Source organism: Phocoena phocoena, chromosome 11 (genome assembly GCF_963924675.1).
Source record: "Phocoena phocoena chromosome 11, mPhoPho1.1, whole genome shotgun sequence".
NCBI classification, from domain to species: Eukaryota; Metazoa; Chordata; class Mammalia; order Artiodactyla; family Phocoenidae; genus Phocoena; species Phocoena phocoena.
The window spans coordinates 36,892,417-38,045,849 of record NC_089229.1 but is presented as its reverse complement, the minus strand read 5'-3'; the positions used below and the strand labels follow the sequence as shown (position 1 = coordinate 38,045,849).

The window sequence follows — 1,153,433 nt, the reverse complement described above, 5'->3', positions numbered from 1 at the left end:
ATCCTGAAGGCCACAGGGAATTGGAATGAAGTGGAGATTCGTCCCCATCTTCTTCCCAGGCACCATATTCCCTTCAAGCCCTGCTGGCACAAACCCTGAAGGGGGTCCCCCTAACTTCCATCTCTTTGTTCATGTATGTCCCCACACCCCACACGTCAAAGCTCTCCTAAGAACCCTCTCATGGCACTCAGCTGTAGAAGCAACAGCAACATCAGGGAACAATAGATTTCTGCAGCTCAGTAGCTATTCATCTGGGGAGTGAGGTTCTAGTAACTTTTTTCTTTTTTAATTAATTAATTAATTGATTGATTTTGGGGGGGGGCTGTGTTGGGTCTTTGTTGCTGTGCACGGGCTTTCTCTAGTTGCAGTGAGTAGGAGCTACTCTTTGTTGCGGTGCGAGGGCTTCTCATTGCGATGGCTTCTCTTGTTTTAGAGCACAGGCTCTAGGCACGCAGGCTTCAGTAGTTGTGGCTCGCAGGCTCAGTAGTTGTGGCTCGCGGACTTCAGTAGTTGTGGCCCACGGGCTCTAGAGCGCAGGCTCAGTAGTTGTGGCGCATGGGCTTAGTTGCTCCGTGGCATATGGGATCTTCCCGGACCAGGGCTCAAACCCGTGTCCCCTGTGTTAGCAGGCAGATTCTTAACCACTGTGCCACCAGGGAAGCCCCTAGTGACTTTTTTTCTTACAGTCACCTCTACTCTTTATGAGAGATTGTCTTGAAGCTCCCGTCTCTCACATGGCTTAGCCTGGTTGGGAGTGGAGGTGGAGATTGAAAGCTTTCTCTCCAAAAACTGCATTTTCTCTCTCTCTCTCTCTCTCTCTCTCTCTCTCTCTCTCTGTTGCTGTGGTGTTTGGTGGTATGAGAGAGGTTGAAGTTAGTGGGGCTAATTCAACTACCTCTTAGAAAGTCCAAGGCTTTCTTTAGATTATAGGAACATATGATAAATTCTGATTTCAGCTTCAGGCCTTAGCCATCATTCTGAACAATAGAAAAACAAATTCTCTCAACATCCTGTTATATCTGCCTCAGTGGGTTACATTATGTTTGAGAGGAAAAGGTTGAAACCACCTGTGATGGTTAATCTTATGTGTCAACTTGACTCGGCTAAGAGATGCCCAGAGACCTGGTAAAATGTTTCTGGGTGTGTCTATGAAGGTGTTTCTGGAAGGGATTAGCATTTGAATCAGTAGACTGAGTAAATGTCACTCTCACCCGTGCAGGTGGGTAGTCATCCAGTCCATTAAGGGCCAGAAATAGAACAAAAAGGCAGAGGAAGGGTGAAATTACTCTTTGCTTGAGTTGGGACATCCATCTTCTCCTGCCCTCTGATATAGACGCTCCTGGTTCCAGTTGGCAGTTGGCGGATCATGGGACTTCTTAGCCTCCATAGTCACAGGAGCCAATTCCCATAATAAATCTCCTCTTATATACATCTATCTGTTTATCCTTTTGGTTCTGTTTCTCTGGAGAACCCCAACTAACACATCATCCTATTAGCTGTCGCCTTCTACATGGGCAGCTGGGAACCCAAGCAGCAACTATGCAGAGTAGTCTGACTTCTGAGGAGGGACAGCAACCCAGAGTTCAGGGAATTCCTGACTTTGGACTCAGTTGTTTCCTTTTCTAATAGTAAGCCACATCTAGACTTCCATATGCAGGTAGTCTATTTCTCTGAAATAAAAGATGTTGCAGGAATTAAAATGTGTTAATATATGTGAAGCTCTTAGAACAGTGCTTAGAACATGGTAAGCACTTAATAAATGTTAACTATAACTTTGCCTACTGAGGATTCTTTACCAATCATCTTATTTCAGTAAAAGTACTCTTGTGGACTGACTGCAAAAATGGCTGTTTTCTGTCTCTCTGTGTATGCGTGCCCTTTGCAATGAACTTCTCCTTTCAAAACATAGAGACTTGGGCTTCTCTGGTGGTGCAGCGGTTGGGAGTCCGCCTGCCGATGCAGGGGACATGGGTTCGTGCCCCGGTCCGGGAAGATCCCACATGCCGTGGAGCGGCTGGGCCCGTGAGCCATGGTCGCTGAGCCTGCACGTCCGGAGCCTGTGCTCTGCAACAGGAGAGGCCACAACAGTGAGAGGCCCGTGTACCGCAAAAAAAAAAGAACCCCAAATCATAGAGACTTCACCCCCAGTCCTTGAATCTGGGCTGGCCTTGTGACTTGCTTTGGTCAATAGAATGTGGTGGAGGTGACATTGTGTCGGTTTAACTCTCAAAAGGCTTTGTGGACTTTTGCTCTCTCTTGAATTCTTTCCCTTTGCCATGGGAACAAGCCCAAACCATCCTGCTGGAGGATAGGACACCATGTGGAGGATTGCTGAGGCACCTCGGTGGGGAGTCAGCCAACCAAGAAGCTGAGCTGCTGAGCTGATTCAGGGCGATTGATTACGGACACTTAGGGAAGCCCAGGCGGCCAAACCCACAAGGACTTCCTGTCTGAGCCCAGCCTAAACTGATGAGCTTCAGAATTAAGAACTAATACATGATTCCTGTTTTAAGCCAAGATTTGGGGTAGTGCTCCTCCTCTAGTCAATGTCTATCTCAAAGCTATTCCAGACTCCTTCCATACCTATCAAATCCCACTCAGATTTTACCACCCATTTCAACTGGTATCTCTTCTAAGAAGATTTTTCTAGTTTCTCTGTATTGTGTTATCTCACCTGTAATTGACCCCTTTTTGATATCTGTGTCCATTTTGTGGTTCTTTTCCTAGCTTGCCTTGAGTAGAACTATTAGTGTGTTACTCTTTTTTGGCTTCCCTGCAGCAAAAAATGATACTCAGTAGACATGAGGTTGTGACCGGGGCTAGCCAATCATGCCACCTTTTCCCATAGTGATTTGCCTCAGGTGGTGAGCACCAGAGCCAAGCAGGGCCATTCAGAGATTGCCTGTACGATATAGACTCTGAGAATAAGAGTCTAGTTTTCTTTTTAGACTAAGAGCCTGGTACTGCAAGGACTGAGGGAGAAACAGACAAGGGAGAGAAACTGACTAGCAGGGAGAACAAGGGCCACAGACAAAAAGAGGAGAGACAAGTAGAGCTGAGAAAGAGAGAGGAGGTGAAAATTCTATCAACACTGAGATCCCAGATCTGGCCTGCTTTGGCGATAGTGAATTCTCTTTTTCACTCAAGTTCTATTCAGTCTTGTTTTTGTTACTTGCAACAAAATGGAATCCTCCCAGTCATCCTGTGAGTTGAAGAAGGTCAATAAGAACCATCATCCTAGGGCTTTATCATTTCTAGGTAGGTAGACAACATCTTGTTTTGTCTAAATTGGGCCACTTCTGAGAGTTGAAGGGGGTGCTGTAATTATTCTGAGAAAACAGGTGTTAGCTGAGACTGTCCCTGGGTTTCCTAGAAAAAACAAATGAGCCTGGATCTGCAAAGCTGAGGAGCAGATACTAGAAACTTGTTACAAAAAATTCAGGTATAGACCATTTATGGGTCTCCTTCTATGGCAGCCAGTCAGCCTCTCACTCTTATAGCCCTTTTAGATACAACAATGCATTTAATGAACAGAAGCCCATAGGAAGCACGATTTATGAGACAGGTAGCAATTAAACTCACTGAAACTATGTTGCATTCATGTGGGATATTTCTTGAAGTTCTGTTTGTAATCATTCTAACTTAAAGAATGGAAAAAAGTGCATTTCTTTGTCTATGTATGGGAATGTTCCTTTAGGATATTGTGGTTTGTTTTCCTTAGGTTGGGGGGAGGGATTAAATTAATATGTTTAAATTAAACATTGAGCATGTTTGTTATATAAATGTCATACTCATAAAACAATGTGTTGGCAACACAAAATAACACAATGTGTGGCTAAGGCTAGTGAAATGTTTTGATTTCAATTAACTTTTATTTTTCCGGGTAAGTTAAGGAGTTGAGACAATAGTAATTACTCTCCCAATCCCCCATTCCAAATGCAGTGGTTTGCGGGGGGAGGGGGAGGTCTAATGAAGAGTAGGTAGTTCTGTGTTCTGTTGGAGAGTAGCCATAGGGAGGACCATTAATACAGGACTGGAGTCCAGTTGAAAGTAGTATTATGGTGCCCATTTTGTTTGTTTGGCTGTTGACTTGCAACCCAGTTTTTTTGTTTGTTTTTGCGGTACGCAGGCCTCTCACCGTTGTGACCTCTCCCCGTTGTGGCCTCTCCCGTTGCGGAGCACAGGCTCCGAAAGCGCAGGCTCAGCGGCCATGGCTCACGGGCCCAGCCGCTCCGCGGCATGTGGGATCTTCCCGGACCCGGGCACGAACCCGTGTCCCCTGCATCGGCAGGCGGACTCTCAACCACTGCGCCACCAGGGAAGCCCGAAAACCAGTTTTATCCTTCATCATTTCTCCCGCGGAATAAGTAACCAAATATGTGGGGATAAACCAGCAGTAAATCATTGTGTGTGTGTGTGTGGAGGGGGTGGTGGTGGTGATGGTCATCCAAAATGTTTACATCGACCTCCACATTCATCCTGAGAATAAAAATCAGATCAGAAAAACCTAGGAAATAAGTGATAAGGATTACCACTTTTATCATTACTTTTTTTTTTTTAATCAAAATACTCAATAATTAAGGCTTTATTCTCTTTAAAAGTATCTGGGGCTTCCCTGGTGGCACAGTGGTTGAGAATCTGCCTGCCAATGCAGGGGACACGGGTTCGGGCCCTGGTCCGGGAAGATCCCACATGCTGCGGAGCAACTAGCCCCGTGAGCCACAATTACTGAGCCTGCGCGTCTGGAGCCTGTGCTCCGCAACAAGAGAGGCCGTGATAGTGAGAGGCCCGCGCACCGCGATGAGGAGTGGCCCCCACTTGCCGCAATTAGGAGAAAGCCCACGCACATAAAAGAAGACCCAACACAGCAAAAATAAATTTAAAAAAAAAAAAAAAAAGTATCTGGTGTTGAGTTCTCAATTCAGATGAACTTCGCTGGTGAGCTACTGAGAACTGAGACCCCCAAAATAATCCGGAAGCCATTCTGTGAAGTTGACAAGTGAAAGGTAATTCCTTTTATGAAATATTAAGCACCCACGCCATATGTAATTACTAATTGCAGGAGAAATCAAGATGATAAAGACACAAATGGGTATACTACAAGACAAGCTAAGAAAAGAGCTAAGGAGGGGTACAGATACCGCAGTGGGATTTGGTGATGGTTAATATCAGGCCTGGAAAAATTAGAAAAAGCTTCTTGGAAGAAGGACCATCTGAAATGGGCCTTAAAAGTTGAGGATTTTTTTTTTGCAGGAGAAGGAGAGAGGCATTTCAGAAATAATCAAAAGCTCAGGGGAAGAAAAGATTAGGAGTTTCCAGGAATAGGTAGTGGTCAACTTGGATGGCAAGATAGAGCACGGCTGAAAAAGCAGTGCTATCTAGTCCGGAAATCCACATCTCAAACCATACTTGTGTCTAATGTTAGGATGTTAGCATAACCCCGCACATTCACACACACACCACCCCAAATATTTTGGAATTGGTACATCATAATCTGATACAGTCCTGTATCTTCACCACAGAACACTGCTAGTCTCTCACTGCATTTCATTTCATCTAGAAGAAAAACTTGTGACATTTTTCAGTGTCATGGAACCCCGTGACTTCTATTTCACAGTCCATGTACCAGATTTCGGTACCATCACATTTTACGTTCTGTGTTTTGCCCTTGTAGATGGAGGGGTGGCACTATAGTGTTCTTCTCCAACATCATGTTAGTGTTTTGGTTCAGAGTCTTGACTAGAAATCTTAATTTTTTTTGATGAGGGACCCCTTGGAGAATTTTGAGCAAAGGAATAGCTACAGGGGGAGTTATCAAGCATCAATGTATAGGGAAATTTATATGGGTAGACACAGTAATTGGGAAAACAGTTAAAAGCTCACAGAAGTCCTAGTAAAAAGTACTAAATTTCTGTTCATAGGTAGGAATATTGAAAATGGATAAGATAGTTGCAAGAGACTTTGTCAAAGTAGAATGTAAGAATTGATGTGAATGGCAAATGAGAAAGCCCAGTAGATTTGTACAGAGAACGGTAATATCATTAGTAAAAATAAAAGTGTCAAAAGGGAAGTAGAAGTTAAGTATCGTTTTGGACAAAAGGCTTATGAGTTTACTGTTGTATTACGTGTAAAGCTAAACTTTCCAAAATATTATTTGAAGGAGCTAATTAGCTGGTAGTAGCAAAGAATGATGAGGTAATAAAGTTTTCTTAAGAATACTCCTTGCTTCCACAAATACGAACCAGCATTTAAGTTGCATCATATGCCAATTTAACTGGGAGGGGCCAGAGGGAGAATAAATTTAAATAATGAGTATGATTCCTCTTTCTCAATTTTTGCCTTTCATATTGGTTTTAGAACCTAACCCCTCAATAGCATGACCTCACTGTATGATCTGGAATGGAGAAACACAAGGAACTTAACAGGAATTTAATTCATTTTACTTAATAAATCCAAATATTCAGGTGCCTTCAGCATCTAAACGTCCCTCTATATTCATGCTTTAAAAGAACTTAAATTTGAGAATGAAGACAATAATTCCAGTCTGGTATCTAATACTTTTACTTCCCAGCAGCATGTTACCACTTTGGTCAGGTTGAACCACTGCACAATTTTGTAGCTCTTTCAGAAAAATAATGAAAACAATTAGAAAGACAAGATCACATGCAATGGTGAGAAAATAGTACCATGGCCCAATCTTTCCCCATAAATGTGGAATATCCTCGATTCATCTCCCCATTGTGCATTTATTATAAGCCCTTACAGCAAGGGATTTTGTTGTTGTTGTTGTTGTTTTGTAGCACCAAATAGACACAGTGGCTAACAATAAGTAATTCTCAAAAGTCATTGCAATAGTTATCACATGTCAGAAATTTTCTGGATCTGTACTTTTATCCATTTCCCTGGCTTGAAGTGTTCTTCATGAGAGTAAGCTGCAACTTAAGATTGAGTTCTCACTCTTGTTTCTGCCACTGATGTGGTTTGTTGATCATAATACTTTACTAATATCTTTTTATATACTACTATACAATTTCAAAGAACTTTTATATACAGTGACCCATTTATGTTACTGACATTTATTTTAATGTAATGGTGTCCCCCAAGCCACAGATAACGCTTAGACACATGAGCTTTTGTGTTATACTGTGTGGGTTCAAATCTCAGTTCCATCTGCTAACTGTGTGACCTTGGACAGGTCACATATCTGTGCTTCAGTTTTCTTGTCTATAAAATGGAACCTACTAAATAGAGTTGTTGAAGGGATTCAATGATATAGTCTATGAATGTACTGAGCATAGTAGTAAGAGCTAAATAAGTGTTAGTTATGAATAAATTATTACCTACCTCACTGGGGTATAACTATGATGTTTGGGTACACTGAGCAGCATTTTTGAGTGGTGTGTTTAGAAAAGCAAGTTCACATAAATATGTGCAGAGTCTTTCATGATTTCCATGGGGTAAGGGATTTCATTTCTTCTATTAGCTGTGCAGAAGGATCCATTAGACAGTAACCCTAGTTATTGCTAGAGCAAGTGTTGAGGAGCCCCTCACAGCAAACTCCATGGGGGTGCCGCATCTGTCTTGTTTGCCATTGTATTTCCAAAACGTAGCATATGCTAGGTATACAATAAATATTTGTTAGATGAATAAACACATGGAAAAGTCTTAATTGCTATGTGATTAATCTTTAGCTCAGGTACATACTAAGAGTCAAATAAGAAAGGAGAAGTGATCTTTTGAAAGTAGGAAAAGATTTAGAGGTGGTGTCTCCAATTACAATGAAAGCCTTAGAGAAAAGTGGTTAATATATATTGAAGGACATATTAATAATATGCTTGATGATATGAATTTTCTTTTTAAAAAATGAAAATATTTTACAAAATTTATAAATGGAGTTCCATGTTTGGATCATCCTTGTCCTATAACTCAGGGACCTTTCATAAATAGCTAGAAAGGTTGAGTTTTATTCATTGTAAAAACTCTGAATCCCCAAACATTCCTATCTAAGTGTTCTCAAACCCTTGAAGCCTTTGAAGTAGTTGATTCCAAATTCATATATCTAAAAAGTATTTATAAAGAGTCAATTCTGGTTCTAATTATGTAATTCAGAAATTATAATGACAATCAGGATATTATAAATAGGTGAAATTTTTCAAATTATCAGAAGGCAAAATTCATTTTTTTGTCTAATTTCATTCATTTATTTAGTTGTCCATTCATTCAACAAATATTAATTGAGCGCCTCTACTGTGCTGGCATTATCCCAGATCCTAGGGATACAGCAGTCCACAAGGCGGTTATAGCCCTTTCTCAGGGATTTTATGATCTAGAGAGGGATGAGATGGGTAGGACTACCCCATGTTTCAGGAGATTTTGCCTTACGTTGGCCTCCCTGAATCTTCAGAGCATTGATTTCTACTTCATGGTGCTGTTAAAGCTGGTCTTACTAACAGGCTGTGTCTGTGTGATAAACACAAACTAGCCAAAAGATGAGAAATTCAAGCATTATTCACACATCCACAAATATCTATAGATGTTAAAAATAATGTAGACAAAGTATTCCAACGTCTCAGAGTCCTATGGGCACAGTTGAGTAAAATGAACTGAGATCAGATCAGTTTGATTTGTCATGGTTGAAAACTGCATTTGTAAATTGGTATAATCCATCTCCAGCCAAGTTCTTCAGAGACAGCCCTGAATTCTTAAAAAGCTCCTGAATGACAGATTTTGTATTAAGATCTTAGCATTGTCTTAAAAGATAGTCGTAGTTCACATAACTAGAGAATTCCCTATTGATTACATGATTGAGGAAGCACAAAATCTGTTATTCTTTCCAAAGTCAATTGTAATTTAAGCTCATTATCTCCCTGTGGAGGTTCTACTTCAAATGGCAACAGAATCAAAATGTAAATGCCTCAGTGAAAAGGTTTAAGGCTTCTTTTACTGAACTGTGCTGTGTATTTTGCCTTCAAAATCACAGCAGGAAAGAGTTTAGAAAAATCTGGCCACCAATTAGGTCAAGGGAAAGAAATAAAATTCAGCAGGATCGAGTTTAGAAAAATCTGGCCACCAATTAGGTCAAGGGAAAGAATTAAAATTCAGCAGGATCACTGATGAACAGTCACAACAGATTTTTCCCCAACTTTTAATATCTCATTTGTTTATAGTAAAGCTTCATGTAAGAGCAACATGATATGTCTTTATTTTAATATGATTTTGGACTTGTCAGTGGCTCTAATATGATCAGTAATAATAAAAGGCATTAATACAAGTTGTAGTAACTTTCTTCCTTTTCCCTCTGGCTTCAGTGAACCTTTAGACAACCACAAGCAGCCTCTCTAAGTCTACTGGCTACTTTTGACGAAAGTAGCTACTTTTGACGAAAACTTTAGGGGAAGGCTTACATTTCAACAACTAGATTTTACTGAAGAAAACTGGCCATCTGACTGGTCATTTGTAAACAGGACTAGTGTGACATGTAATCTGTCCTTAGATGCCTTAGGTGTGATGGACTGCCCCTTCACTTGGACAAACGACTTGGCATACATTTATTAGCACAAAACATTATGCAAATGAAGCATAAAATACAAAGGTTTCCAGAAAACACAAATGTAAGCTGTCTGCCCATTTGACAGTTGCTTCTGTAACACCATGACAATGTTTATATTGCCATGAAAACATATGATAACTTAATAGTAACCAACCACTTACGGCTAAACAAAAACATACCTTAAGCTCCAAATTTATACAGTGTACTGAGATGTGTTGAAATGACCATTTCCTCATCACAAGGGTACAATGATTTCCCTTTATGACAGTCTGTGGTATAGCCTGAATAGCTTGAATATTTTTCTGTTAAATGATAACTAAAATATATGTTTTATTAAATTTTTCTTATAAAAATGGGAACTACCTCTTTCAAACTGAATAATACTCCTGTGTTCTTCATTCATTCCCTTAGTCATGCTTACCTCTTTTGTAACCCTATTTTACATAACATTCAGGGTCCTCACCCTTGCTCCACCCCCACTCCAGTTCTCTCTAGTAAAAAATGATACGTGTTCAAGAATGGGAATCTGTTACCACGGCAGGACATTGCTGAAATAGGTGCACCTCCTGGTTTCCTTACTGTTTGTCCTCTGTTGAGTGATGGGCTATGAAGAGTAGGCAGAACTTGGTATTGACAATAACACCACCCGACAGGGCAAAATGAAACATGTGGGGTAGTTCCAATTGGTTTTATTTTCAAGAAAACAGTTCCTAAACTGAGCTTCATAAATTTCTAATTTGAGGGACTATCTGAAATGTGAAATTTATTGTCTCTTGGGGAATCAGTTTCTTCATTTGAGAAAACGGAATATTCAAATATTTGCCTCAAGTTTTAATGATCTCTCTAGAATGTTTCAACTGGACATTTATTCTTTCTTCAGGTACATTTGTGTGGCTAAGGTATTTAAGTGCCCAAATAATTACTGCTTCCTGCTAATTCCATAAAGTAAAATCAGACTTATGTGCCTAGATTCACCATAAGTTAAAAGTTATGATCAGTATAGATGATTTTAACAGATCATTTTATAGTAAATGATACTTTCTGAAAGATATCCCACTATTTACGTACATGAATATGTGTAATGAAGTAGGTATATTTTTACCCTAGAAGCAGCAATATCTTTTCATTCACGATATTAATATCTCTGGTTTCCATATGCCTAATTTTTAGAGGAATAATACTTTTGATCTTATATTGCCAAACATATCCAGTTTATACTTGGGAAAAATGATCTAGATTTTGTATGACATATATTTGTATATATATATATATATATATATATATATATATATATATATATATGCACATCCATAATTTAGTTTTGTAAAGCCCTAAGCTTTGAAATATCAAACAGACTTCTATGACAGCACATCCGTGTAGGTAAAAAGAGTTTAAATTTCTCCAGTTTATCAATCAAAAATATAAAATTAACAAAAAATATTGAGAGCAGGGTTATATATAAATATCACACGAGGATCAGTTCATGAAGCCGGGTCCTTTGCTAGTATTCTCTTACCAGATTCATAACACTTGGTAAGAAAAGACCTAAGTTTGTAACAAATACACTCTGATAATATATATTTTGTGGAATAAAAGACATTATATTCTGTTAGAATTAATAAGAATAGATACAAGCAAGACTTAAATTAAAAAAAAAACAAAAAACAGTACTAGAGTTCTCTATCCTTGCTTTTAACTAACTAAAAGTTGAGTTGAAATTGCCCACCCTATTAATGCATAATAAAATTCATGGAAACAGAAAATAAAAAGCCAAATGCTTCTAGAACCTGAATTGAGTATAAATATAGTATAATAACTTGCCATTTTCAAGAGGGGAACAGAGGTTGAATTTGCAATTAACTGGAATTCTAATTCAGACAACTCAGCGATACAGAGTGGAACAGGTCTGGGTGAGGGGCAATGTGTAGGTTTCTTTTAAGTGGCGACAACCTTGAACTGATGCAGTTTGAACTATAGCCTAATGAGGGATTTGTTATTCTCTGGAAAAGCTATAGACCCAAGATTCACTTAACCCTGGCCCTGGTGATTTATCTGAAAGTCATGGACTTTATTCTTCTTATTCTGTTTCAGTCTGCAGACTGGAAAACCTCTCCCTTTACACACTGAGAATTCCCACTGCAGTGAATGGAAGGTCTGTGTGTGTAAAGAGCACGTGAGCAGCGGGGGTTTAGCCCCAGAGAAAGAAGGTGTCGAGTTGCCTTTGTAAAGAATTTATACACCACGTGTTCACAGTTTCTTGACAGGTATAATTATCAGTGTTGTCTTTTCCTTTACTATGTGCTGGGATTCTGAAGCACGGTTTCAAACTTGTGACTATTGGGTGTTTGATCAAGTAGCTTCAAGGACCTGAAAGGGGGGGGGAAAGAGTGAAGAGAAATCAGTGATTAGTATTCAACTACAATATGCTAAAAATATCAAAGAAGCATGTGCTATGTGAGAACAGCAAGGATTATTTTGGGCGCTATCATTCATGCACAGCCTTCCACATGTGAAAAAACTGATGTCTGCAAAGGAAGTAATTATCAAATGAGGATGGAAAAGACACAGTTATTCCCTAAGATTAAAGTTTAAAAAATCAGTTTGGAAACATTTCAAATGTAAAACATTTCTTCCTCCCAATTCCAGATGACTCTCTTTTTCTTCACGAAGGCAAAGAAGAGGTAACTTTTATATATTATGATTCTTAGGGTGACTAGTGTTGCTCCTGCTGAGATACATGCAAGCAAAGCCTCTCTCTGATAGGCTGGAAGCACCAATATCCCTTCTGTAAAGCAGATAGTAGGCCTGTCTCTTCTCCTACGAGGTCAGCCAGCCTGACACAGAGTAGAACAGAGTAAGCAGATGCCCCACGTGGTCACATTTGGGGGAGCAGCCTCCCCAAACGTTCCCCCAGACCTGTCACTTTTCTACCATTATGGAGTCATTTCTGTCAGAAAGAACAGTGGTTTTCAATCTTTGTTTTTAAAGCTGCAGATATTTTTATTTCAATGAATGCAGAGCACCACATACAAAAAAAAATTTTAACGGATTGTTCTGGTTGATGTGAAAGTGTGCGTGGGGGGTAGGTTTGCCATCTGCCTACTCTGCATCAGCACTCTCCAGCCACCAAGCCTTCTAGAGAAATGCCTAAAAGCACCTTGGGCCTACAGCGTGGAACGGAAAGTCAAGCATGAGGCCACTGTGCTTCTTCAGGAGTCACCTAACAAGATATTGCATAAAAATATCACCTGCCATTAACATTCTAACTACTATACTACTGCCACTACTATTACTATTGAGTGCTCACCAATTGCCCATATTTTGTAAAGAGTTTTACATATGTTTTCTTATTTAATCTCCATAACAGACCATTTTCATGAGTCTCACATTGAATAACTTCCTTCAAGTCCCTTAGCTACCAGGTGACAGAGCTACCAAGTGACTGAGTTTTTAATCCATTAACTTATCATACAGTTACATGTCCTAAGGGAATGGGACTTAGAGCAGATGAATTTTAATAAGAGTCTTGGGTCTCTTCATCTACCCAGAAGGGGAGTAGGCCTGAGGGATATGCCAGCAGCTGAGAGAGCACTGGGCATCCAAACTGTGCATCACTGAGATACCCACTGGGAAGAACCACCTGCACCAAATGTTCTCATTATTTCCCTCATTCCCATGATTTACAATTGAACAGATTAATAATTCATTTTTTTAAAAATAAAAGCCTCATTTTCACATTAGTTTAAATTTTGTTGATCAAATTGCTTTGCTAATTTTTCAATGAGCCACTGTGGTAGGCAGAATAATGGCCGCTGAAATATGTCCACGTTCTAATCCCCAGAACCTGTGAATATGTTAGATTCCAAGGTAAGGAAAATTAAAGTTGTAGATGGAAGTAAGCTTGCTAAACAGCTGATGTTAAAATAGGGAGAGTATCCTGAATTGTCCAGGTGGGTCCAATGTAATTAGAAGTGGAAGACAGTGAGAGAAGAAAGACTCAGGGAAGGGGATGTGATGACAGAAGCAGAGGTCAGAGAGACGCAATGTGAGGACTCGACCATCACTGGTGGTTTGGAGGGTGAGGAATGGAACCAGGAGGCAAGGAATGCAGGCATCCCCTAGAAGGTGGAAAAGGCAAGGAAATGAATCTTCCCCTAGAGCCTCTGAAAGCCCAGTGAGACTGTCTTGGGCTTCTGTCCTACATTATTACAAGAAAATTAATTTGTATTCTTTTAAGACATTAAATGTGTTTTGTAATTTTTAGGGCAGCAACAGGACACTAATAGAGCTGTAATGGCGAAGTACTCTGAAGCACAGGGCACTGTTTTAGAGGTCAGTGGTGAGGGTTAGTGCCTTTGCTAGTATTGCTAGTATCTACTAGTATTGCTAGTATCTAGTATTGCTAGTAGCTAGTATCTAGTATTGCTAGTAGCTAGTATCTAGTATCTATCTAGTATTGCTAGTATCTAGCGCCTTTGCTAGTATTGCTAGTATTGCTAGTATCTACACTCTAAGCAGTGTAAGACTGAATTCCTGGAAAGCTCATGTGAATGTGTCTATGAGGCGGGATGGGATATAAAAGGGCAGGTGCCATTGAAGAAAGAGGTAGAGCAGCACAGCTGTTAAAAGAGGCGGGCTTCCCTGGTGGCGCAGTGGTTGAGAGCCCGCCTGCCGATGCAGGGGACACAGGTTCGTGCCCCGGTCCAGGAAGATCCCACATGCCGCGGAGCGGCTGGGCCCATGAGCCATGGCTGCTGAGCCTGCGTGTCCAGAGCCTGTGCTCCACAATGGGAGAGGCCACAACAGTGAGAGGCCCACGTACCACAAAAAAAAAAAAAAAAAAAAAACATGAGATGATGGGCTTCCCTGGTGGTGCAGTGGTTGAGAATCCACCTGTCAATGCAGGGGACATGGGTTCGAGCCCTGCTCCGGGAGGATCCCACATGCAGCAGAGCAACTAAGCCCGTGCGCCACAACTACTGAGCCTGCACTCTAAAGCCCGCAAGCCACAACTCCTGAGCCCGTATGCCACAACTGCTGAAGCCCGTGCGCCTAGACCCCGTGCTCCGCAACGAGAGGAGCCACCGCAATGAGGAGCCCGCGCACCACAATGAAGAGTAGCCCCTGTTCGCCACAACTAGAGAAAGCCCACAGGCAGCAACGAAGACCCAATGCAGCCAAAAGTAAAAATAAATAAAACAAAATAAAATAAATGAGATGCTTATGGGGTGGGGGACAAAATAGGTGAAGGGGATTAAGAGGTACAAGCTTCCAGTTATAAAATAAATAAATCATGGGACAATGTATAGCATAGGGAATATAGTCAATAATACTGTAATAACATTGTATGGTGGCAGGTAGTAACTAGACTTATCGTGATGATCAATTTATAATGCATATAAATGTCAAATCACTATGCTGTATGCCTAAAACTTAATAATCAAAGTCAACTACACTTCAGTAAAAAAAAGAAAAAGAAAAAAAAATGCTTAAAGCTGAATAAATGTGACACTTTCTCACAAAAAGTGGGTATAGTATTAAAAAGAAACCTATATTCATATTATCTGCTTAGGTTTCTGTAATGTAATTATGTAGTGATCATATTTACTACATTTAAGAAATGTAGTATAATCTTCCTGATTAACAAAGATGGAAGTGAGGAAAAAAGACAACTGAAATTCACTTCAGGAGAAGTTTAAAATTAAAAGTAGGCATAAGACACGTTTTCCACACACTACTTGCATTCAACCTATTTTACATCTGTATGTACCACTGACCATTGCTAGTTACTTAATAACTTCTACCATCTCAGACAAAATATTATTTCTAATTTATAGAACAGAAGTTACATTTCATGTGATAAACAGTAAGACAATATCTGACAAGTATTTTTGCTTTACCTGGTCTTTGCTTGACTTGTCAAACTTAAAAAAAAAAAAATCAGAGATCTGTTCAAAGTAAATAGTTTCAGATCTCTTCTCAAAAGCAACCACAGTATGAGTTAGCAAGCGTAACAAATCCCATTTAATCCTTAAAAAATCTAATTAATTAAAAGTTGAACAAGAGCTAACGTAGGTCTCTTTGACTGAATCCACCATAAAATCCATGGATGACATGACAGAGTTGTACTTTGCTTGTACTTGAAATGGTCACTACAGTTTCATCTCAAGGGTCCATGATGCTGTGCACTACAAGTGCTGTCTTGGCAGGCATAGATATAAATATCATGTTCACTTAAACAGAGCTTTACCGTATCCTGTGCAACAAATAAACATGGTTTTAAATGCCTTTTACTAAAAATGTTACTCTTCGATAATGAGACAGTAGGAAATTCTCAAGTGATTTAATGAAGACTGATGGAACAGAGAAATGGAATTGAGTAAGTGGCCCAGCAGTATTTATAGCCAAGTTGTATACTTCCAAAGATGACTGAATGAGCATAAATACTGGAAGCTTTTAGTAAGACCTCAGAAGTCGGAATGACAACATACTTCTTTTAAAACATTTTAAAACAATTTTACTATGGGCCAGTGTGGTAAAACAATTTAGGAGAATTGGTACAAGTCTGTATTATTGAGAATGGAAGAAAAAATGTGTTCAGGAGAAGAGTGTCAATGTTTGAAGAATACTGGATTGTTATTATTAGCAAGAAGACCTTTGCAAGGATTCTGAAAGTACAAATGTGAAGTACCTTTATGTTTGAAATGGATTAGAGAGAAGGATATGGACAAAATGACTTGTCTGTATGCATCCAGATCATTGCGTCATCCCAGCCCAAACCACCATATCTCTTGCTTGGACTCCTATATAATAGTCTCCTAACTGGTCTCTGTTTTTACTCTTACCCTGCACTAATCTATTCTCCCCATAGCAGCCAGAGTGATCTCTTTTAACACATAAATCATGTCACTCTTTTGCTTAAAAACCTTCAGTGGTTCCCACTGCAATAACATCTAACTTCCCTAAGCAGTTTAAAAAGCTCTCTATAACCTGGCCCCCATCTATCTAACTGTCCTTCTCACTCTTTATTGTGTAACTACCTCAGCTTTCTTTCTATTCCTCAAACGTCAAATAGGCTCACATCTGCCTCAGAGCTACCGTACTGGCTATTTCCTCCTCTTCTTAGGCTCATTTCCTGGCTTCGCACTGTCATTCAACCTCAGCTTCAGTGTCACCTCCTTCGAGGGGTCTTCCCTGATCACCTCACAGAAGGTCATCACCTAGCCAGTCTCTATCAAAGCACACGATTTTAACTCTACAAAGTACTGGTCTCAATAGGATATTTTTTCTCTACTTGTAAATTAACTATCTCCTCCAACCAGAATGTAAACACCATGACAGCAAGGATTTTGCTCTGCTCCTGCTGTTTCTACAGCCCACTGAACAGTGCTTGGCCCATCACGGTAACAAATAAATATTTATTGTTAAATAAATGTAGTTTTTAGAATGGAATGTAATTTTAGATAAAGACACCAAACTGTGATATATATATAACAAAACTAGCAGGCTATAAAAGAAAGATAGTTGAATCCCCAGAACTCTCTGTGAATAAATCCCATACTCTTTTTACTTCCCCACGCAGCTTCTTTTCATGAGTGGCACAAAAATGTTGAAAATCTCTTCTCGAATTCAGTGTGTGCAAATAGTAATCTAATATTGAATGAGTTAAAACCACCATTACCCACTGTCATCTTCCCAACAACATTTGAACCTCATTTCAAATACACATTTGCAGACATCATAGCATAGAGGTATATAACAATATGAACTGTCTCTTCCAAAGGATAGCAAGGAAAATTTATGTAACTCCAGAATTTCTGATGTTGGCACATGAAATACTTGGCAAAATAAGAAGGGAAAATATTCTATTACAATAATTCTTTTAAGTGTGGTTGTGGGGAATCCATTGACGCTATTGCAGCTTTGTATCATTCATCTAAAACATGGTGTTTTAGTGATACTTACTGTGAAGGGGTGTTTGAGGATTAGGAATGACATGTGAGAGCCTAGCACATAACAGGCTCTTCAGACATGGTGATTCTCACTCTTAACATTTTTTCTTGAATTTTCTTTAAAACATGTAGCAAAAACCTGATTTAGCATTCTCTGTCACAAAGTGGAATTTAGAAAAAGGCAGGTGTACCTTAGACACATTTTAACTGAGCACCCAGAGAGAATTTCAAAATCTCTCAGAGCATAAACACTGCCAGGTCTCTACTTCATTCTTTTCAGTGGAGCAGTTTTCTAGTAAACTGTTTCAGTTTAGTTTGTACACTGTGCAAAGGCAACTGGCCAAGGAGGTGAGGGGGGCTGGAATCTAGCCCACACTCTTGTCATATAGCCATGTGCCTGAGGATCTGGGTTTGCACAGAGGCTGCATTTTTGTAGTTTGTATAAAGGCATCATATAGTGTGTACCTGGCCTCCTAAAGAATATCATTTTTCAAAAATACCTTACATTTGCAGGGAATATGGCTGAATGGCACATAAAGTAAGCAACTGTCTTGTTTACATTTTCTGAGGTCATTTTTTTTATTTGTTTGATTTTGTTTGGATTATTAAATCTAGTAATTATGTTCCAGCTGTCTAAGAAACTATATTTAAAAAAAAAAACCATGTAAGGGTCTTTCCTTGTATAGAAGAAGGCACCTCTTACCTATGACATGTGGTTTTGCTGTGTTTGTTGCTGCCGCTGCTGTTGCTGTTGTTGAATTAGCAATTGTTGCTGCTGCCGACGCCGGGCTGTCCGTAGCTTTTCAAAGCGAGCCTCCATTTCTTCCAAGACTTTCGGGGTGTATCGGACCACCAGCTTGACGCTGTCCTTAGCAGCCTTGAGTAGTTCCACAGCTTTCTCATGGTGTTCTCCTTCTACACTCTGAAAAGACAGTGACATTTCTTAAAGGGGAGAGTTTCCATGTTGTTTTCTCGAGAGCCAAATGTGAAATTAGTGTCATAGTACAATCCTACTCTGAAATTTCAAAAAGATATGGCAAATGAGATGTATTGCCATTGTTATTATTTATTACGTTTGTAGCTGAATCGTGGGCAGGTTAGGCTGCACTAGGGTACGGGATGGATTGAATGGAGGTTCAAGTTAGGAGGGTGAGAAACAGTGAAGAACTAAACGATAACACTAACATTTAGAATGGAATTTCTAAATTTCACCTGGAAGAGTAAATGCACTAGTCTGGACACTTTGGAAAAAATTTAAAAAGAGTAACGAATGGGGACTTTGCCTATCTGATATTAACGTTTATTAAGAATCTAGGGCTTCCCTGGTGGCACAGTGGTTGAGAATCTGCCTGCCAATGCAGGGGACACGGGTTCGAGCCCTGGCGTGGGAAGATTCCACACGCCGCGGAGCAACTAGGCCCGTGAGCCACAGCTACTGAGCCTGCGTCTGGAGCTTGTGCTCCCAACAAGAGGCCGCGATAGTGAGAGGCCCGTGCACCGCGATGAAGAGTGGCCCCCGCTTGCCCCAACTAGAGAAAGCCCTTACACAGAAACGAAGACCCAACACAGCCAAAAATAAATAAAGTAATTAAAAAAAATAAAAGAATCTACAATGCTTAAAGCAGTGTCTTATTGGTGTAGTAAGGAACAGTAGAACGAAACAGAGTCTAGAAGTAGATCCATCATATATAAATCTTGATTGTATGATAAATGTGAAATTTGGACCAAAGGGGAAAAGGATTGTTAAATAATGATGCTGAAACAACTAAAATAAAGCACAGGTCAGTGTTCATCATCTTGCAATGCAAAAGGAATTCTTAAGTAAAAATACCAAGAAACCCCCCCACAAAAATCAGATTTAAAGATTGTAAGTTTCTATGTCTCACACACCATGAAAGGTCAAATAACAAACTATAAAAAATATTTTCAATACACGACAATTTGTTAATATTCTTCAAATGAAGAGCTCTTACAAGTCAGTAAAGGTCTAAGCAAAATAGGCGAGAGAACTCATGGACAAATAATAATTTTTAAAATGCCCAATAAACCTATGAAAAATGTCCAAGATCCCTAATAATTAAAGAAATATAGATGAAAAAATATTTCATTTTTAATTTAAAAATGGTAAAGATGTATTTTTAAATATGGTGTATTGACAAGGACGTAGGGAAAAGGTACTTATATACTGTTAATATAACACAAACTGGTACAGTTTTTCTGGAGGGCACTATCGTTATGCACTGGATAAACCCTTTATAAATGAAGATTTTTCAGGAAAATTTACTAAGGATAAAATCAGATATACACACATACCTATAAGATAGATGTGATGTGACAGAAAACAAAAAATAAATAAATTCTTGGCTTTTGAGTTTCAGAAATACACTTTGAACGTCATGGCACAGACAATAGTTGGGGAAACTATGTTTACTATAAGTAAACTCAAAGAGGCTCCCTTTGTGTGTGTGTGTGTGTGTGTGTGTGTGTGCGTGTTATTTAACATCTTTATTGGAGTATAATTGCTTTACAATGGTGTGTTAGTTTCTGCTTTATAACAAAGTGAATCAGTTATACATATACATATGTTCCCATATCTCTTCCCTCTTGCATCTCCCTCCCTCCCACCCTCCCTATCCCACCCCTCTAGGTGGTCACAAAGCAACAACCTAAGTGCCCATCATTGGATGAATGGATAAAGAAGATGTGGCACATATATACAATGGAATATTACTCAGCCATAAAAAGAAACGAAATTGAGCTATTTGTAATGAGCTGGATGGACCTAGAGTCTGTCATACAGAGTGAAGTAAGTCAGAAAGAGAAAGACAAATACCGTATGCTAACACATATATATATGGAATTTAAGAAAAAAAAAAATGTCATGAAGAACCTAGGGGTAAGACAGGAATAAAGACACAGACCTACTAGAGAATGGACTTGAGGATATGGGGAGGGGGAAGGGTAAACTGTGACAAAGTGAGAGAGTGGCATGGACATATATACACTTCCCAACCCTTTTAAGGTTTCTCCAGGTTGGGATTAGGGAGTAGTAAAAGAGAAGAAAAGTTGTAATCAGACATAATGGAACCCTGAGAAAAGGAGGCAGTCCTTCCCTTTCAGCTGATCCCCAGGGTAGATGACATAACTCCTATTTTATAGGATCCAAGTGCAAAGGCCTTCTTGACTTGCTTCCTGGGTTAAACTCGGGGGAGAAACATGTGTGATGTGACAGACAGAGAGCAAGATAGGCTTAAACACTGCCAGAATACTGAAGAGTGGCACTGAAGTGGCAGAGAAGGCCACCCAAAATTGGTTGAGATTACATTTTCACAAGCCAAGGAGAAGGGGGGCTAAAATGAATATTATCTTGAGTTACAAAAAACAATTTGCATTTCAAGCACACAAATTATATCTTGAGATTCCTAATTACGACTATTGTACAGATTTGGAGACTTAAGAATTGTGTTCCATTCTGTCATTTGCTTCAGCGAGGTGGATGTGGACTGCAGAAAAAAAATGCTTTGAACTTAGCAATGAGATAGCCATTGGTGGCTTTCAGTCATTTGAAAACCAGGCAGATACTAAGGGTTTAAGAAATGACTGTGGAGAGCCCTGGAGGCAACTTATATAACCACTCCTTTGCCAAGTCTGGGTTAAATAGAGAGCAAGGGGTTATAAATAGCTGTTGAGCCGAGTGAATTTTTATCTGTGGCGGAAGCCTAGGAAAATAGGCTTATTCACTGATTAATTTATTCCTTTAATTATTCACTCAGTCATTGACTTGGACACTCAACAGATGTTTATTAAGCATTTATTTTACCAGTCATGTTCTACTAAGTTCTCTGGAAGAACATGGACAGGGGAAAACTGACAACTTTATATAACACAAACTCTGTTTTCAGTGTGCTTGTAATTTCTTTGTAATTTGCCCCAAGGTGAATTGTTAATGTATTAACAATTAATGTATGGAATTCTCCTTTAAAAGGAAAACTGGCTGATTTGCTTGTTCATACCCTTCTCTAGTTTCTTTTCTAATATTAAAACTTACATGTTTATATGTTTTAATAACAATGGTTCACCCATTTTCTAGGCCAGATGATTAGTCTCCAGACTTCTTTTTAGCTTTTGTTCTATTTTCTTTCATTTAAAAGGGTTGGGAATTCTAGGCCGGACCTTTGGAGGCCCATTATCCCAGTTTAGGCACTCTGCCTACTATTTAGAGTTGCCACAGGAGGGCTGTGGGACTAATACATGGGACCATCAGGCTCTCACCATAGAGAATGGCTGAGAAACACGGCTGGTGTGCCATACTCAGCCCTGCAGAACTGGCAGGATTACCTCTCTCACCCCCAGCGCTGCTCTCCCCAATACAGTTAGCAACTGATAAAAAGCAGATCTCACGGGGGCTTCCTTGGTGATGCAGTGGTTGAGAGTCCGCCTGCTGATGCAGGGGACGCGGGTCTGTGCCGCGGTCCGGGAATATCCCACATGCCGCGGAGCGGCTGGGCCCGTGAGCCATGGCCGCTGAGCCTGCGCGTCCGGAACCTGTGCTCCGCAACGGGAGAGGCCACAGCAGTGAGAGGCCCGCGTACTGCAAAAAAAAAAAAAAAAAAAAAAAAAACAGACTCCACGGTCTTTAAATCCAGAATTTTGCCTCAGTGCTCTATCTTTGGTTTAGACGGTGACTCAGATTCTTTCAGGCGCGGCAGAGTTAACAGGTCTCCTAGTCTGACTCTACCTTTTCACTCTGTCTTTCCCACCAGGGCACAGAACCCACATGGGATCTGGGCAGTGTCACACTTCTTCATTTCTACTACTAAAAATGCTCTGTTAAAAATAATACAAATCACATGATTAAGCAGTATAACAGAAACTAAGAGGTAACTCAGAGATTTGAAGAAATATAAGCATGTTTGTAAGACTATCATTTCAAACACTCAATGACTTTGTTTTTAAAATTGTTTTCAGAAAAATCGTGAGGATTATTCTGGGTGGCTCTCTTCTTCCACTGGTTTTGCCTACTTTATAAATACTTTGGGGGGCATGTTTGTCTTCTTAAGCTATAATTTATCTCTGGAGTGCTTTTAGTCCTCCAGCATAACTTTTTAATAAGAATAAGGCAGTTTTCTCTCCTTTCTCTCCCTTTTAAAGTAAGAACAAAAAAGCAGACAACCTTTCCTGTTCCATGCATAGAAAAAGCTATCTGATCAGTTAGGGTATACACGCTGAGGAACAAACACCTGTCAGCAGGTATTCCCTTAGCCCTGAAAGTTTATCATTTATTCCTACTTTTGACTTAGTCTCTCTCACTCTTAATGAAACTATGCCTCATTGCAAGCTAAAATATTTAAAACATGTTTTGAAATATAATAGTTTATTTGTAAACAGTTAAGATTTCTATTACAGATATAGATATGTATACACACACACACACACACACACACACACACACCCTCCTGATTCAGGAATTGTCCTTTATAACAATTAGCTCAGTTTGAGCAGTCACTGAAAACCTGTAACACCAGCTTATCACATAGGATGAAAACGTGGCCCTTATGTGATTTGAGGAGACCAAGGAAAACTTCCAATTTCAAAGTGAAATTCCCTCCTCTATTAAAAAACCCTGAACTTTATACTTTCCATAAGAGCTTTCTATACTTTCTAAAAGAAATTCTGTAGTTTTAGATTTCATCCTCTTGCTTTAAGAGTTTATCGTACCTATTGCAATTTGAGGAAGTCATTAGCATGGGTTAATTTAACAAGGCTTTCCAACAGACATCTGGTAAAAGTTGGATGTCATTAAGGAGGTGAGGGGTGGTGGGGAAGGCATGGGGGTATACTAGGTATCCAGGAAATTTAGACCAAAGAGAAGTGGTCTGAAAAAATTAAAGCCCCTAAAGAGAAATATTACCTACTCCACAGTAGTGCTTAGTCTGGCCACGAGCCTTTACCAAAGTAAATTAAAATGCACAGGAAGAATGGACATTCCCATCCTGAAAATCTTTCTTTCCCCTGCTAAATTTTTAAAAAACACAGATAGAAATCCAAATGAAAAGCAGAGTTCAAGTGGTTTTATTAATATTACCATATCCAAATGCATAAATACAAACTAATAAAATACTAAACTGAAGAAAAACCGTAAGAACTGGATCTTCTAAAATGTTAATATATAAAGGAATATATTTTCATTCAGGAAGCTGGGAAAAATGATCTCAGTAAATAACCAGATGCATACTTGTTTCATTCATTAGTAATCTCATGTAGCAGTAGTAAGCTCCGGGAAATTTTAAAGTTAGTTACTTTGATGCAAATTTGGCAAGTCAGTGGCTGATAAATGAACCAACTTTTAAACATTGTTGCATTCTGATTTTTTAGTAGTATTTTTTCCCCCCACACAATGAGTTATCAAAATGGCTGCTATTTCTTGGTACACTCAATATCTTGGTTGATTAAGAATCCCCTCTAATAAGAGAGAACTTTGGATTACATTTGGATACATGAATTTGCTCACAATATGTGCTCTCCCCCCTGTTATAGAAAAAACAGTTGTTAAATTTTGACCTTGGCTAGACCTCAGACGGAAGAGATGCCTGCCCTGGAAAGGGATCTCAATATCTGTGCACAATCAGTTGCCCAATGGCCCATGCCCAGGTCTTCATGTGCATGTGGTTCTTCCTCTGTGAGGATTATATGGACGTAATCCTGACCCAGTTCGCTGATAAGCTGCTTAAACACTTCGTTGGATAACCGAGAGTTGGCTATACCTCTCAGTTACTGCAGGAGTATCTAGAGCCAGGTTTATGCATAGGCTCCTAAATGCATCAGTCATTCTTTTGGATTAAGGACCAAATAATGTTATCAGGAAATAAAATGATATCAAGGATATTGAGTTATGATATGTTAGTACAATTAAGTAGCTCACAAACTCAGAATATCATACCTGCAAAGGCCCTTAGAAGCAACCTCGTTTATCTCCTTGCACCTTAACACATAAGGAAGTAAAGACCAAGAGTGGCTGTGACTTGGTCCATTTTATCAATCTGTTAGTTGCAGTGCTGGATTAGAACTCATTATTCTTAATGACTGCTCTTTCAACAGCCTCACTCTGCTTTTTTAGATTAACTAATTCAGATAATGGTGGGTCGGTTTTTACATGATTTGAAAGGACAGAAACTAATGACAAGGATGTGTCAACTCCTAGTTCTAAAGTGTATGAGTTGGCCAGTGAAGAAGCAGAATAAGACTATATGCTCACTATTAGTGGGTTATTATTCTCAACTTTGAAAAGGCCCAATATAGCCAAAGACAGACCTACTCCTTTCCCACGAAGGTAATTGTGACTGTTCATTTTGTTCTTATGATAGTTTTGCTTTTAGTCCACGAAGGTGTTTTGATATTATTTTAAGAGTGTGTGTGTCTATACATAATAAATGTGTGTGTGGGGGTGTGTGTGTGTGTGTATACTCTAACATTCATTGAGCACTTATTGAGTGCAAGGCACTGTTAGCTGCTTTGTAATGGAGAGGTAATGGAGAGCTTAAGAAATTTGTCCCAAGTCCCCAGCTAGTCAGATGGAACTTAACTGAGATCTGTTTCCAGAGACTAGGCTCTTACCTACTAATCCATAGCCTTAAATAAGATAATAAAGAGAAAGTAAATAGCATATCAGTGGTTCTCCTATTCATGGGTATTTTCAGACCAGTTGTTTTTGAACCTGGATGTACACAGAAATCAACTTAAACACTTTTAAAATATAGCCTTTTAAAATATAGGCTGTATTACAAAACACTTATAAAGTTATAAAACACTTTTAAAATATAGGCTGTATCCCAGACTTGCCATATCAAGGTCCACAGCAATACGAGCTAGGAACATGTGACATTATAAAACTCTGATACAGCCAGCCAGCCACTGATGTGCAGATTCGTGTTTAGACCTAGTGCCCTAGACTATAACCACCTCAAATAGTAAGTGCCATCTTAAGAGTGTCTTTACTATGTTACTCCAGGAAAGAGGGCTGGATAGGTGAGGGAAATCTTACAATTTTGCCTTGGTGTAGCACTGTAGTCAGCATTTTTGGTCATTAAAAAAAAACCATATTGACTGGATGTTTCAGTATGGACTATCAAACAAAATTGAGTTATTTGCAGTGAGGTGAATGGACCTAGAGTCTGTCATACAGAGTGAAGTAAGTCAGAAAGAGAAAAACAAATACCGTATGCTAACACATATATATGGAATCTAAAACAAAAAATGGTTATGAAGAACCTAGGGGCAGGACAGGAAGGAATAAAGACGAAGACGTAGAGAATGGACTTGAGGACATGGGGAGGGGGGAAGGGTAAGCTGGGACGAAGTGAGAGAGTGGCATGGACATATATACACCACCAAATGTAAAATAGATAGCTAGTGGGAAGCAGCCACATAGCACAGGGAGATCTGCTCGGTGGTTTGTGACCCCCTAGAGGGGTGGGATAGGGAGGGTGGGAGGGAGGGAGACGCAAGAGGGAAGAGATATGGGGATATATGTATGTGTATAGCTGATTCACTTTGTTATAAAGCAGAAACTAACACACCATTATAAAGCAATTATACTACAATAAAGATGTTTTTAAAAAAAATGAACTATCTCCACACAAGTTATAGGATATATTCAGAAAAAAACCTTTATGACTCTTTGATCCTTTCCTTTTCTCAAATATGTTAATATTCTGTTCTAAATGTATTCTCTTTTCCTGAAGAAAAGTGGCAAGTATAAAAAGTATTACATTTATCCTCTGGAAAAAATATGCTAATTCTCTCCCATAGTACTTTGTTCCTGCCTAAATGCTAATATCTATTTCAGTGCACTGTAATTTATTAGTTTTCAACCATTCTGCTGTCACTAGACTGTCCGAGGGCAAGATGAGTCTTATTTATCTCTGTGCCCAGCGTCTATTTTGTGCTCAATAAATACTTAGTCAATGAATAAGCCATACATACACACACACATTTATATATATATATTTTTAACATCTTTATTGTAGTATAATTGCTTTACAGTGGTGTGTTAGTTTCTGCTTTATAACAAAGTGAATCAGCTCTACATATACATACATCCCCACATCTCCTCCCTCTTGCGTCTCCCTCCCACCCTCCCTATCCCACCCCTCTAGGTGGTCACAAAGCACCGAGCTGATCTCCCTGTGCTGTGCGGCTGCTAAGGAGCCAGTACTGCCCCAGTTTGAATTTGAGCTTCTTAACTTGGCAGCTTTGTGAGCTCAGACAAGCTTCTTAGCATCCCCACGCCTCAATTTTCTCATCTGTAAAAAGGGTATCATAGAGTGTCTACTTTATAGAATCATTATGGGCATTACATTTATTGATAATATACACAAGGCACTTGGAAGAGCACCTGACACTTTAAAAGGGTCCAAAAAATGTTAGCTGGTTGTTGAACTGTTTCCTGGGTGATCATGTTACTGGAGGGCTTCAGGTGCTTAAGGATAATAACAGCAACAACAAAATATAATTTGCCTTTGGAATAGGTAGAAGTGTCTTTTATATTATCTAGGAAGCCAAAGAAAATGTATTTACTAAATTAATTATGTATGGAGTTTGTTGGAAGAAGGTTTGAAACTACTTAGGTAAATCAACTGCTTCTAATCACGGTCAAGTAATTTAGAAGCATCATTTCCATACATACAGTTGATATCCTAATCACAAATGATCATCATTTATTCATGAAAAACTCTCTCAGTCCCTCCACGGTGCCAGACTTTGTTAGGGAAAGGAAGAGCGTGCAGGAGATTCTCTTGATAGGAGCATGCATAATGTGAGCAAACTTGAGAGGGGAAAATCATCAAATAGCCAAACACGACAAGAGAGCAAAGAGGTTAATGGGGGAAAAAAGTGTATGTAATTACACACATGTTTATCCTGTGAGAGTAGTTAAACATATAAAATTTTTTGAACCATGGAAGTAGAGAATGCAGAGCACTAGCAGTCGGCCCAGGGGCAGAAAATTTAAAGCAAGCAAAAGCTTTAAGAAAAAAAATCAGCACCAGAAATCACAGATCTAACATGTGGTTGATCTGAGCCCACCTTTTCAGATCCGCAGCCTAAAACTGGAAACAAATACAGCTACTACATGTCAGTTGTAATGCTTTATAGTAATTCTGCTTAACCCTCAATGTTCTGGCACCGACAGGAGGAAAAAAAAGTCCTGATGGTTGTTGGGATAAATACAACACACACATGCACACACACACACACACATACATGTATACCTACACATATACACTCAATACACATATATACACATGCACACACGTATACGCATACACATACATACAGCCATCTTCAAGAGTACAAATGTGAACACTAGACATCTGGAAGCAGAACAAAGCTGTGTGGAAAAATATTCCTAGAAAGTGAGATCTTTAAATCGGTCTGTTAATTTTTGAGTGGTAGGTTTCACCCGGGAAGTCGAGTTACAGGGTACACTTCCAATCATGATTCACACTGATCTGTGCTTCCAAAATACGTGCTCTGCCCACCCACACTCTCCCAAGCCATGACACTCTGTGACACAAAACCCCCCCAGGAGCAGAGCCTCTCGCAAATGTTCAGAAGCAGGAATATCAAAATTGCCGACTCTTGATATTTGCTTCCAGGTCTGGTTTGGCCTGAGAGGGGGGTTGTAGAGGTGATGATAACATACCCACCAAGAATCCCCTCCCTCATACCCATACGTGCTACTATTACAGCTCCACTTAAACATGCAAATACATCTCAGTCACTAAAATCTAGTGTGGTTCCTAATCAAATCGTCAGACCAACCCTTAGTACAGCCAGTGTAACAGGGCAGAAAGGCCAGGGATTTGGATTAGGGGGATCCCGGTCTGAGTCATAACAAATCACTGTCCAAGAGTGTGACCTTTAGAGAATGACCTCACCTCTTTGTGTCTCAGGTCTCCGATGGACACTGTCCTGGTTTTAGGACTGAAAGTCCCAGAAAATACCTCAGTCCTGGGCAAACCTAGACAGTTGGTCACTGACTAAGACGCAGGAAAATGTCAAGATTGAAGAATGCATAGTAGTGCTTGGTACGTGATATATCTTCAGTAAATGTTTGTTTTTGCAGTAGCCCTTGTGGAATTTGAATTTTCAGTGGACATGGGGGGAGCAATTTTATCAAAGAAGGATGGGTCTGTTGAACACCAAAGGGCAGCATGAGGAAAGGAAAGGGAAGGGAAGGAGGGATCTGAGTTAAGAGAAAGGTTTGGAAGAATAGGTTCGAGGGCGGGGGAGTCAATTTTGCTCACTCTGAAACCCTGCCAACACCCTAAAGACAGATCTAGTACCATGGAGCATTATCTCCTTCTGGCACTGTAGAATCCCAAGGATGATGGAGCCTGGCTTAAATGGCAAAGCTAGTTTAGGAGGAGTATCCAGATTCAGGTGAGGCTTTTAAATTGATGAACCAGGCCTGCATACCTGGACACCGGTTGGATCCCCGAGGACAAATACCAAAGCCCATCCTTCAGATAGTCTCCACTGATTTTTATGGCAGGTGGGTTATGATGTGATGCAGACAGGACCAACACTGGAAGGTTCTTTGAAAGACTTTGCAACCTAGAAAAAGGCTTAGCCTATAGGAAGTTTTTGGGAAATCTCCCTTTCACTAAGCGTGGCATACATCATCCCATCTCCTCCCCCTAGATGTCAGCTTGTATTATGCTGCAATGACATCAGGATTCTGTCAACCAGAATAGTTTTCTTTTTTCCTTCAGTATCTTACTCTAGTGATCTCAGAGAGACCGTTGTTTTCTAAGGGGTATCAATGGAGACAATAACAGGTCTCTGAAATTATTCACCCAAACCCTTCAAAGGGTACCCTTTATTATTTAACCTGTCTTAGAATCCTAGAAGCCCTACCAATTATATAAAGCATAAAGGAGAAACACAACAAATCTAGGCAGAAGTTGTCTGAGTCCAGAGCTGTCAAATGTGTTTCCTGTACAGTGTAAAGCAGCAGGGACTTTTATGTTGCTTTGTACCGTGAATAATATACAGTAATAATAGCTATAATGCTTAATTTAATTACAGAGACTCAAAATTACAGATGCCTTCTTGTAGGAGAAGGAATGAAAATTTAAGGGATATTTCAGGTTTTACTGTCAAATATCTCACTGGCTCTACATATAAATGTCTTTTCCAATTAAAAGCACACCACAGGGGCTTCCCTGGTGGTGCAGTGGTTGAGAGTCCGCCTGCTGATGCAGGGGACGCGGGTTCGTGCCCCAGTCTGGGAGGATCCCACATGCCACGGAGCGGCTGGGCCCGTGAGCCATGGCCGCTGAGCCTGCGCGTCCGGGGCCTGTGCTCCGCAGCGAGAGAGGCCACAACAGTGAGAGGCCCGCAGAATGCAAAAAAAAAAAGAGCACACCACAGAATATTCTGTGGATTTGTCACCAGTGACTTATACTAAGATTTTTCAGGTAATTCAACAAAATAAAACTGTACTTATTTTAAATGTTCTAACTGGCTCTAATCCCCAAAGATTATTTTCACCCCTCCCCTCTGGCTCCTGCTATCACTAGCATGCAGCCACCCAAACTAGGCATCCAGGGGATGTTGTTAACTCTCCCCTCAACCCACATCCAATTAACCACGGATACTGGTTGATATTTATTCCCCATTTACCAACTCATCTCATCCTCTCCTCCCTCTTATTTCTTACCATCTTAAAATATCCTCTAGTTTCTCTCGTCTAAATTCTTCTCCAGATTCTAGCCTGAGTCACTTGGTCTTCCTGTGTCCTTGCCGACAATCTACTGAAGGGCAGAAAGAACACAGTTCTGGTAGACCCTGTCCTTGGAGGCAGGGGCTACTGAGCTACATTGATTGTTTCTTCCCAGGCAGGACCCAGCACAGTGCATAGTACCCACCCAATCTGGTGAGTGCTGGCTTTGAAGGATAGGCCCAAAGATTGCCAGCTGTACACCATAGGGAAAGTTATTTCATTTCCTGAGGCCCAGTTCCCAACATGCAAAACAATGTGAATAACATTTCCTTTAAAGATGTCATTTAAAATTTAATGAACTACCCATGTAAAGTGCCAAGTGCTACACCTGGCCCATAGAATGCACCCAATAAATGAGGGTCCCCTTACCCCATGAATATTTCCCCATTTTCTAGAAATGAAAATAAAAGTACCCTGTGGCATGCAAAGCACTTCCATCACACAGGCAGGTCCAGCTCTATTTCCTTATATTCAGCTTCAACATATGAGCACCATGCTTTGGATTTTACCACATATTTTCGTGTTTCTCTCAGTTTTATTCCCTCAGACTAGATGGTTCTTCCTCCTTCTCCTGTCTTAGGAAACCTCCACTCATCATTCAAAGTCCATTCCAAATAGCACTTATTCTCTAATATGTTATTTTCTTGCTCAAAATTAAGTGTAAACACCTTACAATGGCCTGTAAGGACCTTTACCCTCCGCTCCCAGCTGGCCTCTCCAACTCCACCTTCTAAGACTCTCCCTCTCATTCAAACCCCAAATTACACTGGAGTTCTTTTTTGTATTATACATGCCTGGTTCATTCCTGCCAGGATTTTGTATGACTAGTTCCCTCTCGTAAAGTTCTCAGGTAAACGATGTTCAACTTTAATTTAGTTAGAGAGATGCAGATTAAATCCAGAATGGAATAAAAATTGTTCACTTATTTTTAAAAATTGGTAACTATTGCCGAGGATTTGGTGGAAATTTTTATTCTCATACAACTGGCAATAGAAGCTGGAGGTCAATTTGGCAGCATCTATTAAAATAAAGTGTGCCCATGTGTTCCTAACCTGGTTTGCCACCTATCAGTATTCACCCTAAAAAAATAGTCATTCATATACATAAAGATTTTCGTTGAAGCAGTGTTCACAATGACAAAATGAAACAAAACAATAAAAACAATTGGGTAACAAGCTAAATGTCCATCAACAGGGGAACGGTTGAATGAACTCTGGTACCACATACCATGGAATACTATACAGCAGATTAAAAAACTTAAGTATGTACTGAGAAGACAAGATATCCAAGACATAGTTCTGAGAAAGCAAGTCATAGAAAAATAAGTATATATGAAAATATTAGTGTATTTTAAAAACTTAAAATAATGACTAACATTCATTGAGTGTTTACTATCAGGTACTGTTCTAAGTGCTTTAAATTTATCAAAATAGTGACTCTTCCTACATACCTGGTGAGGTATGTAACGTTATCATCCCAATTTTATATATGAGGAAACTGAAGAACAGTAAGTTTCCATGGGCGCACCATTAACGGGTAACAAATCTGTCTCCAAGCCTGGCCTCTTAATCACGGCTCTATATTGTCTCATACACTTTATATCTAAAAATAAATAAATAATTGAATATATGTATGTGTGTGTGTGTGTGTGTGTGTGTGTGTGTGTGTACTTGCGTGCAAAGGAAAACACTTGGATAAATACCCACCATCATAGTGTTTCCTCAGGCGGGGAGAGGAAGGAACTGGAATGGAGTGATGGTGAGGAAAATGATTAAAGCGGCTTTTTAAAAAAATCTGACCAGTTTTTTAACATTGAATTCTTTGGAAATTTTATAAGGATGCATTCACATATTTCTTGTATAACTACTGTAGCCCAGAATCAACATGAGGAAAGTGAGTCATTCTAGAATAAACTGAAGAAGGTGGGACAAAGGATAATTTTGTTTTCAAAGTGCTTTGAGGCACAGCTTTGAGGTAATTTGAGCAAAAAATAAATTATACCTGCAATTGCCTGGGCCATTTAGGTGAAATGAAGGGGTTTTAACTACATTACCTCAGAAATTATGGACGTAGAAGTGTGGTTTGTGGGAGCTTCAAAACCCCAATTATAAGGGAAGGCCACCAAAATTCCACTCAATCATGACCGAACGCTTTTTCTCCTGGCATCGTTAATTTGCTGAAACCTGAGTTTTCCTTTCCTCCGTTAACTCTTGGTTGTTTATTTGTCCATGCTAGCTTCAGTTACATGACCTGCTAGATCATTCATGTTTAAGTGTGAATGATATAAATTGAGGATGATGTTTGACTAAGAACTGGTGAAGAAGAATTATGAAACACCGCATGTTCGAATTTTTGTTTTTCACTAATGGCTCCTAAGATGAAAAACTGCAGTGATTTCGAGGCTGACAGATGTGAGATCCCAGAGAGAGTTACGAATCAGTCGACCTAGAAATTCTTTTGAAAATGAAATGAGTTGGTTTTATATTTCTCCTTTAGTACAATTATTATTGATCCTCTCCTCCCATTTCCCCAAATAACAATGTAACAAAGAAACATAGCTGTTCCCTACATAACAGGTTCATCATGAGATCTGTTTCTTCTCTCATTAAAACATTAAGTTATATCTACCCTTGGTTACCCTGCCTCAAATCCCAGCCCCTTCTAGACCACTCTTCACATTGCAATCACGGCAGCCTTTCTAAAATGCATATTCGATCGTATCACTCTCTTGCTTAAAATCCGTCTAAATCCCCATACTGCTCAGATACAGTCCTAGCTTTGCAGTCCAGTGTGCATTACAATCTAGGCCCTGCTTACATTTTTAGCCTCATTTGCCGACTCTTAAGGGTCCAAATGGAAGAACTGGCCTGGCCATGTTTTCTCGTGTCTGGACTCTAGCATGGTTTACTCTGAGGTGGCCCTTTCATGCTCTTTGCTGCCTCCATCCACCTACCCAGCACCTACTTGCCTATGAGTTTTCTTCACAGAAGGAACCACCTCTGGCCCTCCCATACCTGGGTTAGATGCCCCTGTTATGATCTCCCATGGAACCCCATACTTACCCTTATTTACAAAATAGCCTATGTTGCAAACATCGTCTTCTTCCCTATTTCCTCCCCATACCTGTAAGCGTGAAATCAGGGGCTTTTATTTTTTATTTCACTGGTGACTAAGACAATACCAGGCCCAATAATACTTTGCCAAATGAATGAATGAATAATTATCTAAGTTTTATGGATTGATTAATGTTCATCAACAAACTTGTAACTTAACGATGTTGCCACTTCTCAGAGAAAACATAATGATTTCTTATTTAAACCAATGGCTGCCCCCTTAATTATGAACTAGTAACAATCAACACAATTTATATAGTAAATAAATAATTTATAGTTATTTAATTAATTAATTTAAATAATTTATATAGTACCTACTACGTGTCAGGAACTATGTTATGCCACTTAAGCACCGAAACATAAAAACAAGGTAGCCACTATTATTACCATCTCTTAGCAGTGAGGAAACTAAGGTTCAGAGAAGTTACCAGATTGCTTCGTAAACTCCATAAATTACCCTGAATTAGTCTGTGAGAGTTAATTTGCCCAGTGCATTTAGAGTGCTTAGGAAATGCCTGGCCTGTAAGCTCTCAAAGGAAGGTCTTTCTGTTACTACAGAAAAGTCAATTTTGTTACTACACTTAAAGGGCTGCCTGCTTTATTTCTACACCTAGTGTAGTCTGGGGATTTTCAAACTACCATTAATATAGTGGCATATACACTGAGTAGAAGATATACATTTTTGAAAAGTTGCATATTTTTAATTAGCAAAAACTTTAAAAATTAAAACTGTGAGCTACTACTGCCAAATTCACCTCTACCTTCTTTGTTTCTTCTCCAACATGCCAGTACTCTTCCATCTTAGGGACTTTGCATTGATTCTTTCCTGCCTGGAATGTTCCTCCCTAGATACTCATGCTGCTCCCCCCCGCTCATCTCCTTGACTGCTCTTCTCAAATACCACCTCCTCACTGAGGTTACTCTGCCCAGCAGCACACCCTCCTCGCTCTACCCTGACACCCCCTATCCTCCTTAATCTTTATTATGGTTGATAATAAATACTTTTTGAATGAATGAATGCATGTTAAGACTATGTCCAGGCAATGTTCTACAACCTCGTTTGGCCACATATGTGCTCCAGATACAGGGCATTTACGTATATTTTGTCAATATACTGCCCTATTTAGTAGCTCTCAAACTTAGGGTTTGGTGGAGTAGCTGAGCAGGTGATCATGGTTTGATCTAGGAAGAGTAACAACACAACAAAGAGAGGTAAAGCTAAAAGTTCCGCTTAGGTTACCCACCTTCCTATAAATAATTGAAGGTGCGTCAGAGGGAATTTTAATGACTATATTTGACTTGTTTTCTTCACAGAATAATCAAACATGCTTACTAAAAAATTCCACATAATTAAACTCTCGATGATCTCCTTAAAAATTAAATAAATTTATTAGAGGCCAAGCAGGTTTAAGTGATTGGGGTACTTTGTGGAACACTCAAAATATGTGCAAAATTATATTCAATGCAACTGGAAGAAAAACTATTTTAATACCTACAGATGTTGACACCATAAAATGATGTGTGATCTGATAACTAGCATCAGACAGCTTTGCATTATCCCTCCTGCCAACTGCATCCAACAAAACAGGACCCATGTGAAATGATGTGTGCAATGGGTGCCTGTGGTAATTAGCTAGAAATTACTACATCCTGGTCAGTAATATTTAAAATTGCTTCTAACATTGTATAAGAGTGAAGAGCAACATAATAATGATCATTTAATATAAACTTAAAAAAATTTAAACAGATCATGGGCACAAAAATAAAGAGAATTTCAGGATTAGCAGCTGCCCCACTCCTAGCCTTGTGGCCAGCCTTATTTCAGATCTGTTGTAAAACTCAGAGGGCTCTGGTACCCTGAAGACTTCATTTTTAGACTTTATTGAGTAGTCAAATAGACACTGTGCCTTCTAGACTTAGGCAGAAGAGAGAAGTGGCAAGGCCTTAGCATATTTCTGTTTATGACATGTTGACACACAATTTCTCCAAATCACCCAAACCTACAGCTCAGGCCAATTGTAAGTAATGTGGTCCTGTCTATTTATGAAAAACTTAACTTGATGTTTCTAGGAGAATTAGATAGAAGTGAGCTCCTTTAGGGTATGAGCTATGATTTGTTTAAACTGTCCCTTTCCCAGTGCCAAGCACATGGCACGTGGTTAATAATTCTTTTTTGGCAGTCTGATTGAAGCCTTTAAAGTGGTATTCTTAAAATACTGTTTGCCTGTAGAGACAGGTTCAATAATGGTGAGCGGTCAATCTCCTTGCCTTTGTTATAGAAGGTAATTAGGGTCAACTGCAGGGCTCCTCCTCACAGATCCTCAATTCAGAGACAAGCCTTAGATAAAGTCTCTTTTCAAGAATTGGCCTCATTTGTGAAATTCCGCGCATGCTATGATTTGGTAGAAGTCCATTCTATTCACATACACCATACAGTGTATAATGTATGCAAGTTAGATTTTAATGGTGCACCTAATATTTGGTTTGTATCAGTCTCCTTGAAATTGGAACAGTTTAGCTTAAGAAGATGGTTCTCAACCAGGCATGATTTAACCCCTCAGGGGAGAGCTGGCAATGTCTGGAGACACTTTTGTTGGTCACCACTGGAGGCGGGGTGTGTGACTGGCCAGGAATGCTGGCCAAACATCCTACAATAGACAGAACAGCCTCTCCAACAAAGACTTATCCAGTTTAAAATATCAACTGTTCTAAGGTTGAAAAACTCTGATTAAGACAAATTAATTTAGTGAAAAGTTTACGAAGCAGAATGTTTTAAAAAAATAAAGTTTTCTACTTTAAAATGCTGCCAGTCTGCTAGAACTCAGTTAATTCATTTAAAATTACCCGCAGCCTAAAACCTATGCCCTCTCCAAAACCAGATGAAATCGTTCTATTTTGTATACTTTCACATGGATGACCTGCAGACACCACAATTTGCTGAGTAATGGGCACCTCACTTTCTTGCCTGAAACACCTTTTTTTTTTTTTTTAATTGCCAAGTCACTGGAACACGTTTTGGACCATCACCAAGTGGAACTGTACTCTTAGGCCCCGAAATGCAGTTTTCTTTACATTCGTCCATGATGCCTGTGGGCTCCCGCCTCTGACCTGACGTCACCGAGTCCTCCTGAGAGCTCAGCCTGAAACATCTTTTCTCCTGTATCCACAAGAGGCAGGAACCATGCCAGAAACTCAGGACTTCCTTGGTAATTCCCTCTCCTTTACCTCTCACATCTAGTCAACCGCCAGGTCTTGCTTATAGTACCATTACCTCCAAAATAGTTTTGAAATCTCTTCCTTTCTCTCCATCCTAATTCTTTTCTTGCAAGACGTTCATCATGTCTCTCCAAAACTCCTAGGAGTTTCCTAGTTGGTCTCCCCACGTCCAGTTTTTTCTCCACTCCTTCACATACTCCCACTCCCACATGCTGGCTGTTGCCAGACCAACTTATCTAAACGCAAAAAAAACACATGTTATGTTGGCCATTTCCTACCACCTTCAAATGGTAAGTCCAGACCACTTATCATGGTTTATGGGGCACACTACGACATGGCCCCTGCCCACCCCTCCAAACCCAATCCCACCCCACTTGGCCTTACTCTTTCGCTACAGACATCATGCTGTTTCTTACGTTTGTGCATTATGTTGTCTCCTCTGCCTGGAGTAACCCTCCATCAACCGACATTTCTATAGATAACTACTATTTATCCTTTTAAAATTCTACTTATATATCATCTCCTCTACAAAGCCAGAAGGTGTTTCTTGTTTTTAAAAATTCTGAACTGTCCGCCAACACTGTCCACATTATCCAATGGCAATAATTGGCTGGACCTGTGTTGGGACATTTCCTCTCTAGATTGCCACAGTTCCCACTTGGTCATCTCCATTCATTTATATAATCTCCTCTTGGTCCCCACTGTAGTCAAATTTATCACTCCTACTCTAAGGGGAGCCAAATCTACTTTTACAAAACCAAATCTATTACAGCATCATGCCCCCTTGGCTTTCAGAAGTAGAAGCTCAGTGACTGTCTAGAAGCCTCAAGTTTTCTAATGTCACCTTTTACTATATTTCTGAATATGTACTGACTCCTGCATATGTGGTGATGAGTTCAGAATGAAAAAGCTGAGTTGAGATGCAGGTGCTGGGTGATAAGCTAGGCTCAGGCTGATTTTAGGAGATCAAATCTTGTGCACACCAGCCTTGCAGAGATTTAAATTCATGCTCAGTCGAAAACATAACTGCAACATATTCAGACGTTAACTCCAGGATGTAAAGTCTCAGTGCCTTGCTTCATATTCAAAGTTACCTTCCTAAGTCTTAAGCTATGCCATATTTGCATAGTTGTTGGTGATAACAGGCACACCTATGAATAAAAACATGACTTCTGAGAAGTGTTTAGGTGCCACTGAAGGGCTACAATGTAATTTACATTTCAGAGTAAAGTCAGCAGTAAAAAAGTTACCAACAAATGATTCTGTATCTATGAGAAGACAGAGCAAACCAAGGAGGGAAGGCTTATGGTTCAATATGAGACACTTTGCAACTTCATTAAAACTGTCCACACCCCATGGCTGAACTTAGAAACTGTGGTCTGGCACCACAACATCTAAGACTCTCTCACTGAATTTCCCATAGCTGAGGCTCAGCAACTAACATTTGAGTTAAAGTTTGGGCATGTTACATGAACCCCCCCCAGTAATCACATGTAGCTCATGAAGTGTTATTTGATTTCCATCTGTATCAGTGTCTTCTTTCTTTGAGTGTATAATCAGGAACAAGATCATAATCCATTCTATAAAACTGTACAAACTCTGAGACTTAACTCGGTTTGCATTTCATCGGGTACACCTATGGAGCTGTGGTTATATTAACAACATTCCGGCTTTGCTTTAGGCTGGTACCAGTAGTCTCCAGGCCAACATTTAGTAAGTTAGAAGAATGGTCCTTCTCAAGCAAGTTGGGCTTAAATCGGATCATAAAGCATAGCTTTTAAGCAACAGAAATTGGTTTCTCCAGTAATGGTTAAAACAGTAACTGGTAATTGGGTTTGACGAGCTTCATAAAGCATAAATGATGCCAGAACGTGACCTAGCACAGAACCTGAAGGCAAGCACTGTATTCCTTCAAGGTGAACCGCTTATTTCTCAGCCAACAGAAGGATCCTTACTCTGCTTACATTTTCTGCTTTTGTAAATTAAGACTTTGCTGCCACAAGAACTATGAAGACATCTGTCTGGGGGTTTGATGAAAAGCCTGTTTTATAATAATATACAGCAATAATGCTATGTTTTTGTGGAAAGATAAAGTCATATTTTTGCCAGTGCTATATTTATCAAGTCTCTCTTTTACCTTCATTAGGAAAGGTAGACAGGACGCTGTCATTACATCAGTTTTACAGACGTAAGGACACCCAAAAATCCAATGACTTGCCAATAATCAACAGCACGTGAGTGGGAGCTAACTGCCTCTGAAATTAGAATATTTAATGAGAGACTTTTCTTGTCTCTTGAAAATAAACAGAGCAGAGGAAATGACTTAGTCTGAGCTGAAAGTTTATATCTACATGCAAGAAAATTGTAAGACAGGAAGGAGACTATTACCTGCCTTAAAGAAATTTATATTAACAGTTAATAATAATTAATAGTTAGCAGCTATTGGGGTTTTTTAATTTATTTTATTTATTTATAATTTTTGGCTGTCTTGGGTTTTCGTTGCTGTGCATGGGCTTTCTCTAATTGTGGCGAGTGGGGGCTACTCCTTGTTGCTGTGCACGGGCTTCTCATTGCAGTGGCTTCTCTTGCTGCGGAGCACGGGCTCTAGGCACGTGGGCTTCCGTAGTTGTGGCACATGGGCTCAGTAGTTGTGGCCTGTGGGCTCTAGAGCACAGGCTCAATAGTTGTGGCACACGGGCTTAGTTGCTTCACGGCATGTGGGTTCTTCCCGGAGCAGGGCTCGAACCCGTGTTCCCTGCACTGGCAGGCGGATTCTTAACTACTGCACCACCAGGGAAGTCCCAGCTATTGGGTTTTTAAAAGATATCTGCCATAGTGGCAGATACTTTCACACACTTTCTCTTATTTTAATCTTCAGATCAGCCATGTGAGAAAGATAGTATTATCTCTGTTTTACAGATGATGAAATAGAGTCCCCAAATTGTAAATGGTCATATTATGGTTAGACTATCCTTAAACTCCTCAGAAACTATAAGAACTTGAAATGTAATGACTTATTTGAAATGTTGAAAATATCAATTGACAATAAAGAAAAAGGTTTCTAATTTCCATTAAAAGTAGCGAAAAAAAGACAGAAAACTACTTCTAAAGTTATCAGATGCCAGATCTTATTTAAGTGGTTTAAGGGTTTAGTAAGAAAATTTCAATATAGAAAAAATAATAATACTACACTAAAACAGAAAAAGTATAAGACACTTCAGTTTTTAGTGACTAGCCATAGTAGGTATCAGAAATTCTTAGCATAATACCAGATTTCAGAATTGACGGACAACATCGAGATTCCCATTGCACTTAGAATAAAATATAACCTTTTTGGTAGCACCTATAGGAATCTGCCCTATCTGGCTCCCACCACTCTTCAGCTCATCTTATCCAACTCTCCATGACCCAGTCTCTCTGCTCTTTTTTCAGCCAATCCTGAGACAGGCTGGGACCTGAGACTGGGACCCTTTGCTGCAGGGCTTGCACCTGGACAAACGTCTCCTCCAGCAACAAAATACAAAGAAACTATAAGGGACCAAAAATAACTGCGTGCATGCACAGTTGGGGCAAATTACGGACAACAAGATAACAAAAGGACCAAATCCTATTGCTACTTCTGAAGAGCCAGGAGCAAAAACAAGATGTTGGGAGCAAAAGCAGGGTATTGCGCATGCCCCCTGCACTCACCACCACCAAAGGGGTGGGCAAAGCACCTAAGCCATCCCTCCGGCCAGACCCCTGGACACACCCCTACTCTCACCCCATATAGGAATGAGCTCACCCCTCCTTGGGGAGCGAGCAAGGGAACCTGTTACTTATTTTCGCTCCCCCCTACCGTAGCAGGGGCCCCAGTAAAGCCTTGCCTGAATTTCTTGTCTGGTTTCTTATCAATTTCTATTGATTGAGGAAGGCCAAGAACCCTGGTAGGTAACAATCCTACACTACAAGTCATGGACTTTCTTGCCTGGATACCTTCACGCAAGCTTTCTTCTGATGATGACTGACTCGTCCTTGCCCTTAGTCTCAGCTTAAATGTCACCCCTCAAAGAGGCTATCCCTAACACTATTAAAAGGAGCTCCTCTTATTCTTTTATATGGCACCTTGTTTTCTTCCCCTTTTTCCCCTTTAACACTTGTTATAGTACTTCATTATGAGGCAGTGTTATATTCTGAAGTACTGATATAAATTTGTGTTTTTTCTGTACTTCCCCTCCCCCTTTGCTTCCTTCAGCTTACATCTACAGAGCAAACAAAGAACTCAGAAATAGCTGAAAGACTTTGACTTTGACAGTAAGGCAGAAATGCATTTTTTCCCCCCGTTATCCAAAGACTAGATAGAGATTGGGGCCAGGGGGCGGGGGGCAGGAGGAAGAGAAGGATAAAAAGCTTCACTGATTATACAGGCAGAAGTAAAAGGAGAAAAGTATTCAAAGTGGGAGGGGAAAGAGAAAGTTGCATTGTCAGAACCAGGAGTAGGTGGAAAATACTCAGCACATACTGTCCTGAGAGTGGAAAACGAGTGTGGTCATGGTCTGTGGACAAGTGATCCCTTTCCATAGTCCTGGAAACTTGTAAGCCCTCTGAATTTAGAATAATGGTTTTCAAAGGCATCAGGTCTTATTCACTGGAACCTGTAAATGTTGCCTTGTATGGAAAAAGGGTCCTTGCTGATATGATCAACTTAAGAATTTTGAGATGAGATTACCTTGACTTATGCCCTAAATGCAATCAGAAGTGTCCTTGTAAGAAAGAAGTAGAGGCAGATTCAACACAGAAGCTGCAAGGAGCAAGAAGCAAATTCTCCCCTAGAGCCTCTGGAGGGAGTCCAGCCCTGCTAACACCCTGGTTTGGGATCATTCAAACTGATTTCTGAGTTCTGACCTCCAGAAATGTGGGAGGATAAACTTCTATTGTGTAAGGCATCAGGTTCACGGTAATTTGTTACAGCAGCCACAGAAACTAATACACACATGGAGTAAAAATCTCATTACTCTGACCAGTGTGGAACTGAACTGAATCTCTGGGGGAATTTCCTTTATGCTGGGGTAAGTGATGGCTATACCACCAGTTACATATACATGGATATGTATACAGGCATACCTTGGAGATACTGAGGGTTTGGTTCCAGACTACCACAATGAAGCAGATATCACAATAAAGTGAGTCACACGTACTTTTTGGTTTCTTAGTGTATATAAAATTATGTTTACACTACTCTGTAATCTATGAAGTGTACAATAGAATTATGTCTAAAAAAACAATATGTATACCTAAATTTTAAAATATTGCTAAAAAATGCTAACCATCATCTTACAATGCAAGGTTGCCACAAACCTTCAATTTGTAAAAAACTCAATTATCTGCAAAGCACAATGAACAAGGTATGCCTGTATGTTTATTATTATCATCATCACTATTTTTCTACTCTTTACCAGACAGAAAGTTCCACGAAGGTTATAACCCTTTCTCTTTTGTTCACATTTATACCCAGGTCTCTGTTTAGCAGCTGTCACATAATAAGTGCTTTACAAATAATTGGCTTTTTTTTTTTTTTGCGGTACGTGGGCCTCTCACCGCTGCGGCCTCTCCCGTTGTGGAGCACAGGCTCCGGACGCGCAGGCTCAGCGGCCATGGCTCACGGGCCCAGCCGCTCCGCGGCATGTGGGATCTTCCCGGACCGGGGCACGAACCCATGTCCCCTGCATTGGCAGGCAGACTCTCTACCACTGCGCCACCAGGGAAGCCCCTACAAATAATTGTTGAATGAATGAAAAGTATTGCTAAAATAGCACAAAATGAGAAAAACACAAACAACAAATGGTAAAAATAACTACGAAAAAGACTGTACCAGAAGAAAACTGAATAGTCAAATACCCATTACTAGCAATCTAAATAGAGATTTAGGCCAGTCTGACCCCATGGGTGGGAATGCTTTCCAGCATATAGAGACCTGTACTTTAATACTTGCTAAATGTGAGTGTATTCTGGCATTGATACATTTTCGGTCAATTTCGTCAGCACAACCTCAGGGTATGCTCAAAGCTCAAGTTGGTCTATTAACGTCTGAGAGCTAATGTACCTGGTGCCCGTTCCTGTAGGCTGAAATCGCAGGGCGGGAATGTAGCAGTTCTGGCCTGTGAGCTATTGTTACCTGCTCGGTTGGGATAGCACAATATTCTTCTATTCTGCTTTTTAAGTGAGAAGATCTATCATGAGCCAATTCGGAATGAAGGGGACTAGAACACCACCTGTTCAATGTTGCAAAGTATACCGGATTATGTTGCCTTGTTTGTGCCATTCCTAAAGTGACTGGGTTAAGGCAACATAATCGTACTTGTCTTGGAGCCTTCACAATTGTGAGTGGAGTGTCACATGAAATTACTCAGAGAACAAAAATTTTCAGCACTTAACTGAAATTCCAGCTTGCACTCCTATTTAATTATAACCCAAACAATCTCGCACTCAGCTGCCCAGCAAGGTAAAGAATCTGGTAACAATTCCTTGGCAAAGAGAATCTGAGAATAGCTTTACTTGAGGCCTCCTAGCCTAGAACTCAGGGATGCTCATGCCAGGCCCCTACAGAGACCCAAAAGCTGAGGCTCTGCTTTGCCTTCCCCCTCTTTATGCCTGTATGGCGTCCCTCTAACAGCCGTGTGGACCCCCAAGAGTGAGTGTGGATCAGGGCTGTCACTGGCTGTTCAGGCCACACTCTGGCCCTGTGCTTTCTGTGCCTGACACAAGGTGGAGTGATGGGTTAGGCAGGGATGGAACCATCAAACACATTCATACCAAACTCTCCGCACCCCCTCAGGATTCTGAGCCGTTTGAATTCAAGTAAATGCCTCCTTTTCCAAAATGCTGTTTTTTAGGAATGGTTCTTAACTTTTTAAAGGTCAAAGCCCTTTATGAGAAACAGAAAAACAACAGACCCTCTCCCAACAAAAAATGCTTATGCAAACCTATAAAAGTTAAAAAAAAGTTTAAAAAACCACTTGATCATTTCTATACCATACAGGAAAATACTCATCTTTTAAGGGCTAAGATATTTATTTACCCTTAAATTAGGATGAATAAGGCCAGAGTGCCCAGGTTAGACTCTCCACTTCTGTAATTCAGTAGCTGTACAAACTTGGGCAAGTCATTTCATCTCGCTCTTCCTCAGTTTCCTCATTTGTAAAATAAGAGTGACAATAAGAGCACCTACCACAAAAGATCATTATGAGGAAATAATAAATTCAATATGTAAAGTGCTTACAATGGTGCCTGGAGTTAAACAAATATATATGGAGCTTTGACTAGATAGGTGCTGTTCTAAGACTGAAGGCAATAAACAAAAATTACTGCTGTCAATGGGGCATGTGTTTTTAATGTAGAGCTTAAATTTTCATAGAAATCTTATAGTGTATTTCATAGTAATTAAAAATATCTTCTTATGTATATTTTCTCTTTGTTCAGATAATAGATAAGTAAGATTTAATACAGATTTCCCATCTGGGATGCTGTAGGTTCAGAGAGCTCAGATCTAGACAGTTCTAATTTGTGTTTCATCCTCATTCCACACCTGATAGCCTTTCTGTATAAATAATTTGGGCTGTGAGGACTCACCCTTAACTTGGCATAGGTATTTATAAAATGGGAGAAAAGCCATATTCCAGGAAAACAATTTATGCTGTTCCATCCCTCAAGTTTTATTCATTCATCTGTTATGCTTAAAAATCAATTAGCACTGTTCATACACTGTATCAACAGCTTTATTTAGGATTAACTACTGGGCAAATTTAACTGCAATTTCCCTACCAATGATGCTCTAAAACAATGCCTGGATTTCAGGAGCTAGTGAAGGTCTCTTTTGACTATGACATATTGTTAAAGTTCTTATGCTTTTATTTTATCTTTCTAACCTGTGCCTTCCTGTCTCCACCTGTCCTCTCTCCCATCAGCACCAGGAGGATATCATATTTCAGGTTGATTCTTGTGGACTCTCTCCCTTTTAAAAAATTATTAGGAAATAATTATTGAGTCACAAGAAGTTAAAAAGAAATGTACAGGGAGGTCCTATGCACCCTTTACCCAGCTTCCCTAAATATTAACATCTTTTAAAACAACTGTATAATATTAAAACCAGGGCATTGACATAGGCTCAATCCACGGAGCTTATTCAGATTTCATCGGGATTTACTTTTTAAGTAACCAGTTATTACATTTGGTAAGCATTGGTTATGATCACAATAAAGGCTGAAATTCACTTCTTGTGTGTGTATTTGGTGTGGGCCTGTGTGTGCACGTGTGTGTATCCATTTGTGTGTATGTGTGTGTGAGTGTGAGAGAGAGAGAGAGAGAACAAACTCTGACCCTACTCTTTTCATGAGACTTTTGAGGAACAAATGGGAGAATTTTAGGTAAATACTGTTCATAAACTGTAAAATGCTAGATAAATAAAAAGCATTATATTGTAGTATATGTCTAATGCTCTGTTCAAGAAAAAATGTCTCATTAGTAGGGTACACAGAGAGTAGGTAGAGCCTACTTACCTGTATAAGGAGGGTGTGTGTGTGTGTGTGTGTGTGTGTGTGTGTGTGTGTGTGTAGGGGTATTTAGGAGTCTCAGCAAAAGCCCATCTGAAAACACAGTACACAGTTAGAAGGGACCTTGGGACCAACTGTTCCATCCCTCTACATTGTACACATATTTTGAAATACTCTTGCTGGTTAGTCTTCTAATCTCTGATTAAGACTTCAAATGATGGGCACATACTAATGATTCAGTCTTTCCCTATGTGTTTAAAGGTCCTTCCTTATAATAAGCTGTAATCTGCCTTCCCTGTGGCTTTTATCCACTGGTCTTGGTTCTGCCATCTGCTGCCACACACAATGGAGGACAAGTGAAGGCAGCCATCGTTCCCCTGAGTCTCTTCTCTACCCTGAACAAGGCAAGTCCTTCTTTCCATACAAGACTGCTTGACTCTGGATGAGCTTCTTGTTCTCTCCAAGGATGGAACCACGATCAAAGTACAGTGGGGTGTGAGCTGAACAGCATATTCAGAGCTGGACCAGTCTCCTCCTCTGTCTGTACATGATATTTATATTAATGGCCCCTATGATTACATTAACATCTTTTTGTGTTTTTCTTTTCTTCCCCTCAACTTGCTTCATTTTTCTCTTGAAATCAATTGAAATCCCCTGGGCTTTTTTTTTTTTTTCCCCCCCCTGGTTTTGTTATTTAGCCATTCCTTCCTGATTCTGCATATAGGTAGCTAGTTTTCTGGGCAAATGAGCAGGACTTCATGTAGATTCTTATTAAATTAGGCCTATTGTACCATTCTATTGATATTTTTTGTATCCAGACTCAATCACTAAATGTATTTACTGACCCTGCTGGCTGCATGTTGGCTGTAACCTTTATATACAGCCCTTTAGGTCCTTCTCAAAATTGCTGATGAAACACTTTGGTATAAAAGGGCAAAAAGGAGATCATTAGAAAGCTATAAATTCTAACTATAACACTGAGACCTCCTGTTACCGTTAAATTTTAGTTGAGCATTCAGCTCTAAGTTTTTACTGAGGATTGACCTAAGAAGTAGCCATGCGCAAAAAGCCTCTGCGTTTTCTATAAAATTTTATTAGGCGATTCAATATCTCATTTGTAAAACTCCCATGGGAAATTTCTCCTGGAACTCAGGGATAGAAAAAAATCCCTACCAATGCTAGCTGAGCTGGTATAAGTTTCCTTCTGCTTTGATTTCTAAGAGGCTAAGAGGAAAAACAGTACTTGCTCTACTGTATCTTTTCTTTATTTCTATTTATTGATTTTCTTCCTTTCTATCCCACTTCATTACCTAACATGCCATGTTAATAAATCTGTATTAACATATTTTACTTTTTATCAGATATCATGATATATCCTTTCTAAAAGCAGGTAGGGCATAAAAACGAACATGCATAATTAAGACATCTTTTCATGTGTCTTTTCAGACGTCTAAAGGTCCATGCAACAATTTCTTTACTTTTCAAGTAGGACACTAGGAAATTTTCCCCGGAGTACTTGTACTGAAGTAGTAAGGTTTGCTTCAGCCCTTCAAATCACTTCCTTCCAAAATTTGTTCTCAGTTTAGAATGGCATGTTCTGAAAATCTTCCATATTAATTTCCCCAGATGGTACTTTATTTTAAAGTGTAAATTTGATCATTTGCTAACATTTTCTCTTTTTGGCCCTTCCATTACAGAATTTTTTTTTTCATTAAATACTGCTATCTGCCTGGAATTATTTATCCTGAAAAGACTTGTGGATTCAATGTTAGGAGCCCAGGGTTGTTGCCTTGGATTAACTACTTTGTGTGACTATTGGAAACCCACTGGGTCATGAAATTTCTCATTTACAGAAGGAAAACTACCTTTTGATGAATATCTGATAAATAGTAGTACTGTTAAAATGTATATAACTTACTTTTAAGTACTTTAAAATAGGTAGTTTATAATGTATAGTTTGATTATACAGATGTACAATGTTTTAAACTCCAAACTTAGAAGCTTAAAGCAGTCTAGGTGGTCAGCAAACATTATAGAGTGTTACCAAGGCAACACTCTAGAGGTTGGTCACTACAACAGCATTTGTTATACCCATCTTGATGCTTTGTTTTATTAGCAACGTATGTCAGAAATGGATTCCCAGTGACACAATTAGTGACTTATTAACTATCATTATAAATGGAACTTAATCGACAAACTTAAACGTTTTAAATATAAGTGGAATACTAGAGATTTTGGAGACGTCCCTCACCTTTGCATGACCAGGTTACAAAACTCTTAAGGAGGCCCACAGCCTGTACCAAAGGATCAGTGGCCTAAGTTGAACACTAAAGCTTCTTATTTTCAACTGTCAGTCTAGTAGAATTTCTGGTTGTTTGATGCTGAATATAAAGATAACAAAATCCTGGCTCTGGAACGTTGTTTCATCTGCCTCAAGTAAACCTTTTTTTTCAAGGTAATGACTGGAATATCTGAATGGGCAGAGAACTGGGATATCATCAAACTTACGGAAGAGGTTGTATGAGTCTATTAATGCCTATTTGCTAGTAAATGTTTGTTAAAATATAACTATATGTGTAGCATAATTTGCTTTAAAACTTATAGCTGGCAATAGCAATATCATAGGGGGACTGCTAACCCTTTTCAACATTCTGCAGTAACCACGCTTACCTATCAAAGGTGTGTATAACCAAATTATCACAGGATAGCTCTCAACAGACATTTTGCCTCATTTTAATTTTCATCAGAGCCCTTCAAATTAGTCACTACTCCCCTTACTCAGATTAGAAAATTCAGGTTTAGGGGATATTAATCCATAAAAATATGGATATTGAGTGGTAGAGCCTAATGTGTCTGATTTCATTGCTCCAACTGCTCCCGCAGACTCCCAGATAAAGTCACATGGTCATTGCAAGGAATGGATGAGTGGTTATGAAATGGCAGCAGCTGGGTTCCCTGCAAATGTATGGGTTAAACAAAGGCTCTTTAGCCCTTTTGACAGATAGCTTAAAGTCAACTCATATTAAATTGATTTGATAGATATTTACTGTTCCTTTATCTATATATATATATATACACTTACTATTAATATAGTTTTGGTTCTTTTTTTGTACTTCTCATGTTTTAAAATCTATACTCTCTTTTGATCTACCCAATATATTCAGAGAAATTGTAATTTCATACACTGAGGCACAGATTACTCTGTGACATAATTGCATGACCTAGCTCTAGAGCCCTCTCCTAGAAAGCTTGACTATAAAATTGTCAGTTGAAACATGCTTTGAAAAGTCATAGTTATCTAAAGGTCAATAAAAAGCTCATCTCAAAGCATTGTTGCATAGAAAGAAGTAAATGAAATGGTAATTTTAGAATTGGAATGCTTAAGGGAAATAAAATATTCATGGACTGATGATTTTGATGTACAGCAGGGATCAGTGGAGTTGAATGAATGATTTGGGGTCCTATAAAGCTACTTATCAGGCTAAAAAAGAATGCAAGATATAAATAGAAGAAAGTACTCCATAGTTACCAACAAAATATCACATTCCAAATTCATTTATTTTGGATATTATGTCCTTAGCAGAAATCAATATGGCCACAAATAACCCAAATCTAATTTATTTTTTAAAATCTTAAGTTCTTAGAAGACAGATCCTAGGTGAACAGAAAAGTAAGCTTTGATATGTTCCTATCTATACTTCTGAAATTTATGCTTTTAGGTTAATTATTTTTTATTTAAGTAGAAGCTATGGGGGAAAATTATTCATTTCACATGAAGCCATTTCATTAACAACTCGTTATTACATGTGGAGGTAATGGCATCCAAAGAATATGAGGTTATGAAAAAAATGTATGTTCTTAGTTTTAACTTCATGTGAAAACTAAAATAAATATGATGAATAGATAATATAATCAAACTTTTCCAGGAAAGAGGCTGATATATTTTTGTTATACTATAGCTCTATACCCGGCTTACAGAATTATCTGTGCATTAGCCTTTTCCATGTGTGTTATTATTACGCATATTAAAATTATTCTTCCTCTTTAATGAAAATGAAAAAATATATAGAGTGAGAAGTTTTAGCTTTATTTTTTAAATGTGTATATTTGCTTATAATAACTGAATAAAAGTGACTTGAAATTATGTTCTTTTAAATATTAATTCAATTATAGTATTATATGGGGGAAATTCTACTAGTTGGGATAATACCTTGGGATGATTTTCCCACTAGGTCCTACTTATCATCCCTGAATAAGACAAAATGAGACATCAAAACTATAAAATTGCTGCTTTTGTAGGCTTAATATCCATCAATGCTGAGGAAGCTGTTTGGACACAAAATTAAGATTTGTTCTAGGATTTCAACATTGACTTTAGTAACAGCAGGGGAAAAACAAGAATGTGCTTAGAGAGAAAAACCTCTGATTATGTTATGAACGTACCACTCCATTCACTGATAGTAGCTGGTCACCTCGCTTGAGGCCTCCGTGTCTTTCGGCCACCCCTCCAGGAATGATGCGAGAGATATAAATGGGGGAATTTTGCTCCTTTCCTCCCATCACATTAAAACCAAGGCCTTCATCCGTTTTTGGCAGCTCGACTACCCGAGGGTGGGAATGGCCTTCACTAGCTGCAAAAGCTGCAACTGTTGCCTGAAAGAAAAGATGGTCATTGGGTGATAAAAACGAGGGAAATAAGGCTCATCACATGACCTGCAGTGTGTAGATCTGGCAACTCCTCCTATTTTATAGCATTCTCCTGTGAAAGAAAGAACACGAAAGGGAGGGGGCTTTCTTCATTTAGATGTCCTTTATAATTCCTTTCTTTGGTAAAGCTCAGCCCAACTATTGATATTTCCACCTTTCTAGACCTTACCCATTATGATAAAAATTTCCCTTCCTCATAAACATCTTTCCCACTAACCTTGGTTAGACGCAAATCTTCCTATTCTTGGACTCCAAATAGCTTTGGTACATATAATACCTACATACGGTACATAAACTATAATTACTGTATATATCGTATATATGTTGACCATGGGCACCCGAAGGGCCGAGATCGTGGCTTCCACTTCTTTGTATGACACACGGTCTAACTTGGTGTTTGCACGTAAATGTATTCAATACACAGAGGAGCATTTATATGTACATATACTGGTGAATACATCTAGAATTTTGCTATTGCCAAACCACTGGCTTAGAAAATTTAGTTTCTTTTTCTTTTTTCATTGAAAATGCCTAAAAGAAAAAAAAGCTAAAAGAAAATAATAGATTCAGATTATAATTATTCATATCAATATTCCATATTATTATGAGGTCCTCTTATCTGGCACAGGTTTTTGCCCCCTATATTTTACATTAATATTTCAACTACTGCAGTAATGTAGGCAAAATGAGCAGTCCATGGTTTTATACCTAGATGTACAAAATATCATTTAATATGGATATAACTTTATTTTAAAATTCATATATATTAATTTAAAAACTAAGTTGAAGGAAACAACTTACCATTAGTTTTCACCCCCCTCCCCTCCATGGAGAAGATTTAAATAGTTTCTATCAAGAAAAGATTCTTCTGCCTGCTTCTTATTTTCCACCTCTGGTAGACTGCCTTAACCACAGCTGGTTAGATACCTACTATAAAGCGATTTACTCAACACTGTGAAAATATTGATTCCCAACGACTGTACATTCTTTTCCACACACAGCATTATCACATCAATTTAGCATTATGCTACTGTCTGCATTTAGTGAAAGATAGTGAATGATATGGAAATAATGGCTTGCTTTTAGCTACATGCATTTGCTCATGCAAACCTTGCTGTCATGCATAGATTTTAATGGCTGACATGGATGCAATGCAGACAGCCCAGAAACAACCAGAAAATATTGTGCTATTGCAACATTATGCTGCTGTCCTGCTGTTCTACATGAATAAGAAATGAGAATGGTAAAACACTACATAATTCACTTTCCCCTTAATTAAACCATGTAGGGATCATTTTTCTGTGTGTGTTCCACTTCAGTACAAGCAAAGCATGATGTAATGATAATAATACCCTCTTTTTGCCTGGGTTAAAAAAATCAAAAAACAAAAAAATCACAAATCTATAGTGTTCAGTTACAGAAGGAAAACTGAAAAAATCAGGAGAGAAACCAAACAAGCGGTGATGTAACACAAAAGAATTAAATGGAAAATTCTGATTATTTTCAGCAGTTCTTATTTCTTACACATATTAGAAAGAGAAAAGCTTTTAAAAAGCAAATATGTATCTATTATAACATTTCTGTACTTGTAAAGTAAGAACTGCATTAGTGATTTTAGTTTAAAACTATTATTTCCTATGGTCTGTTTCCCAGATAATTTCATGATCCTACTGCTGTAACATTTTCATTCGGAAGGTCTCTGCAATCTCTGGATTTGAGTTTTTCAAGAGCAAATGTGGTCACTACCAAAACAGGTAACAGACCTTCCCTTTAGGTCAACATCATATTCATTCAGCTACTCTGCTGAGTACATGGAAGAATCCTGCATCAGTGGGTATCAGGTGAGTTCTCGTCATGTCTAGCTTGGGTCAAACTTTTAGACTTGTACAAATCTTCATGCGTTGAATAGGGAACAGGTTCTTTTGGATCAGAGGAATGTGTCAGAAAACCAAGAAGTATTTATACAATGAACCAGCAGATTTGCTTGTGCCAAATGAACATTCAGTGAGTTTAATGAAATCATTCTCCTTTCTTAAGCTACAGAAGCAGCAGAAACGTTCAATTTTCCATTAGGATTTTTACCTGGGAAGTAGTACTGGTTCTAGACTCTGGGCTGCCACTGATGTCTAAATTCTCTTACAGTGTACACACGAGAATACCTGAAACACACACGCGCACAATCAATTACTAGATCACTGGGGTTAAGTATATTTTTAAAGTTACTCAAGTCTTACCTTTGCTGTGGCCCTGGCACGGAATTCAGGACAGCCATTAACAGTTATCGTTTCATGCATATATTGATACACCTAAAATGTTCACATAAAAAAAGAACGTGTAAGAACATTAAGAATATCAATTCTTTCATTGCAGATAGGACAATAAGTTTTCATTGTAAGACAGAAGTTCCCTATCACAAAGTGAAATAGGTTTGAATCAATTATCCTGATGATTTGGAACAAAAATCCCTCCTATTTTTTGGGGGGCGGGGGAGCAGGCAGGTGGTGGTTAGGGCAGAGAAGACAGGGCAATCACTTTTATTCACTTTTTAATTTGGCTATCCATGTTTATCAAGTAATAAAACTTTTATATTTGGTTTTATAAAAACCGCTGTTGGTAAAAATTTTTACCATTATTTATAGTTCTATCTCTCAAATACGTAATAAAAATAATGTATATAGTTATTTCCTGAATCTAGGTAACACTTTAAAAATAGTTTTCTAAGTTAATATTCCACAGAGCTGGGATTACAATATCTTTTCCTTGAATTTTGGAAGGTATGCAAGTTGGAATGTGTTACTGATACACATTCATAACTATAGAGATTCAGGAGCAAAGACAAGTAAAGTAAGAGATTCTTGGAATTAGTAATACAGAACAACATATCAACTATGGGTTCATGTTAACATTTAGGTGAAATAGAAAAAATGGGGGGTAAAATCTGGACCCAGAATGATGTCATAGAAAGCATACAGGTTAAAAAAAAAAAAAAAAAAAGAAAGCATACAGGTTTTGCTGACTAACGGACCTACGTTTGAGCCTTTTAATACAATTGGGGAACTATGAGGTCTTGGTTGAACTACTTTACCACTTTGATGCTTTTTTTGCCCATCTAAAAACTGGGTAAAGAATATTTATTTAGTATGGTCGTTTCTTTTTTTTTTTATGCAGTATACAGTTTATTACTTTGTACTAACACATTCTCATATTACAAAGGCAATTTAGTGGAAGAATGTTTCCTTTGATATTTGAATAATCTGAAAGAACACAAACAGAATTATACATAAAAACATACTCGTTTGGATAACAATAACAACAACAAAAAAAAGACAAGTTAAACAACAAAAAAATTTTCCTTTCTTACAGGTAGACATTGAAGTGGACCTAATTCGGTTTTCTGTTTAAAAGCCTCCAAAGACAAAAGCAGCTTAAAATCTAATTAAAAGGAATAAAAAATGTTTACTAAATTACTGATCTTTGGCACCATTTTCTGTTTTCTGTTGTATTATTATTATTATTATTTTTGCGGTATGCGGGCCTCTCACTGTTGCGGCCTCTCCCGTTGCGGAGCACAGGCTCCAGACGCGCAGGCTCAGCGGCCATGGCTCACGGGCCCAGCCGCCCCGCGGCATGTGGGATCTTTCCGGACCGGGACACAAAATGACCCCTGCATCGGCAGGCGGACTCTCAACCACTGCGCCACTAGGGAAACCCTGTTTCCTGTTGTTTAGATGAAGGTTCTTTGTCTGTTTCTTCTCTTGATCTTTTTACTGGTCTACATGCACCATTTTCATCATGTTCATCATCACTATCAAATTTAGTTTTCTTGCCCTGAAACTGTACTTTTCCTTTAGCAGACCCAATCTGGGCAGCTTTATTTCCCTTTCCTTTTCCTTTACACCTGTGACCTTTTGACTTCTATTTGTTTAGGGATTCTTGTTGATCTTCTACTATTTTTTTCAATGCTTCTTTTTCCACATCTCTTTCTAGAACTTCCCAGGTGACCTCTTTGTTCCTTAATTGTACATTACCATTATTTGCGTCTTTTGCTTTCCATAGCTTTTTCTTTAAACAGAATTATTTCCTCTTTGGCTCCTCTGACAAAGTCTATCCATTTTATTTCACCATGATTTGAGAAAAGGACATGCAAATCTTCTCTACACATCTGATCATCTAAGTTCCCCGAGAATTTCAGCAAGCAGCCAATCTTTTCTTCTAGAGATTTCATTTCAGCATTTTCTGCTAACTTTTGTTTTTCTTCTTGCTCATGTTTAGCTCACAATTTAGCTTCTATTTTATTTTGCTTTCTTTCTTCATTTTTCTCTGCAAAGTAATCGTCCTTGAAAAGTATTAGCAGGTCTGTGTCTTTGTACTTCTGGCCAGGGGTCTCAACAAACTTCTTAGCAGATTCAATGGTATCAAATACAGCAAATATTGATCCCTTAAATACTTTGTGCAATGTTCTTCTCATCTTAATATTTAGTACCTGACCTTTATCTTCCAACCATTCTTTTATGTCATCAAGGGTTGCATCAATTGGGAAGCCTTTAATATAAACAGATCTGTTTTTTACATCAGTTTTATACTCATCAGTCACTTCAGGGAGGGGTTTGCTTGGAGATCTTCTAATTTTAGTTTTATCTTCACTTATTTCCATGAGTTCTGCTTCACTTATTTCCATGAGTTCTGCCTTTGATTTGCTCAATGCTTCTACTATTAAAGTCTGTTGTTAGACGGTTTAACCTATTAAGTTTTATCATTATCTCCAAAGGTACCCAGCCTTCACCCAGTTTGATCTGTTCCTTTAAAAATTTGTCACGTGGCAAATTGAAGTCACCAAAATAATACTCGATTTGATGACAGATTTTGGCCTCCAGAGCAGCCATTTTTTCATTATCACCATTTTCTGCCATTCTGGCTATCTTTAAGTTCCCGGTCCCACAGAGACGCACCACAGGGTCACTAACAGCGACCGCAACATCTCCCCTCCCCAGCACCGCCAGCTTGCCCAATGCACCTCAAGAAGATGGGGGTTGTCCCGGCCAGTATGGTTGTTTATCTTTGAAAGAATACTTTCAAAACGCCATCCACAGCAGGTACTCCTTAGACAGCAGATATTATTACTAATTATGATTCTAGACACAACTATACAAATTGTTGAAACATAACAGAAAAACTGTTTTTCCTTTAAACGACCAGGGATGGGAGGGGTTAGGAAATCAGTAGTAAAATAAATTGCTCAATTTTAAATAAACTGAAGTATAGAGGATGACTTTTAAAGGATAGTTTGAAGAAGATATTTTGAAAAAATAACACGATTAAATATGCTTGATTATATGCTCATTTTGAAGATTTAAATAATAAATTTGTAAATATCTATTGCATAAGGCACAGGGGTAAAAGTCCATTTGGTATTATGCTGGAGTATTTTTCAGGAGTGACCCATTAACTACATCAGTAAAAGATGAAATAGGAAAATTTTAATTGAAGATTTTTTTCCTTTCTATTGATCTTATTTTATACGCTTAAGTCAAAAATTATTAAGGTGAATTCAAAATTTGATTAATTCATCCATTCAACAACCATTCATTGAATGCTGATTTCCCAACATTTTTTATTGGCTCATTTCTCAAATATATTTGGTTGAATCTCCACTAATGCTGATTCATCTTTCCCAGGTAGCATATTTAGGAGGAGAAAGACCAAGTGGTCTGGAGTAGAAAGGTAGGAGCACTACTGAGGATCCACCTTTAATCCCTATGTTTCCACTAAATAACTGGGGTATTCAGTTTCTGTGGGAAATCTGAACAGGAAGAGAGCAAGTTTCCAGAAGAGCATTTTGTGGAACTGGGACCTGTTCATGCAAATTCTTTAGGTTACCAAAATAACTGCTAAACATGTTTCCATGTTATTTCCTTGAAAGTGTATCGTTTTGTTTCACAGAAATGGCCCTTCCACAAATAAATGCCACTTACTTGCTCTTACAGCCCATTTAAGAGGAGGATTTTCTCCAGCCTGTTTGCCTGTTTCCCTTGTTAATAAACTCTCTCAAATCTGACCCATTTGCTCCATCCTAACTTATTTATTATCTGTTGCTCGAAGCACGGAATTAGTGTCTTAATTGGGTCTCTCTACCACCAAAACACTATAGACTTTAGTTATCAACATCAAGTACCTACCTGACCATACTACTGCTGTGCTCTTGGCTGTCTGCTGCCCTTACAATAAAGGTTGCAAAGTCAAATTCTTACAAAAGTCAAGCTAGTGAAAATAATGCAGAGCACAGCCTCCTCTTTAGTCTTGTTTTCGTACTTCCTTTTCTCCTCCCTGACCATTACCCAAACATATCGTACCCTCTTAGTTGCCCAGGCTTCTGCACATGCTGTATGTTCTGTTTGGAATGCCCTTCCATTAGGAAGACTCTTATTTATCTAAGTTTAACACAATCATTAAAGGCGTAATTCAAATATTGTCTTCTCTGTTAAACATTCTCTGCCTTCCCCAAGCAGAGTAAATTTCTCCCTCCTTGGCTCCTGGCCAACTGAGTTTGTCTGGAGTCATTGTGGTCATCTTTTCCGGAGGAGTGACGTGTTTGTTGGCATTCAAGGATGTTTATGAGGACAATCATGTAGCAAATAATTGGGGGAGGAGGAATGGTTGTCATCAGTTGATTAAAACAAAAAGTGCTTTTTTTAAACCAAGGAGGTGAAAGGCCTGTATACTGAAAACTAATAAGATGTTGATGAAAGAAATTGAAGAAGACACAAATAAATGAAAAGATATTCTGTACTCATGGACTGGAAGAATTAATATTGTTAAAATGACCATGTCACCTAGAACAATCTACAGATTCAATGCAATTCTTAACAAAATTCCAACGGCATATTTCACAGAAATAGAACACAATCCTAAAATTTATATGGAACCACAAAAGACCTCAATAGACAAAGCAATCTTGAAAAAGGAGAACAAAGCTGGAGGCATCACACTCCTTGTTTTCCAACTATATTACAAAGCTGTAGTAATCAAAACCGTATGATATTGGTATAAAAACAGACACAGAGCTCAATAGGACAGAATGGAGAACCCAAAAATAAACCCATACATGTATGGTCAATTAACTTATGACAAAGGAAGCAAGAATACACAATAGGGAAAGGACAGTCTCTCCAATAAATGGTGTTGAGAAAACTGGACAGCCACATGCAAAAGAATTAAACTAAACTATTATCTTGGACCATACACAAAAATTAATTCAAAATGGATTAAACACGTAAATGTTAGACCTGAAACCATAAAACTCCTAGAAGAAAACATAGGTGGTAGATCCTTGATATCAATCTTAAAGATTATTTTTTGGATCTGACTCTAAAAGCAAAGACAACAAAAGCAAAAATAAACAAATGGGTCTACATCAAATTAAAAAGCTTCTACACAGCAAGGAAAATCGTCAACAAAATGAAAAAGTGACCTACTCAAGGGGAGAAAACATTTGCAAATCATATATCTGATAAAAGGTTAATACCCAAAATGTATGAAAAACTCATCCAACAGCAAAAACAAAAACAAAACAGTCCAATATAAAAATGGGCAGAGGATCTGAATATTTTTCCAGAGAAGACATACAGATGGCCAAGAGGCACATGAAAATATGCTCAACATCACTAACCATCAGGGGATGCAAATCAAAACCATAATGAGATATCACCTCATACCTGTCAGAATGGCTATTACCAAAAAGACAAGAAATAAGTGTTGGAGAGGATGTGGAGAAAAGGAAACCCTCATGTACTGTTGGTGCCATTGTAAATTAGTGCACCACTATGGAAAGCATTATGGAGGTTCCTCAAAAAATTAAAAATAGAACTACCATATGATCCAGTAATTTCACTTCTGGGTATTTATCCAAAGAAAATGAAAACACTAATTTGAAAAGATATATGCACACCCATGTTCACTGCAGCATTATTTAGGGTAGCCAAGGTATGGAAACAACCTAAGTGGACATCAGTGGATAAATAGATAAAGAAGATGTGGTATATACATGCAATGGTATACTAGTCAGCCAAAAAAAAAAAAAAAGAGTAAAATCTTGTTACTCATAACAATGTAGATGGATCTTGAAGGCATTATGCTAAGTGAAATAAGTCAGACAGAGAAAGATAAATACCACATGATCTCACTTATATGTGGAATCTAAAAAAACCAAAAAATAAATAAATAAAACCAAGCTCATAGATACAGAAAACGGATTGGTGGTTGCCAGGGAGGGGAGCTGGGAGTGCGCAAAAAGGTACAGACTTCAGTTACAAAATAAGTCATGGGAATATGGTGGACAGCATGGTGCCTATAGTTAATAATACTGTATTGCATATTTGAAAGTTACTAAGAGAGTAAATCATAAAAGTTCTCATCACAAGGAAAAAAAATTGTAACTATTCATGGTTATGGATTTAAACTAGACTTACTGTAGTGATTATTTCACAAGGTATACAAATATTAAATTGCTATGTTGTACATCTGAAACTAATATATGTCAATTATACTTCAATAAAAAATAAAAATGAGGAAAACTGAAGCACAAAAGAAAAACTAATTTTGTAAGAGCCTGAGATAAAGCAAATACAAATTAAGAATAATTATCCTTAACACTCCAATTTGAACTGTGAACTTAAAAATGTGCTATGCAAGAAGTAGTACTATATGTAGGTAATTGCACAGGCTCTGGAGATGGCTTGGAAACAAACCCTGGGCCACTTATTAATTGTATGATTTTTGTCAGTTACTTCATTTCTCTGGGGCTCAATTTTTGCATTTGAAAAATGTGCTTAAAGCATCAATTAACTTCTAGGTCTGTTGTGAAGATTCAATAAGATAAGAACAGTTTGTAGGATGTAGTAAGTGCATAAAAAATTAGTTATTATCATTACTATTATCATTATTATTTAATGTTTCCCAATGTATTTGACCCTGGGATCTTTGAGGAAGAATCCTCTAGGACTAGGAGTCTATGAACACTTTTAGAAAGAACTGATCAAAGACTGTAGTTCTCAACTAGGGGAATTTTGCCCCTGCCTCCAGGAGACACTGGGCAATGTCTGGAGACATTTTGGGTTGTCACAAATGGGGAGAGGGATGGTGATGCTGGCATCTAATAGTCGACATGCCCAGTAGCCGGGATGCTGCTAAACATCCTACAATGCTCAAGGCAGCTCCCCACAATAATGAATTATCTGCCAGAATGTCAATGATGCTGAGATTGTGAAACCCTGAACTAATGAATCAAGCTATATATTTTCTTTTGATGTGTAATAATTAGTGAGCTATAAAACAACACTTGTATCGCACTGAGTGAAGGGTCTCGTAAATGTTCAGTAAATAATTTTTGGAGTCAAATATGATTCTGGTGCACATTTAACAAGGACTTACTGTAGGCCAAGAGTAGTGCTAAGCGTTTTATATTTATGAGTTCATTTAATTCTCACAACTTGTGATTCAGGCATTCTACACACAAGAAAAGAGCCATGGAGATGATAACAAAACCACAACTGCACAGCTAGTTAGTGGCCAATTTGGTACAGAAATTGATATCTAGTTGCCTCCCAAACGTTTCCTCTTTTAACCACATCAGGTTTTCTTATATTGAGACAACATCGGACCACTACTATTTTGGCAGCATGTGTTGAAACAGATGTGCAGGTGTCACAAGTACTTATATTTTGCATAAAAGTTTCTGGGTTTTATACGGTGTCTACCACTATACAAGTGGTGGCTGCCAATCAACAATACGATTCTGAAACCAACAAATGCACCACTCCAAATGAAAGTGAAATAGCATTTTAATCCTCTTTTCTGGTTATAACCTACTAAGATTAAGTGAAATAAATCCAGTGTTATTGTCAGTCTTTTTTCCTATAAAATACAATAGATTCTGATAGTTGATTTTCAAAAGTGAGCTAAAAAGGTCATGGTCTAGTTATAGAGTCAAGTCAAAATTTGGAGATATTAATTCTACTTCCATTAGCTATGTCATCTTAGGAACGTTTCTTAACTTTTTACTTCCTAAGGGGCAAAACCTATCCCTGCCTATCTTACTTTTCAAGGACAATTGTAAAAGTATAAAATTTTGAAGAAAGGTGTTATGGAAAGCTAAACTATTTCCCAGATACCCTGAGAAAGTTTCTGAAGGGAAAACAGAAAATGGTTGTACGAGTTTTTCAAGGGACAGTGCATGGGGCTTATGGTCCTCTGAATCTTTTGGGTCCCCAAATGTCTGGCAACCTTACCTACAGCATTTCTAAGCACATTCTATTGGATATTATGGGTTTAATTCCTAGCGAAAGTCAAATAATTTATAAAAACTCTTGTATAGAGTTTTAGTTTACATCTTAGTCAATAATTTCCTAACCTTGAATAAATCCCACAAATTCAATAGCATTTTGTATATTTAGAAGCTATTCTAAGCTATTGAAAATTTACAAATACAGATCAATTCAATAAAGGCAGTGGAATTGTGGTGAGTTGGTTCAAAAAGATCCATTTATTCATTCATTCAACTAATATTTACTTACAAGCTATTCTAGTCAGTAGGTTAGGCACCTGGGCCAAAATATGAAAAAAAATATATTGGCTGTTTCTAAAACTTTGAATTAGTATTAATGTTCATTATAGAAGGAGTGTTTTAAAATATTTTAAGTGAATAGTTTAAATTTTACTTTTCTTTATATTAAAAAGCAGATAGCCTATCTTTTCTGGATGGAAAGTTTGTCACTGGGAGAATATCAAGTACAAATGTCATAAAACCTTCTCTTGTGGACCAAATTTACAACAGAATTCCCAGTTAGAGTTAAAACAAACAGCTAAAATTCAAGTGCAAGAGGATTCTTGCTTCTTAGCTCTCATTTATCATAGACTATGTAGACAATATCACAATATAAACTTTACACTGAATCATTCTTCTTGATCTTGAAAACCCTGATTGGTACAGAGATGTAGGAAAGGGATGACAAATCTATATCATCAGTTTCTTGCTCTTTGCTCCTTTTCTTTTTTTTTTTTTTTTTTTTGCGGTACGCGGGCCTCTCACCGTTGTGGCCTCTCCCGTTGCGGAGCACAGGCTCCGGACGCGCAGGCCCAGCGGCCACGGCATGCGGGATCCTCCCGGACCGGGGCACGAACCCGTGTCCCCTGCATCGGCAGGCAGACTCTCAACCACCGCGCCACCAGGGAAGCCCCCTTTGCTCCTTTTATATGTGACTTTAAGGGACCTACTATCTGTGCACCTTAGTTTTCTATGTAAAATGATACCTTCAAGAGTCAGCCAAAGAAGACAAAGTATGTGGCTTCATGAACCATAACCTGTTATTCTTATACTTTTATTATAATAGCTGCTATATTTCTATTATTACTATTATATGTGTGTCTGAGATTTGGTTGGAACAATGCCTTTAGAACTTAGCTGCTTGGTGAGAAGTGTGGAAAAAACTTTGAGTTCAAAACTAGATTCTGATTGTCCTGTCTTCCGCTCTTGCAGACAGCTGTGTTGACTCTTGTATTCTGATGTTATTTAAAGTTGCTGCGTGAGGCAAACACTACTTAGGCTCACCTTACCCTACCCCCATTTTCCACTCCCTCCTCCCAGCACTGCCTGGCCACATGAACCAGTTCTGTCCAGCGAGAATTCAACTGGAAGTAGATGAGAGGCTTCTATGAAAGTGTTGCTGTTTTGGTATAAACACTGTCTGTTTCCCCACCTCTATTTCTCATCCTGATTGTGGATATTATCAGCTGTAGTAGCAACCTGTAACTGCAAGAGAAAGGCCAGGGAAACACATAGACATCAGCTCTGATCACTTGGAGCTCCTGAATCCCTGTGAGCAGCTGCCTACTCTCAACTAACTGTAATGAAGAAAAACAGTCTATTTGTTTCAGCCACTGAAGTTGGATTTTCTGCTACTTTCAGCCAAGAGAATTCCTCATTGCTACATTACTCAAGTAAATGTTATACAGAACTATGCTATATTTAGAGCTTGTTTTCTTCTAGCCTCTTCCAATTCCAAAAGTTACAATTTTTTCATTAGAAATCAAAGCAAATTTGTTAATATGAGGGTTTAGAAACTAAGAGAGGATAGACTAAAGTCACAGTAAAAAAAAGATGCAGAAACTACCTCTTGGAAAAACAGGAATATGAAAAGACAAGCTGACTAAGAGGAAATATTTGCAAAACACATAGCTGATGATGGCCTTCTATCCAGAATATAGAAAGAGTTTTCAAAAGTCAATAACAAGAAAACAACCCAATTAAAAATTGGGTAAAGTATCTGAACAGGCATGTCATCAAGAAAGGTGTATGGGTGGCAAATATGAAAAGATAATCAACATCATTAGTTGCTGGGAAATTCAAATTAAAATCATAATTAGACACATGTACACACTCATTAGAATGTCTAGATTTTTAAAAATCCCGACAATACCTAGTATGCGGAAGAACGCTGAACAACTAGAACTCTTGTGGTAATAGAAAATGGCACATCCACTTGAGAAAACAAATTAATAGTCTTCCACAGATTTAAACCTAAACTTGTAAGATTCACTTATCTACATTTAGCTATTTATCCAAGATAAATAAAAAATGTATATTCATACAAAAATTAGATACAAGCACACTTTATTCATAATCACCACAAACTGGAAAAAACTCAATAGGCTTCAACTGTGGATGAATATCAAATGGAAGCACATCCACACAATGGAATACTGCTAGGCAATAAAAAGGAACAAACTACTCATACATGCAACAACGTGGATGAATTTCAAATGCATGTTGCTAAGTGAAAGAAGCCAGACTCTATAGATTTCATTTACATGATACTCAGGAAAAGGCAAAATAATAAGGACAGAAAACAGATCAAAGGTTGTCAGAAGCTGGGGGTGGGATGAATTGACCTCCAGGTATGAGAAAATCTGCGGGGTGTTGGAACTGTTCGAATATCTTGATAAAGGTTATGGTTAACATGATTGTATGGGATTACTAAAACTCTGAAACTGTACACTGAAAAGGGGAAATATTACTCGACAGCGATTATACTTCAATAAACCTGACTTTTAAAAAAGCAGAAAATATTTCTTAAGAGATGAAAATATTCAGAAACTTAATTGTTATTTTGGAAACCTAAAATAAAGACCTTAAAACACAAAAACCTACAGATATTTAAGAAAGTATTTAATATAATAAAAAGATAACATTAGCCCCCATTCCTCAAAGTTTATCAGTGTGGAAAGCAACATATACTTTAATGGATGGTAATATCTCTTTCAAACTGTCTTATTATAGATGGGCTAGCTACTAAAATGTCAATAGAATTATAATCAAGATTAAATAAACTTCTCTATATCAGTGACTGGAAAAAAGAAATAAAATTTTCAGCAACATTGTGAAAAATGAAAATGGCATTAAACCAAGTTACCTCAAGAGGGAAAATTGTAGAAAGACATATGATCAGATTAGAGAAAATGAATGAGAAAGTCTAAATGAGAAAATTTCATGGTCCAAATCCTACCACATTATAATATTAATTAAAGCTTCTTATATATAGGTTTTTATTAAAAAGCAAGCAAGAATGTAGTTTTTTAATAAGAAAAAAGCAATGTAAGTATTAAGACTGATATTTGTATCTATAGCTATCTATAAATTTTTAATGGATTTCTTGATTTTTCAGATTTGGAAACTGAGATAAGAGTTGAATCAAGTTATTTGATGTGGACTCTGATTTTAAAATACTTAAATATTTTCATAACACTAAAAGTGAAGACTGAGCCCCCTCATGTCCTTATATAATTAGAGGCCACCTGGGTAGTTGGACAACATTCACAATATTAAGCCACAGTGTATTTATAATAAAAACTTGGCAGTTTTTCTGAAAGCAAATTTTAGGCCAAGGGAGGTATCTAAAAGAAATATGTGGCTCTAAATTTAATTGCATTTAGTGGAGTCCATGCATGCAGAAATCGAGTGCCCTGATGTGAATGTGCATACCGTACTCGATATGACTAGAATAAAATAGAGATAGAGATTTCGTCACCAAACACATGGTCTACTTATTTTAGGAGGCTTTGTAGAAATAGTTCCAGACCAATTGAAAATTGGCTCATCTATTAAGGAAGAGATATTCAAAAAATATCTAATTTTTGCCTTGAATTTTTTCTTCCATTTTGGAAAAATGGCAGCTATAATTAAATGTTATACATTTAAATCTATAGCAATCCATGTATCTATATTGTTCCCATATGCTTTTCTAACTGTGGAAATGTTCCATTTAAAATCACAGTGTTAGAATTCTTATAAACCACAAAATTTAGGGTATAAAATTTAATGTCTAGAACCAACCATTTTTTGAAAAGAAAAGAAAATGGTACACACTGGTTACAATTCATGTCTACTACAGTAGGACCATCAAGAGTCAAATCAATCCTGTGAAAATCCAAGAATAAATTATCTTGGGTAATGTCTTTTTCTACATCTCTCTTTGGCCATCAACTTTGATGAAAACACGCCACCCATTGGCCAAGAAAAACACCAACAGGTATAGAGAAGCAAAGGATAATACATCTCTATTAGGTTGAAATGATTTAAAAAGAGAGTTCAGAGACTTCCCTGGTGGTGCAGTGGTTAAGAATCTGCCTGCCAATGCAGGGGACACGGGTTCGAGCCCTGGTCTGGGAAGATCCCACATGCTGTGGAGCAACTAAGCCTGTGTGCCACACTACTTGAAGCCCACACACCTAGAGCCTGCGAGCCACAACTACTGAACCCAAGTGCCACAACTACTGAAGTCCGCGTGCCTAGAGCCTGTGCTCCACAACAAGAGAAGCCACTGCAATGAGAGGCCTGTGCACCACAACAAAGAGTAGCCCCTGCTCTACGCAACTAGAGAAAGCCCGTGCACAGCAACAAAGACCCAACACAGCCAAAAATTTATAAAAAAATAAAAATAATTTAAAAAAAGAGAGTTCAGTCATTAAAACAGATGTTTGACAATATTACTGGTAAAATCAATATGTCGACTGACATTCTTGCCAGAAATGGTGGCATTACCTACAATCAAAAACAAAAACAAAAATCACTGAATTTGAAGATTGAAAAATATGTGACATTTGGAGTAACTAAACATTTCTGACCCCTCTCTTTCAAGTGTGGGCCTCTGTACACCTGCTTACTTATTGCCTCAATATCCCCAGAGAAGGAAGACCTATCTGCTCACATGATTGGTCAGCATCCAAGAACCATATTAAGCCATGGTTTTACCAGGGTTACTGACAGTGTCTCTAAAAGGGTTAGGAGCCACAAGACCCATCTTCTACTCTTTCTGCACCCATGTCACAAGAATTCAGGTAGGAGTTGCCTGCTTGGAGGAGATGTAGCTGTTGCTCTCGTTCTCCATTCTATTATACCTTCTTAAGCCAAACCTGACATCTCAGATTCAGACTGGAGACAAAGGGGGATTCATTTAGATGTAAGGACCTAAACTTCATTCTCCAATCTATATTTTACCAGAAAGAGCCGTACTAGAGAGGATTTGGGTGCTTTCCGTGCTAATAACAAAGTGGTCGTTTGTTTCCTATTTGGTTATGGGCCTTTCATGTTGCTTCCTTGGTTGGTAACTCCTTGAGAAGAATGACAGAATGCAGGAGAGGATCTGAGTACTCCTGGACCACTGGCTATGTAACAGCACTGAAATCTCAAGTCTACCTCTCACAGTCCACACGTGAGACTCCATAACTCAGACTTTCTGCTGCAATGTGATACATGCCATTTGTGATCTGCTTTAAAGGGCACTAAGTAGACTACAGCAGTAGAAAAGCTGAATTGAAATGGTCCATCATTTGTGACCTAACTCGTGTGTTAAAGTGAATTTATGAAAAAGGTATTACTAGACTGAAGGAAAATATAGTCTCAAGTTGCAAGTGATCACCAATGCTTAGATATAGATGAAGATAAGGAACGTTTTGGACAAATTGATGTCTTTCAATATCTACTCATCTTCCTAGCCAAGTTATAAAGGGACAGGAACTTTTTCTAAAATGCTGTTATAGGTTAATTCTAATGAAAAGGGCACGCTAAGAAAGTTCTCCAGCACTCTGCTTCCCAAATGATGTGGCAGGGATGAGAGGACCCTCAAGGAGGATAACCTGGGATCACTTCTCAAAGAGGATTAAATGCCCCTTCATGCCTGACAGTAAATGGATGGCACATCCTTTCTTTTTTCTTCTTCTTTTTTTAGTTCTGTAGGAACTCAGTAGGGAGGCATCAGGACTGTTGGTATGTTACATATCACGGTCTTCAGAATCGCCATCAATTTTAAAATTTCCAAAAGTTAGTTATATCATTTGTTGTAAGTGAATTAAAATGATTCTGCCATATACTTACATTTTCCAAAGGGAACAGAAAATACTCTGTATAGTTTTATAGTTTTACAACTAATTATAATTATTCTGTTATATAAAAGCAGAAGCATTAGTTGTGAAACTATAAAACTGAAGAATGACTATAATTTTTAAAACTATGCCATTAATCATTAATTTCTCTACTTATTTTTATAATTGGTTTATATTTCCTAGTGGGTTCTTAACACACATAACTTTCATAAGGTAGTACAAATATTTTGTACAAATTATACAAATTATATATATACAAACTATATACCTATAGTTTAATAACTGCAAGGAAAAAATGAGATCACAAATAATGGATGATTTCCACAGGGTCCACGTGGCACGTGGCCAAGCCACCAGGGAGAAATCTCTTTCCTTATGGTTGTCTAAAAAAGAATTCCCTTAAGGCAGCTGTTCCTGTCCTGTCGTCGTTACACAGCAAGAGTCCCCTGTGACAGGAAACGCCTGAGCAAAATTTTGGAAAGATGTCATTTCCAATTAGTACAGCACCATTCAAAGGTGCTGGATTATCTCTATTTGCTTACTTTGGGTAAAATTCAAACAAAGTTTGGGGCTTAAAATCTGTCTCCTTTTTTTCTGATTGGATTAAGACAATGTGAAATCTCATGAAGGATTCCAAAGTTCTAGGATATTGGCTCAGCAGGGTTGAAATTTACCCGCGTACTTAAAAGTTTGCAAGAGTTGTAAAATCAATTTCTACTTCTTAAAATAGGTATTTATCAGGAAAAGGAACTAATCATTTTGGATAATTAGGAGTATACTGTCAGTGTCATATGAGTCGTATCAGCTAATCAAATGAATAGTAAAGAAAAACTTTAACTCAGTAAAAATCAACCTGATTATTCAGTTGATTGAGATAAAATTATTACAGCTAGTAATAAAGTTGCCAGAGGTAACAGTAAAAGTACAGGATGTACAGTTAGATTGGAGTTTCAGATAAACGATGTAAAAGTTTTAGTTAAATTATGTTCTGTGCAATATTTAGGACATCATAAACGGATCATGGTTGAAAAGGAAACTATTATAGTTTGGCAAGAAAGAGATGCTGGATATAATTCAGAGTAGAACGGTGAATATGATTAAGGAGTAAACTGAACAGAATTTGGTGTTGGAAGCCTCTGGGTGAGAAAAGATGGAAAGGGGTCTAGTTTGCTGGCAATGGGCAGGGATGCAGGATAATGAGTTTGAGTCATTGTGTGATCTCCAAGAGATGTTCAGTAGACAGCTAGATATGTAGGACTGAATATTAGAAGAAGTATATGGGCTATAAGATATAATTTGTGAGTTACCTATTTATTTAGTTGGCAAATGAAGTCCTTTGTGTATATGTTATGCTTTGGGAGAAATTTAGAGTGAGAAGATGTGAGGGTCTTGAGGGGTTCCAACATCTATTTATGTAATTTATAAGCTGAGCCTTAGTATTATATTTAACCTATAGAGCCAAGGCATCTATTTGAATTTAAATAACTCATATATAGGCCTTTTCAAATAAAATATATTCAGGAGAGAGGGAATACAAAGAAATAAAATTTTAAAAAGTGATTTGACAGTAAAAGTAATCGATATATACTATAGAAAATTTGTACAACTGTACAAGCAAGAAATTAGAATCATTTATAATTCCATACCAGGATATAACCACTGTTAACATTTTGGGGGATTTATTTCTAGTCTGCTTTATTTACTGATTTTAAGAAATCAATATCAAGTCAGTCATTACATACCTTTTATAATCTGATTTTTCACTTAAAATACTGGGAATATTTTTGCCATGTATTAGTCTTCTACATTATTTTAATGGTGCTATCATATTTAATCTTATAAATGTGCCAAATGTATTTATGAAAAAATGACTGAAAAATGAAAGGCGCTCCATGTATAGATCTTATCATCTGTCCCAAAGACAGAGTTTATCAATTACCCTTTTTACTATAGCCTATATACTTCATACTTAGTGATTCCTACCTCTTCTTGCTTCTGTTCAGATAGACTCAAGAAAATACAGGCCCATTTACTGGTAACTAGAAGTCTGATAAAAAATGAAAGGGATGGGATTGATAGAAAAGAGAAACAGGCTATTTATTTCCTGATCAACTTTGGGATATTCACTGCCAAATTCATATTAGACTTGTCCTGATTTTCTTTAACTCCTGAGCATGAAAGTATACACTATATAATTTAACTCAGTATTTTACCAATTAGATCAGAGCCAGATCATCAAAACACAAAAACAAATTGTATCAATAAGCATTACTCATCAGAATCCTAGTGGTACAGACATGTTAAGTAGTCGGTCCTCCTAATTTTCATAAGAAAATGTGAATTAGAAAAAATCCTATTGGAGATAGACATATGATTTTTAAACCACAGAATTTCACTCCTAATGCAAAAAAAAAAATAGAATCAGATTGTGTCACTTATTTCATAATCTACTAATTATTTTTGTTTTGCTTTGCTTTTTTTCTTTCTATTTTGATTACTTGAAAGTTAAATGAAGTTAAAACTGTTATGGACAGTTCAATAAGAAGAGAAGATATTAACAAATTATAATTCTAGTAATTCCCTATCTGGTTTTCTGCCAATTTATGTGGTACACAGAAATAAAGATCTTTTATACTTACTACAGGAAGCAATGCTTACTATAGATAAATTTTTCTATAACAATTAAATAGTGAAAATTATTGACATATTATTTCTGAAATTAAGTCAGTACCAAAAAAGCTTGTTTAATAAATGAAGCTTCAGAGTGGAAGCGGTTGCAGATACATGCTGAAAATGAGTAAAAAAAGAATCCTGACTTCTGGTCTGGGTTTTAATACCAAATGATTGCATCATCACTTAAATTTTCCAAAGGTTCCATAGCTCCTCCTACTATTTAGAAAGTGTTTTTAAAACATGTGCTAACTCACCACTTAAAGACTTTCTTATTTTTTTTATTTTTTGCGGTACTCGGGCCTCTCACTGTTGTGGCCCCTCCCACTGTGGAGCACAGGCTCCAGACACGCAGGCTCAGCGGCCATGGATCACGGGCCCAGCCGCTCGGCGGCATGTGGGATCCTCCCAGACCGGGGCACGAACCCGTGTCCCCCGCATCGGCAGGCAGACTCTCAACCACTGCGCCACCAGGGAAGCCCCAAGACTTTTTTAGATAGTAGCTGTGCAGCTTTCAAGTAGTCTTCAAAATAGAGAAGCAGAAGATTTGGTCCTTTCTCAAATAAGTTATCAGATGGCAGAAGTTTTAACTGTCTCAGTTATGACCAAATCCTTCAGCGTACACTAACCCTACAGTGAGGCACATTTTGGTAATCTCTGTGAAACCTATAAAAATAGTTTCATCATGTTTCACATGTTTAGGTATCCTGGAAAATTATGAATTATGATCCTTTATATTATACAACTGCATTCCTAGACCTGATCTCTCTTCTTGAATTGACTATATTGAAAATGAACACCACCACTGACTCTTGTTAGTTGCAATAGTTATGGTCTATAAAGTCTCTGCAAACATTGAATTAGCAAATACTGGACCACTGCTCCTATGGAAAATTCAGAATTGGGATCCTATGAGCCTCTGGTTACATTTCCATCAATTGATGAATTTATCAGCTTGTTTTATGTGACTTTTTGTTTCAAGACACCTTATTCAATATATATTGTTGATAATTAACATTGAACTCCAGGCCAACAGCACTATAACTCATGCCTGAACAAAGTTAATCTAGCAAGAGCATTCTCTCTGAAAGGTACATCACAGCCTTCTGGCCCTTAGGAACAGTGGACAGCACCTACCCATAGGTGCACACAAACTTCACCAAGCTGCTACTGATGGCAGATTCATTTGGCCTGAATTATCCAGATTGCTCATGTCCCTTCCCATTCTATTCTGATGATATGTCCTAATGACTATGATTGCTCAGTCACCCAAGAAGGGAGAAAGGAGGCTCACAGTAACCCCCCTGGTGGTAAATAAGTGTGGAAAATGAGAATATTTTGATGTGGCCCATCCGATGCGGCATTTTGACATAGTCCTCCTAACACAGACAAGTAAATGTAAAACACTATGTTTTTTTAATGACCAAGCAATGGGTACAACAGACATCTCCGGTCCTCATCCATCCTGAACCACATCTGGGGGTGTGGCTCAGGAATAAAGCTGTCATGACTGCAGGCACGCATAATGCCTAGGAATAGGGTAAGTGCTAATATCGCTTCAAGATCCTGATTTCAATTCTTTTGGATAAATACCCAGAAGAGGGGCTGCTGGATCATATGGTAGTTCTATTCCTAATTTTTTGAGGACCCTTCATACTGTTTTCCATAGCAGGTGCACCATTTTGCGTTCCCACCAACCCACCAACAGTGTGTAAGGATTCCAATTTCTCCACCTCAACCAACACTTTTGTCTTTTGTTTACGCTAAGTGAAATAAGCCCGTCACAGAAAGACAAATACTCTATGATTTCACTTATAGGAGGCATATAAGTCAAATTAATAGAATCAATGAGTGGAGAGGTGGTCGCCAAGTGGCGGGGGTGGAGGGAGGGATGGGAAAATGGGGAATTACTAAACAATGGGCATAAAATTTCAATTAAGCAAGATGAATAAATTCTAGAGTTCTGCTGTACAACACTGTGCCTAGAGTCAACAATACTGCACTACACACTTAAAAATCTGTTAAGAGGATATACCTCATGTTCCGTCTTCTTAATATCATTTTTAACAAAGAACAGGGTAAGGACACCTCTTGTGCACTGAACTGGAAATTCTTTTTTAAAAGCTAACTGATGAAAGGCTCTTTTTGGGGGGAAAACACATTAAAATATTCCTTTGAGGATAGGGCAGCAGCAAACATTCACTTAAACCCCAAAATATACCTAGATTTTATTTTAGAAAAACCTCGTCTGCATTTTTGCAAAATTTCACATTTTTAAAAATAAAAAAGATTTGTCAAATTACATGTCAATTATACCTCAATTTTCTAAAAAAAATGATTTGTTTAAGATTATTTACACAGATCTTTCATTATTTCCGTATCTACAGACAAAGTTACACTCATAAGTTTAAGGGCATAATACTAAGAGCAACTGTATTTATTTCTTTGTTGAAACCAAATGAGCTAGACATGAGGTTCAAGATGGCATGGCAAATCAATTTCAATAGTCAATTCCCAAAGCTTGACCCCTGTGATCTAATTATAACCTTACGGCTCTAAATATCCCCACTCTACTTGGAATCTATATGAGATTTTGTAAAAGTTGGTTCCATATCAAGACCAGAAAGAAAAGTTTAAGAAAATCACTTTATTGCTACAACAGAACACAGCAAAAATGATGTGAAAAAAATAACAGACTGTTTATATTTGCCGTTTTAGGATGAAGGCCTTTGAATATTTTTGTTTTGAAAAATGATTTTTTTTTATTTGCCAGGAAGTAGGCATGTGTTTTCATTAGGGATATTGTTGGAAGATTCCCACAAAGAAAAACATCTGCATCATTATTACTACTGTCAGAAAAATTCTCTGGCACGCAAAGCAGGGAATGCCACTTGTCTCAGGCAGCAGAGATGCTAACTCATTAAAAAGCTCAGACCTGAAAAAGAACTGAACTTCATTTAACTTTTGGGAGTGATATGCCAGGTTTAATTATAGAATGTAAAAAGAAAGACACCAAAATGCAACATTTTTTATGTGAAAATATTTCATAAGACGTTTTCTCTCTGAAAGAAAAAGTAGGTCAGTTTTATCAATGTGGAAGATGATTTGAATCCGAATGCATTATTAACCAGCCCTTAGGCATGACAAAAATCTGCCTTTGTATTTCCATATCCTGCAAATTAAATCCTATAAAAATCTAACTTTCGAAAGGGGGAAAAATGCTCAGAAAGTTTTAATTAGGTTGAACTGTTTCATTACTACCTACCCTCAATCAGGTAAATGCTATCAATTCAGATTGATGCAAAGAATCTCTTTCTCAGCCACTGATTATTCCTGTCACATGGCCCATTCATTTTTATCAGAGATAACTGTCAGCATAACTCAGCATTAAAGGAAAACAACTTCTGATTCCATGCCTGCAAGTCTATAGTGTCCTCTTTATTTTCTTACTGCCTATGTAAATGCATATTTTTAAAAGCTTTTATTGAAAGAATAAGTTCGCAGTCACTTTTCTCATCTGTTAAGCAAATTATCACTTTGTATTATAAAATTAAAGAAATTCTACATTGACATGACCAATGCAATGAAAAGCCCATTTATCTGAAATTTTACCGGGCTTGTTTTATTTATTTATTTTTTTTTTGCGGTACGTGGGCCTCTCACTGTTGTGGCCTCTCCCGTTGTGGAGCACAGGCTCTGGACACACAGGCTCAGCGGCCATGGCTCACAGGCCCAGCCACTCCATGGCATGTGGGATCTTCCCAGACCAGGGCATGAACCTGTGTCCCTTGGATCGGCAGGCAGACTCTCAACCACTGCGCCACCAGGGAAGCCCCGGGCTTGTTTTTTTAAACTGAGTGGCCTATCCTGCTATCTAATGAGACTAGGGGTGCCTACTTATTATATACTATATATACAGTTCTTATTATCTTACTTTAAGACAAAGTAAGAAATCGAAACCCCAGTCCAGGGAGAACGGATACATGATATGTATGGCTGAGTCGCTTTGCTGTGTACCTGAAACTATCACAACATTGTTAATTGGCTATACTCCAATATAAAAAAAATTCTATACTTACATATATGTGTATATAATTTTTTTGGTATACATATGTATATACATTTTTTTTGGCCTTGGGGGAAAAAAAAAAAAGCCCAGTCCAACGACTGAGCAGTGGAAAAGAGGGATAGGATCAATGACTTGTGATATTAATCACAATCAATGCCGTGTGATATTAACAACATCTTTGGAGAAACTGGAAGTTTTCTTTGGCAGCTGTCATGATGTAGTGTGATCACATATGTGGTCAGCATGTATCATACCCAAAATATCTACTCTTACACATAAGGTGACACTGAAAGTCTCAGCAAGATTCAGAGTCCACTGCATAGTGTTTTATGAAACTATGAGAAGACAAACAGGCCGCTGTCCTCTGGCTCTTAGATAAGGAGATGAGAAGAGTTACTGCTATGTGATCTCCACCCTGAAAAGGCAGATGACAAGAAGTTACCCTCCTCAAAGTAAGAGGAAGTACAGCCTTCCAGAGAGTGGAAAATGCTTCTTCTATAAAGTGGTTGTCATAGAATTGTTGCCATGATTTACCTTGAGCTGTCAGGGTTCTTGCCTGTGCCTCCCAAGTGGAGCGTAAGCCACTGTGGACCATTTCTTAGATGATTTTCTAAATTCAATATTATGATAATCATGGACCAGGTAACAAGGTAAGAAAGCAGATGGCCTTAATCTAATTCACCAGTGTTAAATAAAAGTGTGTGTGTGTGTGTGTGTGTGTGTGTGCGCGCGCGTGTGGTTGAGGGGATTTGTAACAGCTGACAAGAAAAATAAATCTTCCTTTCTTGAAATTATATATAATAAAAGCCCATATTTGTTTCTATTATGTAGACATATTCTTGAAAGACTAAATGTAATAAAGATGAAAGGATTCTCTCACTTTTAATTATCTCACATAAATTAAATTTCAGGTTATTAAATAGATATAAAGCTTTAAAAAAGGAAATAATCAGACTACTCTATCAAGAGTAGTGGGGGGGCGGAGTCAAGCTGGCAGTGTGGGAAGACGCCGAGTTAGCATCTCCCCACAACTAGGGCGCCTGCTGGCCGCTGGTGGGGGGCCCTGATGCCCAAGGAGACGAGAGGAACCCCCAAGTGAACCAGTAGGAGGTGGGGGGACTGAGGGGGGAGGAGAAGTGGAGGCCAGACAGGATTGGTGCCTTTGAGGCCAGGGAGATCAGGAGAGGCAGGTGGGAGGGGCCCTCCAGGAGGAGCTGGATAGGAGCAGAGTGCATTTGACCCACCCACTCGGGCACAGGGAGCCTGCTGAGCTCCCAGGCTGATCCCCTGCCCTCCAAGCCCCCGCCCTCCACAATGCTGCATTGGTCCTGGGGGCAAAAGATGGAGGGCGAGGGGAAGAACAGGAAAGGCAGGTGGGAGGGGCCCTCTGGAAGGAGCGGGAGAGCAGCAGACGGCATTTGCCGCACCCACTTGGGCATCGGGAGCCAGCTGGGCTCCCAGGTGAGGTCCTCTGACCTCTGAGACCATGAGTGGGGGGCACGACTGGGCCCCTTCTGTTCCTGGAGCCTAAGCCCCACCCTCCACAGCCTCCAGGGCCTATTTCAGCCCTGTCCGAAGCATAGGCCCCACCCACCACCCAAACCTCGCCCTTGCTTAGGCCCCGCCCTCCATAGCCAACACCTTCTCCCCCTTTTTTTTTCTTTCTATTTTTTTTTTTCTTTTCCCTCCTCCTCTGTTTTCCTATTGTGGTACTGATGTACCTCCCAGTTGCTGGTTCATCTATATTTTTATTTTTATATTCTTTTAACATATCTGCTAGTTTCCTAGTCTAATCTTTTTTTAACCTTGTTATTGTTCTTTTTTTTTTTTCTCATGCTGCTTGGGGGATCTTGGTTCACGAGCCAGGGGTCGGGTGAAGCTCCTGCGGTCGGAGCTCCAAGTCCAAACCACTGGATTAACAGAGAACCTCAGATCTCAGGGAAAATTCATTGGAGTGAGGTCTTACGGAGGTCCTCATCTCAGCACCAAGACCCAGCTCTACCCAACAGCCTAGAAACTCCAGTGTTAGAAGCCTCAGGCCAAAAAACCAGTAAGACAGGAACACAATCCCACTCATAAAAAAAATTTAAAAATGAGACAGCAAAAAAAGATGTCACAGATGAAGGAGCAAGGTAAAAACCTGCAAGACCAAATAAATGAACAGGAAATAGGCAATCTACCTGAAAAAGAATTCAGAGTAAGATAGTAAAGATGATCCAGAATCTCAGAAATAGAATGGAGGCACAGACTGAGAAAATACAAGAAATGCTTAACAAAGATCTAGAAGAACTAAAGAACAAACAAACAAAGATGAACAACACAATAACTGAAGTGAAAAATACACTAGAAGGAATCAACAACAGAATAACTGAGGCAGAAGAACGAATAAGTGAGCTGGAAGACAAAGTGGTGGAAATAACTGCAGAGGAGCAGAATAAATAAAAAAGAATGAAAAGAATTGAAGGCAATCTCAGAGACCTCGGGGACAACATTAAATGCACCAACATTCGAATTATAGGGGTCCCAGAAGAAGAGAAAAAGAAAGGGTCTGAGAAAATATTTGAAGAGATTATAGTCGAAAACCTCCCTAACATGGGAAAGGAAATAGTCAAGTCCAGGAAGCACAGAGAGTCCCATACAGGATAAACCCTAGGAAAAACACACCGAGACACATATTAATCAAACTAACAACAATTAAATTCAAAGAAAAATATTAAAAGCAGCAAGGGAAAAACAAAAAATAACATACAAAGGAATCCCCACAAGGTTATCAGCTGATTTTTCAGCAGAAACTCTGCAGGCCAGAAGGGAGTGGCAGGATATACTTAAAGTGATGAAAGAGGAAAAACCTACAACCAAGATCACTCTACCCAGCAAGAATCTCATTCAGATTTGATTGAGAAATCAAAAGTTTTTCAGACAAGTAATAGCTAAGAGAATTCAGCACCACCAAACCAGCTTTACAACAAATGCTAAAGAAACTTCTCTAGGTGGGAAACCCAAGAGAAGAAGAAGACCCACAAAAACAAACCCAAAACAATTAAGAAAATGGTAATAGGAACATACATATAGATAATAACCTTGAATGTAAATGATTAAATGCCCCAACCAAAAGACAAAGACTGGCTGAATGGATACAAAAACAAGACCCATCTGTATGCTGTTTACAAGAGATCCACTTCAGAACTAGGGACACATAGAGACTGAAAGTGAAGGGATGGAAAAAGATACTCCATGCAAATGGAAATTAAAAGAAAGCTGGAGTAGCAATACTTGTATCAGATAAAATAGACTTTAAAAAATAGAGACTGTTACAAGAGATAAGAAGGGACACTACATAATGATCAAGGGATCAATCCAAGAAGAAGATATAACAATTATAAATATATATGCATCCAACATAGGAGCACCTCAATACAAAGGCAAATGCTAACAACCATGAAAGGAGAAAGTGACAGTAACACAATAATAGTAGGGGACTTTTAACACCCCACTTAACACCAATGGACAGATCATCCAAACAGAAAATAAATAAGGAAGCACACTTTTAAATGACACAAAAGACCAGATAGATTTAATTGATATTTATAGAACATTCCACCCAAAAGTGGCAGAATACACTTTCTTCTCAAGTGCACACGGAACATTCTCCAGGACAGACCACATCTTGGGTCATAAATCAAGCCTCGGACAATTTAAGAAAATTGAAATCATATCAAGCATCTTTTTTGAACACAACACTATGAGACTGGAAATCAATTACAGGAAAAGAAACTGTAAAAGTCACAAATACACATGGAGGCTAAACAGTGCGCTACTAAATAACCAAAAGGTCACTGAAGAAATCAAAGAAGAAATTTTAAAAATACATAGAAATAAATGACAATGAAAACATTATGACCCAAAACCTATGGGACACAGCAAAAGCAGTTCTAAGAGGGAAGTTTACAGCAATTCAATCTCACCTCAAGAAACAAGAAAAATCTCAAATAAACAATCTAATCCTACACTTAAAACAGCTAGAGAAAGAACAAAGAAATCCCAAAGTCAGTAGAAGGAAAGAAATCATAAAGATCAGAGCAGAAATAAATGAAATAGAAATGAAGAAAACAATAGCAAAGATCAATAAAACTAAAAGCTGGTTCTTTGAGAAGATAAAGGAAATTGATAAACCCTTAGCCAGACTCATCAAGAAAAAAAGGGAGTGGATGCAAATCAATAAAATTAGAAATGAAAAAGGAGAAATCACAACTGACACTACAGAAATACAAAGGATTATAAGAGACTACTAAAAACAACTCTATGCCAATAAAATGGACAACCATGAAGAAATGGACAAATTCCTGGAAAGGTACAATCTTCCAAGAATTAGAAAATATAAACAGACCTATCACAAGCAATGAAATTGAAACCATAATTAAAAATATTCCAACAAACAAAAGTCCAGGACCAGAGGGCTTCACAGGCGAATTCTATCAAACATTTAGAGAAGAGCTAACACCCATCCTTCTCAAACTCTTCCAAAAAATTGCAGAGGGAGAAACACTCCCAAATTCATTCTACGAAGCCACCATCACCCTGATACCAAAACCAGAAAAAGATATCACACATAAAAAGAAAATTATAGACCAATATCACTGATGAACACAGATGCAAAAATCCTGAACAAAATACTAGCAAACAGAATCCAGCAACACATTAAAGGGGTCATACACCATGATCAAGTGGGATTTATCACAGGGATGCAAGGATTCTTCAATATATGCAAATCACTCAATGTGATACACCACATTAACAAATTAAGGAATAAAAACAATACAATTATCTCAATAGATGCAGAAAAAGCTTTAGAGAAAATTCAACACCCATTTATGATAAAAACTCTCCAGAAAATGGTCATAGAGGGAACCTATCTCAACATAATAAAGGCCATATATGACAAACCCACAGCAAGCATCATACTCAATGGTGAAAAACTGAAAGCATTTCCACTAAGATCAGGAACAAAACAAGGATGTCCACTCTCGCCACTCTTATTCAACACAGTTTTGGAAGTCCTAGCCATGACAATCAGAGAAGAAAAAGAAATAAAAGGAATACAAATTGGAAAAGAAGAAGTAAAACTGTCACGCTTTGCAGATGACATAATACTATACATAGAAAATCCTAAAGATGCCACCAGAAAACTACTAGAACTAATCAGTGAATTTGCAGGATACAAAATTAATGCACAGAAATCTCTGGCATTCCTATACACCAACAACGAAAATCAGAAAGAGAAATTAAGGAAACACTCTCATCTACCACTGCAACAAAAAGAATAAAATACCTAGGAATAAACCTGCCTAAGGAGGCTAAAGACTTGTACTCAGAAAACTGTAAAACACTAATGAAAGAAATCAAAGATTACATAAACAAATGGAGAAATATACCATGTTCTTGGATTGAAAGAATCAATACTGTAAAAATAACTATACTACCCAAAGCAATCTACAGATTCAATGCAATCCCTATCAAACTACCAATGGCATTCTTCACAGAATTAGAACAAAAAATTTTACAATTCATATGGAAACACAAAAGACCCCTAATAGCCAAAGCAATCTTGAGAAAGAAAAAAAGGAGTTGGAGGAATCAGGCTCCCTGACTTCAAACTATACCACAAAGCTACAGTAATCAAGAAGTATGGTACTGGCACAAAAACAGAAATATAGATCAATGGTACAGGATAGAATGCCCAGAGATAAACCCACACACATATGGGCACCTAATCTATGACAAAGGAGGCAAGAACATACAATGGAGAAAAGACAGCCTCTTCAATAAGTGTGCTGGGAAAACTGCACAGCTACATGTAAAAGAGTGAAATTAGAACATTCCCTAACACCATACACAAAAATAAACTCCAAATGGATTAAAGACCAGACACTATAAAACTCTTAGAGGAAAAGAGGAAAAACACTCTTTGACAAACCACAACAAGATCTTTTTTGACCCACCTCCTAGAGTTACAGAAATAAAAACAAATGGGACATAATTAAACTTCAAAGCTTTTGTGCAGCAAACGAAAACATAAACAAGACGAAAAGACAACGCTCAGGATGGGAGAAAAGATTTGCAAGTGAAACCACAGACAAAGGATTAATCTCCAAAACATACAAACAGCTCATGGAGCTCAATATTAAAAAAACAAACAAACCAGTTAAAATTTGGGCAGAAGACCTAAATAGACATTTCACCAAAGAAGACATACAGATGGCCAAGAGGCACATGAAAGGATGCTTAACATCACTAATTGTTAGAGAAATTCAAATCAAAACTACAATGAGGTATCACCTCACACCAGTCAGAATGGCCATCATCAAAAAAATCTAGAAACAATAAATGCTGGAAAGGGTGTGGTGAAAAGGGAACCCTCCTGCACTGTTGGTGGGAACGTAAATTGATACAACCACTATGGAAAACAGTATGGAGGTCCCTTAAAAAACAGAATAGAACTACCATATGAGCCAATAATCCCACTACTGGGCATATACCCAGAGAAAACCATAATTCAAAAAGAGTCATGTACCTCAATGTTCACTGCAGCACTATTTACAATAGCCAGGACATGGAAGCAACCTAAGTGTTCATCGACAGACGAATACATAAAGAAGATGTGGTACATATATACAATGGAATATTAGCTATAAAAAGAAAGGAAATTGAGTTATTTGTAGTGAGGTGGATGGACCTAGAGTCTGTCATACAGAGTGAAGTAAGTCAGAAGGAGAAAAACAAATACCATATGCTAATGCATATATATGGAATCTAAAAAAAAAAAAAGGTACTGATAAACCTAGTTGCAGGGCAGGAATAAAAATGTAGACATATACCCCAAACTGATTCATTTTGTTATAAAGCAGAAACTAACACACCACTGTAAAGCAATTATACCCCAATAAAGATGTTAAAAAAAATGTAGACATAGAAAATGCACTTGAGGACACAGGGTGGGAGGGGGAACCTGGGGTGAAGTGAGAGTAGCATCGACATATATACACTACCGAATGTAAAATAGCTAGTGGGAAGCAGCAGCATAGCACAGGGAGGTCAGTTCAGTGCTTTGCGATGACCTAGAGGGGTGGGACTGGCAGGATGGGAGGGAGGCTCACGAGGAAGGGGATATGGGGACATGTGTATGCATATGGCTGATTCATTTTGTTGTACAATAGAAACTAACACAGTATTGTGAAGCAATTATACTCCAATAAAGATCTATTTTAAAAAAAAAGAGTAGTAGGTACTTGATTACATTTGAATATGGTTCAGTTAGATTGCTAAGTAACTGACTTAGAGTTCCTTTTGAAAACTATTAAAGCATTTTTTCTGACTTTTTATTATACTTTTCTTACTATTATTTCTTTTTTTAATCCAGTATAGCTACTCATACAAATAATGTTCTTAGGTTCAATTTTTTTTAATTTAAATTCTATTGTTTCAGTTAGGGAGCACTCAGATGGAAATAATAAAAGATGTAATTCAAAATGGCTCAAACCAGATGTATACTTCAGACTTACAGTCCACATGAAAATACTTATCTCTGAAGCGTTACTACACTGATAGTAGAGCAAGGGAAAGCTGGAAACAGCTATTGTAAGCCTCCTGTAGTGAAATAATGGATGGTTAGCAACTTGACTGCACCTTGGTAGCTTTTCTTCCCTCCGATAATGCTGAAGTTGCCTCCCAGGAGAGTGTAATAGTAATTATGGGAGGCCATCTGCCTAGGAGCAAGGTAATCATTCACAAAGTCCTTCAAACATGTCAGTGTTTGTCTACTCAAGGATAGAGAGACACCAGCCCTGATGATAAGAGAGGCAAGACACTGAAAAGAGTTATGTGTTTCTTCACAGTTGTGTATTATTTGTCTTTTGGTATTATTTGTGTCAAAGTTCCCAGGAACTAATTAATTCAGAAACCAAGAAGTGGATAGTATCTCATTTAACTGTCCTCTAACAAGATACATCAGAAATGCTACCTGCCACATTGTTCAGGTGACCTATCACTCAGCTTTAATTAACTAAGTGAGCATATACAACTTATTGGATAAGATCACTAGAGGGCAGTACCTGCCTCTGGGCTGGTTTCACAAAGGGCTTTTATCACCCATAATCGCTATCAAGTAGCAGGACAGGCTCACCCTTGAGGAAATCCTAGAGCAGACAACAGTCTCCAGTGTCAAAAACCAACCCACTGCATCTCAACTGTTCTGCACTTGACAATTTAGGAAGACTGATAAGGGTGTGATACCCAATCTAAACAATGACACAACAGCCAGCAAGAAGCTGCAAGGTGAAGTACAAGGTGAAGTTAAGGTAGCCTAAGTTTTGGCTTAGGTGGAGAAAGGACGCTGGCATTCAGCAATTTAAACCAAGGTATTTTAATCTTTTACAACAACAACAACAAAGTCCTTTAGTTCATGAGACAAATGAGCAGAAGTCTACAAAGCCCAAGTGAAGGTGTCATGTGAACTCACTTTGTTATGTAAGATGCATGTGCTTTCTGGTCACACATAAATAAAGAGAGCATTCAATCTGAATTAGAGGATTCCTCAGTTGGGGGAGTTCTGTGGACACCTGATATGTCTGTCCCTTCTACTCAATTCAAACTGCATGGTCAGATTGTTTAGTTGGCTGTGTGTGGAGTCATCTTCAGTCAGAGGGCACCGCACTCCACCAGAGCACCATGCAATAAGCTTGGTAAAGAGTCCCAGAAGTTTAGGCTGAAAACCATGTCTGTTGGCACCTTCTGATTTTTTTGAATTCACCTCTCAGGTGTCCTTAGAATAGCCATATCCTTAATTTTAAAACTGTTGGGAATCATTTCACTGAATAACATTTTTTGGAAGATTCTAAGAAGTATTGATAGATGGCCATATGACAGTATATGTGTTGTTACAAATTTAAATGACTATGTAGCTACTAAGAGCATAATTATCCCTTACGTAATTTTTTTATATACATATTTTCTTCTTTTCAGTGTAAGAGAAGGTCACCTTTGAATACTCTTGAACCTGGCCCGTGGTGTACTGAGAGTAAGTGGACATGAATTAGGTAACTGTGTTGCACATAAACCAATCATACAAAATATAAAATTACAGAATCAAACACTTCCAGTAAGCGTTTCTCATAAACTTTGGAGTTCTTCATGGAGAGGAAGGTAACCAGATGATTAAAAGGAAGGGAAACCATGCTGCATGAGGAAAGTTAAAAGATGTGAGGATGTTTAAATCAGGGAGAGGAAACTTGCTGGTTGCAAGGCTCCAAGAACTTCTGCTAAATCCTAAAAGATCTGGGGTTTCTCGTAGAATGTCAATGTACACAGTACTGCTCCTCTGTGACAAATGCACAAAATGACAAAGAATATGTTATGAGAAATCCAGTCCTATACTTTGCATAAATGGTCCTCCTGCGCCTATTAGAAAAAGCTGGCCCTTCCTCAAGACACAGCCATCTGCCAGGAAATTGTAGTAATAAATATTCAAATTCAGGACAACCACAAAAATAAATGGTGTTCCTAAAAGGTTCAGTGCACAATCTTACATGGTACCCTTGAGAAGTTCAGAAGACTTACTAAGGTAAGTATACTCTCCTTTTCAATAAAAAAGTTGAATCCTGCTTGTCCCCATAATAACTGATGCTACATACAGAAACCGGGCAAGTCCTGGGCAAAGGGTGAAGGACAAGCAGCTGCTACAAAATAAGCAGAAGTGGGGAGCACAGCAAGCATAGAGGACTGAAGAAATGTTCCAAAGGTGCACTAAATTATAACTATCATCACAAACACCCACGGTGTTTGGCGCCATCATCTATGGCTTACTGGGAAGCCACAAAGGAAGACAGAGTCTTTTGTTATTAGACACAGTGAGCAGAAACTCTCCAAGTTTCAAATGAGCCAAGACTATGGCCAGACTATGTATGGATGAGTCAGGAACTTCACCAAGAGCTCCTCAGGTACTAGCTGGAAACTGAAAATTAGCATTTCATGCAATAAGGTAACATATTTTTGCTGTACTATCATAGGTACATTCAGATTCACTCATTTTGAGCCTAATTTACTGTTGTACGTGAAAACTGTAAATGTGATATGTTTGTGTCATTTTTAGCAGCAAACAAGGATTCTAAGGAATTATTTGTACACCTTAGGAAAGGTCAATGGAAAATTCTGCTATAAATGGAAAAATGCATTCATGTAAAAATGATCTAAGCCCCAAGGTCATAAACCTAGCAAATGCTACATTAAAAAAAAAGAAAGAAAGAAAGAAAGAAAAAGAACCAATATCACACACAGAATTAAAGAATCTTAGGCTGAAAACAGAATGTGCAGGGTGGAGCATGGGAGGGGGAATGCATCCATCTCATTCAGCTTCTTTCTCTCTTCCGGACACTAAAAGGCAAAGGCAATGGGAGGAGAGAAGGTAAAGAGAATCTATCAGTGGATACTCGGTTTTTAGAGGCCAAGTGAAAGGAGAGGTGATGGAGAAGAGTGGGAAACAGGAAATGTCCCTCAGAGTTAACACAACATATTATTTATTTATTTATTTCCTAAATAACTTGCTACATTAATATAAAATTATGTATATTGAATTGCATTGTCTGAAACGCTATCTCTAAAAGGTTATTTCTCTATTAGTAAAGGGAGTCAACAAGCTTAATTACAATGCAACTGCTTCTAAATCCAATTAAATAGTTTTATGTATTCAAATTAGCCATTGTATTGAGGAAAACTCTCCTTTTACTTTTAGTTGCTAATATGCACGTTGATACCAAACACACATTGAAATATAGTTCAATAAGCATATGTTTTTCTAACAATTTTAAATATTGCTTTCTTCAAAGGAAATCAATATTTGTAAACATCTGAACATTTGGCATTAAATAAATAAAATAACCAGACAGATGATAAACTTATGAATCTTTTGCTTGTAAACTCATATTTAATTAGACATCCACTGTAAAACATCTCTTAAAGTTAAATATAAGTATTTGATGGTCAAAAACTTTCTGGGACTTCCCTGGTGGCACAGTGGTTAAGAATCCGCCTGCCAAGGCACGGGGCAGGGGTTCGAGCCCTGGTCCGGGAGGATCCCACATGCCGCAGAGCAACGGAGCCTGTGCACCACAACTACTGAGCCTGTGCTCTGGAGCTCGCGAGCCACAACTACTGAGCCCACGTACCTGGAGCCCGTGCTCCGCAACACGAGAGGCCGCCGTGATGAGAAGCCTGCGCACCAAAACGAGGAGTGGCCCCCGCTCGCTGCAACTAGAGAAAGCGCGCACAGCAACAAGGACCCAACGCAGCCAAAAATAAATAAATAAACTAAAAAAAAAAACCAACTTTCTGGAATCTTATAATAAATGAACAAACGTAAATCTTTTTATCACTGGAAATTCAATGAGAGGAAAACATTTTGTCTTCTACAGAATGCAAATATTTTATGAAATATAATCACATTAGTCAATATTTATTTTTCTCACTATTAGATCATTATAACTAGCTAACTAAAGATAGAATAAATGTTCTGGGTTTTTTTTTTTTTAAAGCTATAACTTAACAGTCCAATTTTAATTATACAGAAATTCAGATTGGGGAAATACATATGTGTAGTCATATGTTCAAATATTTGGACATTTCAGTCTGTCTTTGCATTTGGCAATGCAAATATTATAAAGCTGTACTTACAATAACAGTCAATTTCATTTGTTTTTATTTTTATACCATGATGACTAAATCCTATTTTAAATGGATTCTTTTATTACCCAAGTTTATTCTTTCTAAGATGAAAGTTTGAACATCAGGCATGATTCAGCAATTCTATTACTTTTAGTCCTTATGTCATGGAGATCTTGATAATTCCTCCCTCAGCTGTAATCATGTGACACAATTAAAGCAAATGAACATTCTCAATGAATTTCTTCCCCTTAACTACTGTTTGAATAATTGCCTATGCTTGACGAGGTATTTTGCATGAAACATCAACAGTGTGATTTGAATCACACTCATAATTATAAACTCTTCACCAGAGTAATTAATAAATTATCATCCTCCTATGGGACTATCTTCAAATATTTAAAGTATTTATTGTTGAGAAGTTCTGTTGAACTATCATGGGGCCTTCATAATTTTCTAAGTCCTTTAATTTCTTCCAACCTAATTATTTGGATATATTTTTTATTGAAATATAAATGACATAACTCTTTGTCATATCTGGAGGAAGGACACGTTTTATAGCTTGTTTAGAAAAGTCTAATTTACTTAGCTAATGTCTGGCAATCCCAATTCTCTCAATGTGCAGTGGTAGTTGGTTAATCTCTATCCTAGACACGAAAGTAATTGCTGTCCCATCTGTGAGGAAACAATGATTTTCAAATGAATTTTATTAGAATCCAGTTATAATTCACTTTCTGAAATAAAGAGTCAAAAATATCTGGCAGTTAAGCAGGTGGTCACAGAGTAAATTTAACAGAATATTCTTTCAATCAGAAACTTCAGGAAGTAGTATTATTTTAATTTCTCTACACAGCCAGCAACCTTTCCCACATTGACTACATATGGGTTTATAGTTCTCAGAATAGTTAGCCCTGAGTATTTTTTAGATGTGTTACAGCACTGTCATCTTTGTATGACTGCACGCCTGTTGATATTTTCAAGTAGACAGGACCTAAAAATGGTGATCAAGGTGTGTGAAGAAAATGATATCAAGGAAATCAGTGAAAGAAAAACAATGTATTCTATTGGGTGTTGCAGAGAGATTAATTTCCGTTTCCTTTCTTGACCTTAAAGAAAGAGGAACATTACTATTTAACGCAGAAGGTACACATCTGTCCGTTGTCATCAAGGTGACACTTCTGTGGGCTATCCAGACCTCCATGATTTCCCTGTTACTGTTGTCCTTGGCAACTGACCCCATCTTTCCAGAAGCAAGACTGAGGAGAGGAAGAGTATGTGTGTCTGCTGGGCCCTAATCCCTCCCTCAGTGACTCTGAGGTAAATAGTTTATTGTGTTGTTTTTGTTGTTGCTTGGTTAGCTCTTTATTTGATTTTTATACTTGCATATGTCTTTGCACAGCTCCTGAGAAATTTGCAAAGATGCCTTTAAAAATGACTGCTGTCAAAAATAGACCCAGAGACATAGAAAACAAACTATGGCTACCAAAGGGGAAAGGGGCGGGAGGAGGGATAAATTAGGAGTTTGGGATTAACACATACACACTACTATATGTAAAACAGGTAATCAACAAGGACAAACTGTATAGCACCAGGAACTATTCTCAATATTTTGTAATAAACTGTAAAGGAAAAGAATGTGAAAAAATAGGTATAAAATGTGTATAACTATTTTATGTGTAAAAATAGATATATATGTGCATCGTTTTGCTAAACACCCGAAACTAACACAACACTGTAAATCAACTATACGTTAATAAAAATAAATAATGAATTAAAAAATAAAAATGACTGCTGTCTCTTGCCTATTAACTGGTAGGACTGGACACTATGATTGCACCTCCAGCTGCTAGCAGTGTGTGAATGGAGAGCAAGGAAATTTTTGGCTGTACTTTAGCCAGTAGGCCAAGTCTGGGATGTATTTCTGCTGACCTATTGGAAACAGCAGCATGGAGAAAATGCAGTTCAAAAGTTTCCAAGTGGGGCTTCCCTGGTGGCGCAGTGGTTGAGAGTCCGCCTGCCCAGGCGGGGACACGGGTTTGTGCCCCAGTCTGGGAGGATCTCACGTGCCGCGGAGCGGCTGGGCCCGTGAGCCATGGCCGCTGAGCCTGTGCGTCCGGAGCCTGTGCTCCGCAACGGGAGAGGCCACAGCAGTGAGAGGCCCGCGTACCGCAAAAAGAAAAAAAATTTCCAAGGGGCTTTCCAGGTGGCGCAGTGGTTGAGAACCTGCCTGCTAATGTACGGGACACGGGTTCGAGCCCTGGTCTGGGAGGATCCCACATGCCGCGGAGCAACTAGGCCCGTGAGCTACAACTACTGAGCCTCCGCATTTGGAGCCTGTGCTCCGCAACGAGAGAGGCCGCAATAGTGAGAGGCCCACGCACCGCGATGAAGAGTGGCCCCTGCTTGCCACAACTAGAGGAAGCCCTCGCACAGAAACGAAGATCCAACACAGCAAAAATAAATTAATTAATTAATAAACTCCTACCCCCAACATCTTCTTTAAAAAAAAAAAAAAAGTTTCCAAGTATCAGGCTTAATAAATATTTGGGGTCTCTTATAATATGGCCAACAAATAGACATGAGAATACAAGGTAGTTTTGGAAGACAAGATTACCTGTAACAGTTTTCTTTTCTCTTTATCTAGGAGAGCAGGCCTTCTCCCTAAAGTTGTGGCTATTGGTTGAAACGGTTTTCCTGGCTGTCAAGCTAACTTATTAGGAAAAGGACTATGGGCACATTTGAATAGATAAGCATATTTGTGATAGATCCTGAAACACATTTGCTAAAGCTTAGTCTTAAAAATACTAAATTAAAACAGAAACAGACTCACAGACCTAGAAAACAAATTAGTGGTTATCAAAGGGTAGAGGGATTGGGTGAGGTGCAACATAGGTAAAGGAGATTAAGAGGTACAAACTGCAAGGCATAAAATAAGTAAGTTACAAGGCTGTAAAGTACAGCACTGGGAATCTAGCCAACATCTTATAACTTTGTTTGGAGTATAATCTATAAAAATATCAAATTACTATGTTGTGCATCTGAAACTAATATAATATTGTAAATCAACTAACTATACTTCCAAAAAAAAAGCCCTAAGTTATTCCAGAAGGGACTGAAATTTTCTAGAAATGTCGTAACTGTTTTGGTGATATAATGCCAAGTATACAAAGATTAGTAACTAGATTTTTACATTGCCTTCTGGAAATTTGTTTAACAAATATATGATACAATATATTACAAAAACACAATACATTATCTTGTGTTAAATGAGGCAAAGAAAGAACCAGAAGCAAAAATTTTAAATAACGCTGTTGGTATACATGGAACACTGATATGAATAGGAGTTACGGAAATGGAATCATGATACAATTTTCCAATCAGTTTAGCTCATTACCAATAAGTAGTGAAACAAATGTTTCATTGTTTCTACATTGCATAGTGTTCTATTTTTGCCACTGTCCTTAACAAGTGAAACCAGAACTAGACTTGGATTCAAGAGACTGATTCTGTACTGATTCAGGCACTAACTAGCTTGAAAGACCATGTAAACTTTCTGGATCTTATTTTCTCATCTGTAAAATTAAGAGGTTATAATAAATCAAGATGCCAAATGGATCAGTTTCAGAGGATTTTTCCAGCTCCTGAATTTTTAAAAAATATTTGCACATGTACGTATTCTTGGAAAAATGGTCCATAATTTTACCAAATTCACAATCACCAGAATCACAAAGAAGTTTATAACTCCCCAAAGTTAAGAAGCACAGGACTAAGTGCTTCCTAAGATTCCTTTTACACCTTATACATATTATTTAATTTTATGTCAAATACAGTTACTACATGAGAAGCCACATGTTACATATTTGCACATTTATACCAACATATATATTTATGCAAATACATAAAGAGCCTTGAAATTTGATTCTAATTACAAGTCAGTTTTCAAGGTTGGAAACAACTTTTAAATGTAAATAAAATTTTGCTTCTAATTACAGGTAGCCTTTCAAAGTTGAAAGCCATTTTAATGTGAGTAAGATCTTATTTTGAACTAGAGGTGTCATCATGTTTTGTCTGGGATTTGTATGAACTCAGAGTCCTATTTGAAATTCAAGACTTATAAAAATCAAATATCTGCTTGTCTACTAATGAAAATGAGCCATCTTAATGAATTTCTTCACGCATCCAACAGATATTTATTAAATGCTCATTATTACAGACACTATACTAGGTGCTAATTTTACTGTGATGACTGAAACATTCTCTGCCTTCATTCTAGTAAGATAGATGACTTTACTTTAAACCCTTTATTAACCTCGATGAAAGAAATAGAAAGAGACCCACAAACTGTGAATGTGAAACTATGCTCTGAGAACATTAGGCTATGTTCTTTTTTTCTTCCTTCCCTCCTTGGGCCTCGGGTGCAAAGAACAGAATTGGAGTTACCATAAGCTTTAACTTATGGCACATACTCATAATTGTCCACTGATCCATGAATGGCTTGCTCTTATTAATTTACTTTTACACATTAGCAAGCACTGACAAACCTCCTAATGAAACAAAAGCTAGGATCACAACCTGCAAGAATTAAAACTATGCCTCGCTCCCTGCCGCTCCCACCCATCCCCATATTCATTGCCTTGGATCTCCCAAATGAGATAAGTAGGGAAATAATGAAGGGATAGATAAATTGACCAATTAATCAGAAAACCCAAAAACAGATCCCTGTATATAGCTTTTGGTATATATTAATGTAATGGATCAAGGAGGAAATTATGGATTATTTAATAAATAAAGCTGGAAATATTTACCCTTATAGATAAAAAAAGAAAAAAATGGATCCCTACCTCACACTATACAAAAGTCAACTCTAGATAGTTTAAGGACATAAATTTTAAAAATAAAATTTTTACCTTTAGTAGAAATTATAGGTGAATATCTTTTAGACACTGGCGTAGGGAAATATTTCTGAGGTGAGATACCAAAATGGCATTGATTATTTAAAAAATGATCAATGTGAATATTTAAAATTTAACAATTTTAAGACATCTTAAAGGCACATTACAAAGTAGCTGAATATATTCACTGTATACACCACCAGTAAAGAACTGATAACAAGAATATATTAAATATATATGTATACATACATATACAAAAGCACAAACTAGTAGAAAAATACATGAACAGATGTTTCACAGAAAAAGAAACATATCTCCAATAATCACAAGAAGGGATATTCAACAATTTCGTGATCAACTAAATGCAAATGATGACTGCAATGAGATCCATTTTAGTTATTCAACTGGTAAAAGTTTAAAGGTCTCATATGCCAAGAGTTGGAGCTAATGTGAGTATGCACCTTCTATATTGCTTTCTGGGGTATAAATTAGAGCAACCAAGTTTAAAAACTGGCATTACCTCTTAAAGTTGAACATTTTTATACCTTATGAACCAGAAATTCCACATCTACATATATATCCAAGAGAAGTCTTAGTCATCTAATAAATAAATAAATGCATGTATGTTAATAACCACACCAATGATCATAGTGAAAAGCTGGAAACAACTCAATGCTCTCCAATGGGAGAGTGATTTAATAAACATTTACACAATGGAATATCACGCAACAGTCAAAACAAGTGAATCACAGCAACACACACACAAAGTTTGAATCTTAGCACTGATATTAAGTGAAAAAAAATATCCCCAAAGATTTCATTAGCATGATACCTTATAACATTTTAAACACATAAAATTAAAATAAATGTGTCTGAGGATTAAACACAGGCACTCAGACTATATAAAAATCAAGGAAATGATGCATACAAGATATGGTGGTCAGTTTTTAACGCTAAGTCTTCTATGAAAGAAGAAAAGGAAGAAAAGGATGAAGAAGGGAAACAAAGAAGGGAGGGAGGAAGTTAAGCGTCTTGCATATATTTGAATTACAAGTGATACTAATTTCATTCCCTTTTCTATGTACAAATCACACTCAGGGATAACAGCAAGCTGGTTAAAAACGCCAGTTTGTAACTTAACATTCATTTTAGATGGCTTGTACAAATGGACTTGTCTACACGTGTTGGCAATACTGAAGCAAGAAAAGGTTAAATGACTTGTTCACTGAGAGAAAAAAGTTATCATCCGTGGTGCCAAAAATAGAAGTTCTGATTTGCAGTCCTATGACCTCAACAGAAGACAGAATGTTCACTTTATCTGACTGATATAAAACACAGCTTCTCTGAGGGCTCTAGTATTTTGAACTACTGTGTAAGTACATGTAATTACAAGCTTCTGGAAATATGTACTGTTTATTTTATCATTTGTAGTAGCAAATAGAAAGGCTAGAGCTGAGTATTTACCCAACAGTGATGCTAACAGCCTTCAGAGTCATTACAGACTATTTGTAAGGGTCTGTTTAGATACCTTTAAGATCAATGACCCATTAGTGCAATTATACTCTAAGATGGTTCCTGCCACACAGACCCTGTTCTTGCTACCAGAAAGTGATATGTCGATGTTATAAACACGCCTTACATTGTTAAAAATGTGTCTTCTCTCTGAAAAAGCTGCAGGAATAGAACTCTAACTATAGTTTACAAATTCTGTTTCCAGTGAGTGATGTAGTCATTTTGTTTTTGCAATTTCCTGTGATAAAATTATAGATTAGTTTCTCCGAAAAGCTCAACAAAATGAGTACACTTATTCTTTTATTATTTTTATCCATTTAGAAATCTTCATAGTATCTGTCTTTCCCACCCCATTCATACAGTCTCACATAGTCATATATTCCTACCATGCATATATACTCAGCTTTACATAACTCCATGTAACCTACATAAAGAAAAACATTAAGGAATTCCCTGGTGGTGCAGTGGTTAAGAATCCGCCTGCCAACGCAGGGGACACAGGTTTGATCCCTGGTCTGGGAAGATCACACATGCTGCGGAGTAACTAAGCCTGTGCGCCACAACTACTGAAGCCTGCGCGCCACAACTACTGAAGCCTGCACACCTAAAGCCCATGCTCTGCAACAAGAGAAGCCACCACACAACAACAAAGAGTAGCCCCCGCCCTCCGCAGCTAGAGAAAGCCCGTGCGTAGCAACGAAGACCCAATGCAGCCATAAATAAATAAAATAAATAAATATTTAAAAAGAAAATTACTTGCTGTGTAACTATGTATAGATTCATAGAATTGGAAGGACCTTAGAGTCAGAGATGAACTAGTCATGTAGTTACTCAACTGATACCATCATCCTTTATTAGAGAGTTTTCTTCAGTTTTTTTTTGAGGGATGGGGGTGGGAGGAGATATCACAGACCCTTTTGAGAATCTAATGAAGTTATGTTGTTCTCCCAAGAAAATACATGTGTAAATGTTCATGTCTTTTTTTTTTTTTTTTGGCCTTTGACATTGACTCATTTCACAAAGGATAATGTGACTCTTTTTCCGTAAAAATTAATGGCTGTTCCCTGGAAAATATAATTCCAAATTAAACAAATCATATAAAAAAGAAAACTTTGTGCCTGCTTAAATTATGTTTCAATGAGAAGGCTGTTTTCTTTGGTTTAGAAAAACCTAATATTTGGAGTTATCTTTTACATGGAAATATTTATGTCATTTTTAGTATCCAATCAATTAGAGTCTGGTTTCATAGCAGCAAGTGCTCAAAGCTGCAGCTCACATCACTTTCAATAGCAAAGTCAGTTAAACAGTTTATCAGAGCAGAGTAGCCTTCTATTGACACATGGGCTTTCTCTAATACACTTCAAGTTGAATTCAGGTTCTACCAAATCCTTTATCCTCAAGTCAAATGATGTTATTTTTGAAAGGCTGGTGTCAACTATGCAGCCTCTGTCAGCAAGGAATGACGTTTGAATCCTTTTTACATTTGAATCTAAGCAGAAGTAACCTTTAAAAGAGTTTTGCAGGCTTTCCAGTTGTTGTAGATCTTCCCCATGGATAAACTGAGAAGGCTTTCTCCGTTTCAACTCCCTTTCCCTCACAGATATCCTTCTTTCAGCACTGTAAATGTCACAAATTTTCAGCTCTAAAATCTCTCCCTCTAAAATGGCAGCTGTTTCCAACAGCAACTGTACACGATCAGCAAATCTGGAATCTAGGGACTAGCCTCCTTCTTATGGCCTAACATCTCTACAATAAAATCTAGCCTCGAATGAACCTCTCTTGTCAATTTTTTCTAAGATATAGCAATCCTTTACTTAAAAATAAACATATTGAAATCTCTGACCCAAGTTCAACCAAGAGCATTAACACATCTTCTGGAAACTTTTGTCAGTAAAAAGAACACATTTTGCTCCATTCCTAAATAAAAACTTGAAACTATAGGTCTCAGGCTATAGCTGTGAAATTATTGGGCCACTTTCCACAGAGCAGACAAGGCATCTTTTAGGATTATTGTCAGAGTCCTTGACATTAATGCACCCTGATGTTGAAAGTAATAAGTCTCTATGAAAAGTAGAATGTCTGTCTTCTTCACCACACTAATCAAGCTGGATGCTAGACCCAGAAACTCCATATGTACTCCTCATGTACACAAAGTATCAAGATTTTTCTTCCATTAGGAGTTTTGCTTAACAAAGAAACTTTTCACTGTTAGAACAACTTGGCCTTTAAAATATCCACGGGGTATCTCTCCCTCCCTCACACACACTCACACACACACACACACACACACACACACACACACACACATACACACACCAGGATATCATCATTCACAAGATAGATAAAAATCAGAACTTACTGAAACAATCACAGTTTTCACCCAATTGCATGCCAAGTGGAAATGGCACAGCTATTATTTTCACCATAACTGGCTGCAAAATATTAGCAAAATATCAAAGTTCAGAAGTAGGTTATAGCAAGTGAACAGAGGCACTCTTTTAATTTTGTGTTGTTTTTCTCAGCAACCCACCAGTTCAAACATTTCTAGAGTGCATGATTTGATCAAGCTTTCTCCAATTATTTAATGGTTTCTTTTGCTTGGAAATGTGTCAAGACACACTGTGGCAAATATAAGTTTTAGTAAATTTTCACTTTTTTAAAATTGAGCTTTTTCTGTAGAAAACAAAAATTCTATATTCTGTGATATATTTTCAGGATGCTCAGAAATAAGCTTTCTTGACTTCAGGCTCTTGTTGGCAGGAACCTTATCACACGAGAAACAGTCTGGCTTTTGTGCCCCATCACATTTAGCAATGCAAATAAAATCAAAGGAAGTGTAAGAGCCACCAAGCTTTCTTTTCTTTGTCATCTGCCAACTTAAGTTCAGTATGACCAGAAATATATGCATAAACATAATTTCAGATACATGTTTGTTAATTCTGACGAATGTAATGCTATTCTAAATGCCACTATATGACAAGGATGATAATTTTACAGAATGAATCCATGCCACTCTATCCATATTTAAAGTAAAACACTAAAAAACATAGTTTGCCATAAAATTCTTTGCACATAAAGAGAAGGAAATAAAAATAAATCTTATATAGATTTGCTCTTACCACACTTACAACATGAAGCCTATACATGACCTTAAGTTAAAAACTATTGTTCTAAAGTAATCAGAAATATGACCAAATGACCTCTGTTGTTACTAACTTCTCAACATATGACAAGGTTTCCAGATTCCTTACGATATTGGTTTATTCTAAAACCACTCTAAACTGTCAACATTTTTCTTAAAATGTGGATCTTCCTATTAAAAAAAAAAAATTCTAGGGACTTCCCAGGTGGCACAGTGGTTAGGAATCTGCCTGCCAATGCAGGGGACATGGGTTCGATCCCTGGTCCTGGAAGATCCCACATGCCCCGGAGCAACAAAGCCTGTGCACCACAACTACTGAGCCTGCGCTCTAGAGCCCGCGAGCCACAACTACTGAAGCCCGCGCACCTAGAGCCCGTGCTCCACAACTAGAGAAGCCACCGCAGTGAGAAGCCTATGCACTGCAACGAAGAGTAGCCCCCGCTCGCCACAACTAGAGAATAGTCCACACACAGCAACAAAGACCAAACACAGCCAAAAATGAATAAAATTTTTAAAAAAAGCAATCGTGTAAAAAAAAATTCTACACTTGTTTGATTAATAACTAAAGGACTATTATTCTCTATAGTTGTAACTAATATTTCCATTAAAACATAGTAAAATTTTGTGTTGTCACTAAAACCACTAATTATTTCACCAAAATAGGTACCATTTCTTAGTTACTCTTTTAGCTAGGCACTATATTCGTCAAGGTATTTTATACTTTTTATCTCATTTGATCTAGTATTCCCACCAGTCCCAGGAAGTTATTTTATGTAAAAAAAAAAAATTAAACAAAACCAAGATCATAGAGATTAAGTAACTTGCACAAGATCACATAATTAAATGGTCAAGCAAAACTTTGAATCCAGGTTATCTGAATCCATTGTCAATGCTCTTTCTATTCCATGTGATATTCTTCCTATCTTTCCATTATATATATATATATATATTTTTTTTTTTTTTTTTTTTTTTGAGTTACGCGGGCCTCTCACTGTTGTGGCCTCTCCCGTTGCGGAGCACAGGTTCCAGATGCGCAGGCTCAGCGGCCATGGCTCACGGGCCCAGCCGCTCCGCGGCATGTGGGATCTTCCAGGGCACGAACCCGCGTCCTCTGCACCAGCAGGCAGACTCTCAACCACTGTGCCACCAGGGTAGCCCTTTCCATTATATTATAGTACATTATGCCATGATTAGCATCAACCAGCCTTCCTTCCCTCCTCCCTTCCTTCCTCTTCCTTCCTCTTCCTTTTTTCCTCTCACCCTCCCTTCCTCCAACTCTTCTTTCTCCGTCTGTGTATCCTTGTTTCATCTCATCTTGTTGCTACTGACCCAAGGATATGTTTTCTTAAAGTAATTAGAAATCTATATGCTATTACACAACCAATCATTAGCTTTCTCATAAAGCTCATTGCATTTGCCATCTGCGTTTTCATGCACAAAGTAGATTAAGATGCTGTACAAAACAGCATCAAGAATGAGCACTTGAGTCATAAAGTTACGGCCCATGAGACTGTGGAATTAGGATGCAATGGCTCAATTTATTTTAATGCATGACAGTGGGGCAATGAATATGTCTATTAGTCTTATGGGTTTTCTTAGATCTAGTCTATAGAAACTACCATTCCTATTCCCATCTGTTAACTATTTCCTGACTTACCAAAACACTGTACCCAGTAATAATTTGGGACTCTACTCTTTAATAATAATAGCATCCACTGATTGTGTAATTATTGGCTACCAGACTGTACTAGGAGGTTTTACATGTATGATCTCTAATTATCAGACTCACCTCAAGGCTGATGGTATTACTCCCACTATTAAAAACTGACGAAATTTTAGAGAGGTCAAAAATAAGTAGCTAAGTTGGGATTCGAACATTGGTAAACTTGACTACAGCACGGCTCTAATGACTTTGCTGCTCACTCTGATCTGACAAAATGTCTAGCAGTGACATTTTCCACATATTACTGGTAGAAGGCATGGTGGTGATAATTCTCAATCTATACATCCCTCCAAAAAAAAAAATCTCATTGGAAACTAAGAGCACTTAAATAGCAGACTGACGGGCTTCCCTGGTGGCACAGTGGTTGAGAGTCCGCCTGCCAATGCAGGGGACACGGGTTCGTGCCCCGGTCCGGGAAGATCCCACATGCCGCGGAGCGGCTGGGCCCGTGAGCCATGGCCGCTGAGCCTGCGCATCTGGAGCCTGTGCTCCGCAACGGGAGAGGCCACAACAGTGAGAGGCCCACGTACCGCAAAAAAAAAAAGAAAAAAAAAAATGGTATGAGACTTAGATGGGGTGGGAGGTAGTGATGGAGGGTTAATGAGCTCCATCCTAAGGAAGAAAAAAAAGAGTAGGAGCAAATGGGAGATAAGCTAGAAGCAAATGCAATGTATGACCAAAGTGTCTCAACATTTAAAAATTTATGAGCCATCTAATGGGCATTGGTACACTATATCAGACAATAATTTCACATAGTTTTAAAAAGATTTATCACAGCTTACTAAAAACACAACATAGTTTTAAAAAATTAATTTTGTTTTATAGCAGTAAAAGGGTTGATACTGCTTATAACCTTTTTCCAAGGTAAATTTGGCTTGATGACTATTTTATTTTTTTTAGCTATGAAAATGGAGAGGCATGATTTAATAGAAAACATATTTGAGTTTGATGACTATTTCAGTAGCAGTCAGGATAGCTTGAGTTTTGCTGTGGTACCATAACCCCAACATCTTGGGGGCTTAAACTAACAAAGGTTTACTGCTTGCTGACCCTACATGTTCATTAAGAGTTAGCTAAAGCCTGCATTTCTCATTTTCCCACTCTGTAAACCAGGCTGATAGATCATTTATCATATAAAACATCACTAGACATATGAAAAGGAAAGGGAACATAGCAAATACTGCACTGACTCAAAGGTTTCCATGAGGAAGTGGCAAGCACCCTTCCACTCACATTTCCTTAGTCAAAGCAGTTGTCATAACCACATGTAGCTGAAGGGAGGATGGAGAAGTCCGACTGTAATATGTCCTAAGAAGGAGAGGAGAATTGGAATATTTTTCAATAATCCACTATCACAGAATGATAGCTTCTATGTAGAGTTGGTTTTATTTTCTTATTCTATAGTTCTATTGTATTAGAAAATACTAGCACATACCATCTGGCGATCGGCCAAGGAAGGCAGTCTGGGGTAACTATGTCATTCAGTTCTGTATATTTGGTTCAAATATGCAAGTGACAGGCATAAATGTAGGAGTAAGTCCTCACCACGGTCTGCTCTCAGCACAGCATACACCAGATGAGTGAGCATATCACTCTGGAAAGCAGGGAGCCTGAAGGCTTTAAAACTTGGAAGATAATGATTGTAAATAGATGGCTAATTCTGTTTGTTCGTGGGTTTTTTTTATCATTTTAGTTTCAGAAGGAATTTTTTGGTATTCTGTTGCAGAAATTGGATTTTCTCTTAAAATATGACCATTCAATATACTATTGATTTCTTACTCTGAAGCACAAGAATATAAAGTGTTGGGAAGAAGTCCATCTTTTGGCCATTGAGCTATCTGAACGGCAGCTTAATTCTCTTAGGAAATTCTCTTATCCAAAAATCAACATTTTATAATCCTTTTATTTCAACCCTTATTTTTCCTTATATTTTAATTTATAAGTTTGGGTCATTCAAGCTAATTAATACAGTGATGAACTAAAACTTGAAGAAGCCACTTAAAGTGGCAGAGATGATTTTTACTGGGAATCAGTAGCATAGATTTTTTTTTTTTAATAAATGTATTTATTTATTTTTGGCTGTATTGGGTCTTCGTTTCTGCGCGAGGGCTTTCTCTAGTTGTGGCAAGCGGGGGCCACTCTTCATCGTGGTGCGCGGGCCTCTCACTGTCGCGGCCTCTCCTGTTGCAGCGCACAGGCTCCAGACGCGCAGGCTCAATAGTTGTGGCTCACGGGCCCAGTTGCTCTAAGGCATGTGGGATCTTCCCAGACCAGGGCTCGAACCCGTATCCCCTGCATTGGCAGGCAGATTCTCAACCACTGCGCCAGCAGGGAAGCCCAGTAGCATAGATTTTTAAAGTTCATCTCTCATTCAAAACTTTGTGTGAACTTTCTTTTGTCAACCAGCATCTCTCACTTCAGAAAGGCAGCATCACCTGTCACCCCATTTCTCTGCCATGTACTCCGGAATTACTTGCACCAAATAGGTACGATTGAATTATTAATCAGGTCTTGTTAAGATCACTGAGCAAGAAAACACAAGCAAGGTAAGTACTGCCAACTACTATCTGTATTCTGTGAATAAAGCTGGGTGTGGATTATCATTCAAGTGCAACTCATTTATTAATAGATCAATGACTTTCTTGGTTGTATACATAGATGGTCTCATTTCAGTACTGATCTCAACAAAACTTTTTCAGTCTTTGTTACAGAGTACTGAAAAAGTTAAGTAGAGAAAACACCTCATCTCTTTTAATCATCCACATTAAAAAACAAAATAAAATTTCATGAAACTATTCTTCCCATATAAGTGCTGCACATACGCCAGAAGCTGATTCGGTGGTTTCACCCAAATGTAAAGCAAAATATGGGATTGCCTCAACATGAAACAATAACTACTGTCACACATGTATATGGCAAAAACAAAACTGGCAATAGCTTGTCCTGCTCTCTTTTAAAGCATAATTTGGGCTTTACAGTCTTGTTGGCAGTGGTGTGACTTGCACCTGTTTTTGCTCTGGTAAGTGCAACTAAGAAGCGTGCCTCTGTAGTTCTTGTTCTTTTCTCCAACAGTCCTGACAACATTTATAACTTTCACACTGGAAAGTATTTACTGGCAAATATTTCTGAAAAGCCAAATAATTTAACCACAGAAATTCTGAGCATTATTTGAATAAGAAACCAAAAGTTCAAAGGTTTCATGCCAGCATGACAGGCAGTACCCAAGAGACCAGGAGTGAAATTAGACGTTATTTTCAGGTATTCATCATCTTATATCATCGTACTTCCTAGTTGTACTTTATTGGCTTGTGGATTCACCTGTCTGGCAAAATGCATTCATATTTTATATTTTTATTGAACAAATTTTCACTAGATGGATTTGCAATATTATTCAATGATTCACAATTTTTGTATACATATAGGCTTCACACTTTTATCATTACTTCCCACAGTTACTGTAAAACAACCCCATAAGAATAATAAAAATCCCAGACGTAACAAATATAAACAATACTATGCAACTGGTATGAAATGTTAGCCAAGATGAAGGGACCAAACCAATTTCTATATGACATGTATTGCCTTTAAGAACAAAATTATTACTAAGGACGGTGTTGTGAACATAAAATTAATCTTCTTAGTCCAAGTTTATAAAATGTAAGGTAGATAAATTATATCATCTCTTTTTCCCCTCTGAAATTTTTGGACTGCTTATAGATCAGTTATAGATTTGCATGGACCACTAATGATAAACATAGCACACTTTACCACAGAGTTCGTAAGATATATTTATAATGCCTATACAATGTCTCCATATTTCTTTTCATTTTTTTTCTTACTCCCATCCTCTTTTTCCTTACCAAGGTCTTTAAAGAAGAAGGCCTGTGTGTTTCTGTGAACAGATATCTACATCGCACTTACATCTCCAGCATCAGCTTCTCCCCTAAGCTTCAGACTTAGATACCTGCCAGACATCTCTACGTGGATGTCTGAAAAGGACCATCAATTTACTATGCCCAGAACAGAGCTCTTGCATAGTCTTCTCCAAACCTGGTCCACCCCCAGAGATTCCCACCTCATTATATCACCACTGATCCGATTGTTCAAGTCCAAACCTAAGAATCCACTGAGACGCCTCTCTCTCATCCATATATCCAATATGTCAACGCTTATTGTCTTTATTCTCAAAAACATACATATTGAACCTGACAACTCCCCACTACGTGCACTGCTGTCACTTTGGTCCAGGCTGCCATCATCTCATCTCTTACGTGACCTACTCCTTATTACAGGTCTCTCTTATTTATACTCTTGCACAGACACTTGTATTCTCTCAGTAGTCAGAGGAACATTTTTAAAAAGCTAATCAGGTGAGGTCAAAACTCTCCAAGGGCTTCTTATCATGCTTAGGATAGAGTCCAGTGTTCTTACCATGGCCTGCGAGGCCTTGTGTGATCTGCTCTCCAGCTGCCTCTAGGAAGCCTACCTTCCTTATTTCACTGTTCTTTCCATGGACTGAGATAATTCTTGCCTCTGTTTTTTCACTTGTGATTTCCTCTGCCTGGAACACTATACCCCCGATACCTGTGTGACTTGTTCCTTCAGTTAGGTTATTTTCTGACCACCCTAATTTAATAGAGCCCTACCCGTACTCCCTTAATCCTGCTTTATTTCTCTCCATAGTCTTGTCACTTTCTGATATTTTATTATATATTTATTTATCATCATTTTCTCACTGGAATGTAAGTTCCATAAAAGTAGAGACTTTGCACTGATCACAAGCCAAATTCCCAGTGAGCAGAGAGAGATATTTGATGGTTCCTATTCTTTAGTTCTGTGGAAATAGAAAAGTGATAGGATATCTAAGATGAAAAGTCAGCCACCAAATCTCAGGGGAGTAGCACTCTGTGAAAGATAGGGGACTTAGCCTTAGTCTACAGAGTGACTACAGGAGGCCTGTGGAGTTTCTACATATCTTATACCTTTCCCACTGAGCAGCTGATAGCCGAAAATTCATACACTTTGAGGAATTTTCTTTCAGTCTTTGCCGGGGACCAGCCCCAGCAGAACAGGTTTCTCCCAAAGGGGAGACGGAGTCGGCGTGGACAGAACGCAAGACACCTCAGAGGATGCAAGGATCTGCCAATTTATTGTTACAATTCCGAAGCTTTTTATACTGTGAGGCAATCTCACTTTCAATCTTAACATTCTAGTTCTCATACCAAAGCCACAAAATAAAGGTACACAACAGTAAAACCAAAGGTCATTTACATCAAAAGATTATATCAGCAGGTTAGGCAGGTTTTATGATCAGGTAATCCTCTTATCTCCTGTGGTCTCTTTCATCCCCTGTGGTTAGGTATATCTTGGTCACATCTAGGTCTGGAATTCTGTTTGCGGTTTCTTCACCTTTCTTAAAAGCAGATGTTCTTGTATTTGCACATTCTACTCAATCAGGCCGTTAATCAAGGTACAAACTTAAGCACATTCTTCTCTTAACAATTACAAACCCAAAACTTAAACACATTCTTCTCTTAACAATTACAAACCCAAAACTTAAGTACATTCTTCTCTTAACAATTACAAACCCAAAACTTAAGCACATTCTTCTCTTAACAATTATAAACCCAAAACTTAAGTACATTCTTCTCTTAACAATTACAAACCCAAAACTTAAGTACATTCTTCTCTTAACAATTACAAACCCAAAACTTAAGTACATTCTTCTCTTAACAATTACAAACCCATACAGTAATAAAAATTCTCTCCCACAGGCTTTACACGTTCACCGTTATCCTTCAGACATCGCACATTTTTCCTTATAATTATTTGGGAGGCTTTGGGGGTGGACATTCTACCTTAAACCTATTAGCAAATTCCTTTGCAAAATACTTACAATATATAATTTGTCCTTTATAAGCATTTCTGCACAAAGAGCAATGTAACTTGTATAAGCTTGCCATGTAGCCTACTTCATCCAGCTTTGAATACACCCAACGTAGCATAAATCCTCCTCGCCACCTTACCCAAATATTTCCCAGCATATCTATTACTCCCCAGGGGGGCCATAGTTCATCTAGCTTTTCTTCTAACGTAAGCTCTTGCCATACAAATGCTCCTGTTGTGTTTCCCTGCACCCAATGTCCTGGCCTGGGAGTGGGGATTTCGGGTGTAGTCATTGGGGGAGCCGGAGTCTTTTTTGGTTTTACCCTAAGTTGGGGTTTTTCCTTAAACCCTCCGTCGGCACTGGGGATATTTCCTAACATTAATAGTAATCCTATAAAAATCACTTTAAGCAAAACCAGGGGAAAACAAGGGGAACCACACAGAGGAGAGCTTTGCTTCTCCATATTTGTACCTGATAGTACCAGCTTTGCTAGGCACTATGGGTCTCGTCCGTGCTGAGACTCAAAGGCACTTCTTATATGGCTCCCGACAAGTCTTCGGTCAAATTCATCGATTAAAGTTTAGAGATAGGGGACTTCCCTGGTGGCGCAGTGGTTAAGAATCTGCCTGCCAATGCAGGGGACATGGGTTCAAGCCCTGGTCTGGGAAGATCCCACATGCCACGGAGCAACTAAGCCCGTGCACAACTACTGAGCCTGCACTCTAGAGCTCTCAAGCCACAACTACTGAGCCTGTATGCCACAAGTACTGAAGCCCGTGCACCTAGAGTCCATGCTCCACAACAAGAGAAGCCATCGAGTGAGAAGCCCATGCACCGCAATGAAGAGTAGCCCCCGCTCACTGCAACTAGAGAAAGCCTGCGTGCAACAACGAAGACCCAACACAGCCAAAATAAATTAATTAATTAATTTTTAAAAAAAGCTTAGAGATAGAATTATAGTTATTTCCTTAAGCTGCGTTCATTATAAACAAAAATTAAGTAGTTAACACCTTCACTTAATAAAGATTTAGCACAAGCACAGTCTAAGTCAAATCCCAGCAAAATCCAAATATTAACCTCATTGGGTAGGCTACGGTTTCAATATGTAGTGAGAGAGGTCTTGTGTGTCTCTGCCTTAGGCACTTGAGGTTTTTTCACTTAGTGACAACACATAAACTAGCACTGTTGAGGCACAGAATGTGCGTTATCCACAAGTAGAGTTGCAAAGAGGAAGGGAGGCTGATGCAAGCATTCCTTGAGAGGTGCATGCCTTCTGCTACAACAAACTCTCCTGGTAGTCACTGGGTTCAGCTGGCTTTGGAGAGGATGACAGTACTTAATTCACTACTGGGGACTTCTAGCAGGACAAATATGTTGGATATATGGACTTTAAGTGCTAATTAATGAATTATTATTTAGTACCTGATAGGGAAGGGGTGATGGGCTTACTGAATAAAACAATGTAGTGTATATATCTTAAGTGAACATCTTGTAACCAGTGAAATACATTAATTGATTAGTCAATTCCACCACCAGTCAATAAAAAATTCAAATAGTCATTTTAAACACACTTGTTTCACCTCAGGCTTCTTGAAACTGTTAACCAGGAAAGCATTATAAAGATTTGTTGAAGGGCGTATCAGCCTGTTCAATTTCCCCTTATTGCACTAGACAGTAATGTCTGGATAACTATAACTTTAGTCAGTAGGAGGTTACGCTTTCAGATTTACCTGAGGAAGATTTAGCTGAGTGTTCTTTTAAGAAAAGCTCAGTCCCCATTAATCATGACTATTTCTACCCGAATTTCCAGATGACTTCATGTGACTACTAAATAGTTTAGACTACACGCCAGAGTCCCCTGCTGAGGCAGTCACTTCATTGGTACCGTAAGATCAACATTTGGTTTTATATGAATGCATAAATCCTAACTGAATCTAATTTTGGAATTTAGCAGACTAAATTATTTTTATCATCTGTCCAAGCAGTTAGAAAGCTAAGATGCAGTTACAATCTTAACTATTTCAACTGTTTGTGTGGAAAAGACATCTTTTCTATTCAGAAGACATATGGCAGAATATAGTTATTAAAATCTTAGTCTCATACCTCTCGAATAGCAGTACAAAACTCACTCTGGAGCACTTTTTTGAGGGACTGTAGCTTGTGCACTGGTACTTCTCCAGATTCCTGCAGTTTTTCCAGTAATTCAATTGCTCTGGCAACATCTGAATGAAAAAAAAAAAAAAAAATCAAAATGGAGAGACATGGAGTAAACTGAATCTCATCACCGAAGTACCATCATTTCAGTGACAATGAAAACAGTGACAATGAAAGGTAAGTGGAATTAATTGCAAAATGAGAATTTACAATTCATAGCTTATTGATCTCATCTTTTGATAAAAGGTCATTTAAATCTGTTCCACACAATTTGTCCCTTAATACATCTTCCTTAATGGCATTTCTCATAAGTTACTTCTTGTCACACAAATTAGTTTGAATATTCTTTCAGGAAAGAAGAGCAGGAAGCATGTCTTTTGTATATTCTGATACCCCAATAACCAAATGAATCCTGTGAATTTTACCTCTGAGATGCTTTTTTCAGGTTTTCTTTTCGCATTCCACATTGACCACACCTGCATTTTTACAGTTATTAGTATGACGATTTCATTAATGTGCATCTTCTCCACTTGTCGATAAACTCCTTGAGGGTAAGAACTTAATTGGGTTTATTCATCACTGCAGCCCCAGAGTCTGGTGTAATTTATGTGGTTAACACCAGGCTACGGTCATTTAAGTTTTAAGGCCCCCCTTTATCTTGGGAACAATTAAATCATACTAAGGATAACCAGCCTAATAATGCTAGGAAATTGGGCCTTATGGACAGTGCCAATATATAATTTCCCTGAAAGATAAGGACCAGTAGAGAACAGACTAAGTCAGATGACCTGGGGGTATACTGGGCCGCACCTAATGGAAGAATAAAATTAATTCTTACTTATGACTTCAAAAATACTGCTAGCTATGTTATTCGCACTTTGCCTGTTTTACCAGATTGTTGTTTCTTGCGTTACCAAACGTGTCAATGAGCCTCTGACAAAAATATACAGCTCTATATGAGATCGATGATTGTAACAGTGTAACTCCAGATATGGCAAGATGCAACAAGAGGGGATTTTTTCCTGGACTGCAACAGACTAGTAAGACAGACGGTCCAGAGACTTTTGGCTACTGTTAATAAGGTCTAGTCCAATAATAGCACATAGAGTGGCCTATCAACAAAATCTTCGCCATACCTGGGAATGAGCATTCCTAGCACTGTGGAACAAAATGGTCATGAAATACCTCTCAAACCATGGTCGAATTTATGACAGTGAGGGGGCCCTGTCACCTACAAACTGGCACTTGCCATCTACCTCCACAAGGATCAAACTATGAGCTGCTGCAGCTGCTGACCTTCAACATCCCCTGAAAGGAGTTCAAGGTGGAGGTCGATAATGAGGCCCTCTGTGCTTTGGGAAAAACTGGCAGAACAGGTCTTTAGATAGTTAGATACTTTCAGGAGAAGATTTTATGAGCCCAGTTCTTGCATCTCCTCGTATCTAGAAAAGCATTAAAATCCTTCATGGTGGTGTCTGCTCCTCGTGACTAGCAGTAATTTTCACAGGACCAGCAGAAACCTTCTCCAAAAAGTAAGAGCTTGATGGCATGTATTCCCCCTCCACAAAAATCACATATACATTGACCTTCCCTCATACCTCTTTGGAGCAGTTTCTCAGAACTATGTGGAATGCTGTCTCCCGGGCTATAGTCCTCATTTTGCCCCAAATAAAACTCACACAAACACACACACACACACACACACACACACACACACACACACACACACGCACACACGTTAATATATCAAGAAACACAGTCTCTTATAGCCATAGCTTTAAAATTCCCAGGATGGTCGTGTATTGCCAAAAGAAAATGATATGATGAAGGCTATTTTAAAAATACTTATGGTGGGGCTTCCCTGGTGGCGCAGTGGTTGAGAGTCCGCCTGCCGATGCAGGGGACACGGGTTCGTGCCCCGGTCCGGGAAGATCCCACATGCCACGAAGCAGCTGGGCCCATGAGCCATGGCCGCTGAGCCTGTGCGTCCGGAGCCTGTGCTCCGCAACGGGAGAGGCCACAAGAGTGAGAGGCCCGCGTACCGCAAAAAAATAATAATAATAATAATAATACTTATGGTGATCTCTTCTACCTCTCTTGTTGCGGTCAATAACTCACTGAAAAGTCACTTAGGCATTTATGTATAGAATAGATTTTCAATTCCTAAGTGATTAACTCCAGAAAGTATCCCGTATCCCTGCCATCAGATTATAAATTCATCCATCCATCCATCCCTCAATTTGTGTTCCTATTAAACTTGGCACTAGCTTAACAAGACACACTTCTGAATTCACAGCTAAATGAGAAAAAAACATAACAGTATAGCTACCTATAATAAAATTTCTACCACCTCTGAATTAGGGTGAGGTTGGTATAGGTTTATGTATCTAACCAAAGAAAATAACCCAAAAGTAACTTTAATGGAGACTCCTTTGACGTACTGCCAACTGATTGCCAATCTTAGCCCAAGGAAGCATAAATCCTGAAATCAGTAAGACACTGCCACTTTCAAAAGTCTGTCCTTTGTTACATAAACTGAAAGTCAACATGGTCAACTGTACCACACCAGCAACATCCACAATCAGTAAGATACCAAGCTAAGAATTGTATGCATTTCTAACTGCATGAAAGACTCTAGATGCCAACAGGCACTTGGGACTCTCATCATGTTTAAAACTGTGCTCATCATATTTTTTTCCTGAAATTAGCTCTTCTCTTCTTATATTCCATATTTCTATTAATAGCATCTCCATCCAGCCTGTCTTCCAAGCTAGACCATGGCATCATCTTTCAGATTCACCCCCACATGCAATTAGTCAGTAAGTGCTGCAGGTTCTATCTCAAAATGTCTTTTGAATGGAAACCCTTTGCTTCATTACTTCTCTCCTGAGGTACTGGAACATCTCCTAACTGTTCTTTAAGTGGCTTTTCTTTTACAGTCCACTGTCTACTCTGCTCCCAGAGTGATAAAGCTCATTATCATACTCTCTTGCATAAAACCTTCTTTGGCTTCCTACTGCCTAAAGGGTGAAGTTCGGACCACTCAGGGCTACATACAAAGCCCTTAACAACCAGCCTCTTATGACTCATCTCTAGAAACCTCCTCCTGCCCATCCTATACGTTGACCATCCACAATTTTCACTATTCTAGGACATGCCACAGGAACACCATGTCTCTGTGACTTTGTACATATCATCCCCTGTTCCTGGAATGCATTTAATTTATTCATCCAATAGTGCCAGGCACGAGAGACACTATGGTAATAGAGACAGACGGGTGCTCTTGCTTTCATGGCATTTATAGGTCTGACGGATCACAGATACCCAACAGAGAGGGCATGAGCTATGCAGCTCTACAGGCTAGTACATGGATGTCTAACCAATACATTTATCATCATCCAGGAGGTCAGGGAGGAGCTCTCTGTGAAAGTAACAGCTAAGCAGAGCCCTGGGTAGGAGGTACAGGTGAGGAAAAGGAGAAAAAAAGTTCCAGGCAAATAAGTGCGGATTGAAGTCTTACCAAGAGAGCGTGGGGCATTCACAGAACTGAGAGTTCAGTATGGCTGAAGTTGAAACCAGGCCAAGAGTAGCAAGAGATGCAGTAGAGAGAAATCATATCATGGAGGGTGTGTTAGGTCATGTAGGGAAGACTTGGCTTAAATAGCATCTCCTTAGGCATGTCTTCCCTGACCCTCCAAGGCTGATTTAGTTGCTATCATAGCCATGATCCCACAGTCTTCTGTTCACTTATCCATTGTAATAATTACTACTCTCTGCTATAGTTCTTTTTGCATATATGTCTCCATCCTTCACCCTTGCAAATATATTAGCTTCGTGAGGTCAGGAACAGTATTTATTTGTTATTGTATCCATAGTTCAATGAGGAGTACTTGACAGATATTAGGTGTTTATATTTGTTGAATGAATGATGGATTAATTAATGAGACTAGCTAGGAAGGCAGGGGTTAGAGGTCTATGTCTAGGTGGACATATAACTAACTTCTCCTGAGACGAAACCTCCAGATCACTATCAGCCATGATCAAGACTGGCTTGGGTCTGGTGTGGGGGGAAAGGACTCAAGCCTGAATCTGTAGGCTAAAGGGTATCACGTGACTGAACTAGAAGAAGTTCAGAAAAGCTGAAAGTGACTATTCAGGAGTTCTCACCCTGGACTGCACTTAAAATTACCCGGAATACATTTAAAAATTATTTATTTATTCCCCCATTTTATTGAGATATAATTGACATATAACACTGTATTAGTTTAAGTGTACAACATAATGATTTGATATATGTATACAGAAAAATGATTACCACAATAAGTTATTAATGCCTGAGACTCACCCCAAATGAATTAAACCAGAATATACGGAACAGTGGTTCTCAACCTTGGCTGCAGACTGGAACCACCTGGGGAGCTTTAAAACCCTTGGATACCTGGGTCTCACCCCAGAGATTCCAGTGAGATTGGCATAGGGGGAGGCCTAGGCATTAGGCTTTTGAAAGCCCTCAAGGTGATGCTGAAGTGCAGCCATGGTTGAGAACCACTGGTCTAGTTGGCATGGGTAGTTTTATAGCCCTATTTAATTCAAATGTGCATGCAGGGTTAAGAACCTCTGCTACAAATCAATGATTCTAAAACATGAGTGTGTCTAAGAATTACCTGCGGAAATGTATTAAAATGTAGGTTCCTGACCCCTCACCCCACTTGAGGGAGGTTGATTCAGGAGGTATGAGGATAAGGCCCAGGAATCTGCCTTTTAAACAAATGATTCAAGTGATTCTAAAGTAGTTTCACAGATCCCATTTCAAGAGATAGTGAACAAAACGATGGTTCAGGTTTCTTTCAGCCCCAGCATTCCAGAAACACTTGCATTTTCTATTATTCTTTGATACCCTGTAGAACAGGATACTGAATGGGATTCTTCTGGGAGTCTCAGAATTATTGACAAAAGTTCATGAATGAAAGTAATTAGTGTTAAGTACCAGCCCCATCCTGAAACAATGCTCCTAGCAAAGGCTGCTCACCTGGATCACCTATGGAGTTTTAAAACCAGCCTGCTTCCCCAGACCAATTATTCAAAATCTCTAAGTGTCAGATCCAGTCATGAGGTTTTGTTTGTTTCTTTGTTCTTAAGCTTCCAGATGGTTCCTATGACCATCCAAAGTTGAGAAATAAAGTTCAAAAAAGAGCGATCTAAGAAATTAGACACTATCCACCATATTAAGACTTATTCAAAGCTGGACCGGTCCTGTTATGTAATGTAATACCATAGGCCTTTTCCAGTCCTTATTAAGAGGTACCTGTGGGATTTCCCTGGTGGCGCAGTGGTTAAGAATCCGCCTGCTAACGCAGGGGACACAGGTTCGAGCCCTGGTGCGGGAAGATCCCACATGCCAGGGAGCAACTAAGCCCGTGTGCCACAACTACTGAGCCTGGGCTCTAGAGCCTACGAGCCACAACTACTGAAGCCCGCATTCCTAGAGCCCATGCTCCCACAACAAGAGAGGCCACTGCAGTGAGAAGCCCACGCACCGCAACGAAGAGTAGCCCCCGCTCTCTGCAACTAGAGAAAGCTCACGCACAGCAAGGAAGACCCAACACAGCCAAAAATAAATAAATTGATTTTAAAAAAAAAGATTTAACTGTGAGATGAAAGAAAATTCATGAAAAATTGTTAAGTCATTAACTTTGGACAGAATACTATGTCTTTTGCTTCTCTTCCATTAACCAAGCGAGGAGTGTTCCAAATAGAACCAATTGTAGCCATTGGGGGTTGCCTACAGAGGGAGACTAGAACCCCTTTCCTGGTGACACAGGCAGCGGACATGGTGATCTGCCTGCCCTCTGCCTATCTGATCAGAGGGAGAGAACTGGAGAGCAGTGGCAATAGAGCATGAACCATCTTGCTGGCATCTACCCAGGGGAATCTAGCAGTATGAGGTCATGGGGTATGTGGCAGTTGGTAAAAGCCAAAAGAAGTCTAAAAACTAAGAGTGAGTGAGATCAGGTCCCTCCAGCCCAAGCCTGGCTGGTGCTGCAAAGATGTGGTGAGTGATACGTTGGATGTTAGACTGGAGCTTAAAATGAAATTCTTAAAGATTCCCTTTAGCTCTGTAAAAGCACCAGAAACCTGCAAGCCAAGGTCTGGAAGGAAGCAAAAGAAGCCTTTGAGTAAGTAAAATACTTGTTCTTAAAATGATTGCAGTAAAGTGTGTGTAGTTTATTTATGAGTTCCCTTAGGGTTCTCACTGAGAACCTCACACTTATTTTATGAAACTATTCTACAAAATTTGGTTACTAATACAGAAGTCTGGGTTTAGCAGGATAGCTCAGATTAGAAGAAATATTAGATAACGACTGGGCAGGCTGCTTGACAAACACAATGAAGGCAAGAAGATCTCACAATTTTTTTCTGAAATGGACTCGTCCTCTGGTCTGCCAACTCTCAAGCTCATACTTCCACCACCTATCCCTAACCATTGGACTGCCAGGGAGTTCTCTGGAGAGCATTTAAATGATAGGGAAGAGTGTTTCTCAGCCTTGGCTACCCACTGGAATCACCTGGGTTAACCGAAAAACAAAACAAAACAAAAAACAGATACCTAGATCCTACCTACATATATTTCTGATTTCATTATTCTGGGATATGGTCTGGGCATTAGTATCGTCAGAGCGCTCCCCAGAGATATAATGCATGACCATGCTGAGAATCACTGATATGGCCTCTCAAGGTACACCCCAGGAAATCTAATAACAATGTTACTTATTGCTGTCACGTACAGCAATTGCTAATTGCTCTCACGTACAGTGTTTAGTATGCACGAATTTTAAACATTTTCCTTCTCTTAGCACTATGAAGTAGGTACTATTATCTCCATTTTACAGAAAAGGAAACTGAGACCTATAGAGTTAAAATTACTTCTCTGAGGAAAGAGCTAGTAAGTTGTAGAGTTAGGATTTGAATCCTGGCAATATGGCTCTAGAATCTGGACTACATTTGAGATGTGTCTCAAGAATCTATATTGTTAAAATCATTCCCAGCATCACTTCTCCAACATTGTTAACAGAGATTATGCTAATCTGATCAACAAATCCTTGCTTGAGGGCTGAAAACAGTGGTTCTCAAATTTTAGTCAACAACAACAACAAAATAACCCTGGACCATTTATTAAAAATGAAGATAAAAAAAAGAGGCTGAGGGTGAAGCTTTGAAATTTGCTCTTTTAGTAGTCATCCCAGATGGTGCTGACGCAGAAAGTGGTTCACAAATGCACTTTAAGGTTACTGATAGTTTAATATGTGATCCAGAATAAAGTGAGTTAAAGGCCATCATTTATTCATTGTTTACTTGCCTTACTTAGCTCATCTTATAAAATCCTCAAAAATATATAAAAGGATTACTACTGTTCCTATTGTATAGTTAAAAACAAAATAAAACAAAACAAAACACCAACTAAGGCTCAGAAAGATGAATTATCCGGCTCAAGGTTACACAGCTAGTAGGGCCAGGATTTAAGACCAGAGGTGTTTGACTCCAGTGCCCATGCTCTTATTTATTTCTCTATCCTGCCATGGAAAAGGGATTAGAAATAAAACAATAAAGGTATGGCAAACTTATTTTTTAAATATAGCATCATCGCAAACTGAGGCAAACAGATATAACACTGCCCAAAGTCCTGGAAGGTAACCCTTCAATACATTACAGTATAATCAATGTGCTCATATTGATAACATGTTTTTTTTTTTTTTGCGGTACGCGGGCCTCTCACTGTTGTGGCCTCTCCCGCTGCGGAGCACAGGTTCCGGACGCGCAGGCTCAGCGGCCATGGCTCACGGGCCCAGCCACTCCACGGCATGTGGGGTCTTCCCGGACCGGGGCACGAACCCATGTCCCCTGCATCGGCAGGCGGACTCTCAACCACTGCGCTACCAGGGAAGCCCCTTGATAACATATTTTAATAATTAAAAATGACCAAATTATCATCAACTGCCTGATGATAGTAAGATAACATATTCTGGAAAGACTTCCTTTAAAATAGTTGAACATTATAACCAAAAACAATAAAATATTGGAACTTAAGTGAAATGAACTTCCAATCATCTGGAAGAGTCCAATTATCATCTTCTCTTTCCTTAATGATGACTTTTTATTAACTTGGTTAACATTTAGACTGCAGAATTTAACCCATGACTCATCTGCATCTGGAACTTGGATGAAGATAGAGCTGGGTCATTTAAGGCATACTGTCCACTAATTCCATAAAAATTTATTGAGTACTATGGCAAACAATATGAATGATCTACCCCAGAGTCATCTAAAACCCTCATATCCCTTGCCTCCTTCTACTACAAAAGCTGGAAAGCAATCATACTTCTCTTTCCAGACTCTTCTGTCATTTGGCCAAGTTGTTGTAAGTGTAAAGTCACTGGGTATGGCTTCCAGGAAGGCTTTTTTTTTTGTGGTACACGGGCCTCTCACTGCTGTGGCCTCTCCCGTTGCGGAGCACAGGCTCCAGACGTGCAGGCTCAGCGGCCATGGCTCACGGGCCTAGCCCCTCCGCGGCATGTGGAGTCTTCCCGGACCGGGGCACGATCCCATGTCCCCTGCATCGGCAGGCAGACTCTCAACCACTGCGCCACCAGGGAAGCCCCAGGCAGGCTTTTTAGATGAACAAAATGCTGGCGTACGCTTCAGCTTTTTGGTCTTCGAACCCTTACTCTTTCCCCATTCTCTTGCCAGCCTTAAATGTGCCTAGAGGTGAATCAGACATTTTGTGATCATGAAAATGGCTGTCACACGCTAAGGCAGGTGGAGTAGGAAGAAGGAAGGGGCCTAGCCCCTGATGTCATCACTGAGCTGTGTACTGGCCTTGAACTGTGCAACCCCATGATTCTTGTCTATGAGACAAATATATGCTTTACTGTCTGGTTCCCTGTGACTTGCAACCAAATACAAACTAACTAATACCAGAGGAAATGACTTTAAAGGCACTATCCTAGCAGGGATAAGGTTGACGTTATTGAGAAACTGGAGTCACATATGGTGGTCCTTTGAATAAGATAACCATGGAAAGCCGCTCTGGTTAGGTGACATTGGACTGAGACTTGAATATTGATAACAAGCCAGCCATATGAAAATCCGAAGGAGGAATATCTGAAGAGAATAGCAAGGGCAAAGACCCTAAACCGAGGGGAGCAAGCCTACATATTGGAAGAACAGACAAAACCAGTGTCAGTGGAGCACAGTGTGTAAGGCAGAGAGCAATAGCAGCAGTGGTGTACTGGTAAATGATTAACAACCCGCTCGACAAAACACATGGACAAAACAGAAAAAGCCCTTATTTGTAGCGTTTTCTGATTTCTGTAGTGTAAATACTGCTACCGTGACCAGTTTCAAGCTACCAACATGATACCACTGGCTTGAAAAATTCTTGACTACTCAACACTCAGCTCTCACAAGGCAGAAAGTACCAATTACGGCACACCACTGTATAGGAAACAAAGTTTGAGAAGTAAACAGGGGTTAGATTTTAAGCAGATTTTATAAGAGCAGTGGTTGAGAATCTGCCTGCTAATGCAGGGGACACGGGTTCGAGCCCTGGTCTGGGAGGATCCCACATGCCGCGGAGTAACTAGGCCTGTGAGCCACAACTACTGAGCCTGTGCGTCTGGAGCCTGTGCTCCGCAACAAGAGAGGCCGCGATAGTGAGAGGCCCCGTGCACCGTGATGAAGAGTGGCCCCGGCTTGTCACAACTAGAGAAAGCCCTCACACAGAAACGAAGACCCAACACAGAAAAAATAAATTAATTAATAAACTCCTACCCCCAACATCTAAAAAAAAGAAGGCTATATTTTGGTGTAATTACTAAAGAAAGCCATTGAAGAGTTTTGGGCAGAAGAATGATATGATTTGGTTCACATTTTATAAATATCATTATGACTACTGTTTGAAATGTTAATTCCAGTGGGTCAAGGATATACACAGGAAACCAGTTAGGAAGAAGGCTATTACAGTGGTCTTGGCAAGAAATGGTGAAAGCTTCAATTAAATGGTGGCAGCGGGGATGCCAAGGCGCGGACAGCACAGGTGGGGAGAAGAGGAACCAGTACCCCGAGGAGGTGCACAGCTGTATGATGAGGTCTCAAAAGAATGTCTCTTCAGCAGAAAAGGATTTATTAGTGAATACAGTCACATGCCTTAGCCTGTTCCATCAATAATTGTGTCTGCCTCTTTACCCATAAGCAGATGGTGTCAACAAATTGAACAAGTAACCAGAATAACAAGGGAGAAGAAAAGTATCAGCACCCTGAAGACAGAATTATTTTAAAAGCACATAATAAGAGTGTGGAACTTTCTCCTGTTAGTCTCTTCCTATCCATATAAGATCCCTCTATCCAGCGTCAATTAGGGATGATATAAAATATTTTAGCACTGCACCAAGCAGTTGGAGAATATGGATATAAACCTAAAAGTCAGAGACCTGAGAAGTATAAAATGTGGTAATACTGATTATATACAGTGATTGTGAGGTCTGAAGGAGAATGTAATTACGATGAGATTTTCATATAGAGGACCTAGCACATGAACTATACCTGACATCTATACCATCTTTTCTTTTAACCCTTTCTTTCTGTGGGTCCTCACTTCCTGTTCTATTAGTGGAAATATTTGAAGAGGAAATGTTAAATTATAGGAATGAAACTATGCTACTCAAATTTCCTTTGAAAAGCTGACTAGAGGTCCTCTTTTTCAAGACATACTTGACCCACAGAGTTTAAGGAAAATGGCTATGGACAACTAAATCTAGCCGTAAGTTAGTATTTCATGTACAGTATTGTAGAAGTCATTATTAAGTCTACATTTTAAATAGTGTACATGAAATACTGATTACTAGCTTCATGATGTATCTAAAAATTGGACCAAAGAATGCTCAGTTTAAAAATCTCATGCTGCACAACAGAGCATGTGTACCAACAAATGAAAATAAATGGCCAATAATGCTTCGCACTTGCATTGCTCTGATATGAAAGGAAATTCTGTCAATTTACAAGTAATAATGAGACATGACAACCATTGTGTTCTTCTCATCTGACACTCATCTCTGGATCCACCCACGACTTGCCATGTTCCTTAGAGGCACACTAATTGGTAAACCTTAGGACTAGCTCAATTTAAATGTGCTCAAATTAAAAGCTTAGTATGCTGTGAAAAAGAATCCCAATTTATGTTTATTATCAAAAGCTGCATGAATTCTCTTTCTAGGATTTGGGACGACACTGAACTGCATCACAGAAGTCTGACAATACTAGAATTTTTAAATCATGAATCTCAAATTGTTTGCCAAACCTACTGCAACCAGAAGAACACTTTACGCTACAAAATGAAAAGCTGTAGTTGCTGAGAGATTCTCTGAAGTGGCCTGTACCTGTTTCATGTGAAAGAGATTACTTACCCAATAAACAAATCGTTAAGTATACAAAGCTTAAGATACAGCTTTGTTAAACAATCCCTGTTACGTGGTCTGAATGAGTAACGTGTTCCCAGTTTTTAGAGGAACTATATTCAACGTTTTCTTTTTCTTTCCTTCCTCTTCCTTTTTTAAAAAAAATTCATCTAATTTTCCCAAGCAGCTAAAATTGAAGCTTGATTTGCCTACCATCACCTGAGACCTCAGGAAATCAGGAGTTTCAACTTCCTTTTTTGTTTGTGCTTTCTTTTATCTCATATTTGATGTCTTTCCTTTTCTTCTATATTTTCACCTCACGTTTCTTTTTAATCTTGCATCCATGTCTTTACATAATGACAGCCAACTATAACCTTAGTCCTAATGACAGTGAAATTAGCTCATCTCATTTTCTGTTTCCAGCCTTCTTGGCAACGACGCAAATGAACACCTGACTTGATCGTGTTTGGAGAATCTATGAGAAATTAGACCTGGCCAAAATGTAATCTGTTTTTGCATGTCTGAAAGAAGTTGAACAAACTACTGCCCTCTTTTACGCTAAATACTAAAACACCTGTATCCTGTTAATTTTTGTATGCGCCATTATATCCAATCCAGAATCATGACAATTGTAGGCCCTTAAAAACTGGTTGTTGAGTACAATTGATTGTACGGAATTAAATGTTATTGTTATATTATACAAGTATTATGTACTTATATATACCTATATAAATACTATATACAAGTATTTGTCTTCACTAGTTAACAGTGATACTAGATCAAGCCCAATTTGACAAGATTTGGATTTCTTACAAAATGTGAATTCTGAGAAAATTAGGATTTAAGGGACTAGACTCCATCTTTTTATAATAATCAACTTTAACCTTCTACAAGTGAGTGGAGTAAGAACCATGGGTATGACTTGGAAAGTGGATCAGAGTTTATTTTAGCACTCATGAAAATTTTTAGGGAAGCCTTATTTTCAACTCTCTGGGAGGTATTTCAAAGTACATTGTCCAAACTACATTTTGTATGCAGACAAATTGTTTCTAAAATTTCTTAGACAATGAATACAATGAGCATTTCTTCATTAGCCAGTTAAGTGCTGGGAGTATAGTTGTAGGAATACAACTACCACGTACAGATTAGCAAGATGATACCTCAACACTGCATCACCAGCGACCCAGCCTGTCCATCCACACTATGCTTTATTTACACTTCATCTACAGCCTCAACTGATTTTAGATGCACTTGATGAAAGAACAAAACACTTTTCAGAGCTTTAAATTTAACTCTTAATTGAAGTCTATATATTTTACCTTCCCTTCCATAACTCCTTATCTGTCTAACATTTTCTCAATAAAAGTTAGTTAAATAATTATTGTCTGGCATCTTAAAATACTAGACACAAAAAGATATGGATCCTTAGGCTCTCTGAGTTTTAGTATTTCCCTGGCTTAGTACATAAAACATAACCAAGCTTTTACACTGGTAGTGATTCCACCTGTGCATATTGTCAAATTGGAATTTTTTTTCCTGGTAATTATTACTAGGACATCCCAATCGCCTTTTTCATATTGCTCAGGAAATTGGAAGGGAAAATTTTATCAGGAAATTGCTGGAGAGACACCCAATCAAGTTCGGTGTTTTCAAAGAGCTCATTATAAAGAAACCTTACAAATTTACCTTTTCATGTCCTCAAATATCTCCTATACTAGAGAATGGATGAATGTTTTTATCTAAACTGACACTTGGATAAATTACTCTGCTATCAAGCTACTTAATAATGTTTCCTCTGTTACCTTATCACTACTATATCATACTATGACTCAGTTGCTTAGTTACTTTGAGAATTGTATAGTGAGGTTAGTGCAGTGCTATCTGTGTCTTTAAAAGATGATTAGAGGACAAAGTGAAGCTTGGTGTTTGCAGAAATTGCTATGGTGAATAGTTGTTGAGAACATGACTACTATCAAGCTGTGCAAAACATGATTTAAAATTCCAAATAAAAATCGTGAAATAATGAGTTTCTCCTCATTACATTAGATTCCCTGGGGCTGCTTTGTCAGACTTTCAATTGATGTTTCTTTTATAAAACAAATCTTGGGAATAGAGGAGGAGGAAAAATCATTGTTTAGTAACTTATTGCATTTGCATAGCAAATAGTAACTAATGAAGTGTTATTTAGTCATAAGTACAGTTAAATAAATTTAAAGATGACAAAAAACAAACTTGAATGCCTTTTTCCCCTAATTACAAAATAAATTCACTTCTTGGGGAGGTTTATAGGGTAAATATAAATTCCAGTCCTATGCTTTAGATATTTTTCTTTGTTTAAAAAATATGAAAACATTTTAATTTATGTTATATCAAGACTATCACTAATCATTCTTTCTAAGATGCCCACTCTGTGCCATGGTTCTTTCATAGTACCGTCCATCTTTGTTTCCTAGTACTTATTATTGTAATTGTACATTTATCTCCGTGACTCTTTGACTACTACCTCTCTCCTGTAGATTGTAAGCTTCATGAGAACAAGAACCATGACTGTTTTTTTGTTCTCCTTTGATGTCCATGCCCAGCTGAAGGCCTGTAACAGGGCAGGTACTCATTAAATATTTACTGAATAAATAAATGAGCCAAAAGAAAATACCTGCCCAGAGATGGAGGAAATATTTTGGAGTAGTGTTGACTTGCTCTATGCTATTCAACACACACTACACAAAAGACTGTTCATTGACTCTGTAACCATAACTCAATTGCTGTATGCACGAAAATGTATCAGAAACATTTTTTAAGTGTAATTTTAAGGAAGTTCTAGGAGATGAAGTTTGGAGGTTCGGTTGTAGACTCTAAGCATGAGGAGTTAAGTTTAAAATTCACAAATAAAACATTTATTTGGATAAAAACAGATGCTACAACTTCATATTAGATTAAAAATAACTTAATATTTTCTTGTCAGATGAAAAAAATTTAATCCCATAGACCACTAGATGTCCTTAAAATTATACTTGTACCTTTTCTAGTTCGCGAGTCATTAGGATCTGACTCAAAACAAACAGGCAAATGCAATAAACTCGAAATGACTTGTTCAACAAGGTCCTGAATTTATAGTAAATAGCTGGGTTTTGCTCCATTTGAGAGAAGATTAAATAAGCTTAGCTTTATCTCTTGAATAAGCTAATATCCCAATACTTAAATCTGAGTATGAATTCACATTTTTTAATGCAGAACAAGCTACTCATACATAAACAAGTTTAATTTGAAAGGCATTATTTTTCAAGTGGCCTTAACATAAGCCACTCTTGCCATAGTTTACTGAGTAGTTTTATCTTACCTTTAATTATACGTACTCTGAATACCTTAACTCAGGTGCGAGAACGTCATCACATTCTAATAATACTTTAAACGCATTTATTTTTGTTACATTTATCAAGGATATCTCTACCAGGTAAGGAAAAAGATTAACATGTCTCTCTTAGGGATCCTTTTTCTTATACATGCATCTCAGTGTCAACACTTATTAATGCATATAAACGATGCAAAAGAAAAGAGGAAATTATGTTGGTTTATTAAGTGCGGATAGAGGTAGCCTTACTATTTTTATCTGACATTTCAATAATAGAACGCCAGTTAAAATGCCATAGAAGTCTGAAAGCAGTGACTGAGAAAAACACATTGTTGGGCTTCCCTGGTGGTGCAGTGGTTGAGAGTCAGCCTGCTGATGCAGGGGACACGGGTTTGTGCCCCCGTCCGGGAAGATCCCACATGCCGTGGAGCGGCTGGGCCCGTGAGCCATGGCCGCTGAGCCTGCGCATCCGGAGCTGGTGCCCCGCAACGGGAGAGGCCACAACAGTGAGAGGCCTGCGTACCACAAAAAAAAAAAAAAAGAAAAAAGAAAGAAAAACACATTGCTTACCTGAAAATCATTGTGTATTTAAAGGCATTATGCTCTTCTTATGTATGGGGGTAGATGATGTACTTAACATGTGACTGTCAAAGTCAAGGAACATTTTAAACTAAATTAGATATGAAATCAATATGGCTATTTTTATCATGAATCATAGACTTCCTTTAAAACTACATTCTAGAGGAAACATATATATATATATATTTTTTTTTTTTAATTGAACAGTTCTTAAAAGTTACTCAAGCCAGTCTCCTGAGAAATGCAAAAAGAAATCCTTTATGTGAATTGAACCATTACCATACCAGGTGAATAGAAAATAGTAAAATTCAAATAAGCATTTTAGGAATTCCAAAATATGAATAAGTGTTATTTCATTCCAAGAAAAAATAAGAATAAAAAATATGGGGGTTTTGGTGGAAAAAATCAAGACTTTATCGTTTTTATTTGCAATTAAAATGTCAAATGCAAGAATTCACATGGCAGGGAGTGAGTTGAAGAAAACACAGGTGCCTAATTCGCAAACTACAAAAACCAGTATAAAGATGACCATCTGGGGAGAGCTGGCTGACTTAATTTTCCTATGAGCTTACCGTCTGCTCCATATTTTTCTTCCAAACTCCCCATTCTGACCTTGAAAATGCATCTACATGTTTTGCTACATGCATTTCCTTCTAAACATAAATGCAGGTAGACTTAATTATGCAAAGGATATTAACACAACAAAGGACATATTGTGCTGTATTTTATTTTATCTCAGTTTTCTGATTTTTTTTAAAAGGTTTTATTTCTGATGGTGATACTTTTTCAGCCTTTCAGCTGTTCTATAAATTCCTAGATCACAGCAAGATCCTTTTTGACCCACCTCCTAGAGAAATGGAAATAAAAACAAAAATAAACAAATGGGACCTAATGAAACTTAAAAGCTTTTGCACAGCAAAGGAAACCATAAACAAGACCAAAAGACAACCCTCAGAATGGGAGAAAATATTTGCAAATGAAGCAACTGACAAAGGATTAATCTCTAAAATTTACAAGCAGCTCATGCAGCTCAATAACATAAAAACAAACAACCCAATCCAAAAATGGGCAGAAGACCTAAAGAGACATTTCTCCAAAGAAGATATACAGACTGCCAACAAACACATGAAAGAATGCTCAACATCGGGCTTCCCTGGTGGCGCGGTGGTTGGGAGTCCGCCTGCCGTTGCAGGGGACACGGGTTCACGCCCTGGTCCGGGAGGATCCCACATGCCACAGAGCAGCTGGGCCCGTGAGCCATGGCCGCTGGGCCTGCGCGTCCGGAGCCTGTGCTCCGCAACGGGAGAGGCCACAACAGTAAGAGGCCCACGTACCGCAAAAAAAAAAAAAAAAAAAAAGAATGCCCAACATCATTAATCATTAGAGAAATGCAAATCAAAACTACCATGAGATATCATCTCACACTGGTCAGAATGGCAATCATCAAAAAATCTACAAACAATAAATGCTGGAGAGGGTGTGGAGAAAAGGGAACCCTCTTGCACTGTCGGTGGGAATGTAAATTGATACAGCCACTATGGAGAACAGTATGGAGGTTCCTTGAAAAACTAAAAATAGAACTACCATACGACCCAGAAATCCCACCACTGGGCATATACCCTGAGAAAACCATAATTCAGAAAGAGTCATGTACCAAAATGTTCATTGTAGCTCTATTTACAATAGCCAGGACATGGAAGCAACCTAAGTGTCCATCAATGGATGAATGGATAAAGAAGATGTGGCACATATATACAATGGAATATTACTCAGCCATAAAAAGAAACGATATTGAGTTATTTGTAGTGAGGTGGATGGAGCTAGAGTCTGTCATACAGAGTGAAGTAAGTCAGAAAGAGAAAAACAAATACCGTATGCTAACACATATATATGGAATCTAAGAAAAAAAAAAGGTCATGAAGAACCTAGGGGTAAGACGAGAATAAAGACACAGACCTACTAGAGCATGGACTTGAGGATATGGGGGGGGGGAAGGGTAAGCTGTGACAAAGTGAGAGAGTGGCATGGACATATATACACTACCAGACGTAAAATAGATAGCTAGTGGGAAATAGCCGCATAGCACAGGGAGATCAGCTAGGTGGTTTGTGACCACCTAGAGCGGTGGGATAGGGAGGGTGGGAGGGAGGGAGACGTAAGAGGGAAGAGATATGGGAACATATATATAGGTATAACTGATTCACTTAGTTATAAAGCAAAAACTAACACACCATTGTAAACCAATTATACTCCAATAAAGATATTTAAAAACATAAATAAATAAAAATAAATTCCTAGATATTCCATGATACACCTGCAAGTGCTGACAAGCACAGTTCTAAGCAACAACTGCTTCTTTTTTTTTTTTTTTTGCGGTACACGGGCCTCTCACTGCTGTGGCCTCTCTGGTTGCGGAGCACAGGCTCCGGACGCGCAGGCTCAGCGGCCATGGCTCACGGGCCCAGCCACTCGGCAGCATGTGGGATCTTTCCGGACCGGGGCACGGACCCGTGCCCCCTGCAACAGCAGGCAGACTCTCAACCAGTGCGCCACCAGGGAAGCGCAACAACTGCTTCTCTGAGAGCAGTGGTTCACAAGGAGGCCCAGAAGGCAGATCTCTGAGAACGTCAAGGAGAGGAGTTGGAAACTAGGATTGTACTCCTTATGTGGATACAATGAATCATCACAGGGCGGATGACAAAGCTGAAACAGTGAGGAATTCCTGGCTTGTCACAATATACCGACTGCCCAAGTATGATGAGGATGTCAGGATTTCTGAAGGAGGCATCACACTTTACTGACATGGGGAATTAACACTCTGAGCATAAAAACAGATTTTATACTGGTTTTCTTTTTATGTCTCAGTCTGAATACTGAAAATGATGCTTACTTTCAAGTGCTTACTTTCAAGCACTTGTTGCCGCATCGTTTCTAAAACTAGACTTTTGCTTTATCCCACATTTTTTTTTTCTGGAAAAAAAAATCTGTAGCTATCACTTCTTCAGTATCCCTAATTCATGCTCTAATCATTTCAAGATTAGCCTCCTGCACTATATACATAGTATCTGCTCTCCTGAAACTTGTTTCCAGCCTTGAATTCTTTCCAGGTTAAAACCCTGATTTATACTTGGTTGTCCTTCAACATCTTAAAGTTCATCAAGTGCTAAGCTAAACTCATCAAGTGTGTGAATCCACATGTCTCCCCTTTGACTTTTTTCCTCTCCCCATTTTCATCATCTATTGGTCAGTAAGGCATGCCCATCATTATCTCATCCTTCCTTTTCATTCCTATAACTCTTCCTCAAATTCAGGTTAGGTCATCCAGATTACAACAATAATACAACAGTGGTCCAAAATTGTCAAACTGTTCCAAAGAATAATAGGATTCCTGGAACAAAGAGTTCCAGGATCTGCATATTCCGTACGACCTAGAGATTCACAACGTATCTGAAAGGCTACAGTAAAGAAACACCTTATTAAGTCTGTTTAACCTGATGTTTGGGAAACCCAATATCTCCTAATTTATTTTACCATGGAAAGGTTTTCAAAGAGCATCCAATAAAATCTCCCAGAGTCATGTTTGTAAAACATTCTTCTTCCCCATAGATTCAATCCTGCAGCCAATTTTCATAGCAGCTAATATACAGCTCAGATGATTTCACTTCCCTGCTCAAAATTTTCAAACACTCTCGCTTACCCATCAAATAAAGCTAAGCACCTCTATCTATCTGCAACCTACATGTTTAATCTGCTTTCATGACTTCGTTCATCTCTGTAGTTCACCAGACATCAAGCCTAGGATCTACTGTACTACAACCACTCATCCTCAAACCGAATAAATGCGTTTCATTAAATAAATGTGTACCATCATTTAGCAATGAATCAACCTTTCACACAAAACTCTGGTACTGTGAACAGCTCTTTAAAGACTTAATGGCTTCCTGATGCTCTCCAAACTTAAACCAAAGTCTACTTTGCTAAAGAAAAATATATTTACTTTCTTCTCTCCATGATTTGAAAAACTCTGCTGTAGATAGTTACATGCACTGAATATTTTTAACAAATTAAATTGTCATTATTGCATGGTTTTCCTGAAATAAAGGTGGTATGTGGTGCTTAGTATAATTGAGCCAGATGGGAAATTGGTAAGTAGATGTGGAATGATCATATTATCTGTGATCATTCCTTAACCTGTGTCAAAACACAAATTCTTATCCAATTTTTAAAAAGTAACATCTATTGAAATGACTTCTAAACCTTAAAAAATTTTAGGTTATAATTTTAACTGAAATGGTACTTACTGTTCAAGAAATACTCAGTTGCAATCTGTTTTGGGTCAAGCATTGGTACCAGGCAAAAAGCAGTCAACAAGATGGACACAGTTGTTACCACAGTGTGTACTTCTTACCAGGAGTTCCAGGCATGCTGAGAATTATATCTCTCTCCAGCTACTATGCTATTTCTCTGAAAGCAAAAGTTCTACAAAATGTTGTTCTTACCGTCCCTAAAATATCTCATCCTCTCCTGAGTCTACACCAATGAAGCTTTTACCTACTATTTCAAAAAAGTGTCAGGACCATCAATGACCTTCACACTGCTAATCGCAATGGTCAATTCCCAGACGAGGTCTTACCTCACCTGTTACCATTTCACACAGATAAGCCTTCCCAGCTTCTTAAAAGACTTCATTTACTTGGCCACTGATCACCACTGTCTTTTGCTTTTCCTCCCTGTCTGGTGCTTCCTCATCTTCTCAACCTTTAAGTGTTGTAATTACGCAGAGCTGAGTCATCAAACGTCCCATCTTTTCACCCTCCAGATGGCTTTAAATACCATCTATACGTTGATAATTCCCGTATTTATATCTCCATCCTGGACTCTTCCCTTGAGCTCCAGAGTTTTTATACAGCTGGCAACTCAAACTCTTCATTCTAGCGTCTGATATCTCAACACATCCAAAATCGGTATTTCTCCTGGACGTAAACCCCTCCCCCTACGCTCTTCTGGAGTCTTTCCAATCTCAGGTGAAACTTCATCTTTTCAGGTTCTCAGACCAAACACCTGATTCTTCATCAACTGCTTTGTTTCTCCCACACCTTATACTCAAACCTGCATCAAATCCTGCAGGCTAAGTCTTCCAGGCGTGTCCAGAATTTGACCACTCATCACTACCTTTCCTGTTACTACCCGGATCCCTACCACCATCATCTCTGGTCTGGATTCTTTTATTTACTTCCCAACTAATCTAGCCCGTTCAAACTAAAAATCCCACCATCTGTGGCTTTAGTATCTTAGACTAAAAGCCAAAATCCTCAAAATAGCAAGCGTCAGCCTCCTCCAGTCCGAGGGCGCGCTGGCCTACCTCCAGTGTTCGGCTGGGCTCCCGGAACGCGTCCAGGCCGCCGTCTTCCCGGGGGGCGGCCAGGTGGCCCTCAGCGGCCGCAGTCACCATGTCCGGCGGCGGGTTCCCTACAGCTGCGTGGTGACCAGGCTGCCTGGGGCCCCCTGTCCCAACCGCCCCAGCAGCTCAGAAAGGAGCTGGGCGCAGACCTGCCGCGGTGGATGCTCTGCGGTGTCAGTCCCCAGGCTGGGACAACTGAACTGCCCCTCAAACAGATGGGCACCATCTTCGGAACCCCGGACGGAAGCGAAACCCCTCTAGGGTGTTCGGGGGCCCACCAGCCCGGTGGAGGGCGAGGCCTGGCGTCCCAGGGAATCACCAAGACTCCCAGCCCCCAGCCTCGGGTTGCAGTTCCTGGAGCGGCCTTGCGCCACCTCGTGGCTGCTCCCGGGGCTGCACCTTTAGGACGGCTTTCCTAGGACCGTCCATCCAGAACCCACACCCTGCGCCTTCCCCCTTGGCCCTGCCCATCCCAGAGATAACTGTAACAACTAAAATGACATCACTTGTCCAGAAAAAAACAACAACAACCCCAAAGCTCTTTGTCTTCATCTCTTTCTACCCTTTCCCTTGTTGACTGTGCCCCAGGCACAGGGCTCATTGCTGTTCCTAAAATACTTTCAGAACATTATTGCCTCAAGGCCTTTACCCTTGCTGTTTCCTCTGTGCTACTTTTCCCCAGTTATCCTCAGGGAAAACTCCTTATTTACTTATACAGTAAGTCCCCTACATACAAACCTTCAAGTTGCGAACTTTCAAAGATGCGAATGTGCATTCGCATGTCCAATCACGTAAGTTACTTCACGTGTCTGGGTTCCATTGTCACGTGCGTGCATCCTCCAGAAGTGGTTGTGCTTTTGTGTACTTTATTGTACAGTACTGTATAGAGTAGAGTAGTACAGTATCTTTATTTCAAGCCCAGGATGTCCGGAAACAAGCGTAAAAGCAGTGGTGACAGGTATTATAAACCTATTACAGAATAGTACGATATAGCCGATTGTGTTAGTTGGGTACCTGGCTAACTTTGTTGGACTTACGAACAAACTGGGCTTATGAACACACTCTTGGAACAGAACTCGTTTGTATGCAGGGGACTTACTGTATCTAATACATGAGGACTTCCCTGGATCCACCCCTACTTTCCTTGGCTCTGTCACCGCCGCCCCCCCACCCCCGCAAACCTGCTTCATGTTTCTTCAGATTACTTAAAATTATAGAAAGTACTATGTACTTATTTGTTTGTCTTGTCGTCCTCCACCTTCACCCCACTACAATACAAGCTTCACAAGAGTTGAAATTATGTCTGTGTTCGCTACATAGGACCTAGAACAGGAGTTGGGATATAGTAGGCACTCAAGAATTGAGTGAATAATTGGGTGAATTTACAAAAAGGCGTTATAAGGTGCTATGGAAGCATAAAACAGAGGGAACTAAACTAGGCTCAGGGAACAAGAAAAGAGTTTTTGAGGAATCTGAAACCCAAATGCTAAAAAGACAAGTAGGAATTTGCCAAGTAACGGGAGGAAGAGGAAGAGAAGAGTTCTCCCCACAAAGAGAACAACATTGCCAAGATCCTGACTTTATTTAACAAATATTTATTAAACACCTGCAATGTGCCAGGCTGTGTTCTAGGTATTTGGGACATAAGTAGTAAAGGGGAAAGGCTATACATAAATAATTTTTGGCATATGATCAGTTAATAAAATTAAGAACATATTAAGATATATTTAAAATATTGGAAAATGGGAAGCCACTAAAAAGTTTAATGCAAGGAATGACATGATCAGATTAATATCTCAGAAAATCAAAACCAAACATAAGCCTTACCCCCAGTTCCTGGCTGTTTTGATACTTAACCAAGAAGAGCTTCCTTTCAGGTTCCACAGTCATTTCTAATATAAGCCCTTAGAATCAGATAAAGTGAAAATGGTGCTAATTATTTTCCTGTATGTGAATACAAAACAAAAAAAGTCTTATAAATAGAAGTTTTCAGTTTTTCAAAACTTTAATATAATTCAATGTCATTTTATTTTAAAAAAATCTGCTTTTAGCATTCTTTTCTCATATTTTTCAGGAATCTTTTTCAAATTTACTTATTTTTTCAGTGTCATGTTCTCTCCTTATAGTTTCTATTTTTAAAGTGCATTTAAAAATCATTATAAATATGCTTATAGTCTCTTTCTGATTTCTTCTATATCGAGTTCTTTTAGTTTTTCAGACATATCTTCCTCTTCTCTCTGAATTTCGCTAACCCCCTGGTTTGTTGTCAGCACTGACTCACTCGAATGTTCTACCTCCTTCTCATTCATTTCTAATGTTTATTTGCGAGCTCACCTTTGGCAGGGATTGTTTGTTCTATGAGAAACCAATAATGTAGCTGAATGCTTCTTAAGAGTGCTTTCATTTTACTTCCTCTAGTCTGTCCTAGGCTAGGACTCGTTTTATGTAAGTTCCTTGAGAAAAAGTTTCCTGAACCAGCTCAGTGGTATATATTCAGACTCCAAGCTAAGCACTGCAGTTTAGGGTATGGGTATAATGAAGACCTAACACGTCACCCTCAGTTCCTGCTCTGCCCCCAGCCATGGGGCTTATTTCTCAGTCTGGGACCACTTGGCATCCCCTTCATCTCCCTCCGTCCACTTGTACCAAGATGTCAGCGTGATACCACTGCCATTCCAGCCTTCACTTCCCCTTTCATTCCTGGCACCTGGAGACAATGCTTTCTCACTTGCATTCTAAGCTGTAGAGAGTTTAATTGTTAGATTTTATGTGGCACATCTTGATCTTTGTAATGGGAGAGGTTCTGTGTTAGCTCAGTCTGCCATATTCCAGATTCACTCAAATTAGTCTCTGAATTGGATTTTAATTTGAAATATGAGCAACAACATAAAGACAGTCTGCCTAACCAAACAGTCGCTCAGATGTGCAAATAAATACCAAAAATTAACCAGGCTGCAAAAATGCTTTCCAAGTCTGTCTTCCCAACTGGGAACACAATTTCTTACTCAATTAGGTTAGTGTGAATTTTAGCTCACATAGGATAAGTTAACGTTGCAAAACTGTAATAGTATAGGAACCTTGAAGAGTATAGAAACCCATCCAAGCAGAGAGGGGAGGTGAGCCAGGCTCACACCCAGCACAGGCTCACTCATCTGTGGCAGAGCATGGGCAGAAGAGACACCGGGTGCCATAAAAATGGGGAAGAAGAATTCAGCTAAAGTGTTTAACTGATTGATGAAAGTCCAAATGTGAGCTAGCATGACAATATAAAACCTCTGGGAGTGGCAAATACAGGCAATTTTTACAAACTTTTACTGGGAGCTCGTGAGAAAGAATGGGTCAGAGTTAAGAGTAAAGGTAAAAACCTGTTACAACTGGGAGACAGATAAAAGAAAAAACCTGTATGCCAAGGTGGAGGGAGAGGGAAGCAGGAAACAGTGTTAATTCCAGGATCCAATACCAATACTATTAGAGGCCCCCTACCGCTGAGGAAGGGGCAGGGAGCTCTCCCACCAAGACCCTCCAAGGATGAAGCCAGAGTTTAGTCTGGGAGACCAGGAAGAGGCAGCATCATTGAGAAAGCCCCATCCTTGAGACTCAGGCACAGGGTCTTCCTGAGACCAAGGCTGGGCCAGGACAACAGAGAAGCTCCTTTGTCCCCCACCACCAGGCTAGTAAGTACCAAGAAAGGAGCGACAGTAGTCTACCCCTGTGGGAATGTAAGCGCAAAGAGCAAGAATCAGCTGGGACACGGGTGTACAAGGAAGACTGCAAGCTGAGGGTCAAGCAACTCAGATGGTTCAACTGAATGCAAATGTAAAGGCCATTCTCTCTTTTCTATTTCTTTAATGCTCTAAAAGCAGAGGTTGGCAGGCGTTTTCTATAAAGAATCTGAGAGTAAATAGCTGAAGCTTTATAGACCAAATGGTCTCTGTCTCTGAAATTCCTCATCTCTGCCACTGTAGCCTGAAAGTAGCCTGAAAGCAGCTATAGATAACATGTAAATTAATGAGCATGGCTATGTTCCAATAAAACTTTACTTATAAACATGGAAATTTGAATTTAATACAATTTCCATTGTATTAAAATATTTCATTGTCACAAAATATTTCTCTTTTTGAGTTTTCCAACCATTTAAAATAATGAAAAAAACATTCTTAGCTCTCAGGCTGGATTTGGTTTGGGGGTTATAACTTGTGAGCCCTGGTTTAAAGCACAATTAGTAGCAATGAATTATGCATTTATAGCATAGATTTAACAATAGCACAAAAGACAAGAGGCAGCAGTTGGAAATATATTATTTTAAGGAAGGCTGTGATAAGTTAAAGATACACACTGTCGACCCTAGCCAACACCCCCCCCCACAATACAAACATTAAAAGAAAGACTTATAGCAAAATAAGCAAAGGCCTACATCAATATTAGATCAGTATTGTTTGAATGTAAGACAAATGATTAGATACAGCTCCTTTACATTTGGAAAATGCGTAATTTACAAATAGAAAATTTCATCTCGAAAAATATCCAGGAGAAACTAAGAAAAAAAATAATTAAATGTATTTAAATAATTCAATGTATATGAAAATAATGGAGAACAATCCAAGAGAAGAGGCTCTGAAAACTTGTTAGTACATGTAAGACAAAGATTTCAAAACTCACACAGGGAAAAAATGAAACTAAGGAGGAAATTAGGTATACCTCAGTGTGTATCTGTGTACAACTTATCTTGCCTATAGCTAATGTGTTCAACTACTTAGGATAGACGATTGCCGAGGCTAAGATCATGTGATGATTGCTATACTGTCTTAGCTTAAATTGCTATAACAAAGTACCATAACCTAAGTGGCTTCAAAAACAGACCTTTATTTCTCACAGTTCTAGAGAGTGGGAAGTTCAAGATCAATCTGCCAGCAGATTCAGTTTCTGGTGAAAGTCGCTTCCCAGCTTGCAGCCATCTGCCTTCTGGGTGTATATTCACAGGGTGAAGAGACAGCTCTAGTCTCTTCTTATAAGGACACTAATCTCATCATGAACCCACCCTCATGACCTCATCTAACCCTAATTACTGCCTAAAGCCTCCACCTCCAAATCACATTGGGGGGTTAGGATTTCAACATATGAATGGGGAAGGGAGAGACAAAAACATTCAGTCCATAGTATACACAATCTTAATACTTTGCTATTCAAAGTTATCATTTGGAAGCCAAACTGTCAACACTCGCAAAATGTGTGTCATCAGAAGAAATGAGTGTCTACATGATCCAGAATACCTTATTTACCCAGAGGCATGTATCTGTCAAACTCAACTAACTAAAACAGGTCTGAGAAGCTGGAGTGATGCAGAATTTCCCTTTGAGCCATCCACATAAATATCTCATCATTCCGTTAGTAATATGCATTGTTGTCCTGCCTTACTTGTTTTATCTTCCACTATTCTTTTACAAAAGCTCCATTTTCTAGAGAACATATACTATACCAGAGAAGGAAAGAAAATGAATCCTATGTTTTCAGGTTAAAAATGGTTAAAAATTAACCATTAATTAATTTTCAGTTATCTGTAAGGTTTTGAGGCAGGAGATAGATGGGCTCCAGGCCAGACTTTCATTACCAGCCCACCGTTTACACTTCCTGAGGCAAGAGAAAAACGGGCTCCGGACTACATATTTATGACCGGACTCCTCTCTATATTTCGAGATCTGCACTTCGATATAAGAAACAGCAACAGGAATAGGGTAGATAAATGGACATTGGACACTTTTATGGCAGGGACAGAGAGGGACTAAATGCTGTTAAAAGATCAGGAGGTCATACATTTCCCATCCTTAGGGCAAGGGAAACATTGCACATGCACAGAAAGGCCCCTTGGGGGTCAAAAAGGAGGGGGCGCCACCCCATAATTTGTGATGCTAAGGCTGTCCCATAGGCCTCTGGGCTGTGATCCATCTTGGAAAAAAGTTGTGCACACATGTTGGGGAAAGTCCTAGGGCAGGTGTGGAAAAAGAAACCAGATAATTGGCCAAAGATAAACAAAGACCCGGAAGAACTGACCTATATAGATGACTTAAGGCCTCTTTCCTGCACGCCTCCTCATTAGGGAGGACGTCCACACCTTTCTCTCCGGGTGTGCATCTCTGCCTTGCTTCTATCTTAACTAAACCAACCGTTTCTCTGTGTGCTCTCCCACTTCTTGTTGTGCTATGTCTCCAATAATAAACTTTGTATGTTTTTACAGTTTTTGCCTCGTGAGAAATGTATTTTTTACTAGGAGGCAAGAACCAGGGGGGTCTGGTGGCTAGGATTCCTGGTTTTCATCCAGGCTACCCGGGTTCAATTCCTGGGCAGGGAATTAAGATCTCGCCTCCGCCACCACTCACTGCTGCGTCTCTGAGATCAGTTTACTTAGATGAATCATCTCTCCCACATCTAATGCCAGGCAAATACAGCATGGCTTGGGCCACTGAAACACATGTTAAAACTTCAAGGCATATATTTTAAAGATCATGGGTTAGCAGAGTGTGTTTATGCCCTTCAGGCCATTTAGAGCCAATCTTGAAGGAAGAAAAGAAGTCACAATTTTCTCTTCATGCCTGAAACTCAGGTTGTGCTGCACTTGTCTCACTTAACAGCAAAGACTGTACAGAAAGGGACTTGGGGCCCTATTATCATTTTTTCAACTCCCTCTGTGAGCCTGTCAAAATTCCAAGTATATGAAGAAGTTTTATCTGCGCGTGACAGATCACTGAAGGATAATCTAAATGTCACAGTCATAATCTCTTGGTTCACTGGCGCAGCATGGAAAGAAGGAACAGAATCTTGCTAGACTTTCTTATAATTCCATATTTGGGTATTTTGATCTTTTGTACCAAGAAAGTAATAAACATGATTAATAATAAGCACAACCATTTATTAAACACCTGCCATTTTTGAATAATTGTGCTAGACTTTTAAAATACATCACTTAAATTAGTCTTTACCAGCATTAGTATATACCCCTTTTATAAGTATTGAATAAAATTCTTTCCTTTTTGTCTGAACAACATACTGTCCTGGTGGTGCCTCCTACCAGTCTGTCTGCTCTTTGAAGCCTTTGCAAGCACCTCCGTGTTTGCCATCCCTTACAAGTCCAAGTCCCTCAAGTCTTGTTACAGACCCTGTTACAGACCTATGTACTTGCTCTCCACAATGTAGCATAGTGATTAAGCTCAAGGTCACAATATAAACCAGACTGAGTTCCAATCCCTTTATTTAGCCTCTTTCTGCCTCAATTCCCACATCTTCAAAATACTAATAGCATGTGGCTCAGAGGTTTGTTTTCAGGACTAATTGAAATGAAATATGAAAAACCCTAAGCACAACACCTGGCACGTAGTAAACGCTCAACATGTGTGAGCTGTTACTATAATACTCAAACTATGTTATCATAAATTATGTTTCATGTCTGTCTTCCCTGCACGCTCTACCCCCTAGCCTTTGACTCGGTACCTGCCACATGGTAGATTCTCATTCTCTTTTCCTTGCAAGGCTAAGGAAGAACCTTAGCCTTGCAAGCCTATGTAACCACAGCCTGTAGCCTATGTATCACCACATAAAGTGGGTGTCATTATTCCTATATTAAGAATGAAAGAAACAGAATGTGGAGAGAGTAAGCAGTATTCTAAGCTTCCATACATAGTAAGTGGCAGAACTGCAATTCAAATCCATATCTGTCTAAATCCAAAGCTTGTGCACTTTTCATTTACTGCACTGGGAAAAACACATGCTCTGGGGAGAAGGGGTGGGGAATAATCAATCAGTGTTGAGCACTTACTATGGACTTGGAAGCGTTCTAAGCACTTGCATATGTTTTCTTAATTTTTACAGTAATCCTAAGAGATAGAAAGTATTATTATTTTCAATTTTATAGATGAAAAGTAAAGGACAGAGAGAAGATATTAACAGGCCAAGGTTACAGAGCTAAGGAAGAGGCAGGCATAGATAGAATTTGAACCCGGACGTCTGGATCCAGTGCTCACATCCCTAACTGCCATGTGTATGCCTCTCTCAGCATGATGTGATGCTTCAAAATTAAACAGCACTAAACAAGAGTCAAAAAGTCACTCTTGGTTATATTTTCCCCAGTCAACTGTTTTGTACACTTTTTTTTTTTTTTGGCGGTACTCGGGCCTCTCACTGTTGTGGCCTCTCCCGTTGCGGAGCACAGGTTCCGGACGCGCAGGCTCAGCGGCCATGGCTCACGGGCCCAGCCGCTCCACGGCATGTGGGATCTCCCCGGACCCGGGCACGAACCCGTGTCCCCTGCATCGGCAGGCGGACTTCTCAACCACTGCGCCACCAGGGAAGCCCTGCTTAGTACACTTTTGATATCTGTATAAATAAAATAAAATTAAAACCCTGAACATCTACATAAACTCTAGTCCCTGTCCTTAACAATTACCGAATCATAGAGTCCATCTGTAACAACTTTTCCAATTTGTCATTCAAGTTTTGTCTGTACTTTTCCAGTAATCTGGTAATGGAATGTTCACAAATTCCCGGAAGGCACCCATTCTAATTCTGAACAGAATAAATGTGGGGATTTTTTTTTCTTTCTTTTTAAAATAAATTTATTTATTTATTTATTTTTGGCTGTGCTGGGTCTCGGTAGCTGCATGTGGGCTTTTCTCCAGTTGAAGCATTGCGGTGCGCAGGCTTCTTATTGCCGTGGCTTCTCTTGTTGCGGAGCATGGGCTCTAGGCACGTGGGCTTCAGTAGCTGTGGCTCGCAGGCTCTAGAGCGCAGGCTCAGTAGCTGTGGTGCACGGGCTTAGTGGCTCCGCGCCATGTGGGATCTTCCCGAACCAGGGCTCGAACTCGTGTGCCCTGCTTTGGCAGGCAGGTTCTTAACCACTGCGCCACGCGGGAAGCCCCAGGGACTTTTTCTTGAATAAAAAAAATCTGGGCTTCCCTGGTGGCGCAGTGGTTGTGAGTCTGCCTGCCGATGCAGGGTACGTGGTTTCGTGCCCCAGTCCGGGAGGATCCCACATGCCGCGGAGCGGCTGGGCCCGTGAGCCATGGCCGCTGAGCCTGCGCGTCCGGAGCCTGCGCTCCGCAACGGGAGAGGCCACAACAGTGAGAGGCCCACGTACCGCAAAAAAAAAAAAAACAAAAACAAAAAAACTGTCATCTTGTATCCTTTGCTAACTCACCTAGTTTTACCCCCTGACTGCTATGCAGTATTTGAAGAAAAAAACACTAATTTATTCAGCACACATTTGAGCACATGTCTTTCAGGCACTGTGACAGGCAATGGGTACACAAAGATGAATATAAATAACTTATGTTGTTACGGTGACGGCAGTGTAAAAGAAAAAAATTCTATATTGTGTGGTAAGTGCTCTAGTACAATTATGAAAATTAGTGTTATAGAAGCATCAAGAAAGAAAGGATTTAGGGAAAGAGTGAGCTGACAAATTAGGTATTTATACAGGAAATATTTGCTTTGACCCCCAGGCATCTCCAAATGCTTCCTGCTTCTACAGCATACCAAAATAAACACGGTCTCTGCCTCTTAGTATAGCTTGAAGTCAACAAACAGTATCTGTCCTTACCTCCTGGCAGTAGGGTGGGAGTACAGTTGACTCCCCATATCCGGGGGTTCCGCATCCACAGATTCAACTAATTGCAGATGGATGCTTGCTTGAATCTGTGGATGCAGAAACAATGGCTGACTGTACCACAGTTTTTTACGTAAGGGACTGAGCTTCCTCTGATTTTGTTATCAGCAGGGGGTCCTGGAATCAATATCCGGCGGATATCGAAGGATGTCTTCCTTGACTTTGAGGACTCAGGGAAGGAATAATTATCATTGTTGAGTGGTGCTCATGTGTCAGGCCTGTTCTAAGTATTTTGCACGTATTAACTCGTTTAAGGTTCGTTGACCTTATGAAGTCACTGCTATTTTTATCATTTCCCATTTCACAGACAAGAAAACTGAGATTCAAAACAGCCTAGTAACACTGGAAGTTACAGAGTTAGTAAATAGAAAAGCTAGGATTCAAACTCAGGCAGGCTGGCTCTGGGGTGCATGTTTTTTTTGTTTTTTGTTTTATTTATTTATTTTTGGCTGTGTTGGGTCTTCGTTGCTGCACGGCGGGCTTTCTCTAGTTGCAGTGAACGGGGGCTGCTCTTCATTGCAGTGTGCGGGCTTCTCATTGCGGTGGCTTCTCTTGTTGTGGAACATGGGCTCTAGGCGCATGGGCTTCAGTGGTTGTGGCACACGGTCTCAGTAGTTGTGGCCCACGGGCTTAGTTGCTCTGCAGCATGTGGGATCTTCCGGACCAGGGCTCGAACCCGTGTTCCCTGCATTGGCAGGTGGATTCTTAACCACTGCGCCACCAGGGAAGTCCTGGGGTGCATGTTTTAAGTGCCATACTAAACCATCCCTGTCTCGACCCAGAACTGAATCATTATGGCTTGACTGAGGTACAGGGCCTGCCTGAGGTTTTAGTGGTGGTTGAGTGGAGTCCAGTGGGGCAGTATTCACTGGGCAGTAGAACCAAGAGCAATGAATAGACAGCGCTGGCTCCCTTTTCCTGGTGAATGAATGAATGAAGAATACATTTTCATTAAATTTTATCTCTTTTACTGTACCCTGTCCAAGCTAGTTATAATTTCATTTATTTATTTATTTTAAAGATTTTGGCAAACAACTTTTATTGAAAAACATTACATTCTTGTTACACTTTTAAAAATATCTAAATTTGTGAGCTTACCTGGCTATTAAACATTATATATTTTTTTGACTTTGAATTGTTGCTATTGTTTCACGGGTTTTTCTCTATTCAGTACAGGAAATTGATTTGGTACCAGTGAATGATAGATATGATCTTTAAACTTTATAGATTTGTTATATATATATTTTTTTTTAATTGAAGTATAGTTAATTTACAATGTTGTGTTAGTCTCTGGTGTACAGCAAAGTGATTCAGTTATATCATATTCTTTTCCATATTCTTTTCTATTATAGTTTATTACAATATATTGAATATAGCTCCCTATGCTATACAGTAGGTCCTTGTTGTTTATTCTATATATAGTAGTTTGTGTCTGCTAATCCCAAACTCCAAGCTAGTTATAATTTTAGAATACTGATTTGGTTGGCCAAATTAGTTGCTATTCTTCTTAGCTCTATGACACTTAAAAAAATCTTCTATGGCACTCATCCAAAATATTGGTAACAATGTTGAATAGGACAGAGAACCAAATTGCCTTGGAATAGTGTTTCAACCACTAGAAATCCAACAGTGCAATCATCCACTTCACATACCTCACACTTTCCACAGTGCTTCTATGGAAGTTGTGCTGTCATGAGTATATGGTATTGCCATGGCACACACCTGAAATTTGAAAAACCCTATTCTTGGTGATCCCATGTAGGCTCTGTGGGATCACCACTTTCTTTTTTAAGTGCCAGTGTCACATTCTTCTATTAATATGCCTTAGATTTTTCTGCCAGGAAGCAACAACAAGTAGATTGGTCTGTAGTTACCCCAAACATCTTTTTGGAAGCCAGGATATTTGTTCATCAGCAATTAGTGCTCTTTGACAACTTTCCTCAAAAATCACTTTCAGCATTCTCTCAGCCATATTTCCAAATTCAATACCATTAAATAGACCCGGCTATGATTTGATGGAGATTTTTCCCCATCTAACTTGGGGGTTTAAATCTTATTGCCATTCTATGATTCCCATTACTCTAACCTTTTTCCTTTTTTGGTGAAAGATGATTCTTTGATAGAAAAAAAAAAAAAACAGAGTTCATACTGAAATATCATTAACTATCACCACAGTAGGCAAGTAAACAAAAATAGCATAACCAGTTGGACTTGGAATAGCTACTGTGTTTCTAGAGGAAATTACCACCAGTTTAAACTAGAAGCCCTTGTTTTCTGTCCAAGTCAGATACTATCTGAGTATAATTTCAATATAAGTTTCAATTCAACCCAACTTTTTTCAAGTAGTCTTTCGGTATATTTACTTTTAATAGACAAGTCTTCAAATTCAGCTAGCACATCACTTAGTAAAAGTCAGTCATGGAGAAAAAAAAAAAACCTCTTTATCACTTAGAACAGAAGTAAAGCATTGATTTAATCTACATGACTTTTAAGGTTGTGTTTACATTTGCCAACCCAGAGTGATTTCAAATTAAATCAATTCTAACTTGTTTATCAGGACATAGCTCTATTATTCATCCATTTGTGGTTAAAAGGAAAAAAAAAAGTAAGGCAGTATAGCTTATGTGTGTGTGTGTTGGTGGGGGGGCAGATTCTGCTAAGCCCTCCTCCTTTTTTGTCTTTTTTTTCTTCTTACCCTTTTCAGTTGTACTCTGGCATTAACTTGCCTGGTTCAATTAACAAGTTAAGATGGCAGGTGGATGCAAGCAATGGAAGTAGGGCTACAAGTATAAGTATCAACACCAGCACCTCACATCCTTTCTTGGCCCTGGAGAGCATTCCACTTTCAGGTCCGCTACACACACACAAAGCAAAGTGACAAAGTAAGGTAGCCACCACTTTTACATTATTATAGGTTGGAAGGCTTTTTTTTTAGCATTACGAATGACTCCATGATAGCTAGTCCAACTAAGTCAATTTCATTCATTCATTTATTCAATTAATCAATCAATCAATATTAAGAGTGTGTTGAGCTCTGTGTAAACAAACCCAGCAGAGTCTCTGACCTGATGAAGACTGTATCCTAATAGATGTCAGAACTAAGTAAAGAACTCTCTCCAAGAGGTATTGGCTTTGCACCTATAATAACATCCTTAAAACCCAATACACATATCTTCCCATTTGATACTCCTCTCTAAATGTTCTCTTTTCCCTATTAAATAGCTAAGCCCTAGCTGTGATCCTGAAAAAGCACCCCAAAAGCAAAAGCATTACTTTCATAAATGACCAGAGAACAGCAAATACATCTCAGAGCTTGGATGGCTGACACACCAAACTAGAAGGTATTCACCAGATTTCTGTTTCTTTTCCTGGAAGTTCAATCATTAATTTTTCAATTTCAATTTTAAAACTGTATAAAACTCTCATTAAATGGAAAATACCTTTTTCAATAACTAAGACTTTTTAGAAATTTGGTTCCTTCTCTTTGTAACTTTTCATTATCAAACGAAAAGAAAAGGTGAATATGACATGATTCTGACTCCTGGAAAATATTTTGTAACTGTAGTGCAAAAAGAAACTCAAATATTGATTTGCAAAAAAAAATTCGATATGTTTTTAAATGTTTAGTGACGCTTATGGAAAAAATGAGAAAGAAAGCAAATACTTAATGTTTGTAGACTAAAACATTTCTGGCTGCTGATGTAAAAAGACTTTAGGACAAGAGCCATAAAATATAGTCAGCCCCTCTCTCCTCCCCATCACAACCATCAGGGCATACAACTTTAAAACAACATAAAGACTAGCTTGATTTTTACTTTCCTTCTTCCTTAATTTCTCCTCATGCTAAAAAATAAATAAATAAATAACGAAGAGAGAGAGAGGAGGAAGGCCCTTTTGGACTATGAACAAAAGCAATTTTCAGGCAAATACAGATTTTATAAAAATTGGTGAAAACAGCTGATTAGAAAAGCTATAGGCTGCCCAAGGCTTGAATTGGGAAATACATAAAGTAATAAGCTCCGCTTGCCTTGAAAAGGGAAAAGGGAAGAGAGAAAACTTTTAATGTATCACAAATTCTATGAAAAGTGTGGCACTCATGGGATTTCCATTTGCATTCAACTTTTGCACTCATGTTTTTTTTCATAAGTTTGAAATCCACAAAATAAAAGCTCTTGGTTTTCTATTAGAATTTTCAAAGGACAAAAGTTTTAATTTTTTTAAAGGGAAAACATATCAAAATTTGTTTAATCAATATTTTAGATTACAACTTATTTTAGAATTCAAGAAATCAAGATTTACATTTACACTTTTGCAATGTATCCAAGTTGAATTTAACTCACAGAAAAGTTCAGTGGCTGTGACACCAGCACTTTATTTTATATAGGTGCCTAAATGCAGATTGTAAACTATTGATCATGTTAAAGCAAAGTCTCAAATATTTAAAATTACAAAATTTCTTTTTTTTTTTTTTTTTTTTTTTTTTTGCGGTAGGCGGGCCTCTCACTGTTGGGGCCTCTCCCGTTGCGGAGCACAGTCTCCGGACGCACAGGCTCAGCGGCCATGGCTCACGGGCCCAGCCGCTCCGCTGCATGTGGGATCTTCCCAGACCGGGGCACCAACCCGTATCCCCTGCATCGTCAGGCGGACTCCCAACCACTGTGCCACCAGGGAAGCCCAACAATTTCTTTTGTTTTTAATAAATTTATTTTAAATTTAATTATTTTTATTTTTGGCTGTGTTGGGTCTTCATCGCTGCGTGCGGGCTTTCTCTGGTTGCGGCGAGTGGGGGCTACTCTTCGTTGCGGTGCACAGGCTTCTCATTGCAGTGGCTTCTCTTATTGTGGAGCACAGGCTCTAGGCACGTGGGCTTCAGTAGCTGTTGCACGAGAGCTCAGTAGTTGTGGCACACAGGCTCTAGAGTGCAGGCTCAGTACTTGTGGCGCACAGGCTTAATTGCTCCGTGGCATGTGGGATCTTCCCGGACCAGGGCTCGAACCCGTGTCCCCTGCATTGGCAGGCGGATTCTTAACCACTGCACCACCAGGGAAGCCCCTAAAATTACACAATTTCAATTACTCATACAAATTATTTTAATTATCCATTTTTCTCCAAGAATTGATTTTGTCAGTCTTCTTTATAAGTCATGTAAAGACTTCCTTATAAGTCATGTTTTTTTAAAAAGCCATTCTGCTTAAAATCAGGGCAAAAAGATAAGCAGAAGTAACATTTTGGAGAATTCCATTGTATTATCTTTTCTGACCTTGAGATGGTAAGTGAAGGAGAGATGGAGCTACTGGACTGAAGGAAAGTGCCTAAACCCATGCATTTTTTTTTAACTTCTTTATTGGAGTATAATTGCTTTACAAAGGTGTATTAGTTTCTGCTGTATAACAAAGTGAATCAGTTATACATATACATACGTCCCCATAACTCTTCCCTCTTGCATCTCCCTCCCTCCCACCCTCCTTATCCCACCCCTCTCGGTGGTCACAAAGCACCAGGCTGATCACCCTGTGTGGTGCGGCTGCTTCCCACTAGCTATCTATTTTACGTTTGGTAGTATATATATAAGTCCATGCCACTCTCTCAATTTGTCCCAGCTTACACTACCCTCTCCCAGTATCCTCAAGTCCATTCTCTGGTAAGTCTGTGTCTTTATTCCCATCTTGCCCCTAGGTTCTTGAAGACCACTTTTTTTCTTTTCCTTTTAGATTCCATATATATGTGTTAGCATATGGTATTTGTTTTTCCCTTTCTGACTTACTTCACTCTGTATGACAGACTCTAGGTCCATCTACCTCACTACAAATAACTCAATTTTGTTTCTTCTTATGGCTGATTATGCATTTTTTAATATAGTGAAGTATTCCTATGTTCTTCGTTATAATGGTATTAAATATCATGGATTGCACCCTGCTTTGTTCCCTTGATTTTAGCTGAAGGTCATTCCTGGTTGTAGAGATTAAAATCTGGGCAAAGGTGTAGGGAAGAATTGCACTGAATATTTTAAATTCTGGAAGAGATGATTCCACACTAATCTCCTTATCAGCATCTTCTCTTTGCCACAAGGGTAAATTACAGTTACTACTTTCTACATCACAGTCTCATATAAAATATTACACTGAAAATGAATATATCTCATATTATGACCACTTGGGTTCAACATGTAGATCTATGCATAGTGACATGTAAATTACAATGATCAAGGTATCTTTGGGGCTTCCCTGGTGGTGCAGTGCTTGAGAATCTGCCTGCCAATGCAGGGGACACAGGTTCGAGCCCCAGTCCGGGAAGATCCCACATGCCACGGAGCAACTAAGCCCGTGTGCCACAACTACGGAGCCTACACTCTAGAGCCCACGAGCCACAACTACTGAAGCCCACATGCCTAGAGCCCGTGCTCCTCCATAAGAGAAGCCACCTCAATGAGAAGCCGGCACACTGCAAAGAAGAGTAGCCCCCGCTTGCCACAACTAGAGAAAGGCCCACACGCAGCAATGAAGACCCAATGCAGCCAAAAATAAATTAATTAATTAATTTTTAAAAAAGGTATCTTTGAAAATTTAATTATAATATATAGTGTTTTAGTCTAGCAGTAAGAAGCAAAAAGTTGAGATTTTCTTGGTATACTTATAACCAACTATCTGCCCCAGATGCATACTTAGAGTGTTGTTATTTCTTGGTAATTTTTCTTTTCAGTCATTTGCTTGGTTATGGAGGTATTAATGGGATGGCAGCCAAGCTTTACATGTGCAACAGCTTTTTCTTGTATTCTTCCCTCTATCCATAATGCTTTTCCTAAGGACCTTATTAATACACCAGAACTCAGATTAAATTTTACTTTCTCAGTGAGCCTTCTTTGACCAACACCATCTAAATAGGTCCTTCCCCATTATTCTCTATCCTCCTGTCATGTTTATTGTTTTCAGAGCACTTCATATTTTCAACTAATCTAAAATCCTAATTATAATTTATATCATCTGGCCCCTGGCCACCAATTCACAAATCCCATTTCTTGCCACTCTTCCCTGTGCCCACATTTTCACACTGACTTTCTTAATGCTCCCAGGATACACACGTGAGGTCCTTCTCCAGAGCACATTCTTCCAGATATCTGCAAAGTTTGCTTCCTCACTGTAATCGGGTCTCTTCTCCAATGTCACCAACTCGGAGGAAAGGGTCTTCCTTGACTGTCATGTTTCAAACAGCAGCCCATCACTCTCTTTGATTCAGTCTTACTTTTTCTCACTAGCACTTATAGTTGTATACCTATGTGTTGTTCAGTGTGTGGTTCTCTCATTAGTATGTAAACTACTTTATCTACTTTGTTCATTAGGACCACCATATTGCTTAAAACAGTGCTTGCCATAAGGCTGACACTCAATAATTTGTTGAATGAATGAATGAATTCCTAACTTATTATGTTTTCCCCACTGGACTCTTAAGGACCATAAAAGCAGAAACTTTGTCTCTGGCATTCCTGTAGCATCTCTTATACAGCAGGTGATAAATGAATATTTATTGAATAAATGAATGGTTTGAACGAGAGAGTGTGTGTGTGTGTGTGTGTGTGTGTGCATGTGTGTGTAATTTCTTTCCCCCCCTAAGCTCTAATTACCATGAAGACTATGTGGTAGTCTGTTCAGCTCATCAGTATATAGCAATCCCACAGTAGGGTCTGACTTGCGGTAGGCACTTAATAAGCAATCCTAAGGACTGGGACCAGCGTGAACAGGAACCTGCTGTGACCACAGCCACCCATAAGCCCCCACAGAGGTAATCTGAGGTCTTAATGGCAGATGGAAAAGAGTTTAGGATACACACAGAACAGTGAAAACCTGAAGCCACCCTGTTTGTCCTTTCAGGGGCCAGGCTGGTTCTGGCAAAGGCTTGCTTCCCAGACAAGACCGAGGAAACTAGCGCAGACTTCTGAGCTTCTTACTTTCAGATATCTTTTGAATTCTGGGAGGGATCAATCTTAATTTCAAGCCATAGTTTTGCTTTGTTTGCTTAAAACCTCTGCCCTGAAGATTCCAGATGAATCTGTTGATAATGCCAAAGGGCATCAAACAAGAAAAATTAGATTTTAGCATAAAATCTCCCACTAACTAGTAGAGTAACCTTGAAAACATCTCTTATCACTGCTTCTTTCATGTTTTTCATTTGAAAAATGAAGATGCTAGAAAAGAACCAGCAGGATACATATGGATTATGTATTTGGGTTTGCTTGATGAGATGCCCTTAGGAGGCTTTATGCAGTGTCTTCTTTCCTTTTCTCCTGTGCTCACCTGCCACAATCCCCCTTGGTTAATAATCACAGATAAGTGAGCTATGGTTGCTGATGGAAATCTGTCAAGTGCATGGGGGAAAAGAAAGTTTAAGAACCACTGGCCTGTGTTCTCCCTGCCATTCTTTCCAGGGTCAAAATGTTGTGAATCTATGAGCTGTACCTCTGTTCACTATGAAACCCTTATATTTTAACGGCGCTTAAGTTGTTACAATCCTTAGTTCCCTTACACTAATTTACATTAATTTTTGATCTTCTACTGTGATCAGGGACTATGGCAAGCACTGAGAATACAAAGATGAATTTAGAAATGGTCTCTTCCCTCAAGGAGTTCCATTCAATGAGGAGATAGATGCAACAGAGTTTGAGAAATGCTTTGATGACGCCAAAGTAGTGGGTGACCTCAGAGCACGTCAAAGGACACCTGGAAGAGGTGGGAGAGGAAGTGATCTGCAAAATCTTCCAGCAGGTGACCAGAAACTGAGTCCTAGTTTTAATTCATTGAACTCTAGACTGTTAAAGCTGCACAGTGTCAGAATCATTTAATCCAAACTCCTTATGTGCCATAGAGGAAAACTGATGCCCAAAGAGGCTAACCAGCTACTCCAAAGTGAGTATCAGAGCTACAGCTAGGAGCCAGATAAGTATTATTGGGCTCTCTCTTTCAAGAGATTTTTTTTCTGTAGGAAAATTTTTATCAGTTTATTTCATCAATTTAATGATGTAATTAAACAGTTAATTATATTTTAATAATGTATAGGGGAAATTATTAATATGTATTGACTTCATGCACATTAATGATGCCAGTAACCCACCGTCTGTAAATTACAGACCTCGCAGTGAGCTGCTGGTGAATTTATTCAGATACATTCACTGTCTCACCCACCCTTGCCTCTTGAGCTACTTATTCCATGAACCTAATCACAACTGGGAAGGACAGGTACAGTCTGGCTGTGAACAAGAACAAAGAATAGAACTTAGTCTGATTGCACTTCCTCTCCACAACTGATCCAGGCATTTAAAGTAAGACCCCCCAAAGTGAAATGTTTTTAGTAGTAGTAGTATATAAAATTCCTCAGGTATGCAATTTTCTTGGAGTTTGTTTGCTTGTTCGTTTTCTCTCCTAACGTAGTCGTTTTACTTGGGATGTTTAAAGACTGATTTAGGAATGGGACAATATAAGATCTCATTACATTAAAACAGAAATACTTGGGAAATCCATAATTTCTAATAGCTTGCCATCTGTCTGGTTTTTAGAGGCAATGGATTTATCCTGCTTAGGGCAGATGATGATCCTGGGGAGAAATCATGGATTATGCAATGGATTTCTGACCTTTTTAACTACTGTTATTAACTTACTAGCTTGCAAAACAACATTTCCCAACATAAAATCAATTATTTTTTTATCTTTCAACTCCTACCCCAAGTAAGGTTGCTATGGGCACCACATAACATCCGCTCTGGCGCCAACAGATTACGTTAAAGTCACCCACAATCTCTCCAAATTAAAAACCTCACTAAGTTTGCCCTGGCTTTTTCACTGTACTCGCAGCAGGATGCTCTTTTGCCTTGCCCCACAGTCCAGTTTAATCCGCTAGAAAGAATATTTTTAGAGGCACATCGGACTAAATCATTTTCGTCTGAGCACACCATTTCCAAATGGCCGCCCATGGTCCTAAATCCGGCCTCTGCGGACCAGGACGAGGTGTCCTCCGCTGCAGAGTCGTGAGACTCAGCGCATTCATAACTGGACGTCGGAAGCCAGAAAGGAAACTCGAACACGCAAAGGACAGGTATAACCCCGCACGGATGCACCGGAGAGGTCGAGATCGCAGCGGAGGTTTCCATCCATAGGCTTGGGGAGGGCCTGGGAAGGAAGCAAACATTGCTTCCCCAGTTAAGTCAAAGAGCAGAACGTACAGGGTCGGAGGTCAGAAGTTGAATTTCAACCCAGCCTGTGCTGCGTCCCAGCGCCTTCCGCAGCCCGGGCACCGCGGTGTCACAGGGCTGGGAGAGGACGAGGCTGGCTGGGGCAGGACAAACTGTGAGTTGCCACTGCCGGAGAGCCGCCGGCGGCGGGGCAGACGCGACCCCTGGCGCCTTCAGAGCGCGAAGCCCAGCAGAGCAGGGCACGGCTGCCGCGACGCTGCGCCCCCGGCCCCGGCACGGCTGCACGCTCTCCGCGTTGCCCTTTCGGCCGAGGGCAGCTCCCCGCCGCTGCAGTCCAGCCGCCTTGCGCCCCGGCACAGGTCACACGGGGTACGCCTTGTCCGCCCCCGGGCGGCTGCCCGGGCACCCGCAGCCTGACCGACCCTCGCCCCCCGGCGCGGGGACAAACTTCCTTCCTCCCAGGCCCCCGGCAGCGTAGGCTGGCAAGCGGCTCACTCGCCAGGCTTCCCCGGTCTCCTGCTGCAGGCGCCCTCGCCCGGCTCGGCAAGCTTCCTCCCTGCCCCTCTCCAGCCCCGAGCCCCAGGCGGGCGCCGAGCGATCCCCGCGCCTCCGCTCCAACAAAGCCGGCGGCCCGGAGGCGATCCGGCGAGGGGCTGGGAGTGGCGGCGGGGACGCCACAGCCCGGCGAAGGCACCCTTGTGCCGGGCGAGTGAGGCGTGAAGGGGGCAGCGGGGACGTGGCGGGCAGAGAAAAGGGGAAGAAAGTATCCTGCTCTCAGCGCGAAAGCCTTCTTCGCTCCTCCTCGTTGCCCTGCTCCCCCTGCCCGAGCGCGTCTGGCAGTCCCGGTGGGAGCTGGCGGGGGCAGAGGGGGAGGCAGAGGGGACGCAGTGGCCTGACGGGTGAGCTGCTCCCTTACCTCTGTCCAGAGTGAGCGGCTGGACCACTGTCAATGTCGCCATGTCTGCCGTGGGAGCCGAAGTGACGCTCAGCTTCAGCATCAGCAACCGCTTGTAGTGAGAAAAAGAGGAGGAGATTGGGGGCGGGGTGGAGAGGGAAGACTGAAAGGAGGGGGGAAGGAGGGAAGGTGGTGGTTGTGGAGGAGAGAAGGCTTGGGTGGGTTGGCAGCCAGATGGAGACGCAACTGTTCCGCGAAGGGCAGACCTTCAGATGCGGCGTGAAGCTGAGCAGGTACCGGAGAGCGAAAGCATCGCCGGCTCTGGCAAGGAAGGCTCTGCCCTAGAACTTTGCTCCTCCACCCCAAGGATCGCTGGATGCGTGTAGCTAGTGTGTTGCTTTCTTTCAACTTTCCACTCAAACAAAATGGTCAGAGTGTACGTGCGTCTGGGGGAAGGGAGAAGAATGAAAGGGAGGGGATAGAGGGGAGGGAGGCAGAGACATGATTTTTTTCGGATTAAGAGAATTTGTCAACCCCTTAATCCCATCCCCTAGAAAGAAAATGCTTCTAGTTCAGAAATGTTGGGGTTTCACTGTAGTTGCTGCTAATTTCTGTTAAAGTTTATTTTGGAATGTTGACTTATAACAGTACACAAGACAGAGTTCCATCACTAGGCCCCCGTTAAGGACCTGAGTATATTGCCTAGAAAATAACTTATCTCACAAGCAAACTTCTTAATAATGGTTTTAAATTAAAAATCACAATGAGAAAACAATTAAAAACACAAAGAGAAGTTTCTGTTACTAAGTTTGAAAAACATGTCCCTAGCACTCCTCCAGGTTGACCCTCAGAGCTGCCACTTATTGATTAATTAACATATGTGACAGGAATTGAACTAAGCCAGGGCCTGACTTGGGGATTCAATACAATCCCTGCCTTCCAGTAGCCTGTAATCTAACGGGAGATGATGTTTTTAAAAGGGTGACTTTAGAATCAGTTGATCAAGATTCAGTTACTAGAACCTTCAACTATTAGCTGTGACCCCTTCACCCCAACAGACTGCTTTCACTATCTTGCCACTGTAGGGACTCTCATTTTCTTGATCAAGAAATTAAGAGGCGTATAGAAATCTTGTGTAAGCAGAAGGGTGATGACTATGGGTTCAGGATTGGAAATGACAAAGCTGCCTCCCTCACCTTCCCTATGACAGAGCAGAATTGTTTTGGCTAGCAATATACTCCTGAAGACAGACACAGTTTTACAGCAAAATATTTGCATATAATCTACGTCATTGTCTTCTGATTACAATACGGATGGTTTCTGAAAACTTTCCCATCTCATGGTTTAAATTTGAAAAAAAACTAACAAACAAGATTTCACCAGTGATTTGGGAAAGTCATAAATGATTGGCCAAACACTTAACAGACCTTAAAGACAAATGGAAAATAATAGTTCAGCATGCCTATATTTTCATTTAGTGTTTAGACAGAACACTGATCTGGAAATTCAGGTCTTAGTTATGTGCTTTTCAGAAATCAGATCTCTCACTGATCCCCAGTTTCTTCATCTGTCAAACAAGGGCATTTGTAATCTTCAATCTCACTGAGGTTCTGTAAAATGAGGGAACTAATTCTTCCCTGCAATCTCACTGAGTTTTTGTGAGGGTCTGATGAGATCATGCACATGTATGTGCTTTGAAAACAGTAAAGTATATACAAATATATTCATACAACAAACATACATCCCACCTGAACTGTATGGCAACACTCTGCTAGGCGCTAGCCATGCAAAGATTAATGAGATGTGGCACTTTTTCTAGACAGTACTCAGTACAGGTTGGAAGACAAATAATGAGCTGGCTGTGAGAATATGAGCAAGCTCTGAGCAAAAATGAGAGCAGTAAGTGCTCTAAGCACCGTAGAAAGGAAGTGCTGTGGGAGACAGGAAGAAGCAACAATTCTGGTGGATTATCATTATTCACCTCCCCTAAATCAAACAACAGACAGAAGTTGAACTGTGGACAATAACAACAGAGTATGTTCCAAGGCCCTGCACAAAATACCAAACCTCATTCAATAACTGAGGACGAAAAGAACATACAAATCCCTTGGCCACTAATGTAGTTCTTAACAACATCCTGTATTGTGAATATGTACTTTAGTGGCTTGATTCATAAATCTAAAAGCCATGATTTCAATACAAATCCCAGATTGTGAAGTCCATGAAGGTAGGCTTTTTGTCTTTTTGTTTCCTGATGTAGCCTCAGCACCAAACATTTAATAGAATGTTTCTGGACTTATGCTTTGAGCTCCCTAATTGAAAATTTACTCTACCATTCTCCCTCTCTGTTGACTCTATAGGGTTTTTGTATGGATTGAAAAAGACAGGACGAGAAAGCACAAATCACCATATATTCGTTAGTTATTATTTCTAATAGTGGCAAGTTCAATGCCTTTAGCATATGTCTGCACAGGTTTAAAAATGAATAATAAACAATTCATTATCTGTTAGATTTTGTTTTTTATGAAGGATGAATAACTACTGTCTCTGATAACACTTGTGAATTTCTAATTGAGACATGCAGAAACATAAGAAAATATCCTTAATCTACTGTATTGCTTTGGTAGATATGACCATGCTTAAGTCTCTTGAGTAACTGCCTGGACCACCCCTGTATCAAACACAGTGTTTCATCAAGGTCAATATACTTGATCCATTCACATGTGTGTTGCCTTGCTAATTGTGTATTAATCAGGGAATTGTTAAAAACACCTGTGATTATACTTTTAGCTATTTGGTTATACAATCAGTGCAATTTTTCATTAAATGATATATATTAATTTACCTCTGTGGCAACTTTATTTTCAATGAAATTCATTAATTCAGAAATACTTATCGAACACTTTATATATATGCCAGACTTGGAGCTAGGTTGGTTTCTCTTTATCTTTTCAGCCCAGAGGATTAGGTATTATTATCCCATTTTATAGATAAGTAAACTGAGACTCACAGAGTTTAAGCAACTTGCTTAAAAATAGTAGCACCTGGGGCTTCCCTGGTGGCGCAGTGGTTAAGAATCTGCCTGCCAGTGCAGGGGACACGGGTTCGAGCGCTGGTCCAGGAAGATTAATGTTTGCTCTGATTCTGCCATAGGCAATAGCACATGCCGGGGAGCAACTAAGCCCGTGCACTACAACTACTGAGCCTGCACTCTACAGCCTGCGAGCCACAACTACTGAAGCCCGCTCACCTAGAGCCCGTGCTCCGCAGCAAGAGAAGCCACCATAATGAGAAGCCCACGCACCGCAATGAAGAGTAGCCCCCGCTCGCCACAACTAGAGAAAGCCTGCGTTTAGCAGCAAAGACTCAATGCAGCCAAAAAATAAATAAAATAATTTTTTTTAAAAAAGTAAATGCTTTTTAAAAAAAATAGTAGCACCTGTATTCAAGAGCCGCTGTGCTTTCCACTGAGAAACACACTTCACCTTGCATTATTCAAGATTTAGTGATTTCAGTCTTTTATTTCAGAGTTCCATATATGAGTGTGTGTGTGTGTGTGTGTGTGTGTGTGTGTGTGTGTATCCTTTCTCTTTTTTGTTATGCTTGAGATATACTCAAAGAGAGAAATGCATGGAGGAAATTTAGGTCAAAGGAGGAAAGAACTATGACACTGGTTCCATTTTATATAAATACAGGTTAATATTAAAATGACTACCTATTTTGAATATAAGGTCTCTTCTTGTTAAAAAATTCATTCAAAGTTACGTTAAGGTCTGTTTCACTTAATTGAATCTTTGTGAATTAAATGACAAAATCGAGAGAAGGTTTGAATAAAGCATTAGCATACCAAGAAAATGTGTTTAGTTAGATTATAAATGGAGTATAATAAGCACAGTTTCATATGAGGAAAATAACACCACAAACTGGAATTCTTTCAGCCTTGGGTGTTAGAAATTATTTTTGACTGAGTCACGATATCACGTTATCTTCTCTAATTCTCACAGCTTTGTCAAAATAGCACTAGACTAAGATGAAGTGCCAACCTATACTTTGGAATATAAAGGTTTGGGGTTTTTTGAATAATCATAGAGAACCTTACTATATTATTCTCTCCTTAGAGCTTTTTTAAACTGAGTGGCAAGTATGTTCACGGTAAAATATCTGAATCTTAGACTTGTTTTAATAACTACTTATCTGTCTGTTCAGTCAATAAATACTGTACTTACTATATCCCAGACTCTGTTCTAGGCACTGGGATATTGCAGTGAATAAGAAAAGGCCCTGTTCTCACTTGGCTTATATTCTATACGGGAGAGAAAGACAATAAACAAACTAAGAAACAAACAAGAAAGAGGTCAATTAGTGACTATGTGCTGTGCAGAGAATGAATAATTTGAGGACTGAACGGAGTCTAGAATAATGTCAGGATTACAAAAGACAGAGATAAGGGAAAAGGGCATTCTGAGAAGCGGGAGAGAAAAGCCAGGGATAGAAGAGCAGACATGGTGCGTTTGGGCAAAATAGGCAGTTCAATTTGGAGCATAAGAAAAACAAGCCTAAACAAGGACCATTGAGAGTCAGGTTGTGAAAGATAATGTACTTAACAGAAATGTAATGAACCTTCCATGAATAGCTTTGTGCCCATCATACAATGAAATGTACAGACTATCCAGGCTAAGAAAAAAAGTTGCGTTGTAGCATCTACATTAAAAACTACTAACATCAGAATGAAATAAAGAGTAACTAATTCAGTGTTGGATGTTAGAAAATTGATGATGAAATAAAATATAAAATGTCAATTTTAATTATTTTTCATTTCTTTCAAAAAATTTTTTTAAATTTATTTTAATTTACTTATTTTTGGCTGTGTTGGGTCTTCATTGCTGTGCACGGGTTTTCTCTGGTTGCACTGAGCAGGGGCTACTCTTTGTTGCAGTGTGTGGACTTCTCAATGTGGTGGCTTCTCTTGTTGCGGAGCACGGGCTCTAGGCACACGGGCTTCAGTAGTTGAGCACGCGGGCTCGCAGGCTCTAGAGCACAGGCTCAGTCATTGTGGCGCATGGGCTTAGTCGCTCCACGGCATGTGGGATCTTCCCAGACCAGGGCTCGAACTTGTGTCCCCTACATTGGCAGGCAGATTCTTAACCACTGTGCCACCAGGGAAGTCCTCAAAAGAAATTTTTAAAAATTTTGAAAGAATTCTGAAATCTGAATAATCCTCATTTGTAGGGTCTTATTTACATTATTTTACATTACCAGTTATCATGAAAATAATAAATATAGTAATGTTTGCTCTGATTCTGCCATAGGCAATAGCACGTAATAAGTGCAAAGTCTTTCTGGTAATTGTATATTTTATTTATGCCTATTTAATTCATAGAATATAAAATGATGTTTTTGTTTCATTTTGAAATGAACATTTTTCTGTTTTCACAGAAGTTATGATTGATCTTTTATGATGAAATTTAAATTCAAAGCTTACAGTTTTCCTTTTTTCTTTATGCATCCCAACCTCACAGTTACACCATTGGGAAAGCCTAATAGATGCAAGAGAGGCAAGATAAAGTGATTTTTTTAAAGTGATATTGGACTCATTTCTTTCTCTCATCTACTCAGGAGATACTTCTGAACTTTCAGAACCCACAAACTTTAATGTTTTTTAAAAAATATTTTTATTACCATCACATCTTAAAATGTTTTTAATATACTCAATTTTGAGTCTACAATTATGCTTTTATCCAACAAATCTTTATGATGCACCTGCTACTGTATATGCCAGACACTGCTCTATATTCAGTGGTAAACATGGAGGGAGTGACTTTCCTTATGGAGCTTAGATTTTATGAAGGGAAACAGATAAAACACAAATAAACAATAAATCAGATAATCTTAGGTAGTAGTAAGAACCACAAACAGTGATATGCTGAAGGCTGTTCACACTTGAGACCCAGTTATGTGCATCTTGCCCCAACGTCACTTTTAGTGACATCACATTGGTATCTTTAGACTGGCCATGGTGGGAGTGTTTATACCATGGATATTGGCAAATATTACATATGGAAGCTTTGTGTTTTCCTCAGGAAAGCTAGTTGTTAAACATTTGCCATCATACCATGAAGTCTACAAGGAAAATAAAATAGAAAGTTGTGATGAAACATGCAGCAGGGAGCAGGCAACATTAGAATGATCAGAAAATAAGTCACATTGTGTTTGATACAAAAATTTTTAAAAATAACATATCTACCCTGTATTTGATGGAGTACTGACTAGGATGCTGGGCCTGGGATGAAGTTAGAAGAAATAGGAGACATTCATGTTATTTCTGAGGAATTACAAAATATTTGGAAAGGAAAGAGAAGCGTCAATGGAAAGGCATAGTATGAATTACACAATGATGTATCAATAAGAATAAGTGATAGTATAAATTTGTATATGTTAAAGGCATACATAATAAAAAAAAGTCTGGGTTCTTTGAATGCTTCCTGGAGGCAGTTTACCTTCACTTTTATTTTTTATTTTATTATTTTATTTTTTTTTGCGTTATGCGGGCCTCTCACTGTTGTGGCCTCTCCCGTTGTGGAGCACAGGCTCCAGATGCACAGGCTCAGAGGCCATGGCTCACGGGCCCAGCCGCTCTGCGGCATGTGGGATCTTCCCGGACCCGGGCACGAACCCGTGTCCCCTGCATCGGCAGGCGGACTCTCAACCACTGTTCCACCAGGGAAGCCCTTTTATTTATTTTTTTAAAATAAATTTTTAATTTTATTTATTTTTGGCTCTGTTGGGTCTTCGTTGCTGGGTGTGGGCTTTCTCTAGTTGCGGTGAGCAGGGGCTACTCTTCGTTGTGGTGCGAGGGCTTCTCATTGCAGTGGCATCTCTTGTTGCAGAGCACGGGCTCTAGGTGCATGGGCTTCCGTAGTTGTAGCATGCAGTCTCAGTAGTTGTGGCACGTGGGCTTAGTTGCTCCATGGTGTGTGGGATCTTCCCGGACCGGGGCTCAAACCCGTGTCCCCTGCATTGCCAGGCAGATTTTTAACCACTGCATCACCAGGGAAGTCCCTACATTCACTTTTAGAGGAGACTTGGAGATATTTTCTTTCCTGTATGCGGATAATAAAATGTCACACCTTTGAGGAGAAAGCTACTCTGCAATTTTGAATCAAAAGATTGCTAACCAGGGCTTCCCTGGTAGCGCAGTGGTTGAGAGTCCGCCTGCCGATGCAGGGGACATGGGTTCGTGCCCTGGTCCGGGAAGATCCCACATGCCACGGAGCGGCTGGGCCCGTGAGCCGTGGCCGCTGAGCCTGCGCGTCCGGAGCCTGTGCTCCGCAACGGGAGAGGCCACAACAGTGAGAGGCCCGCGTATTGCAAAAAAAAAAAAAAAAAAAAAAAAAGATTGCTAATCAAGTGGACCAGATCTTCTATGGGATTTCATGAAAACTAAAGAAAAGGAGGGACAAGATTATCATAATTGGGTGCCTATGTTACTAGAGAATCTTATCATGGTGATGAGAGAACTCTATTGCCTTGATCCTTAAAAAAGGACACTAAGGATGTTCAAGGCTTGTTTTATTCAAACTTTAGCTTTATTTAAAATATGGTTTAAATGGTTTTCTCTTGAAAAGCACCTCAGTTCCTGACTTTCATTTTTTTCTTAATCCTGCCCAACTTCTCTCGAATTCTGGAACAATGGAATTAATTAGGAATATTAGGAAGAAACAGATGAAAAGGCCATCTTCAAATTCTTCCCAGATTGTGACATGATACAGTAATTGAGGCAGTAACAGAATTTACTGTAGGTGTGCTGAGGGCCATACTGTCAGTAATTAGCAAGTTTGAGAGCAAAATGCAACATTAGCATGGACAGCACATTCAGGAGAGAGTTATAAACCCTTATTTTTATCCTTCAAATCTCTAAATTAAAGCAAAAATCACTACAATTTTAATCAGTTTGCATTTAAATGTGATCTTTCTTAGGCTCAGCCTGAAGCATAAAGTGTAATATCTTTTTCCTATAACTTCTCAGTGGGGTCAGATTATGTTTTTCTTAAACTAAGTGCCTCATTCTCTGCTTCTCTGCCTTCCCTGCTTTTCTGGTCCTCGATGAATTCTTATCCCCTTGCTCATGTAGGTGGATCTTTCTGATGCTTATAATCTTATTGTGCCATTCCCCAAGTCCGCAGCTATGCAAGACACCATCCTGAAATACAGGATCTCTGAGAAACTTCCTCTTTCAGTGATTTCTTAATTTTACTTCTTGCTCAAAGCATTTACTTGAATAATAAATACAATTATGACTTTATTTTGGCTTCTTGAGGACTCAACTAGAATAAAAATTAAAAAAAAATAAGGGAAATGAAAAATGCTTTAACTCTAAATATCATCAGGTTCCTGTCACCTCGAATTTTGCATAGATCAGTAGTGGCAAATCAAGCCGAACAAATATTTTTGTCTAGACCCCAAATCAAAGCAATTGCAAATAAATGGAGAAAGTAAGCAAATCTTTGCCATTTTTAACCTAGGACAAGCAAGTAAACTATTAAGTCTTTTATGTAGTTAATATATTTTCTTTTTAATGAGGAATTTTTTTTGAAATGTTAAGTGTAAGACAAGGCACATGGAAAACAATTCTTGATAGGTATTACAAAATCTTACCACAAGTAACCAATGTTAACAGGGATTTTCGTGTCTTCTTTAAGAAATTATATGTACATACACGTATATACGTGTCTACACACATTCATGTGTGTTCACATACCTTTTTAAAAACTCAAATAGCCTATACACCATATTTTACACCTTGATTATTTTATCTAGTGATATTTTCATATCAATACATTATATATGTAAGATCTCTTAACTACTTCAAAAAATTCCACTGAAATCTCCTCTTATAGATGAACTTTCAGGCTGTTTCTAGGTTTTTGCTATCTCAAACAGTAAGAAGGAAAATCTTTCTTGTTTATATCATCTTTATGAGCGTAAATTCCACTCGGTTATAACTGTGTACTTCTGTATAACCCAGGACTAATGTGGCCCTTTTCAATGATAATGCTCTCAGATTATCATACCTGCAGCCATTTTATTCCTGCTTCATTGTAGGCATTCTATCCCATGAGAATTGATACCTCTTTTCTATAGAACTGTCATATTTAATTGAACCTAAAATGCCCAAGTGCTTGAAAAAAAACTATTTGCCATAGACGGAGGACCATTTTTGTCTTCAAAATATGTGGTATGAAGCACCATCCAGCAATCCAGTAAATCAATGATGATCACCCCAATTTTCAACTGAGAAACTAACAGTGTCTAAAGCAAGTTAAAAACTAAGAGGCTAGGGCTTCCCTGGTGGCGCAGTGGTTGGGAGTCCGCCTGCCGATGCAGGGGACACGGGTTCGCGCCCTGGTCCGGTAAGATCCCACATGCTGCGGAGCGGCTGGGCCCGTGAGCCATGGCCGCTGAGCCTGCGCGTCCGGAGCCTGTGCTCCGCAACGGGAGAGACCACAACAGTGAGAGGCCCGCGTACAGCCAAAAAAAAAAAAAAAAAAAAATTAAGAGCCTAAAAACATCCACTTTTGGATATTTGTTTTATTGAAGGTTTTATTACCACCAAATGAGATAGGAACACAGTGAAAGCACAAGAAGATGTTTAAGTACCTTGTTTTTTCAAATAAAGTAACACATTGATTCACTAATTAGAGAAAACTCTAAGTAAAATTTTTTTAAAATTATTTATTTATTTATGGCTGTGTTGGGTCTTCGCTTCTGTGTGAGGGCTTTCTCTAGTTGTGGCAAGCAGGGTCCACTCTTCATCGCGGTACGCCGGCCTCTCACTATCGCGGCCTCTCTTGTTGCGGAGCACAGGCTCCAGACGCGCAGGCTCAGTAGTTGTGGCTCACGGGCCCAGTTGCTCTGCGGCATGTGGGATCTTCCCAGACCAGGGCTTGAACCCGTGTCCCCTGCATTGGCAGGCAGATTCTCAACCACTGTGCCACCAGGGAAGCCCCTCTAAGTAAAATTTAAAGTGAGAAATACTATTGTTTCATTAAATGTTGTTACTAGTTACTATTCAAAAGAATATTTAAATGTTAATGCATGTAGTGCTCTCTACTGGTCTTATCTTTATTGCAACCACACTGTGTCAAATTTGTATTTACAAAAGGTCATGAAAATTGTCTCTATCCCAAAAGACTACTAGTGTTTTTTAAAAATTTCTATTTGGTGTCTACTTTAAGTGTGTGTGTGTGTGTGTGTGTGTGTGTGTGTGTGTGAGAGAGAGAGAGAGAGAGAGAGAAAATCATTCATTCATTATATAGTTTCATGTCAAGTGGCTGCTATGCACCAAGCCCTGTGCACTAAAGATAAAGCACTGAAGATAAAGCAGTAATCAAGACCACTGATACTCTACTGGAATTATTGGTATCAGTGGAATTACTTCTCAACTAAAATAGTTACAAATGCTATTAAGGGAAGTACATGGTACAGTGAGAATCTATAACCTAAATCAATGTTTAGGGATTCAGAAATGACTTCTCCAAAAATGGAACGTTAATGGTGTGTTTAAGGAGAGACGTGAGCATGTTTAAATACTAGCCATTCTTTAGTATACTCAGTTCCTTCTTAAGCACAGAACTGATTTGGGAAAGTTATCTTTTCCATCATTACTGCCTGATTGAGTGAACATAAATGGAAGGAACACTCATTACTCTAGGGAACTTCCTGGCCAGGATTTTTCAATATGGTCATCATTTGCCTAAAGCAATACATACCAGTCCTATATTTATTACTAACGTTTAGTACATTATATTAGGCCTACTAAAATATTTGTTTGAAGCTGATTACTATTTTTCATGACTATTTGATATTACTCAGTAAATACCCACACATGCTCTTACTGTATTTGGTCCGAACAGAGAGAAAGCAACTTAATTCTAAAAAAAAGACAGCATTGATATTGACATATATACTACTGAACAAGTTGCATCCACCCAAATGTACTCCTCAGAGTCAAAATAAAATATAATGGTATTTTTGAGCCAGTAAGGATGTTAAAGAACATCAAATCTGACCAATAGTGGAAAATGAGATCCAGAGAGATTAAATCATCTGACCAACTTTTCCTAGCTAGTGAGGAACAGGGCTCAGACTGAAAGCCAAGTGACAATCAGTTCAGTCCTTTTTATACTACACTATAACACTAGATTGTAAATTTCATGAGCAGAGAGACAATGTTTGGTTTGCCACTGTATATTCATTGCTTGGCATAAAATCAGTGCTCAATAAACACTAGTGAATAAAAGAATGAGTAAAATAATCATTTTTCCTAGAAGATAAACTTCACTTTAAATGCATTTTACAATGAAAAATTAGTTCACTATATTTATTGATTGCTTCATTTGTACAAGATATTTGCTCTACTATATTCTATGGAGATTTACAAGAAAAGGATAAAATGTGACCTCTGCCCTACAGTAACATATAGCTGTCATAATTATCTCCAGAATAAGGTAGGGCTTGGTAAGTGCCACAACATTAAAATATATGAACAAAGGACTACATGGAACATAGTAGGCATCATGAAAGACATGTCATTTATGCTGCATCTTTGAAAACAGAAGGATTTTTTAGGTGGAGGCAGAACTGAATAGACATTTCAGTTGAACTGAACAGAATGTGTAAATGTACGCCTCAGGAAGCAATGGCATGTATGTTATTATTGAAACAGTTAAACTTGACTGAAACATGGAAGATGTTTGCTACTTCAGGAAGTAGCAAAATATTAAGATTAGAAAGAAGCTGGTAGGGAAGGGGAATGGTAGGTACCACAGGGGGCTTTGGAAGTCACTCAGAAAAGTTTAGAATTTATTCAGAAAGCCATTAAAGTTTTTGAGCAGGAAGGTGAGGAGGTTCTTCTTGAAATAGTATATTAAAATTTATTATAGAAAAATGATTACAAATTCTAAATAGAGTAGCAGAAAGCCAAAATTATCCATATAAACTGGTGATGTTCTAGTCACATATGAAGAGAAAAGACCCAATCTGAGGTCACACAGACAGGCCCTCACACCAAACTATAGCTTGGTTTGATTGGTTGGATAGCACTCAATGCAATTTTCTTCATTGTTCATCATGGAAGATATGAAACAACATTACTTTGTTGAAGGCTTTTGACTCTGGCTAAAGAAGTATCTCTAGTGTACAAAGGAAAAGTAAGCAGTGGCCAAAGTTTGAAATTCTGAGGACTCAAGATTTCTTAACACCTCACATCTTCCCTAAAATGTCACTGTATATATCCCCCCAAACTCTTTGCTCTTTTGTGAACTCCTACTAACTGTAGTAGCTTACCTTATACTCCAGGTAGTATAAAAAGAACAATAAAATAACAGGAAAAAAAAATGAGAGATTTTGTTATGGAGAGGATATAATGAAAATACTGCTATTACATAGAAAATAAGATATTCATTAGGAGACGTTTTAGGGAATTATTGAGAAAACTTCTTCATTCCAAAGTAATGAAATAATGATAATACATTCATTCTGTTGAAATGTTTTGAGGAAAATGAACTAGATGAGGACAGAGAGTGGCTATAAAGATTTAAATGGTGGTGTCTATACTGGGTCATTTATGTCAATTCTAATTAATATTAACATCAGTTTTAAAATTAGAGACAAATAAATAAATATATAAAATTAGAGACAACGCCTGAAGAAAAAAAACGGAACATGTTACTGAGCCTGTAGAAATTGTATTATCAGGCGGGAGGTATCTTTCTCTCCTTACCCCAAGTCTTTAGGCGGACAAAATTCCCACCCTAGATTCTCAGCATCATAATGTGTTAGTACATAGTGATTGTCATTTTTATTCAGACTAGTGGTCATATAAAACAGAGATTCATATGTGTGAAAGACATATTTTAACCATAGATATGAGATTTTTAATCTTTCATTTTCATATGAGATATATATAAATATTATAGCTCTTGAGACATAAAGAATCTGCATCTGGTATCAGTGGAACTTTCATAGTAGGAGATGAGATGATATATTTAGGAAATAGGAGAGATGGAAATGAGCAAGTTAACAATTCTGTGTTATGTGCTTAGGTTATTGAAGAGATATGGTCCATGAAGTTGACTTTCAAGGCATTTTAAAAATAAAGAAAATGCCATTCATCTATCCATTTTCAATACAGAGTTGGAAATATAGCTCCTCAAAAATATGAGCAAGTAATATGATTGAAAAACAGATTTTGTGAGGAAAGAGGTATTTTACTATATGTCTCTCCGGCATGCTGACTGTGGTACACCATCAACGCTAAGCCTCCAGGTAATTTCAATTATCATCCGACAGGTCGTTTTTCTTTTTTAGTAGTTTCCTTTGGGATCCACCTACTCAATGACTAGTAGTTTCTTCTATGTAAGCAAAGAACCTCTGACTTCAGATATGCTGCTTCAATAATTTGGCTTTCATGTTCTCCGAGTCCTCATCTTCACAATGTGATTTAGATCTGGGTTATAGTATAATAATGTGTCAAGGATACTACTGCCTAGTTATCACCAACTCCAGGTAGAAATTCTCTTTAAATCTGAGACTTTATTATCAGTGTTTTTTCACTACTTTGTTAATTTAGAAAGTTAATGTTTGTGTAAATTAAAGAATGCCTGCATTTTGCTTCTTGTCTTCTTAAGTATTATTTTATTCTCCTTCTCACTCTTCAAATTTTTCACTTCTTTGTTCGCTTTTATGTTCACCCCTTTACCAATATTAATATTGCCCTTCCAAATTTTTCTTTTTTGAGACATTCCATTGCTAAATTTGGAAAGCGTTTACACAAATCCTGAGGGAACTTAAAGTAGCAGAAAGAAATATAAAACATTTTGTGGACTGTAAGTTGTCATCTTATGAAATGCAAAAATCCTTTTTAAAGAGGAATAAACAAAACTTACTTTTCTTTTGTGTCTTCAACTTTTCAAAGAGAGCTCTGGAAAACAACTTTTCATTGTTACAAATTTCCTTCTATGGTAGAAAGGCTTATACTGTGTATTTGTTTCACAGGCTTATTGGTGATTTTTATTTTTCTTTTAACTGTATAGAAACCATGAGTCATACACTCATTTTCCTGGTTATACAAAATACAAGTTCGTTATAAAATTTAAACGAATTAAATATAACGTGGCAACACCTCCATCAGACGAGACCTTTTCAGATGGGCATTACTTTATTGCGATGAGGGATCGTAACTGTGTTTCCTCCAGAATGAGATGTAGGTTGAACTTCCTCATCTTACTGGCCTGGAATCTCTACTTCCTACAGGTTTCATTTATTAATATTTTGGTGTTACTCATGACTTAGAAGTTTTCATTTGGACACAGCAACATTTGGGCATCAAATTTGCCTAATTCTATTTGTATAACTGGAATAGTTTAGAAGTTAAAATCCAGGAATTTTCATTAAGAAAATTTTAAAAGTAGACATATAAAAATAGAATATAGACAATTGCAGTTGATTCTCCCAGCTTGAAAATAGGTGGACATTTTTAGGCTAAACACATTATCTCTATTATCTAGCAGTAAAAGAAAGTATTGCGATTACAAACAAATGCATTTATCAAAGTCAAATGAGATTCTTATAATCTTTATCTTGTACCAGAATGTTATCTATTAGAGTTCTAATATATTTATATGAAGACATAATTCAACGCATTTAACATTTTTCTATGGTTTTAGGCAAAAGGTCCAGTTCCACTGATTAACACTGGGCATGTTTCTAAGAGTTAAACCAATACCGAAAAATGTGAAAACTCCTCCTTCTTTTAAAGGGCATAAGCTAAACATGGACAAGACCATGTTTGAGTTTTGTTTCATTTTGTTTTATTTTGTCCACATACCTAAAATATAGTAGTGAATGAATAATGAGTAGATGGAAAGAAGGAAGGAAAGAGGAAAGGTACAAATGAATGAACAAATAAATGAAGAGTGATGAAAACTTGTCTGAAAAGGCAACATTGCCAATAAAAATATATTTCTAAGTATTTATTTTATATCTTAAATTTCATATATCACCTGCAATACAGCAAGTAGACTAGTGTTACCTAAAAACTTCTGAGACCTAATGAATAGATAAGTTATCTGTAATCGGCATATCCCAGCACCCTGTTAGGGAGGACTGACTTCTACTTACATTGCATTTACTTCACAGGATGGCTGTGATTTTGCTTCTTCCTAATCTTAAAGTCAGCTAGTAAGGCAAAAGATTGCCCTTGAAAAACCCCTTCTATCACCTATAAAACTTGATTTGGGGTCTATACCCTTATATAGTAATTCTTAAATGCATTAAAATTTTAGGAGTACTGTGTTAAACTTAAGTCAAAACAAAGTTGAAACCCTCAGGAGTGAGTCACTCAGTGCTCAGTGAGAGTATGGCTTCAAGGTTAAGAGTTCCTGCTTTGAAATCAGCCTGCTGATTTTGAATCCTAGATTCAATGATTAGAACCTGTGTGACCCTGGCTAAATGACAATGTCTCTTGCCCTGTTTCCACATCTGTAAAATTGGATTATAAATGGTACCTATGGAATAGGTTGTTGTGAAGGTCAAATGACATAATCTGTGTAAACTGTTTGAAACAGTGTCTGGCACACAGTAAGTGTGTTTGCTATTCTTCCTGACTTTATAACAACTATAAAATTCCTAATAGAGAACAAATGATGGATGAGAACTATAAAATGTTTCTGTTTGCCTGAAGGATTTACTCCATTCTGTTTTATTAAATCAGCCTCTGTAAACTTAATGAATATAAATAAATTGTGTCTTAGGAGGAGGTTAACAAGATAAAGTGTCACTGGCACACAGCAGACAACGCTTACTGGATTTTAATCTAAATCTTGCATGTGAGCAGTTGGACATGCATACTATTCTTGGAAAAGATATGGAGATGACCTTGACTGCTTACATCTATCTTTCCAGACTGTCGGTAACTATTGAGGTCCCACTGAACGGGAATCAGTCTCAGGCCCTTAGGCATTAAATGCAATTTATATGAGGGTTAGGTTCCAAATCCCACTCAAAAGTTGTTTTCCTATAACATAACTCCACTGCTCTAAGACGTACCAATTCACTCCTGCATAAATTTTTTTTAACATCTTTACCGGCATATAATAGCTTTACAGTGTTGTGTTAGTTCCTGCTGTATAACAAAGTGAATCAGCTATATGCATACGTATCCCCATGTCCCCATATCCCTACCCTCTTGTGTCTCCCTCCCACCCTCCTTATCCCACCCCTCTAGGTGGTTGCAGAGCACAGAGCTGATCTCCCTGTGCCATGCAGCTGCTTCCCACTAGCTATCTATTTTATATTTGGTAGTGTATTCATGTCAATCCTACTCTCTTACTTTGTCCCACCTTAACCTTCCCCCTCCCCGTGTCCTCAAGTCCATTTTCTATGTCTGTTTCTTTATTCCTGTCCCACCCCTAGATTCATAAGAACCTTTTTTTTTTTTTTTTTAGATTCCATATATATGTGTTAGCATACGGTATTTTTCTCTTTCTGACTTACTTCACTCTGTATGACAGACTCTAGCTCCATCCGCCTCACTACAAATAACTCAATTTCGTTTCTTTTTATGGCTGAGTAATATTCCACTGTATATATGTGCCACATCTTTATCCATTCATCTGTCGATGGACACTGAGGTTGCTTCCATGTCCCGGCTATTGTAAATAGTGCTGCAATGAACATTGTGTTACACGACTCTTTTTGAATTATGGTTTTCTCAGGGTATATGCCCAGCAGTGGGATTGCTATGTCACATGGTAGTTCTATTTTTAGATTTTTAAGGAACCTCCATACTGTTCTCCATAGTGGCTGTACCAATTTACATTCCCACCAACAGTGTAGGAGGGTTCCCTTTTCTCTACACCCTCTCCAGCATTTATTGTTTGTAGATTTTTTGATGATGGTCATTCTCACCAGTGTGAGGTGATACCTCATTGTAGTTTTGATTTGATTTCTTTAATGATTAGTGGTGTTGAGCATCTCTTCATGTGTTTGTTGGTAATCTGTATATCTTCTTTGGAGAAATGTCTGTTTAGGTCTTCTGCCCATTTTTGAATTGGGTTGTTTGTTTTTTTGTTATTGAACTGCATGAGCTGCTTGTATATTTTGGAGAATAATCCTTTGTCAGTTGCTTCATTGGTAAATATTTTCTCCCATTCTGAGGGTTGTCTTCTCATCTTGTTTATGGTTTCCTTTGCTGTGCAAAAGCTTTGAAGTTTCATTAGGTCCCATTTGTTAATTTTTGGTTTTATTTCCATTTCTCTAGGAGGTGGGTCAAAAAGGATCTTGCTGTGATTTATGTCATGGAGTGTTCTGCCTATGTTTTCCTCAAAGAGTTTTTTATAGTGTCTGGCCTTACATTTAGGTCTTTAACCCATTTTGAGTTTATTTTTGTGTATGGTGTTAGGAAATGTTCTCATTTCATTCTTTTACATGTAGCAATCCAGTTTTCCCAGCAACACTTACTGAAGATGCTGTCTTTTCTCCATTGTATATTCTTGTCTCCTTTATCAAAGATAAGGTGACCATATGTACGTGGGTTTATCTTTGGGCTTTCTATCCTGTTCCATTGATCTATATTTCTGTTTTTGTGCCAGTACCATACTGTCTTGATTACTGTAGCTTTGTAGTATAGTCTGAAATCAGGGAGCCTGATTGCTCCAGCTCCATTTTTCTTTCTCAAGATTGTTTTGGCTATTTGGGGTCTTTTGTGTTTCCATACAAATTGTGAAATTTTTTGTTCTAGTTCCGTGAAAAATGCGGTTGGTAGTTTGATAGGGATTGCACTGAATCTGTAGATTGCTTTGGGTAGTAGAGTCATTTTCACAATGTTGATTCTTCCAATCCAAGAACATGGTATATCTCTCCATCGGTTTGTATCGTCTTTAATTTCTTTCATCAGGGTCTTATAGCTTTCCCCATACAGGTCTTTTGCCTCCTTAGGTAGGTTTATTCCTAAGTATTTTATTCTTTTTGTTGCCATGGTAAATGGGAGTGTTTCCTTAATTTCTCTTTCAGATTTTTCATCATTTGTGTATAGGAATGCAAGAGATTTCTGTGCATTAATTTTGTATCCTGCTACTCTACCAAATTCATTGATTAGCTCTAGTAGTTTTCCAGTAGCATCTTTAGGATTCTCTATATAGTATCATGTTATCTGCAAACAGTGACAGTTTTACTTCTTCTTTTCTGATTTGGATTTCTTTTTCTTCTCTGATTGCTGTCGCTAAAACTTCCAAAATTATGTTGAATAAAAGTGGTGAGAGTTAGCAACCTTGTCTTGCTCCTGATCTTAGAGGAAATGGTTTCAGTATTTCACCATTGAGAACGATGTTGGCTGTGGGTTTGTCATATATGACCTGTATTATGTTGACGTAGGTTCCCTCTATGCCTACTTTCTGGAGAGTTTTTATCATAAATCAGTGTTGAATTTCGTCAAAAGCTTTTTCTGCATTTACTGAGATTATCATATGGTTTTTATCCTTCAATTTGTTAATATGGTGTATCACATTGATTCATACAGCATATTTTAAATTCATTCTTCAGTTGATGGATATTTGTTTTTTCCCACTATTTTGCTATTATAAGTAATGCTGCCATGAACATTCATGTATGAATTTTTGTGTGGACATTGGTTTTCATTTCTCTTGGGCATATACCTGGGAGTAGAATTTCTGGATCTTATGGTAAATCTATGTTTAACAATTTAGGAACTATCAAACAGTTTTCCAAAGTGGCTGCAACACTTTACAACCCCACCAGCAACGTTGTTTGTTGAGTGGCTTTCTTGGACTAATTCAGTCTGTGTTCTTTCTTGTATCCAGCCAATGAAGTCTCTTCTCAGTTAACTTAGTGATCAGCTAATGATTAGACAGAGATTTGCGTTAAGGCCCTGAACCAGTAAGTCTCTCAGTCTTGCTGAGACCCTTTGTTTGTGTGTTAGGGTACACCTTCAGTGCTCCAGCACAGTTAAATCTGTGGCTTAGTCTTTACTTCCTACCTAGGTAGAGCATCAACATCAGCCAAAGGTGGGCATTCTCAGGTCATTCCTGGGTATATGCACAGCTCTGCATGTGAGCATCACCTCCTAGATTTTCAGGAATATGTCAGTCCTTTTCAAATCCCCCAACAAACATCTCATTCCCCATTTCCTTTTTGAGATTTTTGGTCAACCTCTTGTTAGCTACAAGTAGTATCACTGCCTCAGGCAGCTGCAATATCAAACAATTACCAGTAACTATTTTCTACAAATACCCTGGAGATAAGACTTACACATAGAGAGTTCTGAGTTAGGTCAAATAAAGGCAAGTTCTAAGAATGAAACTTTACCTAGGAGCTGCTAGAAAGGTCAGATAATACCATTTCTCTGGGGATGAGACTTCAGGAAAATCCAAAACCACTCTGTCTCTCCAGTGGCTGCTAGACTGCTGGTTGTTACAGCTGTTTAGTTGTGAGCCTGTGGGTTTTCAGTTCTACTATGGAGCTGGGAAGTGGGTGATGGGAGTAAGGCAAGTTAAAATGCTACAATACTTACTCTTCTTACTGAGATTCAGCCATTTTTATTGCACAAAGACTTCTGTAATTGTTGCAAGCCTTTAGTTAACTTCCAGAGTTTTTAAAAAATTGATTTTGAGAATTATTGCTAATGTTCTCATTGTTTTTACGGGGAGCAGATTTCTGGAGATCTTGACTCTGTCACTCTGGAAATGCTACTTGGGTCATCCCTTCTGGTATGTCTCAGTGGTATCTTAAAGTCAACATCCCAAAATGGAATCATCAATTACACATTGTATTGCCCTACATTTTAATAATCTTCTTTTATAGTCTGTCTTAATGAATTGCTCCAATACTCATTAAGCTACACTAGCCAGAAATCTCTTTTATCTCTCACCCCCATATTCAACCCATTACCAAATGCAGCGTATATTATTTCCTAAATGGCTCTCAAATCTATCCACTTTTTAGCATTTTCAGTAAAAACATCATGGCTCATCTTCTCAAAAACTGACTCCTGAGTGCTATAATAACCCTTTGACTAATCTACCTACATCCAGGCCAGCGTCATCTCACCTTTTTTCCACATAATAGACTGCATGACATTTTTAAAATGCAAAAATAGTTATGTCACTTTGGGTTAAAACTCCTGAATGCTTTCCCTACTCTCTTAAAATAAAGGCAAACATTCTTACCATGATCTTCAAAGCTTATTCATGGTCCAAACTATCTTCCGCCATAAGTTAGTAGCATACATTCTACCCTCTACCTGGGAAATTTTCCTTCTTCTCTTGGTCTGGTGAACTTTTACTCACTATATCTGAGCCCAAGTGTGACTCTCAGAGAAGCTTTCTCCAAGTCTGACTAAATCACACAGCACCACACACTTGTCCTTCCTAGTAATTATTACAAGAGCAATTTCATATTTGCTTATATGATTATTTAATTAATATCTGTCTTCTGTTTTAGACTATAAGCTCTATGAGGATAGAGACTTTTCTGATGTTGTTTACAGTTGTATCCCGTGAATTTTACCACAATGACTGATGCAAATTTGTGATCAGTAAATATTTGTTAAATAAATGAATGTGAATAATGATCTGTGCTAAGGCTATAATGGAATAAGCAAAATTAATTCCTTTAGCCAAGAAGTTAAACAACATAACTATCCAACAATCACAGGAATCAGTCTGTCTGTTTCACCTTTAGTGTTTTACTCTTCATTGAAAGAATTATTAGTTGCTTTTAAAAAAAATGTTCAAACTATGGACATCAGGCCAAAGTAAGCATGTGTAGAATTTACATACTCAATTTGGAGTTAATCAATAAAATCAGATTTTGAAAATTATTTTGACAATTAAGTTCACAATAGCACATTGTATAGATTTTCTATATTTAAGTATTAGCATAGAGTACCAAAAAACGAATAAATATTTTTTCTATTTAACACGTATTCTGTGATCTAGCATCATGAATAGATAAAGTTAAATTGCTTGAGTTGCTTGAGGACTATCCATTTTAAAAAGTTATTTTCTAAATTAATTAATTAAATAAATTAAATTAAATAATACGAGTGAATGAACATAATGGATAATGCCTTAAGAGAAAGAAACAAGAAAAGCAAAAAATTTTTTAAATCAAAAAGAAGATAAAAAGAATTTTAGAGAAATGGCAAACATAAAAGATAGGCAAAAAAGAGTCAGGACAGCTCTGAAAAGAGTAATATAAATACGTATAAGAATCTATTATACCATAAAAGTGACATTTCAAATCAGTGGGACAGATTAGTCAATAAATTGTGATACATACATGTTGGGGTATAAATATTTCTCTGGAAGGATCCACAGCACGGCAAAAGCAGATGTCTCTGAGGAGGGAAATGTGTGGCTGGGGAACGTGGGGAAAAGGGTGACTTTTCATTGAATTCCCCTGTGTACCTTTTCTAATGTTCTGTCACGTGAATCTATTACCTCTGAAGTTCGCCTGAGTTCAAACCCCAGCTCCCCCAATTGCTAGCTCTTAGTCTTGGGCAAACTCTTCACACTCTCCAAGCCTCTTTATCTGTGAAATAAGGTCAGTAACTTAGCCTGGTGCTGCCTGGCACAGAATAAACTCTCAATAAATGGAGATTATTAGTGAAAACAAAAACAAACAAACAAACAAAAAAAGTTATTTTCTAGGCAAAGGCAAGATGGTTCTAAATTATTTTTTTCTATTATATTGGGGGAAGCCCTTGAAATCACTGATTTGTGGTTAACTACATTCCTAATAATATGTCTTTTGAAGGGACTATCATAGGTCTTCCAAATGATTAGATTGCTTCCTTATCTTCAAGTAGACTGAAAAAGATATTTCCTGAGGATTAAATCAGGGTCTATCACTTCACTTCTAGCATCAGAGACCCAGGGTATCAGTGATACCTTATTCCAACATGATGTGACAAACCCTTGCGAAATATCAGTTTCTCTTTCCGTAAGATTGCCAGTGTGGCTTAATTTGGCTTAGAACCATCATTTTATAACTAAGCATTTTGTCACAGATTTGAAATGCTTCAGATGACAGCTTTGGATTTCTTTGCTTAAACTTTTTAAAGCAATCTCTGCAATGAACTGTGTGTCAATTTTAGATGTATTCTTGACATAGAATTGTCCTTGCATTTCAAGCTGCACCTTATAAGCTACACATTTTCTACCTGGGAGATAGTTATTTACTTGGGAAACATGTTTATGGTGTAGACTATTTTTTTCCTTTATATGTAGGAAAACCTTGTTTTCTTCCTTATTATACTGATTTTTTTCCTCTCAATATACAAATGAACTGCCATTCTATTGTATTGCTCACTGTGATTTCCCAGACGTTAGGCTAACTCTCTTACTGCTTTTGGGTAGTTTCCAAAATACAATACTTGAATTAAATGTGTCCCCAGTAGATTTTACCCTTTAACTGTGTCCTTCTCTCTTTTTTGTACTGCTATTATATAGAACCCCTCAATAACTTTATTATATTTCAGAGAATGACTGTTATTTCCTGCGATTTTTGTCTTTTCCACTTGAAATATAGTTTCTTATTTCTCTAGCATTTTTAGGATTGAAGCCCATTAGTTACATAGGCAAAAGCTGCAAACATTTCCAAACAAAACATTTTAGTATGGTATATTATCATGAAAGAGTAAACATATTTAGAACTCCTTCTTCATTTTATTCTGCTTTGTTGGATCTATATAGTAAAATAATTTCTACATCTAAATATGTAACTTATGGTCATCCAAATATAATAACTTTTCAAGTGTTCTACCAAATATTTTAATATTCAGTTTTATAATAGTTTTAGATTTACAGAAGAATTACAAAATAGAACACAGAGTTCATATGTACCCCAAACCTAGTTTCCAATATAAGCAATTGTTAATAGCTTATGTTAGTGTGATATATTTGTTACAATTAATGTGGCAATAAAATCCTAACATTATCATTAACTGAAGTCTATAGTTTAAGATTTCCTTAGGTGTTTTTTTGTTTTTTTTTTGCCGGTACGTAGGCCTCTCACTGTTGTGGCCTCTCCCGTTGCGGAGCACAGGCTCCGGACGCGCAGGCTCAGCAGTCATGGCTCACGGGCCCAGCCGCTCCGTGGCATGTGGGATCTTCCCAGACCGGGGCACGAACCCGTGTCGCTTGCATCGGCAGGTGGACTCTCAACCACTGCACCACCAGGAAAGCCCAAGATTTCCTTAGTTTTTTACCTAATGTCCTTTTCCTGTCCCAGAATTCCATCCAGGAAACCACAATGCATTTAGTAGTTATGTCTCCTTAGCCTACTCTGGGCTGTGACAGTTTCTCAGGTTTTCCTTGTTTTTGATGACCTTGACAGTTTTGAGGCATATTGGTCAGATATTTTGTAAAATGTCCCTCAATGGGGATTTGTCTGATATTTTTCTCATAATTAGACTGGGATAATGTATTTTGTGGAGAAAGACCAGAGAGGCAAAGTATCATTCTCATTATATCATATCAAGAGTACAGGGGCTTCCCTGGTGGCGCAGTGGTTGAAAGTCCGCCTGCCAATGCAGGGGACACGTGTTCATGCCCTGGTCCGAGAAGATCCCACATGCCGTGGAGCGGCTAGGTCCGTGAGCCATGGCCGCTGAGCCTGCGCGTCTGGAGCCTGTGCTCCGCAAAGGGAGAGGCCACAACAGTGAGAGGCCGGCGGACCACAAAAAAAAAAAAAAAAAAAAAAAGAAGAAAGGGAAGAATTAGGACCAAGGAAAAATATGAGCCAGATTGATCTCTCAGAACATTTTAAGTTCATTGCTGAGCCAGGTACTCTCCCTCTATATCAATTCTGTCTTTTCCAGACCAGTTCTTTGAATTATTCCCAAGTTTTAAACCCTCATATTCACAAATCCTTCTATGAGTTTATAATTTTGGATGCTAAATCCATTGATCAAAATTTCCGTTACCAAGGCAGTCCAGCTGTGAAACAAGGTTACTTGTGTGGTATATATTTCTTCCTTAAAACTGTTACAAGTCATGGTAATCAGTAGAGAGCTGGAGAAAGATAAAGTATTACAGGTTAATCACACACTATGCCTTATATGGGACATAAGAACTCTCCTGTTACTGATTTTACTCATTGTTTCTAATTGTTCAAAGTTCATTCTCCAAAATAATATGATCTTTCTTAGACTGGCGTCAAATGAAAGAAGTCTCTCTACCCACTATGCCATTGATCAGTGATAGATATAAACCTACAGTGATGTATTTAAATGATACACCAGTTCATATAACTATTGATCATTCACTATATATGCTCTGGTTCAAGGAAGAAGTCTGTGGAAAAAAGGACTAGAGTAGTAGATTGGAAAAGGTGGGTAAGAAGGCTATATTGTTAGACTTTTTGGTTCATAGATAATATTCCAGAGGATATTAATAATAATATTAATACTATAATTGATATTAATAATGGAAATAATATAATATATATTATATAATATAATAATGGACACAATAATAGCTGTGTCCATCAGTCAGAAATACAGAAACCACTCTAGATATTTCAAGTGTAAAGGGATTTAATGCAGAATTAGTTACAAAATTGTTGGAAAAGCTGGGTGAACCAAAGAGTACCGTGCTTTATCCATTGATCCAGAGCTGGCACCATTCCTGCCCTGAAGCCCAGCCTTGCCACTACTCTGATGGAGGCTATGTCCCTGCTGTTATTGCAGATGAGTGGGAACCTGGGAGCCCTACTCCCACTCCCATAGAAGAGACTATGTGACACTACTGCTACTACTTCTGCTGAAGGCATCTCCAAAGGCAAGGAAAGATGGCATCTCTCTTCCTCTTGCTTTCCAAAATTCTGTACACAACTAAAAAGGGAAATATACTGGTTTGCAGGATACTACTTCTACAGTTCAAAAGTGAATGAAGGCAGGCAAGAATAGAGCTTATTCCAGGAGAAAAATTACCAAAATACATACAATATGATGGGTACCATTTTAACTATTTTCAGATAGAAAGATATTAATTTAGTTCTCATAACAATCCTGTGTGGTAGGTATGCTTTATAACTATTTCACTGACGAGGAAACTGAGACATAAAGAAGCTAGATAATATCAACTTGATATAGCTATTAAGAGGTGGAATTAGGATTTGAACCCAGACAATATAACTCTAGAGTTGATACCTGTAATCACTGTACTACAATTCAACAAGCACAGGTGCTCTGGAACCTGTTTCATTTGTCCAAAGGAAAAAGCTAATTTTTTCCAAGACCCCCTTCCAAGTATTTCTGATACATACCTGCCCAGGTATTTCATATGGCCTGATCTTCTCTTGCCACTGGTATTGGCCACATTTGATCAACATAGCTCCTCCTTTTTGTATAACCAACAATTTCAATGGTGAGTAATTTCTCTTTCTGGTCACATTCCCTTGAGCCACTGCTACTATCACTGTTCTGGCTTCAGCATGAGGAAAAACACTGGGCTTCCCAATTTTCTCTATGCCTAATATGAATACCTCACCCAAACAACAAAGAGACCCTCTCTTTAAGTTCCCACAACACAGCTAAATATGAAGCTACCACTTGTCTGGATTTTACTGAAGCCTGAAGATAAAAAAAGGATTTGAAAATACAGAATAAATTATAATTACAACAAAATAAGGTTGCTTTTGGAGTGTGCCAGTCCAGGCCCATCCCTGAAGAGTCGCAGTCACAGGGCACCTCCTGGCCTGGTTTCAGACCTGCCTCTAAATGGCCGGGGCCAATTTCCTCTTACCACATGGCATGTTTTTGAGTCTATCTCTATTCATCAGCCTCCTGGCTCACTGCCCAAGCTCCAGTTAGAGAAGAAGTCCCTCTCAAGACTGAATTTCCCAGCTTTTGTTTCTTTTCCCTTACTAATAAAAAGTATCCAAAACTTGGGATGCAAAAGGATGACTGCACGTCCTTTCCATGACACACTTTAGTACCATTTAACAGGTCTGCTCAAGGCTTATCTAATTCTCTAAGAGGATTCGGTTTTGTCTGATTAACTATTTACTACTGACAAAGTTCCACACTCCATGTAGTTAAATGTTAACCTTTAGAAGATTGTTAAACTGTAAATGATTTTTGTCCATTTGAGATACAAATGATTTCTGTCTGATAGAAAAGGTAACCCAGAAGGTTACATTTTATGGTCCTGGAGTCTATTAAACAGTTTTGTATTTAATTTAGCAATGTCATTTCAGCATTTTTTTTTTCTCTCTGTAGTACATTGTTCTTTCTTATACTCCATTGAACCAGCTTAACATTTGGCTTAATCCCTCACTAATGTTTTTGACTTGAGCTTACTTTATGTTTCTGTGAGTTATATTTTTAACTTTTAGAAAATTATACTTTGATACTCTGATTGGCTTCTTCACAAGGTTAGTAAAAATAGAAATGTCTACTTCCTTCAGAGCAAGTCTGAACTTGGAAAACATTACAAATGTAGGTCCCTATACAATAAGACTAAATATTTGAAACTTATAAATTATGACTACAGGCTATTAAATGAAATATATTCTTCCCTTCTACTTTGACAAATATCACTTCATCATAAACACATTGAAAAATATCTATTAGGCTTTGGTAATGTTTATTACCGAAGGTCAGCAAAATTCCAAAAATGAACAAATTCAAATATTACGGCACATACTCATTAGTCTGTTGAAAAGAGGAAAGTATTTGGATGAGTAATAAAGCAAAGCAAATTCTAAATTATATATTTATTTCATATAATTTAATTTTTTAGGCCTCAGCAAAATTACTCATTACACTGTTATAATCAAGGTTTTCACATAATTTGTATTCTATTGACAATAATGCCATATCAGACCTTTGCTGAATACTACAGTGCTTAAAATATGTTGATTTGCTTTAAAAACTTCAATTTGGAAAAATTTGTCTGGAACTGTTTATAACATTATAATGCAGTACTTGGAATTAATCTATAAAGTTTCATGTTCAAATATTTGTAATGGGGGTAAGACTTGAAAAATTAACATTTCACAGAAAGTATTTCAAAAATACTTAATTTAATTATATTAATATAATTTTATATTACTTATATCAAGATTTTTCCCATTTCATGCTGCACCATCTATAACCATACATGTTTCTTTGAGTTGTTTCATTGCTAGGATCTTATAAGGAAAATGTAAGGTAGTGACATATGCCTTGCACAGTTTGCTCAGCTCTATTCCATCAAGACCATACCTTGAATTTATAATAGCCAGAAAACAGTATCTATAGAACTTAGTTTCAGTATTATTTGTCTACGAATCTTCTCCTTTATAATAGTTAGGCAAATATTTTAAATTTTCTTAATTTCTTCATTTTATTAGAAATTCAATTTTGTTGCATATTTTACACAAAGTTTTTTAAATTAGAAAAATCATTTTCTCTAAATTTTGAAATAGTGTATTTTAAACTGTCAAAAATTAAAGTATCTAAATTAGCTTTGTTTATCTTTATAAGTATTTGTTAACATTGTCAATGTCAAGCAGAAGTTCAAACAACAGCAGATAGCACAAATCCTAAATTGATTTCATTTTCTGTCAAAGACTATAGTTTGCTATTTTATTGTTGGCTATTTAAAGATTGTTTTAATATTTTTGATACTTTATCCAATTATTTATACCAAGCCAAATGGAGATTTTTAATACATGATGAACATTTTCTGCAATTAATTTTGTGCAGCATATACACACAATTTTGAGCATCAACTATATAAAATTAGACAGATTCTAAAAAATCAATAAACATTGAAACCTCAAATTCCCATCACAACAGTATAAAAATTTTATACTATTTCAAAGATACAATTCCATACTCATATACATCCCATGAGATTCTCAGACCTATTATGGAATTGGTCAAAGAAGATAGAAAAATTCTGTGCTTAAGACAAATTCTTAAGAATTTGGGCTTTCTGGGGCAATGTATGGACTAATTAACTTTATTTAACAAGATAATGGTTTGGTACAATATTTGGATAACATGTGAAATACAGAAATTCCACAAATCTTTCCCCAAACAGAGCAAGACCTTCAAGCCTTCCCTTTACTTAGCATTCCTTGTGTTTAGGGTGTGGTTTCATCATTCAGGTTTTATTTGAGAACCTTGTTGTTTTCCTTAACTCCTCTAGTGTATCTTGTTTTAAAAGCATGTAGTAGACATTTCCACAGTGAGTCTGAGAATGGTGATAAGGTGGGATTTGGTATTTATTCCACCAAATATCTTAAAAAATTTTTCCACTACATTGATATAGCTGAAGGCTTTTTTTTTTTTTTTTTTTTTTTGGCAGTTCAAAGTAGAATATATAGCACAGATAAATTTTTTTTTTTTGGGCCACATTATGCAGCTTGTGGGATTTTAGTTCCCCAACCAGGAATTGAAACCAGGCCCTCGGCAGTGACAGCACAGAGTCCTAACCACTGGACCACCAGGGAATTCCCCATAGCATGAATAATTATTCTGGGTGTTTGGCCATAATTGTTGAATGTACATATTTCTTCTTTAGCAACACATTTAGGGCTATTTCATGAACTCACCCTTGAAATTACTAATTTCAATAATGTATTTTATTTTTAGTCTTTTAACTAAATAAAATAGAAAATTTTAACCACTTTTTGAAATTTCTATTAAATCTTACTAAACATTTTTACACTAGTAATTGTAGCAAATACTACTATTCTGCTTTCTAGAGTTTAGTGTCCTACTAGGTGCCTATGTGAGGGTTTGGTATTACACTTCACACATATTAGGTCTAGACCAGCACTGTCCAATAGAAATATAATGTGAGCACATATGTCATTACAAATTTTCTACTTGTCACAATTTAAAAAGTAAAAATAAAAGATGAAATTAATTTTAATAATATTTTAACTAACATACCCAAAAACAATGTTATTTCAAGAAATAATCAATATAAAAGATTATTACGATATAATACATTATTTTGTCAACTCTTTGAAATCCAGTGTTTACACCTATAGCATTTGGGAACAGCCTCATTGCAAGTGTTCAATGGCCACTTTGGCTAGTGGCTACCATATTGACAGTGTAGGTATAGACTGACCTATACTCAAATTTAAGAGAAATATGAATTGTTTTATATTGTAAAATGTTTTTCAGCCTCCATTAGTGACTGTCACAACTATTGCACAATCTGAAAGTACCTCAGAAATTATGAATTGGAACAGGAAGCAAGAAAATGGACATTCAGTACGACTGGGAAATGCTACTTTGTTAGGCAAGATTCTACTGCATACCTAAGAGAGTGAATTCAACAAGTTAGTTGCCTTCTATCTTTTCCCACTTGAATCATCCCTGTGCTTGGAAGTGTAGTCTGTCTCAAACATCAGCAGCAGTACAACACATAAACCTCCACACCTACTAACAGCAGTTGCCTTTGTTTTGAAGACACAGGGCAAGTGATGTGAAGTAGCCTTTCCTGGGGCCTGACCAGTGCTTGCGATATATAGATTCCCTACAAATGGCCCATCATTTAATTCATAGTTAAAGGTCAGATTTCATCATCTTATAAGACCAAGACTCAGCTCTTTTTATTTCCTAAGTAACTTCCCAAAGAAGAACACACAATCTTTACACAGGCAAATACTTTGCCAGTACAGGGCATCTTGCTGTAAACGTATTCAAAACAAAACAGAAAGAGAGAAAGACATTTTGGGCAAAGGAAAGAACAAGGAGAGTTCTGATTAAAAAGTTCCAAATAATTGCACCAGTTTCCCTCAAGAACAAAAAACAGGAGGCAGAGTGCTTGCTTTATATATGTGTAACTGAATAGCCTAATAAGGTATTTCCCCTTCCCCAAGAAAGCAATCTACGTTTTAAAGGACTACTTGAATTCCATCACTTTCTCCCAAGTTCCTTTCCCAAGCCTCTTTTTCTAATCTTATCTGATGTCAGAATAAAAGAGTAACATTTTTCCAAATTGAGATCTAAAATGGCTAATGAATATTTTTTCATTCATTCTTCATATATTTTATACTACATTCACTCCATCCCAGCCACTACTCTAGATGCTGAGGGTTAAAGTGCACAGCCCATGCTTTGGTCTTTTAAAAGATATATGCCATAGTCTGGCTTATTTATTTGTCCAAGTGAAAATATTTTTGTAGGCAAGGTGCCTTGGGGACACAGAAGAAGGATCTATTAGACAAGCAAGTATAGCATCCATTCCCAGTGCTATTTCTCCAGAGTAATGAGAATTAAATTCAATTCCCTATATTAATCTGTATTCATTTTCTGACTGTTGATGACCTTGAAACCATGAATAGCCAAAATTTCACTGGGAGGGGGCGTGGAGAGCCCAGCTGGGACTCCCCTCCAATAATATACTAAAGCCATAGAAGAATAAATTCAACCCAGTTACAGCCACATTTTTACAATCCTCACAACTGTCCCATTGCACACAACTGTTTATTCTGCTGGAAAGATCAATGGATTATCTGTTTTTTCTGATAACTTACATCATTACTCTTCTCTATTTATGAGTAAAATGGTGGATTAAAAATAGCATAATTAAGATTGAAGATAACACAATGGCTTTTAAAATTTAATGTGAAGAATATAATTTGTTAACTCTAGATAGCCTCTGACTTAACTGTTTAGAGTTGTAACACAGGGTAGGAGGATATGGGTTTGTTTCTGAATCGAGGCTCAACAGACCAGAAAATGTGCTAGTGAGTGCTGGCACATGAGGACTCACTAGAGTGATCAGAAATAACAAAGTCAAGAGGAAATCAATAGCATTTATTCTGAATCACCTGAATCAGAGGATGTGTTAAATCACTGATTCTTTTATTGAAATACGTTGAATATATTTATGAAATTTTATCTGAATTAAAGTATAAAAATCTTATTAAATGTTCATTCTATAGTTCCTCAATAAAAATCAATATTAGCCACTTTTTTTTTTTTTTTTTTTTGCGGTACGTGGGCCTCTCACTGTTGTGGCCTCCCCGGTTGCGGAGCATAGGCTTCGGATGCGCAGGCTCAGCGGCCATGGCTCACAGGCCCAGCTGCTCCACGTCATGTGGGATCTTCCCGGACCGGGGCACGAACCCGTGTCCCCTGCATCGGCAGGCGGACTCTCAACCACTGCGCCACCAGGGAAGCCCATAGCCACTTTTTAATTTATGTATTCTTTCAAATCAGTATATATACTCATTCAAGTATCCCAAAGCATGCTCACGTATATTATTCCATTTATCTTCATAGTAGCCGCTGTGAGATACAGAGGGGTTATTATTATCACTTCCTGGGATACTTGAATGAGTTCCTTGTAAATAGGAAAGTGAGGGAACCATATGTTAAATGAATAGAGAGGCAAGCATAAATTGATTTATAGCTTCAAAGCCCTGCAAAATAAAATCATGCTTAGTTTACAATTTATTTTTAGAAATTATAGTTTCCCAGGTTGTTTTAAAAGCAATATTTATCACCTTAGACTTTATCTGATAATTGTAAAATGTAGTGGCTTTTCAATTACCCTAGAGACTCATATTTTATTTCTGGAGATATACTCCATACAGGAAAATAATGCCGGAATGATGTATATCTAAATATTAATAAGATCTTGGTCAATAATTAACATATGAAAAAAACTCAACAATTTCCCGTTATGCATGAATACTTGAGTAATTAATTTATGGATAAATGTCAAAAATGCAATTCACATTTCCCAGTACAACTTTGCTATTCTAAACATACCTCGCATAATCATTCACTTTCAAAAGCGTCATATTGAGAGATTTCTTGAGGATGTAAAATGGCTAATATACAATTCAGATCACTTTTATAACCTTGGTGCAAATGAAAATATAGGAGAAAAAAAGTCCATTATGCTTTAGTTACAAAAAGAAACAACAAAAACCCACACAATAAATAAGACAGTCTCTCAGCCTTGCCTTAATAGACAGTCTGCTCTTGTGAAGCAACCCTTGGGGAATGGATTAATTTATGTCCTAGCCTAAGGGGGTATGCCACAGAGGCTCTCAACCTGTGTTCCAGCATTTGGTTCTTCCCTTCATCTCCTCCCAGTATTGACATTATCTTTTCTTTGCTGATCTTACCATATAAAAAGCTTTAAAAAATAACAGAGGCAAGATGATAGAATTCTTTGTTTACTTTCTTTCTTTGTCCTTTCTTTTCTATCCTTTTTATTTTATCAAAGAGGTTGTGCATGTATAATTCGAATATGGTTACAGCACAGAATTCTCCATCTCTTAGATTTGCCTGTAGAAAGGGATTCTGTAAATATGCACTTTTAACCTTTTATGAGTTTGTGTTTACTTGTCTTATGGGAATATACACACTACTCTCCTGAACTGATAAACTATAACCACAGCCATGGAGCCTCCATGTCTATGTCCCAGTAAATGCTGCAGAATGACCTGAACATAACTGAAGAGTGTATATAAGGGCAGAGGTTGATGCCCTGGTGAAATATTCCAGCTGGATACGTGAGGGCAACAGGAATGAGTAGCCACCAAAAGCACTAAATAAATTGTGGCTACCTTTTCCTTTTTTCCATCAGTTTGTAGGTGTCAGCTAAATGATTGCCTAGCTTTTGGAGAGTCATCCTCTGCATTAGCATGCGTGAAAAGTTCAGAGGGAGACTTTTTAACTTTCCATGCGCTGAGACTCAATAACTGCCCTTCTAGATGCCAATGAAAGACTCAAATCCACTGTGCATTAAGTCTTGTTGACCACTTAATCCACACACTGTTAGTTTTTCTAAATGACTGTTTCATTTGCTGTCAACACAGAACAAGATATCTTTGGTACTCCAAGGCACTTGAACTGTTTTTCATTGACTCTTTTAAAAATTTGGTTCTGATTAGGATAATTTGCCTTTTCATATCTGTCAGTAAAAGCACTGTGATAAAAATGAGGATGTTTAGTGAATATAATATTGATGATATTTTCAGATCTGAAATGAATTGGCTTTACACGTTCTCCATGCCCGGGGCATCGCTCAGAGCCAAAGGCAGAGTCAGATTGCAGTGTGATTCACCACATTAAACCCCGCCCCCCCACACCCTGATCTTATTCTGATAGAAACTGATGTGACCAGATTTGGATCAGGCCTGACTGTTGGAAGGGGGTATGGTGTGAGTAGTAAAACAGAAGGAGCTGAACAGGTTCTCTGGAGTCAATTTGGTCATAGTTCTTCCCCAATTCACTAATATCTTGGAGGGCAGTTTTCTGTCTTCTACTATTTTTGTTTTTGTTTTGCTTCCAAGTGTGTACTCACTTGGAAGAGGCCAGTAATAAGTGCTAAATCACACTAATTAAGTAAGGAGTCTTTGCTGACCACCCAATCTAAAGTGACCCACTCCAGGCACTGCCTAGTCCAATAATTGTTTATCTAACATTTTCTAGTTCATTTGGTTTTTTGTATATTATTTGGTATCCCCATGATGGCAGGGCCCCCAGTACTTGGAAAACTACCTGAACTCCTATCATCATAAAGTAAATATTTGTTCAACTAATAAATAAATGAAGAACGCTAAGGTTTTTGAGGGTTTCCTCTCCAGGAAAGTAATTATTGTTATCAGGCTGATGTGTTTAGTTTAGAACTATAGACACATCCCTAGGAAATAATGAAACAGTTCCGCTCCTTGCACACCTCTGATTTTCCTGCAGCAAGAAAAAGGAAACCAGAATGACCCAGACTCCTACATTTCTTAAAATCTGTGAGTAACTACAGCTAACTTTTAGTACTATGAAACAGAAACCAAAGGAACGCTCGACTATGTCAGACCTTAGGAGCTGGGCTAGAACTGCGTATAATTAGGAATACAATGATCCAAAAAACTTATTTGTAAGAAGGGTGCTGGACTAGGAAAGAATTCTTTTAGTCATAAGAATCTGTCTTTTATCAGGATAAAAGTTAAAATAGATAGAAAGAGTGGCTATTCTACTTGTCGTAGCCATCCATTGTAAGTCAGAGATTTTTCTATATTATTGCTTTAATGTGGGCATGCAACCGTCTTTTTCACTCACAAGTATAGAAGTTGATAAAGAATTTCTGCCAAGATACTGAGAGACAGACCAATAATACTGTGAGGTCAGGCTGAAACTCAGTGTACCTAATGACTTGTATAGCCCAACTGATCAACTTTATGAAAAAGAAATATATGTCTAGGAAGTTCCCTTTATCCATGGTCAAATTGATATAATTGGACCTTTTACTGGACTGAGAGGACTGATGTCTTTTTCAGATCCATGTGTATAATGAAAAGGTATGTTTGTATTATTCAAAATATTAAAGGTTATGTTGCAGCAGTAAACAATGCCAAAATCTTAGTTGCTTAAAATAACGTTTACTGTTTATTTGTGTTATATATATGAACTTGGTTTAGCCAGAAAGCTGTGTGTATCATGGTGGCACAAGGATCTGCTAGTTTACAAGTAAAGTCACTCTTTCAGCATGATGCTTCCACATTTGCCTTGGCAGGGAAGGAGAGCATGAACATTTGCTCTCCACTCGGAAATGCTTCTATCCAAAAGAAGACAAAGAGGCACTCATTACTGCTGCTCACATTTAATGGACCTAAGCAAGTCACATGGGCATTCCGGACTTTACGAGGATATATTTTCTTCTTGTCTATCCAGGAAAGCTCTAGTTATGTCTGCCATAACAGCTCTGAGTATAAAAGAAGGGTTACAATAGAAACTGGCTGTTGCAGGGTGGCATAATGTTAAAAGATAAGGAGAAAAAACACTTTTTAGCAGAAAACAATCCAGAGGTAGAGGCAACAGGAAAATGAAGCAGGGTGTGGTGTAGTCAGTAAAAGGGAAAAATGTCACCTCCAACCATCCCTTCCTTTTGCTTCCTTTCCTTAACTTTCCTTTCATTTTTTTCTTTCCTCCTTCCCTCCTTTCCTTCCTTTCTTTCTTCCTCCCTTCTTTCCTTCTTCCTTTCTCTATTTCTCCCTTCCCCCCCCCCCCTTTTTTCCTCATCTCTCCTTGTATCTTTCCTCCAATGTCTGATTGGGACAAAAATATTGTTAAGAATTGTGGTTATAAAGATTAAAAACATAGTGCATTAGTAATGCCTAAGTATGTTATTACTCAGCTTGTAAACCTGACTCCATGTTTGTGTCAAGTTCTTTTATGCTTTAGGATGAAAGACATGACACAGTCACATATGCCTACTTACTTTCAGTTTAAGAACATTAGACCACTTTTTTTTTTTTTTTTTTTTTTTCCGGTACGCGGGCTTCTCACTGCTGTGGCCTCTCCCGTTGCAGAGCACAGGCTCCGGACGCGCAGGCTCAGCGGCCATGGCTCACGGGACCAGCCGCTCCGCGGCATGTGGGTTCTTCCCGGACCGGGGCACGAACCCGTGTCCCCTGCATCGGCAGGCGGACTCTCAACCACTGCGCCACCAGGGAAGCTCTAGACCACTTTTTTGTTGGCTCTCACTGAGGGCACACTGCATGAGCTCCCCTATCCGAAGGAGTAGGTATATCCTATCAGTCTGTGAGTCCCTGCTGTATCCTCTTCTTCCTTTCAGTCAAGTGATGGTACCTTTATCAGAATGTCATGGTGGCAGCCAACAGAGCAGGCAAGGAGCTTGTGTGGCTCCATCAAGCTGTCCCTGAAAGTAGGCCTAGCACCACCTCCTTTCAAAGAGCTGAGCAATTGAAACTACGCTTCTTCTCTGCCATGACCATAGATGCTCAGCTGGTTCACTTCAAATCTTCCCAGCCCATCACACTATTTAAATACAAACCAACAGGTACATCACTGTAACAAATTATTTTCAAATAGGGGTCTAAGAACTTTTCCAAATTTGGTTTGATAACCAACTAGACACCCTTAGCAGCAGGGAACTATTAGCCAACAAGCCCTGCCTAGAATATTCCCAGGATTTTCTCTGGTCAGAAACACAAACACTATGTAAAAGAATTTACAGTATAAAAGGTAGAACAATAAAAAATGGAAAGCTATAAGAAAAACTAAATAAAATTGCAATGTTCTAATTTTATATTTTTGGCTAATGCTTAGTAATAAAAATACAAATATATAACTAACATTTTGATGAGCATTTACTGTATGCTAGGCATTCTGTTGAGTCTTTTACATGGATTATCTTATTTAATCTTCACAACAAACCTATTACAGAGGCATACTTTGCTCACACAAATATGCAAGGAGCAATGAGAGTAGAGGTGAAGTTCTGTCCAAGTCTCCCTGAGGAAAGCGAATCAATAGAACCTGCACAGAGAAGGTGATGTTTGGAGACAAGACTTGAAGAATTATTAGGAGTTTGCCAGTCATGTAAGTGTGTCACACAGAGGGAAAACATGTTAGAATAAGATACAGTTTGGAGGAGGAAAGGGAAGTAAGACTCAGTAGGTTCAAGGGGTCAAATCACCAAAGCGGCTTTTGAGCCATACTAAAGAGTGTAGGTTGTAGGGAACCACTGAAAATTCATGAACAAGAGGTTACTGTATTAGTTGCTTAAGAAACAAACAAGCACCCCATGGTAATGGAGGATGGATTGGAATAATAAAGAAGGAAGGTATAAACTTCTTTAATATATGCACACATATAAGTCACAGAACTGACTAATCTAAAATATATGGGCTCCAAGGCCACACAGACCTGGGTTTGCAACCTAGTTTTTGCTACATAATAACTCTATGATTGTGGGGATATTATTTAACCTTTTTAAAACCTGTTTTTTTCATCAGTAAAATGGAAATGATAAGAGTACCTACCTCATAGAATTAATAAAATAATGATTACAAACTCCTTAGCAGAGTGCCTTGAACACAGTATCCACTAAAAAATGTTATAATGTAAAATGCATCATACAGTACCGAGAACATAGTTGGTTCTCAGAAAATGTAGCCTTTACTCGTGTGTTTATAGATATCAACATCTCCATCAATCTCCATTATCTACGTACCTCGGTTGTAGTTGTATTACCAGAATGTATTATAAAAGAAAGAACTGGACGATTGGCTGAAAACAAAATGAAGAGAAAATAACACTCTGGGAACTTTTTTTTCAAGGTGAAAAATAGAAACTAAGACACTCTCCATGCACTCCCACAAAGACTCAGCCCTCCCATAAGAAATCAGAGAAGGTTCTACATATTGTCCATGAGGAGACATCTGGTGAAAAGAGGAAGAAAATTCAGTGGGCTATGGTTTTTCAGGGGATAGAAAGCGGAGCCCATTATGCCACAGGCACTAAGTCAGTGACTTCAGCAAGGAGTATGAGTGGAAAACTTTCCCTCTTTTGTAGATATCCCAGACAAAGCTTCAGCAGTACCAAGGCAAGGAAGATGACGGCATGAGAAAGCTTTTGTAATCGTTAAGGTTTTAGGGGACTTCCCTGGTGGAGCAGTGGTTAAGAATCCACCTGCCAATGCAGGGGACACGGGTTCGATCCCTGGTCCGGGAAGATCCCACATGCCATGGAGGAACTAAGCTTGTGCACCACAACTACTGAGCCTGCGCTCTAGAGCTGTTGAGCCACAACTACTGAGCCCACATGCCACAACTACTGAAGCCTGCTGACCTAGAGCCCATGGTCCGCAACAAGAGAAGGCACAGCAGTGAGAAGCCCATGCACAGCAATGAAGTGTAGCCTCTGCGCTCTGCAACAAAGAGTAGCCCCCGCTCGCTGCAACTAGGGAAAGCCCATGGGCAGCAACGAAGACCCAACATGGCCAAAGTAAATAAAATAAATAAATAGTTAAGTTTTTTTTTTTTTTTTTAAAAAACCTCTTAAATGTGTGGGTATAATATTGATTCCATAGTACTTAAAAATATGTGTGTGGCATATCCTCCAACATAAGTATATCAGTTATACTTCAAAAAGAAACACAAAAATTACTCTAAATAGTCCAAGAAGGAAGAGGTTTAATACAAAGAATTGGAAGCTTGGAAAACCACTGTGTATGTTGGAAGAGTAAAGGTAACGAACAGCTACCATAACTTTCAGATTCGCTGTTAGCTTTCTGCGACTCAGGCAGTTTCAGGAAATGTAGGGATCCGCTATGTATGTTTATAGTTGCCTGAAGCTCCAAGGCAGATAATTTGCAGAGAAATTCTCAGAGGCTACTGCAAAAACATCCAATTAAGCTCAAATACATCCCACTGTTGACCAGGAGCAATGCATTTTGTTTCCCACATGAGCACCTTTCTTGGTAAATCTAGGCCATAATCTTGTTGGCAAGGGAAACAGACAGAGAATAGAATGATTCAGGAATGGTGCTAAGTAGCCAAGAAACATAGATAAGAGAAAATAACATTTACACTAAGCCAAGTAGGTACATGCTAAGATAGGTAAAGACATTCATAAAGTTTTTAGGGTCATTTTAAAACATTTTTTTCAAAGAAGAATGAAATTTATTTATATTGATAGGTGTACTTTCAGTATATTTATTTATACTGTTATGTTAAATATATATATTTCATAGATGAATAACAAGCAAATAGAAATGCTAGTTGTAGGCATTAACAATTAGGATAGTCTTTTGATTAAAAACACTGTGAAAACTGGATATCCACATGCAAAAGAATAAAACTGGTACTTCCCTGGTGCTACTGAGCCTGTGCTCTAGAGCCCGTGAGCCACAACTACTGAAGCCTGTGCACCTAGAGCCTGTGCCCCTCAACAAGAGAAGCCACTGCAATGAGAAGCTTGCACACCACAATGAAGAGTAGTCCACGTTTGCTGCAACTAGAAAAAGCCTGTGTGCAGCAATGAAGACCCAACGCAGCCAAAAAATATAAATAAATAAATACATTTATTTAAAAAAAAAAAAGAATAAAACTGAACCCCTACCTCACACCATATATGAAAATTAACTCAAAAGGAATCAGAGACCTAAATGTAATAGCTAAAAATATAAATTCTTAGAAGAAAACATAAGAGTAAATCTTTGTGATTTTGGATTAGGCAATGGTTTCTTAAATATGACACCAATAGCACAAGCAACAAAAGAAAAAAATGGATAAGTTCATCTACATCAAAACAAAACATTTGGCTTCAAAAGACAGCATCAGTAAAGTAAAAAGACCACCCAAAGAGTGAAAGAAAATATTTGCAAAAGGGAAGAAAATTTGAAAATCATATATCTGATAAGAGGCTTGTATCCAGAATATACAAAAGACTCTTACGACTCAATGACAAAAAGACAAATGATCTAATTTTTAAATGGGCAAAAGATTTTAATAGACCTATCTCCCATGAAGATAAACCAAAGAGAAAAAAGATACATGTGACGAGGCACAACACCATTCATTCATTAGGGAAATGCAAATTAAAACTACAATGAAGTACCACTTCACACACACTTGGAGGGCTAAAACAAAACAGACAAATAGTACCAAGTATGCTTAGGGTGTGGAGGAACAGGAACCCTCATACATTGCTGATGGGACTGTAAAATGCTACAACCACTTTGGAAAACAGTTTCACATTTTCTCAAAATGTTAAACATAGAGTTACAATAAGAAGCAGCATTTCCACTCCTACCTAGGTATATACATACCCCAAACAATTTAAAACACAAGTCCACACAAAAACTTGCTTATTAATACTTATTGCAGCATTATTCATAGTAGGCAAACTGTAGAAACAACCTAAATGTCAATCAACTGATAAATGGATAAACAAAGTGTGGTATAGTCCTACAGTCCTATTCCTCCCTAAAAGAATAAAGTACTGATACATGCTACAGCATAGATGAATCTTGAAAATATCATTGTTAGTGAGTGAAACTAGATTAAAAGGCCACATATATGATTCCATTTATATGAAATGTATTGAATAGGAAAATCCATAGAGACAAAAAGTAGATAGTGATTTCTAGGGACTGAGGTTAAGGAGGAACAAGTCATGATTGCTATGGGGTTGCTTTTGGGAGTGACCAAATGTTCTAAAATTAGATAATGGTGAATATACCAAAAACTACTGAACTGTACACTTTAAATAGCTGAATTTTATGGTATGTGAATTATATCTCAATAAAACGGTAATTTAAAAAATGGCAGAGCTGAAATCTGAAAGTAAAACAAAGAACAGAATGCTAGTCACTTAAACTCTTACGCTGACAAATACTTAGAACTATAAGTTATAAAATACAAAACAAATTATAAAATAATGAAATGAGATTAAAATGTTTTTTATTCACAGGTATATACAGTGAGGAGGGATTTGGAGTGGTTTATAAATTAGATTATATGTTACCAGATGAAAATGAGCACTTACGTTTCATACTATAGTCAACATGGTATCAATCCTACTACATGGATGCCTAATACAAACTTTTAATGATGTTTCTCTCTCAATCCCTTCCAGCATTGCTGTATTAAGAATGTGAAATGCTGACACTTTTAGACTTAGCGAAATTAAAGAATCTAGGCATATATTCTGAGTTTTAAAAGTCTGTTATATGTACATCGCCATAAAATAAAGGTAATAAAATGTGAATGTTAAATACTAAAAGAATTATTAAATAACATTAAATTGGAAGAAACTTGGGGGAAAATATATGTTTTTGTATTTATTATGTTTCATCTGAAGCAAAGAAAGCTATTTTTAAAACCAGCAACACCTTTCTAATTTATAACAGTAGCATGAAGGTGACTAACTTTACTAGGAGAGAATGACATTGAATTATTCAAGAGAAATACTTAAAATTTTTTCAGAACAATGGCAACTAAGAAAATGAAGATAATGAATCAGTGTATTTGAGTTTTAAATGTCTACATAAAGATGAACAAGTGGGCACATTTAAATTTCAAATAAAATCTATGATTTTTCTGGTGTTAGCACTGTAGCAAATGTTTTTTTTTCTTCTATACCAGTCATACATGCTTTCACCACTGGGGATACTTTCCCTTTCACAGTTACTAATTTAAAAACAAAAATAATTATGATAGATAGAATAACTCATAAGTAGATTATACTAGCATTCTTTATAATCATTGCTTTTTTTTCTCTGCCTTATCCGTACTTTTGCATCATATTCATTATCTCTCTAAAATTCATTTTTAATTTCTAACTTCTATGATTCTATTTGTTACCTCTTGCCATTTTACATGATTATTTATTCTTTGTATGTAATACTCCTATCCTATTCTTAGATATCACTTTTATTCATTGGCTTTATTTTATAAATCTGCTTATTAGATATGAAAATAATTTTTCACCCAATTTTGAATCTTCCTAAAATAGTAACTCACATAAACTCAAAACCTGCAGTCTGTCTCTGAAGTTATACCCATAAAAAATATTACTGGTAGCAGGTTTTTTTTTTTTTTTAATTGTACCTAGCAGAGTTATTTTAATTTTATGCCTCACCACAGGAATTCTCTATAGGAATCTTAACCATCTCTTCAACCCATAGGGTTTGGGGTTTACTACACTGATGACATTCTTTTTAGGTCTGGTTGGCAAGAGTCAAGAAATATCTCAGACGCCTTGTCATGATGCATGATGTGCCAGAAGTTAGGAAGCAATCTCCAGGATTATTCTGGGGCCTGCTATCTCGGTGAAGTTTCTAAAGTGCCAGTAGCCTATGTCATGGTGACATATTCCCTCCAAAGTAAAAGATAAATTGTTACATCTTGCACCCCACCCCCCCACCATTGAGAAAAAGACCCCTCTAAATTCTGCAGGCAGCACCCATTGACACCTCTCTCTCAATATGCATTGCGACCTCATGGGGAGTTTCTATAAACAACTGTATGAGAAAGGAAACTTCCAAGGGTGGTTTACATAAGAAAACAAATTTGTGGGACATCCCTAGCAGTCCAGTGGTTAAGACTTTGGCCTCCTATGCAGGGGGTGCAGGTTCAATCCCTGGTTGGGGAGCTAAGATCCCACATTCCTTGGGGCCAAAAAACCAAAACATAAAACAGAAGCAATACTGTAACAAATTCAATAAAGACTTTAAAAATGGTCCACATCAAAAAAAAAATCTTAAAAAAAAAAAAGAAAGAAAACAGATTTGCAACCAGTCAGAACTACAAAATATAACATAACAACTCCACTCAATTAGGTTCCTGGAAGACAGTGGGTGATCTTCCTAGCAAGTAGAAGCTTGAGCAGTACATTTAGTGTTTCACTTTGCTGGTGATGGAAATGACAAGATATATGGATAAAGATCTTCCTCAGCTTACAATGGGGTTACATCCTGATAAACCCATTGTAAGTTGAAAGCACTGTTAAGTCGAAAATGCTTTTAACACACTTAACCTACCAAATATCATAGCTTAGGCTAGCCTACTATAAACGTGCTAAGAACACTTATACTAGTCTACAGCTGGGAAAAAATCATCTAACGCAAAAACTATTTTATAATAAAGTGTTGAATATCTCATGTAATTTCTTGAATACTGTAGTGAAAGTGAAAACCAAAATGGTTGTATAGATATAGAACGGTTGTAAAAGTGTCAGTTGTTTACCCCCGTGTAGCTGACCAGCAGCTGAGGCTAGCTGCCATGGCCCAGAATCACAAGAGAGTATCATACTGCATATTACTAGCCCAAAAGATCAAAATTCAAAATCTGAAATACAGTTTTTACTGAATGTGTATCGCTTTTGCACCATCGTGAAGTTGAAAACTCATAGGTCAAACCGTCATAAGTCTGTATATACCAATTAATAGATGGTCTCAACAGATTTACTGAATAGTGATGAACATGGAAGGAACATAACTGGAGCATAAGTAACAGGGACGTTAGGGGAGGAGTAAATGGGAGATCAGCAGAGGAGAACCTTTTAGGTAATTACTGAGTGTGAAGGTAATTGTATCCCATATATACACCACCTCACCAAAGGGCATACGCTGCAGAGACTCTTAATAATCATGTAGGTAAGATGACTTGACCTATAGATGGTAATCAGTCTCCTTCAACAGCCACCCCAGTGCTTGCTCAATGAATTCAAGAACAAAGTGTCCAAGGCCATTCAGATGGAAGTTGTACAAAAGTTAAGCCATATGGGCGTACTTTCTCCAAGGCTAATCTAGCCAGTGAACACTATTGCTGAATATCCAGTCTGTCAAGACTTAAGAAAGCTGAGTCCCCAGTATGGCACCATTCACTAGGACCAGCCAGTCACCTGGTGGCAAATTGATATATTGAATTTTTACATCTTATTAAGGGTAGCACTCTGAGCTCTGTGGAACAGACACTGTGTATATGGATATCCCTTCTCAGTTCCATAATCTTTTCCCAGAAGCATCAACCCTTGGGCCCACTGAATGCCTTACTCACTGTCATAGAATCTCAAACATTGTTTATGACCAAGAAACTCATTTACTGTGCCATGTGTGGCAATAAACTAATACCCCTGGGATTTACTGATCTTATCAGCTACCCAATCACCTAAAAGGACAATGAGAACATGTGGGTCTGGCACTAAGGGAATAAGTGGGAGTGGTTCATCTCATTACTACTGTCTCAATTCCTGTCCTAACAACTTTGGGCTCTCCGATGCATAAGGGAGGAATACTTCTACCATGGGACAAAATAAAATTTCTATAAAACTACAAGTTGCAATTGTCAATGAACCAACAGGCAATGAAGGGGCTTACTGAACAGTTTGGGATGAATGGTCCTGTTAAGGAAAAATAAGGTCTCTACTACACAGTGGGGTGGCCTGTGAAATAGAAGGGAAACTCTTCTTTACCTGGCACTCCACCAGGTAAAGAACCAGAAGCAGGTGAGGACAAAGAGGACTTAGAACAGTTGCCAGAAAAAGGAAGTAGTTAGTATCAACTATTGATTCATATCCAGATGCAGAAATCACTACAGTGCCCAGGCATACTTTCTTTCTTAATTTTTTATGCATATATTTATGTATATTAACCTATGTCATTTTTTCCGTTTCTCCCTTTTTTTTTTTTTGCGTACTCCCATTGTGGAGCACAGGCTCCGGACGTGCAGGCTCAGCGGACATGGCTCACGGGCCCAGCCGCTCCGCGGCATGTGGGATCCTCCCAGACCAGGGCACGAACCCGTGTCCCCTGCATCGGCAGGCGGACTCTCAACCACTGCGCCACCAGGGAAGCCCTCTCCTATTTTTATATAAAGTATTTTTGTGGTTGTTAACTTTATAATTTATTGTTTGAAGTTTACCCCAAAATATTGTGACCAAACTAGAAGGATATCACCCTGATTTGGATAAATTAACTGATGGAATTTGGGATCATACCTTTATAGGGAGAGAGTGAGCATATATTTATTTGAATAAGAAATAATTATAACATGTTAGATTTAAGAATGCTATTTTTAAATTTGAATATAGGTAGAAGGTTCTATATGAATGCTGAATGGACAAAGGAATGACTGTGCTGTGTATTATTTTGGAGGGACCAACCGCCTGCACCCTTATTTCTTTTCCTTCCTGTCCTCATATCACAGCAACTGGAAGTCTAGCAAATGCATTTCCCAGAATCTCTTGCCAGCGGGTTTCTGGTTTAGAGTCCACCAAGCAGAGGCCACAAAGTTCAAAATGCCAAGAGAAGCAGAAACCATTGTTCTTCGTCCAGTAAGTAGACCTCATGGGCTTGAACAACTGTGATGCTTTGCAGTTCCTTTGGATCCCCTTGGAAGTTGTTCATCTGGTGTAGTGGTGACCTGAGATCATTAGTGGAAGTTTCCTGTGATCCTGAAACTTTCTAATCCCCTCATGGCTGGTGATAAAACTGAGTAATAGTGAGTAATAATGAATGCTTTCCACAGTCGCTGCTTCTCCAGGCCTTCCTATATATTTTTAAGTCACCAGTTCACTGTATTAAATTTCTCCCTACTTAAAATAGCAGAGTGGTTTCTTTATTTTTATGACTGAACTATGACTGATACCATGCAATTGCTTAAATCAATCTTAAAAATTTGAGATTTGGCAACACTGCTTGTTTTAGCCTCAACTTTTCAATGAAAATTTGATAGATCAACTCTTACCACCCTGAGCAAAACCCTTAAATAGGCTTTCCAGGATAAGAAATGAGAAAACACTATTGATTCTTAGGGAGGAATATGATAAATCTATGATATTTGATATATCATATTTGATATATAACATAATTATGATATTTGATATAACAATTATATTGCGTTAATATTTCTTGAATGTTTACTTTGTGTCAGGCTGTGTTCTGAAAACTTACATATATTATCTCATTCAATTCTCACAACAATCCTAGGAGGTAGACACTATGTTTACCCCTATTTTAAGGATATAATAACAGAGGCTCAGACAGGTAATTTGCTTGACATTGCAGAGCTTGAAAATGGTAGAGACTGCATTTGTATCCAGGTATTGTGACTCCAGAGACCTTACTTTTAAACATTGCAATATGCTGCCGTGTAATGCAATATATAAAAGTCTATCTAAAGATGCATAGTCAATAGAAGTAGTTAAAATGTATAGTATGGGTGACCATAGGGTTTACATAAATTAAAATATTTTCAGAGGTTGTCTATGTAACATGACTGTGCTCCTTTCCCTGCCTTTCTGTGCCCCCTCCCCCAACTCCCACCACTATTCTGGTATTGGCTATTTGTTAAAAACAGTAATGATGGCTATATTAATAACTAATGTTTAATGAGTAGATACTGGCCAGGCACTGTGCCAAACACTTCAGAAATGTATTTTCTTCAGTCTTGTTATTGTTCACATTTTACAGACTGGAAAGTTGAGGCCTAGGTGATTGAGCGATTTTTCCATGTAGATGAAGTATCAGTAATAACCCAGCCTACTCTCTCCAGAGAGTGGCACTTAACCAGGCTATCATGTTCAGGAAGCTGTCACTATGAAGGAAATATATACATTCATGTCCCTTAGAGAAAGCCCCAGTATCTTGAAGGCATTGGAGAAATTCAAATTTAAACTTTTCTTTCTTTTCTTCTTCTCTCTATAAATACCTCTGTGAAAATAAACACATGCCCGGGACCTAAATTAAACTAAAGTGGCAAAGAAAATGAGGACACTAGGCCTAAAAGAAAAACTACTTTCCGCTTTGTCGATAGTGGATTCTTATGGGACTCTTGCTTCTTAAGGAGAATTCTGGATTTATTTCCTGCAAGTGAGAACTTTTATTCTCTTAGTTTAAAAGAAAGTAGAACCAGGAAAGGCTGCATACATGTAAGGCAGAGTTCTGCAGATATCTTGATGTTTGAAGCAAACAGAAGGCATTTATTTGCCTTTTCATTACTGTCCTTCTCAGGTGATATGAACACCTATTTGGGCTGGTGAGGGGAGGAAACCTGGATCTAAGCCCTTTGAGATTTCAGGTTCTATAACTCCAAGAGGAAACGAGGATTAATAAAGCATTTTGATGTCAGCAAACTGATACACCACACATTGCCCTGTGCTTCAGTTTGATCTGCATTTAACACATCAGCTGGAGAAGGCCTGTACCCATCAGCTGCCAGCCTTAGAGTGATCCAGATTTCACCTTTAGCATACCTCTGAAAAATACATTGCTTCTTTTGGAGGCAGTTATCTGCCAGGTGCCTCATTATGTGATCTCAGAACACCCTATTAATTTATTTTAATTAATTAATTAATTAATTTTGGCTGTGTTGGGTCTTCGCTTTGTGGGCTTTCTTTAGTTGCAGCGAGCAGGGGCTACTCTGTTGCAGTGCCCAGGCTTCTCCCTGCGGTGGTTTCTCTTGTGGAGCACAGGCTCTAGGTGTGTGGGCTTCAGTAGTTGCAGCACATGGGCTCAGTAGTTGTAGCTCGTGGGCTCTAGAGCGCAGGCTCAGTAGTTGTGGTGCACGCGCTTAGTTGCTCCGGGCATGTGGGATCTTCCCGGACCAGGGCTCGAACCCAAGTCCCCTGCATTAGCAGGCGGATTCTTAACCACTGCGCTACCAGGGAAGTTCCCACCCTATTAAATTTTGTGGCACTTACCACAGTTTTTGTGATATATGCGTAAAATTATTCTTTTTGAATTTGTCTTCCTCTTTGGCCTGGAGATTATGTTCTACTGTAGACTAAAGAAATTGATTTAGTTATAACTGTTGTAAATTAACAATCAAAGGCTGTAACTATAGGGTTAAAAATAAATAGGGAGAAACATTTTTTCAGGGGATAAACTAGTGAATGTAGGTTTATGTTTTAGAACTTTGGTGAATATATCACTGAGCAGGAAATTAAAAACCTCAGATTTAGAGCAGGCTTTCTTAATAATTCTAATTCTATTGACACATTGAGTATTTGTGGTGGGAGCTGTCAAACCACTGGGTTAAAAATAAACGTAGTTTGGAGACACTACATGTAGACTCAGTTATGGTGGAAAGAATCAAGAATTTTAGGCTTGGAAGCAAGTCAAATGATGGTCAAATATTCTAATTTTACAAGTGAAGAAGGTAGGTGCTGAAAGTCACACAGTTATTTAGTTTCAAAGCTGAAATTTAAAATAGGTGTATTCGTATCAACATCAGTACCCTTTCCAATCAATGGAAGACATTGCTAAGTTCCATAAATCTACATCAGCCAGTGAGTGCCCTCTGTTGTGAGCAATAGAAATAAACTCCAGTTAACTTCAGCAGAAATGAAATTTACAGAATAATGTTAGGACTTGTGAAATAAAATCACTATGAATTTGGCTTCAGTTGGGTCAACCAAGAGACAGACTTTGGCCAGAACTCCACCAACCTACTAACTGGCAAAAAATTCTCATTCTTTCCAGCAGATTGCAATGGCAGTCTGAGATACTGGGAATTAACTTGGCTCAGTGTACAACACCCTGAAAGGATGTGTACAAGTTAGGGGGGTGGGCAAGTTAGGGGGGTAACCAGTCATCAGTCATTTTAGGGAAGCAAATAATTAGACCCATGTCAGCTGACTGAGTAACACACTGAATGAATCAGGACTCTCTGGGAGGTGTGCTCACAGTAATACCTTCAGCCCAATTTCAAATTATATTGCTCCTTTTTTATTTTTTAACATCTTTATTGGAGCATAATTGCTTTACAATGGTGTGTTAGTTTCTGCTTTATAACAAAGTGAATCAGTTATACATATACATATGTCCCCATCTCTCTTCCCTCTTGTGTCTCCCTCCCTCCCACCCTCCCTATCCACCCCTCTAGGTGGTCACAAAGCACCGAGCTGATCTCCCTGTGCTATGCAGCTGCTTCCCACTAGCTATCTATTTTATGCTCGGTAGTGTATATATGTCCATTATTGCTCCCTCTTTTGTGGAGCACTGTCTATTTTCACTAATATTGCCACATATTTACACACATAAATATCAAAGTTCTGAAGTTCTCTGAGTCTGTAGGAAACATGCTGGTATATGGCTCCAGTTGGAATCCTGGAGACCATGAAGGATGGACCACTGGATATGAAGAAAATTGACTTAATTGTCCACAGAACACTCTCATGCAAGGGAGTTACAGTGTTTTAAGCAAATGGAAAGGGGTTTCTTTATCTGGTTAGTGGGATTGGATAATGAGGGTATATATATATTTTTTAGAGAAGATGTTGGGGGTAGGAGTTTATTAATTAATTAACTTATTTTTGGCTGTGTTGGGTCTTCGTTTCTGTGCGAGGGCTTTCTCTAGTTGTGGCGAGCAGGGGCCACTCTTCATCGCAGCACGCGGACCTCTCACTGTCGCGGCCTCTCTTGTTGCAGAGCACAGGCTCCAGACGCACAGGCTCAGTAGTTGTGGCTCACGGGCCTAGCTGCTCCGTGGCATGTGGGATCCTCCCAGACCAGGGATCGAACCCATGTCCCCTGCATTAGCAGGCAGATTCTCAACCACTGCGCCACCAGGGAAGCCCCATGAGGGTATATTTTTAAGCCCTAAGAATCTCACCCATATAACCACACCTATTATGTCCTCACTCTTTCAGAACCAATGCCATAAATTGTGAGTCACAAATATGTTTTGCACCCTGACATTCACTGCAGCACTATTTACAATAGTCAGGACATGGGAGCGACCTAAATGTCCATCAACAGAGGAACAGATAAAGAAGATGTGGTGCACATATACAGTGGAATATTACTCAGCCATAAAAAATGAAATAATGCCATTTGCAGCAACATGGATGGACCTAGAGATTGTCATACTGAGTGAAGTAAGTCAGACAGAGAAAGACAAATATCATATGATATTGCTTATATGTGGAATCTAAAAAAAGGGTACAAATGAACTTATCTACAAAACAAATAGAGTTACAGATGTAGAAAATAAACTTATGGTTACCAGGGGATAAGAGGGGGAGGGATAAATTGGAAATTGGGATTGACATATACACACTACTATAAATAAGGACCTGCTGTATAGCACAGGGAACTTCTGCTCAATACTCTGGAATGACCTATATGGGAAAAGAATCTAAAAAAGAGTGGATATATGTATATGTATAACTGACTCACTCTGCCATACACTTGAAACTAACATAACATTGTAAATCAACTACACTCCAATAAAAATTTTTTTAAAATTATAAAAAAAAATGTGTCTTATGTAATTTAAAATTTTCTAGTAAGCCACAATTTAAAAGGTAAAAATAAACACATGAAATTAATTTTTATAATTTAGTTAACCCAATATGCATAAGATATTATATTTCAACATATAAGCAGTAAAAATGAGATATTTTACATTCTTTTGTTCTTAAGCACTAAGTTTTCAAGTATCCAGGGTTTATTTAGCCGTATGGGGCTAGTGGCTACCATATGGACAGCACAGGTTTTATCCTCTTTTTCTCTCCTCAAGCTTTTCAGTATGATTATAAGTAACTACCCCGCCCTATAGTCTTGAATCCTTCATGCCTTGCATACCTTCATTGCCAGATTTTCACCTGTCGATAAGAACAGGAGATTTGCATTCCCCTTCAGCACTGTTTAGGCAACATCGAACCCAAGAATCCTCCTTTCTCTAAGCATCTGGTGTCTACAACCTATTCACAAATACCAATTTCTTCACCAGAGTGTTTATTGTAAGCAACACCACCAACTCTGGAGAACTTAAGGAGAAATTATTTTCCTGGATGAATAATGATTAGTTAAAAAACTTCAGTTCAAAAGCCGGAGAATCAGTCTCAGTTAGAAATCAGGGAATACGGTCTAGTTCATGCTAAGGATACTACTCTTGGCACCTTTGCAAGCCTCACAGTACTGCTTTGCTAATGTCTTCAAATGTACCTGCATCTTTGCAGATTCAAAGTCAAAGCTGAAGAATTTCACTGATTCACTATCATGAGCTGGCTCTTTAGGGGGTCAGGGAGAGGTGATATCTGGATCCTTCAGTTTCTGTAGTAGAAGACAGAATTCTCTTATCACTTGAATCAGGGGAATTCTTCCCAAATAAGATGGGCAGTAGGGTGATGCATGGTAGGATAATGGGCAGTAGGATAAAGAAGTCAACTGTCTCCTACAAAAACACTGGGGAAATAAATACAGTAGAATAAGTGCATTTTCTTATTTAATGGCAAATGAATTTATGGGCTGTCATAAATGCCCTCAGTAAAAACTAAGGGCTTATTTGAAGTGAGAGTTATTATTTTTTGATCACATTTATGTTGCTAAATATTGTAAATTAAAAAATAATATTTCTGATTTTAATAAATCAAAATTTTTTTTTTGTTTTTGTTTTTTTGTGGTACGCGGGCCTCTTACTGTTGTGGCCTCTCCCGCTGCGGAGCACAGGCTCCAGACGTGCAGGCTCAATGGCCATGGCTCACGAGCCCAGCCGCTCCGCGGCATGTGGGATCCTCCCCGACCCGGGCACGAACCCATGTCTCCTGCATCGGCAGGCGGACTCTCAACCACTGCGCCACCAAGGAAGCCCCAATAAATCAAAATTTAAAACTATGGCTTCATAACGTAGCCAGTGTTAAACGTTTGGTAGGTTTTTTTTTTTTTTTCCTGTGCCAGGAGTAAAATTTTAGAGGCTCTTTGACAATTATTTTGAAGTGATAAATAAAAGCCTTCATAAACTCTTTATCATTGTAATTTTGACATTGTCAGAGTTTTAAAGTCCTTAAGAAAAAAATAATTTAGTTCCAAAAACAGCTTTAAAAAAGCATAAAAAATTTTTGTTATGGTATCAAGGCAGTAGTATTCAGTAGTTTTTTTAATGGAAGAGGAAGACAGAGGACCCACAGAACTCACCATTTACATTAATTTCAATGTCACTATACTAGGATTTAAAATGCATTTTTATTGCCATTTGTCATCAGTTTCAAAGGTTAGAAAAATGATGTATACTATGCCCCAGTCTTTCCCATGTTTCGTTTTCTCCATGCCATGTAATGAAATGTGAAAACGGCAGGATAATGAGCTCTGTGGGATCAAGGGACTGTATAAAACCTCATCGCAACCAACCAATAAAGCCTCTTAAGAGGAATGTATGCAGGACACAGCACAGCTGAATTGTGATTCAGGGGCTGGCAGACATACAGCAACGAAGAACTAGGGAAATTTAAAAATGAGTTGTAATCCAATTTTGATTGACTTTAAATGGAAAATGACACAAGGAAATTTGGGTGCTAAGTGTTATAGGTTCCAGTCTGTTTTTCCTAATTTTCTCAGCTGATGCCTCAGTACAGATTTTCGGGTAATCAAAAACATTCATTGATAACTAACGAGTTTATGATTCGGACAATATTCCAGAGTCATAATGTAAAGATAAGTCTAACATTACCAAGAAATCAGCTATGATTTTATTTGTTCTATTTTTTCCTTCTGTATATAATGGTTAACATTTTTATTAAGTGCTTGCTATGAGCATATACTGAACACATAATATTAAAACATATAACCAGGTAATTAATTCAACTTCCTTATAATGATTTAAAATGTCAGTTTGGTAAATGTGTCCCAGCTGATTATATTGAGAGCAATTTGATGTGATCAGCCAGCTAAGTGACTTATCTCCACCTGGCATATTGCTACTTTCTTCATCCTGCATCAGGCACTAGTGGCAAAATGAGCTATGATTCCAGCTGCTTTGGTACTGATGCCCTTACGTACTCAGTTATAGAACACTTTGCTTCATTAGACACTGAGGAGAGCCTTAAATAGTAGAGGAACCAACTATATGGGGTTTTTTTAATTTCCCAGAGTACCATCCATGCCAGAAGACAGGAAAAAAATCAATAGAGATGGAGCTGTCTTACATTTTTCAAGAAAAGTATTCTTTACAGTGAGAGGCAAGTCACAATGAGGATGACTGAATGAGACCCAGCATCTGAAGGGAAATGAAGACACAGTGTAGCATGAGCATATCTGACTCAGTTTTCTAGCTTCTACTATATTCCCACCCTTTCATAGCCCATGCTCAGATCATAATTTCACTACTCATTTAACATCTTTATTGTAAACATGAATCCAGAGTACAGAGTAATGTCAAACATTACTTTAACACCCCTGACACTTCCTATGTATCTTTTCCTATAATGTCCATATTATTCTGAGTTTTGCTTTTTTGTTTATTCAACAAATATTTATTGAGAACGTACTACATTCCAGGAACTGTTCTGGCAGCAGTGACTGGAGCATGAACAGGGCACATATTATTCCTGATATCATAAAGCTTAAATTCTAAATAGGAGGGGCAGACTATAAACAAACAAATAAATAAGTAAAATATAAATTATCAGAGGATGATAAATGCTATGGAGCAAAATAATTCAGGATAGAGAGTAGGGAAATTGGAGGTATATTTTTAAATAGGATAGCTAGGGAAGACGTTGCCAAGAAGATAACATTTGAGTTACGGCCTGAAAGAAGAGAAGGATCAAACTCTGTAGACATCACAATTATGTTATTAATAAGAGAATGGGTTTGTGCAGCTGGGATGAGCTACATAAAAATGCATTAATGTAGGTAATCATAGAAATTATTAATACAATAACCACAATGCTGTTATAATACTTTTGACAGAGGTATCCAGTTTACTTAGAAGCAGTCCACAGAGCACCTGCAAACTATTAATCAAGTAATCATAGAAGGTTTAAATTAAAGTTGTAAAATAAGAGTGTGAAAAAACACATATTATGTGTGTTCAATTGTAACCAAAATGTAGTGTTGGAAATTAACCAAGTAGAAGGTAGCAACTTTGAAAGGTAATGATATATGATAGTTTGAAATATGCATGCAGTTTAATATTATGAGACAGGTTAGTCCTTATTAATATAAATCTACCACTAGAATTTTTAGAGACAATTTTGTTAGCCGGAGGAGAGACTATGATATTGTGATGAATAATAAGCTTATATGTAGAAGGCTTACATGTAGCTTGGGCAAGAGCGGATCTTGTGTATAGATCATTATTTAGAGCCTATTACCAAAAACATGAAAATTGGGATCTTGATAATACTTTTTAAATGAAAGGTATTTTTAAACTTACATTAATAAATATTAATATCCTTCCTCAATTTAAAAAATCTGGATGGCCTTTCATTTTATATTTAAAAGCTAAGAGTCTAAGACACAAATTGATTTGATCATATCATACATACAAATTAAATCAAACTCTATAAAGAGGTCATAGAATAGTTCACTAAGTCATATAAATAATTAATGAGTCCAAGATAAAAAATAGATTATTCTAATGATTTACTTAGTTTTCTAAGTATTGAAGACATTCAAATAGGCAGCTTACTGTTTTTCCTTGGATTCATTTTATTTTTATCATTTTCCTACAAAATACCTTGTAATCCAGCTAACACTGTTGGTATACTTCCCTAGGTATTAACTCAAGTTAGCTTTTAAAATGTTAATCACACATTCTTTGAATAGATACAGGAGGCCGGAATATTAATTAAGGTTAGATTAGTCAATGAAAGAGTTTAACATTAACTTTAGCAGTAATGAAATGCTATAAAAAGTATATATATTCAATGAGCAGAAATTTTAGCAGAGAGCAAAGGTCCTTTCTGCTGTAGCAGATTTATTAAGTCACTATTAATATTTTACAAATTCAGTCTCCAGAAAAAAGTAGCAATGGCTTAGTTACTTATCTTCCCATTGCTTTCCTAGAAACCATATACAGCATCAAGGAGAATGGAGGGAGGAAAGAGGGAATTCACAAACTATATTTTCTGCAAAGCTAGGAAGCATGGAAATTCTGGAAACTACATGTACACATAAGGAAAGCATATGAGACCTGTGAAGTCTGCAGGGGAAACTGCTGGGTGCAGGGTGTCAGGGAAGAGTGGGGAGTTCTGATTGGCAAGTATCAGACATTGATAGGAAATAATCTCTCTCAGGAGAGAGACCTACAAAGAGTAAGAATTTAAAAACTTTAATTAAAAATTTTCCAAAGCAATTATCTGTTCAAATAGAAAATAAAATCTGCATTAATAAATTTCTTAGATAAAAAGAAAAGAAAAATGAGAACTTGGGGGATACAGCCAACTGTATACTCAGAGGTAAAGTAACATGCTTTAAAGAGGGCATCATGTTAAAAAAAACCAAGATGTTAATAATTATTCAAATAAAGAATATAGAAGGGATGAAAATGGTTTACAGAAATATGAGAATGGAAATAAATGGGATCAAAGTAGAAAAGTGATAATTTTTTAAAAATTAGGAGAGAAACAATTCATAAATAAATCCAAAATATGTGATTTCTGTTGCAATTATTTTTGTTTTTGCATGTTTGTGGAAAGTAGGGATGAGGAGGGTGTGTGATAAAGTAGAGCATAAACTCTATGACAAATGTGATAAAAAAAATTTTAGACATAAAACAGGAGATAAAATGAGAGATAGGAAGTTTAAGAGACTACCTTTCAGAGACCCACTAATAAATTTGAAAATATTATTGAAATAGGTAATTTTCTGAAAAATTACCAATACTGACTACAAAAGTAAAAAAAAATTGAATAATAACCATGGAGAAACAAAAAATACATTATTAAATTTATTAAAGAATTCTTTCCTTAATGGTTTAATTGTAGATGTGACTGATTCTATACAAACTACCACAGGTTAGAAAAATGGAAAGTTTTTTCTGTCACTTTCAAAGTGAACATATTTCTGAGCTCAAAACATAGTAAAGTTCTCTTTCCCTCACTCACTTTAGGCAAACCTGCTTATGACTACATAGAATAAAAAAGAAACCTTTGGGATTGATTAAAAATCACAACAGAAACAGAAGCAGACTCATAGACACAGAGAACAGACCTGTGGTTGTCAAGGTGGATGGGGAGTGGGGGAGGGTTGGATTGGGAGTTTGGGACTAGCAGATGCAAACTATTAAATATAGAATGGATAAACAACAAGGTCCTATTGTATAGCACAGGGAACTATATTCATTATCCTGTAATAAACCATAATGGAAAAAGAATATGAAACACTTTGCTGTATACCAGAAACTAACACAGCATTTTAAGTCAACTATACCTCAATACAAAAATTACAACAAACTAATAACCCTCTACAACCACATAGAGTTTTCATAGGAATTCAAGGATATATTAGTATTAGGAAATATAGTGATATTATATTATCAGTGTATTATAGAAAAAATACAACCATTTCAATAAATAACCAAAACTGTATATAATAGAATTACATATCTAAAAGCTTATGAACCAAGAGGAAAATGAGGCAAGTATGGTGTCACAGAAACCTTGAGAAAAATGTTTCAGTTAACAGGTTGGGTGTTGGTTCTAAGATTTGGAATATAATGAAGATAGAAAGAAAGCCATTGTGTTAAGTAAGATGGAAAGTATTGAGACCTTGCTAAATGTAGTTTCAGGAGCAGAAGGGAGAATAAAGTGAGAATACAGAGAGGAAATATAGATAAATCTATGACGTTGGCTATGAGGTCAACAACAGATAAATAATTGAATTGTGTGGTAAACTATCCAACTTCTTTAATATCAACTTTGGAATAACTAGAACTTAGAAGACTGAACACCTAACTAGAGATTCTATCACCTATAATATTCATTCATTCTTTCTTTCATTCACCAATAGCTGAGCAGCTACTAGGGAGAAAACACTGTAGCAAAGGATTCCAAATTTTATTCTGTTCATGAGGAGTTTGTATTCTAGTTTTGGAAATTAAGATAATTAAAATACAGAATAGAAGGTTTAGGGCTATAATAAATTTTGTGCAGGCCAAACACACACACACATACACACACACACAGCAGAATATTTCCCATAATTATTTCTTGCAGACCATAGTTTAATGCATATCCCAGAAAAATGCACACTAATACTTTTTAAATCATATTTTATCTAGAAAATAAAGGTAGATATATTTAAATACATTATACTATGATAAAGTGTAAGTCTCTAAACACAAGGCAATTACTTGGACACTTCAGGCATAATAAATCAATAAAATGAAACCATGAATCTTTCAAGGAAAATTGTTGGTTGTTCAGAATTTGTTTGGGCATCACAAATCTCATTTTCTCTTTAAATATTGACCGAATTTTAGTAAAGCTTTTTGGATAGTATAGGTAAATCAAAACCTTCAAATGCCAGGAAAAACAGAACTGGACTAGGAAAACAAAAATTGCAAAAGTTGGTGAATGATAGTATTGATAGTTCAGATAATTGGTCCAAAACTGCTTTTTATTTGTTAATTAATTACAAACATGAATTCTGAAAAAAATTATTTATTGAGCACCTACCTTGTGTAAGGTACTGTGACAGGCAATAGGAAGAATACATAAAGAAGCAAGAAGTCTACCCAGTCATATTTTATAGTTTAAAGTCTTCAGCATTTCCAGTAGTGCAGATCTCTGAAACAAATTATCTGTTTTGTCTTATCTGAAAATTTTATTCTTTATTCTTATTGTTAAAAGAATATTTTTGCTGAACATCAAATTCTGATTTCTTTTAGCACATAGAATTCTGGTTTCTCTTAGCAATTAACGATGCCATTCCATTTTCTTTGTTTTTTTTTTTTCCAAATGAGAAATCAGTTCATTTAATTCAGCTATTCCTCTGAGTGTCATATATCTCACCCCCCCCGCCCACCTTTTGCTACTTAAGACACTTTCTTTTCTTTTGATATTCATTTGTAGTTTGATTATACTGTCACTCAGTGTATTTTCTTTGTATTTATCCTTGTGTGGAGTTAGCTGAGCCTCTTGTTAGTCCCCAAATTTGTGAAAAATTTCTCCAAATATTTTCTGTCCTATTGTTCCTCTCTTATATTTCTAGAACTCCATTTGCATGTATCAGACCACGTAACAGTTATCACAGTTCAGTGATACTCTTTATTTTTTTTTACAATTTTTTTAATCTACCTTCAGATTGGCGAATTTCAGTTGATCTATGTTCAATTTCACTGACATTTTCTTCTGTCTCCAATCTGCTGTTAAGCCCATTGAACATATGTAAAGGCCTAGTCTGCTCCTTCCAATACCTCAGCCACCTTAGAGCTTTTTCTGTTGAATACTTTAAAAAATTTCTTGACAATGAATCACATTTCGCTACTTCTTTGAAGTCCAGTACTTTTTATTACATGTTAGACATTGTTGGGGAAAGATGTAAAAACTGTAATTTCTGTTATCTTCCTCTGAAAGTGTTTATTTTTGTTCTAACAGACAGTTAAATTACTGGTCATTCTCCTTGACCTTGTGGAGGGTTGGTTCAATACATTGCTACTTTGTTTTAAAATCTGAAACTTACCATTTTAATGACTGATATTTCACTAAATCTAGCTGACATATAGTTGAGAGCAATTATAACAACAGCAACACTGCTAATGGATTGAATTGCTTTTAAATTTATTTATTTATTTTTGGCTGCATTGGGTCTTCGTTGCTGCGTTTGCGGAGAACGGGGCTACTCTTTGTTGAGGTGCGCAAGTTTCTCATTGTGGTGGCTTCTCTTGTTGCAGAGCACGGGCTCTAGGCACGCGGGCTTCAGTAGTTGTGGCACGTGGGCTCAGTAGTTGTGGCTCACAGGCTTAGTTGCTCCATGGCATGTGGGATCTTCCTGGATTAGGGCTCGAACCCCTGTCTCCTGCATTGGCAGGTGGATTATTAACGACTGCGCCACCAGGCAAGTCCCTGGATTGAATCACTTTTAAAAGGTTTTCAAACAGAAAGAGAGACACGAAGAAAGAAAACAAGCCGGTTGCCTTCCCATTGCCCTTAGGATAAATGCAATCTCCCAAGATTGAGATACATCACCCTTCATAGTCCCATCCCAGAGTAACTTTCCAGTTTTCCAGTCTCTGCTATCTTCTACTAACACCCAGCAGTAGAACCTAACTCAATTCAAGACTCAAAATTTTTGCAAATGCTGTTTTCTACACCAAGGATAGTCTTATGGCTAATATCTTTTCAATACTGCTCACAGGTTACTCATAAAATCTGTCCTAATTCTATCAGACAAGGTTAGGTCCTGCATCCTAAGACCTTCTACAATACTTTTTTTACATGTCTATAACAGATTTTATCTCAGCATATCAGTTCTCTAGAGGAATTCTTCTTGAACATTTATTCATTTATGCAACAACAGCTACTCTGTACGTAAGATGTAACAGGCATTAGTCTAGGTGCTCAGGATACAGTGATGAAAATAATACAAATGATTTTTTAACTCAGAGTGTAGTGGGTGTTGTGTTCAGATTTTGTTGTGAGAAGCAGTACTAGACAGTGGTTAAGGGGACAGACTTTGGAACTGGACTGCATGGTTTGAAGCCCATCTCTACTATTTATGAGCTGTATACCCTTGAACAAGGTACTTCCCTGTGTCTCATTTTCACCATTTGATAAGTGTAAATAGTATTTCATAGGTTCCACGTGAGCTTAAAATATGTAAAACATTAGAATGGTGCCTGGCATACAAGAACTCAATAAATATTTTATATTATTTTTGTCTCTTATGCCTATAGTACGATGTCCAAAACAGTAGGTGCAGACAACATATTGTTGAATGAATGAATGAATGAATATCTATGCTTCTGGATTAAAAGATATATATCACATATCGAAGAAATTTTATATTGCTTCTCTTTTTTTTTTAAACCAAGAAAAAGTTATATAAGAAGCTCTAGCTTCTTATATAAAAAAACGCAAGCTAAGAAATGTTAAAAGTTGGGGCTTCCCTGGTGGCGCAGTGATTGAGAGTCCGCCTGCTGATGCAGGGAACACGGGTTCGTGCCCCGGTCCGGGAAGATCCCACATGCCGCAGAGCGGCTGGGCCCGTGAGCCATGGCCGCTGAGCCTGCGTGTCTGGAGCCTGTGCTCTGCAACGGGAGAAGCCACAACAGTGAGAGGCCCACGTATGGCCAAAAAAAAAAAAAAAAGTGGATTTATTAATGCAATAACAGTATTTGCTTCTATTCTACTGCTACTTTCACTTGTTCATTCAACAGAAATTTTTTGTGCTCTTCTTAATTAAAAACAAAAAATGTGACTGTTCTTTTCCTTGGGAGTTTATAAGCTAGATGGGAAATTGATATGTAATTACATATAATAAAATAAAATGTAGTATACAATGAGTATGTGAAGGAACGAAATGAATCACACATTTGAAAGCATGCATGAACTGCTTGGCATATATTAATTTGAATTATATGAAACTGCCAACATTTTAATGGCTTGACTATTCAAATGGCAATTTTATATGATTCAAAATAATAGCAGATAATAAAAAATACATTCCATGTATCAGAATAATATGTTATTCAGAAGAGGGGAAAACTTGCAAGGATTCATTTTTCAGGTTGACAAAGCTTTAGAAAAAGAGGCAACTGGAATAGATTTGAAGAAAAAGTAGATAAGAGTCAAACGATTCAAAACAGTGATTCTTAAAATGCGGTACCACAATCTTAGAGGAGCACAGGAAGTAATGACCAAACCTGAAAGAACAGTGGCCACGTATTTTTAAAAAATAGTTATTTTATTTCATTTACTTCATTTTTCCCATAGTATTCCACTTTCTGAAGTTGAAAGGCGGAGGGAAAATTGCTCTCTAGAGATAGGTATTGCTCTCTAGAGAGAGATAGGGTCTCTCTAACTAATGAAGTAAACATTCTTATAATTAGTTAAATTTTACAGATCTAGTAATTTTATAAATCTAATAATTTTATTTTATTTTTTGGCTGCACCATGCAGCTTCCAGGATTTCAGTTTCCCAGCCAGAGATCAAACCTGGACCCCCTGCAGTGGAAGTGTGAGGTCCTAACCACTGGACCGCCAGGGAATTCCCTATAAATCTAATAATTTTAAATATCTATGTCTATGTACTTTATGATAATATTTCCTCCCAGTAATTCTTACTTAATATAACTCCTAAAATTCCAAGTGACTAAGCTGGTTTTTTAGTTCTCTCTTGTGTAGCACTAAATTATTCTGCGTTAAGTCAGAAGAATTTAAGTTAATTTTCTTGATCTACTTAGAAATTCACTTAGTGAAATGCAACAACATGCATTTCAAGGAGTCAGTTCTTTGTTCAAAATCATGCATTTAATGAATAGAAGGATACCAGTGCTGCAGGACACTCAATACTTAAAGCACTGCATAAGATTAAAAACACTGAGTAAATTGAAAATAAGGATTTTTAGTCAAGTTTCATGCTTTAAAGTGCAAGTTACTTGAACTCTAATTAAAGATAGACTATTTGTTAATATTTCTCACTTGAAGGCTTGGATTTATGCTTTTTTAAAATGGAACTTTCAAATGATATGTGTATTGTTTATGATAAGCCCACTTAGCCAAGGGAGAATTTTGACTAGATTTCATATTAATTTATCTGCCTTTAATACTGATAATGTCATTTCAGCATCTTCACATGACATGAAAATAAGCAAAACAGCTACTCAGTCTTTGAACAAAATATATACTAAAACAATGTGCTTTGTCTAAAGCACTTACTCAAAAATTACTCCAATATGCTAACTAATCTGAACATTATTCTCTTACAGATATCAGTTCCATTCCTGAAACAATTATAAATGAAAACAAATATGTAAGGAGACAACAGCATTTTGATGTTGTGGAATCACCTCTGAACTGGGATTTAGGAGATCTTTGTTCGTCACCTGGGAAATGAGTAGTGTAAATTAGATTGTCTTTATCAGCTCTAACGTTTCATGATACTAATATTAGATTCACAAAGGTTCTGAAACTGCTGTAAAAAGGGCTTAATGGAAAATGCAAAGAGTTTGCCAGAAGATAAGCTATGTGCCTTATCTTTTTCTTTCTCATAGTTTAATCAGTCTGTACACATCTCCTGTGTTTAGAAAAAAATCTTTTATACACAAAGAAGAGATATTGTTTAACTGAAAACCTTTCCAAATATAGCAGAAAAGGAGAAATAACTCTTCTTTGCATTTAAATAACCCATATGAAATAATTAAAAATATATTCTGTAACTTTTATCAAAGTATCTGTTTTTCACTTGATCCCACTTGCAAAATAAACATATTTTGACAAAATCAACCATAGGTAAATGTGTGAAGAATCTATAGGAAGACACCTTCTTGCATCCTAAATATTTAATCTTCATGCTGGGCTCCTCCTTCCATTATACTGATATCTTTTCTAACTCCTTAGAACACAGGAGTTCTTTTTGTCCACTAATGCTAACACTAGTTTTCAACTGATTCCTCACTATAGGACAGTGCAAAGTAGGAGCCTACTCGGTGAAAAATACATGGATTTTAACACTGAGGACCCAAAGTGGTGAATACCTAAGTGATGAAATCTCAATATTATAGTATATTTAAGCAAAGTTCTCTTCCATCAGACTACCAAGTAGATACTTACAGAGAAAGATGGTCGTACATTTGCACCTCTATATTAAACGGTTACAGATATATTTCCTTGGGTTTTAGGCACAAACTCAGGTTCACACTGGCATAAGAAAATAAATGGTGTAAACCATTTAAGCATTAGTTTAAAGTTATGGATAATGAGGGACTAAGGTCTAGAGAGAGACCATCAAAGGGATGTTTGGCAGTAAGAGGAAAGAGTATTTGGCATGTCAGCTGAGAATCAACAAGAACTTACACAGGCAGAGAGAGGGGGGAAAGAATCAAAACGCACAAAAGGGAAAGTCATCTGTTGGGCTTCAGAGCAAACACAGTATATCTGGTGTGTGAAACTCTGATGATGCTTATCGCATAGCTCAGAATATTCAACTCTACTTGTAGAATACTGTCCTTGTCTGAGCATGCATGCCCTCCATTTGATCCCTCACTAATCCCTCAATAACTTGCTACACGCTTCCAAGAGTACCCAAAACAAACCAAGAGAGTGAAAACACCAACCAACCAATGAACAAAATCAGGCAATTTTTATTTGCCTGATTTTTCTTTGACTTTATAGAACTGTATAAATTGAAAACTTTATTTCTTTATACTTGGTAAAAAATAAATCTCTCTAGTTAATTAGACAACTAAATCTCTTTAGTTAATTAATAGTTACTAAGCTTACCTAACAGCTTCAGAAGAATTTATGTCAATAATTAACTTCCTCTCCATTGGTAGTTGAGTGGGGGTGGAGATTCTAGACGCCTGGACTGAGACTGGCACAGAAGGAAGACAGGATAAATGACAGGAATAATTCCTTAAGAAAGATAATTTACCAAAAGTGACATAATAAAAAATAGTCTCTGGGCTCCCCTGGTGGCGCAGTGGTTAAGAGTCCGCCTGCCGATGCAGGGTACATGGGTTCGTGCCCCGGTCCGGGAAGATCCCACGTGCCGCAGAGCGGCTGGGCCCGTGAGCCATGGCCGCTGAGCCTGTGCGTCCGGAGCCTGTGCTCCGCAACGGAAGAGACCACAACAGTGAGAGGCCCGTGTACCGCAAAAAAAAAAAAAAAAAAAAAAAAAAAAGTCTCTGAACAGTTCTATATCTATGGAAGAAATTGAACCTATAACTTAAAATCTTCACAAAAAATAAAATGCCAGCCATTACTTGTGAGTTCTTCTAAACGTATAAAAAATACATAATATTAATCAAAGCAAAACAAAACAAAACCTTCCTTGGCATATAAAGAGAGGGACTACTTTCCTATGTATTTTATGAGGTTAGAATAAATCTGATACTAAAACATGACAAGGACAATGTAAGAAAGAAAAATTACAGGCCAGTATCTCTCGTGACATGTAAGCAAAATCCTTAAATAAACATTAGCAAGTCAAATAAAGTAATATAAAAATATATGATGTGTTATCATGATGAACTGTGATTTGTTTTAGGAAAGCAGGTTTGGTTTAATATTAGAGAAGTTATCAATATAATTAATCAAATTAAGAGAATAAAGAATAAAAATAATTTAACTATATCAATAGATACAGAAAAGTCATTTGACAATATTCAACACTCAATAATGATAAAAAATATTTCCACAAATTTCAGTGGAAGTAAGCTTCCTCAATTGCGTAAAGGATATTTATAAAAAAACTCATAGTTAACATTACATTTAATGATGAAATATTTAATATTCTTTCCTTAGGTTGCGAATAAGGCAAGAATGCCATTATTACCACTTCTGTTAAACTCTGTACTGTAGGTTCTGTCCAGGTCAAAAAGCATTAAAAAAGTATAAAGGTTGGGAGGAAAAAGGGAAACAGATGACATGATTGTGTATATATATAAAATCTAATAATATTTACAGATAAACTAGTAGAAATTGCTCTGTAAATTTATCAGGATTCAAAGCTAATATACAAAAGTGAATTTTATTTCTATATGTTGTAGATAAGAATTTGAAAATAACAATATAATGTCATTCATAATAGCACAAAAAATCTAACTCCTAGAAATAAATCTTCCAATAGATTGCTAAAACTACAAAATATGGTTGAGACAAGTTTAAAATAACAAAATAAATAGAACAGAAAGAATGCCATGTTCCTGGATTGGAAGACTCACTACTTTGTACCATGCAGAATTTTAAAAGCACCCTAATGGTTCACACCATTGTGTAATCTCCCCCTCCTGACTGTGGGCAGACCTTTTAACTTGCTGCTAACCTATAGAATATGGCAAAGGTGATGGGATTTTACAGACATAATTAAGGTCCCTAATTATTAAGAAAAAGGACAATTATCCTGAGTGGGCCTGGCTAATCACATGAGCCATTTAAAAAGGGTTTAGACAGCAAAGAAGGAAGAAGTCAGAGACTCTTTCCTCCTGGTCTTGAAGAAGCAAAAGCTGTCAGATTTCTATGCTGCCAGATTTCTGTATGGTCAAGGTCTGATTCCTGACCTCTGAGGGCCCCTGAGGCAGATCTAAAGCAGAGGGAGACTCAGGCCTTAGGTTACCGGAGAGAAATCACATAACCAATGAGCTGGTAAGGTCCTTCACAGCATTTACCACGTTTAATGCAGGGGTCAAATAAATGTTATTCCCCCCAGTGATTCAGGCCACAATGAACTCCCAGATTCACCCTACACAGACAGTCCAGGAGACCCTAGAGCTCATTAAGAACACTGTGGCTGATGACTGTGTCCGGTTCCATGTGTTGAGTGCCTTTGACCCCTGCCCATCAGCCTCGTTGATGACCAAGCCTTGGGCTACCAACTGCTCCACCAGATTATGTAGTTCATATACCTGGAAGTCAGTTTTGGCCCCCAACTACTACTGTATTTACTGCTGTAACACTGACAGCTGACACTATATAAGCCTCACCACCAGCATCTATTGGCTCAACCCGCTCCACCTCCAGCCTTAGGGCTTCAGGAGCATCCAAGGAATCAACAATAATATCTCAGTCTAAGCCTATGAGACCCAGGTGAAATTTATCTTAGAGTTGATCCAGAATATTGACATAGACCTGGGGCCAGTTTTACACTTCCCACCTGCTCACTCCTAAACTCATCCAAGAACAAGACCGAGGGTGAGGGAGGGCCAGCAGGAACCGGGTTATCCCTCCACCCAACTTCTCCATCCCTCGATGGAGTGGCTTTCTGGCCCCTCCTATCTTAGAAGGTATCTGGCTTCTCTGTTTTATGCTGGCTATTTAACTACTCCACCCTCCAGGCCTGACTTACCCAATGCATATCTGAAAAATCTCAACCAGCTTTTACCTGCTTGAAGTGTTTAATTTAGGGCACTCTTGATGGGCTGCTTTCTCTAGGGCTTATATATTTCTTCTTGCTATAAATTCCTTTCTTCTTTTGCCCTCCTCTCTTCTTGGATTATTTAGCTGTCTCTTCATTTCTCCTCTCTTGCTACCCATCCCATCCCCTACCCTCCAATTTATTTTACATCTGGAGCAGGACTTAGCCAAACTGTGATGCTACCATAATCGTCACAACAATTAGTCAAATAATGTGCTCTGTGCAGGAAAAAAAAGAAAAGAAAAAGAAATGAATATTTAAAAGAGGACCCTGAGTTTCAGATCAGACCCCAGACCCTGCCAACAGTTTGACTGCAGCCATGTGACCCCTAGCCCTGGGTAGGGAACCTAGATAAATGATGCCTAGACATTGGATTGTGGAAAATGAGATGATTAATGAGTGTCAGTTTAATTCCCTAAATTTGTGGTAATTTGTTATGCAGCAATAGAAACCCAAAACACTAAAAATTTTAAATCTCACCCAAATTAATCTACAAATTCAACAAAATTCCAATAACCCCAGAAGCTTTTAAAAAGTAAAATTAACAAGCTAATTCTAAAACTTTATAAGGAAATGTAAAGAATTTTATGAGCCAAGGAAATCTTGAAGAAGAATAAAGCTGGATTACTTATATTCCTAGACATCAAGACATAAATCTATAGTGACTGTGAATATGTGATATTGGTGCAAAGATAGATATATAGATTAAGGAAACACAACAGAGAGTTCAGAGATAGATTCACATGTGTGTTCATCAGTTTTGTGATAAGAACATCACTAAAGTTTGTTGTACAAAAACAGTCTTTTCAATAAATGGTGCTGGGCCAGTTGAATATTGATAAATAATATGGATAAACCTTGATCTCTAAAAATTTAATTTGAGATGTACCATAGATATAAATATAAAAGGTAACATAATAAAGCTTCCAAAATAAAATATAGGAGAAGGTCTTCAAGTGTTTGAGGTATGCAAAGTTCCCTGAAACAGTTCACAAAAAGTGAATGTTGAAAGAAAAAAATGATAAATTGGTTTTTATGAAATTAAGAATACCTATTCCACAAAGTACACTATTATGAGAGTGGAAAGATAAGCCACTGGCTGGAACAAGATAACTGCCTGACATACATCCATCAGAGAACTTGTCTTCAGAATAATATACATCTTGTTCAATAGAAATCAATCAACAAGATTAAGAAAATCAATCAATAAGAAAAATATAGACCTCGATTTTATAAATGAGTAAACGTAAAGGCAAACAGAGAGAGGAGATTCAGATGGCCAAAAACCATGAAAACATGTTCAGCGTCATTGGTCATTAGGGAAATGCAAATTAAAACTGTAATGAGGTATCACTGCACAAAAACCGGAATTGTTAAAATTAAAAGACTAATAATACCAAATGTTTTCTTACTTAAAAGAACTTGGATATGAGGTAAAATTCAGATTCTTGATTTGAGATTAAGTTTAAATTGATAATTCAGGGTCTTATTCTTTCTTTTCCTCTACATGTTAATATTCTCAGGGGACAGGCATTATGGATATTGACTAGTAAGCTTCTTGAAAGAAAACCTGTGGTTCGTCATGTTAACAAAGAAAACTATGGTGTTCTTCAGTACAGTGGGGAGAAAGGTCAAACAAGACAAGAAGAGAGGGGCTCATAGAAAGCTTCTGAACAGAACTCAGTTATAGCATAAATGACTCTCTATGAAATGATGTGAATAGACTTCTAGAGGCATCATGTCCAGGGAACTGATTATTGCACTTCTGTTTTTGTTTTGTCTTTATATTCTTCCTTCACTTCTTTTCTTGTAGAAATGACATTTTAAATAATGGTAGGTATAATGGCAGAATACTTGCAGACAGGAATGTATCATTACTGCAGTATTCTACAAATTTTGCTAACTATGTGATCTGCCCTAAGTATAAGAATCTTAACTATAATTTCTGATGGAAGTCTCTATTCCAATATAACTTTATAATAATACTAGGAAGGTTTCTTTGATTCAAATTATAAGAAATTGAATGAGAATGATTCAACTCACACTGCAGAGAAAACCAAGTGTGCTGTGCAGTTAAACACAATTAAACAACCATAAATAATTCATACATTTCTCATGCTAATTACTAAAGCACTTGCTCAGACCCTTAGACATAAAGCTAAGGAACTCTCCTTGTAAGGTATCTTTCCTTTTCCTTTGTCCAGCCTCTGCTGATCTCTGTATGTCCCAATTTCCTCCAATCCCACTAAGCACTGCTATAAAATTGCTTCCTTTTATCAGGGACGTTATTACTAATAGCAGAAATTGATGAGTCTAGATACATTTTCTCCTCCTCCTTCTCCTCCCCTTTCTTCTCCTTCTCCTTCTCCTTCTTCTTTCAACCTATAAAATTCTTCCTCCCAGATATAGCTGAGTGAATCATTTACGGACACTTCACCCTATATAGGCCAATCAGATTCTGCCTTACAGCAACTTGAATCTATGATTCAGAGACAGGTAGGCAGTCTCTGAGTGTGCATGAATCCAAAGCTGTAAACTCAAGAACTGTGGGGGTCCTGTGCCTGGAGGCCCATGCTAGTTCAAGAGCTTGAGACTTAAATCACATAGCACGGATATATGTGTGTGTGTGTGTGAGCGTGTGTGTGTTAAGGGATTAAGGGATGACTATATAAGCATTCTTGCTTATAGTAATTTATTCAAACTACAAAAATAACTCCTTAAAGCATATATTACAACAAAAGATAGACGTACTCAAGGGTTTGCAATAATAATGTGTGCTACTGCATAAAGGACCATAACGACCCTTCACAAGAAATGTCACCATTTTGAGGATTAAAGGAATTAATGCATATAAAAAAACTTAAAACAGTCTCTGGGAGATAATGGGCACTCAATAAATTTTAGCTATTATTATCATTACGGAAAACTGGGTTTGGTGATCTCTTACGATAAAAAAAAAAAAAGAGGTAAAAGGAAAGGGAAGGTGAAGAAAAGAGAAATGACATTTTTATCAGAACATGTGAAAACTTTGCATTGCAAGTTCACAAGAGTGTGGTCAGAGTAGAAAATAAAACAACACTGTGGCTCAGCTCTGAAGAGGATAGCTGAATAACTGTGAAATGAGGGGTTTTCTTTCCTTCAATTTTCTAAAGTGTGCTTTAAAAAAATCACCCATTTTCTTTTTTGGTATTCAGCCAAAAATTGGTGCATTTGAAAGTGTATCGCGAATACATGCAGCTTGAGAACCAACAGGCTAGTTAATGAAATTACTCTAGTGTAGTTTTTATTGCCAAATTAACTGTCGCTGAAAGATTAATTTAATTTATAAATATTTTTTATAGAAAAAAAATGAAGGAGGATGAGCGCAAAGAATTGTTTAAATCAAGATATATGATTTGGTTCTCTTTTAAGCCCAAATTCAGCACATAAAGTAACAACAGTCTAATTTAGTTATATAGAATTATATTCTAGAACAAAAATTATTTTTAAGATACTGTATATAATCTTTCCTTCAATATTTTCTATTGCCTACTAATAAAATTATCAAATCAAATAAAAATAAAGTAAAAACATTAGAAGGATAATATTATCTACATTTATGTATCCTTTACTGTGTATCAGAAGCTCTGCTGGGTGCATTACATAGATGATTTCTTTCGCCCTATAAGGCAGGCTGCAGGGGACATTGATTTTGACATTCTCAGCTGCCATCTCTCTCTCTCTTTCCCTGCAGTAAAGCTGCTATGTGGTCTGTTTAAGACTGAACCCAGTCCCAAATCTATACATTGGCCTACACCAGTAAGAGAATTCTTTGTCATTTTTCCTGCTATAGAAATGATTTTAAAGGGTAGGCATAAGCCTCTAGATGATTAAATCCAGATGAAGTTTGAAGGCCTTATATTTGACATTTGTGGGAAGAGCAGGGCTCTCTTAACTCTGGAGGGAACAGGGTGAGATGGGAGGCTCACAACTGCTGCAGACATTTGGCTAGCCCAAAGTAAGCCAACATTGGCACACAACCTTAGAAAAATGCAGCCAGAGCTGCGATCAAAGCATTCTTGAAACTTTTGAAATCTCAATTTATATGAGCTAAGTGCATTCATTTTGGTTATTTAAATTTTGGGGAGGTAGTTTTTTAAAACTTATAATCAACCATTCTAAATGATTCACAGATGTATTATTATCCCCATTACATACATGCAGAAAATTAGATTTGCTATGTCATCGCCTAAGAAAATAAGTTCTAGGACTAGAATTTGGATTCTGGAAGTCAGAACTCTACAGCTATAGTGTTTAACTGTTACAATAGATGGCCTTCCTAAATGATGTTTGAAAACACTGTAGCATTTATTATCACATTCAAGAAAGTTTAAAGAAGTGTTCTCTATTATTTCTTCATCTAATTGAAAATATTTTGATGGTGAGGTTGGTTTTTGTTTGGGTTTTTTTGTTTGTTTTGTTTACTTAATTTCTTGCAGCAATGTTATATAAAGGACTGAGATAATGATTTGGATGTTTTGGAATCCAAAGAGTTGGACTACTCTGTATAAAAAAGGAATTTTGAAAGTATGAACAATCATAATAATTATTCCATTTCTCTAACTTGGAATTATTGTTGGGCTCTTGAGTGCCTTCTCTGTTTGATGTACTGAGTGGTTAGTCTGGAGCAGTGGAAAGAGTATAAGTTTAGAGGATGAGAAGTTTGGAGACCTTAGATTAAATTCTGATAAATTCCTGAAGGGCTCTATGATATTGATCAGTCTTTGAACCTCAGTATCTTCTACAAAGATTAGTTAATAATACTTCACTCACTGGTTATTGAATAAATGAAATGTGATAGTAGGACTATGACTGGCAGAAAGTGAGCCCTCAATAAATGGTATCTAAATAATATAAAATATTTTTGTAAACTCTGTATCACTATAGAGGCTGTTAGTAGTAGTATCTAATATCTGAACTTTCTCCAAACAATTGTGTTCCTTAGGTAAATGGTGCTGGTACATATTCATTCCTTCTTGGCAACACAGAAGAGCATTAAGAGCACACTTATGGGCTTCCCTGGTGGCGCAGTGGTTGAGAGTCCGCCTGCCGATGTAGGGGACACGGGTTCGTGCCCCGGTCCGGGAAGATCCCACATGCCGCGGGGTGGCTGGGCCCGTGAGCCATGGCCGCTGAGCCTGCGCGTCCGGAGCCTGCGCTCCGCAACGGGAGAGGCCACAGCAGTGAGAGGCCCGCGTACCGCAAAAACAAAAAAACAAAAAAAACAACACTTATGCTCTTACTGGACACATTTGCACATCTTATCACCCTTAGTCAAAATTTACTGTGTACTTCTCCTTGTTGCATGGTGTGTTAGATAGGATAGGATATGGACTTTGTAGTCAAACAGACTATAAAGTTCAAACCTCGATTCTGATCCCAACTCTGATACCAACCATGCAAACTGAGCAATTGCTAACTTTTCTCAGGTCATTTGCCAAAAAAGAAGAATTCTTTTTTATTTTTAATGAAATAAGCGAGTGGATTACAAGCGATAGCACCAACCACGATAATAATATAAATATATGTGTAAAGTGTTTTGCATAAATTAGTCATTAATATTTATTCCTGTTTGTCCCTCTTGCCTATCTCCTCCTTCACCTGGCTTAAAAAATGGAGGGTTCCTTGCAAATCTTTTGTTTAATGTTTACTGTAAAATTTAAGATCAAATTTTTCATGAGCATTAGAATATCAAGATTATAATTCCATGTATTTTGCTGTGTATGCACATATGTGCATGCACGCACACACACACACACACACACACACAGAGGAACTATACATAAAATAATACATCTAAACTATACAGATCCAAAATCTTTCTCTTTATATATATATATATATATATATATATATATATATATATATATAGGAATTTTTAATCTGAAAAGCATGAGTAATTGCCTTAGTTCTCCATTTTTTATGCGCTTCATAGATCAACTTTAAATTTCACTCTTTTAAATTAACTTTGCTTGCTGTCCCAATAGAATAGCACTACATAGCATATATTAAATATGTAAAAAAGGTGCTTTATAATGCATTATCTTCACCAAAGTAAATTAAGGCTCTCTTTCAAAGAAATAGGATGTCTGTGTGGAATGCTAATAAGTTAAGTGTTTATTTTTATGGGAACGGTTTCTATCATAAACAACAATCGTTCTTAAAAAAGAAAGAAGGAAAAAAAGCAGCAGAACAAAGCAATAGCTTATAAAATAAAACCTGAGCAGGTGCAGAGAAATACAATATTCAGGGTAGAGTAACGGTAACCTCTACCTTTGGGTATTTGTTGTTTATATATTTAGAATTAGTGTGGTGTCTGGGAGATTACACAAAGAAAGCCAAAATAAAGGCCTCTCTAAAGGAGATGTATATTGTGTAGGGACTTTCTATCATCTTGTACTCTGAGGCTGGTTCTAACAAGGGGCCATATTAGTATGCAGGCATTTGTGTTTTATTTCTTTTCCAGTTTTTGTTCTTGGAATGAGGTATTCCCATGAAACTCATTAAACCTATTTCTGCAGCTGACACACCACTCAGGCATGAATAATCTAAGGGTAAACAGAAAGTTGATATAAATATGCAAACATTTTTGATGAAACAAAATAATAGGGAGCTAAAAAACTGGGAGTGACTCATTAGCACAAAAAAGAACATTTTATCATTTTTATTAATGTTTAGTTATGAGAAACTCTGAGTTTTAAATTCTTGTCCAAATGCATGCTAGAACTCTTTAAAATTGTCAGGTGCTCATGCAGATATGTTAGTAGTAGTAGTATGAATATTTAAAGCATGGGGATGAGAAAATTCAAATAAATAAGTATAAATTCCTTTTCCTTGATCATCTTTTTTTTTGCAGCACGCGGGCCTCTCACTGCTGTGGCCTCTCCCGTTGCAGAGCACAGGCTCCGGACGCGCAGGCTCAGCGGCCAAGGCTCACGGGCCCAGCCGCTCTGCGGCATGTGGGATCTTCCCAGACCTGGGCACGAACCCGTATCCCCTGCATCGGCAGGCGGACTCTCAACCACTGTGCCACCAGGGAAGCCCTCCTTGATCATCTTTAAGATAGTGTCTTACATACAAGGTAACAATGCAGGGAAGGAATCGTTATTTAATACCTTCTTTGGGGATATTTGCTTATCATTCTGAAAGAAATACTCCGGGATTCACAAATTATGCAAATTCAGAAAATAGTCCACTTTGAACAAATGATTATATATTTCAAGAACACAAATTGAAAGAAAAAAATCTTTGTAAAATGACTACTGATACAACAATTAACATTCATCAGATTGGCTCAAATTAATGTCTGATGACACTCATAGGGATGTAAAATTCAAACTTCACTGGTGAGTGTCAATTCAAAAATTCCATTGGGAGAATAATCTCTCAACAGCTACTGAATAAGAAAATGTGCATGCCCCTCATCCCAGTCCCTCCACTTCTAGGTGCTACCATAAGAAGCACGTGCTCATGAGCACAGGCATGCCAATTGCAGCACTGTTTGTATTAGTGAAAATTGGTTTTAATGTGGTTATTGATATAACAAAAATAAACTATTAGAACCATACCTCACATTACACCTAAAATCCATTCCACATGGGTTAAAGACTCTACTGTAAAAGCAAAACTTTATGAAGTGCTCAAGAATGTATAGGACATTTATTTTTGTTACTGGTGTAGGAGAGAAAAAAAGCACAAAAACGTTATACCACTATGTATGAAAACTTACTGAAATATATATCATATTAAAATTACAAGGTTTGTTTTGAAAAGAGACATTGTAAACTAAAAAGACATATCTTAAAAAGACGTATCTTAAACTTAAAAAAATACTTAAAATCCACGTAACAGAACTACTTTTTACAATAAATAGAAGAATTATTATGAATCAATAAGAAAAACAAAACCAACCCAGAAGAAAATAGATAAAAGCATGTGCGTAGGTAATTCAGAGAAAGTTTGATAAAAATTACATTAAAAATGCTAAACCTCATTAGTCAGCACAGAGATAAAATTTTAAATAATATTTTGATACCATTTCATGCCCAATAGATTGGAAAAATTGAAACAGGCCTGACAGTAAAAAGATGGGTAATATATACAGAACTGTTGATTCTCCTAAGATATTGGTGTGAATGTAAACTAGCACAACCATTTTATTACAGATAGCAATTTGGCAATATTTAGCAAATTTGAAGATGTTCACACACCTTGATGGAGCAATCCCACAACTAGGCATATGCCTCAGTGAAACTCTAGCACATGTGTTCCAAGTTAAAGGTACAAAATATTTATAAGAGCATTTAAAAAGTCAAATCTGATTTTTTTTGAGTTCTGTCAGGTCATTGCTGAGTTTTTCTAATTCTGATTTTATGTTGTATTTTTATAAGTTTATTTCTTATGTATTTTTCTTGATATCTTTTAGCTCACTTTGAAATATTAGGCATGGTTTTAATATTTATTTGTCTGCCTATCTATCTATTGTATTTCTTTTCTGGGGTCTTTTAATTGTGTAGATATTCTTCTATTCCTTTTTTTCTTTCTGCTTATGGGATTCACACATTAGTCTTCTCTTACTCATTTTAGTGTGAAATTAGTTTTCCTGAATTTTTAAAGGAAGGTTTGATTCTGATTGGTTCTTTTATTTCACAGAGCTCCCCCTTCTGTTGTTTCCAGTAGTAACTTGCTTCCTGACATTGCCGGCTCTACTCTCTCCACAACCATTATCTTCTCCTTCCTCTCTGTTATCTATGTTACACTAAATTTGAGATTCTTCCCTGGGCCCTGCCCTGGAAGTTGGCCTTGGTAGGTCAATTTCAAGCCTTCTGGGAGCTCGATTGTCCCCACCCCTTCAGGCTTCCTTACTGCAAGCTCTTGTGTTTATCTACATTTGAAGCATGCCAAAACTCCCCCCAGTGTCAGTTCTGGTTGTTATTGTCTTGCAGTGCTTTCCAGCAAACATCTATTGGCTATCTGAGTACTCTCTTCTCATGCCCATCTGTGGCTCCACTGCTTTCTTCTACTTCCCTCTCCCCTGGCAGCCTCTTCCTCCACATATACAAACACACATGTGCATGTGCATCTATTAATTTATTTCTTATTCTTTGTGGCTCTTTATTTACATTGCACTCTCTCATAGAGTCCTTGTTCTGGAGGAAGCAAGCTGCCATGTTGTTTGCTGCCCTATGGAGAGGTCCATCTGGCAAGGATATAAGGAAGGGCTCCAGCCAACAGTCCAAGAGGAACTGAGGCCCTCAGTCTAAAAATCTCCAAGGAACTGAATCTTGACAACAGCCAAGTGAGTGAGCTTGAAAGCAGATCCTTCCCCAGTCAAGCCTTCAGATGAAGACACAGACCTGGCAAATCCCGATTACAGCCTTGTGAGACTGACTGAGGCAGAAGAATCTAGATAAACTCTGCTTGTGTTCTGGGCCCACAGAAAATGTGAGATAATACATATTTATCAATTTAAGCTGCTAATTTATTATGCTAGAATAAATAACTGATATAACTCATACATGCAAAATTATGTATGTGTGTTATATATTGTGGCATTATTTGTAATTGCTAAAAAAGTAGAGACAATCAAAATGTACATCAATAGAATAATAGTTAAATAAGTAGAGGTTCATTCATGAAATAAAACATGATGCTACACAAAAAAAGGATAAGAGTGCTCTTTATGCACTGATATGAAAAGATAATCAATATGTTATTAAGTGGAAAAGCAATGTACAAAATAATGCATAGCATGCTAACATTTATTTATGCCTATAAAACTTGTCTGCAAAGATACAGAAAAAACTAGTAACCATGGGTACCTATTTTGGGGGACTGAGGTGGGTAGAAACTGAGTGGCTGTAAGTACAGAGGTGGGAGGGAGATTTTCAACTTTATAGTGTTTTAGGTTTACTGAATTTGGAATCCATGTGAATGGATTAGCTGTTCCACAAATTAATTAACTGTTTAAATGCTTAAAGGGAAGAAATAAGTAAAATGTTTAACAAAAATGCATTTTCTTTTTCTAAAACAAAACATAACATTGAATAAGAAAAAGAAAATTGCATTCTGTGTTGTGCATGGACATGTTTTTAAAGCAGGCAAATCATAATATATAACTTATTGATACTTGCTTATATAAGTAATAATATAAACTCAATAATAATATATAACTTGTTACTTATATAATAATAATTTTTAAATGTGCATGGGAATGATAAATTCCAAATTTAGGCTAACAGTTACTTCTGGAAAGGGAATGATGTGAATAAGATTGGAGAAAAAGAAGCCAGGTGACTTCAACTGTATCTTTCACATTTTAATTTCCAGTTAGGTCATATAGATTGAAAAAGTACAGAGAAGGACAGAAATGTGGAAATACTTGATGTTTTCAGGTAAAGGAATTATTTTAGGAAAATCACTTAAATATATTTTATATTTTGATGACATTAACATTAACTGGGATTCTGTAAAAATTCTCATGAAATTTAAAGATGGCTATATTGTATAGTTATTGGGCCTATTTTGAGAGAGTTCATACAAAGAAACATAAAATTTCATGTATCTATTTTTGATATTAGGAACTATGGAAGTAAAAATGCATCAGTGTGACATACAGGGTGAGAAAGTGAGCACTGAGCATCATATGGGTAATTTTTTCAACAGCCATTCCTTGAACTTATAAATCTACATTTGATTGATTGAACTCAATCAAACAGCCACACCTAATTTATTGAGAAATGTAATTTAGTTGTGTGCACAGGGAAAGAAATGAAATTTAGTGAACACAAAGCACAGTCTCTTCCACAAGGGATGACACTATTAAGCATGTGGGAATGTTGACCTGATGATGCCAGACCTTTCAATTTTTTAAGAGCAGCCAGAAATTTAATTTCCTTTTTTTAATGTGACATCTCCGAGTTTTAAATGTTGGCAACTAAATCATTCTTTTAATGACCTTATATGAGCCAAACAAAATATGTCTACAAACTAGACCTGTAGGTCAATAGTCTGCAAACTTCGACAGTACTAAAATATCCTACAAATGAACACTAAGAGGGACCAGAGTTCAAGATCTCTTTTCCTGTGGATTGTGGGTACACAGTATTCTAAAACTAAGAAGAGCTGGTGAGAGATGCCACAGAAGCCAAGGGGTAGGACTAGGTTACACCCAGTAAATTAGGATGAGGACTCAAAGGCCACTGGATCCAGCAAATCAAAAGATAGGGCCAGCCACAAATTGTAATGAAGTTATACTCCCTGGCTTCTTGAAACTTGTAATGCAGTTGGAAAAACGCTGCATAGAAACCAAAGCGTCCACAATACAATACAGCCCAGACTTTGTGGTATAGACTGAACATCAAAATTAGAGAGTTAATTCATTATTTTGAGATGTGGTTGTTAGAAAAAACTTTGTGACGTAGGGGAGACTTGAAGTACATTTTGAAGAATGTAATAGGGCTTCCCTGGTGGCGCAGTGGTTGAGAGTCCGCCTGCCGATGCAGCGGACACGGGTTTGTGCCCCGGTCCAGGAAGATCCCACATGCCGCAGAGTGGCTGGGCCCGTGAGCCATGGCCGCTGAGCCTATGCGTCCGGACCCTGTGCTCCGCAATGGGAAAGGCCACAACAGTGAGAGGCCCGCGTACCGCAAAAAAAAAAAAAAGAATGTAACAATAAAGTACCTTGGATATATTCACATAATAAGTTGAAATGTGAGAAAGAAAGAAAAGACAGGAATTCTAAAGAGCTGAATTAACTCACAAGTTCTTCCTTCACTAGCTACCTGAGTTTAGAGGCTTCTAATATCTCCTAATCACTATTCTCACGTTCTTCTCAATTTTTAGCTGGGCACAGAGCTTCCTTGCCTTTAGGTCTGATCATATGTCTAAATATTAGCTAACGGCTATAAGGAAAATAGGGTGTGCAACTTCCAGAAAATGCTTTTAAAGAGGGTCCTTTTAATCCCTCTCTTCTTGCTGTTTAAAATGAGTACCTATATGCTGAGACTCCAACAGCTATCAGGGACCTTGAGGTGGCCTTGGGAATGGAAGTCCTTTATAGCATAGTAGCAAGACAGGAGCCTGGGATGGAAACCTTTGGGCTCCCTGGATATGTAAGAGAAATAAACTTGTCTCATTTATGCCATAGGTATTCTGTTTGTTTACTATGGTTTTCTCTTAATTTTTTGCTTTAAAAAAATACTCAAACTTGAACATATTATTTTACCTCCCTGAGCTGGAATTTCCTTAAAAGGAGGGAGGTAAATTTGTTAAGATAGTCCCATTGATGTCTTCATATTTCAACATTCTGTATGATTCAACAGGAAAGTTTTAAAAAATCTCTTAAACAATTGTGCCCTGTCAGTTTGCATCAACACATCTTATATAAAAAGCGAAAATTTCAGTCAATTACTCAGGTATTTTCTAATGTATACAAGTTTCTCTTTGAGAAAACACATGATAATATACATCACACCTAAAATGGAATACAATATACAGGTATCCCCCTCTTTTCGAAAGTTTGCTTTGTATCACTTCACTTTTACAAAAGACCCTCATTAGTACCTATTTTTGCTAACTGAAAGAAATCTTAAGAGGATTTTTCCTTTCAGGAAAAACGGGACAATAGTACTCAGTATCTGTTTTGCAGGGAGCCGTTTACAGAGGCAGTGCTCACCCCCCAGCAGCGAGAGGGCACCTCCAAGCCCTTTTCCCGGGAACTACACTCGGCACCTTAGCATCAGGCCACGAAAGCTTTAAACTGTCTGTGAGCATCTGTGCTTTATCTCAACTTATTTTTGCGTGTCCTTAGCAAGATGTGCCATCAGGTAGTTGCTTCTTCACTTTACTCCATTTCTGCTTCCCAGAGTTTTCACAGGAACACTCAACTTTCAGATAGCGGAGAAAACTTTTATTCCAATAGAAGTTGGAATAAAAAAAAATCCAAATTTGCTGATCCACTAATGGATGAGCAAACAAAAAATTGCATCATTAATGATATTGTTGAAATTTTTATAACTGATCCCTTAAAACTGATGATTAATATTACCTTCCTCCTGGTCAACTTTCCCCAAAGCATATTTGTTTGAATAAAAATCTTGATAAGAAATCAACAAACTACATATGCTAGGGTGAAATAACTTTTTATACTACTTTAATCCATGTTTCCTTTTGAGAGATTCACCAGACACATTAGGAGAAGTCGTGAGCCATCTCAAACAAGCAGATAAACAAAAACACTTATTTCTGGTTAATCAGTTACGTCTACAATATATTGGACCATAACAGTATTTTTCTTCAGAAGAGTGGTTGGGAAACAGTTCTAGATGGTATAGTTTTCCAAAATTCTTTCTTTATATCCTGCTGCTCTCCATATTTAGGAAAGTAAACAAAGCCCTGAAGTAACAGATAAGTTAAAATTCCATTTGCTATTTCACAGCACACCCCACAAGAAAGCTGTTTGTAAACCACAGCTTGAGATTCTCAGAGGAAAAGAAGAATGATCAGCAAGCTCAGTTTAGACATTGCACATTTAATTTTGCCTTTTGGGCTCTGCCTCTTGTAGCAAAGCTCAGCTTTGAATCAGAAGTACCATTATTGTACTGTGAGCTTTAAAAAGATAATTGATATTCACCCTGGATTTAATGTCCTTGGAGAGAGATTTCAAGAACAGAATTTTAGTGGTTGATTCTACACTTTTCCTTGTCTGTAAACCTTACAGTTTACATAGGCAATAAATATTTTTTGAAATCAGTAAAAATGGAAGCAAGAGACTAACAAGTGAGAGAAGTACAATACAAAAATAAGCAGTTAGTACTTGGAAACGCCTCCTTTTTGGTATAGCGTAATATTTTTTGTTGTTCTTTTGAATATTTTGTTTAGCAAGAGAACAGAAATCTTCTACAGGGACTAGGAGATGCCATCTGGTGATTTTATACAATATCACTACTAAAAAAAGCTCTATTTTCCCCAAAAACTCATTCTTTTGAGATTTCATTGATAGTACCCAGAAAAACAGATTTTTCTTTAATTTCTTTTTAGCATTCAAGAAAATAAGCTAAAAGCTATTTTCATGATTTAAAACACCTATATGATATATAATACAAATTAAGGAATGGAAAGAAAAACTGATATAGATCAAGAATCATAAATTCATAAAACTTCAGAGAATCCAAAATATTTTGAGAAGTATAATAAAAATTATCTTAATATATTTCCTCTGGAAATCATAGCTATCAAAAGGCTACAAAAGGCCATGTTACAAACATGTGGATTTTTAATCCATAGAACAGATGGCAGATTTTCATTTTATTCAATTGCTTTACTAAAGGGATGAATCAAACATCTAGTAGAATTTTTATTTTTACTTCATTTGCACTTATAATTCTAATTACATATAATGGAGTGCTAAGAACAGTTAACAGAATGCTGTTATAGAAACATAATAACAATGTAGGATTATTAATTCAAAACTGCCATTTCTGGGAAAAGCCTAGAAATCAGTAGGTGGCAAGTAAAATATGAAACATTTGCTCAGAAACAATTGTCAGTTTTACGTGTCAAAATATATGGATGGTCATGCATAGCTGTTTGTGTTAATGATTAGTACTGATGTATGTTGTTAGATTAAAACAATGGATGCATTATACAGGGAAGAAAGAACATCTATAGAAGATGAGAGAGGAGACTGCCAATTTTGGGTTTTAGCCAAATTCAATTTCACTGGGTTGTTAATAACTTGATTGGAGGTGACTGTGTTTATTTTGGGAACCTGCGCTTTTACATGATCACAAAATGCGATAACGCATATGTAGCTCAGACTGAAAAATACACCACACGATAGACCTGAGGATTGTATTTTCAATTTTGATTTAAATGTTTACTTGTCCACAGCAGTATTTTATGAAGTCCCTGAACTTATGAACCCATGCCAGTCTACATGGCTGGTTTAACATGTGCAATGCTTGATTGTTTTTCTGAATGACCACTAATATTATTTTGTGTACATAATTCACAATATTCTATTTTGAAATCTAGCATAATATTTCATTTCAATCTACTGATTTAGTCCTCTAGGAAGGCCAGAAACTATTAAATTTTCAAAGCTTCTCAGTGCTATTCCTGTATCTAATAGAAATAGCCAATTGAAAATAACCACTGTGGTTTCTCCAGGAACCTGGCTGTGCCTTGTTTCACAATGTCTATTTTCTGAGACACAATGTAACCAAAATTAATCTCAAGCTTATTAAATTGCTGTACCAGCCTTTAGAGGTGACTATTTTTATAAGAATAAATTCTAAAAGTTTCTAAAGAAACCGTGAGACACTGCCTGTTATTATTGGCATACACCTGCTGCTGTTATGAATTACATTGCTTCAATAAATGAATTTCAGATAGCAAATTGTTTCTTTAAGTATCAAGAATAACCTTTTTAATAATATGTATTTCAAGTTATAATCCTACTAACATGAAAATAAAATAAATTTTTTACTAAAATAAACACACTTACCTGCTTGCTTACATAAACAGAAAGTATCAAGCTCTTCTTTTAACAATTTAGAGTCATTTTTACAAGTATCAAGCTCTTCTTTTAACAATTTAGAGTCATTTTTACAATCATCAGTTTTTTTTTTTTTTTTTTTTTTGTGGTACGCGGGCCTCTCACTGTTGCGGCCTCTCCCGTTGCGGAGCACAGGCTCCGGACGCGCAGGCCCAGCGTCCATGGCCCACGAACCCAGCCGCTCCGCAGCATATGGGATCTTCCTGGACCGGGGCACGAACCCACATCCCCTGCATCGGCAGGCGGACTCTCAACCACTGCGCCACCAGGGAAGCCCAATCATCAGTTTTATGCTTGGCTTTAGTACGGTTGCTTCTCTATTTCCTTTCTTACTGTTATTTAGTTATTAAATAACAGTTTAGTTTGTCAGTGTAATGCTGAGCACATGAGAAGTTTAAAAAAATATTTGTGGAATGCATGCACAAATTCTCAAATGAAGCTTCCAGTTCTCTTCCTAATTTGACGTGGACAGAGAAGTAAAACACCCAAGTATTAAAAATGTGCATTCATTATATCTAATGTTGAATCAAGGGTCTAGCCAGTACACAAGATGCATGAATCTTAGAATACTAGGTATTTCAGTGGGTCAGAACTTTTTCCATTTACTATCAGGTTCTCAGATTTGTTACAGATGTTGAATTTACCAAAAGATTGACCACTGAATAAATCAGATGTTATTATCAATGAGAAAATGACACATGGAAATAATATATTGTGTTCATACATTCATTCATAATATATTGTTCATACATTAACAAATATATGCCTTGCCTTAAATGGTTTTTATCTTTAGTTATTGGTTTAGATATAGAGGAAAAGTCACACATCAACTTTAGAATTTGCTTCTTTCCACATGTGAGGCCAAAATCAATTCTGCGTAACGGTACCCTGAGAGGATAATGTGGTATAAATTGAAAACTGCAAGATTAGTGAACATCCCTTGGGAACTCTCTGGGTTTCTTTATATATTGCCAAACTATTCTCTGTGTTTTTATTCTTACTAATATCTCCTAGGCTGAATATATTGATACTTTGTCTCTATTATATCTACATTATAGAGGACTTTGATGTATTTCTAAAACTCATTTGTTTTCATATAGTTGAAGTCTATTCCCAGACCCTAGAGATGTTAACTTGATTACATCAGTGATAAATTAGAGAATGGTGACCAAAAACAAGCAAAAAAAAGCAATGTTGTTAGATAATTATTTTTAGAAAATATTTGTCTACTGAAAATACTCTTTTCATCTAGATTGTTGAATTCCCTATAAAAATATAATTTAATTTGGAGAATTATATTTCTATATATGTGCTTTTTCTTCTCTTCTACTTTTGGTACATTTATTCTTTAATAAAGTTTTAAAGAATTGATTGATACTAAAGTACTAAAAGTTGTTCTGAATTTTAACCTACAATGCTTATTATAATAATCTTAATTTTCATCATGATTTTTCCTGAAATTTCTAAATAAAATGGCAGATTACTTAGAAATGGTCAAATCTGTTTTGACTTTTTAAAATACATCTCAGTGAAATTTGTTCTATGAACAGTAGTATAGACATTCTGTGGAGACTGATGTAATCTCCAGTTCACAAGCTACCGTGGATTTAGATGGCACCTGTCTAAAAGTTGGAAAGCATACTGATTATAGAACCTGAAGTTGGGGTCTGCAGCTCCCCTGGATCTGAGGATGTATTCTGTGGTTTTCACAATCATTTCACTGTATAATTTTAAAAATTTATGCTTCATTCTGTGTATGTGAGCTGAGTAGCAATGTTCTTATTGTCTTAGGCTCAACAACTAAAAACCCAAGGCTGAGAAAAAAGCAGCATCAGTTCTCTGCATTTAAAAGAATGTTGAAAATAATTGAGGCTATTATCTCCCTGATGGCTGGTTCCCATTCCCGATTATTGCCCTAGTCCCTATCCCAACCTCAAGTCCATTTAAGCAGAACCCCAGGAAATACGGAGAACCAAAATTTATTCAAGTTGTGAATTATTTACCCAAGGAGGAAACTATGGATTTTTACTTCCTTGCCTGAAGAGTGAAGAAATGGTGCTTACCAAATCCAAGAGAGAAGACCTCAAGGAGTGCCACCACCAGAAATTAGAAGTCAACACTGGTATCTCACTCCCCAGGTGAACGTTTTCTTATGCAGCATACTTGTTGATTTATGCCTGTCTGTTCAGAGGTAAGAGAACTAGTTTATGGATATAAATTAAATGTGATTTATTAAAAATTTCCTATAATTGTACGTTTAATATGTATTTTTTTTCTGGACCCAGTTGTTTCAATATGATCTGTAGTTCATCAAAACACAATAACTAAAAGTAAAATTTTATTACAAGTATATAATAATTTCTTAGAAATGAATTCTTAATGAGATTAAGATAGCATCCTCTTAAGACAAGATTAATTCATACAATTTTATAAGCTATAAAACAAAATTATAAATCAATGGGTTATTTCTCATTACGTATTTTTTAACAATGCAGTGTAATATGTAGCTCAGATCATAGATCATTTATTTACCTAGAAATATTTCCTTGTTAAATGTGTGTACCTACATGTATTAAACTCTGATGCTTGGTCATTCAAATAGTTAAATTAAAGCATTGTACAAAATCAGAAAGAACTCTATTATTTTACTAGCTATTGTGATCACATTTTTCTTGTATCTAAATAAAGACAAACTTATCTATTGCCAAAACTAACCAGTCTGGCTAGATTTACTTTTACTTTTTATTAATAAAAGGTAGAAAATAGTCATTTCATAAGATGAAATAAGAGGAGGATTAAGTAATTAAATATTTCACAATATGACTTGATAAAATAGGTTTTAACTACTTTGTTGAATAATACATACCAAATCTGAAAGAAAGCATAAAAAATTTGCCTGTGGGTTTTATCCAGTGTATCTTGAAGATCTCAGTAATCTCAAAAAATATTCAAAAAATATTCCAATTACGTTAAAAGGATCTACTTCACTAACCTATACTGCTTCAACTCTTCAAAGTTTTTCTTTTTAGCTAATGACAGGTCCCAAGGATGAATCTTGAGAATAGCTTAAAAGAACTACTTATAATTAAATACATGAAAAAAGCTATTTTCGATATTTAACATTTCTTACCTACGTGTTATTTGCTTTGCTCTTATGGAGCTCCCTGAAAATTGATACATTCTTTGACAATGTGAAAAGCTGGAAGAGGTGAGATCTTTAAATAACAATTATCAATATCAATCCATTTTAAATGCCAGTTTTTCACTTTTAACAGAAATATCTGTAAGACAGAAAAAGACCCAAGTCCTGAGATGGTTTATATTTCCTTGGTTATCCATTGACACTGATTTGTTTTGTTAAGCCAATATTTTGAAGTCACTTTGTTTGACGTCCAGAGAGATTTTTGAGATGTGTGCCTTTCTTTTGCGAAGCAGGATAGAAGAGATAGGGAGAGGAAGGTAGAAGGGAGGAAGCTGCTTTGAAGTCCCTTCTACAGATTTATTCTCAGCTAGATCCCTCTCAGGAAAGGACACATCCTTGCTCCATTACTCCTTTTAAATTCTTGGTGTTATATTGCTTTGCATACCTAGGTTTAGAAAGTGCTCCAAAGAGTATTGTAAAGGCAGTAATTAAAAAAAAACTAAAACTCTCTATTTGTACCTAACCAAGTCCATACTCTTCAATAACTGAAAAACTAGATGGACAGATAGACAGATTTGCATGTACGTATACACATGTTTTAGATCATCTGATAGATTCTTTTATCATCATGCAACTGTGTTGTACTTGCTATGTAAATTTGTGTTTATGGTTTTATTAGACCAAGATATTACATAATGAAGCTTATGTGTGCTGAGTAGTAACTTTAAATGTGTTTAATATTTAATTATAGTATTTCTCAATCTAGGGTCCATAGACCCTTAGGGATCCACAGATACATTCTCAACAGTCTGCATGATCTCAGGTTTGAGAAATTCTGGTTAATGGACTTAGTCATTAAGAGCTCAGGCCATAGAGCCAATCTCATCTGGTTCAAATTGCAGCACCCTCACTTACCAGCTGTGGATCCTTGGGGACGTTACCTTCCTTCTCTGAATCTCAGTTTTCTCACCTATAAAATGACAGATATAATGCAACGTAAAATGCTCACTTCCTCTTAGGTTGAATTAATTAAGAGAAACCTTTCATCCATCCATAAAATCAGTAAGTTAAAAATGTTATTTCAGAATAACAAAGACTCATTATTCTGATGTTTGGATTCTGGATATAATTAAGTGAAAATAGTGTACCCTACTTCAGAAATACTTGTACTACTTTTGTTAGCCATCATGATCAAACTTTCTCTGTGCATTTAAAGAATGAGAAACTTTATATTGCTAAAAATTAATCAATCTGGTAGCTAGCATACAATTTTGGTTTACTAATAGAAAATATATTCATCTTATAAGTTCAAATAACTTGAGGATTAACTCTAATTGGAATGAGCATTTCATTATATGATTTGATGAGTTTGAACTACCAATATAGCTTTTCATTAAATCAGACTCCCTAGAATCCCAAATTGTTCTTTTTCCACTGATAGGAAATTGTCTAATAGAAATATCTTAGCAGAAAATATGGACCTTGTGGGAGGGGAAAATATCAGTAATCATTAACAAAATCATTTCAGTGTTTTATGGGAGAAAGAGAGAATATTTTGGCCCTATGGCAAGCACTGTATACTTCTAATTTAGACCCATATTTCTTATTGTAGGAATGCTGGAAACAACTGATAGATTTTCTAGCAATATCCAGATCAAAGCCACCTTTATTTAGACCAATGGGTACATAATTAATGATACTTTAATATACAGCAGGGTTGAGGATGTGAGAGGAAAGCATGAGACAAGGTTGGGGTTTTCCTCACACCCTCTGTATTATTCATGTTAGACTATCTACTGTAACAGACTGTCCCTAAATCTCAACGGCTTAACACAATAGAGTTTATTTTTCACTCACATTCCATCTCACCTAGGAAGTGACAGGGACATAGACTGTTCTTTATGATTTGTCAGGGACATAGATTCCTGTCAGGTAGCTCCACCATTTTCTAAGGTCTTGGAGTCTTCCACAGGGTTTTCTGCAGCCAGGCAGCAGAGAGGTAGGAAAAAGTACCTGGAGTATCTCATCCAAGGGTTTGGGGCCCAGCTCAGACATTATACATCATTCAAAAACAAGACGAGAACATAGGTATTAGTCCCAACTGGCTGGGGTCTGGTAATCCTCTATAGAAATTCAGGATACTTGGTTTAAGTTCACAGATTCTTTTTTTTTTTCTTTTTAAAATTTTATTTATTATTTATTTTTGGCTGTGTTGGGTCTTCGTTTCTGTGCGAGGGCTTTCTCTAGTTGCGGCAAGCAGGGGCCACTCTTCATCGCGATGCGCGGGCCCCTCACTATCGCGGCCTCTCTTGTTGCGGAGCACAGGCTCCAGACACGCAGGCTCAGTAGTTGTGGCTCACGGGCCTAGTTGCTCCGCGGCATGTGGGATCTTCGCAGACCAGTGTTCGAACCCGTGTCCCCTGCATTTGCAGGCAGATTCTCAACCACTGCGCCACCAGGGAAACCCAAAGTTCACAGATTCTTGCTGATATTGTAATGATATTATTTTTTACAGATGTTTCTGTTATATTCATACACTATTTTTATTTAATCATAAGTGACATTAATTCATTCATTTCTAACTCTGTGAGACTCTGAACAATCTTGTGTACATACGGACTTAATTCTATTGTAAAGAAATTGCGTCAGTGATAACAAGATCAATTAAGTAATTGCCAGCAGCTTACATATGAATGACTTAAAATCTAATTTCCTAAAAAAAAATCCACAAAGATTAAGTACAATTTTCCATAACACCCAAGTAAACAAGCATCAAAAGCTCAAGGTTAATAATAAAAATAACAATCATAAAACTAAAATCTCATAGATCTTCTTGCAAATAAATTACTACATTTATGGGTGATAAGATATAAATCTTACGATAGCAAGATCTAACAAGAAAGGAGCATCACCCAAACCTTGCTAATGTTATATTTTAGTGTCTTGATAGGTGACTGACTTATAAATATTCTCCAAACTTCTATTCTACTATTTACTTGATGTTAAAGCCTGGCCAATTGCTTTGTATTTTCAAAATACTCATATCAGGAACTTTAAGTTTCTTATTCTCTCAATATTCTAGTTACTCAAGCTTGGGGGTGTCATTTATAATTTATTTTAATTAATGTGCATTAAAGGTATTTGAGATTTAGATATTTTTAAATTACCACTCCTAATAATACGTTTACTCTGAGAAAAATTGTGCAAATGCTGCTGATCAAAATGCTGATATTTGTTAATCAGCAGATCTAGGATACCTGGGCTGGATTTCCAGCTCTCAGCTTTTGCATCGTGAATAAATCATGACCACATGACCCAAGAAGAAAAGTACATGCTTTACCCAAGATTCAAATACTAGTTAGACCACAATACTTTTACCCACATATTTTGAAGTTTTAAAAAAGTACAATTATTATATCATGTCCATAAAACTGTGGAACATCAAAGTTTATACTGGCATCAAAGGTGACCATATTTGTTTCACTGTAAATATCAATACAAGTGAGTCTACACAGTAATCTATCTTTTTCTACAACTCCATAAAAATATTTTTGTGTTTACACTTTACTCTCTAACTCAAAATCTTACTATATCTAATTTGATTCTATTCCAAGCTCTTCTACATACTATCAGTTTAGTCTTCAGCAAGGCATTAATTTTTCTGAGGCTTAAATTCAATGGGCATTTAGGTTGCTTCCACGACCTGGCTACTGTAAATAGTGCCGCAATGAACATTGAGGTGCATGTGTCCTTTTGAATTATGGTTTTCTCTGGGTATATGCCCAGTGGCGGGATTGCTGGGTCATATGGTAATTCTATTTTTAAGGAACCTCCATACTGTTCTCCATAGTGGCTATATCATTCCCACCAACAGTGCAAGAGGGTTCCTTTTTCTCCACACCCTCTCCAGCATTTGTTGTTTGTAGATTTTCTGATGAGGCCCATTCTACCTGGTGTGAGGTGATACCACATTGTAGTTTTGATTTGCATTTCTCTAATAATTAGTGATGTTGAGCAGCTTTTCATGTGCCTCTTGACCATCTGTATGTCTTCTTTGGGGAAATGTCTATTTAGGTCTTCTGCTCATTTTTTGATTGGGTTCTTTGATTTTTTGTTATTGAGCTGCATGAGCTGTTTATGTATTTTGGAGATTAATCCTTTGTCTGTTGATTCATTTGCAAATATTTTCTCCCATTCTGAGGGTTGTCTTTTCGTCTTGTTTATAGTTTCCTTTGCTGTGCAAAAGCTTTGAAGTTTCATTAGGTCCCATTTGTATATTTTTGTTGTTATTTCCATTACTCTAAGAGGTGGGTCAAAAAAGATCTTGCTGTGATTTATGTCAAAGAGTGTTCTTCCTATGTTTTCCTCTAAGAGTTTTATACAGTCTGGCCTTACATTTAGGTCTTTAATGCATTTTGAGTTTATTTTTGTGTATGGTATTAAGGAGTGTTCTAATTTCATTCTTTTACATGTAGCTGTCCAGTTTTCCCAGCACCACTTATTGAAGAGACTGCCTTTTCCCCATTGTATATCCTTGCTTTCTTTGTCATAGATTAGTTGACGATAGGTGCATGGGTTTATCTCTGGGCTTTCTATCCTGTTCCATTGATCAATATTTCTGTTTTTGTGCCAGTACCATATTGTCTTAATTACTGTAGCTTTGTAGTATAGTCTGAAGTCAGTGAGTCTGATTCCTCCAGCTCTGCTTTTTTCCCTCAAGATTGTTTTGGTTATTCGAGGTCTTTTTTGTCTCCATACAAATTTTAATATTTTTTGTTCTAGTTCTGTAAAAAAAATGCCATTGGTAATTTCATAGGGATTGCATTAAATCTGTAGATTGCTTTGAGTAGTATAGTCATTTTCACAATATTGATTCTTCCAATCCAATAACATAGTATATCTCTCCATCTGTTTGTGTCAGCTTTGATTTCTTTCATCTGTGTCTTACAGTTTTCTGAGTACAGGTCTTTTACCTCCTTAGGTAGGTTTATTCCTAGGTATTTTATTCTTCTGGTTGCAATGGTGAATGGGATCGTTTCCTTAATTTCTCTCTCTGATCTTTTGTTGTTAGTGTATAGGAATGCAAGAGATTTCTGCGCGTTAATTTCATATCCTGCAACTTTACCAAAATCATTGATTAGCTCTAGTAGTTTTCTGTTGGCATGTTTAGGATTATCTATGTATAATATCATGTCATCTGCAAACAGTGACAGTTTTACTTCTTCTATTCCAATTTGGATTCCTTTTATTTCCTTTTCTTCTCTGATTGCCATGGCTAGGACTTCCAAAACTATGTTGAATAACAATGGTGAGATGGACATCCTTGTCTTGTTCCTGATCTTAGAGGAAATGCATTCAGTTTTTCACCATTGAGAATGATTTTTGCTGTGGGCTTGTCATATATGGCCTTTACTATGTTGAGGTAGGTTCCCTCTATGCCCACTTTCTGGAGAGTTTTTATCATAAATGGGTGTTGAATTGTCAAAAGCTTTTTCTGCATCTATTGAGATGATCATATGGTTTTTATTCTTCAGTTTGTTAATATGGTGTATCACATTGATTGAATTGTGTATATTGAAGAATCCTTGCACCCCTGAGATAAATCCAACTTGATCATCGTGCATGATCCTTTTAATGTATTGTTGGATTCTGTTTGCTAATATTTTGTTGAGGATTTCTGCATCATATTCACCAATGATACTGGTCTGCAATTTTCTTTTTTTGTAGTATCTTTGGTTTTGGTATCAGGGTGATGGTGGCCTCGTAGAATGAGTTTGGGAGTGTTCCTTCCTCCGCAATTTTTTGGAAGAGTTTGAGGATGGGTGTTAGCTCTTCTCTAAACGTTTGATAAAATTCACCTGTGAAGCCATCTGGACCAGGACTTTTGTTTGTTGGAAGACTTTTAACCACAGTTTCAATTTCATTATTTGTGATTGGTCTGTTCATATGTTCTATTTCTTCCTGTTTCAGTCTTGGAAGGTTATACCTTCCAAGCATTTGTCCATTTCTTCCAGGCTACATTTTAATGGCATAGAGTTGCTTGTAGTAGTCTCTTAGGATGCTTTGTATTCCTGTGGTGTCTGTTGTAACTTCTCTTTTTCATTTCTAATTTTATTGATTTGAGTCCTCTCCCTCTTTTTCTTGATGAGTCTGGGTAAAGGTTTACCAATTTTGTTTATCTTCTCAAAGAACCAGCTTTTAGTTTTATTGATCTTTGCTATTACTTTGCTTGCTTCTATTTCATTTATTTCTGCTATGATCTTTATGATTTCTTTTCTTCTACTAACTTTGGTTTTGTTTGTTATTCTTTCTCTAGTTCCATTAGGTGTAAGGTTAGATTGTGTATGTAAGATTTTTCTTGTTTCTTGAGGTAGGATTGTATTGCTATGAGCTTCTCTCTTACAACTGCTTTTTCTGCGTCCCATAAGTTTTGGATCATCGTGTTTTCATTGTCATTTGTCTCTAGGTATTTTCTGATTTCCTCTTTGATTTCTTCAGTGATCTCTTGGTTATTTAGTAATGTATTGTTTAACCTTCATGCATTTGTACTTTTTACATTTTTTTCCCTGTAATTGATTTCTAATCTCTTAGCACTGTGGTCGCAAAAGATGCTTGATATGATTTCAATTTTCTTAAATTTACCAAGGCTTGATTTGTGACCCAAGATGTGATCTATCCTGGAGAATGTTCCATGTTCACTTGAGAAGAGAGTGTAATCTGCTGTTTTTTTGGATGGAATGTCCTACAAATATCAATTAAATCTATCTGGTCTATTGTGTCATTTAAAACTTGTGCTTCCTTATTACTTTTCTGTCTGGATGACCTGTCCATTGTTGTAATTGAATCGTTAAAGTTCCCCACTATTACTGTGTAACTGTAGATTTCCTCTTTTATAGATGTTAGCATTTGCCTTATGTATTGATGTGCTCCTATGCTGGGTGCATATATATTTGTAATTGTTATATCTTCTGCTTGGATTGATCCCTTGATCATTATGTAGTGTCCTTCCTTGTCCCTTGTAACATTCTTTATTATAATGTCTATTTTATCTGATATGAGTATTGCTAGTCCAGCTTTCTGTTGATTTTCTTTTGCATGGAATATCTTTTTCAATCCCCTCACTTTCACTCTGTATGCATCCCTAGGTCTGAAGTGGGTCTCTTGTAGACAGCATATAGATGGGTCTTGTTTTTGTATCCATTCAGTGAGCCTATGTCTTTTGGTTGGAGCATTTAATTCATTCACATTTAAGGTAATTATTGATATGTATGCTCCTATTACCATTTTCTTAATTGTTTTGGGTTTGTTTTTGTAGGTATTTTCTTCTCTTGTGTTTCCTACTTAGAGAAGTTCCTTTAGCATTTGCTATAAAGCTGGTTTGGTGGTGCTGAATTCTCTCAGCTTTTTTTTTTTTTTTTTAACATGTTTATTGGAGTATAACTGCTTTACAATGGTGTGACAGTTTCTGCTGTATAACAAAGTGAATCACCTATGTATATATACATACATCTCCATATCTCCTCCCTCTTGTGTCTCCCTCCCTCCCACCCTCCCTATCCCACCCCTCTAGGTGGACACAAAGCACCGAGCTGATCTCCCTGTATTATGTGGCTGTTTCCCACTAGCTATTTTTTTGTAGTGTATATATTTCCATGGCACTCTCTCACTTCATCTCAGTTTACCCTTCCACATTCCCATGTCCTTAAGTCCATTCTCTATGTCTGTGTCTTTATTCCTTTCCTGACCCCAGGTTCTTAAGAACTTTTTCTTTTTTTGATTCCATATATACGTGTTAGCATGCGGTATTTGTTTTTCTCTTTCTGACTTATTTCATTATGTATGACAGTCTGTAGGTCCATTCGCCTCACTACAAATAACTCAATTTCGTTTCTTTTTAGGGATGAGTAATATTACATTGTATATATGTGCCACATCTTTTTTTTTAATATAGAAATTGTTTTTTAAACATCTTTATTGGAGTATAATTGCTTTACAATTGTGTTAGTTTCTGCTTTATAACAAAGTGAATCAGCTATACATATACATATATCCCCATATCTCCTCCCTCTTGTATCTCCTTGCCACCTTCCCTATCCCACCCCTCTAGGTGGTCACAAAGCACCGAGCTGATCTCCCTGTACTATGCGGCTGCTTGCCACTAGCTATCTATTTTACATTTGGTAGTGTATATATGTCCATGCCATTCTCTCAGTTTGTCCCAGCTTACCCCTCCCCCTCCCTGTGTCCTCAAGTTTATTCTCTATGTCTGTGTTTTTATTCCTGTCCTGCCCATAGGTCCTTCAGAATCATTTAATTTAATTAATTATTTTTAGATTCCATATATATGTGTTAGAATACAGTATTTCTTTTTCTCTTTCCGACTTACTTCATTCTGTATGAGAGACTCTAGGTCCACCCACCTCACTACAAATAACTCAATTTCTTTTCTTTTTATGTCTGAGTAATATTCCATTGTATGTATGTGCCACATCTTTATCCATTCATCTGCCGATGGACATTTAGGTTGCTTCCACATCCTGGCTATTGTAAACAGAGACACAATGAACATTGTGATACATGACTCTTTTTGAATTATGGTTTTCTCAGGGTATATGCCCAGGAGTGGGATTGCTGGGTCGTATGGCAGTTCTATTTTTGTTTTTTAAGGAACCTTCATACTGTTCTCCATAGTGGTTGTGTCAATTTACATTTCCACCAACAGTGCAAGAAGGTTCCCTTTTCTCTACACCCTCTCCAGTATTTATTCTTTGTAGATATTTTGATGGTGGCCATTCTGACTGGTGTGAGGTGATACCTCATTGGAGTTTTGATTTGCATTTCTCTAATGATTAATGATGTTGAGCATTCTTTCATGTGTTTGTTGGCAATCTGTATATCTTCTTTGGAGAAATGTCTATTTAGGTCTTCTGCCCATTTTTGAATTGGGCTGTTTGTTATTTTGATATTGAGCTGCATGAGCTGCTTGTAAATTTTGGGGACTAATCCTTTGTCATATGCTTCATTTGCAAATATTTTCTCTTATTCTGAGGGTTGTCTTTTTGTCTTGTTTATGTTTTCCTCTGCTGTGCAAAAGCTTTTAAGTTTCATTAGGTCTCATTTGTTTATTTTTCTTTCTATTTCCATTTCTCTAGGTAGTGGGTCAAAAAGGACCCTGCTGTGATTTATGTCATGGAGTGTTCTGCCTATGTTTTCCTCTAAGAGTTTTATAGTGTCTGGCGTTACATTTAGGTCTTTAATCCATTTTGAGTTTATTTTTGTGTATGGTGTTAAGGAGTGTTCTAATTTCATTCTTTTACATGTAGCTGTCTAGTTTTCCCAGCACCATTTATTGAAGAGGCAGTCTTTTCTCCATTGTATATTCTTGCCTCCTTTATCAAAGATAAGATGACCATATGTATGTGGGTTTACCTCTGGGCTTTGTATTTTGTTCCACTGATCTATATTTCTGTTTTTGTGCCACCATACTGTCTTGATTACTGTAGCTTTGTAGCATAGTCTGAAGTCAGGGAGCCTGATTCCTCCAGCTCTGTTTTTCTTTCTCAGGATTGCTTTGGCTATTCGGACTCTTTTGTGTTTCTGTACAAATTGCGAAATTTTTTGCTCTAGTTCTGTGAAAAATGCCATTGGTAGTTTGATAGGGATTGCATTGAATCTGTAGATTGCTGTGGGTAGTATAGTCATTTTCATAATGTTGAGTCTTCCAATCCAAGAACATGATACAAACATCTGTTTGTATCACTTTTAATTTCTTTCATCAGTGTCTTACAGTGTTCTCCATACGGGCCTTTTGTCTCCTTATGTAGGTTTATTCCTAGCTATTTTACTCTTTTTGTTGCCATGGTAAGTGGGAGTGTTTCCTTAATTTCTCTTTCAGATTTTTCATCATTTGTGTATAGGAATGCAAGAGATTTCTGTGCATTAATTTTGAATCCTGCTACTTTACCAATTTCATTGATTAGCTCTAGTAGTTTTCTGGTAGCATCTTTAGGATTCTCTATGTATAGTATCGTGCCATCTGCAAAAAGTGACAGTTTTACTTCTTCTTTTCCGGTTTGGATTCCTTTTATTTCTTTTTCTTCTCTGATTGCTGTGGCTAAAACTTGCAAAACTATGTTGAATAATAGTGGTGAGAGTGGGAAACCTTGTCTTGTTCCTGATCTTAGAGGAAATGATTTCAGTTTTTCACCATTGAGAATGATGTTTGCTGTGGGTTTGTCGTATATGGCCTTTAGTATGTTGAGGTAACTTCCCTCTATGCCTACTTTTTGGATGGTTTTTATCATAATTGGGTGTTGAACTTTGTCAAAAGTTTTTTCTGCATCTACTAAGATGATCATATGGTTTTTCTCCTTCAGTCTGTGAATATCGTTTATCCCATTGATTGATTTGCGTATATTGAAGAATCCTTGCATTCCTGGGATAAACCCCACTAGATCATGGTGTATGATCCTTTTAATGTGCTGTGGGATTCTGTTTGCTAGTATTTTGTTGAGGATTTTTGCATCTATGTTCATCAGTGATGTTGATCTGTAGTTTTCTTTTTTTGTGGCATCTTTGTCTGGTTTTGGTATCAGAGTGATGGTGGCATCATAGAATGAGTTTGGGAGTCTTCCTCCCTCTGCTATACTTTGGAAGAGTTTGAGAAGGATAGGTGTTAGCTCTTCTCTAAATGTTTGATAGAATTTGCCTGTGAAGTCTTCTGGTCCTGGGCTTTTGTTTGTTGGAAGATTTTTAATCACACTCTCAATTTCAGTGCTTGTGTGTGGTCTGTTTATATTTTCTATTTCTTCCTAGTTCAGTCTCAGAAGGTGGTGCTTTTCTAAGAATTTGTCCATTTCTTGCAGGTTGTTCATTTTATTGGCATATAGTTGCTTGTAGTAATCTCTCATGATCTTTTGTATTTCTGCAGTGTCAGTTGTTACTTCTCCTTTTTCATTTCTAATTCTATCGATCTGAATCCTCACCCTGTTTTTCTTGATGAGTCTGGCTAATGGTTTATCAATTTTAGCTATCTTCTTAGACAACCAGCTTTTAGTTTTATTGATCTTTGCTATCATTTTCTTCATTTCTTTTTCATTTATTTCTGATCTGATCTTTATGATTTCTTTCCTTCTGCTAACTTTGGGGTTTTTTGTTCTTCTTTCTCTAATTGCTTTAGGTGTAAGTTTAGGTTGTTTATTTGCGATGTTTCTTGTTTCTTGACGTAGGATTGTATTGCTATAAATTTCCCTCTTAGAACTGCTCTTGCTGCATCCCATAGGTTTTGGGTCGTCGTGTTTTCATTGTCATTTTTTTCTAGGTATTTTCTGATTTCCTCTTTGATTTCTTCAGTGATCTCTTGGTTATTTAGTAGTGTATTTAATAGCCTCCTTGTGTTTGTATTTTCTACAGATTTTTCCTGTAATTGATATAGTCTCACAGCATTGTGGTTGGAAAAGATACTTGATACGATTTCAATTTTCTTAAATTTACCAAGGCTTGATTTGTGACCCAAGATATGATCTATCCTGGAGAATGTTCCATGAGCACTTGAGAAGAAAGTGTAATCTGCTGTTTTGGGATGGAATATCCTATAAATATAAATCAAGACCATCTTGTTTATTGTATCATTTAAAGTTTGTGTGTATTTATTTATTTTCATTTTGGATGATCTGTCCATTGGTGAAAGAGGGTTGTTAAAGTCCCCTACTATGATTTTTTTACTGTCGATTTACCCTTTATGACTGTTAGCATTTGCCTTATGTATTGAGGTGCTCCTATGTTCAGTGCATGAATATTTACAATTGTTATATCTTTTTCTTGGATTGATCCCCTGATCATTATGTAGTGCCCTTCTTTGTCTCTCGTAACACTCTTTATTTTAAAGTCTAATTTGTCTGATATGAGAATTGCTACTCCATCTTTCTTTTGATTTCCATTTGCATGGAATATCTTTTTCCAACCCCTCACTTTCAGTCTGTATGTGTCCCTAGGTCTGAAGTGGGTCTCTTGCAGACAGCATATATATGGGTCCTGTTTTTGTATCCATTCAGCATTCAGCCAGTCTATGTCTTTTGGTTGGAGCATTTAATCCATTTACATTTAAGGTAGCTTATTGATATGTATGTTCCTATTACCATTTTCTTAATTGTTTTGGGTTTGTTTTTATAGGTCTTTTTCTTCTCTTGTGTTGCCCACTTAGAGAAGTTCCTTTAGCATTTGCTATAGAGCTGGTTTGGTGGTGCTGAATTCTCTTAGCTTTTGCTTGTCTGTAAAGCTCTTGATTTCTCCATCAAATCTGAATGAGATCCTTGCTGGGTAGAGTAATCTTGGTTGTAGGTTCTTCCCTTTCATCACTTTAAATATATCATGCCACTCCCTTCTGGTAGAAGTTTTGCTGAGAAATCAGCTGTTAACCTTATGGGAGTTCCCTTGTATGTTACTTGTCGTTTTTCCCTTGTTCCTTTTAATAATTTTTCTTTGTCTTTAATTTTTGTCAATTTGATTCCTATGTGTCTCAGCATGTTTCTCCTTGGGTTTATCGTGCCTGGCACTCTCTGCACTTCCTGGACTTGGGTGGCTATTTCCTTTCCCATGTTAGGGAAGTTTTCGACTATAACCTCTTCAAATATTTTCTCATGTCCTTTCTCTCTCTCTTCTCTGCTGGATCCCCTATAATGCGAATGTTGGTGCGTTTCACGTTGTCCCAGAGTTCTCTTAGGCTGTCTTCATTTCTTTTCATTCTTTTTTCTTTATTCTTTCCGTGGCAGTGAATTCCATCATTCTGCCTTCCAGGTCACTTATCCGTTTTCTGTTTCAGTTATTCTTCTTTAAATTCCTTGTAGTGTATTTTTCATTTCAGTTATTGTATTGTTCATCTTTGTTTGTTTGTTCCCTAATTCTTCAAGGTGTTTCTTTTTTAATTCTTATAGGTCTTTGTTAAACATTTCTTGCATCTTCTCGATCTTTGCTTCCATTATTTTTCCGAGGTCCTGGATCATCTTCACTATCATTATTCTGAATTCTTTTCTAGAAGTTTGCCTATCTCCACTTCATTTAATTGCTTTTCTGGGGTTTTATCTTGTTCCTTCAACTGGGACATAGTCCTCTGCCTTTTCATTTTGTCTCTCTTTCTGTGAATGTGTTTTTCGTTCCACAGGCTGCAGGACTGTAGTTGTTCTTGCTTCTGCTGTCTGCCCTCTGGTGGATGAGGCTATTTAAGAGGCTTGTGCAAGCTTCCTGATGGGAGGGACTGTGTGTGTGTCTTTTATTCCCTTATTCATTCACTCACTCTTTAAGTCAATTGGTCAATCAGATACAGTCTCCAGAAGACACCTATTAAATATCTACCATGTAACATTACCATGCTAGATATCAAGGATACCAAGATAAGCCTGATCCTTACCCTCAGAAGTTAGAGTTTACTGTGGCAGAGAGTGGATTGTGATAAGTGCTAAGACAGTGGAAACAGAGGCACCTACTATACTTAGAAAAGTCTTCCTGGAAGATGCAATGTACAAGGAGAGATCTTCAGGCTGAGGAGGAATTATCTTAGGAAAAAAGGAAAGAATGGTCTAGCAAAATAAAACAATGTGTATTAGCAGAGGAGAGTGATAACCAGTGATAAAGCAACTTAGAGATCTGGTAAGAGATGAGGAAGGGGAGGTAAAGAGAGGATAGGTCATGGAGGGCATTGTAAGTTAGGTTGAAGAATTTGGAGTTTATCTGGAGTACACTAGGCAAATCAAATTATTCCCATTTCTCTTCTGTCTCTGACCTGAATGGTTCTTTTCTTGGGTCATAATTTGGCATAAAGTCTTCTGTGAGTTTTCTCAGTGTACTGTCATGCTTCTGTTGTCATTACTGCCATTACTAAGTATTTTGGACTATATATTCTGCACATTTAAACATTTATATCCTGCTGGGTACAGTTTTCCTTTGTGATCTATATATCAAATAGTCTAGTATTTCAAGGTCCCTTGTAAAATATCTTGTTAATTTCTTTGAGTCCTTATGCCTCAGTTTTTTTTTTTTTTTGAATAATAAATTATCTGTGACTGTAAAAAAAAAAAAAAAGTCTAGGGCTTCCCTGGTGGTGCAGTGGTTGAGAGTCTGCCTGCTGATGCAGGGGACATGGGTTCGTGCCCCGGTCCAGGAAGATCCCACATGCCGCGGAGTGGCTGGGCCCGTGAGCCATGGCCACTGAGCCTGCGTGTCTGGAGCCTGTGCTCCACAATGGGAGAGGCCACAACAGTGAGAGGCTCACATACCGCAAAAAAAAAAGTCTAGTATCACGGCAGATACTGTTCGCACATTGACCATGGGGCTATCTGAAACTTAAATTAATGCTATTACTTGATGCTTCTGGACTATTCCATCTATGGGCCTCTTTTCTCGGCAGCCCAGGAAGATCCATTTCTCCTTTCTCCAAGGTAACTTGATGCTGCCCTAGTAAAATGCAATGGGGACTATAACCCTCCAGGAAACAACACTGTCTGATACCCATACCCACACACACTCATGTACATGTACTTAAAAGCGTCCAATTTCCTGTGACCCTGAAGATAAGTTCCATATTATTTTATGTGGCTTAAAAAGCACTAAGACGGTATTACAAGTCCTGGCCATTTCTTCACTTGACCGTTAGTAACCACTGTGTCTGGGTGAGGTGAGATGGGGCAGGGAGAATACAAAGAGGCTCAAGTGTGCTCCAGACAGAGGTTACAACATGGCCAGAGATGAAGATAAGAAAGGCATATGTCTATCTGAACCTCTGAAAAAATTATAGTTATTTTCATAAGCTTTTTCCTCTGCTTGGAACACTCTTGTACTTGTTTCTTGCTCAACCCCTGTCTATTATTGCATTTCCACGTTTAAAAATCATGTCCTTCAAGCAGGCTTCTCTGGCTTACCTCCTTCCCCCACTTTTTTAAAGAATGATCATGTACTCCCATACTCCCACAGCACTTTTCTTGTAATTGATTATTTGTTTCTTTCCTAACTAAACTATAAATTTGATGACAACAGAATCTTGCTCCTGTTATATTCCAATTAGCCAACAGAATGCTTGGCATATACCTGATGCCTAATAAATACATGCTGAATCCATGAATGGAAATAACCACTTGTTTAGTACCAATTATGAATTAGGTACTGCACCAAGTGCTTTATATGCATTATCTCACTTAAGCTCACCAGTATTATTTTACACACGAGGAAACTGAGTCTTAGAATAGGAGACTTGCTCCAAATCACACAGCTAATAAGTGATAGAGCAAGGACTGAAAGCAAGGACTGTCTGATTCAGGAGCCTGAACTCCTAACCTCTCTATTATAACAATTTCTCCCTGGTTCTCCCTATTATATTTACTCATTTGCTTTTGTTGAACTGGGATTTACAACTTGTTTGGCCTATATCAAAGGTTATTCGAGTGAGTGGAAAAAAAATCATAGTTTTTAAATGTTCTTAAGTTTCTCCATTTCTCTCTCCTCTTGGATAAATGTTAGCTACACATGTTCATTATCAATGTTTCCACTTGTATTTTGACCTGATGTATTTTCAAAGTGTACACCTCAAATTTTGTTAATTTGCCTCTAGCATATGGTTAGACATCTTGGTTCTTTTTCTTAATAAGAGGGGAGGTTACAGATAAGTTTAAAGTAGAGTTAAAATAGTTATGCTCTTTTGTTCTTAATAAATCTGTTTTGATTGCATGCCAATGGTATTACTGTTATTTAAAAAAATTTTTTTAACCTACGTTCCATTTCCAAAGAGAAATTTGAAGTGGGTTGTGTTTTTTCCTTGGGAAGCTTTCTGATTGTCATCTTTCTAACCTAAGCTGATTAAGTGTAGTTTTGAGAGACAGAGAAAGAATACTGCCTACAAACCCCAAATCTCTTAGATCTAGATCTTGCACAAAAACCTTGATCAAATTACCAAAAGTAAAATTGCAGCAGCTCAGTTAAACATTCACAGGATTATTTATTTTGAATTGATTTAAATGTATATTGCAATAAATCACTTAAATGTTATTTTCTAATACTATTTGTGGAGAAACAAGTCAACTTTGGGGTTATCATAACAATCACAAAAAAATCTGATTACCATTCAGTTATATACAACATAACTAAATCCCTAGTATAGATTTAATTTAGTTTTTACAGTAAAAGTCTTTGCTTTGCTCTATGTATTTTGTCTTTCATAGAAATTTAAGAATTTTGTTACATATCTTTTTTTGTTGTTGCTGTTACATATCTTAATTACAACTTAATTATAATAGTTTGGTCTTTTTAATTACCACAATGCATTTACAGTGTTGAGATTCAAATTTATTTGCCTTCTGTAGAGTCTTATAGAGCGCTACTACATGCAGCATTGTCAAAATCAACAGGCATTGCACATGAGGTAAGCAACAAAGGAGTACACAGGGCAAAAGTCAGTCACTTTTCTATTACTGCTTATCTAATCCTGAAAAGAATAAATGTTCATGTTTAAGGAAATCGTGTGTTTTTTTAAGTTACTTTTTTTTTCGTGGTATGCGGGCCTCTCCCTGCTGTGGCCTCTCCCGTTGCGGAGCACAGGCTCCGGACGTGCAGGCTCAGCGGCCATGTTTCACGGGCCTAGCCACTCCGCGGCATGTGGGATCTTCCCAGACCAGGGCACGAATCCATGTCCCCTGCATCGGCAGGCAGACTCTCAACCACTGCGCCACCAGGGAAGCCTTTTAAGTTACATTTTTAATTCAAATATTGATTGTGGTCTAAGTGTCATTCAAAACAGTGTTGTTCAAAGACAAAATATTTTGTTCACTTCCTAAAGCATCTGATCCCAGGAAGACAAATTATAAATTACAAAGGAGGCGTCTACTTAACTGAGCTTCTGCCTCCTCTGTACTTGTTTATACCAAGTGACTCTTGCTTGTTTTTAATGTTTTCCCATCACAGAGAATATACATGGGAAAAGCATGGTCTTGATGATGTCAAGGAGAATGTTTTTGAGGAAAGGGGTGAGGAATATCTTTAGAATGACTGATCTTCTTTCTAAGGTTAGTAGGTTAAGAACTTTATTAAGCAGACTGGATGTTCTGGGTCTAGAATAGCCATTGAGTGTACTCCAATTTGGAAAATTACTATCAGTTATGACAGTGAATGAATAAGGGGTATTTGGTACTATTTGGCAGTATTAAAATTGTATTTTTGGGGGGTCGCTAATGCACTCAACTTTTCTTGAGTCTTATGAAGTCCAGAATGGGGTTTAAGATGTTGACGTTTGGGGGTTTTGTTTGTTTGGTTGTTTAGGTTTTGTTCTGTTTGTTTGTTGGTTGGTTGGTTGTTTGCAAGGGGAGAGGGTGAAATTTCCTTATAGCTCTCTAATACAGACCTGACAAGAGAATTAGCAAAGGCTAAGAATGATTGAAGAATTAAGTGCCTGTCTACACGACAGGTAAAACTAGAATACAGAATCTAGGAGAAAGGGCTTCCTGAACTTGAGTCAAGGTGGGATTAAGAATTAAAGTTCCATAAAATATAAACATCGTAGAAAAAAGAGACAGTGTGTCATTAGCAAACCCAAAGCCACCTCTTTGAAGGCCTTTTGTTACAGATGTCAGATTCAGGAGCTAATGGTTATGGTAAGGACCAGAATAGGAGGCTCAAAACCCCCAAACTTTATAAGCATAAATCAGATACACTTCTGTTTTTGAAATCCATCCAATAGCTCTCAACTGCATTTAGATTAAAATCTAAATTCCTTTCTGTAGTCTCTAAGATTCTTCAGGATCTAGCTCTTCCTGTCTCTAATACAGCAACTCTCAACCTTTAAACATGCTCCAACATCACCTGTTAACTTTCTAACTCCCATACCTATCAAGCTTGTTCCATCCACAGAGACCTTGAAAGTGTTCCGTCTGTCCCTCTCTCTAAAGTTCTCTTCCCCCAGATACTCCCATTGGCAGTTCCTTCCTATAGATCAGGTCTTAGTTTATTATCACTTCCTAAGGGAATTTGCTCACTTGCCCTTTACTTTGTTTTATTTTTATCATAGCCCACATCCTTATCTCAAATATAGTTATACGTTGTGTTATAGTGTGCTAAGTTATTATTTTCTATATCTGACTACTAGAACATACACATCATGCGATCTAACAAAAAGCGTCTGTCTTCTTGGCCTCTGTATCCATGTATGCCTGACATATAGTTGATATTCAATAGTTCTTTGCTGAAAGGGCTACCTGAACAAATGAGCATACATTGAACTAGTCATGTCTCCAAGCAGAATAACAGAGGAGTTTTGGAGCAGGTGAAGGTCCAGGAAGTCACTCAACATCTGGAAGGTTTGGCAGAAGTCTGTCAGGGCAGAATCATGACTGGGAGGCCGAATCTTTCATAAATAGAAATTCATGAAACTGGACAATTCTGGAATCCAGCTCTAGGAGCAAAACTCCAAGCCCTAAGAGGCTCCCAAATTATTCCTAAACAGCATAGGTGCTTCAGTTAATAAACTACTCCTTAGGTCAATGCATTTGGATATTGCATTAGCTCTTTTAGAATAGTAAGCTTCAGTCTTCATAGCTTTAGATTGCTCTTGCCCATAACTTGGCTTATTTAATGCTTGTAGTAACTCTCTTAGGCTAGTAACCTTTTGTCCTGTTACTGAAGATTCATTTTAATAAAGTCTATAGGCTGTAACATAGCACATTTAGAATTTATATTAACTCTTTGAGTTCAACAGTTAAACATCATTAAGTGCACCGAAGCAGGATTATTCTTTCTTGATTTAGAGAGGATCTTAAACTCTTAAACATTTTCTGAAAAATAAGTGTATTAATCAGGTAGTGCCCCCTACAATTTATAGACATGATCTATGAAAATATAACTTTCGGTTATCCTTTTGGCAAAGATATAAAACGTTTATTTCAAAAATAGATTATGGGATGTGAAGGCAAATTTGTACTTTAACGGGAAACAAATGGAACCAAGCAGAGTTTGGATTGAAACAGAGCAGATCAGTTGTTCTCAGGCTTTTACACTCTACAATTCTCTCTTAAGTGGCACAATCCCAGTACACACAGGTACACAAACACAGACAACATGCCACTAATTTGGTCATTCATTCAACTAACTTGTATTAAGAAGTGTTTGCTGTGTGTGGGAACTGTGTAAGGTATGGGGACACTGAGGTTAAACCAACATTATAATACATATTTCTGCAGGGGCTCACAGTCTTCCAGGGGAGAAGGGTTGGTAAAGGTAATTACAGTAGTGTATGCTATAACAAATATATGAATAGGGCAGAGAAAAGCAAGGGCTCATCTGCTTAATGTGATCAGGGAATGCATCCAGGAGATGAAGAGATTTGTACTAAATCCTAAAGAGAGAGTTGGAAGCGTTGCCAAGGTGAAGAAGGCACTGCAGTCAGAAGGAAGATTTGTGGAAGGTGAAGGACTAGGATTTTATAGGGAACTGTGAGAAGCCAGGTATGAATAGAGCCAGGTGTGTGCATGTAGGAAAAGACAGTATATACAAAGTGTAGAAGAACTATTTGGCAACACTCTTGGCAGTTTGGTAAGGGGCTATAATTCTTTCCTGTACAAGATTTTAGTATCCTTGGTCTTTGCCCATGTTAATAAGTAAACTCCAGTCACTACGACAAACCAAAAGTATTCTTACTTTTGGCAGCCAGCCTCCAAGATGGTCCCCAATCATCCAGACTCTTCCTATTCACACCCTTGTATAGTCTCCTCCCACATTGTACCGAAGTTTGTCTGTGTGACCAATAGCATAAAGAAGAAGTGATAAATTGCCCTTCTGAGATGAGATTGGGTCATAAAAGATTGTGGAGTCTGTCTTGGTCACTCTCTCTCTCTCTCTCTCTCTCTCTCTCACACACACACACACACACACACACACATATCACATCACTTAATCAATCCATCACTCAATCACTCATCTTGCTCAGGGGAAAGCCAGCTGCCATGTCCTCTGAACAGCCCCTTGAACTGAAGCTTCCTGCCAACAGCCATGTAAGTGAGCATGAACTCGATACCCCTGCCCATTGGCATGATCATAGTTCTGACCAACAGACCACCTGGCTACCACTTGATTAGAGCCAGAACCACTCAGCTAACTAATTCATCCTGATTCCAGATGCAGAGAAGCTCATATGAGATAATAAATATCTGTTGTTTTAAGCTGCTCAGTTAGGGAATAATTTATTAGACAGCAATAGATAATAGTACACTACTCATTTCTAAATGCCCTCTAGGGAGCAGAATAGATCCCAAGTGAAACTGGCAGGTCTATGCTAAAGACTTTGGGCTTTGGACTTCTCACCACAGGCAGGTGGGAAGCCACTGACAGATTTTAGGCAAGATGGTGATACAACTGATTTATGTTTTAGAATGATTACTTTAATCCTAGGGTCTTCCATTCCATTTTTGGGTCCTCCACTATTGCTTTTTCATCTGCCTCTAAAGGGCCTAACAAACCATATGGCACTTGCTGACGTGTTTTCTTCCTGACTAGACTGTGAGCTACTTAGGAACAGAGATGGATTTATTAGTACCTCTTAGTCATTTATAAACAATTCTTTGTGTTCCGAGAATCCTGCTGAGCATGGGGAGGGAGAGGCACTCAGTAAACACCTATGAATTAATTGAGTGATAGGAGATAGTTGAACCTGCAGAAAGGGAGTTGGGCTAGCAGGGTACTAGATTAGCTTGCTGAAGGAGTGACGAAGGAATGGACTTTAGACACGTCAAAGGAGAAGAAAGCAGAAATTAGTCATTTCACACACACATACATTTTTAGTTAGTTTTGCAGGTGCAATCGTCTATCAAAAAACCTAAATCTTTGTACTGTCTCCTGGGGTTGTCACAGCAGAGATGAAAGGAGGAGATTCCCAGCAACATTACTTGAAGTTCGTAGGTATGAAACAATGTTACTAAAAAAATGATAAAAAATAAAAATACCAATAACAGTTTTCTTACTCTTTCAAAACTGATAAGTTGGTTTATACTAGGCTAATAAAAGTTTCAGTGGGAAGAAGCAATATAATGTTATAGAGAAACTCTATATCCACATACAGTTATAAGTATATAGATATAAAGAGGCAAACTTTTTATTCATACTAAGTTATAAGAATATCTGGATTAAGCAAAAAAAAAAAGCAAGTGTAAGCAAATAACAAAGAGAAGTCCACTGAAATCCTTTTTATACACAAAATATCTCCACTGGGAATTCTGAACACACTCTAGAGCTCTAAATATTCAGGTGTTCAATTCTAAAAACAGGTAGGGATTTGTATTAACAGGTAAAACAGAAAAGTATCACAAGAGTCATCTGAAGTCTCATCATTCAGAATGATGGTTGGAAAAAGTGTCCAAATACTTTATAATTTTGTTATGCATGTAAATGAGATCTCTTTTTTCACGATCTACTTAAAGTAAGCAATTTCTTTGCCTCCATATTTTCTTCAATTTTAAAATAGCTTCATTTGAAAGACTTGTGTTGTCTTTAAAACCCCCAAATGATTACCCACTTCCTTGTTACATAAGAGCAGCTCTTGTTTTGGTTAACTGGACTTGTTTTTCATTTTCTAGTTTAATTTTGTATCTTCTTAACACACACACACACACACACACACACACACACACAGGTAACCCAAAGTAATGTTAGGTAATCAACTACACTTTATGAACAATTTTATTATAAAGGATATTTTTCCTTTTCATCATTTGTTCCCTGAAAATGAGATCATTTCTTACATATTTAAAGTATTATTACAAAAAATTGAGTAACAAGCAGTGGCTTTGGTTTAAGAATATAAAACAGAAACAGAATACTTTCTTAGGAATAATCTGTGAAGAAGAATTAAAATGACCTCTCAAGGATTTCGGTGATCTGATTAAAATATTAGCCATTTTTACTGGATTTTCCATCACAACTGCATTGATGAGATTTCCCCCCCTCAACTGGAAATTGCTATACAGATAAAAACAAAAACAAACAAAAAAATGAAAAAAAAAAACCCTAAGAACTTGAAAAATATGATTGGAAATATTTGCCTAGGTCGTTCCTTTTCCAGTTTTTCTCAGATAAAAACAACTACATTTTTATTACCTTTTACTAATTAACACTAAATTTTAGGATCTTTTTAAGAAATAAAAATAAAGCTGGTAGATGAATCCCATAACTTATATTTGGTTGCTAGAATGAACTGAAGTTGTAGAGTTCTTCCCATCCACTGGAATGTTATTTGTTTTAAAACAATTCTTTCATCCGCTTTTTTCTCCTTGCCTTTATTGCAATTACTATGTGGGCAAAAAGAAGAAAGTTTCAAAATAGGAGTCTATAATTACATTACTATGAGTCATTTCACTTTAGAAGTTTTAAAAATATTTACTAAGCCATGAAAGTCAGCATATATTCCAGAAATTTTCTGCTAAATCAGAATAAATCTGCAATGTTTCTGCAGGCTCAAAATTTAGCTCAGCATGTACCTGCTGCAGAGATAAAGTAATTTTTGCAAATGATTCCATGTGTACTTGCCAAGTTTTCATAATATCCAGGAAATTCAATATATAACATTTTTGCTCTTGTCATAAGTGAAAATCTTAGTAGTTCTAATACTTACCCAAAGTTAGACATTTAACTCTTAACAAATTTATGCAAAAAGTTGAATTGTGTGGTCAGCAGAATACATGACCAGGGTAGCCTACACTTACTTTTCAATTGTGTACTCTTTAATCCCTTTTACTCTCTCTGCAAAAAAAGTTAGTCTGTACTAAGAATGACTGATCCTAGGCAGAAATTGTAATCCTAAGAAAAATTAAGTTGTAGGATTCCTGTATCTTTTTTCTCTTTTAATTCTAATTCCACTCTGCTCTTCTAATTTTCAGCAACTTTTTCTTAGGCATTAAGTATTTCAATTCCAATTTCCTCCCTTCCGCTCATTCCTTCTTGAGCAGTGTTTCACACTTTTTGATTCTCTTCACGCTTTCCTTCATTATTATGCTTTTCCCATTTCAGATAATCTGATCAATTAATCTTTGTTTAAGATTTCTTTAAAATGTCATCTTGAATAGCATATTAAATATACCATTTATTGCCATACAATGAAATAAATACTGTACTTATAAAAAGCTGGAATTTTAGAGGGCTGGAACACTGAAAAGATCGCAACTACCTTGTCTCCAAATTAGTCAAAAATCTTATTTTAGTTTTTGAAGCAGTATGGAATGTACATGCATGTTTCAATCAAAATAATTTCTTGCAAAAACTTCTAACTGTAAAATTTTAAGGGTGTTAATGAAGCTGGAGGTTTGGGGGTTGATTGTTTGGAGTGGCTGTTGGTTCACAGGCTTTAAATTACCTTCGTTTGCTACTGCCTTGGTGCTAAGCAATTTACACATATTTAAATCTTGCAACAATCCTGTGAGGTAAGGATCACCAGCCTCAAAACACAGATACTGAAATTACAGTGTGGGGAAATTCGCTCATTTTCCTGGTTTTCCCACCTAATTACAGGCAGTACTAGGATTCAAACCGGGTCTCAATGGCTAATGATTTTAAGCTTTTCACATGCTTAGCGATAGTCAACAGGTTTTTAGTGTCAAAGGTGAATGGTCTCAAACTCAGGTCCTGGCCTGCATTTGACGCTATTTTGCAGCTCTGCATCTGGCTCAAGTTTCTAGTCTTACTGCCCACTCCTGTTCTGCCTGTCCACTACACTCCTCCTGTGCTGTACTGTATGCTCTTCCCTTGTCTTGAAATGGAACTTACATTCACAATCTGTTTCGTAAAATTACTTAAAACATGACAATGTACTGCAGGGTCCAGAGAAAATGGTTCCACCCAGCAGTGTGTGTGAGGGGGTTTAATTTCATCTCACACAATCTTTTAATTAGGCCTTTGGTTTTTAAGCCCTTAACCTTCATTCTGAACCTCCAGGGGAACCCAGGGCCTCCAAATCCTGAGGCATTTCAGGTGTGTGATGAGGAAATCCATTTTCTCCATCCAGGCACCTCCCCCTGCCCCCACCCCAGTCACATACCATAAATTCATTTTCTTTCCATTCTCTCACTTGTTTTCTTGTCCTCTCCTGTTCTCTTTGTTCTTCTGGGTGTTTACCATCACCACCACCGCCACCACCACCGTACTTTCTTTTTCAGTGAGGTTTCTAGAAGAAGAGGAATGGATGTGGGTATTCACCTTGTCATATTTTATTGGAAGTCTAAAATCTTTCTTCTTTTTAATAATCATCCTGGTATGAAAATTATGGACTTTGGAGTCAGATTCTCCACCTTTCTCAAGTTGGGGCACAGAAAGAAAATGGTCTTTGTATAGTATGCTGGGGTGGGTGGCAGGACTAACCTGAGGAGCCTGTGCACCTTGAATTACTGGTGTGCCAGGATATCCATCACACAGCCTCAAGGTGGTAAACACTGGGATTATACTTCCCGTTTCTTAGTTGGGAAATACAGGAGCTAACATATTTGAAAGTGCCAGCACAATGTGGATACACAGTAAGAGCCAGTAGAGATCTGCCTGCTTCCTTCATATCCCCCCCCCACCCCGCAACAAGTCACAACTTACACAATGCAGGGGCTCACATATCTTTTGAGCAAACGACTAAGATGGATGGACATCACTGTAATACAATAGGGGATGATTTGGGGTCAGAGGATCTTGTAGACCAGACAGCAGCATTAGACGGCTGGGCAGAGGAAAGGAGGAGGACAGGAGGTTATCGGGCTTCCTAACTCTCTCTGCATTCAAATAGTGACAAGTGCCTTTTGCTATTGGAAATCATTTGCTGTGAGGCCTTTGGTAGAGAGTAGGCTGCAGGTGTTAGGGAAAAGTCTAGCGCCTTCTTAGTTGAAAGGGAATAGCTGAGGTGATTATTTAAAGAAATGTTCTTTGTTTTGCATTAGATTTACCTCTGTTCTGTTTAACCTTTATCTTCACATTATTCTTTTCCTGCAGAAAAAAAAATCTGTTTACAATCTTCCTAGGCTCGGGGCATTCATTATTTCCCACTTCAGATTTGGGAATACACATCTTTACATTTAAAACTGCAAACACCGTCACACCAAACAGCATATGTTTGGCGTAACAAAGGCAAACGCGACCGCATCTGAAATTCACTAACAGGTAGAAAAAACAGTGAAGGAATGTGAAAAATGTTAAACCCAGACGGTAATCTATACCGCCTTTCTCTTTTAATTTTCCTCAGCTTCCTCTTTTTCTCTTTTGATTCATCTTGACTTTGCTCTTCCTTTGTGCTTAAATCTTTTTTGGGGGGGGAGCGTGGGGTCTCATCCAAAAAAAAAGGGCAAAGAAACTCCAAAGAGGCAAATGGGCAGGGAGGAAAAGCAACAAGTCACTCTGCTTTCTGCCTAGATCCTGCGGGGAGTCCAGTTGGCAAGTGAATCCCCATTCCAACGGCGTAACCTTCCCCAGCGCCAGTCACCCCCAAAGCACTTCCCAACTCGGTTGGGCAACCTCCCTCCACTTCTCCTCCTCTCACAGCTGTCGGGAAATCCTGGAGCAGCCCTTACCCAGGAGCCACCTGTTTTCTAAATAGCCGAGGTTGGAGCTTTGTTTTAAAGAGAAAGAAACAAAACTCGACGCTTCAGGGGCTGGGCCGCAGAGCACAGCTTGGCGGATTTCCGCTGCGGGCCGAGGCACGGCCGCTCCACCGGCTGGCTCTCCAGAGACCAACCCCGAGAAGCTGCGCACTGCTTGTTTGCTGGAAAACAGTGAATTGGGTCCGTCGGCCTCACCTTAGGGGTACCTGTGCGTCGGAGAAGGGAGGCCGCTCTGCAGCCTGAGGGCGGTTTTCCAGGCGAAGTCGCGGCGCTGGAGACGCGCAGAGGCGTCGGGTTTCGCGCGGCGCCGCTCTCGCCCGGCGCGGGGACGCTGTGCGCCCCCCTCCCCGCCCCCGCTGCAGGCTGTGGCTTCCCCCGCCGCTCCAGGTCGGTTTTTCCCGGCGGCTCCAGTGTGACTTCCAAACTCCCGGGCTCTGGGCACACCTCGGAATTTGCCCCCGCCTCCCGCCTGCTCCCCTCGGGCCCCAGGAAGTCGCGAGCGCCCCAGGGGTCGCCCGAGGAGTGGGCTTGGGACCGCGGGCAGCGCAGCCTGCAGGGGGGCGCCGCCGGCAGCGATGAAGCCATCTTGGCTGCAGTGTCGCAAAGTCACCGGCGCCGGGGGACTCGGGGGGTCCCTGCCCGCGTCCTCTCCCGCCCGGGGAGCCGGCCCGGCCCGCAGGGCGTACGTGGCCCCCGGCCAACGGGGCGCTCTCGGGGGCCGGGGCTGCCGGGCGCTGTCCTCGGGCGGCTGCGAGTACAAGACCCACTTCGCGGCCTCGGTGGCCGACCCCGAGAGGTTCTGGGGCAAAGCCGCGGAGCAGATCAGCTGGTACAAGCCCTGGACCAAAACGCTGGAGAACAGACATTCGCCTTCCACCAGTTGGTAAGTGACGCCTTCGCCCACCCCCCTCTCTCTTGGGTGCCAAGGCTTGGCGTCCCCTGCACCGGAACCTGGAGTTCTTTTGGGAAAGACAGTGCGACTGGAGATATGCTCAGACCTTTTAATTTGTGTTTAATTTCAATTTCGTAGTCAGCTCTTTTGCCTTGTCCTGAAGGATTAGGTTACCTATTGTGATTCCCGCTTCCTATAGACCAGAAATTTACCTGTATGGCAGGGCTCTGCTTAGTTGAGCAAGAGCCAGCCTCCAGGGACAGCACAGTCTAGTATGGGAAGCAGCCACGGGGAAACAAGTGCAAGAAGAGGGATAAACTAGGGGAGTGTTACTAAGTATCCACACACTCGGAGGAAGAACGACTTCAATAAGATTACACCTAAGTAGGGTTTGGAAGGGTGGATATGTCTTCTCAAAGTCCACAAGGTCCTAATTATTAAAGTCCACGAGGTGGAACACAGGTTGAAATTTGACTGTTGATATGGTTGCAACTAATTGTGTTGGCTGGAGAGGTGGGAAAGGGGGCTGGTGAGTCAGGGGTTGGTTTGGGAAGGGATTTAGGTATCATGCCAAGTAGCTCGGATTAGGTCCACAGCCCTGTCCTGTATATGAAGCTGCAGTACCTGGTACCCAGAAAGAATTTGCATACAGGTAGGTGGTGCTAGAAATCATGGTAGGAATGAAGTTTTTTGTTTTCCTCCCAGAGTTGCAGTTATAAGTAGTTATAAACATTGTTTTTATATTGTAACAAACAGAGATACATTTGTAGAATAAATCTCAAACTTGCCAGAGTATTAAGGGTGAGTCACACAGTCAGAACTCAAGAGTTGTGGCTGTTCTTTGGGCCATGGGCCTTAAGAGTGTGGTTGCTTTCATCAGCAAGCCATTAGGGAGAGATGTTTCCTGTAAAAGTTTGCAAAACACTGCAGTGGGATTTCCCACTACCATTTCCAAGTTCCCAGCAGTGAGATGGGGGAATGACATGGTCAGGTTTGACAAATGCCTTCTTTTTTTTTTAACATCTTTATTGGAGTATAATTGCTTTACAGTGGTGTGTTAAGTTTCTGCTTTATAACAAAGTGAATCAGCTATACATATACATATATCCCCATATCTCCTCCCTCTTGTGTCTCCCTCCCACCCACCCTATCCCACCCCTTTAGGTGGTCACAAAGCTCCCAGTTGATCTCCCTGTGCTATGCGGCTGCTTCCCACTAGCTATCTATTTTACATTTGGTGGTATAGGTAAGTCCATGCCGCTCTCTCACTTCGTCCCAGCTTACCCTTCCCCCTCCCCGTGTCCTCAAGTCCATTCTCTAGTAGGTCTGTGTCTTTATTCCTGTCCTGCCCCTAGGTTCTTCAGAACCATTTTGTTTTTTTTTTTAGATTCCATATATATGTGTTAGCATACGGTATTTGTTTTTCTCTTTCTGACTTACTTCACTCTGTATGACAGACTCTAGGTCCATGCACCTCACTACAAATAACTCAATTTCATTTCTTTTTATGGCTGAGTAATATTCCATTGTATATATGTGCCACATCTTCTTTATCCATTCTTCTGTTCATGGACACTTAGGTTGCTTCCATGTCCAGGCTATTGTAAATAGAGCTGCAATGAACATTGTGGTACATGACTCTTTTTGAATTATGGTTTTCTCAGGGTATATGCCCAGTAGTGGGATTGCTGGGTCACCTGGTAGTTCTGTTTTTAGTTTTTTAAGGAACCTCCATACTGTTCTCCATAGTGGCTGTATCAATTTACATACCCACCGACAGTGCAAGAGGGTTCCCTTTTCTCCACACCCTCTCCAGCATTTATTGTTTGTAGATTTTTTGATGATGGTGACAGATGCCTTCTTGTTGAAAGTAGGAACCTGAAATGGCGAAAGACATCTTGACCAGAGACTGTTCTCTGTCACCACCATGCTCTGTCTTCTTTCGATTATTTGGAGCTGTTTAGGTGGTTTTATCTTTAGAATGGGAGCATATTTCCCCATCCAGTCAATTTTTTTAGTAGTGTTTCAGAGGATTTTTCAGATCCTCTCTTATGTGCTGGACAGTGGCCCAAGCACTTGGTATGCATGCGGCAAAGCAGTAGGGGTAGGAGTCATGATGGTCAACAGCGTGGTATCTGGTGCTGGAATTTTGAGTTTGAGTTCTGGCCCTTACAGTTACTGGCTGTGTGTTCATAGGCAAGTTGCTTAATGTCTCTGTGCTTCAGTTTTCTCGTATATAAATGTAGAACTAGTAAGAAGATTAATTTATTAAAGGGTTAAGACCAAGTCTTAATGAAATAGACCCTATAAATGTTAAAGGAAGAATAGTTGTGTTTGTACTTTCATACCACAATTATTTAAGAACAGGAAATCCTAGTGTTTCTCAGATCAGAACACAGAATTATTGTCTCGCCTAAGAATGTGTTCTCAAAAAGTTCTGTGTACATATATATGTCATAAAGTATGGAACTGAGATTATTTACGTGAGCATCCTTTGCATAAAACTGTGTGCAGAGAACCCAATTAAGAAGTCACTGGGATATTCCAAGTAAAAACCAATGAGGGCCAGACCTAAGGCAATGGTCAGACCATTGCCAATGGTGGCAATGGAAAGGAAAGGACAGGTTTCTAGAGGATTAGTTGAAGTTGGTGAGGGCTCAAGGGAGTGCAGAGAATGTGGAAATCAAAGTGTCCATCAGATAGACCTTTAAAATCTGGAGATTTTCTCTCTGATGTTTTTTTCTCTTTTTAATTTCTAGTTGCTTGCCTAAATTAAAAAAAAATTGTACGCAGGCTTCCCTGGTGGTGCACTGGTTAGGAGTCCGCCTGCCAATGAGGGGGACATGGGTTTGGGCCCTGGTCCGGGGGGATACCACATGCCACGAAGCAGCTGGGCCCCGTGTGCCACAGCTACTGAGCCTGTGCTGTAGAGAGCCCGCGAGCCACAGCTACTGAGCCCGTGCGCTGCAACTGCTGGGGTCCGCGCGCCTGGAGCCTGTGTTCCACGATGGGAGAGGCCACAGCAGTGAGAAGCCCACACACAGCAGCACAGAGTGGTCCCCCTCTTGCTGCAACTAGAGAAAGCCCGCGTGCAGTGACAAAGACCCAACACAGCCCAAAATAAAAACAAATAAATTAATTAATTAAAAAAAATTTGTATGCATAAAATGTTCCTTTTTTTTTTTTTGCGGTACGTGGGCCTCTCACCGTTGTGGCCTCCCGCTGTGGAGCAGAGGCTCCAGATGCGCAGGCTCAGCAGCCATGTCTTACGGGCCCAGCCGCTCCGCGGCATGTGGGATCCTCCCGGACCAGGGCACGAACCCGTGTCCCCTGCATCGGCAGGCAGACTCTCAACCACTGCACCACCAGGGAAGCCCAAAAATGTTCCTTTCTTAATGAGGATTTTTGTCAAAGGGTCCTTGTAGGTATTTTCAAAAATTCAGTACATTGTAGATCACTGACATTTGACAATGTTGTATCTGAATTCTTTGTCTTTGTACTCTTGGAATCACATGGCTATACCTGTTTTATAGCAGCCCAACAGATCAAAGTGAATAACAGATAAGTCTTTGAGTCTGTATTTATTTTAGCAGTGTGATTCCATCTTACTAAGGAGTTTGGTTGGCAGAGCAGAGTTGGGGAGGCAAGTAGACACAGCAGACCATACATCTAATCTGAAACTTCATTCAATATGTGGTTTCAATCTGAATCCTATTTGCAGATATTTCTCATTGGTTAACATTTTTCTGCAAAGGTAAACTCAAGGGCAGGACAAATGTCATTTTTTTTTTTTTAAATTTATGTCCGTAGATTCTAGGACAGAACAGACATATGAGTTTGAAAAGTGATAGTCAGATAACAGATTACATAGATCTGATGATTTTTGATTCTGTATGTCTTGGGAGGTGGTAAGTGGATACAGGCACAATTTGATGTGAAGGTGCTTTGCTTCTTTTTGAAGCTGGGATGGGGGAAGGGAGATGTTGACTGCCAAGTTCTTAAGTAAAATGAGGAGGGGTTGCTACAGCTAATTGTTCTCTTCTAGTTGGAGCTGACATAGGTGTAGTCAAGACCTCTGATGCCCTTTGGCTTCCAAGAGGCAAGAGGGATTCTCTTTCCTCATTATAAGCTTGTCTGTTCATTTTTCATGAAAGTAAACTCCCCTCCGAATCTACAGGCCTACCAAAAGCCCCAATGCATAAATAGTAATGCATATTAGCTTTCATAACGGCGTACACTACCCAATAGTAGTTTACGAATGCAGTAGTGTGAGCATGGAATAGAAATCTTTAAGGGTGATATACTAGGGACTTTCTATTGTAGGCAATAGCCCTGTAAAATACATTTCTGGGACTGTAATCGCTGAGATCTTTGAAAGACAAATTACATGTACGTGCTTTAGGAACATGTGAAGAACCACCTTTCCTCACAGTTTGTTGGTTAATTCACATTGTTGACACCTAGCTTTGCGGGGACTAAATATTATAGAGACTTCAGTAGAGAACTGCAATATAAGGTGAAGCAATTAGAACTCCTAGTAATTTCTCTAATCCTGGAACAACAGAATGGATGTTTTGGTTATTTTCTCCTGATGAATTAGACATCCTGCTGCCTTTCCTGAAAATGAAATCCAGCTGCCACTCTGAAAAATTAGGCAATTCACTTTTGTGTGCATTGTGGTTAACTCTTCAGTCTGCGTCATCCCTTATCCCTTTCTTTGGAAGCATTGCAATTCTATTTTTTTTAAACAACATTTTCTATTTATTTAAACAACATTCAATGATCGGACTCTCACATACTGTTTGGTTTAGAATTTAATATGCATTAACAGTGACTATAACCTGAAAAGGAAAAGTCTCTGACTAAATGCAGATTATTAGAAAATGATTTCTGCTTGGTTAACATCTCTATGATGGAAGTTGTTTAGGTTAACATGCAAGATCTCAGTTTCTTACTAGCTATGAGATAAAGGTTGTTTAATCCCTCTAGGTCTTAAAATGGCTCATAAGTGATAAAGACACCAATCATTCACTCACTGTGTGTATAGCACAGAGAAAATGATGAAAGAGATAGTGGAGAAACTCACTACACAGCGGTAGGGGAGACATACATTAAATTATTACAAACCTATTTATTTAGAGTTGCAGTAGATGCTATGAAATAATAGGGGGATTTAAAATAATCTTTTCTGGAAGGATCATGGTAGGAGTCTTGAAGAAATGATGGTTAAACTGAGATCACAATGAGTAGAGATTAGAATCAGAAGGAGAGAGGAACATTGCAGACAAAGAAAACAGCACGTGCGAAGTCCGTGAGGTGTGAAGTAGCTCAGTAAATTCTAGAAACTGAAAGAAGGCTAATGAGGCAGGGAAATTATCAAGAAATAATAGAAGAAGAAGAGAGCCATATTGTAAATGGTCTGGTGAGTCTCGTTAAGCATTTAAAAATTTCCTGGCACAAAACACATGTCACATAGTAGATGATCAAAACTTGAATTTACTACTCTTCTTTCTGCACTGGAACAAGAAATGTTTGTGTTCAACCCCAGGTCCGCCGCTTGCTTTGGACAGGCTTCATTATCCTTATTGAGTAAGAATAAAATAAGAATGATGATAGTATCAATTTCTTAGGATTATAGTGGTGGTGGGGAGCATGTAAAACGTCTAGGACTGTGCCTGACACACAGTACTAGGTACTAATGTCTTTGGAATATATAAGCTAATATGGTCCAGGAAGTTTTCAGGGAAATGATAGCATTTAAATTCAATCTTAAAGTAGGACTTAGAAAGAAAAACACTTCTGTGTGCAGAACAAACATGACAGAGGGATAGCGGTGAGAAAGAACCAAATACGCTTGTAGGATAGAATGAACGGTAGACCAGTTGGCTTCTCGTGGTTATTTTGAGTTACTGGTACTCGAATTCAGAAGGTAGTTTCAGGATGGTTTTGGAAGGCTTGGAATAGAAGCTAAGGCATTTGCCTTCACTTCTTAGGCTGTAAGTCACAACCTGATTGTAATCCTGCAGATAGGTTTTGTGTGACCCAGGTGCTTTTTGTTTGTTTGCTTTTTAAAGTAGTTGTCAGTATTTAAACATTGGAAGATTTCATCTAAAATCTAAATTTCCTTTAATGATTCAGTTTTTGGGGGCTTCTCTTAAAAAAACAAAAAAAGCAGAATATCTGTCAGCGGTGAGTCAGCATTCCTGCATTGCAACACTTGGCCGGAACTGAGTGACTGCTGTTCCAAGCTATTTAGACATAGTGACTTCCTGGCAGTGGGGTGTAGGGAAGTAAAGAAGTTATGGTAAACGTGACAGATTGACTCAGATATCCAAGTGGAGGAATTGATTGTGAAATTAAAGATAATGAGTTGAAAACTTGGCGAGGACTTGTAGAATTATAGATTTGACTGAAATTTGTAAAGAGGTGAGAGCTGAAGCTTGGTGAATGCCAAGTGGGGAGAGAGAGAGAGAGCAATTTAGAGGGAGAAAGAGGAGAGGGAGAGAGAGAGAAAGAAAAAAAAAATACTAAAAACTGAACTTGGAAGACAAGTGGAAGGGGAAAAAAAAAACCTATGAGAGTGAATGAGACTTGTTCAAAGAAGTAGGAGAAGGAACAGCAGGATGTTTTTGTGCCATGGAGTAAGAGGGAGAGAAGAGATAAAAATAGGGCAAATCAATAGCGGTAAAGGGCTCCAGAGATGTTTTGAGGCTATTGAGGATTGAAAGATAGCAGTTTTGATTCAAGGATCCTCAGTGACTTTTTTTTTTTTTTTTTTTTTTTGTGGTACGCGGGCCTCTCACCGTTGTGGCCTCTCCCGTTGCGGAGCACAGGCTCCGGATGCGCAGGCTCGCGGCCATGGCTCACGGGCCCAGCTGCTCCGCGGCATGTGGGATCCTCCCGGACCGGGGCACAAACCCGCGTCCCCTGCATCGGCAGACGGACTCCCAACCACTGCACCACCAGGGAAGCCCTCCTCAGTGACTTTTAATAATGCGATGTCAATGGAGAGATGAAAGCCAAAGCCAGAATCCTGCATTACAGGGTGAACTGATGGTAGGGAAAAAGAGTCCATGGAGATGTTTGACAGTGACAGGAAGGGGAGACAAGATGATAGCATGTGGAGGTGTCTGGGTTACCAGAAAAATAGTTTCCTCACTATCTTTACTTTCCCCTCCTCCCCCTTTAGGGGAATCCTTTGTTTAACGGCAGAAGTGAAGAAACCTGTGAAATAGGAATCAAGGAAATTTTGCTTATTTTGAAACCTGTTCCCCATCAACAGGACTCCGTGTTTTTACAAGTTGAACTTTGTGTGGTTTCTTTTTTTTTTTTTCTTTAGATACCACAAGTTCATGGAAGAAACAAAATGGAAAAGTCTAAAAGACGGAGTAAAAAGCTACTCAGCAGATCTATATGTTCTTGTTGTATATTGCAGAGATTCTAGTGAGCTAGATATCTAAGCATTTGATTGTAAGTTTGACAGAGAAGATAAGGAGACAGTTAAAAAAGGTGAAAGAACTAAGATTTGTTGATTTGTTAAATTATTCTGGGGTTTCAGACATCATGTCAATAAGTGGTTCAGAGGGAAGGAAGTTCTTTATCTTGTACTTGCAACTTTTCTGAGTTTGACATTCTTTCAAAAGAAAACAAATAAGGAAATATAATGCGGATTTTATATAACCAGAAAGTAATTTAATTCCTCTACTGAATTTTGATTCTTTGGCAAACAATTAGTCAGCCACATTAAGCTGTTTCAGAAATTTAATCTCTCTCTCTCTCTTTCTTTCTTTCCTGTAAAACTTCCTTCGTATTTATCAGGTATTATTAAAATTATACTTAATTCTGGTTTGAAGGTGAGAGTTTTACCTAGAGATGAAAAATGTGTCCCCTTTTGACAAACTCTAAATGAAATGTATTTATTCATAATATTGTGCACAGTACAGGTATATTTAATATTTAAATTATCATTTTTTATAAATAAAAAATATTTTATGAAGGTATCTGGTCAGCATGAAAAATGGCCTGTTAGAAATACTGTCCCTCAGATAACCTCACAAAGACCAATTTCAAAAGATCGGCCTTATTTTATATTCTAAAGGTCAGCGGCTTGGTGCTGTTCTGTGTGTAATTTTCTCTGTCATGCTGCTGAACGTTCAGGACAGAACAGAGTGAACAACTGGAATGCTATGATTACATAAGCAAGGATGGATTGCCTGACAAATGGCACAATCAATGAACAATGGAAATTCAATCAGCTGTGACCAAGTGTGGGAGAAAGTCCAAACTCTTATCACCTCCTGGAAGGTGGCTTACTTTTCCTTTGTTCATGCTATATACTGTTAGTTGAGGAAAAAAAATGCAGTGGTTGAAATTATTTGTTTCTCCTTCTCCTCCTCCTTCTTCTTTTCCTTTTCTTTCTTCTTCTTCTTTTTTTTTTTTTTTAAAGAATTTCTGCTTAAGCAGCAACTCCATGAGGGAGATCATTGCTTTCCATTGTGGTGTGACATTTGTGAGAGAAATGTGTGGGAGGCTAATGAATCTTTGTGATCATATATATGAGTGTAATATCTTCTTTAAATTACAGTTTTAGGAAGCACATCTGAATGTAGAAATTATTTAAACCATGTGGTTAGAGAACTTGTAAAAAGTATGAATTATATAAACTTTTGCTGATATTATGGCCAAATGAGGTAAGCGACAGTGCATAGAAAGGAGAAGTATTATTCTTATACTATCTAGGAAAATTGAAGTTTAAGAGTTTCCAGTATGAAATAGTCCAATTGAAAATCTCAGAATAGCTGAAAACAGGTTTTTCAAATACATTGTTTGGATAGCGTTTGATTTATAACTTGTAGGTAAGTAGTGAATTTTACTGATTTAACATATAAGTTGCTCTCAGTGGAAGAAACGCATCTGAAGTCTGTAGGTCTTTGATTTAAGAGATAACTCTGGACAATAGGAATACGTTCTTCTTAGGTTTTGATGTTAGAATAACAACATTTCCCAAGTATAATTTTTAAGATGTCTCCCAAGAGACATCAGTTAAGTAAAAGAAATTTGGGAAGATTAAGGGAAAAGAAAGAATACTCAGTATCTGCTGTAGACATGATCAATATAAATATTTGTGCAAAAAAAAATTAGTACAATAAAATGGTAAAAAAATTTAGTAGTCGAAGGGACATAAAATCATTATTATTGACTGTTTGCTAAAATAACCATAGGCAAATGCAACAGAGCTTAGAAAAATCTACTTTTGCACTAATCTCACTTTGCTTTCTCTCCACACTTTTTAAAAGTTTTCTTAGAGATTCATCAATTCTCAGTTGAGAATTTAGCGCTTTTCTAAACCACAAATGCCCTGACATTGCCTTCTTCCCAACTCTCCCTGCTTAATCAAGGCCGAATGAAGTTTGTCACTGTTACTAATGGGAATTTGTACGATAAGCCAGCGGTCCCCAACCTTCTGGCACCAGGGACCAGTTTTGTGGAAGACAGTCTTACCACGGACGGTGAGGGCTGTGGGGGGATGGTTCAGGCGGTAACGCAAGCAATGGGGAGCGGCGGGGAGCGGCAGATGAGGCTGAGCTCACTAGCCCACTGCTCACCTCCTGCTCTGTGGCCTGGTTCCCAACAGGCAGTGGACCGCTACTGGTCCTTGGCCTGGGGGTTAGGGACCCCTGCGATAAGCTATCTTGGTTGGTAGGAGAAAAAAACTATTGATGATTATTTTATTTTATTTTTTTTGGTGGTACGCGGACCTCTCACTGTTGTGGCCTCTCCCGTCGCGGAGCACAGGCTCCGGACGCGCAGGCTCAGCGGCCATTTCTCACGGGCCCAGGCGCTCCGCGGCATGTGGGATCCTCCCGGACCAGGGCACGAACCTGCATCCCCTGCATCGGCAGGTGGACTCTCAACCACTGCGCCACCAGGGAAGCCCCGAGGATCATTATTAGTGGAGAAAAACAAGCTGATCTGGGTTAAAACTTAGGCCCCACTCTTTGAACAATACATTGTCCCAAATAATTATAAAATGGGGACTGTGATGGGTATTATTGTTCAGCAATGTCTGTTCTCTACTTTTGAGCACACAGGAGGATTGGATTTCCCCACCCAGGCGTGGTTATGTGATTAGCTTTGGCTAATGCAACCAGACTGAGGCATGTCACTTCCTGGTGAAACATTTAGTGGCCATTGCTTCAATCCTTAGTCCCCTCTGGTCTGTCAGATCCATCGTGGAAGCACCTGTAGCCTGGATTGCTGAGCAAAAATGCATAGATAACAATGCTTCAGGGAGTCCATTTGAAGCCTGAGTAAAGTTGCATGAGTGAGAAGTAAACGTTTTTTCAAGTTGAGAGTTTGCCATTGTTACCGTGTGTAATCCAGCCTATCTTTGTTGATTGTGAAATCAACAATATATATATAATCTATAATAATAACTTCTAGGACTGTTAGAAGGGCTAAGTTTGCTCATGTACATGAATAGTGAGTGTCCAGCATACAGTGAGAACAGCTAAGCTTTATGGTATCCATGCTATGAGCCAGGTACAATACTAAGTACTTAAATTTATTTAAATGTTTGAATTTATTTAATATTTCTAACAACCCTGTGACGTAGGGTACTTTTTATTCTCGTTTAGTGGGTGTGGAAATGGAGATACAGAGAGTTTAAGAAACTTGCCTAAACATATAAAACTAGTAAATAGCAGATCTAGGATTTGAACCCAGGCAGTCTGAATTTAGTGTCTGTACTCTATCTAAATATATACTACATTATATTGTTTCTATAATAATTGTCTTAGTTAATTTTAGGGTTTTTTTTTTTTTCTTTTCTTACCCCTTCTCCACTGAAACCACTAAAAGTAATTTAAAAAATCTGGATCGGGCTTCCCTGGTGGCGCAGTGGTTGAGAGTCCACCTGCCGATGCAGGGGACATGGGATCGTGCCCTGGTTCGGGAAGATCCCACATGCCGTGGACTGGCTAGGCCCTGAGCCATGGCTGCTGAGCCTATGTGTCCGGAGCCTGTGCTCCGCAGTAGGAGAGGCCACAACAGTGAGAGGCCCGTGTAATGCAAAAAAAAAAAAAAAAAAAAATCTGGATCTACATGTCAGAAACATTTGGAAAATATCCCTATTATATCTGGAATAATAGATTGATGTTCTTTGAAAAAATAAGCTGTTTTTTTAATATAAAATATTTAAGATGTGTACAACAGTCCCAAAAGTGGTGGGAGAGGGGCTCTATATTAATTGTTACCTACTTTAGAAATGTTTCCTGGACAGTAGAAAACAATATTAAGCCCTTCTCTTAAAAATGCTGTGTTGGGCTTCCCTGGTGGCGCGGTGGTTGAGAGTCCGCCTGCCGATGCAGGAAGCGCGGGTTCGTGCCCCGGTCCGGGAAGATCCCGCGTGCCACGGAGCAGCTGGGCCCGTGAGCCATGGCCGCTGGGCCTGCGCGTCCGGAGCCTGTGCTCCGCGGCGGGAGGGGCCACAGCAGTGAGAGGCCTGCGTGCCGCAAAAAAAAAAAAAAAAAATGCTGTGTTGGTTTTCTGGCTTAAGGAAAATCTATAATGACCACATTACTCATTGCTTGTAGTATGCTTTAACATTATTTTTAAGAGAACATGGTAATAAGTAGCCTAATTAATTCATATAATTATGAATATTTGAAAATTTTCCTTTGCTCCAACTTCTCAGTAAAAGAAAATACTAGGACTTGTTGTATGTTTGTAATTATGGAAGTTGTTGATTTTGATTACTTTTTTAATGCATTCAAGTATAGTATTCTTTGCTGTTTTGCTTTCATTGCTTTTCATCTTGATCCTAGTGCAGGTGGACAGGCCTTGATAAATGGCGTATGTTAAGTGCAGAGATGAGTTTTTTTAGGAATCATATTGCATCTGTCTCTCCTGGTTCTAATATGAATATCTTATTTTTGAAATCCAGTACAAGGACCATGAGTTGTAGACTGTCTCACTTACCTGTGTTATACCATAGGTGTTGCAAAACTTTGGGGAACAAATGATCTAAAAATGTTAAATTTTCCTTTGAATGTTTAGGGTGTGAAACACAATAATATTTGGAGAGTCTGTAATAGATTGAGAAGGAAACACACATGTGATATTCTCTAGCTCATGACTGAGCTATTCATTCCTTTCTTTAAAACTGAGGCATGCCTATCAATAATGATAATAATAACAGTAATAACACCCATGGCAATACAACAGCCGTCACTAATTATGGAGCACTTGCTCTGGGTCAGATGCTATGCTAAGACTGTATGTATTTTTTGAATCCTTCTGACGCCTTGTGAGATAGGTTTAGTTATAATGCGTTTTTATGACTGTGTAAACTAAAGGACAGAGAGATTAAGTGACCTGTAATATAGCGGTAGACTTAATTTTTCACACCCATTGGGTCACATGGTAAAAGCCTAATATTGGTAATGAGTTGTGACTACACTCTTTAACTTCTGTCTGGCTGTCATATGACTGTACCTAGAAAGTACAAAGGAATGAAAACAATGTTAAAATTAAAAAAAAATTTTAATCAGAGATGCAACTTCCTTTCTCCCATTTGTCTCCTAGGTTTCTATGTGTCTTCCACTCTCCTCTCATTTTAGTGGAATGTAAATCTTCACTGTTTTCCCAGAGTCAACTTACACATGTCTTCTTGACAAATGGTTCTTTCCTAAAAAGCCCATCACCTTGAATCTTATTTCCCTTTAAGCTAGTTTGGCAAAGAATGCTCAATTCCCATCTCCATTTAGTCACTATACACCCACTATATAAGCTCATACTCCACTGATACTTTTCTCTTACCAGTAATTAAAAAAATCACAACTAGGTGATAGAAGGGCAGGGGTCAGATCTCAGTCACCTTTGTTGTTATCTCTGCAGTGGAATGCACATAACCTTGTATATATCCATCAAACTGATTTTAAAACTTCACCACATAGAGATTAACCTTCTTAATCCATCTTCTAAATCTAGGTTCTTATATAAATTACAGGTAGATATTACCTGAATCATCCATCCCACCAAGACCCAAAATGATCCATGAATCTTCTTTCTACCTAGGCATCAGAGGGTCTGAAATTTTCTTGTCTTCATGAGTCTAAGTTTTACTACGAGGCAGTTGGCTCCTTTTGCTTCTCTTCAACATATTGAGTCCTCAAGCCAAAGACACACATACTGCAAGGAGGGAAATACTTTACTTATATGGTACAGACCAAGTTCCCTTGTGAGTATGGACTGGGAAAGTTGTCTCGGCACATATCAGGTTCCAAGAATTTCAGATTTAAGAGTTGTATCAGTATCATGTTACCAGATTATCATTTTTTAGTCTTTTTTTTCTTTTTAGTAAATATCTTAACCAGATAAACCAAATTTTATTTAACAAAGAAAACCCACTGGTTAAAAGTAATAAAAGACAAATATTATATGATTTCACTTATATGTGGATTCTAAAAACCAAAACAAATAACAAAACAAAACAAAAACTAAGCTCATAGATGCAGAGAACAGACTGGTGGTTGCCAAAGGGGAGGGGGTTGGGGGTAGGTGAAATGAGTGAAGGTGGTCAAAAGGTACAGACCTCCAGTTGCAAGATAAATAAGTCCTGGAATGTAATGGACAGCGTGGTGACTACAGTTAATAACGCTGAATTGCATACTTGAAAGTTGCTAAGAGAGTAAATTTTAAAAGTCCTCATCATAAGAAAAGAAAAGAAATTTGTATACCGTGTACTCAAATATCGAATCATTATGTTATATACTGAAATTAATATAATATATATGGATTATACCTCCATTTAAAAAACAAAACGAAAGAAAGAAAAAAAGTGACAGCTATGAGATAACATAAAAATATTATTTCTCTAGGATACATTTATGGTATTGCCACAAATGATAAAAATGTTAATATTTACATTGTTGGGAATAAAAGCTGATCTTAATCTGATAAAAGCTTGAATTTTAGAAAAACGCAAAACTGATTTTATTATTATTTTAAAATGTTGAGTTCTGACTGCTCAAGATCTTCAACATATATCTACTCTAAACATCTCATTTCACCTGAATATTTCAAGAACTGTTTGAAATGTAATTTGTTGTTACAGCCTTAGATCTTACAGCCTAAGATCCAACTTAATGAAATTTCCTTTCCTTAGTTTAATTTATAAAAGGATTAATTTTAAAATTTATAATTAGAAAAAAAAATTTTTTAAACATCTTTATTGGGGTATAATTGCTTTACAATGGTGGGTTAGTTTCTGCTTTATAACAAAGTGAATCAGTTATACATATACATATGTTCCCATATCTCTTCCCTCTTGCGTCTCCCTCCCTCCCACCCTCCCTATCCCACCCCTCCAGGCAGTCACAAAGCACCGAGCTGATATCCCTGTGCCATGCGGCTGCTTCCCACTAGCTATCTACCTTACGTTTGTCAGTGTGTATATTTAATATTTCTTATTAAATATCTAGTTATTTCAAAGATTGTATTTGATGGAAATGATAATACTCAAATCAAAATCTTAAATCCTAAAAGATGATTTTACTCTGTACATGTGTACTTGTGTGAGTGTGTGTGCATGCACATATGTGAGTGTGTGTTGAAGTGTCACACAATACAAAATATATTATCACAGTAAGAATAGCACCAGTAATACTCCTTACCATAGTTTTTTTAACTTCTCAAGAGAATACGTTCTTAAAGAAGAATTTAGGGAAAGTTAGGTAACTAGCTCATGTTCACTTAGAATGCAGGTGGCAGATCTTGGATGAAAAACCAAATCTGTTAGACTTTAGAGTGTATCAGCTTCTCATTGTGTCATATTTCCTCTCCAGTTAATCCTGTTTTATCCTCATACTACTGGTGTTAACAGATTTAAAAGCAAGTCAGGTGTGCACACACAGACACACACACACACACACACACACACATTTGTTGACCTGTTAAAAGTGGAGTTTTTTGGCTCTAGAACTTATCCATTCCTAACTCAATTGTTCCTTCATTTATTCTCTCATTCTTTCTCTTGTTGACTCATCAAATGTTTGAATGCCTCCTACATGCCAGGCACTATTCCAGGTGCTGAATGAGAGTCTAGGTAGAGTATAACTTTGAGGTATGATTTCATACATCAAAGAAAAAAAGTGTTTTTGCTTGTAATGAGATAGCTTTCATTTTCCTGTTTAATAAAAGGAGAGTAATCATGAGTGATATCTAGTTATTATTTTCTGAAAATATGGGTAATAAGATTTGCTTTTATTTTACAATCTACTCTGAATTACCTTTGACTGTTGAGGTGTGAGTAACTAGAACACTCAGGCTTACATTTTGATGAACAGTGGTCATTTTGTAACCAATGAATCCTTTAATAGATAAAAGAGTCAACCAATTTTAATTTTATCCCTTTGTGCAACCTCTCATTTTCTGCTAGAGGGGCTAACACACAGGAAGGTGAAGAAAAGACAAGTAACAAAAAAGAGAATAAAGAGACATAATGGGCTTGGTTAGCACCAGCTGGATAATGAACTCTTGGATAATTGAGCAGGCTGCACTGTGTCCAAGTTTCAAATTATCGAAATGTGAGTGGAAAATGTTTTATCTATGATATGATATGTAGATAGTGGGAGAATTGGCAAGGATAGAGCAAAGATGTAGTTTGTGACCTTGTTCTTAGATTTTTTGATGATAAAACTAGGGAAAAAAGACAAAAAATGTGTCTACTTTTCTTTTTTTATTAGTTTTTATTGGAGTATAACTGCTTTACAGTGTTGTGTTAATTTCTACTGTACAGCAAAGTGAATCAGCTATACGTATACATATATCCCCTCTTTTTTGAATTTCCTTCCCATTTAGGTCACCACAGAGCACTGAGTAGAGTTCCCTGTGCTGTACAGTAGGTTACTTTTCTTAATGTTTTAACTTACACTCAGTGGTTTCTGGTTAGTTAAGTTGGATTTAGTTTCTGTCTATGTGTAAAGTTGTTTTGGTGAGAGTGAAGGTGGGAAATTGGAGGGGATATAATCTGGCTTAGGTAAAGGAGCAGCAGTTTTATAATCATAAAGCCTAGGTTTGAGATCTAAGTTTTGAATTACTTTTCATTGACATTTGTTATTCAAAAGTAATTCTGATTGAAATTTAGGTTTATGCTTTTCCCCCACAAAGGTGCAGTATTACTTTAAGTTTTAATTAGATGAACTCAGGAAAGCCAAAATAGGTGGAGTATCAATTATAGTTCAATATGTAAATAATTCTTAGTATATATCTTGGTATAGTCGGTATATTTCCCTTCAGTCTTTTATTTTCTTTTCAAATTTTTATTTTGGAATTATTGTAGACTCATAAGAAGTTGCAAAAATAGTAGAAAGAGGTCATTTGTACCCATCACTCAGCTTTCCCCAATGGTAACATCTTACATGACTATAGTACATTATCAAAACCAAAACTGACATTTGTACGATAGTTAGTTAGACTGCAAACCTTATTCAGATTCACCACCAGTTTTTGTACACACATATTTTTGTATGTGTATGTGTTGTGCCTTTTAAAAATCTATTATCTCTGTCTGTTTGTCAGTCTGTTTGACTCTTGGGTCTCTATTTTTGTTCTTACAGAAAAATAGAATTATACTGTTCATATTGTTTGATAACTCATTTTCCCACTTGGAATAAGTTGTGATGTTTCCATTCCTCTATTCTTCTATTTCATGATTTTTAGTGTATGCAGAATATTTAAACATATTGGGTGAATGTAAGATTATTTATTTCACAATCCCTTCCTGTTGATTTTTGGGTGGTTTCTCTTTACTTGCAGAAATACTTGCTTTTTTGGATGCAGCGTTCCAAAGATTTCTCTATCCCTGTGTCTGACTGTCCATCTGTCTCTCTCTGTTTCTTTCTTTCCTTCCTTCTTGCTGATGAATTCTTAGAAGATTTCTGGGTCAAAGAGAAATTATACACTTCCTGATGTATATTGTCAAAATATTTCTCCAAAAGTATTAAGAAATATTGTGAATAAGACTCCACAGTCTTTTTCCTTACGAAACATTTAGGAATAAATAAAGGTAATAATTTAGTGGACCCTGAACATTGTGCGTTGTAAACTCTTAACATTGTGTCACATTTGCTTCAGATCATTTTATTTTAAGCAATAAAACAAACAAAATTGATGCTCCCTGTGTATCTCCCTCAATTACATAGTCTTTGTAGAAACAATCTCAGAATAATTTACAAGGCTCAATGGGAAGAAAAAGTTCTTTTTAGACCTTCTAAAATGATTGATTGTATCCTTCCACTTTAATAAGAGCTTGTATAGGACATCTCTCTGTGGACATGAGCTAAGTGTGCAGGATGAGTTAATGAATGTGGTGTTTGCCTTCTAGGAGCATCAGCTGTAGAGGACAGTTTCATCAGAACATTGCAGCGTATCATTCTGCCTGAGTTATAGCCTTAAAGAGAGAGAAATGGATAGTTAAGATGAAGATGTAATATGAACACAGAAAAAATATGCAGTCCTAAAGTCCTAAGGTTTAGAGCACATTAGTTTCAATCCTTACCTATTTCTCCCCTTTCTTCCCATTCCTCCTTAACCAGAGCAAGATGACACTATGTCAACAAATTGGCTTTCTCCTGCCCTGCATGGTGCTGGGGCTGATCTCTCTTCTCCTTTCTCCCTCTCCCCCTTTCCTTTTTGTTCCTTCTTCATCACGTTGTCATGGCTATCATTAGGATTAAATGCTAAAAGGCATCTTCTCTCCCTTCCAACAAATATCGGTTCACATTGGAGAGTGTACCTCCTCTTCTGCCCCCTCCTGATTCCCTGGATGGTTCTGAGATTTCAGGGTTACCTGCTTAGGGTCCCCGTGGGCATCCTGGTCTCTGTCTGGTTTTCTAGGAACCTGCTCCGATTTGGAGTTTGGTTCCTTATGAGCTCATTATGACCTGTTTCTGAGTTGGTTGGTTGAGGACCACTGCTCCAAAGAGTGTTCTAAGTAGCTCTCTTGAACAGGGCTGACTGATGAAGTTTACTTTCCTTTAGAATGTACTTTTAAACATATATTTATTGGGGATTATATTTAAATTTTAATAAATTTATGCTTTGAAATTTAAACATCTCTATCTTCACTTTTACATTTGACCTTTAGTTTTAATTATAATTTTATCTTTTCCTCATTTGAATTAAGCTGAATCCTATTTCCTTTTGCTTCAATTCTTTGTTTTTCCTGCATTTCCTCTAGAATAAAAATAAAACAAGCAAGATAAAATTGTGTCCTCATCTTCTGCTTTGAATTTAGCTGCCAAGCATGACTCACAACCTGGGGATCTTTAGGATCATTCATTCATGCCTTCTCTCTCTGTTGACAGTGGATCCAGTTCAGATAACAGGTATTGATTTCTTGAAAGCCTTTCTTTTTATTCTTTTTCCTGTTGGCTGCATTTCTCACTGACAATTCACTCAGTTTTAATCCGAGATGATCTGGCAAAGGTGTAGATGCCTGGGCTGTCCTTTCATGCTGAGATGAGGGCAATCTGCGGCGAAAGTTAGTGGGATGGGTCCAGGTTCTGAGTGTACTCATGTGGAAAGTATCAGTAGGGCTAAAGAACAGATTTCTCTTTGCGTTATGTTTCTCTGTTAAAATATTGTCCTATAGAGAGATGTGCTTTCCAACTACTTTTACAAAAACAATATCCTAGTGGTTCAATTAACATGAGGTTATTATGCTGCCCCAAGTAAGCAGTTACCCAATTTGGAGGGTTTCCCGGAACAGTCAGTTCATACTGCCCAAGGCCAAGTACCTGTAATTTAGATGGGATGTCACAGTGTGAACAAAGCAATATGATGCTCTCTTAAAAATGCTTAAAGCCTTCTCTGTTTGTGTGCAATAGTAGTCTTTTGAGCGCGTCATTGTTTTTGCTGAGCAGTTACCTCATGAGACTCTTTTACTTATTTGTGTTAATGTGTCAGAAGAGTACTACTTCAATTCACATTCATTCACACTTGTAACATATATTTAAAAATAATTATTGAGGGACTTCCCTGGTGGCACAGTGGTTACGAATCCGCTGCCAGTGCAGGGGACACAGGTTCGAGCCGTGGTCCGGGAGGATCCCACGTGCTGCGGAGCAACTAAGCCCGCGAGCCACAACTACTGAGCCCGCATGCCACAACTACTGAAGCCCACGTGCCTAGGGCCCATGCTCTGCAACGAGAAGTCACCACAATGAGAAACCCATACACCACAACGAAGAGTAGCCCCTGCTCACTGCAACTAGAGAAAGCCCGCGTGCAGCAACGAAGACCCAACACAGCCAAAAATAAAATTAATTAATTAAAAAATGTTAAAAAAGATAAAAATAATTATTGAGAACTTGTTGTGTGCCATTAATGAGCTAGCACATGGTCTTTGCCCACAGGAAACAGTGTCTCGTGAGGATATAAGAATTACTCAAATTAGCACACAGACATGGAAAATTGGAAATTCATCATATTTTCCCCGGAGTGGGAAAGCACTGGGTTCCAGTGTGCCATGTGTTAGTTTGATAATTCTGGGAAGTTATTTGACCTCTCTAAGCCTCATTTCTTGTCTGTAAAATAGGAATAACACTGTCTTCCTGAAGGGGTAGTGCGTGGATTAAATGATTTACCAAACTCAGAACCTGGCACATTATTGGTAATTAACAAAATGTTATTCCCTCTCTTACTTCGAAATTATATATTTTTCTTTCTTATTTCAGGTGTCCCTTAAAGAGAACATAAACCTGATACACAGAGATGATGTGACCTCAGTTTTCTTTGATACACCCTTCTTCCTACTTCTAGCTCCTTTGATTTGTTTCTATACCTCCCCACATTTTTTTTTTTAACTTCTTGTTACTTTCTAGGCTAGTCAATAGATCCTCACTGATTCTGTTTCCTCATTTGCCTCCCAAGAGTGACCTGAAATCCCTTTCTGAAGAGGGCATTCCCCTTTAATGGCCTCCCCTTTCATAACGAGGTATTCAGGGCTTTTAAGGTAAGGTTTGCACTGCTCTTTCTTGCCTTAGCTCTTGTTATGCTCCCACCCCAAAACACACATCTCTTCTTTCAGTGGCACTGATGCACTTGGACTTCCAAAACAGAACCTGAACTTTGCCCTGTTTTTTACTTTCCCATTTGCCAATGCCATTAAAAAACAAACAGTATTTCCATTAGTTTTCAGTCCCTGTCCCCTCAGCTACCTTCATGTTTCACCCTTCTCTTTTAATAAAATTCAGTTGAAAGATTTGCACAAGATAAGAGGAGCTAGAACATTCCCCTTCTCTTTACATGCTAACTTCTTGGCCATGTTGTCTATTCTCCAGGTCCTCCTCTCCCTTGCACTCTTGCATCCACATCCACTGAAAGGTGGCCTCAGGCCTTGTCACTCTACCCAAATTACTCTCCCAAAGTTCATCCGTGCCTATTTGTTGCTTAATTCTATGGACTGATTTGAAGTCCTTACCTTGCTTGGTCTCTCTATAGTATTTAACTCTGGGGACCACATCTACCTCTTTGAAATTCCCCACAACTGTGTTGTTCAATATAGTAGTCAGTAAGCCATCTGTGGTTATTTAAATTTAAGTTTAATTTAATTAGAATTAAATAAAATTTAATTTACGTTAGCTAATGATGCTATTGAGTATTTGAAAGGTGGCTAGTGCAATTGAAGAACTAAATTTTAAATTTTATTTACTTTTAATTAGTTTGAATTTAAATTTAGCCAGCCACTTGTGGCTAGTGGCTACCCTGTTGAGCAGTGGAGATATGAAACACTTCCATCATCACAGAAATTTCTGTTGGACAGGGCTTCTCTGGAGCAAGGATTGGCAGAGTTTTTCTTTAAGGTGCAAAATGGTAAATATGTTTGGCTATGCAGGCCAGATAGCTTCCATTGCAACCACTCAGCTCTGCTGTTGTCAAGCAAAAGCAGCCACAGAGAATATATAAACAACTGAGTGTGGCTGTGTTTCAATAAAACTTTATTTACACAAACAGGTGGTGGTCCAGATTTGGCGTGAGGCTAGGGTTGCTGACCCTTCTAGAGTCCCGGTTTCTTTGATAGATACTTTTTGCATTCTCTTCCTGTTTTTACTCTAAAAATTTTCTTTTCATTCTTCTGTATTTCTCAGATCTCTCCCTCATTTCCATCTTTATCATCACACTTGATTATGGCAAAATATCTCTATCAGTCCTCTCTCCTCTTGTCCTGCTCCAGCTCATTGTACCCATTGCCACAAAAGTGTTCTTTCATAATTCATCTAAGCCAGATGCTCGTTTGTAGATGTATGTAGTGATAGTAATCACCTCATAGCATTACTGAAAGGAGTCAATGAAATGTGTATAAAATTGTGCTCATGGTGGGTGTAGAGTTCTCTCACATTAACTCATCCACACAGAATAGTGGTTGTGACTCAGAACCTGACAGCCTGACATCCAGTCCCAGCTTGTCACGCTCCAGTGTGGACCTCAGATAGGCCACTTAACTTCTCTATACCTCAGTTTCCTCATCTGTAAAATGAGGGTGATATTAGTATACACACAGAGTTGTTAAGAGAATTAAATGAATTAATTTGTATTAAATGCTCATAGTATTGTCTTGGTAAGTGCTATGTAGTTGGTTTTTATTTTATTTTCCTAGTTTCACAGATGAGGGAAGAAAGGCCTACACATGTTAATTTGCCTACAGTCATACAGCTAGTAAACAACATGTCTGAGATTTGAACTCTGGCCTTTTGACTTGAAAGCCCAAGCTGTTAACTACTGATGCATTCCTTACAACATCCAGCCCTCTCCTTACCACATATCTGCAGTTGGAATTAAACTCTTTTTTATTGCGCTTTCATCATACTTAGTTTGTACTTCTGTCAGGAAATTTGCCACGTTTTGCTTCTTCTTATAGTTATTGCAAATGAGTCTGCCTTTCAGAGTGGAGAACATGTACCCAGTTATATTTTTTCCCCTTCCTTCACAGTCTCAGTTCTAATCAACAACAAATTATTTACTGTTAAATTTGTTGAACAGAAAAATGTTTTAAAAGGATTATTGACAGTTAATACTGTGGATTATAATCTACCATAGTCTTCTTATAAAATAATGAATTATCAATTATAAAGATTATATGTTCATCACTATTTTAGTATATAGATTTAGTGTTTTAGTATACAAATAACCAAATGTATTCATCATCTTTGAATTGTTCTCAGTATGTTGGCTTCAGGTTTATTTAACTTTTGAAAAAGAGCTTGGAGTTTGTTTTCTTTTTCTGAAACTGTGATGAAATGAAGACCCACATAGGTCATCAAGGAAGGAAATTATAATCTGATCTGAAGGAAGTAAACTCATATCAGAAGGTATATTATAAGTTAGACTTTCCAGTTATTTAATAATGAAAATTTGCAGAGTACAGAGCAGCTGAGAATACAGAGAGGGTTACAACATTGTCACCACTAAATATGGTTGTGCTGGAGGAAGCTTTCAACAGTTATTTTACGCAAATCAAAATATGACAGTTTGTGAAAGAGTTTCATAGGCTACACTGTTGAAAGTATATTAAATCAATTTTATTCTTGGCAAAGGAGGCAGTGGTGGAATTGAGAGGAACATTTTAGACTTTACCAATTTAACTTTACATTGCTGGGTAATCAAATCCACAGAGTAAATGCTATCAATTTTCCCCTCTGACACGAGGATTATTTTTTTTTTGAGTGTCAGCGTTTTATTTCCTTTTGTAATGTTTGAAAACTGACAATAAATACATGCTTAAAAAAGAAAATGTAGCCCTGAACAGAGGGGAAGTTGATGGTTATAGGAATTGATGGGAACAAAAGAATCGTGTGAAAATTTGCCAGTAGCTTTTTCTGGTATCCAGAGATCAAGACCATGGCGCTTGTCAGGCTCCCTACCTCTTAAAAATCTTTCAGACATCCACCCACATTCACTGACTTAGCCCAATGTGTGGGCCAAGTACACACTCCAGTCTAACTCATTTGATGAAGAAAGCCAAAGTCAAATGCAGGGTAGGCTAGAATCAAATATTAGGAAAGACAGAGAAGACTTAGGGTCAGCTAAAGTGAAGAACAGAAGAAATACAACTCAAGGCAGATTTTTTCCAAAGAGCTGAGTCCAAGGTTTTATGCTAGATGTAAGGTAGCAGGGCTTGATGAGAAAAAGGCAAAGGAAAATAGAAAATTATATTCAGGACATCTAGAACGAATTTCAGAACCTTTCTTTTTTTCTGAGCCCCTTCTGAAGACCTTCAAGCCCCGCCTCTGTGAACTCAGACACTGATGATGATGGCTTATCTCTGACTCCTTTTCAAGGAATCTAACATTACTGTAGTGACTATAGAATTACACTAGCTGAGATTCCTCCTGTTTCGTTTGTCCTGGAATGCATCCCTTTGCCTTTTAAATTATGAAATACGACAATTTTAAAGCTTGTTTGAATTTGTGAGAATTTATGGATCTTAAGATTTTTGTGTCAGGATAGATTAAGTTATGCTGCAGGAATAACCAACACTCAAATCTCCCCGTTTTAAAATAGCCCAGGAGTATCTCACTTATACTACAGGTTTATCTTGGGTTACCCAAGAGATTTGTTCCATGTCATCCATCCTCACTCAAGGATATAAGCTAGTAGTGCAGTTGCCATTTGGAGTATCCTTGTGGCAGGGAGAAGGAGAAGTTGTCAGCATGCATTTGCTCTTGAAGACTCCTTGCATTACTTCTGTTGCCATTGCACGGGCCAGAGAAAGCCACGTGGCCACACCTCATTTCAAGTGGATATGAAAGTGCAGTCTTACACGTGCCTGGAATGAGGACAACCAAAATGATATGGACGGCAGGAACGATGACCACAGATTTATGACAGATCTCTCTGTGATTTGAAGATTCTGTCTAGCTATTTATTATTGACTGTTCAGCTGCTTGAAGTTAATACTAGTGAGAACAATAAAAAGAAGGAAGTTTTTATGGTCCAAATTTTAGTTCTTAAAACTGAGTTTAGATGTTATCATAAGTGTAAGAAATGCTTCTTTTTACCAGAAGAATATTCAAGAAGATGTTTTTATTAAATTAGAGTGTTTTTCATTAATGGTAGCTATACTGATTATAGAGTTGATGATTGAGTCACATCAGGAGACAAGCCATCTAGACTGTTAAAGCTTTTAATGTTATTTAAATATATTTAAATCATGTATTCAACATTTAAATACATGCTCATAAAAATTAAATAACAGAGAAAGTACGTGTCATATAAAAATATAGACCATCCCTTCTCCATACTGTCTCCCAACTTTCTCTTACCCGGAGTTTACTACTGTTAATATTTTCTTGTCCATTTTTCTAGACTCCTTCTTGTGCTTTTATGCAACAGAGGTGAACATGTAAGCAACTTGCTTTGGTTAAGTTAGAAGTACATTTTGGAGATAAGTATATGTATCCACTCCTAAATTGCTGAACTAATTTATTTGCTTACCAACTTTACTTGAGAATGCCAGTTTCTCTTTTCTTTCACCAACAGTGTGTATATGGTTTTTTTTTTTTTTTTATTTTTTTTTGTATATGTTTTTATACCAATCCAGTTTAGAAAAAAGGCATCTCATTATTGTTTTAATGTTCATTTTCCTGATGTTTGTAAGACTGAGCACTGTTTTTATGCTTATTGGCCATTATCATTTTTTTTCCTCTATGGGTAGTGTGCTGAAATTCTTTGCCTATTGGATTTAAAATTTTTTTCTTATTGACTTGTAGGAACACTTTAAATATTATTGAAGTTGCAAATATACCTTTCTCTTTGTTATTTATATTGAGAATATGCCCTCCCCACACCTCGGCTTTATTTTGTCTTCTAACTCATATACACACACATACATGCACACACATACACATAATACACGCACACACACACACACACACACATACACATATGCTCATCTGAGTGTCAAGATTCAGAAGGTAGCTGAGTACATTTCAAAACCCAAGTAAGGATCCTTGTTCACTTGTCAATGAATACAGGTTTTGATTGCTAGAGTCATTCTTCCTATAATTGTTTGAGGGAGAAGAGGCGATTTCCATGTGGCAATCGTATGTAGAGTTTCTAGGCCTCTTAGAAGTTGTACAGAGCCTTGTTCCTATTTTACAGGTCCTGAATCTTTGGGACGACCATCCATGCAGAAATTATACTTAGTTTAGAAAGACTTTAGACAGGTTAAATATTGTATGATGTGTGTGTGTTTGATTATGTCTTAATTTTCCATCGAAACTTCAATGCCCATTCTTTATTCCTACCTCCCTCTGATCTGGGAGTTATTTCAGAGTTTTATTGAGAGAGTTTTTTTTTTTTTTTTTCTGTACGTGGGCCTCTCACTGTTGTGGCCTCTCCCGTTGCGGAGCACAGGCTCCGGACGCGCAGGCTCAGCGGCCATGGCTCACGGGCCCAGCCGCTCAGCGGCATGTGGGATCTTCCCGGACCGGGGCACGAACCCGTGTCCCCTGCATCGGCAGGTGGACTCTCAACCACTGTGCCACCAGGGAAGCCCGAGAGAGGTTTTTTGGTGAGCCTTTGTATTTCCTTCTTAGGGTTTATAGGTTCCTCATGAATGTAGAGTATTCTGTGGTATGGCTCTGTAAATTTTTCTACACCTTCCTTTTCTTTCTTTTAACTTAGCAGTATATAAAGTGTCACGGAAATCTTTCAGTATCATACCCTTGGATCTGTCATGTTTCTCATGATTTCTGGATTGAGCAGTCACTTTGCTCCTATCTGTTTTATATGTTAAAAATTGTTTCCACTGTTCTGATCTGGGGCTAGCACCATTTCTAGCGGCTCCATATTGCTTTCAATTTTATTTCAGGTTTATATCTTTTTCTGTTATTCAAGTAGGTTATGGGGTACATTCAGGTTGCTTCCAGTTTTCTGCAGAAGGAATTCAGGGCAGGGGTTGGGTAGGATAAAGAGTATGAAATTTTTCCTTTCTAAAACAGAATTAAATCTTACTGAGTTTAAAAAGAGAGCTAGTCAAAGACCCTATTGGTAGAATATTCCAGTAGTTATATCTAGTAGCTATATAGCCCTGACAAAGTTGCTGATATATGTGTGTGTGTGTGTGTGTGTGTGTGTGTGTGTGTGTGTGTGTGTATAAAATACTAATACGTATGGGAAGAATGCAGCATCACAGATGAATGAGGACAGTAAGGATTAGTCAAAAAATGATGCTTGGCAAATTGACTACTGATAAATAAATATAATTGTACTGCCACATCATAATATATATATCTATATATACACACATATCATAGTACATGTATATAATATATAACAGATTTTACATACAGATTATATACATATATGAATAATTTAATGGTACACTTAAGGCATCAGTATAAAAAGTTAAATCAGAAGAGAGTAGTATGAATTATCTTAGAGGGAAAAATTGTGAAGGAATATTATGAGTTTATTTGACTACATACAAATTTAAAATGTCTTCATATCAGGAAACACTATGAATTAAAATCAGTGAATAAGCTGAGAATATAACTTGTAAGAATGTCAGACTTAATTCAATGTCCTATATAAAGAACTTTTAAAAATTGGTAAGACATTGTGTTTAATACTGGTAATCACGTAAACCAAAATTAAAACTTCTAAAACTGCTGCTAAAATTGAAGAAGATTGAGAAGAATCTGTGTTTAGAGGAGTGTGATAAAATGAACTTTCAGGTAATGCTGACGGTAATATAAATTGATTCAATATTTCCGGAAAGCAGTTTGGTTGTTTGATGTGTGAAAGTGTGTGTGTGCTTGATTGTAGGAATCTTGCTGGCTTATCTAATAAAAAGCAATGTGACCAGTATTTCTCTACAAGAAACATCATCCTGGGATCATTTAAAATTACGAAAATATTGTGAAAAGGAATTTGCAACAATGCAGGATAACTTTGTGCTTAAATAGTGCTGCGGAGGCTATTACTGAACAGCAGTTGAATGGAATATTATGCCTTCATCAAACGCATTCTGAGAATTGTTCAGATCATTGGAAAAAACTCATAATGTACTCTTAAACATAGAGGCAGCATATTTACATATAGAAAATATAAAATACTCCAAAGTATATTTTCTCAGTTTTCTGCAGTGAGCATTAGTTATTTTAATAATCTGGGGAGACAAACCATTTAAAACCTTCTCATAAATTTAGAAGGGGTACTGAAGAGACAGCACATAGAAGGCATTCAGTTGACCTTTACTGAAATGATTTGATTTTAAATGAAATAAGAATCTTCTCATAGTAGAAAAATCAAATCTTTGAGCCAGGAGGCCCTTTGCAGGTCACTTGGTCCAGTCATCCGCAGTAAACCAGTCCTTAAATTTAGCTAGTTTATAGCGGTATACTCATTACCTATAACCATTTCTGGAGCCATGCCAATGTGTTACTTTCTCCAACAGTTCTTGCTTAACACTGCTTGCAGGCCTTTCCCTCTGCTTGAATTTCCTTCCTGTCTGTCCCAAAGGGTACCCTTAAAATTCTTTAAGTTTCTTTAAGGGCATCCTTCAAAAAGAAAATGCTAGGGTACAAGTAATTTAAATATTAAACCACCCAAAATTTGCAAATAATTGGAAAGAAAATCTGAAGTTCTTTGAGTATTGCCTGTAGAGTTACTGCTGTTTGATGTTCATGGGGTTGGTTCCGTAATATGCTGCCTTTAGCAAGTTGCTGTCAGATGAGTTTCCTCATACATAAAATGGGGTTTACAATAGTACCTACCTCATAGGTAGTTTTTTTTAAAGTTGAAGTACAGTTGATGTGCGATATTGTGTTATTTTTCAGCTGTACAACAGAGTGATCTGACAATAAAATACGTTATGAAATGATCATCATGATAAGTCTAGTAACTGTCTGGCTCCATACAAAATTACTGCAGTATTATTGACTATATTACATCCTTGTGTAGTATACTACATCCCTGTGACTTATTTATTCTATAACTGGAAGTTTGTATCTCTTAATTCCCCTTCACATATTTTGCCCAAACCCCTATCCTCCCCTCTGGCAACTACCGATTTGTTCCCTGTATCTGTATGTCTCTTTCTCTTTTGTTTTGTTTGTTAATTTGTTTTGTTTTTTTATATTCCATATATAAGTGAGAATATATGGTATTTGTCTTTCTTTGATGTATTTCACTTAGCATAATACCCTCTACGTCCAATAGCACAATTTCATTCTTTTTTATGGTTGAGTAATATTCCAGTGTGTGTGTGTGTGTGTGTGTGTGTGTGTGTGTATCTTCTTGATCAACTCAACACATCTATTGATGGACATTTAGGTCGCTTCTGCATTTTGACTATTGTAAATAATGCTGCAGTGAACATAAGCGTGCATATATCATTTTGAATTAATGTTTTTATCTTCTTCAGGTAAACACCCAGAAATGGAATTGCTGGATTTTATGGTAGTCCTGTTTTTAAGTTTTTGAGGAACCTCCATACTGTTTTCCATAGTGGCTGCACCAATTCACATTCCCATCAACAGTGCGCAAGTGTCCCTAGGGTTGTTTTTTGATTAGATGATTTCATACACATGAAATATTGGTCTAGAATAAGGGATCAATAAATATTACTTAGAAACTTTCGGTACAAGTTGGACAAAATGCACTTTTTCCTATTCATCCTGTTAAATATAGCTAAAAACATAGGACATTATATATAAAATACACATAAGAAGACTCTGAAAGGAGGAGAGAAGAAACCAAATCATCTAGGAACTTTGGGACATGAGAAATGACATGGCACTGAGTTCCTTGGGTTTTCTTTCTTGTCTTATATATCCTATACTGAGTGCTGGAGAAGGTGGCAACCTAGAAACACCAATGGGTGCAGAAAAAAAGTTCCAACAAAAACTTCTTTGGACCTTCCCCCGCAAAGATAAAAGGGGTGGGGAGGGACAGCCTGCCAAGACAGGACATTTTTGGCCAGTAACTTCCCTAATACAGTCAAACACTATGGAAAGCTCTGTGGCTCCCATCCCATCTTCACCAGTGAAAAGGTGATAGAGAACCTAGACTTCTACTCTTACCAGGCTGTGACAAGGTGTCCTAAACATCGCCACCTCCCCTGGTGGTGTTAGAGAAAGTTATATCAGGAATTGGAACTTTCATTATGGCTAAGATAAAGAGGTAAGAAGGATCTTGCCCCTGGCATTGTCAGTGGAGTCCATGTGGGGAGTCAAAATGAGGTGCCATTCCCCACTATCAGCCAAGATGATGTAATGGAAGCCTAGTGGGATCCTGAACTTTTACCCTAGCTCAGCAGTAATGAGGTACCCCTTACTCTCATGAGTGTCAGTGGAGGCCTAATGGGGAACTGGAACTTACACCTGAACCTGGTGGTAATGAGTTGTCTCCCTCCCCCACTGACCCAGTATCAGAGGAGGCCTGATAAAACAGAAGATTTAAATACGATCTTTAAATAAGCTCCAGAATCTCCTAATAAAATACCTATAATATCCAGGATACAAACAAAAATCACTTGTCATACCAAGAACCAGGAAAATATCAACTTGAATGAGAAAAGCAATCAGTAGATGCTAACACTGAGGTGACAGAGACTGGAATTATCGGACAAGGATTTTTAAAGCAGCCATCATAAGAAAATGCTTAAACGAGCAACTACGAACACATTTGAAACATTTTTTTAAAAAGCCTCAATTAAATAGACTCAGCGAAGAAATAAAAGATGTAAAGAAAAAAACAAATGGAAATTTTAGAACTGAAAAATATGATAATGAAAATAAAAACTCACTGAATTGGTTCAACAGCAGAATGAAAATCACAAAGGAAAGGATCAGTGAACTCTAGGATAGAAAAAATATATATTTATAAATGAATGAATTAATAGGATATTGTGGACTAGGACACCAGTCAGGTTGTCCAGAGACTTGGGTTGCAGGTATGGCTTTTTCCAATTCTTAGCCAAATGTCCTGTGCATTATTCTTTTTAAGACTCCATTCACTCAACTTTAAAATAAAATAGTAAAAACTACCCTGGCTACTGTACATGGATCCTAAATCCAAATTGTCTTGAAGGTTTACTAATATTTTCATTCTTCATTTATCAAATATTTATTGGGTGCCTAATATATAGATCCTCAGACTATAAGGAAAATATAGTCTTTGCTGTCAGGTTATAGTAAAATGAGGGAAACATTTAAGTAAGTGGACTAATTGTTAATGTAATATGATAAGTAGTATTGTACAGATATGTGCACAGGTCTTTGGAACTACTTGGGAGAGGGCGGTGGTAAAGGAGAAGGACAGCCACAGAAAAAACAGCCACACAAATTCTTTGAATAATGTGAACTCTAGGAATTGCACATTTTGTAATTCAATATAGCTGGAGAATGGGAAGTTGCATGAGGGGAAATGAAGCTGAGTAGATGAAGGGTCTTTTATATCATCTAAAGATATATACTTTTTATCCTGAGCTTTATGGAAAGGTATTAAATGAGTTTGAGTGCCATTTGATGTGATAATATTTAATTTGAGGAAAGACATTCTAGTAGCAAAGGAAGATGACTTGAGAGGATGGGGTAAGACCTAGGGCAAAGAGATTAATTAAGAGAAAGGAATTGTAACCCAGGTTATCAATGAGAGAACTGAACAATTGCAAAGACAGATGTGACAGTACATACAATCGATAGAATGTGGAGAATGAGGGATCAAATTTAACTTTTGAGTTTCTACACCTTGCAGTGGGTGCAAGGTGGTTCCTTGAAATATGGAAAACAGGAGGAGGAACAAGTTTGCAGTTGAGATGGGCTGTGAGTTGGAGGTGGGGTGAAAATGATTATCGTTTTGGACATATTATTATTTCCAAGGAGAGATGTCCAGCAGGCTGTCGGCTATAAGGGAATGGAGTTCAGAAAGGGGATCAGAGCTGGAGCTAAAGATGGAAGTTGAAACCATAAAAGTATAGAGATCACCTAGGGAATGTACGTAGAGTGAGCAAAGGGATGGATATAGAATGTTAGAAATTACTGTCACTTAAATATTTGGCAAAGGAAGGAGATTTCATGAAAAATATTGTTGGTTCGCAAACTGGCCCCCATTCATGGAGGGCAAGGAGAGCCCAAAGAAAGGGGCAGGCCCCTCCAGAATGGTAGGTCGGTGGCAGATTTAATAAGCAAGGAAACTTGCGTCTGAGGCATGTCGTGGGTGGCCAGGAGATGAGTAGATCTCCGCGCCCACCCACAGGAATCTTGAAAATAATGTCCTTATCTGGGTTCAGACACATATTCAGTCCAGATGGACTCAACAACACATTGCTTTCTCAAGGCTATGTCCTTGAAACAGCTACTCGTATGGGAATAGTAGGTGACACACATGTTCCAAGGATGGGGGGATCCTCTGATTGCCTGAGTCCAGCTGACAGGTCAACCTGGGGTCACATCCTCTCTGTGAACTCCTTCAACAGATATCTAGAAGGAACAAGTAGGAAGTAGAACAATAAGGCAAATGACAAAGTGAGTCCTCCATGAATCTTTGGAATTGAGAGGGCTCCTTGTTTTGTGAAATGTTATGGGCATAATTCAATACTGAGCACAAAGAGTGGTAGAGTAGAAGTGGTAGATAGAGGATAATGACATCATCTAGAAGTGTTCCAGTGAGTCAGTCTTTCATGTGTCTGAAACGTATTCTTTTCAGAAATAAAAGCAGAAACACAAAAATATGAATAAGTATTTTGTGGGAAAATTCTATAAAGTATCTTTCCTTATTTCTGCCAAAATATTGAGTAAATATTTTTTCTTTTTCTTAGTGCATTAGTTAATTGTGGCCACAGTTATGCTGCATATCACCATAAAAATCTCTGAGCCATAAGGTATTTATTCATCAGTTAATTTGTATTTGTCATGGGATCAACACAACTGGAAATGTTATTCTAAGACAGGGGTCCTCAACCCCTGGGCTGCAGACCAGTACCGGTCTGCGGCCTGTTAGGAACCGGGCCGCACAGCAAGAGATGAGTGGCGGGCAAGTGAGCGAAGCTTCATCTGCCGCTCCCCGTCACTCCCCATCACTCACATTACCACCTAACCCATCGCTCCCATTACCGCCTGAACCATCCACCCCCCACCAACCCCCCTCCACATCCGTGGAAAAATTGCCTTCCCTGAAACCGGTCCCTGGTGCTGAAAAGGTTGGGGGCCGCTGTTCTAAGACATGTGTCTGGCTGGGTTGGGCTCCTTGCTTCTTTTGGGCTCTGCTCCCATCTGCAAATACTCATTCTTGGCACCAGGCTGAGGAGGAGGCAGCAGTAATACCTGGAGGCTCTTCTCCTGGAGAGGGTGTAGGTGCAGGAGAGCAAGCCCAGTCGTGTCAGGCGCTTTCAAGCAAGTGCATGCTTCATGACTGCTTATTAGCCAGAGCTGACATCACATGGATGACCCCAAAGTCAAGGGAAGTACTCTCCACTGATGAAGATGGAGGCAAGAGGAAGAGACAAAATATTTTTAATAGAAGTAAGGGTGAGGAGAAGAGACAATGTTTTTGAGCAAACATCAAATCTATTGCACTTGGCAATTCAAAATCATTGTATTAATTACTCATTGTGCTGTACTGTAAGGTCATCATATTCACCGTTACTGATGTATACAGAGTCATCTGACGCTGAGTAAATGATTCCTCCTCCTACTGCCTTCTGTATCTGTTATTTCTTATTGCTGCCACTGTATCTATAGGCATTCTTAATTCCCTGCTTCATTTCACACAGGGCTCTTTAAGACCTGACAGTGATACTCAGCTATTTAATGGGACTTTTCCTTGTTGCTTCAATATTTTCCTCCTGTTATTTTGCATTTTTATAATATTTGCTAGTCTGACATTGGAACAAATGGACCATTACTATACTTGTATTTTTTATCTAATACTCTCCTTCTAAAAAAGTGGCAAATTCCATGCTCAGGAAAATGAGCTATATTTTCTTTAAAATTTTCTCCATCTATCTACATTATGTCTTTATTTTCAAAGGGACGCACTCAATAATTGAGATAAAGAATGGTGAGTTGAAAAGTTTTTAAAAAGCTATTAACGTTTTATGTGCATTTTGATTGTTTATTCAGATTATGAAGCATTTCACACATGCAGAAAAGAACTAACCTATTCTTTGTGAAATTGGGGGTATTGCATTTAATTGAAACAAATATGTGTGTGTGTGTATATACGCACACACACACACACACACACACACATATATATATATATACACCTTTCAAAGAAGAATTGATTTTTCCAGTAAGTCTGTCTTTTTACAGCAGGTACCCAAACTTCAGTCATGCATCTCCTATTTGCCCTCTCAGCTTAATGCATCTGTACTGCACTTCTATACAATTCATTTCATCCGTGTAAAGTAGCTTATTTTGGTGCTGTGTACTCTAGTTTCATCCTAAGCAATGAAATCCACAAAATTGTCACCTTGAAGTGTGAGGTATATTTTCTTCTTGTGCACATGAAAATAAATACATATTTATTAAAAGTGTCACTTCTGTACCATCTTAAATAGTTTACAGCCATCATTACCTGACATAACATGCATGGGGAAACACTGAAGGGCAGCTCTGCCAAACTAGGACTATAGAAACCTAGTTAAGTAACAATATATATTTTGAAGTCATTCACTTTTACTTTCCAATTATTTTTCAGGTTTGTGGAAGGGATGCTTAACATTTGTTACAATGCCATCGACCGTCATATTGAAAATGGTAAAGGAGATAAGATTGCTATCATTTATGACAGTCCTGTTACAAATACTAAAGCCACTATTACCTATAAAGAAGTCCTGGAGCAGGTAATATTATAAACTTTCTGTACATGTTATTTGGAAATCATACAGAAATTATTTAAATAGCATACATTCTCATTGCATAACTTTAATTCATTGACATGTTACTGTACTTTTGGTGCACACTGGAAATAGAGGTGTGTTAATGTATTTAAAGTATTTTTATTCCTTAATTATACTTTACAGTACTGGAAGATACTTATTTTAAAGGAAGAGGTTAACAAATCTCTAAGAACATGCTTATAATCTCTCTGGCCTTCGTTTTCCGTCCACATTGCCATCACCTTTGCTCAGCTGTTCTCTTCAGCTCTTGTACTATTGAAGTAGTGTCCTAACCTCCTAACTTCCCTACTACCAGGCTCTGCTCCTGTCAGATTGTCACCTGAAGTGACACTAGGATTTTCTTCCTAAGAAACAACATATTTCTCTACCCCACTTAGAAATCTTTTCTTTAAAAATTATCATTATTCAGAGAGCAAAATCGGGACTTCTGTGATGTACAAGACACTTTGGAGTCTGATCACATCATCCCTCCAAGCTTCATTTCCCAACATTCTTGGCCATGAACGCAACCGTTTTTCAACCCGTATTTCCTGCCACTCCCTCAGGCTTCCTGGCCCTTTAAAGCTCTTTGCACATACTCATTACTTTCCCTTATTTGCTCGCTCTTTAGTTTTTTCCCTTTTGGGTAGTTCTCAGATGGATCATGATATTGACAGATAAGTTATGAGATTTTTTTTTTCTTTTAATATTGGGGTAGAAATGGGATTGCATAAGTAACTATAAAAGTATTTGGGTATTATGAATTGTGGGAGAGTTATTCTAGCTCTGGGGGAGGGCATTTATTTATTTATGATTTGAAGGGAGGTAGAGTGGAGGGCAGGGTTTCTCAGCCTTGACGCTATTGACATTTTAGGCCAGATAATTCTTTATTGTGGGGAGCTGTTATGTATACTGTAGGATTTTTAGCAGCATTCCTGGTCTCCCCGTTAGATGCACCCCTTCCCCAGTTGTGATAACCAAAAATGTCTACAAACATTGCTGAAATGTCCCTGGAGTGGCAAAATCACCACTAGTTGAGAACTTCTGGTTGAGCAGAGTCTGTCATGCTAGGTTTTGGAGGCCTTTGCTTTTTTTTTTGTGGTATGCGGGCCTCTCACTGTTGTGGCCTTTCCCATTGTGGAGCACAGGCTCCGGACGCACAGGCCCAGCGTCCATGGCTCATGGGCCCAGCCGCTCTGCGGCATGTGGGATCCTCGCAGACCGGTGCATGAACCTGTGTCCCCCGCATCGGCAGGCGGACTCTCAACCACGGCGCCACCAGGGAAGCCCAGCCTTTGCTTTTTTTAATGGAAGCTTTTTGAATCACATTCTCTTACTTTGCCTTTTTTTTTTTTTTTTTAAGCCTCATTTAGAATTTTCATGCAATTTTTAGAGTATTCAGTCAACTCCCCCTGGCTCTCTGAAATAATATCCTTTTGCATCAGCAATATTTGTGTTTAGTTTTCTAAGAGATTTCAAGAAAGGCAACTGAGACAAAACAATTACTGCCCCAATCCTGAGTTGCTACAAACAATAAAGAGAGAAAAGGTGGTTTTTGCACAGGCTGGGTATCAGCCTGGCTGCAGCAACAAATTCTACCTTCAGCTGATTTGAACATAAGAGGAATTTATGAAAAGTGAGGACTTAAGAACTAGGCTCAGAAAAATGGCACACCCCAAGGGAGAAGGGGCAGTAGTGAAAAGTTAAGAATCCACAAATTGTCTAGTAAGTAGACTTGCTGACCTGACTTCTAGATTGACAGAGTAGGTACATCTAGTTGGCCAAATTTAGGTTACATGCCCAAAGTCCTAGGCAGTTGGGAGGAACTGTCTTGTTGTCTTTTTATTTCTTAGTAGGAATGGGGCCCTGCCTCTCTCTAGAACTCATACTAGGGGAATTCCAATCTAATAAGAAGGGAGTTTAAATAGTGGGCAACTGAATACAGAACAGAAGGAAATAATGCTGCAAATATACTGTTGGATATATTTCATTGGTCTGTAAGTGGGAACTGTGTATTTTCAGAATGAAGTGTACAGAGACAGAGCTCACGCTGGGGCTGAGGATTTAAGGCACTCTGTTACCAAATGACCTTGTTTTTCATCTGAGGCTGTGTTTTATTATGAGATAACAGAAATTTCCTGATAACCTGTTATATTCTGTTTTATTTTAGGTTTGCATTTTCAGCTTTTAGATAAAGTTTAGTCTATGTTTAAAAACTTAATTCTGTGATTTGGGCATATTGCCATAGTCTCATTTTATTAAGACTTAGGTTAATATTAAGATACTGGTTAATCTTAATTGCTATACTGATTAGGAAACTTATTTATACATTATAAATATATTATCTGTATCTGTATATTGAATTTGACACATGACCAAGCATCAAAGAAAAACTTTAGAAACATAAAATTGGAAGAGTTAAGTAATGGTTATTTCTATTCGCATTTTCTGTTGTTTTCTTTTTAATCAATAAGTGTATATGATAAGTATACACACACATTTCGCTTAGAAGCCGTTCTGCTAACTCATCTTGATTTTCTAATATTGAGTCTAGACTCTTAGACCCTTTTGAGATTTGTACTGGTTCATTGGTTTCAGTTTAGCCTGACATCAGAGTACTTAAAAGGCCTGTTTCTCTCACCTGCTGACAGCTTCTGATTCCCCAGGCTTTTCTTCTCTAAAGTACTAAAGGAAGGACTGTTAGGAAAGACAGAGGCATTGTGCTCCACTTTGATTACCTGTTCCTGGTTCTCTGTGGCTTTTATTTTATTAAGTAGAGAAGTTATTAAGTTCATGAATAGAACATTCAATAGTTCTACTTTCATTCAAAAAGTAAAAAAAAAACTCTAATTCTTGTCTAAGAGAAATGATTATTTCCAATAATATCACTTGTCTCTTCCACACCATAATTTTTTTTTACATTGGGAAATTTTAATTTTTTAATAGGATGAAAATCTTCTTTATTTTAATACATTGCCTAGCTGTGAAGGTTTATATCTTTCTGCATCCAAAGCTCTGCTTAAAACATTTACCTTACTTGGCCATTTTGGAAACCTGGAAGTCTGGTCTGTAGTAGTTTTTATTCTTACATTTGCTTAATGAATTTATTTATCATTCATTAGTAGGTCCTTATTAGATGAGTTGTCTTATCTTCAGGGTGGTTAAACTCTGACCTTTTTGAAAGTAAACTCAATAAAATCAGTAGGCAGTCTGCTTTGAATTTATTTTCTTGGATTGGAATGGTGATGGAGCCAAATTTATTTATTTATTCAAAACATACTTTTAGAATACCTAATATATTTTTGGCACTTCTGTGGACACCGTGTATTACAGTAGTGAAAGATAAGTCTTTATCTACAGGAAAATTGCATTCTAATTGGGGAGATACGTTATGAATAAAAAGATAATACAATACAAGTGAAAAGATAGCACGATATAAGGGAAGAAAAGTGTAAGGCTAGCGAGTAACTTGGGCTGCCCTTTTATATAGATTTGTCAGAGAAAACTACGTATCATTGAGGAGATGCCCCAGTGACATAGACTCAAATAAAGGCTGGGAGAAACCATGTGAACATTTGGAGGAAATTATATCAGGCAAAGACTTGAAGTAAGAATAGACTTGGAGAGCCAGAAGGCTGGTGATGAGAGAAGAGTGGTTGAAAGTGAGGATGGGGGAGTATCTAGGAGTCAGGGCATGTAGGACCTCGCAGGCCACGGTAAAGACTATATTTTATTCTGAGTATGACAGGAAGCTCCATATTGTTAAAGGAATCACTTTGGCATCTCTGAAGAAGCAGAGAACTTGGTGGGCAAGATTGGAAACCAGGAGATGACAAATGATCCAGGAAAGAAATGAATGGACACCATTTGGGCTTAAATCCCCTTAACAATAGCAACATGTGGGCAGTTAAAGGATAGGATATGGTTTGTGCCATGGGATTCTGGAAGCTGTTCCACATATGTATCTTATCTTGGATCTCTGGCTTCATCTAATGGAAGCTGTTCCACATATGTATCTTATCTTGGATCTCTGGCTTCATCTAATGGGTTTGCAAAAAGTCTCATTAAGTCTATTATAGGGCAGCCACCTATAGATGCCCTGCCACTCTCCATCTTTTGAGGTGTTTTTGTGTAATGCCCCAAGGGAAAGTTTCTGTATAGTTTTCAAGCAGAATCCTAGGAAAAGAAGACTATTAGTTAGAAGCGCTTTAGTTTTCTTTCTTTCTGTTTTTTATATATATATATATTTTTTTTTTTTTTTAATGAGAGTCCTTTTTAAAAAATTTTTTGGCAGTGTTGGGTCTTCGTTGCTGCACACGAGCTTTCTCTAGTTGCGGCGAGCGGGGGCTACTCCTCATTGCGGTGCGCAGGCTTCTTATTGCGGTGGCTTCTCTTGTTGCAGAGCATGAGCTTTAGGCATGCGGGCTTCAGTAGTTGCAGCATACAGGCTTAGTAGTTGCGGCACACGGGCTTAGTTGCTCCGCCACATGTGGGATCTCCCTGGACCAGGGATCGAACCCATGTCTCCTGCATTGGCAGGCGGATTCTCAACCACTGTGCCACCAGGGAAGCCCAATTATTCGTTTTCTTTTGACAAGCACCTGTACCTGTTGTATAGTCACCAACTTTAGGACAGCTGGGTACATCATCAACTTTCAGTTTCTGACCTTTAGTAATAAATGTATGAAACTATGAAATTATTTGACCTGACATAATTTTCATAGCAAGCAGAGGATAAAGCTAATTAACATAAATTGAAGACACTGATTGTCTTAGTGATGCAAATAAAGATATGAGGATAGAATCATATTTCAAGTATATGAAGTGAAATATTTTCATATAAGACTTTTCAAAATCAATAAATATCTACACATGGGAAGTGATGCTGTTAGCATTATTAATGCATTTGACAGTTTTATGTTAATATTTTTGCCATTTGTACTAGTTAAATAAGTGTTAGTAAATCAATGCATATTGCATTCGGCAGAATTGTTGTGAAGATTGGAGCTCTTGGGGAAATTGATTGTTCATTTTCTCATACCGTACTTGATTTAAGATCATTTTGTTTCTGTTATAAAGCTGAATTATGTTAGCGTTATCATATATAGTTTTTATGGGAAGTTTGATCTGTTTATGGATATTTATGATATATTCTTGGCATGTGTGATGATCTATGTTGCTTTGTTTATTAGTTACTAGGGTATGCATTATATTTGTGAATTTTTCATTTTTTAAAGATATGTGTGCCTCCTTTTGATCTTAATGCTGTTGAGAACAGACCCAGCTATTGGAATCATCTCATGTCCTTGTACCACTCCTGGGATATTTAGCAACTTCTCAATATAAATTGAGCCATTTATATATGTTGATTGACTTTTAGGATGTATTGACCAACAAAACCATTAAAGGTTAACAGGAACACAGGCAAATTCTGGGAAGTGTGGTTGGTGTACCCAGACTAGTTGTGCTGTTTTATGTACTGTTTGTAAAAATTCTGGGGGTGTTTGTTCAATTAAAGCTTTGATTAAATAATCAGTGCAGAATTGTTCTAAATGATTCAAGGTTCCTGTTGACATCTCTTGCTTCTTTTATATTTATCTTTCTTTATGAGAAGAAAAATCAAAGAAACCATTTTTCCCCCTCTCAAAATTGAGACATACAAACAATCATAAAGAAAAAACATTCTTACATACTTTTTGTATTGACTTAATTATTTTTAATGTGCAATTAATACTAGGTTTTAATATCCTTTATTTATAGCTCAATACATATATAAAGCCATGTCTGATTTATAAGCAGGATAAAAACAAATGTACAAAGTCAGTCAATCTCAAATTGACAATATTAATTTCATATAGTGAATGATATTGAGCTAGAATGGAATGACTGATTGCAAGGTGCTTATGGTTTGAGTGCTGTGGCCCTGGGTCCTTTGAGTTTGGCAACACGTTCCCTATGATGCCTTAATTCTCTTGTCACATAGTAGTACTTGAACTTTCATAAAGCCTTTTATTATACAATTTTATTATAAAAAACCGTGATATCATTTGGCTTTTAATGAATATACATGAGATTATAGAAAACAAATACAAATAAATACGGTGAAATTGCATGAGTGCTCATATAATCCAGAATATGCTTTGCCTTATTTTTAAAAGTTGTCATCAAAAGTAAAACACAAAATTAAAAAAATTCTCATAGAAGTCTCATGGACAACTGTGAAAATATCTCCACAGAGAATATCTCCCAGGTTGAGAAACACAACATTAAACAATTTATTAGACCAAGAGAAAGGAATCTGGTTTTAATTCACTTACTGCTACTTAAAAAAGTATCCTCCATTAGCCTTTTAATGTGGTGTTTGTAGCAGCCACACTGTAACTGTTTTAAAATATTAACTTTGTTTTACATTTTTCATGCTTATTACTATAATACAGATATGTAGAGCAATAATTATTATCATGGCTTTTATGTTCATTGAAGAATATAGCCATATCTAGATGACTTACGTAAATTTGAATTGAATGTTCTTTATTAATAAAACACAGTAGATTCTGTACCTTTTTAAACATAAATTTGGAAAAATGTATATTTTAACCACACTTTGTTAGATTTTTTTTAGAATGTCTATGTAAAGATATATGAGTGTAAAATTGTGGAAAATGACTTCTCTAATAGTTGAAATTTGTTTCATTTCAGTCCAGGTGGGTTATATTTTAAAAAATGTAATAAAACTTGCTTCAGGACTTGGAATATTTTCTTTAGAAATGCTCTAGGAAACATACAGAAAGTAATCAACTTTGACTTCAGCTATGCTTTAAAAATTCATTTGAGAACTCTTTAATTGGAATTTGTATGATATTTCTCCATATATCTCTGAATGGTACTTTTCTGAGTGGTGCTCGGGTTCCAATGGAGCTACCAAACTGCTTCAAAGCAACACATAATATAGCTGAAATACAGTGCATTAGCAGTGACAAATAATGAAGTCAATATTCTTGCAATATTCATAATTCAAGGGATTAAGGGAGGGAAATAAAATGAATACAAATGAAAAATTATTGGAAATATTGGTGCTAGAGAAAAGCAGGTTCAATTAGAGGAATGTGTAGAGATAGAGACCAGTGAGTTAGTTTTGAGAGGGCTTTCTGAGCATTTTAAAGAGCTACAGAGGTTGATGTAGTAAATGGAGGGATCTGTGAGAAGGAGATTTACCTGAGGTGGGATAAGCTGAGGGATGGGGTGAACAGTGGAGGGAAAGGGGGATGTCGTAGATGTCCCAAGGACAAAAGGAGGACTTTGCAAGGATCAGCTGGAAACAGATGCATGAGGCAACCCTAGAGTTTGGCTTTTTTGGTGGATGGAAGGTGGGGAAAGGGTCAAGATCATATGTAAATTGGGGCTTATAATTTTCAGAGTGTCTGTTTTAAACCTCTGGTACACAATGCAGCAAAACCACATTTTCAGACAGTCTGCATTTTTAGACACAATATCATTTGAATATCGTAGTTTTAAATGGTTCTGACTGTGTGTAGTCACTACCTAAGTTCTTCTGTTTCTATCTCTCAGCTATCCTGGTTAGCTTCTTTAACAACACAACTCTCTTGCTAATATGCTCACCTGTCTTACCTGTTGTTGTTCTACCTCACCTCTGTGGTGGAACTCCAGACCTGGATCAATCAACCCAATTCTTTATTTTAAAAAATTTGTTTTTATTTTGCCTACTGTGTTTCCTTTTTTTTAAAAAACATCTTTATTGGAGTATAATTGCTTTAAATTGTTGTGTTAGTTGCTGCTGTATAACAAAGTCAATCAGCTATACATATACATATGTCCCCATATCCCCTCCCCCTTGCATCTCCCTCCCACCCTCCCTACCCCACCCCTCTAGGTGGACACAAAGCACTGAGCTGATCTCCCTGTGCTATGCGGCTGCTTCCCACTAGCTATCTAGTTTACATTTTGGATCAACCCAGTTCTTTGTTATCTTCATTCCTGTATCTTAATATGTTGAATCCTGTTGGAGGAAAATTAACTCACTAAAAATACGGGTTTACTACAAATTCATGGTCCCTGGTATCCACTGGGGCTTCAGTGCTGTATTTTTTTCTCCTTTAGCATTCCCTTAATAAGTTTTGTCTTCTGCCCTCCAAAGGCCATTTTAAACTTTTGACCTTCCCATCTCCGTGCCTCAAGCTTAACAGGGAACATCGATTCAAACCCAGGAACCAACTTTGTGAACAGCATCACTTTCCAACCAGTTGCTAAAACCAAAAATCTGGGCCCATTTCTTCCCTTCCTCCCATCATTCCCTGCATCCATCAATCATCAGTCCCTGTACAGTCTACATGAAGTATTTCTCAAATCGTATTATTTATTTTTATCCCCAGTGTCACAACCCTAGATCTTGCAATAATCATTGCATTGCAAGAATAAGGAAAATGCCTACTTAACACTTTTGAATTATTACACATTGAACTTAGGATAAATCTAAACTTAACAGAGCTTAACAAGGCTCTAAAAGATACAGTATACGACACTATACCTTTTCAGGCCATCTCACAACCTTTTTCACCCTGAATTATTGCTCTATCCATTCTGAACTGCCTTTACTTTCTCAGGCAAATTCCTGATCCAAATAGCAAATTCCATGAGGATTAGGAACTTTGGCAGAAACTATCAAGTGAGTAAAATCAGGAGGAAGTCATTATTACTCGACCATTAACGCCTAGAGTGGAAAGATGTTAAAATGGGAAAAAGTGGAGGCAATAATTAATTATTTCTTTTCTATATAATTCCTTTCCTTTTTATTACACATTCTGTAGTCATGTCATGAATAAATGGTGGGCATCAACTACATTTTCTGTTCTTTTAGACCTTGGACTTCTCCTTGATGTAAGATTATTTTCTCTGTCAACAATGGCCTGAATGTTACATAGAGGTACTATTTTAAAATGAACAAAGTGTCCTTTATAAGATGTGATAAATTTTGATGATGTACTTGTAAATCACAACATATGAATATTAAAGAAGCGGAAGAACATATTCCTTATCAAGTATATGAGCACATGTGCACAGAGAAATGTAGGATTGAACTAATTTTCTGTGAAATATAGTCTGTAATCACATTAGTCTTGAAAGCTCACAGATTATTGAAATTGTGGTTAATTTGAGCCTGAACTAAATGGATTAAACAATCCTCCATTTCATTCTGCTTGCAAATACACAGTGTTAAAATGACGAAATATTGATTGAAACCCACTTGCGAAGAAAATGGGAATGAGAAAAATGATTATTCTGAGTAATGATATTTATTCCTTCATTTGGAGAAAATTATTTGAAAGGAAATGTGTTAGTAAATGTTTTCTAGCTCACTGTCAGATAACTGTTTTGAAAATTAGATACTACTTAATACTTTTTTAAAATAGAATTCTGTTTTAAAATATGAAATATATTCTGTTTTAGATAGTAATAATACATTTTACTCTTGAATATAAATGGATACTTTTATTTTTTGAGGAAAGATTTCTCTTCTTTTAATAACATCACATCACCTCCACTTTCCTGCTATTGAAAGGAATATCTCACAATTGAATGGACTTAATATAGCATCATATTTAAATGAGAATTATCTCAATTTCATCTCCAATAAATAGTCACTGTCTTAAAAAGTTACATTTCTGGAAGCTTCTTATGTTAGATGAAAATATTTTGCATTCCTGAAAGATTTCCTTTCAAAAAGATAGTTTTAGTATTATTTCAGATCTTAAGCAGTTTTAGTATAACTGATTCTTTTCACAGGTATTTATTTACCTGGATGCATGGCTGGTGCATGGCCAAAAGAAGAAACAATTCATTAGAGATAAAGTTTTACCTTTTCGGTGGCTCTCTCTGTGTGTACAAGAAAAACCAACAACGTGTGTATGATGTCTGTGTATGTACAAAATATGTGATTACCTTATATGTTTAAAAGTAAAATGCAGGTATTTTAGGTAATTATCTCTTTCTGTGGGCAATTCTATATATTCTGAAGAACAGGTCATTCATCCCCAATTTTAGTAAACTGTTTCCTCAGATATTATAATTGAATTTTAAAGTAGTTACATTTTCTGATATTGATTCGACCAGGGTTTGCAGAGTAATATCATCGCCGCTGAAAAGCATGCTTTCTCTTGTCTTCTCTTCCATGTAATTTTCTTTGACATGGCCCTGAGGTTGCCTCTGATTATGTTTTTACTGTGGTTTGGACACCAGCGCTGTCTTTGTCATACAAACCTGATTTTCTTTAGATGGACACACTGGCAGTTTGTGAAGCAAGTGCTGATTTACTCTATAGAACATAGTCTTTGATCAGTTTTGACTAATGTTTATTTTTGTGTCATGGGCTTTTGGTCATGAAATTCTACTAAGTCGCAGACCACTTTTTTTCCAATATGGTTTATTACAAGATATTGAATATAGTTCCCTGTGCTATACGATAGGACCTTGTTGTTTAAACATCCTATATATAATAGTTTGTATCTGCTAGTCCCAAACTCCCCATCCATCCCTCCCCCGCCTCCCCCCATGATCTGTTTTCTATGTCTGTGAGTCTGTTTCCGTTTCATAGATACGTTCATTTATGTCATATTGTAGATTCCACATGTAAGTGACATCATATGGTATTTGTCTTTCTTCACAGACTGCTTTGGAATGAAGATTTTCCAGAATGAGTACATAAAAATTTTACTGAAGTTTTTTTCATTATTTATGCTTACATGTTTTTATTTTACCATTCTAAAATTTAAAGTTTTTATTTGCATCTAAACCAAATATATGTGTGTTATATATAAACCAAATATATGTGTATACCGTTTTATATTACATACGTATTTGTTGCATTTTCTTATTTTATCATTACTATTTATGTATGACATTTTTTCCTGGACTGTGAATTTCTTTGCCTTAAGGAACATATCTTCCTCATTTTTGCACCTGCCGACTTGACCTCAGTATAGGACACATAGCAGATACTATATAACTTGAATCAATGGCAGGATACTTAGATATTAAAATAACTTTAAATTAGTACCAAAATAATAATTAGTTCATGTAATAAATAACTAGTGGGAAAAAGCAAACACTGTTGTTCTAAATGAATATGTATATATACACATGTGTTTCATTTCTTCAGGCTTCGTCCCCAGCTCAGTTATCCTCATGTTAGAGGAGTATCATGGCCTGACCATGATTGTATGGGTTATGTATTGCGCTTGATGTCAGAAAGAAAACCAATTTTAGTGATTTGTGCCTGTGTAAGACTATTAAATAGTTGATAAATTAAAATAGTTCTAAGAAGGTGCAAAGATTAATATGGATTGGGTGAGTGGCACATGATTTAATTTTTTCTTCAGTTGAAAAACTGTAGGTTATATGAAATACATGTTAAAATTTTTTCCTTTTGGATAATAATAAAAATTATAAATCTACACTCAGACACCTATGGTAGAATAAGAATATAACGTTGAATAAAAATAATATCTACCGTTTGATAATTTTCCATCAAAAAGCCAATGAAAACAAGGTGAACCCTGAAATAGCAATAATCAGATTGTCCTTTGTGTTGGTTTCATAGAACTTTATTTGAGTGATTATGAACTCTTAGGTGACTGAGATTTCTAGATATTTCCTCTAACTGCTTGCTGTTGCTTACACTTATCTTCAAAATGATTACTTTTGCATCTGAGTAAGACTATTAAGTATTCTGTTCTGGGGTTTCCAAATTAACCAACATGAGATATAATATTTTTTTAAATAAATTTATTTATTTTTATTTTTGGCTGCATTGGGTCTTTGTTGCTGCATGCGGGCTTTCTCTAGTTGCGGCGAGCAGGGGCTACTCTTTGTTGTGGTGTGTGGGCTTCTCATTGCGGTGGCTTCTATTGTTGCGGAGCACAGGGTCTAGGCGCACGGGCTTCAGTAGTTGTGGCACGTGGGCTCAGTAGTTGTGGCTCGTGGGCTCTAGAGCGCAATCTCAGTAGTTGTGGCGCACGGGCTTAGTTGCTCCGCGGCATGTGGGATCTTCCCGGACCAGGGCTTGAACCCATGTCCCTGCATTGGCAGGCGGATTCTTAACCTCTGCACCACCAGGGAAGTCCCAACACTAGATATAATATTAATGAGGAATATTTTTTAATGAAACATTCTCAAATATTTTCATATTAAATCAATCCTGTCTTTTGCTATGAGCTAAAATTTCATTTTTCATTAGCTTATTTGTTAGAAGTCTTACCTGAAACATATTTACCCATTCATTTTCATATTTATAAAAATAAATATATATATTTTAAAATTAAGAATAACAATGGAAAATTTTACTGGAGTGACATTTAGCACCAGAAACTACTAAAAAAGATATTTTTCTCTATTGCTCATATAAAACTTTTGTCTTCAGAGCAACTTTGGTGTGGTTAGTATCATATGTAAACATTGAGGAGTAGCTCCAAGAAGGGAGGTTAGCAAGGCCAAATGGGCACCATCTATTGGTGATATAGACATAGTACAGCTTAATTTGACTGAAGATTGTCTTCAAGGCAGTGGTTAACAGCTCAGATGCCTGCAGGAACCAGGCAGATAATATAAGTGGGAGACATGGATGAGAGAAAAATCAATTATCTGTATATATCACATCTCTATGGTTATGGAACTATGGTGTAAGCACATGACAAAATAAACAGGATATAGAAGAATATATTTTAAATCCAGAAGGAAAGAAAAATGCAAGCTCTGTTATAAATAGCCCTAGGGAATAGCAACTTCATGGCAAACCCAGCAGCTGATCATGGGGTTCAGTTGATTGTTGTCATTCAAGAACACAGACCCACTGTGGCTAGACCTTCCAGTTTTTCAAGAGAACCTGGAAATCTGAATTTGCATATGAAACCTTCTAAGTTTAATATGTTGGCTCATTTCTTTTTTTTTTAGGTGTGACATGACCCCACCTTAAATACATCTTGGGGCTACATTTAGCCATTGTGAGATCCTTCTTTTAAAGAAAGTCTTGAATTTATTGATTTCATTTCTTTCAGAGGACAGAAAAATTTTGGACATCTTCCAGCAACGTTGTGAAGTAAGACAGGATTATAAAGTTACTGAATCATTGCTAGATTGGGTTTTGGTTGAAAATTCTTTTTATTCAACACTATTTAAGATGCCAAGGCTATAGCTGTAAATAGGACAAACTCTTCTCGTTGGTCTCTCCCAGTGCTGTACCTTAAACAGGACACCCAGTAATGCGATCCCAGAGCATGGCCACTTTCTGCAGGGTTTACACTGAGATATTTGGATATGACGTTCAGTGTTTGTCTTGGTTCTTGAGCTCCATATAATAGAATTTAAGTTCACGATTGATATTACTTTGATTTATCTTTCTTGTAACTTTCTACTGGGCAACTTGGGGCTCTTAAAAAATTGCACTAAATTAGAGTTTGCAATATAGGGCAGGATAAAACACTGAGTTGTTTGTTACGGTGTGTCTTTCCCCAGAGTCCTTAACCTTGACCACATCTTTCCCCATCTGCACAGAGGAAGGGAATAGAGAGAAAAAGGAAGAATGATCAGGATTCAGAATCCTTTGAACTTGTTCAAAAAGTAGGAGAGGCAGAGTGAAAGGAAAGGAACCTCAAATAGCAGTGTGGCCTAATTCCTTCTCTCAGGCCTCCTCTGTTTACTAGCTTGAACAGTCACATTCAAAGCCAAGCCATAGTCCTTCCATTTGCCCGGTGGATCCCTACTGACCCTTTAGCTCTCTGACCTGATCTATGACCACTTTCTCACTTGTTCTTTCTGTTTCAGCTCCCCTGGTCTCCTCTATGTTCCTCAGTCACATCACCTATGATCCTCCTTACGTCACTGTACTGGTGCCCTTCCTGCCTGAAATAGTATGCTCACAGATATCCACTTAGTCTCAACCTCTTATGTGTCATTGCTAAAATGTCACTTTCTTAAGTCTATCTTTTTTTTTTTTTTTTTTTGGGCTGTGCTGCGGCATGCGGGATCTTAGTTCCCCAACCAGGGATTGAACCCATGCCCCCTGCAGTGGAAGTCATTGTGGAGTCTTAACCACTGGACCACCAGGGAAGACCCTTTTGGGACTATTCTGATCGTCCCATTGAGAATTACATCCCCTGCACTCCCAATCCCCTCTATTTTGCTCTATTCCCCCATCAAATAGCACTCAATACCTTTTAACATAATACATAATTATTACATTTATTGCATATCCTCTGCTAAAACATAAGTACTCTGATAGAGATCTTTGTCTTGTTTGTTTACTGATGTATCAGAAAACAGGGTGTGTGATGTATAGGAACTCAATATATATTTTTTAAATAAAAGAATGTTGAACTTCTTAGATCCTCACTTAGATCTGGCATACTTCCCACAGCTTGCTGTAATTGCCCATGAAAAGGTTTCTTGCAACAAATTTTATCATGTGTAGGCTTTTGATCTTAACTGTTTCCTTCAACAGTTAACCCAACATATAACTAAATTTGTAATTATTTTATTTTTCTGCTCACTTGACAGATTCCCCCTTTAGCATAAAAGCTCCACAGGGACAAGTCTTTGTGTTGTGTTCCCAACCCTAAACACAATGTCTGGCGCATGATAGTTTCTTAGTAAAAATGTTGTTGAATGAATAATTAAGCAAACTTAAGCCATGGAATTCATATGGGATAATAATAGTAAGTTGGTTTGTAGTCAGTTATTATAATCCAGATGTCTGTTATTATTGTCACCATCTAAACTCTTACCACCATCATCAAATATGTATTTCTCAGACTTCTATAATCCACTACAGGCGGGGGGTGGGGGGTGTGGTGATCATCTTCTTGCATTACTGTCGTAACTGAGAAGTTCAGTGAATCACCACAGAGAACACTTTGCTGATCTGATGATGTTGTTATAGGTCTCTAAGCTGGCTGGTGTTTTGGTCAAGCATGATGTCAAGAAGGGTGACACCGTGGTTATCTACATGCCCATGATCCCCCAGGCGATGTATACCATGCTGGCGTGTGCTAGGATAGGAGCCATCCATAGTCTCATATTTGGGGGATTTGCATCCAGAGAACTCAGCAGTCGCGTTGATCATGCAAAGGTAAGTGCTTTATTTGGAGGAATCAAGTCGTAGCTGCATATAGGACAGCTGTATTTATCTGTGGATGAACCATCGAAGAGTGATCTGTACTTATTAGATCCTCCTATCAACTAAGATAAAGTTTACTTTACACTATTAACCAAAATTTTATTTTCGAGTCAGTCCTATGTGGTAGACATCTTTCTAGATACTGTGAAGAATATATAAGGTGCAAGCCTTTCAAGTTAACTTGCCATATATTTGTGTAAGACATTTAAGAAAAATAATAACTAATTTACTCATTCAACATGTATTTATTAAGCTTCCACGCTATGCCTGGTACTGTCCCTGGAACTGGTTAAGAAATGATACTTATCAAATGGCTGGGACACATGACTAGTTTTATAATCTATATATTTCCAGGAATGGTGGTATAGCACAGTGGTTAAGAGGGTGTGTTAGGGACAGGCGAAGTAACACGTTTAGGTGGGGTACTAAAATCACAAACTTGAAAGGCTGTTGTGAAATATCGTTGAGATATTGAGTTTAAAGCACTAACACAGTGCCTGACATATAATACTCATTAAAAAAAAAAGGTTAGCTGTTATGATTCTATGAATTTAGAGCAGGAATCAGCAAACTTTTTTCTGTAAGTTACCAGATAGTAAATATTTTAGGCATTTCGGGTTACATGGTTTCTGTTGCAACTACTCAGCTGTGCTGTTGTAGCACAAAATCAGCCTTAGACACTGCAGGAACTAAGGGCAAAGCAGTGTTCCAACAACACTTTACAGAATGTAATTTGGGCAGAGTTTGGCTCTGAATCATAGTTTGCAGATCCCTGATTTAGAGGCAGGAATGATATCTTTTAGTTGGGGTGGCTGAAGGCGGCTTCCTGAAGGAGGTGAGATTTGAGTTACGTCTTGGCTAAGATTCAGCTAGTTGAAGAGAATGACAGTGGGATCCAAAAGGCTAGAAAAAGAATAAGAGTCTAGCATGGGAGGCAGGAAAGGGTAAAAATTCATTTAAAGGACAGCAAATAGACCAATGTGATTGAAGAGGGAGAGAAGGTGAGCTCGAAAAGGCTGTTATTGTCTGAATTGCATCCTGTAGACGCTGACCGGTCAAATTTTTGAGCAGGTGACTGTCATGTTTTAAGCAATGTTCAGAGGAGGCAAGTCTTGCAATATGATGTGAGTGGGAGAGAGGATAGAACGAGAACCTTTGGTAGGTGGTCTCTTTGTGAATCAGTGGCTAGTGGGCAATGTGCAGGAGAGGAACAGCAGTGGGAAGATTAAAGAAGGAAGGTCATTATGGGAGTAGGAGATGACTGACCTTTATAGAGTTTTATAAGGCCAGGATGAGAAACATTCTTAACAAAAAAAAAGGGAACTAATATATATTGAGGGTCCCCAGAGTACTAGGCATGGGGTGAGGTTTTACATATCTGACTTCATCTGGTAATAGATCAGTTATTAGAACTAGGAAGCTGGTTTGCACACTAACTGGCTGGATTCTCTTTTTTCTCTCTTTTTAAAAACATGTTGAGTTAGTGCTTATGAAGGGAAATCTAGGGGGAAATATCAGTCACTGATCTGCAAATCAGTGGGCAGCTGGAGACTTCTCTGAGGAAGCTATAGACGCTAGCTTTTTAGCTACAGAAATCTTAAACACCATTTGGGCAAAGGTATGAGATATATTGTTTCTTTTTTAAAAGATTTTATACAATGTGGGAAAATTTATATATATATAAATTTATAAAACTTATGCTGTATCACTGGAGGAGTTTTCATCCATAAGACACACACACATAGACACCTCCCCCACCCCCAAACTTGTTAAGGAGTTTAGGCAGTAAGTGCATATTCTTATGGGTGGGACCATTGAGCAAGTCAAATTAATGGCGAGGAGATGGAGATAGAGATACATACCTGAGATATTTGGATGATAATTGAAACCAGGGATGATTTTGATGTCGTAATTTTCAACTAATTAGGCCGAAGAAAAAGTTTTATTTTAACAGATGAAGATGGGAAGAATGTAGTCCACTTGAGATGGAATAAAACCTCCAATAAAAGGTTGTTAATAGAAATGTGAAAGGGATTATTTTCTAGAGAAAGAATCTTAATTTTGACTTTAAATTATCAAATAATTATTTATAATATTAATATAAATTATTTATAAATTATTAATAAAATTATTAAATTATTCAACTTTTGATATATTCTATATATGTTTTTAATTTGATGTGTAACTTTCATTTATTCAGAATTCAGAACTCTAATCTTAGGGAATGTTATCTGGAGTTATTTTTGTACATATTTCAGATATTAAAATGTGAATTATATTCAAATGTCTGACCTTTAGAAAAGGATACAAGATTTACTTTTTCGGGCTTCCCTGGTGGCGCAGTGAGAGTCCGCCTGCCGATGCAGGGGACACGGGTTCGTGCCCCAGTCTAGGAAGATCCCACATGCTGCGGAGCGGCTGAGCCCGTGAGCCATGGCAGCTGAGCCTGCACATCCGGAGCCTGTGCTCCACAACGGGAGAGGGAACAACAGTGAGAGGCCCGCGTACCACAAAACAAAACAAAACAAAAGATTTACTTTTTCATTTCTTTCCCTTTTTTTTTTTTGCTTTTAAAAGGCAGCTTGAAATAGTGGAAAGAGGAAGATTCTGAAGTCAGTCAGTACTGGCCCTCTTTTTGATTCTAACACTTCTAACCTGGAGCAAGCTATGCAACTGCACTGAGCCTCAGCTCCATGAATATTAAATGATATTAAAAACCAGAAAGTGCTATATATGCATATATTTGACATTATATAAACCTTCCCTAGATGAAATGTATTGTAACCAGAAATCAAAATTCAGGAATAGGTGCACTATGTTGGACTGATTATCTTTCTCCTGAGTAATTTATTATCTGTTTCCTTTGCTTTGGATTTCTCCGTGAAGAAACAGTGTACTTAAAAGAATAAAGATATGTTTGTTTTGCAGATTAACGAGAATTTTGGTTCAGTGCCACAAATATTTGTTGAGAGCTTATGGTATGGCAAGCATTGTAACAGGCATAGGAGACAGGGAGGTAACAGGGTCCAAATTTGGCCTTGGAGAGCTTCCTGTGCAGAGGTGGGGACAAAGGAACACTTTGACTATAGTTGGATATCTCAGGCCTGCTCAGAATCTACCAGGGAAGGAAGATTGATCCTAAGCCTTTTAGCTACACCTGTGCATATCTTGAAGAATGACTAGCAAGTTGTCAGGTAAAGAAGAGTGCCAAGTGTGTCTTAATGACGGGGGCATGTTCAGGTTTTGTGGGGCTTGAAACTTAAATGAGGGCCCTTTTAAGAAAAATATGACAAAATGACAATATAAAATTTGGTGAAAAAGAGTATGTATTTGGAATGAGAAAAGAATCATAAAATAATTATTGGAGACTCAGGTCTCTTCCTTCTGAGTTCTCTCTAGGTGTTCAGGCAGAGATGCTTGCATAAAAAACCTTAGAAATACTTCCTAATAGCAGTCATGCTGGGTCTCCCCACCTAAGAAATGCTACAACTTCAGCAACAACCAGCTGTTATGCAGGCCTCTGCAAGTGAGGGGGCCCTAGGCTTCCGTTTCACTGGTTCATGGCAAATTTACATCTACCTGATTTAATGAATTCTTTCGAAAGTATTTTTTAGCAGCTCATGTTTATTAGCCAGAAGCATCATTAAGTGTAGAATTCTGAACAGGTAAGTGAGATTTATGTGGAAGTGGTTAGGACTATAACATTTAAAAATAGCTTATTGGTTTTCAGGCCTTTTATTTAATAGAGAACAGAATCATTCAAACGTTTCTTAAGAAATGTTAAATTGTCAGCCTGCATCTGAAATATTGTGGTTACCTTAATTAAGATGGTTAAGCTTTCTCATGTATTTATTTACTTATTTTTCATTGTAGCCCAAGGTTGTTGTTACAGCATCGTTTGGCATTGAACCTGGAAGGAAGGTAGAATACATACCACTTCTAGAAGAAGCTCTGAGAATAGGACAACACAAGCCAGATAAAGTTCTCATTTATAATCGTCCAAATATGGTAATCTGAATATTGAATTTGGTCCTTGCTTATGGTGATGTGCTAAGGATGACTCTTTTTGACCATTTGAAAGGAACCCTTGATTTATAAACTGTTGAATATACAATACTTCAGGAATGTCACTATTTTTGGCAAAAAAGAATGATATTTTCTGTCATTATAAAAAACGAGCTTAAAACAAAAAGTGGAACATAGGAGTATCTGTAATATTAATGAATTAGAATGAATGTGTAGTCTATTGTGGTGTCCTTTATTAATTTACATTATAACTATAATAATAATACAGTTGACCCAATGTGGGGGTTAGAAACACTGGCCCACTGGGCAGTTGAAAATCTGCTTATAACTTTTGACTCCCCCATAAACTTACCTAATAGCCTATTGTTGATTGGAAGCCTTACCAATAACATAACCAGTTGATTAGCACGTTATATGTATTATATACTGTATTCTCTTACAATAAAGTAAGCTAGAGAAAAGAAAATGGTATTTAAAAAATCATAAGAGAAAGTAGATTTATAACTATATTTACTCATACCATAGGTTTATGTCATCTGTTTACAAGATGAATTGCCTATCAGTACCTGCATCAATATTGGCTTATATGATACAAAACACTGTAGATGTGCTACGTATTACAACACTAAACATCAAAAATGAAAAGATAACGTGAAAAAGAAATTCATATTTAGGTATAATGATTCATGCATTGATAAAGAAGAAGCAGCAATATGATTGCTTCATGGTAGCCCAGCCTACACACTAATGAGTGAATAATTATACAGTTTTTATGGCATATGGCATTACAGTCATATTCATACTACAGTATTACAAACACCATTAAATTTTTTTTTTTTTTTTTTGCGGTACGCGGGCCTCTCACTGTCGTGGCCTCTCCCTTTGCGGAGCACAGGCTCCGGACGTACAGGCTCAGCGGCCATGGCTCACGGGCCCAGCTGCTCCGCGGCATGTGGGATCTTCCTGGACCGGGGCACGAACCCATGTCCCCAGCATCGGCAGGCAGACTCTCAACCACTGCGCCACCAGGGAAGCCCAACACCGTTAAACTTTTTAACAAACCACTTACCTGTGATGATAGGCTGATACCCAGTTTTTCCAGTTACCAGAGAAAGAGGCATACTGTATAGTAATGTAATTCTTTGAAAGCAAAGTTATAAAACAGTAAGAAAACTACCACATTATTAATTTTATATTAAATATCACTTACCTTATGCCTATGTAAGGATAAACTAGTATCTACATATATGCATTCATGACATAACTTTTTCTTATTTTTTTCGATATTTCTAAGCAATGTGGTTCACCTGCAAGTTTTGTCAGGGTCATGATCTGAATGTGTATACTCTGACTGGGTGCTTAATCTCTCAGCTACCCAGTCTTGATTAATTTGCATTTAAAATGTCTTTTAAAAACTTTAGGAAAAGTAATTGGTCTGGAAATAAAAACTATGTTCAGGAAAACAAAATATGAATATTCTAAACAGATAAATTATTCTGTGATCCGTAAAGGAAGGAAAAGCAGTAAATACATCAATGACTATATTTTACAATGCTTTTTCTAGCAAATTTGCCCTAATGATCACCTCATTTCTAAATCCAAGCTAAGTCTCCAGCTATTTATACTGGGACCAATTTGGGTTTGTAGCAGATTAAAATTTTTTGCAGAAGGAAAATTTAAAGTGTGCAAAGAATCATGTATAATTTTGTAGAACTCTTGAGAGGTTATCTGTGGAAAATGCTTAAATGACAAGATATAAGAACAGAGAGGGGCTTCCCTGGTGGCGCAGGGGTTGAGAGTCTGCCTGCCGATGCCGGGGTCATGGGTTCGTGCCCCAGTCCGGGAGGATCCCACATGCTGCGGAGCGGCTGGGCCTGTGAGCCATGGCCGCTGGGCCTGTGTGTCCGGAGCCTGTGCTCCGCAACGGTAGAGGCCACAACAGTGAGAGGCCCGTGTACCGCAAATAAAAAGAACAGAGAGCATTAAAGCTCTCTCATTTTGATTACCACCTAGCAATTCGCATTACCATGTTAAATTCCTGTGTAGTTTTAGTAGTCTGTGGTTCATGAACTGTTGCACTCAATGATTTTAATGTTTTTACTGTCTCGAAGAAGAATTTTAAGTTTCTTTCAGATGACCTCCAGCATGTTTTTAAAAAAGACTTGTTGCTCTTCAATCAGGGAATGCAAAGTCAGTAATAAAGAAGGCTTTGGGTAAGAGAAGGTTAGAGGAAGGGTAGGAACAAACACACACAAGTGTTTAGTGTGTGTGTACTATTCACACATGTATGAATTCATGTAGAATTTACAAAAAACTTAATGCTAAGCACAAAGTACTTTCAGATACTCCTTATTTAATTCTTACATTCTTATAAACCAATAAAGTAGATGTTATTACTGGCCCCATTTTATGGATGAAGAAACTGAGTCATGGACAGGTCATAGCCCAAAGTCACAGCTAATAAGTGGTGGAGCCAAGATTTAAACTCAATGTAATGACTTTTAACCAACAAGATATGTGCTATTTTCTTTTACTTTACAAATACATTGGATATGGATATGAATGTTTCCTATTCAGATTTTTCTCAGGCAAATATCTTTTTTCCTCTTTTTTTATTATTAATTTTTGTACACTATCTCTATTCAGCATTATTCACATCTTAATATAATATGCACATTGTAGGTACTCAAATTATTATTATTTCAATTTTTGAGATATAGTTTACATACAATAAAATGGACAGATCATAAGAGTACAGTTTGATGCATTTTCAAAATTGCATGCACCTGTGTAACTACCATCCAAATCCAGATATAGAATTTCTCCATACTTGTTCCTTTTTCCAGTCAACCATTCCCCATCCCCAGAAGCAAATGCTTTCTGATTTGTATTGTCATAGATTATTTTTATTCGTTCCCAGGCTTCATATAACTAGAAGCATACCATATATACTCTATTGTGTCTATCCTCTTTTGTTCAATATGTTCTTGAGATATGCTCCTTGTGTGGCATGTATCAGTAGTTTATTGTTTTTTTACTGAGTAGTATTTCATACCATAAATATATCAAAAATTGTTTTTCCATTCTTCTATTTATGGATATTTGGGTTATTTCTACTTTGGAGTTATTATGACTAAGGCTACTATGAACATTCTTGCACAAGTCTGTGTGTGGACCTGTGTTTTCATTTCTCTTGTGTAAATACCTAGGGGTAGAATTGCTGATTCATGTATTAGATGTATATTTGACTTTATAAAGAACTATTAAATAATTTTACAAAGTGGACATATCATTTTACTGTTCCACCAGAAAATTATAAGAGTTCCAGTTGCTCATTTTCATTATCATTTGGTATTTTGTAAAAATCTACTTTGATACATAACCATATAATCTTGCTTGTACGTTTTGTTGCATAGTGTAACATTTTTCCATCCCTTTCTTTTTAACCAGTAATGTGTTTATATTTTAAAACATTTTCTCTTATAGATAACATATTTTGGGGCCTTAATTTTTTTTATCCAATCTGACCATCTTTGCCTTTTAAATAAATATTTAGTCTATTTACACTTGATTTAAAAAAAAAGATGGTAGGCTTCTCTTCCCTCTTAATAGGTAGAGATCCACTTTCCCTTTCCCCCTCCAATAACTAGATCCCTTTCTCTCCTTCTTTCTTTTTCTTGAAACCTTTCCCTCTGTTTTGAGTTTCCTTTATTTTAGTTGGATGTCTCTTGTCCTTCATATCTGACATGCTGTTGAGGCAGTTATTAAGCCCAGTGGATTGGCTTTGCTTTGAGTTTAGAGAGACACAAATTATGAGACTCGGTGATGCATTTCATTAACCAGGATTGCATTTTTGCCAGAGGAAATAAAAACCTGGCTGCCACTCCTAAGCCTCAGGCAAGCAATGACAGCTTAACTGGCAGGTCACATCAGTCACCCCTGGTGCTTCCCCCAGGACTGCATTTTAAGAACGATAACATTTAGGAAGGACATGTCTGTAGAAGTAAATGCATGTATATAAAGGCTAAGGTTGATTTTTCCCCTCTCTTCCTTTCATCAGATCTTCTTTATACATTCCTGTATTTCTTAGCCTAAAGAATAACCATTCATTGAAGTCCTCATTTCATTTTATCTGCAATTATTTTTGTGATTAATCAATTGACCTTTTTTATTACACAGTGTTATGATTTGTTTATAGGTCCGTAATTGTGATGGCAAGGGCTTGATAATTTGAAATTAGTTGTGTTTATCTGATACATAAAAACAAATGGAAATTTACAATTTGGTCACAGTTATCTGTTTTTATTTATCTAAATGGCACATCCAGGGCACATTCAAGGTGAGGCTGGAGAAACCAGTTGGGCCTAAAACTTCCCCTTCATGAAGGTCAACTCAGATTGTTGTCTATCAGTGTGCGTATTCATGTAGGCGTCATATTTGTGATATTATATTGAAATGTTAATTTGTAAATGTACCCATTTAAATATATGACCGGTTTCTACAACCCTGATCAAAACATTAGGGAACCAGAAAAGTGGAAATGGCCTGGCTTTTAAAAGTCTGTCAGAGTCTCTGGACTTAGTTCAGGGATTCACCTTGGTGAAGTGAATGGCTACACATATTCTCTAGGTGGTGAACTTACTTTCAATGAGGAACTTACTTTCACAAGTCTAGCCTTGTGCCTACTAACAAGTTCACCAACTGTAAACTTCCTGATGTGTCATCTTGAGCTTAGTCAACATTTCATAAAATAACTAGATATGTATTGGATCATAACTGGAATTAAATAGCTATAACTCCCCACTAGAGTAATTTTTCCATAAACCACTTCTTTTTTCTTCACCTGTCTGGCTTATTTCATTGGCACCATTTTTAAAGAGGTCTGTCTAACTTAAGATTTGTCTGTCTAATTCATGGCTCTATTATTATAAAGTTTATAACACTAGAGCTTGGTTCTAGGAACATAAAAGAAAACAAACATTTCTACCATATTAGTCAGTAACGTAGATGGAGGAAAACTTGGATAGATTTTGTGTATGTCTTATACTCTCATTAACTTCAAAACTGATTTTTGTTCTTGAAAAAGCAGAAGTAGATTACTCCTCCACCCCTGAAAGTTATTTAATATTCTCTCATTTGGAAAAATGGCTGCAGTATTACTCTTAAATGGCCCTGTATAAAGAGAAATTTTAGTGGGTTAGTTGAGATTTCATTGTGAAGACAGTAGTTCCAAAGTAAAAGAAATAGGTTGTGAAAAATAGAAGTTAGGTCCATCCACGTCTCTACAAATGACCCAATTTCGTTCCTTTTTATGTCTGAGTAATATTCCATTGTATATATATACCACATCTTCTTTATCCATTCATCTGTCAATGGACATTTAGGTTGCTTCCATGTCCTGGCTATTGTAAATAGTGCTGCAGTGAATATTGGGGTGCATGGATGGACCTAAAGTCTGTCATACAGAGTAAGTCAGAAAGAGAAAAATATTGTATATCAACACATATATGTGCAATCTAGAAAAATGGTACAGATGAACCTATTTGCAGGGCAGGGATAGAGACACGGGTAGAGAATGGACGTGTGGACACGGGGCAGGGGAAGGGGGAGTGGGATGAATTGGGAGATTGGGAATGACATATATACACTAACATGTATAAAACAGATAGCTAGTGAGAACCTGCTGTATAGTGCAGGGAGCTCAGCTTGGTGCTCTGTGGTGACCTAGATGGGTGGGATGGGGGGATGGATTGGAGGGAGGTCCAAGAGGGAGGGGAGATATATATATATACATATAGCTGATTCACTTCTTTGTACAGCAGAAACTAACACAACATTTTAAAGCAACTATACCCCAATTAAGAAAAATAAAGTGTGTGTTTCAGGTCAAAAAGAAAATAGAAGTTAGCTTATAAAGGTGTTAGTGTACATGCATTTATAGAAGCATGAACCTCTGTTAGTTAAGCTCTGACTGTTGATGAAATCATGCCTGCATCATATTGAATTTCTTAAGGATATCTCTAAGTTTGAATAAAACATTTTCTGTTGGAAGTTTAGTTGAAGCCAACATCAAACTATTGGATTTTGTTATGAACATTTATCTTAACTCGTGACCCTGAAATACTGAGTCATAATTCTGATATTTAGTGTTCTGTAGGCCTAGATTTCAGTCAGATGCTCAGACTAATGTAGATTTAGCTACTCTCCAGTGTTCTCCTGATATAATCTCCTTTGTTCAGTGCATATTCCTATATTTTTGCTTTGTAGGAGCCGGTTCCTTTGGCTCCAGGCCGTGACCTTGATTGGGATGAAGAGATGGCAAAAGCACAGTCACATGACTGTGTTCCTGTTCTTTCCGAACATCCGCTGTATATTCTTTACACATCTGGAACAACGGGGTTGCCAAAGGTATGCACTATCTTAGGGATAATTATAGTGGCAGATTGTTTTGCAGGGAGAATATTTGACTACTGACTGAAAGTACTTTATATCTTAAAGACATATTGTGTCTAAATATATAAAAATATTCATTATGTTTAATGTCAAATGCTTTGTCCTTATTTCTTTCAGAATCTTCACAATTATCAGCAATATTCAATTGCTTTAGTAAGCTGTTAAAATTAATATATATATTTGATTGAATATCAGTTGGTTTAATAAAATTTTATAAAATATATTTTAAATGAATTATTTTTTAAATTGAGGCATAACCTTCATACAGTATGAAAACTGATTTTTGATTTAGAGGAATTCAACTTATTGTTAAAAATGCAACTTTGAGAATTGGCCTAGACAGTCTGAACAACAGGGAATTTATCCAGGGGATTGAACTATTTGATTTGCAGCACTGAAGACACTCAAGGATTTTTTAAGTCTTTTACCCTGAAAGGTGTTTTCACAAAACAAAGTCAATAGTGTCAGTAATCCTGAATGTGTCAGATACCAAACAAATACCACTTTTGCCTAGTATCTCTAAATAATACTGTTTTTTCATATAAATTCATAAAGACTTGTGATATCATCTTCCTATTAATCTTTATTAAGGAGTTCAATATTCATTGAATCATAGAATGTTAGCAGGCAAAGGGACTTTTACAATCACTTGAATCCTGTAGGGCATTGGCCTCTTTATTGATATCGGACCTCTGTAGCATCAGAATTTTGAAAAATTACCTGCTAACACTCTTAAAATAGTGATTATGTTAGTTTAGATGTAAATAAAGGAAAATTAAGACTTAAGACGTTTTATATAAAATTCACTTGCTTGTGAAAAAGAGAACGTTTTGTAGAGGGATATATTTTCTCGGAGTACAGAGACCATGTTTTATTACGTTTTGGTCTACCATCGTGTTTTTTATGTAGTTGGTACTCAAATTTTTGTTGAGTGCATAAATAAATTAATGCATATACATGAAGATATTTGTGTTGTTGTAAAATCAAAGCCCTATGATTATTTTAAGAACTCTGGTCATCTGAAAGATAAATATTTCTTATATTGCAGACTCTAAGATTTGTTTGTATAAGCAGTCCAAATGATCTGCTGGATGCAATCCTTACCCTTCACTTCTTTTTTTTTTCCTTGTGGTACGTGGGCCTCTCACTGTTGTGGCCTTTTCCGTTGCGGAGCACAGGCTCTGGACGCACAGGCTCAGTGGCCATGGCTCACGGGCCTAGCCACTCTGCGGCATGTGGGATCTTCCCGGACCGGGGCATGAACCCATGTCCCCTGCATCGGCAGGCGGACTCCCAACCACTGCGCCACCAGGGAAGCCCATACCCTTCACTTTTTGCAATCCTGCATTATGCACATAGAGTCCAAATGAACGTTTGGCTGTAAAATAAAAGGGGACTCAGCAAGTTATAATCTAATATAAAAGTATCAGCATGAGATGAAACCACTGACCCTGAAAACATAGTATAACCTAACCAAATAAAAAAAATCAATTTAGCTCCTTAAAAGCCTGAAGGAATCTTATAAAAAACTTTTCTGCTACCTCAAGACTTTAAATCACTGAAATTCACTGTGGCCTGGATGGGGATTCTTATGAGAGGGCCGAAGAAGAGCTTGTCATCAACTCAAAGCTGACTCAGCTAGTGTAGTAGAAATAAAATGAAAGTAATATACAGGACATTAAATCTGAAAAGTGGTGGTTCCAGATAAGGAAGAAACCTAGCTATTCCAGGTTTTCTCTGGGTCAAGAAGTTCTTTGTGGGATTCCTAGATGCCCAAACTGAAGACTGTTTGATGTTTTAATCATCCTCATTTTCCTTGTAATGTAGTCCCATCCTGAAGATAATCTATTTCTATAGGTTGGAGAAGGATTTAATTGTTCGGAGATTTCTATTCACGTTGAATTTAGCTCTATTCAGTATGCGTTATTGAGTGTTCATTAGGTGCTAAAAGAGATAAAAATATGAGTAAAGCACAGCCCCTTCAGCATAGTGGGATTGCAATATATATCAACACAGATAATGTAAGATAGTCTGTGATCCTTGCCCTAAGAGGGCAACCCTACTTCTTGCTTTCCTGAAGAAAAGATGAGATTGGATGGTGTCTGAAGGATTAAATTCCATTAATGCAACAAAGATTACTGAGCACCCAAATATATATCTGTCTTTTAGAAATTTACATTCTATGGCTAGACACAGGAAGTAAACAAAGAACTATACAATCTGTGATGTGTTATGAAGAAAAATAAAGCAGGATAAGGGTGATAGAAAGAGTGGGAGTGCTGTTTTATCAGGGAGATGTCAGGGAAAGCACTTGACAGGGTGACTTTTTTTTTTTTTTTTTTTGCGGTACGCGGGCCTCTCACTGTTGTGGCCTCTCCCATTGCGGAGCACAGGCTCCGGACGTGCAGGCTCAGCAGCATGGCTCATGGGCCCAGCCGCTCCGCGGCATGTGGGATCTTCCCGAACCGGGGCACGAACCCGTGTCCCCTGCATTGGCAGGGGGACTCTCAACCACTGTGCCACCAGGGAAACCCGACAGGGTGAGATTTGAAAGATGAATAGAACTTCTTCATCAGGTGACATAATAGGGAGGAGGGCATGCCAGGTAGATTGGGTCGACGTAAGCAAAGGCAGGAGTGTGTAAGGAAGGTTCCAGGATGGCTAGTGCATTTGGTGCAGATAAAGAAGAGAAATGGCCAGATATATAGGCAGGGGCCAATTGCTTAAAATTGAGCCAAGAAATTTAGTTTATATACTGTATGTAAGGAATGGAGAGCACTAATGCTTCTTAAGAAAAAATATGAAGGAAGGTAACCCTGGCAACATTTTGTTGAGAAGATAGGCAAGTACATATAGTGGAAACTAGGAGATTGGTTTTCCAGGCTGTGTTTAGTTTAGGACCTTACTTAGGACAGCAAACTTATTAGGGAACAATCAGATTTGGTTCAAGGATAAGAGTAAGGCAGAGGAGGAGTCCAAGACCTTGAACCTGAGAACCTAGAAGAGTGGTTTCGAACATTTACTAAAGTAGAAACAAAGGAAAATGGTTTGGGGCTGAGAAAACTGGGAGGTTTTGGACATATTGAGTATGATGTATCCTTGGGACATTAACATGGAGATGCCCAGCCAGTAGCTGGAAGTGAAAGTCTGGGTCCAAGAATACATCTGGATTTGCAGATAGACCCTTGGAACATCATTGATTGTAGAGGAATGGTGTTTAAATCATGGAGACGAGTAGGTTTTAACAGAGTAGGACATGCAGAATGGCAAGACAAAGTAGTCGTTTCTCAAGGTCTTTCAGAAACATTTCCTTTAACCCTCCAGTGGACTTTAGAATTTCAATTGCATTGAAATTATATGTTGCCAACAAATATTTATGCCACTTATTTTATTCTACTTTTTAATATATTACTTTTTATTTACTTATTTTCATAACATTGCATGTTCTCTGAGGTCTTAGAATATATTTCATACATCTCTGAATCCACTATGGCACTAAACTTAGAATGGGGCCATGGTAGATCATCAGAATATTTGTTAAAAAATCTCCTACTTTTCCAGTTAGCTCCCAGATGCCTTTTTTTTAAATTAAAATATAGCTGATTTACAATATTGTATTAGCTTCAGGTGTACAGCAAAGTGTTTCAACTTTATATATTTTTATATATATATATATATATTCAGTTATGTATATATATATTCTTTTTTTAGATTCTTTTCCATTATAGGTTATTACAAGATATTGAGTATCCAGATGCCTCTTTATTCATAAGATTATCACTTCATTTTTGGTAGACATAATCAGAATTAATAGGATCTGAATTTTTAATATTGGGATTCCCAGAATAGAAGTACAGGAAAGATGAGCACACATGAATTTTCGAAGCATTTAAATATAAATTTCATGTCATCATATAATTTGTTTTCTTGATCTTTGATCTTCGTGAGGAAAAATAATGTTGTGAGCCCATAAAAATATTCTGCTTAAAAATGCTCATTTCTAAAAAAAAAAAAAAATGCTCATTTCTCATCGGCACATATAAGACACACACAATGCAGTCTGTTTTTTGGTTAGAATTTTCACATATATCTAGGGCATATTTGCATCTCTGCATCTGCCAACCCTGGATTTGTCAGGTTGTTATATGACAGGTTAATCTGTTAGCTGCTGTACATATTCTAGCAACCACAGCAGAGCTGCATTGCATACATTTCTGTCCTGTTGTACACTTTTATCCTGTTTGGTTTAGGTACCTATATTCAAGTTACTTCAAGGAACTACACAATAGAAGAATCTCTATCTGGATGGGGTGTCGTTTTGGGAGTGGGAGATTTAGTGATGGTCATATTTATCTTCTTCTGGCTTGCTGTCATGGAGGTATGGAGATAACCAAAAAAAAAAAAAAAAAAAAAAAATTAGTGCCAAAGGAGCACAGGGGAAAAGAAACCAAAAGCAAAGAATTAGAAAAGAAGGCATGACAGGAAAGTGGTAGATAAGTCCTTTGTCCTGATGTGAATTTATATAATTTACATTAACTTTTATTCCTACGTGTTAGGTGACTTACTCATATTCTATACTGTAGAAAAAAATAAGAGAAAGTCAAATAAAAAAACCTGTGAACTTTTTTTTTTTTAATCTGTGGTACAATTCTTGCAGTTAAAATGCTGAATTTGCTACACCTTTGCCCCTTATCTCACAGTTGTTCAGACCAATAAAAAGTTATACTGCTGCTAAAGTATCCTCCATAGAGGCAGCTTCAGAGTCATTGTCTTGTCTACAGCAAGAGATTTTATGTTTGATGAAATATACCAAATGGAATCATTCCATTTCTACTAATATGATTCATTAAATTCTGAAGGTTTCAAGGGTTTCTCTTGAACAAAGAAGAATGTTTTTTAAAAATTATAGTTTCCGTACATGTGCTTATTCATTTAACTATTAACTCTTTTAATCAGTCAGAAAATGTATTAACCGCCTATTCTATGCTGAAGACACAGAAGCATTCTTATGGTGCCCAGAGTGGTGGAGGAGACTTAGCAGTAGGTGCATGTTGTTAGTGCTCAGAGGCTTAGAGAAGTTTGCAGGTCTTGGGGCCATGAAAGAGGAGGGAGAGGCTTTTAACACAAACCTAGTGGGTTTGGATGGCTTCCAGAAGAGGTGACACTTTCACAGTGTTGTTAAGTACTTGTGTGATCAAGTAGGAGCTAACCAGGTTCAGAAAAGGGGTGAGGGTGCATTCTAGGAAGAGGGGATATCACCTGTAAAACCACTATGAGAGCAAGAGTATTGTTGGTTTGTTGGAGTTTTTAAGTAAGCAGAACCATACCTCATACTTTTCAACTCACTGACTCCAACTGTTCTTTGGTGATAGATTTCTTTTCTTCAGGTAATATTTTTGTTTCCTCTTTCTTCTTGTTTTGTTTTTACTTAATTTGCCAGACTGAATTGAAATGTATATATCAACATACATACAAAGCATAGACATATACACGTGTACATATAGACATATATGCATATGTATTTACATATGTATGTGTGAATGAATATCTATGTAAATATGTATATTTGTCTTGTACAAGTCTTTATTACAGAGTAGGGTGATAGAGGGGCTCAACTTAGGAAGTATGAGGTTTTGTCGGTTACTCTATCTAGACTTCTCTTACCTGAATAGTTTGAGATTTGCCATTCAGATTTTTATAGATCTATTAAAAAACATTTAAAAGACTCGCAAACTCTTAATCTTACCACACATCTCAAACTTCCTTTCTCTTCTACTACAACTGGTGTTATTTCAACTGTATTTTTTTTTAAATTTTGGCAACCAAACAGTACACATTTGATACAGACATGTTTTCTGTTTTATGTTAATGGCCCCATTTATAATATTTTGTGGCTTTCCTTGTCTTCAAAGGCAGCTCGTTAAACTGGAAATCATAAAGAACCTTCTGTGATAACTGCCGTCCCATTCCTGGATGATGAATAATCAGCCTTTAGTTTCACTTGTATGGACTGAATTTTTAAAATACCCATATACATTAAAAGTGTTTTGTTTAAAGAGCACCTGTCTATTCTGAGATAGAATTCACTTTCATGTCTTTATTAGGGACATGGAGTGTTAGTCCCACCTGGATGTTTTTCAAGTTCTCCAGAAGACTTGAAGTATTATGGCTGATACTACAAAAACTAGAACAGTGTATTGGCAGGTTGCGGGACTTTTCTGAAAATATATTAGATCATCTATCTTTATTTTGAAGGTAGATGGGGTATAAATACATAAAGTAACATATTCAAAAGAGTGAAATGCAGCATGCTTGTGTTTTAGGGGTAAGCACTGATGTTGAATATTTATATCTCATACTCAAGATTTCAAATATACTTTAAAATGCCATTTTTTTTTCTGATTAATTTTGCATACTAGAGTATAATAATTTGTAGGTTTTTCTGAGCATGGTTTATGTATTTTCGGAGGCTGAACAGGGTTTATCTTTTGCATTTTAATTATAATTACCTGGAAAATATGATTACAAACAAGAAATGCCTTATCATCTTAATGTTAGTCACATATTAATATTATAATAAAGAAACTCTCTTTTTAAAACTAATCTTTCAGTTTTTTTACTCTTGAACTTCTTATAAAAGATCTACATGGAGAATATGAAATTATGCAGTTTTATTTTCTACGCCATACCAAATACCCAGTAAATTGAAAACTGTCATCTGATATTTCATAAAAAGACGTCTGAAGAAAATTTTTATAAAAAAATAATTTTTTTTTTAAAAAACATTTTTATAAAAAAAATTTTTTATTAAAAAAGACGCCTGAAGAAATTTTTTATACTCATTCTTTAAAAAATAAAAATAAGTGGATATCAAAGACCAATGATAAACAGACATGACTTTTCTGTCTCCTGTAGCTCCACTTTAGTTGTTTTTAATGAGAATGTTCAATGATAACCTCTAAATTTTTAACATTTCTGCCTTTTGTGTGGTATTAGCACAGGGAAAAATTTTAAAAAAAACAGTAATTGCTAGAATTAAGGAAATAATTTTGTTAGGAGGACATTAAATTCTAACCTGTATAATTTTATATACTTTTTCATGCATGGTCTCATTTTTAAATCTAACTTTTTGGGGTCAAATGGATTTAGGTAGCCACAATTTTACAGACAAAGTGACATTGGTAAATAACCTTTAAAGAAGGGTTCACTTGAGAGGCAAACAGAAATTTGATAACCTATCCTTTAAAATATCTTCTAAGTTTTATAAATGAATTACTACTCATTTATTTTCTCCTTAGCCTTTTATTCCTTTCTATAACTTCCAGTTGATTAATCTTACCCTCATTTAATATAAAAATATACCCATTTATAATGATATTTAGAATTATTTATAAAAATGACCTCTAATTGCAGGGACAGGCGGGTGAAGAGAAATTCTAAAACATCTTAAGTGAAATCATGACTGACATTAATTATCAAAGAATATGGATAGCATATTGTCTATGAAAAAACTTCACATTTTATCCTCTACCAAACGAATAAAAAGTTTTAGAAAAGAGTGTTTGCAAGTTGATTAATATCAAATTCATCAAGGTATTGAACTATAGGAAAAGACCTTCTCAATAGGACAAACAAATTAGCAAAATGCATGGAAGACCATACAGCATATACTCGGTAAAGAGCTGCTCAGTTTACGTGGGAAAATGCATGTGTGAAATTTACTGACAGGGGCTTAGGATTTCTAATACTCCCAAGGTGATCAAGAGAGCCAACTGCATGCTAACCATGTCATACAACCTAGAAAGTACCCATCAAATGCCAACAAAGTTGCCTGTGATGTTTGCCAAGAGACTAGATAAAATGTATTCCACAGCTTGATACCTATGTTTTATTAGTGGTACCTGAGGAGAGCAGCAATTTTAGTAACAAACAGAAAGTCAATTTCTTTTTCATTTCCTGATTCATGTATGTGTGTTACAGTTACAGAACTGTGCCAAAAAATGTTCAACTAGTAGCACGTTCGTTAATTAGGACCATGTGTGCCCTTTCAGGTAAAATAATTATCTTCTTCACAAAGCAATTCTAGTTGCTCTACTGAGAGGTGCTTGAAAATACTTGTGAGTGAAATATAACATATTTCTTAGCAAGCATTCACCTTCTTGCTCTGAATATTCACATCATTGTCTTTTTGAGCCAATGATGATTAATGTTTATAGTGAAGCAATAAATGAAATTAATTATTAAATTTACTCTCAGTTATTATTTATGATAACTCTTGTGCTCAGTTTTCAAAAATTAATCTTGTATTAACATTGAATATGTTCGCTGTCAAGGATAGCTGCTAGAAACTATAGTACCGTGGTGTAACAATCCCTACTTTTGCCCAAATGTAATGTAAGGAAAATCTGTCAGCCTTAGATCCAACTCATCAGGATTGATTCCTCAGAGTTTGAGAATTCATCACTAAATAACTGCTCAGCTCTGATACTGTGGTAGTGTGACCACAAGGGTAGCATTGTATTAAGGATCCAGTTAGAATATGACTCTTTCCTCTAAGCATCCTGTTATTATTTAATAATATTAAGGAATAAACATCCTTATAGTAGTCTGTTTCTTAGGCACACAGCTACCTCTGACATTTCTGTGCACTTAATTTTGAGAGTTTCCATTTTTGTTCTGGAAATATGTGTGAAAATGTAATTGTTGAAAATTTCATGCTAAGTCTTTGATTTTTTTTTTTTTTTTGGACGTGCACAGCTTGCAGGATCTTAGTTCCCCGACCAGGGATCAAACTCATGCCCCCCATGGTGGAAGCACAGAGTCCTAACCACTGGACTGCCAGGGAATTCCCTGTAATGTTGATAATTTATGTTACCACTGTAAATGTTTTTTATTGCATGTGATTCTGTGAAATCATGTTTCCTTTAGAAGGTTCAGAATGGTCTGTGAGAATGGATTCTACAAATGGACTAATACGGACAAATTATTCTGTTTTTATTACTGGAGGAGCCAAAGAAATAGTGATTCAGATACAATTATATGAAAGTCAAAGTTATTTATAACTTATAGAATATGAAATACTCTAAACAGGAACTTTTCTTAAGTGGACAGTATGAAGAGAGAGAATCTTTTAGCACATTGTCTATTGATTTTAATTTCACCTTTTCTCTTCTTTAGGGTGTGGTGAGGCCCACTGGAGGATATGCTGTAATGCTTAACTGGTCAATGTCTTCTATATATGGACTTAAACCTGGAGAGGTAATCATGGTTTTAAATTCACATTACATGACATTTCTCTGGTTAAGATATATGCATTTTATTATCTTCTTTTTGTTTAGGTGTGGTGGGCAGCTTCTGACTTAGGCTGGGTTGTCGGACATTCCTATATCTGTTATGGACCTCTTCTACACGGAAACACAACAGTTTTATATGAGGTAATAAAATAAAATTAATACTACATATACATAATATTAATTTTACTAAAAGTTTTAGAGAAGTAGTCCTAAGTAGGAAAAGAAAATTGAATGGGGGCAGGGGACGTTTTTATATCTTCTTCCAGTTATTTCATAAGAGAAAGAAATATATATTTAGAAAAAAATAAACAACTATTTAAATTGTGTTGAACAAAGACATAAAAATTATATTCTGAAAAATATACACTAACAAGCTTGATGTCTATCACTTTCTAGAAAATATTACTAGACTGATACTGATTTAGAATCTTAGAAAACAGCCATCATAAAACAAGCAACAGAGATTCACCTCTTTGTGTTCTTATAGGATTAATGGATTTCAAATACGTGGTTTCTTGATTTTAGCTAGACATTTTTGGTAGTTTCTGATGATTGCTCTATGTATAAGGGAGAGAGTCATAGACTGATCAGATTCATAGCTGAATAAAGGACTGCTTTAGATTCTGTTGCATGGACTAATGTTACCCAGGAATAATATTTTTGTGTTTATATTAGAAAATTCTGCTCTTATGCCTATTCTATTTAATTTTAGCAAATGCCTTATACAAATATTTAAAACACATACCTATCAGATATGTAAGAGATCAAAATTTGAGAGGGACAGCAAAATGGTGGTTTGCTAGATCAGTATACAAATGATCTTGGACTTTGGGGACAAAAAACACAAGATGGGAAAATATGGAAATCTTTACAATCTTATATTTATATTAAAAATAATTGCAAAAATGAAGTAAGGGAAACTTGAGTTGGTTGCAGTTTATGTGGTTAAATCCCTGTGTATTATGAGTTCAAACATGAGTGGTTGATAGGATTGCTTTAAAAAAATACTCACCATATGCAATGTTATAATCTTATTTTTTTCACACTTGGAAATCTGTGTTCAGTTTAATGAGGTGGAGAAAAAAATCATTAACTTATTGGAAAGAATTTGGATGAAAGGGACCAGGGTGAAAATGTCATACAAGAAAGAGATGAAGGAATTGTGAATGGTTAGTCTGATAAAAATAATATATTTAGTGTGCATATATATTAAGTATCTTTTGACATTTAAAGAGTTGCCACATATAAAGGAAGTAGTGTAGTAATGTGGCGTTCCAGAGACCTATCTTTTGGAATAATCAGAAAATTTAACTGACCGTTAGTAGAATAGGGAAGTTCTCAAATAGGAGGCTCTCTTTCACTTAAAGTCTGTCAACATCAAGAAAGAAATTTGAAGATGGGAATTTTATATGCGAGGTGTGGATAATAGTATTAGATGATGTCAAAGTTCTTTACAATCTTAAAATTCTTTAACTCAATGATTCTGAAAATATTAGAGACTATTCTTGATCTTCATGGAAGTCTTCTAGTCCCAGTCACCATTTAAAGACATGAGTGTTTCTTCATTTTCAGCTGGCTGGTTTCTGTCTCTGAATGCTCAGAGGTACTAAGGCAGACTTGGACCCAAGTATTAAGCCATCATGCACTACTCCACATATTTTATACTATGCCTTTGTCCTTTGTAGACTTAACATGCACTGTGGTGTTTGTAAGAATTAAAACATAAAATAATCTTGACACATCTGTTCCATACCAAAATCCTTGCAATAGAATAAATGTTTTTATTAAAATAATAATTCCCCTTGAAGTAAACAAAATAAGCCTCAACACTGAATACTTATAATGAATTGTGAAATTGCTAACATAAAGTGACAAAGCCAAAGGTGCCATTATATTGAAAAGTATTTATATTTATAAGTATTAATCTGCCTTTAGAACTGAAGTACATGTAATTTTTGTGCATTTACCATTGGCCTTTTTTTATTGCTCAAGTTTATTTAAAACATGATTTTAACACCATGCAAGGAGCTCCGTTGTTTGTCTTTATCTTGGAATGATGTGCTCAGGAACATTGTAGATGCTCTAAAAGTATTTGTTGTACAAAAGAGTGATCTTTTTTTTTAACCTTTTAAACCTTATCTCTGCACTCTGGTTTCTTTCCTGTGACTTATAAACATCTTCAATTCTCTCTGATCACAAAACAAAGCCTTTTAGACTTTTGCACATTTCTAGCTATCCCATCTTTATATTCTTCTCCACTAAGTTCCCTGAAAAAATACACTTCCCATACTGTGTGAACTTTATATTCTTCCAATTATTGTTCATCTCACTGAAGTCTGGTTTCTCTCCACATTGCTTTATAAAGCTGCTGTATCAGAGGTCAACAGTGACTTCATAAGTGACAAAGTCAAAGGGCCCCCTTCAGTTTGATTTTATTTTTTCTCTCGGTGGCATCAACCCTGCTGACTGAAGGTAATTCTCTCTGTTTTCTTGAGCCCCCTGCCCTTTTGCTATTGTCCAGGCTGTTTCTTTTGCCTGGCATGACTTTCCCTCTGTCTTTCCTTGTTTGGTTAATTCTACCTATCCTTGTAGAGTCTGATTAGATGTAATCATCTCTTGGAAAATTTCCTCATAGTCTTTGGCTGTGCTCGGTTCCCCTTTTGTGGTTCTGTTGGCCCCCCGAGCATATGTCTGTTAGTGAGCTGACCACACTGTCCTGAATTCATACCTAGTAAAGTGTGGGAGCCTCAAAAACCAGTCTCAGCTAGTGCAGAATACACACTAAACACTTAATAAATGCTTATAGAACTAAATTGTATGCTACTCCTCTGTTCTCTTTCTACCTCTCTGACAGCTTGTCCTCCTTTTCCTTTCTTGGTTTCCTTTACTTTGATTCTAAACATTGGGGATTAATAGGGTCTTGTTCTTAGCCCTCTTTTCCCATTCTGCTTATATTTCCTGGATAATCTCCATACAGTTGGATTTGAGTATTACTAATTAAACCAAGGCTCCCAACTCCTCCTTTCTATATCTGACCTTCCTGCTAAGCATCAGCTTATTATTAGGCACCTTCAGATGGCCCAGGCAACCCTTATGCTCAAGACAATGTGAAATGAACTCACTATCTCCCCTCTTCCCTGCAAAGACATTGCTTTCCATATACTCTACAGTGTTGTTAATGTTACCTGCATTCACTCAGTCATCCAAACTAAGAATCAAGAAGTGATTCTAACTTCATTCTCCTTACATATCATAACCTATTGCTCATTACAGTCTACTGAATTTACATTTTAGTACCTATCAAAAGTGTCCTCTTGTTTCCATGTCTCCTGCCATATGTTCAAGGCTGATAGTTTAGCTAGTATGTTGTTGACTGGTGTGTATTCTGTGGTTGGCTTCTGATCTCACTTGTGTGGTGCCTATCCTTTCCAGTTGTATATTTCAGATAGCCACTCTAGAGAATGTTCTAACAAATACTCCTGCCCTTCAGACATCCTTCCAGGCCATCTCTACCCAAACTTCAGTTTCTGAGCTCTCCTCACTTACAGTTATCTATCTAAAATGCAAAGGCCAAGATTTTTCAAAGGGTTGAGTTCTGCCTCCAGGAAGATAGAGATGATACACTTTTCTCTATTCCTCCCACTAAGTAGAACTAAACATTTTAGGTGTTATGTCTAAAACAAACATAAGACTGAAAGGTGGAGAGAAGAAGGAAAACTGTCTTTAGGGACCCTGGGACTCAAGAAACAACATAATGATGAGAACTTGGGTTTTACTTTTCCTTCATATGTCTTAGATTTGTGTCTGAAGAAGTTGGCAATCCAGAAATGCCAACAACTGCAGACCAAAAAACAGAAAAAAACCTCCAAAAAGAAAAAAATAAAGCCTGATCTCTCAAGCCAAAGAATTAGGAAGGAGCAGCCTAAGCAAGACATAAAACTTTTAGATGGCTCTACTCCAGATAAACGCCACAGAAAAATCCATAATCCCACCCCCACCACCAAACAGCAAAGGCTAAGTGGGAAGCTTAGACTTCCAGAATTGTCAGCCTTTAAGGAGGAGCCGTAACCCTCCCTCTTCCCACAGGGTGGTGTCAAAGGAGTTTGACTAGGGAGCCAAGATTTTCATCCCTGTTAGGTTGTAATGAGGACCCCTTGAACTTGCAATGAGAGTAGAGACCAGATAAGGAGGCTGGACTTATCCCCCTCACCTATCAGTAATGAGGTACCCCTTCCATTCTCCATTGGGATGGACGGGGTCAGTGGAGGCCTAGTAGAAAGTCAGGACTTTCACCTTCAATAACAAGATCACTTGTCTCTTCCCTGTGGTGTCAGTAGACACCATGTTGGGAGCAGTAACAGGGAACTCTCACCTTGTCCAGCCGGGGAGGTGCCATTGGAAGCCTACCGTTAGAACTAGAAGCAACCCAGCAGTAATGAAGTGCATCTTCCCAATTGGGTATCAGTGGAGGCCAAATGAGGAACCTGGATTTCTACCCTTACCTCTGCCTTCTTTGCTGGAGTGAAATCTAAGTAAGCCACTTTAAACAAGATTTAAATATGAGTCAGTCTCATAATATAATACAAAAAAATGTCCAGGATTTGATGAAAAGATCATTCCTCATACCAAGAACTAAAACGGTCTCAAGCTGAATATGAAAAGACAGTTGATAGATATCAATACTGAGATGACAGAGATGTTAGAATTGTCTGACAAAGATTTTAAAGCAACTGTAGTGAAAATGCTTCAAAAATTGATGATGGACATTCTTGAAACAATTGAAAAAATAGACAGTCACAGTAAAGAAATAAAAAGTTCCAGCAAAGATATAGATGCTATAACGAACAACCATATGGAAATTTTAGAACTGAATAATACAATAAATAAAAACTCAATAGATGGGCTCAATACCAGCATGGAAGGGACAGAGGAAACAATTAATGAACTGGAAGAAGGAACAATAGAAATTACCCAATCTAAACAACAGAAAGAAAATAGACTGAAAAGAAAAAACTAACAGAGCCTCAGGGATATGTGGAATGATGACAAAAGATCTAGCACTTGTGACTTCAGTCATGGAAGGAAAGGAGAAAGAGAGTGGGCCTGAAAAAAGTACTCAAAAAAATAATGGAAAACTTCTGAAAACTTCTCAACTTCTCAAATTTGGCCAAAGATATACATCTATAGATTTAAGAAACTGAGCAAACCCCCAAACAAGATTACTCTAAAGAAATCCACATTCACACAAGAAAACCTTAACTTTCTGAAAATTGAAGGCAAAAGAAATAATCTTGAAAGTAGTGAAAGAGAAAGGATACCTTATCTGTAGGGGTAAAACCGTTTGAATGACAGGATTTTTTCAAATACTAGGGAAGCCAGAGGGAAGTGACAATGTTTTTCAAGTGTGGAAAGAAAAGAACTGTCAATCCAGAATTCTATATTCATCCAAAATATACTTTGAGAATAAAGGAGAAATAAAGACATTCTCAAGAGGAAGAAAAATTTAGAGAATTTGTCACCACTAGGCCTCCCCAAAAGGGACAGCCAGTGGCCAGTAGTTAATGATAAAAGACTAAGTACTTCCCCTGTTGTCTGAGAACAAAGCAAGGATGTCCATTCTTACCACTCTATTCAATATACTCCTGGAAGTTCTAGCCAATTTGATAAGGCAATATATGGAAACAAAAAGAGAAACATATCAGAAAGGAAGAAATAAAATTGTCTTTATTTGCAGATGGCATGATTGTCTATGTAGGAAATTATAAAACATATTTTAAAACCCTAAATTAATAAGTGAGTTCAACCAGGTCTCAGGAGACAAGGTAAGCATACAAACATCAATTATTTTTCTGCATAATAAACACCTTTGGCTACAAAAGAGCAACATGAGGAGTCCTTGTAGAGATGGAACTGTCCTTTATCTTGATTATATCAATATCCTGATTGTGATATTAAACTATAGTTTTACAAGATGTTACTGATAGGGAAAATTGTATTAAGGGTGCACGACATATCTCTGTATTATTTCTTACAATTCCATGTGGATCTACAATTATCTCATATAAAAAAATGTAACTAAAAAGTACAAAAAAGGCTTCAGGGAACTCCTGTCAAAGAACGTAATTCAGACTCATTTATATGATACAAATGATCCATAGTCATCTGCCCTTTGCCTACCTCTAAAGTCTGTCTCTTGTTCCTGGCCTCTAATTCAGCTTCCCACCCAACAATCCACTCCTACTGGCACTTACATGAACAGAACTGCCAGTGATTAAGTTGTTTCCTCTACTAAAATTCCACTTTTGTTCTGATCACGTAGCCGAGTGGTTCTTTTTCTTAAGGGATCAACTTAAATTACATCTTCTCTCTGATATTTTCTTTGCCTTCCTCAGGCGGATTGAAGTTCTTTATACTTCTCTTATACCATCTAGATTCCTTTGATCTTGTAAATACAGTGCTGTAATACTGTAAACTCCTTGAGGGCAGGGAATGTTTGTCATTTATGTACCCCCAAGGTCCAGCACAGTGCCTTTCAGGAAGTAGGTAAAATACGTTGTGTGAATGAACCATTTCTAAGCAGATTAATTGACAACTTGAACATGCAAAATGCTGGGAAAAAACTTGCTTGCTTGATTAGTTAACACCAAACAAAGGTATAGAAGAGTCCTGACTTGTCACTAGGCCAGCAAGTGAAAAAAATCTTTATTAACCTCCACCAAATAATCGTCCCACATGTGTCCCAATTTTAGTTGGACTACCAAATTAATATTAATATCATTTTATTTTAGTATTATTAGTATTTTTTATTTAGGAAACTAAAATCTCCCATTAAATAATAAAAATACATTCTTTACATCATAAACGGAATAGTTTAGTAGATCATTCATATCTTCATAGGATTACCTTTTCTAAAGAGAAATAAAAGCATACAGTTGACCACAGTTTTATTTTCATTCTTAATGAATTATAGTATTTCAAAGCTATAAATGAGGTAGACAGTGAATTGGTATCTGTGATAATATTTTTCCTTAATGATATATTTTAATTTAACAAAAATTGATATTCTGAAGTATTAAGAGATTTGCAGTTCATTATGTGCCCAAATCATCTAGAGTACAGCAACCAGTTCATAAAACATTTCTCTTTTTATTAAATGCAAATGGTTCATGATATCTTATGAATAAATGATGAATGAATTCTTTTTTTCTCAGCAAAGTTAAAAAAAAGTTATATTCTGGAATTTAATACAAATCTATATTTACAGTGGCCGAAAAAAAATTGAAAATGGTTATAACTAAGTTGGATATTCAGTTTAACTTCTTTTTTCTGCGGTACGCAGGCCTCTCACTGTTGTGGCCTCTCCCGTTGCGGAGCACAGGCTCCGGATGTGCAGGCTCAGCGGCCATGGCTCACAGGCCCAGCCGCTTCGCAGCATGTGGGATCTTCCCAGACCGGGGCACGAACCCGTGTCCCTTGCATTAGCAGGCGGACTCTCAACCACTGCGCCACCAGGGAAGCCCCAGTTTAACTTCTAAGTACATAAGAGTTACCCACTTGAAACAATCTGTGTTTCACCATAAAAGCTTACAGTGGATATTTAAATAAGATTTTCTTTTTTGCCACAGAGGACATATAGCCCAACATCTGCAGGGTAAAAACATGGAAATCCTGGTTGTCTGCTTTGGTTTTAGCTTCCTGATAACTACCAAATTTTCAACACATCCCTATTTCTCTCATTAAAACAAACAAACAACAACCAAAAACCCCCACAAAAATCTTTGATTCTCTATCCCCTTGCAGTTACAGTACTCTCTCTTCATCTTTAAAGGCTTGCCTATACCCAATAGCTTCATTTTCTAACCTAGAACTTAACTCTGCAATCCTCTCCAATTGGCCTCTGTCATCATCATTTCATAATAACAGCTTTTTGTTAATTTCCCTAGTGATCTTTATTTTTTCAGATGCCAATGGACATTTTCAGTCCTCTTCATACTTTTCAACATTTGAAAGGGTTGACATTCACTCTATCTTAGTCATTTTCTTCCCTTCTAAGGCACAACATGCTCCTATTTTTTTGAAGTTATTCTTATGCTCATTTCTGCTACAGTACTTTTCCTACTTGTTGCCTGAAATATATTCCTCTTATACTTTAGAGCACAGCCAAGTGTCACTTCCTGAGGGAAGCCCCCCTTGACCTTTCTGACTAGGTCAAATCCTTCTAGTCTCTCTTAAGCACCTTGGGTTTTTCCTTCCTGACTTGTGTCACAGTTGCCATTTCACATTAGTTTATAGGCTCCTTTCATTTATTTGCCCCTCTCTGTTCTGAACTCTGAGAGGGAAGGTATCATTTTAGTGTTTGCTCACCATCAAGTCTCAACTTTTAGTCTTGTTTTTGACACATTCTGAGTTCTCGATAAATATTTGTTAAATAAATGCCTGAATGAATATATCAGAAAAAGAAACACAACAACTTCATTTGTAAGTAAGGCCTTTTTTCCCTGAGAGAGGAAAAAGTAATTCTAATATTCTCTTTACTAGAGAACTTCATGAGCAACTTAAGTAATCCGTTATATTTTTTTAATAAGCAAAGATTTAATTTTGTTCATTGACCTGGACATATTTAATGTATGCAATTCTGGAAGCCATATTGGACTGACCAATTAAAATATGTAAACCAATTCTGAATAATTCAGTCCTTGTTTTTGAGAGGAAGAAAACAAACAGTACCTTTCTATAAATTTATTTTATTAATGCATGCTGATTGAAACAGACCTATCCCCAGCAACATATGGACGAGGACGTACTTGATTCAGAGGTTTTGTCAAAGAGGAAGAATGTAACAAACAGTACTCTAATATAGAAACTTTCATGTATAAACAAATTTAGCAACCTGCTGTGTGTATGTGTGTGTGTGTGTGTGTGTGTGTTTGTAAATGGTGGTTATACTCATATGTTTTCTGGCCTCTCTCTTCTATTTCCTATTTGCCCCCTTTTTCAAAAGGCCTGGCATCTGCTAAATCAAAACCCAACCCTTCTTCTCAAGGGCAAGCAAATTCTCCTTAGTCCTGTCTTTCTCCTTATCTTTGCTTGGGTGTTAATGGACAAATATGTATCTTGTACACACATTTCAATTGCCTAGTACAATGGAACTCAGGCTTCCACATGGTAGTGGTGGCTGAACAAGAAACCAGCTTAGCTGACAAACATCTCATAGTAGTCCCGTACGATTCTTTTAATATCTGAGGCATCCGTTATATTGTCTCCTCTTTCATTTCTGATTTTATTTATTTGGATCTTTTCTCTTTTTTTCCTAGTTAGTCTAGCTAAGGGTTTGTCAATTTTATCTTCTAAAAAAGATCAACTTGTAATTTTAGTTTTTTCTATTCTCTTTCCATTCTCTGATTTATTTCTACTCTAGTCTTTACTATTTCCTTCCTTCTGCTAACTTTAGGCTTAATTATTATTCTTTTTCTAGCTCCTTGAGGTATAAAGTTATTTTATCTGAAACCTTTCTTTTTTTTATTGACAGCGTTTATCACTATAAATTTACCTCTTAGTATTGCTTTTGTTGCATCCCACAAGTTTGGTATGTTGTGTATTTCTTTTTGTATATATTTCTTTTTGTGTCAAGATACTTTAAAAATTCTCTTTTGACTTCCTTATGGACTCAGTGGTAGTTCAAGAGTGTGTTGTTTATTTTCCATGTATTTGTAAATTTTCCTATTTTCTTACTGTTTTTGATTTCTAGTTTCATTCCATTGTGGTCAGAAAAGATACTTGGAATGATTTCTGTTTTCTTAAATTTGTAAAGGCTGTTTTGTGACCTAACATATGATCTATCCTAGAGAATGTTTTGTATGTACTTGGGAAGAATGTATATTTTTCTGCTGTTGGGTAGAAAGATATTGGGCAAGGGATACAAAGTTTTAGATATTCATGCTGATTAAGTTCTGGAGATCTAATGTACAGCAATGTGACTATAGTTAACAACACAGTTTTGCATACTTGAAATTTGCTAAGAGGGTAGATCATAAGTGTTCTTACCACACACACAAAGAAAAGAAAGAAAAAAGAAAATGGTAACTATGTGAGGTGATGAATATATTAATTAGTTTGTGGTGATTATTTGCTGATGTATACATGTATCAAAATATCAAGTTATACACCTTAAATACATATAAATTTTGTTAATTACACCTCAACAAAGGTGTAAATGGAGAAAAATGATAGTAAACTGCTTGTATATAAAAATAACACAAAATAGGGGCTTCCCTGGTGGTGCAGTGGTTGAGAGTCCGCCTGCCGATGCAGGGGACATGGGTTTGTGCCCCGATCCGGGAAGATCCCACATGCTGCGGAGCGGCTGGGCCTGTGAGCCATGGCCGCTGAGCCTGCGCGTCCGGGCCTGTGCTCCACAACGGGAGAGGCCACAACAGTGAGAGGCCCGCGTACCGCTAAAGAAACAAAACAAAACAAAACAAAACAAAAATAACACAAAATAAAATAGATTGTACTTTAAATAAAAAAGAAAAAGAAATCAATTTGGATAAGTTATTACCTAGAGTGGATTATTAGTTATTAGTCACCATAAATCTATCTTGGCATTAAATTATAAACCAGTTGATATAATTGACCTTGATGTGGCAATTGTCATTTTTATGTAATAACAGTCTCTTTGAAATCAAGGGATGAAAGCTTGCTTTCATTTTATATTTGTTTGCATTTCAAAAATTGTATATTTCGTAGCAGCAAGCCATTTCAATAAACTCTTTGGTATCCTCACTAGATTAACCAGGGCAGATGGTTGTCTGTTAATAATTCAACAATTATCTTTGAAGATACGTACTACATTCTGCCTTCTCAGGCAATACACTAGTTAGAAGAAGTAGAGGATTTAAGATTCTGAGTTGTGTTGTAGTAGCATGGTCACAGGACTGGAAATATGAATATCCATGTTATTTATCTTGGTCTGCCTTCATCTACCTATATGACCCTGGACAAATGAATTCACCCTCTTTGGTAATTCTTCATCATTAAAGCTGGAGAATTGACACGTATTCTCCCAGCTCTGCACTTCTGTGAATCTTCTCCAAGTCAGTTGGTTGTTTTTTTTTCTAGAATAAATATATTGTTTGATAACATTTTAATTTTTTAACTCTGGAATTAATTCCAATTTCTTTTCATAGTGAGTGATGCTCACCTTCCAAACGCATTTACTGAAGAAAGGTTTCATTCTAAAATAATGACAACTTTTAATGTTCGAGAGGAAGCATGGAAGTTCAGACTTCCATAGCATGATTCCTGAAACTTCTACATATTAATTATTTGGCCTCAGACAAGTTACTTAACTGTTCCTAGCCTCAGTTTTCTCATCTATAAATATTACTATTGGGCTTCCCTGGTGGCGCAGTGGTAGAGAGTCCGCCTGCCAATGCAGGGGACACGGGTTTGTGCCCCGGTCCGGGAAGATCTCACATGCCGCGGAGCGGCTGAGCCCGTGAGCCATGGCTGCTGAGCCTGCGCGTCTGGAGCCTGTGCTCCGCAATGGGAGAGGCCACAACAGTGAGAGGCCCGTGTACTGCAAAAAATAAATAAATAAATAAATATCACTATTAATAGTACCTTTCTTACATGGCATTACATTGATTAATCCATTGAAATCCCTTAGGAGAGTTGCCAGGATATAATTGTACAATAAATATTAGATATTATAAGCTACTATTATTATTTAAAACTATGAATTTTTTCTTTCTCAGAATAAAATTCTATAATATAAACACTAACCATTCATTCCCATGGAATCCGGCCATTGTAATGCTTGAATTTTCAGGTACATTTCTTCTTTCAAACTGTGTTTGTCCTCACAAGTGTGAAGCGACCATCAGAACACTAGAGGCTACTCCCTTTGGAGCCCATTAGTTCCCTTCTAAGCACCAGGCAAAGGAATCAGCACACAGAGATGTGTTGATCCTGGTCCTACCAACTTTGAAGAATGAGCAGCAGTTGTGGAAAACAACCCAGGGGTCTCTCCCCTCAAGGATCTGTCCTTTCAGAGTAGAACTTGTGAGTGAAATGAGAGTGGCCTGGAAGTCTTTAATCTGCAAATAATATAACACATTTCATGGTTCATTATTATCTGAACATTTATAACCCTTCACTTCTATTTTTGATGGGCTTTATCATTACTAGCTTTTAAACTGCCTATATGTCTTTGAAAACGCCAGAGTATTCAGCTCAGATAATCTCTTACTGAATGTTCTTTTCCTGAATTCATAGGAGGATGGAAGAGTTTAGATACCCCTATTTTTTTCTTTCTTTATAGAATGATTAGTGTAGAAACGAGCTCTATACTTTCCTTTATTTGTATAAAAATCAAATAAGACTATGTGAAATTAGTTTGAAAGCTCCAAAGAAATATGATTGTATGTATTTGTATGTATAAAATATATACAAAATATGACGGTGTGTACAATATAAATTTGTGTAAAATGTGAGACATTATTATCACTGTATATACATGGATCAAAATGTTAAGCCATTTTCCAGTATGAAAGTCTCGTGTTTGAGAATATTGAGGATAATTCTTTGAACTACTTTCAAATTATTTTTGTATTGACCACTCTTGTTAAATCATCCCCAGTGTTTCTTCAATGTTATGTTGTCTGCTCTGTGCTTCACTGGATCTGTAACCTCCATGAAGACATCCTATGATGTATTTTTCCACACATGGATGTTCTGAATTCTTAGCCCCTCCCAGGCTTCTTTTCAACAATGTAACTGTCACTTGCATATATAGAGTTATCTTCTCTTTGCAAGAAATTTGCACTTCCACCTATATTAGCCTGTTTTCTTTATTGATTATCCCCTTTTCAAGGACAGAGATTTGCTTCTTTCCAGCATAGAGTATGTTACTTCTTTAATACTAGTAGCCACAATTGTTGCTAACTAGTACACTCAATAGGCACACATCAGAGACTTTTCCCTTATTCCTCATATAATAGAAAATTATTTATTTCTTTTAAATCTAGTATAATGGCAATGAGATTTTATGTATGTACAGAATGAGGAAAATGATGACTCAGTTATTACTTTGATCCCAGCTATATAATTTCATCATCTCAATTGGAAAAGATTGTAAAGCTGATGCCAGCATCTTTTAGGTTTCTCACATGACTAGTTGTTCAAAGATTTTTATTTTTGAGTGTATTTTTCTCTGTGTGTGCCTGTGTTTTACGTTAGAACAAGCAAGTGCAGCTATTGTCATAGCTCCATCAACAATATTTATTGGTGCCTATTGTGAGCTCTGCATTTTGCTAGGGTTGATAGGGAAGCAGGGTGTATCAGATACACTCCTTGCACTGAAGGCACTGACAATATAGTCAAATAATTAAGATTAAAGGACAGAAAGCAAACCAATTGAAGAGACACTACCTAAGAAATTTCTTACAGTGTATAGAAGATGTGAAAAAATTTCCAGAAACTATTACATTGAACCATTAATACTCTACAATAAATTCTTGAACCTGTTTTGAGACAATTTTCTGATGATGGAACTAAATAAGGCTCAAAAAAATTAAATAAGTTGCCTTAGGTCACATAGCTTGTAAATGGCAGTGTTTGGATTCCACCTTGGCTCAAAAATCTGTCTACTAGTCCCTTAAGAGAAGTTTAGGACTAGAGTAGACAGGAGAAGCTTTGTGGATGAGACAGTACAAGTAATAATGATAGCTACTATGGATTGAGTGTTGGATGATAGGAACTCCTCTAAGAAGTTTATATGGTTTTAATTAATTCTGTCTCCAAACCCATGGGGTAAATTTTTTGCATCCCGATTTACAGCTGTAGAAACGGAGTATCAGAGACAGTGAATAACTTTACCAGTGGCACAAGAGTGATGGAGCTGGGATTTGAAACAAGGTTTTCTGGCTCCAAAGGCAGTGTTCTCTAGTCATAATCTTAAGATGAACAATTGGGAGACTTGAGTATTGCAAACTAGATGGCCAGAACCAGGGTGTCAGTGATCTGAACATTAAGGCAAAGGCAGGATGTTAGAGTGTCAAGTGGATATTGTAAGACAGAGGTAAAAAAGGAAGTTGAAAATAGTTTTGATGTCTTCAGCTAGGACAACTGATTAATGGCAGTTATCAACTGAAGTACGATAGTGTGGGAGCAACAGTTCTTGTGGAGGAGTTTTGGTAATGTAGAGTTTAAAGGGGCTGTGCAGACATTTGTATGATATTGGGAAGTCAGGTTTGAAACTCAGAAGAACTTTCAGAATTAGAGATGTAGAAGAGTTAATAATTTAAGTCCCTAAGATGATCAAGATATGCAGAGAGGTGAAGACTGAGAAAAGAAAGCAATATAACTTGAGAGTGAGAAATTGGAGAGGCGATGGAAGAATCAGAAAAGTGTCCTGAAGACCAGTGGAGGGAAGGTTTTCCAGAAGATGGGGGATCAGCAGTGCCAAGTGCTACAGAGAGAGGTCTGGTAGGACAAATATTGAAGAGAGCTTTGGCAATTTGGGTATGGTTAGTCACCCTGATCAGAGCAGTTTCGTGAGAAAATTTGTGTGTCCATTTTTTTTTTTAACGTGGGGAAATAGCATGTTGAAGGTTGTACTGGTAAATTATTGGATGTACGGAGGAGTCAGGCTTTGTGCAGCCTCAGGTTGAATAGCAGTACACATACGGAATAGCCACACTTTACTTTCTGGGCAGAAATCTGTTAGGGTAATAATGCAAGAAGCCATCTAATTTCTCTGCTTACAGCAAAGTCTCTCACTACTCACTATGAGTAAAGAAAACCTGAATTTGTACCTCTAGTACAGGATAGCAGAGTGATTGCTCATCAGCATGGAGGAATTCAGAGGTGAAAGCAGTCCTGCTAGAAGCCTTGAACTACCAGCTATCCTAGTGTTAAATGCTCTCTGACTGCTGAGAACGGTAAATATGTCAGAGTCCCTAATTAGCTCAGCACTGGGTCTGCAGAATTACCAATTCCATTGCTCTGCTTCATTTACTTGCCATTAATACTTTTGGGGGTAAGCATCTTTTTAGTATTTTTATGACCAAGGTGGAAGCAGTGGTTTATTCATTGGGGGTAGGATCTCCACAAGGCCCAGTATGGTCAACTCTAGAGATGGGAGAAGGCAGGGGAAGAACCAAACCAAAAGCAATAGATCTATTTTTGATTTTTTCAACTCTACTGAGGTATAATTGACAAGTAAAATTGTAGGATATTTGATATATGTGCACATTATGAAAGGATTCCTCCCATCTACTTAATTAAAACATCCATCACCTCCCATATTAATTTTTTTGTCTGTTGAGAATGTTTAAGTTCTACTCTCTTAGCAAATTTCTGTTATATAATACAGTGTTATCAACTGTAGTTACTATGTTATACATTAGATTCTCAGACCTTATTCATCTTACAGGTGAAAGTTTGTACAAAAGGGATAGATCTAGATGGAGTTACAGATAAACATACACATCCTTAATATAGTCATGGAGAAGTCTTACTTTTTCAGGCTGGAAGCTAGAGCATGTCCTTCTTAACTGATGAAAGGCAAGGACTCAAGCCTGAGGAATTGCATCCCTGTGGTATCCACCACAGGAGATAGTAAAGAGGGATTGTCAAAAATAACAAGTTTAGGGGCTTCCCTGGTGGCGCAGTGGTTGAGAGTCCACCTGCCGATGCAGGGGACACGGGTTCGTGCCCCGGCCTGGGAAGATCCCACATGCCGCGGAGCGGCTAGACCCGTGAGCCATGGCCGCTGAGCCTGCGCGTCCGGAGCCTGTGCTCCGCAACGGGAGAGGCCACAACAGTGAGAGGCCCACGTATCGCAAAAAAAATAAATAAATAACAAGTTTATAGAAAGCATTAATTTGAACCAGGTGAAATTGCTGATATTCGACTGGTTTTGACTTACACAAATGGCAAATTTTTATAATCAAAATAATAGGTGGGAAAAGAAGACAGGTTGGTTGGGGACCTCAGGTAGACGACTAAGTCTGGTTTTTGAGACTATTTGTAGCCCTTTGATAAAAGTGGATTAAAAGGGTAGGACTAGGGAAACTTATTTACCCTGTGGAGAAGAAAGTGAACAGATGTTATGATATCTACCTGTTCATCTGCCCTCTCGCTTTATCCAAGCTGTTTCTCAGAGCAAAACAAAATCTTTGAAGAGATTTTGCCTAGAAACCTAGGGATATATGTAGAAACCTTTTGGTTATGAAAGGGATTTCAGAATCTGATAAAAGCAGTTGACTTCCCTCCCTAGGAAAATGAACATATACACATTAAAAAAAAATAAGAATATTTATGAACCCCCTGAAATTCAGGTGAGAAACCCTTTATTTAAAAGATAAAGATATATTGATCTCAAGCAGTGATACAACCAAAGTAAAATCCCAAACTAAGACTTAATTTTCAAAGGTCTCTGGAAAGCATGAAAGAGCAGCTGGGGTTAATCATTCCACCTTTGGAGATAAGGCATTTGTACTCAGCATGCTAAGTCTTACAAATCATATATATATATATATATATATATATATATATATATATATATATATATATATATATATATATCTCCAGTCTGGAGTCTGGTTTATACATCAAGGCATAAAGAATTTGGAGCAATGAGGCATTTCTCTCCAATTATTTTCTCAGTAGATGGCTTCCTATTATCAGATTTCAGTTATCAGTATATTCTTCTACCAAAACTTTGATTGGCTCATTTATTAATAACATATGGAAAAAAGCAGAGCCTAAATTCTAGGCTCATCCAGTAGGGTAACCAGGCAGGTGGATATTGGAAGACAGCGTAGCCTTGGGTAATGCTTAATATCTAAGGACTAGGCATTGGTTCTTAATCCTGGCTGTGGATTATAATTATTTTGTGAACACATAAAACATAACACTGTCCAGCCCCATCTCAAGGCAGATTAGATCATAATCTCAGGGAGTGGGGACCCGGCACTGGTACCTTTTAAAGCATTCCAAGAAGTTCTAATGTACATTTAGGGTTGACAACCACTGGTTTAGAGTAAAATTAGTTGGTGGTATGGATACGATGAAGGAAAGCAAGATAAAAGTATATTCTCACAGGTGAGGCCCATGGAACGATGGGAAATCTCTAGTAAATAATAAGTTAGTCGATATAAATTTTTAGTTACTAATTTGTATTTATAGGTAAGTTTTTACTAGAAACTAACACAGTATTGCAAGGCAATTATACTCCAATAAAGATCTACTTAAAAAAAAAAACTCCTTATAAAAGCTCTTGACCACTGGTTGTCAGTAGGGGGTAGTTGGCCTTTGGATAGGAGTCTGCCCTTCCCCCTCCCCCGTGGTTGCCAGCATCCAAAATAAAGCAAACTTTCCTTTTCACCAAAAAAAAAAAAAAAAAAGCCCACCAAAAAACAAAACAAACAAAAAGGAGTCTGCTATAGTAACATAGACTCCTAGGGCTGAGGGTCTTAAGGCATAGGGCAATTATCCCATCTGGCTTTAAAGCAGCAGTAATGTTTTCAAAATTGGCACAAGATAATGTGAGTTATCAAGAGAGGAACTTCAGGAAAGAAAAAGCCCATCTTTAAAAAAGGTCATGCACGCACTTGGTGCATATTTCAAAACTCACAAAAGGGTAAAGAGTGCAAATCTCATTGCCCTCTGTTCCCAGCTGTCCAATTTCTCTCACTTTGAAGCAATCAATCTCTTGTTTACAATAGTTCATTCATATATAAGCAGTGTCTTTTCTTTTTGTATACAGACAGCATTATACAAATGGGATGCACACTATTATACATTTTGCTTTTTTCACTAAATAATATGCCCTGGAAAACTGCTTATGTTTTAACAAGTCTCAGGTTTAGATGTTGCATGTCCAGACTTGCATCCCTTGATACCAGGTATGTAGTAGGAACTCAACAAATGCTATTGTCAATTTCATCACTCTTCCTAAATAAATAAACTGACACTGCTGCACCTGTATGCTGAAATGAAATTCAGAACTAGTCCATAAGGGATTTTTGCTGTCTTCACCTTAGAACTATAGTAAAAGCATGCCTTCCATGACATTCTCAGAAGTAGTGTTCAAAAAGAGACCAAATGTATTTCAAATCCTGCCACAAAAAGAGGCAAACACTGTAGTTGACTCAAAAATTTTATGTCAAAGTCTGAGAAATCACAAGTACCATTGACCCCCAAGCCTTGAATAAACTGAAATCATAGGATTAATAATAAAGTCAATTTTTTTTTACTCAAAAATTTAATTCTAATGTTTACATATACCTTTGTTTTAAGTTGTATTTTAAGTTGTTGTATTTCTACTTTCCTGTATTGAAAACTTAACCTCACTGGAACTTGTGTGAGAAGTCTAGGCATTACCTGGTTTTCTAACTCTGAACTTACATCTGTGGTCCATTAACATTAACACATTGAAGCAGTAAGTGGAAGACAATTATGAGTGAAGGTTAATTTTACGATATTTGGTATCTGAAGAGAACTGTCGTGTTCTCTGTGCTTTGTACCTTTGCTAACCACAATATAAATATAAGCAGTTGATATTTTATAGATCTCTGATGTTAAAAAGTCATGATTTATAACAGCTGAAAGCTCATAATCTCTGCTTTGCCGTTTAGGGATTGCTTTCTGCCTTTGTTTTCTGGGCAGCAATCAACACTGTAGACTTTAGTTTAGAGGCAGGGAATCAAAGCAACTGGTAATGACATCGATTGAGTTTTAAAGAGATTTTAAGTTATCTGCATTACTTCTTTGGGTGTATATGTTAGTTGTTAAAAATCCCTATAATCTTAGAATCTTCTTATTTTAAAATTGAATAGGTTTGGGGCTATTGCCCCTTACTGAATATGCAAGTTCTGGAGTCAGTGTCATTTTTTCCAAGCAGCTCAGCATACTTAGAGTGTTACTGGTTACTTTTAAAAAGCATTATAAAGGAGTCATATTGCTTATGTGTGCATGCATGTCTGTGTGTGCACATGAGCCTATGATGTGCAGGAGGGCAGGAGAGAAGAGTGTTCGATCAAATCAATAAGGCATTGAGTCATCTGCATTTAGAGTTCATAATGAAAGAGGCTTACTGGCGTTGCTTCAGTTTTCTGAAGCTGCTAGTGGTGATAGATGCTGAGAACATATGGGTCCTACGTTTATCACTGTAGTCTTTCCCTTTATTAGACATAAAATAGCTTATAGCACCTGCTATGTAATTTTTAATAATATTACTACACACACACACACCCCAATTACTAAAGTATAAGTTCTCTTAGAGCAGGACCTTACCTGGCTTGTTCAAATAATTATTCCCAGAATTTAGAAAAGTGTCTAGACCATAGTAGATGACCAATAAGTATTTATTAAATTAATGAATATATTAGCACTGTTTAATGTATTATGATTGTATGCAAACAATCATTTCTGATGAAAGATCTTATTCTGTGCTATTATATTTGTATATAATAGTATTATATTTGCTATATATTATATTTGCTATTATATTTGTATATGATAGTATTCTATTTGCTGAGGTGTTTATATCATTCAGAGCCTAATGTATGTGTTAATCAGCAGGCTGGGGGAACAATAATTTCTTTGAGGTGTCATAACTTATATTTTAATCAAAATTTGAGATCAAATAGAAGTTTTAAGAAAATAAAAAATAAAATATATAAATATTAACGTAATTCCAAAATAAGGAAATATCACTCATTGCCTCAAATGATCTTCTGGGGCATGGACAATAAAAGCCAAAACAATTGAAGCTTTCTTAATTCATCTGAATTACAAAAAACATTGTGAGCTTTTATGCATCACTTCCATTAGTATCCTAATTGTAATGACATGTTATTTTGATTTTTTATGTTCAATAAATGTAATATTGCTGGAAATTTGGTGCAGGGTCAGAATTGCAACAGTAACAATTTTATATTATCTATAAAAAGTATAGTGCAGTTGTTAACTATTATTTCTAATTAACTATTGTTTCATTATCATTAGATACAATTAATTTGAAGGCACTATAAAATACATCAAATTGTGTCCTCCATGTAGGTAGTCATTATGGTATAGCATTTTCATTATGACACTAATAGCATTCTTTAGTGAGTATATTATCATTGTCCCATGACACTGGCACTGCAGTGGAATTCAACTCTAATTGGCTATAAAATATCTTTCTTCAGTAGAGGTCAACCCATCTTAAAATATTACCTCAGTGCTTTTAGCTTATCAGAATCATATTGGAAAAGTGATTTATTCTTATTTAGCAGGCAAGAAAATGGCAGCATTGACAGGGCAAGTCAATTGCGTAAGGTCAGTTGACAAATCATTTTTACGTGGGTGAGGTCAAGTTTCCAAAGACACAGTCTACTGCACAGGGTGATCAGTGCCGTGCCTAAGACAGATTTGAAGAAATAAAAGTCAAATGTTTACCTCCCTTGGTTAGAAATAATACAGTTAGTGCTGATATGCTCAAGGCTTCAAAATTTGTGCATTAAATTATATACATGAGTTGCCATACTGTATCTGGCAGCTTTTTATACTATGCCAATGTGTTGACCTGTATGGGATAGTAATGAAATAAATTGAAATCAAGTGTTTTGGGATAGTTGTGATAATTAAAATGAATTTCTAGTTGAAACAAATGTCTTCTTTGGTATTAAAAGAGCATGAGAAGAAGCAACAGAATATAACAAAGAGGTAGTAAAAAAAGGAAAATATAACTATATTAAAGAATATTAAGGGTAACTATTAAAAAAATAAATGTAAAAACTAAATAGTGCTCTAGCAAAGATCCAGTTAGAAGTGGATAGTGAATCAAAATTATTAAATGGCTATGGTTGGCCTCATATTATCATCCACTCCTTTATTATTCTTTATTTGGGGAGACCTCTGAGTTGACTTCTAGCAAATTTTTTCTTTCCTGCCTTCTTCCCTCCCCTCCCCTCCCCTCTCCCCTGACCCTCCCCTCTCCCCTCCCCACCCCTGCCCTCCCCTCTCCCCTCCCCACCCCTGCTGTCCCCTCTCCCCTCTGCTCCCCTCCCCTCCCCTCTCCCCTCCCTTCTCCCCTCCCCTCCCCCCTCCCCTCCCCCCTCCCCTCCCCTCTCCCCTCCCCTCTCCCCTCCTCACTCCCCTCCCCCCTCCCCTCCACTCCCCTCTCCCCTCCCCTCCTTTCTCCCCTCCCTTCCCCTCCCCTCCCCTCTCCTTTCCTCTCTTCTCCTCTCCCCTCCCCTCCCCTCCTCTCTCCTCTCCTTTTGTTAGCATAGTTCAGTGTTTCCCAAGTGTGTTTTCCAGAATACAAGGTCCATGGGATGCTCAGATGGGGGATATGGACAAAGTTTAGGAAATATTACATAGAGTCACTCATCTCTTAGAATTTCCTGATGTACTTTAACACTTTTTAGTCTCAAGAAATGGTCCAAAATAGGAAACCTGTTCACCCCAACCCCTTCCAAAATGATTTGACTGTGAAATATATATTATATTTTATATATATATTAACATTCCAGACACCTGACTTTAGAAACAAAGGAAGAAGTACCAGTGATGAGAATGTATTGAGGAACGAGGGGATATGGTTGGGCCAACATAGATTTTATGGGACACTTTGAATTTTTGCAGAATTACTGATTTATTTATGCCATGCTCATTTTCCACTTTGCAGGAACATTAGTTAAAAAATGCTTTGTGTCATTTTGAACTGTATAGTCTATAAAAATTGTTAAATTTTTATGAATGGATTATCCTTTGAACATGCATAATGTCATTTTGAGGCTGTGGAAAACTTACATATTTTGAGATATCTTATTGGATTTTTAAAAAAAATTCTTAGAAATTGCTTTTCTTGGAGTGAGACATTTAATTGAAAAGGTCATTGCTCAGAAATCACTGTGATTCCAGATTTTTCTGTCTTCTCATATATTTTGAGAATTGCTATTGTCACTTTTAATAGCTATCATGAAAAAAGTTTAATATTAGAAATTCATAGCAACTACATTTCTCATATAATCTGCCAGACAAAACAATGTATTTAATTGCTGGGAAAATACAAGACTGTTTTATGTTTTTAATTTGAATGTGATATATATATATATATATATATATATATATATATTTCCAGTCCTTTATCTTTCAAAACTTATGAAAGGAAAAGTGCAATTTGAAAAGCTTTTAGGATGCAGTATTGGAGCAAATGGGCTCTCTGATGCCTGGGCATTTGGTTTGTTTTATTTATGATGGAACATGGGAATATTTTAAAACTAAGATAAATAGTTTCAATGTTGAGAACCCCATTTTGTTAATATTGCTGTGTTAAATGTGTAGGTACTGAACAGTCAATGAAATATGAGACATTTTACCCAGTGACATTTTAAATGAATCTCCTTGTAGGGGAAGCCTGTGGGAACACCAGATGCTGGTGCTTATTTCCGTGTGCTCGCGGAGCATGGAGTAGCTGCCTTGTTTACAGCGCCAACTGCCATTAGAGCAATCCGTCAACAGGACCCTGGGGCAGCCTTGGGGAAGCAGTACTCTCTGACAAGGTGAACTCGGGATGCACAGGGCAAATGACATTAAAAACTGCAATCAGAATGAATAACTGAACATCCTATATATTTTTTCTATCACTGCAGTACCACTATGGAAAGAGCCAAAGGTTCTGAATGTTAAGAATGACTGTTCTAAACATATCTTTGAAATAGTTGGAAATTTAACTATACTGTGAATATTTTTTAATGCCATATCCTGTTTATTTCTGTTCAAATTTTATCAAAATAGTTCTCTTTTTTAAACTACTCAGCTTACATATTTTCCTTAAAATAAAATGCTAAGTGTAACTTAAAATGAGTATGTATATATATATATATACATATATGTGTATGTATATATATACACACATATATATATAACATCTGTCTTTTGAAAATAGACTAATAGTCTAAATAGAGGGAAATATTATTTGATTTCATTTATAGAGATAAAACGTGGAAACTATAGTCCAAATTACTTATGTTGAAAGAGTGAAGGAAATTATTTTTCTATTGTTTTGTAATAATGTGCTCTGAATAGTTTAGGTATTTTTGTGCTGGTTTATTGCCATTCATTTTAGTTTAATGATATGTATATTCAAAGATAATTATAGCAATTTGTGTCTTCAAGGCAGTTTCCAACATCGAATCTTATTGAACCTTTTTGAAATAGGTCACTGCTATCATGAACTTAAAGTATTTTGTAGTTTCTTCAAGTCAAAAGTGGGTTTGAATTAAGTCAGTTTGAATTTTTAAAATTAAATGCCAGATGTTACGAATTTTATGCTGCTATGGCCCAAGAAGGGGTTAAAACAGGTATCATATAGCAATTGCAGATATAATCAAGAAGACTTCAATTTGGGCAGGGTCAGTGGTTTTGTTTATTTGTTTCTTTTTCCTCTGTTTTTTTTTTTTTTGTTTTATGAAAAAATGGATCCAGATTTACGTAAAATGTTCATAAAATGAGCATACAATGCGTTCATAAAATGGATCTATTATATTTCTATTCACTCTCTGTTCCTTTATTCACTACATTTCAACTTAGTTTTCTCCATTTCAGTCAAAAGCATAGAAACATAGATTTTGGTAAAAACATCTGAGGTTATGTATCGTCTCCACGTCTTAAGACAATTCCAGGGGTTTTGAAGAAACAGTGGCTGTTGTTCTTGCAGTGTCTCTTTTCTGACAAATGCATTCTGATTACAGGGCATGTAGATGTGTGACCAGCAAGCTAAGGTGTCTTGTTTGTTGCATCATCTTTTCCCATTTATACATGGGTTTTAGATGATAACCTTTACTGTAAAGGCAAGAACCATTTCTGATTTGCCTGAAATATAAAGCATCAAACAATACCGAATGAATACCTTTTTTTTTTGAATACCTATTAAAACATCACTCTTTCAAACTAATAGGTATAGACATGGAGTATGAGATTTTAGGGTAAGAGAAATTGCAATAAGTTCCCCCAGTCATGCCCCTTTGTCTTTAGGCATCTAAGTTTTTCATGATGATGTGAACCTATGTTTTTAATAGATATTTAGGAATGCAGACTCTATAAACAGCCTCAGTTATTCAAATGACTACTATTAATAAATGCAAACACTTGCTGATCACCTACTATGTGCTAGGCATAGCAGTTAAAGTTTGTTATCTCATTTGGTTATAACAATAAGTAGGAATTGTGATTATTCTCATTTTACAGATGGGTGAAGTTAGGGCCAGAGAGTTTAAGTAACTCTTTAGAAAGAAAGTAACTCAGGCGATCTGACTAGAGCCCACACTCCTAACTAAATTCCATGAACATACTCTTCGTATGAAAGGTAAATTAGGAAACTAACTTGACCCAGGGATTCTTGTCATTCATGGCATAAGTGCAGCTTTTCCTTTTCATATATTTGTAGTCTGTACAAATAATACCTTCACTGATCTACTTTGATAGATTCTCACTTGTGGACTAAAGAGAATGTTAGAAACAGAAGGGACCTCCAAAATCCAACTATCTCACTAGGCAACCAAGGTCCAAGAAAAGTTGTTTGGGTTAGAGACAAGAGAGAACCCAAGTTAGAGAACCCAAGTCTTCTCATACAGCTATACTTTTAAGTTTATATTTACGTTCAAGACATTTCATACTAACTTACTGAATGGATGGTCTCTTGATATTGTAATTGCAGGCTCATGATTGATTTGCAGTTTGCTTATCTCTCCTTCTATAGAACATTTTAAGTGATGAAGTTTTCTTTTTAAAATGTTACATAGCTCATTAAAGATTGTTTTAAAATAAATTTAAAGATGTTCCCCCCAATTTAAGAGGGTACTCTGAAATAGGTAACTAACCAGAACTGTAAGTTCATTTTATCAGACAACTAGAGTTTGGAAAAATAGATGAGAAATCATCTAGTGTAATGATTTCATTTCACAGTAGAGAAAACTTTGGTACAAAGAGGTGAAATAACATTCCCAGGATTACAAAGCTACTCTGGGGCAAAGCTGGGACTAGGCAGTATGGTATGGTAATTTAGATTCTGACTCTGGAGTTAGACTCCCTGGGTTCAAACCTACCATTTACTGGCTGTGTGACCTTGAGAAAGTTATATAGCCTCTCTGTTCTTTTCTTTCTTTCTTTCGTTCTTTCTTTTTGTGGACTATAAGAGCAGTAATAGTACAAGAATATAATGAAAATAAAAGGTACATAATCCATGCAAAGCACTTGGAACTGTTCATAACATAGACTGCCTTAGCAGTTATTATCATCTTCTGCTTTCTTATTCACTGCTCTTTTTTGCCACATTATAGTGATTTATTTTCCCATGATCTTCTAGTTCAATTTTAGTAAAGTTAGAAAAAATTCTGTGCTGGGATTTCCACTCAAGATAACACAGTACCTTGTACTTTGATGCAGCCTTTCTTTCCCCATTACACAGCAATGAGAGATACTATGAAAAACAAGAAGCTGAGCTGAAAAATAAACTTTTCTGTGGACTGGAAATGGATTAGGTTTGCAAAGCGGTAAGGGTGGCTGACGCCAGAGGCTTGCTAGGTGTACAAGCATGCATTGGCAGAGTAAAGGGACTCAGTATTACCCTGCTTAGGTCATGGAGTCAGAGCTTGCTCAGTGATTGAGGATGGGCTGGGGTGTTCCTCCCCACTCAGGAAAGGAGGCTGATAATAATGACTGTCAGTTGTTTTCTGGGACTATGACATATAGCAAGCTTTGGTCTAGGAATCTGATTGAGACAAAGCAACCAGGAACTGAACCAAACTGCCCATCTGTCATCCTAGAATAGGATCTGTGATATCCTGAGTATCACTGTGGATTAATAATTCTGAATCATCATTATGGCATTGGACCTCTAGAGGATAGTTATATCACTCACAAACCTATTGAACAGAGAAGGTGAGTGTAGGAGAGAGAGAAGGAGAAAAAAACAAAGACAAAGAACTTCTATTTTGAAAGAGTTTGGGAAATAAAATTCCAAACACACAAGGAACTCTAATGCTAATAAAATCAACAGAACATGGATTCATTCCAATTGAGATTATTTTTGTAATATAGCCAAATCAAACGTGAAAATAAGTATGTTAAGGATAATCAGAGTCATAAACTAATAACTCTTATGTAAAATTATTAAACTTGGGTATGAAAAAATTAAAAAGTACAATGGATAGTGTAAACTAAATAAATGAAACAAATATATGGGCACAAGGAAAGACTGTTAAAAATTACAGGATATTATTGAGGAAACTACCCAGCATGTAAAACAGAGAGACAAAGTAATAAATCTGAAAGAACTGTTAAAGAGACTTGGAGGGAAGAATAGGAAACTACAAATGTATCTAGTAAGAATTTCAGAAGAAAATGGAAGAATCGTTAAAAAAAATGAAAGTTGAAGAGCAATAATTGAATATGTTACTGAATTGAAGAAAGATGTGGATCCTAGTTGGAAAGTGCCATCCAAGTACTAAGAAGGTTAAATATAAGTAAATTCTCATTGGACAGGTCATTTGAAAATTGCAAAACGTGAACTGAGGCTATAGATAAAATCCAAAAAACTACCAGAGGAATCAACAGAGCACCAAAGAGGAAAATCCAAACTGATGCCAATAGATGCTAGATGACAATAGTGAAAGATCTGCAAAGTTCTGAGGGAGAATTGTTAAACAAAAAACTTTTATTGAAGACTGAGGGCAAAATAGAAAAATGTGCATATGGACAAAGCTAAGAGAACTTAAAACCCAGAGACTTTCTTGACAGGAAAAATGCACACAGGGAAATGGTATGGGATATGAAAAAGCAGCAGCAAAAACTGATGAAATATGTTGTTGAATTTATATAGTTGTTACTGTACTAATTATAATTGGATATTATGTTTAAACAGAAGCCAAAATAAATGCAATAAATAACTGTAACAAAACGGTGGAGAGTTTTTTCAAAAGGTAATTTGAATTTTCTAGTGGGGAGTAATAGAAGAAAACAGAATGAAGGAAAGATGGAAATAACCACAGGGACGTTGATGGAAAAAAATGATGTTCTGTTGTGTGAACTAGAGTCGATGAGGCATCACTGAAATAATCTATTTTTGTTTAACTTCTGTTGGCACAAGTGAAGAGTAATATTCTCTTGTTTGGTAGTTTATGACCTTGAAAGAAATATTCATTTTAGTTTTCTTCTGCCCTAACTTTATTACCTCAGAATTCTTCACCATAATCTACCTTTGGCTTTTTATCCATTACTATGCAGCTTCCTGTGTATTTTGGAATAAAATTAATTTAACAACATAACCATTTTTCTGTTTCCCTTTTTGCTTAATTTTCAACTTAATTTGAGTCTTGAATTATACTCAATTTTATATAGAATTGAGGAAAGAGGTATAGGTCTCATTCACATTAATCTCTCTCCCCCTTTTTTCTACTCTGGGTATTGTATATTATCATTTTGTTTATCCTTTTAGTATTATTCATCTGGAAGTAGATTCATCTTTCCATGTGTTACCATTATCAGAGCATCTCCCATATATTGAATTAGTATATAACAATCTAGGGAAGCATTATCCAATAAAACTGATGTCTACAATATAGTAGGTACCAGCCACATGTCACTACTGAACTCTTGAGAAAAGGTTAATACTATGAAGAAATTGATATTTTTTTCAATTTTAACTAATTTAAATTTTAAATAGCCAGAGGTGGCTGGAAGCTACCATATTGTACAGTGCAGAGACAGGACATATATAATTAATATGGGTAAATTTACTCTCCATAGAATCCAAATTACTGTGAAAAATGGCTAATTTTCACTTAAAACAATTTTTTTATTGTGGTAAAAGTCACATAATATAAAACATACTATTTAAACCATATTTAACCGTAAGTTCAGTGACACTAAGTACATTCACATTGTTGTGCAACTCTCACCATCATCCGTCTCCCAAATACTTCACCTTCTCAACTGAAACTCTGTCCGCATTAAACACTAGCTCCCCATTCCCTTTTATGAAATGAATTTGTAAACAAAAATATATTTTTGAATTTTTAAATATGGGACATTTATCTATTTGTAATATTAATAAAATAATGGCAAGGTCATTAGTGAGAAATTTCACTGTTGAAAAATGTTTCAGTTCCTTTTTTGCAAGCCTAAAGGACTAAATGTTCTTTACAAAATAAGAATATAACTCTTGCTCTTAGGCATGAGTTTATCTTTAAACTATCTTATAATTTATCTTTCAATTATAGATTTATACTAAGAGTTTTTAAGTAATCATTTGGTTATAAAAATATAAAATTACATATCATGGTTTTGTTTTTTAGCGAGGAATTAGGTGTTAAGTAATATTGGATTAAATATTTATTAGAAGATTTTAAATTGTCAGTCATGTCTTATTCCTGAATTTTATCTTTGTTTATAATGTGTTTATACTCATTAATATTATACAATTTGAAGTCTGTAATTGAGAAAAATAATAACTTTGGGGCAGTTTTAGGAACTTTAATACAAAAGTAGAGTGATAGTTAAGTGTATCTAGGGAAAGGGGATCATCTATACTATTTGATGTTTTTCTAAATTACCAATGAGCCCCAGAATTTTCCTCTGCTTTTGGTAAATAGTAAAGTGGTTTTAATGGAAATGGAGGGATTTTTTCTGACTTGCAGAGAAGGCAGACACCGCTTTTCCTATTCTTTATTGAATATCACACCTTTCTAATTTGCTTATTAGCACCATTATGAAGATTGCTATCATGATGATACTAATGTAATTAAAAGATAAGAAGAAAGGCAATAGAAATGTAATGCAAAACAATACTACGTTTAAAGATATATAATGCTGAAATTTATCATGAGATAAGGAATCAGTGCTATGCATGGTTTTTCATTATTACAATCAATTATTTAAATTAATAGAAGTTTACTTGGCTAGGGAAAAAAGCCAAAAAATTAATTAAAACTTGTAAAAATGCTGGTAATATCAGGTATGAATTATCCCTGGATTAGCCAAATATTATTTTATATGGTGTGCTAACATTTTTTAAGTGACAATATTTTGCATTACATTTTCATTAATAAATATTTTTGAAATTCTATGTATTAAGTTTCATATATAAACTAATCACATGACTATATGGATCGTCCAGAGCTCTTTGAAGTAATCTGTGGCTTGGCAGATGATGGAAATGTGACCTCTGATATCCATAAAACTCTTCCTTTTGGTTGTTCTTTGCCTGTACTGTTAGAATCAGCCAAACCTAGCATTTTACAAATTTTAATACAAATCATCCAAATGCACAATATTCTTTTTTTTTCAGACAGCAAACTATTGGAAATTTACTTCTGCCCTTAAAGAAAAATTTGGGACTAATAAATTCTGTTATACATGTGCTATTACAAAGAAAGAAGGTGGAAAAGGTACAATATGCTCCAGAAAATGATTACACCTTCAATGAAATGCAAAGAATAGCTCCTCTGTTGGTTAGTAAGAAAACCATGCTTGAAACCCCTTGTAGTCATAAACGGCAAAAATACAACAAAAATCCCAATATGTACATATAGGTGTGTGTGTTCTTTCTGTTCTTCAAATTTCCTGTGATACTATGCAACAGCAATATGGTATTTTAAAGTTAATCTATTGATAAAGTGTGAAACATGTATCAATGATCAGTCGTTAAAGGTATCTGTTTCGTACAGTTTGAGGCAGCACAAAAGCAAGCAATAGTGGACATTTTCAGTCTTTTTTGCTTCTACAATTTGTCATGGATAGCCGTGTTTTCCTCCTAATCATGTTTTCTCTAATGTTACTTTTATTTAGGGTCAGGTATTTGAGAGTTTGGGTTTTTGGTTTATTTATGTGTTGGTTTTTCTTCTTCCAGTGACATACAACGTATTCCTAAAAGGCTTTTCAAGGAAACGGGAATTGTCAGTGGTAACAAGTCCCATTGCTCAGACCTCCTAGATTATCCCCCGTCTCCACCTCCACTTTTTTTCCCCGGGGGTCCCCGGGGGCTGCCTGGGTTCAAGTCTCACCATCTCTGTGATGGCAGCAGCCTCCCAAAGCCAGGGCCCCTGGGCTCCTGTCCTGACCTTCCTTCTGTCCTCCCCACTCCTGCCAGTGGCGTCTTCCTAAAGCAAAAATCTCACTGTGCCACTCTCCTGCTTAAAATCTTTAATTAGCTTTTTTTTTAACATCTTTATTGGAGTATAATTACTTTACAATGGTGTGTTAGTTTCTGCTTTATAACAAAGTGAATCAGTTATACATATACATATGTTCCCATATCTCTTCCCTCTTGCGTCTCCCTCCCTCCCACCCTCCCTATCCCACCCCTCTAGGTGGTCACAAACCCCCTAGCTGATCTCCCTGTGCTATGCAACCACTTCCCACTAGCTATCTATTTTACATTTGGTAGTGTATATATGTCCATGCCACTTTGTCACAGCTTACCCTTCCCCCTCCCCATATCCCCAAGTCCATTCTCTGGTAGGTCTGTGTCTTTATTCCCGTCTTACCCCTAGGTTCTTCATGACCTTTTTTTTTTTCTTAGATTCCATATATATGTGTTAGCTTACTCAGCCATAAAAAGAAATAAAATTGAGTTATTTGTAGTGAGGTGGATGGACCTAGAGTCTGTCATACAGAGTGAAGTAAGTCAGAAAGAGAAAAACAAATACCGTATGCTTTAATTGGCTTTAATTAGCTTCTCACCACCTTCATGGAGAAATCCAAATTCCTTAGAAAACTCTATAAGCTCCTTCATGACAACGCCCAGGCTTGCGTCTCCAAATGGCATCACTTGTTCCTCGTTTACCTTAGAAATGCATAATATTCTTAATCACAGAAGTTTTAAAAAAATCAGGAAGCTGATAGTTTGAATAAGATACAATTAAGATATGTTCATATTTTTCAGTCATAAGATTATCAACAATATGGCGTTTATATTTTATTTTGTCTTGTTTTTACATAGCATCTAAAATCATAGATGTATCAACATCATTTTAAAATTTAAAACTTTATACTAGTTTTTCTTATACTTTAACTTACTTTTAATAGCTTAATGTGTTACTATTTATTTCATCCTGCTGTAACATTTCTGTCTGATGAGGTCATAATTGATAATCCAAATTTTAATTTCAAGCAAGTTATAAATGAATACATATTTGATTACCTAAATTTTAGCTTGAATTGCAAATATATATGTAGTTTGCTTAAAGTTTAAGTACCTAAAAATCCCAGGTATTTTGATTGATATCGAGGTCATAAAGATGAACGATTCTAAGGAGCTCACAGTGCACTGTGAGAAATAGGCAAGAAGCAAACAACTATAGAAGGAGATATATGTTTGTAGCAGAGGCAGGAAATGCATGTTGTTGGAGAACAGAGTGAGAATATTTGAATCTTCGTCAGATCTTCATGAAATGATGTAAGTTAAGGAAGGGTAAATAGTCTTCTGTGGCTATACTACATTGTTCAGGATGGGTAGGCAGGTTTTTATTTGATTAGTTTTTATTTATTTTTTTGGGGGGTTTTATTTTGATGATAATGAATTAACTCTTATACACACATTCTTTGTTTTTTTTGTTTTTGTTTTGAACATCTTTATTGGAGTATAATTGCTTTACATTGTTGTGTTAGTTTCTGCTGTATAACAAAGTGAATCAGCTATACGTATACATTTATCTCCATATCTCCTCCCTCTTATGTCTCCCTCCCACCCTCCCTATCCCACCCCTCTAGGTGGTCACAAAGCACCGAGCTGATCTCTCTGTGCTATGCGGCTGCTTCCCACTAGCTATCTGTTTTCCATTTGGTAGTGTATGTATGTTCATGCCAGTCTCTCACTTCATCTCAGTTTACCCTTCCCCGTCCCCATGTCATCAGGTCCATTCTCTACACCTGCGTCTTTATTCCTGTCCTGCCCCTAGTTCTTCAGACCCTATTTTTTTTTAGATTCCATATGTATGTGTTAGCATATGGTATTTGTTTTTCTCTTTCTGACTTCACTCTGTATGACAGACTCTTTGACAGACAGGCCACGGGGGCATTGAGAATAGAAGAAAAAAATAGTCATTCTCTCAATGAACCACCAATAGTGTCAACTCATTTCTATTTTTCCTATTTCATCCTTTCTACACTGTGGCATGATGTTCCCTGCAAAGGATTCTTCATCTCTTAGTAATCATATATTCTTTTTGATAGGAGTCTTTTTAACCTGGAAGGCCACAATGGCATTTCTTTTTAAATCACTAATCTTTCCTAAATATGTCCTTGGAATAGGGGAAATATGTGTTGAAATCATAATAATCTTTACCAAAGTAACTCATGAGAAGGAGCAAGTGCCTCATATTTATGAGCATATTTGTTGCCTTAGCTGATACTCCAGAGTGTATTTTTGTGTATAGACTTAAGTAAAATACAGCAATCAAATTTGGAGCTAAAATTAACAGAGATAATGTCAAGAGGAAAAAGGTTTTTCATTTTTGATTATTAGGTGAATATGATAGATATATTACAAAGATCAACTCAGTTGCTCTTCTCAGAACTGAGAAGCTGTAGCTGTGAATTCTACTTTTGAAGCATCTCTTTCCAGTGCTGTGCTATGCATTTAGTTATACCGCGTCCAAACAAATAATGCCTCTAACCATTCTACAGCCATTCTACAGTGTTTTCCTCTGACAGAATTAATGTGATTAGATTCTACAATGTTTAAAAGAAGGTAGATGAAATTGTTTCAGTTTACTTTCAAGGAATAATTTGAATTTACTCTCTCTCTAATATTCAGGTTCAAAACATTATTTGTGGCTGGAGAACGATGTGACGTGGAGACCCTGGAATGGTCCAAAAAGGTCTTCAGAGTACCTGTCCTAGACCATTGGTGGCAAACTGGTGAGCATTTTCCAAACACGTACATAAATATTGCAGACATGCTCAGAGGCACTGCAAGGATAGGAGGAAATTCTGAATTATGACCATCAGGCACAAACTCAGAAATCAGGTGGTTCTGGTTTCGATAGAAATAAGCAATTCTTTGATTATGTTTTTGTTAAAAAGTCTCCTTAAATGACATCGATGCTACCATTCTCTTGGTCCCTGGGTATAAAGCCCTGAAGACTACTTTTGCTTCCCATCCTCTTTGCTTCATATATCCAGTGAGTCACTAAATCTCAGATTTCCCTTTGGATTCATCCCATCTTCAGTACTCCCATTGCCTCTGAGCTGCAGCAGCCACACTGTCATCTACCCTGATTTAAATGATCCTCATCACTCATCTCTGTGCTCCCTGCTTTGCTGTAACCCTGCACACTGCTGCAGGAGTACTTTTTTAAAGCACTGTTTCTTTTATAGGATTTCCTGTGGTTCTCTGGCTCTTTTCTTATGATCAATAAAATCAAATCTCTTCTGCCTAGCACTCAACAGACAAATGTATTTTTCACCAAAACGCTTATCATTATATCTGTAATTTATTTATTTACTTATTTATTCTCTATTTTCCTCCCACTAATTGATCCTTGGGAAACAGCTTGTCGTATTAAGTGGATAGAATAAAACTTTGGTACAGATAAAAAAAAAGACTTTCTGCTGCTTCTTTTGAGGAATGATTGTGTACATATGTGAAAGTAAGTAGTTTACCTGGAATCTGTTTTCCTTGTCACCGAATGTAGTGATTTTGTTGGCTTTTCCATTTGGCCCACTGAAAGTAGCTATGAGTTATCAGAGCCTTTACAGACTTCCTATGTGTATACTTCAGTTCAGTCCTACTCAGTTCAACTAATTAGATCAACAATTGTATATTAGTATTTTCAGAATTTCCATCTTCTGAGCATTTTGGGCAGGGCATCAAATTTGGATTATAAAATTTCTAGCAAAAATTAGGTCTGATTTTAAAAATTCTAGCAAAAATTAGGTCTAATTTTAATATCTAGAAGATCAAGTGAGAGACTAAAACTGAAGTTCAGTGTTTAATATTTTAGAACTCTGATTCTGATAAATTATACTTTTATATTTTCTTGGATATTACTCTTTTGGAAAATGTGTTTTCTATATTCATTATAATATGAAACATAAAGTGAATGATCAGAGCAGAATACATGTTCTTTAAATAAGATGCAAATCAGAAAGAAAGTTTCTGTTGTCTGTAATTTGATTTGCTAAGGGAGAAATTTCTTATCTAAATTCAGATTTGTAACTATTCGGGAAATAAAAAAAGGTAAGATTCAATATGGAGAAAGAGCAGTGCTATGCGTAAAATACACAAAAAACAAGCGAAGAATTATTGCCTCTGCAAGGAGGAGTGTTTATAGACTTGATGAATCCCCTATTCATCCAGAAAGTTCTAACAGTTATTTTTCTGGGCGTAAAGAGGAAAATATTTTATCACCTTTAAGATGGTTTTCCAAGGTGGTTTTCCTTTCCTGGTCAACATACAGCTTGTTTCCAATACACAATGACCTCACACGAGTGCTTGCAGAAGAGTTCTGTTCCCCACCCCTGGCTCCCTTAAAGGTGACTATGCTAAAGCTTGTCGAAGGCAACCAACACATTAATAAATAAAATTATGATTCCTTTACTTTTGCTTATTGATATCGTTGCACATAATAGCCTGTGCAGAGGTATGTAGTTAGTGCATCCAGCCTTACAAAAAAGCTCACTGAATCCTGAGAAACAAGCATAAGGGGTCTCTGGTGGGTACTGAGTTCCACATGAATTTGCAATTTTTCTTTGACGTATTGTTCAGAAGGAATTAGTAGACACATTATGTCAGTGTGCTTTGAATGGCTGCTCATTACTGTGGAAAACAGAGTGTATTTCTACTAATAATGACGGATTCTTTCCATCCCCCACATTTAATTTTACAGCATTTGATATTGTGTCCAACTGAAGTACACAAATACATACATAGGGATAGGTATGTAGGTAGGTAGGTAGCTAGCTAGCTAGGTTAGTGGTTTTGTCCTTTATAAAAGAAATTTATCCTACGTGGTGCAGGTGTCTGCTACTAACAGAAAATTTAGTTAGAATCTTTATTTATTTGCATTGAAGAAATCAGTTCGGTATTTTCAAAGTTGTATGTTGTGGTAAATAATTGCAAAGTGATACTGAAGTTTAATACTTGCAACTGTTCACCTTTCTTAAGGTGATATCAGATTAATGGGGGGAAAGGCAAACACTTTATGGGTTATTATTAACTCTTAGAAAAAAGAAAGAAACATTTGATATTTCTAGTACGTTTATGAATTTCCTAATATTTTACGTATCAAATAGATGGTCATGCACTTCCCCAAGAGGTAGATCAGCAAAAACCTGATCACATTTGAAGGAAGATTAAGCTTTGCCCAAAGGAATATTTTTCTTTATTTAAAATTTCAAGTCTTCTACAAGGTTGCTGTTACTTGTTATTGACTTAGAAATTGATATTATTTTATACAATCACACACTTTTATGAGCCTTCCATGCAATGCATAATTTATGAATTTGCTCTCTGATTACATTAATATATGTGTACAAATGAGTTGTTAAGAGACTGTGATGTGTAATTTGGAATTAGTCAGGGGTATGTTAAGTAACTAAAATGTATGAGTGAAAATTGATTAGTTCCTGTGACTTGGGCTATAAGAAGGCACTCTGCAGTCATTCCATTTATATTACAATGTTGTTTTTGTTACCCAAGTGAAATTTGTATTAGCAACAGCAGATTTCTAGTGACTAACATCCTCTTTTGATCTGTTAATATCAACACTCTTTGATGTCTGATTTAAATAATACCTAAGATTCTAAATTGAGAACTAATCTGTGGAAAATCCGAGAACAGATCAACTCCTTATAGGGGCATTTCAATAAAGAATTGTCTCTGTTCAACACCACTGAAGCATTAACCCCTTGTTTTGGATTGTAATAATGTAAACATTTAATGCTCTCATGAAGGAAATTGGTCTTGCTAAGTTTATATAGGAGAGTTGTATATATTTGATTCATAATTCTGGGTAATAGACAAATTGTCATTTACTCAGATGCTTTATCTTTATAGTAATTTATCCATAAGATGATTGGAAGCATCTGGATTATTGACTGAATTTTTCATTTTTTTAAATAGGGGTTAAGAAATAGAGGTGCTACAATCATAATTTGAAAAGGGGAAATTAAGAGAATTGATAAATGTTCCCTTAAGATATGATAATTTGTGTACAAAGAAATAAACAGCCAGAACTTCATTACCCTCAGTTGTACAATCACCAGATAAAACACTGCACTGCTATAGATCATTTTTAGTACTAAGATGAGCTTTTCCAGAAATCAAACAGCACAAAGAAAGAACTGTCAGTGCAGTGCATTGTGTCCTTTGCAAGAATTGTTTTTTCTTATTTAAGATGCCTATGAAGGAACTGTTTTCCTTTTGAGTGAATCACCTAGTACAAAAAAAAAAAAAAATTAAACAACTAAGTACTAAAACCCAAAACATAGTAGACCTTATCCCTTTTTGAAGTTTCCTCCTTCCTTTTTCCCTTCCTTCTTTCCTTCCTGTCTTCCGGCCTTCCCTTCTCTTCCCTTTCTTTTTCCTTCTTTCTCTCTTTCCTTCCTGTTTACTATAAGATATGGCACTAGTTTATAAATGGCTGCAGCAAAAAAGTTTGGCATCCCACTTTGTAATGTTATTTAATTTTATGTAGAAACACTTTATTCTTTTACTTGCTATCAGTCACTTAAATAAAGATAACCACTGCAAAGTTAGAACACTCAAGTTCCACAGTAGCTTTTATAAGGGACAACTTGGTGAAGGGTTTAGATCAAAAGAATCAATGATTCTTTCCACCTGCTAGCAGAACAAATCTGTGTGGTTTCCATCAGAAGATACAAACCTTATGTTAAAGTGTTTTAAGTGATGCACCCCCCCCCCGTAGTGATGAAGTAATTGAAATGAGGTAATGACCACCAACTTGAGTAGCACTGGGTGATTTTGTTGTTTGTTTTGTTTCCATCACTTTAATGGAGGAGTAAAATTCTTTGTAGAGTTTTTAAAACCCCTAGAAGGGATTTCAATGAGAAAATGGTAATCTCCTAATGGATTGAGACATTGGTGGCCATTGATCTTACTTTATCTGCCTTGAGCCACCTTTGCTGAGTTCTTATATCTTGAAGTATTCACAACATTTCTCTCCCTGTTTGACTGAACTGCTGCAGTTTTAGTTGCAATTGCTAGTTCTGAAGTAACTATATTCTATATATAGCCTAAATGCTCCTCCTTTGAGGAAGAATCTGATAATTCTGGATTTTACTAAAATGGACCCACAGGCTCCAGCAAACTTCAGTCATGCTGATTCTTAAATCAAAATCATTGATCCTAAAGGCACACACATCCTAATACCATATTATTAAAATGTGTCAAGGCTACTTGACCTGATAATCCTTATTTTTGCGCTGTTTGGTAAGATATACTTCCTGAGGATAGACAACTGGGACAAGAGTTCTAACCCACAAAAATTGGTTAAGCTGACCAAATTCAGTCCTTATCCTTAGGTGTATCTGGAGAAGATCCATTAGCCTAAGATTTTTTAAAGGCAGCAATATCTTTTATTTACAAGAATCAAAACCACAAAATGGAATAATTCATTTTAGTTTAATAACAGTTATCCTAACCAGAGATCTCTATGAGAAGTGATACAGGCTCAAATATAGTACTGTTTCATTCCTCCTGGGTAGACTAAATGTGATTTAAGACTTGATAGGTAAAGTGTCCAAGTTTAAGCCACATCTTTTTCTGGATCGTCCTCTTCCTTGGTTACCTTTGCATTTTCACACTTTCCACTTTCAGGCATCTGAACTGATATACGTACTGAAGAGGAATTTCCATCTGTCAGTGTGTAGTTCTGAGTTTAGTCTGTGACAGGGTATTCTCTTCATCCCTGGAATTCCACATTGGGAGTTTTATGACTCTTGTTATTTCTGCCTTTCTTTAAACCTTGTTACACCCCCATGTGCTAGTGTGTGACTTTCGTCCATCTTAAACATACCTAGCTTGTGCCCCATGCAAAATCCTGTATGTTTTCCTGCAAAATGGCTTCCTAGGGCTAAGGGATAAAAAGCTCTGTATGGCTGACAATACAGCGAGGAAAGTATCTTCTTGGTGACTATCTTGATGACTATCTTTAATTATTCAAAAATCTGTTCTCCGTGGTTTGGGTGCCAATAGCCACTAGCATACATTCCTTTGGTTGCAGGTCTTGAAGTAAAATATTTCTATGTACAACCAAATGCTGCCTTCCTAGGTTTTACTTTTCAACTGTCATTCCCTGCTTTCTGGGTTTTACTGAATATTTTCTGAGCCCATCAAATTCGGGCTGTGGTGGTAGGGTTTGGTTAAAGTATAGGCCTGCATTTTCAAAGACGGTGGATTGAAGTAGACTTTTGAAATACACACTGTGGAACTCAGGGTTAGACTGGATAGGCAGTGCCATTGCCCCATGAACTGGCTTGTCCAGAATATACCCTATGGTGCTTTCAAATAGCAGAAGGTGAAGAGTCTTCAGTAATATGAATGAATCACTATTGTCTGATGAATTTTGTTTTTCCCAGCAGAGTGGTCAAAAATAAATTCATCTCTCTTTTTCATTCACGGGAAAGAAATTGTAGATAGTTTGGCATGAGAAGTTGTGATTGGGAAAAGCAGTCATGTAGACACAGTGTCATGTCAGCAATGTTCAGCTAGTAAGACTGTGAAAGTATTCATCTGGTGAGGGAGGAAAAATGTCTTGATGTCATCTTTGTTGCCTGGCAACAGCATTTTTTTTTTCTCCTTTAGAGCAAGTCTTCGTTAGTTTAAAGTACGTAATTGTTACTGACAATTTGAGAAGCAGGAGCTTAGAGGTAAGCTGTGTGAATTTGGTTTGTGGAAGGAATAATCTTTTGTCAAATGTTAGGCTTGGTGAGGCTTTCTCTCTTTGAAATGAATAACTGTTTACGAATTATTAATCCATCTGAAAATGAATATCCCAAGTCACATAGCAGCCATTGAATCAGACATTTTCATCTTTACAGCATTATAATGTGGGAAGAACACCAAGTTGGTGTTGTTTTCAGATATGATTACTATACATGAAGTAGTTCAGATATGTATAATTGCTTTTTAGAATCCCTATTTATGCTCATTATTATATTAGTGATAATTTTTGACAAGAGACTAAACGCTAAGAAATTGATTAATAATATGAAGTTGGTTTGGTCTTTGAAATATCATTTATTTTAATTGTCCTACCCTTGCCAAGAGTCTCATTTAATACACTCTAGAAAGGTGGAAATATGTCATGTTTTTGTAGATCTTTACGAGACGAAGAGTTCCTAAACCCTCCCTTAACAAACCTTATTGTCTGGAAATTTGATTTTCCCTTGTTGCATGTAATTCTCTGCACTGTGGGCCCTTTGGCCCCATGAAGTAGTAGTTGCCAATTCCTCTTTTGCTGTCCGTTCTAATTAGAAAACAACAGGTGACTATTCTCCTTGGAAAAGCAATGTGGGTAGTAAAAAGTGATACTGAATCCCAATAAGACTGTTTAAATCCTGGTTTAGCCACTTACTCTGTAGCCGCTGGCAAGTCTCTAATCTAGTGCACATGTGTTTGCTCACAGGCTTGTAGAAAGCTTGAAATGAAGTGAAATGTATATGAACAATGCAGCAAGTTCCTGGCCTATAGTAACATTCAATAAACATTTTTCTTTTCCTTTCCTTTCCTTTCTGTGAATAATCTTTCATGAATATAAAGGCCATTTTTAGCATCCTGGTCTGTAGATAGTCCAGACTCAAGAAAACTTAGAACATAAGAGCTCAATTTATAAATGAAAATATTAATCATAGAGAATTTAATTTCCCAGTGTCAACTAGCTAGTTAACATTAGAACCAGAAGTCTCATTGTTCTGTGTTGATCAGAGCCCTTTCTTCTTATGTTTTACCTTATGCTTTCATTAATACAGCATTTTTTATCTAATTCAACTACAGGTTATTTATGAGTTTCTCTTAAGGTTAGACGCAGTGTGCTGGTGAGAGAGTAGGATAAGACCAGTGTCTCTCAGGTTGAATTAATGGTTTGCTTCCAGTACCAAAAGGTAGGCTGCGTTGAATCAAGTATTTTAAAATGTAATTGTACCATCTCGTGAACACAAAAGATTAAATTGATTTTCTTTCACTGTTGTACATCTCACTGTTTCTACTTTCTTTCTGCTACCACCATGCAAGTTATTTAGAGCTTACAGTATAGATTTAGAGGTGTAGAGAATAGTTTCTTTACAAATTGCTTCTGTGCCCATCACGATGCTGTGGTTACTATGGCTCAAGGGCCCTGTGCCACTGAATTGATTTATTTCCAGGACTTCAGCTCTCTGCATGGGCCACCAACTTCTAAAATCCATACTGCTTAAATGTAGTGTTTCTAGAACCGCAGTGGGAGCACAATGGCAGATTTCCAGATGCAGCAGGAGCTCCTATTTATAGAGCGGAACCTGCCATAACGTTCTTCCTCTTAGCCCTACTCACATCTACTCTTCTTTCTGTGTTGTCTTTCATCTACAAGCCAAAACCCTGGGGGTTGTCCTGGATTTCTCCCTCTTGCCCTGTCCCTATATCCAAACCATCAGCAAGGCCTTTTGATTCTGAGTGTAACTCCAACTTGGTCTCATCTTCCACTGCCACTCACCTGCATCAGACCACCAACATCTAACTGATTTCTTGCTCTGGGTTGGGATTCTCAGTTTAGTGCCACAGTTTGCAACGGAAGAGCTTTTTCTAAAGTGCAAATCTGAACAAATCTCCTCTGCTACAACTCCCCGGGTCCCCCAGTGTTCCCAGAATAATATCCAAATTTCTTAACATTTCGCGATCTGCCTTTGCACCCCCCTCTCATTTTGTTCCTTATTATTTCTTTTCTTTCACCCCTCGCCCACCCCCCACCCCCCCAGCCCTGTAAGCTTTGCTCTGGTAAATAACTTGCAGTCAGTCCTTGGTGGTCTAATGTCTCAACTTTGTACATAACTTCTATTTCTGTTAGGCATGTCTTTCCATCTTTAACACTCTCTTCTCCCCAAAAGAAATGAATTATGTAGGTTGGATATGTTCAATAAATATTTGTTGAAGGACTGACCTTTGAATATCATTCTTGGAATAAGAAAAAGATTGTAACAGACTTGCAACAGTAACATACAGTTTTTTTCTCTTTCCTGAGTCCTCTATTTCTCTTGTTCTCTTGTTCATTTTGGGATTGCATGGTGTGATTTGCTACTTATTTTTAAGAACACTGATCTTAATAATGGGAGTCAGAGCCTAAAATTATGTAAGTATGTATTTACTAGTCAGAAAACATTTCCTGAGCACAAAATGTCAGGGATTAGACTTTGGTCCTGCTGATATAAATGGTTCTCAAAGCACACAAGAAGAACCTGATTTCAACTGCAGGCTAGGAGAGTGTTTTCATATAATTACATGCACAATTCTTTTTTGAAAGATTTTGTAATATTCTTAATGTCAAGTGTTCCAAGTATCTATTGCTGTGTAAAAAATATTTACCCTAAAACCTAGTGGCTAAAAATAACCACCATAGCTCGTGATTTTATGGATCAAAGATATGAGTAGAGATCAGCTAGGGATTTTGTGCTCCAAGTACTGTTGATTGAGACAACACAGAGAGAATTGTGTGGTGAATGAGCTGCTCTGGAGGCTCCAGAGTGGCTTCACTCTCATGCCTGGGACTGCTGGAAGGCTGGACTCAGCTAGGACTGTTGTCCAGAACGCCTGCAAGTGGCATTTTTAGCTTGGCGGACTCAGAGTAGTGGACCACCTTACATGGCACCTCACGGGTTCCTGAGACAGCGTTCTGAATGTCTTAAGGCCTGTGCCTATAAACTGACAAAACATCACTTTCACTCTTTTCTGTTACTCAAAGCCATCACAAGACAGTAGAAGAAGTATTAAACAAGTTGTACCCACCTGTAATCCACGACTGTGGAGAGATTTCAAGGTTGTGGGTGTAGCCTTTGGACTCTTCAATGTAATTTCTCCTTTGCTCACCATTCAGAAATGGTGTTAAGAAATTCTGTTAATATTTTAATGTGTATCTTGCCAAGATGTATATTTTTGCCCAATGTATATTATTTATTAAAAAATTAAATCACCTTGTGCATTGTGCATTTTATAACATTTATCTAAACAATATTTTGTGAGAATTATTTCCTATCACTAGACATTTTCCTATGGTGTTTGGTTTTGCATTACTCCTTAATATGGAATAATTCCTATTCTTTTGGACAATCTTTTAAACTCTAGTATAAACAATACTGTGGTAAACATCCTTGATGCTTAATATTTGTGAGCTCTTACAAATATTTCCTTGTGTATATCCCTTAAAGTGGAACAACTGAGTTAGAGGCTATGCTCAACCTTTAAGAGTTTTTAGAAAAATTGCCATTTTTAAGGCTTTTTATAAGAATTGCCAACTTGCCTTTCAGGAATGCTGTATTGATTTGTAGAAACACTAACACTTATATAACAAAAGTGATTGTCTTTGGCTTGTGCGGGCAATCTGTCTCCCATCTACCACATAACTGAGCTCTAGTCTTTCTGTCAATCTAGTGAATTGATTCTTGCTGTTCAGAAAGCCACAGGAATCTCTGTCGTTAACCAGCCATCCTAAAACAGCTCCCATCTGTCCATCATTTTCTCCCACGTCTCTCTCAAAGCCCCAAATTAAATAAACCTGATCATAAAACCTACATGATGCTCAAATATTTAAGTAGATTCTATTTGCATTGTTGCGATTCATTAACTTCTTTGTTTAAAGGTCCACACTAGCTCACAACATCACTCAGACGAAAAACTTAAGGTTTTAAGAGGACTTTGAAGTAGTTTTACGTGAGCTGTCTCCTCACTACGTCTCTGACTTTATTTCCTGTTACTACTTTCCTCATTTGTTCTGCTTCAGTCCCAGTGGCTGCCTCACTGTTCCTCAAATACTCTAGGAATAAACCTACCTCGGTACCTTTGCACTTGAGGTTCCTTTCTCCTGGATTCTTTGTCCCTAGATATGTATAAGGCACACGTCCTCACTTCTTCCAAGTCTTTACTCAAATGTCACTTCTCAGGGAGTTTTTATCTGGCTACCCAGTTTAAAATTGCAATCCCTTCCCATCGCTTCTCATATCCTATTCTCATATCCTATCTGTGCTTTCTTTATGTTCTTAGTGGTTATCACTCTTTGACATGCTGTATGTTAGACTTTTGAATGTTATTATTGTTTGTTTCCCCAATTAAAATGTGAGCTCCATGAAGGCAGGGATTTTGGTCACTTTTGTTTATTGCTCTATCCCCAGTTCTAATGACAGCACCTAGCACATAATAGCTGCTCAATAAATGTTTGCTAATAAGTGGTACGTACCACCATTACTTCCATTTACAAGTATGAGAGACTGGACTCACTCCGTGTCACAAAGGTTTTTCTTCCTCTGCTGGGATGCAGTCTGGGTGAGCTCTATTTTCTTCTCTCCTCTGTATTCTACACGGGAACCTCATGAGTGGCATACTTATCTATGCCATTCTTCTCCTGCTCTGAAAGAACTATGCGAAACAGGACAGATTGTTTCAATTTTCTATGTTAGGCCTTAGTACTTTTCATCTGTTAAAATAATATTTCCTTTTCTCCCTATCAGCTTATACTTGGATTAAATGCAATAATATAAACAAAAAGCACTTAGCACATGGTACATGGCATAATTCATGTTTGAAAAAATTATGTTTATTAGTTCTCCTTTTCTTCCTTTAGAATTTTTAAGGAAAATTCATTTAGGTAACAGCTCACTAATGCAATAAGGTGGAGTGCGGCAGTAAAAACACTAAAATAATAGTGAAATGTCTGTATTAGCTTCTCATGCAGTGTGAATATAAAACATACCAAGGGAACTTATTCTTCAGAGCCTTCAATTTCCTGCCATCTTCTTCCTGGTTGTCTCTTTTTTTTTTTTTTTTTTTTTTTTTATAAATTTATTTATTTATTTTTGGCTGTGTTGGGTCTTCGTTTCTGTGCGAGGGCTTTCTCCAATTGCGGCGAGTGGGGGCCACTCTTCATCGCGGTGCGCGGGCCTCTCACTGTCGCGGCCTCTCTTGTTGAGGAGCACAGGCTCCAGATGCGCAGGCTCAGTAGTTGTGGCTCACGGGCCTAGTTGCTCCGCGGCATGTGGGATCTTCCCAGACCAGGGCTCGAACCCGTGTCCCCTGCATCAGCAGGCAGATTCTCAACCACTGCGCCACCAGGGAAGCCCCCTGGTTGTCTCTTATCGAAGGAAATTATGCTGGTGAATTGCTGAGCATTGTCTTTCTAAGGTTGGACCTCTTTGGAAAGATTTCTCCAAATGAAGTGTCCGATTCTTTTCTTCAAAGAGAATGTTCTGGTTTGTTCAGTGTAGCTCTTTCCCAGTCAAAATGTGACATCTGGATTTCCTGTCTGCTTAGATAACTGCTAGCCAGTTAATTATAGCCTGGGCAGTGTGAAGCAGATGTTTTCAGAACGTCTTTGAAATGGGGCTTTGGGAGTCCTTTGGAGCTTGATTAAGGACTGCAGCATGCCTGGGGCTTTCCCTAACTGGAAGCCTGTTCTGCACGTGGACCTGCTGGGAAGCCAGGGTGGTTATACAGTCTGTGTGCATGAATGTGTGAGCATGCATCTGTGTGCCTACGGTGCAGATTGATCAGTTCTTGGGTCTTGGGACGTTCAGGGGGATAAAGAGAGAAAACCAAAGTCTCTGTAACAACCATTATGGTCTTTCTCAACCCACTTTTGTCCTAACTGTGGCTGCTTATTATACTTAGATTCCTAGGAACTGTCATTTTGTCTGACTGTATCCTTTGCATGTCACTACCAACAGTTCATTTTTTTTCCCAACAGTTCATTTTTAATGCTCTAAATGAATATCAAAATAAAGTCAATAAGTGCTCACTTTGGCAGCACGTATACTAAAATTGGAACAATATAGAGAAGATGAGCATGGCCCCTGCACAAAATAAAGACAACAAGATGCTCAGATTATTAATGTTCAAAGTATAAGCTTACATTATCTTCTTGAAGTAACTGAATGGATAATACTTTTCATTGCCCTTAAAATTCAGTCAAAATAATCATATAGAAAAATATGCTTTTCATAGTTGCTTTACAATCATAAACTACAACAAAACAGCTGAAGGTTAAAGGTTATGAGGATGTAATCACTACGAAAAGATGCTTAAGAATCTCAGGAAGGATGTATAATGTCAACTTAGGCAGTAGATATTGACAGCACTTCAGTTTCTTGTGTCTTTATTTAAGAGTAGGTTTTATTCTCCCTTCCTTTTCCCACACTCCCTTCCTCCCAGTTTTCAGAAGAACAGAGTGCCCATGTCTTTTATAAGAATCCACACTGAGATGAGATGAAGCAGGGTGCAGTTACAGTTTTGTTGTTGCAGGGTTTTTGTTTTTCTTTTAAGCAGCAGATACTAGAACCATTGATAGGTATTAGAGCCACTGGAAGGTACATTTGTACATTCTAGAGCTATGTGGTGACAAGGGCTGAGAGGCCTTATGGTGTTGAGAAGTGTCAAGAGTTTGTACTTCAGATGATCGGAGTGCCCCTACTGAGCACCTGAACTTGACAAGATATGCTTTAAAAATAGAAGATTGACTTCAGAAGCTGCTTCTCACCACGGTGGGAGGCAGAGCGGCAGCATCTTGAAGGGGACATCTCTTTTCCTAATGTGTCTTAGTACCTTCTGTTCTTCTTGTCACCTTGTTATGTCTGAGTACCTTCCTTTAAGCACCTCGCTCTGCAGGGTTGCTTCCTGTCATCACCACTGCTCTCATCTCACTGCTCTTGCAGGGTAGCTGAGATAAATACTCAGACATTTTCCAAAAGGCAAAGGGAAAAATGCTGCTAAATTTCCAAACCTGTGGATTTCCTCCCATGCTTTGATTGTGCTGTAGGGAGAATGCTCATAGCTGATAGAATGCCATGGTCATAAAATACCTCCCGATTTTTTGTCATGATATGAAAGTATTTGAGAATTCTTTGTCAAACACCAGCAATGTCTTCTCCGGTTACTCGCTGCTTCTCCTCAGCGGTGACCATCTGGCTTAGCACCTTAAGCACTGGACTGTCACTCAGGAACTGGGTTTTAAAGTTCGAGAGTTCATCTTCTGTTATTGATACCAGCTGAGCCGCCATCAAAACGTGAATAATAAACTGAACTACTCTGGAAGGTAAAGAACAGTAATAAATTCTTCCCGTCATTCTAAAGTGATATAAATACATGATAAATCATGGTGGAAACCAGAGTGGAAGTACATTCTGAGTCCTTAGGAAGATAGATGTTTTTAATATCTTGGATTACTTTGGATCTGAATGGCTTGGCAGTTAATCCCTTGGGTGTATGTAGGTGTACATTTATGTGTATAATATTAAGCCAGTAGTTCTGAAATTTTTACAATCAATACCCTCTTATCTTACCCTCCATAGAGACAAATCTCATATTCAAAATATTCTGGTAACTCCAAACTTGTATTTGCCAATAATAACAAATGCATCCTTTTATAAAAAATTATCAGTTTCAGAACTTATGATTATTATGTAATAGCTGCTGTTATTCTGACTGTTACAACTTGAGACAGAGAAGACAAATTTAACATTTCTGTTAATCAATGAAGGCTAATTGTGAATAAGTCTCTGGTCTTGAGGAAATAACCAGCATAAGATAAATAGCTTCCTTCGTAGGTTTTGGGCCTTCAGAAGTCCAGGAGCAACAGATTTAAGAGAAATTTGATAAAGCATTGGTAAATTCAGTTTTAGATGCAAGGTCTCTAGGCAAATGTAGTTCTTAAAAAATTAGAATATGATACTAAAAAAATGATACTAAATATGATACTAAAAAATTAGAATATGATAAGATTTTTAAAAATCTTCATGTTACCTATTCCAGAGACTAAACTATAAATAACAAATATTTTGCCCATTGCTGTTATTTACCCTGATAAAATAGCTTTAGGTGAGTTAAAAGAAAGCATCTTTTCTAGAGATTTTTCAGTTTTTAACATGTTTTGTAAAACTATCACAGTCATGTAATTCTCCATTCTTCATCCTGCTGATCCACAACTGAAAACACTAAGAGAGGCCTTTCTTTTCTTTAAAAGAAGCACTACTATATATATTATTCTAAATTTGTGTCCTTAAATTTTTAAAATGTCAGTATCATATCAATTACTGGATCTGTTTCATTTTTAAATAGTTCATTTGGACCATTTATCTATTCCTCATGCAGTGAAATTCTGTGGAGGGAGGGGGCAGTGCAGACACTGAAGAAACATCATGATCTCAAGTTGAAATATTAAATTATAAATAATATTTATTTCTCCAGAGACTGGTTCCCCAATTACAGCATCATGCATTGGATTAGGTAATTCTAAAACACCTCCTCCAGGGCAAGCAGGAAAAAGTGTTCCAGGATACAATGGTGAGAAATTACCCTGATTACTTGAAATATGTAATGTTAATAAATTTGGTATTTTTCTGTATTTAGTGTGAATCATATTGCTTGAAACATACTAGGTGCTTAATAAGTATTTGAGTGAATGCCTTGTATTAAAAATGTCTAACTTTTTGTGATAATTTTTATTAGCCGATTTGATCAAAAGTAAGATTGTAGACTTCTAAGGACATATTCTAAATGACTGTCATAATATAAGGCAAGTTAAGCATATGTATGTGAGACTAACACTTACGGAATATATGCTAGGTGCCAAGTACTTTGCATACATCTTTTCAACTAATGCTGAGGTATATTTAATTTACCGATATTATTCACATTTTAGAGATGAGTTAGCTGGTGCCCAGAGAGACTAAATAACTTTCCTAAGGTAACACAGCTCATTAGGTCCTGAAGACAATGCAAACCATTATGTTTTATTTTGTTTGTTTGTTTCTGTTATAAAAGCTGCAGTTTTCCCCATTATATATGCTATCTTTTAATTTAGAAGTGATGATAAAGCTTTTGAATCTTGTTGGCTAAAAAAAATGAATATAAAGAGTAAGGATTCTAAAAAGAAAAATAATTTCATCCTTGCTGGCAGTATGTGACAATGAGAAACACTATCTTTTCCATATTTGTTTTTAAATTATTGGTAGTGATTATAATAGTTCAATAATCCCCTGGATTTCACCTCCTAGTTGTATGTCTTATACAAGGTGACTTGTTTAAGTTATACATTGTTACACAAGTCAAACATTCAACTTCCTTATTTCTAAATGGGAATAATAGTGCTATATGCTTCATAGGGTTGCTGATGGAACACAATGAAGCACTAACATAGCACCTGCTGGTAGAAAGACTGAACTGAGTCTTAGCTAGTAGTGTCATTAATATTTCAGAGAAGCCAGAGGGGCTGACTTGATTTAGTCTTACACATTCATTTTACAGACAAGGAAAATGAGGTACAGAAGTCACGTTGTTTGCATAAAGTCGCACAATTTAGCTTAAACCCAGCATCTAGGAGCAGATTATAATTCCTGCATACAGTTTGTATCTGCATGTAAATTACAAAATGTAGAGATGTGTTTTTGCTTCTCTAATGTAAAAATATTACATTTTCCTTCTAGGACAATGACTGGTTAAGGATCATTTGGTTTAACCTAGCAGATATATTTATAAAAAGACATGTAAGATTTTTTTTTAAGGGCAAAAATAGATACTCTGTGAAGTCAGTGACTTCTCCAGGCATGGAAGGGTGAATGCAGCTTTATGACATCTTCCCTTTGAAGGGTTCTGTCATCCCTACTCCTTTTATTAGAAAAATTGCTTTTGTGTTGAACCATTTTTAGGGGCTGATGACTGTGGGAGATGTTAACTACGTTCCCTTTCAGTGTTTCAGTACCATTTTCATATCCAGCTGTAAGAAAGAGTTAAAGCTTTGATGCCTCATGGAATTTCAGTACAGATGTTTCTCATTGTCTGAAAGCCGTTGGCTTACAGACAGCACAGCTTAAACGCTAGAACTAAAGTATAACCAAAGAAATAATGACTTTATGACGCATGATTTTTATGGTTATTCAGAGATTCAAAAGTATAATGTAACATTTAATATTATAATGTTAAAAAGCCGTATCCTTTTGGGAAAGGAAAGAAAATCATTTTTATGTGAAAAACATTCAACGTAATGTAATACTTAATTTCACATTCATTGAGTATCTTATGCAAGATTATCACTATATTTTTTTTCAAGTAATTATTGTACAACCCTATGAGAAGGGAATTTTACCACTTTTTAGATAGGGAAATGGGAGGGGTAATAGAGCGAGAATGTGTTCCAGGGCACATAGTAAATTGGCCACTGTACTGGGATTTGGGGAGACAAAGATGAATAATCATGGCTTCACCCTTAATGAGCTCACATCTAGTGAGGGACAGATACCTACACCGCTAATAATTGTCAGAATAGAATTTTGAAACAAAGTGCTCTGGGAACACACAGGAGCAATTAACTTTTTCTGGGGATAATGTTCTTCTTTTCTTATAGCATTTTTCAGTAGAGTAACCTGGATGGATGAAGCCACATAAAGGATCTGTTAAAGCTTAAAACATGATGATATATCCTTACTCTAGTTTGTACTGAAGATTACTGCATGTGGATACAAGCTTTGGTCTCTTGAAATCCTTCAGGACTTTTACAGTGTAGCATAGAACACATTGGGATAATATTTGGGAAGGTTAAATTGACCTTAAAGCTCATAAGTGGAGATTACGCCTTAAATCAGAAAAAGGAGTTTGCCAGGCTTTTAAATTCTTTATTTTTATTGCTTGAAGTATGTTTTGTCTGTGTTTTAACACTTTGTATCCTTTAATTTTTGAAAAGCCGAACATATTTTTAATATTTTTGACAGAATGGAGAGGTATTTTTGAATGGATATAAATGTAGATTTAAAAATTACCAGTGTATTTAAAATACTATGTCTTTATTTAAGGGTGATTCTGAGCAAAAATTCATTATCTAATTAAAAATTTAAAACATGTACACTTAAAATTTTCATTTTAGCTTATTTATGTATGTTTGTGGTCTCACAGGAATTAAAGAATGCCTTTTTAAAGCTAGAGTTTTGGGAAGCTGAATATAGAAATATTTGGAAACATTTAAGCCTTAAGTTTATGTGTTTTTATTCAATTATTTACTTATTTATTTTTAATATTTTACTTTCCAGTTATGATTTTGGATGACAACATGCAAAAACTGAAGGCTCGGTGTTTAGGAAACATTGTGGTAAAGTAAGCAAAATTTGCAGTGCTACTATTTAAAAGAGCAAGAATTGGTATGTAAAAGTAAGAAAAAATAGAGTGGTTGCAATGATATTACTAGTGAAGAGGTTCCAGAAAAAGCTTGTAAATTGTTTGAGAATACTCAGTGCCAGCTGTTGTAATTTTAACATGGAAGCCCCATAAAGTGGAACCAATTTAGATAGGACTTGTAAAAACATAAATCTTGCATCTTTTAAAAAATATTTCTGATTATACGAGTAATGCATAGATGATAAAAGTAACTTAAGTACCAAAAATATAAAGAAGTAAATAGTTTCTGTACTCTGACCCTTCAGTAATACAGTGTTAATTTTGTAATATATATGACTTTCCACTTTTTGAAACGCGTTTTAGGTTGTTGGAACAACTTGGTTTATTCTCATGTATTCCTGTTTTTCCTTAACCCTGTCTCACAAGCATTTAAAATTTTACTCGGCCTTTTAAAAATGTTTATTCCCTTTCTAGGCCTCTTAGTCTTTTTTGAATTTTTATGATTATAGATAATGCAGTATTGAACATCCTTTTTGTGTTGTCTATTCTTCTTTTCTGATAATGACAATAGTATGGATAAATTTCTAAAAGTGTAATTACTGGGTTAGATAATAGTACAATATATAATCCCTGACTCATCAAGTACCACAATTTCTTGCTAGCAGTTTTTATCATTGTTCATTTGATAGACAAAGTGCTAAAATTTGTAGTAAAAATATTCAAACGTACTTTCATTACATCAGTACTTTAAAATTGTTAAGCTAGCAGAAGCTGAATTGGAAGTTGATTAAGTTGGAGACACACAGTATGTGACATTTTAATAATTGACACAGGTAGCTTTATTGCTTCTGATTAGCATGATATTGGCATCTCTACTGATGTGCCTTAAGTAGTAGAATTTGCCAGAATGAGCTCTTATGAATGAAGAACGTTGCATGTGGTTTTAAAAAAGTTTTATTTTCCTATTTATTTAAAAGAATTCTTATTACTTGGCATTCTCAGATTGGTATAAGATTTTTCTCAGGTTAATAAAGCATTTTAAGTTCTTTGAAAATTAAATGAAAAATAGTTATTTTAAAAAGAATGTATTTTTTCAAGTAGGGATACTTTAACCTTATAAAAGGCTAATAGATGAGATGCACTATATGTATATTTCTTCTCAGATTTTTTATTGTTATCAATAAACATGTGAACACTTTATTACTCTTTTTAATTTAAATTTTAAGACGTTGCTGGCAAATGGAAAAATGAATACTGAATATACCATTTCTATTCATATTTTTCTGAATCAGAATCCATATTAACATAGAGCTGATTGAAATCTTCCCTGTGAGGGGGAAAACTGTTGGGGACAAGAGGAAGGCTTGCTAAATGATTAATGTGAACAAGATTGTGGATGGATGCTTGACTAGCTTAGGGAAGCACATGGTTTGTGAGAGCTTTTAAAAGCACTGTAGCAGCTTACATTTTTACATAACCCCTAACTCTAAGTGAGTCATCTATTTCATAAAGCAATGTTCGCAAGATCCCAAAGGTGGCGTTTGATGCCAGTAGAGTTTTAAACCCGTCATGCATCCTGTCACTCTAATTATCAGTGGCCTCACCCCACATCCATTCAGAAATAATAAAGCACATAAACTATAATTTTTTTCTCATAGCCATTAGTGTTACTTCAAGTACTTGAAAATAACAGAACTGTTTATTGCCTTAAAACATTCTGTGCTTTAGGTTGTCGCCAATTCAGAGAGATTTTCTTCCCTCTCTGTTCCTAAACAGAGAATGTTATTGTACAGATCTCGGATTCTGAGATTTCATTATAAATTATTCGATGATACAATATATAATGACATGCAGTGGACTTTGATTCATCCCTTAAGTTAATAGTGAAACTAGGTATTTGAAAATATTATATATATATAATTATATTCAAAAAGTAAGGTAGAAATAATGAGAAAAAAGTTACCACCAAGATCTCTCTTTTTGTAATAGAACAGTCTTGAAACCTTATTACAGGAACTCATTTTTATCTGTGAGAGTAAGAATTTCCTTTTGAAACCCTCATCTCCAGTAGCCATTCCAGTCTAACTCATTGACCTGAAAATTTTTCATGCGTCCCAATAGCTGCTTGCAGTATGCATAGGATGTTTTTGTATTTAATCAAGAAGACTTGCTTGTATCTATCTATAGCTCTTCTGTATGCTTTGAAGGGACACACATCATTCATCCCGAATGGAAAATGGCTGATGAATGCTTTTTAAGAGCACATAATAGATATATGTTTAATTGAATTAAGGGAAGGGAAAAACCCATTCTTGCCTTAATAAAAACCATTCTTGCCTTAATAAAAATTACCGTGGTTTAAAAAAGCAGTGTGTAATTTGAGAAGAGAATAATTTTTTCCATGTAGACCATATTCTAAAGGTCTATGATCTGAAAAGCAGGGTCCTTTCCAGGGACCAGCTATCTGAGTCCCCAGAACCACTTGGTGGACTTTTAAAGGTGTTTGATGAGAGATTATATATGGTTTCCAGGGTTCACAAAGTATCTGAAATTCTAATGTTTAAGAAACTTGAAAAATTTATAATCAAAATGAATATATATTTAATTGAAAATCTATAAACTTTAACATCATAACAACTTCATTGTCAATTTAGTCTTCATAAATTTTATTTGCAAACAATTTTTAGGTTGTATTTTCTTACTTCCCATGATCCCTGAGTATGTACAGTGATTGCTAAGAAATAATAACCAATGGTAAACTATAGGTGTGGCTTCTTGCCGTATGATTTCAAAAGCAAAAATATAACCTCTTCTTTTTCAGAAAAAGTTCTAGTTTATATGGTGTATTGCTATATTATACTACCTTTGCATGGATATGAGGTGAGGCCATCAATAATAAGAATGACTCTGTCCCGGGCTTCCCTGGTGGTGCAGTGATTGAGAGTCCGCCTGCCGATGCAGGGGACACAGGTTCGTGCCCCGGTCTGGGAAGATCCCACATGCCACGGAGCGGCTGGGCCCGTGAGCCATGGCCGCTGAGCCTGTGCGCCTGGAGCCTGTGCTCCGCAATGGGAGAGGCCACAACAGTGAGAGGCCCGCGTACCACAAAAAAAAAAAAAAAAAAAAGACTCTGTCCCTAAGAGGCTTAAAACAGAGCTGGCATTAAAAGCTACTGTGGGGAGAGACCACCAGCCAGAGATAGATGTCCATTCTTCTCCATTATTCATGCCCATGCTTTTCTGTATTACTTGTATAATAATTAAGTGGAATATTCTTTGAAAGAAAAATATTCCCTAATGCTACTTATGTTCACTAATTATACCTGTAGTGATTAGAAAGAATAGAGGGAAAAAGCTGCATAGAATATTTGAAATGTATGGGGTTCAAACTACATTAAAGTAAGTCAGTAAAAAATTACATCTGTTTCAATCCCAAATTTTTTTTTTTTTTTTTTTTTTTCGGTACGCGGGCCTCTCACTGTTGTGGCCTCTCCCATTGCGGGGCACAGGCTCCGGACGCGCAGGCTCAGCGGACATGGCTCACGGGCCCAGCCGCTCCGCGGCATGTGGGATCTTCCCGGACCGGGGCACGAACCCGTGTCCCCTGCATCGGCAGGCGGACTCCCAACCACTGCGCCACCAGGGAAGCCCCCAAATTTGTTTTTTGTAAATACAGTTGTAGCTTCTTGTTTCACTGTAAAATCTGTCATAAATAGTGTAAGTATCATTTGAAATTATCTTTCTCTGGCAGTTTCTTTAAAATTTGAAGCTATAATCATATTTCTAAGTTTTGCAAGGTACTAAGCATAATGATTCATTTTATCATATTAAGATGACTCATCCCCAAACCAGAAATAATGATATGTGGTAATTTTGAAAAAACCTCTTGATCCACTTCAGCTCTTTTAACTCCTTTGTTAAGGCTTTCTAGAAATCTCTGTTTTGCTCCTCTGGGGATCCCTAAACTAGAAGGTAGACATTTAAGTGATTCCTAAACTACTGTAGACCCTAGGATGTAATAAACATGAATCTTGCAGTTCTTGTAGATTACTTGCTTTCAAAGGATTTATCTTTCTAGTACAAGAGCAAACTGTATGCCTGCATGGTAGAAAATTCTTCTGATTTTGAAACTTAACTCCAGGCACTTAAGTTTGTGGGAAAATTATGATACCTGAATTGCTATGAATACAAAATGTTCATGAATTTTAGAAGGTGCTTCTGTAATTGCAACCAGAGCTTCAAAGTGCAGAAATATGAGTCAGTAATTTCCAGGCAACACCGTGCAGGGCATGAGAGAAAAGGTTAACTGCAATGCCTCCCTCAGTACCACAGTGCTCACTGTTATTAAAGCCATAGGTCTCTGACTCTTCCTGATTCGTGGGTACACATTTTTCTCTGACCAGACACGGTTGTTGCTATTGGAAGTACAGCTTGTCTGCCTCCTGCTCTGTCCCACTGGCCTGTGCCCTGCAGGCAGTGATGGGATGCCAGGGAGCTGGATGGCCTTGTCTAAGTGGCTTTTACTCTGGTGCCTGCCGATTTCTCGGCCTCCAGATATTGAACACTAGGTCCTTAGTGATATTGGTTCACATCCTTATAGTTTTGCAGGAGTGATTTGGTCACTTACTGTGCTGCTGTTTGGGAGAGGATCAGTACGGCTTTCCTTCACCAGTGTATCCTTTGAATAAACCAAGGATGTCGTGTAATTGTAATCCCGTTCCTTTCTAAATGTCCTCTGCAGATTTTAGTATGATCTTTTATTAGTCTTACAACAACACTGTGCGGTAGGCAGTGGGACAGATATTATCTCATTTTCGACATGGGAATCTGAACATCATTAGCAGTTACACAGCTAGAACTTAGATTTCTAACCCAGTTGTTTGTCTGCCCAGAGAGAAAGAAATTATGACCTAAGCAGTCTCTTCCGGGGAGGTGAAAAGCAGCTTCATAGGAAAATCACAAGTAAAGCCTAAAGACCCTGTAGGAAATACTGAGAGTGCAAAGTTGGGATCCAACTCCAGAATTCTCTAGGGAACAGTTTTGTCTTCAATTTACAGTATTTGTGTTGCAAATGGCTATTCCTGATGGAGCAGTGAGTACAGACCGTCCTTTATCTGGGATTGGAGGCATCTAGGAGTTCTATTTATTTCAGATTGGTCAGGGATGTTTACCTTCTACAGTGATGGACATTCTCTTCCTTCATTAGCTATTTAAGGATTTCTCTATGATACCTCCCCCTCAACACACACACACACACACACACACACACACACATTACTGCTGCCTCAGTTATTTCTCTTACAGCTTAAGAATGTTCTCTTTGGAAAGGGTTTTCTCTAAGAGGAACTCCTCACTCACAATTGGATAGTTTGTAACAAAACTCACCTTTTCACTCTGTTTGGGAAGAGTTAGGAAAGTTATCACAGGGTGGTAACATTTGATCTTGCATTTGAAGGATGAGGATAGGCATTTCCCGACATATTTCTTAGTATTTTCAGAAAATTTCCTTCCTTCTGCCAGTCCAATGAATTTTTATGTTATTGTAACTACAGAAAAAAAAAATTTATTCTAGAACTTTAGAAATAGAGCCCCAGTGCACTCACTATTCCAGAAGGAAAACCTGCATTTAATGTTGAATAATCATTAGGTTAGCAACAAGAAAAGCGTTAATTTCAAATACGGCAAAAAAATTCTGCTCTATTTCATATACACCTAACTTCTTTCTGGAGATTATTGCTTCTCTTCTCACATGTTTTACTTCATATATATATGAAGTACATATGTGTGTGTGTGTATATATATATATATATATATGTATAAAGCAATTATATATATATATATGTACACACTTCCAATTCTGGAACTCCCTTTTCTTTTCTGCTTTTCTTTAGGACCAATAAATGGCATTTTCCAAGGTACCTTCTTTAGAGTCTCTTTTCAATTTTGAAATAACATCTGAATTTTTAGACACCAGGCTTTATTAGTGAAGAATGGATAGCATTCTCTTATTTTATCCTACTAATTACCAATCGTAATTTCATATCTTGCTTTCCAGCCTGTTCCTCAGTTAGACTTGGGGATAATGAAGAAGTTTTCTAGGGGCATCTCAAAAATGACTTGGGACCAGACACATATGCCATTTGCAGCAGGTCCATACCTTGGCTGGTGATAAAAACTTCCCTTCCAAGAGTTCCTGGCAGTATAGGATTTAACCATCTGCTGTAAAACTTGCCTGACAAATATCTTAAATGTTTACATTTTGATGTTATGTCATTAATTTAATGGAATAGACATCATTCATTACAGTCTTTCTCCCTATATGTATTCTAAAAATTACTAAATTTCTTGTAAATACACAATATTCCAGGATCTCCACGCATCTCAGATAATAGTTTATATATTCTTTCCATTAATGTCTAACACAGTGATTTAGGAATACCAAGCACTCAACAAATACTTGACAGAATAAAGAAAATGCATGAGTTAATGCATGCATCCATGAATGAATAAATAAATCAGATGACCAGATAATTCTTCTGGTGTTTTCTTCTCTAACTCTCAAATCTCTACCCCCTCTCCATTGGCTACTCTGCCAAACTTCTCCCCATCCTAAATCAGCCTGCCTCTCTGCATTAAACCCTGACTTACATCTCTCCTTCCAGTCACCTGCAAACTTTTAAAAAGTATAGTCTAACCTTACTGCCTGCACTTACTTTCCTGCTTACTCCTTGATCACTCCAGTTCTTTCAGCTCCACTCTGCAGAAATGGCGATCTTGGGGGAGATACACAGCATCTCAGTCACTAAGTTCCATGACCTCTGTTGAATCCACTTTCAAACAGAATTTGCACTTCACTTCACCTTGTTGAACGCTCAGTCATTATTAAAACTCTGCTCTGGAGGCCCCTCACATACTATCCTGGTTCTCGTACAGTTGTGATTTGGTTATTTTTGTTCATGGTCTTTTCCTTGGTCCCTCTTTAATACTGTGTCTGGCCTTGGATTTCTCCTTCCTATTCTGTAATCTCTTCCTGGATATACCTTGCTATGTTATACTTAATTCCCAAGGTCTATAGGTATATCCAAACTTATGAAGACCTTTCTCACACATGATGTAAAAATTCCTACTGTCCCTGTTCTTCAGAAGATTTATGCAAATATTTAAAGTTTTGTGCAACAGCTGAGAAAGCTGGTATCCTTAAAGCTTATTATTTATTTGTTTATTTATTTTGGAGGATGGCTACCTCTACTTGTAATCCTCTAGGCTTTAATGAATTACAAGAATATAATCTATATGTTACTAATTGCTAGTACCAAATTTTTTTCAGGAAGTAAGAGAAAACACAGATTATCAGGCCATCTTCTTTTAAGAATGGAGATTGCAAACTTAACCAACTTCTGGGAAGTGTAAGATTTCCTTTTCTCTCCAGTAACACCCTTGCCGGAAAATGCTAAACTCTTGGTCTCACGTGCACGCACTGAATTAGATACATTCTAGGCCACCAGGAAACTCAGCTCACATTCGATACACTAAGTACTAACTCATTTGGATAATTATTGCAAACACTCAGAAGTCTCTGCTGTGAAGAGGCGGTACGTGGTTGCCGGTGAACCGAAGTCTTAGCTTTGGGGTAGATAAAACGGATGAGACACTTCTTTAGCAATATGCCCTTCTATGTGCATTGTTCTTCGTATGGGCAGTGTTTTGTGTTTACGGATTTGCATCAGGATATCTGTGTGTCTGTGTATCTGTGGAGCTAAGGAACAGCTGTTGCCACTCCACCTGGTGTGTACATTCAAACTTAGACCGCACCACTCTCTGTTGTCCCCAGTACAGACTGAATGTTAGTTGCCATTTATTATCACAGTTGCCTTTTTATTCTTATTGTAGGGAGGTATTTTCTTATACCCAAGCGTCTGTTAAAAGAATATCCCCATGAAACACAGAAAGTACTATATCTTGTGGTACATTTTTGGGGAACACCTGAAAATTATTTCTCACTTAATATGCAAGCGGAATGCATCTCTGTCAGGTTTATTGTTCTAGTTGTATATTTTGAGTATAGTAGGCTTCACTCATTAATGTTTCCTCTTGTGGCCCATGTTGGCTTTTGATTTGTCATTTCTTAGCGTCCTCTTCATTTGTTTACCCTCAGCATCCTGTAAATGCTGCTAAATAAATGATTTTTAGTGGTTGCCATATTCACATTGTATTTCAATGTGTAATGATGATTTTTACACTTGTTATAAAAATATTAACGATTAAAACAAACAGATAAAGTGAAATTATATACAAGGTTCATTCGAAAGATTAACATAGAAAAATCAGGACCTGAAGGGATCATCTGCTTCAGCTTGCTGCCTTCCTGCAGGTTTAGTGATGAACAGTAACGGTAACAACAGCGACAGCAACAATATAGCAGCATCTCTGTGGTTTTGGGTTTTTTTTTCAGGTTACAAAATGCTTTCGCATGCATTTTATGAAATTACGGGAGGTCCAGAAACGGTGATGTAGCCTTTTTTCCTCCATCTTAAAATATTACAAAAAGAAGACCTAGCAAGGGAGGACCTATGGGTAGGCCAGACATAGAGGAAATGGGAAATCCCAGCTGGGCCGCTGATCCCACTGGTAACAGCATTTTCTGCCTGACAGAATGTGAGAATACAGTTCAGTGTCTCAGAAGTCTAATATTGGGGTAGAAGGTGTGTAATGTTGCCTCATATTGGCAGTAACCATGTCTATTTCATTTTCCATTTTCTCACATCTGCACTGTGAAGTCACCACTTCACTTGGTGTTTTTTGTGAGTACAGGAGGGTAGGGTTTTGAAAATCTTTAAGTTTTACTGTATCTAAATTTCCAAGCTATAACGCATCTAAAAAGTTTCCTGAAAATACACTGAGCGGTTATTTTCGTTAGGTAATACTTCCTACAGGGAACCAATATGAGAATTCATTTGTTTACATAAAGATAGATAGATAGACAGATGGGTGATAGATAAAGATTAAGCCCTTATTGTGTGTATAACACCTGTTTCATACTATGGAGGAATGAAAGAAATATAAGAGGAAATTGATTGAAAAGAACAGATATACGCTACCTTCTACTTTATATGCTCACCTATCTTCGTGTGTTCATAGGGGTGAGAAATCTCATAGGTCTGGATGCTCACGAAAAGAAAGAACAGAAGAGAGAAGAGTGAGAGGGAATTCTCAGAGTGGGGAGGCACATTGATTGTGAAGATAAAGACTGTGGGATGTTTAATTGGAACGTCTTATCACAAAGAGACTGGCAAAGGTGGCAGCTAGCACCTTGATACTTCAAAAAAATAGATTCATTTGCCTATGGTGGAAGGATACTTCTCTCAAAAAGTAATTCAGTGATGCATTTTTGGTTCCTTTTTGTAGATGTTATGCTTCTTATTGAAACAATGATTGATGCCAATAACTATTTGAATGCCAGATGCGTGTGCCTTTTGTGCCCTTCCCAGGAACCACAGTCATCCCTTCGTGACTTTGCTATGTCATGGTCAACCACTTCAGCCTCAGTTAGACATGATCTGTCCAGTGGATTTAGGGGTTACAATTCAATGTGGGATTTGAATTGTAATCGTCCATCACAGTGAAAAACTGTCAGTTCTAATCAATCTGTCTTTATTACCATTTTCATCATAATTCTCACTGCTTTGTTTTTATATAAGGTTGCCATTACCACCTGGAGCTTTTTCAGGACTCTGGAAGAATCAGGAGGCATTCAAGCATTTATACTTTGAAAAATTTCCTGTAAGAACTTTATTGTACTTTTTTTTTAAATCATCTTACACACTTCTCTATAGTTCTTGCCTATTAAGTTGAGTGGCTGGCTTTTAGAATCATGGATCACAAAGCAACTTTTAAAGGTTATTTGGACCAGTTTCCAGATCTCAGGGATAAGAATGCCCAAACCTCAAATGTCTAAATAAGTCATTTTAATATTTTTTATCAATCTCTGGACATAGAAATTTCTCCGTTTCTCTTAGCAGCTTTTTCTGAAACGTAACAGCCTTTCATATCAAGAAAGGTTTTGTTAAATTAAAACTTCAGGGGACTTTCTGTATGATTCCTCACATTGGATTCCTCTGCACGGACTGAGAACATCTGATCAGAACTGGACACTGTCATTAGAACCTCTTTACCTCCTCTCCCCCGGTTATGTGAGCAAAATTTGTTCTGTTTGCCAGAAGTTGTATTTTTTTAAATCCCTTTAGCTATTACTGACATTCTTTCCTGAGTGTCCTCTGAGTTCTTTATTTTATAATACAGATACAGGATAGAGACAGTGTTCTCAACGCCTAACCTCCAGTGCTCTGGATAACAAACAGTATCTTTCTGTGTTCTGTTTTATCATTTACCTATTACTCTGTGGTTTGTGTTTATAACAGCACATAATTGATAATAGGCGAAAGGGTCCCACTATCATCTTTCTGCTGTTTCTTCGCTTCTATTTCTTTCCCTGAGAGAGATACCTGGTCCTCATTTTACACTGGGTAAAAAAGAATCAATGATTAGAATTTCATTTTAAAAAAGGTGAGTCTATTTAGCATTTTTGTGAAGGACAGCTAACCTAATCAACTAGACAAATGACGAGAATTAAAATAGCTTCCTTTAGAAAGACATCTCAGGGTTAAATGACCTCAGTAGCCAAGATTAAACATGCCCCAAGGGACTGTGGCAGAGAAGATTTGTCAGTAGAGTTGACTCCAATCAGCCCAATCTATCTGCCTGATGGGCTGCAGTCAAATCACCAGAATACTGATGTGATTAATTATAACCTGACAGTGGTTCATAATATGTGCATGTGGTTTTCAGCATGACCGCCTTTAACACTGAAAGCTCCTTCAAAGCCCCATAAACCATAGTTTATGATTAAACTATATGTAGTGAATCTATACTCTTGTCTTGTTACCCTGACCTCAACCCTTTCATCTAAGGATTTAATAACAGCACAGAAGGGTTCTATAACTTGCTCCCAGTTTAGAAGTAACAGAGCTGACATTTGGACCCATATATTCTGGCTCCAGAGCCCATGTCTTTACTTTACTCTCTGATAGTAATTGCAGTAAGAGCTGCCAGTTATTCAGGGCTCATGATGTGCCAGGGTCTGCCCTTTTTAGATGCTCCATCTCATGTATGCTTCTCACAGCCTTATAAGGTATGGTCCGTTACCCTGTTTAACAGGCGAGCATGCTGAGTCTTAGGAAGATTTAGAAACACAAATAGTGACTCACCTGGATTTGTCCTGAAGCCCATGCTTGTAATACAGGTATTAATGTAACTCAGAAGCATTAGGGGAAGTAATATTTATTTCTTTCTACTTCTTATTCTTCTTGATTTTTCATTCTATTGTGATAGCTGGACCAGTGAAGATGTACTGCTACTCTTGAGTCGATAAAAAAAAAATGAAATTTTATACTTACTATTTAACTATATATCACTGAGGCTGCAGTGCAATCCAAATCTGTGTTAACAAACTAGTGGTCTATTTTGTAATTATTCATAGAGAGCTTTAATGCTTTTAAAATTTAACACAATTAAAGAAGAAATTTATCAGAGAACTACTTTGCAATACCAAAGTATACTGGAAATATTGAGCTATTACTTCTCCATTAAAAGGAAGAAATTGGGTTCATAAGCTTTACAACTCTCAGTTCAAACACTTAACGTGAACATATATAAGAACACTTTTATTCTTGGCTGTTAGGGGAGCAGAGAGATTCTAGTAGGCTTTCAAAATCAAAAATAGTTTAATTCCATAGGCTAGTTATGAAAAAAATTCAAATGAATACAGTAAACCTATTTCTATCACATTTTATATTTTACCAAGCTTAAAAATGATTGCATTACCTAATACTACATGCTAATCAGACATTATTTATTCTTATTTTCAGGGATACTATGACACCATGGATGCTGGTTACATGGATGAAGAAGGTTACATATATGTTATGTCTCGAGTTGATGACGTGATAAATGTTGCAGGTCACAGGATTTCTGCAGGTGCCATTGAAGAGGTATTGATGACTATTGGTCTTTTATTCCAGGTAGTATTTAGGGACAGAGCTGAGCTGAAGTCAATACTGAGGTTGTCAATATTGAGGTTAAGTCATTCCACTTGGAAAATTTCCAGACCCTTCCTTGAAGCATAGGCTCGGTTGGTCACTCTGGTATTTCTCTCACCTCACTTTCTCTCCTGTGGATTTTCCTGTTCTCCAGATTCCCCGATTCCTGCCTGAGTGGTAGAGAGGAATTTTAAGCACTTACATATATTTGTAATTTATGGGAGAGTCTATATACATTTGCTTCTTGATCCTTGCTACTTGATTGCTTCTAGCTTCTTGATTTGCACCTGTTGATAGCCAGGTATACATATAGTCTTTACTGGGTGTGTGATTTAAACATTTTATTGTACTCTTAAATCCTGAGAATTTTCTTCCAATGTAAATTACACAAAGTCCCCAGAAGAGTATTTTAAAATGTTTTCAATTTTTTTTACCTTAAAATAGAGTAAAATCCTCCTTTTTATTGTATAATACTATGAGTTTTTTACTTATAGTATAGATTCTTGTAGCCATCACCAACAACCAGGATGCAGAAAAATTTCAACACTGCCCAAGAATTTCCCCATAATGTCACCTTTTTATTCTGACCTTCCCCACCCCTAACCCCTGGGAACCACTAATTTTTTTTTGTTGTTCCTATGTTTTTTGGTTCCTATGTTCTAGAATCTCATATAAATGGAGTAATACAGTATGTAACCTTTGGAGACTGGGCTATTTCATTTAGGAAAGTGCGTTTGAGATCCATTCAGGTTGTGTGTATGTCAATTATTTGTCCTTTTATGTTGCTGTGCAGTATTCCACTGTGTGGATGTACTAACCCATTTATGTTTCCTTTACCCATTAGAGGATATTTTAAGTGCTTCTAGTTTGAGGCAGTTATAAATAATGCTGCCATATACATTCAAGTTCAGGTTTTTGTGCAAAAATTAGTTTTCATTTCTCTAGGATAAATGCCTGTAGTGAGTCTGCTGGGTTACATGTTAAGTGTATGTTTAGGCTTATAAGAAACTACCAAACTGTTCTCTAGAGCGGCTGTGCCATTTTATATTCCCACCCATAGTGTCTGAGGGGGTCTGTTTCTTCCCATCTTCATTAGTACTCAGAACTGCCATTGTTCTTTATTTAAATCATTCTAATAGATGTGTAAAGATATCTCATTGTGCTTTGAATTTGATTGTCTGTAATGACTAAAATGTTGGAAACCTTTCCTTGTGTTTATTGGCCATCAATGTTCTTCTCTGTCATTAAAATCTTCTGCCCATCTTTTTAAAAATTGGGTTGTTTTTCTTATTGTTCAGTTTTGAGAGTTTTTAAGGTATTCTGGATACAAGTCCTTTGTTTGATATGCAGTTTGAAGATATGTATTTTTTTCCTGTCTGTGACTGGTCTTTCTATTCTCTTAAAAGTGCTCTTAATAGAGCAAAAGTGTGTTTCATATTGATGAAGTCTAATTCAGCATTTTTTTCTTTTATAGATGATGATGTTTATCGAAGAACTCTTTCCTAACCCAAGGTCATACTTTCTTCTTTGTTTTCACCTAAAATTTTATAGTTTTACATTTTATATCAATTTACCTTTACATTTTGAGGGGTTTTTTTGTATATAGTGCAAGATATAGGTTGAGGATTTTTTTTTAATGTGGATGCCAATTCTTCCATGTGTTATATGTTGCAAAGACTGGACTTTCTCCATTGAATTGCCTTTGCACCTTTGTAGAAAATTAGCTGACAGTATTTGAGTGGGTCTATTTCTAGAGTATCTCTTGTTTTATTGATCTGTGTGTTTATCTTTTCACCAATACTATTCTGTCTTGATACTTTATAGAATGTCTTAGAGTTGAATAGTGTCCACTATTTTCGAAATCGCTCCACTTTTCAAAAATCGTGTGGATATTCTGTTCCTTTACTTTTCCATATATATTTTAGAATGAGCTTTTCTATAGTTAAAATAAATCCTGCATGGATTCTGATTGGGATTGTGTTAAATCTATAGATGGATTTGAGAAAAATTGATATCTGGGCTATACTGAATTGTCCAATTCATGAACTTTGTATGTCTTTGCATTTATTTAGGTTTTTTTTGATATGTTTCACTGACATTTTATACTTTTTAGTATGCAGATTCTGAACATATTTTCTTTTTTTAAAAATTTATTATTTTATACAGCAGGTTCTTATTAGTTATCTATTTTATACATATTAGTATATACATGTCAATCCCAATCTCCCAATTCATCTCACCACCACCACCCCACCCCACCCCCGCCGCCGCTTTCCCCCCTTGGTGTCCATACGTTTGTTCTCTACATCTGTCTCTCTATTTCTGCTCTGCAAACCGGTTCATCTGTACCATTTTTCTAGGTTCCACATATATGCGTTAATATACGATATTTGTTTTTCTCTTTCTGACTTACTTCACTCTGTATGACAGTCTCTAGATTCATCCACGTCTCTACAAATGATCCAATTTCTGAACATATTTTCTTAATTTATACCTAAGTATTTAGTTTTCTGAGCTATTGTAAATAGAATTTTTTTTTAGTTTTGGTTTCCAAGTTTTCATTGCTAGTGGATAGAGAACTGCTATTGACTTTTATGAACTGATATGTATCTTATGATCTTGTTAAATTCATTTACTAGTTCTAAGAGTTGTGTGTATATGTGTGTGTATGTGTGTGTTTGTATTTCTTGGGATTTCCTGTGTGGACAGTCATGCTGTCTGTGAATAGAGATAGTTTTATTGCTTGCTTTCCAATCTGAATATTTTTTCTTTCTTTCTCTTGCCTTTTTGAACTGGTCAGAACCTCCACTATGATACTGAGTAAGAGTGATGAGAGCAGTTACCTTCGTCTTGTTCCTGATCTTAGGGTAAAAGCATGCAATATCTTACCATTAAGAATGACGTTACCTGTAGATGTTTCTGTAGATGGCCTTTATCAGATGAGGAAGTTTCCTTCTATTACTAATTTGCTGGGGTTTTTTCTTTCTTTTTTTTTTTTTATCTTGAAAGAATGTTAAATTTTATCAAATGCTTTATCTGCTTCTATTGATATGATTGTGTGGGTTTTCTTTTTAAGCCTGTTAATATGGTGAATCACATTAATTAATTTTCAACTGTTGAACCAGCTTTGCATTGCTTGGGATATACCTCACTTAGTTGCAATGTATTATTGTTTAATATATTGATTTTTTTTTTAATTTATAGTAATTTTTGCTGATCGGAAGTTGGCTTTGTGTGGTAATCATGTTTTTAATAGTGTTTGTATCATTTATCTTTTTCCATCCTTTCCTTTTTAATATATCTAGATCATTATGTCTCCTGTGGCCTTTTTGTAGATAACATAGTTGGGTCTTGTTCTTATTTTAATCCAGTTTTACAATTTCTATCTTTTAACTGGTGTTTTTAAGACCATTAACATTTAACTTAAGTATTGATATATTTATGTCTCCAAGTTTATTATTGGTTTCCTTCTTGCCTTTTCTCTTTTTTATTTCCCTCATGTTACATTTTCTCCCTTCTTTTAAGTCATTTGGTTCTTTTTTTGTAGCTTCTATTTCTTTGCTGAGAACTTCTCCATTCATTCCAAGGGTGCTTACCCATACTTTCTGGACCACAGTTACTGTGGAGTTGTTAATATTTATCTTTGTTAATTTTATCCTAAATGTGCAAATGAGGCATTCTTTGTCAAAGACAGATTTCTTAATAATAAGTGTGTCATCGCTTTCTTACTCCCGGTCTTACCCCTAGGTGACCCAACAAGAGCCGATGGGAAATTTCCCTACGTAAGTAGCCAGCCACACCATAGATGAGAAATAAGGAAAATTATTTTTCTCTGCTTATAAAGAGGAAGGAGGCAGCTATCTTTCCCCCTCCTAAAGAGGTCTCCTTGGACACATAATAGCCTGAATCCAAATTCCAGTTCTTTGATATGTACATAACATCTCTCCAGGAGGCAGATAGCCCTGTGTGTCTCAACTTTTGCAACCTAGAAATGTTTCCAACTTCTAAGCCTTCATCTTTTTGACATGTAAATACCAAGGAAGATAGTGAGTGGGCCAGTCTGCCCAGCACCTTATGAGTTTAACCTAGGGATCTAGTCTAGGATGTAAGCATTTTGCCCACCCAGGGAAATTAGAAAATTTTATTATCCTTTCATATCAGAGCAATGATCTAAACAAACAGCTATAGATCAAATTCTCAAGGTATTTGAAGTCTCAGGAGCCTAGGGTTTTTTATAGGGCCAATGAGGAAATCTGGAAAAGTTTTATTCCCCTACAGATATAATAGCTACATTAAAATCTTTATCTGATATTTGTAATATTTGGATTGGGGTTTGGCATTTGTTGATTATCTTTTTTAAAGGAGTGTTTAGGTTTTCTAATTCTTTTCATGTCCAGTAATTTTACATTTTATATTTTGACTATTACTTTATGAGATTTTGGATCCTTTGAAAATCATCTGGATTTTTGTTCTTGTGATTGTTTATTTTAGCAGATGGTCAAGCCATTTAAGATCATACCACACGTCCTTACCCACTTTCTGTGGATTGTGGTTCCAACGTCAATTTTGTTTTCAAAGCCTTTACAGTGCTATTCTCGTACATCTCACTGTGTCTCTCTCCCAGAGGCCAATCTGAAACTCAAGTAAAGTGCTCAAAATCTGTGATATGCTGATTCTGGTTGGATTCATGCATATACAACTTTACAGTAGGCTCAGGACATCATACTCAGATTTAAAATATCCCTTTTTCTAGCTCCTTTCTCTCCACGATCTACTCTTCACTTTTTGATTCCCAGGGCTCCCCCTTACTGCTCTTCTCGGATATTTATAGCCTTCCCAGGGCTTCAGCCTCCCCGTACTCCTGCTGGAGTTCAGTCCTGCAAGGTCTACCTACCTAGCGTCCCTGGGGAGAGGAAGGGACTCTGTCTCTTTGTTAGCACTTGCCTGGTATAGGGCAGAGCTAGTCAACAGGGATCAGCTCTCAGGAACTGGATGGCTGCTGGTGGGGAGGACAAGTGGTACTGAATCTTTCCTGGCTCTCTTGGTGTAAGATGGGGGAGTCCCCAGTGCTCCATCCCCAGGATCTGCTGCACAGTGATAGTGGAGAAGGGAGAGGACACAGCTCTTTGGCTGCATTCACCTGGTGAAAGGTGTGAAGAGTCAACAAGGTGGTTACAGCTCTGTAGGAAGGAAGAGGGACACTGCTTCTTCATTGGTGTCCATCTGGAGTAGGGACAATAAAATCAAAATGATTCTGTTTCCCAGCTCCTCTGCTCCTTTTCCTGGACATCTAGGTGGACACAGCAGGCATTTCTTAGGGCTTTTTCTGTCTGTACTTATTGACAGTTCCACATTTTTGACTGATATAGAACCCAGGCCAGAATATATAGGAGGCAAAATCAACAAACTAACGAACCATAACAACAATGAAAACCAAAAACTTCTAAACAAGCAAAAAACAAGGGACTCACCATCAGGTTGTCTCTCAGGTTCTGATAGAGTCTTCTGGTATGAATTTTTTTTTTTTTTTTGCGGTACGCGGGCCTCTCACCGTTGTGGCCTCTCCCGTTGCGGAGCACAGGCTCCGGACGCGCAGGCTCAGCGGCCATGGCTCACGGGCCCAGCCGCTCAGCGGCATGTGGGATCTTCCCGGACCGGGGCACGAACCCGTGTCCCCTGCATCGGCAAGCGGACTCTCAACCACTGCACCACCAGGGAAGCCCTTCTGGTATGAATTTTAGCCCAAAGTATTCCATCGCAATTAGTGGAAGTGATAAGATGGAATGTATTTACTCCATCTTTTCCAGAACCAAACCCAGAATAGTTTTCGAATGGAATGGGGCAAACTGCAGTTTAAATTAAAGAAAATGCTTAAAGCAGTATGACTGATAATGCAGTAGGATGAGAGTATGCAGAATCATAGTTCCCCTTTCTCTAATTAAAAAAATGGTCACTTTCTCAAAAGGTTGTACTTCAGCCCCAAATTAACACTTAACACTTCTTGTCATGTAGGCTTTTCTTTCTTTTTTTTTTTTGGTACGCGGGCCTCTCCTGTTGTGGAGCACAGGCTCCGGACGTGCAGGCTCAGCGGCCATGGCGCACGGGCCCAGCCGCTCTGTGGCATGTGGGATCTTCCCTGACTGGGGCACGAACCCGTGTCCCCTGCATTGGCAGGCGGACTCTTAACCACTGCGCCACCAGGGAAGCCCTAGGCTTTTCTTTCTTAGTGACGGTCAATGTGATATTATTTGAGTAAAAGGAAATAATTTTATAAAATATTTTGGAACATGTGACTTTTATCTGCTTTTATAATATTGTTTTTAACTGACTGTGAATTTTGTGATAACCTGAAATTGAAATTTATGCTTCATGTATTTTGGTGTGTTGACAAAAGATGGTTCTGGCTTCAGGAACTTTTAATTTCTTGCTTATAGGAGATTACGTCCATTTCTGACAGACTCAGCTAATCGAAATACAGAGATTACATATGCATAGCTCTTATTATCAGTCAAAATTCTTAGTTCTCTCTTTTATTTTTAGAATGAAGGGTGCCAACCTATTCAAATATATATTGTGCTTTAATGTTTCTACTGACATGCTTCTCACTATATGTAACAGCAGAGTGAGGCAGGCAGAAGATAGGCAGTTAAAACAGCAAAATTGAAAAAACTGTGCCAGAATCCATGACATCTAACAGGAATTTTGTCCCCGGGTCTTAGAGTGCTCATCGCATGTAACAGGACACTTCTCAGCCTTAAACCTTCTTGAAGTGAATGTCTCCCTTTATATGAATTAAGTGATTAACTCTTTATTGTATATTTATGTCTAATAAGGAAATTAATATCTCAATTCTGGGTTGTCTTCTCCATGTTAGAATCTATTAGAGGGTTGAAAACCAACATTTTTACCGGCTTTTTCCCAGCTCCTTAGTAAAGTTGCTTAACAAATTGATAATATGTACATGAAATGTTCATATTAATGACAGCTTTTACTAAACTGCCCAAACCTTATTTTATATTTAAATGCTTTTCTGGGAGTCTTAATAATGAATGCTGGATTCCACTTTGATTTTTTGAAATAGGACTTGAGGGTCTTAAATCCATTGGGAATATTATTTATAGAAAATAAAAATAGACTGAATGTCTATTTATATACAGTGAAAATATCTGAGCTTTTTCAGTTTCCCAAAGTAACATTTGACAAATGTATCACCTTACATAAGACTAAATCAAACAGAAATTCTACTAAAATGACTACATCACAAACATTTCAGGAAACACTGTGTTCTTTTCTGTTCTCGACATAAGAAAATAGAGTCCTACAATGGCTTTTAGAAATTTAAGAGGACATTATCCTTGCATATCCCAATGCATGTGAGGGCCTTCTATAAATATCCAGTAATAACCAAATCTATTTGAACAGCTGATTAATCTTTGAAAGCCTACCATCTAGCTGGACAATTGGGACACTTAGGTGGAAGTTCAAGGTATTCTTAAGAAAAATGTGTCCTAAATCTGCTAGTTCAGGTCATGCGAGCTCAAGTTACTAGGAGTCAATGTGGTCCTTCTGCTTAGTTCTTTTTCACTGTTGTGGGTAGATCTTTTCATGCAGAGACATCTCCAGGGAACAAATTGGGCTCCCTGATTTCATTCTTCCCTTGTAGCTTAAGATTTAGTTTGTTAAATAATCCTACGAGTATCCTTGGAAACTTGGAAATCTGGTGTTAAAATACTACATTTAAAGCCTAGGGCAGTGTTCGCATACAGTTTTCCCTTTCGAAGGTTATTCTGACCAAAGCATCACTGTTTGTTTTTCAAGCTAGCTATTTTGTTCACTATTTTAGGAATAATTTCTTCAAGATTGAATATATTTCCATAAAGTGCATATTCAACAAAGATGCCATGCAATTTCATTTCTACCCAACACTAAATGACTGCTGGATGTAAATAGTTGTAAAATTGCTGAATATTTTCCTGGGCACTGATATGAATATTGATGAAGATGTGGAATCTGGCAGTTTCCTAGGTGACTTCATTGTCAGAGGAGGTAAAACAATATTCCTCCTCTTCCCATAGCAAAGACAATCTCCCTCTGCAGAGTGTATTTTACAAGGGTGCTTGATTTAAACTAATTTTTTTCTAAAATTAAAATAGTTAAAACATAATTAAGAAACCTGTATAATTTAGCCCACTAAAACCATAAAACCATTTAAATCAAATAAAATTTACACAAAGATGGCAGTACAGCAGAAACCAAGAATGACAGTTACTTGCCAGGCCTGTTACCATAACATTTATATGCTCACTTTGGGTGAAACAATTACCTTTTAAGTTGTGTCACTTTTTTTGGTACTTGAATGCCAGTTAACCACAGATACTTCATGGATTTTATATGGAGGGAATACATGAATGTGGCTTTTGATTTCCGCCCCCCCCCCCATAGGACATTTGGTGGGCTTCTGTCCCAATATGTTGCCAAGATATATTTTGATGCTTTCCCTTTTCACAATTCAGTTGTTGAAATCATTATTTGGCATGCAAATACTGTTTGTGGAGCCAACACAGAAAGCTGCCTCTCTTCCTTTATGGCATCTTTTTAACACTGATAGAATAATATAATGTTTTATCCACTATAATGAACTTCATTTACAGATGGCACGGAATTCTGGAGAATGACATGTTTCTCACAGATTTTTAAGAATCATATCTTCAGTTGGCAAAAAATGGGAAACTTTGATATTATAAGGAATTGTGTTATATATTACTTCTGATTTTAAAATACTCTCCCTGCCCTTATAGAAAACCAGTCAGCGTTTTCCCATCCACTTCTGAAAACACTGAGACCAAGGATGGAAGTTAAAATAGCAAGGTGAAATCATGGCAGACTAGAAGTTTTGTTGTTCAATTTAGTTAAAATTATAGTCATACTGGTTAGGTGCAAAATATCTAGATGTATGATTTTTTTTTTTTACAGTGATTTAAACTGTAAAACTTCAAAAACTCAGGTATAGAAGCACCAGTGAACACTTTAAATAAATGGGCTTTTGACCATTAAAACTCTGGTTAGCCAGGTAAAAGTATTTTTCTCTATTCATTAAGGGAATACTAAATAGGATTTAAAGGATTGAACCTACCAAGTCTGTGTCCTACCTGCTATAGAGAAGTTATTCTCTTCCACAGGCTGGTGACCGTCAAGACTAACTGCCCAAACAAAGCTCTGACAATAAAATGTGTCTCTACTCTCAACGTACAGACTGAAAAGAAAATAAGAACTTAACAAATGGGAAACATTTTGAGAGTTCACACTGAAGCAGTGAGAGAAGGTGGTATTGTATGGTCTATGTAGTATGTGTTTTGCAGAAGCTTTTGAGTCAGGACCAACTAAAGGAAAGGGCGTAGACACCTTTACCTCAGCAATGAAGTTAATAAAATATATAGTACAAAAATCATTTATCACGTACCATCCTGAGCACTGCAGGAGTCAAAAGCTATGTGGATGGCAGCCCTCACAACTGAATACTTCAAGGCTGATGCTCACAGTAGGATACGGGGCAATGTTGATTTGAATGCTTAATTAGGGGCAGTGTGAGATAGTCCACTGGGTTTGTACCAAACATTCTAGCAGTTCATTGAGTCTTCTAGGAGTTCAGAGAAGAGAAAGCTCATTTTCAGCTTGGATTACTTGTTTTTTTCCCTAGAAAGTTTGGGATTTTTAGTGGCATGTCCCGGATTTTGTTGGTTTTTCTCTTCCCTCTCTGACTGTACCTTTATAGTGCAGTTTGTCAGCTTTTCCTTTTTCATACGGTCCTTAGATGTTAAGAGTTCTTTAAGGCTTTCACCTTTTCTTCTCACTGCTTTCTCCCCAAATAATCTCATCCACGTGCATAGCTTTCATTGTCATCTATACATTAATGGCATTCAAATACACATTTTCAGATTAAGATTCTCCTCAGATCCAATTGCCTTGACTTGGAGGTCTGAAAGGTACTTCAAATGGAATATCTCCAAGATTTAATACATGATTTTTCCTCCCAAGCCTAGCCCTCACCAGCATTTTCTGGCTTAGAAAATGACACCACTATCCAACCAGCTACTCAAGCCAAAAACCACAGAATCATCTTTAACCCCTTTGACTTCTTACTTCATATCCCATTTATCATCAAATTCTGTCCATTTTACCTCTAAAAACTCTGGAATCTTTTTATACCCACTACTATAACCTTAGTCTACTATTGTAGCCTCTCTGGGTGTTTCCCTGGGTAAACGATGACACCCACCTTCAACAATCCTCTATTTATTCTTCACAATGAACCAAAGTAAGTTTTTGTTTTTCAAAATCCACTCTGAAGTGAAAGTAGCCAATCTGTAAAGGCTCCATATGTAGGATTCCAACTATATTAACATTCTGGAAAAGAACTCTGGAGACAGTAAAAAAGATCAGTGGCTGCCAGGAGTTATTGGAAGGTGAGGGATGAATAGGCAGAGCACAGTGGATTTTTAGGGCAGTGAATCTACTCTGTAAAACACTGTAATCATGGATCCGTGCTGTAAAACCCATAGGGTGTACAACACCAAGAGTGAAGTCTAACGTGAACTGTGGAGTAGAGTGAGAGTGATGTGTCAGTGTTGGCTCAGCAGTTGTAACTCTACTGCTCTGGTGAGGGATTTTGATGGTGCGGAGGCCGTGTGTGAATGGGAGCAGGGGTTATATGGGAAAAACGTACTTTCTGCTGCTCCATTTTGCTGTGAATTTAGAACTATTCTGAAAAAATAAAGTCTGTTAAAAAATCCATTCTGATCTTGCATTGCCTCCTTACCTCCTGAAAGTGCTTTATTACCTTCCAATGCCACTAAAATAGTTGGAAGCCCTTCACATTCACAGCCCTTTTCTATCTCTGTAGCTTCATTTCCTCTTACACCATTCTCACTTTTGCTCTCTGCTCTCCAGCCACACTGGTCCCTTTTAGATTTGAATGGTACAAGCCCATGCTTCCACAGGGCTGTTGCCCCTCCCCTGTATGCAAGGGTCCTTGCATACGGACCCTTTAGACCTGAGCTCATCCTGAGTCACTTCCTAAGGGAAGGCTTCTCTGAGATCCATATTCTTCTGCCACGTTGGTTGCTTTGGTTCTATCTCTCATTTACAAATCCAAGTTATTTCCCCAAAGATTGTACCACTTTACATCTAGACATTCACAGTAATTAAATATTCACAATTATTTATTAACATCACCCTTTGCTACTAGACTGTAAGCACCGTGACACAGTACCCAGCTTATTTTTGCTCACCACCAAGTCTACTGCAATATAGGAGGTTGGAGGATAGGAGGTATTAGTAAATGTTTGTTGACTGAATGCATGGAGGAAAGAATGAGGACTGCCAAACTTGCCCTTGGTTACAAGTTTGCTCACTGTTTTCTCCAGCCATAGGGGTTTGGAGTCACTGAAATATATATTAATCTCTCAGAAAAGAACTTTTTGAACATTCATTTTTAAAAGTCCCATCACAGCAGATTTTTTTTTTTTCTTAATCCTAAGCTTCTGTATTTCATGTGGTTACTCTATTCTCTGAGTTCTTGTGATTCCAGATAGAAATTTGCTTTGCTCTTTAAGGCATTTAGAGCTTAGGGTGAACAATATGAAAATGGTTGGTCAACAGTGGTGATTATCTGATGTCAGGGCTTCACTCCACGTGCAGCCTTTCCTCCACATCTTGGAAAATCCTCTCTGGATGGGTGGTCACTCAAGAAGAGAAGTGTGTTCTGTTCATTGCTCAGTAACAGAGGTGGAAATAAAATCACCATTTATTTTTTAAAATTTTATTTTATTTACTTATTGGCTGTGCCATGCGGCATGTGGGATCTTAGTTCCCCAACCAGGTATCACTTCGGCGCCTCCTGCGGCGGAAGTGCAGAGTCTTAACCACTGGACCGGCAGGGAAGTCCCAAATCACTGTTTATTGATGGGGCTGCTTTGGGTTCCTCCGGAAGGTGTCCTCATGGTAGCCAGCACTGAAGCCAAAACACCATGAGGCCATCTGTTTTCCAGGGCTCATTGCAATTTGTTCCCAAGTGGTATCACTGCATAGTTTCCCAGACTTCATAATAAACAATTGAGATGAAGAATTCATTCCCTTACTTTCCAGGTAAGCTAAGCAGTTTGTCTTAATCGCTTAGCCTTTACTGAGTGACTACCTGGGGATCCTAACCAATCACCTCAGTAATAGTGATGTGAATGGTGAATTGGTAGTCATTTTCACAGAGGTAGCTATGGGTTTTTAAGTTATCTGATGTGTACTATTTTCCCCAATTGAAATTATAAATATTGCATGTATATGTGTATAGATATTCTAAATGAATGCTTGTTTTAAATTACAGTCTGTCCTTTCCCATGGCACTGTGGCCGACTGCGCTGTTGTTGGCAAGGAAGACCCTTTGAAGGGTCATGTCCCATTAGCACTCTGCGTGCTGAAGAAAGGTGAGAGGTCTTTCTCCTCCCCGACTGCTGGGGCCCTGAATGATTAAAGTTAATTCAGAGCTTACCATCTGAACTTTCTCCCTAGATATAAATACAACAGAGGAACAAGTCTTAGAAGAAATTGTGAAACATGTTAGACAGAGCATTGGCCCCGTGGCTGCTTTTCGAAAAGCGGTGTTTGTGAAACAGTTACCCAAAACCAGATCTGGCAAAATTCCCCGCTCAGCTCTGTCTGCCCTTGTCAATGGCAAGCCATATAAGGTAAATTATCAAGGATGTTGAGTGCTTGGTTTTGAAATGTTTTCCCCCACTTCTTTGGTGTCAGCTAAGATCTTTCAATGGTTCTCAAGCATGAATTATATCCCTAAAAAACACGTAACAGTACTTTTTTTTTAATATTACGGGGGAAAAATTGCATAGCCATTCCCTCTGTAGGAATGAGGGTTTTGGATAGAAACACAGATTAAGACCATATACTTTTGATTATAAGAACCAGTATGTGAAAATATTTTACTGTTAGTAAATATGTCAAATTCAAACTTGTGGAAACTCAATCTTATTAAATTAAGGATAAATTTTCCTTCATTGCCGTCATTAGTGACTAATAGTGAGTGAGAGGCTGGCTATAGATATTTTGAAAATTCTAATTGATATATATGCTCATTATTTTTCCTGTTTTGAGTGAAAATTATTTTAGGTAATTTAGGCTGATTCAAGCATATGCATTCTTTTAATTTTTGTGCATATTATACATGCACAAATATATGTATTTTTAATCATCAAGATCTAATAAAAAGTGATGCAACGGTAAGGAGTGGTTGTATGGGCAAATGCCAAAAAAAAAAACTTTTTCTATAGATGCTCATTGAAAGGCCCATAAAAGAAAGTACCATCTAGGACCAATAGTTTTGCTAACTGAACAGTTTATTTTACTGTAGATACATTTTAAAATATTGAGTTCAAAGTTCCCTGTTTTTGAGCCTTTCCATATGAGTATGATAAGATAATGGGGAATACAAGATTGCATATAATTGTTTAATTGTATAGAATGGAAGGGTTCAATGAAGCACCTTCATCTGGCTCTAATTTTCTTTCCAGATATCTCCTACAATTGAAGACCCCAGCATTTTTGGGCACATAGAAGAAATGCTGAAGCAGGCATTATGACTTTTTTTTCTTTTTTTGTCACTTTTCTAATTGGAGTTAGATTTTGGAATTATTTCCCAGAAATAAATATTTAAATAGAAATTACATGCAAACTGAAATGTAAATTGTAGAGCTTGGTCTAAAAACATCTAAAAACAATGTACGTGAAAACTAGTAAAAGGCCTTCTGTTTGATTAGCCCAATTAGCACTGTTACTGGTTACCTGTAACATTGCTCATTATAGATTTTCCAGAACTTTGATTTAAGAAAAATATATCTGACATACGATTTATAAAAATTGTACCCCCCAAAAAAACATTTTAATTGAAAGTGACACTAATATCGAGCCACTTGCTGAAATTAGGCCTCTGCAGCTTTGACCCAAGACCTAAAACTCAAGTGAAGTCAGAAAACAATTATAATTTTCTTATAGAAATTCTGAATATTTTCTAATATTCTTGAGATGCCCACATGCATGGTTATTTTAAATGAAATGGATGAAATGGGACGTTTTAGGTAATCATCTAGACATGATTTTCTAAGTAGGAGAATCTGTCTAGTCACATATTTCCTGAGGGAAGGCTGGGTACCAACCAAGGTACAGCTTTCTTCAATCCTTTGTTACTTAGTCAAGGGGAATCACAGGCTGGCAGAGAGCATAGAGGTCAATTAATCCAATCTCTTTGTCATGGAGATGAGGGCTCTTTAGCTGACTGTATACTCTTAATGATTCCAGCTTCTTTTGGAAACAAGGAAATGTGTAGAAATGGGGAAACTGGCAAGGAAAGCTCTTAAGGAAGAAACGTAAAAGTTTTTACATTAGCTAAAAACCGGGAGGAGTTTTAAGAGAAACCAAAAATCCAGATTTTATGTGAAATCTCTAATTTTTAAATAACTCACTAAAAAAGAAAAAATTGTCATATCCAAAGCACATCCTTCCATTTAAACTTCTGTAAAACTATTGAGCATTAAAAAAATAACTGAAAATTAGTCTTTGTTAATAAGCATATGATAATGTGCCAATTATCCAGAGTAGGTCGATATAGATAATTACTTATTTGGTTTACTTAGAGCTCTACATGAGATCAGTTATCAAAGAATACATTTAAACTCAAAAAATACCATACCCATGTCTTGACGGTTCTTAAAGTATTCCTCAGTCTTTCAGTCCATCAGGAACATTATTTTTAAGAGCAACTGTCTTAACATATAGTCTGGTAACATATCACAAAATATATATGAGAGATAATAGATAAGAGCTTATTGTTTGTTTCATAAAAATTGCTTACAACTTGTATAAAGACATTCTGAAAATGTTAGGATTTTTTGGACTGTAGCCTATAAGATAAATGGCTTCTCAAAGTAAATTGTTATTTGCTAAAATTGGCTTTTTGATTGTCACACCTGAAAAAATACATTTATCTAACTGCTCCTTTTAATTATTTTAGCAGACTGAGTTAAACTAATTAGATAGGTATTCAGCTTATAATTTGAAGTTGTTGGGTTCCTTAAACTGTCTCTTCTCTTGAGTACATTTTATCTTATCACAACTGTAATCTTACACTTTTTAATGTCTTAGAATTAAGATGTATTACCTTCTTTTTTCATATAAAATTCAGTTAATTTGAAATGGCAAATTCTTTAGCCGATTGTGTATCATAGTTCATCTGCAAGGTATAAACCCAGGCATATACAAGAATTGTGTTAACGATTACATCTTTGATCCTCTTGCACATTTTTCGTGGTAATCAATCTGAGAGACACTTCAGCAAGCAGGCTTGGGTTATTTTCCTGTTGAGTGGGATTGGAAAACAGTGCACAAGACCGGGGAAGTGGTGTTTTCTTGTATCTGGTTAAAGAAAGTGATCTCCTTTGCAGGGTCAGAGAAAGTACTGCTCCTCTCACAAGACTGAATGTGGGGCAAGAAAGATACAGTCATCAGATTGCTTAAATTTTGGAAGAAAAAAAAAGGAATTTTCTATTTTAATACTTACCATAAGGTACTTTCACTCAATAGTACTTAAAATATTTTGAATTAAATGTCTTTAAAAATAACAATATAATGTTACTAAAAAATGTAATTTGCTGAAATAAATTCTGCATGATCTTCTTTTGGTAGTTGCATAGAATTTTTTTACTGTAAGGTATTAAAATTAAAATGTAAATATTTTATTTTAAAATCTATAGAAAAGTGCCAATTAATTGATCTGTTTTGCCTGTGAAAATGTACTAAGTGTATACAAATGAGAACTGCTTTACATTTAAAAGCAGTTTTATTTATATAAAATTATATTTGTAAAGGCTCTGATTATTAAAAATATGAAAATTCATAATGTTGATAGTTAAAAGGAAGAAAACCAAGGTTCTAAGCTTTTTCCATGAAATGGGTTTTAGAATCTGGCAAAATGATCTTATACATCGAAGAATATTTTATGGTTTTTGAGACAAGTAACTGGATCTTTTATATCCCTGTATGTTAGTCTATTTTAAATGGTTAATATCTCTTATTAGGTGATCTCTTAAAGGGGAAGAACTGTTTATGCAATTAAGTTGTGCAGAACAGTAGATACAAATCGAGTTTGTATTATTATGATACCATAGTTTCTATATTATATTTCATTTCTGTAAGTCAAGATCCCCATATTCAGACGAACTTAAAAAGCTCTTTCCCATTGTTTCTAATCAGGCAACATTTTTAGAAAATTTAAAATCACTTTCATAGGCAAGTTTAGTGCTCCCTCTTGTGGCAGACTCACTTTTGAAGCTAAAAGATTGATCACTAAGAAGAATGATTTTCATTATAGTTTAAGTAAAATTTTAAACTTTATGTGACTAGAAAACAAAGCTTAAACAGAGAACTGGAAGTATTTTTGTTTATTGACAATGGAGAGGGTTTCTGTTACCATTACCTTTTGAGTGAATCTGTTAAACAAAAATTGACATCAAAACAAATGTAATGTACGTGCAAACATAGCAAATTAAATACAAAAAAGGAATTACTAATGACAGGTCTTGCTGTTAATAAGATCAAGCAGCAGAAAATCAGCAGATAAATGGTATTCTTAAATAGATTTTACTTTGAAATCTCCCATATAAACAAAGAATAAACAACAGTAACACCACCAAATAAAGCCACAGGGAAGAGATTATTCTTCTATACTTTTATACACTATATATGTTAATCATTCTGTCTTATTTCCTCTGATAAGACTGACTTCAGGGAAGTCGCAACAAGGCCTTCTCGGCTAAGAGCATATAACGTTAGTTAGACATGAGTCTGGCTAATGCCCTATTACATTGACAAAAGGGAAAGGTTTCTGGGGTTTTGCTTTTTCCAGTGGAAATGACCTCAGACTCTGCAGTGGTTGACATTCACTGAACAGGGCTGGCTGGAGGTTCAAGGTATTTGGATGAACATGTGGTTCTTAGTAAAGAAGTTTTTTTTTTTTTTTTTCCTTGGTCCATAGGTAATAAGAAGAGATTTTTTTTTTTTTTATAAATTTTTTTAAATAATTGCTTTTGACTCTTGTAAACAGTTTGGCTTTGTTTCGTATTGAAAAGGAGATCGAGCCATCACAGTGCTATTTCTAAAGATATAGGACATCCCTGATTTCCTTTAAAGGTCTATTTTTGGCTCCAGTTCCAGGTTAAATCATTCTTTTTTACATGATCAGAGGCAGGTTTTCAGCTTTAAGGATTGACAGACTTTTAAAGGAGAAACATGTTGGAAGCATGAAACATGCTTCCAGGAAACATATCAATTTGTTACAATTCAAAAACTGTAAAAATGGTGGAATGGTAAAATACAAACAGTACTTGGAATTGTCAAATGTTTGCACTCAAGACTCCATGAACCATATATTTTATTTTTAAAAAAATCATATTTATATCCATTTACATAAGACTTACACATTTAAAAAGAAATGCATACACAGTAATACATAAATGCCAAGTATATTACAATAAAACATGAAAAACCAAGTGGCTCCATTTCAGAAAAGCATCTGTTGTACAGAATTTATGATGTGGATGATGCTTATTATTCAAATGACTTAAGCATTTTCTTACAATTGTAGTAAACTAATCAAACTTAATATCTGACTCCCCCCAAAATCACATTTTCAGCTTAATAAACCATTAGTTGTGATTATTTCCTTAGAATTCAGTCTTCACAAAGGTTTTCACTGCTTATCTTCTTAGATGGTAGTGCACTTTAGGTAGAGTAGACTGAAAAGACGACATCTAAAATATGTAATGGACAGCATTAGTTTACTGAAAGATCCCAGATTGGAAAAATCTCCCTCTGCGACTCTTGGTGCACCTCCATGCATCCTGCCCACTTTTGTCCTAAGGGTAGGATATCATCTCAGGTCTAACCAATGGCTGTATGTAATTAATATTTGCTCCTCTCTAATTTTCTGCAGGCGAGGTTCATAAATAAGATTTGCTCAACTTTGTAGAAAGTATGGCAGTAATATAAACAAAGGTAGTCACAGAAAACCTCAGCAGTCCTTTTGAAAAGCGTACAGCTTGCTCATTAATAAATTGAGTTGAGTTGACCTATTCCATGGAATAGATCTGTATTCTAACTCATATATTTTAGAGCTCTTCAAAAGAGATCTTTGTTTAATTGTGACAAAAACATAATGATAATCAGTAACATATAAAGAATCTGGGTTAGTGATGTGGCATCACTGATTCTTTCCAGTCATAATATACTTAGGAAAAGATCACAATTACTATCCCGACACAAGAGATAAATGATATGTTCTGAATTGTGTTAATAACAAAAATGCTAATGTTTCCTCACAATAGAAATTGGTTGTCCCAGATTAACTTATTGGAAATAAATACCTTTATTCCATTTAATGGTAAAAACTAGGAAATATGAACTAGAATGCCAAGCACAAAATACAGATTATAAATAGTTAAAGAGTAATTCTACCCATCAGTCAAGAGCTAAGAAGCAAGCACTACTCAACATATTAAGTAGTCATTTGTAAATTAGTGAAGTATTCTAATTCTAGTTCCTGGTAAATTATCATGTTATGTGTAGAAACTATTACAAACAGTATTTTGGAAAGCCTCTTATTTAGCCAAATTATTACAAATTTTAGATCATGCCTAATAAGGTGCCAAATTGTATACCATAATTAAATTTTTAATGTTAGGGTTTTACATTCTGAAATTAAATCTCTTATCTGAAAGCTTTTTGTTTTATCATCAGCAGCTTCAAATAGTGACCCAAATAAGGCAGCATATCAGCTCCTATATTAGGCCCCAAAGACCAACAGTAAGTTGTGTGGAGCTTTTAGTTCAAGGCAATGAATAAACAGCACAAGATGAGCTGTTCCCCTCCCCATCCCTGTGCACATACTTGGTTCTAAATATTGCTCTAAAAAGTGTTTCTCCAAAATTTTAATTCATCGTAAATGGTAGAATATTTTGGTAAAGCACAGTTGTAGATTAAAAAATGTTTATGAGTTCTTGACATTTATTTTCTATGAAGACACAGTTTTACTAAGACCGGTTTCCAATAAAATTCCATTTTCATATGGATTTGGAATTAGATTCCATCAACTAGTATTTCTCGAAGTACAAATGCCTTATAGCTTATGATTTTATAGGATGGGTTTCTGTCCTGTCCGCCATTGTTATAATGTTATTTCACTTGGTTTCTATCTGCTGTAAACCCCAGATACTTAAAATTCCTATACGTTTTCAACAAGTATTAATCACATTGATGAAAAACAACATACCAGAAGTTCAGATTTTTCAGTTATACTTTTGTTTTTAATGTGAAATAACCTCCAAATCATTTTCCTGATTCTGCCACTATTTGACTCTGGGTACCTACTAAAATACTATTTGCTTATTTCAACTTCCCCTATATAAAATACTCACTTAAAAGTGTGTTATTCTGTAAGTGCCAAACTCTCATCAGTAAAATGCTATATGCATCAATATAAAGTGCTATGAAAAAGTAGAAACCAGTGTAGTAGCAACCCACTGATGTGTAATAAGATAGTGACAGGCCTCCAACAGATGGGCCTTAAACCATAGCAGACAGATGGTGATAGGAAATCCTAGATTAAGAGTTACAATGTAAAGAACTTTCCACTCTCTAGCAATTCAAAGGGGTTCTCTCACTTCTCTCACTCTTCGGCACAACGAAGAGTATTGTGTATATTTACTAGTCTATGTAGGTTCCACTTTTTTTGGTGGTTTTTTGTCAGCCAAGGAAAACTACTCACAGCAAGTCAGTGCTGCCTCCTTTGAGTGGCTTGTCAACATGAGTATGTGCGAACAGTGGAGTTGTCTAACCTCTGCAGTCTTGATGAAGGAACTGCAAATGGAGAAAAGGGCTTTAGAGGGACTTGGATGATTGAGTACAAAATTTCAGATGAGAAAGATTCATTTTCCCTGCATAAAGGGATCTGAACATATTAATAGACCTTCTTTCTCTCAGATAGAAGCCACTCATATTCCTTTTCTCAAGACAAGCTACTAAAGAAAATTTATTCCAGTGTGATTCACCTGAGCTTTCAAGTTGTGTATTCCTCCTTAGGTGAAATCTGTTAACAAGAACAGTTCCCCTGGGTGCTCCTGTTTTTGAAGCAAAGATTGCTCTTGGAGAATTCAGTATGATAGATTATCTTCCCCTCCAATACTGAAAAGCTGCTATACTCATTTTAATCATGTTAAATTGCTCATGAATTTTGCTAATGTGTTCCATAATAGTAACAACTTAGAAGAAATATAGATCAAAGATCATGGAATATAGATCAAAGATCATGGTTTATACTGGAACTTATTTTAAGGGCCATGATAACTACTATCACCTTGACAAGAAATAATAATTCTAGGTGATTGTCTCAATAAAGAGAGTGGGACTTTTTTGTTTAATGCTTACCAGACAGACATAACTTTGTGACTACAACTCAAATTTGTCTCTCCTCCAGAATGGCTGTTTTCCTTTGTGAAGTATATAACACAAGTCTAATGTCCACAGAAGGAAATACTAATTGGGAAATTACTGTCGGTTTTGTGTTTGTTTAATTCTCTTCTCATGGTTGTGCTTGTTTATTTAAGGCCTTCTGCCTTGGTCATAGGTGAGAATATCTGATGAGTCTGAGTTTTTAAGATGAAATAGAAAACTTGTAATATTCAAGCATGTAGGGTGACAGTGGAGTTAATTTCCATTTATTAAGGACCTTTAGTCCAAATCCATCCTCTAAACAAATTATTTACTTGGTGAATAGAAGAGTAAAGAAACACAAATCATGCAGATGTTTTTCTTCCTAGATGTGGACATTAGCCAAAATAGTCCTTTTTAGGATATTTTAAATTATTTTTAAAATATGAATAAAGTGCCATGAGTTCATGCATTAGCAGCTTACAAAAGAGTATGGTCTGATGAAAGCAAAGTAAACTTCAAGCAGAGCAAACCAACTTAAGAAAAGAATCAATTCCAGAAAGCTGTGCAAGGTCAGAGAACGACAGCATTTGCTAAACAAGCTTTTTACTTATAAGCAGAAATGCAAAACTACTGTACCATCCGTTGTCATTTTCCTTGACTGCCCCGATGTTGTGGTTAACCTAAATCCAGCCGGTAATGTTTCTGAGGACCCAGGCATCATGCTGATTCCGTGTACTTCACGGGGAGGAAACTGCCTTCTCCAGGTCGACCCACGCCTGAAATTCTTGTCATCACTCTGCCAGTACAGAGATACAATTTGATGTAATGAAAACAAGTAAACTAGTCCAGGTGCTTAAAACATGTAACTCTGATTATTTACATTCAGTCTGTAAAGTGTACATATGGAATACTATATTTCAAGGGTTATATTGATTCCAAAATGAGAATGCAGGATATGTGAAATAGAAATGTTTTTATTAAAAAGTTCATATGATTTCGAATCTAAAACATATGAAAGTAAAATCTTTGAAAATTTAAAATAAAACCCCAAAGTTTTTCCAAAAAGAATTTTGGGTATACTTTGTTGCACTTCATGCCAACTGTTTTTATGTTATGAGATGATATACTTAGTTGAATAAGTATTGGGTAAACACTATTTGATTCACACAGTTGATTATTTCATGAATTTTGCTTTTATGTATATAAGGTATATGTTATGGGAAATCTATATTTGATACAACCTGGCTCATATGGGATACGATAATTTATACTCTGTGTAAGAAACTAAATTTGTCATTTGCTAGATTTCAGCTGATACAGAATTAACTTGTAGTTTGTTGAAAAACCTATGCAAATGGTCACCTTCCTTTTAATAAATACATGTGCTCATTAGATGCCACCAAAAGCATAATATAACTCTGGCTGCTGTTTTACAATGTAATTCTTGTTGCTGATTCTATTATATCTTAATTGCATAAAATCTTCCCTCTCTGTGCATACACATTGTACCTGCAGACAAACAGTTATTTTCTCTGAATTGGTAAGCAACAATATGTAATTTACCATTTGACTGATTATCTTCTTTGTTTCTAATCTAAAGAAAATATTAATCATTCTACATAGATCTTATCTTCTTATATCACTAAGTTTTTCATCTAAGGAAGGACTGTCTACTCCCTAAAATTATAGTTAAATATGTGTGGTTGACTCTGCTAGCTCAGGTGACTTCATTTGGGCATAGAGAATATAGATAGATATTCAGCCTAAATTATTTTTATAAATAAGAAACACTATAAAGTATTCTTCATCATAGACTACTAATTTAAGTAGCATACAAGGTTAATCTGGGAAAGATAAAATCATTTATGTAATTACATTTATCCATTTTTCTTTTAGAATCCTTATTATTAATATATAAATATTGTTTAGGTATGATAGCCATTTTACATTTTAAGAGATTTCTGCTACTCTTCTCAACTGCAGCATTTGACTGCCTTAGACCTCCAAATGTTTATAAATGGAAAAAAGAAGCAGAATTTCACAGTTGTGGCCTCTCTGACTTCTTGAATCTTGGAGAAGTTATTGCATGAACATAAATTTCCTTCAGTTCTATAAAACATTACATTACACTGTAGGAATGTACAGCTCCTATAATGTGTGAGATAAGGGCTCAAAAATATGCCAGTAAGTTGAGAATTTAAATCATGATTCCTTAACTTCTGTTCTTTCAACATAGTGTTACTGCAGAAAGTTAATGGGAACTATAAGCAACAACATCACAGGAAAAGGTTTCCATGAGAGGAGATTGAAAGGTACGCTCTCAGCTGAGGATATCCTCTGTCTGTAGCAGCACATGAACACTTCTCAAATCATTTCAGTGGAATCTGAATGCGATCAGCCCCAGAAACAAGTCTATTCTGGCTCCAGCTAAGTTGTTTAGATATTTTTGTTCACATTCAAAAAACAAAACCAAAATCAAACAAAGAAACGAAAAACTGAGACAAAAGCGACTAGAGGGTTTGAATGATAAAATCATGTGCTTTTTTAGTAATAAAAAGAGGTAGCATATTTTAAAGGCAGATAATAACGTTCCACTTAGGACTTTCAACTTGTTCATTACTTTTAAGAAGCAACACTAGAACCCACATAGACTTGTGTCTCTGACTGGACCTCTACTTCAGGTCAGTCTGCATTTTAGAATCGTTATGACAGATCTTTAATCATTTTTATTAAAATTATTTTTCCAACTTTTAAGTAAGGATAATAATTGTACTTAAAAGTGTGTATGGGGCTTCCCTGGTGGCGCAGTGATTGAGAGTCCACCTGCCGATGCAGGGGACACGGGTTTGTGACCCAGTCCGGGAAGATCCCACATGCCGCGGAGCGGCTGGGCCCGTGAGCCATGGCTGCTGAGCCTGCGTGTCCGGAGCCTGTGCTCCGCGACGGGAGAGGCCGCAGCGGTGAGAGGCCCGCGTACCGCAAAAAAAAAAAAAAAAAAAAAAAAGTGTGTATGTGTTTATGCAGACTATCTTTTTGATTCAACAATTAAGAATACAGATTAAAAAAAAATACAGATTAAAAGCAGATACAAACTACTATATATAAAATACATAAACAACAAGGCCCTACTGTACAACACAGGAACCTATATTCAATATCCTGTAATAAACCATAACGAACATAAAAAGAAACGAAGTTGAGTTATTTGTAGTGCAGTGGATGGACCTAGAGTCTGTCATACAGAGTGAAGTAAGTCAGAAAGAGAAAAACAAATACTGTATGCTAAAATATATATGGAACCTAAAGAAAAAAAATGGTCATGAAGAACCTAGGAGCAAGGAGGGAATAAAGACACAGACCTACTAGACAATGGACTTGAGGATACGGGAAGGGGGAAGGGTAAGCCTGGACAAAGAGAGAGTGGCATGGACATATATATACTACCAAATGTAAAACAGATAGATAGTATGAAGCAGCCACACAGCACAGGGAGATCAGCTCGGTGCTTTGTGACCACTTAGAGGGGTGGGATAGGGAGGGTGCGAGGGAGGGAGATGAAAGAGAGAAGAGGTATGGGGATATGTGTATATGTATAACTGATTCACTTTGTTATAAAGCAGAAACTAACACACCATTGTAAAGCAATTATACTCCAATAACAATGTTAAAAAAAAAAAAAAGGAAATGGGCTTCCCTGGTGGCGCAGTGGTTGAGAGTCCGCCTGCCGATGCAGGGAACACGGGTTCGTGCCCCGGTCCGGGCGGATCCCACATGCCATGGAGCGGCTAGGCCCATGAGCCATGGCTGCTGAGCCTGTGTGTCTGGAGCCTGTGCTCCGCAACGTGAGAGGCCCACGTACCGCAAAAAAAAAAAAAGACTCATCAAATGACTCATCAAATAGAGAATATCAATAGAGAGACAGAAATTATACATGTATATGATATGTATTATATATATGATATATATATTATATATATATATACAGAGAGAGAAAGAATCTAATGGAAATTCTGGAATTGAAAAGTGAAACAAGTGAAATTAAAAATTCACTAGAGGGGGCTTCCCTGGTGGCGCAGTGGTTGAGAATCTGCCTGCCAATGCAGGGGACACGGGTTTGAGCCCTGGTCTGGGAAGATCCCACATGCTGCAAAGCAACTAGGCCCGTGAGCCACAACTACTGAGCCTGTACGTCTGGAGCCCGTGCTCCACAACAAGAGAGGCCGCGATAGTGAGAAGCCCGCGCACCGGATGAAGAGTGGCCCCCACTCGCCGCAACTAGAGAAAGCCCTCGCACAGAAACGAAGACTCAACACAGCCAAAAATAAATAAAAGCCATTTCTAAAAAAAAATTCACTAGAGAGGTTCAGTAGCATCTTTGAACTGGAAGAATAAAGAATCAGCAAACTTGAAGATACAGCAATTGAGATTATTCAGTCTAAAGAACAGAAAGGAAAAAAGAATGAAGAAAAATGAACAGAGCCTCAGATACCCATGGAACATCTTTGAACACACAATATACACTTAATGGGAATTCCAGAAGAGGAGCGAATTAGGCAGAAAAACATATTTGAAGAAATAATAGTCCAAAAATTCAAAATTTTGATGAAAAACATTACACATCCAAAGTCCAAGTAGACATCATAGTAAAACTGTTAAAAGGCAGCGAAAATCTTGAACACAAGAGAGAAATGATGTATCATACAAGGGAACCACAATAAAATTAACAGCTAATTTTTTATCAGAAACAATGGAGGCCAGAAGGAATGAGATGGCATATTCAAAGTGCTGAAAGAAAAAAATCCTGTCAATTAAGAAGTCTTTGTCCAATAAAAGTATCCTTCAGCAATGAAGGTGAAATAAAGACACTCCCAGACAAAGAATGAGAATTTGTTGCTAGCAGGCCTGCCTTATAAAAAATACTAAAGGAAGTCCTTCAGGGTAAAAGGAAATGACACCTGACAGTAAACTGAATCCACATGAATAAATAAAGAGCAAAAGGCAATTATATAGTAAATACAAAGACACTACAAACATATTTTTCTCTTTTATTCTCTTAACTGAGTTAAAAAACAATTGTTGGGTTTATAACATAAAGAGGGAATAGAGTTATATTGGAGAAAGGAAAGGACACCAGACAGTAGCTTGAATCCACAGAAGAAAATGAAAAGAACCAGAAATGATAAATATGTGGTTTAATATAAAAAATTCTATAAATACATTTTTTCTCCTTTCTTCTCTTAAATTTTTAAAATGACATATAAAGCAATAATTATAACACTATTATTGGATTTATAACACATATGGATGTAATATATATGACAATAATAGCACAAAGGGTAAGGAGGGAATTGAGCTATATTGGAGCAAAGTTTTGATAATTTATTAGAATTGAGTTAGTAGTAATCTGAAGTATATTGTGATAAATTACATATTATAATCTCTAGAACAAACTGAGACTAGTAACTCAAAAATGTAATAAAGAAACCACAAAGGAATTAAAATGTACATTAGAAAAGTATTTATTTAACACAAAAGAAGACAGTAAAGGAAGAACAGAAGCACAAGAACAAAAGAAGACATGAAGCATATAGAAAAAAATAAAATTGCAGAGAGAAATCCAACCATATCAATAATTACTCTAAATATAAATAGCTTAAACATTCAGACTAAATGTGAATGACTTAAACATTATCAAACCAGATTAAAAAAACAAGATTCAATTATACACTCCCTACAAGAGACATTTTAGATGCATAGACACAAATAGGTTGAAAGCAAAAGAATGAAAAAATATACACCATGCAAACAGTAACCACAAGTGAGATAAAACGTCAATACCAATTTTAGATAAAATAGACTTTAAGACCAAGAAATATACTAAAGACAGAGATACTTTATAATGATAAAAGGGTCAATTCATCAAAATGATATAATTATGTGCACCTAACAACAGAGTCCCAAAATACATGAAACAACACCTGACAGAACTGAAGGGAGAAATAGAGCATTCCACAATAGTAGCTAGAAAGACAACCTACTGAACAGGAGAAAACATTTGCAAATGATATGACTGATAAGGGGTTAATATCCAAAATATATAAATAGCTCATATAACTCGACAACAAAAAGAAACAACCCAATTAAAAAATGGGCAGAAGATGTGAATAGACATTTTTCCAAAGAGGACATTCAGATGGCCAGCAGACACATGAAAAGATGCTCAACATCATTAATCATCAGAGAAATGGAAATTAATACCATAATGTGATACCACTTCACACCTGTCAGAATGGCTGTCATCAAAAAGAACACAAATAAGAAATGCTGGAGGGGATGTGGCAAAAAGGGAACCCTTGTCCACTGTTGGTGGGAACGTAAATTGCTGCAGCCATTGTGGAAATCAGTATGGAGGTTTCTCAAAAAACTAAAAGTAGAACTACCACGTGACCCAGCAATTCCACTCCTGGGTATATATCTGAAAAAAATGAAAACACTAATTCGAAAAGATACATGCACCCCAATGTTCATAGCAGCATTATTTACAATTGCCAAGATATGGAAGCAACCTAAGTGTAGATGAATGGATAAAAAAGATGTTGCATGTATATATACTATGGAATACTACTCAGCCATAAAAAAGAATGAAATTTTGCCATTTGCAGCAACATGGATGGACTCGGAGGGTATTATGCTAAGTGAAATAAGTCAGACAGAGAAAGACAAATACTACATGATATCACTTATATGTGAAATCTAAAAAATAAAGCAAACTAGTGAATATAACAAAAAAAGAAACAGATTCACAGATATAGCAAACAAACTAGTGGTTACCAGTGGGGAGAAAGAAGGGCGGAGGGGTAAAATAGGGTTGGGGCTTAAGAGGTACAAACTATAATGTATAAAATAAGCTACAAGGATATGTTGTACAACACAGGGAATATAGCCAATATTTTATAATAATTATAAATGGAGTATAACCCTTAAAATTGAGAATCACTATGTTGTACACCATAACATATAATATTATACATCAACTATACTTCAATAACAAAATTTTAAAATTAATAAAAAATTAAGTGGCTAAATAAAAACCAAAAGAAAAAATTTTAAAAAAATACAAACCATAATGGAAAAGAATGTGAAAAATATATATGTATATATACACACATATATATACATATTATATATACATATATATATATATAGAGAGAGAGAGAACTGAATCACTTTGCTGTACGCAAGAAACTACCACAACATTGTAAATTAACTATACTTCAATAAAAAATTTTGAAAAAAGAATAAGGATTGAAAAGATTATCAAAGTTATAAAATTAAAATCAGTTAAATATTAACTGTTTTTAAAAAATATTAATCATTATCCTGATTGGAGAGGAGTATGAATTTACAGGAAGTTAGCTGAGGTCAAGACTGTAGAGCTTATCTGTCTAACTTCCTCTGAAAAGGACAGCTTGGGTTTTATAAAACCAAGATCACCTGCCCTGCCCATTTGAGTGTGGAATTATTGTCTCATTTTAGGAATTGCTGTGTTCATTCACAGAACTATTTTAATCAGCTTTTCTTTACAGCCAAGAAACACCTGCATTTTGCAACACAGAATTATGCATCACTGTATTTTCCACTTCATACTCAGGTTTCCTCCCCATTTCTTCCAGAAAGATCCTTGAAAACCTCAGAAGGAATATTAAAATCCACAGTTTATCAATGCACAGAGTGTGCTAACGTCCCTTGTATTGCTTCATCTTGGGAGACTACTTACATGTTTACTATTTTCCAAATCATTTAAACATGCATTTACTATGTGTAGAGATTCTTACACTCAATATAACCTTCAATTCCTATGACTGTTAAAATGTTACTCATATATTTTTAAGGAAAACACAATATTGATATCTAAAATAATCAAAAGCTTCCCATTTATTGAAAGCAAGTTTTTTCTTCCTTTTAATATCCTAAAATTTCCTGTGAAGATACACTGATATTTAAGAAATAAGCACATCCCTTATTAAAGAGCTGAATTTATTAGGGCTAGTGTTGTCATTACTTACAATTTAAAAAAATTTTTGCTCAACATTATTTTGCTGTCATAGCTCATGAAAAATGTCTGAAATACTTCTTAGTGTTTCTAACTGCCGATATGATAATATATATGAATTTATAAAGTTCTTTCCAAATCAAATTAGTAAAATTAAATATTTAAGAATAATAGTGGGGGAAATTCTAGATTCTATCCATAGAACAAGCATCTGATGAATTTTGAGCACTAGTCCTTGAAAGCCATTTTACTTGTACTGTCCCAGGTCCCTTTTGAATGACAATGACAGACAAAGACTTACTTCATCCAGTCGCCGTTCAGTTCCCAGAGCCAGGAGGTTATTGTATTCCCTTTCGAGAATCTGCCTTGCCTGTCGAGATCAGATTAGAGTTAACATCATTGAAGTCACCTTTTATTTGAAAAATCATAGCGATTATATTTACCTGAGAAAACATTCCAATACCCTGTTTTATTTACAGGGGTCTCATTTTTTTCATCCTCTATATCTATAAGCCATTGTAAATTTACACTATAAACACAAGGAAGGGCAATTTTCTTTAGTCTGTGGACAGTAGAGACAGCCTCATATAAACGTCTGAGGTCAAAGGGTTTGACTTCACTTTGTTACTTTATTCCAATTGAATATTTTATGTAAACTTTGAAATATACAAAAATGAAATAAAAAGTAAAGTTAGACTGCCACATTTTTGTCAAGTCTATGCAGGTAGTTCTGAAACCTGGCCAATCATCATTTGGGGAAACTTTAAATGATGAGGGTTCCTGTGCCCTATCTCTTGATATCTGATTTCTTAGGCTTGCACGTTTTATTTTAAGTTTTTAAGGAACTCCAGCAATTCAAATAATTATCCAGATTTGGGAAACAATGGCACACCCAGAGCTGAGTGTCTGTATAATTCAGACATGTAAATAGAAATGACTGCCCCTCAGAGAGGCAGAGACTAAAGGCCATCTGTCAGGGATATTGATTGGGGGAATCTGGCATTCAGGTGGGAGGTTGGACCACATAACTTCTAAATCCCTTTCAACTTAATTTTATGATTTTGTTTTGGCTAGAAATCCAGTAGCTTGAAATTAAAGTCCCAGTGACATATATCAAACGTTGAACTAACTCCCATTAGGAATCATGAATACACAGCCGACTTTTTTTCCCTAAAACTTTACTTTGTCCTTACATAAACCAGGACACAGTGCAACTACAGCACAAAGGGGCTTGCCTGGGTGTTCTGTGTTGGAATCTGTAGTAATAAAGCTAAGCTGCTGTAGTCAAAGTTCTCATCCAGGGCTATAAGTGAGCCATGCACACCACTTTCAAGAATATTATTTGCATATTCTCGAAGTCCAATTGCTTGTATCCAGCGAATAACTCGATCATTGCTCCACACCAACACATCTAGAAAAAGAGGTGCATCATTTTAGGCTGCAGTATTTTGCATAGTAAATAAAAACTGCTGGCTGAAATGAGCCACAGGCGTCTGGCCAAGTTAGCATTTATGCTAGCTTCTTTATTCACTCCCTAGTGCAGCTGGCTCCTTGTGTTACATGTATTTACCTTTCTAATAACTAACCCTTTCTACTTTTAGCCCAGAAAAAAAATTGTGATTTTAAGAGTGTTTGTTATCACTGAAATGAGAGCATTTCCATCACATGGAACATAATGTCTCAAAGTGTTTCTTGTTTTCATTCTGGAGCTCTAGGGGTCTGTCTGAAGTTCAATGCTTTTACCACCAGATGGGGACGTTTCTTATTTGTGTCCATATACAGCTCTTCAGTCAAGAGAGCAAGATGACAATCTAAAATGGTTCTTCATTAGAGTATTTTTAAACTACTACCTAACTATTGTGTATAGGCTAGAAGAAACTTTTTTTTTTTTCCATCTGAAGCAATAAGTCAGAGAACAGAATAGTAAGAGAACAGGCACTCAACAGTTTGATACTTACCCTACTATTTTGTCAATCCATTATTTCTCAGTCACATACTAATCCAAAAATCAACCACTCTCAAGTCGTAAGTTGTTTTTCCTTTTAGGTTGAAATGCAATATTTTACTAAGGTACAAAACACTTTGAATTTTATTTTCTAAAACTAAAACCTTTAGAGAAAAATGTCATATAAACCTTTTTAGACCAAAACATATCAAAGTATATTTTATCCTTTTTCCATTCCTTCTCATTATGAGTTGACATAATACTGCATAATAGCCAGCAAAACAGTCAGAAGGGCCAGAATGTTCCATTGAAAAGAAAGAATTTTGAGGAACTTAAGGGGAAATAAGAAAAGAATTAAACCTTTTTTTCTAATCCTTAAGGGGAAATGAGAAAATAATTAAAACTTTTTTTCTAAAAAAAGAATCAAAACTTTTTTTCATTTCTAGAAAGGTAAATGAAACCCATAATTTACTAGTACAGTAAAAGTAAGTTTTCCTATTAATTTTTTTTTTCTTTCAGAATGAAATTTATACCTTATCCGGAAAAAGTATAAAGAATACTTTGGGAACTATTCTTCAACTTCGACTGTTCATTTCCCCAATTTAACTTATCTGCAAAAATCTTATTAGTATTTTCTTCTTTGTGTGTGTGTGTGTGGGGAGAGTATTTATATATTAAGTTTTTCAAAAGCATTACTAATTTGTCCTAATGCATTAATTTATAACCAATTCAGATTTTCTTGTGTATAACATCAAAGCAATAAAGTGATACTTCAGCACCACAGAGGTCCCCTCACGCCCTTTCTCAGTTATTATCCTCACCTCAACAATAACCAATATTCTGACTATGCTCACGCCAGATTAATTTTGCCTGATTTTTTAGTTTTTTATAAATGCTGTCGTACAATATGTATCTTCACTCAATATAGGGTTCACCCATGCTATGGCAAATAGCAGTAGCTTGTTTATTTAGTATTCCATTGTATGATTATGTCACAATTTATCCCTTCTACTGTTGATGGAAATTTGGGTGGATTCTACTGTGGTTATTAAGAATAGTGCTGCTTTGGGGCTTCCCTGGTGGCACAGTGGTTGGGAGGGTCCGCCTGCTAATGCAGGGGATGCGGGTTCGTGCCCTGGTCTGGGAGGATCCCACATGCCGCGAAGCAGCTGGGCCCGTGAGCCATGGCCGCTGAGCCTGCGCATCCGGAGCCTGTGCTCCGCAACAGGAGAGGCCACAACAGTGAGAGGCCCACGTACCGCTAAAAAAAAAAAAAAAAAAAATATATATATATATGTATATATATATATATATGTGTATATATATATATATATATATATATATATATATCCACCAGTATCTTTTCAACTATTGCTTCTTCCTCATTCTCTCTTACCTCTCTTTCTGGGATTCCAATTACACCTATACTAGACTCCTCCCTGTGTCCAGTGTCTCTAATGATCTGTTTTGTATCACTCATCCTTTTGTTTCTTTTCACATTTCAGGCCAGATATTTTCAACTGATATATCTTTTATTTCATTATTAGTTCCAGTTTAAACTTTCTGCTTCTTAAAATTTCCATTTAATCATTTCTTAACATATTGATTCTAGCTCTTTATTAAAATTTTTCCATTTTGTCACCTATTTTCTTAACACATTAATCACAATTGTTTTAAAGTCCATGTCTGAAAAAAAATCATCCAGGGTCACTTATGGATATATTTATATTTTCTGTTTTATTCCTTTTGGTTTTCCTCATTTTGCCCCATTATTTGACATGTTTTATATATATATACATATATATGTATATATGTGTGTGTGTGTATATATATACACATATATATATATATATATATATAAATCCCTGACTTTATGACTGAAAAATGCCTCAAGAGGAACTTTGCATAAAGTGTCAGGCTTACTTATTTCCTGTTTCTCCAGGTTCTTGGTTCCTCAAGACCTGGCAGCTTTGGCACCTCTAAATTACAATGTTCCCTCCCCTGTTCTGTAAGACAGGGAAAAGCAGCAGAGAATGACCAGGCTTACCTCTCAACACATTTCTCTTTTTCTCAAGATCATGGCCTCTCAAGGCTCGGGTGTCTTAGTTGCTTTCTGCTGCCTTCAAACAGCTGTTTATTGATTGATCTAGTTTTTCTACTTGTTCTTGGTTGATTTAATGTATTCCATTATAGTCAGAAGTGGAGATTCCTGAGATTAATTTGTACTCTTTTTGTCTCTACCAATCCATGGTGGTGGTAAAGCATTTGCATATGAATCTGGAAGGTATATATACCTCACATAACTCTACTTAACTCCTATTGTGGTTTGAACAATTTTATTTCAAAAGAAAGGCCCTAAGTCTCTCTTTGGATTTGGTTTAATGAGAAACATGTGAGGAAAGACTCAAAATGCCCACTTTCCACAATCGCATTACTATATCCTGCTCCAGACAAAGAATGAATTTCTTCAGGAAGTAGGATGTTTATTGTCTCCCTCAGAGTTTCAGCTCTTTCTTTCCCCATGTCTTCAGCAAAGCAAAGTACTTTGGTAATAATCCTTATTATCTATGGAAATTTTATATTATATATATATTCACTGGGTCTCCCTGGTTAGTCCTAAAGTATATGTTTTCCTCTGAGCATTCATTAGTTCTTCCACTGAGGCATTAGACCTCAGAAAACAGGATGTAAGTTGGTTGGCATTATATTTTGGTTACATTAGTCAGCTGCTGTTGATAGCAACTGATTAGTTCTAACTACTGGTTATACCACACTTGCACTTCAAAAGTTGGGTAGGTATGTATAGTATGTATGGTTGGCAGTAACAGTTCTCCAATTATTTTTACTAAATGCAACATTTAAAAAAATGGGGGCTCCCCTGGTGGCGCAGTGGTTGAGAATCTGCCTGCTAATGCAGGGGACACGGGTTCGAGCCCTGGTCTGGGAAGATCCCACATGCCGCGGAGCAACTAGCCCCGTGAGCCACAACTACTGAGCCTGCGCGTCTGGAGCCTGTGCTCCGCAACAAGAGAGGCCGCAATAGTGAGAGGCCCGCGCACTGCGATGAAGAGTGGCCCCCGCTTGCCACAACTAGAGAAAGCCCTCGCACAGAAATGAAGACCCAACACAGCCAAAAATAAATAAATAAATAAAAAAGCCAAGCATCTGAAGCCCTTAAAAAAAATAAAAATAAAAAAAAAATGGGACAATAGTTCAACAAAAATGTAGAGTTTTCTTTACACTAAATGGATTTGTAAATAGGAAGTATTTGTTCTTTTCTGGAGCTGGATTTGTATTTTGATAGCCTATGACATATTTTGTAGTTACCATATTTCTGTAAATATACGTCTACCAAAAATTCCATTGCCATATCTGTAGTTATTCATGAAATAATAAGTATAAAATAATCCATTTATTTACAGGGTAAAGGTAAATAAGACACTAATACCAAATTCTCTTCTTCAGAACAACATAGTTTTGTTTTTCTTTTCATTTTGTAAATCAGATCCCTTTCTATAAATCTGTTTCCAAGCAAATTTTATGCTCTGACTTTAAAGCTTTGTAAGGATCCTCTTGACCTAAACAATAAATGTCTAGAGATCCATGTTGACTGTTTCCTAGCAACAAATTAAATGCTTATAGATTTTGATATTCACATGGTCTCTTCACTTCAGAAAGCTGTTCATTAAGGTCAAGGTTAATTAACACTTCAGATAATAACAGAGACCCCTAGTCACAGTCAAGAGTTATTCCTGTAAATGTCATCAGATCAGTTACAGGAAACGGGCTATTTATGATCTCACTCACAGCTACATCACACATGGAGTTGCCTGTGTATAATCATAGTGAATCCTGGCAGTTTTTCTCAGAGCTACACTCTTAACTAGCAATTGCCAAATACTAATATAATATTTGATGTAGTGCCAGATCATCTGTCTATATAAGAAGCATTTCATGTGATGAGACCAAGCATAATAAAATTTAATTGGAAAAAATACTTCAAAAAAGAAAACCAGAAACAGGTATCCCACGGGTAAAATCTATTTGTGTGCTAAAACATCTCTGTTAGGTCAAGCACAGACTTCCTTTTGGTGTCTTTATTTGGCCAATTAGTTCCCAAATTTCAATTCAACTGAACAACAGTGCTCTAAAAACAACTTGCAATTTCCTGGGTCCCCCAAATAAAGTGAAATCAAATAACCCAATTTTGATAATGGAAGAACACTTTCTTGCTCCTAGGTAATGAGTCAAATGAAGTGTTACAAGAAATCCATTGTGTGTCTGTCTACTCTCCAATGAACCATATATAGAAAAATACTTTTAATCAATCACCTTCACAGGCATTCAAACCCATTCCACGCTAACTAATGTACTGTCCAAGAACTGCCAAAGATAAAAGTGATTTCTGACAATATTTATCACAAATGAAAATTACAGAAGTCTAAGATAGGTGATCTGAAAGAATAAAACAGTGCTAAACTTTAATATGGGAAGGAAGGGTAACATGTAATATATACTATTTTCTTGTCTAAGGTAAGCCCTAAAGGCAGTGAAGATGACAATAAACAGACTCGTGCCTAACTTTGAACAATTAATGTACAAACACTTATTGAATTTGATGAAATGCTTCCATGTATCAACTCCTGGGTAATGGTAAACAGAAATATAAGGAGTTTATTTTGCTTCTACTCAAAATTTTCTTCAAAAAATTTGAGCCTTTTTTCCATTAAGAAGTATAAATAGACATAAAAGGGCTTATGATTTTTGCCCATAAAAGTCCCGTAGATATTTATATCTTATACCTAATCATTAAATTTTCCTTCAACAACAATAAAAATAAAGTGGTCTCTAACAAGTATAAAGTCTAACATGTTGCTCTTTTTAAACAATTATTTCCCCTGTATATTAAGGTACTGCTCAACATTTAAAAAGTTAATTACTAAATACAGTACTTTTCTAAAGTCTGTTATAGGAAGTGTCTTATTGGTTTGTACAAACAATAGTTGCAGCAGTTAGTAATGTTTCTAAAATCATTCCTAGCTAAAATTATTAATGGACTAGTCTCATTTATAGGGGAAAATTCCCACTGTAACTTCTATATAAAAATCCCTGTATTATTTCAACAACTATATTACAAAAATAAAATATCTGGTCACTGAAATAGAATTCAAATGATGCAAACCAGGGATAAACTGCTATAAATAAATTATATACCATGTTTCTCTGAATCGTAAGAATGTTCTATTAAAAGTCTGACAAAACTATGTGGAGGCATGTTTACGATAAACAGAATATATAAGTAATAGGTTCAGAGGAATAAATCTCAATTCAGAAAATCAAGAATATTCCCCAAATGGGATATCTATCTTATAAAGTGATGATATCCTTTTCTGAGTTTTAATCAGAAAAGTAATGAAAAAGAAATAATGATGACACTCTTCTAGCTGAATACTTACGTTACTTAATGACAATTGTAATGCATACAGCATTTTAGGTTCATAAAAGTGAAAGCTAAAAATCCCAGAAAAAAAAAGGCATTTGATATGAAAGAAAGACATATTACCTTTTATTTCATGTTGGCTTGCTTCTCGTCTTCTTTCTAGTTCTTTTCGGTCATAATTCAACCTTTTTAAGCACATAATTCCATATTGTAAACTTGTTCTGTTATTTTTTTTTTTAAAGGAGAAAACACATTTAGTTTACTCAGTAGATGATTAAGCATAGTCAACACTATGCACTACTTCTTCAGGCAACAGGTTAATAAATTCCATTTGTAATTAAATCCTCTAGAATTGGAGGGAATTAAAATTATAGTTATTTTAAGCACACAGTGTTTCTAAAGAGTAAAAACAAAAGTATTTTCGAAATAAAATAACCATAGTCTTAAAATTAATCTTGGATTATGTTGTTTATCCACATGTCTTTGTTTTCCATTAGGCTATTTCAACATTGTTTGAAGACAAATGAACGTTTTACTCCTTTGAAAAGAGTCAATATTATGGAGACAAGAAGGAAATTATAAGAAAGGGATGATACTCTTCTTTTTAGTTGATGAGAAAAATAATATAAAAACATGAATGAGGGCTTCCCTGGTGGCACAGTGGTTAAGAATGACACAGGTTTGAGTCCTGGTCCGGGAAGATCGCACATGCCACGGAACAACTAAGTCCATGCGCCACAACTACTGAGCCTGTGCTCTAGAGCCTATGAGCCACAACTACTGAGCCCACGTGCCACAACTACTGAAGCCCGCACACCTACAGCCCATGCTCTGCAATGAGAGAAGCCACCACAATAAGAAGCCCGCACACCACAACAAAGAGTAGCCCCCGCTCGTCACAACTAGAGAAAGCCTGAGCACAGCAACGAAGACACGACGCAGCCAAAAATAATAAATAAATTTATAAATAAATAATAAAAAGATGAATGAGTTAAGTGATAACATACAGAACCAAATACCAAAATGAATAGCCACCAACTCTAAGTGATACAGAAATATGTGAAAGGAACAAGTCAGCAGATATTGAAACTCTATGTGGAAAGGATATTGTGGAAGAGCAGAAAACTGACTGATCCTTAAAGGATCAGGCAAAGGGAGGGTTAGTAAAGGATATGCAACACCATGAACATAGGATGGCTGATGAAATGTTAAATGTGTGGTGATAGATCCTCTGTCCACAGTGAAGATCTATGCCAGGAAGTTAGGAGGAATAAGATTTTATATGGAGAATGGGGTTACATTAAGGAAAGTTTGCGTTCAGAGTAAGTGTAGAACACATCAGGGTGATAAAAATTATTGGACAATTTTCACAGGAGGATAAAAATGACAATAAAAGGTTTTGGTTTAAGAGAGAATAATCTGGAAGTAACACAAGAGTTGGGGAAGATAGATAATTCTAGGGGACAGGGAAATTAGTTGAAGAAGAAATGCTATCAAAATAAAGGTCCCACTAAGGACAAAGAAAAGCATGAAAAGAAAATCTAGAAACCAGAGATGTTCAGAGAGAAGAAAGAAGACTTACTGATATTATATATAAAGGATGTGGAAGAGTATAATAGGTAAAAAGAATCTCTAGGCCTCAAGAACAAAGAGCACTGAATATTAGTGATTTCTTAAATGTTTAGAATTATAGACAAATTTAGACATACACATTGGCCAGGCTACTCTTAAGTGCTGGATTCATTTCTAAGCCCTGCATTTTAATAAGAACAATGCTGAGTTCAAATATTTAAGAATCAGAGGAAAATGGAAAGAAATCTGCATTAATTGCTGTTATGGGATAAACTGTGTCTCCCCAAATTCTTACAACGAAGCCCTAACGCCCAATACTTCAGAATGTGACTGTGATGGGAGACTGGGTCTTAAAAGAGGTAATTAAGTTAAAATCAGCATCAGGGTATGCCTTAATCCAGTATGACTGGTGTCCTTATAAGAGGAAATTTGGACACACAGAGAAACCCAGGAAGTACACACACACAGGAAAGATGATGTGAGGACACAGTGAGAAGGCAGCTATCTGCAAGCCAAGGAGAAGAAACCAATAATGCTGACACCTTGATCTTTGTTTTCTAGATTCCAGAACTTTGAGAAAAAAAATTTCTGTTGTTTAAGCCACCTATCTATGTTATTTTGTCATGCTAGCCCAAGCAAACTAATTCAGTGGAATACCAGATAATACTGATGTAAAAACCATCATAGACATTAGCCAGCTTGAGGTTAAACCACTGGGGCTTGCCTAACGTCTGCCCAGTTTTTGTATGTAACGTAAAATTGTTCTATAAAAAGGATATATGTTGTTACAACAATGTCTTGTCAGATGGAAAACTGGGCTGTAAAGACAATGGGATGCCATATGCAGTAAAGTATTACTTGCTTTAAGTCAGAGCTAAGCATAGCATAAAGATGAAGCTTGTGTATTTCCCAGAACAAACAAGAACCCTGTCATTTGAGTAATTTTTATTTTTTAAAAAAGAAAACTTGATCTTATAGTAGAAATGAATCATTTCTACTATAATAATAAAGCAATTAAAAGTTGATCCAGTGAAGAAGAGAAAACAGGCACAAGTGTGTCATCAAAAATTCTAATATTTAAAAGTCTATTGCAACCACACAAAATTTGAGGCCCTAAATGTTCAGTGACAGGGAACTCACTACCTCACAATGTGTGTACTATAGAGCAATTGAGAGTGATACAAAGTTGTATTTTCTGTTGAACATAAATCACTCACCCTATTATCTATACCTATTTGTACTAGAAAAGCACATGTTCAAGACAGCAAATATTACTCTATCACATAGTATTAAAACATAAGAAAACTTATCTGAAGTCTTCCCTTATCCAAGCTAAATTTCTTTAATTCCTTCCTTTCCCCCAGATTTTTACCACTTTATCAAAAACAATTTAATGTCCATAAATTAATACAGCTTCTTATTGTTATCTCACCACATGATAGGACTTTTATTGTGCCTGCCAATAAACACAGTCTAAATATGCCCTGTCAAGCCATTAACCAGAACTGAGATTTTTGTGTCAACTATAAATCACATATCTTTTTCACTTGAACTGCTTTTAAATCATGAATTCCCCATCCAGCATTTTAATGGTTTTTAAAAACGATGCTATATTTATCTCTACTAAATTTAATCCAACAGTGTAAACAACTGTGTTAAGATTCAAAACATTTTGATAAATTTGACTGAAGAATCTCAATTATTATCTCTTTATCCTAACTTTAGTCATTAACATATATGATTTTTATACCATTTTAATTTCCGTCACTAATTAAATGTTGGACAGGATGTGAACACAGTTTCCCAAATTGTCTAGATTTATATTTATTAATTTACTATAATAAACTGTATATAAAATAATCATAATACAACTGACAATTCTGCAGATAACCTACAAAGAGATCAGGCTACAACATAACATTTATGACATGGTATTATAACAACCATTTTTTTACTCCCTAGATGATAAGCAACTTGAAAAACTAATTTTCATTTGCCTTTCATTTATCTGTGCTCTTACCAATGTCTCATAACCCATTCAGTATTTTTTTTCCTGAAAATTAATGTACAAATAAGCAAAAGCACTAAAAGGTTTACACATAAACAAAAATTTTCTTCAGAAGAGAATTCCTTCTCAAATTTTTTTCTAGTATATCCCTAAGTTATATAATTTATAACTCCATATATAGTTGAGACTGATGATTTTATTCTTAATAAATAATTTTCTAATATTAAAACATATATAGCTACAAATCACAAACATGAAATTTCCTACAGATACAGGGGAAAAAAAGATCTATGCTGTATGAGAATTTTGTACTCTTCAGTTCCATAAACTTTGGGCATGTAATATGCACCCAGGTCTACATTAGATAGTCCCCGCAATTTGTTGCATAAAGATACTTTGCCAAGTAGATGTACACAGATGTTTCAAAGAGCACATATTCTATATTTCTTAAATATCTTTATGTTCTAGTAATATACACAGTTATTTATTTTTCACTTTAATTACTTTTTGGAAAAAACGTACCGATGGAAACTATCCACCATTTTTAAATGGACACGGAGATCTTTTTTTGTTAGGTGATCTAACATTCTTGCATCTACCAAGCATTCCATAAAATAACTTCTGTATTGAGGTAACCCCAGGCTGGGAAGCCATTCGTTTCCAATCCACTCGTGGTTCATATCTCCATATGCCAGGGTCTGTAGAAAAACCGGACACTAGAATTGTTTTATAGCAGTCAAGTTTCTTAGCCAATAAAATGAGACGGTAATTGGAGGGTATGGGCTATCATTATAATTGATATTTAATTCCTATGATATATTGAAACAAAGCAGAAATAATATTTAGCCCCTAAATATTTGATTTATTTTGGTACAAAGTGGAACTCTGGGTACATGTATCAAGGTCCTTGCCTAAAGAGAATGATAAGGTTCACTTTGTTTGCTCAAAAGGAATTACATTTTATACAAATATGCATTTTAATTCAAAAGCTAAAATGAATGATATAATACAAATGCTGAGCTTAAAGATCCTTTCTTTGTATTGATAGATTTATTTAATTCAACTTATTTTATTTTTATCTGTTAGCCAATACGCCACCATTTCCTTCTCTTCAATGCTACTATTACCATTGCCATGGTGTGTAATGGCAAATCTTGATGTCAAAATAGAAACCTCAGTAAATGAATAGAGAAAGGAGCCACAAGGCTAGAGAGATAGAATGCTGAAGCTTTATGTGGCCATTGTTACCTAGTGAGGCATGCAGCCAGTATTCTATAAAAATTGATGCAATCAGTCTTTCATAGATATCAATCAATACAGACTCTGTACTTAAAGAAGCAGAGCATGATCAAACTCTAAGACAATCTAATTCTTTAATATAACAGTATGAACTGATCTTACGACTGTTCTTAAAAGCCAAAATGAAAACCAAAATCAACCATCATCTCTAAAGCAATTTTAAAAAAAACTATTAATCTCTATTAATTTGACAATGTCTTCTATTTAGTTCCTTATCAAACAACAAACTCACAATTATAACATGTATTTCTAATGAAAATCTAGGTGTTCCCTTTATTTTGTGTGTTCTTAAAAAATGAAATTCTCACTAAAATAAAAACCTAATGTAACCCTAATTTACTCAATGTTTAAATGTAGGTCCTAGTAATAACTACAAAAATTTTTCTTACAGTCAAAGTTTGAATCACATTACCTATAACACATATTAATTCTTTTAGTAATAAACATGCAGAAATGTTGAAAAAGGAACAGCTTCCTTGCAAGCATATATGTTTGTTCAAAGTACAGATGCTTAGCTCATATGCCATCTCAATAAATGGGAGTGACTTCTGACGTGTAGTCGCAAGGCTAACACGTGTCCCTCCAACTCCATTTCTCACACACTTTCCATTATACTTTAAAGAATAGGTGATTCCAAATACGTTTTTTGAAATCTCCCCTCCCCGCTTACAACCAACATAAATGATTCCTGATTAAATATATTCGGGGTGATTTCCAAGAAATTTAAGTTATAGTTCATTCTTTTAAAGGAGAAATGAAATTTTCCTTTCAAAAGAGGCCAGGTATAAAATGATGATCATCTTCTTTGCAAAATATGGTGATTTTAAAAGACCTTATAGTATTCAACATAATAAAGTCAAATACATGATTAGCCTAATCTTAAGCTAAGTGAAGACTTATAATATTATGACATACAATTTTCTTACTTTATATCCTTATAGCCTACTAAATGATATTGTTTTAAAGTACATGAATTTCCTACCTGGGCCCAGCTTCCTTCCTCAGATTCTTTCTGTGTTAGCAGCAGGAAATGATTAATAAAGCAGATAAAGATAAATTAATCTCAAATTAATACAGTAAATTTTTTCTAGTAGAAGAAAAATTGCTTTGTTATTAAAAATGTTAATTAAGACACAGACAAATAAGTACACAGATCCTTATTCAGATCCACAGTAATCAATAGAGCAGTTCAACGGCAACTACAAAGGCACCTACACAGTTTCTAATTTATTCTAATTAAATGCACGCACATACAACATATGGAATTTTCATGATACATTTGATCTGGTCATTCCAAACCTTTTTTAATTCTTAAAAGTGTGGGATTTTACAAATGTAGTAAGTTATGACAAAAATTTCTGATTATATACATACAAATATACAATACACAAATGTGTATACATACATATGATGGATAAACCTTATATAAAGTAAATTAATGGAGTGGACAAAGTAACTGCATCCTTCTAACAAAACTTTGTGGTAATCAAATGGGTTTCAGCAAGAATCAACAACAAACAAAGCTAAACAAGAAAAGACCAAGCACAACAAACTTAAAATGTAATTAGCACACAACATTGGCATTTTTATTCATCAGAAACTAGATAATCAATTTTTCAAACAGGAATAAAATTAAAAGGACATTAAATTAAAAATAAGTTGCTCATAATAAAATGCATGGCATGCCCAACTTTGTTACTTTAAATGAGAAATGATTATATGTAATATATTTTTAAAAGCTGACAATTACAATGAGTCACGATGAATTTTTTAAGTCTGTGCTTTTAATACTAAATGAACACTTTGCATGCGGGTGGGAGGAGGAAGCTCTGTATTTGAGATGGTAAAGTACAAGAAACTAAATAATTATATTTAAAATGAGTATTCAATCTACACATTCTATTACAAATTTAATTGGGTTTGGTAACATGCATTACCTGTGAATATGTTCAATTTTAAGTGATATTTGTTATCAAAACTTTCCAATGTTGCAAAATGTATAAATAAGTGTCATTAAATTCTTGATTATTGTTTGCACGTTACAAACTCTTATATTAACCACATTATGCCAATCTAGTATGGCTTCATTTAAAAATGTCTAGGGTCAGTGAAATAAAACCACAATGAAAAATGTTAGTTATCATTGCATATTACTATGTAAACATACCCCATTATTCTGATCTACACAAACAAAATAGCTTTTCCATCCAAATAGCAGCAAAATAACTTTCTTCATGTTCAACAAAGCTGTAAAGACTAACCGTTTTTGCTGGAGCTGCAAGATTTTCCATTTCTTCATGGGTCACCCAAACGTTGCCTGAAGGCTAGTGAGGAGGCCCAGAGGGAAGCAGTGGGATCCATGGGAGGGAAGCAGTGGTAAAGAAGAAACGCAGCACCACTGTAAGTTAATGGTACCACAGTAACACGACCATGCTTTTGCTTCTATAGCATGCACAAGAGACAGAATTGCTAGTTTCTCATAGCTGTCTTTTTCTTCTACTTCAAAAGATTAAATAGAAAGAGGCATGCTGTGAAGCTCACACGTGATAGACTTAAAATGATACTTCTGTAATTATTAATCAGGAAAAAGGCTTAATCAAAATTTGCATTTCAGTGGTATGCGGCTATTGGATCCACTTTTTGTAATCATGGAGAACTGAATAAATTTGATCTGTAGAAGAATATTTTTATTTTTTTCTTCAGTAAACAAAGGCACATGTATTTTGTTGTGTTATTACCTATATTTTGTTCACAAAGTTTTAATTCTTCAAAGTCCTTGGAAAGAGAAAACTGGTTGTAAATACAAAGCTGAAAGCGCTATCATAAACTGTTTGGAAACCAGTATCAGCTTTTCCCAAATGACCGCTTCCTTTTACAGTTCAGTAAATATGTTGTTTTCCTATATTCTTATAGAGAAAAAAGAAGAGAAATACTATTTTGGAGTTAATAATAGGTATTTTTCCACTAAATATTGTCAGAAGTCACAAAACCTTGGTTTCCTAGTTTTTTAGCAGTATCCTTCACTATTTTAGATGTAAAAGGAAATTTTCCCTCTAGCAGGCACTACTCTATTATGGAGTCTCATTTGCCTTCTAAATAAAACAACCCATGATGTTTGTTTTATACACTGAAGTATTAATACATACAATTTCTAGACCAAAGTCCACTTAGTAACATACAGATCACTGGGAACCACCTCCCATTAAATTCCACCGTTTTACTGGGAAATATTTATGAACATTTCAATGTTGTCCAAGCACATCAATTCTATAGTTAGAGTGGAATTTAATCTTATGTATTGCTTGTTACTTGTTTTGGAAGGGGTCTAGTTTCAAAGAATTGGAAGTAGCAAAGTTGATACCCCGACATAAGTCATCACCATAATTCTCTTTTGCCTTTTCTACCAACACATAGTACCATGTTGACTTATTTTCTATTATAAATAATGTAATTTAATATAATTTTAAAAATAACTACATATAAACTAAATTGATGAATATAATTTGACATAAGATAAATCTCATGTATAAGAGAGTTACTCATATATATAGTTGTGTAACAGAACAGAGTTGAGTATTCAATATTTATAATTATAATAAATCATATGGGCATAAAATCTCAAAGGCTAAGCATCATATATATGTAAAGAATTCTCATTCTCCTACCATTTTGGAATTTTGAGCATATATGAATTTTTTCCTAAAAGATAAAACCGTGCACATCTGTAAAATATACTGAGAATACAGCAGCCATCCATGTCATTAAATGCCCCTCCCTTCTATCCCTAGGTTCCAGGAATGGTGCTCATTATAAAGAGAAAGTTGTGTATGAATATATGAATCATTAAATCATTTGGCAGAAATTGCTTTTACTGAATTTTTGAGCCGTGTACTATGCTAAAAATAATTTTACAATCATCTGTCACATTCCCTTTACACCCAGTGACAACAGTGTTTTGCCTGAGTGGCTATACTGTTTAACGTGAGCTTCAGTGATGGTTACCTGAGAGGAAATTCATTTAAGCCAGATTGTTTTACAATGATTTCTAAGGATTCGACCTTGATTGTGAATCCAAACAATGAAGATCTCCCTCCTTCTATAAGAAACTTGACCAGTATTATTTCATACTAGAATACATACATGTATAATCTCTTTCACAGGTTAAAGTCTATATTTGCCAGTCTATCACCATATTCTGGGGTGAGTAGGACTCTGCAAGCTATGGCTTTATCTGTATCTTTACATGCAAAATGAGTATATACCCAGGGCAATTTTCTAAAATATGGTTGTGAAACTTTCTGAAGTTGTAAGTTAGCTGTTCACTTATGCTCTGCAGTTTTACTTCTGAGAAGCACTGCCTGCTCTAGAGTCTTGTAAAGTAATCCATAAAATGACTTCTAAACAACCCAATCAGTTAGGCATTAGTTGAGGTTTTAACAAGTTTATTTTATAAGCAAACCCATGTGTAGTAAGTCAATTATTCAGATTTATTTCTTTTTACTACCAGTTTAAAGGATAGAACTTTCAACAGGGTAAGTCATAAAAGGGTGCTTTAGAGCATGAGTGTTTCAGCAAAGAGCACATCCTAGAGAATAGCTAGAGTGGGACGCTTTGAGCAACCAAAGGACTCTGGTGCCTTGGGTCCAAGGATAAAGACAATGCAAAAATTAGCTTGGAAAAGCATAAAGGACAAGTATCATATAATTTGGTTGTGGTTTTCTGAGAGCCGCTGAAAATCATTTACATCAGTCCACGCTGCAACCCCCAGTATCTGAGCTGGAGAATGCAAACCAGTAGACTTTTTTTCTTCTTCTTCTTCTTTTTTTTTTTTTTTTTTGTGGCGAATACCATTTGAGTCTAGTAAATGATTTCTAAAATTTTAACTATCTGGAAATTTACCAAATTATAATCAAGAGGCTTGAGTTCTAGCAATGCCACTTCTCAGTAACTACCCGGGACATTTCCTAAACCTCTCTAAATTTTAGAATCTACATCCATTAAGTAGACTAAAACTGCATACTCATACTAGAAAAAATACAAATAATTTAAAATTATGATGTAATATATTCTGATACAGGGCTGGGACTAGGATGAGGTAGGTGAGGTGTCAAGGGGGCTACATTTAAAGAAGCATTCACTTTCAGGATCATGCAAGTGCAAGGCCGGTAGTGACAGTGAGTGCCTCATTCAGTTTTATTTGAGGTGCCTTGCTGGCCTCACCTTAGTCCAGATGGAGTAGAGTATTCAGATAGTATTATCAAATGAGATCTAGTAGGAAAATTCCTAAAGGATGTTGAGAATTAAAGCACTTAACTAATTAAATCATTTAGAACAGAATTATGATATAAAATTTAATATTAAAATGAGTTTAAGGGATAACTCATGAAAATTAATTGGAGGAAAATAATTCTCTTGCTGTCAGAAATACAAAATAAGTAAAGCAGCCAGACCTCAGAATAATCCTAAACTTTATCTAGCTAGAAGTAACTTCTGTTACTACATAAGTCATTTTGAAGAATTTTTTGTTTTATAATTGAATTACAAAGTAAATTAATTTGAAATTTACTTTTCACTTTCAAAATGGCCTAGATCCACATTTTTCCTTTATCTGAATTGATATTTCTCACCATAAGAAGAGAAATATTTCTCATTATAATAAGACTAGTTTTACACAATTATATTTCACCTTATTTACATTAAAGGTTGAGGCTTAGGAGGTTAGTAATAATGAAAAGTGGAACCAAAGTAGACTGGAAGAATGTTGCAAAGAAGAAGGAAAACTGGTAGAGTTCAAGAAGCAGGAGAGTACACTTGTTAGGAGCATAGACTATGGGGCAAAACAACCTGGGGTGTGACCTTAGACAAGTCATTTAACCTCTCTGTTCATCAGTTTTTCCCATTTGTAAAATAGATGTCAAAAAAGTACCTATCTCATAGCATTGTCCTGAGGCTCAAATGAGTTATTGCATGTAGAACACTTAGAACAGGGACTGACACTTAGTAAGTATTCCACTGATGTTGGCTGTTACTACAATTTCACTAGAATTTTCATTAAACAATCTCTACCCAAGTAAATCTTTAGTTTAATAAATGCTATTTTCCCCGTACATTGTGCTGAAGCCTATCTTATGCCTTACATGTCTGCTCAAATTTGCTGAATTCTATGTTTACTAAAGATCGCTTATATTTGTTCCCAAACCTGTCTACTTCCACTGCACTTTTTAAAAAATTACTCAATTTAAATAAATATTACATACAGCCAAAATTAAATAAACTTGGCTCATGTATGAACACTAAGTTGAATTATTTGGAAAGACCAGATAAAGGTAAATCTTAAAACACATTGTCAGTGAGATACAGCTTCAGCAAAGTCTGGGGAAGAATTTGTAAATTTCCGGGAGGATTCTGCACTCACATAGCTTTTCAAGTATCTTCAAGTTATCACTTTAAAAAGAAACTCAAATTTTAAAAATTGAAGATGTTTAATGGATGAAGTTATCAAATAAACATAATGTGAAACTCCAGGCATTGGAATTATACTCAAAGAAAAGTCCTAGGGTTTTATCTAAATTTGCAAATGCCTGAACATTTACATATTTTTACTTAAGATAAAATATTTAAAGTATTTATCTATTCTTTATGACACACCTCTTTAACCAAATATTTCAATTATCTGATAGATATCTCCATCTCTATTCTATTTTGTAAGAGGCCTTCTACAGTAACTGTAGCTTAGGAAGAGGAAACAGAAAGCTGGAAGATTAGGGCTGGCCCAAAGATATAATAAATGTAAATAATATAATAATAATAAATGTAAACATTAGAATTTTCTAATGTTAGCCCATTTCGTCTAGACAGAAAAGGAGGGAGAGTTCTGTTCAGTTTAAAAAGAAAAAATCTAAGTATCTTGTTTTTTCCTCTTAGAACTTGAATGAATGAACAAGATACATCTTTCTTAGAAACCAAACCCAAACCTAAACACACGGAAAATCTTGTAGGATCAGAACTATGTGCCGTGTTCTAGAAGACATGATAACATTTCTTAAAAAAAACGAACAAACAAAAAACCAAACCAACTCCTTTTGAATTTTCTAAGTATGATTCCTAGTATATAATTTTAGGTGATGACTTTAAAATGTTTTCAGCTTCACTTTATGCAGTGGATTAATTCCTAGAAATTCACATGTAGTTTTTTTGCAAAGCAAATCATATTTGAACTATATTAGAAACAAGTAAATACTTCCATGTAGATGAAATAAAAGAAATAAAAAGCACTCAGTAGATTATTTTTAAAGCAAATAGAGACAACTTATCTCTTATGAAACTTGCATCAATATTTAGCAAAGGGCATATGTCTTCTGTGAATAAAGAGCTTTTACACATTAGTAAAAAAATGAATATTCCTATAATCCTATAGAAAAATGAAAAAGGTTATGAATAGGTAATTTATTTAAATGCTAAAATAAATAAGCATATGAAAAAATTTAACTTTACTAGTAATTTTTAAAATGTAAATTTAAGCAATGTAATCATTAACATTGACAAAGAAAAAAGGACTATACAATACAATTTGACAATTAAGGTTCAAAAGTAATAAGAATATAAATGCCCTGTATACAAATATTGCTATGGAAATGACTACAGTTCAGTTAATGCAATAATATAACTACTTGCTTAGCCACTATGGTATTAGAAATACAAAGAAAATTGTTAAGTAAGCAAAATGTCCAATATTAGGGACTTGGTTAAATAAATTACAGCATTTCCATTAAGGAGCTATGCTGCAATTAAAAATATTACAATTGCATACTTAATAAAATGGGGGAAATATTCATGCTATATTACTAAGCTTTAAAAGTACAAAATAAAATATTATGTGAAAATAATTCAATTTTATAAAATGAGAAAGAAAATAGAATGAAAAGGTCTCTATCAAAAAGTTAATAGTGAAAGTATTAATAATTTTAATAATTAATTAACAATATATTACCTGTCTTTCAAATGTTAATTCCTCTTTGAAGCCTTATTCAACGAGAAGTGATTTCTCCTTCCTTTGAATTCCACGGCACTCTGCTTCTATCTCACATTAAGGAATTAAACTATGTCATCTTCTACTAAACCTGCTGGTGAACATATCTTCCTTTTCTTAGTTTGATTGCCCTCTCTGTAATCAGGGCATACATATCTCATCTCCTCTATAATGGTGAGTAGAGTGACTTGTACGATCATTATTTTAAGATGCATATTTACTGACTATTTACAATTTGCCAGGCACTGAGTTAAGGCCTGGGGACTATGGAAAACCTGATAATATACTTGCTTGGCCTAGTGTGGGATGAATCAAGAAGAGAAAATTATAAAATAGCTTTTATAAGTATACAGAGTAGTAACTCAGGAAGGGAAGAAAACCCAGACTTTGGGGCTTAGTGAAAACTCTTTAGAGTAAGAACATTCAGGAATCATTAGATGAAGGATGAGTTGGAGAAGAATGGTGATCTTGGTCAAATGGTGATTGGTCAAATGGTGATTTGACCTTGTATTTCTAGCATTGGAATCTAGTGCACTGGGAAGGAATACAAGAATATATGTAATAAAAATGGGGGGCTTCCCTGGTGGCGCAGTGGTTGAGAGTCTGCCTGCCGATGCAGGGGACATGGGTTTGTGCCCCGGTCCGGGAAGATCCCACATGCCGCGGAGCGGCTGGGCCCGCGAGCCATGGCCGCTGAGCCTGGGCGTCCGGAGCCTGTGCTCCGCAACGGGAGAGGCCACAACAATGAGAGGCCCGCGTACCGCAAAAAAAAAAAAAAAAATGAAGCAAATTTCTCTAATTTATGGTCTGTGTTTAAGACCATGTGTAAAAATTTATACTGAAGTTAGCTTTGTGCCTGAAAACTGAAATAAAGTAATATCACTTTTCTATCTTTTGCCCACTATTCAAACTTACCTCATTCTTCCATATTTTACTATTTTGCATGAAAAATCCATTTAACAACAGAAATCATATCCTTTATCAGCAAAAGATATAATTTGGGAAAGGACTAAAGAAAGAATGAATATTATTTGGGAGTTTTTCCTCTGTGTTTGAATTTGTCATCTGGCATGCCTTTTTTAGATATTTTGTTCTTTCCTAATATTAAGATAGGGATGAAATTATGAGAGAAATAGGGATTTATAAATAAAAGGCAAACAGGTTTTGAAGGAAGATAATCCACTTGGTATTTATAAAACATTAAATACTAAGGTACTTTCATAATTATGAAAACTGCTTAAGAAGTAGTGAGTCTAGCATTACATCTTCAAAAAGTACTAATGCCCTATTGCTCATCTCCTGAGATGCTGGATTACATTAAAAAGAAAAATTGTGAAAAAGAGTAAACTCTTGGTCTTGTTGCTTGGGAGAAAAATCTAAACTTTAGTCTAGAGGCTAGCTCAAAAGTCTATCTTGGTTGCAGGTTTCAAGTCTGATAGGAATCACAGCTCCTCAGTTGAAAACCTATTAAAAGTAGCAGCAAGGTTAATGGAGAGCAAGCTAAATCTCCTCAGAATAATTCATGCTGACATTGAAATGTGTGCTGCCACAATTTTGCTCTGTGGACTTGGAGATGCTGCTATTCACCCAGCACTGGGAGAGGGAAGGAGCACAAATGGACTCACAGTTCTGGATGTTGGAGGAGCTGAAGGACTGGTTAGGGAAACCATCTCCTGGATTGCTAATCGGAGCTTTAAGCGATGCAGAGGATTGCTGATTCCAATTTCTCTCTGGATCTCAGTGTCTGATAAAGCAGACATAATGGCACCGCTCTTCACATTGGCTCGGCAGGCTGCCACATACCAAGCAGGCATTCCCAACCAGAGCTGTTGGATAGGCAAAAATACATACCCAGGTTATAATAATAGTTAACCATTAACAATGTCTATGCGCTAGACATTATTTTAAGTATCTTACTTGTATGAACTCATTTATTACCACACCCCATGAAAGAGATGCTATTATTTTTTTCCCCAGAAGAGACAGATGCACAAAGACATTAAATAATTTATTCAAAAAAACCAGTTAGGCAGTAATGGAAACAAAGATTGGAAATGTAGACTTCAGGGTCTGCAATTTAACAACTAATTTATATTATTAGGGATACATATAATGGCTGCACCTCACCAAATCTCCTCTTGAGTTTAAGGACAAGAACAGCTACAAGCTGCGTTTGGTAAAGGCTCAATTAACATTCGTTTAATAAACGACTTCAGTTTATAACTCTCCTTTGGAATTCTGAGTGCCTTTGATCAAAGGCTTTAATGTCGCTAATCCACATTTCCAATCTATCTACCTATAGGTGTATGAACTCAATTAGATGCTAAATATGAAAATACTTTCTGGAGAATGAAATGCTAGGCTAATGGAAGAGGCTAACATTATAAACATCTGGAAAACATTAGCTAAAGAGAGTTACAAAATGAACATTGCTTTGGAAATTAGGGATTGTGATTCTTCAGCTTTGCTGTGAGGCTCTGGAAAGACAATTGAATCGGTAGTGCAGTGAGCACAGCATAACGCCTGGCATATTATCTGCAGCACAGGGTGAACGCACTGTGTTGTAGCATCTGAATTACATACACTTAAATAAGGAATATTCTTTCCAATCCTCCCCACCCCTCCTCCATCATTAGCTATGAGTAAGAAACAGGCACATGCAAATGAGCAGTTTAAATCTTGGTTTTAAACAGCCAAAATACTGATTTTTTTGTTGTTGTTGTTGATTTTATTTGTTGACATGAACAGATTGAGTAAAAGGAGAGAGGATGAGAGTGAGAAAAAGTGAGAGAGTAAGAGAAGAAAACCTATAAATCAGCAGTATACAATGCCAAGAGCTCTGGATCAAGAATCAGAAGGCTTGGGCTCTAATTCCTTCCTTGTCATTGGCAAGTCAAGTAAGTCCTCTAAACCTCAGCCTTATTTTCCCCATTTGTAAAATGGAAGGGATTCGGCTTTATTATTTCTAAGGCTTGGTGTTACGCAGCTTCTAACATGGCTCCCGATGATCTCACTTCCTGACATTCCTGCCCTTGTATCGTCCTCTTCCTCTGAGTTTGGGCTGGACCTGGTGACTTATTGTAATGAAAAGACTATGATAAAAGTGATGGGATCTGACTTTCCAGATTAGGTTATGAAAAGACTGTGGCTTCATTCCTGCCAGTCCTCTCCCCCTCTGTCTTCTCCGAGCTCTCGCTCTGGGGAAAGCCAGCTGCAGGGCTGTGAGTTGTCCTTTGAGATGCCCACATGGAAAGGAACAGATGTCTCTGGCCAACAGCTAGCAAGGAACTGAGTCAGCTTGGAATTGGATTTCCCCAAGTCAAGCCTTGAGATGACTGCTGTCCTGGCTGACACCTTGCTTGCAGCCTTGTGAGAGACTTTGAACAGAGGCGGTAGCTAAACCATGTCCAGATTCCTGACCTACAGAAGCCAGGAGGAAAATAAATGCTAAGTGTTGGGATAATTTGTTACATGATAATAGGTAACACTGATTTTTTTTAATTAAAAAATTCTGCCATATTAAAGGGTTGCTTGCCTCTGTAGAGGAAACACAAAAAGTCAAACCTTTCAGTCAATGTGGCCTGACTGAGATAAGAGAAGGAGAGAGGGGATATAGGTACAGTGCATGACTGAATATAGTATCTCCTACAGGTCAGGCAAAGGAATTGACCTTGCCTTGACACACATGATTAGCTATGACAGAAGATGGGAATTGACTTCATAGTTTGTAAACTCAAGTTGTTCAAAATAACTAAACATCTAAATATACCTTCACTGGACCCTGAAGATTGTCACCTCTTTTCATCTCCTCTATGCTAAGATATTTGGATTTCCACACTGGTTAACATTACCCAAATGCTTGCCAATGCATGGTTACCAAGGTCAGCCCTGATTAGACTTTTACAAAGTTTTTGATGTCGATAAATGGTGTGTGAAGCATCAGACTTACTTGTTCACATCACTCTTAGTGGGCTGGGCACTGAAGGAGATACTAAAGGAGGTGAAAGTTAAGAGCTCTCATTCATTGGACCACCCACCTCATTCATCTTGTTTATTCCATTGTATAATTTCACTTATTATGCAACACTGGTTTCCTTGTTGTTCCCTGGAAACAGCCCAGGCCTTTTTCTGCCTCAGGACCTTTGCATCTGCTGCTCCCTCTATTTGAATGCTTGTCCCCTCTATCTTCACATGCCTTACTCCCTCACATACTTTAAATCTTTACTCAAATGTCTCCTTCCCTCTGAATGTCTCTTCCCCTCCTTCCCAGAACAGCAAGCAGACATTCTTTATCCCCATTCCTTGCCTTATTTTTTTTCCATGGCACTTAGCTTCTAACATACAGTGTCATTTACTCCTCAATCTGTCATCGCGTGAAAGAAAATAAGCTCAAGGAGGACCAATGTTTCATATACATACTCTGTTCAGAGGTGCATTCGAAGCATCTAGAACAAAGTCAGGCGCCAAAGAGGTGCTCTGTAAATAGTTGTGAAGTCACTGTATAAAGTCATTTTATAAAGTCACTTTACGGAGCACATTATGGGCAATTTCTGCATGCTCAGGATAGTTCTAATTAGCACAAACTTCACTGCTTGTCATTTCCTAGCCCCTTAATGTCAGTAAATGTTTTTTTTTTTTTTAATATATAAAGGATTTGTTCATCACTTGCCAAAACAGCAGTTAACTCTCTGTCAAACTGCAGCTCATTTTACTGGAGTGAAACTGAACAAAGAATTGCTCTCAGTTTTGAGGTGGGCTTTCTTAAGCATTTTGTCTTATAATTGACTTTTAAAATATAGTAAGTTGAAAGCAATATTTGGAAGAAGAAGCTCTGATCACTAATAAGCTAAAAATTCCCTGACTGATATAAAAGAATAAAATAAAGCAAGACACAGCCTTCTTTCACTTAGCCCAGGAAAAAAAATGCAGCATGTTTTTATATTTATCTGTATATTATTATTTTTTAAACTCAAGTGAGTTTTGATTGTTCCTTATTGATTAATTCATTAGCTCTGGATGTGATATGATAATGAAGGTGGACAATTTTATAATCCTGAACCTTTTAAAACAATTTTTTTTTTTTTTTTTTTTTTAAACAATGGGTTTTAATTGCCTCTGCCAAGCAAGAAAAGTTCATACAGTCAGTCCCTTGGTACCCTCAGGAAATTGGCTCCAGGACACCCCATACCAAAATCCGCAGATGCTCAAGTCCCTTACTGTTGGGCCTTGGTATACACAGGCTCATCATCCTCGGATTCTGTCTCGGATTGAACGTGTTTGGTTGAATCCACAATGGGGAACCCATAGATAGGGAGGGCTGACTGTATTCTTCTTTGCCTTGACATCAGCATATCCTAGCAGCTACCAACAGCCCACACTAGAGAACTGAATGGAAGGGGCAGTGAAAACTATTGATAAATGGTATGAAGGGGCCACTCGTGCTCAAATATGTATTTCGTTCGCTGTCCTGGTCTGCTCCTGCTGCCTCCAAGCTGATCAAGTATTAACTCACTTTTCCAGACCCTTGTGTTATGCAGGAAATGCTGAATGCAGTTTTTGTTTCATTAAAACATTCAGTCTAGACACAGAAGGGAATAAGGGAATGCATCTTCTTCTGCATAACTCCAAATGTCTAAATCTAGCTGGCACCTAGTCTTAAAGAACTAGGTTCAGGAATTATACTACAAGCAAAGGAATGGCAGCAATATCTTGGATAAGACAGAAGTGTTAAATATATGGAGATGCCTCTTCTCTGTTAACCTGCTGATGAGGAAGGGCTCTGGACTGATGTACTGGGACAGGTGTTTTCTTGCAACAACAGAAGTATCACTCAAAAACCGTTTCCTGATTTACTCTAGATATGAAGAAGATAGAATTTACCAAAACTTTCTTTTATCTCACAGCCTGCTTCCTTCTGCCACAATCTCAAGAAAACATCAGAGTAAAACCACAAGAATGCCCACGGGTCCCTAGATAAAGCAAATATTCTCTTTATAAGTTATTCAAGACTATTGGAAAACTAGGATGTCAGGAACCGGTCTTTACTTGTCTCTAAAAATACTATCAAGTTAGCAGTGATTGGATTAAGAGCCTTCTGGTTTAACTCTCTTACCTCTAACCACGCGACTACAGTGGGCCCATCCCACTGCGCAAAAGGTAATCCCTTTCTCCGAGCTTCTTCTAGAAGTTCATGCCTGAAGTATACAGCAAAGATTATTAGTCAGGTAATATGGGAAAAGACGGCAGTGATTATTTTTAATGACAATATTTTTTAAAAACCCAATAATCCCTTATAAGTTTTTTATGAGTTAACACAGAAATAACAGAAATCCTTCTTCCTTTGAATAATACATGCAAATCATCCATTGATTTTATTAGAAATGAAACACTGACATCTAAAAATAATTTTCCCCAACACTTATTCACTAAAATTCAAACATTAAATGTTAATGGACTAAGAAGCTGAATTTTATTATCAGCAAATATCATATTCCCTAAACAAGAAACTGGCCCACATATGCGTATTCTGGCATGCACTACAGGATCTAAATGAGGCTTCTTCCATCTGTCTTGCCCGTTTCCCTTATTATTTCAGTAGTAGATAAATGCCTGTTTATAGAGGCAGAAGATCAAGTTGGTCATTTTAGCCCCACTCAAGTGATATGCTTGATTTTAGTATGCTCTCTGGGTCCAGGTGGCTATCTTAGGAGTTAGCTTTTCGTATAGACTACAAAATTACTTCTCATTTGAAGAGAACTCCGAGGTAAATTGACTTCCATCACTACAAAGCAATGTAAGGTGTAAAATTCAATAGTACACTTATTTGCATTTATAATCACTACTGGTTTTAATGAAAGCAAAACATCTCAATGAAAACAAATGGTTGTTTCTGGTAACAAAAAGTTGTAAAGAACCTTGACAAATGCATCTTTAATCACTATTTCTACTACTGACCCTTGACATCCATCTACAAAACCAATTTCAAATCACTCGTGATTGAAATAGCAAGTTTCTGTTTTCTTTGAAACTCAAATTGATATACACCTGGCCAGGACTAGATTGGAAAATATATTCTCTATTCCTTAGATGCATTGATCCTACACACACATTTTTACACATATTGCTTTATGTTGACTGTGTGTCTTTCATGCTTAGGAACTCTAAAATGAAGCATTTAATTATTTCCTACTACCAACTGATTAATTGTTTATTGTGGTGGACTATAATATGTTAAAATATATGATAAAAATGTCTTTTAACACAAAAGCTTTCCGTGTCTGTGATGGATGCTACCAAAAAAATGCAGTGTGACAAAGAAACAGGGAGGCAAAACAAAAATTAGTTACAGTAGATGAAGAGACACATAAATCAACTGCTCTTTCATTTCATGGGATAGCAAAGAAGCACGTGTAAGCTATTCAGCACCTGGGAAATGGAACAGCAACACTGGTGCCATGAATCCAAGGTGAAACTAGAGGGACTCCCTCAGCTGGCTTGCTCTACCCTCACCCATTCCCTCAGGCTTCTCAGTGACATTCCTTCATTGAATACCAGATTTGAATAGCATAGTCTCACTGTGACAGATATATTGACAGAAATGGGTTGAAGGGTTAAACAACCAACCATCAGGTACTTATCGAGCACCTATTGTGAGCTGAGACCTGTGGAAATACAGACATGCACCCAGTTTTCCAGGAGATCCCTGGTTACGTAGAAAAGGCAAACACATGAAATTGTTTAAAAACATAGTACAATGCACAATTAGATGCCAAAACTCAGTGAGGCATATTCTGAGGGTGAGAGTTTTGGAGAAGGGGTTAGTAGCAATGGAAATGATCAGTGAAGGCTTTACAGCAACTGAACTGACTTCAAAGGGCTGGTGGGAAGGAGTTACAGATGATGTTCCAATCTGGATGAGCAGTAATGGTGGGTGGGCAGAGGCAGGACTGAACACAGAATACGTGCAAGAAAATTTAGAGTAGGCTTCCACAGAGCCAAGAGCATTATTGAGAGTTGTAATATTATATCCATTAGGGAAAAAAATACTTCCAGTTATGTGACAGGTGAGTGGCATTAAAGGGGAAGAAACAAGTATACATTTACAACTGGTTTTTGCTACATTTAGCAAAAAAGCAAGTCAATATGCACTCAACACCTAGGAAGCACATAACATTTTCACAAGTGAATTACATGAACTGTACATACGCCATTTTTGAAAACTAGAACATTTTAATTCTGACTAGTTCCTTAATAAAAAAATACACCACACGAGCTGGAGTGATCCTATTAAAAGTTAAATTGGATAATGTAACTTCTCTGCTCATAACTTTCCAGTTACTACCTGTCTCACTGAGAATAAAAGCTCATGCAGCTGATAGGATCCACCCTACCCTCTTCATCTTTCTGACTCAATTCCCATCTCACTCCACAACACTGGTTTCCTTGTTGCTCTCTGGAAACAGCCCAGGCCTTTTTCTGCCTCAGGACCTTTGCATCTGCTGCTCCCTCTATTTGAATGCTTGTCCCCTCTATCTTCACATGCCTTACTCCCTCACATACTTTAAATCTTTATTCAAATGTCTCCTTCCCTCTGAATATCTCTTCTCCTCCTTCCCAGAACAGCAAACAGACATTCTTTATCCCCATTCCTTGCCTTATTTTTTTCTCATGGCACTTAGCTTCTAACATACAGTGTCATTCACTCCTCAATCTGTCATCGCATGAAAGAAAATAAGCTCAAGGAGGACCAATGTTTCATATACATATTCTGTTCAGAAGTGTATTTGAAGCATCTAGAACAAAGTCAGGCACCAAAGAGGTGCTCTGTAAATAGTTGTGAATGTTGAACATGTCAGCCAGTATTTACATTTAGCTGTTTCTTGTTTCAGCAACTTGCATCCCATAATGTACTTTTTAGTCCATTTTTTTAGCCACTTTGTCAGCATAGCACCCATTCCACACGATTCTAAGAGTCTGATCTGGTTTGCGACGCCTGATAGGAATCTGGTTGAGGTAATCCAGTGTGTTCAAATAATCCTATTCTCTTTTTGAACAGAAATTTATCATACAATTGTTTGAGAAGTCACTGGACGATGTAAACCTTGGAAAAGTTTTCCTTTTCTTTGCTTTGTTTATTGTGTTTAAATCACAAACTCTCATAGCACAATAACTTTAGTAAGAGTTTGCAAAGATAATGAAATAAGGGGGCTCAAGTCCAGTGGATTTTGCCCTTTGGTCCTCAGCTGGCAGGGCTAAATCCCAAGTAGAGGCCTTTGAAATGACACACTTGAAACTGTGAGAAACAGGCCAGATTGGAGTGGATGGCTGGATTTTACTCTAGGACTGTGTGCTACATGATGTTAACTCCAGACCTGCTTTTCCTTAACCCAAGGGCAGTTTTTATTATGTAAAGAAATGCACTGAAATTCTCAAAGCAATATTACATTTAATTCTTCTCTATTATAAAAAAGTCTGCATTATACAGAATTTATTAGAGACATATATCTGGGCATATTGGCTTGAGAGAGAGGCACTGTTAGAAAAATAAAGCAATATGGGTAATGCTCTAATTGTTGGAAATCACTGAGTTTAATACATGATGATTTCATAACATTATTAAGGGCATGTATAGCATTAATTTCATGGGGCCATTGTTGTCATTAGATATTTTGAAGTCACTGTCAGAAAAATATTAGAAATACTAAATATAAAGCTGATTTGGCCCAAACAGGCATTTTGTATATACTGGTGTTCTCTGTTCGTCCAGTGCATGTGTAGAAATGTATGCATTCTCTCTGTACCCCAGATTCAACCTTTTCAAAGGTTCAGTAACAGTTCTTCCAGAGCGATGTCATGATCACATGCTCCAGTACACATCTGCATCTGAAATTACTGTCTTTCTATTCAGGCCTAAAGAAACATTTTTGCCTCCCTTCCTTCCTTCCTTCTTTCCCTCCATCCTTCCTTCATCCCTTCTTTCCTTCTTTCTTCCCTCCCTTCTTTCCTTCCCTCCCTTCTTTCCTTTCTCCCTCCCTTCTTCCCTCCCTCCCTCCTCTCTTTCCTTCCTTCCTTTTAGACAATCTAATATTTAACCATCCTTTCCCCTCAAATCACTTATACATTACTATAGTTATGGGCATCCATTTTTGTTTTAAGTTTTAGACCAGATTCAGTAGCACTTCCTTCTAGAGGAAGTTTCAGGTACAGGATTGTCATTTCCTGTGTGGAAACAAAAAAAGAAAAGCACTAATTGTAAGGGAAGGTCATTTTGAATCAGAAAAACTTCTGAGTCACTGAGCATTTTCAGGGAACACGTTCTTGTCTGCAATAAAGAATACCATTAGATTCCCTCCAAAGGCCTCAGACTCTCTTGATAAGGTGTCAGTGCGTTACTGTAAATGGAATGTGACACATTAAGAAGGCCCAGTGCTTGGGGAATGCTCAGGTGTGTGAGTAATTGGCAAGTTCATACAGAAACGTGCAGAGGGCAGCCTGCACTTACCTGTGCCTGATCTGAAGACAGGAACAAAGTGTGGGCACCCTAGTAATGTCTAGACCCAAGGATTTCTAAATAAAGGATTGAGAATGTCTAAAAATGTAAAGAAATCGAGGGTATTTTCCAGGCTTGTAGCTCCTAAATACTAATCCAGACTAATTTAAGCAAGTATGATTTTGCTTAAATGATTCCATCCAAATAGAAATGTCTGGCTCCTCGTTTTCAGGTTTTATGTCTTTCTCCAATTATTCCAGTTTTGACCTCATAGGTGGAGTATGCTTACATTTCTAAGCTCTGTTTCCTTCACACTAAACAATATCCACACACCTTCCTGTCTTGTCTCCCCACTCACTTTATCTTGATTTTCAAGACACAACAAAAATAACTTCCTCTCAGAAGCCATCCTACCCTGGACCCGGGGGCAATATTTACTACTTATTTTTATAGGCCCCTTAGTACTAAACAATTTTCCCTAGAATATCTTTAACATTTTATTGAGTCAGAGATTTTAGCCAGTTTCATTTTTTGTTTTGAGGACAAAGAACAGATACATGGTAGGTCTACAAAAATCTAGTGACTGACTGCCAAACCTAGTCCGGGGGCATACAAAGTCCCTGTTCTTGTACCCTTACAGTTTGGGTGAACAACTTGTAAATCAACAAATTCAATAAGATGATAAAACTCTGAGAAATGAAATTCATTAGTTACTCAAAAATTCATAAACTATGGGGGCAGGAAAGTCTCCTCTTCCATATTTTTCCAGTATGGATGGTTCATTGCTGTCAGTGAAAAGAGACTTTATTCTCAGACCACTTAGCCTAGGATGCTATTTTGGGACTGCCAATTTGCAACATGACTGTCTAAATACCATAGGGTACCATTTCCTTTGTCACTCAGACTGGCCATTTCAGTCACCCTCCATTTAATGCCTGTCAATTTCCCATTCATACTTTGCATTTTATCTTCTTTCACTTTCTCTTTTCACTGCCATTATTCTTTTTTCTGTCTTTTAACTGGCCCCACTCTCCAAGCTTCTTGCCCTTGCAATTCACTGCCATGAAAAAAATCTGCTGTCATGGCAAAGTAGGTAATACAGTGGGCTCTGAAGTGGGAATGCTTGGGCTGGATTCCTGGTGCCCTCCCTTCTTAGCTGTGCATCCAAAGACAAGTCACTTTAACTTTTTGTGCCTCAGTTTCCTCATCTGTAAAATGAAGTTGATAACAGTACCTACCTCAGAGGGTTGGTATGAGAGTTGAATAAGAAAATATATGTAATGTGATGACGACAACAGTGACTTGTACAAAGGAAACAGCCAATACGTGAGCTATTTATCATTGCACTATCCTCTGAAAACCCTTCAATGGTTCCTCGAATGCCTAAAGCATAATCCTTAACCTGGATTACAAAGACTGAAATCGGTTTAGTCTTGATTTTCCTTTCTAATCATCTTTCCTTATTTTTCACTAGAACTGAAAATCTACTTTGGCAAATAATATGAATAATTCCATCTTTGCAAGTACCATTTTCCAGAGTTGGTATGGTCTTTCTCTTCTTCCTCCACTATCAAAATCTTACTGTTTGCCTAAATCATGAAACTTCCTTTTATTTTTGATCATCCCAGATCCCACAATGACTTTTTTATCTTTCAAAATCTGGAAACTCATAGTGTCAGCATTGCTCGTAAAGACTGTTGATGAGCAGCACATACATGGGCCTCGTCTCCCACCCAAGACTAAAGTCCTGGAGATGAGAGTTTGCTCTTCTACTGTACCATGCATTTTTCTTTGCAGGATCTAGCCAAGAATATCTTTTGCAAGATTGCTATTTTGTAATCCATGAACTCTCAGTGTTGACAACCATCCAGGATCCTTGATCCAAGGGCAGCTTTTAAGTATTCTATGTCCTTGTTAATATCCAACTACTTATTACATCTTAAAAAGAAGTAAGAATTTTGCTTACCTGTTACACAGATTGGCTGCAGGAAGAAATAAAAGTGCCCTCTCTAACATTAAATATGACATTTTGTAAATTGATCAACTATTACCAAAGCTTTTGTTCAAATTCTCATTTGTAGAGCATGGAAATGAACGCCCAGAGTCTGCCTCTCCTTTGGTATTCCCTAACTCTCATCCTTGTTCCAACTTCCAGAAAGACCTTTCTAAACACAAATATTTTTGTAAGAGTTGCCTGCTTAAAAATCTCCCCCTTGAGGTTTTTAAGCAGGCAACTGAAAATATAGGTCAAATATCTTAGTTCAACTAAAAAGACCCTTGGTAATCTGGCCCTTGGCTATGTCCCAGCTTCTTCTGCTCAAGCAATACTGAAATACTTGCCATTTTCCAAATACCTCATTCTGTTTTACCCTCTATGACTTTGTATATGCCTTTTTCTTCTGCCTAGAGCATCCTTCTTCGCATCATAATTGTGACAAACTCACACTTATCTTTCTGACAAAATTTATGCTTTATCCTTCCTGTTAAGATGCCAAGACCTTTCACAGGGAGAATTAATTTTCTCTTCTACAAAAATATTATAACTTGTATATACTCTAGTTATTGCACTTACTATACTTCTCATTTAAAATTGTATTTAAATAAGTTGTATTATAATTGAATACAGTGAGTACTATAATAGAACTTTATCTAATGTGCTCTCTTATTCATATGAACCACCTCATATCTTTCTAAGATATAATATCATGGTTTGAAAGACCAAAGTTTCTATATGCAGGCAAATTAGGGTTGAGATCTCAGATAATAACAGCTGACATGCATATATCACTTACTACGTGTGAAGCACTATCCTCAGTGCTTTATGTGTGTAAGTCATTTAATCTTCACAACAATTCAATAAGATACATATTGATACACATTTGCAGATGAGGACACTGAAGAAAAGAGGCCGCTTGGAGCACAGAGTTGGTGAGTGCAGAGCCAGAATCTGAGTGCCAGCCACCTGGTCACACAGTCAGCCTCTTAACACCCCACACTATCCTTTAGCTAATTAACCTCTCTGAACTTTTCATAACCGTAAAAGGAAGAGAGTAACAACCACCTCTTTGTTAGAATTAAAGACAATGATAGTTTTCCACCTTTATTTCTCTCCTTTTTTTACATTCATATTTAGGCATACATTTATGTGACTTCCTGGCTAACATAGAGAGTCTTTTCCCCCTCACTATCACACATTTCAGTCCTCAACCCTATAAGAGAAAAAAAGAGCTATGACTTTTCTTTTCTTGCTGTTCCCTACTACAAACAGGCTCTGAATCTTGGCCAGAGGAAGGAGGTTACCCCCATTTATACAATCAGGATGGAAAAGCTGAATTTGTTTCAGTTCAGTTAATTTTGTATTATTGTAATACAAAGTAATTCTCTGGTTGAATAATTTATCTTTAGGGCTTATTTACTTACTGAGGCACACAACAAGTACTTACTTATTGATACAACCGGGAGAAATAAGTATGTGGCTCGATAAGAACCAAGAATGAAATATAAGTCAGAATAATTTGACAATTGAATCTACTTCTTAAAAGTGTAGCACAGAGAATAAATCTTCCCTACATAATATAACAGTAAATTTACATAGACTTCACACCATTATTAATTATAAAATGTATCTTGTTCCAGTAAACTTCAACAGTCAAGAGGGTAAATAGAACATGATCTCCTCAAATTTCAACCAATGAGCTATAATCTCATCATTCAGAAATCTATATCTGTTGATCAATTCCATGAAAATTAAAATTACATATTTGAGAAACTGCTTGAAATTCTGGTCAGCAAATATGAAGGAAATATGGTGCCACTTCAAATTTTTTAAATTCTGTAAGCTGAAAATGTATATATTAATTAACATAATTATCCTAAACAGAAATATATTACAAATCCCAATCAGCTGCTTCAGACATTGATTACCTAAGTAAACACAGTTAGCTCCATAAAATTAAGAGTTTCAAATCTGACATTAACAAGGTTGACTTGATTTTGAAAGCACCGCATGCTGCGATTTTGTATGTGTGTAAGTGCAAGTGTGTGTTTGTGTATCATGTTATGGCACATTTTCACATGTAGTGCATATAAAAGTCCATTATACATTTAAGTAGTGTTTTATTTAGGTTCTCAGAATACATGCTAGGTTGCTTGAAATTATTTAATTACATAAAACCAAAGTTCATTCATGTTGAAACCTTTTTTTCCCCTGCAAGCTACTTGAAATGGAGGGCACAGTCTCAGGAAAGAAATTTAATTTATTTGTGAATTTGAGTAGGGGTTTACATAATTTCACTCCTCATTTTATTTTGAATTTAATCACTTTCAAAACCACTGAAAAGGTATAAACACACACATGCACGCACAAATGCGATGGAGCAATACAGTTACTCATGCTGTTATTAAAAACTAGAGGGGCTTATATTACTTTCCAGTAAACAATTTCACTTTTGCAAGACACTGGGGTTTGTTCTTCCCAGTCCCTTCCTGACTGTAAATTGGGGACTTACTGGAGGAACATTGGTAATTTTTCAGGTTTATATGGATGCCATTTAGACTAGATGGCTTTAGTGCTTCATCTAATTTTGAGCCCTCTTTAACTCAGATTTGAAGTTTATAGTTTCTATGCTTCTGAGATTATTCATATATTCTCATACTCTTGCGAGTATTGGGAAGTTGACAGTAATATTAGAAAGTACACAGAATATGAGTCAGTCACTCAAAAGTATTCAACAAACACATGGGAAAGTTGGGGCTTAAAGTCTTGTCTTCTGATTCCTAATTCAATATTCTTTCCACTTCAAATCTTCCCACGTCTTTACTATGTTTGTACTATCTTCTCCTGACATTTAACCTCCTAAGCTTTCTTTTAGCAACTGTACTAAGGGAATGATTTTGAGGTCTTAAAATGTTTAAATTCCAGGAGCTTGTGCAAGACAAGAAATTGAATTTTCTAATTAAGGTAATTATATCAGTTTCTTAAAGTCCATAAATATTGATGCATTATGAATCTATTATTTTTCAATATTTCATTCAAAAAGGGATGGGGGAATGAAGTTGTATTTCTTGACATTGTTTTCATTACTTCAATTTCCTCATGAAACTTAAAATCATTAGGCCAATAATTCATGATAACACGAAAATAATGCTTTAAAAATCCAATGTCAGAATATCGATTGTTTTTAAAAAGTAAGATCTTACAACTTGCATTTGGCCAGCATAGTTGAATAGCATTCTAATCACAGCTTACCTTGCATTTGCAAGAACACTTCCTAGAATTTAATATCATAAATTATCCTTACTTAAGTAAATATTGCATTGTTAATTAGTAATAGTAACTATAACTTAAAATTAGAGTAGGAAAAATATAACAAATATAAACCATATTAATGAACAAAGCACATGACCTTTATTGGTATATAAAATATCCATATTGCCAATTAGTGACACTCTCCACAATTCCTGAATAATTGCATCTTATTGGAGCCATTTTACTTGTCCCCTCAAAATGTTTTGCTTTAAATGTAAAAGCAAAACCTCTCTCCATCTTAAAGTGTTTTGTAGCTCACCATGTTACCAATGCAGACATTTACATGAAGGTAATATTTTATAATATTATGCATAATTTGTTTTACTTTGAAGCCCAGTTGGTTTTAGAAATAAATAACAAATTCTAAGTTTAGTTCAAAAAGCAGGATTTGAAATTTGAAACAGTAATCTTAGTAATGTACCTTTTCAAAGCTTTAAAAATTAACTAGTAGTATAGGAAACAAAAGAACACACAAAACCAAAGGGTTCAGCCAAAACCAAGGATTACTTTGGAATCTAAGTGTAAAAGTCCTTCTGGGGAAGATCCAGCATTTAACCTACTTCATGTACGTGTAGTTCTAGTAATCAACAAATAAACTTATCTCTTGAATATAATGCTGGTGGAAAACCACACAGCACTAGGAAAAACATACAGGCAGTCTCAGCCTTGCAGCACAGTCAAAAGTACTCAAGTGGCCTGCAACTATTACTTAAGCCTCACTGAATGTCACACTAACTCCTAGAGAGTGACCTGAGAAACAGGGGAAATGTCATCTGGATTGCCTTTTGATATATGTGTAATAGAACCGAAGAAATTGAAGTGCCTGAAAGGACAACATGATTAATCTGAATGTGAACAACATTTCTCTGAACCAATGATTCCTTTTATGGTAAGGAAACGAATACACTTCACAACTTTCATTTTAGGTCAGAGGCAGTGCAGCTTGTGTTACAACTGAAAAGAGAAATACTAAAGATAAAAGAAAAAGAGGATGGTGCTGAAAATAAACATGTTCAGCAGCCATTGTGATTCAACTTACCCTGACGTGCTTTTCATGAGATGAAGAAGGACGAATGGAAAAGAAAAGCACACAAATGTTAACGGATACATTTCAATCCAAAGAAAGCCATGGAATAAAACAAGAGCATCATTTCAGATGTGTGGAAGCTCAGATACGAGAAAGACATGGTACTTTTTTTCCTCACCATGACACACATACTCACTGCGTCCAAAAGCATAAGCAGGCTGAGGGCAGTTCTAATAGTTGACCAGTAAGTCTGTCTCTTGAAAATGAGCCACTCTGAAACATGCATGACCACATTTTCCCAGCCTCTAGTAAACCCCTGGAGGAAGTCAGGCAGCTTGTTAAAGAATGTTTTTTGCCTCAGGCTACTGTTTACAAATAGAAGCAGTAACTTACTAAGTGGTGCTCATACAGATTTATAAGCTTACTGTTAGAGCTTAAGAAAAATACAGCAGACTTGGAAAGGCAGCAACTTGAAGAAAGCACTTGTTTGAGGGTCAGAGTGTCTGGATTCCAGTTCACATACATGGTTTTGTCAAAATCACTAGTAGGTTCTGATGTTCAATCTCCTGAACTTAATTTGAGGCAGGAAGAAATTTGTACATTGCAGATCCATAATTTTATAATTCTAACAAGTGCTGTAACAATAATAATTATGTGCCAGTAATCAGATCATGAGAAAGTATAAAAAAATTCTATCACTCTTCTTCCCCTGCCACATGGAATTCTTCCTCCTCTATTTGAACTGCCAACTGTTGAGCTGTGCTAACTGGGTGTCTTTCAGTAGAAGCATTTATTTATCTGGACAGATGTTCATAAATGTTACTCTGAGGGAGAAAATGAACTAGATTGGTTCACCAATGCTACGAAAAATCATCACAAAAACGTAGATTTAAATGTAGTGGTTGAAGTAGCCCACTTGTTCCCTGGATAGAATAGAGGCACTGGGAAAATATGGAATTTAAATAATCCAACAAAAGGCCATGAGAACATTATTTAAAATTTTCTGTACAAGCATAATAGATTAATTCTTAGAAAAATAAAACTTACTATAGCTCATAAAATAGAGTCAATATAACAAAATATGAAGCAGAGATTCCCTATCTAAGAAATGAGGCAAGTTAGAGAGCTCCCTTTTTTATTGCACAATCATTATAAAGAAAAGCTGGACGTGCGATGCCACACCCTGCACATGCCTCCTCCAAACACATTCATTCAGAGAAACTGTGTATTCTTTCATTAAATGTGCATTTTAGAGAAATGCATGTTCTTTGACCTTAGCTGCAGAACAGCTGTGGCAAGCTCTTTAAATTTTCACATAAACGAAAACATAATTGTCCATACAAATTGGCATCACAATGTCCTAAGAAATTTAAGCCATATTTCTTACATCATATATGCAACATAAAGAAAATTAAGACCCAAAAGAGATACATTCCAGGAGGTTAAAGTGGTTTTTCTGTCAACATACCTGTGAACACTTTCATGAGTTCTGAGAAAAGGGCAATTTCTGTGCTCTTCATGAAAATTGCCAAAGTATTTGGGGCCAGTTATTACCATGGACAAAATAATCTTCCTCAGTCTACTAGCTACCTAGGAATTGCTCTCCAATAAAACAAGTTGAACAAATCTGCACACAGTGGAATATTAATATTTCTCACATATTTATCATTTTTAAAATAGGAAACTTGTACCTATAGAAATACCCTGAATATAAAACATAAGAGAAATGATGAAAATAAACAGGAAACACAAATATAAAGGCATCACTCAAGAAGTATTGCTTAAAGTCCCAATATATATATTGATGTATATGTTATCTGACTTTTCATAGTTTTTATGAACTTTCTTCTCCTCTATAGTCAATTAGTTTAAGAGCAATACTGAGCAGCGATTTCACTTTAGAATAGTAAGTATTTCAGCTCATGACCTTCAAAAAAATATGTTCTGCAAAGAATCGTAAATGACTCTAAGAGAGTTTGTGATAATATATTATAAATTCATATCAGAGGTAATATATATTTGCATAATTTTTTGGTCTGGATAAAGTGATTTTTCTTCTTATAAAAATTGATATTCTTTTCTACATGCAGTTATTTACAGGAACATATAACCTCTTATTCTTTTTCTTTCTACTCCAGATTGTCAAGGTTACGATTCTGGTCAAGAATTAACATTTTTCAGTTAAAGACCACTGTAAGTAATAGGCAAATAACAATTTTTCATTGACCTAGAAAACAGGTTTTAAGGTACCCACTAATGAATAAGATCAATCCAGTTACTGGCACAATATTTTCCTTGGGAACATCAGCATACATCCAGACACAAACAAGAAGACATTATCAACTAACGTCTATCTTATATTCCAAAACAGGATTCTTAAATGTTTAAGTTTCCTCACTTTAATCTTCTAGATCTCTTACTGAATGAATGGGCCTTCGGTTTATAAACTAGCTAACTTTGAATGGACAACTCCATACTAGAAATAATTTACTAAATGAACTCCATATGTGGAATATAGTTGCCTCTCGCTTCTTAAGGTTCAAGTTGGTGACTCAGAAATTTAAAAAATCAATCATTAACACCAGATTGGGAAGTGAACAGGTAGTAACTGAAGTGGAAAAGTGGAATGAAGAAAGGATTTCTTTCAATAGGTGAAACTTGAGAATGTTTAAATGCTGATGGCCACAACACCGAAGAGAGCAGAATTTGAATGTATAAGTACAAGTGGGAAACTGGCACAACATGACTGACAAAATGGGAAAGGATGCTCTTAAGTAAGAAGAGATTAACCTAGTTTCTGTAATAAAGCAGGATGGGGGCAAGTGTTAGTGTGGATTTGGCAGCAAATAATTCAGAGGACTCAGATTGGTCTCTTTTTTTCTCTCCCTCTGAAGTAGAATGTGAACGCACCTGCAGAAGATGTGGGTTTGAGGACAGTGGAGGTCTCCAACACAAGTTGCAGAGAGTAGAAAGAAGATTGGTGAGAGAAAAGTACTGGGATTACCTGGCAGTGTTGAATTCCCAAATGAAGGTGGTCCAAATTTCCCTGCATTAATTTTCTCCTGCAGCACAGAGGTGCCCTCATGTAGCCATGGAGAAAGAATATTCATTGGTGGCTGTAGTTACGATGTGGATGTCACCAAATGAAAGAGGAGTGATGGGCTTTAGGAATTTTTGAGTGTGGTGAAATTATGGACATAGAATTTAAGCTAAATAGGGAGAGAGAAGAGGACCAAATGGGGCTGATGCACTGGGAAAGGATAGAAGTTTTTAAAAAGACGATAGTAGAAGAAGTTGATAAAGGGAGCTGAAGGGAGGAGATAGGAAGGAATGATATGCTTGAATTAGTAATTTTCGAACAGGAATGATTTGGGGATGATGACAAGATTCAGAATACAGCATGAGAGGTGTCTGACTTGGAGTAGAGAATGACATTGGAAGTAATGAATCTGTGAACTTAAAGGTTAAGTTGTGAATGGTTGTTCTATGTGGATACAAGAGCACCCGGGGTGATGGCAGAAATTGCTTTACATATAAAGACAGATGATGGGATACAGATAAAAATAAATAGCAAAGCACATTTCTAGTGATCCTTACAAATGAAAGAAAATGGTTCAGAAGTTTTAAGTATGGCTCATCATCATACTTCTTCAGAAATAATTTTTCTTTAAAGTTAATATTGATTCAAAATAGCTAAAATATTTGAGACTCTTTAAAAGAGGTTAAAAAATCTTTATTCTTCCAAGAATTTTTTAAATTCATTTGCCTAGCAATCATACCACAGTCAAGCCCCAAATTAAAATTTTAAGTATGTAAAATCTGAAATAAAGACATTTAATTGTATGTTCGTGTATATATATATATATATGCATACAATATAACATATATACACATACATATATATTTTTGAATGAAAAGTCTTTTGTTATAGAACTATGTTTTATAAAATCCTAGCAATAGGACGTAATCAGTGGCCTTCTTAGAAATGTGGAAACAAGGTAGAGAAGCTTGCTTCCTGAAAGGCTAATTTTAAATAACTATGGGAAAAAAGCACATCTTCAAAGTCCTTATAAAAATTACCATACAGAGCTAATATAAGAGCCTATATTTGTGGAAATATAGAGAATACTCTCTCAATTAAGATGTCAGTCAGCATTATATTTAAATTTACCTTAATTAGTCACTTTTTTTTCTTTTAATAAAGGAACTTAATTATCCTTGCTATTAGGCACTAACTTTGAACGTTTTACTGGGATGAATAACATTAGATTGAGTCAAGCACACATTTAAATTTCTTACATAGCTTATTTATTAGTGATCATTACTATTTTTTTTAACATCTTTATTGGAGTATAATTGCTTTACAATGTTGTGTTAGTTTCTGCTGTATAACAAAGTGAATCAGCTATATGCATACATATATCCCCATATCTCTTCTCTCTTGCGTCTCCCTCCCACCCTCCCTATCCCACCCCTCTAGGTGGTCACAAAGCACGGAGCTGATCTCCCTGTGCCGTGCGGCTGCTTCCCACTAGCTATCTATTTTACATTTGGTAGTGTATATATGTCAGTGTTACTCTCTCACTTCGTCCCAGCTTATCCTTCCCCCTCCCCATGTCCTCAAGTCCATTCTTTATGTCTGCGTCTTTATTCCTGCCCTGCCCCTAGGTTCATCAGAACCATTTTTATTTTCTTTTAGATTCCATATATATGTGTTAGCATACGGTATTTGTTTTTCTCTTTCTGACTTACTTCACTCTGGATGACAGACTCTAGGTCCATCCACCTCACTACAAATAACTCAATTTCCTTTCTTTTTATGGCTGAGTAATATTCCATTTTATATATGTGCCACATCTTCTTTATCCATTCATCTGTCGATGGACACTTAGGTTGCTTCCATGTCCTGGCTATTATAAATAATGCTGCAATGAACATTGTGGTTCATGATTCTTTTTGAATTATGGTTTTCTTGGGTTATATGTCCAGCATTACTATTCTTATATCAAACTTTGGGATAATATGTGTGGCTAATTATATCAGAAAAACATCAACTTTATAAAGCAACTACAGCACTTTGAAATTACCTCCATTTCTCATTCTTAAAAAAAGGTGTTTAATTTGAATACATTTGTTTCTCATTTTGAAGGACGGGATGGGGTCAGATAAGAAACTAATTATTCTCTATGAAAAAAATTATGTTACTCTTTTCAGAGTATAAAGAGAGAGATTTTTTTTTGACTCCTCATGGAGACCATTTAAAATTAGATAGGGTACTCAAGGTCCAGCTGAAAGACTGGACTACATACTCTTTAAATTGTGGCCTTATCCCGAATCCTGAATAATTCAGAGAAAACAGGGCTCGGGAAACCTGCACTTTTATATACCACAGTGCTTGGAAAGCTATGTTTCTTCATGTGTGGAGGAAATAGCAGTTTCTACCTCAAAATCTTTGTGAAAACTTAAAGAGAAAATACATGTAAAATGTGTAGGACAGTGCCTAGCGTACTGCAACTACTCAGTGTGATTATTAAATATTTATTACATATAAAGTAGATCATTATTACCATTACTACACAAAGGATGAGGATGAAGATGGAACAGGATATATGCACACAGGGAGACAGAAGAAGTTATAAACAAGAAATAGATATTGAGTATACTAAGAACATAACATGTACGATGGGAAGTAGAGACAGATAAAGCTGGTGAGATAAACAGGAACCAGATAATATAGGGATTTAGGGGCTATATAAAAGCATTTGGAATTTATCCTAGGGATGCTAGGAAATGATTGAGGGATTTTAGGCAAGTTCAGAAATATGATTTAGATAGATCTCTTTAGCTGAAGTGTGAAGAATGGATTAGAGGAAGGCAAGGCTGGAAGTATAGACACTGTTTTAGTATGATGGCCTGAGAAAGAAAAGAAGAAAGTCAACATGCTTGAGAGATTTTAAAGAGCTAGTATCTGGATTAATAGTATAGGGAGGTGACAGTGATCATGTACGCAGGTGCCTAGAGGAAGGGTAAGGACAAAGCAGAATGAGGGGTAAAGGCAAAGCCCAGATTTCTGGTTTGCTCATCTGGGTGAAAGTCACTGCCCTAGTTCCTGTACCATATTCTTAGTTTTTCGTCTTCTTTATCCACCCAGCTTCTAGTCCTGTGTTCATTTATTCTGAACATATGTTTTGAGTACCTACACTATGCCAAGCATTGCAAATGTTTAAAAAAAGTGGAGATTCTCTGCATCTAGTTCTTTGAATTGTGTAGAGAATCACAGAATCCCAAGACAGGTGCAATTTAAAGAGCATGTAATCCAATCTCTCAGCTGAAATTTGAATCCCTCATTTAATAATTTTGCCACATCCATATGCTTGGCAGGTCTATGTTGGACATAATCATGAGGAACAACTCTCTTTCTAAGCGGTCAATTCTTCTCAGATCTGTGATCGTTAACAATTCTTAGACGCAGCTCAAATTTATTTGTAACAATCTCTCACTTTTGGCCCAAGATCCTATCATGCAGTCAAAAGAATACACCTGATTGCTCTTTTTCTTAGCAGCATCTGGATCCTTGTTGTCTACACTCCACATGTTCCTAATTATTTCTAACACTGCTTGAAGACATGGTTTGGTGTCATCTTGTTATGCTGGTCAAGTTCCTCTGAATATATGTCTGAATACATCTACTTCAAGCCTATTTCCCAGAAATTAACCGAATATCCAGCTATGATCTGGTCAGTGCATAGAGTTTTGGCCTTATCAATTGCTTTTTGGATATTGGAAATCAATATCTTTATCAGGCATTGCTAATTTGTCTTTTTTCGGTAGAAACATTTTTCTTAGGAGCTGCAGTTAAATGATATATATCCCCCTATACACAAGTAATCAATATGTATGGTCATGAAGTTGGATGCAGATTTATGCAAATGACCCTATTAAACTTCATCTTGTTAGATTTGCATCTCTCTTTAAAGGTCTTCCTTAAACAAAATTATTTATCTAAAACTTAACTATGTCCTTTAGCTTCATGCTTTCACAAATCTCATATTCGTATTTAAATCAAATATGAAAAGGCTGAGTCTACCACCTTCTGTTTCACTCAGTCATCATCAATTCACTTATTCAGCCCCTGTGATTACAACGGTCCCACCAGTTATATTTCCATGTTGTTAGTCTCATTTCAATCTCATGTTCATTTAGAAAGTAATTGAAATACCTTGCTAAACTCAATATGTGGTATTTCAACAGCATTTTTCCTCATCTACATGTCTGGAAAATGTTTGAAAAGTTTAAGGACACAGCTTATTCTTAAGGAACTCCATTTACTCTGGTGATCAAAAATCCCCTTTCTTATTGTTCAAAAATAACCTAATAGATGTTTCACATTTATTTTGGGAACTAACAGTGAGGTGACCAGTCTTTAGCTCAGAGAACATCCGTTAAATAAGAACATTAGGTGGCTTTAGGCTTATGACACTTTTCTCATTCTATTCAAAGACCAGAGACTTAGAGAAAGGATCATGGCCACTGAAATACTTAAGTGCAATAATTTATTTTCATGACTGTGTCTCTATAAGCTCTTTGAAGAGTGGAACTGTATAATTCAAATATCAGTAGTTTCTAACACAGTTCTTGGGACATAATAGGCACTAAGTGAATGAGTGAAAAGTTATCATTTGCATGTTCCATTAATCCAGGATTTACTTCAATCAAGACAAACAATATGGATTTTAGTTTTTAGAAAAGGAGGTCATTCTTCTGGTACATGTAAGTATCTTGAGTTTTCACTTACTATTATTAATTCTTATTTTATTCTTTTCATTTTCATGGACAGCAAATATGGAGACTATACAGGGCTTCTGGTTCTACGTACTCTGTAATCTATTAACATTGCACTGTAGGTTCATAAGAGCAGCCCTCCATGTTTTCTTCCTTCCTCCATATGTGTGTGTATATATATATATATATATATATATGTATATAAAGCACATTGGTTTTCCTCAGATTCATTTTTCCTAACAAATTTCAATGGATTTTGGCCTTTAGCCTTTGGCTATTAGTATTTTTTAGGTTCAAGAAATTCTTAGAATTGTCCATGGCTGGAGCTTGGCAGGGCTATCCATGATCAGATGGTAAGGCAATGATAGCTCTAGCTCCTCAGCAGAGCGGACAAACTTCTGGAATTCCAAGTAGGAAACTGACACATTTTCCCAGATAAATATTGAGAACATTGGGTTTAGGTTCTGAAATATTTCTACTTTTATTAGAGCTTTTTGAGTTGGTTGCCCAAGAGTGTTCCCCTGTAACCATGTCTGTGCTAAATGAACTCTTGACTATAACTAATTGATCCAAGTACAAATATCTCTTCTACATTAGGCCAATCAGATTCTTTCACCTAAGAACTTAAAAATGTGAAAAAGAAAAGATGAGTTCTTGACAACACTCTAGAGAAGTATTTCATAATCTGTCATAGTTGAAATTTTAGAGTTGTCCTGGCACTGTTGCTTCTGCAATCTCTGAGATACTCTAATATCCTACCAGTGAATTCCCCTTTTTGTTTTATTCAGCCAAATTTAGTGCCTATAACATTCTTATAAAATATATTTTTGTGGGGGAAGCAAAGACATTTACCTTCCATATATATGACCTTACTTACATGGGAAAATGTATTCAAAGCTTCTAACACATGTCTTACAAATTAACCTCTGGAATACAACTCAGTTATAAGTTTAACTTGGCACATAGGCACTTAATAAATATTTATTGAATGAAAGAATGTTGTGGAGTTTCTGTGATACCTTTAATGATGAATCTTTTCAGTGACATTTATTTTGCTTAGAGATATGCAAACTCTGAAACTTACAAATGCCAAAGATTAAAAGTGCCAAGTCTCAAAACACATTGATGTCTATGCACTGAAGAAGACCCTTAGGATTGCAATGGAAATAAATTAACTAAATCTATAGAGCTTCGCTTTTATGTCTTTGAAGTTCTAACATAAAGATTCATCGGTAGTGATTAACTGTGACTGTTATGCTCCAGGGATAAAACTACTTCTCTGGAGGATGCTGCCGATAGCTGAGTTGGAATGTTAATTTCATTTTAGTGATGTTGAAAAATTGATTTCAAATACGATCTCCATATTCACTTAGCAGTGATATCCATTCAGGAGAACATAGCAAATCTAACATATAATAATATATTACCTATATTATAACTAAAGATTGAAAATGATATATTAGTCAGTATATTAATATTCACATGGTATCTTTCAATTTAGTCTCAAGATTTCAACATGCATATATGTTTTAATAAAAAATTACACAGTGTTAAAATGCAGGAGAAAAACATTAGCAGATAAAAAATGACACAGATATTTCAGGATTTGTATTTCTGGAGCTAAGTAACCATTCACTGGGTATTCTGTCGATTTTAATACATTCACTGCCTATCAAGGACTGTCGTGAGAGTTAGACAGGTGTATTACTACTGAAACAGACAACTTCATCTTTAATCTCATAAGTCTCTAAAAATAAGCTTCTTAGAATCAAAGTTAAGTCTAGAAATAAAAATCTTTTAAGTCAATACATGTAACACAGACGAGCCTAACAAGTCTTTAGATTGAAAGTATGAAACAGAAAAATGAAACATAAAAATCATTTGAATAGAAACATACTTATGACATTTTTGAACCTCAAAGATAAAGGGAGAACTCAAACTTTCAGGAGAGAGAGAGAGAAAGAAAGGAAAAATAAATCCTATATGTTATACATAAAAGAATGACAATCAATTGACATTAGACATAACTGGAAGCCAGAAGAGCACTATGTTTAAAGTTTTGAGGAAAAATTATTTTAAACCAATACTTTTACAATTTTCAATTAATTTTATGTATATAATATATTTACAGATCTTAAGAAGTTTGTCATAAACCTTATCAACACATTTCCAGAGATGGTGATATGGGAAATTGGCAGCTAAATACGTTCCAGGAGAAAAAATAAGTTAAGAAATCTGAAGAGATATTAATACACATATATTGATACTTCTAAAACTCTTTTTTAGGCAAAGATGCTAATGACATAAAATTTCATTTTCTTCCTTGAGTTCATGGTTATTGATTCTAGAGTAACATATTTATGGAACCATAATATTGTAGATGCTATTTTTAAGGAGAGATGGGGCTTATACTTTCACATCTTGGAAACCTATGACTACCCAGCTCTTTCTGTGTCAGGTAACTTTATCTAACTTGGGGGTTCAGTTTTAGGAACCTCCCTTTTTCCCATATACCTAAATCATGTTCTATCAGCTGTATCAGTAATAAAGCTGACATTTTGATCTCTTATTGTCTGACTCCTTTGTCTATTACCAAATAAATTCTAAACTTTGGCAAAGAACAGAGTTTCTATTTACTGGGTATTAAAATACCCACACCTAGATTCTAAGTGAAGTTCGGGGAGTTAGGGAGTTAAAGAACATTCATAAATTGAGGTTCTTGGTGGGCCAGAACATGTACGTTTTTGACCTTGCAGTAGCTTCTATTATGCTGTGCAGTTATTTTTTGGAGTTGTGTGGTTGATTTTCATTGGCCATCCTGAGCAAGTAGCTTTAGGTCTTAGTGAAAACATTTGCTGGAGAGCTAAGAAAGGGAAGTAAGTTCTTGAAGATCTGGATGATAAGTGTAAAAGAGAAGAAGTGAAGTTCTCAGGTCTAGTCTTAGAAATGAGGAAGATATTCAGTTTGTGTTAAGTCAGAAAAGATGCTTGCCATCCAATGAAATCAAACAAGGGATGATGGAAAAGATCTCAGAGAGTAGTGACGCATTGAGAAAACTGTGGAGAATCATAAATTTAATACGGAGACACATATTGCAAATAATAAGTGACTCAATTCTTAAAGATTAGGAGAACTATACAACAAGACTGCAGAAAAACTGGTCCAATTTTAAAGGGGAAGGCTAGACAAATTAATATGAAGTACTCGAAGGATTACAAGATGAGTTTCAGTTTGATGCAATTATTGTAGGTATTGCCTGTACTCTATATAAGCCTGGTGAAGAAATTTATGGAATTAAAGCTTTAAAGTAAAGTACAACAAAGATAAGATGTAGTAAAAATGAACCAGGTAGAACAACAATAGATTGACTTTAGACCTTAAGATTAGATGTTGTTCTGATGGAAGAATAGCACCTGAGTGATAATACACAACGAAGGAAGATAATACTCAAGAATTTTTAGAACAGTAGATGCTTTAACAGATCCAGTATTGTTGATTTCCTATTTATCATTATAGGACAGTAGCTAGAAATATAAGAAAAACAAATTTCTGCACCAGAAAGCAAAGTAGAAGTAGAACAAAGTAGGAACACAGACCAAGTAAAATGCTTTAATCTACACGTGTTTAATTTGCTGGATGGTAAATGCACCTCAAATTAGACCTTTGTTTGGAACTGCTAACATTGTAATTTCTGAACTTTGCAAGAATTTGGAATGTCTTGAATGCTGCTTTCTGAAAGTATGTCCCCCATATGGTTTTTTAAAATGTGTCATAAGTAACTTATTTAAAGATTTCTTCCAATTAAGTTTAAATTCACAGATTGTCAACTGTAGATACCTGATATCCTAGTAAATTTAAAAAGAAGACTTTTTTCCAGCTCTGCTATTCCCAGAGGTAGACTAATGAATCTCTGATATGAACTTTGGTACAGTGATCATAGGTCTAAGTACTATGTCCTGGACACATCATTTGGCTTGGTCATTAGATAAAATGTAGAACAACAACTGTTAAGAAACTATAGTCATTGCAACCATGCATGTACAATCTATAGTGTTCAACATTTTGAAATAGTTTGCTCCATTTTTGTGTGTATTTTTTCAAAAAAAGTACTTGAATTTTTTTCTATCTTGAAAGTAGACAAGTACACATGAAATTTGAACACAGAAAAGAGTATGATTCCTTGAAGCACACTTAAAGAGGATATGGTATCTTTTTAAAAAAGAATATTGGAATTGTTTAAATAAAATTGTAAATGCTTTAGAAAATTTGAGAACATGATCAATATTTAATCATAATTAATAATACATTTGATAGAAGTAAATTTTGAAACTATGTCATTTAAAAATAATTTACCTTGCTTATCTTGTAAAACCCATTACATGAAGGCACTTCACTCTTTGGTAACCCAGAAACCCAGGCGTGGTGCCATGGAAGTCCTGAATAAGTGTTAGCACTTCCTTATATGTCTTACAAATACAGGTTGCATATTTGTGCTCATAGGGCTTTGCTATGTGATGATAAACAATAAGAGAGATATTTCTGTCCTTTCATTGATTAACAATGCTAGCCTTGTTGGATCCATTTTAACCCAAATATTATTATTCTATAGGAAATAGTTGTGTTAAGGAATGTTAACCTTTGTTGTATTATAGTTTGTTTTTAATATTCTTCTTAATATTCAAGACTAGTATTCTACTTACTACATTTAAAAATTATATTTTGCCAAAACACATTGCAAAATGAAACAATAAAGTCAAACATAGTAAAATCTCAAACCAAGTCCAGAACTAAAATCACTTTCTGACTATGAGAATACTTAGGATTCAAGAAATAATTCCATAAAATTAATATCAAATCAATCCAACAGGGTGTAAACTTAACAATTGCTAAACTTTAATTCTAAATTTATGATATTGTCAAGTCATTGTATAATTGGAATTTTTTAACTTTAGTAGCTGTTAAAATGGACACTTAACTTGGTCCATAAACAACAAATGGACCACTGCCTTATATGCCTCACAAATGTGAGGCACTGCCTTATATGCAATATGAAAACTGGCCAGATTGCCATTATTTGTAAATATTTCATTTTGGGAAAAATGAGAATTAACTTTTAAGGGAAATAAACCATGTCCATTAGTCAGGCTAGGTTTTGATTATCATTATTCATTTAGATTTAAAGCAATCTTAAATAAATACATTCAAAATCTTTAGACATCAAATAAATTTTAGAGTCAATCAAAGGAGAAAATTTTTTTTCTCAGTAAATAACCATAAAATGTAACATTTATTGATAGGAACAGATTGTGATAATATTTAAATACACTTTTGAGCAATCAGTAATGAAAGAGGAAGTATTTATTAGTGTGGAATGTGACTGAGCATTTAATTGTCTTCAAGAAATAATGCTCCCACGGTCACTTCTTTTTTCTGAACAGTATTTCTACTAAATTTAGGTATATAACTAATTTTAGTAAGTAGAAAATTAATGACACAATTAGTCTAGTGGACTTGTCTACAACTTGTAACTACATATTTCTTCATTATTAGCAAACATCTGCAAAGCAAGTGAGAAGGCAAAATATGAAACAAATTAATTAGCCTGACTAGTATAACCACGTGCACATTAGCATGACTAATATAACCATGTTACAATAATGATGCCTCAAGCAATGAACATTCTTTCATAGGAAAGAAGGTTAATATGAAAACTATAAACATAATGTAATATTTGAGAGGGAAGAAAAGAAGTAACCAACCAAATGATTCTGGGATATAGAGAAATTCTTTGGATTTTAAACAACATGGTCTAAAGGTCCGATTTCATCAGTGAAAATGTTACTAAGCTTTTAAAAAATATGTTATATATGGACCCACTTGCTTTCTAACAGCTGCTGAGACTCCAAAATTGCCAGTTTTGCAAGTCATTTAAAGGTTCCATATTATACATGAATGAAAAAAATACACTATCAGTTTCCTGACAGATGCAAAACAATCTGCTGTGAGTCTAAAATAAGTTTATGTTCAGTCAGTCAGAGAAACATTCTCCTTTTAAATACTCCATTTTAAGAGGAGGGCCTTTAATTGTTGTGAGAGGAACACAAAGTTGGATACTCTCTCATTTTATCATACCAATTCAGTAGAATTTAACATCAAAAGGAATATTACATTATTTGTATGGCTACATCTGAATATTTTAAATATATTTGAGTTTTGAAATAAATGATCTCTAGAGAAAAACTTTACTTCTACTATGGGCCAAAGATTTTTATTTTAATAGTTAGCCCATTATAACCATGAAACTGGTGCATCAAATAGTTTTAGGGAAGACCAGGACACTCCTGGCCTCTGTCTATTGCTTTGTTTCCAATTACTCTCTTTTCAATTCCCCACAAACAATGACACTAAGTAAAAGTTAGAAAAAAAAAAATCTCCAAACCTACTTTTTCTTCAGTCTTCTATCCTTCTCAGCTTGAGTTCCAAGTTTGCCTAACCCCAGGGACTCCTGAGCTGCAGCTTCAGTCTCCATAAAGCCTCCTGTGAAGAAGTAACTATTCATATTAGGTTGGATATATTGTGTCAATTCTGAAATTAAATTTTTAAAAGTTTATTTGAGCAATTGTTTAGTATTACATTTTTTTTTTTTTGGCCTGCCTTTGTATTTCTAACACAATATGCATTCGATGGCATGGGTACATACATAAACATACGCTGAGACAATGAAAAAAATAAAAGGTACCTCTTGGTAGACCATTCAGTTGCACCTAGTAGCAACATAATACATGTAGCCAGTACACTGACAAACACTTGAATATATAGTTTGAAAGCTATGAGGTCTACTTTTCCTTACGAAAAATGAAAAAACTGTGCAGCGTGTGAAGTTTTTTTCGATGTTTGAAACGTGTGAAATTTTTCATATATAATGAAATAAATGATAGCCCAATGAGCAGAAACTCAGGTGTATGTCTTCAATTCCAAGTTGAGAGAATGGAGAAACATTTGCTGAGTTACCAAAACTTTCTGTATCTTGTTCTGGAACCCTCTTCTGCTCACCTGGATGACTCCTATATCCTTCAGTACCAACGTAACTTCCAGAACTTCCTATGTTCTGGCAGGCTTTGTTTTGTTTTGTAATTTTTATAATAATACCTGAAAAAATTCTAAATCTTTCTTCAAAAGATCCTGGTAAGACTTGATTTTACCTAGCAGGTCACAAATTATTTGATGTAGTGTCAGTTTTATTGGCTTTGGGATATATTCAATATATATATATATATATATATATATAACCTTGGAATAAGAGAAGGAAGAAAGGAAAGTGTGTTGGGCATCAAACAATTGTACAAAGCAATTATTTAGTATCTTTAAACATATCATTGTTCATAAATTATCTGTTGTAATTGAAAAATGAGAACTTAATCCTGGGCTCTGTTTTCTCTTTGCTATTTACTATGTGAAAAACACGAAGTCAAGGTAAATGAAAAATGCTCATTATTTTTAAGTCATTTTAATTGGAAGAGATTTAAATTTCCATTTAAGCTCAAGATTAAGTAGAAAGATTTAAGCTAATACTAATTCTTAAAAGTCTACACAAAAACATTCACCAATATATCAGTAAATAAGTACTATTAAGGATAATTTTGTTGTAATTATTTTTCATAATTCATTTAACAAATAATTTAAATACTCAGTATTATTAATTCTGGATCAGTGATATAAATAAGTTAATCTCATAGCCTACTAACTCTGTTACAGAACTGGATAATTATAAGAAAGTCCTCTTTAATTGAAAACACATTGATTGCTGTCTAGATCTTATTCAGGGATTCAGAGTTTGAGGACTGAAATTTATTCAATTATGCACGTATGCAATTAATACTTAAAGAACTTTTTATTGTGAATGATTTTTGTTGTTGGTATCATTAGGAAAGTCATCCACTAGTTGACTAAAGTACTCTTGGGAAACTTTTTTTTTTTTTTTTTTTTGCTGTACGCGGGCCTCTCACTGTTGTGGCCTCTCCCGTCGCGGAGCACAGGCTCCGGACGCGCAGGCTCAGCTGCCATGGCTCATGGGCCCAGCCGTTCCGCTGGACCGGGGCACGAACCCGTGTCCCCTGCATTGGCAGGTGGACTCTCAACCACTGCGCCACCAGGGAAGCCCAGGAAACATTTTTAAATGTGGGAATTTCCATTATGCACAGTGAGTGAATATTTTCATTTTATTTCTCTCATTGGTATACTTGCCCTACTGTATGTCCATAAATTACTATTCACAATCTGCAATTAACAATAAAATTGTTCTCTTGAAACATAAATGGAAATGAATAATGATTCACTTAAAAGTTTAAAATTCTTAAAAAAAAAAAAAGTTAAAAATTCTTGATCAGTCCAGATGGGGACACAGAGATTGATGAGTAGACCCATTCTATAAACAATGAGATATTTTCAACCACTACACGGTTGAATGAACCAGGCTTTTTGCCCTTCTGAGCAAAGAACATATAATTTATGATTTAAATTTGTTTCAAGAACCCAACATTTTAATTAGAGAAAAGAACAGTTTTTTAAAAAAAAATAACACTCTGGAGGAGAAACAAAGAGAGCTCTAGAGCAATTTTGTGAGTCAAAACTAGACCCAGAAAAAGTAGATATTAGACTTTTCTTCTCATAAATAAAATTATAAAAATAAAAAGCACGAGGAGCTTGGAAATAGTCTGAGCACTTCAAAATCTAATATCCTTTGAAAAGAATTTAATATAGAATTGTCGACACATCCTGTTTGAAAATGCCAATAGAAAATGACACTTAAGGCCAAAGTAGGCAAAATTATTTTTAAGCAGCATATGTAGAACCGTACCCTTAAGCAGGAGCAAAAGTCTAATTATGTGCATTTTTTAAGCCCAAATAAAACATTTCTAGATGAGAAAAACATTCTTTCATAGAACTGATCCATCTGCCCCATAAATCCCAGGTTCGTCTTTCCAACCACCTGACCAGCTAACTGGTAGGATGACCTCAGTCAAACCAGCTTATGAACTCTTTTACTCTGTGGATGATTATCTAAATCTGGTGAGAGTCTGCTTCAATTTTTCCTAGGCATCAGTGGGACCCCATGGCTGTGTGGACTTTAGGAATATCTACTCATCTAGACTGATATATTCATTAATCACATATGGCATTGAGTACTTGAAATGTGGCTGGTCCAAATTAAGTGCTCTGAGTATAAAATATGCAAAAGATTTTGAAAACTTAGTACCAGAAAATAAGATATCTAATTAATAATTTTATATTGATTACATGTTAAAATAATAATTTTTTCTATATTGGTTTAAATAAAATACATTATTAAAATTAATCGCCCGTCTCTTTTTACTTATCTTAATATGGCTACTAGAAAATTAAAAATTACATATGTAACTTATATTTGCGGCTTGCATTATATTCCTGTTCAGCAGCGCTATATAGTAGTGGTTCTATACTGGACACAGTAGCAGTTTCCAGAGGGAATGTAAATATTTGCATATGTTGATGGAGGAAGAGGGCCACATTTATAGATGTCACAACGACTGCAAAGTGCAACCGATATATATTAGGTAGGAGACAAGAAATCTAAACTTCCTTCAATGAGTAGAACATTCTTTAGTTTGCCCATCTTGAAATGGCAAGAGAGTCCCCAGTGAGAAACACTGGCTGGTGGATGCTAAGGGTTACTTATTCTCCAGGAGACCCCTTAGGAATATGGAGAGAGCATCATTAACTCCATCCATCTCATGGCATAAAGTGCTCAGGCATAGAAGGCTCGAGTCCCATGAGCCAGTGTACATTCAGATAATATGCTTATCACCTTGTCAGTGGCCCCCTAGTGCTTGCATATGCAAAAGCCCAAATGCATGTCCTCAGTGAAGTTCTCTGGGCACTCTATCACTCAGGCACACTCTCTTTTGTGAGGTTGTCAAGGACTTGGAAGTGTTTGAGACAGAATAACTTTTAGGGTGTGAGGGGCCTAGTCAAATATTTTTCCAACCTCTTTCTATACAAACATTTTGAGTAGCCCAAAATTAGTGGGATGACAATCTAGTGTGGTCCAATCTCATATGATACCATTCTAACAGCAGGAGTGAGTGATTCAATTGTTAGACCATCCTTCTGAACCAGGGTCAGGCCACTGGTCCAGAACAACCCCATAGGCAAGTCGCTGGGCTTCCCAAGGCATCTGGTCAACCCCAGATACGAGGTAGGGAGTTAGGGAGAAACAGGGACACAGGTGCACATGGTTTGGTTGGATTAGGCACCCTGCCCAGATGGCACTGCCTTCCTGGCTAGTTACAGGTTCTGAAAGGTAAAAAAAAAAATTGAATGCTTCTAGAGACTAGACCTACACAGGTCCAGGTCTTGGGTGAGGGTGTTCTGCCCGGATGGCATTGCCTGCCCCAACCTCTCCCAGGCACCAGAAGGAAGGTTTTAGAGAATTGCAAGAGAGGTGCTACAGACTGTGAGGTTACCTAAGACCCAGGCTGAGGAATTTGAGGAAGGACCTTCATATGCCCAGATCTTTGGATGGTACTCGTTGGAGATATCTGTTTGTTTGGATTGTGAAGGCAAATATCTCTATGATGCCTGGGCCTCAGACTCCAATCAGAATAATATATTTCATGTTGACCCTTGAGGTACAAGTCCGTCAGAATTTCTGGCCAAAACCCACATTGCAAAAGCTCTGTATCTCCATTTTTCCCGCAGAGTTCCCTGCTATCGTATTAAAAAGGAACTCTAATTCCAGGGAGATTAAGACTATAGTCTGCTGCTGATCAGTAGTTTCATCTTTCTTCTCCTTGACCTCACTTCGGTATTAATCCATACCACTCATTTTGATTTTAAATGCACTTGAATTTATAAGTGATTACTTAATTGTTTCATGACTCTTAGTCTGTTAGTTCTCTGGAGGATGCACCTAGGCACTGTGCCTGGCTCATAAATGGTATGTAATAAATGCATGCACAATTGGAGCTAAAAAATGCTTTCTTCAAAAGAAGACCCTTTCACTATGCAGAGCATGACTCATCTCTAATTGATACTTTGGGAAATTATATTGTATTTTCTAGTTCCATAACATCTAGGAACAATCTGAATTTCGGGGTAAAGGCCAGCACAGGCACCCAAATTTTACATGTAGAAAGGTGCTTGCTAACTAATGCTGGTGCAATGTTGATGTTGTTTCTGTCAGTGTGAAATTATTTTCTTCATTATGCTGATCATAACAAATCAAAGAATTGAGACCATTATTACATAATCTGACAGATGACAATAAAGGAAAGAAAACTGCAATTTATCAGGCAAAAAAGTCTCTTTGAAATATATTGCTTCTCATATACACTTAAAGGAAATTTGCAAGAGTAGTTTTTATTTTTTTTACTCAACAATATATGCATTTTATACATCTGTAATCAGAGATACTACCTGTACAATTTACATACATTTTTCTGCTTTTACCATTTTTCCATAGCTTTGCTATATTTTGACCAATTCCCCATTCTTGAAAATCTCTGTCTTGGATTTCTGTTTCCTTCTTGTAATGCCTCTTTTCTTTATGCTTACCATTCACTGTTGACATCTGCTAGGGTAGTCACGTGTGATCTGTTCTTTTTTCTTTACAGTCATTATTATTAGGACTCTCTGAAGGCTTGGGAGGGCTGGTGTTTCCTAGGCAGTAAATGTGTTAAAATCATATGGAACAGATGACTCCCCCAGAAGTAGCAAATGTTTTTAACATCACTACCTCTTCACTCTCTATTACCGTTTTCCTAAGCTGGTAAACTGCCTCTAAAGCGTGGTACTTGATTGCTCTGACTCCTAACTCTCACTTCTGCTTGGATACTTGACCCTGGAACCTAGATCATTTCCTGTGCTGTGTCTGCTTCAATTTGCTGTCTCCTAATCTCTGCATTTCCAATCTCTCCACAGCTTGGTAACCTGACCCTCAATTTTTATCATTTCTTTTGCTTGATATTAATAATTTGGTTTCATACTCTGGACCCCAGACTGTACCCACTTCCCAACTAACCATAAAAAGAGCCAGGTTCCTTTCCATCATGTTTCCCTTGGAATTTGTCCTTTCATGTGGCTTCAGTACCCTTTTTTTCAGAGATAGGTCCTATTTGAAACTCAAGCTTTAACCTTTTCAATTCTGAAGGAAAACGGAACTTAGATGTTCCTAGTAGAATCAAACATATCCAGGGAGAGAAAAACTAATAATAATCGGAACTCTTTACTGACATTATGTCTATATGTTTTATAAGAAAATTTATAATATATTCTGTGATCTTTTTTATTATTGCCTTGAATTATTCTTTACTTTTTATGCATTTGTGTGTAATATCCTCAACAAGTTATAAACTTTCTGAAAAAAAAATCATGTCTTTAATTTCATTAAGTTCCCAAACATGCTCCACGGGACTAGGAGCTCAGTGAGGTACTTTTTGATGGAAACAGTCCCACGAGTATATTGTCTGGAGCACTAGACCAGGAAGTGACATCTGGGAACCACTGCTAATTCTCCTACCAAGCAGCTGCTTTGCCATGATGATTGTTAAAATCATCTCAGTTTCTGTATAATATAGAATGTGGCTCACTACATGATCTTTAGATATCTTCTAATTCTGAAAGTCTGTAATTTTAAAAATAATATGCATTTTCATAGTAAATAACTCATGGCATATATTTTGTAGAAGGAAGAGTTGCTGGGCCTAAGGCTTAAATGTTAGAGCTTCATAGATTCAGGATTACTGGGGTTGAAATAGATCTTAAAGATCATCCAGTCTAACTGCTTTCTAATTCTTGGACCCCTTCCACAACAGTTCTTACTCATATTTACCTAGCTTCTGCTTGACCATCTCCAGTGACAAATAAGTCATTTTTTGACAAGCTACCTTGTTTGTATACAATTATGACTCACCAGTGTTCTCTTTCTTACACTGAGATGAGGTTAATCTTTCTATAACTTTAACACTTTGGCTACAGTTTTGTACCCTCACTCAACAACAGAAAGACCAAAGATTCCGCCACATAACAGCTTTTCAGATATTCTTAATCAGCCATCCAGACAGGTCAGCAAGGAGAATAAACATACCCCTGTACTTAGCTACTCCTCACATAATTTCAATCCTCATCAGCTTAATCCTCTCTTCCAACCTTTTTCCGAGGTTATGATATGCCTCCGAAAGTGTAGTAAACAGAAATGGATACTATTCCTTGGCTCTTGTTTTACAACAGCTGGACAGAATGGAAAAGTCTTCTTTTATCTCAATGCTGTACACCTATTAACGTGGACTACATTTACTGACTTATATATTGACTTTAGAGTTACCTGAAAATTCTAAATTTTTCTTGTAAAAAATGCTCCTGAGAGTTATACTTTTAAAGTGGGATATTTTTGGACCTTCCAAATCTCAGTTTTTTGAGGTAGTCTTTAAGGAAGAACACTGATTTTTTTTTTTCATTTGTGATTTCTTTCCCTATCAGTGATCCAAAAATCAGATTACTGGGCTGTCGAAATATTCATGCCCAAGTGATTGGGGGATGTGAGGATCAAGAACAGGGTGAATCCTAATCTTGCCACTAGAAACCTGGATCCAAGGTGGCATCACTCCACTTATCATCACTATAAAGGAGGCCTATGCAACCAGTTATAAATCTCACCAAAGTTTTCCATCACCCAGGCCCCATTCTGACATCTTGTCTACAGGGCTGTCATGAGTTACAGCTCACGCAAATGGCCTTTCCTGTTCTGTTACCAAGTAACTTTGTCAAAGAAACAAACGAGCTTCATCTGATATGCCTATTTTAAACACAATTTAATTTGCTTTGTTTCAAAACAGGTTGATGCCTTCAGATAAAATTAAAAGTCAAGCCAGTCAAGATTCCAATTACTGATGCCTATTCATGGATCTCGAGGTTCAGAACTCCTGTTCATGGTTGTCTTGACAGGACAGACAACGTAGCAGGTAAAACTTTTCTGGGCCAGAAACATATTCAAGTTTTTGATTTGTTTTAAATGAATGGTTGTCCATGTTTATGTACTATCTGTCTCACTAAATTGAATGTTCTTTGACGCCAATGCCATGCTTTAACCATTTTCCTAAAGTCCGTGGTTGGTACTCTATACTTCACATTGGCTCAACATATGCTATTCACTCAAAGTAGGAATAAATAAATGACTTTGGATTATCAGCATTCCCCCTGTCCCACCCCTCAAGATATCAACTCTCTTGGGCTTCAGTGTCCTCTTGTTAGTGCCTCTTTTCTGGATGAAGTTTTGCTTTTCAAGTAAGCAGATAGAGGCAAAAATGTGAGTTTTGGAATAGGTCCACTTATTTGTATAACTTGTTCACATAAGGTACACCTTCAGTTTATTCATTTTCTTTAAACTTTAAAATTACTAAACAAAAGTAATAAAAATAAGAATTTTATAATTCCCCTTTTGGTCTGGGCAGTTTTTCCAATAATCAGTTTATTTTGGTTGGTGGCTTTTTTGACATTGTTCTTACATGTCTATGCCATTCACTTATATCTATTATTTGTTAGATACAGCTTTTGTACCAAAATTTTTTAGAATCTGTTTTTAGGAAGAGGTCACCTATTTCAGATCTACTACTTAAGTTTACATTATCATAAATATAGCTGTAAGTTTGTTACCATCCGCAAATTGCTTTGATACTATCTAGCCTTTCCTTCCATATTGGTTAAAACTGAACTTGTTTCTAGGATTTTATGTGTGGAAGTCAGGATATGGAAAGTTGTAAAGTGATTGACAGATGAGGAAGTAAAAACAGTAGTTGTGGACAACTCACTTAAGCTTGGATTATAAGGGCAGGGAAAAGATAAGTCAATATTTCGGGAAGATGGCAGGATTAATGATGACCTTTAAAATATAGATTAGACACGAGCATGTTTAAAGATTAATGGAGGGCTTCCCTGGTGGCACAGTGGTTGAGAGTCCGCCTAACAATGCAGGGGACACGGGTTCGTGCCCCAGTCCGGGAAGATCCCACATGCCGCGGAGCGGCTGGTCCCGTGAGCCATGGCCGCTGAGCCTGCGCGTCCAGAGCCTGTGCTCCACAATGGGAGAGGCCACAGCAGTGAGAGGCCCGTGTATCGCAAAAAAAAAAAAAAAAAAAAAAAAAAAAAAAAAGATTAATGGAAATATCAGAGATGCTTTGCATCTGGATGCATTACTCAGGGGGGAAAAGTTGTGGTTATTTGGCTGCTAAGTCTTTAAAGGGTGTTATTGCATCCTGTATCTATTGTATGCTCTAGGGAGTAAGCAGAGGTATTTACTGGCCGTGCTGTCTCCGTGTCCCTCAATAAGATTGTCGAACCTGTTTTTGCATCTTTTCATATTGGTGCTTGTAATATATAAAGAAAATGAAAGAAGAAAGAAGAGAGAAAGAGAAACTAAAACCAGATACCCAAGTCTGCTAGAAGGAATATTTCCTCTGCCAGGACACTCTCCCCAAATTCAACTGTGACTTTCAAGGAGGCATGGTTCATATATACGTTTTATCTTTTTAAATACTTTATCTTTAAAGTATTTTTAGCTTTATTCAAATGCTTTTCAATGTGTTGCTTCCTTTGACTTTTGGAGTTTCCACATTTATATTGCCTCTGCTATAACACATTTGTAAAAATAGATTATATGTATATTGAATTTGATTCTACATGGTTAGTGGTTATCAATGCAGTCACATTGACTGACTCATCATAACTGAAGTTCACTTTATTACCCTAGCTTTTCAGATTGTTATATAAGGAAAATATTGTCCCCTTTATAATTATTATTCTCTGTGAATTACTAAGAATTCCTCCCTTTCTGTTTGTCATTCCTGATGGAATTGAGTGAACATTTTCATAGTTCTATTTAGAAAGTTTTCTTCTTCTACACCTCATTTCATTTAAAGGCATCTAGCACAGCTACTCTCAGGTTAACTTACATTTCTTTGCATTTATGAGCTAAACTCTTTAAGAGTTCTAAATATTGGGACATGGTCCAAAATTTCAAATTTGGTTCTTTGACACCATCATCACTCTACCATATTACTTTCCATGCCATCATTTCCTATCTTCTATTTCTATTTTCATTGGTAGAAGAAAGAACATTGACAGTGCTCCCATGTCAGAAATTTCTAGATCAAGATATTAAAATCATGATCACTAGAGATGTTTCCCTAATTTCTTCTGATGTGTGAATCAGCAGCATTAAGTGGTAGCCCCTGGGTTTGGTAAGTTTTCATGGTCCTCCCCTCACAACCTGGATGTACATCTTTCAGGACACAAGTAAACATGAGTCCATATCCCTCAACCAAAGCACTAGTGGTACCATGTACCATTTCTTCTGGAAAAAAATATGAATTCCTGAAACCTACTTGTGTCTGTGTTTTCTTCTTATTTTCTCAAGTATTATTTTCAATAAAGACCTTTATTTTTGGTTTCTCCAGGAGCTTTGATTCACCCTCAGTGTAGCTTCTGTATAGCTCCAGAGGTATAGATTTTTGTCTTTGCCTTCCTCATCAGCATTGTAGTCCTTACTATGCTGCTGACACTGGCTTTGTTTATACTCGGTTGTTCTATGGAGTAAAACAAAATTGCTCAGAGCTCAGAAATCCTCTCAGGACTATAATGTGATCTTGAATAGCTATTGCTATTTTCTGACTTGGATGGAGTTGATAAGAACCTAATTGTAATTGATTCCCTTCTCATCTGTTCTGACATAGAGACACACAGTCACTGAAAATGGGTAAAAAGGCTAAGTTTCTAGAAGGTTCTATATTTTTCTAGACTTTAAATTATATCCTGGATACCTTGATTTTGACTATGAATAGTTGTCAAATAAAATAAAACAAATTTTATAACAATGTCTTGGCATGTACATTTTATATCCCTCAAGTAATCACCTTTTCTTTTCTTTCCTTATGCAATAATACTTTTCTTTTTTTATATCCTAAGGGGTTCCTATCCTGAGAAAGAGAAACCCAAAGAGGATTTAATTCTCCTGATGGTAACGCTCAATCACACAACTGGCTGCTCATGTGTTATAAACATCGGTTTCCTATGGTTTCTGATGTTTTGTGTGGGTTTCATGCTGTGGAAGTGGGGAAAGATATTTTTGAATAATATCACGGTTGTAAATCTGCAAAAATGAATATTATTCTCAGAAATTCTTGCGGTGCCAGGGCAGGAAACTAAGTCTAGGGGTTGGGACATTACTTGTGAATAATAATTCCTTTATTTCAGAATCCAAAGGGAGTGCTAAGAACTTTGTATCATTCTGTTCATCACTTACTATTAGAGGTAGGAGCTAAATCCTTTTCCCTGTAACTTAACTCTAGTTCTAAATTAAATAGAAGGAGAAGAGCAGGGAAAAATAAGAGGCAATCATAAATAACCAAGATGGTGAAAAGAGATTTCAGAAAAAAAGTAAATATGTAGAAAGACACCAAAGAATAAAAAGATCAAGTGTATATATCATCATTTTAGAAAATACATCTCACATATTCTTTTTGTTTCAGACTCTCCATCTATCCATCTATCTATCTATCCATCCATCTATTAACAAGGTATCTATGCATTTATATATTTACCTAGGGTCATTTCAAACGTACTGATCTATTTTATTCAATTAGTCACCAACAATAATTAATTCTAACACAATCTCTATTGCCAGATTCTTCCCTCTGTCTCTCCACCTACATGTTGTTGAGTTTGTTAGTGGAAAGTTGTGACAGTTTAAAACAAAGAAACCTTGTCTTTTTTTACATTTTATGCCCTTTATAATGCTTTATTTTGACCTAAAAAGAATTCTTTTGGATTTTTTGTAGGCTTCTTAATTTTTTCAACAGAAAAGCTTTTTAATTCACACAGCTAATCTCTTATACACATCTATGCAGTATACTCAATGGTTTTAAGCTGGTTTTGAAACATGGCCCTAGGACAACTATCTCAGTTCTGCAAATTACTAATATATTGTTTACTCATCAATAAATAAGGATGACAGTAATATCACTTGCCTCAGAGGGTCCTCGCGTCTATCACAGTGTTAACATTACATAAATTCTAGTATCGTTATTAACAGAGAAATCAAAAGGACTGAAAGTTTTACAATATTCTTCCTTTGAAAGTTTTGTCAAGCTTGATTCAGCTGTATTGGATTAAATACAGCTGATTAAAACAGAAAGTTTGTCAGGTAGGAAAAATATAAGAAATGGAACGAAAGACAGATGGATGCTAAGAAGTGAGGAAAATGAGTGGCAGTGGAAAGTCAAACATGCATACTTACGGAGCTGCCCAAGTCGAGCTTTTTCTTTTTTACCAAACAAACGACCTATTGAAGACTTGATTCCTTTCTTCTTGGGGGCTTTGTGAAGAGAGTCTTGGCTGCTGTTGGCACTGCCAAGCCCAAGGCTTTCAGCCTCGAGGGAGGCAGTTAAACTACTGTAAAACACGAAAGAGGACAAACTGCTTGCTTTGGTGTAGCATCCACAAGGTACACAAGATTAAATTCCTTGATAAAAGTACGAAAGGAGGAACAAGTACACTTTGAATGTTATTTTCTCCTTTTTTCCCATGTTTTTTCTTAAGCATATTAAAGTGTGATTTCCTCAGGCTTAGAGCCCTGAGCCTCCAGGTTTTCTCTAGAAAAATTTCTTTTTTTCTCAAATATATTTTCCTTATTTTTCATACAATATCAAACTAATCAATGAACATAGGTTGGTTTATTAACTTATAAATTAGCCCTTGACTCTTTACCTATTTCCTTCTTGCAGAGTTTGATTTTTAGATCTTAAACATAATGACCTATGACAAGAAATTTAAATATAGCTAATAAAGTTTATGCTCTATTCTAGGCCATGGTTTTACTGGATTTTCCTCTAGCTATCTTTCTCTCTCTCAGTTTTGGAGACTAATTCATTGAATTTTAAATCACCTGTGAGATTTTGAAGTAACAAATCATATACCCGAGTGATCACTGTATATTTTTTCTTACAGTTCTCAGGTATTCTTTTAGGTACATGATAAGCTGAAATTATTTCCAAGCAAGCTGATCTAGGTTCCATTCCTGGTCAATGTATCTGCCACTGTATTAATAGGATAGGTTCAATGATACTGTTATCCTTCTTTACAGCTGTTAATTTGACAATATTGTGATGAGTTATTTAACTTTATTCATCCAAATTAATCTGAGTTCATATTCTCTAAACTCCAAAAGCTACTGCTTTTCATATATTACAATATATTTCACTCTTTTTTTTTGAGAGTAAAGTAAGTATAAATTTTGAATCTGGAATAACTTTTTTCACATTAGAAACTAAAAATAAACAAAACAGGAAAAAAAAAAGTCAGCTGGCACAGAAAGCTCTGTTTTCAAAACCGTTTATTGTAAAACACATACTATTTAGAAGACAGATTCTTAAAGTATTAATCGTTAAGTCACTACATTTGGTTATAACAGTTAAGTGTTCAGAGATGCTGTAATTGATGACAGTGAAAGAACATACATTTAAGATGTAAATTGCATGCTTAGACTTATTTATGGCATTAATAGAGATCTGCTTCAATTTTTTAGGCAGATGGAAAGGACAGTATGAAGAGTTGCTATGACAAATGGGGTATTTCCCCATGTAAACTTTTCTTTTAATATTTCGGCAAATGTGTTTTTTTTTTTTTTTCTTCTCTAAGGAGGAGCTGTTATAGCTGGCACTTGCAGCACCAATAGGGTGATTTACATACCTGTCTGTTAAAAGTAATCGGGGTACAAGCATGGACTTTTCAGACCTTAATTATCCTTATACTAGAAGCCAGATTTATAGTCTTGTATTAGAATCCTTTAGTTTTTTGTAACTATTCTAATAAGTCCTTCCTGTAGTCTGACTCCGTTTTAATAGGAAATATCCACTAAAAGTAGAAAATCTATTCTCATAAATATTGGCTAGTAACAAGACCATAAATATACAGTTAAATTTAAAACTGAAAATTTGATCTCAGAATGAAAATTTGTTTTTTTCACAAGTGACATTGTGGAGAGGGAGCAGAATTATAGCTTAAATCAAAAATTTTATATAAATTTTTAAGTAGTCTGTTTGATACTGAAAGAAGGAGGAATATTTTTGGAAAGAGAACATACAATGTGCAGTGTGCTGGGAGAGTCATACCTTCGGGCATCATTGTGGTAGGAAGAAGGGAGGGTGTGAGTCATCCTGACAGCTCTAGGGGTAGGGGGAGGAGAAGTTTCACATTTAATTGTTGCTTTATCCTCCCGACCATCTTCTTCTACCACTGCAATCTAGAAGCAAAAACATACGTCAGATGAACTTTTTCTAAATTTCAACTGAAACTGATGAAAATGGAGAATCAATAAAGCAAGGCTATTTGAGTAATTCTAGTATAAAAGCAGAACAAGAAACTTGGGGCATATAGGTATTACATATATAAATTCACATTATTAAAGAGTATGAATTTCATAACTATTTAAAAATTAAGACACTCCAGTTAACACACACACGCACACACACAGACACAGAAATAGACTCACTACACAAATATATTATTTAAGAGTAAGTAAACACCATAGATCAATATCCAGGGACTATGAAACAGCTATCTTGGAATCCATTTGAATATATCAGAATGTAAAAGCTTTGTAAGTTACTGAACACATATTTGAGCTAATTCACTAAAAATATGCATAGTCAGGTTATTATAACATGGATGTTTTTAAGTGGGAGATTTTTGAAGTGAGAAGTTGGCAAAATATAACTGTATCAGATAAAGTGTTTTAAATTAGTCTATTTAAACGTGTTCCCAGATGTTTCAAAAAAGAGTTGCAGTTTATAAGAAAAAAGCTTTCTTTTTAAAGTGAGAATAATAAAAGGTAAGAACAGAATTTCTGCAAATTTTTTCATTTCATTACCTCTCATGGGAAAATTTACAAAGGCATACAGAGCACCGTAAGCAGATGGGATGGAAGGGATTTCTTTAAAGAATTTAGTTCAGAGTCCAGAACAATTCAGGATACCATAAATTTTGTCAGAGATAGATATATAGAACTGTAAGAGTTTTCAAAAATCAACTTAATTGTACAATAAAGATATTTTTAAAAACAATGCTGCATTTTTTCATAGCACCATTGTGCATTAAAACATATATATATATATATATATATAGAGAGAGAGAGAGAGAGAGAGAGAGAGAGAGACAGAGAGAGAGAGAGAGAGAGACAGAGAGAGAGAGAGAGAGAGAGAGAGAGCGTGAGAGAGAAAGACAGATTGTAGAAAGCATAGCTAAAAGATATACGGTTCTAGAAGTTCTGTTGAAGAAATTTCTCAATATGGCTATAACAAAATGTTTAAAGCTGTGTTCTCATCTTTTGTCTATACCATGTCTTGCTAGTTTCTACATTAAGCTATTATGCATAAGTGTGTTATATATGATAAAGACTATGTGTTAGAGAAACTTAATGAAATTGTTTGTCTGGGCTCTTGTCATTTAAGCCTAGGTTACTTTTAACAGCTTAGGCAGTCGTCTTAATAAGATCTCCTCTCTCCATTTCAACGAGCACAGTGCCACCAGAAGAACTGTTTTCAGGAACTGCTTTCAGCATGAGGTCAACACTATGGAAAACCCTTTCTAAACTCACATCTCATCTAAACTCATAAAGCATATTTCTAAACTCTTCCTAATACGTACTTAAGTTTTCACAATTCCATTATCTAACCATGATTGTTTTCCACAATTGTTTCTGTGAAGCCTGATTACTTCTGTTTCAGATGTTTTCCTGAAACACACTCATAAAATGCCCTCCTCTCTCCACATGGCGGGTCAAACTAGGCCAACTTTACCAAAATATCAGCTCTTAAAAACATCATACACAAACCATTTCTCTGAATAACACTTAGAAATCACACTATATAAACAAAGTGGAGGAGAAAAGCTTCATAATCAGAGATGGATTTGAATCTTAGTTTCTCTTATTTGTTGAATGACATGTGCTAACTACTTATCTACTCTAAGACTAAATTTCCTCATCAGTAAAATAGAACTGATAATACTTAGTTTAATTTGTCCTTTTGATGTACAAATTAAATCATGCATATAACTCCTTACCCTGAGATATATATATATATATATATATATATATATATATAAAACAAATTTTAACTTGTGGTTTTCTTTCTTATGACCTACCTTTCTTACCAATCATCTCTTTACTCCCTGAATTCCCTGAGGCTATATTTCTGCATGGGACCTTCCTTTATGATCTTTTTTTCCTTATACACACTGAAATTCTTTTACATCATCTGCTCAGATTTCTTCCTTTATTCCCAGTATAATCCTTTTAAGTGGTGGAAGAGGTCAAAGAAAAATAGTAATAACATTATGCATGGTAAATTTGACAGCTGAGAACTAACTGGTAGTGTCCAGGAGATGATGCTAAAAGAAGATAGACAATGGAAAATAAAAAGAAATTCAATCAATCTAAGGCCATGTAAGCATAGTATGGATTCCCTTAATTTAAAAAAAGTTCCCTGGTTCCAGAATTATTTGGGCATAGGCTGACTACCACATCTTGAAGATGCTGAAAATAGATTGATGTACTGGATAGTAGGTTAAACCTTTGAAATTTGTCCTATCTGATATCCTGTGAGTCTGAGCTCTGCCGTTCTCAGTCATCTAACAAGTTGTCATTTTGTGAATCAGAACTGTAGTGCATTTTGTTTCCTATACCCAATATTTATTCTCTTGACTTCATTCCAAGCAGTAAAGTAGTATATTAATTCTATTTTTATATTTTCTGTATTTGTGACGCTCTAGTATCTGAGACCATGCTGAGAATGCCCATCGCAGGGCTAGCTAATCCCTAGAGATAGGTAACTATGTTCCTGGAGTGTGTCTTCCATATGCAAACAAATCATCTTCATCAGTACCTCAGATCCTCTTCTCTATCTGGCTCTTACATTCCAGGAGGCACTATTCCTCTGTCTTAATCATCCCTGGCCAGGTATCTGGCAACTAGAGAGCCCCTAGACCCTACAGCTCACTGAAATTGTTCAAACTAGCCAATCTTAAACCTGCTTACCCTGCCTTTCCGTTCCTACAAAAACCACAATAAACATTCCTTCCCATGCTTTCCTCTCACTCTTTCTGACTGCTGACCTGGTGCTTCCCATTGACCCGGCATAGTGAAGCAGGTCCCTTGCTCTTGGGAAGTAGAAGCAAGAAGCTATCACTTATTGGCAATTGTTTCTTGATTTGTTGGTCTTATATATCTGAATAATGGTAAAACCTATATTTTAAAGCAAGCATCATTGTTGTTCTAGATATCGACAGTAAACTATCTAATTCTACCAAGAGAGATCTAAAAATTCTGTGGGAAATCGGGATATTTTAGTCCCCACAGTCTAATCATTACCCTAGAAAGCATAAACAATTTTATTTTGAGACATTTGCTCTTATGATCATATTTAAACAATTCAAAAATACTTTTTTTATAAAATGCTTCAGTTAGAAGAAATATAATTTTAAATCTCAGAAAAAACAATGTTCAGTTAGTAATCAGATCAAAGAAATGTACAGTACCTTTCTCCGATGTTTCCTTAGATCACTTGGCTGTGATTGGCAGTAATAAAAGCGACATAAAACAGAACCAATTAATGATTACCATTTGACCATGTCACAAATTAAACAGTATCTATAATTTAACTACCTTTTTTTTGTTTTCATTCCATTCTTTTCAAAATAAATGTCTTTTAACCATTATAAAAGCATTCCTCCAGGGAACTATTTTAGAAAGGAAACTTCCTAGATGGCATGTTGCAGGGGACAGGTCTTCATGATGGGATCATGTGTATATACGTAAAACATGAGACATGAGACATGGACCTTAGGGAATATGAAGCACATATGGAGTGAGCTAGCCAGAAGTAAATATGAGACTATATCCTCCCGAGAAAATATAGATGGGAGTGAAGAAGACTATGTGTAAATGAAGATTCAATGCACATATATGTAGTTTATAAACACTCCCTTTTGTCTCATCTACACAGAATATATATATTCTCAGGGCGGATATTCTGTTCCTATGTGATCTCAAACTTCCTGGCGTCCTAACAAACTCTCCATCTCCAAATACCAAAAGCTCTGGCCTCAGTATATCATATTTCTGGGGCTGCTGTTTTCTTGTCAGTGCTTTTTAGAGAATTTTTTTTTAAAAGTTATTTATTTATGATCCTAGATAAAACTTATTCACTTAATATTTGTTAATTTTTCTTATGTAAGTAAAACATTTTACTAAACTATTCCATTATACTTTACATGTTTGTTGCTATTGAAAAATGGGTTGATTTACCTCATTCAATATTCAAATTAGATATCGCTAACATGTTATTTATGCCTATGGATTTGTGGTGAGGTAAAAGTAAATACAAATAGGCTTTATTATCAGGACAAATAATAATGTTTGCAAAACATATACAATATGAATGAATACAATGTCTTTTCAATCTCTGCCCCTAAAATTTCAAATTTTGCTCTGAATAGTCAAACATGAATTATATGCAACAAAATTATTTTTTCTCCAATATTTTCTACAGGTAAAAGAAAACCTTCCTGTCTTTCACTATAACAATAACGAATTTGATGACAAAGTTTTGTTAGGTGATAAAGACTTTCTGGGTTTTATTTTTTGTTTTTCTGAGTCAGATATTAAACATTTAAAATATTTTTTTTTTACCCTCAGGAAATGCTCTAAATATCTGTTTTTTTTTTGAACTAGGTGTCTCTTATTTATTTATTTATTTGGTTGCACCATGTCTCTTAGTTGCGGCAGGCAGTCTCCTTAGTTGCAGGAGGCGGGCTCCCTAGTTGTGGCATGTGAACTCTTAGCTGCGGCATGCATGTGGGATCTAGTTCCCTGAGCCGGGATCGAACCCGGGGCCCCCTGCATTGGGAGCGTGGAGTCTTAACCACTGCACCACCAGGGAAGTCCCTCTAAATATCTTTTAAGTACTCTAATTATAGTATAATAATGCTGATTTATCACCGATTTATTTATAACTAACTGCTCAAGAAAATGCATGAAAGCAGTGGCATCCTATTCATACATACATAAACATTATGTCTAAATGGCTATGAATATAGTATTATTATAAAAATAATAACACTGTCAAGGGTTATAATGCTAATATATAATGAAAATATTTAAAAGGGCAAAATACTAGGTTGCAAAAATGTAAGGAAATAATAGCAACACAGAAATAACCAAAGTTTTCTTAATTTGAATGCCAACTAAATTATGCTCTGTGGGCCAATATTCTTACCGTAGCTTTGATAATAAATAGGTCATCAATTACATATGGATAAACTAAGCCAGAGACAATATCATTTTTAGTTAATAAAATCAGATGGACAGTTCCTAGATTTCTAAAATAAGCAGATCATAATGTAGATCAGTATATTGGGTTAGTTTATCTTAGTACATTGGCTAAAAGTTTGTGCTGTATCTAGCTGGGATCAGCTCTGATTAGCTGGCCTTTGTTTGGACTTGCCATGGTCTGTGCTATCTACTTTAAAATATCTTTAATATCAAGTCCGGAAATAAGCAAATAATAGTAAACTCAATGGCCTAAGGAGGTAAGTATTTCCTTTCAAAATTTTTTTTTTCATCATTTCTCCTTTATACAGATTTACTTGCAAGTTCCATAATTGTAAAGAGTTTGGATATGGGAAATATTGCCTCACCATATAAACAGTTTTCTGTATCAATTCTCAGTCGCAAAGTTAAAGAAAAAGATATCTAAACTGACAGACATAATAGAAATTTTATGAAGATAAAATTTTAAAACTTATTTACTCATAAGGTAGTTTTCCCCCTGGGGTGACAGTATCATATATATACATACACACATACATATGCACATATGTGTGCATTTATATAAATTAATTCTAATGAAAATAATCTTTACAGGTTTTTTTTTTTTTTTTGCCACAATACACATTATTGCAACATAGTTATTTAAAGATACCACTTAGAAATTGAGTTAAACTTCTTTGTTCAGATATTATACACACCCATATACACAGAGAGATGCAGGCATTGTGACACTTTTTATAGAAGTTTCACAGTCTTCTGACCAGAAACAGTATATACACTTAATATTCTTCTGTCGTATTATTAATTTCTCCTCCATTTGTTACATTTGTGCTAGATTTCTGCAGTATACAAACTATATTATTTGACCTATTTGCATTTTACTTAATCTCTATCCCCAAACTTTATTTATTTTATTTTTTAATTTTAATTTTTTTTTTTTTTTTTGCGGTACGCGGGTCTCTCACTTTTGTGGCCTCTCCTGTTGCGGAGCACAGGCTCCGGACACGCAAGCTCAGCAGCCATGGCTCACGGGCCTAGCTGCTCCGCGGCATGTGGGATCTTCCCGGACCGGGGCATGAACCCGTGTCCCCTGCATCGGCAGGCGGACTCTCAACCACTGCGCCACCAGGGAAGCCCCAAACTTTTATTTTTAATTGGAATTTTATTGTTTTAATAACATAGTTTTAATATTCATTATACAAAACATAGAATTTTACCTCCATAAAGAGTTTAGAATATTTAAATCTTCATTATTGTTGTCATTTCAACATATTCCCAGGTAATCACAGAAAAAAAAAAAACAGTATATGCTTTTGAGTTAGCAAATCTGAAAAAAAATCCAGCTCCTCTTTACAAGCTGTGTTGAACAAGGACAATTTACCCATACTCTCAACATTTCAGTTACTTTCACTTGAGATAATAACATTTTCAAATGTTATCACGAGAATCAAGTGGCTAAACATCATGACATTCAGTAGTCATTCCACCTAACATTATTTTTAGCAAGGAGTACTTTTTTTCTCTCTTATGTTAAGGGTACTTCCTAATTTAGGTTTCCAACTTTTAATCCCAAAAGAAGATACATGAAATAAAGAATTAAAGAATAAAGAAGGGTGAAAATGTTGATATGAATTATAAAACTCAGTTGGGAAATTGCTGCTATTGTTGATGGCTCTTCTTTTAAAATTATATTATGTATATTATAAAATTATAACAGTCTATGTTGGTGTATTGAAGTGATTATAATAAATAATTTTTGAAACTTATTGTGTTAAAAATAACCCACCCAGGGCTTCCCTGGTGGCGCAGTGGTTAAGAGTCCGCCTGCCGATTCAGGGGACACGGGTTCGTGCCCCGGTCCGGGAAGATCCCACATGCCGCAGAGCGGCTGGGCCCGTGAGCCATGGCCGCTGAGCCTGCGCGTCCGGAGCCTGTGCTCCGCAACGGGAGAGGCCACAACAGTGAGAGGCCCGTGTACCGCAAAAGCAAAACAAAACAAAACAAAACAAAAAACCCACCCAGTCTCAATCATCAAGGTATCATCACTAAAAATGAATTTAATGGTTTAAGTCATTCAGATTTCTGATGTGATATTTAGATTTCTGCTCTTCCATTTACTTATTATGTGACCTTGGGAAAGTTACACCTGTGTAGGCTTCGTTTCCTCACTTCATAGTGGGATTAATATTTGTATCTACCACGTAGGTTTGTTGAGAAAAAAAATAAAACACACAGAAAGTCTTTAGACTAGAATAGATTTCAGCTAATGCATCAGTAATTCTAATGGAAGCAAAGGTTCTCTGGACACATCATACCAGTGTCATGACTCCCATCCGATCCATTTCCCTGGCAGGACTTCGAGGGGTGAGCTTTGGTGTTGAGTGTCCACTGGGGGGAGATGAACTGGCCAGCGAAGAAGCTGTAACCGAGGCAGTGATGGAGGTACCTGGGTGGACCCTTGCTAAATTCAGGCCTTCCAGACTCACACTAGCCACTCTATTCTCAATTTCTTCAGCACGTAACTCTGTAGATTCTTTTTCTTCCTGAATTAGTCTGAAAGATACAGTTTATTTTTGATACATTTTATGCTGTTATAATGTTAATCGGAATTCACTAAATAAATAACTTTGTGAACATTTTATATCAAATCTAATATTTTCTTTTTTCCCTAGGCAATATAACTTTCAATAAATTCCAGAGATTTCCTGGCTGAAAATTAGAAAATCTTTCTTTTCAAATGATACATAATTCCTCCCAACTTTCATTTTGACCCCATTTCTATACTACCACCTGTTAAAACTCTTTTAAAACCTTGAGTGCCTAGTTAATTTCTGCCACTAATCCTAATCTTACATTTGTACTCAGGAATGAATATATGAGACTTTTAGAAACCCAAATCTCAACAAAGTCATTGAGTCTTATCTCCTATCCAATGAAAAAGTATAACTGATAGAATTCTCAATAAATGGTCATTCATAATTATAATTTGGCCAAATAAAATCCTGACAGCCAAGTTGCCTTTACATAAGCACCAAGCAATTTAATAATGTAGATATGAGAGACAGATAGTGAAATTTTTTTTAAAAAATACTGTTGCTATAAATGCTTTTGAGAAGACAAAACACTATTACTCTTTCTTTAAATAGGGAGAAGTTTCAAGAATATGCATACATTATTTATTACAAAGACACAAAGAATAAAGAACTTTAGCTGGGTTGCTTCAAGATCCTATTTAAGTTGAATCTACACACATTTTGCACATTGATATAATAAAACTGGGTACCAGTATAGCTTGTTTGCAAAATGGAGTTAGAAACCACCTCTCCTGAGATATTTTCCTCTTAACCACAAATGGCTTTCCTATGATATAACCTTTAACTTCAAGGTTATGATCACTGCAAAGTTTTCTTTTTACGTATTTACTTTGGAAAAGTTTGGCAGTTTCTTACGAAACGTAACATACTTTTACAATATAAGCCAGTAACTGTGTTCCTTCATATTTACCCAAAGGATTTCAAAGCTTATGTCCACACAAAACCCTGCACACAGATGTTTAGAACTTTATCCATAATTGTCCAAACTTGGAAACAACGAAGATATCCTTCAGTAGGTGAATGGATAAATAACTGGTACATATATACAGTGGAACAATATTCAGTGCTAAAATGCAATGAGCTATCAAGCCATGAAAAGACATGGAGGAACAATAAATGCATGTGACAAAATGAAATAAACCAATCTGAAGAGGCTACATATTGTATGATTCCAAATATATGACACTCTGGAAAAGGCAACTATGGAGACAGTAAAAAGATCAGTGTTTTCCGGGGGTTGGGTTGGGGAGAGGGATGAATAGGCAGAGCACAGCGAATTTTGGGGACAGTGAAAATACTATGTCTGTATGATATCATAATGATAGATACACATTATTATACATTTTCCGAACAACTAAGAGTGAACCACAATGTAAACTATGTATTTGAATAATATGATGTGTCAATGTAAGTTCATCAGTTGTAACAAATGTACCACTCTGGTTAAGGATGTTGATAATGGGGGAGGCTATGCATGTGTGGGGCCGGGGTATATGGGAAACCATTGTACTTTTCCCTTGATTTTGCTGTGAATCTTAAACTTCTCTAAAAAATAAATCAATACAAATACTGAGGCAAATTTACTCTTAATTTTAATTTTTCACTTATACAAAGAATATGAATTCTGTTACTTTGAAGTTTATTTTCATGGTGCATGCTTTTTTAACAGCTTTATTGGAGTATAATTGCTTTACAATGTTGTGTTAGTTTCTGCTGTATAACAAAGTGAATTCATGGTGCATTTTAACTTCACCCAAAGATCAGAATCTGAAAGGAAGGTTTAATCAAGTAACACAGTACATTATTAATGTTCAAACACATTCCAATGGAAAAACTGCCTCCTCTTCAAAAAAGAAAAAGAAATTTTGTACTTTCAAATGATTGGTGGTAAATGATTCCAGAAAAACCTTCTGGTGAGAGGCAATATGGTTCTGCTATACAAAAAATTGTAGTTTTAAACTCTAGGTATTCTATTAATTGTAAAGGAGAGTAAAACTTAGAGGAACTAGTTGAGTAAGAGATAGATTGAAGTTTAATCAAACAAAAAATCCAATGCTACCCAGATTTTCAATTTGGAAAACTCATCAAAGATTTCACCTTTACCTAATTCTTTTATATTGCTCTAATATCATCATTAATCTGTATATTTTTCATATATGTTTCTTACAAAAGCTGTCCTAATTTTATTCCAGGAATTTGTGAAAATGCACATTCTTATTCAGTAGGTGTGAAGCGAGGTCTGAGATACTGCAGTTCTAATAAGCTTTATTGGTGATGCCAATGTTTCTGATCTGATGATCACATTTTTAGAATCAAGGTCTTCTAATCACTTGAGACCATCAAAAATCATTGAACTCACCTGATTTCTTTGTTGATAGCATCCAATTGTTCCTGAAGCATCATGGCTAGGGTCTGGGCATCAGAATGACCACTTGGAGAGAGAAGATCCATTGAGCTAAAAATCGTTTCTCTATCATCATCATCAATGTCAGACATTTCTGTGTCACTTTCAAAAGGGTGGCTGCTTAGCACTCCAATTTGTTGAGTTCTATTCCATTCATGATCCCCAAGAGATTTCACCTAGATGGTAAAGGAACAATTACAGTATTTATCATGCTGCTCATTCTCAAAGCATTATTCTGAAAATAAAAACTAAAAACATACATGTTTTTATGGCTTACTTGACAAAGGTAGAACTGATTATTAATATTTTAATTTATCATTTCAATAAAATAGTTCCTTGGTACTCAAATAATGGTAGGTACTAATTTTCAGCATAAATAGCAATATTTTAATAGAAATAAAAATGATAAACTTCTGCATGATTTTTAGTTCAACCCCAATTCAAGGCAGCAATTACTTTAAAGCATCTATGTTTGCAACATTTTAACTTGTTTTCAAATATAACAATCTCTATTCACTTGTACTTCAGCATTTTCATCTCTTATACTAATTAGACTGAGGGTACGAATATTACCACTCAATAAATTACACAAGAATTCTCTCTCCAACATTCGAAAAAAGTATTAATAAAAATATTGTGCAGAGGTTTAATTGCATCTCCAGTGCTCTGGTCACTTAAATGCCTCACTGATTTTTTTAAACCCAAGGCATACTACAATAATTTACATGACTATGTTTTTAAAATGAATATAATAAATCCTCCATGTGAACAAAAGTCTTGAGTAACCAACAGACCAGTGCTTTTCAAGCTGTGGTCTGAAGGTAGGAGATGGCTGAAAGTAAGAGAGCAGTCCTAGATTTTCTGCTTTTAAAAAAATTGTTTTTCATTTTTGTGATGATGTAAAATGACTTTTGGGGGGACCACAAGATACTGCCCTGAGTAGTTACTTCAGATTTGAGGACCTGAGTAAGTACTTGTGTTACAAATTGTTTTGGTACCAAGTAGCACTAATTTATTTACCACATAAAACTGAGAAAAGAACTGAGATGGATTTATTTATTCTTCGTTTGCTCATTTATTTATTTATTCATTCATTAGATATTGAATACCTACTACAAGGGACTAACTTATACATGACATGTAGTTGCCAGCTAAAAAATCAAAGGATGTCAAGAGCCTTGTATAAATAAGGACAAGTAGGTTATATAGTATTTTGGACACATAAAAGAGGTTGAGGAAAACAAACTATACTTAGGGCACACAGGAACTATATATTACTTCTCTATAAAATGCAACTATATACTTACTCAACATATACAGCCTACAGATTTTAAGTTATTGACTGAATGAAAGACTGGCACTGCAGCTTATAATGAACAGTTTTCTATAAACACTTTCAACAGTCTGTGTACATTTTCCTCAAAGTGTTATTAAAACAGTAATTATTATTAAAATATGTAATTTTAATTAACAATATAAATGCCATTGCTTAAATGCCCAAGCAAACTAAAAGCCCATTTGTTTGGCAATATGGCATAATAGATAAAAGTGCGGAATTTGAAATCACACGAATACAGGCTCAAGTTTTATCTCTATCACTTTAATGGCTGTGTAAGTCTGAACACTTAAAATTTCTCAGCTTCAATATTTTCACATCTGAAATTAGTATAAAATAGTACTCAATTTACAATGTTATGTGGATAAATACTTGGGACATACTTGGTTCAACTTTTGGTACATAGTAGGGATTATACATTAATTATAGTTTTAAAAATATGTTATATATCACACCTGAAATTAATAACAATGAATTCTCTCAGTATTAAAATGCTATCCAAAGTGGAAGAGTGCATTTACTTAAACCATCAAAGACTTGAAATAAAAAGTTTAACCTTTGGCTCATCTCTCCTCACACCCATGCGGCCTCTCCTTGGTCTTCTTATTACTTTAGTTGTTCTGTAATCAGACTGGCTGTCCACTAGGGATCCAACAGAATACCGCAGCTCAGCTGAGGTGTCTAGATGAGTTCTGGAAACAAGGAAAACATAAAATATGCTCAATCTCAAAACTTAAACTTTACCAGCAAATCATTATCCACTGCTTAATTGGCAGTAAAGCACAAATCCTCAAAGGAAGAAAAAAAAAACTTCAAGGAAGAAAATAAGTGTTGAAGTGTTGTAACTCTCAGAGGTCTCTTCGGAGGCTTATATCAGAAACCCCCGTCTCAGTTTCATTCTGAAGGTCAAGTTCATTTTCTCTTTTAGAATATTAAAAAACCTTTCTGTTTATTAATCATTATTTTCAAAAGCAGTAGTCCAATGGAACATGTTAAGATTGACAACCAAAATCCATTGGCTTACATTCCGACAACTCTTCGTTTGAGCTATTTAGTGGATATCCCAGTACATGCTATTTATCACTGTATTTGTTTTAAATATTCCTCATTAAGCTAAGAGAAAAATGTGTAAACTTTTGGGTCACAAAATTATCTATTTTCCAATGTTTTATTTTTCAATTTAGAAAATCAACAAAATACTTAAAATCAGATTGGCCCAAGGTTAATAATCTTATTTTTTTAATAAAATAGGATATTTCACCAGAAGAGTTTTTCAGCTTTTGATAAGACATTGTTCCAAAAAGATTAAGAAAAATCTTTTAATAAGCACATTTAATTCTGAAATCTGCTTAGAGACGAAACAGTTGGAAAATTCTAACTGGAAAATATCGTCAGACTGGTTTTCAAAAAACATGATAATAAAGTACACTGTAATCAAAGTGCACTAAAGGTTTCTCCAAATATATTATTTATATAGAGATTTACAGCAAATTCAGTTTACTGTTACGATGATGATGATAATTACAAATGCAACATGCTGTCCTATAAAATGATCCATCATCATTAGGAAATATGCTTAAAGCCGTGTCTTCTCTTGAACCTGGGGCTCCTGCTGATCTACTATGCTTTCACTCTTAGCTCTCTTTGTGAACAACGACAAACATCCCCAAATATTCGGCAAGATTATGAAAGGTTAGGTGAGGTCTGGGTTTTTGAAAGAGTAGAAGACACTGACCTAACTGATGCATGTCTTTGTTTTGCCAAATTGGACATTAAAGCAAATGAACTAAAGAATCATCCCCCAAATAGATGACAGCTATTGTTTTTATAGAAGTGAACTTGAGGCTTAATCAAGCAAAATGGCTTTATTACAAATTAGTCATATATTAAAAACTAACCAACCAGACCATAGTCATTAAATGGCACAACTCTCAGTCTTTATTTATAGCAGAGGGTATAAGTTTCATGAAGGCAAAGTTCAGATTTTAGTCACTATTGTATGCTCAAGGAGGTATTCCTAGAATACAATAAGAACTTAATAAATATCTGGTAAGACAGTGAATGGATGCAACTGATTATAACACAGTCCTAACTGTCTAGGTCAGAACATCCTAGCGACTTTTAGTCTGTGGCTGCTTAGGGTAATGTCTCTGTGGGTATCAGAGTAGAATTTCTAAAATTTTAACACCTCATACGAGGAGTACTGTTTTCTTGTTTTTTTTTTTTTTTTTCTTGTTGTTTTATCTCTCAACTCCAAGTCATTTATAAAAACATGAAACAAAACACAGATCTGGTCCCATCAAAGCCCTGCTCAAAACTCTTCAGTGTCTTACAAGGTCCTCTACCTGGGCCCCTCCTACATTCCAGCTTCACTGCTAGTTACTCTCTGCCTTCTCTCTTCGTCTAGCTGTGCTGTCTGTCATTTTCCTCAAACTTATACTTTCTTTTGCTTCGAGCCTTTGAACATGCTATTCTTTCTGCCTGAAATCGTCTCTTCAAACATTTATGTGGTTACTATTCTTAAGGTCTCAGCTTAAAAGTCCCATCCTCATATACTATTCTAGCTCCTGGTATTCCCTCTATTATAACAGTCCTCAAATTCATATTCCTGCATTTTCCATCTGGAACATGTATTCTTCACTACCATCACCACTGTATCTCCAATGTCACAGGCTCACAAGTAGAAAGTACTTAATTGATCTTGAGAGAACAAAGACCTGAACCAACAACAATTGTAGAAGAGCCATTGCTTATACTTCATCTAAAGCAGTTACCCCTCACCTCTCTCTTTTTATTCAACTCTGTGATCTGTCAGAGGCAGTATATCCATATATCACAGTTTTTAAATTATTCTTGGTGTACAATATTTCGAGAGGCACTTGCAGATGTAAGTTACAATACAGTCACTGGTTCCTTTAAACAAGGAACCAGCTAGTTTTCCCTCTTGAATCTCCTGTGACTCTTGAATATAATCTCACAAAGGAGCTTCAATAGATAAATCAAGCACGAATTTTCTTAGAGAAAAGCTGTTACCCATTTCTCTGCTTCCTGGGATGTCCTTCATTGTCCTTTCCAATTATCCAGATCCTACCCTTTCCCCTGAGTTGAGCCAAATCAGGCTTTCTCGGCCACTCTGGAACTCATTTTACTTTCTTTTCAGATTCTAGTAGAGGATATTAGTCACTGATACTCACTTTAGCTCAACTCTTCTTACCTCCCCACCTGTAAGATCAAAAACTAGTAGATGAAGTTCTCATGCACTTTCTGTCTTCTTTATTGTTTTTTTTTCAATTATGTGCACTCAGAAATATGAATGTTCAAGAAATAATTGCTCTTTAATAAATATTCAGTTATCTCATTATAAATTAGCTGTCTTAATAATTCCTATAATACTTTATATTTGTGAGTTGATTTACTGTTTACAAAACACTTTTCTCACTTGTCTCATTTATCTGCAAAGTAATCTTGTGAGATAGTCATAAAATATTATTTTATAAAAAATATTTTTATATAATTCATGTAAATATACATATATATTTTATAAAAATTATTTTATATAATTATGTAAATATACATATATATATATTTGAACTTATTAAGGGTTTTCCAAAATCAAACTGCTAGTTGTTGTATGTTTAAGACCTAGGAATGTCAATTTTCTTATTTTTGGTCTAGTGTTGTTTCTATTACAATCCATTGTATCAAAGAATAGTTGCTCTGTATGTAGTTCCCAAGTTTCCCTGATGATCCTTCATTGTGGATTAATGTCACATTGCTAGGCTGCCAAGATGACTCACTAAGGTGATGAACTTTTAGACAACACTTCTAGAACTCTGTATTTCTGAGACTGAAGGTCAAAAAGACAATGAAATGGCCATTTGGTCTTATTAAAATATGTTTCATTTGTTGACTGAATAATGCTAGTTCTATGTATTTACTCTGTTGGTATTTTATCAGTTCTTTCTTTCTCCTTTACCGTCATCATCATCATCACCATCACCATGTATATCACTGAATTAATAGCCTCAGATATATAAACCGTAATAAAACATTAGAAAAATAAACATTATTTTCAAAATTAGAGACCTACCTATTTAAAAGTTCCTTGGGTGTATTTATGCCTGCAGAACTGTGTTTCTTATACTAAACTGAATTCAAAATACTGAATTTTGTTCTTATTAATACTCACATTGAAGAGAATGTAAGCACCCTTAGGATTTTTTTTAATTTGGATTTTTCACCTGAATGTCCAAAAAATGCTTTACTAGATATTCATTTATTCAACAATATCTATTGAGAGTATACTATATACAAGGTTTCTTTTTTTAGGTGCTGAGATTATGGTACTCAAAACAGACAAAATATCCAACCTTTGTAGAGCTAACATTCTTAGGATAAGCATAAGACCAAGAAAAATGGACTTTTAGAAGTCTGTGGTGGTCAAAAGTTTCAAATAGCTGATACTGTGTTGTCTATCAAATAAATGCTCAAATGGGTGAATCCCTCTATGGTTTTTTTTATCAACTTTAAATAAAAGGCTCTAAGCACAAAGGAAAATTATACGTGAATTATTGAGCTTGATCTGCCTATCTAGAGAGTAAACAAGGATCTCTTTGCTTTTTTTTTTTTTTTAAGATTAGGTATTGAGTCAAAGTAGATGAGTACAAACAAGTTTACTTGAAGTTTTTTTTTTAAACATATTTAATTTCTCCTTCCCTCTTTATTGTAATTAGTTTAACAAAATAGTCAGATACTAAGTAATCATACCAATGATGTTTCTTCAGCAAAATTAAACATTGAAAACATTTCTGCATGTAGAGAAAATGACTCTTCCTGGAAAAAGATGTAATCTCTGTATATATGGTTCCACTTCTTCATTTATAATTTATAATATATAAGAAGACATAGCTCTCTATATATTTAATACAGAATACAAAAGGTAATAATTTATATTTTTATTGAATATTTAAGGGAAGAATTACTGAATTAGAGAATTATTTTTGAGTGTAGAAACTGTAAATCAGTAAGGGATCAAAATAGGGCAATGCCTGCTGAGAAACAGGAGGTACTTATTTATTTTACTTGAGGAGATATGAAACCATAAGGAAATTCATAATGATTATTGATGAAAAAGCTTTTTATTTAATGTTACCTTGATATTGTGGGTTCAATTAAAGAGCCAGTTCTCATTTTCAACTGGTCAAGTTCAGATCGCAGCTTTTCAATTTCTTCTGCTAATCTTTCCTAAAAGTCAAAGAGGCGTTACTCAGATGATATGCATATGCCAATAGTACCAACACTCAACTATGATAAACCAAACAACCAAGCTTAATGTCTTTTTAAAAATGGAAAAAATGATTAACATATTTTTATTACATATTGTTAGACATGACAGCAAAAAATGCCTGATTTTCTCCTTGAAATGAAAATATGACAGCAGAAATCAATAAAATTTTATCTACATTCCCTAACGTTCACTAATGCTAAGTTTTTCTAAATATATGGGAAAACTAAGGTCATGACCAGCTATGTATACATCACTTCAAAATCTGAGTAGAAAATATAGCAGTTTAAAAAATAAAGAAAAGGTCTTATTTCTACAGTAAGTAAAGGGTTTCAACCATCCTATAATGGTCGAAGGACACATGGGTGAAAGAGAAGGAAGATTAAATTAAAAGGATGAGAAAAAAATTATCACTTGATATGAGTTAAAATTATTAGCTCGATATTGGTACAATAATTTATGCATCTGATAATTTTCTCAGACTGGCATTAACAGTTTCAGTCTGCAAAATTATGAAGATGAGGGTGCTCTTATAGCCCTTAATTAAATATTCATGTAAGGACTTAATTTTGTTTTTGTAATTATAAATGTTATAACATTATAAATGTGTCCTTCCAGATGTTCTATTGCTGTTATTTTTCCCCCTTCATGTGGCCAATGCTGGACATTTTACTGGACTCATACTTCTTTTCTCACCACAATTTTTTGTCAATGTGGCCTTTGCAATGTTTCTCTTATCTGCTCTTTTTAAAATTCTTTCTACCACCATCCTACATTACACACGTTTTTACCTTTTTCCTGAATTATTTTACCAGCTTCCACGATGTATTGCTACCTTCAATCTCTTTCCCACACATTCCTCTGCTAGATGTATCATTTTATTTAATTAATTAATTAATTTTTTTTTTGCAGTACGCGGGCCTCTCACTGTTGTGGCCTCTCCCATTGCGGAGCGCAGGCTCAGCAGCCATGGCTCACGGGCCCAGCCGCTCCGCGGCATGTGGGATCTTCCTGGACCGGGGCACGAACCCGCGTCCCCTGCATCAGCAGGCGGACTCTCAACCACTGCGCCACCAGGGAAGCCCTACAAATTACTTTTAAAGCATTTGACTTTTACTCTGAGTGAGATAGGAAATGATTGGAGGATTTCTGAGCAGAGAAGTGACCTGATCATTCTGATGGCTGTGAAATGGACTGATGAATGGGATTAGGAAGTAGAGAAGATAAAAAATTATTATGTTCTTCCAAAAACAGGCAAGAGAATTATGGCTTGGACAACAATAGTGTTAGGAAGAGAATGGCAAGGATATTGGTTGTATTTTGAAGATAGAATTAAGAGAATTTGCTCTTGGACTGGCTACAGGGTGTGTGATAAAGAAAGAGGTCAAGAACAGCTCCAAAGTTTTTAGCCTGCGTAGTTAAGAAAAAGAAGTTGTGATTTACTGACAAGACTGCTGCTGGTGGTGATTAGGTTAGGTCGTGGTGGTGTTTGGGGGGTTGGGGGATTACTTGTTAAGACTGAGATGACCATGTGTCCAAACAGAGATACTGGATTGACTCTTGAATATATGTACTCCCTCAGGGAAGAGGAAGTATAGTAGGTGATCTAAATTTGCAAATTCTTAATTTACAGATGGTATTTAAATCCATGAACTCACCAGGGACCGAACATAGAGAAGAAATCCAAGGACAGTCCTAGGAACTTCAAATTTTAGAGATCAAAATAATGAAGAGAAACATGAAAAGAAGAGGTTGAGTATATGAAGGATATTTACTAATAATGGACTGTGAGTTAAATATAATCGAGTGAAAATTTGAGGAGTTATAGGAGACGTGGTTAGATGAGGAAATGTGCTCAGCTGTATGGAATGATATTCAGAAATGAGGTATGGCCTGGGATTTGCTGCCTCTAGTGATTGACATGAACAGGAATGCAAAGCATGGAATGATTAGTACTGCGGGTTGCCTGGGCAGACTTTTGGAGCTACAGGCTTGGGTAGGAGGTTGGGGAGTGGGTTCTGGGGATCTTGCCAGAAGCACACAGAGCTTTGGATAACATAACATTCCATAACAGGATTAAGTCCCGAATTCACAATCTGTTTACACCCTAGTTCTTTAAACACAACCAGTCACAGCAAATTTCTGGTGATTCAGCCAATCAACCGTCTTTGTTTTCTCTGTGCTATTGCATAGTTATCATCTTCTTCCCTACCATTCTTTATTTGTTAAGATCAGATGTGCCTTCAAGAGCCTGATGAAATGTTATCTGCTTCACTGTAGACTTTCTGAACTACTTTAGAAAGAATTAGATGCTATCTTCTAGGCACCATATTGTATTGCTCTCATACACCTATCTTTCGGGGTTTAAGGGTGTGTACATCCTGACCATGGGACTAAATAGTTATTTTTTAAATTAACATCATAATATGTAGTATTCAATACAGTTAAATGTACAATTGTTCTTTCTTATCTTTATTCTCTCATCTTTTCCAATACCTTCCAAATGACGTACTGCTGCCAGATCTCCTTCCTTTCCCTCCTTCCTTCCCTCCCTTCCTCCCTCTCTTCCTCCCTTCCTTCCTTCCTTCTATTACTCCCTCTCTCCCTCCTTTCTCTGTTTCCATTCCTTCCATCTTTTGTTTAATATACATCTATAAGTCACTTCTTAAGTTAGTGATTTTATATTATTTCATTTACTGATGCTGAACAAAATGAAATAAGACAAAATTGCCAACAAGAATTTTACATGTTAAGGAAGGAGGAAAACACATTAGCAATTACAGCTTTTAACATTTTATAATCTGGTCCTTATCTGTCTAGTCTATCACATATCCTACAATAAGAATAACTGATTCCAGCCAAACTGTTATGTCCATTATTATTTAAGATATCAAAGTCACTACTCACCTCCTCCCCACTCTAAGTACTTGCAATCATGGCACAGGCACTGTATTTGAAAGCCTTGCAAAACAGTCCTCTTTCCTTAAAGCATTCTGAAGCCTTCTGTATAGCAGCAATGTATATTGATCTCTCCTACCTGTAGTTCTTACTATCTTTCATTCATCTGACACTTGGCATCTGTGACTCTACAACTCATTGCTTTGTGTTTTCTCTCCTCAATTAGACTTTTCAGGTACTTTAGAACTAAGTTCATGTTTGCAAATATAACAGCACAGTTTTATGCACAGTAGGTATTTAATACATTTCTGCTAAAATAGTATCTCAAACTAGACACAAATCGGTGCATACATTTTTATCCCATTTATATAAAGCATGAAAAAAGTCAAAAACATTTTTTTTCTGTTAGAAGTCAAGATAGTGATTATCCTTTAGGATAAGAGTAGTGATTATATGCTAAGTTGGGCTTCCAGCATGTTGATTTTCAGTATGTTTGGTTTGTAAAAATTCATCAAGCTCTCCCTATATATGTACACTTTTCTGTATGTATAATATAAAAGTTAAAATATTTTTAAAAGATAACATCCTAAAATTATTTATTATCAAATTTATTTTATAACAAAATATTCACCAATGTGAAATAGAAAAGTGGGCAAAATGTAAGCTTCCATAATACCTTGTCATGTAAAGATTCTTCCAGATTCTTTCTGAAAGTTTCTGATTCTTGAATTAAAACGTTCTACAGAAAAGAAAAAGAACACATAAATAATAAATAAAACAGAAAATAATTAAATGTGTAGATTAATTTTTTATCACTCAAGAATCTTCTTTGATTCCTTCCTTGGTGCATCTATTTTTTCATTTCCATGGAAACCAAGTTTCAATGGAATCTTTAAACAAGACACCTTAACATTTTTAGAAATACATAATTTAAATAGGAAATGTCACTTTGTAACACTTGGATTGACAAATAAGATAAATATTAACTTTTAAGCTATTTCTGACTGCCTCTTCCCAGTCTTTTTAGAATTTGAAATAATTAGGTTACTTTTCAAATGAGAAAAAGTGAATAAAAAGCAAAATACTAGCCAAAGCTATCATAGAGAAGAATTCAGATAAACTCATTTTTACTACCCGAAGAAAGAAGAAATTGTAAGATCAGATTCTTTTAAAAGTTCAATTTCTGGATCCTTATTTCAAATACAGAATTAACAATTTCTAATAATGTTTAGATTATTAGATAAATAAAAACAAAATATTAGCTTTTTAAAAAACTAATGTTATATATCATGATGTGGAAATAACTTGCATCATAGATTTGAAAAAAATCCTTGCCATAAAAGTATTACTGTTGTAAAAGCTTTACGCTTTTCTTATAGTATTACAAAGCATGATTTAAAATAATGTATTCTTTTCAAATTTATAGAGTTAAATTAAAACAAGAGTGTGGTTATTGGCATGCATGTGGTGCTGAATGGGAAGAAGGCATGCCTTATGACTTCTTACTGGGTAAATTAATCAAACTACTTTAACATTTCATTGACACATTTTTCCTATTTTGGTTTATTGTATGGAGCAGGGGAAAATGTCTAGCTTAGGTAGCGATTGGCATTCCATCTAAATTTCCAAAATGATTTCTCCACCTAGGTTTTAGTCCCTACCTTTTTTTATACTCTGGAATTGGCAATCAGCTCACTAGATCTTGCTGGTCAGGTAGTCAGCAACTATTAATCGGATATATTAACTGTGAATGAAATTGTAGATTGTACAGAAACACTTTTTTGGAAACAATGCAGCTGAAAGTTTTGCATTTCTAAACTCTGTGGTGGGACTGACACTAGTGCTATTGGTGATATAAACTCACTCACATTTTGGCCTTTAGACTAGCAGTAGATTCAGTTACTTGAAACATTTGTGTGGTCCAAAGCAAGCCTCCCCACACACTCCAAAATACTAATTTTTGTCTTACTCTTCGTTTTTGCATACCACATGAAAGACAAATGAAATATTTTCATCACAAAAGTGCACCATGTTTTAATACCTTTGTCTTATATGATCATGCTAATATGTAAGATTTATATACCATGTAACATTTTTTATTCGTTTAAAAATTGATCTTACATATTTTTACAGAAACTATTTGTTCACTTTTAAGAATATATCAGGCTTTTTTTAAATTAAGGAAAGTAAATGGATCATCTGAACAATGCAATGATTGTAGCAGAGTGTAAAACAAACATGATCATAAGAACATAGCTGATAATCATGTGATTCTACTGGTCCTTTTACCTTCTCTTCTAGAGCAGCCATTCGTTCCTTTAAGTGTAGCTGTAAGCGTTCATTGGATTCAGTCAGAAGTCTATCCACAGTATCGGATAATCTTTTGTTGTGCTCCTCATTCATTTTCTCTCTTTGCCTAGCCTTACATTCAAAAAATAAATAAATAAATTTAACATAAAAATCACTTTAAAATATTTGGGCTTGTTTTTGTATTTTTTCTAGTTTTAAAACTGGATTTAATTTTATGTCTGTTTTGATTAAATTGGCAGAAACTTTTTTTAATGCACAGGGCATATTCATATGATTTTAAATATAACCTATAATCAAGAAACACATTCAGTTCTTGTATGTAGAATATAAATCCATAAACTGATGCTTGAGAGGGATGGTCTTAAAATACATACTCTTTGAAGTTCTTGATTTTTCTCTTCAAGTTGACCTTCTAGATGCCTCATACGTTCTTCAATGTTTCCATGTCTTTCTTCAGCCTGTTAAGAAATATGAAGAATGCACCTGACATGTAAGATACGGTTAACACTTTTCCTCTAAATAAACTGAAATAAAATGTAAAGCAAGCTACTACCAACCGCAAATGTAGTTTTCAAAAAATAAACTTTTTTTAAACAGGCAGCTGAACAGCATTGCTTGAAATGTGTCAGCTACAAAGGCCTGTTACATCCAAGCATCAGCAAAACATCGGAGTTATTTATGAGCAATGAAATCAGCCAAATGTAACATGCAGACTGTGCATGGTTTGAACACAAACCTGCCATTGTCCAATCTTAAGCTCCTGAAGCACTGAACTCCACAGATGGTCGATTATCAATAAATAAAAGTAACATAATTTTTACAAATGAAAAGAAAAACTTAGATGAATTCTATTTAGCAATAGAAAGTAAAGTCCAGTAGGACTACCTTCCTACGTATGGAGATCATTTCTTGTAGTTTAGCTTCCATAACATATTGATAATCATCAGATGAGGTAGAAGAGGTTGGATCAGACTAACGAGTCAAGGAAAAGGAGAGGGACAAAATTGAAAAATCAGAACTAAAGGCACTGACACTGAACAGAACATAGCACAGAATGCTTAAAAGAAAAATGTGACAGCAAATTTAATACTTTAATAGAATTTTATGTGGAAAGAACTACACTGATATCTGGTGAACATGATGAAGTTGATGGTTATAAGTGAAAAGTAATGATATGCTCAAATAAAAAGCTACCAACCTAAGGTATGGAAGGTTAGTGATGGCTGGCAATGAAAGACCACTACAGAATGAATTAAAGCAACTCTGAAAGAGTCATGTAATAATTGGAATTATGGGAAACCAAACACTAGAATATGTCTCTGATAGATTGTTAAAAGTTTTATATTTTGGGTTGTTTGTTTATCATATTACTTAAAAATAATGGAAACAAAGTACCTCAATATTGAGGAGTAGGCCAAGCCAATGACTCAGGTGAAATAAATTTGGAACAAAATTTATTATAAACCCAGCTCTGTAGAAATCAGAGAAAAAGCTAAGCCACGGGGTCAATTATTATGAGTATTCTCCAATTCAAGCAGGATTGTTTCCTCAGCAGCACTGGCAAACTTACAAAATGACTTCTGGTCTCTGAATACAAACTATGACTGTAGGTGTAGAACCTCAGCGCCTATACTTAGACATAGCCTTAATTCGACATTTTAAATGAAAATGATTAGAAGTCCTCAAATAAAGTGACAATAATGCTGTGAGGACAAGAAAACTTATTGTGAATTCTCCTGAATGATACTAGGGACCACTCTAAAACTGATTCTGCATTGATTTGTTGCTATGGAAACAAAATAGTGCCCTAAAGTGAATAGGCAGCACAGTGCCTTTTGTGAGCTAATGTTTGCCCAGTGCCAAGGTTAGTTACATGTCTTGGAGGTGAATGTCAGGTTACCACAGATGCAGAGTGTTCAACACATGTGACATTGCTGATAGCTGAACTGTATTAGTATGTTATGTACAGATTACATGTAAAGTTACATCAACATTTTAATCATAATTACAAGTTAAATAATCACAACAGCCAAAGTACCCTATGTCAGGATAACAAAATTTAACTCCAGAGCATATTCTATTACATTTTATAAGTTTATTCAAAAACAGTGAAATGTACTTTATGCAAATATAGGACTATATATAAATATATCATTCAGTACCTGAAAAGAAATAGTAACCTATTCATGTATTGGTTCATATGCATATGTACTATTTTATGCAACAAATTCCAACTTAATCTATAAAATAAACATTTAACGGCTGTGCTTATGCAAATAATAACTCAATATTTACATTTTGAAAGATTTTCCTTCTGATATTCTTATTTCATAAATCAGGAAAATAATGAAGAAATAACAAATAACCAATTTCTCTCCTCAACCAGAAGCAACACAGAATGCTACCATAGTCTTCAAATGCCACAAAATGATTTTATAATATTTTTTTAAAATTTATAATTCAATTAAGAATATAGTAAATGGTTCAAAATTTTGCTGAAATTATGTATTTTAAATTCTTAAACATATCTGTAATCTCTCAAAAGTACATTTTAACAAGCAGTTAATGTTATGACAATTAATCTGGTGACTGACTCAAGGTAGTCAAGGCATGAACATTTCAATTTCCAAAACTGTTTATTCAAATATACAAGTAAGTCAGTAGATCTTTCAAAGGTCCTTAAAACTTCTAGCTGTTTCCATCTTAACTACTGAAAACACACCAAACATTGTGAAAATTCACTTCAGAGATTAAACGAGAATTCTGTCATGTTTAAATCACTGTTATTGTTGATACTTTTTATTGGTACTAAAAATGAATGAAATACCTTATGGAATTCAAGATGAATTATGTCCTTGCTGAGGAATATGCATTTTAATTAAAGAAGTAAACATCATAAATCATAAGACTGGGATCCCAAAATGTTATTATTTAATTGTATATACACTCACCAAAGCCAAATTTTAAATTTTATCCCTAGCCATTATTCAATACTTCTTACTTTCTAAAAGCCTTAAATGAGCTTTAGCTACCTATTTTTACACACACACACCCCACGCTGGCAAAAAAAGATATTCTTATCAACCAAAGAATAAATTCAGACATCATCTCTAAACAAACACTGGATCAATTTGCAACCACTATTGATTTATGTTCACCTTGACCTTATGAAGACTGCAATTTAAGCAACTGGTGTAAATACTATAGTCACATAAGAACAATCTTGTATATTTTGACTCCTTGACGGGATATAGGGCTTATCTTGGTTTCACTCTTTAACGTGACAAGGCAATTTTCAAACGAGCTAAAGTTTTAGAAGAAAACTTTACAGTTTTCTTTTATAGGCAGAAATAGTTTTGAGAAGAATGTGAATATATCTGGAAATGGAGAAGCAATCAAATTTAAAGAGAGGAGGGCCAAAGAGAAGAAAACAATAGTGGCAGATTACTAAAAGTAGAAAAAATACTTATAGGCCAATTAAAATATATGAGGGATTGTTAACAATATCTTTCAAAATATAGGAGAGGGAGACTAAACTAAGCATAAATCATAAATTAGTGAGAAGTCAAAAACATTATGACGTAGAAAAGACTATGGAGATCAATAATAAGACACTGAAAAGAAATTGGAATTGAAGTAATGAATAACTAAAACCGGTTTTAGAGACAGTCCCTAAAGGTCTTGAGAACAGAGATAAAAAAATGGTCAAAAATCTTTTTAGCCATAAAGCTTGGGAGAGCAAATGAAAGACTGATCTTCAAATGTTATAAAAGGGTTACAAGCAGAGGGAGTACACTGAAAATAGAATCTCAGCACCAGAGGCGTGTGAATAATGAATTAAATATGGCGATAAGCTACAAACTGTATATCTGAAATAATGTTGATACAGAGCCAGTCAGGAGAGAAAGCAGTAAAAAGGACAAGCAGAGTGAATTCTAACATTTTCATACTTTTTAAGAGAGGTAAAACTCCTGAAAAGTGAGGAAATCAAAGGGGTCTATTCCCTTTTAATTCCCTTTCTATTCTCTTTTAAGTCCAGATGAAGTGGAATTTTAGCAATATATTATCAGGTAGGAGTGAACTGAGGAAATTACTTTGGGTGCATAAGTGAATATATGTATCAAATATGACCTCAATAAAATAAAATAGAGGGAAAAACAGATGAGACACCTATTTTAAGTTGTTTTGTTTTACATTCTAAATTAAGGATTCTTAGGGATTTTTAAAGCCTGATATGTCAAGTATTATATTTTAAATTATGCTTTATTCTCAATCCATCAGAGGTTAATCTGGGGCAATTTTTTGCTGAATTTTAAATTGTGTTTTTGGGGGAGAGATTCCAGACTTTCTTGTAGTTTACTTATGACACTATTGATTATTTTACACTAAAATATTACAAAAGTTACTTTTATTATTTAGCCACTTGCCTAACTCCCCCTAAAATAGTTCAGTTCAATAAGATAACTCTTTATAAAAGTTCTTTATATTCCTCAAATGAAAAGCCTAAGTATACATATCTTAATCCATATTATAGTAATTTTAAATGTGTTTGCAAGAAAAAAATAGCATACTACTACTACTATGTTTGCACTTTTTATATAATTTCAATAATATTTCTAAAATTAAATAAGTTTATATTTATTTTAGAAATCACACATCTCTGAAATTTCCAGAGTGGTTTACGGCATGGTCTGTGACTATGGAAGGATCCAGATTGTATCACCCTAATCAGACTAAAGTTTCATTCAGCTAGTTAGTCCAATACTCTACAACAAACTATACCAATACTTTCTGCTTTGTCAACTGTTTGTCTTTTCACTACCTGTTTAACTACCCTATTTTAACTAATAGGCAACAGTTTACTGTTCCTCTTTAATTATTTACTTTTCCAAAAGTAACTATATGTGTCTACTTTTATTTTGTTGCATCAATTGTTTTGGATAATCCCTAATGCCAGAATTTATAACTTGCATTTCATGTATCTATCTGACCCGTTTACTGCAGTGGTGTGGAAAACAGCACATGGTAATGACTGTGTGAACATCTAAAATGTGTGTAAATTTTTGAATTGATATTAAAAGTCAAACATGCTTTTAGTGACAAAATCTGTACTTTCATTCTAGTGACATGTGACTTTCAAGCAATGCCATTCCATTTGACTGTGAAAGGTAAGAATAGTCGTTTTAGCATTATAATGGTTGCTAAGTTCTAAAATATGCATATAATTGCAGAATCTAATGTCCATAATATAGCAGTTAATTTTGAACATTCTTCAGAATATTATTGATTTTAATTGGTTCAGAAGAAATTACAACTATTAAAATCACTTTCTGACTATTTAATGGCTTTAGACTTCTACAAATCTATTGTCTAACTTCTAACAAAATTTTTTCATACCATAGTCAGAAAGGAATCAACTGCTTATGGTATCTCCTACATTTCTAATACTGTACAATTTATGCTAAGCTTACTAAATTATTTTGTCTCATGTATATCCATATGTGCAAATATAACCATGGAAAATTAACTCTAAGGATGTGATATTTTGTTCGTTTTTGTTAATGTTTAAATAGGCAAAGGAATCATCATATCATATGTATCAGTCATTCATTTCAACATAAATATGTGTAACATAAAAATTCATCTAAATAACAGACCAATAAAGATTAAATAAACTTAATCTTCATAAAGCCTAAAGAAAATCTTCATGTATTCCATTTTGATTACTAGTCATTTCTATAAGTATATCTAAGTTGACCAACTGTTTTATTGCAGTACCTTTGTCAGGGCTGCAATTCTCTGAGCCAGTTCAGCCTCTACTTCAGGTAAGGTCTCAGCTTTTCTCATAGTTTGCTGCAACTTTTGCTCAGCTAGCTCAAGACGCTCTTGTAACTGTCTATTCTTCTCTTCCATCTGAAATCGGGACGAAAAAAGAGACACTTAAATTGTCACAGTTAGGATAGCAAACACCAGTCACCAGGGGCTGTGGGCTTCAAGCCACTCTTCTAGAGTTAAAATAAGCTACTACTACCATACCTACTGTGCAAAGAGATTATTGTTCTCATGTTTTCATATATTACTTATCCATAATCCTTAATAAATTCAGCACATTAAAAAAAGAAAACCTTTTACTGACGGCAGCAAAAAGAAAAGAAGTTAATAGTGAGTATTAACCTGGACAAATGGAATACAACTTAGTACTAAGACTTCAGATACACTGTAATAGCAACATACTGAAAATCATAACATTAGCTGGAGTAGGAGAGGGAATGTAGCATAATGATTGAGAGTCCAGGCTCTAGAGATGAAGTTGGAAGACTTTTCCTGTGAAGGCCAGATGGTAATTATTTTAGGCTTTGTGTATCATAAAGTCTCTGTTCCAACTATTCAATTTTACTGTTGTAGCACAAAAGCAGTCATAGACAATGATTAAATGAATGGGTATGTCTATGTTTCAATAAACCTTTATTTATAAAACAGAGCCATAGTTTTGGCACATGGGCCATAGTTTGCCCACTCCTCCAGAGCCGAATAGACCTAGGTTTCCATTATTGACTCTGCAATTACCATATGTGTGACCTTAGGAGAGGATTCATGTCTCTGAACCTTAGTTTCCTCAGTATAATAATTGTACTTACTTTACTCCTCGATATAATAATTGTATAATAATTATTACACTTTACAGTATAATAATTGTACTTACAGGTGGTGGTTGGATTTAAGTGAGGTAATACATGTAAACTGTTTAGCACAGTTTCTGGTTCATGTCTAGATACAAAGTAAATATTAGTCATTATTTTTATTATTATTAAGATAGATTTCTAGATTACACACTGAAAATCACATCTGTTTAGTTAGCTTGGTTATACATTTTAGAGAATGATTGATTACCAAAGAATACCATATTTTATTTACTCCATGTTTTGTGAGAATGGTGAGAACACACCGACCAGAACAAAACCAAGATAGAGATACTGAACCTGCCGTAGGATGGCCTCTTTATTTGCTAACTCATTTTCTAGTTTGTCATTCATGTCATGTATGGAGGTAGATTCTCTCTGAGCACTGAGGTAACGCTTCTCAAGGGTCGTGATTCTTTCTTCCATATCTTCCTTCTGTGCCATGGCCTACAATTAAAATAATTTTAAAAATCAGATTCTTAGTTTATATACTGTCTTATTATTTAAATTAAATAGTGAGCTATAAAAGAAACTATTGCTTTCTTGAGGTAAATATTCATTCCTTTCTTTTCATTAAGGGGATGCAAGATTTCATGTGAGTTTTCTCAACTTATTTGTCAGAATTCTTCTTCCATCTTGGGTTAGCAAAAAGCTTTCTCTATCTGAGAATGCAATGGAGTACATTTTAAAACTCCTTACTGTAGACTTGGTATTCTTAGAAAAGAAGTGGCAGAAAAATTAGTTCATTACACAGTAGAAATCAGTATAATTATGGGTAGAGTTGCAAATCATAAAATTGGTAAAATGGTGGCTATAGTTCCAAATTGCAAAGGGTTTTTCAAAGAAGGATAATAAATATCATCAGTACCCTTATTGTCATGTATAAGTAAGAGTAGCTCAGTGGTTAAAAGAGAAGGCAAAAATGAAAAAAAAAGTAAATTTGAATCACACTCACAAATGAATTGACAAATTTACTTTGGAACTTAACCATTTCCCTTGTTTAATTGGAATATGATATATTCCAATGAAAAAGAATTTATAGAACTCAATGAATACAAATCTCTAGGGGAAAATCAGTTATTGGTGCAAATGAAGCGATAATTTTAAATACTATATTATTAATATAATATTAACTATTATATTAAGCAATAATTTTAAACCATATAATTCATAGATAACATGGAAATGATTTTATCTTCCTAATAGCTTACATGGGAATTTATTAGTAGGTAGATAACCTACTTTTTTGAGATATGGGGAAAAATCAGCTGCAGAAGTGAGCATCTTGGGCCTGGTGTGGTTTTCTGATAATTTGGGAAGCTCCTTTGCATAAGGAGCCTGACATTGAGGAGATGGTGGTGTTTTCCATTTATTACCATCCAGGTTTCTTTGACCACTTGTTCCTAAGCAGTCTCTTTGTTACTCTCCTACAAGATCCAGAGTCAGTCCTGCCACATGCACAGAACAGATAAATTCCATTCTAATTTTCCAACAGAAATAGAAGCCCTTAAATGGACAGTCCTTCAGCTTCCTGATCTTCCTTAACCACCATCTGGAAATTTAACTACATCCACATAAATCCTTAACCTCTATCTTTTAGTTTAGAACAGGTGTTCCACCTTCTCTCAAAGTTCAGTCATTATCTGTATTCTGGGTTTTATGCCTTTTCTTTTCTTTTCTTTTTTTTTTTTTTTTGGTACGCGGGCCTCTCACTGCTGTGGCCTCTCCCGTTGAGGAGCACAGGCTCCGGACGCGCAGGCTCAGCGGCCATGGCTCACGTGCCCAGCCACTCCGCAGCATGTGGGATCTTCCCGGACCGGGGCACGAACTCGTGTCCCCGGCATTGGCAGGCAGACTCTCAACCACTGCGCCACCAGGGAAACCCTATGCCTTTTCTAATTCAGGGATTTGGTCACTTTTTCTCCTGAATTTTCAAGGTGCTAGTAGAGGTAAATCCCATAACAATAGCAAGAAGAATGAAACAGGCTTATAAAAATTTTGGTACAGATCAGAGGTGGAGAGCAGAGGAAACAGAGATGATTCAAAGAAAATAAGAATGAGAATTCTTACTCTCATTCTTAAAAATAAGAATGATAAATTATCCGATAAATTATGGACCATTGTCCATAATCTGAATTGAAATTATGAAACCAAACTGTTGGAGTGGGTGGAAAGACTTACCATAGCTTTAAAAATAAGTAAGCAAATTTATTTACCAGGTAATTAATAAAATCCTAGAAAAACAGAAAGCCATACAAAAGGAAAAATTACCATTGAAAATGACTACTTGGATCATTTGTGGAATTATTTACATAGTCATAATAATGGTAACACCGAATGTGATTTTGAGATGATTATAGTGGAAGGATGGGTGTTAAGAGAAAGGAAGGGAAAGAAGAGAGTTAAAATCCTCATATAATATAACAGCAAGACATAGGATAAGTTTAAATAAGAGAAAATACCAGAAGTAATGGCTAAAAGGGTTGAAATTAAGAATTTCAGGGACTCTCCACACCTCCCCTTCCGGGAGCCTGTGCAGCCCGCCACTGCCAGGGTCCCGGGATCCAGGGACAACTTCCCAGGGAGAACGCACCGCACGCATTAGGCTGGTGCAACGTCACGCTGGCCTCTGCCGCCACAGGCTCGCCCCGCATACCCTACCTCCCCCCGGCCTGAGTGAGCCAGAGCCCCAGAAGCAGCTGCTCCTTTAACCCCGTCCTGTCTGAGCGAAGACCAGACCCCTCAGGAGACCTACACGCAGAGGCGGGACCAAATCCAAAGCTGAACCACGGGAGCTGTGCTAACAAAGAAGAGAAAGGGAAATTTCTCCCAGCAGCCTCAGGAGCAGCGGATTAAACTTCCACAATCAACTTGATGTACCCTGCATCTGTGGAATACCTGAATAGACAACAAATAATCCCAAATTGAGGAGGTGGACTTTGGGAGCAACTATATATATATATATATATATATATATATATTTTTTTTTTTTCCTTCCCTTTTTCTTTTTGTGAGGGTGTATGTGTATGCTTCTGTGTGAGATTTTGTCTGTATAGCTTTGCTTTCACCATTTGTCCTGGGATTCTGTCTGTCCGTTCTTTTTTTTTTTTTTTTACTTTTTAAATTTTTTTCATAATAATTATTTTTTATTTTAATGACTTTATTTTATTTTATTCCCTTTCATCCTTCCTTCCTCCCTCCCTCCCTCCCTCCCTCCCTCTCTCTCTCTCTATATCTCCCTATCTCTCTCTCTCTTTCTTTCTTTCTTTCTTTCTATTTTTTTCTCCCTTTTATTCTGAGCCATGTGGATGAAAGGCTCTTGGTGCTCCAGCCAGGAGTCAGTGCTGTGCCTCTGAGGTGGGAGAGCCAACTTCAGCACACTGGTCCACAAGAGATCTCCCAGCTCCACGTAATATCAAATGGCAAAAGTCTCCCAGAGATCTCCATCTCAACACCAAGACCCAGCTTCACTCAACGACCAGCAAGCTACAGTGCTGGACACCCCATGCCAAACAACTAGCAAGGCAGGAACACAACACCCCCCATTAGCAGAGAGGCTGCCTAAAATCATAATAAGGCCACAGACACCCCCAAACACACCACCAGACATGGACTTGCCCACCAGAAAGACAAGATCCAGCCTCATCCACCAGAACACACGCACTAGTCCCCTCCACCAGGAAGCCTACACAAGCCACTGAACCAACTTTAGCCACTGGGGACAGACACCAAAAGCAACGGGAACTACGAACCTGCAGCCTGCGGAAAGGAGACCCCAAACACAGTAAGATAGGCAAAATGAGAAGACAGAGGAACACACAGCAGATGAAGGAGCAAGGTAAACACCCACCAGACCTAACAAATGAAGAGGAAATAGGCAGTCTACCTGAAAAAGAATTCAGAATAATGATAGTAAAGATGATCCAAAATCTTGGAAATAGAAGAGAGAAAATGCAAGAAACATTTAACAAGGACCTAGAAGAACTAAAGAGGAAACAAGCAATGATGAACAACACAATAAATGAAATTAAAAATTCTCTAGAAGGGATGAATAGCAGAATAACTGAGGCAGAAGAACGGATAAGTGACCTGGAAGATAAAATAGTGGAAATAACTACTGCAGAGCAGAATAAAGAAATAGAATGAAAAGAACTGAGGACAGTCTCAGAGACCTCTGGGACAAATTAAACGCACCAACATTCAAATTATAGGGGTCCCGGAAGAAGAAGAGAAAAAGAAAGGGACTGAGAAAATATTTGAAGAGATTATAGTTGAAAACTTCCCTAATATGGGAAAGGAAATAGTTAATCAACTCCAGGAAGCAGAGAGAGTCCCATACAGGATAAATCCAAGGAGAAACACGCCAAGACACATATTAATCAAAGTATCAAAAATTAAATGCAAAGAAAACATATTAAATCAGCAAGGGAAAAACAACAAATAACACACAAGGGAATCCCCATAAGGTTAACAGCTGATCTTTCAGCAGAAACTCTGCAAGCCAGAAGGGAGTGGCAGGACATATTTAAAGTGATGAAGGAGAAGAACCTACAACCAAGATTACTCTACCCAGAAAGGATCTCATTCAGATTTGATGGAGAAATTAAAACCTTTACAGACCAGCAAAAGCTGAGAGAGTTCAGCATCACCAAACCAGCTTTACAACAAATGTTAAAGGAACTTCTCTATGCAAGAAACACAAGAGAAGGAAAAGACCTACAATAACAAACCCAAAACAATTAAGAAAATGAGAATAGGAATTTACATATTGATAATTACCTTAAATACAAATGGATTAAATGCTCCCACCAAAAGACACAGACTGGCTGAATGGATACAAAAACAAGACCCGTATATATGCTGTCTACAAGAGACCCACTTCAGACCTAGGGACACAAACAGACTGAAAGTGAGGGGATGGAAAAAGATATTCCATGCAAATGGAAATCAAAAGAAAGCTGGAGTAGCAATTCTCATATCAGACAAAATAGACTTTAAAATAGACTATTACAAGAGACAAAGAAGGACACTACATAATGACCAAGGGATTGATCCAAGAAGATATAACAATTGTAAATATTTATGCACGCAACACAGGAGCACCTTAATACATAAGGCAAATACTAACAGCCATAAAAGGGGAAATCGACAGTAACACAGTCATAGTAGGGGAATTTAACACCCCACTTTCACCAATGGACAGATCATCCAAAATGAAAATAAATAAGGAAACACAAGCTTTAAATGATACATTAAACAAGATGGACTAAATTGATATTTATAGGACATTCCATCCAAAAACAAGAGAATACACATTTTTCTCAAGTGCTCACGGAACACTATCCAGGATAGATAATATCTTGGGTCACAAATCAAGCCTTGGTAAATTTAAGAAAATTGAAATCGTATCAAGTATCTTTTCTGACCACAACACTATGAGACTAGATATCAATTACAGGAAAAGATCTGTAAAAAATACAAACACATGGAGGTGAAACAATACACTATTTAATAAGCAAGAGATCACTGAAGACATCAAAGAGGAAATCAAAAAATTCCTAGAAACAAAAGACAATGAAAACACGATGACCCAAAACCTATGGGATGCAGCAAGAGCAGTTCTAAGAGGGAAGTTTACAGCAATACAATCCTACCTTAAGAAACAGGAAACATCTCAAATAAACAACCTAACCTTGCACCTAAAGCAATTAGAGAAAGAAGAACAAAAAACCACCAAAGTTAGCAGAAGGAAAGAAATCATAAATATCAGATCAGAAATAAATGAAAAAGAAATTAAGGAAACAATAGCAAAGATCAGTAAAACTAAAAGCTGGTTCTTTGAGAAGATAAACAAAATGGATAAACCATTAGCCAGACTCATCAAGAAAAAAAGGGAGAAGACTCAAATCAATAGAATTAGGGGCTTCCTTGGTGGCGCAGTAGTTAAGAGTCCATCTGCCGATGTAGGCGACACAGGTTCGTGCCCCAGTCCGGGAAGATCCCACATGCTGCGGAGCGGCTGGGCCCGTGAGCCATGACCGCTGGGCCTGCGCGTCCAGAGCCTGTGCTCCACAACGGGAGAGGCCACAACAGTGAGAGGCCCACGTACCGCAAAAAAAAAAAAAAAAAAAAAAAAAAAATCAATAGAATTAAAAATGAAAAAGCAGAAGTAACAACTGACACTGCAGAAATACAAAGGATCATGAGAGATTACTACAAGCAACTATATACCAATAAAATGGACAACCTGGAAGAAATGGACAAATTCTCAGAAATGCACAACCTGCCGAGACTGAACAAAGAAGAAACAGAAAATATGAACAGACCAATCACAAGCTCTGAAATTGAAACTGTGATTAAAAATCTTCCAACAGGGCTTCCCCGGTGGCGCAGTGGTTGAGAATCTGCCTGCCAATGCAGGGGACACGGGTTCGAGCCCTGGTCTGGGAAGATCCCACATGCCGCAGAGCAACTGGACCTGTGAGCCACAATTACTGAGCCTGCGCGTCTGGAGCCTGTGCTCCGCAGCAAGAGAGGCCGCGACAGTGAGAGGCCAGCGCACCGCGATGAAGAGTGGCCCCCGCTTGCCACAACTAGAGAAAGCCCTCACACAGAAACGAAGACCCAACACAGCCATAAATAAATAAATAAAAAAAAAAAAAAAAAAAAAAAAAAAAAAAAAAATCTTCCAACAAACAAAAGCCCAGGACCAGTTGGCTTCACAGGCGAATTCTATCAAACGTTTAGAGAACTAACACCTATCCTTCTCAAACTCTTCCAAAATATAGCAGAGCGAGGAACACTCCCAAACTCATTCTATGAGGCCACAATCACCCTGATACCAAAACCAGACAAAGATGTCACAAAGAAAGAAAACTGCAGGCCCATATCACTGATGAATATAGATGCAAAAATCCTCAACAAAATACTAGCAAACAGAATCCAACAGCACATTAAAAGGATCATACAACATGACCAAGTGGGTTTTTTTCCAGGAATGCAAGGATTCTTCATTATACGCAAATTAATCAACGTGATTCACCATATTAACCAATTGAAGGAGAAAAACCATATGATCGTCTCAATCGATGCAGAGAAAGCTTTTGACAAAATTGAACACCCATTTATGATAAAAAACCTGCAGAAAGTAGGCATAGAGGGAACTTTCCTCAACATAGTAAAGGCCATATGTGACAAACCCACAGCCAACATCGTCCTCAATGGTGAAAAACTGAAACCATTTCCACTAAGATCAGGAACAAGCCAAGGCTGCCCACTCTCACCACTCTTATTCAACATAGTTTTGGAAGTTTTAGCCACAGCAATCAGAGAAGAAAAATAAATAAAAGGAATGCAAATCGGAAAAGAAGAACTAAAGCTGTCACTGTCTGCAGATGACATGATACTATACATAAAGAATTCTAAAGACGCTACCAGAAAACTGCTAGAGCTAATCAATGAATTTGGTCAAGTAGCAGGATAGAAAACTAATGCACAGAAATCTCTGGCATTCCTATATACTAATGATGAAAAATCGGAAAGTGAAATTAAGAAAACACTCCCATTTACCATTGCAACAAAAAGAATAAAATATCTAGGAATAAACCTACCTAAGGAGACAAAAGACCTGTATGCAGAAAATTATAAGACACTGATGAAAAAAATTAAAGATGATACAAATAGATGGAGAGATATACCATGTTCTTGGATTGGAAAAATCAACATTGTGAAAATGACTCTACTACCCAAAGCAATCTACAGATTCAATGCAATCCCTATCAAACTACCAGTGGCATTTTTCACAGAACTAGAACAAAAAATTTTGCAATTTGTATGGAAACACAAAAGACCCCGAATAGCCAAAGCAATCTTGAGAATGAAAAATGGAGCTAGAGGAATCAGGCTCCCTGACTTCAGACTATACTACAAAGCTACAGTAATCAAGACAGTATGATACTGGCACAAAAACAGAAATATAGATCAACGGAACAGGATAGAAAGCCCAGAGATAAACCCACGCACAAATGGTCACCTTATCTTTGATAAAGGAGGCAAGAATATACAGTGGAGAAAAGACAGCCTCTTCAGTAAGTGGTGTTGGGATAACTGGACAGGTACATGTAAAAGTATGAAATTAGAACACTCCTTAACACCATACACAAAAATAAACTCAAAATGGATTAAAGACCTAAATGTAAGGCCAGAAACTATCAAACTCTTAGAGGAAAACATAGGCAGAACACTCTATGACATAAATCACAGCAAGAGCCTTTTTGACCCACCTCCTAGAGAAATGGAAATAGACACAAAAATAAACAAATGTGACCTAATGAAACTTAAAAGCTTTTGCACAGCAAAGGAAACCATAAACAAGACCAAAAGACATCCATCAGAATGGAAGAAAATATTTGCAAATGAAGCAACTGACAAAGGATTACTCTCTGATATTTACAAGTAGCTCATGTAACTCAATAACAAAAAAACAAACAACCTAATCCAAAAATGGGCAGAAGACCTAAATAGACATTTCTCCAGAGAAGATATACAGATTGCCAACAATTACATGAAAGAATGCTCAACATCATTAATCATTAGCGAAATGCAAATCAAAACTACAATGAGATATCATCTCACACCAGTCAGAATGGCCATCATCAAAAAATCTAGAAACAATAAATGCTGGAGAGGGTGTGGAGAAAAGGGAACACTCTTGCACTGCTGGTGAGAATGTAAATTGATACAGCCACTATGGAGAACAGTATGGAGGTTCCTTAAAAAACTAAAAATGGAATTACCATAAGACCCAGCAATCCCACTACTGGGCATATACCCTGAGAAAACCATAATTCAAAAAGAGTCATGTACCAAAATGTTCATTGCAACTCTATTTACAATAGCCAGGACATGGAAGCAACCTATGTGTCCATTAGCAGATGAATGGATAAAGAAGATGTGGCACATATATACAATGGAATATTACTCAGCCATAAAAAGAAACGAAATTGAGTTATTTGTAGTGAGGTGGTTGGACCTAGAGCCTGTCACACAGAGTGAAGTAAGTCAGAAAGAGAAAAACAAATACCGTATGCTAACACATATATATTGAATCTAAGAAAAAATAAAAAAGGTCATGAAGAATCTAGGGGTAAGATGGGAATAAAGACACAGACCTACTAGAGAATGGACTTGAGGATATGGGGAGGGGGAATGGTAAGCTGTGACAAAGCGAGAGAGTGGCATGGACATATATACACTATCAAACGTAAAATAGCTAGTGGGAAGCAGCCTCATAGCACAGGGAGATCAGCTTGGTGCTTTGTGACCACCTAGAGGGGTGGGATAGGGAGGGTGTGAGGGAGATGCAAGAGAGAGGAGATACGGTGATATATGTATATATGTAGCTGATTCACTTTGTTATAAAGCAGAAACTAACACACCATTGTAAAGCAATTATACTCCAATAAAGATGTTAAAAAAAAAAAAAAGAAATTTGGACACAGTGAGGGGGGGAAAAAAGAATTTCAGGGAAGTGAGATGGGAGGTAAGTGGTGGCTTTTTGTATATGTATGTGTTTTGTGCACATGTATGTTTAGATTTGTACTCTCTTGATAGTATTTGACTTTGAAAATTATGTGTATATAAAAAAATTAAAATTAATTAAAAAGTCATAGTCTATAAAGAAACTCATCATGTTGTCCTTAGTCTCCCTGCCTCCCCCTACCTAGTATTACTTGACTAGGGAATGACACCCTGCTGCACAGAAATTTAGGATCATCCTTGAAAACTCCTCTACCCTAACTCCCACTTAATAGCCTAATCTGCCATCTTGCCATTAGTCTTTTTTCCTGATTACTTATTCCCAACCTGCTGACCAACTTGCTTCTTGACAATACCTTTGTATGTTCCCCTCCATCTTCAATGTAAAATCTGAGCTACAAAGCCTTGCAAACACATAGCTTAATGTCCTGACACTTTCTTTATGTACAATATCTCTATGTACTGAGAGGAATAGTGAAAAATTCATGTTCACTTAGGACTTGGTAACGTGATATCCTTTGTAAATAAGGTTTTACAGATGTAATCAAGTTAAGATGAGATCATACAGGATAGGGTGGGCCTTAAATCCAGTGACTGGTGTTCTTATAGGGAAAGGAAGATTTGGGGACGAAGATATACAGAGAAAAGTGCAATGTGAAAAAGGAGACAGAGATTGTCTTTATACTGCCACCAGCCAAGAACACCAAGGATTGCTAGCAACCACCAGAAGCTAGAGGACACAATGAAGAATACTTCACCAGAGCCTTCAGAGGGAATACTGTATGGCTCTGTTGATACCTTGATTTTGGACTTAGAGTCTCCAGAACTATGAGAGAATAAATTACTGTTGTTTTAAGCCATCCCTTTTATTGTAATTTGTTATGGCAGCCCTAGGAAACTAACACACTCTGCAACATTTCTATCTGGAATGAGATTTTGTTGCCTTTTTGACTACCTTAGTCTTGCTGAACTTCAAGACCAAACTAAAGACTACTTGGTTAATTATGTTAATATTAATGTTCAAATGTATGCAACAATTAATCCATCAATTTGGCAAAAATTATCCAAACTAATTTTTTTCAACATTACATATGCATCCCTAGATTTTAGCCATCCAAACAAAAGCTACTATTTAAAAAGCTTTTGCTTAAGATTTTGACTTTTTCTGTTTCCTATATTTTTTAGTCCAATGAGGGTAGAGTTTTCAATCTTAGACTATTCCTTCAAAGTGCTGCTTACAATTATTAATTCTGTATTGTTAATTTCATTTTCACACAGAACTCTAGGAATGTTATGTCAATTTTGTAGCCCAAGAAAAAAGTCTAAATTTAGCCTACATATATAAACATCTTACAAAATTATAATAGCCATAAATTCAGTTAAAGGCATACACGTGTTTCTTTAGAACATGAGCATGAAGTAGTACATACTTGCTTTAAATTCTAGTTTTTGATACTTATTAACCCTGTTATGGGTAAACACTGCTTAGCTTTTCTAAACTTCATGTGCTTTCTTTTTTCTTATATATTTTTTTTTTCGGTTTTTGGTTGGGATGTTAATACATGACATTGTTGTGATATATTTTAAGTGCTTTGCATGATGTCTTATGTACAATATACACTCAGTAAATTCTAGCTTCTTTTTTATTATTCTTTTTTATTACCATGTACAATACACACTAAATAAATAATAGCTTTTTATTATTATTTATGTATTATCTTTTTCTTACTATTATGCCTATAATTAGCTGATCTGACAATGGCGTATATTACATATAGGAGTCATTGGATGTGACTTTCGTATTTCATTTTTAATTCAGTGATTCATATGGGAGATTCAATTTATAACTGCAGGCTGTGTTGCCAAGAATAAATTTTGAATTTACATGTTGGAGAAGTATCTTTTCGCTGTGTGTTACTTGGAAATTTTAAAAAAGAAAGCTTTTTCTAGTTCCTGAAAACTGCTGCCTAAAAAAAGTTGAAAAACTGCATAAAGGATTAATTTTCTCTTAACTTGAAGTTTATGTTAAAACTGGATTTTATTATATCAAATAAATATAATTCTATAGTAACTTAGAGCTAGTAAAGTGAAAAGTATAACTCCATGTTTCAGATAATAGAAAAGACAAAATTGATATGTATTCACTCATATAATCACATAGTGAACATTCAAAGAGCTCTTAATAAGAAGTTGGAGTGATAAGCTGTATTCACAAAACAAAATATAACTGAAATACTTCACAGAAAATTCTCTTTGAATATCAATATACTTAATGAGATATTAGTATCCAAATACCCGATTAGTAGCCTTCTTGATTAGAGTGGAACAAATATCATATATTAACGCATATATGTGGAATCTAGAAAAATGTTACAGACGAACCTATTTGCAGGGCAGGAATAGAGATGCAGACGTGGAGAACAGACGTGTGGACATGGGGCAGGGGGAAAGGGGGGGTCGGATGAATTGGGAGATTGGGATTGATATATATACACTACCATGTGTAAAACAGACAGCTGGTGGGAACCTGCCATATAGCACAGGGAGCTCAGCTCGGTGCCCTGTGGTTACCTAGAGGGATGGGATGGTGGGGAGGTCCAAGAGGGAGGGGAATATATGTATACATATAGCTGATTCACTTCGTTGTACAGCAGAAACTAACACACCATTGTAAAGCAACTATACCCCAATTTAAAAAAAAAAGAAAAAAAGAGTGGAGAGGTAAACTAAGCCTCCATATGAGACTGACTATATTTTCTAGTCTGGGTACTATGCCAAGCTTTAACCCTTACTCCAAGAAGTGACAGTCAATTTAAGGAGCGCTTAAGACAAAACTTCAAACAAAAGTAAACTTTGTAAATATACAAGACATTAAACAGATGTAATCATCACCCTGGCTTAAAAAGAAAAAAAAGAAAAGTAAACTTTGAATAGATTTATTTCTTGACAAAGAATAATTGCAAAAATGTATTCTGAAACCATGAATGAAATATATTTACACAATTTGTTTCAGATATATTAGACCATGCACATGCACAGCAAAATGCATTGCAGTTTTTAATTATGTGGTCAGTTTTTTCCTATTCTCTATTTTTTTCCTAATTAATTCAACAAATAGTTATTGCTTATATCATATATAAATCATACTGGGTTAGCAGTGCTATAGGGGTAGCAAGGAGAATCACCTTGTTTGTCTTTTCTACTTAAAATCATGCAATCTGGTAGACTTTGTTGTGACCACAGCTCAAGAACACATAAAAGCGAAGTCCGGAGTTTTCAGTGTTATGTGATACCTTTTTAAAGTATGTGATTTTCACATTTTCTTGCTTATTGAAAAGATCAAAAGATTGATTATTTAGGAAGCAGTTATAGTGCAGCTGCATTTTTTATGATAGTTGCTATCACTGAGTAAATGATTGCATCTTGTTGATTTTGGAAGCTGCTCATAGTGGAAGAAGCACAGATTTTGAAGCTGGGGTAGTCCTCTATTCTTCCTGGTGCTGGGGGGTGGGGAAGGTAGTGTGTTGGGGAGAATAGTGGTTAGGCATTGGACAAGTTACTTTACATCACCCGAGAAAAATGGGACAATTACAGGTACCTTCCCTAAAGGACAGAAGGAATTAAAGAAATTAAATATAAACCAGGCTCCCATGGCTTGCATCCTGAATCTTATGGGAAATATTTTATTTGGTCTTCACAGTGTGCTTAATACACACACACACACACACACACACGTGATGCATCTAGAAAGGCAGACAGATTATAGGCTCCTTGTTCAGGTCTCATTAACCCTATCACTTCCTACTGTTACACCTGGCACTTCACACATTTATATTGTTTACCTGGTTTTGAAGACATTTGTGTTTGCAAGCCCCCTCAAAGGTGAGTGATGAGAAATACTCCTTTCTTGTGAAACTCTTCTAAGATATAACTACCCAGAACTTATAGAGCTCATAAGAATAGTTATATTGTAAAAGAGGGGCCTGGTGAGGGCCTGGTGAGGGGCTTCCCTGGTGGCCTGGTGAGGGGCTTCCCTGGTGGTACAGTGGTTAAGAATCCGCCTGCCAATGCAGGGGACACAGGTTCCATCCCTGGTCCGGGAAGATCGCACATGCTGTGGAGCAACTAAGCTCGTACGCCACAACTACTGAGCCTGTGCTCTAAAGCCCACGAGCCACAACTACTGAGGCTCGCATGCCACAACTACTGAAGCCCGCGTGCCTAGAGCCCGTGCTCCACAATGAGAGAAGTCATCGTAATGAGAAGCCCACGCACCACAACGAAGAGTAGCCCCTGCTCACCGCAACTAGAGAAAGCCCGCACACAGCAATGAAGACCCAACACAGCCAAAAATAAAAACAAATAAATAAATAAATTGAAAAAAACAAAGAATTCCTGGTGAAAGCAGAACACCTTACCTGTGAGAAGGTATTCCTAATTATAAAAAAAAAATTTGGCATCAGATATATGATTGACATTTTAAATCTGACTTAGCTTTTTGTCACCTACATCCAAAGACTATTAGAATCAAAGGGTTAGTTTTACTTAGGTTATAAGAAAGGGAGAGCTGGAGATACTGGGCTCTATCTGCAAATGACACTGGATTAAACAAGCATTAATATAATAGGTGAGTGTTAAGTGAAAGAAAAACAGCTAAATCTGTGGGACTAAGAGAATGAAGAAATAGGAAATGAGCAAAAGCTCAAGAAATGGCCCTGGTGGTTTACTAGTCAAAAATCTTAGTGTTCCTTAACAGTAATATAGAAGAGGGGTTAAACTGCATGTACTTTATAAATTCTCTGAGTTTGGGTTGTGGGAGGAGTGAAGATGAGAGATGCATTCCCGAACTGTTAACTCATAAAAAGGTGTATCATTATCTGTGCGGTGACAGAACCACTTCATGGATTATCTACCTTACTCTGAGATAGTAGGCATTGTTTGGGGACATATTCTGATTTCATCCATGCCTTTTTATGTTTACACCTAACACCCGTAAATATCCATCCTTTCAACAAGAGCTTTAGAGTGCCTAGTATATACTCAGTAGTTGTGTATGTGATTAAAATAGAGCAATGAACAAAACTAGACAAAACAAAAAACCCCAGCTCTTATGAATCTTTATATACAGTGGAGAGGAAAGCATATGACAAACAAGTAAATCAGCAAAGTACATACTGTGTCAGATGGCAGTAATTCTGTGAGATTTTTAACAAATGAAAGAAGAAGGAGAGTGTATATGTGTAAATACCACGGTTAGGGAACACTTCACTAAGACATTTGAGTAAAAGGCAGAAGGAAAAGAAAATGCAACAGAATAGATCTGGCTTGCTTAAGAGGCCACAGTAACTGAACTGAGTGGATTAAAGTGAAAGAGTAGTAGATGAGTTCCCAGAGGTGAGAGGGTGGGAGTAGAGATTGTACAGGGTTGTTGACCACTGCAAGGACTTTGATTTTACTGTAAGTAGAATAGGTAGCCATTGAAGAGTTTTAAGGAGAAAGTGACTTGAGCTGACTTACACTGCAAGAGGTCACTCAGGCTGCTGTGTTGAGTATAGACTATTAGAATAATCCAATGAGAGATGGTGGTTGTGTGAAATAAGGCAGAGCCATGAAGAGTGTGTGAAGAGGTCACAGGACGGATATATTTTGAAGTTGGAAGTAATAAGATTTATGGATGAAGCAAATGCAGTGTGTGAGTGAAAGAGAGGTACCAAGGACAGTTCCAAGGTTTTTGGTCTAAGCACCAATAATGGAGTTGCCGTCAGCTGAGATATGTAAGACTGCAAGTAAGTCTGGCTTCTTGGGGGGAATATCAGGAAAACAGTCTTGAGAATGTTAATTTTGAGATACCCGTTAGAGATCTAGATACAGGCATCTGGAAATCAGGAGAGATGGATAAGGTGGAGATATAAAGTGGGAATCATAAGACCATGGGTAGTTTTTGGAGCCATGAAACGGCATGAATTTACCAGGGGAGTTAAGGTAAATTGAGGAGGAAAGGCATTCCACGGTTGGGGATGAGAAGTAGAGCCAGTAAAGGAGCCTGAGATGGGGGTAACAAGTAAAAATGAAGGAAAATCAGGAACAGTGTAGTGTGCTATTAGCCAAGTGAAGAAATACACCAGGAAGTGGTAATTAGATCAAGTGCTTCCAAGGACTGAGAAGTGTCTCCTGGATTCAGCAACATGGAGGTCAAACTGGATAAGAACAGTTTTGATGGGACCGTGGAGGCAAAAGTATGATAAAATGGGCTCAAAGGAGAATTGGAAGAAAAGAATTGGATACATAGAGTCAACTCCAATAACAGCTAGTTAATGATGTACAAAAGATAAAAAAATAAAAATATGATTTAAAAGAACATGTAAAAATGGAAAAGGTGAAAAGTCACAAAATAAAATTTTCATAAATATAGATAATTTTCTTTTTAATTAAATAGAGTGATAACAGTGAAAAGATTCTAAACTTTTCACCTCAGCTGGTACGATGATTTGGCAATATCACAAATAAGACATCTCCTTGTAATTTTTGTTGTAACTTTAAAGTACCCACTTTTTCAAATAGATGAAGTATTGTTAAGTTTAGTAAGAACTGAACATATAGAGAAAGAAAGGTTCCCACTTTCACACATGTACTTTCACATTCACAGATAGAAAACCAAAATAAGAGGGATATTTTTAAAGTAATGTCTTTGAGTATTCCCATCTGCTAAGAGTACAGCAATTCATTATTCGTACCCGAATCTAGGGTTATTTAAAATTAACAGCTTAAAACATTTAAAAATTCATTTAAAAACCTGTAGTTTTTATTACTTCTGAGATTTGATACCAACATTTTCTTTCCATACATATTTATGGGGTGGGATAGGGAGGGTGGGAGGGAGGGAGACGCAAGAGGGAAGAGATATGGGAACATATGTATATATATAACTGATTCATTTTGTTGTAAAGCAGAAAAAAAAATAAAAATAAAGGGGTGATGAAGTAAACTATTTTTGCCTTAGTGAACAAGTTTCATAACTAATATAATGCATACTGATTTACGGTCTTTTGAGAAAAGGTAAAGAGTATATGCCATTAGGGGAAATTATGGAAAAAGCATCTCTGAGACAGCATTCAGGAAGCAAAGACTGAAAGTGCCGCGAATCACTTACCTCCCTAATGTCCCTTTGATACTTAGTGTTCATTTCTTCTGTTTTAATGAGATCCTTTCTTGCTGTCTCTGCTTCCTGTTCCACCTCTCCCACTCGGGAAGAAAGGGCTGCTAAACGTTCTTTCATTTGGGCCATTTCATAGTTTTGTTTTTCAAGCAATTCTTGTAGTTCAACTATTTGACTTGTTTCATCAGTTGAATCTATAGAACCATTGGACAAACGCTGCAGGAAAAGAGAAAGAAACTGCACTTAGAATTTTCTTCATCTTTAATTTAAAATTCATGAACTTAAAGATATGAGACTGATAAAGATTTCATACTGAGAAATAAGAACTCTAACAGAACTAGCTTTGGAGGAAAACTAAGTTTCTGAGAAAACTCATAATTGACATTAAAATATAAAAGTAGATCAGTAATTTTCAAATAGGTTAATAGATGCATTTGAACTGGAAACTATTATATATGCTACATTATACACGGTTTAGCACAAAACATGGATATAGCATAAACATTCAATAAGTGGCAGCTATTTTTAATTAATTACATATAAAATTTATTATAAATAAATATTTATATAACTCAGCATGTTATTATTAAATAATAAATAAGGGCACAGAAACTATGTAATATTTTCTATTTTTATTCAAGATCCTTTGTGAATTTGCAAGTCTTATTTTCAATGACTCTCAGTAAAAGAAAACTTACACTTTTCTTTTAAAGAAAGTTATTCCTGCTGTGAATCTGACCTAGCTGGAACAAAGGTATAGCATAGAAAAGTCTTGCTTTCTATATTGCTATCAACATAAAAGTAATGAGTGCACACAATCCACAGGAAAGAGGCTGAAGAGTTTAAATACTCTGAGATTGATTTTTCCTCTTTTTGAAGGGGCTGCCTGGAAACCAGGGTAACTCATGTCTTCAGAAGGATGACCTACAGCCTAGCTGCACTGGAGAAATTTTGTGGTGAAGACAGTGCAGGAGCTGGGGAGAAATAAGTGCTAAGAGAAAGAGATCACAATAAACTAGAAATAGGAAAGTATGGAGAAAAAAAAAGTACTATCAATTCTGTTAGAATGCTTGTTTGGAAAATATGAATTCATTCTAGCATGACAATTTGACAATAAGAAACAATTTGAAAAAAAAAAAAGAAACAATTTGAACATAATGTAACTTTTGTGTTTTCTTATGTACAGTCTCATTCCTGATAATCACTGGCTGAACACAGAAAACCAGACCTAGCTGAATCAATCAGTGTAGGAATATACAAAATGTACACATGCACTTTCCTCAAACATCTAACACCAACTTCACACTTCATCAAGCGCTTTGAGTCAGCCCATCCATATCTGTGTTACACCTGTCTGATTTTAGATACTCCTCCTTCCACCACTTCACAATAGATCACAGGTATCACCCTTCTGACATCCACTGTGATCAGCAAACTTCAGATCTTTTTCAAAGTAAAGAGTTAAATTTATCACAGCAGGTATGCAATCCTTAACCATTTAACATGTGTAAAACTGTGCTACTATTTTTAGTATTAGAAATACTAGAAATAGTATTTAGAAATAGTATTCTATTTCTTTTAAAAGTCATTGATAAAGGTTTTAGTGTTGTACTGCAAACCCCTTTCCCCCATAAGCCCTGTTTTTTATTTTGAAATTTTGCATAACTCATGATATTTTGGAATGCAAATGTCATATTAGACAAAACTGACTGTAGGATAAAAGGAGGAGTATAGAAAGCATCACAAAAGCAGTGAGAAAAATAAAATAGAGAAAATGGGAAAGCAAACAAATGGCAAGAGGTATTGGTAAGTCCAGTTACCTAACACGTGGAGAAACAGTTGGACAAATCAAAATTAAAAGGGCAGAGAAAGATAGAGTCAGTCTTAAGATAGCATCTTAAGATACCAGTTGGATTTGCAGAATTAGTACTTTGGAAATATTACTGAACTTTTGTATTGCAAGTGCCAAACTTCTTATTATCTAGTGAAAGGTGTAAGAGTGTTGGAAAGGATCAAAGGTCAGTTGACCAGTTGCTCCTTCAGAGTCTTGATTCCCCTAGCTGCTGGGATTGTTTGCTTGTGGAGGGATCAGAGCTGAGAACATGCCTAGCAATTGCTCTTAGTGGAAGGGAACTGCCTTTCCAAAGTTAAACCCCTCCGTTGGGGCGTGCAATACCACATACAATGCAGAGCAGTATTATTGTGAAGCTAATAAAAAACCAACATTTTAGACAGTTTTTATGAACACAAAACCCAAAAACATTTATAGTGACATTTATATAAGATACCATTATCTGTACATTGAACTGGGAAAAGCCTATTTATATTCATTAGACAGCAATTGAGAACTGGTTTAGAGAGAAAGGCTAGAGTGACCTGCCAATCAATTATGTCCAAATTTGGGATAACTGAGGTATGATATTACAGGATTTCTGTAATAATAGCAAATATCTTCGAACTCTGTACACCACTTACAAGTAATGAGGCAACCTTAAGCTTTAATAGAATTTCTGCCTCCTCACATTGAGAATTTCCTCTAGTCAACTAAAAAATGGCAATTTTTAGAAACTACAAAAGTCATTAGAAAATACATTTTTGCAGTGAAAAATGTTTTCTGTCATTGAAAAATTACATTTAAGATTTGAGTCCTTAAGAACTTTGGAGAAACTGAGACTTAGGTAATTACACGAAGTTGATTTGAATTAAAATGCAGAACTTTGAATTCCGAGGTCATTTCATCTACCCTTTACCGTATTACTTTTAATCAGAACATAAAAATCAAAACGATAAAATAACACATGCTGGATGGTATTGACAAGTAACAAGAATATAGTATGTGTATGTATAGCTATATGAATATACATACAACAGTACACATACACACACACACGTGTATAAATTCTACAAATATTTGTTCAGTGCAACTGAATGATGTTAATTTTCTAATTAGAAAAATGATTATTCCAAATCTGTGCACCTGAAGTCCATTAAAATCTTGTCTAAAAGTTGCAATTTTTTTAATGGGCTCAAGGCAAGAGAAATTTAAGTAAATATAAATAGTAATCAGACAACGAAAATAAAACACTTTCAAAATGTTAACCTCTTCAATTCCTTTAAGTAACAGATGTGTACTGCATAGTCCTTATGCTACTTTGGAATTTAGTACTACCCATGGAAAATTTTTGAACAGTCAATTTTTCTCTGAAGTGCTTATTGACATTATATGTTTAAAAATGTGTAATATTTCATCTGTTCAAATCACCTTAAATATATTTTGTGCTGAGCTTAATATATGTTTTCATAATTTCGGAGTGGAAAGGTCATCTTAAACCTGTGGTGTATACCTTAGAAAAAGAATATGCAACTTTGTTCCAAATCATTATTATCTTGATCTACCTTTAAAATTGTGGCACTTTAACATAAAGGGCAAATGAGAGAATTAAAGGAAAACCCAATGCTTATTTTAAATAGCTTTATCGAGATCTAATTTACATACCATAAAGTTCAACCATTTCAAGTGTAAATGTCAACGGTGTTTAGAATACTTAAAGAGTTGTGCAACTATCGATGTAACCTAATTTGAGAATATTCTCATTACCCCTAACAGAAACCTCATACCCATTAGCAGTCCCCTAAGAGCAGACCCCCACCCCCAGCCCGAGGCAGCCACTAATCTACTTTCTTTCAATACAGATTTGCATATTATGTACCTTTCACATAAATGGAATCACAGAACAGTCTTTTGTGATTGGCTTTATTCACTGAACATAATGTTTCTGAGAGTCATTCATGTTGTGGCATATTATCAGTATTTCATATCTTTTATTGCTGAATAGTGTTTTACCATGTGAATATTCTACATGTAATTTATAGATTCATCAGTTAATAGACATTTCAATGGTTTCCACCTTTTGATTACCGTGAATAATGTACCTGTGAACATTTGTGTACAAGCCTTTGTGTGGACATACGTTTACAGTTCTTGTGGAACTCCTAGGAGATTCCTAGGAGAAGAATTCTCCTAGGAGAAGCATTGCTGGATCATATGATAATTCTATGTTTAACATTTTGAAGAAATATTTCCCAAAGTGGTTGCCCCATTTTACATTCCCACCAGCAATCACGAGAGTTCCAATTCCCCACATCCTCACCAAAACTTGTCTTTTTATTATAGTCATTCTTGTGGGTATGAAGTGGAATCTCCTTGTGGTTTTGATTTGCAATCCCTAATGACTAATTATGTTGAGCATCTTTTCTTATGCCTACTGATGTTTTGTGTATTTACTTTGTGGAAATGTCCATTCAAAGTATTTGCCCATTTACTAATTGGGTTATTTGTCTTTTATTATTGAGTTATAAGAATTGCTTATATATACTTTGGATACAAGTCCTTTGTCAGATATATGACTTATAAATAGTTCTTTCCAGTATTTCGATTATCTTTTTTACTTTCCTGATGGCACAGTTTGAAAGTGTTTTTAGTTTTAATGAAGTCCAATTTATCATTTTTCTCCTTTATGTGCTTTTGGTGTTATACCAAGAAGTTATTTCTTAACATAAGTTTACAAAGACTTCAATTTTTTTTCTTTTAAAGTGTAGAAGTATACACTTAAATTACTAGTTTTCAAAGGCAATAAAGGCTCAGATGATAAAATGTTTTAAATATATATTTTGATTCAATCAATAATTATTTACTGAGCACCTACTATGTGCCAAATGGAAGAAATTAGGTTTTAGGATTTTTAAAAAATATGATGATACATTCCCGACATTAAGGAAATTTTCATCTAGCAGAGAAGTGACACACAAACAAGCAGGTATTAAGTACTGCAATGAAATATTATCATAGAGCTATGTTTTGTTTACATATTTGTGTTATGGGAGCAGAAAGAAGATACCTTTTGTGACACTCTTTGAGTTGGGTTTTTAAAGGTAAGCAATTATATTTCAAGTACAATAAGGGAGGGGGTAGTTATTCCAGGAAGGAGAAACAACATGAGCAAAGGCAGGGAGGCATTCTCTGCAGGGGGATTATGAGTAGCCCTGTGTGCAGAGCAAAAGATGTGCTGTGGGGAAATGGGAGGATATGAGACCTGAAAGGGAGGGCCAGCATACATTAAGATGTCCTTAGCTTCTCATGTGAAATAGCATGAACTTTGGGTACTAAACAGAATGACAGAGAGTCATCAAAGGTTTCTGAACAGGGAAGTTACCTGTAAACATTTGCTGGCAACCTGCTCATCTCATGATCCTGGTGGTCTGCGTAAAGCCTTTCTTAGCTGCCTGTAGTGGACAATTTTTGCTTGCCTGCTCAGCATCCATTTTTCCTTCCCACTTCCCCACAGTTAGAGTTGCCAGATGAAATACAGGGTACCCAGTTAAACATTTTTTTCCTTTGTAATGTACTTTATTATTTTCTTTTAATTAAAAAAAAAATGTTTATTGTGGTAAAAGTCACATAATATAAAACATACTACTTTAATCATATTTAACTGTACAGTTCAGTGGCACTAAGTATATTCACATTGCTGTGCTACTCTCACCATCATCCATCTCCCGAATTTTTACCTACCCAGGTAAATTTGAATTTCAGAGAGACAATGAAAAATTGCTCAGTATGTCACATGCAGTATTTGGGTCAAGCATATACTAGGGGAATTGATTGTGCAAAGAAAACATTGAGCCAAACCCAGAATGAAAGCATAAATTATGTGTTTACTTGACAAAGGAAACAGAAAAATCAAAAACTGGGAGACACAAGTGGGTATAGGATTTTTAAAGCCACCCGTTGTAGCTAGAATTGAATAGGCTACAGCAAGAAGATGGGAGTGGGTATAGGTGGAAGGATGATATGAGTTCTTGAGGTGATGTGGGTTCTTGAGATCACTGCAGGACTTTGACTTTTACTCTGGGTGAGATGGGGACCCTACGAAGGTGCTGAGCAGAGGAGTGGCATGATCTCACATTTTCAACGCATCCCTCTGCTTTCTTGTAAAAGCCAGACTGTAGGAGTAAGGGATGAAATTAAAGAGATGAATTATAGAGGCTTTTAAGTAATCCAGGTGGATGATAATGCTGGCTTGCACCAGGGTGTTAGCAGTGAAGGTTGTGAGAATTAGTCATATTCTTTCAATGGATTAGACGTGATATGTGACCAAAAGCATAGACTCAAGCATGACTTTAAGAATTTTGGTCTTCAATTAGAAGAATGGTGTTGCTATTTATAGAAGAGGGGGAATCTTCAGAAGAAACAGATTTGGGATTAGGATGGGGTAAAATAAAGAACTGGGTTTTGGAAACAAAGTTTGAGGTAACTTGTGAGATGTCAAAGTTAAGTCTCTTAGGCTGTTGCATGAGCCTGCAGTCAGGAGTAGTCAGTGCATGGATGTTTTCTATGAAAAATTATAACACTGGATGAGATCACCTGTGGAGTCAGAGGGGAGGATCATCAAAGGTGACTAAGAAGGTATCATTAAAGATCTCTTCACATATCACTTTATCAGAGAGGTCTTTTATTCCTGCTATGTAATATGTATTTTGTTTGTTGTCTGTCTCACTCACTAAAATATATATTCCTAAATTTTCTCTCTATCCCAGGCTTAACCTGCATATTCTTGTATGTTCAACTACTACTCCATTTTCCTGCTTGAATATCAAATAGGCAGTCCAACCAAACTCAGAATGTTCAAAACCAAATTCCTGTGCCTCTTCCCCAAACCTGTTTCACCTTCAACCTTCACCAGCTCAGTTGGTAAAAACTCCATCCTTCCATATGCTCCCACAGGCTGAAAAACTTTGGTGTCACCACCAAGTCCTCTCTTTTTCTCCCATCTCCTATTGAGTCTATTAGAAAAACATGTTTGCCTTATCTTTGCAATAGAATAAATATGACTCATTTTCGTGCTGTCTACTGCTGTCACCTGTTGGGGAAGCAGTCTTCATGCAAACTGCCAACCCTCTCCAGGATTGCCCAGTCAATGTCCTGCATCTGGAATATTCCTGTACATGGAAGCTAGGTGTCAAGCTATAACTTGGCCCCAGATTCTTCTTCCTTATTAGGAGAAACCATTTCCCTGTTCTAGGTATGCAGTGAACTTCCTTGTATTGCATGTGCTGTATGTCACCTGGCAGCCCCCCCAGTGTATCTGCCCCTCATGGGAAGAGAACGGGTCTTCTCCTGCAGCATGAGAGGCGTGCGTGCAGTCCATTGTCCTGCCTCTGCTACCAGGAAGGACCAGTTCCCTAGCCACGAGAGATTTGTGCAGGCCACAGATGCTGATCTTGCTGCCTCTCTTCACCTTTCTGTGAGTAGTGTTGTTCCAGTTGGAAAGATGAAAGGTTGGGAGACACAAGTGGGTTTAGAATTTTCAAGGGGACCCAGTGTGGCTAGGATGGAATGAACTACAGCAAGAGGATGGGAGTGGATATAGATGGGCAGGTGATGTGGGTTCTTGAGATCACCGTAGAACTTTGACTTTTACTCTGGGTGAGATGGGAACCGGAGGAAGATTCTATGAGCAGAGCAGGGGCAATCTATTAGGAAAACATGTTTGCTTTATCTTTGCAGTACATGTGAATCTTCCCCATGTAGGCTACCTCCTGTATGTCAAGGAGCTCCTTGTTGTCAGTCCTCTTTGCTGACTCTGAAACCCCAGAAGATGCAATAGGCTGAGGTATGTGGGCTCTGACTTCTGGTGGTTGGTACTGTTATAATCTTTGCCATCCTCCATGCAAATCCTCACCTGGGATTGGTAGCTGGTTTTTCCTGCTCAACACCAGCCCTTGTCTGCATCATCTACTCTCACTAGAATCACTGTAATAACCTCCTAACTGGTCTCTTTGTTTCTAACTTTGTCCTTTTATGTTCATTCTTAAAACAACCAGAGTGATGCATGGTGATCTTGTTACATGATAGATAAAGTTATTCCTCTGCTCAAAACACTACAATGATTTTTCATTCTACTCAGCACAAGAGCGAAAACTTACAGTGAGCAATAACCACTGCCCCATCCCCCTTACCCTTCCTTACTCCCCTCCCCTTCCCCCATGCCTTTACCTCTCTGAACTCTCTCCTACTATTCTCCCATTTGCTCTCTTGCTTCAGCCACACTGGCAAACTCATTGTTCCTCTAATAAAGTCAATCACTGTCCCAAGTTACAGTCTTTGCTTAGTTCTTCCTTCTGCTTGGAATGCTCTTCCCCTAGTAACCCACATGACTAAAAACCTCAACAATTTCAAGGACGCCAATCTTGACCACCTTATTTAAAAGTGCAAACTGTCTCCACCCCTATGTCTCCCTAGGACTCTTGATCCTTTTGTGTTTCTCTAATTTTTTTTTCTTCAATAGCATTTATCATCTTTTAACATGACAAATGATTTACTTATTTATATTTATTGTTTATTTTCTGCTAACCTCCTCCAACTTGCTGGATTATAAGCTTCAGGAGGTAAAGAGCCTTTATATGTTTACTCTTTGGTGTATCACAAGTGTCTAGAAAGATGCCTGGCACATGATGCAATAGACTTTTGTTGACTAAATAAATGTTTTGATTCCTTCTATGTCTCTAGTGACCAAAACAGCATCTTCCACAAAAATATATTTGTTGGATGAATGAATGAATGTTTCCATTAATGAATATGACGAGTTTTAGGAAAAACAGAAAGGATTCAAAAAGAAAAGAAATATAGAGACAATATACTTAGCTTTCATTGTATAAAGTTTATGACAGGGAATTTAGTCTTTTTTTTATCCTGTTTTAAAAGCACTATATAGATGAATTATCTATAAGAGTGGAAAAATTTGAAGTAAAATTAGGAAAGCGTTGTTATAAATTCACCTTAAAATAAATAATATGGTCAAAATAGACAGCCTGTGTGTAAGACCAAGTGGAATAAATGAAGCCCCAGAGGCCTCATCATGTCACAGTCACAGTGACTTCTCATGAGATGAAGCCAGGAATTTACACATGTTCTTCCATATTATACCAGGTAAAAAATGGAAATGGGTCTCTCTTTGAATTTGATAATCTCCAGCAAAATGACCTAACCATTAATATTTTTTTCACTCTACTTCTAGCCTTAGCATATATTAAAGAATACTCTAACATGTTTACTCATGTTAGAATACTCTAACATGTTAGAGTTAACTCATGTTAGAATACTCATGTTAGAGTTAACTCATGTTAGAGTTAACTCATGTTAGAATACTCTAACATGTTTACAGTTAAATTACTAATGTGACCATTTTAATTCTGCATTTTATGCTCCTTTAATGGTTTTTACTTATTTTGGGCATATGTTTGTGGCCATACATTGCTCTCCTGCCAAAGAATAGCAGCTTGTTAAGCATAATAATAAATAATTTTTCACAGTGCTTTTAAGTGATGAGAGTGCCTCTTTAGTGTACAGAATAGAGGGCATTTAAATTGCTATATTAACATAACAATAATTGATTTCTCCCTTGGATAGATATTTCTTGACAAGCTATTCCAGAGGATTTAGGAACTATGTTAATTATAAATTTTTAGAGTTCGATGGTGCTGCCCATGTGGAATGAATATTTGGTTGACCTTTTTCATTTTCCTCAGGAGCTATTACACTTGGCAGTAGACAGTTTTCCCCCAGACTTACTGAGATACAGCTGACATATAACATTGTGCAAGTTTAAGGTGTATAAAGTGATGATTTGATGTATATATACATTGTGAAATGATGACCACAGTAAGGTTAGCTAACACAGCCATCACCTCACATGGTTACCATTTTTATTTCGTAGTGAGAACATTTGAGATCTACTCTCTTAGCAACTTTCAAATACACAATACAGTATTGTTAACTACAGTCACTATGGCAGCTGATAATTTAAACTTTATTCTGAACATATTTCTGAACTTGACTTGTACATTTTTGACACCTCCCTGCCCATGTTTTTCATGACTAAAACATAAGTCTTGGATTCTCCCCTAATGAATTTCAAAAAGCTCTTTTTTCTTTTATGCATTTTACTTCTCATGGTTTATTAATCTTTCTAGAGAAAATAGAAAAAGATGCTAAAGAGTGGAAATCAGGAATTTATCTTACTATTAATTCAGATATTAGAGGCACAGATATACTTAAAATTCATCAGCATTGAAGGGGTAAACAATAAGCAGTTCCATTTCATTTTTGAAAATAGTTCTATAAAATTTTATGGTTAGAGATGAATTATTGATTATCTGCTCAAAGAAGTTACACTAAGATTTTCAATCATTAACATAAATATCCAGCACCAATAATTCTTTAGCGGATATGAAGAAATCCTTAAAACAGGAAAGTAATAAAATATATTTCATTCTGTGAGGAAAAGAGAAATGTAGTACAAAAGAAATGTAGAACAAAGAATAAAGAAAAAAACCCCAAATCCATAAAAAGGAAGTGTTCATAGGCATAAAAATAATAAGTAACAAAAATTAGAGCTGATGGTTCATTGTAAATTCCATGCGAGTCATCAATGTATTAGGATGAAAGAAATATACATAACAGAATGAAAGATGGAACCAGTCAGGGATTCCATAGGCTGATAATGAAGTCTGTATGTGGACTATATGAGTAAATCTGAGACCAGGCCTTGACCAAAGAAGGGACTTGGAAGACTTCAGTCAATCTGATACCCTAGCAAATATTTCCTTTTATTCCAAGAGATCGTTGTACTCCTCATTTTACTTCAAATTCTCAAATTTGGATTTGCCTCCAAATCCCCATATAAGACTGTATCTTTCATTAGAATAATGACAAATTATAATAATAGCTAACATTTATTGAGTACTTACCGAAGAACTTATAGCTAAAAATTTTTCTGGCTCTAAGCTTTCATTTGTAACAATTACTCCATTTCCCTAACATTATTAAGTTCTAAGTGTCAGGTACTGTTCCACATGAATTAGGTGCATAAACTCTTTAATCCCTGTAACAACCTATTGGATACAGAAATGGAAACGTAAGCACAGAATATATTTTGCTTAAGGTCACACTACTAAAAAGTCATAAGATTAAGATTTGAATGAAGGCATTCCAGTTTCATATTCCTAGGAGTCTGTACTTTCTCTCTACCTACCCCTCTCCTTGCTTCCTTCTTTTGTCAATTTTCTCTCTCTTTTTTTGTTCATTCTCTCTTGTTCATTTATCATTTCATTTATCCATTCATTAAACCTACTTATTGTTTCATTTATTCATTCAATCACCAAAACTCTGTTTAGCTTCTACCATATGCCAGACACTAGGTTGGGTGCTCAGAATATGAAGACTCCTGCTTAAATGCAGCATAATGTGGGAAAAAAGAATAAACCAAATAAAGCAACCGATTAACCAAATTCATAAGGACCAGATAGCAATTCAGCACTGGGGATTTCTAATGCTTCAAGGCTATGGTTTTTGGGCATCTGCCTACACTGCTTTTGTTAATCTCCATATTGCTTTTAGCTCTCAAAAATCAGACCTGACTTCAGGTTTCAAATCTTGTCCAACAAATAACAACATTTTGTCTTTGATTTGAAATTCTACAGCACAGAATTCACAGCTGTTACTTCTAATTCCACAATGACTCCTTAAATCTGTTTCATTATATGTAAATCATTTATTTACAATCCCTGCAAACCTAGAGCCTATGACAAAGCAGAACTAATATTTGTATTCCACATCAGTTATTCTCAACCATTAGAATCCTTGGAAGAACTGAATAAAAATATAGAATGGAAACCACTCTAGACCATATCCAAGGGTGGGGTGCAGACATATAATTGTTTTTAAATCTCCCTAAGTAACCGCAATGTTTAGTTGAGGTTAAGAACCAGAGATCTATATTATCCAGGTACTTTACTAATAACTGTATGTAATTTATTCATCAAACCTAAAAAACTGGCATAAAGAGGAAAAGCTTCAAAGTAATACAATAATAAAATTGTTGGTGAAATATATGTAATAAAAGATGTGATAATAGACCCAAGAATAGTAGACCCTAGAATCAACTAATTATTTTTTAATGTAATATTTCAAATGGAACGACTTGACTTTATCTCTTAATTCCAAATGATGAGAAGAAACAAACCTCTATAATAGAATTGACTAAATATTGCCCTGCTTGGAAGGTTTCTAGACCAGATGATTTCTTTTTTTTTAATAAATGTATTTATTTATTAATTTTTGGCTGCATTGGGTCTTCATTGAGGTGTGCAGGCTTCTCATTGCAGTGGCTTCTCTCTTTGCGGAGCATGGGCCCTAGCCACGCAGACTTCAGTCGTTGTGGCTCGCAGCCTCTAGAGTACAGGTTCAGTAGTTGTGGCACACGGGCTTAGTCGCTCTGCGGCATGTGGGATCTTCCTGGACCAGGGCTCGAACCTGTGTCCCCTACATTGGCAGGCAGATTCTTAACCACTGAGCCACCAGGGAAGCCTCCCAGATGATTTCTTATAGTTACTTCTCCATTAATAATTTTACTGTTCAACACTGAGATCTGCAAACTCATTATGATAAAGTAAATTCCTGATAATTTTATTCAATTAAAATATCCAGCAATAGACCTTTGTTGTCGGTTCTTAGTTTAATGTGATCAATAATGTTTTGTTAATAAATATAAAATAGATTTATTATCTTTACAGAAATTCTAGGCCACTTTTTAATTTCCACTGAATTTAAGAATCTTTTCATCTGAGGAATCTCTTGTCATTCTGAAGTTCTTATAATGCTTAAACTAGAATACACATCATTCACTAGCTGATGTATGTGGCTTAATAGAAATATACTTCATTTTTATAGTGTCTTAAATCTAAATAAAAGATGAGAAATTTCTAATGTTGCCATGATCAATGTTAATAACACTCATAAATATAAAAAGTAGCTATTTCTCATATTACAACATGAAATAAAAATATTGAATTATTAATGTGGAAAAACACTCATCTGTAAAATTCTTAATCTATATAATTAGAAGATATGAGGAGATGAATTGTACATAAGGAGTTTTTTTGTTTGTTATTGTTTTTTATTTTTGTTTTCAATTGAAAGTCTTCAAATGTTTCTTTGTTCAGCTACAGAATAAAGAAGTAACACTGAAGAGGATCTTTCTAGCTGTAAGAATTACTAAGGAGTCCTTTTAGATATGTAAATATAAGAAAAGTATACACCCTGCCCCAAAGGAAGAATATTTAGTGGAGCCTTGATAAATTATTTCTTCCACAGTGTCTTAATGGGGTGGGGGGTGGGGTTTGCATAATTAGCATGAAACCTCTGGAGGGAGAGGAAAAGAGAGACTTTCTTTTTTTTTTTTTTTTTAACATCTTTATTGGAGTATAATTGCTTTACAATGGTGTGTTAGTTTCTGCTTTATAACAAAGTGAATCAGTTATACATACACATATATCCCCATATCCCCTCCCTCTTGCTTCTCCCTCCCACCCTCCCTACCCCACCCCTCTAGGTGGTCACAAAGCACCAAGCTGATCTCCTTGTGCTATGAGGCTGCTTCCCACTAGCTAACTCTTTTACGTTTGGTAGTGTATATATGTCCATGCCACTCTCTCACTTAGTCCCAGCTTACCCTTCCCCCTCTCCATGTCCTCAAGTCCATTCTCTAGTAGGTCTGTGTCTTTATTCCCGTCTTGCCACTCGGTTCTTCATGACCATTTTTCTTTCTTTTTTTTTTTAGATTCCATATATATGTGTTAGCATACGCTATTTGTTTTTCTCCTTCTGACTTACTTCACTCTGTATGACAGACTCTAGGTCCATCCACCTCACTACAAATAACTCAATTTCATTTCTTTTTAATAGCTTAGTAATATTCCATTGTATACATGTGCCACATCTTCTTTATCCATTCATCTGTTAATGGACACTTAGGTTGCTTCCACGTCCTGGCTACTGTAAATAGAGCTGCAATGAACATTGTGGTACATGACTCTTTTTGAATTATGGTTTTCTCAGGGTATATGCCCAGTGGTGGGATTGCTGGGTCATACGGTAGTTGTATTTTTAGTTTTTTAAGGAACCTCCATACTGTTCTCCATAGTGGCTGTATCAATTTACATTCCCACCAACAGTGCAAGAGTGATCCCTTTTCTCCACACCCTCTCCAGCATTTATTGTTTCTAGATTTTTTGATGATGGCCATTCTGACTGGTGTGAGGTGATATATCATTGTAGTTTTGATTTGCATTTCTCTAATGATTAATGATGTTGAGAGACTCAATTGCTCTCCATTTAATTATGAAGTTCAGTGTTATTTCAAATTCTCTCACAGACTAAGACAATTGACTACATCAGAAAGGGCTCCAAGAGTTCACAAGGAGAACTTACCACGAGGGAAGTAAGAGTCTGGACTGAGACCTGAGTTCACTATCCAGTGTCAGCAGGTTCCAGCTTGGTGTGTGGCTAAGACTGGAAAAACCTTCCTGGCTCAGTCATCTTGATGCATTTGGGAACTTAAGTGTGAAACTAAGCCTCAGTCTGGTATAACTTGGAGAAAGGAAAACCTCTGAAGAACCACTCAGTTAGGGAATGACACTACTGTTAGTGGAACTTGAAAACCAGGCCAGTGATTGGTATAGAATGGTTTCATTTAGCTCGTATGTCAGCGGGTTATTGCAATAGTACGTGGGTGGCATTTGATTTTGAGGGGCCACTGATTTTGAAGTGATACTTTGAAGACTATAAAGTCAAGCATACCATTCTGACCCATGCTATTCCACACTATACTGAACCAATATATAAGAAATAAAATCTAACAATCTGCAATACTTCTAAGTGAAAAATTAAACAATTTTATAGAAGAACATAAAATACATAAATAAATGGAGACTCAAACCATATTACAGATGGCAAGACAATATATCATAGAAGTGACTATTCTCCCCAAATTAATTAATATATTTAAGCAATTTCAGTGACAATATCAATAGGGTTTTAAAATGGGAATTTGAAAGCTGATATTATAATTAAACTCTATGGAGTTTATTCTTAGCTGGGGTGACAGACTATAAATTATAGACATTATAAATAAATGAATCATACTTTATTTTAGAATATAAGAATATACTGATGACATTTGAACAAAGGCTTGATGGAAGTGAGGATAGCCACGCAGATATCTGGAAGAAGGGCATTCTAGACAGAAGGAAGAGCAAGTCGGAAGTCAACAGGAGGCCAGTGTGGTTGGGGTGATGGTGGAGATGAAGTCATAGAATGAGGAAAGTCAAATCATGCAGAGCCTCGTGTAAATGGGAAACACTTGCAGAGTTTTGAGCATATGATTGACACGTTCAGATTTATGTTTTAAAGCATCACTCTGATTCATGTCATGTTAAAAATAGACAATAAGGGCCCACAAGAGAAGCAGAGAGACTTGGAAGGAGGTGATTACAATAATCCAGGTGAGAGATGATAGCAGTTTAGAGCAGAGTGCTTAGTGGAAGTGGTGAGAAGTGGCAGATTCTGGATATATTTTGAAAGTAGAGCAAATAGAATTTCTTTACAGTTTGATGTGGGGTGTGGGACACAGGGAGGACTTGAGGATAACTCCAAATTCTTTAGATTGAACAACTGGAAAGGTGAGATTTCCATCATTTGAGATGGAGAAGATGCAGGGAGTTTTGGAGGGGAATATCAAAGGGTAAGGTTTTTGACATTTTAAGGTTCAGTGACTTTTAGATGCACATGTGGAGATGACAGATGTTCAACAGGCAGTTGGATATATATACTTGGTTGTAGGGTCTGTAGAGGTAAAGATTTGTAAGTCATTAGCATATGGACAGCATTTAAGGCTATGAGGCTGATTGAAATCACTGAGAGAAAAGATGGAGAACCGAGCCCCGGGTCACCTCAACATTAAGAATTCAAGAAGAAAACAGGCAATATAGCCAATATTTTATAGTAACTCTAAATGGAGTATAATCTATAAAAATACTGAACTACTATGTTGTACACCTAACACTAATACAATATTGTAAATCAACTATACCTTAATAAACAAACAAACAAACAAGTATTAGAGCAAGGTCTGACCATGAGAATGTAAACTTTCTGGAATTTGAAAAAATCTTGGAAAGTATATAGGAGCTTCCATTGGATGGGGATAGGAGTTTAAAGCAAATTTAATGTAACTCTCAGGATAAAATAATCTCACTGGACATAAAGTACATATCTAGATGCTTAACAAAAAGAAGTCAGGAAGAAGAATATGATCCAAGAAAAGAGACTGAGCCACTGGTGAGGGAGGAGGAAAACAGAGAGTGAAGTTTCCTATACTGCAGGTGAAAAATAAAGGCGAATCTAAAAAGAAAAAAGAAGAAGGTGAACAACTATGACATCAACTCAAGAAGGGCTGAGAATTGGCCACTGTATTTAGCAATATAAAATTAGTGATGATGGTAACGGGAGAGGGTTCTGTGTAGTGGTGGGGCAAAGACCTTCCTGGAACAGGCTTACAGAGAAAGCACAGAAAGCAACTGGGGACAGTGAGTAGATGACCCTTTCGAAGAGCACGGGGGAGTGGAAAATAGAGCAAGAGCTCTAAGTAGGACCAAAAGAGAATTTCTTTTAAGTTGGAAGAGCTTTGCATGTTATAGGAATGGGATGGATGAAGAAAAAAACTGATGGCAAAGAGCACAGTAAGAACTGCTGGAGCAGTACACTTGACTAGATGATTGTGGAGACATCACACAGTGTAACTCACGGGTGTAACAAAGTTTTTTTTGTCTAAGGATTTTTTTTGATTTTTTAAAGACTCATGCTCAGCCTAATAAGCTCTTTCATGCTTTTAGACATCTGGACAGATTTAAGACTTTGCTTGAAGTGAATACTCTTACATTTTGAAATCAGGTAGTTTATATGCCACCTTTTTCACCCATGTTCACTTTTAATATTTGTATACTTGTTACACTATTTATCTCGGCTCATCCGGCTCACAAGCTGTGTGACTTTGAGCCAGTAATCTTTGCTCTACAAACATCACAGGGTTATTGCAGGAATCCAATGAAACAACTATGTAAAAGTACTTTTGGCAAATGTAAAGGGCTTTGTACAAGTTATTTATCTTGTTCTCATTGGCATGTAGCCCTTTTGTTAATGAGGTTTACAGACAGCTTTGAAGAACAGTCTGCCTGTCTTTGAAAGGCCAGAGCCAGCATTAAGGAATATTTTTCAGAGTACTCATTTTGGCACGTGCAATTCTCCTGCAAATAAAGGGAATTTCTGGTTATACAAGTTTAGGAAACACTGTGTACTATGGTTCCTCTTGGGCAATTTTAATAAATTTTAATAAATAGTACAGTAAAGATAACAGTTCAAAATTGTATAGTATTATATATATTAATATTCTTGTCCTGAGAAATCTCTTTTTTGGGGGGAATGGGTTCTGTAAAACATCCATTAAATTTCTGGGGAACTCGTGCTTCCTGAGAAATGTTAAGATGGATAAACTCTACCAAAGTGAAAAATAAAATTAGGCCAATTGCAGAACATCTGAATGATAGACTTAAAAATTCTCCTGGATTGGCTTAAAGACCAGACAAAGCGATGAAGAGGGAAGGAAAGTATTTGTTCTTCTCTATATCCATATAAGAAAGCAGAGTCCCTGTCACAGATTAGACACTCAAATTATGCCAAAAGGACAGAGATAAATGAACAAACTTTCTGTCAAACCCTTGTGAATCACTCAGCCTTTTAAAGTCTGAAACTATCCTACTTCAGCAAAAAATTGTTTTTTCTGCTTCTCTCGAATCTGGGCTAATAATATAAATGATACTAAATTTGTTATTAAAGATAGAGGAGTCAGGGCTTCCCTGGTGGCGCAGTAGTTAAGAATCTGCCTGCCAATGCAGGGGACACGGGTTTGAGCCCTGGTTCGGGAAGATCCCACATGCCACGGAGCAACTAAGTCTGTGCGCTACAACTACTGAGCCTGCGCTCTAGAGCCGGCGAGCCACAACTACTGAGCCCATGTGCCACAACTACTGAAGCCCGGGTACCTAGAGCCCATGCTCCACAACAAGAGAAGCCACCACGATGAGAAGCCCACGCGCCCCTGCTTGCTGCAACTAGAGAAAGCCCGCGTGCAGCAACAAAAGACCCAACGCAGCCAAAAATAAATTAAAAAAAAAAAAAAAAGATAGAGGAGTCAATTCCACTTTCACTTCCCACCTATTAAAAGAATAGTGAAAGCATAAAAATCCAGTCACTGCATTCAGAGAGAGATTTGTTTTGAACTTAGTAAATTCCCATACAACATTAGATGATTTTTACTTCTTATTTTTGCCACTGTATATAAAAGATGACTTTTGGTCATAATCTTCCTATCCTATAAAATTGATACTCAACTCCTATAAAATTGATACAGTCTAACTTCCTGTGAATATGGATGAACCATGAAACAGCCTAACCTTGCCTCTTCTGGGCCCTTTTCTAGTCAATCGTAGTCCTCTAGGCCACTCCTGCCTCGTATATCGAGGGCTACACTTGGACCTTCTTTTTGCTAGGAGGTGTGCCAATCCCCAAATGGCAAATTCATAAACCCCATAGTTCTGTTTGGTTTCATTGCTTGAAAATTCAATTGATGAATTAAAAGAGAAGTATACACTTTATTATCATGTCATTATGAGAAATTAGATAACTATATAGGGGATCAACACACAGAAGAAAATATTCTGTTAGGGCTATTCAGATGTAAAAAAATTCAAATGATAATTATCTTTGATACAGAGAAGAAATTGGGGCTTAATCAATAATGCATAAAATAAGCCACAATTAACAAAGAACTGAATTTTTGGATGAACAGTTACTGGCAGTAGTTGACATGGAGTGAAGAAGGCATATAAAAATGGGCAAAATACAGTTAATAACTGGACACATCCCTATGGATGAGGGCTTTCAGCTGGAACAGAGCAGAGATCTTTGAAAGAATAGCATTTGTGATAAATGGTATCTTACAGTATTTTTAAATAGATATGTGGTATGTTCATAAGCCAAACATTTAAATATACAGCTAACAGGTCTGTATGAGACTGTATATTATGGTATTTCATAATATGGCCCAAGAGCATGAGGAAATGAAGGTCTTTTGTCATTACTGAGGTGCATATTGCTCACATAGTTATATTAACTTTTTCTAAGTGCCCGTTTTTGCCCTTGGTGGTTCAGTCTAAAACAGCCTTGTATCACTAAAAATCCACAAAACCCTTAATTTTGGTAAAGGCACATCCCATATTTCATCTTTTATAAAAAACTTCAGCTCAGTGTCCTTCATGTACAGAATGCAACCATTAGACAATAACTAGATTTTCTGATCTCAGAATTATTCTTGCCACCGATTCTTCATTTTGTTTTACATGTTTTTGGCCAAGTTCTTCTGCCTATCTGGCATGAATTAAAGAACTGAAAAAATGCAAACAAAAATATATTTCTGATTTTATACTTATTCAGCCTGCACATTTACATATTACCCAATTATTATGCTGCATTTTATTAATTTAAAGAACAGTCACAAATTAATGTCAAATTCTAAGAGGAGAGAATAACGAGAGCAACACTTTTGAAAAGGGAAGCATCAGCTCGGTTCGTTCAGAGTACCTAAGTTCAAAGTGGGGTGACAAGCAGAGAAGCTTGAGAGGTGAGAAGAGGCCAGCCAGTTTGGAAAGGACCTCCCATGACGTGCCAAGGATGTGCTGTTGTGTGATCACTGGAAAGATCAGCCACCAGTAGCTCTGGGAAGAACTACGGTAATTCCTCAGTCACTAATGAACAAAAAATATCAAAATGTATTGCATATAGTAAAGTGTAACTATTCTTTTGTGAAACTTCAGTTTCAGTTTTACACCCTCATGCACACAGATATATACATACACATGCACACATACGTGCGTGTGTGCGTGCGTAGTAAAATGTTGCAACTAAATCATATTTCTTACAGTGGGTAGCAGACAGGTGGGTCCTTAGTGTTTGTGGAGCCCAAGGCAAACGAGCAAAGAGAGGCCTACATGCCGTAACTCCAAATATGTAACAATTATAAATCAAGCTAACAAACTGTCAAATAAAAATATGTCCTACTATCTTCCTTGAAATAATACCTTCACACTGGCTTTTAGGCCAGAATGAATAATTCTCAGACTCCTTGAAGTTCCACACCAGAACTTAGTTACCCAGATATGGCCCTGGACTGTAGCCTGCTCTCCTTCTCTTCTCAGCCTCAGCTCCTTCCAGAATACCAGTCTGCTTCACCTGTATATATGTGGATACCTCAGTCAGCACTTTCAAACTCCGTGGGACCCAAAAAACAGGTATCCCTTGGTCTCTTCTTAGGTCCAGGGATGGGCGCACTGGAGGGCGGGCAGGGACAGATGTTGCTCCTAGGAACAAGCTCATAAAGGCCCTGAAGGCTAAGGTCTGTTTGGTCAGAAAGTCTGGGCTGCCAGGAGCTTGGCATGTGGTCAAAAAGGGGTGCTGGTGTGGCTCACACCTGTGCAGTTTCCCCTGGTCCCATGGACTCTTCATCCTTAGGGAGAGGCACAGAGGGCCAGAGATAGACCTGCTAAATTGTGGACCCCTCTTGCCCAGGTTTAAAAGCCATACTCATAGTAGTTAAAATTTTTAAATGCTACTGCCTTGGAGCATCTGTTCAGAGTAAAAAAATATAATAGAGATTTTTGGGAAAAAAAGTAAGGAATTAAAAAACAGTCATACTCAAGTAGAATAAAACAATCAACTCTAGACAAATAAATATGTGTAATTATGAAAGACTAAAAGATCAGAAAAAAATAAGGTTGAATTAGAATGAATTTTCAAAAATCAATAATAACACCTAGAGAAAGCATCCTGGCATGAAGGAACATGACAGTACAAAGGAGGTGAGAACACCGGGGTTCTCGTCCTGCTCTGGACAAATAAGTCATTTAGTTTTTCTAAGTAGGCATTAATTTCATTGTCTGTAAAATTAAGAAAAGGAAAAAAAGTCTCTATCTGCTTCTGAAGTATTATATGTGAAAAAATGATAAATGGACATAAAATTGTAGTGCAAATGATTTTTTTAAAAGTATCTAATCAAGATGCTTCCATGTTTAAAACACTTCTATGTTTTCCCATTGCTCTGAAAATAAAATTGGACTCCTTAATACAGCCGACAAGAACTTAAATGATCTGGCCCCTGCTCAGTGCCCCTGTGTGGCCTGTCTCCTGCTTCTCCCTCTCCTGACAGCTAGACTACATTACCCTGCCATCCTTTCTTCCCAAGAATGTGCCAAGAAGCTCTTTCCCACTGTCGGTGCATTTGCACTTAGTGTTCCCTTTGTTTCAAAAACTCTAAGCTTTTCCATTAACTCTCTGTATTCTTTTGGGTTCCGGTTCAAACTCCACCTCCTGAAAAGCTCTTCAGTGCCATGTCTACCTATCCTCCCCACCCACCTCACACCTGCCCCTTGATCACACTCACTCCCTTTTACATGTATGTGCTTATTGTCTGTGCCCTCATCTGCCCTATTCATTAGCATCCCAACCACCCAGAACAGGACAAATTTCCCAGCACTTCAGTAAGGTCACTGCTAAATATTTATTGAAAAATGAATGACCATGAGAACACAGTATTAATAAATATTATAACCATACTGTTTATTGCTTGTAATCAATGTGTCAAGAATTTTGTCATTCATAGTCAGTGTTTCTATTCTTTACAAGGAAGCTACCAGTTAGGCATGACTATTTACCTGTAACTGATACTCAGGGAAGTTACAGAGTAAGGACACCCAGGTAGTTATTGGCAGAGATGGGATTTGAATCCAGGTCTACTGACTTCAAACAAGTCACTGTTCCACACTGTCTCTCTGACACTTCCTGTCACAATTAATGTATCTCTCCTTTAAACTCTAGTATCATTTTTGATACCACTTTATTCATAATGTTTTGCAATATTAATTTGGACAGATTATTTTCACTGCATATTATTTTCACTCCTGCAAATTTTACAGGGAATGTCTTCTGAATCTCAACCACTGTCTAACATACTACTTACTCACATTACTTAGCAAACATTTGCAGCTGGAAAAAATAACTGGAAGTACAGAATATATGAGCCAGGAGCATTACTATCTCTTTTACAAGAGAAGCATGCTTATTAAAATTTATTTTTCACAAGTTAACTCCTCTCTGGAAAGCAGCAGGAAGAAAGTTATGGATCCTAGCCCTGAACTTTTAATGAGGTAAAATTTAGTATTATGAAAATTTTTTTATTATCCCATGGATAATTATGTTCTTCTAGAACACCTGATTAAATCCATGGCACACAGAAACAAAATTGTTTCAGTTAAGCTTATTTTTTTCTTTTCATTTTTGTTTTCAAAATGTTGGTAGTAATTACACAACTTTTCTATGAGTAGTAGGCCTGTTTCCGAGTGTGCTTTTATGAGACTATTTTTATCAACTATTTTGTCAACAGAGTTTTCAAGCCACTGCCGTAAAACCTCTCCTGTTGGCTAATAACCCACCCTGACTATGTAATTTAAGTAACTTTACTGCCCTAAACAAAGGGCGATCCTTGTGACTAGGATTTGCAAGTCATTTTCTGACAGCTCCACAGCACCTGACAATAGTTTCATGTTTCCTCCCCAACAACCCCTTTGCAGTTTGTACACTAATACTACAGTCATCCTACGCTGATAACCTTCGCTACATAGACACTCCCCAAAATAATATTCTCTTTTCCTTTGTTTTAATATACCTTTTAAACACTTGTTACTGAAAAATTAAGTGTTAGGATTTAAATTACAATCCTATAACACTTGTTATTCAATGGTATTAACATACCTTAAATAATCCTGTTAAAGGGGATAATTTCAAAAAGATGATTTATAATGTTCAGGTGCATAATTTAGCAGTATTTATAAAGGGATGATAAAAATAATAATTAGGATATTATTTCAGCTTTTATCAAAAAATGTCAGCAGTTAGAAGATGAATAAATTCTAGAGATCTAATGTACAGCATGGTGACCATAGTTAATATTGTATAATTGAAAGTTGGTAAGAAAGTAAATCTTAAATGTTCTCACCACACACACACACACACACACACACACACGGTGATGAACTAATCTTATCATGATAATCATTTTACAATATATATTTATACAAAATCATCACACTGTATACCTTAACTTTACACAATTTGTAGAGCAAACCATCACATTGCACACCTGAAACTTATATAATCTTATATGTCAGTTATATCTCAATAAAGTTGAAAACAAAGGAAATATCAGGCAAAGAAATATGATATAAATAAAACTTTTAAAGTGCTTTCTTGAATCATCTAAGGAGTAATATGAATTAAAGCACTGTTTATTTATTTTTAAAATTAAAAAAATATATGACATATACTTTAGGATTACATTGCAGGATAGGGGCATGATATTTTTAAAAAGACTAGTATATCATTATTTCAAAGCATTTGGAAATCACTCTTCCTACAATTCTGGGAAATTAAAAAAAAGTATGCCGATAATTACACTGTTTAAAAATCTTTAGTTACATCTATAAAAAAGTGTGAGTGAGTTAGCAATGGCACAGAATTTCTCTTCCACACTGGCTGAAATGCCTTCACCAAGAACTGGAAGGCAAAGAAAGTTGACAAGTACTTTAAGTCTTCAAATACTCAGAAACCTCCACGTATATACCACTATCTGTTGAGTCCAATAGAGACAAACATCATTTATTCACAGGTCCTCATCCTAATACTGTAATCAGTTTCTGAAAATTAATCTAACATGAATTGTCTTATATTCTATAATGCCTAAATATTTAGGGGTTATATCTTAAAAAAAATAATATTTGAACAAAACTACATGTATGAGTACACCACTCCCCAGAAGTACTAGAGGAATGCTTTAAGCACCAAATGGTTTGTTATCGAATAGACAAGATCTTAAGTTCTTTATGCCTTTGAAAGCATATTTCTTTAATTTTCGTCCAGATAAGCATAATATGGCATCACTATATTTTGAAGACTTCTAAGAAAAAGACTAGATGACCATAAAGTCCATTTTCATACTCAAACCAATGTCATTCTGTAATTCTCTGAGGAAAGGTATAGCACTGGATTACTGATGACATAATTAAAATGAAACAGTAATAGTAAAATGACATGTTAGTTTCCTAAACTGAGGATTGTGTGCAAATGCCCTATTCTAAAGAGCTTGGTGGTTTATTTACTGAATTAATGTCAGTTTACTTATCTGAAGAAAAGAGAAATAAGTTTTATTCAAATTTGAAACATAGCTCATGAAATCTAGCTGTCAGATTGTAGCTTATTGTTAATACCTACCTTAAGATTTCTATAAAATACATTGATAAAGGCTAAAATAGTAAAGCCTTTAATGAAGAGGTGTTTGCTTCTCAGCCACCAGAATTGATGGCGGTCTCAGGAAATGTCTGGTTTACTTGGCTTCTTTTGCTTTCACAGTTGAAGGAGGAAACATAAGAAGCCCCTCCATTTGTTTCAACTGGATAAATGAGGAAGTTCTCAATTTATTATGATAAGAAGTCTAGTGCTATTTGTTTTGTGGTACAGTCACTTGCTTCTTAATCGCTATGTTTTAAAACCTCCTGATATTCACAATGACACCAATTTAGCTACCTGATTTATGAGGTCTTGATGATTAAGGAGCTCAAGCATCCAGGGCTATAACTTGCAAATATCCAGGAGATGGTCTAAGTCTCATGCACAGGATGTGCAAATGCCTATGTAATCTTAATCTGATTCCAGACCTACCAGCAACTGACCTTCTTTCTCTTGTGCTGGGAACAAGTGGTTCAGCACAGAAAAGCGCCAAACAGATTGTTGGTTTCCTTGGCCTGGGTCTATGCCCCACCCGAAAGGAAAATCAATTTCTTCTAAAAAACAGTAAAAGTCTAATGACTTCAGATATCTTTCAATGTAAATTTTCATCAACTGGAGTACTGCTGTAGTCTTATCAAACACATAGAAAATAAGTCAAATAAGATATTATAAAAAAGTTTTTGCAGTGATAAGCCACAGATTAGTCACGAATTGTACATAATATCGCTTATAAATCAAAATTATTGTTACTGTATTTTAAACAGTCCTGGATATAGATTAATATATCTATAGAGATATATAGATATATTTAGATACTTATTCAATTATAGATATGTTCAAACAGATATGTAATTAAATTCTTTTTAAGAGAATCAAGTTAATAGCAAGTAATGAGAAATTCAAATATATATATGTGCATAAATCCACACATATATTATTTTTGAAAGAATCAAATTAGGAGCAATTAATGATAAAGGAAATAATAATGCACTTTTGATCAACAAGTCAAAACACAGTAATGTTTATTACATGAATTACACAAATACTTCATACTCCTGTCAAACGATACAGCAAGTAAACACTTCCACATAAGAGCATGTCATATGTGTCATACCTTTTCATGGACTTTCTGGCCAGGTTCCATCCCTTCAAGATGTTCTGACTCTGTGGATCCCTCACTTGATGCCATTTTTCTTTGTATATGAACATTTTGTTCACGCAAGGCAACAATCTGCAAAATAAAAGCACTATGCCTTTAAAATCTAGAATAGAGCATGAAGTATAAGAAAACTGAGTTTACTTGAATGTGGCTAAGTAATGAATACAAACAAATAGAAAATAAACATTAAATTTTACTCATATTATTAGTTCAAGAATATTTCTAAAATTTAAGCTAGCATTTCGAATAATATTTATAATATTTATAGGAATGTGAAATTAAGAAAATATTTTCTAGTTGGAAAATGTATCTATCTAGCTTGAGATGTTTTTAAATCAGTGGCATGATACATGTGGTATTAATTCAGAAATTACTTTTTAATTTAACTTATGAAATGTAATAAAATTTGTATTAGTCTGAATTTTTAAAGTATGAAAGAAAGATAAATCAGAAAATTGACAACTAAAAACGAATTATGAGCACATTCATCTTCCCTAAGAGACAGCATATCTGCAATTTTAAAACAAGCAAATAAAGAAGCTAGACTTAAACAATTTGTGCTACTATCATGAGCATTTAAAATTAAATTGGTCTCATTGTCATTATTTTAACAGCCATTATTTTAGTACTTCTAGTCCAAATATAGTTAATTTACAGAAAAAAAATTCTCAGAAGGCAATTAATTCTTGCAAAATTTTACAGGTCAGATTTATACACATGATACTTTGAACTTAGATTCTCAGATAGTTGTAGTTTAAGTGATCTTAATAATATACAGAGTGGAAAATCACATCCTAGCATTTTTTAAATATATTTTCTATTTATACATATTATTTCGAAAATATTTTACATTATATTAATACCATAAATTATTTGTTTCTTGGCAAGTTTTATTATAGTATCAACTCAGATATTGAGTCAGTATTGGTTCTAGGGGAAATCAATGTCCATAGTATTTAGCACATATTAAGCATATAAGTTTACTATGATTCAATATTTATTGAATTTTATATTTAATACTTATATTAAATAAATATTGAATCATATTAAAATTATATGTTGAAATTATGAGACCAACGTGTCACACAGACAAAGAATTATCAAGTAAACAAAAGACATCGAGAGATTGGGTATGTGTCCTGCTGCCTGCCATTGCTGCCCACATGCCAATGATATATTCATGAGAAAAAGTGATTTTGCATATGACCTCCAGCAATTCAACACATAACTTATCATTTCTTAAGGGCATATCACCACATAATGAAGAACAACTCTGTAAAAGCTCTTCTCTCCTGTAGTACTGCAATCACCAAATAATTGGTTCCCTTACTCCCATTCTTGCCCATCTACAATCTATCATCCACAAAGCAGCCAGATTCATCTTTTAAACTTAAGTTATATTGTGTCACTCTTCAGCTTTCCAAAGAACCTCTCTGTTTTCCCAACTTGTTTAGCATAATTTTAAACTTCTTAACAAGGTCTGTAACACCCTACATGATCCCTTCTGCCACAATGGCCTCCTTTCTGTCCCTCAAACAAACCTGGCACTTTCTCACCCAGAACTGAGGAACTTGCTGATCTTCCTGCCTGAAGGATTTTTCCCCAGCTCAGACTACAGCTGACACAATCTCAGCTTTCAAAAGTCAGCTGAAAAACCTACTTCTCAGAGAAAGTGTACCTAGCCATTATACTTTTTACAATATATCTGTGTTTATTTTGGTGTGTATCTTACTCATTAAAAACTAATATTTTACTCCTTTATTTATTTACTCACTTTGCTTGTTTATTTAGCTAGCAGAAGTCCTAATGATATCTCATGGGAAAATAATTTTCAAAGGAATACATTATTGAAAACAACATTTTCATATGAAGCAGCACATCACATTAGTATGTGCAGGGATTTAATATAAATGTTAAATTAAATAATAAATGGATATAGAAAAACAAAGAATGTAAACCTAATTCATTCAGAAAAAACAAGAGATAAAGATTTACTGTGCTTGAGAATCATCAGACATTCCTCTCATGTTAGTTAGTGTAGAAATGAATTACATCAAAGGAAAAACAAGAATGAAATAGTCCCTGGATATATCATTTTTATATTACATTCTTAACATCTTTCTCTTGCATAAAGCAATAATATTATAATCAATACATAATAAAACTTTATTATGAATTTTTAAATTAAAGTATTGTATGCTGACATTTCACTAAGATAACATCCATGACTTAACTTAAATATGTTAAGACAACAGTAACAATAAATTTGAAAATTCTATGCTTTTTCTTTCATTATTGAATTAGAAGTGAAGAGAGACCTTTTTAAAAAATATTTAAACATCAAACTTAACTCTCAGTTTACAGAATAACTTCAATTTGTTTAGTAGTTCAGATAAATATCAAATACACCATAGTGCCTAAAATAAAGCAGGCCATCTATAAAGATTTACTGAATGACTCAGTGAAATGATAAATTAATGACCTTAATTAGAAAAGTCAAAACACCAAATTCACATGGAAAACCTTGTGCAAATATGGTTGTGCCACTATATTAAAAAATTACAAACTTCCAGTTTTTCATAAAATATATACATGACAATTAATTCCAAGACAAACTTTTCAACCACTAACATGCAAACTCTACTTTTTCTAAAAAATCAATCCTGCAAATTAGATTTTTGAAACTGGATAATTGATGCAGGATCCTCTTCATTCTCTATCATTCTAATATGATTATATTCTGTTCTATTTTTGCTCAATAACAACTTATCCTGGGTAGTTATGAAAGCAAAGCTTCAGCATCTGATTTTATTGTAGGTGTTAATAAGCTTGATTCTTCTTCCTTTCACACTGGGGAAAGTGAGAGGTTCTCTCCTGCAAATACAACTTTGGGGGTTGGGTCTGCTCTTCTGTGTGTTCAAAAGCGCCGAGAAGGTCACCTAGAAATCTGTAGCTGAAGGTAGCACAGGCCTCTTTAGGAAATTCTCCCAGCTGGCCTGACAAAGGAATGCAGTAGGTGGCTTCAGAAGTGGTTTACAAATATAGCAAGCAGAATGAAAGTGGCTGATAGCCTTAAAACATTCTCTGGGCTCTACTGACAGAAAACGCTGTTAAAGGGAGGGCTCAAGTGACTTGTCTAGAATAGTTAAGTAGGACTGGATCCCTCACTGTTAAACAGCATGACCTGTTACAAATAGGATGGCGTGGTGGTTAGGACAAATCACTTCTGGGGAGTCTCTGTTGCTTACTCAGTTGTGGCATAAATGCAACAATGCGCTGGAAACCCACTATGTGCCAAGAACTGTGTTGAAGTATTTTAATCTGCAAATTAGGTCTTATGATCCACATTTAACAAGTGATTAAACTGAGATAAAGAGAATTTAATGAGAACTAAGGAATCAAACAAAAGTCCTTATCTTTATACTTTGTACTATGTCACATTGTCTCACATGGCTTTGCATTTGGGCTCTATTAAGTCAGGGGAAGTTAATGGTGGGTGAGGATGGGAAGGAAGCATTTCCTTTCCAAGCACTGCTACCCTCCCACCTTGGAATCCTTTGTACTTCATTGAAGTATGGACCCCTCCCTGGACAGATTCACATATAGGCAGAATTTTGCATGCATTTCCACACATACCAATCCACTGAGGCCCATGGAACACTGGTCAAGAGAAACTTTCTACAGTCATTTTAACTGATCAACCATGATCTGTCAAGTGTTTGTTGACATTTGTTTTAAAATGCCCAGAATTCATTCATATTCCTTTTGGTGACAACATCTTACATTTTCACTGGGGAATTTTCCTTCCCCACTCTAATCTTAGAGAGACTGTCAATCAGGGGGCCAGACTCATGGCCAATGGGTGGGCACATGATCTAAGCCAGGGCAGTTAGAACATTCCTTGAGAGAAATTTCTGGCAGAGATATGGGGGAAGAGTCTCCTTTCTACTATGGAACGGAAGCTGGTGGGATATGATCAGAGTTCTGTTTGCCATCAGTTCCTCCTCATAGAGAAGCAGGTAGAAAAGCTGGAGCCCTGATGAATTACTTCTGCTGCTAATTTTAGCCATAAATCAACTCTATCCCTGGCACTTCAGTAAAATAAGCCCAAAATTTCCCCTCTGTGCTCAATCTTGTTTGGATTCGTTTTCTGTCATTTGCAACTAAAAGTGTCTTTGCACTTATTTGGGAGGTGGAAATGTGCCCTTCTGGCCAACCTGAGCCAGGTACTTCCCAGACACCTCTCCTGATCCTGGAGGTCCATATGTTACAGAGATTTGGGGTGTGTTTATTTAAAAAAAGACGCATGCAACCCATGGAGGTGGGGTGGAATTTGGGGATCAACCATTAACAAGTTCACATCTGATATTACTCAGCCATAAAAGAAGAACGAAATAATGCCATTTGCAGCAACATGGATGGACCTAGAGATTGTCATACTGAGTGAAGTTAGTCAGACAGAGAAAGAGAAATATCGTATGATATCGCTTATATGAGGACTCTAAAAAGAAACGATACAAATGAATGTATTTACAAAACAGAAACGGACTCACAGATTTAGAGACCGAACTTATGGTTGCCGGGGGTGGGGGACTGAAGGGTGGAAGGGATAGTTAGGGAGTCTGGGATGGATATGTACACACTACAATATTTAAAAAGGATAACCAAAAGAACCTACTGTATAGCACAGGGACCTCTGCTGAATGTTATGTGGCAGCCTGGATGGGAGGGGAGTCTGGGGGAGAATGGATACATGTATATATATGGCTGAGTAGCTTGGCTGTGTGCCTGAAACTATCAGAACATTGCTTATCTGCTATACTCCAATACAAAGTAAAAAGTTAATTTTTTTTTTTTAAACTGGGGCAAAAAAAAAAAAAAAGAGTTCTTTAGAAAAAAAGAACACATGAGGGTGTACCGGTACTCATTCAGGCTAGTCAAGGTGACAAGGAGGAGGAAAAAAAAAAAAAGGAATAAGATAAAAGAATGACAGGTGACTCAAAAAGCTAACATACTTCAGCTAAAACTCTGGCATCTGTGTGATTCTTGCTCTCTGGCTTATTGCTTTGCCTTGACCCTTCTTCGTGTTTCCTGATAGCTCATTAAGCTTCTGACAGCCTGACTCACTGCTTCTAGGCGCTCCCAAACCCATTATATTCCCAAGGCAGCCTTCCAAGTTTTTTTCTTTAAACCTTTGCCTCTGTCAGGTTGTTTTTGGCTCTTCTCAATCTCTGACAAGCTCTGAGCTCACACAGTGGACTACTGGTGGTCTTGGTGGCCAGTCTTCTAGTCAGGAAAATTCCCCAGCCCCCATCCCTTTTTCTACCAGACTATTTCAGGGTTCCTAGTATGTCTTGCAACAGACTCTCTTCTATCCTCTTTCTTTGAAAAACAGTTTTCCTTGATGACCTGGAGAGATTCATTCATTTCACATATATTCATTGATATTTCACTGATGATATATCAGGTATTAGGAAAATTAATAGGGGGAAAAGGCAAAGTTCTTTAATTCATTCTTGTTGGGTGAGACAAACTACAAACAAAAATAAGTGGAATACATTTTTAAATGGCGATAATTGCAAAGGGAAAATTAAAGCAAGGGAGGGATGCTATGAGGTGCAGTCTAATTAGGAATTAGGTGATTTCTGAGTATAGACCTGAAGATGAGAGGCAGGAAGCAATGTGGCTATCTGGGAGAAAAACTTTCCAGGCAGAGAGTTCAGAAAATGAAATTCATTATTGAAAACAAAGGTTTGAGATTCATAAAAATGTTTTAGTGAGTTCTTCATATGATGTAAGATGTCCTCTTCAAAAGACAGCTAAAACATCACTGAAAGGTGACATCCTGGAAACTTCAGGTGTCAGGAAATGCACAGAAACATGTGATTCTTAAGAGAAATGTGATTTGGGAGAAAATAATAGAGTCTATTTCATATCTCTATAGTGTCACATTTCTCAAGTGTTTAAAATGTATTTTTTTTCATATTTTGTTGCTCTTTATTTATTCCTAAACTTCCAAGTTTATCTGTGGGGTCATATCCCTTCAGCCTGAAGAACTTCCTTTAACTTCCTTTTACAGCAGGCCCACAGATGATAAATTCTCTTAGCCTTCATTGAGAATGTCTTTATTTTACTTTCATTCCTGAGGGATATTTTTTGCCAGATGTAGAGTTGTTGACAATTCTTTTCTTGAAGCACTTTATTTTTTTATTATTATTGTTATTTATTTATTTATTTTGGCTGTGTCACGTGGCATGCGGGATCTTAGCTCCCTGACCAGGGATCGAACCCATGCCCTCTGCTGTGGAAGCACAGAGTCCTAACCGCTGGACTGCCAGGGAAGTCCTTTGCAGCACTTAATTTTTTTAATTAATTAATTATATTTTTGGCTGCATTGGGTCTTTGTTGCTGAGCGCGGGCTTTCTCTAGTTGTGGCGAGCGGGGGCTACTCTTCATTGTGGTGTGCGGGCTTCTCATTGTGGTGGCTTCTCTTGTCGTGGAGCACGGGCTCTAGGCACGTGAGCTCAGTAGTTGTGGCTTGCAGGCTCTAGAGCACAGGTTCAGTGGTTGTGGTGCACGGGCTTAGTTGCTCCACGGCATGTGGGATCTTCCCGGACCAGGGCTCGAACCCGTGTCCCCTGCACTGGCAGGCGGATTCTTAACTACTGTGCCACCAGAGAAGTCCCTAAAATGTATTAATCTATTTATTCAAAAAATATTCATTGATCATTGTTCTAAATATGAGACACCATTGGGGAAAAAAGCCCTTCTCTCAAAAAGCTTACATTCTAGTAAATGAAGGAAACAAAGAAAGAAGCAGTAAGGCAACAACAATAAAATAACAATCATTTAATGAGCTCTTACAATGTGCCAAAAACTGTGCTCAGCACATTATATAAATTTTTCTTCTTTACATCATTTCATCTATACTATCTTTTCTTCCAAGTTTAAGATTTCTTGAGAGCGGACCCTGAGACAAGGTATTTCACACAGTAGTTTATTTGGAAGGTGATTCCGAGAAGCATAGCATTTTTAAATATTCTTAAAAGGCCTAGGATGAGTCCTGGCCCTTCTAGGTGTTACTGGTTGTATGATTTTATACAAGTTTCTTAACCTCAAGTTCATGTTCCTCTGCTATAAAATGAGGGATAATAATACCTATGTTTTAGGGTGTTTGGACTGTAAAATACTTAATTGTATATGATGTACTGTAAGCATTTATAATGTAATAATTATCACCTTTATCTTCTTATTCATACTTCACGTTCTAGCTTATTGAAGGATTTGCAGTTACACACACCCAAAATGCCATCTTGGCTGTGAGTTTTTATATTCATTTGGAACGCTCACGCACAGAGCTCCTAAAACCCTTGTAAATTCCTGACAACAGCACTCAGGGCATCTTTTTTTCTAATGGGGGATTCTGGGTGGGCTCCTGGATGGGGGCTCATCGCCAGAAGGATCAAGCTGTGATTTCAAGCTTGGAATTTTTAGCTCCATCCACCATTCTCCAGAGAGGAAACAGGGGCTGGAAATGAACTTAATGACTGATATGCCTATGTAATGAAGCCTTCATAAAATTCCCAAAAGTACAGGGGTTGGGGAGCTTCCAGGTTGGTGAACATATCCACATACTGGGAGGGTGATGTATCCCAACTCCATAGGGACAGAAGGTCCTGAACTCGGGACCCTCCTAGACCTCACTCTAAGTATCTTTTCATCTGGTTGTTCATCTGTATCCTTTATCATACCCTTTAATAAACTGGTAAACGTAGGTTAGGTAAATGTTTTCCTGAGTTCTATGAGCTGCTCTAGCAAATTAATCAAACCCAAGGAGGGGTTAGTGGGAGTCTCTGATTTATACCCATTCAGTCAGAAGCACAGATGACAATTTGGACTTGCAACTGGCATCTGAAGTAGGGTGGGAGTGGGACTGAGCCCTTAACCTGTAGGATCTGGTGCTACCTCCAGGTAGATAGTGTCAGAATTGAGTTAAACTATCGGACACTCTGTTGGTGTTGCAGTGAATTGTTTGGTAGGGGAAAAACTCCCGTATAGCTGGCGTTGGAAGCGCTGCGAGTGTAGCAGCAGTGTGAGCGGAAAGGAGAATCACAGAAGGTAGGACAGAGTTTTTCCTTACACACCCTTCCTCCTCCTTAACTCTTCTCAGTTATCTTTCAGGTCTTAGCTTATATGTCATGCACTGTGGGATGGGTGGCATCCCAGCGATTTAAGTTACATAATTCCTTAGCATTCTCCAATAACTCGTATCATACAAATTATCACTCGTTAACACAACTGGCTGTTAATTTTCTGACTGCCTATTTTGACGCTGAGTGCCTTGAGACCAGAAACTATATCTGATTGATTATTTATTCCCAGTTCTTAGTAAACTCTCTGACAAGTAGAAAGCACTCTAGAAATATTTATGGAGTACTGAATGACAGCAGACTGTATGAATGGAAAAGTCCTATAGGGAGTTGGAAAAATTGGATGGAAAAATACTTGAGAATGTATACATGGAGAAGCAAATTAGTTATCCACATAAAAGACCATATGAACTTGAAGTCTTTCCTAAAGTTCATATTACATGATTCAAGGTTAAAAAGGAGCCCTGGGCATGGAAGAGCTCACTGGGGAAATACAGAAAGAAAAGAACAAGAAATATTGACATAGCCTTGTAGGATATTCACAACTCTCAGTGTGAGGAGGTGATGTAGAAGGCACAGACAACTGTAAAGGAGGATAGGGATAGGACCATGGAAGGGCAGCTCAAAGAAAGTCTACAAGAGATACTCTATAAATATAAAGTAATAGGCAATTTCATTGTGTCTTAAAATATTAAAAAAAAACACTTACAAGTGTATTGTAGCCTAGGTAATATGATTGAGGTGCACTGAAGTACACACTGTGTTTATATGCTTTAGACTTAGGACAGACTGACATTAGATGGAAAGTGGAATTCCAAGGGTATCCAGAAACTTGTTTCTGCCAACAAAATTCTTAAAGTGGAAACAGAAAAGCAATGTAAATTAATTTAATTTTCACTTTTTTCCTCTTCCTCATCTTTTTGAAAATGTCAATGTACGAGACATTTCCCTGAAGTTGGATAAGGAAGGAAGACAAATAAGGAATAGGAGTTTAGAAATTAAATGTATAATTAAGAACTGCTAGCAATAATAATAGCTGCTATATGTTGAACATCAATTATATGTCACATACACGCAAAGCAATTTACATACATTATTTCATTTAATCTTCCCAGTAACCTTATAAACTGGGTATTATTATTTTTATTTTATAAGTAAGGGAACTAACATAAAGGGCATAAATAATATACTTGAGGTCATACAGAAAAAGATACGACAAAGGTTTCCAATCCAGGTATGATACCTTCAAAATGGATGGTTTTTAAGCATTATGCTATAATGCCTTTTGAAAATTAATGAAATGATTCACTGCATACACAATCCAAATATTTATCTAGGTCAGGACTACAGTTCTGTGGTCTGATAGCAGGGGAATTTATCTGCCCTGATTTGGCAAAACAATTTAGACACATAAGATGTCTTCAATTATTTTTAGGAATAGAAATCATGCTGTTTACATTATTTATCATTTTTATTTATAATTCTTTTGTGGCACAGGCATTCCAGTTTACCTTGAAAATTTCCCAGCTACTTTTAAAAATAAATCATGTCTACCATACTCATGCTAATTCTCCAGGGATCTTCATTCTGATGTTTTTAAATTCATATTTGCCTTTACGTATTTAACAACAACTTCCAGACAGTGCCCACATCTAATTAACAAAGATTCTTTTCATCTATTTTTACCCCAAACTCAATTAACAATTCCAAGAGTGAGAGTTACAGAATTCTCACTACACCAACACATAATTTGCTTCTACACAGATAACTTATTCTAATTTAGCTGAATTCCAGGCTTAGATTACACTGAGGTTGCAACATGAAAAAAACAAAGACAAAGCAACTAGTAGAACAGAAAGGATTTACAATTTACACTTAAGCAACTCAACTCTCCAGACACAATAGTTTGGATTTGTGTTGTTATATATTAATTGGGAAACCAAAAAGATTGAGACACTTATTCAAACAGAACTAAGGATACTAAGGCAATAGCCATTTCACTTTCCAGCTCTGGCTTTTGGACGTAAGATTTATGAGCATCACTGAAGCATATTAAAACCAGTGAAAAGCAACTTCATGTATTCCAATGCAGTTTGATCAGCTCATGTGTAACATTAACTTCCATTGTTTTTCAGTGAGAATGGATAGACTGAAAACCTGTGAAACGTAACTGATCCAATGAACAATCAAATCGTCTTGAGATGGGAATCAGAGGTTTGTATTGTGAGGATTAACCCCTTGTCAAGTTTAAAAAATAGTTATTTAATTAATGATTTATAGAATGAATCCATTTATCCTAATGAATGACCAGGTAGCTTGGAGGTGGGAAGTATAGTTTAATTTGGTGGTTGCTTAGAATTTTTACCACTATACTATTCAGTCAATAAATAATTATTGAATTAATTAGAACATACTGCATACTTTTATTTTTAACCTCCTCCACTCTGGCTGACCAGCCTTTCCAATTCCCATTAGATGAACTGACTGGATATTAAAATTTAAAAGCACATCACCAGTAAGTTTCTGGTGATGCTTTGATGAAAAAGATAGTACACAAACAGTACATGCAATTTGGCTATTTCCAAATTTTACATCTGCTTATATCTAAAAACATAAGGATACCTTGTATGACTACGGAATCTAAGCTTATTTAGTTTTTAATGATGAAAAAATTCTTTTAAGATAATATTAAAGATTTTTAAGACCATTCTTAAAACAGTAACTGTCACGCAAAACTGTTATTTTTAGTTTTACGTTTAAGACAATGGTTGAAAGAACAATAACATTTCAAATGTTTCCTTAGATAGATTTGTTTTTACAGTGAATGATTAAGATTTCTATTTCCAACGTTAACTATAACATTCAACAATAGTAATTTCAACAATAGCTGTATTTTAGTATAGTTATTGATATGTAATTCTGATCTAAATTACAACTCTCTATCAAACTATCTCTATCCTTTTCATCTAATTGGTATTTCAGTCATTACATTTTTCTGATACTTGGTTACTCTTTATTTTTATTTATTTCCACTATTCAAATAATTCTTTAATATTTAAAACGATAATAAAATCAAACGCTGGCATTATCATTAGAAGCATATAAATGCATTAGAAGCATATAAACAAAACAACTTAAATTGGACAGTATTAGTGGACTTTGTTAAGGCACAGTACTGCTATTGTAGTAGAGTAGCAGCTAAGAATGGCATTAGATGAAAGAATAGTAATAAAAATGGCCAAGGAGGCTGTTAGTGTGGTAAAGTAGAGGAATTAATCCAGAGGACAAAAGCAAAAGAGAAGTCCTGAAGAGTTTTCCCTAAGTGTCAATAATAGAAAAACACACACTGAACACATTTTATTTTTCACTGCAAGAAAGCAAGCCTCAGTTGAAAATATAAATAAGCAAATAAATACATGAGGAGGGGTGGAAAATATTCATTGATGTAAACAAATGACACTGAGAAGTGCAACACCACATGTAAACAACTGCAATAATTCAGTGCTGAGTGCTGAGAATGGTGGCAGCAATTCAGTTGAAAGTTTTGAATGTCATGGAAAAAGTATATTGCAGTCTCCATCACCCTGGAAGATGCCATTGCTAATAACTTCCCTCCCTAAAGAAGACAGCAGAATCCTAATTAAAAAATAGTTTAATTAAAAAAGGAGGCCATTAGATTGAGGTGGCGCTAATGCCAAAGCGACCTACAGAAGCAAACCAAAATCTAAGCCTGTGACGCCTCAAGATTACACGACCAAACGCTTAGGATAACCGATCACAAACAGCCAGTTAGGATTTAAGCTACAGCCAATCAAATAATTTCTCTTCTTTGCTCCTGCACTATTTCTGAGGGTTTCCCCTGGCTCCTATGGTGGAGCACTCCTGACCACTTCTGGTTTGGCATTGCTCGATTTGATTTGATTTTTTCAAATAAACTCTTACAAAATCTTAATATGCCTCAGTTTATCTTTTAACACTTGTCTCAGAATGAAAAAAGCAAATAGGACTTACTATAGGTATTGATTATGATAAAGTACTTCTTGACATGGAACAAAGGCTTACTTCTTCGTTTTCCCCACAGTCACTACCACTAGGTCCCTTACTCTCTAAAGTCAGAAGTATCAAAATATGCTAATTTGGTTTGGGCTTCAGCTAAAGGCAGAGGGACAACTGACTACATATATCCCTTCTCCTCCAAATAAACAAAAAAGAAAAGCAAAATGAGGAGACCGAGTTATGCTGAGAAGAGGGTCACAGCAAACTGAATAGTCCATTGAGAACTTACGTCTATAGAGTAGCAGGTATGCTCTGTGACTAAGAGTCTGTCTTCAAAAGTCTCAGTATTTTCTCTTTTATGAATTATGCTGATATGAATAAAAGTTTCTTCTTTAGTTATTTCATGTATACAAGGTAGTATTAAATTCATCAAGCAAATACTGATTATTAAATTAATAAAGGTAGGTATAGATAATATTAATCACATCTCTGTCATCTGTTTATTCAACTGCAGTCCATCTGTTGTCAGGGAATTTGGGATGTTTTAGAATGAACATTCTGTTTTAGTAATCCAAAGGTGCTATATTTCCATCAACATATATTTGAATCCTTTAAAACATCACATTAAAATTCATCTCTGTGATCTGAGTACTAACCAGGCTTGGACCCTGCTTAGCTGCAGAGATCAGAAAAGATATCTGGTGCATTCTGGGGGTTGGGGGCAGGGGAGAATGGGGAGTTGTTGCTCAATGGATATAAAGTTTCAGCTATGCAAGATGAATCAGTTCTAGAGATCTGCTGTACAACATAGTGCCTATAGTTAACAATATGGTATTGTGTACTTCAACATATGTTAGGAGATGTTGAAATAACTTTCTAGATCCGAGATGGACCCACATCAGCAAACCAGACCTTAGGTAACTTAGGTAACTCTGTCCTTGTAAATGCTCTTCATGACCAGAAAAGCAGCATATCCAGTCAGTCAACTCCAAACACCAAGCCAACTCTGGGCCTTCCCACCCATAACAAGGTGAACAGTGTGGGCCCAGACAATCAGATATTTTCTATTTTTCTCTTCCTTGTTCTTTATTCTCTATCTTATAAAAGCTTATTGCCTTCCATCCCATTTTGTAGTTTTCTGAAAAGAGACTGTCCACTTCACAACGTGTTAAATAAAGCTGGTTTGTATCACCTAAATTGTTTTCTTTCAATAATTTTTTTTTTTTTTTTTTGCGGTATGCGGACCTCTCACTGTTGTGGCCTCTCCCGTTGTGGAGCACAGGCTCCGGACGCGCAGGCTCAGTGGCCATGGCTCACAGGCCCAGCCACTCGGCGGCATGTGGGATCTTCCCGGACCTGGGCACGAACCTGTGTCCCCTGCATCGGCAGGCGGACTCCCAACCACTGCGCCACCAGGGAAGCCCTCAATAATTTTTTAATGGAGGATAGATCTAATCTAAGTGTTCTTATGACAAAAACAAAAACAAAAGCAAAACAAAACCAACAAAAGAACACAAGGACCTTTTTTGGAGGTGATATATATGTTTATTACTTTGACTGTGGTGATGGCATCATGAATGTATGCATATGTCCAAGCTCATCAAAATGTATACTTGTACAAAATGTACATTTTTTGTATATTAATTATACCTCAATAATGCTTAAAAAATCAAAATGGCCAACAAGCCTATGAAAAAAATAAAATAAATCTCTTTGGAGATGGACTATACTATTCTTTCAGCACCATGAAATTTGACCTCCTCAGCCAGGCAGGGCTAATACTGTAAGTACATAGTTGAGGTTTGTTGTTGTTGTTGTTTTCCTCCAATCAGGGCAGAAGTGACAAAATTATAGGCTGTGTCCTGGAACAATTCCTTTTATCTCTGTTATGCTAAGGAAAAGAGTCTTAAGGGAAAGAAAAGCATTTCAAAGTGCTTGAAAGTACTTGAGAAAATGTAGAAGGCAGAAACAATATCCATTAGTCATCCTTGCTTATAAAAAAGCAAGCCAGGGCAATAAAAAGGCTTTATCCACTGAGTTCCTTCCTTAGAAATCACAAAAGCAGCATACTAAACCCATTATTCTGAACAATTCTTTTTAATGTAATCCATTTGCTTGGGCTCTAAAGGTAGTAATCTTGCGTTATATTCGTTTGCACGCATTACAATTTTATTTTTATGTGATTTTTAAATGTATACATATTATAAAATGCCAGAATGGGAAGGGTCCACAACTTATGTGGCCTTTATACCTTATTTTTATGGGTGAAGAAAATGAAGTTTACAGAGAATGAATGGTAAGCCTCTTCCCATCCCCAGTAAATTGTCACCTGGTCAGTCCCACGGTGGACACACACTCCACCTCTCCAGATCTCAGTTCAATCATCTTATTAAAATGGAGTCGAACAGTATCATGGCTAAAAAGATCAACGTCAACATCAATAACAATAATATTTACTGAAAGATACTTCGTGCCAAGCACTTTTAAGCACTCTACATGTGTCACCTACAAACTGACACTTGCCATCGACACTTGCCATCTACCTCTACGAAGATTAAATTATGAACCACTGAAGCTGCTGACCTTCAACACCCTGTGAAAGGAGTTCAGGGTGGAGATCAAGAATGAGGCACTCTGTGCTCTGGGAAAAACTGGCAGAACAGGTCTTCAGATCGTCAGATATTTTCAGGAGAAGATTTTATGAGCCCAATTCTTGTACCTCCTCATATTTAGAAAAGCACTAAAATCCTTCATGGTGATATCTACTCCTCGTGACTAGCAGTAACCTTCATGAAACTAGCAGAAAACTTCTGTAAAAAATATGTACTTGATTGCAGGTACTCCCCCTTCACCAAAATCACATATATATTGACCTTCCCGCCTACCTCTTCGGAGCAGTTTCTTAGAGCTATCTGAAATGCTATCTCCTGGACTATAGTCCTCATTTTGCCTCAACTAAAACCTAACTCACAACTCTCACCTTGTGCATTTTTTTCAGTCGACAGTGTATTAACTCATTTAACCCTTACAACAACCTGATGAAGTAAATTCTATTAGAGTTGAGGTAATTGACGCAAAGAGGTTATAAGGAAATCGCCTGTAGTCACAGAGCTAGCAAAGAGCAGAACCATTTAGGGGGAAAGTAAATACCCAGGTGTGGTGGTTACAGCTCCTGTTTGGAGTATGCTTACTCCTTTCCTTTCTTGTCATCAGCCAGGGCAGAATATATTCACAGCACCCAATTGAATAGTCTAGATAGAATGATGGTTTTGTACTTGCCACTTTCTCTCCACTTGCCCACACTAACTTCTAACTGCTTCTTACTATCCACTTCTCATAGAACATTGCATATTTTTGTCTCCTTCTTTCTACCGTGATACATATCTCACTGTGTTGTAATCTGCCGTTTATGGATTCTATGTCCTATATTTATGTTATATTTAGATCAAGATTCTTATTAACAGTTCAACATCATCGTGATGCTTCCTTAAAATGCAGATTTCATTAAAATGGAATCTGCGTTTTAATATTCTTCCAGGTGACCATTATACACCCTTCAGTTTGAGGACCAATGCATGTGAAGTCTTCAAGTACAGAGAATTTTTTTCTTGCTATTGCTGTACCGCAGGTAGAGGCAGCAGCCCCATGAAAGGCTGCTGAAGGCTGTGACAGAGTAAGCCTCTAGGACATGACCTAAGTGATCATGTAGTGCAGGGGTGGCCAACTACATCCTCCAGGCTGCCTATTTTTGTCAGGCCCACAAGATAAAAAAGGTTTTCACATTCTGAATGGTTGAAAAAAAATCAAAAGAGGATAATACTTTGTGATACATAAAAGTTAAAAGAAATTCAATTTCCATTGCTCATAAATAGGTTTTTACTGGAACAGGGCCAAGCTCGTTTATTTACATAATTGTCTGATTGCTTTTGCTCTATAATGGTAGAGTAGTTGTGGTAAAGAGCTTCTAGCCCACAGAGCCTAAAGTATTTACTAGCTGGCCCTTTAAAGAAGTCTGCTGATCCCTGGTATAGTGGCCCACGTCCATCTTTTTCTTTATAAACTGTTCAAATGGACTCAGTGAAAGTCAGAATTATAACTCTACTTCCTGATTTTTAGACTTATTCTCTCTATTCACTTTCATACATTATTTCCAATTTCACTTAAATAAGTAGAAACATAGAATAAATTATCCCTGAAATGCAATTACCTGATGAAGTGGATATGTTTTTTTCACATGCTCTTTGCTAAACTCATGTCTAAATAAGAATGTTTTAGATGGCATTGGTTAATACTACAAAAGTAAGAACTGAGAGAACACAGAAAAAACCTAAAAATAAGTGTGGATTATATTTGCAGTGCTTTCTATCCATAGCTCTGTGTAACTTGTTTTATAGAATTTTTCTCTACCTAAAATTAACTTTAAATCAAAAATTTCTAACATAAGCTCTTTGAGGGCAGGGAGTTACTTCTTACTTGGTTACTGGTATGTCCTCAAGACCCAAAAAGTACTTGGTACATGTCCAGTAGATTTTACAGAGTACTGATTAAGATCATGAACTATGAAGTAGAATTCTGGTTCTACCACTTTCTGACAGTACAAACTTAAGTTATTTACCTTCTCTGTGCCTTTTTCCTTTTCCATAAAATGATACTATTTGTAAAAGTCACATAGCTTGTAAATGGCAGACTGAGTCGAACCTACGTTTGTCTGCTTCAAAGCCCATGATTTTTCTCTACTATAGTTCTCAACTATAGGCTCAAATCAGAATCATACTATATAATTTTTTTAAGTGCAGATGGCCAGGACTCATGCTAACAATGGATCAGAATTTCTGGATACATTTGTATTTTTCAGATGCTCTACAGGTGAGGCAGGTGTACAGCCAGGATGGAGAACTAGTACACTAGGGTGGACAACCTTTCTATTTCTCCTCTTTACGAGAGGCTTCTGTGTATTGGAAAGAATACTTTTTTTAAAAGGATATCAGTAGATTTCTCTTTTTCTAATATTGAAATATTAACTTATTTTCCTTCCCTGTCCTTTTATTCTTGATACAACAGAAACATCAGTGAGAGTGCAAATCCATCCAATTCCTTGGATAGAAAATAGCTATACCTCTGCGAATCAGTGGGAAATAATCAATACCTTGTGAAGAGTTTTTAAAAGTAGGGATCTGAAGAAATGGATAGACTCAACAAAAGAGCAGCTGCTCAATTATTTACTAGCTGTGTGTTTCAGGTGAGTTACTTCAAGCTTTAGAACCATGTTTTCTGCATCTTTAAAATAGTGACAGTACATTCTGCCTATAAGGTGATGAGACGTTAGCAGGATCTCAATAAACTCTCTCTGTTAATAACAGCAAATATCTCATAATGTGGGGATCCATAAACCTGAAGGTGAAGAGAGGTAAATGACTGAAACTTCCTGGAAGCCTGTGAAAACACAGCACTTAAGTGCTTGACCCGGCCCAGTGCCCCAAAACAGTAGGTACCCCCAAAATATTTCTGACACTATAATATAACTGTATTGCAATTTTCTCTTAAGAAAACTATATTTTTCTTTCTCCCACTCCCTTCCACACGTCTCTCCCTCTCTCTCTTTCTTGCTCTCTCTCTCCCTTTCTCACTTTCTCTCTTGTTAATTGATCTTTTAAAACTTCCTCAACACATATCTGATTCCACCTATAGGTTTTCTTCCTCCTTATCTCCCAATTACATTGTTTTCTGAGTGGAAAATAACATATTGGCTTTATCAGCATGTTATTAAATAAGGAGGTACTATTAACACTAAGTGTTCATTAAAAAATCTTCAGTTAGGATAGCCAGTTAAGATGATCTCTAGCTGTGTAGTAAAGAATTTGGCTTTGCCTGAAGAGAGGTCAGGCCTTTGCCTTCAGCTTTTGGAGGTAATCTGCAACATACCCGATACGAATGTTTTCGTTTAGGGCGAGGTCTAATTACGGTGGATCTTAGGATGGGGCTGGTCACACTTAATAGTCTTAAATTGGGACTGGTAATGTCAGAAAGACCAACCATATGATTTAGGAGTCTTTGCGTCTCGATCTAGAGGCTGAGATCAACCACACGGACAATCAAACAATCAATTATGCTTATGTAATGAATAAAATAAAACTTAATAAAAACCCTGGACAGTCAAAGCTTGAGTGAACTTCCCAGGTTGGAGAATTATCTCACATTCAATTCAAGGAAGGTAATGCATCCTGTGGACAGTGGAAATTTAGCATTTGGAACCGTCCCAGACTCTGCCCTGTGTGTTTCTTTCCTTGGCTAATCTTGATCTGTATCACTGCCCTGTAATAAGCCATAACTGTAAATGCAATAGTTTTTTTCAGTGAGTTCTGTCTTTCTAGTGAATTATCAAAGCTAAGAATGGATCTGGGAGCCCCAGGAACTTGCAGTTGGTGTCAGAAGTGAGGCAAGTCTTGCGAACGACTGTGCCCTGGAGCTTCGCAGTTTGGCTAAATGCTGGTAATGGCGTTATGGATTGAATGTTTATGTCCCCCTCCACCAAATTCATATCTTAAATCATAACCCCCAATGTGATAGTTGTAGGAGGTGGGGTCTCTGGGAGATGACTAGGTCGTGAGGGTGGAGTCCATATTTAATGGGTTTTAGTGCCCTTATAAAAGAGACCCCAGAGGTCTCTCTCATTCATTCTGCCAGGTGAGGACACAGTAAGAAGGCACCATCGGTGAACCAGGAAGCAAGTTCTTATCAGACACCAAATTTGCCAGTTCCTTGATCTTTGGCTACCCAGCCTCCAGAACTGTGACAGATAAATGTTGGTTGTTTAAGTCACCCAGTCTATAATAGTTTGTTTTAGCAGCCCAAAACACTAAGACAAATAAATAGTATATGGTAAATACAAGCTGATCAAATTTATGATGTTTTCTGCTATCAACTTTTTAAAAAGTAAAATCATGAGCAGTCAAGTTACTAATTACACACACACTCACATACACAAAACAAGATTAAAGCAATTTGTGCATTCTTTTTGTCCATACATTTCCTTTTAGCATCCCCAAAGCTCACCAATTTGGAACTTCCAAATTTCTCAACATTTGAGATCCACTGTTCTTCCCTGCCAAAATGAAATGGGAACAGAGAAGTGCTGCCGAAATCCTCTGATATTGTTTAGTAGAACTTGAGGTCTCACATTTTCTACACTGAAAGTATAGGGACTAATACAATGCTATCACGCTGTTTATTTCAGGACTTCAGGCAGCATCACCCTGAAGTGTACACCAAGGGAAAACATTTAGATGCAAAGTTTAAAATCCAGTAATTGAATTTATCCAAATAACTGCAAATAGCATCTAGATGTTTTAATGTATCTTTTCTGTAGAGTTAAATGTTTAATTTCAACCCAATATATGGCAGTTGAAATGCAGGTTAATTTAACTAATTGATTTAATGCGTGTCATTAATTAATCCCTATTTTATCTTTCTGTCAATATAGTGAAGCTATGATCCTTGAAGTAATCCACAGAAATACAACAAATATAAAGATGTCATGATGAATTTAAATAACTGGTAAAAGTTAAACTGTTGATTTGGAAACACAGTTTTCATATATAAAGAAAGTTTGCTATTAAGAGAAAGGCCAGGCAGCCTTGTGCCTACTGTTAAACACTCAAATTTGGAGTCTGATATCCTGGACTTGGATTGCTACTTACTAGTGATAACATGCAAAACAATTCACCTAGTTCTTTGAAGCCTCAGTTTCAAAATGCTAGTAATAATTACAATTCTCTCAGATGTTCATTGTGATGATTAACTGAAAAGTGTGTGTGTGTGTGTGTGTGTGTGTGTGTGTGTATGTGTGTTGCGGGATATGTACAGTGCTTAGCCAGGCACACAATAGTCTCCCTCAAATTTGTAGATGCTATTATTTTTACAAGCTGCATAAAGGAGTGAATTGCAAAGTCATTTATAAAGTGCATGTGCTACAGAATCATCCTATGAATAATAAGGTTTTTGTTCCTTTAATAAAAGGAGATTTTGTTCTGAGTATAAAATAAAGTACTGTTATTTTATCAGCATGTTCAAATTGTCAACAGAAGAGAGTTTTCATCTACTTAACTAATAACTACCTGATATTCACCTTTTGAATGTAATAATCGCAATACAACTTTAGTACTTCAAGTTTACAAAGTGTTGCCTTGTATATGATTTTATCTAAACATCATGACTTCTTTGAAAGATAGGCTAGTCCAAAATTTATTAATATTCCATTTCACAGATGAAAAAGCTGAGGTGCATAGAGGTTAAATAAATTGCCAGGGATTATAGAATCAGTAAGTGATAGATATAGGAGTCAACTCAAACTGAAATCTTTTGACTTGAATTTAATATTCTTTTTTATTTTTACTTTGTACCTTGTATCTCACTAAATTTCAGTACTCTACTTACATTTTTTAAAAGATAAGTAATCTCTCAAATATTTAGCTTTAAAATTAATAAGACTACTCTAATAAACACATGTGTAAAATAATCGTGATGCTTATGATCAAAGTATTAATATCAAGCATGATCTTGCTATTAATAGAAAGAGAAAAAAACAGTTCATGATCTCCATGTGCAAAGATAAAACAACCAAGTCTGCCATCACAAGAAAAACAAACCTTATACTTTCCTTAAAGAAAAGATTCTAACCAAAACAGGAGAATTTGAAAAGACTTACGAACAGACTTCAAAAGTCTCATAAACAACAGGAGACAATTTTAAACTATATTTTAAACAATTGCTTCATAGAGGTCTTGGAAATAGTAAAAACAGTGGAAGTAGCAAACAGCAATTTCTTTAGCTCTCTTTTCACTGTTGGGTTTTAACATACATTGTCATAAGGTGTCTTGATTTCTTTCAATGTGGGAAAGATTCTTTGTACTGGAACAGTACAATTATCAACAGCAAAGAAGACATTTTTCTATTGATGATAATAATTTGGGTAATTTACAGTTTCTACACTTATTTTTATAATGCAGTATAGTAAAGAAACATCTAGAGGTATAATGAGGAACCTTAGGCCTTTGTAAATAACTATGGGTTTGACAATGTTGAAACTTCGAGTTTATCAATATAAAGCAAAAAAGGACATCATTCAACTATGATTAAACTCTTCCATTAAACAAAATCAATTAAGAACTATACAATTTTCTAACCCAAAATGATACAACTCCAACAGGAAGAGTAGGTTCCCAATAAGTGGCTTTATTGGAGACTCGTAACATTTTGGAGACTCCTAACTCGTAACTTTATTGGAGACTCGTAACATTTGGCTTTACTGGAGACTGGTAAAGAATTTTTCACTGTCTTCAAGGGATGTAAGTTTGGAGCTGCAAGGATGCCCTTACCTTTTGCAAACACTGTTGTCATTTAAAAAAATACTATTTTTTGTTAAATTGAGCCATGGTGACTTGCTTCAATGTTAATAAAGCACAAAACTTATATTTGACTTTCTGTTAGAATGTTAATTCACAGCTGGTCATGGAATATACTAATAATGAAAACAGTTTCATACAGTTACTAATGATGAAACTAAATTAACCAGCTGAATTGTGATGTGTGGTATACATAAACATGCAGGAAATTAGAAAGCTGTTGTAAGATTAATCATTTTTTAAAGGCAGTGAGAGACATAAAGTATTAAATCTGCTTTTATCTCATAGAACAGGAAAGAAACAGAATTAAGAGAACCAAAGAAATGAGTAACTGGCAAAGGGTCTATCAAGATAATTATCAATTTTAGGGTTCTGAAATAATTTAACTTAAGAATTTTTTCCGTGGTGTCTTTTTCTACATCTGGAATTTTCCACTGACAGATATGGCAGTTTTAATTTGAAGAAAAAAATTACTTGGTCATTTCATTAATTCTGCAAATAAGTGATCCTATAAATTTAGGTGAGTATTGCTATCAGCTCCCCCAAGGCAAATTTTTCTAATAATTACTGCTCAACAACTTTTCCACTTTCCACATGTTTTTCTGGATCATCTTTATCAAATATCTTTCTAACTATTTAAATATAGAGTTGCTCATGGATTTCAGAAGCTTCCTGATTTTTACCCCTGTCAAGTTTAGGGAAACATTTTACCTCTGGACCAAAGTCATCTGAGACAACGTTAGTTTCATATTTGTATCTCTTCCTTTCAAATTATGATGAATAACAGAACTTCATAGATTAGATAAGGAAATACCATGGTGAATCCATGTTGCTTCAGTTCATAAGTTCTGTGGAAACTGGCTTTATTTAATTTGCCAGGGTAATGTAATGAGAACTTCCTCTGGGTCTACCATCCCACCCTAAAATGTCCTTGCTTAGTCTTATTGACTCTTTGCCATATTCTACATTATCGTATTCTTAGTCTCCTTAAACTCAGTAAGGAGAATTTCCACTTCCCTTATCAGATAACCCATTTCCTCGGCAAGACTCTCTGATAAAATTGCTATGTCTTCTTTCCTCTCCAAATCAAAATCTTCATTCATCTCTCTACTACACATTCTGTTCTCCTTCCTGCATTTCTCAGAGGAAGGAGTTCCACTACTTGCCATTGATCTCCAAATCACGCTTATCCTCTTCCGTGTTGTCCATCAATAATCCCTTCTCCTTTGTCTCTTCTTCCTTTGCATCGGCTGTAAGCATTTTCAACAGGCCGTCTTTCAATATTGCCTAATTATTTAGCTTTTAGCCTCCTCTCTCCTTCATTGCCAAACTTCTCAAATGAGTATTCCTCACTGTCTCCCATTTTTAGACTTCTAATTGACTCAAATTCTTTTCATCACAGCTATTCTCCTTTCACTATAGTTTACTAAAACTGTCTTTGCAAACATTTTCAGTGACCTAATTGTAAATCTAATCACCTCATAGTAGACATATTCCTACATGTCTTCATGCGACATTTAATACTGTCGACCACATCCAATCCCTACACTTAAAACTCTCTCTCTCCCTCTCCCTCTTTCTATCATTTCTTTGCTTCAGGGACTCTTGACTCACTTGAGTCTCACATAACATCTCTCGTTGCTCCTTCCCTGCCTTTTATTTGCTTTTGGGGGTAGGTTCCACCTTTGCCTGTATCTATTTACCTTTTCCATATTTCCATTCATTTCCATGGATTCAACAGAGTACTGGTTCTTAACTCAAAAGACTGTTGTGATGATTAAATGCATAATGTATTTAAAACAATGGCTGTATTCCGTAGTCCTATAAACCCCCAAAATGTGAATCTGCTGCCTCTAGCTCCCCTCACCATCTTGATCCAATATTCTTCTGAATATGAATGATACCTGGTTTGCCCATAAAGTTCTTTAATTTTTCCTTAGGAAATTAGACTTCAGGAATGAGGTAACATGAAATGCTAATTTCCTTAAGAAAATTCAAATTGAAAGTTGATAAATTCAGTGGTTGGAATAAAAAAAAGCAAAGAATGAAAGCAACATAAAAATATAGTTCAGTCTACAATTAAATGTGCCAGCTCTTTTTTATATATAATACAATCATGCAGAAAAGCTTTTAAAATACGTACAGCTGTGTATTCACTGAAAATTAGTCTGTCAATTGAATATTTACTGTAGCTTCTGAATAATTCATTTTGTCTGGTTTAATTAAATAATTAAAAAAGCATATGGGCTTCTGCTAAAGGAGAACACATTGTTAGAAGGTAATCTATTTATTCCTCTTTATTTCCTTTTACTGTACATTTTTTGTAGTTTTCTAATTTTAAGCAGTAACAAAAATATTCTGCGAGAAATAAAGACTTGATTGTATTTTCTCTGTCTAAATAATCTGGACTCACTTTTCTAGGACAATGGCCTGGAAAATGTATTCAGTGTTAACAATACAATCTGCCCTTGCAGGGCTATTCAAAGAGGCATAAAATGACAGCAAATTTCCATTATGTATATATATTTATTTACAATATTGTTTTGATTCTTTCATTTATATCTATATTTCCCACTACTAACAGAACATAAGAAATGCCAGATTGTTCAAGTTCAAGTTCTCTGTGCAAGTTCTGTATTTTGCAACACTAGCCCTTTCTTTCAAGAAACAGTAGTGATTTTTACAAATCTGAACTATAAACACAGTACCTTGATTAGGATATATATTTTTTCATCTTTAAATTTTATACACTGGTCTGCAAACTTAAAAATCTGGTTATATTTCTTCCCTTTAAAAAACCCTTTGCTGACCCATCATTGTCTACAGGACGAAGCCCAGGCTCTAGGCATCCCTAACTCAGATTTGCCTTTCTCTGCAGCCTCGTCCCCATCTCTACTACTGCCTGCTTCCCTTTTCTTCCTCCACCTCCAGCTGACAAGCTCTTTGTAGTCACCCTTCAAATTCTAGGTAAATTTTTTGCTCTAGGAAGATTTAAAAATTTTTTTCCAGCTTTATTGAGATATATATAATTGACAAATAACATGTGTAAGTTTAAGGTATACAATGTGAATATTTGATATATGTATATATTATGAAATGATTACCACTATAAGGTTAACTAACATATCTATTACCTCACATAGTTACCATTAGTTTTTTTTAATTTAATTTAATTTTTTTATACAGCAGGTTCTTATTAGTTATCTATTTTATACATATTAGTGTATGTATGTCAATCCCAATCTCCCAGTTCATCCCCATCCCCATGGTTACTATTTGTGTATGTGTGTGGTGAGAACATTTATGACCTACTGTCTTAGTAAATTTCAAGTATACTATACAGTGTTGTTAACTATAGTGCACATACTGTACATCAGATCCCCTAATTTTATTCATTTTATAACAGAAAGTTTATATTCTTTGACAAACATCTCCCCATTTCCCCCACACCCCAGCGTCTGGCAACCAATCTACTCTGTTTCTTTGTGTTTGACATTTTTAGAATCTGTATATAAATAAGATCATACAGTATTTGTCTTTCTTTGTCTAACTTATTTCACTTAGTCTAATGCCCTCGAAGTTCATCCTCATCCATGTTGTTGCAAATTGCAGGAATTTTCTAGGAAGATTTTTATAACACCATCTGCTTTTCCTCATTCATGCCCATACAATTAATTACTCTCCTTTGTAATACTACTAAAGCTTGTACTTTCATTTTCACTTTAGTCTTATTGTATTGTAATTACTTTTTATTGTGATAAAAGGTATATAATATAAAATGTACCATTTTAACCATTTTAATTGTACAGCTAAGAGGCAATAAGTACGTTCACATTGTTATGCAACCATCACTGCCATTCAACTTCAGAAATTTTCACATCTTCCCAAACTGAAATTCTGTATCCTTTAAATAATAACTCCTTATTAAAGTTACTTTTTACCATGTTTATCTTCCATAACAGACTTGAGAGAATTGTTGCTTTATTAATATCTTAGTTTATCAATATGTTTATACCCAGTACTTAATGCAATGACTGACAAACAGAAAATGCTCAATAAATGTCTGTTTAATTGACGCATCATTATCAAAATCACATATCAGATGACTATGTCAGCTAGCCATATCAGATTGTCAACTTTCCAGCTCTACTCCACCCAACCCCACAGTTCACAAAAAGAAAAAAAAAAGAACATACTTTCAGTGGATTTCACTTTACCAAAACCAAAACCAAAACCAAAAAACAAAACACTACAAAACAAAAACAAAACTACACCTTCAGAGCTTTCTCGTTTCATAAAGTATAAATTCCAAATTCTGAGCATGGCATTCAGGGTTCTCTAGGATCTGCATCCTGTCAGCTCTCTACACTCCTATATCTTTTCATACCCTAATTCTTACCAATACAATATCATCCATTATCCCTAACACAGGCAATTTTAGGTTTCCTTAATCATACTGTTTGCTCAGCTTGAAATGTTTCTCCACAGTTTTGAAGCCAAATCATTGTTTTCCTTCAAGGGTGAAGCCTTCTTTGATACTTTGGTCTAGAATGAATACCTTTCTCTCTGCTCTTTTGCACTTTGTTTGGGTATCTATTTTATATTAATTTAGTTCTGTACTAAATTACATCTTACTTATATGTTTATATGTTTGTCTCCATCACTGGAGTGCAAATTATATAAACATTTGCATAATGCTTTATTAATTATTTTATTTTTTTCTATTTCTTCCTGTCAGGAACTCATAGAATTTTCTGCACATAGTAGTTGCTCGATAATTATATTTTGAAATAACAAACAACTTAATTTAATAATATGATCAGTGTATTGCTGTTTATTGAGCATGCCTCAGGTTGTTCAAACTATCTATTAAGGGGATAGCCAAGGAATAATGTGAAAACACCAGGTAGAATGAACTCTATACAATGCAATCTGACAAATATATGTTGATCACAAGGTTTATATCACTGTACTGAGTGAAATAAGCACAAATGAGCAAGACATAGCCCTCTTTCTCAGGGAACTAGGCTTAGACAGGTATATAATTAACTCTAATACTTGTTGAACAGTCATAATAAATGCTGAAGCAATGAGATTAAGCAATTTAAACTAAGAAGCAATGACTGTTGGCAAGAAATCATAAAAGAGTTCATGTCATAAAAGAGGTGATGTCTGAACTTGAGTTTAAATGGGAAAGTATGATTTCAGTGGGTGAATTGGGGTTGTGGAGACATTCCAAGAGAGACATTAGCATAAGTAAGATTTAGAGTCAGGAAGAATGTTGGCTGCTTTCAAAAACAGTGAATACTATAACTTAACAAGAACTTAGAATGACTCAGAGTAGCAGGGGTAATAGGAATTAAGGGTGATTTTTAGGTTAGGACCACTGAAGAGGTGCTCAATAGTATATTACAGGTCTAGTAGTAGATACCATTATATTTTAACATATATAAATATGTAAATTATATTATGTTAGTAGTATATTAATATGGCATATGTTACATTATATTACATGTCTGAAAATATTATGAAAAATAATCAATATGATTGGAGCTTTGCTTAGCTGTTTTCACCCTGAAGAATTATATAGCAGAAAACATACTGTAATATCCCAGTTGAGAATAATGAAGATCTGAACTACAGTAGTTTTAATGTATATAGAAAAAGCTGAGGGTAAATGGATGTAGGGTAGACTGTGGACATAGTTAAATGTATGGATTGGAATCACCTGAATACATAGAGCTAAGATAAATTCAAAGATAACCACATTTTCAAGCAGGAGAGAACAGTGGTACATTAAGAGAAATAACCTCTCTGGGCTCACTTGTAAAACAATAGTAGTACCTAACTTCCAGTATCATTTTGCTGATATATGTGCACTTAGACTAGAGCCTAGAGATTTAAAGCACTCGGTAAATATTAGCTATCATTATTATTAATTTATCAATAGAATAATCTAATATGGAAAATGGCATCTGACTCTAAAATATATTTATTATTTCATTTCTTTATAAGCATAATGAAAATTTATTAAAAAAATCAAACACTACAGAAATATATAGTACATATTTGCAAACACCAAAGACAACTAATAATAACAGTTTGGTATTTATATCCAAAATTTATTTTTCCTAGTCCTATAATAATGTGTTATTATTACTTGTAATTGTGCAAAATTGGGAGCATTCTCTGCAACTTCTTCCTTTGTGTATAGTAGAACATTTTGGATCTTTTCAGAACAGAACACATAGTTATCTCATATTCTTTTTAAGAAGACTGATTATTTCACTGCATTAATGTACCATAGAGAACCTAAGGGGACACAAGGAAAAATTAAGTGGAGATCCAGGCCCATTAGCACATATGGTGCCTTTGTGTAAACTAGAAAAATTGGTCCCTATAAGTGGTTACAGTCCCTTTAGTGCATGTCTTCATTATCAAACCCTAAGCTGGTTTTTAATCCTTGATTAACCCCTGCTGAACACGTGTGTCAGAGAACAATTTATACAAACATTAGCAAAGCAAAGTCCTGTGGAGATGCCAAACCAATGTTTACAATCTTTTGTGGAGCTCAGAAAAGAGCATGGACTTTGAGCTATAGATTTGGTTTCTTTTTCACCAGAGTCATCATTGAAACCTTGGATGGATGAGAAATGGATGAAGTCTTCATGGAAGAGATTATATAAAGAAAAGTGTTAAAGGGTGATAACTCCAAAACCATCTGTGAGAATGGGAAATTCATTGCTCAGTTTAAATTGTTGAACCTAGGACAAACAAAAGCCTATAGAAGCTCGTTTAATTGGCCTAGCTTATTTAAAAAAACTAGGGAGTTTGTACCAACAAGATTTTTAGCATGGTTGAAAATGTGTGTTTGTTTATGTGTGAAATGTAAATGTAAATATTACTTTGTTAAGAATCTCTTGGTAAGACTTATAATTAATGACACTGGCCTCCCACTTTCTTAATTATTTAAAAGTAGGAAGTTATTACTAAATAGTTTTAGTAACAATAATACCCCCATTTGCATTCCTGGAATAAACACCTGAAAAAGGTAGCCTTGTAAATAATCTGAGAGAGGGAGAGAGAGACAGAGGCAGAGAGACAGAGAGAGAGAGATGGGGCTATTTTAGTGCCCTATATACATTTAATTTGAGATCTATTTATCTATCACCTATTCACCTATCTATATCTTATCTAATGACCCAAGTTCATTTGTAGACAAATAACCAAAGAAGTAAAATCTTCTAAGGAAAAAACAACTCTTTAAATCCCATGGATGATTATAAAATACTTTCTTAGAGTTATGAATGAGAGCAAAAGAGTGGATTCAATGATGCCACTAAACATGGGAACAATGCTTCATCTGTAACATTTTCTAAATTTAACAGATATTTGACGTGTTTTCCAGTTTTGGAGCTGTGTTTTACTTCTCAAAAGGCCCGGCGTTCTGACTGCAGTCTTTCTAAATCCCCACCTCACTAGCTCTCATATCACTAGCTCATGCTAATTCTCCTTTCATCTCTTAATGACAGATCTGAATCACCAGAAATCAGAAAGCATGACTCTGGCAACTAGTTTTAACAGGTCTTGTTCAGTGGCATATACCAAATGTAATTTATTTTTTGTGACAGCTTTAATAAAAGTGACGTGAAACACAAGGGATATAAGGTTAGCGATATTGCACCTCAAAAGAGGAGAAAGTTTGGTATGTTACCTCCTGATTAGCAGCAGCTAGTTCTTCTTCCAGTGCAGAGACTCTTTCTAAAGAAACCCTCAGTCGCTCCCTTACCTAGAAGAAAAACCAAAATATGTGCAGTAATGTACATCCCATACATAGTAAACTGTGCTGAATCCATTAACATTATCAGAGACAGTCACATTTGTAAAAGTATTAAAGTATATATAGCCTTAAGTGCTCAGGAATACTATGACTACATTGTCACCTCATAGTATGACTGTATTAAGGGATTTTCTTGTAAGCAAGTCCTTCTAGTGTTTCGTGACAGAGTTTACAATGGGGTTGAAGATCAACCCCTCTTGTTCTGAATTCTGATTCATAGTAAGTGGAGGCAAAGTTCAAAAGTTTATTATGAATTCATCTGAAAAACAGTCAATGATTAAGCATAAGATATAGGCAAAAAACTTTCTACTTCTTTAAAATAATAACTATGTTTTCCTTTGACATTTAGTACAAAATAATTTGTCTAAAAGCAAAGGATTCTTAGAAGCTGAAAAATGTCCACTGCTCATGAAATTAATTTTGTATTAGTTAGAGGTCTACATTGTTATTGAGGGATTGGGAAGTATATATCTACTCTGGAATTCCTAAATACTTTTCAGATACCAAAGGTTAAACCATTATATTTTATAGAACCAAAGACTGCACATTTAGTTTGAAAGTAATGATTTCCAAATGTTTCATACACAAATGAAACTCAGAGAAGTGTTTCTTTGATCCTTGCTTTCTTAGAACTTCTAAAATTGTTTTAGTTATTATATGTTCAGATCTATAGGTATGCTCCATATTAAATTTGTCAAAAGTAGAAAAGTTCAGAGAAAGAAATTTGGTTAAACTAAAATAAATGACTACAGCAATTTAATTTTCCTTAAAAAAAAACAACAAAGTTTATAGCTTCAATTCAATATGGAATTCATGGTGAGTTTTAGATTATTTATGAATTAACATTGATTTACCATGGGGATATAACCGTGTGCATTTTAATTATAGAAATAAATTATTTAAATGAACATTCATTTTAGTAATTTATTAATGGTATATTTTAATTAATGGTCTTTTTCTTTTTTTAGCAAGATTTAACTGGGACTATAAATACATAAAATATCTAAAAACCTAGATACATAGTAATTTTAAAATTGAAGTTACAAAATTATTTTCTAGTTAGCAAAAAAACAAGTGATATCCTATGAATCTAGAATCTAATTAGAAATTTTAAAAAATCTCAATTATTTTAGTAATGTATAATGATAACTGAAATATATTCAGGTGACTGGGTACACTTAACTCCTGAAATACATCTTGAATAAGAAAGAATTAATGCCTGACTGGAATTTTAATATTAATTATACTTAGGTTCAAATTCTCTGAGAATTAGTAATATATATATAAATGGACATTTCATATCAAAGATAATCACAGAGGATCCTTCATGATATTTAAGTATGCCAGATGGGCTGCCAGGTACCAGTGCTGTTAGACAAATATCCAATTGTTCATAAAAATGCATAAAACTAATGCTGATTCATAACTGAACAAGAGCTTCTTAGAAGGAAATCTTTAATGATTTGACTTGGGGAATACTTTTTTCATGAGTGCTTGGATAGATGCAAACAAAGCAAACATCCCAAAGGCATGAAAATGAGGAGGATTGCTGATATGTGGAATGCAGATATCAACAAATATCTTAGTAGATGTCCTTGTTATTTAATAGAGATGATTATAAAGTTTTATGTCCACTTCCTAAAATAGCAGCTATAAAATATGGGTATTCTGATAAAAATCTAAGAATCCTAGTTGATGAGAAAAGCAATATGAAACAGTCTAAATATAAATTAATCTCAACATATGCAACATAATCAGATCACATTTAGACTGCAGTAAAGAGGTTAAGGCACTATATTTAAAGACATTCTGATGCATTGGGATGTTCCTAAAAGAGTCATGCAAGCCACATAAGGAGCAATTGAAACCAGGCTATACTGCGGGTTAAATGTCTTCCTTTCTTTGTTAAACTGAAAATCACAGAAACTGTTCCAAACTGTTTCAAATTTACCACAAGTTAAGCATGTATATTCTTATTATATTGAGCCTTCGAGCAGTAAAAATTATCAAGCTTTTCAAACAATATGAAAAATCACCCCTCAATACATTTATAACAGATTTGCAACTTGAAATTATATTATATACAAAGTAATTAACCTAAAACTCTCTTCACAAGAAAATAAAAACAATTGCTGAATATATTTTGAATTCATGTTATAAATGTAAAAATTGATGTTCCAAATATTAATACATTTATGATATGAATGCTTTATTCACATTTATATGAGGAGGAAGTATTCTCTCTGTATTTATTTCTTGGGTAAGACTCAAATGAATGAAACATATTTGCTTCCTCTTGCACTAATCTCTGCTAAACTTGGTAAAGGAAAAACAAAGGGAGGATCCAAAGGAGTAACCTTTCTAGAGTATAAAGGAATCTAACATTTTATCTTGTCTATATAACTGGAACTCCAGCGGTAAGAAAAAATAGTATTTCTGACAAGGCTTGCAGCTTTTTGCACTGCTCTGAGCACAGCACCAGCAGAATGCCATAATATCCTTATTTTTCTTGTTGAATTTGGTGTTCTTTTGAAGTTATCTAGACAAGAAAAAACTATAGTTTTAATTTTTTCCTAAATATAAGTACACAGTTGATGGTCTTGGCTATATACTTTACTTTTTCTAGTTTTTTGCTATTCAATTACATTCAATTAATCTATTGTCCACATAGTCTTTAAGATATATTGATTGCTTATTTATAGAGCTATAGTATAACATCCCAAATATATTTATGTACATCTAGAATTTTTGATTTCTAATTTCATGTCACATTTATTTTCTTCATAGTGGTATGAAAAAATAATTAAAGAGAAAAACATTTTCCCCAAAAAAAGATGTTTCAAGAGAAATGTTATCCCTGAGGATTAAAATAAGTCCCTAAGAATGACGAGTATGTTGCAGGATAAAGGACTTGGGTGGAAGAGCATACATTTCAAATTTAAATTAAGGTATGGCAGGGGTTTATTTTGGAATTATCAATCCTGCAACAGAAAGCATCGTGAGGGAATCTTAGACCAGACGTTCAAATCCAGTTTGGGCACTGTGATATTAGATCACAGGAATATATGTGGAGTGTATGTAACATGTGTTTTGGTTACATTTCCCATGCATACCCAGTATATCTTTTAAAAAAATACTCAGTGATATCTGAGTGATTGAAAAACACATGTATACTTCTCATTTCCTCCAGTCCACAGAATTGGTAAACATGTTGGAGACTTATGTCAAAATCACTGCTGGTCTTAGATAATTGTGTAAATTCTACCCTACAACTCAGTGGATATGTAAATAAGGACATCAATAATGAACACTGCTAGTCATTGTAACTGTCCACAGCTATGCTCAATCTTTTGTATTTTATTTATCTCTTCCTGTGTTCTAAACCTTCTGTGGTAAAGTTGGTAGTTTCTTGCCCTCGATATGATTAATTGCATCTTCTTCTGATATTCCACATATGTTTTAGCATAATATCCATAGCACTTAAAATAGAATATTGTAATTACTTGTTCATATGTCTGTCTCCTTACCTCTCCTGATCTACACAAGAAGCTGTGAGCTATTCTTAGGGGAATTGTTTATGAAGGTGCTTAGGCACATATTAACCCCTTAATAACTAAATGAAATGTTAATTTAAATAAGCATGTGAATCAACAGTGATACCAATATCTTCACTTAGTTTGAAATTTTTGTCAAATGCTGAAACTTATCATTAACGATAACATTCATTAACATTTACTGAGCATTTGCCATATGCTAAGTACTGGCTAGGAGCTTTGCGTGTCAGACAATGCTATTAGGTAGGTATTAATATTATTCTCTTCATTCAAAAGAAGAGAAAACAGACTAAGAGACAATTAAGGTACTTGTCCAAGTCTGTCTAACTCCAAAGCCCAAGATCATAATATTTTTCCTTCAGGCTGTTAGGTATTACTTAGTTGATAATCAGTTCTGTTGCCCCGAACTCACCAATGTCCAGGGCACATTTGGTGAGTTACTAAACCCTATTACAATTCCTGGGGTCACAGTATGAAATACTTCATTTAGTTATGCTAAGTTCACTGAACATCTATATACTAAATTACTTTTAGATCCTAAATTGTACTACAACCATTTTCTTCTTAAATGTACTCACACCCATTAGGTTATTTGTCCTAAATGCTGTTTATTGCCTTCTATTCATTTTTTCATAAAAGCATCCCTCACCTAAGTGATGTGGGAGCACATCTAGGGAACATCTCAAATCACTCATTCTCAAGTCCCTCATTCAAGTCACTCAAAACTGTTAAGTTTTCTCTGAACAGGCCATGTTCTTTTCAAAGCTCTGGGTTAGTTCACATATTGATCATATTGCTTACAGTATGTTTACTTCTCTGCTTAAAAAGTCCTTACACAGTCTAATACCCAGACCAAATTTCACCTCCTCTGTGAAGACATTCTTGACTTTCTCATCACTTCTTCAGGAAAAATTAGTCACAACTTTTCCTGTGACTCCATATCACATCGTATATATCTCTTCTTACCACTCCCTCTTATTGACATGTGAACTCCAGAACTATGAACTCCTCATTTGCAAAGAACATGTCTTATTTATCTTTGTGTGCTAAATATATGCCAAGGAGTCTGACACATAATAGATATTCTATAAATGTAAAGTCTTGCAAATTCTTAATAATGCAGTTTTGTAATAAGAAATGAAATATAATACGAAAGTAAACTATATTAAATTATTATTTGACATTTGATATTAGTTGATATTATATTCATCAGGGATTTTTATATAATATCCATTTCTGTTTTACTCAAAATTATTCATAAACTATTTGCCTCTCATACTAAAATTAAAAATAAGATACAATTTCTTCTTAATAATCTAGAAGACAGAATTATAGATATGCTATGCACATACTCCACATAAATCCCCTGCTGTAAGAACATCTGAAAGACTGATGATAAAAATATATATGTATATAAATATTAAATAGAGCAAAAAGTGTCTGTATGCTCAAAACCTATATATAGCTGAGTAATAATCCTTAGTTTGGATTTTAATGCTCAGAACTTGTCAGATACTTTACAATGAAGTGCCCCAATTCCCACTGTACAAAATCCTAAAGCCTTATTAATTTAAAAAAATTCATTCTTTGAAATTTTACAGAATTGAAATGATGTCATAAGCCTTACTAATATCCAAAGAATATTATCATTGTATTGGTTTATTAATGTCCATAGAGCTTATTTGAGTAACAGCTAAGAGAAACTTACAGTTACTTTAAAAAAGACCTAAAGCAGATTTTTCTACTAATACTTTATGCTGTTACCCGCAGAAACTCTTAAAACTGTGTTCAGAACTAAGATATTAGAAACCCCCAAAATAAAACTGTATGCTTCTAATATGAATCTCTAAAGGTTAAAGTATTTCCAATTTACACTTCAAGGTATGTTTTATTGTCAGTTAATAGTCTCCTATGTTGGCATCTATAGCCACACACTTCAGAGGGATTAGGGAGGATAGAGACTGTGGGGTGGGGAGAGAATGAGAGAGAGAGGGAGAAACAGAAAGGTTAAATGACAATATTAAATTTCAAATGGCCATCTGGACTAGGACTCTCATGTGCCGTAATAGAAGTCTTGATAAACCATAGATTCAGACGTATTAAAAGAAGAAAATGTTATGAATAATATAATGAATGATGAATAATGAATGAATAATGAATAATACCAATATACATGTAATAGTCAGGGCGTGGTTTTTTTTTTTAGTGATTTTTCCTATAGTTCAAATGTGTTCCTCTGAACTGACTGACTTCAGCAGCCAGTAAGAGTCATGGATGAAGACAAGGAGCTTGATGCTGATGACAAAAGCACAGTTAAGCCTGAAATCTTTTGTCAATACTATACCCTTTTTCCAGTAGTTTTTTAAAAAAAATTCAGCTTTATTGAAGTATAATTGACATAAAATTATAACAATCCTTTCACAATACTATACCTTTTCATCCAAGGCCTTGTGGTGCTCAAATAAAGATTTCAGCGCCTTGAGAACCTCAACTTCGCTGGACACTCCCGAGGGGGATTGGGCTTGTCGCTTCACCACCGTCATTCTTAGTGACCTTTCATGTCGTGACACAAGGCACTCCAAATGCTCCAGTAACAGCTATTGGGTTTAACAGAAAATGTAATTATCTTATGGATACAAGTCACTAATACATACAGATGATTTCCATTTTAGTAGATTTCAGATTTATATAGTATCTAATGATAACCTCAGATTATACTACAGATAGCATCAATGAAGCACAAATCTGAGTTCATGAACCAGGGTTCATAAAGTATATTAAAAGTAAATTGCATTTCTATCAAGTAACAATTTACTGAATTTAAAATATAATGTGAATTATATGCATTCTTTTAGAAGATTTAATAATTTCAGTTTAAATTGAGGAGAACTAGAACACACCATAATATGATCCAATAGGATAATGACTGAAGAACATTGAACAAAGCATGATGATTTTGTTAGAGAATAGAACTGAAAGTCAAAATTAATTTCACTTATATCTGATCATTTAAATTTGAAGGAAATGAGTATAATCACCATGTTGCTTTAAATGTGATTATAGTTATAATCATAGGTTGTTATAGCAATTATAGTGGTAACACTAATGATTTTATTCACAATTAAATTCTTAGATTACATAATAGAAAAATATATGTAGCCAACTGGAATATGGTAACTGAGACCAGCAATAGTCATTTTGAGAAAAGAGGTTAAAGGACATAATTTTTAAACTGTCTACTCTGGAACCTACATTCACCAGTCAGTGTCTGGTGCCATGATAGAGACTAGGGGAAAGTTCAGTGAACAATGTTTCATTCTGGTTCCAGACTCTATGCTCTAACTCTTCCCAGATAAATTTTGCTTTTAAATATTCTGTGAATTGGAGTTTCACCTTCATTTTATTTTATAAGTCAGTTCTGCAACTAAAAGCAAAGATATATGAAAAGAAAATTAAAAACTGTTATCAGTTATTAAAATTTCACTAGTGAAGAATAATATATGACTAGTAAGGAGGGGAGATTTTCAGAAGGCTAGTGAAAAGCATAGGCTAACAAATGATGTCTAGGCAAAATAAGCAGGAGTTCCTGAAACAATAAAGTAAAAAGCAGATATAAGATACTGAGGTGGAAAGAAGTAAAGAAAAACTATTTTCTTTCAAGATTTTTCCTAAAGCTTATACTGTAAAGAAAATTTGTTTTTAACAATGCTACCGTTAATTTCAGTGTCACATACTAGTATCATATTTCTTAGTTCTTTATGAGTTAATTTTGCTATATTCACTGTCACTAATTATGGTTCAATGTGTCAGAAAATTTTGCCTGTTATTAACACAAAAACCCCACACATATCTGAGATCCTAAAGGTATATAGATCAGTCGGCCAGAGTCATATGTAAGCATCAAAATAATATTAAAAGTTCTTCAATATGAAGTTGATACAATTAATATTTTCAAAGAGCTTTTCTTTTATTTACCAATCTCTGATTATATTCATGGTATTCTACTCTCTTGATTTCTATAGATACATGTGTGCATTGGTTAAATCCAAGCTGTTTCACATAGGTTATAGAGATTTGCCTATTTCTCCAACTTTATCTGCTGTTAGTCTTTCTCTGGCAAACTCTGCTCTAACCATGCCAGCCTACTTTCAGTTCCTCAGTCTTCCAAGCCTTTGCACGTGCTGTACCCTCTGCCTGAAATACTGTCCTTTGGCTCCTTAGTTGGTCAGCTCTTTCTCACCTTTAATTAAGTCTCAGTTTAAATATCACCCTCTCAATAAAGCATTTGCCCACTACTCTAGGTAAAGCATTTGTAGGTCTCTCTCTTCCAAGTCTTCATAACTCTCTATTTCATTCTCTTGCTTCATTTCTTCATATGATGTGTATAATTTCTTAAAAATAGTTTTACTAAATTTCATTCTATTTCCTCATTGAAATATAAGTTCCATGAGGATAGGCACCATGTCTGTCTTGATCTTTTCTGTATTTGAGTATTGGCTCAGTTCCTGGCATTTATGCATATGTAAAAATATTTATTGAATGAATAGAAAAAATTGATAAATTAGGTAAATTTCCCAGTGTACATTCTGGCCTATATCAAAGCTAAATCTGCAGCCATAGTTAATTGGCATTATTTCCTAAAAGCTTAAGCTAATTAACATGGTTTATATATATATATATATATATATATATATATATATATATGTATGTTTTAGGTAGATGATATACTTACAAAGAAACGACATAATACAAGAAAACTGGTTTCTCTAACTGTAAATTAGAGATGTCTTCATCTATACAGTAATTTAATAACTATTTGAGCTTCTAATATTGCATGGGAGTAGGTAGGATACAAAATTGTATAAGATATAATCTGTACCCTCTAGGCAAGAAACACAATATGAGTATTATATTGAAGCTATAAAGAACATCTGTTATTGGAGATTATCTAAATCTTTCAATCACACTCTTTACATTTGGTAAATTTCTCACAATGTTAATCCCACCTTCTCAACATAGAGTGCAAAAAACTATAATTCTCAGTGTTTGGTGCCACAGAGGTTCTATTAATTACACACATGCAAGAAATGAGCGGTATAAATAAGTTATAAGCCATATAAATAAGTTGGTGAAGGTATCTAGTATGCTCAATGGGAGGTGGAATCATGATTTTGCACAGAAAAGGAGAAAAAATCTGTTTACCAGCTTTGCAGTGAAGTTCTAAACTTTTTGAGTGAAAGGTTAGGCTACAGACTGTTTTGGGTAAGAATTTCTTAATTACTGTTAAAAATCACTGTCGTCTACTTAAACTAGCTAGAGAGTGAATTCTGTTATATGCAAGTAAGAATGCTATGACAGTACATCAGGTCATACTGACTGCTACCTTTCATTGTAACAGTCATCTGCCATACCCTGGTCATTGTTCCTTGAATGTCTTAGCAACTAGATTATTGTCATTTTTCCAGTGTTACCCCGGTTGTAATTCTTGGTGATTTTTATAACTCATTTAAATATATGAGTGATAACTCATTTAAATATATGAGTGATAACTCATTTAAATATATGAGTGATAACTCATTTAAATATATGAATTAAAGATGCTGATTTCTCCAGCATATTGGCATCTAAATTTCTAGACTTTGTGTACTCCAATGGTCTCAATTTCCCCCCTATTTCAGTAACTCACAATTATGGTTTCATGATAGATTCTACTGTTATCAATAAATGTGACTAATTTCAGTTTTTATTATACAACTCACAAATCATTAGTTTAGTTCAGTTATTTAAATGCTCAAACTCTAAAAATACTTGCACCTTCAATCTCTTTATCGTAGGAATTTATTACTACTTCTCACCATACTCTTGCCTTCACTTTCTTCTTACCCATCTTAAAATTTATAGTTCAGTCTTTAAAATCAATCTTTTCCATGTTCCTACAACTTCCAGAATCTAACCACTTGCCACTGAACCCACTTGCCACCTGGGCCCAATACCCATTATCTCCCACAAATTATTATAGTAGCTTCTTAACTGGTCCTCCTGCTTTCATCCTTCCATCAGGTTATTCTCAAAACACTATTTAAGTTAAAATGGAAGCCAGGTCATTCATACCTCTGCTCAAATCCTCATGGTCTTCTCATCTGGCTCAAGTAAAAGCCAAAGTCCTTAAAAGTACCAAAGGGATCTCAATTCTCTGAACTCATCTCCTATTCTTCTTGCTCACTCCAGTCTAGCTGATTTGGTTTCCTTGTAGTGTTGTTTTTTTTTTGTTTTAACATTATCAGACATCCATGCTATTACATCAGGGCCTTTGTGCTTGCTGTTTTTTTCTGCCTAAAGCACTCTCTTTCAGACATATGCATGCCCATCTCATTCCACTGTCTCTTTCGTGGTTTTTGTCAAATCTCACCTTTCAACAAGGCTTTCCCTAGTCACCCTCTGTACGAAATATCTCCTTTCCAGTTTGTTTTTCCCCCTTGGCATTTGTCTATATCTAATTCACTATTTACTTTATACATTTATCTTGTTTAAGTCTGTCTCCCAAAACATAATGTAAGGCCCATGAGGAAATGAAGTGTTTTTATTTACTTTTTTCCTATTTTGTCCATTGCTGTATCTCTCAGTGCCTAGAAGATTGGCATAGTAGATGCTTATAAATTTTTGGTTGAATGAATAAATGAACCCTGATTAAAACAGTAGTTTTTAACAGCTATGGCTATAAGTAACAACTCTTCAGACAAATGGGAATATGGGATATCTGACCCAGACAGATTTGACAAAGTAATAAGTAGATTAACGTCAAAAAAGGGGCATTGTCTCCCGTGGTTCATGGATAGCTGCTGAAATGACCACCTGAGTTATCCTGAAATGGGCTGTCTCTGACAGTAAAGCTTTGATGGACTGAGTCATATGTACAAAAGACCATTTTGAAGGGCAGGAAGAATATAAGGACAATGAGGTGAGCTGGGTGCTTTGCGTTGCATAAAGACCATTTTGAAGGGCAGGAAGAATATAAGGACAATGAGGTGAGCTGGGTGCTTTGCGTTGCATTGAAGAGTTTAAAGAAAGAAAATGACAAGCATAAGGTTTTAAATTTTAGGTCAAGGCTCAGAGAACTCAACAGTTGCTATGGCTGCTCATAACAGCCTCTTATTGAGGTCCCAAGACATAACGGAAAAAAGAAAAAGAGGGGCTTCCCTGGTGGCGCAGTGATTGGGAGTCTGCCTGCCGATGCTGGGGTCGCGGGTTCGTGCCCTGGTCTGGGAGGATCCCACGTGCCGCGGAGTGGCTGGGCCCGTGAGCCATGGCCGCTGGGCCTGCGCGTCCGGAGCCTGTGCTCCGCAGCGGGAAAGGCCACAGCAGTGAGAGGCCCGCGTACCGCAAAAAAAAAAAAAAAAAAAAAAAAAGAAAAAGAGCCTGATCTAGGAGAGGTCATTGAACTACAATGTATGATGAATCCAGAGCCTTGCCAGGTGTCTTATTTGGAAATGTTGGCACTACTATGAAAATAAAAAGGTACCACCAAGAATTAGAGAAAGGAAATTTAGAAAGTTTCAGATGAATCTGATTTACCTTATCCACCAAATTCCAATGGGTCGCCCTGCTTCACTGATAAGTGTCATCTTATTTGTCTTGACAACCATGTATGACTCAATCATTAAGTAGGTGCCTGGCAAAACATAGCCTATGTTCCCCCCTCTTGAATCTGGTTGGGCCTGTGACTCTTTTGATCAACCTGTGTTGTATGGTGACGGTGACAATTTGTGACTTTTGAGTCTAGGTCCTAAGAGGCAATGCAGTTTCCATCTAGTTCACTGGAGTACTTGTTCTTAGGTCCCAGAGCCACCACACAAAAACTCACTACTCTGAGACCACTGTGCCACAGAGGTCATATGGAGGTTCTCAGATATAAAGTCCCAGTTAAATGTGTCTGTCCTTCAGTCACTCCAGCCCAGGTGCTAGACACAAGAGCAAAGGAGTTACCTCACAAGTAGATCTTTCAGCCTCCAGATATTTGAGTCACCACCTGAAAATCATATGCTAAAGCTGGTCCATACTATCTTGTGAGAGAGGATAATTTTCAGAAACCTTGTGAGCTGGTAGTTAAGCACAGTTATTGTTGAAGCTTAAATTATGTAAACTTATGATTTAATAAAATGTTTTTAAAAGATAGTGAATGCTCAAAATATATCACTTCCTAATTATCTTACTATATTATACTATTACTCATGCCTATAGGGTTGTTTACTTCAATGGTATTTGATAGTAGAAAATATTATATAATGGTTCACTACTGTGCATCTTTTCCCAACTCTGCATTGAGTGACATGTTGGAAGTTTGAAAACAGCCACCGTGGGAGTATTAACACCACAGAAATTAACAAACAGTATATATCAGTGCTTTTTGCTTTTTCTGATAGAAATAAATCATCTACCAGTCACTAGCCATCAAGTCATCCCAGCTGAGAGCCCAAACCTTATGGAGCAGAGAAGGGCTGTCACCACTGTGTCCTTTCTGAATCCCTGACCCACAGAACTGTGTGTATAGTAAAATATTGTTTGTGCCGTTAAATTTGGGGGTAGTTTATTATAAAGCAATAGATAATCAGAAAATCTTCCCTAAAGGGACCTGTGACCATGTAGCATGGTAACAGCTAAGGAAAATAGAATACAAAACTGTTTTGGCTATTAGCTCTAAACTAGGACTATATCTTTGGTACACACTGGTATAAACGCGTTCAATAATCTGGTAGACAAAATGATTCATCCTCTGGGTATTGACTTATTTCTTTGGCCACCACAGCATTTGCTCAATGGGCATAAAATAGTGACCATGGTTTCTGGGATAGAAGTTATTCATTGACCTGACAAAATGGGCCTCTCATCATTAAGGTTGATAGGGTTACCACCCCAGCTGAATAGCCAATTTACTTGCTGTAGCCATCAACCTTGAAGTCCTGACATGGTGCAATATACCTAGAAACAAACTACTCATCTTGAATCAAGCAGATTACATCAAATCCCTTCCATCAGGGAGGCAGCTGTCTTTTGCTACTATAATAAAACCTTTTTCTGGATATGGATTTGCCTTATCTAATGGCTCTGCCTCTACCAGCAACACCATCTTATTAGAATTTTGCTTAAAATCCTGTTATCATACACAATATTACTTCTGCCCAAAAAAACTCATCTTACAGTGAAAGGGCTAATGTAATTGACTGATGCTCCCAGCCCTGGTTTCACCATGCTATCACACGTTCAGAAGCAGATGATCCTAAAGAATGGTTAAGTGACCCAAGGAAGAATCTATTTTAATTTAAATTGAGAGGTAACACATTGATAGGTTGGGATGCTATCACCCTGGAATTAGTATACACTCAGAATTAGTGATGGAAGTAAGGTTCAGTTTCTCTCAGTTTCAGACCTGATATATATGGGTATAGACCCAGGTCCAGGAATCAAGGTTTAGAATTGGAATTTATATTTGCCAATAGGACCTTGTAACCAGTTGGAGAAAATAGGATCTTTCTATTTTTATTGTATCATACACATAGTATATATTATTTTCCCATTTTCTTGTTATATTTTTACCCTTTTACTCTATTTTATATTGGTTATATTGATTCTGATGAACATTTAAAGTAGTCCATAGGTTACAGAATATTAAGATAAGATTGTGATTTAATGAGAGTAAGACTGTACACACTGAAGAAACCCATGAAGCTGGATGCAGTTAACTAGAGGTTATGAACCTTCTTTTTTGATAAAGGGTGATTTTATTTTTGTTTAAGAAGTCTATTTGTATTGTTGGGTAGATACATATCAGTATTGCTGCTATTTAGAATTTTAATATGAAAAAAGGGTATGATTAAATCTGGGTGGTAGTGCAGACTGCCATTTCAGGTTGCCCCCAAATCTTTTGAATATACCCTCCATGTTTGCTAGGTCTCCACATTCTGAATGCCATCTTCCCACAGTAGGATTCAAGGAACACTTCTCAGGCATGTTTACCACCAGGTGGCAGACATGTGACTTAAGAGCCGGCCAACCAGAGCTCCCTGCACAGGACAGATTCTGAGGGGATCCAGATGAGGAAACATTCTGGGCATGGGGCATCGATTTTGCTGGCACAGGTATTAGCAGACGCTGCATGTTTCTGGGACTTGGGGTGTAAAATAAACTTACAAAGCTAAGAAACATGGTCCTAGAAATTGTACCTGAAAGTTCAGTTTAGAGATTTCTTATATGCTTTAATTAATGCCTTCTTGATTAAAATAGCAAACTGTGTTGTTTTGTGCAATTAGGAACTCTCATCCATATAACAATAAAACCAACTGTGTTTTTATTCATATAAAACAGACTCCTTAAGGGCTTAAAAATTTATTCTGAATACTTCTCGATGCCTAGGAAAATATTCTATATAATATATGCTTAGTACTTGTTGAATTGAACTAATAATGAATGTACATTATGTATATTGGAGAATGTGGGCAAAAATGTCCTAACCTAGCATGTTTCTATAGCTTTAAACTTCAAGTGAAAATAAAAATAAAAAGGAACTTACCTAAGATGCCACTAACATTCTACTACTTTGTACACCTTCGCTGGGAGCCAAACTTTAATCGAATGTTTCATAAATCTTGCAGAAGGCACTCTCTTTGGTACACTCAAAGGACTGCAGGGACCATGTGAGTGGCCATTCATCTATGTTGGAATTCACTTTAAATGACCACAGCCTATATATGTATACACACAAACATATAATATTGTATATGCATATACACATACTGCCTCACTGGGAATTTTTAAGCTAAATTTCTAAAACTATAAATCTTTCCATTAGATATGAATTCAACATAACCTTGTGTGCAATTATTTTCAATCACATACAGCATTCAAGTAGAAATGCATTCTGCCCTGTAAATTAATTTGGCCTCTGTAATATGGTCACATAACACAATACTAACATCTGAAAATGAAAACCTTCAAATTGATTGCTTTCATGATCAGTCCACTCAGCATCCTTTACTCTCAAGTACGGTTTAGATAACCTATGTGTCTTCTTATGTATGTGTTTGAGTCCCACATTGAAATAGCTGTTGGGAGGGTATATGTCCTATCTTATTCACTCTTGTATCAGTCATATCTTGTTGTAGCACTTTCATAAATAAATATACATGAATCCATACATGCACGCACATATCTTCACCTGCTTTCAACTACTAGGGTCTTCCTTTCTCAACTGGATTGTATGTTCTACTCATCGAGGAAATAAGTTTGGAGGGACTTTGTTAACTTGTATAAACAGGTTTGTCAAGAACAGGAAGCTTTTCTTTATTAATGGCAGGTGTCTGATTGTATTTGAACATTTATTTAACATAATTATTCTGGCTCAAAACAAAAAGGCATAGTAAGGAATGTTTCAAATTCAGTCTTTCATTTGAACTAAAGATAACTGTCTTTTTTTTAGTTTATAACCTATGAGATGAAATTACAGTGTAATGATTCATAACTGACATTAAGACTAACTCTTGAAACCCTAACTTCTCTTTCAAAGTCATACAATAGTTGCATTATGAAACACTGTTAATAATATAAACCATCCTTTGAGATCTTCAGGCACAAAAACAGTTGAAACAACAAAACAACAATGAAACAACAACAAAACTTTTCTACTCTGATGTTAAGAAATAATTATATTAATATTTCTAGTTTTCCTTTACTTTTTAATTAATTCAGGTAATTCTGACAAAACATAAGTTTTAGTAGTCAATTTGAGGATGTTGAAATAATGGCAGGAATGCTGTTTTCTGTAAGTTTAACTTGCCTAGGTATGGTCAGAGAAGTTTTAGGAATAATAAAATTTGTTTCATCATTTTTTCTACATTTTTGGTAGTGTGGAAACGTTAAACAATAAAGCTTGGTTGAATGTTTCTGTAAATACCCACTACAATTTATGAAGTTTTTATTTTTGTATAATCATGAATAACATTAGGATGATTTTATTTGAATGTTCTCAATCTAATAGGGCATTATGGAGGAAGAAAGAAGGTGGTCTGATTTTCAGCCCTGGGTATTTTTGGGGTGGTGGGGGAGGGTGAGAGGTGGTAATGTAACTTAAGAAGTTATTATATAATCAATATTTTGCACAAGGAAGGTTTCATAAATCTATTTTCCTTGACATAATGAACAACAAAAATCCTCCACATCATTGCTTTAGGAAAGGTAGAAAAATGTTTTCCAGCTTGATTCATGTTTTCAAAGTAGTTATGATTCACGTTTAAAAATCAATGGCTTCATTTTCTATTACCCTAATGGAACTTAATATTTGTACTTCTCTCACTTTGATTCCTGAATGGGTATTTCAAGTACAGCTTGCCTTGCTTTCTTTGTTACCCCAAATTCCTTTACAGATGCAATAACAACAGGTAGTTCCAAGCTTCATGGGGTGTAATGTGATGAAAACTGTGAGGATGCTGTTGCCAAACCTCCCAGTCTCTGGAATTAGTCACAATCAAGAAGGCATAACGCACTCCATACTACCGTGGTCTACTCTTAGGCAATGTTTCCCCTAAACTGTAGTAAATCTTTGAGTTTCTTCATGCATCTAACTTGAGTAATTGTGCTGATGGCCTCATGACTAAGGGCACAGGCTCTGGAGTTAGTTTGTCTTAGCTTTCAAATCCCTTCCCTGCTATTTACTAACTGTGTGATTTCTGGTAAGTGATCTGCCCTTTTCTGAGCTCAGTTGCCTCATCTGTAAAAAGGGGATAATTATAATATTTCCCTCATAGGGCTGTAGAAAGGATTAAAGGGCTGTATAAAGGAGAAATACATACATGGCTAATAAAAGAGTTTCTGTTGCATTTTAAATAAGATTAGTTGGAAGTCTACTGAGAAGTTTGCATTTCCCTCCATTTTTAGCTTCCTGTTCCTGCTTCTACATTTGGCTATGTTGAGTTACTCTACGGAATGTTGCCTAAAGCATTAAAATAGAAAATAGTGAAATAGGGCAGAATAAATCTCATGGCAGAAATACATTTTAAATTTGTATGGAAAAAGTATAATTTAAAAATCAAGGGTGGGAAAAATATATAGAGGGAGAAAGAAACAGAAAAAAATAATCTGACACCTGATAACACGATCTAAATTGCTCTTGTTATGTCCTATAAGAGGCAGTCCATGTGATTGGCTCATCAAAGTCTCAATGAAAACCAATTCCTTACGTACATACCCTGTGAATTCTCTTTACCATAAAGTAAGACCCTGAAAAATATGAAACTGAGTTTGATCATATAACTATTATGCATGCAATGGTATCTCTCATTCCATGGGCACAAGCTCATTCCAGGGGCACAAGCTGACTGTTTGTGGAGCTGTCATTTTTATATTACTCTCTAAAACCAAGCATGCAATGAATATACAGTTAACTGTAACTTACCTTCTCAGCATGAATCTGCCATAGCTCTAACACTTAAAATATTTTCACCTACTTCACATTGAGATTGAACTATAATCACACCAAAGTGGTTTTTCTCTACATTCTTTTACTAGAGAAACTTCTCTTATTTATGGGTAATATGGCGATTTATATATTTTATGAAATTTAATGAATTTTTCTTCTGAACTAGAAAATATAGCATCTTTGATGAAATTTTAAACTTTAATGTTACATGGAATGTTATGAGATTAAACAAATACATGGGTTTCCAAGAACAGAATATTGTAAATTCCATCAGGTTCATAAAATCACAATATCAGAACTGGAAGTCTCCCTAATGATCTTCTAAAATAGAAAAGGTATGCCTCTTTTAATTAGGAGAGTCCTGTTCCAGTGGTTTTATGTTTTTAACACCTTTTAAAAAATTGTTATTTTTCTGGGGTGAGGTGAGGATGAATGTTAGGTCATTCCCTCATAGCACCCCAAAGTCAAAACTCATGCTCCCCTCTCAAACCCATTGCCCTCCCCCATCACCCACCACCAGCTTCTGAAGTATCATTGCCCACCTATTCCAATGCAACAGTTTGAAACTCACTACTGAAATACAACCCTTCTTTTTAAAGTCGAATAAAGCAAAGACCAGAAGAAATACTAACATTTTTTAAGGCAACATAATGATTTAGTAGCCGAGACTGTAATTTAGGTTTCCTGTCTTCCTGTTTTGACTTTTGTAGTACAGTAAATTCTTCTTTAATTTAAGTAACAGACCATGAGTTGGCGTCTGCTTAAAGTCTTGCTCAAGTTTTTAAAGGCTTATATTTCTATGAGTATACTAGAGATAAGGCACTGAGCTATACATGGAATTAATTCCAAGCAGAGCAGTTTTATACTTACTCTTGTATTGTTTCTTTCAGCTTTAAGTTCAGAAATTTCTTCTTCCTTTTCTAGAAGTTGTTCTCTGCAGGCATTTAATTCTTTTGTCAGTGCAGCAAATTCCTGAAAGAGGAATAAAAAATTTTGAAGACATATTCCAGATTAAAAAAATGTATTCCAGCAGGAAGAAAAAAAAATCAAAATATAAACTTTTGAGTGTAGAGAATAGAAAACATGGCCTAGATGACTATACATTGCTGTTATTTATATGTACATTGCTGTTATTAAATTAACTTGGGTCCAACTTTAAAAAAATGCTAGTACACGGTACTTAACAAATACATATTATAATACGCTGCTCAGATGAGTGTATAAAATATATTTCAAAATGTATCAGATACATCATATTGAATTTAACATTAGTATGATAGCATATTGATAATATAGAATAATTTAAATTTGGCTAATTTTGTGAACAACTCCAAAGATCTCATACTCTCGTTCCAGATAGCAATGTTTAGACTGAGCATACTACATCATAAGAAAAAGCCAACAACCACCACCAACAATCAAAAAAAAAATTCTTAAATATACTATTTAGAGATTAAGAAGTTTACTTATTTAATAGGAGGAAGAAAGAGAATGCACTTGTATCTTACAAAATAATAAACGTATCTAAGAGTTGATAACATTATCTAAGATTCTCTTATTAATTTATGCATTTAGACACAATAAAGTTTGCTTAAAAAGAAGGGTAAGACACTTAATTCAACTATTCCGTTACTCCAACTTACAAACAAATATTTTTAAATAATTTTGGAAAATAGTAAATAGTAAAAGATCCATATTAACATTAAATTCTTTACAGTGATTCTCAGTAATAAAATTGATGCTTGTCAAATGCATGTAAGTATTTGGGAAAATTTGGCACAAGGCTGGGAAAGCACTGTCAGAAGATCAAAAAGAAAAGCAAAATGAGGAGACAGGTTTGGTTAACCTAATCTCCACAAAGGCAAATTTAGCAAAAAGTAAATGAATATGATGATTATGCAAAGCTGGGAAAGGTTTAGGGTTTATATTTTTGTTTGCTTCAAACCACCTATTGTGCTAAGTTTCTCTGAGTGGCTTCAAACCAAGTGGGTACTTCAAAGACCTCAGAGTAGACTTAGTGTAGAATCAAGATGAAAGAGTTCATTGTTACATTTGGCTGGCATTACAGATAAATGTTTTCTCCTCTGATTGGTGCCTGCTTAAATGTTGATATTCTCTGAGTATATTATTTAAGTGGAGAATGGAAATAAGCAACAAGTAGAAAACAATAAACACTTCCATAAAAAAATTTTCTTCATATAAATGGCATAGTTTTGATGGAGAAAAGAAGAAAGTAACAAAGATTCTGCATTGTATATTATTAACATATATATTTAAAATTAATCCTATACTCATGAATATTGTAAGGCAAAATATTAATCAAATCTGTACATTTAACATCATACCATTTTTAAACAAAACATGTATCTGGTTTATCTTTCTAGAGATTTAGCTTGCTATCTACAGAAAGAAAAAAAGATCAGAAGGAAATATTTCAGAATATTAACATTACATATTTCCAGGTGGTAAAATTATCAGTGAATTTTGTTTTTAGCTTTCTGCTACGTATTTGTCATCAAAACTTTCTATAATAGAGAAAAATGCTTTTATGCTTAGTGAAAAAAGGAAATATAAATCTGTAAGTGCACTGAAACAATCATGTGTTCATAACCAACGACAGAAATTAGTCAAGATATTATTGGTGACAGATGACTTTGCATTTTTAATTCACTATCATGGCACTGATTCTGAGCAAACTATTTAGTGACTCCATATATTAAGATTAGTCTTACATTTATTAACTTTCTAGCAAATTTCAGGCACTATCTTCACATTCATTATTTCATCTTGCTCTCTAAATAAATAGTGAGGGAGTCTCATTCCCATTTTATGGCTGAGGAAACCGACTTATCAAGATATAAGTTGAAGTTCATGAAGCTCACAACCCATAGAGAGTGAATTATGCTGTGAACACTGTTCTCCAGACTGTGTGTCCAGTGCTTCTGCACTATACCATTTTGACCTGTTTATCAGGTTTTTTCTTATTTTATACAGCAGGTTCTTATTTTAGTTCTCCATTTCATACATATTAGTGTATATATGTCAATCCCAATCTCCCAAATCATCTCACCACCAACCCCCCTGCCCCCGCCAGCCACTTTCCCCTCTTGGTGTCCATACGTTTGTTCTCTACATCCGTGTCTCTATTTCTGCCTTGCAAACTGGTTAATCTGTATTATTTTTCTAGATTCCACATATATGCATTAATATATAATATTTGTTTTTCTCTTTCTGACTTACTTCACTCTGTATGACAGTCTCTAGGTCCATGCATGTCTCTACAAATGACCCAACTTTGTTCCTTTTTATGGCTGAGTAATATTCCATTGTATATATGTACCACATCTTCTTTATCCATTCGTCTGTCGATGGGCATTTAGGTTGCTTCCATGTCCTGGCTATTGTAAACGATGCTGCAATGAACACTGTGGGTGCCTGTGTTTTTTTGAATTATGGTTTTTTCTGGGTATATGCCCAGTAGTGGGATTGCTGGGTCATATGGTAATTCTAGTTTTAGTTTTTTAAGGAAACTCCATACTGTTCTCCATAGTGGCTGTATCAATTTACATTCCCACCAACAGTGCAAGAGGGTTCCCTTTACTCCATACCCTCTCCAGCATTTATTCTTTGTAGATTTTCTGATGATGCCCATTCTACCTGGTGTGAGGTGATACCTCATTGTAGTTTTGATTTGCATTTATCTAATAATTAGTGATGCTGAGCAGCTTTTCATGTGCTTCTTGTCCATCAGTATGTATTCTTTGGAGAAATGTCTATTTAGGTCTTCTGCCCATCTTTGGATTGGGTTGTTTGTTTGTTAAATATTGAGCTGCATGAGCTGTTTATATATTTTGGAGATTAATCCTTTCTCTGTTGATTCATTTGCAAATATTTTCTCCCATTCTGAAGGTTGTCTTTTTGTCTTGTTTATGGTTTCCTTTGCTGTGCAAAAGCTTTTAAGTTTCATTAGGTCCCATTTGTTTATTTTTGTTTTTATTTCCATTACTCTAGGAGGTGGATCAAAAAAGATCTTGCTGTGATTTATGTCAAAGAGTGCTCTGCCTATATTTTCCACTAAGAGTTTTATAGTGTCCAGTCTTAGATTTAGGTCTCTAATCCATTTTGAGTTTATTTACATGTATTTCATTCTTTTACATGTAGCTGTCCAGTTTTCCCAGCACCACTTATTGAAGAGACTGTCTTTTCTCCATTGTATATCCTTGCCTCCTTTCTCACAGATTAGTTGACCATAGGTGCGTGAGTTTATCTCTGGGCTTTCTATCCTTTTCCATTGATCTATATTTCTGTTTTTGTGTCAGTACCCTATTGTCTTGATTACTGTAGCTTTGTAGTAGAGTCTGAAGTCAGGGAGTGTGATTCCTCCAGCTCCGTTTTTTTCCCTCAAGACTGCTTTGGCTATTCAGGGGTCTTTTGTGTCTCCATACAAATTTTAAGCTTTCTTGTTCTAGTTCTGTAAAAAATGCCATTGGTAATTTGATAGGGATCGCATTGAATCTGTAGATGGATTTGGGTAATATAGTCATTTTCACAATATTGATTCTTCCAGTCCAAGAACATGGCATATCTCTCCATCTGTTGGTATCACCTTTAATTTCTTTCATCAGTGTCTTATAGTTTTCTGCATACAGGTCTTTTGTCTCCCTAGGTATCCTAGGTATTTTATTCTTTTTCTTGCAATGGTAAATGGGAGTGTTTCCTTAATTTTTCTTTCAAATTTTTCATCATTAGTGTATAGGAATGCGAGAGATTTCTGTGCATTAATTTTGTATCTTGCAACTTTACCAAATTCATTGATTAGCTTTATTAGTTTCCTGGTGGCATCTTTAGGATTCTCTATGTATACTATTATGTCATCTGCAAACAGGGACAGTTTTACTTCTTTTTTTCCAATTTGTATCCCTTTTATTTCTTTTTCTTCTCTGATTGCCATGGCTAGGACTTCCAAAGGTATGTTAAATAATAGTGGTGAGAGTGGATATCCTTGTGTTGCTCCTGATCTTAGAGGAAATGCTTTCAGTTTTTCACCATTGAGAATGATGTTTGCTGTGGGTTTGTCGTATATGGCCTTTATTATGTTGAAGTAGGTTCCCTCTATGCCCACTTTCTGGAGAGTTTTTATCACAAATCGGTGTTGAATTTTGTCAAAAGGTTTTTCTGCATCTATTGAGATGATCATATGGTTTTTATCCTTCAATTTGTTAATATGGTGTATCACATTGATTTGCATATATTGAAGAATCCTTGCATCCCTGGGATAAATCCCACTTGATCATGGTGTATGATCCTTTTAATGTGTTGTTGGATTCTGTTTGCTAGGATTTTGTTGAGGATATTTGCATCTATATTCATCAGTGATAATGGTCTGTAATTTTCTTTTTTTGTAGTATCTTTGTCTGGTTTGGGTATCAAGGTGATGGTGGCCTCATAGAATGAGTTTGGGAATGTTCCTACCTCTGCAACTTTTTGGAAGAGTTTGAGAAGGATGGGTGTTAGCTCTTTTCTAAGTGTTTGATAGAATTGACCTGTGAAGCCATCTGGTCCTGGACTTTTCTTTGTTGGAAGATTTTTAATCAGTTTCGATTTCATTACTTGTGATTGGTCTGTGCATATTTTCTATTTCTTCCTGGTTCAGTCTTGGAAGGTTATACCTTTCTAAGAATTTGTCCATTTCTTCCAGGTTGTCCATTTTATTGGCATAGAGTTGCTTGTAGTAGTGTCTTAGAATGCTTTGTATTTCTGCAGTGTCTGTTATAACTTCTCCTTTTTCATTTCTAATTGTATTGATTTGAGTCCTTTCCCTGTTTTTCTTGATGAGTCTGGCTAATGGTTTATCAATTTTGTTTATCTTCTCTAGAACCAGCTTTTAGATTTATTGGTCTTTGCTAATGTTTTCTTTGTTTCTATTTCATTTATTTCTGCTCCGATCTTTATGATTTCTTTTGTTCTACTAACTTTGGGTTTTGTTTGTTCTTCTTTCTCTAGTTCCTTTAGGTGTAACATTAGATTGTTTATTTGAGATTTTTCTTGTTTATTGAGGTAGGCATGTATAGCTATAAACTTCCCTCTTAGAACTGCTTTTGCTGCATCCCATAGGTTTTTTTTTGTTTGTTTGTTTGTTTTTGCAGTACGCAGGCCTCTCACTGCTGTGGCCCCTCCCGCTGTGGAGCACAGGCTCCGGACGCGCAGGCTCAGCAGCCACGGCTCACGGGCCCAGCCGCTCCGCAGCACGCGGGATCTTCCCGGACCGGGGCACGAACCCGTGTCCCCTGCATCGGCAGGCGGACTCCCAACCACTGCGCCACCAGGGAAGCCCATCCCATAGGTTTTGAATCATCATGTTTTCATTGTAATTTGTCTGTGGTATTTTTTGATTTCCTCTTTGATTTCTTCAGTGATCTCTTGGTTATTTAGTAACGTATTGTTTAACCTCCTTGTGTTTGTGGTTTTTCCCTGTAATTGATTTCTAATCTCATAGTGTTGTGGTCAGAAAAGATGCTTGATATGATTTCAATTTTCTTAAATTTATTCAGGCTTGATTTGTGACCCAAGGTGTGATCTATCCTGGAGAATGTTCTGTGTGCACTTGAGAAGAAAGTGTAATCTGCTGTTTTTGGATGGAATGTCCTACAAATATCAATTAAATCTATCTGGTCTACTGTGTCATTTAAAGCTTGTGCTTCCTTATTAATGTTCCCTTTGGATGATCTGTCCATTGCTGTAAGTGAGGTGTTAAAGTCTCCCACTATTATTGTGTTACTGTCAATTTCCTCTTTTATAGCTGTTAGCAGTTGCCTTATGCATTGAGGGGCTGCTATGTTGGGTGCATATATTTTCATAATTGCTATATCTTCTTCTTGGATTGCTCCCTTGATCATTATGTAGTGTCCTTCCTTGTCTCTTGTAACACTCTTTATTTTAAAGTCTATTTTATCTGATATGAGTATTGCTACTCCATCTTTCTTTTGATTTCCATTTGCATGGAATATCTTTTTCCATCCCCTCACTTTCAGTCTGTATATGTCCCTAGGTGAAGTGCGTCTCTTGTAGACAGCATATAGATGGGTCTTGTTTTTGTATCCATTCAGCAAGCCTGTGTCTTTTGGTTGGAGCATTTAATCCATTCATGTTTAAGGTAATTATCGATATGTATGTCCCTATTACCATTTTCTTAATTGTTTTGGGTTTGTTTTTGTAGGTCCTTTTCTTCTCTTGTGTTTCCTACTTAGTAAAGTTCCTTTATCATTTGTTGTAGAGCTGGTTTGGCGGTGCTGAATTCTCTTCACTTTTGCTTGTCTGTAAAGCTTTTGATTTTTCTGTCGAATCTGAATCAGATCCTTGCCAGGTAGAGTAATCTTGGTTGTAGGTTCTTCCCTTTCATCACTTTAAATATATCATGCCACTCCCTTCTTGCTTGTAGAGTTTCTGCTGAGAAATCAGTTGTTAACCTTATGGGAGTTCCCTTGTATGTTATTTGTCATTTTTCCCTTGTTGCTTTCAATAATTTTTCTTTGTCTTTAATTTTTGTCCATTTGATTACTATGTGTCTCAGCATGTTTCTCCTTGGGTTTATCCTGCCTGGGACTCTCTGCACTTCCTGGACTTGGGTGGCTATTTCCTTTCCCATGTCAGGGAAGTTTTCCACTATAATCTCTTCAAATATTTTCTCAGGTCCTTTCTCTCTCTCTTCTCCTTCTGGGACCCCTACTATGTCAATGTCGTTGCATTTAATGTTGTTCCAGATGTCTTAGGCTGTCTTCATTTCTTTTCATTCTTTTTTCTTTGTTCTGTTCCATGGCAGTGAATTCCAGCATTCTGTTTTCCAGGTCACTTATCCTTTCTTCTGCCTCAGTTATTCTGCTATTGATTCCTTCTAGTGTATTTTTCATTTCATTTATTGTATTGTTTATCTCTGTTTGTTTGTTCTTTAATATTTCTAGGTCTTTGTTAAACATTTCTTGCATCTTCTCAATCTTTGCCTCCATTCTTTTTCTGAGGCCCTGGATCATCTTCACTATCATTATTCTGAATTCTTTTTCTGGAAGGTTTCCTATCTCCACTTCATTTAGTTGTTTTTCTGGGGTTTTATCTTGTTCCTTAATCTGGTACATAGCCCTCTGCCTTTTCATCTTGTCTATCTTTCTGTGAGTGTGGTTTTTGTCCCACAGGCTTTTGTTCCACAGGCTGCAGGATCGTAGTTCTTTCTTCTTGCCTCTGCTGTCTGCCCTCTGGTGGATGAGGCTATGTCCATCAGGTTTATATGGTTCAGATTTGGAGTGCATTTAGCAATCCTTTTTCTTTTAACTGGAGAATTATATAATCATTACTTATAATTACCGTTTAGGATTCTTCTTCATTAGTCCAAAGGGAGTGTGGAGAACTAGGAAATGGGGTACTCCTTCCATTCAGAGCAACAAGTGTTAGACAAGAACATCCTGCATATCTAGGACTGCAACAGGTGCAGATGCCTCGTTTGGAGTTAATCATCAAATGTTTTTACAGTTTTTCACTGACATTTCTCTCTCCGGTACCTACTCCTCCATCCATGCTATCACATGAACTGAGCATTTTTTAAATCAACTTTTCCTAGATACTAGTAACAGTAAAGGTAGTTATCATTGACTGAGCCCTTACAATATGCCAGGCACTCTGCCAAGCAATTTATATTAATTATCTCATTAATTGTAATGAAACTCTGTAACACAATACTAAAATCTCACTAAACAAAACTAAACACTCTTACCATACAATTCTGCAATCTCACTCCATGGTATTTCATTCCAAAATAATGTCACTCCAAAGAAAGCTGAGAACTACGTCTGCACAAAAAACCTGCACGTGACGTTTATAGCAGTTTCACTCATAACTGCTAAAACTTGGAAGCAATTGAGATGCCCTCCAGTAGGTGAAGGGATAAATAAACTGCAGCACATGCAGACAATGGAATATTATCTAGCGCTAAAAAGAAACAAACTATCAAGCCAGGAAAAAACATGGAGAGACCTTAAATGCATATTAGTAAGTGAAAAAAGCCAATCTGAAACAGGTTACTACTGTATGATTTTAACCATATGGCATTCTTGAAAAAAAAAATTATGGGGACAAAAAAAAATTATGGGGACAGTAAAAAGTTGAAAGGTTGCCACAGGTGTTGGGGGTGTGGAGGGATGAATAGAGCACAGAAGATTTTCAGGGCTGTGAAAATGCTCTATATGATATTTGATGACAGATACATGTAATTAAACATTTGTCCAAACGTATAAACATACAACACCCAAAGTGAACCATAATGTAAACTATGGACTTTGGGTGATAATGATGTGTCAATATAGGTTCATCAATTGTAGCAGATGTACCACCCTGACGGGGGATGCAGATAATGCTGGAGACCATTCATCCGTAGGGCCAGAGGGTACATGGGAAATCTCTGCACCTTCCCTTCAATTTTGCTATGAACCTAAAACTGCTCTATGAATATAAAATCTTTTTAAAAAAATCACTGAGGCCTAGAGAAGTTAATAAAATTTCAAAAGTTAGACACTTTGTCAATGGTATAGCTGGGTTTTGAATCCAGATAATCTGTTTCATAGTGGATGACTGAAATAGATTGTTGTTTTTTTTTCCTCTCCTGATTACAGTCTTTCCCCTTCTAATTTGTCCTTCCTCAGTCTTTAAAAAATTATATTTTCCTGAAGCTCACAAAACTTTTCAGAGCTTCCTACTTTTAAGCACATCAAATTTAAACAGATTTTAACTTTTAAAATCCAAACCATCTAAAACACGGCCCTTTCACAATGAATTAGCTTTATTTCTCATTGAAAAATAGCAACTACCATTTTGAGCAGAAGCCACTTTGCTCTGCCCTGAACTTAGTATTTTATATGAATTACTTCATCTCTTTCCTACTTTTCAGATGAGAATACTGAAGCTTAGCATGGATGAATAACTTGCTCATGGTCACACAGCTAAAAATAATCCTCCTTGATTCCAAAACTCTTTTATTTCTGCAACACTGCTTTCTTCTCACTGAAAATGGAAAATCATCAAATTTTTCAACAGTAGCAATTAATACAAACATATCATCTCTCTAACTATCCATACATACATACAACATTTATTGTGCATCTACACATACCAGACCCTATGTTAAGTGCTGTAGATATGGAGATAACTTAGGCATAGTTGTTGCACTTGACCTCATAGATCTTTCAGAATTCACATTTGAGGCATATCAGGAATTTTCATCACTAATAAGCACTCAAAACCCAGCACCAAAGTGCCACACAGGAAGAAATATTAGTTTATGTGCTTACAGGCACTGTTGACTTACAGGTAACTCTTCCTCTCTAATACCTTCTTCTTAGTATGTCTATTGCATCTGACACAGATTACTTCTTCCTGTTTCTATCTCCACCTTTCCATTTTCTCATCTCTCTTATTTTCTATTTCCTTCACATACTATTTCCTTTACCAGGAATACTCTTCCCTATCCTATCTGCCTGACTTATTTTTAAAGCACCAGGTTGCCTTGTTAATGATCTATAATACCTTGTTCAAGGTCTATCAATGCACTTACTGCATTTTTTCATAATAATTGAATTACGTACTCATCTCCAAATAAACAGCATGATCCTTTAAGACAATTTTGTTACCTTGTTTATTTATTTATTTTTGCGGTACGTGGGCCTCTTCACTGTTGTGGCCTCTCCCGTTGCTGAGCACAGGCTCCGGAGGCACAGGCTCAGCGTCCATGGCTCACAGGCCCAGCCACTCTGCGGCATGTGGGATCTTCCCAGACCGGGGCACAAACCCGTGTCCCCTGCATCGGCAGGCGGACTCTCAACCACTGCGCCACCAGGGAAGCCCCCTTGTTTATTTTTATAGCCTCAGGACTTAGCAGAGTTTCTGACAAATCGAGGATATTCAATAAATCTTTGTTGTAACAATATGCGAATGGTTCACTTTCCCTAAACTTTAACTTTAATATCAAAAACATTTTTTAAAAGGTATAATTAATTAGAGTTATTTCTTTTTCTGAGTGAGATTGTTAGAATTTGCTCAATATATAACATGCCCGATATTCTTTTTGCTTTGTAGCTGTTGTTTTTGCCAAATCTGAAATTATACCATATTATATTTGCCTATATCTGAAATTATATCGTACTACATTCTACACAGAAGTGGCATTACTGTCTGCTATATTTTATTGCACATATATGAAGTAAAACTATTGTTCCTAAATAATTCATGCATTCAGATTTATCATTTGTTCATGGGACATTATTTTTGTCCCATGAACAAAGTTCATTCTCAAAGTAAAAATGCATGTTTAACTCATATGTTACTTCTCTAATCTAGAGTTTCTCAAACTATATTCCATAGAACAGTATTTCCACAAGCTCCCCAGAAACAAAGCATGGCCAAATGGATTTGGGAAATGATGCAAGGTTCATAATTTGCTCTTGAAAGTATACTATAGACATCAGAATATAAGAGATTCTGACGAAAGCTGGTTTTGTGGCCAAGAATTGGAAACAACCCAGGTTTCCATCTATAGGAAAATGGATGAATCAAATATAGTAAAAACACACGATGTAATATTGTGTAAAAGGCAAAATAAGTTGGCTAGATCTTTATATAACAACATGGAAAGAATTCAAAAATATGATTTCGCATTAAAAAAGGTGAGAAACAGAACATTATGTGTAACACAGAGTATTGTCAGAAGCTGAAGGCAGTGAAGGATAAATGTTAGAGGAAGATTTCATTCATGCCTCACCATGTCTGAATTCAAAGGAGTCTATAAGAAGAACTGAGTTTGCTTTGAATCACTGAGACAGAATTAGTAGATCAGTTGCCAATCAGAAACCATATTCAACAATTTTCAGACCATTTTGTTCCACAAACACAGCCTGCCAAAATTCTTACTTTCCCAATAACCAAAATGACTTTCCCCACTCTGTATTTTTTTTCTTGGAATTTTAAAGAGTGGTCAGGACACACAGTGCCATAGAAATATCCTCAGACAGAAGGGAGTGCCCTTTTCTTTCTTAGCATGTGTTCATGAACACCACACACACAAACATTCACATGAGCACTCCCTATGTGCTAGGGAGATGACAGTGAAGGAAGCAAGTTAAAGTCCCTACTCTCAAAACGTTTATACACTTTCAGGCATTTACCACTCAATGTACTTTACTCAGAGTGAATCATTTCTAGCTACATTAATCCCCCTCAGTACTAATTCAACTCATGATATAGAGCAGCAGTTCCTTTAAAAAGAGAGCAAATTAAAATAAATTTCTTCCTGTTAGTAGTTTTTAAAAAATTGAAGGTATCATTTTTTTTTCTTGCCTTCTTGTTTTCCTTCTTTTTAAAAAAAATTTTATCAGATTACATTGATTTATAATGTTGTGTTAGTTTCAGTAGTACAGCAAAGGAAAGCATCATTTCTTACAAACGAACACAAGTCGTCTAATTTCTGTGTCCTCCTAATTCTAAGTTACAAGTCTCATAAATTGCATAAAATTCAAAGTTTCTTTATGGTCAATTTTTAACTCTTAGTGTTACCTCTTTTCTCTCCTACCCACCGCATCCTCTTCTTAAGCTATCGTTTCTTGAGCACTTATTATAGGTTAGGGATATTGTTAGGAATTTTACATGTTATATCATTTATTCATCATGACAGCCTTATTCTCCCCAGATAAGAAAACTTGGATGAAAGAGATTAAGTAACTCTAGCAAGGCCCAGGCTAGTATACAACAATGTCAGTGCTGGCAAGTGAGCTAAGGGTGAACTTGAATAATTCAAGTGCCTGAGCTGCTAGTATTTCAGTTAACAGCCCTTAAGTTAGTGGGTTGTTCTCAGTCAGTTTAGTGGAAAGAAACTTCTCTTGTTTTGGGCCCTCCATGTGTATTCTCAAAGTGAAAGATATACCGGCAAAGTACAGATTGATTCAGTTCTTGTGCCTACTTACACTCTATAGAGACATCCTGGTCAGGCAAACATTGTATAGATTCAGAGATTCCTCAGGCAATCCTTCCTTTTTCCACCCTGTAAATCACCACAACCTACCAGGCTGCCCATCTTCACACAGATATGGAAAATTCTATTCTTATACACGTTCATCTTTAAGTGCATTTTCTGGTATCTAATATTAAACATGGAAGGACGGAAAGAGACTAACTTCCTGGCCTCACTTCAGGATGGTGTGCTTACTTGAGGAGGTTTATTTGAAGAAAAAAGGATATATTTTCTCATTAACCATAAGCTTGAAAGGCCTTGACTTAATAGATGAGTCCTCACCTCATAAAAGCAAGTCAGCAGAAGCTGCATGACAGAAGGGGAATTCAACCTTTTAATTTCAAGACATTGACACCAGGCAGTAGTCTCCAGAGTAATCTATGACAATCCATTCATCATAATTACAATTTTAACACTCTTTATCTTTCAATTAAACTTGCGTTCTGTGGGCCACTTAATTAATGAACTGACAATGGCCTTATTTCTGCAACCATATATCTGAGTAAGCACTGGCTGAAAAACCATGAGTGTAAATCAGTCAGAAAGAGAAGAGAAAAAATAAAGGATGAGCTGGAATTCAGCTTTCCTAAGCACTACCAACACCCTCACCAACCACAAAAAAGCATCTTTTAAGTTTATTCTCCAACCATCTAACATTTGTGCAATTCAAAAATAGCTCTGAGGAAAGCATATGGCAGGAAAGCATGCTAACTTGACCATCTAGCATTTAAATTAGACAAATTAATTACTTCAACATGTTTTTATAATGACTTCCCTAGGCTGTGTCCCCACTCTACTATATTTTGGTGTCTCATCTTTTGAAAATTGAAAATTCTTCCAGCAATTCTATTTGTATTACTTGGTGGAAAGCTTTGGATTTTAAATTTATATTTATTTGGATATAAATAGTCATAAATTTACATGTATAAAGATACCCATCTCCTTCTCCACACCATAGAACATACTTTCTAGAATTAATAACAGAAGTATTACATTGGAGAGATGAAAACAAAGCAGCTAAAAGACTTAATATATTCCCTAACTTTTGTATGTATACATATCTCAGAATATTTGTTGTTATAAATTCACAAGAGTCTCTATAAATTTAGTTTGGAAATCATTTAGGTTGGAAGCAAAAAAGCATTTGTTTCATAGAATCAATACCCTATCCCTCCCTCTCTACATATATTTTTTCCTATTTTCTCATGTTATATAATCAAATGCGGTATTAATGACCTCTGGTCTTATAATTGCCTCCTAAACTTGCATGAGCTCAGGGAAAGCTGTCATCCAAAATTACTGTGTGAAACCGCTGTGCCTCATGGTCAGCGCCGGGCTAGACAGCTCGAAGGTAGAGCTGCCTGCATAATAATACAATTTGACAGGCACAACAGGACTTTTAGAGTTTTCACAGAAATTGTTGAGTAACGCTGCCCAATTTAAAAGGAAAATGAGATTTAAACGTTATGCAAATACTATTTTGTGTCCCCTTGATTTTTTAAGTATCCATATTCCAATAAGACAACTGTTTTGTCTTTTTGCTAAAACTGCGTAATAGAAGATTATGTTAATGTAAGAAGATTATGTTAATAATGACCTGAGAGATGCAAGTCTGTTTAAAATCAAACATGCTACAAGAGACACTTCATGGTATAGATGTGGCCATAGGTACTGGGTAACTTTGTTTTCAAAAATCTTCCAATCAAGGTAACTGGCATCATACAAAAAGTATATGCTTGTTGAGTCAAATACAGGTGCTGTCAGGCAGCCTCAGGCTGGCCATCAAGTCGTGTTCCTATCATGCCTCGCTTGCTACACACCCACTGAAATGTGCCCGTTTTATATCTTATCCCTCCTCTGCTTTCCAGACTTTAATTTGTCAGTGTGTGTATAGAGCTGCCCCAGGTATCATGTGCTCTTTAACAACATTTGTTTGACATAATTTGGCTTTGTGGTTGAATTTTGGAGAGCAGGCAATGTTATCATAGATTGTCAGCGAACACATTTAGAGGCACTTAGTTTTTCAGAACCCCAAAATTGATGACTCTGCCAGCACTGCATTATGTCTTCTGTGGGCCCTATGTAATTTTGCCTTTGTGGGCCCCTCTGTTCATAAAAAATATTAAAATCTTTGTTTTATGGCTGTGCTGATATAAAGATTAATATAATACAGACTGAATTATATTCATTTATTTTCTTTTAATTTTAAAAGTAATCGAAACTTTTCCAAGGGTTCCTAAAAGTATCATGAGGTCTAAGTGGTGCTTTCATTGTGGCTAATGGGTAAATTGGCCTTATACTCTGCCTACGTGGAAGTCACGTGTGGCTTGGTCCAAACAGTACCGACTTCAGAGTGAAACGCTGCTAGGTTAATATCTAGGCCAATAGCAGTGAACTTTTTAAGCCTCAGTTTTATATCTAGGAAATGTAGGTGGCAGTGCCTTCTTATTGGGTTAGTGTGGGTAAAAATGAAATCATTAGTCCGTATGACCCAGTAATCATGCTCTTTGGTATTTCCCAAAGAGAACTGAAAACTCATATCCACAAAAATCACTGAACATGGATGTTCACAGCAGTTTCATTCATAATTGCCAAAACTGGGAAACAACCAAAATGTCCTTCAATAGGTAAAAGGATAAATAAACTGTGGTACATCCATACAATGGAATATTATTTAGTGCTAAAAGGAAATGAACTATCGAGCTGTGAAAAGACATAGAGAAACCTGAAATGCACATTACTAAGTGAAAGAAGCCATCTAAAAAGACTACATACTGTATGATTCCAACTACATGACATTCTGGAAAGGTTAAAACTATGGAGACAGTAATTTTTACTGTCAGTGGTTACCAGGGGTTGAGTTGGAGGGGGTTGGGATGAAAAAACAAAGTACAGAGGATATTTAGGGCAGTGAAAATGCTCTGTTATGATACTATGATGACAGATACATGTCGTTATACATTTTTCCAAACCCATAGAATGTACAATATCAAGAATAAACCCTAATGTAAACTATGGACTTCTAAGTGATAATACGTGAATGTAGGCTCATCATTTGTAGGAACTGTACCATCTGATGGGGGTTACATTGATAACAGGAGAGGCTATCTGTACCATCTGATGGGGGCTATATTGATAACATGGGAGGCTGTGCGTGCATGGGGGGCAGGGGTATATAGTAAATCTGTGTACCCACCAATCAATTTTGTTGTGACTTTAATACTGCTTTAAAAAATAAAGTCTTAGAGTAAAACAAAAAAATGAGACATTAGTAAAAATGTGACTAGCATAGGTCCTGGTTACAATAGATGTCCATAAATTATATATACTCAGTAATTTTTGAACTACATGTAGTTATTTGACATACAATTTTTTTTTCTTCCAAGACCAAATTTTCCATATTAGGATGGGATATTTCATTAGATGCTTCAGGAAATAAAAAAAAAAAAATTGTGTAGTTTTTTTTTTTCTTTATGTTAACTGAAATGTAACTGGAGAGGCACATAACTGACAAATATATCACTTACATAAATCTCATTGCTAATCATCCATCCCCTCTTTTTTGGGAGGATCCTAATATCACTCCTAATGATAAATCAGGGACAGCAGGATTGTTCTCAAGAGTAACAATAAAGAAGAGAGGGTCACTGTGTCATTAGTGGACTAGAATGTTAAAAAATTATCAAAAGTGTTGTGATAGAGTAAAATCAGCACATTTTTATAAGAGAAAATGACTTACCTCTTTGTTCCTTTGCACTTAGTAAATTCTTGCTGATCAGTTAATTGGGTTATTATTACCTAAAACACATCAAATAACACTCTATGTTCTCTTATTAAACTAAGCCATAATATTAATGGCTGTAAAGATAGAAACTATGAGGAAATTCTCTGGACAGCGTAAAACTTCTTTAAAGTGCCCTAGAACACATGTCTCTGTTCTTATCTGCTATTATTCTCTCCTCACTTCTCTGACTGCATCTATAACCATTACCCTGGGGCTTACACAACTCTCAAGATATTGTCTATCATCAGATATGAAATGACAGGATAAAACATATTTGAGGAGCTTTCAGTGAATCCTTGTGCTGGCTGCTATGAGATGCTGTTTGTGAGGAGCCCAGCTGCCTGTAAGAATTCTGGCCAGAATCCAGGTTTTCAGCCTAAAGCCTTTTATAGATTTCCTAACCCAGGTGATTAGGATGAACCATGTTGAATGAAGAGCCCTCCCCCTTGGCCTCTGACTAAGTTTGAGTAGCTTCTGTAACTCCCAGATCCTGCCCTCTGCCTATTATTACTGGAATGAGAAACACAAAATCAATGGCCTAGAACCAAGACTAAAGTTACCCACTTCAAGTGTCCTTTCCCTTTAACCTTCTCCAGTTCCCAGTGTATTTTTAGCCAAAAAAGAAAAAGCCCTTAGGCCTGATCTTATTGTATCAGATGTATGGAAGAAGAGAGAAGAAGGTCACCAGAGGGAAATCCTAACAGACGAACTAAGGCTTTTAATTCTATAACCCAATTAATGATCTTGTCCTTGATCTTGACTCAGCTTTATGGAAAGAAAGGGAAAGAATCTTTTATCTCTACCAATGTCCAAAAGATATCTTTGCTTATTTGGTGCATAAAAAATTTGGAAATTTATTAAAACTCAACATTTTAAGTACATTAGTAAAATCACCTGGCCCAATACGCATTGTAGCTAAAGCATGTCAGGGCTGAGTCACTGCCAACCGAAAACCCTGTTGGCAGGAAAAGCGAATTTTCAACAGCTCTGACAGTGTAAAGCAGGAGGCATGTTTGACAAGATGCCGCGTATTAAATTAAAAGGCTTTAGCATCTGGTTAGGTAACACCTGCTGTGGCAAACACTCCCAGGCACACAAAATAGCATTCAAGCTGAATATTTAAATCTCCCAACATAACCCAACAAAGCTCTAACTCTAAATAAAACAGACTAAATCATGTCTCTCTAGCAATCAACAGAGTTATAATTATATAACCAAAAATATTCGGGCTATGGCATTGTTTGCTATCCACTGAGTTAAAATGTGGTAGTGGGTGCTATAGAAAGTTATAAAGTTATAAAGTATATTAAAACGTGTTGCCCTGCCTTGGAGAATTTTACTGTGTGCGGTATTTAGAAGAGGAACAGGGCTCAGAGAGTAACACTTTGTGTCCTATTATGTTGTATTGATATATAATTAAAGCAGAAATTGTCAGCGAGAAGGGGGAGATGATGGTACCAAATAACAGAGAAAAACAAGCCATAGGAAAAGAAGAGCTGGCAGGGCTCCTCTAAGGACTTTGTCTTTGAAAGGGAGTCAAGGCTCAAGGATTAGAGTCATCAGGGATGGGGGAGAGGCAAGTGTATGTGTGTTCTGGAATTGTCAGGACACACTACCATGACATAGTACTGTTAAAAGTTCAGTAACATGTTCTGAGTCTATGGATACCAAGAAATATTCTTAGAATAATTGAATTTTCTGTGTAGTTTCCTGCAGTGAGGAGATTTGTCAGCTCAGTTTGTATACCAGGTTATTTGACAATTCTATTTCTCACTGTAAATTAATAAATTGACATTCTGATAATTCCTTTATTAACTCCACAAAATATTATTGAATGTCCAACATGCAGGAGATCCTGTAATTTTTTTCAGATATTACAACATGTACAATGGTGGAAAAAACATAGTAAACAAAGGTAACTGAAGCAATTACAGTACAATGTGGGAAATGCTATAGTGGAGCTATAACCAGCGTGTTGAGCATGCCCAGGCACAGTTCAGCTAACCCCTGTAGTGGGTATGTGTATGGAGGGAGCATCATATGAAAAATGAGTAAGAGTCAGCCAGACAAAATATCTGTTGAGTAAAAACACTTCCAGATTAGGGAACGGCATAAACAATTTCCTAACGTCCAAAAAACCATGAGTACGTTAAAATTATAACACTCTCAGAAAAAGCCGCAGGGGTAAAATGTAATCTTGGATTAGGCAATGGCTTCTTAGAGACGACACTAAAAGCTCAAGAAACACAAGAAAAAACAGATAAACTGGACACCATCTGCTATGGCCTGAATTGTGTCCACCCAAATTCATGACCCCCAATGTGATGGTATTTGGAGATGGGGTCTTTGAGAGATGATTAAATTTAGATGAGGTCATAGCAGTTGGATTATTGCCCTTTAGAAGAAAACAAAGGGGCAGCAGAGGTTTCTCTCTCTGCCATTTGAGGAGAAGCAAGAAAGCAGCCATGTTTAAGGCAGGAAGAGGACGTGGCCATGCTGGCACCCTGAATTCAGATTTTCAGCCTCCAGAACTGTGAGGAAATAAATGTTTAAGCCACCAAGTCTATGGTATTTTGTTATGGCAGGCTGAGCTCACTAATACACTATCAAAACTAATAAATTGTGCACTTCAAGTGAAATCGTCCAGAAAAGACAACTGATAGAATGAGAGAACATTTTTGAAAATCATGTATCTTATTATAAGTACTTGTTTCTAGAATATATGAATAACTATAACAACTCAAGAATAAAAAAATAACCCAGTTTAGGAGCTTCCCTGGTGGTACTGTGGTTAAGAATCTGCCTGCCAATGCAAGGGACACAGGTTTAAGCCCTGACCTGGGAAGATCCCACATGCCGCGGAGCAACAAAGCCCATGCACCACAACTACTGAGCCTGAGCTCTAGAGCCCACAAGCCACAACTACTGAGCCCATGTGCCACAACTACTGAAGCCTGCTCGCCTAGAGCCTGTGTTCTGTAACAAGAGAAGCCATGACAATGAGAAGGCTGTGCACCACAAAGAAGAGTAGCCCCCGCTCACCCCAACTAGAGAAAGCCCGAGCACAGCAACAAAGACCCAACAGCCAAAATAAATAAATAAATAAATAAATATACTAAAAAAACAAAACAAAACCCAGTTTAAAAGTGAGCAAAGAATCTGAGTAGACAGTTCTCCAGAGATGTACAAATGGCCAATAAGCAAAAGAAAAGATGTTCAACATCATTAACTATCAGAGAAATGCAAATCAAAACCACGAGATACCACTTCACATGCACTAGGATGGCTATAATCAAAAAGATAAATAATAAATGTTAACAAGGATGTAGAGAAACCACATCCTTGATGTGGAGATGTAAAATGGCACAACTGATGGAGATGTAAAATGGCACAACTGCTTTGAAAAGCAGTCTGGCCATGTCTCCAATGGTAAAATAGAGTTATCATATGATCCAGCAATTCCATTACTAGGAATATACCCAAGAATATGGAAAACATATGTCCACACAGAAATTTGAACATGAATGTTCAGAGCAGCATTAGTCATTATAGCTAACAGATGGAAACAACTGAAATGTCCAACAACTGAAGAATGGATGAAAAATGTAGTATCTACATAAAATGGAATATTATGCAGAAATAAAAGAAACAAAGTCCTGATACTTGCTATATCATGGATGAACCTTGAAAATGTTATGCTAAGTTAAAGAAGCTAGTCACAAAGGACAATGTATTGTATAATTCCATTCATATCAAATGTCCAGAATAGACAAATATATAGAAACAGAAAGGAAATTGGTGGTTGCTAGCACTAGGGGAGATGGGGAGATTGGGGGAGGTGATAGCTAAGGAGTGCAGGAGTTCTTTGGGGTTAATAAAATGTTCTCAAATTGATTGTGGTGATGGATGCACAGCTCTGTGAATCTACAGAAAGCCAATGAATTGCATTTTAAGTTGGTAAATTAGATGGCATGTGAATGATGCTTCAACAAAACTGTTTAAAAAAGGCAGTTCAGTATGGATTCAGTGTAGTGTAAGCTATGTTAATTATTTTGGTCTTTGGTGAAGGGCAATGGGAGCCGTGGAAGGGATTTAAGCAGGTGAATGACATTATTAACATTATCTTCCTTCTTATGAATTTAACAACCACTCAGAGACATTGAAAGCAACAAAATTCTGGACTTGCCAAACTAAGGGTAGGATTCTAGGCCTTATTAAATTTATCAAGGCAATAACACCCTGGCATACTCCTTTTAATAACCATTCAGTCTTCTTGTAGACATCCAATTCTTTTAATTTCAACAGCATTCATTTATTGTTGCCATTAGAAATTTTTCCATTCCTTTTTGACAATCTTGATATCCCTTCCCCAGTAACAAAACAAAAGATGTTAAAACAACACTGTACATAAGAAATATGTCATTTTCCCTTTTCCTTCCAGGAAACTTGCCCTAACATCTGAGTATCTTTCTGGTAAATAGAAGCATGAAGAATCTCAGAAGACTCTGCTTTCTTGGGAAGTACCCTTCAAGATAAATTTTTCAAGAAGGAAATATATGGAAAATAACTCACATATATTCTTAACCTCTTCAACTGCTCATAAGAAATCTGCAAAGACTTAGCCAAAGTTAGGAAAAACTCTTGAGTTCCCTCTATCCTACAGATACTTATTCATTTATAGAACAAGTCTTAGCAATACTGAACTGCTACATAAACATACATGTGTATAAAATTACATATAGAGAGTGAAATGTATAATCATGTACATAATACATTGATTTTTACTGTCTTATACTGTCTTTCTACAGCTTCATCAAATAAATCACGTGTTGGCACTCTATCTTCCCTCGCCTGAGACAACGTGTAATAATCACTTATTTCTTGAAGCAGCCTTGTAAAATTCCTCTATCTGAACTTTAAGTAGCAACTACTTAGTAACCCAAACTGGCACAGGAGATGAACCCTATTTGCCATCCTGTTCTGAAATTGTATTTTTTTTCACATCTTCAAAAATTAATGCTTTGCAAATAGTCCAAGTTATAAACTTCTGTAGAAATTTTTTTCAACTGCAGAACCATGTTTTAGATTATTATCTTTTGTTTACATGCATAAATTGCATTAGAATGATTGACTCTTGTCCACATTATGCAGATAAAGCAACACAGGAAAGTCACTTTATTTGACTGAGAGACCATAGCACTCTTTACTTGTTTTTAAGCTAATGTTTCTTGGGAGAATGGACAACAGCTATGAGTCAAAGTATATACTCAGATGTTCTTTTTTTCTCAATTTTATCTTTCGTTGTTGAAATAATTTGTTTAATAATGTACATCAAGAAGAAGAACATATTTTATGAGTAAGAATTTTATACAGGAAGAAGTAAAAGGAGATTAGTTTTCAGGGAAGAAAACATTTTCAACACTTTCTTCGTGCTGAGTTTTTACATTTTCTTTAACAGCCCCACACTATTAAATACATACTAGCACCCAGTCTCATTGTGCAATAACTTAATTACTCTTAAATTTATTATTGCCTTTTGCTTGTGTTGTTTAAAAACCCTGTATCTATACTTCACAAGTAAGCAAAAATCAAATTAGCTTTTCTAAATCTCTGCTTTTAATGCATTAAAGAAGGTTCAGTCCTCTTCTAATTAGCCATGAGTTTGCTAATTTTGCTCTGTTGCTTTGAAAAAAAAATCACTCTTAGAATCATTTGAGTGGTGAAGTCAATGGTACACACAAAAGGAGGACCCTGATTGGTTGAAGAATCTTGACAGATGTTGAAATATGAATTGTTTAGAACACAATAATACATAAAACATTAAAATTAATGAGATGTTTAGGTGAGATATCTCTCATTTTAAATTACTCTTTCCACTCTTCCTGTGATTTTTGTTCATCAAGGTTAGTAAATCTTCAGATCCCAGTAAGACAGAAGACTAAAAGCTTTTCATTCTAATCCAATATAAATAACTGCATCTAGATGGTAAATTCTGTGAGGGCCAGAACTAAGACTTTCTTGCCTCTGTTATATTGCCAGCTCCTCACTCTAGGTTTGTCAAAGAGATTACATTTGTTAAATAAAGACAATGTTAAACTGTTCACATTTAGTAATGAAAACTTTAATGCAGATGGATTAGCATTAGAAAAAACATAACTAAAATATTGTTCCTGATAAAGCTATTGAGGTATGAATTTTAAAACATGCCATACCAGGTTCATTCTTTTAGAAGCACTATTCTTTTTTTTTTTTTTTTTTTTAATTTATTTTTGCATGCATTGGGCCTTTGCTGCCACACGCAGGCTTTCTCTAGTTGTGGCGAGTGGGGGCTACTCTTCGTTGCGGAGCACGGGCTCTAGGCGTGCGAGCTTCAGTAGTTGTGGCACGCGGACTCTAGAACACAGGCTCAGTAGTTGTGGCGCACGGGCTTAGTTGCTCCGTGGCATGTGGGATCTTACCGGACCAGGGCTCAAACCCATGTCCCCTGCATGGGCAGAAGGATTCTTAACCACTGCGCCACCAGGGAAGTCCCTAGAAGTGCTCTTCTTTAAACATTTTAAACTTATATTATGTGTATTATAATCCTGAAATTTGATATCCTTGGAAATAAAATTTGCTACTTATTGTGTCTTCTGATTCTAGCACAAGGCAACTTAGTTCTTCTTGTGATTTAAAATAGAAATTGCAAGCTCATGTTTGGTTATCTTAATGTGTGGGAATTCTGTGAGGTCTGGCTGAAAGAACTTCCTTCAGAAAGAATATATTTTTCCTTCTGTTAGGCACTGTGAAGCAGGGACTAGTAATTTAAAAATTTGAACTCAAATCCTTTTCAAGGGCAGTATGGTGGTAATAACTTTTTTTTTCTAAACCTTAACTCAGGTTCATACTGATAGTCTGACATCTTTTTGCTGACGGCAGAATTCTTCAAGGCAATCCTGTCTCTGGGAGTGTAGTCCTTCAGTGGTTCTGGATCTATACAGGGGTTTTAGTTATTCTCTTTCTTCCTAGATTCAAGGCCCTGTCTCCTCCCCTGCTCCCAGCATACTCCATTGACATTAAACCCCGAGTTTTTAGTTCTTGGGATCAGCAAATGTCACCAGGCTGCTCAAGTCTTCAGAAAACACTGCACTGGTTTTTCAACAGCCTATTTGTTGCATTTTTCCAAGGCTTTTGTACTGTGAAGGTCTTTCAGACTTTCATATTTGCCACATGAGCAGAAAGTGGAAGTTGAACATGATAAAATATTTAGAGATGTTGATTTCCTATACTGAATTAACATGATTCAGGCTATCATGGAATTATCCTTGGAATTTTTTTCTCTGTGAGTTACCTAGTTTGTGAGACACATGATTAAATGTGACATAAAAAAATTAATAAGTTCATAAAAGAAAAACACAAGAAATCTAGGTTTATATCATATAAAATATGAACTGTATTTAAAATAATTCAGTCAACTAAAAAATTCACATTTCATCAGTGAAAGTGCTTTCTGTTAAAGATGTTTGGTCTGAAGAAGAAAAGCAAAACCTCAGGATAGAGAGGAGAAGAGAGGATGAGAGCTACCTTCTAGCTAGCTACCTACCTAGCTAACCTTTGAAAGCCTTTCACTTGGAAGAATTACTTCACAGATGGAATTATTATAAGGAAGTCAGAAAAATGTTTTTATTAAATTATAAATTCACATCACCATTTATTAATTCAACATTTTTTATATGATTGTCATGTGTCAGAATTGTGCTGGCATCACAAAGCTGGATGAAATAGGTTTCAGCTCTAAAGTTCTGCTTACAATCTAAGGCGGTGACAGACATGTTCCAGATATACTGTGATATATATTATATTGTGATAGAAATTGAAATTTATTCTAAAAAGTGGAGACAATTTTTCTGCAACTCAACTGTGCATCATGAAAAGTTATATAGAGCATTTATCATTGTTGGTGGGACTGCAAAATGGTGCAGTTACTTTGGAAGTTTGTCACTCCCTCAGAATGTTAAGCATAGAGTTACCAAATAACCTAGAAATTCCAGTCCTAGTTATATACCCAAGAGAAATGAAAACACATCTCTACTCAAAAACTTGTATATGAGTGTTCATAGCAGCATTTTTCATAATAGCCAAAAAGTGGAAACAACCCAAATGCCCATCAGTTGATGAAAGGATCAACAAAGTTTTATCTGTTGGATGGTAGATCCATACAGCGGAATATTATTTAGCAATAAAAAGAAATGAACTATACTGATACATGCTATAACATGGATGAACCTTGAAAATGTGATAAGTGAAAGCAGTCACAAAAACCACATATTGTGTGATTCCAATTATATGGAACGTACATGAAATGCACAGAATAGACAAATCCATAGACCAAGAAAACTAGTGTAGTAGTTTCCAGGAGCTTGGAGGAGAAGGGGAATGGAGAATTAACGCTAATAGGTACAAGTTTTTTTTCTTGGTGGGGATTATAGAAATGTTCTAAAATTAGATAGTGGTAAAGGTTACACAACTCTGTGCATATGCTAAAGATCACCGAGGAGTACACTTCAAAAGAGTGAATTTTATCTTAATAAAGCTATTAGAAAAAACTATAAGGGAAAGAAAGCTACATAGAGTTTTTAAAAATCAAAATGGAAAATGACTTTCATAGAAGACAGCTTTTCCATTTTCGAGATCTAATATTTTCAATTCTATAGGATATAGATTTCAAGTTTAATTAAATACCTTGCTGAACACTTGGGAATTTATAACATTATAAATGTAATAATTTCAAAGTACTTGATAGAATCACCCCCATCCCCTTTTTTTTGGTTTGATGAACGTATAAAGGTAAATTGGTTCTTGTCTTCATGCAGAAACTTGAAGGGTCTTTGGGGTAGGAATCATTTTTAAAAGGCCGTACTGCTTCATCTGTGGCAATATATTCTTAAAGGACACTGAAAAAAATTAAATGCCGGGTGCCTGAGTAAAAGTCATTTCTTTATTAATAACTCCATTGCTTTCTAGTAATTCTTGTTTCATTTTACTGCCTTATATAAGACCAAATAAATAGCCTAAAACCACCAGGGTAAGAGTCAAAAGCTCTTGAGGTACACATAATGCACAAATTCAAAAAATTAGTCCACACTATTTTAAGCCCGGCTCTCTGCTAGACACTTTTGAATAAGATGTAGTTTCAACCACATTAATGCTGATTATCTAGTGGGGAAAACAAAGCATATAGTTATATACAGTGGGACAGGACCTTATGATTAAAAGTGTGCAAAGTGCTATAGGAACACTCCAGAGGAGTGGGATTAATGGTAAGTGTGGGAGCCAAGGTTGGCTTTAAAAGATATTGTTTTCATATTGTTGAATATATTCAAACATTTAACAGGCTTTGTTTGCTATCATGCTTCCATACTATTTAAATTCATACTTTCTGGGGCTTCCCTGGTGGCACAGTGGTTGAGAGTCCGCCTGCCGATGCAGGGGACACGGGTTCGTGCCCTGGTCCGGGAAGATCCCACATGCCGCAAAGCGGCTGGGTCCGTGAGCCATGGCTGCTGAGCCTGCATGTCCAGAGCCTGTGCTCCGCAATGGGAGAGGCCACAACAGTGAGAGGCCCGTGTACCACAAAAAAAAAAAAAAAAAAATCATACTTTCTAATTTATTTATACTTCGGTATCTTTCAATACCAAGTTTTTACTGAAGGAAATTAAACATTCTGAAAGAACATTTCCTCTTTAGGCTTCACATTTCAGTCAGTTCATTGTAGATAATTTCTATTATCATACATTTTCGGGGTAGAAATTAAATTAGTTTCTAGATACAACACAATTCATATGATCAATAATAAAAGCACCAAACAATAATTTTCACTATATTTCAAGCACTGTTCTAGACTGTTACATGTGTTGACTTATTTAATACTCAGGATAATTATTTGATCTTGCTACGATGCACATCTCATTTTGTATGAGGGGAAATGGAAGCACAGAGAATTTAAGTAATTTCCCCAGTGTCTCACATGTCTTAATGCCTTATATGGAAAGGTTAGTACTTGAAGTCGGTTGTCTGGTGTCAATGTTCTGTTTTTAAAGCACTACACAGTACTGCCACTCTCATTCATTATTACATGGACACTGTAACACAATCTTTTCTTTTCTTTTTTTTTTTTTTTTGCGGTATGCGGGCCTCTCACTGTTGTGGCCTCTCCCGTTGTGGAGCACAGGCTCCGGACGCGCAGGCTCAGTGGCCATGGCTCACGGGCCCAGCCACTCCACGGCATGTGGGATCTTCCCGGACCAGGGCACGAACCCGTGTCCCCTGCATCGGCAGGCGGACTCTCAACCACTGCGCCACCAGGGAAGCCCCACAATCTCATATATAGTACAAAGCAGAAACTTTAGGATATAAGCTCAGAGAAAGGATAAATAACCGCTGTATTTCTAAAAAATGCTATTATCAATGCATAGTCAAGCACAAACTACTTAAGAAATATTCTATTATAAACATATTAATATTTTAACATTGCAGATTCCTAATGATAACTCTATTCAATAAATGTACACAAATATTTTCAAATTTGGTTGCTTAATCCTTAAATCTGCTAGTGATTATATCTTAAAAGTAATAAGTATGCCATGTTTAATTCATGTAACTCTTTCTAGTAACAACAGGAAATGAACTATACATCTTCAGTTTAGAAGAGTTATATATTCACTCTTGGCTAATAGTAACCATTATAACAATAATAAATAACATTTTTAGTCTGTCTAAATGTATTGTTTTTACATAACTGTCAATTCCAATTTGTTGATGAGAAAGTGCAAGTGAAATTAAAGAGAAATATGTCATCTTTTAGCTAAATATTAATGTTTAAGTAAACCTGAAAACATATGCCAGTCAACTCCATGTTCTTATAGTCAAATGATGAATCATGTAAAACCCTGGGACTAGATTTCTTTATAAAAATTGTATATATTGATTCCTTTATTCAATGGATATTCATATTTTGTAAAACTTAATGTGATTTCTGACCTTAGGGAGCTTCCCTTAGGGATGAAAAACATGTGAACATGCACAGCACCGTGTGTTAAGCTTGAAGCATCTGTAACATCCAATGGCCATGACTGCGCTGATCTAGAATGTCTGTTGGGGGTGAGTCTGTCATTAGTTTATTCACATGAGAAAGAAAGGTGACTTCTGGGAAGGTAAATTAGGTAAGTGGTTTAAGTGTCCAGCTCTGGACACAACTGCTTTTGTTAGAATCCCAGCTCCATTCCTTTAGCAGCTGTGTATCCTTGGGAAATTTACTTTACCTTTTTGTGTCTCATATGATTCATCTGTAAAATAGGGATGAATCACAGAACTAATCACACAGCCTCATTAGGTTGCTGTGAGACTTTACTAAATTATTCATGTAAAGTGCTTAGCAAGTATAAGTACTTGCTGATTAACATTATTATTATTAATTTTTAAAATTATTATTGGAACACACAGCTCATATCTTTAAGGACAGGAAGCTCATGTCACAGGTGATTCTAGGAGTAAGCCATTTATCCCCAAGCCCCACCTATCTATAAGGACTGGCACTGTCACATTAGTTATCAGCTTCCATGGATGATATTTCATATCCAGGCTCTCAAGTTCCCCCTCAGAATTCTATGATAGTCAATTCCAGTTATTTCTATTATGGAGAGAAAAAAGTGTCATTTGGGCCTAATATCATAATAATGACAGTTGTTTGATGGCCAGCCTGATGTTTAAAGGATCTGGACAGAACTGGACAGAAAAAGCAATTAATATAAATGACCATAGAAGACAAAAGGTAAAAAATATATCAGACTCACAAATAATTTGGAATGTGTGTGAGGGTAATGAGTCCCATAAGCTGAGTTTTTGATTAGCATTTGCATTTTGTTTAAATTTTTATTCATTTTCACATTTAAATTAGCGATTTAAAATACATGTTACATTGTAAAATACTTTGTGAATACATTAATCATTGCTGAGAATCCCAGCACTTGTCCAAAGAAGAGTTCTGTTATGTAACAATACTACACAAAATAAATTAGAAAGTTGAAATTTCATTGTCTTTTCCTATCATTTTATTATTCCAGGTTTTTAAAAATATTTGCATTTCGAGAATAGGATCAGACAAATGTGAAACATTTGTCACATACAGAGGGTATGGCCATATTGAACCAGAATCCACTCCAATTTTTATCCGCAAATGAGTAAAATGCACTACTTTGTCATCTGTTTCCTCCCACCAGCACTACTAACGATTGTCATCACCTGCCATTTTGACATTTCAGGATTTTTTAAAATTAAGGTAGAGTTAACATATAACATTATACTAGTTTCAGGTATATAACATAATGATTCGATATTTGTATATATTGTGAAATAATCACCATAAGAAATCTAGTCTAGTCTACCATCTTAACAACTTTCAAATATGCAATACAGTATTGTTAACTATTGTCACCATGCTGTACATTACATCCCCATGACTTATTTCTTTTATAACTGGAAGTTTGTACCTTTTCACCCCCTTCAACCATTTTGCCTATCTCTCAACCACCAATCTGTTCTCTGTATCTATAAGCTCTTTTTTTTTTAAGAGTCCATCTGTAAGTGAGATCATACAGTATTTGTCTTTTTCTATCTGATTTATTTCACTTAGCATTGTGAAAATCACTTGCAAGTTCCATTATGACAAATGGCAAGATTTCCTTCTTTCTTATGGCTGAGTAATAGCCCATTGTATATATATATATACCACATTTTCTTTGTCTAGTCATCCATCAGTGGACACTTAGGTTGTTTCCATATCTTGACTATTGTAAATAATGCCACAGTGAACACAGGGGTGTACATGACTTTTTGCAGGATTGGTTCTTAAAGATCACATGCTATCCCTCCCTGTTCCATCATAACTGGGAGCAGTTACCACCAACACACACACGTACAAACACACAAATTAAAAGAGACAGAGACAAATTAACACAAAGATTTCTCCTTGTCTTTCTGTCACAATTTCCAACTGATTATCATGTTTTGTCATTCTGCTTTTTTGATATCTCCTGTATCTATCCATCATCTCTTTTTCCAATACCATTGTTTTTTATTTTTAAAATTTTTAATTGAAGTATAGCTGATTTACAATATTATATTGGTTTCAGGTATATTTTTATTGATTATAATTCATTTAAAGTTATTACAAAATAATGCCTACATTTCCCTGTGCTGTACAATATATCCTTGTTGGCTATTTATTTTATACATAGTAGTACCCCTATCTCATGCCTTACCACTCCCCACTAGTAACCACTAGTTTTTTCTCTATAACTGTGACTCTGTTTCTTTATTACTATACTCACTCGTTTGTTGTATTTTTTAGATTCCACATGTAAGTGATCCCATAGAGTATTTGTCTCTGTCTGACTTATTTCACTAAGTGTAATACTCTCTAGGTCCATCCATGTTGTTGCAAATGACAAATTTCATTCTTTTTAAAAAGAATTTCATTCTTTTTTATGGCTAACATTTCATTGTATATATATACAATGTGTATATATATATATATATATATATATATATATATACACACACACATACACACCACATTTTCTTTACCCATTCATCCATCAATGGACACTTATACGTTGTTTCCATAACTTGGCAATTGTAAACAATGCTGCTATGAATATTGGGGTGCACATATCTTTTCGAATTTCTGTTTTTGTTTTCTTCAGATTTACACCCAGCAGTGGATTTGCTGGATCATATGGTAATTCTATTTTTAGTTTTCTTGAGGACCTCCATACTGTTTTCCATAGTAGCTACACTAATTTACAAACCCACCAACAGTGCACAACAGTTCCCTTTTCTCCACCTCCTCACCAACTTCTGTTACTTGTAGACTTTTTTTTTTTTGTAGACTTTTTAATAACAGCCATTTTGAAAGGTGTGAGGTGGCATCTCATTGTGGTTTTTGCATTGCTCTGATGATTAGCAATGCTGAACTTTTTTTTTTTCATATGCCTGTTGGCAATTTGTATATCTTCTTTGGTCTATTTAGGTCTTCTGTCCATTTTTAATTGGGTTCTTTGTTTTTTAATATTGAGTTGTTTGAGTTGTTTATAAATTTTGGATATTAACCCCTTATTGGTCGTATCATTTGCAAATACTTTCTTGCATTCAGTAGGTTATCTTTTTGTTTTGTCCATAGTTTCCTTTGCTGTACAAAAGCTTTCACATTTAACATGTCCCATTTGTTTGTTTTTGCTTTTCTTTCTTTTGCCTTAGAAGACAGATGCAAAACGAAATTGCTATGATTTATGTCACAGAGTGTTCTGCCTATGTTTTCCTCTAGGAGTTTTATGGTTTATATTTAGGTCTTTAATCCATTTTGAGTTTATTATTGTTTATGGTGTGAGGGAATGTTCTAATATCATTGTTTTACATGAAGCTGTCCAGTTTTCCCAGCATCCCTTTATTTGGGCGGGGGGGGGGCATGCCATGGAGCTTGTGGGATCTTAGTTCCCCGATCAGGAATTGAACTCAGGCCCACGGCAGTGAAACAGCCAAGTCCTAACCACCGGACCACCAGGGAACTCCTCAGCATCACTTAACTGAAGAGACTGTCTTTCCTCAGGATTGCATATCCTTGCCTCCTTTGTTGTAGGTCAATCAACCATAAGTACATGGGTTTATTTATGCATAATTTCCTCTTGATATACTACCCATCTTTCAAGATCCATTTTGTATTCTACCACTATAGAGAAGGTTAGTCAAATATTGCCCCAGTTAGAAATAAATGGTCCTTATATTTCTCTCTCATCCATCTATCTATCTATTATCTTATATCATTTGTTCTTACTATTATAGTCTTTATTTTGAATATATGTCCAGTTTCCCCATTACAAGATCTTCCCCATTATAAGACATAACATTTGTCTTGGTATTATGAATAACCATCTTAGCAGTGTTGAGCATACGGTAGATGCTTAATAAATTCATATTGAATTAAACAAATTAATTGGTATGGAAATACACAACTCAAACATATAATGTCTGTTGATTCACAGATAGGTCTACCCAGGGAATTTTAGGAGCTATGTGGTCACCTTTCAAAAAATTCTGATTTTTGTTTGTTTATTTTGCTTTGTAGGATATTTCTAGAAAGGCAGCCCACTGAAAATTGCAAAGGCAAACATTAGAAACTCAGCATAAACATAAACACCTACCTTGATGGAAGCTCATAATTGTCAGAGAGAAATGCATCTGGGCTATCAGCATCAATCTTTTCCATGGTTCTCTCTATCACAATTTTGCCACCACTAATGTTCCTAAGTAAGCAACATACTATTTATTCTAAATTGGAAGTTTATGTTTAAGAAAATGCAAAAGTAAGAGCACTAAATGCAATTAGAGATTTGCTGAAGTTTGTATATTTAGATCCTATAACGAAATCTGGGTGCCAGATTCACATTCATCAGATGTAAGTAATTTTTCTTAAGTAGCTCTGTGCAATGGAAAAAGCAACAAAAACTTCTTCAGACTTCTTAGACTTCCAGACCCTCAGACTGTCTATCACAGAACCCCCCTCTGCGTTTCCAATGTGCATTTTCCTTCAGTCTCACCAGTCTTTTCCTGCTTTGTTCTCATTTTATGCTGCTGCTTTGGGCACTTAGGCATTTACTTATACATGTTCCATTGATTTCACTCATGTTTAACACCCTCAATTCATTCCACTTTCTTCGATGCATAACTCCTCTATTAAGAATCTTTCAATGAAAGCAAATGGCAGCCTAACTTGCCAACTGTAAGTGGTTATCTGACTTCATTTCTTCAAGGCCTCTGACAATTTCTGGCTTCATCTCCTGCCATTTCCCACTTGAGCATAATGCTACTTTTACCCATTCCTCTATTACATCAGTCTCTTGCCTTAAGATGGACTTCTCATTTGCTTTTCTTTAGGCCTGGAAGGCTCTCCTCTCTTCAATGCCATCTTCTGAGAGAGGGCTTCTCTTTTCACCTACTCTAAGTTAGGTTTCTGCAACCCTTTCTTACCAGTTACTATCTCTCTCTCTATTCTTTCATGCTTTTGGAAAATTACCTTCTGATATTCTCGCTCAATTCAGCATTAATATTTTTTTGCTTTATCCCCACTCTACTAAAACCCAATTTGGGTTCTCTACCTTCAATCTTTTATGTTTAATTCATCTTACAGCTAGAACGCACTGAAACCAACACCTTGTTTGGCCATTTCATTCCCCCATTCTCCAATCAAAATATGCCAACCCAGTATTTGATAAATACCCCATGCCTAGAGGATAAAAGTCCTTAGCGGTTTGTTCAAGGTCACCCTGTACAGCCTCTACCTACAGCCCTAAACCATAACTCCTACTACTCCTTTAAAAGGAATGCTCTGCCTCAGGGAATAAAAAATCATGTTTACATACATTCCTGCCTGTTCAGTTCAGTTTCACATCATTTCTCTTGCCTATTTCATACTCTCATTCACCCTTCTACATTTCTAAATCTTTGTTCTTTATTTCGGGCCTAGGTCAAGTTCTAGCACTTCAGTGAACACTTCTCCAGCTGCTACAGAATTGAATGACCATTCCCTTTTTTTTCATACTTACTCAGATCTAAGCAGAAAGAGTTTTATGTTAAATGCTTCAGAATTTAATGACCATTCCCTTTTTCTTCTTACTTACTCAGATCTAAGCAGGAAGAGTTTTATGTTCCTGACTATGAAGACAATTTAAACTAGTCTTACAAATTGTTGTATGAAAGAAGCATCTTATAAGTACTATACGGCTTATGTTTGATATAATAAAGTTGCAAAATGAAAAGCCAGAAAATCTCTCAATTATCATTGCTTTCAAAAACTCATTACACTCAGAAACACTGAAAGACTTTCTGGTTGAGGATCCAGCACTCTGTCAGAAAATGGAAACATAGTAGGAGACCATATTCAGTCAAAACAGACAAAAATCCTTGCCATTAGGGAGCTTACATCCTTGAAGGGCTGGTGGTGAGGGCTGAGAAGACAGAAAATAAAGAAGACAAATAGGCAAATATAAAGAATAGTAGATGGTGGTGAGTGCTAAGGAGTAAACCAAAACAGGGAGGGATGGGGTTGCAATGTAGATAGGGAGGGCAGAAAGCACTCAGGGAGAGTGTGACATTTGAGCGAAGGCAGGAGATGATGAAGGAATAAGACGTGAATATCTAAGGGGTGGGTGCAGTGCTTCTGGTATGATGGAAGGGCAAGTATAAAGGACGGAGTATTCTGAGCAGAGTGAACAAGGAAGAGAAGGAGACCAAGTCCCAGTAGTAACTTGGGCCTCAGGCATGTAGGACTTTATAGGCCATTGTGAGGACTTGGCTTTGGGGAAGCAACTGGAAGATTTTGAGCAGGGAAGTGGCATGATGGGATTTCTGTGTTAATGTAATTCTTTGGGTAGCTGCTGGAGAGACAGATTGAAGTGTGGCAAGAAAGGAAGCAGAGAGATCAATGAGAGGGCTCTTACAAGAATCCAGAGAGAGGCAGTGGTGACTTGGACCAGACTGAAGCAGCCAGTTTCAGTAGCCAGTGTATATATGAACATACTTTAAATATGTTGTAAAATTATATGAGGGTGTGACATAAAGAGGAAAGTCAAGGATGATGGCTGATGATTTGGAGAATTTTGGCCAAAGCATCTGGAAAACAGAATAGAGATCTGGAAAATTATGAGAAGGGCAGGTTTGGAGCAAGGGGCAGGGAGTTAGGAACTAAGTTTTCAATGTGTTAAATTGAGATGCCATTTAGAAAATGAAGATGTATTATTTTGAGGTCTGGAGTTTACCGGAGGAATCCACCTTGAAGACGCTAATGTGGGAGTCATTACTTATAAAATGTACTCAAATCTATAATTCAGCCAAGATTACCAAAGGTATGCGATAAAATGAATAAAAAGTGAAGAGGTTCACAGACTGAGTCTGGTGTGCTTTTCAGTGTTTGGATGTTGGGGAGATGAGGAGGGAGCCAATAAAAGAAACTAGGAGAGAGTGGTCTGAGAGGGAGGGGAAAAAAAACATAGAAATGTTATTACTACAAGGCTGGAAGACGTTGAAAGCAGAGAGTAATCAACTGCCAAATACCCCTGGAGACTAGAAACTAATCACTGGATTTGGCAACACAGAGATCACTGATGTCCTTGATATTATCAGTTTCACTGGAGAGCTGGGGGCAAGAGCCTGAGAGAATTAGAAGAAACTGGAGACAACGAGCATTCACAATTTTCTGAGTCATTTTGCTGTAAAGGAAATGAGAGAAACTGGGGTGGGGAGTGTAATTAAAGCCACAAGTGGAGTCAAGAGAACTTGTAAAAATGTTATTATTAATATTGGAAAATAACAGAGTTTTGAACATTGATGGAAAAGAAAAGCATAGAGAGAGAGGAAGATTATAGAAACCATCTGAGTAAGCAAGAGGGAGCTGAGGAAGGGATTGGTCTTTGCCAGGAACAGGGCAGGTTTTTCCACAGTAACAACAGGGAAGAAAGACCATAGCGGCATGAGATGCAAGGGGGTGGGGAGATGTGGTGATGGGAATTTCTGTTTTCTCTGAGTAAGAGGCAGTCAGCGACTGAGAATGAGGATGGGAAAGGTGGTGTTGCAAATGTGAGAGAAAGTGAAGGTGTGAAAGTATTGTTTAGGACACAAGTCTTCAAATGTATTTGTTCAATTACCCCCTAAAAGAAATTTAGAGAACACACCTCCTCACACATCTTTAGTGACATATAAAATTTGCTACTCTATGTTAAATTGGGAGCAAAGTATGCAGTTTTTGATATATTGTAAATTTTGGCCTATTAAAAATTTCTGCAATAAATATATTTAAATAAATTGAATCAAAAATGTGCAATATCATAAGGCTCCAATTTTTAAACCTTCCTTCTAGCTTGAGTTCTCATGAACTGCTGTTAGTCAAAATTATTAGTCAAATTATTTTTAGTCAAAATTATTGACTAATTATTATCAGTCAAATTCCTATTCAAAGAAAAGCAACATACATATAATAAAATGTTTAATTATAAAATACAGGAAGTAAATTTTATTTGCAATGCGTAGCATAATAAAAAAGGGAGGAAATATTGTAACTTGATTAAGGAAAACTTCACAGATGCCAATGCATGTTTTGTCTTATTGTTTTGTGTCTCAGAAGTTTTTCTAATTTAGAGCAATGTACCATGAAAAATTTGGGATGGATGAAAGTGAGGTATTGCCTCTCTCCCCTTCCCCCTCCCTTCTACCCTCTCTCCCTTCTTCCTTCCTTCCTTCTTTCCTTTCTTTCTCCTTTCATATTTCTTTCTTTTATAGAGAGGGAGATAGGTATTTGAGAAACGGGATGTGAGAAAGAAGAATCAGCTTGATTCTTCAATAGGCAAATCAGTTTGAGGAAAGGGAGCTCATGGAAGATCCAATCATGGATCAATGTGTGATCCTTGATTAAATTCTGGACTGAATTAAAAAGCTACAAAGAATAAGAATATTTGGGGGAGAACTGGAGAAGACTGAATATAGATTATTTCTTCAATAGCATTGTATCATGTGAAATTTCCTTGGTGTGATAATAGTACAGCAGTTATAACGGGAGAAAGACATGCTAAGCCTTTAGGGGTGAGGCACCATGTTATTTGCCACTTACTTTATAATGTCTCAGAAAAAAGTCAGAGAAAGAAACAGGTGAAACAAATGTGCAAAGTAATCAAATCTAGCGGGTGAAGGGAAAAAAACTGGTAACAATAAACTTTGACTCTACACACTGTGTCAGCTTTAATACACATGATCAGAGTTCAATGTTTCTAGCACCGAACCCTGTGGGATAATTCAACAGCCAGAAATGAAACAGAAGGGATATGCTGAGTATATGTGTATCATGGGATGTTGATGATGTTATGTTTATATGAGTAAGACTAGAAAGACGGTTTAGTACGATAGAAAAGGAGACAGATTTGAGGCATAAAAATAAACCCGAGAAGGTGGTATATTATGCAACATACCACATCTTGCTCTTCTTCTTGACTATGACATGCCTCAGAGCAAACAGAGCTTACTTAATAGACTTTAAAATGGCTTTAGCCCTACTGGAGCATCATTTCCCTGGAGAGTGGGGTTACAGACTGTTCTTAAAAATTCAACAATCAGTAATGAAAATCTGCCATAATGAATAGTCCCAAATCATAAAGGTCAAAATATATGTTCTAACCCATGCTTAGTTCCTCGTGCATATGAGTTGTCTGGCAGCAGTCCCACTTCCCTAGAGACAACCAAATGCTTTATTCACCAATGACAGTTGTGACTACAGAAATAATCCTCTTAGAGATTGTTCTTTGTGATTAATAAAAATGAAAACAGAAGCCCTTGCACCCAGGCTACATTTTCAGGTCATTCCATGATTATTTTTGGCTCAACAATACTGAAAATTAAGTATCAAAAAAAAAATGAAATGCCTTTGAATTCCTAGATGAGACTGGTGACAATATCTTTTCTTACCAAGATTATTTGTAAATTAATCTTCTTTATATTAATTTTCTTTTTAAGAACACAGGTTTCCCTATATGTTTTTGGCATAAGGAAACATAATAGGGAGATCCCATTTAAATCTGAGTACCTATGAGGTGAATATTATTTTTCCCTATTTTACAGATGAGGAGAGTGGAGTTCAGTGGGATTAAAAAAATTCTTCAAAGACAGCCAGGTAGTAAGGGGTAAAGACCAAAGGTCCCTCCCTTTCTCACCTGGAGGTATAAATCATGCACACTCTCTGAGTCCAAGGTTAAAAGGCATACATTTTCATGATATCACCAATCAAATCCAATCCTGATCCCATTCTTCTGGAGGGTGGGTACTCCAATCATTACCCTGAGATATTTGGTAATGGCTATTTCTGTGGCTCTGATCCCTTTTAAAAGGCAGAGATGATGTAAACAGTGATATCCATAGCACACAAGGGTTTCACAAAGTTCGTATTCGATTATATATAGACTGGACCCTATTAGAGGTCTGAGAAGGATTTTGTTTATCTCCCTTAAAGAGTTTAGTGCCACCCCTTTCATATGGCTAGTCCTACTCTAATATAAATGAGTATTAGAAATCCTGGAATCCTAAAGTACAGACAAAAATGATTTCCCTGTTTCTGATGGCTCCCTGTGTCACACTCAACAATAATTAAGAATTCCTTGTAGGAATGTGGCAAAATGAGAAACTAAACACAAAGATTCTGACCTTTACACTTGGCTTTAACATTATTTATCTGTAAAGATCCTGAATTTACAGAACAAATTTCTGCATGCCCAAGGTCTTAGGACTCTCTATTAAAAATGAGAAGTCCGGCTGATCACATAACTCTCATGGCAGCATGGGCTGCCCAGCACTTCCTGGAAACTTTTCATCTCTTGTGAGATCCCGTGTCTGGGTCTCTGATTATTCCTCATGCCTAAGTGCCTACTTGATAATCCCTCCAGAACACTACGCTTCCAATACTCTGCATTGCTATTTCCAGCCCTTACCAGGAAACCTTAAACCTAAGGACATGATCCTCCTGCACTGTCTTACTTCAGCCAACACAACACTGACCAGTTCCTCAGAGAAGGGAGCCATCTGTGGTTGTCATTAGAGATGCTCACAAATGTTCCAGGTCTTCTTTTCTTTTGGGCACATGGCAACACGCACTTCTCTCCCCTCTACAAAGTTAGCTGTGGTCATCTTCAAATCCTAATTCTTCCCTTTGCTGGTTAAGTGACCTGGACAAGATAGTTAAAATCCCTGAACCTTAGTTTCATGAAGAACACATACTTAATTCAGAGGGTTGTTGTAAGGGTTAAGTGAGTGTGTAAAGCACCTAGAATGGATATTGCAGGATTTCCCCTTTCTCATTACTGTAAACAGAATCAACCTTTACCTTCTTTCCACTCTACTCTCAGGGCATGTAACTTACAGGCAGCTTTAGGAAATACACATTCACATAGTTTAACAGTTGATTTTTACAAGTTGCTCTTTCTCATCATAGTGGAAAAGGGTTGGCAAAGATTATTTCTTATAAAGTTTTGCAGTTCCAGCACAGTTCCAGGATATAGCATACACACAATAAATGCATATTAATTAAATGACTGACAATGAATGAATGACGACCTCCACCTGGAAACTCAAATGCATTCTTCAAAATCCGGCTTATTGGCTCTCTCTTTAAATCTTTTTTGATTCCTCCAGATACCTTTAGTACTTTCTTCCTTGCGATCACATTGAACCATCTATCTATCTATATACTATCCAATCTATTTTATAACACATAACATTATGAAATGTAGAGTTTGATATCGTAACTTGTGAACTCTTAAACTCAGACAAAAAGCAGCAACAGAGCAACTAGCATCATTAAATGAGTCATTATTATATGCTTGACTCTCTGCGAAGTACTTTATACAATCATTTAATTTAATTTTCCATCAGACCTATAATATAAAGCAGATATGCAATCACCATTCACATTTGAGGAAACTGAGGTTTAGCAAGATTAAATTACTTACTCAATGTCATAAAGCTACCAAGTATCACGGTTGGAATTCTAGTCTCTTTGGCTCAAAGCCTGACCTCATAACCACTGCAGTATATGCCCTCTCTATCCTATTCATCCCTGTGACATCCACCTCTGCCCAGTCCCTGCTTGTAGTAAGGTGCTTGGAATACAATGAGCATTCCATAAACTTCATTGCATTAATTAATTTCCATAAGCTTTTATTTATTTTGAGTTCATTTATACATTTTACCCCAAATTTTAGCCATTTCAGACTGGAAAGCTTCCAGATCAAAGAGCACACTCCACATACAACACTACTTTTGGCAAATAGATTCCAACATCTTGTCAAGCTAACAACCTGCCGCCACTGACACACAATAGAAACTGCTCAATTTCTATTTCCAAAAAAATACAGTAAATTATTTGTTTTAAAAATATAACTTAAATTAACATAATCAGATTTTTGTCTTACCTGGGTATTATATTAAGTAGCATTTAAGATGCTATTTATAAAAGTAGCATTTAGGGTGTCAAATGGTCACTCATTCATTTGTGCTAATGATGTTCAAGTCCCGACCTGCTATATGACCCATATCTTTGAACTGTGGGCTTTTCTGAATTTTATCTGTTAATTTGAGCCTGATTTCTCAGCCGCTGTTTCTGTTTGTCCATGGACTTAACTCTTGTACTCCTGACTTCTCCTCTTCATAATCAGATAAATTCAGATAAAGCTGCTTCAGGGAAGAAGTCAAAACCATTGCCAATAATAGCAGTTGCCCTACTTCAGTCTATTTTCAACACAAGCTGGGAGATTCTGTTCACACCAAAGTCAGACCAGCACCACCACCCACTGCTCACAATCCTCGAGGGGCCTCTTACCTCGCTCAGAGTAAAAGAAAGCCAAAGTCACCGCTATTGCCTACAATGTCCTGTGCGATCTGCATGCCTCTACTCTGATTTTATCACTGATTATTTTTTTCCCTAATCTATTCTCTTATGGCAGAATTGTCCTTTTTGCTCAAACATGCCAGGAATGCTTTCACCTCAGAGCCTTTGCACTTGCTACTCTCTTTGCCTTTTCCCAGAGAATTTCTCCCTCATGTCATCAAGGCATTCTCTGCCACCTTACTTAAACTTGCAGCACCCTTCTTTGCTTTATTTTCAACCAGGATATTTATTGCTATCTAACATACTATATATTTGCTTAAATTGTTGCATTTATTGTCTAGCCCCCCTGAACACTATGTAAGCTCCATGACACAGGCACATTTCTCTATTTTGACCATGCTATATTATGGAGCCTAGAGAAATATTTGGCACATAACAGATGCTCAAAACATATTTATCAAATGATTGAGTAAATAAATGGACATGTCATTATCAGCTTTTGCAAATGTTTGAGGCATGGATTATTATTACTAAATAATAGTTACTAAACTAATAATAGTAATTAGTTTTTAGTAATAGTTACTAAACTAATAATAGTAATTATTATTACTAAATAATATTACTAAACTAGCCAGTTTATAGAAGCTAATATATGGTCTTGTTTCACTAAATCTTTACATTTATCATTAATATTTTTATTTTTTAATGAAAATTTTTAAAGAATATGCTAAAGACAATATTATTTCCAAGATGAAGATTGACTCAAGTAGATTTAGTGCTTCTAATACTCCTATTGTCAATTTGCTGCTAAGGTAGATCAAAGAACAAGAAACTGAAAGCCAAGGATGCATAGAGCTAAAGACATTAGTGTGGCTTTGAAGAGAAAGAGATCTGAGCCCTGGCACTGAGAGGAAGTTGCATAATAAGGAACATTTTCTCTCAGAAAAAGGGATGTGCATTTTGGGGGCACTGCTTTGTTTCCCAGGGGAATACCATATTTTCATCGAATCCATGCCTTGACCTGATTTATAATTTTAAGAAAATAGATCAAATGACCCTTTCTCATTATAAGCAAACCTTTCAATCTTTCTTTCTTAGCCTCAGCCTTAGACAATCTGAACTCAAGTTAATCTAAATTTATTTTTCATCATTTATCTAAACTATATCTACAATTAGTAAAAGTAGGCCATCATCTATTATCTAATACCACTTATACTGCTCCCTTTACTTGGAAAGTCTCCTCTAGGAGAAAGCCCAGCCTCCATCAAAAGCCATCTACCTACAGAAATTTTAAAAGAGGAAATAAAGAGAGATTGCAACAGAGGCAGACACAGAGACAAAGAGAGACAGAGAGAGAATATTTAATTTCACTTTGACACCAAACAAGAGCTCTTCAATTATTTTGAAATCCTATGTGTGGTTTTTATTCTCCAGTGTTTTATTAAACATTCCCACCTCCCATAACCACTTCTCTCTAGTGAGTCCTTTTCTCTCATTTTCTCCCTTTCACTGCCACAGCCCTGGTCCACATCAGTTCTTCTGGTAAGGATTATGGTAACAGCCTTCTAACTAGTTTCCTTTCTAGAATCTTTACACTCCAGACAAAACTTCAGATCTCAAAAAAATATACCTGAAATTCAGATCTGCTCATCACACTGTTAAAAAAAAAAAAAGCCTGACAAAGTCCCACTGTCCACATGATAAAGTTCCAAGATCAAGTGGTTTAGCACGGCATACAAAGTCTTCCATAACCTGACTCTGACCAAATTTTCTTGTGCAACTCTAGCTAGCCAAGTCTAGATACATAGGACTATCCACTCTTTTGTCGTTTTGTAAAAAGAATAACGTTTACTAACTGAAAAAATAAAACAAAAAAATGCAAACAGTTTTCTTGGCATTTATGCAGTTTCTGACAACCTTTTGGTAGAATAGGAACTGAAATCTACAATCTTTATACAGAAGTTGATTTTCCTGGGTCCCTGGAGATTGTTCATTTTTTCCTATTTATAAATCTTACATTTTTAAAATTGACCTCAAAGTCTAAGTAGTCATGCAAATGCTTATGCCTAAACACACAAAGAAGTTATTTTAAGCCGAATCTACAACGTATAGAAAACTGGGGCAGACTGCTAAGTAATGCTTAGTTCAAAAACTCATTTAAAAGAAAATCTTTTGGATTGTTATAGTTTATGAAAAAAATACAAGGAAGGCAAGTTGAGCAAAATAATACTATATTTAAAGTAAGACAATGAAGGATAGACTGATATTCTGGAGGCAGATTATTATTATTTGTTGTCAGATACTTTTACATGCAGTTTCATATTAAATAATTTAATTATAAACTAATTACACATAGATTAGGTATTTCCCAAGTATTTAAAAGTCTTAATGAACACAGAATCTTCTTTCTCATAAATTTTTGAGGCTCAGAAGCAGGTTGACTATGGAAAGGAAACAGAAGAAAGTGCCAAACTATTAAAATGCTAAAAAGAAGCTGCACCTGGATGTATTCAGAGTAATAAGACTAACTGTTACAAGGCATCTTTGGAAAGAGATAGAAAATCTTGTCAATCAATCAAAAGGACAGGATCTGGCATTCTATTCTTTTTACCCAAGTATTTCCCCCATGACAGTTTTTATTTGATGTCTTTGTTGAGCTCTTGCTCTCTATGCAAGTGGGTTTGATCTGTATCTAGAACTACAGTGATGGCCAGCAGGTCTGATCTGTACTCAGAGCTACAGTGAGTACTGGTCCTAGCAGTTAGTACTTGTTTTCTGGCATCTGGCTACAGGTTTGCCCATAACATTTGCAGGGCTTATGACAAGAGTACAAAAGGAGGTTGAGTGCTGTCCGCCTTCCTTTCCCACCCAAAACAGCTCTGTCCCACACAGTGAAGAGGCTCAAACACATGTGTGCACATGTACATTCTGGCCCACAGGTTTGAGCTCTTCCACTACAAACAGCCTCTCTTTGGCTCAGTGGTTCTATGGGTGCACATGTCAGAGTTGAGGTCTATAGACAAAGGAAGAGGTCCCTTCAGGCCTTGGGAGCAGGTTCAGGTTATTGGGTCAGGGCATTTCAGGGTTCCTGGTACATAGAGATGACCTAAAAGGGGTAGTGGAGGACCTAGTTGAGCATATCCTCTTGACCTGAAGAACACCTGTTCTGGTGGGATGAATGAGATCAAAGGAGGACCAGAGCAGGGCTGGATGAAGAGTGAGGATGGAGTACCAATAAGTATTTCAGCAGCTGCTAATACCATGAGAATGCTGCCATGCAGGCGTAAGGAAGAAGGTTGAGGAAACTGGAGGTCATACATAATGCTCAGTTAAACTGGGCTTATAAGATATTTCCTAGGCTTACTTTTTATCAGAGACCCTGCTATACACTGAATGTTTGTGTTCCCTCCAAATTCATATGTTGAAAGCGTCTCCAATGTGATGGTATCTGCAGGTAGGGTCTTTGGGAGGTGAATAGGTCATGAGAATAAAGCCCTCATGAATTGGATTAGTGCCTTTATAAAAGAGGCCCCAGAGTGCCCCCTAGCCCCTTCCACCATAAGGGGACACAGAGAGAAGATGGTCATCTATGAAACAGGAAGCAGTCCCTAATCCTCCTCACCAGACCCTGAACCTGCTGGTGCTTCACCTTGGACTTCTGGGCCTCCAAAACTGTGAGAAATAAATTTCTGGTGTTTATAAGCCACCCAATCTGTGGTATTTTTGTTATAGCAGCCCAAAAGGACTGATATGCTTTGCTCATGCACGCCCTTCTCTTTGAATACTTTTTCTTTCTTGTTTGCCTGGCAAATTCCAAGTGTTTTTTCTTTTTTTTGTCGTTTGTTTGTTTTTAAGCCCAGGTCAAATGCCTACTCTGTATAGAACTTTCCCCAATTCACCATGAGCAGAACTAACTTATGTTCAGATACCACTCTGCATATAACTCTACCTTAACATTGCCACATAGCATTGCATTTGTTTATGTATATTTTCTCTATTAGAATATTAGTTCATTGAGCACATGGATTGTGGCTGGCTCATTCTTTACTCCAAACAAAATACATTACTGATATATACTAAGGATACTATTTGTTGATAAATTGAATTAAACACATATATTAGGTTTTCTATTCCTATACTATTCTGTTAATCTTTATCTTGAAGCTAATGTTTATCGATGTCTTTTGTGAAAAATGTGACATAATATTCAGATATTATATAACCAGGAAGGTCTACAGTAGATATATTATCTTCATTGATCAGGACTATCAGTTGGATAGCAAAGGGCCAGAAAGAAAATATTTTAGGATTTGCAGACCATACAGTCTCTTTCCTACCACTCAACTCTACTGTTGCAACACAAAAAAAGCATAGATAAGATGTAAATGAATGGGTACGGCTGTGTTCCAATAAAAGTTTATTTACAAAAATAGGTGATGGGACAGATGTGGCTCTCATCTAGACCAGTCTTCCTCTACCATGACTATACAAAGAATAAGGCATTTTAAAGAATAGAAGGAACAAGACCACTTCACTGGGGTCTGAACCAAAGCAGAACTACCTGTCCATTAATTCCCAGTGAAGTATGGATATACGGATGCTGGAAATCGGGTAGTACCACTCCATAGCGGTTCAAGGACTTCAGATATTACACAGGAATTAGAAAATGGTAAGGGAAAGAAGGTTTTTAACACTAGCCCTCCTGTTGATGAAAGAAGACCTTCAAATTATATTACTAGAGTGCCTATTCCATCATCCTCTTCTCCTACCTTTGATCTGAGATGATATATCTGGGCCAAATCCCAGGTATAAAGATGAGGTGAACAAGCTTTTAATTACAGTGACTTACATAAAGTCATCTCTGTCCCAAGGATCTTAGGGCCCTTGATAGCTCCCTCTTAACCATGTCCTCTTGCTTCAGGGACTACTTTCAGTCCTTGCTTTCTGAAACTGCTCACTCTACCCAGCCCCATTTGAGGACCCTTCATTTCAATTTTAGCTCTTGATTCCTAACTTTCTCTTTAAACTTGAAATTGCATGATGTCTTCTTGTGTGAAATTCAGTCTTTGGCTTCTCTCTGCCCCAAGTTCAAAGCTCCAGGTCACCTCCACTCAATCCCACAATCAAATGAGGCTTCTGTGGATCCAGGACAGGTCAGAGTTCTGAAAACAGAACTTGAGCAAAAGAGGAAGCCAGACACCACCTTTAAAGAAAATATTCTCCCTTTTCCTTGACAATAAAGAACTCAAGATCATTTCTGTGAGAACTCAACCTTGCCTTTCTTCATCAGAAGTAATGAACACTTTAAAAAGTTCAAAACCATTATATTCTACCTGTTAGATGTTAAGAAAGACTAGAAGAGGAAAAAAGAAAGGAACATATTCCACAGATAAACAGCAACCTATTTCAACCACCTAATTGCCTATGCCTTATATTTTGATTTCTTCACTTGGCAGATTCCAAATTATCTTCACACACATTCCAAATTTCAGCTGAACCCCCAAGAATTGAATATTTTTCAAACAGCTATTTTATATATATATATATATTCCCATAATAATAGATATACAAACATATGAGATAGATGTGTATGTGTGTATGTGTACATATTGTATGTATAATAACTTCCCTCAGAAATATACATTTCTCATGAGCTTTGGGTAAATTGAACCTCAAGCTTGTCTACATGTTAGTTTTTCCAATTTTCACGGATAAATTCACATTTGTTTTTAAGTTTGAATTTGATACTTGGGTAACTTTAATCTATCAGTACAGCCACAATAAAATCATTGACTACTGAACAGAATTTTAAAAGAAAAATATATAAATATATTTATAATCATATTCTATATTTAAAATTTATTTATCACCTATTAGGTACAAGATACTATTCAAAGCTCTTTACAGATTTTAATGTGTTTAAAAACAACACCATGAGATAAGTTCCATGAGTATACCAATTTTAGTGAAAACAAAAGAGGTACAGAAAGTCACAAATATGTGTGGCAGAGCAGGGATTTAAACACAGGGTATACCCCAGAGTCTTCACGCATAACTACTTCTGTTTTTTTTTTTTCCAAACCAATGTTATGATGTACTAATTTTGTATAGTCATCATAAAAGAAGAGCCTTCAAAGAAATTGCTATTGTAAACAAAATATTCATAACAAGAAAGAATAAAAAGAAGGCCAAGTCTGAAAACATATCCACCTACACAAAACTAACTGAGTTTCACCTAGGGAAGTTTATGTGCCTATTAAAATATTCTAATTAGCTGTCTTTTATTTTTATCTTATTTTCCATCTTCATCTCTTCCACAACCTTCAAATGGAAATGGGATAGATGTGTAGTTGTTAAATCCACAACAATTTACTAGGAAAAGCTAAAGCCACATATTATAAGCTTTTCATTGCAGAATAAATGACAGATTTTCCGAAAGTAGTCTTTGTGAGCGACAGAAAATTCTGGAAAATTTTCAAGCAAAACAGTGAAAGCTGAAAAACTCCTTGGCATACAAAGAGGATCCTTACAAATTCTGGTTCAATCTTGTGATCACTTTTGACCCATCTCTGAACATTTTCCAACAATACATCAAGAGATAATGTTTACATTTAAAAAAACCCCTCTCATCATTGCTATTGAACACTTTTCTGGTGGGAGTGTTAACTGGTATAACCTTGTACAAAGTTAGTATATACTCCAGGATATCATTATAAGGAAATAATCAGAAATGCAAATCAGGATTTATATACAATGATATTCATAATTAAACTTACTAAAATACATTTACAATCATGCCAGTTTAAATAGTATACTCTGGAATACTTGGATGAGTGAAGAAGTACTTTAATTCTGCAGGGAATAAAACCAAAAAACAAGAAAAAAAAATGGTATAGAAAAATAGTCCTAAATAGTATTGTTTCATAAAGCACTGGACAAGAATATATGTCATATATATATATATATATATATATATATATAAAATTTGATTTCAAATATATAAAATTATACTGAAAGCTGGAGGGTCTATGAGGGAAAAAAATTGTGTTGTTCACTTTCATGTTTCAGGCACCTAATTCAATATCAGGAACATAATTCATGCTCAATGCAAAAAATAAAATTAACAAATGAATTAATATTTATAGTTGGATACCTGGTCAGGAGTCCTTTAAAGACCTCACCATTTCCAACTCCTGAGCTGATTGCTTATATTGAAAGACCAAGAACAGCTACACAAGCAGACATCCTCTATTCAAAGGAAGGGTCATTTGCATTCTCTTTTAGCATCGCAAAATTAAGCAGTAGAGTGTTTTTATTTGTCCATGAAAAAAAAGATAATAGCCTAGTTACAATCTCATAGGATTTTTGTGTAGTTTAGATGACTCAAGGCATGGAAAGCGTTTCACACATAAACATACAGCACTAAAGAAATACGTGCTACAATTACTGTAGTACATTTGTTCCTTGGTATCTGAGGAGAATTGGTTCCAGGACCCCCACAGATACCAAAATCTGAGGATGCTCAAGTCCCTTGTATAAAATGGCATAGTATTTGAGTATAACCAAGGCACATCCTCCTATATACTGTAAAGCATTTCTAGATTACTTACAATACCTAATAAAATGTAAATACTATGTAAATAGTTGTAAATACAATGTAAATGCTATGTAAATTGTTGCCTGCCTGTGGCAAATTCAAGTTCTGCTTTTTGGAACTTTCTTGATTATTTTTCCCCCGAACATTTTTGATCTGCCCTTAATTGAATCCTTGGAAGCAGAACCTGGGGATACGAAGGGCTGACTGTAAATTGAATCCCTTAGGGCCTACTGAGATGCACAATGTGATTTTTTGTCTTCTGCCTGCTTTTAGTTCTATTTTCCGTACTGTCCATCAATGTCAGCGTGTTAGCTAACAGTGTGTCTAATACTTAGTAGATCTTGCCTTATCATCCTTCAGTTAAAATCCCGTAACATCTCCCCTGTGTTTGTATGACAAAATCTGAACTCATACTGACACAAGAGACACCAGATGGCCTGGCACACCTCTACCTCTCCTGTCCCATCTTCCACGAGTAGGTGCCCTCAGCCAAACCACATTTCTTATATTCCCTCAATTCTCTACTTTGTGGACTTTGCAATGCTGTACCCCAGCTTGAAATACAATTTTCCCTTGATCTGACTTCTAATCTTCCTATAAATCACAACTGTCACCTTCTCTCTCTTCCAGCTGGATCTAGGGTCCCACTTCCATACATGCCTAAGTGGCCTCTGATGTCATTGCAGCTTTCCTTGACTGACCTCCACCTGGACTGGCACATGTTCAAGGTCAAGTACTGTGTCTTAGTTATCTTTTCCAGTACCCAACACGAGGCTTAGCCCCAGATAGAGGCTCAAGACATAATTATGGGATGAATAAATTGCCTAGCATAGTGTTTTCAGCTGGCTTAGTATGGACACAAGAACAGAGCTTTATGAAATCATTTTATTGACGTGCGACTACACTGAATTAGTTAAAATTTACAGTATTCAGTTTCAAAACCAAAAAGGCTTGATTTTTCATAGAACATTTTAATAATTTAAGGCAGGTTTACCAAAGAGGCCAATTGAGCATAAAAGCACACTTAGTATGGACCTAGCTTTCCAAGGTACCTTGCAAATTAGAAAGGAACCACTTTACGTTCATAGGCATCTCATTGGCACGCCTCATTTTCTAATACAGCACTTTATTGTTATAGGCTTTGATCATCTGCCTTTTTATTTCATCATTAGCATATGTGTAACCTTATGTGTAATAAAGGCATTTATAATATTTCAAATACCATTAAGACTCCTTTCCTAAAATAGTCTAACAGTTAATGGGAAGGATTTAATACTTTCCTTCTAACAAAATAGAAAATGATATTTTTCATTTTCAAATAGTTTATCAATGAAAAATAAGAGCTTAGTAAGATTAACTCAAAACAATGAAAATTTATAAATAGATTTTTAAAAACATGAATATCTTGTATTAAAAAAAAACTAAACCAGAAAAAGGCAGAAAAGGTAAAAGACAGAAAAAGAGGGTTTACCAAGTAACACAATAGGCCAATACATAAAAAGTAAATATCCTAAGTGACTAGAAATATACTTTCTTCATTTGTAAAAGGAAGCCAGTGTTTCCACATAGTATTATAGTTGTCATATATAAGATAATTAGTGTCACAAATGTCATTTATAAGGTGATTTAGGCAGAGTAGGCACACATTCAACTAGGGAAATGTAAAGTCACACATTTCTTTGGAAGGCAACTTGGTAATATTTATCAAAATTGAAAATTCAGGTATTCTTTGACTTAACTCTGCTTCTAAAAATCTATCCTGCCATATACTATTAAACTGATTTTAAAGGTATGTAAATGTATGTTCATTGCACTACTTTCTGTGTTAGCAAAAACTAGAAACTTAATGCCTATTAATTCATGTATAATTACATACAGTATTATACCTCCAAACAATGGAATACTATACAACCATTAAAATAAATAGATTGCTTTAGTTTTTACTGAACTTCCTTTTATAATTTTAGCTTTTTTTCAAAAATGTTTACTTTCTTAACTGTTTATTATAAAATACTGTTAGATTTATAGAAGGCCTCTTTCCATCAACATGAAATATTTCTCCATTGGTTTAGTTATTTAATTTCATTCATCAGGTTGTATTTTTCCTCATATAGATCTGTATATATTTTATTAGATTAATACCTAAATATTTCACTTGTTTGGGTGCTAATGTGAATGGTGTTGTGTTTTTAATTTCAAATTCCACTTGTTCATTGTTGGTATATAGGAAAGCAATTGACTTTAGTATGTTAGCCTTGTATCCTACCACCTCACTTATTAGTTCCAGGAGTTTTTTTCATGATTTTTTTGAATTTTCTACAGAGACTATTATGTTATCTATGAACAAAGACAGTTTTATCTTCTTTTCAAAGAGCTCTAAAGATATAGTTCCCATAAAGCCTTCATCCTGATTTTCTTAATATCAACATTTTACATAGTCCCAATGTATTTATCAAACTAAGAAATTAACACTTTTATTTTTTTAATTATTTATGTATTTTTAAAAAGCTATGTCATTTGAAATAGATCAAAAACATATAGTAACTGTAGAATAATCAAGCATAGATAGGTAGGTGACCTCTTAAGATCAGTTTTCTAATAGCAATTTATCAAATGAATCTAGATTTACCTCTCATTTGTGACATTTAAATAGCAATAAATTAGCAGCCTGTCTTATATATGATTCTTTCCCCCTCAGTGCCACAACTAAACCTCATTGTTCTATAAAAATAAACAAATGAAAAATAAAAATAAAATAAAAGTGATATGCAAGTATTTGTGTTTCATCCTCTCATTTATTTATATGATTATTTCTTAAAGACACACTGAATCAGTACTACATGAGCAGATTGAATTGGAATTGTGAGGATAGACAGAAAACCTTTTTAAGTCTGTTTCAATAGAACCAGAAGAATCTAAGGAAAGACTGTATTTGTTAATTGGTCCTGCTCTTCTCTGTCCCAGCCCAGATTCCTCCCCTGAACCCTTCCATACAAACTCTGTACGTAGAGTCAGTCCAATAAGCAGACCTGCTCAGAAATGTTCTTCTTTTCTTTAAGCCCTACCCACATGTACACTCCTACTGATGCTATCATTCAGAATACCTTACCTTACCTTTTACCCTGGGAGTAGACTAATTTAAGTAATATGCAACAAGCAGAATGAAGGCCTTGACTTTTACATTGCATGATAGTAATTCACGTACTGAGTTGCTAAATAATAACAAATGCCTGTAACTTCTTTTTGCAATCATCTGAGGAAATGAATTAATTGTAAGTGAGGATACTTTATTTTAACCCTTTTAGAAGTTATTTTTTAAATGAGCATTTTCACCCACACAAAGTTAGGATCTTTTTGGAGGGATGCACTCTCTCATAACTTATTCACATATAGATAAATACTTTATTAAGACCAGGAAATTAGGGAAAAAAACTTTAGGAAGTTATAGTATTCTGATACAAATAAATGACACATTACTGACAAAGTTGGAAATTCAAAATAATTACCTTTATAGAATAATAGATTTGATTTCTATTTCTTATAGTAAACTTACTAAACTATCCTGCATGGTTTAGCCTTTTTCTTTCTGCAATCTACTGTCCTTTCCTTGATAACATATTGTAGAAATAAATTAACTCATTTGTTATTCTATGACATTTTAGTATTTAAGCTGTCATTTATGCTTTTATTTTAAAGAATAATCACTTGTGGATTCTCAGTGTTTTTCTTCTTATGTATTTTTTGGCATTCCTTCAGTGTTCTTTCCTGCTATTAACTTTAATCTGTGAGATCATATACATGAAAACTAAGAGGAATTTAATGAGAAAGTATAGTATGTTCCTATTACTGACATCTCCATGAATTTTATAACACTCATTTTCTTTTTAGTAATTTTAAATCACTTATAAAAAATGGACTGACAAAGTTATACTTTATTTGTAATGAGCAGTATTTGGCACTTGAAAAATAGCAGATAATGCTAACTTAACAGTAATGTAATCTATGACAGTGCTACACCCCTCTTTCCCGACAACTCGATGTACTGAATCATTGGCAAGTGTAAATCAAAAGGAAACTTACATGTAGGACAAAACCTGTTTTTTCTCAAAAATCCCGAGGATTAACTAACATGTATAAACACACTCTAATAACTGCAAATAATATACAAATCCAAATGAATATTATTTATATTGCACAACATACTGGGCTTATATAATTAAATTAATAAAAATGTAATTAGTTAAAAAATTCTAAGTACTGTGCCACAATTATTTCAGCTTAATCTGTTTTCTGATTTATGACTCATATTTGGAATTGGCTGCTCTTGAACATTTACTCTGATGTTCAGTCCAGGCCTCCGAAGACTATCATTGGCTTCTCGCATTGGCTCAGATTCTCATATTTGAACTTAGTGCACGTCACCTGAATGTTTCAAAGTCACCTCAAACTCAATGTCCTCAAAACTTAATTTCTCTATGTCTTCTCCTTTTGAATACAGTTCTATATACACGTGGATGCTTTTATGACATTATTTTCAAATCAGAAATCTGGGAGTCATTCTAAACTCCTTTTTTCTCATTGCTACACATCCAATAAATCATCAAGACTTATAAACTCTACCCTGGACACATTTCTGGGATCTTATTCCTCCTCTCCTTCCCCGCAGTCCTTATCACCTCTTACTGAAACTCTTACGAAAAGTTTCCACCATAGCAGCATCAAATACCTGGAAGGACCTTAAATTCTCAGCATACCAACTTTTCTGTTCCTCATGTTTGAAATAGTTCTTACAATATTATCTTTTTCCATGAAGATTGTGAAAATCAAGGAAAGGATGTTTCTAGATTTATAATTCTTATATAAATTTCTATTTGGGGAAAACAGTATAGAAGAGTAGAAAAGTGCATTAGATTTGTTTCAAATAGATTAGTTTTAGAACTTCAGAGTACAAATACTGTTTTTTGTTTAAATTTGGCTGAATGATGCAAATACCCAGAATATCAACATCTTACATAGTCCTGGTATATTTATCAAACTAAGAAATAAGAAATATCATGACAGTCTAGTCATTAGCGAAATGAGGATGATATTTCCTGATAGAGTTCTTACTGAGATTAAATTAGTGAATTAGATATAACATACAAACTTCTTGTCTCTTTATCAACTCTACTATGCACTTACCTTTCAGTTACCAGACATTTATATTTTTATTTGGTTTTTGTTATGGGCTGAATTGTGTTCCCCCAAAAGATGTTTCTATGAATGTGACCTTATTTGGAAATAAGATCTTTACAGATGATCACACTAAGATAAGGTCATTTGGTTGGGTCCTAATCCAATATGATTGTGTTCTTATAAATAGGGGGAATTTGGGTACAGAGACAGACACTTACAGAGGGATGACAATGTGGAGACACAGGGAGAAGACTATCTAAAGCCAAGGAATCCCTGAGACAACCAGAAGCGTGGATCAGATTCTCCCATACAGCTCTCAGAACAAATTAACCCTGCCAACAGCTTGATTTCAGACTTTGAGCATCCAGAACTGTGAAACAATAAATTTCTATTGTCTAAGCCACCCAGTTTGTAATACCTTGTTAAAGAAACCTCAGCAAAGTAATGCAGCTGTTTTATTTGTTTTATATAAATGTGTCCGTTCTTGTGTTAATTGTTTTCGAAGGTTAATTAAGAAAAAAGACTCACTTGGAATACGTAGATCACTTGTCATGGCACTAAGTAAAGTTCTCAGGTAACTAGATAATTAATGAAAGATATTTATAATGCCAGACATGAAATTCTATCAGACTCAGAGGAAAACATGTTCAAATAATTACCCTTACATTCTACAGAGCCAAAGGGAAGGCCTCGTGATCAAAAGAGAAGCTGAAAAAAAGTCATTCATGTAACATTTTTCCTTAAGTTCTCTCTGTATGACTATCACATGGAATTCTGTGTAGCTCTTTCTAACTGTTGGATATTGTTCTATTAAAGAGGATGCTATCAGAGACCAGAATCCACTCTAGCTAGTGGGGGATTCGTCATAGCATATTAAGTTACTGAATCACTGGGAGGGCTAAATAAACTGACTTTAGGTTAAATATTTAGTAATGAATCCTAAAGCTACCCCACATGACAAGGATCAAGGGGAACTGCTATCTTTTCCCAATCAGGAAGTCTCTAGCTTTCAGGCACCACACAGTGATCAGGAAAACAACAGCAGTGGCAGCTCCAGAAGCCCAGCATACCTGCTACAGCTGGCAGCAATAAGATCTCTGCCACATTCCCTACCTCTCAGCATCCGCAAAGTGGCTAACAAGATGCTGAGACCTCTGTTAACTCTTCCACAGAAGCCCTAAATACCTCTCTGTTGTGTTTTCCAGATGATAGGATAGGATGGAAGCCACAGAAAGAGAGCTTTCTGAGAGGTCCTGAGATTGACTGAACCTGAATCAAATCATATCAGGAGCTCCGGCTGCAAGAGAATCTTGAAAATGTAGGTTCTAGCTTTCCATATTCTGCTATTCTTCAAGACCTATTAGAAGTGGGATGGTGTTGAGCATCAATCTACCACACCCACCAGATAAACTAGCAATGTTTGTTTGATATGGAAGTAGCTGAGTGCCCAATGAAATTTCTTGTATAGGAGCTCTTACTCTTTACTGTCACTGTCAGACTATTTCCTTCTGGAAAATCTCCAGTTTTGAAGCCCAAACTCTTAGGCTGCACTGCCTGCTACTTTCTTTGTTGTAGTAATTTAAAGATGTAATTTAATTACTTTCCCTCACACCTTAAATATTTTAACATCTGGCTCAAAGCCACTTTCTTTTTTCCAGTCAATTCTTGATGATTCAACATTCATGCAAAAGAATCTTGACCTTCTTGTTTTCAATGATTTGATCCTCAATCACATCTTAGCCACCCACTTTCAAGGTCATGCTATGTCCTGCTAACATCAATAGCTACACCCTAATTACCATAATCTAAATTCTAAATATCTCATTTCTATATACCATTTTCTGTACTTCTAACTATTCCCTCAAATACCCAAAATTCAGTTATTCTCCAAAGCTAGGAGTACCCACATCCACTGCATATCATCTCTTCATTCTGCCTCATGTCCTCACATCCCTAGATACCCATCTTAGATACTGTAACCCACCATTATAATCTTACAGACATCTTCACCTTTACAAGGATCGCCTTGTCTTCTCCAGCACTTTCTAAATCACTTTTCTTGCCTTATAATTTTCCCTAACACCTTTCTATCCATCCATCTATCTGCTTCTTTTTTCACTTGACAATAATTTCCACAAGGCCAAAGACTGTTTTGTTCACTGCTGTTGCCTCAGAATGTACCATACTGTCTGGCATGTATTAAGAACTCAAAAAATATCAACTGAGTAAATAAATGACATAGTTATCTTGTAATAATTCCTTAATTTAACTAGAACACTGGCTGTCACGTTATAGGTACTCAAATATTTTGTTGAATAAATGAGTCATAAAGAATTGCAATTCTAAGCTGAAGCAAGCCCTTACAATTCTATTTGGTCTACCTATTTAAAGCTAAATGGAAAAGTCCATTTTGTAAAGTCAGTGATACACAAGAAACACAAAGGTATCCTATTCTTTTAGTTATATGAAATTTGAATATATATATTTGAAATTTTTCCTCTTTTTTATTTTCCCTCATAAAAGTTCCCACCTTTTTAATGATAATTTCTTCAATTAAAGTAACCATATAATTTCTAAAGATTAAAAATATATGAGATAACTAATTGAATGAATTCTCAAACTGGTCAATTAAAATAACTATATGTTTTATTAATATTGTACTGAAACTCTTATTCTCTTCAAACTGATTCTATCCTCTTCAATTTGTCTTTAAGAAAGGAAATTAAAGGGGCTTCCCTGGTGGTGCAGTGGTTGAGAGTCCGCCTGCCGATGCAGGGGACACGGGTTCGTGCCCCGGTCCGGGAAGATCCCACATGCCGTGGAGCAGCTGGGCCTGTAAGCCATGGGCCGCCGAGCCTGCGCGTCCGGAGCCTGTGCTCCGCAATGGGAAAGGCCGCAACAGTGAGAGGCCCGCGTACCGTAAAAAAAGAAAGGAAATTAAATAGCTTGAAAATATTTAAAGATTCATTTTAATGATGCCTTTCAGCAGTCATAATGTAGTTCCCAAGCTATTAATTACATCAGGTAAGTCAACCATGACAATCTATTAATAGGAAATGGAGAAGAAAATTAAATTAGAAAAATTATTTGAACTGATTAGCTAATTATAGAGAGATCCACATTACACAAGCATGCAATAGGAGAGCCTATATCTGTACACTTACATGCATGTAACTTTGATTGTTTACAGTGATGTTGCTTTCATTACTATAATGAGCCATCCAGCGATCTATAGTATGCCAAATTACATGAAATAGTATATTTTTAAAAAATGTTTCAAGTCCTGTGTAATTAACATGCTGCTAAAACCTGCACAATCTTTAGCTGTAGAGGCATATTACACAAAATGCTATTTAGAGCTTATCATAATTTTTTTTTTTTTTTTTGGCGGTACGCGGGCCTCTCACTGTGTGGCCTCTCCTGCTGCGGAGCACAGGCTATGGACGCGCAGACCCAGCGGCCATGGCTCACAGTCCTAGCCACTCCACGGCATGTGGGATCTTCTTGGACCAGGGCATGAACCTGTGTCCCCTGCATCGGCAGGCAGACTCTCAAGCACTGCGCCACCAGGGAAGCCCTATCATAATATTTATGATGGATTATTTTAAAAATGGAATTATCTGGGTTTATTCATTTGTAACCTCTCACAATGCAAAAGACAACTGTTTTCTTCCCTTTTTCCTTTCTGCCTTCTTTCTTTCCTTCCTTCAACAAATATTTTTTGGTGACCTACTATGTGTCAGGTACTTTGACAGGTTTGGCAGAATAACAAATAACAAGACAGACAAGGTGTCTAAGATCTGAAGGTTAAGAAACAGTCAGTCAAGGGAATACTTGTGAGCGAGGGGTCAGGATGCTTTCCTGAGAGCATACACACAACTTTTCTGGTGGGAAAAGCATAGTATATCCTAAGAGCTAGTGTGTTGGGAACAGAATGGATGACTGTAAGTGTGTGAAAAGAGAGTAGGTAGGCAGCACTCATACCATGTAGTGTCTGGTAGCCCAGGGAGGGAGTTTGGATTCTATTGTAAGTGCAATGGGAAGCCAGTATAGTGCTTTTTGGGAGGGAGGAAAAATGGGGTAGTGTCAAATTATCAAAGTATCATAAAAGATAATAGTTAAAACTTCTTTTTATTATATGCTGTCCTAGTTTGTATTTAATGTTAGAGAATCACATAAATCCAGAAACTACAGAACATTTTTTTTGAAAAAAGAGTGGTGTTAAATATTCATAGACAGATTGCTAGAGTATAACTAAATGACTAGAGTTAATGGAAAACAACCTGTTCTTGACACTTACAGACCTAAGGAGGCACATGAAAGAAAATGTGTGGCCTAATGATCACTAACAAAAGATCAGAGTGAGTTTTGAGCCTTCTACACACCCTAGATAACAGTCCTTAATAAATACTGCTCAATACAGTAACTCTGGTGAGTGGTAATTTGACATATTAATCATCTAATTGAGGTTTATTCTAATCTTTAATCATGAATTCTTGGGAAAGAGCCAATATATTGCAAGCTTCTGCAATGTATGATCCACAATAGCAAGAGCAGTTTATGTATAAGTACTCAATATGGCTGTTTTCTTAATTGAAGTATGATTTTTAGTAGTGATAAGGCATCCAAATGGAATGATTTTGAAATGTTAATAGACTTTTGTTAAAACCATTGCACATTTTTATATAAAAATCAATTTTTTTATCTTATGAAGAAGTTAAATTATCAATACATTCAGAACTGCTTGATTTTGTATTATAAAGTTTACACTCTAGGTTGTTATGTAAAGATAAGAGCAAGAATTGATTTTTGCAATTGTTTTTATTCCAACCAAACATAATCACAGAATACATTTATCTAGGGGAATAAATTACGATGCATTAAGGAAAATACTTAAAATATAGTTTTTTATGTATATTTGATCCATCATGACTTTTTGAAAATATTAAATCTGTAGATTTGAATATGGAAAAAATGTAAACTGGACTGCAAACATACACTATTCAAGATATTTAAAGCTAGCTATTTAACTGCTTCAAAATAATCTGTTGCAGGTTATATTTTTCCTTTGATTCTACTGCCTATACCTCCTCCCAAAATGAATAAGTATTCTCATATGTACACATATACCTTCTTTTTAGAAATATGCATTGACCCTCTAGCGTGGATTCTATACATAAAATAAAATATAGGCAAAATTCAACATAACTCTATGTGTCTCTATGTTCAGAAGATATGATACATTAAAATAGACTATCATTCCTATCTGAAAAAAATGTTTTAAAAGTTCTCATACAGAAAGCTTTAGATATAAAAACTTGAATCAATCATTCTACATTTCTTTAAGTACATAATAGAAATATTTCTGACTAGGAAATGACACAAGTTTTCTGCCCCCAAGCTCCTTCTAGCTCAGTAGTAAATCCATCCTACATATTACTGCAAAAGTTACATCACTTCTTCATTTTATCCCACTTTGTTTCCCTCCCATCCAAATTTTTCCTTAGAAGCCCTTTTCCATGAAAATAACTCTCTTATTTAATTCTTCACAGAATTCTTTCCACCTGCCTGCCCTGACTGAAACCAAGCTTTCTTTGGAATGCATCACTCTCCTATCCCCTTACTCATGGGGACAATATTCTGTATTAGTTAAGGTAATGGTAGCTTCTACAACAGAAAAAGTCTTAAACCTCAATGGAATTGTTTTCTAATCAGTGGGCCAGGGAACTCTGCTCCACACACTCTATCAAGGACCCAGGATGATAGAAGTTCTGTGGTCTTTAACATGTTGCTTCTAGTTTGTTTGGGGAATCAACACCCACCTGTCAAAAGACTACATGGGATTTTACAGGCCAGAAACTTGTGCTTGCTTTTGTGGCCACTAATTCATTGGCCATAAATCTGTCAGATGGCTGCTCTTAAGAGCAAGGGAAGAAGGGACATATCCTGTAGCCCAGTGCCTGGAAGGAAAGGAAACCGGTTTTGCTAAACAGCTAACCAGTCTCTCTCAGTCTCCTGTGCTTCAAGTACAACAGGCATAAGGCTTACTGGCATTTTTCTATTTAGTAAATAGTTCTTTATTCATTGAGACCCGTATAGAAATCACACCTTCTTAGAACTGACCACCTTCTATATTCTCATCAATGTGAGAAGTTTTAGTCTTCATGTGGTTGACCCATTCCAAAACCTAGCTTCCAGTTTTGTTTTGTCTTTTAAATTTATTTAAACATAAAAAAATATTCTTTGCCTTCCACCTCTTCTGCTACATATTCATGGATGCTTGTGTGCACTGCTTTACACATTCTGGTCATTTGAACATTTGAATTATTTCAATTCTTGAATACTATGTCCTTTTCCTCATCTGCATGCCTCTTGAAAATGCTATTTGTTTTGGCAAAGCTCTATTTATAAGGGATTTTTTTCCTGCCCTTTCCTTCCCCAGCCTGAGGGTGGTATCTGTACGCTGTGTTGTCCGAGAAACTAGAGCTTACATCCATAATGTGAAGGATACTGAAAAATGAAAATTTTGTACTAACTTTAGCAAGAGCTTTGACTGAATTTTTCTACCCAAACCTCTTGCCTTGCTAAACCCATACTGACTCATGAATAGCAGCTACACCATGGCCCCAGTGCCGCTCTGTCTACATCCAATTTAAGTTGCAATGTTTGTGGTAATTTATTATTTACTAGGAAACTAATCCAGATCATTTATATATGTTTTCCTAGCACTGTGTGCTAACTTGGTTACAACACTCAACATACTATAAATGTGGTTCATTCACATCTTTCTTCCTGGTGAGATTCTGAGTTCCTTGAAGGCAAGAAGCGTATCTCATCTATAAAATTTAATAAATCAGTAAATATTTTATTGCTGAATTGAATAATATACTTACACAATAAAATTCCTATAAATTTCTCCACTATGCTTGTCTAAGAAATCTAGTCATTAGTAAAAGAGATAAAATTTAAAAATCAAGACATTCTAATAAAATCTAGGTCTCAGCAGTGGACATTGTTGGTTTCTTTTCTCCTTTCTAAATATCCAGATTTTAGAGCAACTGTTTACTCCTCCTACATGCATCCCAGGTAGTCTGGGAAAAGATAATTAATCTCTTAATTTCAGAATACCTTTTTGACTTGAGAAAATCAGCATTTTTACTTCTTTGTCCTCAGGACACTATCTTAGGGATGCACCCTCAGTGAATCTCTTACTTGGAATCCTGAAATAGAAAGTGTTCTGTCTTCTACTAGATGTGAATAAAGATTCATGTGGCCCTGGTTGCTAATGGAAGATAACTTGTGGCTGTGAGTTTTGCCTCTTTGGGGATGGAGATGACATTTCTGGAGGGCAGAGCAGAGAAACAGATGAAATTGTGTCCTTGATGACACAGTTGAAGTACTGTACCATCTAGTACTGAGTCCTACCTTATTTTTGGATTTTGAGTTACTGGTAAATCTCTTCATGGTTCAAAACTAGTTTTAGATGGAATTTTGTTGCTTTAACATAAGACACAATTTCTAAAATGGATACAGTTTCTAAAACTATGTTCTTAAGGCATTACTAGGACTTGATATAAAGTAAACATTTAGTCATTCAACTAGTTGTCTATAGAATGTCAAATAACTGAATTGATAATTTTGACATGTTAATACATTCCTCATATGATAATGTAAACAGAAAATAATGTATTTTTCAGCTTAATGTTAAGTTACAAAACTAGAAGTAACAAATGTCAGATATTTTAAAATATTTAACATACTTGATTTCTTAATGATATTTTATCTCTAGCTCCTCATAGTCAAATGGTTCTGCATAGGTTTAGTCTACATATGATTTATATCTGTTTTAATAGATATAGTTATTCATATTTTTGAATCCTAATAACAGAATTATACTTATGCTTCTAGATAGGAGTATGACCTAATGGTTAAAATAAAGAATTTCTCTCCATGAGAATTTAAATTAGACTTTGATCAGAACCAAGGCAATGGCATAATAGCAAAACTGATGGGAAATTCAGTTAATTTTTTAAGAAAATCCATGCCAATTATATGGTCAAAATATTTGTGTCTTGATCTATTTTTTTGAATCATAATGTTTTCTTTGCCTGTAGGAAGCAGGATAATCAATATCTAATTTTAATAGGTGTCAGTACTACATAAGCAAGACATAAAAACAGACTAAGAAACCAGAAATGGGCATCTGATGCATCGTTACTTTTCTCTTTCCACTGAACCATTCCCATCAGCATACAAACATGCTGTAATTTCAACTATCCTAAAAAATGCATTTTTAATCCTTCCATCTCCTACCTACCACCATCCCATTTTTCTGCTTTTCTTCAGAATAAAATTATTTTTGAAAGTTGTCTCCACCGATATAGAGATGTATGGATACTGAGGGGAAAGGGGGGAATGGGATGAATTGGGACATTGGGGTTGACATATATACACTACCATGTATAAAATAGATAACTAATGAGAACCTACTGTATCGCACAGGGAACTCTAGTCAGTGCTCTGTGGTGACCTAAATGGGAAGGAAATCCAAACAAGAGGGGATATATGTATAAGTATAGCTGATTCACTTTGCTGTACAGCAGAAACTAATACAACATTGTAAAGCAACTATACTCCAATAAAAATTAATTAACAAAAAGAAATGTACGCCTATAAAAGTTATTAGTAACAATGTAATTTCAATTATAAATCATTTTATCTGGAACTCTATGAGGTGCTAAATAATTTTTAACAAACATGCAAAGTAAGAGTAGATTATACTTTCTTAATCTCATTCTAAAATTATATTTAAATTTAGCACCAGCTCACATTCCACAGACAAAATAAAACTAATATAGGGACAACCTCTGATAGGAGCAGTCTATTAAACAAAATTATATTTTTATTTTAAACCTGCTTTGTAAGAACAGGGGTTACAATTTCTGGAAGGAGCCATATACAAATTAAAAATGAGCCATAATTCATGCAAAAAAAACCAGAAGTCGTCTCTACTCATGGTATTTACCTCCACTCTTTCTATTCCCTTCCAAACCCTCCTGACTAAAACTCATTTTGACAAGGGTATACAGTGACACCACACACACACTCTCAAATATCTGCACAGTTCATTTCTCACCTCCTTTGAGTTCTTGCCCAAATGTAATACTCAGATTAGCCTTTCCTAATACCTCCAGAATTACTGTTCTCTTTAGTGCTTAATGATTATCTGATATACTCTATATTTTATTTATATATTTATCATCATCATCAGTCACTCCCACTAGAATGTAGGCTCCACAAGGGAGAGTCTTCTATTTATTTTTTTAACTTCAGTATCCCGGTTCCTAGAATAATGCCTTTCCATTAGTAGACACACAATAATTTTTATTGAATGAATGAGAGAGCACCATTGATCCAATAAGCAAGAATTAGGGCAGCCATCATTAATAGACAGAGGATGTCAGGGTACAGTCTTAAAGCATACAGGTTGATTGAAAAGGATCAAGAACCCCAAAAATGTTATAGGTAACAGGAAATCAGACTCAAGAAAAGAGTAGGTAAAATGCATAGGACTCCACCTTTCAGAATAGAAGTAGATAAAGCATGAGCTTTCTACTGAAAATAATATTCATACATACTGCATATATTCTAGAGACAGAACTTGTTTTGAACAGAGCTTTTTTATAAGTGGAAGCAGACAAATATAACTTCTATGGAATGAAATAAAATGAGTTCCTGACAATGAGAGGGAATCTACATTCCATTCAAATTACTGGGTACTTATGTGTTCAGCCCTAAGCAGTAGTGACTTATCATTGTCTATGCCCACAAAATATAATTTAACTTTACAAATTTGTAAATAAGTAAACAAACAGAAATACTAAACCAGCAACACAAGCTACAAAACACATCATTAAAAGTATTTCCACAGAAACATCAGAATAATTATCTCTATAATCAGCAGCAGAGGAAATGTGCTAAAGGCAAGTTTTATTTTTCTCAGAATCATGGGACTGCGGTGCTCACCCACACAACAGAATCAGCAGCATGAACAAAAGAAAATTATATTTTACACATAAAACAGTCATGTGCACTCTACAATTAGACATAAGCCAATGAGTGTAAAAGACATATTTTATAATAATGGCTATGAAAAGAAACACTTGTGGTATTTTTCAATATCAGTAAAATGTATCATATTCTAATTTTGGATTATTTCTAAAATTAAAGCATTGCACCAAGAGTTACAATTTTAGAAGATGAGATGCAAGAAATCAAACATCTTCATATATAACTCATTAGTGAAACTGTTTTCTTTTCAACACAAAGAAGAACTCATCTGAAAGCAAAGAAGGCATCGGCTATCAGAGTCAATGTGTCAGAGGAATAAAAAACTGACTGCCAAAATGAGAATTATTTTTATTTTAATGGATTTCATTAGCAAAGAAGACATTTCTCTATATTAAATAAAGATTTAAGAAACAAAATATAAAAATGAGGTTGTTATAGATTTTATAGCCAATCAAAAAAGAGTCCTGAGCCTAATGCTAATATCTCATTTTCCTTTCCAGCATCAAATGATGAAGTAACATCTTAATTTCCTCAAAATTGTATTTTCCTATTTTCAATCTAATATTCTTAACCTTTTATTTTATGTCGCACCACTCTAAAATCATGAGTAATGCATTAAAAAACAAAAACAAAAAAATTGTGGGGAAGAGAGAGAAAAAAATGAGAGGTCCAATGAGAGAATTAAGCCCAATCCAATAGTCCAGCATGAAGGAATAACCTTTATTCCAATTATAGATATAGATATATAGATGGAGATAGGAGAAGGAGATAGACAGAGATAAATTATCTATGCATCAAGATTGTTCTAGGTACAATGGTGACCAAGGCTATTTCTTGTTCTGTGTCAGCTTAGTTAGAACTGTTATTTTAAGTAAAAATATTTACTAAGTTTACAATATTGAAATATTTAAGGGAATTTAGACTTGAATATATTATATTTATTAAAGTGCAATTTAAAATGATGTTATCTGTCAAACAATTTAAACCATTAAAGGGAAATAAAGGTATTAACTATATGAATGCAGACCAAAATATAAAAAGGTATTAATTAAGTTTGTAAATGACAACATATAAATTTAACAAAGCTCTGTAAAGGTGAATATTAAAATTTGTTAGAATTAAGAGTAGAAAAATATGAGCCACAATTTAAAATTTAAGGCTAATAAATGATAGAATAAGAGACTAATAACTTTAAACCAATGAATATTAATTCTTAAAACTAAAGTAATCATCTAATACATTTTTTCTACATGTTAAAATAGACCTCATAGATATATGTGAAAGGTGGGAAGGAAACCCCCAAAATAACCATAAATGTACATTATTTTACATAGTAATATACATCAAAGGAAAGTGGATCATAGTATGCTGAAAGAAACATGAATTGAACTCTTGATCAGGGAAGACTTCAGTAAGAAGGTGACATTTTAGAGTGAGTCAGGAGATTGGTTCAAGATGGTAGAGTAGAAGGATGTGTGCTCACTCCCTCCTGCAAGAGCACCGGAATCACAACTAACTGTTGAACAATCATAGACAGAAAGACACTGGAACTCACCAAAAAGATATCCCATATCCAAAGAAAAATGAGAAGCTGCAATGAGACAGTAGGAGGGGCACAATCACAATAAAATTAAATACCATAACCACTGGGTGGGTGACTCACAAACTGGAGAAGAATAATACCACAGAAGTCCACCCACTGGAGTGAACGTTCTGAGCCCCACAACAGGCTTTCCAACATGGGGGGTCGGCGATGGGAGGGGGAATTCCTAAATTCCTAGAGAATCAGACTTTGAAGGCTAGTGGGACTTGACTGCAGGATTTCGACAGGACTGAGGGAAACAGTGACTCCACTCTTGGAGGGCACACACAAAGTAATGTGCACATCAGGACCCAGGAGGAAGGAGCAATGACCCCATATGAGGCTGAACCAGACTTACCTGCTAGCGTTGGAGGGTCTCCTGCAAAGGCAGGCAGTGGCTGTGGCTCACCGTGGGGACAAGGACACTGGCAGCAGAAGTTCAGGGAAGTACTCCTTGGTGTGAGCCCTCCCAGAGTCTGCCATTAGCCCCACCAAAGAGCCGGATAGGCTCCAGTGCTGGGTCACCTCAGGCCAAACAACAGGGAGGGAACCCAGCCCCACTCATCAGCACACAATCAGATTACAGTTTTACTGAGCTCTGCCCACCAGAGCAACACCCAACTCTACACATCACCAGTCCCTCCCATCAAGAAGCTTGCACAACCCTCTTAGATAGCCTCATCCACCAGAGGGCAGACAACAGAAGCAAGAAGAACTACAATTCTGCAGCCTGTGGAATGAAAACCACATTCATATAAAGACAGACAAAATGAAAAGGCAGAGGACTAGGTACCAGATGAAGGAACAAGATTAAACCCCAGAAAAACAACTAAATGAAGTGGAGATAGGCAACCTTCCAGAAAAAGAATTCAGAATGATAGTGAAGATGATCCAGGACCTCGAAAAAAGTATGTAGGCAAAGATCGAGAAGATGCAAGAAATGTTTAACAAACACCTAGAATAATTAAAGAACAAACAAACAGAGATGAACAATATAATAACTGGACTGAAAAATACACTAGAAGGAATCAATAGCAGAATAACTGAGGCAGAAGAAAGGATAAGTGACCTGAAAGACAGAATGGTGGAATTCACTGCCATGGAACAGAATAAAGAAAAAAAGAATGAAAAGAAATGAAGATAGCCTAAGAGACCTCTGGGACAACATTAAACACAATAACATTCGCATTACAGGGGTCCCAGAAGGAGAAGAGACAGAGGAAGGACCTGAGAAAATATTTGAAGAGATCAGAGTCAAAAATTTCCCTGACATGGGAAAGGAAATAGCCATCCAAGTCTGGGAAGCACAGAGAGTCCCAGGCAGGATAAACCCAAGGAGAAACACAGCAAGACACATAGTAATCAAACTGACAAAAATTAAGACAAAGAAAAATTATTAAAAGCAATGAGGGAAAAATGGCAAATAACATACAAGGGAACTCCCATAGGGTTAACAGCTGATTTTTCAGCAGAAATTCTACAAGCCAGAAGGGAGTGACATGATATATTTAAAGTGATGAAAGGGAAGAACCCACAACCAAGATTACTCTACCCGGGAAGGATCTCATTCAGATTCAGTGGAGAAATCAAAAGACAAGCAAAAGCTAAGAGAATTCAGCACCACCAAACCAGCTCTACAACAAATGCTAAAGGAACTTCTCTAAGTGGGAAACACAAGAGAAGAAAAGGACCTACAAAAACAAACCCCAAACAATTAAGAAAGTGGTAATAGGAATATACATATCGATAATCACCTTAAATGTGAATGGATTAATTACTCCAACCAAAATTATCTTATGTGAGTGTTTTATTTTGAAGGGTATTATGTAGTTTCTATATTTAACATTAAGGGGGAAAATGTAACCAAAATTAGTATTCTTTCTCTATACATATTGGTACTTGAAGATTCCTTTCAGAAGAAACCCCAGCCTTTTCCTAAGTTCAATCCTCGTTTTAACTAAAGTCATCTTTCTAATTCAAAGGCTGTGTTCTTTTTGAATACCATACATGGGGGTTAAGCTGATGTTAAAACAGTTTGCAATAAAAAAAAATCAGCTTAAGTCATTTAATCATTTCAAGTGCATTCTGCATCCTATAAATATAAGTTTGAGAATTTTAAGAGAATTGTGTTTCATTAAGTTTTGCATATCTTTTGTTATGCCATGTAAATTCCCTTCTTTTTAATACGATTAAAGACTTGCTGAATGCATACAAAAACGAGACCCATCTATATGCTGTCTACAAGAGACCCACTACAGACCTACACATACAGACTGAGAGTAAGGGGATGGAAAAAGATATTCCATGCAAATGGAAATCAAAGAAAGCTGAAGTAGCAATACTCATATCAGATAAAACAGACTTTAAAATAAATGTTACAAGAGATGAGGAAGGACACTACATAGTGATCAAGGGATCAATCCAAGAAGAAGATATAACAATTATAAATATATATGCGCCCAACACAGAAGCACCTCAATACATAAGGCAAATGCTAACAGCTCTAAAAGAGGAAATCGACAGTAACACAAAAACACTGGGAGACTTTAACACCTCACTTACACCAATGGACATATCATCCAGACAGAAAATTAATAAGGAAACACAGGTTTTAAATGACACAATAGACCAGACTGATTTAATTGATATTTACAGGACATTCCATCCAAAACCAGCAGATTACATTTTCTTCTCAAGTGCACATGGAATATTCTCCAGGATAGATCACATCTTGGGTCACAAATAAAGCCTCAGTAAATTTACTAATATTGAAATAATATCAAGCATCTTTTCCAATGACAATGCTATGAGATTAGAAATCAGTTACAAGGAAAAAAATGTAAAAAACACAAACACATGGAGGCTAAACAATACATTACTAAATAACCAAGAGATCACCGAAGAAATCAAAGAGGAAATCAAAAAATATCTAGAGACAAATGACAATGAAAACACGATGATCCAAAACCTACGGGATGCAGCAAAAGCAGTTCTAAGAGGGACGTTTATAGCAATACAAACCTACATCAAGAAACAAGAAACATTGCAAATAAACAAGCTAACCTTAAACCTAAAGCAATTAGAGAAAGAACAAAAATACTGCAAAGTTAGAAGAAGGAAAGAAATCATAAAGATCAGATCAGAAATAAATGAAAAAGAAATGAAGAAAACGACAGCAAAGATCAATAAAACTAAAAGCTTGTCCTTTGAGAAGATAAAATTGATAAAACTAAAAGCTGGTTCCTTGAGAAGATAAACAAAATTGGTAAACCATTAGCCAGACTCATAAAGAAAAAGAGGGAGAGGACTCAAATCAATAAAATTAAAAATGAAAAAGGAGAAGTTAAATGGACACCACAGAAATACAAAGCATTACAAGAGACTACTACAAGCACCTCTATGCCAATAAAATGGACAACCTGGAAGAAATGGACAAATTCTTAGAAAGGTATAAGCTTCCAAGACAGACCCAGGAAGAAATAGAAAATATGAACAGACCAATCACGAGTAATGAAATTGAAACTGTGATTAAAAATCTTCCAACAAAGAAAAGTTCAGGACCAGATGGCTTCATAGGTGAATTCTATCAAATATTTAGAGGAGAGCTAACACCCATCCTTCTCAAACTCTTCCAAAAATATGCAGAGGAAGGAACACTCCCAAACTCATTCTACAAGTACACCATCACCCTGATACCAAGACAGAGATACTACAAAAAAAGAAAATTACAGACCAACTGCACTGATGAATATAGATGCAAAAATCCTCAACAAAATACTAGCAAACAGGGCTTCCCTGGTGGCGCAGTGGTTGAGAGTCCGCCTGCTGATGCAGGGGACACGGGTTCGTGTCCCGTTCCGGGAAGATCCCACATGCTGTGGAGCGGCTAGGCCCGTGAGCCATGGCCGCTGAGCCTGCGCATCCGCAGCCTGTGCTCCGCAACAGGAGAGGCCACAACAGTGAGAGGCCCGCGTACCGCAAAAAAAAAAAAAAAAAAAAAAAAAAAAAATACTAGCAAACAGAATCCAACAATACATTAAAAGGATCATACACCATGATCAAGTGGGATTTTCCCCAGGGATGCAAGGATTCTTCAGTATATGCAAATCAATCAATGCTATATACCATTGTTAATATAAATTGAAGAACAAAAACCATATGATCATCTCAATAGATGCAGCAAAAGCTTTTGACAAAATTCAACACCCATATGATAAAAACTTTCCTGAAAATGCGATAGTGGGAACTGACCTTAACATAATAAAGGCCATATACGACAAACCCACAGCAAACATCATTCTCAATGGTGAAAAACTGAAAGCATTTCCTCTAAGACCAGGAGCAACACAAGGATGTCCACTCTCACCACTATTATTCAACATCGTTTTGGAAGTCCTAGCCATGGCAATCAGAGAAGAAAAAGACGTAAATGGAATCCAAATTGGAATAGAAGAAGTGAAACTGTCACTGTTTGCAGATGACATGATACTATACATAGAGAATCCTAAAGATGCCACCAGAAAACTACTAGACCTAATCAATGAATTTGGTAAAGGTGCAGGATACAAAATTAATGCACAGAAAACCCTTGCATTCCTATACACTAAAAATGAAAGATCAGAAAGAAAAATTAAGGAAACAATCCCATTCAACATTGCAACAAAAAGAATAAAATACCTAGGAATAAGCCTACCTAAGGAGGTAAAACACCTGTACTCAGAAAACTATAATACACAAACATATGGAGAGATATATACCATATTCTTGGATTGGAAGAATCAATATTGTGAAAATGACTATACTACTCAAAGCAATCTATAGATTCAATGCAATCCCTATCAAATTACCAATGGCATTTTTTTTATGGAACTAGAACCAAACATTTCACAATATGTATGGAAACACAAAAGACCCCGAATAGCCAAAGCAATCTTGAAGGGAAAAAACGGAGCTGGAGAAATCACACTCCATGACTTCAGACTATATTATAAAGCTACAGTAATCAAGACAATATGGCACTGGCACAAAAACAGAAATATAGATCAATGGAAAAGGACAGAAAGCTCAGAGACAAACCCAAGCACCTATGGTCAACTAATCTATGACAAAAGAGGCAAGGATATACAATGGAGAAAAGACAGTCTCTTCAATAAGTGGTGCTGGGAAAACTGGACAGCTACATGGAAAAGAATGAAATTAAAACACTCCCTAACACCATACACAAAAGTAAACTCAAAATGGATTAAAGACCTAAATGTAAGACCAGACACTATAAAACTCTTAGAGGAAAACATAGGAAGGACACTTTTTGACTAAATCACAGGAAGATCTGTTTTAACCCACCTCCTAGAGTAATGGAAATAAAAACAAAAATAAACAAATGGGACCTAATGAAACTTCAAAGCTTTTGCACAGCAAAGGAAACTATAAAGAAGATGAAAAGACAACCCTCAGAATGGGAGAAATTCTTTGCAAATGAATCAAAGGACAAAGAATTAATCTCCAAAATATATAAACAGCTCATGCAGCTCAATATTACAAAAACAAACAACCCAATCAAAAAATGGGCAGAAGACCTAAATAGACATCTCTCCAATGAAGACGTACAGATGGCCAAGAGGCACATGAAAAGCTGCTCAACATCACTAATTATTAGAGAAATGCAAATTAAAACTACAATGAGGTATCACCTCACACTGGTTAGAGTGGGCCTCATCAGAAAATCTACAAACAACAAATGCTGGAGAGGGTGTGGAGAAAAGAGAACCCTCTTGCAGTGTTGGTGTGGTAGGAATGTAAATTGGAGAAGAGTATGGAGGTTCCTTAAAAAACTAAAAATAGAATTACCAGCAATCCCATTACTGGGCATATACCCAGAGAAAACCATAATTCAAAAAGACACATGCACCCCAATGTTTACTGCAGCATTATTTACAATGGCCAGGTCATGGAAGCAACCTAAATGCCCATCAGCAGACGAATGGAGAAAGAAGATGTGACACATATATACTATGGAATACTACTCAGCCACAAAAAGGAACAAAACTGGGTCATTTGTAGAGACATGGATGGACCTAGAGACTGTCATACAGAGTGAAGTAAATCAGAAAGAGAAAAACAAATATCTTATATTAACGCATATATGTGGAATCTAGAAAAATGGTACAGATGAACCGGTTTGCAAGGCAGAGATAGAGACACAGATGTAGAGAACAAACGTATGGACACCAAGGGGGGAAAGTGGGGGTGGTGGTGGTAGTGGGATGAATTGGGAGATTGAGATTGACATATATAAACTAATATGTGTAAAATAGATAACTAATAAGAACCTGCTGTATAAAAAATAAATTAATTAATTAAAAAATAAATTAAAGTAACAGAAAACGCCCCACGAAAAAGAGTGAGTCAAAGATCTTGGTCAGAGCACTCCAGGCAGGCATGAGCATAGTAGAGGAGGGTTATGAAGGGCAGAGTCAGGATTTGAAGCATTTTTTTTCCAAGTACACTGGAAATCCTTAGAGGGTTTAAGTATGGAAGACATGAGACACGATCAGTACTTTTTTTTTTTTTTGGTCACGCAGCATGTGGGATCTGAGTTCCCTGACAAGGTATTAAACCCATGCCCCCTGCAGTGGAAGTGTGGAGTCTTAACCACTGGATTGCTAGGGAAGTCCCTCGGTAGCTATTTTATTTATTTATTTTTTTGCGGTACGCGGGCCTCTCACTGTTGTGGCCTCTCCCGTTGCGGAGCACAGGCTCCGGACGCGCAGGCTCAGCGGCCATGGCTCACAGGCCCAGCCGCTCCACGGCATGTGGGATCTTCCCGGACCAGGGCACGAACTCGTGTCCCCCGCATCGGCAGGCAGACTCTCAACCACTGCACTACCAGGGAAGCCCTTGATAGCTATTTTAAAGGATCACTTTGGTTTCTATGGTGGGGAGACATATGGAAGCACAGGGCCCAGTTAAAAGGCTACTGTTATATTTCAGTTAAGAGTTGACATCATCTAACACTGGAAGGAAATTAGGATATTTGGATGCATGACATCAGGTAAAGCTGATAGAATTTGCTGATTTCCATTGAGAATTGGGGGATGAGGTATATATAAAGAAAAGGGAGAGATCAAGAATGAATCCTAAAAATAAAAAAGAAAGAAAGAGAAAGCAATCTGAATAGATGGTGCTGTTATTTATTGAGAGGGAGAAGATTGGAGAGATGCAAGATTTGAGAGTGGAAAATCCTCTTTTGAGGATCTGAGGTGTCTGTTAGACATCCCAGGGGAGATGTGAAGTATGCAGCTTTAGGGCTCTGTGGAAGTCAGGGCAGCAGAAATACATCTGAGACTTACACCTGTTTATCTGGTTTTTTGTTATGTTTTAATATACTTCAAATTCATTTATATCAGTGTAGTGATAAGCTTGGAGTACAATTATCAACACATAATTTTGATTTACCATAGCAATATTTATGAGTAGAAAAAAAAACTGATGTTACTACTAAACACTAAAAAGTCAATATTTTTCTATAATATTAGTGTTTTAGTATTGAAGAATTATTAGAGATCATTTATTCCTTGTTCTTTATTTTATTAGTGAGAAACCTAAGGTGCAAAAAGTTATAATTCTTTGGAATTATATTCAAAAAATAACTTGAATTATTTTCCTACTATATCATTCACCTTTCTCAAGGGAAATTTTTCAGTTTTATTATATCCAGGAAATGGAAACCACACCAGCAAATCAAACTGTCACAAATCGTATGGTATTTATTCATTAAAAAAATGCCTGTTGAGTAATTAGTTACAATGTGCCTAGGACTCAACAAGGCCCTACACATTCACAGATAAAAGATAATGCCCCTGCCCTTCAGAAAACTTTAGTAGAGCATAAGAGACAGATAATTAAGTAACAACACTACCTGTACAGAAGAAATGTGATGATAGTGTAAGTAGAGTATACCATGAAATCACAGAAAAGGGAAACAAAATGCAGCATCACAGGATCAGAGACTTTCAGGGTGAGTTAATATTTGGATGGAATTTTGAATAATGAAGAGTTCCCTAGGCTAAGGCTGGATCAATCAAAGTACAGCAAAACAAAACAAAACAAACAAATGATGAAGAAGATAATAATTGGCGACAAGTAAGTGATCAGATGATTGACATATTGGCATGTGAAGATGTGGCAAGATATGAGATAGAAAGGAAGGTCTTCATTCCCACAAACCTTGTAGGATATGAAAGGGAAGATTTCCTCATAAGGGTACTGGCGAAGTTTTGAAGATAATTATTATTATTATTTTTTCTTAAGGAGAATGACTCAGGAGGGTACACTGAAATGGAGTAAGACTGGAGTCAAGGAGGTGAATTTAAGGGCTAAAATAATAACAAAATTGGTAAGAAAAAATGGGAACAACAGAATCTGAAAATTAGAAAGAAACTCAGAGGTCAGTTCCCAGGTTTATGATATCAATTCTGGAAATAACAAAATTAACTAAGTAGATGTTAATTAAGAAAATAAATGTAATAGACACACTTTCTGAGAACCGTGCTGCTCAGTTTCCTAAAAGGTCAGCATTATCTTTAATGTAAGCCTGTCTCCCCACCCACAACTTCAGTCACAGTTGGATCAAAAATAGTCTTCTGAAATAAATGCAGCCATGACATTTGCTGGACAGAAACTTATGACTTGGGTGGTCTGGCTTTAACAGATGAGTTAATCCAATCAAATTAGAGATTTAGAGATTGTTACTAGTGAGCTGTTGACTTCATAGCTGGAAGATTATGTACCCTTAGGTTCTGGGGTGGATATTTTCAGGCTTGTGCAAACTGATGACTAAGCCAATTTGTAGAGAAAGGAGGATAGAGCAGACATAAAAAAAGAAAGTGAGATAATAATCATGCAGTCCCTGAGAGCCTGTTCATACAGCTCAGCTGGCAGCCTAAGACTGGCTCAGCCTGCTAGTTTTCATAAAGTCAGATAATCCTTTCACTCCCATCCTTGGATTCTGTGAGGTCCTTTAAACCTTTATAATTAATACTCCCTGTTATCGATCTAGTTCACATGCATCTGTTGCTTTCAGCCAAAGGAGAACTGGGTGAAAAATGCAAGAAATCAATAATCAAACGAACACATAAGATATTATGCAGTTAGGATTTTCCTTTACTCTATGTGTAAAAGAAAATCCAGCTTCTCTGTGAATATCTAGTTAACAGAAGCACAACTTTTTTGGATACAGTCTATTCCATTTTCAGAATTTTAGGTATTAAGTATTAGAAAGTTCTTGATATTATGATGGAATTATCAAAGCATGAACTTTGCCTATTGCTTGTTTCTTCCCCCATCCCATAACCACCTACTCTTTAGCAGCGTGCCTAGGAAAGTTTTAAAATTTGTTATTTGCATCTTCCTCTCTCTCAACGTATTAACAGAAGTAGCTTCTCATTGATAAAAGTAAAAGCCCCTTTATCTCAATTAAGAAGTTGTCTCCATTTATCAAATTTCCCTTAAGAGTTTTCTATTAATAATGTGTCTCTCATGTAACTGGTTTTTTTTTTTTTTTTTTTTTTTTTTTTTTTTTTTTTTTTTGCTGTACGCGGGCCTCTCACTGTTGTGGCCTCTCCCGTTGCGGAGCACAGGCTCCGGACGCGCAGGCTCAGCGGCCATGGCTCACGGGCCCAGCCGCTCCGCGGCATGTGGGATCTTCCCAGACCGGGGCACGAACCTGTGTCCCCTGCATCAGCAGGCGGACTCTCAACCACTGCGCCACCAGGGAAGCCCATGTAACTGGTTTTTGGCCAAAATTTAGCTGACATTCCAACTTGTATCATAACACTGGTATGAAATACTGTGAAGGCGCACTTAGCCGTCTGAGCAAAGTAGGGTTCAGTTTCATATCCAATGTCACCAATACCTTGGCTGAAGAAAGGGATGAATAAAATGCAGTGGGTAACTAGATGAAAAGGACACTGGCTAAAATGTTCAAAATGCTTATAGGTATTCAATATGGTAGTTATAAATAATGCTGAAACATTTTAATATAAAAGAATATTCTATAAAACGTACTAATTTTCTCCAAAGATCATTTATGATTCTAGGGTCTATCAAATATATACATATATTCTTTAAATGGTGTATGTCTCTAATACCCTTTTTATCCTATTCTTCAGGTCCAGGTTATTAAAAAACAAACAAACAAAAGAGTACAATGGAGCAGACCTCAAAATCTATAGCAATAAGGGCTGGTAGATTATACTCAGTTGCAGAATTTCTATAGTGATTTTCACTACTTATGAGTTTTTAAAACTTGTAAAAGTTTTGAGTGGGAATGAAATTGGGTGCAAAAATTGTTCTGAATTAGAATAGTACTACAGGGAAAAATGTGTGAAATATAAATTACAACTTATCAGTGTTATGACAAAGATCATCTTCAATTATAATGGTTTCTAAATTCATATTTCCTTGCTTCAAGTCATTGTGCTATCCTGTTTCCTAGTGACATTGAATAATATAATATTTATCTTTCAATAATCACTTCCTTGCTGGATATTTTACCAAGTAAAAGAAGGAGTGCAATTAAGGAGGCCAAAGTTTTGAAATATTTCCAATGTATTTTCCTTTCTTGGAAATTAAATTACTTTCTTGTTACTTTTCATACTTTTAGAATTATTTTAGAGAAGACCATGAGAGAACCTCCAGGACTAAAAGTTTATTACTGAACTTTGGGTTTCAAACTTAACTAAAAAATTCATAGCAAAGCAGACTTTCAAAAGAGAGAGTACAAGTTTTTCTAGAAACAACCAAAGGAGAGTTTATATCTGTTAAGAACCAAAGCCGAGATGATAGACCATAATGTCAGAAGAAAGAGCAGATAAAGTAACAGACACATAAAGAGATTTAGGAAAATTGAATCAATTCAGGTTGATTGGAGAAACTGATCATCTTGGAAATTTCCTGTTTCCCCCTGTGTAGTCTTGGCAAACTCCAAAGCCCTCAGAGAAACCCCAGTGTTACCAGTTGCTATGGTCTCCATGACACAACAAAGTAATGACAGGAGAGTTGTCTAGATGAATAAACATGAGAGTAGCCTCAGCAGATATGGCACACTCCAGCCTGAATTATGAAATATGTGGTTGAAATCTTCCGGACAATGGACACCAAGGGATATACAGAAATTCTGAGAATGATGGTGGATTTCAAGAGGCCTGGGTTAAATATAAGAGCATCCCAGAGTTTGGGAACTCTTGACTACAGGCAAAGGCCAGGTATACAGTTATCAGCAGTGGGTTCCAGAACAATACTTGAAAGATCAGATGGGACCAGCCACACATCAATGGATACCAGGTCATGATGCCCAATTTCCGGGAAGGTAAAGTTTCACTGCAGCAGATGCTATGAGATCATGGTGAGACACCTAAAACTAAGAAAATCTAATTCAATGTCAAAAAAATACCTAATATTTCCTCTCCATCCAGATACAATCTGGGCAAGGAGGGAATGAAGAAAGTTCATGGACATGGATAGAACCCCTCCCCAACCTTATCCTCCCCCCAAAAACTGAATAATTATGTAAAAGCTATTCATTTTGGTCTCTTTTATGATGCTATCACATGTTTCTTCATATGAGGAAATGAAGGCTGAAGAGCAAGAAGATATTCATTATTAGGAAATAAGGATATTTATAGGACTTTTTTCATATTTAGGAATTGTATGAAAATTTAAGTTCTATTATAAGACTTAAACAACTTGAAAAACGCATTCATGTGGCCTTTGTTGTAGCTCAGTACAGATCTATCCTTTATGTATGAAACGAGAATAAAATACAAGGTAACAACTAGGAGAAAAGCATTAGCAAACTGTGCTGTTAGTCACTTCACTAAATCAGGCAAGTCATAAAAGATGAGCAAAGCCAGATTTTCAAATTTATTCTACAAATTCATTTTCACACATCATCAAAGCTAAGTCCTCAGTGAAAATACAAGTATTATAAATATAGTCAGCATCTCAGCATGTGTAGAATACACTATAAGAATTAATTATCAAAGCACTTAAAATTAATCAATAATCACAGCAAAGCCAACAGCTATTACTTACTTCCATATCAGATTAGCTGAAGATAAACAGGAAACAAGATAAATGTATCATCTATTCTGAATTATCAACATAGCAATCCTCACTGGCTCAGTATAATTTCCAAATTTTACTCTAATATATTCAGATATTTAATATTACATCAAAACTGTAATTTTTATCTCAGACTCTTATTGTGCTTTACAAATAAAGTATCTAATTGTATATTCCAAACTACTCAAGTACCAACCTTATTTTAGATACCAGCTAAAGACATCTTGTTTCCCGCTCCCCAATGACTTTTATTAGAGAAAATTAAAAATAGAAATATTTTTAAAAAGCCATGAATGGTTCCCTGCCAGTGCCTGACAAGTTTGTTTTTTTATATCAGTTAATATTAATTTATAAAGCACATACTGTTTGTACAATATAGCCCTAAAACCTAGGTGGAAAGCAGAAGGTGAAAGAATTAAAAATAAGTCTCTTCCAATGAAGCACTTAAATATGTACATAAGTATTCTACAGATGAAACAAAAAGTTTAATCTGAAACAGTCATAGAGAAACCAGAAACAGAGAATAATTATTTGATGTGATATAAGGTTTAAAAAAATCTCTTCTGGGACAATTGTGTAGTAGAGGAAATTCAGCTCTAAACATTTGACTGACTTTTCCCATTTTTTTCACAAATCCTCCCCATTGGCCATCTAGACACTGTCTCCAAATCCTTTACTCCCTAACTCCGAAGAAAAAAGAGAGAAATAAAGGAAGTACAAGAGATAAGGGAAGGAGAGAGAGAAAAGTACAGAGTGGACCCAACTAGAACTGAAGACATCCAAGAATACATCAGTTTTCTCAGTGCCTTAGTCTCGACCAACACTTTGTGGAAAATTTACTCATTTAACCCAGATCCCTGAGATGCCTCCTTATACCTCCTGGTAAATGTAGATGCTCTTGATAGACAACTTATTCTACTGTCAACATACCTCTACTAGAGCGCAGATCACAAAATACTTTAAAAATCCCTTCTTGGGGGACCTTCAAGATGGTGGAGAAGTAAGACGTGGAGAACACCTTCCTTCCCACAAATACATCAAAAATACATCTACATGTAGAACAGCTCCTACAGAACACCTACTGAACGCTGGAAGAAGACCGCAGACTTCCCAAAAGGCAAGAAACTCCCCACGAACCTGGGTAGGACAAAAGAAAAAAGAAAAAACAGAGACAAAAGAATAGGGATGGGACTTGCACCTCTGGGAGGGAGCTGTGAAGGAGGAAAGGCTTCCACACACTAGGAAGCCCCTTCAGTGGTGGAAACGGGGGGTGGGGAGGGGGAAGCTTCAAAGCGACAGAGGAGAGCACAGCAATAGGCGCACAGAGGGCAAAGTGGAAAGGTTCCTTTACAGAGGATCCCTGCTGACCAGCACTCAACAGCCTGAGAGGCTTGTCTGCTCACTCACAGGGATGGGTGGGGGCTGGGAGCTGAGGCTCAGGCTTCGGAGGTCAGATTCCAGGGAGAGGACTAGGGTTGGCTATGTGAACACAGCCTGAAGGGGGCTAGTGAGTCACAGCTAGCCAGGAGGGAGTCTGGGGAAAAGTCTGGACCTGCCTAAGAGGCAAGAGACCATTGTTTCGGGGTGTGTGAGGAGAGGGGATTCAGAGCAACGACCTAAACGAGCTTCAGAGACAGGTGCGAGCCGTGGCTATCAGCACGGACACCAGAGATGGGCATGAAATGCTAAAGCTGCTGCTGCAGCCACCAAGAAGCCTGTGTGCAAGCACAGGTCGCTATCCATAACTCCCCTCCCAGGAGCCTGTGCAGCCCGCCACTGCCACAGTCCCGTGTTCCAGGGACAACTTCCCTGGGAGAACACACGGCGCACCTCAGGCTGTTGCAACAACATGCCAGCCTCTGCCACTGCAGGCTCACCCTGCATTCCACATTCCATACCCCTCCCTCCGCCCAGCCTGAGTGAGCCAGAGTCCCCTAATCAGCTGCTATTTTAACCTCAGTTCTGTCTGAGCAAAGAACAGATGCCCTCAGGCGGCCTAAACGCAGAAGCGAGGCCAAATCCAAAGCTGAACTCCAGGAGCTGTGTGAACAAAGAAGAGAAAGGGGAATCTCTCCTAGCAGCCTCAGGAGCAGTGGATTAAATCTCCACAATCAACTTGATGTGCCCTTCATCTGTGGAATACCTGAATAGACAAAAAATCATACCAAAATTGGCTTTGGGAGCAGCTGTAGACTTGGGATTTGCTTTCTGCATCTAATTTGTTTCCAGGTTTATGTTTATCTTACTTTAGCATTCAGAGCTTATTATCATTGGTAGATTTGTTTATTGATTTGGTTGTTCTCTCCCTTTTTTGTTTTTACTATATATATATATATATATAAAATTTTCCTTTTTCTCTTTTTGTGTGATTTTCTGTATAGCTTTGCTTTAACCATTTGTCCTAGGGTTCTGTGTGTCCATTTTTTTTTTTCCAGTATAGTTTTTAGTGCTTGCTATCATTGGTGGATTTGTTTTTGATTTGGTTGCTCACTTCTTTCTTTCCTTTTTTTATTATTTTTAAATTTTTTTATTGCTAATAATTTAAAAAAATATTTTAATAACTTCCTTTTCTTTAATCTCTCCCTTTCTTTCTTTCCTCTTTCTTTTTTTTTCTTTCTTTCCTTCCTTCCTTCCTCCCTCCTTCCCTCCCTCCCTCCCTCCCTCCCCCCCTTTCTTTCTTTCTTTCTTTCTTCATCCTTTTCTTCTGAGCCATGTGGCTAACAGGGTCTTGGTGCTCCAGCCAGGAGTGAGAGCTGAGCCTATGAGGTGGGAGAGCCGAGCTCAGGACATTGGTCCAACAGAGACCTTCCAGCCCCACGTAATATGAGATCTCCATCTCAACGCTAAGACCCAGCTCCACTCAATGACCAGCAAGCTACAGTGCTGGACACCCTATGCCAAACAACTAGCAAGACAGGACCACAACCCCACCCATTAGCAGAGAGGTTGCCTAAAATCATAAGTTCACAGACACCCCAAAACACACCACCGGATTTGGTCCTTCCCAACAGAAAGACAAGATACAGCCTCATACACCAGAACACAGGCACCAGTCCCCTCCACTAGGGAGCCTACATAACCCACTAAACCAACCTTAGCCACTGGGGACAGACACCAAAAACAAAGGGAACTACAAACCTGCAGCCTGAGAAAAGGAGACTCCAAACACAGTAAGCAAAGCAAAATGAGAAGACAGAAAAACACACAGCAGATGAAGGAGCAAGGCAAAAACCTACCAGACCTAACAAATGAAGAGGAAATAGGCAGTCTACCTGAAAAAGAATTCACAATAATGATAGTAAAGATGATCCAAAATATTGGAAATAGAATGGAGAAAATACAAGAAACGTTTAACAAGGACCTAGAAGAACTAAAGAGCAAACAAACGAGTAAACCAACCTTACCCACTGCAGGCAGATACCTAAAACAATGAGAATAACAAACCTGCAGCCTGCAAAAAGGAGACTGCAAACACAGTAAGTTAAGCAAAATAAGAAGACAGAAACACACAGCAGATGAAGAAGCAATGTAAAAACCCATCACACCAAACAAGTGAAGAGGAAATAGGCAGTCTACCTTTAAAAGAATTCAAAGTTGTTATAGTAAAGATGATCCAAAATCTTGGAAATAGAATGGAGAAAATACAAGAAACGTTTAACAAGGACCTAGAAGAACTAAAGAGCAAACAAACAATAATGAAAAACACAATAAATGAAATTACAAACACTCTAGAAGGGATGAATAGCAGAATAACTGAGGCAGAAGAATGGATAAGTGACCTGGAAGATAAAATAGTGGAAATAACTACTGCAGAGCAGAAAAAAGATAAAAGAATGAAGGACAGTCTGAGAGACCACTGGGACAACATTAAACGCACAAACATTCGAATTATAGGGGTCCCAGAAGAAGAAGAGAAAAAAAAAGGGACTGAGAAAATATATGAAGAGATTATAGTTGAAAACTTCCCTAATATGGGAAAGGAAATAGTTAATCAAGTCCAGGAAGCAGAGAGAGTCCCATACAGGATAAATGCAAGGAGAAACACACCAAGACACATATTAATCAAACTATCAAAAATTAAATACATGTTAAAAAATGTTAAAAGCAGCAAGGGAAAAGCAACAAATAACATACAAGGGAGTCCCCATAAAGTTAAGAGCTGATCTTTCAGCAGAAACTCTGCAAGCCAGAAGGGAGTGGCAGGACATATTTAAAGTAATGAAAGGGAAAAACGTACAACCAAGATTACTCTAACCAGCAAGGATCTCATTCAGATTGGATGGAGAAATTAAAACCTTTACAAACAAGCAAAAGCTAAGAGAATTCAGCACCACCAAACCAGGTCTACAACAAATGCTAAAGGAACTTCTCTAGGCAGGAAACACAAGAGAAGGAAAAGACCTACAAAAACAAACACAAAACAATTAAGAAAATGGTAATAGGAACATACATAAAGATAACAAACTTCAATGTAAAGGGATTAAATTCTCCGACCAAAAGACATAGAATGGCTGAATGGATACGAAAACAAGACCCATATATATGCTGTGTACAAGAGACCCACTTCAGACCTAGGGACACGTACAGACTGAAAGTGAGGGGATGGAAAAAGATATTCCATGCAAATGGAAATCAAAAGACAGCTGGAGCAGCAATTCTCATATCAGACAAAATAGACTTTAAAATAAAGACTATTACAAGAGACAAAGAAGGACACTACATAATGATCAAGGGATCGATCCAAGAAGAAGATATAACAATTATAAATATTTATGCACCCAACAAAGGAGCACCTCAATACTTAAGGCAAATGCTAACAGCCATCAAAGGAGAAATTGACAGTAACACAATAATAGTAGGGAACTTTAACACCCCACTTTCACCAATGGACAGATCATCCAAAAGGAAAATAAATAAGAAAACACAGGTTTAAATGATATATTAAAGAAGATGGACTTAATTGATATTTATAGGACATTCCATCCCAAAACAACAGAATACACTTTCTTCTCAAGTGCTCATGGAACATTCTCAAGGATAGATCATACCTTGGGTCGCAAATCAAGCACTGGTAAATTTAAGAAAATTGAAATCATATCAAGTATCTTTTCCAACCACAATGCTATGAGACTAGATATCAATTACAGGAAAAAATCTGTAAAAAATAGAAATACATGGAGGCTAAACAATACAGTACTAAATAAGCAAGAGATCACTGAAGAAATCAAATAGGAAATCAAAAAATACCTAGAAACAAATGACAATGAAAACACAATGACCAAAAACCTTTGGGATGCAGCAATAGCAGTTCTAAGAGGAAAGTTCACAGCAATACAGTCCTACCTCAAGAAAAAAGAAACATCTCAAATAAACAAACTAACCTCACACCTAAAGCAATTAGAGGAAGAACAAGAAAAGCCCAAAGTTAGCAGAAGGAAAGAAATCATAAAGATCAGACCAGAAATAAATGAAGGAAATGATAGCAAAGATCAATAAAACTAAAAGCTGGTTCATTGAGAAGATAAATAAAATTGATAATCCTTTAGCTAGACTCATCAAGAAAAAAGGGAGAAGACTCAAATCAATAGTATTAGAAATGAAAAAGGAGAAGCAACAACTGACACTGCAGAAATACAAAGGATCATGAGAAATTACTACAAGCAACTATATGCCAATAAAATGGACAACCTGGAAGAAATGGAGAAATTCTTAGAAAAGCACAACCTTCCGAGACTGCACCAGGAAGAAACACAAAATATAATCAGACCAATCACAAGCACTGAAACAGAGACTGTGATTAAAAATCTTCCAACAAACAAAAGCCCAGGACCAGATGGCTTCACAAGCAAATTCTTTTAAACATTTAGTAAAGAGCTAACACCTATTCTTCTCAAACTCTTCCAAAATATAGCACAGGGAGGAACACTCCCAAACTCATTCTACGAGGCCACCATCACCCTGATACCAAAACTAGACAAAGGTGTCCAAAAAAGAAAACCGCAGGCCAATATCTCTGATCAACATAGATGCAAAAATCCTCAACAAAATACTTGCAAACAGAATACAATAGCACATTAAAAGGATCATACACCATGATCAAGTGGGGTTTATCCCGGGAATACAAGGATTCTTCAATATATGCAAATCAATCAGTGTGATACACCATATTACCAAATTGAAGGAGAAAACCAGATGATTATCTCAAGGCAATATATGACAAACCCACAGCCAACATCATTCTCAACGGTGAAAAACTGAAACCATTTCCACTAAGATCAGGCACAAGACAATGTTGCCCACTCTCACCACTATTATTCAACATAGTTTTGGAAGTGTTTTAGGTACAGCAATCAGAGAAGAAGAAGAAATAAAAGGAATCCAAATAGGAAAAGAAGAAGTAAAACTGTCACTGTTTGCAGATGACATGATAGTATACATAGAGAATCCTAAAGATGCCACCAGAAAACTACTAGACCTAATCAATGAACTTGGTAAAGGAGCAGGATACAAAATTAATGCACAGAAATCTCTTGCATTCCTATACGCTAATGATGAAAAATCTGAAAGAGAAATTAAGGAAACGCTCCTATTTACCATTGCAAAAAAAAGAATGATACCTAGGAATAAAACTACCTAAGGAAGCAAAAGACCTGTATGCAGAAAACTATAAGACACTGATGAAAGAAATTAAAGATGATACAAACAGATGGAGAGATATACTGTGTTCTTGGAATGGAAGAATCAACATTGTGAAAATGACTACACTACCCAAAGCAATTTACAGTCAATCCAATCCCTATCAAACTACCAATGGTATTCTTCACAGAACTAGAACAAAAAATTTCACAATTTGTATGGAAACACAAAAGACCCCGAATAGCCAAAGCAATCTTGAGAAAGAAAAATGGAGCTGGAAGAATCAGGCTCCCTGACTTCAGACTATACTACAAAGCAACAGTAATCAAGACAGTATGGTAATGGCACAAAAACAGAAATATAGATCAATGGAACAGGATAGACAACCCAGAGATAAACCCATGCTCATATGGTCACCTTATTTTTGATAAAGGAGGCAGGAATATACAATGGAGAAAAGACAGCCTCTTCAATAAGTGGTGCTGGGAAAACTGGACAGGTACATGTAAAAGAATGAAATTAGAACACTCCCTGACACCATACACATAAATAAACTCAAAATGGATTAAAGACTTAAATGTAAGGCCAGACACTATAAAACTCTTAGAGTAAAACATAGGCAGAATGCTCTATGACATAAATCACAGCAAGATCCTTTTTGACCCACCTCCTTGAGAAATGGAAATAAAAACAAAAATAAACAAATGGGACCTAATGAAACTTCAAAGCTTTTGCACAGCAAAGGAAACCATAAACAAGACCAAAAGACAACCCTCAGAATGGGAGAAAATATTTGCAAATGAAGCAACTGACAAAGGATTAACCTCTAAAATTTACAAGCAGCTCATGCAGCTCAATATCAAAAAAACAAACAACCCAATCCAAAAATGGGCAGAAGACCTAAATAGACATTTCTCCAAAGATATACAGATTGCCAACAAACACATGAAAGAATTTTCAATATCACTAATCATTAGCGAAATACAAATCAAAACTACAGTGAGGTATCACCTCATACCGTTCAGAATGGCCATCCTCAAGAAATCTAGAAACAATACATGCTTCAGACGGTGTGGAGAAAAGGGAACCCTCTTGCACTGTTGGTGGGAATGTAAATTGATACGGCCACTATGGAGAACAGTGTGGAGGTTCCTTAAAAAACTAAAAATAGAACTACCATATGACCCAGCAATCCCACTACTTGCCATATACCCTGAGAAAACCATAATTCAAAAAGAGTCATGTACCACAATGTTCATTGCGGCTCTATTTACAATAGCCAGGACATGGAAGCAACCTAATTGTCCATCGACAGATGAATGGATAAAGATATGGCACATATATACAATGGAATATTACTCAGCCTTAGAAAGAAATGAAAGTGAGTTATTTGTAGTGAGGTGGATGGACCTAGAAACTGTCATACAGAGTGAAGTAAGTCAGAAAGAGAAAAACAAATATCGTATGCTTACATATATATATATGGAATGTAAAAAAAGAAAAAATGGTTCTGATGAACTTAGGGGAATGACAGGAATAAAGACACAGATGGAGAGAATGGACTTGAGGACGTGGGGAGGGGGAAGGGTAAGCTGGGACGAAGTGAGGGAGTGGCATGGACATATATAACCTACCAAATATAAAATAGATAGCTAGTGGGAAGCAGCCGCATGGCACAGGGAGATCAGCTTGGTGCTTTGTGTCCACCTAGAGGGGTGGGATAGGGAGGGTGTGAGGGAGAGGCAAGAGAGAGGAGATATGGTGATATATGTATATATGTAGCTGATTCACTTTGTTATAAAGCAGAAACTAACACACCATTGTAAAGCAATTATACTCCAATAAAGATGTTAAAAAAAACAAAAAAACCCAACAAATCCCTTCTTCCTCTTAGTGAGTTCTTTGTTTCACCAGTGTTTTCCAGGGTTTGACACAGTACTTATGTTAATACTTTTACTTATTTTCATATTCCTTATTGTTTCATTTTCCACTCCTTTTAGGCATGATTGCTTGGAGCACATTTTATCCTCCCAAGTTGATTTCTGTAACTTCAATGTCTTTCTATTAAATCTGATTAAAGCAATTAAAACTTAACTAAGGTTTTACCCAACCAGGGATAATTAGCATTCCAAAATAGGACTCTGTTTACTGAAATCAATTCCCAAAATGTGAGGGAGAGGAGAGAGCGAGAACAAGTGAACCAGTAGAAGTTTGCGTAAATTGCCTCTTTTAGGCAGATTCTGTATGTCTCATCAACTACCACTCCTACCTTATCAAAGCAAGAGAATAAACACACAAATCACCTGACAGACCTTTTGAAGTTCTCTTTAATATTTAAGGAAGGTAGAAAGATTTACTCTAAGAGCAATTAAGAATGGAAAAAACTGTGTTTGATACCAGCCGAACAACTAATTTGGGGAAAGTGATTTATCGTCTCAGAACCTCCTCACTTTCAACAATAAATACGTATACAACTAGAAAACCTTCCCTGCAAACTCACCATGAGGGTTGAAATGAATCTCCCATATGAGACAATGCCTTGTCAAGCCAACTCAGCAAAGGTTAAGTTGTCATTAAAATAGATGGAAGAAATTATTTCTCGTTAAGGAAGGAAACTTTGAAATGGGGAATTTATCAACCATTTAGTATTAAATAAGTATAGTTCTTTAGGGCTTTAAAAGTATTTTTAAGGACATAATGCATATGTCTTTGTGTTCCTTTGTGTTATTATTGATAAAAACAGGAACTATTCCAAACAAAAATTTACATACTGCAATAATTATCTATATTAAAAAATTATTACATTTTAGAATTCTAAGATATTTTGGTGCATTTCAATGAAAGTAACATATAGAAAATTATAGTAATAATATGACAGACAACCTACACCTATCAAGATTTTAGAGATGTTTCATATTTCCATATTAACTTTAGGTCTCTCTTTAGGAAAAAAAAAAATTACATATCATAAATACAATTAAAGCCTGTACCTCCTCAGCTAGTCCACCTTTATCTCTTTCTCCAGGGGTATCCACTATCCTGAGGTTGGAGTATATTATTCCCATAAGGATTTTTGCATATTATATACATATATGTATTTATAAGCAACGTGTAGTATTCTGTGTTTAAAATTTGTATAAATAACTTAGTTTTTTTTACTTAACATTAAGTTTTTGAAAGTTGTCCATATGGATACATGTAGCTGTAGTTCCTTTGTTTCAATTGCTAAACAGTCTTCTATTATAAGAACAGAACAGTTTATTCTTTTATAGAGAAATCCAGTCATTTCCACCTTTTTTCTTGTTGCATTACACATTGTTCATTGGCAGGCATTTTCTTTATTTAATGAGTGCTATTCAAATGAATCCAGCTGTAGGAAATTGTCCACAGCATGGTCAAGTCTGACTACCCTGTCCATAAGCGCCTTCTCAACAGCTGTCCATACTAATGCAAGATAATTTTATGTAAAAATTAATGTTTCTATAAGAAGTTCTCATGAGAGGAGTTGTCTTTTGTGGTGGGAAGTCAAGTGCCAAAGGAAAATCGTAACCTCCAAGAAGAAATATACAACACAGTAAATTTGTTTTGGTGGCTCCCCATGTCATCTTTACAGTATCTATAATAATTTGAAAAAGCCTTTATTTTCTTTTGTGGAAAATAAAAGTCTTGTGAAAAAACTGTTATTGCTCAACAAAATAGTTCCTTTTTTTTTTAGTATTAATCAGATTGATTATGCCTTTAAAGTGATCAATAAACAAAAGACTAGCAGTTTCTTGAGTATTTAGGATAACCGTGATCAGGCTTCTGACAAAAAGACACTTTCTTGAGTTCACTTGCTCAGGAGTTGACTTGCTCCAGGCTACAACTTAACAGTTTTGAAATCACTATAGATATATAATGGAATTGAACAATTAAGTAAATGGATGGCTGATGGTGACAGCCAGGTCTCTCTCTTGGAGTCATAGGTTATAGAGAAGCAAGGGAAGAAGACTAGAATAATCAATATGATACCAAATTAGGGTTAGAGACATTCCATGAATTCATGCTTAGCTTAATAGAGATATAGAGGAATACTGTGGTGGGATAATTAATGAGCCCTAAAAAGATGTGTTTGTCCTAATCCCTGGAACCTATGAATATTACCTTACTTGGCAAAAGATGTGATTAAGAATCTAGAGAGGAGCTTAATCTAGATTATCCTGGTGGCCCTAAATGCAATCACATGTATCCTTACAAGAGAGAGCCGAGGAAGTTTTGAGACAAAAGGGGAGGCGGCAATGAGACCACAGAAGCAGAGACTGGAGAAATGTGGTCAAAAGCCAAGGAATGCCTAGACCCACCAAAAGTTGGAAGAGGCAAGGAAGGAATTCTCCTCTAGAGCCTTGGGATGGAGTGTGGTTCTACCTCAAAGCCTCAATTTTGGGCTTCTAGCTTCCAGACTGTGAGAGAATATATTTCTGTTTTTAAAAAATAATTTTAATGCCATCCAGTTTGTGGCAATTTGTTACAGCAGCTGCAGGAAACAAATATAGATCTATATATCTACATTATCTATCTAATTTATCTAGATAGCTATCTAGATACATATCTTTGTGGTCAGATAGATAAACATGCATATATTTAATTGCTCTTTCAGCTGAGAGGGCCTAGAAGTAATGATACCCCAACAGCAAAGGGAATACTAACCAGACCCTGTTTTATTTGAAAACATTTTGGAAAGTCTAACTATCAGTGACTCAAGTCACCAATATAATACCTCATCTGTCATATTCACAAAGATCCTACACATAAGTAAAGGCATCTAATACGCTCATTATGTCTGAACATGTCTAAACATTTACATATTAAAATACATGCCATTTACTATGCATTAACTTTCTTTTACACTTCTTTTATACTTCAGTTAGAGTGTTACACTGACTTTTAAAAAATTGTATATTTAGATGAATTATATTAATATTTTGTATGAATTTCACTTTAGGATGTAAAAAAGAGCATCACATTGGAAAGCAATGGACTTATTATAAGTCAGGGTTTTAGGGTCTAGGAAGTTTGAACACCACTGATCTAGGCGCTTCTGATCCTGTGATTGTTTTCTTCTGCAGTATGGAAAGAGTTAGCATGTTGTGACTTCTCAGTTCCTAATCATGCCCTAAGCCTGGCAGTGAGAAGTGTGGCAGAGGCTGGGGGTGGGAGTGCTGGAAGGGAAAAGAAAATAATATTTTCCAGTACCTAGATTCTGGTGTTGGCAGTAAAATTATTTGTCCGTGACAAAATGTATTTATCTTCTGTGGAAATCGTGCTCAATTTATGGAACTATGCTCACTTTAACTACAAACCTAAGTTATAGTGTATAAGTTTCATTTACATTTTATTTTATTACCAAAAAATGTACTGATCAATTATACATTTTGAATGATTTCAAATCCAGGTATCAAAAGTCTACTTCTGAGCCTCAGTCTAATACAAAATTATATACTCTTCACTTTATGGTAACTGTTAACTTACTGACTAACTTGTAAATGGATCAGTGATATATTTAACTGAAGAGGCAACAAAATTAAAGAACAAAGAGAATTGCAGATTTGAGCTATATTCCACCATGATTTGCTGTAAAGTTCTCTGACAAATGATGTAAATTCCATGTGACTAATATTTTAATAAGGAAAATGATCTCTAATTATAGGAACAATAAAAGTATCTAGGATAAATGTAATAAGGAAATGAAGCAGAACTGTGTTGTGTTTTTCCAGCTAAGGACTATTATTACCTTAAAAAAAGTGAGAAGAGAATTAGAATATTTATTTTCCTTTAAACAATAACAACATTAATTCATGACTCCTGTAGCTTCAGTTAGGAATTCTGAGATCAGTCATTAAACTAACATTACAATAGATACTATGATTTTACATGAAGAGACTGCAGGTGCTTCTTATAGAACTATAATAATACATTTGCAAAGAAAATATTTGTGTCATTCCAAAGCTTTAGTTGGTAAGCTTTTTATCAGCAAAAGTATAAGGAAGCTTACTTTCCCACAAGAGAAATAAATAGCAGAAATCAATGTCTTTGAGCCGTAGCTTGCCTCCACACAAGTAGTGAGTCATACTCTCCCATCTGTCCCAACCCGACTGCATCCTTTAGACACACATGCCTCTTTGGAAAGAGCACTGCCACATGTATTTATTATTGCTTTCATTTATGTATAGTTCTAGCTTTGCCACTACCTTCCTAGAACTTTCTGTTCTTTAATGATGTTGAGTAAGCTTTATTGGAAAGATACCAGTCACAACCATTCATAACTGGAGATTGTATTTGAATTGACAAGTGAAGAATTAATGTATTCTAAGAAAAAAATCCACTTTTAAGATACCTAATGATATACAATAGACACTAGAGAAACTGATAGACATTTTAGCTTCTACAAAAATATGACGTAGATGTCAACTGAGGCCTTTTTCATTTTGAGATTTAAACATTATTGGTTACCTCCATATCATGTCCTATGGGAAGTCCAACTCATTCCTTAATGTTTTTAAAAATATGGGCATGTTCGTTCTCACAACAACCTCTTCACTTCAAAGTTTTCGTCTCACTGAATTCTTGAATATGGCCTTTTTTCCTAAATAGTCTCAAAACATCATTCACATATGGCACTTGCATGTTTAATAAATAATAGTAATCTCAGAATAAATAATAGTAATGCATAGTAACAACAGAATAAATGATAGTAATCTGAATATGAGGCATTCTTATTCTGAAATGTTATTTTAGCCACTCCTTCTCCACATCACTGTGAATCAGTTGCTGTCCAACTGACCATTTTTCCTGTTGGGGGCTCTATTATTTTATCTCCATATCCACAGATCCCAATTAACTTATTATGTGAAGCAGTGTACTTGTCTCTGTCTATCCCAAAGCAGCCTCAGACCATTTTATCTTAATTAAAAAACCAAGCCATTAAGATACATTCTGAAGCAAAGAGAGTTTTCTTGCTGAGATTGAGTTTGTTAACTTCATGGTAAAACAAATAATTTAGTATAAAAACACTTCTAATCTTTAATCCCAAGTAAATGGACCAATTAATTAGCACTAGACACAGGAGATACAGAGTAAATGACAAATTTTTGCCCTTTCAAAATTCACAGCCTGGCCAGGAAGACAGACAAGTGAAAAAGGTTATATACAATGCATTAAGTGCTATAATAGGGCTGTATGGGATGTTTAAGAAGCAGGGAAAATCCAGAGATTATAGAGCTCATGGCCTAGGGGAGGATTCACATAGAGGAAACATATGATCTGAGCTAAGTCTTCAGAGATGGATAAGAATTTGCTAGGCATTTGTGAAGTTAAGGCATTCCAGACCGAGGGAAGAGCATCTGTAAAATCATGGAAATAATTTATTTGGAAAAATAGTAAAGGGATATCTTTGATAGGGTTAAATATACAAAACGATGTGATGCAATTAGCCAGAAGGTAAGGGATTAAAGTGATATATTTTGACGATCTAAGTAAGGCAGAAGTGGAAGTAAACAGGTCTTAGAGGACTTGAACAGAAATAAGTTTCCTGTTCAGATTCTGGTTTCAATGGACTCTGAAGATTCTGGCTGAAGTAGCTCCACAGAGCAGTGTAAGAGTACTATTTAATGGGGGTTTTATTTGGCATTTGAGTTGAACTAATCTTGATATGCATATGGGATAATTCTTTAGTAGAACTAAAAGTTACAAATAGTCAAGATGCCTTTGCTATAATGTCATTAGTACATAAGAGGGAGTGAAGGCAAATATATGATAAAAATGTGAAGAAAGAGCATTTAAGTGAAAAGACCAGTGGACTAAGAAGTGAACTCTGGAGAAAATCAATATTTAATGGCTAAAGAGAGGAAGAGTCTGAGATAGGGAGAAATTTGAGAACGAAATTGGAAGAACCCTATGATTGAGCTGTCTTAGAATCCCGTTGAGAGAACTCAAGAAGGAAGGAGTTAACAGTGATAAATGATACACTGAGATCAATGAAAAATATTCATTGACTTTGGCAAGTAGAAGGACAAAGAACATGGTGAAAGCAGTCTAGTTGGCACTGCTAGGGTGAACACAGATTACAGGGAGTGGGAAATGATCAAGCTAGAAATACACACTCAGAAGTTGGTGGCAATGTCAACATATCAAGGCCAAGACAACAGCACTTAGCATTTAGCAGATGGGCAATAAAAGTTTGTGGGGTAACTGAATGAAGAGATGAATGACAAATAAAATGCTGGGTTGATCCATATCCAAATGAAATAGTGATAATGTACTTATTATTGGGTACTGCATTATTAAATTTAGTAAACTTCAATACATTACATTACTATAATATCCAGAGGAAGATACTGTCATAAGAAAGAGATCTATTTTTGAAAGGTTTTATATATATATATTTTTGTTGTTGTTGTTTTTCGGTACGTGGGCCTCTCACTGTTGTGGCCTCTCCCGTTGCAGAACACAGGCTCCGGACACGCAGGCTCAGCGGCCATGACTCACGGACCCAGCTGCTCCATGGCATGTGGGATCTTCCCAGACCGGGGCACAAACCCATGTCCCCTGCATCGGCAGGCAGACTCTCAATCACTGCGCCACCAGGGAAGCCCGGAAGGTTATATTTTTATAGTTACTTATTTCTGTATTATAACAATTTACTTCTCAGAGTTATCTTTGTGAAATGCTTATTTTACCAATAGCTTTTTAGTTGTATACATAAATACCTTTTCAAGCAAGGGTATTCATGTATTTTTTGCCACATCCTTAATTACAGTCTCAGTTTTATCTCCCCAAAACCTTTTCAGAAAGAAAAAGATCATACTCTGAAACTATGGGTTTTTTAATAAAAATAACAATTAATAATTTGATCCCTCTCTTAATCAACATGCTCTTTTCTATATGACCACACTGAGGTCTGGATGAATATGCTGAGGACAAAAATTCTAAGAAATCATTTCAGTACAGCCAACTTAATTTTAAAGAATTGAAATATCTGTTTTATCATTACTATAATAGCACAAACAATGGTATATAACTAAAATTATTATTGTACTTTAAAATAATTAAACAGTAAAATTGCTTAATAAGATTAATCAGCCTCTCAAAAATTACAGATTGAAGAATGAACAGTTTCATATATATAAACCTTGGAACTCTACACTGGGGATAGGGGGTGGGGAAGAAAACCTGATCAAGTAAACGCTTGATATATTACATTGTGTATCCCATCCCTGAATGCTCTTCTGAAGTGTTATCTTACCCTGCCATCATCAAGAGGTGGACTGGATTCCATCTCTCTACCTTGTTGAATCTTGAAAGGCCCTGTGAATGCTTTGACCCATACAATGTGGCAAAAGTGATAGTGTGCCAGCTCCAAGCATAGCCCTTAAATGACCTAACAACTTCTGCCTCCTGCTTCTTGTAGGCCTTCATGCAAGAAGTTCTGGCACTGCTAAGAGGCAAGACCCAGAGGAGCGCTGAGCTGCTAGACATAGAGTGAAGAGGCCGTCTTTGATATCCAGCCCAGTTTTCACATGACTCCAGCCCCAACTGCTTTCCAACTGCAAATTCATAAGAGACTCCAAGTGAGAACCATCCAGTCAACTACCAGGTAATGAAAAATAGTGATCAATTGTTGATTTAAGCCAGTGTGTTTTGGAGTTTTTGTTCAGCAACAGTAGATAACTGAAATATAGAGTGTATGTTTTGGTGGTGATGATGGGGTAGGTGGTAAGAGATAGATCTCGAAAAGTAGCTGGGAACCAGATTAAGAATTATCTTGATGGAATTTTAAGATTTGGGTTTTATCTTTTTTTTTTTTGTGGCACTGCACAGCTTGTGGGATCTTAGTTCCCTGACCAGGGATTGAACCTGGGCCCTTGGCAGTGAGAGCATGGAGTCCTAACCACTGAACGGCCAGGGAATTCCCTTGGGTTTTATCTTAAAGGCAGTGGTTAGACAGAAAAATTCTAATTGAGTTGATACAATTTTGTTGTTGTTGTTGTTGTTAGAAATTGATCTTCTACAAGTAACGTGTTAGATATTGCAACTTAAATTGAAAGAAGCTAACACTAGAATCAGGGGACCAGGTAGAAGGGTGCTTCAATAATTGAAGTGAAAATAATGAGCCTGAACTAAAATGCCAGCAGTAAGGAAGGAAGGATACAAGTGGTGTCAAGATCTATATAGGAAAAAAACATTGTAGAACTCGATTGCTGGGAGATACAGTTTTGGGCAGTCAACTACAAAAATGACAGCAACCCAAATTAAATTTCTTAAGCCAAGTAGGACATATTTCCAGGATAGTGAGGTTTGTCCTGGAACTCAAAGCCTGGGATGTGTCTGTGTCTCTGGGGCAACTGGAACTAGGAACTCTAATGTCTCCAGATCTCTTTCTTCCTAAATCTTTTTTTTTTCTTAATTAAAAAGAAATTTTTTTAAATACAGCAGGTTCTTATTAGTTAACCATTTTATACATATTAGTGTATACATGTCAATCTCAATCTCCCAATTCATTACACCATCATCACTCCACCACTTTCCCCCTTTGGTGTCCATACGTTTGTTCTCTACATCTGTGTCTCTATTTCTGCCCTGCAAAGCAGTTAATCTGTACCATTTTTCTAGGTTCCACATGTATGCGTTAATATACGATGCTTGTTTTTCTCTTTCTGACTTACTTCACTCTCTATGACAGTCTCTAGGTCCATCCACATCTCTACAAATAACCCAATTTCATTCCTTTTTATGGCTGAGTAATAGTCCATTGTATATATGTACCACATCTTCTTTATCCATCCGTCTGTCAATGGACATTTAGGTTGCTTCCATGACCTGGCTATTGTAAATAGTGCTGCAATGAACATTGGGGTGCATGTGTCTTTTTGAATTATGGTTTTCTCTGGGTATATGCCCAGTACTGGGATTGCTGGGTCATACGACATTTCTATTTTTAGTTTTTTAAGGAACCTCCATACTGTACTGCATAGTGGCCGTATCAATTTACATTCCCATCAACAGTGCAAAAGGGTTCCCCTAAATATTTTTTATTTGCTTTTTCTGTACAATGGCTTCTTCCAATTTTTTCAACTTAATCGAGGAAAACATGGCCTCCAAATCGGCTAAGATTTACACTTAATAGTCCCTAATCCAAGAGAAAGCCTATTTTCTCTTCCTCAGATCTAGGAACAAAATGTTCAAGAAATTTTCTGGGCAGATATCTGAGACAAAGGGGAGTTTTGTCTGAGGTGTGGTGAATAATCTCACAGAAGAAAATGTTTCTGTACAGGTGAAAGGGCAACAGATCAAGTAGAAGTTCTTAGTTCTGAGAGTTGAAACAGAAATGTTTTCTGAGCTAATTAAAAATCTATACAATATTTTCAGCACAATAACTGAAGGTTGTGTGAAATGTATGCCAGGGTTTTTCTTGTTTGGTACCATATGAATTCATTTTAAATTCTCAGTGACAAGGCTGCGTGGATATTTGAATAACCAAGGCTTTTCTCCTGTCTTTAAAAAAGGTAGAAGTTCTTTGCTGAAGAGGATGAAAGGCTATGGTTTGTGAGCAAATCTTAAGGGAGTGAATTGGTTTTAGAACAGCATTTCCCAAAGAGAGCTCCTCTAAATACTTTAAAAACACAGGCTTTTGCGATCATGTAAATTCTGGAAGTGGTACATTTTGTGCCTGCCTTTTAGACATTCATTATATAGAAGATTAAAAGCTCTGAAAACATATCTTTCTCTCTTTCATATATGTATGTATAGATGTATATACATATATATGGTACTTTCTAATGTAGTTGACAAAGTTTTTTCAATAACCTTTCTAATATTCTATACTACATGTTGTGAGAAATGCATATAAGATAATGTTAATTTAAAAACTTAGTTCCATGATTTCAAAATGGTAAGTATTCAAACTATAATTCCAATTTAGATTATATGGTATGTAATATAGTGTTATAACACACAATAATGTGTATAAAATCATTATCACATGTTATTCATTAAATGAAATCTCATTAAATATGATAACTATAACTAAAGAATAACATTGGCATTCTTTTCCTTTTTTCCCAAAAGAGATTATATCTCATTAATATGAGATTCTTTGGATTGATAATCTGTAAATCTTAATAGGCATAATTTTCAAACAGTGGCAGACTTTCATTAGGAGAAAATAAGTAGTTCTTTAGTCATGGGTTTCTGTTAACCTTTTCACTGATACTTTGGTAAAACACAAAACATTATAATTCATTTCATAAAGGACAAGAATAAGATTAGAGCACAAATCAGCAAATCAGTAACTTGATAGAGCTGAGATCATTTGCAAAATAAACAATAGCACTTTAAATGTAAATGAAGAGCAAAAAAATATCCAGACTCTCAACCCATGTCTGAAGAACAAAAAGCCTAAGGCTCAGAGATATACATACTACAGTTACACTTCTTCTGGGTGTTTGAATATGGCACCGATAAAATATAAGAGGACACAGTCAAATTCAGTGGCTCCTGCACCTTGCTGCCTATCAGGATACTTCAAATAGTTTTTAGAAATAGAGACTCCCAGGGGTTAACCCTAAATAAACTGAATAAAAAGTTGTTGGCAAGGAACTAATAAATGTTTATGTTCAGAAGCACCCTTGGTGATTCTGATACCACTAGTCTATGACTAGCCATGATATGAGGAATCACTGGATTGGGTGCATCCAGGTCACTTGCCAACTGTTTCCAAATACTTTAAATAATGTACACTATATTTTCACACTTTCTAGTTATCATTACTTATTCATCATAACGAAAACTTACTGATTAGGCCAAATACTTTGGGGTGAAGATCGTCCAATAATTATTCATTGCTAAATGTGTGATGGTTATTTTACCAAAATTAACCCAACGAATAAACAAAAACCTATGGCTATCAAGTGAATAATACATCTTATTATGAATAATTGGATGGGTTTATTGACATTCTAACATTTTAAACAGGCTCCTGTTGAACCTGATTGACTTTGGTTTTGTGATTATTTATAGAATATTTCTTACAATTTTCCACGCATTTTAAAACATGCAAAATTCTGAACTGTTTTTCACCAACTAAATGTAAAATGTGTTGATAGGTCATTCTATGAGTGAACGCTTGTTGCGTAAGATGAGATTAGGTAGGCGATGAAGTGGGATTTGTCATCAAATGGAAGTGGGGAAATTTGAGCCAGCTTTTAATGAATGCTTACTAGGTTGTTTAGATTCAATTTATCGACCCCCTACACTAACTTTTGTGGCTGGTAAGACATCAAGCAAAAACCTTATCAATGGCAATCAACCAATTTAAGAGAGAAATTCCACGTATAGCATGAAACCTGAGAGCTACCCATTGTTGGGGTCCTTATTACTGAAATTCATGATAGATCTAAGAGAAGCTAAAATGTAAGGTATACATCAGGAGTATACATCTTGCACTTCTTACATTTATATTTGCATTTTTCATTTATTAGCAAGAATGTGTCAGATTATCTAATTTTCAGATTCAACATAATTTTGAGTAGCAACTCAATTTCTTAAACTGCTGAAAAAATTTTTATATTTATATAAATGACATAGTTATCTTGATGGCCCCTACTTTTATTTTTTCAAAAGAAAAAGAAGGTATTAAATAAGAAGTGGCTTATCAGGTCTCTTCGATTCCAAAACTTACACACATACACACACAAATAGTCTTTTTCATAAAATGAAGTTAAGATTATCCAACCATTTCAATGTAAATCCTACCAAGCATTCTTGCAATCTTCGTTATTCTGATTGATAAAGTTCCCATGCCTGTTCACATTTAGATTTGAATAACTGGTAAAATCATATCAATTTACCATTAAATTATGATTACAGAGACTGCTAGAGAATTATGAGACACTAGATTTGAAGTAAAAAGAAATATAATTATGTTCATCTATGGGAGCCTTTTCTATTCCCTCTCCAAATTAAAGGAAAGTTATTTTTACATATTTTTAGAGAACTGAATATTCTTCCTTGATTTACAGCTATACACTATTTAGAGTGATTACTGTCTGCCAACAGGACTGAAAGAAAGCTCCATGTGTGAAGGAATCAGGCCTACTTTCATTCATTGGGATATTCCCAGATCAGCAGTTTCTTGTACAGGATAGACTCTCAAAATCCCCAAATACCAAAATCTAAAAGGAATACTTAAAATCCTTTCTGTCAGACTCACTCTGGTTAGAATTCTTGCATATTTTCTTTTCTGCTTACCAGAGTAGAGAAGGATCTTTAAAATTGATCAACTTTAAAAAGTTATATAATTGTTATAATTAATGATTTCTTATTCAAAGATCTTATCACAAAGCCTATCAATTATTCTGGGAAGCAGCATTATTTCAGCAATTTCCACCAGCTATCATTAAAGTTAGTCTTTGCATAGGTGAATAGCTATCACCTTTTCTATCTTATTAGCCAAAAGGTGGCATAGAAATATTCCACCTTCATTCTCTAAAATCTGAAGGGTAGAAATATGGAATTGTACCTGGGTCAAATTTCATGACAGCCATTACAATAGCTCTCTTTGAAGAACTTGTTATGTTAATGTATTTATAATTCAATTTTCTTAAAGTGTTAATATGTAGAAATATAATACCACAAGATTTTCATTTATTTTTCTTACTGGAGTAAGAAAATATAATTATTTATCTGACACATCTAAATTTATCTAGAGTTGCAAATATTAGTATTATAATAAAATTATATTGCATATTTTATTGATGCTATCTTACATAGAATGTAAATAAACAATATTTTCATATAAATCCACATGCATTTTGGAAACAGAACAGAATAAGTTTTAAATCTGTATGTCATAGAAATACATTGTAGAATGCAGAAAAAAAAGTTGTAGAACGGAGAAAAGTTGTAGAAGCTAACTTACTCTCACTGACAAGAAATGTACATATTTTGGTAAACTAAAGACTTCTCAAATAAGAGCCATAGGATGGCACAACTAAAGGGTTTTCCCTGGAATCAAGTGGTCCTTGCTGAAATCTGCTATTATAGAAGGCCATTATTTGAATAATAATGTCCAAAACGTTTTTGAGTCATTATCTTGTTATTCCAAAGATATCCCGTGAAACAAAATCACCCTAAAAAAGATGATATTCTACTGGGTTTACCAAGTATAGTTTCTTGGGATCCCAGATGTTGGCTCATTTCTCAGAGGAGATATCAATGATTTACTCTGCCTTATAAGTAAGAAATACTATTGTATCATGCCTGATTTTTCTCACAACTAAATTGAAATACGCAGAGAATTATATTCATGGTTTTCCAAATGTTCTCTAGACTTCGCAATTTGTGATGCTTGGACTTAAATCAGTATTTAAAACAAATGGAGGATTGATGCATAGTTAATATGATCTATATTTCTTTACCCTAATGCAAATATATTTTCTTATAATTTATAACTTGAGATAAGCTCACTGACAATAATCAGGAAATCCAGATAAGTAAAATACAAATAAATCACCAATAATTGGACCACCCAGACAGAGGATTCCTATGCTTCTGCATGGAACACATCATGGCCCTGGCATATTGGTGATAGTGGAGACAAGCCCATCTGAGTGTGATCACAGAGCTATAGAGCAATGTGCATCAAAAGGTCCAGGACAGTCAATGAAGATAACAGTAGCTCAAAGAATTTATTTAGGAGAACTCCTGAGATATCTCTGGAGACTTTTAAAACAGTTGAAGCTGTGGCTGGCCCTATGCTAAGGATTTAAAGACCTGTAATGGCAAGTGAGGGCACAGATAGTAAAATATGGGTTACTACTTGCCAATTTACACTCTGGCTGGAGTTGCCTGGGGAAACATGCACTGCAATGCATGTTATGAACATATGTATGTTTCCATTCTATTTTACACAATGGTATTAGTGCCATTTCTAGGTGAGTATGTTTTGTATTAAAAAGGCTGAAATTTAGTCCTTTTTGTAATAGAAAAGCATAAAACTTTTTATAAGTTCTTGAAATACAATATAGGGCTATTTGGCTAGCTTAATCTCTTTTTAAAAATTCATCCCAAAGTTAAGAAATTTTGAACCTTTTAAAAAAATGCTATACAACACGAAATAGTTGAAACAATTTTAAAACACAGGGAGAAAATGTCATCCTCCATTTCTCTAAAGGAATCAAGGATTGCCTCAGGATTCTCTAACTGGTACAAAACTCAGACAATAATAGCTAGCTACATTTCAAAAATAAGTGTTAAAGAGCCTTGTTTTTCTTTTTAAAAATGGAGTGTGGGTGTGGTGACAGCAGTATGTGTGTGTGTGCGTGCACGTGTGTGCACACACATGCGTGCACATATTTTAGGTGGTAAGACAATTAAAGGCCAAGAAAAGATGATGCAAAATTGGACTTTCATGGAGCTGTCTGTTATGGGTTTCCATAGTTTTATTCATTTGAAAGGAAAATAATTTTTATCCCAAAGTTAAACTAGTGTTTTCTTTGTTGCATGACCAAAAGTATGACTTCAAGCTAAATAAATTTTATAAATATATGGAAAATTATACCCAAGATGCCCTTAAAAGACTCTGTTTTTAGGGCTCAGTAATTCTAGACTTAAGAATGAATTCAAGTTCTACTATATCAAAGAGTTCACAAAAACATCAAAAGAAAACATTTTCATATTTACATGGGATATTCTCTTTAAAATTGCAAAGTAAAAATATTTATTAAATGATTTTACATTTTTTTTCTCTCATCCGGTGCTTTTTCCATGATGCTAAGTTCTTTCGCAGTCTTTTTGCTCATTTATTTCCCTAGAGTGATGTTGACATACATCTGCTCAAATTAATTAACATCCTATCTCAGTAGACTCATTTAGCCTGAATAAAAAGTTCAAATGCTAATTTGTGGCTGACCTATGTGGCCTCCTCCAACCAAAGTGTAACACCTTATTCTGTTTCACACTAACAGGCAGAAGAGCTGTGCACCTCCTTTCTTGTTTTTGTCTTTTTCAATGACATTTATTGGCTATACTTATGATCCTGAGGAATACAGGTATCAGACGCTGAAATGCAAGAATGGTAAAATATGTTTGAAGTGATATAGAAACCAGAGGTAGTATAGGTAAGATGTTTAAAATATTATCAGAAGTACTGGCATCTCTTTTTTTTAAGAAACATAACTCTGCATGTGTGTATGAGAGAAAGAGAGAGAAAATCCTTTAGCACTGGATGAAGAATTATTTGTGAGAAGCAATATGTACTAATATATTAGTTACAAGTATTGATATGACCTCAAAATTTGATTGTTCTTATAAAATATTAACAGAATCATATGTATTTTGAAAAGAACTTAGATTTATCAGGATGTCTTATTTATGTTTTAAATAAAAACTGAACTGACTTATTTAATAAATGTCCATAAATATCCATTAAGAGCCTACTATTTGTCAGGCAGAAAACTGGGCTCTCTCTCAGTTTTTCAAAAAAGACTTTTCCAGATCTTAAATTTGTAGCTCTAAATATTTTAATTTAGCTTAAATATCTCAACAACTTGCCTTTACTATTTTTAAACATCATAGAACCTTATGTTTGTAAGCAAGAGAAAGCATAGGATAGTAGAAAGAGGCCATATTTGGAATCACAGAGACCTAAGTTAAGTTTCAGCTCTAGTATAGGTACCTCAGATTCTATCATTATAGGAATGATATCTTGGTGACTATAGAGGATTTAGTTTAGAAAATTTAACAAAATATATCTATCTAAAAACAGCCGATAAATTTAATCTATTGAGACTTCTGATCAGGAAGAATAGACATCAACAAACCATCTTTTATGCAAAAGACATTCTGCACATATTATAATAAATGAGCTTTGATTCCAAAATGAAAAGCTAATTGTTAATTTCTACTTATATTTTACAAATACACAACTAAACTCGTACTTTATTACAACTTTCAGAGGAGGTTTACCCATAGTATGAGGATGCGCATAGGAAAGATATGCCTTCATGAAGTGTGGCTCAGGAGAAAACCACAGTGTGTAGAGACATTGCTGTAGGCACCCCAGGGGTTCCTAAACCTATGTAGATAAAAGGTTTGTCTTCTCTTGGTGAATATTTTTTGTATTCTCTGGATCATTTACTGAGACAGTTTCACAAACCACTTTGTCCTAATTATAACACAGAGTTCTGGTGGAATTAGTATCAGATGCAAGCAATTAACTTCTGTTTTCGTAAAAGCCATCACTTTCCAAAGATTCTTCACTTTCTTTTCAAAATATATATGTGTATATGTTTATGTAATTAAAATATTATGAAACATCACCCATTTGGTGCTTGGTTTGGTTAATGTCAAGTCAAAATTTCTGTCTAGATACTTATGTACTTCATCAAAGGGAGAGTTTGTACATACTGAGCACCTAAAATATATCAGTCATTGTAGAGATGCCATCTAATTTCATGTTCGCATTAACTCTTTTGAGATAGTTATTAGAAGATTACACACGGAGTTCAAGGAAAGGAGAATAGAGTGTGGGGAGATAATCAAGGATGTTTCATGGAGGAGGTAAGAGAAGAAAGACATAGAGTTCAGGTAAATGGGATGATGTAAGAGGGAACCAGGGGGTTCGAGTATAGAGAAGTATAACACACAGAGCTTGGAATAGGCACTAGTGTTGAAAAGTGTGAAGTCACCTGTCTGATAGAAATGAAGTTCCACATGGGTACTTTTCAATAAATAAAAAGGAATAAATATGGTCATACATTATAGTTTAAAGAAAAACAATTTAAAAAATATCTACTCTTCTTCCAATCATATGTATAAATTAAAAAGCAATACTATTTTGATAAAAATAATTGTGATAATAATTCAGGAATTGTGAGTATAATTCAGCATCTCTTGTAAAAACTATCTGTTATATATCTACCAATAAGAAGATATAAAAAGCACAAATACATTTTAATATCAACAATTATCCAACTTAAAATTCTACCAACTGTATTATTCTTAAATAATACTTATAAGTTGGGACAAATATTTTGAAAAGCTTTTCAAGAAGAGGCCCCTAAATCCAGAAATGTTATAGTGTGAAGGTTAATTGAAAATTTTAATACGCTGAACAGAAAAACTCACTACTTGAATCCTGGAAGAATTTTAGATCCTTTGTAGTGTGAACGTAGACACTAAAGTATTTTCACAAGAAATACACTCAGGTAAGCAAGTAATTTGTTGAAATGGAAATAACCTATTGTTTGTAAGTTTAAACGTTGAAGTACTAATTCTGTCTCTAAACAAAAAACTTAGGCTTTTGCAAGGGTATAATTTCTTTGTTTTTTCTCCTTTTTAATAGGATTTTTATATTATACCAACCTATATGACATTATTTATGTAGAACTTAGTTCATAATTTTAAAAGTTTATAAATATCAAACACTATATAAATATTTTACTATCTCATCTACATCAAATTTCACCATACTTTATCAAATTTTAATTGGCCTACAAATAAGGAATGTACTTACAGCAACCATAGTTAACAGATAAACAGCTCGAATTAGTTTAAGAAAGATAAATTATTAAAAGAATAATGGGTGTCATAAAATTCAGGGATAGAAATAAAACTGAGTCTCAGGAATGAAGAAAAGAAAGAGTACTTGAATGTCAACAGACTCACTCTTTTTATCTGTACCCCTCTCTTTCTTTTTTCTTTTCTATTTTACCCTCTGAAAGTCTGCTTTCTCTCTTTAGGTTCCCTAGTTTTAAAAAGATGGGACTCCATACTGCTCCCAAACTTTATGTGTACAAGTACAGAGCTTCCTCTTTTCCTGTTTCTCTTAAAATTCTCTAGAATGATTTCATTGACGAGTTCAGACAAGGTGGTCACCACTTGAACTAAGTATAGTCAATCCTTCGGTATCCATGGGGGATTGGTTCCAGGACAATGCATGGATACCAAAATCCGCTAATGCTCACGTCCCTTATATAAAATGGCTAGTCCAGTCGGCCCCTCTGTATCCACGGGTTCCCTGTCCAAAATTTTTGAATCCGCACATGCGGAACCCGCAGATACAGAGGGCCTAGACTGTGACTGAGTTGGGAGAGAGAGAGGTAGAGGGATGGATGCACGTGTCTTGATGGAAGGAAAGGTCTGCATTTCACTGCCAAAAGCCAGATGCTTACCCTGATCCTTAAAGACCAGAGCACCAGTACATTCAGCCATTTGGATGCTTCTACCTGCAGTTTATAATCTGAGACATGTGATAGGCAGCCACATGGACAGAGCCAATTCATTCCACCAAAATGGAGGCAGTAATATTCAGAGTCCAGTGACAGCCTTTTATGTCCAGTGAATTCTGGCTAGACTTTCTTTTAACTGAAACAAATACTCCGTGTTCACATTTTTTTTTTTTGCTAGTGATATAAAACAGAGATATCATCAAAGATAAAAAATCATTTAATAAGTTAATATTGACAGAACTACCTTAATTCTAGTTTTCTTATCTCATGAGAAGAGGATGGTCCTGCATGTTTTTCAGACCCAGCTTTACAGCAGTTATCTGTTGCCAAGCATTGCAGAAAAATAAATATAACTTAGGAGACAGGAGGAGAAAATTACGAAAACCCAGTAGAAGAAAAAAAATTGAATGAATCTAAAAGTGGTTACTAAGAAGAATACAGTAAACTAATCTAAACCAATGGTTAATTGCAAATGTTCTCTGATCATAAAATTATAACAAGTAAAAAATGATTAAGCCAGCATATAAAATGAAAATATTTCAGAGAAAGTGTACTGTTTTTATTGTCCACAGATAATTTACTTTTATTCTACAGATAATTACCAAAACAATACTATTAGAGAAAAACATTGAAAACTCTTGTGTTGTTAGAACTAAAGGTGATAGCTAAAAATGGTTCACTGATGAATATTTCAAACTGTATAGCCATTTTATAAGAGAGTTTGTGTTGACTGAACAATAACCACTTGCTCTGGAGAATTCTAATATGGTAATATGAATACTCCTTCAGGGCATTAGGCAAGGAGAGAGATTCTTACAAGTCATTATTCATTGCAATGGACAATGAACATTGTCTACCCAGAGAAGTTATGGCCTCCATCTTTAGTCTTTCTTATTTACGTGTGAATCTCTTTATCTTGCCCTCTTTTCTACACATGCATTCATTTTCTTTTCAAAGTATCTTTTCCAAAGAACTCAGTCATCTATTCCTTTCCAAATATATCAATTTGTTTATGAATTACTTTTATTTTCCTCTACCTCCTCCGATGTGTCATTCTGCTACTCACCCTGGGTATCTTTCTCTCCCAGCATCTCCACTGGATCCTTCAGCATGACCTTCACACATTATATACCATTGACATATTTAAAAATTAAAAACAATGCCTTTAACATATTTACAACCTCTACTCTACTGCCTTAGATTTCTCCCTTTCATAACTATGCTTCTTAAGTGGTCTAACTTCACTGCTTCCACTTGGTTTAATTTGTCCATTGCAATCTGGCTTCATTTCTAATGAATTGAATCCAGTGATCCTTTTAATCCACTTCTAATAATCGGTTTGATACAAATTATTGCTTCTTTCTTTAAAACTGTCTCCACTCTTGGCTTCTATAATGACACATTCTTTGGTCACTATTCATTAATTTTTTCATTTAACATATATTAAACCATTATCACTTGGCAGGCATCATTGTAGGTGCTAAAGTATAAACCTCAGTAAGATGTGGTCTTTGAACTTTTGAGGGGAAAAACATACACAAATAATTATTATAAAACGTGATAAATGCTGTAATAGAGATATTTACATTACAGTATGGTATCATGAAAGAGGACTCATTTTTAAAATCTTTAATACAAATCATTGTTTCAATTCAAGTATATAAAATCAACAAAAATTACTCTATATAAATCTCTTCCTTTAGACAGAAATAAAAATAGCTTCTAAAGAGTTCTGTGTGAATGACAAAAATTCACAGAATGAATGACTCATTCATTTTGTAAAATAGACTTAAGTATGAAGAACAATTAATTTGAATGATATTAGTTCTGATTAACACTGTAAATAGAAAACATTCATCTTCATTGAATACTTATGAAATTAATCATTATTCAAATGACACTTCAGAGGCTTATATTTGAACTGAAAAAAATTTATAAAAATATAGTCTTTTAAAGCTGAAGGGGTCTTAGAGATCATTTAGTCCAAACCTATTATTTTATAAAGAAAGAAGTGACTCTGAAAGATACTTGCTCCACATCATGCAGATTTGTAGGGGCATAATTGAATCAGAACCCAGGATGCTCTGTTCCAAATGATCTTTCTAAAACAGGCAAATTGAGCACAACAGTAAGTCTATATAGTGAAATACACATACCTCTTTCTGAAAGTATTGACAATAGGCTAAAGAAAAATATTTTAATGAGTATCACATGTGTTCCCCCCATTTACTCCAATTATAAAATGATAGACCAACTCCTAAACACAGTGTTAAACTCCCAGGAATGCTCAAATGGATGTTACTTAACATAACTGAAACTGTGTTGCCCTAAGAAACAAGAATGAGAAAATTAGATTCCTAACAATGTCTTTCATGTAAAAAATTACAAGCTGTTCCTCAAAAAATGTCACAGATAATGCAACAAATATTTCTTTTACCTGTCATCTGGTCACTCTATTTTAGGGCAAATCTACAACTATTCACTTTTGTTTTTTTAAAAATTAGTTGCCAAAGGCTAATCTGAATATGGTGTCCTCAAACCTGTCACATATACATGTTTACAGGGAAATCATACCTTTTCTGTGGAGAGGGTTAGGTTTTAAAGTCAGCTCATAAGGCAAAAACCAATTTATTCAAAACCACTCTAGAAAATCCCTCAGGGAGGCATCACACTGGAGATCGACATCCTACATCACACTAAGTCCATTCCAGGCAGTTCTCCTCCCAAGTTAGAACATATCACTCCCACTGAGGAAAAGCACCAGATGCATGACCTTCCCTGCCATGGAGCTTCTTTGTATGAAAAGTACAATGTGTACTTTTTAATGGATGAGAAGTATCTTTTAAAACAGGGGTTGCATTCAGCCTCACAAGGTGCTCACACCATGAAAAGCACAGGATCTACTACAGAAATTGTTTAGGTTTCCCATATCACATTCACTTGGGGAATATGTTCATTGCATGAAATCTTCTGTAACATTTAAATGGTTATTTGTCTCCCCTTTTGTTGTTGCAGTACATGACTAGTTGAATTTACATAAGATACGTGTGCAAATGGTGCCATCCTGCTTAATACATACTCTTTTCTCATATATATGAGACATACCTGTATATACTCTGATATATATACTATGCATACTATGTATACACTATGTATATACTATGCATATGTATACTATGTATATGCATACTCAACTATACACATATATGTAGTACAAGAAATGTTTTGATGGTATAAAAGTTTGTTTCAGAAAACTACTGAATTTTGTTAAAATTCTAACAATAATACAATTTCTAAAATATGTAAACTGTTATATAATAACACATTTGTCTGGTCTTTTGTCCCAGGTTCCTAGGAGGAAGCTTCTGAAACTTTGGAATGCCCCCAGTGATGAGTATCTTTATTATTCATGGTGGGTCCCTTAGGCCATACTTGAGTTTATGCTAATGAGGTGACTCATGATAGGCCCTCAGATAGTTTCAGGATAGGGTCAGAGCAATCCAGAAAGATCAACCATGTGATTAGAGGATTGGAGCTTTGAGCCTGACCTTATGACCTCCAATGAGAGGACAGGATTGTAGATCAAGTTCTATTACTTGGGCAGTGATTCAATTAATCATACCTGCATAATAAAACCCCAACAAAAACTCTGGACACCTGAAGCCTGATGAACTTCCTGATTGGTGATACACATCAATGTACCAGGAGGGTGATGCATCCTGAGAACACAGAAAGCTTTACAGCTGGGACCCTCCCAGATCTCACTCAAGTGTCTCTACATTTGGCTGGTCCTGATTTGTATCCTTTGTAGTGAAACTTTAATTGTAAGTATAGTGGCTTCCTAAGTTCTTTGATTTGTTCTAGTTAATTATTGAACCTGAGGGAGTAGTACGGACCCTCAAATTTAGAGCCAGTTGGTCAGAAGTATGGGTAGCTTGGGAACCCCAGAGCTTGCCACTGGTGTCTGAAGTATGAAGAGTCTTACAAAGGATTGTGCCCTCAACTATGAAGTCTGTGCTAACTATAGGTAACCAGTGTCAGAACTGCACTACAGTAACCATGTCATAAATGTAACTAGCACTATGTTTGAAGGTAGAGTGAGTTGTTTGTTTGTTTACTACGTAATTCACCTAATTCTCCTGAAGAAGCTACATACATTGGGTGGTGGATAAGAAATGAACTTAATCCAGTCTGACAATTTAAACAGTCCCTTCAGGTAAAGCTCTGATTCCCCAGGACTTCCATATTTTGTACTCTGGCTACTCTCTGAGATGACAGCTCAGGGTGTAAGGTTTCTATAAGCTCACAAAAGAAGAGCAAGAGTAGGGGCCTCAAAGGATGCTATCCCTACCTCCTTTGTTCCTTGTCTGTTCAGTGGTACATCTCCCATCTTATATTCTCATATTCACAAATGGTCATACTGTAGCTTGTTAATGTAGCTTGGGATGTCTGTTGGAGCTGGTCAACATTGCCAGCCAGCTTAGCCTTACCTAAGCCTCAAGGTCCATTGATTTTCCTTGGATGGGTGTCCCCCCTTCCCACAGACACCTTTACTGCTGGGTCAAATTGCTTTTTCTCACACCTAGCCCAATGGCAAGCCCACAGATTCTCAAATCAGCTCCTTTCAGTGTGTCCTTTCAGGAAGATTTGGTCTGGGAACTCACAGGTTTATATGTCCCTACAGGAGAAATAGGCATGCTAAGGAAACCAAATTCCTTTCTGCCCCTAGCTGAGGGAATCTCAACAGGAAGTCCATTATGGTCAAATCTTCTCTCTGCCTTATATGCCTCTCTCTCTTTTACCTACTATATCTTGACTGCTCAATTCCTGTCTGTCATTCCTCTTATTTCCCCTCTGGCTAGAGAGGGTCAGGCTTTAACCCATTCTCTACATTATTACTCAGTGTCAGAGGTTAAAAGCTACCAATGAAACTACAGCTTGATGGGAAAATTATTTCAGTTTAACTTTTTTCAAAACATTATCCTTTGTTAAATAAGGATATAGATTTTTTATTACTTATGTAAAATAATAAAAATGTGTAGCCAAAAATAGAAAACCACTGTTTAAAGTAAAACTAAATTAGATATTTTTTCTACTTTTCTTCATAATGATATTCAAATAGAATTGTTTAAAACAAACCAACATTTGAACTATTTAATTTAGTTACCAGTATGCACTTATCTTGAATCATGCTTTTTCATTAATATTGCTGAAAATTTACCTACATGGTATCACGATTTGTATAAATCATGTCATCTTTCTATGCTTCAGTTCTTCAGGTTTACTCAGGTCAGAGCCAAATGATAAACAAGCTCACAACAATTTTATTTAGACCAAAGGCATGCACTGGTGATAATGGAGCTGTTATATTCTTTTATCGTTAATAAACAAAATATATGATAAATACCTAGAAGGCTTTCCATGATTTGAAAGAACTTTGTACCTTATTTATTAGCTCTGATGTACAAGTGAAAAATTAAAGTATTTTAAGATTAGCATTGTATGTAACTTTTATCTCTCAGCAAAAAAGTAAAGTACATTTACTCTAAAACAATTTGAATGTACAAGTAAGCAAAAACAAAATAAAATCACCTAAAATCTGCAAATCGAACAACAACAAAAAAAACCTTTAGTATTTTGTGACATGTAAAATCACTTTAAATCCTACTGTTCTGGAAAGAAAAATCTGGTTGTAATATCTTTCAGGGTATACTTCCAGAATTTAAAAAATACATTCACTCAAAAACATTTATAACAATAGGATTACACTGCACACTGTGCCCTGTATTTTTAATTTAACATCAAATAATAAATATAAATTTAGAATATTAAAAAACTTCAGAACACTTTCATTGTGGAATTAAGGAGCTATTAAATAATATCACCAATCAATAGCTTCACTACCCTTAATGAAAATAAGAATTGTGCAAAACTATATATTCTATTTTACTTAATATGCAACACATGATATGAGCACTATCATTATTCCTTGTATCGATTTTTTAGTAGGTTAGAAGTGGTTAAGTCAACTACTCAAGGTTACAGAGCTGGTAATAGTTTGTGAAGGTATTTGAAGTCAGGCCTATCTAAAATTTAAACTCCAAGTTTAAAGTTGGAGTTTAAGTTTACTACTGAAAAACAATCCTGAGAGAATGAGCCATATCTACCAGCTCTTTCACAAAGTCTCTAACTCTAGACACAGGTTAGCCCATTATCCCCAATTACCTCAAAGCTCAGCAATTCTTTGTCCCCTCCTCTTTGTTTCCAATCTATGCTCATCACCTCTACTTTCTATTTCTCAAATACATGATAATTTTCTGTATGGTTAACATCAGGATCCAAAAATAACCTATCAGAGAACAAGCCTATTGTGACTAAACCCAGTAAAAATAGGACAAAAGATGCTCTATTTTAACTTTACAATTGCATTTAACATTAGTCTGTATATTTTTCCCTAAATGTTGATAAAATTTTAAATTAAGACTTTCAAAACTCATAGGCCCTACTGATAACTTGCCAAGTCCATACTAAAGTTTATTGGGTGTTTTGGGGTTTTTTTTTTCCCTTCACTTCTTGCAACTTAAATTTAGAGAAAGACAACTGCTGTGTTGTCAAATCGTGAAATGTGTTTAGGCGGAGTGATAGGAGTTGAATTATGAGCAATAAGAGACACTGCTATTTTTGACAAGACAAATACAGAATGCATGACTCATTAAAAATAATCTATTATATACCTTTTATGCTATCTTTTTTATTTTCAAAAATTGATGCATTCATTAACATTCATGAATGATAGACACTTTTGTTAAAAAGGGGGAGAAATTTTGTCCCATTCACTTTAAAAAAAAGTGTATGTATTGATGAAACTTAAAGTTACAATTTTATATGTTAATTGCAACATAATAAACTGTAATGCAGTTCATAAAAATAGTTCCACAGTGTCTACCAGGTGATATTATCCCATCATAGAAAGCCAGTTTGAAACTAACTGAAGATAAATTTTTCTTGCTGGTTTTGACTGACCTATAAATCTAGATTCACAATTTTTTTTTCATTTACATGGCCTATTTTATTTTATTTATTTTTTTAAATAAATGTATTTATTTTTGGCTGCACTGGGTCTTTGTTGCTGTGCACGGGCTTTCTCTAGTTGCGGTGAGCAGGGTCTACTCCTCGTTGAGGTGTGTGGTCTTCTCGTTGCAGTGGCATCTCTTGTTGTGGAGCACGGGCTCTAGGCGTGTGGGCTTCAGTAGTTGTGGCTTGTGGGCTCTAGAGCACAGGCTCAGTAGTTGTGGTGCATGGGCTTAGTTGCTCCATGGCATGTGGGATCTTCCCGGACCAGGACTCAAACCCGTGTCTGCTGTATTGGCAGGGGGATTCTTAACCACTGTGCCACCAGGGAAGCCCTACATGGCCTATTTTAAATTGCATCTTCTAGTAAAAGAATTCTTCTAAAACATTGCCTGTAATCAACAGAGAACTAACTCGTTTAATCTTTTTTTCATAGAGGATTTTTTTTTTCCATTTTGCTATGCTATGATTACGCCAACCAGTTATGGCATCAACATTTGCAGAACCTAATTAGAATGTGACTACATTGAGGATGATTTTAGGGTTGAAAATTCCTTGGGAATACAGCTGTAGAATATTCTTCCATATCATCCAGATTTGGAGTTCCATGTAGTGATTAGTTACTGCTATTAACGTTTCTGAACTATATTCTGAGCACTGAACTGGGCATTGGAGATAGAGAAAAATAAAGGAAAAAAAATGTCTAACAACTTAATAGAGACATAAAGGCAGAATATTAGGAGAAAAAAATATCTGTATATACTACCAACTCTCCCTCTCTCTGTTTTACCTTTCTACTACCAACGTGGCAGCATGTTGATACTTAGAGGAACTCTATAATATTGGTTCAAGGACTTGGGAGCAGACTGCTTGGGCTGAGATCTGGGCTCTGCCACTTACTAGTTGTGTGACCCTGAGCAAGTTATTCATTTGAAAATGGGATAATGGCAGTACTACCACACTGAATTATTATAAAGTTAAACTAGCTAATATGTGAGTAAACTGCTTAGGACAGAGCACATGGTGTGTACTCTAAATGTTGGTAGGAGAAAAAAAAACAACAACAACCCTGGTTCCTTCTATTTTATAATCTTATGATAATTAAATCCATTCAATAATCTTTTCATTCACTTATTCCAAAATTATATACAGAATACTGTAACTGTTTCTCTTTCCTTTTATGGGCCTAGAATATTTTTGTCCAAGATGATGAGAAACAATATTTCTTGATATGTTATGAGAAACAATATTTCTTGATACGTTATAGGAATTAAGAACTTAATAGAAGAGAAAGCCAATGTGTTCTTTCCAATTTCATATGTAGAGGTGGCCTTCCATGTAAAATATTCCCTAATCCTGTTTATAAGCCAAACTGGTAAATTTAATACTAGATTATGAAAATTGGTACCTAGGGAAGCTAAAGAGAGAACTGCTTTAGGGTATCCCTCAGAACATGCCAGATATGCAGCTCTGCCTGACCGTATCTGATCACTCTGGCTCCAGCCACACTGGTCCCCTTGCTTTCTTAGGACACATCAAGTTATCTTCCACTTCAGATTTATATTTGCTGCTCCTTCAGTTTAAGTACTAGCCTTCCTCCCAGCCCTACCATTCCCCCCAGCCTATAACCTGCTTGGTTCACACGCTCAGCTCCTTCAGGTCTCTGCTCAAAAGTCCCAATTTCAGCAAGCCCCCCCCGACTTAGACTCCTTTATAAAATAGCCACCACACCTTTACTCTGTCTCCTTTACTCTGCCCCTTACCTTGTCCTGCTTTGTTTTCCCCCACATCACTTATCATCATATAACATACTAAATATTTATTTGCTTATTTATTATTTTCAATCTCCCTTCCACAGAGTGTAAGCACCATCACAACAGTAAACTTTCTTTGTAGCTTCAGTGACAGTGACTATCTTGGGAATACAACTTGTATCCTCAAGAACAGTGACTACCACATAGCACATACTCAAATATTTAATGAATAGAAGAATAAATGCAGTTACTTTCTCAATTTGAATGCATCTTGAGCTATTTGCTTTCCTGAGTACAATCTAAATAGATCATATGACAATCTGGAGTTGTGTTCAATTACTAAAAATTAGTAATGAGCTCTTCTTGTGCTCAGATTCTGGATTCTAAAGACATTTTACCATTAAAAGAAACCAAGACCCTTTGGATAACTGACTGATTTTATGTCTGGAGAAGGGAAAGGAAGGTGAGCCTGAAATACAACTTTTCTGTCACAGAAAATAAATAAGCATTCAAAGACTAACAGAGGCGTGTCAAAGGACACAAGGGTCAGCTTGAAGGAGCTCCCACTGACTAAATCTGGGATAACTTGAGCATAAAAACAAATGTTTACAATTGATTAATTGATCTTAATGTACTGAAAATATAAAAATGCATGAATTCACAATAAGATTTGTGTGTGTGTGTGTGTGTGTGTGTGTGTGTTTGAGAGAGAGAGAAGGGGATAAGGGGATACACTAATTTGCCACACTGAAAGATTCATTAACAAAATGTAGGATAAAAATCATATGATCATCTCAACAGATGCAGAGGAAGCATTTGTCAAAATTAAACATGAATTTATGATAAAAAACCCTCTCAATAAAGGGGGTATAGAAGAAATGCATCCCAACATAATAAAGGCCATATATTGTAAACTCATAGCTAACATTATACTCAATGGTCAAAAGCTGAAAGCTTCCCACTAAGATCAGGAACAAGACAAGGATGCCCACTCTCTCCACTTTTATTCAACATAGTATTGAAAGTCCTAGCCACAACAATTGGGCAAGAAAAAGAAATAAAAGGCATCCAGATTGGAAAGAAAGAAGTAAAATTGTCACTATTTGCAGATGACAAGATACAATATAGAGAGAACCGTAAAGAGTCCACCAAAAAAAATTAGAACCAATAAATGGGTTCAGTAAAGTCACAGGATACAGCATCAAAATACAAAAATCTGTAGCTTTTATATAATACTTTAATGACAAACTATCATAAAGACAAATTAAGAAAACAATACCATTTACAATCACCTCAAAAAAATATCTAGGAATAAATTTAAACAAGGAGCTGAAAAGACCTATATATTGAAAACTACAAGATGCTGATAAAAGAAATGGAAGAAGACACAAATAAAGGAGAAATATTCCATGTTCATGGATTGGAAGAATTAATATTGTTAAAACCCAGGCAATCTACAGATTCAATGCAATAAAGATTCCAATGGCATACTTCACAGAACTAGAGCAAATTTCTAAAATTTGAATTCGAGACCACAAAAGATCTCAAATATCCTAAACAATTCTGAGAAAGAAAAACAGAGCTAGAGGTATCACACGCCTTGATTTCAAACTATACTACAAAGCTACAGTAGTCAAAACAATATGGTACTGGCACAAAAAACAGACACACAGATCAATGGAACAGAATTGAAGGCCCCCAAATAAATGCATACTTATATGGACAATTAATTTATGACAAAGGAGCAAAGAACATACAATGGAAAAAGGATAGTCTCTTCAATAAATGGTGTTGGGAAAACTAGACAGCCACACGCAAAAGAATGAAACTAGACCACTATGTTGCACCACACACAAAAATTAACTCAAAAATGAATTAAAGACTTGAATGTAAGACCTAAGTGATAAACTTCTTAGAAGAAGACATAGATAGTACCCTCACTGACATTGGATTTAGTGATGTTTTTGTGGATCTGACTCCAAAGGAAAACAAATGCAAAAATAAACAAATGGGACTATATCAAACTAAAAAGATTCTGCACAACAAAGAAAACCATAATCAAAATGAGCAGGAAACTTACTGAATGAAAAAGGTATTTGTAAATCATATATCCAAATTTTGTGAGACAATTCAAAGTTGTCAGTACTGTGTAACAACTGCTGTATTGATTGTACTGTGTCTAAAATGATTCTTGTGCTATTTTAATGTGAGAATTTTCACCTATAAAATCTCTATGCACGCAACACACACAAAATAATAAAGTTTCTATAGCATCAGTTCTTTACTCTATTGGTAATTCAGAGTTGCTCTGCTATTTTAGGTGGAACTACAGCTCATCCAAAGCTAATAAGACAATGCTCTTCTTTACAGTAGTATCCCAGCTAATAAATAGAAGGGAGAATAGGATGATAAAGTTACTGTTTCACAACTCCCAAAGGAATATATGATAGTCAAGGACCACGGATCCTTGAATGCTAAAAATGTTGGGTAACTATTCTAGAATAAAAGAGACGAAAGAGACAAAAAACAAATACAATGTGTGATCCTTGATTTGATCCTCTTCAAAAGAAAAATAAAGTCATAAAACATATTTCTGGAACAATTGGAAAAACTGGAATATGAGGTGTGCATTAGATGATATATACTGGGGTATTATTGTTAGTATTCTTACATGTGACGTGATTGTAGTTATAGAAGAGAATATTTTACTCTTAGGAGTTCATGATGAATTGCAATGATCTACACAACTTACTTTGAGATTGTTCAGAAAAAAGAAAAAATAGACATAATATAACCAAATATTGGAAAACATTAACAGTTGTGTATCAAGATACGGTGATTCAAATCTTCATTGTACTATTCTTTCAGTTTCACTGTAGTTTGAAATTTTTCATAACAAAAAGTTGAAATACAAGTATCAAAACTTGGATGCTTGAAGTTGGCATAATGATAATAAATAATATAGTCTTTGTATATAAATTAGAAAATGTTGATGCAAATTAATTGCTAACATTTGTGGAATACAACACCCTATTCAAGGTTTCTTTATCTTGGCACTAGTGACATTTTAGATAGTTATTTGTTGCGAGGGACAGCCCCCTGCATTGTAGAATGTTTAACAATATTCCAGCTTATATCCACTAGATGCTAGGATATTGTCCCCTCACCCCCCCAAAAAGAAAACCCCGCAAAATGTCTATAGACATTGTCTTATGTCCCCTGGAGGAACAAAATCTTCTCTGGTTGGAAAGCACTGCTTTACATGTTGATTTTTTAAACTTTTTTTGCCATTCCTCCAAATTGCTACTTTTCAGATATTTAGAAAATAAAAATTAATTGATCATTAATATAAACTACATTTGTTAAAATCCAACTCTTCCCATTAAACACAAAGTATATGTCTCTATTCTGATACTTGGGGATAAAAATGGTTGAAAGGATTGCCAATAAAAGAACATTTTTAAACATGTAATTTTAAAATGCTTTTATGATAAAGCCTCTAACAAATTTTAAAAATAAAATCTTGCCTTTTCCCACACTATTATTGTGAATAGAGATTAAATAAAAATTGTTTTGGCCTGGTAGTTTAAGGCTTGCTGTTTCTAGTAAGAGATATTAAAATTGTAATTTGGTCGATGGCATATTTACTAGGAAAAAGATATAGGCATTTGGAACAAAAATTACCTCCAGAACTATGTATAAGAAGCTTTTAAAAACATGCATGTTATTAATACATACAACTGCTTGGATGAATCTCTAAATGTATTAGGTTGAGTGAAAGTAGCTAGTCTCAAGAGGTTAAATTATATATGATTCCATTTATATGACATCCTTGAAAGATAAAAGTAGAACTATAATGATGGAGAAGAGATCAAATTTCCAGGGGATAGAGATAGAGGGAGAGTGTGATGGCATAGTGATAGCAGGAGGGAAGTTTTTGGGGTAATGGAACAGTTCTGTACCTGAATTGTGGTGGTGGTTACATGAATCTATATATGTGTTAAAATTCATCAAATTGTATTATAAAAGTCAGTTTTACTGTTTATTTATAAAACAGAATAAAATAAGGATTTTCTTATAATTCTAATTATAATCATGTAAAAAAGGTCAGTGCTTAATAAAGTTCTTTTTCTAGAAAAGCCTTTTTTGTTGTTTAGTAATAAGGGTGAGTTATTAACATATCATATGTAAAGAAAATGCTTAAAGAAAATTAATAAAAATTCATAACTTAAACTCAAAAGTACTTATAAAATACATAATAGGAACTAATATAGCTTGGTTGATATCATAAGAAGGCAATAAGAAGTTTGATTAATTAAATTAAGTTTAATTAAATATCATGCTCCAAATGTCAAATATGAGTATCTTCAGATTATCAGATTTTGTCGCATATTGGTGGGAAGAAACCGCACAGATGTATTCATGTGCTATAAGTTCCCAATTAAATGGTGACAGTCACAGACCTTAAGAAAAGAAGGGGTACCAGCCAAAGCAGTAGCATATCTTGGCTTGTCTCTTCCTTATCATTTGACTCCCTAAAGGGTGGCTACACAACTGCTATCATATTCTCTGTAGTAGTGAGAAAATAGCCAATTTCTTTCTAATAACAACATAATGTTCTACACTTAGACCTTATGTCATCATTTTGGAATGCCAACAATCTATGCATGTCCGTTTAAAAAATGTTTACAGACACCCATTCTTGTGATTCTTGACCCACACTTGGCTTTAGCAAGACTGCATCCTCAAAGGGGAAACAGCAGAGTCAATACCTAGGTTTCACAAGCTGTCTCTACTTCTAGGTTCTTTCTGGTGAACTTGAATCCCCACATTCCACTCTGCCTCTAATTTCAGAGCTTTCACCTCGTGATTCTGATCCTGGGTTTGGTCTGATAACCACAATCACAAGTCTTTCTTCACTTTCCCAGCTAAGAATTTATAAACCCCTTAAGGAACACAAAAAGAGCAGCACAGTTTCAATCACTGTTGCTAGAAGCTTCAAAACTGTTAATTACAATGCTCCTGTAGAATAGAAATTAATTACAGTCCTTAAATGTATTAAATTATTTTTGAAATATCTACTGCTGTTAAAGAAGCTTTAGTTGACCCCAAGTTCCTAGAGCGATCAATATTTCTTTCTAACTTAAAAGCACTCTAATATCTCAACTGAAAGAAAAAATAAATCCAATCTGTACACTGTTCTAGTCTGGAAACATTCTCAGTAGGAATTGTACCTCTGACTTTCACCCTCTCATTAGAGCTTTACTTAATATGTCTGATCAGTGATCATGATTCTGGCTTACAACTATACAGATGGTATTCAATTGCGCTTTTAATGTTAAATTTTCTAATATCTCAATACAAAAACAGTTATCATGGGCTGCATATCCATTTTCTGTAGACACCCAGGAAAAATAACTTTCACATTTCCTCTTTTATCATCTACTTCTGTACCACCAGCAGGTTGCATGTCACGCCTTACCATCTGTTGATGTATTGCTTGTTAATATATTTTTGTTTTAATCAGGGAATTAATGGAGGATTCTAGATAATATAAAATTCTATTTAATAGCAATTGATTATCTTTTTTTAAGCAATTAGAATATATCTAAGACTAAAACTTCATGAACCATTATTGACTCTTTTCTTGATGTTTCAGAAGGCCCATCAGAATCTTAAAATTTCTTGTATTAAAAAAAAAAAACCTTAGAGAAATTCCATTAAATAAAAAATGGTCAGAATTAGAGGAAGATGATTCTTATTTCTATGCCACTGCGCTCAGCTTTCCAAGCATAAATGTTCACATTCTTTTATTAAGACTAAATGAATGCAATGGTAACAATTTGCACAACCCAACAATTACCTATTTAGTAATATGATCCTTAGAATAGCCTTTGACTTTCCAGTTCCCATGAGCAAAATACATACGAATGCTTTTCTACCTGTAGTTACCATGGTGCCTCTATAGACTTTCTGTTTTTCTTGGGGAAAAAACCCTCCACTCCCCTGAGAAGGCTAACATTCATGTCCATTTATGGAAACAATTTAATTGATTAAACAAGGATCAATTAAACAATTTAATTGATTCTCTTGTGCTTCTCGCTGCTCTTACATTTGCCAAGTTTAATTGCTCGGTAAGGCTTTGTGTTCCTGAGGTAAGATGACATGCAACCCAAATTCTTTTGATATTCTCTCCTGCTTTCATGGAATTGTACCAAAACTAATTTGAATGCTAAATAAACTGAAACAAGATTGTGGGGTTTTTTGGTTCTGAAAACTGGCAGAATTCTCATAATGAAGCAAAAAATCATATATATATATATATATACAAATTTTTTTCAAAGCATGTAAGAGGGTGAAGAATATCCTCTAAGTTTAAAGATGCAATATTTGTGAGATTTTAAAATCACCTTAAGATTGTTAAATTTCTATCTTACTGTAGACTTGTGAACAAATGCTTAATAACTATTTTTCAATACCCCCATCTCCATAATGGAAATAGTTCCTGAAAGTAAAGATAAATGTAATTAAGAAACCTGGAAACTGAATTTCATCAGAGTGATGAAGACAGTGGATTTCATCATCCCACCAAAACAGAGAGTATTTCTCACAGTACTTTTCTCACCGGCTAAGTCTAAGTCTTATGACAAAGAGATAGTCTTAAATCCACTACTACTGCTGGACAGACAACCAGTACAAACAGAGGCCTCTGTGCTTTATGAGAAATTTAAAGTTCCACTTAAGCTTATCAATCTCAGCTCATACATATTGACCTTATGAGCATTCCTTATAGAACAGATATTTATGAAAATATTGACTTTGTGGTCAGCATCAAGACAGGCTTCAGTGAAAAAAAGTGAGCAAAAACATACATGGGCTCTGCCGTCTGGAGTTTTCATTTAAAAAATCCATATATATATAATTATATAATGAGATAACTAGAAAAGAGTATGGTGCTTATAAACCTGTAAAACAGAGGAACTTGAAGTTATCTAATGGATTAGCAATAGCTGTTATATTAGGATAAGGTTCAGTTGATATAAAAATCACAAAATAAAAGTGACAGAAGAGAGAAGTTTACTGCTGTCTCATATAAAAGATTGATAGATGTATGTGGTCCAAGGCTATTTAGGGAAGTTCCAATTTAACAGAGGCCCATATTCCTTCTCTTTTGTTTCTGCCAATTTGGAATGTGCTTCTACCTCATCATCAAAGATGCCTTCCTGAGTTCCAACAATCAGCTTTGCATTCCAACTATCAATAAGGAATAAAGTAGGGAATGGTGCCTTTCATCTCTTTTCAAGAGCTTCCTAGAAGTATTACACAACTAGTCCTACTACATTAGTGGGTGAAAACTTAGTCATATAGCCATACCTAGCTGTAAGGAAGGATGATATAGCCATATTAAATGTGCCTAATTAAGAACTGAGTCACTTTTAATAGAGAAGAATAAAATAATAGATATTTGGAGGCAAGTATCAGTATCTACCATAGTTTGCCTGAGAAAATGACTTTAGATCTGAGGTTTGAAGAATGAATAAGTGTTAGGGAAGAGGGGAAGAGTGAAGAGAATTCCTGGCTAAAGCACAATCCACATGGCTATACCAGCCTCCAACACAGCTGGACATGGACTACTCGTATTCAGTATTCTTTTATGTAGTACAGAAAAGAACTTCTCTCTTGTTGTAGTCAATTCTATTTTGAGAATTTTAAAATATTCAATTCAACTGAATCCTAGCTAATTTTATGTAACATAATAGCCTTTGCTAACTCCTTAGATAAGGTCCAGTTTCTCTATATTACTATTTTTCTTGAGCCTGGTATATGATTAATGTTTTTGTTTTGTTTATTAATTATAATAGGTTTACTTTTATGAGCTTATATAAGCTTTTACTATTATCAGAGACACACAGTAAATAAATCTCTCCTGTCAAGATCATATAAATATTATCAGAATATATATATATATATATATATATATATATATATATATATATATACATATTTTATAAGAGCTGCTTGAAGCACTTTTTGCTGAGCTAAAGCAAAGATTTTGAAAATGCTTAGATAATAAAATCTCATATTTTAGGAAATATTTCAATGAAAACACATGTTAAAATAAGTCAATTTAACTGCTTATGTTTTCATCTGATATATACATACTCTGAAAATATCCTGTGACCATTTATTTTTTGAGGAAAGGGGTTTGGAAATTTATCCAAAACAATTTCAAATACTTTTAGATCAATCATTTATTTGTTGACAAACCCAGAGCTGACAGGAACAGTTTTAAAGTACAACTGAAGATACTAAAATTTCACATAAACTTTATCACCTTCAAATATTAGAATCAATGTTATGCTGAATTTTGTTAAGATAATAAAATACATTACTAACCAAGCTACTCTAATCTGTATATTTACTTAATAGGGGTTCAAAGTCTTTCAAAGCAAAATGGTATTTTATTCAAGGAAAATGAACATTTGTGTATCTTTCATAAAATAATTATTTTAACTATCCAGATTACTAAAATTAACATTATTCTGCTTATAAGAAAATTGTAAATTACAGTAAAATATTCCACTTAAAAAATCCTATGAGGGGTTTCTTCTTTTATTTTTTCTTCCAAATATTCTCTTTGGACTGGTTATCCCCTGCCTGAAAAACTCCTGTACTGTGCACAATCTTAGCAAGTAGACGTGACCTTCAATCATGTGTCTTTCTTACCAAGAAAAAGCCTTTGGCAAGTACCAGAGAGCACATATATGTTTATGTAACCACCATAAAATAATGTTAAACCAGATGAGCTGCCAATAGAATCCAAAGAGAAGTGACGTTGCCTGCTGATAAAGCAACTTATACGTTTATTTTGTAAACATCTTAGAAAGGACTTTCAGGAAGAAAGGCCCATGAAATAGTTTTCATGTGAAGGATATTGATGCTCGAAGATCGAAGAACTTACGAAGTAAAAGCAGGGAGGTAAAGTGGGGAGCAAAGATAAATCAGATGGCAAAAGAGCAAGTTGGTTTGGCTAGGAAAGCTATATGAGGGGTAATGTAATATAAATGGACAGCCTAGGTTACCATGAACTTGTTTAGAGATGACAAGGTTGCCTTGACAGTCATGTTAATTATCTATTGCTATATCAAATCCCAAAATTCAATGGCTTAAAATAACAGTGATTATTTATTATCTCATTATTATTGTGAGTCAGAAATTAGGGGATGGCTCAGTTGGGTAGTTCTACCTTGGAACTTCTCAGAAGGTTGCAGTTAGAGATTGATTTGGGCAGCACTCATGTAAAGCCTTGACTATACTACCAGAGGATCCATTTCCAAAGTATTTCACTTGCATGACTGACAAGTTAGTGCTGGCTATTGGCTGGGGGCCTCAGTTCTGTTTCATATGGGCATCTCTATAGGGCTTCTGGGGCATTTCAGAAGGCATGCACGTCCACTTACACCATATTTTGTTATTCACACGGGGGCAGTTCTAATTTAATGAAGGAGAGGTCTACACAAAGGCATGAACTTCAGGAGGTGAGAACCATTGGTGGTTACCCTGGAAGTTAGAAACCAAATCATGTATCATTAATATTATTATTATTATCATTATTTTTAATATTAAAAGCTTACTCTGTACTTGGTAGTTTACCCATTTTTAATCTTCATAAAATTCCTGTGAGATAGGTTTTATTGTGTTCATTTTATAGTGAGAGAACTGAAACTGAAAAGTTAAATAACTTGCCCAAACTCACACAGGTGGTAACTGGCCGGATATCTGTTGATCTGATTTCTAATCTTACAATCCTTCAACCATGCCACGAAGACTCAGAAAATATTGTCTGTTCTAAGGATGATCCTGCTGGATGTTAAAAAAATGTCTGCATAGTGACTGTTGTACTTTTTAAAAATAGCACAAAGGGCAGGAGACCGAGGCATTAATAAACACTAATAATTCAAGTATTTTAAAAGCATTTTTTCTTAAAATATATCTAATGATGATGTTTATTTTGTAAGATTAGAATAAGATTGCTATCCTCTCATTGAAGCTAAATTCAAAAAAATCTTGAGACAGCTATTAATGAACTTATAACCAATAATAAACTAGTGCTTTCTTCATGACTGTTTCAAAATTATAATTTTCCTATGAACTTGTTGTGATTTTGAACTTGCAAATACATCTTGACATAAGGGCAGATATTTTATGAAAGCAAAGTGACACTTCATAGGCCTTATTATTGAAATTCAGCTGAAGGCATAAAGATAATTATCAAACACACAAGAGGGCTTATTCTTGTTATTTAAGAATTATGTAGTCCAGGAATAGCAACCACATAACACCACTTTTCTAATGAACACTTATTACTTTAATCAGCCTCTAATTTAATTTAAAAATCAGAATTTTTAAAACAGAACTGGTCACATTTACTATAGTAGATAATTTAAAGGTTTTATTTCATTTTACATAATTTCTGGGTGACAGATAAATTAATTAACAACAGATGAGTATCATTCTTGACACAGCAATATATTAAATCTGAATTTGGAAATTCCCTGAAAAACACATCCCCTAAAGGAGGGATAAGTTAAAGGTCATCATTACTGAGGGCTGGTCCTTGATTTAATTAGCTTATTTTAATGCAAAGAAATGGTTTGGAATTCTCATAATTCATACATCAATTGGAGTTAAAAATTGGCCCATGAAAGATATAACTAAATGAATTCATCACAACAAATCAAAATCATGTCTTTCTAAAACAGAATAACTATTTATAACTAAAAGAAGGCCTTGTGGATATTTAACCTTCTACCCACCAGTTATCCTTCAAATAGAAAGTACCTTTTATAGTGGTAAAAGAACTCCATCTCCTGTCCACTGTTTCCCCATTTGTGACATTTCCGCATAGACAACACTTGGAATTCTGTTTAAAAATGAAGGTTCCTTGGCCCTTACCAGATTTTCTGAATCATCTCTGGGGGTGGTATATGGTAGCTTACATTTCTGGATAATTATGTATTCTAAAGTTTGACAATCCATATAACCGTTCTAAGAATCTTTTATTCTGATCCATGAGAGAGGAAGGATAAAATAAACTATAGTCAATAATGTAAAATCTGAAAGCCCAATATCAATTCCCAGAGAGAATTTCCATTGATAGTTAGTAGGAAGTAATTATAGTCTTGAGAAACAAAGTATTCCATTCAAATATTTGATACTTTAATAATAATATTAATAAAAATTATGCTTTAAGTACTTTTGTTTTACATTCGTATATGTTGAGCCCCACGGTAAACATCTCACTTGACCTTAATGACAATCCTTTGAGGGCAATATTTCTATCTACTTCATTTACAGATGAAGAAAATGAACTTAGAGAGATTATGCTCAGTAGGTGGCAGAGATACTCAGGTCTGTCTGCCTTCAAACTGCTATACTATATAGCACTATAGATTAATGAAGATTTAATATTCAAACCTGATAGCTTTCGGAAGATATTAAATAGGGAAAGAAAATTGAAGCTGATGTACAGCAGCATGGTAATGTAGAGCATCAAACAGATTGAAATGGAACATCTAAGTGCTATATGGAGTTCCCATGAAGTGCATAGATCCTGATACCATTTAGTGAACATTAAATAAGAATGAATATATTTATTTAAAATTTAGGAATGTTTTAAATTTTTTTCTTTCAAAATTTTTACAAAAATTTTGTTAATTACATCTCCTCTCCACCAAATAAACAAAGAAAACAACATCAACAATAATGCACACATGCGTGCATGCGCACACACACACAGAGGCAGGATGACTATCTTCTGTTGGATAATTCATATTTTGTAGTCACAATGTCAAGTTTAATTGACATAGTCTCAATGTAAAGCTTGGTATAAAAGGCACCTTGTGACTTTGTGGGAAAATGACATGTGTCCTTTATACACCCAGACATTTATTGAGCACTCATAATTCGTTCAGCTAACAAATATATACTGTGTCTTTAAGGAACTCACAGTATAATGGGGAAACAGATATGCCTACTTAAAGTAGATTGGTGTTAATTATTACGATAGAGGTAAGCACAACATTTTATGGGATCTCAACAAGGAGGGTAGTGAACTTAACTGGGAACTGACATATCCACAAAAGACACATATTGTAAACGGTTTGAAAGAATGAGTGAGTTGGGGGCAAACAAGTAGAAAATGGGGAAAGGAAGTTCTAGGAGGAGTGAGGAATATAGACATGTAATGGATACTTTCTTTTCTTAAAGAAAGGCTAAAATCTGTTTGAGCACTGTATTCTGTCTGTAGTGTACCTCATTATAGTAAATGGAAAAGTGTTGGGACAGAGGTTGAGCAAGCCAGGCAGAAGGCAAGTAGATGATGGCATGTTTATGATTAAGTGAAGTCCAGGTTGGACCAACCAGACTTCTCTCTCTTGAATTTAAATCTTGAATGGAAGGAATGTAGGCAGAGTTAACCTATCTGGTGGTAGCACTGTGAAGAGTACACCCTTCAGTTCATTCTAGTACTGAGATCCAAAGCTGTTCTGATTTTTCCAGGTCTTTACTCACATGTCCTCTTCTCCACAAAGCCTCCACTGCCCAAAGTTTAAGCTGTGCACTTCGATGCTCCCTATCCACTGTCTATGCTCTATATTTCTCCTTAGCATTTATCACCATCTAACATACTATACATTGTTCTATTTATTTTACTATCAGTTTCATCCAATTAGAATATAAGCTTCATGGTTCACTTGCTCATTGCTATATATTATCCTATTTATTATCTGTTTTGTCCCACCAGAATAAAAGCCTCATTTTTCACTTACTCACTAATTATCCAATGCATAGAATAGAACCAGGCACACAGTTTACTGTATGAGTCAATAAAAGTGTTTCCCATATCATCCAAATACATTTTTCTTTTGACTAACATACCATAATCAGTTTCTGTTGCTAGTAAAAGAGCGTTAACTGAACTGTTTTTAAATGTACAAAATGCTTTCAAGTACATTTTCTCACATCAACCCTGAGAAATGTATTATTCTCATTACTTAAAAGTGAAGAAATTGAATCTTAGTGAAGTTTAATAATTTTTGCATATGCACATGTTTTAAGTTGCAGATATGAGACTCAAATCTATCTCACCTGCACCTTGCCTTTTGTACTCTGCCTCCTCTTGAAAATCCCCAATATAAAGGTTTCATTGAGCTATCACTGACAACTACCCACTTTCATGTTTTATCACCCCAATAGTCATAAACTCATTTTCTATATCCAGCTGAAACCTCTTTTATTTTTATTCAGACTCATGTATTCCTGCAGTTTTCTCACCACATATGTTGAACAATTACAGTGTATCAAATCAAAAGAACATTTCTTTTGAGTGAAAGAGATTATGTCTTTCTTCCATATTCCTTTCCCTGGGCTACGTAATGTCCACAATTTTTTCCATCTTTTCTTCAAAGATCTATTTTTCATTTAATAAATTATGTAGATAGCATCCCATATTAAAGATTTATCTTAAAATGTGGTACCATAACAGGCTATATTAAATGAAATTATATTAATGTAATGTGAAGAGTAAGGGCAATTTTCTAGATAATCTAGCCTGTGGCATGCTATATATATGACTGTATGTTGAGCTTTCCCCACAAAGGCACAAACTCCGCTAACTTTTGTTTAGCTTATAATAAGTTATGACTGTACTCTTATCATTACTTACAATGTTTTATTTACTCATATTTCCCTAAATACATGTTGTATATTGCCATTTAATCTTTAATATTACATATAGGCAAAATATTTAAATAACTTTGATAATTACCTAATAGTGTAAACTATATTAACTTTATTTCAGTTATAATATTTCATGAGGTTAAAAAATCTTTAAATTTATATTATTAAAGAACATCTATTCATTCTACATATATTTTTGGAGAGCTTACTATGTGCCATGCATGTTCTGGGAATCACTGTTAAATAAAATACACTTTCTTGGAACTTATGTCTACAACATCATATTATAGAAGCATTGAGTAAAGCGTAATTTTTCAGTGAGCTTTTTTCCCCCTCTTTTAAAAAAAGTGAAATATAATTTCAATCAAAAATGTTACTTCCTATGCAATATTAGACTGAAGACTGACCCATGTCCAGACAGTTTAAACTTAATCTCGTTAGCACTTTGATTCTTTGTTTACTTGATTTTTTTTTTTGCCACATTTACCAATATTTATTCCCATTCCAATTTCCATTTAGGGCGATTAACACAGAAACTCACTTTTTAAGACTGATCCAAAACTATGCTTCCATTCTTGGCTCCACTCTCATTGCCGCTTGATGTCTATTATCCCAGACACAGCCTCTATCCTTTGATCCATTTTCACCTTTTATGTTTTACTTCTTGGAAAGCGAAGCATTCTTCTTTCCAAGGCCAATGTTGCAGCTCTTCCTTTAGCCTCACCCTTCTTGATTTCCCTAGCTTTCTCTACCCTCTATCAATATGTATGTTCAGGGTCAAAGAAAATATATAGCTTATTTCTTGCTATGCAAAATGGTTTTTTGCTTTAAAAAAGAATAAATGTTGAATGTTTAAGATTTAGTAAAACAAATCAGTCATTGCTCTTTTCAGAATACCATGCTAGTTCAGGAACGATTCTATCCATGAAAGCCTCTTAGAAGAAGAAGTATTTCCTCTTCATGATCACCATCATCATAAGGTTGTATTTTTATCTTATTTTATTATTTTTCTTTATACAGCAAGTTCTTATTAGTTATATCTATTTTATACATATTAGTGTATATATGTCAATCCCAATCTCCCAATTCATCACACCACCACCCCCACCCCACCCCACTTTCCGCCCTTGGCATCCATACATTTGTTCTCTATATCTGTGTCACAATTTCTGCCCTGCAAAGCGGTTCATCTGTACCATTTTTCTAGATTCCACATATATGCGTTAATATACAATATTTGTTTTTCTCTTTCTGACTTACTTCACTCTGTATGACAGTCTCTAGGTCCATCCACGTCTCTACAAATGACCCAATTTAATCCCTTTTTATGGCCGAGTAATATTCCATTGTATATATGTACCACATCTTCTTTATCCATTCATCTGTCGATGGGCGTTTAGGCTGATGCCATGACCTGGCTATTGTAAATAGTGCTGCAATGAACATTGGGGTGAGTGTGTCTTTTTGAATTATGGTTTTCTCTGGGTATATGCCCAGTAGTGGGAATGCTGGATCATATGGTAATTCTATTTTTAGTTTTTTAAGGAAACTCCATACTGTTCTCCATAGTGGCTGTATCAATTTACATTCCCACCAGCAGTGCAAGAGGGTTCCCTCTTCTCCACACCCTCTCCAGCATTTGTTGTTTGTAGATTTTCTGATGAGGCCCATTCTAACTGGTGTGAGGTGATACCTCATTGTAGTTCTGATTTGCACTTCTCTAATAAGTAGTGATGTGGAGCAGCTTTTCAAGTGCCTCTTGGCCATCTGTATGTCTTCTTTGGAGAGATGTCTATTTAGGTCTTCTGCCCATTTTTTGATTGGGTTGTTTGTTTTTTTGATATTGAGCTGCATGAGCTGTTTATATATTTTGGAGATTAATTCTTTGTCCTTTGATTTGTTTACAAATAGTTTCTCCCATTCTGAGGGTTGTCTTTTCATCTTGTTTATAGTTTCCTTTGCTGTGCAAAAGCTTTGAAGTTTCATTAGGTCCCTTATGTTTATTTTTGTTTTTATTTCCATTTCTCTAGGAGATGGGTCAAAAAAAATCTTGCTGTGATTTATGTCCATGAGTGTTCTGTCTATGTTTTCCTCTAAGAGTTTTACAGTGTCTGATCTTACATTTAGGTCTTTAATCCATTTTGAGTTTATTTTTGTGTATGGTGTTAGGGATTGTTCTAATTTGATTCTTTTACATGTAGCTGTCTAGTTTTCCCAGCACCACTTATTGAAGAGACTGTCTTTTCTCCATTGTATATCCTTGCCTCCTTTGTCATAGATTAGTTGACCATAGGTGCATGGGTTCATCTCTGGGCTTTCTATCCTGTTCCATTGATCTATATTTCTGTTTTTGTGCCAGTGCCATATTGTCTTGATTACTTAGCTTTGTAGTATAATCTGAAGTCAGAGACATAAGGTTGTATTGAATGAGTGTCTCTACATGTACATGACACAACACGGACACAGAGAAAGCATTAAGTAAAGACACAGAGGTCTGGTGTCTATACTATGTTTCGGAACTGCAAGAAGATACAGGACACTGAATATCTGGGGAAAGCCCTGCAGTGGCAGAGGTCTGTCTAGGATATTCCCACAGATCATGGCCCCTTGGTCAGTCATAGAACATGGCTGGTATACGATGGCCAAAAAAATTTTTTTCACTTATATTTCTGTGATACAGTTATTTTGAAATTCTTTACTATTTTTTAAAAGTAATGTTCTTACTTGAAGTCTTTCTCAAAGACACACTTGAAATTAACCGATTCTTTTAGCACATCACTGTATTTTGCATGATTCTCTGTTCTAATATTTATTTTTACTTATTATGTATTGTAACATTTGCTCCTTGAAAATGTCGACCATATCTAAAGCAATTTCTCTGAGTGTTTCTTGAATGAAAGAAATGTGTATGCAAATATTTGAACTGCCTTATATTATTGTTAAAATATTTGATTTTTTATGCATTAAATATTTTAACATCTAAACAAAATATTACAACACATGATATACTTTAACAATGATTAAGTATAACTTTTCAAATATAGTGAGTTTATAATATTTTATAATAGCTTTTTTGTTTTAGGAGTTCAAAGAATGCTTTTTTTTTAGCATCTCGTAGGCCTACTGTAATTTCAAAGATGGATTATTTGAGAAAGAAGATTAATGATGTGCTTAATGAGAAAAACAAAAATACAAAATAAAAGGAAACAGTATGCTATGAAACAGTGTAACATTACATTGTAGTTCACAACTGTTGCTTTTGCATTGATTTTATTTGATAGAAAACAACAAATAAGTATGTCTTTTTTTGTGTATCTTCTGTATTTTTTCACCAACATAATTAAAATTGAGAATATTTAAGCTGTAAAAACTAGATTATGTTTATTTCTTCCTAATGACATTGCTCAGTTGTCCGTGTAACTTTGCCAACTTCTGTTTTGTGATATAACTTAGAGAATAATTTTGTGATGTTGTTTAAAAATGTTATACACTCCTTAGCATTGTTAACATACTCAGTAATTCTTTGACATTTCTGCTGCCAATAATAGCATCAAATCTGGTTGGCTCTAAATAAATTTAGTAATTACTCTAAATCTTTACATATTGTGTGGAGCACCCAGCATACAAAGTGAGCCACTCTCTTTTAATCTGTAGATATTTTGAATTATATCCTAAGTTAGCCAATTTCACAAACTGGTCATTTTAAATTTGCATCTGTATCTGTGTAAAACTTGAGATGATAATAAAATTCATAACGAAGATACAAGATAAACATCAAAAGACTTTACCAAATACAATTGAAAAATAGCAAAAATGTATTTATAAAAGGAATCCAAGTATACTTTCAAAGGGATACTTAAATCAATTCTCTGAAAGCTTATATTCTATAAGCACAAAAATATTTAATATAAAATTAAGATCTTGAAAAATTAATAAATATATTTTAATAAGATCCCTTAGCATATATATGAAGCACTTAAAGTACTTAAAGTGGTGAATATGTTTTCTTAGCATTAATTTTTTCCTAAATTTAAAATAAGCAAAAGGAAAAAAGATCATTTGTGGAATAAATTATGCTATTATTTAGAAAGTACATTAATCATCAAAACAACACTAGCTAATCTTGATTGAATGCCATCTTTATTGGAAGTAAATACTTTATATATTATTCTATAAATAATCCATTTAGCATCATGATAACCTCATGACGTGCTCTACTGTTTTCCAATAGACAGTCAAGGAAAGTGAAAAGAAAGAAATAATTTCACGTGCTTATAGGCAGACTCTAGTGAACGGTGGAAACTAGTTTTGAACCGTGTGTTTAATTTCAAAAGGCATGCTCCAAACTATCATGCAATTTTATTTTTTGAGAATAATTCTTATTATTTGTAAAATATTTTGAAAATATAAAAGAAGGAACCAACAGTGGAAAAGTTAACTGTGAACCAGAATTAAAAATAGATTTGGAATTAGAATTATTTAATTGGAATTACATAAATTATAACAGTAATATCTATATGAACCTTTAAAGTCAAAGTATTTGCAGAGAACCAAACAATGTGCTATTATGACTGTTGGATAATATTCCAAGAGGCAACTAAGACTTTTGAGCACAGAAAACTGGTATTTTGCTCACCATCATTAAAGTCTGGCATAATGGGGATATTCAACAAGGTGTGTCAAATGATTTCAGAAATTAATATAAGAGGATTAATTTTAGCTAGCCTTCAATTTACACATGAATTCATTCATTCAAAAAACAGATTCTGTCTATTCGACAAGCGTTAGTCTAGGTGTCAATAAACAAATACGAGTAGTTAAGTAAAATAAACTTTATGCTTTTCAGGAGTTCACAGACTAGTGGTGAAGAGAGATAAGTAAAAAATTAAATATGGTGTAATAAATAATACAATAGACATACATCAAGTTACTTTGTGAAGGTGTTAAGGACAGGAGGATTTAACTTGAATTAAAGTTCGGGGACAATATTTAAGGAGGGGGTTAAAAGGAAATGCTAGCTACCAAAACACATTTACAAAATAAAGCAAAGACACACACAAAGAGGCAGGAGCACCTAAACTGAATTAGGTTCAGAGGTGATATTCAAGGAGAGGTGATTAGGAAAAAGCTTCCAAACTGTGTTTGCAAAATAAACCAAGCACACACACTCCAAGTGATAATAATTCTGGGTAAGTCAGCGGGTCCAAGGATTTCACACCCAGCCCCACCCCCACCCCCATTCTCCTCATTCTTTGCCAAGGTCATTTCATCCACTTCCATAGTTTTCCCTACTCTGTAAGCAAATGCCTCCCACATTTACATCTACTATTCAGGCAGACCTGCCTCCTCAGAGCCAAACCCGTTATTTCCAACTGTCTACTCAATCTGTCCAAACCCAAACTCAATATATTGTTTTGCAAAGCTGCTCCTCCTCCATATTTCTCTCTCCCTCACTAGAGGTAATCTTGCCTTTTTCTCTCGTCTCCTATATTCAGTAAGTTAATGGACTCCTTTGAATCTATCTCTTAATGACTTTTCCTTTGTCCTTTATGCTCATACCCTTGCCTTCTCTAGTACGTTTTGCAGACCCCACTTTTGGTCGCTGCTGTTGTGATTGCTGCTCATTGAGCTCTTACTAACCACCAGGCACTGTGCTCCGTGCATTAAAAGCTTTATCTTAAGAGCCTCCTAATTAACTTCCTTACTTCCAATTTCCTTTCCCTGCAGACAATACTTGAAATATAAAGCTATGTTAGCTAGGTATAAGTGAAATATATTTGTGGATGCTATGCTGGGTATCTTACAACCATTTATGTATTCCTATGGAGAGGTCATTCTAGATCAGAATACATACTCCTTTTCAATTTGTAATTCAATTCAACACCTACTTACTAAATCAAGGCTGTGTGTTGGACACTGCTTGGTGCTAGTGATTTAACAATGAAAAAAAAGTACACAGTGCCTGTCCTCTTAGAATATATTGCCTAGCCAAATTCTATTAAGCACAAACTTCTGCAGATGGAAGACATACGATTTCCTATGGGGAGCTCAGGAGCTACTCATTGTTTTCTACAGTTGGTCTCACTGATATACAGAGCATTCTTATATTAATAAAAGTGCGTGTTTAGGGAAGGTTTTCCCCCTCTATTTCCCTTTTTGCCTTTCAGCACAATTTGATTAGCAATTTGACTACTATAAAAACATATTTCCAACTAGAAGAAAACTGTGTTAATAAGGATTAAATGAGGAGATGTAACTGAATAAGAACCTCAAGTTTAAAAACCCAATGAGGCTGTAGTACAATGTTTTGAAGAAGTAGAGTTAAATTTCTATAAGTTTCTGAATTAATAGGTCAACAGGATTAGAAATTATATAGCTTGGAATACTTTTGAATACTGAATACAATTTCAGCAGAAGACTATACAGAAAAGACTGTGGAATTCTGGGTTCCATAACCCCAGATTCAGACAGAAACTACGTTACGTATACCCTGCATTATTAACAACTACTTAAGTGCCTTTTTTGAGCATCAGTTTTTTTCATCTGTAAAGCAGGGAAATCATGACAATTCATCTAGATATTTTTGGAAAGCTACTGAATAGTTTTCCCTGTCCTATCAACCCGCCAAGGCACAATCCAATATTCTAACTAAACAGTAAATCGAAGCTTGTCATTCTTTGCTGAAAATCCTTGAATCCTAAATACAAGTTCCTGAGGATCTGGACTTGACATTCAAACCTATTTTTATATTCTGGAGTTTGCACATTGACTTTTAGCCATTGCCTTCTCCAGCTTACGTTCCAGTTATACTAAACTCTGCCTTTCCCAGACACCAATATGTACCTTTAAACATGTCAGTCAGCTTGCTTGAAATACCTCTTGTGTTAGCTCACCAATCATAATCATAATCATGGCTGCATACAGTTGGGCAACAGAGAAAAGCCTCAGTTCTCTCACTAAGCTGGGGAAGTCTGCTTATATTACTCTGTAACCTTGGAGCCAAAGGGTCTGTCTTTCTTATCTCTATTAGGCTACTTTGCTTTCATTCTTCTTTTTTTTTTATGTTCCAAGCATTCTGATAGATATTTCCAGTGCGTTTAAAAAATATCAACAGTGGGGCTTCCCTGGTGGCGCAGTGGTTGAGACTCTGCCTACTAATGCAGGGGACACGGGTTCAAGCCCTGGTCTGGGAGGATCCCACATGCCGCAGAGCAACTAGGCCCGTGAGCCACAACTACTGAGCCTGCGCGTCTGGAGCCGCGTGATCCGCAACAAGAGAGGCCGCGATAGTGAGAGGCCCGTGCACTGCGATGAAGAGTGGCCCCCGCTTGCCACAACTAGAGAAAGCACTCGCACAGAAATGAAGACCCAACACAGAAAAAATAAATTAATTAATAAACTCCTACCCCCAACATCTTCAAAAAAAGAAAACCACAGCTTTAAAAAATATATATATCAACGGTAAGAAGTTATAATATGCTCCAAATAATAGAAAAATAATGGTATATTCCCAGGGAGAAAAAAATGATAGAATATTAAAAAATCTGTTTTTTTTCTTTCCTGAAAAGCCAGAATTACCTCAACCTCATATGATCACAAAGATATGGTGCCCCATCCTAATTATTAAGAATTTGAGTGAAATTCTTCATGCAATTGAGAGTTCCAACTTGCCTATTAGTCTTCTATATATTTCAAGTAATACTATCTGCTAAATGAAAAATTATATATTAATCAATTTTAAAGTTCTCTTGATAAAATATGAAATGCCCCAATTAATAAGGAATGGTAAAGAGGTATAAAGAAAAAAAACCTCAAAAAGGTTTTCTCTAGCTGTAACAGAAATCTATTTTAAAAACAATAAAATTAAAGCTTTTCTGAGATCACTAATGTAACTGTTATCTATTTTGAAGAACCCAACACTGGTACACAAAGGCTTAGTATTAAACACATTTACCTTTATATATCTTTAGATATTTCTCTAATAATATATGTCTCACCAACTGCTTATATAGTTAACACAAAAATAAGTTGTTGTTTATTGTGTTGAATTTTCATATTTTAATCACCTTCCAAATATATGTCTCTGCTTATTATACAGAGATATTTGCAGTATCCATTTGCTAGGGACACAGATTAATAAAATGCTCTCGGGGATTAAAACAAAGCATAATAAGGGAGGTATAACTTGGGAGATTGGGACTGACATATATACACTATATATAAAATAGACAACTAATAAGAACCTGCTGTATAGCACAGGGAACTCTACTCAATACTCTATAATCGCTTATAAGGGAAAAGAATCTAAAAAACAAAAGAGTGGATATATGTGTATGTATAACTGATTCACTTTGCTGTACACCTAAAACTAACACAACATTATAAATCAACTACACTCCAATAAAAAAAAGCATAATAACTGCTTCAGTAGTGGTATAAACAGGCAAATGATAAAAGGAAATATACTTAATATATCTTAATACATCATGCATGAATCAGGTGAATGAGTGAAGGCTTCACGGGGTAGGTGGCATTTGAGATGAGTCTTTAAGCAAAAACAATTTTCCAATGGGCAGGTTCAGTGAAGAGGCGAAGAACAGAGGCATACAGACAAATTTCTGGGAAAGCAGGTAAATAAAGTAGTAAGTTGCACGAGCTCCAGACCAGGAAGAGCTTTTATATGACAAGCTAAAGAAGTGAATTTTATCCTTTAAGGACAGGGGATACACAAAGTATTTTATTTTATTTATTTATTTTTTGCGGTATGCGGGCCTCTCACTCCTGTGGCCACTCCTGTGGCCTCTCCCGTTGCGGAGCACAGGCTCCGGACACGCAGGCTCAGCGGCCATGGCTCACGGGCCCAGCTGCTCCGCGGCATGTGGGATCTTCCCAGACCGGGGCACGAACCCGTGTCCCCTGCATCGGCAGGCGGACTCTCAATCACTGCGCCACCAGGGAAGCCCCCATAAAGTATTTTAAACATGGAAATGGCAGATTAATGTGTTTCCATGTTTTGTGACAAAGTGTCTTTCTCTTGTCTTCAGTGGATACCAGGGGGCAACAGTCAAAGACTTTTACACACGTTCTTGGCAGTTAATGTTATTAATACTAGGATGAAATGGCAAAGAAATGTATTCTAAGCAGAAATAATTGCTCTGTGGATTCAATAGATCAAAACTGCTCTCATCAGAAATATATTCCTTTGGTTTGAGGAAGTGGTTTACAAACCACTTTTGCTTTGTTTTTGATAGCAGTATACTGTTTGTTATTGTTGTAGTTCATGAAAGCTTGCATAAAGCTCCAATGAATAAAATAGGTAAATGTAGAATAAGAAAACATTAAGAACCTGAAAAGAATGTATTCCTCTTCCCTACTGTCCCTAGCAACTACTGACAAACTCCCATGAAATCTTAGGACTGGGCAGACTTTGAAAATGTCTAGGTGAAGATACTTAATCTCTAGGAAATGAGGGGGTAGCGTGTTGCTCATCAATACCTCTGGGAGAATTAACACATTAAGTCATGATTAGCTAATCTAGAAGTTTAGTAAAGCATTATTAAATGGTTTTGCTTGCAAAAATAGAGCTAAATGTGAAATGATGTTGGGACATCATTTTTTTTTTAACCTCTTTATTGGAGTATAATTGCTTTACAATGGTGTGTTAGTTTCTGCTTTATAACAAAGTGAATCAGTTATACATATACATATATCTCCATATCTCTTCCCTCTTGCGTCTCCCTCCCTCCCACCCTCCCTATCCCACCCCTCTAGGTGGTCACAAAGCACCGAGCTGTGGGACATCATTTTTATAGACATAAAATTTAAAAGAATTTTTACTGCATTCACATATATATATATATATATATATATAATATAATTTTGTTTGAAGGTAGGTTTCCCATTTGTATATATTTGAGCCCCATAAATTGACAGTTCTAATACACACAAATATTATAATTAATTTTAATTTTCATCAATCAAAAATCATTCTCGGCAACTATACTCTAAAGTTTGATTTTGGGTGATAAGTTATGCACAAAATATATAGTGCAAATTGGGTGTTGGCATCACCCAGGGTCTAAGAACCTCTGAATAGAAACATGCAGACACAATTATCTTCACGGAATATTGAAGTGAGGTCTCATTTATAAGGAAATTAATTTAAATCAAGTGTTAGTCTATACAAAATAGTATTTGCATGTGTGTGTAGAAGTATGAATGTATTTGGCTAAATTAAAATACAATGAAAAAGAAAGGCTTGTAATTAGAATATCCTTCAGCTTCTTATTTGTTGTCTTTTTACCTCTGAACCCTTCAGGTCAAATACATTCTATATCTTACTTTTAAAATTTAATATTGTACAATTTCAGCAAAAATGACAAGCTAGTTTAAACATTTGATGAGAAGATGGAACTGAAACTCAGTATCATTCATGTTAAGCTATCTTAAATGTTTTTGCATATGTTAACTCTTGTGCAAGAATAATTTAAGAAAGTAAGCATTAAAATCTCAATTCCTTGATGCAGAATCATTTCAGAAATGCATGTATGCCATTCTATAATGAGAACCACTTTTGAAAATTTAACTAATCATTTCCACAAGATACATTTTTTGACAAACGGTTTGTTACTTTTACAGCATCTCATTTCTCATGACAGTATTTCAACCAAAGAAAGTATACCGCATTAAATAGGTTAATATATATATAAGAAAAATAATTCTGTTTAATTCAGTCCTTTGAAAATAAAAGCAAAGAGTCAACTTTTATAAACCTTTATATTCATGCTTTAAAAACCATCCTTCTTTCTTCCTTCTTTTCCACCAAAAGCAAAAACAAACAATAGCAACAAAAAGTTAAACACACATTTCCTGTTATCATGAATGTCAGGATCAAATACCATTTTGTGATTTTAAAAATGTAGGAGAACAGAGTTCATATTTGCCAACACTTCTATTTTATCTGAAATCCTAGTGTTTTTACATGAATTGTTATAACATCAACACAAAAATAAGTGGTTAAAAATCATTCTAGTGTGTTTTCAAAGAAAATCACCTGCCAGGAAATGTGTCAGCAAGATCTACTGAAAGAATTGTAAAAAGCCTGTGTCATGACTGAGCCATGGAATTCACTGACCCTTAAACTTTAAGAGACTGAAGCAGAATACCCAATGTCAAAAGCTGCCCCTAAAAGGCAGCTATGGGATATATTGTAAGGAGTGTTTATATCTCAGTGTATGGAGAAGAAAAAAGTAATAATTCTGTAGAGCAGCCCCGGGGCAATTGCATTCTGAGTCACTGCCACAATAAGCTGATCGCCACTGGGAAGTAAATATATTCTGTAACAGCACAGACTTGCGCTACCAGTAGACATCAGTGTAAGGCAGGAGAGGCGACAGAATTAAGAACAGAAGTATAAGAAGGGGGGGAGAGAGTAATTATAGCTACTGCTATAGTTTGCAAAGGCAAGAGACTTTAATCAATCAGATGTGCATTTATTCAGAGCCCCCTTTCAAAAGAATTCATGCTGCCTCTACTATATTAATTCTCTAGGTCTTTACACTTATTTTTTCAGTGCATTATAACTATATAGCTAAAATAATTAAATGTTAGGCTGTTTATATTCCCATAGTGTAAAATATACAAAGAGAAGAGTTTCATTTTTCCTTTTAATCTAATGATGATATGACTGAATTGCAAAGTAATCCTTAGTACTGAAAAATGCAATTTGAGGATAAAAATGAAGTAGAATATGATTTACTTTAGACAACCATTTTCTAGACTGATGACTGATTTATTCACAGGCAGTTGGAATACATTTAGTAGGTAACAGCTTTGTAACTCACATTTACATTTATATTGTAAATCATTTTGACTTTTTGATAACACAAAATCTTCCATCTTAATGAGTTTCTACTTTATCTCAAATTGAAAAGCATACTAAACCTGGTACTTAAGCTACTGTATTATTGATTGTATATTGCACACATAACAAAATTAAATAACAGGAGTTATGTTAAGCTATGTATATGAAATACAAAACATTTTTCTAAGCCCAGAGAACACAGTTTGCAAAGTTCCCTAAAATGTCTTTTAATTCTACCCTTTCTGTGATATATCAGGGAAGTAACTCTGTAATTTTCACCATATTATATCCATAAATAACAACTTCAGGAGAATAACTCATAAACTCTCAAAAGATGATACTGTAGCAGATTTAAGAATCCTTGTGAAAATTAAGGGTTCACTATTATTTTGCTTGAATTCACAGAGAATCCTAACGCCATCTCATCTCCATATAAAAAAAAACAGATTAAACTGACATGCACATTATCTATATCTTACATCCCCTTTAATACTTTCACACTTTGCAGTTTTCCTTCCCTTACTTTTCTCTTTATTAAAAGTTTGACTATATATTAACTTCCTAAGTAGTGAAGCCATTTAAAGCACACTTACTTGAAAAGTGTAAAACCGGGTCCCATTAGGAGGATGCACTTTTGGGGAGCCAGAAACGGTGTTCATATCCGAGAAAATCATTTCTGATCAGAGAGACAATATAATCCACAAGGAGCTAGAGATGCAGAGCAGAGAGCTTAGCGTACAGATAAATCCGTGCATGCATTGAGGGAGGCTAGAGGGTAAAATGAAATCTGCCCCATCCTTCTTAGATACACAGTGATAGCATTTTGAATCCTTCTCCTACATTTGAAATCTAAGCTGAAAGGTCATCGGCTACTGACCTTTTGTGCAGCTAGTTATTTAGAACATACAATGTTTAAAAAAAAATTTTAAACACCGAAGGAAAAAAAGCAAGAACCAACAATAAATGGAGCTTGTGCAGAATCTGGCAGTGCTGTGGACCTGCCCATCTGTTCTCAGTGATAATCACCTCCCTCCACCACAGTCTAGCAGAGTGATTATGCTAAATATCCTGGTTAACCAATAACATACAGTTTCATTTCAGGGAAGCATGCACAGTGTAATTCAGAGGACCTCTTCTGACTAACCTGAAGCATGCTTCCTATACTGTTTAAAGCTGTATCTAGTAACAAATTATTATTTGATCATGATTATTTCTGTATGTTTCTAAATCTCTTTGTTAATCCCAGTCTGTTCAACGAGATTTTAAATTTTAAAGCCTTTTTTTTTTTTTTTAATGAACAGTTCTTTTTAAAATGTATAGATCAAGTCATATTTTAGCTGGCTAGGACATTCAGGGGCAAGGCATATAATTCAGTAAGGCTATATAATAATAGGCACTTTATCAAATAAAATGCTTCAATTATTTTTACTTTTCTAAACTCTTAAAGAACATCATGAATATGAATGTAATCATTGTTTTCTTATTTCCCCCACATTAACTCAAAAAATTGTTTCACAATTAATGCTTTAAAAAGTACCATACATGTGTTTTAAATAATTACAACTTTATCTCATGTATATAGAAAGCAATTAATAAAACATATTTTAGATACATGAAAATTTTTGACCCAAGAACTAAAAATATTGATTACAAATATTTAGGCTGTGTTGCAATGCATGTTCATTTTTCTATGTCTTTTCACACAGATTATTCAGTCTGTATAAAACAGCATATTCAGATGACTTTACACTTTTTAGAGGTAAAAATAAATGTTCCATTTACACATCATTCAAAGGCGGAGACTTCAGGAGGACAGAGACTAGAATGAACCAAAAGTAGTGTCTTTGTGAACGTATCTAAGATGACATAGTTATTTACAATCAAGAACCAGGAACCACCTCCTTTGAACCTGAAGACTATAAAAGTAATATGATGGTGATGAGCTCTTAAAACTTAAATTATTATTCATTTTTACTTTTGATTGTCTAGTCATGATTCAAATTTATAATATCAATGGGGAAGAAGTAGAAAAAATGTTCATTTCCTTAGTTGGGATTTCTATATTATGGTAAATTATGTAAGTAGGTAATTGTTTACTTAGCAAGCTGCTAAATAAATCAGAAGATAACTTGTTAAATAAGTGTTTAATTGGGGGATAATTTTAGATTTATAGAAAAGTTGCAAAGATAGTATGAAGAGTTCCCATATATCCCTCACCCAATTTATGTAATTGTTAACACCTTACGTTTCTATGGTACATTTGTTAAAACTAATAAACTGATATGGTACATTACTATTCACTAAACTAGGCTTTGCTTGGATTTCACTAGTCATTTCATTAATGTCCCTTTTCTATCCTAGGTTCTAATCTACGGTACCACATTTATTTAGTTTCTATGGTTCCCTAGTTTCCTCTGGGCTGTGACAGCTTCTTAGCTTTTCCTTGTTTTTCATGATCTTGATAGTCTCTAGAAGACTATCAAGAATTTCTAGTCAAGTATTCTGTAGGATATCTCCTGATCTGATGCTTATATTATTTTGTCTGATGTTTTCCTCAAGATTAAACTAGGGTTATGGGTTTTGGAAAAGAATACCACAGGGGTGAAGTGACTTTCTCATCACCTCATATTAATGAAGTGACCTCATCACATCATATTGGGTGTACATGATATCCACATATTACTAGCGATGTTAACTTCATCACTTGGTTAAAGTAATATTTGTTAGGGTTTTCAACTGTAAAGTTACTATTTTTCCCTTTCCATACTCTGTTCTTTGGAAGTTAGTCATTAGCATGCTCTCAAAGAAGTGATAGGGAGGGGTGAAATTGAGCTTTACCTCCTGGAGGTGGGAGTAGGTACGTATGTTACACGGAATTCTTCTGTACAGAAGATTTGCTTCTCTCATCTGATTATTTTTTCGATCATTTATTTATATTGGCATGGACTCAGGTATATTTATTTTATACTTTGGGTTATAATACCATTTATTTGATGCTTAAATTGTCCCAGCATTGGCCACTGGGAGATCCTTCAGGGTGGATCCTGTTACCCTTTGATGTGCTCCCATCCTTTTTTTCTTTAAGCACAAATAATTATTTTTAAAAAATGTTTTTTCCTGTATAAAGTATGTATTATTTGCTAAAATGATTAGTCTCCTTAACTATAACTCTAATTATCACTGCAAGTTTACTTGAAAAGTCATGTTTTCCTTTTCCATTATTATTTTAATTGGCCATATTATTTTGTTTTTCAAATTAATCATTTTTACCCTTCTGATTTCTTAGCCCACATGGGGTTTATTCCATTGATTCTCAAATAAAGTAGCTATATACACATATTAGCTGTGGTAATCAGTGATGTATATATAAATTTTTGGTTCTTCCTCCTTGAAATTAATGTTGGGATCATAATTCCTCTTATGGTGGGTGGCACCATGTAACTCATACTCTCAAGAGTTGTGAGTGGAAAAAATGTCTCAAAAAAAAACCTGAAGCTTCTTGGGAACTCAGGATTTAAAGGAAAAATTTGTTTGCCAAGTAGATTATTATGGTACAACTATAACCCCCATTTACTTTTATGCTTACGTGTAAGTTGGTTCTGGTATAATTTAGATCAAATGACTCACTATATTTCTTATTATTATTGTAGAATAGACAATAAATCAAATATTTCTGGTATAATATCACATATTCCTGGAATAATCTCATATATTTGCTGAATTTGCATAATCCAGCAAACTATATAAGCTAGGAAATCTGAAGTATTTGGTCAATAAGAATATATGTTCTTTCTTTTTCATATTTCTTTTGTGGAGAGGGGGGGAAAGCAGTATGAATTAATGTTGAAAGAAGTAGGAAGGAGAAATAGTGTTAGTACATAATTATTTTAAGCACACTGCTTTATTCTAAATATCGCTGAAATTGCCGAAGTATATATTCTTCCCCAAACTTTTCTTTTTTCTATGTAGGCTATTTATGATAATAACATTATTTCATTGTTCTGAAGGTCTATTTGGAGACAACTCAACTTTCTATCTCTGCCTAGCAGCAATAATAAAAGTGGTGCCCAGTTCTGAAAATTGCTAGGATACAGAATCCTACCTTATCCATTTTGGTTATAGAGGCCTGGTACTGTTGCCAGATGCTAGGGGCATACCTATAAAAGACACAATATCTGTGCTCAAGGAACTTTAAATTTGGTGGGAGAAACATCAATTAGTAAGAGACAGTTAACTAGCAAGACAACTGAAATGCAGTTTAATTAATACGACTGACTTAACCTAAAGGAGACTAAGTGAGGTCATCTGAAAAGCTAATTCAAGGGATGTATCAGAGTGACCCTCACCAAAATAGGAGATGGAAGTCTTTCCAAAGAGAAGTACCCATGTGTGAAAAGATATGAGATGGCATAGAAATAGAACAGTTGGGAAAATATGGCTGAAAACATTTCAGGGCATAAGAAGTAAGTCCGCTAGGTGTGTGTTTTCATATAGAAACATTTGCTCAAGTGAAATTAGTAAAGAGACAGTCTATGAACACCCTATTCCTATTAAATCAAGTAAAATTAGAACATACTTGTCTTCTAAAAATATATGAGGGCTTCCCTGGTGGCGCAGTGGTTACGAATCTGCCTGCCATTAGAGGGGACACAGATTCGAGCCCTGGTCCAGGAAGATCCCACATGCCGTGCAGCTACTAAGCCCCTGAACCACAACTAGTGAGCCTGCGCTCTAGAGCCTGTAAGCCACAACTACTGAGCCCACGTGCCACAACTACTGAAGCCCGCGTGCCTAGAGCCTGTGCTCTGCAACAAGAGAAGCCACCACAATGAGAAGCCTGCACACCGCAATGAAGAGTAGGCCCTGCTCGCCGCAACTAGAGAAAAGCCTGCGCACAGCAACAAAGACCCAAAGCAGCCAAAAATAAAATAAAAAATAAAAATATATGAAATGTAGAGGCATATTCTCATACTTTTGGTTAGCTTTCCAAATAGCTTTCCAGGATGGCTGTGGCTTGTCAAGAAATTTCATACTTAGTTTAACTGTCTCTGATTTAAAATAAGATTATTTTAATTATTAACTTGAAAGTAAAAAAAGTACAATATTACCATGTAAAACAAAATTTAACGTGCTGATGGTAGCAACTGGTTTTCAGCCAATGTCTGACACATGATGGGTAAATAATATGTCTGCTTCAATTGTTACACACAAACCACTCCCTAAAATCTCTCAAGATATAGCTTTCACCAACAGAAGTAAATTAACGATATTAACTCTAGAAGGTTTAATGCCAGCTATCTCAAGCACTTGAATTTTTACAGAAAATAACTGAAAATGAAAAAGCAAAAGGATAACTAAATTACACTTTTTTAAAAAATGGGTAAAATAAAAGTCTTCAAGCCAGACACTTGTTTTTAATAGACTTACAGAGAAGATTCCCAGAAGTCATATAATATACCCTTCTGCCTCTGGGAAAAATTAAGCCTTCTGAAACGTATGTTATCAGTTTGGTTTTATAAAAAGTTCAAAAATACTTTATTTTTTTCTTAAATTCCATATATATGTGTCCGCGTACGGTATTTGTTTTTCTCTTTCTGACTTACTTCACTCTGTATGACAGACTCTAGGTCTATCCACCTCATTACGTTTCTTTTTATGGCTGAGTAATATTCCATTGTGTATATGTGCCACATCTTCTTTATCCATTCATCCGATGATGGACACTTAGGTTGTTTCCATCTCCTGGCTATTGTAAATAGAGCTGCAATGAACATTGTGGTACATGACTCTTTTTGAATTATGGTTTTCTCAGGGTATATGCCCAGTAGTGGGATTGCTAAGTCATATGGTAGTTGTATTTTTAGTTTTTTAAGGAACCTCCATACTGTTCTCCCTAGTGGCTGTACCAATTCACATTCCCACCATCAGTGTAAGAGTGTTCCCTTTTCTCCACACCCTCTCCAGCATTTATTGTTTCTAGATTTTTTGATGATGGCCATTCTGATTGGTGTGAGATGATATCTCATTGTAGTTTTGATTGATCACCTAGAGGGGTGGGATAGGGAGGGTGGGAGGGAGGGAGACGCAAGAGGGAAGAGATATGGGAACATATGTATATGTATAACTGATTCACTTTGTTATAAAGCAGAAACTAACACACCATTGTAAAGCAATTATACTCCAATAAAGATGTAAAAAAAATACTTTAGAGATACTATTTCATATCCTGTCAGGAAGATTAAGCACAAACATTTTTATATCCCTTCAACATAATTTTTTTTCAACAAATAACTGTTAGACATATTCTGCTTCAAGACAAGCAATTCAATATAGCTTTTCTTTCATTCATTTATAGGTATTGGATAACAAGCTGAAAAATTTGCTACAATCATAAGAATTTGGGGAGTTAAAGGAATACACTGAAAAGGGCTTCTCATTTGCTGTTAGCTTCCAATAAATGCTCAGGGGGAAAGTGTCATACTGGATGAAGAACAGGAGAGAGAGAGAGTGCAGAAGAAGGAAGAAGAGGAAGAAAGACAGGGAGGAGGTGGAAGAGGAAAGGAGAGAGGAGAGATATCAATACAATTTTCATCACAGCATTATAACAAAGAATTTTATAGCCAAGCATTCAGTTAGAAGTCATGCCAGATGGAGTGAAATTTACAGCCCAGATGGGAAATACATCCTAGTGAATCCATATGGATGACATATGGAAGATAATTAAGTATATATTGCTATCTATCTACCTATCTATCTATCATGTATATATCAATCATCTATTTATCTATCTAAATATATATTCATAATTATGCACCTTTATCTATATCTGTATCCTTGTATTTATATCATGAAGTTTTCAGGACGCAGCAAAGATGACCCTGTACAGATAGCCAAGACTTTTACATCCTGCTTCTGAGTTTCCTACTTTCTGATACAGCTGGCTGTGCGCAAGTTTGTAAGGTTTGTTCATTCACTCACTCACTCATTGATTCAACAAATCTTTATTGAAGGGAGATGATGTACCAGACCCCTATTACAGTTAGAACAGAAATGAAAGGCAGGTGAACTAAGGGGAAACAGCATTTTGTACCATGCCAACGAGATGCTCAATGTAACAGGTGTCATCAAGTCTAGCAATGAGATCTTGCATTAAAGTATTTCAATTAAAAAAAAAATCTTCTAATGCCTCAGAGACTTTTTGCCAAGTTCAAGAATTTTTTTTAGCTAGTTAACCATTCACTGAGGGTGTCCCAAATAAAGACAATTCTTAGTATCCCTCAAGATTTGTGACCATGTAGACCAAGAAAAAAAAATCAAGCATATGGAAATTGAAATTGACAAGCTTCCATTTATAGCAAAACAAAAATATTAAATTTGGCTTGAATCCATATCTTGAAAATAATGTGTTATATTTTTACATTATGTCATAAAGTTTTATATATGTATCTATATATGTATGTATATACATATATTGTGTAAATTATACACACATGTACATATATACACACAGATATGTGCATATACATTACACCTGTGTACACATACATACACATACATACCTGCACGTATACTGTCTTCAGAACTCAACTTAGAAAAATTTTAAATGCTATCTTGTTTTCATATTTTTTGTTCTCTTTCACTCTGGTTTCTCTTGAACCACATTTTTTTTTTTTTTTTTTTTTTTTTTTTGCGGTACGCAGGCCTCTCACTGCTGTGGCCTCTCCAGTTGCGGAGCACAGGCTCCAGACGCGCAGGCTCAGCGGCCATGGCTCACGGGCCTAGCTGCTCCGCGCATGATGGGATCTTCCCGGACCAGGGCACGAACCCGTGTCCCCTGCATCGGCAGGCGGACTCTCAACCACTGCGCCACCAGGGAAGCCCTCTTGAACCACATTTTCACAAATGTTTACATGTATTATGATGGTAGCCTATGAATATCTTTATGCTTAAATTACAAATATTAATTGTATGAAATTCAGCATTGAGTATTTTTGTTTTGTTTGGCCCTTTAGCAGAAAAAATATTAATTGATTAGAACTCTAAATTCTACAAGTAAATAATTTCATTACATTATGTTAAGTTTATTACATGCTCTGAAATATATGTCATTAGTCTGATTTTACAGAAATCACATTAAAGTTTTATGATAGGATGCTATTTCCTCATCTACCACTCTGGATACCAGATGCCCACATAGCTCAGGTTTTTATAATGATATCTGAAAAAGTTTCAGAGCTCTGACTTTATACACATGAAAAGAGTTAGTAGAGAAGTAGGAGGTCCATTCTATGGCATGATAACTACATATATAGTATTATATGTTGAACTTGAACCAGAATATGCCCTACATGCTATACTATACGGTACAGTTTTTACATTAAGTTTCAATTTTCCTTACAAATTGACAAAATTCTTAGCCATTTGTTACCAAACAGAATACCTCCACTCTGGACAAATCTTATATACTGTCCAGTTTCCATATATGTTCTCAGATACTCTGCACTAGAACTATTGCATCAGAATAGAGAATTCTCAGTTGCTCATAAAGAATTTGAATTTTATTTTTTAAATCAGGAAGCATAATTCCTAGCTAAAGTTTGAGGTAAAAGAGGCTTCCTTAGTGTGCAAAAGTTGTGGCTTATATGGAACTTCTTGTCTGTCCCTAACAAAAACCAGTACCATGCATGCCATAGAATAGGCATCCAATAAATATTTGGGAAATGCTTTAAAGATTCTCTTCTGGCTGGTTTGCTTCTCTTTTTTCATGGATTGCATTTTAATATTAACTATCTCTTTTTGACTTGCTGACTAGTCCTGATAATTCAAAAATCTTTATTCTCATTCTCAGATTCTTACAGTTAATATGTTGTACATTTAACAGTCCAACTTTGGGCTGAATGCACTGTTTGGTACATAACAGGCAAGTCTTTGCTGAATGAAATGTACAAAAAGAAGAATGAAAAAATCCAGATATTCTAACTACCAACCCATATTGTTTTTATTAAATAATGCCATGTAGCGGTTTAGGAAATAGATTTTAAATATATATGTTGAGACAGCTCACTTTGCACACATATGTATCCACTCACCCAAATGTACACATAAATTCTCCATGCACACATTCACAGAGCTTTGAAATACCATATTAAAGAAAATAAAGGTATATTCCAAGCAAACAAGACAGATGTTCTAATGCTTTCCATCCGGTTCACTTTATGTTAAACACTTTATACCACCACAGAAGAAACAGATTTAACTGATAGGATGAGAGAAATCATGATGGTAACCAATTCTATGCAAGGACCTTTAGGATAACATTACCATGGTTAGCTTGGAATAATAAAACAATTAAAACAATTGACTTATATGGATGGTCACTCCATTCATAATCCCATGTTTAAGATTAGAAAGATTGCAATAACACAGGAACAAGGGCAATATTATGCAAAACTGTGGAGTGGACTAAACTAATCTTTAGACTATTTCTTTCTTTTTAAAATCTCTACTGCCAAATTGTCATGGCAGCAAGTACATTATTTCCTCCTTAATTATACTTTTTCCAAGAATTTTCTTTGGAAGCTAAAGCCAATCACTATCCTGTTTTATTTTCTATTAAGAGCAAAAACAATGGCTCAATAGTTACCATTTATTGAATGATATTCTATGCCAGTCATAGTGCTGACTTTTACAAAACCTTCTAAAGGAGGTATTTTATTCCTCAGTTATATATAATGAATCTGAGTCTTAGAAAAATTATAACTTGTCTGGGTCACAAAGCTGGTAAGTGAGAAAGTCACTTAACTTGAAATCAGGTTTATCTGATTGCAAAACCACACTGTAACTCAAAATTATATCTTGGCACTGCTTTATCCACCACTGATTTTAATTCAGTACAGAATATGAAAAGGGGATTTACACATGATTGATTGATTGATTTCATACATCCAAAAAATTTTAGGTGACTGGCTATCTGATGAACTATTTATTTTAATATTATTGAAGTGTTCAGATTTTCCTAATGGATCAGTTGTCGTTGTGAAAGACAGAAAACAATCCAGTACAACTGCAAGTCCTTTGACCTGAGCAGTTGCTCAAGTTTTTGGCTTGATCAATGGAAGAATGAGATTGCCACCAACTAAGATGGAGAAGACTGCCACAGAAGCAGGTTTGGGGAAAATTCAGTTGCTCAGTTTTACACGTCAAGTTTGAGGTTTCTATTAGTCATCTAAACAGGGATGTTACAAAGGAAGTTGAATATACAAATCAGGAGCCCAAATTAGCATACAGAGTAAAAACCAAAAGACTAGAATGAAGTCGTCAGGAAGTGAATGTACATAGAGGAGAGAAGAGGTAAGAGCCCAAGCCCTGATGCACTCCAACAGTAAGCACCCTGGGAGACCAGCAAAGGAGAGTAAGTAGAAACAATCAGCAAAGGAGGGGGAAGACCAAGACAGTACTGCATCCTGAAAGGCCAGTGATAAACCTGAACCCAAGGGGTGAGAGTGATCATCTGTATCAGATGCTGAGAGATCAATTATGATGAAGATTGGCCCTCGGATTTAACAATGTGAAGGCTGGCTTGGTGGAGGGTTGGAAGAAAAGCTGACTGAAGTTAAGCTTAAGATAAAATGGGAGGAGAGAAATTGGAGACTGTTTCTACAACACTTTAAAGCATATTGTTGCAAAGGGAATTAAAGAAGTGGGACAGTGGCTGGCAAAGAAAGGAAGGAGAGAAATAAGAACATGTGCTGAGGGAAAGGCTCTAGTAGAATATGAAAAACTGATGATGCAGAAGGAGAAGAGGCAAATTTCTGGAGCAAGGCCCTTGAGTAGCTGAGAGGAGACAGAATCTATGAGAACAGAGACTGGCTTTACAGAGGAAGAGGACCCCATATTTGATAACAGGTGGAAGGCAGAGTATGTGAGTCCCTATGCTGGTAACTATGGTGGTACGAGTTTGTGCAAATCCTTGGGAACTTAAGAAGCAAGGCCATCAGCTGAGGGTAGGTTGGGGAAGGGTGTTTTGAATGTTTGAGAAGTGAGAGAATGGTATGAATTAATCATGTAGGGGAGAGAGAGAATATTGAAACATAACCATATTAAAGAACATAGCTTAGCTATGTGAGCAAATCAGTGGACTTTACCTCCTTAAATTAAAGGCTTTGGCTATAGATGAGTGGGTTAAGAGAAGCTACAAAGTTTACGGTGTGGCAAAAAGCAGTTTAGAATGCCTGCGCCCCTGAGGCAGGCAGTTCCACAAACTGATAAAATGAGGGACCGAAAAAGTAAGCCATGCATCCCAGTTCAGTCTCTCAGACTGGCTTACCCAGGAAATCATTTCTCCTTGGAAGAGTACAAGTCAGGCCAGAAGTATTACTTTAATGGGATCCCTGCCACATGGTAGAGAGGGTATTTCCCAGAAAAATCAATCCTCATTCTCTCATTCCCATATTCTTATATTTCCACTATATTTTTTCTTGGATATCATGAAACTAGACATCATTTAATCCAGTTTTCTCCCAATTTACCAGCCAATTCTTATTTCCACTCTCTCCACACCTAACCAAGAATCCATGGTCTATTATGACTTCCATTTTCTTGCCGATATCATCATCCTATTTTCCTAATATAATTTTATTTGATTCATTCAGTAAAGAATTGTCTTAATCCAATTGTCCATCTTCTCTGCTACAACCTGAGTTGATGTGTGCTGCTGGAGCACATCATACAACCAATGCACTTTCAAGCTTGCCAGGCTCCACCTCAACAGTGCTCCCTAAGCTGCCTGCCCCTCATTATTTCCCTCTTTCTCCTTTCACAGCAGCTGAATAAACTTTTCTCCAATCTATTTAAGGCCTTTATCCCCTGCTTGCTCACTCACCCTCCACAGATTAACAGTAGTTTTACAGTGAAATCCCTTTCTTTATACGCTTACATGTATTTGCACCTATGCTTATCTTTTTCTCTCGTCTCAAAGTCTGAGACTGATACTTCTATTTGATTTTGTCACAACGAGAAAGAGAAGCTTCCTGGCAATTTCAGGGCTACAAGGGATCTTCTTAAGCATCATTGCCAATGGCTTCCAATCTCTTTTCTAGGACTGTCTCTTTTACGGATTTCCCTTGATTGTCCCGTTAATGCATCCACATATTCACTCGCCTCTAAACTTAGGTGGCTATATACTATCTCCAAACATTATTTAAAATCTCAGATAGTTAGAGACATAAAAGACCCTAGCAATCATCTAGCAATATTAGAATCTTCCAACATTAGAATTCTCTAGGGTGCTTTAAAAAATACCAATATTTAGGCCTCACTTCTAGTGATCTTGGTTTAATTAGTTTAAGGATGCCAAATTAGTATTTTTCTAATCTTGTTTGTTTTTCAACGTACAAACAAGATTAAGGGATCACTGACATAGTGCAATTCTTTTATTTTATAGTCAAGCTGAATATAAGAGATAACAATATCCTGCTCTTCTTGGTCACACCATGAATCTTTCTGAGCTAACTAGGGCAGAGCATCTCAACTAGTGTGCTGCAAATAGGTTACAGGTGTGCTGCAACACCAGTTTCTCAGTTTCAGGGTGACTCCTCAAAGTCTGGGACTTGCAGAGCTCCTGAGGTGCTCAATTGTAGGCTTGAGTATGCTCCTCTGTCTACATTACTGTGATATAGAAATATCATGATTTTCTCTTTGTGCCATTATGTGAACCAGGTTGAGAAACACTCATCTAGTGTACCCTGGTCCTCAAATTTTGCTGGCTAGTATTTCCTCTCTGAGAAGTTTATCTTTTCACCTTGTTCTCCATTAAATTCCATTTTTTATGTTTACCCTCTCTTCTAAATCCAGATCATGTGACCAGTTTTGTGTTATTAGTACATTCTTCAGTGCAATAACTAAATAAGGAATGAATGATTAACCACCACTTAGGGAATGACCTCAGCAAAACTTCATTTTGAACGTATTGACAGTGAATTATTATTACCAAATCACACCTTCTTAGCTATAAATGTACACAGACACCTAAATGACTATGGTCAAGTCAGTTTTGCAGTTGTTGATTAGGAGGCCATGCAGACACAGAATTAAGAGTTTATTATGTCACGATAAATTGTGGACATTTATTAATGCCTTCAATTTATCTGCCCTGTAATTAACATTCACCACACATAAATAAATGAAAGGAACATAAATATTAACATTTCATAACAAAGGCAGAAATCTGTATTATAAATGCTTTGATTTAATTATCAAAAGGACACATAATTAGTAATATGATTAGTGTCTTGGACAGCATTATATACACTGGAAACCCCAGTCATGCAAAAAATGTTAATTTGAATGAACTGATTAGATGCAAGGAATAGGATATGTCTTTGAGTTATGATTGTATTATCATTAAATCATCAACTCAGTACATGGGCTCTAGTGTCAAACAGATCCAAATTCAAATCCCCATGCCTCTACTTTCTTGACTAATAAAACTTTGAGTTAGCCTCTCTGAGTGTCAGTTTTCTTTCTCTGAGAAGTGGAGATTAAAATAGGTTTTAACTCATTGGTGGTGGTGTGAAAATCAAGTGAGATAATGTATGTAAAGCCCTTAGTGTCATCATTACCCTCTCACTCAGAATCAAATCTACTTTCTAAATTTTTTTTTTACCAATAGATTGTATTGCCTTTCTTGATTGCCTTCTGTTACCCAGAATTCCCTTTTTACTGAAATTCAGGATCCAGATCCAGTGCCCCCTCTTCTATGAAGTCTCGCCAGTCCAGAATCTTTATTTTCACTCCACTAGTCTGCACTTCAGTTGTAGTCCTTAACAAGGTCTGCAATAGGTGAGTTATTAGCATATTGGTGCACCTGTCCACTCAACTAGGAGCTCCTAGAAAATGTGAATTGTGTTCTTCATACAGAAGCCTATAAGATCTGTAAATATATGAATCAGACCATTCTCTGATATGAATGATATGAATCATTCCATTCTCTTTCTCTCAACTCTTTTTAATACTTTCCTATCACACTTCAGAGAAAATCCAAAGTCCTTCCCAAGCCTACAAAGCCATGCAATATTTGATCATGGCCCTGCCGGTTTACTTCATGCCATTATGCCCCTGCACACTATCCAGTGGCCACACAGTCTCCTTACAGGCCCCAAAATATAATGTCAACTGATACAGTGACGATCTACTGAGCAGAAGCTATGAGTCATATGCTATTGTAGGCATTTAGGGTACATTGGTGAATACAATAAACAAATACCCTTCTTTGTAGAGCTTCCACTATAGTGGGAAAGAAGTGCAGAAACCACCAACATAATAAGTAAATTATATTTTACCCCAAAAAGGAATAAGTGCAATGGAAAGAAGTAGAGCAGGGGAGGAGGACAGGAACTAGAGCAAGGGAAAAAGAGATTAGTTAGTTGTGATTTCAAATCCCATATTAAGCATGTCCACCCCTTAGTATTTGCAACTGCTATTCCTTTTGCCTGGCTCTCCCCCAAGCCCACCCAATATTCATATAGTTCCTTCTATGAATTATTTAAGTGTCTGCCCAAATGTCAACACTTCCAGAAGTCCCTATCTGAAGAGAGTGTAAAAAGTATACCAATCCCCACTGCAGCTCTCTATTCCCTTAATCAGCTTTATTTTCTTCACTTCATTATATATCTATATATTTGTTCATTTTATGATGAATATATATTTTTCTGTTTTATTAACTGTTGAATTTCCAGTGCTTAGGACAATATTTGTCATAAAGTTATAATAAATATTTATTAAATAAATGAATGTAGGTAATAATTAGCTTCAGCTAATGGTTATTAAATGTAAAAGGTAGAGCCAAGAAAACTGAAATTTAATCACCAATATATTATTTCTCAATAATTGGGAAAACATTTTATATTAAAAAGTTCTGCTTTTTATGCCCATGGCACTTTTATAGATAACAATAACCTGCCAAACTTCTCTAAATGAGATCCCTCACTCATTAATTCAACAATTGTTAATTGAGTGCTTATAACATTCTAACTTTTGCACTAAGCACTGAGGATACAACAATTCAGAAGATGGATATAATTTTTTTAAAAAAGCATCTTTAATTATTAACAAACTGCATATATATAATTATAAAAATCAAAACACAAAGATTGTTTGTGAACATCATCACACTGCTTCTTTTGAGTTAACTCACCATTCAAAACTGGTGGGTTGAGAAAACAGCATGGAGAGGGGTGGTTAGAGTGGAACAAGGAAAACAAGCTAGGAGGCTGAGCAGGTAAATGCAGATGGTGGCTCAGACCAACGTGGTAGTGGGGAAGTTGGTGAGACCTGGCTGGACTCTAAAAATATTTTGAAGGTAGATTTGGATGTGAAGGAAATAGGAGACAAGCAAAACTTCAAGAATTTTACCTACCACAAATGGAAGGATGGAGTGGCCATAAACTGAGATGGGAAGATTACGGTTGGATCAGGTTTGTAAGGACCATCCAGAGCACAGTTTTCAACATGTTGAGTTTTAGATATCTATTAGACATTCATGAGGATACGTCAAGGAGGTAGCTGGACACAGGAGCTTGAATTTCAATGGCAAATCCTGGAAAGAACTATAAATTTGGGAGTCTTCAGTGTATAGGCTTAAGTGTATAGGAGTAAATGTAGAGAGAGAATCTTCCAGCACCCCAATATTACAGAATCCAGTGAAATGAGGAAGGACCAGCAAAAGACGCTAAAAGGCTAAAAGCTAAAGGGAGCTAAAAGGAGGCGCCAGTAAGCATCACACTAGGATTGGTGTTTCACTGGTGGAGCAGCCCACTCTTATGCTCCTGCTTGAAGCAAAAGCCTCCTATCTAGAGTGGGGAGGCTTTTGTCCAAGCTGATAACTTGGACAACAAGCCAGGTGGATTGAAAAAGGAGGTGGCCTTTTCCTGGCCAACCAGGTCACATAAACCCACAGTGGTGACCAATGAAGTGACAAATTATCACATAATTATTATCCTATTCTGACTTTAATGGAAGGTCAGGCTGGGAATATACCAATAAACAACATGTGTTTGCAATTGATATAGAGTTCAACACCAACACCAAAATAATCTGGAGGGCCAGATGTCAGTGTTAAGGGGTATAATATAGATTCTTTGAGTAAAATGTTGATATAATCCAGTAACTAGTAATTTGAACTTTTTTCTAAATGGAAGAATGTATGTTAAATAAAATTAAATGTGGAAGCCCACAATATAAGATATACAAGAGTGGGATTTCTTTGTTTGAGGCAGAGTAGCAGAATCAGAGACCTGCCTGTTCAGAGTCCCTGTTGGACTGTCCTTGGGGCATCTTGACACAGTCCTAGAGTCCTGGCAAACATGGCTTAAAAGCACTGGCAGAAGCTTAAAAAGAAAGCAGGTCAGAGATGAAAAAAATTGGCATTTGAAGCAGTCAGGGAAGGTCTGGGGAAAATGGACTGGATAGAATAGACTGAGCCCAGGTTGTCAATACTTTGGATTTTCCCCCAGAATTATGACATCGCAGTTACAAAACCTCCAAAACTAAAGAAAACATACTGGGGACAACCAGGGTCATCTAGCAATAATGTTAAGTAAATTATAATTTAAAGAAAGAGAGAAGATTTATAGTCTAGAAGAAAATAAAACTGATGTGAATAAGAATACACATATACAGTGAAGTTTATCCATTTCAGGAATATATTAACTCTAAGGTAAAGGGGTAAAAATGCATGTAAAAGTTTTTTAAAACAAGACAGTGAATATGCTCTTCCACAACTAATTCGGGAAAGACAGAAGTTGCAATGAAGAGCACACTTGATAATGAACCTCCAATTGTATCCAATATCAATCTATTTTAATCAAATGGGAGATTAGCCTTCCTGCAAGCACTAAGTGGAAGTGTGAATAGAAAAGCAATCTTGTAGGGTCCCTCAAGAGGAATATTCCAACTTATTTAGAGATAAAAGACTTTCAGGCAGTATTCAAAACAGTGAAAATAGAGACTCAAAATGCATGAACTAATTTCAAAGAGTAGATAAAAAGGAATAAGTGTCATGAGAGATACAAACTGGAAATTATAAATGCTCATTAAAGTGATGAGGAACTTAGGCAATTTTAATGGCTTAAAATGATATAGCATTAACTTCATCCATCTACTACATAGAATTGGGACATTGTTTTTCCTGTCTAAGGCTGAAAGATATATCACTAGTTTACAAATGTGAGCAGTGAAATGATCTGCCAAAGATGTCAGAGTAACTTACATTTACAATATAAGACTCCCACCACCACCTGTTTTCAGATTGTATATCCAGTATATCCCCAATTGTATCCGGTGGGTATATGGGTACAGTTCCTAAAACCAGACATTTGAACGAAGAACAAATGTCCTGATGATTAAGATATGTATGTGGACATTTTCTTATATAAATTTGATACAAAAACACATGACAAGGAATGAAACTCACTCATTTTCTCCTCCTACTAGAATTATGTAAATTATATAATGGGAGGGAATTTTGTTTTGCTCATTGCTGTAACCTTAAGGCTTAGAACAGTGCCTCACATAATTACAACTCAATGACTATTTATTGAATGAATGAAGACCAGTTAACATAAACAAACCAAAGTGACAACACTATTCCCTGGAAGTCAGTAAAATGTCCATTTTAAACAAGCTACTTTGCACAGTAGAATTGTAGACTTGCACAGGTAGGAGGCCCCAAAATATATATTCACTCTTTAGAAAAAAAAAGACAGTAGTTATTCCCAATATATAAATAATACACTGAGTTTTTGGTGAAAATAAGAAGATAACAGTATTCGGTAATCAGAACAAACCATAAAAATTAAGGAACTAATTTTTCATTTTTTCCTTTTTTTTCAGTTTTAATATTTTTTATTGAAGTATAATTGATTTACAGTGTTGTGTTAATTTCTGCTGTACAGCAAAGTGATTCAGTTATACATATATATATACAAGTTTTTTTAAAAATATTTTTTCCATTATGGCTTATCACAGGATACTGAATACAATTCTGTGTGCTATACAGTAGGACATTTTTGTTTATCCATTCTATATATAAAAGCTTACATCTGCTAACCCCAATCTCCCACTCTATCCCTCCCCCTCCCCTGTCCCCCTTGGCAACTACCAGTCTGTTCTCTACGTCCCTGATTCTGAAGAAACTGATTTTTCTAATTTTACCTAAGCCAGTAATCATCAGGGGTGATTCAGGAAGGAGGAAAGCTTTAAAACATGGTTAGCTGGCATAAGGTTTTTCCACTCAGACTAAAAGTAGGCCAAAGTAGTTAAAACCAAACAAAACCAAAAAGTATACAAGTATAAAGAACCACAGGGTTGGTTAAAATTCAGCTTGCAGGTGATCCAAAAGAGAAATGAGTATTCAACTCTGATTTCTTAAAAGGACTCTATGTGTGTGTCTGTGTGTGTGTAAAATGGGAAAGAGAAAAGGAAAATCTTGCATCCTAAATAAGTTTATCACAGGTGCAATCATCCTTGTGTGATTACTATGTTGTAATTATTCATTTGATATAAAATATAAATGTTCATATAGTAATTATTCATTATTGTATACAAACCTCCAGCCACAGTGGTATAATTTCTTCCTCACATATACTCCCAGATGATTCTGTTTATAGTTTTATTAGGCTTGTAACTATTTCTTACATTAGACTTATTTGTATATTCATTACCCTCAATTCACTGTCAGTTCTTTTAAACAGCATGTATAATGGCTTACTAACCTTTAGCATTAATATATTGACAGTTGAATCATAAAATGTGACAGACAAATCTGTATTTTTGTATTTTCACCTATAAATCAAGACTGTAAGCCTCAGGAAAGTAAAGATCCTTATTCAACACTATATTTTCTATGCTTCAATGTTTAAAACAATATCTATTGAATGGTTAATTTAAAAGATTTCTGATTTTTGTATTGTTATGAAGAACAACAGACATCAGGATAAATAGCCTGTGTTATTATGATACATGTTAGTTTAAAAAACTTATACAAGAATACTTTAAAAAGTAGAATTCAAGTTAGATAAATCAGGACACCAAGAAAGTTTCTGTGGAAATGGAAATTATTATGTGCTAGCTAAAGATATCATGTTTTTGAGTTTGGAGTCTATTTTGAATAGAGAAGTGTTAACCACATCATTTTCCACCTAAGATGTGATGAAAGTAAGACTGTGATATTGGGGTTAAAAAAGGCAAATTTTACTTAGTACTCTTTTATCTCCTGTAAACAAGTCAGCTAAATTTGGGGCACTACTCAAATAGCTGCACAAAAAGAATAATAAAAAAACACATAGACATACAACCTAAAACAATATTCACTATTTTCTTGATCAGGACACCAATAATCCTTTATATTGAATCATCTATTTTTTTGCACTAATTGGTTATTATGATTAATATATCTTCCCCTTGCCAAGGGAAAAGATTCCATGTGAAACAGTGAATAGGAAGGAACAGGTTCAATGGAAGAGACAGGTAGGTTGAAAAATGGATCTTCATCTCTACAAACACTAAAGGTCAAAATACACTCTTCCTAGTAGTTGACAATCACATGCCAACTTGCAAATCCAAAAACTATAGAGTAGATATATGACTGTTACTTTCTGTATACCCTATTTTTTAATTATTAATTTCTTAGGTTCTGAGCCAGGCCAACCCTATAATCTGTACATTGCTTAGCACTTGTCCCAAGTCACAATTTTATAAACAATATCTAATCAGGATAAGGATGATTATGAAATACCTTAAAGGTTTCCCCCTCAAATTCTACCAGAGACAACAATGAGAATTTAGACAATGACATACTCTTTACTGGTTTTGGCCTTTCACAAAATTTTGATAGACGTAACAACTTCTAAGATACAGGTTATATAAATTTTAAAGTCTTTTCATATGTTAAATATGACATCAACTTGCAAAAGTGAGGGAGACTAAGCCATCTTGCAATGAGCTACCTTATTAACTTAAATATTCAGTTAAAATGTGAATAATTGGGCAAATTTCATGTAGAATGACATTACCTCTGTTAAAGCATATAGGTAATGATGCTATGATGTTGTTCATATAAATTAATCACCGTCTGAAGTGGTACTAGAATTTACCCCATGCTCACCATCGTCTTGCAAAGAGCTGTCCTGTGTCATAGAGAAACTTGGCTCAAAACTATGGTCATTTAAATAAAAGTTCATGACAGTGTGGGACATGTCACTACTGTGTACTTATACACTTTAACTAGGGGTTATGGTTGGGGCCTAAGCTTATCAATCTCCATAACTGTGATACGTCAAGGTTGTCTGTAATATGTCCAATTTGCATGGACATGTCCTAAACACTTGCAAAGAGCTGTGAATGAGGAATTCAAAGCCTATATTTACATCTTGAAACAAGAAATTTAGCAAGAAAATTTATGCTTGCCCTCAGATTCATTACTGAAATTTGAACTCCCTTCGGATGGCACCCCACGAACGCAGGAAAACTCAGTGTGATAGGAAAGAGCTGAAGGCTGTGTATTAAAAACCTTAGCTGGTATCATAGATACATTAATGTCACGACATGATCTTCCTTGCAAGGTTCTTCGGTCAGACTTGGCAAAAATTTCCCAGCTTAAAAAAAAAAACCCTGAAAAAAAGCCCCAAAGAGCTTTCAAAACTCAGCCAAAGTTGACTGACATATCTGTAATATCTGAGAGGAAGCCTTATCACATTTGGTGAGAGGGTGATACACAGCTTATGCACAGACCACGAGAGCTGACAACACATGCGTAGAGCAGGGTTCAGGATGGGATGCAGGTGAGTAGGAGCATGTGTGTAGAGAAGTGGCTTCTATCTCTCCACTATGTTCTGGTGCCTTTCAGATACAGAGCCTAACATTCTGCATCTCCAGTAATGGCAAACTTTTCCTCTTTTTTGCTCTTCCTCTATTTTTCCTCCTTTTATATCCTTTCTCTCTCAACTTCTTCCATTAGGCCAGGAAATTTGTTGATCTCTAGTGTTCTGGTAATTCAGTAATGGTCATTAAAAATTTTCACAAGATCCAAAAAAAAAAAAATCACCTGGCTTGGATTCAGATGGCATGAGCTGAATCCTGGCTCTGATACTTTGTATAGTGGCTATTTTGTGTCCCTGGGCAAGATTCTTGGCTTTTAAAGTCATGGCTTCTAAGGCTGTAAACTGGCTACAATAACACATACCTGAGAGAGTTCTTGAGAAGATTGTATTTGAACATCTTATTTGAAAATAACTAGCATTAGCATTATAGGTAGTAAAATAAAAGATCTATTGATTTCATTTATATTTCTATTATTCTCCAGTATTTTTCTAAGTATTATTGCTATTTCCTGATTCTTTCTCTCTTTTATTTTTACTCCCCATAATCCTTTTATGTGCTATACCTTAGCTGCTTGTGATAGAGAGAAATGTGACGCATAAGTCACAGAAAAAGGGAGGACCAATTCTCAATAGCAAGCATTCTCAGATTTCATTAAAAACCCAAACATAGAGCCTTACTTAATTGAGAGAAATGTTCAGTTCCCATAGCAGGATATTTAACACTAGATTTTGTTACTCCTTTTCTAAGTTAGATTATAAACTCATGCTGATACCATTTATAGCAGGTTTGTAAATGTAATGTACACATCTTACCTACTACAGGAACATTAAAGCACGTGGAGAGGATTTATTCTAGGTCAAAAAGGACTTTAAAGCTACCTGAAAGAATTCTTCTCTGTAAATTGAAAAAGAAGCTATTTTCAAGCTTTTTCCATTGCACATCAAAGGGATGCTTTCTACTAATGTAGCCTTTATCAACTTATAAAATCTCAAATTTACATGGTGTGAGGGACCACAAAAATATAATTCCAGAAAATATTTAATCCAGTATTATTATTACAACTTTATTAAATTAAAAAAACCACATACTCTTAAAAATTAAGGCATGTAACCAAATAGACACAATGTTGGATATAAATAGAAATTCTGCCAAGCTGTTTGAGTCGCCCTGCAGTATGTCTGGTAGAATGGGCAGAGTACTGCAAACAATAATGAAATAAATAAAACTGGAATTGTGTTCTGAACATTATGTTCTTGGCAGGAATTAAGGTGATGCTATCATAAGGGACACCTGCTTCCAGAAATTCAACTGGGAAACTCTGTTGCATTATTTCCCTGGGAACAAAAGCATACATTTTGAATGATGTGTGTTATTTTGGGAATTTGTTGGGTGGGAGGTTAGCATGGGCAGAGATTTTTGAAGTACTCAGTATACCAAATCTTTCTTTAATCTCTAAAACCTTTTTTCCTCTTTGATCCTAGTAAAGAAAGTACCCATTTTATGCTACGTTACCTTGAGTCATAGGGATACAGACAATACTAATCAATCCACTGTTACCTCTCAAAATAGATCTTAATCTATAAGGGATCCTTTTTTGCCTTAAGTGTGCTCTATGATGTGAGCACACCCAAGATCCCTTATAGAGCACATCTATAAGGGATACTTTTTTGCCTTAGGTGTGCTCTATGATGTGCTTGAAAACAGATGATCGGTGATTAGGCAAGGGTCACCAAAATCCTTGACAATCTTTAAAAATTAGTCATTTTGATCACTGAAAGACAGTCACTCTCCTAGGACGGTACTGGCTGTTCATTACAACTGTTTTTCCACTACATCATTACGAGAAGGGTGTAATCTTATTCTGGTGTCACACATGGGATGTATCAATTGCATAGCTGTAAACATCACAACCTAAAGGAAAATATGTAGCTTAATTTGTCTTCATTTCCAAGTTTGAAACAAAATTAAATACTATATAGTTAAAATGGTACCCTTTTATATATTCTGACAATAATACTAAATTCATAATCAAGGATAACTCACAACATCCACACATTAAATGCTGCTGAGGTGGTCCTTGGAATTTCAATTATTTTCATAGATTGCCCTCTTGTGGCCATATATGATGCTATGAACAATAAAACGAAAATGCTACATATATTTTGTTTCGTTCTATCTGGTAAATGCCTTGAGGTTTTATTAATATCTGAATATTCAGTTTATAACATTTAATGATAAAATACCCATGAATATTCTCCAATTTGAATTATAAGCAAAATATTGATTTCTGAAAATTCACTATTGGCTGCAATAAAATTATTCAAGAAATATAATAAGTAAAAGAAGGTTTGATATGGTTATTTATTAGTTTTAAACCATGAACATTCATTGATCCATAAAGCTAATATAATGGTTTAATTTCATAAAATAAAGTTTTAGTCCTATCTTTAATATAATTTTCAGGAGAAAGAAATTTTAGAATATAATAGTAATATCTAAGATTAGTATTAGAAAAGTACTACTACTGGTATTAAAAAGAATTTCTTCTTGGTTATCTAACATACTTAGTAAAGCACTTTTATTCTCAAAGACAGTTTAAAATAATACCACTATGCTATCAGGCACTTAAGCTGTTAAATACGTATTGATCCTGGGCTGGCTATTTAAGCTTTCTTGGCCTCAGTTTCCTGATTTGTAAAGAGAGAAATTTGAGCCAGATAATCTTGACTAACACTTATTTCAGATGTGACTACATACCATTCACAAGAACAAACTAGCAATCAACAGTTCTGTTCTTGTTCTTACTTTCTCCACCTGACTTCTAGAATGCAAGGCAAAATATCTATTGAGTTCTCATTTTTTGAAGCTGCTGCCTCCTGATCCCATTTGCAGGCTTCCGAGATAGTTCTTTTCAGAGCAAAGGGATTCAATGACACACAGTGTTTACAGTCTCCTGTTGTTCTCAGTGCTAGAATAGCAAGGTGTGGCCCAGAGCCAACAGAATGGAGGAAAAGGACCACAGGCAAAGGGAGGCTGAGCAGGCTCCCCTGGGTAAACTAAATTAGTTGACCTTTCTACCTCTTCCAGAAGGGATATATGCCAAGAAGAAAGGTAAAACAAGCTCTGTGGCTAATATCAGGATCAGAAATGGACATAAATTAGATCATATAAGCTTTGTAAATATTTACATAACAGATCTGAGGAGATATATTTATATATAGTGATTTTATAATGTATCGATTACACCAATAAAATGTATATTCATTGAATGAGCTTTAATATATGATTTAATGATAGATTTTAAACCTATGCATCATTAAAAAAATTTTTTTAGATGTAAAGATTTTTAAAATAGCTGATTAATCTCTAGTACGTTTAAAACTCCTAGAAAAGAACATAAGCAGAACACTCTTTGACGTAAATCATAGCAACATGTTTTTGGATCTGTCTCCTAAGACAAAAGAAATAAAAGTAAAAATAAACAAATGGGATCTAATTAAACTTAAAAGCTTTTGCACAGCAAAGGAAACCATGGACAATACAAAAAGACAACCTACTGAATGGGAGAAAATATTTGCAAATAATATAACCCATAAGGGGTTAATATCCAAAATATATAAACAGCTCATACAATTCAATATCAAAAAAAGATATGGACACAAACTAAGTGTCCATCAACAGGTAAATGGATAAAGAAGATGTGGGGTGTGTGTGTGTGTGTATGCATGTGTGCATACACACACACACAATAAAATAATCCTCTACCTCACCCAACCCAAAGGTCAATAGTATGTTAAAATGAAGGGAAAACAAATGATAATGTTGTATGAAATTATAAAATTGTTATATAAAAAGACAGAAGCAAAAGGCAAAATTCAAAATTGTTTTTCATTCTTTTTCAACATTTTTCTGGTGATAAGTACAGAATATCTAACTCGTGAATTGCTTCCATAAACACTTTCATTCCAATACTGCATTACGATGGCTCCTAAACATTTAAGCAGTGTAGAAGTGTGTTCAGTGGCAAAGACTTCATTCCTGACAGACCTGATATCCATTTCTGGCTCTCACCTGTTCTGGTTACAGTGTCCCAACAACCCTCTTCACATGTAAAACCGTAGTAATCATAGTACTTATCTCGTAAGTTAGAAACATGACTTAATGACATAACATAATGCCTTAGGGATTTGGCACATTATCTGGTACAGGATAACTAACTACTCAGTACATGTTAATTATAAATATCAGCAATGTTGGGCTTCCCTGGTGGCGCAGTGGTTGAGAGTCTGCCTGCCAATGCAGGGGACACGGGTTTGTACCCTGGTCTGGGAAGATCCCACATGCCGAGGAGCGGGTGGGCCCGTGAGCCATGGCTGCTGAGCCTGCGTGTCCGGAGCCTGTGCTCCGCAACGGGAGAGGACACACAGTGAGAGGCCCGCGTACCACAAAAAAAAAAAAATTAAAAAAAAATATATCAGCAATGTTAAGTCAAGGATGAGTCAAATATATACTGAGTGAATAATAGTTGTGTCTATTATTAGGGACACACACTATGTTCATTTAGGCCATATGTTTCTACTGTTGTAAACCATTAAAATGTGCAAGAAGTAGGTGTTTTATAATATATTTCTTTTTTCTCCTAGAAAATATCTTTAATACATGTGCCTTTACATAATATATTGCATACGCCAGTGTGGTGAGCACATTTTTCTTCAATGAAATAACACAGTCCTTATTCACATATATATGACTAGCATTCTTAGAATCATTTTTACACGTGTTTTTTTAAAAATTGAAGTATAGTTGATTTACAGTGTTGCGTTAGTTTTAGGTGTACAGCACAGTGATTCAACTATATATATATATATATATATATTCTTTTTCAGATTCTTTGTAGTAACCTTACAGATTACTACAAAATATTGAGTATAGTTCCTTGTGCTATATAGTAGGTCCTTGCTGTTTATCTGTTTTTTATATAGTAGTGTGTATATGTGAATCCCAAACTCCTCATTTATACCTCCCCTACATGTCCCCTTTGGTAATCATAAGTTTGTTTTCTGTCTGTGGGTCTATTTCTGTTTTGTAAATAGGTTCATTTGTATCTTTTTTTTTTAGATTCCACATATAAGCGATATCATATATTTGTCTACAGGTGTTTTTACATGGTGCTAATGTAGACTTCTTATCAAAATACAACTCTCGAAAGTATTCATTAACAGAAAATATTTACTAAACCAGACAATGGAGTCCTGTGCTGGGTACTGGGCCAGGTACAGGAGATTTGGTGAAAATTTTCTCATTGTCCTCACCTTCCAGTTTCTGACAACCTTGTGGAAAGCAGATATGCAAACAATTCTAGTACAATGTGATGCACGGTCACCTAGGTACTCAGCTAAAAGAACTAGTGCTGTAGTCATGGTTAGGTTTTTTTTTTCCTTCTTCTTCTTCATTTTTTTTTTATTGAAGGACAGCAAGAAAATACTTGCAGAGATTTCCCAGAGGAGGTGACTTTTGAATTTGTTCTTGAAAGCTAAAAAGGAACTGGCCAATAGAGAAGAGTATGGTAGATATAGCAATACAGCATTTCAGGCAGGAGGAATGTTAGGATCAAAGGAAAGAAATCTTAATAAACTAAAGATCACACATTTATACAGATGAAAACTGTATAATTAAATAGAAAAAGAAAATGAGACAAGGGAAACTATTAAACAAGATAGGAGAGTGTAAAATTAGTCATAATCCCTTATTATGATGATATCTAAGGTAATTTTATTTTTGTTTTGTGGCTGTGTGTTTTGTGGGGTGTAATAGAGGGATTGTTTCTATTTTTACTGGGATCTCAGGAAAATATATGCCAAAAATGAGAGAACCAGGTACTTAAAACTCTGTTGGACTCTTTAGCAAAACTTGGAAGTAAAAAATCTATTTATAGGTACTCTCTGTGGTAAGCTGGTATTCACTTTGGAATGGCTTGGAATGTAAGTAAAATGTTACCATTTGTTTTTTTCAGTAAAGCAGTTTTTGTGCCCTGCCACACCATGTATGAATGCAAATAGAAGTTGGAGCTTTTTTCATTTCTAGAAATGTCTGTAATCTTTTTAATAGTGGGTTTTGTTCTCATGAGCTGCTCTACATAAATTGTTAGTTTGAAGGTTGGCATCGTTTTGTAGCTTGCAATATGAATTTTATAGTCAAGGGTTTAAAATTATGTATAAGGCAAAAAGTCTCTATTCTTTCTTTGAATGTTCCTGCTGCAGCTAACTATTCCCATTTTTCATAGCCAGAATGATTTCTATAAGCTTCTTTCATGGAATGAAAAAATGTTTAAGCTTTCATTTTGTATTCTTTAGAGCAAAGGGAATATTTCTGGTCTTCAGGTGACTTGATGAAGTGGTCCAATCCAAATGTAACTTGGCTGTTCCCTAGAGCAGGGAAAGCTGTTTAATAACTTTTTGAAATTGAGTCATTTTCATGTCTTACACATTAATTCTCCACAGTTAAAACGAGAGCCCCCAGAGGCTCTTGCACTGCCCTCTTGTGGAGAAAAGTGAAGTATTTTTCCTTTAAGGAACTTGCTGTACATTATAATACAATTTTCATAAACATTACCCGTCATCATAATTAGTTTTGAGAACCACATTAGACAGTGTAATAATTTTACTTCATCCATCAAACATAATTTTGAAAACTCAAGAGATGAAGCAAAGTATATTTATCCGCCTTCCATGTTTTTTCTTCTTTCCTGATGGTTCCAAGTTTCCTTCTTTTATTATTTCCTTTCTGTTTAGAGAATTTCCTTTAGACATTCTTTTAGAGTAGGTCTATGGGTGCCAAATTCTCTTACTTTGCTCTCATCTGAGAATTTCTTGATTATCCCCTGCATTTTTAAAGGGTATTTTCACTGGATATAAGATTGTGTTGACAGATCTTTCAGCATTAAAAAAAAATACTACACCACTTTCTTCTGACATCTAAGGATTTTGATGAAATTCCACTATCATCTGAATTGATTTTTTCCTATAGATAACATGTCATTTCTCTCTGGTTGCTTTCAATATTTTTTCTTTGTATTTGTTTTCGGAAATTTGACTAGAATGGGAAAATGGGGAATTTTCAGCTAATATTTCTTAGAAGATGTTTCCAGCCCACCTTCTTTCTCTTTTCTTTTTTAGACTGCATTGACATGAATGATAGAGATTTGGTTTCAGTTCCATATGTGTGTGAGACTATGTTGTTTTTCAATTTATTCTTTTTTTCAGATTAGGTGATTTCTATTTCTTTTAAATCTCCAAATTCTGTGATTCTTTCCTCTGCCTTCTCCATTCTGCTGTTGAGCCCAGCCATTGAGTTTTTATTTTTGTTATTGTACTTTTCAGGTCTAAAATTTCCATTTGGTTCCATTTATATCCTCTACTACTTTGATGAAACTTTGTATTTCTTTGCTGAGACTTTATTTTTTTCAAGCATGTTTATAGTTTCTCATTGAAGCATTTTAATGATGGCTGCTTTAAAATCCTTTACAGATAATTCTAACAATTGTGCCATCTTAGGATTGATGTCTGTTGATTGCCATTTCTCATTCAGTTTGAACTCTCCCTCATTCTTGCTATGCTAGTAATTTCCTATTGAAACCTGGACATTTTGGGTATTATGTTATGAATCCTGAATCTTATTTAAATTTTATGTTTTAGCAAGCCTCCATTGACTACTGCAGTGGGTGAAGTGCTTGCTGCCTCATTAATTCCAGGTAGGGGCAGAAGTCCAGGTTCTCAACCTATTCCTATTGCCATTCTTAATGGCTTGAAAAATGACAGGAAATTCATTCAACAACCTGATTTTTTAGGCTTTTCAGTGTCCTTGCCTCCGTTAGTTTGTCTCTGACACCCATGCTCATATGGCAATGCTTGATCTTTCATCGTCAGTGACTGCCTGATTTTCTAAAGCCCAGCTATAAGAATTTAAGTATTTGACTACCATCTCCAGTGATCCACCTCACTTCTTCCTGTATTCCATTGCCGCTATGCTGTGATCAGATTTACATGTCACAGAGCCACTTACTATAGAAGTTAGAGAACAATTTGAGGGAGTGAAGCTGTGTGTAAGGAATCTAATTAGGAGGCTGTTGCAGAGGTCCAGTTGAGAGATAGCAGTGATTGGGACCAGGGTTCTAACAGTGAAAAGGGAATGTTTGGGTTTGAGATGTATTTTAAAGATTTAATTGATGGAAATTGGAGAGTACATTGGTGGAAGTTGGTGATGAAAGAGTAGTTCAGGAAAAAGAAAGATTCAAGAATGATATTTAAGTGTTGGACTGAAGCACTTGACTTGGTGGTAGAACCATTTACTGAAATATAAAATATAGGAGGAAAAAATGATGGCAATACTGGATTTGTACTTGAGGTGTTTGTGACATGCAAGTTGTAAAGTGGATCTAGAACTCAGGAAAAACATAAGTAATCAATAATAAGTAGTAAATAGCACATGTTGAGAGAAATTTATCTTTATAGAGATAGATAATTTTTAAAGCTATACTTGGAGTCACAAGTTTGGATGATTTTATGGAGAGAGATAAGTAGCGAGCTGAGGATGGGTCTTGGAGCAATGTCTGTCTAATTGATTTCACCCACATATGATCTATCCAGGATGATAATCATTTTATAAATGTGGGGTCTCTATGCAAAGATTTCTTAGAGCTCCATATTTAATATGGTGAGATGAACTGCTGCAGTTCCAATTCTTTCTTTTTATTGTCTTAAATTTTCTTTCCCACTTCAATATATTTTGGAGACTCCTTCCCATATTTCTTCCCTAGTTTCCTGTGGCTTTTCTCTTCTCTCTTTTGAAGGAAGTACTTATTAGCAAGGGAATTGTCAAAACCCTTAGTGTGTCAAATAGGAAAGTCAACAATCTTGTTCATCACTATGTGCCTCATGAGGAAACAAAATAAAACTACAAAAGCAATAACAACTACCAGATGAGTAGTGTAGGAGTAGGTTTGACTGGTATCAATTTCCCCCCACTTTTTGTCTCTTAAAACATGTTCCTCTGGATCAAATTTCCAAATACCACCTGCAACAAAAACAACATTCAGCAGATCTCTGACAAAAGAAGATAGAAACTACAATAGAACATTCACTCCTGAGTCTTGAAATATCTCCGACACATCAACATACTGCCTACAGCCTAGAAAAATAAAACACAACCACCTACATCCCCTCCCACACCTAGCACGACTCAAACACTCACTTTCCCCCTAACCACACTTATAAAGAATGTCTACTCAGTTGAAAAATTTAGTTTTCCTAAAGTCAGCAATAAAATATAATACATTATGCAGTCACAACAGGTTTTACTAATGCTGGAAAATATTTCTGGATTTAAACTAAGAAAGTTAAAGTATATGTGTTTCACACAAAGGTTATAAATGTTTTCTTAATTGATAAAGAAGAACATCCTTCACAGAATATATGCTCAGTAAATGTCTATTACATAGAACTGGAAACTGTCATAATATTTCACTAAAGCATTCATACTTGTAATAACATATAATGGAAAAGAATCTGAAAAATAATATATATATGTATAACTGAATCACTTTGCTGTACACCTGAACTAACACAACATTGTAAATCAACTAGACTTCAATTAAAAAAAGAGTTCACAGTAAGATTATAATAACTATATAGGAGTCCAAAATTGTTCATAATCTGGACAATATTCTGCCCTATGTTGAGCCATTAATAAAATGAATGTAAGGTTGTTTTTGAAAGAACCAGATGATTCCATGTTTTCCTATATCAACTGCAATTAGTTACTACCATTTGTACCTGGTACTGTTAATTTTATACTCAACTACCAGGAATAACTTTTTTTTTTTTTAATAAATACTTGAGTTTTGAGTTTAGGGGAAACTTAGATATGATAGATGATCCTTGAATGTGAACATGATTACATACAAATATATATGGTTAGATACATTTAAATTGAATGTTTATGCAATATGAAGGACTATCATAACATTTTTGGAATCTTATTTATATTATGAACCTTACATCTTCTCTTTTATTAAATTAAAATATTTCTTGAGCTATTATTATTCACCTACACTATGCTTCAGGCTGAGTTCATTGCGCATGGAAAGCTGGGGATGTATGAAATGTCCTTACAGAGGAAAAGGATTCTAACAGTTGGTGACAATGCCAATGACTGGAAACACGATAAGCAAAAATTAGTGCCAGGAAAGCAAACGACAACAAAAATACCATCTTATCCTATATATTTGATCAAACTTGCCAAATTAATCATAATCTAATCTTCTAAATTCCTAAATATTTAGTTTTGGCTGCCTGTTCTTTTTCTTGTACAGATCTTTGCTCCAAATTTCCTTCATTCCCAAGGTTTCAAATGTCATCTCTATATGGACATTTCTATCTGTGATTTCCATCTAAAACCCCAGTTTTAAATTTTCAACGCCCCAGCAACTATTTCCATTGACAATACAATCACACCATGTCCAAAACAGATTACTTTCAAATGAGTTTTCTTCCTGATATGTGTTTTGTTGTAATCAGGACACTATTCAAAATACTAAGGAAATTATTAATTCTACAAATAATATACTAATGACATTTTTTGAGCCCTTACTCTATCAACCATACAGTTACGCACTTTATTTTCATGATTTCATTTAATCCAACCAATCACCTAATGAAGTAGCTATTATCATTTCCAGTTTTTTGCAAATGAAGAAACAAATCAGAACTTACAGAAAATAAAAGACATGTCTAAGGTCAGTTTTTAGGGAAGGGAATTAGTGATAAAATTGAACAGACTTTTAATCCAAGTCAACTTTACTGCAAATCTTTAAGCACGTAAATTATGTTGCTTCTCATTTACAAAGTCTCTTAGGTCAAATGATTTAATTTGACTTTTCTCCCTCCTTCAATTGTTTCTCTGATTCCAGGTCCCATTGATTATTGTCTCACAGTGTGTATGGTGATACTGTGAAAAAATATATATATATATTTGGTCATTCAGATGACCAAATTATATTACTCATATACATTTGGTCTTTGTGTGATTCCTCGCTCACAGCTCCCAACACCCATGTAATTTCCTAAGTGTGGAGAGTGATAAAGTGTTATGTTAATGAGGTGACTTTTGGATAGCTCCTAAGAAAGGGGGTTGGTTGCCAGTGGAACCAACCAAGTAATTAGAGGATCTGAATTTTCAATCCCACCCACTGACCTCCAGGGAGGGGTGAGGGGATTGGACATTGAGTTCAGTCACCAATGGCCAAGCAGTTAATCAATCATGACTATGTAATAAAGCCTCCATGAAAATCCAAAAGGACACAGTTTGGAGAGCTCCCCAGTTGGTGAACAAGTGGAGATTCAGGGAAAGTGGTGCACCTGGAGAGGGCATGGAAACTCCGCACCATTTCTTCATGCTTTGCCCTATGCATCTATTCCGTATGGTTGTTCCTGAGTTATAGCTTTTTATAATAAATAGTAATCTAGTGAGTAAACAGGTTTGCTGAGCCACTCTATCAAATTAATTAAACTCAAAGAGGGGGCTGTTGGAACCTCCAATCTATAGCCTATTGGTCAGAAGCACAGGTTATTTAGCCAGAGCTTACAGCTGACTAGTGTCTGAAAATGTGTAAGAGTGTGTGTGTGTGTGTGTGTGTATCTGGTGTGGGGGGTGGGGTCTTATGTGACTGAGCCCTCAACCTGTGGAATCTGATGCTATCTCTGGATAGATAGTGTCAGAACTGAATTAAATTATCAGACATCCCCCCCCATACATGCACATTGGAATGTGGTCCAGGAACCCAAAAAGAGTACCTTTTCTACTTCCATGGCTACAAGTCTGGTTGTGGTAGATTACAAAAGTGACCACAATTTTTTTGCAGATCCACCCACTAACAAGTGGAGTTACAGTTACCTACTCCTTGAATCTGGACTGGCATGTGATATACTAAGGACCACAGAATGCTCCAGAAATGCGGTTGTATGAGTTCTGAATCAAAGTCTCAAGAGACTTCTCATGCTCTGCTCTCTATCTTGAAACATCTGCCACTGCTGTCTATTGAACACACCTGGCCCATGTAAAAACGAAAAGAAAAACACCAAAGACCTCTCAACTACGAAAATACCTTTACAGACTCCTGTCCTAAAGCTACCATGAATTACCCTGTATAATGATGTCTGAAATCATGCAAAATCCAATAAATCTGTGACTAGTAGTTCCTCAGAGTCATACTTTAATTAGATGTAATAAATTATGAATGAAAACAGCTACAAGTAAAATTATTTATTTGAATTACAATTGGTTATAAGAATAGAGAAATATTGCTATAGTCCAATAATCCTGGTGGGTTTGATTGTCTGAGTTGAGGCTTTTGGAGAAAAGATAAGGGCCTGTAGGCTGGATGATATGATGGTGAGATGGTTTCTTATCAGAATGAATAACTGGATTGTGAGTCACCTGAATGTTGGTCACCATTAGCAAGACTCAAGTTTTTGTAACTGAACCTTTATAATTTGCTGTTGCTGTACATGAAGACACAAAGGCACATTTACAAATTATATTTATCACTCAAAGTTACAGAAATAAGGAGCAAAGAACAGAATCAGGATATATAAAGATTCTAACAAACTGAAAGAATGAAAGTCAGATGCTTAGTTTCATTAGAAATAATTGCTCAACTCAAACATGTTAGAACAGGGTGGGGAAAACCTGGCTTAAGAAAATCCCATGTTTGAAAAATAAACCATTAAAAGAACAAAAACCAGAATGGATTTTATTCTTCCACAGTTTCAGCATAGAAGAGTGATATGACTTGTTATCAAAAAGTAGTAAGGTGATTTGGAATCCCAAAGCATAAGTACAATGTTTGATTTTGTAAGATGATGAAACCTGTGTTCTTTTTATATTTGGGAGGAGGAAATACTTTCCAGCTCTGGGCTCCCAATTGCAAGAGGAATATCACCAAACTTTAGTCCAACCTTTGAAAGTAAGTTGAGATGAAATAATGTCAAATGTGGAAGCTCTAAAAGAACCAGTATCAATCTAATCCATAAAAAATGTTAAGTTTTTTTCAAGTTAAATTCCATGAAATACTAGATGCATTAATTATCTATTGTTAGAAAAATAGGGATAATGTGCCACAAAAAGATTCTAGAAAAATGAGTATTATTTTTAAGTAGACAATAGTATATTATATGTTACGTATTTTTTAAATTATGATAACAAAATTCGCTTTTGTTAAGTAATCTATTCCCTGGTACAGGTCAATGAAGGATTCCCCAGTACTGGTCAATGAACTATTACTATATTCTAATGTCTGACAATTGATCAAAACCAGTCAGGCAAACAGGAATGATGTTTTCGTGACCACATCTAGCCCTCTACTGGTTATACATGAGTTTGTGGACACACTAAATTCACTCCCTCAATTCTGGTTTCCCTACTTTTAAAGAAAGGCTTTTGGGGGGGTCAGGTCATCTTAATAGTTCCTTATAATGCTATTTATTATGCTATGCTAAAAACTAGTTCTAAAATAATGTTCCTATAAAAGGAATCATTAGTAGTTATAATTTTACAGAGGATTTTTATTGATTCATTAAATATGAAAAAATTGATGTATGATTGCATAATAAAATTTTTCTAATTCCATCTTTCCATCTTTTAATTTTCCTCAGGAAAAAGCATGAGGTTTTATTTCTACGCTAATAATTTAGTATAAATTATAAGCACTATTTTTTAAATGAATTATTATTCCTGTCTTCCATTACGTATAAGCATATATTCCCACAAGGTGGTGCTCTTTATTTAAAAATTCCAACAGAAAGTAGTTCTATATTTGTATAGTGCACAAAGATATAGTACAGCCTTCAGCATATTGTAAATGATCAAATGAGCAGTGAAAATGCATTTGTTACTTAAAATGTATTTTTATTGATCATTTTATTTCACATTGAATTAAAGTCAGATTTTTTTTTTTTTTTTGTGGTATGCGGGCCTCTCACTGTTGTGGCCTCTCCCGTTGCAGAGCACAGGCTCCGGACGCGCAGGCCCAGCGGCCATGGCTCACGGGCCCAGCCGCTCCGCGGCATGTGGGATCTTCCTGGACCAGGGCACGAACGCGTGTCCCCTGCATCGGCAGGCGGACTCTCAACCACTGCGCCACCAGGGAAGCCCTAAAGTCAGATTTTTATTTAAAAAATGTTAAATGTACAAATAAGTTGTGGTGGTAGCAATTCAGTTACTGAGAATTTAGATGTTTTAAAAATTAAGAGTTAGGACATGAATGGGAAAATGCATTCTATACATAAGCAAAAACATGGAGGGAAAGATAATAAGAATATAAGTTTGTCTGGAACAGAAGTTCTTCTCTGGATATAGAGGGAAGCTAGAATATAGCATGGAAACAGTGTCTAGAAAATCTTTAATATCAAGCCAAGTACCAAGAAGTCATACATTAAGCACATTTTATTAACTAGAATTCAGCTATTGGGGAAGGTGGGGGGAAAGCTAAAAGAGGGGGGGAGAAAAAGAGAGAAAGAAGGAAAGATATAAAACAGAGAATGAATAATGACTGTGGGGTTTTTTTATCCACCATTTCTTTCAAGAATCTCATTTCTTGAGTATGAGGTAGGAAGTTTGAATTTGCTATTTCTTCAGTGCCCTTAGTTCCCTCAAGTCTCTCAGAGTATTACTTCACACCTTCTAAGGCCCATGATAATGTTCAAAATTTTATATTATTTGTTCACATCACTCATCAGTACTAGGTAAAGAGTTTACCTAGTAACCAACCACAGGGAGAATAATAAATTCTAATACTGGATAAAAAAAAAGTGGGTGAGAGACTTCCCTGGCAGTTCAGTGGTTAAGACTCTGAGATTCCACTGCAGGGAGCACGGGTTCGATCCCTGGTCGGGGAACTAAGATCCCTCATGCCGCACTAAGATCCCGTATACTGCACAGCATGGACAAAATAAAATAAAATAAAACTTAAAAATAAAAAAATAAAATAAATTGGGTGAGGAGCTCTACTTCCACTTAGTATAATAGAAAGTGTTGAGAACATTACTCCTATGCTAACAATGAGAAAAAAAAAAGGTGATCTAAAAACATCATAATTTTTCCTTTAAAAATCAGAGAGCTGAGGATGCAAGGCAACCAGATAAATCAAATACTCAAGGTTGACAAGGCCCTCTGAGGAAACACAGGATACTCAAACTGTTGAGACAAGTAAAAGCAGTCATAGAAGTAGGTGAGAAGAAATAAACTCACATTTTAACAAATTCTTAAAAGCCTAGTGTGGGCTATCATGAGAGATCAGAATTCCTGCACCAGCTCCACCATCAGTTTTTTATAAGATGGGCTCAACTGCTGCTTGGGGATAGGCATAAAAACAGAAAAAGGTGTCTGCCACTGAGGAAAGGGTGAGAACCCTTTTAGCATCTAACATCTTTCTTGTCCTGCTTTGATAAGAAGAGTCATCTATCTGCAAAAGAAAGGAAGGGAAATCCTGCCCTAAGTCCCAGGCAGAAGTTGGCTGCCACTAGGGAGGGCACAGAGAATCCTCTCACTCCTTGTTCCCAGGACAAGGTCAGCTGCCACTGGGAGTGGAATAGAAATCCACCTCCTCTAACCATCATGGCCAGTAGGAAAAAAACATCTGCCATTGGGAGAGGAGGAAGAAACCGACCTAATTCTAGGACTTTGCAATGATATAAAAAAGAGGTCCATTGCCATGGGGGAAGGGCAGGAGACTAGCTTGTGGAAACACTTACTGATTTGAGACAGAGGTCAGCTGCCTCGGAGGGAGGGTAGAAAACTCTAGACCACTAGGGAAGGTCCAGGGAAGTAGAGAAAGACCCTGTCCTGAGGCTTGATGCACAGAACCAGCTTAACACTAAGGCTAGAGGAGTCGAACTATGAACTCCCAGTCTCCCTTTTCCTGGCTCTTCACGATGTATAACAAGCTACAGTAGTCTATTGCTAGGGAGGGCCCAAGAATGCAAAGAGAAATTTCCCCCCCACCCATTTTGTAGCACAGGCATGCAGAGTCTTCTGAAAGTTGAGGGTGTTACAGGAATACTTAAGACAAATCTCCCGGCAGGTACATGATACAATGTCAATGTATCAATGTTGTATGTACATGACTAAAACGTAAAAATGCTATTTTCTTTTCTCTCTTTTTTCATTATTTTCTCCCTCTTCCCTCTACTTGACTCTTCCTATCAAGGCCAGCTTCCAAGGTGATGATTCAAAATTGTGTTACTTTAATGGTGTTATGTCTGAAGGCTACAAGAGGCTCAGAATCTTAATTATAGTTACTAAAGGATTATGATAAATCCTCACAAAACAATGAAATGCGGGTTTAGTTTTACAGATGAGAAAACTGATGCTCTGTGAGAATAAGTAGCTGGTTGAAAATCAAAGCACTTATTAAAGTGATAAAATTGGGATTAAACCCTAGGGTCATTTCTTAAGACTTTATTTCTATCTCATATAATCACAGTATTTAATAAATATTCTCTCTTTTGTTCTTTCCCTCAATGAAACTAAAATCTAATATTGCCTTTTAAAGACAGCACCCCCTTGTAATTAATTCCAAAGAGGGGTTTCCATAGTTGCAGCTTTGACCAGCCAAAAGAAAACCAGTGATCTTAGTTCCACTTCTGCCACTAACAAGATATGACCACCACAGGAAGGTTATTTGTCTTTCTGAATCTTGATCCCTTATTTGTAAAGGTATACAGCCATACAGTTTGTAAGGTCAACTCCAGTTCTACAGTATATAAGTGTAAAAATGGACTGACTGTAAAAGACCAGTTCTACCATATTGATGAACCAAACTTTGGATGGGCTATATGTTTGCATCCACCTTTCTTTTCATTTGGATTTTACATATAAACATTTTAAAGTTTACTATTTGAACTGGTTGTGAAATTAAGGACAAAATGCTATTGAAGTTTATTGCTCATAGAAGCTATCAAAAGCAATGTGAATTAGATTTGTGGATTTACAAAAATGTCATTGGCAATTTGCTTCAGTAATTCCTTATCCTGTCTTAAATAGTAAAAAGTAGCATAAAGACTAAAAACACAGAAATTCCAGAGACTTACTCTGAATGTATTGCTGAGGAAAATCCCTACTTACCTCTGTTTCTTTCTATAACATAACATTCATTAACATTCATATATTTTCCAGCAGGAAGCTTCTTATTTAATGTCCTATATTGCATATTTTCCTTTAATTAGCTTCAGTGTTGGCTTGGACTTCTCTCTTTCTACACTCTCTCCCTGGATGACCTTAACTATTCCCATGCCTTTAAATATTATTTATATACTGGAGTCCCTGAAATTTAAATCTCAATCCATGTAAAGAACTCACATATGTCAAGCTAAATAACATCCTCCTGATATATGCCCAGGAGTGGGACTGCAGGGTCATATGGTAGTTCTATTTTTACTTATCTAAGGAACCTCCATACTGTTCTCCACAGTGGCTGTACCGATTTACATTCCCACCAACAGTGTAGGAAGGTTCCCTTCTCTCCACACCCTCTCCAGCATTTATTGTTTGTGGATTTTTTTGATGATAGCCATTTTGACTGGTGTGAGGTGATATCTCATTACAGTTTTGATTTGCATTTCTCTAATAATTAGCAATGTTGAACACCTTTTCATGTGCCTCTTGGCCATCTACATATCTTGTTTGGAGAAACATCTGTTTAGGTCTTCTGCCCATTTTTTTAAATTGGGTTGGTTATTATTTTGATATTTACCTGTATGAGCTGTTTGTATATTTTGGAGATTAATCCCTTGTCAGTCACATTGTTTGCAAATATTTTCTCCCATTCTGTGGGTTGTCTTTTCATTTTGTTTATGGCACTCCTGGGCATATATCTGGAGAAAAACATGGTCCGAAAGGATACACGCACCCCAATGTTCATTGCAGCACTGTTTGCAGTAGCCAAGACATGGAAGCCACCTAAGTGTCCATCGACAGAGGAATGGATAAAGAAGATGTGGTACATATATACAATGGAATATTACTCAGCCACTAAAAAGAATGAAATAATGCCATTTGCAGCAACATGGATGGACCTAGAGATTGTCATACTGAATGAAGTAAGTCAGACAGAGAAAGAGAAATATCGTATGATATCCCTTATATGCGGAATCTAAAAAGAAATGATACAAATAAACTTATTTACAAAACAGAAACAGACTCATAGACTTAGAGAATGAACTTATGGTTACTGGGTGGGGGGGAAGGGAAAATTAGGCAGTTTGGGATCGACATGTACTTACTGCTATATTTAAAATGGATAACAAACAAGGACCTACTGTACAGCACAGGAACCACTGCTCAATGTTACGTGGCAGTCTGGATGGGAGGGGAGTTTGGGGGAGAATGGATACATGTATATGTATGGCTGAGTCACTTTGCTGTGCACCTGAAACTACCACAACATCGTTAATCAGCTATACTCCAATATAAAATAAAAAGTTTTAAAAAATCCTCCTTTCTCACTCCTCCCCAATTTTTATCTTCCTTGTGTTCTCTGTTTTGGTAAATTTCATGAACATCTACCCAGTAGCTCAGCTCAAAACTTAGGAAGGCATTTAAATTTTTTCCTCATCATGCACTTTCAATCCATCAGTAAGTCATCAGTTCTAACTTCAAAATAGATCTCAGCCTGCTTTACTTCTCTGTTGCCATGATTCTACACCAAACTCCCGCCATCTCTTGCCTGGACTTCTACAGTAGCCTACCTGCTTACCAGGTTCTCCTTGCTTCAATTCTTGTCCTATTCTACTCAGTTTTTAAGAGCATCCAGCATATTATTTTAACACATAAATCCTATGTAATTTTCTCACATAAACTCTCCTATGACTTCCTATAGCACTTGAAATAAAATCCACACTTCTGTAAGACACGACATGATCTGGCTATTTTCTCTTACTTAAATCAAATATAATACTCCAAGAAAATGCACTTTGTCTTTAGCTTACTAAACTTTAGTCACTCTTAATTCCTGTCTTAGTTTCCTAAGGGTGCTATAATAAATTACCAAAAACTTGGTAGCTTAAAACAGAACTGGATCGTTCTGGGTGCCAGAAGTCTGAAATCAAGTAGTTGGGCAGGTTCGGTTCTTTCTGGAAACTCTGAGGGAGGATCTATTCCATGACTCTCTCCCAGTTTCTGGTGATTGTTAGCAATCCTTGTCATTCTTTGATACATAGGTGCGTGATTCCAATCCCTGTCTCCATTTTTACATGACATTCTCTTTTGCATGTCTCTCTGTGTGCTCTCCTCTTCTTATAAGAACACTAGTCATTGGATTTAGAGCCCACCTTAAATCCAGTATGATTTCATCTCAAGATCCTAAACTAAGTACACCTATAAAGACTATATTTCCAAATAAGGTCACATTCCAAGGTTCTGGGTAAACATGAATTTGGGAGGAACACTATTTAACCCACTACTCTCCTTATGTTATTACATTCTCCCAGATCATTCATCATTTACTCGTCAGGTAATTCATCTTTTTGAAGTCACTTCCTCAGAGAGAACTTCCTTGACCTTGTCTTCCATTCTTAATTATAGCCCCCTGTTGTTTCCTTCACAACACCAGCCAAACATGTATAATTTCACTGGAGTATTTAAGTTTACATATATGTGTATGTATACATATATACATACTAAATATAAATGTATAAATGTAAGAAAAAACATTATATAGTAACATGTTTGTGTGTATGTGTGTACACGCACATGCTCTGTATGATCAGTTAAGAACATAGGATATTTCTCTTTTTTTTGGAGTATTTCTTAATTTAACTTTGTCATCGTGCATACTCAAAGGAAGCTAGCAAGAAACAACTGGAGTATTTAAGAAATGGAGAAGAGTAACAAAATTACTTGAGGAGTAAAGAGTACAAGTGAGGCAGAAAATAAAATGAACAAAGACACCTGTAAATCTAAACAGGTGTTAATAATGGAAAGGAAAAGGGAAGACATAAGGCAATAACACTTTGTATTATATGAGCTGTTGAGAAAAAACATCTAAAGTTCAAGAAAACTAAATATAAAACTTGTAGTCTGTTAATCTGAGAGTAAGGATTATAGAGTTCTCTGATAGATCTGCCAAAGGAAATTTTTTTTGTTGCTTCCATAAAAACTAGCTTGCCGAAGGCAATAACATCTTAAGAAAAGGAAAGAAAGTTGCCTTCTCAGTCATTCATATTAAATCCAACCTTGATAGAAAATAATAAAAGCGTTAGATGAGTGGCTATGGATACTCTGCTTGATATGATAGTTAAATAAAACCTTTATATACTTTAGCAAAATCTGCATTTTTAGAGTTACACTTTGGCAATACATTTCAATTCTTGACACATCTTCAACATTAATATAAATGAAACTTCGTTTTGAGTATCTACAGCAACCTTTCTTACTACAATATCTTGAAAATGGAATTGCTTTATGTCCAAATAAATATTTTAAATTGTTTGAATAGCATTGAAAATGTGAACGTAAGTTAATTCCTTGATGACTTTAGAACTACATTTCTTAAGGACTAGGACACAGCATTCTTCCTGTGTTGTTTATGGCATCCAACATCATTTAGTTTAGATAAGCAAATCAAGACTGATTGCCATGTAATCCAATGTAAAGAGTTGATTAGTGCTTTGAAAGAAATAGATCCACAAGTAAAAATTTTAAAGGGGGGAAGGAAGGAGGGAAGGAAGGAAGGGAGTCTTACCATATGATCCAAGATATCAACTGTACTCTTTAGCTTAACACTAGTTACATCCTCTAAAATCAATACCAGGTAAAGGCTATTTTATACTGGAAACTTTTTTAGGCTGCGATATATTAAGTCCCAATGTTAACAACCATAAAATAAACATAATTCCAGACATTTATCAGTCGTTTAAAAGAATATTAATATAAACCTCTACCTAATTATCATTTACTATGTATGCATTTTGGTGGTTGGTTTGTAGAATTAAAGTTCTGCACAGAGTAGTGAAACAAAAATAATATAACTTTTTAAATCTTCATTCGGGTGCTGGCTATCTTTCTATACAATGAGTGTAACAATTACAGGTTACAAAATTTTCATGCTCCAAATTATCTGGGAAGTATATCACACAATTTATTTCTATCTTCTACAATCTGGGAAGTATATCACATAATTTATTTCTATCTTCTATAATCTATCTTCTTTACACTTAAAAAAAAATCAAACTAGGGTGAAAGTCACATTTCCTCAAAGATTTTTTATTTCATTAATTTCGTATGGTTGGCCAAGAAGTAAGTTTGTGTGATCTAGCCATTAAAAGGGAGTAATTATATTAAATGAATTTTGAAAGTTAAACATCTCCAGCTGTTAAATATAGAAAGATCTGGAAGATCTACTATGTTTGGTTAAATAAAAAGGAAGGAAATAAACATAGAAGGGTGGGAGAAAAATATTTATTATTAAATAGAAATAAACCCAGCTATACATTATGGTAAGTGTAGAGTACTTTGTGTGTACTTTTGATGCGTAAGTACTTTGATAAGTAGAGTAATCTTCTCTGTATAGTGAATGTGCATGGAGAGCTGTCAGTATTTTAAAGGAAGACATTCTCATGAGTGTATATAAACAGGGAAAACAGCTGAGTTCCTGGCAAATATTAGTTGCTCGATAAACATTTGAATAAAATAATGACATTCAATAATTAATAAGAAAGTTCATTCTATTTCTAGAATGTTGAAATTTTACCATGACAAGTAATCATTATATCATTAATATGTAGTGATATTAAGTCATTACATGATCATTATATGATATAAAAATATCATTATAAACAAATGCTGAATTTTTATCTACATTTAGTTTGCATCTGTGTAGATGATCATATGAATTCTTTTCTCTATTAATTAACACAGAGAATTACATTCACTGAATTGTGAAAGTTAAAATAACTTTGCATTTCTGGAACCCAACTAGGTCCTGATGTCATATACTTATGTATTGCTTCATTTAATTAACTAACATTTTGGTAATATTTCAGGTCTTACTTTAAGACTTTTTGGCCTCATGTAGCAGACAGACCTGAGAGTGGCCCTCATGTTCATCCATTCTATAAACCCCTCCCTTTGAGCATGGGCAGGGGGTTTACAGAAGGGATGAATATGGGGCGTACCTTTGAGCATCACAGGGCTTGTGATTTGCTTCTAACTAAAGAGAATATGAATGACAAAGGTAATGGAGATCATAACCATCATTACACACGTATGTGTATATGTGCATATACACACAAGCACTCACACACATACATGTATATATAGACATATATACAAATAATCACGTGATCTCAGAAGGAGACCCAGAGCTCCAGATCAGAATGCTGCCTAGCCCACACCTTGATTGCAACCAGTTAAAACTCTGAGCAGAGGACCTACCTAAGCTGTCCTCAGACTTCTGACCCACAGAAACTGAGATAATAAGTGTGTTGCTTTAAGCCTCTTAGGTTGTGGTAATTTGTTACACAGCAATAGAAAAATAATACACCTCATAAAACGACTTGGGAAGAGCTTTTTCATTTTAATTGTCTTTTAGAAATGTTAATAGTATAATTCCTCCCTTAAACTATAACAGAATTCACAGGTGAAGCCATCTGGCCCTGGATTTTTCTTTGTGAAAAGATTTTTTAATTGATGATTCCATTTCTTTCATGTGAAGTATTATTGGCACTTTTTAATTTCTTGGGTTAACATGGTTTAAGACGTGTTTTCCTAGGAATTTTCTCATTTCATCTACAGTTTCAAATTCATCAGCATAAATTGTGCTCAAAAAATAGCCTCATTATTTTGAACTTTACCAACCCACCAGAGAATTATCAGTTAGTTTTTAAAAAACCAATGTTTAGCTTTGTTTATACTCTATTTAAATATATATATATATTTATTTTATATTCCATTTTATTTATTTTATTTTTTAACATCTTTATTGGGGTATAATTGCTTTACAATGGTGTGTTTAAATATTTTTACCTTATTAATTTTTGCTGCTAGCTTCATTTTTGCCTTCTTTCTATATACCCTAGGTTTTATTTGCTCTTTTATTTCCTAGCTTCTTGAGATAATGCTTAGATCATTGATTTTTGGCTTTTATTTTTTCTAACATATAATAATGATATAAATTTCTAAGTGGGGCTTTACCTCCTAATATGTTTCAATATGTAGCACTCTAATATCACTAAATTCAACATTTTTTTCCTATTTTTAGTTTGAATTCTCTGACCAACGAGTTAATTAGAAGCATAGAGCATACTTTCCAAAAACTTAAGTACTTTCTATTTATCATTTTTTAATTTCATGTTTTGTATCCATTTCTAGCTGAATGCTGCTATTGTAAGAGAACATATTCTGTATGATTTCAATTCTTTGAAATTTGTTGAGTTTTCCTGTATGATCCACATTTGGTCAATTTTGGGAAATAAAATGCAAGATTCTCTATATATCATTGAGGACAATCTTGTTTATCACATTGCTCATGTTATCATTATCTTTACAGATTTTATTTTCTTGTTCAGTCAGGTACTGAAAGAAGTGTTATAATATTCCACCATGACAAAGGGCATTTTAATTCTCTTTTTATTTCTGCTAACTTTTGTTCTCTATATTTTGAGTGTTTGTTATTAGGTACATAAGCATTTAAAATTTCTACTTTCCTGGTATACCTTTTTTTTTTTTGCGGTACGCGGGCCTCTCCCGTTGTGGAGCACAGGCTCTGGACGCGCAGGGTCAGCGGCCATGGCTCACGGGCCCAGCCACTCCGCGGCATGTGGGATCTTCCCGGACCGGGGCACGAACTCGTGTCCCCTGAATCGGCAGGCAGACTCTCAACCACTGCACCACTAGGGAAGCCCCCTGGTATACCATTTTTTATATTTAAGTATCTCCCTTTTTATATTTACTATTTTTTATGAAAGACTACACTTTCTGATATTAATATAGCTGCATCTGCTTTATTTTGTTACCTAGTATTATATGGTATATATTTTCTGTCATTTTAGTTTCAACCTTTATTACCATATTTTAGATTTCTTTTATAAACTACACATAGTTTAAAAAAATTCATTCAGGGCTTCCCTGGTGGCGCAGTGGTTGAGAGTCCGCCTGCCGATGCAGGGGACGCGGGTTCGTGTCCCGGTCCGGGAGGATCCCACATGCCACGGAGCGGCTGGGCCCGTGAGCCATGGCCGCTGAGCCTGCGCGTTCGGAGCCTGTGCTCTGCAACGGGAGAGGCCACAGCAGTGAGAGGCCCACGTACTGCAAAAAAAAAAAAAAAAAAATTCATTCAGACAGTCTTTATTTCACATTGACTATTTTTTCCACTTATATTTAATGCAATTACTTCCACTTATATTTAATACAATTACTTATATACATTTATTTAAAAGTTAAAATAATGATGTTGGTTGTAATATCAAATTTTAGTGAATTTCCCGGCCTTTTAGAGAATGGTAATGTGAATTAAATGAAACCCAGTGCTTCTGGATATGAATACCAAGATTTTTAATTTTTTTTTTCATAAAGCTTGTCCATAGAAGAAAAATAGTCACTCATGTGGATTACTCATTTTAATCTATGATGAAGAAAAGGAAAAATAGAAAGAATAACTAGCATTATCACAAAACTTTCCACCATACTCCAATAAAAATATAAATTGTTCCTATGAGTAAAATATGGTATCTGGAGAATTTGTTATATAGCCAAAAGATGAATTTGCAACTTTCCAGGGACTTTGATGAACATTTTTAGCCAAATATTAAATTTTTAATATTATAACTCTTCTACTTTTCCTATAACACTTATTATAATTTTATAAGTATATTTCCTATAACACTTATAATTTTATAAGTATATTTATAAGTATAGGCTATTAAATTATTTTTCAAAAGATATTTGAATTCAAATATCTTCAAATACCTTTTGAATAATATCTTTTGAAAAATAATTTAATAGCCTATACTTATAAATAAGTATATTCAAATATCTTTTGAAAAATAATTTAATAGCTTATCCTCAAATACCTTTTGAAAAATAATTTAATAGCCTATCATAAGGCATATTCCTATTATGTGGTATTCTTGAAACAACACAGATTTCAACTGAAAATAATAATTTTGCAAAATAATAACTTTGTTATGAATATATAATCAGATTCCTTTTTAAAGTGCCTGTAGTGGTTATAATTAATGTTAAGTGAAAAAAGAGAATATGCATGTAATTTCAGCATTCACATTTTGCTGATTCATGTTTCCCTGAGTGTGCATTTGAAAAAGACAATGTAGTTACTGAAAGGTAGTTAGAATAAGTTGTTTTCCTTCCAGGTAAGTTCCTTCACATGGCAACACAAGTTCCTAGGCAGGGCTAGAAGGACAAGTAAGCCTCAATGCTGCCTCCTCTGGAAGCCTAATGAGGAAATAGGGGAGCCACAGAAGTGTGCAGTTTCTCCAGCCAACCTTTGATGAATACCAGTGGTAGAATGGGGCAAATCATCAGAAAACTAGCTCCTTTCTCATTTTGCCAAAGGAGGTAGTGCATCACCTCACTGGGATCCCTGGAAAAGCAACAGCAGCAGCCCTAAATCTGTGCAAATTCTACTGCCTCAGGCTATGCATGAGTGGCTCATCAGACCCTCCTTCTTAGAGGGCCAGCTGGGTGCAATCATGACTCTTTTCTGGAACGGCCAAATAAGAATTGGCCCATAGTCTAATCTCATTGAGGCTGAACAGGTGTTTAGCCATTAAGCTGCAGAGGCCCCTGGAGGTGTCTGGGGCTTCCTAGAAAAAAATAACTCACACATACTTTTAAAAAAGTACCCCAAGACCAGGTTTAATTTTATACTCTAAACTTCAGCAATTAAATTTAAACTGATGTACTATAAATAAGTTGCAGTAGCCAGTTTTATGAGTTGCTAAAGTCTATAGAGTTGAATTACTTCTGGATACGAGAGAAAGACCCTTAATTCCTTCCATCCAAAATAAAGATTTTAGCTTAATGCAAATTAGATCTTCAACATCTGGTTCAACACTCACCTCTCAAAACAAGTCTTCCAAAAAAATAAAACTAAAATCCCCCCTAAACACACTTACTGTGATTATTTCCATATAACACAAAAGTATTTATCTATGTACCATTGTTTTACACTTATCAATCATGTTTTAAAAAGAAACAATTGGTAACCAGTTAGAGTGCAAAAATCTATAGCACTGAACTGATATCTTTCATTTTTTCTAAAGTCCCAGAATAGTACTGCATATACAATAGCATTACAAATATGTTTCCTAAATAAACTTTTATTCTTACTTTATATTTTTCACATTTTAATGAGCAATTACATGTATAAAGCTGTATTCATCCATCTGTCTTGCAAATAAACATCCAAAATTATAAGCATCTTTGATCAAGAATAAAAATAGTCCCACTTTATTATGTTGGATAAGAGCAGTCTAATTAGAAACCAGCCTCTTGTTTAGTCAAGAAACTAAAAAAAATCCCATTTTTTGTAGGAGAAAATACATATTAAAATTAAAAAAAGAAATATATATAAATATGTATGTTTACATATATTACATATATTTATACTTAAATGTGCTTATATATGCTATATATAAATACACACACATATGTACAAATAAATTTATGTACAATAAAAATAAAGAGAAATAGAAAAGATAGGAAAAGAATAAAATACAAGTATTTACAATGTCTGTAATTGAAATTATATTACTATTTTGGACAGAACTGTAATAGGGATTTTGAGGAACAAAGATAGGTAAATTAAAATGATTCATATTAAACTTTATATGATCAGAAAACTGAGTATATATTAATATATAGTTTATTGTTTTATTATTATTAACAAAAATAATATATCTTTGCAATAATGCAAGTTCCTAATTTATTTTACTTATGTCCTTTTTCATTAATATGTTGCTTTTCCCTCAAAAAAATTTCAAGTACCTTTATTCTTATAGATTGATTAGAAATTAATAGTAAATAACAACTAAGACCCTTATTTCTAACAAGAAGTTGTTTTATTACTCTCAGCTTCCCAAATAACTTCTCCTATCCTGGAAAAAATCATTTCTAAAATGTTTCTTAACACATTAATCACCAGTGAAACAATATGCTGAGAGATCTCAAAAGTGCTTCCACATTCAGTGTTATTCTAACCCAACTTTTGGATGTTAGTCTATAATTCATATCTCTTTGCTCACTTTCATATTAAACATGATTTAAATGTTTGAATATAGGAAACCATGTTCAAATGTGCTCTCTAAATAAGTAGTTTGTGTTGAAATACAGATGCTTAAATAGGTCTAATCAGTAATGCATTAATGAATAGGAAATTACCTAACACAGAAATCTTTTCGTATCATATATACAAAGCACTACATTTCTCTCATGACAAAATTCCTGCATACGAACTATCTTTCATTATTTTGGCTACATATTCATGACTTCAAAATTTTAAGTACCTATTCTGACTAGTTGACTAGTTAAAAATATTGATAAGTTAAATAATTAAAATGAAGTTATTGATTCTTTTCTTTCCTATCCCCTATCCACACCGGCACATAGGAAGCAAACATTTGATTCAGTTGTTATGTGTATATCTTCAAACTCTAAGGGATACACATTAATTTCCTTCTCCCCTTGCCTTACATATATTCCATGGAATTGCCCGCTGATATAGCTGTTGAATAAAATCTAAACACAGAGATTACACTGCCTTCTTCTATGAGTCATTCCTTTGGGTCCACTCCCATTTGGCTTAGGAGAAGGACACCCTTCTCTTCTTCATGAGTGTAAAAACCCTGCATTACTTCTTACCGGCTGAAATTCTGCTAATGAGTCCTTTCTGGTTTTCACCTAGAGAGGCTAAAGGTGGTGATTCACAGTGGCAGGACTGATACTACTGTAATTATTAACTAGTAAGTCTGTGGGTATGTTTAGCACTTCTTCATGAAATGCGGAGATGCTTATCACCAATGGTACTATGCTTTGAGGCTCTAAGTAAAATTTTGAATCAACAATGGAAGTTCCACTTCACATCTTTTACTTTCTTATTTATTGAAAGTTTCAATACTTGGTTTCCATTTGTTCCATCTGAAGACCTATTAAATTCCTCTTCTTCATTCATTTGTTTGTTGGAGTGTAGTTATAAACCAGGCAGAAATTTCTGCTTTCAAAGGGATTATATTTAATGATATTAAACAAGATAAATAAGATATTCAGTATCCAAATATATCCTTATGATTTTTGCACTGCTGTTATTTTTCCCAGTGGCCAATATTTGTAGTTACCCTTGAGTCCTATTTCTTTTCCCACCGGAAGATTCTATTAATACTGCCTTTGTAAGGTTTTTATTCTCTGCTATTTTAATTCTTGCTACCACTACCATAATCTGAAGTACACTTGTGTAATCTCATTCCAGAATTATTATAACAGCCTCAATCCCTTTCTCCATAAGGTATTCTGCTAGAGTTCTTATCAATACATTAAGTACACAAATATGATCATATAAATCATGTGTTTGAGAGTATTAGTTCTTATTCATTGAGCAAATATACACTGAGGAACTCACATGACAGTATTATTCTAGACCTTTGGAATATAATAGTGAACAAAAGAGACAATGCCTCTGACTATATGGAGTTTATATTATAGTAGAAGAAAACAAATAATAAACACATAGGGGCAGAGAAAAGAATATTGGATGATCTTTCTGATAAATTAGCATTTGAACAAAAGACCCAAGGAAAGTGAGAGAGTAGGTTTAGGGGCTATCTGTGGAGACAGTATGGTAAGCAGAAGGAATAATAGCAACAGCATACCCAGGTAAAGGGATATCAAGTTGGAATGAACTATGGGAAGGAAGGTATGAGATGAGTTCCTAGAGGAATTGTAAGGTGAGAAGTCATGAAGCGTCTTAGAAACCACTCCATGGGCTTTGGGGATTTTATTCTGATGGGAAGCCAATGATGATTTAAGCCTTGATGTGACATGATCTGACTCATATTTTAAGAAATTTATCCTGCTTGGTTCACTGAAAAAGGACGTATGAAAAGGATGGTGGTTCTGATCAAGGTGGTAATTTTGTAGGGGTGTTTCCGAAAATTGGTTAAATTATCAACAAATTATGAAGACAGAACTCATAGGATGACTCTAAGGTTTTAACTTTGTAAACAGTGCATGAAATTGCCATTAATTGATTAGGTGGGAAACTGCAGGAGGTTTGTGGAGAGTGACAAAGACCAGAAGCTCAGTTTTTAATTCATTATGCTTTAAATTCATATTGGATATACAAGTAGACATGTCAAATATTTAGTTGGATATACAAGTCTGAAGTTCAGGGGAGTGATCCAGTCTAGAGATGTAAATTATTCAGTTATCAGTGTCTAGATGGCACTTAAGCTGTAAAACAGGCTAGGATTATCAAGGGAGTAAATATAGGTAGAAAAGACTGCAGGGTCCACATAGATAATCCATCCAACTGGCCTCTCAGTTCCTTGATGTCATCAGTTCCAATGAGCTTCATTCCCTCTGTACTTCATTTCCATGACCATAACTTGGGTCTTACCAGCACCTGGGAATGTTTTGGTCCTAAAATGCTTAAATCAAGCATTTTACCCTCTCACCACAATTCTGTATCCCTCTTCCTACACCCTGTTTTTCAAATTTATTGAGACCCTGAATACTGTGCTTCATCAATCCCTTCCTACCTTCACTGAAATTCTTATTCAGCTTAGACTTTATGACATTCTTGCTAATATTCTCAATTATCTTGCTCCATTGGCCTTCCACAGTAATTGACTGGCAGAACCACAGCCTGAAATCAAAATGACTGTAGGCATCCCCCCCACCCCCGCCCATACCTGGGCTACAGAGCACTGTTGGAGGAAAAGAAAACACACCTTTGAGTTTATTTATAACCACTACAAATTCACTGCCTACAAGTGTACCCCAACACTTTCCACTAATCCATCTATGGTCTACCTAATTCTCCCACAATCCATAATGGCTAGATGCATCTTCTCTATATTCCTGAAATATCTTAACCCATCATCTCCCCACTACTGTCAGCTAATTAGGTCTTTTTAACTTTGTGGGGAAAACAGAAACGATTAAATGGAAACTCTTGCAACTTTTTAAGATCCCCACCTACAAAAATGTTTGCATCAGTTTCCATTCTTTTTTTCTACTTCCATTTCACATTTGAAGCGACATTTCTCTTTCTGTGTAACATGCTCTGGAGTCCATCTTTTTCTGCTTCATCGAATGACCTATTAATTAACCTCTCTTTCCTCAGTAAATTCTTTTCCCTCTCTATGTGTTTTCCGTATGTTTCAACACACTCAAATTTTCTCTCCTTAAAATAATTGTCTCTCAGCCTCATCGCTTATATTGGCTATTATTTCTTTTCACTTCCTTCATAATTAAACACTTAGATATTGTTTCCTTAGCCACTGAATCCAATTCTTACCTTCCATTTAATTTCTTAGGCCACTGGAAACTTGATTCTACCTGAATTACTCCACTAAAATTATTCTCACCTAGACCACCCTTTATCCTCTTGTTGCTAAATTTCAGTGGGGCACTCTGTTGTTGAACTCTCAACATCCTGAAACTGCTAATAACCCTTTTCACCACCCTCTCTTGACCTCGGCATTCATGATTACAAACTTTCCTGGTATTCTTTCCTGTAACCAACCTGTTTTATCTTTTTTGAGAAATACTCTTCCTCTTAATTTTCCCTTTCCCTTTCCTCTGACCTTTAAATGCTTTTCTTCCTCAGGGGTTTATTCTGAACTCTTATCTTCTCATTCAGAATACATTTTTTTGGAATGATTTCATCAGATCCAACAGTGTCAATTAACTATTCTACATGTTCAAATTAATGGCTATAAATGATATCTAACCTTTAAATTCCAAAATCATTCATATATTCCCAACTCTGTCACTTCAATTTAATGTGTCCAAAACTGAACTCAATATCCCCCCTCCAGAAATGCTCTACCCTCAAGGGATTCATGTATGTACCTTTATCTATTCAATTGCCAAATTAGAAAGTTCAAAATCATCCTTGACTCTTCAATAAGTTTTATTCTCCTTCCTCCAAACAACCACTTATTCTTGTGTGTTCACTAAGTCCTTAATAGCTCATGAATCAGTTTATTCCTCTCCATTCTCACTGTCACTTGATAGGCTCATACTAAAAATTTACTGTTTTAAACAAAATAAAATGTTGACTTTCCCCTGAGACATTGCCTCAATTAGTTTTATAATGTAGTAGGACAGACAAAAAAAAATCACCATTATCATTTTTGTCATCCCTCCTTTGGATGACTGCAAGAGCCTTTTTCAATGGTTTTCCTGCTTAGTTGTTTCTCTAAATCACTCTCCACTAGAGTCAGAAAAATGTTTCTGAAGGACAGAGCTGATTAAGTGACTCTCCTGTTTAAAGACTTTAATGGGTCCTCATGTTCTTTAGTATAGAGTACAATTTTTTTTCCATGAAATTTCTTACTTCTTGCCCTGGATTAATCTTTTACCTTCTCTCACCACCACCTCCCATCCTTCAGCTTATTTCATACTCTAGCCACTCTAAGTTATTTTCTAAGTTTTAACTTATGCATATAGTATTTCCTTACTTAAAATTCCATGTTCCACCTTTCTCAGTTGGCAAACTTCAACTCATTCTACAATTAGACATTATTTTCTTTTATTTGCCCTCCTTGATCCTCCAGCCCCTTTTTACTCCCATCAATTGGATTACGTGATCTTCTTATTTTCATTTCATCCTGTGCTTACATTATATTGTAATTAGTTTTTACCAACCTGTCTACTCCACTATATTGTAAGATTCTGAAATAAGAAACTGTGAATTGTTTACCACTGTATTCCCAAAACCTAAACAAATGTCTAGCAAACAGCATACACTCAAATATACACTGAATTCTGACTAAACAAGTACGAGAATGAAAGTTAGTAATACAACAATATAACATTCAGGCTGAAAGAAATTAAATTAGATAAAAATTCAGACTCACATATTTTATTCCCTTATCTTTTGAAGCAAGTGAGTAGAACATTGGCATTTTTTGAATAATCAAATTAAGATCAGTTTTGGAGACTTTAAAATTTTAATGCTATCTACAATATGAAAAATATATAACCTGGTCTAAATAGCACCCTCAGGAAATTGAATTTGTTTTAAATTCTGTAGAGTGTTTACTCAAATTGCTAAGAACCATCAGGAAGACCATTAAAATGAGAACAGAAAGTATGAAAACATGGAATGTACAATTCTGGTTCCTCAGTGGGGAAAGAATTAATAGAGCTGGAGAATGTTCAGGACAGTGTGCATATCAAGCCCAGGGATACCAATTAGATGCATATTCACTTATTCATCACACTCTAGAAATAAAGAGAACCATTAGCATTTGAATAACGGAAACTTAGAACAATTAAAATACTAAGTTGTGTAGGAAGCAAATTTATAGAGCTTCTCACTCCGGGGTAACAAATAGAAAGAAAAACAAGGGAGGAACTGAATAGCCCCAGTGGCATTCTTGCTGTAAGTCCTGGATGAGGCAATGAGGTGGACTTGATTCAAACACTGATAATAGAACTGCGAACTATCAGGACACTTCGACACTTGACCAGTATGTTCAGGAATTTGTTTCATATAGTCTAGGGTTTGTCCCACATTACTCTTTATTAGATTTTGTCCATATTAACCCTCAAAAAGAATCAGAAATAATAGGAAAGTAACTAGCTAGTTTATATCAGTTTATAATCAGAAAGTTTCTTAAACCAAATGACAAAGAGAAACTCCCCTCATGGTATGCATTAGTCTGCTTAGATCTGTATCACGACACTTAACTTTTGTGGCCAAGCCAGCTGAGCTACTAAAACCCACCTGCAGACTTAGACCTAGCTCGCAGTCTGTGACAAATCCTGGCTCCAGGCTGAGGTTCCAAATCCTCTATGTCGCCAGCTCATGGGCTCAAACAGGACAGTGATCTGTCACACTACTGGTACCACATGGACCTGCATATCCACAGCTCTCCAGATACCAGGTTCAGCTGGTATAGCAGTATAACTATTCATGCTTTATACCTGTTTTTCAGCATCTAAAATTACCTTGGCTATCAGAAACTGAGTTACCTAGACCTTACCCTGGCCTTCCTAATGGCCGGCCTGATGACCTGACAACTTGATAATGAGGGATATCCCTGACACCTATATATTTCACAAGCTCTTCATTTTTAATAATGTTAATATTTTAAATTTAAAACACTATAGAAAAATGGTATATTAAAAAAGCACTTAATAATGATATTTTACCCTTCAGATTTTAATTATCTATTTTATTTTTATATGTAAATATATGCTATGTTTTTACACTGGAGGTTAATCTGTGATCTAATTTTTATGAATGAAAAATATATGCAGAATGTAGAATATCTTTGATACAAATTTTCAAAGACAATTTTAAGTTAACATAATGGGCCATATTTTTCTTAACGATAGAAGGGTTTATTTTCTAAGATAACTGTGTGATTTAGAAAAGTCTGCAAGTTCTATTTGCAGCAGCAACTGATTTCCAGTTTACAAATTTAAAAACATACTTTTTGAAATTCTTTTCAGAAGAAAGCCATTATAAAACTTCTTGAATTGCCCCTGAAAATAATGAATGAGTGATTCTCTGTCATTATTAGCATTAAAACTGAGAGTTCTTGAATTTTCAAAAAACGTACTTAACATATTGTTAAAAATATTAATGCAAACTATATTCCTGGAGTTACTCAAATTTATTCTTACCAGATATGCAAATTTATTTATAATGACATTTGCAAATTTGACACAACTTTTTATACATGCTTACTATTTGAAAAAAAGCAAAATTCACTTTTTCCTAATGCTTCAGAAATAATATTTATATCTACCCACAGAAAATTTTTCAATATTTAAATATACCATTTATATTTAAAGATGTATCTGATATTTCTATTATACTGGTAAAGAAATTACTCCACAGCTACATATCCTTGTGAGAGACCATTCATTCAACACTTTATATATTCTGTTCAATGAGAAAAAATTATAGGAACTTGAATTTCTTACCAATGAAAATTTCATCATAGAATGGGTTTAGTAATACACTGTCAACATTTATAAAAAAGACACAACTTTAGAAATGGATAATGGATAACAGTATTCAGATAATCTATTAGAAAGGCCTTTTTTTAAAGAAAGAAAAAGTAATATGAAACTTCAAATGGACTTAGGTTATGTATAATTTAATCTGACTTTCAGTTTTCTAATGGGGGCAAAAACAATAGCTTAATTCAAAGCCTTATTCTTAAATGACTGAAGCAACTCTAGACACCATTACCATTTTACCTTCATACTTAGACTACTTTATATAAGCTTTATAAAGGATTAAAAAGTGATTTTATTACCTAGCTCTTGGTAATATCCTCTCAATATCTCTTTAACAGTGGGAAACACTAAATGTATGTATACTGTTAACACCCTAGATTGTCTTAGCTCCTACGTACTCTGGCATTTGTGTGATGTTTTCCACTCTACAAAAAGTTATAAAGTAAGCCCTATCATTGAATTTCAGAAAATGTAGGTAGCAGTATAAAATACCCATCATCATGGTAAGGGATGGCCAAGAGAGAACCTATATCTTCATAATATTATAAATTATGTCCAAAGAAAAAAAGACATACACACATGTAGTATAAAAATACAGACAAATATACAGTTCACTTTTAGCTTTTGGGAATTAAGTTGATTAAGTTCGCCTTTAGGTCACCATCTTTCCTTTCTGTGACCTTTTTCCCCTGTAAGGGGCTTCTTTCAGTAACTAGGATTTATGCTGACTCAATCTTCCATGTTTAGAAACTTGCTTTCTTGAAAGGATATGATAAACTAATTTATTTTAACATGTAAATAGCAGGTAAGAGTTTTATGGTCACATGCAGAAGAGAGGTGTTTAGTTTAGTTTTGAACAAGGGACAAATCCTCTTAAAACCAACTTATCTCTAATTGCAGAATTCTTTCAGGAATCAGTGAACAGTGGGGGAGGTATTTTAAAGGTAATGAGTTTATTCTTCTAATAAGAGTTGAATGCTATGCACAAACATAACACAAAGCAGCAGGATGAAATTACATCACATAAGCAGTCACCTACACTACTACACTGACTTACATTTCATCTTGTCTTATGCTGCAGTATAATAGGTTCAGGGACTAAATATAAGCAGCTATCTGAAGACAGTACATTTTTTTTCCTGCATAAATTTAGACAATGAAAACAAAAGGAAGGGAAAGGACTAAAATATGTTGTTTGGCCTACTTTAGGAGCATTATGAAGATTAGACAACATCATGAGACACATGAGAGTGAGACAGGAGAGAAAGAGCTACAACTGAAAGTTATCTTTTTAACACTTCAGTGGTGTCTTAAAGTAGTTATATACTTCAGCTAGATGCCTAGATGAAGTATAGCTAAAAATTGACAACACAGGATTCTGTGTGTTCCACATTAAACCTCACAGTGCTAAGTGAAAAGCAAGCAGTGATACAAATTTATGCATTGGCTGTTTGTTGAAATAAATTGAATTTTATTACTTTAGATATACACCATGAACTCATGTTTGTGCCTCAAGCATGAAATCACAGGAATGTTGTTTTACTCAATGTTTTCTGAAATCAGACATCACAGAAAGGCCTACAATGTTCCAATACTAGGCTATCAATCTCTTGCTATTGCCTAAAAATGATAATCTTTTAAAACTTTCAAGCACTTTCTCCAATTTTCTAGAAGCTTCCTGGGTAAAGCAGGAAAGAAACAGCAATATCAAGAATCAATACTGTGAAAAAAATGGGCTGATAAAATAATTTTTTCTCAGTAACTAGAAAGTATATTGCAACTGAAATCATACACTTATTTACAATGGTAAACTCTCAAGTTCCAAAAAGCTTTAACTTTTTTTGTAGCCCGTTAGTAGGACATAAGGTGTTTACACATACTAATGAAGCTTTTATTCTTATTTTTAGAATCAACGTATGGAGATGAATTTTATGAGTATTAAAACTTTTTAAAACACTAAATGACACCTCAGAGCAAGTTCACATTTTTGTATTAGTTACTGCAATAGCTATAAAGTTTTGAAAGAAACTATTTCAAAAAGTTACCTGTATGACAACTTGTATACAAGTAACTCTGATGATCTGGTATGTACATAATTCATTTCGTCAATAGTTAAATTTAAGGAAGAATCTAACTTACCGGTGGATCAGCCCCCTTAGAACCAGTCAGCCCTCCTGTTAGGGATTCGATATCCTGAAAAGGGGAGAGGTGTTGATTGTAAAATGCCACTCAACAGCATGGAGAATTTCCCAGTCCCACAGTGTAATATTTTCTTTAGCTACAAAGTTAGGGCACTCAGCTATATTTTTGTTTTGTTTTGAGACAATCTTACACACTGTAATGCTATACCAATGGTCATATCTAAAAATCTAGATATTTTCTCCAACTCTGTATAATCTGTAAATAGAAAAAAATACAAACAGACTAATTATTCTTGAAATATGTAAAGAAAATGGCTCTAGGTGGGAGCAGATGTTTCATTCTCTAAGAAGCTGAAGTGAGGGCAGAACAGAAAAAAGAAATTTAATGAAACTGCAATTTAACATATTATTTGCAAATACTGAACCCATGGAAAATGCTTAAACTACAAAAAAATCTAATTATCTACAGTTCACTCTATTACTATACATAGAAGATGAAACTATTAACAGATATGGACAGATTAGCTATTCTTTTATAAGGATTGATTTCTAATCTTAAATCGGCAACCACAGTAGATCATGCCTGAGAAATGATTACAATTGACAAAGGTATCACAAATGAAGAAATGGGTGATGCTGTGACAAACTCGAGAGCAAGTGTGCTGTTTTAGGAACTAGAGCTCAGCCTTATCAGTTGTACGGCTTTGGTCCCAGGGTTACTAATCATATGGCTTTTTCAAAAGAAGCTAGAATTTTAGGTTTTTAAGTAAAATCTCTCAGGACTTTAATGTTTGCAACTGTTTTAATTTTTAAACCATCCCCCCACTCCTCCCAAACGAAAAAACAAAACAACAACAAAAAAACCTGTCTGCTCATAGGTAGATGAATAGGAGCTTGGGGCTAAATTGATAAGTTACAGTTTTTGCTAAAAAGTTTCTTTCTTGTGACCCTGGCCACTTCTTATCTGTTTGCATCTAGTTGAATGGATAGGTTTGAGGAACCTGGGGAAATGTATTTCAGTAAGAAATCAAAGATGAAAGAAAGATAATTGAGTAAAGATAGAAGGAAAAGAAATTTAAATATCTATGATCAGAGAAACAGCCAACACCTGGATATCATTAAGAAGACATGCTACTAATTCACTTGGGACTCAATTACATCATTTCACTGGTATCTCAAAAATGGGGAATCTTAACAATAAATATGGGACTCAAATGAGCACGTGCAGGAAACATTAAAGGCAGGGCAGGGAAGAAGGAAGGGATGGTGTGGTGAAAGTTTCCATCTGAAGGAGCTGACTTTGAACAGGAACTTGATGAGTGATGAATTTCTGCATGCATATTTTATTAAGGGCCATGAATGATAAGGCAACCACAAGAATGCTTGCCAAGAAACTTACTGTCTTCTTCGTAATGCATATATTGTATATAATATTTTTTCCTACCCAGCATCCCTTTGAGGAACTTCTTCCCTCTCCATTCTAGTTCTAAAAGAGGCTTATAAAAATCGTTTCAAATGTTGTAGGGGCCTGCCAGAGAATTAAGGCAATATGGATTCTATAAGATATAATGGGAGTGTCTTAAGTCCTTGATAATATCATTTGAGCAATGTCTGAAACTGGATGTTCTCCCTGCCTGCAACTTTAAGATAAGTTTCTGGCTCCCAAACACTAAAAGATCCTAATTAATATGTCTGCAATATTAAGTCTATTTTGAAAAGGCCCTCCCTCTCTATCCTATTGAAATTCTTTATTCCAACACCACGCATACCATAAACAATCAAATCATCTAAATTATTTGATCTTACGTGATCTTTAACATTTCTATTGTTATCTAAGTAAATCATGTCAGTATACAATAAAATTAAGCATGAAACATATTTATAAATTGGCAAACAAAATTAGCATTCCTTTTGAATCCAAAGATTAAAATATAATCTAAAAATTGTTTTAGAATTTCATGGAGTGAAATAAAATGGTAATAAAATGGCTAAAGTATTAGATTAACAGAAAATAAAACACACAGCCCTTTTCACTTTTTGATAATACTCCTGTTATGACTATGACAAAAAACAAAGTTCTATTCACATGAAAGGTTTCTTCCAAGCACATTTTAAATGAAAAGAACAAAAAAAAGGTGTTAAGTACATTTTGAGTTAATACCTTCGTTATTCATAGAAAGGCATATAAATGATATTAACAATAGAATTTCTGATGACATTATCAGAGAGGTAATAGGGAAATTAATTCAGAGAAAAAATATTTTAGCAATTGAGTTGAGGCATTTTGTCATCTTGTTAATTAAAAGTTCTACCATGATTTCTTGCCATCGTAGAAAAGTTGGGCCAATGCTCAGATCTGTAAAATTTTAAACTTTTCATGATAGTCATGGTCTTGAAAAAAAATAAAGCAACAATAGAATTTTGGAGATGAATGGAAAAGGCATTGGTATTTCTGTTTTTTAACAAGTTGAATTAAAGCAAATTATGAACTCATGGCTCTAAAGAGAATACAGATATATTCTTTTATCCTGTTTATTCTTTTAATTAAAAAAACTTTTTTTAATCTTATTTTCTATTTTGAGTGTAAGTTGAGAGAGAGTGTCCTACTTGGACAGATGCCCAAATTAAACATGGCTTATCTATCACTTGACTCAAAAAAAATTTTCAGATGTGAATAACAAGCATAAGTATGCATGAATGCATTTATGTTGTAAAATTAATAGGTGAAATAAATCCCTTGAGAAACTCTGAAAATAGTTGAAAGTGAGTCAGTCTTTCTGATGGTTGCTAAATATCTTATCTACAAAATATAACTTAAATCTTTGACAAATTTGTCTATCTTGTTATTTACATGTATTTTTATAGAGATAACAAAAAGGGAGACACTAAAAAGTAAAAACATTGATTTCCTAGATGGTTTTTAAACTTACTACTGTAATAATGTTATTTGTTTGATTAAAACATTCAAAACAAACTTTGATTTTTTACTACGTTATGGAATTTTTTAAAACTATGTTGTACACCATATTCATTTAGATTTAATAGCTAATAAAATAATAACTACTTATTGAACATTTACTACATGCAGGCACTCTTTAAATGCTTTATATACATTATAAACAGTTTTATAGGGTAGTTATAAGAGCCTTATAAAGTAGTTATTTCTTTTCTCACTTAGGCTAAAAGGTTTATATAATTTACCCAATATCACACAGCTATTAAGAAGTGGGGTTACAAAATATATTTGTTTGACTCCAAACCTATGTCTTTAATACCAGTTGTAGGAGAACAGCTTTATCCTGACGCCCTGGTGACCTTGCACATATCCACATGGGCCATGTAGGCAAGGCTAACCTTAGGTTGGCCCATGTCTTGGTGGAATATTCTGTGGACCTCCAGGTAAGCAAGTCATGAAGACCTTACACATGGCTGTTTCTCATTCTCCTCCCTGGCACCAATGAGGCATGGAACTTTCCACTGCACTCATCTCCCCCATCCCCAGATCCATCTACAGGCTATAAAACTGCTAAGGTGCAATATGGAGTGGGCTCCTCCCCAGCAGAGCAACCTGTCACTCTTGTTGTCTGTCATCTGGCTCATCCAATTTAGTGTTGTCCTGTGGGCCTAGCGACCACATACAGGATTGGATTTAGGCTACTGATGTGACTAAGGTGCAAAATTTAAGGAGGCACTCATTTTGAGGGTCATACAGGTGTTGATCCTGCCCCTGCAGGATCCTGACAGTGAGTGCCTCCTTAAATGTTATACCCTAGGCACCTCATTCTTAGACATCTGCAAAAACAAGCTGACACTTGTACAATCCTGAGAGTGAATGACTCCTTAAACTTTGTGCCCTAAGTACCTTACTTGTCTCACCCTAGTCCTGGACCTTTTAGGGGTGTGGAAAGCTGACACCACGGAGACTTTGTTTATGCTGTATATGTAATATATTCTTTCAATCCATTTGGAATCACTGTCTCCTTCCCAGTCAAATCTACAGAAGTGTGGCAAGCCAACCTGACACCTGTCCCTGCTCAGGGACAGCTTGCTGCTTAATATCAACATTATATAGCCTCCTTTATACGGGCTGCTGTTATCTACACAGAACCAAATAAACTAGGATCTATTAATGATGGAATCCAATTCACTTCTTAAAAAGAAAATTCAGGTAATGAAAGTTTCACTTCCCTCTCCAAGGTTCAAATACCTGAGCGAGGTTATTAGCAGTCCTTGACACAAGCTGTATACAGTCAGTCTCTTTTAATATGGGAAAACCCTGCTTCTGAGATGGAAACCTGGTAATTCAAGGCTGACCCATGAATCAGAAGTCTTAAGGCTTGGGAACGGCGAGCCACAGATGCAGTGGAGCAGTCAGTGTCAGAGCTCTAAGCAGAGTGAGATTTGAGGGCAGCCTGGAGCATGGGTATCACCTCCACCCAGGTTTAAAATAAACTCCACTTTGTGCTGCACTGATGCTGTTTGTTGCCCATCTGCAACTTTTTCCCTTGCTCTAAAAGTTGACATATTTTTCCCTTGACAGACAATTTGAATGATGGAGCTATAGGGATTAATCATGTGGTTTGCCCTGCAGATCATTAAGTTCAGATGTTGTAAATCTTGCTTCCTCTGTGTGGAGGTAGGAAAAAGGAGGATATGAGAAGTTGAGGTTTCACTCAGGGCTATTGCTGGATCCTTATTTTTATCCCTGAAGAGTACGATCAGCCAGTTACGGTCAAGGAAAAGATGTTAAGGTAGCTTGGGTATTAAATACATTAAAAATGAAGAATAGAAAATTCTAAACAGTCAGTTGAATCTAACATTGCACATGCCATCAGACCCAGAATATCTTAAAACCTAATAGTTACATTTAAAGTTAATATCAAGTTTTCAAGTACTACTCTTCTGAAGAATCACTTTACATAATATGAAAATACTTAAAGCATTACAATATTGTTACCAGCTATGAGTATTTTGAAATTTGATTTATGCATATTTGTAATTTGCAATTATTTTAGAAAATCTTTAGAGGAAAGTGATTATATTTCAATATAGAGTACATTTTCATGCACTAAACAATCTATCAAAAATATATTAGTATAGTGAAATCAATATAATAGGAAAACATCAACCATATTTACTGAATTATTATATTTAAAATTTGTTTCAAGGTCTTTAAAAATATGATGAGATATTTTATGTTTATAGAGAAGTTTACAAAATTCATATATTCAAAATATCAAAATTAAGCATTTCTCTCATCTGTTTTATGGAAAAATTCCCCCCAAATATCCCTCACGTTCCATTCTCTCTCGATGCAGGCTTTTGTCCCCGCTACATCACTGCTACCCCTCTTATCAAGGCTGCCAATGACATCTAATTAGCTGAATCAACTGTCAATGTTCATCATCATTTTTCTTGTCTCTAAGTCACATTTGACACAGTTAACCACTCCACCCTTCTTGAAATACTTTTTGTCTTAGTATCCATTGAGTTTCACCTTCTGTGTAATTTTATTTAGTACCATGGCTCCTAAGTACCATGTATGCTAATGAATTCTGGATTCCTTTTAACCTCAGAGATTTACACTGCCTACAACCTCCACTTGGGTGTATTACAGTTATCTAAAACTTAATGCGAAATCAAACTTGATTTTCACCTGAAAACCTCCCCCAAATTAGGTTTCTGTCCCAGTACTGTCCATCTTGACATCACCATGTACCCAGTTTCTTAGGTCCAAATCCATCAGCAAATCCTGCCAATTCTATCTTTAAAATATGGCTTGAATTAGACTATTTCTTACCACCTGCATTACTACCAACCTGATCCCTTGGACCAAATCAACAATATTCTCCCTTGGGCTAAAGAATGATCTTCCTAACTGTTGTCCCTGCATCTGTTCTTGTATCCTCATTCCTCATATATTCTCCACACTGCAGTCAGAGCTATCTACTTAAAATGCACATTAAATCAGATTACTCCCATGATCCAAACCCCTCCATGGTTTCCCACTAATCTTAGAACAAAATACAAACTTATTACTAAGTCATGCAAGCCCTGTGATGATCTGGCTTTGCCCACTTCACTGATCTTGTCTTTTGCCATATCCTTCTTTCTCATGCCACCCAGCCACACTGGCTCCATTGCTGTGCGAAAAACAAGCCGAATATAACTAACTGTCTAAATCAGTGAAGGGTCTACCCGGGAACAAAAGGCAAACTCGAAAACAATGTAAAAGAGCATTTAATCAGAGGATATTTTATAGAAGTATGGAGGGTTTAAATGGATCCAGCGGAATGTGAAGCATGGAGACTGACGGAAAATCATAATAACCACTCCAAGCCCAAAGGAGTAAAGGTAAAAGAACAATGTTGTCAGGAGTTCAGCAAGGGATGAGCACCACTCATCAGCCTCTAGGGCAGTTTGCCACACATGGAGCTCAACAAGTACTTTTTGAATGGATGAATGACTGACTGAATGAGTGAAGCAGGTAATATAATTTTATACCTAAAAAAGCCAAGTCTCAGAGTGTACAAATGATGAAGGATTTCTAATTGTTGTATAAATGTATCACTTTGAAAGCATGGCTCAAGGTAATAGTGTCTGTACACCAAATCTTTTTCGAATGCCTGAGTGAACAAGTTAATGAATGACTTGCCCAAGATCACACAGCTGGTAAATGCTCCAAAGAAGCTTTGAAATCCTGGGTGTTATAACCCCAAGCACAGTGTACATTTTTTTCCATTATACATCACTAATGAGATATCCTCCTTAAAAAAGACACTCAACTCTATATTATCTTGAGGCAATACATTTCTATATATCCCAGAGTTTCTAGTTCATAAGAAGGAAAATACACAAGATGATTTAATAGATAATAAACAATACATTAAGTTTATCTTCTGGTGAAATACTGTCAATACTTCAAATTAAAGACCTGATACCCTAATTATTGCACAATAAATACATCAGTGCTTGATAACTTTATATAACATATGTGCTGAGCATTAATAAACAGTTCAAAAACATTAAACTAAAAATCAGTAATGTTTATTTTTATGTAACATTTCATAGTGTGTAGGTACATAGCACTGGCAATGAGTAACAGTCAGAAAACAAAATTTCTTTTAAAAAATCATTCAGTTTCTTACATAAGGCTTAATGGAAACAATCTTTCATCCCAGAACACCAGCTCCTTGAGGCAAGCATCCAAATAATGAAGCTGAGTTTATTAATGAGACATCTTCCTCCTCTACCAGGCTTAAGCTGTTAGTGTTTCCTTGGCAACTTTACAGGGTAAATTTCCGGGGAGGCAGAGAAGAAGCAAGAAACACACACAACCAATAAATCGTCTTTCTTATGGAAGCCAGAAAGAGCCCTATTTAGTCATTCTTTAAATTTTTTTAATAAAGGAAAATATCTACACTCTTACTGGAAGTATAGTCCAGCCCAAATCTGAATTTTCCCTGAGCCACACAATTAATTCCTTCAAATGAGAATGACTGAGCATCTGTTATGACTGAGGCACTGTGCTGGACACAGAGAGCATGATGATGAATAAGTCAAGGTCACAGCTTTCAAAGAGTTCAGAGTCTCGTAGGGCAAGAGAATGACAAGACAATTTAGTCAACAAATGCACGTTGCACACAAAATAAGCACAAGGCACCACACTGAATCTGGTGTATGGAATCCAGACGCTATGACATCCTCTCTGACTTCAAGGATCTTTCAGAATGTCAATCTGAAGAATAACATAAGGAAGAATTCAGAGAAATAAGGTGCGGAATTTACAACATATAGGGGTTGTAAAGGGAAATTTTATAAAGTGACAGTAAGTCTGAGTACTTCATGTTGCTGGAATTGTATTTGTTTTTGAACACACACTGGGTAAGTCTGCCCTAAGACCTTGGTTGGGTAACATAATGATTAACATTTATTAAGCATTTACTGTACCAGATGCCATGCTGAGAGTTCTATTGCCTCATTAAAAAGCATCCCAGCTCTATTAGCTGATTATTTTCACCATTTTTAAGATGATGGAACTGAGTCTTCAAGAGTTTAAATGACTTGACAAAGGTTACATTAACTACTAAGTGTTCAAAGCGAAACAGGCTAACTTCAGAGGCAATGATTTTTAACTATTATGCTCTCTTGAGTAAGTGGAGGTGTGGAAATAAATGTGGAGGACATCTTGGCATGCCATATAGTGACCTGGCAGAAAACATACTTATTCAATATTTGTAGAAGAAATGAAAAAAATTGCAAGCAGAATTTTTCTCAGGTGAGGTGGATATTCTCTGATGGAAAAAAGAATATCCTTGTCTGACCTTCAGATAAGAGCGTTAATGCCACTGGATTTAGCAAAAAAGTAAAATTCCAAAGATTTTTGTTATATATTTCTAAGTTCGAAGTATCCTTTTCAAACTCAAACCTAGACAGGAAATCTAATATGTATCAAAAACATAATTGTGTCAGTGTTGCATGGAATAGGGTTTTCTGAAGAAAGTACCAAAGAGATTTAAGGTTCTGCCTTTTCCATGGAGTGCCCTCTTTGAAGCACTTTCCATTATGATTTTTTTGTGCTGCTTTTTTTTCTTGTCTATTCCCTTCCATATGGCTGAGGTGATAAAGGGAACCTTTTGCTAAATCCTGACTCAGACTCAGCTCCTTTTTGCCAACTTTTACACATTGATGGGTACTTGTTATCTCAGATTTAATATGGTCAAATCAGACCTCATCTCCTCTCCTCCTCTGCCATTACTCTGGGCAACCGCCTCCATCCAATTTCTTCTCCCAGCATTTATCTCTTTTGGCGTTTCCAATAAACAGTCAATTGAGATTTCTGGAGGTCAATAGAGTGTTCCCTCACTCTGGTATTCAAATACCAAGCCAGTCAATTTTTCCTTCTAGATATCTGCTTAGTTCAATCTACTACCTCCTTTCATCATCCACTCCATTCACTACCTTAGTTCAAAGCCTCATTTTATTTTTCCCCTATTCCTGGATTTCTCCAAAATAGTGTCTTTTTGAGTTCTTTTTTTCTACTCTCATCCTTATACAATCTCTTCTCCAGAGAAGTGTTTCTCACAATGTGACCTGGAAACTAGTAGCATCAGTGTCACCTAGGAACTTAAAAATGCATTTTCTTGGGGTTTACTCCAGTCCTGTTGAATCAGAAACTCTTAACAAGCCCTCCAAGTGAGTCTGAGGCAGGCTAAACTTTAACAACCACTACTTCAGAATGATGTGTTTTAAATGGAAATATGTATATGTCACTCCTATACTCAAAATCCTTAATAAGATCCTATTCTTTTTAGGATGAAAAACATATCAAGCATATTTATGCATGAAGTCATTCATTATATAGTTCTAGACTTTTCTTATTTCACTTTTTACCACTTCCTCAAAAGAAACCTTATACTCTCTATCATAATGAACCCTGTACTTCCCTTTTGTGTCAAGTGTTTTCTTACTTCTATGCTTCTGCTCCACAGATCCTTCTGCCTAGAAAGACACCCCTCCCTCCTCTGGTTAAATCTTACCCTTTGAGACTCAGCCCAGGCATCACCTCCTCTCAGGAGACTTTCCTGAGTCCCTCAAGCTGGGGTGATGGTTCTGCTGTTACTTCCACAGCATCTTCCACTTAACCCACTCACAACTCTACCACATCATTTTATAATTGTCATTCTACTCATCTGTCTTTGCCATCCATTTGAGGGCTAAATTAGCTCAGTGAGGCACTTACCATCTCTGTATCTTCGGTAGTTATCACAAAGCATGACCAATAAATGTTAAAGGAATTTCATAAATTTATATTGAATCCTCCCATGAACTCCTATAAGGAAAGGACAAGCTGACTGGCTGACAGTAGTACTTGGGATCACTTTGAAATGTTCATTATCCTATATTAGTACATTTTCATTCTGGATATATATTGGTTTGGTTAGTGTATACCAGCCATTGAGAAGCTGATTATCTTTGAGTTTACTGCAGAATTTAAACTTCCGGATGGCAAGACTGATGATCAGATATTTTTGTTAACACAATAGAGGACCAATCATCCCAAGAGAACCTGGCTGAGGAGTAGCCAACAGCCCTTTAATTCTACCTCAAGCCTACAAGATGTAACACACATGCAAGAAGAAATATCTTAGTGATCAAGAGAACAGGTTCAAGCCTAGCTTCACTACTTACTAGCTATGTGACCTTGGGCAAATTGCTTTATATACCTCATGTAAAATAAGTCAACCTATGTCTTACTACTTATCTTAGGAGGACCTTGGACTATTAATTACAATTGTTCATGGAAAGTTAAGTTGATAATCTATAGTAAATTATCAATTAAAAGTAGCTATTATTAAGCATGGAATAATGCACAGGTACAGATTAGATTATACATGTATAAAATAAAGATAGTCCTTGGACACATTACATAATGATATACATTGAAACAGATAAGCATTAGCATGCATGTAGATGAGACCAACATACAGATTAATTTTAGGTACGAATCTCCATTAAATTTCTAGAATGTATTTTCCCTGAAAGGCAAGATATCCTAAGTTTCATATTTTACCTCCTCAATTATCCCTATAATTTTGATGCATTTCTATGACTTTGGTTCTTATAAATTTTTCACCAATAGTATTTTTTAAATACATAATTTTTATTCTCCCTACTAAAGTTTGAGGAATCTTTTTGCTGTAGAGTAAGAATTATTTTTTTGTATAAAATTTATGAATGTATACACAATTTACTCCTCTTTCAGTGTTGTGTTATCTGACGTCACATATTTATATACCATGGTGGGCAGCTTTAAGCCTGTTTGAAATGTGCTATAGCAATTGAGAGGAAGGATCCAACATTTAAAAGAGGATATCAATGTTATGATCCTAGGTACACAAAATTTGTGGAAATTTATCTATCAGCCTTTATTGTTTGAGAGTCAGACTCAATTACTGCGATCTTAATTTACAATTAAACCTTCAATTATATGATGCTTGATCTTTCCCTGACACAAAACACAAGTAGATATCTAGGAAAAAATACAATATCCCATCCTTTTTAAAAAATCAGGTTTTATGTTTAACTCAGTAAATAATAGCCTAAAACTTTTACTGGGTTAAAAAAAAAACAACTGGATATTATCCTGAGGTGACTTTTTTAGAGGAAAGAATAAAATATATCTCTTTTCCAACCACTATCAGCAATTCCACTGACTGCAGTACCTTAAAGACATGTATCATTCTGATTTATAAATAACTACAAGGAAGAATTGATTGTGAACTGAAAACAAAAATAGGGCAAGTAGTCTATTTAAAAATAAATATGTATATTACAGATATTTCTAACAAATATCTAACCAGATCTGTCTAAATTTTATGTATTAGACCAATTAACATATATCGTTTTTCAAGGTAATCATGAGAAATTGGCAAGAAAGCAGATGAAATATTTTCAAATCCATTAAGTTCACACTTACAGACAAGTCTGGCACAGGATTTTCAGCTAAATATTAAGTACTTCATGATAATACCTTAATTTTGGAAATAATAGTCATGTAGGAATCAGGTAGAGAGATTAGAACTAGATAAAACAGTAATAAGTAGCATTATCTAAAATAAGATATGCAAAATTTTCAGAAAGAAGTCTAATTGGAATCTAAGGGATATGCAGACAACTTCCCTCTATATTGCTATTTTCTTTTAAGAAAAAAACTTATCAAGTTCTAAATCATAGGAAATAGATTTTAAATTCATTTCCTATCTTCTGTTTTTGAAGTAAAGAATGATGACTATAATGGTAACCAGAAATAGCAAGAGGACTATAATTTCTCTATTTTTTCTTCTGAGCAGCTCCATTTCAATCGATGCTACCGGGATTCTGATATGAATCAATGTTTGCAATATCAATATCACATTCTCAAAATACTATTAAATAAAAGAAAATGAAACTGACTGAAATCAGAGCATAACATGTACTGATATTATGCAATTAAACTAATTGAGATTATATCATAGTGTGAGAGACGTCCAACCTGGAGATTTAGTCAATGACAGAATGCTCTATAGTCGGTGTATGTTCTATAGACAGTCTTGTTTTCTTCTATTCAACTGAACAGGTTCCCAAAAAACCCAACTAATATCAAGTATCAAAGTTTATAATAAATATGCTTTGATTTATAAGATATAGTAAATCAAATATAATTGGAATATTTTATATTCGGATCTCTCCTTTCTTTAATATTTCTGAAACTTATTTTTCCTTATTTATTATTCCTCCCAGATGTAAATGAGAGCATTCAACTGAGCCACACAGCCAGATAAGAATTCCAAAGTGCACAGAATTCTAAGTCTCTTGAGATTAGTGCAGTGGCAAAGAAATTTGGCTATTTCTCTTAAATGAAGCCCTCCAGGCAATAAATGCAGATAGTCCTCACTTTGCACGACACAGTGTTAACCAAATCTGGTGAATATAAGAACTATGTCCTGGTTTTGCATGGCTCTGTGGCAGTTCAGTTGCTGTGTAAAGCAAGGCCACAGCTCCTCTGGTTCCAACATGCACTGGTTTCAGTTAACACAGTAGCATGCAAAGTAAGAACTGCCTGCAGTTACTTTTAGATGGTAGATTAGTCTTTATTCCTTTGCCTCCAGCATCCCCAAAACTAGATTGTGAATCCTGAATACATAATGCAGTAGTTATGTATAACCCAATATTAAAATTGGAATCCTTCTCAATTTTAGCTTGGCCCAAAGGCTAAGAACAATGCTATGGTGACAAGCATCCCCACATCCTCAAGCAAGGAGTTGCATCAGGTCTTGCTAAAATACTGTAAAGAAATGTTCTGCCAGAATTGAAAAGCATCTTCTCTTAATGGGGCACTATTGACATGTTGGGTAGAAAAAAATATATATCATTTTATATACAGTAAGCACATTTAATATGGGATCTATCCTCTTAACAAAATTTTAAGTGCACAATGCAGTACTATTAACTGTAGCCGCAACATTGTACAGCAGGTCTCTAGAACTTACACATTTTACATAACTGACACATTACACCTGTTGGTTATCAACTCATTTCCCATTCTCCATAACCCCTGGAAACCACTACTCTCTAATTCTATGACTTTGACTATTTTAGATACTTCATATAAGTAGAATCATGCAGAATTTGTTCTTCTGTGACTGCCTTATTTTACTTAACATAATATCTTCAAGGTTTATCCATCTTGTTGCATTTGGCAGGATTTCCTTCTTTTTAAAGGCTGTATAATATTCCATTGTGTGTATACATGTATGTGTGTATGTCTGTGTGTGTGTGTACACATATCACATTTTCTTTATCCATTCATCCATGTAGATCTTTTGCACATCTCAGCTGCTGTGAATAGTGCCCCAGTGAAAAATATTTTTGAGACTGTGATTTAAATTCTTGTGCATAAATACCCAGAAGTGAAGTTGCTGGATCACATGGTACTTCTATTTTTAATTTTTTGAGAAATCTCTATACTGTTTTTCACACTGGCTACACCATTTTGCATTCCCATCAACAGTGTACAAGGGTTCCAATTTCTCTATATCTTCACCAACATTTGTTATCTTCTTTGTGTATAGTACAGTATCTTTGTTTTTCAGGATGTTTGGCATCTTCAGACATGAGCACCAAAGCCTGTCCCTGTTTCTCACTCCTTAACCCCAAAGCACACCCCCCCCACCCACATACACACACATACACACACATTTCTGAGGACTAGATGTGGGCTGCACAGGAAGAAGTGCATCTTGAAATGTAGTTGACCCAAAAGGACCACCTAGAAGGATTAAGCAAACTAGCCTGGTGGTGGATGAGTGGAATCCCCGGGGATAAGGAGTGTATTAATTTCCTATTGATGCTTTAACAGATTACTACAAATTTAGTGCCTTAAAACAATACAAATTTATTCTCTTACAGTTTGGGAGACCAGAAACCTGAAAATTAAGGTGTTGGCAGGGCTGTGTTCCTTCTGGAGACTTCAGTAAAGAATCTACTTTCTTGCGTTTTCCAGCTTCTAGAGGCCACCTACTTTCCTTGGTTCATAGTGTCACTCTCCATCTTCAAAGAGCACCAGTTTAATTTCCGATTCTACCTTCACATCTTCTTTTTCTGACTCTAACCCTCTTGCCTCCCTCTTAGAAGGACCCTTATGATAACATTGGACCACCCAAGTAACTCAGAACAATCTCCCCATCTCAAGATCCTTTAAATGTATCTACAAAGTCCCATTTACCGTGTTAGGTAACATATTTTCAAGTTCTGGGAATTAAGACGTGGACATCTTTGGGGGACCATTATTCAACCTACCACAAGGGGATATTAAAAATGCAAGCCAGAGTAGGCTTGGCCTGAATCACAGGATGTATGAGGATACTTCAGATTCAAAACAAATAACACTTTCTTGACCATCCCAGCCAGCAGTTTGTTTGCTTGTTTTTGCACCCTAAAATAAAAATGTCAAATATAATTTTTTTTTTTTTTTTTTGGCGGTACGCGGGCCTCTCACTGCTGTGGCCTCTCCCGTTGCGGAGCACAGGCTCCGGACGCGCAGGCTCACGGGCCCAGCCGCTCTGCGGCATGTGGGATCTTCCCGGACCGGGGCATGAACCCGTGTCCTCTGCATCGGCAGGCGGACTCTCAACCACTGCGCCACCAGGGAAGCCCTTTTTCTTTTTTTTTTTTTTTTTTCAAATATAATTTTTAAAAAATCCATCCACTGAATTTTCATTATATTTATTTTCATATATATTGGGTTCGCCAAAATTTTGTTCGGGTTTTTCTCTAAGATGAAGAATCCGAACAAACTTTCTGGCCAACCCAATATATTGTCTTACATTATCATTCTATGTGTTTTCTTTCCACATAAATTCTAACTCCTTTAGCAGAGATTTATCTATGTTCTGTGGGTTCTCAAAAAATACATTCATTCATAAAACCCCAAAGCCATGGAAGGAGGCTTGGAGTGGACTGTTGCCAAATGGTGGTAGCAAGGCCTTCTTAAGGTCTCTGCCAAAAAGTAACTCCTTTCAGGTCACAGTACCTGATATTCTCCCATGATACATTATTTTTCTATTCTAAGTCATTGAAACCTAAGGCATAATTAAAAGATAACACATTATTATAATTAGTCACTAACTCTAAGTGAATCATTTCCACAGATTCTATCCAATCTTAAGCACCTCAAGTGCAAACTCAATGGGAAGAAGTACATTAAGTTACTCATTCTTTCATTGTCCACAATGCATTTGCCAAATGTCTTGCACATAAAATAAGATTACTTCAACAAGTACCTATTGAGGGATAATAGCTCAAAGCGAATTTTAATCAGTCATGGGAAGGAGATGCATCATTTCACACCAGAGGTAACACCCAGGGAGAGAATTCCATAAAGAAGAAAATTATCAAAAACGGAAAGGGAAGAAAAGATATATCTCACTTACTTTACAGTATTGTCTACAATCTTTGGAAACTGTGGTAGGAAGTCTCTAAAACGGATCTCAATGATCCCATTTCCTAAATTTCATGTCTGTGTAATCCTCTCCCCTTGAGTATGAGTTGGAACTAGTGAAAATGTAGTAAAAGTGATGAGATGTCACTTCTGAGACTAGGTTACAAAACCTGTGATCTCTCTCTCTCTGTCTCTCTCAGTCTCTGTCTCTCTCAACCCTCTGGAGAGGCTGCCACATTACAAGTATTGCTATGGGGAGGTCCATGTGGCAAGAAACTAATGTCTCATGCCAATAAGCAGCCAGGAAATAAAGCCATGTAAGTGAACTCAGAAGCCACTCCTCCCCTACTTGAGATTAAGATGACTGCAGCCAGGCTGATATTTTGATTGCAGGCTTATGAGAGACTTTGAGTCTGAGGACCCAGGCAAACCACACCAAATCCCTACCCACAGAGACTGTAAGATAATAAATGCTGTTGTTTTGAGTCAGTTGGTTTTGAGTTTTACACAACTGCGTAATTGTTTATTACTCAGGGATAGATAACTAATACACCAACTAAACAGGAATAGATAACTAATACAGCAACTAAACTAGATATTCACACAGTTCTAATAATATTCACCATATAAGGGCTCATGAATAAAATAAAAATATTTCACAGAATTAAATTTTTTGTACCAGTGAATCAATGAAAGAAATAAGCATTTTTCTTGTTCTGGTTTTTATGCATTTGTACAACTCTAATTATATTTCTAAAAGTAAAGGAATGTTAGGGAAAAAACATTAAGTGATCAACCGATTGCACTGTTATTAACAATTCTCAGTATGAATTATAAAAAGTATGCAAAACTCACAATGTATCTTCTTCCATATACATTTCTGTTGTCTTGGCCATTTCTGAATATTTAAGAATTCTTAAATTTCTAAGAAAAATATTTTTTTGTGGTGACTACTACTAGATTGAACTTTGATACCTTAAAGGCACATGTAACTATCAGGTATGATATGGAATCTTATAAAGAAAAAGCAATTTCTTTTCAATTATGTACGAATGACTCAGTCAGAATGTTTAAAAAGCATTGTGATTTTTAGCTGCTGAATATACCATCATGGTAGATGACTCATGCTTTATTTTTAGCCTGAGATATTTTACAACATAGATTAAAATACTCCTCATTCAATATCTGACCACATAGTAAAAATATGAACATATGCATCCAATTTATTTCTACCTAGTGCTTTAGTAATAAATAAGGCAATTTAAAAGCATGCTTTCAAGGAGGCACTAGAAAGTATATGACATTCTTAAAACTCCATGTAAAGAATTCCCCCCATAGGAGCATTTACAGATGATCTAGCCTCACTCTGTGCACACACACACACTAGTCAAAAAAATAAGAATACGTTTTCCTTAGAAAACATATCTTTCTGCTCAACTGATCACCACTACACATCAATTGACTTCTGTTTCTTCTCAATGGTTTTGCATTTTATATTCCTCAACCTTAATTTCCTTAGGCAGCTCCCTAACCTCATTCCTAATTTCCAGTGTTACGTAATTGTCTGAACCAGTAGGCCCCCCCAAAATACCAAAAGAATTTATCCAGAACTGTGCAATCATAAAATCAACATATAAGCTAATTTAATTTTAACATATTGTGGTTTTGTCATGTAGTTTCGTGTTCGTGTTAATACATGGGGCTGTATAGCTTGCTTAGAAGTATGAGCTTTAGAGCCAGGATACCAAGGTTCAAATCTTGACTTTGACACTGGTTAGATATGTAACCTTGGGCTACTTACTTAACATTTCTGTGTTTTACTGTCTCATATATGAAACTTATCTAATAACAGTACCTGTCTCACATGATTGTTGTGGGATAAATGATTGCACATGGCAAGTGCAAATAAGGTTTAGCTGGTAGTAGCATAAGTAGCAACAACAATAGTCATTGCAATATTGTTTGGATGTGTTTTGTTTTACACAGGTAGGGGTGGAAAAAAAGCTGGCTTTTCAATTCTTCTACCAGGTATGTGGCCTGCAGGCTCTCCACTCTCATAATCCAATAATAAAGAATGTGGCACCATAATTTCATCAGGAGACATTGTGACTGAATAAAATGTTTAGGGAAAAACACTTAAAAAATGCATATTTACACATTTAAACCTTGCATATTTGACTTACAAAACCATGAAGCAACCAGGTTTATCTTATGAAGCAGAGACATAAACCAAGGTGAACAGATCTCAGTACTTTTGCAGGTTTAATTGGGACCTATAATTAAGTATGGTCTCTTGAAGTCTTCTTGTATATAATGGCTTCAGCAAAACTTTTTGTCTACAATACATATTACTGTATTTTTATTTCTTCAGAATTCATTATTGATAAGGAATTTCTCAAGCCATATCATGAATTCTTCTCTCAGGAAAGGAATGAAAGGGGTTTTTTTGACAGTTTTTTTGAAAATAGACAAAAAAAAATTAACCTACTAAAATGGGATCCAATTAGTCCTGACCTATTTGATCTCCTGCTATGTTTTTTCTCCACTAGATGAAAAGATACTCTTTCATCCTTAAACCTCATACACTTAAAAGGATATAGAGTTCTACCTTTTGACCTTGATTTTTTTCTCTTAAGGAACAAGATTTTTTTTGCATGTGAAAGAAAATAATTTTAATCTTAAATCTGTGTTTATTATGAATCTAGAATCATTTTTTTGTTGTTGAAATAAATCACAGATAGACATTACTTAATGAGAGAAGTGGAAGGCTTACATAGAAAACGTAGATTTTCCTCTGAATTTCTAAATTTTAAGTAATGAACATGTTTAATTGTGTAATGAATTAAACATAAAAAGGAAGATATCTTCCCCCTCCCTCTCAACTGAGAGGTCTTACTGGAAAGTATACACTCCAAATGAGATAATTTCTCAGTAATTTTTAAGACCTTAAGGCTATTCTGATTCACTAAATGTTATGCTATATGATAAATTATTTAAAACTGATTTACAAAATATAGTTACAGTTCTCTTCCCTTACGACAACTCTGAGCTCAGACTTAGGGAGATACATCCAATTAGCGTGGGGAAGGAAGGGAAAAGAAAAACAGATAAATTAAATAAGTCACATTTATAACTATGAGGAGTTTTACAGGACACTTGAGCTGAAAAATCTATACATAACTATATCATACTATTGGATTTAGATTTACATATTCAGAAGAGGGCATTTATACTTTGTAGTAATAACATTAACCTAGAAACTGCAAGAGAACATGGGTTCTCTTTAGTAAAATGAAAATCAATCAATAAAATCTTCTAAAATGTTACAAATGCTCTTAGTTCTCTCCCCTTCACTATTCAGCATGTTTCCTTAAGGCCAACACTTTGTTTTGTTCACCGCTCAATTTCCTGCACCTTGTGGCCTCTCCCGTTGCGGAGCACAGGCTCCGGGCGCGCAGGCCCAGCGGCCATGGCTCACGGGCCCAGCCGTTCCGCGGCATGTGGGATCCTCCCGAACCAGGGTACGGATCAGTGACCCCCGCATCGGCAGGAGGACTCGCAACCACTTCGCCACCAGGGAAGTCCTGACATTAATTTTTTTAAACAAATTTATATATGGGGTTTGGAATCTGCAATATAGAATACCATAACCAATGTGATAAGAATAATCCTATTCAGATAAATTTGTTGAGGGACATTTTAAAATAAGCCACATAACATATATTTACATGAATGTCACCATGGGTATCACTATTCCAGGAGAGAAACATGAAGATGCCAAAGATACAGATCCCATATCTTACTCTGAGAGTTTCTAATTTAGTAGACCAAGAGTTGAAAATATTTGTTTCTAAGAAATTAGGTTTGTTTATGTAGGATTGTTGTGGATAAAGAGTCAGAAGAAGGAAAATGAAGATATAGGACCCTGAGGAAAAACCAGATTTTTTTAATAATTTGAGGCAAATCCTTTGTGGCAAATTAATTTGCATAACGTTTGGCATTTCCTGTGCCTGTGGAGGGGTGGTGTGTGGAATGTGTGGTTTAGAGGTGTTATTAATTTAACATACCTAATCCTTTTCATATATATATGCACACAGTTATACATACACATACACACACACACACACACACACACACACACTGTTATGGAAAGAGATTCATTCCTTTTCTTCTTTAAAGTAGTGACTTTGAGCAGACTGGATGCAAGTTATCTACTGCATGTTCCATGACAATTACCATGTACTGTAATAAAATATATTTGAGCACAGAAGACTGTATTGCAAATATTGTTAGAGCTAAGATATTTGCTATCTTTGAGTAACTTTGAAAAGCAGAGTTATTTCTTCTAACTCAGAAAAGCCTTTAGATCTGATATTCTACTATCAAACGATACTCAAAATCAAAACCACAGAAATAAAACATTGTAGGATTCAAGAAATTATAAGAAGTTACTAAAGGTGGCATATAGTATATAAACCTTTATTAATGGGCAAATTTATCCTCAAAGATAAAACTGGACCAATTGACTACTGACTTGAATCTGATTTGTTTCAATAGCAGTTTAAAAATGTGATAGGGTTAAGCAGACCTTGCTCTGTTATATATTCTTTTTTAAAAAAATAAATACAATACATAAAATTATTTCAAATTTTTATGATTTTATAATTGTGTAAATGACTTTTTGCAGACATATTTTCTTCTTGATTTAAAGGTTTTTTTCAGTATTTATCATGAATATTTGATGTAACAAAAATTGTGTAGTGGTCAAATTACTTTATTCATATTAGTAATATAAGCTTTTGTCAAGAATATGTGAATTAAAAATTATGAAATATACCCTAAAACAAAAGTGAGCTTCTACCTTGATTATTAGAGTTAGGTATAGGTTAGTTAAGTGTAATCACAATGAAAGGAAAAACAAATTATTGGATTCTAAGATGGTTCTATAAACATGAAAGTTTGCTTTTAGTGGATTTTATCACCATGCTGATTCTCCATCTTATAATATTAAGCAATATTAATTATTGTCTCTGAATATACATTGCTTAGCCCTAAATCATCCCCCAGGTTAACTCTCTATCTCTCCTTCTCTTTTTAGTTCAGCTTTCAGGTGTAGTATACATTTTTCTCTCTCCATATCTTTACTAATCATTCAATTCCAAACTTGTCTCCGTTTCCACATTTGTACTGAATCTTACCTTGACAAGGGCACAATAATCTCAATATGTTGCCAAATAAAATTCTTATTAGATGTCAGTACTACTATAGCATGGGTAAATCTTCGCTCCTTAAAATCTTAATCCATGAAACTTGTCTTCCATAAAAATATTGGATTTTCTTTTAGTTCCACTCTTAACCTCATGATCACTCCTTCTCAGATTCCTCATGGATGCTTCTTCACCTGAGCTCCCCTGAAACTGGTATTCCACAGAATTCTATCCTTGACCCATCTGTCTTCTTGCTCTGTGATTCCCTCAGATGATCTCGTTCATTCATAGAGTCATAACACCAGCGATAATATATACTGATGATTCCTAAATCATTACCTGTCCTGGTGCCTAATGTCACCAAGAAGTCTCAAATATAGTATATCCAAACTGAAGCTTTTATCTTTTCAACTGTCCCTCATATCTCAATTAATAATACCAACGTTCATCACCTAGATCAAACTTTGAGAAACCCCTGTACGATTCCTTTCTCTGTCACATTTAATTGATCACTCAGTCCTGCTACTTTTACCGTGTAAGTCAGTCTCAAATTTCTTTGCACATAGAGTAAACTGTAAAGCTGATAAAAAGGCATATCCTACACCTCATCCAAAAGTTTCTGGTTCAGATGATCTGGGGATGAAAATCTGCATTTCTAGTACAGGAAGTTTGTTTTTTTAGGACGGCAAGATCTGAACATGTTTACAGGCTGCATATTGGCTGTGGATAAGGAATCACCAAAGAAGAAAAGAGGGAACTAATAATGTTGTTAGGCATGTAGGCACCCCGTTTGTTGTGACATCTGTCCTATAACGTTTGGTAATGCACAGTACTTTGAAAGTAGTGGAGGGGTGGGCGATGTATAAAGGTAAAGATCCTATTATTTTTACCCGACCTTGTCTTTTCTTAGCTGTATAAGTCAGTAAGACTTTTTTTCTGCTTCTTTTTCAAGTCTTACTGTTCTATTTTATACTGCATTAGAAAAGATTATATTCTTTTTTTAAAACAAGAAGCCCAAAATGGAGTTGCTTACGCTAAGCCCCTCACCAAACTGAGACAACTTAGAGTTGGCTCTCCCAGAAATGGCATCTTAAACCAGTCAGGAATCGCCAGATCAGCCTTAGTTAAGGAATCTGCCTGATAGACGCCTGCCATCCCTTAAAAGAAAGTAACTTTGCTGTAACCAACGTGCTTTTTTGCCTAGTTTATTTTCCTCGTTCCTACTCCCTTCTGCCTAAGAAAGTCTTTCATTTTGAACAGCTCCTTGGAGCTCCTCTCCATTTGCTAGAATGGATGCTTTTCGATTGAATCGGCTTTTGCTCATATATAACTCCTAAACTTTTTTTTTTTTTTTGCGGTACGCGGGCCTCTCACTGCTGTGGCCTCTCCCGTTGCGGAGCACAGGCTCCGGACGCGCAGGCCCAGCGGCCATGGCTCACGGGCCCAGCCGCTCCGCGGCACGTGGAATCCTACCGTACCGGGGCACAAACTCGCGTCCCCTGCATCGGCCGGCGGACTCTCAACCACTGCGCCACCAGGGAAGCCCACTCCTAAACTTTTTTAAATGCCTCAGTTTATTTTTTAAGAGCTCTTAGTGTGAGAAGAGGGAACCGCAGGAGACCCCCAACCGCCGCAGGAGCGACAAGCACCCCGACGTGGTACCTGCTGAGCCCTGAGCCCGAGTCCTTCTCGCCGCCTCAGGAGGTGCTGGGTCGGTCGCTCGAGGAGCCTCCGCGGCTTCTGCCTGAGGAGCTTTCAGACTGTGTTCGAACTTATCTTTTTCCAGGCTCGCTGCCGGAAACCTCGGACTGGGTCCCACTTAGAAACGGACCGACTTGCGGTCAGATGTGGGTCCGACTTAGAAACGGGACCGGGTTTGGGGTCGGACCGCGGACAAGTTAGAAAAGGGACTGGTTCCGGGTCAGACTGGGCCGGACTGAAGCTGGACTGGGCCTATCGTGAGGCGTCAGGGGAGTAAATTCTGTTTTAAGGCCGAACAAGCGGGTTAACCTTACCCAAGATAAACCGTGAATTACAGCGGCCACAGCAAGAACTTTTAACCTGGATAAGCTTTTCCACCTACGAGGTGCCCTAGAAAATAGGGGGTTCTCGGCCCAGAACTCACTAAAAAGAGTTGAGGGAAAACTATTTTTCCGCCGCCTCCTGAGCTTCTGGTGGACAGGATGAGACCCGCTTGGACATCCCACTCGCTCCAGAGCCTGTAGAATCCTGGGGAAAACTGGCAGAAGAAAGCAAAGGGTAAGAATTCTTATCAAACGCAGCGCTCCCAGATTTCTATTTGTGGTGCCTGGTTGAGAGAGGAAAGTAAAATTTCAGGTTGTCCCTTCCTTCCCAAATTCAGAATGGCAGGCAAAAAGCACTTGTAAGAATTAGATCGTTGACCTGACTTGTGAATTTGCTTTTGGATACTCATTGGTTGTTGATTCTTTCCCAGGGAAAGCTACTGCCTTCTTGATTGTCTCGTTGGCCTGCCAACAGTTAGGTGGCTGGGAGTCCCCCAAATATGGCTGGACAGAAATGTGGGTTGCACTCTGTTTGCGGCTGGGTTCCTACTGACTGTTGCAGCTCTCAGGGGAATTGTCTGAGTTTTTTTTCTTTTGGTTGTCTTTAGGAGTGGCGCTGGGTCTTGGGAGGGTAGTATCTTTTGACTCTCTTTGGGGGCACCTCTTGCGTCCATGGGGTTGTTCAGTACTGCCAGTGAAGTCCCTGAGTAGGGGCCGAAATGACAAAAAAGAAAAAAGGTAGGGGGGGTATTCCATCTTTGCCATCTAGCTAATTCTGGGCTTGCCTGTATTTAAAATTATTTGGCTCTCTGAGGCTAGCCTCTGAGGACCACCACTGCCTCATTTGAAAAGCAAAGATAAACCTATGTAAAAGTAATAACAAAGATCACACTGGATATGTAAATGAAAATGTTTTGAAACATTACAGTTGTTCATCAAAGGCAAAGTTGTACTAACTGTGTCTATCACTTTCAAATTTTAAAAATAAGTTATAATTCCTGTTCTTAGGCTTTTTAAAGATGTTTTCTTCTGCCAAATGTAAAATTTGTCACAGCGTGTGAAAAAAATAATGAAGAACTTATTCTTATAAGGAATAAAGATTCTTATTCTTTATAGGAATAAAACATGGAACCTGAAAATTTGCTCTGTCCAAAGTTTTGGGTTTTTTGGGTTTTTTTCACATTCCAAAGCATATGGTATCAGAACATGTATTGCAAAATAGTTTTATATCATTATATAAAAGATTACTAGTGCCACTTCTGGCATTGTGCACTATGTTTGAATTTACATTTCAAATGCATACAGTGTTGAGAAATATAAAAAGTAAAGTGATGGCTAAAAATTACCACAGAAATATTTCAGAGGACAATTACCAGTAAAAGCAACAAAGAAGAAAACAAACAAACATGAAATCTAAGTAGATTAGTTGATTATAAAAATTGAGTAAAAAGAAACATTTTGAATGGAAATAAACTTCACTGAGAATGCTCGAAATATGGACTTCCTATATTTTATATACTTTAGAAAACAACAAAATGTCACCTACAAGTGACTCCCAAATTGAGATTAAAAGGTTTAGAAAATAGAGATGGACTATGGAGAAATGGCTAAACTCAGTAAGAATTCTGAACAATTAAAAGTATGCAAGATTTTGAGATTGACAACTTAGACTTCGGAGTCATGTTGCCTCCTCCAACACTTAGTGGTTAGGTTGCAAATGACCCAACCACTGTGAATCTCATTTCCCTCATCTGTGAGATAAAGATCATCAAGGGCCCCCTGAACAACATTATTGGGAAGATTAAATGAAAATGTCACAAGTAAAGTGGTTGGGACAGCGCCTGGCACTTAGGCACCATTCAGCAAAGGGCAGCTCTTGAAGTGTGGGTGTTGTAGCTGCTGCTTATAAGTGTTAGACAGAGACATGGTTCCCCCCTTTTGGGACTTGGTTCAAACTGATCCATTCATTTAGAGGGCACCATCTTTGAGGAACCACATGATTCTGGAACTCTGCTTGGACATCCATCCATTTCTGGTGCCTCAGGCAGTAGAATTTAAGGGTTAGAGCTTAGACTTTGTGTCAGACTACTTGAGTGAACTCCTGGCTCCAAGACTTAGGAAATGCATGATCTTAATTAAGTCACTTAACCTCTTTATTTATCTATACAATGAGGATGAAAATAATAGTTGACTAAATGGGTTATTGTGAAATTTAAATAACATGTTTCACATAAAGCACTTAAAACAGCATATGAAACATAGTACTCAATAAATAAATATCAATCACTGCCTAATCTACCATTTTATCCTTCAGTGTGTTGTAAAAATAGTAATGAGGCTATCCACTAAGACTATCTAAATAGAGGCTTATTACTTATGCTTCATTTCACCACATAACTGTTCTTCTGATAAACCCTGAACTGAACTCTTTTTCTGATTTAAATTAACCTCAGAAGAGTAAGCTATATATATTCTGGGAAGGTAAAAAGAGTAAAAAAGGAAGTGGCTGAAAGCTTAGAATTATGAGTTGAGTAAGGAAAGAGAGTGAGAAAGAAAAAACAGCAGACTGGTAACTAGAGAAAGTGAGAGAAAACATGGGATATAAGCAGGAATTTCCCGTCACTCGCTCCTAGCAGCTGGTTGTTGGATAGGAATAAGAAAAGTAGGGCAGCTGGCAAACACCCAGCTCTAGCTTCTCTTCTGAGACCCTCCCCCACTACCAATGGCACTGTGACTACTCTTGTCCAGCGCGACGCTCTAGCCCAGATTTTGCAAGCTGATGTAGCTCTGCACACACACCCCTTCAATACAGAAAGGTTCTGTAGCATGTCCCTGTCTAAATGTATCTCTTCTCTGTCCATTTTCTTTCCCCATTACTATGTTTCTCTCTTGCCATTGACAGCCACAATTATAATTGTTGTCTCCACTAGTTCCTTCCACTATGAATATTGCCTGTTTCACTCCAGTCTGGCTTCAAATACACCATTCCAGGGAAGCCAGTCTTGTTGACATCATCAAATTATTTAAGTCCATTTTACTATGGGTCAGTACAGTTTCCTGGAGTTGTTCGTATCCTTTTTCAAAACCCTGGGATTTATAGATCACAATAAGGATTTTGAGGTTTTATCTAAAGTGCACTAGAAAACCACAAAAAGATTTTTTGGGAGGGAAGCCTCCAGTGACACTACACTCTGGGTTTTGCACCTACTTCTCTAGTGTATCCTCCTCAAACAAAATTCTAAATGCCATTTGTTATCAACTGAATGTTTGCATCTCCTCCAGATTTATATGTTGAAGCCTAATCCCCATAACGATGGTATTAGGAGGTAGAGCTTTTGGGAAGTGCTTAGCTTTAGGAGGGTGCTTAGCTTTAGGTCAGGAGGGTGAAGCTCTCAGGCTGGGATCAGTGCCCTTTATAAACACAGGAAGAACACCAAAGTTCTCACTCTCTCCTCCATTTGAGGACAGAGAGAAAAAGCAGAGGTCTGCAAGTCAGAGGGAGGGCGCTCGCCAAGAACCAAATCTGCTGGCACAGTGATCTTGGACTTCCCAGCCTCCAGAACTGTAAGAAATAAATGCTGTTGTTTAAGTCACCTAGTCTGTAGTATTTATTATGGCAGCCTGAGCTCATACACAGGTGTTCCCCAGGGTTCAGTTTGGAGACCTCCTCCTTCTTTCTCTACACTTTTTCTCCAGGGGTTTTCATCCAGTTCCATAAGTTTTCAAGACTATCTAAATGTGTCATTGAATTCCAAATTTGTACTTTTGGCTCCCCAAATTTCCTTTGAGCTCCAGATTTTTATAACAATATGTTTATCCTACATTTTATTGGGCATCTCACAGATACCTCAAACTTAAGTTTAAAAATTGTTTTTTATAGCCTCCTAATTATATTTTTCTTAGTCCTGCCCATCTTTTTTATTTATTTTTTTAACATCTTTATTGGAGTATAATTGCTTTACAATGTGTGTTAGTTTCTGCTTTATAACAAAGTGAATCAGCCATTCATATACATATATCCCCATATCCCCTCCCTCTTGCATCTCCCTCCCACCCTCCCTATCCCACCCCTCTAGGTGGACACAAAGCACCAAGCTGATCTCCCTGTGCCATGCAGCTGCTTCCCACTAGCTATCTATGTTACATTTGGTAGTGTATATATGTTCATGCCACTCTCTCACTTCGTCCCAGCTTCCCTTTCCCCCTCCCCATGTCCTCAAGTCCATTCTCTACATCTGTGATTCCATATATATGTGTTAGCATACGGTATTTGTTTTTCTCTTTCTGACTTACTTCACTCTGTATGACAGACTCTAGGTCCATCCACCTCACTACAAATAACTCAATTTCGTTTCTTTTTATGGCTGAGTAATATTCCATTGTATATATGTGCCACATCTTCTTTATCCATTCATCTATCGATGGACACTTAGGTTGCTTCCATGTCCTGGTTATTGTAAATAGAGCTGCAGTGAACATTGTGGTACATGACTCTTTTTGAATTATGGTTTTCTCAGGGTATATGCCCAGTAGTGGGATTTCTGGGTCATATGGTAGTTCTATTTTTAGTTTTTTGAGGAACCTCCATGCTGTTCTCCATAGTCTGCCCATCTTTTTTAAAAAAAGAAGTTTTAACACCCACAAGTTGCAAAGCATAAGCACTGTTAGTCATTCTTGATTCTTCATCCTTCCTTAATCCTCCCATACTATCCCTTAAGTCTTCTCCAAATCAATCCAAAATATGTCATCTTTTCTTTTCCTCACCACTGCTACGACTCTGGCCCAAGTCACCATCTTCTATCCTAGGAACTCCTACAATGTGCCTCTTATTCTATTTGCCCTCTTGCCCTCCTCCACTTGCTTCTGCAGATTCATCTGTTAAAATATTAATGATGCCCTCATTACTCAAAATCTTTTAAGTAAAACCCAATTCTGCTGTTGCCTACAGATCTCAGCTTAATCCTGTGTCTTGCCTACCCATCCACCTTCATTTCATGCCACTGGGTCCTAGGTGCAGTGGCCATCTCTTAAATCTCAGCAGGGACCATGCTCTGTCTTACTCATGCTGTTCCCTCTCCTGTGAATGCTGTTTCTGCTGATCTTCATATAGTGATTCTTTATTAATCCTTCAAATCCCAGTTTAAATGTCCCCTGCTCATGGAGGGCCTACCCACTTCATCTATGTGGATTCCCTTTGTTATTCTTTCTTTCTCAACCATTTTTTCCTGATTGAATTAAGAGTATTTTATATGTATTGTTGCTTATATATTTGCTATCTTTATTTCTCATTACACTGTAAAATACAAAAGGGCAGGATCTTGTTCCTTGTATTCATTAATGCATGCTCAGTATCCAGCACATTTGCTGGATTCGTAGCACTCAATATGCTGAATGAATGAACTCAAGTATGAAACAGGCATTCAACATGCACCTAAATAATTAGAGTTTATTATAAATTACACCATATAAACATGTTTAACTATATTACTATTTAGTAATGCTTAAATATTACACATAATTGTTATGCAGAAATATTTTGAGTTCACCAACATGTTTAATTGAACCCAGTACCTACTTTATGCCCAGAATACTGTGTGGTATTATGGGGAGAGTTGATTAAAAATAAAGATAATCATTACTCTTAAAAAAAGGTTACAATCTAGAGGAGCTAATGTTTAAATACACAAAAAACATGGAAAGGATGTATAAAATGATTTCATGATGTGAAAAATAGCTGTAAAATATTTAATGAAACTTAATGATAATGAGGATCTATCTGATGAAGAGTCATGGCCCTCCAAAAAGTGAGCACCTATGAGATGAGATAAAATAAATAACAATAGCAGGTCCCACTAAAGTTGCAGAATCATATTACATATATGTGTGCACATGCAAAATTCATGTGCCTTGGGAATTTTTAATACCTGCAGATAATTTATAAGAAGAATTCAGAATTGTAGTTTATCTAAGAAAAGTCAAAGTACATAATACTTTGGGGTAGCAAAATATAATATATAAACAATAGTAACCTACCTTGCGTTTATCCTCTGACTGGTGTCAGACTGGCAAAAATGAATAATGTATATACCTACTCACAGTGTGTCCACAGTACGGTTGGAGGGAGAGGGAAGTAAAATAATCATATAAAAGCCAAATAAATTTACAGTTCAACAGGTGGTATAGAAAATACATACACACGAAGATGCTATGGAAGCCCCATGATTGAGGAGTCAACTAATTTGCTTGTGGGAGTCTAAGGTGGATTTACACAGGGTGTGTCATTTGAGCCAAGCCTTGAATATAAGTAGAGTTTTGACTGCTCATAAAATGAGAGAAGCTTATTCCAGATAGAAGGAATGACTTGTTCAAAGTTATAGGCCTGAGAGGAAACGAGTTGTCTGTGGAATATAGAATGCAAAGCAGTCTCAGTGAATTAATACAATAGGTTCTTGGAGCATACAAGACTTTTTCTACCCAGGCCAAAACATTCTACTTAAAGGAAAAATGCAAAAACGCAAGCCAAATATGGTGATACAGCTGGTTATTTTGTCATGATGCAAAACTGCCTAATCAGTCCTTTAACTTCTTTCTGCTGTGTTAACCATCTTTGTTAAATGCAAAATAGTTTATCTTTTGGAGAAACTTTAGGGACTCTGAAATCACAGATCAATGCATGTTCTAAAGCTTTACTGCCCAATTTGGAGCTGCAAGCCACAGGTGGCCACAGAGCACTGGAAACGTGGCTGTTATCACATGTTGAAATGATAATATTTTGGATACATTAAATAAAACACATTATCAATATTATTTCACCTACAGGCATACCTTGGAGATATTGCTGGTTTGGTTCCAGACCACTGCAGTAAAGCAAATATCACAATAAAGCGAGTCATACAAATATTTTGGTTTCCCAGTACATATAAAAGTTAAGTTTACACTGAACTGTAGTCTATTAAGTGTGCAATAGCATTATGTCTAAAAAACAATGTACATACCCTAATTTAAAAATACTGTGTTGCTAAAAAATGCTAACCGTCATCTGAGCCTGCAGGGAGTCTTAGTCTTTTTGCTATAGTAATATCAAAGATCACTGATCACGAATCACCACAACAAATATAATAGTAATGAAAGAGTTAGAAATTTTGTGAGAATTACCAAAATGTGACACAGAGTCACAAAGTGAGCAAATGCTGTTGGAAATGGCACCGATAGGCTTGCTTGAGGTAGAGTTGCCACAAACCTTAAATTTGTAAAAAAAACACAACAGCTGCAAAGCACAAAAAACAAAGTGCAGTAAAATGAGGGATGCCTGTATTTATTTTTCCTGTTTTTAAATGACTTCTAGAAAATTTTAAACTACATGTGCAGCTATTTCTATTAAAGAGTACTGTTCTAAAGGGTTTATAAAACAAATTAATACTATTCTCTAGGAATGGACAACACCAATTTAGAAGATTAGGGATTATTCAACACTGAGCCCATAAAATCCTCTCTAAAATTTATGTGATTAAAATGAAAACCATAAAAGTTTAGCATTGTATGACACATAAGTATTCTCTTATACATGTGGGAAAGCATTGAGCATTTTTTAAAAATGTGGTTTTTACCTAGAGAAGCTGTATTTTATAATTTTAATTAAACCTGGAAAGCTTCTACAGTACTGTGTTGCCTTAGTGGAGAATTTCATGACCACCTTTATTCTTTAAATGAGGCTATTTATTGTGTTACTTTTGTTATTTCCACAATCTTAGAAAATTAACATACAAAAATACTTTTCTGACCCACGTGTGATACCCTTCCTTTGACTCTCTTCATTTTTAATAGCACTTTGCATGTATTAAAGCTAAAGATACAATTAAAATGAAATCAGGTAGAAATGTACAGCAATTATTTTTATCGTGATTAGTTTTTTTTTTAATTTTGAGAAATATAAAAGTAAAGAAGATGACAACATAATTTAGAATCAAATTGAAAATGGCTTAAAATGGTCAATATTTATTGGTCAAAACTAGACATTTTGGGACCCATCTACCATTACTATAAAATTAAGGAAATGCATTTAGAAATTATTTGTAAGTCAATAAACCTCAAATAAAAAGTTTTCCGAGGTTATTTTGGTAAAATTATTACCTGTACAAAAATTACAACTAATATTTACTTAGCTGAGTTAACATGAAGCAATAGTGACATTCAATAACATTAAACTAATTACATACAGCCACTAATTTCTGCGAAGTGCCTTAAAATAAAATGGATTGTTACTATCCACTGTGTTTAGGGAATTTCTGCTAATATAAGAGACTCAGTTTATAGGCTTCTTGGAATGATTGGGAATAACACAGCTGTTAAAATGCATGAGATTACACTGTAATAGCATCTTTTACCTAATAACAAATCAGGCCAGAAATACTAATAAACATAATCACTGGGCCCTTAATGGAAGATTTCTGCTAATTTTGAAAGCTTTACAATTAGCTGTGATTCAATGAACCTGATTCCCTGTTAAACTGTTAGGGAAGGCAAAACAGTGTTGTTTTAGGAAGGCAATGCTAAAGATTCTATGTGAATTTTTACTTTATAAGGCAAGGTAATTTTAAAAATAAAATTGTTTCATTATTTTTTGTAACTATAAAAATTTCATACATTGCGCTAAGATTAAAGTACACTTTTAAATACTCACAACCCACCAGGGCCATTGTACTACCAGCATCTCAGACTTGCTCTCACACACTTCTCATTGTGCAAGAGACCTTCTTCCTCCTCCAGCCCTGCAAGCCTATTCTGGCCTGAGAATCCTTGTTCTTGCTGTTCCCTCTTCCAGAAAGGCAGTGTTCCTCAATTCTCTCATAACTAGCTCCTTCTTTTCATTTAAATCTCAGTTCAAACATTACTACTTCAAAGTCCTCTTTCCAGAGTTCCCTTTTTAAGTGCTCATCATTTCGCCTAATGCAAGAATTATTCCTTTCTTTTCCTCAGAACAATCATCAAATTTGAATTTATCTTGTTAATTTGTGTGCATAGTTGTTGTTAGACTTTCCTCTGTAGAACATACACTCCATGGAAGCAGAAACATTGTTTGGCTTGTCCACCTCTGCTAACAAACTAATTAATGAAGTAATGGTATACATACACACATGCCACACACACACACACACACACACACACACACATTTATAAATATATATTTATTGTCATATTGCTCCTGATATTTGGTAGTTTTTTTTTTTTTTCATTAAAAATTTATTGAGAGGGCTTCCCTGGTGGCACAGTGGTTAAGAATCCGCCTGCCAATGCAGGGGACACGGATTCGAGCCCTGGTCCGGGAAGATCCCACATGCCACAGAGCAACTAAGCCCGTGTGCCACAACTACTGAGCCTGTGCACCTAGAGCCCGTGCTCTGCAACAAGAAAAGCCACCGCGGTGAGAAGCCCATGAACTGCAGCAAAGAGTAGCCCCCGCTCGCTGCAACTAGAGAAAGCCCGTGTGCAGCAACAAAGACCCAACACAGCCAAAAATAAATAATTTTTTAAAAAAATCTATTGAGAGCTTTCAAAGTCCATAAGCATATCTTATGCTTAAGCATAAATGATTTTTTTATGATTTTAATGATTTTAATGATTACAGGGCTTCCACCATTTCAATACACTAGACTTTGTTATCAAATCCTCTATTGTTGGATACTTAGGTTCCTACCATTTTTGCATATTATAAACAATATTTTGACTTACATCCTTGTAGGTACATATTTGAACACTTGCCTGATTATTTCCTCCAGATAAATTCTAAGTTAAACTGCTAAGTAAATAAAAATATACAAATTTAAAATTTTGACTCATATAATCATACTTTTCTACAAAAAAGTTTTACCAGTTTCTACTTACATCAACATTGTGTATAAGTGACTGTTTCTCCATAATCTTGGCAATATGGAAATTATCAATACTTGCCGATTCAGTAGGGAAGAATATATCACATCTTTTTTTTTTTTTTTTTTTTTTTGGCTGTGTTGGGTCTTCGTTGCTGCACGCGGGCTTTCTCTAGTTGCGGTGAGCGGGGGCTACTCTTTGTTGCAGTGCATGGGCTTCTCACTGCGGTGGCTTTTCTTGTTGTGGATCATGGGTTCTAGGCGCGTGGGCTTCAGCAGTTGTGGCTCGCAGGCTCTAGAGCACAGGCTCAGTAGTTGTGGTGCACGAGCTTAGTTGCTCCACGGCATGTGGGATCTTCCCGGACCAGGGATAGAACTCATGTCCCCTGCATTGGCAGGCAGGTTCTTAACCACTGCACCACCCGGGGAAGTCCCTATCATTTCTTTTTTGAATGAATTGTTCATGGCCTTTGGAACATTGGAAAGTTTATCTTTTTCAATGATTTCTAAGATCTATTTACATATTAAGATTATTTAATATGTGTGGTCAAATAACTCTGTTACATATAATTTTTTCTAATTTTATATGTATTTTATCTTTTTCATGAATGTTTAGCTGTTTTATAGTAAAATCTGTTTTCCCTTCAAGTTTTTTATTTTTAGTATCAAGTTTTACAGGGTGCCACTTTATCTCAAGACTATGAAAATTATACACACACACACACAAAACATACATAATGTGCATATGTTATAATATATATCACATATGTACATACTATATTTTGGTCTCATTTTCATCTTTAATATTCAACAAAAATCTATAAGTATTAGAGAAATCACTTTGCAAGTTTGAAAGTGTTGAGGCTTATATCAGTGTACCATCCTGATAGTTTGATACAAAGTCCTTAATATTTTCTCTTGATCTCAAAGAGAACCTCACAAATAATATTGTTCCTGTATAGTACAAAAATGCTAAAATCCCTTAATTGCAAATGTGTCTTTCTCAACTGACTTTAATTTTGTTTCATAAGGATGTGCCTTAAAATGGGCTGCCTAAACTTCTAAACAGACTTAGAAACTTAGAGTAAGAGTTTAATAGTAAGTACCAGTAATAGAGATTACATGTCTTTAGGTTGCATTTTGGTACCATATAATGTTTTCAGTTATGACTAAAAAACAGCCCACTCTCAAATATATCCTGAAGGTAGATACAGTTTGAAACATCGTGATTTAACAGGTGGCTTAGTGGGTGACTCAGTCCTTTCACTCTGGCTCTAACAATAACATAAAAGGATTTTTTAGTGTGACATCACTTCTCTTTTTTTTTTCTTTGATATCAACCACACACAAAAAAAGACTGGGTTATACTTCCAATTGTGCTGTCTTTAACTTGGATAATGAAATTACCATCCTATCAGTACCTAAGACTTCCTTAAATGTTCTGTTATATTCAACCACATCTCCAAGAGAAGTGATGATGAGGCTGAAGTCCCACTGAGTAAGTGAAGTTTGCTTTTATCATAAACTCATTATTCTCAAGGCAAGGGCTGGAACCTATATTTGGAAGCCTGAAATATTAAATTTTTCATTTTCATGTTAACTTTTTTTATTTTCTTGCTCTTTTTGTGCATAATAGAAATTAATAATAAGACAAATTGTCACCTGTGTGATACATAGCCATGATTAGTATTTCTGTGGTTCCCTTTACTATTTCAGTGCAAATTTGTTAGAAAATACCATAAATAATAATAACAAAGATGTTGTAAGGACTGACTATATGCTAAGAGCTTTAAGAATATTAATTCATTTAATCTTCATAGCAAACTCATGAGATTAGTACTATTTATATTCCTACTTGACAGGCAAAACCTGACTGACCAGAAACTTAAGACACTTGTCCAAAGTCACACAGCTAGGAATGGCAGAGATAAGACACAAAGGTAGGCAGACTGCTTCTACAGCCCCTCTCAAAGAGTATACTCTCTACTGCTTCACGAAACTTACAGTTTCCTGCAGCTTCCGTAATCTGAAGTTATGACAGGGTTATAATGAAAGTAATAGACAACATTTCACTGATCCAGCAAGGCCAACTTCTACAGTTCTAAGGCAACCCGATTTCAATTACTCCTAAGAAGTTCTGGAAATCCTAATGTGTTAGGGGTGTATCATGGGTTTGCCAGTGTACTCTGTCTATAGCATACTTCCCGTGTCATTGCTGTGAAGTTTCCTGCTGTCTAATTTAACTCCCACGTCAGCCTGATTCATTTATTCATTGACATTTATTGAATACTTACTATGTGTCCATTACTGTTCTAGCCACTGGGAAAACAGCAGAGAAGGAAACAAAATCCTTGCTCTTATGAAGCCTATATTCTAGATAACAGTGATGAGTGATAAATAATTTGTCTACTAGCAATAAGTGCTGTGGATGAAAAAGTCAAAGATGGGAAAAGTCACTTTATATGAGATGGTGACATTATATATAAATGTCATCTCAACAATAAGATGACATTTGATTAAAGATCCAAATGAAGTAAAGGAATGATCCATGTAGATTTCTGGGAGAAGGCCACTCCAGGAAGAGTTCTGAAGAATATCCAGAGTACCAGTGTGATTGGAGGGAAGGAAACAGAGGAGAGTAGTATGGTCAAAGAGGGGCAGATGAAATGGGAAATGTGTGTGTGTGTGTGTGTGTGTGTGTGTAGTACATGCATATATACAGACATGCACACATTTCTATGTATTTAAAGTAGAGCCAAAAAGATTAAATGCTGGTTTTCATGTGTGTATGAGAGAAAGAAAATTAAATATGACTTCAAATGTTTGGCCTAAGCACCTGGAAGAATGGAAGCTATTACAGAGAGATTGAAGGCAATTGGGTGAGCAATTCTGGCAGGGAGCTAGATGTTCAAGTTATAGATATGTTAAATTAGAGATTCCTATTCACTTTCAAAATGGAGCTATTGAACAACCAGTTGCAGTTGTGAGTCCTCCTTGAGGAAGCGTTACTAGCCAGAGATGAAATCTGGGAGTTGTCATGTTATGAATTGTATTTAATGCCATGAGACTGGGTGACTTCACCTTCAGAGTTCATGTAAAATGAGAAGACAGATGACCAATTTTGATATTGGTTGACATTTAGAGGCTATGAATATGAGAGAGAAATTACATTGTTTGACTCAAGAAAAATAATTAGAATATAAAATCTGAAGGAATAGAGGATCTTAACATCCTTCAGACAATATTTTATGACAATATTATGTTTTGCAACTACACTTTCATAAAAGATACACGGTAGAGTTCATGGAGATAATGTACTTGAATAAGGGAAGAGCCTTTGGCTTTACCAATGAACCAAGAAGAATATAAAGTTGATATTATTTTATGAAAATAAAGGCAATGACAGGGATACATATGTTAATTCTTGGCATGGAATTGGGTCAAGAGCACATGCCAACACATCATTTCCAAGAGGTAAAGATGGAGAATTTGTTATAAATATCCTTAAATGGTCAATGGATATTAACGAAAAGCAAAGTCTGTTTACAAATTTCCCTGAGTCATTCTTCTTCTTATTAATCTTGCAAGCAATAGGAGGTCAAGTTGTTGAAGAAATGAAAGTGTTCCTTGGCTCTAATCTCACAAAACAGCACAAGAACCCTGGTATATATACGCAGATAATTTCCTAATATACACAGCAGACCATAGTAATAACACAATTTTTTTACATAGAGTGCTAATCCTGGGAACACTTCCTATACATTTATAAGACAGAATTATTTTTATCTTCATTCATCTATTTCCCCTGTTTACTAATATTAAGAGAATTTCATTATATTAAAGCTGAATTTAGTACTTGTTAATAGCAACATACTAATAGCTGAATCTGGTACATGTTCTTAAATTCGTGCTTGTATTCTAAGTTTTATATAAATAACATTTTAAATTTTTTAAAAATAGGGAATGATAAATAAGTATACATTTTCTCAGATGATTTCATGTTGAATGCGCAAGTGAAAAAAAGCTATTGGGTGTGGGCAGATTAGATAATGACCAAATGTTATGTGCTTTTCCTCAGCTTTTTTTTTTTTTTCATAACATTCAGGTAAGGGCCATAACATTAATGAGAGGAATGCAGCATTTGCTGTCAGACTTTATGAACATAAATCTCAATGCTAGGGTGAATAACGAAAACTCATTAGTAATTTAAGTAATGCTCTGCAAGCTGGATGTACAAAACTTAGGCAAAGAAATCTAAATTATATAAATCAAATGAACTACCATTGGCAAAAGTATATATTTCACATGAATTTAAGAGAAGCTAATGGCTTATACACCTTTGATCTCATTTTACCTTGTATATTTTACCATTTAGGACTAATTTAAAGGGTGCAAACTTACAGTTATTAAATAAACAAGTCATGGGGATATAATGTACAACATGGTGACTATAGTTAATAATACTGTATTGTACATCTGAAAGTTGCTAAGAGAGTAGATCTTAAAAGTTCTCATCAAAAGAAAAAATTTGTAATTATTTATGGTGATGGATGTTAACTAGATTTATTGTGATCACTTCCCAGTGTAATATACAAATATCGAATCATTATGTTGTATACCTGAATCTAGTAAAAAGTTATATGTCAATTATATTCTCTATGAAATAATTTAAAACAAAATTGACCGTATTATTATCAACATAATTATAGCTCAATACATACAATTGACCTTTATATATAGACAATTTTTTCCAGCCTTATTGAGATATAATTGACAACACTGTGCAAGTTTAAGGTATACAGTGTGATGATTTGATAATCATATGTATTGCAAAATGATTACCACAATAATGTGAGATCTACTCTCTTAGCAAATTTTAAGTACACAATACAGTATCAGTAACTGTATTCACTATTCTGATGTCAATTCTCCCATTATACAAATTTCTGATCCTAATAGTGCTTCCTGATTATTTGCCATTAAAAACTTCTTAGTGTGGTGATTACCCCTTAATGAGGAGATGTTCTTGAAATAGAAGCCTAATTTTCATCTCTGTGTCACACTTCTTCTGCTTCTTTTTTTTAAACATGTTGAGATACCAATGATATCAAAGAGAAATTTAGGTCAAACTGATGCATTTGGAGGAGTTAAACTTTTTACCTGAACACCTGTATCTATCTTAGTTTAATTAAATCAGTATTTAAACAGCATTCAACCATAGATCTTAAAAGGATCATTGAATAAAAATTCATTACCTTCCTGCAATTATATATATTTTAATACCTTGGTGGGACAGACTCATTTCAAAATAGTGTGTATGTCCACTGACCTTTAAAATAGGGTATGTCTGATAAATAACATCATGACATACTTTGCTTAATTTATTTAAAACTCCTTGTTTTAAATATAAAGAATATTTGAGTGTGAAAGAGCATTATTTAATTTTCTTACAGTTAAAGATGATGTTTGATTTATTACCAAATTGTAACCATTCTAAATGTATTGAAAGTTAGTAAGCCTCAAGAAAATTTAATGCAATTTAAACATAGGCTGGCATTCTCTACTTTATTTATCTGTTTGATATTTAATACAGACTTTATTTATTTATTTATTTAAACATCTTTATTGGAATATAATTGCTTTACAATGTTGTGTTAGTTTCTGCTGTATAACAAAGTGAATCAGCTATATGTATACATATATCCCCATATCTCCTCCCTCTGGTGTCTCCCTCCCAACCTCCCTATCCCACCCCTCTAGGTGGTCACAAAGCACAGAGCTGATCTCCCTGTGCTACGTAGCTGCTCCCCACTAGCTGTTTTACATTTGGTAGTGTATATATGTCAATGCTACTCTCTCACTTCGTCCCAGTTTACCCTTCGCCCTCCCCATGTCCTCAAGTCCATTCCCTCCACCTGCATCTTTATTCCTGTCCTGCCCCTAGGTTCATCAGAACCATTTTGTTTTTAGATTCCATATATATGTGTTAGCATATGGTATTTGTTTTTCTCCTTCTGACTTACTTCACTCTGTATGACAGACTCTAGGTCCATCCACCTCACTACAAATAAATCAATTTCATTTCTTTTTAAGGATAAGTAATATTCCACTGTATATATGTGCTACTTCTTCTTTATCCATTCATCTGTCGATGGATACCTAGGTTGCTTCCACGTCCTGACTATTTTAAATAGTTCTGCAATAAACATTGTGGTACATGACTCTTTTTGAATTGGCATTCTCTACTTTAAGAAGTCAAGTATGATTCTTGTGAGCTAACCTGTGATATAATCGGTGAGAAAGCATGGCCTACATATGCCCACATCTTAAATTTCAAATAGAATCAAATCCCTTATTGTTACTTTCTTCTGTGAAGACAGTTGCTCTCAATAGGATTCTTTAATTAGGAAGACAAATGGTTCTGGAAAAAGCTCTAACTGATTTTAAAATGTTTTTTTAGAAGAAAAATTGGTTGAAATTACTGGCATTAATACACCTGGGTCTGCATGTCAAATGCATTTACAGACTTCATTCTTCAATGGCTAAGAGCTACATACATATAAATAGAACTAAAATGATAGAATTTAAGACTCCAACAGAAGTGTCATCTATGGGTTTCTTAGCACAGCATTTATTCCCTTTTTCTGTTAATGAGAATTCAACTTCTTTGGAACACTGCCCCTCTCTGTCACATACTCTTGGACCATCAATTAAAGTATAGACCCCTTGTGGCCACGATGTGAGCTTGTGACTCAACTTTGGCTGTTTCAATTCTTTCACCTGGGTATGTGAATTTTGAACAGAGTGCCGTATAGCGTGAAAAGAATTGGAGATGATACAGCTCATATGCAAACACCCCATTGACTGTTCTTTTGTTCCTGTTCACATCGCTGGATTTTCCTTGGTCCCTCTTTCTGAGACCTAACTATTAGGTTTTCTTTCTGAGATTCCACACTGCCTTGTATACGTCTAATAAATTCTTTTTTGGCTCTAGCTAGGCAGAATCAACTTCTGTTACTTACAAGCAAAAATCTCTGGCCAATGAAAGCTCACAAAAATGATAAAATATTATATGTTAAGAAAAAATAAATGTTTCTGTGGGGAAGTAATACTAAATAAATTAGAATCGGCACATAAAATGTGCCATAAATCTTAAGTTGGAAAGTACAACAGGCAGGCAAGTGATTAATGAATAAACTGTAACAACGTAGCAGGAAAAAAATTGACAGTTTTTATTGCTTAGCTGCAGCTATTAGAAATTACATTAGTTCTACAACAAAGATAAAAGTGAAATGGAGATACAAGTGTAGATGAGGTCAAGCTTGGATATTCTTTCACATTGATCCCAGAGATTTTCCTAGAAAAATTCCCCTGATCAACTTTGTTGCCCCTCAGTAGGACTATATATTTTATTTTGTATGTGTTCTAAGCTCTTTTGCATTCTTTAATGCATTTTTAAGATGAAATTGGGCAGAGCTTGTGGTTACTATGTTTTCTATATCTGGTAGAGTGAATCCTGCAGAATTTTTATTCTGTTAACATATATTAACTTCATTCCAGTTAATAAGCACACACACACACACACACACACACACACACACACATTTATTGGCAATTTGATCTCTAAGACTGCTCTCAATGATTAGGTAGCTGCTGTTGAGACATAATTTCAAATGAATTGCGGGTCTCACAAAGCATATTCTACACAATTTTACCATTAAAAAAATATTATTTTACTACAAGTCTTTTCTAAAAGCAACTCTACCTCTTTCTTCATAATCTCATGATATAGCACTGGTACTATACCATCCACATATTTTTTTTAGTTACATAAACTTCATAAGCCTAAGGACAACATGGCAGAACTATAGTAGCTCTAATACGCTTCAATGCCAATCTATGTAAATTCTTTATGACAAAATTTATGTCTGTTTAAAACCCAAGGTCTTTATACAATTACAGAAGGGATTTTAGCACACTAGTCAAATAAAGCATTATACGAAGACTTTGGCATGCCTGAAAATAAATGCACACAAAAATTTAGTGAACTATGGGAGACTGTTGAGCTGAGGCTCTGGCATGACCTCAGAACTGGGTTCAACTCTCAGAGAGTGTCAGAGCCAAATGACACAACCAAGGCAAAGAGCAGGACAAGGAGGGTTTTATTACTTGCATTTCCCCAGCACCAGTTCTTGAAGAGGCAACTAACTGCAGAACAACCATGTGGAAAAGACTGAAACCTACCAGAAAAGACCTCTACAACTAAAGATATAAAGAAGTAACGCCAATGAGACAGAGTCAGCTCTACCCATCACCAGTCCCTCCCATCAAGCCTCTTAGATACCCTCATCCACCAGAGGGCAGACAGTAGAAGCAAGAAGAACTACAGTCCTGCAGCCTGTGGAACAAAAACCACATTCACAGAAAGATAGATAAGATGAAATGGCAGACGGCTATATACCAGATGAAGGAAGAAGATAAAACCCCAGAAAAACAACTAAATGACGTGGAGATAGGCAAACTTCCAGAAAAAGAATTCACAATAATGATAGTAAAGATGATCCAGGATCTCGGAAAAAGAATGGAGGCAAAGATCAAGAAGATGCAAGAAATGTTTAACAAAGACCTAGAAGAATTAAAGAACAAACAAACAGAGATGAACAATACAACAAATGAATGAAAACTACACTAAAAGGAATCAATAGCAGAATAACTGAGGCAGAAGAACGGATAAGTGACATGGAAGACAGAATGGTGGAATTCACTGCAAGGAAAGAATAAAGAAAAAAGAATGAAAAGAAGACATCCTAAGAGACCTCTGGGACAACATTAAACGCAACAACATTTGCATTATACGGGTCCCAGAAGGAGAAGAGAGACAGAAAGGACCAGAGAAAATATTTGAAGAGATTATAGTCGAAAATTTCCGTAACATGGGAAAGGAAATAGCCACCCAAGTCCAGGAAGAGCAGCGAGTCCCATACAGAATAAACCCAAGGCGAAACATGCTGAGACACATAGTAATCAAATTGGCAAAAATTGAAGACAAAGAAAAATTATTGAAAGCAGCAAGGGAAAAATGACAAATAACATACAAGGGAACTCCCATAAGGTTAACAGCTGATTTCTCAGCAGAAACTCTACAAGCCAGAAGGGAGTGGCATGATATACTTAAAGTGATGAAAGGGAAGAACCTACAGCCAAGATTACTCTACCCGACAAGGATCTCATTCAGATTCGATGGGGAAATCAAAACCTTTAAAGACAAGCAAAAGCTAAGAGAATTCAGCACCACCAAACCAGCTCTACAACAAATGCTGAAGGAACTTCTCAAAGTGGGAAACACAAGAGAAGCAAAGGACCTACAAAAACAAACACAAAACAATTAAGAAAATGGACATAGGAACATACATATCGATAATTACCTTAAACGTGAATGGATTAAATGCTCCAGTCAAAAGACACAGGCTTGCTGAATGGATACAAAAGCAAGACCCATATATATGCTGTCTACAGGACACCCACTTCAGACCTAGGGACACATACAGACTGAAAGTGATGGGACGGAAAAAGATATTCCATGCAAATGGACATCCAAAGAAAACTGGACTAGCAATACTCATATCAGATAAAACAGACTTTAAAATAAAGAATATTGCAAGAGACAAGGAAGGACACTACATAATTATCAAGGGATCAATCCAAGAAAAAGATATAACAATTATAAATATATATGCACCCAACATGGGAGCACCTCAATACATAAGGCAACTGCTAACAGCTATGAAAGAGGAAATTGACAGTAACACAATAATAGTGGGGGACTTTAACACCTCATTTACACCAATGGACAGATCATCCAAAATAAAAATAAATAAGGAAACAGAAGCTTTAAATGATGCAATAGACAAGATAGATTTAATTGATATTTGTAGGACATTCCATCCAAAAATAGCAGATTACACTTTCTTCTCAAGTGCGCATGGAACATTCTCCAGGATAGATCACATCTTGGGTCACAAATTAAGCCTCAGTAAATTTAAGAAAATTGAAATCATATCAAGCATCTTTTCTGACCACACACTATGAGATTAGAAATGAATTACAGGGAAAAAAATGAAAAAAAACACAAACACATGGAGGCTAAACAATACGTTACTAAATAACCAAGAGATCACTGAAGAAATCAAAGAGGAAATCAAAAAATACCTAGAAACAAATGACAATGAAAACACGATGATCCAAAACCTATGGGATGCAGCAAAAGCAGTTCTAAGAGGGAATTTTATAGCTATACAAGCCTACCTCAAGAAACAAGAAAAATCTCAAGTAAACAATCTAACCTTACACCTAAAGGAACTAGAGAAAGAAGAACAAACAAAACCCAAAGTTAGCAGAACAAAAGAATTCGTAAAGATCAGAGCAGAAATAAGTGAAATAGAAACAAAACAATAGCAAAGATCAATAAAACTAAAAGCTGGTTCTTTCAGAAGATAAACAAAATTGATAAACCATTAGCCAGACTCATCAAGAAAAAGAGGGAGAGAATTCAAGTCCATAAAATCAGAAATGAAAAAGGAGAAGTTACAACAGATACCGCAGAAACACAAAGCATCCTAAGAGACTACTACAGGCAACTCTATGCCAATAAAATGGACAACCTGGAAGAAATGGACAAATTCTTAGAAAGGTATAACCTTCCAAGACTGAACCAAGAGGAAATAGAAAATATGAACAGACCAATCACAAGTAATGAAATTGAAACTGTGATTAAAAATCTTCCAACAAACAAAAGTCCAGGGCCAGATGGCTTCACAGGTGAATTCTGTCAAACATGTAGAGAAGAGTTAACACCCATCCTTCTCAAACTCTTCTAAAAAACTGCAGAGGCCAACATCACCCTGATACCAAAACCAAACAAAGATACTGCAAATAAATAAAATTACAGACCAATTGCACTGATGAATATAGATGCAAAAATCCTCAACAAAATACTAGTAAACAGAATCCAACAAAACATTAAAAGGATCATACAGCACGATCAAGTGGGATTTATCCCAGGGATGCAAGGATTCTTCAATATATGCAAATCAATCAGTGTGATACACCATATTAACAAATTGAAGAATAAAAACCATATGATCATCTCAGTAGATGCAGAAAAAGCTTTTGACAATATTCAACACCAATTTATGATAAAAGCTCTCCAGAAAGTGGGCATAGAGGGAACGTACCTCAACATAATAAAGGCCATATACGACAAACCCACAGCAAACATCATTCTCAATGGTGAAAAACTGAAAGCATTTCCTCTAAGATCAGGAACAAGACAAGGATGTGCACTCTCACCACTATCATTCAACATAGTTTTGAAAGTCCTAGCCATGGCAATCAGAGAAGAAAAAGAAACGAATACAAATTGGAAAAGAAGAAGTACAACTGTCACTGTTTGCAGGTGACATGATACTATACTATACATACAGAATCCTAAAGATGCCACCAGAAAACCACTAGAGCTAATCAATGAATTTCTTAAAGTTGCAGGATACAAAATTAATGCACAGAAATCTCTTGCATTCCTATACACTAATGATGAAAAACCTGAAAGAGAAATTATGGAAACACTCCCATTTACCATTGCCCCAAAAAGAATAAAATACCTAGGAATAAACCTACCTAGGGAGACAAAAGACCTGTATGTAGAATACTATAAGACACTGATGAAAGAAATTAAAGGTGATGCCAACAGATGGAGAGATATACCATGTTCTTGTATTGGAAGAATCAATATTGTGAAAATGACTATACCACCCAAATCAATCTACAGATTCAATGCGATCCCTATCAAATTACCAGTAGCATTTTTTATAGAACTAGAACAAGAAAGCTTAAAATTTGTATGGAGACACAAAAGACCCTGAGTAGCCAAAGCAGTCTTGAGGGAAAAATATGAAGCTGGAGGAATCAGACTCCCTGACTTCAGACTCTACTACAAAGCTACAGTGATCAAGACAATATGGTACTGGCACAAAAACAGAAATATAGATCAATGGAACAGGATAGAAAGCCCAGAGATAAACCCACACACCTATGGTCAACTAATCTATGACAAAGGAGACAAAGATACACAGTAGAGAAAAGACAGTCTCTTCAATAAGTGGTGCTGGGAAAACTGGACAGCTACATGTAAAAGAATGAAATTAGAACATTCCCTAACACCATACACAAAAGTAAACTCAAAATGGATTCGAGACCTAAATGTAAGCCTGGACACTATAAAACTCTTAGAGGAAAACATAGGAAGAACACTCTTTGACATAAATCACAGCAAGATCTTTTTTGACCCACCTCCTAGAGTAATGGAAATAAAAACAAAAATAAATAAATGGGACCTAATGAAACTTCAAAGCTTTTGCACAGCAAAGGAAACCATAAACAAAACGAAAAGACAACCCTCAGAATGGGAGAAAATATTTGCAAATGAATCAACGGACATAGGATTAATCTCCACAATATATAAACAGCTCATGCAGCTCAATATTAAAGAACAAACAACCCAATCCAAAAATGGGCAGAAGCCCTAAATAGACATTTCTCCAAAGAAGACATACAGATGGCCAAGAGGCACTTGAAAAGCTGCTCAACATCACTACTTTTTAGAGAAATGCAAATCAAAACTACAATGAGGTATCACCTCACACCAGTTAGAATGGGCATCATCAAAAAATCTACAAACAACAAATGATGTAGAGGGTGTGGAGAAATGGGAACCCTCTTGCACTGTTGGTGGGAATGTAAATTGATACAGCCACTATGGAGAACAGTATGGAGGTTCCTTAGAAAAGTAAAAATAGCATTACCATATGATCCAGCAATCCCAGTACTGGGCATATACCCTGAGAAAACCATAATTCAAAAAGACTCATGCACCCCAATGTTCATTGCAGCAGTATATACAATAGCCAGGTCATGGAAGCAACCTAAATGCCAATGGATAGATGAATGGATAAAGAGGATGTGGTACATATATACAATGGAATATTACTCAGCCATAAAAGGGAACGAAATTGAGTCATTTGTGGAGACATGGATGGACCTAGAGACTGTCACACAGAGTGAAGTAAGTCAGAAAGAGAAAAACAAATGTATATTAACGCATGCATGTGGAACCTAAAGAAATGGTACAGATGAACCAGTTTGCAGGCGCAAGTTGAGACACAGATGTAGAGAATAAACATATGGACACCAAGAGGGGAAAACCGTGGTGGGGTGGGGATGGTGGTGTGCTAAATTGGGCGATTAGGATTGACATGTATACACTGATATGTATAAAATTGATGACTAATAAAAAAAATTAGTGAACTATGAAGATTAAAAATCAATACCAAAGGGAAAAAATTTACTACTTGGTCACAAAGAGCATTCTGAATATCTTGGCAATCCAGACAAAGAGCAGAACATGATCACTTTTGCCATTCAAGGTCTCAACCCCTGTGAGCATAAGCAGTTGTGAGAGCCAGGCAGAAATGTGTCTAAAGGGCCAGTTGCTGCTCAGCTCACACTTACTGGTCCCATGAAGAAAGGCAAACTCTAGTAACCAGATTACCCAAGTTTTTAGAGAGATTAGAATTTTAGACTTTATGTGAAATCTCCCAAGTTTGAAGTTTAGAAATTAATCCATAGTTAGTAGATTAAAACCAAAAAGTAGCTCTGGGATCAGACTGCTGGAGCTTATGCCTTGGCTTCATCATTTACTGTTGGTTTTCCATGGACACAACAATCGCTCTCTCTGTACCTCATCTGGAAAAACAATAATAATATCAGCTTCATAGAAGTTTTGTAAGGACTTCAAGGAGATAAAGGAGTGTCTGATAAATTATAAGAATTTAATACATTAGCCATTTTTACTATTTAAAACAATATGTAGTAGAACCAAAATATATCTGTAGTGATAGATACAGGTCACTAGTTTAGATCTGTGATTTATAATTGTTACTACTGTCCAGAAGGGAAAACATATCTGTTTTTCAGAGAAAACTTTATCTATAGCATTTATCTCTAAAATAATATTTTTTCATGCAAAACTTCACATAGATGTTGCAATACATAAAATAGGTATAACCTAGACAGAGTTCTGTGTTATGACATACCTTCACTCTCTCCCCCAACTCCTACTTTCCAGCAAAGTTTAATCTTAACCAAAAATCAGGTGGTATCTTGAGCCTTGCAATAATACTAAAATATGCTATACAGCAATCAACAATAAGAACTTGATTTCATGTATGTCAGTCTGTTTCTAATATAGACTTTTCTCTAAACAAGATTCACTGTCCATCAAGTCATATGAGAATTCTCATAATGTACATATAACATATACCTTACTCCCAAATCTAAACTGGCTAGATCTGGGATTAAACTATCAAATATATTTTAAGATAAAAGGTAACAATGCTTCTGTAGTTTGCCTCAAAAAAATTTTTTTAATTCTTCATTTATCAGCAAAGGATTATCTAACATCACAGAACCCCAGGAGAGAAAGCACACCTATCTCACTTCTTTATGAAACTTCAACTTCCCACAGCAATATCCCTTAAGAAATAGTTACTGTTTTTTCTTCTCCTTGCCTTCCCAAAGACAAATCAGGACACCACCTCAGGCAAGCTCTGGTTCTACAGAGGAACTTTTTATTATTCAAAATTTAGGTCTTGATATAGACGTTATAGGCTGCTTCATTCGAACCTGCATAAGGAAGATTTCCATTCTGAAAAACCAGCCCACTTGATGCCTATCTAAACTGGTCTCGCTGCTTTGTCATGACATGATTTATTTCCAAATTTCTCTTCTGATAGTTCACAAAGTGCTTCATGTCAAGCATAAAGGATTACTAATTACCTCTTCAACTTGTCAGGTCTCTGAAATACATGAATTACATGTCCACTGGCATTATATAACATCAGCCAACAGAACCTAGCCTGAGGATATAACCTTCTATCATCTGTGCCTAGCCTCAATTAAAAATTTAGTTGCCCATGTGTACAGATTAAAGCATATAGGCAAACATGTTCAGGAACACAAAGGTTATGAATATGCTGTGCCTTTCCTTGGCTGCCTCATATTTCACTGCTCCACTAACTCTACACAACCTCTTTGAAACCTATAATTAACACTTTGAAATACTGACTAGTTCACTGTACCCTTTCTGCCTACAGCTGAAAATATAAGAAGGACATGCATTGTCAGTTTACAGAAAATACATGGCCAAGATTGCACAAGCCACCTCAGTTTATAGTGATGATTAGTTGAAATGATATATGCCACATTTACAATTTTTTTTAAATATATAAAGTTAAAAGAATGTTAATAAATATAATGTTAATAATTTGAATTTACTTTCATGAAAACAATGACCAAAGTGTATCACTCTGTAGAAATCTGTCCATACTGAGGTACTTAGGAGAATCAATGAGACACAATCTCATCTATCAATATAGTCATCTATTCTTTCCTTGGTATTTTAATTCTAACACATTCTTCAGGTGTCCAAGAAAATAATTACTCTTCTTCATAAAAATAATCATGTCATCACTTAATAGAATACAATTCCCTATACACATTGAAAAGCTTCCAGTTGAGTGCATTAAGTTTTGCAAAAACATCTATTGTAATTTAAATTATGAAATATAAAGCCACTCTAGAATTTCTGTCTATAAAAGCAACTCATTGAGAAAATTCTTCATATTACAATGGGATAATTCCCCCCCCAAGGTGCTTTATATCTGAAAGCACAAATTAGAGGATAAAATTAAAAGACACTTCTCAATGAGATAAATTATAAATGATATTTTCTGTTAATTTTATCTAAAATGTCTAAGATTGAAGCACATTTTAGGGAATTTCAAATTATTATTACTTTGCTTATTTTAAATATTGGAGCTATCTGAAAATATTAGGAAAAAAAAAGAAAAATATCACTGTTTCATATGAGAGTATTTCCAGTCATCTTTTGGCTTGGCTACAACTGTTTATCTCTAAATTTGAATAATCTTAAAAATAACACTAAAGATTTATACAATGTCTTCTTTTAAAAGATTGTATTTGACATTGTTAACAGTGATTGTTAATTGCTGTACTTATTATGTTTCAAAATGACATTGTGTTATACCTGGCTGATAACTTGAAAGCTCTGTAGTTATAAGAAATGACAAAATGTTATTAAATTTCCTATGTAATTAATTCAGCCTTTTCTCAGTTCATGTGAGATCAACTGTACCAAAATTAAATAACAATTTAGAAGAACTTCATAAGATAGGTCTAGATAATGTATACATTAATTTCTACCTTGAAAAACAATAGAATAAAGTTTTTTCCCAAATTGCCTTAGAAAGTTCACAAATTTTACCATATTAGAATATTTTTAAAAAATCAATTAAGTTGAAAGTTGGCACTAGTAAAGACCACAGATTCTGATCAGAATGTATTAAAGATAGAAACACTAATAAAATTAGAAAAATAAGCCAAAAATGTTTCTTCATCTGAAAAGTTCAAAACTATTTACTCACTTATATAATTTTTAAAAACTGCAGAATATTTTAAACACTACATATCAGAACCTATTGATGAGAAACCAAACAGTTCTCAGAAGAAAAAAATCCTTAATATTCATAATAATGAAGAAGAAAAATGGAAAATAAGTGAATTAAACATCCAACATATAAAGTTAGAAAAAGAACAAGATGATAAACCTACAGAAGAGAGAATAAAGTATTTGAAAATGATAAAAAAAATAAATTGATGAATAAGGAAACAAATATTATAAAGCTGATAAGCCAAATAAAAGTCAGTAAGGTGAAAAAAAAACAACAGAAGCTAACCTTTTAAGTACTCTAGTCAAGAAAAAAAGGGGGAGGAGAATGCATAAATACACAAAGTGAATAAGAAAAAATAGCAAGTAAACAATAGGTACTATAACAAACCTTAAGAGGATCCTTAAATGCTTTTTAGCAATCATACTCTACATGCTAATTCATTTTTCTTTCATTCTCTCAGAAAACTATTTCATATCTTTTCTTCTATCCCCAGCTTATCACCCATATTTATTCTCAATTTATTCTTTTGCTCTCTACTGCACTAAGAATACTGAAACAACCAGCAGAGAACTTTCACAGGCTCTCTAGCACCTCTACTGACATACTTTAACATCTCATTTACTATCACAGAAAAAAAGAAAAAAACAAACTGTGTATTCTCCTATGTAAAAAGCTATACATTCTCCCATTCCCAAAATCTCCTCAAAAATGTAACTCCAGAAAGTTCCCCCCCTCCTTCATACATCACAAATTTATGGAGATTATTTCCATCAGTACCGACAGTATAAAAATATCCTGTTATTCTATCTGGAAGAAAAGAAAACATTTATTTCTTTTGATTCCACTTTACCCAACAGCTACCACCCATTTGTATCTTCTTATTTATTAGCAAAGTTTCTTGAAACGTTTCTTTCCACCTAAAATCTCTAATTCTACTCAATTCATTTTCTCTGAAACTCACTGAAACTGCCTTTTGCCCACCCTGCTTCACCAAAAATTTGCAGGAAATTTACAATATGCTAGATAATGTACAGTGCTGGGAATACCCAAAGTTTAACTAGATACAGGCTTTGCTTCTGAGAAATTTCTAATGTAAAACAGTCATTACTTTCCCTAGGATTATAAATATTTAAGATAAAAAATAGACACCATCGACTAAAACAGTCTTTTTTTTTTAAAAGTACAATGAAATTGTTACATTGTAAATCCAGACATCCTGGCACTGCTAACTCTGATTGCAACTACCACCACTTCCGTTGGCTAACATCACTGCCACCACTGCTATAAAGCTCAGCTAAATTCAGTTTTTACCTTCAGAAGTCCTCCTTTGGATGCTAATCTGATGGCCTGGTGCTGGCTGCTCAAAAAATGCTGTCTTCTTTTTCATCTCCCTTTCTATTTTTCTTATTTAAACTCAGCAGTTAAAAGAAAACTATCTCTGGTCTGTCTGGGAGAACTAAGACTAGAACTGGAACTTTCCAATGTGTCTGCATTTCTCCACATGACATTGTGAAATACTTGAATTTGAAGGCTCAGTCCCTTTTGCTGGTTTTTCTTGGCTATGGATGTGAACCTCATTAACTCTTCAAAAATGAAGAATCTGCAGCACAGAGAGGTTGAATAGGTTGATGTAACTTGAAATCTACACTTCAAATTTCAGAGGCAATGCTTTTTCTTTGTATATCAAGGTCTAGAGTCAGTAGACCTAAGTGTCTCAGGTTTACAAAAGGGCTTTATTTTGCTAATATCTTAACAGGAAAAAAAAAAAAACAACCTTTCCTTTTAGGACATTTCAGTTAAGTAAAAGATATATAAGTTTGAAATAATACCAAAAGTTGTATACCAGTATATAAGTATACCCATGTAGACTGATAGTGTGAGAGTTCAGAAATCAGACTCTCTTAGTTAGAATTGAAACTCTGACATATACTACTTTGCAACCTGGAGAAGGTGAGTTAAACCCTCTCCATATCAGTTTCCTCACCTGTAAAAGAGGAATAACAGTACTTCTAGTCCATAGGGTAGTGGTTCAGATTGATTGTTTTATATGTAAAGTCCTAGAACTGTGTCTGGAACACAAGCTCTTAAACAGTAGCTATCATTTCTGTTTCTGATTCTAGTCACTAGTCTGAAGAGTTAGTAGTGCAGGGGTCATGAAGAGCAGTTATAAAAGATTTCAATTATTAAAACCTAGGTCACAACATGATATGAGGAATATAAGTGAATATAACATGGAATTTGACCATATAAAAAGTTAATAGAAACTGTCATATTTGTAAGGGCTCAGAAAATATACCACCACTCAAATATCTTTCCTAGAAAGTTTAGTTAAGATTACATTCCGGGCTTCCCTGGTGGCGCAGTGGTTGAGAATCTGCCTGCTAATGCAGGGGACACGGGTTCGAGCCCTGGTCTGGGAGGATCCCACATGCTGCGGAGCAGCTGGGCCCGTGAGCCACAACTACTGAGTCTGCGCCTCTGGAGCCTGTGCTCCGCAACAGGAAAGGCTGTGATAGTGAGAGGCCCACGCACCGCGATGAAGAGTGGCCCCCACTTGCCACAACTAGAGAAAGCCCTCGCACAGAAATGAAGACCCAACACAGCAAAAAAAAATTAATTAATTAATAAACTCCTACCCCCAACATCTTAAAAAAAATTCCATTGTGTTTAAAAAAAAAAAAAGAAAGGTTACATTCCATCTAGCCAAGAGATGAACCCAAAGTTAAAAAATATAAAAACGGGTAAATGATATATACAGGAATGATACAAACATTCAAACATATTAAACATGAGTGGCATTTAATAGCTGCTGAACACTTAATTGCAACCCTGAATGCAAGTATAGACAATATACGTTGGAGTAAAAGTATTATATAAAAGTTTCTAGTAATATGGATCTATGCTAACACAGATGGGGAAGTTCAGTATGGGAAAAGAGCAAGAATAGAGAAATATCCAGTTCTTCTACTTTATACCATGTGCAAAAGTGATAGTTACTCTCCTAATCTTGCTAAATAAAGAAATATAGGTGATTTTTTCCAAAGAAAAACAGTGTTCACTAGTTTAATTACAAATAATTTGTTTTTCTTATGTATACTGCAGAGAATAAAGCAAGGAAATCCAGTTCAACAGCCAAAGCAAAAAAACAAAGGCAACATCAAAGAAAAAGGAAAGAAAATTTAATGACAGGAAAAATTGCTCATAATATGTTAGACGAGAAAAGTAGCATATAAAATTACATATAGTATGATTCTAATTTTGAGAAAAGCATCTCTCTACTAGTGTAAGAGATGATAAAGGTCTACTTAAACTGAACTTTAAATAATTGTAGGTGTAGATACCTGAACATTTTCTGCAAAGCACAAAGAAAGCAATACACAAGAAAACAACTTCCAAGAACAGACCAAAGATGGACAAGGTCAGTATGGGACTCAGAATGGAAAAATCAGCAAAATATGTGTCACAAACTCTGTTGAAAATCAGCTCAGAGCATCAGAAAAAAATTCTCTTATTTATATCTGATCTTGTGTTTTTGACAAATCTCTTACTGAAGAGATGTTACAAATTAATATAGCAATCCCTTTGAGGCCTCTGTATATTAGGATTATATACATTATATTTAAGTTTATGATGATGAAATAGAAAAAAATTCTGGTTCTAAAGTATGTCATCATTCTTAAGAATCATTTTTTTATTTAATAAAGTTTCAAGTTAAATGATTACTCCAGAAATGTAAAACAACTAGTATCAAGTGTTTAATATTGTTCTTGACTATCTTTGACTCTAAAACCTTAAGTGCTTTAAAAGAGATTGCAGTCAAGATGGCGGAGTACAACGACGTACGCTCACTCCCTCTTGTAAGAGCACCAGAATCACAGCTAACTGCTGAACCATCATCGACAGGAAGACACTGGAACTCACCAAAAAAGATACCCCACATCCAAAGACGAAGGAGAAGCCACAATGAGATGGTAGGAGGGGCGCAATCACAATAAAATCAAACCCCATAACTGCTGGGTGGGTGACTCACAAACTGGAGAGCAATTATACCACAGAAGTTCACCCACTGGAGTGAGGGTTTGGAGCCTCCCATCAGGCTTCCCAACCTGTGGGTCCAGAAATGGGAGGAGGAATTCCCAGAGAATCAGGCTTTGAAGGCTAGTGGGATTTGACTGCAGAACTTTGACAGGGCTGGGGGAAACAGACACTCCACTCTTGGAGGGCACACACAAAGTAATGTGTGCATCAGGACCCAAGAGGAAGGAGCAGTGACCCCATGGGAGACTGAACCAGACCTACCTGCTGGTGTTGGAAGGTCTCCTGCAGAGGCAGGGGGTGGCTGTGGCTCACCACGAGGACAAGGACACTGGCAGCAGAAGTTCTGGGAAGTAATCCTTGGCATGAGCCCTCACAAAGTCTGCCATTGGCCTCACCAAAGAGCCTCTAGGCTCCATGCTGGGTCGCCTCAGGGCAAACAACCAACAGGGAAGGAACTCAGCCCCACCCATTAGCAGACAACCAGATTAAAGTTTTACTGAGCTATGCCCATCAAAGGAACACCCAGCTCTATCCACAACCAGTCCCTCCCATCAGGAAGCTTGCACAGCCTCTTAAATAGCCTCACCCACCAGACAGACAGCAGAAGCAAGAAAAACTACAGTCCTGCAGCCTGTGGAACAAAAACCACATTCACAGAAAGATAGACAAAAGGCAGAGGACTATGTACCAGATTGAAGGAACAAGATGAAACTCCAGATAAACAACTAAATGAAGTGGAGATAGGCAACCTTCCAGAAAAAGAGTTCAGAATAATGACAGTGAAGATGATCCAGGACCTCAGAAAAAGAATGGAGGCAAAGATCAAGAAGATGCAAGAAATGTTTAACAAACACCCAGAATAATTAAAGAACAAACAGAGATGAACAGTACAATAACTGAAATGAAAAATGCACTAGAAAGAATCACTAGCAGAATAACTGAGGCAGAAAAATGAATAAGTGACCCGGAAGACAAAATGGTGGAATTCACTGCAAGGAAAGAATAAAGAAAAAAGAATGAAAAGAAATAAGGACAGCCTAAGACACCTCTGGGACAACATTAAACACAAGTTTTGAATTATATGGGTCCCAGAAGGTGAAGAGAGAGAGAGAAAGGACCCAAGAAAATATTTGAAAAGATTATAGTTGAAAATTTCCCTAACATGGGGAAGGAAATAGCCACCCAAGTCCAGGAAGCACAGAGAGTCCCATACAGGATAAACCCAAGGAGAAACATGCCGAGACCCATAGTAATCAAACTGACAAAAATTAAAGACAAAGAAAAACTATTAAAAGCAACAAAGGAAAAACGACAAATAACATACAAGGGAACTCCCATAATGTTAACAGCTGATTTCTCAGCAGAAACTCTCAAGCCAGAAGGGAGTGGCACAATATATTTAGAGTGATGAAAGGGAAGAACCCACAACCAAGATTGCTCTACCCAGCAAGGATCTCATTCAGATTTGACGGAGAAATCAAAAGCTTTACAGACAAGCAAAAGCTAAGAGAATTCAGCACCACCAAACCAGCTCCACAACAAATGCTAAAGGAATTTCTCTAAGTGGTCAACAAGAGAAGAAAAGGACCTACAAAAACAAACCCAGAACAACTAAGAAAATGGTAATAGGAACATACATATTGATAATTACCTTAAATGTGAATGGATTAAATGCTCCAACCAAAAGACACAGGCTCACTGAATGGAAACAAAAACAAGACCCATCTATATGCTGTATACAAGAGATCCACTTCAGACCTAGGGACACATACAGTCTGAGAGTGAGGGGATGGAAAAAGATATATTCCATGCAAATGGAAATCAAGAGAAAGCTGGAGTAGCAACACTCATATCAGGTAAAATAGACTTTAAAATAAAGAATGTTACAAGAGGCAAGGAAAGACATTACATAATAATCAAGGGATTAATCCAAAAAAAGATATAACAATTATAAATATATATGCACCCAACATAGGAGCACCTCAATACATAAGGCATATGCTAACAGCTATAAAAGAGGAAATTGACAGTAACTCAATAATAGTGGGGGACTTTAACATCTCACACCAATGAACTGATCATCCAGACAGAATTAATTAGGAAACAGAAGCTTTTTTTTTTTTTTTTAATTTATTTTTTGGAAACAGAAGCTTTAAATGACACAATAGACCAGATAGATTTAATTGATATTTATAGGACATTCCATCCAAAAACACCAGATTACACTTTCTTCTCAAGTGCACATGGAACATTCTCCAGGATAGATCACATCTTGGGTCACAAATCAAGCCTCAGTAAATTTAAGAAAATTGAAATCATATCAAGCATCTTTACTGACCACAAGGCTATGAGATTAGAAATCAGTTACACGGACAAAAACATTAAAAAACAGAAACACATGGAGGCTAAACAATATGTTACTCAATAACCAAGAGATCACTGAAGAAATCAAAGAGGAAATCAAAAAATACCTAGAGAGAAATGACAATGAAAACATGACAGTCCAAAACCTATGGGATGCAGCAAAAGCAGTTTTAAGAGGGAACTTCATAGCAATACAGTCATACATCAAGAAATGAGAAAAGTCTCAAATAAACAATCTAACCTTATACCTAAAGGAACTAGAAAAAGAAGAAAAAACAAAACCCAAAGTTAGAAGAAGGAAAGAAATCATTATGATCAGAGCAGAAGTAAATAGAAACAAAGAAAATAATAGCAAAGATCAATGAAACTAAAAGCTGGTTCTTTGAGAAGCTAAACAAAATTGATAAACCTTTAGCCAGACTCATCAAGAAAAACAGGGAAAGGACTCAAATCAATACAATTAGAAATGAAAAACGAGAAGTTACAATGGACACTGCAGAAATATAAAGCATCATAAGAGACTACTACAGGCAACTCTATGCCAATAAAATGGACAACCTGGAAGAAATGGACAAATTCTTAGAAAGGTATAACCTTCCAAGACTGAACCAGGAAGAAATAGAAAATATGAACAGACCAGTCACGAGTAATGAAATGGAAACTGTGATTAAAAATCTTCCAACAGGGCTTCCCTGGTGGCCCAGTGGTTGAGAGTCCGCCTGCCAATGCGGGGTACACGGGTTCAAGCCCTGGTCTGGGAAGATCCCGCATGCCGCGGAGCAGCTAGGCCCATGAGCCACAAGTACTGAGCCTGCGCGTCTGGAGCCTGTGCTCCGCAACAAGAAAAGGCCATGATAGTGAGAGGCCCGCGCACCGCGATGAAGAGTGGCCCCCGCTCGCCGCAACTAGAGAAAGCCCTTGCATAGAAACGAAGACCCAATACAGCCAAAAATTAAAAAAAAAAAAAAAAAAAATCTTCCAACAAACAAAAGTCCAGGACCAGATGGCTTCACAGGTGAATTCTATCAAACATTTAGAGAAGAGCTAACACCTAACCTTCTCAAACTCTTCCAAAAAATTGCAGAAGAAGGAACACTCCCAAACTCATTCTATGAGGCCACCATCACCTGATGCCAAAACCAGACAAAGATACTACAAGAAAAAGAAAATTACAGACCAATATGACTGATGAATATAGATGCAAAAATCCTCAACAACATATTAGCAAACAGAATCCAACAGCACATTAAAAGGATCATACACCATGATCAACTGGGATTTATCCCAGGGATGCAATGATTCTTCAATATACACAAATCAATCAATGTGATACACCATATTAACAAAATGAAGAATAAAAACCATATGATCATCTCAACAGATGGAGAAAAAGCTTTTGACAAAATTCAACACTCATTTATGATAAAAACTCTCCCAAAAGTGGGCATAGAGGGAACCTACCTCAACATAATGAAGGCCATATACAACAAACCCACAGCAAACACCATTCTCAATGGTGAAAAACTGAAAGCATTTCCTCTAACATCAGGAACAAGACAAGGATGTCCACTACCATTAACATATTTTTGGTAGTCCTAGCCATGGCAGTCAGAGAAGAAAAAGAAATAAAAGGAATACAAATTGGAAAAGAAGTAAAACTGTCACTGTTTGCAGATGACTTGATACTATACATAGAGAATCCCAAAGATGCCACCAGAAAACTACTAGAGCTAATCAATGAATTTGGTTAAGTTGCCGGATGCAAAATTAATGCACAGAAATCTCTTGCATTCCTGTACACTAACAACGAATGATCAGAAAGAGGAATTAAAGAAGCAATCCCATTCATCATTGCAGCAAAAAGAGTAAAATACCTAGGAATAAATCTACCTAAAGAGGTAAAAGACCTGTACTCAGAAAACTATAAGACGATGAAAGAAAGCAAAGATGACACAAACAGATAGAGAGATATACCATATTCTTGGATTGGAAGAATCAATATTGTGAAAATGACTATACTGCCCAAAGCAATCTACAGATTCAATGCATTCCCTGTTAAATTACCAATGGCATTTTTTACAGAAGTAGAACAAAAAATCTTAAAATTTGTTTGGAGACACAAAATACCCCAAATAGCCAAAGCAATCTTGAGGGAAAAAAACGGAGCTGGAGGAATCAGACTCCCTGACTTCCGACTCTTCTACAAAGCTACAGTAATCAAGACAATAGGGTACTGGCACAAAAACAGAAATATAGATCAATGGAACAGGATAGAAAGCCCAGAGATAAACTCATGCACCTATGTTCAACTAATCTATGACAAAGGAGGCAAGAATATACAGTGGAGAAAAGACAGTCTCTTCAATAAGTGGTGCTGGGAAAACTGGACACCTACATGGAAAAGAATGAAATTAGAACATTCCCTAACAGCATACACAAAAATAAACTCAAAATGGATTAAAGACCTAAATGTAAGACTGTACACTATAAAACTCTTAGAGGAAAACATAGGAAGAACACTCTTTGACATAAATCACAGCAAGATCTTTTTTGACCCACCTCCTAGAGTAATGGAAATAAAAACAAGAATAAACAAATGGGACCTAATAAAACTTCAAAGCTTTTGCACAGCAAAGAAAACTATAAACGGTGAAAAGACAGCCCTCAGAATGGGAGAAAATATTTGCAAACGAATCAACAGACAAAGGATTAATCTCCAAAATATATAAACAGCTCATGCAGCTCAATATTAAAAAAACAACCCAATCCAAAAATGGGCAGAAGCCCTAAATAGACATTTCTCCAAAGAAGACATACAGATGGCCAAGAGGCACATGAAAATCTGCTCAACATCACTAATTATTAGAGAAATGCAAATCAAAACTGCAATGAGGTATCACCTCACACTGGTTAGAATGGGCATCATCAGAAAATCTACAAACAACAAATGCTAAAGAGGGTGTGGAGAAAAGGAAACCCTCTTGCACTGTTGGTGGGAATGTAAATTGATACAGCTAGTATGGAGAACATTATAGAGGTTCCTTAAAAAACTAAAAATAGAACTACCATACGACCCAACAATCCCACTACTTGGCATATACCCAGAGAAAACCATAATTCAAAAAGACACATGCACCCCAATGTTCATTGCAGCACTATTTACAATAGCCAGGTCATGGAAACAACCTAAATGCCCATGGACAGATGAATGGATAAAGAGGATGTGGTACATATATACAATGTAATATTAGTAGTCAGCCATAAAAAGGACCGAAATTGGGTCATTTGTAGAGACATGGATGGATGTAGAGACCATCATACTGAGTGAAGTAAGTCAGAAAGAGAAAAACAAATATCGTATATTAACATATATGTGGAATCTAGAAAAATGGTACATATGAACCGGTTTGCAAGGCAGAAATAGAGACACAGATGTAGAGAACAAACATATGGACACCAAGGGGGGAAGTGGTGTTGGGGGATGGTGGGATGAATTGGGAGATTGGGATTGACATTTATACACTAATATGTATATAAGAACCTGCTGTATAAAAATAAATAAAATTCATAAAAAAAGAAATTGCATTTTAAAGGTGCAATAGTATAAAATTTAAGTTATGCAAAATGAGTAACTCTAGAGATTTACTATGCAACATTGTGTTGTAGTTAACAATCCTGTATTGTGCACATAAAAAAAATGAAGATGGTAAATCTCATGTTAAGTGCCCATACCATAAGTAAAGAAATTTTTTAATGAATAAATATATATAAAATAAAATAATTAGGGAAACCTGTATTTAAATCCTGCTTCTGATACTTTCCAGTAGTGTGAGAGAGAAAACATACTTCTCTGAGATTTTTATCTTACTATACATAAAACAGAATTAAAGGGACTACTTTCAGTATGCTTTCTTTCTTTCCTTTTTTGATGAGATTGTTTTTAATCCATAATGTTTCTTTTTTTCCCCTCAACATCATACTCTTTATTTATTTTTAAATTTTTTTAATAATAGAAGTTTTATTTTATATTGGACTCTCATGAGAACAAAATAAAACAGTTGAATGAGTCAGTTAATATAGTACTTGGGAATTTGTGATCAACATGCTTCTTCTCTTCCCCTATTCCACTACTCTGAGATTTTTGCTCATGTTCATTATTTCCATACTTCCATCATTGTCAAACTTCTATCATATATAATCATAAATATAGGTTTAATCATCAGTCACCTCAAATAAGCTAAACATTCCTTAAGGCAAATGCATCTTTCATTTACCTTTTTCATTTCTATAAGTGAAGTACAATAACACCCCAGGATAACCTACATGCCTGCCCTTTGTGTTCCCGTACTACTAGTCACATAACATAGACATTTTATTATAATGTTTTGATTAGGAATCTGTGGCTTCTGAAAATATGTAAAATCACTGAGGGCAGGAATACAGTGTCTCTCAGCTTGAAAATGATCGATATTTGTCCTAGATAAAACCATGGTCTCATGTTACCACTGTTTTCTATTTAAGGTGCATATAGCACTCAAATCTGAGAATACTGTGGTGAAAATGATAGGTGCTCTCCCTGTGCCTCTGGTGCTCACAGTTTGATTTTCTCTTTAACCCCAAGTGAAACTCTTCAAACATCTAACAATCGTTAACTGCAGATAAAGCCAGGCTCAGCACTGCATTAGTAGTTTGGGGAGATATGGAGATATAAGATAAAATCTCTATATTCTCAGAGAATGCATTTGGAGAAAAAAAAATACATGAAATGACACTAAGCAAGACAGCATTAATAAGAAGTTTAGGCTTGTATTTTAAGTTATGAGGCACACAGTGGAATATTAGGAGGAAGAGAGGCAGATTTGAAATCAGATTTTGAAATATAGTAAGAAGATAAATAATTTATTTTCCAGATTAGTGTTTTCCAAATCTAATTATATGAGTTATCTGAGGTGATTATTAAAAGTATGAAATGGAAGTATCCAGAGAAGATGATGTCATTGTCAACAAGCACTGTGATTTCTTATTTTCTGTGAAGTTTTTGAAAACTGTCCTAGAGGACTAGGAGCCGTGAAAAAAATATTTTTCTAACACCTTCATTGAGAAATAATTTAAATACCATAAAATTCATCTGCTTTAAGTGTGCAATGCCATGATTTTAATGGATAGAGTTATATAATCATCACCACAATACAATTTTAGAATATTCCCATTACCTCAAGATCCCTAGTATTCCCATTACCTCAAGATCCCTAGTGCTCACAGTTGCTTGCAGTTACTTCATTTTCCCACCTCTATCCCTAGGAAACTATTAGTCTACTCTCCATCTCTATAGCTTTGCCTTTACTAGATATTTCATATACACGGAATCATACTTTATGCGATCTTCTGTGATTGGCTTCTTCCCCTTAGCATAATACTTTTTAGTTTCATTTATGCTGTTGTATCAGTAGTTTGCTATTGGTATTGCTGAATAGCATTTCATTATATGGATATACAGTATTTTGTCCATTTGCCAATTGAGGGATGTTTTTTCCACCTCCATTTTTGGCTATTATGAATAATTCTGTTATGAACATTTGTAAACAGACTATATGTGGACATATGTTTTCATTTCTCTTGGGTAGATTTCTAAGAATGGAATTTATGTTTAACTTTTTTAGGAGTTTTTGATAGTGGCTGTACTATATTAGATGCCAATCAGCAATTTATGGAAGTTCTAGGTTCTCTACAACATCATTAACACTTGATATTGGCTGTCTTTTTGATTATAACATTCTCGGATGTGAACTGCAATCTCATTTTGGTTTCAGTTTGGAATTCCTAATGACTAAAGGTGTTGAGTATATTTACATGTGTTTATTGATATCCACTTATCATCATTAGTGAAACGTCTATTCAAGTTGTTTGCCCACTTTTTTAATGTTCCGATATCTTAATTTTTTCCAGCTATTGAGATATAATTAGCATATAACATTGTGTAGGTTTAACGTCTACAATATGATTGATTACATTTAAACATCATAAAATGATTACCACAGCAGGATTAGTTAACACCTCCATCACATCAAATAATTACTGTTTCTTCCTTGTGCTGAGAGCATTTAAGTTCTACACTCTCAGCAATTTTCAGGTATGTAATACAGTATTATTAACTACGGTCACAACGCTGTACGTTAGATCCCCAGAAAGTATTCATCTTGTAACTTGAAGTTTGTATCCTTTGACCAACATTTCCTTATTTTCCCTCCACATACTATGTCTCCACTCCTGCTCCCAGTCCCTGGCAACCACCATTCTACAATCTATTTCTATGATTTCGGCTTTTTTAGATTCCACATATAAGTGATATCACACAGTATTTGTCTTTATCTGACTCATTTCACTTAGCATAATGCCCTCAAGGTCCATCCATGTTGTTGCAAATAGCAGGATTTCCTTCTTTCTCATGACTGAACAGTATTCCTTTATGTATATATCACATCTTCTTTATCCATTCATTTGCTAACAGACACTTAGGTTGTTTCCATATCTTGGCTGTTGTGAGTAATGCTGCAATGAACATGGGAATGCAGATATCTCTTTTTGAGGTCCTGATTTCATTTCCTTTGGATATGTATCCAGGAGTGGATTGCTGGATTATATGATAATTCTATTTTTACTTTTTAGAGGAACCTCCATACTCTTTTCCATAGTGAGTGTACCAATTTTGTTGGTGCTGCAACTTGTCCACTGGAAACTTGGACTTCCATAAAGGCTCTCTTGATTATTGGTGATTGTCTAAGACATTGTTCTCCAGTGTCTTCTGGACCCCAGCCAAGAGGGGCTGGAGACAGTTCACAGGCCACTGCAGGGTCCACAGCTGGGACCAGGGTCTATATGTCTATTACTCAATACATAGTGGGTGAGACTATTCCCAGATCTCTTGGCATATAGTGCTGAATCCCACAGCTTCCACAAAGGTACTTTAATCCATGAATGGAATGCCAAATTGTTGAGGGGGCAGTTTGAGTGAGGGACTATTATTAGACTATGCTGTTGACATCACTTTCTGTTTAGGAGTATTTTAATTATCTTATTATTGAATTGTGAGAGTTCCTATTATATCCTGAATACAAGTCCTTTATCAGATAAATAATTTGGGAATGTTTTCTTCTAGTTGTCTTTGTCTTTTTATTTTTCTTTATGGTGGCTTATAAAGTATCCATTTTTAAATTTTGATGAAGTCCAATATATCAGTTTTAATGGATTATATTTATAGTGCCATGTATCTTTGCCTAATCCAAGGTCTCAAAGATTCTCTCCAATTTTTCTTCTTCTAAAATGCATACTGTTTTGCTCTAACATTTAGGTCTCTGGGCCATTTTGAGTTAAGTTTTGTATATGGTATAGGGTAAGAATCTAAATTAATATTTTTATGTGAATATCCAATTATCCCAGCATTTTTTGTTGAAAAGTCTATATTTTCCACATTAAACTGTCTTGGTATATTTGTTATCAATTGACCATAAATCTAAGAGTTTTGTTTGGTACTTTCTCTTGTCTTCCATTGTTCTATCCTTACGTCTGTGCTTAATCTAGTTTAAGGATATGTTTATCCTTAAGCTATCTTTTTTGTGGTACGCGGCCTCTCACTGTTGTGGCCTCTCCCATTGCGGTGCACAGGCTCTGGATACACAGGCTCAGCGGCCATGGCTCACGGGCCCAGCCGCTCCGCGGCATGTGGGATTCTCCTGGACCGGAGCACGAACCCGTGTCCCCTGCATCGGCAGGTGGACTCTCAACCACTGCGCCACCAGGGAAGCCCAAGCTATCTTGATTACAGCACTTTTAGACTAAGTTGTGAAATCAATAAGTGTAAGTCCTTCAATTTGTTATTATGTTTCAAGATTGTTTGGGCTATTCAGTGTTCTTTGCCTTTTCATATAAAATTTAGAATCACCTTCTCCCTTCCTGCAAAAAAGCCTGCTGACATTTTTGATAGGAATTGTGCTCAGTATATAGATCAATGTGTTATATTAATTTTGAGTCTTCCAAAACATGAACATGGAATGTCTCTCCCTGTTTAGATCTCTTTAATTTTTATTAGCAATATTTTATAATTTTCAGTGTGTGTTTTCAGTATTCAGTTTCAGTACATATAAAGTTATGTATTTTGTTAAATTTATTCTCAATTATTTTGACCTTATTTTGGATGGAACTTTTTCTTAATTTATTTTTTTACTTTTTGATACTAGATAGAAACAGTCAATCTTTTATTCTGTGACCTTGCTGAACTAGTTTATTGGTTCTAGTAGTTTTGGAGGTTTTTTGTTTGTTTTTTGTTTTCTTTTTGTGGACATGTAAGCATTTTAAGAAAGGGAGTAGCATACTCATATTAGAATTTTAAATAGATAATTTTGCAGCTGTGTGGAGGACATATTAGAAGGAGGAAATGCTGGAGGAAAAGAGATGATTTTTCAACACGGTTGCAATAGTTACTGACAACCAGAATCCAGCAGGAATATGTAACAAAACTAGGAATACATCAGAAAATGAATTAAGAAAGATAATTGATTACTATTTTTCACAGTACCGGGCATGTTTATTTTAAGAAAATTGCTTTAAGCTGTCTTTTCAATTAATTACATTATTGAGCTCATTAAAGCTTATAGCCTTCTGCTTCTAATAATGGCATACTGCAAGTTGAATGAGCTTTGCTGATAAGAAAAACTACAAATGTTCCATATTAAAAAAATAATTGGTTTACTTATGATCTAATACAATAAGATCTAATAAATAAATAAACAAATAAATAAATAAAGGTAGGTACAAATAAGATTCCTGATAAATCATAAAGAGACAAAGGGATAGAAAATAAAGGGTATATGAGGCATAGAATACAAAATGAGAATAAGGATACAGGAAGTAGAATTCAAGAATTAAAGGAAAAACAGAATTTGATGGTAGCAATGCTTTCTAAAAATGAATAAAAATTTTCCCAAAATAATAAAAGGCATTAAGTTACAGTGTCAATAATACCTATGAACACAAAGCAGGAAAAAATAAATACATTTTATTGTAAGATCATCATAGTAAAACTTCTTAAAAAAAAGAAACATTCTTTAAAGCAGCCAAAAGGAAAAACAAAAAAAAGTACAATTTATTCTCAAGGAGGCAACAATTAAATTGGCTACTGCCTTCTCAATAGCAACAGTGAAGTTCAAAATAAAATGTTATATTAAAAGTGCCAAAAGAAAATACCACTAACCTAAAATTCTATATCTAGCAAAACATCCTTGAAGAATAAAGGTGAAATAAAGGCATCTTCAGAAAGTCCTAAGCTGAGAAATTACTTATCTTTAGATCTACACTAAAGAAAATATCGAAGGCTGCTCTTCAGGTAGAATAAAAATGACCCCAGTTGTAAGATCTGAGATCCAGAAAGAGTGATTAGTAACACAAATGGTAAATGTATAAATAATCTAAGGGAAATATTGCCTCTAGACAGCTACAAAATAATATCTTCACATGATACAAATGGAAATATAAGGCAGGAAAAGTACACATTAACATTACACTTTGGAAATAGGAGGGAAGTCCAAAAGGGAGGGGATATCTGTATGTTTATGGCTGATTCATTTTGTTGTGCAGTGGAGACTAACACAACATTGTAAAGCAACCATACTCCAATAAAAATTAAAAACAAGCAAAACAAAAAAAACCAAAACATTACACTTTGGTACACTGAAAATGGATGTTGTAATTTATACATTAACTATTAGAAGAAAAGCAAGAGTGTAAAAGTGCCAGAGTAATAGAGGGAGGAAATTGAATGATAAAAAATACATGGTTAATCAATTCAAAAGGAGACATGAAATGTTAATAACAGAAATGCAAAGCATATAGAGAAAAATAAAAAGCCCTTAGTAAGACAGTAGATTAAGTACAAATATACAGGTAATCACAGTAAATATAGACAGACCAAATAATTTTAAAAGAAAGATTGACAGACTGCATAAAAATAAAATCCAGAAACTATTTGCTATTTGTGATACATGTACAGACAGACACATTGAAAGTAAAAGGATAGAAAAAGATGCACAGTGCAAACACTAACAAAAAAGAAATCTGCTATAATACTATTAAAATCAGACACAATAGAATTTATGAGAAAATGCCTGTCTAGGACACTTCATGATGACATAAGGTTAAATTGGCCATGAAGTAAACAATGATTCAGCTGAATGCAACTAATAAAAGCCTCAAAACATATGCAAAAATTAATAGAATTGTAAAGAGGAATAGGAACTCTATAATCATAGTGGGAGTCATTAAAACTTGTGATTTATACCAACATTAGACTTGGAATTGTAAAATGAAATTACATTTTTAAAAGAAAAGTTACATTTACTTAGCAATGTTACTTTAAAAAATGTGATTTTAGAAATCACATCTTTTCTATAAAAAAGATGCTAGTAGATAAGTTTTTTCTATCTCTAGCAGTGTAAACACTCATGGAATATTTTGTACAGACTGAATATAGTTCATAGGACCACATTCTGATGACAGAGTATATCAGGCAATAAAATCTTTAAATGACATTTTAAATAAGAATTGTTAAATAATATTTCCCATATATAAAATTAACAATGATAAAATAATATGGCCATTATTTGGAATTAATTGATTAGGTGAGAACTTCATCATGAAAAACTTTCAAATTAATAACCAGTATTTTTTTAACTTAGTCAATTAAAAATCTATAAGTCACCAAAACATAAGTGAATTTTCTAAACTCTTAACAGGAATAGAAAAAAATTTGAGCCAAAATATATATCTTAAAGCAGCTTACCGTAAAAGTGGGCATAAAAAGAATCATAGGTAAAAATAACCAGAAAAATTAGTTTACTGTAGAACAATGTGATGTCAAATTCTAATCATTTCCATTCTTCAGCAATTTCCTCTAACATCAAAATAAACATGGGCTTGCAGTCAAAGAAACATTTCAAAGCGGAAATTTTCTTCTGCCAAGGTACTTGAGGAATAACTGTTAATTCTTATACCTGCCTTTGAAAGCGGCCTGAGATCTATCTCTTGAACATCTCCTGGGAGGGGTGGGAGGAGGGGATAAGAGCCAAGAGAGATGAGATTTACTTTGTTCCCATAGTACCCATTCCAAGTTCCAGGATAAGGGATCTCACTTTATGGGAGGCAAAAAAGAGTTTAAAAATTTCATTTTGGGAGAAATGTGTCATAATTCAAGGATCAAGAAAGAAATTACCTATTATTCAGAATCTCACTCAATAAATTCTGTCATGTTTGGGGGAAATTAGTAGACTTTTATGTAAAAAAATCACTAGAACCACAAATAAAACTTGGATTAGAATACAAAGTATAATTTAAAATTCAAGTCCTATGTACCTTTGGCCTGCTAGTCTTCAATAAGATTAAATCATATAATCTTTAAGACTGTTAAGTAATCAGACAAGAAATTTTAAGGGCTTACTAAGGGCCATGCAGCATAAGCTAACACAGAGCTACTATTTTGTAAACTAATTAAATTGCAGAGGTCAATACAAAGATGTATGATATAATTAGCTAGGGTGTGATAGTCATGTTTTAAAAGAATTCCACAACTGTAGTTCTAAACTCTCTCTCTTTTCCCAAACTACAGCATTTTTATGGTTGCTACCTAGCTTTGAGCCATAAGGCTCTGAAGAGAAATATCCAGTAAAAAGTAAATAGTGTGAATTTCAACACCTTTGTTACTGAATCTAGATTTACTCTTCAAAGATTAACAAAAAACAAATGAATTGTATGCATGCTAATATTAAGTATACCAAAGTAGACTATAAAATTTATTGGAAAACTCAGGTTAGAAATTCATCTTGAGAATACTAATGGCTTTTTTCTCTTAATATTTATTTTTAGAGAATGAGAATGAGAGCAAGCAAAACAATAAATAAATAAACTGCTTCAAAAATAAAAACTAACCCAAACATTCTACTTTTATCTTTGTTTTTCCATGAAATGAAAGTCAGATATAGATGTCAAACAGTGGTAGTAGTTTTGTAACATCACAAAACTATTTATACCATTTCTTTTATGAAAGCTGGCTTAATTTAGGAAGTAAACTCCTTAGTAAAAGAGCATGAAAAATGTGAAAAGAAATGAAGTTTGAAGTCAAAAGAACTTGGAGTAATATCCTTATTCATACCTTCAAAGCAAGTCATTTACATTCTGATCTCCCATGCTCTGATTTGTAAAATATTCAAAATGCCACCACCTCTTGATATAAAACTCACTTCATTCTGGAAGGGGCTTTGAGGTGTAATATTAACACCAGACTCATATATACTATGACTTTATAAACACTTTAGCCATAAGGCTTTATAAATTGTATTTGTTCTTTTGTTTTATCAAGATATTTAATATATGCTGGCTAACATGTTTATGACTATATGACTTGCCATATAAGTACACAATATAGAGAATGTGTTCAAAAAGCAAAGGAATAATTTTTGCTTTCATTTTATTATTTGGTTTTTTTGAACAACAACTAAATGCCAGATACTGTTGTAGGCAGAAAACACAGCTGTGAACCGGTAAAAAAGAATCCCCTGGCTTCACAGAATAGAATCTAGTGAGGAAGAAGGAGATAATAAACAAGACAGAAAAATAAAATATGCACTGTGTTGGATGGTTATAAGTGCTATGGAGTAAAAGCAGAGAAGAAGGACTGGGAGTATTAAGGAGGGGGCTATTATAATTTTAAATGAGTGATCAGTCATGGCCTCACTGAGAAGGTGATATCTGAGTGAAGCCCAGAATGAGTTGAAGGAGCAAGTCACATGGTTTTATGGGGAGGCAACTTTCCCAGGCCTAGGGAAGAGCCAGGGCAAAGTCCCTAAGGCAGTTGAATGCCTAACTTGTTGAAAAACAAGAACATCAGGATGGTAGGAGTAGAGTAAGTGAGCTAGACAATAGCAGGAGATGATATCAGATGGATAAAGAGGAGGAGGCAGAGATGTTAGACCTTTGAACCAGTTTAAAGACCTGGGATTTTACACTGAGATGGAAAAGCATTTCAGAGAATTGAGCAGATGTGAAACAAAATCTGACCTACCTTTTATCAGAATCAGGATCTCTCTTGCTGTTGTTTTTGCAGTAAACTGATAAGGTACATGGATACAAGCAAGGAGACTAGCAAAATCCTAATCTCTTGGAAAGGATGGTGACTCTTAAGATGTAGTTGTAGAGGTGATTATAGTGGTTCAATTCTACACATACTTTGAAGATAGAACTGAGAGGCTTAACTGCTAAACTGAATACAGAATGTGAAAGAAATAAAACACCAAGGTTTTGGCTTAAGCCCACATAAGATTGACATTGCTATTAACTGAGATGCAGAAGACTAAATGAAGATCATGAACGCAGTTTTGGACATGTTAAATTTCTGCATTTGACAGCATGAGTCTGAAGGTCAGAGGAAATGTCTGGATTAAAAACGTAAATTCCGGAGTCACCAACATTTAGATGGTATTTAAAACCAGGAGATGGAAGGGATCATAAATGGTGTCAATAGAGACAGAAAGAGAAAAGGTACAGGTATTGAGACCTGGAGTAATCAAGTATTAATGAGTCGGGAGTATGAGAAGTAACTAAAAATGAAGACTGAGGAATGACCAGTGAGGTAGGAGAAAAACCAGGCAAGTGAGCTGTCCTAGAGCCAAATGAAGAAAGTACAAGAAAAGCGTCTAATGATAAACAGGAATGGAGACTGAGAATTGATCACTGCGTTTACCAATATGGAAGCTATAGATAATGTTTGCAAGAGCATTTTAGATGAAGTTGATGCGGTGAATGCCTGAGTGGCATAGATTCAAGAGAAGTGAGAGGAGAGAAATTAGAACAAGTATAGGAAAAGAAATTTTTAACTTTCTCTGTAAAGGGAAAGATAAATGGGGTGGTAGCTTGGTAGAGCAGGGTTGTTAATAGATTTTTTAAATGGGAGAAATATAAGCATATTTAATGCTATTCGTTATAATCCATTACAGATGGAAACATTGATGATGTAGGAAAAAGAGGGAAAACGTTTTGTCCTAGAATAGCAAGAGGGGAGGAGATCTAGAACACAAAAGAGGGAACTGGCCTATTCTAGGAACATGGACGGTTCATCACAGTAGAGAATAAAAGGCAATAAAATAACTAGAAACAATAGTTTCAGAGAATTTACAAATAAATATAATATTCAGTGGATTATAGGCATTGTATTCTTATTACCACAGCATATTCCTAGAAACCATAATTGGCCAAGGTCTTAAAATAAAAAATATATATATGTATACTGTAAACACAGAACCTGACACAGAGCAGGCCCTAAAATATTTGTTGAATAAATAATAATTGTGTATTAAATGACTATGAATAAATTAATAAAGCTAAGGTGCATACCCTTTATAATCATTTGAAATTGGCAAAAGTATACAACATATTAAGCAGTACTAGAATTCCATCTTTTATATGTAAGTAAACAGAAGCCTGAGAAGTTCAATTGTTTTCTGTTGTCACAGGGTTTGGCAAAATTGAAACTGAAATCCAGGTATTGTAATTTCTAGTTAAATACTCTTCCCTGAAGCCTATACTGTCTTGCTTATTAACTTAAAAAAAGGCACATAAAAAGGCAAATTCATGGTATCATAAATATGAGGATTGGGATCCTTGAATAATTATATTCAGTATAATTATACCAACTCTAATAATCATTTCACATTTCATTAATAATTTTATTTTAATAAAATTTTCCTTATTAGAACTTAGGAGTAGTCCTGATAAGTGCTTTCAGTGGCCCATGTCTCTTAAAGGTTTCTACAGAAGTTTAATACTTCTTTAAATCTAGATGAACATAATGAAGTAAAGAAGATGGCTTAGAATAAAACAAAAGTAAGCCATGAATGGAATCCTGTTTGAATAGGTTACTTAACCTAGTAAGTTTCAGTTTTTATCATCTCTAAAATGAGAATAATAATAACAACCACAATTGGAATGTTTTGAGGATTAACTGAGATAATACATCTAACCAGTTTAATGAAAGAGCTGGTTTCAGAAATGAATATTATTACATCTCCTCTGATTCCCTCAGGTGAAGAAATTAACCCCAAATGAAATTTCAGCCAGATGTCTTAGCTTTTCTGCTCATGTTTAGAAAATAAACCATCTGTCCTTTTGTTAGGAAATTATGCAGTCTAACAATTTCATAGTTCCGGTTCAATACAGGGCTGCGTAATATACTAGTTCTGAGCTCCTATCCAACCTAAAGATGTGCCATCCCCCACCCCTCACACATACTTCAAAGCTTGAAACGAGCCTGAACTAGGTGTGAATTAGAGGATGAGGGCGTGGTGGTCTCTCTTTACTCTGACATCTGCCACCCATAGCAACAGTTTCTGACCCTTCTAAGAATCAGGGCCAGGGAAGGGGAAATTGGGGAGACAGATCACAGTGGTATGGGCTGACCTAGTTGTCATCTATGATCAGGGCTTTCTTAATGGCAAATACACAATCAATGAGCCTTCTTCTGGGGTGTGTTCGTGGCTTTCTCAAAGAACCCCTCTGTAGGTTCTTCCCGGGTTTTACTTGACTTGCTCTCAGTCTCTTCTCTGAAATCAATCTCCCACTTTGTTAGTCATTGTTCACCATCTAGAAACCTGGGCTTCTAACAGTCTACTCAGTCTGTGGGTTTACACAAAGATAACCCTAATAATATCCCCTCTTGAGGGAACCATTTGCTCTTCAAAAAATTAATCTTTGTCTTGATATTGGAGGAGCTGTAGTTTATCTGAGAAATGACTCTTCAATCTGCTGTAGAGGCAGGGGCATCTCCAGCCATGGCTGTGACTTTTAGACTTCAGCCTCTATATTCTTCAGCTTCTGGAGGAAACACATCAAGCTCAGAATGTTTCCCCTGAAGCCCTTCTCACTTGGCTAAGTTGAATAGGAATCACCCCATGCCTCATACATGGAGTAGGAGATTATGCACAGCAGACCAACAGCTATGCAAAACAGTTCTGTCTCTCTTTTAGCTTTATCAACCTTTGTAGATTCTTAAAATAGAGTTTTACCTAATACTGGATTTATTAGTTGGATTATATGTTAGCACATCCTGCAAATAAAGTCTTGTACCTCACTTATTTAGCCTCCCCTCAAACAGAAAGACTTCATTTTAATATCTGGATGCTTAAATAAAAACATTGCCTGGTATAGGCAGAGTGTTCAGAAATGTTAGCTATTACTATCATTCATCTTCTATTTATTATTTAACATTTAAAAAGTAGCTAGATGAGGAATTGCTCACAGAAAAAAATTATGAGAAAAAAGTCAAAAAGACTTAAGAATGAAGACAATGTGGTGTCATAAAAGTTAAGAGAGTAAAATAGTTTTTTGGGTTTTTTTTTGTTTGGGGAGGTAATTTTTGAGAAGGGAGTTAATCACAGTGTCAGATTTTGCAGTGAATTTTAATGAAACAAACCTATTGCATTCATCAATTGGTTACCGGTAGTATAATTTTTAGCAAGGTATTAGAGGAAAAGCCCAACTGCAGTTGCTCAAAAAGTGAATAGAAGACGAATATTGAGACAGTGAAAACAGACAAGTTGGGAAATAAAGGAAAATAAAAGATAGATTGGTAGCTAAGTGGAGACACAGTGTTAAGGAACTCTTTTATTGGTATTGTACTTGCTATCATTTACTTTTAAGGAATAGATTTGAATATGTTACCAAAAAGCCAGCTGAGAGGGAGAGGGAGAAATTGAAGATGCTTGAGACAAAAAAAGTCAAAGGAGGAGATGAAAAGGAGGGGATCAAGGATTTGGAGGGAAGTATTGGTCTTAAACAAGAAAGGCAATGCTTAAGATTGGAGAATATAGGTAAATAAAGACGAGTATGGGTATAAATAAGTGTATGGGGGTATGTGGGAAAAGAGTGAGTACTGAAGAACAACATACCTTGTAGCCTATGAGGGGAATGGTTATGAAGAATTAAGGACATGGGAATTTCAAGATGAAATAATTAATAGAATAACTTGGCACAAAGATGCCAAGGAACATGAAGAATGAAAGAGGATCACTAGATTTGCAAAATGTGTACCCATTGGTGGCATACAGGAGTGTAGTTTTAGGAGAATGGTGATGAGAGAAGCTTGATATACGGGTTAAAAAGAAAAGAGAGGGACTTCCCTGGCAGTCCAGTGGTTAGGACTCCACACTTCCACTGCAGGAGGCATGGGTTCGATCCCTGGTGAGGGAACTAAGATCCTGCATGCCGCACGACATGACCACACGAAAAAAAAAAGAGATATAAAGAAAGACAAATAAAGGGTTATAAATAACAGGAAATACAGGCTGCAGATGAATACCATTTCATTTGGCCAGGGGAAAAATACCTAACTGGAAAAAAGAGAAACACATTAAGAATAGAATAACTATAATCAGAGGTAGCAAAATATGCAGCATCTTTCTTTTTGACAGGAGCGAGGGATATAACTCTTGTGTATGTGGTTGTGGCATTAGGTTTCATTGAAAAGGAAGGAGCTCAATCCAGATGTTATCTTCTTAGCACAACAGGAAGTGAGGAAGTGAAGAATTGGGGAAAACCATTTAAGAGAGTGTAGTTAGGATTTTTTTTTTCCTTAAAGAATGATCAATCAAAGAACTTACAAAATTTGGTAAAGATTGTGGAGAGTAAGGATTTTTAGTGCTTTCAACTTGTGCTAGTATTCATTATTACCCAGTAAAACTTTGCAGTTAAGTTTGGCTAAGGATAATGATGATAATATCTATGGTAATAATAACAGCATCAATAGCTGCATGTAACATTTATTGAGCATGTACTATCTGTGAGGCACTGAATTGATCATTTGCCATGTTCCAGCTCATTTATTTCTCATAATGATCCTATGAGGCAGGTTCTATCGTTACTTGAACTAAGTACCTTGACCAAGGTTATTAAGCTAGTAAGTAGCAAGCCCAAAAGATACCTAGGTAGAGCGCCTCTAGAATAAAAGTGACTTCTGTAACTCCCTGTAAGTTTCACTTAAATATTTGGTATTTTAAGATGTTAAAATATAAATGTATCCCTCTTCTCCACAAGTAGCCTCTTTTAACTTAATTCCTCATCAGAATATATACTGGCACATCCCAGTTTATGAAAAATACCAGGTGACATTTTATAATGTTTAGGGTTTCTGAAGCACATACACACACCTCCTTTTAACTACTCCTAGGGTAGATATCATCCCCTCCTTCTAATTAAGGAAACAGAGTTTCAGAGAAGTCAAGTTACTTACCAGTGGTATCTCAGCTAATAAGTGGAAGAACTCCAATTCAAATTCAGATCTTCTAACTCAAGTCCAAAGTCATGGCCATTTAGTTCATTATCTGGCTATGTCCATTCTTTCCCCTCAACATTCTTTACATTAACATGTCTTTCTTAGTTTCAAGGTTCACAATCCTATTTCAAATTCCCACACCTCACCAGAACTATTACATTATCACAATAAGCTCTCCTAACATAAATAATGACCAAAATGATGTTAACTGTGTTTCATCTGTCTTTGTAATTTTTCCATGTGATGCTGCATTGCTTTGCACTCTGTCTCTGGGCTTGGTCAAGGGGTATTACAAAAAAAAAGAAAAAAAGACCCAAGCAGAAGCTTAAAAGTACTTGCTTGTTTCTGCTTTGCTCTTACTCCTTTGCCATCACCATGAAAACATGCAAAGACTAGGCTATTGAAGGATTAGACACATGAATAGAGTTGAGGGGCCCCTGCTGGTGCAGCTAAGGCCATCCTAGATCAGAAAGCCAGTTAACATACAGTTGACTGAGCCAACTTTCAGCCAACCAGTGGCATAGTGAGCCTAGCCAAGATCAATCCAAGTCAAGGTCAGCTGAATTCCATAAACCCAATATTTTGCATGACAATGAGGTTTTGTGTCGTTTGTTACATAGCATTATTTTAGCCATAGATAACTGATACATGAGTATTATATAACCTATCCTAAATCAAAATGGCAGAACATTATTCCTTCATTATTGCCTTATCATGTCACTAGTTCACTCAAACTTCTACTGCTTACCAAGTATACAAATGTCTGTCCTTAGCTTCCACCACACATATGAACAGGCTGCAGTCCTCCACTGTCACTATACAAAACTTCATTCCTACCCTACAGCCCTTCAACAAACAATCTGTTAGTTATTCTCCTTATTTAATTCCTATTTACTCTTCTCTTTTTAACTAGGTATACTGCTAGATCAACTGTCTCCTTTATGCAAATTAGGAACACCAAGCCTAGCCTGGAAAGCAGAACACAGGCTGAATTTTTTTTTTTTTTTTTTTTTTTTTGCGGTACGCGGGCCTCTCACTGCTGTGGCCTCTCCTGTTGCGGAGCACAGGCTCCGGATGCGCAGGCTCAGCGGCCATGGCTCATGGGCCCAGCTGCTCCGTGGCATGTGGGATCCTCCCGGACCAGGGCATGAACCCGTGTCCCCTACATCGGCAGGCGGACTCTCAACCACTGCGCCACCAGGGAAGCCACCACAGGCTGACTTTTAATCCCCCACATGTCCTTAAGCAGGGTCCTCTGTGCACAACTGTACTGCCTGACGCGAAATACCCTCTAGCCCTTTCTAACCTTTTCTTAAAAACACCTCTTTAATATCACTTTCCACATGAAACTTTCTGTAGTTAATAACATATCAGTATTATGGTGCAAATACTTTCAGTACTTCTATAATCTTCTGGTACTGTATTAATTCGGATCCATTTATATCTATTTCCTAAGTTCTGTGGGAACCAAACTATGTTCCTTTTTTTCTATCCCCTTTACAACATATGTAATCATTTAATAATACACAGAAGACCCTTAATATATGCTAAATCAGATGCTGAAAAGAAATTTTAAACTTTTATATCTAATGACTTTTTGCAATGGAAGTTTCACTCCCCTTACCTCTCCTTTAAGTATTCTTAGTGAACATATTAGTAATTGGTAAATATTTGCTCTGTTTTCAAAAATGTTAAAGACTGTTTATCAGTATTCCTAGCAAATTGTTCTAATACTCATTGACATACATATGCAGAAATTAGTTCATCTTTAGCATTCTGGATAAAACAAATGCAAGCATTTACGTATTTAATGCCTTATAAATAAATGCCTCAATTACTTATATTACTTTCCTTAATCATCACAAACTACCTTGTGAGGTATTAATATTAACTACTTTTTGTAGCATGTCAGTTTGAAGTCCTGACTCAAGCTAATAATGTATGATAGAAACGCATTACAAACCAGATCTTCCTATATCAATTTTTTTCCTCTTTCTACATCAAAATGCATATACATTTAGTTTAGTTTTACTTTAAAAGCCCTCACTATGGACCTGGTACTCTGCTGATCCAGAGGGTTGTAGGTGATTGAGATATACTCCTGTTCTCAAGGAGCTTATAGTCTAGGGTGGGAAACAGACATATAAACAGATAATGTAATGATAAAATGATAAGGGTAAGAAACACAGAAGACATGTATTTGGGGATTCAGAGAAGACTTCCTAGAACAGACAAAGTCTTGGCTAGGATGAGAAATGAACCAGACAAACATATTGAGGAAGAACTTAATGGGCAGAAAGGAATATGCTTGAAGGAAAAAGACTGGAATAGCATGATGTTTGTCAGCACACAGCAAGCAGTGTGCTATTATTCAAGCAAACAATGTGATACATTTACAAAAGTGGGAATGTTAGGACATAGAGCAAAAAAGAAATTAAGGGTCAGGTGCCAAAGAACAGAAAAGAATAGAGAGATCTGAGGATTATTTAAGAGAAAAAAAAACAGTATGGCCAAATTCAGAGATGGTGAAGAAAGCAATCAGCTATGAGGACTCTCAGGTGTCTGGGTGAGGAGTTAGAGCAGATTTGGTCGAGTGGGAGGCAGATGATAACTGAGTTTGGACATGTTGAATCTCAGGTTCCATGGAACATTAAATGGATCTGTGCATTAGAAAGGTAGAAAATCGGTGTATAGCTTAGAAACATCAGGCCTAGAATGTGGAATGATGTGGAATTATCAGTCCTTGTTAAACACAGTTACACTCCATCACATAATGAAAAAGTAAACAATATGACTACAAAATATTTTCATGGTTAGGATTGTTAAAATCACTGCTGCATGTGTTCATAAAAAATGTTATAGGAGAGAAATGACTAAAGCAAAGCACTAAATCATCAACAACTAAAAAATATTGTATAGGCAATTGAAAACATGATATGTCATAAAGTTTGACTCTGCTTTGAATTCTATCCCATGTTTGCTAAAACAAATTTTACTTTTATGTTATTGTAGTAGTTTTCAATTTTACATACTTTATTTCTGCCTCAAAACTCACATTTATGGGAGTCATTTTCTCCTTCCAGGTAAATGTCAAATGAAATGCCACCAAACAGCGCAGGTACATTGCTCACAAACTATTTTAAAAGATTCAAAGATACCAATTGAAGAAGAATTTTATATTCCTCTATTACCTGCAAAAAACGTATAGCCCTAAAGTTACAGATGAGGTTATTAAATACTTGCTTTAACAAATGACAGGACCATCACTATCTTTAAGGACCTGTGGATCGCTAGGGGTATTAAATATTTCTAATAGTAGAATACAAATAAATATTGAAAAAATGTGTCAAAGTATTTATAAAAGAGATTGGAACTATAACCATCTAAATGTACAGGCTCATAATCCCTAATCTATAATTCCCAAACTCAAATACTCTGAAAACTGATATTTATTTGTAAGTATATTGCAAACTTGATTGGTGGCAAAACCAGACCTTACTAACATGAGGTCATTTATAGTCTTTATATTTTCCACACAGTAGGAATATTCATAGAATTCTCTTCAGAAATATGAAAGTGTATAATTATAGGGTGCTTCCCAGAATCTGGCTAGTGGAGTGTTCCATAGTATACATTGTACACATACAAAAATTGGGGAAACTCTAAACTTTAAAACACAAGGGGTTTAGATAAGAGATTGTGCACCAGTATAATTAAAATTCAAGGGGCTTCCCTGGTGGCGCAGTGGTTGAGAGTCCGCCTGCTGATGCAGAGGACATGGGTTCGTGCCCCGGTCCGGGAAGATCCCACATGCCGCGGAGCGGCTGGGCCCGTGAGCCATGGCCGCTGAGCCTGCGCTTCCGGAGCCTGTGCTCCACAATGGGAGAGGCCGCGTCAGTGAGAGGCCCGCATACCACAAAAAAAAAAAGTTATTTTTTATAATATTACTACATATAATAGTAATATTATTATTACATATACATAATGCATATAACATGTTATTACATAGTACATATAAAATAATTATTTTATAAATATTTACTTATAAAATAAAATTGTTAAAATCTTAGTTTTAAGTTTGTGAGAATAAAGCTGAACTTTTGCCTTTTCTCCTATTTCCAAAATATATATATATATATTTTAAAAGAAACTGGTCAAAATGTTGTTTTCAGAAGAGAGGGTAATACATCAATAAGTTCAAGAAGTTTAAGCAGGTGTCAGGCATTATTAAAGAAAGACAAATAAAAAATATTGGACAGCAGACTTCCAAAGTACTATTATTTCCAAAGACAGACTACATAACTGAAAATGTAAAATACATATTTCCAAATGTCATAATAGTGTTTAAAAAGTAAGAAGGAGAAAACTATTCCCACATTCTTGTAATTAAAAGCTGATCAACAGGTAATTTTCTACCTCCACCAAAAAACAGATAAAATTTTCAAGAGAAAGACCAGATAGGAACTCATGTTTCAAATCCCCCACCACCGAAGTACCACAATTTTGTTTGAGGCAAGGTTGCATGTGAATTAATTATGTATTCTTAAGTTTTTCTCACCAAAATTTGTATATCATATCTACTAAGGGCAAAAGTAATTTTAAGAATGGGAATAAAGCAAAGCTTATTTAAGTCTTATCACATTTTCAGTTGCAGTAGGAAGGACAGAAGCTCCCAGGAGGCATACCTGTGGCAGGGCTGAATTGAGCTGTCTCTGGAGCGAATCTCTGTCATAGATGACATCCTGCAGTCTTTGCTGGGCAAGTGAGAGGCTTTCTTGGGTTTCCCGAAGGGTGTCTAGAAGACGATCCCTTTCATCTAGCATATTCACCATCAGCTGCTCAAAATGGGAGTCTGAGTCCGAGCCACTGCTTTGGGACCCCCTTTGGCTCATTGGGGTGTCCTCATTAATTGTGGGCATCACTTCACACATCATTGCTTAAAGAAAGTAAAAGGGAGGGAAGTCTTAGTAAAAAAATGATTTCCAATAATCCCACCTGACCCTCAACTCTCCAAACTCTTTGCAACTCATCAACCTAATTGTCTATTTCTCCTCCACCCACTGCCCCAATTCCAATGATGCTAAAAGTTTTAACCTCAATGAAATATGATCCACTGACTTCCTATATCTAACATGCTTTCTCTTTTCATGACAGTCTAAATATCTCCTACCTACAAAACACAGCTTGATTTAACCTACTTCTCAAAGTTTTTTCATGATTAACCCCACCTAATTCAGTTTATAATAAGATGTTACTAAGCTTATTAATTGATCACCTTTCTTTCCCTGCAAGTTTACAAATCACTTATAGCTAATACCTCCATCTTACCCTTATTCGTTATTATGTTGTTAACAGCAAGCATAGTGTTTGGCATTTAACAGGTGGGAAGTAAATGATGTTTGTATTAAATAATTGAATGAATTAATGTTCATTCTGTCATTCAGAAAATCCCCAAATAATTGAGTATTCATTTTATATAAAAATTAGCTTTTACTTTTTAATTTTATTAATTTTTTTCATACAACTAACTTAAAGCTTCTTGACTTTACACCTCCCATTTTATTATTGGATTGGCCAAAAAGTTTCTTTAGTTGTTAAGTAAAAATAAAAGACACATTTTTCATTTTCACCAAGAACTTTATTGAACAATGTATTTACCCTTTTGTACCACTACCTTCTGCCATTTTTCAGGCAACTTCATAATTCCATCTTCCCAAAACATTTTATCTTTTTGAGCAATGAACTGTTCCAGGTGTGTTTTACAGTCTTCCAGGGAATTGAAATTTTTTCCATTAAGAGAATTTTGTAAAGACCTAAGTAAATCGAAATCTGAAGGTGCAACGTCTGGTGAATACGGCGGATGAATCAGAACTTCCCAGCCAAGCTGTAACAGTTTTTGCCTGGTCATCAAAGAAATATGCGGTCTTGCATTATCCTGATGGAAGATTATGCGTTGTCTGTTGACTAATTCTGGACTCTTTTCGTCAAGTGCTGCTTTCAATTGGTCTAATTGGGAGCAGTACTTGGAATTAATCATTTGGTTTTCTGGAAGAAGCTCATAATAGAGGACTCCCTTCCAATCCCACCGGATACACAACATCACCTTCTTTGGATGAAGACTGGACTTTGGTGTGGTTGGTGGTGGTTCATTTCACTTACCCCACAATCTCTTCTGCTCCACATTATTGTACAGTATCCACTTTTCATCGCCTGTTATAATTTGTTTTAAAAACGGAACATTTTCATTACGTTTAAGTACAGAATCGCATGCAGTCAAGAAGGTTTTCTTAACTTATGTGGAACCCAAACATCAAAGTGATTAACATAACCAAGCTGGTGAAAATGATTTTCGATGCTTGATTTGGATATTTTGAGTATGTCGGCTATCTCCTGCATGGTATAACGTTGATTGTTCTCAATTAATGTCTCGATTTGATCGCTATCAACTTCAACTGGTCTACCAGACCGTGGTGCATCGTCCAGTGAGAAACCTCCAGCACAAAACTCTGCAAACCACTTTTGACACGTTCAGTCAGTCACAGCACCTTCTCCATACACTGCACAAATCTTTTTTTTTTTGCATATCGTTGTGTTTTTACCTTTCTTGAAATAATAAAGCATAATATGCCAGAAATGTTGCTTTTTTTCTTCCATCTTCAATATTAAAATGACTACACAGAAATTCACCAATTTTGATAAGGTTTTTTTAAATGCACACTAATATGACAGCTGCCACATACAGTCTAACAAAATTGTTTTGAATGAAGTCAAAGATAACTAATTGCTACTAGAGCCAGCTTATGGAAAAAACGAATGAACATTTTGGCCAACCCATTAATTTTATATACTCTCTTCCTGAATTCCTACAGTAGTCTACACAGAGTAGACAAGTGATTCTGACTGAATTAGACATATGCTTTATGAAATAGAGTGAGATGCATAAATTTGTTTAGGTTATTATACTACCAATTACACTTATTCCTTTGTTTCCTGTGAGCTGCTTTGTCTGGTTTCCATCCAAACAATACAAACTAACACTCTTTCAAATATTCCACAGAACAGATGCCATAAATTACATTAGCTAATGTAGCAACTTCACATCCTAACTGCTAATCAGGAGTCAGTCATAAAATAAATGAACTGTTCAGAATATTTTTAAATTATTTAAAATAGAAAACACAGACATTAAGATGTAACATTGACCTGTTGTGTAGCATTTTAAAAATCAGAAATTATCTTATTTTCTCTTTTCTATCTTTTGTTTTAAAAAAAATCAAATCCATCTCAATTTCAGTTGTTGTACTGAGGCCAGGAGCTGTTAATTAGAGGGCTTGGTTTTGCAGAAGTCTGATGTGGAGAAAGGCTGGTTTGGCTGTTGATCCTGGAGCATTCTTTGGTTTTATAATACATTGTCAATTCATTTTTCTGCCTACATATTCCTGTCCTTGGGGAAAGTATTTCTGGTGATATTTTCAAATAAAATATCAAGATTTAACAGCTCAATAGTTAATTATTTTTTATGATTCTTGATATAAATTGGGTTACTGAGGAGAGAATTCAATTATCTGTGAATAATTTGGTCAGGGCCCACTGAAAACCAGGAGAAACTTTTTAAAAGATAAAGGAAAGTATTTTGTGACTGATAGCCTATACAAAAGAATTAAGGCGGTGGTAAATTTTAGAACAATTCGAGGTAATGCTTTGAATTATTGCTCATCATTCAAAACACTGGGCTCCCTGAAGACCAGAACTTGAATTGTTCAATTTCTTATTCACCCTAAAATATAGAGCAGAGTAGATATATAGGATGTATTTAAACACAAACTCACAACACACACATGCACACACTCACACTCATACATTTGATATTATTGTTAACCACTTAATGGATGAAAATATATTTTTTGATTTTTTTTTAACCTGAATTTCATTCAAACAATATCACAAAGGTGGAAAAGATGAGACTCTTTTCTGTTACAAATTTTCTTTACATTAATTAAAAAGGAATTGGAAAACAAAACAAAAAAATGTTCCAACACATTTAAATATTTAAAGCAATTAGTTCACATACCATGCATAAAATCCACACACTGAACAGCTGTGTCATTCTGAGAAATCATTATAAGGAGCCAGTGTGTTTCTTTTTGACATTTAAGGTTAAAACAAAATACTGGGAGAGGAAATGGTAGCACAGTGACAAGCTGTGCCAAAACACTTGTAAGGTTTAAATTTAAGGTTAAACATTTTCAAAACTGTATTTTAAATCATATCCTTCCTGAAGAAAGCTATTAGCCTGCCTCTACTCTGAATTACTTATAACAACTTTAAATTCCAAAGAAAAACATAACTGTAGTGATTACCTCAGCTACAGTTTTCTTCTGAATATTCTACCCTAATTCTAACAAACGTCATCACCGTGAGACATTAGACATTCACAAACTTCAGGCTCTTAGATCGGTATAAAAGTTGGTCTTTGATTTAGTTAGTTGAAAGATGCTATGATGGAATTTAGAAAATCTACACTCAAAAGAACTTGATTCAATTTTACTCCCAAGGCATGTGAACCAGAGCAAGTCGCTTCATGTCTCCAAACTTCAGTTTTCTCTTCTGTAAAGTAGGAATAATAATGCAAGCATTTATTTTAGCAAGCCCATTGTAGGGGTCCAATAGGATACCTGACTGAGAACAGATTGTTAATTAATAAAGGACTATTACAAATTCAAGTATTTATTTCTATTATAAAATGACCAACATTCACCTTTGCAGAAAGAGTATTTTACCTTTATGATTCATTCTGCTTCCATGCCTAAAGGTTTAATTCCAATGGGTGCTCTAAACTTTTCAAATTTAATTGAAAAAAAAATCAAGCTATGCAAAAGTTACTTAGGAAATAAGATGAATACATGCTTCTTTTTCCTCACAGTCAACCCAAATAAGTAAATCTAAAGTCTTCTCATCAAAATTAGAAGGAAAAAATGTGTCTGCAAAAAATAAGGCCACTTTCATGAGCTAGCTTAGTTTCTCGCAATAAAACAGAATCTTGAGATTCTGTCTAATATAAATTACAAAATAGTTGTATATTCCTTAAAATATAGTATAACTTATTTCCTAAATGCACATTTTTAGGTATTAAAAGCAATTAAAAATCTGTATTCAATGTAAGAGTCAAACACCCTCTTACAGAATGGATGCAATCTGAAGCAACTTGCATAGTACAGAAGGCTATGGTCATTCAACCTCTAGTCTATTTCATATACCGCTTTTAACTTTTAGAATCATTTTCAATATTAAAAACTGCAGTGTACCACATAATTCCTGAAAAACCAGAAAGGGCATACTAACAATTTGCTTTGATATTTGTCTTTTCGTCATCCCCTCCCCAAAGTCAATTGATATATGGATTATGTTATACTCTTCTAGATGTTGATGCCCCTTTTCATTAAATTACTGAAAGTTTCAAGGTCTAGTTAGAGATTATTTTATTGTGAAAAGAAACAAAACAAAACAAAACACCTAGCTGGTTTAATTATCTCAGTGCTTAAATTTAGCTTGAAGAATTTTATACCAGGAAAACCAACTCCCTTTTTCTTAGCACATAACCTTGACTGTCTTCTAAATCCCTCATATTTCAAAATAAAAGTTTTGAATGCCCACTGGAGTCATTACCCAAGAGCTTTCAAGATCCAGTGTGTTTCTTAGCAATATGTGCTGTTCAAACAGTACCTATTCAGATATGACAGTGCTACAAAAGGCTTTTTTCTGTCAATGAATCACTTTATTCGAACAGATCTTTAGGATTTAGATCCTACTAGAGAAAAAGATGTAATTATTCTCTGTAGTCAGTTTCTTCTGCAAAGATTTAGTCTTAAGAACTGACCTATCTCCACCTCAGTTAACCCACAAGGAATAATTCAGTGAGAGAAATCCTAGCCATTGTCTGATTACATTACATGAATATTCCTCCTCCTAGTTAACTCTTTGAAGTCCCCTGTCCTCAGGAAATATTATTAACCCCTTTAATGGAAGCATTTTGCACTTTCTTTACCCCAGTTAATTTAGAGCTGGCCAAAGAGCCTGCACACACCATACGGCGGGCTGGACAGTTCTCTCTCAGCCACACCCCCCCCCCACCCCCGCCACCACCCTGAAGAAGTTGACTTCATGATGTCTGCACCAAAACTGTTCATCCTGCCCAACAGGAGACATCCAAGTAGGGAGAAGGGAGAGAAACAGGAGAAGGGAGAGGTTGGGGGTGGAAAGCAAGAGGTACGGAACAGTGATTGACAAGGAGGGAATCTGCATCTCATCTTCCCTGGGGGCGGGGTGGGGCCGGGGTGGTGGTGGTGGTGGGTGGGGGAAGGGGTAAAAAAAAATAAAGCCGGGGCGGGGGGGAACCGTGTAACTCAAATACAGTTTCTGTACCTAATGTCTGTAATTTCGGGTCCTGCTTCTTCAATTGATCACTGACAACCGCAGTCTCCGGCTTGAGGAGCGGGGAGGCTCACACCCGGCACTCGTGGACCATTTCCCTAGCAACGCGAGGAGAAAGGTAGCTTAGACAGTCGGGTGCCCCGGCGTCCTCTGGAACGTGCCCCGGCTGGGTGGCGTGGCAGCAGCTCGGCATCTTTCCGCGGCTCCGTCAGCAGCCAAAAGGAGAAGCGTCCATCGGAAAAATGGCATATTACAAATTTTGCTTTGGGAAGCAGAGCTCGGTTCAGACCATTGTCAAAGGGAGGAGAGGGGGAGGCGGCTCTTAAAGCAGCAGCGGCCCGATTGCCCGAACAGCCGCAGCTCCCCGCGTGCTGCTGGAGACCCGGGGAGCCGGCAAGTGGGGACTGGGTTTGACTTGTAGAAACTGAACCAAGCGACGCTGCTCTCCCTCCGCCACCGGGCCACCCAGAGTGTGGCCCCGAAACCTGAGCTTTGGGGAAAGGTGTGAGGACTATCTGGAAGGGAATTTCTCCACCCAGTCACCCACCCGGAGCCCCTCTGGAGTTTATGGCTACCACCAGGAGTTGGAAAGCTAAAGGGAAGCGAGTCCCCAGGGACGCGAGAAGCAGGGCAGGTCCCCTCCTGGCCCCCTGCCTATTTCCAAGCTAGGGTGTCTTATTTCACCTAAAAGAGGTGTTTCTTCTGCAGAAAGGCAAGCAGCCAGCCCCCCTACACCCAGCTTCGCCTCCTAGCCTCTTTGCTGGCATCAGTTGGCCCGTAGAAGCAACCTGCTGGGCGCCGGTGAGGATGCTGTAGCATCTTCTCTCCTTACTTGCCTTGTGCTGTTGTCGCTGCTGCTCCTCCTCCTCTGTCCCTCCACCCCCCCGCCCCCCCCACCCACTCCTTGGCAGCCACCACCTCCTCTTCCTCTGAAACTAGGGCTTCCCCTGGAAGCTGCTGCAGTGGTTTCCACCGGCCCTTAAATAAATTCTGAAGTAATCACGTCTTTGCTCTCCTCCTCACGCACACGCGCTCGCGGATACACACGACTCCCCCAAAGCCGCTGCCGGCTGGCGCTGGTCCCAGTGCCCCCGGCGAAAGCAAGAACTGGGGATGGGCAGGTGTGAGAAGGGGGTATGTTCTTCCTCGCCCGGGCTTCCCACACACAAAGGTCTCTACAGGAAGGCGTATGTTGGCCCGCACTGCTGGGGACGGGAACAGGTTTGGGGATCTTTTGGCTGTCTGGCCTTCCGTGCTTGTCATTTCTTTAAGCGGCTTCCTTCTCCCAGGACCAGGGCATGGAAGTCTTGGTTGTAGAGACCTGAGTCAATCTAGGGTGTGGCGGAATCTGTCACTTCTCATTACCTCTCCAGCTCTTTTCCATCCATTGCTTTGGCAATGAGAACTGTATGTTAAGTACTCCTTGCCCGAGTAAATTTCAGCTTTGAGCAAAGTCTGCTCCCTTGATCTTTTCCAGTTCCCCCATTCCTATACACCACTTTAGGTATTCTCCTTTCTTTCTGCCTCTGCTGCCCATTCATATAGACCCATCAGGAATAGGGAAGAAGCAGAAGACAAAACCACTACCTACTCTAAGCAAAAAGGAAAGGTTTCAGTAAGGGAAATTAAGACATCCTAGTTTTAGTGAAAAGGAAGATGGTATGCAAGAGGGAATTGGGAGAAGGGTTCAACATTGAGTATAATTTGGAAATTAGTACAAATATCCTCATGAGGTAGTGCAATAAACCCAAAAGGTATGTTTCACTTTTGTGTAAAACAAATAGTTCAAAGCTAACTATAGAAATAGTATTCAAACACCAGCTCACTTACATTAAGTTCAGTATTCAGGAAACAGACTATTTTATTTTGGGGGCAGCATTTAATTAAGTTAATAACCTCACAGTAGAATGTGAGCTCAAGCTCACATATTTACCCCCATCTCTTCTAGACTGTTATTCAAATTCTGCGTCACAACATAAACCTATTTAAATTAAGTATAAGAGTAATATAAAGATTCATTAGATGTCAACTGGAGCACTATCTCTCAAACATAATGTGCATATAGATCACCCATGGATCTTGTTATATTGTTGATTTTGATTCACTAGGACTGGGGTGGACCCTGAGATTCTGCACCTATAACAACTACCAAATGAAACCACACTTTGCATAACAAGTACCTAGATCAACCAATTAAGCTACCATTTGATGTTGACTTAAATACTTCCCCCACCCCACCCCACCCCACCCCACCCCACCCCACCCCACCCCATACACGGGCCTCTCACTGTTGTGGCCTCTCCCGTTGCAGAGCACAGGCTCCGGACGCGCAGGCTCAGCGGCCATGGCTCACTGGCCCAGCCGCTCCACGGCATGTGGGATCCTCCCGGACCGGGGCACGAACCCGCGTACCCTGCATCAGCAGGCGGACTCTCAACCACTGCGCCACCAGGGAAGCCCGACTTAAATACTCTTAACCACAGGAAAACTCGTTAAGTCACGAGGCATCCCAGTCCATTTTCATATAGATCTAATTTAATAATAGCTTTATCATACTAATCATATATCAGTACTCATAACTTTCACTCTCTGGAATTCCCCAGAAGACATAAAATGTTCTTTAAACCTCAGAAACCTTATTTTTAAAGACAGTTGAAATGTCTCTTTGTACAAGATTTCCTTCCTTATTAAACCTTGGTTCTAATTTCCTTGGTAGTCAACATTTGCCAAGTACAGCCTCAAATGTTGTTAGTATTTCCAAGGAAAGTCTTGATTTGCCTGACTCCTATTCATATATCAAATAGAAGTATTAATTCTAAATATAATACCCACATATAATTGACACACAGAGTTAAAGGCTACCTGAGAGTTGATATCACAGAAAGGAACAGTTTGATAATGGATGGCAGGAAACGGTCATGGAGTAAAGAGTATTTTAGTAAGAAGAAATATTCTTCATGGTCATTCTCTGCTTAGAACTATGTGTTCTCACATTCTCACCCTTAACACCACTGCAAAGAATGTAAATAATGTTTAGGCAATGTAGTCATCCCCTACACCAGTTTTTCTAGTTTAGTGGATCTCAAGTTTAGTAAGCAAGAGAATCTCTAGAGGGCTTGTTACAGCACAGATTTCTGGGCCCCATGCCTAGAGTTTCAGATTCAGTAAGTCTGTGATATGGCCAGAGAATTTGCATTTCTAGTAAGTTCCCAGGAATCCCACTTTGAGAACACTAAATAAATAAATCTGAAGAAATTTGGGAACAAAATAAGTACAGAACAAGAAAACAGCTGATATTTTGCAGTTAAGGCAAAAAGGTCTCCCAAACAAATTATTATGCTGAGGTTATCTTCTACTCCTAATGATTTTTGATAGCCAAGGATCAATGATTAAGATGAAATATGCTAGAACAGACTGTATAGCACAGAGAACTCTACTCACTGCTCTGTGGTGACCTAAATGGGAAGGAAATCCAGGAAGAGGGGATACATGTATACGTGTGGCTGATTCACTTTGCTGTACAGCAGAAACTAACATTGTAAAGCAGCTATACTCCCATTAAAAAAAAAAAAAAGATGAAATATGCTTATCTTCTAAAAGTCATCTAGGTTTAGGCAGAGGTAGTGGAACCCACCTCTTTTATTAGTTTTAGTGCCTAACATCAATGAAAAAATTTAATCCATAGAGGCATACAGTATCACTAGGCACACCTACTAATTCTTTTTATATTTGAAATAAATATATTTCTATGCAGTAAATAAATAAATATATTTGAAATAAAATGTGCACATTTTATTTCAAATGTGGTCTTTTTGTCTATATGCTCTTTTAAGGGGAACATGTCATAAAACTACTCTCATTTTTACTATGCTGGCCAGCCCTTCCATCTCTTTAGATATTCTGAATATCACATGGTATATTAGTAACATAATATAGTAATAATAATAAAAAGCACCGTTCTATTTAAACCAAGGACGATTTTTTATGTCAAGGTAAAGTGAACTAAGATCAGATGCCAAAGAAACTGAGTGATTAAGTATTGGCCATGACAGTAACAAAGATTCAGTAAGTGTCAGTAAGTTGCCTTTTAAGTGCAAATATAATTTTGAAGCAAAATAAAGCAAATATTTACAGTTGTAATAGACATTTTACTTTCAATGTCACCTCATTTCAGCTACAGACTTAACCGTTTATGAAAATATTTTGCCTATATTCACAACAGTTTTATTAACTTATGAGGATTATTCATATTCTGTTATTAATGTTAACATTATTGAAACAAATTACATTTTCTTATTATGCTTACTGACATTATGCTTACTGTTGAATTTAAAATTTAAGATGGGTTTGAATAGATAATTTAATAACTCCCATCATAATTTTACCTACCTATAGTTTTGTGGGAACATGAAATTTATTTTATTTCCATTAAAAAATTAGGCCATGTGGGGCTTCCCTCGTGGCGCAGTGGTTGAGAGTCCGCCTGCCGATGTAGGGAACATGGGTTCGTGCCCCGGTCCGGGAGGATCCCACATGCCGCGGAGCAGCTGGGCCTGTGAGCCATGGCCGCCGAGCCTGCGCCTCCGGAGCCTGCGCGTCCGGAGCCTGTGCTCCGTAACGGGAGAGGCCACAGCAGTGAGAGGACCGCGTACCACACACACACAAAAAAATTAGGCCATGTAATATTATTACACTGTATTATTTAGAGCAGGCAACAAAACAATCCCACATAAATAATCGGTCACAAAGCCAACTGAAATTTATTTTTTACTTTTTCAATATTCCAAGATGAGAATTAGTGAGTGGGCTGCTTTTTTCCATGCAGTAATTTAGAGTCCTTTCTTGTCTGATTTCTACCATTTCCTTGGGTTTTGAACCCAGATGGTGGGAGAAGCAGCATACCCACTTCTAAAATCCTTGGTTCAGAAATGAAACATACTTTTCTCATATGCCACTGGTGAGAATAACTCACATGGCAGCATTCCAATTACAAGAGAGCCTAGGAAAGTAGTCTAGCCTTAAGGCCAGAAGAAGAATAAAGAGGATGTTGGTAAAAACTCATCCAGTTTCTGTCACATTCTGTTTGTGAAAGTGATAGTGGAAATAAAAAGTATATAGACAATATGTTTAAACTTTCTGTTATGTGTACATTTAAAAAAATAAATGCAATTAATTGGAATCAATGGTCATACAATTAGTACCCAATTCTGTCACAGATAGTAAGCATTGTTTATTATATAGGTTTCATGTAACTTGTTGCATTTATGCTACACATTATTCTTTTTACCTGTCTAAAAAAGCAGACTGTAGAATATGAAAGTTATATAAGCACATAGCTGCTGATTCTTGTGCTTCCACACAAATGTATAAGTATCATTTCTCACAAGATAAATTTTGTAAAAGGCTACATTAATCAGCCTTTATCTATGCATTTATATGAGATTACTGTAATATGTAGCAATTTGACAAGTAGTCGCAGGGTTTTCAATTTATAACTAAGGAATCTTAGTGTTCTAGAGGAGCAAAAACTTAGTTATTTTTTGAAGTCAAAGTGTAATAAGAGGGCTTCCCTGGTGGTGCAGGGATTGAGAGTCCGCCTGCCGATGCAGGGGACGCGGGTTCGTGCCCCGGTCCGGGAAGATCCCACATGCCACCGGAGCGGCTGGGCCTGTGAGCCATGGCCGCTGAGCCTGCGCGTCCGGAGCCTGTGCTCCGCAATGGGAGAGGCCACAGCAGTGAGAGGCCCGCGTACCACAAAAAAAAAAAAAAGTGTAATAAGAGAAGACAAGTTTCAGAGAATTTTATTATGCATCATTCAGTGTCTAACATCAAATCTAAGAGCAATATGAGGGCACTGAAAACAAATAAATTAGAACAGTGATGCCTTATGAAATAACTTTTTCTCCTTTTTAAAGGAAAAATAATATTTCATGGGAAAAATCTATATTCCTCTTTAGACTACTATGAGGTAAAATATTAAAGAAACATTCTAAATATATTTAGCAGTTGTTTTTATCTAGAGAGGAGATTTATTCTAACACGAAGCCCCATAATAAAGATTTTAATTTTTGCTTCTGCTCCAATTCAGAGAGCTATGCTTTGGAATTAAAGAGTCATGGAATTTTATGCTGGGAGTTTTAATATAACTCCAATCTTACAGATGAGTACTCAGTAGTACTAATTCTTGGGTTGTCTAGCTCAAGTACCTGAAGAAACTAGGCAGGTACAGCTTGACTTTTGATATCTACTTTTTGACTTTTCCTATTAAATATAAATCTTCCAGAACTTGATTCAGACTTATTTATGATTACCTATCTACTTTGATCATTGGTATCAATGATACTAATCCAATTATTTCTTTGAATCAATTGGCAACACAAATAAACTGCATGAAGTTGAGATCAGTGATCACTGCTGTTCTTTGGATGAGAAATCATGGGAAAAAATAATCACCAATGTGAAAATGAGCTTTTCCTTAGTGTTCACCATTTAAAGACATGTGCAAGCAGTTATGGATAGTAAATTAAATGATGAAAATAACTGATACGGGTAATCCTCATTTTAGATAGTTTAAAGATTCACAGAGCAATGAAGAATACAAATGTATGCTTTAGAAAGAATATGAATAGAAGACAGCATCTTCAATACTAAGCATAATTTAATAATAAGTCCTAGATAGTTGAAGTCATGTAGAAAACGCTCTTCAAAATGACAGTTACATGTAATGTCTTTAGCAATTGAGTCTTATAGTCTGCTCAGTCTTAAATCAGGTGGACTCAAGTTCATAGCCCATGAATATGGAGGGTGAGATGTGGAAGGGAGTTCAAGACCATGTGGGGAAATGGCAAGTGTTTTGGTATTTATTACTGAGTGAAAAATTATTCCACCACTTAGTAACTTAAAACAACAGTCATTTTCTTATTTATTATGGTATCAGTTGGTCAGGAATTTGGAAAGTGCTCACATGGGTAGTTCTGGCTTGGAATTCCTCATGTGGTTGTAGTGTGATGGTGGCTAGATCTGGAAGAGGGGAGGTGTAGGCAGCTAAAGCAGCTGGGGCTGACAGGGGAGATCTCTTTTTCTCTCTCTAATCCCATGGCTTCTTTTTGTAATATTGCTAAATAGAATGATTTGGGCTTCCTCACAACATGGCAGCCTAAGGGCAGTCAGATATCACACCAAAGTCAAAAGAAGTAGTGAACAAGGCAGAAGCTCCTTCACTTTTTATGACCTAGCTTTTAAGGTCACATAGTGTCAATTCCACCATAACTCTATTATTGGATGACAGTCACAAGCCAACTTGGTTTCATGGAGAAGAAATATAGACCCCCACCTCTCAATGGGAGAAGCATCAAAAATCACATGGTAAGAAGAGTATTCTTGAAGCCATTTTTGGCAAATACAGTCAACCACACCATCTACCTTTGTGAGATGTACAGTTGCTATTAAAACTATTCAGTTATATTAGATGAATAAATTTGTGGTTTGCAATATGTAGGCAGATGTTTTACATATAAAATGTTTTAAGAATAGATTAGTAACTGGTAAGTAAAATGTTTGTTAGACATGGGCAGAATTCATGGGAATTGCTAAGTATAAAATAAACAATAGACAGAATAAGATGGAAAGATCAGAGATACTTAATGCTCATGAAACATCTGGGTACCATATATTTATAATATGTAAATATATGTAAGAACAAATATACAAGAGTCTCTAAGTATTCAGGATACACAAGATACACATGAAAAATTATCATTCATGAAGTCTTTATTTGGCCACCCATTGGTGACTTCAGTTATCACCCTATATGCCTTCTGCCCAAGTAACATATAAAATCCATAGCTAATAGGAGAGCTAGAAATATTGGCCAGGTGTATTTGTCCCTGCATCTCTCTAGTAGAACAAGTGTGTGTCATTTACCCAGAGCATCTTCTGCCTTTTTACCCCCAGCTCAAACTTTAACTCTGGCCTTTGTAACCACATCATCAGTGAGGACGGTTGATATGGCAGAAAGAGGAACAGGACATTTGAACATACATTGCCCCATCATTCAGATAGTGTGATCCTTCCCCACTGCACCTTATCCCATCAGTGTTAACATATCTTATCTCTTTTCCCTTGTTTCTGTGTGTTTTTAACAGACTTGATAAAATGAGTGATTTGACTTTTTTCATTTGTTTTGTGAGCTTTTCAATTCCATGACCTCTGATATACATTGCTGGTAATGTACTTTGAGGCTCCCATTGCCTCAAGGTGATGTCCCACATGACACTTTATCTAGGGAAGGGAAATTTGGGGTCCTGTATAACCCCAAATATTTTTTCTGGTGTTATCTCTCTGGATTTGGCTCACAAAAAAAACAAAAAACAGCAACAACAACAAAAAACCCTGATACTAACCAAGTGCCAGCCTACTGGATGTTCTCTGAAATCTTATTCAGCCACAGAATGCAAAATCATCTCACAGATATGTATGGTGACTGGGTCCAGGTTAGGTTTGTAACTGGGTCCAGGTTAGGTTTGTATAGGGAAAGCATAACTGGACTCCTGGCAAGCTGGTGTTAAAGTTTCATTAGGATCCATTGAGTAATCTTCAAATTATGAAAACTGGCACATTATATAATTAAATTTATTTTAGTAATCATTTTAACATGGTTAGTAAATATTTGTTGTGGTGTACATCAGTGTTTTATTTTCATTTAATTTCCCAGTGAATTTTAGAGTTTTGGAGTTGTAAAATGGGTCTTTGGGTATTGAAACTTATTTTATAATATTATACATTTGTAAATAAGTGTTTTATTCATAATTTTAGGTGTCCATGCATCATCTAGGAACCAGCTGTGTAGGGAGTCAGAAGTCACACAATATGACAAGAGATATAATGGAGGTGATATAGGAGCACAGAAAAGAACCATCTAATCTACTTATGGGAGATCAGAGCTGAGGATGAGAAGTGTTTTCTAAATAAGTCTGTGAAAAAATAGTGTGAAATGTAACAACAAGGGCAAATAACCAGAGGCAGATAATCTATAGCTTGCACAGGAAACAGGGAAAAGTGCCCATTTGGCTACTGTGTAGAGATAGACTGAAAGAAAAGAATGAAAATCTAAGCACCATATGTGAAAGAACATGTAAATCTTCTTAGAGCTTAAAATTTATTGAGGGGAATAGGAAGCCTAGGAAAGTTTTAAATCAAGAAAAGTTAGAGCACATTTTGGAAAGGACAGGATAAAAAATTGGGAACTAAGAAAGAAAGCAATAGGTAAGATATGAAGATTGAACCATCCTTCAGTGGGGTATGAAGCAGGCTGGAGTGCATTTCAGTGAAAACAGAATGAATTCACTTTTGATCATGTTTTTGTTTTGTTTTGTTTTGTTTTTTGGGTTTTTTTTACATCTTTATTGGAGTATAATTGCTTTACAATGGTGTGTTAGTTTCTGCTTTATAATAAAGTGAATCAGTTATACATATACATATGTTCCCATATCTCTTCCCTCTTGCATCTCCTTCCCCCCAAACCTTCCCTATCCCACCCCTCCAGGCGGTCACAAAGCACTGAGCTGATCTCTCTGTGCTATGTGGCTTCTTCCCACTAGCTATCTACCTTATGTTTGGTAGTGTATACATGTCCATGCCTCTCTCTCACTTTGTCACAGCTTACCCTTCCCCCTCCCCATATCTTCAAGTCCATTCTCTAGTAGGTCTGTGTCTTTATTCCTGTCTTACCCCTAGGTTCTTCATGACGTTTTTTTTTCTTAAATTCCATATACATGTGTTAGCATACAGTATTTTTCTTTCTCTTTCTGACTTACTTCACTCTGTATGACAGACTCTAGGTCTATCCACCTCATTACAAATAGCTCAATTTAGTTTCTTTCTATGGCTGAGTAATATTCCATTGTATATATGTGCCACATCTTCTTTATCCATTCATCCAATGATGGACACTTAGGTTGTTTCCATCTCCTGGCTATTGTAAATAGAGCTGCAATGAACATTTTGGTACATGACTCTTTTTGAATTATGGTTTTCTCAGAGTATATGCCCAGTAGTGGGATTGCTGGGTCATATGGTAGTTCTATTTGTAGTTGTTTAAGGAACCTCCATACTGTTCTCCACAGTGGCTGTATCAATTTACATTCCCACCAACAATGTAAGAGGATTCCCTTTTCTCCACACCTTCTCCAGCATTTATTGTTTCTAGATTTTATGATGATGGCCATTCTGACTGGTGTGAGATGATACCTCATTGTAGTTTTGATTTGCATTTCTCTAATGATTAATGAAGGTGAGCATTCTTTCATGTGTTTGTTGGCAATCTGTATATCTTCTTTGGAGAAATGTCTATTTAGGTCTTCTGCCCATTTTTGGATTGGGTTGTTTGTTTTTTTGTTATTGAGCTGCATGAGCTGCTTATAAATTTTGGAGATTAATCCTTTGTCAGTGGCTTCATTTGCAAATATTTTCTCCCATTCTGAGGGTTGTCTTTTGGTCTTGTTTATGATTTCCTTTGCTGTGCAAAAGCTTTTAAGTTTCATTAGGTCCCATTTGTTTATTTTTGTTTTTATTTCCATTTCTCTAGGAGGTGGGTCAAAAAGGATCTTGCTGTGATTTATGTCATAGAGTATTCTGCTTACGTTTTCCTCTAAGAGTTTGATAGTTTCTGGCCTTACATTTAGGTCTTTAATCCATTTTGAGCTTATTTTTGTGTATGGTGTTAGGGAGTGATCTAATCTCATACTTTTACATGTACCTGTCCCATTCTCCCAGCACCACTTATTGAGGAGATTGTCCTTTCTCCACTGTACATTCCTGCCTCCTTTATCAAAGATAAGGTGACCATATATGTGTGGGTTTATCTCTGGGCTTTCTATCCTGTTCCATTGATCTATCTTTCTGTTTTTGTGCCAGTACCATACTATCTTGATTACTGTAGCTTTGTAGTATAGTCTGAAGTCAGGGAGCCTGATTCCTCCAGCTCCATTTTTCGTTCTCAAGATTGCTTTGGCTATTCGGGGTCTTTTGTGTTTCCATACAAATTGTGAAATGTTTTGTTCTAGCTCTGTGAAAAATGCCAGTGGTACTTTGATAGGGATTGCATTGAATCTGTAGATTGCTTTGGGTAGTAGAGTCATTTTCCCAATGTTGATTCTTCCAATCCAAGAACATGGTATATCTCTCCATCTATTTGTATCATCTTTAATTTCTTTCTGTTATCTGATGGTGAGCCATCCAGTTAGAGATATTCAAAAGGAGTTGGAAATTCTAATCTATCAAATGAGAAATCTGGGCCTATGATAAATGTTTGGAAATCATTAGTGACATTTGAAACAATGGAAGTGAACAATATTGACAATGAAGAGAGTATAGAATTAGACAAGATGGGCGTAGGGTCACAGAACCTCAATTAACACAAATATTTAAGAAATAATTCTAACAAGAAATATGCAGAGATAAGAGAGGAACATAGGAGGGTATATGTCACGGATACCAGGGAAAGAGAACAAGCATTTGAAGGAAGAGGTGAGTGGTGACCAGTGTCAGATATTCCTGGAAATCAAGTATGATGAAAATTGGAAAACATTTTGTAGATTTAGCGATAGACATTACTAGAATATTTAGCAAGGGAAGTTTCACTGAAATGATAATTGCAGAAAACAAATCACAATGGCTTAAGAAGATTACAGGTAGAAATAGTAGCTATCCATGAAATGTGGCTACTAATGGTGTGAAAGAGATGGAAGCAAGCTGAAAAGATATAATAAGAGCTCTTGTTTTGGGAGTCAGTAGTGCTCTAGGTGGTCATTAGGTGGGCATTAGAAAATTCCAGAATCCCCCAAAATTGTATGCAAACTTTGAAGTATATGCATAAGTGCATTTCTTTGAGGTGAATATTTATAGCATGAGATTCTTAAGGCAATCAGAGATCAAAATGTTAGTAATCAGAGCTGTATATGATGTATTAGATACCCATTAGTTTTATACACTATTTGTATAATCTTTATAATTTGTATAGACCTGAGTTTATATACAATGACAATATATTATTGTGACTGGTTTCGTTTGGGACAGGAAAACAAATCTCGTTACTTTATTATAATGCATGTTGTGGTATATTTTATTACTGTTTGCTATTATTCACAATATTCCCTGAAGAAGATTATAAATCGCCACCTACTGCAATGCTTATTTTACTGCCCTTTGTGTAAGGAGTATGTGTCCCTTCCGTATTGACATAGACCTTACCATGTTACTTGTTTCTGTTCATGGAATGTGAGCAAAAGTGGCCATGCCAGGACCTAACAGAAATGTGAAGAATCATCACAATTTGCTGTGGCTTTTTTCCCTCTGCCACAGATCCACAATAGTTGCTATTCCTTCAGCCTGACTAGTACTTAAGTATACTCTTCAAAACAGTATCTTTTCTAATATGCTCACATATCACTATTCTTTGGATATTGTTGCCATTTTCAGGTTTTTCCCCCTTTTCCATTCTATATAAGCAATGAAAAAGAAGGACTGCATCAAGAATTTTTTTTTCCACAGAACAAGTATATATTGAATGATGACAGTATATTGCTTAATATTAACTATGCAGGAAGAAAACTGAGGCCTCAATCCTTGGGCCCCTAAGGGGGAAATAAGACAAAATCACAATGGACTTAAACATGGAAAAGTAAAATTATAAGCCAGTGAAATTTTATGCAAATCAAATGAGTAATGTCTCAAATTAAGTGAATATGAATTTGGTTTTAAATGTTCTTTGTGAGTTACATTAGGAGGGAAAAGTATGAGTAAATGGCTTGAACAAATATACAGACTTATTTGGGGCATGAGAGAAGCAGAGAAAAAGGGTTAAATGATGAGAAGGATCATCTAACTGAGAGTTGACTTGCATACAGAGGAGTGAGAAATCTAAATTATTAGACATGAGATTATTAGCTTGCTCAAATAGATGACCCGAAAATTTTAGTGATTAAGAAACCAAAGGACATTTGGAGTAAGGATCTTTTGGCATTATGTTAACTTTATATGGAAATACATAACAGGGAAAGGAAGAACAAGAAGTAAAATTAGAAATGCAAGATGATACTTGATGCTTGGTTGGGAATTAAGATTATAGGGATTGGCAGTGTTAATCCAAGTAGCCAGGAACATTTTTCTGCTCATATAATTTTTCACTGCTCCTATTAATTTTATTTATAAATTTCATTTCTTTCATACTATATATGCTTTATTAAGCATCTATGATATGCCAGACAATGTTATAGATGCTGAGAATGTAGCAGTGAATAAACAAAACAAAACAAACCTGTGCTCATGGAATTTACATTCTAGTATTCATTCCAGAATATTTATTTATTTATTTATTTTTTTCCAGAATATTTATTACAGGTCTTCTTTTCATCAGACAATTCATCAGTATTATGGTTATAAATATCAGTTATTGTATGGTACTTTTCAAACCATAGACCCATAGTGTGTGTGCATGTTTGTGTGTGGAGAGAGAGAGGGAGAAACTTTTGACCCTAGAAGCATGACACAAATATCTTACTTTTAAAATGCAGAAGACCTGAATAGGTATTTTTCAAAAGAAGACAGACAGATGGCCAATAGGCACATGGAAAGACGTTCAACATCTCTAATCACCAGGGAAATGCAAATCAAAATCACGAGATATTACCTCACATCTGTCTGAATGGCTCTCATCAAAAATACAACAAATAATAAGTGTTGGCAAGGATGTGGAGAAAAGGGAACCTAGTGCACTGTTGATGGGAATGTAAATTGTTGCAGCCATCATGCAAAACAGTATGGAGGTTCCTCAAAAACTTAAAAATAAAACTACCAGGTGATCCAGAAATTCCTCTCCTGGGTTCATGTCTAAAGAAAAATAAAACACTAATTTAAAAAGATATATGAATCCCAGTGTCTATTGTAGCATTATTTATAATAACCAAGATTTGGAAGCAACCTAAGTGTCCATCAAGAGATGAAAGAATAAAGAAGAAGCCATATACATATATACGATAAAATACTACTCAGCCATAAAAAAGAATGAAATTTTGCCATTTGCAACAACATGGATGGGCCTGGAGGGTGTTATGCTTAGTGAAATAGGTCACATAAAGAAAGCCAAATATCATATGTTTTCACTTATATGTGGAATGTGAAAAATAAAGCAAACGAATATAACAAAACAGAAGCAGACTCACAGATACAGTGAGAGAGGAAAGCAGGGAGGGGCAAGATAAGGGTAGGGGATTAAGAGTTACAAACTACTATGTATAAAAAAAAAGAAACAAGGGTGTAATGTGCAGCACAGGGAATATAGCCAACATTTGATAACTTCACATGCAGTATAATATATATTGAATCACTATGTTATTCAAGTGAAACTAATATAATATTGTAAATCAACACTTCAATTAAAAAATGCACTTCACTTCTATATTCCTATTAAGTTACAGAGAAGCTTAAATACAAAATGTACTTCTTCACAAAACTGTTCTTTATTTCCTCATTGCATTTGTTTTTTATCATGTGTGGTTTTTATGACTATAAAGATACTTCCTGGTTACAATAAAGTTGACAGATTTGGAATAATGTTTGAAAATTTTAAAAAACACAAAACTGTATTAGTGATTTCTAAACCCCTTCAGAACCTAAGGGCAATCAGTTTTAAAGATATAGCAAAAAATATAATTCTCCTTTAATTAATTTCTGTTGAATTGGGTTTCAGTATTCTAATTAAATAAGTCAAAAAAAAAAAGAAACAGAAAAAGTCAAAGAAAACAGAAAAAAATATTCTTTGCTTTCTAAATATAAATACATTAATTCATTGAATATTTTAAATATTGTAAGTAATAATTATGTAAATTTGCCTAATCAAATTATCAGGAATAAATCTTATAATCTCTTCCTTCAGACGTCTGTTTCTTTATAATGTAGAATTCTGTAATAAGATACTTATTAAAACACCTTAAAAATTACCTGCAATGAAAACTTAAGCATCATTAATCAGAAATTTTTAGACTGATTTTTTATTTCACTTTAAAGTTATTAAGGTCACAAATAAAAATTATTAAGAGTATTTTCAAATTTAACACTGAACTTTTTTGAAATTAATTGAATATATCTGTAAAGCAGATTCTGCCTTAGTGAGATCATTTGATATATTTTTTAAATTTATTATCAAGTATAGCACATTCAATTTGAAATGAATTGGCCTTGAAAGTGGCAAATTTAGATATCAATCTATGCCTTCATCTAATAATTACAATTAAATTTACAATGAAATTACTGAAGATTATGTGCCTCTTAGTGCAACTTACTGAGCTCCTACATCTCACTATGAGATATTTAAAAAGTAAAAAAAAAAAAAAAAAAGCATGATATTATGCAAAGTGATTGAATAAACATGTGAACATCATGTCAAGATACTCTTCATATGTTTCTCCTTTGCCTCAAACTTAATGTAGCCAAAACCAAATTTCTTTCTTTTCTTTTTTATTCCTAACTCCTCTCGGTGTCCCTTTTCTCTGTATGACACATCCATCCTCCCAATAACTGAGGTTCATAATTTTGGAATCTCCATTTAATTCTAAATTTTGATCCCGTACCTAATATGATACTAAGATTTGTTTAGTTTTAACTACAAAACATTCCCGTTTTTCTTTCTCTTTTTACCATTGTGACTCAATATTCCACTCCATATTATTGTAGAAGTCGTCTGAGTTGTTTTTAATAATCTTGAAGGAGTTCAGCAAGTGTAGGAGGAAGTCAGGAAATAAAGAATCTTGGAACTAAAAACAGGCAGGGAGATGTACCACTGAGATATACTGATAAATTATACACAAATATTTCAGCAGGCAGAGCATCTGAATCATTATGTCTATACATAATAGGTCACAATCCAGCAGTCAAGTAGGGGCAAGTAGAATGAATGTCTGGCAGCATGTGGGCTTTACTCATATATAGAAGCAGAATTTCAGCCCATGAGAGGCTGAAAGAGCAAGGGAGGACATCTGCCCTAAGAAAGGAAATAAAATATAGTACTAAAAGCATCATCTAAGCAGACTGCCTGGTTTCAAGTCCTCTCATATGACAGCTGACCTTAGGCAAATTATTTAGATTTTCTTGTTTCCTATTTCATTATGTATAAAGTTGGGATAAAATAGTATCTATATCATAGGATAAAGGAGATCATTTATATACAGAGCTAAATAAATGCCAGCTATTCTTAGCACCAGTAATTCCAGACCTGAGAAATCAGGCAAAACCTAGTATTTGCAGCTGAGATAAGAATTAGAGGTCACAAACAGTAGAGCAAATTTGTACAAGCAGGTAAAAGTCAGGGGTGGTCTTGATAGATAAACATACCTTGTTTTACCCTCTCAATTTTGAGGTTTCATCTAAAAAATACATAACTAAATTATATAGAATTTATGTTATCATTTAAGCCACCAATATACCATTTAGTTTATTAATGAATTTATAAAATGCTTTGTAATGTAGTTATTATCTTTGTATCAGAATATAAGCATATGAACAGTATGGAGGTTTCTTAAGAAACTAAAAATAGAGTTACCATGTGATCCCACTCCTGGGCATATATCCAGAAAAGATGAAAACCCTAACTTGAAAATATACATGCACCCCAATGTTCATAGCAGTACTCTTTACAATAGCTAAGACATGGAAGCAAACTAAGCGTTCATCAACAAATGAATGGATAAAGAAAATGTGGTATATAGTATATGCCATGGAATACTACTCAGCCATAAAAAGAATGAAATAATGCTATTTGCACAACATGGATGGACTTAGAGATTGTCATACTAAATGAAGTAAGTCAGAAAGAGAAAGACAAATAACATATGACATCTTATATGTGGAATCTGAAAAAATGATACAAAGGAACTTATTTACATAACAGAAGTAGACTCATAGACATAGAAAACACTTATGGTTACCAAAGGGGAAGGGGCAGAGAAGGGATAAATTAGGAGTCTGGAATTAACAGATACACACTACTATATATAAAATAGATAAACAAGGACCTACTGTATAGCACAGGGAACTATATATTCAATATCTTACAATAACCTATAATGGAAAAGAATCTGAAAAAATATGTATATGTATACAATATATATAACTGAATCACTTTGCTGTATACCTGAAACTAACACAACATTGTAAATCAACTATACTTCAATTTTTAAAAAGCAAGCAACATCTAATTAAACTATCCTAAGGTATTATTTTTGCTTTGAAAGGGTAAAAACTTGTATGTGCTTAAATATCACTCTAATAATGCAGAAAGTGGCTGACAAACTGAACTTAAAAAAAAAAGTGACATTTTAGAATTTTAAACTGAAATATGCAAAGATAGATTGTTCACTTGAATAACTGCATAATTGCTTTACTCTAGGTCAAACTCTGGTTTATTTGTTTGTTTATTCCTCCTACTTCACCAAGATGTCACTTATTTGATGGAGCATTTTCAAAATCTTAAGTAAAATGTGGGCTACTAAAAATAATTACCTCACAGATACTACTTTTCCAAACAGGAGGCATATTATAGGAAAATCTCTTAAGTACTTTAAGATAATTTGAATATTTGGGTTCTTACTATCAAAAACTAAATATTAAAATTATATTGAGATTGAAACTGGGAGTTAGTTTTCCTGATATGGGAAAATATAATTTAATTTCTCCATTTTACTCCACGAATAAACTCAATATTCCTGTCAGTCAGTGTTTAAGAATTTCATTATATCCTGTTATGTTTACTGCCATAAACATTACATTTTAAGAATTTAAATGTTGGGCTTCCCTGGTGGCGCAGTGGTTGAGAGTCCACCTGCCGATGCAGGGGACACGGGTTTGTGCCCCGGTCCGGGAGGATCCCACATGCTGCAGAGCGGCTGGGCCCGTGAGCCGTGGCTGCTGAGCCTGCGCATCCGGAGCCTGTGCTCCGCAACGGGAGAGGCCACAACAGTGAGAGGGCCGTGTACCGCAAAAAAAAGGATTTAAATGTGTAATTTATGTTTTGGTTCATTTTCAGAAAGACATTACATTATACTTATATCAAAAGCTCTAATTTTAATAAATAAATTATAATATTCCATATGAATGTACTCTAAATGTAAATTCAAACTGCACATAAGGCATTATGCACATTTAAAATTGGCCAAATAGTTGACGATATGACTAATAAAATAGGTACTGTCATAACATTGTAAAATGAGCCTACAACTAAGGAATATTACTATCATTTATCACTTGCTATCAATTACTATCATTTATCATTTATCAATTACTGTCTCCATGAAATGTTTTATACCCAGTCTCTTCATATTATTTATAGTTATTTCCTACATGCATACTTATATTAGGTATTTATCTTGCTTTATATTATCTTACATACCCACATTACATTACTTGAAACATTTCTGAAATAATATTTGTACAAAATAATATTTGTACTTATTTATTTTCTTGTCTTTTACTGGAATAATGTATTTACCATGTAAATTGAAGACAGTGTTTCTGCCTGAAAGACCTTCAGATGACTGGATTAATTGTTTTTCTGTAACCTCAAGATTTGTTTAACTTATTCTCGTGAGAAAACTATTCAAGACTCCAGGGTTGCAGTGATGTCATCTTCATGAAAAACTTTAGAAAAACCTTTATTTGATGAAGGAAGGACACATTTTAGAAAGGACTAACCACACTGGCCAATCTGGCTAAGATTAATAAAACACCACGAGCTTAATAGGCTGCATACGTTTATGGGGCAGGCACCATGCAGGCATCAACAAGAGTAATCCAATATTCCCTTCCTTTGTCATTTACCTATTATAGGACAAAGGAACTCTACAGATGGACAAGGTGATTTAGTTTAGACTAATTTACAATGATTATTTTGTGATCACTTAGACAGTGGATGTTAGATGAAGTAGTTTGTCCTTTAGAAATTAGATCAAGGTATTGAGGATAACCTTTAGATGGTGACCTTTATTCCTTTCAACTTTGGATAATTTTAGATCTTGGTTTCAAGGTTAATGATGTTATATCCATTATACTGTCAGTTTTCTAAGATAAATCAATTTTAAATGATATGACTGTAATGCGAAGTTTTCACATCAGGAGCTATTCTGGCCATGCACTTCACAATTTAACCACTGTAAAAGGAAAACATGCTAAAATGTAGTCATTATATGACACCTTTAAACAGAGTGCTGCCAGTACACTTTCATTTAGATCTCTGAAAATGAGTAAAGTTACTTTAAAAAACTGTAACTTAAAAATGCACAAAACACACAGAATAAAACAAATTGCTTGCTTATCTTTGTATCATAGATTAAAAACATTTACCTAGATTATATATATATAAACACACATACATTTTATATTTGTGGAAGATAAGAAAGGTAATTATATTGCATTTCTTTGAAGAATTTCAAGTATGATCAGATAAAATGCTCAGTAGTAGGTATAGTATAGGAGGCTTGAAATATATTTGTAAGTTTCTAACTCTTCCATGTGCAAACGATTTATTCACATGTAAGGAATTTGAGAATAATATATGATTTCCATAGTAAGACCAATTCTTGCCTACCACGATAAATGACACCATTTCATGATCCCATTGTGAACTAAAAAAACACTAATCCTTGACAGTAATACTAACACAAATAATAATAAAACCTGTCCTATAAGGTGATCAGGCCATAGGTATTAAATTACTCTTTTCATTTTATACAGTGCTTTAGAATCAAAGCTAGAGCTAAAATAAAATGTTTACTCCTGTAATCTGCATCTCTAATTAGTTAGGAAATGTTTTCCAATACTAGACAATTAAAAAACTGGATATGGAAAGTCTGTAGTAGCTCAAAATAAGTCAGGGAAATTTAAAAATGCCATGCTGAGATCTTTTTCAAGAAGTTATTTAACTGTCGGTCATTAGATCATCATTATTATATCTCAGTTTAAAGAATGTATACATGTTTTTAAAAATCTGCCAAAACCTAACTAGGAACTCTAATACAGTATTCTAAAGGATAAGGTAGGAGAGTTTTGTTTAGTTGAATGTAATTTGATGAGGGTAAGGGCAAAATTATCGAAAAAGGAGTATCCTTTCCTGTGTCCATCAATGTTTGGCTGACACGTCAAAGAAAACAATTTATTATCTTTGAATATTTTGCTCTGGGAGCTTTTAAAATTAAACTTCACATTACAACTATTAATTTAATCAATTATATCACAGATCTATCCATCAACATAAATGATGTACAATTTAACTTTACTATCACATAGTATTGTTTAATATTATTTACCAAAGAAGCTAATTTTTTTTTACGTATTTTTAGAACATTTACTCTCTTCCAATTAACATTGTGAAGCTGGTATATGCCTGAAAATTTCCCTGCCACTGAGTGAATTAATAGCATAATCTGTAATTTGCATCTTCAACATTTTTCCCACAGGTTTGCCATCCTTATTTCTTTTTATACACAGCAACTTAACAATGAAAATATCTACAACAGATATGTAAATCACAAGTCTACTGATTGTAGCTATCCATTTTATACCACATTTTAGGGACCATATTATTTGAACAATAAATTTACCAGCAAGTAATTCAAGCAAAACGATCTCTACCCTCAAATAGCAACTGTAATCACAACATTTAAGCATCAGTGCTGACAGTTTGCCTTAATGTTTCATCATGCACTTCATTCTTCACAATAAATTGTAGTTTAAATTAGAGGCATTGCTTTGGCATAGGAATCCATTTTACCTTTTGGAAATTAAGATTTTATATTTAAATCCATATCACATAAATCTCAGCTATCTTCCTTTTGTATTTTATTCTGTCATTTTACATTCAGATTATCCTGATATCAAAAAGTCCTGCTGTTTTGCCCTTCTCCATTAGAATAGGGAACTAACAATAGAAATGTTCAATGATGAAACCATGGTTACATTAGAAGTTCTGCATTAGTAAGAGATTCTATTAATTTGTGTTATGTCCATCATATGAGGCATATTTCAGTATTTTGAAGCAGCCTCTATTCATGAGGGAGATACAATAAGAGACAGGGTTTTAAAAGATTAACTACTTATATTAAACAATATCAGAGGCTTCTAAATAAAATGGAAATGAACAAAGTATACTCTCATTAACATGTGAAATAGCATTCTGCAGATAAAAATAATCATCTTATAAGGTTGGTGATAGCACAAAAACAAAAGTACCACTCATACCTCTCATATATGAAGAAGATATTCTTCTTCATATCCATAGAAAACAAACACTATTTTCTCTAATAACTGTACATTTTTAACTCATAACATATATTTAGCAATTTTATTCAATGAAACAAGTTTATAGACAGACACTTCATATGTATACAGGTAGACAGTATACAAATATACACACATATATAGATATACTTACATAATTTGTTTTTAATTCATATATCTGTATTTTTAAATTAATGGCTTGATGCATAATCTTCCTTGACATAGTCTGTAAACATACAAATATTCATACTTACATGAATCAAATAATTTAACAGTAACAATCATAGGTATTATTTACCTAATGAGTGCACATAAAATAAAGATTGTGTTCTAAAGCCACACTTCTAAATTCACATTCAAAGTAAATTCCTTGATAGATAAACTAACCTTTATTTATTTTATTTTATTTTTTTGTGGTACGCCGGCCTCTCACTGTTGTGGCCTCTCCCGTTGCGGAGCACAGGCTCCGGACGCGCAAGCTCAGCGGCCATGGCTCACGGACCCAGCTGCTCCGCGGCATGTGGGATCTTCCCGTACCGGGGCACGAACCCGTGTCCCCTGCATCGGCAGGCGGACTCTCAACCACTGCACCACCAGGGAAGCCCAGTAAACTAACCTTTAATATTTAAACTCTCAGTTCCCTTATCTTTAAATTTTGGAAATTAGGATGACAATGACAATAATACAAGCATCTACATAATATTTTCTATGTTCTGGACACTATATACGATATAAATATATACATATCAACTTACGTAGTAGTCTCCATTCATAGAGCTATTGAAGACTAAAATAGTTCATACAGAGTTCTTAGAATATGTGGTACATGGTGAACAATCAGTACATGTTGCCTTTCATTACTAATGACCCAAGTCTTTTTGGCTGGTATGTTACATTCATACTCTCATTTAATTCCCATGATAGCCCAATAGAACAGACAATACCTGCTTAATTTAGAGATGTGGAATTAAGGCTTAAAGAAGTTAAGCCATTTTCCCATAGCCATTCTTGTCAATGGTATAGCTGGGACTCAAGCTCAGACTCCAGAATCTGTAACACTAACTGTTTGATAATTTCTGTTTTACATAGCAGATATGAGCACTGCTGTTTATCAACTGTTTATATTTTTACAAATCTGATAGTAGTTTTATTAATACATCCATATATTCATAGATATATTGGCCTTTGGTATGTTATTTTCTTATATTTATTCATTATTGATGTAATTTTATAAACTTTTTTCCATTTTATTTTCTTTTTATATTACAAACACATTTATTTATTATAATTTTTACAAATGTAGGATTATACTGTATTAATATTCTGCAATTTTCTTTTATTTCCAAAATAATCTGTCCTATTCTCTTCATATCAGGATATAGAGATTTCCCTTGTTCTTTCTATATGCTAAATAATATTTCATTTTGTGAGTGTACCAAAATATATTTAACCACATTTTTCTTGCTAGAATATAGAAAAAAAAATTTTTTATTACAAATGACCCTGCAATAATCACCCTTCCACATACTCTGCACCTTTACAGTGTTTTTCATTTTCCATTGGACTATTAATCTTTTCCTTAACTAATTATGAGTTGTTTTGCATATTAAGGAATACTGGCTCTCATCTGTTCCATTTATTGCATACATTTTTATCTATCATTGTCTTTTAACTTTTTTGATGTAGAGTATTCTCAGCTATTATGTAAAGAAATTCACTAATCTACTACTTTAGGGGTCCTGTATTTCATGTCATGCTTATAAACAACATCCCCATCCTTTAGGGCGTTTCTTTCCTCAGCCTCCAGGAGTTTTCTCACAGTCATGCACTGATCAGTATTCGCTTCAATACTCAGGGAATCCACTGCAGATCTCTGTGCAGCTCTCTTTTCAGGTGTTGGGATTTGCAGAATTCTTTCCACCTTGGTTTCTCCAGACCTCAGCTCAGACTCCTTAACTCAGGGACCATGGCAGTCTCCACCTAGGTACCCCCTCTCTGTGCCACACAGCATGGAAGCTCTCTCAAGGCAAAAAGCTGGGAAGAGCTCACCTCATTTTTGCCATGTCTCTTAGGGATCACTGTCCTTGCTTTATGTCCACTGTTTTGAATACCTTTGATTTACAGATCTTGTCCATTTATTTTTTCATTGTTTTTAGGTAGTAGGGTAAATTGAGTCTCTGTCACTTCATCTTGGGCAGAAGCAGAAGTCCACACATAGGTTTTTGGCTTTTATTATTATTTCCTAGAGATTCAGCAATTTTAAAAAAATTTTTATTGAAGTATAGTTGATTTACAATGTTGTGCCAACCTCTACAGCAAAGTGGCTCAGTTATACACAGAGACATTCTTTTTTTTCATATTCTTTTCCATTATGGTTCATCATAGGATATTGAATATAGCTCCCTGTGCTGTACAGTAGGACCTTGTTGTTTATCCATCCTCTATGTAATAGTTTACATCTGTTAATCCCACACTCCCAGTCCCGCCCTTTCTCACTCCCCTCCCCCTTGGCAACCACAAGTCTGTTGTCCATGTCAAGACTCAGCAATTTTGAAATTGATTTCCTTTCTGAACCAACAGATCCCAACTATCTATCATTATTTTGTGTATCTCATTTTACATGATTATATTTTTATATATTTATTTATTGTATTTTATATATATATATATATATATATATATATTTTTTTTTTTTTTTTTTTTTTTTGGTGGTACGCGGGCCTCTCACTGTTGTGGCCCCTCCTGCTGCAGAGCACAGGCTCCGGATGCGCAGGCTCAGCGGCCATGGCTCACAGGCCCAGCCGCTCTGCGGAATGTGGGATCCTCCCGGAGCGGGGCACGGACCTGTGTCCCCTGCACCAGCAGGCGGACTCTCAACCACTGTGCCACCAGGGAAGCCCCTATGTATATTTTTTTTAATACATCTTTATTAGAGTATAATTGCTTCACAACACCATGTTAGTTTCTGTTGCACAGCAAAGCGAATTAGACATATGCATACACATGTCCCCATATCCCCTCCCTCTTGAGCCTCCCTCCCATCCTCCCTATCCCACCACTCTAGGTCATTGCAAAGCACTGAGCCGATCTCCCTGTGCTATGCGGCTGCTTCCCACCAGGCAACTATTTTACATTTGGTAGTGTATATACATCAATGCTACTCTCACTTCGCCCCAGCTTCACCCTCCCACCCCATGTCATCAAGTCCATTCTCTATGTCTACCTCTTTATTCCTGCCCTGCAACAAGGTTCATCACTAGTATTTTCTTTTTTTTTTTTTTTTTAAGATTCCATGTATATGTGTTAGCATACAGTATTTGTTTTTCTCTTTCTGACTTACTTCACTCTGTATGACAGACTCTGGGTCCAACCACCTCACATACAGTCTGGCCAGAGTATGTGCTCTGTACAATTTCTAGTGTTTTGAAGTTATTGAGAATTTTTCATGGTTCAGCTACAGTCACTGATGTCTCCATTATATTTTACTTATTCCATTGAAATGTGTCAAAGTCAGCAGTATGATTCTGGAATCAGCCTCCTCAAGACATGTTTTGGTGATACAGTTTAGAAGAGATTCCTGAGTACCTTAGGGCCCTGTGAGCTGCATCTTCCCCCTACTTCTGTCATATTTGCATAGTCTGATGATTCTACTGTAGTTCCCCGGATGTCTCCAATTCCCTTCATAGGGTTGGAGTTTTACTCTGAACCTCTGTCCATGTAGCTGGTGACGCTCTGCCTAGTACTTCTTATTTCCGCCCTCCTGAGAGTGGCTCCTTCTCCCGGACACCAGCTTCTCTTCCTGTGCTCCAGGGAGCTAGATGACCTCTAGGAATCAGAAAATGACCCTTGCCTGCCATGAAGCAATGCTATGGGCTAAGAGTTCCTGTTGACAAGCTCTGTCCTTTGGATATCATCACCATTTCCAGTTACTTCTTGTTCACAATCACCCTTCATTCCCCATCCCCATTTTAGGATAAATGCCCTCCTCTACACTAATTTCTCTGCATTTCTCATTCCCAAGTTCACTTGAGATAGGACATTTCCCTCAATATGGTATAGTGTGGAAGAATTAATTATTCCACTTCACATGCCATACTGAATTATCTTTCAAGTTATTTTTTTCCGTTTACCTTTACATTGTATGGCTAAAGTTCACAGTGAAGAACAAAAAGATGCCTTAAGAAAGGCTGTTTCAGTAATACAGGAAAATTTTTCTTTAATTCTATGCTAAGTCACTGAATCATTTTGTAATTAGGATTTTCAAAACCTAATTAAGTGCATGTGACTTAAATGATGGGCTACAATTTATATTTTATATAGCACCTAGTCTATAATAAAAATATCAAATTAGTTAATTAACAATGTATTAATTAAATAATGAATATGCAGAGTATGCTACTTCAAAAGGGTTTGGGGCCAGGATGTGTGGGTATATAATTATCAAACTTTATGGCAAATGAAAATAAAATTTCAGTTTCATAAACCCCATCCTTAATGTTTACTCTCCTGATACCACAAGTTTTGATTAAAAGAATCAATCTATTAATAATTACCAGAATAGGAATACACTTATAAGAAAATCTTTGTATATGGCTTTACAGTTTACAAAGGGTTTTCACATATGGATAACCAATATAATAAAAAAGAGAGTAAAACTAGTCAAAATTTATGCTTCTTTATTTTACATTACTCTACCTATTCTTGGAATAATTTAAAAAATTAAACTGAAGTCACACACTAAAACATTTTTTAATTTCAATTAAAAGGCATGTTTAGTTTTGAAATCCGTCTCTTATTCTCAAAGTGTCTGCAAATATGGTGTCTTTCATGTGCATTCTTTCACTGCATGAGAAAAATATTAGTTTCTTACCCACATTTTAAGTTTTTCACCACTACAAGTAAAAATCAGTTAAGATATGTTGACTCACTCTGATGGCAGATGAAACTGTTCCATTAAAAAATATTTGAACACATTGGATAAAATAAATAGTAACAATAATAGACTATATCATTAATAGTCATAGTATTGTTAAAATGCTATGGAGGATAGGATGGCTATATCTTTCTAGAAAAGAAATGTTATCTCATTCAGTTCCACTTGCAGCAGTGAAATATCAAAAAAGATAGACTGATGTTTGTATTGTTACCCAGTGAGAAAGTCACAATCTTATAATACAATATAGTGTTTCTCATTTTTAGATATTTACTAGAGTCACTGTATCATGTACTTTAATAATGAAGAAACCTTAATTTTATCAGCTATAGCATATAAACAGATACTGATTTCTTTCCAGTAGTGGCATAAATAATAAAAGGATGGAATGACACAGCCAAATGTAGGCAATAAACTCAACCTTTATTGAGTTACATTGTTGTGTGAGAAGTGAAGTAATGACTGAATTGAACCAAAGTTTTAAACAGATGAATTCTATAATTATATCTCATTATAGCAGCAGTTTCACTGGTTTTCAACTCTTTAAAAACATTTTTTTAAATCCTAGAAGGGTTTCAGAAGTTCTCATCCAGAAACTATAAAAACTATAAGACAGAATTTTACTTTCCATAAAAACATTTGGAGGCAAATTTTATTGAGAGTTAAGATGATAAATGAAAGCTTATTATTTTGAGCCAGAATTATATTTATCTGAGCACTTTAATAACATCCTTGTTATAAGTTCCAGGAATATTTTGCATCTCTCAATTTCCACTTGAAAGTTCTGACCTAGTTATCATAGCATTTCATGAAACCTAAAACCCATTACTACCATGATCAGTCTTCTTAATATTTTCTCATTTATTTAATGTATTTTATAAGGAAATTCATTTCAAACTACTGAAGCCTTGTCTTCATAGCTTATTATTTTATCCCTTCTTAGTAAGAGTAATTTTTCTGTTATTTCTGTTGGTTCTAATTCTCTTTAGGTTTGTTTCACACAAGTAAAACTGAACTTTGTATAGAATGTTCAAAATTCATTTAAATTGGTTTAAAATATATGCCAGTGCTCTGGAGCACTCACCATGTTTTGTTCTACTGATCTTCTTTCTCTTTTTGGTTATCAACCTCTTGCTTTCTTTTGACTCTTTATTTCAAACATATAAACCTGCTCAAGTCTCATCCATCTTTTAAATCCCTCCTAGGACCCATCTACTCTCCCAGTTACTACTCTAGATCTCTTCCCATTTACAGCCAATCCCCTGATATATTCATCTGTAATCTCTCCATTTCATTAGCTCCCACTCATTCTACAACCCACACCAATATTCTCTAGCTAATGTCAACTTTGACCTTCATGTTGCTAAACCAAATGGGCATTTGACACTCTTATTTATTTATTTGTTTGTTTGTTTGTTTGTTTATTGGCTGAGGTGGGTCTGTTGCTGCGTGTGGGCTTTCTCTAGTTGCAGCGAGCAGAGGCTACTCTTCGTCGCGGCGTGCGGGATTCTCATTGCGGTGGCTTCTCTTGTTGCGGAGCACGGGCTCTAGGCATGTGAGCTTCAGTAGTTGTGGCTCGCGGGCTCTAGAGTGCAGGCTCAGTAGTTATGGCACACGGGCTTAGTTGATCCGCGGCATGTGGGATCTTCCCAGACCATAGCTCAAACCTGTGTCCCTTGCATTAGCAGGCGGATTCTTAACCCCTGCACCACCAGGGAAGCTCTGACACTCTTTATATAACCAGAATGACAGTATTTCTTGTTTTGCTCAGGAGACACTTGAATTATGCTTGCTGTTGTTATGGTGTCACATCCAGTTTTATATTTGTCCAAGACTTTTCATTTTTTAATAAAATCTAACTTTTAACTCTTGCATTAAGTATGGCCAGTTGTATTCAGTAAACTGCTGTTTTGAAATGTCTACCTTCTGCTGTGACCTTACCTAGCAAGTGAAAAACATGAGCAATGCCCAGACTTCTCATTTTAATAATACTTTAAACATTATTATTATTAAATTGTCATATTAAAATATCCCTGGACAGAGTCTCATATTGGCTGTAGATTAAATTTATATTCACAACATATTTGAACAGACCAAAAGATAGAGATAGCATGATTAAGTCTCATTATTTCTGCACCCTCCCCAAATAGTATGTTTAAACTCTTAGAAAACATAGTATCAACGGAAACCTCAGAAGCATTGCTTTGAAATACTCAATGTTTTATAGCACTTAAAAAATCATTTCCAATGTTTTTTTAACCTCAACTTTTTACCTATACTAGATGCTTTTCTTTCCCTTACACACACACACACACACACCACAGAGTAAAAGGCTCTCTATTTGACTTGTTTTTGGCTTTTTGTGCTTTACTACTGATTTCCTGTAGTTGAAGAGCTGAATCATCCACTCAGGGCAATACTTCTTAAAAATATTCATTTCCTTGTCAGAAACGCTGGTAGATACATTGCAACTTGCCCAGCTCATCTTTATTAGACTTGATGATGAGCAAGACGTGCTTGTCGACTCCGGTATTTGTCTTTGAGCGTGCTGTGTTTAAGAGTCACTTTCAATACTCAGAGAATACTTGTTATTCTCAGTGTCTATGTTTACAGTCCTGGAAACTCCAATCTCTTTCTCTAAAGACTTATAAAACCATATTAATGCTACACAGATTCATTAAAGAAGCTGAACTGAGATATAGGGGGAAATGTTACTGTTTTCTCTTTTGCCCAGAATCTTCAAGGCCCCATTTCGAACATCTCATTTTGATTTCTTAAGCAAAATCCAGATTCTTCACACTTCCATTTCCTTTCCTACCAAGAAACATAATTATTCTGATTAAACTTCTTATATTTCCATTCATCTAATATGTCTAAAGTTATTTGAAAATAGGGACATCTTAAATGATTTTTTAATTTAATTCTCAGAAAAGCCTCCAGTAATATGTGAATATTATACAACTTTTGAAAAAATAAAGTATTTTTTTAAAATGTCTTTAGAAATTTAGGAAACACAAACAATAAAAACTACTGAAAATATGTGACTGCACTTTGACAACTGTAAAGTACTAAGCAAATGGAGACTAATACAGTTATTATTATTACTGTATTAGGCACTAGGATATGAATCTTTTCTACATCTGTATGTAGGAGGCCAAGAGTAAGGGGAGGACTAAGAATTTGGAGGGGAGCAAATCCTGAGGTACATTCTGTGGATATTACATATCTTTGGGAAATGGTCAAGATAAAGCCCTGTGTGGCCTCCCTCAGCTCTGCAGCTAAGCTTCATGCTTCAGTTGCCACAGCTTCTTTGGCCCTGTTTTATTAAATTCAACACTAACACCAGGATGTAGAGTTGCTAGGGAAAAAATTTGGAAAGGTACTTATTCACAGCCCCAGTTGGTTTTCTATGGATTAATGAGTAGCTCGGTGCAATTTAGTTCATTTCAAATCGATGCTACCAGTCTATCTGCGGAAGAAAGTTATGCTCATCTCCGTTTAACGTTGGTGAGTGAATTACCTATTTGTACTGCTTACTCCCCTCAGTACTTAAATGTTTTTAATTTTAGCGTAAACAGAATTATCTGTCTGTACAATTCTGGCCTTTAGCACATTGTTAAATTTGTGCAGTAGCTTTCTAACTTTCCACAGCCACATCTGGTGTCTTGGGCCAACTGCTGTCAAAAGAACCTGCCTAAGACAATGATTTCACTGTGGTGCTTTTGTCTCAGAAAAGGTCACTAGCTTATGAATGTCACAGAATATTTTTCTTGGCCTTCTAAAATTCCCTAGTAATCATCCCTATCAATCATCTGGCAAAATTATATACTATATCGTAATACTGATTGTGTGTGTGTGTGTGTGTGTGTGTGTGTGTGTGTGTGTGTGTGTGATGTATTTCCAATTATATTCCAAGCTGCTTACGGACAGAGAAATTGAATTTTACTTTTGACTTCTGGCTATTATTTAAATCACACCTGTTATAAGAACATTATATATCTCATATATCTAATTACATAGCACCTCCTGCTAGGTGTTGTTTTCACCATCTTATATTAGGGAAACTAAGTCATAGAAGATATTTAACTTGACTAAGTCCCCACTCCTGAGTAGATGATAAAGCCACTTTTAAACTGAAAACCCTTGGCTCCAAAGCCCTCTCTTCATACGACAACATACTGCCTTTAGTAATTTGTTTTTGCTTTTAATGATATTTGGCCTCAAGAAAACAAAATTATCAACAGGGTGATACATACTGGATGAAAGAAAAACCAATGAGATGGCTGCTACCTTCTCTGTTTGCTTGTTAGAGCTAGGTGAGAGAAGCAAAGTGAAGAATCCTGAAACCGATGGCAGGGAAAACATTCAGCAGGACTGGGGACACTCTGTATTGCTCTTGTGTGACACATGTCCCCTGATTCAGTAAAATATGCATAGAGTAATAGCCTGCCTTATTTAGATACCAGTTTTAAGGCAACTTAGGAGACAAAAAAGTCACAAGCAGAATTGGCACCTGTGCAGTAACATTCTCTCCAGACTAATGAAAGAAGTAAAAGAATATTTAGGACACCTTCCTTGAGTGTTGAAACTCATGCAGAGTAACTTTTCCAACAGGAGGTGCCACTGGCTGCTGGGAATTTTTGATGGTCACTTTTCATAGGCACGTGGAAGGCAGAATGTACAGAAATAGTACTTTCCTATGTCCAGACTCTAAAAAGGAGGAGGCACTTCAACAAATATTCCCTTTGTGTCTGTTGAATGTTGAATGTTTTGCCTGATTTCATGTGCATTCCATTAGCAAAAAAAATCTCTTCATCCCAGTGGCAAAAGAGTAGAAATCTTTTTCATTCTGGAAGGTTGTAGACATGAATTCCTTAATTTAAAAAAGGAATCTTTTAGTAATCAGTTTCTATGCTACCTAATCAGCCCTTGACAACCAAAGACAAAAAATTAACTTTTGGGGGTAGAAGATATAATACAAAATGAGTTACCTGTCATTTTTAAAATGTTGGAATTAACAATATTTAAAGTTCATGACTTTGAAAATCTCTGTCAAAAGTCTAAACAAAGCATTCCATCAAGACTCTCGTTTTGACACTCAGGTTCTTTGTAGAAATCATCTTCTCCCTTTTTCATCTGCCAGGGCATTGGCACCCCTCCCCATTATATCAGTTCTCGCCAATGATAATTTTAGCAATAAATGTACATGCCTTTGTGAATGTACATGTTACAAGAATTTTACATGCATACAAAATTGTAGACATCTTGAAATTCTTTTGATAGTAATCTTAGGTGAAAGTCTTTCTTTTGTGGGAAGGAGGGCAGGAGTTATCATCTGTCAGGGAGTAGTTCAGTTAATTTTATCAATTTCTAATGCTATAGAAGAGAAAACATTAGAGAATCAAGTGGAAGAGGAAAGATTAGTGGTATACCATAATAAAATATGGTTTTTAAGCATAATAGTACTGATAGTACCCTCTGAAGGTACAACATTCATTTTTTTTCAAAAAGAAATGTCAATATAAAAGACAGGCAATTATTACTTTTACTGTTCATTCTTATCAGTATTCTTTTTTTCTGGACACAATAAAACCACACTTCCTCTTAAATTATGTAATTGAGAGGGAAGAACAAGAACATGGCTAAAGTACATCAAATAAGATAAAACCTACTTTGTAAATACAAAATAGCAAGTGACCTTCTATATTACCAATGTAAATTAATTAACAGTATGAATATGATGTAGCAAAAAAAGACTAATTTTCAAAGGTAAGCCCAAGTCAAATATATTGTGGTATAATTCTCACATGTCTACTCTTTAGAGAAGTATAGTGGATTGGAAAAATATGATATAATTTTATTTGTTGTAATAAATACATTGCTGTAGGGCTATAAATCATTTTCCTATTGTTAACTGAAAATGCAACTGAAAAATAGCATATTTACACTGTGCAGATATTAAGTTAGAATTGCAGGTAACCCAAGTGTGATGGGGTTCCCATGGTGAGCATCTCATTTATTTTTCCCATCCTGAGTAAGAAACTTTTTGCACACCCTTCCCCAAAGTACAATTCTAAAAAGCAACAACTTGCAATGTAGATTTTACTGAAAATGGAGATTTACTGCAACCACATAGCAGAACTTCAGAAAAATCTAAGCACCTTCTATTCCTTCCTCCTCCTGTAGCTCTCTTTCCACACAGGCCTCTCTAGCCTCAGGACTACAGCTTTTCAACCTCTGAAATCTGCCCTCAGGGTTCTTCTTCAGCAGAATGCAGTTATCCCTCAGCCTCTCAGGTCTTGCAAATTTCTTCATTCTTATCACCCAGCTCAGCAAGCAACGCATGTTCCTTATAAAGCTTTGGGGCCTTGAAATATTTAATATTTTCCTGTCACAAATGTATTTTTATTCACAAGTAAAATAAATATCTGAAAACAAAGATATTTAAGGATTGGAACAGGAGAGTAAAGGGAATTATAGCACAGATTTACAGGAACTTATGGGCACAAATTGATTAAATAGACCATCAAAAAAAGCTGGGGGGGGAAGGAAATACTGATGAATAAGACAGAGTCCTATAGCAATTTTTATTAAGTTCTGCTGCGTGGTACCAATGTCTCTCCAGTTGCAATACATTTTTATTAAAACTTATTTATCAAATGGCCCTATATAAAGCCAAGCTTCAGAGAGATGATATTTGTAATACTTACATCTAAAGAGAACTTTCATTCAGAATATTTCACATTCAAAAAATCCAACAAGAAAAAGAAGATAGATGACCCTTTCCAAAAAAAGATAAACAAATGACTTGATCAAGCTCTTCACAAAAGAGGAAATCCAAATTGCCTTTAGGTATATTGTTGCCAACAAATTTTGGCTCCCTGTGCACCGATGCTGAATAGAAATAAGGAGACAGATTTGGAGGATAAGAAATAGAGAGGTTTTTTATTTTCTTTGCAAAGGCAAAGGGAAGACACAGCAGGCCAGTGCCTCAAAAACTGCCCCCCTGTCCAGGGGAATTACAGGGGGTCTTAGAGGTGGAACTCACCATCCAGGGTAAGTGATAAAGATCAAAGCGGTGAAGGTATTGCATTCTTCTTGCAATATTTTAAAACAGTCACTGCTGGCATCAGGAAGCCTGGTAAATGGGTCCCTTCATCTCTGGGTTATCTGTCTGTGACCTCCTTTTTGAAATGCAAACAGCTACAAGGTGTGATTTGCTACAAGAGAAATTACCTAAATTACATAGGATTAGGGGTGACAGGTTAGCTTTGTGAAGGACAAATCTAACTACAGACACTACAGATTAGCAACAGTTAAAATAAAACTAGGAGTGATTAACTCTTTCAGGCCAGGTTATGTTTCTTTTCTAGCCTGTTTATTGTTCGCTTTGTTTTCTTTGCTTTTAGTAGAGGGAAAACTTCATTTCTATTTTCACTTCATTGTGAAGAAGTGTTTCACATCCTTAATCATCAGGGAAAAGTAAAATGAAAACCAACAATGAGATACCACACTACACCCAAAAGAAAGCCTTAAAAAATAGCTGGCATAGCTGGCAATGCCAAGTGTCAGTGAGGATGAGGAACAATTTGAACTCTCATGTAGAGCTGCTGGGGCAGAAATTGGTACAATCTCCTTGGAAAACGGTTTTGTAGTTTCTAACAAATCAGACTTTAATCATCTCTTCAATTCCACCCCCAGGTAGATACAATATACAATGTACAGTAGAATTGTGAACAGAAACATGTAACATGAACACAGTGCTACATATTCATTACAGTACTCATCATAATAACACTAAACTGGAAAAGAAAACAAATAACCATCAGCAGTAGAATAAGTAAATAATGTTACGTTCTTAAAATGGAGTACAGAACAGCAATGATAAACAAGATCACTGCTAGGGGGAGTGGTTCAAGATGGTAGAGTAAAAGGACATGTGCTCACTCCCTCTTGTGAGAGCACTGGAATCATAATTAACTGCTGAACAATCATTGACAGGAAGACACTGGAACTCACCAAAAAAAGGTACCCCACATCCAAAGACAAAGGAGAAGCCGCAATGAGATGGTACAAGAGGTGCAATCACAATATATCAAATCCCATAACTGCCAGGTGGGTGACTGGCAAACTGGAGAGCACTTATACCACAGAAGTTCACCCACTGGAGTGAGGGTTCTGAGCCCACTGTCAGGCTTCCCAACCCCGAGGTCCAGCAACGGGAAGAGAAATTCCCACAGAATCAGACTTTGAAGGCTAGCAGGATTTGATTGTAGGATTTTGACAGAGACTCCACTCTTGGAGGGCACACACAAAGTAGTGTGCACATCAGGATCCAAGGGGAAGGAGCAGTGAACACATGGGAGACTGAACCAGACCTACCTGCTAGTGTTAGAGGGTCTCCTGCAGAGGCAGGGGGTGGCTGTGGCTAACCACAGGGACAAAGACACTGGCAGCAGAAGTTCTGGGAAGTACTCCTTGGCATGAGCCCTCCTGGAGTCTGCCATTAGCCCCATCAAAGAGCTTATAGCTTCCCATGCTGGGTTGCCTCAGGCCAAACAACCAACAGGGAGGGAACCCAGCCCCACTCATCAGCAGACAATCAGATTACACTTTTACTGAGCTCTGCCCACCAGAGCAACATCCAGCTCTAGCCACCACCAGTCTCTCCCATCTGGAAGCTTGCACAAGCCTCTTAGATAGCCTCATCCACCAGAAGACAGACAGCAGAAGCAAGAAGAACTACAGCCCTGCAGCCTGTGGAATGAAAACCACATTCACAGAAAGATAGACAAAATGAAAAGGCAGAGGACTATGTATCAGATGAAGAAACAAGATAAAACCCCAGAAAACAACTAAATGAAGTGGAGATAGGCAACCTTCCAGAAAAAAAAATTCAGAATAATGATAGTGAAGATGATCCAGGACCTTGGAAAAAGAATGGAGGCAAAGATTGAGAAGATGCAAGAAATGTTTAACAAAGACCTAGAAGAATTAAAGAACAAAGAGATGAACAATACAATAAATGAAATGAAGAATACACTAGAAGGAACCAATAGAAGAATAACTGAGGCAGAAAAATGGATAAGTGACCTGGAAGACAGAATGGTGGAATTCACTGCCATGGAAAAAATAAAGAAAAAAGAATGAAAAGAAATGAAGACAGCCCAAGAGACCTCTGGGACAACATTAAATGCACCAGCATTTGCATTATAGGGGTCCCAGAAGGAGAAGAGAGAGAGAGAAAGGACCCAAGAAAATATTTGAAGAGATTATAGTTTAAAACTTCCCTAACATGAGAAAGGAAATAGCAACCCAAGTCCAGGAAGTGCAGAGAGTCCCAGGCAGGATAAACCCAAGGAGAAGCAGGCCGAGACACATAGTAATCAAACTGACAAAAATTAAAGACAAAGAAAAATTATTAAAAGCAACAAGGGAGAAACAACAAATAACAAACAAGGGAACACCCATAGGGTTAACAGCTGATTTCTCAGCAGAAACGGCACAAGCCAGAAGGGAGTGCCACAATATATTTAAAGTGATGAAAGGGAAGAACCTACAACCAAGATTACTGTTCCTGGCAAGGATCTCATTCAGAATCTACGGAGAAATCAAAAGCATTACAGACAAGCAAAATCTAGGAGAATTCAGCAGCACCAAACCAGCTCTACAACAAATGTTAAAGGAACTTTTATAAGTGGGAAACACAAGAGAAGAAAAAGACCTACGAAAACAAACCCAAAACAATTAAGAAAATGGTAATAGGAACTTACATATCAATAATTACCTTAAATGTGAATGGATTAAACGCTCCAACCAAAAGACACAGGCTCACTGAATAGACACCACCATCTATATGGTGTCTACAAGAGACCCTCTTCAGACCTACAGACACATACAGTCTGAGAGTGAGGGGATGGAAAAAGATATTCCATGCAAATGGAAATCAAAAGAAAGCTGGACTAGCAATACTCATTTCAGATAAAATAGACTTTAAAATAAAGAATGTTACAAGAGACAAGGAAGGACACTACATAATGATCAAGGGATTAATCCAAGAATAAGATATAACAATTATAAATATATATGCACCCAACATGGGAGCACCTTAATACACCTTAATACATAAGCACCTTAATACATAAGGCAACTGCTAACAGCTATAAAAGAGGAAGTCGACAGTAACACAATAATAGCGGGGGACTTTTAACACCTCACTTACACCAATGGACAGATCACCCAGACAGAAAATAAGTAAGGAAACACAAGTTTTAAACAACACAGTAGACCAGATAGATTTAACTGATATTTATAGGTATTCCATCCAAAAACAGCAGATTACACTTTCTTCTCAAGTGCAAAACATTCTCCAGAATAGATCACATCTTGGGTCACAAATCAAGCCTCAGTAAATTTAAGAATATTTAAATCATATTAAACATCTTTTCTGACAACAATACTTTGAGATTAGAAATCAGTTATAGGGAAAAACACGTAAAAAACACAAACTCATGGAGGGTAAACAATACATTGCTAAGTAACCAAGAGATCACTGAAGAAATCAAAGAGGAAATCAAAAAATACCTAGAGACAAATGACAATGAAAACATGATAATCCAAAACCTATGGGATGCAGCAAAAGCAGTTCTAAGATGGAAGTCTTATAGCAATGCAAGCCTACCTCAAGAAATGAGAAAAATCTCAAATAAACAATCTAACCTTACATCTAAAGGAACTAGAGAAAGAAGAACAAACAATACCCAAAGTTAGTAGAAGGAAAGAAATCATAAAAATCAGAGCAGAAATAAATGAAATAGAAACAAAGAAAACAATAGCAAAGATCAATAAAACTAAAAGCTAGTTCTTTGAGAAGATTAACCAAATTGATAAACCATTAGCCAGACTCATCAAGAAAAAGAGGGAGAGGATTCAAATCAATAAAATTAGAAATGAAAAAAGAGAAGTTACCATGGACACGGCAGAAGTACAAAGCATCATGAGACACCACTACAAACAACTCTATGCCAATAAAATGGACAACCTGGAAGAAATAGACAAATTCTTAGAAATTTATCACCTTCCAAGACTGAACCAGGAAGAAATAGAAGATGAACAGACCAATCACAAGTAAAGAAATTGAAACTGTGGTTAAAAATCTTCCAACAGGGCTTCCCTGGTGGCACAGTGGTTGAGAGTCCACCTGCCGATGCAGGGGAAATGGGTTTGTGCCCCGGTCCAGGAAGATCCCACATGCCACAGAGCGGCTGGGCCTGTGAGCCATGGCCACTGAGCCTGTGTGTCTGGAGCCTGTGCTCCACAATGGGAGAGGCCACAACAGTGAGAGGCGTGCATACCGAAAAAAAAAAAAAATCTTCCAACAAACAAAAGCCCAGGACCAGATGGCTTCACAGGTGAATTCTATCAAACATTTAGAGAAGAGCTAACACCTATCCTTCTCAAACTCTTCCAAAAATTTGCAGAGGAAGGAACACTCCCTAACTCATTCTATGAGGCCACCATCACCTTGATACCCAAACCAGACAAAGATACTACAAAAAAGAAAATTACAGACCAATATGACTGATGAATATAGATGCAAAAATCCTCTACAAAATACTAGCAAACAGAATCCAACAGCACATTAAAAGGATCATACACCATGATCAAGTGGGATATATCCCAGGCATGCAAGGATTCAATATATGCAAATCAATCAATGTGATACACCATATTAACAAATTGAAGAATAAAAACCATATGATCATCTCAGTAGACAGAGAAAAAGCTTTTGACAAAATTCAACACCCATTTATGATAAAAACTCTCCAGAAAGTAGGCATAGAGGGAACCTCCCTTAACATAATAACGGCCATATACGACAAACCACAGCCAGCATTGTTCTCAGTGGTGAAGAACTGAAAGCATTTCCTCTAAGATCAGGAACAAGACAAGGATGTTCACTAATATTCAACATAGTTTTGGAAGTTCTAGCCACAGCAATCAGAGAAGAAAAATGAATAAAAGGAATACAAATTGGAAAAGAAGAAGTAAAATTGTTACTGTTTGCAGATGACATGATACTTACTATACACAGAGAATCCTAAAGATGCCACCAGAAAACTACTAGAGATAATCAGTGAATTTGGTAAAGTTGCAGGTTGCAAAATTAATGCACAGAAATCTCTGGCATTTCTATACACTAATGATGAGAAATCTGAGAGGGAAATTAAAGAAACAATCCCACTCATCGTTGCAAAAAAAGAATAAAATACCTAGAAATAAACCTACCTAAGGAGGTAAAAGACCTGTACTCAGAAAACTATAAGACACTGATGAAAGAAATCAAAGATGAAACAAACAGATGGAGAGATATACCACGTTTTTGGATTGGAAGAATCAGTATTGTGAAAATGACTATACTGCCCAAAGCAATCTACAGATTCAGTGCAATCCCTGTCAAAGTACCAATGACATTGTTTACGAAACTAGAACCAAAAATCTTAAAATTTGTATGGAGACCCAAAAGACCCCGAATAGTCAAAGCAATCTTAAGGGAAAAAAAACGGAGCTGGAGGAATGAGACTCCCTGACTTCAGACTATACCACAAAGCTATAGTAATCAAGACAATATGGTACTGGCACAAAAACAGAAATATAGATCAATGGAACAGGATAGAAAGCCCAGAGATAAACCCACGCACCTATGGTCAACTAATCTCTGATAAATGAGGCAAGGATATGCAATAGAGAAAAGGCAGTCTCTTCGATAAGTGATGCTGGGAAAACTGGACAGTTACATATAAAAGAATGAAATTAGAACATTCCCTAACACCAAACACAAAAATAAAGTCACAATAGATTAAATACCTAAATGTGTGACTGGACACTATAAAACTCTTAGAGGAAAACATAGGAAGAATACTCTTTGACATAAATCACAGTAAGATCTGTTTTGATACACCTCCTAGAGTAATGGGGAAAAAACCAAAATAAACAAATGGGACCTAATGAAACTTAAAGCTTTTGCACAGCAAAGGGAACTACAGAGACGAAGAAAAGGCAACCCTCAGGATCAGAGAAAATGTTTGCAAACGAATCAATGGACAAAGAATTAATCTCCAAAATATATAAACAGCTCAGCAGCTCAATATCAAGAGAACAAACAACCCAATCAAAAAATGAGCAGAAGACCTAAATAGACATTTCTCCATAGAAGACATACAGATGTCCAAGAAGCACATGAAAAGCTTCTCAACATCACTAATCATTAGAGAAATGCAAATCAAAACTACAATGAGGTATCACCTCACACCAGTTAGAATGGGCATCATCAGAAAATCTACAAACAGCAAATGCTGAGAGGGTGTGGAGAAAAGGCAACCCTCTTACACTGCTGGTGGGAATGTAAATTGATGCGGCCACTATGGAGAACAGTATGGAGGTTCCTTAAAAAACTAAAACTAGAACTACCATACGACCCAGCAATCCCACTACTGGGCATATACCCAGAGAAAACCATAATTCAAAAAGACACATGCAACCCAATGTTCATTGCAGCACTATTTCCAAAAGCCAGGTCATGGAAACAACCTAAATGCCCGCCGACAGACGAATGGGTAAAGAAGATGTGGTACATAAATACAATGGAATAATACTCAGCCATAAAAAGGAACAAAGCTAAGTTATTTTTAGAGACTTGGATGGACCTAGAGACAGTCATTCAGAGTGAAGTAAGTCAGAAAGAGAAAAACAAATATCATATATGAATACGTACATATTGAATCTGGAAGAATGGTACAGATGAACCAGTTTGCAAGGCAGAAATAGAGACACAGATGTAGAAAACAAACATATGGACACCAAGGGGGGAAAGTAGGGGTGCGTTGGTGGTGGGGTGAGTTGGGAGATTGGGATTGACATATATACATCCATATGTATAAAATAGATAACTAATAAGAACCTGCTGTATAAAAAATAAATATAAATAAATCACTGCTACACACAACATGGGTAATCTCAGATGTATTATGTTGGACAAAAGAGTCCATGCAAAAAAGAATATACAGTGTATGATTCCACTCCTGTAAAATGCAAAAAAGGCAACAAAAATATTTTTTTTGTGATTCAAGTCAGAATAGCAGTTATCTGTGGAGAGAGCACTGGAGAGTGACATGAAGGAGCCTTCTCAAAGTGCATGATGATATATGTAGTGGTTACAGAGGTGTGTTTATTTTAGTACTTAAGCAATACAGTTATGATTTGTGTACTTTTATGTATGTACCGTATAGTTTAAAGAGTTTAAAACAATGAATTCAGTGACCTTTTGAATTTCTTTACCATCTTGTCATTCCAACAAATGCAAATGTAAAATCTCTACTACTTCAATTTTCACGTTTGAAACATAAATGCTTCAATTTATTCACTTGTTGCTATTGGTTGCGTTTATCTATGCCCTAGTATCCATTTGAAATTGTAAGTATAAGGGAGAGAGCAGAGTCCCCTCTGTTATTTCCTTTCCTTTTCTTTACCTAGAAGAGTGCCAAGCACAACAACATGTAGAAGTTTGTCAATGCTACAGAATAAGATGCTGCATTTTGAGGAATATTAAATATTTTAAATTATTACATAAACCACACAGCTACAGAGACAAAATGAAGGGTCATTTCTGTTTTTAATATTTGTGACTAATATGCAGCTTTCAGGATGAAGTTGCTAAGGAATGATGATGTATCAAAATCCCACTTTTTAATTGAAAATTTTGGAATGTGGGGGCGCAGTCAGGAAAATTATAGACAATTGATCCACTGTTGGTCACTTTTTCTACAAAATCATAGCTCTTCCCTACTGAGACCAGCCTTCGGTGGGACCATGCATGTGGTACGTTAAGTCTGTGTCCATGCTGGTGAAGGGAACAGCATTATTAAAACTCTAAGAGGGAGCAAATAGCATTGTCGAGGAATATGAGTCATCATATTTGTTCAAAGTAGAGGCTTAGGAAAAGACACAGAGGGCCCTAAAATCATGATCAAGGAAGTCGATTGGGCTCAGCTCCTGGAAGATCTATAATGGTCATTAAAGAAATCGTACTTTTTAAGAAAGTTAATGTGATTGGAATAAAGAAAGACAAGCCATTCCAAAAAATCACTTATTTTGCAGGAAAGGAAAAAGGTATCATTCTCCCCACAAACACACACAAAAATGCTACCTTAGAAAAGACCTTCTACAGGACTTTCAAAACAAAGGCGCCTGTAAATGCACAGTCACATCCTGTGTAAATGAGAGTAATCATTTGATGGCAGAAGAATTAGATTGATGCTTTCTTTCCATCACCATATTATTTGGAAATCCAAAATCTAATTTCTAATTTTAAGAAGATGGTATATAAAGTTTAAAGGGCATTTTAAGGGAGATGATTAATATCACGAGTTATACTTAATAGTCACTGAGGCTTATCTGAGGGACTGCAGAAAGCTTTGGTTCCCACACAAGCCCAAACAACCAAAATCTTTTCAACTCTCACCATGGTGGAGAGTTCGTTATTTCCTGACATCCTGAAGACTTATCAATTCTTTACAGCCTCCTACAAAAATGAAAAATCTACTAATAAAGGAAGTACTATGTATATTTTATATATAGATAGATAGATATTTTAAAAATAATTAACTAAAATCCTCCTAATAGCAGAAGAGGAAGAATAAGGATCCCCAAAGTTTGTGGATGTATATATTAAAGTGGTCATGCCAAAGGACATTTCTTTGTATTATCAAGCTCTATCTAAAAAGCCGTGATAACTTTATATTCTACTGTACAGTATATCATATTCATCTTTCTTTTAATGTGCACTGTAATATTCTAAATTACTTAAAATTTGCTTATCAAAAATTTAAAGCAAATCTTTTAAATTGCTTAAAGTTGAGTAAAATTGATGCTGTAAAGGAGGTATCCCATGAGTTTCAAACTCTGATGTTGCCTACTCAATTTTGATTCTTTCTTTCTGTCTTACATCACAACTCTGACTTTGTTTGTAGTAGCAAGGTGTCAATAGAAATATCCATCACCCTATACCTTCTCACAGTCAGGGGAAGCCATATGACCCATTTCAGTTCCATGTGCTATAAAGAGCCTAGTAGCTGGAGATTCTGGAAAAGTTGTTATTTTTCTGGAAAAAATAATTGAGAAGAGAATCAGCTATAATCAGCTTGTTGGCTCTTACTCTTTCCCTTTTTCTTGCCTGGAGCATTGACCTTCGACTCATGGACAAGTATACACAATGAACAATCTAGTAAGAATCTAGAAGGAGGCTGAGTGTCACCAGTGCTGTGACTGCCATTGTTGTCCAGTGGAAATTTCTGTGTTGTGTGCTGCCCAATACAGTAGCCACTGTCCTCACAAAGTTATAGAGCATTTGAAATGCAGCTAGTAAGACTGAAGAATGAATTTTTAATTTAATGTATTTTAAAATTTAACTAAGAGCCATGTACGGCTAGTGGCCACTATATTTGATAGCACAACTAGATTATATCTCTATTTAGTTGAGTATGTAGGCAGGTTTCTTTGACATGCAATTGACTGCACTCCTAACTAGATATACTATGTTTATTCCAGACCTTCAAATTCTCTCTTTTACCTCTTGGCACACACACACATACACACATCTAGTCTGAAAACCTTTCCCTTAAATTACTCTCAGATCAATACTTTAGTGGGATTGACCTACAGATAACTGAGATTTTCTTTAGACTGGGACACAAGATAGAGCAAAGAATGGAAACATGGAGTAATGAAAAGAGAGAGATTTACCATGAGCACACTCCAATAACTGGGTGTGCCTCTTTCCGAATGTAATCAAGCTTCTTCATCTGCATTTCTCAATGCAAGCAACTAAACAATGCAAAAGGATATGTGTTCCTGGCAGGTTCAGCCTTTCCTTCTCAAAGAAAACTGGGGCTCTGCTTCTCTGCAAGGGATATGTCACATCCTACATGTTATGCTTCTCTGATTTATCTCACTTCATATTCAGACACGGTACCTCTTCTGACATGGGTTTGTTTTATATTGGGGCAAAAGAGGATAATGCATAGGCAGAAAGCCCTGACTGATGGTAAGCAATACACATATGTTCAGTTTCTTCTTGTTTCTGAATCATTCACACAGACCAGAGGAAGAATAGAGATCAGTGTCACAACCACCAGAAGGAACAGAAGGTTAACTTTGGACAATTGAAAGAGCAAGAAACAATGTATAAAAAGATCTTGTCTTTGAAGACTGTGAAAATAGAAGGATCTGAGTCTTGGAATCCCAATCATAACCATAAATATGCCTTCTATGAAAAGGAGGTATTAAGGACATTGCTGTGGTGGTCATTTTCATCCTAGGTTGCTAATGGAAATACAGCCTGATAGTGTTTCATACAGAGAAGTTGTTAGGCACCCTTTGTAAAAAAAAATGCCTTTGTGTATTTATGAAATAAATTATTACACACTTTAATTTTAAACATTAGAGATTTAGAAACTACCCTTACCTAACTATGGCCTTAATGTGTATCTGGTACTAACTGAAGCCATGTTATTACATTGCATTTGCTTATTTTCAGTCACAAGGTTTCATTTGATATACTCATTATGTAAGAAATATTAGAGCATAAAAACATCTTACAGGTTTTTAATAATTTTTTTCAAACAGAAACTATGACAAATAGTCATAACTGGACTTATGAGAGTGTGTTTCTTTCCAACAAACACAATTCTGGACCTGGCTGGCTCATTACAACATGCAACTAAAGGAACTTAAATAAATGAAGAAAACATACCACTCTCTGACACGTAAATTCTAAATCACTTAATGATATACTGAGATTTCAATTATACTGGAAATGATAGTGGGTAGATATAATAAACCCAAGGAAAATGTCAAAGCCCAAAAAGAAATCCAGAACAATTAAATAATTTGCTTTAAAGGCTTCCTTAGCCATAGAGTGAATAGCAGCTTACTTGACATCTATTAGCCACTTAATAAATAATGATAGCAAAGACTTATTGAGTACTATGTTCCAGACCCTGTGCTAACCACTTATATTTATTGTCTCATTTACTCCCTTTAATCAATTGTTATAAAATCAAATATGATCAAGGCAATATTTTTTTAGCTTTATGAAGGATTCACATTATGTCATAGTGTATCAAAAATATATTTCATATTAGTTTGTAGTCATTAGCTATAATATGAATTATAACCTCCAATGAGGTAATGAGTATATTAGAAAGAATTTTAAACTGTAAATCTACAAGATTAACATCCTTGCATCCACTTTGGGCTCTACCACTGATTTATCAGGTATATGACTATGAGAAAGCCACTGAAAATACTCCTAACAATTTGTCTTATAAGTTTTGAAAAATTGTTTCAAGTAAGTACAAAATAATAACTGAGTGAGGAGGTGGAAAAAAAATAGAAGATACTCTTGAACCAAAAATTGTTGATCCAAGAGAACAGGAACAGGACTTCATTACGTGTGCCTCTTAAAGATAAGTGAAGTAGAGAAGGAATGGAAAATGATTCAGATGGTTTTCAGGGCCAGTGTAACTTTTATCTGGATTTTCATGAAGAAAAGCATAGCAACTATGTAGGGGCAGTTGGAAACAATAGAGCAAAATGGTAAGAGAGGGAAACCTGTCAGAGTCAACTTACAACCACTTATCATGTCTCACAAAGACATCACACAGCTGGGTTCCGTGAAAAGGAATAGATAGGAAAAAGTACAAAGCATGGGCAAGAAGCAGGCAGAACTTTTGCATTAGCTTGCCTGAAATCATGGACTGCAAGAACAGTTCTCAGGGAAATGGATTGAAATGAGGTGTCACAAGTATTTAAATCTTTGTAGTTTGTGTAATATTAGAATTCTTAAACAAGTATGGCTTTTGTCTTATGTTGGTGACTAATACTTCTCAGTGATTGACTCATCCACCTCCTCTGCTTTCTCTTCAAATTACCCATGAAATCACAAGTGTCCAAGTCTCCATGGCCCTAGAAGGGAGAGTACTAATTCTGATTTGCCAAACTGTGGGAGGTATTTCCTCTGCTACACAGCAGATGTGCCACATTCTGCAAATACTCAGACCTGCTCTATATTTTGGTGGGTGAAACAAACACCACCACACAGGGAAGTCATGAGTTTGAGATTCAGGTAAAATCACATGGATGGTGCCCTTGAAACAACAGGATCTGTACCAAAACTGAACCTGCTTTCTTCAGTTTTATATCATTACTATCCCTCTCTATAAGCATTTGCCCTGGACACTATGCACCCACGATGTAGTTTGGCCAACTGAGAAAATTTCCAAACGGGGATGTCAGTCCTGGGACATGAATGGCACTGTATGTTGGGGCAGCCATTCTGAGGTTAGCAAAACAAATACCATTTATTTCAAAATATCCAGGGGGGGAAAATACCATCTTTCAGTGTTGGAAGAACAGGCAAAATGAGAAGGACAAGATAATTCCTTAATCTTGCAGAACCACACTGGCTAAAGACTGCCAGACAGGAGAAATTTGTACATTGAACTGTACTCAAGCAGAAGATCTGAGAGGAGTATTCTAGCAGCATCCAGGTGGACCTGAAGATTCCAAGGAGAAAATGCATATCTTATCTGTGCTGAACAGCAAACTACTAAGATATAGTATTCATTATTCAAAAAAAGGAAACTAGAGGAAGTGTTAAGGGAAGGAAGGGGCCTTAAGCTAATGAAAAGACTATTGCAGGGTGTAATGGGGATATTGCCTTAAAAATGTAGCACAAAGTTGACTCTTGAAATGTAGTCCCACAAGAAATGTAAGAAAATGTTAGACTGCATTTACTATGTGTTATCACTAAAATATAAGAACAATACATGCTATCTGAAATAAGAAGAAAAAAAGGAGGACAAATATAATGGGGACAGACTGGCAGGATGACAGCTACATGGCATTTAGAGTTTGAAAATTTGCATTCAAATCCAGGCTTGGCCACATCACTTATTAATGCTATGATTTAACTTTGTTATTTAGCGTTACAGAATCATAAGCATCCTTGTAGATAATAAAGGAAAACTAAAATGATGCAAAAATTTACAAAGATAGTACAAAAATGCAAAAAGTAGAGGATAATATCTGTAATATAGGCTTAATTAAAAACTTTAATTAAAGAACTACTGAGGATAAATCAACATATGATATAGCTACAAATTTTTAGCTATTTGAGAAAAAATAAACTCATATTTTAAACTTACACCATATAATATAATAATGCCAAACAGTTTGAAGAATTATATGTGAAACATACAACTACAAAGGAACAAGATGGAAATACAGGGGAACATGTGTGTATGATCTAGGGGAGAGAGATAATAAAGTTTTCTAAGCACAAAATCATGAAATAAATCATACAGGAAAAATTAATCCGAATATATTATTATTAGATACAATTATCTATTAAAACAAGACCACCATAAAGAAAATCTAAGCATGGAAATTTAAGCAAACTACCATACATAAAACAAATAAACAACAAGGCTTTACTGTATAGCACAGGGAATTATATACATAAAAAAGATATGAGTAGACAACTCATAGAAGGAATATGAAGGGCTAATAAACATACAAAAATTTTCATCCTCATCATGAATTGCTTAAATTAATATTCCGTATTACCTGTCAAATTCACAAAGAATAAAGAATAATAGTGTGGGTGGAAGTGTACACATTAAGCACTCTTACATCTGCTGGGAGTAAGGCCCAGAACAACCCTTCTGAGAAACAATCTCAGGTATTAAAAAGTAATCTTTAAAAATATTACATACCCTTTGACCTTGTGTGTTACTTCCTGCTATTCTATCTAGAGGCAATAAAAATTCTGACAAAGATTAATGTGCATGTATATTCATTGTGGCATTACTTTTAATAGCAAGATATCGGAAACAACCTACATGTTCAGTGTTTGGAAAATGATTAAAAGCACATTGTCACATCTATCTGCTGTTGGGAGAATGGGTAGGCATAGATTTAAATCCTGATTCTCTCCTTTATCTGTGACTTTTTCTGAGTTACCTAACTTATCTTAATCTTTGTTTCTTCAAATGCAAAATGGGGTTAATAGTATCTATTCCAGAGTATTTTTTCAAGAGTAAATATGATGATCTGCACATGTGCAATATAAGAATGTTGTGCTTAAGAAAATTTATCAATATAGTGTTTGTGGAATCAAATTATACGAGTTTGTATGAACATTTCTGAAGAAAAGCTCATCCATAAAATTCAGGGTATTATTTTGTTTGTTCCCTTCTGACCTTGATTCTGGTATGTTTGTGCAGGGTGCTTTGCTCCCTCCCCATGCCTAACCTGAATTTAGAGCCTAGATTCCATGTAAGCCGAGCTCCATTAGGTATTTGCCTGGGAGTTATCATGGCAAAAAAGGCTCCTTTCCCAAAAGTAGCAACAAATTTGCACCCTAGTGGCAGGCCTGAGGATGTTGCCCCCAAGGAAGCTTTTGGAATTGCAGAAGCCTCTTTATCACCAAGCACTGTGTAAGTGGGTTGAGTAAAGGGACCACCTAATAGGGGATTTTCCCCACTGGTTTGTGGGATCCAGGCAACACTGTTTGGTACACAGAGTGTTGTGACAAAAGCTATGTGACAGGCTGGGAGACACAGAAACACAACAGCAGGTTTACTCAGGTTTTCTCCACTGCCAACTGAAAGGGGAATGTACAACTTAAAAGTTGCAAGTTAAGTTTTATTCAGGGACCTAACTTAGGGCTATAGCCTGGGAAACAGCCTCTCCGATAGCTCTGAAGCTACTCCAAAGAGGTAAGGGAGAAGCCAGGATATTCATGAGTTTTTTTGCTGGAAAAAAAAAAAAAATGTAGTCCAACATCAAATGATTACTGCTAATCACAAAGAACAAACATCTCAAGATAATGATTTTAGTGTTTTATTGTGTGTGGGAAGATGCTAGAATCTGGGTTCATAGAAATTATTCCTTAGATATGCATCTTAAGTATCTAGGGCTAGTACCCATAGCACAGAATGCTTCCTGTTTTTCTCCACCCTGACTTCCCCTCAGGTGCACCGTTGCAGGACAACATTAGCAGTGGCTAATGGCTTGATCCATGTAGAACTAGAATGGCGGCCAACATTCTTTGTTTACAGTACCCACATACAAACAAATAAGACTCTACAGACAGAAAAGGTGAGACCCTCAGATGTGGTAAGGTAGGGAATTTAAAGTAATTCTTCAATAAATAATATGAAGTATTAAAATTTACCAAGCCTCTAGGTACTATGCATGACTCTTCACACATCCATTCATGAATTCATCCAGTAGTTACAACATCTCTGTGAGTTGGTTCTGTTATTAAAACCATTTTATAAAGATGGAAACTGAGACAGAGATGATAAATGACTTATCCAGGGTAATACACCTAATAATACCTAGCTGAGCCAGGACCCAGATCCTGGGAGTCTGACTTCAGAATCTGAGCTCTTTGTCAATGTGCAACTGTCACTCATTGATAACTTCATTGATAATAATAATAAACAATAATAATGGCCACTTTTGAATGTTTACTATACACTAAGCTCTGTAATAAGTACTTTATAAAGCTTATCTCCTTCATTCTTCACATAATGAGCTCTGATATACATGCATTGCATCTTCTAGCACAATTTGTAATCAAATCCCAAAGCCTGAGTTTGCAAACCTCTCAGCTATACCTCCTTCTACTGGAGCCAAAGAAAGTCAAGATAATACCTCTAGTGATCATAGATTTGGGAGTAAAGAAAAAAATTGAGAATAAATATACATTCTTACTTACATATTGAGTTGGTGGAACATAGAATTTGTTCCCTAGAATCCTGTCTGTTATTTATATAAAGGTTAAGGATCTTTGTGTATTTCCCAATTACAGAAGTTTAAGAATAAACTACCATGTAGAATCTGTGGTGATGAGACACCAAAAATTTGTTTACCCTCAAATACTCCTAGGATTACCTACTCCATATATGATATTACCATTAGAATTATTCCTCCTAAGAAGACATACAGTTGGCCAAGAGGCATATGAAAAGCTGCTCAACATCATTAAACATTAGAGAAATGCAAATCAAAACCACAATGAGGTATCACCTCACACCAGTAAGAATGGGCTTCATCAGAAAATCTGCAAACAACAAATGCCGGAGAGGGTGTGGAGAAAAGGGAACCCTCTTGCACTGTTGGTGGGACTGTAAATTGATACAGCCACTATGGAGAACAGTATGGAGGTTCCTTAAAAAACTATAAATAGAATTACCATATGACCCAGCAATCCCACTACTGGGCATATACCCAGAGAAAACCATAATTCAAAAAGACACATGCACCCCAGTGTTCACTGTGACACTATTTACAATAGGCAGGACATGGAAGCAACCTAAATGACCATCGACAGATGAATGGATAAAAAAGATGTGGTACATATATACAATGGAGTATTACTCAGCCATAAAAAGGAACGAAATTGGGTCATTTGTAGTGATGTGGATGGACCTAGAGACTGTCATACAGAGTGAAGTAAGTCAGAGAAAAACAAATATCGTATATTAATGCATACATGTGGAATCTAGAAAAATGGTACAGATGAACTGGTTTGCAAGGCAGAAATAGAGACACACATGTAGAGAACAAATGTATGGACACCAAGGTGGGAAAGTGGGGGTGGGGGTGGGGGTGTAATGAATTGGGAGATTGGGATTGACATGTATAATATGTATAAAATAGATAACTAATAAGAACCTGCTGCATAAAAAATAAATAAAATTTAATAAAATTAAATTAAAAAGAATTATTCCTATAAGGTAAGACAGTACAGGTCCCCTAAGAATCCTATTAAAATGTGAATGTATTACCTAATCTATTAATTTCCTATGGCTGCTGTAACAAATTACCACAAATTTGCTGGCTTAAAACAACACACGTTTATTTTCTTAGAGTTCTAGAGGTCAGAAGTCTGAAATCAGTTTCACTAGGTCAAAATCAAGATGTTGCCATTGCTGTGCTTCTTCCAGAGGTGCTAGGAAAGAATCCATTTCCTTGACTTTTTTAGCTTCTAGATGTGTATTGCTTGAATTTTTTGGCCCGTGGCCCCTTCCTCTATCTTCAAAGCCAGCAGTGTAGCATCTTGCTACAGTGGTCACATTGCTTTCTTCTGTGTCAAATCTACCTTTGCCTTCCAATTTGGGGTTTCATTTAGAGCCCATTTGGACGATCTAGGATAATTTCTCCATCTCAAGATCTTTAATTTAATTACATCTGCAAAGTCTATTCTGCTACACAATGTCACAAAGGTCTCAGGGATTAATACTTAGTTATCTTTGGGGTCCATAATTCAGCCTACCACACCTGAGAAATGTGAGAAATGTGACCACTTTCAGTGAATAGCAGATGATGAAATAAGAGCCTAAAAGAATGAGAAGCAAAATAAATGCACACTATTTAGTAGTTACAGTAGGTGATAAAACTGCTTGGGTCCATTCAGAGAGTCACAATAAAATGAAGGTTTGAGGTTACTAAGTACAAACTTGGGGGGCTATGATCTGCTATTCTATCCTAAGATTAACTTTTGAATTTTAAAAGCTTACCTTTAAATGTTTATCCTGTAGAAAATTGGAACCCTTGTACACTACTTGTAGAATGTAAAATGTCACATCAACCTTGGAAAATAGTCTGGTAGTTCCTCAAAATGTTAAACATAGAGTTATCATATGACCCAGTAATTCCACTCCTAGATATATGCCCAGGAGAAAATAAAACATAAGTCCCCACAAAAACATGATCACAATTGCTCATGGCAGCATTTGATTTATAGTAGGCAAGAGTAAGAAAATGTAAAATGTAAATCAACTGATGAATGGATAAATAAAATGTGGTATATCCATACAATGGAATATTATTATATGGCAATGAAGGAAATGAGGTAGTGATAAATGGTATAACATGGATGAACCTTGAAAGCATTATGCTAAGTGAAAGAAGCCAGTCACAAAGGATCACATACTGTATTGTATGATTCCATTTCTAGTAAATATTCAGAGTAAGCAAATCCATAGAGATAGAAACTTGATTGATGATTGCTTAGGACTGGAGGAATAGTTTGGGAGGAAGTGATGAGAGGTTGCTTATAGGTACAGGGCTTCTTTTGGGGGTGGATAAAAATTGTGGTGATGGTTGCATGACTCTGTAAATCAACTGAAAATGATTGAATTGTACCCCCATAAATGCATGAGTTGTAAGTTATGTGAATTATATCACAGTGAAGCTCTTATAAAAAAATACTTGTCTTGACTTTCACTTATATCAAAGCCTACAATGTCAATTAGTCCTAGACTATTTAGAATAAGAATCACTTAAATTTTAGAGTTGAAAGAGACATTAGGTATTTTACATTCCAATCTCAGTTTATCATAAACTACAAAATAGTCACTCTCTCTCACCAGATGACATAGCTAGATGTTCAAACTGTTCTTTAGTACTGAGGATTATTTTCTCCCACCTCGCACTCATTTTGTATTGTTAGCAGACACTTAGTTCCAACAACCTTGGTTTATGTACAGTTTAGGGAGAAGAGCTCCAAAATCCTGATGATACCTGAAAAAAAGAAAAAAAAAAACTATGTGATGTAATTTTTGTAAAAGAACTTGTTTCTGTCCATTTCATTCAAATCTTGGCTCAACCACTTACTCAAAGGCATTCTGTGAATACTCAGTAAAGTACTTTAATATGTTCTATTGTTACCAAGCTCAGGTCCAGTTGCTTGCCACTCAAAAGCCAATACTCAAGCGGCAAGTGTTGGTGGAAAGGAAAGGTTGTTTTATTCAGGAAGCCAGCAACCTGGGGAGAAGGTAGACTCATGTCCAAAGGCCAACACCCCCTGTTGATCAGGGGGAAAGAGCTTTTAAATGGGAATTTCAGGGCTGTATAGGTGGAGAAAGAAAGCTACATGCAGAACAGCATAGTCAGCTCTGACAGTTATCTTGAAATTAGTCATATGGTGGTCTGATCAGCATCATCTTGATTGTTTTAAGTATAGTTAATCTGCAGTTCCAGAGTTGGTTTGTTCCCATTTCTCTGAGGACAGTTCTCAGAACTGTGGCAGCTTATGTCATGGCTACAGTCAGGTCATCATGTAGTTAACTTCTTCCACCTGTGAGGGTTTCAATATCTACAAAACAGCTCAGAAGATATGGCTCAGAATATTACCTATAGCCCTTGAGACGAACTAAATGTCCTTGACTTTGCTTAATTACTAAACTATTATTACTTTGCCCTGTTTGACTGCGTTTTGTTTGTTTCTGCATTTCCTCACTTCTCTGATTAAGTTTGTTCTTTGACTAAAGTTTTTCTGCAGACAAAAGGCATGCCGAGGACATGGGAGGGGGAGTCTGTCCTGGGAATGCCCCACAGGGCCTTGTACCATTTTACTATATTTATTTGTGTATTGTTCATTTCTCTTACCAGAATATAAGCTCTGTAGGGTAGGATCTTTTTCGTTGTAATACAACCTAAGTTGATTTGGTCATGCACAATTTTTAAATTTTTAGTTTTTTAGTTTTATATTTGTAGATTACAGCAATTGGCAAAGAGGTCTGGGGTAGCCTGGCCCTTCTCCTCTGTATTCCTTTTCTTCTCCCAGCTCTCTGTCCTTTCAGGGACACCAACCACACTTTGCACAAAGGGCAGATAAAACAATGTTCTGTCATAGTTACCGTCATCTTCAGGCAGCAAGCTATCACCCTGCCTGAGGCTGACTATAGGACACAAGATTCATGATTTGCTATCTTTTAATGCTCTATTGTGTAAAGGAAGGAAGTAGTTCTAAGACATTTTAGCGAATGGATATTTCTTAAATATTGTTAAGTTCTCCACTAATCCCCAAGTGTAGTATTCATCATAATAGGCAAGAGCCACACTTTTCACTAATATAAATCCACTTCTGGAGTCCAGTATGCCACCTAGAAAACCATTTGTTTTTCAACACACTGATATCTGAAGCCCTTATTGTAACCACCACTAAAGCGTTGGTCCTCTAAAACAATGGAGATTGACCACCCTAGACTGTAACTTGATTACACCAGCTAATGGCCTCTAGTTTTTGGCTCTTAAACTAATACTATGTTCTGTAGGCTGAACATTTTAAAGTATGGTTCAAACATCTTTACATCTCTCTCATTTGCTATTGTATTCTCATCACTTAGAACTTTGCCTTAGCGTAGAATAGATGCTCTGTAAGTATTTCCTGAATGGATAATGTCTGCATATTTATCTAAAAGTTCTCAAAACTGTCCATCATGAGTCTTATTTTAGGATATTTATTTTCTTATGAGACCTTGGTTTCAGAAGTTGGTTTTAGGCATTTTCTGCCATAGAAATTGTGTGAATTACATATATCCCTCCATTTATACAAATTCCTTTCCTTATTTATTAAACATATACCAGGTGTCTATCATTGTACAGTAAATTGTTTCATACAAACTCAAGATGCCATCTGACCCTTATCCTCAAACCTCTCATTCTGCCATAGTTATAGTGCATAATCAGATATAATAACTTAAACTGCAGCAATGATAAAGAACTTTACCTAAAGAAAATAAAAGAGCTAAATATGATGTTCTTGTGAATAAGTTCATCCTCATTCATAAGTTTTGCCTTTTCCTTTTTATTTTTGTATACCTTTGGATGTGGTGACCAAAGGATTTTTTCACTGAGGCTCAAGTAGAATTTCAATTGAAAATCAGTTGCTTTTGTTTCCTGAGAAAAAATTAACATTGAACACCTTGACTTTTTATTATAACTTAAAATATTGTCAGCTTACTTTGTTTTTGACTAAGAATTGTTGTCTCAGTCATGAAGAAACTTTGCCATGATAGATCAGAATTAGTTTTTAATTATACTAGATGCTACATAGCATGTAAAATGGTATAGTTACTAGTTAATGGACTCTTTATCCCAAATCATAAACATTTACTATAAATAAAGCTTTATCATAGAAATGTAATTTTTAATCATGAATGTAAATAGGGAATGGTGTTTTCAAAGTTCCTTTAAGTTTGAACTCATGCCAAAAGACAGCCTTATGTCAGTGTGGCAGATGCTGGCAGTTGGCTCACTCACGACTCACTGGAAACCTCTCTTCCTTCCTTTTCTGTAGAGACTGGGAAGCAAAATACTCATTACTCCAGTCTCTTTACAACCTCCTTACAGGATTTGTCAGGATATAGAGTTTTGGCCAGTAGAATGTAGAAGGATGCCCCAGGTTTTACCTCCTGAATGAAATGTCAAAATCTCTTGAAAATTAGGCTTTGCCTTTGACCTTCTCTTATCGCCTTCCTCATCTCTAGAACATGAACATGATGATCAGAAGTTCAGAGCCTTCGTAAGTCAGGGAAGAAAATGTATGTTAAGGGTGGAAGAGAAGGATAGAAGAAGCAGGGTTCCCTGAAGACATGCTTGAGTATCTCTGCTAGACCTGGACTATGTAACCTCCAGATTTTTGATCATGAAGAAAATTAACAGCCTCATTATCCTAATACAGCAAATATCTAATATAAATAGTTGCAGTGATTGAAAAAGGTAGTTTTAAAAGTGATTTTAAAGACAAGACTGAATTCTTCCCTTTCTTCCTATCACAGAAAATATGACAAACTGGAGGATGTTTTTATTATATTACTTTTAGGCATCAGAATAACAGAATTTTCTGTTAAGTTTGGATTCTATGCTACCATTTGGTAGTATAGCCTACATAATTTAACTCTTTTTATTAAATATGTATTTAAAACAAAGTAAATCAGGTATGTGATTGAGAGTTATGCTGTAAGTTATGACAGAGTGCTGATAAAAATGTAACCTCACATTACTTTTATTAATATGCATAAAAGTTTCAATACTCATATAGGTATTGCTTCTTGAACTTTGGTCATGAAAGTCTTTTTATCCCAGGAAAATAAAATTCATAGTTTCAAAGGGTACTAACAAGGGTTGGAGCAGAACTTTTCTTTTAAGTTAAAAATATCAATTTTCTATACTTTTAAAGTGCTTCAGGATCTGTTTTCATCATTTTTCTGTATTCCATTCTGAAAAGAAGGGTTATGACCAAGATAAAGGAAAAAGAAAAGCTGCCAAAAGATACAGGCTTGTGTATCATGATTAATATTTTGCACATGATGACCCACATGCATTTTAATTTCCCCTTTAAATCATGTTTGAGTTTTCCATCTCCCACCTCCAGAACTAAGCCAGGAAGTTTATAGCTCCTGGGAAGGAAAGTGTAGGATTTTGTTCTTTTTAGCAAGAACATTGGACAAGAAGAACCAGCTCTATGGAGAGAAAAAAAAAATTACCAGTTTGTTTCATCTCTCACTTAACATTTTGAAGAGTAGTAATAAAGTACACAGCCATAGCAAAGAGAACATGCCTCTTCCTCCTGTGACAGCTAGGCTTTAAAGCTCTTTGTTCTTAGTAGAAAGAAATTAAGACATAGAGAATGGGGATAAGCCAGTCCTTCTCTGTCCTGTGGGATTGTGGAAGCAGGGAGAGAGAAGAAAGTGAAATCGTCAAAACTCCTCCTCTGATTTTTCTTTCCAGTCTTTGACATGGAAAGAAGAGTCAGATAATGAGAAAGAGAGAGGATGTCCTGGTTCATTTCCTTTTGGATTATGGAATAAAACTATCTCCCAGGTGTTATCTTCTCCTATAGATAACACCTGGGGTTCCCATAGCAGAGTAAGTGGTCATATGACATAGTTAGGCAATAATGGTAGGGTTTGACTCCCCAAAATTCTTGCATAAATTGATGTGGGACCTGGAAGATAGTGAGGGTGCTGGCTGCTAGATTCTGAGAGTTGTTTCAAGGTTACTTAGGCAGGTGAACTACCCAAGTGGGGAGTCACAGAAAGTGCTGTGATGAGACTGTCAGGAAGCACCATCATGATTTAACCAAACTGAAAGGAAATGGATTATGGGTGTTACTGGTCTCAGATTTCAGACCTAACTCTCAGTCATATTGCTATAGGTTTGTGCCCTACAAAACTGAACTCTGATTAATTCTATGTCAAGCAATGCCCATCATACATATTGAGAGAGAAAGACAGAGATAAAGAAAGGCAGACAGAGAGAGAGGAGGACAGAGACAGAGAGACTCCCTGGGCAATTTTATAATTTGATAATTGGAAGAATTTGTTTACAGATTAATTTCTGGCTCCGTACATTTCATGCATTTTAGACTTTGTTTTTCTCCATCACTACCCACATACTTCTGGTCTCTGATGCCATAAAACATGTTCATATGATATTAAATCCTCTTGCTCTGCATCCTCATGTCATGAAGTAGGGTGAGTTATCAGAGTAGACAGTAGTAGGAGTAGTTCTGGGAAGCCATTGCTACACTGAGATAGCTAGCATAACAGAACTCTACATCACAGTACTCGGTGACCTTCAAAAGTATGTCACCCTTGGGCTTCCCTGGTGGCGCAGTGGTTGGGAGTCTGCGGCCAGGCCCGTGAGCCATGGCCGCTGAGCCTGCGCGTCCGGAGCCTGTGCTCTGCAACGGGAGAGGCCACAACAGTGAGAGGCCCGCGTACCGCAAAAAAAAAAAAAAAAAAAAATGTCACCCTTGACCCAAGCTAAACACAGTCCTAACATTTTCAGTGGAACCCCAAAATACCAGCAGCCACTCTCCTTTCACTCAAGATGAGGAAAGGTGCAATGGACATATTGTTGGAGTGAAAAATATAGCAGCCTTAACTAATTAGAATTAAATATAGTATTACTATTAAAATTCTTATAAAAAATCAACAATGCTAAAACATTGCAAATAGTGCACAGTAAATACTCTTCTGAATGGAAGACTAAAAATATATGAGAGACTAAACATTTTGTTTTATTTTGTATGTCTCTTGATTAAATTATCTTCATGGAAGAGGGTTAAAACTGGATAAAACTAAAATGTGAAATTTCCCCCACTGAATGGTGGATTCAAGGTCAGTAAAAAAAGAGAAACAGATTTGTTATAAAAAACTACGTTTTAATCTACATTCAAACTTTAATGTGAATTTTTTTACATTAAATATATACACATTTTGAATAAGCTTCCTGCCCTACATCTTATCTCTATTGAAATCTTCCTCTTTCTTTAAGATCTGACGTAACTGCCACCTCTGCTTTGAAGCCTTCCCTGATCACTAGGGAGAACTGAACTCACCCAATTATGAATTTCAGTGGTACTTGCTTTGTACATTTCTTATTTCCAGATACTAATTACTTACCACTTTATATTTTAGTTATTGGTTTATATGCATTATCTCTAGGGTGATCACATGATTTATTGACTTAACAAGGCCACCTTTGAAAATGAAAGGGGCATCTTATTAATTAAGCCAGGAACACACGTATAAATTCAGACTGCCGTGAGGAAACTGGGAAGGACGATTATTCTTTATCTCTCTTATTTGAATGAAAGCTTTTGAAGCACATAGATTGGAGATTTGAATTATTTTTCCTTTAAGGAACTTAGTAATTTTCATTAAAATCACTAGAGAGGAGTTTAATAGAATTTGTTAGATGATTGTTTTAGTTGTTAATTTTAGAAATTTCCCTTTATTGAATTATAGTTTATCTTTCTGTTTTATGGACAATTAAGTCATGACATGGACACGGTTCATATGAACAATTTCTTAGAGGGTATAAATTAATAAAAATTGTTCAATAGCTGGTTCAATAAACACACACATATATGAGGTGTGTAGACATACATCATTATGAACAGAGGTCACTCTGAATCATAGAACAGGTATTTCTCCTTTTTAATTTGATGGGCCACAATGCAAATTTGAAAGATGTGGATCTCCAGAAAGGCCTAAGTCAACAAAATTTATTAGACTACAAGGAGGAAAATCGAAGTGGTTCATTTCCCATTCTGGAAAATTGTATTAATTTAAATATCTGGATCATTCATTATTTTAATTGATAGAGTTGACTAGAATGATTTCATATTTTTGTTATTAAAATAATGGTAACTTTTTTCTGTTTTATATCTCTAAAAGATTATATAAAAGAAATTCAAGAATTGTGAACAAGGTCACATTGAATGCATTTTCCTGTTATTTTGACTTCAGCTTAGATTTTACATAAGACTCTTGGAATTTTTATGGGATATTTTTGGTAGTTTTTTTTTTTAAAAAAACTAGGTTTTGTTCATTCAATAAATATTGATAGTTTATTGTAATTCATGAAAAGTAGGTCATTCACTGTGCTATACCCTGGGGACAAAACAGTGAAGATGATACATTTAATCCATTTAATCAGAAACGAACATCATCTTAATTACATTTAAAAAAATACTTGAATTTACCTCTAGTTTTATACTTGGGGTTGTAAATTTTATAAATAGAAGTGTTAGTTTTTAAAAATAATCACATACTAAGCGAAATACAGTTAAGACACATTAAGTGTATACATGATTTTTACCTGCATATGAGCACAAAAAAAATGCAAATATAGAGAATAATTCAATTAGGTTTCTTGCCTGTCAGTAGAATAGTTTGTAAATTACCATACAGTCTTCTGAAAAAAACTTGGTTTTCACTGGAATGATGTTACACTCTGTTACAGTTGAATTTATCAGGTCAGAGTGTTTTCTGTTTTTTCCACAGTAGCAATTAATTTTACAGGTTTCAAGATTCAGATTACTTTCTTTGGCAAAAAAGACTCCTCCAGTTTAGTTTCTTATTGAATATCACGTTATAGGTAATATGACTAACATAAGTATATAATCTTGGAATTAGGCTCATATAAACAAAAATATATCAGAAGTAATGTGTAAGTCAAGGTCTCAGCAAGATAAAGATGGTATATTCAATTAGGATAAATTGAAGAGGGTTTATTAAAGAGGTTATTTTTAAAGTTAGTAGTGTAGCAACCCTTGAAGAATTCCATGGGGAAATGGCTGGTGCGCTAAATAGCCAGTTTATCTGTCTTCCTTCTGATCATCTGTCTGAGATTCGTTATTGGCCAAATTCAATTGGAAGAGGACAAGAGAACCTGATGAGGTGGTCAATATAGGTGTACTTTTCAGGAAGGAGAGTAGAGTGAAGAGTGAATCTAAAAAGAAAGAAGATAGATGGCACTGTTCATCCTTTTGTTTCTCAGCATACACTGTTGTCTTTGGCCTGAATGTGTTCCCAATACAGGAGACACATAGAGACCCACAGCATGTTCATTCAGTCATACTCCTATCCGACATCTAAAATATTAACCACGACCAGTTTTCATATAAGAAAGTGGGAGAAAAAGAGGGATAAAGAGTTAAATAGTGTTAAATATGGCTAAGTCACCACTTCTTTAGCTGGTCAAAAGACCTTGGTTGATGATTATAACTACCTTAATCCACAATACATTCCATATTCTCCTTACCCTTAGCCAGTAAGTTTCTGGACAGGGTTCCTTAGTGTGGTAAACCAAATCATCTTTCCTACAGAATCTGACACCTTGCATTGCCACAGTATTCCACTGATCAGGGCTATTAACAAGCACAAAGAAGTAAAAAGAGGCACCCAGTGAACCTCCTGGATTCCAATAATAGTCTTCTTTTTGCCCAATACATTCCAGCTAATGGGATCAATAATGCCAGTTAGTTCTGTTCTTGTTGATTTAGAGACATGAGAAGCCCAAAATGGCCAGGAGTAGATTTAGCCTCCAATTTGTTGGAATCATGAATGTATTTTTTTGAGCAAATATTCCTTCTTTGGGTACTAGAACCCCCATACCTACCAAGTTCAAGGTTGCAGTGATAAGAAGAAAAATTCCTCAAAATATTACTATATGTAATATTGAGAGGAACCACCTTCATTCACTGTCATCTCTTGGTTCCCACATCTATCCATTCTGGGCATATATGAGCTGAGATTTAAGGCATATATCACATCTCCTGTGAGCCTATTATGTCGTATTTCTTCCCCAAAATTGAGGTCCTTGATGGTATGAGTATGCAACCCTAAATCCCATTAGGCTACTTCTTCTTTTATCAGTTTTCCATGCATTCTCAACAGGGGTACCCCCAAGTGGGGGATATTGGGTTTTGAGTGTAAAAAATCTGGAATATTATAATAGTATTTAATGGAAGGAGAAGGACAAGATGGGGGGGTGGGCACGATTAGAAAAGCAATGTCTAAAAAGATTCTATAGGAGATAGGTAGCAAAAAAATGTTGAGAAACACTGAATTACTATGAAAAAAAATATTGAGAAACACTGCATTACTATATAGTTTCATTTAAAACACTATTTACAAAAGTATGGGTAGGATCTTGGAAAAACACAAAGGAAAGTGTAATACCCTGAGGGTAGGTACCACCTGTATGTCAAAAGAGACAAGAAGGAGGAACAGTTAAAAGAACTTGGAAGCACATACTCACATACTCATATTTAAATGACCAATTTGAGAGGAGATGTGACCTTTTGTTGAGAAAAACAGCCAGTTTAAAGAACCCCTTTGGGAAAGACTTCAGGGTAACAAGTTTCCTAACCTTACTTTCCTACTTTTTTCTGATCTCTTGCCACAGTTTCCAATTTTCTATACTGGAAGCTATACAGAAAGGGTACCCATTGATATAGGCTATCCAGGTCAGCCTCCTAGGTCAGAGAGCAGAGTGTAAAAAGGTGGAGGGGTAAACAGATGCTATTCAACACAATAACATTTAAGGTTAACTAACAAAAGGGAGATATTTTCTAAAATTTGTCTGTTGCTTTATTGAAAGTGAAAACATATGGATTAATCATTATCTTTAAAATATGTTTCTAAATAAAATATTCTTGAATCAGTCTCAGTCTAAATTAAGATGGGAAGCAACTGATGAAAAAATACTGAGAATGGTATGATAGTGGATAAAATTTTCATAATTTCTAACAAAGGTATTGCAGAGTTATTAACACCTTGGGTTCAAGGTAACCTTCATTATCACTTTTATATAGGATAGTGTATTCAAAAGTCTATGGAGAAAGTCTATAGAGAAGACCAATTTTGTCTAAAAATAAGAAGAGTTAGTTTGTTTTTTAGCCTGAATATAATGTATCAACATTGAGTTAATTAACCAATACTAAGTAAAAAAAATTCCTTTCCAAAACACCCCCTCTGTATTGTCTGGACACTTGATAGTCATACCTTTCTCAGTGTAGTGCATGTGTCTATCCACAGTTACCAGGGGACCAGGGAATATCAGGAGGGACCCCCAAGTGGATCATATGGGTTTCACATGCATTATTCCCTGCTCTCATTGTGTAAAACTGCCTTATAGCCATCTGCTGATTAGGGTCATAGCCTGATGGTTCTCAAGGAATAGCCTCATATGGTGGGCTCAGTACTGGCTTCTATTCCTTAAAGTTACACATTCAGAGGCAGCTGTAGCTAGATATACATTGGTAAAATACTTCATGAAATTGGGCCCATAAATAGCTGCCATGTCTGCCATTTTGGCTACTTTTTTATTCTGCTCTTCATCCCATTTTGGGGGTGGTCACTGAAGAAAGTTGGCTAAGTCATTTTGTCTACTTCATTGTTCAGTGCCTCTTCCATGATGGATGCTTTCTGGTGTAAAGTAAATACAAAATTTTTTACTTTGTGTCCTGTGCCATATGTCTATTTGCACACCTCTATTAGGGATTTTGTCTGTGACCTTTCAGTCTTTTTTCATCCAAGCCTCTGACCAGTTGACCAAGACAATGGTCAGTAACATGGATCTATATATATATATTCTTAACTCAGGTCACTTTTTGCTCGCTGTGTCACATTGGCATTATGTCCATCAGTGTGGTTCAATATGGTTTATATGGGATTTCTCTATAGCCCAAATCTTTTTGACTTTAGTTTGATACAGGGCAGGAGCATTGACATAGTCCTGAGACAAAACTGTAAGTTAATTTTGTCCATCCCACATGAATGCAAACTGTTTCTGACTTATTTTATAATTGGAATGTTAAAAAATGCATGTGTGAAATTAAAAATCACATACCATGTGCCAGAGGTATTATTAATCTGCTCTAGCAGTGACACAATAGCCTCTATTGGAGTTACTACTTGGTAGAGCCTGAAATAGGCTATGGGTAATTCTCTAATTTCTGCAACGACCCCAAGAGCAAATTAAATGGATATGTGATAGGACCCCATTACCTCTGCATCTCTTACGTGTTTAATGGTTGCACTGATCTTCATCATACTCCTCAGGAAAGAATATTGTTTTCTTGGTTGGAGTTGAGGTTGGGGAAGTAGTTTCAAAGTATTCCATTTGGCTTTCCAAAGTACATTAGCTCTTATGCCATAGACCAGAGACTCAGTGTAGAGTCACCCCTATTGCCAAGTACACCAATTCCATTTATGTGGTCAGGAATTGAGAAAATGAGCACTGAATGGGTGTGCAGACCCAGTGGATTCACTATGGGCTAGACTTTCACCAAAACTCACTTTATTACCTGGCTCCCATAGGTTCTCATTTGAACAAGAGAGAAAGAAGGAGAGCAAGACAATGCTTTGGGTCGCTGGGTGTTGATGCCAACTCAGATTCTGTTTGCCATAGTCCTTGAAATGTTTGTGTATAAAGAAATAGAGAAGGAGCTACGGAAGGGTGGGAAAGTTGTCAGACTATGTTGAAAATCAGTTAAAGAGAGGGAGAACTTTGGATGGAGACAAGGAGGTTCAGCAAAGCTATCTGTGCGCTTGAACCAAAGTTGGTCAAGAGTCCTGTATTTCCTAGAAGGGATCGACCTTAGCATTCCTACACATTTAGTCACTCAACAATCCTCTCACCTTTTGTTTAGAGAAGTTGAGTTCAATCTCCCTCCCCTATTACGATAGTCTTGAAGAAAGTCTTCCTTGTTTCTTTAACTTGTCTCATGCAATTTTCTTTACACATAGGCAACCACTAATCTACCTTCTATCTCTATGTATTTGCCTATTCTGGACATTTCATATTAGTGGAATCATATAATACTGAAGTGACTGACCTCTTTCATTTGGCATGATGCTTTCAAGTTCCATCATGTTGTCGCATGTTTCAGTGCTTAATTCCTTTTTACTGCCAAATAATATTCCATTGTGATGGCTATAGCATGTTTAGCTTATTCATTCAGCAGTTGATAGGCATTTGGGTTCTTTCCATTTTCTATTATGAATAAGGCTGCTATAAGCATTCATGTACAAGTTTTGTGTGGATATTTTTTTCATTTTTCTTGGGTATATACCTAGGAGTGAAGTTGCTGGATAACTTCTTATGTAATATTTAGAATAACTGCCAAACTGTTTCCCAAAGTGGCTGTACCATTTTGCCTTCCCACCAACAATGTATGAGGGTTCAAATTTCACCTTACCCTTGCCAACCCTTGTTACTATCTATTTTATCACAGCAAGTCTAGTGGTTGTAAAATGGTATTTCATTGAGGTTTTGATTTCATTTCCTAATGATTAATGAAATTGAGCATCTTTTAATGTGCTTATCATCTTTGGAGAAATATCTGTTCAAATCTTTCACATAGATCTAAACTTTAAATGATCTTGTCTTGATTTTTCAAGTTTGAGAAGATTTTCAAAGGGACATTTCACTTGTCATTTTTGTGCAGTTATATATGTAGAAAAAAAAATTTTTGTGGATCATGAGGAAATAGAAACTTTATTTTCTTTATTAGTCATGCTATTTATTTTTGGATCTCAACCAGTGTTGACTTAAACCATGAACCACGTCTTCACAGCTTGAACTTGTTCCCTAAAATATACATAGAGTTGAAATGCAGACATTCAAATTCTTGGTTATTGAGTGTTATTTAATGTTCCTTTTTATAAATCCAAGTATGCCCCACTCTAACAAATACTGGAATAAAAGACTCTACATTTATAAAACTAATAAGTTAGGGTAGGGCTTCCCTGGTGGCGCAGTGGTCGAGAGTCCACCTGCCGATGCAGGGGACACGGGTTCGTGCCCCGGTCCGGGAAGATCCCACATGCCACAGAGCGGCTGGGCCCGTGAGCCATGGCCGCTGAGCCTGCGCGTCCGGAGCCTGTGCTCCGCAACGGGAGAGGCCACAGCAGTGAGAGGCCTGCGTACCGCAAAAAAAATAAAAATAAAAAAATAAATTAGGATAAAATTATATATACACTATAAAGTATTCTTTTGCCTAGAAAAGCAAGAAAGAAATGATTACAAGATTCTTTTAAAACATTTTTCCACTGGATTTAATCATCATCTAATTAATAGTGAGTTTGTACGGATATTTATGAAACATAAAAGGAGAAAATCATGTATTTGAATAGTCATGTTCAAATAAAAACATATGCAGAAATATATACAAGTCATACCTCCCAGTACAATTAAATCAGTTTAGCTAAAAGTGTATTACTATTCCTCCTGTAGTATAGTGGAAACAGAACTAGAGTTAGATTCAGAAGAATTGCGTTTGTGGCCAAATGTGTAGCATAATGGTTGAGTGAACTTGGGCAAGAAAGGAGAAAATATTTGGCAAGCTTTAAAGTTTTATGCAAATATAAGGTGTTAATAGTTGTAAACCTGAAAATTAAAAGGAATATAAAGAACAGAAGATAGCAGGGAAGCTCATCTAAGGTTGGGGGTAGCTATCTATCTGTATCTGTATCTATATCTATCTATATAACATAACCTGACCTTATAATGACTTTTAAGTAGCTGATGATCAATCATACACGTAATGGTTGACAGTTATTTTCCTTCTTTACCACAGACAGAACAAGAAATTTTGTAATCTAGGGAAATTAAAATAAAGACTTTCTCAAAACTTCCAAGCATAATAACTAACATTCTGTATCAAAGAATGTTTCCCAATGAAGTCAGAATATCTAGACTTGTATTGAAATAAACCTCTGTGAGATAACATATTTTGAAAAGATTTTTAGAAACACAATAGCTTGTGGTGACACAAGAGGACAATTTTACACTTAACTTCTGGAAAGAATTCTACAATAAGCAAATTTATGATAACAAAACTAACATTAACCTTCAGTCCCACCCAACAGCTGACCTGCTAAGTTTCTCTGGTCAGATTGCTTTCTCACTCTATAAATTATTTGCAAACTTCTCCACTCCTTGCATCCTATCCTCTGTGCCCCTCCCTGTCAGCAAATGATCTCCCTTGCTATTTGACAGAAGAAAAGAAAGAGGAAGTCATTCAGCTTCCTTCCACCAATCTTGCAAGCCTATATGTATACTCATTCTCCTGTCTGTTCTTTCCCTTTCATTAGAGGTGTCCCTCATCACATCCAAGCCCAATTTTTCTATCTGAGCTTCTAACCTACACCTTCCTGCCCTCTCAAGAACCTCAACTCACACCACTGGTTATTATTTCTTTTTGCTTTACATTCAAATTTTCTCTTTCAAGTGTTTGCATTAAAGCATTATCAAGCCTATAATACAACAAACAACAAGCACAAAACCTTCCTAAATCAAACAAACTTTTCTAGCTAACAAACCATCTCCTGCTTTTGCTAAGAAGATATGGAGGAGTTTTGAAATTAAAAAAATATGTTGTTGAATCTTAAAATCGACATAAAGGATCTTTTCAAACTGCATTTAAAAAAAAATCACAATCCTATCACAGTATTTTTCTAAAAGTTTCAACTGCTAAACTATAAATTTCCTAGATAATTGTTTGGAATTTTAACTCGAAATTTTTTCAATATGTGGTCAGATATACTGTGAATTTCCCATTCTTGCATATCATTTGATGAGTCTAGATATTCTGAAAATTTCCAACGGCACATTAAAAAATCTGTAATTGCCCATTATAAAAATTGCATCTCGCTGTTACTTTCTCCAGTTTTACTGTGGAAGAATTTCTGCTAATGAAAGAGCAGTAAAATAATATTAAAATAAAATAACAAAGCCTTGCTTACTGTAATAAAGATTTATAGACTAAAACGAACTGGTCTTTCTCTAACACAATTAGAGTTCCCAAACAAAATTTATTGAAAATCCAAAGGACTCTGAATATCAAAGACAATTTTTTAAAAAGAAATTTTATAGGACTTACACCATCAGATTACAAGGATTACTATAAAGCTATGATAGTTAAGACAGTGTGATGCTGGCATAAAACTATTCAAATAAACCAATGACTAGAATAGGGAGTCAAGAAGTAAATTTATATATACTGAGTCATTTAATTTATAAATAAACATGCCAATGCCAGTCAGTGGAGAATGGGTAGCCTTTTCAATAAATGGTACTAGAAAATTAAATAAAATTAGAAAGCAATAAATCTGTACTCATGTTTACCATAATAAGGAAGAAATTCAATTATGACTATTGATGCAAAAGAGAAAGATAAAAAAAGTAATACAGAAGGAAACATAAGAGTATATATCTTCATGACCTTAGAGTAGGCAAAGGTTTCTTTAGTAAGACATACAAAAAATTCACTGAAAATTTCTAACTGTACATTAAAATTATCTGTTCATCAAAAATTATTATTAAGAGAGTTAATAAATATGACATACTTGAAGAAATTATTCACAATAAATATACTGGCCAAAGATTCATACTGAGAATATAAAGGACTCTACTAAGCAAATATTTTTAAAATCTTGATTTGAAAAAAAAAGTCTATTTAAATGAAAATGGCCAAAAGACTGACCAAGCATTTAACAAAAGAGGATGCTAGTCAATAAGCATATGAAAATTCACATCATTAATCAAAGAAATACAAATTAAAACCACTGAATACCCACCACAGTGGCTAAAATTAAAATGAGAGAACATTCTAAGTGGTAGAACAGAGAATGAGTAAGGAAAACCCTCATACATTGCTGATTTTAGTGTAAATTGGTACAACCACTTTGGCAAACTTTTAGGTAGTATTTAGGAAAATTAAACCTACATTTACCTTAGACCTACTATTTATACTCTTTGATATTCCTAAGAGTGCATATCAGTTACAAATCATTTATTCATAGGAGCTTTCTTCCCCCCCCCCGCCCCCCCCCTCCCCCGGTACGCGGGCCTCCCACTGCTGTGGCCTCTCCCGTTGCGCAGCACAGGCTCCACACGCTCAGGCTCAGCGGCCATGGCTCACGGGCCTAGCCGCTCCACGGCATGTGGGATCTTCCCAGACCGGGACACGTCCCTGCACTGGCAGGCGGACTCTCAACAACTGAGCCACCAGGGAAGCCCATAGAAGCTTTCTTTACAGTACCCAAGTACTTGAAAAAACTTAAATGGCCACAAACAATAGAATGGATATATAGATTATGTATTATGCATACTTAGAGGAATACTACACAGCAATAAAAAAGAACAAATTAGTGATAACCACACATAAATAGATCTCACAAATGTTGATTGAAAGAACTCATGCATAGTATATGACTCTATTTATACTAGCTTCAAGGATAAGTGAAACAAATCTATGGTGATAAATATGATAAATATCAGAATATTGGTTATCTCTAGAGGAAGGACCCTAGGATGGAACACAGAATGAGGGAATCTTCTGGAATTCAATATCTTGGTCTGAGTAGTGGTTATATAAGTGTATTAATATTGAAGAATCATATATTAAAATTTCTCCAGCCATACACTTAAAATTAGAGCAATTAACTGTATAGATGTAGACTTCAGTTATAAAATAAACACACACACACACACACACACTCACACTCAGACTCACACAAGAATAGGTATGATCAAATGCTCTGAAAATGTAGAGGAGAAAGTCATTACTTTTACTTGTGATACGTTCAGCTGAAGAAGTGCCCAGCCATCCTGTCACATGCTTCATGCCCATGACTAAGCATAAGCAAGTCTGAAAAACACTTGGTCTCGTTAAATTTTTTTAGACTGATACATAATGATGCCCTTCTGTTTTCTTCATGCTTTGTGGGACTTTGCTGACAAGATCCTGAATCTTTTACAATTAATATTCTGACATAATGAATCACATTTGAAGATGGAAGGGTTTTTAAGGAAAATGTGTTTCTTTCTTCATAATGATTAATAACTTTATCCTGTTAATACTAGTATTCTTAAGTTGTTACCTCCTTTTTCCTTCAAAATATGAGGCTATAGTTAATCTGGATGTGGTTTTCAAATAGGAATGTAGTGTAGAGCTTGTCTTTTCAGTAACCTATAGTTTCCAGGATGCCTACCATTCTCCCACCTGCTCCCATATTTTTGACATCTCTTGAAAATGCTTACATAAGTTTATTTTCTTGCATATTTAATTTTGTAGTACTAATAGGCTCCTAATTAAGTGATATAAATGAATGAATTGAACATATTTCCCATAATACTTGATGTTAAAATTAGAGAGCATCTATGTACAAAAAAATAAATAAAAATAATTTATTAACCTGATTACATTTGTACTTATTTTTCTGTATTGTGTAAGAAAAACTTTTAGAACCATGAGTGTCAATTATCATGTGAGATATGTTGAATTTCTTAGATTTATATAAAATCTATATGTTCTATCTCACATAAAATGTATGGCTTAATAAATCTTTTTCTTTGATACAATCAAAGCAAAAGGTTTTGCATAATAAAACAATTTTAACAAAATAATTAAAACTATAAATATAATTTAAAGGATAATTATTCTTTTCTTTTAAAACATTTTATTTGGTCATAATGTACATGAGATGAGTCAAAAGTAAGCAATACATTTTTAATTTGCAAGTTACTTCAAAAGTGATGATAAATTTCATTTGAATATCAAATATAATCTGAGTTTGGCAAAAATAATTAATCAACTCAAATATGATTTATCTACAGCTTTGTGAGCCAACACAAAAATTCATGCATCCAAAATATCATTCAGGATTAAGTATTATCATTTTAGAACAATTTTTCTTACTATTTGTCCTATTTGTCTCCTTACCTCTTCAGACTGTTTTCTCTTTCAGTTAAAAGTTTAAAATATGATATTAGGATAGTATTAATTCCTAACATTTATCATACTTGTTTATTACATAGCCAACAATCTTGCCAAGAAATAGAAATTAATTAAAGTTGAATTGAGCAGTGATTTTTAAGACTCTGGGCTTTCAAACATTCACTGACTACCACCATTGCATTCATATTCCATGCTCCTTTTGGTTATGCCCCTGCCTGTAAGTGATTCCTGTTCCCCTACACTGAGAGTCTGCTTCTTGATTATTTCTCTTTTGATGTTTGGTCTTGATGGGTGTTACTTTCATAAGAACTGGAGAGTGATTCAGGATTCTCTGCTTAAAATGGGAGAGCAGGCAAGGAAGGAGATCTATAATCAAAATGAGGGGAAAATAGTAAGCTGAACCTTTATACTGACCTTCAGCTCACTATTTTTCCCTCAATCCAATCTATTCCCCCAAAATTGTGTTTAAATGCAAATAGGATCATGTCACTTGAAAGGTCCTCAATGTCTTTCTTTTGATTCTAGGATCTAATTCAAAATCCTCAACATGGCCTGCATCATTTGGTGCATCCCTAACAAAGCCAATGTTCTACAGGCTATATAGTTTTTTTCAGAAATATACATTCAGCTAATTACTTGAGTGAAGCAAACTAATTGGAATAAAATGCCAGATGCCTTCCATATTCCAAACAATACCAAATAAAGTGCTTTGAAATGGGATATGAGCCTGACCAACTCCTCCTTCTTTTCATGCAAGCTGTTACTATGCCTAATTCTGGTGGGCTTTTGGAATTAAAAAGTATTTAGCTAAAACTTCCAAAACTATGTTGAATAATAGTGGTGAGAGTGGGCAACCTTGTCTTCTTCCTGATCTTAGTGGAAATGATTTCAGTTTTTTACCATTGAGGATGGTATTGGCTGTGAGTTTGTCAGATATGGCCTTATTATGTTCAGGAAAGTTCCCTCTATGCCTACTTTCTGCAGCGTTTTTATCATAAATTGGTGTTGAATTTTGTCGAAAGCTTTCTCTACATCTATTGAGATGATCATATGGTTTTTCTCCTTCAATTTGTTAATATGGTGTATCACATTGATTGATTTGCGTATAATGAAGAAACCTTGCATTCCTGGAATAAGCCCCACTTGATCATGGTGTATGATCCTTTTAATGTGCTGTTGGATTCTGTTTGCTAGTATTTTGTTGAGGATTTTTGCATCTATGTTCATCAGTGATATTGGCCTGTAGTTTTCTTTCTTTGTGATATCTTTGTCTGGTTTTGGTATCAGGGTGATGGTGGCCTCATAGAACGAGTTTGGGAGTGTTCCACCCTCTGCAATCAGAGAAGAAAAAGAAATAAAAGGAATCCAAATTGGAAAAGAATAAGTAAAGCTGTCACTGTTTGCAGATGACATAATACTATACATAGAGAACCCTAAAGATGCTACCAGAAAACTACTAGAGCTAATCAATGAATTTGGTAAAGTAGCAGGATGCAAAATTAATGCACAGATATCCCTGGCATTCCTATACACTAATGATGAGAAATCTGAAAGTGAAATTAAGAAAACACTGCCATTTACCACTGCAACAAAAAGAATAAAATATCTAGGAATAAACCTACCTAAGGAGACAAAAGACCTGTATGCAGAAAACTATAAGACACTGATGAAAGGAATTAAAGATGATACAAATAGATGGAGAGATATACCATGTTCTTGCATTGGAACAATCAACATTGTGAAAATGACTCTACTACTAAAGCAATCTACAGATTCAATGCAATCCCTATCAAACTACCACTGGCATTTTTCACAGAACTAGAACAAAAATTTCACAATTTGTATGGAAACACAAAAGACCCCGAATAGCCAAAGCAATCTTGAGAACGAAAAATGGAGCTGGAGGAATCAGGCTCCCTGACTTCAGACTATACTACAAAGCTACAGTAATCAAGACAATATGGTACTGGCACAAAAACTGAAATATAGATCAAAGGAACAGGATAGAGAAGCCCAGAGATAAACCCACACACATATGGTCACCTTATCTTTGGTAAAGGAGGCGATAATATACAGTGGAGAAAAGACAGCCTCTTCAATAAGTGGTGCTGGGGAAACTGGACAGGTACATGTAAAAGTATGAAATTAGAACACTCCGTAACACCATACAAAAAAATAAACTCCCAATGGATTAAAGACCTAAATGTAAGGCCAGACGCTATCAAACTCTTAGAGGAAAACATAGGCAGAACACTCTATGACATAAATCACAGCAAGATCCTTTTTGACCCACCTCCTAGAAAAATGGAAATAAAAATAAACAAATGGGACCTAATGAAACTTAAAAGCTTTTGCACAGCAAAGGAAACCATAAACAAGACCAAAAGACAGCCCTCAGAATGGGAGAAAATATTTGCAAATGAAACAACTGACAAAGGATTAATCTCTAAAATTTACAAGCAGCTCATGCATCTCAATAAAAAAAAACAAACAACCCAATCCAAAAATGGGCAGAAGACCTAAATAGACATTTCTCCAAAGAAGATATACAGATTGCCAACAAACACATGAAAGAATGCTCAACATCATTAATCATTAGAGAAATGCAAATCAAAACTACAATGAGATATCATCTCACACCGGTCAGAATGGCCATCCTCAAATCTAGAAACAATAAATGCTGCAGACGGTGTGGAGAAAAGGGAATACTTGCAGTGTTGGTAGGAATGTAAATTGATACCGCCACTACAGAGAACAGTGTGGAGGTTCCTTAAAAAACTAAAAATAGAACTACCATACGACCTAGCAATCCCACTACTGGGCATATACCCTGAGAAAACCATAATTCATAAAGAGTCATGTACCAAAATGTTCATTGCAGCTCTATTTACAATAGCCAGGACATGGAAGCAACCTAAGTGTCCATGAACAGATGAATGGATAAAGAAGATGTTGCACATATATACAATGGAATATTACTCAGCCATAAAATTAAACAAAATTGAGTTTTTTGTAGTGAGGTGGATGGACCTAGAGTCTGTCATACAGAGTGAAGTAAGTCAGAAAGAGAAAAACAAATACCGTATGCTAACACATATATATGGAATCTAACGAAAAAAAAAAAGGTCATGAAGAACCTAGGGGCAAGACGGGAATAAAGACACAGACCTACTAGAGAATGGACTTGAGGATATGGGGAGGGGGAAGGGTAAGCTGTGACAAAGTGAGAGAGTGTCATGGGCATATATACACTACCAAATGTAAAATAGATAGCTAGTGGGAAGCAGCCTCATAGCACAGGGAGATCATCTCGCTGGTTTGTGACCACTTAGAGGGGTGGGATAGGAAGGGTGGGAGGGAGGAAGATGCAAGAGGGAAGAGATATGGGAACATATGTATATGTATAACTGATTCACTTTGTTATAAAGCAGAAACTAACGTACGATTGTAAAGCAATAATACTCCAATAAAGATGTTTAATAAAAAAGTATTTAACATAGCAGGGGTGTTATGGCTGTGGAAATCTCTTCATAAATGGATGCTAAACAAGGAAATTCTTTAAACCTATTTTAAAACAAAATATATTTAAATAAATTAATAACTCCATGATATTCTGTCATAAAATATTCCATTTTCAACTACTAATTTATTTGAATGGAAAGCTAAGTACATACATATCAAATATGTATATATTTATTGAATATATATGTTTAAAGAATTGTTTCTCGGGCCACCTTTCCTTGCAGGTGTTCATAGAAGTATTCAAGACATAAAAGCTAAATATAGAACTAAATGATAATTGTTCATGTCACCTATCAGTAAATATCAAAGATTTAAATCCTTAAGAATTCATTCGAGATTAAGCAATCCATTTTTTTCCTTCTAGATATAGCTTGAAGTGTACCTTTTAGCTATTCTACTGTGACTAAAATTTTCAAATCTCTTTTTAGTGTTTAGTGATATATTTCCAACACGGCTCAAAATGCATTTCATGCACTAAAAGCTTTCTATGGATTTTAGTAGGTGCTTTATGAAAAAAAATCAAATATCAATATTATACTAGGAAAATTTGGGGTTAAATAAAATGAAATAGGTTTCTCTACTGCAGGACTTCTTAGACACTTTAATAGTCTAATATGCATTGAGATTCAATAATAGTAAAATAAAGTGTGCTGTAATTTCCAAAATTATTTAATCAAATACCTACTGAAAAAAAGAGAGCACTACTTCATGAAACTTTGAAAGGGCTGGCAGAAATGCACGTTGGTAGGTAATTTGCTTATTGTATTCTAACTTTCATAACTAAAGCTAAATATTGTTTCTTCTGATGCTTTATTTAGTATCTGAATAGAATTATCTTGTAACATCTTTTCTCATTGAAATAACTTGAGCAATTGAAAGCATCTTTTGGTTCACCTGCTGTATTTTGGAAAGTCTTGTCTTAAACATTATTTCTTTTGTAAGACTTTCTCTCACCATACAGTAACTACATAGTCTATCTTCTCTCACATCACCATTTTAATTTCCTCATGATATATGTATCCTCCCATCTGCTTCCTCTCACTAGAATTATCTACTTCATTACTATAGTCCCAAAGCCTAGGCAGTGGTTGACAAATAGTAAGTTCTCAATTAATATTTGTTAAATGAATGAATTCTTTAGGGCTTTATGGCTTGTAGAAATTTAAACAAAATAGTTACATACATAAAAGCAGTATAAATCAGGATTAAAGGCCACATTCCTTACTAAAGGATATTATTTCAGTTAGTTAAAGTTTTACCAATATTTTAGTGAAAAGCATCAAACCAATAGTCATAATATCAAAAGACATGTGCCTCTGTGGAAAAATCATGAACTTGTAGCAACCCTAGCAGGTTGTTGTACGGGAACGTAATGTTTCTCAATGCAGTAGTTCACTCTTCTTTGAACAGTTCACCATTTCCTTTAAAGCCAGTTAACATTGAAAACTATAATATAACTGGACAATGCTGTATTTGCCATTTTTGGAATGCCTTGACTATCAAAATTTAAAACATGCATTTAAAATACACAACCACAAAGCATTTCACTTCATAAGAAGTGAGAAGCTTAGAACTTGGATGTTTCCAATATACTTAGCTATATAATGATTATCTCAAAAGATTTTTATTTATTTACTAAAGGAAAGAAAGTTTTTAAATATAAAAAAATAATTACAAATGTTTGTAAGAATAGTTAGGAAAAAACCTCAAATAGAAGTCTTTCATTCTACAGTACTGTTATGTAAAGTTTTTTTTTTTAACATCTTTATTGGAGTATAATTGCTTTACAATGTTGTGTTGGTTTCTGTTGTATAACAAAGTGAATCACCTATATGTATACATATATCCCCATGTCCCCTCCCTCTTGTATCTCCTTCCCACCCTCCCTATACCATCCCTCTAGGTGGACACAAAGCACGGAGCTGATCTCCCTGTGCAATGCAGCTGCTTCCCTCTAGCTATCTGTTTTACATTTGGTAGTGTATATATGTGAATGCCACTCTCTCACTTTGTCCCAGCTTACCCTTCCTCCTCCCCATGTCCTCAAGTCCATTCTCTGCGTTTGCGTCTTTATTCCTGTCCTGCCCCTAGGTTCTTCTGAACCATTTGGTTTTTTTTTTGCTTCCGTATATATGTGTTAGCATACGGTACTTGTTTTCCTGTTTGTGACTTACTTCACTCTGTATGACAGACCCTAGGTCCATCCACCTCACTACAAATACATGAATTTCGTTTCTTTTTATGCCTGAGGAATATTCCATTACATATATGTGCCACATCTTCTTTATCCATTCATCTGTTAAGGGACATTTAGGTGGCTCCCATGTCCTGGCTATTGGAAATAGTGCTGCAATGAACACTGGTACATGACTCATTTTGAATTATGTTTTTCTCAGAGTATATGCCCAGTAGTGGGATTGCTGTGTCATACGGTAGTTCTAATTTTAGTTTTTTGACGAACCTCCATAGTGTTCTCCATAGTGGCTGTATCAATTGATGTTCCCACCAACAGTGCAAGAGGGTTCCCTTTAATAACAGAATGTTAAATTATACTTGTCACAATAGTATTTTAAGATGTAGTTTCAAGTATGGAAATTTTTAGTGTTCAAAATATTGAATTATGTTATTTCTTTTTCAATATTGTCATTTGTCCATTAAATAAAATGGATTTTAAAAGTGAATCATTTTAGTTTTTAAATTATTTTTTGTGCTTCTAATTACTCACTTGAAATTGGATTTTGTCACTATTTGAAAAAAATTTTTAGTAATGGCAAGGAACATTTTACTTTCTGTTAATGCTCCATCTTGAACTGTATTCAACTTGAATTACAGTCAAAGCAAATTGAAAATTGCATAAATGTTTATTCATAGTAAATAATTGTGTCCTTTTATTTGGGGAACAAAAAGCACACACAACAAAATAGTTTCTTATTTGCAGCCTGATAAAATAAAGTAGAACATGTTATTATTAATGTGATCATTTATTTTATTGTTCAAACTGGGACAGTCTTGAGAGGTTAAGTGGACCTAAAATTAAATCACATAATTTAAAATATGTATATATTGACTTTAAAAATTGTTTTATTATTTGAGGTAGATATATAAAATAGTTATAATCATATCTATAATCATATGACCTTATGACTAAAATACACTAAAACATACACTAAAATATTCATAAAGCACTTTTTTCCAATAGCCCAAATTGTAAATTACCAAAATGTCTATCAAAATTAGAATGTGTAAGTAAATTTGGTATGTTCACATAATGGAAATCTACAAAGTAATGAGAATGTGTTAACCAGAACTATAAATATTAGGGAATATGGAAACATTATTATCAATATTTTGAGATAAGAAGCCAAATAAAGAAGACTACATAGTATATGAGTCCATTTATATAAAATTTGAAACTGGCAAAACAGATCTATAGCTTAATAGCAAGTAGAGAGAGGCATGAGAGGGGTTTATGTGTTCTTGGTAGTGTTCTGTTTCTTGATTACATCATTGGGTTCAATTAGTGAAACTCTTTGGAGATGTACACATATTATTTGTGAACTTGTACACATATGCTTCAATTAATAGTTTTTTTAAATCACTGATATACTCTGTAAGCAAAATTATTCTTGGTAAGCATGCATAAACTTTACTGAAATCTATAAACGTATCTTATTCTAATGTAATGTCTTCTATCTTTCTGAAGAATAAATCGTCTCTTTTTCATAAAGTGGTCTGCAAATTATCTTCAAAATTGCATTTATGTTTGGTACACTTGAAATGGTTGATGTGTTTAATTAAACCTCTTCTAGAGACCGTAATCTTCTTTGAGGAAATAATCTCCCGATAGGTACTGAGGTAAAGGAAACTCAGAGAAGATTCTGGTAAATGGAGGATACTCTCACTGCTATTTTTTAATACTGAAATAGATAATTATTTCAACCCACATATTTTCAAATGTACTTGTCTTTTTTGCCTTAACTCAGAGAAACTTTTTCTTACAGTTTACAGCAAACTAAACAATAAATTAACTCTATATTTACTTTTCCAAATGTCACAAAATTTAGATGCTGCAAAATCATTAGGCTTCTCGAGTTAATTTAGTTTTGGCATAGAAAGTAAGTTTATTCAATTAAGTATACAAATTCCTTTAAAGAGTCTTAAGACAAATCAATATATAATAATAATTACCCTATTTCAAAGCTATATCTCATATACTATTTATGTTTCCATCATCTAATTTGTTTACTTCCTCCCTTGTTTTTGTAGGAAACAAATGAATTCCTGTTTGCAAGTATCATTTTCAGTAATTGTAACTTACTAAGAGTTCTAAAAGCTGTAGATTGTTATTGCATTCTTTATTTGTTTTAGGCTTCCAAATGATTTTGGCCAAATGCAACCAATTTAGAACACAAATTCATAAAATAAATTCAATATTATTCTAAGGCACTTAATTTACAAGGTAGTTTCATCAAAGGCTCAACATTTTAAAAATCCAGTTGCTGATGGGCAACGAAGAAAGAAAGCACATAATGCTATGCTGTAGTATCGGTATTTAATATCAGCTTCACTGTAAAATAGTTTAATTAGGTAACAGTGTATAATAAAAAAATACTTGTGAACATGGACAATTTTATTTTGATTGGTAGAATATCACAGCTTGTTTCTACACAATTATAAATTTGTGTGTGCACCACAATCAAAATCAAACCACATTACTCCTCTGAAGTTTCTGAATTTGATAAGAAAACAGGTTTTCCATGACATTGTGCTCCAGCAAAATTTGTGTTTGAATTTTCACTACAAAACCACAAATTTTATGTTCAATGTTGAATTTTTAAACTGAATTTACAGTAGTATTCATAACAATGTCAGGTATTTCACTTTGTACAAAATGAACTTCCCAGTGCTTTACTTTGAATTCATGAAATGAAAGCAGTAGATTAATTCAACAACTGATTTTCTGTCTGAAGCATCAGATAACACTGACGAAAATGTCTTCGTTGATATGAAACAATTATCCTTTACTTGTTCCCAGAGCTCTGCTAATGGAGCAACACATTAAAAGTGACTGACTGTTTTACCTTTTGTACATGTAAAAAAAATTAAGGGAAAAATGTGAAATTAATTTAGAAGAATAGTTATTTGTTCTAAATAAAAGTCATGTTTTGGGCTTCCCTGGTGGCACAGTGGTTGAGAGTCCGCCTGCCGATGCAGGGGATGTGGGTTCGTGCCCCGGTCTGGGAAGATCCCACATGCCGCGGAGCAGCTGGGCCCGTGAGCCATGGCCGCTGAGCCTGCGCGTCCGGAGCCTGTGCTCCACAATGGGAGAGGCCACAGCAGTGAGGGGCCCACGTACCGCAAAAAAAAAAAAAAAAAAAAGTCATGTTTCAAGAGAAATCCGTAACACATTTTCTACAGCTACGTGAGTTAATTATGCATCTTGTGGGGCACCATCTTCTTAAAATGAAGACTTACATTTGAAGTAGATGCTGATGCCTCTTAAGCAGATTTTATGACTTTTTACTTTCATGGGCCATTGATATCATCATGAGGCCCATGGCAGATGTTAAATGTAAGCAAACAAAATTTCAAAATGTTAACAAAGATAAAATAAATGCATATTTTAATACTATGTATTTATATCAAATAATAAATGGCAAAACTGTAGAAGCAAGAACATTCAGAATCTCTATGCTCTCTAAACCATGGGGCTCAGGCTCTTTTTCTTGCTCACATGTTGTACAGCTAACCTATAATTTCCCACTGTTAATGCTAACTGTTCTCACACAGCTTCACATATCTTATAGGCTGTGAATGGGCCATGACACAGCTGATGGTCACATCAGTGCCCAGCAGGGGCCCAGAAGGTCTTGCTCTTCATGCTGCCCATGAAGAGAGGTGTTTGTTAACTTGTGCCTGGAAAAAGCAGTGGAAAAGAGATAGATTGATAATGGTTGTTTTCCCATTTTGTGTGCACTTTCAAGTGAAAACTCTGTGCACTGCACATGTATTTCAGATACTACTAGAAAACATGACGGTACAAAATGGTCAGAGTGGAGTCAACCAAGTGCATGTCAGTTTATTTTAATGCACTATTGGTAATAATTAAAAAGGAAGACTTGGACATATGCTAAACCAGGTGAGATTCTAGGTCATTAGTCATAAACCCAGAAGTAAAGTTTTGCTGACTGTGATCATGAAAGAATTCTTAGAAGAGGTGGCACTAAATTTGGGATTTAAAAGATGAAGAAGTGTTTAACAGGCAGAAATGGGAGTGAAGATACTTGAGGCAGAGAGAATGGCTGTAGCAAAAACTCACGACCTATTTTACTGTCAATAAGTAAGCCAATTTTCTTGTTCTTTGTAGGAGTAACACAAAAGCTCAAGACGCAGTCAAATCCCCTTAGAAACACTAATGCTTTTCATACCAATAAAATATTCAGTACATTTTCTTGATACATCCCAATTGTGGACCATACCCTGATGGTAAAAGATGATTTCATTTATGTGAACACAGTGTTAAAAGAATTAAATCGAATACTGAGACAAATACTCTCTTCAATCTTTCTAATTATTTCAAAAGGAAAATCTCACTTTATTGCTTATTTGTCTTTATTTAACGCCTTTCTAGATTTGGTAATATAAGTTTTTCAAGTAATAATTATCTGGAAAATATTTGCATACTTGTTAAAGTAAAAATTTAATAAATTTTATTTTAATTAAACTGTTTTATTTTTATTATTAATTTTTATATTTTATTTGTAAAAATTGAAGCTTTTTTATTTAAAGTCACGATATAAAGTTTTCCTTTAAAATAAATTTCTTTAAGTGAAAAAGAAATTTGATTTAAATATAATATTTAGTAATTAATAGTTAATGCAGTTTGCAAAATGGTAAAAATTTCAAAGGTCAAAGTGCCTAAATTTGGGGGAAATAGTGTGTTCAAGATTTGAAAGCAATCTATAAAGAAAATTCTAAATTCACCAACGTAGTGACCAGGCATTTCAATGTGTCAAAATAAGGACCACTTAAATTTGTCTTTTACAAAGACATTGCTTTTCCAGATGTCCTATATAAAATCCAACATTCATTTAATTCCAAGGTTTATCTTTATCTTTCAACATGTAGTCAACCTGGAAAATTTTAGACTGGCTCATATAATTTTTCTTGAATATTTCCCATGAATTCTACAATTGTGATATGATCATGTCTGGAATCTGACCTCTCCCTTCCAAAAGAACATATACAATACATTTGCCTGTTTAAGTCTAGATTTAAAATATTCTACAGAAATTAGCGGGGAAACGTTATATAAAATATTTTTAAAGATTATTCAGTAAGTTAATAATTATGCCTGGCCATCAGAGTACTTTTAACTATGGTGTGTTTTTATTACTACCTGCATAACAAATTTGGTTCCTTTGGGTTGGAAAAATGTTTTTATTGTTTCTGAAAAAATTTGTCATAAATGTATGTCTTTTATTCATTTAGTCAGACCTTGATGCATTTAAAAATAAGCTTAAGCATTGTATAGCAACCATTCCTTTATTTACCATACAACATTAACAGCTTATTTAGAAAGGACCTTTTCAAATGATACCAAAAGGAAAAAAATGTTTAGTTTTTTTTTGCATCATTTTCTTGGTTAGATCAGAGATTGTGCTAGTGGTTTAACTTTACATTGTAATTTATTTCTGAAAATTTGCCAAGACGCTGAACTCAGCCATTACTTCCATTCCTTTCTTACATCAGTTCCTACATCATGCCCTATGTTTCTAAATTAGGTTAAACATTAATCTGTAATCTGACATTCAGATAAGATTTACTGAACATTAATTATGAGTTGAAGTGATCTCAGAGCCTCAAAAATATTAGAGTGTTACAAAAACAGAAAGAAGCAGAGTCTCTGCTATTAAGTATAAATGCTAGTTAGGGAAAAACAAAATATAAACATGAGAAAATTAAGGGAATTTAAAAAGCAACTTGCAGTTTACTATAAATTAATTAAAATAGTAGTTGAGAATTAAGAGATGGGAAATGAAAGGTAGCACATTCTCAGTGAAATTCCCAAATATACCACTTATTAGCTGTGTAATCTTGAGCAAGTTTCTCAATGATTCTATGACTCAATTTCCTCATCAGTAAAACGTGGATCACATTAACATGTTAGGCAGGTAGGCTAGCTGTTCAACTCTCTCTCCTTCTATGTTAGTCAGGTTTTGCTGGGCAAGATTTGCCCATCTATAGACTCCATTTCTCAGCTATCATTGTAGCCAGGTGTGGCCATGTTACTAGTTCTTACTGAAGGAATCTGAACAGAAGTAATGCTTGTCTCTTCTGGACCAAGATTATTAAGAAGAGAGTGTTTTTCCTTCATGCTTTCTTTCTGATTCCACCAGCTGATGGCAGGTGAATGTGGACATACCTCTGCCCATCTACCAGGAATAATCCCCTTTGACTATTTAACTGAACCATTGGGATGAGCCATTTGTTAAAGTAGATTACCCTACTCTGATACAACTGACCTAAGGTTGTTGTGAGGAATGATTTAACAGCCTTACGGTGTTAAATAGCATCACCCGTGGTGAAAGCTCAATAAATGTTATCAGTAGTGCTTTAACTGTGAAATATTTCTGGATATTTTCTTAGTTGCCTTATCAATTAGTTCTTTCTATAAGATAGATGAAAAATGTCAATCAACTCTAACTTGAGAGAATTAAACAACAAACCCAACTTTTTTTTTTTTTTTTTTTTTTTTTTTTTTTTTTTTTTTTTTGTGGTACGCGGGCCTCTCACTGTTGTGGCCTCTCCCATTGCGGAGCACAGGCTCTGGACGCGCAGGCTTCACAGCATGTGGGATCTTCCCAGACCGGGGCACGAACCCGTGTCCCCTGCATCGGCAGGCGGACTCTCAACCACTGCGCCACCAGGGAAGCCCCAAACCCAACTTTTTAAGCCCATGTTACCAGTATGCCATTTGATCCAAAAAGTATTTCATATTATCCAAAGAAAACAAGTTATTCTGTCAATAGTGAATCTCCAGGGTTTTGCACAATAAATGCCTGCTCTTTTATGTTTATTATTGTAATTATTTGATAAATGAACAAATGCATGATCCAAATTGATAATCATCTCCAAAACTAGCATGTAGCAATTCTATAGATTGGTCTCAGATAATGCACTAAAAATGACTGGATAGGGGGTTCAACAATTGCTTTTCAGCCTTCATGTATGTAGAAGAGAGTCAATATCTAATATAATCCAATGGTTAATTTGACAAAGCGGTAGCACTGCATTTTTCCTGGTTGCTCTTTCAATGGAGTCTAATCAAATCTTCAGTAATTCATTTCACAATCAACAATCTATCAGTTTTGCTGGATGTATTGTTTTGGCCAAAAAGTTCATTCGGGGTTTTCCGTAAGATGTTTATATTGGCTAACCCAATACAAATCCAACCTCATGTAGAAGTTACTATTTGACAGCTTATATCAGGCATGTTATTTCTTAGGAGTTCTCTTTGCCTTGGCTGTCATTTTCTTAGTCACTTTCAGAATATGTCATCAGTTTCTTGTTTTTCACAGTAGCATCCTTTTATGATAAGCCATCATCCTCCAGTTCCTTACAATCATATAGGATTTCTGTCATCCACAAACCAGGTAATTCTCCACTGGTTCAGAGTATTTCACAACCAATTAATTGGCAAATGATCTCTACTTTTTGTTTTATTCTATAGGAAGTATTATAAATCCAAGCCACTGATGACTGATTGTAAATTCATATTAAGGATCTATTTTTGCACTGTAGTGAACAATTTAAGTGCATTATATTTGTCACTTTGACACTTTTTATAAATTAAAAACGTAAAATTAAAACATTTCCCACAAATACAATAGTCTGAGCAAGGAAGACAATAGTCTGAGGAAATGTGGACTAAAAATCAGCATTGAATATGCTTTGTCCTGAGACAAAACTTGGGAATAGAAGAACCAGCTGTTCTCTATCAATGATCAAGATGGTTTTACCTGTAGATTTCCCGAAAAGATCTGCTTAAGGAAGAATATATTTAGAATTGGATAACAACGTAAACTAAGGACCAGTGAATATAAAAAGACAAATATAAGTCAGCAATTTTTCCAAAATCCTCTTGTAATTAATTTATAAATGAAGAAGAATTATAAATACCATGGTAACTTAGCATTCTGAAATAAATAATGAACTTTCACACAGACATATTCAAGAGTGAAGATCTCCTGACCAATTTTGTTTCTGCTACTAGAGATGTTTCCTGAGAAATTTATGTAAACTGATTCATATTTATTAGGATTGAATTCTCCATGCATAAATTGAACGACAGAAATTGTGTTTCCCTTAAAGAAAAACAAAAGAGTTATATTTCTTAAATTTTGCTTCTTGAAGATTCTAAAAGAGGAATCCCCAAATCCTTTTTTATTATAAAACACAGGACCTGAACACACGAATAGTACAGCCCTCTGGTGTTGGCCGTGAACGTAATACATATACTTTCATTTCAGTTGTGAGTCTATTCCATCTGATAGTGATTTACCTAAGGTAAATAAATGAATGCTGTTCTAAAACAAGAGGCCTAGAAGAGCTATATTAACTAATGCACTATACCTCTATTCAAACAGACTACCTCAGTCTTCCAGTTCTTACACAATCCAAAGTCCAATTCCTTCCTCACATGAAAAAAATTGTATTACTATATTCCTAACCAAATAATGTCCATATGTTATATTGTTTCAAAGTCTTTTGTTCAGCATAACCTGTTCCTACTGAAGTCAAACACCAGGAAAATCTACCTACAAGGGAAGCAGTCATTTTAAAGGACTGCAGGTGATCTGAGTGGTTATTTGGCTTCCATTTACATTAAAAAATCAGGTGAAAAATTGAACGCAACTAAATAGGAAAAGGTATCTGTGAAGGGCCAGTGCTCCTGGATCCACTAAATGCTGTCATTCTGCCTAACTGGGCAGCTTTTGCTCGTCCATCCTTTCCAACAGAACTAGATAATAATGGCTAACATTTATTCACATGCATCATATGCCAGGTACTTTTCTAAGCACATTACATGCACTAAATTCTTTAATCCATATAGCAACCTATAAAAGTAGAAACTATTATTATCCTTCCTCACCGTTTGACAAATAATGCTACCAAAGCTAAATAGTACCCATAGTTATAGTTAGTATATAAGTTAACATCCTTTTTGAGACACTTTGAGAATAAAAGTGTAAATAATAAAGATAAGACAGCAAACATAAACTAGGACTATCTCAGGCACACCAAAACATATGGTCATCCCACCCATATTTCACAATGCACTTTAAAAAATAGAAGTTATGCTACATGTTAATCATTGTTTTTCTAGCACTTAAATATCTACAATTCCAAATTTTTATTTCACTAGTTCCAAATATTTGGGACTGACTGTATGGTACCTACTAAGTAGCAATGTTGAGAAACAGTTTTCAGCAATGTTTGTTTTATACTTCAAATAAGCAGAAAAACAACTTGGCAGAGGAGTTAGGAAAAATACAGAGAATTTTATGTTCCCTTTAGATATATAGAAATTTCAAACTTTTAAGCAAAATTGCTTAAGTCATGTCTTTAAAAGGGGTAATTGAAAAACAAATTAGGGTACTGTATGTAAACCTAAATCCATCTGGAAAGGTTAATTGTTCATCTCAGAAATGTCAACATGGAACAATACTAAAAGACATCATCCTTTCCTTTAACACATTTGTTCAGGACACACATGGAAGCTAATATTTTAGACTTAGTCTAAATACTGTACTATACATAGTCTCAATTATTTAGAGAAATTGATTTAACTGACATTTGTTGACTACCTACTGTGTGCCAAGCAGATAGGAATGGTGAGAAGAAAACAGTCAAATTCTGCTTAAGGGTGTGTGGGGTGGGGGGAGAGAGAAAATGACTAATAATGTAAATAATCATATAATCACAGTGTATCAGATATTAATAATTGCTATAAAAATACATTATTGAAATAGTGACTGGAGGGTAGCAGAGTACTTTTGATTGGGTTATTAAGGAATTCTTTTCTCAGGGGTAAACATTTGAGCTGAGATTTTTATTCTAGGAAGGAATCAATCATGATAAGGTTGGAAGAAGCATATAATGCAGAGGAAAGAGCAGATTCAAAGTCCTGAGATAGGAAAAAATTGGGGAGGTGAAGAGGATGAAGAAGCCTGTGGGTTAGAGCTCAGGCACAGCAGGAAAGAGGGTATCAGGTGAGGCTGGGAAGTCAGTCCTGGCCAGAGCACCAGTCTTCTGGACGCTGGTACTTGCTGTGGGTTTAATCAAAGTGCAATAAAATGCCTTTTGAGTTTTAATCAGCGGTACCATGAATTGGTATGCCTTTTAGGCAGATCATTCTGGCTGCAGTGCAGAGTACAGATAGATTATAGGAAGTCAAAACGGAAACAGTGATACCAACTAAGAGGTCTTCTAGGTAGCCAAACAGTGCTTTAGGTCTGGGAGAGGGCTTTGGAAGTGAGAAAAGGTGGATTGATTTGGAATGTATTTCAGAATTAGAACAAGCAAGATTTACTGGTGGACTTTCTGGTAAAGAAATTACAGCTTCTTTTTTTCTGACATAATTTTTGCTTAATTAATGAGATTAGTTTTTGCTGCTTTATTTTGTTTTGTTTTTCACTTGTCACAGGATTCAGAGTTAGTTAATAGATTTTGGGTGCTCAATGACCTATCTAAAATTGTATGCAAAATAATCGAGTGCATTTATTAATATATACAATTTTGAAAGGAAGTCAGTTAATTACTTTTGTTGGATAATCAGAGGTCCATGGCCCAGAGTAAGAGAGGAACTAGTGAGCTTATTTCCCTAAATATTTCACATATGCTTTTCGATGACCTATCTCCTTGTTTTCCTCTCTTGCTACTCCTGTCTGGTAATTTACATTATAATAATACCAAACTACCTCTTCTATGATATTTTTTTCTATGATATCTCTGCTTATGCTGTATTCTCTTCCTCTTAGCATTTTTGGTTTATCAAACATTCCTCATCCTTCAAAATTTGCCTAAGATATAAACTCCTCCACAATGTGTTTTCTAAACTCCTAAACTTCAACTATTTTTCCCTAAATGTGCCTCAGACTTATTGAAAGGACATTCTATGTTTAAATCTTTAAAATTTTTATCCCCTGTGTGGAGCATAATGCCTGATTTGTGATAGACAATAAAGGAATGTAGGTATTATTTTTATTTACAGAGTTCCCAAAGACTAAAATCTTCTTTTATATTGTTTACTGTTCATATATTAAATAATATATGTTGTGCTGTTCTTGTCTAGTCTTTCTACTTTTAACTCATATGGAGGCCTGGTATTTCTTCTTAATGTTTTCAATTTATAAATTTTTATACCTAAATATAGGCAAAGAAACCGTGCTTTTTTTTTTTTTTTTTTTTTTTTTTTTTATGCGTTACGCGGGCCTCTCACTGTTGTGGCCTCTCCCGCTGCGGAGGACAGGCTCCGGACACACAGGCTCAGCGGCCATGGCTCACGGGCCCAGCCGCTCCGCGGCATGTGGGATCTTCCCGGACCGGGGCACGAACCCGTGTCCCCTGCATCGGCAGGCGGACTCTCAACCACTGCGCCACCAGGGAAGCCCAGAAACCGTGCTTTTTATTTGTGGTTGTTTTGGGGCTTTAAAAATTACTTCTCAGACAATTTTGATATATTTCCTCTTTGGAATACCACCATAGTTTCTCAATATAACTTTCCAATGTAGACAGTGTAAATAATCACAAATTTATTTAATATCATTTGTATTATAATATGTATTTTAAAATTATAAAAGTATTGTAACCATATTACAGAGTATGGAAAGAGGCAAGAAAAAAGTCACTCAGAATGCTACCAATTTAATACAACTACTGTGACGTGATGTTGTATCTCAAGCTAGGATTTCTTTTATCTTTTTTACATACTTACAATTTCTACTCTCTTTTTCACTTAAAACTCCAAGGATTTTCCTTTTTGCTACAGATTCTTCATAATGTTTATTTTTAATAGTATGTAATATTCTTATATAAACTATTATTTATGTAAGAGTCCCTTATCAGAGTATATTTATGTATTTATTTTTATATCAGTGTTACTTCATTAGATAAGATCCACAGTACAGATATTACTGGATCAAAGATTATTAACATAAAGATTCCTTTTAATAGATATTATCTAATATATTTCTAATACAGTTGTATAATTACAATGTCACCATCAATGATAAAACTACTTTTATATCACACTCTCCAGTATAAATATTATTTATTATATTATGCTTAATGAGTACAAGAAATGCTTTTTCATTTTGCCTTACTTTGCATTAGTTTGATAATGACCAAGGTTGAATTTTTAAAATGACTATTTATGTACTAATTATATTTCCTCTTTTGTTTGCCTACTTCTATTTTAGTTATAATTTATTTTATTTTTTCTCATTAATTTGTAAGAATTATTTATAAAACAAGCAATTATTTCTGCCATATTTGCAATTTTGTTTTAAAACTAGTTAACATTTATTGAACACTAATTGAACTAGTCTATGTCACAACCACTGTGCCTAGGGGTTTACATACACTAGCTCATTAAATTTGCAAAGCTAATTATGAGATAGGTGCTATTGTTAGTAAGGAAAAACAGAATCTAGATTAAAACAGACTCCAGAACTCTTACTATTGATACTTCCCTAGAAAAATCTAACCTGTTACAGTTGACATATTGCTTTTGGTCTGTCTCTGAACATACTTAAGGATTTGACTATGTAAGTTTATATTGTTCTTAATTTGTATTTTAGTTCCTTGATTAGAAGAGGGTAAATACTAATTCCTAGTTATTTTCTGCTTAGTGAAATACATAGAAAAGGTATGTGTTCCAGTGTTAGCTCTTTGAAATCAAAAGTCTGAAAAGTATTGGAAGTATGTGTACAGAAGTTGGATACTTCCAGTGCATCATCTCAGCTACATAGTCTGCAACGTGAATAGTGCTCACTAGAGTTGTGGGTGTACAACACTGCAATTGTACATTGTAACCCTGAATTGCTATAGCTTGGTATCTAACTACTAACTTATAAGATCAAATAAAATAAATATTTTAACTTATCTACTGGGTACTTCTAGCTCTGTCTTCTGGAATACTGTGCTCTTAAATGTTCATGGTACTAGATTGTGGCTACTATGCTATGTGCCAATATAAAGAGTTGTTTTGTTTCTCTTGAAAACATTTCTCAAACCAAATATGTGATCTATATATTAATTCCTCAGCGTAAATAGTGGTTTAATAATGAGCACATAGGAAGTCAGCATCACAGGGGCAAAAAAATCTCAGGGTCTGAATCAGAAAGACTGTAGAAATTCATGTTCTGTCATTTACTATGTGACCTTGGGCAAGTGAATAAATTTGTTTCCTTACATTTAAAATAGGGATCATAATAGCATCAACCTTCTTTCAAGTATATTTTGGTGCTTAAATGTGATATTTACTGTACTAGAAAAGCAAGTTAAAGTGTTTAATAATGTTAGCTATTTATATAAAGTAAGGTCAGAAATGAGTATTAATCTAAAAACAGTGCCTTTAAGTAATATCTGGCTACTGTCAATATAGAGCTTTTTGAGTTTTATTCTTGGACCTCTGCATTAAGGCCCTCTGAGGTTGCCTTCACTTCAGTGGATAGGCAACCCAATAAATTAGGCCACTGTAAAAAACACACTCTTGACCTGGCTGTCAGTGAACTACAGCTTTTTTCAGTTGGGAGAATGTTTTTTCCCCTCCCAATAACTGTTTTTCAGTTAAATCAAAATTGAAAACATAATTATTTCAGTTTATTTTCCAGATTGCTGAAAGTGATGACTTCATTTATTATTAAGAGCAGCAGCTGGTAACATAGAGCATGCAAATCAGTTAACCCACTATGATTTGGTTTTCTCTCTCTTTTCCAGTGGGCTACAGCTTTCTTATTGATCCAAAATGTAGTTATGTTTAATATAAGAAATAATCAGCAAGTTGTTTATCAATATCTAACAGATTATGCACTGTGAAGATATAGGGAGTTTTGAGCTGATAGAGTAAGAACTTCTAATATATTATAATAACTCAGGTGTCCTATATTTAATTTAAACATGAGAAAATACTTCTTTAATATGATAAATGATTCTAATGCTGCTTTGCTGACCACTGTCATCTGAATTAATTATATTATAATAATGGTCAATGATAATTTTGGCTAACATCTCTAGGAAAAAAAAATGAACAAACCCACTTTATTTTGGGGCACTGACTCCATGTGAAATGTAAGAGTATTTTTTTAAATATTAAAATATAAACCCACTTTAATGTAACTAATACTTTAAAATAAAGATAGAAATTATTGCATAAAATTAACATACTTAATAAAATCATAAACCATTTCTTCATTAGAAATTTTTACTAAGTCTTTAGTATGGCATTTATATTTTTATCACTAGAGACAATTTTTCATGTTCATTTTATCTAGTCCTTTGACAGTGTAAAGAACCAGGCAAGTGATAGAGTAAACTTTCTATCCCCTTATGGAAAGAATAAAATATTTCCCAGCCAAAAACTTGGCTTTTCCTATTAATCATCTACCCTTTGATTCTAAAATAATTATAAATGTTTTTACACAATTTGCAGCATATTATTCATGTATTGCTAACCATGTTTTGAAACATTAAACTATTATTCTCCTGGAACTATTATGAATATTAGAGGTATATTTCATAAGTCTCTTCCAGTAAGAAAAATATGACTAATAATGAAGACTAAAACTCTAGGCTTTTTCCTAAATTATGACAATTATTTGATCTGGATTTTATTTTTCATTGGTTTTCTTTTTTTTCTGCGGTACACGAGCCTTTCACTATTGTGGCCTCTCCCATTGTGGAGCACAGTCTCCAGATGCACAGGCTCAGCGGCTATGGCTCACGGGCCCAGCCACTCCGCTTCATGTGGGATCTTCCAGGACCGGGGCACGAACTCGTGCCCCCTGCATCGGCAGGCGGACTCTCAACCACTGCACCACCAGGGAAGCCCTTTCATTGGTTTTCTAGTGCATGCATTCATGATAATATTTTTTAATTATTATTTTCAGAAAGTGTCATAGCTAAACAGTATATTATCTTCACCATCATCATCACATTTGCTGTATTATGTCTATAGGATAAAATAAAATTCATAAACCAAGATACTGCTGAATTTTAAAATACACATAAATATTTTAAAAGCAATAAAATGAACATTTGCATTTAGAGAGCCAAATGAGAGTTCTTAGTGGCCAAAACATCCCAAATTAAATTTGACAATATTTCAAAGAAATTGATTTTTAAATATTATTTCATCATGTTGGTAGCTGTTTTCATTTTAATTCATCCATGTAGTTAATTACTCATATTTCTACTTTTTTTTCTAAATTAGTTCAAAAACCAGAGTATCTGGTGTCATTAAAATTAAACTACTTTTGCTTTTGACTACTTTTAAGGCGAGTACATTGCTGAACCAAATTCCCCTACCTATATGCTGAGAATACATTTCCACTTTTTGAAACCACACAAATAGGGTGGTATTTTGAGCTTTTGGTATTCTGGATCACACTTAAAGATTTGTTAATTCTATGACACAGATACAACTTTATTCAAATAGCTTATTGAGCATGCTCCTATAAGAACTGAGACACCCAGGACAGGGAAGTAAAAGATAATTGCCCTGAAGAGTCCTAGGCCTTCTAATGAGACGAGAATAAGATGCCAACTTTGGGTGGCAAAGGGAAGTATAAACAATTTCTCCCCAAATTCCAATTGGAACTTAAGTGCAGAGAATTAGATCCATGGCTTATTATAAAATATCATACAGTTCATGATATACTATTAGCATTGGTTCATATATAGTCTTCTTTCTGTCTTATTTTCTTTCTTTATAAAAACAAACAGTACCCTAAATCCAACACCAACTAAAAACTATAACATTAACCTTAATTTATATTTACTATGCATTCCTTTCCTAATCAAATCTGTATTCTGAGTTTTATATTTATCATCACCATATGTAGTTTGTTTGAACCTGCATTTTTCACTCAACATTTTTACTAAGATTCATTGCATATTTTCCTATAGTTGACTATTTCCTACTATTCCTATTTCTTGACTTTTTTAGATACCTTACATAAGTAAAATCATGCAGTATTTTTCCTTCTGTGAGCAGCTTATTTCACTTAGCATAATGTCCTCCTGGTTAATCTACGTTGTTGCAAATGGCAAGATTTCCTTCTTTTTAAGGTCGAATAATATTCCATTGTATGTATATACCATATTTTCTTTATCCATTCATCTGTTAATGGATATTTGAGTTGTTTCCATATCTTGGCTGTTGTAAATAGTGCTGTAATGAACGTGGGAGGGCAGATATGTCTTTTAGATTCTGATTCCAATTTCTTGGATATATACCGAAAAGTGCTATTATGGGATTATACAGCAGTTCTATTTTTAATTTTTTGAGTAATCTCCATTTTGTTTTCCATAGTGGCTGTACCATTTAACAGCCCCACCAATAGCCTACAAAGGTTCCATTTCTCCACAATCTAGCCAACACTTGTAATCTTTTGTTTTTTTGATAATAGCCATCTTAAAAGATGTAAGGTGATAACTCATTGTGGTTTGATTTGCATGTTCCTGATGATTAGTGATGTTGAACATCTTTTCATATACTTATTGGCCATTTAGATGACTTCTTTGGAGAAACATCTATTCAAGTCCTTTGCCCATTTTTAAAATTGGGTTATTTGCTTTTTTGCTATTGAGTTATAGGAGTCCCATATGTATTTTGGATTGTATATATCTCCTAGTGCAAATATGCTGTAATTTCTTTTGGGTATATGTAATTTGAAGCGGAATTATTGGAGAGTATGTGAATGTTCTATATCACATCACAATGTTAAAATGATTTGTGAAATGGTTTATTCATTCAGCAAGTATTTATTGCAAAAATATTGTGAGAAGCATCATTTCGTATCCATAATATATTAATGAATGAAAACAAAGGATACTCCCTTCATAGAGTTTACATTCAGGTGTAGACTACAGATGATACATATAATAAGTAAATTACAGAGTTTGCTATAAGGTGATAAGCATTATGGGGGAAAAAGTATAATAGGTTTAGAAGTATTGGAAGGACTGTTGAGCAGGGACAGGGAAGAATTTCATTCCATTGAAAATTCAGTTGAGTAAGAATTTAGTACCTGTTTTCATTAGCCAAAAGAAATTCTAAGAGGATTTTTGCTTTTATGGAAAAAGCCAATACGTACTAATGTAGGTGTTTCACAAAAGTGAGATGGATTAATGTGAAATTTCAGAAAGCGGAGGATACCTGCACTTGAAGGTTAAGTAGAAAAGGATTTTCTAAGAGAATGTATATGGTGTGTAAAGATACATAGAAGTCAAATATAACCCCAAGACTTTTAGCCTGAGCAACCAGAAGTTTGAGTTGCCATCACCTAAAATGACAAGTCTAGCAAGAAAAGTTTGTTGAAGAAAGACCAAGAGTGTAGTTTTGGGTGTGTTCATACATGTTTAAAATATCTATTTGGGGGCTTCCCTGGTGGCGCAGTGGTTGAGAGTCTGCCTGCCGATGCAGGGGACATGGGTTCGTGCCCCGGTCCGGGAAGATCCCACATGCCGCAGAACGGCTAGGCCTGTGAGCCATGGCCACTGAGCCTGCGTGTCCGGAGCCTGTGCTCTGCAACGGGAGAGGCCACAACAGTGAGAGGCCCACGTACCTCAAAAAAAAAAAAAAAAAAAAAAAAAAAAAAATATATATATATATATATATATATATATTTGGCATCCAAGTAAAGATGTCAAATATACAGATTTTTTTTATATTCTTTTCCATTATGTTTTTTTTAAAAATATTTATTTATTTGGTTGTGTCAGGTCCTAGTTGTGGCATGCAGGCTCTTCGTTGCAGCAGGCAACCTTCTCTCTAGTTGTGGCACGTGGGATCAGTAGTTGCGGTGCACAGGCTTAGTTGCCCCGTGGCATATGGGATCTTAGCTCCCCGACCAGGGATTGAACCTGCGTCCCCTGCATTGGAAGGCAGATTCTTAACCACTGGACGACCAGGGAAGTCCCTCCCTTATGGTTTATTATAGGGTATTAAATATATCAATAGTTCCCTGGGCTATACAATAGGATCTTGTTGTTTTCCAAACTCCCAATTCAACCCTCCCCACCCCCTTCCCCCCCTTGACAACCAAAAGTCTGTCTCTATGTGTGTGAGTCTGTTTCTGTTTTGTAGATATGTTCATTTGTGTCATATTTTACATTCCCCATGTAAGTGATATCATATGGTATTTTTCTTTCTCTTTCTGACTTATTTGGCTTACTATGATGATCTTTAGATCCATCCATGTTGCTGCAAAAGGCATGATTTCATTCTTTTGTATGGTTGAATAATATTCATCTTCTTATCCTTTCATCTGTTGATGGACGTTTAGATTGTTCCCATGTTTTGGCTATTGTAACTAGTGCTGCTATGAACGTAGGGATGCATGTATCTTTTTGAATTACAGTTTTGTCCAGATATATGCCCAGGAGCAGGATTGCTGAATCACACAACAACTCCATTTTTAGTATTTTGAGGAACCTCTATACTGTTTTCCATAGTGGCTGCACCAACTTACATTCCCACCAACAGTGTAGGAGGGTTCCCTTTTCTCCACACCTTCTCCAGCATTTGTTATTTGTAGACTTTTTAATGATGACCATTCTGACCAGTGTGAGGTGGTGCCTCACTGTAGTTTTGATTTTCATTTCTCTAGTAATTAACAATGATGAGAATCTTTTCATGTGCCTATAGCCCATCTGTATGTCTTCTTTGAAGAAATGTGTATTTAGGTCTTCAGCCCATTTTTTGATTGGGTTGTTTTTTGGTTTTTTTTGTTATTGAGTTGTATGAGCTATTTCTGTATTAAAGAAAGTTTTATACTCTGTTTGAGAGAGAGGAGTTTGGAGTTTGAGAGTGAGTTCTTAGCAGGAGATATAAATTTGAGAAAAGTTAGATTACCCTGGATAAGACTATAAGGAAGTGATTGTATGTAGAGAAGAAAATAGAACCAAGAGCTGACCCTTGGGACATTCAAACATTAAAAGTTCACAAGAGGATGGACTGTGAAAAATAGAGTGATTAGAGAGGAAAGAAAAAGATCAAGAGAAAACCAGAAAACCAGTGACAAAAGTATATTAAGGAATACATAGTGACCAACTTTGTCAAATGCTGCTAAGGGGTCACATAAAATGAGAACAGAATTGACCATCTGGGTATAGCAGCACACAAGTCATCAGTGTCCTTTCCAAGAGCACTTTCACTGGAGTAGTGGAAGTGAAGACCTAATTAAAATGGTATAAGAGAGAATGGGAGGAAAGAAATACCAGTTTATAACCCCACCAGCGATATATGAGATCCTACATAGAATGACAGAAATAGTCATGTCATTTGCCAAGCTTTGCTCAAGTTACAACCATCCTCAACTTTTCTATTTATATTATCTTCCACATTTACTCAGCAACTCTTCTATTAATATCATCTTCTGCATTTGGTGACTAATTTTTAAATCTCTTCCCTACACTCTATCCTCATTCACTTAACTTCTCTTATTCATGCTATTGAAATAGCATCCTCTGTGGTCTTCCTGCCTCATCCGCATCCAACCTCCACATGATTTTCTAAACCAAATCTGATGTTTAATAGATTCTTTGGCCCCCATAGACACACAATTTTAAATGGAAATCTTTGTTCCCCCTCATCAACTTACTTAAGATTGAGCAACTTTATGTGGAAATTTGCCAGCAGCCTTGAAAAGAATAAATAACAAGAACATTTCTTGGAATAAGTTTTTCCTGACTTTGACAAAAGGGAGTAAGAAAAATTGCATAATACATTATACAGGATAGTAAAGTTCCTGACACTTCTTCTCAGAAATGAGAACAACATACAAATCGAGTTAAGGTAAGATATCAGGGGCATGCCAATTAGTACCTTTGAGATAGTAGAACAAAGAAAAAATAATGATAATAGCAAAGTGAGCTAAGAATGGAGGCTCATAAATGTTTGTGTAAGGAGTCTGAAGGTATTTTTGAGAGAAGACTAATATTGGTAAGCCTTCTTCCCAGTGTCTTGTCCCATCTGGGTTAAATATACCTTAAAGCAATCAATAAACTGATGTAAGCAAGCTATTTGTTAATTTTTTTTTTTTATTAAACCACAGGATCTGAATGTGCTCAATACTGAAATTTCAGAATCTCTTGATGTATTGGGTTGCCATGACCTTGGGTTATTACTACTAGGAGAATCATGGAAATTTAAAAATACCATTCTTCTGCTTAAAACTCTGATTATAGGGTAAAGTTATTACTCCTTTAGTGAAATGAAAATCCTTCACACACAGTAGCTTCCTTCTCTTTTTAAGTAGTATCCTTTATACTTTGTATCAGCGAGTGTCCATCAGGAAACGGTACACTCACACAGCTGATTATAGAGAGTTTAATAAAAGTGTCAAATATATGTTAAGTATCATAGTGAAAACAATTCAGTAGAAACACTATCATAAAAGCACTGATAAAAGTTTGTAGTTGGTTTTTGAGGTTTTTTATGTTTAAAAAAATTTGCCCAATTGAGACGCAAATCCAGTTCAGGACAAGGCATAAATATCCAATTCAAACACAAATCAAAGCTGACAAAGCACAACGCAAATTAAAAATGAATAATCAAATTAATAAAATTGTCCAGATCTGTTATTAGGCTCAACGTTTTAATAGACATAACTATACTCCTGTCCTTGGCAACCTCCTTAATTTTACTGGATAATTGGTTCTATAGAAAAGGATATCAGTTAATATTTGAGGACATAGTTTATTTTGTTTTTGATGAGAAAGGAAGTGGGAATAGTACTGTTTATTTTGCCACCCAAGGTTGGCCTTGTAAAATCTGGGCTCCATAATTTAGTATCAGCTGGTAAAGGAGAGCTCCTGCCTGATTAGAAAGGAAGCAATGCTTTTGTGGTAAACCAACACCCTTTTATTCATATTATTGTACTAAATAGACCTTTGAGGTCAGCAGGGCAGAACATGTTATGATCCCTATTTCACAGCTGAGGAATCAGAGACTCAAAGTGTTTGCAACTAGTTCAGTAACCCACAGATTATTTACAGAAGAGCTAGAATGTGAATTTAAGTCTCCTAAAATCAGACTCCTGAAGTCTTTCATGCAATTCAATTTAATCCAGTCAAGCAACCATGAGTACCAGGTACTGATTGGTGTTCATTCAAAGTTAGATGAAAAGGAATTCTATCCTTTAGGAATGTATAATCTGGTTTGAGAAAAGAAATCTACAAATTTGATAACATAATTTAGAAACTCATTCTGAGACAATTTTTATTTTTTTATTTTTTTAAATTTTATTTATTTTTTTAAAACATCTTTATTGGGGTATAATTTCTTTACAATGGTGTGTTAGTTTCTGCTTTATAACAAAGTGAATCAGTTATACATATACATATGTTCCCATATGTCTTCCCTCTTACGCTGAGACAATTTTTAAAATATAAAGCCCTATATATAGAAACAATGGAAAACTACTGTGATTATTGTGTGCAGATAGGGATTGAATGCAGTAAACAATGTGTGGTAAACTCTTTCTAAACTGGTTTTCTCCGATTGACTGTCAAGCTTTTCCCCAAATAGTTTATAAAACACTGATTAAAACATTCTGCATTTTGTAAGCATTTCCTCTGATATGTTAAAGTCATATAGTGCATACATGAAAATGGTTTTATACAAATTTAGAGGAGCATATAATTATTCATGTTACTTGGTGTAAGTACTTACTTGAAAATTAGATGGAATTCAAGAATATTCCTACAGTGTAGTAAAATTACCTTTGATATTTTAATCCTTAAATATCTGTCATTATGCTTTTCAGGGCATTTTATGGCCTAAATATACACTACTATGTCTTAAATATATATGCATTCAGGATGTGCAAATATTTTAAATACTAAGGTACTCAAGGAAATTGTAGTCACTTTGTTCCCTCCTCCACCTCTTAAAAAATTACTTAAATATGATACTAGAACAAAAACTGATTATTTGGTATATTATAGTATTCCTTGGAAAAACTATAAATATATCAATATATTTTTTATCTTTTTCTAATGATTATTAAAATTTGAGGGAAATGTAGAAATGGCGTTGAAAGCCATATTTTTCCTGAAGCTTCACCACTAGCTTTACTTTGATCAACAGTGAGTTAACCGTGCAAGGGGAGTAGAAATATGAAGTAAATGTATTTTAATTATGTTGAGTATAACACTGTATGCTGAGAGAAAAATATATATAAGTGTAATGATAACATTTATTGATTGTTTACCATCAACAACACACAGTGTTTGCTAAAGGTGTCACACATATAATCTTATATTTTACCTACAGTTGTTCACTATTTTCTCCTTTTTATAGTTGAGGAAACTGGGTCTTACAGAAGTTAAGTAATATGTCCAATATATATGCAGTGCATATGGGATGAAAACTCAGAACTTTCTAATTCTGGCACCTAATTTTCATGCTTTGATTTCACCACCTTAATATCAGGGTAGTTATCTTTAACATTGGAAAAATAAATAAATTTTAAGAAAAGAGTTTTTCTTTCCTTAGAATGCTAGAACTAACATGAACTAATTGATGATACACAAAACATTTTTTTCTTGCCATCTGTTTCTTGGATAATTTTTGGCTGATAGACATCATTTTATTTCCTCTTACTATTTAAAAAAAATAATAATAAAATGTCCAGTCCTGGGCTTCCCTGGTGGCACAGTGGTTGAGAAGCCCCCAGTCCTATTTTTAAAATATTATTTTCTTATGAATGCCAGCAGTTCTTTTCTCTGGTAGGATTTAAGTTTTTCTTCTGATCATACCTTCTAACTCTGTCTTCTCAAAGAAAACATGTGCTATCCATCAAATATTGCTACAGCAAATGAGGAAAATAGTTAATTCACGAAAATTACATTTAAAAATTAAGTTCTGATTCCAAATTATCATAAAAAATTTTATGGAGCCATTTAATAAGAAATGCTTATGTCTGTTCCATTACTCCATAAAAAATTCCTGAAACACTCACAGATAAATGACTAACCCTGAAAGACATTAGGATGTAAGGAGGATTTCAGCTAAAGTTTTCAAGCTCTTTAAACAGAAAAATAAAACAATATAAAGGGGCTTCCCTGGTGGCGCACTGGTTGGGAGTCCGCCTGCCAATGCAGGGGACGCGGGTTCATGCCCCACGTGCCGCGAAGCGGCTGGGCCCGGGAGCCGTGGCCGCCGGGCCTGCGCGTCTGGAGCCTGTGCTCCGCGGCGGGAGAGGCCACAACGGTGAGAAAAGAAAAAATATACTTTTTTTCTTTTACTATTCTAGGAAATACAACGACACAGAAGCAAAACAATATGGACGGGATTCTTAAATGTAAGTAATGAATCATGTCATCACTAATAAGACAAAGGATCTCAGAATCTGTTTGCATCTTTTTATCGTTGAAACCAATTACTTTGCTTTGCCATGCGTGGTTTGCTCATTTTTTTTAAAAAAAATGCAGGACTTTTAAACTCTTCCTTAATTTCAAAATTATGCCTTCAGTGAAAACACTCTTCTGTAAATTTCTGTGGCAAAGTAGGATATATATATCAAATCTTATGAAACTTGAACACAGTGGGCAAAAGAAGGAAACCAAAGATTATTGGCACTGTGCTAGAATCCTTAAAATCATTTCTCCATTTTCAGTATGCATTATTTTCACCATCCTGAAAATGAAGATGAGGAAACGAAGGACAGAGAAAGACCATCTAGAACAATAGAGCAAATATGCTGCTTTCTCAAAAAAGAAGAGAAAGCATCATGGTGTCCACTAGTAGTATGCACATGTGTAATTTTTGGAATTTGCTTTCAAGCCTTGAGTGTGTCTTTGAAATCTTTGGCTGGCATTCTTCTTAACTTTTATACTTGGATTCTTGACCTCAAGCTCCTGACTTAATTTTTTTTAATAATCTAGCGGTCTCTGCCATTATTAGGTAAATACAAACATGATTATGTATTAATTTGACTAAGCTAACTTTCAAACTGTAGCAGAAAATGTCTTAGATTCAAATTGCATTCATTATATTGTGAAAAAACTAAATATTTAAACGTTTTTGCAGTTGGCCTTTTGTTTCCAGTGTCAGAAGGTCTGCAACATAGAGACAGGTATTCCTTCAGGAATTTTACCATAAGAGCTACATATTTCCAGGATGCATTACTCACTTATGTCAGTCACTGTTTCCCTCATTTAGCTACCCTTATGCTTCAGTGGCTTGCATACTTTCATGGGAACAACAACAAAAAATAATTTTACTGGATGATTTGAACTTAACAGATGATATGATCAGTGAAGGGAAACCGTCTTCTCTTTTGTAGAAGGTGCATTAAACATTTGTTTCCATCTAACACATAAGCTTTTAAAAGGTATCTCTATTTTCTGTTTTTCTATATACATTTTCTGCAGTTTCTTACACATGAAACATTCAACTAATTGTTAATACAATTCAATTTAATATCAGTAACTAATGGTCAGGATACTTTGAAAGTGATTTACCATCTTTAAAGATGCTTTTTATGTTATTCTGAATAAATAATGGCAGTTTTATTAGTTATTATAGCAACCTGAAATTCTATTTAAAAATGCGACATTCCATTTTCTCAGAAGGCATTTTAATTAAAACATACTCAAGTGTTTACTGAAATGAATATCTAATCTCACCATCATAGCAGGAGAGCATATAATACATATGTATTGCTGTCTGATAATACACGGAGTACATATCACTAAAAATGAATTGAATTTGGAAAAATGTCTTTTTCTATCTGATTAACTTTCTTGTTAATTAGGTTTGCTTAGTGCTACCACTACTACCTATAATTTAATAATCTTACACTTTTGACTTACTGACTATATTGAACTTGCTGTTATTTGAATACCAGATACTATTTCGTATTTCTTCTCCTTCACCCTTACAAGTCCATAAGTTAAACAAACATCTTTTATCTTCAAGACTCAACTAAGATATTCTTCTTTAGGGTTTTTAAACCAATTTTCCCCTTAGGAAGAATTGCCCACTCCTCTAAGTACCCCCAGTGTTTTCTATATAGGTCATGAATATGTTTTATATGTATTTAATTCTGTTTCCTCTTCACTGAGTTGGTATGTCTCAAAGGCAGAGCTACATTTGTTTCCCAGCATCTAGTTCTAGCACTCAAAATAATGGACTCCCAATAGTGAAATTAATGCCTAATGTAGACATGCATGCGGGAATGAATGGAAACGAACCAAATCACAGATGGCAATGATTTATAAAGGCACATATTTGAAAGATCTCATGAAAAGATGAGAATAAATGTTATATATCTAAGCTTTCACTGTCTCAATTAAACTATTCTCTTGAGCTGTATCCTTATTGCAATTTTTCTTAAAAGTTGTTCCTGTGCAGTTTGGAACATACTATTAGGAGAAAAGGGTAGTTACAGAACAGCATGTGTAACGTGATATTACGTAATATGCCATATATGGGAATCGTGTGTGTGTGTGGGTAAACTTAGAGATCTTGATACGGTTTATTAAAGTATTAGAGTGTTACATTAGGGTGTTACAATTTTATGCCATATTTTGTTTCAATTTTTAAAGTTTATTTGAACTTCTAGATTGATCATATAAATTTATTTTTTAAAAAATCTATTCCCGGGCTTCCCTGGTGGCGCAGTGATTGAGAGTCCGCCTGCCGATGCAGGGGGCGCAGGTTCGTGCCCTGGTCCGGGAAGATCCCACATGCCGTGGAGCGGCTGGGCCCATGAGCCATGACCGCTGAGCCTGTGCGTCCGGAGCCGGTGCTCTGCAATGGGAGAGGCCACAACAGTGAGAGGCCCGCGTACCGCAAAAAAAAAAAAAAAAAAAAAAAAATCTATTCCCTAAATGAAAATATGTTATCAATTTTCATATTAAATGAAAATATATTAGTAAAAATGCATATGTATACTAGAATTGAATAATTCAAAATGATAATGCTATTTTTCTAGATGAAGGAATTACAGTTATCATTTTTCCTCTTTTTAAAATACAATTTTCCAAATAATTAAAGTATAAATTTTTTTCAAAATGAGAAAACCATGAACTTTAAGATTAACAACAACAAAACCCCCAGAAATAAAGTACCTTACCACGTTTGAAAACTCTCCAACTGGTGACTTCCAAGATTTTCAAAAAAAGGCAAAGAGTAATATCAGGTAAAAGAGGAAGCATAGCACACCAGTATTTCAGATTAAAAGCTCCAGAAGATAATGATGAGAAATGTCTGTATATAGTTAATGTTACTTCTGCTTCACACATTATGTTTACAAGTGGCTAAGTGTATTGATAGACCATTGTTACAACAGTCCAACTATATCCTAAATAGAACACTTCCCGGAAGGCATAGTTAGTTTCACAAGCTATAAGGTAGTCTTTAATTATCTTCTCATAGTAAAAAAAAAAGGAAAGAAAAAAATGATCCACCTCTAGAACGGTACATGGCCCTAAAAATGGTTGTTCTGAGGACATTTTCCAACAATAACTGCCGTGAAGATATTCAGTCTTAGATGGAATGAAATTGAGACTCAGAGTCAGTGATTTCCCCACTGACTACGATCATCAGGAGGCTGAAACGATCTCAGCTTGGATACTAGTAAATGTAGAAGTAAATTGTCTTAGGAAAAAAGATTTCCCAATTTGTGTTATGCTAGATTCTCAATGGATAAGATGAAGCTATAAAGTCTATCAAAGATCACCAAATGTGAAAGAAGTGAAGCCACTATAAGTCAAAGTCAGATGAAACAATGAACAAAAAGATTTAGATGTTCAACTATAAAGATATTGAATTGCAGATATTAGAACAGCTACATATCAATTATTTTCAAACGGTTAGTCTGCAGAAAGTCCCACAAGCAGAATTTTGTTTTTGCTTTTTGTCTTAGTACTCAATACAGTATGACTATGAGATAATTCATTAACCTTTTGCAATACATAAAAATGTTCTCTCCCTCTATACCACTGGCTGTTAAAATCATGAGACACCATCCCTTCTTACCTATGTAACTTATATTTATGTATATTAGGTTATTAGTATTACCCCATTTTGCCACCTTCTAGTTTTAAAGAGAATGACTTCAGCACCATAACACTCATTCCACTATTTCCCCAGTCTCCAGTTATTTTTGAAGGTCACCAATGTCTATTTTATATGATTCCTAAGACATTCTCTCAAGTTTTTCTGCTCATTTGCATCTACATGTGAAGTTCTCCTGGACATTAATAATGTTTCAGTTCTCATGGTGTCAGAGCTGCAGTATGATCCTCATGGATATTGAAAAAAGACTACCAACCACTCAAGATCACACTTTGTCTCCTAAGCCCTGAGATGACACTGTATATTCTCTGTATTCCGAAATCACTTTGAAAACATTTACCTTCACTTTTTAATTATAGGACTCTTTTTAGAGATTTCAAAACTAGTAAATGGAAGCAAGTTTGAGCATAAACCATCTTGTGCTCTCCTTCTCCACATCCAATTTTTCACTTCCTCTAGACACTTCTCACAAAACTTCTTCTCTCTCCCCCACATTAAGTAACATCTTGTTCCTGATCATGTATCACTTTAAAATAAGAAAGTTAGCTCTAAACAATGATAAAGTTCAATATTGTTAGCAACTTGTATGTCATAAGAACTGCCTGAAAAATCAGAACACCCAGGTGGTATGTCACACTGGTATATACCTGCTGAATCATACAATAGCAGTAGTATAAGCTCTAGTAAATTTAGGTTTCATCTTAGGGTGGCTTGAGCAGGTTGTCAATATCTTATCCTCCATAGTTTTCTTCCCGTCATTGTTGATGGTTCAATATCTATCCTCCAGTGTGCTGTCAAAAATAAGCACTCAGAAGTTTTTGATACTTTGATGGTAAGTGAGTTATAGTTCTAGTAAAAAAAAAAGTTACAACTTTATAGTATCTGCAGAAGTGGAAGCATTTATTAGTTGGATCGATTTTATAGTTTTATATATTCTGTAGAAACAAAAGTCTAACACTCAAAATGGCCACTGGCCTTTTATTCATTGCCAGACTAATGTGTGATAAAATAACTTTTTCAATTCCAAGCATTATGGTGGCTGATAGAGTTATTTAATAACTGGACATCAGCTGGCATGAAAAGTCTGACATGGGCTATTGCCATTGTCACATTGATTTATGTTATAAGCAATTGCACAAAGTAGACATTTAAGATTCAAATATCACCCTAAACACAGAAGAAGAATAGAGAGACAATACATCCATGTTCTTTATTTCTAAGACAATTTCATCATATCTTTTTTGGACTAAAACTGTATCTTTTACAAAGGCAAAATTGCAAATGGCAAAGGGTTGTGTGTGTGTGTGTGTGTGTATGAGTGAACATATGTACATACAGTTACTTGCATACAGTAAGAGTTTGAAACAGCCCTTGGGAACTAACACATTTCTGTATATATGCAAACTGATTGGGAGGAAGGCAAGAAATAGGAAAAAGTTTCTCATATTTCAGCATTACAAATGTCCTAATACAAGCTCAGGATACCGTTACCCTTGTTGCCTCCATTTTTTCTTCCTCTTTACTAAGCTAAATTAACTCCATCATCACCCAAATGTATCCAGTACCACAATTAAACAAGCATGTAGGAAAAGACAACATAACACATTTTCCATTTACACTTCTTGCTCATTTATATCTCAACAACCAAAAATTGGCTTAAGCCTAGAATCCAGTATAAAATTTTAATATGAGGGTTAGGAAAATAAGTATGAGAATTAATGAAAGAGATTGCAAGTGGTAGCTGGAAAATGTATGGAGACATATTATCCTAGCACCTCTGCTATAATTTTCAAAGTATAAATACTGGGACAGAAGAGAATTCTTTTTGCCATTGGATAGAACATAAATCTTTAAGAGTTGAAAATATCATCACCTCTTTTACCCAACTCCAAACCAACAGCAGTAGGATTATTATTAAATTATGTTCCTCTGCAAAATTCTGCTCATATCAAATATTATAGGACAAACTTAAAACTTGAACCCTAATATACAGAGATTGGGCTACTTATATTCCATCAGTAGATCATGCACAGTGAGTTCTCCATTCAGAAGTCCAGAGAAATTTGCACTGATTAATACAGCATTTCATATTGCTTTTGCAAATGACATTCTCTATAGCATTAAAAAATTTACAAGTATATTAATATATATTTAAATTCTTGAATTCTCAGTAGGAGATAAATAAAATACTTTGTTGAACCAATTAAGAAAACAGAGATGCAGAAGACCTAAATAACTTGCAAATTGCATGTAGATAGTAAGTGGGAACTATAATTCAGATTCTCTGATTTCAAGTTGCATAGTTTTTCTATATGCAATGTTATAATTAAAGAATAGTTTTTAACCATGAAGATAAAATGACTAACAAGGCCATATGAGCACTGAAACTAATTCATTCTAAGAGAGAAACTACAGAGAAAACCAGACTGAGCTTAGAAGCTTAAATTTTTCCCCCAAAGGATGCATTAAAAAAAAAAAATAGAGGAAAGTTAAATGCAGACAGATATTAGAAGATATTTATTTATTATTAATTTTTAAATTAATACATAGTGAATTATTCAGAGAAAAAATTATATGATTTATTGGATTTGTTTTAAAATATTTGTGCCAAAAAAAGTGTGTCAGGAAGATAGATGAAATTAAACAGTAGAATGTTTATATAATATATATAATTGATGTTGACAAATGGGTACAGGGGAGTTTATTTTATTAATCTATTTGATGAATGTTTGGAAATTTTTCATAATAAAATGTCTTAAAACTCAAAGTAATACAAATCTGTGCCAATAAACTTGAAGACTTAGGTAAAAGGAGCAATTTTTCCTAGAGCATATCTTATCAAATCTCATTTTTAAGAAATAAAAATCTCAAAAGATATAGAACCATTAAAGAAATGGAATCAATTGTTTAAAATCTGCAGACATACATACTTAAACCTACTGAGCTCAGATGTTTTTGCAGGTGAAGCCTATTTTCAAGAAACAGATAATTTCAATTACATGCAAATCCTTTCAAATAATCATAAAATGAGTATACTCTCCAATTCACTTTATGAAGCTAATATAGTGTTGATACCAAAACCAGAAAAGGGCAATATGAGAAAGGAAATTTATGGATTAATCTTATATATTATCATAGATGAAAAATTCTAAGTAAAATAGCAGCAAATCTTATTCAGCAAAGCTTAATACAAGTAATCAAAAAAGTTTAACATGAGAAAATATCTTCATATGCTTTGCTTTAGTCATAAGGGGAAAATAAAATAATTTTGATTTAAAAGAATAAAAATAGTTTAAAATGATTAAATATGCATTTATAATAAAATAATAATAGTAGTAGTAATAAACTCTCAGGAAACTAGGAATACAAGACAGTCCCTTAAGCTGACAAATGTTCCAATACAAGCCCATAACAAATACCATACACAATGGTGAAATATTATCATGGTCCCTTTTATACAAAAAACAAGAGTATAACACGATCAACACACTTTTACTAAATATTTTTCTGGAAGTCCTAACCAAATACAGTAAAAAAAGAAGTAATTTTATGATGATTAGAAAGAAAAGTATAAATACTCCACATCCTAGACAATATGATTGCCTAACTAGAACATTCACACAAATCTACAAGTTATTACACTTAACAAGAGAATTTGGTAAGTGTGCCACAGTTTAGTAAAGGGATTGGCAAACTACACAGCCTGTAAACCACATCCATTTTCTGCCTGTTTTTCTAAGACCCGTGAGCTAAAAATGATGTTAAATGTAAAAAATTTCTTAGCTTTTTGGTGAGAACAGTTGCTGGATTTTGCTCCTTGCTCTACAAAGCTGAAAATATTTACTAACTAGACTTTTATAGAAAGATTTGCTAACCCTGGACCTAGATCCCCAAATAAAATCCATTTACAAACACAAACAATTAGAAAATGTAATTTATAAACATCATTTTAAAAAGTTAATATATAGGGTAAGACTAATATATCAAAAGAAGTGTTGACTTTTGTAGAGAAAATTATAAAACTTTGTTTAAAGGCATTAAGATTAGCATGCAAAAAAATATAAAGAACTCCCACCAATCAGTTTTAAAAAGTCAAATATTCCAGTACAAAAAATAGAGAAAAGCACAGGAAACACAAATGGCCTATGAACTTAAAAAAATTTTATATCTATAGTAATTAGGGAATTGCATATTAAGACTATAACGAGAAACTATTTTACAACTATCAGGTTGGTAAAATTTATGTTTGACAATGTCAAGTATTAATGAGGATGTAGATCAAATAACATTCTAATATTCTGGTATAATCATTGTGGAGGAAAATTTGACAGTTTCTACTGATGTTAAAGATATGTATAACCAATGACCCAGCAATTTCATCACTGGAAATTTACTCTAGATAAACTCATGTTTGTTTGTAAAAGAGGTTGGATTTGTACTAGAACATAAGCCTCAGGAGGATGGGTAATTCATTTTCCTCTTGTATCTTTGATGCGTAATAAATATTTCTTTAATGAATGATAAATGAATGGAATAAAATCAGATGCCAACTAAATGTCCACCAACAGGATAATGGATTCATTTTGATATAGTCACACATAAAAATCCATACAAAAGGAAAAATAAGTGAACTAGAGCTACATGAATCAATAGGATGAGTCCCAAGGGCATAATTTGGAGTAAAAAACAAGTTGTAGAGGGATACATACAGCATAAATATAAAATACTAAATGTAAAAATAATACTATATTTTTAAAAGGTAGAAACATAGTACAAATATAAAGATATTTATGAACCTGGTTTTCTCTGAAGTTTAAGAAAGAAGGTTATGTTGGGGAAGAGCACATAATGAACCTCTGAGGATATTTTTTAAGGCTATATAGTTTATTCTGGGTAATTAGTAAATAAGTATTCACCATATTATCTTATAAACTTTTTCCTAAGTCTCACATAGTTATTAAAAATAAAATAATAGCAGTGAAGTATTCTGGGAACAAAGAAGACAGTTTATTAAAAAATTTAGCCATAATATTTGTTTGGCAGAAGATGAAATGCAAAAACAGGAGGCTTTTTTTGCTATGCTGTCTGCCCTGGGCATACCTGCTAAATGGAAATCAACTTCCTGAGTGTGGAATATGAGTTTGGGAAATTAAATGTTAGTCTAATCATAAAATTTCTTGAATGTCAAGTTAAAGAATTTAAACCAGTTTCTGAAAACACTGTACATTTTCTAGCAAGGCAATGACATGCTCAGAAAGACATTTCATGATAATGTGCTGAGCAGCAGAGTTTATATACAGGGAAACAATATGGAGACCATTAACATAGTCTAAATGTTATGTTATAAAAACCTGAACATACACCAAAAAGAAAATAAGATTTTGTGACCAATCATGAAGGAAATAGAAAAGCTAAAAATGAGTTGAAGTTTTTGCATCAAATTGAAGGGGTAAAAAAAGAAAAAGATGGCAGCATTCTTTGGATATGAATGGCAGTCTAGCTGAAGGGTTCACACTGGAATTGTTTTTTAAGTGGTGAGTTGGTTATTTAAGTGCTAAGTTTTAGTTTACCCGACTTACAGAGAGCAGACTAGATCTAGGTAGCTGTCATAATTGAGGAGTACCGCAAAGAACAACTGTACCCAGACTTTTATTTCTCTTTTAGTTGATGGCTAAAAATGTTAGCTTATTATGTGAGAAGGATCATTCTATAAGCTTTACATTTCATTCTCTCAAATGTACCATGAGGTAGTATATCAGTTTGTTAGGGCTGGTTGGTTAAACTGGGTGGTTTAAACAACAAAAATATATTGTCTCACAGTTCTGGAGGGTAGAAGTCTAGAGCCAAAAAATCTCAGGTTTGGTTTCTTCTGATGGCTATTAGGGAGAATCTGTTCCATGCCTCTCTCCTGGCTTCTGGTGTTTATTGGCACTCTTTGGTATTCCTTGGCCTGTAGACTCTGCTTCCATCTTCCTGTAGCATTCTTCCTTTGTCCATGTCTGTGTCCAGATTTACCCTTTTGATGAGGACACCAGTCCCATTGGATTGGGGGCCCACTCTACTCCCATATGACATCATTTAAGTAATTATATGTTCAATGACCCTATTTCCAAATAGGGTGATATTCTGAGATACTGGGGGTTATGACGTCAATATTTAAATATTTGAGGGACACAATTCAAGCCATAACAGGTAAGTTTTAATTTATTCCAAATTTTTACAGATGATTAAACTGAGGAAGAGAAGGGTTAAGTTTATTGCCAAAGATCACTCAGGTAGAAAATGGTGGAGGCAGACTTCCCTGGTGGCACAGTGGTTAAGAATATGCCAGCCGGTGCAAGGGACACGGGTTTGAGCCCTGGTCCGGGAAGATCCCACATGCCGCAGAGCAACTAAGCCCGTGTGCCACAACTACCGAGCCTGCGCTCTGGAGCCTGCGAGCCACAACTACTGAAGCCTGCGCACCTAGAGCCCATGCTCTGCAACAAGAGAAGCCACTGCGATGAGAAGCCGGCGCACTTCAACAAAGAGTAGGCCCCGCTCACTGCAACTAGAGAAAGCCCGCGCACAGCAACGAAGACCCAACACAGCCAAAAATAAATAAATAAATAATTCAGAAAAAGAAAAAGAAAATGGTGGAGGCAAAATTTGCAGTCAAGCTCTCTGCCTTCATATGCCATTCTTTAATTTAGAAGTTAAATAAGATGTGGATGGACCTAGAGACTGTCATACAGAGTGAAGTAAGTCAGAAAGAGAAAAACAAATATCGTATATTAACGTATATATGTGGAATCTAGAAAAATGGTACAGATGAACCAGTTTGCAAGGCAGAAATAGAGACACGGATGTAGAGAACAAACGTATGGACACCAAGGGGGGAAGAGGGGGGTGGTGGTGGGATGAATTAGGAGATTGGGATCGACATATATACACTAATATGTATAAAATAGATAACTAATAAGAACCTGCTGTATAAAAGATAAATAATTTAGAAATTAAAAAGAAATTAGAAGTTAGAATGAATAAAAAACTGCCTTTGATAAGAGGTTGTCTTAGTATATACTGGACATACTAAATCACATTTTAGGGAAAAGTGATAAATTTGCCCCGAAAAAGTGTAAATGAAACATGTGAACAATAGGTACCAAAGGGTGAGGGTGAATAAATGGATACAATGCAGAAACCTGGCTCTCTCTCCATCAGACTCACTTTGCCAAACAGCCATTTCCCCAAGGCCTCCTCTGAATCTATTAACTTCTTCACAAGTCGTTAAAGTCAATGGGAATATTGCAGATGGGGATGTGAGAAATAGTTCAAGTCTTGAAAGAATTAGAGACGTTGGAAGTTGATCTTTGTATAACTCAGTTTGCTTTAACTATAAAATCTTATCCTTAAATATCAAAATGTAGGTAATTCTAAAGATCTATTCTGAAGCTCTACCCCTATTTCAGGCCCCTATTTTTGCCCATTTATTAAGATGCTTCCAAATTTTTGTATTCTAGATATTGCTGTGAGGAGCATCCCTACTACTATATCATAGTCTATTTCACGTTATTTTTTTAGAAAAAACTGCTATACATGAAATTGTTCAAGGTATATATAACTTCCAAGACTCTTGGTATATATTTTGCAGTTGTCCTCAATTTTCCTTGGAAAATGTCTCAGTATGAAACATGCCATCTGGTCTCAATACCCTTTCGCAGTCTTATCTCTCATCAAAGTTATTTTTCAATCATGAGTTTACTTATGGCTCCCTGAACCTACCATGTGCTTTTTCTGTATCCCTTTGCTATGTGATAATATCATATCCTAAGTCCAATTCACAGTTATTGCTTTTTTGGGGGGAACTCTCCTATTCTCATAGCAATATTAATCTATCCTCCTGTGCTCCCTCTGCAGTCGCCTCAGATCATTAAACAGTTATCACATTGTACTAGTTATTGTCTTTCTGCCTGGCTAAGGTGGTAGCTCCTTATGAACAAGAACCTCCTCAGCAAGGACTAGTGTTAAGTAACATGTAATCAGATTTTAGTAAATGTTTTTGAATGAGTAAAAAGAGCATATACTCTATTTCCTCAAATTAGACCTATATTCTCTGACCCAGTTTTTATCATCCCTTACGGCAGCAAATAATTCTGATAATGGCTGACTGGGAAATCTCAGTTCCAAAATTACATGAGACAAAATTCAAAAAGTTGAATAGATTTACAGAAAGAACTACATGGGAATTCTAAGTATGGATTTATTACACATTTTACTAATGGCTGTATGAATGGCTCATTACCATTTTAATCATGTTTACTCTTAGAGCAATGTCAAAAAAAAAAACCTAATTGCATGTGTCTTGAAGAGAAAACAACAGATTTCAAAATTGTTTTTCATGAAAAGCAAGAAAAGCATGACAATGAAAAAGCACTTCTGAGATTAAGGACCATAGAATATTAAACATATATTGGTCTTCTTCTTTTAAAAATATGTATATTTAACCACATATTTCAAAATCTGCAACTTATTCAAAATAGTTCAAAAGCCAATGTGAGCATCTTTTTAACCTGCTATTTGTGTTCATCACAGGTCAGGGAATTTTTGCCCATTAACTTCAAAAGTAAATTAACTCTCTTGTTTTTTATGAACTGTCATTTTAACTCTCCTCTCCACAGCCTGATCACTCAGACTTTTATAGACATTTGGTACTCATTGCTTATTGCATCCCTCATGAACATTTACATATCCTATATATGACCTTCACTTAGAACTCTCCTCCCCACTTGGGCATTAACAAACCAATCTTTGTTAACAGGAGAATGAAATTATTAATCTTTCCCATGATACACGTCTGCTGTCTGCCTGGAAATTTTGTAGAGTTTCATAAACCAAAAAATGTCTTTATTTTTGGGAATTTGATGACATAGCAAGCACTTTGGGAAATCATTTTCTGTCAGGCAAGACTTTGGACATAGCCTAAAGAAGTGGTCATAAATTCAACTTCTATAAAGTAGTTGGACAAGTAAGACAATGAGCAATGCAGATATTGTGTGGCAAACTTAAGTGTGAAAGCCCCATCCTGATAGCCCTACAGCTGCTTTATTCCAGAAGATTTTTGTCACGCAGGGTAGCAATAATGGAGCCCAGAATCCGAAATTTCAGTTTGCTATGAAATGAAACATTTTAAAATTGTTGTTAAATAATTTAACATTTTTGAAACATCATGTAAGCCAAGGAAAACATGACCTCAAGCAGGATGTGACAAGTGGGCATCCGGTTTGCAACCTCTGTGACATAAATTGTGTCAAAAACATTCTGCCTTTGGGACTAGAGGCTGTACCTCCTAATCCAACATGCCTTTTGGAGTTCAGAAAAGTTCCAAGTGAAGCATTCAAGTTAGGAATCCATTGTAACTCCAGATCAGATTATTCGTAACTATCAAGAAATAGGAAGTTTGAGTCTTTTGGAAATGTTCAAAGTTTGTTTTAATGGAAAAATCCAAGAAAAAAAAAAGCTTTTGCTACAGAAATTTTTAAACAGTAGGTAAGAAACATTTTTCCAAAAAATTGGTGAGGCACATTTAGCATGATTTAAATTATCAATTTTCCCAGCCCCTGCTTAAATTGTTATAAGTAATTTTCATCTTTCCCAAATTATATGGCTATATTTTAATTGGAAATAAAAGAAATTTAATAAGTGTTATGTAATATTCTAGGAGTTCATACCAGTTTAATTATTAGTGCATTATTTCTTTTTCTTTATTTTTATTGAAGTATAGTTGATTTACAATGTTGTATTAATTTCTGTGGTACAGCAAAGTGATTCAGTTATACATATATATACATTCTTCTTTGTATTCTTTTCATTATGGTTTATCACAGGATATTGAATATAGCTCCTTGTGCTATACAATAGGACCTTGTTGTTTATCCATTCTATACGTAATAGTTTGCATCTGCTAACCTTTAACTCCCATGCCATCCACTCACCACCCCCCTCTCCCTTGGAAACCACAGGTCATCTGTTCTCTATGTCCATGTGTCTGTTTCTGTTTCATAGATAAGTTTATTTGTGTCATATTTTAGATTCCACGTATAAGTGATATCAAATGGTCTTTGTATTCATCTTTCTGACTTTACTTCACTTAGTTTGATAATCACTATGTCCATCCATGTCGCTGCAAATGGCATTATTTCATTCTTATGTATGGCTGAGTAGTATTCCATTGTATGTAGGTACCACATCTTTTTTATCCAGTCAACTGTTGATAGACATTTAGGTTGTTTCTATGTCTTAGCCACTGTAAATAGTGCTACTATGAACATAGGGGTGCATGTATCTTTTTGAATTATAATTTTGTCCAGATATATGCCTAGGAGTGGGATTGCTAGATCATATGGCAAACTATTTTAAGTTTTTTGAGGAACCTCTATACTGTTTTCTATAGTGGCTGCACCAACTTACATTCCCACCAACAATGTAGGAGGATTCCCTTTTCTCCACAGCCTCTCCAGCATTTGATATCTGTAGACTTTTTAATGATGGCCATTCTGACCAGTGTGAGGTGGTACCTCATTGTAGTTTTGATTTGCATTTCTCTAATACTTAGCAATGTTGAACATCTGTTCATTTGCCTGTTGGTCATTTGTATGTCTTCTTCGGAGAAATGTCTATTTGGGTCTTCTGCCAATTTTTTTTTGTTGTTTATTTTTTCTTTTGCCAGTTTTTTGATTGGGTTGTTTGTTTTTTTGTTGTTGAGTTGTAAGAGCTGTTTGTATATTTTGGAAATTAAGCCCTTGTCAGTCATATCATTTGCAAATATTTTCTCCCATTCTGTAGGTTGACTTTTCACTTTGTTTATGGTTTCCTTTGCTGTACAAAAGCTTGTATGTTTGATTAGGTCCCATTTGTTTATTTTTGCTTTTATTTCTCTTGCCTTGGGAGACTGAACTAAGAAAACATTGGGACAATTTAAGTGACATTATTTCTTAACACTAATAAATACAGTCCTTACAAATTACCCTTTATCTTAAATTTCATTTTTTCTGTTATGATAATGAATAAAACCTCACTGCAGAAAATATGTAAATGGAAAAATTAATTTAAAAAGTTTAAAAAGTAATTATGAATACTCTATATAGAAACTTCCAGGTTGAATATAGGTATACACATACAAATATGGACATTGTTTTAGGTCAATAAATGTGGATACACAGTTGACCCTCGAACAATGTGAGGGTTAGGGACACCAACACCCTATGCAGTTGAAAATTTGCATATAACTTTTGACTCCCCCAGAACTTGACTACCAATAGACTACTGTTGGCCAGAAGTCTTACTGATAAGATAAGGTGTTAATTAGCACATATTTTGTATGTTATGTGCATTATGTGCTATATTCTTCCAATAATTTAAGCTAGAGAAAAAAATGTTATAAGAAAGTCATAAGACAGAGAAAAATCATTTACAGTGCTTTTTTTTTTTCTTTTAATCTCTTTGTTTTAGTCCTCTTTGCCAAGGGTGGAGTTAATTATGGCAAATTTTTCATCATTGGTCTCTTATTTTTTTTAACTTTCTTTTTTTTTTTAATGTTTATTTATTTTCTTATTAGTCATCCATTTTATACACATCAGTGAATGCATGTCAATCCCAATCTCCTAATTCATCACACCACAACCCCCATCCCCGACGCTTTCCCCCCTTTGTGTCCATATGTTTGTTCTCTACATCTGTGTCTCAATTTCTGCTCTGCAAACCGGTTCATCTGTACCATTTTCTAGATTCCACATATATGCGTTAATATACAATATTTGTTTCTCTCTTTCTGACTTACTTCACTCTGTATGATAGTCTCTAGATGCATCCTCATCTCTACAAATGACCCTTTCCTTTTTATGGCTGAGAAATATTCCATTGTATATATGTATCACATCTTCTTTATCCATTCATCTGTTGATGGGCATTTAAGTTGCCTCCATGACCTAGCTATTGTAAATAGTGCTGCAACGAACATTGGGGTGCATGTGTGTTTTTCAATTATAGTTATCTATGGGTATATGCCCAGTAGTGGGATTGCTGAGTCATATGGTAATTCTAATTTTAGTTCTTTTTTTTTTTTTATGGTAATTCTAATTTTAGTTCTTTTTTTTTTTTTGCGGTACGCGGGCCTCTCACTGTTGTGGCCTCTCCCGTTGCGGAGCACAGGCTCCAGATGCACAGGCTCAGTGGCCATGGCTTACGGACCCAGCTACTCCACGGCATGTGGGATCTTCCCAGACCGGGGCATGAACCCGTGTTCCCTGTATCAGCAGGTGGACTCTCAACCACTGCGCCACCAGGGAAGCCCTATTTTTAGTTCTTTAAGGAACCTCCATACTGTTCTCCATAGTGGCTGTATCAATTTACATTCCCACCAAGAGTGCAAGAGGGTTCCCTTTTCTCCACACCCTCTGCAGCATTTGTTGGTAGATTTTCTGATAATGCCCATTCTAACTGGTGTGAGGTGATACCTCATTGTAGTTTTGATTTGCATTTCTCTAATAATTAGTGATGTTGAGCAGCTTTTCATGTGCTTCTTGGCCATCTGTATGTCTTCTCTGGAGAAATGTCTATTTAGGTCTTCTGCCCATTTTTGGATTGGGTTGTTTGTTTTTTTAATATTGAGCTGCATGACCTGTTTATATATTTTGGAGATTAATCCTTTGTCCAATGATTTATTTGCAGATATTTTCTCCCATTCTGAGGGTTGTCTTTTCGTCTTCTTTATGGTTTCCTTTGCTGTGCAAAAGCTTTTAAGTTTCATTAGGTCCCATTTGTTTATTTTTGGTTTTATTTCCATTACTCTAGGAGGTGGATCAAAAAGATCTTGCTGTGATTAATATCAAAGAGTGTTCTTCCTATGTTTTCTTCTAAGAGTTTTATAGTTCCTGGTCTTACATCTAGGTCTGGAATCCATTTTGAGTTTATTTTTGTGTATGGTGTTAGGGAGTGTTCTAATTTCATTCTTTTACATGTAGCTGTCCAGTTTTCCCAGCACCACTTTTTGAAGAGACTGTCTTTTCTCCATTGTGTATCTTTGCATCCTTTGTCATAGATTAGTTGACCATAGGTGTGTGGGTTTATCTCTGGGCTTTCTATCCTTTTCCATTGATCTATATTTCTGCTTTTGTGCCAGTACCATATTGTCTTGATTACTGTAACTTTGTAGTATAGTCTGAGGTCAGGGAGCCTGATTCCTCTGGCTCCATTTTTTTCCCTCAAGACTGCTTTGGCTATTCAGGGTCTTTTGTGTCTCCGTACAAACTTTAAGATATTTTGCTCTAGTTCTGTAAAAAATGCCATTGGTAATTTGATAGGGATTGCGTTGAATGTGTAGATTGCTTTGGGTAGTATAGTCATTTTCACAATATTGATTCTTCCATCCAAGAATATGGTATATATCTCTCCATCTGTTTGTATCATCTTTAATTACTTTCATCAGTGTCTTATAGTTTTCTGCATACAGGTCTTTTGTCTCCCTAGGTAGGTTTATTTCTAGGTACTTTATTCTTTTTGTTGCAGTGATAAATGGGAGTGTTTCCTTAATTTCCCTTTCAGATTTTTCATCGTTAGTGTATAGGAATGCAAGAGATTTCTGTGCATTAATTTTGTTTCCTGCAACTTTACCAAATTCATTGATTAGCTCTAGTAGTTTTCCGATGGCACCTTTATGATTCTCTATGTATAGTATCATGTCATCTGCAAACAGTGAAAGTTTTACTTCTTTTCCAATTTGTATTCCTTTTATTTCTTTTTCTTCCCTAAATGCCGTGGTTAGGACTTCCAAAACTATGTTGAATAATAGTGGTGAGAGTGGACATTCTGTCTCATTCCTGATCTTAGAGGAAATGCTTTCAGTTTTTCACCTTTGAGAATGATGTTTGCTGTGGGTTTGTCATATATGGCCTTTATTATGTTGAAGTAGGTTCCCTCTATGCCCACTTTCTGGAGAGTTTTTATCATAAATGGCTGTTGAATTTTGTCAAAAGCTTTTTCTGCATCTATTGAGATGATCATATGGTTTTTATTCTTCAATTTGTTAATACGGTGTATCACATTGATTGATTTATGTATATTGAAGAATCCTTGAATCCCTGGGATAAATCCCAGTTGATCGTGGTGTATGATCCTTTTAATGTGTTGTTGGATTCTGTTTGCTAGTATTTTGTTGAGGATTTTTGCATCTATATTCATCAGTGCAGTTGGTCTGTAATTTTCTTTTTTTGTAGTATCTTTGTCTGGTTTTGGTATCAGGGTGATGTTGGCCTCAGAGAATGAGTTTGGGAGTTTTCCTTCCTCTGTAATTTTTCGAAAGACTTTGACAAGGATGGGTGTTACCTCTTCTCTAAATGTTTGATAGAATTAACCTGTGAAGCCGTCTGGTCCTGGACTTTTCTTTGTTGGAAGATTTTCAATCACAGTTTCAATTTCATTGCTTGTGATTGTTTTGATCATATTTTCTACTTCTTCCTGGTTCAGTCTTAGAAGGTTATACCTTTCTAAGAATTTGTCCATTTCTTCCACGTTGTACATTTTATTGGCAGAGTTGCTTGTAGTAGTCTCTTAGGATCTTTTGTATTTCTGCCATGTGTGTTGTAACTTCTCCTTTTTCACTTCTAATTTTATTGATTTGAGTCCTCTCCCTCGTTTTCTTGATGAGTCTGGCTAATGGTTTATCAATTTTGTTTATCTTCTCAAAGAACCAGCTTTTAGTTTTATTGATCTTTGCTATTGTTTTCTTTGTTTCTATTTCATTTATTTCTGCTCTGATCTTTATGATTTCTTTCCTTCTGCTAACTTTGGGTTTTGTTTGTTCTTCTTTCTCCGCTTCCTTTATGTGTAAAGTTAGATGGTTTATTTGAGATTCTTGTTTCTTGAAGTAGGCTTGTATAGCTATAAACTTCCTTTTTAGAACTGCTTTTTCTGCATCCCATAGCTTTTGGATCATCACGTTTTCATTGTCATTTGTCTCTAGGTAATTTTTGATTTCCTCTCTGAATTCTTCAGTGGTCTTGGTTATTTAGTAAAGTATTGTTTAGCCACCATGTGTTTGTGTTTTTTACGTTTTTTTCCCCTGTAATTGCTTTCTAATCTCATAGTGTTGTCGTGAGAAAAGATGCTTGATATGATTTCACTTTTCTTAAATTTATTTAGGCTTGATTTGTGACCCAAGATGTGATCTATTGTGGAGAATGTTCCATGCACTCTTGAGAAGCAAGTGTAATCTGCTGTTTTTGGATGGAATGTCCTATAAATATCAATTAAATCTATCTAGTCTATTCTGTCACTTAAAGCTTGTGTTTCCTTATTAATTTTCTGTTTGGATGATCTGTCCATTGGTGTAAGTGAGGTGTTAATGTCCCCCACTATTATTGTGCTACTGTCGATTTCCTCTTCTAGAGCCGTTATCAGTTGCCTTATGTATTGAGGTGTTCCTATGTTGGGTGCATATATATTTATAATTGTTATATCTTCTTCTTGGATTGATCCCTTGATCATTACGTAGTGTCCTTCCTTGTTTCCTGTAACATTCTTTATTTTAAAGTCCATTTTATCTGGTATGAGTATTGCTACTCCAGCTTTATTTTGATTTCCATTTGCATGGAATATCTTTTTCTGTCCCCTCACTTTCAGTCTTTATGTGTCCCTAGGTCTGAAGTGGGTCTCTTGTAGACAGCATATATATGGGTCTTGTTTTTGTATCCATTCAGCAAGCCTGTGTCTTTTGGTTGGAGCAATTAATCCATTCACGTTTAAGGTAATTATCGATATGTATGTTCCTATTACCATTTCCTTAATTGTTTTGGGTTTGTTTTTGTAGGTCCTTTTCTTCTCTTGTGTTTCCCGCTTAGAGAAGTTCCTGTAGCATTTGTTGTAGGGCTGGCTTGGTGGTGCTGAATTCTCTTAGCTTTTGCTTGTCCGTAAAGCTTTTGATTTCTTCATTGACTTTGAATGAGATCCTTGCTGGGTAGAGTAATCTTGGCTGTAGGTTCTTCCCTTTCATCACTTTAAGTATATCATGCCTCTGCCTTCTGGCTTGTAGAGTTTCTGCTGAGAAATCAGCTGTTAACCTTATGGGAGTTCCCTTGTAATGTTGTTTGTCATTTTTCCCTTGCTGCTTTCAAGAATTTTTCTTTGTCTTTAATTTTTGCCAATTTGATTACTATGTGTCTCAGTGTGTTTCTCCTTAGGTTTATCCTGTATGGGACTCTCTGTGCTTCCTGGACTTGGGTGGCTATTTCCTTTCCCATGTTAGGGACGTTTTCGGCTATAATCTGCTCAAATATTTTCTCTGGCCCTTTCTCTCTCTCTTCTCCTCTGGGACCCCTATAATGCGAATGTTGTTGCATTTAATGTTGTCCCAGAGGTCACTTAGGCTGTCTTCATTTCTTTTCATTCTTTTTTCTTTAGTCTGTTCCACAGCAGTGAATTCCACCATTCTGTCTTCCAGGTCACTTATCCATTCTTCTGCCTCAGTTATTCTGCTCTTGATTCCTTCTAGTGTATTTTTCATTTCAGTTATTGTATTGTTCATCTCTGTTTGTTTGTTCTTTAATTCTTCTAGATCTTTTTTAAACGTTTCTTGCATCTTCTTGATCTTTGCCTCCATTGTTTTTCCGAGGTCCTGGATCATCTTCACTATCTTTATTCTGAATTCATTTTCTGGAAGATTGCCTATCTCCATTTCATTTAGTTGTTTTTCTGGGCTTTTATCTTGTTCCTTCATGTGGTACATAGCCCACTGCCTTTTCATCTTGTCTATCTTTATGTGAATGTGGTTTTTGTTCCACAGGCCGCAGGATTTTCTACAGTCTGTTTTTTGATACCATAAGTTTACATTCTCTGTTTTCAAATTGAATCATCTGTCAGTACCTACATCAATATTGTCTTACATGGTACAAAACACTGTAGTTCTACATATTACTAATACTAGACATCAAAAATGAAAAGATAATATGAAGTGAAATTTCTGTTTATTTACAAGTATAATTATTCATACATTGATCATGAAGAAGCAGTAGTATGATTTCTTTATGATAGCCTAGTGTAATTGATATAATTGCTTCAAGGTAGCCTAACCTATACACTAAAGTATGAATAGTTATAGAACTTTTTGACATACAGTATTATAGTCAAATTCATAGTACAGTATTGGATACATTGTTACATTTTAAAAAAGACATTTACCTGTGATGGTAGGCTGACACACAATTTCTAAATTAAGAAAGAGAGAGGGACGTCCCTGGTGGTGCAGTGGTTAAGAATCTGCCTGCCAAGTCAGGGGACATGGATTTGGTCCCTGGTCCGGGAAGATCCCACATGCCGTGGAGCACCTAATCCCATGTGCCACAACTATTCAGCCTGTGCTCTAGAGCCCACGAGCCACAACTACTGAAGCCCATGCGCCTAGAGCCCATGCTCCACAACAAGAAAAACCACCACAATGAGAACTCCATGCACCATGACGAAGAGTAGCCCCTGCTCGCTGCAACTAGAGAAAGCCTGCACGCAGCAATGAAGACCCAACACAGCCATAAATAAATAAATAAAATATAAAAAAAGAAAAGAGAGAGAGAGACACTACCTGAGAGAGAGTGAGATACCATATAGTAATGTAATTCTTTGAAAGCAAAGTTATAAAACTGTAAGAAAACTAATACATATTAATTTTATATTAATTCTCTCTCACCTTATAGCTATGTAAGATAGACTGGTATATACATGTATTTTATGCATTCATGACATATCTAAATTTTTCTTAATTTTCTTCCAGTAATTCTAGGTGATACATCTATGATTCTTTTCAAATTGTTGTAAATCTCCAAAACTTTTTCCAAAATATTTATTGAAAAAATCTGCATATAAGTTTGAACCCATGCAGTTCAAATCCATGTTGTTCAAAAGTCTACTGTGTATTATTTTTGGAAAGGGCGAATATCTAGATGTACCCTTATTTTTAAATGAAGCTCCTAATTCATATACATTTAGAAATTTTCTGATTTTCTTACTATTATAAATAGTACCTCAATGTATATAAACTTGTATATATAACATGTTTTGTTATTTATTTAGGATAAAAGATGGTAAACTGAATTTCTGGGCATTTTGTATGGACATTTTGAAGACTTTTTGATAGGTAACAAATTTTCCTACAGAAAATTCTTTGAATTTAAATTTCCAGCAGCAGTGTACTAGGAGGGCTTATTTACCTATGCTGATATTACTCTTTTAATCATTGTCTATGTAATTTGTGAAAAACAGGATCTTGATATTGCTTTAGTGCTTACGTCTTTGATTTTGTAACGACAAGACTTTTCCTGATATCTCTTGGCTGTTATCTTTCTCGTTTTGTAAGTCTTTTCTTTTTAGACTTGTTATCAAGTATTAAATCAAATCAAATATTTATTTATAGAACTTTATATATTTAGATTGTTCATCTTGTGCATATCATACTTGATGCAACTATTTTCCTGAGATTAACATTTGTGTTTTATTGTTTATGTACGTTTTTATATGTTTGTTAGTTTTTACCATACATGTCCTCTATGTGCATGTAATCTAATTTACCAAACCACATTGAATTACAGTCTTTGCAGAATTATCAGAAAAGATTTCTCCATCCCCCAAACACAAAAATGTTTGGCTGTATTTTTATAAAAACTTTTATGGTTTTCTTTATATTTATAGCTAAATCATCATCTTTCTGTAATTAATTTTCTTGGAAATTGTGAGGTAAAGTATATTTTTACAAACTGTTAACCAGTAACCATCATTTTATTTACTTTTTCTAATACTTTTATTTCATTTTAAATTTAATTCTTTCATTAAAATAGAATTTAGATGCTTTTAAAACATATAACCAGTTTTCACATCAACATTATAGATAAATTTATCCATTTCCTACTGTTTTAAAATACTTTATCATAAAAAATATGCTTCTACAGTCATTAAACTATATCCAGGTTGTGTGACTATATGGCTTGATTCTTTATCTGCAGAGTTTTTCACAGGAGTGTTATAAAGATTTTGAGTTAAGGCATGTTACAGACTTAAGAGAGTACTTGCCATATAGTAAGTGTTCAATAAATGCTAGCTATGGTGATGATGATGATGATGATGATGATGATGAAAGCAATATACCAATTTCTGCGCTTTCTATTCTATTCCATTAAACTCTCTATTCATGTGCATTGTAAAATATGACATGCGAAGTTCACCATTGTTATTGTTATCAACCCATATTTTTTTTTACTTATCTTACTCCTTTATTTGTCCAGAGGAAATTAAGTATCACTATATTAAGTTACATGGTTAATGGTTTCCTCAGGTGTTCCATACATATCTTCTACTGGGCACATTGTGATAACTTACATTTCTGTAGAAAATTATCCATTACATAAAATATTTATAACTCATGAAAATGCTATTGAACATAGTAATCTCTTATAATTTAAAAATATTTTATGTGATTATATTTCATTCTGAGTTTAAATTTTGTGCATCTGTGTTTTCTCTCTTTAACATACTTATTTCTTCATTCAATATTCTGAGTATTTAAAGCCTGTATAATTTATTTAATAATTGTAAACAAAATTATTTATTTTAACATTATTCTGTATGCTAATTAATTGTTGTGGGCAATTTAGATAGTGCAAAAGTAACAGTGGGTAAAATTATTGGTGCCTTAGCATGGATCAAAGCTGTATCACCAAACTGTACTACTAATCATTGCTTTCTTCACTGCCATGTACTTGCAGAAAAAAGTCAGTTTCCCTTAAGAATGTCTTTAATGAAACAGTAAAAATTATTAATTTTATTAAAACCTGACCATTATTTTAATAGTCTATGCGGTAAACTGGGAAGTATGCATAAAGCACTTTTGCTGCCTGCCTAAACTGCCATGGTAGTCTCAAGGAAAAGAACTTGCACAAATTGTTTGCTTTGAAAGCTGAAACTAGCTGCCTTTTTCATGAAACAACATTTTTACTTGAAAGAACAACTGGCAAATAAACTATGGTTATTCAGACTTGGGTAATTATTTGAAAATGAACAGAGTAAGCCTGTCACTTCAAGAAAACAATTAACAGTATATGTTGCCAAAGATCAAATTTGATCCTCTGAGTAAAACTTAAAACATTGGAAAACTGCTATTTTTTTTAAGAATTTAATTGAGGCCAAATATTTGCTGCTTTTAACATGCCTAATAATTTCCATCTTTGTCTTACTTGAATAATCATTAAGTATTAGCAATTTATTTTTCTGCTTTCCACTCATTTTTATAAAATAGGTTTAAATAAAATATTCAAATCATTGCATAAATCAACAATGCTATACAGATAATAAAAGAATCCAGACAAAACAGAACTAATGACTGAAAATGACTTCCTGGAAAGTGTGGAGTAGACTTGTAGGTTCGATAAGGTTTTCTTTATTCTTAAGATGAGTACTTTATCATTTTAATTCTACTTTCCTGACTGTTATACCCAGGCTACTTTAAATATCTGGACTCAAGCCTTTCCAGGTTCCCAACACAAAGATGAAAATATTTGGTACAAACACAATTTTTGTCCATTCCTTGTCATGTGCTAGAGGTCACATGTGAGAACAAGATAATTAGTAGTTAGGTTTTCCTTCAAGTAACCTCTTTGGAAATATTTTTCAAGACATTTAGTGAGAGATTTCAAATGTGGCAATTTGAAGTTTAAAAACAATCCAAGATAAATAAAGGCAAGACTACAGGACCAAGTCTTATCAACACTACTAATGTATTCACTAGTTGAATGTTTCTTTTATTATTTTTTTCTGTGAATTTTATTTTTAAAAAATATTTTATTCAGGTATAATTGATTTACAATATTATATAAATTTCAGGTGTACAACATAGTGTCACAATTTTTAAATGTTATACTTCATTTATAGTTAGTATAGAAAAATATATCCCCTGTGTTGTACAACATATCCTTGTAGTATATTTATTTTATACATAGTAGTTTGTACCTCTTAATCCCCTACCCCAATCTTGCTCCTCTGCACTTCCTACCCTCCATTGGTAACCACAAATTTGCTCTCTACATCTATGAGCCTGTTTCTTTTTTGTTTCATTCACTAGTTTGTTTTATATTTTTAGATTCTATATGTAAGTGATAACATTCAGTTTTGGCTTTCTCTATCTGACATTTCACTATGTCTAATACCCTCCAAGTCCATCCATGTTATTGCAAATTGCAAAATTTCGTTCTTTTTTATGGCTATATTGTACATATATACCACATCTTTATCCATTCATCTGTTGTTGGACACTTAGGTTGCTTCTGTGTCTTGGCTATTGTAAATAGTGCTGCTATGAACATTGGGGTGAATGTTTCTTTTCAAATTAGTGTGGAAAAATGCTATTTTAGGTGGCGTGGTCAAGGAGATGCCCTTGGAAGAGTGACACTTGAGCAGATGCCTGAATGAAGCATAAAAACAAGTTATGTGACTCTCTAGGAGCAAAGCTTTCTAGCCATATGAGGGGATCAAATAAGTATATTCATAATATGTATTCTCAGTTGTAGAAAATATAAATTATACATATCTCTTGAAGATTGAAAGCACATCTCTGGGTTTGTGGTACCCAGTGAACCATGGCCGTAACTGAAAAACATTTTGATATGATAAAAACTCTTTTCTCCTTTGTATGTATTGTGACCATACCTAATGCTATATTGATGGGTCTCAGAATAGCTGGTAAGTTAGGTGTTCAGTACATCTGCAAGATGTCTGCTTCCACTTGATACGAGGTGTTCATTTATATCCTGATGTTGCTGGACTCAGAGCTGTCACAGGTTGATTGACAAGCTGTTACCTGATCTCAAACTTCTTATACTTCTCAGCAATTAAACCATGTACAAATCTTCTTGAGCTATGGGCTCAAATATAATATAAACTTGCATAATTTCCATTTCATATCTTTTGATAGCTTCAATATAAACATATGTGAATAAGGGAAGGACTATGTACTAGCAAATTACAAAATTCCTATTAAATATCAAGTATTCAATAGGCACTTTACATATTTTATTCCATTTGTTTATCTTAACTCATGAAGTATTATTAGCTCCATTTTGCAGATGAGAAACTAGGATAGATGGAATTTAAGGAACTTGTACCAGACCATTCAGATTGTGACAGACAAAAAATAATGTGAATCCAGAAAAGATTAACTCTAAATCCTATCTGCTTTCTAGCTTGCTTTCTTCATAAAACTGAGAGCTGCTTCTAAAGAAAATACTCTGCTTATGCTACCTCCATGTTTAAGAACTTTGAATGTCTTTTCTACTGTCCTTGGGACTAAAACTAAACTTCTTAATATTTTTCACATACGCCTTCAGAACCTAGCCCTTCACCTGCCCCTGACAGGCTAGCACTCTTCCTCGTGTGCCATATTCCCAAATATGAAGCACATTGCTTTTCCTCTAATATGTCATGTTCTTTCTCATGTCTTGGCCTTTATTATCAATTGAGTCATAGGCTGAGTTATAAAAACCAAGAAATCCTAATGGAGTGTTTTAAAGGTAAGATTTCTTTCAGATTTTATTAGTTTTGGATTTCAAGCATCTTTTATTAATGGTAAAAAGAAGCAGCCTGGGCTTCCCTGGTGGCGCAGCGGTTGAGAGTCCGCCTGCCGATGCAGGGGACGGGGGTTCGTGCCCCGGTCCGGGAAGATCCCACATGCCGCAGAACGGCTGGGTCCGTGAGCCATGGCCGCTGAGCCTGCGCGTCCGGAGCCTGTGCTCCACAACGGGAGAGGCCACAACAGTGAGAGACCCGCGTACAGCAAAAAAAAAAAAAAAAAAAAAAGAAGCAGCCTTTGTAAGCCCAACTCATGCTTCAGTCTTCTCACAAGACAGGCACAATGTATTTGTTCGTGACTAATAATTCTATATTATTTGTCTAAGGCAGTGCTGTTCAATAGACCATTTCGTGGTAATATGAATGTTCTATATATATGCACTGTGCAGTAGAGTAACCACATGTGGCCATTGAACACTTGAAGTGTAGTAAGTGTGACCAAGTCAATGAATTTTTAACTGTATTTAATTTTAATTCATTTAAATTTAAAGAAGCATATGTGGCTAGTGGCTCCCACATTGTAGAGCACAGGTCTAGGGAAGTATGAGAGACAATTTAAAAAAAAAGAACAGAGAGACAGCAGCATAAGTATTAAAAAATTATAGTTTATTTCTTTCTCTCTGCTTCAATTCTAGTCACTGAAAACTCATGTTCTCTCTTTATTTGACCTTTTGTATCCCCAGGGGATGCAACAAAGCCAACTACTATTTCAAATAAATAATCATGTAGGGAGGAGACCATATTTTTTCTCAAAATTTTCCTAAGATACGCATATTGGGAGGAAAACCTGATTATGTTGGGATATAATTTTAAATAAAGTCATGGATGTGATGTTTACTTTTATGTATCAACTTGGAGAGTGGTTTTGGATGAGATTGACTTTTAAGTCAGTAAAGTGTGAGTAAACAGATTGCCCTCCACAGTGTGAGTGTGCCTCATCTAATCAGTTGAAGGCCTAAATAGAACAAAAAGAATGGCCTCCCTGAGCAGGAGCAAATTCTCCAGCAGACTATTTTTGGAGTTTATACGTATCTATTGCTTTCCTAAGTCTTCATCTGTTGGCCTTCAGATTGGAACTTCACTGTCAGCTTTCCTGGGGCTTGAGCCTGTGGGTCCACATTATAGATCTGGACTTGCCAGTCTCCACAATTGTGTAAGCCAGCTCCTTATAATCTCTCTCGATAGATAGATAGATAGATAGAGATAGATATACATATTTACATATATACACACATCCTATTTGTTCTCTTTCTCTGCAAAACTCTACTAATATGATGAACTTTTGGCATTTTAATTTTCCATTGGTGTGTCTTCTTCAACATTTTACCCTTTCATATTTTATCATCTTTGTGATTATAGGCTTTCACCAGAGAATTAAAAAACAATAACAAATTTATGAAAAAATAAAAAAGTTATTAACTTTATAAAAAGATATTCAAGAAAGGAAATATAAATCACAATATACTCAACAATGAATAACATTTAACATTTACATAGCCATACAATCTAAGTACTGAATAATGATTAAGCTAAAACTTATGATTTCCATATTGAGTGGAAGAAAGGGAATAGCAAGAACACAAGGAAACAAAATCTTTACCTGCCATAAAAGGAAGTCAATATATATTATACAAAGATACAAATTAGTAAGTAATGACATTAACATGTTACTTAGAAATTTGTAGGTAAATATCATAAGAGACAACTGAATGAATGAGAAATGATTACTACTGAAGATTAGCAGTGGAGAGTGTGATTTGCAGTATTATGTATTTTTAAACTGTATGTCCAAATTACTTTGATAAATATTTTTATATGAAAGCAAAAACAGAGGAGGGGGTAGTTAATGGAGAGGAAAATGCAACATTCTATGAATTCAGTAAAAACCCCTGGAATGAAATGTTATAATACGCCTGATGCAGCAATTATCTCAAAACTTAATCTTATTATAATTGCTAAATGTACTTGCTAAATGTAAAGAGTACTGTCTAGGCAGAAGTGGAATTAAATGAGTAATTTAGTATATAATCTCAGGCCCCAGACTCTTCAAGCCAAAAGGCACCATAGACGTCATCTATGCGTTCCTCATTGCTCTTTCCAGTCCATCTACTTTTCCCTTTATATCACAAAGAGGCATAGGCATGAAGCTCAGCAAAGGGATGTGCCATAGCTGCTGCCTCTCACTAGCTTGCAATTGGTCGAGTGGGAGTAGTCAAAGTCGGGAATCTTAATTCCATGAGGAAAAAAGTCACATGATCTGATTAATAAAGTATTAATAAAGTTACTGAATTAATGAAGTTATTGAATTAAAAACAGTTATTGATCTTCTTATTGACTACATTTTAAGCTATTTTAATATCAACAAATTTAAATTAACTTTGTTTAAAAATCTTCCATAGATTTTCATTGAACTTAGAATTTTTAGATCTTTAAAAATGCAGCTATATTAGACAAATTAAGATGAACACTCACAACAGTTAACATAGCAGTCTTTATTTTACTGTGGAGTGGGAAATGTTCAGAATTAGACTCTCTGGAGCATGATAAGGCATTTCCTTATCCTAAGTGATCTGTGAACAAACTGAACTTTTGGCCATTTTTATCATTAGACTGAGGAACTGGAAGAGCCTTTAATTCCCAGAAGCAATTTTTGCATGGTGTGATATTATGGGTACCTACATTTGTAGTTGTACTAATTCTATGGTGACATTAGGGGCATACTTAGCAAATGTTTTTGTAGGATTTTAAGCTTGTTTCTCTTGCCTATCCACGGAGAAATCCTACTTCCCACACTGCACAACTCCAGGGAAACCCTAAGCAGACCCTACAATTGTAAAATGTGGCTATGGGTCTGTCCACATCCTCAAACAGTTAGCATAGGCAGAAATTCGGCATTGCATGGAAATTGGTCAAGGACACTGTATACTCCAGAGCTGAGAATAAGTGACAATTAGAAAGAATGGCATTACTAGCTCCAAGAGATAAGAATAGAGATAACAAAGTTTCCAAACAGCGTGGAAAAAAAAAAAAAGATGCGTTGTTGTTGAAGATACAAATCAATCTGGAAGGTAATATGAATAAAATATGATTTTCAACAATTGTTGTATATAGAGAATATTGAAATTTCCAAAGGAATTTCTTATTCATCATCTTATCCCAAGACATCAATGACTTTTTTTTGAGGTGAGATATTGTCACTGAGCCAAAAGGCTTGGAAAGGATAAAAATTGAAAACAGCTGGTTGGGTTCTATGTACCAGGAGTGAAGAGATTTCTGACAAATTGCTTAACTATAAATTGTGGAAGACAAATGTCATATGTAGTTGACACAGAAGAATTTGAATTAAATGAATTTGTGGAAAGTAGAGGAATATGAAGCTTTTTTTGCCTTTTGTAGTCATAGTGGATATGAATGACAGAAATATAGATTCCACATGGATTTATTTGAAATGTCTCAAAGGACATTTGGCCTTAACATCAGATTTATTTAGAATCATGTATTTTGTACTGTTGATAAAAGTAAATGACTAGATTAAATGACTAAAACTAAAATTGCTAATTATGTAGTTTAAAAATTATAATTACAGTATGAAATAAATTACGTAGTGTGGCTATAGAAATAAAATTGTATAATTTTCTTTTTAAGTTTATATGTTGACCAAAGGCTCTGGTCCTCCCTCTTTTGAATTTTATCTTCTTGGCAAAGAAGAACTTGTAGGACTCCCTGTAGACATCAGTGTAATTCTTATCTCAGCTCATTAAAGATCTTCTGGGGTCCCATGCAATGTCTTAGAGATTACGTTTTGCTCAGGTGTGAGCTTAAGAGGAATTCCATACAGAAGGCCACAGTGTTGATTCCTTCACTAGGGAGAATTTTTAAAAGTCATAAGTAGCATCATGTAGATTTACCTTCCTAAAAAAAATTATGCACAACGTTAAGTAGAACACAGAATTCGAAACATACCTTTAAATTAATTGTTGAATTCCCCATAGCTTTATATTTGGCCATTTGGATTTTGTGGCTACCGTCTCAAGTGAAGTGAGTTGCTTTGTATAGCAGTCTGAAGCTCAGATTGCTGACAGGTAAATCACTGGCTATTTTTAGAATCCTTGTTCTATGATTTATCTTCTTCTTGCATCATAAATTAAGCTGTATTTGAACTACATTATTGTACACAGAGGAGTCACCCAGCAACATAAAACAAAGTAAATATATTTTTGCTACTGCAGCAGTTTTAGAGAACGCACTTGAATTTTTATAAAATGACAACAAATTAATCATGAAAACCCGTGTCTTAAAAAAGTTATTACTTTCTGGTTATTGATGACATATTTTAACCTGGGAAAGGGCAGATGGATTTAATAAAATGCTATACTGTGTGCTGTAGTAAATGCTAAAATGCTACACTGTATACAAAATGCTATACAGAATTTATTGATGCCAATATTGAGAATAAATTTTGGTCTAATAATTAGTACATATTTATTGAGCATTAACAGTGTACTTAGAAATATACCATGCTTTACACATCTTATTTTCCTAGAAATAATTTTATTAACACTATTTTTTTGGTCTCATTGTTAAATGCTTACTTTATCAGTCTGCGTACCTGCAGGAAATAGATGGCACACTCAAGTGGGTAACTGAGATTCAGTGAAGGATAAGTTACAAGGGTGTAGGAAGGGTTGAAGGAACAAAAGAAACAGGACAAAAGCCTAGCAATTAAAACAGAAGACTTGTCCCCTGAGGGGCAAGGACAGCTAGCAGTTACCAGACCTGGGGATCCTAGAACCTTTGGAAAGGTGTTATGGGACAGCTGTGACCTTAAATAGGCAAACATAGCGACTATTGGGGTGCTTCAATGGGAATAAATATAAACCCTAAATTTCCTTTCTCCTCTGAGTCTCTGAAAATATTTCCCACTGGCAAACTTCTTCAAATATAAAGCCAGAGGGCAAGCGAGTCCAAATTGGTAATCTGTAGAGGCCAGCTTCCCATAGCACAGAACATGCAGGGAAAGAACTTGAAGCAGACCTGGTAAAGCAAATGGAGAATATGCAGAACTGTGTTCTTGGTACTCTTAAGCTCTTCGGTATTACCAGTTCACAGAGAAAAACGCCTTCTGGCAGGGAGATTACATTCTAATGGGATGGTGAATAAAATAAACAAAATAAATAAAATATATAGTATACAACAAGATGATAATAGCCATGGAGAAAAACTAGGGCATTGAAAGAATAGAGGGAACAATAGGAAGTGTAGAAGTTGGGGTAAAAGTTTTAAATTTTAAATAGGATGGTCAGGGAAGATCTCGCTGAGGAAGCAGTATTTGAGCAAAAACCTTAAAGAAGAACCTATACAGCCGTTTGAGGAGAAAACATTTCAAGCAGAGGGACTAGCAAGCATAAATCTCTAGTTGAGGACAAGATACACAGGCATACTTCATTTTATTGCACTTCGCAGATACTACATTTTTTTTTTTAATAAATTGAAGCTTCAAGGCAATCTTGTATTGAGCAAATCTATTGACACCATTTTTCCAATAGCATTTGCTCACTTTGTGTCTTTTGGTCACATTTTGGTAATTCTCCCAATATTTCAAAACTTTTTATTAATATTATACTTGTTATGGTGATCTGTGACCACTGATCTTTGATGTTACTATTGTAATTGTTTTGGAACACCATAAATAATGCCCATATAAGATGGCCAACATAATTGATAAATGTTGTGTGTGTTCTAACTGCTCCATTGACCAACTAGCTAGTTACTTCATCTCTCTTCCTCTCCTCAAAATCCCTATTCTGAGACACAACAATTTTGAAATTAGGCCAGTTAACAACCCTGCAATGGCTTCTAAGTATTTAAGTGAAAGGAAGAATCACATGTCTTTCACTTTAAATTAAAAGCTAGAAATGATTAAGCTTAGTGAGGAAGGCAAGTTGAAAGCTGAGACGGGCCATATGTTAGCCCTCTTGCACTGAACAGTTATCCAGGTTGTGAATGCAAAGGAAAAGTTCTTGAAGGAAATTAAAAGTGCTACTCCAGTGAACACACAAATGGTAAGAAAGCTAAACAGCATTCTTGGTGATATGGAGACAGTTTCAGTGGTCTGGATAGAAGATCAAACCAGCAATAACATTCTCTTGAGCCAAAGCCTAATCCAGAGCAAGGCCTGAATTCTCTTCAATTCTGTGAAGGCTGAGAGAGGTAAAGAAGCTGCAGAAGAAGAGTTTGAAGCTAGCAGAGGTGGGCTCATGGGGTTTAAAGAAAGAAGCCATCTCCATAATATCAAAGTGCAAGGTGTAGCAGCAAGAACTGATGTAGAAGCTGCAACAAGTTATCCAGAAGATCTAGCTAAGATCATTAATGAAGGTGGCTACACTAAAGAACAGATTTTTAACGTAGATGAAATAGCCTTATATTGAAAGAAGATGCCATCTAGCAATTTCATAGCTAGAGAGAAGAAGTCAATGCCTGGCTTCAAAGCTTCAAAGAACAGGTTAAGTAACTCTCTTGTTAGGAGCTAATGCAGCTGGTGACTTTAAGTTGAAGCCAATGCTCATCTACCATTCCCAAATAAGGCCCTTAAAATTTACGCTAAATCTACTCTGCCTGTGCTCTCTAAATGGAACAACAAATCCTGGGTGACAGCACATCTATTTACAACATGGTTTACTAAATATTTTCAGCACACTGTTGAGACCTATTGCTCAGAAAAAGATTCCTTTCAAAATATTACTGCTCACTGACAATGCATCTGGTCACCTAAGAGCTCTGATGGAGACGTACAAAGAGATTAATGTTGTCTTCATGATGCTAATATAATATCCGCCAGAAGCCCATGGATCAAGGAGTAATTTCAACTTTCAAGTCTTATTATTTAAAAAATGCATTTCTTAAGGTTATAGATGCCATAGATATTGATTCCTCTGATGGATTTGGGCAAAGTAAATTGAAAACCTCTGGAAAGGATACACCATTCTAGATGCCATTAAGAACATTCATGATTCATGGGAAAAGGACAAAATATCAATGTTAACAGGAGATTGGAAGAAGTTTATACCTAGCCTGATGGATGACTTTGAGGAGTTCAAGACTTCAGTGGAGGAAGTAACTACAGAGGTGGTGGGTATAGTGAGAGAACTAGGATTAGAAGTGGAACCTGAAGATGGGACTGAATTGCTACAATAATTCATAGTAAAACTTGAAAAGGTAAGGAGTTACTTCTTATGGATAAGCAAAGACAGTAGTTTCTTGAGATGGAAACTTCACGGTGCGAAGATGCTGTGAAGATTGTTGAAATGACAATCAGCCAACAAATTGGCTGCTTGCTCAGTCTAAGATAAAGAGTCCTCACATCATTTTACCGGTATATGGAAGCCTTAGTTTTATGAAAGGATTTAGAATATTACATAAACTTAGTTAATAAAGCAGAGGCAGGGTTTGAGAGCATTGACTCCAATTTTGAAAGAAGTCTACTGTGGGTAAAATGCTATCAAACAGCATTGCCTGCTACAGAGAAATTGTTCGTGAAAGAAAAAGTCCATTGATTCAGCAAACTTCAATGTTGTCTTATTTTAAGGAATTGCCACTGCCACCCCAGCCTTCAGCAACCAGCATCCTGGTCGTCACCAACCATTAAAGTGGAGGCAAGACCCTCCACCAGCAAAAAGATTACGACTCACTGAAGGCTGAGGTAATGGTTAGCATTTTTAGCAATAGAGTTTTTAAGTAAGGTATGTGCATTGTTTGCTTAGACATGATGTCATTGCACACTACAATATAGTGTAAATGTGAATTTTATAGGCACTGGGAAACCAAAAAAATCCACGTAAAGTGAATATTGCAATATTCACTTTATTGCAGTAGACTGGAACCAAGCTTGCAGTATCTCCAAGGTATGCCTATATGTAGTATGTTAGTGAAGTGGTAAAAGAGCAAAAGAAAGCCAGTGTGGTTGCTGAGAAACAGCAAGGGAAAGCCTAAAGTGAGATAAGGCTGGCAAGGTAGGACTCTTGAAAGTCATATAAAATAATTCTGTTTTATTTTAAAAGCAAAGGGGAGCCATTAAAAAATTGAAAGAGGAGGTTAACGTGGTGGTTAGCTCTACACTTGAGAAAGCTCACTCCAGCTGAAGTGAAAAGTGACAGAAATGTGTTGGTGTAGGAGGTGAAGAAAGGGTAAGGAAGAAAGATGTAGATGGTCCAGGCTGTTGCAATTATGTAGATGTCAAAGGATGCTAGCTTGGATGAAGGTGGTGGCAGTACAAATGGAGAGAAGCAAAAAGGTTCAAAAGACATTTAAGATGTAAAAGTCACAAGTCATGGGAAAGCACTGGATAAGGAGGGTGGTGAGGGAAAGGGAAGTGAGCAGGGTGCTGCCTTTCACAGGACTGCGTTTGGGTTTAATTCAACTTTGGATATGTTGAGGTGCTTTCAGACACCCAGGAGAAGATGCCAGGTAAACTGTTGGTATTTTCTTTGGAGCTTAGATTAAAGTCCTAGATCAGATATACGAGCTGTGACTCATCTAGCTATCTTCCTTCAGGTGGTTAAACAAACAGACAACAAAAAAACACAGTCATAGATGTAATTGATAGGGAGAGCTTTGGTGGTGAGCTTTGCTTTGAATAACTTCAAATTTATTAGCAGATAGAGAAGAATGAGCTTGAAAAGGAAAAAACATATTTACATATAAATATATTTTTAAGTGTGGGACCTCATACAAAAACGAGCTATACTTTATGTTCTAATGACTAATTTAAGCATGAGTAGCTACAAAACTACAAATAGTATAAGGCTACATCTATAAACTGGTTCTAATATTAATGTTCAGTTTCTCATTGAGATGTAAACTGGACATCTGTATTTTCAGAAAATGGCCTCTTTTCCCACTTCCACAACTTTTCATCATAATCCTTTGTTGATTTTTTTTCTTTCTTTTTTCCTCAAACATTTGCAAATATTCTTTCTGTACCTAAATAAATCATTCTTTTGTTTTATAAAAACATATTTATTCCAAATGTCTTCAATTCCAGCATTTTGGTCATATCTAAGAGAAGGTAACCTTAGATTTGTCTTTGTTCAAAAATACAAATTTTTCCTTGCTTACATTTTCCAAGGGATTTTATAGAATTATTCTCTCTTAAATATTCTACCAACATATTCCCCTGTGTACTTTCACCCAGCTTAAAAAACAAGACAGCTTAAGGAGCAGCAGGTATAAAGTTTTAAGCCAAAAGAGACTAGAACCTTTTGGAACATAAATTGCATATCAATTAGAAAAGAGAGAAGAGAACAACTTTCTGGTGGATTTTCTTCACTGAATTGCCTGAAAGAATTTTTTGTCATGCAATGGTTGTTTATGCTTTGATTTACAATTTATGGTTATGCCAGCCCTCCCACAAAGGATCCCTGGTAAATAGAATTCCTTTCAGTAGTTAACAGGCAGGTTTATTACTTTTTTCAACAGTTGGGCTGCTCCTGTCCCCTCGTTATCTATGTCAACAAATTGGCTGCTTACTCAGTCTAAGATAAAGAGTCCTCACATCATTTTACTGGTATATGGAAGCCTTAGTTTTATGAAAGTGTAACTCTGAAGTTAAACAAAATGTACAATTAACCAGATTCTCTAGAGATTAAATGTAAGATTAACTTTGAATAGTAATATATTCCTAAATGCCTTGAAAACATCAAATACAAAATACATTGTTTTATGACATCTTCATTTCAATCCAATAATTTGAATATTGATGTAGCTGACCAAGATAGACTTTCCTTAATGTTCCCCTCAGCTTTACTAAACTTCAACCAAGTTTCTTCTTTAGTATATGCCCCTGATCTCCCTTCTTAGAACATTTACTTTAGAAAACTTGCAATTGTAAATTATTTCTATGCCCTTTGGAGATGTAAATCTTCTACAGCCCAGGAATGTCTTTCTCAAGGACCTGGGATTCATTTCTCTGAAATGTAATCATCAAGAAACATATCACCCCTATCTCCCAGTTTCTGTGGGAGGGTAGGAACCTAACTTCTATAAGCATCAATTAGCCTATTCGCATTGATAGAGCCTCCCCTCCCACACCCCCATGTCCTTCAGTACTTTTCCACTTTTCGTTTCAGTGGAGTTGAGTTCCATTCTTCTGCCCTATTACAACAGTCTCTCTTTTCTGTTTTGATAGTCTTGAAAAAAGTTTTCATTGCCTGTTTAACTGACCTGGTGTAATTTCTCTTTTACTGAAAACTATATGAATATGTGGGTCAAATGGACAGAGATTGAATCCTAACTTGTAGCTTTTATTCACTCAGTTATACAATGCATACACAATTGAATGGGACTGCGGTGCTCAAAATCTCTTGACTAAATTCATTCTTTTCTTGCCAGTTTAGTACAGTTTTGAAATTCAAAGAAATAGCATGGTCTTGGTCCACGCAGTTTTTCAAATATAGTTTCCAACACATTTTTTATTTAAATTCTTGTGTTTAAATTCTTGCCACATTCATGACACAGCTTTTAAAATTATTGGATGCCATTTTTTCATGGATACCTTCATTTTAGAATTCTGTAAATTATCATTTGAATTAAAGATTAATAGTAATTTTAACTTCAGGTTGTCTTTCAAGTGACCATATTTATTAAAAACAGAGGTTAAAATATTATTAAAAAGTTTGGCAAGTGAAAGAGAAAGTATAGCATTGAGAAAAAGGACATTTTAGTATACTCTAAACTATAAATATAGTGATCAAATATTATTAAAATTTAACATGTTAGTATTTCCACTTAAGGCAATGAATGATTTTTTTTACATTTATCGAGTTATAATTGACAAAATTGTAAGATATTTAAAGTTTACATCATGATGATTAGATACACATATACATGTGAAATAATTCCTCCCATCTAGGGAGGAATCATTTAACATATTTATCTCTTTTTTTTGGTGAGAATATTTAAGTTCTATTCTCTTAGTAATTTAAATTATACAATACTGTGCTATCAATTATAGTCACCATGTTATTCTGTAGAACCTTAGACCTCAGACATCTTTTAGCTGACAGTTTGTACCAAACTCTCCCTATTTCTCAAACATCCCAGTCCCTGGCAACCACTTTTCTACTTTCTGTTTCTATGAGTTTGACTTTTTATTTAGATTCCACATATAAGTGATACCATGTAGTATTTGTCTTTCTCTTTCTGGCTTATTTCACTTAGCATAAGCTCCATCCATGTTGTCTCAGAAAAGCCAAGATATGGAAGCAATTGGCAACTTAAGAATTACAAAAACACAAATTTGACAGATATTGTACATACTATGAAACTTCTGAAAACCTTGTAAAACTTTACCTTACATTACGAAATTATTTCGAATCAGAACCAGATTTTTAGTGGAATAAACACTTAGATTAATACTTTTCTCCATTGCACTTTTCCTCACCTCCCCCATCTACCATCAGTTCTCTGCCCACCTCTGCCCTACTGTGTGCTCCTGTAGTCTGCCCTCTGTGGACTGCAGCCTGTGATTTCTAGCTGGACTACGGAGATGGAAGACACCAGCAGGGGGATAGAAGATGATGCTTTTCCTGCAAATGTCTTGTCTCCACAGCTCTAGCTCCTTTCCTGTGGCCCATTCCCAGGGCTCCAGCTCTCAAAAATTACAGCAACACTGTTTCATTCCCTGCCCTTGTTGTTTCAGGCCTAGGATAATACTCGCTTCCATAAATCCCTTAGGATTCACCATCCCTTGGTTTCCTTCACTCTGAATTCATCTCTAAAAATAATTCAGCCATTAAACTTTTGTCAGTTAACTTCTTTGAGGGTGCCATCTGTTTCCTGCTGGGTATATGTATCATACTGATGCTACATATGAACTGAGTTCAAGTTCCTGTCTAGGACAATTGAGGAAATTAACATCACATTTTAAAATAAGGCCTGTTTTAAACATTTCTCTTCAAAGACAGTAAAATACAACTTCACAGTTATCTTTATTATCTTGTTATAAATTTGCATTAATGAAATTTCCAAACATACACAGCAGTAGAGTAAAATAAGATCCTGTGACTCCCATCACCCAGTTTCAAAAATCCTGTATATGTTACTGTACTTGTTTCAATCTATCTTCCTTGCCCTTTTTGGGGGGAAAGACAAATGGTGAGGGTGGGGATAGGGCTGAAGTATTTTAAAGCTAATCTCAGACAGCATATCATTTCACGCAATTTTAGTATACATCAAAAGCAAAGAAAGTAATTTTCTTAAAAATTCATAATGTCATTATTACTATGAACAATTAACAAAATTAACAATTTCTTATTATCAGCTAAAATGCCTTTAATTGTCTGAAAAATATCCTTTTACATTTGCTTTTTTAAAAATTAGAATCCAATCCAAAGGGTCCATTCTTTGTATTTGGTACTGTATTTCCTAAATCATTCTCTCTCTGTTTCTTTTATTTTTTTAATATAGAAAAGTCTCCCCTCCTCCCACTCTATTTTTCTTGTCATAGCTTTTTTGAGGAAATTAGGTTAGTTATAGATGATCCACAGTCTGGTTTGGGTGATTATTTCCTGTGGCATTTTACACTGTGTTCTGTTAGACTGGATATCAGTCCTTAAAAACTTGATTCAATTCAAGTACTTTGTTTTCTTTTTTTGCAAAAATATTTTATAGATGATGCTTTCTTCATCATATTGCATCTCTTTGGAGGCACATATTGTCCAATTGTCTCAGTTCAGTGATACTGATTGATATGTACTTTCATATGGTTGCAGTCTGTTTCCTTCGTTACAAAATTCTCCATCAAGTTTCACCTAATGGTTTTAGCATCCATTATTGACCATTGTCCAAATCAGTTCTTTTGTTAATAGTAGCAAAAGAGTGTTTTCTAATTATGTCATTTCTTCTGCATTTATTACGTGGAATTCTTCTCTTATAAAAGACAGTTTTATCCACCTACTAGGGTCTTTTTGTTACATAGAATTATAGTTTATGTTGGGAAGGTAGAATAATTGATTAATTCTTTTTTTTTTTAAGTATCATACTTTAAATTCAATTAGAATAATTGCTATGCTATCTATTTCCTGTGGTGTGGAGTGAATTTTCTTTCTCTCTCCTTTCTTTAAAATACTGTGATAAACTCATGACCTTTAGTACTCACTGTGTTTTAAACAAAGTCAGTCTTTTTTTTTTTTTTTGAGACTCACACTCTCTCATCTTTAGTCGGTGACACTTCCTGTGAACTTTGATGTCAACTCATTTATTTTCTATAACTTACTTTCCAGCACAATGGGATATCAGACTTCTCTTGTACATTTCCTGACCCAGACTTGAAATCAGTCATGTTTTCAAGAAGCCTACTTTTTCTACTGGGAAAAGGTATTTAGAGACCAATATGTGAAAGCTAGAGGAGCTCAATATTAGTATGTTTTCATTGCCTCTAGCCCTTTTCAATTAACAGAGCTGGGGAATGTGTAAAGTTTTAAAAAGGAAAAACTAAAGTGGTCATACTGCTTTTTCCCATGAACTGCACAGTTAACAGTGTTTTCACTTTCTTTCTTTCTTTGATTTAATACCTGCATAATTTTACTTTATGCTAGAAAGCTCAGTTAACAACAAATAGCATAAGTTACAAAAGGTAATATTGATTTACTCCCTCCTACAATATACATAGAATACCTGTGACTTTAAAATTGATTCAATACATACCCTTCAGGAAAGAGTTTTTAGGAGAAAAAACAAAACAAAACCCTCATTCTGTTTGGGTTAATAATTTATTTATATAACTTTCACTTCCAGCTACAGTGGAGTAATTGGTATTGGACCTATTCTGTACCATAAATAATTACAAAACTAGACAGAGAATATGAGCCATGGTTTCCCTGAACTAAAGATCACAGATTGAAGTTAAGGCTAATGAAGTGGCGGCTAATTGCAAAGGCTAATGATGATGATCCAGAAGCCTATGTGAGGTTCCTTATGAGTCTTTGATCAATAGCTGCACTGCAGATGCAAAGGGCAAGACCTAATGCTGCATGGCTGAATCATGGTCACACCATGATATTTCAGCTTGACCAAAGTGAAGAGAACTTCTTTGCAAGGCCATCACTCACTCAATTTCAGGTAAAATCCTTGAAAGCCAGATCTTAAGAGTAGGAATCATGCATACCACAACCAAGTAAGACCACACCCTAGGAGTAAAAATATAACTAAAATAAACTGCCCAAAGTATAAAAGCTTCATGGGATCAAAAGGATCCACCTAACTGCCTTCCAGAAGCTCAATACTCATTTTTTTAAGAAGTCAACATAATCCAGACTCTCTATACTGTACCATCCAGAGTGTTCATCATAAAATAATTTATCTAAATATTTCTAAATTGTTATAACTTGTATTTCTAAAAACAACAGACTTGTCTCCTATATCCCTATATATTGTATAACACTTTTCCTGAAAATTTGCATTTTGAGCAACCTTAACATTTTAAACATTTTCTAAGACCTGTTCTGTATTGGTTATTTGTTTCCATCATTAAAAAGGATGAGGGGAGGGGAGTGGAGTTACATATAATATTAGTATGCTTCTTTGTGCAGCAGTTTTTTTGACTTCCAACAAAATTGTTTTGTATTCTACTAACTTTATATATAACTCTTTTGATGATGTACATATTTCTGAGATTTCTTAATATTAATAATAATTAGAGAAAGCAGAATAAGAGTTTCTTTTCTCCAGTTTATAAAGATTTCTCAAGTATTATCAAATCTCCCATGCACAGATAGCATCAGATATTTACCTGCTAACAATGCAAAATTTTTGTTAAAGTTAAACTGTTGATTTATAAATGACCATGCACACTAATAAAATAGCAGAATACACAACTGATTTTCCTACTGTAGACAAATGAAAAAGAATTACTGAGATTCATCACCATGTGGACAGTTACTTTCTGACACTGCACTATTTTCAAAATACAAGATATTTTCCCTGAAATTCAAGACTGTGAAAATAGTGCTGGATTTTCTACATTAAACATACGGTGTGTTGTCATTTTTCAAAAAAAAAATATAAGTAGTTATTGGACATCAAAATTATATAACAAAATGGATGAATTAGCAAATTAAGACATATTTTGAACTATAAAAAGTACATATTAGTTTCTAAGTGCCCTCCTTAGGAATTGTCTGTTAAGTACCACAAGGGTACCAATGTGGTCTTAAGTCCTTGAAAACTGAAAATAAAGAAAACTTATAATAATTGTTTCAAACCATTATCATAATATTTGCACCCTAGGAAAGATTCTAAAAACATATTAGTATTAATTTTTCATTAAAATGAATTTGAATGGAGTTTCTTACATGTGGTTTTCAATTATTTAGGCAATGATGAGTTATGGAAAGAACAAGGAGTCTAAGGTCAGCCAGACCTTTGTTCTAAATCCTGACTTTGTCATTTCAATGTATCTTGGGCAAAGAGCTTAATCTCTGTTTCTCAGTTTTCATATCAATACAATAGTCACACTAATGCCTTTATTTCAGGAGTTTTATGAGTATAAAATGTGATAACACAAGTAAAGTTTCTTTAGAGTGTGTGGAATGTAGTACGTATTCTGTAAATGTTGGTATCCTTCTTGTTCTTTTTCTATTTCTCTCTCATGAAATAAGAAAATTCAAAAATCAAACTTTTTCAGGGACTAGGCAGTTGAAACATATATTCATAGGTTATTAGAACACTTTCGTTCTCTCACCATGATGTGCCTCAATCTACTGCACTGTACTCGTATTCTCTGCCTCACCTCCATCATAAGGAATGAACTACTTGCATTTTTATCAAAGATTTATCTGTCACTTATGACTACATTCTACCTGCTTTATCATAGTCTAGAGTTTTGCTCCCATAATATCTCTCTCTGTCCCTCTCCTATATTTCCCTTTCCTCCTGAATTATCTTTCTTAACATATAATCATGCTGTATTTTCTTCTTTCTTAAAAAACAAAAACAAATTTCTCTTGCCCCACATTCTCTTTCTGCACTCTTTGTTTTCCTGTAAGCAAAACCAAAAATCTGCTATACTTGCTATACTCTAATCCCAGACCTCATCTAATTCAGGAATTGTTTTTATATCATACCTTCATATATCCAGTATCACATAATTATTCATTTTAATTCCAAGGTTGGATTGCTGGTTATTAAAAAGGGTTTCTACAAAGTAACCTAAAATGTTTTCTTATAATCCACACTAATTTCTCTTTCAAAAGAAAACTGAAAGTTCTTAAATCTTTGATGACTGTCATTATGTCTACTTTTACTAATTTCTTCTTCAGGCTGAACATCTTCTTTTCTAACATTTTTCATGTAAAATATAGCCTCCAAATTTTCCCATATCCTAACACTAATTTTCTACATCTAGTGATATTTTTCAAGGCCTCTAATAATTTTTATTTTAGCTAAACTTATTTAAGAATAATGGTTTTTTAAATTTTTTCAAAATTTTTATGAAAAATTTCAAACATCAATAAAGTTGAAAGAATTTTATAGCAAACATTCATATATCTACCATTAAATTCTGTCATTAAAATGTTTTATACTTATTTTACTACATATTTATCCATCTATTTATCTATCTATCCATCAATCCATCTTATTTTTTGATGTAATTCAAAATAAATTTCAGACATCAGTACATTTCTCCCCAAATAGTTCGACATGCATATATAACTAGAATTCAATATTTTGCTCATACTTTTTTTCTTTTGATATAAAACACACATAAAAATGCACAAATCTTAAGTGTTTTTTAACAAAGTTTTGACAGATGCAAACAGACCTGTGTAACAAAACTGTGATCAAGGTACAGAACACTGGCATTGCCAGCGTGCTTTATACCAGTCTTCCCCAATCCAAAAGTAAACCGCTGTTCTGATATTTTTTTCCTGAATAGTTTAATTTTGCCTGTTTAGAAGTTCTTATAGGTGGAGTCAAAGAGTATGCACTTTTTCCTGTAAGGTTTCTTCTACTCAGCATAATTATTCTGAGAACTATTCATGTCATTTATATATTAGTACATTTTCCCTTTTTATCGTTGAATAGTATTTCATCCTATTATTATTATACCATAGTCAGTTTATTTATTCTTCTATTAATGGACACCTAGGCTGTTTGCAGTTTAAGGCTATTGTGAATAAAGCTTCCATGAACATTATTGTACAAATCTTTTTATGAATATCTATTCTTATCTTATTTGTGTAAATACCTAGGAATGGAATTGCCATGAGACATTCCTCCAAGTGACTGTACCGTTTTCTATATGAACAATATATGTCAGTTGCAACTGCTTCACATCCTTATCAACAATGGTGTGCTCAGACTTTAATATTATTCAGTCTGGTAGGGTTTGTAGTAATTCTAATTATTATTTCCTGGAGACTAATGATCTTCAGCACTTTTTATGTGATTATTGGCCAGTATTTATCTTTTTTTATGAAAGGTTTGTTCAAATATTTTACACACTTAAAAATTGGATTGTTGGAATTTTATTATTAAACTATAGAATTATATATGTCCTGGATACATGTTCTTTACATTTCACAGATATTTTCTCCCATTCTGTGACTTGCCTATATATTTATTTATTTATTTAACATATTTATTGGAGTATAATTGCTTTACAATGGTGTGTTAGTTTCAGCTTTATAACAAACTGAATCATCTATACATAAACATATATCCCCATATCTCCTCCCTCTTGCGTCTCCCGCTTACCCTCCCTATCCCACCCCTCTAGGTGGACACAAAGGACTGAGCTGATCTCCCTGTGCTATGTGGCTGCTTCCCACGAGCCATCTGTTTTACATTTGGTAGTGTATATATGTCCATGCTACTCTCTCACTTCGTCTCAGCTTAACCTTCCCCATCCCCGTGTCCTCAAGTCCATTCTCTATGTCTGCGTCTTTATTCCTGTCTTGGCCCTGGGTTCTTCAGAACCATTTTTTTTTAGAGTCCATATATATGTGTTAGCAAATGGTATTTGTTTTTCTCTTTCTGACTTCACTCTGTATGACAGTCTCTAGGTCCACCCACCTTACTACAAATAACTTAATTTTATTTCTTTCTATGGCTGAGTAATATTCCATTGTATATATGTGCCACATCTTCTTTATCCATTCATCTATCGATGGACACTTAGGTTGCTTCCATGTCCTGGCTATTGTAAATAGAGCTGCAATGAACATTGTGGTACATGACTCTTTTTGAATTATGGTTTTCTCAGGGTATATGCCCAGTAGTGAGATTGCTGGGTCGTATGGTAGTTCTGTTTTTAGTTTTTTAAGGAACCACCATACTGTTCTCCATAGTGGCTGTATCAATTTACATTCCCACCAACAGTGTATGAGGGTTCCCTTTTCTCCACACCCTCTCCTGCATTTATTATTGGTAGATATTTTGATGATGGCCATTCTGACCAGCATGAGATGATATCGCATTGTAGTTTTGAATTGCATTTCTCTAATGATTAATGAAGGTGAGCATTCTTTCATGTTTTTGTTGGCAATATGTATATCTTCTTTGGAGAAATGTCTATTTAGGTCTTCTGCCCGTTTTTGGATCGGGTTGTTCGTTTTTTTGATATTGAGCTGCATGAGCTGCTTGTAAATTCTGGAAGTTAATCCTTTGTCAGTTACTTCATTTGCATATATGTTCTCCCATTCTGAGGGTTGCCTTTTCGTCTTGTTTATGGTTTCCTTTGCTGTGCAAAAACTTTTAAGTTTCATTAGGTCCCATGTGTTTATTTTTGTTTTTATTTCCATTTCTCTAGGAGGTGGGTCAAAAAGGATCTTGCTGTGATATAGGTCATAGAGTGTTCTGCCTATGTTTTCCTCTATGAGTTTGATAGTGTCTGGCCTTACATTTAGGTCTTTAATCCATCTGGAGTTTATTTTTGTGTATGGTATTAGGGAGTGTTCTAATTTCATTCTTTTCCATGTAACTGTCCAGTGTTCCAACAGCACTTATTGAAGAGGGTGTCTTTTCTCCATTGTATATTCTTGCCTCCTTTATCAAAACTAAGGTGACCTTATTTGTATGGGTTTATCTCTGGGCTTTCTATCCTGTTCCATTGATCTATATTTCTGTTTTTCTTTTGCCAGTACCACATTTTCTTGATTACTGTAGCTTTGTAGTATAGTCTGAAGTCAGGGAGCCTGATTCCTCCAGCTCCATTTTTCTTTGTCAAGATTGCTTTGGCTCTTCGGGGTCTTTTGTATTTCCATACAAATTGTGAAAATTTTTGTTCTTGTTATGTGAAAAATGCCATTGGTAGTTTGATAGGGATTGCATTGAATCTGTAGATTGCTTTGAGTAGTATAGTCATTTTCACAATGTTGATTCTTCCAATCCAAGAATGTGGTATATCTCTCCATCTGTTTGTATCATCTTTAATTTCTTTCATCAGTGTCTTATAGTTTTCTGTATACAGGTCTTTTATCTCCTCAGGTAGGTTTATTCCTAGGTATTTTATTCTTTTTGTTGCAATGGTAAATGGAACTCGTTCCTTAATTTCTCTTTCAGATTTTTCATCACTAATGTATAGGAATGCAAGAGATTTCTTTGCATTAATTCTGTATCCTCCTACTTTACCAAATGCATTGATTAGCCCTAGTAGTTCTCTGGTAGCATCCTTAGGATTCTTTATGTATAGTATCATGTCATCTGCAAACAGTGACAGTTTTACTTCTTTTCCAATTTGGATTCCTCTTATTTATTTCTTCTCTGATTGCCATGGCTGAAACTTCCAAAACTATGTTGAATTATAGTGCTGAGAGTGGGCAACCTTGCCTTTTTCTTGATCTTAGTGGAAATGGTTTCAGTTTTTCACCATTGAGAACTATATTGGCTGTGGGTTTGTCATATAAGGCCTTTATTATGTTGAGGTAAGTTTCCTGTATGCCTACTTTCTGGAGAGTTTTTATCATAAATGGGTGTTGAATTTTGTCGAAAAATTTTCTGCATCTATTGAGAGGATCATATTGTTTTTCTCCATGAGTTTGTTAATATGGTTTATCACATGGATTGATTTGCATATATTGAAGAATCCTTGCACTCTGGCAGTAAACCCCACTTGATCATGGTGTATGGTCCTTTTAATGTGCTGCTGGATTCTGTTTGCTGGTATTTTGTTGAGGATTTCTGCATCTATGTTCATCCGTGATATTGGTCTGTAGTTTTCTTTTCTTGTGATATCTTTGTCTGGTTTTGATATCAGGATGATGGTGGCCTAATAGAATGAGTTTGAGAGTGTTCCTCCCCCTGCTATGTTTTGGAAGAGTTTGAGAAGGATAGGTATTAGTTCTTCTCTAAATCTTTGATAGAATTCGCCTGTGAAGCCATCCGGTCCTAGGCTTTTTTTGTTGACAGAATTTTAATCACAGTTTCAATTTCAGTGTTTGTGATTGATCTGTTTATATTTTCTATTTCTTCCTGGTTCAGTCTCGGGAGGTTGTGCTTTTCTAAGAATTTGTCCATTTCTTTCAAGTTGTCCATTTTATTGGCATATAGTTGCTTGTGGTAATCTCTCACGATCATTTGTATTTCTGCAGTGTCAGTTGTTACTTCTTTTTCATTTCTAATTCTATTGATTTGAGTCTTCTTCCTTTTTTTCTTGATGAGTCTGGCTAATGGTTTATCAATTTTGTTTATCTTCTCAAAGAACCAGCTTTTAGTTTTATTGACCTTTGCTGTCATTTTCTTCGTTTCTTTTTCATTTATTTGTGATCTGGTCTTTATGATTTCTTTCCTTCTTCTAACTTTGGGGATTTTTTGTTCTTTTTCTCCAATTGCTTTAAGTGTAAGGTTAGGTTGTTTATTTGAGGTGTTTCTTGTTTCTTGAGGTAGGATTGTATTGCTATAAACTTCCTGCTTAGAACTGCTTTGCTGCATCCCATTGGTTTTCGGTCGTCATGTTTTCATTCTCATTTGCTTCAAGGTATTTTTTGATTTCCTCTTTGATTTCTTCAGTGATCTCTTGGTTATTTAGTAGTATGTTGTTTAGCCTCCATGTGTTTCTATGTTTTACAGATTTTTTTCCTGTAATTGATGTCTAGTCTCATAGCACTGAGGTTGGAAAAGATACATGATACGATTTCAATTTTCTTAAATTTACCAAGGCTTGATTTTTGACCCAAGTATGATCTATCCTGGAGAATGTTCCATGAGCACTTGAGAAAAATGTGTATTCTGTTGTTTTTGGATGGAATGCCCTATAAATATCAATTAAGTCCGTCTGTTTTAATGTATCATTTAAGGCTTGTGTTTCCTTATATATTTTCGTTTTTGATGATCTGTCCATTGGTGAAAGTGGGGTGTTAAAGTCCCCTACTGGTTGTGTTACTGTCGATTTCCCTTTTTATCTCTGTTAGCATTTGCCTTATGTATTGAGGTGCTCCTATATTAGGTGCATAAATATTTACAATTGTTATATCTTCCTCTTGGGTTGATCCCTTGATCATTATTTAGTGTCCTTCTTTGTCTCTCGTAATAGTCTTTATTTTAAAGTCTATTTTGTCTGATATGAGAATTGCTACTCCAGCTTTCTTTTGATTTCCATTTGCATGGAATATCTTTTTCCATCCCCTTACTTTCAGTCTGTATGTGTCCCTAGGTCTGAAGTGGGTCTCTTGTAGACAGCATATATATGGGTCTTGTTTTCCTATCCATTCAGCCAGTCTGTGTGTTTTGGTTGGAGCATTTAATCCATTTACATTTAAGGTTGTTATAGATATAGATGTTCCTATTACCATTTTCTAATTGTTTTGTGTTTATTACTGTAAGTCTTTTCCTTCTCCTGTGTTTCCCACTTAGAGAAGTTCCTTTAGCATTTGTTGTAAAGCTGGTTTGATGGTGCTGAATTCTTTTAGCTTTTGCTTTTCTGTAAAGGTTTTAATTTCTCAGTCGAATCTGAGATCCTTGCTGGGTAGAGTAATCTTGGTTGTAGGTTTTTCCCTTTATCACTTTACATATATCCTGCCACTCCCTTCTGGCTTTCAGAGTTCCTTCTGAAAGATCAGCTGTTAACCTTATGGGGATTCCCTTGTATGTTATTTGTTGCCTTTCCCTTGCTGCTTTTAATATTTTTTCTTTGTGTTTAATTTTTGTTAGTTTGTTTAATATATGTGTTGGTTGTTTCTCCTTGGATTTATCCTGTATGGGACTCTCTGTGCTTCCTGGACTTTCTTGACTATATCCTTTCCCTTCTGAGGGAAGTTTTCAACTATAATCTCTTCAAATATCTTCCCAGTCCCTTTTTTTCCCCTTTTCTTCTGGCACCCCTATAATTCAACTCTTCGTGCACTTAATGTTGTCCCAGATATCTCTGAGACTGTCCTCAATTTGTTTCATTCTTTCTTCTTTATTCTGCTCTGTGCTAGTTATTTCCAATATTTTATCTTCCAGGTCACTTATCCGTTCTTCTGCTCAGTTATTCTGCTATTGATTCCTTCTATAGAATTTGTAATTTCATTTATTGTGTTGTTCATCATTGTTTGCTCTTTAGATCTTCTAGTTCCTTGTTAAACGTTTCTTGTATTTTTTTCCATTCGATTTCCAAGATTTTGGATCATCCTTTATCTCATTACTCTGGATTAATTTTCAGGTAGACTGCCTATTTCCTCTTCATTTGTTTGGTCTGGTGGGTTTTTACCTTGCTCCTTCATCTGCTGTGTATTTCTCTGTCTTCTCATTTTACTTAACTTTCTGTGTTTGGCATCTGCTTTTTGCAGGCTGCAGGTTGGTAGTTCCCATTGTTTTTTGGTGTCTGACCCCAGTGGCTAACTTTGGTTCATTGGGTTGTGTCAGCTTCCTGGTGGAGGGGACTGGTGCCTGTGTTCTGGTGGATGAGGCTGGATCTTGTCTTTCTGGTGGGCAGGACCATGTCTGGTGGTGTTTTGGGGTGTCTGTGAACTTATTATGATTTTATGCAGCCTCTCTGCTAATGGGTGGGGTTGTGTCCCTGTCTCACTGGTTGTTTGGCATAAGGTGTCCACCACTGTAGCTTGCTGGTCGTTGAGTGGAGCTGGGTCTTAGCATTGAGATGGAGACCTCTGGGAGAGCTTTCGCCATTTGATATTACATGGAGCCAGGAGGTGTCTGGTCGACCAATGTCCTGAACTCAGCTCTCCTACCTCAGGGGCTCAGGCCTTACACCCAGCCAGAGTACCAAGACCCTGTCAGCTCATGGCACAGAAGAAAATGGAGGAAAAAAGAAAGAAAGAAAATAATATAAAGTTATTAAAATGAAAAATATATTATTAAAAATTTTTTTAAGTAATTAAAAAAAGAAGAAAGAAAGAAGAGAGTAATCAAACCAAAAAACAAATCCACCAAAGATAACAAGTGCTAAAAACTATACTAAAAAAAAAAAAAAAGGACAGACAGAACCCTAGGACAAATTGTAAAAGCAAGGCTATACAGACAAAATCCTACAAAGAAGCATAAACATACACACTCACAAAAAGAGAAAAAGGAAATAAAAAATATATATATAAAAAGAAGGGAGCATCAAATCAATAAATCTACCAATGATAATAAGCTCCAAATACTAAACTAAGATAAACAGAAAATCAGAAACAAATTAGATGCAGAAAGCAAACCCCAAGTCTACTGTTGCTCCCAAAGTCCACCACCTCAATTTTGGAATGATTTTTTGTCTATTCAGGTATTCCAAAGGTGCAGGGTACATTAAGTTGATTGTGGGGATTTAATCAACTGCTCCTGAGGCTGCTGGGAAAAAATTCCCTTTCTCTTCTTTGTTCGCACAGCTCCTAGGGGTTCGGCCTTGGATTTGGCCCTGCCTCTGCGTGTAGGTTGCCTGAGGACATCTGTTCCCTTCCCAGATAGGGCGGATGTTAAAGGAGCGGCTGATTATGGGGCTCTGGCTCACTCAGGCCGGGGTGAGGGAGGGGTACCGAATGCAGGGCGTGCCTATGGCAGCAGAGGCCAGCATGACATTGCACCAACCTGAGGTGTGCTGTGTGTTCTCCTGGGGAAGTTGTCCCTGGATCACAGGACACAGGCTCCTGGGAGGGGAGGTGTGGATAGTGACCTGTGTTTGCACACAGGATTTTTGGTGGTTGCAGCAGCAGCCTTAGCATTTTGTGCCCATCTCTGGGGTCCGTGCTGATAGCCACGGCTCGCGCCCATCTCTGGAGCTCGTTTAGGGAGTGCTCTGCATCCCCTCACCTCACGCACCCTGAAACAATGGTCTCTTGCCTCTTAAGCAGGTCCAGACTTTTTACCGGACTCCCTCCTGGCTAGCTGTGGTGCCCTAGCCCCCTTCAGGCTGTGTTCATGCAGCCAACCCCAGTTCTCTCCCTGGGATCTGACCTAGGAAGTCTGAGCCTCAGCTGCCAGCCCCCACCGCCCTGGCGGGTGAGCGGACAAGGGTCTCGGGCTGATGAGTGCTGGTCTGCATGGATCCTCTGTGTGGAAATCTCTCTGCTTTGCCTTCTGCACCCCTGTTGCTGCATTCTTCTCTGTAGCTCCGAAGCTTCCCCCCGCCCCGTCCCCACCAGTGAAGGGACTCCCTAGTGTGTGGAAACTTTCCTCTTTCAAAGCTCCCTCCCAGAGGTGCAGGTCCCATCCCTTTTCTTTTGTCTCTGTTTTTTCTTTTTTCTTTTGCCCTACCCAGGTACGTGGGGATTGTCTTGCCTTTTGGGAAGTCTGGGGTCTTCTGCCAGCATTCAGTAAGTGTCTGTAGGAGTTGTTCCACATGTAGATGTATTTCTGATGTATTTGTGGGGAGGAAGGTGATCTCCACATCTTACTCCTCCACCATCTTGAAGGTCCCTATGAATAATGTTTTAAATTTAATTAAAATTAAGTATTTTTTGATTATCTTTAAAGACAGGAATAAATTACACACTATTATAATTTTGTATGATAGGCTAAACCTAGGGTAGGACAAAATCTTACTCAAAGTTTTGGTAGGTAGAATTCATTTTACCTATCCCCCCAAAAACTAATTTTGAAGTGTTTAAATAATGAAGGTCAAATAAACATTGAAGGGCTTCCCTGGTGGCGCAGTGGTTGAGAATCTGCCTGCCAATGCAGGGGACATGGGTTCGAGCCCTGGTCTGGGAAGATCCCACATGCCGTGGAGCAACTGGGCCCATGAGCCACAATTACTGAGCCTGCGCGTCAGGAGCCTGTGCTCCGCAACAAGAGAGGCCACGATAGTGAGAGGCCCGCGCACCGCGATGAAGAGTGGCCCCCACTTGCCACAACTAGAGAAAGCCCTTGCATGGAAACGAAGACCCAACACAGCCATAAATAAATAAATAAAGCAAACTGTCAACAAGTAAAAATAAATAAACACTATTAAAAAAAAAAAGAAAATCTAAAAAAAAAAAAAAAATTGAAGAATTCATGTTGTAGACTTTTCAGCATAAGGAAAACAGAAATATAAATCCAGTACAATGGTTTATCCTTAATCAAATTCCTTTTATATAAAATTTTAACCAAAGTATTTGTCAAAAACAATTATAAGACTCAAGAGGGAAGAGATACGGGAACATATGTATACCTGATTCACTTTGTTATAAAGCAGAAACTAACACACCATTGTAAAGCAATTATACCCCAATAAAGATGTTAAAAAAAAACAATTATAAAATACATATCATTCATCCTTTTAAAAATAGTTTATCATGAAGAGTGAAAGTAGAACAAAACAAAGAAATGGAATAAGAAAAGAAGACAGCTAAGGTTGTTCATATTGCCCATCAGAATCTATTCCGTGGGATGAATCAGTCCATTTACCAGACTGACAAGTTGATCAAAGGCTGTAGATATAGACAGACTTCCAGGAAGAGTTAGGAATTCAAATAGGCCAAATTCCTTTGAAGTAATAAATATCTTTTCTAGCCGGCAACCTCAGGTTGCATTTGTACTTCCAGACGATCTAAGGATTTGTTGAAAAAGATGAACTGGGTTTCAATTTACTTCTTTAAGTATGTAGAGGTAACTATTATAACTTCCATAGCAACATATTAAAAAGTTTACAGAAGATTTGAGATAATATTTACTTTTACTTTCTGAATCAGATTTCTTATTATAAAAATATAAAAGAGAAACCAAAATAAGCCAAAACATATTATAGAGGGAATATAAAACTTTTAGAAGTCCAAGCCGCATTCTAAGTTTAGTGTAACATGAAAAGATAATAATGTATAATTTATTCCTACTTTTAAAGAAAAGCATAAAATGCTTAGCTCAATTCATATTAAAACATACAATTTCTTGGGCTTCCCTGGTGGCGCAGTGGTTGACAGTCCGCCTGCCAATGCAGGGGACACGGGTTCGTGCCCCAGTCTGGGAAGATCCCACATGCCGTGGAGCAGCTGGGTCCCGTGAGCCATGGCCGCTGAGCCTGCGCGTCCGGAGCCTGTGCTCCGCAACGGGAGAGGCCACAACAGTGAGAGGCCCACGTACTGCAAAAAAAACCAAAAACCAAAAAACATACAATTTCTTAAACAGGGTCAGCTAAAATACACATATATGACTAGTTAAAAGATATTATTCCACTGTCTAATGACTCCTATTAGTGATATAAAGAAAACTGTTGACAAACAGATTGATGTTAGTTTTCCTGTTTTTTTCTTCCATCTTCACTTATGATCTTGTCTTTGTTTTTGGTGTTCTGAATTTTCACTCAGATGTGTCAGCAAATGTATTTCTTTTTGTTTTCCCTACTTAAGTTATGTTGAGCTTCTGGAATATGAGGTAGTGTTGTTTCAGTTCAGAAGAATTCATAGCTACTATCTCAAGGACTATATTTGTTTCTTGAACCTGGGAGCTGCCAATGGTTTAACAACTTGCTCTTCCAAGTCAGGATGAGCTGGCTTCAAAACACCACTGAATAGACTTTTAGGTGGACCCTATTTTTCTCTCTTTACATTGAAGCTAATAGTATACTTTCTTTTGATTTTAAGAAGAAAAGTCTACTGTTCAAAAATGACCATTGATCTGTACCTGATCTGACTTTTGCCTTCACCTTCTTTTGGTACTATTTTCACTATAATGTGTTGAGGTATGGCTCCATTTTTTGTTTATTCTTCTCAGGAACAGACTGTGCTTCTTGAACATGAGGATTTAGGTCTTTTATCAATTCTAGGAAATGTTAAGCCTTTATCCCTTCAAATATTGCTGTTTCTCATTCCATTTCGTTTGTATTTATAGAATTCCTATTCAATACATGTTTAATCTCCCTCTATATTAATTTTTCAAATATTCTCTCTTTAATTTGAAGTGCTGCATTTTAAGTAATTTTCTTCAGTCTATTTTTTATATTACTAATCTCATTTTATGTTGTGACTAAATGGCAATTTAACCCATCTACTGGGCTTTTAATTTCAGTAACTGTATACTTTAATTCTGTACATTTTATTTTATTCTTTTTAAAATCCATCGATTTTTATAAAATATTGTCATTTCTTATCTTTGATTTTTTATTTTATACTTTTATATGTTAAACATACCTATTTAATGAGTACTTACATATCACTTATATAATAATACTTATTTAATAATAATAGATTATTTTTCTTCCCAGAGTCCAGGCTGAGAAAGACAACCTTCCTTGTCATCTTCTTATTCTGCAGTGGATTTTTAAAAAATCTTTATCATGATTGTTCCCAGCTATAGACAGGTATCTCACTATCACCTCCTTGTCAGTGTTCCAGCTCCTTTCCTTTCATGAAACTTAAAAACCTCCATCTCCAGTGGTAGGCTAGTGACCCAGACTTTGTTATTCAATCAGCATATTTTATCTTCCTTGCTCATAGTGATTGGTTAAGTGTTACTCATCATTCAAATACGAGAAATAAAACTTAATACTAGTTCTAAAATCAGAATGCTTGATATGCAGATTTTTTTCTTAGTTTGTTTGCATCAGACTTGCTTGTGTGAGGTTTATGAAATCCTAAGCAGTGGAGGAAGCCAAGAAATGGTGAGAATGTTTTTAATCCAGATGAAAGCAGATGTGAAAGATAAAGGATGGGAATCCAAAAATATATAACTTGTTTTGAATCCCTGGGTTCAGCAGCACCTGAAGCTAGCATTGCCTCCAGATTTTCAATTTATGTATTTTAAGACTGCTTGAATTGGATGTATGCTTCCTGAATATGAATCACCTTTAGTACAATAGCATAATAGCTCTTCCCAGTCTTCTCTTATTTTTCTCTGCCTGGCATGTGGTAGGAAGTATGAATTTGAATGTGAAAGGTAGAGAACAAGGAATAATTTAACTACTCCATAGTGAACACTGTGAAGTCCATCTCAGATACCCCTTAAGGACTGAAGGGTTAATCAACCAGCTACTGGGAATTCTGTTACTAGACAGTTTTTAGCTGTCAGCTTGTATCAGTCAGGGTTCAGAGAAACAAAACCAGTAGAAGGTATATATGAAGAAAATTACTGCAAGAGATTGACTTACCCAATTATAGGGACTGGCAAGATAAGTCTGGAATCTGTAGAGCAGGATATCAGGAAGGGCAAGCTTGACCTTTTGGGCTCATGTGAATAGCTAAAGCTGCTATTCACATGTAGAATTTCTTCTTCCTCAAGGAAGTCACAGCTCTTTTCTTAAGGCCTTTCAACTTATTGAATTAGGGCCAACCAGGGTATCTAGGACAATCTCCCTTACTTAACATCAACCAAAATTACCTTCACAGCCACACCTATATAAGTAGTTGACTGCCTAACTGGGGACTATAACCTAGTCAAGGTAATACATAAAACTTACCATCAAGTAGCCTTCTTTGAGAATCACCATAGTTGAAGAGAGTCTCCTCAACCAAGGCCATGGCTCCTGCCCAGAGTACCCTGCATTTAATGATTGGTCAGTGCAAGACTACTAAATCTGGCACTCTTGCCCAAACTAAGGAAAACTCTGAAGGGTCATATCACATTCAGGATTTCTTTTGGAATTCACTGAAGACTTTGCTGAGACTGCATCACAGCCCAACTTCTCCCTTTGGCCAACCTCCTTTCTTGCGTACCTTCCACAGGCATGGAAATACTCCTTAATAAATTTCACATGCAAATCTCTTCTCAGAATCCCCCTCTTGGGGAGCTCCATCTATGACATGCTTCAACATTTCCTTTATTTATCTTTCTAAAACACACATGAAAAATACTTTACATTTTCTTCTAAAACCTATCACAAAATAGTAAGACTAACTCTCCAAAACATTCTAATGCTGAGACTTTATCCATGTAGTTTACTACTTTATTTCGAGGACACAGACAGCATCTGGAATATAATGTGTTTAATAAAGCAATATAAAGCATTACAGTTGGTTACCATGAATAGTGAAAATCTCTATGCGTAAACTTGGAATGAAAGATTGTTTTGATCAACACCTAAATTTATTAGAATTGTACCATTGTTTTACAAAACAGAAAACATGATGTTCATTTTAAACTGAGAGAAGACTACTGAATGAATTTCTTGCCACATTAGAAGTAACCAATATCCTATATCAAGATTCCACAAATTAGCTTGTGATGCCTTGTTTCAATCAATTTATTTATTTTTTTAACATCTTTTTTGGAGTATAATTGCTTTACAATACTGTGTTAGTAGCTACTGTATAACAAAGTGAATAAGCTGTATGTACACATATATACCCATATCCAATCCCTCTTGCACCTCCCCACCACCCTCCATATCCCAACCCTCTAGGTGGTCACAAAGGACCGAGCTGATCTCCCTATGCTATGCGGCTGCTTCCCACTAGCTATCTATTTTATGTTTGGTAGTGTATATATGTCCATGCCACTCTCTCACTTCGCCCCAGCTTACCCTTCCCCCCCCTATGTCCTCAAGTCCATTCTCTACGTCTGCATCTTTATTCCTGTCCTGCCCCTAGGTTCTTCAAAACCATTTTTTTTTTTAGATTCTTTTGTCTCCTTAGGAAGGTTTATTCCTATGTATTTTATTCTTTTTGTTGCAGTGGTAAATGTGAGCGTTTCCTTAATTTCTCTTTCAGATTTTTCATCATTAGTGTATAGGAATGCAAGAGATTTCTGTGCATTAATTTTGTATCCTACTAGTTTACCAAATTCATTGATTAGCTCTAGTTGTTCTCTGGTAGCATCTTTAGGATTCTCTATGTATTGTATCATGTCATCTGCAAACAGTGACAGTATTACTTCTTATATTCCAGTTTGGATTCCTTTTATTTCTTTCTCTTCTCTGATTGCCATGGCTAAAACTTCCAAAATAATGTTGAATAATAGTGGTGAGAGTGGGCAACCTTGTCCTGTTCCTGATCTTACAGAAAATGGTTTCAGTTTATCACCATTTAGAACGATGTTGGTTGTGGGTTTATCATATATGGCCTTTATTATGTTGAGGTAGGTTCCCTCTTTGCCTAATTTCTGGAGAGTTTTTTATCATAAATGGGTGTTGAATTTTGTCAAAAGCTTTTTCTGCATCTATTGAGATGATCATATGGTTTTTATCTTTCAGTTTGTTAATATGGTGTATCACATTGATTGACTTGCATATATTGAAGAATCCTTGCATTCCTAGGATAAACCCCACTTGATCATGGTGTATGATCCTTTTAATGTGCTGTTGGATTCTGTTTGCTAGTATTTTGTTGAGGATTTTTGCATCTATGTTCATCCGTGATATTGGCCTGTAGTTTTCTATTTTTGTGATATCTTTGTCTGGTTTTGGTATCAGGATGATGGTGGCCTCATAGAATGAGTTTGGGAGTGTTCCTCCCTCTGCTATATTTTGGAAGAGTTTGAGAAGGATAGGTGTTAGCTCTTCTTTATATGTTTGATAGAATTCACCTGTGAAGCCATCTGGTCCTGGGCTTTTGTTTGTTGGAAGATTTTTGATCACAGTTTCAATTTCAGTGCTTGTGATTGGTCTGTTTATATTTTCTATTTCTTCCTGGTTCCATTTTGGAAGGTTATACTTTTCTAAGAATTTGTCCATTTTATTGGCATATAGCTGCTTGTAGTAGTCTCTCACGATCCTTAATATTTCTGCAGTGTCAGTTGTTACTTCTCCTTATTCATTTCTAATTCTGTTGATTTGAGTCTTCTCCCTTTTTTTCTTGATGAGTCTTGCTAATGGTTTTTCGATATTGTTTATCTTCTCAAAGAACCACCTTTGCTATGTTTTATTGATCTTTGCTATTTTTTCCTTCATTTCTTTTTCATTTATTTCTGATATGTTCTTTATGATTTCTTTCCTTCTGCTAACTTTGGTGTTTCTTTGTCCTACATTCTCTAATTGCTTTAGGTGTAAGATTAGGTTGTTTATTTGAGATGTTTCTTGTTTCTTGAGGTAGGATTGTATTGCTATAAACTTCCCTCTTAGAACTGCTTTTGCTGCATCCCATAGGTTTTGAGTCATTGTGTTTTTTGTCATTTGTTTCTAGGTACTGTTTGATTTCCTCTTTGATTTCTTCAGTGAGCTCTTGGTTATTTAGTAGTGTATTGTTTAGCCTCCATGTGTTTGTATTTTTTACAGATTTTATCCTGTAATTGATATCTAGTCTCATAGGGTTGTGGTTGGAAAAGATACTTGATATGATTTCAATTTTCTTAAATTTACCAAGGCTTGATTTGTGACCCAAGATATGATCTATCCTGGAGAATGTTCCATGAGCACTTGAGAAGAAAGTGTATTCTGTTGTTTTGGGATGGAATGTCCTATAAATATCAATTAAGTCCATCTTGTTTAATGTATCATTTAAAGGTTGTGTTTCCTTATTTATTTTCATTTTGGATGATCTGTCCATTTGTGAAAGTGGGGTGTTAAATTCCCCTACTATGACTGTGTTACTGTCAATTTCTCCTTTTATGGCTGTTAGCATTTGCCTTATGCATTGAGGTGCTCCTATGTTGGGTGCATAAATATTTACAATTGTTATAACTTCATGGATTGATCCCTTGATCATTATGTAGTGTCCTTCTTTATCTCTTGTAATAGTGTTAAGTTTAAAGTCTATTTTGTCTGTTATAAGACTTGCAACTCCAGCTTTCTTTTGAATTCCATTGCATGGAATATCTTTTTCTATCCCTTCACTTTCAGTGGGTCTCTTGTAGACAGCATATGTATGGGTCTTGTTTTTGTATCCATTCAGCCAGTCTGTGTCTTCTGATTGAAGCATTTAACCCCGTACATTTAAGGTAATTATCAATATGTGTATTCCTATTACCATTTTCTTAATTGTTTTGGGTTTGTTATTCTAAGTCTTTTCCTTCTCTTGTGTTTCCTGCCTAGAGAAGTTCCTTTAGCATTTGTTGTCAAGCTGGTTTGGTGGTGCTGAATTCTCTTAGCTTTTGCTTGTCTGTAAAGGTTTTAATTTCTCCGTTGAATCTGAACGAGATCCTTGTTGGGTAATGTAATCTTGGTTGTAGGTTTTTCCCTTTCATCACTTTAAATATGTCCTGCCACACCCTTCCAGCTTGCAGAGTTCCTGCTGAAAGATCAGCAGTTAACCTTTTGCGGATTCCCTTGTATGTTATTTGTTGCTTTTCCCTTGCTGCTTTTAATATTTTTTTTGAATTTAATTTTTGATAGTTTGATTAATATATGTCTTGGCATATTTCTTCTTGGATTTGTCCTGTACGGGACTCTCTGTGCTTCCTGGACTTGATTGACTATTTCTTTTCCCATGTTAGGGAAATTTTCAACTATAATCTCTTCAAATATTTTTTCAGACCCTTTCTTTTTCTCTTCTTCTCTGGCACCCCTATAATTCAAATGTTCATGCACTTAATGTTGTCCCAGAGGTCTCTGAGACAGTCCTCAATTCTTTTCATTGTTTTTTCTTTATTCTGTTCTATGGCAGTTATTTCCACTATTTTATCTTCCAGCTCACTTATCCGTTCTTCTGCCTCAGTTATTCTGCTGTTGATTCCTTCTAGAGTATTTTTAAGTTCATTTACTGTGTTGTTCATCATTCTTTGTTTGCTCTTTAGTTCTTCTAGATCCTTGTTAAATGGTTCTTGTATTTTCTCCATTCTATTTCCGAGATTTTGGATCATCTTTACTCTCAGTACTCTGAATTCTTTTTCAGGCAGACTTCCTATTTCCTGGTCATTTGTTTGGTCTGGTGGGTTTTTACCTTGCTCCTTCACCTGCTGCATATTTCTCTGTCTTCTCATTTTGTTTAACTTCCTGTGTTTGGGGTCTCCTTTTCACAAGCTGCAGGTTCGTAGTTCCCATTATTTTTGGTGTCTGCCCTCAGTGGGTGAAGTTGGTTCGGTGACTTGTGACGGTTTCCTGGTGGAGGGGACTGGTGCCTGTGTTCTAGTAGGTGGAGCTTTATCTTTTCCTTCTGGTGGGCAGGGCTGCATCCGGTGGTGTGTTTTGGAGTGTCTGTGAACTTAGTATGACTTTAGGCAGCCTCTCTGATAATGGGTGGGGTTGTGTTCCTGTTTTGCTAGTTGGTTGGCATGGAGCGTCAAGCACTGGACCTTGCTGACCATTGGGTGGAGCTGGGTCTTAGTGTTGAGAAAAAAATCTCTGGAACAGCTCTCACCAATTGATATTACGTTGGGCTGGGAGTTTTCTCGTGTTCCAAATTCCTGGACTCTGCTCTTCCACCTCAGAGGATCAGACCCGTCATCCGGCTGGAGCACCAAGACCCTGCCAGCCACACGGCTCAGAAGAAAAGGAAGAAAGAAAAAAAACAATGAATAGACAGAATCCTAGGACAAACGGTAAAAGCAAACCTAATCACAAAATCACACAAAGAAGCATATACATACACACTAACAAAAAGAGAAAAATGAAAAAAAATTTTTAATTAAAAACTATATATATATAAATTAAAAATATAAATAAAAAAATTTTTAAATAAAAAATACATATAAAAAATAAATAAAAATTTTAAAAAAGGAAAAGAGCAACAAAACTAATAAACAATCCACCAATTATAAGAAGCACTAAAATCTAAACTAAGATAATCATAAAACCAGAAACAAATTAGATGCAGAAAGCACACCCCAAGTCTACAGTTCCTCCCAAAGTCCACTGTCTCAATTTTGGGAACATTCACTGTCTATTCAGGGATTCCTCAGTTGCAGAGTTTATCAAATTGATTGTGGGGATGTAATCTGCTGCTCCTGAGGCTGCATGGAGAAATTTCCCTTTCTCCTTTTTGTTTGAACAGCTCCTAGGGTTCAGCTTTGGCTTTGGCCCTGTCTCTGAGTGTATGCCACCTTCAGGAGTTTGTTCCCTACACAGAGAGGAGGGGGTTAAAGCAGCGGCTGATTAGGGCTCTCTTGCTCACTCAGGCTGGAGAGAGGGAGGGTTATGGTAGTCATAATTGGAATGTGGGGCAAGCCTGCAGTGGCGGGAGCCGGTGTGACATTGCAACAGACTGAGGCATGCCATGCGTTCTCCCAGGGAAGTTGTCCCTGGATCACGGGACCTTGGCAGTGGCATGCTGCACAGGCTTCCGGGGGCGTGTGTGTAGTGACCTGCACTTGCCCACAGTATTCTTGGTGGCAGTGGCAGCAGCATTAGCGGTTCATGCCCATCTGTGGGGACTGAGCTGATAGCTGTGGCTTGTGCCTGTCTCTGGAGCTTGCTTAGGTGGTGCTCTGCCTTCTGTGGGCACATGGGGAAGGAATCCCCTCTCTTTGTGCACCCTGAAACAATGGTCTCTTGCCTGTTTGGCAGGTCCAAACTTTTTCCCAGACTCCCTCCCAGCTAGCTGTAACACACTAGCCCCCCTTCAGGCTGTCTTCACACAGCCAGCCAACCCCAGTCCTCTCCCTGGGGTCTGACCTCCAAAGCAAGAACCTCAGCTCCCAGGCCCCACCTGTCCCAGCAGGTGAGCAGACAAGTGTCTCAGGTTGGTGAGTTGCTGGTCAGCACCAATCCTTTGTGTGGGAATCTCTCTGCTTTGCCCTCTGCACCCCTGTTCCTGTGCTCTCCTTTGTGGCTCCAAAGCCTCCCACCAGTGAAGGGGCTCCCTAGTGTGTGGAAACTTTTCCTACTTCCCAGCTTCCTCCCAGAGGTGCAGGTCCCATCCCTATTCTTTTGTCTCTGTTTTTTCTTTTTTCTTTTGCCCTACCCAGGTATGTGGGGATTTTCTTGCCTTTTGGGAAGTCTGAGATCTTCTGCCAGTGTTCAGTAGGTGTTCTGTAGGAGTTGGTCCATATGTAGATGTGTTTTGGATGTATTTGTGGGAAGGAAGGTGATATCCACGTCTTACTCCTCTCCCATCTTGAAGGTGTCCTGTTTCAATCAATTTAAGTTCTGGTCTGCTGGAGTAGAAATGACCTTAATTTAGTGTTGCCATTTTATTCAAATCTCTCAGTGCCTTTACTATAAATATAGTAGCTTTATTATTGTTTCTATTTTTCATTTTCTAGAAAGAAAGAAGAGAATTACTATTACTTTAAAAAATGAGCTTGCATATTGTTTCATCTTAGAGGTGATCATGCATGAACACTGTTCCAGTAATGCTGATAAAATGGCAGACATATTTACATGTTCCTAAAAAAAGGCTAGAAAAAAATTCTGGGTAAGTGACAACTTTTAGGTAGATGCTCTTAACTCTCCTGGTCATAATCACTATTAAATTGAACAAAACAATGAAAATTGGGGGGAGGGAGTATTTATACCATAAAAATTGGCCAGTGCTATAAATCAGGGCTTTTCCCCAGATTGCTGGTTGTTCAAATTTATGCGCACAAATCCTAATACTCTCCCAATTACTCAAGGACTTTATTCTAGCAATTTTGTCTCTTTCTCCTTATTATTCAATTTTAATCAAATAAAAAATACACAAAAAAGGAATTTAAAGAAAAATGAAAAATGACTAACTATACCAAGTTTACATTATTCTGTTCAAGACAGCAAAACAGTTTTCAAACGTGGTGATTATATAACAAAAACATAACATATGCTCAGACATTAGATTGCATGTGAAGGGTAAAGTTGTTTTTGCTAAGGAGTTTGTAACTTGTGGAAAAAGTACCATATATCATTTATTTGGAATATTACAACGAGAAAGGTGACCTAATTTCTATTTGCTTATCCTATCATGCAAAGAGTTTATTTTGTTTATGACAGGATACATTATGTGAATTCTTATTCATATTCTTCTCCCATACACCTCTCTTGTGTTCAAAACCCTCCAAAGGCTAGTTTTCTTTCCAAGAAAAAGCCTTCAGTGGGCTTATAGAATGCAGCCTCTATGAGAAAAAGGGACTTTGTATGCTTTGCTTACTGCTATTTAATCAGTCTGTAGAACAGACCCTGGCACATAGTAGGTGCTCATTAAATATTTTTACCAAAAGCCAGCCTTTAGGCCCAAATGACCAAAGCCTTGTTGGGGAAGATGTTGATCTCTTGTCATTTTCTTCTTTGATCATAGATTTTCTGTGGACATTATCTAAGCAATAATCTTAATTGCACAATGGTTTCAGAGACTTAAGGTGTGTGTTCAGCCAACCTGAGAAAATTGAGTTAGTCAATGAATATGCTGTCTAAAAGAACTGGTCTTTTTAATACCTAGAAAGTTTAATCATTTCCTGGAGTCTGCTAGAGGAAAAAGTAAAGTGAAATTATTACATTAAAATAGGTTGAGATAAAGATACAGCTAAAAAAAAGAAGTTTATACCTGGAATACTTTTTCTTTGTAAATCAGAGTAATAGTAAAAGAGTGGAAGCTAGTATTCATCAAGTACTTATGATTTGTCTGATATTTTTCTAAGTAATTTGATTGCATTGTCTCAGTTTTTACTCATAACAACTTTATAATACAGGTAGTTTTATTCGCCCATCTAAGAGCTAAGCTGAGAATTTTAGAAATTTGCTGTGTCAGGGTTCTCCTGAAAATAGAACCAACTGGATATACACATACATATATATTAAGAGTTTATTTTAAGAAACCGGCTCATGTGATTGTGGGAGCTGGCAAATCTGAAATCTGTAGGGCAGGTCAGCCAGCTAGAAGCTCAGATACAAGTTGATATTGTAGTCTTGAGTCTGAAGTCTAGAGGGCAGAAGGAAACTCAGGCAGAAGTTAATGCTTCAGTCTTAAGAGAGATTTCTTTTTCTCCAGGAAACCTCAGTTTTCATGGTTCTTTGCCTGGTGGCTAGCATAAACGTTTACTCCTGAAGGACCTGGGTGATTAATTTTCCTGCCAAAATTGAGTTATCATGGTTTTCCATTGACTTTAATCAAAGGTCATGGTGGTAATAAGAGAAGTCTTTAAGGGATATCTTGTTTTCCAGACATTCTTTTCCTTACCTTCTTTGTGTAGTAGCCGTCCAATTTCTCTTGGTAATCAGGATCAATCACCCCAGCCAGAATAGTAACTTCCTTCCTTGCCTGTTGATTCAGAGGCATGAGGATCCCCAAATTTTGCAACTAGAGGTAACTGTGAGTGGTGTGACTTCCATTTCCACCTTTTGATTTCTAGACTCATGAATTATGGCTAGGGGGAAAATAGACCATATATTGGATGCTGATTCAGAGCATATATAGCCTTCTGGAGAGCATTGCTGCCAACCTGCACAATATTGCTACCTAACTAGCACTATAACTAAGTCCTCAAAAGGCTACTCTGCTGTTCTATCAAGCCAGTTGTTTCAAGAGGATGGGGAACATGGTAAGACCAATGAATTCCATGGGCATAAGACCACTGCCACACTTAGTTTGTTGTAAAATGAGTTCCTTGATCACAGTGTGTGTGGGATACCATGACAGTGGATAAGGCATGCTGTAAATTCTTGGATGATAGTTATGACAGAAGCATCGTGTGCAGGGAAGGTAAGTTCATATCCAGAGTAAGTATTTATTCTAATAAGAATAAAGCACAGTTTCTTCCATGATGGAAGCAATACAGTGTAATAAACCTGTCACCAGGTAGCTGGTTGATCACCCTGGGGAATGGTGCCATACTGGGGACTCAGTGTTGGTCTCTGCTAGGGGCGGATTAGATACTTAGCGGTGGCTGTGTGGTAGTTCTATTTTCAGTGTTTTGAGGAACCTCCCCAGTGGTTTTCATAGTGACTGCACCATTTTACGTTCCTACCAACAGTGTACAAATGTTCTAATTTCTTTACAAATTCACCAACCGTTGGTTTCTTTCAGATTTTTTGATAATAGCCATCCTAACATGTGTGAGGTAATATATCATTGTGGTTTTGATTTGCATTTCCCTGATGATTAGTGATATTCAACACCTTTTCATGCATCTGTTGGCCATTTGTACATCTTCTTTTGAGAAATGTGTGTCTGAATGTAACTTCACCGAGAAATTCCTATTATAATTTTTGCCTCTATGTATCAATTTTATCTCTCTTTCAAAATGTACCTAAAAGTTAATGGTAGTTATCCCTGGATCATAAAATTATGGGTAACTTAGTTTCTTCTTTATATGTGCCTGTATTATAAATATTATATACAGTTAATATGTTTTACATTTTTATACAAAACACCAAAAGACAGTAAATATTGTGACTAGTTTACAATTGTTATACATATGATATAAGATAGTTGGCCAACTGTTAGGAAAATCATAATAAACAGATACAATTTTAAGCACAAACTAAACAACAATAATAACTTCACATAAAAATAATATACTAAGCTGATGAGAGAAAAATCCAGTGACGATCTAAGCAAACTTTATGTAAGCTTTGTGTGAAAGGCAACGAATATGTCACACAGCATTTTGTAGAAAATTAATGTGACTGTCACACAACTCTACCCCAAGAGAACAAAAAGGAGATACCAACAAAATTTTATAGCAATGTTAATAGGTAATGTTAACTAACAGTAGAAGCAAAACAAACATATAAAACTGATAAAATAACTTACTTGTGATGTAGAATATCAGTAACTATTTCCTCAATCCATATATACTCACTTACCTTTGAAGATGTCTCATTGAAGATTATAGAAATTAAAGCCATTCATAAAGTATTCAAGCACAGTAAGAATAAATTATGATAATTCTTTTACTGACCTTGGTAATGTTCCAATAAATGTTTGACAGACAAACAAGTTAGTCATTATTAATGATTAATAATGTACAGCCTGCTGTATTTCAATATTATATAGTATAATGATAAAATTGTATTGTAAATACAAGTCATATTATATCCAGCACAAAAATTATAATCTAAACAAATTTAAATTTATTAAAATGAAAAATTACCAGATTCTCTTTCTGATAATACAATACAATCTAATTCCACCACCCTGCCTGCTGAAGTCAACTTGTGAATTTTGAACACAATTCTTACCAGAAAATACATATGAAAGTAGGAGGAATTCTTAATGGGTAAAACTTTTTGTGAAAACAAATGTTATAAAAGAAATAGTGATCTCAAGAATTTATTTCTGAACTTACAAGGTAAAAATCCAAGTGAAAAATTTAGTTAGTATTCCATAATAAGATTTACACATCTTCATCTTTTTCCCTCTCTCCAACTTGAGGGTCCAGCCTTACTCTTGATCCATACAGAAATCTTTGTGAATCTGGTAGAGCAGACATGATCTAAGCGAATAATTTGACTTTAACCTCTCTAACCTTATAGTTTATTACCCCTCTTCAAAAAAATACCCAAGAAATGTCATGCTATGTTAGAATCTTGTGAGTCAGAATTTAGCTGGTAAACCCACTTCTGTGCCTGCTGGCTATAAGATCTTGGACAAATTTCTTGGTGGAGTAATTTTCAATGTCTTCATCTTCATTCTCCATGTCTCTCCCCCCCACACACACCATCCATCTGTTTGTATGCAAAAACTGTATCAGGCCCTATCTATATATTGTGATATATGTAGATAGTACCTGAAACATAGTAAACACTCAACATCAGTCACTTACTCCTCTCTCATGTTCTATTCCACATACTCATTTATTTAAGCCATTATCCTCTTTTAAGACCCAGATAAAATCCTTCATTTTCCACTTGAATTTTGCCAACACTCCCACATCATAGTAATCTTGCCTCACTTGCCAATTAGCATTCACTCTTTGACAATGTTTGCTATGTTTGTCTTGGATATATAAATAATCACTCTCTGAACTCCATTCTAAGCATCTTGAAGAAAAGGTTTATAATTTTAAAATTCATATACCTTAGTCTAATATAGGACTTAAAGTAATTGCTCAGTAAATATTTGAGACTGAATTTAAAGAAAAGTTTACTTATTTGTACAAAAGGATCTATATGGAGCTTAGACCAAGATCTCTATGGTGCCCGGACCAAGGTCGTGTCTCTCTAGATTTACTTTCTTATTTGACTCACTATTTATTCAACGGTTTCTAAATATCAGCATAATGAAACTAGTTAACATTTACTGAGCTTCTACTATGAGCCAAGCCCTTTGCATGTATCATCTCATTTAATGATCACAGTGATCCTATGGAGATCATTAATCCCACTTGCAAATCAAAACTCATAGAGGTTAACAAAAATTTCTCAAGGGCCCAAGCAGTAAAGCCTGAATTAGATCTCAATTTGCCTGACCTCCAAGCCCAGGTTCTTCCCACCATACTGCAGTACTGCAATGTCTACTTATACTCTGGTGACCCAAGTCTGTTTTCCTTCCAGGTTTCTTATAAGTGGGATTTGCACAGACTTCTTAATTTTACAGTTGTGCAGCTCTGAGTTAATGCACTTAAGTACACACACACACACACACACACACACACACACACACAATACACATTCCAAAAGGTAACTATTTGTTCTCAAAAACAATAGAGTAATAAGAAGGTAAATATTTACCTGAAGATCCCCAAAGTTTACATAGAATTAGAACTCATAAGTATGCAAATTATTTGTACCAAACCCTTAGATTCTCATTCTCATTTCAGCTAGTATTTCCTTTGCCATGCTGAGAATGAAAACTAAGCCAGTTGCTGAACCTCATCCTTCTTCAGTGCTACTCAAATATCAACAGAAAGTTCCAGTCAAAATGAAATGATTGTTTGTGCTGTTTCCACATGTTAGTATCCAGCCTACTTTCAGGTGTGTGTGGGGGAAGTGGGGTTCACTGACCCTAAAAACCATTGTTTTTTTACCGTCTCCATAGTTTTGCTTTATCCAGAATGTTGTATAGTTGGAATCATACAGTATCTAGCCTTTTTAGACTGACTTCTTTCACTTAGCAAAATACATCTAAGGTTTCTCTGTGTCTTTTTCTGGCTTAACAGTTCATCTCTTTTTATCATTGAATAATACCTCATTGTATGGATGTACCACAGTTTGTTCATCCACTCACCTATTGATGGACATCTTTTTTTCCAGTTTTACTGAGAAATAATTGACATACATCATTGTACAAGTTTAAGGTGTATAGCTGAAGGACATCTTGGTTGCTTCCAACTTTTGGCAATTATGAGAAAACTGCCATAAATATTCATGTGCAGGTTTTTGTGTGAACATAAGGTTTCATCTCCTTTTGGTATGTACATACATAGGAGCAGAATTGATGAATCATATGGTAAGACTAATTTAAGAAATTGTCAAACTGTCTCCCAAAGTGGCCAGTACCATTTTGCATTCCCACCGGAAATGAATGAGAGTTTCTGTTACTCCATATGCTCACCAGCATTTGATGTTGTCAGTGTTTTGGACTTTAGCCATCTGACACATGTGGTAAGATGGGAGTTTATATATATATATATATATATATATATATATATATATATATATCTTTGTTGCTTAAAGCATTTTTCAATGCTATCTTCACTGTTTAGGGTCTAAAAATACCTGTCTCTGCCAATATTTAAAGCTCTGAGTTTCTGGGATATCTAGTCCTGTTATTTATTACTTGCAGAGCCAACAAATCCTTTATTGAGCTCATGTCTTTCTGCAATTCCTGGGCAAATGCAGTCAACAACAACCAATATGTACATTGGCATTCTGTTTTCTGACTTCATCGCCTCAAGCTAAGAGGTCTATATATTCATGATTTGCCTCCCAGGTTTCCTCAGGAGACAGATTTAGCAAATATTTTCCCACAGGATAACATGAATTGTCACCACATAACATCGATTGCCTTCTTAACCACCAGCTGCTAAGCCAACATCATATATTGCTTTTTAGTTTTTATGGAAGACCCTACTACTCGTGATCAATTCCTATATTAGTAAAAATAGCTAGTTTCTTCTTTTTTAAATGAATCTCCAAATCAGTGTGATTTAAAACAAAAGTTTATTTCACTCATGCTGCTTGTCTGTCTTGGGTGAGCAGGGGGGCTTTGCTCTACTTCATCCTCTTTTAGGGTTGTAGGCTGCTGGAGATTCCACCTCCTGAAATGTTGTAGTCTGCCACAACAGGAAGGAAAGAACACAACAAACGATATCTCAGTCCTCACAGGCTTCTACTGTCAGGTGACACATGTCACTGCTGCTCAAACTTCATTTGCCAAAGGAAGTCATATGTCCATGCCTGTCATCAAGAAGGCTAGGACATAAAAGCCTACCCTGTGTCTGGAAGGAAAACCAGAAACATTGGTGGACGGCACCAATTATAATCACAGCAACACAGGCTGAATTTAGGGCAAGAGAAAAGCCCCACTTCAAATTTTATTAAATACTATTAAAATTTTTTTAACATCTTTATTGGAGTATAATTGCTACACAATGGTGTGTTAATTTCTGCTTTATAACAAAGTGAATCAGTTTTATATATATACTTTTGTTCCCAAATCTCTTCCCTCTTGCGTCTCCCTCCCTCCCACCCTCCCTATCCCACCCCTCTAGGTGGTCACAAAGCACCGAGCTGATCTCCCTGTGCTATGCAGCTGCTTCCCACTAGCTATCTATTTTACGTTTGGTAGTGTATATATGTCGTGTATATATGTCCATGCCACTCTCTCACTTTGTCACAGCTTACCCTTGCCCCTCCCCATATCCTTAAGTCCACTCTCTAGTAGGTCTGTATCTTTATTCCTGTCTTGCCCCTAGGTTCTTCATGACCATTTTTTTCCCCTTAGATCCCATATATATGTGTTAGCATACGGTATTTGTTTTTCTCTTTCTGACTTACTTCACTCTGTGTGACAGACTCTAGGTCCATCCACCTCACTACAAATAACTCAATTTTGTTTCTTTTTATGGCTGCATAATATTCCATTGTATATATGTGCAACATCTTCTTTATCCATTCATCTGTCGATGGACACTGAGGTTGCTTCCATGTCCTGGCTATTGTAAATAGAGCTGCAGTGAACATTGTGGTGCATGATTCTTTTTGAATTATGGTTTTCTCAGGGTATATGCCCAGTAGTGGGATTGCTGGGTCATATGGTAGTTCTATTTTTAGTTTTTTAAGGAACCTCCATACTGTTCTCTATAGTGGCTGTATCAATTTACATTCCCACCAACAGTGCAAGAGGGTTCCCTTTTCTCCACACCCTCTCCAGCATTTATTGTTTGTAGATTTTTTGATGATGGCCATTCTGACTGGTATGAGATGATATCTCATGGTAGTTTTGATTTGCATTTCTCTAATGATTAGTGATGTTGATCATTCTTTCATGTGTTTGTTGGCAATCTGTATATCTTCTTTGGAGAAATGTCTGTTTAGGCCTTCTGCCCATTTTTGGATTGGGTTGTTTGTTTTTTTGATATTGAACTGCATGAGCTGCTTGTAAATTTTGGAGATTAATCCTTTGTCAGTTGCTTCATTTACAAATATTTTCTCCCATTCTGAGGGTTGTCTTTTGGTCTTGTTTATGGTTTCCTTTGCTGTGCAAAAGCTTTGAAGTTTCATTAGGTCCCATTTGTTTATTTTTGTTTTTATTTACATTTCTCTAGGAGGTGGGTCAAAAAGGATCTTGCTGTGATATATGTCATAGAGTCTTCTGTCAATGTTTTCCTCTAAGAGTTTGATAGTGTCTGGCCTTACATTTAGGTCTTTAATCCATTTGGAGTTTATTTTTGTGTATGGTGTTAGGAAGTGTTCTAATTTCATACTTTTACATGTACCTGTCCAGTTTCCCCAGCACCACTTATTGAAGAGGCTATCTTTTCTCCATTGTATATTCTTGCCTCCTTTATCAAAGATAAGGTGACCATATGTGCATGGGTTTATCTCTGGGCTTTCTATCCTGTTCCATTGATCTATATTTCTGTTTTTGTGCCAGTACCATACTGTCTTGATTACTGTAGCTTTGTAGTATAGTCTGAAGTCAGGGAGCCTGATTCCTCTAGCTCCGTTTTTTGTTCTCAAGATTGCTTTGGCTCTTCGAGGTCTTTTGTGTTTCCATGCAAATTGTGAAATATTTTGTTCTAGTTCTATGAAAAATGCCATAGTACTATTAATTTTTAAAATTACAAATGTCTTTCCTTATCTCAATCGTGTTTCTCTAAGATAAATGTAAATGTATTGGGGTGAAACAGAACCAGTGGGATATATATATAAGTATATACATATGAGATTATTATATATAATAATATATTATAATTATTATTTTATTAATTATAATTATCTCTTAAACGTATATAGGAGATTTATTATAGAATGGCTTAGGCTGCTATGGAGGCCAAAAATCCCCACAATCTGTCGACTATAAGCTGGAGAACAAGGAGAGCTGGTGGTGTAATTCAGTCTTAGTCTAAAGGGCCAGGAACCAGCAGAGTAAATAGTGTAACTCTTAGTCTGAGACCATAAGCTTAAGTAAAAGGAGCTCCGACATCTGAGGGGGGCCCTTTCGTTTTTTAGACCCACAAGGAATTGATTCTCTCCTATATGGGTGAGGAGGACCTTCTTGCTAATCTATTCCAGAATAGATTGCTAATCTGTTCTGGAAACACCCTCACAAACATAACTAGAAATAATGTTTTACCAGCTATATGGACATAGCTTAGCTTGGTCAAGTTGGCACAGAATCAACCATCGCTGTAAACTATCCTTGACAGGTGCCCCACAGAAACTGTATTATCCACTATAACTTTGGTTTCTGCTCTAAGCGAAGGCCAAGTGCAATTACAGTAACAAAATTATACTTATTTTTATCTACTTCCCTATATTGTAAAGGATCTCCAACGCTTTGCAATTTGAAAAGAGATCTTTAAGGAGTTTGCTTTTTTATTCATCAGAAAGGGACTATCAGACAGATACAGTGCTGCAGGATGGTTTAATAGTAACAGGAGATAAAACCAGACAGTATGAAAAAATTCAGACCAGGGTAACCTATTAGACATACGATAAAATAAAGCCCCTTCTAGATAGTTGCTTCTGCCTGGCTTAGATTAATTTTCCAAGAGAATTAGGGAATAAGAATTGTTCTCTGCCCGATTTAAAGAAGAAAGGTGCAGAAAGTGAACACTAGCATTTTAAAAGCGTGTGTATACGTATTTTTTCTAAAAAAGAAAAACAAACCCAAAGGTGTTGATCAAACAGAGCCACATTTTAATTCTAGCAATGTAAATAAGCCACTTCGTTTTCAAACCCAAGATTATTGCTTTAATAGTCATGCTTAGTTTAAAACTTGCAGCTGTTAAAATCATAACTTATTTTAATAATGTTGGTTGTTCCAAAATAAGAAAATTGTGTCAGACTATTTCAATTAATTCACTTGGAAATGAAAATTAGAAGTAAACATTGAAAGATATTCCCAATTATTGTAATTCTTTATTCACACAGAACACTATGCTTAGAATTTAAAAGAACATCAAATACCTATTATCTGATTTTCTGTAGTGTGTGAGGCAGAATCCATATTGTTTCTTTCCCTGCAGAATAGAAAGGTTTCAGCAGAAAAAACAAGTTCCTCTTCCTGAAAATGTATCCTTCCTCTTGTATTCTGGATCCTGCCCTCTCCCAAACTGGCATAAATTATCCACCTGTTCATTCATTTATCCATTCTTTCACATATTCTGCAAAATTGTATTGAGATCCTACTATGTACTGAGCCCTGTGCTTGGCATTGAGAATACAATAATCCTAGAGAATATGCTTGAGAAAACAGCAGAAACTTGCCATACGGTGCAACCTGGCAGTCGGCTCCTGTCCTCCATCCAGCTCCCCTTCTCAAACTGAAGCAGATCAAAGCTTTTGTTTCCTGGGGGGAAGAGAAGTATATGGAAGGTGGTTGGAGTCAGGCAGGGAAAATGCAGGCACTGCTGGTTTTTATGTTTTCGGTATTTTTCAGTCCCAGTCTCTCAAGGGCCAGATGACTAGGAATATTGGAATTGCAAGTGCTGTCCTGGAAGTCACAGCCATATTCAGGTCCTAGAATCATCTTCATGCATATTTAAGCCAGAGTAGAGAGCAGCTATAAGATGGTACCAAACAGCCAGAACAAATTGGATTTGGACCTTGCAGACAGACCTCTGGAATTTAGGGTGGTTGCTGTGCAGGCTTGGACTTCATTTCATTAATCTTGCTATAAAGTGACCCCCACATATTAGGTTATTTAATTTGGGGATCTGCTTATAATATTAGAGTGGGGTAAATTACCCAACAGGCACCTTTTTCCTTTGTGATACAATGCAAACAAGAACAAAGGAATGAACGAAGATGCTGATAGTTCCAGCATTGGTGGCAAGGAATTGAGGAATTTTCTATCTACTGAGTTCTATTTTCTCTGTGATTCAGGAAGCAAGTTCATCTGATGAGAATGGGGAAGCAAATATATTAAGACATACTCAAGTCTTTCACAACTTAAAAACAAAACAAAACAAAAACTTTCCCAGTCCCTATGCTTTTCCTTCCTCAACCTTCTCCAACAGATGCTTCTTTCCCTGCTGAGACTCTTTAAACTCTTCTACTTCCTGACTTGTCCTTGGCTTTACTTTTACTTAATTTGTTTTACTTGTTTTCTTTGACTCAGCATGGCATAAGTGGTATCTTTGTCTCTCAGTTCTAAATTTCAGTTTATTAGAAACAAGAACCTGACAGGGCCAGCTTGGCTCAATTGGACCCACTAAAGCATTCAGCTGTGGCCAGAAGTCAAGTTATATAATCCTGGTGGCCATACCCTGAGTATAGAGACTATTTCTGGAAATAAAAGAAATTGTTGTAAATCAAATAGCCGGAAAATGTATATCTGTGGCACATTCAACCTTTCCCATGGCCTCTGTGTTCCTAGTATTATTTATTTTCGGGAGATTCTTCCTCAGTCTTTTTATTGGGCTCTTTTGCCTCATCCTGAAATGCTAGTATTTTCCAGGATTCTCTTCAAGGTCCTCTTCTCTTAATCTGGGACCCTCTCCTGGGTGATTTCATCCTTTCTCAGGGATACAATCAACACTGATCCAGTGATGATGCCTAAATCTATACCTCTTTTACAGATCTCACTCCTAAGTGGCAGGCTGTAAAACACCACCAAGAACAGAGCTGAGAGGTTGTAGTGCAAAATCTTGATGACACCAGAAGGGTCAAAACCCTGGATTTAGCTGGCCTGAAACTAGATCTGTCTCTAGGATGTTTTGTAATAAGAATTATTCTTGCTTAAGCCAGATTGAACTGGGTTTCAGTTACTTACAACCAAATATTATTTGACTGATTCAGTGATATTGTTTTAAGCTGGTTTCTTCCTCAGTGCTTCCTCTTGCCATTTGTCCAGAGATCCTTTCTTGGTCATTTCTTTCTTTTTCTCCCAAGGTCAGGCTGATAGCAATCACAGAAAACACTCTTAATGCTCTTCCAGAAACATTCTCACTTTCTTATTATCACGATCTTCCTTTCCCAAATCAGCACATACATTCATACACACACTCAAAATGCTAGTTATCATTTCGCTCTTAATTAATAAACAGTTCATTTGAGAATGTGTAGCTATCAAAGTTAATCTAAACACAGTTCTCTGTTTTCACTAGAGATAGAGATAAGGTTTTAGCATGACCTGTAGTAAAACAAAAACTCAGGAAACCTGAGACTCCTCCCACTTATTTTGACAATAAAACTAGATGGGAAAATACATGTTTTTTAAAGTATTTCTGCCTTTTTAGTTCTTCCCTAATAAAAATTATAATACCTACTCCTCATAGTGTTGTTACAAAAGTCTATTTAGTAAGAGCAGAGAAATGCTTTGAACCATGAGAAATTGCTCTTCCACGATGACATCTTAAAAGAGGTAGATACACATTTAAAAGTAAAATTAAGTGATATTAAATGAACAAGATCTTAAAATAAATACACATATAAATACTTACCTATATGCCCTTTTTATCTCGAAATATGCAAGAATATTTGCACTCTTGTTCATCTAGACCATAATTTTTTTTTTTTTTTTTTTTTGCGGTACGCGGGCCTCTCAACTGTTGTGGCCTCTCCCGTTGCAGAGCACAGGCTCCGGACGCGCAGGCTCAGCGGCCATGGGTCACGGGCCCAGCCGCTCCGCGGCATGTGAGATCTTCCCGGACCAGGGCACGAAACCATGTCCCCTGCATCGGCAGGCGGACTCTCAACCACTGTGCCACCAGGGAAGCCCTAGACCATAATTTTGTAAATAAAACTTTGCAAATTCTTTTCGTGTATTTACAAATATAGGAAACTGCAAACTGTATGGAATTCATATACATTATAGCACTGCAACATGTGTACAAATGATTTAATTTAAAAGGAAAGGAACTCAGCCATTATTTAATACTATACAGACATATTTGTATCTTGACTGCATGAATATTGATCTAGCCAGAACTGCAAAGTTGGATTGATCATAAATATATCTGGTTTCAGTATATAGATTATTTTGTTTTAGATACTGAGTGCAACATAATAAGAAGTTGTAAGCAGGTCCAGAACAATGCTTTAGAATACTCCCAAGCGATTCCTAATGCATCAAGTAAAAATAAAATTCAGTACAAATTAAAAATAGATAATACATTTTACTTCCAAAATATGTCTTGCCTATAGAGTATATCCCAAAATAACCTCTCAGTAAGACTTACAATCTTCATAGCAACCTTAATTAAGTATTAATTTCTTTTTTATTTATGTAAAATAGTGTCAAAAAGGGAGCTTTTTAAAATTAGGACTGGATAATAATTGTCTTGCATTATAAACAAATCCTTCTTAAAACTAATTTCATTAAGCTAAATTTCTCATTGCTTTTAAACTGTATAGCTACCTTTAAAATAATTTATTAATAAGAATTCAGAAAGATAACACCAAAAGAACAAGTAGGATAAAAAATATATTGATGTAGTGGAAAGAATAGAAAGAGACTGAAGTCTTAGTACCTGGTTTAGTTCTTGAATTAGCTAGCTTTGTTGACTGAAAAAAAAAAAGTACAACCCAAAGGTTGAGAATTATATTTTATTTTGCAGACTTACTGAGGACTTAAGCCCAGGATACTGCCTCTCAGATAGCTGTGAGACATTGTTCCAAAGAGGTACAAAGAAGCCAGGATACATAGGAGTTTTTGATGAAAAAAAAGAAAATAGTCAAACATCAAAAGATTACTATTACTCACAGAAACAGACATTTAAAATTAATGATTTTAGTACTTTTCTATGTATGGGAAGATGCAAGATTCTAAGCTTATTGAAATTATTCCCTTGATATGTACCTTAACTATCTAGGACCAGTATCCTGCTTTTCTCCATCCTGAATTTCCCTCAGCGTACATCAGGGGCAGCTGCAATGGCTGATGGCCTTATGGCTGCAACATCCTTTTGTTACTGAAATGACAGGTGACATTCTTTGTCCACAGTTGTATGACCTTGTCCTAGTCACATGCTTTCCTTGGGCCTCAGTTTTCTCACCTGAATAAAGAGGATGTGAGTTTTCATCAAGAAAACCTCTACTCATCCTAAGTTGCATTTTAAGTATGTCAGTTATTATTGAGTGCAAGTAAGGAGAGGAATTAATACACGATGAAAGCACATGCTCAATCTTAGGCAACATTACAAAGAAAAATAAAAGATAAAAATTTTCCCAAAAGAAGTTCTCTCATCTTTTGAAATTGTCAAGTGTATTTATGAAAGGATTAGCTCTAGTTTAATCTTAAGAAATGGGGAAATGTGCTTACTCACATATTGTGGATTATTTTTCATGTTCTGCTGTATTTTTCTTTACTAAGTTATGTGCTTTTTGTTATTCTTCCTCTAAATAGTTAAGAATTTAGAAATCTGGCCTATAGCTGGGAAAAATGAAAAAGCCCTAGGTGACCTAAAATTGTTTAGAATGCATTTGTATTCCACTTTAAGAAAGACAGTAAATCAAAGAAGAGTAAGTAAAAAGTGGCCTGGGGCAACTTTAACTGATGCACCAATGGCACACAGGATTCACGAGCTGCTTTGTACAACTATCATTTTTCTTTCTCTTGAAAAGCAAATGCTGCAGGATCCACTTAAACATTAGTCTTGTCAAATCTATGCTGGATTTCTCTTTTTTCCTGGAGGCACTTATACTAACAAAATATCATTATTAATATTGAAGGAGCTGAGACTGGCTCTGTGCTCAAGATGCCAAAGTAATTTAGTCACTACCAAATGAATCGTTTGGCATCATACAAAAATAGATTCCTTTGGGGTAGCCTAAGTCTTTTGAAATTGTTCAGGAATAAAACATAATCCACCAGTCAAAAAGAAATAAAGTCAGGCTTTAGTGCAAAAAAAGGTTAGGACAATAGTCATTTGGGAATAGAGTAACACCAAGCTTACTACCAAGAGTTATTTTAACAGCAAAGAAAGGCAATTTAGTCCATTTAGTGGGGGAAAACTCTAATGAGACTTTAATAATAGAAAAAATATACATCTTCAGGCTTAAGTGGGATACCCCATCCAATTCCTGGCAATGAATTTTAAAGCTACACTTCCTCCATACCTGCTATCCTGCCTGTGTTCATTCACATAGTAATTATGAAACATCTACTATATGCTAGATGCTTGCAGCTTATATGGAGATGAAAAAGGTAGCATCTGATTTGTAGGTTGATAATTGTTGTGACATGGTTATGCACAGTATGCTAAGAGATAAAAAGAGTGACATTTGGTTAATGTTGGAACTTCATAGAGGATGACCTAGAGAAGGAAATTACTGACCTAAGCCTTAAAGACAGATAGGAGTTTCTCCAGTTAAATAAGGGACATCTGGCTATTCCAAGGGAAAAGGACATCTTTCAGTAAATAATAATTGAGTCAGAAAACTCCTGGAAGATAGGTTACATGTACCAGAAGAGTGATAGATGAAGTTTCAGAGGCAGGGGTCAGATCATGGAGAGCCTTGTAGATTAAACTAAGAAACTTTTATTTTATTTTGAAGACTGTGGGGAGCCATTGGAGGAATATAAAGAAACAGAGTAACAAGATTTTGATTTTTCTAAGACTTTATTTGTATGCAGAGTTTAACCTTCTATTCATACACTCAGCAAATATTTGTGGAACATCTGTGAGAATGTACTGTATCAGGAAATAAATATGCAACTATAAATCAGAAAGTCAGGGTCCCTGCCCTCATGGAGTTTATAGTTCCTCAAAAGAGATAGATAGCTAGTTGCTTATTATTTAAGAGGTTATTTCAATAAAAATGGTGAGAAGTGATGTGGGGGGGGGGTCACAATTCAGTCAGTAGCAACAGGCACTGTTGAGAAGATAGAGAAGAAGAAGTGCAAAATAGGAGTAGAAGTAACAGAATTTGGTTATCTTGATAACCTAAACACAGGTAAGATCTTTAACAATAACTATGAAGCTGATAAAGAGATATCTATTGAGTGGCTACTCTTTTCAGGCACTGTATTTTACTCAATGCTCATGAAAACTCTGTAAGGTATATATCATATGCTAATTTTATCAAAAATTAAGGATGGTATAGATTTCAAAAATAACCTCAATACTTCGCAGCTCCTCCCCTTAAGAGATGAAGCCTATTTCTCCACAAGGCTTGGTCCTGTGGCTTTCTTTGACCCCTAGAAGGCAATGGGAGTGATGTCATACCAGTTCAGAGCCTGGACCTCTGTTTTGTGTGCCCCCCTTCATCCATATGCCCATGACTCAAAGCAAACATTAAAGATAACAGGATGAATGAACAAAGCTGGGAATGGACACCAACCATGAAGCGTTCCTAAACCTGGATTTGGTGGACTTACTTTCAGATTCTCAGAAAAGATCCTACTCTTTGCACAAGTTTCAAATCTCATATCTTTTGTTTCTGGGCACACGTGTCACTCCCCGCCTTTACCACCATAGCATTTCATTCTTCAGGCAAATTCAGAGACCATTTGGATCCGGAGCAAATGTTCATGCATGTGAATAAATCAAGATTTACTAGCATTTTTTAGGATTCTCTGCGAAGTTCTTGTGGTACAAGTGTCTCTCATTGACAGTGAACCTCTGATGGTGTTTCACAGACATTTTAAAATGTAATTCTCTGGTCATGTAATTGTTTACCATAATAACTGTGAAACAAGAATCATGCCACAGAGCCATACATAGAAGAGTATATCAGAGCTAGAAGGGTAATTAAAGAAAATATATTATAACTCCTTTCACAGATGAGAAAACTGTGAGGAGTTTCAGAAAACAGATGAGGTTCAGAAATACCGTCACCAACCCAAAGTCATACAGTTCATTAGTCAGAGAGGTAGAATCAAATACAGGTCTTCCGAAGTTCTGTCCAGTGCTTTTTCAACTATAAAAAGTACTGCTTCTAATCAATGATTCATAAATAAAAGGGGAAACAAAAACAGGCACTTTCATTTCCCTAGGAAATTTTCAAGCCCTACAACATTAAAGTACAACTAAATGAAAAGAATCAAACAATGCAAGAGAACATGGGGAAGGAAACAAAATGAAAGAGTCCTTTCTTAACAAGCCACATTTTCAACCCTTTTCTTGAAAAGCAAAAATCAATTTTTATATAGTTCATGAGAGAGATAAAATTCAGTCGAGACTATTTTTAAACAAAATCAAATATTCAGGAGTGCAGTTGATACACACTTTAAAGAATGTTTTTAAAATAAGTGTTATAGAGCAATAATTAGTGCCTAAAAAATAATCATTACTGAAATAAAATGATTGTGATTATCTTTCCCAAGGTAGTATTACCTGCAATAATCATTCTATGTTTTTAAAAATAGTAACAACTTTTGAAGTTTACACAACTACTCCTATTTCACCTGAATTTTCATATATACAATTGAACTACCTAAAAATACAATGAAATGAGCTTTTCCTAAAATTCTCAAAATGGTGCATACAATTATCTCATTTATTTTTTACAATGAGAATTTTTGTAGTTTTGCAATTGTGGGATGAGAAGTTTCAATGACTTTTTGAAGGTTACTTAGAAGACCTGGAATAAATATAGAAATAGAAGAAAGCTGGTGATTCTGTAGGTATACTATGGGGTGCCTTCCCAGCCAACACTCTGAGAAGCATCCCCAGACCCAGGCTCTGATAAAGGGTTGAACTGCCCTCTTATGCACCTGTGACTTCCCTGCAAACACAATTGATGGGAACAAAAATGGGCATATATTCCAAAATAACCTAATCTTATTGTTTCTCTTGGAAATTTATGTTTTCTGATTCAGGGACTTAGTTTGTGGGTATTGATTCTTTGAGTTATAAGGTATTGTTCAGTTGGTGTTTAAACTGGTGTCATAGAAACCTAGAGTCACCATGAGCTACAAAGAGACTCATCGACAAGCTTGTCTATCTAAAGAGAAAGAATGAAGCCAATATGTAGTACACAGCCTGAGAGAAATAACTAGGAGAGAGAATTCAAGTGTAAGAAAGAGAGAATAACAAAAGAACAGGAGAGAGGCTACTTATAAACCTAGCACATATGAAATTAGCTGTATTCTTTGCAACTGGGTTCTTTGAGTCCTCTGGTTCCTAAGTGCTTCACAGGCATATCAGTTAGGATTGTACAGAGCTAATAAATTGGGTCCCTAGTTTGGAACCAGTGGAGAGACAAACTTGGAAGCATAACAGAAATCAAATTGTCAGCTTTAATTAGTGATCAAATCTAAGTTGGAGAAGGGCAATCTTCCAATAACATATCCTAAATTTGTCAGATTTACATACCCAGTCACAAACCTAAAAGGAATTCTGCAGGTCTCACCCATGAGTACCTGATCCTGAAGAAGAAGGCATAGATAATATAGTTCTCTGTACTCGGAGGGCAGGAAGCAGTGGGTGATCTGCATACATTCAATGTGTTCTTCCAAATTCACTAAATAATGTCATGTCTACTTCTCTGTGATGTTAGGTCTCATCCGAGATATTCTTCTTTAATTAGCCTGGGTGTTACCAAGACACTGGTACTATCTAAAGCTCCCCAGGTGATTCTAATGTACAGCTCATCCTAGGAACCTCCTTTCTAGGGAAGACTTGCTAAAGAAAGGAGTGGCCACTCTCAGCTATAGGACTTGATCATTTGACTTATGATCTACCTAGGATGTGATTTTCCCTCTCAGGTGAGCACATCAGCATTTTCCTCAGAGTTATCCCACTACTATAACCAAAAGGATCCGACCAAAATACCAATGGCTCCTTTTTGGACTATCTTTGATCTGATGATGGGTAAGATATATCCCACAAAAAGCTGCACAACCCATCCTAAAACTATTTTAATATATCAGTCAAATTAACTCCAAGTGTTACTCAATCCAATGTAATACACTTTACTATTTCCCAACCCAGAGTATGTCAGTTCATGTCATTATAGTTCATCAGTTTCTGCAATAAGATTAAATGAGTTTAAGTTTACTAGTGATAAAATAACAACTAAGATATGCTCCATATTTGAATATAAATCCCTTCCATTATTAACTCACAGGAAGATATGAAAAAAGCAGTCCAAAGAAATTTTACGTTTAAAATTGAAATAATTCATTCATATGAAAGAATTTAAAGCCTGATGAATTTAAAGTCCTACCCAATTTCTTATTCCATTTAATCTCTGCAAGAAGAGGTCTGGATACTTGCAGCTATAGTATCAGTTTTTGTCTACTGAGAAAACTATAAATCCCATAGCACCAATAAAGTTGAGCTTATCTCTGCCAAAGTCTCCAATGTGCCTTATTTAAAAAAATGATAGGTATCCACCATTATAGTATTATACAGAATAGTTTCACTGCCTTAAAAGTCTCCTGTGTTCCACCTACTCATCCCTTCTTTCCTCCAACCACCCCCTGGAGACTGCCGATTTTTCTACTGTCTCCACGGGTTTGCCTTTTCACATGAATACCCTAGTTGGATCATCAGAGAATAGCCTTAACAGATTGGCTTCTTTCACTTACCACTATGCATTTAAGATTCTTCCATGTCTTTTCACGGAGCTCATTTATTTTTATTGAAGAATAAAATTTCAACATATAGATATATCACAGTTTGTTTATCCATTTACCTATTGAAGGACATCTTGGCTCAGGGTATTTTAATGTCCAGTCAGAGTTAAAAATCACTGCTGTAGACCACAGCAGAAATTCAATGGTTTTTGAAGGAAGGAGAACAAATGGGGAAAATATTTATTTTAGCTATGGTGGGAAGTCAGACACTCAATATCAGTGTATATTTAAACATACTTTTAAGAAACACAATCAGGAGAAAGTTCTCATTGAGGAGTTAATATTTTTCACTAAATGTTTTTCATTTGGAGCTGGGAAAGCCACCTACTCATACTGTTTTCTCATGCAACATTTGAGCTATTGTTGCCTTCTTACTAAGTCTAGAAGTGCACTGCTACCAGTTCCAGTCACCATATGCTGTTTTACTGTCTCCCCATCTAGCCTTTAAATTTAATTCAATCCTTTCTAATTTATTTCTCTTTGGGGCTCTATGCTTTCACACTATTATGTAAGCAAGCATTTTAGTCCTGTGCTTTAGGTCATTTAATAAGGGTAGAGACTTTTGAAATCTGTGGCATAAGAAAGGCTTCCTCTAGTCTTCTCATTTGTTTCAACTGGAGAATCACCGTCAACATATTTCTAAGGTAAAACATCTGTTTTTTTCTGTACCTTGTGACCCCAGAGGCTTAGGATGGACCAACTTCTGTCAGATGATCTTAAATACATTATCCTGTACAGCTTCAGAAAGTCCCTGGCCTTGTATGTCATTGCTCTTTTTGTTGTTGTTTTTGTTTTCAAACAGCTTTATTGAGATATAATTCGCATACTGTATGATTTATCCGTTTAAAGTATACAATTCAACATTTTAAAGTATATTCACTAAGTTCTGCAACCATCGTGAAAATCTAATTTAGAACATCTTCAATCCCCCTGAAAAAACCTGTTCCCATAAGCAATCAATCTCCATTCTCCCCCATTCAACTCCAGCACTAAGGTAAATCTAATTTAGAACATCTTCAATCCCCCTGCTATATAATGCTGTTATGAACATTCATATACAAGTTTTTGTGTGGTATATATTTCCATTTCATTTGAGTGTATATCTAGGAGTTGAATTTCAGGTCATATGGTAATACTGTGTTTAAATTTCTGAAGAACCGCCATTCTGTTTTGCAAAATGGTGCACCATTATACACTATCCCTAATGATGTATGAGTTCCAGTTTCTCCACATCCTCGCCAAATTTGTTATTGTCTGTCTTTTTTATTATAGCCATCTTAATGAGTGTAAAGTAGTATATCATTGTGCTTTTGATTTGATTTGCATTAATGATGTTGAACATCTTTATATGTGCTTATTGGTCATAAGTATATCTTCCTTGGAGAAAATGGCTGTTTAAATTATTTGCCCATTTTAATTGCATTATATGTCTTTTATTATTGAAACGTAAGTTCTTTTTAAATATCTGGATACAAGTCCTTGGCAGATATACGATATGCAAATGTATTTGCCTGTCTATGAAACTTATTTTACTTTATTTTCTTGATGGTATCATTTGAAGCACAAAAGTTTTAACTGATGTAGTCCATTTTTTTTCTTTTAGCATTTGTGCTTTTGGTGTAGTACCTAAGAAACCATTGCCTAACTCATGGTTGTTACGATTTACTCCTATGTTTTCTTCCAGGAGTTTTATATTCATAGTCCTTACATTTAGGTCTATGATCAATTTTGAGTTATTTTCATTTTATTGTACTGTGTTGTATTATATTGTGTTTTTTTGCATGTGATTTGAGGTAGGGTCCCACTACACTCATTTGCACGTGGTCATCCAATTTTCATAGCAACATTTGTTGAAATGACTATTACTTCACCATTTAATTTTCTTGGCATACTTTTCAAAAATAAATTGACCATATGTTTATAATTATGTCAGTACCACTGGAATAACTAACTGTCTTGATTACTATAATTTGCAGTAGGGTTGAAATCAGAAAGTTTAAGCCCTCCAACTTTGTTCTTCTTTAAAGAGTTTTTTGGGTGTACACACATGCACGCACACGTACGTACACACACACACATCTTCTTTATCCATTCATCTGTTGCTGGGCACTTGAATTGCTTCTATTTCTTAGCTATTATGAATAGTGCTGCAATGAACATAGGGGTACATATACATTTTTGAATTAATGTTTTCATTTTCTTTGGATAAGTTCCCAAGAGTAGAATTGCTGGATTGTATGGTAATTCTATTTTTAATTTTTTGAGTAACTGCTCTACTGTTTTCCATAGTGGCTGCACCAACTTATATTCCCAGCAATAGTACACAAGGATTCTCTTTTCTTCACATCCTTGTCAACACTTATTTGTTATCTTTTCGATAAAACCCATTCTGACATTTGTGAGGTGATATCTCATTGTGGTTTTGATTTGGATTTCCCTGATGATAAGTGATGTTGAGCATCATTTCATGTGCCTGTTGGCTGTCTGTATGTCTTCATTGAAAAAATGTCTATTCTGGTTGTCTATCCTTTTTTAAATTGAGTTGTTTGGTTTTTGATATTAAGTTGTATGAGTTTTGTGTATATTTTGGAAATTAACCCCTTATCAGATATATCATTTGCAAATATATTCTCCCAGTTAGTAGGCAGCCTTTTCATTTTGTTGACTTTTTTTGCTGTGCAAAAGCTTTTTAGTTTGATATAGTTCCATTTGTTTGCTTTTGTTTCCCTTGCCTGAAGAGACATACCCCCTGAAATATTGCTAAGACTAATTTAAAAGCACATACTGCCTATTTTCTTGTAGAAGTTTTGTGGTTTTAGGTCTTAAATTTAAGTATTTTATCCGTATTGAATTTATTTTTGTAAATGGTATGAAAAAGTAGTCCAGTTTGATTTTTTTACATGTAGCTGTCCAGTTTTCCTAACACATATATTAAAGAGGATGTCTTTTCCCCATTGTATATTCTTTCCTCCTTTGTCATAGATTAATTGACCATATAAGTGTGGGTTCATTTCTAGGCTCTCTATTCTGTTCCATTGAACTATCTTTCTGTTTTTGTACCAGTACCATATTGTTTTGATTACTGTAGCTTCATAGTATACTTTGATATGTCCATTGATGTAAGTGGAGTGTTAAAGTCCTCCAGCTTTTTCTTCTTTCTCAAGATTATTTTAGCTATTTGGGGGTCTTTTGTATTTTCATACAAATTTTATATTTGTTCTAGTTCTGTGAAAAATGCCATGGATATTTTGATAGGGATTGCATTGAATCTATAGGCTGCCTTTGGTAGTAGTATGGTATAATTACCTACATAATTACCTTTAGTGGCACTCTGTTCTTTCTTATGATTTTGCATTACTCTCTGTCACTTGCTTTCAGTCTTTTAATATTTCTTTTAAGGTTGATCTACTCACAACAAATTCTCAGTTTTTGTTTATCTGGGAATGGCTTTATCTCACCCTCATTCTTGAAAAATAGTTTTACTAGGCATAGCACTCTATGTTTTACAGTTGCTGCTTTTGTACTTTGAATGTCATCCCACTGCCTTCTGACCTCTGTTGTTTCTGATGAGCAGTCAGCTTGATGTTATGATTCCTTTTTCTCTTGTAGTTTGTTGAAGTTCTTGACTGTCGTGTATGCATATTTTTCATCAAATTTGGGAAGGTTTCAGCCTTTATTTCCTTAACTGTTTTTTCTCTCTTGCTTTCCTCTCCTTCTGGTAGTACTATTATATACATTGGTGTGTTTAATGGTGTTTCACATTTCTCTTGAGACTCTGTTAAATTTTTTTTGTTTTTTTCACATCTTTTAAAAAAATTTTATTGAAGTATAGTTGATTTACAATGTTGTGTTAATTTCTGCTTTGCAGCAAAGTGATACAGTTATGCATATATATATTATTTTTCATATTCTTTTCCATTATGGTTTATTACAGGATATTGAATATAGTTCCCTGTGCTATACAGTACAACCTTGTTGTTTATCCATCCTATATATAATTGTTTGCATCTGCCAGTCCCAAACTCCCAATCAAACCCTCCCAGACCACTCCCCCTTGACAACCACAAGTCTGTTCTTTATATCTGTGAGTCTGTTTCTATTTTGTAGATAAGTTCATTTGTGTCATATTTTAGATTCCATATATAAGTGATATCATATGATATTTGTCTTTCTCTTTCTGACTTACTTCACTTAGTATGATAATTTTTAGGTCCATTTATGTTGCTGCAAATGGCATTATTTCATTCTTTTTGATGACTGAGTAATAGTCCATTATATATATATTTATATATATATATATACACACACACACATATATATACACCACATCTTGTTTATCCATTCATCTGTTGATGGACATTTAGGTTTTTTCATGTCTTGGCTATTGCAAATAGCGCTGCTATGAACATAAGGGTGCAGGTATCTTTTCAAATTATAGCTTTGTCTATGTATATTGAGTGGGATATCTGGATCATATGGCAACTCTATTTTTGTTTTCTGAGGAACCTCCATGCTGCTTTCCATAGTGGCTGCACCAATTTACATTTTCACCAACAGTGTAGGAGGGTTTCCTCTTCTCCACACTCCCTCAAGCATTTGTTATTTGTAGACTTTTTAATGATGGCCGTTCTGACTGGTGTGAGGTGGTGCCTCACTGTAGTTTTGATTTGCATTTCTCTAATAATTAACGATGATGAACATCTTTTCATGTGTCTATTGGCCATCTGTATGTTCTCCTTGGATAAATATCTATTTAGGTCTTCTGTGAATTTTTTGATTGGGTTGTTTGTTTTTTTGTTGAGTTGTATGAGCTATTTGTATATTTTGGAAATTAAACCCTTGTGGGTTGCATTATTTGCAAATACTTTCTCCCTGTCTGTAGGTCACTTTTTATTTTGTTTATGGTTTTCTTTGCTGTACAATAAGCCATTTTGAGTTTATTTTTGTTTATGGTGTGAGGGTGTGTTCTAGCTCATTGATTTGCATGTGGCTGTCCAACTTTCCCAACATCACTTGCTAAGAAACTGTCTTTGCCCCATTTTATATTCTTGCATCCTTTGTCGAAGATTAATTGACCGTAGGTGTGTGGGTTTATTTTTGGACTATTTTCTTCCATTGATCCATATACCTGTTTTTATGCCAATACCACACTGTTTTGATTACTGTAGCTTTGTAGTATTGTCTGAAGTCTGGGAGGGCTATGCCTCCTACTTTGTTCTTTTTCCTCAGGATTACTTTGGCAATTCTTGGTCTTTTATGGTTCCATATAAATTTTAAGATTATTTGTTCTAGTTCTGTGAAAAGTGTCATGGGTAATTTGATAGGGATTGAATTAAATCAGTAGACTGCTTTGGGTAGTATGGCCATTTTAACAATATTAATTCTTCCAGTCTGTAAATGCACTTCTATAAGTGCATGGGATATCTTTCCATTTCTCTGAATCACCTTCAGTTTCCTTTATTAATGTTTTATAGTTCTCAGCAAATAAGTCTTTCACCTCCTTGATGAGGTTTATTCTTAAGTTTTTTTTTTTTTTTTTTGGATGCAATTTTAAAAAGGATTGTTTGTCTACATTCCCTTTCTGATATTTCATTGTTAGTCTAAAGAAATGCAACTGATTTCTGTATGTTAATCATGTTTACTGCTACCTTCCTGAATTCATTTATCAGTTCTAGCAGTTTTTGTGTGGGAGCCTGTGTTAATTTTTCTTAATTCCTTATTCTCTCTTTTAGATTATGTAACTCTATTGCTCTTTCTTCAAGTTCTTTGATTTTTTTAAGTTCTGTCATCTCAAATCTATTGTTGAGCCATTCTAGTGAAGTTTTCATTTCAGTTATTGTATTTTTCAACTATAGAACTTTAATTTGGTTCCTTTTAAAATTTTCTATTCCATTATTGATGTTCAATATTTTATGAGATACAAAAGAGATACTGTCTTTTAATTCTTTAAGCTTTGCTTCCTTTAGTTCTTTGAATATATTTGCAATATCTTCTTTGAAGTTTTTCTTCTGCTCAGTCCACTCTCTGGGCAATTTCAAAAACCTACTGCTAATTTTTTCCTTATGTATAAGTCACACTTTCCTGTTTGTTATCATGTTCCATTATTTTTGTTGAAAACTGGACATTTTTTGATAATATATTGTACAAGTTCTAGATACTTATCACCCCTGGGAATTGTTACTTGCTAGGTCATTAGTTTGTTTGTTTAGTGACTTGAAAAAAATGATTGTATAAAATGTATTTCCCCTGCAGTGTGCAGACTCATGTTTGTTGCTCATGTCCCCCAACCCTTTATTTTCTTAAGCCTGGCCACTTGGGTCAGCACAACCACTTATTGGTCAAAGGTTACACATAAGCCTCCTTAGCCAGTTAGGTTTTTGTTGAATGGGTTTGTGTGGTTTGGAGACTATCACATTTCAGGGATTTTATATTTCTTCCCATGTTCAGCCAGGAATGATAGCTTGAAGTTTCTCTCTCTGATCACTAATAAGAGAATGCAGCCTTGGGCATGCACATGGTCTTTGCGATTTCCAGGGATGACTGTGGTATTATTTAAAAACTTGGCTTTTGAGGAGTCACCCCTGGTTAGAGTAACTTATTCTGTCAGTGTTCAGTCAGAAGTTGTGTTTTAGCCCCTGTGAAACTTCAGACAGACACTGTTGATCTGTGTGAGGCTTGGGGTATGCTTTCAATTCTTGCCCTGTCTGTTCTTGTGTGGGCTCAGCCTAGTATATGTGCTTTCCAAATCCTAATGTTGTCTATGATCCCAGGAGGGCTTTTATTGACTGTCTCTTTCCCTAGTTCTCTTTACTAAGCTTCTGGCTACCCTGCCATTTTGTTTGTATGAGAGCTACTGGTGTCTTATCCTTGAAGCTTGCAATAATGTCATTGTGTTTTTTTCCACTACTACGGCCCTGAGAGATGGATTTTTTTTTTGTAATAGGAAATTATTTCCTTTTATTTGTTTACAAATAATATCTATCACTTCATTGTGAGTGAAATGACATTGAGGCTCAGATATCTAAAGCTATATTCAAAATTCAGTAATTACAATTCCAGAGCAGGTTGGTTGAAGGTTACTCTTGACTTTGAGGCATGTATGCCCGGCATGAACAATCGTAGTTTAAAATGTCATCAGAGCTCTATAGCACTACATGGAACTCAATTCTCTTTTATGAATAAAAACTTAGGCCTCAGTTTGTAGATTCAACTGAGAAAAAATTTAAGAAGCTGAACAATTATTTCTCACCTTAATGTCTAAAGACCTATTTAGGAGAGATTCTCTGAAGTAAGCAGAATTGATAAGAGTAAGATGGCCTCTCCCTGACTCCAAGATTTCTGGCCCCTAATGTATACAACTTCTCTCAGTTATTCAAACACTAATATAAGTGCTACTGTGAAAGGATTTAGCAGATAATTAAAATCCCTAATCAACTGGCTTTAAATTGGGGAGATTATCCTAGGTGAGTCTGACCTGATCAGGTAGGTCCTTTAGTAAAGTGAAGTGGCAGAATTTCCTTTTTATTTAAAGGTTGAATAACATTCCATTAATGTATATGTCAGATTTTCTTTATCCATTCATCAGTTGACAGACATTTAGGTGGTTTCCATATCTTAGCTATTGTGAATAATGCTGTAATGAACATAAAAGTGTACATATCTCTTCAACATCCTGATTTCAGTTCTTTAGGATATATATTCAGAAACAGGATTGCTGGCTCATATAATAGTGCCTTTTTAAAATTTTTTGAGGATCTTCCACATAGTTCCCATAGCACCTGCACCATTTAATGTTTCCACTAATAGCATTTAAGGATTCCAGTTTCTTCATAAACTTACCAATACCTGTCTTTTTTATATATATATAATTACTATCCTAACAGGTTTGAGATGATTTCACACTGTGGTTTTGATTTGCATTTCCCTGAAGATTAGTGATGTTGAGCACCTTTTCATACACCTGTTGGCCATATGTATGTCTTCTTTGAAGAAATATTTATTCAAGGCCTTTACCTGTTTTTCAGTCAAGTCATTTCTTTTTTTTTACTATTGAGTTTAAGAGTTCAATTTTATATGTTTTGAAAATTAACCCCTTACCATGTACATGGTTAGCAAATATTTTCTCTCATTCTGCAGGTTGCCTTTTCACTTTGTTGATTGTTTTCTTTGCTATGCAGCAGCTTTTTAGTTTGATGTGGTCGTACTTGTCTATTTTTTCTTTTGTTTGTCTTTGCCAAACCATTGTCATAAGGCTTTTCCCCTGTTTTCTTCTAGGGGTTTTACAGTTTCAGATCTTATGTTTAAGTATTTAATCCATTTTTAGGTGATATTGTGTATGGTATAAGACAAGGGTTCAATTTAATTCTTGTGCATGTGAATATTCAGTATTCCCAACACTATTCACCAAATGGGTGAACCTGGCGGACATTATGCTGAGTGAAATAAGGCAGTCACAGAAGGATAAATACTGCCACTTATATGAATATCTAAAAAAGCCAAGTTTAGGGGCTTCCCTTGTGGCGCAGTGGTTGAGAGTCCGCCTGCCGATGCAGGGGACACGGGTTCGTGCCCCGGTCCGGGAAGATCCCACATGCCACGGAGCGGATGGGCCCGTGAGCCATGGCCGCTGAGCCTGCGCGTCCGGAGCCTGTGCTCCGCAACGGGAGAGGCCGCAACAGTGAGAGACCCGCCTACCGCAAAAAAAAAAAAAAAAAAAATAATCCAGCCAACACTTGCCTGGACTCCTTACCATGGAAACAATGAAATAGTATTTGTATTGTTTTAAGCCATTAAGGTTATGGAAATGTGTTACACGGCCACAGAAATCTAATACACTTTTTCTCTATAACCAAATCCTTTGCCTCTGCCGTTCGTGATTGCTAAAGGCAGTACTGTCCACCTACATTTGCTAAGGCTGCTGCTGTAGTCCTACTGATTTAAAAATAGCCAATTGCCTGCATAAAACTTGCTCACCTAAATAAAAATTGCTACAAGCCTGTGAATAAAGCTTTCATAAAGGGTAGTAACCTGGCAAGTTCGTAAATTCATGTGGCCAACCCTTACAAAAGGCTAAGATCAAAGCAACCTCCCCAGCCTACATGGTAAATAGTCAACTGCAAAACAGGAAACACTGACTTCAAGAACCACATAGTCTTCTGAATACTATCAAGGTCAAAAACTACCACAACTCCCACTTACTAACCTAAGGCTTAAAACTGCAATCAAGACTCAACCAGAAGATGTCCAGACCTTGAGAAATGTACATATCTTAAACCTAATAATACAATAAAAAAACAGATCTGTACAATTCTTAAAGACTGAGTTATCATTTTTAAGCATGATTACATTCATAGGTGTGTATATATACGTATGTGTATATGTGTGCATCAGCGAATTTGTTGGGAAGGAAGTAACCACTGCATATGTAAATAGGCAATAATTCCTAACCTTGAGATCAGATATCTTATTTACCATTCCAGAAGAGTATCCAATAGATTTTTAAATGACCTCTGAAGAAGCCCATTTTACTCAGGTTACACATTAAAAAAGCATTTGGCAGATGAATCCTTTGAACATCCCTATAATGTGAAAATATACAGTTTATTTTGAGGAAATAGTCCAATTTTAGTATTAAAAAGTGTTTTCCATACATTATCAAACTGCAGAAAAATTAAAATATATGAAACAAACTTGTCTTCTATACCTCTTTAGAAATTTGTGATACCCGCTTTCCCTTAATAATCCTGATGTTATTAATTAGAGCACAAGCTAAACTACTATAACAAAGAAATCCAGAGTTATAGAAACAAAGAAGATAGATGGTTCTTATATCTCTCATAAATCCTTACCTCTTTGGAGGTAAGGAGCCTGAGATTAGAAGGCAATCTGTAGCCCTGAATACATGACTTCCATCCTTGGAGCAAAAGATGCTGTTCCAGTACTTGCCATCTGCCACAAGCAGGAAATATGAAGGCAAGGGACAACAAGTACATTTCATTTTATGAGCATGACTACAAATGTCATTCTTTATTTCTAGTTACGCCCTATTTGCCAGAACTTAGTCACACAGATACACCAGCTGTGGAGAAAGCCGGGAATGTAGCCTGTAGTTGATAACCATATAGTCTGTACATGATAGTCATAAGCTCTGCTAAAACTTGGGGGCTCTAATATTAAAGAATTAGGTAATGGATATTGTTGGACTTTTAGTATTTGTCCTTAGCTCTTTCCTACATCTGACTACACATAGTAACCTATTGTGTTCGCCTTCTCCTATTTTCAGTGGTTATATTCCAAAATTACTTTTCCAGAATCTGCAAGCCACTTATTATTTCAAAAATAAATTAGCACGCAAAGTTTAAAACTTCTACTCTTCAAAGGAAGCTATAAAGAGAATGAAAATTCAAGCCACAGACTGATTGAAAATACGTATAATTCATATATCTGATAAATAATTTATATCCATAATATGTAAAGAATTCTCAAGACTTAGCAATAAGGAAACAAAAAAACCCAAATTTATAAAAATGGGCAAAAGATTTTAGCAGACACATTACAAGGGCTACACAAATCTCTATCGCATGCACACAAAAAAAATGGTCAGCATCATTAATCATTAAAGAAATGCAAATTTACCACAATGATATACAATCACACCTATTAAAATGGCTAAAACTAAAATGAGTGACCATAATGCTGATTAAGATGTTGAGGAGCTAGAACTCTCATACACAGCTAGTAGGAATGTAAATGGTATAACTACTTTGAAAAAGTATAGCAGTTTCTTAAAAATGTAAACATATACCAACCAACCATATAATTCAATTATTCTGCTCCCAGGTATTTACCCAATAATAAATGAAAATTTATGTCCATATAAGTCATATACGCAAATGTTCACAGTAGCTTTACTTTGCATTAATGAAATACTTGAAACAAACAGAAGTCCACCAATAGTGGAAAGGATTAACAAACTGTGGTATATTCATACAATAAAATATAACCAAGAATAAAAGTTAATGATCTGTTTATACTTATAACAAGATGAATAAATATCAAAATAATCATTCAGTACAAAAAGCCAGACCTCCACCTCCTCCCCAAATAGTATCTCCTCATTCCCTGATTTCATTTGTTTAAAATTTTAGAAAATTCACACTAATTTCTAGTGATAGAAACCAGATCAGTAGTAGCCTGAGGATGGAATCATATTATGGAGAAGTAGAAAAGAGGAATTACAAGGAAGCACAAGGAAATTGTTGGAATTGATGGATATGTTCATTATATTGATTGTGATAATTATAAAGGTGTATACATATGCTGACACATTAAATTGTACATTTTTTTTTTTTTTTTTGCGGTACGTGGGCCTCTCACTGTTGTGGCCTCTCCTATTGTGGAGCACAGGCTCCGGACGCGCAGGCCCAGCGGCCATGGCTCATGGGCCCAGCCGCTCCGTGGCATGTGGGATCTTCCCTGACCGGGGCACGAACCAGTGTCTCCTGCATCGGCAGGTGAACTCTCAACCACTGCGCCACCAGGGAAGCCCTAAATTGTACACTTTAAATATGTGAAGTTTATTTAAAGTTTTTCAGTTATTATTGAATAAATATTTTTAAATACATGAAGAACAGCAGGTTCAAGAGTATCATTGGATTTCAGTATGACAGAGAAGGATGTAAGTTACCATTTGGACATGGAATAGCTCATAATCCTATGTACCCCTTTGAGTAGGTGTTATGAATGTGAAGGTAATCTGTCATTTGTGTCTCAGTAGGAAAAAATTGGAACTTCTGTTTGGGGCTTATGCTTGGACTAAGGACCATAGAGCAATAAGACATGGTTCCTATGCTACAGAACTCTTATAAGAATTGCAGCCAATACCACTCTTCTCATTTCACATCTCAATTAAATTGTGAATTCCTTAAGGAGCACAGTAGACTCATAAAATGTTAGAAATGAAAGCAATTTAAGTTTATGTAGTCAAGCCTAACTATTTTCAGAAGATGGAATTGAATTTACACAATAGTACACAGAAATATATAGGCATAGCTGGGACTAAAAGCTACCTCTTCTGGCTCCCTTCACAGGTTTTCTCCATTATATCATTTTGCTTTTACTGAACACTGTACTCTGAACAGTCAGTTATCAATAAATTTGCTTAGCAACTGATGATCAGAATTGACAGAATGCACAGAAAGCATCCCTTCACAGTTATAGTCTGTTTAAAGAGCTGAGGGACAAACAGTTCACAAGAACAAGACAGGGTGGAAGATTCTGAATCTTCATGTTTATTTCTTCTTTTTCTCTTTCTTTAAGAGTAGATATTTTAACATGTAAGTGCCGTAAAATAAACAAACAATAAATGATTAAGAGCCAATCCCTACAAACAATAAAAATTAATTGGCACTTTGATGGGTAAAAAATTTAGAAAGGACTGCTAAAATGTCAATTTATGAATTAAGACTATTAGTAGAGATTAATCTGGTGAACAATCAGTGGGAGACCTTTGAGAAATTCCATGCTGTTTATAGTAAAGGCTCTGAAGCTATGCTGTTCATTTTTACTAGGTAACAAAATTACTACTGCAGCAGAAGCACTTTGTAAGGTCTATGGCACTTGGCAGGAAGAGACCATTGATTCCAGGCCAAGGAAATGACACCACAGTATACCTGCTGCTGGATTGAAGGAAGCAAAAAAAAAAAACAAGAATAGATAATAATAGGTGCATATGGGCAGTAAGAAGAAGTGCCATCAGCTCAGATTAAGTACAAGCCCAATAAGTATGCGGAGACAAAATTTGAAGGAACCCAAGATAAAAGGGAGTAAGCAGGTAGGGTGGCTGTAGGGAATTGACATTCAGACAAAAAAGAAAACTCTAATTCACATCAGCTAAGATAAAGGACCTGTCACAAAAGGGACATCATGAATGACTCTGTAAGCAGGACGAGGTAATCACAGGCCCTGGCACACAGAGACACATTTAATCTGCTCAAGGGAGTTACTCTTAGTTCTTGTCAGTATGTGATGTTCATTTTTCTTAGGCCATTTTGGGAAATGTATCATGGTGAACAGGAGTACTGATGACTTATTAGGAAAACAAATGCTGAAAAATATTAATAAAAACAAACTTTAACTTCTAATTAAGTCACACTATCATATCCCAAAATCACATATGCAATATATTCACCATTATAGGTTGTAGTCCATAGTTACAAATATGAAGAAAACAAAACCAACAAAATCGCTTTGTCCAAAATGGATATCACAAAATCCATGCCTTCTGCTCATATGAGACACCCTCATTTTCAGTATGACTCTTGGTTTAGATTTGATTTCAATAAGGTTGTGTTTTCCAATAGCAAATATATAGCAGAAAGTTCTAGAGGGAAGGAACTGCTATAAATAGGTTATCAGTAGAGAAAATGTATGTAAAACCATACACACTAAGGGTGATTCATAAAAATTATGAGACAAAGTAAATCTTAATCAAAGGTCAATCTATGTAGAAACATACATTTCTACACCTCAACTGATCATGATACCAACACATTATATGATGGAAGATGTTTAGAGTGATGAATCGAAAATCACTGAAGCAATGAAAAATCAACTTCAGTACACTCTACAACAAAGACATGAAAGTGAAAAGTACATTATAGAAATGCCTCCATGCAAAAGTATTAAAATTTAAAGAAGTTACTGCCTTGAATACAGAAGCCATCTGGAAGATTCCCTTCTGTGAAACATTTCATTGGTCATGAAGCATTTTCTAGACAGGACACAGTAAACTCACTGGCAAAGAAAAGAAATATATATTTGGCATATGGCTTTTGCTTGGAAATGAGAGAAATCCAGCTAAAATGATTAAAGAATTTTTCAGTTTATGTACCTAAAAAGCCTAGTGTGTGGAAATATAGCTGGATAGAGGTATATAAAGTGCCAGGAATCTATTGTTCTTTATCTCTTGACTCCATTTCTTTCTTTCTTTTTTTTTAACTTTTGATTTTGAAAGTTTTACACTTATAGAAAATTTGGAAGACTATCACAAAGGGTTCATATGTATTCTGTATTCAGTTTTCCCTAATGTTAACTATTTAGATTGCCAAAATACAATTTTATGACTGGGAAATTAATGTTAGAACAATAATATTAGGTAAACGGTAGACCTTATTTGAATTTCACTAGGGTTTTTTTTTTTCTCCTAAAGTCTTTTTTTTCCTTTCCCAAGATCCAATCCAGACAGCTGTCATGCATTTAGTTGTTTTGTCACTTCAGCCTCTTCCTATTGTGAAAATTCCATTCTTTCCTTGTGTTCATTACCTTGATACTTTCGATGAGTACTGGTCACTTATTTTGTAGATGGGTCTCAATTTGAGTTTGTCTGGTATTTCTTCTTGTCTAATGATTAGATTGAAGTTAGGCAATTTTGGCAAGAATACGACAGAAGTAATGAGTTTTTTCCTTCTCTAAATGCATAATATTGAAGGAACACAATGCCAATAAATCTTATTTCTGGAGATGTTAACCTTGATAAGTTAAGGTTTCTCTGCCAGTTTTCTCCATTATAAAGTTAACATTTCTTCCTTTGTAACTGATAACTTGGAAGAGACACTTTTGAGACTATGCGAACAAATTGTTTCTCCTCAAACTTTCACCCAATGATTTTATCACCCATCTGTGGCTATTGTGTTGAACGATTATTCTGTGATGTCTGCCTTGGCACTGTTTCTTCTTCATTAGCTTCAGTCTCACAGGGACACTGCTAAAGGAATAGCGGCTACAAGTAGCTCTAGATTAAGTCCAACCAGCTCAGCAATCCCATTGAAAGGGGAAGTTCCACCAGTTACAACAAAACATCTAGTGCTACCAGTTGTTTCCTTTGTTTGGGTCATATAGTCATTGCTGAATTGACTACCAACAGGGATAACCAAAGGGAAGACCACTGTCATAGACCAGGCCTGGATCATGTTCCCACACCTGCAGCTGGAGGATGGACTATCCCACTGTAATCACATCAACTGAGACTGGAAGGTAGGAGGTGCCCCAAGAAAAAAACAGAATGTTGTTACCAGAAGAGGCAATAGGTGGTGCACAGGCTAAATCAACAGATACCTGCTACACTAAGATATAAACAATTATTCTTGCTGTGTTTTGAGATCTAAGTTTGTGATAAACAATAGCTAAACCCATCAATCTTAAGAGTATAAGCATTTAAATTTACCTTATTTATCACAATATGGAAGACTGCAATTCTTGGTCTTCTACTTCAGTGTTTCCCAATCCTTACAGTTGCTATAATGTAAGATTTCTTTCTCCTCTGTCCTTGATATAAACAGGAAAAATAACCATACTTGCCTCTACAGTTAAAAGAGAGTACTTGGTATAATACATGACACATAGATAACTACTCAAAAATGTCATGGTTGTTATTATGATTATTACTATTATTAAATATTCAATTTGACACATTTATGGAGTGTCTGTTGTATACAAGATATATTAGATTTAGGAACTCAAAGATGAATAAGAAAGGGTTGTGATTTTAAGGAACACAGAGACCAGTATGGAGGGTAAAATATGCACAAAACTAATACCAGGGAGAATGTTACAAGTTTTTACAATACAAGTAAGTACTATGCATATAATACATGTTTATGTGTTTTAAATATTAAGTCCCTACTTAAGCCCTTCCTCAGGCAATACAAAAACAGAAAATAAAAGAGCACATTTTCATATAGCTTTTTCTTAAAAAATTAGGCTCTCCACACACACTTGACCTTTTGGATATAAATTGGATGTCACATTAACCAACAGCTGAACAGAGTGAAGAACAGTTGACTTCATTGTTATTAATGTCTTAGATAAAAAGACTTAAAATAAAGATCACAACAAATAATCTAGTCAGAATGTTATTTTTCAGCATTTCATACTATAGCCCTTTATATATAACAATAGACTTCTGCTTTTTTTCCTGTACATGAAAAAAACAGACTATTTGATTTCTGTTTGACAAAAGACTTTGTGATTTAGAGATCATTTTTGAACTAAATGACCAGACTGTTGCTAAGCAACTATGTAAAACAATTCTTAAATACAAAGACACGTCTAAAATATGAGCGTAAAAGGTCTATGGTAATATGTCTGACATTTTTGTATAATCAAGTCTATTATTTTAAAATAAATATTTTCAATATTCTCTTTCAAAAATGAATTGTATGTGTGAGTGTGTGTATTCAGAGAAAGTGGATAGATTGAATGTGAAATAGAAAGCAAAATCTCAACCCTATTGTGTTAATTTTGAGTAATAATTTTTCAGGTCTGCATCAGCCCTGTTGGCCTGCCAGGGCCCAGAATTTTTCTAAATACTTTTGGTTTCTTTGTTGTAACTCTTGAAGCTTCTAAACAGACAATTATGCAGATGTTCTGGATCAATGACTCTGCTCTGGAAATAGATTTTATATTTTACAGATATTATTTCTGGGAAAATAGCAAGACAAGAAGGTATTACCTGATTTGATAACACATATTCAAATTTAGAAATTATTACATAATTAATATAACTTTATTATGAGGGTAGATACTAAAAATTTAGCAATTTATTACTTAATAAATGTAGGTTTTCATTACTAATACTACAAATGTCTGGAATATACTTGTCACACAAAAAGAGAAGACTCACTTTCCTTATAATGCTGTGATAAGTGGTAAGTCTGGTCCTTTGAAACCAGAGAAAGAAGCCCTTGAATTATTTTCCTATGAAAATACTGCTTTACTTTTACAGAAGTAGCTCTACCATAGGGTAAACTTGGTGACTGATGAAGCTACCACTCTGTGAGGAGCTAAGTTAACCAACCATCTCAAGACGCCCCCTGTTGTCCTAACTAGAGATTGTCAAACCCTCAGCTATTACAAGTGAACCATTTCTGCTTCATTCACATAAGAACATTGCATTCACAAAAGTCATATGGACAAAGCAAAAACAAAAACTTACCCTGGAAGGGAAAAGTCTTTGAGTAATTTCCCTGATAACCTACTTTCTGTAGAGGTTGAGTCCTATGGACGTTAGTATCAGGAAAAACCAAGATCCAATGTGACTAAACTTTTGTATTAAGAGACAAGGATAGGCATTTGTTTTGCTCTTGAGAGGGAAGTGTGTGGAGACAAAGAAAGAATAGAGAGAGAGTCGGAACAACCAGAGAGACGTGTGTGGCAGGAATACCTGTGAGAAGTATCCAGTGGAAATTATTTACTTTCTAGTTATTTCTCTTGCTTCAATATACAGCTTCTCGTCTCCCAACTCTAGCACCTCATCATAATATGCTTTCCAATCAGTATTTGATGGACCATCTCAGTTACGAGTGATTTTTTGTAGGATATTTTCCCAAAAACATTGTGAATGGAAATAAGCTTCACTTCTGAGTTGTATGAGGTAAAACAGCACGTACAAAAGCATAAGCCCGAAAGCAGAGACCATAACAACAGAAGCTCCAATAAATTCACACAATGTTAGGGAAAGGGCTTAGGTTTCCAAAGGTTATGTTTGGAAATTTGAGCCTATCTTAAGTGATTTCAGAGGGGTGGGAGATTCCACCTAGAAGATATCTGGCTTATAGATATAATGTAAATGAGTATGGTGTTTTGGGTTATTTCATCTGCAGAATTTGTTGAACTGCCATTTAAAAAAATTATATAGAACAAATATAGGTTGTCACATATCATCTTAAATGTAAAACTCAGGCAATATTACATTTGCTGCAGGAATATTTTATGCTCCCTGCATCTTTGAGATGTGGATCACTGCCTGTCCAAATCAAATAAAACCAATCAGACCTCTATGCAATTACATAATTCTCTAATTACATTAAGGTCACATACAGATTGCTTTTTACACCAGTAATCTTGGTACAAGTTAATAGGATACTTTGTGTAAAATGTAAACTGATTGAAGTAGTATTTAGCGACTAATAATAAAATAATAAAATTAGACCCATAGCAAAAAACTCAATAAGCAAGAAAGAATAGGATATTTATTTATATTATTCAAAAAGACAAAAGCAGAACACTTTTGAATAGCACAGCTTTCTCTAGCCATGCATTTCCTAACACTGGGCACTGGTTTGGAGTAAAACTCTTTCCAGGCCCCAATATTTCCTCACCCAGAAAGCAAAATGATATAGCAAATATATTTTTATTTATAAACCTTTTGCCACTGGAATCATATTCAAAATTGAAGATAAATTATAGGAGAAATAATTTACTGAAACGTCCTGTCAGAGTACTAAGAGAGTACTCACACCTTCACAGATTAAACATCATTAACCATGTAGTCTAGCAACCAAGTCATATGAGAAAAGATGTGGCAATTTTTCTTTTTTTAGCAAATATGACTAATTATAAGCTATACTTTTTCTATTTAATTCAGAAGCAAATTTATCACCACATCTCAGGGTATGATTTTTCAAAGGAATTTAGTGTAAACTGTATTCATAAAGCAAAATTTTGTACTTGGTTCAATTCTACTGCTACAAATTCACTGTGACTCTTGGAAGCATTTTCAAATACAATGTGTACCTAGGTAACTGCAACAAAAAAGTTACGTACATTTAATATTATAGAGTGCTATAAAGCTGGCCCAGGAATATTATCCTTGAGTTTGATGATATGAAAAATAATACATGCTCTTATTTGGGCATATTTATGGAATATAGCTAAAGGTCTTGGGAATAAACATTTGTATGACTATATTAAATCTATTTAGAGAAAGAAGAGATATTTCCTCATGAGGATTTTCAATTTAATACAGAACAGTAGTTTAGCAGAAACCCTAGAATGCATATAGTATAAGACAGGGAATCAAATGATATAGGGAAAAATATAAGGGTTATATGCAACAATGCACACATGGGCACACACACACAGGCACACAGGCACAGGCACACACACGCACACACACACACATACTACACCAGTGGTTTTCCACAAAAAGTTTTTGGTCAGTGCAAAAATAATGATACCTTAAAGTATTAAAACATCTTTGGTAAGCAATGGAGAATAGAATTTCATCACTGGGGATTATTATTTTGTAAATATCTTCCCACATTAGAACACATTTTAGAAATAGTCTATAGCATGTAATTGAAGAGAATAATAACATAAAGCAGTTTAAAAATTTTACCCAGGTCCCATTTCTGTACACCTTGAATTCACTTTGAACTGGATTTGTTGCATGAACTGGGTTTCCTTTGTTTGCTTTTATGTTTGTATTTCCAGCTTGCTATACACAGTATAACAGTGCTCATTCTTGCTTACCCTATTAGTAAGATTTATCTTCACAATGTGTATCAATTGAATCAAATGACAGATACTTTGGACAGTTTTTCCTTTCATTATGCTATTCTTCTTGACTGTCCAGATGGTAATGGAGTAAAAGCAGATACACACACCTCAAAACTCATCAAAAGGTGTGACAAATATTTAAGCTTGACACTTCAGTGAAGCTCTGACAAGGAACCCATTAGAACCCATCCTTAAGGGTGGAACTAACATCTGTCTTTTTCATTGTTTTATCTCCACCATGTACTAGAGTAAACAAACAGTAGGTGCAAAATAACACTTGCTGAATTATTTAGGAATTTATCTCCTGGTTCAGAGATGTCACCTCCAAATAAGTAGAAAATTGTTTTCTTATGTATTTAATTTGAGATTTAAAAAACATCAGATTCACATTTGTTTACACTGGATGTTTAATAAATGAACCATAAGAAAAGATATCCAAGACCGTTCAACTTTCCATTTTGGTCAATCTCAACAAAATGCTTTTTGGAAGGCAAAAGATACCTTCTTGCAGAAATACCATATTAATGGAAAGCAAACAGGAAGTAAGTAAACTAATAAAAAAACAAACGAATTAGTGTAATCTGTATAAAATAAACAAAAGAATGACGTGATGAGGTGATTGGGTGAGGACACAGGGAAGTAGTCTATTATAAATATTATAGACTATTATTCATGGAAGTCCGCTATTTAGGTTTACTTATAAGGAGAAATACCCAGCCATTTCAAGATTCTAGGGGGAATTTCCATGAAAAGGGAGGAGTGAGTGCAAAAGCTTGAGAGGAAACCCATACTGGTTATTAGAGGAATAAAAGAAGACTTGTATTACTGTACTCAGAAAATGAAAGGGAGAATGGTAGGAGGTGAGGTCAGAGGAGTTAGGCATACATCAGACTAGGGGAGAATTACAAGTCGTGGTACAGATTTTAGATTCATTCTAAATTCAGTGGGAAGCTTTTGAAGGGTCCTGAGCAGTGGAGATGTGATGTCCACCATTTTGAAACAGTGAATTTTCCTATGACTGTTTAACCTGTTAGTAGTCTAATTAAATGTAGGCTACATGAATGGCATTTTAAATTGTAATACATGAAATAGCAAGAGTAAGTTCATCCACACTGCAATAAAACAGTATAGAGTTTTTGGAGAAAAAATGGAGGAATCAACAATCATTACATTACATGCAAAAAAATAATTTTTAAAGGCAATATCAACTAAGGTCTGAGTTTTTTTATGAGAGGTTATTGATCTAAGACAGAGTTGAAGCCTCAGAAATTTAATGAAACCCTAGCCTGCTTATGATGTTCTTCTCTTTATCCCTATCTAAATGGAAGAGCAGCAAATTATTCTCTACAAATGTCTAGGTTTAGAAGGTCAAATTATTTCTTCAGGGAGTCACATCTCACAGGACTCTCTTGACACTGGTGAGAAGCAGGGATTGAAGAATGTCAGCCTCTATGTAGAGCCACACTTCACAAGTTTTCTGCTGGTAGACATAACCGAATTTCACTCTGTGCATTCGTTCTGCAATGTGCTTTCAATAAATGTCGCCATGTACTCCGGAAACAACTCTAAAATTAATCCCATCTGAGGTAATATGCCAGGATTGGGCAGGCTAAAGGCTCTCATAAAACCTTACATGATATTTAAGCCTCAGATGTGGCCATTCAGTGTAATTAGGAACTTGTTAGTTGGAGGAGTGTTTTGACTTTATGTGCAATGTATTTATATGTTGCTTTGGTCCAGAAAAGACTTTTAAGAAGATATACAATGAAAGACGTTATGCCATATAGCAAGGTAATATTAAATTCTAAAAAGAGAAGAAATACAAGGCAGAGAGAAAATAAGCATGGAAGTAAAATGGAGCCAGCATGAGCTTAATACAAAATAAACACCATTAACCTTTTGAAGGGTTCACAGGTTGGCTCCAAGCTTTCCAGAAGAATGGCATTTATTCAGTTACATTCTCAGTGTGTTAAGATAAAAACAACTAGTTTCTCAAGGAAAGCAATAACTCTTCCTGGTTCTGAGATCAGAGAAATTTATTCCATGGACCCTTTCAAAAGACCCTCTTTAATGCACTGAACGACATCCTCAATAACATTCTTACGGGAAATGTAAGCTTTGTGGCATTGTTTTTATAAGGAAATGGATGAATGAGACTTCTATATCTACACATGCTAAAATAATAACATTTCATATTTCTCAGTTTAAACTGCTTTTAGCATTGAGAATAAGCAATTGAGTAGTTTAGATTGAGGTTACTAGGGGTTGAAAATAATGTCTGCGAATGGGACTCAGTCTCTCTAAATGCTCTTTCTTTGGATGAACACTTAAGGAAAGAAAGGTGGAATGATGCAATCAAGTATTTCTTGAGTGGGACTGATTCTAAGGGAGGAACGGTTGGAGTGTGGAGGAGTGTGCAGGAGAAAACATTTACTTCTCTAAATTTCTATTATTGGTGGATGAGAAAGTCATGGATTTGAAACAGAGAACACAGAAAAGTGCCCTAAGGGTGCTTGAGGCCAACTACATTTCCCTCATAAAAGAGGTTCTGAATCAGAAAAAAACAAAAAAACACAAATTTTCATATATATTTTCTGGGTCAAGGACTCCTTTAAGATTCAGAGGAAAACTATGTATCTTCTCACTGGGAAAAAAAAAAAAACACATTCTAATGTAGCAAACATCAGCTCTCAGCCCATTCTAACCTTAGAAAAATTTTGATGATGAGGTTCTACAACAAGGGGAAAAAAATTCCAGGCACTTTTATTTTCTCAGTTTGCCCATCTGCATTAAGAAGAGAGCTGGCAAGTTACAGGTACATACATGTGGAAAGTATTTTGTCTAAAGAAAAGAGTGTAATAGTGTAAAAGTGACTATTAGTTTTAGAGTTGAAATGGTAACAGATATACAATGGTGGCAATAAGCCTGGGAAAGATCATTGGCAAAGGCCAGAGGAAAAAAGAGTGTATCAATGGAAAGGCAGAAGGCATCCTTGGCAGTGACCGTGACAGTGGTGCAGCACAAGAGGGCAGAATTTTCCTCACCTGGTTGTCGTAAACCTTTGCCTTTGTGCAGCATTGCCAGGAATTCAAGTACTAGAAGGCACAGAGAATAAAGAGTCGGTGATGGAGTTATCCCCTCTCACATCTGGGACTGCAGAATGAGCTAGAGCATTCTCCCTGTAGTATGTAAATAGAAAGGAAGGTGAGAATAATGAATCCTCTACTAAGATTAGTTAAATGGAAGAGTGCAAACTTGAAGTCTTTAAACAAAAATCAACTTGTTAATGCCATCTATTGTGCTAGCCCAATAGGTTTTTGTAAAATTAGTTTTCAGTATGTAAAACTAATATCTATATAAATACGTACATTTCTGGCTTCTTAAAAAATATATATCAGATGACTTGACAATGGTGGACTCCAATTTCTCCAGGCAACAGTCATTCCCTCACAAGCACCAAACTTTGTTTTTCCAGCACTGAGGCTCTTATCTTCAAGCTTGAGCATTGTTTCTTTCCAGTAGCCAGGTTGCCTACTTTGTTAATTTATATTACCTGCCTCACCTCTGTAGCGTTGAGTTTGTAATCCACTCCTCTCCACTCCTGAACTAATGTGTTACATTTTATTCATCTAATGTGGCAGCCATGAGGATGCACCTACAAACCTCCAATTCTAGGGAGCTTAATTGTCCACAGGTATCAACTGCTGCACTCTGAATCCACCACCATATCTTCACCAAGGCCATACTCCTTATTGGCTGCTCCCCACCAATGATTGAACACACCAGGAATCCTAAAATAGCTCCAGGACTCTCTAGTGATTTCGCTGAAGCTTCTGAACTTGCAGGGCAGACTAAGATACTTTCCCCTAACTTTCCTTTACTATGGGTCAGACTTGCCTCCCCCAGCTTTCTCCAGCTCCCTCTCATTTTCTGTCTTAGAGGCATTTTCTCTAGTAAAACCCTTGCTTACTTAATGCATCTCAATGTCTGCTTCTTGGTGAACCTAGACTGATATAAGTGGTATCAGAAGTAGGGTGATGTAAGAAAGAAGGCAATAAGATTAGGATTTGGGACTGGCTCACCCACCACCCAAAAGGTGAAGAGAGTGTCATTGTGTCTGATAAATGGGACATGGCTAGTCACTGGCACAAAGTGTCAGTGTACTTGCTAGCAATTTTACCTGTAGTGACTGGAAAATTAAAAAAGAAAAAAGAAAACAGTCCCAATGGAGACTTTCACTTGGCAGGTGAAATTATGTAGGCATTTAAAAAACTGGGGGATTAGAGGATACCTAGAAAGGCAGTGGAGTTTACTGGGTACTGCTAAATTGTATCAATACCTTATGGAATGATAATGAGAGATTGAAGGCTATTTTTTTTTTTTTTTTCCGGTACGCAAGTACGTTGTGGCCTCTCCTGTTGCGGAGCACAGGCTCCGGACGCGCAGGCTCAGCGGCCATGGCTCATGGGCCCAGCCGCTGTGTGGCATGTGGGATCCTCCCGGACCAGGGCACGAACCCGTGTCCCCTCCATCGGCAGGCAGACTCTCAACCACTACGCCAACAAGGAAGCCCCTTGAGGGCTATTTTTAAATTAATTTTTATTGGAGTATAGTTGATTTACAATTTTGTGTTAGTTTCTGCTGTACAACAAAGTGAATCAGTTACTATTCATATACATATATCCACTCTCTTTTAGATTTTATTCCCATATAGGTCATTACAGAGTACTGAATAGAGTTCCCTGTGCTATACAGTAGGTTCTTATTAGTTGGAGAGATTCAGGGCTATTGAAAAAGTAGTCAATGGCTAAATACTTGGGACAGAGAGCCACTGTGATAGAGCTTCTTATTACCTGCAGTAGAAGGACAGACATAGTAGACCATCTGGTTGAAGACTGTTGAAGTCACAAAGCCTCAGAGATATCTGAATGCTCAGTCAAGTCAAGTATGTTATACAAAGTTTAGGGCCTGGTAGAGAAAACCTGAGATGCTAAACTATGATTTGGGGACATTTGGATGGAGACACTTGACCTTCTCAGACTCTCTGGTCTAGCAGAGAGGTGATCCACTCTTCCCTGGTAAGAGCTAACATTTCACTCTCCTGGAATATGCTGCAGGAGCCTCTCTCTCATGAAGTATCAAGTGTTCTTCCACCTCCACTCCTGGACACCAAGCTGATGACAAATGTTACATCCCAACATAATCCAACTGAGGATGTCCTCAGCCTGATAAGGAAGAATAGAAACTATATACATTAAGGAATTGCAAGATTTAGCAGGCATTTACCAGCAGGAGCCAGGGGTGATCCCGGGATTGCATTTTAAGAGTGCTTGGTCAAGAGTGCCAGAATGTAAGAGTGCATAAGGAAGAATTCATTGACTTGAGGAGGTAGGGCATTTTCTCAGGACACAAATTTAATACTCTACCAAGAACACCATCATGTGGAGTAAAGTATTTGCTGGAGTGGCTGTTAGATGCCTGGAAAAAATGATAGTTGAGTCTAAGTGAAGTAAAAATGCCTGAATTACCCTGGAAGATGATTGGGAAAGGAATTAAGAGGCTGAGAGAAGTGGGCACACTGAAATGGCTATATTATGTAAGGGCAAAAAATCCACCAGAGGATTAAGATCCATGAGAAGATCCAAAGAACACACCATTCAGCAAGTCCTTCAGGAATGTGTGGTGAGAGGGGTATCATCACTAAGAAGTCCCTTGGTGGATATCCTCTGTAGTCCAGGGAAGATGTAAGAGAGGAGGTCAGAGAGCTGGTGTTGCTAATGTTCATGGAATGATGGGGACCTGGAAATAATAGATGCTAGAGGTAGTACTTAATTGCCAGAAACCAAGAGGCAGTAATTACTGTAACTACTAGTAAGGTCAGGGAGCAAATTAGCCACATGATCCGCCTTCCATCCTGGAAAGGCCAGGGGTTTTTCCTTACAGGGTGAGATACTTATTGTGGATTGGGTTTGCTTTTCCTCCCTGCAGAGCCTCAGCCAACCCTACTGTGAGGGGCTTATGAAATGTCTAATTCATAGGCATGTAATCCCACACAGCATAGCATCTGACTAGGGGACCCCCTTGACAGTGAAGGAGGTGTAAGAATGAGACCATGGGCTTCCCTGGTGGCACAGTGGTTGAGAGTCCGCCTGCCAATGCAGGAGACACGGGTTCGTGCCCCGGTCCAGGAAGATCCCACATGCCGTGGAGCAGCTGGGCCCGTGAGCTATGGCCGCTGAGCCTGCGCATCCGGAGCCTGTGCTCCACAACAGGAGAGGCCACAACAGTGAGAGGCCCGTGTACCACAAAAAAAAAAAAAAGAGAGAGAAGAATGAGACCATGACCATAGAATCCACTGGTCAAATCTTGTGCCATGCCATCCAGAAGCAGCTCTTCCCATAGAAGGCTGCAACAGTCTTCTAAAGGTGTAACTGAAGGAAGCACTCTGAAAAGACGATGCGTTATCCTCTCAGGGCATAGTGTATTCATTAAATCAGAGACCATGGTATAGTGTTATATTCTCAATAGGAAAGATACACAGGTCCTTCCAGGAAGCAGGAGTTATCCTACTTATCATGCCTTCCAACGACACACTGGAGGATTTTGTGCTTCCTGGCCCCATGACTCTGGTCTTGTCAGTTCTAGAGGCCTGAGTGCCCAAAGGAGGCACACTCTTGTCAGGAGATGCCACAAGGGCCTACTGAATTTTAAGCTATGGCTGTTGTCAGAGCTTTAGACTTCCTGTGTCAAGGGAGCAACAGGCAAAAAGAGGCGTTCACCATCCTCCCTGGGATACTGACTCCATTCAGCAGGAAGTAGAGATGCTTTCACACAATGAGGACAGGGAAGGATCTGTGTGGAAATCAAATGATCCACTTGGGTGCCTTCTACTGCTCTCTTGTCCATTGTTTCTGTAAACAGACACATACAGAAATCCTAATCTGAAAAGATATGATGATCAAGGGCTCAAAACCTTTACTGCCTTGAAGAAAAGTAAAGTATGGTAATGACCTATATCACAGTGGAACTGATCTGTAGCAATATCCTGACCCCTATAACCCTCTGACTTTATTCTGATCATCACACTTAGTAAGGATTTACCCTGTACCTGAAATGATCTTTCCTAGGAAACTGACACAGTGTTTTCTAAACTCTTTTTGTCTTTGTTCAAATATCAACTTCTTAGTAGGAGCTCCATGACTGCCCTATTTAAAACTTCATCATTGCTTCCTATTTATCTTTCCTTCATTCCTGCTTTATTTTTCTCCATGGCACTTATCATCACCTAAAATACAATATAATGCATTTTTTATTTTCATATTATCTATTGCCCCTCAACCCTAATGTAAGCTTCAAAAAGGCTAGGATTTTTGTCTCCTCATATATTGCTGTATCTCCATCCACTAGAACAGTGCCTGGTGCATGTTAGAAGATCTTATTAAATGTGATGAATGGTTATCATTATAGGCAGCAATTGTTATATATGTGAAGCAATGTAGTTAGAAGCTGGGTTGCAAAGGTGTTGCAGTGTAAATGCACATTGAGAAAATATTTAGCATCATCATCATCATTGACCTCATCATTATTCCAACAACTGACATTTTTTGAATGCTAATGTGCTGGATACTTTGCAGTCTGTTTTACATGCATTTTATTATTTAATCTTCCCAACTTTATGACACGGATTCTAGTATTATTCTTATTTTCTCTACAGCTTAGAAACGTTAAATATCTTAATCAAGATAGAAATAATTGGCAGAGATGTTATTCTAACTGGATTTGACACTAAAGCTTCAATTCATAATTTGAACTCTCTGGGGAACACAAATCACAGAGAACAGTTTTAGAACTTTGTAGTAAACCAAAGAAATGGAAAAGGCCAGAGAAATATTAAAGTAACTCAGCAATAAGAAATGTAAACATTTCTTATTTTTATTTTTTTGTTTACATTTCTTATTTTTAAAGTGTGATTTAATAAAAATGTGGATAATATTTTTTTAAAGAGATCAGAAAAAATAACACAAATTAAGATAAGAAAATTGTATTTTATGCCATATCTTAAATATACATAATCGCCTTTATTTAAAATGTAGACAATGACTTTGTTCCTCCATCAGTCTTTATAATCAGTTTTAATGGAAGCTTAATTAAGAGTTGTTACAATAATAGAGAAAAATCATCACAAAGACAGGCAATAGCAATATTCTAAGTTCAGCAAAGAAAAATAAAGGTTTTTATGGAGGCCTAGGTAATAATGTATGTTCTAGAATGCTACACTGAATTTTCGGGTCACTAGCTTTAGTCCACACTATTTAAACATACACATACACACACACACACACACACACACACACACATTCATGCACAGAATTAAAGTTTATTGTGCTTTTTTGCCTTTGTCTTTTGAGGTGTAATTGAGACCCAAGTGCAGGATATCATAGAAAAGTCTGCTATCTCTGAAACAGACAGCTAAAGAGCTCAGTTACTTTAAAAACATTGAGATTTCAAGGACAGTTCTGTTGTTTAAATGAAAAGCAGGTGAAAACTCTACAGAAAAGTAGCAAATCATAAAAGAACCACAGATATGAAAGGCACTTGGGTCAAGCTAAGGAACAATGGTAGATACATGTATAGACTAATCTGTGCTAATATGGAAATAAAGGAACCATTTCCTTTGAAAACTCTCACTGCATTTTTTGTTTCTCTGTGTACTTTCACATTTGTTGAAACCAATCTCCACTACGTGAAAAATTATAGGAAACATTTACCATGCTTTGATGTGCACATATTTGAATTTTAATTTTACCACACTGCTAGCTCACTCATTCATTTCTACACACACACACACAAACACACACACACACAAACACACACACACAATTAATTGAAAATCTCTTGAGTAATAGATATTGTTAGGTTTTGCTGCAAATATGAACAAGAATTTTCCTTGTCCTGGAAGCCAAGCTCCAGAAACATACACAGGCACTGAAAATTGCAATACAGTGTGATAAGTGTATGGATCTAGGTAGAATCAGGATGAAAAACGGTTGGTTTTAAAAGAAGGATTTACATACTGTATAAATTTTCAGGAGTGAGGGATATTAAAAGATGGATGTTAGTCCTGAAAAATCTTGAGGGACTGAAAGAGCTCAGTGAGACATTCATGTGTCTAGAGCATGGGCTGCTGCAGTGAGGCCAGAGGCAGAGGATGGTATTGGAAAGTGAAGTGTTTGCATGAAGTTAAAAGGAAAACTAAGGACGTTTTCAACAGGAAGCGATGTAATCAGTTTGGTTATTTAGCCGACTAGCGTAGAGGTGTGCAGAGTGTACTTAAGTTATTGGAGGTGGAAAGCAGAGACAATAGTTGCTAAAGGTTAGACAAAGTGAGGATATACAGTCTAAACAAAGTCGTTAAAACTAGTCTCAACCAAGGTGTGCCCTGTTTGAGCTCTTTGTTATAAGCAGCAGTGAAATTAGGCAGATGCCATGCATGGGATTCATAAACACATTTATTGTCTGTTATTCTACTCTCTTTACCCATTTATGTTCCAGTTATCTCAGGCATTTATGTTTGTGAGACCTGGACTAAATTTAGGAGTAACAGAGAATTAGAGAGAAGGGGACAGAAGTCCTTTCTTTGCTGTCTCAGATAAAGCTGATTTTCCAACAGGATATTTGTGATCTCATTCATCATTAATATACACATTAATTTCTTCCATAGTTTAGATAACAATATTTGAGCAATATTAAAATTATGATTGTCTATGACTATAAGCCCTTTTTAATTATAAGGGTTTCAATGGAATTTGCTGGTTTCAGTGTTATTTATGTCATGAAAGTTATCAATATTTCATTATATACCATGCATTTTATTCTTGGGTCATCATGGATATTGGCCAATCCTACACAAGCTGTTTAGCATTTAATGTGTAAGCTACATTTTATGGCAAACTATTACTAGAAGAAGCACAGAGATGTATCACAATCAATGAGCCAATTTCAGGTCAGGCAGTAAAATCCAAATATAAGAAATCAGTGTACAATTTGAAGAAAACAATGGACAGCCTGATGCAAGTTCATTTTATGGTAGCTACTTTGTACTTCACAGTAAGAAATAGTTGAGAAATGTGGAGGTCATCACTAAAGGCATAAAATTTCATTCATCATGCACACATTTTTAGAGATATCGATTTTGATGGGAAAAAATCCATTGCACATTTTGAAACCAAAATCATCCCCAAATAGTTTACACTATCAATTCAAGACCTGCAGTGAAATGACACAAATGCTATAATTCTGTGTATGATCTCTAAATTGACAAAACAATTACCCAGTTATTTTCTGCTCTGAGACCCTCTGTAATTGCAAATGCCAATTAAACTTTTTTTTTCCAGTCTTTTTTTGCTCTTCTATTGGAAGAGAAAATGGACCCATATTTCCATTAATATTATCATCTTTAGCAAATATTTACTGACAGGTAAGGAGAGAATCAAGATGTTTTAGAAAAGGAAAAATTGTGTCTTTTTACCAAGCACAACATGAAAACATAATTTCAACCTAAATTAAGTTGCTAATTGTATACATGCTTTGTTCTAACTGCAAAATCCATAATGTGAGGGAGACAATAAAAAATATAATAATTTGGAAGAAAAGGGTGAGGTAATTGAGAGCTAAGACAATTTAGCATACAATATAACTACATCTGTGACATATCTAAATGCTTTAAAAAGGAGGTTTAATGAGATTGACTTCTTACAGTTAAAAAATGAGTAATTTTTCAGTGGGTCATTAATATAAAACTGGTCCTTACAATTTGTTCATAAACCTTGATTATAGAGTGGTTCTTTTCTCTGTTCACTGAATAACTGACTAAATGTCTACTTCAGTTTACATTGACATGACCTAAAGTAACAGAAATGTAATATTTTGAGGTTATAAAGGACTTTAAATTTTACAGTTGAATAAGCTAACATATAGTTTCCTGAATACCAAAACATAGTATTTATTGAAGGCTTTCTCTGTCACCAGCATTTTACATGTTCTCTCTCATTTAAACATCACATCACCCTCTGATCAAGTACCATTATTATCCCCACTTTACATGGGGGAAAATAGAAGGTCAGAGATAATCTACTAAAGTCCATGAAATTTAAAAGTGGCACATTTAACATTTAAATATCTATAGTTTAACTAAAAAGCCTAAATTCTTTTTTTTTTTTGTGAAGTGTGCTACTAAGGAATGTCCTTTTTTTTAATGTGTTAATTATTTTTTATTTATTGAGGTAACATTGGTTTATAACACTGTATAAATTTCACGTGTGCATGGGGCTTCCCTGGTGGCTCAGTAGTTAAGTATCTTTCTGCCAATGCAGGGGACATGGATTTGAGCCCTGGTCCGGGAAGATTCCACATGCCATGGAGCAACTAAGCCCATGCACCACAACTACTAAACCCTGCACACTTAGAGCCCATGTCCACAACAAGGGAAGTCACTGTAATGAGAGGCCTGTGCACCACAACAAAGAGTAGCCCCCACTCGGCACAACTAGAGAAAGCCCACATGCAGCAACGAAGACCCAGTGCACCCAAAAATAAAATTAATTAATTAATGAAAAATAAATAAATAAATTTCACCTGTACAATATTATATTTGACTTCTGTATATACTACAGGGCACTCACCACCAAAAGTTTAGTTTCCTTCAATCCATCACCATATAGTTGACCCCCTTTACCCATTTTACCCTTCCTCCTACCCTTCTCCTCTGGTAACAATTAATCTGTTCTCTGTGTCTACCTGTTTGTTTTTATTTGGTTTGGTTTGTTCATTTAATTTTTGAAGCCTAAATTCTTAACTATTATATCATACTACCTCCCAGCTCACAATGAAAATCACAAACAGAATTCTGTAGCCTGAGAAAAGTATTTAAAAAGTTGATATTTGAAATCTCTGTCAAAAGAATTTTTAAATTCTTTACCAGGTACTGCTGAAAAGACTTGTGAATGAATGACAACATTTTTACTTAAAATTGATTAATATTTAACCAGTCATTTAGTTACCCCATGAGCGAATTTACTAATTGGAATTTAGTGTTATTCATGGATCTGTCTGTCATACCTCATGGCAAGATCACTGCATAAAAAGCAAAGCAGGAGGAGACCTTAAGGATGGCGGAGGAGTAAGACGTGCAGATCACCTTCCTCTGCACAAATGCATCAGAAACACATCTACATGTGGAACAACTCCTAGAGAACACCTACTGAACGCTGGTAGAAGACCTCAGACTTCCCAAAAGGCAAGAAAATCCCCATGTACATGGGTAGGGCAAAAGAAAAATCAGAGACAAAAGAATAGGGATGGGACCTGCACCTCTGGAAGGGAGCTGTGAAGGATGAAAAGTTTCCACACACTAGGAAGACCCTTCACTGGTGGAGATGGAGGGTGGGCATGGGGAAGCTTTGGGGCCATGAAGGAGAGTGCAGCATCGGGTGCAGCAGGCAAAGTGGAGAGATTCCCACACAGAGGATCGCTGCCGACCAGCACTCCCCAGCAAGCTACAGTGCTGGACACCCTATGCCAAACAACTAGCAAGACAGGAACACAACCCCATCCATTAGCGGAGAGGCTGCCTAAAATCGTAATAAGTTCACAGACACCCCAAAACAACACTGGACGTGGTACTTCACACAAGAAAGACAAGATTCAACCTCATTCACCAGAACACAGGCACCAGTCCCCTCCACCAGGAAACCTACACAACACACTGAACCAGCCTTACCCACCTTGGACAGACACCAAAAACAACGGGAATTATGAACCTGAAGCCTCCGAAAAGAGACTCCAAACACAGAAAGTTAAGCAAAATGAGAGGACAGAGAAACACACAGCAGATGAAGGAGCAAGGTAAAAACCCACCAGACCAAAGAAATGAAGAGGAAATAGGCAGTCTTCTGGAAAAAGAATTCAGAGCCATGATACTAAAGATGATCCAAAATCTAGGATATAGAATGGAGAAAATACAAGAAATGTTTAACAAGGACCTGGAAGAACTAAAGAGCAAACAATGATGAATAACACAATAAATGAAATTACAAATTCACTAGAAGGAATCAATAGCAGAATAACTGAGGCAGAAAAATGGATAAGTGACCTGGAAGATAAAATAGTAGAAATAACTACAGCAGAGCAGAATAAAGAAAGAAGAATGAAAAGAACTGAGGACAGTCTCAGAGACCTCTGGGACAACATTATACACACCAACATTCGAATTATAGGGATCCCAGAAGAAGAAAAGAAAAAGGAAATAACTGAGAAAATATTTGAAGAGATTATAGTTGAAAATTTTGCAAATATGGGAAAGGAAATAGTCAGTCAAGCCCAGGAAGTGCAGAGAGTCCCATACAGGATAAATCCAAGGAGAAACACGCCAAGACACATACGAATCAAACTATCAAAAATTAAATACAAAGAAAAAATATTAAAGCAGCAAGGGAAAAGCAACAAATAACATACAAGGGAATCCCCATAAGGTTAACAGCTGATGTTTCAGTAGAAACTCTGAAAGCCAGAAGGGAGTGGCAGGACATAATTAAAGTGATGAAAGGGGAAAACCTAAAAGCAGTATTACTCTACCAAGCAAGGATCTCACTCAGATTTGACAGAGAAGTTAAAACCTTTATAGACAAGCAAAAGCTAAGAGAATTCAGCACCACCAAACCAGCTTGACAACAAATGCTAAAGGAACTTCTCTAGGCAGGAAACACAAGAGAAGGAAAAGACCTGCAATAACAACCCTAAACAATTAAGAAAATGGTAATAGGAGCATATATATCGATAATTACCTTAAATGTAAATGGATAAAATGCTACAGCCAAAAGACATAGACTGGCTGAATGGATACAAAAACAAGACCCTTATATATGCTGTCTACAAGAGACCCACATGAGACCTAGGGACACATACAGACTGAAAGTTAGGGGATGGAAAAAGATATTCCATGTAAAAAGAAATCAAAAGAAAGCTGGAGTAGCAAAGTAGATTTTAAAATAAAGACTATTTCAAGAGACAAAGAAGTACACTACATAATGATCAAGGGTTCAATCCATGAAGAAGATATAACTATTGTAAACATTTATGCACCCAACATAGAAGCACCTCAATACATAAGGCAAATGCTAACAGCCATAAAAAGGGAAATCAACAGTAACACAATCATAGTAGGAGATTTTAACACCCCACTTTCACCAATGGACAGATCATCAAAGATAAAAATAAATAAGGAAACACAAGCTATAAATGATACATTAAACAAGATGGACTTAATTGATATTTATCGGACATTCCATCCAAAAACAGCAGAATACACTTTCTTCTCAAGTGCTCATGGAACATTCTCCAGGATAGATCACATCCTGTGTCACAAAGCAAGCCCTGGTAAATTTAAGAAAATTGAAATTGTATCAGGTATCTTTTCCAACCACAACGCTATGAGACTAGATATCAATTACAGGAAAAAATGTGTAAAAAATACAAACACATGGAGACTAAACAATACACTACTAAATAACCAAGGAATCACTGAAGAAATCAAAGAGGAAATCAAACAATACCTAGAAACAAATGACAATGAAAACACAATGACCCAAAACCTATGGGATGCAGCAACAGCAGATCTAAGAGAGAAGTTTATAGCAATACATTCTACCTCAAGAAAACATCTTAAATAAAAAACCTAACCTTACACCTAAAGCAATTAGAGAAAGAAAAACAAAAATCCCCCAAAGTTAGCAGAAAGAAAGAAACAATAAAGATGAGATCAGAAATAAATGAAAAAGAAATGAAGGAAACAAAGCTGGTTCTTTGAGAAGATAAAATTTTGAAACCATTAGCCAGACTCAAGAAAAAAAGGAGAAGACTCAAATCAATAGAATTAGAAATGAAAAAGAAGTAACAACTGACACTGCAGAAATACAAAGGATCATGAGAGATTACTACAAGCAACTCTATGCCAATAAAATGGACAACCTGGAAGAAATGGACAAATTCTTAGAAAAGCACAACCTGCCAAGACTGAACCAGGAAGAAATAGAATATATAAACAGACCCACCACAAGCACTGAAATTGAGAATATGATTAAAAATCTTCCAACAAATAAAAGCCCAGGACCAGATGGCTTCACAGAAGAATTCTATCAAACATTTAGAGTCGAGCTAACACCTATCCTTCTCAAACTCTTCCAAAATTGAGCAAAGGGAGGAACACTCCCAAACTCATTCTACAAGGCCACAATCACCCTGATACCAAAGGCAGAAAAAGATGTCACAAGAAAGAAAACTACAAGCCAATATCACTGATGAACATAGATGAAAAATCCTCAACAAAGTACTAGCAAACAGAATCCAACAGCACATTAAAAGGATCATGCACCATGATCAAGTGGGGTTTAACCTAGGAATGCAAGGATTCTTCAGTATATGCAAATCAATCAATGTGATGAACCATATTAACAAACTGAAGGAAAAAAACCATATGATCATCTCAATAGATGCAGAAAAACCTTTTGACAGAATTCAACACCGATTTATGATAAAAGCCCTCCAGAGTGTAGGCATAGGGGGAACGTGCCTCAACATAATAAAGGCCTTATATGACAAACCCACAGCCAACATCATTCTCAATGGTGAAACACTGAAACCATTTCCTCTAAGATCAGGAACAAGACAAGGTTGTCCACTCTCACCACTATTATTCAACGTAGTTTTGGAAGGGTTAGCCTAGCAATCAGAGAAGAAAACGAAATAAAAGGAATCCAAATCGGAAGAGAAGAAGTAAGGCTGTCACTGTTTGCAGATGACATGTTACTATACATAGAGAATCCTAAAAATGCTACCAGAAATCTACTAGAGCTAATCAGTGAATCTGGTATAGCAGCAGGATACAAAATTAATGCCCAGAAATCTCTTGTATTCTTATACACTACTGATGAAAAATCTGAAAAAGAAATTAAGGAAACACTCCCATTTACTATTGCAACAAAAAGAGTAAAATACCTAGGAATAAACCTACATAAGGAGACAAAAGACCTGTATGCAGAAAATTATAAGACACTGATGAAAGAAATTAAAGATGATACAAACAGATGGAAAGGTATACCATTTTCTTGGATTGGAAGAATCAACATTGTGAAAATGACTCTACTACCCAAAGCAATCTACAAATTCAATGCATTCCCTATAAAACAACCAATGGCATTTTTCACAGAACTATAACAAAAAATTTCACAATTTGTATGTAAACACAAAAGACCCTGAAGAGCAAAAACAATCTTGAGAAAGAAAAACGGAGCTGGAGGAATCAGGCTCCCTGACTTCAGACTATACTACAAAGCTACAGCAATCAAGACAGTATGGTACTGGCACAAAAACAGAAATATAGATCAATGGAACAGGATAGAAAGCCCAGAGATAAACCCACGCACCTATGATCACCTTATTTTTGATAAAGGAGGCAAGAATATACAATGGAGAAAAGACAGCCTGTTCAATATGTGGTGCTGGGCAAACTGGACAGCTACCTGTAAAAGAATGAAATTGGAACACTCCCTAACACCATACACAAAAGTAAACTCCAAATGGATTAAAGACCTAAAGGTAAGCCCAGACACTATAAAGTCTTAGAGGAAAACATAGACATAACACTCTATGATATAAATCACAGCAAGATCCCTTTTGACCCACCTCTTATAGAAATGGAAATAAAAACAAAAATAAACAAATGGGACCTAATGAAATTTAAAAGCTTTTGCACAGCAAAGGAAACCATAAACAAGACGAAAAGACAACCCTCAGAATGGGAGAAAATATTTGTAAATGAAGCAACTGAGAAAGGATTAATCTCCAAAATTTACAAGCAGCTCAGGCAGTTCAATATCAAAAAAATAAAGAACCCAATCCAAAATTGGGCAGAAGACCTAAATAGACATTTCTCCAAAGAAGATATACAGATTGCCAACAAACACATGAAAGGATGCTCAACATCACTAATCATTAGAGAAATGCAAATCAAAACTACAATGAGGTATCACCTCACACCATTCAGAATGGCCATCATCAAAAAGTCTACAAACAGTAAATGCTGGTGAGGGTGTGGAGAAAAGGGAACCCTCTTGTACTGTTGATGGGAATGTAAATTGATACAGCCACGATAGAGAGCAGTATGGAGATTCCTTAAAAAACTAAAAATAGGACTACCATATGACCCAGCAATCCCACTACTGTTCATATACCCTGAGAAAACCAGAATCCAAAAAGAGTCATGTACCACAATATTCATTGCAGCTCTATTTACAATAGCCAGGACATGGAAGCAACCTAAGTGTCCATCGACAGGTGAATGGATAAAGAAAATATGGCACATATATACAATGGAATATTACTCATCCATAAAAGAAACAAAATTGATTTATTTGTAGTGAGGTGAATGGACCTAGAGTCTGTCATAGAGAGTGAAGTAAGGCAGAAGGAGAAAAACAAATACCGTATGCAAACACACACACATATATATATAATCTAAAAAAGGTTCTGAAGAATCTAGGGGCAGGACAGGAATAAAGATGCACACATAGAGAATGGACTTGTGGACACGGGAGGGGGAAGGGTAAGCTGGGATGAAGTGAGAGAGTGGCATGGACGTATATACACTATCGAATGTAAAATAGATAGCTAGTGGGAAGCAGCCGCATAGCACAGGGAGATCAGCTCGGTGCTTTGTGGACACCTAGAGGAGTGGGATAGGGAGGGTTGGAGAGAGATGCAAGAGGGAGGAGATATGGGGATACATGTATATGTATAGCTGATTCACTTTGTTATAAAGCAGAAACTAACACACCATTGTAAAGCAATTATACTCCCATAAAGAAGTTTAAAAGAAAATAGCAAGCAAACGCACTCCTAGTTTTATTCTTTTTATTGTACACTCAACTGACATTTTCGTTGTTTATTTATGCCTTTTTAAAAAATTTAAGCTATCTTACATGGTTACGTAAATGCAAGATACAAAACTTTTATAAATGACGAGATTTATAAAATCTGGTACAGCTATTTAGTTATTATTTCATCTTCTAAGTTCAGTAGGAGATCCAGATAAGGGGCAGCATGGTGGGCACCACTACATACACTTTCCACAGAATCCACTTCTGATAGATTCCACCCAAAGCTCATGGGTTATTCAGTGAGTGAAATGTCGCCTCGGATATCACCAACATCCAGAGAAGCTCAGCAGGTATTTTGCCTCTTTGTTCATGGGTGAGTTGTGTAAGGTATAGAAATTTGTCTTTTTCTCTAAAAAGAGTACCCTGACATGCTGCAGACTTCTGGGTCCCTGGGATCAACACATGTATGGCAAGCTTCCAAGGTTTATGGAGTTTATCTCTTATTCTCTGGGACTCATAATTTTTACTAATCATTTAGGTACTTCCTACTTCCTTCTTACCACATCCGATGAATCTAGGGGTGGAGAGGAAAGAGAGAAAAATCCAGCACACTCTCTAGGACTACTCTCATTGAGACAAAAATATGAGAAAAAAATGAAAGGGGGAATGTCATAGTATTGACTTTGCTACAACAGAAAGAGATCAAAATTGATTTGATATCTTACTTTAATCGGTTATCTAAACAAAGCAGGATGCATATTGCGCAGTTGTCAGAAAAGTAACTTTGGTGTTGGTGTACTGGCTCAACTGAAATATTTTACTTTCTTTCTAGACAATGGAAATCAATATATCATGCCTGTAGGTAATTCATGTCTTTTAGACCATTGGTAGGTTGAAAAGAACCACTGAAATGGTACACCTGATGAGTGGATTCTGATCTGGGTTACATTTATATTATAATGTCAGGTAATTTTTACATGTGTGACTGTGTTCCCTAATCAGTTTTCCCCATTATCCCTTAAGGAAATGTATAACACAGATTAGTAGAATTTGGTGGGAACTTTAATTCAGTATATGAAATGAAACATTTTTTCTTTTTTGGTGTTTGAAGTTTTCTTTGTTTGAACTTATATGTAGCCCAAGGTTACCAGGCTAAAATTTCAGACTGCTGTTTTGACTCTAAAAATATGGGTGTGATTTCAACTACATTTCCATTCTATATGAAGTCTAACAATGAGCTAATTATTTTATCACTCATAAATCTGACTCAAAAATAATTTCAAAAGCATGCTCTAAAATATTTTAAACATGACATAAATATATAGTCACCAACGGTGATTATTTTCTAAGTAAAAACTCACTTAATACAACTATTTTAATTCCATTTTTATAAGTCTCATGTCTTCACCTTCTCACCTTGTCTACTTCTTCAGAAGAAAAATCAGAATCACAAATAAAACTATGTGATTGTTGAAGAAGTCTGATGGTGTTTTAATTAGTTGAGTGAATCATAAGAACTTGCTACATATATACATATGTATGTACATATTTATACATAGAGGTACTCTATGCATGGTTTTCCAAATGCACATAAAAATGTAAAACCCAGTGAAATGGAGTGATTCACAATTAAATTTCATCAGTCTAGTTCTTTTATTGCTCATAAACTTGACTTTAAAAAATATATCAAAAAGGTGCTCAAAATATTTTACATGATAACACCTTTTACATGAATATATAGGAAACAATTTACAATTTCATAAATTATAACCTAATAAAATCTAAGAATCTTAGAGTATTTTCCAGGTAAATAAATATACCTCTATTAGCTAGAAGCAACAATTATTATAAGTGTGGTACCATTTTTGTAAACTAAATATTGTAAAGATCCATCCAAAATATGTAGAATATAATCCATAAAGAAAATAAGTCAAAAAATTCAAATAAACTTTGCAATAATCTGCCATTAAAATTGTGCAACTAGAATTGCCCATATTGTTATTTTCTTACAAGTTCCACATTTAGTTTGTGAGTTAGCAGGACTCTATTTTGAGCTGGCCAAAGATATCTGTGAATTATTTATGGAATAAGCAGGCATATGACTTAAATGAGATATTTCCTCCCTATAGAATAATGTGTACCATTTATAGTACTTAAGATCAACTTCCTTTTCATATTTAACAGAATTCTTAAACAAATATACTGATGAATCTGAAACACAGCAATATGTCCTCTTTCTATAAAGGACATGTGAGGACAGAAATAACAATTGGAATAAAATCTGTTTACAGGATCTTGACAAATAAATTCTTGGAAGAGTGTATTTCCTATTGGGTAAATTTGCAACATCAGGTTTACCAATTATTTTATGGAATAGTATTTAGTTTTCCATTATGAAATCAAGGCATAAATAGATTTTTCATAAGGAAACTGTGTACAACTTAAGAAAAATGATTAGAAGCTAAAATATGTAAATGTGTGGCTAAGTCTGGGACAAATCATATTCTACTCTAAAAAGAACTAATTTGAAATACTGAGTTTCCCCCAGCTTTATTGAGGTATGATTGACAGGTAAAATTTTATATACTTAAAGTGTAAAACCTGATGTTTTGATATACATATACATTGTGAAATGATTACCTCAATCAAGTTCATTAACACATTCATCACCTTACATGGTTACTTTGTGTGTATGATGAGAACACTTAGATCTACTCTCAGCAAAGTTCTAGTATATAATACAGTATTATTAATTATTATCACCATGCTGTACTATAAATTCCTCAGAACTTATAACTGTAATTTTATACCCTTTGACTAATATCTTCCCATGTCCTTCACCACCCAGCTGCTGGTAACCACCATTCTATTCTCTGTTTCTATTAGTTTGACTTTTCTTGGTCTAGATTCCACGTATAGGTGATACCATACAGTATTTGTCTTTTTATGTCTGTATACTTCACTTAGTATAATGCCCTCCAGTTTCATTCATGTTGTCACAGATGGCAGGATTTCCTTCTTTTTTTCACACTAAATAATATTCCATTGGGCATATATATCATGTTTTCTTTATCCATTCATCTGTCAACAGACACTCAGGTTGTTTCCATATCTTGACTATTGTGAATAATTCTGCAGTGAACATGAAAGTGCGTGTCTCTTCGAGATAGTGATTTTGTTTCCTTTGGATACATTACTAGAAGTGGGATTGCTGGATCATATGGTAGTTCAATTTTAATTTTTTAAGGAACCTTCATATTATTTTCCATAATGGCTGTACCAATTTCTATTCCCACCAACAAAGTACAAGTGCTCCATTTTCTCCACATCCTCACCAACATTTATCTCTTGCCTTTTTGTTAATAACCATCCTGACAGGTGTGAGGTGATATCTCACTGTGGTTTTTACTTGCGTTTTCCTGATGATCAATAATGTTGAACACCTTTGCATGTACCTACTGGTTATTTGTATATCTTCTTTGGAAAAACGTCATTAAGGCTAATGGGGAAAGAAATATTTTCAGACAGAAAAAATAACAATATATTTGTATACAATCCACTAGCAAGTAAAAAATCATATTGGAGATGAGAGGATTTCTGGAACAAAGGCAATGAGTATGTGACAGTAGATGGCATCTTGTGCATAAGCAGAGGGGTAGTCTTTAAATAGAAACACTATGAATACACATATGGCGACAGGCAGGAAGACTGGAGTATGAACGTGCTTATATTGGTAGATTGTTAGATGTAGTAGTGGCTTTCTGCAAAAATTCACTGATACTTGCTACAATTCTCTCAGTGAAGTAGTAAGGTGAGGATGAAGAGGTGTTGAGAGTTTGAGGAGGAGAGAAAATAAATAGTCATCTGGAAGATGAAATATGAAATGACTAGGGATACAGAGTAAGATTGCTGGGCATAATGAAGGATCCATCTGTGATTCAAAGTCATGAATTTAAAGTGAGACAAGTTAGCATAGTTGTGCTTTTTTCCCAGCCTTATGTTGCACAGGTGGAAGCCTGGTATATAAGAGAATAGTTTAATTAGACAAGACTTATGTTTTGCTAAGGAAGTAAAATAAAGCAAGAATAACATAAAGTAAGGGAGTAGAGAGTATACACAAGGAATTAAAATCAGAGATCACAATTTTAAGCTGAGTGGAAGAAAAAGATATGAGGAGGGTGAAGAACAGTGAAATAATGGCCATAAGAATGCAGTGAGGGTACTGGTTAGATTGAAGGAGGCTTGAGGTCTAGTTACTCGAGGTAAATTATAAAAAGAGGATGTGGTTAGAGAATGCAATACAACAAAATTGAAATCTGGAGTGACTGTAACTGTGGTAAGGACAGGGCCTTAGGGGTATTTCCATGGAAATATATGACTGATGTAGGATAGAAGACAAGATAGATGAATGAGAGGTCAAAGCCAGAGAGCATCAGTTGGTGGAAAGATTATCTATTTTTATTTTTAAAAATTTTTTAAATAGTTACCCATTCTTTTTTTTGATGTTTATTTATTTGGTTGCGTGGAGTCTTAGTTGTGGCAGGCAGACTGCAAATTAAGTCACAAGAGAGTGACTGCAAAAGAAAAAATAAAATTCTTGAGAAATGAATGTCAATGTAACATTATAGGTTCTAACGATTGATGCAAATTTTGTGTTCTCCAATATCCATCTTAATTTAAAGCTTTGTTGTTGGATGAAAAGCTAATTTAGTTACATTATCTTGGACCTTATTTTTCAATGTTATTAAATAAAACTTTATGACTTTGTGGAATCAATCCCCCAAAGAACTTGCTATATTTATAGTCAGTGTTGCCAATTGAAATGAAATGAAATCTTCCTCCATGTTATAAATGGAGGGAGGGGAAAACTTATTTTCCTAGTATGTGAGATCAGAGCAACTTCTCAGAAGACGATACATCCCTGTATTATAAGCAGTGGCATGAGTAGGTATCAGGTACACCAATTTATGCAAGACGTTTATTAATTTTCAGAGTCAGACATATGGTCAGTGGAGGCTCTCCTTAATGTTAACTGCTAAGGTTGTATGATATGACAACTAAGACAATAAAATCAGAGAATATATGAGTATGATCTGAACAAGTGGCATGGAGAACCAGGTACAAATTCTCTTAGAAGTAGAAACAAGGATGAGAATTTTGAGGAATGTAATTTAATACTGTAACACCATATGACGATTGGAATAACAAAACTAATGTGTTCCAGTGAGATATTTTGATAGAAATTTTAACAAATTAGAAATCATTCAGCAATCATGGGGATATATTTGGAAGAGAAAAATCATGAGTATTAGGATAAGCAAGGCCAGCTAAGTTATACTGCAGTAACAAACAATCTCCAAATCTCTCTGCTTTCAGACAATAAAGGTCTGTTTCTCCCTCATGCTACATGTCCAATGCAGGTCAGCAGAGGCTGTTCATGGAGGTCACTTAACAGACCTATGCTGCTAGAGTTTGCATCCCACACTGGTATGTTAACACCTGGAAGTTATGCATACAGTATCTGCTCACAATTTCTCAATCAAAGCAACAAAGGCAGAGAAATGAAAGATTTGTGAATAGCCCTAATGACCACAAAATTATAATAAAATAACAAATTTTCTCAAAAACTAATATACATATATATATATAGTATGTGTATATATATACATATATATATATATATATATATATACATATATATGTGTGTGTGTGTGTATATATATATCTTTGAGAAAGGGAAAGATGTACTTCAACTAAGCAGGTAAAATCTCTAGTTCCTAACAAATCTATACTACTATCTTATGACTTGCACCCTCTGAAAACTCTAGAAATTGACACCAAGTAGTCCTACCCCTCTAGCTCATCATTATCAAGTGATTAAAATTGTCCCTTGCATAAAATTGAATGTAAAATACCGTATAGAGTATCTCCCCAGTCAGGTGAAAAGGACTAAATCAGGCTTCTAGACCAATATTCTTCTTAGAATAATTTTAAGAACATCTTCCTGTGGCACCCCTCCCTTCTCTTTTCTTTTCTTTTTCTTTCAGGTGACTCTTAATTCCTTATTAGACATATTCTGAGGGTTTGATTTCAAAAAGAAGCTGAGATCTTCTAAAAAACTTTCAAAATCTTAGTTATTTTTCTTTTCAGCAACATTGTTTAGCTTCTGCTATGTAAGGACACCTGGAAACTGTATATAGAAGTATTTTGGTCAAGCACAGCTGTACTCACACACAGTTAGCAAAACGTTGCTATTGGGGAAGATAATGTGGGTCAACACTTCTACAACACTGATGAAGACTTTTTAGTAAAATCATGATTACTCTTTTAAAGGAAGGTTTGGTCCCAGAAGAGTTAACATATCGCTAAAAGATTCTTGATTTTGGTGGGAAGGTAGGAGAGAAGCCAGGAAGAAGAGCCCAATAGCTATCCAAATGTCAGTGAGCTGAGGCACACAATGCGGAGAGACAAGAAGTCAATTTCCAGATGGATCTGCATGAGGCCGGAAGCTGGATGTTATAACTTTATTTTTTCAATGCAATTTCTAGGAAAGTTGTGAAATGGCCTTCTTTTTATAGTGTTGAAACTGTTGACTGTGTATATTAAAGGAACACTTCTTTTCCATCTTTTATTTTTAACATCTTTGCATCAACCATTATCTAATTTTAAACTTGTCATGCAAAATTTCTTCAAGTATAGCTATTTTAAATCATTAGAGTTAACCCTAATATTTGGGGGTATTTTTACTTTTACCTATGTCCTATAAAAAGTAACTTAAGAGATATAAATTGCTATTTTGATTGATTCATTAGCCAAAACATTTGTGGAAACTATGTGCAGAATTAATTGCTTTATCTCTCTCAGAACATTCAAGCCATGTATGTTCATGAAAAACCTAATGAAGTTATTTTAGTAATTTTATAATCATGCCAATTATGGAAAACGACATTTTCTGACTGTATAGAAATTTCAATGATCTAATTCATATTTTTCTATATTTATAAGGAAATGGAATTTACTGTGAAATAAACTACATTTTAGTAAGTACAACTTAATGGTTGAACTGTAATAAATCTTTGTCTTTTTTAAAATATTTTGTTTTTTAGAGCATTTTTAGGTTTATAGCAAAATTGAGAATGTACAGAGATTTCCTGTATACCCCTGCCTCCACACATACATAGCCCCTCCCATTATCGACATCCCCCACCAGAATAATGAATTTGTTACAATTGATGAACCTACACTGACACATCATAGTCACCCAAAGTTCATAGTTTGCCTTAGGGTTCATTCTGTGAGTTTGGACAAATATTTAATGACATGTATCCATCATACAATGTATTTTCACTGCCCTAATGTAATAATATTTTGCATCCTCTGAAAAGTTTAGTCACAAAAAAACTTACATCTGACAATACTATTTGAAATACAAATTCCAAACTATTATTTATTTAATTAGTATCTTTCTCTAGCATAGTAATATATAGGTTGAATATAATTCCCTGTACTATACAGTAGGTTCTTGTTGTTTATCTGCTTTATATATAGTAGTGTGTATCTGTTAATCCTAAACTCCTAATTTATCCCTCCCCGCTCCTCTTTCTCCTTTGGTAACCATAAATTTGTTTTCTGTGTCTGTGAGTCTATTTCTGTTTTGTAAATAAGTTCATTTGTATCAATTTTAGATTCCACACATATAAGTTATCAGATGCTATTTGTCTTTCTCTGTCTGACTTACTTCACTTAGTGTGATAATCTCTAGTTCCATCCATGTTGCTGCAAATGGCATTATTTCATTCTTTTTTATGTCTGAGTAGTATTCCATTGTGTATATTTACTGCATCTTCTTTAGCCATTCATCTGTTTATGAATACTTAGGTGCTTCCATGTCTTGGCTATTGTAAATAATGCTGCTGTGAACATTGGGGTGCATGTATCTTTCCAAATTAGAGTTTTTGTCTTTTCCAGATATATGCCCAGGAGTGAAATTGCTGAATCATATGGAAAATCTATTTTTAGTTTTTTAAGGAACTTCCATACTGTTCTCCATAGTTGATGCACCAATTTACATTCCCACCAACAGTGTAGGAGGGTTCCCTTTTCTCCACACCCTCTGCAGCACTTATTATTTATTAGTTGATTATGGCCATTCTGACTGGTATGAGGTGATACCTCATTGTGGTTTTGATTTGCATTTCTCCAATAATTAGAGATGTTGAGCATCTTTTCATGTGCCTGTTGGTCATCTGTATGTCTTCTTTGAAGAAATGTCTATTTAGGTCTTCTGCCCATTTTTTGATTGTGTTGTTTGTTTTTTTGGATATTGAGCTGTATGAGCTGTTTGTATCTTTTGGAAATCAAGCCCTTGTCAGTCGTATCATTTGCAGATATTTTCTCCCACTCCATAGGTTGTATTTTCATTTTGTTTATGGTTTCCTTTGCTGTGCAAAAGTTTTTAAGTTTAATTAGGTCCCATTTGTTGATTTTTGCTTTTATTTCCATTACTCTTGGAAACAGATCCAAAAAAATATTGCCATCATTTATGTCAAAGAATGTTCTGCCTATGTTTTTCTCTAGGAGTTTTATAGTATCCAGTCTTACATTTCATCCTTTAATCCATTTTGAGTTTATTTTTATATATGATGTTAGAGAATCTTCTAATTTCATTCTTTTACATGTAGCTGTCCAGTTTTCCCAGCACCACTTGTTGAAAAGGCTGTCTTCTTTCCATTGTATATTCTTGCCTCCTTTGTTGTAGATTAACTGACCGTAAGCGTGTGGGCTTATTTCTAGGCTTTCTATCCTCTTTCATTCATCTGTATGTCTTTGTGTCAGTACCATATTGGGTTTTTTTTTTTTTGCGGTACGTGGCCCTCTCACTGTTGTGGCCTCTCCCGTTGCAGAGCACAGGCTCTGGACACGCAGGCTAAGCAGCCATGGCTCATGGGCCCAGCCACTCCGCAACATGTGGGATCTTCCCAGACCGGGGGAGGAACCCGTGTCCCCTGCACCAGCAGGCGGACTCTCAACCACTGCGCCACCAGGGAAGCCCCAGTACCATATTGTTTTGATTACTGTAGCTTTGTAGTATAGTCTGAGGTCAGGGAGCATGATTCCTCCAGCTCTGTTCTTCTTTCTTAAGATTGTTTTGGCCCTTTTCTGTTCCCTTACAAATTAAAAAATGTTTTGTTCTAGTTATGTGAAAAATGCTACTGGTAATTTGACAGGAATTGCATTGAATCTGTAGATTGCATTGGGTAGTATGGTCATTTTAACAATATTGATTCTTCCGATCCAAGCAAGGTATATCTTTCCATCTTTTTGTGTCATCTTCAATTTCTTTCACCAGTGTCTTACAGTTTTGGAGTATAGGTCTTTTGCCTCCTTAGGTAGGTTTATTCCTAGGTATTTTATTAATTTTGATGTGATGATAAATGGGATTGTTTCCTTAATTTCTCTTTCTGATATTTTGTTGTTAGCATATAGAAATGCCACAAATTTCTGTATATTAGTTTTGTATCCTGTAACTTTATGGAATTCATTGATAAAACTATCACTGTTTGCAGATGAGATACTATACATAGAAAATCCTAACGATGCCATCAAGAAACTACTATAGCATAGTAATAATATAATAATATCAAAAGAAATGATTAAATATTAAATCCTTTGAACAAATTGCTTCTGGAGGAAAATTATTGGTGTTACACAAGAAACCTCATGGCACTGTGCAGCCTAAGTCCATATTTAATTCAGACTTGAAGCAGAAAATTGCTCTTCCTTCCAAAAGAGGTTTAAGTAACCCTTTAATTACCAGCATGTGCATAATGCTAATTATGCAGGATAAAACAATTATTAAGTCAGAGGTAAAAATCAGTTACTAAGTGCACTTATAAGAAAGATGCTAATATATATATTTTTTTGATGCTAATATATTTATTGTGTAGCCATTTGTGAAAACAAGTAAAACAGGCCATTACTATTTTTACATAGACTCCCGGAGCATGTCACACTTCTGTAAAGTCTGTGAACTTTGAGCATTTGCTGTGACAAAATCAGATACAGTGTTAACTCTAGGGGAATAACTGCCATGAAGTCCTGGTTACCTTGCACAATCCAAATAGGTAGAGGTTTGAATCACAGCTTATCTGAGTCTTGGCAGGATGCCTTATGATTCTCTTGGAGTACAAGAGGATAGGATGCCTCTAAGGAGCTGTTATAAGGCCATTTCCTACTCACCTTTTTTCCTCTGGGAGGCAATCTACAAAACAGTTTCTCATGGTCTCTGGGTTTTGATGAAGTATGGGGCTTTCTACCCCATCCCCCTCAGTATAGTGTCAGAATATAAACCCACATAGCTACAGTCTGTCTTTGGTTCCTCAGCAATGGTGTCTCCAACAGATCTCATTGCCATCATCCAGCCCCTTTTGTTTCAATATTATCCTTCTTAGTGTGTGGAACAAGAATCACAGGGAACTGGCACCTTTGGTTTAATCTTCTTTCCATTGTCCATGTAAGTAATAAGTGGTCTAAATCTGTAAGTGGCTCATTGTATCTTTACCAGTTGGATCAATCAAGCCTTGGGCTTGGCCTTGCCAATCTTATGTGTTAGCTTGACAGTAACAAAACCTCCAAATTGACTATGTCACATTTAAGGACAGAACATGAGATGTCATGAGGAATATGGAAGGAGTCCAGGAGAACTGAAACAACAAAATGATAAAGATATTTTGGATGGAGATCCTGTAGTGGCCATGTAATATATTCTAGTTGATTATAACCATCACTTTTAAATAATTAAATAGAAACAAAACGAGGGAAAAATTAAAATAGCATAATTATAGAAAAAATCAGAGTGCATAGTATTTAATAACGTTAAGCTAGCATACAAAAAGAGTTGTTATGTGAAACTTATGTTTCAGTTATTTATGTAAGTATTCCTCTATATCTGTTAACTATGGCCACAATAATTCTACATTTTAAAAAAAGCAACTAAATTTCATCAGCATACAATAAATTCTTTTTTAGCCCACAAATTGTGGGTTGGCTAGAGTTTGTCTGTTCTAGTCTAGGCTTCACTGAGTGCCTCTGCTGGTCTCAACAGGGCTCATTCACTGGAAAGGATGGGGGTTGGCTGATCTGGGGTCAACCTGGTTTGGTTGGCTCTGCTCCATGTATCTGTAATCCTCCTCCTGGGACCAGAGTGCTGACCTGGCATGTTCTTCCCATGACAGTGGAAAAGGAGGCACAATCACACATATGTCTTTCATGCCTCTTTTTATTATATCTGCCAATATCTGGCCAAAGCAAGTCACTTGCTGAACCCAGATAAGGGACAGGGGAGGACAGCCTTCCCAGAGTTGGAGGGCACTGTAAAGTTGCATGGTAAAGGGTATGGATGTATAATCCTGTTACAGGAGAGAGAGTGAAGAGCTGGAACAAAAATCCAGTTAGCTACATTCTCTGTAGCTGAAGTTTCTCTATCTGAATATATGCTTCCATGGAGTACTGTCATGTAGATTCAATTTTCTGTATCCAAATCAAAAAGCTTTACAGTGAATCTATATGCATGTGTTAACAAAAACATAAATTGCCTGTGAGTCTGAAAAGAAAATATAAGATTAACTTGTCATCATATCTCAGGTTTTCTTCCAACAGGATCATGTTTTGTACTTCTGTCATTTAAATGTGTTTTGTATTTTGGCTATAATCTCCCCCACATTATTAAGTTAAAAAAAGTCTTCAAAAACGGGTAAAAGGCTTTAAGGAAACTAACTGAATTAAGAGCCCTAGAAAAGCTCGTGTGCTAGAATAAAAACTTATATTCGAAAGTTAATTTAAAGTTGAAAGTTATAAAGATAGAGGAAAGCACATGAAAGTGGTAAACTTGGACCTACATATGAGTAAGAAAGTTAGCAAAAATTGTAGAAATATATTTGATTCTAGAAAGCTTTACCATAATACCAGGGTACAATATAATCTTTTTGCAGTAACTAGGGAACATTGTGTGCTGTGTATCAATGGCCACAATTAGCATAGAATGCCTTCAAGCATCATGTTCAGACAGCAGAATATGTTGAACATACTCAAAAATCTGAGGAAGGAGGAAATGGAAGAGGGAGTTGCGTTAGTGAAGGAGTTGGGTTTCAAAGGAAAAATTGGATGAATCAAGTGACCTAAGAAATTTTCTAAACATGCATCCCATGAAGAAGCCTGTAGCTTAATGGACCCTGTGCAGAATGCCGATTACCTCACCTTTTTCTTATCTCCAATCATCTTTCCCCACGCCTCAGACCACCCTGCTTCTTAAACTCATATGTAATCTTGAGCCCCTCTCCTTTGGGGAGGCAAATTTGAGACTTGTTCTCCCATTTCCTCACTTGGTTGCCTGGTGAATAAACTCTTTGCTGCAAACCTCGGCATCTCAGTTTGGCTTGCTGAGTGTCTGGCAGACAAACCTGTTTGGCAGCGCTATCAGTATTCCCTCAGACATAGCCCCCCCTTAAAACCAAACGCGGGCAGTCTCTTCAGCTGCCATCAGCAGCACTAGATAACATTTTCCCCACTCACAAATGCTTTCAAATCTTCCATCAGCCCAATACAGGGCATTTATAAGCATTTAAAGATAGGGTAAATTCACTGGTACTTTCCAGGGCCACATTCTTTAAAAATTCTTTAATAAGTACAGAGAATCTGCTCAGGTTATAAAACTGGAGCTCCTTACCTTAGTTCAATAATTTGGGATTTGTATGGTAGTTTCTTGAAGCTTGTTTATGCTTCAGAGACCTCATGCTCAGACAGAAAGAAAGGTTTTCAATATCCTTTAAGCTTTAAATCAGTTCCAGTGGAATTTCAACAGCAAATAGCACTAACTAAAAACTAGGCTTCCAAAGATCAACAAGCAGTTTTTTCCTCTCTCTCTGGCTATGAAAAGAAGTAAACTGGAAAAAAAATGCTATGAATAAAAATCTCAAGCATATTAAAATGTTCACATTCCCCAAGATAATTTCATTCAGAGCATTATAATTTGTATTTGACTATTTACCTATGAGGATTTCTACTTAAAGTCTATTAACCTAATAATCAACTTGCTGCAAACTGGGAGCAATGCTTGCTCTATCAGCAATCATTTCATTTTTAGTAAGTTCCTAATAAATCAATATTTGTAATTGAAAACATTATCTAAACTCACCCAAGACTCAAGCTGATATAACGGAGGAAATATGTATATATATATATATATATATATATATATATATATATATATATATATATTTTTTTTTTTTTTTTTTGGCTGCGTTGGGTCTTAGTTGCAGCACGTGGGATCTTTGTTGCAGCATGTGGGATCTTTTGTTGCAGTGTGCAGGCTTCTCTCTAGTTGTGGCGCATGGACTCCAGAGTGTGCAGGCTCAGTAGTTGCGGCTCGCAGGCTTAGTTGCCCCGTGGCATGTGGGATCTTAGTTCCCCGATCAGGGATCGAACCCCTGTCCCCTGCATTGTAAGGCAGATTCTTAACCACTGGACCACCAGGGAAGTCCCAACTGGGGAAATTTTTTAATGCAAGAAATTTAGATTTAATGTTGAGCTCCAATAAAAGAAAATAGTTCTAACATTATTCTTCCTTTTAAGACTACTTTTGAAGGACAAAAACAATAAGTCCCATTTCTAGTTCAAAAATAAGCTTCTCCCCAAACTATATGGAAGCCTGTTAGAAATATGTATTTGTTTCTTTTTATTTGTGAAAAGCTACTTAGAGTTCATCTCTCAAACCACTGAAAAAGATAGGTCCTCTTTGTTTAAAAAGAGGTTACTTTAAATGTGGCACTTGGAATAGTCCACTAGTTCCTGTGATCTAGGGCAATGAGGTGTGCCAAGTTGTTTGGCTGAATAAAACTGTGCAAAATCTGACAAATGGCAGAGGACCGTACTTGGGTTCTTATGCTTATTGGATTCACTGAACCCTTTTCTTTAGTACCACAGCGGGGCAGGGTAGGGAAACCTTTGTTCACAGTTGAGTTGCCAATATAGACTGTCACCTCCTATCTTACCACCGGAATCTATTGAAAACAATCTGAATTGTAATTCGATTCTTCACATTTTTCACAGTGGATGGCATTTCTTTTGCATTTTCAAAGAATATACCAACTCAACAAAAATGTAAATTAAAAGGCGTATATCAAAATGTATTGAAGTTACCTGTATCTGAGACTAGATCTGCTGTTAGCCTCCGCAACTGGAGTGGTGTAGCACGTAACTAACATTCAGCACCTAATTAGGCGTTTAATGAAGGTCAGTGGAATTGAAAATGACCCGCTACATTTCATCATTTTTTTAAGCATAATGATGATATAGGAAAAAAAATAGGATTTAGAGTCAGAACATCTAAGTTCAAGTGCCAGCTCTGATAGTTACCAGCTTGGTGTTGTCAGAAAAGTCACTAAACCTCACCAAGTCTCAATTTTTCTCTTACATAACATGATGATAAAAATAATTTTCTAACAGTATTATTAGTAGGATCAAAAAAGATAAAGAATATGAAAGTGTTTATCAAATGAGATATCCAAATACTCTCAAAGGTAGATAGAATATAAATAAAACATCAAAAACAAATTTAACTCACCAATATGATGAAAAAATTCTAATTAGTGTTACTATACCACTGGTGTTTGCCTTCTATTCTACCCTGGAATAAGCATTACTTCAAACGACAGTAACTTGGATGAAATAACTGAGTAATACTGGCACCAAAAGAGTACACCGAAATTAAATAACATAACAATATTCATAATCATTTGTCCTCTCATTGCAATTAGTTTATTCATTTCCCCTTTTCTTTATTGGCAATTTTTCTATGTAATTTACTTTCATTCTTAGGACATTAGTGTATAACGAGACAAAATATTTCCGTTCATTAAAGAATATGTGCTGAGGTTTGATGAAATCATGTTTGATTATTTTTAATTTTAGTTTAATTTTCATCTTGTATATTTCACCTATAGGGTTAATGGAATAATCTGAGGGAAAAAAACAAAATGTTAATGCAATAATTTGTAAAGATTTGAGGTTTGATAGCAATGAGGAAATGAATAGCAAATAAGAAAGAAGGATTTCTGGGTAGTACTAATGTCTCATAGCAACAAGCACATATAATGGCAATGAAATACATATATTTAAAAACACCGTATCACATACTACATTGTCAGAAAAATGTTAATATAGCAGTTAGTTAGGTTTGAACTAGCCAAACCCACTGTGTATAAGAAAGAATCACTATCTTCCTGAGTATCTTTGGCTAAGTAAATATTGTTTGTAAATGAAACCAGGAATGGAGCAAATTATGGCACTTCAAAAATCTCAAACAGCCTTTACATGTTGATCACATCTGAAGGCCATTTTAACATTAGATGTGTTGCCTAGAAATTATTTCTAAATACTGTTTATAAAATATTTCATTTCCACTGTGTAACTTATCAGGAAATAACACCTATAATTATAATCATGTTTGCATTTATTATGCTTTAATATTTTCTTCAAAAATTGTAGCTTCAGGTTGCATATGGCTGGTCTACTGTTTTTAGTGTGCGGTACTCCTGAATCTCTGCATTCATTCAATCACAAAGTCCTGCCGGTTCCACCTGCAGTATCTTTTTAACTTGTCCACTTGACTTGGCTATCTGCTTTTAATCTTAACACCTTCTGCAACCCAATGCATCCTCCAGAGTTCAGCCAGAGTAAAATAATCTTTCTCCTACCATGCTCTGAGTATCATACTCCTCTTGAAGTATCCTAGCAGTTCACTGACTTCACAACTGAGTCCAGTCTTTTCAAAAGCTGGATAACCATTCCCCTCCACACAACTCAGGTCTTTTCTCTACCCATTTCCTATCACACACTCCCACGTCCCACTCCATACCAACGCATGTATTCTGCTTCAATAATTCTCCATGCTCTCCTAAACCACTGAACTTATACACATACTTTTTCCATTGTTTAAAGTGCTCTTCCTCTATTTTGTCTAGCTAATCCTCATCCATCAGATCTCAGGTTAGGTGTCACATTCTCTGGGAATACTGCAAACTAGAATGGGTTTCCTGCCTGTGTGCCCTCATCTTACCCTCACTTAGTTGCCACCATATCCCCAGTCTAGAAAAAAGATAATAAATTAGGCATTTAACAAAAAGACACTGAAAAAATGAACAGTGAAGGAAATGAATATTTCAGACAAAATTGTCATGTATAGTCAATCAAAATGTGACTCTCATTACATTTTAAACTAGAATATTTATGAATCACTTTTTAAACTCACTATTTTATAGAATCACTTAGTGATAAAATAGAAAGGTGTGTACTGAAAAATTCTCAAGGTAAAAGCAGAGATTTTGAGGGGGCACCTTCAAGATGGCAGAGGAGTAAGAAGTGGAGATCACCTTCCTCCCTACAAATACATAAAAAATATGTCTACATATGGAATAACTCCTAAAGAACACCTACTGAACAATGGCAGAAGACCTCAGACTTCCCAAAAGGCAAGAAAATCCTCACATACCTGGGTAGGGCAAAAGAAAAAAGAAAAACAGAGACAGAAGAATAGGGATGGGACCTGCACCTCTGGGAAGGAGCTATGAAGGAGGAAAAGTTTCCATGCACTAGGAAGACCCTTCACTGGTGGAGATGGGGGGGTGGCTGGGGGGAAGCTTCAGAGCCACGAAGGAGAGTGCAGCATCAGGGGTGCAGAGGGCAAAGTAGAGAGATTCCCGCACAGAGGATCTCTGCCAACCAGCACTCACCAGCCTGAGAGGCTTGTGAGCACCGGGGCAGGTGGGTGCTGGGAGCTGAGGCTAGGGCTTCGGAGGTCAGATCCCAGGGAGAGGACTGGGGTTGGCTGCATGAATATAGCCTGAAGGGGGCTCCTGTGCCACAACTAGCTGCGAGGGAGTCTGGGGAAAAGTCTGGAACTACCGAACAGGCAAGAGACCGTTGTTTGGGTTGCGCGAGGAGAGGGGATTCCTTCCCTGTCTGCCCACAGAAGGCAGAGCACGGCCTAAAAGAGCTCCAGAGATGGGCACAAGCCGCAGCTATCAGCTTGGACTCCAGAGATGGGCATGAAATGCTAACGCTGCTGCTACAGCCACCAAAAATCCTATGTACAAACACAGGTCACTATCTACACCCACACCTTCCCCCAGGAGCCTGTGAAGCCCGCCACTGCCAGGGTCCCATGATCCAGGGAAAAGTTCCCCGGGAGAATACACGGTGCACCTCAGGCTGTTGCAACATCACGCCGGCTTCTGTCGCCGCAGACTCACCCCACATTCCAATTATAAATACCATACCCCTGCCTCCCCCTGGCCTGAGTGAGCAAGAGCCTGCTAATCAGCTTCTGCTTTAACCCCATTCTGTCTGGGTGGGAACAGAAGCCTGAGGGTGACCTACACACAGAGGTGCAGCCAAAACCAAAGCTGAACATCAAAAGCTGTGCGAACAAAGAAGAGAAAGGGAAGTATCTCGGTGCAGGCTCAGGAGCAGTGGATTAAATTCCCACAGTCAACTTGATGTATCCTGCATCTGTGGAATACCTGAATAGACAATGAATTATCTCCGAATTGAGGCAGTAGACTTTAGGAGCAACTGTAGACTTGGGGTTTGCTGTCTGCCACTGATTTGTTTTTGATTTTTATGTTTATCTTAGTATAGTTTTTAGTGCTTGTTATTGCTGGATTTGTTTATTGGTTTCATTGCTCTCTTCTTTTTTTAATTATTATTATTTTTTATTTTAATAATATTTTTATTATTATTTTTTTCTTTCTTTTTATTTCTCGCTTTTCTTCTGAGCCATGTGGCTGACAGGGTCTTGGTGGTCCGGCCTGGTGTCAGGCCTAAGACTCCAAGGTGGGAGAGCCAGGTTCAGGACATTGGACCACCAGAGACTGCCCAGCCCCACGTAATGTCAGTCGGCAAGAGCTCTCCCAGAGATCTCTGTCTCAACACTAAGACCCAGCTCCACCCAATGGCCAGAAAACTCCAGTGCTGTATGCCCCATGCCAAACAACTAGGAAGACAGGAACACAACCACATCCATTAGCAGAGAGGGTGCCTAACATCACTAAGTTCATAGACACCCCAAAACATGCCACCAGATGTGGCCCTGCTCACCAGGAAGACAAGATCCAGCCCCACCCACCAGAACACAGGCACCAGTCCCCTCCACAAGGAAGCCTACACAAGCCAATGAACCAACCTCACCCACTGGGAGCAGACACCAAAAACAACAGGAACTATGAACCTGCAGCCTGCATAAGGAGACCTCAAACACAGTACATTAAACAAAATGAGAAGACAGAGAACTATGCAGCAGATGAAGGAGCAAGGTAAAGACCCACCAGACCAAACAAAAGAAGAGAAAATAAGCAGTCTACCTGGAAAAGAATTCAGAGTAATGGTAGTAAAGAGAATACAAAATCTTGGAAATAGAATGGAGGAAATACAAGAAACGTTTAACAAGGACATAGAAGAACTAAAGAGCAAACAAACAATGATGAAAAACACAATTAATAAAATTACAAATTCTCTACAAGTAATCAATAGCAGAATAACTGAGGAAGAAGAACGGATAAGTGACCTGGAAGATAAAGTAGTAGAAATAACTACTGCAGGGCTTCTCTGGTGGTGCAGTGGTTGAGAGTCCGCCTGCCGATGCAGGGGACACGGGTTCGTGCCCCGGTCTGGGAGGATCCCGCGTGCCACGGAGCGGCTGGACCCGTGGGCTGTGGCCGCTGAGCCTGTGCGTCCGGAGCCTGTGCTCTGCAACGGGAGAGGCCACAACAGTGAGAGGCCTGTGTACCGCAAAAAAAAAAAAAAAAAAAAAAAGAAATAACTACTGCAGAGCAGAATAAAGAAAATAGAATGAAAAGAATTGAGAACAGTTTCAGACACCTCTGGGACAACATTAAACACACCAACATTCGAATTATAGGGGTCCCAGAAGAAGAAAAGAAAAAGAAAGGGTCTGAGAAAATATTTGAAGTGATTATAGTCGAAAACTTCCCTAACATGGGAAAGGAAATAGTCAATCAAGCCTAGGAAGCACAGAGAGTCCCATACAGGATAAATCCAAGGAAAAACATGCCAAGACACATATTAATCAAACTATCAAAAATTAAATACAAAGAAAATATATTAAAAGCAGCAAAGGAAAAGCAACAAATAGCATACAAGGGATTCCCCATAAGGTTAACAGCTGATCTTTAAGCAGAAACTCTGCAAGCCAGACGGGACTGGCAGAACATATTTAAAGTGATGAAGGAGAAAAACCTACAACCAAGATTCCTCTACCCAGCAAGGATCTTATTCAGATTCAACGGAGAAATTAAAACCTTTACAGACAAGCAAAAGTTAAGACAATTCAGCACCACCAAACCAGCTTTACAACAAATGCTAAAGGAACTTCTTTAGGCAGGAAGCACAAGAAAAGGAAAAGACCTACAACAAACCCAAAACAATTAAGAAAATGGTAATAGGTACCTACGTATCTTTAAATGTAAATGGATTAAAAGCTCCAACCAAAAGACACAGACTGGCTGAATGGATACAAAAACAAGACCCGTATATATGCTGTCTACAAGAGACCCACTTCAGATATAGGGACACATACAGACAGAAAGTGAGGGGATGGAAAATGATATTCCATGGAAATGGATATCAAAAGAAAGCTGGAGTAGCAATTCTCATATCAGACAACAAAGTAGACTTTAAAATAAAGACTATTACAAGAGACAAAGACGGACACTACATAATGATCAAGGGATCAATCCAAGAAGAAGATATAACAATTGCAAATATTTATGCACCCAACATAGGAGCACCTCAGTACATAAGGCAAATGCTAACAGCCATAAAAGGGGAAATCGACAGTAACACAGTCATAGTAGGGGAATTTAACACCCCACTTTCACCAATGGACAGATCATCCAAAATGAAAATAAATAAGGAGACACAAGCTTTAAAAGACATATTAGACCAGATAGACTTAATTGATATTTATAGGGCATTCCATCCAAAAACAACAGAATACACTTTCTTCTCAAGTGCTCATGGAACATTCTCCAGGATAGATCATATCTTGGGTCACAAATCAAGCCTTGGTAAATTTAAGAAAATTGATATCGTATCAAATATCTTTTCCGACCACCATGCTGTGAGACTAGATATCCATTACAGGAAAAAAACTGTAAAAAATACAAACACATGGAGGCTAAACAATACACTACTAAATAACCAAGAGATCACTGAAGAAATCAAAGAGGAAATCAAACAATACCTAGAAACAAATGACAATGAAAACACAATGACCCAAAACATATGGGATGCAGCAAAAGCAGTTTTAAGAGAGAGGTTTGTAGCAATACAGTCCTACCTCGAGAAATTATGAACATCTCAAATAAACAACCTAACCTTACACCTAAAGCAAACAGAGAAAGAAGAACAAAGAAAACCCAAAGTTAACAGAAGGAAAGAAATCATAAAGATGAGAACAGAAATAAATGAAAAAGAAATGAAGGAAACAGTAGCAAAAATCAATAAAACTAAAAGCTGGTTCTTTGAGAAGATAAACAAAATTTAAAAACCATTAACCAGACTCATCAAGAAAAAAAGGGAGAAGACTCAAATCAATAGAATTGGAAATGAAAAAGGAGAAGTAACAACTGACACTGCAGAAATACGAAGGATCATGAGAGATTACTACAAGCAAGTATATGCCAATAAGATGGACAACCTGGAAGAAATGGACAAATTCTTAGAAAAGCAGAACCTTCTGTGACTGAACCAGGAAGAAATGGAAAATATAAACAGACCCATCACAAGCACTGAAATTGAGACTGTGATTAAAAATCTTCCACAAACAAAAGCCTAGGACCAGATGGCTTCACAGGTGAATTCTATCAAACATTTAGCGAATAGCTAACACCTATCCTTCTCAAACTCTTCCAAAATTTAGCAGAGGGAGGAACACACCCAAACTCATTCTATTAGGCCACCATCACCCTGATACCAAAACCAGACAGAGCTGTCACAAAAAAAGAAAACTACAAGCCAATATCACTGAAGAAAATAGATGCAAAAGTCCTCAGCAAAATACCAGCAAACATATCCAACAGCATATTAAAGGGATCAATCATTGCATTCCTGGGATAAACCATGATCAAGTGGAGTTTATCCCAGGAATGCAATGATTCTTCAATATTCACAAATCAATCAATGCGATACACCATATTAACAAATTGAAGGGTGAAAAACATATGATCATCTCAATAAATGCAGAAAAAGCTTTCAACAAACCTCAACACCCATTTATGATAAAAACTCTCCAGAAAGTGGGCACAGAGGGAACCTATGTCAACATAATAAAGGCCATATATGACAAACCCACAGCCAACATCATTCTCAGTGGTGAAAAACTGAAACTATTTCCACTAAGATCAGGAAGAAGACAAGGTTGCTCACTCTCACCACTGTTATTCAACATAGTTTTGAAAGTTTTAGCCACAGCAATCAGAGAAGAAAAAGAAATAAAAGGAATCCAAGTTGGAAAAGAAGTAAACATATCACTGTTTGCAGATGACATGATACTACACATAGAGAATCCTAAAGATGCCACCAGAAAACTACTAGACCTAATCAGTGAATCTGGTAAAGCAGCAAGATACAAAATTAATGCCCAGAAATCTCTTGTATTTCTATACACTAATGATGAAAAATCTGAAAGAGAAATTAAGGAAACACTCTCATTTAGCATTGCAACAAAAAGAATAAAATACCTAGGAATAAACCTACCTAAAAGACAAAAAACCTGTATGTAGAAAACTATAAGACACTGATGAAAGAAATTAAAGATGATACAAACAGATGGAGAGATATACCATTTTCTTGGATTGGAAGAATCAACATTGTGAAAATGACTATACTACCCAAAGCAATCTACAGGTTCAATGCAGTCCCTATGATACTACCAATGACATTTTTCACAGAACTATAAAAAAACTTCCACAATTTGTATGTAAACACAAAAGACCCCAAATAGCCAAAGCAATCTTGAGAAAGAAAAATGGAGCTGGAGGATTCAGGCTCCTTGACTTCACACTATACTACAAAACAATAGTAATTAAGATGGTATTGTACTGGCACAAAAATAGAAATATAGATAAATGGAACAGGATAGACAACCCAGAGATAAACCCATGCATATATGTCAGCTTATCTTTGATAAAGGAGCCAAGAATATACAATGGAGAAAAGACAGTCTCTTCAATAAGTGATGCTGGGAAAACTGGATAGCTACATGTAAAAGAATGAAATTAGAACACTCCTTAACACCGTATACAAAAATAAACTCAAAATGGAGTAAAGACCTTAATGTAAGGCTGGACACTATAAAACTCTTAGAGGAAATGATAGGCAGAACACTCTATGACACAAATCACAGCAAGATCCTTTTTGACCCACCTCCTTGAGAAATGGAAATAAAAACAAAAATAAACAAATGGGACCTAATGAAACTTAAACGCTTTTGCACAGCAAAGGAAACCATAAAGAAGATGAACAGACAACCCTCAGAATGGGAGAACATATTTGCCAACGAAGCAACTGATGAATGATTAATCTTCAAAATATACAAGCAGCTCATGCAGCTCAATATCCAAAAAAACAACCCAATCCAAAAATGGGCAGAAGCCCTAAATAGACATTTCTCCAAAGAAAGTATACAGATTGCCAACAAACACATGAAAGGATGCTCAACATCACTAATTGCTAGAGAAATGCAAATCAAAACTACCATGAAGTATCACCTCACACCGGTCAGAATGGACATCATCAAAAAATCTACAAGCAATAAATGCTGGAGTGGTTGTGGAGAAAAAGGAACCCCTTGCACTGTTGGTGGGAATGTAAAGTGATACAACCACTATGGAGAACAGTATGGAGGTTCCTTAAAAAACTAAAACTAGAACTGCCATATGACCCAGCAATCCCACTACTGGGCATGTACCCTGAGAAAACCATAATTCAAAAAGAGTACTGTACCACAATGTTCATTGCAGCTCTATTTACAATAGCCTGGACATGGAAGCAACCTAAGCGTCCACTGACAGATGAATGGATAAAGAAGATATGACACATATATACAATGGAATATTACTCAGCCATAAAAAGAAACAAAATTGAGTCATTTGTAGTGAGGTGGATGGACCTAGAGACTGTATACAGAGTGAAGTAAGTCAGAAAGAGAAAAACAAATACCGTATGTTAACACATATATATGGAATCTAAAAAAAAAAAAAAGGTTCTGATGAACCTAGGGGCAGGACAGGAATAAAGACGCAGATGTAGAGAATGGACTTGAGGACACAGAGATGGGGAAGTGTAAGGTAGGACGAAGTTAGAGAGTAGCACTGACGTATATACGCTACCAAATGTAAAATAGATAGCTAGTGAGAAGCGGCTGCATTGCACAGGGAGATCAGCTTGGTGCTTTATGACATCTTAGATGGGTGGGATAGGATGGATGGGAGGGAGATGCAAGAGGGAGGGGATATGGGGATATATGTATACGTATAGCTGATTCACTTTGTTATACAGCCGAAAGTAACACAACATTGTAAAGCAATTATACTCCAATAAAAATGTTAATAAATAAATAGATAAATAAATGAGATAAAAAAGAGGAGTTTTTTTAAGGGAGAAATGGACCTCAAAATTTGTTGAATGTATAAAATAATTGTTTATAATGCTGAATAAGCTTAGCCAACATGTTGATAGAATTTTAGTGACAAATGGCCCTTGAGGGAATAAAATAATATACATGGCTCAATGGGAAGGTAAAAAAAAATGACAAACATATGACTATTAAATTAGTGTTAATCTGAGTAAAGAGAAAATAAGTTGGCAAATGTCTGAACCTTGGAGCCAAACAAATATAGGGTCAAATTCTAATTCTACCAGTTTTTAATTGAATGACGTTGGAGTATGAAAATTCTTCAAGCCTCAATTCTTTCATAAATAAAATGAGAATGATAGTAATGCATCCTCCCATATAAGATTTGGAGAATAAATTTTTCTAAAGAGCTAGTACAATATCTAGCACAAAGTGGAAATGCATTCAGTGTTAGTTATATAGTTAATATTACGAAATATAGTGGAATGAATGAGATCACTGTGAAGTGTAGTCATGATAGAAGACCTCATGTAGGAAATTATTTTCATCTGGGTTTTGAAGATGGGTAACACTGAGAAAGTGATGGAGACAGGATGGGCAGGCTGGGTCCATAATTCATTCACACTTTTACTATGGAACATATATTACAGATTAGCTTGTGCCATTGTTACTCATGAATAACATATTCTCTACTACATTGCAAATTTTTAGAGACAAGGGAGCATATTTGACCAACTCTGTGAACTTTTTGGCAACTAGCATATAGTACGTTCAAAATATTTTATTGCTGTTATTAATTTAAATAGCTGTGTGAGTTACTCTAAGGAAAAGAGTCTGATTGATCATTGAGGCAAAGTTAAATAGTTTGAGTGAGGTTCTATTATGAAGGACCTTCAAAACCAGGCAAAATATATACTCAGTTCTAATAAAAGTCTTAAAATAGGCCCTGAGTAACTGAGTTAAACAATAGAACTACCTAGTTTTACTAAATTAATATAAAAGATCACATAGAAGAAGAAATATGCAAGTATTGGTAGTAATATTTTTAAAGAAAAATGCTGAAAGGAAATATATACTAATATTTATTAAAATTGCCATGAAGTAAATATAATCAAAACCACATGACATAGACTAATAGATAGAAGATGTCTAAAGCCCAGACACAGATCCAAAAGTGGACTATTTTAGCCACATTCTGAAAGACTGAAGGTCAGAGACTAAAGAAAATTCTTTCAGCCGGTGGAATATTAGCCATATATCTCACTGTCCACTTTGTCTGCAAAGATAGATGGCTTGAGGGAAGGAGCTGTACCAATTATTATTGGGCTGTGGCTAATGATTAGGGATTTGTAAGAAACAAGATTAAAGACTTGTGACTAGAACATTAGGGAAGAAATACTCAACAAAACACTTTCACAGTGAAGCAGACCATTAATAATCTGATGCACCTGTTCAACTACTCTGGAAGTAGGTTAGCCTCCTTCCCAGCAAACTAGAACTTTCTCAGTGGACTCATAACAAGGTGGGTGGCCAGGCTGGCATGGATATAGAACACACGTGGACATAGCACCATGGAGTTCTCTTCATGAAGACTTATCTCTCTTCCACCACTGTCACCTAGTTTTTTAGATGTGGTGACTAAATCTAGAACCTCATCATGCTATCAAGCCTTAATAAAATCAGCCAGCTAGAAGACGACAGATTGACTACACTGGATCTCTTCCATCATGAAGGAAGCAGTAAATAATCTTTGTGGAAATAGACACATTATGCTTTTGAATTTGCTTTCCTTACCCATCATGCTTCTACCTGAGCCACCATCTGTGGACTTACTAATGCATCAACGTTTTGTCCCACTCAACACTACTTCTAATCACCAGACAAATGACAAAAGACATAGACAAAGGGCTACTGTCCATGGGATTTATTGGTCTATCACCCGTAAAATAGTAGAAAGGCCTAGTGAAGACTTGATTATGTCCTCAGCTAGAGGACATAATATCAAGACGTTGCTATCCACCAACTCTTAGTAATTACTCACTCTATACTTCTAACAGAATTAGATTCTGGATAGAAGTTCCTTAGATAGGAGATTTATTCAGGCTTAACTCAGACACTGAATCTATATTTCTCAATGTAGAGCGAACCCTAAGAATAATGGGAGTAAATGGAAATAGCATCTATTGAGTACCTATTTAATAATATGTGCTGGGCATAGTGTTAGGTCTATTTTGCAGGTGAGGAGATAAGCTTATGAAAGTTAAGTCACAAATATGATGTGTGCTTGAGTGTAGATAGGAACCCAGGTGTTTTTTATTCCAAAGCCCACAGTTTTCTAATGTGCAATGCCGGAAGAAGGCTAGATAATTCCCTTACTAAAGAAATTTCTACAAACTTTAAAAATATTGAAGAAGAGGGGATTTTGCATGTACTTCAAAGAATGAGTAAGATCTCTCAGAGTTGGAAAATTAAAGGTTTTAAGAATGAACATATCCAGGTAAATACATTTCTTGTTTATTCTTTTGTCTGCTTAATCCTTACTTATCTTCTCTACATGCAAATGCTAAGAGAAGAATTTTATGTCTTGTACATTATTATAACCCCAGCGCCTCAAACAATACATGGCACTTGACAAGTACTCATGTATATCTGTTTTATGAATGAATGAATGAGGCAAACCTCAAATTATTTCCAGTCAACTATCTCCCACCCTGCCACAGATTCCACCCTTCTACAAATTGAGGTTCAAAGAGTAACTACGTAAGGGGCTCTTTGGTGCATAATAGACCAACACCATCTATCTGATGTTAGTGTACAGTTGAAGGATTTCCTGTTTTGAGCAAGGACTATATCTGTACATTTAGGAATATGCATTTGGGATCATGAGAAAACACTGAATATTGGGAGCCTGTGACCCTAGTACTGACTGTTCCTAATAAGCTGTGAGATCTTGAACAGGTAACTCAATGACCTGAGCTATGTATTTCTTTATCTGAGAAATGAATAGGTTTAAGCAATTGATCTCTCAAACCATCTCTGTAATCTAAAATTCAATGACTCTAAGAATTACATTGTCAATTGTTTTGTTTTTCTGATGAGTAAGATATTTTTATTTTGCCTATATTCTAACATGTAAGCACATTTGTGGAATAGGACATATTTATTTGCATCTTAGTTTTTATTTATAGTACATAACAATAAAAATATATCATATGTAAATATAAAATATGAAAATAGAAAACATAATAGAAAATAGTACAAGACATGACATACATTTAATTTCATTGGCTAAGATTATTAGCTTTTCTTTTTTTCTGATTATATATTTTAGTCGCATAGTTTTTAGTTTCTATCCAAAAAATTACTCTGTAACAAAACTGCTTAAGATATTCAGTCCTCCCTTAAAGATAAATTAAGAAGCAAGCTCTTTTCACTACCTCTTAGGGAATCACATAATACCTTCACTTCAACAGACAAAGAGCTTGATTACTGTTATTCAGTTACTAAATTGATAACATTTAAAGGTCCAAGGCATTTAATTTTTTTAAATGAATTAAAAATACATGGGAGATATTTTGTTTTTACTGACTTTACAAAAATCCCTGATTAACACGCCAGATGCCACAGTTCTTCAAGCCTGATGAAGGCTCCCTGGAGTTAATATCCTTTCAGCCGTTGTTGCCAAAGAACTGAAGCAGATTGTGAAGGCTGCATAATCATATGATTTTTCTCCTATTGAGGAACTACTGACACAAGAAAAATCAACTGCCTTGATGAAAAAAGTTTAAAATAATAAAATTCTGAATAATGAAAAATTTTAAATGCAGGTCAGTAGTATGGTATCCTTTGACATTCTAGTTCTGAAGCCTGTATTTCAATCCCTTCTCATTGAAATGAAAATCATACATTTTATCGTCATGGAACCAAAAATGTCTATGGCAGTCTGGCTAAAGAGAGAGATGCTTTAGTTGGTACAGGTTGTGTATATGGATGATATAAATAAAAATGGGAGATAAGGAAGATTAAATTGCTTGAGAAACTTTATTTTTTAATTGAATTTTCACATCCATTTAGGTTATATATTCACTAATTAAGGCTATCACAAACAATCATGGACATGAATCAGCCAATGAAGCAGCACATTTACACCTAAATACAGAGAGAGTCACAGAAAACCTATTTCACTGTGCCACTGTGGTCAAGATGGCTAACTGTGGAAGACACTGTTAATTCTCCCTTCTTCTTTACTAACATCATGATTTTAATTAGGGAAGCAATATGTCCCTCTAGTGATGGATCATGAAAATAAATCATGACCATATTTTTCCCTCATTTCCCAACCTCCCCTCAAGCTAGGATGACTATGGGATCTAGCTCTGGCCAAAAAGACTTAAAAGGAAGTCTGCTGAAGGAGTTTCTGGGAAAGCTTTTCCTTTCATGATAAAAAGGGATATATGTACCTAGCAGAACACTTTTCTCTTCAGCCATTATCCCACATCACTTTTGTATTCAAGAGAAAACAAACATGAGATTTTCCAAAGAACTATAAAGACACTGGTCCTTATATCACTGAGATCACTGAGATTCTGAGCCAACATTAGCCACCATCTACTTTTAGGAGTCTGTTAAAAAAAATAAACTAGATATTTACCACTGCAAGATAGGTTTTCTACTACTTGCAGCCAAATGTTGGCATATTACTTTATTTATATTACTTTCTAGTTAATATACCAACTGTTCAGAATTGCATCCCACTCTAATGATTCTTATTAACAAACGGGCATCTCTTGCCCGGATCAGCCATATGATCAGACTTATTGCCTCTAGTTTAATCCATTTGCCATCAGATGATCTTTCTATAATCTAAAATCTGTTCACTTCCTCTTTAAGACCCTTCAGTGGTTCCCCAGTTCTATTAGGATAAAATTCAAAACCTTGTCATAACCTGAAAGACTGGCACACGATTGCTTCTCCAGTTTCATTAATTCATTTATTTTTTATTAATTATTTTATTTTAAAATTTAAAAATCTAAAAAATTTTATATTACTTTAAATTTATCATATATATATATATATTTTAAAGGATCTAATAAATAAGGGGCCAACACAAGCCTATCACTGTGTAGTTTCCTTTTTAATCACAATTTCCCATTCTTTGGCCCAAAGTATGTACCTTGCCCCAGATCCCATGTTAGAAGCCTTAACCAGACAGCTGCGTGGGCTCTAGTCTTAACTCATTATGTGTAGATACAAATAAATTTCTGGTCTTCTATGTCATGGAACTCAAAATAATTTCAAAAAGAATTTAACAAACATTTCTGTAACATACAAGGATACTGAGATCTAATCTGTGGCTCATCAGTATTACAAAGCAATCATTGAGGGCCAGCCAAACCTCCATTTTCAGGTTTTTTTCACTTGATTCTTCATTTCCCTATGAGAAACCAATAGCTTGCACATAGAATTATCCAGTTGTTCCCTTATTTAACTAGCTATAACCATAAGTTAGTAATCTTTGTTAGTAAATATGGCTGCTTTTAGAATTGACATTAGTAAAGCAGTAAAACAAAAGTATAAACATGCCACCAACACATTAAGGTGAAAGGAACAATTGCAAATCTATTTTGGTATTAATCGAAACAGATCATTCCTAGAAATGCACATTGGTAATGCCTCAGCTAACATTAAGCAGTCACAAAATGATATACATATCTAAAACCAATTGGCAAATATAAGATAAAGTAACCAAAACTGACATTAACACATATATTTTCAGCAATTTAAAACTATTCCATCTACACTCTTGCACTTCAGACAATGTAGAGTGGTAACATTCTATACACAACTTGAAGATTATTTTTCTCTCACAAATTTTATATACATAGAAATATTTCAAAAATAGATTCTCAATGCAAGAAATAAATGTATATTGGGTACATGTATAGGAAAAAATTTATATCTATGCAGTCATGTAGAAACATGCAGATTATCAAGCTAATGTGTATTAAAAACTCATTTTGCATACAAAATGATAAAATCTACTTCTGTTCAGCAACTTTATCTATGAACAGATCATCCATCACAAGACCTATAAAAATCATACCAGGTCTTATATTGCCTTGTGCTTTGCAGTGGTGAAAGCTTTGTTTGCACTTGCTTTATCATTTTATCCTTACAACAAATCTGTCAAGACAGATATTTTTCTCGATACAGATATTTAGAGTGGATTCCCCAAATATTTTAACTGAACTGGACAGAATAGCATTCACACATTATGGACTTAAGTCTTTGATGTTTTTATTTAGTAGCTTTGTATAATGTAAAATCAGTCATTGGACTCAAGCATAGTCATGTTTGAATTCTGGTTGTGAAGTGTTTTAGCTGCATGATGTCATCTAACTTTTCTAAGTAAAAAGGGTGTTGGCAAGATTTGTTGACATTGTTGACAAGATTAGATAGGTTGCCTAGCAGAGTCCTGAAATATAGCAAGCACTCAAGATGCTGCCCCACTGTCCCTCTTTCATGTCCTCTCTCCTTCTTTTCCTTCCTTAAAGACATGTCCATGGGCTTAAGAAAAGGAAGCCTGAAAAAATAAAATGACAAGCATTTCTACTTCACGGAAAAAATGGCAAGTCTCTATAAATTTTCCTGAGTTTTCCTAAGAATAGATTTCAATTATTGAAAATTCATTGTGCTGAACCCATAGCCTAGTTTATAAAACCAAAAGACAAAAATAATTTACAGGTGTTTTAGTTATCTATTACTGTGTAACAAAATACCCCCCAAATTATCAGCTTATGTTGACAAACATGTATTATCTCAACTCTATTTAAGAGGGTCAGGAATTCAGGCAGGGATTAGCTGCATTGTTCTGTCTCAGAATCTCTTATGAGATTGCAGTCAAGTCAACCAAAGCTGCCTCTTAAGTGGCTGAAAATGCATTTCCAAGTTCACTCATGTGACCTCTGATGAAGGTTTCAATCCTTTACCACATGGACCTCTCTGCAGAGGCCTCTCCTGCTCACACAACATTATGACTTTCCCTAAAGCAAGTGGTGATTGAGAGAAAAAGACAGAAGCTCCAGTCTTTTACACCTAACCTTGTGACATACCATCATTTCTTCTAATTGCTATTGATCACAGAGACAACCCTGGTGCAATCATAAAGGTATAGATACAAAAAGACAGAAATCATTGGGCACCATCTTAGAGGCTGGCTACCAAACTGCTATGATGCACCTTGTAAGCTGAGCCCTACTTGTCCCTATGGCCCAGACAAGGTGTGCTGAGCAAGCAGGAAACTTTAGAGGCATAGGTTTTGGTTTTTTAAATAGATCTTTATTGGGGTATAATTGCTTCACAATACTGTGTTACTTTGTGTTGTACAACAAAGTGAATCAGCCATATGCACACACATGTCCCCATATCCCCTCCCTCGTGAGCCTCCCTCCCATCTTCCCTATTCCACCCCTCTAGGTCATGGCAAAGCACCGAGCTGATCTCCCTGCGCTGTGCTGCTGTAAGACAGACAAAGGCATAGGTTTTATTCTAACCTAAGAGTATAATGCAGAACCAGCAGAGATATCTGAAAGCTTCACTGTTGCAAAGTTGAAAGAGTAGAATAGCACAAAATGTCAGTTTAGCACTACGCCTATCAGTTGTTACCAAGTAAGTAAATATTAAAGCAAACTTTTTATACTGTCTCATGTCCATTTAATTCTAGATTCTCTTGGTGGTTCTCCAGTTTAGTCATATTTATCCTCTGGAAGAAATATCCTTTGTCTCTCTGCTCTTTAAATCTCTGAGCTACAGAATCCATCTAAGTTGTACAGAAGGATTTCCAAACAATGTTAGAATATTTTTTCAGTGAGATAGCTTGATGAGACTCTAGCTGATATTTTTTAATAATGTTATAGTTATATTCTGATTTTAATAATTGAGAGTAAAGAGCACACAATAATTGGCACACATTAGGCATTCTAAATATTTATTGATTAAATAAATACACCCTTCTACTCCTTTTTATATAAAATAACAAAATAAAATATGGTGATATTTTAGATATTTTTGTTAATATTGCAAAGGAAAGTGGACTTTCTAAAAAAAACTATACATCAATAAATATGTACATAAATTTTAAAAGAAGCACGTACACAAGAAGCAAATATTGCTGTCAAACTAAAAACTTATATTTCCAAATACCTATAATTTAAAGAAATGGAAGTTTTTTGTACCTTTTTGAAAGGTCAACATTCATAAAAATAACAACAAAAACCTCTTTCCTTTATGATAGCATATGTATCTAGTTTCAATGAAAATTATATCAGGACTCAAAAGCTGAAATTACAGTAATTTAAAACCACTTCAAAGATGTTATGAACTACCTCTTTTTCAGTCTTGTCTCATAGATACTTCTATACTATAATTTATAATTCATGATTCTGGAAAGAAAATGAAAAAGTCACTTTGAGATATCATTTTAAAGGCAATTTTAAAGTGACAACTTGTTCAAAGATATGATTGAGGAATTTAAATATTCATAAATAATCTCTAGGATTTATTATTTTAAGTTGTAATAACCTATACTTTAATAATAATCTGAACTATTCAAACACAATGAATAAAAGGCTGAGAAGATGGCTAACAGATTCTTAGAAATATTACTTCACAATGTTATTGCTTTAAAAATGTAGACTTGGAGGGAGGTTTAAGAGAAATGTTGGGAGGTGATGATTAAACAATGCTCTTCCAACTACTGAACATTTATTTTTAAAAGTAAAGCATTTTCTTTAGAAGATAATTGTCAGGGACAGTTTAAATGTGTAAAAAATTAATAATCAGAAACCTCAAATAAATAGTCAGGAGACCAGAAGGGGGAGCTCTCACGCCCGTTAACAATAGCAGAGCCCAACAGCAAGAAGAAAGACTCTTCTTTCCAGCCAATGAAAAGCCATGGATTCTGTTTGCTACAGCCTTCCCAACTTCCTTTTCCCCTCTATAAAAGTGTTCTCCTCCCTTTGCCGTGGGGTTACTTACACATAGCTGGCCATGGTTGCATACCATAAACTGCAGTTTTCTGCTGATCCCAAATGAACCCATCTTTGCTGGAGAAATATCTGGCAATCTATTTTAGGTCAACAGTGACCAGAACAATTAAGTTTCTTAAATTAGCATAATAAACATATACCATAATAAACATAAAACAAAAGCCCAACTTCTTGAAGCTTATTCATTCATTTGCTCTGATTTATTCATTTGCATAGCAATTATCACCACCTAACCTATTATATATTTATTGTTTTATTGGGGTATTTTTCATATCGACCCACTAGAATATAAACTGTATGAGAGGAGGAGTCATTAACCTCACTAACTCACTAACTTCTAAACCCAGATCTTAATATAAGATCTGTAATATACACAGTTCTAAACCCAGATCTTAGAAGAGTCCCAGGTTTATATTAGGTACTTTATAAATATTTACTGAGTGAATGAATAAATGTTTATCACGTGCCATGCACTGAACCAGGTGCCAAAGATGCAGTAATGAACCATATAGACGTGATCCCTATCATGAAAGCACTTAATTTTACTGAAGGTACAGACAAGTATATAATTACAGGAACCAATATCACAAATATTGTGGGAGAGGAGAACAAAACAGCGGTACCAACTCTGATATTGGAGGAAGGCTTTCTGAAATCAAAACTCAGACCTAAAAATGTTTGGAGATTAGCCAAGTTTTTAAAAGGTGAACATAAAAGAGAGAAAACTGTTCAACAGCGGCGAGCTATATGTGCAATGACCCAGAAAGGAGAGAAGGAGTGACCTGAATGAAATTCTATACAATTCTATTGTAGAGATTAAATTAAGGGTAAGAGGTATCAGTTAAGATGCTTTCAGCACCAAGTAACAGAAAAATCACCTCTAAATCCTCAGCTGGGTGGGCAGACAATTAAAGGAGGACCCATTTTTTTCTTTCCTCTCCTCAGATCCAATACTTCGCCACTGATTCACTTTTGGCAACCCAATACCTGTACTGATAGTCTTAAAGTAACTGTAAGCAGCTCTACAAATCTACTTGCTTCCTCTTCACGGCCAGCATTAAAAAAAAAAAAAAAAAAAAGGAAGGTGAGTCCTATTTACAGAAAAATCCTGAAATTCACTTTGGTTGGGTCAATTTAGGTCATATGAAAGCTAGGTATTAGAAGGGACTGATTTGTCTCACCCATGTCTCCTGCTCAATGCTTGGAGCCTGGTTGGAATCAATATCACTAAAACCATAGGGAACCAATAGAACCAAGGGTTTTGGGATATGGGAAAAGGAAAATTGAATGCATGAGCAGCTAAGCTGTTGTATTCACCATGTAACATTAGATTGTATCATAAAAGCAACTAAGAGCCATTGAATTGAGTAAAGGAAGAAGCCACTTAGATCATGTTAAAAATATTCCTCTTTCAATGTGAAGAATAGAATGAACAAAATCAAGACTAGAAACAGGGAAGCCAGTTAGCAGGTTGTTGCAAGGTGTTATCAGTAGGGATAGACTGACAATAAAAGGTTCAAGAGATATTCAACAGTTAGAATAGGCAGGCACTGGAGAAGATTTGGATTTAAGAAGTGAAGGAGAAACCAAAGTCAAGGATGAACCCATGTGTTACAGTTGGTCAAGGGAACATGTATGGTAGTACCATAGAAACCAAGGAGGAAAAGCAACTTGTAGTAGGAATGATGAGTTGGTTTTTGGATATGAGTTTGACATGTCTACAGGTTATAACCTTGAAGTTGTTTGAGTTCTCAGGGTCTTGCCATTTTCAGAAGATGTTAAAGATGTTATGTAATTCTATAATAGACATAAAACTATAAAATTAGATATAAGATTTACTAATTATTAGCAAAGGACCCATTTCCTTTTTGTATTTAAGTTCTTGCTCCATAATTACTAAATCTTGATGCTATTTGCCAAAGCCAAAGGTTAGGAGATAAAATTAAGAGACCAGAAGCATATAATAAGTCATCTGTGTTTTCCTCTAACAAGAAACATAAATGCCTATCAAATACCACCTGCTGTAATGGTGTGGAAATCAAGTAGAATAAGAATTAGAAATATCCTGATTCAGTAAACAGAGGAGCAAGCAGTGGATTAAATAATATCAAGGTCAAGTAATGACACATACAAAGAGAAAGTAAAGCAAGATTTTTAAAATTCAAGATGGAAAAACATTAATATTGCAACATGGATGCCCTAGATGCTTGTAAAAAAGGGGGGCATCTTTGTGTAGGTCAATATCTCCCTGAAACATCACTTGGAGGAAGAGGGCTAGGCAGTAGGATTAGCAGCTGCAGCATGGAACTGATTCAGCAGCAGATGTGAAGCAAAACTCCTTGTTTCCAAATTTGGTAGAGGGATGTAACCTCATTAGGGAGGAAGCTGAATCTAGGTTATACAATAATGAAGTAGACAAAAGCCATAGCTAAACTGAACCTCATAATAAATCGATGAGAATTTCAAGGTAAAAGAGCAGAGAAGAAAGAAGAAAGGGGGAGGACCAGGGTGAGAAGGAGGAGGAAGATAAGAAGGTGGGGGAGGAGGAGAATGAGACGGGGGATTGGTGGGGGGAATGGTGCAGAGAGGGGAGGGAAGAGATGAGAGTGAGAGAGAATGAGAATGCAACAGAGTAACCAGAGGAGAACTTTCTTGTGGCTAAAGGGAATGTTTTAGAACAAAGTATATTTAATATTCAATTATAAGCTATTTTCATTGGTATAGTATTAAATCCCACATCTTCAGAAAAGTCTAATACACTGAAATGTCCATATGTGGTGATACTGAGGAGAATAAGAACAGGAACAATAGCAGGAAATGTGGTCAACCTAACAATGACCCCTTCTACCGATTCTTGGATAGATGATCACCATCTTCTCAAGAAGAAAGATAGACAGGTGTTCCAGGTTCCATATGTCATGGCAGCTTCCCTTTGATTAGCTTTAGGTTTTATTCTAAAGGAATTCAAATTGAAATTATGTTTACATAACATCATTCATGTATTCAAAAATACAATCAATGGACTTGAGGACACGGGGAGGGGGAAGGATAAGCTGGGACGAAATGAGAGAGTGGCATTGACATATATACACTACCAAATGCAAAATAGATAGCTAGTGGGAAGGAGCCGCATAGCGCAGGGAGATCAGCTCAGTGCTTTGTGACCACCTAGAGAGGTGGGACAGGGAGGGTGGGAGGGAGGTGCAAGAGGGAGGGGATATGGAGGTATATGTGTACATATAGATGATTCACTTTGTTATAAAGCAGAAACTAACACAACACTGTAAAGCAATTATACTCCAATAAAGATGTTTAAAATAAATAAATCAATAAAAGGAAGGTAACCTTTATAGAACAAAAAAAAGAAAGTACAATCAAGAGCAAACTGACTGCACATAGCATAAATGAGTGTTTTGACAAAGAAGCTACAGTGCAGAACTGAGAGTGACTGTGATACAAATACACATATCAGTAGGTGAATTAATTACATTAATGGCAAGTGAGCCTAAATGAGGCAAGTCTAACATATTTGTTATAGTAGAATAAATCTGTACAAAGTACACAAAGTTTTAAGGACCATTTTCCTCAACATCCATTAATATTATATTTTTTAAGGACATAGAACCAAGTTCCTAAACCTAGCTCTGACGCTATATGTGTGATTTTGAGCAAGGCACATGGCATAGTCAGAGCTCAGTTTCCTCATTTTATCTTGAGAGCTTTGATTGGATCATCACTCAAGTCCATTCTCAGCCCAAATAGACTATGGTTCTGATGCCAATTATAGTATCACCTTTTTCTAATATGTGACATTTCTACTATAGTTGTTTTTCTTAAAAGATTTCTACTGTCATTTTTAAAAATAAGACAAAATTAATTTGAGGTGTGCCATCCCATGAATGACCCTTTTTTAAAAGCTATGCAACTTTTTTTCCAGAAAAAAAGATAGTCCCAATATGACCGCTACTGAAAACAATGATCTTTTCTGGTCAGTGTCTTTTGCTTTCATCCTTCTTATTCATGGGCTTTCTACACCTTCTCAAATATGACTGTTCTGTTAGAAAAGTGAAAAAATACAATTCTCTTTATTTGCCATGACAGATCCCCATGTGATAAAACTTTGTTTTAAAATCACTTTCAGGAAATTTATTAATTTACTTATTCAAAAAATATATAGTATGTAATTAACAGAAGTAAGAGCTGGTTTTAGCATGATGCAAAACATAACATATTTTCATTGTCCAGGAAGCTCATAAATAATATCTGAACATCCAAATAATAGAAGATATTTTACAAGAAAACAGTAAGTAGCAAAGTGTAGAAATAATGGCAGGGTCTACTCTGGTTGGATCACAACACTTCTGTAAATGAAACAAGAATAATAATAACTAACACAGAGAGTTGTTATGGTTATCAAATAAGATAATGTTTGTAGAGCACTTGGCACATGTAATTGATTAGTAAATTATTTCACTGCATCTTCTCCATAGGTCCAAATATGCCAGTTTTACAGATGAGGAAACTGAGGCTAAAATCATTAGGCTAGTAAGTGGTGGAGCTGATCCTCAGACCCATCAATATGACGTCAGAGGTGATAGACTTAACTCATGTACTATAACACCTTCTAAACATATTATTACCATGCCCACAACTTCGAGCACGGGGCAACAAAGAGTTTTATTGACAGCTAACTATTGGATGAGACACTGAGAGATGGTAGAGCCTTGAAGACATACATTGCTGAGTAATTGGAGTAAACTAATTTTATCAGTCCAGTGAACATGATCACCTACTGGTTATTTGTGTTTACACAGAGATAGCAAAATTCTTTGCAGCAGATGGTGAATCTTAAGGGCTCATGCCTTATTCCAGTATGGGATGTCAGCACTAGAATGACCAAACCAGGTGAGGAATTAGACATATTCAATGGAGTAGGGCAAACCTATTACAGGCAGTAGTCAGAAGCAAAAGCAGGCTGGTATAGTGTTCACAGAGTAACAGTTAGGTGGCAATTCAGGAAGGTGATACCTACATAAAAGGTAATAACAGATGTTATCAAGGCAAGTATAGAAACAGAAGCAGGAATCCCGGTGTCAGGAAAAAAATGAAACCGTAATGAGAGTTAAAATATAGCAAGTACAGTGAAACTCCATCATAATACCATATGTGAGATCCAAAAAATATAACCTGTACGATGTGAAGTTAAAATATTTGAAGTTAATGAAATGACTGGGCTAAGGCTGCTGCAGAGGATGGGAACAGATTGCCAATCACATTTTATCCAAAATTGCATTACTGTAGGATGCACTAATCTCATTGTTTCTCTGTGCCTACCACACACCCAGAAAAACTAAGAACTTTACTGGTACTAACGCATTTAACCATCAACAACAACTCTATAGATAATATTATTTCCTCTTTCACACAGATGAGCAAACTGAAATACAATGAGGTTAGTAAATTTCCCAAGATCAATCAACCAATAAAGGGCAGATCTATAATTAAAATCCATGCTGTCCAGCTCTAAAGTCCACACTTAAAACTACTAGGCAATCCTGTCTCTACAAAGTCAGTTATCAACCAGCTAACATCAGAGACTCTGGCAGAGGGTAACAAGACTCATGTCACAAGGTTGGCAATCTAAAGTGTGGGATCAGAGCTCTAGTCTTTACGGCACAGTAGAAGTGAAGCACTTAGAATAGTGTCTGGTCTCTAATAAGCGCTCAATGAATGTTAGCTATGAAAATCATAATAACTGTTGTTGCTGTTGTAAAAGGAGAAGAAAGGATGGGAACTTTTATAGGCTGAATTATAGCCCTCCTCCAAATTTATATATTGAAATCCTAACCCCAGTACCTCAGAATGTAACTGTATCTGGAGATAGGGTCTTTAAAGAGGTAATTAAGTTAAAATGAAGTCGCTAGGGTGATCTCTAATCCAATATAACTGGTATCCTTATAAGAGGGGAAAATTTCAACACAGACATGTACAGAACACACTATAGAGGAAGGACCATGTGAAGACACAGGGAAGTGACAGCCATCTATAAGTGAAGGAGAGAGGCCTCAGAAGAAACCAACCCTGCTGACACTTTAATCTTAGACTTACAGCCTCCGGAACTGTGAGAAAATAAATTTCAGTTGTTTAGGCCACCTGGTCTGTGGTGCTTTGTTATGGCAGCCCCAGCAAGCTAATACAGGGACCAAAAGGTGGGAAATACAAGATAACCAGAAAATATGGTAAAAGGTCAGTGTTAAATTCAACATGAAAGAGATTGGCACAAAACTGTGGCAGGGACCCACCTAGGAGAGATGGACTTCAGGCAAGAGCTCAGATATATGTAGGCTTTGAGGCAAAGATTAGAGCATGACTAATAGCAAAAGTAGTTAGATGCCAAGCTGCTGCTTTAAAGCTTCTTGAATATCCTCTGCTAAGGATGTTGAAGGAGCTTGGGGATGAAACAATCTTAATTCTAAATTTTTCCAAATTAATTTTAAGCCTAAGTTTCCAATATATGTTAAGCCTAAAGTAGGTTACTACAGCTGCATTTTGTCTGTAATCTTGCTTATTTCAGTGACGAATGGCCCGAAATAATGGTGACATTTTTCTAAAAATAAGATCCAGAAATCTGTAAGACATGTAGGGAGCAAATACCTGCTTAGAACTTCCTTTTCATCTATTAATCTGCTTTAAATAGACACTAATTTTTCTGCTGTTCACTTAGATGTTATTACTTTTTTGTAAATATCCATATATCTTTAACGTTAGGCATGTCTAGATGTGGGTAATATGCATTGGGTTGAATTGATGACATTGTTCCAGAAGAATGGTATCAATAATAGTAGCTTTCTTTCCTATTTGACCCCACACATACACACACCTACTGCATTTAATAGCAATAGAATTTAAAAAGCAAGATCTAATTAATTAGTTAGTGAGATCATTGCTTTGAATTCTTCATTTATAATTCATATTGCATGTACACAACATCAGAATAGCTCAAATGAACACAAGTGAACTAAAAGTCAGTTATTGATGTTATAACCAGTTACAATTTCAAGAAAGAATAAAAAGCATACAGTGTGGAGCAATTGGCATTTGAAGACATTTTGAATGTAGAGGCTTTCAGTTATCAAAATTCAATTACAACAAGAAAAGCAGCTAAAAGACACCCTCCCTCAATTTTTGAGCATATTCCACCTTTATAGGTGATTCAATGCATGGTGTACTGATATATTTCACGGGTCTGATGGTGAGACTCAATAGAAACGAATCCTATTTGCCAAAAAGTGCTCTCCATTTCAGATTAATTAAGCCTAAAAGTGATGATCATTATAACAATCAAAAGCATAGAGACTATTGCCACTGTTTCAGGATTTCTAAATAAGAAAGTATTTAGGGAATTATTTTAAGCTATACTGTTCAAACAGTGATTTTAAATTAGTTGATGGGAAATTCCTATGCCTATTAGTCATCAGCAATCAAGGGAACAATAGCTGTTGTCCAGCTATGCATTCTTCATGGTGCAACTCATCTATTTATTTTCCTTTATTCCTTAGAAAAGGAAACAAAGTAAACTCTCTAATATCAACTCCACGTTGCCAGTTAGCATGATGTTAATGTTCAGGTTGAATCTTTGTGATAAAGAGGCTCATGACATGCTCTGGGGAAGACAGTTTTGTACTTATTATTGAAGTTGACACCATCTTCATGGGTATCTGGGACTTTATGGGTAGCTGGGACTACAGTGGAAAAGAGCAGACTCCTCAATTTATGTCAAGATCATACTGACAGCTGTTATCCTAATGCAGTCCAATGTAAGGTGAGAAACATGTAACCAAAGTTTTAAGATACTAGTTGTGTGTCATTATATACTAATGACACTTTAAATACAAAAACAGTAAAAAGATTTTTTAATTTAAAGGAGTACATATTTTGGTTATTTTAATCTCAAATTCAAATAAAATTACAGGCTTTCTTTTATTCTCCTCCGGAATATGCCAGACCTCTGCAGAGATATATCTAGCTTTTAGCTACAAAGGAATTATACATTTTTTTCAGACAGTGGTTGTTACTTTAAGATAAAATACACCAGAGAATGAGGGTTTTATGTATGTATAAAAGAATAATCTTAGCCCTCAAAGACTTTCCAAGGAAAGATATGATATGAACAACTCTCAGCATCTTTTTTATTAGTATGAGTTAGAGTCCTACAGATAAATTAAATATCCAACATTTTTATGTTTGTTATACAATGCACATAACTTAAGAATAAAAGAAAAATTAGCATTTTTCTACATGCTTCAAATATTTAAGTTATGTTTCCTGTAATCTTTGAGCCTTTGAGAGTGCTATTTTTAATATGAAAAAAATGGAAATACTCCAAGGAAATTAACCCCTCTAAGTTCACTTCTAGCTTTTCTAGTGGGAAGTCTCTAAACCTAAACCCAGATTTTTCTCAGAATCTTCAAGGCCTCTACAAATAGGGCAGATAAGAAAATCCTAGGAACTTCTATACAGACCCTGGCAGATTCTAGGACCAGAGCAACATCAATATAACCAATCAATTTTATTTCAGTAAAATCAACTAAGTTATACAAAAACTTATTAAGCCCTTACTGTATATAAACACTAAGCTAAATACTGGTGCCTGGCACCCCAGAGGTTCCTTTCTTTGATAAAGAAAAAATTAAAAAGGACAGGAGACGAAGTCTACATATTCTCCAGCAAAGTCTACATTCTCTCCAGGTAAAGGCTGGGCCTTTACCCAAGCAGGGTAAATCAGGCCCAGGACCTACCTTTCTGAAATTAATTTTTTAAGTCACAGTAGAGTCAGAAATCATGGATTAAATGATGAATTAAATTTCTACACGCAGAAAATCTAAAAAACTTTCTTTTTCATTCATGGATTAATTAATTTATATGTTCAATTAATATGTATTAATTATACATTTCTGCCAGTAACTCTTCTAAGTACTTTACATGAATTATCACAGTAATATTTTTTAAATCTTATGAGAAAGGTATTATGATATATACTTTACATTTAAGGGCTAGGACCCTAAGTTAAAATTTTGTCATGATTAATTAATCTTTCATGTGTGTGGCAATCAAGTTCCAGTCATTCCTTCTCTGAATATTTATCAAGTGTTTGGTACTGAGAAAACAGTGAAGAAAACATTCTCTTTCCTGCCCTCTTGGAGTTCATAATGGAGACCAGTAACTCCTTTAGCTCCAGGCAAGTGGGGCCCCTGCCTCAGGCTCTGCTCTTCAAGGGACCCTAGATATTAAAGAATCTTTCTCAAAATTGTCAAAGTCCTCCTCCTGTGCCTGTGCCAGCTGAAATCTGCAGTGATATACAGATAGAAAGTCTCAGGCCTAGATTAGGACCTGTATAGCCCCTGGTCCCCATGTCTCCTTTCCAGGCACTTTCCAAATTTCAATCCTATGCATGGGTTCAACCAGAGGCCCCAAGGAGCTCCAGGCCTCATGCCTATGAAGTCATTTCAGGGCCCACTGGGCTGGGGCTTATTTCCTAGAGGGTGGCCTAAAAAGACAATTGCTCCCTGCAAGCCAGTGTATTATTTCTTTCACAGGATTATTTATATAAGATTGAGCTTCCAGAATGGCCTTGACAAGCTGATTGTGTGTGATGCTCACTGACATGGGGCACATGGTGAATTCAGGGCTTTGAGCTACCAACAGTATACTGCTGACCAACCCTTTGCCTTGAGCTCATGTGTTGGATTTATGTTGGAATCATGTGTCATATCTCATACATCTGTGTTCTGGCCACTGTGCTGCAGCATCTGAGGGTGATGACAGGCACACTTTCCTCTGTATGTTGCTCACTACTGGCACCCAGAGAATCACTACCGCATCCATAGGCTCTATGCCATGTATGAGGGAGTCCTCTGGGATAGTCACACTTAATCCATCTCCATTCTTTTCTTAGGTATAATAATTTAGATTTTTCATGATTTTTCTGCTCTCTAATTTTTATGTTCACTGGGTATATCTGTTCATGTGCTGATACCATCAATTGTCCAATATGATTTGCTAAATAAGCCTAGTATTTGGGAACTGAGAGCTAATAGTCAGCTTACATTACACCAAAGAATAGTTTCCAGTCTCTCAAAATTATTATTATTCCTTCCTTAATTTTCTACCTACCTAAAGAGCAGGTCCTCTAAAATCCATTTCATATGATGTGAACATGCTTTCAGACCATATGAATTGACCCAATATGCCCTTTTCCAATAATTCATAATGAGAGAAAAGAGGGAGACAGACAGACAGACAGGTGAGCTGGGTTTAATCTATCCACCAGTAACTAATTCTATGGATTTTCTGTAACTCATCTGTCCCCACTAAACCCCACTTTCCTGCATAAGCCAGCTTGTGTTCTTACATTCATATCCAAAAAATCACTAATTCCTAACAAATAAAACATTGTCCAGTCTAGAATCCTGGTAGTAACATATAAGTTTCCCCCTAAAAATTCCCAGTCCTGCCATCATATAATTTCAGGGTATGAATTTCATATATATATAAAATTCCATAGGTGCCTAACAGAAGCAAATATTCAGTTGAGTCCCGTAGGATTTCCATAGATAAAACTCTCATGAAAATAAGCATAAATATGCAAATTTCCATAATATAGGAGGAAACAAACATTGTGAGTGAGAGTCAGTGGAAGCAACACATATGGTAATTACTCTCATGAATTTCAGATTATGTAATTATTAGTTTAAATATTATCAAATGGATGTTTTAAATAATTATACAGATAAAATTGAAAATATGAGAAAGAAATCTATAGAAAACAAAACGAGGCAACTTTGGAAGAGAAGCCAAAGGACTTATAAAAATTGAAAATGTAGTCATTGAAATAAAAATAAACTTTAATGACTTGGTCAAATAGTAGACCAATTGCTCAAGAGATAATTAGTTGTATAGAAATAACGAATCACTATGTTGTGTAACAGGAGCTAACATAGTGTTGCAGGTCAATTGTAATTCAAAAACAAACAAGCAAACAAACTCATAGAAAAAGAGATCAGATTTTTCATCACCAGAGGTGAGGGATGGGAAAGAAGGAGAATCGGATGAAGGTACAACATGATAAATATAATTAACACTGCTGTATGTTATATATGATAGTTGTTAAGAGAGTAAATCCTGAGCTCTCATCATGAGAAAAAAACATTTTTCCATTTCTTTAATTTTGTATCTATATGAGAGAATCGATGTTCACTAAACTTATTGTGATAATCACTTCATGATGTATGTAAATCAAATAATTATGCTGTATACCTTAAACTTATACAGTGTTGTGTGTCAACTACATCTCAATAAAACTGGAAGAAATAAAAGAGATAATTAGTAAAATGGAAGTTAGAACTGGAGAAATTATCTGAAATGTAGTAGGCAGAGATGAAGAGAAAAGTTTTCTATAAAAAGATTAAGGACTCTAAAAGACAAATTGTAAAGGTATACAATGTAAAAAGTAGAGAGAGTGGGGGAGAGGCAAATTTTCAAGGAAAAAATAGCTAACAAATATATAGAATTGATAAAGGATATCAAAAATCAGCAATCAAGAAGTATAAAAACAATTTAGGAAAAATGAAACAAAACCAAATCCATACTTTGATACTTCAAAATGAAATTGCAGAATGCTAAAGACTAGGAGAAGCAACCAAAGAGAGAAAACAGATTATCAAGAAAACAATAACAATTAATAGATGACAGAACTCTCAACAGCAACAAAAAAATTCATGACAAAGGAATTATACCTTTCAATATCTGAAATAAATTAAGAGAATTTTATTTATAATAAAATTATATTGTTTTATACCCAGCTAAACTATCATCTAAGTGTGCTTGTGAAATAGAGGTGTCTTCAGACATATAAGAATTGAGGAAGTTTACCTTCAACAGACCTTCACTGGGGGAAATTATCCTAGTAATGCATTTCAGGAGTAAGAAAACTGATCCCACAAACAAGCAGAGATTCAAGAAAGAGTACAACTCTGCCTGGAGCCAGCTCTGATCTATAATAGATATTCAAAAATCACTTGCTAAAAAATGAACACATTATTTTAATTTACAATTTGAAATAAAAAATGGTTACTAAATACAAATTGTTCAGGACAAGAGGAGCATGACACAATCTTTTTTTAATTACCAAATTCTGGGGAAAAAAACTACAGGTCAGACCAGAGAAAATTTATTTTCTCCATTCTGGTTAAAAGTTTTTGGTTCCTTAATGTGGAAAAACTAGCGATTGATATGAGAACTTGTTATATATCATCTTTATATTTCTGTTTCACACACAAAAAACGAGTCTGCAGGCACTGTCAATCCTCCCTTATCTTTTTAAGAATATTATCTGGCCACCATTTGTGTCCACATCAGTTTATAACATCTGAATGAGTATTCATTGTTAGTTTCCAATAATAAACATTCAAATCAGAGTTTTGGGAAGGTTTAATGTGTGTTAACTTTCCCCTTCCTAATTATAGAACAGGATAATTCTAAGCAAACCTTTCTGTATTCTTGTGTAAGTCCTTGTCTAACATACTAAACAGAACAAGACAGAGTCAGTGTTTTCATGCTTTGTATTTCTTGAATCTCTCCCATTCAATATGATTTCTCAAAGATTATGTTTGGTGTTTTTTTTCTTAAATCCTCTCACTGCCCTAGCATATAATTCAGCTAGAGTAGGTCGAGATGCAACTCATTTGAACAGCTAAAACAATTATTTCATATACTTCCTGAATGAATTTTTTCCAGTGTGAAGATAATTTATTTTAAAGGAAAATTCCCTCATCTCTTGGATATTCATTAATACTTTTCTTTCAGCTGGCTCCAAGCCTAAAATTCTCGATCTTCTTAATGAAAATATAAATGTAATTGTCCTTTTGGTATTTATTGAACATTTTCAGATGCATAGCTCATTTAGGGTATTAGTCTTCCTGACACTATTCTTAAAATGTAAGTTTCTAAAAACTTTGTACACATATTCTTTAAAATTTTTAGCTCAAGGGAAATTTTATCTGCACTTTCCATGCCTTACTTTGATCCTATGTATTGTTTAAATCTTATCAAGAAAATTCTCATTTAATGTGCAGAATGGCTGCCCTGAAGATATCCATGCACTAATCCCTCCCCTTTTACATGAAAAAGGGACTTTGCAGACATAATTAAAGTTACAGACCTGAAGAAAGGGTGATTACCCTGGGTGATCCATGTGTACCCAATCTAATCACAGGAGCCCTTAAAAGCAGAGAATTTTCTCCAGACGGAGTCAGAAAGATGCAGCAGAAGTCAGAGGACTCAATCTGGTGTTACTGAAAGGAGCCACATAAAAAGCAGGAGAGGGAACACAGGCAACCTCTAAAAGCAAAGACTAGCCCTTGGCTGACAGCCAGCCAGCAAGGAAATAGAAACCTTAGTCCTATAACCTCAAAGAAATGAATTTGGTCAACAACCTGAATGAGCTGGGAAGTGAAATTTTCACCAGAGCCTTCAGGTAAGACTTCAGCCCAAACAACATGTTAATTTTGACCTTCCAATGACTTGAGCAGAGAATCCAGTTTAGCCACACTGTGCCCAGACTTCTAACCCACAAACCTGTGAGGTAATAAATGGACATTGCTTTAAGCCATCAATTATGCAGTAATTTTGTTATAGCGGCAATGGAAAACCAATACACTCACAACTCTCTTCCCTTGCAGAGCTCTATCTCATGGAAGTGAGCCTATTTTCCCCTGACTTTTATGGAGCTGGCCTTCACAATATCTAGATTATAGGTCAGTTTAGGCCCAGTCTTCCCTTCATGGCACAGTAACTTACAAAATAATATTGTTTCTTTTCCTCAAGGCTTTCCATCTCTTCTATTCCACCAATTCTTTTGAAGAGAGGGTCAAAACTGGAATAGCAGTTTCTGTTCTTGCTCTCTTTACCCTTTGGGAGATGAAGTCACCAGCAAAGCAGGTCGAGAACTTGTCAGATACTCTGATTTTAGCCAACTGAGACTTCCAGCAGATGTTCAGAAAGTCCCTCAGTTTGCCTCTGTGCCAGTTCTGTAGTTTGTGTCAGGAATGCATCATGCATTCCTTCCATCTGTTAGTCTGTCACCTTCAAATGTAAGGATTGTAGAGAAGCAGCATTTATGTACTTGGCTCTGAAATGATAATGATATTTCTTCAGCACTTCTCTCCTTTTACCTTCTCACAAATACTCCCTAGTTTGAAGTCACTTTAACACTAAATCATAGAGACTTAGATTTTGCTAGCTCATTTATCCCACATACCTGGCTATGGGGCCTCAGTTCATCTTTAGTTCAAGTAATAGCACTGCCCTCCTCCAAAGGGCACAATTCTCAATCAGACTCACACAGAATAAGTCTTATCCAGCACTGAGCTTTACTTCTAGTCCACAAAGGTCACAAGAGAGGAGCCACAATCAACGTCAAATCAAAATTTGGGATGCACTAACCCCATCAGATTCACCTTCCTAAAATCGCTTTCACTCTGAAGTGTGTTTTAGGTTAGAGTAACCAGCACTGACAAAGACTGTTACAAATTTTAAAGAGAAGGTACTTAGCTTGGGGTTCTCTCAGGCTTTATAAACTATTACTCATGTAACTACAAAGATTTTGTGACTAACTTCTGTTCTCCAATACAGTCATGTCTCGTAAATCCATTGTAGGTTTATTTATAATAAACAGTCCTAAAAAAACAGAAATTGTCTGCTAAAAGGATACCTGGTCAGTATACAGCAGCTCCTCGAAGACCTTCATTTATCTTCCAGCTGGCAAATTTCACCAGAATATTCCCAAGGAGATCTGGTCCAGTCAAAATTGCCTGGCTTGGGGGAAATGGGAGGAAGTGAGTTACAGATTCACTTTTCTTCCAGTTCCCAATTATAGTTTAAGCCACTGCTGTCCTTTGATGATCCGAAATGTTCTTTCCTTTAAAAGAATTCTTTCTCAGGTGCCAAACATTCCACTCCCAGCCCCCTACTCCTTTACAGTTTGTCTTCTGATGCCTCCTGATGCCTCAATTCACCAGTAGTGCTTACCTAGCTGACACTCTAAGTACTGAAAAAGTCAAGCCTTGTTTGGTTTTTAATTTGTTTCATTTTTCTATAGTTGATATTGTTTTCTCCAAGAAGGTCCTAACCCCATGAAGATGAATGGATGTAAAAATATATATACTGCCATTAGGAAGAGAATGTACTCACATCTATGTATCAGTAACAGCCCTAATCCACTCTACAATCCAACACATTAGCATATGTCTTCCTGATGTTGGTTACTGCTGGTTCTCCCCTCCTGATTTGTATTTGCTTTTTAACTAGCTCCAGTTACTTATTTCCTTTGTGAATCCACTCCAACAACTCTTATGACATCACTGAGGTTAAACATTACACCTTAAGCAATAATCTCATGTTTAGTTTTTTTATTATCCATATGCTAAAAATTGGTATATTATAGACATCTGAGACCATAAAGTTTATTTTTTAGCCTCTTCTAAATAATTATTTATGTTTATTAATAGCCAGTATTTCTATTCTGCACAGTTTTGTTCCTTTATCTTAGAATTTGAATCTCTCCTCCCTATTCAGCTCAGTGCATTCTTGGACAAGCCATGCAGTCTGCAGGCTAAAAACAAACACATTCTCTGACTCCTGTGAGGTGAGCTAATTTCTACGCCAAGGATTCTGACATTATGATTTAGACTCCAAATGCCCTTTTTCAGTACCTCTTGTAATACCTGAATTCACTTGAAAACATCACTGTTCTTTGAAGTACTTCAGTTTTCTGTTCAAAGTCACTTTGCACAGTTCTTTAAGATTTTGGGAGCCCTTCTCTGGAAATATCATTCACCTCCTTGTAAATTAGCAGGGACAACTAGCATCCAGCAGATTAGATTAAGGAGGGGCAGGCTGTCTGTTACATGCTATTGTCAACGAGCACAACTCCCAGTGGCTCATGTTAGGTCTACAACCCTCAGTCGAGAGTCAATAATCAACCATAGGTATTTTCCAGGAACTATACTGAATTCTTGGAATCAATGGCACTCAGGGGATTTATTACATTGTTACATTGTTTTTCCCAGAAATCTAGATTTCCTATAATAGAACATGCTTATTGATTTTAGAGCTCCAGTAGAACAGTTTGTTTCTCTACTCTCCTACTTACATCACTTTTTAAAATTCTTTATCTGTGTGGCTTTGTTTTGATTTCCAAATATTTTCTCATCCTATTTTACAAAGCACATTTTCTCCTGAGTGTCTCCCTTGATGCAACAAGTAGCATAGGTACTAGTTAGAAATGTACACAGTTGTTCTCTTCATTCCTGAGTCATCAGTCTCCATTCTCTGAATGCTTGCTATGGATTTTTATATACTCAATTTCCTTAGACTTTTGTACTATTTCTTCTTTCTCTAGTGGTTACTCCATTGTATGAATCATGTTTGGCAAAATGAACATTTATCCTAGGATCAAAATTCCACAGACCTGATGTTTTCTACAAATATGGCCCTGGGCAGGTCGAAACTATTTTGAGCACCAATTTCTCTAAAAAATGGGAATAATGATCTCTGTACCTCAGAGTCATTGTGAAGTAAAATAAGACAATACATGTGATTTTTAAAATAATAACACATTATAGAAATCCTTGTTATTCATAGTTTGGTAACCATTCATTCATTCATTCATCCATTCTTGTGTTCAAAAATATATATCAAACTTTATATAATGTCCTTTTCACTTCGGTCCAAGTCCTTGATACTTCCTTGTCTTAGAGATTTTTGATGACCAAAACAGGAACTATTGGAAAACAGTGCTTTTTCCTATTTTAATTAACAACGTATTTCATTAAAAATATTATATCTTCAAAGAGCATGAAAATAAAAGGAGATATTTCCCACAGACTAAAATAAATTTGGAGGGCAGAAGGTACGTTCCACCCCTAGGTACTTTAGGGCAGTAGCTGGGGAGGTTGCTAAGACTCTAAAGAAATACTTGTGATATGCACCCAAAGAATAGGCACCCAGGAGCACCAATGAGTGCAGTAATGGTTAATTTTATGTGTGGACTTGACAGGCCTAAGGGATGCCCAGATAGCTGGTAAAACATTATTTCCAGGTGTTTCTGTGAGGGTATTTCCAGGAGAGATTAGAATTTAATTCAGTAAACTGGGTAAAGAATATCCCCCCTCACCAATGTGGGTGTCATGGTTCAGTCCACTGGGAACCCTAATGGAAAACAGACAAAGGAAGGGCAAATTGACGCTCTTATTGAGCTGGGACATCCATCTTCTCCTGCCCTCAGGTATCAAAGTTCCTGGCTCTCGGGCGTTAGATAGGACTGAATTATTCCACAGCTTTTTGGGTTCTCCAGCTTGCAGATGACATATTGTGGGACTTCTCAGCTTTTATAACCACATGAGCCAATTCCTATAATAAATCTCCTCACATTTATCTCTATGGATTCTATTAGTTCTACTTCTCTGAGGAGCCCTGACTAATACAAGTACCAATCTTTCAGAGTAATTTTTAAGCATCGGAGGAGCTCCTGTAGGCTGGACAAGCGAGCATTATACCTCAATCAGCACTTACACGTAGAAAATATCTTGATATTGCATTGGACTATGGAAACACCGTATACCTGGGAGTAAGGGAATTCCTAATAATGACTGAATTTATTTATAACTCAGAAAGATAGATCTAGGTGAGACTCAGAGTTAGTTACTAAAAAATAAAGAAATTCTCATTTCCTCAAGTCTGGGTTTTTGACTGATTAATATATACAGTAAAAATGTAACGTATGTCCCACAACACTAGACTTGTTTCTTTGGCTGCATAGGCCCTCCTTAGGCTAAAGTATATCAAGTGAAATAACATTATCTGACTGCTTTGAGAATCACTCCTCCTGGATTCTACAAAGAATTTCAGGATAAATTGCCAGTTTGATTACCTTTTTGCTCCTGGTTTATACTCCACAACCATATAATAGAATATTGTAGTGCCATGAAAAATAATTCTTCTGAAAACTAAAGATGGAAAATGCTGAGGATTGATTTTTAAATAGAAAAAAAGTAGAATTCAGAGCTGGAAAAACAGAACGATACTAAATTTTTAGTAGAAGTGGTAGTAGTGATGGTGGTGGTATGTACATACATATCAGGATGTGTAAGGAAAGATGATGGAGAGATGAGAAATTCACTAAAATTATGCAAAAATTATGCTTTTCTCTGAATAAAAGGATTGTGTTTAAATTCTCACTTTTTCCTTTTATTTTCCATGTTTTTAAAACTTTCAACTGTAAGAATGTATCGCTTTTTATAATCAAGCAAAAACATTAAATGTTATTTTTGCAGTTCCCTTCTGACACTTTCTTATGTTATCTCCCTCCAGTTGTCAAGGAGCAATTGGTTGCCAAATACCAGGAAATTAACAGCAATTATCACCAGCTGGCTAGCTGCTAGGAGTAGTCACTGGACTGTAATCCACCCAGCATGAGATAGAAAACCTTGGAGGAATAAAGTCGATGATTAATCAAACTTGAAAAATTAACTTCCCGGGATAGCATATATCAAGATGGCTTACTCACTGAGCACTAGACATCATTCCCCAAAGTCCCATCCTAATGATTTCAGCAGCATTAGCTCTTCAAAACAGGTTGCTGATAGTTCACTCTACAGAAAAAGAGTTTCATGTGTTTGAGATAACTTCTAAAATTCTAGCTAACAATGAAATATTTCATTGTCTGGGAGGTGACAATAATATTGATCTGTAAGATTTTCTCTAATCAGCATTGGGTTCAAGTGCACACAGGGCATTACTGGATTGCATACTGACTTTACAAAGATAGAGAACTATCATCTTTCTACATTTCCTAAAATACAGGCAGGTAGACTACATGAGGGCATAGATATTAATTTTGAGATTTTGAGGAGAGGCAGCAATAGCACCCTTCTTTCCTACTCAAATTCTGATCAAGTTAAAATATAGACAAAATGTTAAGACAGCTAGAAAATCAAAATCAGGGAGAGCACTTCCATTTGTGACCAAGGAGGCATTCGTATATTGACCCAGGATTGGCCAGACACCAACCTTGTTGGAGGTAATCCTAGTGCTGAGCCTACCACAGGGGCAGAAGCTGCCTTTGCATAACTGTTAGTGGTGGAGGAGCAGAGCAGAATGTGCACTTTCTTTGGGCAGAGTTGTATTTCAGCAGTGGTTCTCAAAGTGTTGTTCCTGGACTGGCAGCATCAGCACCACCTGGGAATTTGTTAAAAATGCAAAATCGTGGACCCACCTTAGACCTACTGAATTAAATCTCTGGAAAGGGGGACCAGAAATTTTTAAAGAGCATCTTTAAGTAATTTTAAAATCACCTGAGTTAGAGAGAGAGAGAGAGAGAGAGAGAGAGAGAGAGAGAAGGGAACTAAAATACACATGCACACTACCTTTTTCCAAGCTCTCCAGTAAAATAACTCACTCCACGTTTATGGGAAGAAGTGAGTGAGGGGGATTAGGAGAGAGGCTAGGAAGGTTGCACTTTTGGAACTCCCTCCAGATAGAAGGAAATATCAGGGGTAAGGAAGAAGCATCCCCCTACTAATCTTCTTTAGCCATTAATTCTCCTAACCTATTGAGTTTAAACCTTAAGCTTATGATTAAATGGGGATTTACCTGTCCCCTTTGATGGAGATTACAGGAGGATCCTGACAGTTTTCCTCTTTCATGAGGCGACTTCTCCCTTTACCAAACCTTACTACTTTTAGTACCTTCCTGGAATCATTGGTGGACAGTGTAGATTTTGCTGCTCAAGATTTCTGAAATGATTTAAAATACCAATTAATTAAATAGGTTGAGACAAATTTTAGAATTATGACTAATCCCTCCAAAACGAAAAGTTTAAGGCTAATCTAATTATTATGAAATAGGGATATTTACAGACTGCTTTTGATGACGAGAAAGAAAAATCTTTATTCTTAGGCCTAGAAATTTTTAAAAACTTAACTCAGATTTATCTAAAAGTCTTACAGCCGAACTTGCAAATCAAACTTGAAGAAACTACTCACAAAATTTCAGCTAATGACCCACTTAGCCAGGCAACTACTCTTTTTTATTTAATCAGAGAAATGATCTATGGTGCAAAATACTCTTAGTAGTCCAATCATTCCTGTGATAAGTAAAATTATATAACTATATAAAACTGCACAATGTCCAAACTGAAGGCACAGTACCATCACAAGTTGAACTTGATGATTTTTCTCCTTGTGTACAACTAATTGCAGTGGAGGATTGCTCATTTCCTGTTCCACTAGGAATTAACTCCAAGGCCATTTTGTACTTAAATCCAACAGGACCCTCTCATTTCTATTTCCCATCTCAAATTAAACCCACTCGTATTGTCCAACATAAACTATCTAAGATTCTACAAATAGAATCAAATTAGGATATTCCAATAATAGTAGCCAGTAGAGATTCCCAAATGTGAAATAAATTTTCTCTCAATTTTATATTCCAAGGAAGAAATTAAGAGACAAAAATTAAAGACATCAAAATCCAAATGAATTAAAGCCTCAAATTGAGCCATCTTGTTTTGTTATTTATTTTATTATTATTATTATTTTTTTTTTTTGCAGTACGTGGGCCTCTATTGTGGCCTCCAAAGGAAATATGTTTTCCCTCCAAAGGGAGCACTGGTAATCCACAGGCTTATTAGATAAACCCAGTAGACTAATAGAACAAGAGTAGCTGGATGTTAGGGGAATTGAACTCTTTTTCACACTCTTGATATTTATTTATGTGTAGCAGGAGCTCCACTATCATTGCATCTCTTCACTCATTCCACCCTACCAATGATCCATGAGTGGGTGAAAAGAAATTGGGCATGTTTAGCCCAGCCATTCGCTGTCCTTTCTCCCTACAGAAAAAATATGTTCCACTCTGCTGCCCCATTCTACAAGTTGTATACAGAACTAGCTGGGAATGAGTTTTGTTTTGTTGAAATAGGCAATGCTGAGGTAACAAAATCTCAGTGACTTCAGCAGCTCTCCAAGAGCTATTCACTTCCAAACAATGAGTCAGAAATCCAGTCAGTTTATGTCTTGCCATTGTACCGCTTGAGCATATGAATTTCTGGTAATGTTGCTAAGGTGAAGACAAAACATTGCACAGCAGCTTTTAGATGTTTTAACCTGGAAGTGACATACCATATATGTCGTAGGGCATTGTCTAGAACTCATCACATTATTCAGTTTAACTGCAAGGGAGCTAGGGGAATATTGAAAGCATGTGCAGATTTGGTAAGCAGCTGATATCTCTGCTACAGTAGATTTATAATATTCTGGTGAGCACTGTCAGTAAACTTGTTTGCCTGTAAGATATAAGACACATTTACCTATATCAAGTCTATCAGTAATGAAGATGATATTTTTTATCCCCTGTCTGCCCCATTTGTCTTGTTTTTTAATTGCTTCAGAATTTGGGTGGGGTAGAGATATGATTTCTATTGCCACCTCCAGTGGCCTCAACAATGAGTATTAAACAATTAGTAAAGATAATTGACCTTTACAATTATCTGAGGATCTCAACAAAGAAAGATTACTGTAAATCAGACAAAGATTTGGGAAGTAGGTAGAACTTAACCTCAGATTTGAAAGATAAATGAGACTTAGAGTTATAAACATTTTTAGTATCTCTTCTAAGTAAAATCAGCAAAAAATTTTCTGAAACTGTATCTTCTTAATAAAATAAAGACAAAAAAGATATGGAAAAGTCAATGAGCTAACCGAGAGGTTTTGACAGTCTAGAAATGTTAAGTCCTGAAATGTAATGTTCCTTGCTTCCCTGTAACACGAAACCATTATTTTTCTTGATGGCTTAACAAGGATGTGTTGAACATACGCCAGATCCATGCACATACAGACATATTCCATTAAACAATGTGGCAGTGAAGAGACCTTGAGTGAGATCCAATATGGCATTATGTGCTAGCAACATTTTAAGATACTCAATCTGATCCATTGTAAGCCTTCTTCTTCTAAGTCCTTTTTCTTGCAAGTGCACAAAGAAAAGTGAACTTTGTCAGTTACTTTGAATGTCATGTTCTGCATTCACTGCCATAGTAATCATCCTAGTAGGTTTTCCACGAATCTTGGTAAATGCCAAGATATCTTCTTTGAAAACTGTTATCAGATAATTACCTCACTCCATTTGGCTGTTGTGAGTCTATAAGTATGTCATGTATTTTTAATCATAAGTCCAAACCTACAAGATTCCAAACTTGGTATACCTTACCTTTGTAAATATTAATCTGATGCTTATGGGGGGAAATCAATAACTTTTTCTTCAGTGATTGATTCTCATCTAAACAAGAGGCTACAATTTACTGAAATTCAATTAATGACATTAAACTTCAATATGTATAATACACAAGAGTGAATTCTTTGAATAAATGTTTATCACATAATGATTTCCTTCATAATAAGCAGAAATAAGTTGAAGAAGCAAGATAAATTTCATTATATAAGCAGGCAATGTTTAGGGTGATTTTTGTCCTATAAATAATTTTTATTAAGCAATATGCCCTACTGTTTCACAAGACTGATTCAATATTATGTAAAAAAACCCAATTACCTCAGATTCCAGTTCTGTGTCTGCACTGCATTAGTCCCCATTCAAATCTTTTAAACTATATTAAAATTATTATTATTATAATTTCTTCATTATATATTGGTCAAATGGCAAGTGATAGAAAACCAATTTAAACCAGCATAAATAAAAGAAGAGAGGAAAAAGAAAAGTAAAAGGAAGAAGGGAGAAAGGGAGGTAGAAAGAGAGGGAGGGAAGGAAGGAGGGAAGACAGGAGGGTAGAAAATTAATGGCCCACTAACTAAATGGTCTAGGAGTAAATTGTCCTCCCTTCTGGTATAAATGGATTTAGATATTCAAATATTATCAGATTCTCTCTCTCACCCCCGAGACTCTCTCTCCTTGCTCTCCTTGGAAGATGGATACTAGTGGTACAATCCCTAAGCTTGAATCTCAGTTTAAGAAAAATAAGGTTGAGAAATAAAATAAGTCCACAGGAGACTCTGATTGGTTCATTTCAGATCATATTTTCAAACAAACCCATGAGTGCAACAAGAAGAATGGAATATTCTGATTGTCCAGGGTTGGAATTACCGACCTACCTCTGTTACCAGATTTAACAGAGAAGTCAGTAAAGAAAACATGGTTAATAAGCTAACAATAATAGGTAACACTACTGTTTTATTTAGCGTCAGGCAGGCTGCTTGGTATAATCTCAAGGACTGATTAATATAATAAGCCTAACACAGAAGTACTACTGTTATTCCTCTTTTACAGATGAGGACACCAAGGGCAGAAGGACTGAGAAAGTGACAGAGCAATGAGGAGCAAATTCAAGACACAATTCAGGTAGTCTGACCTTACAGTACAATCATTAAATATACATGGTGGACAGATAAATATATATATATATATATTTAGATTCTTCTACAAACAGCTTTGTCCAAAAATAATGATTCTGGAAAAATCTAAAACTCTGCCTTTACTGTATGTTCATCATTACTGGTGAGCTTTTCCATTTTGTAATTTTCTTGTTTCTAAATGTGGCCTTTTCTTTTCTGCCTAGGGAAATTCCTTTAGCATTTGTTGTAGAGCTGGTTTGGAGGTGCTGAATTCTTTTAGCTTTTGCTTGTCTGTGAACCTTTTGATTTCTGTGTCAAATCTGGACGACAGCCTTGCTGGGTAGAGTATTCTTGGTTGTAGGTTTTTCCCTTTCATCACTTGAAGTACATTGTGCCTCTGCTTTCTGGCCTGCAGAGATTCTGCTGAAAAATCAGCTGATAACCATACTGGAATTCCATTGTATGTTATTTGTTGCTTTTCCCTTGTTGCTTTTAATATTTTCTCTTCATCTTTAATTTTTGTCATTTGACTAAAATGTGTCATGATATATTCCTCTGTGGGTTAATCCTGTATGGGACTCTGCACTTCCTGTACTTGGGTGACACTTTCCTTTCCCAAGTTAGAGAAATTTTCAGCTATTATCTCTTCAAACATTTTCTCAGGCACTTTCTCTCTCTCTCCTCCTTCTGGGACCCCTACAATGCAAATGTTAGTGTGCTTGATGTTGTTCCAGAGGTCCCTTAACCTGCCCTCATTTCTTTTCATTCCTTTTTCTGCTCTGCAGTAGTGATTTCCTCTACTCTGTCTTCCAGCCCACTGATCCATTCTTCTGCTTCATTTATTTTACTATTGATTTCTTCTAGTGTGTTTTTCATTTCAGTTATTGTAGTCTTCAATGATACATTGGATATGTTTGATTGTTCTTTATATTTTCTAACTCTTTGTAAAAACTTCTAATTTCTCTCTCTGTGCATCCATTCTTCTCCCAAGTTCTTGGATCATCTTTATGATCATTACTCGAACTCTTTCTCAAGTAGATTGCCTATCTCCACATCACTTAGTTCTTCTGGGATTTTATCTTGTTCCCTCATCTGAAACATATTCCTCTGCCACCTCATTCTGTCTGAATCACCTCACACCAGTCAGAATGGCCATCAACAAAAAGTCTACGAATAATAAATGCTGGAGAGGGTGTGGAGAAAAAGGAATCCTCCTACACTGTTGGTGGGAATGTTGGTGCAGTTACTGTGGAGAACAGTATGGAGGTTCCTTAAAAAACTAAAAATAGAGTTACCATATGATCTAGCAATCCCACTTCCGGGCATATATCCAGAGAAAACTATAATTCGAAAAGATACATGCACCCCAATGTTCATAGCAGCAATATTTACAATAGCCAAGACATGGAAGCAACCTAAGGGTCCATCAACAGATGAATGAATAAAGAAGATGTGGTACATATATACAGTGAAATATTACTCAGCAATAAAAAAAGAATGAAATGATGCCACTTGCAGCAACATGGATGGTCCTAGAGATTATCATACTAAGGGAAGTAAGTTGGACAGAGAAAGACAAATATCATATGATACCACTTATATGTGGAATCTAAAAAGATGATACAAATAAATTTATTTACAAATCAGAAATAGATTCACAGACATAGAAAACTAACTTATGGGTACCAAAGGCAAGTGAGAGAAAGGGATAAATGAGGATTTGGGATTAAAATATACACACTACTATATATAAAATAAACAACAAGGACCTACTGTATAGTACAGGGAACTATACTCAACATCTTGTAATAACCTGTATTGGAAAAGAATCAAAAAAAGAATATCTATACATATAGATAGATAGAGAGAGAGAGAGATATCTGAAACTAACACAACATTGTAAATCAACTATATTTCAATAAACATTTTAAAAATAAAAAACTCTAGACTTTAGACCTCCAGCTATCACCCATATTTCTTCTCTCTAATGTATGGCATGCTTTACTTAGTACTTTTCCACTGTGCCCATGGGAG

At 36.0% G+C, this 1,153,433-nt stretch overlaps 3 protein-coding genes, 1 non-coding gene and 1 pseudogene across 11 annotated transcripts; 2 read left to right on the top strand and 3 right to left on the bottom strand.

Moving 5' to 3' along the window:
• Positions 1-11,796: 11,796 nt before the first annotated feature.
• On the bottom strand, positions 11,797-145,853 carry LIN7A (lin-7 homolog A, crumbs cell polarity complex component). Its single transcript, XM_065887702.1, has 6 exons — positions 145,567-145,853; positions 103,992-104,110; positions 52,088-52,159; positions 49,590-49,799; positions 18,206-18,424; positions 11,797-11,917 (listed from the first exon to the last, which is right to left on the bottom strand). Exons 1-5 carry the CDS (start codon positions 145,646-145,648, stop codon positions 18,206-18,208), a joined length of 702 nt encoding a protein of 233 aa, XP_065743774.1. The 5' UTR covers positions 145,649-145,853; the 3' UTR covers positions 11,797-11,917.
• LOC136131182 (lupus La protein homolog) lies at positions 53,318-54,763 on the bottom strand (annotated as a pseudogene).
• A 109,695-nt stretch (positions 145,854-255,548) lies between the features above and the next one.
• On the top strand, positions 255,549-400,806 carry ACSS3 (acyl-CoA synthetase short chain family member 3). The gene is made up of 16 exons (XM_065887727.1): positions 255,549-255,856; positions 289,577-289,721; positions 304,705-304,893; positions 308,815-308,949; positions 315,235-315,375; positions 324,598-324,678; positions 324,759-324,854; positions 347,121-347,272; positions 357,526-357,629; positions 372,151-372,246; positions 374,985-375,048; positions 384,767-384,848; positions 386,993-387,115; positions 399,540-399,639; positions 399,725-399,900; positions 400,738-400,806. The coding sequence occupies exons 1-16, from the start codon at positions 255,549-255,551 to the stop codon at positions 400,804-400,806; spliced, it is 2,061 nt and encodes a 686-aa protein (XP_065743799.1).
• On the top strand, positions 369,700-369,801 carry LOC136131621 (U6 spliceosomal RNA). The gene has a single exon (XR_010656361.1). It is a non-coding gene; the product is annotated as a U6 spliceosomal RNA (small nuclear RNA).
• Positions 400,807-404,998: 4,192 nt separating the features above from the next.
• PPFIA2 (PTPRF interacting protein alpha 2) lies at positions 404,999-877,998 on the bottom strand. 8 transcript variants are annotated; one of them, XM_065886832.1, is made up of 31 exons: positions 877,974-877,998; positions 872,237-872,487; positions 793,620-793,673; positions 599,051-599,152; positions 587,148-587,312; positions 581,036-581,110; positions 551,730-551,846; positions 526,264-526,485; positions 509,877-510,023; positions 508,675-508,809; positions 503,271-503,354; positions 502,876-503,007; positions 501,263-501,325; positions 497,557-497,648; positions 492,961-493,096; positions 491,024-491,244; positions 488,386-488,623; positions 484,279-484,308; positions 480,855-480,985; positions 478,982-479,136; positions 467,100-467,193; positions 442,163-442,244; positions 437,676-437,876; positions 430,283-430,345; positions 429,004-429,033; positions 427,245-427,438; positions 423,266-423,363; positions 416,993-417,168; positions 416,059-416,127; positions 408,341-408,500; positions 404,999-405,027 (listed from the first exon to the last, which is right to left on the bottom strand). In XM_065886832.1, the coding sequence occupies exons 2-31, from the start codon at positions 872,483-872,485 to the stop codon at positions 404,999-405,001; spliced, it is 3,744 nt and encodes a 1,247-aa protein (XP_065742904.1). In that variant the 5' UTR covers positions 872,486-872,487; positions 877,974-877,998. The 8 variants fall into 8 exon arrangements, with proteins under 8 accessions (XP_065742904.1, XP_065742901.1, XP_065742898.1 ...); XM_065886829.1 differs by lacking the exons at positions 793,620-793,673; positions 877,974-877,998 and adding an exon at positions 452,887-452,895 and having other exon boundaries at positions 872,237-872,485; XM_065886826.1 differs by lacking the exons at positions 404,999-405,027; positions 877,974-877,998 and adding an exon at positions 407,073-407,131 and having other exon boundaries at positions 872,237-872,485.
• Positions 877,999-1,153,433: the final 275,435 nt, after the last annotated feature.

What these genes read in the sequence shown, in the direction of transcription:
- LIN7A (XM_065887702.1), bottom strand. Translation starts at nt 145,648, where the DNA reads ATGCTGAAGCTGAGCGTCACTTCGGCTCCCACGGCAGACATGGCGACA. An exon ending in GCCGCTCACTCTGGACAGAG is followed by an intron (nt 104,111 to 145,566) that starts GTAAGGGAGCAG and finishes TTTTTCATTCAG; the next exon opens with ATGTTGCCAGAGCAATTGAA. An exon ending in TTTGTACTGCTATTCGAGAG is followed by an intron (nt 52,160 to 103,991) that starts GTATGAGACTAA and finishes TGAACATTTTAG; the next exon opens with GTGTATCAATATATGCATGA.
- ACSS3 (XM_065887727.1), top strand. Translation starts at nt 255,549, where the DNA reads ATGAAGCCATCTTGGCTGCAGTGTCGCAAAGTCACCGGCGCCGGGGGA. An exon ending in AAGTGTTCCAGGATACAATG is followed by an intron (nt 372,247 to 374,984) that starts GTGAGAAATTAC and finishes TTTACTTTCCAG; the next exon opens with TTATGATTTTGGATGACAAC. An exon ending in CTGCAGGTGCCATTGAAGAG is followed by an intron (nt 387,116 to 399,539) that starts GTATTGATGACT and finishes TTTAAATTACAG; the next exon opens with TCTGTCCTTTCCCATGGCAC.
- PPFIA2 (XM_065886826.1), bottom strand. Translation starts at nt 872,485, where the DNA reads ATGATGTGTGAAGTGATGCCCACAATTAATGAGGACACCCCAATGAGC. An exon ending in CTGAAAGAAACAATACAAGA is followed by an intron (nt 587,313 to 599,050) that starts GTAAGTATAAAA and finishes TAAACCCAATAG; the next exon opens with CTGTTACTGGAGCATTTGGA. An exon ending in AAGAGGCCATCCTACGGCAG is followed by an intron (nt 508,810 to 509,876) that starts GTTCAGTATCTC and finishes TCCCGATTTCAG; the next exon opens with ATGGAAGAGAAGAATAGACA.